This window comes from Rhinolophus ferrumequinum, chromosome 16 (assembly GCF_004115265.2).
Source record: "Rhinolophus ferrumequinum isolate MPI-CBG mRhiFer1 chromosome 16, mRhiFer1_v1.p, whole genome shotgun sequence".
Taxonomy (NCBI): domain Eukaryota; kingdom Metazoa; phylum Chordata; class Mammalia; order Chiroptera; family Rhinolophidae; genus Rhinolophus; species Rhinolophus ferrumequinum.
Window position 1 is genome coordinate 51,238,119 of NC_046299.1, and position 1,153,433 is coordinate 52,391,551.

Genomic DNA, 1,153,433 nt, shown 5'->3' on the forward strand with positions numbered 1-1,153,433 from the left:
GTGCGGTGTGGGCTAGAAGAGCTAGTAGAAGGTAGGAGAAAACATCCCCATTTTCTTGCAGGACACGTTGCATTTTTATTTTATGGCCCTCATCGCATTTTGTAATGAGTGATATGTTTACTAGTATGAGAAGCAGTAGAGAGCTAGAGCACGGTTGTCTGAAGAGTGAACCCTGGGGTCAGACTGCCTGGCTTGGATTTCTGGGCAATTCACTGACCTGCTGTGTGACCTTGGGCAAGTCACTTAATCTTTCTGTGCTTCAGTTACATTATGAAAACTGGTAAGAATAACAGTGTCTACCTCACAGGTTTGTAAGTTCTAAATAGGGTATGTCACATAAAGCACTTAGAATAGTACCTGGCACCTAATTAAAACCATGTCAGCTCTTATTATTTGTTTAATATTTGCCTTCACTCCAAATTATAGGCTCCAGTAGGGCAGGGTCTCTTCCTCCTTTGTTCACCATTGTATGTATACTCAGCTCCAGACCCTCAGTCAATATTTGTGGAATGGACTCTTTGGGACCCTGGCAAAAGTGATTACCATCCCTTCCTCTGTCCCCAGTATAAGAAGATGGTAGGACCCAGGCACGTAACTGTCTTGGTGGAGGAGAAACAGGCTGGGCAGTTTCCTGACCTGCCCAGCCTCTGTACCCCAAGTCAGGGACCAGCCCAAACTGGGCAGGGCAGAGCTCAGCCAACTGCGGCAGCTCAGTCTTGATTACAGCAGGTTTCGCACTGGGAGTCAGGCCTCTTTTGTCAGCAGGCAGACTCGCCTGGAGAAGGCAGCTGAGAGGCTAAGAGGCTCCCCAGCCTCCCAGGCTGCCTCTCTGAGGGGGTAGGTGGAGCCAAGCTCCCTGGGAGGGCTCCCCTCCTTGGGTTACCCAACAGCCCTGGAGTTGGTCTGAGAACCAGACTGCCCAGGGGGGGGCGATTAAGGGACTAGGAGAGGAAAAGCATTAACAGATTGCCTGGGAGAAGGGCAGACAGGGCCAAGAAGGAAAGGGTTGAGGTGACAGAACACCAGACCCCACCCCTCCCCAGGGCAACAGGAAGTAAGGTGCAGGGGAGTAAGGCCACTTCCTATCTCGAAGCACCCGTAAGAGTCTGGTTCCAAGTCCCTGCATGAGGCCGGGCAGTGAAGTTGTATACATGGGGATGACAGTAAGTCTTGAGTTTCTATCATCCACCTTAAAGGCAGAGTGATAGCTAACCTGCACTTCAGAAATAGGGGTTACATATTAGTTAATCGTCAATGTGCCATTCCCAAGCCCTCAAGGCAACATGGTTCCTGACCTTCAAATGCTGAAACTTCATATTCATAAAGTAGACTGGGAAGATGGAGAGAGGTCAGAACAAGCATAAGCACAGATTCGGGCTCCCATGGAGTCCCCTAGGGTATCCCGGGGGGGAAAACATAAAAACAGGACTATATCCTTGACCTTTCTTAGTATGTGCCTCTGTGAGAGGGGATCTCTTCCCAGTGGGGGTGAGGACTCTATGCTGGGTATTCTAGGGTAACCACATAAAGCACTTTGCATTGAGTTTCTGGGCGAAAGGAAGAGTGATGAGAAAAATATGGGGGTGAAGCCTCAGGGATTACTCACGGTAGTATTTAAGTGGAGCTAGCCTCCTTTCAACAAATATTTATCAGCTGCCTACTATGTGCTTGGTCTTGCCTCTTTGTGAAACATCCAAATAAAGTAGAAAATTAGAATTTACACAATTAGAAGGAAACTCAAATCATTCTCTCCTTTTTCCTTTCTATGACTACCTCACTTCTCCTTCCCTCCCTCACTACCACTCTCAACAGCTCAGACTCTAAGGTGGCCACAGTGGCAATTGGGGGTCTACAGTCACCTTTGTGTGCACGCATAAACACACGCCCTCCTTGATCCCCATTATTGCAGCACCCATACAACCTCCAGCTACCCCATAGCAATTAGAGGGAAGATACATTTAAATAATAACAAGTTCACTAGCTCCCTGCACATCAGTATCTATGGCAACCTCAGGAGGTCCGGGAGTTGCGCTGTTCCGGTTGCAGCCGGTCCCCTGGGCAGCGCCAGCACTCGGGCCTTGCCCACAGCTCGGAAACAGGGAGTTACACAGGAAATAGATGCCCTGATAATCACCAGAGGGCTCCACTGGGTGGGACCCTCTGTCACTTTGCTGAGCTTTCTCTTTGAAGGCTCTGAAAATTACACCCTGGGACTGCCCCTTGAATGAGAGACACTTCCCTCCCTAATTTTGGAATGCAATTTTCGAGTATAAAGGTACTTATTCTTCAGACCTGGGGGAAATGGAGCAGTTGAAAGTGAGGTATTTAAATGAAAAGAGGATGTTGGAAACAATAGTTATCTGCTTGTTAGGGGATGTCGTAAAATAAACGTGAAGAGAATTCAGTCTGGTGCCCTTGAAGGGTTTTCAATCCATAGTCCACAGAACCCTATGAGTTACATGGTCGTGTGTCAGCGTGTGCTCAACACATATATTGGGTTTTCCACATGAGATTTTGTTGAAGAAAAGAGTATGGCAAAAAAATAGAATGTCCCTGAGAGAAGTTTGAAACCCACTGGACCAGTGGCTTCTGAGGTCTCCTCTGACTCTGAGAGTTTATGTCTAGTTTTGGAGGATTATGGGGGATGAGGTCATGACCTCTCTCCACGGACTCTGAGAAAATTATTTGTGCTGAAGCCTTTGAAACTAGTCAGAAGATGTCAAAATGGGGATAGGAAAAAGAGGGAAAGGCAAATGAAAACATTTAAATAAGCAATTCCCAAACTAGGAGGGGGTGAGGGGGGCCCTCTCTCACCTGGAAGACACATCAGATAACAACCATGCACAGAAAAGTCAGCATGCTGCATCGCCAGCGAGAACTACTCCTAACTGAGCCATTGTCCTTCGTGGGAGTGTTTTCCCATTCCTCCTGTGTCTAAGAGCTGAACAAAGTGTTAAGAACTACAGATTAAGTCATTGACTACAGTATTTCTTGAAAGAGAAGCTGAGATATTAAAGTGAGGGACTGAGCTCCTGAAAGGTTGGGCACAGTGGATGAGATTTTGGGGTGAGGGCTGAAGCATTTGGTGTGAGAAACTGAGATGTTTGAATAGATGAGTCTGTTTGAAAAGATTAGTCCCTCATGGAACTTACACTCTCAGAATTTCAGGTGATTTGTAGGAGTACATAATGTGAGGAGCTGAGATATTTGGAGTGAGGGGCTAGAGGCTGGCAAGGAGAAACTCCCTTCCGGTTTCCGGCTACAAGGCTGGTTCCAAAGGGCAGTCTGATTCCCGCCTTCCCACCCCTAAGTCTAGGTCAGGGCTCCCTCTGCCTCTGGACCTCTCCACCATGTCTGTATAGACAGTGCACTCCTTAACCAAAGGGGATACCTGATCTTTCTTCTTGTTTCCTCAACATCTAGCACAAAGCCTGGCATATAGTAGGTGCTCAAAAAATATTTGTGGAATGAAGAACTGGAGACAAGAGGCCAAGATATTTGGGATGAAGAGGGAGCACTGGTGGAGAGGTGACAGAGCTGTCATCAGAGGAGAAAGGGAGGTAATGAGATGAGGGGCTGGCTGCCCTCAAGAGCAGGAATGGCAGGACAGGAAGAGCAGTGTGTGGGGCCCCCTGGTGGGCAGACCTGATGCATACAGGGTGTTGCCAGGAGCAAAGGGAAAGCAAGAAATGCGAATGACAAAGAGAGGTGTGGTGAAGATAAAGCCAAGATTGTAGCTACACGCAAGACCAGGCACTAAGCACTCTACATAGCTATTCGGTTTAACCCTCACCACCATCCTGTGAGTGTAGGAACTTCAGCCCCATTTTACAGAAGAGGAAACAAGTTTAGAAAGGTGAAGTAGCTTGCCTAAGGGCAAATAGCTAATATGTGCTAGAGCAGGGATGATGGGATTGAAGGGAAGTGAATTGAAAGGGATGGGGGTGGGGGGAGTAAATGGCTTGGGGGTTCAATTCAGATGTGCTCCTACCACCAATGGGATCTAGATTGAAATCTGAAACCCAATGTGGATTTATCCCAATCTAGCCTTGTCCTGAGGCCAGGCACTCACTGAGAGAGGACACTCATTCATTCATTCATTTCATTTTATTGAGCGCCCCTTGTTCCAGCCACTTGGGAAACAGAAGGGAACAATCCAACAAAATTCCTGCCCTCATGGGACTTACATTTTTGTTGGCAGACGATGGACCTAGAAAGAGCAAGTTCTACTGAGAAAATAAAATAAAGCAATGGGATAGAGAGCAAGGGACGGGATAGAAAATTCCTTTAACTGAAATTCTCAGACAGGGCTGCTCTCAGAAAGTAACTTTTAAGGGAGACCTCAATGATGATAAGGAGGTAGTCATTTGAAGATCTGGGACAAAAGCATTCCGGGTGGAAGGAGCAGAAGCAAAGGCCAGAGATGAAAATAGTCACAGTATATTTAAGGGGCAGAAAGAAGGCTGGTGTGGCAGGAGCAGAATGGGTAAGGGGGAAGCAGTAGGAGAGTAGGACCTAGCAGCCCTAGCAAACCCCATTGTCCTGGTGCTCCCCCTAGTGCTCCTTCCAATCTCTGTAGGTCACAGGGAGTCCACAAGGGCAGATTGCCTCCATGCTCACAAAAGCATGAGACCTGAAACCCCAGCTCAATGCCAGAAGATACCTTTATCAAAGGCAGACATAAATCTGGGCCTGGTGCTGGAAATGATGCTGTTCCTTGGCTACCACAAAGTGGGGTGAAAGATAGGTGCAGGATGACCTCTCAGCTCTCCAGGGGCTCTGGGGGTGGTGTGCTGAGGGGTTCTGCAGAAACAGCCAATGTCCCCTCAGTCCCTTTAGACAACTATCTCCCTGCTCTGGGTAAGGTTCAGTCTTAACTCCCATAGGGAAGAAAAAGATGGGCCAGAAATTGGCTCTGTCTTAAAGGACCTTTACTCACTAGGGGCAAGAAGATAAGCATGACAGTAAAACAATGACACAAGACAGGAGATTAGTACCATAGACAACCTCTGGATCTCTGTACGAATAGCTGCCTGAATCACATTTCCCTCTCCTCTGCTTGGCCTGCGGTTCTGTGCTCCGGTGTCACTTTCTCATAGTAGCTCTCCCTGGCCTCTTGACCAGGTCAAATCCTTGTAATGATCGCCCTGAAAGTTCCATCTCTCACTTCTTCAAAGCCCTTGTCCCAAGTAATTACATATGTGTTTGTGTGACTATAGGTCAGGTCTGTGTCTCTTTATGCTCTTCTTGGTATTCTCAGTGTCTAAAGTGCTTGAAGTGTAGTAGGTACTGTAGGGGTTCAGAGCGGGTCACCCCAAGACGTGCCTCTGTGGTATGCAGATTATTTTGAGCAGAAAGGCAACTGAGACCCTGAGGGCTTAAGAGAAACTTCTGCTCCCACCCCTTAACTACCTAGAAGAATTTCCATTAGGGGCCATAATAAGAGATTAGCAGAGATAACCTGTTTTGACCTACCTGTAGGGTAGGGCAAACTGTTAATTACTGAACATCTGGACATCTGTCTCCTGCAATGACCCTTTGAAGCCCCAAGGCACCTTTCCTCATTCTTACCTCAGAATGCCATATGTACCTCATTTTAACTTTCTGTCCCCGAACATCTCTGCCTCACTTTTGTGGAGTTCCCATATGTACGTATATAATTAAATTTGGTCATTTTCTCTTATAAATGTCTTTTTAAAATTTAATTATTAGATCAGCAGAAAGAACCTTGAGGATAGAGGAAAGCTTCTCCCTCTCCCACAGTGTTCAAAAAATGTATGGAAGGTAAAAGCAAAGTACTCTGGGCATTTTAAAAGGAGAGCAATCAGATAAGTTGAAACAATCAGAAAAGACTTAATGGAGGAGATGGAAGGAAGGAAAGGACGTTGGCCGATAAAGGTGAAGATAAAGGAGGCATTGCTGACAGAGAAGAAAGTGTGAATCAGGCCTTGAAATACTGAGGACTTGGTAGGTATTTGGGAAACTGGGTGGTCAGGGGAACTGGAGGGGAGAGTATTGGGAAGGGAGACAGAAGACACAAAGCTGGGGACCAGCCAGGTGTAAATATTGTCTCGCTGTGGGTGGGCTTATAGGCCAGGCAGAAACCAATATCCAACTTTCTGGTTTCCAGAGCAGGTCCCGAGGCTCTTAGATCCCCAGACCTGGACTAAAGATGATTATCTATCAGATATACCCACTTGAATGTCCTGTTGTCCCCCAAATTCAACAGGATCCAAATCCAAATTAATCAAATTGACAGGCAATGTAACATGGTAGTTAAGAACACTGAAGCCAAATCCTCGCTTTTCCTTTTACTAACTGTGGGAAACTGCATGTTTTATAACTTCTCTGTGCCTCAGCTTTCTCATCTGAAAAAAAAGGATATTAATAGTACTCACCCCACAGGATATTATGAAGAGTAAATTATTAGTACATAAGAAGAGTAAAACAGTGCCTTGCATAGTAAGGGCGCAAGAAATATTAACTATTATAATTATTCCCCTTGCCACCCTTGACTAGTTTTCTCCTCCAGTTCCTTTGGCTCTGACAGTGACGTGACTATCCTGCCAATGTCTTAGGTTCAGAATCTTGGAGTCAACATTGACTCATCCCTTATCTCACTTAGGGGCAGAGCTTGGTTTGATTTCTGCCACTTACTAGTTGTGTGACCTGGGGCAAGTTACTCAAACTCCCTGAGCTTCATGTTCCTCAGCAATAAAATAAAGATGTCATAACTTTCATATAGGGCTGTAAATAATAATATAAATAATTATATGGTAATATTTGTAGGTGAATGGCTCAATGTCTGATGCTAAATAAATGTGAGTTGTTATTATTATCATCTGTGTCTCATCAGGCACCAACACCAGGATATTTTCCTCTCTTAATGTCTTTGTATTCATTCCATCTTTTCCATTTTCCTCCCACCATCCTAGACTAGGCCTACCTCATCTTCCAGATTTACTACAGTAGCCCTCCTAACTTTGCCAACTCCAATTTTTTTTTTTCTTAAGGAGGGTGCAGCTCACAGTGGCCCATGCGGGGATCGAACCAGCAACCTTGGTGTTATTAGCATCACATTCTAAGCAACTGAGCTAACTGGTCACCTCACCAACTCCATTTTATATCTTCCTTCCTCCCTTCCTTCCTTCTTTCCTTCCTTCCTTTCCTCCTCTCCTTCCTCTTCTCCTCCTCTCTCTCTCTCTCTCTCTCATCTCCTTTCCTCCCTCCCTCTCTCCCTCTCTTCCTCTCCTCCTCTCTCTCTCTCTCTCTTTCTCTCTTCTTTCTTTCAATATTATTTGAACACCTACTTTTTATAGAGCACTGTCTCAGTGCTGGGGGTAGAGCCGTGGACGAAATAGGTGTTGTCTGTGCCCTCAGGAAGCCTACCTTCTGGTGAGAGGGACAGACTACAAACAAACATATATTTAATATGTGAGGTGATAATGTCTTATGAAGAAATTAAAACAGGAAAAGGATGGAGTTGCTATGTAATATAGGGTGGTCAGGGAAGGCCCTTCTGCTAAGGTGAACAATATAGGCGAGATCTACAGGAAATAATGTCACTTTCAGTAGGTCACATCTTTGCTGAAATGCTGTTTCCTTCAGAATTAAGTATAAATACTCAGGTCTAACTTTCTAGCTCCTCCACAGTTCAGTTAATCGTGAGATTTTGTACCCCTCCCAGAATGCCCCTGTTTCTGCAGATGTGCTCAGCATGCTTAAGAATGCACACTGTTAGATTAATAGTACTTACCTCTAATAGTGGTGTTAGTGTGAACTTTTTTCTCTTCCTCAAATGTTTTTTTAATAATGAACATAGATGGCTTGAATAACATCAACAATAATGGCATATGTTCTCCCCATCATCTTGTTTTAATCTTCATATAACCCTGCAAGGTAAATTTTGTTAGCCCCGTTTTACAGATGAAAAAACTGAGACACCGAGGTTGCACCAATCCGCTGAACTCAGTTCTTGAAATGTTTGGCACCCGCTGATGGGCTTGTTTGATTTTTAAAAATGTTTAGTTTTGCATTCTTAATTAGATCATAGCAGAGCCCTTGTCTTATTCTTAATCTCCCTTTTGCCTTTCCTCATAGATTTCATCAGAGTACTTTGTACTGTACATAATGGTGCTTTTTAATGGATCGGTCTGTTGTATGGCTAGTCACTTGTTCTGATATGGCCTATTATCTTGCTGGTTGTGCCATCTTGTATGCACTTGACCCTGGGCCCACGATGGAGATCCTGGAGATCCTGGGGGGCAGAGTTGAGGAAGCAGGATCTCCACCCCAAAAGGGCAGTGATTCTGCTTGTCCACTAGAGGCCGCAGTAGGTCTGGTTTTAGAGAGTCATCAGCGGACCCCACCCCAGGCGTCATTTCCAACACCAAGTTTGTCCTAGAACCCAAGGCTCCAGAGACAGCCTATCAGCATCCCTGACTTCAGTTTCTTCCAATCGATCAGATTCCCGGACCTGGAATGAGTTAGCTCCAGAATAAAAGTTACTGAGGGCAGCTCAATAGCAGGAGTGTACTGGCAGGTTCCAGCTGCCCCTCAATTTGCCAAATCAACAAACGTGTATGGAGCAGCCTATTGAGTGCCTGCTGTGTACCATGTAGCGTGTTAGACTCTGAGACTAATTCGGTGAACAAGACAGACGCTGGTCCTGCCTAACTCATCTCTTATGACCTAAGGAAGTAGGCGGACAATTAAACCCAAAATTATTGTATCATGTGATAAGTGGCTGACATGATTTCTTTCCAGGGTTAGTTCTCTTTGGGTCTCATTTCACTGGGGGATTATGTCATGCAATATCTGCCTGATTTAGAGAAATGAAATAAAGGAGAGGGGCAGAGAAGAGAACTTTGCCACATTTGGAGAATTGTTGCGGAGGTGCCTGCTCTCTTGAGGTAGAAGGATTCCCAAAGGCTCCAGGAAAATCTGAGGGCAGATCTGGGGTTGGGGTGGGTACTGGCAGCAAGGAAGTCCCATCACCACACCACAGCTTTTCTGCTTTCCTGTCTCCAGTCTGGGAGCTTGTCTGGGGAAGGAAAGCAGATTCCCCAGGTTTGGGGCTGTGACCTAGACTGCTGGCTTTTTCACTGTTTCTCTTTGCCTTCTCCTTTTCATTGCTCTTTTTTTTTTTCTCAGATTATCAATCAATCTATTTATCAAATGTTATGTTCACAGTATCCTTTTTTATCCAGAAGCATGAGGTTACAACAGTGTTGTTAGGGAGACAAGATAACAAGAGTGAGGAGTAGAGACAGATAAACACCCATGCAATGCAACCCTTTGATGAGTGCACATGGGGTTGCTACAGACAGTCACTGCTGGGGTGGATCCCTCAGAGCTGAGGTGATCTGGGAAGGCTTCCATTCTGGAGGAGGTAACCAGGGCTGTCCAGGAGGAGGCTTCCATCTGCCCCGTGGTGGGGTTTCTCTGGAAAAGTTACCTTCTGAGAAGAGAGAGGAGGGTAAAACATCCTCCATGCCCCAGCTGTTCATTCCACTGTGCCTGGACTGGGCGCGCTGAGGCCCACGTGCTCAACATTCCAGAGAAGCGGCTTCTGAGTCAGAGCCCCAGAAACAGCTGAGGCAGCTTCAGCCTGGAGTCTTGGCTCTCTTTTCCCCTTTTCTGTCCAAAAGCAACTCCCTCCCCAGCTATTTGGATGTGACCAGAAATCCAAGCAGGGCTCTGGGGTGAGAGCCTGGCTCAGCCAGTCTCTAAAATATATTTGGTCCCTGCATCCCCCTCCTGGGCTGCAGCCTTCAGGTAAAGGCATGTGCCCAATGGCATCTGTGCCAGGAAGCCCCAGGGGGGTGAGGGAAACTCACCTGTGCCTATGAGTCACAGCTCCCAAAGCAACCATTACTGAGCTGCCTCCAGGAAGGGGGTCTTTACTAGGACTTGGCTCAACTTAAGACAGTAGCATTCCCCGGGGCAATCTGCCAGCACTTCCTCACTGCCTGGGCGTGGGGCCCAGGACGTGCCAAGGCAATGCCAGAGAGCTGACTCAGGGGGCAGCATGAGGGGAACAGAAGAACCCTTCATACCCACCAACTAAGAGAGGGGATGAGGCTAGCTTGAGGTCCACGATGGCTGTCCCATAGTGCCAGACCACCAACAGGATCTGGGGGTGGGGCCATTTCTTAGCCACTCATCCATGTAGCCCCATATTTCCTGGAGCCACCAGCAGAAGGCCAAGACACTCCCCTGTCTCCTCGAGGTCCCTTCTTCTAACAAAGACTTCTAGATGTGCAAGTCTAGGTTCCCAAACCCCTGTCTGCAATGGATTGAGGCCCTGCCATTGTCACTGTCTTAAGATTGTGATCTTGGGCAAGTCACTTACTTTGGTGTATCTTAAATTCCTTATATTAAAGTTGGGATGAAGAATACCCGCCTTCCTCATAGGACTGCAGTAAAAATCAAATGAGCTCATGTCTATAAAGGTATCGTATATACTATACAACACATTTATTATAAGGTATTACCATCATGCTTATTCCTGAGAGAGGAATTATAGCCGCTGGCCCCTGAATCTCAAAGTCCTCTTCTTTCTCTCTTGTCTGACAAGTTGTTCTGAAGCCAGTGCTGAAATCCTACCTCAGTCCTGAGTCTCAGAAGCATTGACAGCAGTCCCTTCTGCTTGGCCCTATGGTGCCAACTCAGAGAAGTAATTCCCAACACCCCAGCTCTGTTAAACCGGTTCTTTCCCTTCTAATCAGACTCCTCCAGTCCAGTTTGCCTGCAGTGATGACAAAGGAACCTAAAATAGCACAGGCTCTGCAAACACTGCTGGAGAAAGCTTAGGGCATAAGGTACTGCCTGTCACCTGTGGGCCTGTCTGGACATCTCAGCCAGGTGCAGCCCTTCATCCTCCAGGGCCTGGCGTGTCTTCCTCTCTGCAGCACCAGGATGACAATGCCTCCCGTCAGCACTTTGGGTGGCTGGATTGGATGACTACCTAGAAAGTTGGCTTGGTTAGAAGTGCAGGAGGGGACTCATGGCTCCCCCTACCAGGTCCTCACACCCACACCCTTGGGACCTTCCCTTGCACCAAGAGGCCAGACCAGCCGGGCTAAGGTCATGCAGAACAGCAGCTGGCTCGTGGCCACAGGAAGGGTTGCAGACTGGGAATCAGGAGAGCCTGATTCTGAGGACCCTGCAGCCAGCAGGCCCTGGCTTGTCACTGCAGAACCAGTCTGGTGTGGGTGGCTGCTGGGCTTGCCTGGTTCTGAGACTTCCCATGGGGTTTTCATGTGACTTACCCTGGTGGGGAATGGTGGCTGCCAGAGATTCAAAGAAGGAAGCTTGCAGTAGCGAGCCATAGCCATGTGTAGAAGCTGCCGTTCTAGCAGCAGCCTTCATCGTTGCTCAGCTGCTCTCTAATTTCCTGTATTGTAAGCAGTCATTTCCATGTGGCACAAGTCTTTACCCTTAGAACTTTCTCATCCAACTCTTGCTTAAACACTTGTCTTTAGCAAATATGAACCTTTCCTGGGTAATTTCCTGGGTAAATGAAGACAAATTTACGTCAGGAATCCCAAACGAATGGCCTGTTGGCCAAATCCAGTCTTTAAACCTGTCTCCGTTGACATGCACCATTTTAACTGGGGAGTTCTAACATAAAAGAAATCTAGATGTCAAATATTTCTTAACATTTGTTTGTCCTTAGGTTGGCTTGTCCCGGAAGCAGACCTTGAGACAGACTTCAGTTGCAAGTAGTTTATTTGGTAGGCGATCCTAGGAAACTCCAGTTAGGGAGTGGGGAAGTGGACAGGGAAGGGAAGGGAAGGGAGGAGGCCCATGAGGGTAAGTTATGAAGAAAGTTACCTGGAGCTTAATTCTCCTGGAGGTATTGGGGAAACAGTGTAGAACACTTGTCTCAAAGTTATCTCACGTGAGAGGCAAAGGCATTTGCATATTGATCCACCAAACCCATCAGTCATTGGCTGGGAGCTGCCACAATGTGGGAAAGGACGGGTAATGGCAGTATTAATTCCTGGGGAACATCGAGCCTGCTGTACAGTAGGGAAGAGTTGGTGTCAAAGGCCAGAGGAATCTGGAACTGAGAGCATCTGCTGCAATATGGCAGATCTAGCAAAACTGGTCCTCAGTTCTCACTTGGCAACAATTAGTGGGAGCTAAATAACAGTTGCCCCTTTAAACGAGATAAGAGCTATCCACTGCTGTAGTCCCTACTCCTCCCTATTGTCCTGCACTTAGCCTGCTTTACTGTTTACACTACCTGTTTAGCTTCTGGGGTGTTTGCGTTGGTGACCCTCGGTTTATGTCTATGTGTAGGCTACTCCACTACAGCTGTGATCTCACTGTCTCTGTTTCCAATAACTTCTTTCTTTTTTTTTTTTTAAGGATTTTTTTCTTTTTAATTTTTTTATTGGGGAACTGTGTGTTTCTCCAGGGTCCATCAGTTCCAAGTCGTTGTCCTTCAATCTAGTTGTGGAGGGTGCAGCTCACTGGCCCCTGTGGGAATCAAACCGGCAACCCTATTGTTCAGAGCTTGCGCTCTAACCAATTGAGCCATCCGACTGCCCCCAATAAACTTGTTTCTTGTTTTCCTTTGCATCCCACAGGGCAGCTAACCCAGCGATTCCAAAAGATGTTGACTGCTTCCTTGTGTTTCTGGCCCTGTACTCTGAATTATTTAATTCCCTGAGTCAGACCACCTTACCTCCATGTTGTTATATACAAGGCGTCAGAACATGTGGAAGAGGTCCTGACTTGGGGAGGCCCTTTTTTATCTCTTCAACATCTCCAACCTGACTGGCTTTCAGTTCCTGAGATGCACTGAGTTCCTTTCTGCTTTAGATCGATTCCCCTGCCTCGAAAGTTCTTTTCCCCTTTATGACAGGCTCCCTCATGTTCACCCTTTGGGACCCAGCTTAAATGTCACCTCCTCAGTGAAGCCTTCCATATCACTCACTCCTCCACTATATATTCTCACAGTACACTCTATGCTTTCTTAAAGCATTTACAAACATATTGGTGTATTTTGTATTTACACTGGACTCCCATCATTAATACAGTTAACTGGCGCAAACCCAACTAAACTCAGCTAACAGAGCAAGAAACAAAGATATTCCTTATTTAGAGTTACATTCCACCATTAAAGCCAGATCTTGACATCTACTGTCACGCGCAAAGTACAAAGAGAAACAGATGTGATTTCTTGGCTTTTGTGCTTCTAAATGCCAAGGTCCAGGTGACTTCAGGGATTTTCAAGAATAATTTTGTAATCTTTGCCTAATTAACTGATTTTAGAATCTACTATCAACCCCACAAATAGATCCAAATGCAGAAGACGGGAATTGACTGTGGTATCTGTCTCTCCTTCTGGATTGAAGCTCCATGAGGACAGACATCATTGCTGGATCCTCCGCATCTAGCAAAGTGCTGGGCACATGGTAAATACTCAATAAACCTTTGTTAAATGGATGATGATAGATGATGGGTGATGGATGGATGATGGAGGAGGGATGGGCTGTGAAAACCAGCACTGTGCAGGATGCACCTGGAAATAGGCTGGTACTTAACGTGATTTAGCTGCCTACAGGCTGGGGGAAAAGGATGAAGGAAACGAGGGGGCTGACCTCCTGCAATTGGACTGTCTCCCTAAAGCCCTAACTTCTATCAGGTCTCTCAGGGATTTGTTATGTCTCACATTCTACTTTCCCTCAAGCGAGATCTCTTGGATTAGAGCCTGATGCCAGGCAGTGAGGCCGCCTCTGAGTCACTGCACAGCACAGCTGTATCCCTCAGGGCTCAGACAATGCACACTGTCTTCCTCCTGGATTCCTAGCCCAAACCAAAACTCCACCTGAGCCCCTACCTTGACCCTGTTCATGACTCCCTCCCTATCCGAGCCCCAAATTTTGCTTTGACCCCAATGCCAACCCAGGTCTTGATCACAGTTGTTTTTACAGCCCTGTTCCAATCCCAACCTTAATTCCCATCTTGACCCTAACCTTGGCCCAGATACATCCGTGTTTCTGATCCTGAGTACATTATACATCTGTACTTTCGTTATCATTATTTATAAAGTTTTTATGCATACTGTTTAATTTGACAATTCTACGTAATCATCCCTGTTTACAAATAAGAAAACTGACACTCAGTGTGAAAAATGCCAAGGTCGCACTAGTAAATTGGGAGAGCCCAGATTAGATTCAGGTCTTCGTGCTCTAAGCCAGGGCTACAGGAGCCTGGGTTACCGAAGCCCCAGATCTAGGTCTCCATTGCCCTTGTGGCAAAGTATCCTAGATAATCAAAAGATCTCCGGGTACTAAAATAGTGGTAATAATAACAACAACCACCTTCATTTACCAGGCAATTTCTTTGTGATCGGCAAAAACGCTAAGAAGCATTTCATACATTATCTCATCTAATCCCCCCACAAGACTGCAGAGCTCTGTAGCCCCACTTTACACATGAGGAAACGGTGGCTTAAGGAGGTGTAAGTAACTTGCCCAAGGTCAACACAGCTTGTAAGAGGCAAGCCAGAATTTGAACCCAAGTCTCTCTGACTTTAATGTGTTTCACTTCAGCCTTTACAAAGAAATGTGGTGACAGGAAGCAGCCAGGAGCCTGGTCTCGCAACCATGTTCACACCATACCTTTTGAGCCATACTTACAAATTCCAGGGTATTATGTTTGATTACCAAAACTGGGTCAAAACTGAGTCAAACCTTGGTAGGGACTGACTCACCGTGGTGTCTCTCGGCTCTCAAAGGAGACAGGAAGCCTCAGAGGTCAAGAGCCAGCTGGCCACTGCGAAGGGGATGACAATCCCAGAAGCGTCCACCACAAGCTCTGTGGTAGTGAAACATGGAAATCCACGTGCCTGCCACAGAACAGACTCTAAGAACAGACCCAGACTTAAGCCTCATTTTTTATTTTATTTTTTTAATAATTTTATTTTTTATATATTTTATTGGGGAATATTAGGGAACAGTGTGTTTCTCCAGGGCCCATCAGCTCCAAGTCGTGTCCTTCAGTCTAGTTGTGTAGGGCGCAGCTCAGCTCCAGTCCAGTCGCCGTTTTCAATCTTTAGTTGCAGGGGACACAGCCCACCATCCCATGAGGGAATTGAATTAGCAACCTTGTTGTTAAGAGCTCGCGCTCTAACCAACCAACTGAGCCATCCGGCCGCCCCTCCGGAAGCTCAGTGGCAGCTTGTTGTCTTAAAATCTAGTTGTGGAGGGCGCAGCTCCACTGGCCCATGTGGGAACTGAACTGGCAACCCTGCTGTTCAGAGCTCGTGCTCTAACCAACTAAACCATCCGGCCGCCCCTTAAGACTCATTTTTAACATCAGACCTGACTATCCTCATTTTTTCCTCCATACTTAGCCCTACCCTCTAATAGGGCTCCATTTTGCTCTCAACTTCTCTGTGTTTCATCTCTGACTTTCACAATTTAAAGTCCTTCCTGGACAGGTTTCTTTGCCTCTATCCCAGTTCCCATCCCCATCTCAGCTCATGATTCCGAATATCTTTGCTGTCACCTTCTCACGTCTTGTGTTTCTGAGTCTCATTCTCAGTGAGATCCCTGTAACATGGGATTTCTTTCCCCACTTTTGAAAATAATTTTCTGGTAAAATATACATAACATTTATCATTTTAACCATTTAAAAATTTTTTTAATTCATTTTCATTGTGGTGAGATATGCAAAACATGAAATCTACTTTTTAATACATTTTAAGTGTACAGTTCAGTGGCATTAAGTACAATCACATTGTTATACAACCATCACCACTCTTCATTTCCAGAACTTTTTCATCATGCCAAACAGAAACTCTGTACCCATTAAACAATAAGTCCCCATCCTCAACTCCTAGTAACCTCTATTCTACTTTCTGTCTATATAAATTTGCCTATTTTAGGGACCTCATATAAGTGGAATCATATAGTATGTGGCCTTTTGTGCCTGGTTTATTTCACTAAACATAATGTTTTCAAGATCCATATTTGTTGAAGTATGTATTCGAATATCATTCCTTTTTTAAGGCTAAATAATATTCCATTGTATGCATATGCCATATTTTGTTTTATCTATTCAACTGTTGATGGACAGTGGGTAGTTTTACCTTTTGGCTCTTGCGAATAATGCTGATATGAACATGGGTGTACAAGTATCTGTTTGAGTCCCTGCTTTCAATTGTTTGGGATATATATCAAGGAGTAGAATTGCTTTATCATATGGTAATTCTATGTTTAACTTTTTGACGAACTGTCAAACTGTCTTCTGCAATGGCTGCACCATTTTACCTTCCTACCAGCAATGCACAAAGATTCCAATTTCTCCACATCCTCACCAACACTTTTTGTTTTCCACATTTTTGATAGCAGCCATCCCAATGGGTGTGAAGTGGTATGTGAGATCCCTTTTGAAAACAGAGCTCCACAAGTCCAAGCTTTCCAGCGTCTACTCCCCCCTTCTGGGCACCCCATGAGCCTCCCCGGCTCTGAGGAGCGACATTTCCCTGGGGCAGAGAAACCACTTTTTCTGGTGAGCAGCCAACTTGCTTCTTTCTCCTGTACCCACTGGTCTTTCTTCCAGGCTCTGAAGAGCTGCTGCCCATCTCTCTGTCTTTTGCTTATGGAGAATTGGACTACAAAATAATACAGACTCTGGGAAGAATATAAATTCAATTTCTTTAAGTCCACAGTCTTCTGAGTTCTTTTTTCCATGTAGTCTTCCCTACCAGAAACAATTGTGCGGACTCCATGGGGACCCACTTTATGGCTTTGACCTGCCACTGACCTCAGAACTAGAACAGCATCCAGAGCCTTGGGCAAAATTGTTTCTTGGTCTTATCAAGACCCAGGGGAACACCTTATATTCTAGCTACAACCCCCAAGCTATTTGAATCAAGCCTCCCTCTAGCCCATCCCTTTGCTGAGGCTCACATTCGGTGGTTTAGTTCTTTAAGACAGATCCTGGGTGTGGTGATTCACCTCCTGCATGAGTCCCATGACTCTTTTGGGGGAACTTGGAAACCTGGAATTTTGGTCAGGATTCCTTGTTCATATTCCCAGAACCCAGGCTCTCTGGGGCAACATTTGTTTATCTTGTTTAATACGTACGTCCTCTTCGTGGACTTCTGATGTCAAAAGCAGGGCGAGTCAAACCTGGCCCATTGGTCCTCATATATCCTCATATATATGAAGATATATTTGCTTCAGCCCAGGCCTCACTCCTTTGCGGAAAGTTGCCCGATATAAATTTTTTTTTCTTTAGCCACTCTGTCTTCTGCAAAAGCAGGTGGAAATAAGTCCCCCTGCATTCCGCAAAAAAGAAAACGGGCCGACGGAGGGAAGTGACTCACCCAGGGTCACAGATGGAGTCAGCAAACAAACTGGGAATGGAGCTCTAGTCTCTGACTCTGAAACACAGCCCTCACCACAGGCAGTCACCTCTTCTTCAAGAAAAAGCTCTCAGCTCACTTTCAGCTCCCACAGGTGCCAGTGGGATTGGGCAGTGGGGTTTTCTACCCTCAGCCTTCCCACCCTAATCCATGGACTATTGGCCTTCAGATATGGATTTTATGGTACAGCCTTTAATGGAACTTTCTAAGGCTTTTTCTAAAGCAAAACATATGACCCTGAAATTCTGGGAAAACAAAAGCTCCTAAAGAATAGGAACAAAGACAACTATAGAAGTCCTCATCTCTTCCCCCCATTGTCATTTCCCCTCTGGTGTCCTCTCATTTTAATTCTCACACCCACTAATGCACCCAGCCCTGGGAGTTTATCATTCCCCCATTTCCTCCAGCCCAAACCCAAGGTATCATACTTTACTCACCCTTCTTCTTCTTCTTGTGATGATGTGAGATGATACAATTGCCCACATGATGAGATGAAGTGAAGTGAATGACAGGCATTGTGATGTAGGGTTAGGGGGCTACTGACCTGACAATAAGGGTTATTTGAATACAAGCACTGTGATACCTTGACAATCAATCTGATAACCAAGACAACTACTAAGTGATTGATGGGTGGGTAGCATACATAGCATGGAGACTGTGGACAAAGTCTCCCAACCCAGGTGGGATGGAGTGGGATTGCATGAGATTTCATCACTCCACTCAGAATGGCACACAATTTAAATCTTATGAATTGTTTATTTCAGGAATTTTCTATTTACTATGTTTGGACCATGATTGACCCCATGTAACTGAAACTGCAGAAAGCAAAATTGTGGATAAGGGGCGACTACTGTACTTTGGATACCTCTGCATCTAAAGATATATGTGGAATCATATAGTATTTGCCTTTTTGTGACTGGCTTATTTCACGTAGCATAACGTCCACAAGGTTCACACATATTGTAGCATGTGGCAAGATTTCCTTTCTTTTTATGACTGAATAATATTCCATTGTATGTACAGACTATATTTTACTTACCCATTCATCTGTCAATGGACATGGGTAGCTTCCATCTCTTGGCTATTGTGAATAGTGCTGCTATAACACAAATGTGCAAGTATCTCTTCAAGACCCTGCTTTCTTTTGGATATATACTTAGAAGTAGGATTGCTGAATCATTTGATAGTTCTATGTTTAATTTTTTTTTTTTTTTTTAGGAATTGACATACTGTTTTCCATAGTGGTTTGCACCATTTTACATTCTCACCAACAGTGCCCAAGGATTCTAATTTCTCCACATCCTTGCCAGCACTTGTTATTTTCTGTTTTTTAAATTTTTTTAATTTTTATAGTAGCCATCTTGCTTAATGGCTTTTCAATTGTTTCATGTATATTCTTTTTGTCTTCCTTATCAGATTTTAAACTTCTTCAAGACAGGGATCATGTCTGTTCTTCCATCTGCTCTCAGGGCCTAGCACAGTGCTAGGCATACCTTAGGTACCTGAAAGTAATTTTTAGTTGATTGAATAAAATTAACAGTTTGAGTTGAGCACGATTCTTTTATTTTTAGAACTTGGGGTAGAATTTTCTTTACAAATAAAAGAGGCTGACTGCCATGATGCAGACTGAATAAATCTTAGGACATTATGCAATGGTGCAGAGGGTCTGCATGGGGAGAATGTCACTGTTGCTTTCTTCTTGACTAAAAATGCCCATGTTGTGGTCATCCCACAAGCTGCTAGATCCATTATTGTTGGAGGTAGTTCCCACCTTCTCTGCAAAGGGACAATGCCCTGGGAACCCACTTCTATTCAGGTGAAAGTGGAAGATCCTAGGGAAAAAAAATTACAAGCTTGAGAAGGATTTCTTGAAGCTTGGAAGGGGGCCAGCACAGGAACTCTGAGGCAATATCGCAGATAGAAAGGTACTAGTAAGTACAGGTATTCTCAATTCTTCTTTGTTCTCACCTCTACTCAGTTTCTCCCAATTTTCCTGAGGTCTTGGGGAGCCAATTTCTCATTCACTGCCATAAATTTGAGGATTATCTGATTCTCCAAGCTCTTTTAGTTTCTCCATTGAAAAGTCCCTCCATTAGCCATCCATTTGGCATTTTAAAAATGCAGCTATCACTAGGACCTAAAAAAGAACATGTACAGAAGTTAATTGCTGAAGCAATTAACTTTTGGAAAACATATTCTTTAGAAAAGTCGCCTCGGCGTGGCTGGGTTGGCACAAGGCTCTCAGGTGTACATCCCCTCCTTGATTCATTCCTATCTGGGAAACTCTGCCCAAAAGTTGATCTTCCAGCTCTGGAACTTTCCCATCTCTATGTTCTCCTCTGGCCTCCATCCCAAAGACGGGGTTGGAGTAGAAAACCCAATAAATAGAAAGTTTATAATTTCATTGGGAATTCCCAGGTGAAAAAATAAACCAATACTCCCTAGCTATGCAATGGCTGACATTTTCCCCAAACTTTTTTGGTAGTAAAAATCCTCTGGGATGCATCTTAGGAATAAGATTCCTAGGACCCATCCTGGACCTAATGAATGAGAACTTCCAAGGAAGTAACCTGAAATAGTGTATTTTTTAAACCTTCAAACCAGGTGATTCTTACTTGTCATCAGACAAGTTTGGAAAAAAAAAGCGTTCATGAATATTTATTATTACAGATTCTGGGACCTACTCAACAGTGTAATATTTTTCCCTCAGGGAGTAGTAAAGAGACAACACTATCAAAGTGATTATCAACACAGGGTTTGGAGTCAGAAACCTGAGTTTGACCTGCCAGGTATTGGCTTTGCTGTGTGGCTTTAACCTCTCAGAGCCTCAGTGTCCTTATTCATAAAGTGGGAATGATATTGCATCTCCCTCATTGAGGAGTAAATGAGACAATTCATACAGAACTGTTACCCAATGCCTGCTAAATATAATGCATGCTCAATAAGTAGATGCTATTGTTATTTTCCCACAGGAGAACGCTATGGTATCCTAATTATATAAATATAGGTGAATAAAAAGGAAGACTGGCCATTGATGATTGCAGGGATCCACACAGATATATAAGCATAACCAGAAGACCCAATAATCCCTTTTCTGACTTTGTGTCATTAGACACAAAGTCTGCCTTGAGCTGGGTAGGCAGGAACCAACATAGACATGACTTGGACAGCTGGGGTTACCCTGGGATGGCACCATGGGTTAGAAGTAGGATGATTCCCAGGCATAAAAATAGGCTCCCCCACCTTCCTGACTGAATGGGATACTGCCTCAGAGATGGTTCTTCAAACCCTGAAACCAACTACCGTGTTTCCCCGAAAATAAGACCTAGCCAGACCATCAGCTCTAATGCATCTTTTGGAGCAAAAATTAATATAAGACCTGGTCTTATTTTAATATAATACCGGGTATAATATAATATAACATAATGTAACATAACATAACATAATATAATATAGTATAATACCGGGTCTTATATAATATAATGTAATGTACTATAATATAATATAGGGTCTTATATTAATTTTTGCTCCAAAAGACACATTAGAGCTGATGGTCCAGCTAGGTCTTATTTTCGGGGAAACACAGTAGGTCTGGTTGGAGTCCCAACTCTACCGTTTATCTGTAGTGTGATCTTGGGTAAAATTCTATGAGCATCAGTTTTCTCATCCATGAAATGGTGATATTAATAGTATCTTCCTTAAAGGTTGTTGGTAGGATTGAAAAAGAAAAGGAATGTGAAGCAAATAAAACTTGGCTATTGTTATCTACCTTTAACAAGGAATAGATTATAATATTCTCTTGGGAAGAACAGATTTCCGCTTCTTTAGTTCCTGTCACACTCCCCACCACCACTTTTCTCAAAGTGAACAGGAACCTCCTGGTTAGATTACTGCATACGGCTCCTTCCCCTCACTCTGCACACTGACCTATCTCAGGGGCTCCCTGCTGTGCCCCTGCTCCCTGTTGCCACAGACTTCCAACCATTTCATCCTACAGTACTTGGTACCTTCGAAAAAGAGACTGACCTCTCCCAGGACTTATATTTAGCAGGCATTGGGTAACAGTTCTGTATGAATTATCTCATTTAATCCTCAATGAGGGAGATGCAATATCATTCCCACTTTATGAATAAGGAAACTGAGACTCTGAGAGCTACCTCATCACGCTGCCTTCAATCAGTGCTTGGAGCAAAGAAGTACTTTCTGCAGGTGGGTAGGAAGTAGGAAGACAAAGAGACTGAGGGTGAGATTGAGGGTGGTCAGGAAGGGAGAAGCAAAGATTCAGAATAGGAGTAGAGAGGGTGGAAATGTGTCATGAAGTTCTGCAAAATCGGTGAATTCTGAATCTCATCATTTTCAGTGAATGAACTCAGATGATTCACTTCCCTTTATTAGCCCTCTATTTTCCTCTCTGTGTAATAGAAAGGGAAGTGCTTGCACTTATTTTAAAGACCGAGAAGCACACAGAGTTTAGCTGGGGAAAGCCATGAACACATGAAATTATACATCATATGGGCTATGGATGTTATGTTGGTTTTCTTCTGAACAAATTTTTGAGAATACTGGCTCCTGGCTGAATGTATTTCCTTAAACGTCCTTGATTTCTTGGCAGTTTTCAGGAAACCCACCAGTTTCTGGTTTCCCATTCTAGCCTTTTGTTCCTGGGTATCTATCCCCTTTAGCTTCCAGTGACATCCAACATAATAGCCTGGGATCTAAGCAGAATTTCAAGAGCCTGGGCCTAGCTTTGGTTCCTGGTGGGACTCAGAATCCAGACGGTCTGGAACATCATGACCAACACTCCTTTCAGGTAGTGAGTTCTTGATTTATTAAGTAACTGGGTTTACGCTAAGGATAAGGAAAAATTTGGCCAAGCCTCAAAATATTCATTCAGAGGTCTGAGCTGACTGGCCTGGGTGGGGCTAGGAATTGGGTCAGAGATGGTGAGGCAGGAAAGGGTGAGAAAGGGTGGGTCAGGGGGCATAGGCTAAAGCTGTAGGGACCAACTCGGCCCCTCCGTTCATGATGTTATTGATGACAGAGTATAACTTCACGGTGCAGCCCCTGGGCTCTTTGCTTCCCATGAGTAAGGAAGCAGGTATGTGGCTTCCCCCACCCCACTCTTTCCACTGGCCACTGGGGGCCTAGCAGCTCCCCTATCATGTTACAGGCGGAAGACGGGGCTTTCAGTGCCTTCTGTGACAACAGCATCTTCCCCCTCAGCACTAAACACGTAGAGAAGGAGTCCTCAGACCTAAGGAAGCTCTGTGACCAGCATTCAGCGCCTCTTTCCCAGAACCGCAGAGGAGTCTGCCTTTCCCTTGTGCAGGAAGAAAGAGAAGAGTTTCTGGCCGCAGACACGGGAGAGGAGAGGGAGGGAGTAGGAATCCGGTCTGTGGGGTTGAGCTGCACATGCAGCTGGCGAGTTGCTGGGAACAGTTTACTAAGGACACAGCATCTCCACTTAACTTGAATCCTGGAATGGTACTCCAGAGAATGCACTGGTTTTCTGGGCCAGTATAGCCGTAATCAGGAAGGCAAGGCGTACACTGAGAGTAGGAATTATAGTTTATAAAGTTCATCCTTCCATCTCCAGCATCTAGAACTGTGCCTGGCACATCGTAGGCCCATGATAAGTATTGAATGAGTGAAAGAATAACGGAATGAAGGAACGCTTTCACCACACAAGCATGATCTCATTCGATCTGCAAAGTGAGGCACAGGTGGAGTAGGCTTTGCCTCATTTTGCAGATGGGGAACTGAGCTCAAGAGAATAAGTGTCTTGTCTGAGATCATTCAATTTGGACGTGACAGATCCAGAGCTATATACTGCACTCTCTCTATGGTACCACGCTGAACAGTCTTGGTACAGCAACTCAGCAACAAATCCGGTGACTGGACATTAACTTCCCTTTGGGTCATGCTGGCCAGAAAACAGCCCTTCAGGAGTCCAGTTTCCTGGACACAGTCTCGGCCAAATTCAGACCTCCTGGTCCTCCTTGCACACCTGGCATCTGCCTGTTCTTTAATGAGCAGCTCCAGGAAAGGGTGTCCCTCTCTTAGTCTCTGTTGCCACATCTGACGCAGGAGATCTGGATCCCTGAGGCACAGAGGCACGGGGCTGGTGGCTTTAGTCTGGGAGTCCAAACAGAATGAAATCACATATATTCAGTTCCTTATTCTCTCACTCTTGGTAGAAACTTCAGATAGCCTAAACCATCAAGTTAGTTCCTGGAACTCAGGCAAACAACTAACTCATGTAACAGCGAGGGCTTTCCAGGAGCTCAGAGCTCATAGCCTGAGGAGTGATTCTGGAAGGAGCTCTCCAAGGCCAGCGGGAGGTCTCCTCTGAATTTCAACATCTTATATCATCTGGAGCTTCTCTTCGCAGAATTCTGTGTTGTACCCCTCTCTTATGGAGGCGCTGAGGTATAGAGCACAGGAACGAGGATCAGAAAACCTGGGTCCTCGTGCTGGCTTTCCCACTCATCAACTATGTATCTTCTCTCCACCTCATTTTCCTCATCTGCAAAATGGGAAGAATGATCCCTAACATCATAAGGCAGTTATGAGTTTAAAGAGGAATGATTTGTGTCAAAGTGCTTTTCAGCACAAGACAGAAACGATGCCAGTACCATTTTTTATGGCAAGGAGAGGAAAAAAAAAAGATAGAGGACGGAAACTTCCAGCGTGCCCCAAAGCTCTCTGTTCCCACTTGTTCACTGATTCATTCATAATAAAGCACCTATGTGAGCAAGGGATGCACAAGTGCTGAGGGAGAGACAAAGATATTTAAGATGTAGTCTCTGCCCTCAAAGAATTGAAAGATGAGCAGAGACTGTGCACCAAAGGATGGACGGAGATTTCAGAGTGTGGGAAAGATCATAGTGGGGAGGAAGTTCTGTGACCGGTTGGAGGCTCTAGGATTGTTCAACCAGGTGACGAGGCCACAGGAGGAAGGAGGGGGGGAGGGGTGTCACACTCCATAACGGTCTCTTGGAGCCTCTTTGTTGGGGAGGAAATGAGGTCATCCTTCTCTCAAAAATCTGCATGACAGACTCCAAGTAATCTGGAGTCATGAGAGCTGCTGGGGAGCTCTGTGAATCATGGCAGACTGCTGGGAATTTCCTGATAACTAACCTAGGAGTTTCGGGGTAAGTCCTTAGGCTGCAACACCTCTGTTTACATTTTGGTCACGTTTATTTACAGTTAATGAGTTCTAAATCCAAACAAAACATGCCCAAGGCTGGTACTGAGACTTACAGAACCTCTGACTTAGTCAATCTGCTTGGTGGATGGCAGCTCAGCCAGGCACAAACTGTCTCTGGAGGATAATGGGTCATCTGCCTCCCCAAAGCTGGATGGTTAACTTGCACTTTCCCCAGGCAGAGGCTGGCATCCTCAGTCCTCTGACTGGAGCAGAGCAAAGAGGCTTTCCTCTTTCCTACCCTCCTGGCTCTCTCCTTGCCCTCCTCCTGCCCCTCCCAAGTGGATGCAGACCCAAAGTCCAGGTTTGCCAGGCTTCAAGATGCTATAGGCTTAGGTAGGGAGAGGGATCAAGCCTTGGGCCCCTAGTGAGTTGTAGGGACTCAGCCCCCACCCCTCCCATCAAGGGGGAGAATCCTGCTGGGTGGAATCTATGCCTGAGGGATATGTTCCAGTGCATATGCCCGAGTACAACTGTGTGCACTCACCCTGAGGCGGGAAGAGCAGGTTGAGTCATTTACACTTACACCGGGGTCTGTGTTTCTGGAGGCCAATCTTATTTGATAAGCAATTATTTTATCTTATTAGAAACAAGGCCCTGTGATGAAGTAGCACACTAAATACACGTACATTGGAAAATCTGTAATTATCTTTTTGGAATGGATGATGCAAAGATGTGTTTTTAAAATTTTAAACAGTGTGAAATAAATCTTCTCATTCTTGTCCTCCAGTTCCCCAGTTCCTCTCCTCAGAGGTCATAAAAAACGGACTACATTAATAAGGCTTTACTAGTCATTGTCTTTATTAACTAACTATACTCTAACCAATCCCCCCCGCAGATAAACATGTTGTTCACTAAAGGAACTTCCTGAAAGACCCATCAACACTTCAATAAAAAGCATCAACCGTGTGTGCCCTAAGACTGTGTTTGCACAGTCCTACAATATTGTGTCATGACCCTTATTCAATCCTTACCAAACCCTCACTTTCAAAGACCACCCTTAAACCAAACTCCAAATTCTCGATAAAATCCAACCTTGCCTTCCCTCCTGCCCCATATACTACTAAACTCCCCTAAGGTGGTAAGCAATCATCTCAGCTTTGTCTTATCCACTTGTTGGGTTGATAATTTTTAGGGAGCGGGCATTCGACAGAAGCAGCCCCCTCCCCGTTAGCAGGTTTTTTTTTGGTCTGTTTTCAGCGAGCGTGTGTCACGCGGATTTTCCCATTGAGAAAAAGACTTCACAGCTGTATGAGCTGCGGACCATGTCCCTGCACCCAGGTTTCTCATTCATTCTCCCAGGCAGTTGTGGGAGGAGGGTTGAAAGGATGGAGAAGAGCTGATTTAGGGGATCTGGGGGAGGCATCAGAGCTGGACCAGGGAGAGAGTGCCGGGCGCCTCTCCACTCCGCACTTGGGTGGGTGAGTGGGTGGGCTGCATTGGAGCCCAGGCCCGGTGAATGGGAGGAGTGGCGGGGAATCTAGTTGTCTCCCTTAATCTCTCAGTTCGTTCCCTCCGCTGGGGACCGTGCAGCTCCTCGTCCTCAGTCTAGCTGAGGAACCACGCAGGGTCGGGGTCGCAGCCGGCTCCAGGGAAGGGGAGGGCAAGGGAGTGGACTGGGCGATCCCGGGGCGGGGCCAGGGCGTGGGCGGTTCTTAATAAACAGCCCGCGAGCCGGGCTAGCAGCACAGTGCAGAGACTGGAGCCCCAGAACCTCGCCGAGAGTCAGCGTTGTCAACCTGTCCCCGGTGTCCCGGCCACGCGCCCCTCCCGCCGCAGCCGCCGGTGAGTGCAGGCCGCCCTAAGAGCGCTGGGCGGAGGAGCGGCGGCTCGCGCTCTCGCAGACTTCCCTTCCCCCTACCCGGCTGCTCCAGCAGTGCAGCGGCTGCGCGCCGAGTCGCCTCTCCGCGTGTCCTTGCGTCCCCGTGGGGGTGCCGGTCCAGGCTGTCCCGGGACCCCTGAACCCCCAGAGAGGAGAGACGACCGCGGGCTCGCCCTTCAGGTGACCTGGTAGCTCCTGCCCTGAACTGCAGTAACCCACCCGGCCCGCCTTCTTGCTCCTCTGCTTCTTCCCCTGACTTCTCTTTCCCTTGCAGAACCGCTGTCTAGAGCCCCAGCCTCTCCACCATGACACTCCTACTGGTGTGCCTGTTCCTTTGTGCCCAGGTCGTGAGCAACTCTGAAGTGAGTGGCTTCTCTGCTTTGACTTATGGAGGCTGGAGGGGGCTTGCAGGACCCCTGAACAGCGCCTGGGAAAGGAGGGGGCAGCATAAGAAGCTGGGGTTCCCTGGATTCCATCAACAGCAGGGCCAGACCCCTCTGGGGGAATAGGACAGGTGTGGCAGTGGGGGCCTTGAGAACCAAGGGAGTTAACACTTGGCAGCAAGGGAGGAAGAAGCTGCTGGGACTGCCCCAGCCTGCTGGCATCTGATACGTGAGGCTTGCTTGAGTCAATCCATTTCTCCTTGCTGGAAATCTATGATCTTCCATTGAGGGCTAGTTAGATGTGAACAGGATGGGGAAGAGAGAGAGAGCTGGAGGAAAGATGAGTTTGGGGATTGGGGCCAGTTTATCCTCACCCTGGAGTCCCAGGAGCAAGGTACCCTTGGTAAACTTTCCCTCTACCTCCATCTTTTCCAGGGCAGCCAGGACCTTCAACGAGTATCTGGTACATGTGAGTATCCACCCCTTGCACAATATCTGGCTGCACAAATATCTTGGAAAAGCCTCAGGAGACAGCCCATCCCTGTCCCTGATGCAGGGCTGGCTCTACCCTTGCCTCCTCCCACTCTCCTTGCTTACCCGCCCCCCCTCCTTTGTGTTTTTCAGTGAACTGTGGCTGTCTGAATGGAGGAACATGTGTGTCCTACAAGTACTTCTCTAACATTCAGCGATGCAACTGCCCAAAGAAATTCCAAGGGGAGCATTGTGAGATAGGTATGGAGATCCTGCCTTTAACTGGGAGGGGGTTGCACCAGAGATTTGGGGGCGAGGAGAGATGAGTGGGATGCCAGAGCAGGCAGGAGTTAAGAGCTGAAGGTGGAGTGGGGGACCTTTTCATCCCCATGTGATATACATAGTCAAGCCTAAACACACATTGTCTCGAGAAGCTGTGGCTGCACAAATGTGAGGTGGGATGGAAGGAGACCCTTTCTAGTGTTTTCTGCAAGACCTGAAATTATGTGAGGTTTGGTAGGATCTCTGAAATGCCTGTCTGAACTTCCTCCTCTTTCTGACATTCTCTCATCCTCATACCCTTCCGTAGATACATCGAATACCTGCTATCAGGGGAATGGTCAATCTTACCGAGGGAAGGCCAACACCGACTATAAGTCCCGGCCCTGCCTGGCCTGGAACTCTGCCAATGTCCTTCTGAAACCGTACCATGCCCAAAGACCTGATGCCCTTCAGCTGGGCCTGGGGAAACACAATTACTGCAGGTGAGGTGGGGGCAGCAAGGACCTTCCCCATGACTTCACAGAAGCCCTTATTACCATTCCCTTCTACTTCCAGAGTGCTGGCCATAGCATGAGAAAAGCAAGGCCTCTGGTTGGGTCTTCCTTGGAGGGGAGGATGCAGGAAGGATGCAGGGGAGAATGTCATTCTGTGTTGAAAAAACACCCCCACCCCTCCCCTCTGTTGCCAGGAACCCAAACAACCACAGAATGCCCTGGTGCTATGTGCAGGTTGGCCTAAAGCAGTTCGCCCAAGAGTGCATGTTGCCCGACTGCTCTTATGGTGAGTATCACAGACCTGGTTATGATGGTGAGGTGGGAGGGGACAAACTCATGTCCCCTTATTCCATCACAGGAGCGGTGAGGAGGGAGGCCAGTCTGGCCTCCAAAAACTGGGAGGTCGGAGGATGAGGAGAGGGACACTTTATCCTACCTGCCTCCCTAAGACATTCCTTTCTTTCTCCTCCAGGGAGAAGTCCCTTTTCCCCTGAAAAAGCAGAGTTTCAGTGTGGCCAGAAGGCTTTGAGGCCCCGCTTTAAGATTGTCGGGGGAGAAACCACCTCCATTGAGAACCAGCCTTGGTTTGCAGCCATCTATAGGAGGCACCGTGGAGGCTCTGTCACCTATGTGTGCGGTGGCAGCCTCATCAGTCCTTGCTGGGTGCTCAGTGCCACACACTGCTTCATGTACGTCCCTCTGTCTCTTCTTCCTCACCTTCCCGCCCTACTGCATATTCCCTTTCTCCGTCCCAGCAAAGGATTCCACTTCAATTCTCCCCTCTTAGCCCCTCTCCGTGTGGCCCATGACCTTGGAGACAAGTCATGCTCTGAGGTCACTGCGGTGGGGAGGGGGAAGTGACAGGATCTCATGAGATCAGACTGTCTGACAGGTCTCCCCTCCCACAGTAATTACCAAAAGAAGGAGGACTACATTGTCTACCTGGGTCGGTCAAATCTTAACTCCGCTACACCTGGGGAGATGAGGTTTAGGGTGGAAAAGCTCATCTTGCACGAGGACTACAGTGCTGACACACTTGCTCACCACAACGATATTGGTAAGTGGAAAACCTTCACCTTCCGTCATGATGATGGCTGGGGAAAGGGGCTCAAGACGAGAAGTGGGAGGTTGAGGTTGTATTGGAACTTGAAAAGACTATTTTACAAAGGGAGAGGTGGGGAAGGGTTCAGAATAACATATATGAGGAGCCTGTGCTCCTCTGTAGAGTCCCTGAATTTCCAACAGGTCGCTTCCTCCGGTGGCAGTGGCCCTATGGACAGATGGCTTGGGCTGGGATCCCCCTTCCTTTGTTGGAGGCAGACTTTGTCCCCAGACATAGAACTTGGAGAGAGCATTGGGCTGGATTTCAGCCTAGCTACCTCAGCCAGGGCTTTTGCAGAAAAAACCAATACAGCTGTCTACAGTAGCCCTGGTGATCCAAGCCTTGTCATCAGCTGGAACAAAGCCCTGTGGCATGGGACAAGGGAGGCTTGTTTCAGATGACGTCCTACCAGTAGGCCTCCCAAGATGACCTCTGACCATAATTGACCTAGGGATAGACAGATGCACCCCCTGCTTTTTGACGGGAGAGATGGTGACCACTTGACTGGGTGGTGATCTTTACCCTCTGACACCTTCCTTCTCCCCCAGCCTTGCTGAAGATCAGTTCCAGCTCCGGCCAGTGTGCGCTGCCATCCCGGTCCATACAGACCATCTGCCTGCCCCCAGTGTATGGCGATGCTGTTTTTGGCACAAGCTGTGAGATCACTGGCTTTGGAAAACAGAATACCAGTAAGCGACCTTTGGGGCTGGTTGAGAGAGTCGTGGGGGAGTGTTGTAACCTGGAAGTGAGCTCAGCTTGATCAAGGGAGGACCATGGAGACAGAGATGGGAGCACGGTGGAGGCAGCAGATGGGTCCAGGAAGGGAGCGGGGAGCATTGTTTAGGGAATGATGGGTCATAAAGGTAAATAGATGGAGGGAAGGCAGTGAGGGGCTATCGGTGGGGCAAAAACTCAGATTTGGGTGGAAGAAGAAAAGGGGCTTTCCCTCATAGGGATACTTTTTGATCCCCTCCCTGGCAGAGAGTCCCAGGGAGAAGGCGGGACAGACACATCTTAATGTAAATTCCTCCATGTTTCTTCCATTTAGCTGACTATCTCTATCCAGAGGAGCTGAAAATGACATCTGTGAAGCTGGTTTCCTACACGGACTGTCAGCAGCCCCACTACTACGGCTCTGAGGTCACCACCAAAATGCTGTGTGCTGCCGACCCACAGTGGAAGTCAGATTCCTGCCAGGTGAGAGTTCCAAGCACCTCTCTCCATTACACCCAAATCTCCCCAGGGCTCCTGGGTATGTTTCTGCCAGCTTTGGCGAACCTTTCTCCAGCCAAAGCCCCCAAGAAGCCAGAATCAGGAGCTCATGTTTCAGAAGGTTTAAACCAATCTTTATGTCTTTATCAAATATTTCTTATGAGCCTGTGTCTGGCTAGGCAGTTCAGACTAGGGGAGGGAAAGGGACTGGGAAGAAACAATAGAAAATAATACAACTCAGTGCTCAGTGTGCGGTGTGAATTATACATGATCAGATGTTTAGGAGAGGGAGGTGAGTGACAACTGGATGGTCATGGAGGGGAGGCTTTAAAGAGAATGTGACTCAGTAGGGATTCGAGAAGGCGGAAGGAAGAAAGGATTGTGTTTCAGCAGAAAGATAACAAACATGAGAATGAGCACAACATATTTCAGTATGGGAGGAGAAGCAGGGTCTGAGAATGTGGGTGGAAGAGTGGCAGATAATAGGGCTTTGAGAGCCAGCGAGAGGATTTGAAACTTGATGTGGTAGAAAATGGGAGTCTCTAAGGACTGACTCTGGGAAACTCTCCCTTCTCTCTTGGGCATGATTGGTTGGTAGGACCAGATGGCCTCCTCTTAACTTCTCGCAAGGCTCACCTTTTGTATTTTTGGCTTAACAGGGAGACTCAGGGGGGCCCCTGATCTGTTCCATCCAAAGCCGCCTGATTCTTACTGGGATTGTGAGCTGGGGCAGGGGATGTGCCATGAAGGACAAGCCAGGAGTCTACACAAGGGTCTCACGCTTCCTGCCCTGGATCCGCGCTCAAACCAGGGAAGAGAATAATGACCTGATCCTCTGAGGACCCACAGGGAGCCACCGGAGGAGAAGGACACTGCCTACTCCCACGCTGACCGTTACTTTCACAGTAGGGCCATACGCACAAGCTTTATAAGGAAGAGACAGAAAGATAGGCTCTGCAGAGATGCCTTGGCTTGTGTTGCCCACTGGGACGAGCGTTAATAGCTTTCCCCTCAGATACAGGGCTGGGTGCTGGGCGCCCAGATCCCCTCTGACCAGGATGGAGGGGTGGTCCTGACCCAGAATGGTATGGACCAGTGGTTTGTCTTTTTCTGAACTAAAGCCTCCTGGAGATAAAAATGGAATCTCCTGTACATGTGTGGAAGGAGAACCAGCTCCCCCAACAGTGGGCATTCATGAGGCCTATTGTTGGGAAATGAATAATTTCCCAATTAGGAAGTGTGACAGAACTGAGGTCTCTTAAGGGAGCTTGGCCAATGTGGGAACAGTGGTTTGGGGAGTAGGGACACTAATAACTTGAGGGAAGGGCTCTGACATTTCCATGAATGTATCAGGAAATATTATATATGCATGTTTATGTTTGCACACTTGTGCACGGGCTGTGAGTAGACAGTTTGGGTAAGACCTGGTGTTTCTGTGTCTGACTGTGAGTCTAGGTATTTCCCTAAACTGTGGACTGTGATGCCACATAGAACGGTCTGTCGGGAGAGGTCTCTTTTTGCGGACGTGGTCCATGACGACCATTAAAATTTTCAGTTTCACTTTCACACAGATGTCCCTTTCTTAGCCAGTTATCCCTTCTAATTTTCCAGCTGAGTCCATCCAATCCTCACTGGATGGGGTGAGGACCACTCCTGTACACTGAATATTTAATAATTATATTCTGCTATTTTTATTTATATCTATTTTTGTAATTGTGAATAAAGATGATTAATAAAATATGATTTTTTTTCTGAAGACTTTGTTTCTTCCCTGATGCGCGTATGGGAGGGAGTGGGAAGCAAACAAAGTAGAAAATGAGGCGTATACCCCAGAGTTTCTTGTGGGGCTGCATCTCTGGACTTAATGGGGTTTTGGGAAGTAGAAGCTAGGAGAGTTCATAGCACATAGGTACAAAAAAGTGCCACAAGCCAGCGCAGGCTGAGTGTCACCTCCCAATTCCTCAGCCTGATGCTTTTGTGCAGTGCACTTGTGCAACCGTGTATGGTGATCCTCTTTAGGATTCGTTTCAAAAGATTTTCTTCACTCTGCCCCCAACAATCCTTGGACTGACATCAACCAAGGAGGACAGCTACATGAGTGAAAATGCTGACCCCAAACCCAGCCCAGCTTGAGTATGGCATTCAGTGGACAGAATACATAATTTCCCATTATCTGTGTGTGGGGCCAGTGCTGAGTTGTCTTATATGCTAATAGATCCCGTGACCAGCCAGTGCTATCCCTAATACGAGAAGGCTCAGAATCTAAGCCTGGGTGATAGACTGATGGAGGTGACCATATATTTAGAACCAAGCACCAGTTTGAAGAAGTAGGGTGTGGAAGGCCACCTGGGAGATATATGTAGTTAGATGCCAAAATATTGGAGTTTCTAAACTATGTTAATGGATTTTGGCAGTGTTTCTCAACCAAGTCACCTGAGAACCTTTTAAAAATATGTAAATGCCTATGCTCCACCCATAGAGCTTGTGATTCAGGTCAGGACTGGTGCCAGGGCTCATGGTTTTAAAAAAGCTCCTCAGATGTTTCTGTTAAGCACCCCTGATTGAATATCTTTTGGGGACAATTGGCAAGATTATGTGAGGGGCCCAGTAAATTCAAGATGTGGCAGTATGTGTTATCTGCATGAACAGTGAGTTTTCTGAGTGTTGGTTGGGGGTGCAAGGTCTCCTGGGCTTCCTGTTCAGAGGCTCCTTAGACCATGGGCCCCTGGAGGGCAACAACCCAGAGTATCCAGCTTTCAATCCTCATAATATAGCATGTTTGCTCATTCAGTATGATACAGTGGTTTCAGAGCATGGATTATAGAGTCAGGTGGCCTGGACTAGAATCCTGGCTCTAACTCTAGCTGTGTGACTTGGAAAAGACTCTTAACCTCTCTGCCTCAGCTTCCTCATCTGTCAAAAAGAGATGATATCTACCTCCCAGGATTGTTTTAAGGATTCCTGAGTTTGTAACTCTCCTAGCATAATCCTGCCCCTAGTAAAGGCACAAAAACAGCGGCTATTATTATAAAACCACGTAAACTCTTGTAGAATTGAACGGGAAACCCCTTCCATCTCCCACCTCAGAGTTGCATTGGTATGTTTTGTGGGAGCTGAAACTTGCTAGGAAAGAAAAGGCATGATGTGGAGCTGAGGGGCCCAGCCCAGACTGACTTGCTGCTCAGCCTCTGCATTCCCCGCCAGGGGCCAAGAAAGATCTTGTTCCAACATGAGCAACTCCAGCATCAGGACTCACAGACACTGAAAACAGGAAGTATGAGCTCCACTGGCAGGATTGAGCAATGACACTGCGAACTCTTCAGACTGTTTCCCAGTCACCACCCGACCCCCAAGCAGCTGCTGCTTCTTCCCTGAACTGTAGACCTCGCTCGGCACTGGCAGAGATCTGTCTCTTCTCCGGAAATCAGTTTCATGCTTCCTGACACTACCCTGGCCCTCACTTTAGGGCTTTCCTTGTGCTCACCATGCGATGGACCCTGGGCTGAGTTCCTCCCATATCATTTGGTTCAATCCTCACAGCTGTCCTATGAGAAAGGTGCTATCACTAGCTCCATTTTACAGTAGAGAAAACAGAGACACAGAGAGATTGAATGACTTGCCCAAGGCAACGGTAAGTGGCAGAGCCAGGCTTCAGACCCAGGCAGCTGGCTCCTGAGGGCACACGCCTAGTACTATGACAGATGACCTCTCAGCAGGGCCAAGGAGAGCAGCCCTCCTTTCAAGCTTCCAAATTCAGGGATGCTGGGTGTCTAGGGTAAGTGTATCAGAATTTCAACCTTGGTCTGGATTATAGTTCTTTCCCCTGAGAAGATTCCCAGGCCAAGTAAGGAGACTAAACTCAGCCACTAGTTTCAAAGGAAAGCCACCCTTCTGAAGCTAACCTCAGCCTTTTTTTGCTGAAACCTGGTTTCACTGAAGTGGTTTCCGTTTTCACCAGAACTCCTCCTTCTGAAATATTCTGTGGCTCATTCTGTTATCAGAACTCAACTTGATTCCCACTTATGCTCTGCCTTTCTTAAACCAACCCCCTACGAAAACCACATCCCTGCATATAACCCCCCACACGCACCCCCAATATGTCCACCTTCCTCCCTGGCAGAAAACATTTTGAGCCTTCCTTTTGAATCAGACACAGAGAGAGGAGTGGCTGGGTTTGCTGGTTTGTTATTTTAATAACAGTACTATTGAGATATAATTCACATACCATAAAAATCACCCACTTAGCGTATACACTCAATGATTTTTAGTATATTCACAGAGTTGTACAACACCACAGTCAATTTTAGAACACTTTTATCACCTTAAACAAACAAACAAAAACCCTTACCCATTAGCAGTCACTCCCTTTTTCTTCCTAATTCCCTCAGTCCCTAATCTTTCTTTCTCTATGGATTTGCCTATTCTGGACAGTTCATATACATAAAATCATATAAGATGTGGTCTTTTGTGATTGACTTCTTTCACTTGCCATATCTTCCAGTTTCATCCATATTGTAGCATATCAATACTGTTGCTGAGTTTTTTGGGTTTTTTTCTTTAATATTTTGTTTTTTCCCCCCCTTTCTTCTGCCTTCCCCCCGCCCCACTCTGGTTCCAGCCGTTGTTTCTCAGTCTAGTTGTGAAGGACACAGCTCCCTGGCCCATGCTGGTATTATGAGCCTTGCGGGGGGGGGGGGGGGGGGGGCCGCCCTCCCCGGGGGCACTCGGTTGCCAGTCATCGATTGGCCGCTCACAGCAGCTCTTGCCGGACAGCAGCCCACCTCAAGGGAGAGCTGTTGTTCACAATCTTAGCTGTAGAGGGCGCAGAGCTCACTGGCCCATGTGGGAATCGAACTGGTGGGCTTAGGAGTTAGGAGCACTGCGCTCCAACCACCTGAGCCACCGTGCCGGCCCTGTTGCTGAGTTTTAAGCAGCAAATTGGGAGAAAAGATAGCCTAGGCCTCTTTCTGACCTTATAGTCCCATTGAGGTCATTCAACAACCTCTAAAAATATATTTTTTTAAGTACCTGTACACCAGGCACTGTTTTAGATGCTGGGGATACAAGAATGAATGAGACGTAGTCTTAATCTTCAAGGCTCTCACAACTTAGTGAAGGAGACCGAACCACCACCATAATTCAATGTGATAAATGCTATAACAAAAGTATGTACAAAGTGCTTGGAACAATGATAAGGAAGCAATCCATCCGCCTTGGGAAGTCATAGAAGGTTTTAGAGAGATGATATTTTACCTGGGCCTTCAAAGATGCAAAGAAATTTGCCAAACGGGGAGACGAAAGGGAAGATCGTAGGCATGAAAAGGCACGGCGTTCACAAGAAATGATGAATACATTGCTGTGGTAGAGAAAAGAGTTTGGGGAGCAATTAGCAGGCAGAGAGTAGAGGGGGAAGTTGATGGTGGGATGCAGCTGGTGAAGACCCTTAGGCAGTACTGATACTCATAGCAGGCACCAGTACTGCTCAATCACTAGCTGTGTTGAGATCCCCTCCACGTGACCTCTGCCACTCAGCTTCTCTCCACTTCTTTAGGATCCAGCAAACATAGGGTTAACCGTAGGGCCCATACGAGGGGCCTCTAAGACCCCTCCCTCCTCCAGCTGCCATCAAAGTGTTGGCACTCTGAAGTCCTGCTAGTTAAATATTTAGAATATCACCTCTTGCCCTCAGGTACGATTTTTCTAAACCTAGGAAGTTCATTAAAGTCAAAGAGTCATACAGTGTTTTGTTTTTTTCCCCTGAACTAAAAATTTCCACCCAATTGTTAAAGCAACTATAAAAGTAAGATGTTTCTATAATATTCCACAGCCATTGTTAACATTTTTGGCTTCCTGGGTGTCCTTTGAGATTTGGCTCTTCTATTTGGCTCTGAATATTGAGTACCTCAAGGTCTCATCCTACACCTTAAGGAAAGAGTGAAAAATAAAATGGAGTCACTATAGTCAAGCTGCTAAATTACTAAAATCAAGTAGTCTGAGGCATGAGGAAATAATTTTACTCTCGCTTCAACTAGCCAGGGAGCTTAAACTTTTGAACTCTCTAGTTATGCCTGGAGACACCATGTCTATATCTATATCTATATTGATATCTATATCTATTTCCTTTAGATAACCTTCTGATTACTTTTTGAAGAACTTAGGAAACAATGTTTATGTGTCCAGACTGCCTGACATTCATTATTCAGATCACTGGACATCTGGAAGATTATCATCTGGGACCCAACCAGAGGCTAATAATGTAGGACTGATTCTTCTCAAGAATGAACTTTTTACTAAAAGAACTCAGCTTTTCTTTCTTCTTCGGAACACGCTGGGTATAGCCTAGTTGTGTTTTCAGTTTGCAAACCCTAAGACCCTGGAATAAGTGTTTATCATTTATTTCTAGCCAAAGCCTCCTGACCCTTTTATGCTCTGTAGACAACCTTCTCCTCTTTCCATCCTAAATTTTTTCTTACATAGTCTCATTCACACCCAGGCTTAAATTATCACCAATAAATAGTTGACTGACAAATGCTTATTTCCAGCCAGACTTCTCCTCTGAACTCCAGATTCTTATTTCCCACTGTCTAGTTCATATCCCCTTTTGGTTGTCACACATAGGGCACCTCAACCTCAGTCTGCCCCAAACTGGCCCTGTCTCAGGCCCCAACCTGATAGACTTCTTCCACCACTCTCTTTCTCAGGTGATGGCACCCCCTCCAAAAACCTAGGAGTCATCCTGATACTTCTCTCATCCCCCATCCCATCCATCACCAAATCCTGACAATTTACCTAATTGTCAATTTACCTAAGTTCTTGAAGTCATCCTTTTCTCTCCATTTTCACTACCACCATTAGTTAAGCCCTAGTCACCATCAACTTTTTTTTTCTTCTTAATTTAAGGAGGGCACAGCTCACAGTAGCCCATGTGGGGATCACACTGGCCACCTTGGTGTTATTAGCACCATGCTCTCACCAACTGAGCTAATGGGCCACCCCAACCACCATCAGCTTTTGCCTGGACTACCATAATAGCTTCCCAACAGGCCTTCCCCATTGGCTCTATCTCTCCCTTCACTCTCCCCCACCGCACTCACCGGGAAATGAGAGATCTTTTGAAAATGCCAGTGTGCTTAATGATTCCCTTCACTTCTGGCTAGTTAGCTTGGGCAGGGTCTGTCTGGCCCCCACTTCCTCTCTAACTCCACTTGGCACCAAGCTCTTCCATCTTGCCTGGCTTAGACCTTCTCTTACTCGGCAGTCTCTCTCTCATCACAGGACCCTGTTCCATGATGTTCCTCCTACCTGGGACTTTCTCTCTGACTTTCTTTAACTAGTTAAGTTCTTTCTCTTGCTTCAGAAATCATTTCTTCAAGGAAGTCTTTCCTGGGCTGCCTAGGACTACATAAGATCCCGCTATTTTGTCGACAGTCTTATTACATTCTGAGACTACTCCCTCTCTGATGTGCTTGTAACTGTTGCAACTTTACCTTTGCTGCATCATTACTTGATGAATGTTTGCTTTCCCCCACCAAACTGTAACCTCAATGAGGGACAGTGTATTTTGATCACTACTGTATCCCCAGCACCTAGCATGATGTCTAGAATATGGCACACATTTAAAAATATCTATTGAATGAATGCATTCTGATGTATTTCTTTCCATTTTTTTTCTGTATCTGCTCCTTTTTTACATAGTTGTATTCACACTCTTACATAATTTTGTATTTTGTCCTTTGACTATTTTTTTTTAATTGGGGAATATTGGGGAACACTGTGTTTCTCCAGGACTCATCAGCTCCAAGTTGTTGTCCTTCATCTAGTTGTGGAGAACGCAGCTCAGCTTTAAGTCCAGTCACCGTTTTCAATCTCAGTTGCACAGGGCACAGCCAACCATCTCATGCTGGAATTGAACAGGCAATCTCGTTTTTAAGAGCTCATGCTCTAACCAACTGAGCCATCCGGCCACTCCTCCAGCAGCTCAGCAGCAGCTCATTGTCTTCAATCTAGTTGTGGAGGGTGCAGCTCACTGGCCCATGTGGGAATCGAACTGGCAACACTGTTGTTCAGAGCTTGTGCTCTAACCAACTGAGCCATCCAGCTGCCCTCCTTTGACTATTTTGTCACAAGCCTTTTCCTATGGTATTACAAATCTCTCCAAGCCTTGTGTGTACAATATAGTTAATAATAACACTCATCCAACCTACCTTTCTGGATTGAGGCATCATAGACAAAGTATGTGAAATTTCTTCGTAAACTATACGCACATATGAGACAGTACTCTTTTTTGTGTGTGTATTATTTTTTGTGTATTATTTTCATTTAAAAGGAAATGTTGGGTGAAGTTTGTCCCTGATGCCCTCTCTGCCCTTGCCTTTATACCTCTTTCCCTTGGGCAGTTTTTCAGTGCCCTTGTTCTGTCTGATCACCTAGTTAAGGTCTAAAATAACTCATTAACTTTAATATGCTACCAGCCCAAAGAGATTTGCATTTTTTCAAAAGGACTTCTAAAAGAAAGGCACTCAGGCCAACTTGATGAAGTTTGGGGACTGGGAGAGCACTCAGGATATTCAACGATCATTGATTCATCCTTCGCTCATTCATGTAACAAACACTCATTGAGAGTTGGTCATGGGCCTGGCACTGTGCTGTGTACTGGGTGTGGAGTTGAAAGCCCCACTCTCAGCTTCAGTGGGCTAAAGGTCAAGTGGGGGACTAGACAAGCAAATGAATACATTGAGAGCATCACTCTGAGGAAGACCTGCAAGATGGGCACGGAGGGCTAAGGGCAGAGTCTCGAAGGGCCAATGTGGAAGGGAGAAACGACACCCTGAGCAGAAGAAACAGCACAGGCAAAGTTAAAGAAGGAGGAAGCATGGGGCACTCAAGAAATTGCAAGCTGTTCAAGTGGATGGGGTATAGGGCCAGCTTCGGAGAGGTGACTTGGCTAGCAGGATGGGCAAGAGCCGGAACCTAAGGGCCCAGAGGACCCAGCCTACGACAGGAAGGACTTTAGACTTTATTGTGATGAGTCATTAAAAAGTTTGCAGCATGTGGCAGCAGTGTGAAAGATTGATTAAAAGAAGATTCTTGGGCCTAGATGAGACTATGGGCAGGGAAAACCCGTTCAGAGACTACCACAATGAGCCAGGTAGGAGCTGAAGAGCGTCTGAACTAGGACAGTGGCAGTGCAGCAGAAGGGGAGGGTACAGAGATGGGAGACTTTGTGGAGACGGGATAGACTTGGTGCCTGGCTGGGGGTGGGAGGAGAAGAAGGAAGTATCATTTAGTTTAGCCTCCTGGTTTCAGACAGGTAAGAGACTGCATAATCGTACAGTAGAGGTTCCATCATAAGTGATTTTCCTAAAGCCATAACTAATAGTTGACTAAGTTACTACTGGTGGAATTTTGGAGACCTGTAGCTACAGGCAACGCAGACCTGCTGATGTACTCAGTGACTATGTCCACTCAATCGTAACTTCCCCTTCACCATATTCATAAAGTACTGAGGTCATCCAAACCTTCAGGGGTTCATGCTTGTTCCCTAAACACTCCAGTTTACCCGGTCCTGTGACTATGGCTCTGACTCCAGGAACTTCTCCAAAACCTCCCAGTCCTGTTACATACTGGGAGTGAATTAGTAGATTGGTCTGTGGTATGTATAAGGGGGTCAGCAGACACGAGGGCCAACTGTTTGCCTTCTGTCTTCTCAGAACTGAGAAGTGACTTCTGGTGTTTGAGCAGACCATATGCTCTTAGCACATAATCAAGTTCTGCATGCAAATGAAGTGGGTTTTGTAAGAACTCTGGCTGGTGGCGGATTCCAACCCAATCCCTCCAACCTCCTTTTCTGTGGTCTTCGATTTGCCCTTAATTTCTCACTCCCTTTTATTATAAAGGAAAGGGAGTGACTTTGCTCTCTCACCGGGCTCTTCTCTTCCTTACTGTGGGGACAGAGTCCCAGAGAGCAGTTGCCGGGCTCTCAACCTCAGGTAGAAAGGTGCTGGCTCGGGTAGTGGATGGCCATCTGCTGTAACCAGTTAGCCATTAGCCACTAATGTAACTGCCATGGCTAAGCTAGCAAGCGCAGATTGCAGCCAGCAAGTGGGGTGGGTTGGTCGGCAGAGAAACGGACTGGGGATTGTGCATGTGTGGAGCCTGCTTCCTGTGTCTCCAACCCGGACGCCAGCGAGACTATAGTGGTGTGAACCCCCCCATCCATGGCTCCACTGGTGTTTTTTTGGCCTCCCCATATCCTGCGTTCTTATGCGGGGAGCAGGACCAGAGTCCCCGCATGACACTACTCTCTAGAGCATGTGTATAGTATAAGCTAGTGTCAATGCCATTGGTAAGCAGGACTCAATAGCTCCAGATTGGCTTTTCCTATAACTAGCTTGGTGACAAGGATCCACCTCAACCTCCGGGTTTCTCCTACTCCTCACTATACCTGCACACCCTTCATCATCACAGGCTGAGAGGTTCTGCCAGGGAAGCTCTAAGCTCTTGAGTTCCAGTGGGGCTGGATGTATATGTGGAGTTAACAGCTATTGATCAGATAACTTGTATCCTCCACTGGAATTTGGCCACCATCCCTGGTCTTGGAGAGCTATTAGAATTCTGTCAGGATGCCCCAGTTGTGGTCTTATCAGAAGCCCTTCTCTGACAGCCCCCTCAAGTAAAGATTCCCTCAGGCACTTACCTCAGCCTTTTCTGGACTCTTTCATGGCTGGGGGAACGGGGAGGAAGGATAAACAGAGACACAGGGTGGGGTTAACACTTTGTTTAGAACATCAATCGAAAGTGGTGGTCCTCCAAGTACAGTCCTCAAATCAGCAACACAAGCATCGCCTTGTTAGAAGTGCAGGTGCTCAGACCCCTCCCTAGACCTACTGAAACTGTAGAGGTGGGGCCCAGCAACCTGTGTTTCAATAAGCCTCCCAGGGATTCTCTTAAATACTCAAGTTTGAGAACCACTGGTCTGAGGCGTTGATTTTCAGACTCCAGTTTGCATCTGAACCACCAAGGGAGCTTGTTAGCGATAACCTGGTTAAACAAAATTGGATTGGTACTTGGGTGACTGTATTTTTAGCAAGTTCCCTATGTGATTCTGATATTCATCCAAGATTAAGAATCATTGATCTAAGGAGTTCATCTTATCAATTAGCTGACTACCCTGGGGAGGGAGCAGACAGAGGGCTATGGAAATGTCTCTCAAAGTTCCAAATTCCACCTGCATCTGAACCTGTGGGGAGCTTGTCAGAAAAGCAGGATCTGAGTATCATATATATTGAACCAGATTCTCTGGGCCTGAGGCCCTGTCCTCGACATTCAGAGTTGTCCAGGCGATTCTTACATATATGAAAGTTTGATAACCCTCGAGAAATAGATTGGCAGGTGTTCTCAATGATGGACGCACCTGGGGAGCTTTAACAGTAACCTCATACCTGAATGAGCCCTACCTCCTAGGAATCTGATTTAATTGGTCTGGGCTGGGGCTTCAATGTTTTTTACAAGTTATTCCCCCATCTCCACCCAAGTGATTTTGATGTGTAGTTAGGGTTAAGAACCATAAGGTTAAAGGATGGTACAGATCTGGGAAGGGTGAGGAAACAGGAGAAAGTGAAGGAGTGCCAAGGAAATAATTGGTGGAAGCCTGTGTGGAAAGCTAGTTAGAAATGTCAAGTTGCAAGTCCAGAGGAGATAGAAAGATGGAAGGGGCCGCATGGGAGAGTGAGCAGGTTAGCATGAGTGGTGTGGAGCTTGGTGTAGGAAGAGGGTTAGTGTATTAGTTTCCTATTGCTGCTGTAACAAATTACCACAAATTCAGTGACTTATATTAACACAAATGTATTATTTTATAATTCTGGAAGTCAAAAATTGATCAGTAGGGCTGTGTTCCTTCTAGAGGCTCTAGAGGAGCAGCCACTTCCTTGCCTTTTCCAGTTTCTAGATGCTACCCACAGTCTCTGGCTCATGACCCTCTAACCGGACATGAACTTCCTTCCTTTAACGTGCATTCTGCTTTAATCGAAGCTCACTGTGGTTAGCCTGCTAGAACTATAACTTACTTGCATTCTTTCCCCAGATCCTCCTACCTGTATATACACTGTATGTTCATTCCTTTTAATCATTAAACCCATAGGACACTAGGTTCTGATCAACACCAAACTCACTCAAGAAAAAAGCTTTAGGTCTACCAACCATGTCCAAGGGACAATAACCAAACCTCAAGCTAGAACAAGGTTTTAGTCAAGCAAAGATAACACCTTGGCCTCAGCTATGTTTCAGCTCCAGACTCATGAAAGCAGAACAGCCCTACCAACTGTATGCCCTGGAAACAGGACAGAAGAACACCATGACTGACACCAGGACCTGAAGCCATGACCAATTGTTCCCTGCCTTAGCCTCCATGGGAGTGTATGACTAACTCCCATAGAAACCACGATTAATGATTTTTCCCTTATACAACCCAGCTGCTAGAGGCCATTGGGGAGCCAGGTTTTTGAGAGCACTGGCTCCCCTGTTTCTCTGGCTTGGCGCAAACTCCTAAATAAACCTTTACTTTCTTTGCTGCAAATTCCTGTTCATATCTTTTTTTTTGGCTTGGATATACACAGGCACTGGACCCTTTGAGTCTACAGTAACAGCTCTACATCACTCCAACCCTTTCCTTTGTAATTACATCTCCTTCTCTTATTCTGACTCTTCTATTTCCCTTTTTATTATTATTATTATTTTAAGATTTGATTGGGGAAGGGGAACAGGACTTTATTGGGGAACAGTGTGTACTTCCAGGACTTTTTTCCAAGTCAAGTTGTTGTCCTTTACAATCTTAGTTGTGGCGGGCGTAGCTCAGCTCCAAGTCCAGTTGCCGTTGCTAGTTTCTAGTTGCAGGGGGTGTAGCCCACCATCCCTTGCGGGAGTCGAACTGGCAACCTTGTGGTTGAGAGGATGCGCTCCAACCAACTGAGCCATCTGGGAGCTCAGCGGCAGCTCAGCTCAAGGTGCCGTGTTCAATCTTAGTTGCAGGGAACAGAGCCCACCATCCCTTACAGGACTCGAGGAGTTGAACTGGCAACTTTGTGGTTGAGAGCCCACTGGCCCATGTGGGAATCAAACCTGCAGCCTTCGGAGTTAGGAGCATGGAGCTCTAACCTCCTGAGCCACCGGGCCAGCCCTATTTCCCTTTTATAAGGATCCCTTTATACCTTGTGATTACATTGACTCCACCAAGATAATACAGGTTAATTTCCCTATCTCAAGATCTTAACTTAATCACATCTGCAGAGACCCTTTTGCCATGCAAGTTAGTATATTCACAGATTCCAGGAGTTAGGATGCGGATATTCTTAGGCATCACTACTGAACCTACCACAGTCTTTCCTCTGGCCCCCAAAGACTCACTTTTATCCCATATGCAAAACACACCCTATTCCAATGTCTCCCCAAATCTCAAGCTATTAGAGTATCTAAAAGTCTAAACTCTCATGTAAATTTCATCAGCTCAAAAGCTCCAAATCTCATCATCTAAATAATTAAATAAATTATGGGTAAGGCACTGGACATAATCCATCCTGAGGCCTATTTTTCTCTCCATCTGTGAATCTGTGAAACTTGAGAAACAAGTTATCTGCTCCCAGGGACAGGCATAGGATAATAGATATAGACATTCTCATTCCAAAAGGGAGAAAATGGAAGGAAAGAAGTCACTGGTCCCAAGACATTTCGAAATACAGCTGGGAAAATTCCTTTGGGTTTCAAGGCCTGGAATAACCCTCCATGGCTCGAGGTTCTATCCTTTGGGCTTGCCTCTCCTCTCTCAAAGTCATTCTTCCTTTTTCTTGAAGGGTAACTCATGTTTACAGTTGAGTAATTTTATCATCCCTTTTCCTTCCTATAGAATGTTGGGGGTCTGACAGCCTTCTTTCATTGTGTTTTCTTTGTCCCTTCCAATCTAAGCTGGCAGTGTTTCTGCTGGTATAAAATTCTTAAGAATTTATACGTGGGTCTCCCATGTATGTCACAGGCATTCACTCCATTAGACAAGAGGCTCCTCCACAGATTTTTCCTTGTTGGTCCCATCTCTGTTTCTGGATTCTGCTGCAATAGTTGTGGGGATCCATGAGTTACATGCCTAATTTCTTCTAAGAGCCCTCTGTGTGAATGAATACTCTGATCTTTTGATCCTTCCAAAGCATAACCAAAAGGTTGTCCAGCCACACATTTGGCTTCTCTCCAGAGTATTCTTCCTGATAGTGAATCTCTTGATTCAACATCTCCTCCAATCTGTAGAGGCTGAGAATTTCCCAAATCACCAAGTCCCAATTCCTTTGTTTATAGTTCATCCTTCAACTTATCTCTTTCCTCTCACATTTTACTATAATGAACAAAAATAAACCAGCCTGCACCATCAACACTTTGCTCAGAAATGTCCTAAGATAAATATCCAAGTTCATTCCTCACAAGTTCTGCTTTTCATGTATCTGTAGGATATAATTCAGTTGTTTTCTGCTATTGTATAACAAATACCCCCTCCCCCAGTTTCTAATGAAGTCTTTCTCACTTCCTCCTAATCTCTCGCCAGCAGCATCTTTACTGTCCATATTTTTACTAACATTCTGTTTATGATGATTTCGATAATTTCTAAGACAATATAGGTTTTCTCTACTGTATTTCTCACCTCCTTGTCATTGCTCACCAGCAGAGTTTTTAACATCCATAGTTCTAACAGTCTGTTCAAGGCAATCTAGGCTTTACTTAGAATTTTAATCACATTTCTTAAAATTCTTTCATCTAATGCCTACAGCCCAATTCCAAAACCACCTTTTTAAAAAATTTTTATTAATTTTAAGAGAGTTTTTCCAAAAACCACTTGGTTTTTAAGGTATTTGTTACATTAGCACCCTACACCTGGTACCAAAATCTGTATTAATTTCCTATCATTGTTGTAACAAAGGACCATAAACTTAGTGGCTTAAAATACCACAAATGTGTTAGCTTATAGCTCTAGAGGTCAAAAGTGCAAAAGGAGTCAGTGGGACTGGAGGCTTTAGGCAGAATCTGTTTCCTTGCCTTTTCCAGTTTCTAAAGGCTGCCCACATTCCTTGGCTCATGGTCCCATATCACTCTGACCTCTGCTTCCATCATGACATCCCCTCCTCTCGCTCTGGACCGTCTGTTTCCCTCATATGAGGACACTCATGATTACATCGGGTCCAACTGGATAATCCAGAATAATCTCCCCATCTCAAGATCCTTAACTTGGAGGCCATTACTCAGCCTACTACAGTTAGCACAGCTTAATGGGAGTGGAAATGGTTGCTACAGGAATAGTGAAAGTCAGACAGAAGTGAAGATCCCCAGTCTAGAGTCCAGCCTCTCCCAGGGTTGGGTTGGTCACCTCTGGCTGGCTCTAGGAAGCCTCTGGCATGGCTGAGATGTTTGGTCAGCCTTGAGGCTGCCTTGGGATTAGCACACGTATTGGTGTTCCTGGGCTTTCCCGGCCCTGGGCTTTCTCCTCAACTCAGAGAGAGGAGAAGGGAAATACCATTTGTGGAGAGCCCACTAAGTGTCTGGGACTGTGGCGACTTTTACCCATGCCCCTCAGGAGGGTAGTGACTTTGCCCAGTGAGGTATTAGGAGATGCAGGCTGGGATGGCTGGTTCCCCATGAGTGGAGGGGGATGAGAGGGGAGAAAGGGAAAGGTGTTAGACAAGTAAAGGAGCCCTGTACTCTTGATTCTTTACCCCTAGACTTGCCCTTCCTGGGACTCCAAAGTCCCTCACAGAGCAGCAGGGGTTCTTAGCACCTAGGGTCGGACTTGTGGTGGTCTCTGCAATGTCCAATGGCTAACCTCCTCCTGGGCAGGCAGATGTGTCATGTCCAGCAGCACCTCTCCCTCCCTGGCACCTGGTTCATGACTCAGACTCACTCCCAGGTAGAGCCTAAAGCCCAACCTATGGGAAATGACTAAGCACTGAAGCTCACTTCCTTATATTGGGGAGGGAGGAGGAAGCTGGGCCTGACCTTCCCTCTCCCTTAGATTTCTCAAGGTAGTGAGGGAGAGAGTGAGGATTTGCAGGTGATAGCTCTCCAGGGGATGTCCCCTAGAATGTCCCCACAGCTTCTGCTGTTATGCTACGTGCATGCGTGTGTGTGTGTGTGCGCACGCGTCTGTGTGCATGTAGACAGTTTAGGAGGTCTGGGGGTGGTGGGCATGCTGGGATCTACCAGACTGCCCCCTTGCTGTCACCTCTGTCCTCTGCCACCTTTTATTATGCTGCCTTTGAGGAGAGTCAAAACGTTGCTATGGTACTATATGGTACTATAGTTGACTCCCAGAAGGGAAACTGGTGGCTGAAGGATGGGAAAAGGAGCCTTATTCTTCTCCATATACCCGTTAATAACTTTTAAATTTTGTTCCATTTGCAATACTACTTATTCAAATGGAAAGAACACATAGTTACATGGGAAGGAAGAAAAAAAGAGAGTCCTTTTCCATATGAGTTCCAAAGCAGTTCATAAAGTTATTTATGGACTGGACAAACTACAGAGTCCCTGCTGGATGTCAGGCACCACGCTAGGTTCCGGACAGTCGGCATGTAGCAACACAATGTCCCTTGGCTCACAGAGATCCCAGTTGGGACAGTGATTCAGCCAGAAAGCCGGGCAATGATCACATAGTGTCAGAAGCATGATGACAGGGGAGGACAGAGACCAGGGAGCTAAAAAGGAGGCTCCTTTGTTCAGATGCAGAAAGGTGAAGCTTCCTGGATTTAGTGCTGTCCAAGCTGACATCTGAAGGGTGCATAGGAGTTAGGTGGGGGAGGGGAAGAGAGTTCCAGGCACAAGGAACAACACAACATGTGCAAAGACCAACGGGGCCATAAAAAACTTGGCTGTTTTCCTGGAATTGCAAGCAGTCGATAGGTCTGGAGTGTTGAGTTTGGAGGGGGTGTTGGAGAAATGAAGTTGGAGAGGTAGAGTTGAATCATGATGTGTCTTAGAAGTGAGTTTAAGGTCAGTTAGTGGTCACTGTGAAGGACGGTGTGGAGCCCTGGGGGATGGGGATTAATAATAACCCACAGGTATCAGAATGCTCTTTTGTGCCATGGGCTGTAATCTTTTTACATGAGTTAACCTCAGTAACCCTCTTATCAAGGCTATGAGATATTTACTATCATTATTCTCTATTTTATGAGTGAGGAAACTTAGGCTCAGAGAGGTTAAATTCAGCAGGAAATATTACAGGGTCACGTAGGAAGTAGTATAGACAGATGTCTAGGAACAAAGCTCACCTGGGGCAGAGCGGGGGTCTCACCCAGGCACTTGCTCAGTCTACCATGCTGCTTCGCCGTTTAAACAGAGCAGTGGTTCTCAACAGAGACTGGTGATTTTGCCCTTCAGGAGACATTCAGCAGTGTCTGGAGACATTTTGGGTTGTCACAACTGGAGAGATGGTACTGGCATCTAATAGGTAACTAACATCCCACAATGCACAGCACAGCTACATAGAGCAAAGAATTATCTGGCCCCAAATGTCAATAGTGCCAGGGTTGAGAAATCCTGAGGCAGAGAATAAGCTATAGAGGGCAATCATAGGGAGGAAGCCAGAGGGTGAGTGTGAGACTTTTGGAAGGGACATTTTGAAAAAGGCCTGGACATACTGTACTTACAGCAGCAAGACACAGGCTGGACTCAGCACATGATTTTCCCATTGGTACTCTTGCCCCCAAGCACCGGCCTTAAGAGCTCAGAGAAAACAGTTCATGAATTATCCTATACCGAGAGCTAACACTGAAGAGCTTCCTGTCACCTAACAGGCCCAGGACTGTTAAGAGGTACTAGCCAAGATGGCCACCTCCTCATAAGCGTATTCTGACAGGACAGGGCTCCCAGCTCTGGTCCTGCTGACACATGGTACCTGAGCCAAACATTTTTTAGGTCAATGCATAATTTCAATGAACGATAACATCCAGCAACCGAGAGACCGGAGACACGAGGAGTATGTTGGAAACTCATAAGGCCTGAAACTGCTATTCTCAGAAGTGCCTCGTATCCCTTCTGCCTGGGTCAAGAGAAACCATCCGGTGGGTTAGCTGCCCGCTCACTCACTTAACACATCAGCCAGGAACTTATCTTTCTACCTATAAACTCCAGAATGGGGGCAGATCTTTATAGGAAGCATATCAAACCTCATAGGATAAGGCAAAAGTTTGCCTTAGTTTCCAGGATTTTTTTGTGTTGTGCACTTGGACTCTCCACATATGTGTCTGTCCTAATTGGGTTTTCCAGTAGGCCTGGTGCCTATCCCGGGCCCACATGAACTGTCAAAGTCTTGCTTCAGTCTTCCCTATTCTAGCTTTTCTAGCTTTTCACTTTGCCCACAGTTGTAGCCCTGAGAATAAGGAAAAACTGTCCCCAGGGCCTAGGATGCAAGAGCTCTCAGGGAGAGCCACGCTTTTCCTACATCTAAGAGCCCACTGTTAGTTAAATTATTGAAACCTCCCGTGTTACCCAAAGTGTCCACATAGAAATTCTGTGAGATGTTAATAGATATTCAGTGGAACAAAGGGTTTTATAGCCAAATAAACTTGGGGAGTGCTCTGTGAGGTTAGTTTCTTGTATACAACAAGATTTCTCAGTGCCCTTGAAATGCTATGGACAGGATAAATTTCCATTAAGGGGATTTATGCAGTTCACAATCTGGTACCCAAAATCCTTGGGGCCAGATGTGTTTGGAATTCAGAAATTTCCAGATTTTAATAAGGTAATTTGTTGAATGTGCTATTTATTTTCTAGCTGCCCCAGCAGAGTGGGACAAGCCCTGTAATCACATATTTCTGCAGCAAAGCATATGGATATTCACACTAAGTAGGTTAAATAAAGAATCTGAAAAACTACACACCTATTTAGGTCAGGCTTTGCCCTGAGTGATGAGAAACTTAGTTTTCAGGACTTTTTGGACTTCAGCATTGTAGATAAAGGATTGTGGACCTATGAGGTATCCCCCAAACATATCTACCACAGAATTCCCCTTTTCCAGGAGCACCCAACAGGACTAACATTCCATAATCTCTTTAGGACACCCTGAGCTATTAGTCTATCATGCAGCCTTCCCAGGAGTTGGAACTCACTGCCTTGACAGCCATTTGCATTAGCCTTATCATCTCCTATGACCTGTAGGTGAGGTGGGGATTTTGACAGCTGAACAAAGAGGAAGAGATTGAGAGCGCTAAGCGCTGACCAGAAACAGCAGATCTGGTTGGGGAATCATGATGCTCAGCCTTCAGGCCCCACGTGATTAAAAGGGACATGAAGAAGGGCAGCATTGTGAAAATACGGGTTTTCGTTGTTTTCTTCTGAGCACTCTTCCACATGTTTACATTTCCTTAAAAAATTTCCAGTTTGTTCTCCCTTATTATTGTTTTCTACAGTAAGGAGTTGTTGTTCTGAGTGTCGCTGAGGAGGGGGGCAGGCCCAAGGCTGATGCTCACCTTGAGGAGGAGAAGCCCTGGGAAGACGGCTTCCTGTTGTTCTGGCCTTGATGAGCCAGCCCAGAGCTGAGGTGGGGTGGGTAGGGTGAGGTGCACGCTAAGGCCAGTGACCCCTGGGTCAGGAGGAGGATGTTGAGTTTCTGGAGGATTTCCAGAAAGACTTCCTGCTCTGAGAAAAATAACACAAACACAGGAAAAGGCTCCGGGGCCTGGGGGTGCGGGGGGTGCGGGTAATGGATTAGAGTGGAGACTTTGGGGATGAAGCTTGTACAGAGTACAGCCAGGAGCAGAGAAGCCTCCCTTTTACTATCCCGCTGTATTCCTCAAGCCTGCTGAGAGCACTTCTCCACTGAGGGTGACAGTTTGGGAGCCCCCTCTAGAAGAGGGGAACCAGTGACTTTTGAACCCCCCCTCTTCTTCTTCTCCACCCTGCACTTAGTGTCATATTTCACTGAGGTCTGGTCCATGGAGCGGCGCATAGAGAATGGGCAGGGGACTAGGAGGGTCATTTGGCTAAGGCCTTGCATTTATGAAGGGCCTTAAATACAGACCTTAAATGTGTAAGGTTATGTATCATCATAGAGCTACACAGCTTTACTTACTGGAATCAGCAGAAGACACACATCCCAAACTTATCCCATTACCAGCCCACACCAACTGTACTGGGCTGTAAATTATTATTATTTGTATGCAGCTTGTGAATTGCACCATTATGTGGCATTGTATGTGTGTGTGTAGGTAGTGTACGCAGGAAGGGTCACAAACTTTAATTTGCTAAGTATAAACATTTGAAATAGACCACAATTTTAGTAACTTTGTTTTGACATTAAATTACACACACACACACACACACACACACACACACACACACACACACACACACACACCGTGTTTCCCCAAAAATAAGACCTAGCCAGACAATCGGCGCTAATGCATCTTTTGGTCTTATGTTAGATAAGACCGGGTCTTGTATTATAGTAAAATAAGACCAGGTCTTATATTAATTTTTGCTCCAAAAGATGCATTAGAGCTGACTGTCTGGCTATGTCTTATTTTCGGGGAAACATGATGTATATATTTATATATAAATGGCTTTAAAAATGAAGTAATAAACATATTTTAAATACTAAAGCGAACGTACCCTGGCCCTATCTTCACCTCTGAGAAGGATAAGGGGAGCTCCAAGCAGGAGCTCAGAGAGCATGTGTTAGCTGGGTGCTTGAACACAGAGCATCTGAAGGACAGGTTATTATGCTTGCTCCTGGGCTATGGGAGCCCTTTTTTCAGGACTCCTGCCTACTCTGGTTTCATCTCTATCACTCTAGCGGCCTCTGCTGGGCCAGGTGTGAAAGGCAACTAAGGATAGGGTAGAACCCAGAACTCTGGCTGGGAAAGGTAAGGCTGGATGGGATGGTCTGGAGGGCAGTGTGAAGACCTGGGTGTCCGAAGGGACTCAACGAAGACAAGCTCTGACTGCTCCTGGTTGTTTATGCCACGCTCTGGGTTTAAGAAATTGTTCTGATAATGGTAATGAGGAAGGATAGTAAGTCCAGGTCTAAGGGCAAGATGGCTGAGACCAGGGAGAAAAATACTCTATTGCTGGTTGAGGGATTAATGATCCAGTTTCTTCTCTTCTGCTTCCTGTCTCCATATGGTGACCATAAAGGGCCTGGCCTCTCTGAGAAGGGCAGACATCCTCCTCCATGCAGCTGGTTGGGTCATGAACTCTCTGAATCAGAAAGCGGGAACAGGAAGCTTTGCTGTGATCTCCTGGCCACAGCTGAGTTCTCTGATCCAGAACTTTGGATCTAAAGAACCTTGTTCTGAGGGCATGAAGTAGCCTTACCCAGACAGTTAATTAAAAAAATAAAAGTGATTCTTCTTGCCCAATGTGGCATTTATCTCTGTGAGGCAGATGGTAACCATTCAGGCCCCCAAACCCTTCTATGAATATACTGGTGACCAAGTGGGTCCCAGTGAGTATTTGGGATAAAAATAACCCACGGGAGCCCACAGCTTAGTGCAGCTGCCATGGTTAGTGACAGGGGCTGGTATCAGGTTATTGGGAGAATAGTACTTCTAGATCTGGTGAAGGCTTACTTCAAACAGACCGAGGTTTTAGTTGTCATGAGTAAAGCAGTTTATGCCACCATAGCTTGCTTCCCCGCCTTCACCTTGTTTCTCATCCAATGTTGCACGTGGAAAATTTAAACTGTAGATAAAGCAGCTTAGCGTCATACGGACTAAGCACACTTATGTGTGAAGTTTGGGGCCCTTAAGTTGCTAGTGGTAGCAGCCTCCCCAAGTTCTGTCATCCTTCTTTTGTTTTGTATGTTACCCAGGGCCTATCAAGAACTGTGGCAGAGCTAACAATTGAGGTTCATGAGGCAGACTGAGGGCTTGCTGACAGCTTGCCCTCCTCCACTGATGTGCCGGGGTCAGCCTGGCTAGTTGATTGACAGGCTCTTGTTATGGTTGTGGATTTCACAGGACAGAGATGATGGCTAAATAACAGGAGGGTGATTGGTTTTATCAATGGACAGTAGAAAGGAAAAACAGACTTTCAATCATTGAAAAAGCCCATTTCTGGAGCAGTCTGTGTCTAGGAATCAGTTTTGCTCAGACTTAGACAGAAACTGGATTTGTGTGAAAAATGGGTTTTGGCCTTGCAATCAGAAGAGTAGTGAAACGTCAAAGGTAGCCAAAGGACATAGTTTAATACTTTTACTGTAAAATAAAACATAGAAAAAGAAAACCATGCAAACAAAGTGTATAGCTTAATTGATTATTTTAAGGCAAAACCACCCAGGTTAAGAAATAAATCTTTGCCAACCTCCAGAAGCTCCTCTGGGTGCCTGCTCTAATCACAACCCCTGTTCTCCTCCCATAAGCAGCCACTATCCTGCATTTTATAGTAATCAACATGGGTAATTTGGAGGACAGGCTAGACAGATAATCCCAACCTGACTCCTTTTCAAATGGGCTCACAAAAGGAGGGATACTTTCATTGTTCCTGGATCAGGGAGGGCGACTAAAGCCTGAGAGATTTAGCGTAGGATGAGAGGCTGGATCTCATCAAGTGAATTGCCTTGATTCCCTGAGAGTAAGCTCAGGCTGAGGAATATAAGGCCCCGCCAAGACAGAGCAGGAGGAGATATGTGTTAGCAAAGGATTGCTATCTGGAATGTACAGGAAACTCCTGCAGATCAACAGGAAAAAAACCAGAAATCCAATGGAAAAGTGAACAATGGAGAGATTAGGAAATCAGAATGGCTGACAAGTGTGTGAAGAGAAGCTTAACTTCAGAAGTGAGCTGAGCAATGCAAATTCAAACATGGTATTACTCTGTGTCCATAGCTTGGCGAAAGTTAGACAAGTCAGATATTACCTACCACGTGTTAGCATTATGTGGGGAAAAGAGAACCATTGTTGGTGGGAGTAATAACTTGTAGAACCATTCTGGAAGCCGTCTGACTCTGGTTCATGACTTTGATATGCTATTCCCAGAGCGCCAATGATCTCACTCACACAGGTCCCTAACGGAAGATAAATAAGCATATTTGTCAGAGGATTGTAGGTGGAGGCGACCTATGTGTTCATCACTGGAGAAATGGAGAAGTGAAATGTGTGGATGCACGCTTTGCAGTACTGTGCAGCAGTCAGACGCAATGAACCAGATGTCCTGAGCCACACAACTATCTTAATAACATGCGTCACATAAAAAGAAATACAATAAGATCTATGGTATAATACCATTTGTGTAGGCTAAAGTCACGTCTATCCCCAAAAGAGCCCTGTTTCTCTGTCAGGAGGGCCTACATACCCAACGACACACATTAAACGCACTATAGTGAGTGCCTCTTATGGTGCGGGGAGAAGGATAAATGAGGAGGGGAATGAGTAAAAGAGGACACCTACTTGCCATGATGAAATGATGTACCATGAACTGAAGACATTTGTCCAACTTACCCTCCTAGAGGGAACCATGAGCAGGATTTGTTTGAGCAAAGTACTTCATATCTATGGGGTCTTCAAAGGCAGTCTGTGGAGAATCACATAAGGATAACAAACATTTAGCCTGAAAGCAAGGAGAAAGAAACACGAATGAAGGCACTCTGATCCCGTGTTAGTGCTATCTGTGGTAGGGAGAGAAAAGGAGAAACCTAAGAAACAAGTGAAATTTGTGAAAACTTATTTGTCTGAATGCAGTGTGGTATCCTGGGACAGAAAAAGGACGTAAGTGGGAAAACTGGTAAAGTCTAAATAATGTCTGTATTTAGGTTAATAGCACTGTTCTCATGTTAATTTCTTAGTTTTGACAAATGGACAGTTTTTAAGTGTATGTAATTTGTTAATATGAGGGCAAGTTGGGTAAATGTTGTATAGGAACTCTGTACTAACTTTGCAACTGTTCTGTAAAACTTAAATTATTCCGAAATAAAAAGTTGAAAAAAGAAAGTAAAAGTCAGCGCCAGCCCAAAGACATTGAAAAAGAAATGAAAATAAGTCAATCATGCATATATAATATGTTAATATAAGACGTGTACATACGTGTGTGTTTATATATGTATGAATTTTAAAGTTGGAAGAATTTATGCTGTTATGTGTGATTGATTCACTTCTTTATGTTTTTTTGTATTGTCTGAATATTTTACAATGAAAATGTGTACGTTTTATAATTTTGAGAAGAAAACTCATTGGGCCCTGCCTGAAAGAACAGGGTGCTAGTCTCAGAAGATACCTTGATGCCTTGCAATTCCAATCCCCACTGACCCTAGGCTCATCCTCTCCCAGGGCCAGGTTTGAGGCAATTTCCTGGAGAGAAGCAACTTTCTTCTCCCTCTGCGAGGTCCACTGTCAACAAAAATGCGTGGGCCTGTAGGTGTTCAGGGGAAAGCTTGGCTGCTATTACTGGTGTTCAGAGATCTCAGAACATGTTTGCACGTCTGTCTGTTACTAGGTATGCGTGCATCTGTACAGTATGGAGCGTATCTAACCACTGACAGCATTTTTCCTTGCTTTTTAATTTTCACTATTTCTTAATTATAAAAGTAAATAGCATATGAGTACTGTAACAAATTCGGAAAATACGAATGTGTGAACAAGTAGAAATCCCCATATATGGCTCATTTTTAAAAAATAGACTTTAAAGTTTTAAGTTCACAGCAAAATTGAGTGGGAGGTACAGAGAATTCCCAAACACCCCCTCCCCCCATGCACACACAGCCTACCCGGCTATCAGCAGCCCACGACAGAGTTGTACATTTGTTACAATTGATGAAACTACACTGACATGTCATTATCACCCAAAGTCCATGGTTTACATTAAAGTTCACTCTTGGTGTTATATATTCTATGGGTTTTGACAAACGTATAATAACATATAGCCATCATTTTTGTATCATACAGAGTAGTTTCACTGCCCTAAAAATCCTTTGTGCTTTGCCTATTCATCCCTCCTTTGCCATTTTTCATATCAGTAAATGTATATATTTGTCATTCTTTTGAAGGGTTACATAGTAGTCCATTGAATGATGTACCATATGTGGGCGTGTTCTAAACCTCTGCTACAACAAATGGTGTGTCCGTGAATCCACTTCAACTTACATCTTATTGCAGTTGTGTTATTTCTGTAGGATAGATTCTTTCAGTAGGATGGCTAAGCCACACAGTACTACATTTACCATTTTGATAGAGATTTCCTTTAAAGCATTCATTCTTTCAACAAATATTTATTGGATATTAATTTGTATCAGACATTCAGCTATGAACAAAAAGAATTCAGCTATGAACAAATCAGACACAGGTCCTATTGGAGGACATTATTACTAAACAAATACACAATATATTATTGTAACTGTGGTAATTTCTCTGAAGGAAAAGAACAGGGTTGTCGGAGAATGTAGACTGAGGAACCTAATTTCTACTGGGCATTCAGAGACAGCCTCCATGAAGCAGAGAGTTAAAAGAGGAATAGGAATAGACTAGGTAGATTGGGGGCCTGGAAGAGAAGGAGCCTTCCAGCCAAAGGGAAGGTATGTGTGGAGGCCCAGAGGTAGACAGTTGCTGCGTTGGAAGAAAAGCAGCGCCACTGTCAGGGGAAAATCGGGCAGTCAGGCTAAAGAGGAAGGCTGGGCCAGGCTGCACTTGCCTCTCTGGGCTGCCTGATTGACCGTCTCCCCAACAGAGCAAGAAGGGTTCTGTTTCCTGCACCTCTGAGACCAGCAATACGTAGAGGTGTTTTCTTCTCCTCGTTCTATTACTGTGTGAACATTTCTTGATTGTGGCCATTCCTTGATTTTCAATGAAAGCCCTTTTGAGAAATGTGTAATAGTTCACGTTGAGATTGTCGGATTCAAAATGCACATCAAATTTACGTCACAGTGTTAACCAAACTCCCAAAATCCCAGTGCATCCCAGCATATTTCTTCTATTTTAGGACTTAAAGTATGAGAGAAATTTCCTGTTTCTGCAAAATCAATTTATTAATCTAAAGCAAACTGCTTGCTCCATTCAGCTTACATTCCCGAAGCTCCCTTTGAGGGTCCTGGGTCCTGCCTTGAAATCCAAGGCCTGGGTGGGAGGGAGAGTGCTGGGAAGCTGGCCTTTTAGTTCACGCTTTTCTGTTCCATCTTCAATGCTGTGGGTCCTGTCAGATACAGGCTTCCCAGTCTGTGGGTCTCCTCTGGGCTCCCATTGTATCCTGGGATAAACCTGTCATTGTAAGCCCCACACTTTATTTAATTTTTCCTATTGGCGCTGAATAAGTATTTATTGAATGTATAGAGAATGAGGGTTAGGAAAACATCTAAATCGCAGTACATGATTCAATGGAATACTATACAAACATCCAGAAGAATGAGGTAGACATGTATTTACTGACATAGAAAGATGTCCATGAGCTATTAAGTGAAAAAAGCAAGTTATAGAACACATCTAGTATAGTTTCATTTTTCTTTTTAAAATTTGTATACACACATATATGCATACCTACGTGGAAGATTTCTGCCTTTTTATTTTTACATTTCTGTACTGTCTGAATGTGTTACAGTGTACAATGTGTTACTTTTGTGATAAAAATGAGTGAAGGAGTGAATGAACAAAGAATGAATGGATTTTGTAGGGTTCTCATAGAGGTGAATGGAGAAGAAAATTTAGTCCTTAAGTTTCTTTTCTTGATCTATTTACCAAGTCTGAGGTGACAGATTTCCTGGCACCCAGGTGTTCCAGGGAACCACTTTTCATCTTTGTTGCCAGCATATAAGTGGTACTTAGGCCACTTGTTGCCACCCAAGACGGAGCCATGGATGTAGGAGGATCCTATATACTTGAGAGATTCAAGATGCTGCATGGGCTTTGGAATCAGAAAGCTGATTCTCACACTCGCTCTAATGGCTAAAGTGAAAAGACTGACAATTCCATGTGCTGACAAGAATGTGGAACAACTAAACTGTTTGGCAGTATTTTATAAAGTTAAACATATTCCTGCCTAAGAAGAATGTTCATGGCAGTGTTATTCAAAATGGCCTAAAACTGGAAACAACCTAAATATTATCAACAAGAGGACAGATAAATAACTTGGGTGGTATCTTCATAAAATGGAAAACTACTCATCAATTGAAAGGAAAAAAACCTCCTGATATAACCATGTGGGCAAACCCTAGACACATTGTTTTGAGCAGAAGAAGCCAGATAAGGGTATGATTCCATTCACATGAAGCTCAAACATACACACATAAAACAAATTTGTGAAGACAGAGTCAGAATATTGGTTACCTTGGGAGTCAGGGGCACTGGGTATTTGCTGGAAAGGGGCACGAAGGAAGTTTTGAGAGTGATGAAAATATTCTAATTATGATCTGGGTGGTGGTCACATGGGTGTATACATATTAAGTGTATGTAAGTGATAGCTCAATAAAGTACTGAGAGAGAGAGAGTGAGAGAAGTAAGTCTTGATTCTGGTTCCCAGTCCCCAGTTCTAACACTGTGACTCCCCATTCCCTTAAACCCCCACCCCCAGGCAAGTTACATAACATTTCTGATCCCTTTGCCTCAATTATAGAAGGGGGATAATAATAGTACCCCTCTCATAGGGTGGTTTTTAAATTAAATTTTCATTTTATTACAGCAAGAACACTTAACATGAGATGTCTCCCCTGAACAGATTTTTCAGTATGACAGACAATATTGTTAGCTATAGGTATGATGCTATATAACAGATTTCTAGAACTTATTCATTTTGCATCGCTGAAACTTTAATCCTGTTGATTGGCAACTCCCCACTTCCCCTTCCAGCCCATGGCAATCACTATTCAGCTCTCTGCTTCTGTGAGTCTGATTATTTTGGATACCTGCTATAAGCAGAATCATACAGTATTTGTCCTCTGTGACTGGCTTATTTCACTTAGCATAATGTCCTCAGGGCTCAACCATGTTGCAAAGTTTGAGGATTTCCTTTCTTTTTAAGGCTGCATAATATTCCATTGGATGTACATACAAAAATTTTCTTTATCCATTCACCTTCAGGGGACATTTAGGTTATTTCGATGTTTTAACTATTGTGAACATTGCTGCAATGAACATAAGTGTAGGAGCACTGATAATGTTTCAAGATCCTGATTTTAATTCTTTTGGGAAAATACCCAGAAGTGAGGTGGCCGGATCATATGGTAGTTATATTTTTAATTATTTTTTGAGAAACTGCCACACTGTTTTCCACAGTGGTTGCACCATTTTGCATTTCCACCAACAGGGCACAAGCGTTCCATTCTCTCTACATTGTTTCCAACACTTGTCTTTTGCATAAGGTGGTTCTAAGAATCAGATGAAATAGAGCACAAAAATCTCTTAGTGCAAGAGCCTGAAAAATACTAAGAATTCAGTAAAAGTTATTCTCACGGTTGGTCCCTCACCCATCACCCACTCCACCAGGAACAGGCCCCTCAAGCCTCGCCCCAAAAGAACAGTTCCATCTCTGGGATATGTCAGATCTTCAGGCTGAGCTCCCAAACCCCACATCACTAAACGTTGTCACATTCTCAGACTCCATGAGACTCCAGTGACTAGAAAGAAGTTTCATAGAATTCTGAACAGGAAGCAGCAGTGGCAGCTGATAATCTGTGACCTGAATATAGCTATCCATTATCTCACTGTGGTTTCTCGTTTCCCTGACAGAGGAAACGCCCACGACTTTCTTGAAGTTATTCTAAACACTCAGTTCCTTGTTTAGCCCTGACAGGATAATGTTACTCCTGTGCTTTGGGCTGTAGCCTCCCTGCCAGTCTGGGGCACCCAGATCAGTAGCCAACACGTGGGGTAAATGTCCTTTCCACTTGGGGTTGGCAGTGCAGGGCAGAGGGGCCAGTGACAGGAGCATATTACGAAAGAGGCCAACAGTATCTAAAAAAAAAAAAAAAAACAAAAAACGAGAAACCTTAACTACAACATCCACTTTTTGTTCCTCTTCAAGAAACTAGCCAGGCAGAACTACCGTGCTGCGACAGCGTGTCACCAGTTTCTTCTCATCATCTCTAGTTTCTATTACACTCCATCTCTAGTTGCTCCTTTTTTGATTCTGTTCTTCTCAGGGAAACAAATCTGTCTTCCTAACAGGTCCATCCTCCATGTAAGGAGCAGAGCCTAAGCCCAAGTCTCAACTGTGAGCAGAAAAACCCATTTGACTCTAGTTCTTGTAAAACTCAGAGTCCAGGAAGTCTCAGCCACATTGCAAGGTAGGCACCGTTTGTGTTGAGCTTCTCTGCCCAGCCACTCCCTGCCCAGCCTGCTCTCTACCAAAGCCTTTTACACCATATTACTTATCACAGCATGTGGGGAATCATTCCTTATGAAAAATTAAGAATTTTATGTGTTACCTCTCTCAGGAGTACTTACATTTTAAAAGAGAATTCTTGAGACAGTAATGTTTAAAATCAAAGGACTACATCTCTAGCTGATATCTGGGGAGCTATGTTTGATGGGAAGAGCAGGCCTTAGGACTCTCTCTGGCCCCCTGGTGGCCATCACTTCTCAGTCAGTTCTCAGGATGAGGATGACACAATGACTGGAGTTGTAAAAGACTTTTTTTTTTCTTTTTCCTGAAGCGGAACAGAAAGGTGGAACTCCTGCAATTTGGTCAGAACAAAATGGGGAAGCTACAAAAGTAGGTGTCTGTAAAGCCCAGGAAAATGTGCCTGAAACTGTCTCTCACAGGCTCAGAGCTTGTGTTCAGAAGTAGAGGGCACCCAGGATGGAGGAGTAAAGGGGCACTCGGATTCTGAGACATGGTGAAAGCAGTACCAAATTAGCAGGGATGAAACCAGACTTCTGAAGGCTTAACTTTGCCACCAGCTAGTGGAGCCCTGAGCAGTCTTTAATCTCTCCGGGGCTCATTCTCTTCAACTGAAATATTCCAGGCAGGAAGAATGCACATTGAAATGTTAACAGCGGTCCCCGCTGGGTGTGGGATTACAGGTGAATTTGCTTTTCTTCTTAACGCTTGTATCAGTCAGGGTTTAATCAGAGAAGCAGAACTAGTAGGGATGACAGAGGGAGAGGTTTATTAGAGGGATTTGGTGTTAATGCAATTGTGGGAGCTGGTTAAACAGCTTGTATGTGACTGTTGCTTATGCTTCTGGTGCTTATGCTTCTGACCTGAAGTCTGGAGGGCAAGTAGTCAGGAAGGAGAAATAGACGTGAAGTATGGAAGAGCAAGGACAAACTGGACCCTGCAAGAATGATGTGGTGCCCATGAGGGTGAATTGAGGCCTGTATCAGTCTTTTGTTTCCTCCAACTTCTGTGATGTGGGTGACCTGCAAAAGGAGCTGAGTCCTTTGTCATGTAGCTAAACACATATTTGGCCCAGGAGTTGAAAGCTATAGGATGAGTTTTGAAGGTTGGAACTGAAGGAACCGTGGGCCCAATTGCTGTCCCATGGAAACAATGTGAGCCAGTAGATCTGAGACGACGTGTATGAGCTGTAACTGCACCTGACTGTACTGACCGTCTGAGCATAAACATGGATGTTTTGCTTCTGCCCTACAAATCTTGTGCAAATTTTCTTGTGGCCAACCCTTGCCCAGAAGCAGACAAGGAAAGGAATTCTGAAAAGCATAGTTCTAGTTTAGCTAAATGGACATGGTATAAATCTATCATGATTTCTTTCTGTATTTGCCAAACCTTCTTCAATTAACTTATATTACTTTAATAACCAGGAAAAAAACTTGAAAAAGTCCCTAGAATATCCAAATGGCTAGTAAATATATGAAAAGTTATTCAATTCACTAATCACCAGGAAAATGCAAATGAAAAGCACAATAGGATATTTCTACACATCCACCAGAATGGCTAGATAAAAAAGACAACACTAAGTGGAGCAACCGGAATGCCCATACATTGCTAGTGGGAATGTCAATTGGTACAACCACTTTGGAAAACTGTTTGGCAATATCTACCAAAGTTGAACCTATCCGTACCCTGTGAGAGGTGATTACATTTCTAGAAATACATATGTTCACCAAAAGACGTGTACAAGAATATTCATAGGGACACTATTTGTAATAGCTGAAAACCAGAGACAATTCAAATTCCACCAACAATAGAATGAATAAGTAAATCATGTTGAATTTACACAATGAAGTACTATACAGTGATGGGAATAAATCATCTATAAGTACATACAACAATAAGGATAAATATCACAAATTTAACATTAAGAGGAAGACGCCAGAAATAAAAGAATGCATATTTATGATTCCATTTACATCAACTTCAAAAACAGGAAAAATTAATCTATGCTTTAAATCTACGAATAGGGTCACCCTTGAGGATTAGTGACTGGGAGGGATCAAGAGGGGGTTTTTGGGGAGCTAGTGATGTTCTGCTTCTTCATTTAGGTGTTGGTTACATGGGATGTTTGCCTTTTGAAAGTTTATAGCGTTGTATATTTATGATTTGTGCACTTTTCTGTATATGTTATACTTCCACAAAACATTAAAAGAAAAAATTAGTAATCCCTGGTGTAAGGATCTAATGACAACCACTCTTATTATATCGTAAATTGAGGGGATCACATGAAATAATGTGAATTACAGTGCTTGGGGGAAAAAAAACGACTAGGAATATACAGACATAGGAAAAAAGAGAGAGAATAGAATATTTAACTTAGGTTGGCATTTTTTTTTTAAGTTGTGGTAAAATATGTATAACATAAAATTTACCACTTTATAATATATCTTTTAAATTTTTGTTTAGAGAATCTGTGTGTTTGTATGTGTGGCAGGGCAGGTGCTGGTCAGTGGGAGGTAGGAAGGAAAGACAGGTTTCCTGAGTCCCTATTAGCTGCTGTCATGGTCTACTTTGATGTGACAAGCGTTTGCTCTGCTGGTTCAGCTGAGGTCTGACAACTAAGCAGGGAAATGTCACTGCCGCCAAAGTTAGTCCCTTCATTGGCTGTGGGTGATTCTCCAGACCCCTGAGGTCTGGATGGACCAGATGACAGGAGCTCCTATGAGTTCCAGAAGTGCCGTTGAATCTGGACCCTGCTCTGTTTCCCCCACTCCCACAACACATACATCCAACCTCACCTGTGACTATCTCTGCCGCCCGGGCTTCATTGCTCATCAGCAGCCATGAGAAAGACCAGGATTACAAAGTCAGCAAGGGCTTTAAAATGGCAGTCCTAAGGCAGCAGTAGTAGCATTAATTTTGCTCCCCAAAGTGATGCCTGTATTTCTAGGCTCACTGGGGACAGTCGGTTCCTTATTTGGCTCCAACACCAACACCAGCACCAGCCGGAGAGGGAAGGAACCCACAGCTCTCAAATACCTACACTGGAGCAGAGGCCAAAGATCACAGAAGAATCTATCTCTGATGATAGAACTGGAGAGAATTAATTGAGTGCCTACTGTGTGCTTGGCATAACACACTCACCAAGACACCCAAGCTTTTTGGAGACAGGAGCAGAGAGCTCGGGACTGAGTCAAGTGAAGCTAGAGCTTTTCAAGGGGAAGAGAAATCTGAATAAATGACATTGGGTGACTCATTCTCCCTTTTCCTAGAAGCCTAACCAACCTCAGATTTTATTCTATTAAAATCATTAAACACCACACACATGTATATAAAGAGAAGTCTGGAAGGACAACAGCAGGGGGGTAATCTTTGAGTGGTGGATTGGCGTTGATATTTTCTCTCTTCCTTAAACTTTTTAAGGCAGCATATGTCATACTTAAGCACACGGCCTTTGGAGAACAAATATTTAGGTTCAAATCTCACCTTTGCCCCATTCTAACTATGTGAGTTTGGACAAGTTACTTCACCTGTCTGAACTTTAATCTTCATATTTGTAATCTTTAATCTTCATCTGCGGATGAAAATAAACCTACTCCATAAGGATATTATGAAGTTTGAATAAAATGATGCACATTAAGTGCTTTAATATAGTTTCTTATGCAAAGAAAATGCTCCATAAATGGGAGCTGTTATTGTTACATTTCTATATATTTTTCAAAGAACACATGCGCGCGCGCACACACACACACACACACACACACTTAATAAAAACAAAGATTTTTTTCTAAAAAAGAAGAAGAAGGACAGCCCTGAAGGAGATGAGTTTGTAAGTGGGCACATGGAGCATTTGGGGGTGTGGGCAGAAGCTCAGCCATGGAGTGGCAGCGGTGAAGGGGGACTGGGAACCTTTTCTTATTTGGCCTCCAACTGAGGAGCCATCACTTTCTGCTCTGGGATACTGCTCCCTGCACCTTCAGCTCAGACACCAGACCAATTACCCCAATTAGTTCTATCCTGGTAACATCTTTAATTCTCAGAGTATCCTGGGGCACACTGGCCGCCAGAGGGTTTTTCACCATGATCTGGGTCCAGGGTGACCTCACCAGCTCAGCACAAGGCTGGAATCATTTCACCTCCTGTTCTGACATGCTGTGTCTGTGAGCACTGCTCTAAAAGCCTTGACGATGCTTCTCTTTAGTCCCTGGTGCCGGCGATGCATTTCACTTTTAATAAAACATTCACTGCTGTAACATCATCAAGGTAACTCTAGAAAAGGGACAGAGTCCTTAGGGGTTGTGGCCTGCCTCCTGTTTCCTGGGGTTGTTCCTTTTCCTTTAAGTGGATGCTGGCTCTGGCTCTGGCACTTCAAGCCTGGCGCTCAGCATACTCCGTGGGTTTTGCCTTTTGTCACACTGAGCTTGCCTCCTGCAACCGCGGCTGGGACACACATTCTCCCATATTTGGGAGTAAGCCCGAGACTCAGCCGCATGTGGGTTTCTGTTTAAAATTCCAAAGCCAGCAGGGCGTATATTATTATCCATTTCCTCAAATCCAACATGCTGTAAAGCATGAGTCAGAGTCGGATAAGCTTCTTCCCCAGGGAAGTTGTGTCAGTTGGTTAGTGGATGTAATTAAACAAGGATAATATTCACTCGCATTAGCTGCAGATTAATGCAGAGGAAAACAAAATCTCCATCTTGAGTTTAAAATATTCCTGCCAAGATAAGACAACTTCTCCCAAGTCTCCCTGATCACAGAAAGCAATCCAACCTTAATGTAATTTGAGGGGCACAGGAGACCCCTCTATCAACACTCTCCTTCCACATGAATGAATCATGCAGATATTAGGACCTTGGAGGGGGAGCATGCAAATTCTGATTATTTATAATGTGTGTGAGAGGGGTTACATGTTTGCAAATGTCAATGAGGGTTCTTTTATCTGATTTAGCCATCATCACTCAGGGCTGGGGGTTGAGGGGAGAACAGACTCTGGAAGAATGAAACAAGGGACAGATAAGATTTGATAAACACTGGGGAGGATAGCGGGCTCATTGGGCTTTGAATACCAGTGGGTCCTGTGGAAGGTCACTCCAGGAAGCAAAACAGGCCTGAGCTCCAGAAGGACTGAGGGCATGAGGGTACCAGGAGGGAAGTTAGGAAATGAGGGGTGGGTATAGAGAGCATCAGAAACCCATGGTTTCTACTGCACACTTTAGCTTAGACAAGGCCTTTCCACAATCAGGGAAATCATAAATTAGAAAGTCAGTTCTGGAAAGACCTTTTAGTCCATCCTCTCCTCAGAGAAAAGCAAACTGCGGTCCGCCCAGAGAAGTTAAGTAAACAGCCCAGTTCACCCAGCAACTTAGTGGCAGAATTGAGGCTTGACTGAAGTCTTCTCTTTTCATCTTTCTCGCAAGCCGCTGCCAGGGAAATTTCCAGGAATGACAGGAACTAAGACTCACACTGATCCCACTGGCCCATCCTGCAAATATCTGCGTGGGCCTGCCTTTTCAAATATGACCTCTGCTCAGGGTGTGAGAAGCAGTGTTAACCCATACCTGAGAAAGTGTATTCTTCTGCCAGTATCTATGCTATTGAAGCTGGGAAAGTATATCCCTGCCAGCTTCAGTAGCATAGATACTTTCAAATACCCATTTTCTTAACTCCAATAAAAAGTGATTCCAAGCTCATTGCTAACTAGAACGGCTTCTGCAGTTAAAGAAAAAAGCGTTTGTGAATGTTCTTTGAACTCTCTGATGAAGCACCCTCCTTTCCCCCACCTTCCACTTGAGCCAAGTATCTGAAACATACTTAATTTTTTTTTTTGGCATTTCTGTCTTTTTGTGTTTTCAAGTGCCCCTTCAGATGTAGGCCAAAGCATTTTGTTTTTCTTAAATGTGAGATTGTATTCTTTCTGCCCAAAGAGGATGGAAAAGACTTTTCCAAATAAGGAAGTTTTGCTGGCTCGCGTGTGGCCCAGGCAGCAGCAGTTGCTGGAATCCTAACTTAGTCAAACACAGTAGCTCCAGTCAGCTGGGAAGTCTTTACAGACTCATTAGCACTTCTGCACAGCTGAGCCACTGGGGGTCGCGGGTGCTGCCAGCAAGTGGTTGTGGCAAGCAGGGACATACAAAAAATTTGTAGAGAAGGCAAAGTTTGGTTTTGGCACACCCCTACTCTCCACATTCCCTCCCTGCCAGCTCCCCTCTACCTCCCCCCACCCCAACTCCACAGTCTGCTCTCTCTCCAGAGTAGAATGAGGATGCTCTTATTTTTTTTGGACTCAGAGTTGAGTTAAAATCCCAGCTCTCCACATACCTGTAGGAACTTCAGTAAGTTACTTAACTTTTTGAGCCTTTTTCCTTTCTTTTAAAGTTAAAATAATAGTGTCTATCTCATGGAGTTGTTATGCGGACTGGATGATCTAATAAATGAAATGTTTATGGTATTCATTCCCCTTTTTAGGCTGTAAAATTACTCCTTTTCCATCCCTTTTTTAGGACCTCCTCTATTATCAGAACACCTTAGTTTAAGCCAACTGTGCTTCACCAGAAAGAAAGTGTGATTGTTAAAGTAATTTGCACTAAGGTGTGAATGACTAATAAAAATTGATTAGCTCATATGAACTTTGGACTTCTGCAACCAGGGAGGTGGTAAGCGAGAAGAATTTCCTTATGATAATGGGACATACTTTCTTCTGCAACTGCCCCTTAATTTATACCACTATGCCTTGCTCCACCTGCCCCTCAAGACCACTCAGCCTCTTAGGGTAAGAAGAGGCAAGTGTTCTATAACAGTCTATAGAATTCTGGAAACTTGATAAATAATATAATTTCTTTCTCTCTAGACAGAAGAATGCTAATCACCTTATTTTAAAAACTGTTGGTCAAACATATGGTGATGCAAGGAGAACTGACTCTGGGTGGAGAATACACAGTGTGATCTATAGATGATGTATTACAGAATTGTACACCTGAAATCTATGTAACTTTACTAACGATTGTCACCCCAATAAACTTTAATAAAAAAAAAAAACTGTTGGAAACACAAACTCTTCTGATGGCTAAGTTCAGATCATAATATAATGAGAATCTTGACAGAAATTTCTTACCTTTACAACAACGGCCTGTTTCCAAGACCATACCCAAATAGAACAACAATTAACCCTATACCAGGCAGATCATAAGATAAGCCAGATGTAAAATGTTGCAGTCACTTTGGAAAACAGTCTGGCAATTTCTAAAAAGGTTAAATATAGAGTTGCCATGTGACCCAGCAATCCCGCTCTTAGGTATATACCCAAGAGAAATGCAAACATATGTTCACACAAAAACTTGCACATGAATGTTCATAGCAGCGTTATTCACAATAACCAACAGGTGGAAACAACACAAATGTCTACCAACTGATGAATGGATAAACAAAATGGGGTACAATGGGACATTATTCAGCCATAAGAGGGAATGAAGTACTGATACAGACTACAACACGGATAAACCTTGACAACATTATGCTAAATGAAAGAAGTCTGACACAAAAGGCCACATATTACATGATGACATTTATATGAAATTTCTAGAATATGCAAATTGGTCGAGACAGAAACTAGATCAGTGATTGCCTAGGGCTGGGGAGAAAAGGAGAATATTGTTAATGGGTATGGAGTTTCTATTTGGGGTGATAAAAATGTTCTAAAATTGATAGTGGTGATGATGGTTGCACAGCTCTGTGAATATACTAAAACCATTGAACTGTATACTTTAAACAGATGAATTGCAGGGTATATGAATTATAGCTCAATAAAGCTGTTACATGCAGACACATAAAGATAGCCTTGAGCACAGTACTTGTTACCTTTTAGGTACTTACAAGGTCTCCTGAGGTCTGGAAAATGGCCCTGGTATACTGTTTGGAGATACTAGTGAGTGGCCACTTGTTGAATCCAAGCATGGGTGAGAGATGCCACGGTGAGGACCTCACAAACTCCTCATTCTGTACCCCTGTTCTGACCAGAAACATGAATAAAACAGTAGAAAACAAGCCAAAGGATGGCTTCTAGAGTAAATTTTAATAATTACTTTTAGTATTGCTGTTATTTTCTCTTAAAAATCTAATTTCTCTTTAAGCCTTATAAATAGAACAAGAATTATTGGAGGGATATCATTATTTAAGATTGGAGTCACTAGAGAAATCATATATAATTACTAATTTTATAGGCAACGAATTTAAATGGAATACTCAAATCAGCTATAGGGAGATGAGACAGGACCTTTGGCAAGATGCTAGGTTATTAAAAGAGTTTCTTTGTACTAAAACAAAATGCCTTAAGGGTCAAAAAGAAATTTAGTTAGAAAAGCTTTGCTTCAAAGACCCAAATGATCAATGGAATAATAAAAGCAACCCTGTGTAGACTAGGAAATTTAATATTATTAGTATTTGTTTCAGGATCAATTTTGGTATAAATGGCACCACGGCTTCATGAATAGTTTTGCCCAGGAAATTCTCCCTCCCTACACTTATTATTATTTCTGAATCATTAGAGAATAAATTGTAGACATGATGCCCCATTACCCTTTAATATTTTAGTTTATATTTCTTGAGTGCAATGACATAGTACAACAATCAAAACTAGGAAATTAACATTGATCCAATAATATCATCTAATTTACGGACCTAATTCAGAGATCACTTGTCTCAATAATGTCCCTTACAGGTCCAGGATTCAATCCAGGATTATGTGTTATGTTTAGTTGTCACGTTTCTCTAGTCTTCTTCAACCTGGAACAGTTTCTCAGTTATCTTTCATGACCTTGATAGTTTTGAAAAGCCCAAGCCAGTTGCTTTGAGAACGTTCCTCAATTATGAGGTTTTGTCAGATGTATCTTTATAATTTATACATTTTGGCAGGTAAATCACAGTAGTGATTCTCCAGGCATCATATGGGGAGGCATATGATGTCATTTTGTTTCATTAACTTTTATCACTTACTGTGTTTCCCCGAAAATAAGACTGGGTCTTATATGAATTTTTGCTCCAAAAGACGCATCAGGGCTTATGTTCAGGGGATGTCATCCTGAAAAATCATGCTAGGGCTTATTTTCCAGTTAGGTCTTATTTTCGGGGAAACACGGTAGTTAAGAAGGTGTCTGCCAGGTTCTCCATTGTAAAATAATTAATAATTATTTTGTGGCAAGAATCTTTGAGAGCATGTGACTATCTTGTCTCTCATCAAATTATCACCAGTTTTAGCATACATTAATGTATTTAACCCAAATACATTATTACTTTGATGATTACCAAATGGGGTTTTCTAGTCCTATTATTCCTTCTAGATTTATTAAGTAAGAGAGTTTTCTTTTCTCCCAAGTAAATAAATAAATAAATAAGTAAATAATCAGTGTGGACTCGGGATTTCTCTATTACTCACAGGGTTACAATCTGTTATTATCATTTTTTATTTTTATACTCAAATTGTCCCAGACTTGGCCAGTGGGCATGCCTTCAAGCTGGTGACTGTGTCTTTTAGACATTTCCTCATCATTCTCTGAGAACTTCTTTATTCTCTACTGTCATAAAATGTTACAAACACATCTTGCATTTTCCCTGCTCCTGCTCTGGAGTCAGCCATTTCTTCCAGGAGCCCTTGTTCTTTTTAGTGGATAATGGTATCTAAAAATATACCATTATATATACTCATTGCTATAGGAATACGTTGCTTCTATACACACACACACACACAACTATACTGGGGGTGCCAAAAAAATGTATACAATCGGACACTTTTAGTCGATGTTGCTCAAGCAGTAGTTCATCGTAATCACAAGTGTCTGGATTCTTATGGTAACCACTCTGAGCACCTGTTGTAATTGCAGAAGTCAATCGTGACTTGTATTCTTTTGTTATCAGTATATATTGAGTATTATAATTTTAATGCAGTTTTCCTTTTTTAAAATGTGTATACATTTTTTTGGCACCCTCTGTATATGTCTGTTGGTCTATCTATCTAATCAGATCATCATACTGATATTTCCAATTCCTGTGTAACACTCAGGGTGTATTCTATATTTCTCAGTTTCCATGGTTCTAACTCCTTTCTCTGCAGTCAGAAATCTGTATTTATTTATTTGTGTAACCCTGGACATACCTATCTCCACCCCCTATTGTGTACCAGTGGAAAGCTCAGCTTCAATGAAGGGGAAAAGGAAGAGAAAATCTAGCTTTTGTTTTTTCAGTGCGTCAGAAAGTTAAGCAATATATAGCAAACATTTATGTATATTTAACTATTTTGACCAAGCAAGCAGACTATTCACTTTCTTAAGTAACAAAAAGGACAGGCAAATTTGCTTAAAGACCCACGTACTATTATTTATACTATTATTAATAAAGATTTCAGCAAACTAAATTGTCAGCGGCATCTCTGAAAGCAGTGGAAAGACTTGAGAAGCTGGGTTTAATTTCTGTCTCTAAGACTTAGTGAAGCAACCTTGGGTACATTTCCTAATTTCTCTGAAATGCAGCTTCTTCTGTAAAATGGAGATGAATGAAAACATTATTATTATTATTATTATTATTATTATTATAACTATTTTAGGACTAAATGAGACAATGTATGTGCAATGGATTCTTGATAGAAACTAGATTTTGAGATTTTTAAAGTGGAATAAAAACTGCTACTTAAACGTTACAAGCAGTTTCTTCCTGCTATGAAGTGAAGATTTTGATACACACTGAGAAATCAACTGCTCTCTGTTCTGGGAAAGCCACCACTTTGTTTTTAAATTTTGCAAATATCTACAAAGTATCCACCCATTGTCATTAGCAGAAAAATTGAATACAGTAAATGAACTCAAATATATAGTGGTTTTAGATCAAGAAATTATGTGTTTGATTATGTATATTGGGTATAACTTTTACAGACCTTGAAGGGAAACCTGTTCTTTATGAATTTAGGCTGCCCTATGCCTATAAATTATTACCTATTTTTTGGAGAGTTGTGAACATTTTTTCCAGTTGTTTTTTTATGAGGGAGCATGAACTTCACTTAATGTTGGAATACAGACTACACACTGTGACAGCTCTGGGCTATTGCGGCTCTTCACACAGTACTTTTTAAGATGGAATAACCCAGATTGTATTCATACTGGATGTGTTAGTCCAGGTCCTCTGAAAAGAATCAAAATAGTATTAAATGTACAAGAAATTTATTAGGGAAATTTCCTGTGAGAGAACGTGGAGAGGGAACCAAGGAAGCTGGGACAGTCATTTTCCATACTGTGAATGGAAAATTAAAGAAAATCAGGAGAGAAGGAGGAGAATGAAGCTGGTACCCGCCCGAGTGAACAAGAGGCCCCAGGAGAAGATACAGAGACAGAAGATATCTGCCACTGTACTTGACCACTCCTTAATCCCTTTTGTTCTGTCTCTTAAGAGGCTGGGCTGTGGGTCCTACCCTTGAATTCTGTGAGTTTTCTTCTATCTAGGCAACACAAGGCTTTTTTGTTTAAGTTCATTTGATTCCTGATTAAGACTGCCACATGTGGGAGAGAGAAACTAAGTGGATAGCAACACCCCCTTTCCTGACACTGGACTGGGGGTAACCATGGAGAGAATCAGTGGGGAACAGAGGTGTCCCCTGCAGTGGTGATCTCAGCAGGGTCCCTGAGAGAGACTACAAAGTGAGGAGGCCAGAGCAGCAGACTCTTACAGACCTATTCCTGACCCCTCAATAGACGCCCCTCTCCCACTGGGTCACACTGAAGAGATGACTTGTGGTAATCAGAGGAATGAGGATTGAGTGAGTGTTTGTTTCAGTAGTAATAGATACACGGTTGAAATTTGTAGTCCTAGGCTGGTGAAGCCCACATATTTGGGTTGCCTAGTAGGTAAAACGATTGCTTCACAACAGGCCTACAGTTAATACTAATTATTTCTCACCTACTTTCCAAGATTCTCTGCCATGCTATGCTCCAAGGTCACTTTATGAATTCATTCTAATTTCTGGAGCAAGCACTTTTGAGCACATAAAGAGTAATGCAAGTCCCCTTTGCTTAGGAGAATAAATTGCGTTTTAGGAATTTTGCTGCTGTGTGGCTTACATTCTTTCATTGACTTGCATTAAAAACTACCAGATCAGGGGACTCTAAAATGTGCTAATTCTAAGCATCTTTAGGAAATGTAGCACAATAAAAATAAAACCTCTCTGTAAAAAGCAAAATTTGTGTAGGTCACGCACTGAAGAGAAAACAAGCACTCTCTTAGAAAATATAGTAATATAATCACCCGTGATATCCCAAAGTACAATGCAGCGCTGTTCTTAGAGTGTGCCCCCAAATGTGTACTAAATATGTACCTGATGCTGGAGGGAGTGTGTTGGGGGTGGTGAAAAAGGGAAACAATACCTCTCTTCTTTAGGTGTTTTTAATACTTTGATCTTCTTCCTCAGCTGGTGCAAATCATTTAGTATAGTCTTTCTTCCCTTTTCTCAGGCTAAAGACGTAGACGAGATTGGGGAATAACAATGTGCATTAATCAGAGCTCTTCTGACTGCAAATGGGAGAATCCTAACTTATTTGTTCCTATATTTTGGTGGTTCCACAGCAGACTCTGGTTTTAAGCATAACTGGATTCAGGGACTCAAACAACAGGTCAAGTCTTTTCTTCTTTCTTTCCCTAGCTTTGTGCCCTGCTTCTTTCAGTGGTTTGGCCTCATTTTTTCCTACTCCAGATAGGCCTCTGGGGAAATTGGCTCCAACAACTCCAATTTCACATCTTTCAAGTTTAGTAACTCCAATAGAGAATTGCTCTCTCTCGATACCCATGTATCAATTTCAGGGAAGGATTTTGATTGGTTCTGCCAGTGTCATGTGTTCACTCTTGAATAGCTGACTGTAATTAAAGAGATGGGATGGGATACTGTGGTTGGTCAATCCTGGGTCATATTTGTTTCACTTTGGTAATGGTGAGAGGAAGTGGTTAGAGAGAAGACATACCAATAATTAAGAGTCCTACCAGGTCATACTAAGTTGGAGAATTCTCTAAAGCAAATGGGTATGTATGTTAACAGAAGGATAGAAGAAACATATTGAGTGTTAAATGTCAGCTCTCAGAGGGTAAGAAGCACAGCTCAATCTCAATTTTTTTTACCTTTGGTTTTCTCTGTATCTCAATATCTTGGGCTAATGAGTACAATTTGCTTAAGCTGATGAGATATTTTTTTTCATTAGTCTCAAAGCACATGATAACATCCTCTTCATTTTTTTTTCTTCCTAAAGCATTTGAACTTACTGCTCTCTTTCCAGACCTCTTTGCTCAATAATATCTATATATTGTTATCTTTGGACTGGAAACGTCAATGGCACCTAAAGTTAAGATCCAAAGTCTGAAAGAAATGAATTTGGTTTAATTTTAAAGCCCTAATCAAGTTTCTTTAACTTTTCTAAGTAGAAGACGGCTTTAACCAAAGTCTACATAAAAGAGGAGAGAACAAAGGCAATGATTTAGGATTCTTATTGACTTTATCCTTCTTTTGTTTTTTTTTTTTAATAAATTTTTAATGGGGAATGTTGGGGAACAGTGTTTTTCTCTAGGGCCCATCAGCTACATGTAGTTGTCCTTCAGTCTAGTTGTGGAGGGCGCAGCTCAGCTCCAAGTCCAGTCACTGTTTTCAATCTTTAGTTGCAGGGGATGCAGTCCACCATCCCATGTGGGGATTGAACCGGCAACCTTGCTGTTGAGAACTCGCGCTCTAACCGACTGAGCCACCTTGCTGCCCCCGACTTTATCCTTCTTGACCTGGAGAACAGAAAAGAGATAGTAAGGAGGAAGGAAAAAGGTCGACAATTCATTTGCTCTCCCTTTGGCTCACTTGATGAAGGAAAGGAGTGTTCCGTGGGTGGGCCAAGAGTTCTGAACACTTTTGGACTGATAGGCAGATAATGGATAATACTCAGGTAGAAGTGTCTGCTGAAGTGTCTGCTCCATTTTGAGGTGACTTGTTTGGATCTGTTATGCACTCAGTAAAGAGTAGCCACGAAGAACAGAATCAATCTTGTACTTTTATAGGTCCCAGATTCACATAAAGTTGTGGGGGACAGGGGTCCTATACCTTCAAATTGTTTGTGGGACCCTATCTTTATGCTTTGGGCCCCTGCCTTAATAAATGGTCCCTACATAATATGACAGATAATTACCCTTTGAGTTTCATCTCAACTCCAAACATATGCTTAACACCTTTAGTCAATATTCTGTGGCAATACTATTAGTTGGTTAACTCAACCACTATTCTTAACCACCCTTTCTTTTTTCTCCCTCGCATTGAAGAGGCTGGAAAGCAAGATACTTACTGTACAGCTTCCCAGTATAGCTAAAAGACTTAAGAAGTCTTCTGAGAAGTTTCTAGGAAAGCTTTTCCTTTACTACATGAATAGAAACCCTTTAAAAAAAAAAGGCCTCCTTGAGGCAACAAGCTTTTGAATGAAAAGTCCAAATATTCAAGTATGGCAGAGTGAAGATTGAAAAGAGTTGGAATTCTTGAAGACTGATCAGCTGAATTAAAGTCACCCAGTATTAATTTCCAATCGTTTTGTTATGTGAGGATAATAAACTCCTATTTGTTTAGACTTCCCCACATATTTACAGCACAGTAACCCTTTGGTATCTACGAGATTTTGGTTCCAGGACCCCTATGGATACCAAAATCCTCAGATCTTATATAAAACGTCACAGTATTTGCATATAAGCTACACAATCCTCCAGATTCAAATCATCTCTAGATAACTTATAATACATAATACAATGTAAATGCCATATAAATAGTTGTTTAAGAAACAATGACAAGAAAACAAAATCTGTACATGTTCAGTACAGATGCAACCATCATAACCCTAATTACATAGTACATAGTACATGTCAGCAACAATGTAACATTTTTTCCAAATATTTTCAATCCATGATTGGTTGAATCAGCAGATGTGGAAATTGTGAATATGGAGGGCCAAGTGTACTCTTCATACCTTTGTATAGTCATCATTTTCCTTCTGTCTGAAAGACTTCCTTTAACATTCTGTGTATGCACATCTACTAAGTGAAAAAGGTTTTCAGCTTTCTATGTCTGAAAAAGTCTTCATTTTGCCTTCATTTATGAAAAGTATTTTCACTGGGCATAGAATTCCAAGTTGACAATTTTTTTCTTTCTTTCTTTCAGTAAAGATATCACTCTACTAACTTCTGACTTTCATTGTTTCCAATAAGTCTGATATTATTCTTATATTTGTTCCTCTATATATAAAGTTTCATTTTTCTTTGGCTGCTTTTAAGATTTTCCCTAGGTTACTGGTTTTAAGCAATTTGATTATTATGTATTTTGGTGTAGTTTTCATTATATTACTTGTACTTGGGGTTCGTTGAGTTCTTTGAGCTGTAGTTTTATAGTTTTTATCAACTTTAGAAAAATTTTGGCTTTCATTTTTGTGCTCCTTTCTCCCTCTCATTCTCTTATTTCCTTCAGGAACTCAAAATACCCATATATCAGGTGACTGAAGTTCTGTTTATTTTGTTTTTAGCCTTATTTCTCTTTATGTGTCATTTTGGATAGTTTCAGTTGCTGTGTCTTTAGGTTCACTTCAAGTTTCTCTTCAGTGTCTTGTCTAATCTGCTGTTAATTCCATCCAATGTTTTTTTCTTTCATCTCAGACATTACATTTTTTTTATTTCTATATATTCTATTTGGTCTCCTCATCTTCCCCATCTTCCATGTCTCTGATTAACATGATTATGTTTTTCTCTACTTTCTTAAGCTTGTAGAATATAGGTATAATAACTGCTTTAACAGCCTTACTTACTAATTCTATTATTTATATAATTTCTTGGTGGGTTTCAATGAATTGATTTTTTTTTTTAGAATTTTATAATATGCATTAGACATTTATGTAAAAAGTGTTCCATTTTTCAAAGATGTTTTCCCTATTTCCCTATCTTTTCATTCTTCCTCAGACCAAAAAGCAGTAATTACTATTGTCGTAGATAAGCTGCTCCATTGTGTTGGGAAGTAATTATAATTTTATGCTTTAAGTCATTATCATCTCCAAAAACTCCCTTTCATTTCACTGCACTGTTTCATAGTAAAATTGAGTACTCTGCTCAAACTCAAAGTGCCTGAATAAAAGCCAGAGGCCCAAGTATGCTTAGGTACTGATTTAATAACAGTATCTACTGGCACAAACCTTCTATTTATTCATATTATTAAAACTGCAATAATAGAAATGAAAGCTACTTTAATGAAAAAGGAACTCAGGAACGAGATCATTAAATACAATTAAACACATTTTAATTATAAATTGCATGTATTTCCTGATTAGTATCAAGTAAATATCTACATTATCTATCCCAAATTCTGGTCTAAGAGAAAAAGATCAGAGACAGTTACAAAGAAGGTGCTTCAGATTATGAGGACCCTTTGAAAACAAAGAGCTCCTTGGGGACAATCCCTTTAGTCATTCTTTTTATCAGAGATTTCTCTTGGTCCTTTTGTTGGTAATTCATTTATGGCTGCACCCTCATAGTTTACTTTACTTTTGCTTTTATCATTGGATTCTCGTATAGCTTTTCTAAACCACATACAACAAACAAAGGGGGAAATCAGAAGGTACATGTATGGCTCCAGGAACTCTTTATAGACTCAGAGCAGAACTGAAATGACGATACAAGGAATGCACACTATTTACCCAGGCTTGAGCTCCTGAACCGCGATGACCAACCCAAGTGGTAAATTAATTTTTTAAAGTTACATGCTGTATTTTCCTACTTCTTTGCATGCTTGGCAAGTTTTGAATTAAATGCCAGACATTGTAAATTTTATCTTGTTAGTTGCTGGGTGTTCTTGTTTTAAAAACTTGTTTTTTCTTGTATTATAAGATTTTTCCATTTTGGCTTTTGGGAATGTGAGCTCAACGAATTATTCCACCTGCTCCTTTCAGATGGTTCTTTCTCCAGTGTTGGGTAGTTTTCTCACATGTATAGCCTGAAGAGTAGCCAGTTGAAGACTCAAAGGTAATATTATACCATCTCCAGAGCTCTCTTTTGGTGCAGCTGTCTCCTTTTTGGTACTCTTTCCTATGAATTATAGCCTCTTTGACTTCCCTGTACTTACAGCAAAATCTTCTCAACTCAGGGAGACTGAATTATTTGTGTTCCTCCTCCCTGGCAGTGAGCCAGGACATTACTGACTATTTCCCAAAGTTTGAAAATGATTGTGTCATATATTTTTTTGTCCTTTTTTTTTTCTCTCTCTCAGTTTTTAGACAAGAGGGTAAATCTAGTCCCTATTACTCTGTCTTGGTCAAAATTAGAAGTTAACTTTCTATTTGTTTCTGCCAGTCTTAGGATTTTTGTTATTTGCAGCTAAAAGCATTCTTAATAGATTCATGCCTCTTTGCAATCATTTAAATGGCTAAATTATATTCTGACTAAACCATGATCTTTACTGTTTATGAAAAAAAAGTTTAAATGGTGATATACTAGAGCAATTATCATTTAAAAAGAGATGACTATTATCATCACTATATGTGATATATTGAAGGTTGTAGCTAATATTGTGAGATAAGAAAATGAAATATATGGAAATAAGTATTAGAAATAAAGTGGCAAAGTAAATCTGATGTTTCAGATGATATGAATGCATAACAAGAAAATCCAAGAGACTACCAAAAATAAAGTTTGTTTATCATTAAGAGAATTTATTTTATGATAAATTTAAAAATAGTTTTTCTTTAAATTACAAATCACTTCCTGGAAAGAGTAATTAAAAAAAAAAAAACCACTCCAGTTATCAACAAACTATGAATACCTAGAAAGAAATTTAACAAGATAGGGATATCTCTCTGTGAAAAAACTAATATATTTTATTGAAAGAACCCAAACAAAACCTTTATAATTCTGGGCAGGGCCTAGAAATTTGTATTTTGACAAAGCTCTCTTAGTTGATTCTGAGGTGTAGCCAAATTTTACATCTACTGACCTAGCTGTCTGGAAGACTACATGCCCCTAAATATTTTGGCTGTTGTGCTTCTACAATACCTGAAATTCTCATGTTACACTTAAATATTGAAGATTACAATTGATATGCAAATATTATCAGTGTGTATCAGTTGCCAATGACAGAAACCTAACTTAAGCAAACTGGCTAACACAACTGAGAAGAAGGAGCACAGAGTTTTCAGTCATTGCTTGCTCCAATAATTCAAATGATGTCATCAGGGACTGGTGAGGTCTTCTCATCTCTTACTCATTGGAGAGTAATTGGAATACTCTCTCCAATTAATGGGTAAGAAAGCTGTTTTCAGGCTATGAATCACACTCATGAACTGGGTGAGGGGGAAGAGAGACAGAGAGAATGAATTAGAATTTTCTAATAGGTTAGCATAAGAGCTCCCAAGAATCTCTGGCCAATCATGGGTCACACTTTTATGACTGAGTGGGAAAAAGGGTGTGGTCAGCCTCCTCTAAACCATCTTTAATAGGTTCTCTTTAGGAAAGAAGGGTTTTATCATCAAATAAAGATGGATATGACGTGGGGAAGTCAAAATAGGAGATGATTGCTACCATATGGTATGATAGAGGCAAGGAACTCATTGGACCAGTGCTTCTCAAAGTGTAGTCTTTGAGACACTTTCAGGAGGTCCACATCATTTTTCATGAAAACATGTTATTTGTGTTAACACACAATGGGTTTTTTATTATTTTAAAATAAAGAAATAAATATGTAAAAGTTTTATTAATTTCTTTAAAGCAGTTAATATTGACAAATACATATAATCACATAAACAAAAGATCATTGGGGTCCTCAACAATTTTTAGGAGTATAGAGGTTCTGAGACCAAAAAGTTGACAACTGCTGGCACATGCAAAAATTAGCTATTTGACAATTTTGCTATGTAGTAGCTTCATGCACTAGGGTTAATCTGGGATCTGCAAAAACATTACTGAAAGAAGTTCTCCATACATAAAAATCTAGAAGGACTTAAAGTTCCATTTCTTGGATTAAAAAAAACCATGGGAATGAGGGAGATACGAAGAACTCATCTTCTGCACAGCTAAGAAAACGGAATATCCTCTGATTATTCCTTTACCATTATAAGTACTTAAAATGTACAAATTAAAGATTGTTTGGAAATGTTTAAAAGATAAGGTTTAGTTTACAGTCATTTTCAAAAGAACAGCAGAACAAGTTAATAAGTAAAATATCAGGGTAGGCAGTAGCATGGGAAAATTAAAAGCAGCAAGACACATTACATTAAATAAATGGCTTCCAAGAAAAATGAATATATGTGTCCAACCAAAATACATGTATGAGTGTTCATAGAAGTTTCATTTATACAGCCAAATTTTTGAAAAAAATAAAATGTCTACCAACAGTAGAAAGGATAAATTTTGGTATATTCATGAAATAAATGCTATACAGCAATAACAAAGAACAGACTACTGCTAGATGAAAGCATATGGATGAATCTCACAGATATAATGATGAGTTGAAAAAGCCAAGCACAATGTGTACATATTGTATGATTCCATTTATTTCAAGAACAGGTAAAACTAATCTATGATGATGATAGAAATCAGATTGGTGGATACTTCTGGGGGAGGGGTGTATTAGATTCTACTCTGTGTTACAAATTACCTGAAATCATAATTACATAAAACAAAAAACATCTATTATCTCACATAAATTTCTCAGATCAGGGAGTCTGTAACAGCTTACCTGATGGTTGTGTTTCGAGGTCTCTCGTGAGGTTGCAGTCAAGATGTCAACCAGGCTGAAGTCATCTGAGTGTTATGCTTTAATAACATTTGTCCAAAAAAGCAATGGCTTCCCTACATGTTGCTACTATACTGGAAACTCTGTCTGCCTTTTCACTACTTCTGCATACATGGCATAGTCTGGCACATAGTAGATGTTCTATGTCAATTTAGTTGTTTTTGATTGCAAGTAAAATAAAACCCAAATCAGAGTGGTTTAAACCACAAGAAGCTTTAATTTGCTCAGTGTGCTGGTTGATTTTGTGTCAACTGGACTGGGCCATTGGGTGCCCAGATATTTGCTCTAACAATATTTTAGGTGTTTCTGTGACGGTGTTTTTTGGATGAGGTTAACATTGAAATTAGTAGCCTGAGTAAAGCAGATTGCCCTCCTTAATGTCAGTGGGTCTCATCCAATCAACTGAAGTCCTGAGTAGAACAAAAAAGGTGACCCTCTCCTGAGTAAGAGAATTCTTTCCTGCGTCTGCCTTCCAAATGGGACATGGGCTTTCCCTGGGTCTTGAGCCTGCCAGCCTTTAATAGGAATTACATCATTGGCTCTCCTGCTTCTCTGGCTTTCAGACTTGGACTAGAACTATTGCTCTGGTACAGGCCCAATATGAGTCTCCAGATGGCCAGTTCATCCTGCAGATTTTGGGACTTGTCCTCTTCCATAATGGCACGAGACAATTCCTTATAATAACTATCTTTGGCTTTTATTGATTCTGTTTCTCAGGAGAAACCTAATACACTCAGCAACTGAAAAACCCTGAGGTCTGTCTGGCTTCAAGTGAGGGTTGAGTCCAAAATAAAAATTTTACTGAAAATATTTCTCTCTCTCTCTCTCATCTTGGTGTTGCCTCCAAATTCAAGCTCCTTATGGTATTCCTCAGAGATCCAGACATTCCCATTATGAAAGCAAAATGGCTGCAGATGCTTCCCGTTTTCACGTCATACCTTGAGGGGAAAATAAAGCATGTGTTTGGTAGCTCCAATGGGAAGGGGGGTTGTCACTCTTTCTCATATGGGACCAAATTGGATCAATTGCTCATTCCTGAACCAATCACTATGAGCATGTGGATAGAGTATATTGATTGGCTTATACCTATCAAGGACTACCCTTGGAGCTGTATTCTAGTGCATCAGAAAAGGGCAAGTACCTACATCAGGAAAGCGAAAGGTTTCCTAGATCTCAGCTTGGTTGCACTGGGCAGAATTTATCACTTGGCTATCCTAGCTGCAGGACAGCCTGGGTAATTTAGTACATTTTGCTGGGATCTGATGGGAGGAAGGGGAAATAAATTTTGGGTGGACAACTAGCAGGGTCTTTTATACTAACAATGAAGAATAGGGTTACTATACTTGGTTCAGACACAGCGTGGTGCATCCCCTTAGGTTTTGGGAGGGGCCCACCTTACCTGAGGATGTTTGCCTCCTCTGGCAGATTATATTTTCCAAATGTTCTCCTTAAATGTGACATTGATACTTTTCCATCAAGGAGTGGGGTCTACGTTCCCCTCCTGGAATCTGAGCAGGCCTGTATATGACTCAGGTGGGAAGTGCTACTGTGACTTGCAAGACTAAATTAGGAAAGGTGATACAGCTTCCAGCTCTTGATTTCTTGGGAGATGTGCCTTTGGAGTCCTGAGCCTTATATAAGAAGTCTTGGACCGGCCTGGTGCCTCATGTGGTTGGAGCGCCATGCTCCTAACTCCGAAGGCTGCCGGTTCAACTCCCACATGGGCCAGTGTGCTCTCAACCACAAGGTTGCCGGTTCAACTCTTCGAGTCCTGCAAGGGATGGTGGGCTCCGCCCCCTGCAACTAAGATTGAACACAGCACCTTGAGCTGAGCTGCCTCCCAGGTGGCTCAGTTGGTTGGAATGTGTCCTCTCAACCACAAGGTTGCCAGTTCGATTCCTCGAGTCCCGCAAGGGATGGTGGGCAGCACCCCCTGCAACTAAGATTGAACACGGCACCTTGAGCTGAGCTGCCGCTGAGCTCCCAGATGGCTCAGTTGGTTGGAGTGTGTCCTCTCAACCACAAGGTTGCTGGTTCGACTCCCGGAAGGGATGGTGGGCTGCGCCCCCTGCAACTAGCAACAGCAACTGGAGCTGAGCTGCGCCCTCCACAACCAAGATTGAAAGGACAACAACTTGATTTGGAAAAAAGTCCTGGAAGTACACAGTGTTCCCCAATAAAGTCCTGTTCCCCTTCCCTAGTAAAATTAAAATACATACATACATATATATAAAAGAAGTCTCGCTACCCTCAAGCCTGCATGCTTGAGATACCATGGTAGAAATAGAAAGAGATGCGTGAAGGGTTCCATGATTTAAGGCCCCAGTGCTTCCAATCTTCCCAGTCCAGGTATTAGACATGTGATTGAAGAAGCTTTCGAGATGACCTCAGTTGTAACTACCATCTGACTGTGACCTCATGAGATACTCTGAGCTAGAACCTCCCTGCCAAGCCACTTCCAAATTCCTGAGCCACAGAAAACATGAGAGAGAATAAAGCATTATTGTTTTGGAGTAATTTATCTGCAGAAATAGATAACTAATACACCTCTACAAAATATTAGATTCTATAATCTAAGAACAAAGGAGAGAATGTCTATTGGGTTGACATCCACTGGTGTTTGCCCCTCTCATAAGTAATAAATGTGTTGAAACAGTTCAATGTCTATAAAAATAAAATTCAAGCTATTTTTCACAGCATTATTTACACTAATGAAAAGTTAGAGACAACCTCGATGTCTAATAATGGCGAGATACTGAAATAAATTATGGTTCTTGTAGTTTTCAAATATAATATGGCTATAAACTGACTATATAAAAATCAAGTTTTAAAGACTATTCAATGTCATGGGCCTATGTCCTTGATATAATAATGTTAAGGTTGAACCAGAGGCACTGTCAGCACCAGGGCAACCAGCCCGGCCCTGTGAGGCTCTTTCAGTGGCTGAGCCTTATGGACAGCTGGCAGGTGGAACAGGCCTAGAGGTGCCCTGGACATTTTGCTAAGCTGCCCCAGGCCCAATACTGGTGACAGCCAGTCTTGGTTCACAGCGTGGCCACCCCCACATGTCTCCAGGTCCAGCACAAACAGCAACCAACCACATATAGCTTTGTAGCTCTTACCAGGCAACCAGTCATGGGCAATGGCTGAAATTGGCCTGCACGGGAGCCCCTCCCAACAGGCACCAGAAACAACACACCTGGAGACTGGCTTTGGACCAAAACAGAGCACCCCAAATTAGTCCCACAAACGGCCCATCTAAAAGGTGGTCTCCATAGGCACAAGAGCCCACTGAGGTGAATCCCCCTCTGAGGGGACAGCCACCCACACTGCAGCTCATATGCTGGGGGTGTAGCCAATCCTCACAGGCAGTCAGCCTGAGAGTCAGTCCCACTCACTGATGTTCCAAAAGCAATCAAAGCTCAACTACAACAGGAGGGCACATACAAGGGACACTCCTGAAGCACATAGTGCATGTGATTGGGACCACTGGACCACACAGGACAACTACTACAAAAGGCCACCCAGTGAAGACTGAGAGACATAGGAGGTCTACCTAAAATACGGAAATGAACACAGAGAGATGGACAAAATGAGGAAACAAAGAAACATGTCCCAAATAAAAGAACAGGAGAAAATTCCAGACAAAGAACTAAATGAAATGGAGGCAACCAAACTACCAGAGACAGAGTTCAAACGCTGGTTATAAGAATGCTTAAGAAACTTAGAGAACTTCAACAAAGAGATAGCAAGCATAATGAAGGACATAGAAACCACAAAAAAGAATCAGTCAGAAATAAAGAATACAATAACTGAAATGAAGAATACACTGGAAGGAATCAACAGCCGATTAGATGAAGCAGAAGATCAAATAAGCAATTTAGAAACAAGGTAGCAGGAAACACCCAATTGGAACAACAAAAAGAAAAAAGAACTGAAAACAAAACAGAGAAGATAGTTTAAAGGAACCTCTGAAACAACATCAAGCATAATAGCATTTGTATCATAGGAGTACTAGAAGGAGAAGAGAGCGAGCAAGGGATCGAGAGCCTATTTGAAGAAATAATGACTGAAAACGTCCCTAAACTGGCAAAGGAAATAGACATATAAGGCCAGGAAGTGTACAGTCTCAAACAAGATGAACTCAAAGAGGCTTACACCAAAACACACCATAATTAAAATGGCAAAGGTTAAAGAAAAAGAAAGAATCCTAAAAGCAGCAAGGGAAAGCAGTTAGTTACCTGCCAGGGAGCTCCCATAAGTCTCTGAACTAATTTTTAAACAGAAACTGTACAGGCCTGAAGGGAGTGACATGAAATATTCAAAGTGATTAAAAGCAAGGACCTACAACCAAGATTACTCTACCCAGCAAGGCTATCATTTAAAATTGAAGGAGAGATAAAGAGCTTCCCAGACAAGAAAAATCTAAAGGAATTCATTACCACCAAGCTAGTATTACAAGAAATGTTAAAGGATTTCCTTAAGAAGAAGAAGGGGGAAACAACACACAAAAAAGTTAAAAAATATGAATAATAAAATGGACATAACTATGTACCTATCAATAATCACTTTAAATGTAAATGGATTAAATGCTCCAATCAAAAGACATAGTATAGCTGAATGGATAAGAAAACAAGACCCATACATATGCTGTCTAAAAGAGACTCACCTCATATTGAAAGACACACATAGACTGAAAGTAAAGTGGTGGAAAAAGATATTTCATACAAATGGAAATGAAAAAAAGCTGGGGTACCTCTATTCATATCAGACAAAATAGACTTAAAAATGAAGACTATAATAACAGACAAAGAAGGACATTGCATAATGAGGAAGGGATTAACCCAACAAGAGGACACAACCCTAGTAAACATCTATGCACCCAACATAGGAGCACCTACATATATAAAGCAAATATTGACCAACATAAAGGAAGATACTGACAGTAATACAGTCATAGTAGGGGACTTTAACACCCCATTGACACCAGTGAACAGGTCTTCCAGACAGAAAATCAACAAGGGAAGAGTGGCCTTACATGACATACTAGGCCAGATAGATTTAATTGACATTTTTAGAGCATCCCACCCCAAAGAAGCAGAGTATATGTATTTTTCCAAGTGTACATGAACATTTTCCAAGGTAGACCACACGTTAGGTCACAAAACAAGTCTCAAATTCAAGAAGATTGAAATCATATCAAGCATCCTCTCTGACCATAATGGCATGAAACTAAAAATCAATTTAAAAAACCCAAAAAACTGAAAACACACACAAACACATGGAGGTTAAATGACATTCTACTAGACAATGAATGGGTTAAAGCAGGGTATTGGCATAAAAACAGACATGTAGATCAATGGAACAGAATAGAAAACCCAGAAATAAACCCACGCCTATGTAGTCATTTAATCTATGACAAAGGAGCTAAGAATATATAGTGGGGTCAAGACAGTCTATTCAATAAATGATGTTGGGAAAACTGGACAGATACATGCAAAAAAAAAAAAAAGAAAAGAAAAAGAAAAAGAAACTGGACCACCTTCTTATGCTATGTACATGAATAAACTCAAAATGGAGTAAAGATGTAAATGTAAGACCCAAAACCATAAAATTCCTAGAAGAAAACACAGACAGTAAACTCTCAGACATTACCTTGAGTAATATTTTTTTCTGATATATCTCTCAGGCAAGAAAAACAAAAAAAAATAAACAAATGGGACTACATAAAACTAAAAAGTTTTTGCACAGCAAAGGAAACTATCAACAAAACGAAAAGATATCCTACTGAATGGGAGATGATATTTGCCAATAATATAATACATTTAATAAGGGGTTAATATCTAAAATTTATAAAGAACTCATACAACTCAACACCAAAAAATCAAATAATCCAATTAAAAAATGGTCAGAGGCCCTGAATAGACATTTCTCCAAAGAGGACATACAGATGGCCAATAGACATATGAAGATGCTCAACATCACTAATCATCAGAGAAATTCAAGTTAAAACCACAGTGAGACATCACCTCATACCTGTCAGAATGGCTGTCAGCAATAAATCAAAAAACAAGTGTTGTCAAGGATGTGGAGAAAAGGGAACCCTCGTGCACCGTTGGTGGGACTGCAAATTGGTGCATCCATTATGGAAAACAGTTTTCATGTTCCTCAAAAAATTAAAAATAGAACTACCTTATGACCCAGCAATTCCACTTCTGGGTATTTATCTGAAGAAATTCAAAACACTAATTCAGAAACGTATATACATCTCTACGTTCACTTTAACCCTATTTACAATAGCCAAGCTATGGAAGCAACTGAAATGCCCATCAATAGATGATTGGATAAAGAAGAAGTGGTACATATATGCAATGGAACATTAATCAGCCATAAGAAAAATGAAATTTTACCATTTGCCATAACATTGATGGCCGAGAGGGTATTACGCTAAGTCCAATAAGTCAGACTGAGAAAGACAAATACCATATGATCTCACTTATATGTGGACTCTAAAAAACAAAACAAACAAACAGATACAGAGAACAAATTGATGGTTACCAGATGGGAGGGGGGTTGAGGCACTGGGTAAAAATGGTGAAGGGATTAAGAAGTACAAATTTGTAGTTACAAAATAGTCATGGGATGTAAAGTACAGTATAGAGAGTGTAGTCAATAATATTGTGATAACTATGTATGGTGTTCGGTGGGTGCTAGACTTATGGAAGGGGGTTAATTCATAAATTATATAAATGTCTAACTACTATGCTGTACATCTGAAACTAATACAAAATAACACTGAATGTCAATTATAATTGAAAAATTAAAAAAAACACAGTAAAATAATGTTAAGGTGAAAATGGCAGGAATAAAAATTGAACATTATACTTTAAAGGGGTGAATTTTATGTTATGTAAATTATCTTGGTAAAAAAGTTGTGTAAGAAAAAAATTGCATGCACACATAAAAATATATATGAACAAGAAAAAAGACTTCAAAAGAATATATTTAAATGTTATTAGTAGTTATCTCTGGGAGATGGAATCTTACATAATTTTAATAGCCTTCTTTGTAACTTTCTTACACAATGTAGAAGGTTGAAGTGCAATAAAAAAAGTGAGAAAATTAGAAAAAGTGTAAAGCTGAAAATGCTTTAAATCTCCATTGAATTTTTAAAAATTGTTCAAAAAGGAGAAGAACAGGATCATATGGTAGTCCATTTTTGTTTTTTCATGGAACTCCATACTATTTTCCATACTGGTTGTACTAATTTATATTTCCAACAGTGTATAAGGATTCACTTGTCTCCACATCCTTGCCAACACTTGTTATTTTTTCACTTGTTGGTAATAGTCAACCTAACAGATGTGAAGTGGTATCTCAACATGGTTTTGATTTGCATTTCCCTGATGATTAGTGATACTGAATGCCATTTTATGTACCTTATGTCCATTTGGATGCTTTCTTTGGAAAATGTGATCCCGCTTCTGGATACATATCCAAAGGAAATAATCTCTAGATCTTGAAGAGATATCTGCACTACCGTGTTCACTGAAACATTATTCAGAGTAGCTAAGATATGGAAACAACCTAAGTGTCTGCTGAAGGATAAAGGAAAGGAAATATGGGTATATGTACACAGTGGCATATCATTCAGCCTTAAAAAAGAAGGAAATTCTGCCATTTGTGACAACATGGGTAAACTTGGAGGACATTATGCTAAGTGAAATAAGCCAGATACACAAAGATAAATACTGCATGATCTCTCCTATATGTGTAATCTAAAACAGTCAAACTCATAGAAACAGAGACTAGAAGGGTGGTTACCAGGGGATGGAGTCAGGGTGTGGTGAGAGAAAGGGGAAGGTGTTGGTCAAAGTGTACAAAATGTACAAACTTTCAGTTATAAGATGCATAAGTTCTAGAGACCCAACATACAGAATGGTGACTATGGTTAATATATATTATTATATATTGTATACTTGAAATATTCTAAGAGGGTAGATCTTAAGTATTGTCATCACACACACACACATATACACACAAAATGGCAACTACCTTGTTTCCCCGAAAATAAGACCTAGCTGGATCATCAGTTGTAATGCGTCTTTTGGAGCAAAAATTAATGTAAAACCTGGTCTTATTTTACTATAATATACAATTATGTTATATTATATTATGTTTTAAAGACCTTGTCTTATTTTACTATAAGACCGGGTCTTTATAATATAATATAATAATATAATATAATACCGCGTCTTATATTAATTTTTGCTCCAAAAGACTCATAAGAGTTGATGGTTCTGATAGGTCTTATTTTCGGGGAAATACAGTATATGAGGTGATGGATATGTTAATTAGGTTGGTTGTGGCAATCATTTCACAATGTATATGTTTTTCAAAACATCACGTTGTATGCCATATATAAATACACACACATATATAATTTTTATTTGGTAATTATACCTCAATAAAGCTGGAGTGGAGAAAGAAAAGAGAAGAGCCACATTGTTTTTAAAGTGACAGGGGAAGTGGTTGTGGTTTTGGGTGGGGGTGGAGAGTAGAGTGTGATATTCTTGCAGCATCTGGGGAAGGGAAGGAAGAACTACTGATTGAGCCACTGTGTGGTTCAGATGTGGGGATAGGGTGGGGAAGGGGCTGGTGAGTGGTCTCCATACAGAGAACGTACATCTGTGGTGAGTCGATGGAAAGCAGTGTGTGCGTGTGAGTTGTGGATTGACCGATGTGCACTTGAAGTGTACTGGAGTGTATGCATAAGATGTAAGTCCCTAGACACATAACCAATATATAGGAATCCAAAAAGTAATCAAGAAGAGAGCACAGACACGTGGAATAAAACTGAGCATCCCAACTAAATATAGAAGACTCAGGTTTTATATCCAGCTCTATCCTTGACTAAAATGTCCACAAATTATACTTATAAGATGGTTTTCTACTATGTCTCAATTTCCCCGGTCTTTGTAATAAAAAACAGCTGTACTTCTTGTTTTCCATCTACCTCAGAGAATTACTATGGACTGAAAAGAATCGAAAGTTTCCTATGTCACAGGGCACTGTGTAACATAATTGCCATTATCAAAATCTCTCCCCCCTTTATTTCTGACTGAGAAATGCTAAATTGTTACATATCTTACAATGTTCCCTATCATTCCTGGCCTTCAAAGTAATTACATGGCAAAGAGTAATGTTGAGCTAGCCACAACCATGAGCAAATGTTACATAGTCTTTAACCTCTGTAGGGTATAATCTTGTGGAAATTTACCTTCTCATCCTCATCTTTGAGTTGTATGAACATTCACTTCAGTCTGACTACTTAATCACTGTTCTGGAACATGCTTCCACCTCCAGGCCTTGCTCATTCTGGAATGTCTGCCCTCTTGCCTGCCTAACCAAACATTATTCTTCCTTTGAGGGCAGATTTAGTTCCACTGTCCCACAAACTCTTTCTTATCCTCAGGTCCATGCGATCTCCTTTTTTTTGGAATGTGACCCCTTGGGCTTCACTATATTTGTGACTTAGTTCCATGATGATTCTTAGTCTAGTGCAGGCTGTGAATTGACCTCTATCTCTCTGGTAACATTTTCTGAATGCTTATTATGTGCTAAGTCCTTTGAAGTCAATGAGATTGAAATAATTATCTTCCTTTTAGAGATGAGAAAACTGAAGCTTTGCAACTTGCCAAGTGTCAAATTGGATCCCTGTGGCTAAATGCCCAGCTATTAATCTGGGGTTCTATAACTATGGAGGAAGAGCAGAACAGGTATTGAGGGACATCTAACAACCTCTGTCATAGCAGACAGGAGAGAAATGTAAAATGGTCACTTAATAGAAGAACAATTGCAATAAGTGCTATGAAAGAGAAAGGATTTGTACGAACAGCTCAAGCCAGCGCCTTATAGTGAGAACTCATAGGGAAAGGACTAGAAGAAGTGGGCCTAGAAAGCAGGTGTTCTAGTATTCTATTGATATGCTTCTATTGCTTAAATTACCTCAAACACCCATTTATTATTTCACAGGTATGTAGGTCAGAAGTTCTGCACGGCGTAGCTGGGTTCTCTGCTCAGTATCATAAGGCTGAAATCAAGGTGTCAAATGGATGTAGTTCTCATCTGGAGGCTCTGGGGAAAAATGTTTCCAAAGCCATTCCTCCTGTTGGCAGAATTCAGTTTCTTGTAGTTGTGGGAAAGGGGTCCATGTTTCCCTGCAATCTGCCAGCCAGGGGCCACTCTCAGCTCCTAGATGCTGCCTGCATTCCTTGGCATGTGGCATCTTTAATCCAGCAGTAGCTTGCCAAATCCTTCTCAAATGCTTCTAATTTTTAATTTCCACTTCTGTGACCAGCTGCAGAAAACTGTCTTGCTTTAAAGGGTCTAATGTGATTAGGTCAGGCCTGCCAGGATAATCTCCCTACCTTAAATTCAGCTGTGTGAAATAATGTCGTCTGCGTACAGAAGTAAAATCCATTACATTCATAGTCCAGGGTATTATACCAGGGGTGGGAAATCTCCAGGGACATCTCAGAGTTTTACTTTCCATGGTAGGTAAGACTTAGACAAGCAGAGAGAGCTTTCTAGGGGGAAGGAATGTAGCATAGCTCCAAAGTGAAACTCCATGAGGGATTTTTGGAGATTGTGAATATGTCTGTTTGTGACTGCTCCAATAGTAATAATAATAATAATAATAATAATAATAATAATAATAATAATAATAAAACAGCTCCTGTCATGCAGGGTGTCATGCGGGGTCTCTGGTCCCGCTCCCTACACAAGAATGCAGGATAGGGTGAGGCCAAAAAGGAACACCCACGGAGCCATAGGTAGGGGAGCCATACCACTATATTCTCGCTGGCGGCTGGGCTGGAGACACAGGAAGTAGGAGCCACACTATCCACAACCTGCTGTCCACTTCTCTCTGCCAACCAACCTCACTTGCTAACTGCAATCCGCTCTTGCAGGCTCAGCCACCATCTCCTTGCTAGCCCCCATTTGCTGCTAGCGTAGCCACGGCAGTTATATTAGTGGCCAATGGCTCACTGGTGACAGCTGACGGCCAACTAGCCACAGCTGATGGCCATCCAATCACAGTTGATGGCCATTTACTACCTGAGCCAGCACCTTTCCACGTGAGGCCGAGAGCTTGGAAACTGCACTCCTAGTTCTGTCCTCAGCTGCCGTTTACTGAGGGTCTCCTGGGTACTTTACACAAATTCATTTACCAATCCTTACATCAACTCCATGAGGGTCATATTATTCCACTTTTACAAAGAAAGAAATTCAGGCAGAAAGAAGGAAAGCCACTTGCCAGAGTTTTATTCCAATCCAGTTGTAAAGCTGGGATTATGGTTTGAGCTCTGCATGACTCGGAGCTCGTCCTCTTTGCACTGTTTCTCTCACCTGTCCCTGGGTCTGGGTGGAGAAGCAGAAGGTAGTGAGGTTGGTCTGAGCCCAGAGTGTGGTGGGCATTGACGGTAACATGTGTTAACAAGTGTCACAGAAGATTTTAGAGGGAGTATGTGAACGTGTGGGGGGGACAGAAGTGGATATGGCTTCTGTAACACATGGCGTGAATGGGTGATGTGGTCCAGTAAATCTTCACTGAACATCATTGATAGGTTCTTGAAAACTACAACTGTATGTGAAAGGACCTGTAATGAAACCAATTTCACCACAGGCTAATTGATATTGAGTTAAGTTCCTATGGCATATTTCTGGTCACAAAAACATCACCGACTTCTAAATAAAGACCCAAAGCACCTCTAATATTAAATATTGAAATAAATGTGAACTCTACATACATTTAAGAAAGATTCATAAAAACAAGGAAGATCATGATTTTCCAACCTGCTTATTCCAGTTCAGGTTTGCAGGTTACCAGAATGTATACCGGCAGCTCAGGTGCAAGGCAGGAACTCACCCTGGACAGGACACAGTCACCTAACTTGCACATTTTTGGGATGTGGGAGGAAACCGGAAGGCCCACAGAAAACCCACACAGACTTGGGGAGAACATGTTAACTCCACACAGACAGTCGTCCTGACCAGGAATCGATTTTTTTCCTCATCAACATTGTAACGAAACGACATTGAATGAAACGACGTTATTCAAGGACCTGCTGCATTTTAGGAAGTTAATATGGCCAGTCAGGAGGAGCCTGAATTAAAAACTTGGAGGCAGGGATAATGTTACGGTTAATGATCAATCCTCTGAATCTTTTTGCCAATTTGTAGGAAATACATCGGAAAGAAGAACATGTTAAACTTGCACGTAAGTATGTGATTAGCAAAGTGGAGGCAGAGTGAGGATTACAGAAAAAAAAATCATATATAGTTCCATCACCCAAGTAGTACTATATTAGTACCCCCTTAGCTTTGCAGGATACGTTCCAAGACTGCCAGTGGATGCCTGAATTGACACAAAGTACTGAACGCTATACTATGTTTTTTCCTATACATACATACCTAAGATAACGTTTACTTTATAAATTAGGCACAGTAAGAGATTAACAACAATAACTAATAATGAAACAGAACAATTATAACAATATACTGTAATAAAAGTTATGTGAATGTGGTCTCTCACACAATATCATATTGTACTGTACTCACCTTTCTTCTTGTGATGATGTAAGATGATAAAATGTCTACATGATGAGATGAAGTGAGGTGAATGAAACATTGTTAAGTAAAATAAGGGTTACTTGAATTCAAGCACTGTGATACTGTGACAATGATTTGATAACCTCCATGGCTACTAAGTGACTAAAGGGCGGGTAAAGTATGGTTATGCTGGGCAAAGGACTAATTCACGTCCAGGGCAGGACAGAACAAAACATCGAAACATCACAAGCCCAATTTATTAATAAAATTTATGAATTTTTTATTTCTGCAATTGAATATTTTGGACCTGCGGTTAACTGCAGGTAACAAACTGTGGAAAGCAAAACCATGGATAAGCCGGGGGACCACAGTATTACTAATGTGAAATAATGAGCAGAGAACACAGCTTTGGGAGTTGTGGTAGGACTAGCCAAAAATTTTATTGGTTTTGATGATAGTCTCCAAAAGGAATGGGAGTTCCTAGGGAGCTGTTTAGTAATTAAGAGTCAGTCATGGTCAGACCTGGGTTACCATCTACGTAACTAGGGCCAGGCTCATGGGTGTGCAATCAATGTAGTTATATAGGCCCTATACTCGGAAGAGCTTCACATTTGAGGTCTAATGCTCTGCAGTCACTGTCTTGATTTTTAATAATTTTAACTTTGAGTTTGTATTTTAGAACAGAAATCCGATGGGACAATGGAGCATACACTGAGGGTTTGAAGCCTCAGCTTTTGCATGGTCCCGCCTCCAGCCAGCTCCCTTGGATGGGTTTTCACTTGCTTGCTCCCTCAACCTCTAGCCTCCTGACTTCTCCCCTGTCCAGTGACCATGCATGCTTTCTGCTCTGCCTTGGGCAGGGTTCCATGTGTACTACCCATGGTGTCTAGGAGTGAGGCATGGAGGTGGCCATTATCAACCGAAGCTACCAATGCCACAGCGTTTTTTTATTTTAATTTTTTTTTATGGTTGATTCGATGGTGGTAAGCCTCTTGCCATTCCTTGATCCAGTACTTGAGAGTCTCAGGGTGAAGGTTGAAATGCTGTGGGTTGGGGAGGCAGGCCTGTAGGAAGGGGAGATGCTTGGCGTTGCTTCCTTGTCCCTAGTGAGGAAAAGCATGGCAATCCAGCAACAGGTAGGAGGGGGCTCCTTGCAGCCAGTGGTTGCATGGGACCCTAAGTTCCTGTGGGGGGGGGGTCTGTATTTACCATGAAGGTATCCCCCTTCCCAGAGAGTGCCACACTAAACAGCAAAACAAACAAACAATCACCAAAACCAAAATCAAAACAAAAAACTCCCACAAAAACCATGACAGGTTGAGGAGAGAACACCAAAGAAAGGAACAAGCATTACATTTTAGTATCTTTAACAGCATGTTTTCCTGCTTTTTAAACAACGGGATCCACCGTTTCATCTTGTACTAGGCCACACAAATTGAGTAGCTGTTCCTATGTATAATTTTAAAGGGGTTTTACAGTGCCTAGAAGTTAGAAAGTACTACCAAGTAAATGTTATCTTCAAATGGAGTTATAGAAATCCATGTCTATAGGGACACGGAAGCAGTAAACAAAAAAGTGACAGTATTATGGAAAGGAAAAGTATAGGATTTGGCAACATGCACAGCGGAAACAGGGGATATACACTACTAGATAAAAATAGCTTCAGAAACTACACAGGACAATACACACACAGTTTACTCTCTAGCAACATGTGGGCCCTTGAGAGATATTTTCATTTGAATTAAGCATCTTCTGCTTGGAGGTATTATTGAAAGTGTTTCATCTTGGAATGGGGAAGCTTGGGCAAAAGAGAATTTGAGGTGAAGAAGACAGTAAGATGATGTCTTACACAAAGTGAGCCGTGAGAGGAATAGGTAATTTGGTCTTATCTATAAAAATGTAAAATATATATACTTTTGCATTTTCATTTCATTTCTAGGTATCCGTCCTAGATAAATACCCAGGTGCACAACACATAGGCAAGTACAATGATGTCCATGCAGAATTTTTTTTTAATAGTGAAAAATATAAGCCAACTTAAATGTCCATTACTGGGAAATTGTTTGATTTCATGCAATGGAATACCATGCAGCCATTGAAAAGAATGAGGTAGAAAGATAACCAGGGGATTTTAATTAAGGGGAAAAAAATGAAGCTCCAGGAAAATGTTTATCCCACTTACTTAGAAAATATATGTGTACAAGAAAATGAATAGACAAAGGTCTACAACCAAACGGTTAACAGTGAGTATCTCTGACGAGGGAGTGGGTGGAGTGTGTTTGTGAATGAATGGGACGCTCATATTTCTCTGCGCACTTCTGTTGTTTGAATGTTTTACTAAAAACGTTTCCATGTATCACTGTGAGGAAATGGGAAGAGTATTTTGATGACGTCGTGTGAAGGGAAAATTTGGGGAGGGTACAGGGAGATCTACGGCTGGGTCTCGCCAGATTCCAAGCGTCGCAGGAGGTGAGACCCCGCCCAGCTGAGGTGATTCTGCAGAGGGGAGGAGCTCTGCAGAGCCGAGGAAGAAGGTGGCCTCGGGGGGCGGGGCCACCGACTCCAGCCGCACGCTCCGTTCCCACCATGCCCTTATAAGGAGCGCCCGGCGTTCGGTCTCGGGAATCCGGTCGCAATCCCGGCGGCGCAGCCCCAATCCCAGGCCCCTCCCTTGGGAATGGAGGCGGGGCTGGGCGGGGTCTTGGCGGCGCGAGGGCGGGGGGCGGAGCATCTCTAAGCAGGATCAATAGGAGTGGCGGCCCGGGTCTGAGCCTCGCTGCCATTGGGTGCGGTGACGCGAGGGGGCGGGGCGCCCCGCAAGGCTGGTTACGCCGAGGGAAGCCCAGGCTCCGTAGTCGCCGCTCGGAGTTCGTCTGTTAGTGGGTTTTCGACCCCGCCGTTCCCGGTTCTCTGTAACCCGCGGTTCGCCGCCCCGCTCGCCGCCGCGATGCCGGTGTTTCATACGCGTACGATCGAGAGCATCCTGGAGCCGGTGGCGCAGCAGATCTCGCACCTGGTGATTATGCACGAGGAAGGCGAGGTGGACGGCAAAGCCATCCCTGACCTCACCGCGCCTGTGGCCGCCGTGCAGGCGGCCGTCAGCAACCTCGTCCGGGTGAGCTCCCTGGGCCTGGGGTGGGGAGCGGGACCAGGGGCGGGAGACGTACCCGTGGTCCTGGTCCGCCTCGCGGCTCACCTTTGCCCGCTAGCTGCATGTGGCTTTGCGCGTGGGTTCTGGAGCCAGACGGCCAGGGTTCAAATCCAGGTTCCCCTGCGCTGTGACCTTGAGCATGCCCCCAGCCTCACTGGGCCTCAGTTTCCTCATCTGTAAAACGGGGTCAATCATAATAATGCCTGCCTTGTGGGTTTGTTGTGAAGATTTCGCGAGGTGGTATTTATAAAGTGCCCGGGCACAGCGTGTGACCCATAGTAAGTGCTTAATAAATGATAGTTGTTTGGATGTCTGATAGCTTCTTTCCCTCAGCAGGCTGTCGCCTCTCACGTTGACAGCTCCTTACTCTCAGCTCCTTTTTAGGCCTCCCCAGTCTGGCCTCTGGGCTGACGGGCTCCCGTAGGGATTCCCTGCTTTTCCTTGCAGGGATTCTTATTTGAGCCACGTTGTTCTCCTTTCTAATACTCTGCCCCTCACTCTGAGACCTGCTTCACCCACCACCCCTCCTCAGCGCCCCCCGCGTCCTGCCCTTTTGTCCACTTGTCTCTGTCTCCTCCTCCCTTCCTGGGCACTCTACTTCTGCTCACACCTCTGGCACTCTCACACACTGGATAATTTCTTTATGTAGTAATTTATGATCGAATCCCTTTTCCCCTTTCGCTTAACCCTGCTACCTTTCATTTTTTCCCCCTCCTGTGGAGATTCCCACCTGACTTGACCTGCTGTCAAACGGCTTCCTCCCATTGGGGCCTTTCCAGACTTCTGGGGGTGGGGGTGGGGTGGGGGGGACGACACGTCGGTGTTCTCGGCCCCTCCTCCTGGCAGGAAGCAAGATGGAGCTGCAGGGAGAGGCCTGTGGAATTTAGGACCTGCGGCCCCGGCCGGAGAGAAGGGGGGGCGGGGGCGGGGGAAGAATCTCCTCCCCAATCCACAACTTTCCTGGGTGGCTGAGTAGCTCCGCAGACCCCTGTAGCCCACAGCTGTGACTAATAACTGAGGTGATTCTTGTAGGAGACTGAGCCCAATTTTGAAATGGAAAAAGAGATGCTGTGACCAGTCTCCTAACACTCCTGTGGCTAATACCACACTTTTCTTTCCCACCCTGGGTTGGTGACTCAGACTTGCTGCTGCTTGTGAGGAAAAACTTTGGGAGAAGTTCATACCGCTCCCTCCCTGAGCTGTGTAAATAGTGTGTGTCAGGGTAGTTGGGAGGCAACTGTGGGTCTGGGTGGGGCTTGGGTTAATTTATCTGATTAGAGGCACTTGAAGGCACCGAGGCACTGCAGCAGCTGAAAGTCTTCTTCAGTCTTCAGGGCCCGCTCCACTGGGTCAGGCAGTGCAAGAGACTGGGAACTAGGAAGATGGGGGAGACGCTATTGACCACATTTCTGATCTGCCTTCTGTTTAGACTTAGATTTAGTAAGAATCTCTTCAGTAAGAATACTGTGTTCATTCAGAACGCCTGGCTCTACATTGTTATTGTTCTTTTTATAACTAATTTTCGTCTAAGACTCCAGAGTACATTCTTATGTAGTGTTGTCTAACATGGCTGCATTCCAGGCCTCCATTTTTCAACAAATAAGAAACAATGTAAAGAGACAAGGTAATAGTGTCCCTCCAAGGAGTACTTCAGGAAATGAAATCTCAAAACCATATGTTGCACTTGGACCAGAGCTAGTGTAGTCTGGGGATTGCTATCTGGTTAGGCTATTTAGAGAAAAGTTATTTATGAGCTTCAGTGCATGAATTAATAAGAATTGAATGTCTGCTGTATAGGGACCATTGTAATCAGTGGTTCTAAGGTTGGGATGTGCATCAGAATCACCAGTGGGGCGTTTTAGAAATAAAGCTGTCCAGCTCTCACCCCAGACTTACTGAGGACCTTTCCAGGGGATTCGGTAAAGACCTTTGTATTAATATTTTTAAGAAGCTCCATGGGTCGTTGTAATACACACCCTTAGTTAGGAAATACAAAAGAAATTAAGGACAATCGTAAACTGAAACAAATTACATATAGTTACATACTTTCTAATACATACAAAAGAAGGGACTTGAGGGGCAGCGGGTTAGCTCAGTTGGTTAGAGCACAATGCTCTTAGCAACAAGGTTGCCAATTTATTCCCCAAATTGGCCAGTGAACTGCGTCCTTCACAACTAGATGGAAACAATTACCATGTTTCCCGAAAAATAAGACCTAGCCGGACAATCAGCTCTAATGCGTCTTTTGGAGCAAAAATTAATAGAAGACCCGGTCTTATATTATAGAAGACCCGGTCTTATGTTATAGAAGACCCGGTCTTATGTTATAGAAGACCGCGTCTTATATTATAGTAAAATAAGACTGGGTCTTCTATTAATTTTTGCTCCAAAAGACGCATTAGAGCTGATTGTCCGGCTAGGTCTTATTTTCGGGGGAAAAGGGTACTTGACTTGGAGCTGATGGGTCCTGGAAAAACACACTTAACATGAAAAAAAGTTAAAAAAAAAAAAAGAAGGGACTTGAGATTGGTAGTTGATATGAATTAGAACGTGGGGAGAATTGTGATAAATAGTCCATCGTGAACAAAGGTACTTGTGAATAAGTCACTTCCAGGTTACAAGTAGATTGTCTTGATTAGCTCAGGAAGCAAATTGGAGAGAACTTGGAGATGAGTCAGTGCATGATATATGGGCAGTTTAACAAAAGGAGACCTTATCCAATAAGATGACCAAAGAGTGGGAGGGAGAGGGTGAGGATAGTATGTGAGAGAAACTGTATAGATTGTGTCCTGGGGAGGCCAGAGGACCTCCCCATTGCTGGGAGTTCTCAGCGTCAGTTGGCCTTATCTGTATGCTGCTGAGTGTTGTGATGAATCATGTACATGTGTCAAATTCCCAACTAGATTGTTTCTGGAGAAAGGGCCTTGTTTGATATTTCTTTATGTGCTCCTCTGTTCCTACCCTTAACATTGGCACACAGGATGGCTCCATAAATATTGTTGAAGGAAAGAAGGAACTGTGGGAAGGGAGATAAATTAGGAGACTTTTTAAATTGGTTGGTCAGGAAGAAAATGAGGGCCTGGACTTTGGGTATGGCGGGAAAAATAGAGAAGGAATTAAAACTGTATTAAAAATACAGTAGCAGAACTTGATAATAGAACTCTAGAAGAATATTAGTAGAACTTGATAATAGAACTCTCAGGGAAAAAACACATGGTGTTACTATAAAATAATAGAACTGATTTTTTAACAAATATCCTGGAACTTATATAATTCAGGTTTCTTTTTCAGTTACCTTGGGAGGTTGTATTGTTATTCCAGTGCTTCTGTTTGGGAATTTCTTACAGATTATTTATGTACATACGTATGTCAAATCAGTCTTGTTTTATTTTGGTTAAGAAAATGTTATCCGAGGTGGGCATTCCTTAGCCTTACTACTTCATGGACCATTCTTGTGTCTAAATGACTTTTGGATAGTTCCAAAATTAAAAATTAGGTGAAGATGAAATTCTCAATTGTTAAATGATCATTATCTACTTATCAAATAGGTATTTATGGAGACCCCCATCTAATGTCAGAGCAATAAGTTGATACTGGACACACTAAGTATAATACTGGTTTGAAAGTTCAAAGTAGCCCTGAGGAAGTGAAATACCATGGAAGTTCAGAAGAAGGTGAGATTACTTTTCATGAGAGTGTGAGGAAGTCTTTATGGAGAACGTAACATTTGAACTGATCTTAAAATCAGTTGTGATTTGAACAGTTAAAGATGTGGTAAGAAAGGTGTTACAAGTGGGAAGAAATACCCTAACAAAGGCACAGAATTATTGAGACTCTGAGGACCAAGTTTTGATTTAGGGTGTCATTAAGTTTAACTACTTTTTTGGGGGGCAAGGTTCATTTGGATTTGTAATTTCATTTATATCTGTTAAACAAAAGTAGTCTGCTCACTTTATTTACACATATCTTATCACAGCGGAGTCATCAGTTTTACTCCACACTTAGGTCGGGGGGAATATGGGAATATTTGTTTATGTGTCCTTTTTTCAACTCAGGTTCCTGAACAAGATCATTTTTTAAAAACAGCTTTGTTGAGATGTAATTCATGTAACATATAATTCACCCATTTAAAGTGTATACTTTAGTGTTTTTTAGTATATTGACAGAGTGGTACGATATCACTACAATCTAATTTTAGGACATTTGGTCCCTTAAAAAGGAATCTCATACCTTCTATTAGCAGTCACTCATTCTCTCCCATCCCCACCACCCGTGCCCTGGACAACCACCAGTCTACTTTCTGTCTCTGTGGATTTGCTTATTCTGGGTATTTCAAATAAATGGAATCAGAAAATATGTGGCCTTTGAGTCTGACTCCTTTCTCTTAGCATAATGTTTTCAAGGTTCATCTGTGCTGTAGCATGTATCAGATTTTTATTCCTTTTTGGTTCTGAATAATATTCCATTGCACAGACTAAGGCCATTTTAAACACAGAGAATGATTTTATTGCAATAATAAAACAAGGAGTGATGGTGGGGATGGGGGGTGAGGAGAAAGAAGAGTGGGAAAGAAGAAACAGGAGGGGTGCGAGAAATTCCAAGGATGGGATTCAGTAAGCAGTGTGAAAAAGTCAGAAGTCTTAGATTGCCTGTGTTATAGCATGATACAGACATTTTTCTTTTTTTCCATTGAAGTGGCCCATAGAAATCTCTGTCTTTGTGACCATACAGTGGTGCCAGTTTTATTAATGGGGCTTCAGACACTTGCCTTCCCCATTGCATCTGAGGGCATGTGTTGTAACTACTTCTTGGGTTCATGAAATATTTATTTTGGTAGTTTTCATGGCCTTGACTGTTAAGAGCCTCACCCATATATCATACCCTGTTGGGATCAGCTCTGGGACAAATAGCAGCATTGTCTTTCCTTTACACTGATAGAAAAGAATGTTCTGCTCTTAAAAAGAAATCAGTAATTAATTTTGTCATTCACAAATGATCAGTATTAACATCTGAAAGTACTTTTGCTTTCATTTCTTTTGGTTGATGTTAGATTTATTTCAGTTAAAATAAATAACAATGTTTGGGTGATAAAAACTGAGTGATTTTTTTTTTTGGCCTCTAGCTTTTTTTTTTTTTTAATTTATTGGGGTGACAATTGTTAGTAAAATTACATAGATTTCAGGTGTACAATTCTGTATCACATCATCTATAAATTACATTGTGTGTTCACCACCCAAGACTGGGTGATTTTTTCCTTAATACTTTTTTGTATGTTCCAGTTTTTAAAATGAACATATAATTCCTATATTAAGGGGGAAAATCAATACAATACATAAATAATAACATTTGTATAATCCTTTATAGTTTATAAAATACCCTGTTATTTCATAGCAATCCTTTTAGGTAGGTATTGCTATGGTCCTAGTTTTACAGGTGAAGATACTGTCGAACTTAAGTACCCTGCCCACAGTGGCACAGCTAGTTAGTGATGGAAGTTGAACTCAAACTCTGTTTCTCTTACTGTGGATCTTCTGCATTTTTCACTCCACCGTTGTACATCTACTTAGAGCAAAATTGTTAAATATCAGGGGAATTGTTCCATCCAGATCAGAAGCAACAAGAATGCTGTTAGTCATAGAGTTTCCATTTATCCCAGGCCTGACAAGATTATCTGTTGAAAGCCTGGCTTTCACATGGTCTGCGTGAAGTAGCCTGTATGAAAGGGATGATGTAAAGGTAGGGTTCTGTTTCAGTGACACTCAATTTCACAGCATTTCTTTCATTTTATTTTTTTTAAGAGTAGCTCCAGATCAGCACAAAAGTATTTATGCCAGCAAAACAGATAAAGACTTTTTATAGTATATATGGCTGCTTCGCTTGAAGTCAATTAGAAATAAATAGTATTTAAAATAGGTTTGTAGGAGTTTTGTAGTTAAACAGTATTTAAAGTAGGTTTGTGGATTCTTGGGGGAATCATGAAGTTTCATTTGAAAAACTTGGAGATCAAAAGAGATAAGAATGGGACACATGTACAGATGGGAGCTTTGCTCCAGTGACATGTGACATCTACTCATGTGATGGAGAGAAGAGTTTTGGAGTTTTTATGTTTCGACAACTCTGTTGATAATTTTAATGGAGCCCCAATTTAAATATTTATATATCTACACAGTGGAACATTGGTCTTTTCTAAAGCTGTTTTATAAATAGCAGTGGGATAATAATACCGAGTGACAAAATAAAAGAGCAGAAGTCCTATGATATCAACCACAATATCTTAAGTTGGCTCCTTCTGTACAGTCCAGGAGTAAGGGCAGCATTAAGGCAGATACTTTTATGGGGATGAGACCTATTTGGATTTTAATATTTCTTGTGTATTTGTTTAAAAAGTAGTCATTTTACATACTTATTTAATTGCTGGTCATTTATCTATGTCTAAAATGCTTATGTTTTATATGTGTCACACCTGAGAGGGTCATTATTTTAAAAGCTTTCTGACAACTTCCTGGTTTTTTACTGCACGCTGAGGAAGGGGGTAGGGTGGGAATATCTTCGTTATTCACCGTATACACTCCAGCATAGCAGGTATATATTCTCTTGTGACATTCATCATACTTGGTCAGTGTGTCTTTTCCACTAGATTGTAGGTTCCTCAGTGGCAGGGACCATGTCTGTTGTGTGTACCCCTTGATTTTTAGTGTCACGCTGATCATAGGTGTGCAATGTAACTTTTCCTTTTAGTAAATGCAGAATTGCGTAGCATCCATTTTTTTAGGTATAAAATCTTGTAGTAGGAATTTTTGTGCAAGGAATATTTTTTATCCCCAGCCTTCAAACATCTGGTATAGCTGAATTTGAACAGTCTCATCAAATTTATAATGGGCTTTGTCTGAAACAAGTAGAATATATACTAAGAGGGAGGAATGAATGGCTAACTGCCCATTGTTTGAGATAACAAAAGTGTTCAGGCTATTTTGGGTTGTGGTTCTCTGTTTCAGTGTCATTTCAACTATGCAGGCCACTTGCTAAATTCATAACTTGAGGATATGTTGCCTCCTATCCGAAAGTGGCATTGTGATTTTGCATTCTTTTAAAATTGGAAGCATCTTTTTAAAATGTAACCATTTAGACCAGGTGCAGATACATTTATTTGGAGCCCTGCTGCCCATACTCTGAATCATGAATTCCCCATTAAAAGAGAGACGAAGATATCATACAGTCGATCTGCTTCTTTTTTGCTTTCTGGTTGATCTGGGCCCAGTTTCCCATTATGTCATGGTCATGATGGTGGGGTATATATTTTAATAAAGCTGCATTACAACAGTATCAAAAAAAGTAGCAGTCCTTAATGAGCAAACGTCAGAGATTAGCTGGTATCACATACAGCCACATTTCTCTCTAGAATAATGCTCTGTGCTCACGACTCTTGCTGAAGAAGGGTCATTCTATCAGTTCATGTTGCTTTCAGGAAGGTCTGCCCTTAAACCTTCCCTATATGTAGATAGGACTAGAAGAAGAAAACATAAATTTCAGACTTTTTTAAAGCCTCCAGTGCTATGTCGTATATATACTTCAGAGTGAGCTTTAAGGAGTAAAATTCAAATCTGCAATAAGACTCTGAAACACCCAGAGAAGAAGTTGATATGTTGGTGAAAGGGCTTCCCATTGGAGGCTTTCATCTGTCTTTTTTTCCCCCTGTGCACGAGACCTGTAGAATTCTTTCAGTATGTGTTTGGGTATATTGGGCCACATAGTTAAGTTCAGATAACATAACTTTTGAATCTAGGGGCCTGCTTCTCTGTTTTATCAGCTAGTTTAGTACTTGTTCCCATTGGGGATGGTTACAGACTGGAAGTCTGTCTTACCTGTTTCTCCTTAACAATTTACAAGAAAGGTTTATTATGGAAGGAAGCTGTGATGAATATACTCGTGTATAAGTAGGGAACTTTTGTTCATTTGTATTTATATCGTCATAGCTAAAATGTTTTATCCTTCATAATAATCCAGTCTTTTCTTGAACAGTATATTATTATAATAGTAATCAGTTTTTGTCATGCTAAGCCTTCATAGTCTTTTCAAAAAGAACAAAGTTTTGTTAAAAAGTACTGCATTTTTAATGTTATAATTTAGAAAGTCTTCAGTTACAATCTCAGTGTTTCTCATTTTCTCAGTCTTTTTCAGTCTGTTTGAAGTTGATTTGTCTTTTACTCTCTTTGTCTTTTTTCTGTACTCCAAACCAGCTTGTGTTTCCTTGGATATAAAAACAAACTTAACTTTATACATATACGCCAGCTCTTTTTCACCATTAAAAAAACACCCCAAAGCCTTTAGTTCACTTTCCTGCTCAAGAATTGCAAAGGCAAGTGAGGAAACCCAGTCTGTTACAATATCCCAAGACTTTCCCTGTCGTGTGCTGTTTAGGGAACCATGCTCTGCTCAGCCAACTGCCGTTTGTAAGTGTGGAATGAAATCACTTCAAAATAACGGGCAAGGTCCTGAAAGAACTTCTAATCTCGAGATACTTATTAAAGATATAGGGGCTTAAGTTGATTAAATCTATTTAACTGTGTGCATTATGTGCAGACAAAGGGATAGAGTATGATAGAATAATGGATAAAAGGAGACTTATATAATTAGACATAGAAGTTGAGGATTCATTGCCTTCTTTCCAATCCCTTGGTAAAAGCTTTGTAGATTTTATGTTTTTTGTATGCCGGGTCATCAGTTTTGGGATGATTGATCTGACTGTGGGTTTTTCTTTCCCCTCCCTCCCTACTCCCCTAGGGTGTCTCCCTTGAAGACTTGGTTTCTGGAGGGCAAGGACTGGGTTATAGTCTTACTGATATTCCTGGTGCTGTGTTTATCCCAGTCCCTTGCTCATGGTATTCCTTCCATAGGGGCATTGTGTTTTGGTACTTAACTTTACCAGCTGGTCATTCTAGGCTATTTCGTGAGGAGGGTAGCTCACTAACCTTGTTGCCATTGGAAGGCATGATGGTTCTCTTTTCTTGCCCTCAAATGTTACTATATACAAATGCCTAAGTAATCACAAAGAGAAACAAAGCTTCATAAATGGTATTATTGTGTTGGTTACATATTGGGAATTTTAGATTTCAGAAAATTCTGTCACTGTCGGAAGTCAGGTCATTGGATTGGTGTGACTGTGGGATGTGTGTGTAGAGAGGATGATGGGTAATGAATCTTAGAACTGAAAATGTTTTATAAATGTTGTTAAGTTGCAGAAAATAGAGTCTTTGGCCCTTAGAGAATTTCCCACTGATAAGATTTCCAGTCGAATGAGCTTTAAGGGGACTGTGGCTGAATTTCATCGCAGCTGGCCACAATCCAAGTCCAAGTCTTTCCTGCTTTGAAATAAGCTTAACTTACTCCCACAAGTAAGCTTTCGGTGAAGAAAGAAAAATGGTACATTTGTTCTTAGAGTTGAGAATTGAGGGACCTGTATTATCTAGCTTCTCTATATTTCCAGCCTTCTCTCCATCCCCTCCCCCATCTCTGGAGAACTGGCTCATCTTTTATCTGTAAGGTGGACAACATGTTTTTATTTACACGGTTAAAGTAGATAAGGATATATGAATGGGCCGGTAAGTCTTATATAGAAAAATATCTAGACAAGTAACACTTAAATCTTTATCCTACATCTCTTCTCTCCAAATAGCAAAATTAGTTATTAGATTCTAGCTGTGCATCTTGCTAGGTGTTCTGAATTATAGTAGGATATAGAAGAAATGGTCTCTGGCCTCAAGTTGTTAAAATACAAATGAAGTTTACAATCTTAGACAACGATTTATCTACATCCTCTCCACCAGTGAAATTATAGCAGTATTTAAATTACTCATTTAAAAGGTTGGGTGCTCGTACTGTGCATACAGTTTTTGTTCCTTGAAGTCCTGGAGAAAATGTGAGTGGGTCAGCAGCAGGGTGAGCAGGTGGTGGGCCCCATAGTTAGAAAAGACCTTTGAACATTGGCCTCAGCTGCCTTTTTCTTGTGGCACTCCAGGCACAGCGGGTTTCCATTTCCTCCCAATGCAGTTCTTGTGGGCCTTCACACACGCGTATGCTGTTCCCTCTGCCTGAACTCGTCTCCTGTGCTTCTTTACTTGGGTCATTTCTACGAATCCTCAACTTGCATATTAAATGTCAATTTTCTAGAGACACCTTCCTTAACTCTTTTTTTTTTTTTTAAAGATTTTATTGGGGAAGGGGGACAGGACTTTATTGGGGGAACAGTGTGTACTTCCAGGACTTTTTTGCAAGTCAAGTTGTTGTCCTTTCAGTCTTAGTTGTGGAGGGCGCAGCTCAGCTCCAGGTCCAGTTGCCGTTGCTAGTTGCAGGGGGTGCAGCCCACCATCCCTTGTGGGAGTCGAGGAATTGAACCGGCAGCCTTGTGGTTGAGAGCCCACTGGCCCATATGGGAATCGAACCGGCAGCCTTCGGAGTTAGGAGCACGGAGCTCCAACCGCCTGAGCCACTGGGCCGGCCACCTTCCTTAACTCTTACCTCCAAAACTAGGAGAGGTCCTTCTATCATTTCATTTCTATATTCCTTACTGTTAGTAGTTATTTGTGTGATTATTACTTGTTAAACATCTTTCTTCTCACTAGAGCCTCAGGGACAAATATTGACCCTGCCGTCTTTGCTCCTGAATTTTCAGCACCCATGATAGTGCTTGGCACACAGTAGGGTCTTGAGGAATATTTGTTGAATGAACAAATGGGAAGACCATTTGCTGCTTTCCTACTGAAAACTGATTTATGCTTCTTTGGAAAAATATATATCATGCTGTGGGTGAATCTTGGTGAAATTTAACTGCCAATTAAGAAAGTGACTGTAAATCATTGGTTAGCCCAGGACTTGGCTGTAGTAGGACCATCCAATTCGTGTTTCCTGAATGAATAAATTCTAGGCATAGAGTCCTGGGGTGCAGAAGGGGATAATCCTGCCCAATATAGCGTTATGCAGAGTGTGTAAGCATAAATCAAAATATAACATGGATTTGGAATTCTCTGTTAGTTTGGATGCTTTACAAATCAACAGAATTGTCAACTTTGGCAAAATGTATCCAGGATGAGTTATCAAATACCAAAGTCGGACTTTAGATATAGATTCAAGGTAACTGGGTCTACAAACATGCCAAGACTCTTGGGAGGCAGTAGCGTGATGGTTAAAAATAAAGGCTTCAGAGCTAAACTCCTTTGAGTTCAAATCCCACCATTATTTAACACCTGCGAGGCTTTAACATTGAGGAAATGATTTAATCTCTATTTCTCATGGTCCTCCTCTGTAAAACAAAGCTAATCATAGTAACTGACTCATGGTGTATTATTGTGAGGATTAATGAGTTCATAAAAATGCTTAGAACTATGCCTGACACATAGTTAAGAGCTCAGCAAGTGTTAGACATATTAACATATTTTTCCATGATTTTTAAGTCATGTTTTAAATGTCTAATGAAAAGGCAGTGTTGACTTTTTAAAAAATGTCTAAGCATAACTTCTAACTTTTATTCAACAAGGCAAAGTGCCAGCGAAAGCTTTCAGTAAAATTCCATATGTTGTGGAATACACAGTTTTACCAACTGTGGGGAAAATACCACTCACAGTTTAGGTGCCTGAGCCTTTGATTGCCAGTTTCCCATGATTAAAATGAAACATCTAAAAAGTTTTTTTAAATTAAAGTTTATTGGGGTGACAATTGTTAGTAAAGTTACATAGGTTTTAGGTGTACAATTCTGTAATACATCATCTATATATCACATTGTGTGTTCATCATCTATATATCACTGTGCGTGTTCAGTTTTCCTTCCATCACCATATATTTGATTCCTTTTACCCTCATCTACCACCCCCCTACCCTTTACCCTCTGGTAACCACTAAACTATTGTCTGTGTCTATGAGTTTTTGTTTCTTCATTTGTCTTGTTCTTTTCTTGTTTTCAGTTTTATATACCACATATCAGTGAAATCATATGGTTTTTGACTTTCGGTCTGACTTATTTCATTTAGCATAATAATCTCAAGATCCATCCATGTTTCGCAAATGGCACTATTTTATCTTTTCTTAATGGCAGAATAGGATTCCATTGTGTATATATACCACATCTTCTTTATCCATTCATCTATTGAAGGACACTTTGGTTGTTTCCATGTCTTGGCCACCGTAAATAAAACTGCAATGAACATCGGAGCACATATATCTTTACGGATACATGTTTTCGGATATTTTGGGTTGATACCCAGGAGAGGGATTGCTGGGTCATATGGTCTAAATTTTAGATAACTCCTTTATTTGGAGCAATAGTGAGGGAAAAAGTGTATTTTTTTCCAATTTAGAAGCAAGAATTGGGGCTTAGGATTTGGGATTTTATCCCAAGCATTCATTGTCCTGTTTTCTAAAAAAGAAGAAAAACCCTAAGGGTGTCATCAGGCTACTAACTAAAATAATATGATGGAATCAGCCTTTCCGGTAGAGTTGAGAAACATGCATTTGTGAAATAGAATTCATGTTATTCTGGAACAGCCAAATTATTTTAACAAATATTTAATGACTACCCTGTTTTCCTGAAAATAAGACCTAGCCAGACAGCTCTAATGCATCTTTTGAAGCAAAAATTAATGTGACCTGGTATTATATTATACTATATTATATTATATTAGACCCTGTCTTATATTAAAATAAGACCGGGTCTTATATTAATTTTTGCTCTAAAAGATGCATTAGAGCTGATTGTCCAGCTAGGTCTTATTTTTGGGGAAACACGGTACATCCTATACAGGATACTGGATAAGCTTAGTATTTCGTGCCTGAAAGGAGGGTTAGAGTCTTTCACATGTGCTATCAACATAGGAGTAATAGAGTTGAACATGATAGTCAGGTAACTATAACTACTAGTTTGGAAGGTATACCTATTATTTCTAGTCTTTCAGTGGTTTTCTGGAAATTTTTAACATGCTTATTTAACTTCAAACACTTAATTAGCATCTTTCTTATCCTGAGTAATACAAAGATTGTAAAATACTTGTCATGCCATTGTCCTGTTACATACCGTTGTCTAACAGTTTGCTTTGGTCTTGATTCTTTTTGTACCCCATCAATTAGATACTATAGTTGTTCTTATACAGTTTTTTCCCATTTACCTATGTTTACCAATTTGTTTTGAGATGTAAGAGAAATCATGACCAGACCTTCCTTCTTGGTAATTTCCTTTCTTCCTGAAGTCCATCCTTCACTGGTATCCATAGTGGGGTCTTTGGGTGGTACACACTCTAATTTTTTTTTTTTTTTGGTCTGAAAATATCTTTATATTGACTTATTTTTTGAAAGATGATTTCATTGGGTATATAAACCTAGGCTGATAGTAATTTTTTCCCAGCACTTTGAAAATATTGTTCCAGTCTTTCTGCATTCAGGTCAGCCATCGGTCTAATTGTTATTTTGCTATAGATTATGACTTTTCTCTCTGGGGCTTTTAAGACCTTATTTATCTGTCTTGGAATTTTTTCGGGTTCTCTGATTTTGAAGGTTGATTTCTTGTATCAGTCCTAGAAAATTCTTAGCCATTACCTCTTTGCATTTTTGCCTCTTTCCTTATTTTATTCTCTGCGTTTTGAACTCTTACTTAGAAAAATGTTGGACTTTCATGTCTTTTCAGTTTATATTTTCCATTTGGTAATTTCTTCTGCTCTTCCAGTTTGCTTAAGTATTTTAGTTACACAGATGAGCTCTTTGACACGCTGGGCAGAAGACCTTCCGTGTTTCCCTGAAAATAAGACCCAGTTTTATATTAATTTTTGCTCTAAAAGATGCATCAGGACTCATGTTCAGGGGATGCCACCCTGAAAAATCATGCTAGGGCTTATTTTCCGGTTAGGTCTTATTTTTGGGGAAACATGATGGCATTCTTATCAAATCTAAAAGGTGTCAGCAATGATTTTATTGAAGTTTTAGATTAAACAAGTCATATTCATACCTTTGTGATCTCGTGGAAGAAAGAAACATTGAATATGGTGGCCAGTAGCATGGATCTCCCTTTAGAAATCTTGGAAGAAAACAGATAGGAATGATCAAGTTGGAGCAGGAGCTCGAAGGAAGGTCTGTAAGGGAAGGACTATACTGGTCCTTGAACTCAGGTATGCCTATATTTTTTAATCATTCCAATATGTATTCTAAGCTGGCATGGACAGATAACTATGCTGTTAAGATTTTATGCAAAAAACAGTAGGGGGATATGTTCAGAAGGATCCCATTTTATATTATCCTATATGTGGAAGAGCATATACTAAAATGTGGTGGATTGAGTGGCGGGATTTCAGGTTAAAATTTTTTGTTTTGCTTGCCATAATTCACGTTTTTTTCCCTAACAATGTACCCCTTTTGAAGTAAAAAAGATAAGTCCATTATTTCCCCATATCCTTTTGTTGTTATTGTTTGCACTATTCTCAGTATGTGGAATTACCCTTCCTCTCTTGCTAAAATGGGCCCAGTGTTGATGTCACTTTCTCTGGGAAGCTCTTTCCAGGCTACTCAGTTGAAATGAATCTCTCTCTGCAGTGTTTCCAGAAGGCTTGACTATGTTTCTTATCATGAATTAAAGCTCCTTATGTGCATGTCTTTTTTCACCCCTTCTTCCTCTGACAACCCCCTACTTCGACTTGAGTTCTGGAAGGCACGTAGTGCACCCATAGACTGGGGTTACTTGCATTTGCTAGATACTCAAAGCTGAATTGGTTGTATTTGCAGCATTGCAGGTTTTTGTTCTTTTTCTCTTCTAGAGCAACAAAAGATAGATATAAATTCTGAGTCACAGCCAGCAGAGTTATTTTAAAATTCCGAGGGCTATGATGTATGTATGTACACCAGATGAATACTCTTCCCTAATTTGAGAAGGCTGCTGAAAATTCTCTGGTGCAAAAGAAGCCATAAATAAAGAAACATCATCCCTGAAACTGCCATATCTATTGCATGTCTAAAACCAAAACATGAATGCTACGTGTTACCTGCTGTATACCAGGAAACTCTTATCTTTGAACTGGGAGCTCAACGTGCGCCATTGGTCCCAAAGCTTCCATCAAAAGGCAGATTCCTCAATTAGTCTACTTGCAGTCAGATACGGCCCTGATGGCACTGAGGAGTGTGAATGCAAAATCACCTTTTGTCCCTTCTTGTCTGGAAATTGACTTTTTTAAATTTATGCTTGCCAGATAAATAAACCTTTTTCTCTCTTTTTTTCCCCAAGTAGTATTCCATTGCTCTTTTCTTCCATATCTTTTTTCTTTTTCCTCAAAGCTAGCAGTCTAGCTAGATTAGGCTTGAATTATTATCCTTCATTGATGGTTAATGATTTATCTCTCACTCCCATCCATTACTGCCAAGCAAATCTTCTCAGTACAGCTCTGATCTCAGCATGTTTTTGCTCAGAAACCTGTACCTCCTCCCAGTGACTTCTAAATTAATCTAAATACTTTAGCTCTTTTTTAAAGATTTGAATATATTTGACATATAACATTGTAACATTTAAGGTATACAACATGTTACTTTGATACATTTATATATTGTAATATGATTGCCATTGTTACAATATTTATCATACATAATTATAGTACAGTATTATTGTCTAACTTATTCTAACTCTTGAGGGCTATCACACTTTATCCCTTTTCTGTTCTCATTTCTCTATTGAGTGGCGAAGTCAGCAAACTACAGCCTGTGGGCCAGATTTTGCACTGCCCAGGAGCTAAGAATAGTGTTTACATTTGTAAATGTTTGAAAAAAAAAATCAAAAGTAGGGCAACCAGATGGCCCAGTTGGTTAGAGCACGTGCTCTTAACCACAAGGTTGCCGGTTCAATTCCTACATGGGATGGTGGGCTGCGCCCCCTGCAACTAAAGATTGAAAAACGGTGACTGGACTTGGAGCTGAGCTGCGCCCTCCACAACTAGATCGAAGGACAAAGATTGAAGCTGATGGGTCCTGGAAAAAGCACACTGTTACCCAATTAAAAAAAAAAAAATCAAAAGTAGAAGATTTTGTGGCCCATGGAATTATATAAAATTAAAGTGACAATATCCATACATATAGCTTTATTGGAACACAGCCATGCCCATTCATTTACATATTTTCTATGACTACTTCCACATGACAAGAGTGTTGAAAAGTTGTGACAGAGACCATCTGGCTCATGAAGCCCAAAATATTTACTATTTGGCTCTTTATAGAAAAAGTTCCCCACCCTCGACCTAGAGTCATAAATTTATAAAGTTCTAAATAGATCTCAGAGATATTCAGATCCAACTCTCTCATTTGAAAAATGAGAAAATGTATTCTCAGACATAATGAGCAATATGTTTAAGGCAGGTACCTTTGGCAGTGGAAAAGCCAAAAATGTGACTCCACTGCAGGTCCTACCTCACTGTAGGACCCCTCCCGCGAAGCCTATACTAGCCTAGTGAGACTGCTTGGCGTTTCATGAACAAACTCCAGTCCATCTCACCTTTGCATCTACGCACGTACTGCATTTCCTTCTATCTAAGGTGCCTTCTTCCCACTAGAAATTTTATCCATGCTTTAAGGCTCAGTTCAAATACCGTGTTTTCCCCAAAAATAAGACCTACTGGGACAATCAGCCCTAATGCGTCTTTTGGAACAAAAATTAATATAAGACCCAGTCTTATTTTACTATAATATTATATTATATTATATTAATTTTTGCTCCAAAAGACGCATTAGGGCTGATTGTCCCGCTAGGTCTTATTTTTGGGGAAACAGTACTGAGGACTGCCCTTGTCTCAGCAACTGATTGGGCTCTCTGTCCAGCAGTCCCCAGGAGATGCTAAGTCCTACCTCCCTGTTGGCACTCATCAGAGTCATTTATGTCGTTCTGAGGCTAATTCAGGCCACACACTCCCTAACTGCATCCTGGTGTCACCTGAAGAAGTGTCACCTGCATATTGCCTTACAGAATTCTCAGGACATAATTCAAAGAATGAGTTTGTCTAAAGATGTTAGGATACAGGAGATGCCTTCAAGGTCTCTAGTTTACTTCCTTTTTAGTAAAAAAGAAAAAATGTGCCATTGAATAATATTTTGGTGGACCAGCTATACAGAAGAATTCACAAGGAATTTACCTACACCATATCCACCTAGCAATCGATGAAGTATGTACACCCTGGGGAGAGAACTTGGATTTGTCCTAAGGAGGATTACCTAATAGTGTGAAGATTATTTAAGTCGCTAGTATATTAATTGAAGCCTCTGGTATATTTATTAATGGCTACGTTGCGTGGTATATTTATTAATTGCTACGCTTGCGTGCTAAGGTAGGAATTCACACTTTAAAATCAAATTCAACAATGAAAACTTTCGACATCTTCTCTCAGTCTGCAGGGATTCTCTGCTGATATTATGTCTTCCATATAAACTCTCAGTTTGAGGTGATTTTCATTTATGAACCAACTGTAGACTTGTGTTCTGCAATGAACCATGAGTGAACTTGATATTTAGTAAGAGGACTGAAGATAAAAGGATTGTAGTTAGTTTAGTGTTTAGGTACCTTGCCAGCATTATCGCTAATATTGTCCTTAAAACAGCAACAAAACTAAATAGGTGAATAGAGCCCCATTATAGCTTAATTCCCTCAATTCCAACTAATTCTGTTTCTTCCTTTTGCCCAACTGGGCATAAGTAATCTAAGATGGTGGAACCAGAATTTACTACTGGGTTTAGTTGTCTGTGGCAGCTGTTCAACATCAAGGCTGTAGAGTTGATATTTTGTATTAGTAAACAAGTGAAACAAAAGGAAATAAACTTACATTTCTGTAAAAGTCTTTCTCCTGATTAGACCAAGGTGCATCTAATCTATTAAAGTTATGTGAAGAGCAGTGATAAAAGACAATCTGCAAAAGGCACAAACACAGCCAGTATTGATGGGGATGGTTGATAGCTCCTTTTTCTGTCTGTACATCTTGGCCAGTTTGATCTGGATGTGCTATAGCTGTTCTCTTATTTCACTTTTCAGCAAGTTTAAAATTGAGTCTGAACCATACGGAGATTAGCATGACCCCTGCGCAAGGATGACACGCAAATTCGTGAAGTGTTCCATATTTTTAATAATGCAAGTAAAAAGTTTTAAAACCTGGGAAAAAACAAAAAACAAACAGAGTCTGTAGTCAGCCCATATGTATTCACACTAAATTACGTTTGTAGTAGTAGTTGAGAAGGAAATGTAAAAGCATTAAGAAGAAAAGCCTAAAAGTAAAACTTTCAGGGTTTATTCAGTAGAGGTGCCATAAAACAGTTTTTTTCTAAGAGCATTTTAATTCGTAGCCTTTAACCATTTGACACATTTGTATTACAAAATTTCCAGTTCTGGCTGCTTGTAAGAAATGTGTTTGTAGCTTGAGCTAAAAAAATTAAGAGTGATTTTGCTGTGGCCCTAATTTAATGGGTCAGAGTGTCTATTACAGCCTGGAGCTACATCCGGTTACTATACTGAATAACCTCCCGTGGGTAAGCGGCCAGCTCCTAATTAGGAACAACACTAAAGACTGTTGCCATTGGGTTACTGTGTCAGGTTTTGACCACACCTGTTAAAACAAAAAAAAAGGCTACATTGTTGGTCAGTTCTGGTTTAATTTTAAAGGCTAGTTGCCAGTTGCAGCTAGGTTGATTCAGTTGATCATCCCTAAGCAAGTTACAATTAAGGAAATGAAGCAGTTGAAGCGCTAGCCAGCATAAACCTTCTCGTCTGTGGAAACCTTCCAGCTTCTGGGAAGAAAAACTAGAACAAACTAGACATCAGTTGGTTAGACTGCATCCTGATGGTTTATATCCGCCCATTGTGAGCTTGAAGTTTTTCTTGTCCTTATTGCTATTTAATAGTTCCATTGAATCATAGCATCATGCAACATTTCAGAACGACACTTTAGACATCATTGAGTCTCTCTCCCTCATTTTAAAACAAATACAGTCAAGTGGTTTAGGATTAGAGTATGGATGTGCTGATGTCAGCACCACTATCGCAGTGATTTTAGGCAAATCAATTAACCTTGGTGCTGCTACTCTTCACCTGTAAAATGAGATGAATGTACCTACTACCTCCTAGGTACCGTGGTAGGTAATGGGACCTACCTCCTAGGGTTGGTATAAGGATTTAATGAAGTAATAAAAAGCTCCTGACTTATAGCATGTGCTCAGTAAAAAACAAAACGAAACAACATTTTTATAGGGGAAAATGGAAGTCACAAATGACTGCAGTGTACTGCAATGAAAGAGGGAAAGAAAAAGGGACTATTATCTTCCAGGCTGTTCTGGTTATTTACATATGTATTACATCCTTTAGACCTGGGAGAGATTTTACTTTTCCCATTTTACTGATAAGGAATCTGAGGCTCAAAGACGTTAAGTTACTGGCCCAAGGACACAGAGCTAGTAATAGCAGAGTGAGATGAGAGTCATTCCAAAGTCCCAGTTCTTTTCCCACTACTCCATGTTACCCAGGAAAGGGTCTAGGTCCCAGTTTTCCTAAGATAAAAACAGGCTGCTTTTCAAAAATTCATTTACAAATTGGGTTGGAGTTATTTTTCCATAGGGACAATGTTACAAATGGTGGTTACATACTCAGGCTTAGCTATAAAAGCTACAACGTAATTGAAATTCTGCACATTTGTGAACTAAAACTTAGAAAAAGTGTGTTTGCAGTTCTAGCTGTTACAGCAGAAAAACCGAAAAAATAAGTATATTTTAAATTCTGTGGAGTGATAGTACTCTGAGAAAAGCAGATTTGTTTAGAAGATGGTGAGAAAGAAGATGGAGACTGTTTTGATGCTGGTGGAACCTCTGGGATACTTTAATGGACTAAACATTTATACCTCGCACAGAAACATCCTATATTTGATGACGCTTTGATGGTGTACAAAGCACATTCACATGCATTATTTCCTTATAACCATAGATGAGATAGATAGGACGGGTCGTAAAATTGATCTGCTTTCCTTTTGCAATATTTAGCTTTCTTTTTTTTTTTCATGTTTTTATCCATGATATTTTTTAAATGGCCTGTGGGAGCGCAGCTATTCACCTTAATAGAGCCAAAGAGGATTTGTGCATAGGTGTATTGAAGAGAGAATTAAAATAAAAGAATGAAGGTCTTCCTGAGTTAATTGTGCAGAAATAGAAGGAATTAGGATGGAATAGGTAGAGTTTGTGTGCAGATATGAAAATGGTAGAGTTAAATGTTAACCTATTTTTATTAACTATTTCTTGACCATATTACTTTTTTCAGATGACACTTGTTTTCTGAGTACTTATTTTGTGTGAGTCACTGTGTGTCATGGTGATGAGGGAAAAAACAGTTCAGATCCTACCACTAAGGAGTTTGTTCTCTATCTGAAGCATCTACTAAAGACTACACTCAAATCATTCAGTGATCTTTTCCTCTCCCCCAGAATTTAGGAATATGCAATAGTTATTTAATTATGAAACTAGTGGAACTAATACTGAATTTCCATTTAAGTAATCGTTTTAATAACTAAAAAAATTGGAAAACTAAAGGAGATTGAGTGACAAACAGTCCTTTTATTTTCCCATACTTATTACTTGAGTTCCAGACACTAAAGGAAGAGCTAAAGATGAGAACGGAGGATCTATATATTCTTTGTGCATCATTTACTTGTATGTGTTTGAAACCAGTACAGAAATCACTTTAAGGAGGGTTTGATAGATTCTACGTGAATGTGGGAATATTTGTCACCTAACAATATATATTGCTTGCAATTTAGGAAGTGTACCTAAAACAGAGGAAATGAAGCCATGACTTGGCCTTAAACTCTAGTCCTGCAACTTTCTTAGAGGAATAACCTCTTTGGTCTTCATTTCCAAAGTGAAGGATTTGGTTTAGATTGCCAAATTCTTTTCCACTCTGTGAAGTGGACGGAGCCATAGCTTGTGTTCCATTGAGAGAGTTGGGGAGAAAGTGGGTGATGGAGATAAGTTCCCCAAGTTGACGACCTGCTTTATTGTTAAACTGGTGGCCATTCAGAGGAGGAGGGTAAGTGGTTGTGAAATCTACAGAAGAATCCTGAGTTGAGGGAGACAATGAAGCATTTGCAAGTTGGAGGCCTGCCCACAGAGTTCACAAATAGGGACCTGTCAGCATGGCTGCTCTGCTAACACTTATCTAGCCTTAATTGAGCTATTGAATTTCATATTGGGTTAGAAATAAACAGGCAGCGTAACTAGTTCTAAGGAAAGTATGTGGCATGAAATGAGCTCACTTGAACCTACCTGGTTCATTTGCTATTTCCCCCATTTGATTGTGTTCTCCTTGATGTACATTTAAATTAACTTTTTGACAGTTGGTCAAAATTTGAACCTTTTCGGAAAAACTGGTGGTTTTCCCATTATTTAATAGATTATATAACAAGAATATGGTTGATACATTTTAGAAATTTAGTGTATATTTTTCTGATTGTGAAGGCAACGCATACTTAGCTTTTTAAAAATCTGGATAGTACAGAAAAGGATTAAGAAGAAAATACAAATCATCTGAAACTCTACTTTCCATGTTGTATTTTCCTTCAGTCATTTTTTTGCAATATGTTTACGGGAGAGTGGGATGTGAAATTATTAGTGAACTAGCTGAGGCATAAGTGAAATTTCACATGAACTCATGATATTGGGGAGCTTGCCTAATGCCCTGTGCTCATTAAGACTGAATCTTTTTGTTAAATCAGGTGGCACAAACTCAAGATACCTGCAGGGCCAAATAGGTAACGAGTGAGTCAGGCCCGTTATAGGACACTGGGGAGCGGTGGGTAGGTGGGCACAGTGTGGTAAATGGAAAAATGCAGGCCCTGATCGAAGAAAACTCCTACTATCTCCAGCTTGTTGCCATGTGAAAACAGGGCCTCGTGTTACCACATTTCTCTGATAGTCAGTACAATCTGGAAATATTGATTTCTTTTTATGGTGACATTTTCCATTTAAAAAAATACTGTGTAGGTCAAACAAAACAGGTCTGGGGGCACTTGATCCATACGCTGCCGTTTTGTCACTCCTGACAGAAATGCTTCTAAATCTTTCTCATGGTTCTCACAAGAAGAACACTTTTGGAGAAGAAAATATTTAGAGGAGTTGGGTAAGGAATTTCCAAGAGAGGCTTCAGCAGCTTTTCACTCTGTATAAACACTGAGAAGGTTGCGTGGGATAGGAATGATCCCTGAGTACCCGCGGGGATCAGGCGGTCACACACACGAATGAAATGGTATAGATAGTGAGATTATAGGGAGCGATGCAGAGAGTATATTCCCTGTGTGGGACATGGGGGTTCCAGCAAATCGGTTCCTTACTGGAATACAGATCTAACATGGCCAAATCTTTTGATATTTCAAGAGATGTCAGAAATTTGGATCTTTGTGAAATTTCTTGATTATGAAAAAAAAAAAAGGGAGGGACCAAACAGAAACCACCCTTGGCCCAAATTCTTCACAAAGGCCAAGTTTGCGATTTGTGGTCTGGATCACGGTTTCCCTAAGTGTGTTCTCCAAGTCCCAGTTCCATCATGTGTTGCTAAAAAGTGAGGAATTCTTGGTCAACTGTATTTAGAAAATGGTGGGTTAAACAAAATCAAACAGATTTCCTGACTGCAGGTTATCTTAGATCCTTAAATATACTAACGGCCTTATAAATTCCTAAGAAGAAATAGTCCCTAGACCCCGCTCTCAGAGTTGTAGCTCTGTCTCCACTCATTTTCCTCATTGTCCCTCTTGTCTCTGAGAAGAGATGGCCTTCCTCCTGGTATAGGGTAATCTGTCTCCCTGCTCTCTGGAGACCTTCTATCCCTGCCTCTCCAGGGACCTTGCTTCCTAATCAATATCTTATTTCCTGCCACCTTTCCTGCAGGCTATCAACATGCATGCTCTTCCCCGATTTAAAAAATAAATAGTGACCCTTATATTATACCATACACATACCAAAAATGAACTCCAAATAGATCATGGGCCTACGTGTAAGAGTTAAAACTATTAAATTCTTAGACTACCACGGAGGAGTTAAATCTTCATGATGTTGGTTAGGCCGAACTTTCTTAGACACTACAGCCCTGTGCCCCAGAATGGCATTTTGGTCAGTGATGGACCACACGTGTGACAGTGGTCCCGTGAGATTAGAATGGAGCTGAATTTCCATCCCAATCAGTGAGCCACTGACCTGTTACAGCACAGAGGAGCTGGTCCCCTCAGTGGTACATACGAGGGTGCTATGGCCCTCCCTGATCTAGCGTGATGGTCTTCGGAGTATATTTCTGTAAAGTCTTTGTTGAAGACCTCAGATCCTGCACAAGGGCACAGGTCCAGAGGAGCTAGCTTACAAGTATTAAGTGCCACTGTCACTTTAGTAAAAGCTTTCTGTGGTGGTGTGGAGCCAGCCTGTCCCTGTACTTTGGAACTATTTCCAGGTGGTAATGATGTAAAGCACAGATAAGTTTTATTTCTTCCATCACTTCAACGCCAGAGAGCCCTTTGTGCCAGTTAGGGTCAATGGAACCAAAAACACCTTTCCAAAGTAAAAATATTGAGTTCTCAGTTCTACACCCTCTGCATTTTAAACACTTTTAAAAGGAAAATAAATACCACACAGTTACTTAATCTAACCACTGCTCCAACATGCAACAGCCAAAAACCACACTGCCATGACTATCCCCTATATGCCTTTATCTCCCCATGTTGATGTCTTATTTCTGCTGATCCTCAGGCCCCCTTTCACTCCCTCCTGACAGTCACTGGTATGCTGAGCGACACCGTAACCAGGTGGTTTCTCCTCCATATTTCCAATCAATCCAGCCCCCATCCCTGTTCATAGAGCAGCATGGACAACTTTGATGTTCTGTTTCTGACCCTGGGGGAAGGAAGCAGGGGGAGGGCTGTGAGGCAGTGTTTATAACGTCGACAGCCGTGTATAGTCATGTCCGGGGCCCTCAGTCACTCACCCTCACTCGCTGACTCACTCAGGCACCCAGTACACCTTCCAGTCCTACAGGCTCCCTGGTAAGTGCTGTAGGCAGGTCGGCCATTCTTTGTCTTTTAGACTGTATTTTTACGATACATTTTCCATGTTTAGATATGTTTAGATATACAGATACCACTGTGTTACAGTTGCCTGGAGTGTTCCGTACAGTGACGTACTGTACAGGCTTGCAGCCTAGGAGGGTAGTGGGCTGTAGCACCTAGGTTTGCATAAGCGCACTCTGTGATGTTTGCACAGTGATGACCTCGCCTAATGACACCTTTCTCAGAATCTATCCCTCGTTAGTGATGCATGACTGTATCAAAAGCACAAGCAATAAAAGAAAAAGATAAAGTAGACTTCATCAAAATTATAAAAGGACACCATCAAGAGAGTGAAAAGAAAACTCACAGACTAGGAGAAAGTATTTGCAAAAGACACATAAGCTAATTAAAATATGAGTCAAGGGAGCGAATAGGCATTTCTCCAAAGAAGAGATACACGTGGTCCGTAAGCACATGAAAAGATGCTCCATGTCATGAGCCATCAGTGATACGCAAATCAAAATTGCTGAGAGACATGGATGCACTAGAATGGCTATAATTTAAGAAAATAAACAAACTAAAAACAGATAAGAACACGTGATGTTGAGGATGTAGAGAAATTGGAAACCTCATACACTGCTGGTGGAAATGTTCAATGGTTCAGCCTCTTTGGAAAACAGCCCGGAAGTTCCTCAAGCCATTAAACAGATTTACTATATGATCCAGTGATTCTGCCCCTAGATACATACCCAAGAGAAATGAAAACATACATCCACACAAAAACATGTACACCAATGTTCATAGCAGCATTATTCGTAATAGCCAAAAAGTAGAAACAATCCAAATGCCCATCAACTGATGAATGATAAAAACCAGACAATGGAATGTTATTTGGCAATAAAAAGAAACGAAGTACTGATACATGATACAACACGAAAGAAGCCAGCCACTAAAGGTCACATGTTGTCTGATTCCATTTATATGAAATATTCGGAATAGGCAAATCTGTAGAGACAGAAAGTAGATTAGTGGCCGCCTGAGGCTGCATGTGGGTGGGGAAGTGCTGGGGATAAATGAGGAGGGTGACTGCTAATGGGTTTCTTTTTGGGGTGATGAACATGTTCGTAAATTGTGATGGTTGCCCAACTTTGAATGTGCCAGAAACCATTAACCTCTCTCTGACAGTTGACGTTATTGACTGTTTCCCTTTCTTGAAACTCAATTTCTTTGGCTTTCAAGACACTGTTCTGCCATTCCCCCTGCCTGCTCCTCTCTCAGACATTTCCTTCTCAGCTCTTTTCACCAGCTTATTCTTCTACCAGCTGGTTATCCATTGGTGATGTTGGGTGTTGGTTTTAGTCATTGTTTGAGGCTTTTAAAAGCACCTGATCGCTTGTTACTTTCCAATCTATTTCTTTAGCCCAGGCAAGTAAATGGAGGAACCACCTATTCAGTTGCTTATTGAACATTGACTTGTCTCCATCTACATATGCCATAAGTACTAATTAGTTTCCCTCTCAGATCTGGCTTTCCTACTATATTACCTGTACTTCCAGGACACTTGACTTAGGAGCCTGGGCGTCATCCTAGATTTCTCCCTCACCCTCCACATGAAGTGAGTATCACGAAGATGCACGCATCTCTTACATCCATCCTCATTTCCATGCATACTGCTGCTTCAGTTCATCTTTCATGTATCTTTCACTAAGACTCTAAGCTCCAAGAGATCAGGGGCCATGTGTTTTCCTCATCACTGTCTGTAATACCCAGCACATGGTATGATATATAGGTATTTGTTGACTGAATAAGTGAACTAACAAACTTTTTCTTCTTAGTTTTCTTCCCTCTGGTACATTGTTGCTGCTGAATTTTTCTGGTTGAAATGCAAACCTAGTAATGTCTTTTGCTTAGACATTAAATAATTTCCCATTGCTTTGAGAATAAAGTCTAAGACCATTGCGTCCAAGGCCCTCCGTGATGTGGCCTCTTTCTGCTTCTCCAGCTTTCTATCCTCTCCACCCAATACCCTGTGTTCCCGCCATGTGGAGATGTGTTCCCTGAATTGGCCATGCGTTCACATATGCTGCCTCGCTCCTCACTCCTTTCCCCCGTGAATCCTATTCTGGAGAACTCTTACCAGCTTTCCTAGAGTATCTTCTCCTGTGAAGCCTCCCTACTCGCTGATGCAGAGCTGGAACTTGCATGTAACTGTATTGCGTGCTACACTGAGTAACAATGATTTCTTTATGCATTTTCTTGTCATGAAGGGCAAGGACTGACTCTTCCTTGCTTTTGTATACCCGTCACCCACGGTGTGGTACCTAGTGCCTACCGCATAGGAAGCAGTAAGCGCTTGATGAAGTGAATGAGTGATTGGAAATCAGAGTAGGTTAAGAGTCCTTGTTTTTCTGGATATATGGCTTTGAAACATGTGACTGGCGTATCATCTCTGCATGAAACAACGGGTAGTGAGGGGGTGGATGGGTCCCAAGTCCATCACTATTGCAGGAAACCCATTAAAAGTGTTGCTGATGGCGGGTCACATACATTATTATCATTGCATGTCCCAGGCATGGTACTGGGCACAGCTGCATATCTGAATGGCTGTTCAGTATAATGGGTCGATGAGCCTAATATTAGGCCATAAGGAACATTGACGTGAGCCAAGTTAAGTACAGGCAGATGGATGCACAGTCCCGTGTTTGGCCGCAATCAATCGGTCAGTCAGTTGGCCCTGCAGCGTGGCTCACTGTAACTTTAACTGTAAGTTAGTCTTATGCTTTCATTATTTGTAGCTTCTTGTCCAAACACAGTGAGAACTTCTGTTGATTACCATCTCCTTGCTCCCTTTTGATACAATGCGGTATCGTTACCACTTACACTGTACAAATCGGTACACAAGCCCTCCCTGCTGTGTTTTGTATTCCTGTTTTCTTATACTTGGTCGGCTAAGGGAGACATCTGCATGAACATATTTTTTAGTCTGGAGAGTGACTTGAACCAGCCACGCTTTCTTTTGCTGGAAAGAAACAAAATCTCTTTCTACATTACTGAACCAAATCGAGGAGATTGTGATAAAAGGAAAAGTAATAACAACAGCGGAAGACAAAAGGCTTCTCACATAGAATTTTGAACTAAAGTCACAAATTGAACAAAAGATATTTAAATTAACTACTGAACAAAGTAAGAGCTCTTCAAAAGAAACAGGGCTTCCTGCCAAGCCCCTAGAAATGCCCCCAGGCCTTACTCTTTCATTGCCATTATTTCAGTTTATATGTCTGAGGATGCTTTTATTTCTTATCTCATTCTCTTCTCACCACCTAGTGGACACATAGCTGGCATTGGCTCCCTGTTTATTGAATTGAATGGACTTGGGCTCAAACGTTAGAGGCAATTCTCTGAATAAGAAAATAAAAAGAGAAATAATTTTTAGTTGTGAATAGAACCAACAAATCTGAGTTCCAGCAATGAAATAAACTTTGGGAAAAATAAAACGTATTTACTATGAAAACCTGCTCAGAACTTAGACTGTAACTAAGACCTGTCTCTCTCTCTCTCTCTCTCTCTCTCTCTCTCTGTGTTTTAACCCTTTCACATAACATAGGCTTGCTTCCCCCCCACCCCAAAGGGAATAAGATTAAATTAAAAAAAAAAAAATCAGACATCTACTTTAGTTTACTCTCACAACTGTAAAACACAAAATATATAAGAATTAAGATCTTTTAAAATGTGCATTTATTAATCATTTTATACCTGTCTTGTTCCCCAAAAGAATGTAAGGTAGGAAATGAGGACTTAAGGTAGAAACGATAAATTTAAAGGTGAATTTCCTTTATCAGAGAGCTAAAATGGAGTTTTGCCAACAGGTGAGGAGACACCTAAAGAGATCACATAGTGTAGAAGAAATCCTTGTAAGTGCATGATTTCTTTAAGGTCACATGGTTATTTATTAACTGAGCTGGACCTAGAAACCAAGTCACCAAATTTCCATGCATGCGCTCTTAACATGTATGTAGCAAAAAAGCATTTGGCTTCATCAGCCAGGTGTTTTGATGACCAGGTGCTGAATGGGTTCGAGAAGCATTTGCCCAGATTCTTACTGACCTGCTTTTTTGCAAAACTGTAGCCTACTTTAGGGATCATATGCTTCCTCCTACAAAGATTGACCTCTAGGAGTGTTTCTCCACAAGCCAGGAAGATTCCTGCTAGTTAACAAAGAGCATTTTGTGAATTAATTCCTTTCTTAATCGTTCTATTCTTGTATATTTGGAAAAGATGGGTGCTAGAGAAACCGTCTGTTCTGGTGGTGTGGGGAGAGAGGAGGAAAGTGCATTTCCTGTGATCTCCTGGTTGATGGCTTGAAAACGTGAAGCTTTGTCTTTGGCTTCCTAGACAGGCTTTGCCAGTTGTTCACAAAGAGTAGATGCTTTTCTGGTCCTGCATATCTTTAGAAACTGGCTTCTTTGGAATTTCTTGACTTGTTACTTCGGTGATAGAACACCGAATTGGAAAGATCTAGAACAAAGGGTGACAACCTTTGAATAAATGGGCAAGTCAAGTTATATATTTCTCTGCCTTCACACGTGGCACAGCCCTTCCTAAGCTGACTTAAGCTTTCTTTCTAGCCTCCTTCCCTTTGCTGAAGCCACACCCGGCTGTCTTTCTTGTCAAGTCAATCATGTGGTCAAACATCTGAGCCTTTGTCTGTGCTCTTCTTTCTGCTTGGGCTGTCTGATCCCCCTCTTTTCCACACCTGGCAACTTCTGACTTTCCAGGCCCAACTCCTGTCTTTTATGAAGACACCACGTGGCAAAGGCACAAATGAAGGTTAATCTAGCAGCTGTGTGAAGAGTGGATTAGAAGAAGGAGGAGTCCAGAGGCAGGAAGACCAGTTTTAGGAGACTTAAATAAAAGTCCCCTAGACCTGAGCTGTCCAATAGGGTAGCTACTGGCCACATGTGGCAATTTAAATTAAACTTATTTAAGAGAAGCCAAGCTGAAAGGGCTACACGCTGTATGGTTTTAACTAGATGACATTCTGGAAAGGCAAAACTATGGAGACAGTAAAAAGATCAGTGGTTGCCAGGGGTTTGGGGACCGGGAGGGATAAATAGGCAGAGCACAAGATATTTAGGGCGGTTCTCTGTGTGATACCATAATGATGGGTATATGTCATTGCATGTTTGTCACACCCACAGAGTGTACAACACCAAGAGGGAACCGTAATGTAAACTATGGACTTGGGTGATGATGACGTGCCAGTAGTTCATCATGTAGTACGTCATGATTGATATAGTCCATCAGTTGTAACAAATGTACCACTTGGCTGGGAGATACTGATAATGCAGGAGGTTATTGCTGTGGGGGCAGGAAGTGTATGGGAAATCTCTGTACCTTCCCGTCAATTTTACTAACCTAAAACGGCTGTAAGTAAATGAAGTTATCATTTCAAAATTTAAAATTAATAAATCAATTAAAATTAAAGTAATGGTTCAGTTCCTTATTGCATGAGCCACACTTCAAGTGCTCTGCAGCCACAGAAGGTGAACGGTTTAAATAGAACAGTTCTGTCATAACGAAGTTCTGTTGACAACGTTGCCAAACATCAACTTCCCAAGGGCAAGTGGCATTCATACGACATAGTCGTGTTTTATATGTTTGGCCAAATTAGGCCAAATTTTTGGCCTAAAACCTGGACACCATTCATTGTACCTAGTTCTCAACTGAGTATAGTGAAGGTCGGAGCATCTGTGGATACTGTCCCTGCAAGATTAAGACATCCGAGTTAGTGCCCATCACTTAAATATTTACAAATAGCTTTTAAACAAATAGCCCTTGAGTGTGTTTTTATTCTCTATGTCTCTTTCCCCACTTACCCTTAGAAAAGAGACAAACTAATACAATCAAGTTCATTCTTTAGTAATTCCCTGTACTGGGGTCAGAATATTTGCTATTTGCAAAATTGCTTGAATGGTTTTGCCTGCTGTACTCAGGATTGTTTTATCTTTTCATGATATATTGGTCTCCTAGCATTGCTTCCTGTGACGACATTTCACTGAGTTGACCTACAAGTCATGTTTGATTTTTGTTTCCCTCAGTCCACTCCCCACCCTGCACCCCACCCAGTCTGAGAGCAAGTCCCATTCTTCCTCCAAAAGAACTAATTCTCATTTCCACTTTCGTGTCTTATTTTAAGTCACTGCCATCTTTCCTCAGGACGACTGCAGTAACCTCCTAACTGGCCCTGCTTCCCCTTGCCCACTAAGATCACTTCTCTATAACAGACAACATGACCTTTTAAAAGGAAAATCGGATCTTGTCAATCTCTATTTAGCACTCCTGCTTCCTATTGTACCGAGAAAAGATCCCAAAACACCTTGACCTGGCCTGAAAGGCTCTTTGTGTCCTGGCCTTTGCTTTTTTGTCCAACTTCGTCATCACACATTCCGCTTCACTAAGCTTCAGCCTCTCTGGCCTCCTTATGGTTCCCTCGTGTATATGTATGTGCGTGTGCGTAAAATAAAAGGACTCTCCATGTGTCTAAATGTGAATATCCTTCTAGGCCCTTTATACTTAGTGTGAACTAGTGACTGTGGCTGAACATCATCTTTTACTTCATGAAATCATGGCCCACAGCTTTTTGAATGGTTGATTTTAGTTGGAAAATACAGTGAACAATACATCTGGAAATATTCTGTCATGGTTTGATCTGAGCAACTCTACAGAACCAGCTGCTGATTTAAAAGGCTTTTATTGTGATACAGACAGTCGATTGTCTACAAAAGCACTGGCTATGACACAGTGGGGTGTGTGTGTGTTGCTCTTTCTCAGCTATTAATTTGAGAGAAAAAACTTGTACTCATTAACTTATGCATGACTTGTATTCCCTGAGAATAGTTTATTGTGTTATTTTCTTTAGCTGCTTTCTTGTGCATTTAGGGATTTTTCTTGCTTGTTTTTCTTCTTTAAACCCAATCAAAAGTTAAATGGTTAAATAGTAGGATTGAGATACTGTCCATTCTGAGTTTAGAAAATTTCACAGATTTCTGCATTAAAATGTGGTTTATATTTATGATTTAACACTCCTAGGCCGCTTTATATTGATAAAATTGGTGAATTTCATCATTCACTCTATTAACAATTACTTCTTCTAGAATACTTTATAATATGTGATATAGTGAAAGAAACATTGACATCCAAGCCCTACATAGGAATAATTTTGAAGAACGTGAGTGTGTGTACCATTTATGGTATAATAAATACATGTGCACATACACACAATCTAGTTAGTGTGACTTTTAATATTTCAATATATTTAAAAGTTTTTGGCCATTACTATTTAGAAGGTTTATATAAAATAACAGGTAATTACTAAAATTATTAAGTAGGAAATAGTTGTACCTAAATAACCCAGGTAACATTTTATTAGTTTTTAAATTACAAAAATTCTGTGTTCGTATTCCAGAAAATTAGCAAACAGGAAATATAGACACAAATTAACTCAAAATTTCCTAAGAATTAATACAACCACTGCTAATATATTGTTTTATATTCTTTCACTGTTTTGGCTTATACATACGATTTTTTTGATTTGTTTTAATCATAGTTTATTTATTATTTTTGATTCTTCCTTTTAAATGAAATATAATGTCATAAATTTTCTCATAGTGCTGAGACTTTATAATCATTGTTTTAATGGCCCCATAGTACTAAATCTAAAGATACATTTTAATTTACTTAACTGTTCCTCATTGTTGGGTAAGTTATTTAAAAAATGTTTTAGCTTTCATAACAAACATGATAGTGAATACTTTTGTGAACATTATTATTACCACATTTGGTATTATTGCTCATAGGGTATATTCTCATAAGTGGAATATCTAGGAAGATAGGACATTTTTTAATGTCTCTTAACACACTAACAAATAATTCTCTGGAGAGACTATCACAGTTCATATTGCCACTAGCATGGTGTAAAACTGTCTATTCCATTGCAGCATTTAGTATTATATATTTTTATTTTTAATTTGCTCTGTAAGTATGGAAAAAATTGTGTTAATTACTAGTGAAGTTGTGTATTTTCATATGTTTTGTTTAGAATTTCAGAGTCATAATTGCTTCACATAATTTCCCTAGTTCAATAACATAAATTTTTTTCTGTATAGACATTTTAGCCCACCCAACTTGATTCATATATTTCATGTACTCTTTTAGAGACGTAGCCATTTGTCAGTTAAGCATACACACTTCAGACATATATGTACTCAATGATGAATTTTTCTTTTTTTCCACCGTGTTCAACGCTGTTTTCAATTTAGTTGCTCTGGAGAAGAGTTAATACGTTATGTTTGTACTCTATATTGTTATCCAAGTATATTGTGGAAGCATAATAAATATGTGGAAGCATATATGAGAGCAATCTTGATAATTTCAAAATATCCAGAAATTTTCTTTGAATCTGGAAACTTCAATGATAGATTTACTATAAAGTATATATTTTAAATATGTTTAAATAATAGTTTCAAGTATCTGGGAATTTATATTTGAATTGTGAATCTTTTCCCTCTGTAGGTCGGAAAAGAGACTGTTCAAACCACTGAGGATCAAATTTTGAAGAGAGATATGCCGCCAGCATTTATTAAGTGAGTAATTAAAACATTCTTATGTTGCTAAGCAAAATAATCCTCTTCTTAGAAAGAAATGTAACTGATTCCAGGAGCAAATTTTTTTTTTTCAAATATAAGGCTGTGTTTACAATTGAAATTAAAATTTTTCATCTTTCAACACATAGGTTTTCTACTGTTGATTTTGATTTTATTCATTGGTGTTAGGCATTTTTAATGTAATTATTTTGAATAAAACCATGACTTCTGAGTTTTGTTTTTCAGAATGGAAAGGATTCAGAAACATTCTGACCTTAGCATGCATGAATCTAAATTACACACTAAACACCTCTGCTGGGAAATAAGGGAACAATAAACTTTAAAAAAAAATTATTGTAATGTATTTCAGTAGCATTTTAAATGTAAGTTACAATTACAAATCAATTTTACTAATTTTCCTATAAATAATTTTCAGACATTTTGTCTAATCCTGCATAAAAGCAGCGATACTAATTTTTGAATAGTTAAAACTTCTCAGGTTCTTGATTATATTGCCTTTGATTAATGGCTTTGATCTATATGGCAGTCAAATCCTAAGTAAAGGCAAAGGCTGATACATAACACAATTAAAAAAAAAAAGTAGAACCTCTACAAGTCAGTAAGAATGAGATAAGTATTCAGTTACAAAAAAAGGGGCAAAAGATTTGAATAGGCACTTCAGAAGAGGAAATCCAAATAGCCAATAAACCCATGAAAAGATACTCTATCTCATCAGTCATCAGAGAAATTCAAAATTATTCTATTATAATAGGATATCTGAAAATATCAGTTGTTGCTGAGGATGGGGAGCAGTTTGAACCCTCATCCACTGCTGTTGGGAGTGTAAATTGGTGTAGCCACTTTGGGAAAGAGTTTGGCATTGATAAAGTAGAAGATAGGCAGTTCCACCCCAGGTTTGTTCCCTAAAGAAACTTTTGCCTGTGCACACTAGGATCCATATACAAAAACACTGATGTCACCATGGTTCATGATAGCCCCGCTGGACTATCTACAGTAGCATGGATAAAAACAGTCATGGTGGTGTAGTCATAAATTGGAATATTAATCAATAATCAAGGAATGAGAATTTTTCACTTTACAATGGTTCGTTTTCTGTTCAATGAATTTCACCTCGATTAGAAAAAAGAATGAATGAATCTCAAAAATAATTGAGGAATGACTGAGAGGTAGTTAGGTTCCATTTATTTCAGGTTCAGAAACATTGTAGAAATAAACTATGTCATTTGGGATGTCTACTTGGTACAATGATAAAGATGAGTATGGAGTTAGTGATCATGGCAGTCAGGGTAGTGGTACCTTTGGGAAGAAGGAAGGGGGTTATACACAGGAGAGGTGCATAGGAGCTTCTAAAGTGGTAGTAACGTTCTGTTTCTTGACTTGCAGGCTTGAGTTACATGGGTGGTGGTTTTATACTTATTCATTACTTCATACATATGTGTTGTGCAACTTTATGTATGTTATATGTCACCATTTTAAATAAAGCGAGAAGTGTTCCTTTATTTTTATTCTCCTTATGTTCTATTATTTTCATTGAACAGATGCAAAATTTCACCAGTATTGGTGTCTTGTTATTTTTAACTTACTTGAGTGGGTGTTTCTATAGAACTATGTTTCTGTTAATTCTACCAAATGGTCATGTGTCAGGAAGTACGGTACCAGAAGCATCTGTTTTTTTGTCGAGCCTGTTTTGTGGGAATATCTTTTTTGACTGGCTTTCATTGAACTTGGTGACCTCCAAGGTGTCTTCCGGCTCTAACCAATATGAGCCTACTTCCTTTACGTGCCATTCCATTGGCATGGTAAAACTAAGAGGAATCCTATGCTGTCAGTAAACATATTTAAATTAAAGTTGCATTTCCCTTACATTAAAAACATAGCCCAGCTTGCACTTGTTTGCTTCTCACCCCTTGGAGGTACAGAGTATGGTACGATAGTGTACAGGGGGTTTTAACATCAGGTGGGTACTTGCACTAGAGGACACTCTTGGAAGTTCTTTCAACCTTGACGTCCAAGTCTATGAATGTCATTTGATTGGTAAATGAATTTCAGTAAACTCATTTCTGCTCGTTCCCAGAGATATGCCCTTGAAATATGCTACGTGTTCTCATAGGCTTCCTCGGGGACTTAGGAAAATTAAGGAGTGTGCCCTTGCTGTGATAACATCTTTTAAAAAGCAGGTAACTTTAAAAGAAACTTCATTGATCACCCTTGGTGGTAAGTAGGACACCAACCCCTTACTCTGGTAATTGGTAATTTAAAGAAAAGAATTAAGCATTTATCCTGCCTTTCCATAGGTTTATCAAAAAATTAAAAATAGAACTACCGTATGATCCAGCAATTACACTTTTGGGTATTTATCCAAAAGAAACAAAATTAACTGTTTCAAAAGGTGTCTGTACCTCCGTGTTCATTGCAGCATTATTTACAATAGCCAAGATGTGGACGCAACCTAAGTAGTCCATCAATGAATGAATGGATAAAGAAAATGTTATTTATATATATACACACACATACATACATACATATATATATATATATATATATGTATATACATACATATATATATATATATATAATGGAATATTATTCGGCCAAAAAATTCAGGAAATCCTGTCATTTGTAACAACATGGATGGACCTTGAGGGCATTATGTTAAGGGAAATAAGTCAGAGAAATACAAATATGATATGACCTCACTTATATGTGGAATCTAAGAGAACCCCCCCAAACTCATAGATACAGAGAACAGATTGGTAGTTGACAGAGGTGTGGGGTGGGAGATGGGTGAAGTGGGTGAAGGTAATTAAAAGGTACAGACTTCCAGTTATAAGATAAATAAGTCCCAGGGATGTAATGTACAGCATGGTGACTATATTTAACAATATTGTATTCTATATTTGAAAGTTGCTAAGGGAACAGATCTTAAAAGTTCTCATTACATAATAGGAAAAAAATCTGTAACTACCCTGCCTTTCCCACACAGACTTTATTTCACTGTTGTAGCCTAATAGTGCTAGTTGTTGAGGGGAATTCTAACCACTAAATGTGGAATAAATGACAGAACTAGAAACTCATCATTGTGCAACTTTCAACAAAACCTTCGATTTTGGTAAGGGTCATCAGTGGATGAAGCCTTTCAGAGGTTTTAACCTTTCTCGTACCATAGGGAAACCCTGGTCTCCTTGGAGAGTCAGGGAACACTAGTGTGATGATAACTGAAAAGTTTACTGAGCAATGTTTAAAAAGTACATACCTTAAAATGCTGTACTCTGAAATGTTACCTGAAAATAGCCTAGAGCACAAAAGCAACATGGCTGTGGTTGTCAAACAAATTTTGGGTCATAAAAATATTCTGCAATTTAAAACACAACGGCTATTAATGCTTTTCTTTAGAATGCAAAATGAAGTAGAAAATAACTTTAATAGAAGCCTTGACTGGGAAGGGGAGGGGACAGAGAGGGGAAACAGATGGAAACAATTAATGACATCCTTGGAACTGTTGAGTAGGACATTCTTTTGGGCTGTTTGGTTGATGTTTGGCAGTTTCCAGGGCATGACAGACTGAAGCTTCCTCTGTCATCCACCTTAACAAAGATTTCTGAATAGTGTATACTTTGGCAACACTAAAGAATAAATTAAAAGAAGCTTTAAACTTTTATTCTTAGATCAATCTCTATGCCTAGAATGTTAGAATGTCAGGGCTAGAGAAAACAGAAGACATGCGGTCCGTAGATAGATTTATACCCAAGCAATCTGATAGATATTTAGATGTCTTTTAGGGAAGGAAATGACATTTTCAGAATTTTTGACGTTTTCAGGATTTGGGAGTCTGAAAAATCAAATAGTCTATTTCTGTGGCTGGCAGTTAAGGGTGTGTTGGCATGTTGAAGAATGGTTTAATATCAGTTAAAGATTATATAGCTGAGTTGTCACTGTTGATGAGGGACTTCCAATGCTCAGGCAATTCCTTATTGTAAAAGGGAGAGCCATTTTAACATAGAGCAAAATTTGCATTGTCACAGGAAGCCTTTTGGTTGAGGGAGCAAAAGTTATCTGTTCTCTGACTGCACTGGCAGATAGAGTTTACAATTTACTAATTTTACCCAAGATTGCATTAATAGCCACACTTGCGCAAGAGGTGTAGGGTTGCATGATTGCGATAGAAACTGTCTCAATCTTCATAGACTTGGAAAGTGCTGTATATTAAAATGTTGGTTAGACTTGTCCTATGAGAAGTCATATGTTCCTGTAGAGACAGTCAGCATGGAGTAGAGCTACTGTACCCCATGTTTGCATGATGCCTCATCATCATCATCAATCCTCGTCAGGCAGCAGTAGTATTTGTGTGCAACTGATTGATTAATGGGCTAGACACACTAACTGGTTAATGACATATTTATTGATTGCTTTCTATGTGTTTAACATGCAAAGTGCTACATGGAATAGGAGTTCTTACCAGTGTATTATGAATGATCACTGGTAGATGTATACTACAAGTGATTTAGTAATAGCAATAAGTGCTAAAGTTTGTAAATGCTTTACTTCTCTAAAAAATAAATTGCGTGTATTCAAGGTCACATGTATGATAACATCCCTGTCTTTCCCAATCTCTAGGTATTGTTTTTTCCTTTTAACTTTTTCTGAAGTGTAATATATTCACTGGCTTTTTATTACGCTTTCTTAAGTGGGAGAGAAATTTGTGGAATGACAGCTGTTGTGGCTGGAAATTGTGCATAGTCCCATGTACACCTGTAGGTTATGTCATATATGTGAGTTTTATTCTTCTATGTATTGTGGAGGACCAAAGGTGGAAAACTCCTGCTATAGAGAGATTTTTAAAAAAAGGTTCGATGTAAAGAGCTATAAATACAGACTAATTTATAATAGGAATTCAGAGAAAGAGTGCAATCGTTATAGGTAGGAAGAGACTTCATATAGGAAGTGGGACTTGGGAGGATAGATGTAGGGGAAAAGGACACTGCTTGGGTGGGGAAAGGTGTGGGGAGAAAACAGAATACTCCAGGTGGAATGAACTGCATGAGCCAGTCATGGGCCCGTGAGGAGAGGTGGGAGCTAGGATTAGATAGGTAGTTTGGGCCAGGTGATAAAGGCTCTTGAAACCAGGCAGAGGAATTTGGAATTGGGCAGCGCAGACGCTTTGCAGTTAGTTCTTGAGCAGTCAAATGACAAGGTGTAAGTGGTTTTTCAGGAAGATGCATCACCAAGTACAGGATGAGATAAGTGCTAGTGAAAGAGAGTAAGCTGTATGTCAAACCGACCGACTTCATCTTCTGTCAGTGTGGATTTGTGTCCACTTGATTCCTTACAGGTAAACAATGTTTATGGCATACTGTTTTATTTGCCTTGGGAAAATTGAATTGGAATTTCATTCTTATTCCTGCAATGTTCCTACATTGGAATTTCATTCTTATTCCTGCAATGGAGCAGAAATGGATAAGGAAGGAGTCCTTGGACCTTACCCAAAGGTGTTCATTATCGGAACATATCAAAAGGTGTCACTTGTGAGGTAGTCCTGTAGTATGAATTCAAAAAGGGCATAATACCCGTTTTTATCTGTTGGCTGACAAAGGACAGTTTCATCTAGAACTGTAAGTTTTGCCACTTTGTCTCAGTGCTGCTGTGAACAGCCTGCTTGAAATCATCGGAAGTTGGATTGATTCACCACTTGGACTATTTTTGAAATATTGTAGTCTAGTCCTAGCTAATAAAAGAATGTCCCTAAAATACTGTGTGAAAGGGTGTGTGTACTATTAGCAATCTACATAATTGCTATTAATCATATTTCCTAGGAAATTGCCTTATTTTAACCCTTAAACTTTGTTAGTTAAGCAGTTAGAGTATGTATTGTATGATATTTACCTTGATTAATAGTCACATACAAAAAAGAAATTTGAAAATGATTCAAACATGCTTACATTTAATTTAGATCTACTTGACCTAAAGTAGTAGTATCATATTTTTAGATCACCAGCCCTTATATTTAGCCTTTTCTTTGCTTATGATCTTGAATACTCAAAATAATTTGTGATGAAATTTATATTTTTAGACACCCTTCTCCATGCAAGTGCCCAGAATATCTTCTTTTAAAAAAAATTCTTTGATCGTACCACTCAATACACTTTGCTTATCTGGGGCTAATGTGTGATTCTAATGTTTTGTTTTTTCAGTTTGTAACCTCAGTTTTTTGTGATCCTTTCCATTGCTATTTTAAGAGGCAATTTTTGTTTTTCAACATAGATAACCAAATTTCAGTGTGATAATCGTTCAGATCTGCCAGCTGACTTGCTGCATTTGTGACCTAGAGTAAAGCACTCTAAATAGTTCACGGGTGAACTTGCCATATAAACATACTTGGGTACGACTGGTTTTCAGACTTTCTCAAACAAAAATGATTTGTTAAGTTTTGAGTCTTCTCAATAATGAACTCTTGAGTTATTCTATTTACTTGCAGAAGAATTCTAAACAGCTTGGCAGGAATTTAATCCTTGTTTTACTTTCAATACCCTTCATGATTAAGAAATAAACAAATAAAACTTTCAACGTGTAATACTGGTTTCCACTGTGTACAGAGTAATCAGTTACACGATTGAAAGGAACTCAAGGGGCCAAGGGAACTCACATTTATTGAGTACATATTTGGGCCAGGTACTTATATATTTTCATTTTTTGCATGTAACTCCGAGAACACCAGCTTCAAAGTATTAATATATTACATTTTACAGATAAGAAAACTGAGGTTTGACAAACTGTAATTCGCTTATAGTCTCTCAGCTAGTAAGTGGCAGGACGTGTTTCCTATTGGTAGTGTCCTGGCTTCCAAGTCCTTGTTCTTTCCATAGTCTGACCTTCCAAGAAGCCATGTGGTCCACCAGTCCTCTCTCTCCAGGCAGTACTAACTTTATACCACTCTTAGAGGATAACATTTTATACCGTGTTTTCCCGAAAATAAGACCGACGTTTATACCATATTTCCCCGAAAATAGGACCGGCTCTTATACCGTATTTCCCCGATAATAAAACCGGGTCTTATATTAAATTTTTGCTCCAAAAAATGCATTAGGGCATATTTTGGGGGGATGTCTTATTTTTTCATGTACAACAATCTACATTCATTCAAAAACAGTCATGTCATATTCTTGTGGAACATCATCATAGCATATTGTCCATCTGGCTGACGATCTTAATTGGGGCTTATTTTTGGGGTAGGTCTTATTTTCAAGGAAAAACAGTACTTTTTCTAAGTATTACCAAAGAAGGAATATTACAGATATACTTTGTGATGTACTGCAGTGTCTTGCAACTCTTAAACTGTAAAGAAGTTAAAGTTGTAACATTTTAAAGTTAAAAGGGATTATAGAGATTATTTAATCCAACTGCTTTATTTTATAGATGAATTGATGTCATTGGCTGCCCCAACCCTACCTTGTAGAAAGGAAGAAACACTAAAAGTAATTAGACCACAGCATTTCTTTAATCACTACCTTGACTCTTCCTATATAGGTCCAGTCCCAAATTAAGAAGTTCTTAAGGTTTAAATTTGTTTCTCGCATCTATTTAAAATCTTTCTTGTTCTTTCCTTGGTAGAAGCAACAAAACAAAACAAAACAAAAAACTTAGAAAAGTAGCTCCATTTCTGGAATACCTTTTATGAGCGGGGTATTTTACGTTGTGTTATTTTATCCGCCTCATCTTGGATATGAGGAAACTAAGACTCAGAGATGCTCAGTAACTTGTGGAATGTTACCCAGTACATAAATGGCAGAGGTAGGGTTCAAACCCTGAACTGTGTGACTCCCGGGTTGGTGCTCATTCCACTGGCTAAGACTCTTTCTCACCCTTCATGGTAAGAAGCTCTTGTAATGTAATAGTTATTAGGAGGCTTAAATGAGTGAGATAGTGTATGTGAAAGTACCTGAAAAAAAAACCAGAGAGACATTTTGTGCTTCTTTCATTATTAGCTTCTTTCCTTGGGTATGCAATCTTCTTTCCATAAACAAACACTATCTTCAGATTAACTCAGTTACTTTTTAAGCTTTTTTCACAGAAAATTTCCCCCTAGTTTATTGTCTCCTGTAGTAAGACTTTTTTTTTTTTTTTTTTAAACCGTGATTGCTTGTTTTTATTTACTGCTCTTTCGGTGCCCGTTGAGATGATCATACAGTTTTTCTCCTTTACTCTGTAAGGTGATCTGTGGTCTACTACATGAATGTAGATTTTCTGATCTTTGCATTTCTAGGATAAACCCTACTTGGATGTGATTTAAAAAAGAAAATACAGTGCTAAATTCAGTTTGCTGATGTTTTAAAGGATTTTGCTTTTTTGTTCATGTGGGATCTTGATCTGTGATTTTCTTTTGTTCTGTTCTTACCTAGTTTTTGTAGCAAGGTTATTTTGGCCTCATTAGATCTTTTTCTAGTCTTTGAAACAGTTTACATAAGATGAAGAATATCTGTTCTTGAAAATTTGGCAAAATTTGTATCTAAAGCTCTTTGGGTCTGGTGTCTCTTGGAGGAAGAAACTTGATTACTCATTCCATTTCCTTTTATTAGTGAATAAAGATTTTAAATAAGTTTTGAGTCAACTTTGATAGTCTGATACTTTTCTAGGAAGCTGACCATTTCGTATAGCCGTGTTTGTTCGGTATTATTTATTTCTGCCTGTTTTCTTATCACTCTTTTAGAAATTTATGTTTTATTATTTTTTTCCCCCTTGACCTTTCTCACAATAGCAATGCCAGGAGCAAAACATATTGACTGGTATTGGGATACCACAGAATGAATCTACTTCATTAAATTCTTCCCTCATGTTTATTATTTACTTTCTTAAGTTTATTACTTTAATTCCTTATTTTCAATATTTCAGTCTTTAAAAAGAATTAAATTTAATTGAATTCAGTCTTTCTTGTTTTTAAATAATATATTTTATGCTCTTAATTTTGCTCGAAGTCCTACCACAAGTTTGGAAACAGCTATAGGTAGTTTAATTGTTGTTCAGCCTTAAATATTTTGTAGTTTTGTTTGTGAATTCCTTTTAACCATATGCACTATTTAGGAGTACGTTTTAAAGATTTCAGAGTTCTTTTTATTATTTTTTATTGTTCTGTTTCTGATTTAATTGCATTGTGCTCAAAAGGCATGGTTGGTATAATATCAATTTTTAGAAATTCTTTTGTGATATAGTAAGTGGTCAGTTTTGGTAAGTGTACTCTGTGTGCTTGAATAGAAAGTATATTCCCCTTTGCTTTTGGATATAGGGTTTTTTTTAAAAATATCAATTAGGTCAACATATATATATATATATATATATATATATATATGTTACTGGTAATATATATATTACTGGTTAAACTTTTTGTGCCTTCCTATTTTGTCTGTCTGAACTATCCATTTATGATTGAAGTACGTTGAAATCTCCTGTAATAATTGTAGATTTGTCAATTTTTCTTATTATTGTCAATTTTAGACATATTTCAAAGCAATATTATTGAGTGGTTACAAGTTTATGATTCTCCTGGGTTCTAAATTCTGTTAATTATTTTGCCGTTTATTACTCTTTTTTTGAGTGACTGTTGATTGATGTTAGCCTATTTGTATCTCCAGATTTTTTTGATCATATCCTAGTTTTTGGCAGTTTTCTTCATAAGTAAAAATGTTCTCTTATGTGTCTATTCCACTTCATTTTGTGTTTAGGTATTCACACCTCTAACTCATTCATTACATTCTGCTGTAGAACACTGATTGTCAACTTTTTTCAGCGTAAGGACCTTCAAATAATAATAGTGAACTTTTATTGTTAGGAATGTCTAAAAACAAAAGACATAATGAATTTGTGATGTTTTAAAATAAATTTTTATTTTATTAAGCACAACACCATCAACATACATTTGAAAACTACTAGCATCTGTAAGATATACTTGCTTATACATTCATCAGTTTCTGCTGTAACCCTAGCATGAGATGGAGAAGGAGTATAGAGACTGATGGACATGTAGGTACCAGAGTTCTTGATTGAACCTCGCAGACTCAGAATCTCCTCTCCCTTCACAGATGCCAGATTTGAACGGAATGAAAGAAGTGGGGAGAACGACTAGAACCGGTCATTCAGGCTTTAAAGCATTCAAAGGTTGTGACTCATACTCTACCTTTCAAATAAGCTGCCTCCCAAGACTTGAGCAGCGTATAGCTTGGGCAGCAGTGACACGTTTAACTTTCTCATTCCCAACATGCTTACTGTCTCTTGGCTCTGGCAGAATCCTGTTTTGTTTGAAAATGAAGTCAAAACTGGCTGCATGCCCTCCTAATCTCGTCTGAAATAAAAGAATTTTAGTGAGCCTGTGTTGTTGTTTTTTTGAGTATTTTAGGCTTTGTTATCTCAGTGTACGTGTCTTAACAAAAAGAATTTGCCGTTGACCTTAAAGGGTTTTGAATGTTTTCAGTATGATTTCTCGTGGCTTTTAATTTCAGTTTTGGGTGTGCACCTGCGGTGTGTCTTACATGATCACCGAGTTAGGACAAGGGAAGGGATTATTTGTGGACGAGGCCTGTAGGATCTTTAAACCTAGGAGCCTGGGGTCGGAACAGCACGTTTTTGTGTTATCACAGTGTACACACAGAGGTGGTGCTCTGCACTTGCTACTTGAACTAGATTAAAGTGGCTCGTGGTACTCTGTGTTCCTGATGCCCTCCTAACACTGTGACTGCTTGCGGCCTTCACTCAGGTTTCTGGATGACTAATGGCTGAGGATCCTTGACCTTTCTCACAATGGCGGCGCCAAGAACAGAGCATAGGGACTGGCACTGGGATGCCACAGAAGAAATCTTTTTTGGCTGTTGTAGAGGAAAATTTGTGCCCAATGGCAAGTATATATTAAACACACACACACACACACACACACACGATACTTTATTTTCATACGTCTCCCTATTCTTTTGAAATCCTCACGTATATTATTTTTGTTACCATTTTAATCACATGTATCAACATGAAACGACTTGAGGATGAAATGAACTGGTGACAGAGGCGGTACTTCCTATTTGAGGGAAACCAGGAAGACTGGGCTATCAGTTGTGGATACCTGAAATTTCACTGGAGCTCATTCCTCAGGTTAACAATTTCAATACTTAAGTTCTTAGTGAAGGGAGAATTTTTGAGTCAGAAACAGTCATTGTCACTTATCAGACCTTTGGCTGAGGATAGACTCTAAATATGGGAAAGGAGAGAGAGTCTGAGGGCCTGTCCCTTCCCTTTACCCCCTGGCCTCTCACTCAGGCCTGGACTTGAATAGTGTCTTCAAATATAACACATATTTAGTCATAGAGAAAAAGAGGGAGTCTTAAAAGAAGATGCTTATCATGCAAATAAAATGATTAAATGTAGCTTCTTTTCAGCCAGAACTGCCATCTTCCATGAATTCGCCAAAATGACTGTCACCAAAGGAAAGAGGAGAGACACCTGTTATATGTTCTGTAGGCCTTTTAGAAAACATGGACTCGTTCCTTTGGCCACATACCTGCGAATCTACAAGAAAGGTGATATTGTAGACGTCAAGGGAATGGGCACTGTTCCAAAAGGAATGCCCCACCAGTGTTCCCATGGCGAAACTGGAAGAGTCTACAGTGTCACCCAGCATGCGGTTGGCATTGTTGTAAACAAAGAAGTGCAAGATTCTTGCCAAGCGAATACTGTACATACTGAGCATATAAGCACTATTAAGAGTCGAGATAGCTTCCTGAAACGCATGAAGGAAAATGATCAGGAAAAGAAGGGAGCCAAAGAGAAAGTCACCTGGGTCAGTCGAAGCGCCAGCCAGCCCCACCCAGAGAAGCACACTTTGTGAGAACCAATGGAAAGGAGCCTGAGCTGCTGGAACCCCTTCCCTATGAATTCATGGCATGATAAGTGGGAAAGAAATAAAAGACCTCTGTACTATTAAAAAAAAAATAAATGTAAACACTTTAAGTATACCACTGTATTTATGACCGTGTTTTTGCACTTCTTCATTTTTAAATATGATGGGCTTCTCAAACGTGGAAGTAATCTGGGCCTTTCTTGATCTCTGGGAGACCGTGCCCAGATGGGAAGGGAAAGAAAGTCTCGACAAGAGTTGTGAAGGGAGCAGAAACAGTCCTGCCAATCGATTTTGCCTGCCAAGTAATTATGCCAGGGCCAGCCTAGTTGGAAATGGAGGTGGTGGGTTCGGTGGCCACAGGTGGGAAAGCCTCATCTTCCAGCTGACTGTGTTCTCTTTCTTCTTTCTACCTGTTTCCTTCCCATATCTCCTAAGTGTCTTCTGTACTTTATGTGATTAGATATACTTGTGGTCTGACCAGCCAACTCTCTTGAAAGGACAGGTCCTGTGACGTAAACACCTGCTACTTTGGGTGTGCTCCAGGGTAATCTGAATTCCATGAAATCAGATTTTCAGGTGTTCTATTCCATAGCACTTCAGTCTTTAGCAAACAGAATGCATCTGTGTGTGTGTGTGTGTGTGTTTGTGTGTGTGTGAGTGATAGTATTTATACCCTAAATGGTATACTGTCTAAGGTCAGGTTTTACTAAAACAGTGAATTTGATAAAGGTTAGTTGCCCGCAGCCCCCAACATGTTTTTGGGGGTGGGGTGAAAGTTTAACTTGAATGTTTCAGAGAGCTTTTCAGTTTTAAATTATGGAACAGTATATGTCCAAATAGGCCCATGAGACTGTGTCCTGTATATTATTTTGTCCAGTGCTCTCTGTCCTTCCCTCAGCTGAATCAGTGAGCTGGGATATGATGCTTGATTGTTACCGAAGCAGACTGGAATTGTTTGGCTTCAGAGTGATACCTGTGCATTGTGATGGTAGACTGCCCTCCCTAATCAAACCAGGACTATTACTAATGCGAGTTATTTTTCACAGGAAGGACTGTGTGTGGGGTGGGGTGGGGACATAGAGAATGTTGTTCCATTGGAAAAACAACTCAAAAAGATGTTACCAAGAGAATCATCTTTTTAAGTAGTGCTGAGTGTCTGAGCGCGGGAGCAATGGTGTCCTCACCTTCTCCATCACAACTTTCCTAATCGCAGCTAAAAATGATACTTCCACTTCTATATCTGCTCAGCATGTGCTGGACATACTTCTAAATACTAATTCATATTTGTTTACGTATATGTCTCCTCCTACCAAGGTGGTAATCTCTTAAAGCTAGGGACTTAGCAAGGTCTTTCTATTTCTAGGACTCATAGCATGTAGTAGGTGCTCAGTTTGTTAGATGAACAAATATATGAAAGGATTAAACTAAAGGAATTTTAGATTTAGTAACTCACTTCTGGATGCAGTCTAGAAGAGCATTTAAGAATGACTTGTGGCAATCTATAATCTCTAGATCTGTTTTCCCCTTATTTTTCTTAAATAAAAATTTTAGCATACGCTTAAATTTCTTGTTAGTGATAATTGAAGTCACATGGACCTGAACTTGGAAACTTTACATTTCTTAAATTGTATCAAGTTATATATCATGTGATAATTCTAAGTAGAATGGGTTAGTGGATTATGATGAATGAACATATTTGGGGCCCCATGAGGCTGTCATTGGTTCATTGAGATAAACTATAAGGATTTTCTATTAATTTAGGTTGAAGACTCAAAAGTAGAGAGAAGTCTTAAATTCTGTTAGTTGACTGATTTAAAGTATCTAAGTCAATATTATTAGTATATAGTCAAGATACGCAATTACTTAGGATATGGGTTTTATCCCTGCTGTCATTCTCTAAAATGTTTTTTTTTTAAATTTTGGATTTATATTAAAAAGTAGATTACTTTAAGAAGCTGTACAGCTTGAATGTTTAAATAAAGTCTCATTTTCCATAGACAAGACAGGCTCCTTTTTGTTTCCAACTACTGGCTAGTCATGGTGGGATTTGTTTGGCTTTTATGAATACCATTAAATTTTAATGTAAAGATCAGATATCTTATTTTAGAAAAAAAGAAATGGTGCAGTGTCTGTTTTGCCCTTATCATTTTACCACACAAGGGAACCACTAGTGGAGAATCAAATTGATTCTGCAAAACTTTTCCATTTCATCTTTTTTTTTTTTTTTTTTTTTTGGTTTCCTTTCTCCATGATGACTATTCCTAGCTTTCATGTATTTTTTGTTTTTTCCAAATTTGAAATGCTGATTCCATAACTGGATCCTTGCAAATTGGTGTTGTGCAACGGTTACATTCGATGATGCTTATATTTGCTCTAACTTCATCAAGGTTCATGTTACTTGGAAATAAAATCAAGTTTGTGACTTTTTAAAGTCAGTGATTTCTGCAGGCCAGATGATTTCCTGATTAACTGTACTTGTTGAAAATTCATGCATTCATTCATTGATTTATTCAAATATTGATTGAACATTTATTATGTGTCAGACATTCTAGTCTGTGACTACATTAATGAATAAGATAGACAAGGTCCTTGGCCCTGCTGAACTTGCATTCTTGTGTGAGAGAGAGAAAACTAAACTGAGAGGGAGTGATATGTCTCATGAGAGCACATTGGGGAGGTACTCATAGATTTGGGATGGTTTCCTCAAAGTAGAGGCATTTAAAAGTGGAGTCTAGAGCGGCTGGTTGGCACAGTGGTTAGAGTACAGTGCTCATAACACCAGGGTTGCTGGTTCGATTCCCACATGGGCCAGTGAGCTGTGCCTTCCACAACTAGATTGAAAACAACGACTGGACTTAGAGCTGAGATGCGTCCCCCACAACTAGATTGAAAAGAACGACTTGACATGGAGTTGATGGGTCCTGGGAAAACACACTGTTCCCCAATATTCCCCAATAAAAGTTATACATAAATAAATAAATAAAAATAAAAGTGGAGTCTAAGAGGACAAGTAGGGATTAGTTAAGCAAAAGAGGGGGGAGAGAGTGTTTGAGTTAGAAGCAAGAGGTAAGTGCTTTTATACTAGTGGTCGTTAATGAGTGGTTGGCTGTTCCTAAATGGCTTTTGAAATACTTCTCTTGAATATTTTGAAGTTTTCATTTAAACATTTTAAATCATAAATTGAGTTGTATTTTCTGCCATATTGTATGTTATATATATGTCTTAAATGTTTCCATGTAAATTTAGCTCGCTTAATTTATGGAAAACATCTGCCATAATCATTGACAAAGCCAGTTCTCATTGACTAACTAGGTTGCCAAATCAAATTTACTTTTTTTAACTTCATTTTTAAAAAAGTTCTGACTTAGGCATGGTCAGTTAGCTCAGATGGTTAGAGCATGGTGCTAATAGTACCAAGGTTGCCGGTTCGATTCCCGCATGGGTCCCTGTGAGCTGCGCCCACCTTGAAAAAAATAAATAAATAAAGATTGGTTCATTAAAGAAAAAGTTCTTGCTTCAGTCAGTCAGTTATCTTTTAAAGATATTTAAATAATAAAGAAAAAAATATTTTTATATTTGCCCACATACTTACCATTTTGTGCTCTTTATTGTTTTCTGTAAATCCAGATTTCCACCTGGTATACTTTTTCTTCTTCCTGAAGGACTTCCTTTAACATTTCTTACAGTTCAGATCTGCTGGTGACTAATTCTTTCAGCTTTTATAGATTTGAAGACGTCTTTATTTCACCTTAAACTTTGAAATGTGTTTTCTTTGGGTATAAATTTTTAGGTGGATTGATTTTTTTTTTCTTTCATTTCTTTGCTCCACTGTCTCCTGGCTTGCATTGTTTCCAGCGAAAAGTCTGTTGTTATTATTTTTGTTTCTCTGTGATTACTTAATTGCTGCAGGGTGTTTTTCTGAGGTGATGAAAACGTATAGACACAAGAGAGAGTTGGTGGTTGCTCAACATTGTGAATACACTAAATGCCACTGAATTACACCCTTTAAAATGACTAATTGTATGTTAAGTGAATTTTATCTAAATTAAAAATATACATTGGGATCTAATTTTGGTCTGTCATAGTGGTGAAGATACATAAGTTTGATTATACACTGAATTGTTGAGACTGAGGAAACAGATACTCTCATCCTCTGCGGTGGGAATGTAAACTAATAACTTCTGTGGATGGCAATATGGTGTTTGTCAAAATTATAAATCTCCATACCTTTGAGTCAGCAATTCCATTTAAAAATGATATATGTTCAAGATGATTCATTGCAGGAGGCCAATAAATTATGGACTAGTTAATGTAGCTGTATAAAAGAATGAGGACTCTCCTCATGTATTTTTATCAGAACATCTCCAAGTTAAATTAAGTGGAAAAAAAAAGAACAGAATACAGAGAGTATGTGTAGGATGATACTGTTTGTGTAAAAAAAGGCAGAAACCTATGTTTTTGTTTTTTTATTCATAAAGTATCAGTTTTTTGAAGAAAATAGGAAACTCATAACATTGGTAGCAAGTAGACGGAATTTGAATGCCGAGGAGATAGTAGAAGGAAGGAGATTTTTCACTGTGGTCTTTTTTAGTTTTATATATGTGTATGTTTGTGTTGTATCTATGGATATACATATTATGTAATTTAAAATTAAATGAAGTTTTCATGTAAAAATTAAAAAGGAACAGAAAACAACCAGTTGTCTCAAGAGTGATCAAAAGCCACATCAATGAGGTCTTGCTGTTCACTGACATTTATACATACTGCCTCATGGCCCTCTTGTTTGTGACTTAGCTCAGTAAAGTATGCATCTTGAAAGTTAGAATTGTGTTTTTTGCATCTTTATGTGCATACCTATGATGTCCATAGCCTGATGCTTTTTATGCAGTTGACATTCATATGTTGTTTTAATTCTATTTGTTAACAGTGCAGCACTATTTGATATTCGCAGAGTTTTACATTATTTCATTTGATCCTCAGAACAACCCTGTGATGTGGGCTTTTATATGCACATGACATTTTTTATGTTTTCAAATAAGAATGTATAATTTTGGCTAAATATTTTAACTTTAAAAGATTTGTTCCATATCTTTTTAAGTTATAAATAATAACATAATAGGTTTATTGAATATGAGATTAGAGGAGATGATCTATGAGGTCCTTTTCAACTCTGTGAATGGATGAATGAATACATTTTAGTAGTACAAGAGAGTCAAAAAGAATACTTGGTTTATGCATTTTGGGTTCCTCTTTTAAATGGACTCCTCCCTTCCCCTAAAAAACACCTTTGGCTGGATCAGGTTGTCTGTGTTATTAAACTGTATTAATATTAAACTATTAATAACTGGTTCAGTTATTAATGCCAGTGACATTTTAATTAACAACAGTTTTATAAGGCTGTTTTCAAAGAGTCCAATAAATTTGTTAAACAAATCCGTTTAGCTAGATGAATGAGGAATTTATGCATTACCTCATACTTTCTCTTTGTTTCCTCCTATTCCTTTGCTTCATTTGACTATTAAATTTCACTTAACACAGTCCTTTGGCATTTTATTTTCAGATGCTCAATCTGAAACTGTTGTCAAAGATTTCTGTTCTTGGTGAAGTGTGTATAGGGTAAGGAGTAAGGAAACAAAGGAGTTACAGAGATGTTGCAATCTAAAGTAAGAGGTCCAAACCATTTTCTCATCCTTTTTTGTTACCAGGAAGTAATGAAAACAAGGGCTTAGTGCAATGAATGAATGAATGAATGTGCTGCCCTCAATCGTCAATAGAAGCTAAAGCCTTAGGTTCTATTATAAATTGGTCTTGGCTGTTTTCCATGTGGGAAACAAATGTGAATTTACGTCCATTTACATTCTTTGCATTTTACATGTGATCTTCTGCTTGGTTCTCCCAGGGAGTTAACTCCATGTTCCTCCCCACAGGGTTGAGAATGCTTGCACCAAACTTGTCCAGGCTGCACAGATGCTTCAGTCAGACCCTTACTCAGTGCCTGCTCGAGATTATCTCATCGATGGCTCGAGGGGCATCCTGTCCGGTACATCAGACCTGCTTCTCACCTTCGATGAGGCTGAGGTAAGCGGGCTGAGGCCCATGCAGACCTCTGCGGGACAAAAGCCGAGTCTTAAAGATAATAATGGAGGGTTGATGATTGTTTAGAATGAGAAAATGTTGAATACAAGGTAATACATCTGAATTACCTTGTTTTCTACTTATTGTTCACTCAGTTGACTGAATACTCCGAAATATATTTCCAGGTTCGTAAAATTATTAGAGTCTGCAAAGGAATTTTGGAATACCTTACAGTGGCAGAGGTGGTAGAAACTATGGAAGATTTGGTCACGTACACAAAGAATCTTGGACCAGGTTAGTTATATCCAATTTTTATAATAAAATTTTATGGATTGTCCATGTTTGATCTAACTCCCCTCTACTTTTTGCAGAAGATAGGTAATGATGCACTGCACATTTAGGTGTCGCTCCTCTATGGATCGAGCTAAAGCTGTGCTTCTATGGAGATGTCATTGTCTCTGAAAGTTGAATCTGCTTTCTACAAATCCTGGCACTGTCTAATGAATTAAATTCAGTATTGCAAATGTGGGAGAATGGAGGAAATACTTTTCTGTGACTAATGCTTGAGGCCACCCTGAATCCTGACCTTTCCATTCCACATTATACAGCATTCCTTCACTGTCTGCCAGCTGGCTTGTAGCTCTCTGTGACTTCTTTGCTTGCTAATTAGCCAGCCTACTATTAAAGATTCATGCCCTAGCCCAAGGCCGCATAATTTAATCAGACCTAGAAGGAGAGAAGAACTACTGTGGTTAAGTCTCATTTTTGAAATGATTGTTTAGTCACCTGAGAATTGAATATTCAAAGTACATGAACAGATACCAGCTTTTCATGTTATAGACATAGAATATAAACTTGTAGGTCCTTAAAACATGAATGAGACCAATGACAAGATACATCACATATTTAACTTGTCAGTATTAAAGATCACATAGCCCCTTATAGAATTCTTTTGTCTTATGTGAATTGATTTTTTAATTAACAGTATTTTCATGAGGTTTGGTGCAGTCATTCTATAAACTCATGGCTATTAAAAATTTCTCTGAGCCATCACTGAAGATCACTGGAAAATGGCTTTAGAGCGGTACTCTTTAAACTTTTTCATAACACTGGAAAAAAAAGCTATTTCTTCAAATGAAATCTTATGCAGAATCCCAACATATAAAAGACAAAACTGGAGTTACTGTAGATGAAGCAGGGGCCACCCTGTCATTTCCACCCCACCTTTTCCATCCCCCTTTGGTACCCCTTAACAATCTGTGAACTACTTATGAAATCCTAAGATTAGTTTGAAAAACCAAAGTTTCAGAGACTCACACAGCACCTTTGAATAATCCCCAAAGTAAACAAAAAGTGCAAGAAGGCTGATGCCAAAACACCAGATGCTTTCAAAGACTGTCATCACTAAAATTATTTTTACATTTCTATTTGTTTCTAAATATAAAAGTAGTACATGCTTATTTTGGACAAATTGGAAAGTACAGAAAAACATAAAGCTGAAAACAAAACACATTATTGTAATTCTTAAGATTTTTTTCGGCTACTAGATTCTCAGTACCAGGCTCACATGAGATTCTTACATACGAGGTCTGACAATTAGTTCATGAACATGTTGCAATGATGTTGCTAACCTTTTTTGATATTAGAGGGATTATTTGTTATGAATTTGTTCCAACTGGACAAACAGTTAACCAAGTTTACTATTTGCAAGTGCTGAAAGGCAGCGGGAAAAAGTTAAGACGACCTGAACTTTTCACCAACAATTCATGGCTCTTGCATCACAGCAATGCGCCAGCTCACACGTCACTGTCTGTGAGGGAGTTTTTAGCCAGTAAACAAATAACTGTATTGGAACACCCTTCTTACTCACCTGATCTGGCCCCCAATGACATTTTTCTTTACCCAAAGATAAAGGAAATATTGAAAGGAAGACATTTTGATGACATTCAGGACATCAAGCATAATACGATGACAGCTCTGATGGCCATTCCAGAAAAAGAGTTCCAAAAATTGCTTGGAAGGGTGGACTAGGTTCTGGCATCAGTGCATAGCTTCCCAAGGGGAGTACTTTGAAGGTGACGTAGTGATATTCAGCAATGAGGTATGCGGCACGTTTTCTAGGATGAGTTTGTGAATTGAATTTTCAGACCTCGTACATACACGTAGGCGCAGTGGCCCGCTACACCGCGTGAAACCTGAACGCATGGTAGCCAGGCAAAATATATCTCCCCCAATTGTGAATTTATTTTTTACAAATATATATTTATTCATTTCAACATTTGTAACGCTTTGTGAATGTATTTATGTCAAACATGAATATTATATCACATTTAGAATTTATATTTAATAAATTACTTTTAGTGAAAAGAATAAAGTCCTGAAAAATTCTCTTTCATAAATGCTCAAGTTCAGTGATAGTGTCTATTGTTTAAATAAGTGGGTACTCAGTTGGGACTTGCCTAGTAACTCATGATGGATTTCGGCTCAGAAAACCAGACTCTGGATTGCACTACTTACCCTGCACACTTAATTCCTTCCGCCTCAGGAATGACTAAGATGGCAAAGATGATTGACGAGAGGCAGCAGGAACTGACTCACCAGGAGCACCGAGTGATGTTGGTGAACTCAATGAACACTGTGAAAGAGTTGCTGCCAGTTCTCATCTCAGGTATTTTCTGCCTCTACTTTATCGTACAGAAAAAAAAATGTTAATGTGTTCTAAACTCTGGTGTTCACGTTCTTTTGCTGCCTAGTTGCATATCCTTTAGCCTGGGTAGAAATGAGACCTAACAGATTGGGTGTTACCTATGGCTGCAATTGGTTGGCTAAGAACCAGTGTTTATCTTCACTGATGCTCTGCTTCTCCTGCTCTTTGTTGGAAACTGCCCGTCCTGTTGACTAGTTCTGTTCTCCAGAAGCTCTAATTAGCCCCTTTTCGGGGAGGTGGAATCTCCCCTAGAAACTGTAGTCTTGGACGTATGGATTTTGACACCTATATTTGTAGTATAAAAAACCATTTAGGAGCTGGAATGGACATTACAGTGTACTGTGTGATAAAGAAGTGAACCCAGAGCCCTTTTCAGTGTTGTGATAATACAGATTTTTCAAAAAAGATATTTAAGTGTTCTTTACATTGTGGAGCTGGTGGTCTGTGCCAGCTGGGACCACCTTCCTATTGGGCAGAGACCAGAAATGCAAACATGGTGGCTGTTCTCTCAACTAGCTGCACTTATGATCTAGGATGTACCAGACACCTCCTGGTTTACCTAAGTTGTCTTAGTCAGGTTGTGAGTTAGTTGAACTCTCAGGGGGCAGCTTTATTTTCAGAATCTTGTGGGACATGTCACTGTGATCCCCAGCTACTGCCCTTCAGCTCTGGCATTTCACTTAGTAGCTAAAAAGGAGCTGTGAGTGTAAGAGTTCAGAAAGCCCTTACATGAACTAGAAAACAAAAATATGTAGATAAATCTTACAATCTCTGTGGGAAATATGTTTTTGAGTCCAACTGTTTGATGTGGCAGAAAGGATGTTGGGAAGAGGATTTCTTTCTAAAGTGGGTCACTCACAGTGTTGATTAATCTTTGTTTTTACAATTTTAATTATTTTATAGGAACATATTCTCTTTCTCCAATGCTTCATATTATTATTATTATTATTATTATTATTATTATTATTATTATTATTATTTTCTTCTTCACTTTTGGGGGTTAGAAAGTCCCTGCCAACTGTTGAGAGAAATCCTGGAAGATACACTCAACACTTTGGGATCTTCTATTAGGATTGGGGACAGCAGGATTCTCCAATTAGTTATACTGACTGTTTTCATCTTGTCCCATTGGGTTTGTGTTTGATGGGGCCAGTGTTAGGGCTGGGATGCTGACTGATTTAGGAGGATATTTTGGATATTTTGTGACTGTAGGTCATCAGTGTATGCATGTTAAGTTAGTTCCTTGATCGTGTTGTGGTGTTGTTTTGTAAGCTCGGTTTTCTTTACAATGAAGGTTGCTGAGATTGGAACTTTATCGGCAGACTTGCAGTGTCTGCAGGTGGAACATCTTGTGTGAATGTTATACAGCAAAATTCAATTCCAAGCTTAGTTTCTGATCTTTTGTTTATTTTATAGCTATGAAGATTTTTGTAACAACCAAAAACTCAAAAAACCAAGGAATAGAAGAAGCTTTGAAAAATCGCAATTTTACTGTAGAAAAGATGAGTGCTGAAATTAATGAGATCATTCGTGTATTACAACTCACTTCTTGGGATGAAGATGCCTGGGCCAGCAAGGTAAGCGTTATTAGAGGAGGAATAAGCAAAATCTCCAAATCTCTCCTTGGGGTTTTGATTGTCTCACATTTTATCTTGTAACTATATAGCATAAGACTACTCAGATATTATGAAAGTAATTTCTTCTTTGCTTTTGTTTCATGGGTTACTTGCTGCTTTTGCACATTTCCTTTGTTCCAAGGTAGAACAATAAATAGGTATGTCTGGTGAATGTTGGTTGAAGGCTGAGACGTAGAGCTTTTCCTTCAGGTTGGAGTCTCATTAATAGGTCGAAGGAGGAACTCCTTCGGGTGTGGTGTATGCCTCCCTGAGTGAGAGCTCTGCCTTTTCTGTGGGTGGTTGTTGCTAGGTGACTAAGTCAGAGACATAATATAGCTGTGACTGAATTTTATGGAAAACGTCTCCTTCACCAACCTTTGACCCACAGAAATCGACAGAAGAAACTTTTGGCATTTCTAGGTGTGTGCTGTCATCATTCCATTTTTCGTAAGGAAAGCTTCATTAAAATGTTAGTTTTCTCATGTGTCAGTTAGTTTGATGGGCCCTTTCACTCTTTAGAACTTAGTCGAGAATTTCTTCTCGGACTCTAGAAGGGTTGGTGGATTCCTTCTAGAGTCCAGCAGCAGTGGTTTTGTGTTGCTGCTGCTGCCGCTCTGATTTGCTTCTCCCTGTCTAGTGACCGTTTGGGGGGAACAGAGACACTTGGGCTTACATTACACTTTCCTACTAGGAGCCCAAGATGCAGGCAGTGGGGAAACACATTGTCTCCAGCATCCAGCTTCCCCTCTTGTGACCCAGAGGTTGTCTTCAGGGCCACCCAGCAGGCTGGTGGCAGACTCAAGAGGGGATTTTGTAGTATGACTTCCATGGGTTGCCCAGTAAGGCTGTTTTCCTCCAGGTCCCCTATAAGGTAAGGTCAGAACTGGGTCTCCCATCACCAAGCCCTCTCCTGTTGTCCAGAAAGGGAATCTAAATATGCAGAAGAAATGAGTCAGCTTATCTTAATTATGGATTTGTTTACAGAGGCATGAAGTTCTTGAACAAGTTCTAAGACTATATTTTAAATTTGTATGGTAAAATCATTTTAAGTCTTTGATATTATACTTCATTTTGCTTTTGCATATTTGACAACTTTCACTTCCCTGTTATGACTTCTTTATGCATCTGTTTTTTTGTTGTTCTCTTGTTTGTTTTATTCTTTTTTCTCACGTTTAGAAGGTAAGCTTTCTCCTGCCCTCTAGTTTTTTGTTTTGTTTTTTCCCCCACTTAAAAAGAGAAAAGCATGTCTGTGAGGTTTTCCTGTGCTGTGTGCCATGCCTTATTCCGTGTGCCGGTGTGTGACACTGTGCTCGAATATGCGTCAGAATGTGATTTAATATGGGACTCAGGGCTGTGCTGAGCAGGCTGTTTGACTCGGGCTCACCTTAAGCTATTTCTTTGGGGAAAGCAAAAGGAAAGACATTATCTATGGGCTATCAGGCTTTCCATATTTAGTGGGTGCTTTCATCTCTTTGAGTAGACTCCTGAGAACTGAGGACTGAAGCCAGTCATTCTCACTGGCTTCATTTGAGGGGCAGGTGTCCCCAGGTAGCTGGGTGACCCCGAAGTTACCAGTGGACCTTGCTGTTAGGAAAGGAAACTTCCAGCTGCTACCATCTCTGTATTTGCTTCTCCTACCAGTCTCCGTTGCAGGCTCTGGAATTTTGCTTTTAGAGATGTGTCGTTGAGGTTTTAAGCCATAATGAAAATGGGTACGCTAGAGAATGTAGATGGGACATCTGTCCTTGGCAATACTCCTTGCCTTCAAAATCAAAAGGGAAAAAATAAGGTATATCTCCAGTTTTTCCTAACTTCAGTCCATAGCTCACTCTGCACGTTCTGCTGTCTGAGCTGTGAATCAGCCATAGTTCTCCATGATCTCATGTTCCCCTAACCTCATCTCTTTCCTTATTCTCTCTCCTTTGCTTCCTGCAGATGAGAACTAGTAAAAAAGAGGAGCGGGCATTGCCGCCTTACTGCTTCTCTGTTTTCAGAGGGGAAAAGTTGTCTATCATTTAGTAAATAAGTGTTACTGAACTTTCTTTTGTACAAGTGTCATTGAGAACTACTACTTTTTTTGGAAAAATGTGGTCAGTTGAGTTTTTCAGAACAAGGCTTTTTGCACTTGGGGGTTTGAACAAGGGAAATGAAATGAATCTGGCTCCCACTGTGAACAGTCTTGTAGCTGGCTCAGTTTGATGCTGTTCTGGAAGGAATCAGACTGTTAGGAGACCGCAAAACGATCAGGATAAAAGAAATAAAATTAGTTCAGCCCAAAGAAGCTCAAGTGCATAATGACATCAGAATGAGCAAGATATTTTTGTTTTCATTTCATTTTGCTTTTGTTTTACATTTACCTGGTTCAAAACTCGAGAGGCTGTAAGAAGATATACACGGCAAATCTCACTCTCAACCCCACCCACCCCACTTCTTACCCCCTAAGAGTAATCATTTTTATTAGTTGTAAGAATATTTAGGAAAAATAAATTTTTACCTTGAAAATGCAAATTGGTAACTAGGGTTTTGGTTATTTTTCAGTTCAGTAGCATTAAGCATCTTTCATTGCTGAACTGGAAGCAGTGATTTAATCAGACCATCCATCTGTCTATGACCCCTGAATTCCCATTCTGTTGAATAAATATGGTATTTTTTACCTCCTCTTGCCCCTACCAATAAAAAATTAACTTTGTCTTACCGTACTTGTTTCATGCTTCCCCACTGGTGCAGTTTTCTCCTGGAAAGTGATGGTTCTTCTAGAAAAGTGGGGGAAGAAAGTAAGTGGAAAAAATTCTTGGTAAAAGTACGTCTTGCTGATTAAGATTTTAAAGGGACAATGCAATAGCTGATTGTTTTACCTCTATACCTACATTCAAATTGCAGATTTACAAACTTAAAAGTACTTCTACTCTAAACACTTCGTTTTGTTTTGAAAGTCAAGATTTCCCCTTCCTTAAACCAACAGTCATCGTATAAGTGATCAAAACATTATCTTAGCATTTTTCCTGGGGAATACAGTGCGAAACTACCAAGTTTGTGAATTAAACACAATTCTCGTTCTACCCCTTGTTCATTTAGCAATCTGTTGATTTTTTTTGTATTTATATTACTTGTATTTTGATGCATGCTGAGAAGTAAGAGGAAGTGAGAAAAAAGGTTAAAAGCCTTTGATGGCTAAAAAATTTTGTTTCCACATAGATGCTCCTATAACTGTGCTTTGAGTCATTAGATGCTGTTATTCAGAATTAGTTCCTGTGGTGAGTCTCCTCCCTCTGGGGGCCGAGGTTGGTGATGGTTAAATGCAGTGACTGCCTCATCCATGTCTTACTCAGATTACTCTGCTTTGCCAAAGAAGGAAATATTGGTTAGAACGTGCAGTCCTGTAATACTTGCCTTCCTACAGACCATTGGGATTTAAACGTTGACTTTTATTTCATTTTTGAAAAATGAACTTGTACGTGAGCTTTTTATGAGTCTTCTAGTGTTTTATTTTAGCAGCTAATAAAACGAAAGAGCTATCTCTTGGAGTTTGAGAGAAATAGTTAATTCAGGTATTTATGGTGTTCTATCCCCACCCCCCACCCCCCCAAACAGGAGCAAAGCCCAAAAATTTAAAGGAGTTGATGATTCCCTTCTGGTCCAAGTGATCTTCTAGTTGGTACGTCTGACTGTACACGTTTAGGTGGCACAGAATTTTAGAGCTGGGAAAGTATTCTTGGAGCTGAGGGACTGAAACCCAGGAGCGTAACTGGCTTGAATTCTAGGAGCTGGATGACTTTCCGTCATTGCTTAAATGTAGTTTGTGAGATTTTGTTCTACTGCCCAGTCTGTTCTTCTCAGAAACATCTTTGTTTGGAACATTGATTTGGGGGGTGGCGATGTGGTCAGGGATGGAAACGAGTAGGAAGGATAGGGAAGGGACTTGTTAGGGGCAAAGGGAGAATAGGCTGGACAGTGGAAGAGGGGATTCTTAGTCCCATATTTACAATTTTTAAGAGCCTGGGACTGTAAGACCTGTTTTCTCACCACAGTTCCTCTTGACTGTATATGAGGAACTCAGTGATTTTTAGTATTATTCTGAGTTCCTTAGGTCTACCTTTATATTAAAATTCAGGAGTGTTTCAGTTCCTGGGAACGCATATAGAAAGGAGTTCTTTTAGATTGTCCTTCCACCTTTTGATATGGGGCGTAGAGTACCAAGGAACAGTGATTTTTTTCATTTAAAACATGAATTCAGAAGAGTTCTACCGTAAAAGGGACTGTAGTGGGAGGGGGACCAGATCCCTGCCAGCTGTCTCCAAAGTTGCATGACTAGATCATGTCTTTTTTTACACCCACTCTTTATAAAAAATAACCAAAAAACCCAGAGAAGAGATTGGTGGAGACTTTCCTCTTTCCCAAATTTGCGATTTTACAGAAGCATGTACTCACATGAAGGTGCAATTTTTTCTCTTCTGTTTCATACCTAGATTATACTCTGCGTACTTAGATTTACATGACAAGGTTTAACTAAAAGCTTTGTGGTACATAGTATGGTTTTGACACAAGGATTCTGATTATTTGCACCCTTTATAAAATATATCTCAAAAGTGACTTTCAATCCTAGTTGTTCAGTGAATTTGTTTTATATCACATTCAGTGTTTATACTTAGTTGCTTATGACAGAATTCTGTCAATCCCATAAGAAATACTGCCCTTCAAAGGAAATATATATGAGGAGACCAGAATATTTGTTCCCATTGACCTTTTTGTTTTTACTAGATATGACATTAAATGTGTTTCAGTGATTATTTAAAACTTTATCTATTCCAGAAAAAGTTAAGGTGGCCCTTTTAGTGACTATTTGAAATCTCCAAAATTGTTTAAAATTCATATTATTAAAAAATTTGGTAACGAATTGAAATTTCCAGTTTAAAAACACAGCTTTGGTCTAAGTTTGCCATTGGTTCTTCTTAGGGGAAAATGAACATCTCTTAATTTTGACTTGTTGATATCATATCTCCCATTTAGGAGTAAATTAGTCACTTCTTGAGAATTAGATTCTTTCGTTGAAGTGTCAGTGGCCACTCGTGCTTTATTAGGGAGGGAAAAAGAAGCAATGTTTTTTGAGGACACTGAATAGAACAAAGCCAGTTTTTCCATTGTATTTGAAAAAATTGGGGGGCAATGGATAATAAAAGCAGTCATTTTAGTTAGTGAGGGTTATGAATTTGATTCTAGAACTTATTTTTTGGGCAGTATTAACCAAAGCCAAAATCAACAAGGCAAAGATTTGCTGACTGTTATAGAAGGTTAGTTGATTCTTTGCAACTCTCTTTGGGGAAAGAAAAAGTCTTGCGTTTCGTCTAATATAAAATGAGGTTTGATGTCAACAAACATGCGATCAAATTGGGTTTCTAGGAAAAAGCCTCTCCCAGTCTCTTAATTTGTAAAATTAAATTACATTTAAGTTTGAGTTTCAGTGATGTAATAATAGGAGAAAAAAAATGCCTAAAACAGAACCTAACATGTAGGAAATGTACAAAGTTAGTTTCCTAACTAGTTGCCTTTAATGCTACAGTAGGCATTGAAAGTTTTTCTGATCTTTGTTTCCCCTTGAATTTTGATTTTTAAAATGTAATAAATAGTATTTTTCACTGAAATATAAGAGTGTTAGAGAAATGGCTATTAATAGATTTTAAATTCAGTATTTTTACATGGGTATAATGTCTTTTCTTCAAAGAGTGCACATATTTCCTAGGTGAGAGCTTGTGTTAGACCCTAAAGCCTGTCCAACTCGCAGAGGTTAGGAGTTGCCTGAACTCTCTTTGAAAAGATACTGATTTGGGCCTTGCTCATTTGGAATTAAGTTAAAGTGACTTTTGTGTTACTTTTGAAGGCAGGGCTGGCTGTACAGATTAATGTAGAACAAGATAGAGGAGGAGCAGATATTTAAACCATTTCAGAATCAAAGCATGTAAAAAATGTCACTTGTCTAGTTATACTAATTACAAATGAATTTTTGAAATAGATCCTCTTACCACTCTGCCTTTTATTGATAGATAGCTACCATAATTCCATATAACTTGATAATAAAAATATTTTACTTCCTTTTTTTTCAGTAATTTAGTTCACTCTCTTTAGTTGCTCTGGCTGAGAATTTGCTCTTTAGACTCTTAGATAGCCAAAGCTTCAACAGGAAAATAATCTGTATCTGTTTAGATGGAGAAGGAAGGAATCCAGAGCTGAGTCCTGTAATTTGAATAGGTATTTCGGAAAAGCTGGGATCAGGCTGCCTAACTCTTGAGTGCTCCCAGCGCTTATTTCTCCTAGTGCTTTGCTGGGACATGTTCAAATCAGAAGGGGGAAGGGGAGGGTGTTCCTGCTGCCCCCGTGTGGAACACTGTTGGTACAACACCTGTAAGAACCGAAGTTTTGCGGACTGCAAATTGAAAAAAATTAGGGATTTAGGGCATTGCCTAGAATTTCAGGTTAACTCAGTGCTTTCGTGGATGGACTCTGTAAGAGGCATTTCCCTAGAGCAAAAGGGAGGTAGACTGTCTTTTAAGGTGTTAGATACAGACTTGAGAGATGGCCAGTGTGTCAATTGTGAGGATGGGTACATGGGTATTAGTTACATTGTTCTCTGCGTTTTTTCTATATTTCCAAAACTTTATTAAAATATATGTATTTTTTAAAGTGATTAGTCTGTTGTTTCAGCTTCTCATGCTATATATCCTGGGAGATTTTTATGCTACTTTTATGTTAGTCATTATGAGTCCTGATATTAAAGAGTAAATTGAGACCCACTTATTTTATCCTGCCTCTTCTTATAGATTAGGGATGGTAAGGGAAATAAGGATGAGGAGTGGCAGGGAAGGCAAAAAAAAATACTTCTTTCTTGTATTACAGTTAGTGGTTTATTTATGGAATTAGAACTAAATTGCTAGATTCACATTTTCATTTTTTCCAACCAGTAATTCCAAGGTTTTCAGATTAATATAGTGAATCATCATCGTGTGTGTGTGTGTGTGTGTGTGTGTGTGTGTGTATTTCAAAATAAGATGTAAAAGAACCATGATTTGTGGCACCACATGCTAATGAGGCTTCCTTGAAGCTGGGAGGGCTTTGGCAGGGCTGCAGTAGATGAATGTTGACTAGTGGAAAGGCTGATAATGAGGCATGTGACAACAGGGCTTTTTCCTGCTGAAGACATTAAACATCTTTTGGCTTGAGCGATTTTACCAGTTTTCATGGGTTAGCATTAGGGAGATTAGGAAACAGAATAGAATTAACTGAAGATTTGCATGCAAGATGCTGCATTTTGATAGAAATGAGCGTCTGGTGTGATGAGAATATTTTTAAGGCTTTGTAGGACTACCATAGCTATTGTATGTAAGTGCTGTCACTTCTTCTCTGTCTTACTTTGTATCATGGTATCGCAATTTTTGCAAAGAAAATAATTGTGGAATTTCTCTTCAAAAGGACACTGAAGCCATGAAGAGAGCACTGGCCTCCATAGACTCCAAACTGAACCAGGCCAAAGGTTGGCTCCGTGATCCCAGTGCGCCCCCAGGTAACCCCCTGGTTCTACTTTTCTGATAAACACAACATAAACCTAAAACCAAGCAAACAGAAGAAGGAAATCTTCCTAGAATCTCATAATCCTGCGATAACTACTGCAACATTTAGAGCCATAGACCCTTTCATTGGTTTTGACTAATGGAAGTGTTACTGGGCCTTCAAAGAATGAAGGCCATAGACTAATCACCTCTTATCGTGGAGGAATAAACCAAGCTGAACTGGGTATTCTTTGCCAAATTACTGGTTCACCTCTGCCCTGAATCAGAAAGGTAATTATTTTGAATAAAAACTCTACTCTTTTCATTCCCATTAGGCATATTTCCATTTATGTCAACAAAATACTTGATCAGATTAAATGATGATGACAAGAAGAATTGGAAAACAAAGTTAGCTTATATAGAGATAAGACCCAAATAGGTTAGTGAGCTAGACTTTATGGATTTTCTAATCGAATGGTTATTCAGTTTTAGATTAACACTTGAATGAATGTGAAAAGCCTAACAGAGGTTAGAGGTGCTAAGTACTATTCAATTGTTAGAACCTATTTTCATCATCCATATTCTTTTTTTTTTTTTTTTAAATTTATTGGGGTGACAATTGTTAGTAAAATTACATAGATTTCAGGTGTGCGATTCTGTATCACATTATCTATAAATTACATTGTGTGTTCACCACCCAGAGTCAGTTCTCCTTCCATCACCGTATATTTGATCCCCCTTACCCTCATCTCCCACCCCCCAACCCCCTTAGCCTCTGGTAACCACTAAATTACGTTCCCCAGATTAATTTTCAAACCCCGTGGCCATCCTGTGCATCATCCATATTCTTAACCACAGCTGCTTATTGTCTCCAGGTGGCTGTAGTTCCAAGTAGCTTTCCCTTTTTTAGCAATATTTGTGGTTGAAACCTCACCCTAAGGTTGTCAGGGCTCTGCTTGGCTGTTAGCTATCTGATGTATTGCTTTCTATTCACTAGTCTTGTTTGAAATCATCAGTTCCTTCGTGAATGAAATGACTTGTAAAGCATCCTCTCTAAATAATTCACAGGTTAACAATGTCGATCGATATTGAATATCTTTTCATTTTAGGGGATGCTGGTGAGCAGGCCATCAGGCAGATCTTAGATGAAGCTGGAAAAGTTGGTGAACTCTGTGCAGGCAAAGAACGCAGGGAGATCCTTGGAACCTGCAAAGTGCTAGGACAGATGACCGATCAAGTGGCTGATCACCGAGCCAGGTAATATCCTCTGCTCTTGCCAGAGCAGTAGCGGGTGGCACATAGGCCCTTTCCCCTGACAGAGGGATTCAGAAAGCAAGTCTACTGATTTTGCAGTGTTCTCCTTGGCTACTAGGTAACATAGATATTATACTCTATTAATTCTTTTGAGCTTGAAGTGAACTTGCTTTTTGCTGAACTTTTAAAATGTGCAGATGCCTTGTAATAAAATTGAAATTGAACTAGAAATCTGATATCTAATCTTGGTCTCTAGCCGTGAGCTCATGAAAAATAAGGGGCAGTGGTCAAGTCTGGCATGGGTAGATATCTCTTATGAGGGACTGGTAGAAAGAAAAATAAAGAGTGAAAACATGGGAATTATTTTCCATGTCATTTGCAAAATCAGGTTAAATAGGTTATTCTTAAAGTTGGTCATTTCTAGGCTCTTTTGAGTTCTATTTCATCATTCTTCATTTGGTTTCATATTTCTTTTACCTTTCTTTTATGTGCCTCAAGCTTTGGCTTTTAGAACTTTTTCCCCTTTAAACTAGACACATATAGTTTGCTATTAAGAAAACTCAGTATAATATAGGTTTCTTTGGAACTCATCCATAGAGTTAATGAAGTTCTAAAAGAGCTGAATTTTTATGAAATTTTATACTGTGGACATTGAGAAAAATTGAAGTATGATGAGACATGAGTGTAGAGGAAGTTTAATTTTGCTTCAAGAATGTCATGAAACATCTTGAGATAATTGGAATATACAGGATCTCCATTCAAACGGGCCTCAGAAACACTCCTTGCATGCTGCCCACCATGCATGACACCTGGTCTCAAAGGGATTCACATAACAGACTGAAGAGTACAGCTCTTAAAGGGGTACTTCTTAACCTTTTCAGAACGAAGATCATTTTTACAATCTGATGAAAGCCATTAATCTCTACCTAAAAAGATGCATCTGAACAATATTGCATATAATTTCCAGAGGTTTGTGGATTCACAGTAGCCCTGGAAGGTCCAGGGGCTTCCCGTTACGAGTCTCTACCTCGAAGTGGGGAAGGAACAGCATAAATAAAAGTTATCTCATTGAACTCAGTAAGCCTTTTTCTCCTGCTGTGAAGCAGTCTCCTTTGTCGTGAGCATGACAAGAACTTTACAGAAAGCACAAAAAGAAGTTCTGTTCCCATTCGGAGAAATGCCAGTGCAGTCTGACAAGATTCTTGGCTCTTCTAATTTCTCACCGCTGGCTCCTTTGTCTGTAGCCTTTTCACAGTGTGGTAGACAGTTTTCCCTTGGAATTCTCAAATACACACTTGTATGTGTTTAGAAAAAGATGCATTTGAGCACGAGAAGGAGGGAGTTTCTGTATGGGATCGTCCATTAATCTGTAAAGAGAAAAGGCTGGAACAGCACCGAGCATCTGTGGGCCTGCTTCCCGCTGGAATCTGCAGTATCCCTTCACAGTGAATGATTCGAAAGCTGTTATTCCTTCTTGAATATGCCCAGCTGGTTTAACATTTTAGTGGCAGAAACTCGGTAACAATTTCCTCATTGATGCTCTCTGATTCAGTCACCTACTAGGGTTTCTAGGTTGGAAGTATATATCCCCCCACCCCCGGGACTCAATAAACTTTTTATTTTTAATGAGAAAAACTATATAGCCCCAACATATTTTTACTTTCTCAAAGTTGGACTCTCATACCAAAAAGCTTTCTCATCATAAATTACTAGATTTGAAGGGGAAAAACAAATTAAATCATAAAACTATGTTTCCCCAAATCCTCCATCCCTCTGCCATGTGAAAAGGGGGGGAAGCCTCAAGTACAAGTAAAAGGTAGAAATACCTTTTATAAACCTGGAAATAAATACTGAGTTCCTTACCTAAGTATTGGTATAGATGAAACACAGAGATAAATTTAAAAAGAGGCTAGAAAAACAAATGACAGATCCATATTATAAGTAACATAACCAAAGTCGTTTTGGAGTTTATCCTAAAATCGGGAACTCTGATGAGGATGACCAGCCAGGCCATTCTACCAAATGATAAAGTTGCCACCCCTCCCTCTGGTTGAGTTTGCAAAATCTGAGCTGGTAAAACGATGGAAAATTTTACTTTGTTATGACTTGCAAAGTGTCCACAAAGGAAAAACAAGCTCATATTATTTTTTTGTAGTAGTAGCGTTACCATTTCTGAGAGAGGAATATAGTGAAATTAGTTCTTTAGGAACTTGATGAGAAACGATGGTTTCTTGTCACCATGTGCTTTTTTTTTTCTTTTTTCTCAGTACTACCATGTTTCCCCGAAAATAAGACCTAGCCGAAGCATCAGCTCTAATGCGTCTTTTGGGGCAAAAATTAATATAAGACCCGGTCTTATATTATATTATGTTATATAAGACCCAGTCTTGTTAGATAAAACCCGGTCTTATATTACAGTAAAATAAGACCGGGTCTTATATTAATTTTTGCTCCAAAAGACGCATTACAGCTGGTGGTCTGGCTAGGTCTTATTTTCAGGAAACACGGTAACTGGTTTTGATATTTATAGATTGCATAGGAGTGGAAGGTAGACATTTAAGGTTATCATTAGGTTCATTTTAATAGTAATAATTCAATAATAATAATAGTAATCTGTATCACAGTATATACTGTGTTTCCCCGAAAATAAGACCTATCCTGAAAATAAGCCCCTGTTAAGATCGTCAGCCAGGCAGACGCATTTAGTATGTTGTGACAATGTCCCAGAAGAAGATGACATGACTATATTTGAATAAATGTGGATTGTTGTGAATGAAAAAATAAGACATCCCCTGAAAATATGCCCTAATGCATCTTTTGGAGCAAAAATTAATATAAGACCTGGTCTTATTTTTGGGGAAACATGTTATGTGTATTGCTTTATTGGCAGAGTATTTTCAAATATATCTTTTGCTTGAGGCCACTGTGTTTGATAAGTGAGGCAAGTATTGTTCGTTGCCTACCCACCCCCCATTTTATAAGTTAGAAAACTGAAGCCCTAGGAGGTAAAACCTGATAAACAAGGTTCCACAGGTACTATGAGCCAGGTTTTGAACCCAGATCTGGTTGGTCCCCGTGTGCTGTACTTTCATTTCAGCAACACAGCGCATACTGCCTCCTGAAACATTTTTAATGTATACTTGTCCGTAAATAAGACAATCTAATGGACTGTTTATTTCTAAAGCACCCGTTGCTATGGTAACACAACCCGCCATAGCAATAAGATCACAAGCACATTTTCCCCTGAAGTTTAGATTTGATTAGGTAATCACTACCAAGAGGAGAATCATTCTTATCAAAATATGTAGGCCTGGTCTTTAAAACGGTTATGCAGCTCCACGAAGCTGATGTGTATTTTCAAAAGCAAAGGAGAAAGCAGATGGTTTGGGGGTTTTATTTTGTTCTCTCTGTGTTTTCTTGTGCTCTCTCAGACTTACTGGAGAAAAGGAAAAAGACAAGCATGTTAAGAAAAATGACATATACTGTGCTTTTAGTATGATTTTGCTATTAAGCATTTGAGAGAGTGCAGTGACAGCATCTATCTGTTTTGAGTAGAGGACAAGGAGCCTCACCGGTAGCCATGCAGAAAGCCCAGCAGGTGTCTCAGGGCCTGGATGTGCTCACAGCCAAAGTGGAAAATGCAGCCCGCAAGTTGGAAGCCATGACAAACTCAAAGCAGAGTATTGCGAAGAAGATCGATGCTGCTCAGGTAGTACTGATGATTTTCAAGAGGGGTGGGACATAAAAGAGAAAGAAACGTTCCATAAATAGCCTGTATCCATCTATCTATCTCTGTCCATCTCTCTCCCCCGCCCTTCCTCTCTCTCCCTCCCCTCCTCTCATTTACTGTGGGTGGATAATGGGTGTTTCTAAGTGATGACTAATTCCCAGCAGTTACTAATGTTAACACTTCCACTGCCATCTATGATAGATAGTATTTATTTATATTTTGAAATAAGCATCTTAATTTTGAATACTTCGATTAGTTAAAAGTAAGCACTCAATACCAAGAGTATCCTAGTTCCTGATACAGATTACAGTATATTGAAACTGTTTTTCATCTCAGAATTCACAACTACATTTGGTCATAGCAGTGTTAAAGGGTTACAGTTTTCGAATAACTACTGTAAAATGATTTCATCTTACAAAGAAACACAAATGTTTGAGAAACTGAAGAATTCATAAGGTGTGATTAATTTAAAGATGAGATAAGGCTTGTGAAGCTTATTTTATTTCTACTGGGAAAGAAAAAGATTTTTTTTTAAAAGATAAGGGATTGATTTGATTTTACCTGAGCTAAGAACGTATGTAAAACTGTAATGTGTGCCTTGTGATTACTTTTGAACTATTTCTGATGGCATTGTTAACTTTGATATAATGTGATTCATGAGTAGATGACAGTGTGCTTCTTTTCCATTTCTGTGTGCAGAACTGGCTTGCAGATCCACATGGTGGACCAGAAGGAGAAGAACAGATTCGAGGGGCTTTGGCGGAAGCTCGGAAAATAGCAGAATTATGTGATGATCCTAAAGAGAGAGATGACATTCTACGTTCTCTTGGAGAAATATCTGCTCTGACTTCTAAATTAGGAGATTTACGAAGACAGTATGTATTTAATCACTTAAATTGCCCTTTAATCTTGTCTCTTTTGTCCGCTAAGCACATAGATAGTTGAATTCTGTAGGTTAAATGCATGTGCGATGCTCTTCCACTGTATTCTCATTGATTCTGTGTGACGTGGCTAAGTAAGATATTACTCTATTTTATCATTGACATAATTGGAGTTGAGTGATTCATTGCCTATCACATAGTTTTAAATTAATTTAGGATGGTAAGAACTGCTTTTTTTTAATTATTTTTTTTTTATTGGGGAAAGGGGAACAGGACTTTATTGGGGAACAGTGTGTACTTCTAGGTCTTTTTTTTTTTCCCCATGTCAAGTTGTTGTCCTTTCAATCTTAGTTGTGGAGGATGCTGTTCAGCTTCAAGTTGTTGTCCTTTCAGTCTTAGTTGTGGAGGGTGCAGCTCAGCTCCAGGTCTAGTTGCCGTTTCTAGTTGCAGGGGCGCAGCCCACCATCCCTTGTGGGATTCGAGGAATCGAACTGGCAACTTTGTGGTTGAGAGCCTGCGCTCCAACCAACTGAGCCACCTGGGAGGCAGCTCAGCACAAGGTGCCGTGTTCAATCTTAGTTGCAGGGGGCGGAGCCCACCATCCCTTGAGGGACTGGAAGTGTTGAACCCACAACCTTGTGGCTGAGAGCCCACTGGCCCATGTGGGAATTGAACCGGCAGCCTTCGGAGTTAGGAGCATGGAGCTTCAACCACCTGAGCCACCGGGCTGGCCCCAAGAACTGCTTTTTTAAGATCTGTAGTTTTCATTTCTAAGCTAGGACTTGTCTTGCTATATTGTGTTTATGATATATCTGTTTCCCAGGTGTATGAGGAAAGTAATATTTGTACATAGCCATGCAAAGTTTCCTGGGGTGAAGGGAGGACGGGGAGAGGTATATGAAGATACTTTCTTCCTTCCCCAGAAATATTATTTCGTGAGTAGCAGCTATAAGAGATCCTTAAATACAACGTCCTCAACCACAGCTTCTCTTAAAGGCTTTCCTGGCACCTACTTTGATTAAATAAAAAGAAGTGTTGCTCTTTTTCTTTTGATAGATATTTTTCTCTCTTAAAAAAACCAAAACAAATACAGAATTGTACACCTGAAATCTATGTAATTTCACTAACAATTGTCACCCCAATAAATGTAAAAAAAATAAATAAAAAAAAAACACACACAAACCCCCCCCCCCAAAACTGGCAGCATATGTTAAAAGGACATTAAGAAAGGGTACAGTGTCAAAAGTAAAAGCTGCTTCTTTCCTACCTTAGTCCTCCAGCTGCTTCTCTAGGGATACTAGCCACAGTTAAGTATCTTGTGAGATTCTGCTTTTCATTTAAGTTGTGTGTTTCGTTTCCTGTGCTTCCATGGGACAGCGCCTAACCTTTTTCCAGTGAACATACTTTAGAGTTCTTTCAAGTCTTATACCGAGTAAGAGGGCAGTATTGGCTAGGAAAGCAAACTCTTGCATCTAAAATCATGAAGTAGGAAATGAGTGGGGCATACTTTAGGCAGGAGGTTGTGGTGACAGAACTACTGAAGAAACAGCTAAAATTTGATTGTATTAGGTTGGTGCAAAGGTCATTGTGGTTTTTGCATTTTTTTCTTTTAAGCTTTTAAACTGCAGTTACTTTTGCACCAAGCTAATACATCAAACTTGGTCATTTGGGGGGTCTCTGAGGCCCAAATTTTGCCTTATTTAGGTTGGGAAGATGTATAATTTAACATTTGTAAAATAAAACGTCAGTATAGTTAGGTTTGTGTTCATTAATATTAACCCATTATTATGGTCTGTTTAACATTCGTTAGATTTTAAAATTCTCAAAACAGAGATTCTATATTCTTAGCATCCTAACACAGGTCCATATACATAGCAGACACTCATTAGTGTTTGTTAATGATGAAGAGAATTATTGGTAAAGGTGATAGTAGCAGAACTCCATGTGTGGTCAGTCATATCATTACTTATTACTATATCACATATATATGTACACATACATATATAAACATACACATACTCACATACAGCCATTTCCCGCTTAATGGTGGGGATATATGTTGAGAAATGCATTGTCAGGCGATTTGGTAGAGCCTATTTATTGCTCCTAAGCTACAAGCCTATATAGCATGTTACTGTGCAAAATAACATGAGATTAAATCAAGCCCAAGAGGAAATGATGCCATCAAGAGATGCAGTAAACAGGAGATGTATGAAGCTGCTGCTGGTGTAACAAAACATACTGTTTTGCAACAAATTATTTTATATATATATATATATATATATATATATATATATATATATATTTATTTATTTATTTATTTTTTAAATAACTACAACTAGTTCTACTCTAACTATTTCAACCACTACTGCACAAGAAATATGGCTACTTGGGCCCACCTAGTTGCTGAGGAAACTAGCGTGTTCAGAGGTGGCAGGCTGAGGGGTCAGCTGACCTCGGTCAGCTAACCTAGTGTGATTGAGCTCAGTTTACCAGATGGTTGAGATTGATTGAGCTAGGCTGCTCCAAACTAATTTTTAATGTCAGGTGGGAAAGCTAACCAAATTTAAATTACTCATTTCTTATTTAAGGGCCAAATGAATAAACTACTCTTCTTTCAAACCAAGTTAATAATAATCATTAGCAATTTGACATCCATTAGCATTTGTATCAGCATCTCCATGTAAATAGTGTCTGTGTGTTGTTTTCTCCGCAGGGGGAAAGGAGATTCCCCAGAGGCCCGAGCATTGGCCAAACAGGTGGCCACGGCCCTGCAGAATCTGCAGACCAAAACCAATAGGGCTGTAGCCAACAGCAGACCCGCCAAAGCCGCTGTCCACCTCGAAGGCAAGATTGAGCAAGCGCAGCGCTGGATAGATAACCCCACACTGGACGACCGAGGAGTCGGTAAGGGCGGGCAGCGGTGAACTTGACCCTCATTGAACTGGGCTCAGTGAAAACAAGCGAGTTTTTGGTAGGGATCCTGTATCATCTGTAATTAGGCGAAGAAGGGGTTCTTCAACCATTGGTGAGTAAGTCATTCTACATTTCCACAGGTAGCCACTGAGATTTCTGTGATTTAATCAAGAGATATTAATGAATAAATGATTTTAATGTGGGCAAATAGAAAGGTCCTCAGGTTGGAATTGAAACTTTGAACTAATTATTTCCAGTCTATGTATACTTCCATTCTATTGTATTTCAGTTATTACAGTCCTTAGAAAGTACCCAGTTAAATACAATTTTTGAAAAGAAGTAAAAGGCTTTTAACTACCAAGGTTATTTTCAGTGGCGAGGCCGTCTGCACCACGCAGTCTCTAATCGCATTGATAACCTAAGATTTTCACTTTTGGGAGATTTTCGGAATGAATCTATAGGAATGTAGGTCATATTATGATAGCAAGCCTGCTGAAGCTGAAAGAACTAATTACTTCATTTGCTGTATTCATTGGATAAAAAAATACATTTTTAAATTGCTTATTCCCAGTGTTGAGGAATCAGGCAGACATATTATTTACTGGTGGAGGAATACATTGGTAATACCAAATTTTCTGAATGGTAATTTGGTGTTACGTGTCAAGAACTTTAAAAAGGTTCATACCCATTGACTCAGCGATTTGACTTCTAGGAATTTAGTCTAAGAAATAATTAGAGATGTTTCCAAGGAGTGACATTCAAGAGTATATATAAACAGAGTAAATGCTAAATAATAAGTAAATGGCCAAATAATTATGGTTAATATTATAAAATATTACATAGACTTTACATCATGATTTTTGAAGACTATGTGGGAAAATGCTCATCTTAAATAAAAAGAAGTAAGGAAAAAGTTTATAGTATGATCCCAATTATGTGAAAGAGAAATGTATATGTGTATAGGAACATGCAATGCATTAAAAAAGACTGGAAGGAAATGTTCAGATATATCAATCTCTGAGTGATGGGATTATGGGTGGTTTACTATTATTTAAATTTTTCTGTATTTCCCCAATTTTTCTGTTTTTAGGGGAAACAAAATGCCACTAAATATTATTATTAACAAACAAACAAACAACAGATGGCACTGCAGTTGGCTTCTTCTTCAGGTCTCCGTGACTTTTAGTGTTTTCCTCTTGGTCCAGGTCAGGCTGCCATCCGGGGGCTTGTGGCCGAAGGGCATCGTCTGGCTAATGTCATGATGGGACCTTATCGCCAAGATCTTCTTGCAAAGTGTGACCGAGTGGACCAGCTGACAGCCCAGCTGGCTGACCTGGCTGCCAGAGGGGAAGGGGAAAGTCCTCAGGCGAGAGCCCTGGCATCTCAGCTCCAAGACTCCTTAAAGGTAGAACTCCGGAGCATATGTTGTTACATTTCACACATTTACTATTATTGAAAAACTAGGGAGTGTTTTTAAAAATATATAATTTTTTAGTTTTGGGAAAGGGAAAAGAGTGTGACCAAGAACCTAAGGAAATTCTGAGCCTATTAGGGGAAAAGCCTCACCAGTGTGTGACAGCAACTCAACTGTGTTTCCCAGTTCACTGAGTGAAGAGCTCTTACGTGATATTTGCCCTATCCAGTAATTTTCGTAAAATGGACTTCTGTTCTAAACTTAAGTCAGTTTATTTAAAAGAAAACTTTATAATAATCCTGAAATCAGGAGATTGATGAGCTACTTATATTTTCTCTAATATTCTTTAAAAGAAATACACAATAATCAAAACAAAAACATTTCTTTATGTAACACCTAAAACCATCTCAGGTTTCACCAGCCAGGACATGCCACCCACCGTGAGAAACAGGGAAGGTGACTGAGACTTCTTTGGGTAAATACAGAAAACTAGACTGGACTGAGTGTGATAACTATGAGAAAGAGTTTTTGAAGACTTCTAAGAAGTCTATTCCTTAGACCCATGGTAAGAAATGGATACGTACATTGGTTATCACATTTTTCTAGAATCTCAATGGAAAAAAAATTGTATTAAAAAATAATTCCCATTCTTGATTTCTCTCCTCTTAATATAAGAAAATGCTTAGAAGTTTGGCACTGCCTCCAGCAAACAGTCCTTACAATTGTTAGTGTGGTCCCTTCTGGCACTGGGAATGGTGAGGAACTCTGTCTCCCTCAGGGCCTTCTTGGGGCTCAACCCCATGATTCTGTCTCAGTATCATTTTGTAGAGGTCACCAAGGAAGTAATTGATTGGGTGGAACAGTCTGTAAGGAAATGTGGGTCATGTTTGACCTCTTCTACGAGACACTAATCCCATAGAAGGCAGGATTCCTCTCTTACACCTGTTCCATGCCAGCTCGGTGCTTTGTACATACTTGATACTCCACAGATATTTATTGAATGAAAGACTGGCTGAGTGGATGAATGTGTCAGTGAAGTGAGGGCAGTGGCAGAGGTGCTTTTTCGATAGTTTTGGAAATTTTCATTTGTAAACAATGTTTTTAAGGATCTGAAAGCCCAGATGCAGGAGGCCATGACTCAGGAGGTGTCAGATGTTTTCAGCGACACCACAACGCCCATCAAGCTGTTGGCAGTGGCGGCCACCGCCCCTCCTGATGCGCCCAACAGGGAAGAGGTGGGTGTCTGAAGCCTTCTGTTTCTTCTGTTGGTCAACCACACACACATACATCCCATTTATTGATTGGTTATTTGTTTGTAAAGGTAAAGTATGATTACAGTGTACATCAAGGGCAGTGGTTGGGCTGCTGTGGATGAAGGGTGGAAAGATGGAAGAGGGAAGGCCCTGCGATCGCTTCTTTTAGTCACCAAGGGTGTCAGTTAAGAAGGTCTTTAGCTGCAAATGGTAGAAGACTTGACCATCAGACATGAAAACAGATGGGTTTTATTTTCATCACACAGAAAGAAACCTGGAGATAGGTGGCTTGGCGTTGGTTCAGCAGCTTGACACCATGAAAGCTGGCATCTCTGTGATTTTCTTGGTCTTTTCCTCATGGTGTGAGATGGCTGCTGCAGCCCTAGCCATCGTGTTCAAGACAGTAAGAAATGAGGGATGGGAGCCGCTGCAGTCGTAACTATCCCTTTATTAGGGCACTTTCTTCTCCACACAGGAGTCAGAGCGAGCCTTTTAAATCATTTGGTGTTATTCTTCTACTCAGACCCTTCTGATGACTCTTCCCCGACCCAGAGTGAAGCCAGAGTCCTTAGAAAGAATAGTAAAGCCAGTGATTTGCTTGTAGACTAGTTCACCAGGAAAAAGGTCCCCCAGACAAAAAGCCCAGATGTGGAACGTTTGTTGATTTCCATGATGTAAATATTCCCATCGTGGCTGTTTGAATATGAAGTCACTGAAAGCAGAGCTGGGAAGACAGGGGCACTGTTGGCTCCACTGAGCTAGTGTGAGTGGTCCAGGTGGCTGCAGCATCACTGCATCTGTCCCCATCCGCTCTGACCTTGCGTGGACGCACTCTCCCACTTTCCTCTGCCTACTTGGACCAACTTGCATTGTATTCCCAGTATTGCTTGTTTATGTTTGCACGTTCTAACCTTTGTGCTTGTTCTCTCTGGTCTTCCCATTGACGCCTATATGTATTATTCACTCGCTTTTTTTAGCTTTCTTCTGAAATGTCACTTTTCGGTTTATCATCTCTGGTAGCAACCCCACTTCCAGGGATTTCCTAATCTCCATATCCTGCTCTTCTCCTTAGCACTGATCAACATTTGACATGTTTACCTCATTTTTGGTTTGTCTCGTATTAATGTGAAATTTCCATGTTTGTCTCCCTCACATTAGCATGAAATTTCCATTTTGTTTTGTAATCAGTTTATTCCCAGTTCTTAAACCAATGTCTGGTACATTGTTGGTACTGAATGAATGGCTTTCCCAGAAATCCTCCAAGAGACTTTTGCTTGGGTCTCATTGGCTAGAACTTTGTCACATGGCCACCCCAGATGCAAAGGAACGTAGGAAAACAATTATTTGGTTTTCCAGCCTCACTAGTACTGGCAGCAAAGAAAAGCAATTGGGTCAGGCACCCAGGACCACGTAGAACTGGTGAGTGGAGGTTGTGTTATTTGGTGATGACCCTCATTTTGTTTCTCTAGCTTCGGTTACTGGGCAGTTCAGCTCGTGGCCCCCTTAGGCTGAGATGATTTGCTTTTTTTTATTCCAGACCTCTGTGAGTTTCAGACTAGTAGCTTCAGCTGTCTGCTGGTCCTCTTCACCTAGACGTTTCATAGGTACCTCAGCACATGTTATCCTTCTGTTGTTCTCTCTCTCTTTGAAATTTGTGAGTCACCATTGACTATTTCCTTCCCTTCATCTTCCTATACCAATAAATTAAGTCAAGTTAATTTGATTTCACAAATATTTCCTGAATTCTTTCCATTTCCCATTCATGTTGCCACAGCTCTAGTTCTGAACCTCATCCTCTGCTGCCTGTATGACAGCTCATCTGTGGTTGGTCGTCTTTGAATGGCACTGGGCAACCAATAAAATAAAAATATAGATCTGATCCTGGTATTTTCTTGCTTAAACCCTTCCTTGGGCCTTCCCTTTCACATAGGAGAAAGACAGAGCTCTGTGATCTGGCTTCTAATACTCTCTCTGTACCTGTTTCCTACAAATCCATCTCTCCATGCGTGGCCCAGTAATGCCTAATTGCTTATAGTTTTCTGCATATTCTGTCCTTCCTTTCAGGATTTTGTTCTTTCTGTCTCTCTTTCATTTAATTCCTTTGTCCCATTATCCTTTACTTCCTGGATCGGTAAAATGCCTTTCCTTTTGCTCCCATAATATCAGTTATTAGCTTTATTATTGCACTTAGCACACTCTTATAAATGTCTGTTTATGGGCCTTTTTTTTTTTTTTTTTTTTTTTTACCCCAGTAGGATGTGAGCTCCTTGAGATGCAGAACTTTTGTCTTACTCATCTTTGTATCTTGAGCACTTACTCCAGGGTCTGGTACATAGTAGGTGCTCAGTGAATTTTGATTGACTGACAAGAACAGCAATCTAAGCCATCAGTTTAATCAGAGGGAACAGCAGACATGGGCGGGGGTCGAGATGATCAACCAAGGTAGGCAAAAGCCCTGTAGGTCCTGATTATGGGAGACCAGCCAAGTAAAGGAACAAGAACTGAAGCTAGGTGAAGGGGACTAGGAGACCAGAGATTTATGCAGAGATTCTGAGCATTAAATGGCAAGAACTCAGGGAGCTGAATCCAAACAAGAGGCCAGAATGGGGAAGAGATTTGAGTGCGTAAACACAGAACCTTGACCATGAGATTAGAGCCTGCTGTTGAACCAAGAGACCTTTATGGATTATCTGCCAGGACCACAGTTGGTCTGCAGGTATGGGCAGGTAGGGACAGGCAAAGAAGAGATGGATTCTGCCAGGCAATTTCTGACATGCTCTGTGTGTAGTATAAACCTGAGCCCGCACTGTTGGGAGCACCTTGCTTTTCCAAGCATCAATTCCAATAATGTTATCCCAACAAATGGCAGAAGAGCTTTTGTCTTTTTTGTCTAAGTTAAATCCTCCCCTTCGTGGTATGCAACCTTGTATAATATCCATGTCAAAAGAAAAGTTAACTTTTTAAAAATGTGGGAGCTGAATGAACTATTCTGTAGATGGTTTTGCATGTGGGATAATACAAGTCAGCCATCCTTACGGCTGTGTCAGGCCTGAGTGTGAGTGCGCCATCTATCGCTTCTGTCCCGTGGAGGTCGGGGCAGAGTTTTTACAACGTTCATGGTAATGGGTTGCATGAGCACGAGGGGCTGGAGCTCTGTGGATATTTTTGGCTTTTAATGTACTCAGCCCCTTACACCAGAGCCTGGAGTGGGTGTGTCTGTCCTCTTCAAACTAGAGAACAAGCCTTTTGGGAATGGGGCTTATTTAAGTCTCCACAGTCTCTGAACTCCTTATTCCAGACGACACAGCACTGTGTGTCCTGTGTGCTGTTGGTAAGCACTGGTTGAACTGAAATCAAAGGGTGTGTGTGCGTGTGCATGCACACACAGTCACACACGTGATGCTACGGCCACACCTCTGAGGAGATACAGCAGGGCCAAGACGAGGCGTTGGTTGTCTTATTAACCAGGATTCGATCTCATCTGTGAAGTTTTTGAGCAGTGGCTGCCTCTGCTTAGAGAGTTTTTCATAGGCTGCCTGACCCATTCTAAATTTTCTTACTGTCTTTGTTTTTTCCTCAAGGTATTTGATGAGAGGGCGGCTAATTTTGAGAACCATTCGGGAAGGCTGGGTGCCACAGCAGAGAAAGCGGCTGCTGTTGGAACTGCTAATAAACCAACGGTGGAAGGCATCCAGGCATCAGTGAAGACAGCCCGAGAACTCACTCCCCAGGTGGAGTTTTGCTCACTTTTCATCATTTCAATACTCACCACCTAGTGTTCAGTCAAGAAGGTTAATTACAGAACAGGTTCTATACATTTTTGAATATGTCCTGTAAAATGTCATGAAAAAAGCCACACATACCCATAGTGTCAAAATCGTTTTTGTATTGTCTGAATTTTTTACAATGATTAATAGTTTAGTTTTGAAGGTAGAAAAAAACCAGTAAGGCCAACCCCACCCTCCACTCCCCCACACACACACACTGGATAATCTTGAGAGCTTGCTTTGTTTTGATTTTAGAGCTTATGCCTTTTCCCACATACTTTTGAGGGAATTTTTAAAAAATTCATTTGTGTCCACAACTTGTTTTCTTTTTTCTGCTTAATTCTATAATCAACGTATAGCTAGTGTGCTGTGAACACTATACTGACAGAGTGGGGACAAAAGAAAAAAATTGGACAGGATTTAAAGTTCTAATAGGCATTCTTAAAAATATCAGCTCAATATTATTGAGTGCGAAGTTTGTATATTTTTTCTTCTAATTGAATTATAGAGACTTCATTATTTTTTCATTCGTTTACTCAGCAGATATTTACTGAGTGCCTGTGACATAGTGGGAACTGCGGTGCTTTTACAAATCGTTATACAGGCGCTGGTGGACCTGCAGGGAGAGACAGGGAAATAAGCATGTCTTTTAAGTGTTTAACTTTTGCCCGCATGGCATGTTGATAAGTTTGACTCTCTTGAAAAGTCACACTTGTCCAACTTTTAAAAAAAACTTCCATAAAATAGGAACTTCTAACTTTCTTTAAAAACTTTCTAAACATGGAATATAAAACATAGGATTTCTGTATAACACTAAGATTTCTAAAAAAGAGAAACAGGAAACTAGACTTAAATTAGACAAAGAAGGACCAATACCATATGATTTTACTTCCATGTGGAATCTAAAGAACAAAATAAATGAACAAATACAACAGAAACAGACTCATAAATACAGAGAACACACTGATGGTTGCCAGAGGGAGGAGGGTTGTGGGGCTGGGTGAGAAAGGGGAAGGGATTAAGAAGAAGCACAAATTGGTAGTTAGAAAATAGTCACGGGGATGTAAAGCAAAGCATAGGGAATATAGTCAGTAATATTGTAATAACTAGGTATGGTGTCAGGTGGGTACTGGACTAATGGGGGGATAACTTTGTAAATTTTATAAATGTCTAATCACTATGCCATATACCTGAAACTAGTATAAAATAATATTGAATGTCAACTGTAATTGAAAAAAAAAAAAAAAGACACCATCTATGGACTTTGGAGACAGATTTGGACTTGAATTTTCCCCATCTGTAAAACGGAGATAATTCCTTCCTATGGATTGTTTCGAGGATTAAGAGGATGAGTGTACAGCCTGTAACTCAGCAAATACTCAGTAAATATCAGTCTCTCTTCCCCCAGGTGGGAAGTCTTGAGCGCAAGTCACTTAACTTTTCTGAGTCTTGGTTTTTGCAGCTGTAAAATGGATAAATTACCTGTCCTGTCTCTATCACAGGGTTGCTGTGAGGATTCAGTAAGATAATAGTTGTGAAAGCACTTTTAGTAATTTTTAGTATCTTGAAAACATGGTGCTTTTTAAGATGGAAGATTTGACACCAAGGGCCCGAATACATGTCAGTTTTGTGCATACTCTGAAGTGTCAAGTGAACACCCATTTACTTGGTCACTTTTGTACCTTCTTAGTATCAGGCTGTCACCGGAAAACCTTTGACCAGGGCTCATCATGGGGAGCTGTTTATGAGACCAAGCCTAAATTGTTCAGTCTGAAAAGAGCCTTGCCGATTTTTGGCTTTCTAGTGCCATCTGTAGGTAGAGAGGAGAGAGTTTCCCTAAAGGTTTGTATTTGGGAGGGTGCTCAGGTGTTTAAAGGTTGTCGTGTCATTGCCAGGTCATCTCGGCTGCTCGCATCTTACTAAGGAATCCCGGAAACCAAGCTGCTTATGAACATTTTGAGACCATGAAGAACCAGTGGATCGATAATGTTGAAAAAATGACAGGTAGAGTTGGGTGCAGAATTCTTATCTAATCCGTGAGGAGTGAGTTCTGAGAAACTTGAGCAGGACCGGTTCTGTTACTCCGCTGTAATTGGATAAAGGGACGTCATGTGCTTGACAGTGTACTTGGCCCTGATGAAGGCTGCTGAGCAGCAGCGGCTTCTCATTCAACCCTTGCAACTTTGTCTGAAGAGAGACTCTTTGAGTCTCTTTTATTTTAATGCCGCCCTCCCGGTGTGATGTTTATTGTTACAGCTCCTATCTTCTCTTTGAATAGTGTCTTTGCTCAGTCTGAGCCAGAGTTTGGTTTCAGAGGCTGGGAGGCGGTGTTTGTGGATACAGTAAGTGTCCCTGTCATTTTCAGTGGGTTCACATTTCAAGGAACCACAATAGCTACCATTTAATACAACTTGTCTCAGAGTTTCCTCCAACTTATCAACTACGTAGTTTTTTAAAAAAGGAGAAAACGAACCACCTACAAACCCGTGTCTGTGCAGTCGAAGTGGCCCCTTGAATCTTCTTCATTCTCTGTGGAGGGAGGGAGAGGAGAAGAGGGAAGAAACGAGGAATGTAGGCTCCTCGGCTGCCCTGCAGAACCTGCTGTGACAGGGGTCCATAGCAGCCAGACATGAAAGTGGAGCTCCTGAGGGGCCTGGAGAGAGGTAACCGAAACAAGAAACAGGCTGTTAGGGTTACTGGAATCCTCCGCGTGGCTCGTCTTGGGTACTACAAGCTGCCAACAGGCAGCAGGTGGCTGGGGAGTGAGATGGGACAGGAGAAAATGTTATTAACAGATAACGTGGTGAAGGTTTCAGACGCAATCCTAGTTTCCTCCTGATGTCGTTGCATTTCTGGATGTCTGGTAGGCAGAAGGCGGCGTGCGACCACGGTTGGTATAAATGCTGTGAGAGTCTGTGGCCTCCTGGGCTGCAGCTTCACTTTTTTAAACTGTGGTATTCACCTGGACGCTTTTGATCACAAAAGAAGGACTTTGAGCTGTAGGAGAGAATTCTGGGTACTATACTTTCACATAAGAAACTTGGACAACAGCGTTCTGGAGTCTCCGTTCTTCTAAAGGAGGAGCTAAGTTCCATTTCTGTTCTCGTGACAGGGCTGGTGGACGAAGCCATTGACACCAAATCTCTGTTGGATGCTTCCGAAGAAGCAATTAAAAAAGACCTGGACAAGTGTAAAGTAGCCATGGCTAATATTCAGCCTCAGATGCTTGTCGCTGGGGCAACCAGCATCGCTCGCCGGGCCAACCGGATCCTGCTGGTGGCTAAGAGGGAGGTGGAGAACTCTGAGGACCCCAAGTTCCGTGAGGCTGTGAAAGCTGCCTCTGATGAACTGAGCAAAACCATCTCTCCGATGGTGATGGACGCAAAGGCTGTGGCTGGAAACATTTCTGACCCTGGTAAGCAATGTGTGGTGTGGCTCGCTCCACTAAGAAGTCAGGAAGCTGACAGGGTGGTGAGGGAATGTGCACCCCACAAGCGCTGCATACAGTCTGGGAGCCAAAACGATAGATAGGTAGCTTGCGAATGCTAGATGAATCTTCTTCTGTCCCAAATAGTATGGGACAAAATATGCTCTGCAGTATTGGCAGATTTGTTGTAAGTTTCTCTGGACCCACCTCTCCATACTTTTTAATGTTATCTGACTAACGGAGCTCCTGGCCCTGTTGAGTCGTTCATTTGGACATTTCTCAACGGATGCATGATAACCAGTCTACCAACTGTTTAGCTTATGTAACTGGCATTACTTCTCTTCTGCTTTTCTTAAAATGCTTTTTCTCTGTAAAACAGTCTCTGTTTCTGTCAAACCTGGAGGGCTAACGTTGACTGATATGTCTCCTGGTTTTACACCCAAAGATCTGGGTTTTCCTTAGCCGAGTTTTTTTGTTGTGAGCATCCATCGTTTTTAGCCTGGTCTGTGAGTCGAATCCTTTCTGTGTGAGAGAGTCGGAGGGAGGAACCACCCTGTCCATCCCGAGCCCGGGCGGACTCTTTCCAGTATCCTCATCCCGCCATCACTAGGGACATGCTCAGTGTCCTAATTGGAGTTTCTAATAGTTTTGAGTAGATTCCTGAATTCCAGATAACTGGAATTCAGGAGGTAGGAGTGGCAGCTCAACCTACGGGTTAATACGCTGAAGGCCAAGTAGAGCAAAGGAGTAGCGAGAAAGGTGAGAAGTTCTCCAGGGAACGGAGGCCCAATCTGACACTGCCATCTCCCCTGCTCCGAGCTGGGCAGGCTTATCTCCTGACTGCTTTATCATAAGACAAGTGATGAGCACCAGCTGAGCCCGAAGTGTTCGTGGCCAGGAGTGTCCTAAGGGCTCGCTAGTCGCACAGACAGGAAGGTTCCCTGCGCGCTGCAGGGAACACTGGTGTGTGACGCGTGTGACGCTTCCGACTCTTTGCCGGCCCCAGGGTACTGGCCTTGCTCTCACCTCCCTTCCCCTTCAGTCCCTGCCTGTGATGCTTTACTGGCAGCTTCACATCCAGCTTTTGTTAACGGAAACCTGTTCTTTGGCTGGACAGACAGTGCTCCAGGGCGCTGACCTGGCCAGCTGAAAGTGAGGCCGTCTTGTGTTTAGGCTTGCAAAAGAGCTTCCTGGACTCGGGATATCGGATCCTGGGAGCTGTGGCCAAGGTCAGAGAAGCCTTCCAACCTCAGGAGCCTGACTTCCCGCCGCCTCCGCCAGACCTTGAACAGCTCCGCGTAAGTAAACTCAGAGACATGGGGAGAATCGAGCCCCAGGGTGCAGAGCTGTAGCAAGAGAAAGTGACCAGAGCTGTGTCCTGGAGCCTCAGCCACCAAGCGCCTATGTTTAGCTTTTCCTTAAAGCTTAGTCAGAGCCACCACTTGGTTTTCATGCTTAAATCTGGTGGGGTCCTAAGCCAGTGCTTCTGCATGGAGTGTGCTGGGTAGGTGGGGCCCTGGGGTGTTGGCCTGCTGTGATCAGGAGTGACGGGAGCAAAGGAGCTGGCTTGGGGACGTGTGGATGTGATGGCTGAGGGGTCAGTGAGGAGTGGGGATGTGACCTGCACAGCTGGTGGTGAGATTATCTGTGTTCCCAGTGGATAACGGCAAAACAGAGGTGGTTCGAATCTTACGTAGGTTCTTCTTTCCTTTACTTGACTTTTTGTTTTTTTTCCCCCCAACTATAATTTAAAATTTTTTGATGCCTCCCCGCCCCAACACACACATGAATTTATTCTTCGATAGGTGAATGGTTTAGGAGGAGGCTAGCTGGATACTATCTTGCTGACACAAATCCTGGAATCAGAAACAGTGATTATTTTTAGACATTTGTTTTAACAGTATTGGAGATAGCAGGACCTCGGGAATAGTTTCTCAAGGCAATACTTTGATTTACTCTCCTTGATTTAGTTTCCCATATTTAATGCCAGTAAAAGATACCAGTTTCTAAGTTGGTTGAGGAGGAAATTGGTTCATTGGGCCCATTGCTAAGGAGCAGTGCCTGCCTCGCCTCCAATGCTTCTTTTGATGCTTTCCAGCTGGGCTGTTAGTGGGTAAGGTTAGGGCCAGAGAGACGGCTATTCTGGGATGGCTCTTATGTGATCACTAGAGTCATGATACTTACTATCCAGATCTTGGAGGTCATTTGGCAAAGCTACCCACTCATTGTCAGAGAGGTTACGGCCTGTGCAGCTGCCCCTCGTCAGTCGGGCCCAGAACTTAGATTGTCTTTAAGAATCCTTGGTCTGGAGGCGCTGTGTGTGCCTCCCTGGGATACGGCCAGAACAGTAGCTTTTTGTGGAGAAAATAGGAAGAAAATATGTTTCTGTTGAGATTGAAGCAGGTGGCCCCTAGGCTCAGTGTAGGTGGTCTTCTGTGGAGTGAATGTGGGTGGCTTTTCTGGGGATGCTTTTTAGAGGAAAGGGAAGAATTCTAGGGGGCGGGAGTTCTTGGGCTTTACTTACAACCTGGCCCTTAATCCTGTCTCAGCTGACAGATGAGCTTGCTCCTCCCAAACCACCTCTGCCTGAGGGTGAGGTCCCTCCGCCCAGGCCCCCACCGCCGGAGGAGAAGGATGAAGAGTTCCCTGAGCAGAAGGCCGGGGAGGTGATTAACCAGCCAATGATGATGGCTGCCAGGCAGCTCCATGATGAAGCTCGCAAATGGTCCAGCAAGGTACGTAATGAAGCTTTTTTTGCTGAGAAAGGAGGAAGAACCATGCACAACACCCAAGAAGAAGCGTCTGTCTGGAGAGTCACCCCCTTTCTCTGGTTTGGTTTCTTTTGCTGCCAATGGCATGATGCTCTTCTTAGGTGTGGTTTTAACGAGATGTTCCTGGTGCTTGATGGCTTCTCCTAGCAGCGCAAGTGCGAGCGGAGATCCCTGTGGTTTGAGAAGAGGGTTCTGTCCATCAGTGTGTCAGGTGCCAGACGCTGGACATTTGGGGTCTTTTAGAAATTGCTTTTCTTTCTTGGGATTTCTGAATGGTTTTAGATGCTGTCTTGCTAATTATCAGCTCCCCAAATATGAAACTGTCTTCTGTGAGCTCTGCTACAGCGAGATGAAATGTTTACATTTTCCTTCTACTTTTTCATAGAAGCAGGTAGATTGTGTCTTAGAAGCCATGTGCCCTTTCCTTTTCTCAGAATCATCTTGCCCCTCAACTCAAGACAGCGCCAGGCTAACTCCAGCTCAACAAACCTGAAAGTGTCCATATTAATGTGGGTGGTGAGAATTTGGTTGCTGCAACAGTCATGCCCCATGAATAACTTTTGCCTATTTCCCCCTCAATGATGAAAAGTGAGTGGTAACTTTTCTAGATAAGAGCTAAAACTTACTGCTCACCTTGCCGTGAAATGTAGTCCTAATTCAGTTCTCAACTCTTTCTTATATGACCCTAGATCTTCATTCCCACCATCTGTTTGCCTTTCTTCTGTTCACACCCTCAGATCTCAAGCTCTGGTATTGAAGGCAGTTCCCCAGGGTCTTCCCGCACATGCAGCTGATCTTGGGATTTTTCAGGTTGGGAAATTGACATTGGCTTTGTGATGCTATTTTTCTGAACTGTTAGCGCTGAGCCCAGGTTCTGAGAAGGAGTGGTGGTCTTGCTGGGGTTGGGTCTGACCTGTGGAATGATTTATAATCGTCTCTCTCAGCTGGGGCGTGCACACCCCTGGGACCAGAGTACCAGTGCACGTGGGGAGTGCGGTGGGGACGACAGTGAAAGCTGGTTTTACTCAAAGATTTTAAAGGGCATTTACATTTTATTAAATTAAGCCCAGGTACATCGTACAGCAGCACATAAAATACGCTTGGATTGTAAAGATGAAGATAAAACTTAGGGGATAGACAGGTTTGGCGAGCATAGGTACAGCCCTTTGCCACCTGTGGCCGGAAGTCCATAGGTGGATGGTGGCGGGAGGCTTGTAACCCCAGGGGATTGTGACCTTGAGCTTGGTGAAGACAGGGGCGGGGTGTGTGTTAGGGGTGAGGGGGGCCTGTGTGTGTGTGTGTGTGTGTGTCTGTCTTTGTACACTTTGGGACTCTGAACCCCAGCAGCAGTGAGCTGGCCTCTCCTCTAAGGCATGGGGGTGAATCCTGGTGGAGACAGTTTAGGGGAAAGGACTGAGATGGTACCCGAACTCCATGTTTGCCCTGAATCCTCCAACTTTGTCATCGCCCTTTGGAGACTGGTTTCCTGTGCAGGAGAAGACTTTTAGGAGGGACAGCAACCTGAAATAAAATTCCACACAAACTCCGACTTCCTCTTGGTTAGAGATGTTTGACAGAATCAATCCGTGTTCACCATTCTTCATATAAAAGTGGTTCCGCTTCACGGAGGCAATTCCTTTTATTTTCTCCCCCACTCCCAACCCCCTACACCCCCAGCCTATTTTCAGCTCCTGATTCCCCAGCCTTTCAGAGTCCCCATCCCTGGTAAATTCATCCTGTCCCCCTCATGGGTCCTGTTCCATTATGGGCACCAATTCTGGGCTCCTCTGAGCTCAGCCTGGGTCAATTGCCAAGTCCATGTATTATCTTATCTGTGGAATATGTAAATTGATTGTGGGTTGAGTGAGAACCCTATTTTGCAACAGGAAGATTTAGGCTGTACCCAGGAAACAGTTTTCTGAGTCAGTACTAGCAATGGATGCACTATGAGACCGTGCAAGCATGGTCTCTGAAGCCCTTGAGGGAATAACGAGCTGGTCGGAAGCGTGAGTTTTCCCGAAGATGAGACGCTGGAAGAGGTGTCTTTGGGAGGTTCCTTCCAGCTGGGGTGGTTGTAGGGGACTCGATCAGTCCTCTTCACTCACCATTGTTTGCTTTCTTGCCACTTTCCGGGGGGTGACATCGATTGCCTCTGATGTATCATTTTAAAATCCGGGACTTGTCACTCCTGAAGGAAGTAATAATATGTCCAGCAGCCGCAGAGCTGACCCATGTCACTTCTGGTGTGCGGGAGAGGTGGGAGAGTGTCCGAATGTGCCATCAGGGTGTTCTCTTCGTTCTGTTCACAGCAGGTTGTGTGGTTGCGTTTGGGTTTTCTCTTTGGATTCCTTTTAAAGGTAACGAGCTACTATTGTTTGGTTGTCTGGCTCCTCTAAAACATTCTGATGTGAGAATTACTCTTGGCAAGGTTAATTTTGGTAATAAGTGTATAAAAAAGGAATGTCACCTGCTTTCTTAGCGTAACTATTTCTCTGGAAACCCTTTGCCACGGGACTGAGTCTCTCTCCTTCATCCACTGTGGACAGGGGGTCGTGGGCCGGTGCTGGAGGCTGAGAATCCCCCTTCTGTGGAGCTTGGTTCATCGGCTCCTGGAGGGCACGCCACCTTCCTTCCCCTCCTGGGCAGGCTTTGGTTACTAAACCAGCTGAAGCTCAGTTCCCCGCGTCCTACTGCTCGTACTAACGCTTTCCCCGTTTCTCATCCTTCCTGCCGTCGTCAAAGCCGGGTCCCGCAGCTGCTGAGGTGGGTATAGGTGTTGTAGCTGAGGCAGAGGCGGCTGATGCTGTTGGGTTCCCTGTCCCCCCGGACATGGAAGACGATTACGACCCTGAGCTGCTGTTAATGCCATCCAGTCAGCCGGTCAACCAGCCCATTCTGGCCGCGGCTCAGTCATTGCATCGGGAAGCTACCAAGTGGTCTAGTAAGGTACTGACTGGCACCCCCAGTTGGGGCTGCTCCATATGCATCCGGCCACGTGCAGCCTTGACACATTGCATCACTCATGATCTGTGTGGGTCCTGTGAGTCTGGGCAGGGCGGGCGTCTGTCTGTCTGCACCTTGTTAGGACTGGCTTCACAAGTTTGAAAGGTCTGCTAATGCCCAATTAATGGGATTGCATTTGTGTTGGAGGGGTAGAGAGAGACGGGGTCACTTTTTGAAAGGATTCCCGTGCTTACTGACCTTGTGGCCACTCTTGGAACCTCACAGCCCGTGGGAAGCCACGGATGGGTCTCTCAGTGACTTGCAGGTCAGGAACCATTGTAAACCGTTAGAAGGTCGCCTGGCCTGACCATTGAGCTTTGCATATCTCCCCCCCGCCCCCTTGCTGACCTGTCACTGACGCACGGATGGCTCCGCAGAGGTGATCAGGGTGAGAAGCAGGGTCTCCGGGGAGGGCTGCTTGCTGTCCTGCACTTGGCTGTGTGGCAGATACTGGCCTGAATGGGAACCCACAGGGAATGGGGCTCCATGGTTGTCCAGGTTTGCGTGCAAAGGGTGGGAGAGCGCTCAAGGCTGCAGGACAGGCAGCAGTAGCACCTCGGCCTTGGAGACTGAACCAAAGCTAGTGTGCGGGTGAGGGGTGGGGGGATCACTTGCTCCCCTTTGAAGGTGGCATGTTGCAAGAAGAAAGGGTTTGGAGAGTAATGGGTAATAACTAACCCTGGCACCACACTGTCCTAACCGAGGTCGTGAAGTCGTAGAATGACCCCAGGTCTGCACTGGAAGAGGCGGACCCAGACGGCCTTGTCTGACACAACCCATTCTCATGACCTCTTCCCATCCCTCTCCTCGGCCTGAGATGGTACACGCCTTCTAGCATCAGTGATCAGCCACTTCCTGGTGCCTGGGGTCGTCTCTCACAGGGCGCCCGGCAGTGGCGTGGTTTGTGTGCCTCACTGCATCGTGTAGACATTGAAAAGCATGAGGGGAAAAATGAGTATGGCCTGGCCTTTTGGGTAGGTTTGAACTACCCAGATGCAGTGATTTTGGTTGTTTTCAGCCAAAAGATAAGCCTTTTGAGGGCATATAATAAATGACTTGTATATTTCTCTGTTATGACCCATGAGGCGTTTAATGAACCAAAATGCCAAATCTCAGATAAACTGTTACTAGTTGGAGCGGGGCTTCCATTTACAGCTCGACTCATGACTGGTGTTTTCCTAATGCCTCCTGCAGCATCCTCTTAGCTGAAAGTTCCTTTAATTGAAGCCACTTATCTAAGGGGACTGGAGGATTGATTCTTGGCCTTTGTAAATGTGAAAAATGAAAATAATATGTTCCTTTAGGCTGATAAACAAAGGCAGTAGAAGGAGGGCAGGAGTCGTCGAGCTCAGAAAATATAATTTTTAAATCAAGCCCATTAATGGTTACTTGGGTTTTAAATTCTAGTTCAGTAGCGACGGTCCTTGGCTGCTGTTTGTGACAAGGGTGAGGATGATGAGGATGATTTCAGCATCTGGAAGGCGCCTCTGTATTTTTCCCCTCAGGCCAGCTCTACTGCTTTCCCCTCTAGAAAGGAAAATGCCTGTTTAACCAACTCTTGGGCCTGTCCCCATTTGATGGACATGATTAACCTGGATATGCTAAGTGCCTGTTTAGTGCTCTGCCTGGGGCGCACACGTAGCCCTTTCAGACTAATATCCAGTTGTTCCTTTTCAGTCAGGTGATCTCTCTCTCTCTCTCTCTCTCTCTGTCTCTCTCTTTCTCTCTCTCTGGGACGAGTGCCCTGGTTCTCTCTTCTTTTGTCTGATTCTCATGTGCTATCCATATCACTCAGGAACGGCCTTCATCCTCTCTCTTCTCATCCTTCCAGAGGGCTGCTAGAGCAGCAGGCTCCCTTCTCTTCTTTGTGCTTCCACTTCTTTCCCTGACTTGACCGGAGCGTGGGCTGAGCTCACACTGTATACTTGTTTCTCTCTAGGGCAATGACATCATTGCAGCAGCCAAGCGCATGGCTCTGCTGATGGCTGAGATGTCTCGGCTGGTAAGAGGAGGCAGTGGTACCAAGCGGGCATTGATTCAATGTGCCAAGGACATCGCCAAGGCCTCAGATGAGGTGACTCGGTTGGCCAAGGAGGTTGCCAAGCAGTGCACAGATAAGCGGATTAGAACCAACCTCTTACAGGTACTCAGGAGTGTGTGTGTTTCTGTGTGTGCGCGTGTGCACGCGCACCAGAGTGGGTGAGATGTGGGAGGGAGAAAAGCAGGAGAGAGAAAAATGGGTGAGCAAGGCATAGGGGGCACTTCAAAATGGACAGAAATAGCAGGGAAATAAATACACGTGTATTTGGAAAAGATTCATGAAAGTTTATTTCCTAATCAAATGAAAGAATTTTAATGCTTCCGTTTCTGAACAAAGGAACTATACAGATCCTTCGGAGAAAACAGGTGGGATCCCGCTACTAATTTACTGAGTGCCTTCTGCACACCAGCCCCTGGGAGTACAGAGGCAGATGAGTTTTGCCCTCAAGGAGCTTGCGGGTAAGAAAAATACAGAAACATACTAAATGAAATTTTCTTTTCAGGTGTGTGAGCGAATCCCAACCATAAGCACCCAGCTCAAAATCCTGTCCACCGTGAAGGCCACCATGCTGGGCCGGACCAACATCAGCGACGAGGAGTCGGAGCAGGTGCGTGCCTCCTGCTACTGGTGTTCTGCTGGCAGCTTCTCTGCCACTTTGTAGCAGTCTCGTTCAGCTTTGGGGACTTTTACCTGTGGATCGAGGATTCAGTATGTGAGATGGAGTCTTCCGCTCTCAGAAGGTTGTCTGTGTTGGAGAGATGCGTCAGAAATTTGGAAGGGAAAGTATAACACATGTGCCACTTTTGTCACTTTATACAGATGGGAGATTGAGACCTAGGGAGGTTAAGCGTCTGAATCAGTAGCAGTTAGGACTCCGCAGTTCTTTTGCTCCCTGGAATAGGTTTGGCTCTCTCGAGGCCTCCACTGCCTGTTCATTCTTGCCCCACTGTGTCATTTTAGCGGGAGAGAATTTCTGCTTCATTGTTTCCTGGGTGGTAAGTACCTCAGGGAGGACGACTGGTGTAGGCTTTTCAGGGACCTGTTCTGAGGCTGAAATGACAGCTCAGAGGAGTTGCTTGCTTCTCTTTTGGTTTCTTTGACAGAGATTGAAATGAGGAAGGTGGGAGGGTTCCCTGGAGCAATGCTTCTTACATGTACCTTTGCAACCGTTTCTTGGGAGTTTGCCCTCCTTCCTTGCCTCCTGGAAATGTGGCCAAGGTCTCTCAGAAAGCCCTCATTGGAGAACCTGTTCCTCTCCCTATCTCTCCTCTAGTAGGCCCTGCTATGAGCCAGATTCCCAATTTCTTCTTGTGGTCGGTGGCACATCTTACGTTGAGCCTCCCAGACAAGGCTCGTCATACATGGGCTGTGTATGTGGCACTGAATTAGGCACTGTATAGGGGAGTTAAAAAAAAAAGATAGTCTCTCTCCTTGGGGGAACTCACAAATAGTTTGGGAGACCGTCTCTGATCTTTAGGCCAGAAGACCGAGATGGGGCACTTTTGAGGGGACGGGAGGCTACTCGTCTTTGTGCCAGTACTGCTGCTTTCACTGCCATGTTTTAATCCAACAGCTCTCATCCTAACCCTCTCTTCTCCTAAACCACGGGAACTAGATTTTCATCCCTAACTTCCATATGTTCTAGGCAGGGTTTGGGCCCTGAGCTGTTTCCTGTCATGTGATCTCTTCTGCCCCAAGAAAAGGAAGTAGAAAGAAACAGGGAAGGAAGGATAAGGCTCAATTTCAGACCTTATCATTTAGTTAATTAATCAACAGAAATGTATCTTGGGAATATCTAGTATCTTCTGTTAAATATTCCGATTAAAAAAAAACTGGAAACTGAGAACACGGTAGAATGGAAGAAACACAGGACTGCAAGTCAGAAGTTTGGAGTCCTCATTCTGACTGTGGTGAGAGTTTGGTTGGCAATTCTCGGAACCTCTCTGGGCCTCAGCCTCTTTGTTGACCAAGTGCAAATGTCAGCTGTTAAAGAATTTTAGCACATGGTTAGGTGTCAGAGCCCATGAACCCTCTGAAACTGCACGCAAAAATTTTGTGCACGTGAGCATTTTTCTGAGGAGAATCCATAGCCTTTATTAAATCCTCACAGGTCTATGGCTCAAAAATAGTTAAAAAAAAAATTACTGGGCCAATGGATTGATGAGTTCCCTGACTTTCTGTGGTGGAACACCAGCGTGATCCTAGTCCTATAAGTCTGTGTATTTAGAAGTTTTACTTATTTAGATTTTCATAGATTTGTAAGGTGGTTGGTTTGTTGAATTCTTTTTTTTTTTCATTTATTAATTAAATATTTATAAAATACCTCTTATGTGCCATGCACTGTCCTAACACAGAGGTACAACTGTGAACAAAACTGTCAAAAATTTTTGCTCTCATGGAACTTATATTTTAGATAAAATCAGGTAAGACAAACAACCTAGGTAAAAAATACAGTACATCAGTGAGTGATGTGGGTTCTACGGAGAAAAATGAAGAGAGAATTGGAGGACTAGGAATGCTGTGAGTTGGGAAAGTGGTTTAAAAGTGGTTTAAAAGCAGGGAAAGCCTCACCGAGGTGACAAGTGAATGAAGATCTGAAGGAGGTGAGGGGTGAGCCATGGGGACCTGGAGGGAAGGGTATTTCAGGGAGAGGGAACAGCAAAAGCCAGAGGAGGAGCTTGTTGGAAAACCAGGAAAGCGTGTACCCTGGAGGCCATCTGAGGGTACAGTACACAATCAGTGAGGGGCCAGTTTGGGTTCTTTTGGGTGATCTGGCTAAACCACCAGTGATGCGACAAGTATGGGGAATGCCAGGTGGCGGTAGGGAAACTCCAGTCCATACCTGGCTCCAGCCAGTTTTGGAGGCAGGGCTGCTGCGTCAGGAACTGTGAGTAATGGAGAGCTCCTCTTTCCTTGCAGGCTACGGAGATGCTGGTTCACAATGCCCAGAACCTTATGCAGTCTGTGAAGGAGACTGTTCGAGAAGCAGAAGCAGCTTCAATCAAAATTCGAACAGATGCTGGATTCACACTGCGCTGGGTTAGAAAGACTCCCTGGTACCAGTAGGCACCTGACTGAACCCGGCTGCCACAGAAACCCCTACTGAACAGAATGAACATGAGTTTCAGGAGCCGCCCAGAATTGCTGGGGGCATTGAAAGCCACATCCTGGCCTGACCTAACAAAGGAATGGGGCCTCTTCACGTTAGAAAACATTTATACTCTTGTCATGGACACTTGGAAATGTGTCTGTATTCTCAGTTATACCTGTGCACACTCTCCCAGTAGGCAGACTGGGTTTCTAGCCCCTGGACTTCACACAAGCTCAGAATCTACGAGTGAACACTAGCCAGACACTTCGCTCTGCCCTTGCTCCCTCTCTGCTTCCTTTCCCCTTCCCCCCATTCTCCCCACCAGGCTCCCACAATCCAGGGCTCAAGCAAGTCAGTGAAGAAGATCACTGTGCCTCCAAAACATGCCTTCCGTGTTGCTGCTGAGCCTGTCTGCCCGTTCTGGCTGTGCTACCTGGGTCCCTCCCAGAAGTGAGCTTCGCTGCTGTAGGGGAAGCTGGCCTTCGGGGAGCCCCAGTATCGGGGGCCTGGATTCACTCCCTGCCCTCCCCAATTTAATCCTTCTAGTTTCCCCACAGTATAAAACCACATTTCACTCCGTCAGGAGGAAATTACAGAATCACCGCATTCTGTCTTTACCATGCCCGAGCCAGGCCTGTGCCAGGGAAACTTCCTGTCCCATATCCTGCCTCAACCCACCCAGGTAGCCACCCCACCAATACACTGTGTGTCCTGGTGCTCTCTGCCGCGGGAGGGGTGGAGTAGCTAGGGGGCGGCCCTGTCCATCACCCCAGCAGGGCCATTCCCAGGCGCTCCATGCTTTGTCACTGCCTGCAGAGGTCTGTGCTGAGGCCTTATCAACTCATTCTTAGCTCTTACTGTTCTTTCTGAGCTGAAATGCTGCATTTAATTTTTAACCAAATCATGTCTCCTATCCTGGCTTTTGTATTCTCCCCCACACCTTTCCTAAACAAGATTTTTAAAGATACCTGTTTGTTTATCTGTGATTTGAAAGATCCTTTTTATCCTTTTGAAATTCAGTCCTAAGTATCGGTGCTTGACCCCCAGTAGTGTTGAATGGAAAGGCAGTCCTATCTGAAGGACACTGGTACTTGTGGGAGAGTGGTACTCGTGGACTGTCCTGGCGCCGTTGGAGATGAATCAATGGGAAATAGTCCTCAGTAATTCCTACCTCCCTCAACCAACTGCATCGAAGCCCCTTGCATCCTCTGCCCCCTCCCAAGTACTATTATTGTTCGAGAGTACTGGGTATAATATTTAATTATCACCGTAAGTTTCCTGGTAGCAAAGTGAGAAAAGCGATTTTCCTTTTTTGCCCTTACCACTGCTGTCTAAGCATTCCCCAGCACACGAAACCGTGTTTCTTCCCAAAGCCAGAACTGGATGAGTAAAGGAGTAAGAACCCTTGCCTGAATGTCCTTCCTTCCCACCTCTAACATGTGTTAGCTCCCAGCACTGAATGTGTAAAACTTGTCTTAAGTTGGTACTGTACACTCAGGCTTCCTCTACTTCTTTTTAACTGATGAAGATTATTTTCAAGGCCCTCAGCATATTTGTATAGTTGCTTACCTGATATAAATGCAATATTAATGCCTTTAAAGTATGAGTCTATGCCAAAGATCACCTTTTGTTTTAGTAAAGAATACTTAGAGGAAATAAGGAAAATCATGTTTGCTCTCCAAGTTCTTCCAGTGTTTTGAGACACTGGTTACACTTTATGCCGATGTGCTTTTCTCTAATATCAGTGCTCAAGACACAGTGAAGCAAATTAAAAAAAAAAAAAAAAAATCCCTCAATGAAGAGTAGAGACATCACCACTAAAAACGACATTTATAAGCTAGGATTTGTTATATGCAAATATTTTCTGCCTCTTCTTTTGTTCTGTTTAAAACAATAAAGTGCATTTGTATAAATAATGCTTTAAATGATGAGCATGTTATTTTAGTAAGAAATTTTAGATTAGATTTCTCCTTTGTTTTGAAGAATTCTCAGTGAAACCAATCCTCAAAATCTGGAAACTAAAGATTTTTATTTAATCCAGAAATTGTACTGGAAGTAGGAGAAACCAGCAGTAGTGTATTGACTTACCAAAGATCTGTGTAATAAGGGACAGCTTTGGGGATTCTATACTAGAAAGAGCAAATGTGACAGCAGGAGGAAACCAACCAGATGGTATAGCTCATCCTCTGGATGAAGTAGTCTGTCATCACCTTAGAAGATTCTAGCTGTTCACGGACTCCATCACTATCCCCTAAGACGCTGAAGCTGTGACGTGTGCAGGAAACCACAGGTCTGCTGTTTCTATTTCTAAAGCCCAATAGAAGACACTGGAGTTTTTCAGGGATCCACCAGGGCGAGGAGGCAGAGCTGGCTTTGCGGGACATATTCCTCTTGCTTGAGGAAGCTCTGATTAAAAAAGGTTCGTGGAGTAGAGCTGGGACATCACTGTTTTTACCTGACTGTCTAGGTCTGAAAAAGAGTATCATGAAAAGGCGATAGTGTTGCTTTAACAGAAAAGTTGCTGAGTTGGGAGGCAGAGTCCAGCCTGTTAAACGGAAATGTCCAAGGCCACTGCATTAGCTCAGTAACATCTGAAAACAGTACTCACGGTCTCACTGTGGCAGCTCACCGTATGTCACTGGTGCTGCCTTCCTGCTGTATTACAGTGTAGTCGTTTTCTCAAATCAGATGACTCAAAGGACAAGAGGACCAGCATCTTTCAAGGATTCTTCTGTAGCAACACTTAAAGAAGGAACCCATCACATAAATCCTTTTGCACAAAATGATGGTGACTGTCTTAGGCAGAAAATGAGCACCTAGTTCACTTGCTCTTGAGATACACTCCTTTAAGAATTTAGAAGACAGAGCTATTCTGGGATTAGCTAGAATCCTGTGCTTGGAAACTATCCCAATACTACTAAATGTTAATGGATCTTTGTTACTAGGTGGTGGTGGTAGGGAACGGAAGTTGTGCTCAGTCTGGACAGAACGGTGATGCTCAGAACGCAGACATTTAATGTAGAGGCTGAGAGAGGAGCCCTGGGAGGTGCTTTGCAGCAACCTTCACCTCTAGGAGAATGCGGAGCAACGTCTGATCACGTTCGCCTGGTCTGACAGGTGCCCATCTGAGAATGCTCAATCAACAGTCAAGCTGAGAAACCAACTTGTTGCTTTCATCATTTTATTGACAGTATAATAGCCAGAACTAGAGAAAGGATTTACTGGGTTCAGTCAAATTAATAAATAGAATAATTTAATTGTAACAGGAAATTGTCTACTTGGAGGTTTTAGCAGAAATTGCTAGAGGCAAGGGACTCTTGGCAAACAATCTGCTTGTACGCAGGATGGCACAGAAAGAAAACTGGGTAGTCCAGGGAGTGATGGCTGAGTAGGGATTCTGCAGACAGAAAAGCAAATGTACTGATTGACTGCTCTTTTGAGGTATGAACTTTGAAGAGTTAAGACATTAAAAACGAAAAGCAACTGAACTGGGTAACCAGCCTGAAACAGGGAATCAATATTTGGCGACACCTTGATTTTAGCTGCCAAGCTGACATTGATTACCCCAGAAATTTCAAAGTTTCAGTAAGTGACCTTTCCTGTTAGATGAAAGGCAGGCTGGGTGCCCCAGGCAGACGAAGGTCAGAATGCTGCTGTGTGGTGGGCTCCGGTCCCAGCACCACCCACCAGCCCCACAGCAGAGTGCGCTGAGTGTCAAGGCTATCTTTAGCACGATAAAGAATGAAAAGAATGGACTCAGAAGAACTTAATAGCGTAAGTAAGAACAAGAGGAACCATGAAGAACAAGCACTTAGATCTTAACTTTGAGCTTTTCTCCATTCTTCATGTCTCACAAGGCAAAATAACTGGACTTCTACGCCAGTACAGTTGAGTGAAATGTTACAACTATAAACTGACTTGCTGACCACGATGAGCAGTCGTTTCTCAATGTTACTGAGGATTGTGTTTCTGCCTCAATATAATGTACCTCCACGTACTGTCGGCATAGCAGAGACATGTAAGTACTCCAGTGACAATTACCACAATAGTTTCAGGGAGGAATCTACTGAGTAGCGCCGTGGGAAGCACAGTGTGGAAAGGGAGTTTCCCCAAAGACAAGGGACAGGCAAACTCCAGCTCTTACAAACAGGAACAGAGATGAGGACAGGCAGGCGTTTTCCTCCCGTCGCTGAATGAACTGGGGCATGAGGCCTTCAGGCTGCCTACAGTTTAACTGGCGTTTGTTTGATAGGCTTTAGAAAACATGAAGATGGCAAAGGTTCACTTAAGTTTCTCTCAGTCGTTTAATTTGCTTAAAATCTCAAATGCTTGTACTTGCTGTAACTTCCAAAAAGCAGTAGTGTTCCCTTTTATTACCTTAAAGCATTTGCCCCTTTGATACAAATGATTTTTACTGTGCTAACAGCTGAACCAATGGCACAAAACTGAGATGGTACTTACTGCAGCAAGGTCCCTGTAAATCAAAATTGGAGCTTTACATAAAAATCTTATTTATAAAAAATACAATACCAAGTACAGTGAGAATGGGGCACGGAGCAGTGCTCCTGGCCAGGGCCATGTGGAAGTGGCTTTTGCTACAGTGCTTGCTTAATGGCACAAGTGAAAAGCTGAGTAAGGCAAACACTTGAAGAGGCAGTTTTTTGTAAACTTCTCGGGGTGGGGAAAATTTCCTCTGTTGGGACAGACACGGATTTGGGATGGCTAAGATCAGGTGGATATTTGGCTGCACCTGACACATCACATTACAGATTAAGACAGCTCCTGCTGGCTTGTTTCTGGAGAGGGTTATCACTGTGGCCTTCTGCCTTTACTGTTAACATGTGCAGCCCCCAGCTGGTGTCCTCCTAGGGAGGGAATCACCTCCCAAATCTTCCTAAGTGAAAAGATACAAAATAAGCTAAGTCATTCAAAAGTTACCTGAGCTTAATGCTCCTTAAGAACCCTACACTGATTACTAAGCAACTTTGTTAGCGGTGTGCAGCTCGACACATAGGCTTTAACTAGAATATGTATTCCCACCCACTTGGTACCTAATAGTAATAAACTGTAATGACACTTGGAAAACAAACAGGTCTTGAGGAATGCTGGCCTCTTCTCATGTCCTCACTTGGAACTTTCCAGCTTTTGTGACATATTTGACTCCTTTAAATGGCTTATATTTCTCCCCATACATGTCCAAGCGGTTTACTTTTAAGCCTGTGTCAAAAAGAATGGGTAAGGAAAGAAATAAATTATTTTCCTGGTCACACCAACCAATATAGGATTTGTTTAGCAATGAGAATGACACAGTAAATCTGACATTAACCATTGTTCCTTCCACCATTTGGAAGCAATGTCCCTTCTACCATTCACAAATCATAGCACTGGGGGTATGATTTTAGTTCAGATTCCCACGTGGGCAAGGAATTTAAGGATGATTCTACTCTCTGTGAGTATGAATGATGTCTTCTTTGGTGCTTGAATGAGGGTGGGGGTGAAGTGAACCTGCGTGAAATAGGGTGCCCTCCAAAATCACTGCACCCAAGAGTCTGGCCCCATACACAGCATGAAAGGCAAACGGAGCTGTTGCTCTTTCTGGAGAGGGAATATGACTCACTCTCCTAAGCAACCTCAGCAGGTTATAGTCAAACTCAGCAAAATTCAGTTACTCTGAAACACAAGTCAAATTTACACTTACCTGAAATCGCAAGCTGCTGGATCTTGAACTGTATGTTGAGACTTGGATTCTCTTCTGGCTTGGGTGCTCCAGACTGTAAATTTACCAGTCCTTTAAGACTTGGGAGCTTTTGTGGAGTAATTTTGCCCACATCCCATGTTAGTACCTTAAAAAGACATGAAAACCAAAAACAACCTGAACCATTTAATAAAGACAAATGTTCAAAGACACTGTTCAAAGACACCATAAATTTTTGTACAAAATGGAGCACAGTGTCTTGGAAGCAAAAGACCTCAGACATTTTTTTTTTCAAGATTTTTATTTAAATATAGCTAACAATATTATTTTAGTTTCAGGTGTACGTAATAGTTATTCAAAAGTACTCACCTGGCACTATACTTAGTTATTACATTACTGATTATATTCCCTATGCTAAGTCCAACCATAAGTCCAACAACCATCTGACAACGTACCATGCTATCACAATATTATTGGCTATATTTCCTATGCTGTATAATACACCCCCAAGACTTAACTTGTTTTATATCTGAAGTTTGAACCTCTAATTCCCCTTTATCTCTCCCCCCTTTGTAATTTTTCAATTACGGTTGACATTCAATATTACTTCATATTAATTTCAGGTGTACAGCATAGTTGTCAGACATTTATATAATTTAAGAAGTGATCTCCCTGACTAGTACCCACCTGGCACTATACATAGTTGTTACCATATTATTTGTTATATTCCTTATGCTTTACATCCCCATGACTATTTTATAACTACCAATTTGTATTTCTTAATCCCTTCACCTTTTTCACCCTGCATCCAAACCCCCACCCATCTATCATCCCAATAAACCTAGTACCCATCTGACACCACTATTATAATATTATTGACTATATTCCTTGTGCTATACATTACATCCTCATGACTATTGTGTAACAACCAGTTTGTATTTCTTAATCCTTTTCTCTTTTTCACCTAACCCCAACCCCCTCCCACTTGGCAACCATCAAAATGTTCTCTGTATCTATGCGTTTGTTTCTGTTTCATTTATTTTGTTCTTTAGATTCCACTTGTACATGAAATCATATGACATTTGTCTGTCTCTGTTTGACTTGCTACACTCAGCACAATACCCTCTAGGTCCATCCATGTTGTTGTAGATGGCAAGTTCATTCTTTTTTATGGCTGAGTAACATTCCATTGTATATATGTACCACCTCTTCATTATCCATTCATCCATTCAGCGCACCCAGTCTGCCTCCATATCTTGGCCATTGTAAATAATGCTGCAATGAACATATGGATGAGCATGTCCCCTCAAAGTACCATTTTGCGTTTCTTCAAATAAATACCCAGAAGTGGGATTACTAGGTCTTTGTCTTGTTACAGCCTTTAAAGTCTAATTTGCCTGGTATAAGTATTGCTACCCCAGCCTTTTTGTTTGTTTTCAGTTTCATGAAATATCTTTTTCCATCCCTCTGTGTGTCTTTTGATCTGAAATGAGTCTCTTATAGGTAGCATATGTAAAGGTCTTGTTTTCTTATCCATTCAGCCCCCCATCATTTGATTGGAGCATTTAACCCATTTACACTGACAGTAATTGTTGATAGGTATGTAGTTATTGCCTTTTTATTATTCATATATATATATATATATATATATATATATATATATATTTTTCCGTCTTAAAGAAGTCCCTCTAACATTCCTTGTAATACTGGTTTGGTGGTGAGGAACTTCTTTAGCTTTTTCTTGTCTGGGAAGCTCTTCATCTGTCCTTCAATTCTAAATGACAGCTTTGCTGGGTAATCTTGATTGTAGGTCCTTGCATTGCATCACTTTGAACATTTCCTGCCAATCCCTTCTTTCCTGCAAAGTTTCTGTTGAGAAATCAGCTGACAGTCTTATGGGGGCTCCCTTGTAGGTAACTAACTGCTTTTTTCTTGCTGCTTTTAAGATTCTCTCTGTCTTGAATCTTTGGCATTCTAATTATGATGTGTTTTGGTGTGGGCCTCTTTGGGTTCATCTTGTTTGGGACTCTGCATTTCCTAGGCTTGTATATCTATTTCCTTTGCCAGGTTAGGAAAGTTTCCCATCATTATTTCCTTAAATAGGTTTTCAATTCCTTGCTTTCTCTCTTCTCCTTCTGGTATCCCTATAATGTGAATGTTGGTACGCTTAATGTTGTCTCAGAGGCCCCTTAAACTATCCTTTTTTTGGATTTTCTTTTTGCTGTTCTGTTCTGATTGGATGTTTTCTGCTACCTTATCTTCTAAATCGCTGATTCGATCTTCTGCTTCATCTAATCTACTGTTGATTCCCTGTAATGTATTCTTCATTTCCACTATTGTATTCTTTATTTCTGACTAGTTCTTTTTGTGTTTTCTATTTCCATTTTTATGCTTCCTATCTCTTTGTTGAAGTTCTCCCTGAAACAACTGAGCATCTTTATAACCGGTGTTTTGAACTCTGCATCTGGTAGATTTGCTTGTCTCCATTTTGTTTAGTTCTTTTTCTAGAGCTTTGTTATTTTATTTGGGACATGTTTGTCTCCCCATTTTGGCTGCCTCCCTCTGTTTGTTTCTATGTATTAGGTAGGGCAGCTAGGTCTCCCAGTAGAGTGGCCTTATGTAGTAGGTGTGCTCAAGCACAGTACTCCTGGTCACCTGAGCCACACACTCCAGGTGGTCCCTTGTGTGAGTTGTGCGTGCCCTCTTGTTGTAGTTGAGCCTTGGTTGCTGTTTGCATATAAACGGGAGGGATTCACCCTTGGTGTCATTGGTTGTGAGGACTTGCTGTGATACAGTGGAGGAGTTGTGGTGCAAGGTGCATCAGCAGAGTAGGATCTGCATCAGCAGGGCTCTGGTACTTAGCCAATCTGCTCCCTGGGTGTGTCGTCCTTGGAGGTGGCTGGGTGATGTTCCTACTTGTTTTGAAGCTGGCTACTGGTGTGCCACCTGGGAGGGGACCTGCTACGGGTCAAGTTCAGCTGCAGCCCATGTCCCATCTGGGGCCGCCAGGTAGGAGCCACAAAACAATCTGTAGATGGCCGCTGCCCATGCCTTCATTGAAAGCGCCTGGAGAGGCCAAGCCATTAACCAAGGTCGGCTGCCACTAGTGTTGGGCTTAGGGCTGCTCAGCCAGAGGTATGGGACACACTCAAGCCAGATACTGCTTGTCTGTGTTCTGCAAACCTTTCAGAGACCCTAGAAAAGTCTGTGGTATGAGCTAAGGCAGGTGGCTTGTATGAAAAAGCCACTGGAAGCAGTTTGGGTGTGCCTAAAAGTTGAGTGGGGTGGGTCTCAAATCACCAGGGCGTGGCAAAAGAACAGCGTTAGCCAGCTTGATGGAGACTCAGACATGGCGGCCACCAGCATCTACACACTGGGAAAGGGGAGGGCTCAACAAAGAAATAATGGCTTCTGCCAGCTCCTCTGTCTGGGAGAAAGCTGTCCCTCCAGCCCTCGTCCTACAGCCATACAAGTCAGTTCCCCACATATGTGCCTGTTGTCTATCCACCTGCTGCCCCAGCATCGGAGCTCAGAAGCAGTGATTGCAACGGTAAGTCCGTGCATAGTCCCTTTAAGAGGGGTGGCTGGAGTTCACTCAGCCACAATCTCCGCTGGTTTTCAAAGCCAGAAATTAGGGGACTTCTCTCCCCGGCACTGGAGCCCTGGGCTGGAAAGGGGCTGGGACTCCTCGCTCCTCCAGTGGGGGGGTCTCTGCAGCTGAGATATCCCTCCTGATTTTTAATGGTCATAGGCAGGTGTGGGACCAGTCCATTCCATGTCTCTGCCTCTCCCACCAATCCTGAAGTGGTTTTTTCCTGTGTGTCCGTAGTTGTAGGGCTTCAGTTCAGTTAGACTTCAGGTGACTCTCAATGATTGTTGTTCTATAGTTTAGTTGTAATTTTAATGTGGTCGTGAGAGAAGGCAAGCATAGCATTTACCTACTTTGCCATCCGGACTGGGTCATTGAGACCTGGGATCTTCACTGAGTTTACCACTAATTAGTTCTATGACTGAATGGAGAGTAAGTAGAGAACCAACATTTGTTGAACATCTACTTTTGGATATAGCACTATTTGTACATTATTTCATAGTAACCTATGATTTATATTTTGTCTTTTTACAAATGAGGAAATTAAGGCTGAGGTCAAATGATTTGCTTAAGGTCAGTTAGTGAGAAGGTTGGGCTTTCAACCTAAGGCTATCTGATTTCAAATGTTCTTTCCACTATACCGACTTTATTATTTCTGTCTGGGCCTCAGTTTATTTTTCTATAAAATGATAAGACTGACTTAAATTGGTATTTTTAAACTTTTAGCTATGGAACACGTCGTTCAAATGAAATCTTTAGTGTGGAAGCTTACTAAGAGGAGAAAGTAAAGCTGTTATGGTTGAAGCTGGAGTGAAGGGCTATGGATCTGGAACTCCCCTTCACTTCTCAATCTTGTGTGGTCTCTGGAGAGGTTCTTTGAATACTCAGGACTGGATTAGATGATCTTTAACATTCTATGATTTTATTTAAAAACATATTTTTTCATTTATCAGGCAGCTCTATGACTCTGCTATTGAAAAGAATATTTTTTACCCAAGCAGGAAGCTGAGAGAAAATAAATTTTTAGAGTTTCTCTGAAAACCCTCTGCTTGAGGCACATTGACGTAGGGTGAGAAAGTAGCTTTCCAGCCAACATCCCCTGTGGAAAAGTATGAAACAATGCTTTTAAATTGAAAAGGAAGAGAAAGGTCTTAATGACCAATTTCTATAGAAAATTTAACAATATCTTTTTATACCCACAAAATACTTTTCTCTTTTTAAAAAGCTTTCACATCTTCCTCACTAGAAAATGAGTGTGTCTCTGGATTATCAACGGTGAGTAAAGGCACCTTATGGAGGACAGGATGAGTCTCTTTGCAGTGGTTCTACTCGGCAGCAGATACAGGATTCCCTTCACAGCCAGTGGCAGAAGCACAGCACAGTATGCTCTCTAGGTTTCATCAGGAACTTTAGTTTTAACCAAGACACTAAACCTTCCCTCTACCTACTCCCCAAGCAAATCACAAAACAAAGACTGCAGAAACACTCGCTCACTCTTGATATGAGGTAGCTGTACCTTGGTAACTGGATCAAATGTATAGCTGCCTTGTGTTGGTGTCAGGTTCATATTCAGCACAACTTTTGGCATGTGAACTGTCACTGTGATTCCTTCAATAGTTTTTCCCATATTCTGCTTTGGTCCAATTGTTATATCAAATCTGCCACAGGAACTGTTCTCCTTAAAGCTGATGCTATGTTTCACATACACTGGTATTGCCACTAGACTAAAAAGATAAAGAAAGACACAAAAGCACAGACACACACAATTAATGTTATGAGATAGCTCAGGAGGCGGCCTAAAAACCTCAGTGCAGAGTATCTTACTCTGCCTCTTATCCCACTATAGGGCCCAATACCTTCAGAACTGCAGATTCTGTATCGGGGGCAGGCTGTAGGGAGGTGGTGAGCATAGCTCAGTGTTCAGGTACCACTGTGTTAGGAATGACAATTTCTGAGCAATAACTATACAAATAAAGATAGAGATCTGAAGCTCAATTATAGGATCAACAATTGGGGCAAATAGCAGTAGTTTAAAGAAATGAATTAAGATCCCATAGAAAGAATTTAAAATTACAAAAACTAAATAAAGCAGTTCCTATGTAGTAAGAGCCAAGAAACAATTCCTCTGCTTTTGAGTCCTGTCCTGATGTTACCCAAATAACTTCTGATATTTTCAAGGGACAAACCAGCTATAACCCACAACATTGAATCATGCATTTAAAACACAGTGCAGAGAAGAGTGACTTGAAGCCACTCTACAAGTCACTCTTCAGTTGGGGGATGTCTGGGGAATTACCGGTAGGTCTGTCTCCTTCTGTCAGCCATGAAGTCTACAGACTATAGTAAAATTATAGCACGGATCACGGTTTTGCCCAAGTTATACATAGTCCCAAATGCTTGTTCTCAGGTACATATTTGACTAGTCTCATTTACTACTACTCTGTACTCTGAGAGTCAAGGTACACTGATTATTTTAGACATATTTTCACCAGTCCTTGGCTATCCTGGTGAACCATGGCTAAAGAGAACAATGATGAATTCAAGTATCTAACTGTCAGAACGAAATAGGGAAGTCAGTTCTACCCAGCACATTGGTATATGATGGCAGTATCTGGTTGATGCATCAACATACTTTTGTGAGCTGACACGATATGATATGAGTCGGAAATTCCCATCTGGAGGAATAAATGACAAAACTCTTTCAGATTCCCAACGCTTGAACCGGATGCAGGGGTGGAAGCTGACATCATCTAGAAGCCTTGGGTTCTGCCAGGAAAACAGAACACAGCCAGATTCATAGAGTATAATGAATATGGCAACTCTACTCAGATATTATGAGAAATTAATATGCTCCTTAAAGGTCATGTAAGAGTTTGTTACCATGAACCCATCAATACAACCTTATGGTTTCATAATATGAAATTTTATATGCCTTATTTTATTTGAATTTCAGTAACTCTATGAGGTAGAAAATACAAGTAGTATCATTCCCATTTCATAGATGAAAAAAACACAGGTTCAAAGAACTCAAGGTCAGAACAAGCTGGTGACAGAGATACCACTAGAGCTCAGTTCTCTTGATTGTGTCATACCAAGTCTAAAATGATGCAAAAAATCAATGCCATTTCGTATCAGCAAAGCAAATAATAATTCAGTAAAAATAACACAGCAGATTTGCAGAAACCAGCCAGCCATTTAAGCTCCTTCTAGCACATCCAGGCAAAGACCTTTCCTCAGCCTTTCCATGAAGGCTACGCTCATCATGTAAGCTGTTCTCGTGGGAAGTTGTGCTAAGGATATTTCTGAGATAGTCTTCTGCATTCTAAGATACCAACATGTCTCAGTATATTTATCACTTCACTTAGTACTTCACATGGATTAGGCATGAAAGCAGCTACAGAACAGGAGAACAAAACCTACCATGAAAGAAAGGGAAAGGTCAGGCATTCCAGATAGTTTAATGCAAGCATCAATGACCCCCTGAATTTCTGCAAAGACTGTAGATCCTGAAGAAAGAAGAAACAGGGTGATAACATCACTAGAATCTGCGTCTTTACTAGAGCTATCATTATCTCTGAAGTAATGGAGATACCTCCTGGGTGTCAGACATACTGAAGCTTTGCACATCTATTAACAGGTCAGTGGACAGAGATCCATTACACCACTTCAGACAGCTTTTTAAGTGCCATGGCCTGTACCTAACTCTGGTTGGAATATAATAATTCTGAGGAAAATCAAACCTGTCTGTATCTTTATAGTCAAACTTGTACTAGTGCTGGATATAAAGTTAGAATATTTTTAACAGAATTTAAAAATGAGGCAAGTTTCTCATGAAATAGATTAAGCTATCTGTTAACTTTTAAGAAACAGGAGCCATTATTCTGTAATATAGCTATTATTCTGTACAACGGAATTTTACACTGAGAAGGGCACTCACTATAGAAAAGATATTAGCTATATTTCACAGTAACTCATTTTCACACACCAACTAGCTGTGTTACCTTGAGCAGATTACTTAGCCCTTCTGAACTTCAGTTCCTTCTGTATAAAATGTGAGGGTTGGACTAGATGTTTTAAAAAAAATTTTATGATTCTAACAGAGTTGTTTTGTCTGGGGTCTTTACTAGAAGTACTGCACAAAAGTAGCAGCAAGGTATGGTATACAATAGATATATAGTAAATGTTAGAATGAATGAATGGCAAGAGGGAGATGTGAACAGGGTAATGAGTAGCTTAATGTAAGACAGCATACGATCTGATTTACAAAGGTTTGGCAGATCTCAACTAGTGGTTATGAAAATTATATGTAGTCTCTGGGCAAAATAAACAGATTTTTAAACAATTAGAAAACCAAAGCTTTTCCACTGAAACCATACTGCCAAGGGATTTCAATTTTCTATTCAGCTTATGTCAGCTGAACTGTTTTTCCCAAATAATACTGCATATACACAATTACCTGATTTATCTATAATTGCATCTATTTCTTCAACGACATCGAAATAGGCTTCATTATTTGTGTACTTTACCCCTGCTCGGCGCCATGGGATGTTGGACAGCTGCCCAGTGGGGAGTGTGTCCCCAACATTACTACTGCCTAAAAACCAGAAAAGGAGAAAGCGAAGCTAATGCATAAAATAATCATCAGAAAAGGCATTAAGAGGAAAAAAAAAAAGAAAAAAAGAATGCTTTAGTTGCTTCTTTAATATTTGGGTTTTTCCTCACTGAAGTTGTGGAAGGTTTCCAGAATTGTTGGAGACATATCCATACCAACATGATCAAATTTCCAGAAGACAGAAATAGGCCATGTGGTCTTCTATCTGCCAATCCAGGTTAAATTCATTTACTTATCTTTTGCTTCCTGTGTGTTAACAGTAACCTAACCTAATTCCAGTGGCTCAACAACAGAATCTCATCCTGCTGCCACTGATGAAAAAAGAAGCTGGTTGTTTCAAACCCTTCTGCTGATAAAATGTCTCCACTGAGAATACAGAGTGATAACTAGGTCCTTTGGTATTCAGCTTAGATTCAACATGAGATGCTGCCAAGCAGGCCTCAGTGGAGTAACTGCAATGAAGAACATACTTTGGCCTTTTTCCATTTTAAGGTCAGCACACCCATCTGGCTGCAATATGGCTAATGTTCAATAGCGGGCTAATTTCCTGGTAAGCTGACATAGGTCTGAAAATAAATCTGATTGTCCCAAACATATATCCTTGAGGAGTAACATATTTAATATTTTTGGTTAATGTAGATTTCCAATTCAAAAGTGGTACATTCTTAACAACACTTTCCAGTGTGACTATATCATCTGTAAAGTATGAAATTGCTTTTAAAAACTTTACACTATTATTTATATATTTTAATTTTTTTTCCAGTCTCTTCCATCCAGAATGTAAGTTTTAGGAGCACAGATGAGATGATCTTTCTTTGAATTTTCCTGTCACTCAGCCTTGTACAGAGAATGAGTAAGAGCTATGGAATGACCAGGCCTCTCTTACCCCATTTTTTAGGTCAATGCACTTGGAGAGGCATTTACAATGGTGGACAGTATAGCTGGAATGGCACATAACGTTTCATAGAAATTTTTCTCTAGAAGTCTTTAATATTTTCAAAAGAATATTGTTATCTGATGTACTAGCTCAGTAGAGCTAGAAATTGGAAGCTTATAACACAAGTACAAGGCACACAAAGTATAAGATCTCACAAATGGACTACTTTCCTATATACTTTTGTTTTAATACATCTCTTGCATGTATAAAACAAAGACTTGGAGGAGACAGTACATACTCTGTGGTACAGACTTACATTTTCTATACTCTAGTAATTGTAGGGTAGCAGCATAATGCCAGTTTTATAACAGTATTTTTTTATTTTTATTTTTTCCAACTTTATTGAGTTATAATTGACACTTAACATTGTGTTAAGTTTAAGATATATAACATAGTGATTTATGTTTATATTGCAAAATGATTACCACATAAGTTAACACCCATCATGATATAGGCTTCTTTAGGATTAAATGGGATAATTTATTCAGTCTTACTCTTTAGTGTTAAACAATAGTAATAAGTTATCGTCTTGTAGAAAAACCTATAATAAAAAAATAATAACCAAAAGTTCTTTATCATTTACAGTCTAGCCTCTTTCCATGAAAAGAAATATACTATCTATTTTAATATTATCACCAACTTTAATTCTGGCCACACTGGACTACCTTAATAATCTGTCAGAACATAAGCAACAACGAGTTGTTTATAAAGTTTTAATTGCTCAGATCCTAATAAAGTATGTTTTCACCTTACCTGTAATAGAGTTGACGACAGAACGTAGAATTGTTGGTGGTTTAATCAGTTCTTTCAAAATGTTGGATTCAGTAGCCAGTGGAAATCCATTGTCTAACATTTCTTCCAAGAGCTCATATACTATGACCACATTATCCTTAATTGCAGCCTCCGAACACTCACCAAAGTAGTCCTGACAAAATGTATATAATATTGCACAATGGAAGGCATGAAGAAAGGCTTGCTAAATACTTTTTGTTTTGAAGAATAAAGTTATAGTAACATAATTCATTGTTTAAGATGAATACAGAGGAAATACAGAGGAAAAAAACACCCTCGATAGTTCTATATACCATTCCTCAATATTTTCTTAATATTTTTAGATTGAATTCCTATTACATATTATGCTAGAAAGTACAATGAAACAATAAATAAGAATATGAACTATAAGCTTCCTTTGCTGTGATTTGGTACTCCAAAACACACAGCTAAGTTTTAAATTATTTGGTATATTCTGCAAAACAAGATAAAATAAAAAATGTAAACATTAGAAGATTTGATAACCAATAAAATCTGGGGACCATTCATAGAATTGTATGTGGAGGGCACTGTTGCTTACTGAGGACATAATTTGTAATGCATATAAAAAATAAGGCTTTCGTGACCATGAGATTGTTCTGTTCTCCTAAAACAGTGAATGCAGCAGCCATGTGTGCTACTATACACCCTACAAAAAAGGTTTTATGAATTTATGCTTAGTAGAAGAGACAGACAACACGTCAATAGTTGGGTAATTAACAAATATAATAATGTGTCCCACCTCCAACTAACTTGGGTAATTTAAGTTCAAAAGATTTGATGAATAACCAACCTGAAAAGTGTCAGCAACTCGATGTAGGAACTCAATTACAAAGAGAGGTGGCACTTCAGTCTGTATGACAGACACAAAGAAGAGCTTATCCCGATAGATACTGATGAGGTAGTGGTGAGGTGTTGAAATGACAGGTGGTACATTTTCAACGTCAGCAGCTTTCTCTTGAGCTTCAAAGAAATAATCACAGACAGATTGGCTCACAACACTCTTCCAGTGTTTCTCTAGAAATATGTCACCGGAGCAGTTTATGAGAAATAGACTGTGGATCATTTTCTGGGGGGGGGGGGGGGGGGAGAAAAGGTTTAAATTTAGTATACATCAAAAAGTATCCTTGTATTATCCTGACACCAAAATCAGACAAGGCAATACAAGAAACTGCATACTGTTATCACTTAAGAATATAGAGGCAAAAAATCCTGAACAAAATACTAGCAACTGAATCCAGCAACATATAAAAAGATTATACACCCTGACCAAGTGGGATTTATTCCAAGAATGCAAGGTTGATACAACATATGAAAATCAATCAACACAATACACAATACTCATAAAAGACGAAAAAACATAATAATTTCTAAAGGTACAGAAAATTATTTGGCAAAATCCAACATCCTTTTGTGATAAAAACCCTTAAACTAGGAATAGAAAGAAACTTCTTCAAACTGATAAAAAGCATCTATGAAAATTCCATAGCTAACATCATGTTTAATGATTAAAGACCAAAAGCTTTCCCCTTAATATCAAGAACAAACAATGATGTCCACTCTTCCAACTTCTATTCCACTAGAGGTTCTAGCCAGGGCAATTAGGCAAGAAAATGAAACAAAAGGCTTCTAATTTGGAATGGAAGAAATAAACACCCCCACACACACACACAATTAGAGCTAATAAATGAGTTTAACAAGGTTGCAGAATACAACATTAATATGAAAAATCAATTGTATTGCTACACATTATCATAATACCTTAGACACACAAATTCACTCCCAGGTGGATCAAACAGAAACGTGTACCAAAAAAAATGTATAAAAATAAACAGTGTATTATTAAATGAAAAATTATACAGCAATGAAAATGAATAAGCTATTGCTACATGAGATAAATATGGATGAATCTTACAAATTCAATACTGAACAAACAGACAAAAAGATACATACACACTGTATGATTTTATTTATATGAAGTTCTAGAACAGGTAAAACTGTTTGAAAATTCAAATGGTTAATTTTATGGAGGAAAGTGGAGGCAGTAACTGAGATGGGTATAGGGGTGGTCTTCTAAGGTGCTGGTAATGTTTTATTTCTTGATCTAGATGATGGTTACAAGTTGTGTTCATTTTGTGATAAATCATGGGACTTTATGTTATGACTTGTATACTTTTCTACGGGTTAGTTATGTTTAAATAAAAAGTTCATTGTCCTTGCAATGGGGGGGGGTCAGTGGGAAAATGTCTAATTACCTTAATCGTTTTTTTCTTTTATGTGGATAGTATTTGGTTTTTAGTACAGTGGTTCATTCATTCAAAATTATAGGCTACATGTTTGATACATGTATGATACACGTAGCCTAAGGAGAAAGAATTTTAAATCTAAATACAGTATCTATGCACGAAGATAAATTTCAAAGAAAGGAAGACTTTCTAGAATGGATTCATTCAATTCTGTTCACACGGAAAACAATGACATCAACCTGACCAGTTCGTTTTAGAGAATGTTAGTTATTTTATGAAAGCAGCTGACATTTAAAGACTATCTGGTGATGATTTCTCTTTCCCATTTGGCATATGTTCAATAGTTTTCAAGTAAATTAATACTAATTACTAAGATGTGTTTTAGTAATTACTGTATTAATAAGGTTATAAATGCTGTTACTAGTTTAGGGTTTCTATTTATTGGAAACAATAAAATGTTTCTTTGTTCAAAGCCATCTCTGTTTAGCCAAGCAATCAACTTGAGTTGGTAGCAATAAACCTTGATTCCTTAGGCTTTGGACCTACTGAATTTTTCCAGAATATCTGAAACCTGCTAAATTTTTCTACTTTATCTAGTTAGATGAGTTCAGTAGGTTTGCTTTGTGTTGCTAGTTAGATGAGTTCAGTAGGTTTGCTTTGTGTTAGCCTTATATTTCTATTAGTGCCAATGGAATACATAGACATGCTACACAGAACCTATTAACTTTAACTGACTATAACCTCTGCTGATACTTTTTTTCCCCATGAAACAGAATCTCCAGCAATAAGATCTGCAAGTAAATTTGTATTATGACACTTTTCCTTGAAATAACATCTTCATCTGAAATATAGTGTGGTTTAAAGCAGAATACTGTAATAAACTTAGTGAGACCCAGACTGGAGCACTTCAGGTGAGCCAGCTATTGATATGTCATCCTTTATAAAAATTAATTTTCAGTTCAATTCAAAGTGTTTTTTTCGTTAAGGATAAATGAATTAATAATATCTAAAATGTGTTAAGTACTTACTGTGGACCAGATACTATGCTAGGCACTTTAGCTACATTATCTCACTTAATCTTCAGAAGTCAATGCTATACTTCTCTATCTCCATTTTACAGATATGACAATCAAGTATCAGAAATGTTAAGTCTATGACCTAAGATCATAGCATAAGTATCAGAGCTAGGATTCAAACCCAGAACCAGTTGAATGCTGAGCTCCTGTTTTTACCTGCCTCTTAGAGACTGATGATTAGGAACATAATGCAACACTGTCTGATAGGATTGCAGGCAATGATGGGCATGTCCTGTATCTATGCTGTCCAGTATCGTAGCCACATGTGGCTATTGGACATTTAAAATATGGCTAATACTACCGATGTACTGAAGTTTTATTTTTAATTAATTTAAATTTAAAGTACTACATGTAGCTAGTGGTTATACCACATTGGACGGGGCAGCCAATGTGCTGTTTTGAGCTTATAATTAAGAGGAAGAGTTGAAGGATATGCCTACTGTTTAATTAGGAGCCAAAATGTGTTCTAATAAATTGTTTGGAATATAAATTATATTTAAAAGAGCTGACACAGGTTACCTTCCTCAACCATTCATCCTGGAGAAAGTATAGTTCACATGGACCTGTGGTATTCCATTGCCACAATATACCCTAAAAGACCTGCTTGTTCTAAAAGCAAGTGACTTTGTTGTTTGTTTATTTTTAGGAACCAGATTCCTACTCATCCTCTTAAGCTGGTGAAAAATTCTTTCCAGGAAAAGTTTCCACCAAAGTTGTTTTCACTGGCAGTAATTCAGGTCTTGGAAGAATACAGTAAGTTAAACTGGCCATCTGGATTTATTATTGTTATCCTTAGTGCTGAGATGAAAGTTAACACTTGTGGCTTTCAACAGTTCTGAGCTTTAAAACCCATCTTAACCTTCTATTATAGGAAAAGAGAGCTTATTTCTTCTATCCATATTATGACCAAGGGCCTAATGCATATAACAATTAAATAAATATCACATGCAGCCTGTTTGTTTAACTACTTAACCTTTTAGCAGCTGTAGTTCTTTTATTATTTTAATAAACTTCCTGGGAAAGCTACACACTCACCACCACCACAACTATCCTTTGAGTCAGAAAGCAGAATTCTCCCAATTTATTTTAAAGCCACTTGAGAAACTGTGCTCAGAGGCTGTTCCACCCGACTTCTGACTGCAGCTTAAATATGTCATAAATTCCCTTTACCAAATGTTGAACACACTCATTCTGATGATTCATAATCAGTGCAATTACAATAGTCAAAATATCCTTGGAAGATAGTGTCTAAAAAAGAAAATGTGTTTCTTCTATATATATAACAGAATAAAGGCATGGAAGGTGAGATAGGCATATCCAAGGCCAGAGAATAAGACCAGAAAATAATGTAGCTTCCCTGATTCTCAGCCAATATTTTCACCATTTATTCATTCAACAAGTAGTTTTGAATATGTTTTATATATTAAGCAATGGGGATACAAAGGTGAACAAATTAGAGTCCCTGAACTCACGTTTAGAGTTCAACGAAGAAGGCAAACAACTTAATACAGTAAAATGTAATTCCTATTATGATAGGGGAGATACAGTGTGCTATAGAAATTCACAGGCTTTGATGTGAGAGAAAACACAAGACAAATCCAGTACAAATTCATCAATTTTAGGAGGCGGAGGGAAGTTGTGAGATGAGACTGGAGAAGAAGATAAGCAGAGATTAGTTCACTTTATTCTCTGGGCAATGTAAAATCATTTTCTATGGTTTTATGGAGGAGATTCATGCAATCCAATTTACAGTTTTAAGATTGTACTGCGGGAACTGCATAATGGGGCAACTGAGTATCGTGAGACCAGTTGAGAGATGTGTTATGGTGGTGGCCTGAACTAGAGTGTTGACAGTAAGGATGGAGGAAAATGAAAAGAGAAACATTCAGGTTTGAGCAAAGATTAGGGAGGGGGCGGGGTGGAGATGAGAGGGGAAAATGAGGCATTTAGCCCTAATCCTGTATAATCTGATCCAAATCTGGATATATTTGACTCAAATGGATATATTCAAAAGACTTTTGTATATATAGGTCTGGTGCTTTAGAGAGAAGCCAAGTTTGAGATCGATTTGTGAGTAATCATGATTTTTTACTAATGGGAATTGTAACTATAAGGAGAATAAAATTACAGAGAGAGAATGTGCATAGTAGAAGAGAAACTGTGGAAGGAACTCCAACATTTGAGTAGCAGTTGGGTCAAGCAAGTAGGCCTAAAAAAGAAGACTAAGATATGGCTGAAGAGGGAATAAAAAAAAGGGGGTGGGGAGGATAATGTTTTTTAGTGACTAGAGTGTGTTAGTGTGTTTCCAAAAGAATGGAGTATTAAACATTTTAAATGGCACAAAGAATTCAAGCTACAAGAACTGAAAATGACTGTTGATTTAATAGTGTTTCTCAACTTTCTTTTCATTATTACCTGCTTTTTCAGATTTCCCTTCAATCATACCCCTCCCATAAAAATTTTAGTACTACAGTATATCTGTATATCTCTTTATGTACTGTAAACATATCTTTGCTTTATACATAAAAAGAGTATGATTTTTTCGTTTGTTTCACAAGAGGCAATTTTTGTCCCCACTGAGATATATGATTTAACACAGGACACTGGTGATCTTTATAAAAGTAGTTTCAGTGGTCGTTTAGCTGGAAACTAGATATGCTACAGTGCGCTGATAAATAAATAGCATGAAGTGGGAAGAAAATAGATAAGGCGAGTAGTTGATACATTCAAGAGCTCTAGCTGTGAAGGGGATGAAAAGACAAGAAAATAAATAGGAGTGGTTCATAAAATTAAGGAAGATGATTTTTACATGCTGAATGAAAGGTGTGAGTAGAGGGGAAAGACTGATGATGTAGGAGAATAACTGAAAAAAAGAAGACCCGGAGACAGTAGGAGAGAATGGTATTGGGAGACTAGGTGAAAGGATTTGACCAAACGGCAAGATTTGTATATTTGGTTGCAGGAAGATGATGGCTTTTATTTTCTGTGTGTAATAAGAGAGGTCATTTGTAGAGGGAGAGAGACTACAAATACCATTTGCTACCCATGAATAGAGATATTATTGAGCTTCTTAAATATTCTTAAAAATATCTAATCAGCAGGGAACTCCAATAATATATTATGTTGACTATTTAGAAACATTGTAAAAATCCTAAGATTCAGTAAGAAAAGCTAACCTTATTTCAAAAAGAGCTTTCCTACTAAAGATATGTCAGGTAATTCTTCATTTACCTCATTCCTCCACTTTTCCTATGTTTTCAATGGAAAGTGTCCTCCTTTGTTTCCAGAGCTAATTCTTCCATTTGTAATTTTGATCCCATTTCCTTTCGTCTTTTCCAAGGTCTTTATCTCCTCTTTTTGAATCTTTAATCTTAGACATGGGTTACTTGCTTTCTGCACCAAAACTTAATGTATTTTGTATTCTTTAAAAACAAACAAACCTCAAACCTTTTAGGGATCTTGTCATGCTCAATAATCTTTTGCTTCATACTCCAAATGAGTTCACTTGCAGTCTCTCCTCTCAGTAACTGACTCTATTCAAGTCGCTCTCTCAAATGGCTAACTTCCTAATCAACAAATCCAACAACCTACTCTCAGACTTCAATTTACTCCTTTGACCCTTGTACATTTCATGGTAACGTTCCTCCAAACAAACCAAGTACTTCTTATCCTCTTATATGAAACTTCACCTGTTTGGGTTCTCACCTTGTAAGTTTCTTTCCGGATTACTTCCCACACTTTTTTTCTTTTAATCTTTCTACCATTTCCATCTAAATCACTGTTTCAACCTCGATATATCCCTAAGTTCCACAAAATTCCTTCTCCTCATCCGACGGCTCCTAATTCTATAGTGGCACCACCTACTTAAAGTATAGGCTTCAGGTTCAATCCAAATCTACCAAATCCAACCAGCCACATCGCTCATCACTTTTCCATATTCACTCTCTCCTGAAGAAGTGCAATCCCCTCCTCACTGTATTCCCCACCCCAGACAAGAGGTCCGCTCGGCTCGGTCAGAGGTTTTGTTCTCCAAAGCAGAAGCCTGGGGCTGACGTCCGAATCGTTGGCACTCCAGCTCACTATGGGTGACAAGACCTTTTTCTCGCGCCGGAGAACCCCAATGAGCCTGAATCTCTGGTTTGGGGCCTGAAAACACTGAGCTGCAGGTGCACCGCTCCCTTCCGGCCCTGCTGGCAAGAAAGCCCGGAAGGCCGGGAGCGAGGCGCGGTCCCGGCCCACAGCACCGGAGACGCTCCGGTCCGCAGTCCAAGCTGGAGTCCGGAACCCCAGCTATTCAGCTTACTCCCCAGGTTCCGAACTGTCCCCTGACCTCAGACTCCCCGCCCCTCACACTCACCCCGACACCTGGGCCTGTCAGTGATTCGGCGCCGGGTCCTCTCCGGACCGAGGCTGAGGCAGCTGAGAAGACCGTGAGGACCCCGCAGTTGGAGTGCCCAGTAGATTGCCTGACTAACAGCTTCAAAGAAACCAACTAGGTCTACCGATTTGGAAATATTAAATAAGCGGGAAGACATTGAATGAGAAGAAACATGTCTCTTGCGGTTTAGGATATAAATCTTTTAGATCACCCAGAATCTAGAAGAATGGGGGGCAATCTCACACCATCTGGATTCAGGCGCTCATCCGCAGCCTAACTCAGTCTGGGGTCCCCCTATAGTTGGGTGGGCGGGGCCATGAAGGGTTTGTATATTAGCTAATGGGTGGAGCCGAGAGGTAGAACCAATGACTGTGGGTGGGAGAGGCATAGACTGGGAGGAGTCGGGAGGGCGGGGTTAGTAAAAAGAAGGCGGTGATACGAGAGGGGGCGGGGCCAGAGAGTCGAAGGGGCGCACGCCGGTGCCTAAGTGGGTTGGGAGCGTAAAGATGGCCGCGGCTGAGCAGGAGCCGAAACCCAAAAAGCTGAAGGTGGAAGCTCCGCGAGCGCTGAGGTGAGCGCTACCCTAGGAAGGGTAGAGGGTGACGGCACCTGCCGCGACCCGGGCCCACGTGTAGTTGTGCGGCCCTGGCGCTGGGTGGCGTCCTCGCTGCCGGCATGGGGCCAAAGTGCAGAAACCGCTGCTCCGGGAGCTGCCCGCAGGGCTGCGATCTCTTGTCAGGTGCCCGCCCAGTTTGGCTGAGTCGCCTCGTGCTCCGGAGCGGCTCCCGCCGCCGGTGACCAATCAGAGCGCCGGTCGGGGTTGCGGAGCCGGATGAGAGCTAAATGCAGGCGCCACGTGGGAGCCCTCTCAGGCTGGGCTGGTGAGAGACCCGGGAGAACCGGGCAGGACCAGCGCACGGTCAAACGCGGCCATCTCCTCTTCCCTGTGGGGTGACGAGGAGGAGACCCAGCGACTGCTCTGCCCTGGGGCAAAGACATAATTCTTGGGGATTTTTTCGTAAATGTCGCGGAAGGACGACTTGACCTTCCTTTTCATAGAGACTGATTGCTGGCACCTGTGAAGATCATCTGCCAGGGACTCAGTCCCCGCCTCTGAGGCTTTGTGGGGGCGGCCTTTGGCTGAATGGTTAGGAAAGGCTGATTTTTCTTTTTTTCTTTGTACTTTTTGGCAGCAATGGGGAGAGTTCTGCGTCCGACACCTGCCTCACATGTGATTGATGTCGCAACTTTCACTTATCAAAAGCTGTTTGTTAAATATACCTTCCTAATAAGTATAAAGTGCAGTGTGCACAGTCCTTGCTTTTGCAATAATCGTTGGAAAGCAATGATTTTTCTAATTAAAAAGGGACATATCGAATTGATTTAAAACTATTGGGACACGCCTGATTATACAAGAGAAATCTCATTTCTTCCAGCATCACCCCTCTTTACCTCCGAAAGAATGAATCATTCATAATTGAAAAGAAAGGGTCTCTTAGGGGTTTGGTGGTGTGTTCATGCTGTTTTGAATGGATGGTGACCAAATCCCTGCCAGTGCCTTTAATGTATTTCTACTACCGTCAAAGGGTTAATGTGCCTACCTCATACGAAGAAAATAAACTTTATTTTGTAACAACTCAGGATGTTCTATTTTTATTTTAAGTTTACAAACTATAGAGTAAAAGGGGCTTTTGAATTAGACCTATCTGGGTTCGAGTGCTTTCCCTATTGACCCATTATTAGAGTGTTTCCTTAAAAGTCACCTCTTTTCACAAAGTTTCCTCTAGTAAATTGGCAGACAGATGCAACTTTTCCCTACTATCCTACTAAACAAACTGCCCTTAGATTTTCCTATGTTAATCCATTTTCAAAGTGCTTTCCTATTTTACAGATGAAGAAATTGAAGCTCAAATGAAATATTTAGTTAACTGTTTGAACCCAGAGCATTTGGGTGCAAGTTCATTGTTGTTGGACTCTACTGTGTCTACTTTTATATAACCACCAAAGGTATACTTTCTGCCTATGCATCCTTACAACGAATGATAAATAATGTTTAATACTTAAGTATGTATTTGCTAGACACTATATCAGCACTGAACCTATTTTAAGTCATTCAATTCCACAACAACCTTACAATGTGGGTACTGTAATTATCTCTATTTTACCAAGGAGGAAACAGGCATAGAGAGATTAAGTAATTTATCAAGGTCACTTATCTAGTAGGGTTGGGATTTTAATCCAGGTAGTTTGATTCCAAGTCTGTACTCTTAATTACCATGCTATACTTAATTAACTTCAAGCAATTTATTCCAAAATACTAGTGAATTGTTAACTCAGTTTTTGTTTGTTTCTCCACTACTTTTGCTTCTGGGTGTTTTTTGTTGTTGTTGTTGTTAGTGTACGTAACTTTTTATGTTGTTGCAATATGTGGGCATATGATACAAAATAATTCTTAAATATATATAATATATTTTGTATATCATTAATGTATTTAACACTTGTAAAAGTCTTTAGGCCACTGAAACTCATTTTATACACTATCTACTTAATGCCACCTGTAGATTTAAAGTTAAAAGATTTAGACACTTGAGGGCTGGGACAAATCTCTTAATTTTGTGTGAAGATGTTTCAGGATTGGCTGTTTCTACTTTCATTATATTAGTTTGGCTTTAAGGGTTGAGTGGGATTATACACTGAGTGGTCAGACTGCATGCGTTATTTATGATGACTTGCTTGACAATTCAGAGGCTAGCTATCAGTTTTGGTTAACTTTTAGGGAGAATGACTTACAAAGTCTAAGCCTAAGTTAATGTGTAGATCAGTCAGTGAGGGAACACATAAGTTTATGAGATATTTGTAGATGCCAGGGAAAGGATTTAGACTTTTGTGACAATTTCAGAATTCTGGAGTAGCAGTGCTCAACCACGGGAAATTTTGGAAGTGTCTGGAGACATTTTTGTTGGGGACTGCTACTGGTTCTCAACCAGAGGACATTTTGCAAATGTCTGGAGTCATTTTTTTGGAGCGTGCTATTGGCACCCCGTGGGTAGAGTTCAAGGATGCTGCTAAACAACCTGCAATGCACAGGAAGCCCCCTACAACAAAGACTTATTCAGCCAAAATTGACAATAATAGTGTTGAGATTGAAAAAACTCTGCTCTAGGGGGAGCATCTGACAAGTCTAGCCTCCCTTTCTCAAATGGGCATAGTTTTTCTAACCTGGATTGCTTTTCAGGGTAGCAGTTACTAAAGTTGCAATAAATAAGCAGACGCTAACATGTTTTCACATTGAGTTGGGGATCAGACGGGAACATTAATTGAGACATTATACTTGGTGCTGTATGTATGCTATATCATTTAATCTTCCCAGCAACTTGTGAGGTAGGCGTAACGATCCCTGTGTTACAGGTGAGGTATTTAGGGCTGAAAAAAGTCTAGAAGAATTTTTGGGAACTGCTTTCTAGGTGAAGGTGCTCCACGATGCTTACCTATATTTAGGACGTCTTAGTTTTCTCTCCTTTGGAAATGTCATCCAAGTTTATTTCTTTAGCGGTCACCTCTGAGAGGATGCAGTTCCTTCCAAAGCTTGTTGAGCATATGCCAAGTCTGTTCTTTCAATCAGTCTTTCAAGGGCCTGCTCTTTTTAGCATGGTGCTAAAAATTAGGTACCTACATATAGAGAGGTAAGACCCAGGTAACACTCTCCTGGTGGAAATGAGTGGGGTTTGGGAAAATGATACCTGAGCATTCTGAAAGATGACAAGGAGTTAACCAGGTGTGAAGTAGGGTGTCTGGCTTTATAGGAAAGTTTGTTTGGAGGTAGAGATGGGAGAGAGCTGCCCAATGGAGAACTACATATGGTTTGGTCTGACTGAAGCAGAAGGTGTATGGGGTCCAGGCTTTGTACTGGACACTCTTCACATGTGTGATCTTTCTATCTCTATATCCTTTAGCTTTCAGACCCTAATCTTACTGTCTGCTAAATATCTCCTTCTGAGTGTCTTGCTGACACTTCAAAGTCATATATATCAAACTAAATCCATCTGTTGACCTAAATCTGCACCTTCTTCCCTGCTTCCTGTATGTGTAAATGGTACCACTAACTTATCTCTCTAAAGTTTGGAACCTAGTTACTTGATTCCTTTTCCATCCACATAGAGTTATCAAGTTGGTCTTTTTTTCTTCAATAATATCTCATAAATGCCTTTCCTTTTCATTTCCTGCTGCCACATCTCCAGTTTAGACTTTATCTTGCTTAGACTTTTTATTGACCTCTTAACTAGTCTCTCTACCTGCAGTCTCAAGTTCTGCCTAATCTTCAGGCCTAGCTCTACTTAGTCATCATAGCAAATATTTGTAAGCTCTTAAGTTGATGTTAGGAAGCGTTCAGCCCTAAGGGCCCACAACATAACTCTTTCTGACATTAGCAATTAAAGATTATTCTGGGTCATGATTTTTAATAATGTTAAAAAGGAAACAAATGACAGTTCTCCAATCAATGAATATTGAGCTTTTCTCAAATTATTGCTTCCTAACCATTCACTTTCATGGCCTCATTTTATTCTTTCACTTTGTCTCCTACCTCATTCAAGACCTCGTGTTTTAAAATTGCATTGTAAACTTAGGAAGAAAAATCTGTAAGTATCTTAGGTGACCAAGCAATACCTTTGATCCCTTCTTCTAAAACACATTTTTTTCCTCTTTCAGAAAAATTTCTGGAAGATTAAACTGAGCACTCTGTTCCTGGAGGGGTCTGTTGTGAGGATTACATGAGAAAATATATGCAGATTGCAAAAGAGGAAGGATGAGCATGTGTTCTTAGTGTGTTGCACAGTGCCTGGTCCTTAGGAGCTGTTCAATTAATGTTTATTAAATGAATCATCAGCACAGCGTTGAGTGGGACTGATAATCTTCACTTTTTAGAACTTGCATTTTTTATAATGCAGCCTACAATTGAGTTTGGCTCTTTTTGGATGATATTGCATGCTGTTCACTTATATTCATAAATTTAATTCTTTAAGATTAAGGCTTTGGGCTATGAAGGAAAATGGAAAACAAAAGTTTCCTGAGGTACTTTGTATGAATGCCTTCATAAGATCCTTTCCTGCCGTGTTTCCCCAAAATAAGACCTAGCTGGACAATGTGTCTTTTGGAGCAAAAATTAATATAAGACTCGGTATGATATGATATGATATGATATTATTATATTATATTATACCTCGTCTTATGTAAGACCAGGTATTATATTAAAATAAGACCCAGTCTTATATTAATTTTTGCTCCAAAAGACGCGTTAGAGCTGATTGTTCGGCTAGGTCTTATTTTTGGGGAAACACGGTAGTGAGACTCTGGATTTAGGAGCTGGTGGAAATAACTGTGCAGGGGAACAGAGTTAGATACCCTGGATGAAACTGGGAGCTGGATTGGGGCTAGATGAAAAGAAGGCTGAAATCCTCTGCTTCCAGTTGTTGCTTTAAAAACTGTGAACCTGATGTGACACAGAAGTGGCTGAACTGCCAGATAGCTCAGAGTTGGGAACTGTAATTTCTCCACTATCATGTAGTACAAGAGCACCAAGCTTGTAGGTAATGGGCTCTGGAAGAGGGGTGGCCTACCTCAAAACCACTGGAAAAAGGAAGTCTGAGCCTGCAAATATATGAGGAAGACAGGTACTTAGAAAATAAACACCAGAAGGTACATTCACTCAAAATCTAATGGAATTATTACAGCAATTTCAAAATGACTTGAAGCATTTTAAAGATCTTAAAAAAGATAAAAGAAATAATTGCCATTAAAAAAACAACATGTTCTGTGCCCTGGCTCTCTGCCTTCTCCCCTGTTGAAATGAATGCACGTCAGCCTTCCATTTATGCTTTTTAAACATCCCTTTTTCAAGGACTTTGATTCAACAACAAACATTTTCTTTCACCATCAATTTTCCCCTCCATATCGATTCATTCTTACCAACACATGCCCTATTATCTCCCATCTTACAAAAAAAAAACACAAAAAAGCAAAACACCCTCCCTTTATTCCATATCCCTCTGTAGTCATTACCCCATTTCTCTGCAACCCTTTAAAACAAAATTTCTTTGACTCTACTTCCTCACTTTTCATTCCCTCTCAGTCTACCTTATTTGTCTTCTGTCTCCACTCCACTAAACATCTGTCAAGGTCACAAATGAACTTCATGCTACCCAATTCAGTGGTCTCTATTCTAATCTTAGCTGATCTCTCTGCAGTATTTGTTTCAGGTGACTTCTCCTTCATTTGTTTAAATGGCTCTATTAAAATATAATTTACATACCATGCTATTCACATATTTCAATTGTATAACTCAGTGTTTTTAGTATATTCACAGGATTATGCAACCATCACCACAATCTAATGTTAGAACATTTTTGTGTGTTCCCCCAAAGAAACCCTGTACCCATTAGCAGTCACTCCTCATTTCCCTCTTCTTTCCTCTTCCAGCTATAGGCAACCTTTAATCTACTTTCTGTTTCTATAGATTTTGCCTATTGTGGACATTTCATATAAATGGAATCATATATATATATATAAAATATATCAAAAATAGATAAGAAGTAAATGGCTATGTAAAAGTAAAAATGGGAGTTATTGAAATTAAATACAAAAATAGGTCGGTTAAACGTTAGGCCAAACATATTTGAAGGGAAAATTAGCAAATTGAAAGATAGTAATGAGTAATTTACCCAGATGTAGCACAGAGAAATAAAGAGAAATTAAGAAATGTGAATATAAATTGAGGGGCACCAACTTGCATCTAACTATGAGTTCCAAAAAGAGGAAATAGTGTGAATAGTAGCAGGGCCATGTGGGAAGAGATGATGGCTGAGAATTTTTCAGAACTTAGGAAAGCCCAAAGTCCTCAGGATAAAAGGATATTCCAGGTACATAGTAAGATAAAAACAAAAAATCCACACTAAAGCTATTTTAGCTTTTAGAGATTTTGATCCTAATTATTAATGTGTATAGGAAGAATCTGGAAATGTAGACACCAAAAAGTTAGTAGCAGTTATCTCTACGTGGAGGGATTATGGGTTGTGTTTTCTTTATTTTTTTGCATTTCTCAACTTTTCTGCACTAAACATAGATGTTAGGACTCTTGATTTTTAAGCTGGAGAAACTTTATATGCACTGAATACATAATTTGACTGAGTGCTGAGTGGCTAAATATCACCATTGCAGAGTGTATCTCTGGGATACTAAGTATATCTGGGACTTTGTAAAACAAATATTATTATTATAGGTTGTAATTTTTTCATCTATAATTCTGAAATCCCAAAAGCTTTGAAAAGTGGAAGTTTTTTTAAACAGATGAATTTACTTGTTAGCCAAACTTGAACTGACATGAGGCTCTCTGTAGTATTTATTTGTCTGACACAAATGTATATCTTTTGCTATAGAAATATTAGTCTGTTTGTTAATGGCATGCTGCATGAAAGCCTCCCGGGCAGTTTATAAAATACACAGTTCATACAGTGTGTTAACTTTCCTAAAATCCATAACTTCTGAGTCCCATAAAATTCTGGCCCCCAAACATGTCTTGTCCTAAGGATTCAACAAAAGGACTGTGGACCTTTATGAAAAATGTAGTCAGTTTTTAAAAGTTTGCTGTTGTACAGGAGCAATAATTTTTCATCGGAAGTCAGTTGCTAGATTTTTCCTATAGTCCCCGTTCTATACTTCTGTGATACTAACTAGATACTAATTTCAAGACCTCTTTTGGCTAGCTAGCTCTACCATAATACTATTACTGGTTATGTCATTAAGTGATTAGGCTTTTCTTCCTCTCTAATAGTAACTGACTAAGGTAAAATCTTCTTTTCAACTTTTGTACATGAAGATTTGGAAGGCTTATTTCACTGAAGGGGTCTTACAAACTGAGGTTTCACATGTGCTTGAAGAATATGCTTTGTGAATATTTTCCAAGGCAGATTTCAGGTTGTTGCCCTCACTTATTTGTTTTATTTCTGATGTTTTGGTTTGTATCTTTTTGTACTTGTGGAGTCATACAATTTTTTTTTTTTAAGACTTTATTGGGGAAGGGGAACAGGACTTTATTGGGGAACAGTGTGTACTTCCAGGACTTATTTTTTCCAAGTCAAGTTGTTGTCCTATCAATCTTAGTTGTGGAGGGTGCTGTTCAGCTTCAAGTTGTTGTCCTTTCAGTCTTAGTTGTGGAGGGCGCAGCTCAGCTCCAGGTCCAGTTGCCGTTTCTAGTTGCAGGTGGCGCTGCCCACCATCCCTTGCACGAGTCCAAACCGGCAACCTTGTGGTTGAGAGGACGAGCTCCAACCAACTGAGCCATCCGGGAGCTCAGCGGCAGCTCAGCTCAAGGTGCCGTGTTCAATTTTTTAGTTGCAGGTTCAATTTTTTAGTTGCACCATCCCTTGCGGGACTTGAGGAATTGAACTGGCAACCTTGTGGTTGAGAGCCCACTGGCCCATGTGGGAATCGAACCGACAGCCTTCGGAGTTAGGAGCATGGAGCTCTATCCGCCTGAGCCACCGGGCCGGCCCCTCATACAACTTTTTAAAAAAATGTGTTCAACTAGAAAGCAATGTAATTATCCTACAGCATGAAAACATCTAAGTTTCCATGTGTATTTTGGCTTCCATTGTATGTATGCTGATTTCAGCATATTCTCTGGAATAGAATAAGAAAATACACGTATGGCAATTATCATGTAAGAAATTCTTACCTTCTCAAGGCATGTCCATTTGGTTAATATACTAATGGGGGTCTCACTATTTTGTTGGCAGGCCACATTTAGTTACTAGTAAGCCCTGTTATTTTGCTATGTTACTTGCAAATATAGGATAATAGATATGACGGTATCCTGTGTGATCATTGATCACTCACAAATTTGGGGATTATCAGAAATGATACTGAAGTAGTTACTTGGTTATGTGCCTTCTAGAGGCTGAGGCTGGACTTTAGTGCATCACTAGAAGAACCATTTGTAAGTCTCTAAGAGACTTAATTACTAACATAAGTGTGAAATCCAGCCAAATATGACTCATTACAGTAGTGCCTCTCTTGCCTCTGTTGTCCTCTGGCATTGGATTTATTTCTCACATAGGCCATGTCAATGTAACGAGAAAGATGGCATTTCTCAACCCCATGCTAAAATTGCATGAGCTCAGTAGAAGAGACTTTCTATGTCCATGTATCAGTTTTGAGAATACTCTGGTCCTACATACCCACCATTGAACCAATTACTATATCAGAGGTGGGGAGTTTGGCCAGCCTTAGATACATTCTCACTCCTCATTCCGTGGTGTGTGTACGTGTGTACGTGTGTGTATGCGCATGTGCATGCCAGTGTGGGTATGAGTGTGGGTAGCTGCGCGAGCCAGTGGCATTTATATAATTGGGGAAGTGGATGGATACTGATGAGGACACTTTAATTTCCAATTCCACCAGGACCTTGTAGAGTGAGAGAGGTGGTGTCATTCCCTCAGCAAGAGAAAAAGTCCCTTATAGCATATATAGAAAATGTTTATGAAAACAACAGTTTCCCCACTCATTCCACAAGGTCCAGCCAAAGCCTGTCTTCTCTGTAAAACTTTCCTAATTGCCCAATCTGGAAATGGCTTCTTCTCTGTACTTCATACTTTGCATTATTGCTACGTATAATATGTGCATGTTTTATCTTGTCTTCTGCTGCTACTTGAAGCCAGGAAACTAGTTGAGTAACTCTTGAATAACTCTTGGTGCCTCATAAATAATTACTTTATTGCAACATAACAGGCTCTAAATTTTTGTTAAATGAATGAATTCTTAACTCTTCACAGGTATTTTAAGGTTATGTTTGTACTACTTACTGATGCAAAATGGTTTCATGTATTCGACATAAATTCTTATCTATTGATAAGTCGATAAGAGAGAACCCTTACGTGAAAACACTTCAGGGTCTTGGATATTTCATTTTTCTTGTTATATGGAGTGAGCTTGTGAGTGAAATAAATCCGATACTGGCGGACAGTAGAGGTAAGAGATTCCCCCCTAGATTGCATTTCTGTACATGTGGCTATAGTGAGCTTTGACTATAATAATCATTTCTTGCATTTGTGTTACTGAACAGTAAGAGTTCATCCACCTGGTGCTAGCAGAGCCAAACACGGAATAAAGCAGTGTGGAGAAAAATTGGCTATTTTATTATGAATTTCGCCACCCAGGAGAACAGGAAGCTAACGATCAAAAACCAAACTCCCCCATGACCTGTAGATTGCAGGTTATATAGGGCAAAATCACAAGACACGGTGGGTTAGGGGAGTTGGGGTGGCGCTCGGCACTGATTGGTCAGAAGTGAGGTAAGGGTAATAAATGATTTCTTCAGGTCTTGAGGACAGTCCTGAGGTCTGTGTCAGTGTCCCACTGTCTGGTTTCATGGGAAAGGAGCCAGGAAGTTGTTCCATCTTAGGGGTCAGGAGCTGAAACATTTAACTTAGGTCAAGATGTTATCTTTAGCCTGCCAGGGGTTCGGACCTTGTGACCATTAGTCAGGTCCCGGCTACTGTCTTCTGCTTTCTGCTGCCTTAATCCAAGAGAAAGGCTAGCTAGGTCTCTGAGGGGGGTGTGTGGGTAGAGCTAGGATTTAAAGCTAAATTTAATCAGAGTCATAAGGACCCTCGGTTTCATGTCCATGGGGAGAATTCCCTCAGTGGAAAATAGGGGACTATACGTCTGCTATATGATCAGTAATATTTTATTAATGCCCTATGGTCAGTGTTTTCTTTTTCTTTCTTTTTTCTTTTTTAATATAATACAATTGCTTACTTGGTGGGAGAATAAATTTTTCGAAAGAGTGAATTTACAACGATCTCTGTGACCTATCAGAATGACGAATCTTTTTCCTGTGGGTTAGGAAGTTCTTAATGAGTGAGGCTCTTTGCAATGTAATTAGAACTCCAAAAGCATTGAAGGTCAGTAATACTGTTCTTAATTTTGTAGTGTACTGTGTAACACAATGTACTACGTAACTAATGGATACTACCACAAAATGTTCTTTTAAAGAAAGTTGTCTCTATTGACTCATCTAGGAGGTGTCACTTGAAAACAAAATAGAGCAAAAGAATAAAATTCAGATAGCTTAGGTTTTCTCCAATTCGTTTTAAGCTTGATATAGCAAAATAAACTGTGTTTTCCTCTTTGAGCCCTAGAGCTGAAGTCTGAAAAACCATGTAAGTTTTTGACTAAACAAATTGAAGTACAAGAAAATTATCTGCTTTAAAAATAAACAGTTCAAATATTTTGTCTTTGAAGCTAACCACATTAGAGATTTGAAATTTTCTTGTTTTACAGGCATGACGGAGAAAGTCTTAGATTCCTCCTAAAATATAGTTTTTCAGAAATTATATTTTCCTAAACAGAGCTGAGACCTTAGTTATCATTTTTAGTTCTTAGTTTTAAGATTAAAGCTGTTAAGCTGTAGAAATGATGCAGAGTATACCCTTGGTTGTGTCTATGTTCTTACACGCTCAAGAAAAACTGATTATATTACATTTTAGCATGTGATAGCATGTTGTTGGACATTAATGTATGCTGACAAAATTCCACTTTGTCTTGTTTTACTTAGCACTTGCTTATCCAACTGGATAGAATTGGATTGTTCAGATTTGAAATATTACAATAAAACATAGTAACATTACATTCAGTAAGTAGTATTTAATGTTTAATATTAAAAATAGTATTTTAGTAAAAAAATAACTCAAAAGATTTGTCTTATTTTGGAGGAGGGTTATAGTTTCTTCTCTACATGGTATGTATCCATCCCTTTGAATATCGTGAGGATGTTCTATAGAGAAATTTATAAATTTCTAGACTTAATACTCACAGATCCTTAGAATTGGGAGGGGTCTTAAGGTATCTTAGTCTAGCCTCCTACATTAGACAGGAATCCCTTCTTTAGCACTCTTATTCCACTATTTCCTCTCCTAGATTCAGGACAAATAAGGGAACAGGAGTGTATTTTTCCAATGATGGAAACACACGCGCGCACACACACACAGACACACACATATATCAGAGAGAGACCTTTGATGTCAGTTCTATGTTAAGCTTGAATAAACTACATTCCGGAGAAGACTTGTCAGTATCCTGTAGGTAGTCAGATTCACAGCTCTTTAAATATTTCTTGTTGGCCAAGATGTAGCTTCTTTATACCCATGAAATGGGTGAAAGAAGTCTCTCGTAGCCTCTACCTTTGAGAACATACTTTGGTATTTCCAAAGACTGTTTGTGAATGCTGTTGGGAGTGGGGTTAGAAGCAGAGGTGGGAGGAGATGGTCAACAGTACAAATTTCCAGGTAGAGTGGGACCCCCTAGAGCTGAGGTTTCTTGCAAATCAGGTAGTTAGGATGTGAAAACAAGGCAAATCTCAGTATCAGCCAGATGTGGCTTTTAAATGGTAGTGCAAAATTTCAAATTTCATGTTATTTTTGAAAACTCTTTGAACATGTTTTAGATTCTAGATGAGGTACTTAAAATCAGTCTAAGATTTACGTTGTACAGTTGAGAGAATTGAAGCCCAGAGAGGTTAAGTGATATCAGCCAGGTAACACAGCTAGTTACTTAAAGCTATTAAATATCTATCTGAGGTGAGATTTGATCCCAAGTTGTATTACTTCCCATTGTACTGTGCTCTGGAACAAGAAATGAAGTATCAGTTTTCTTAGAAGATTTTTTTTTTTTTAAAGATAAGAATAGTATTTAAAGAATGTCAGGCACTTTCACTTAACCTTTTCTTATTTATCCTCACAAGAAGGCCTCAGGGTAACTGTCTTTACCTGAGGAAAATAGACCCAGAGAGGTTGATCCCTAAATAGTGAGCTCTCATTTCATGCTCAGGACCTCTGACTCACATTTCTTGCTGTTTGTATTACATTATGAAGGTACAAATGGAGAACTTGTCAAAGTGAATTCTGTATGTGCTAGATAAGCACACTATTTAAAGGAACACTGTGGCAATGTATTTATTAGCCTTGTCTAGATTTTTGTCTGTCAAGTTCTCTTATTCACACATACGTATTTTTCCTTCCCAAGAATAAATATTCCCTTGTGGGATATACTTACTTGTATGCTTTGCAAATGGATTAACTCATTGAACTTGAACTTTGAGCAGATTGTGTTTTCTAAATTAAAAGCCTTGGGCAAATTCATTTTGCTTATGATTAAGTTAAAACATGCCAGTGAAGAGAACAGTTTCTAATAAGTTTTAATTTACTTTGGAGATTTTGCACTTTTCCCAGGCATCAATGATTTGACTCTTCTGACTTTAGCATTATTATTATGAGATACCCATTATTGTTTAGTTTAATGTACCCAAGATTACACAGTAACAGGATTCAAACCTGAATCTGTTTTAAGATTTTTAGTAATTAGCTGCAAAGCTCAGGTATTATATAAACAACAGGAACAGGAATCAACAGTGATTTGTGTGATTAAAACAATTAAGCAGGCCCCTTTTGCTTCAAACAGTATTCCTATATTATACATGAAACAATTTGTAATAATCTACTAAGAAGCTGTGAATCTATTAACACCATTTGTAATTTGAAATCCTACAAAAATCTACCAGATTTGAGATGGCAGAAATAAGAAACTTTTTCATTAAAAATGACTTACCGTCACAATTAGCCTTGGACCTCATACAAATAATTTTAAAAAAGCAACCTTTTAAAGAAATGATGCAATCAGTGTTCAGTTAGCCTGCTTTTAAGAATAGGACTATAACATGTCATTAAATTCAACTGATATAGGTATCCCCTGCTTTTAAAAAAAATCACTTGACACCATTTTGCTTTTACGAAAAATCTGCATTAGTACTTGTTTTTTGCTTTTCACTTTTTTGCAAAAGGGCGAAAAGCAAAACTAGCATTGTTTGTTTTGTAGTGACACATTATAGAGACAGCACACACCCTGAACAGTGAGAGTGGCCCCACCAAGCTCCTTCCCGGAAACCACACTCAGCATCTCAGCGTCAAGCCATCATAGCTTTGAACTGTGTGAGCTTCTGTGCTTTATCTCCATTTATTCTATACATCCATTAGCAAGTTGTATCCTAAGGTAATTGCTTCTTCCCTTTATGCCATTTCAGCTGATGAAAGGATTCATAGGAACAGCCTACTTTTGGATAGTGGGGAAATCTGTATTTAAAAACCTCAATTTCATAATACTTGATAACCAAAAGGGAAGTAGTGTGAGGGAAATACATATTTGGGAATAGGAACGGGGAGGTAAAAGGAAGTGGTAAAAAAGGAAAAGGCTTAATTCCTCTTAGCTATTTCTCATTTCTACATAACCTCCAATATCAGACATCTCAGCTTTTCAGCTTTTTACCCAGCACTGAGGTGTGTAGGTGAGGGTTTGTGAGAAGCTTCTTGTTATGACTTGTAATACCCAAGAGCTGCTAGCATGGTGCAGGGAGCTTTGGATTAGGAATCAGGACATCCGAGTCCCTTTAAAGTTTCTGTCAAACTTGAAGTGAGTAGTAGAGACTAAAATACTTTTCAAACGGCATCATGGATCAATCTGGGTGTAATACAACTGGTATTTTATAAAAAGAAAATAGAATAGAAAATAATCAGTGCATTGAATATGGTGAGGGTTAAGTATTGCTTTGTGAAACATTGTTTCTGTTATTTAAATGTATAAAATACTAGGTTACGATGCAAAATGTATTTTTCACAGTGATTTTGGTTTTCTATCCCAAAATTTAGTAGCTTCAAATAACCCTTTTATTAGAGTTCACGATTTTCTGGATCAGGAGTTCAGACGTGGATCGGCCAGTTGATTCTTCCGCTCGCTCCATGGGTATTGACTAGGATCACTGGGAGGTATTTAGCTGACAACGGGTCTGGAGGGTTCAAGTTGTCTTTACTCACTTGCCCGGTTCTTTGGAGAGGATGGCTGGGAAGCTTGGCTCAACTGGGCTTCTTTCCTTCTCCATGTAATTTGAAGGCCTCCCCATGTGGTTTCTGGTAGTTGGACTTCTTACATGGCAGCTCAAGGTGCCAAGAGACCAAGGCAGGAGTTGGCCAACCTCTTAGAGGCTAGCCTGGAATCTGGCATAGCATCATTTCCACTATACCTTATTGGTCAAAGGAGTCATCATTGCCTAGCTTAGATCGAAGGGGAGGAGACATAGACGCTTGTCTCCAACAAATTGTAACTGTTTTTCAGATGCTACAGTTATGGTAAAATAATTTTGAAAAACATGGCTGAATTATATATAGAAGCTTTTAATTTTGTTATTGCCCTTTGAAAGATGATTACTACTTTAATAATCTCCCCCCTCCTTTGGAAGATGTGTCTATTTTTGGTTTCAGAGCTCAGAGTTTAAATATGTGTATTATTTTTCCATGAAATACTGAGTGTTTTAGGTTTTTGAAGAAATAATTTAAAGTTTAAAAATTTCCATGGAGTCTTAAGTTTCCTACCTAACACTAAAAAGTCTATTTGGCATGCAAAAGTAGCTGCCTTCTAACAATGCCTGAAGACTACATTCAGATTTAAGTACTCCCTCCTTTCACAAACAGGCAATCTGAGGCTATTATGTTCGAAGTGAAACCCGAAAGAGTGAGAATTATGCTTCCATCCCCGCATCCCACCCTTTAGTAAAGAAAACAAAAATATTTAAAGTTTTTATTATAAACTTAAAAGTTCTCATCATAAGAAAAAAAATTTTGCAACTACGGCTGTTAAGTTGACATTTTGCAATATATATAAACATTGAGTCATTACGTTGTATACCTGAAACTACCATAATGTTATATGTAATTTACCTCAATTAAAAAAAAAAGAATTCATCCACTCTAATAAAATGCAGGTTTTGTAGTGTACTGTACCTTAAGCCAACATGCTTTTCAGAAGAGAGTTATTCCCTGTGATAGAACCACAGGGATTTAAAGAAATGCCCATTTCAGACTATCTTCCCACAGTTGGAATATTAACATCAATTTCTTAAGATATAAGCAAAAAGGATTTATCTTGTCACACACTGTGGCTATTTAGAATCCCAAATCTTGAAGCAGTGTCTCCTCTCAGTTTAACCTCTGGCTTTCTGGGAATGTGTTGGGCTGGTTGTTTGACCTATGTCTGCTGGCAAATGTTCTCTTTTTCAGGTAAACCACATTTTTCTTCAATGCTCTTCTACCTTGGAAGACATGAAGATAGTCAAGATGTGAACAAATAATAAGAGCTTAGAATGAAGTTCTGTGGGTTTAAATGCCAGTATTTTAAGATAAAGATTAAAACCCAAAAGTAAAATGGGAATTGGAGAACTTAAGTGTAGTTTAAACTTATAAAATAGGCATTGTGAGGATATATATCTCAATTCCTAGCAAAGGGATGTTAAGTTATAGATGCTTAGTTATAAAAATTGCCAAAATAGCAATTTTAGGAATATTACATATACATGCATACATACATACCTACATATGTACGTACAATGTACATACAGTATCAACCCTGATATTGGTAGTCCCATCACACTATACTTCTCAATGAGTGTCTTTTATAACCATTGAGGAAATCAGAAATTCATTCTTAATGTCTTCATGCCTGATTCTCTCAGATATGTAGTGAATCATTAGGAAATCTTCATTGCAACACACCCCAAAAGCTAATGATCCTTTCTTTTTCACTAGAGACCACACAATCCCATCAAGTAACAACAGGGTGAAGTAATCTCCATTGAAAGCACTCCAAGGAGTGCTATTTGTATGTGTGTGTGTGTGTTTGTGTGTGTGTACCTATATATTTATATCTACAGTTTTAATTCCACTTGACTTAGAATGTCTGCTGTGCTACATAAGGAAAGACACTTCAAAGATTACATTTTTTCATGTACAGTAGTTTTGGTGGGCTCTTTGTACTTCTTTCCCTCCCATGTTTCCCAATAACACCACGACTATTATCACTGCCACCTCCACCACCATCACTACCATATAAGCCTCCACGTCTTTCAATTTTAAATACCTAGTCATTGCAGAACAGTCTATCCTATTTCCATGGCAAGGGGCTTTGCTGTAAATATGTCACTGTATTTCTCCTTGCACCCTAAAATCCAATTTTAGGTCAGTCTTTAGGCAGATGAGTCAGTGCCAATCTGGGTCTGGTCCTATAGGTTATGGTCCTATAGGTTATGGCCTCTGCCCATGACGTAGAGTGAAGATAGGACCTTCAAATCTAGGTCAGTCCTCATCAGTGGAGACCGGGGGACTCTTGGCTCCTATTGTTACCCTCTTAGAGGAAAACAAAAGCATTGAATAAGGGACAAAATTTTAGAAACCAGTTCCATCATTTATTTACCAACCAAGTAGAAATGATTAATTCTTAGGACATTTTTTCAGCTAAAACTGTATATTCAATTTAAGACCGTATTTATTTTTACTCCTACCCTGTTTCCTTGAAGATAAGATCTAGCCTTGAAGATAAGATTAGAGCAATCAGCTCTAATGCATCTTTTGGAGCAAAATTTAATATAAGACCCAGTATTATATTATATTACATTATATTATATTATATTATATTATATTATATTATATTATATTATATTATATTTTAAGACCTGGTCTTATAGGAAAATAAGACTGGGCCTTATATTGATTTTTGCTCCAAAAGACGTATTAGAGCTGATTTGTCCAGCTAGGTCTTATTTCTGGGAAGCACGGTCTATAGAAAATGGTATGCACTGGGAGTTACAATATACCCAAGGACTAAATAAGTGCTTTTTTTTTTTTTTACGGTGGAACTTTTTGTGAACATTTGTGGTTTCAACTTCTGAGTCTTGAAAGATTTTGATAAGAAATAATTTGTAATTTTACTGAAGCCTAAATTTGATTCACATAAGCTGAATGGGTAGGATGGGCGATTTACTTAGCTGAATAGTAAGTACATTTAGCTACTTGCTACTCATTGTGTGCCCCTAAATTCTTGTACAGAGATAAAAAAAATTTTATTTATCAAAAACGTCACTCTTGTGATTTTGACAGAAATGAAGTTGTGGTTAAAATTTTAAAAATGAAGAATCATCTGAAATGATTCTTGGTGACAATTAGGAGTCTTGGCTAAATTAAAGACAAAAATTGGCTGCTCAGACTTAATCTCTGAATGAGTGTATACTAAAATAAAAGAAGCAATTTCTGAAAGTATTTCATAGGGTGCTCCAGCTAATCAAAAAGCCGTCACTGGATCACTACATCTTATGCACCCATAAGATGGATGTGGTGGTCTGAGATTTGGCTATTTATAAAGGTCTCACTCAGATAGAGATAAGACTCTCTTGGACTTACTCTAGTGACACCATGTATGGTGGTTATTAGCCCCAGTTCTGGAGTGAGAATATCAGACTTTGGATTTCTGTTCTGCAACGTGTGAACATTGGGCAAGTTCTTTAACCTCTTTGAGCTTTAATTTCTTCTGTAAAATGGCGATAATAAACTATCTCCTGGTAGGTGGTTGTAAATTCAAATAGAATAGTACTTGAAAGAGATATAGCATGTCTGGCACATATTTGCACTCAGTACGTTTTACCTAGTCTACTTATATATTACCTGCCAGCAGCTGACTGCCAAGGTAGAATAGTTACCCTCTTAGGGTGTTGTTCAAATGAAACTAACTGCGTATACATTCTGGACATTTATTTTTAGTCTGTCAATAGGAAACAGTAGGCACTATACAGTAAGAAAGACTGCAAAGAAAAATTTGTTTCACAAGTGTCTGTCTCCATCCCTGACCTCTCCCCAGAACTCCAGACTTTTGTGCTTCTTTCTTGCTTTCTCCATTCATCACAGTAAATGTCAGCACCATTTACCCCAAATAGTCCAAAATGGAGGAGTTAGTCTTCATTCCTTCTTTTCCTTACGTCCTCATATCTAGTCCATTAGCAGGTCCTGTCATTCTGTCTCTAAAATGTCTACCTATTTCTCTCTGTCCTGTTTGTCATCTGAATTATTATAAAAGACTGCTAATTGGGTCTTTCTGCATTCCATGCACTACATTATAACCAGGGTGGTCCTTGAGCATAAAATTAGATGTCGTCATTCCTCATTCCTTTGTTTAATGCTTAATTACAATGGCTTCTTGTCATGCTTATAACTAAATCAAAATTTCTTAGGCTCCTAAAAGCTAGGAAAATCTGCTTTCTTGCTCTGACCACACCTTTCTTCTCTCCCTCGCCTTTTTTCATACTGGCCTTCCAGTTATCGCTTGAGTGCTGTCAGGAATACTCTTCCCACACCTGGCTCTATTTGTCATTCACTTCTGTCCTCTGGAGGCCTTCCCTGACTGCCCCACCAAACAGGACTTTCTCTGCTTTGATCTGCTGATTTTAATTCTCTGCACAGCACTTATGATCATTTGATGTTCTCGTTTGTTTATTTGATTATTCGTTTACATCCCATCACCAGACTATATAATAAGTTCTGTACGGGCAATTCATGTTCTTGATTATTGCTGAATCTGTAGTGTTTTGAGTAGTAGATGCTCACTAAATATTTGTGGAGTTAATGAGTGAATGATTCCTAAAAGCTTGTTTGTGAAGTACCACAGACCAGATCTATGGTGAAGTGAAAATAAGAAATATCTTTGATATAGATAATATAATTCATAAGATTACCAACAATACCTTGGGAAGGGGTAGTCTTTATCCTGTGATGCCCTTCATACCTTTTTATATTAAAATGCCCTTTCTTCTATGAAATGATAGTGATATTCAGTTGTATAATTTAAAAATATGTTCTTGGCAGCATAAATAATTGGGAAGCACTGTTGTCCTGCACTTTTAGATTGAAGGTTTTCTTTGAGTTTCAGAGATTTGTAGTTCACTGAAAATAAAGAAGCACTGTGTAGGTGTTCCTGGGAGGGAGTTTTGCTAAGCATTCTTACTAAATAAAGTTCAGTCAATCAAATGTTATTATATTCTTCAAATTCTCCTGGGAAATAAATTGTCAGGTTCCATTTAAAGATTATATGCTCTTTGAATATGTAATGTTAAAGTGAAATGTGACATAAAAATCCACAGATCATAATTAAACGAAGTAAAAATAGCAGACCTCTTATGCCTTCTGGGGAAAAGTTAATATATTTAGTAGCGTTTCTTTGAATAACTTTGTTCATAATGAAAGCTAATTAAAATTGCATGCATTTTGTTGCATTAAAACAGATCAACTCTTAAAAAAACCCCAATTTGTGTTAAAAACAACAAGTGAATTTTTTTTTTCTTTCATTGTCCAGTAAGAACTGAAAGGGACTCAAGATGTCACTTGTAACAAAGTCCCTGTGTTTCAGATAAGGAAACTGATGGTCAAAGGGAATAATGTTTTTTAGTAGTTTCAGAATCAGAATTTCCATCTCCTTATTCCCAGGCACTTGAAATTTATGCTATGACACACTACTTATTTTAGGGAGACAAGTCTTAAGAAATTTCTCTTTTTGGAATATGATATAGATTGCTTTAGAATATTATTTCGGTCAGCATTTTAATTAATATGAAATGAGGAGATATATTTTTAAGTAAGATGCAAGGAAGACATTCCACATTAGATGTTGTGACAGCTGGCCTCTTAAAGGCTATGCAAAGCTATAAAAGTGGTATTTATACTTTTAACTTTTGTCAAGTTAAGATTTAAAATTAACCAAGAAATTCATAAAGACATTATATTTTTGTTATTCCTGTCTTAAAGAATCTTTACACATGAAAAGTTGAGAAACTTATAAAATAAACCCAGTTCCTCTAAAAATAAGAATAGTTTTGATGGTTGTGATTTAAAAAAATACAAATTTTAATAAAGAGCAGGGATAATTTTTGTATTTTTAAACCATTTCAGAAAGATAAAGTTGAATAGTAATTACGAAAATTTTATGCTAATAAAACCAATATATAGTAGAAAATTTATAAGCTAGATCAATATAAGTAAGTAAAAATTACACATAATCTCACTTCCCAGAGAAAGCAAGAATAATAATATTTTGGTGTGTTTTTTTACCAATCTTTTTTTCTGTGCAATTATGGCATGAATTTTTTTTAACAAAGTCAAGATCATACTCTATATTCCTTTTGTTTGCTTTGCAATTTTCATTTAACATCATGAGCATTTTTGTACATTCTTACAAGTCTGGAAACATTTTATAATAGCTACATAACATTCTTATGTAATTTATTTAACCATTGCCCTATTTTTGGTTATTTAGGATATAACAGATTTTTGCTATTATTAATGCTGAAATGAGTATACAAAATCTTTGTTCATATTTTTCTATTTTATTTACAATAGTTGCCTAAGAAATGGAATTGTTGACACATATTGCTGTAAAGCTTTCTAAAAATGTGCTAATTTAAACTCCCACTAACAATGGGTGAAAGTACTTGTTTTGAAGATGGACCAAGATGGCAGAACAGAAAAAAATAATAATAAAAGGAAGTGTTCTTTTAACTCCCTCAAAGGAAGGAAGGTAGGAAGGAAGGAAAGAAGGAAGGAGAAAGAGAGAGAGAGAGAGAGAGAGATTGAGAGAGAGAGAAAGAAAGAGAAAGAGAGCGAGCTTATTTTATTGTACCCTTAACCACAAACTGGTTGTGTTTGAAGAAGACTTTGCTATGATTTTGGGGCTTGAAGCATTTTTTGAAAAGATTAATAGGGTGAGTGCACATATTTGTTAAGCTATCCAGAAGCACTTAATGTTTTGGGGTTAGCTATCTGTTTTCATAGCGGCAGACTAAATCACATGATTAGATAATGTAGATAGAATATTTACTTATCTATCTTCACCATCTATCTTCTCAAGAGCCAACTATTCTGCCTCACTTATCGTGGTTCGACTATTTAAATTGTAAGGTTAATGAAGGTTAAAATTTCATTTGGCTGCTTTTCCCTAAAGTACAAAGAATAGAGTTGGAATAAATTGCTTAAAAATTGATCAAATTAGTTTAAATAGTAGTTACACAGTAGCTAGTGTGTGTGTGTGTGTGTGTGTGTGTGTGTGTGTGTGTGTGTTGGGAAAGACTGGGTGGAAGAGAGGGTAGGGAAAGGTTAGAAAAAGAGCATGACTGAAGAAACAAGGGCACTGTGAATACACAAGAACCTCCTTTACCTGGAAAAACAGGTCTCTACTTTTGTCTCTCTGTGATTGACTTTGAAAGAATAATCACACATGAGCCCCCTTTGCTGAAATAACATTTTTGTGTCTGTACCTGCTGAAATGAACTTGTATCGATATACATTTAAAAATAATAAACTTTTTGCAAGTTTTGTTGACTGATTATGTAAAAAACACTTAAAAGTTTTAAGTTAGATGCAAAGTGTCATTTACCAAAAATAACTTTTTGAAAAATATTTGAATGTGATAAGGCTTTTCTTTGATTGAATATTGCAGGTCCTTGTCTTCCCTTAATGAGATAGAATTTAGTATATTTGTTAAAAAAAAAAGTTTCAAGTCTAGCTGTTTTGATACCAAAATTAGTTTTAAAACTTTCTTGTAAAAAATCAAAAGTGAGTGTTACTAAAGTATGTTAGACGTGAGCAAAGTGCATTTTATTTTCACAGGGCCAAGTTCATGATAACTTTCTTACCATGCTTTCCAGAGATGTAATTTTAACTAGTGTGATTACATCTCTAGTTAATCACACTAGATTAACTAGAAAGCCATGTGCCAAAGACTCTATTAGACACTTTATTAGAATCAAGTTTTAATCAATGCTGTAAAAAGCATGTAATGGGTAAACTGAGAGACGATCCAAGATAATACAGCTAATAGGAACTGAAGCAGTTCCAAACCACGTGTCTTGCTTCCTTTGCAATCTTGCTGCTTAGCGTGACCCACAGACCAGATGCAATTGGTGAGATCCAGGTACATAAAGAATTGCAATCTTGGCTACAAAGACCACTGAGTCAAACCCTTATTTTAACAAGATCCCTCAAATCATGTGTATGCATATTAAAGTTTGAGAAACACCGTACTACATCCCATGTTAAAAGTTACAATGAGGCTTTGAAATCCTTTCTAACGATTATTCCTGGTTTGACTTTTAGTTCTGTGGGTTATTAACATTTTCCGTAAGAGGAGGAGGGAAACTGTTTAATTAGTCAGTGTCTCCACCATTTCAAATTGCTATATTTTGCTTCTTTGATTTAGATCCTGTTTAAATCCAGGGGAACAATACATAGACTGATTCTGCTCGTGAGCACTTGATCAAAGTCTCAATCAGCTAAGTATAGCTCTGTTTTTAACAGCCATTTGTCATGGACTGAACACATCATCAGATTTATAGTCCATGGTTTCATTCTGGAGAGACATTTCCCAAATTAAGAGAACAGTGCTAAAAAAAAAAAAAAGCAAAAAAAAAAAGCATTTTTAAAGGAAACTTGAACTTTTTTGAAATATTTGATGTTTTATATGGTTAGCAAGGAACCATAGATATGTATAAACTGGTGTCCCTGCTAATTTCATTTTGTGGACATAATTGTTTGGTCACAGGGGCAATGATAGGTCAAAAAAAAGCAAGGCTAACTTAGTAGAAGAGCACTTTCCATTAGAAACATAATGAAAGATGCATATAATTTTAAATTTTCTGGTAGCCACATTAAAAAAAATAAAAAGAAACGGTTTAAACTAATCTTAATATATTTTAACCCAATATAGCAAAATTTTATATCAATATGTAATCAATATAAAATTATTGAGACATTTTATCTATTTTTTGTAATAAGTCTTGAAAAATCGGGTATTTCATATTTACATTGTCTCAATTTAGATGCAAAAGTTTCAACAGTTAAAAGGGGAAATGCAGCCCAATGAAAACGAAATTGTGTTTAATGGAAAAATATTTTATATTGCTTTGGTTTTAAAATGTAAACTAATTAAAATTAAATTAAAAATTCATTTCTTTTGGTCACATTAGTCACATTCAATATCATGTGATGTTGAGTTGTGTTTCTAATGCAACTGATTTCAGACCTTGGAATTGATCACCATCCTATACGGTCAGTAAATGAATGCCACTGGCAGTTGGAAGTCTGTTAACATAAATATTATCGGAGAATAAAGAGGGAATAAAGAAAAGCTATTTAAGTCATAACGCATTTACTGATCTCTGCCCCCTTCTTCCCCATCCTTCCTGCAGTAGGAATGAACTTACCTGACTTTTATTAGTGGTTCAGAATCAGTTTAACCCTTTAACCTCTCTATATTGTAAGGAGTTAGGTTAGGGTCCTTCCAACTTTTTCCCCCTATGGCATTAGATGCTTGCTTCAGAGCACTGCACACTTCAGAAAAGTGAGGTAATCTAACAAGCGTGGCAAGTAGGATAGTGGGCTTGTTTGGCCAAGAGGTTTTATTTAAACTTTATATGTGTACCTGGATCACCTGGGCACGTTCGTTAAAAATACCAAAGTCTGGGCCTCACGCTTCTAGATTCTGATTCACAAAGTTGACAATGAGTCCCTGACACTTCCATATTAAATAAGCTGTTTTAAGTGTTTCTGAAGTCCAAGAGAGTTTGAGAATCACCGAACTCAGCAATTGACTCTTAAAGCTGTGAGTTCGAAATTAACATATGGTGCTGCTGTTGCCACGTGTTTGAATTTCCCCCGGCTGAGATTTCCCAGACAGTTGCTGCTTTTCTTCTGTAGGTGGGTTCTGCAGGCTCTTGAGCCCCATCCCCGAAGAGTGCCCTGAGAGCGTCTCTGTTCCATGTCCGGCTCAAGCGACCAGAGTTCGCCGAGGTAGACCGGGGCCATGTGACTGATAGATCGCTTGCCAGTCGGGGCGGCCATTTTTGAGGCGGGCATCCGACCTCATGTCCAGTAAATAGTGAGTGGGGGGAACACTGTTAGTAGGACTCAAGATGGCCACCGCGCCCGCTAGCCAGCCCGCTAGCCCGCGCGCCAGCGAGCGGGCACAAGACGCGCGGGCGGCTCTCCTTGGCCGGCGGTGCCTGGGGCTCATCTCCGGCCGCGGGTCCGGGGCGGAGCACCCGCCCCCTGCGGGAGCGGCCAATAAGCGCGTGGGGCCGGCAAGGGCGGGGGCCGCCCGCACTCGGGGTGTATGAGGACGCGTTCCCAGTGGCTGAGTCCCTGAGCAAAGGAGCAGTTGCTGTGGTACCTGCTGCTGCTTCTGTTGCCGGTGCGGACGCAGAGCATCGGACGCGAGCGCTGTTGGCGTGGGGCAGGAAGGTGAAGCCATGACGTCCGTCAGGTAATGAGAAAGGGCGAGAGCCAAAACTGCTTGCTTGCTAGGCGATAGCTTCCTGACTGCCTAAGAACTGTCTCCCCTTCTTGGGTGGTCCGGAGCCTCCCAGTGCCACCGGTCCTCCTCATGTTGGAGGTGCTGCCTGCACTTTTCATTTGGTCATTTCTGCTTTCCCCAGAAGTTTTTGGGTCTGTGGCATATGGTGGAGTCTTGTAAGTAGCCGCACTGCCGAGGTGACCCTCGCCCAGATTCCAGAGGTTGAAGCTTGCTTGTGTGTGTACTGAATTTCTCATGCAAAATGTAGCTACCTTTAATCCCCCAGGGGTGACCCAGGGCCTGAGGAAGTGTGACGTGCTCCGCGTGTCACTATGCCTGCATGTCATGCTTTCTGACAGAACTTCATTGGTAAGCCATGAGCAGACCTGCAAAGTTGGCTTTTCTCTGATGCAGGTAGATTGCCCCCAAATTATGGAATTGTATGTCCTTAAAATATTTGCTTATGACTGGAATTAGTACGCTGATTCCCAAAGGCAACATCTGTTTACCTACTTTTATCTGCGAGTCACAAGTGAAACGTCAGATGGTAATGAAATATAATGAAAGCAATAAACAGTCGATTTCCCCCCAATTGCTCTTCCAGAGTTTTGAAGATTCTTCTTTGTTAACGACGACAGATAATGGGCCTGTCCAATTTTTGCGTGTATCATTGACTGAATGTTTAACTTGTGCTAATGCAACTACTTACAAAAAAGAGATAAACTGCCATATTTACCCAGCGTTCTGACCTCTTTTAAAGTAGACTTTAGCCTTCACTGTCCCAGAGGAAGGGAGGCCCCAGCACAAACGGGAAGAGAATAAAATGGTTATTTATTTATTTTTTTGTATGAGCTCCCAGCAGCCTAAGTCCTGGGGATTTAACAGTTTCTCAGTGGTTATTTTGACTACACAATATTTAAGAGATGATTTAAGAAGCTAACCCTCAGGTAAGATAAGGTAAGGTAAGCAACTGTGCTGAACTTGAATACAGATTCTTTTTCTTAAATTGCATGATTCTATCCTAATATAGACAAAGAGTACTTACCTCATTATGCAGAAGGAGAAATTCAGGTGCTGATACGTGGAGACCCATATGGAAAGGTTTTACAGTAAATTACATTGGGATGTGTAAGTCTAGCTTTTAATGCTAACAGTAGTTTAGGATGAATTAGGAGTTAGTTAATTTCCCCTCTTCCCACTCCATTCTCATCATTGGAACCTGCTGCTAATTAAGTGTCAATTAACTTACTATGTTAAGAATCAGTTCTGAGTGGACTGAGTTTTAATTGACCCTTGTCTTCCTGGCTATTCTTCATTGGGGAAACACCCAAATCTAAAGCTTTGGCTACTTGGCAAATAATAATAAGATGCATCTTTTAGTGTAGGGTTTGAATGGTTGTTTTGTTCACAAGACTGATTTAAAGGTTGACACCAGCCTTATTTGACTTATTATGGAAGGGTACATAACTGCTAATAAAATTACATTTATGCTGTTTCTTCAGATGTTAGTCTGCATTTTACAGTCTTAAACTATAGTGACATGACTTGAAAAAAAGATTTTTAAATGTTACCCAAATCAGCTTCCACATTTACACCTAAGGAAACAGACCAAGAAAAGTTGAGTGAGTGCCTTGTGCAAAATCAGTTAGTGGCAGAGGTAGGAACTGAATACAAATTTCACCATCTAGTGCTTTGCATGATGCCTTTATAGAAACAATATGCTACTTAAATTTCTTGAAAAAGCTACTTCTATGGACAAAAATTCTAAAGTATTGTGAGAGGCAACTGTAGTAATAACTGTTTTGCTTTCCTCTAGTCCTCCAAGAAACTTGATAATTGAGGTACAGGAGTAGGCAGGGAGACTACTGAAGAGAAGCAACTATGTATGTGGTGACAGTTTTGAGTGAGTTGATAATCACCAGCCAGTTCCCAGTGAGGACTGCATTTAATGCAATTATAGCATACCTTCATTTTCACAACTGTGTTAGGCATATTCCCATTTTGTGCTGGGTTTAATAGTAGCCCAAAAGATAGGTATTATTGACCTGGTTTTACTGGTGAGGAGAGTGATCTAGGTCACAAGTTACCAAAATCTAACTTCATGTCCAATGTTGTGTTTCACACCATACTTAAAACCGTTGTTGCTAAATATAGTAATATGTGACCCTTTGCAATGACTGTGACAGAATATAGGATTGGAAACCAATGAGGACCAGTGGTGAACATATCTGCATTCTACTTGAGGATCTTTTCCTGAGTTACTGATCTTTCTTTTCTCTTTTTCTTCTCTGGGTGTTTTTTTAGTGAAATACTCAATGATGGTGATACGAATATGTATCCCACAGTGTTTTTGTGTAGGCATGAAAGTACTTGTACATTTTAAAGCATTTTATAAGTGCATTATTCTCTTCTTGTTAAAAGCAACATAGCCCTGTAGAGAATGGTGTCATCTGAAAAGAAATGTTTAAATCTTAAATTTTTAAACAGGAAGCAAACTTACCTATCTGATTCCTTCATTTTAAAGCTGAAGAAACGGAAGCCAAGAGATAGTGATTTGTTCAAGTTTAGACAAATAGTTGCATTACTTGAACTAGAACCCAGATCTGTGAACACCTGGTTCAATGCCCTTTCTAGTGTGGCATTCAACTATTAGGAATTCCTAAATAATGATTTAAATCAAGATTTTTTTTTTTTAATGAATTTGGCTGGAGATACTATCTTTGAACTTTTATTATTTGTATCCTTCATCATTACCAATGAAGACTCTAAATTTACAGCCTCTGAAACCGATTATCCTTGAATAACAACTTTTATCCTTGGTTGTGTTATCAGATTCTAACTGGTTTTCATTTGGGAAATGATAGAACATATTTGTTTAATTGATGCTTTTGTCATTTTTTTTTTTTTTAAAGATTTTATTGGGGAAGGGGAACAGGACTTTTGGGGAACAGTGTATACTTCCAGGACTTTTTTCCAAGTCAAGTTGTTGTCCTTTCAATCTTAGTTGTGGAGGGTGCCCTTCAGCTTCAAGTTGTTGAACTTTCAGTCTTAGTTGTGGAGGGCGCAGCTCAGCTCCAGGTCCAGTTGCCTTGCTAGTTGCAAGGGGCACAGCCCACCATCCCTTGCGGGAGTCAAGGAATCGAACCGGCAACCTTGTGGTTGAGAGCCCAATGGCCCATGTGGGAATCGAACCGGCAGCCTTTGGAGTTAGGATCATGGAGCTCTAACCGCCTGAGCCACTGGGTGGGACCCGCTTTTGCCATTTTTAATTGGCCCAGCAGAAAAGTTGATACTTGAGTTAAATTCAGGAGACACTGGATAACTTAGAGTGAGAGAACTAGAAGAGAATCTTAGCGAGGCTTTTACTTTACTGGACCTTGAGACCCAAAGTGAAATGCTGTGTCCTGGTTAGGCAGTGGTAGAGCTGGAGATAGATTTTTCTGACTCCTATTTTAAGTACTTTTTACTGAGCAACACTATTTCAAAATGCCCTTATGAATATTGCCTGTTTTCCTAACATCAGTGCTTAGTTTGGTTTTGGGTATTGCTTACAGCTTGAGTTTGTGCCAGGGAAGACTGAAAAAATGAGGTAGGGAGACAGGAGTGTTTGCTATAGAATTAAGGAGCCCTATCTTTTGGCCTGCCCAGACAGGTCAGATTTGGCCAAAGACTATTCTGGGACTGGACATGACTGTGCCCTTCATGTTGATTCTGGAACCACTTCTATGGGTTGGCCAACATTGGAAATTTTATGTGGGCTGTAGGTGGGGTCTTGAGGTATTTTTCTCCTAACACTCAAGACTTTTGAGATGTGTCCAACATGATCTGCCAAGCCACTCAAATGGAAAACATTCATGTGGAGACTAAAATCTGGCTAAGATTGAAACTGCCTTACTTTGTTGAGTTGGTTTCTTTAAGAGCCTTTAAACAGAATTTGCAAACTCATTTCAGGACTTGTGTCTTTTGTAAGAATTGTAAATTTCAGATTACTGGACAAACATTTTTATGCTATGGGACTTGTTAATGAGGCAAGGGAACTTTGAAATGAAATGAAATTGTTTCGTTTATGAAATATTTTGAAGAACTAAAACAGGAATCCTTCTCTTACAGAACTGTACAATGTTGTCAGCTGTTAATATTCATATTTATAAATAGGTCATCTTTGTTTGAAAAGCATACAAGGTTTTCTAACTTCAAATCTTTCCAGCCACAGTATTGCTACATTAACCAGAACTGTCACAGATAAAAATGGAACCAAAATGATTATCTAGACTGAATGTTAACCCTTTCCTGTAACATTGATTAATAATCATGTCTCTACCTCTTCATACCTACTTGATTTTAAATTGTTGTTAAAAAATACTGTAATAGACCAGAAGTATGGATTCTTATTTTCAAATAGCAAAGCTAGCTTATAGATAGGATGACCATATGTACCAGTTTACATTTCTTTTGACTGTAAGTTCAAGTTGTTTACTTATATTTTGATATTTTTTGTTGTTGCTGATTTGTGGTTCTTTTTGTATTCTGGATACAAGTTATTTGTCAGATTTTACACACACACACACACACACACACACACACACACATAGCGCAAATATTTTTCTCCCTATCTGAGCTATGCCTTTTCATTTTCTTAACAATTTTTTGGGAGCAAAACTTTCAAATTTTGATTAAGTCGAATTCATTGGTTTGATTTATTTTATTTTATGGTTATTACCTTTTGTGTTCTTAGAAAATTTTCCTTACCCTATCCCAGAGTTGTAAAACTATAAGAGTTTTCTTCTAGAAGGTTTGTAGTTTTAGTTTTCACATTTAGGTCTGTGATCCATTTTAAACTAGTTTTTTGCTGTGTTGTAAGGGTTTCTCAATCAATTGATTAGATAAGTGTAGGTCTTTTCCTGGACTCTATTGACCGATTTGTATGTTGTTATGTCAGTACCACACTATCTTAATTATTATAGCTTTGTAAAATTGGTATTGTTTCTTTAAATTTTTGATAGAATTCAGCATTGAAGCCATCTGAGCCTAGAATGCTTTTGGGTAAAGAGATGGAAGGTTTCAAAATACAAATTTAATTTCTTTAACTGATATATGACTATTCAAATTTTTCATTTTTCCCTTTGTCAGTTTTGGGATGTTGCATTTTTAGAGAAATTTATCCTAAATGGTCAAGATGTTATAAAATTGCTCATAATATTCCCTTAATATATTGCCTGTAGGAACTGTTTTATGTCCCGCTTTTCATTCCTGATATTAGTGTTTTCTGTTTTTAAAAACCTTTTTGGATCAGTCCTGCTAGTGGTTTATCAATTGTATTAATCTTTTAAAAAACCCGTATTTTGGTATTGTTGAACTTTTATTTTGGTAATATGTTTTCTAATTTATTTTGGTTCTCATCTTTTTGTTTCCTTGTTCTACTCTTTTGGATTTGATTTGCTTTTTCTGGTTTTTTGATTTAGAAGTTTAGATAATTGATTTTAAACCTTTTTTTTCTAATATATGTATTTTATATATAAAATGTTCCCCTCTAAGTATTTCTTTAGCTACGTCATGCAAATTTTGATATGCATGTTCAGTGCAAATTATTTTCTAATTTCTATTGTGATTTCTTTGATCCATAGGTCATTTAGAAGTTTATTGTTTAATTTCTAAATATCTGGGACTTTTTCAGTTACTTAGATTTCCAGTTTAATTCCATGATGTTTGGAGAATATATTATTTATACATTGTAAACACATCTGTATTATATATATCTATATATCTATATCTATCTAGAGAGAATATGTTCATGATTTCATTCCTTTTATATCTACTGAGGTTTGTTTAATGGCCTAGCTTATGGTCTATTTTGGTGAATGTTACATGTGTTTTTGAAGTCTTTAATTTCGCTCAATAATATTTTGAAGTTTTCAGTGTAGATGTTTTTGCATATCTTTCATTAAATAAATGAATATTACAATTGTTGGGTGTAGTGTTCTATAAATACCAGTTAGGTATTTAATTTGTTTTATTAATTTATTATTAGTTATTGTTATTTAATTGAGATTAATTCACATACCATAAAATTTACCATTTTAAACTTACAGGTCAGTGATATTTAGTTTATTCACAGAGTTGTGCAACCATCACCACTATTTAATTCCAGAACACTTTCATCACCCCAAAACAAAATCTCATATCTGTTAGCAGTCACTCCATTTCCCCCGCCCATCCATGGCAACCACTAATCTATTATACTTTATCTCTCTGAATTTGCCATATTCTGGACATTACATAAGTGCAGTAATAAAATATTTGGGCTTTTGCGTCTGGCTTCTTTCACTGAGTATAGTTTTCAAAAGTTCATCTATGTCGTTGCATGCATGCATCAATATGTCTATGGCATAATATGGAATAATATTCTTTTGTGTGTATACACCACATTTTGTTTATCCATTCATCAGTTGATGGATATTTTTATTTCTACTTTTGTCTATTATGAATAATGCTGCCATAAACATTCATGTTTAAGTTTTTGTTTTGTCACATGTTTTCATTTTTCCTGGATATATACTTAGGAGTGGATTAGCTGGGGGAAATGGTAATTTTATGTTTCCTTTTTTTTTTGAAGAACTGCCAAACTTTTTTCCCAAGCTGACTGTATCATTTTACATTTCTAGTAGTAATGTATGAGGATTGTAGTTTCTCCACATTTTTGCCGGTGTTTGTTATTGACTCCCAATCTTTGCTGAGAGGCTCTGTGTGCTTGTTGAAGCATATCTTCAACATTCAGTTAGGCTTACAACTCTGCCATAGCCTTCATTTCCTGCTTGTGTAGTGCCTCACGCCCAGAAATGATTGTATAGGAATTCTTCCGGTCCTCAGCATGCCCATAGCCCTGGGCCCATGTACCCGGCATTCTAGACAATCAGGAATATGTAGAACTTTCTAAAACCCCTTATGGACTTCTCATGCCCCTACTTTTCCTTTTAAACTTTTTGGTTAGCTTGTTGTTTGCCCCATCTGCTTCAGACAGCTGATTGTTTTTGACAAATACTCCTGGGGAAAAGTCTGTCAGCACTGGGCAAGCTCTGACTCAGGTCAAATTAAGAGAAGCCTTCCCTTTTTTTTTCACAAAGATGTCACCAAAAGCGAAGAAGGAAGCCCCTGCGCCTCCCAAAGCCGAAGCCAAAGCAAAGGCTTTGAAGGCAAAGAAAGCAGTCCTGAACGGTGTTCACAGCCACAAAAAAAAGAAGATCCGGATGTCACCCGCCTTCCGAAGGCTCGAGACACTGCGGCCCCGAAGGCAGCCCAAATATCCTTGGAAGAAGCGCCCCCAGGAGAAACAAGCTTGACCACTAGGCCATCACCTAATTCCCCCTAACTAGCGAGTCAACCATGAAGAAGATAGAAGCCAACAATACACTTGTGTTCGTTGTGGATGTCAAGGCCACCAAGCACCAGATCAAACAGGCTGTGAAGAAGCTCTGTGACATTGACGTGGCCAAGGTCAACACCCCGATCAGGCCTGATGGAGACAGAAGGCATGTGTTTGATTGGCTCCTGACTATGATGCTTTGGATCTTGCCAACAAAATCGGGATCATCTAAACTGAGTCCAGCTGGCTAATTCTAAATACAAAATTTTTTCACTGTTAAAAAAAAAAAATTAAGAGAAGCTTTGGGAGTGGACTTTTTTGGGAACTGTCAGTAAGCTCAAATAATAGCAGTTCTCTAAAAATGGGGCTTTGAAAGAGCTCTAATCCTGTTCTGACCCTTCCAGTGGCTGCTAGGCTCCTGGTTTCCACTGTGTTTGTGGGCTATTGCTTTTTAAGGCTGCCATTGAGCTTGGGAGATGGGGATGGGATAGGGCAAGTTAAAATGCCACAAAGCTTGCTGTCTTTACTGAGATTCAGCCATAAAAAAAAAAAAAGCACTTTGGATTGTTACAAGCAGATTGTTTAATATTTAAAGTTCTGCAAAATTGATTTTCATAGTTTTTGCTAGTGTTTTTGTTTTTATGGAAGAGAGGAATTTTTGGAGGCCTCGATCACACAATTCCTGGTGATGTCATCCTAATTGTTTTTTAAACATTTTTTTGCTATCCTTACTTTTTCTTTCGTTTGAAATACTTTAAGACTCACAAAGTTGCAAAATAGTATAGAGAGTTCATGTGCGCTCTTCATCCACCTTCCCCCAGTGATAAATCTTATATAACTACAGTATATTAACAAAGTCAGGAAATTGATGTTGATATAGTACTTTTAAGTTGACTACAGATGTTATTATAATTTCTTCAGTTTTTGCATGCACTGGTTTTTTATTGGCGTGGTAGTGTATCGTTATATGAAATTTTATCATGTCCAGATTTGTGTAGCCTTTAACGTACTGTGTTTCCCCGAAAATAAGACCTAGCTGGACCATCAGCTCTAACGCATCTTTTGGAGCAAAAATTAATATAAGAACTCGTCTTATATTATAGTAAAATAAGATGGGGTCTTATATTAATTTTTGCTCCAAAAGACGCGTTAGAGCTAGCTGATGGTCCAGGCAGGTGTTATTTTCGGGGAAACATGATAATAAGGTTACTAAACATCTCACCACAAAGAAACTACTTTGTGTTATCCGTTTAAGGTCACACCCATCCCCTAACAACCTCTGGCAACTACTGATATGTTTTTCATCAGTGTAATTTTGTCACTTTGAGTGTGTTATATAAATGGAATCATATAGTATGTAACACAAAGATATGGCTTGTCTTTTATTTTCTCTTAGGATAAAGTCCTTGAGATCCATCCAAGTTGTTGTATCATAGTTCATTCCTTTTTTTTTCCCAAAGATTTTATTGGGAAAGGGGAACAGGACTTTATTGGGAAACAGTGTGTACTTCCAGGACTTTTTTCCAAGTCAAGTTGTTGTCCTTTCAGTCTTAGTTGTGGAGGGCGCAGCTCAGCTCCAGGACCAGTTGCTGTTGCTAGTTGCAGGGGGCGCAGCCCAACCGGCCACCTTGTGGTTGAGAGAACGCGCTCCAACCAACTGAGCCGTCTGGGAGCTCAGCAGTAGCTCAGCTCAAGGTGCCCTGTTCAATCTTAGTTGCAGGGGGCGGAGCCCACCATCCCTTGCGGGACTTGAGTTGAACTGGCCAACCTCGTGGTTGAGAGCCCACTGGCCCATGTGGGAATTGAACCGCCAGCCTTTGGAGTTAGGAGTATGGAGCTCCAACCGCCTGAGCCCCTGGGCGGGCCCAGTTCATTCCTTTTTATCACTGAGTATCAGTCAATTGTATAAGTATACCATAATTTGTTTACCTGTTCACCTGTTGAAAGATATTTTGATTGTTTCTAATTTTTTTACAATTACAAATAAAGCTGTTAATGAACATTTGTGTACAAGTTTCTGTGTAAACCTAAGTTTTCATTTCTCTAGGATAAGTGTCCAGTAGTGCGATTTCTACTTATTTTTGCATCTGTCTGTTTTAACAATTACTGAAGGGGGTGTTAAAATCAAGATTTTGCATTTGTCTATTTTATTTTCTCAGTTCCTCCCCTCCCCCATGTGTTTTGAAGCTATTTCTTTTCTTCAACTGACCTATTTATTTTTATGAAATCCTTTTATATCTGGCGATAACCTTTGTTTTAAAATCTACCTTGTCTGATATTACTATAGCCACTGCAGTTTTCTTATGATTAGTGTTTGCAGGGTATACCTTTTTATCCAACCTTTTATCTTCGAACTTTCTGTATCCTTATATTTAAAGTGTATCTCTAGTGAATAGCATTTAATTTTTTAAAATCCAGTGTGACAATCTTTATCTTTTAATTGGAGTGTTTAATCTATTTGCATTTAATGTAATTACTAATATGGTTGGGTTAAAGGATACCATCTTTTTGTTTTCCATTTATCCTCTATGTTGTTTTCGTCTTTCCTTCCTTTTTTCCCCTAAATTGAGTATATTTTAGTTTTTCATTTTATATCCTCTATTGGATTTTTTAGCTATACGTAATTGTATTATCATTTAGTGATTGCTCTAGGAAGTACAATATTCACTTTTAACTTATTACAACCTATTTGAATTAGTTTTCGATCATTTTACCTTTGATATTAAGTACCTTTAAAATCCAACTGTACTCTAGACCGAGCCCTGATCTATGCGAGCCTGAGAGAAGCAGCAGTTTGTTGATAGAAAGGTCAAAATCTAGACTCACTTAAATCCCATGTAATTATCATATGTTAGCCATTGAAAATACAAATGTAATTGTGATTAAAAAAAATCTTTACCCTTTCTTTCTAACTGATTGAGATCAGTTAATTGAGATAAAGTACAAAGCAGCCCCTAAACTCAATTAAAAAGTTCATGAAAGAAATTATAGCACCTAGGGGGAAGGAAGGTGGGTGGGCAGCAGTGTCTTAATACACAACTCAAGGAGCTGTCTTTCACATTGTGAACAGCACTCTCTGGAGTTGTGCAGGGGACAGCTTATGCAACTTTCCCCTGGAACCCTTGAGTAGTAGTTGGGCAGAGAATATTTCCTAAGAGACGTGGCATGTGAGAAATTTTAAAAAGATGAATGGAAGTTGCCAGGCAAAAGAAATAGGGGAAGAACTTTACATTTACAGTCAGAGTCTTTTTCAGGGACCAGCAAGGTATTAATGATTAGAAATATTAGAAAATAGATTGTATTACAATGATGAGAGAGAAAGTTACAGAGGAACTGTATTTCAGTGATTTTATAATATGCACATTTCTTCCCATTTTAACATCTCTGAAATTAGCATGTATCTTACAACTGATTGTGCCTTGCAATCACCATGAGAATTTGGAATGTATCTTAAGATTGATGGCATCTTAAATTTGATGAAATAAGGTAGGTTTGAGCTAGATTTAATGTGCTTTTATTAAAAAAGCTAAGGCCTTTGGATTTTATCCTATACATAATTGGACACTAGGCTGACTTTAGGTAGAAAAATATTATAGTCAGATATGTGTTAATAAGATAATTCTGATATACAGGATTTATTGTTGGTAAAATTAGTAGTAATGTAGGAATTTAGGCAAGAGCTGTAGAGGCAGTGACGGTGGAGAGGTTGTGGGATTTCCTGGTACAAGAACTGTTTGGTAAAACTACTAAGAAGACTCAGTTACTAGTAAGGTGATGTTTGTTGATGGAGAAAGAGTCACATATGAAGCTGAGGTTTCTGGATTTAAAGAGAGGATGATTAGTATAACTGTTAAGAACACTCATTATTAGTATTTATTCTGGCACGATAGAGTAACTGAACATTTCTACTGGCCAGAGGACTAATCAACATTCATGTTTTAACAGCCGAGAAAATTTTTTTTCTCAGGAACTTTTATGTTAATCTCTATGTTAGCGCACAAACTTTGTTAGCTATCAAAATATAATACAGTGTAGGTTTATGTTGGCTAGAGGCCTGAATTATGAGACACTTAAAAATGATGGATGAAAAAAAGGCCATTTAGAATCTTTCATGTTAGTATCCGTTCCAGGAAAAAGATACTGCTAACATTTGCAGCAAAAATAGTAATTCCAGTATGGGTCAGTCATAGTAGACCCCATGTTGTTCACATCTAGGAAAACAAGGTCAAAATAAATGCTTAAATAGTGTCTTCATCATTTAAGAAGGGTAATACAAGTCTTAGTGTTTACTGTTCTGGATACTAGTTTATATATGTTTGTATTTAAGAAACTAGCCATTTTAAAGAATTCGTTCTTTTTACCAGAGTTCATTTGCCATATTTAGAATGAAGTCACATAGTAGTTTCTCAGTTATGTCCAACGATGGAGAGGAAAACATGACATAAGTACTAGTTTGAAATCATTTGCTTTTATAAATAATTTTATAGTTTTTACTTAACTGATTGTAGGAAGACACCTTTTCTGTGTTATTTTGAATTCCATTGTCCCCACCTTTTTCACAGCCACCGTTGCTGCAACAGGTTCCACTTAGGCTTTGGACAGTTGCAAATTGACACCATCTCTCATCAGAGGCCTTGCTGCATACTGCTTGCCACGGGGGACAGTAGTCAATGGGTTATGGGAGTCTCAGGTCTTCTTGCCGATGCAGTGAAGAATCAAATGTCAGCAAGCTGATTAATAAACAAGCAGGGTGTATTAGTGATATGTTCTCAGGGAAGAGACCAGGTCTGACCGAGGTGGGGGAGGGGGGAGAGGGAGAGGGACAGGAGGAGAGAGAAAGGGGGAGGGAGAGGAAGAGAGAGAAAAGGGGAGGGAGCGAGGGCAAGAGTGCTGGAGGGCCAGAGAAAGCTCGAGGGCTAGATAGAGAGAGAGAGAGAGAGACAGAGCCCTTGTCCTAGGACTTATATTTTGCTGGGTGGTGTGAGGGAGTTAACACATGTTGATTTGGCAGGAAAAGTGGTGACCTAAGATGGCTGGAGGTCTGTTAACTCAGATCCTTATTTTGCTTCAGACCACTTCTTGTCATCTGTTGTTGTAAAAACATACACGGTTGGAGGCAGTTAATCAAAAGCTGGTTATGAGCTTTTTCTATAGGCACTGTGGACCCCCTTCCACCCCTCATCCTCCTCCATTTTCTAACTTCTACGTAACAAATGTATAAATTCTTCTACTTTTGTTCTTTAGACAGGGAGCTCTGAATCTCATTTCATAAGGTTTTCTGAAAAGTTTGAGCCATAGTCACCTAATAATATATTTGTTATTATAAACCATAATATCACAGCAAGGTATGGGGGTGGGGGGTGGTGGACATGAGCTTCCACGTCTCTGTGGGCTTGCCATCCTTCCTTCCAACACCTCGATATGTTCACCAACCCGGAAGTTCTATACCATCTTCATTTATTATTATTGTTTTAGGTGTATGTTTAAATTTTGATTTGAATCTTCTACATTTACTGAGTTATTCTTGGGGAAGTAGTCTAGGTGTACAACTCAAGAATTAGAAATAATTTTCTAAGTTAAGACACAAAAGAGCCTATATAGGTGAATAAGTAGGAATTTAAGTGTTTGAAACTCTAATATAACCAGTTATTGGAAGTATACAAAGAAAATGTCAAATGTTGGTTGAACATATTTTCCAGGCTCCACATGTCTATGTCAGTAAAACTAAAATTCATATAACCTTCCCCATGAAGGAAAAGAAACCACTGGCAGTGGTCCTGTTGATATTACTGATAGTTTCCAAATGGTGAGGATAGTAATTGGTTTGGAGGCAACTGGAAGAGATCTAGCAAACTAGAGACCAATGGGAAATTACACACAGGCAAATTTTATTGAATAAACCAGAACAATACCTCCCATCGAAGCTGACTGAACCATGGCCACTGGTTCACTTCTTGCTGTCCGTTGGACTACAGTTTAAGGCATCTCTTGTGGTGGAGTCCTGTCTTTCCCTTGGTTTTGAGACATATTGTAATAAGTTATGAAAAACAGACTTCCTTAAAGTCTGTTAAATGTAATTGAAAATTACACCATTTATGATACCCAATGTGAAGGCCCCACCGCAGTCATTCAGTTTGTCAAGGGTAGAGCTCTTTGCCCGGATTCTCCAGGACCTGCTCCACGGTCCCTAGTAACTTTTAGTAGTTGGGTATCGTACTTATTAGAGTGAGTTCATTCTTGTGTTTATTGAGTATAGAACTTTGTTTTAATGGATCTTAAAAAATCAAAATGAAATTGATTGACTTCACTTAGTAGCTGTTGAATATTATGAAAAACACATGATCTTTTTTGTTATATTTTATGTCATCCAATTTAAGATATTATCTTTTCTTTTTTTAAAAATTAAATTTATTGGGGTGACATTGGTTAGTAAAATTATATAGGTTTCAAGTGTATAATTCTATAATACATCATCTATATATCACATTGTGTGCTCACCAGGCAGTCGGTTCTCCTTCCATCACCATATATTTGACCCTCTTTACCCTCTTCTACCATCCCCCTCCCCCCTTACCCTCTGGTAACCACTAAGCTGTTGTTTGTGTCTATGAGTTTTTGTTTCTTTGTTTGTCTTATTCCTTTGTTGCTTTCAGTTTTATATCCCACATATACTCATTATCTTTTCTAAATGGCTCTGTGCTACCTCTGAAATTTTGTTCTACATGTAATAGGCAAATCAAAGGTTTAATAAACTAGTATGTTGGGTTTATTTTCAAGATGAAGTAAAGATGTTTATATTTGTGTGCATTTTACACATCAATTTACTTTAAGAAGTATTTCTAACTTGTGCTTATATATACATATATATATATTTTATTTTTTTTTTTTTTTTTTAGAGAAAACATTCTCTTTGGAATGGGAAATCCTCTTCTTGACATCACTGCTGTAGTGGATAAAGAGTTCCTTGATAAGTAAGTATTAAACTCTTCGTATGTACTACGTGAAACATATCTAAAGAGAAACTGATGAGAACTTTAGAAATGAACTTACTGTCTAATACCTTCAGTTGGAGGAAAATTTAGGAAATTTAAACCTGTTACTTGCAAGTACACTGTCATTATTTATTGAGTAACTGACCACATTTTCCCCTGAGAAAACTTAGTTACATTTGTTCATTCCTATTGCTATTTTCACTTAAAATTTAGTTTTTATTCTTTGCAAGGAAGAAGTATATATGATTTACCCAATGAGTTAATTTCCAAATTTCAGATTCCAAAATTCTCTGGATTTTTAAATTACTGTTAGTGAACTACATCTATAATGGTACCATAACATAAATGAGAGAACAAATAGGCTTAGAGAAGACAAGAAGAATATACAGGACACAATTCAGAGGATATCTACTATTGAATATCTACTATTGAATATCTACTATTTCCCTCTTAATAGTAACTTTCGATGTTAACTTAGCTGAGAAATCACTGTGTTTATTTCCCTGGCTGTTTGAGACCATTTGGTACACAGAAAAAATTAAGTAGTAGAAGAGGATTAATACTAAGAAAGCAAGAACCCTTTCTCTTTGCATACCCTAATTTCTGTGCCCAAGGGCAACCACTTTTTAAAATAATTATTAAGGTAAAATATAAAATCCGTAATTTTAACCATTTGAAAATGTACACTTTAGTGACTGCCAGTAGATTTGCAGAGTTGTATATGACCATAGCCACTATTTAACTTCAGGACATTTTATCACCGCAGAAAGAAACCCGTACTCATTAAGCAAGCACTCATTTTGCTATTCCTTCCTGTCCCCCACCTCCCAGTCTCCCGGGAACTATAACATCAGTCTGCTTTTGTTTCTATGGATTCACCTATTCTGGACATTTTATTTCATATAAATGGTAACATATAATATGTGGCCTTTTATGTCTGGTTTTTTTGCACTGAGCATGATGTTTATCCAGCTTGTAACATGTATCAGTACATTATTCCTTTTAATGGTCATATACCATTCCATTGTATGGATATATTACATTTTGTTTATACATTCATTGGTTGATGGACACTTGGGTGGTTGCCATTGTTGGCTGTTATGAACAATACTGCTATGAATATTTATATACAAATTTTTGTGGCCATATATTTTCATTTTTCTTGGATATGTACATTGGATTGGAATTGCTGGATCATACGTTAATTCTGTGTTAACTTTTTGAGGAACCACCTCTTTTCTGTACTGTATCTGCATCATTTTACATTCCTACCAGCAGCAAATGAAGGTTCCATTTTCTTGTCAAAACTTGTTCTTTTCCCTTTTTTAAATTAAAGCCATTCTAGGGGTGTAAATTGATATCTCATTGTGGTTTTGATTTAGATTTTTCTAATGATTTATGATGTTGAACATCTTTTCATGTGCTTATTGGTCATTTGTATATCCTTAAAAAAGTGTCTATTAAAGTTATTTGCTCATTTTTTAATTGGGTTGTTTGTTTTTTTGTTGTTGAGTTGTAAAATTTCTTTATGTATTCTGGATACTACACCCTTATGTATATGATTTGTAAATATTTTTCTCTCATTCTGTGGATTATTTTTACTTTCTTGATAGTGTTCTTTGATGCACAAAAGTTTTTAATTTTGATAAAGTCCACCTTATTTTTCCCTTTTGTTTGTGTTCTTGCTGTCCTATCTGAGAATCCATTGCTAAATCCATGCTTACAAATATTTATGCCTATGTTTTCCTCTAAAAATTTTACAGTTTTAGCTCTTATATTTAGGTCTTTGATCCATTTTGAGTTACTTTTTGTATCAGATGTGTGTTAAAGGTTCAACTTCATTCTTCTGCATGTGGAAGTCTAGTTGTCCCAGCACCATTTGCTGAAGAGACTATTTTTTTAACCCATTGAGTGGTCTTGGCACTTGACAAAATTTGATTGACCATAGGTGTGTGGGTTAACTTCTGAATTCTCATTTCTATTCTATTGATCTATATGTCTGTTCTTATAGCAGGGCCATACTGTTTTGATTACTGTAGTTTTGTTGTAAGTTTTAAATTCAGGATGTGTGAGCTTTCCAACTTTGTTGTCTGTCAAGATTTTTTTGGCTAGTTGGAGCCCCTTGCAATCCCATATGAAAAGCAAAGATGTATAACCAAGATTACTCTACCCAGCAAAGCTATTATTTAGAATTGAAAGACAGATAAAGAGCTTCCCAGACAAGAAAAAGCTAAAGGAGTTCATCACCACCAAACCACAAAGAATGTTAGAGGGACTTCTTGAAGATGAAAAAAATAGATGAAAATTATGAATAACAAAATGGCAATAACTAAATATCTAAATATCTATCAGCAGTTAGTTTCAATATAAAGGGATTAAATGCTCCAATCAAAAGATATAAGGTGTTTGAATGGATAAGAAAACAAAATCCTTACATATGCTGCCTACAAGAGACTCACTTCAGATTGAAAGACACACACAGACTGAAGGTAAACAAGTGGAAAAAAGATATTTCATGAAAGTGGAAATGAAAAGGAAAAAAAGCTGGGGTAGCAATACTTATACTAGACAAAATACATTTTAAAACAAAGGCTATAACAAGAGACAAAGAAGGACCCAGTAATCCCACTTCTGGGTATTAATCTGAAGAAACCCAAAACTTCAAAGGGACATGTGCATCCGTATTTTCATTGCAGAATTATTTACAGTAGCCAAGATTTGGAGGAAACCTAGGTGTTCATTAATGGATGAATGGATAAAGAGGAGGTGGTACATATTTACAATGGAATATTACTCAGCCATAAAAACAGAATGAAATCTTGCCATCTGCAACAACATAGATTGACCCAGAGGGTGTTGTACTGAGTGGAGTTAGTCAGACAGAGAAAGACATATGCCATATGATTACACTTATATATGGAATCTAAAGAACAAAATAAATGAACAAACCAAACAAACGATCTCATAGATACAGAGAATATTTTGATGGTTGACAGATGGGAGGGAGGTTTTTGGGATGGGTGAAAAAGGGGAAAGGATTAAGAAGTAGTTACAAAATAGTCACGGGGATGTAAAATATAGCGTAAGGAATATAGTCAATAATATTGTAATATGTATGGTGTCAGATGGGTACTAGATTTATCGGGTGATCACTTTGTAGATTATGTAGATGTTTAATTATTATGTTCTACACCTGAACCTAATATAATATTGTGTGCCAACTGTAATTGAAAAATGAAAAAAAAATTATTAAAAAATTCCATATATAGGTGACACCGTAACAAAAACCAGAATAAATGGTGCCTTCTTATTCTTAAGAAATAAATTTGTAAACTAAATAAGTATGCATAACAAAAATGCATTTAATATCCCTAACTTACTGAACATCATAGCTTCGCCTCGCCTGCTTTAAACATGCTCAGAACACTTAACATTACTTTCATCTCAAGAGTAATTTCCTTCCTCTTCCTCTTCTCACCAGAAGCAAGAGACACACATGGGTGTTTTGCAGGTATGACGGGATGCAAAAACACAAAGCACAACATCTAAAAAATGCTGGCAACCCAGTATACTCTATCGGTTGTTTACTCTTGTGTTTGCATAGCTGACTGGAAGTTGCGGCTCACAGCCGCTGCCTAGCATCACAAGAGAGGGTCATACCACATATTGCCAGCCCCAGAAAAGATCAAAATTCAAAATTTGTAGAGAATGTGTACTGCTTTCAAACCATCATAAAGTTGAAAAATCATAAGTTGAACCAATGTAAGTTGGGGACTGTCTGGATATATCACTTATTGCAGTTTATTATTAAATAGTGTACTAGCAATGTAGAGTAGGTTTAACATTCAGAATATCATTAGAATAATTCACTGTATTGACAAACTAAACGATTAAAAAAAAGTCATGTAATCATCTCAGTAGACACTGAAAAGCCATTGGCCAAAATCCAATATCTATTCCCAATAAAATACAGCAATCTAGGAATAGAAGGGAACTTCCTTAACTTCATAAAAGTTAGGTTAGAGAAAAGCCTAATAATTTTTAATGGCAAAAGACTGAATGCTTTCCCCCAAGATCAGAAATCATTCAAGGATGTTGACTGTCACCACTTCAAAATGTATACTTTGGTACGGGAAAGTGTAGTCAGTGCAATCAGGCAAGAAGAAATAAAAGATATTGCAAAGGAAGAAAGAAACTTCTACTTCCAAAAGACGTGATAATTGGTATAGAATAACTAATGCAATCTACAAAAAAGGTATTACCTGATATTAAGAATTACTATAAGCTAAAGTAATCAAAACAGTGATATTAGCATAAAGATATTTTTGGTATAGAATAGAAAGTCCATGAGTTTTTGTTTGTTTATTTGTCTTGTTTGTTTCTTGTTTTCAGTTTTATAACTCACATATGAGTGAAAACTTATGGTTTGGAGCTTGGAATGTCTCTCATGTCCCTGTTATGGGCAAGTGGGGTGAAGTAGAGAGATGACATGGTTGGGTTCACATTTAGAATGATATCAATCACGTGTCTGCAGTAGGTCAATGGATGTGAGGAGATAGGTTAGAGGAGGCTGTAGTGATAGAGCTGTTGAGAGATGGTGACCTGATCATTGTAGCTAGGATAGGAATAGACCCACACATAAATGGACTGATTTTTGACAAAGGTACAAGGCATTTTGCTGGAGAAAGGATGGTCTTTTCAGTAAATGGTGCTGGACAATTGAATGGATATCCACTTGTAAAAAAAACACCGAATTTGGATCTATATTTTACACTGTATACAAAATTAATTGAAAGAACTAAATGTTAAGCCCAAAACTATAAAACTTCTAGATTATAATAGAAAATTTCATGACTGTGGTTTAAGCCAAGATTTCTTATATGGTAACATCAGAAGCATGTGTAGGAAAAATGATTAATTGAACTTCACCAAAGTGAAACATTTCTGCTGTTGGAAAGACCGTTACAAGAATTTAAGGACAAGCTATAGGCTGGGAGAAAACCTTAGCAAACTATATGTCTGATAAAGGACTAGTAGTCATAATATATAAAGAACTCTCAAAATTCAATCAGAAAAGAAACAATCCAATAAAAAAGTGGGCAAAAGATTTGAACATTCACCAAAGATACATGGATGGGGGTGGCTGGTTAACTCAGTTGGTTAGAGTGCGGTGCTCTTAACAACAAGGTTGCCGGTTTGATTCCCTCATGGGCCACTGTGAACTGCGCCCTCCACAACCAGATTGAAACAACTACTTGACTTGGAGCAAAAAAATGAAAAAAGATACGTGGATGCCAAATACACAAAAAGGTACTCAACCTCTTTAGTCATTAGGGAAATATAAATTAAAGCCATAATGAAATAATATTACACATTTGTTAGAATGGCTAAAATTTTAAAACTGAGTGTACCATATGTCAGCCAGGAGATGGAGGAACTGGAGCTTTCTGCTCATGGTAATGTAAAATGCTGCACTGAGTTTGACAGTTTCTTAAAATGTTAAACATACATTTACCATTTGATCCAACCATTCCATTCTTAGGTATTTACCCAAGAGATGTGAAAGCATATATCCATACGAAGACTTGTTTAGGAATGTTCATGGTAACTTTGTTTTTGATAGTTAAAACCTGGAAGTTACCTAAAGTCTATCAAGAGGTGAATCATTAAACAGATTATTATCCATACTGTTGAATACTAGTCAAATAAAAGATGAACGGGGTATTGATTGGATGAAACTCAAAATAATTGTGTTCATTGAAAGAAGCCCGACAAAAAAGAATACATTACTGCATTATTCCATTTATATGAGATTATAGAAAATTCATTTTAATCTACAGTGACATAAAACAGAGCATTGGTAAGGGTGTGGTAGGATGTGGGAAGGAGAGATTGCAAAGGGACAGGAGGGTGCTTTTAGGTGTGTGTTCCTTATCTTGATTGTGTCATGAGCATATACATGTATCAAAAGCTACTGAATTGTATACTGTAAATATATATAGTGTATCATATGTCAGTTATGTCAGTTTTACCTCAAGAAAGCTATGAACAAAAAGTAAAATCAATTGAACATGAATTCATGGGTTTGCAGTTTACTTGGTGTGAGATATTTTGTCCAAGAAGTCAAGTAATTGATTGTTACTATTTAAAGAAAAATCAAATACCATTTAAAATTTCAAAGAGAAAGTACAAAATTTGAAATTTTATGATGGTAACCAGTGTTATAACTGTATAGTGCTAGACTAGGTGGGGGAGTCACTTTGTAAATTATATAAATGTCTAACCACTATGCTGTACAACTAAAACTAATATAATATTGGATGTCAACTCTAGTTGAAAAATTGAAATTTTAGGTGTTCAGTGTTTCAAGTTAATGAGGGACTTGATGCTTTCTTCTTTTGCTTTTAGGTATATTTTTCATGTGCTATGTTTGTCAAGCTTTTCAGAGTTGTTTTTTAAAGAACAAGAACCATCATATGCTAGAGCTAGAGATCTTCGCAAAATGGACTGGTAGAGCACAAAGAGTTGAATCTAAAGAAGGGTCTTGGAGAATCCATTTGAAAGACTTTCAAGAGGAGAGAGGAAAATAAGAGTGTAATAATTTTTAACAATTATTATCTAATTATATAATAATAGCATTTATTTAACATGTATTAGGTGTGTTTTTATATGGGATCAGTTTAATCCTCATGACTTTGTAAGGTAGGTTTCCTCCTAAAGAATAATTTAGAGCTTAAGAAATTTGTTCATGACCAAAAAACACATCAATTATACTGCAGAGATTTGAAGTACAGGTTTGTTTTCATTGTAAAAGCTGTGTTCTTTATTTTCTGCAACCATACTATGGAAATACTAATATGAAAGCAAAAAACTCAATCATATATTCAGATTTTTTTGTGTGTAGATATGTAAAGGGTTATAAACTTAATGAAATTTTATTTTCCTTCAATTATAGGTTGAGTGTAGGTGAGAAAATATGTGTAATTTTCTCCAAAAATTGTTACTATTTAGTTTTAATGAGTGTGTTAGATTAGATTAACAAATCCTTTGTGAGAGATTGAAAGCCTCAACAATTCTTGTCTTGGCTAAATTTTCAAAACAATGCACTTCTTGTATTGCCGGGTTGATTTGTTGCCTACAATTGACCTATTTCCAGAATAGAGCAAGCATTGCCGTGATTGAGAAATACCAATTAGATAATTATTTGATATTCAAAATTAAATTTCTTCTAGAATATGCTGTTGTTTATTAGAAGATTGTAAAGCTAGTTTTTCCCTGGGATAAGAAAATTTAGGCTCTTTATCTAATTGAAAGAAAAGCAGAATTAAGTTAGTCAGTTTTAATATGTCTAATTTGCCAAACTATAACAACTGAAAATAAATAGAAACACTTGCAGCAGGAAGTAGGCTATTGAAAATAATCTTTTCTGGCATATTGAAGAGACACAGTTGATGCAAGGGCAGGAAGAAACATGGAACATATAAATACTCGTACTTCCGGATGAGTATTGTCTAATTGTGGAGAGTAAAGGAAGAGATAGGTGTTAATAAGGATGGAAAAGGGAGGGAAGGAATGTGTAAGACAAGTTTGCCTTGATTTTTCTTCATATCAGGTAAATACCATGGAAATGAGATGAATGAGAGGATTAATGAAATAGTAATTGGGGAATAACCATCATTAGACATGAAAATACTCAGTTTTAAGAAGAGAAGCTAAAGTAGTTGAGGAAATAGGTCTTTCTCACAGATCTAAATATTAATAATGTAAATATACAAACCTTAGGTAAGTCTTGATTAATGTAAGCATGCGTGAAAGATATTTTTAATGTTCACGCCAAAAATGCTCAAGGTAATAACAGTTGGTCATAAATTTCAGTGCTGATTATTCAATGCTAGAAATTTACAACTTAATTATTTGTGTAAAGATGAATTACTTCTATAAATGAGTGTATATTAGGTTTGAAGGTGAAACAGTATTTAGAGTGTCTAGTAAGACTCCTTATGTAAAGTTAAAAGCTGTAATTGTTTTAAAATTAATTGTGAGATGCTCTGATACTTTTGTGGTTAATTCTGTATAAAGCTATTTTGCAATGTTTTTTCCTGCAAGTTTTAATATTATGCTTTGTGTGTTTAGGTCTTTAATTGAGCTGAATTGATTTTTGTATATCATGGAAAATTGTTTTTCCTTATTGGGAATCAGCTATTACATCACTATATTATGAATAATCCAACCTTTACTCAGTCATATGCAATGTCAATTTTTATTTATCTATAGCTCCGTTTCTAGGTTCTTTGTTTCTTTTTGCTGGTCTATTTATCTGTCCTTGAACTAATGCAACCCTACATTTATTTTAATACTAAGGCTTTATAATATTTTTTGAAGTCTAATAGAACAAATCCCTGCACTTTTTTATTATTCAAAAATTTTCTTACTTATTTTTGGCTCTTTTGTACATAAATTTTAGAATGAGCTTGTCAAATTCTACAAATTTTTTTCTTGAATTTTGTTTAGAATTACATTACATTTATAGATTAATTTAGAAAAATGAGTTCTGTACCATGTAAGTATTTTTTTATCTTACATGTATTTCTCCATTTATTTTAGGTATTCTTTCATAATTTTCTTTTTTTTTAAACATTTTTTTTAGTTTCGGGTGCACAAAACAATGTAATAGTTAGACATTTATCATTTATATCCCTCACACAGTGACAAACCCCCTCCCCCTATCCACTACCCCTCTAACATCGCACATACGCATTACATTTCCACTGTCTCTATTCCTAATGCTGTACTCCGCTTCTTGTAACTATGTATATATATATATATATATATGTATACACACACACACACACACACACACACACAATTGTAGTTGACATTCATTATTGTTCAACTTTAGCTCCAGGTGTACAGTGCAGTGATCAGGCATCTGCATCATCCCTGAGGTGGTCTCCTTAATGAGACAAATGGCCATCGGATACCCTACAATGTCTTTATATTATTGATTACATTCCCCAAATTGACTTTCGTATCCCTGTGGCAATCCCCCTTATCCCCACTCCTCCTTCCCATCTAGCAACCCTCAGTTTTTCCTCTATGTCTCTGAGACTGTTTCTGATTAGTTCATGTTTTATAATTTTCAATAACACATAAGCTCTAAATACATTAAATACAGGGTTACAAAATAGGTGTTTTAAAACTTAAACATCTTATGTAGTAATTATTGCTGAATTTGTTAGCTTCAAACATTACAAAAATAAATGTTTTTTTTTTGGAAAAAATTCAAACCATGTAGAAGTGATTACAGTAAAAAACAAAACAAAATCGGAGATAAGTTTTTATCTCTACAGCTGTGCTTTACCCTAGAACTTTCTGTGATGATAGAAATGTGTATCTGTGCTGTAACCAGTAGTCACATTTAGCTTTGAACATTTGAAGTGTGATTAGTGCAACTGATGAATGGAATTTTAAAACTTTATTTAATTTTAATTAATTTGAACTTAAATAGTCATGTGATTAGTGGTTAAAATATAAGGCAGGGCAGCTTAGGTCTAATTGCAAAATTTTATAGTTTTCTTCATAGGTGTGTACATTGTTTGTTAGGCTTATACTAGGAATTTTAAAAATAAAATTGTTGCTGTTGTGAGTAGAATATTTTTTCAACAGTATTTTCTAGATTATTGCTGGTATTTGGAAATGTTACTGAATTTTGAATATATATATATTTTAACCTTAACTACCATGTGAACTGCATTTAAAGAAACATGGTCTTTGGTTATTCTGATTTTCTCTTTTAGCATACTAGAGTCTCACAATTTGAAATAAACTGGTATTTGATTCTGAATCTTTATATTATTTCACAGATTAAGTAATTAATCTTGATAATACCTAAATTATGGGCTTCCTCACATAAATTATGGCTACTAAAGGACCACACACTCATTTATGAAATCTTCACTTTGCACCAGATATAATTAGATGGTATTCCTTGGAGATCCTCTGATGTTCAGACTTGACTTTGAATATCGAGGAAAGTGGTATTCCTAATACCTAAACATGGATTCATTTTTAACAGTTCATTTACGCTCAATACAAATTTTTTTGAATGCCTGCTTTGTGGTGAGCATTTTCCCAAGTACTGGGAATACAATGTTAAGTAAGTTTCTTGCCTTTAAGCATCTAGTAGCCTAATTGAGGAGACAGATGTAGAAAGAAATCACTTCATCACTGTGGTATTATTGTAGAGTAAAGGTTATTAAGAGTGTGCTCTGGAGCCACTTGCAGTGTGACCTTGGTTATGTTTCTTCATCTATGGAAGCTCAGTTTCCTTGTGAATAAATTAGGAATATTATAATAAGAATATTAAAATAGGAATATTACAATGTGAGGATTGAATGAGTTAAGTTTCGTATTTGCCATTCGGCTACTAAGGAGCTTGGAATGTCCCTCATGTCCCTGCAACGGGCAAGAGGGGTTAAGTAGGGAGATGACATGGTTGGGTTCACATTTGGAATGGTATCAATCACTGTGTCTGCAGTAGGTCAGTGGATGTGAGGAGACAGATTAGAGGAGGCTGTAGTGATCAAGCTGTTTAGAGATGGTGACCTGATCATTGTAGCTAGGATAGAGTGGGGGAGAAAGTTCAGTAATGTTTTAGTGTTACAAAGGTAAGACTCAACTTGATTTAATGAAGAGGACAAAGGAGCCAGGGATGATATTCCAACTTTTGGTTTTGGTGACTGAGTACTTGTAGATGGTGATATTTAGATGGTGGAAGACATGTTGGAGGGGATAGAGAAACTGAGTTCAATTTTGTTTATGCATGAGATGAATATGTGATATCTAGGTGGATATATGAAGGAGAGAGCTTGATTTATGTTTCTGGTGGGTAGAGGATTCATGGCTGGAGAGATGTACAATAAATAAACATTATATTTAATTGTCATTTTACACATTGTCATTCAATAAATGTTAGCTGCTTTCATCATCATCATCACCATCATCGTTGTAGATGTGTATTTAAAGCAACCAATACATGAGCCTTTCTAGAGAAAGGGTATAAAGTAAAAGAAGAAGTGGGCTGGAAGATAGAACATTAATGGAGGGATAGATGAAGAATTATGGAAGGAGGTGGAGAAGAAAGTGAGCTTTTAGCAGGAGAACCAGGACGGGGTCTCACGAAGTCCAGTGTTTGTATGACAGAGTGGTTAATAATATCAAATGTAACAAATGTCTCGCAACATAAGGCCGAAAAGAGTCCAGTGGATTTGACAATAGGATGTCAGTGGTGACCTCAGCCAGGTAAATCACAGTGCAGTGATAGGGACAGAAGCCAGATTAAAATGTATTTAGAAATAAATGGGAAGTGTCATATAAAGTGGGCCAGTTTTCTTGATGTAGCCCAAGAGCCAAGCAGTGACGTATGACAAGTACCAAATTTTTAAAAATTCCTTTACTGAAAATATGTGGCCAGTCATTTTTGAGTAATTATCAATTTTTTAAAAATAAAAGACATAAGGAAAGAAAAATTTAAGACTACCAAGAGTATAATTCTACGAGTTTAAGTTTAAATCTGGTTTAATTCTGATTCCTTCAGCTTTCTCTAATTGAGTTGTAATCCTCATCTAGTTTACTAATGAGAATTTAAAATATTATTTCCATAATCCTTGTACTTTTGCTATGATTTTCATTCTAACCCTGTGGTTTATTCTTAATCTGTTTCTTTAGAAAAGCCTCTTAAATTTCAGCTTTAGTAAGAAACATTGTTATGATGAACACTTTTGGCCTCTCTTTTCTTCCTGTCTAGTATGTTTTAATCAACCTTCATTTTTTAATTGCAAGAGCCAATTAAACGTGTTGTTTAAAATCTTACCATATCCACACTGTCTACCTGATTGAGTCTGCCAATTTTATAAAAGTTTGCAGGACAGTATTAGCATTGTTTGGACTATGTGGTAATGTTTGGAGGTTTCTAGGAATTTTACTTGTTTAATTCTCAGAAGGCAATTTTAGTTGCAAGTATTTATGGAATAATTTATTCTCACCCTGCTATGTAGCAAGTCTTAGCTTGGCATTAATACCCGTACAACAGTGAGTAGGGCATTTTACTTATGACAGGGCTTTTTCTGGACTTCACAGTTACTGTAAGGTCCTTTATAAGCCTAAAATTCCATGTTATGCTAAACTTCAGGGAAAGAACATATTTGGTAAATAATGTTTGTTTCAATCTCTTATAAGTGTCCCAAACTTTGTTTTATTACTCTTAGTTTACACTACTGCTGTTCTTGCATATCTTAATAGTTATCTATAATGTATTTTTTTAAAAAAATTTTGTAAGTTTATTTGAACCAAACTGACCTCATATGCTGGTGAGCAAGATCTCAAATGCTCCCTCTATAATGTATTAATATAGTTTACTTATTTGTTCTGATATTAAATTATAAACCTAAATTGCAGTAGCGTTTTCCCATTGCCCATGGTGGGAATGCCATTATTGGATTTTGTTCTATTTTACTTAAAGCGTGTCTTCCTGAAACAGCTCAGATGGGATGGAGGAAAGTACTCCCTTTTCTCCTCTCCTACTTCTCCTCCTCTCCTCTACTTCCTCTTTTCCTCTTCCTCTCCCTCCCTTTCCACTCCCCTTCTTCCTACTTAACTTCTCACTTGTTACTGTCAATATTTATTCCATATAGTATTTGACTTAAATTTATTTAAAATTTTTATACAAGAAAAGTTTCGAACTAATCTTTGGAGGCTTACATGTTAATTGGTTGAAAAATTTAGGTGAAAACTATATCCAGATGAATAGTATAACCACATTCTAAAGTGTTACATGTGTTTGTTTTTACTATATATTTTTCTAACTTCAAAAATGATATACTTACTTATGTTTTGAAAAAGCACAAAGAAGAAAAAATATCATCTGTAATGCTATATAATATTTTTACATACATGTTTCCAATTCTTTTTGGGAGTATATTGTGATTCGAACTAATCTTTGGAGGCTTACATGTTAATTGGTTGAAAAATTTAGGTGAAAACTATATCCAGATGAATATTATAACCACATTCTAAAGTGTTACATGTGTTTGTTTTTACTATATATTTTTCTAACTTCAAAAATGATGTACTTACTTATGTTTTGAAAAAGCACAAAGAAGAAAAAATATCATCTGTAATGCTATATAATATTTTTACATACATGTTTCCAATTCTTTTTGGGAGTATATTGTGATTTTTTAAAAACTTATTATTGAACCATTTCCCCATGGTTGTACTATAATTTATTGATACAGTCTGCTACTTTCTGGATGGTGTGATTGTTTACAGTTTTACTTTTCCATAAATAATGCTCTTAATTGGCATCCTTGTACACAACTCTCTGGTTTCCTTAGTGGACATTTGTAGTCATGCAATTGTTTCCAAACATGCAAAACACTTTAAACTGCTCCCCCCACCCCCCATATTGAATTATTCGTTTTATAGGGGTGGGAGCATTCCAAGAAAGGGGGTAGGGATGAGTATTTATTACGTGTTAAATAATGTGCTGGGCACTTTTCATGTATTACCCTATTTGATCCACATAGCAACCCTGTGATATAGGTAGTTTTGTCCTCCTTAGAGTAATTAAATGTCCTGCCCACTTCCAAAAGCTAATTATTGGCAGAATCAGGACAATAACCTAGGTCTTAGACTTTCGACCTAATGTTCTTTAACTCACTCAAGAGGTTCTCTCTGCAGGGGGCAAGCTGCAGGATCAAGAGGCCCCTTTCTCATGGTCCTTTGTCCTGCTTCCTCATATGCTGACTGGAGTATAGATGTGTTTTCCCTCTGGTAAAGTCAGGCAGAGAAAAGGTTGAGAACTACCACTTTTTAACTTACATAAAAATATTTTGCTCGATCATTAATATTAATGAGTTTTTATTGTAATGTTAAATAAAACTGACAAGTCACTCTTTTAGTGGACTCTAAATAACCTAGTGGTTTGACACCTACCATCCATTTCTAAAAATACACGTGCAAGCTCTTTTTTTAACATTGAAAAATTTTATATTCCTTGTTCTGTTAAATTTATATTTCTGTTATACTTTTCTCAACCCGATTTTATCCTTATGTAATTGATTTATATATAGGAATTATATTTTACATGTAATAATATATTATGAAAGTATATTTTGTACATTAAAACCTCTCATGCTTATTGATCACTCTATCATATCTCTTCAATAAAAATATGTATGTAAACGGAATTTTTTAAAAGTCTCCCAGTCATTAAATTATAATTAGCATGTGGTTAGTAAACCAACATAAATGTATTAAAATGTTAAATAATTATGAAACAGAAGAAAATAAGTTATTCGAAATGCAACTTTTGATGACATGGATGAAGCTAATCTTAAATTTTTTTTTTTCAGTTCAACATTTAGACAATGTTCAGCATCATTTTATTTCCGTGTTTTGTTTTAGAGGTGTAAGTGTTGAAAAAAATTTCGCATAATTAATTGGATGGTAATGGACAGGCTTTTGTTTCAGCTGAGTCACTCAGTTATTTGAACTCTATCATCAAATGATCTATCATAAGAAATTACTTTTATTTATCTATTAGCTGATAATTTGATTAGATTCTTCTTCAGTTTTTGTGGAAGTAAAGAATTAGAAACCACCTCACTTGCCAGGTACTAGAGTCTTTAGAGACATGCAATTCTGGGAAGTATACCAAAAAGGGCTTTATATATTAAGGCTTCTTAAACAACTAGTAATTACATTTATTAGTATTTTACTTCTAGGTATATGTTTACCTTAACATTTCAGGAGGTGCTGGGAAAAGTTAAATACTATTTATTTCAATATGCCTCTGTCAAAAGGGTTTTTTTTTTTAGGTAAGGATAGGTTTATTGATCCAGAAGGTGCCAACCAAGAAGATGGGAGACCTAGTGGTTCCTCAAATCCATCTTAACAAAGTAGAGTTCAGGCTTCTTTTACATCAAGGGAAGGGGAAATGGGAGGGGATGTTTTAGTAAAATTGAAGCTGCGAGCAGAATTCCTCTAATGATTATTATGTCTAGAGGAAATACTAAGCAGAAGCTATTAACTTGAAGGCCATGGGAATAAAGCAGGCTTGAACGAGATGGAGTCAGAGAGGCTGAGCATTTCAGCTGCCACCAACAGTTCTCAATGTGAAATCTATGGGCTGATTCCAAACAAATGAGGAATTGTAGACTAAACCGTCAGCAGTTCCCAAGGTGGAATTCAGGGACAGAGCTAAGGGCTGGGGTTTACACCTGGGGATTGCAGTCTGACAGACTAGGGGCTTGGCTCTTGGAGGTAGACCATCTGCCAGCTTAGATGGCTCCTCTTCAGTTGGCTACAAGCAGAATCATCTCCTAGCTCAAGGTGACCTGCCTGTAAAGGAAAGCCAATGAGATCAGAGCTCAAATGCAAAGAGAGAGTGGAACTCAAACAGAGAGGGACTTACTAATGGCCCGTCAAACAGCAAGAAAGACAGTGAACTCAAAATGGGGTTTGTGGGTGCCACACCTGTGTTCCTTATTGTCCCTGTATGGCATCAGGAATTCACTTTGGTCCCAGGGTTGCCACCACATCTATTAAAAAACAAAATTCAACCAAGTAAATTTGGAGATCTAATTGGCTTTATTAAGCTGTTCATGAGTTGGGTAGCATTCTGTCTAGCAATTAGAAGGGCTCTTTGAAAAGGGTATTTTTTTGATAAAATGTTTTTATCAAGTGCCTTAAATATGTTTTAGTCAAAGCCATTCATTTAGTTTAAGACCATCTGCCTTGGAACCTTATTGGCAAAATTGTTCTTCATTGTCAAACGAATCAGATTTATTTTCATGATAGAAAAAGTTTGGCCTCATTTTTCAATTCAAATTAATGATTTGATTTGTGTTTCTGTGACAACCATCTTCTGATAGTTGATCCTCGGTAGATAAATGGAAGGGCAAGGAGCCTTGTTTTAGGTTTGTTTCCTGGGAGAAGTAAGTTGACACTATCTTTCTTGTTTCTTATTGGACATTCTCCTAGCTTTGCTTCACAAGACTCTACCTGAAAAGTAATTCGTTCTTTGATGGTGATCATGGGAAGAGATAAACTTTTTAAGTGAGAATTTTATAGTCAACTTCTGCCCCATTCCATAACGTATCTGCAAATAGAACATCCTATCACAATTCCCCATTTATAATTTCTGGCTTTGTTCTTTATAGAAATAACATATAAAACAGGAAGACCTGGAGTCAGTTTGTGGTATTAAAGAAGGTTTTGTGGACAAAATATAAATCATTCCTTGATTAGTACTTCAGAGGTTTTTTTTTCCTCCAGAGGATTTTATACTCCAGGCAGTGCAGTACAGTTCCATTCAGGTTGGGTGATTGCTGTTCTTTTTATAGTGTGGGTAATGGCAGTTCTGAAAGGGGAGGCAAGAAAGGAGAATCCACATGGCTTCTTCACTTGGACCTCTGATCCATTGCAAGGTAGGTTAGTGTTACGAGCGACTGCTAGGCTCACAGTCTGTGCTGCAGTCTTTTCTTGCAAGTCAGGGGGACTAATCCCCGAGAGACTCTCAGAGCCCCAGGATCTACCTGGCACTGACTGAGGCCTTTGCGGTAGCCATGGCATGAGTGAAGAACAGAGGAGGCAAAATCTTAAATGCCTTTCAGTATGCTCTTTACTCAAACATCAATCATCAACACACCAAACAGTGAAGCATCAATCATGAATACACCAAACAGTAAAGCACACAGAGTAATACAATTAAATAGAATAATGAACCCGTTCCAAAGTCATTCAGAGTCCTGGTAGAACGAGGAAGGTTGGCTGGTCTGGAAGGTTCAGTTGGAGCAGAGCAGAGCAGAGGTTTCTCAGAGCAGAGTGGCAGTGTGGTCACTTCTCAGTTGAGACTGGCTCTCTGAGCTGCAAAAGTCCTCAGTTCTTAAGCATTTCTGAGTGCCTTCCTGACGTCGTCACCTCATTGGGGCAGTTAGCCGGTGACCCTGACGTCCTCAGCAGCAGACCTGCGGGGTGTAGCTGGTTACACCCAATTACTAGGGCAACCAGGCAGCTTCCTGGGCATTGTCCGCTATGTTCTTTGCATGTCCAAGATGGAGTTACTCTTGCTCATTCAATATGGAGTCACTCTTGCTCACACAAAACTCATTCTAACAGCTTCCAGGGGCGCTCTACACAGTTAATTTTAGGAAAGTGTTGAATACAGGTATAAATTGAAGATCTGGTAATTGCTGTCTTTTTCTTTTCTTTCTTTCTTTTTTGAATCTGTTTCAGCAGTGTACTCCTCAAAAAGTGTTCACCTTCAGCAGTAATTTGAAAGATCCCTGTTCTAAATTTATAGACAGGGAAACTGAGATTTAAATAGGCGAAATAATTGTGCGTGGTCATAAGCTGGTAAATGGGTGAGTCAAGAATTTAAAAACTCATTTTTTCTCCTACGTCACACTACCTAGTACATAGTTTGGTATGCAGTAGATGTTTACTATGTGTTTAATGAATGAACAACTGCATATTTTTTATGAACTGTTAAATACTTTGGGTATTTTGAATACTTGTGGGTAGTTTTTTGAATTTTGACCTGCTGGATGAGCGTGACATTACAGATGATTCAATACAGAAAAATATTGACGATACCTTGTGTTATTAAAGCATGGTCAAGTTGATCTCCCTTCAATTCTTGGGGTGCTGTGTGTAGAAGTGACTAATAGAACAGCCTTTTTTATATTTTATCAATTAAGACAGAGACCTGTAACAGTGTGATAGTGTTTGATAGATGTCAACTATTTATACTACCTGTAGTCAGGTGTCCCTGAGGCAAACGTACTTGTATGTTTATATGACGTATATATTTTTGTTTTGTGTTATAGGTATTCTCTTAAAGCAAATGACCAAATCTTGGCTGAAGGCAAACACAAGGAACTGTAAGTACATGAAATCCGAGGTTGTACATAGTTTATTCTGTCTGTGGGGTAGATGTATATAAACAATCTGATTTTTAAAATTATATGAAGTGTAAAGATATAATTAACACTAAGACCTTAATTTTAAGCATTTCTGAGTGCCTTCCTGACGTCGTCACCTCATTGGGGCAGTTAGCCGGTGACCCTGACGGCTATAAATGACGGTGACAAATATCCTAGGATTAGGATATTTGTATTACATAAGGTTAACACAGGAAATAATTGTTCCTATATGCACATTGAAATATTTAGTATTGTATTCCATCATCTAGACTAAGGGTATATTGGGAAATATGTCAATTCATTTTCCCCAGATAAAATATTAAATTTTGTCTTTGTTAATTTCTGGTTCTTACTTAATTGACTTCCTCACCCTCATGCTTAAGATGGAGAAATATATTAATAATTTTCTTTTGTTGCCTTATGAAAAAGTAAGTGCCTGGTTATTGTTTAGCATAAGGTAAAACACTTTTTAAAAAGTTTGAAATGTGAATAAAATTGTTTTCCTTTTTAAAGTTTTAATGTTCTTAGGGTTCTATTTTCCAGATAAAAATAACTATATATATATATATATGATTCTGGGATATCTTCATTGCTATTTTTCTACCCTACAGTCGTTAAGATTAGTTCCTTCTGTGAAGTTTTTAGTTAAAAATTACTGGTTTGGGAGTTCTTTAAATTCATGTTAACTTAACCTTTTCAGTATCAAAGAGGAAAGTTAAAATTTTTTTTATATATTTCTATTTTCTAGCTAGTCTACTTTTTCCCCCATTGTACTGTAACAAAGTTATGATAACCTTAATTATTATGCAAACACCTCATGTCAAATAATACTGTAGAATTAAGAATTTGAGGAATTGTAGTTGAGGCTAACTACACCTTCAGATTGAATCACACTTGGTAATACTGTAGTCCCACCTTATCCATGGGGGAATAAGTGGATGCCTGAAACCACGGATAGTACCAAATTCTACATATACTATATTTTTTTCCTATACATACATACCTATGATAAAGTTTAATTTATAAATTAGACACAAGAGATTAACAATAACTAATAATAAAATAGAACAATGTGATAATATACTATAATAAATTATTTGAATGTGGTCTCTCGCCTCTCTCTGTCTCTCTCTCAATATCCTACTGCAGTGTATATACTCACACGTCTACTTGTGATGATGTGAGATGATACAGTGTCTGTGTGATGAGATAAAGTGAGGTGAATAACGTAGGCATTAGAACATAGCGATCGGCTGTTATAAGGATTACTTGAACAATCACTGTGGTACCGCAACAGCCGATCTGGTAACCCAGACGGCTACTAAGTGACCAATGAGCAGGTAGCTATACAGCGTGGATATATTGGGCAAAGGATGATTCATGTTCTGAGTGGGACAGAGCTGGACGGTGCAAGATTTCATCATGCTACTCAGAATGGTGTGCAATTTAAAACTTGTAAATTGTTTATTTCTGGAAGTTTCTATGTCTATAATCAGAAAAAAGACCTGAATGAAATTCACTTAACGTGTTAATTTACTGAATTTCATTAAGTTCTTTCAGTTGAATATACCACCATAAGAGTAGAATGTTAATTTAAAAAATTCAGTGCTAGTCCTTGATGAAAGCTAACTTCATGAAAGCTGCTCGTAAATAATCTCATTTGCGTCTTTTACCAAGATATCTTTGTGCTCAAGACTAAGCTTTTTAAAATATAGTAAGAGCTGTAGATATAAAGCAAAATTTAATTACACAATAATTCCATGCTTTATTCTCATAAAACATTATTGCTTCTTAATTCTAATCTGTTAAAGACAGTCTTGATTCACCATGATATTGTAAAAATGCATTGGCATCGTTAAATAAGCCCGCTTTTTGAAAATGTACCTTAATTCTATGTATACCAATAATAGTACAATGATTATCTTGGTAATACTTTATGTGGTAAATACTAACTATATTTTCATTAAAAATATTCTTAGTTCCTAAAATGTGGTGATTCAGGTTTCATATACACTTAGTCATTCTTGCTTCACAAACATATTTGTTATTTCTCTGTCTGGGCAAGACTGGCATGAAACAGAACAGGAAACATTGGTCAGCAATGACAGGGACATTTGTCTCTTTAAGCAGAATGGTTTCTCTCAGGTTCCTTTTTCCTAATATTTACGTCCTGATGATTCTGGAGGATGAGTTAAAGTAGGCAAAGCCAAGGAATTAAATTTGTGATGGGATTAATCCAAAACTATGGAATTTATACTTCTCTCTGTACATGGTCCAGGAATGAACTATTTTCATTAGTTTTCTGTAGATTTTTCTCAGTCTGTCAGGGTTTTAGTTTTATAAATGGAGTGATTTAAAATAAATTAGAAAAACACCACTGTTTTATTCAATAAATATTTTTTTCACCCACTTATCAGTCACTGAGTTGGGCACTATTTAAAGAAAAGCTGTTGACTTCATTTGTAATTGGAGACTTACTCTCCCATTTAATATTACTTCACATTTAAAAAACAGTTGCATAATTGGGGATTTTGTGATTTTGGTTTTTCTTATTGGACATATCTACAGTTATAGAAGATAGAACTATTTTGTTTTCATATATAGCTTCATTTTGTGAATATCTAAATTGTATATTACTTTGAATAGGATATTGAGATCAGATCATAGATATTCAGATAAGAAAAGTTAAAAGTTGGCTGGAGTTAAAGACAAACTCCAAAGGCAATATAAATAAATATAGAAGTATCCATGCCACTTAATACAGACAGAAGTAACTTGGTATCTGTATTTTTTTTTTCAGTTTGCTGTACTCTATGTACAGCATGGGGAAAGCTTCTTTAAAAAGAGGTTCACATTTATTTACTTGGCTTTTCAAGATAGCTGCCAAGATAAAGGGTGAATTTTTATAAGCAGTGTGTGCTGTTCTAGATATGAGATATATTTTTCCTTCTGATTTTGAATTAATTCTCTTTGATGACTTTTTTATGTCAAAAATTAATTATTTTGTCAGAATTAGCCCCTTAAATTATAAAATTTTGTCTTGTAATAATTACATTGTATTTATGTTTTTTGTCAATTTAGTATTATGATGAAATAGGAGGAAATGAATTAAGCAAGGGGTATGAAGCAAGACTATTGGAAAGGACACTGTTAGACCTTGCTCTTTGGTTCAGGGAAAAAAAAATGTAATTTCTTAGAAAACAGTGCCCGATTTCTAAACTAGCGGGGGAAATTTATAAGTTTTTAACTGGTATATTTAAGAATATGTTAAGAGCAATTAGAGACAATCAGTAACATCTGATATGCTCTCATGTCCATTATTATTAATGTTCTTAGCAGTTGTTTGAAAACATCAAATTGTTTTGTAAGAATCATGTAAGAATTATTTCCTGTAAAGCTATTAAATTTTGTTCATGCAAAATATATTTACTTAATGCAAAAGAGAAAAAAAATCTGGCAAGCAAAAAATTTAAAAAATTGAAATAAAGAACATCTAGGCCCAACAACAGGGTTAAATGGTTAATATTTTTCAATATTCGTAGATAAGATACAGTATTTTAAATATTGTGAACATTTTTATGGTCTTTTAAGGGCCACTTTCTTTCATATCTTTTAAATTATAGAACTTTGATTCTAGAAATGAATATTAAAACTCATATCTGTATTTTACAATGACTTGAGTGAGATTCACAGTGATAAAATGACTTGCTACAGGTTACACTGTTGTTTAATGACAGTGTATTCGAATCTCCTGATTCCCATTTAAGTGCTTTTCTGTTACAATGAGCATCTCCTTAAGGATGCAGAGATTTTTTTTTTTTTAAATAGACGAATTAATATCCATCGCAAGACTCAGTAACTGATTGTAATGAACTCAATAGCTATATCAAGACTCAACGGCTGATTAATTTCACAGTATTGTATTATGGTTTTGGAAACCACCTCCGAGCTATAGCCACTAGTGAATGATTTGAGAATCATATGCTATGTGTGCCTGATTTCCAAATGCAGGACACTTCCCATTCTTCCAAGGAGGGAGTATGATAAAGATTTCTGGCCCAGTTGATTCTAAAAGCTTTTAGAGATGTCTATGAAATAAGTTAGTTTTATACTTATAATTTAGTTTAGTTATGTCATACATTTCACAACCACATATCATGTGGAATAATTTTTAAATACTTTTTTCTTTTTTTACCCTCATTTCTTGAACGTTCAGAATCTTTATCATTGACATCTTTTTCACCACTAGAATCCTTTTCTCTAGAAAATAATCTTTGATCTGAGTTGTTTGGTTATATGTATGATACTTTCATTGGACATTTCATCCACTAAAAAGCTTTTTACACGGGAAAAGTTTTTTTTATTGATTTTTATATATAGTTTGATCTTTGTAAGGTAACCATTAACTGTATTGCTTTTTTTTTTTTTTTTTTAAAGATTTTATTGGGGAAGGGGAACAGAAATTTATTGGGGAACAGTGCGTACTTCCAGGACTTTTTTCCAAGTCAAGTTGTTGTCCTTTCAATCTTAGTTGTGGAGGGCGCAGCTCAGCTCCAGGTCCAGTTGCCATGGCTAGTTGCAGGGGGCGCTGCCCACCATCCCTTGTGGGACTCGAGGAATTGAACTGGCAACCTTGTGGTTAAGAGCCCACTGGCCCATGTGGGAATCGAACCGGCAGCCTTCGGAGTTAGGAGCATGGAGCACTAACTGCCTGAGCCACCGGGCCGGCCCAATTGCTTTTTAAATTGATCTTTAAGAAGCTCTTTATAATAATCTTCACCATTTTTGCTTATGAGGCTGTGACTCCAGGAATAAGTACTAAATGTTAGATTTCTTTGCTCCTTTTTTTTTAACTGATACCATTAGATGACTTCTGTGAGAGTCCCAAACTAGCATTGATTGACTTCATTTCAGGCTTTTATACATACTCGTATTCCATAAATGGTTCTCAAGTAATCTGTGACCAGAGTTCACCCTTTTTGGTGAACTTTTGACTGACCTCTCACTTTAAAATTCTGGGATTTCATAGTTTTTTCTTATCTGTTATACTTGGATTATGAAACTTCTGAAAGGTTTGCGTAAATATTTTGTTGTTTAAAAGAATATTATTACCCTGTCATAAAGGAGAAGAACTCCTTACAGGAGATAATTTTAGAATTACACTTGGTCTTATGTATGTGTATGGTAGATGAATGAAAAAATGTATATCATTAGTGGAATGGTAAATCTTAAAACTCTTAAAGGATTTAATCCTAAATTGCCATTTTCAGTTTTTGAAGAAATGTGTGGTGCCATGGACTTAGCATTAGAAGAAACTTAGTTTAGGTGTGAGTTTTGCTACAGACTATATAACTTTGGTGTGTCAGGATTCAGTTCCACTATGAAAATTAAGAAATAAGGAATTTATTGTAGGAATTAAACTTTATTCAATTTGGGAAATACCAGGGAAGTAAAGGTCCAAAAAGGAGCAGAGAATAGTCACTAACCACTTCTGGTGTAGGTGAATGAGTTGGAGCTTTTAAGCAGCAGCGAGGCATGTCTGACTGCTTGAGTGAACTGTAAAGGGGGTTGGTGGGTTGTTGGCTCTTTATAGCTTCCACCTGAGGGTTTTCAGTGAACCCTCTGGTGATAGGCTTGGGCCTGGTTGGGAAAGTGAGCTAGAGGTGGAATGGGAATAAGTAAGTACAAACTTGAATTCTGCCCATACCTTTCTGTCCATCTTGCACTGCCTCTAACTGATAACTACCTTTGGACTGACATGGCAGCTTCTTCACTTGCACCTCCCAAATTGTATACAAATTTCTCTTGTGGTTAATCCTAACCTGAAACCATATAGGGAAGGGAATTCTGGAAAATGTAGTTCTAGTTGATACTGTATCGACTGTATCACTTGGATTAATCACTTAATCTTCTGAATTTAATGTCCTTATTTATAAAATGGTGATAATTTCATTTTTTCTTATTGGGTTTAATAAGGATTAGATGAAATTACATATATGAAAAAGTTCTGAACTATGAAGAACCATGTAAAGGTTAGTTGTGACATAGGTTTTTGTACGATGATGTTTATAAAAACCCTCTTGAACTGGCTTCTGGAGGACATGTCTGTCAAATATGACTGTGGGTTTAGATTAGTGCTTTGCTATTTTATTAATATTATTAATAAAAGTTAAGCAAATGATTAATTTGCTACCTCTTTTTTAGTCTATTCAGTAATTTCTATGGGTATAGTTTCTGAGTTTCTAGCATAAAATTCTTTAGAAAAAGAGAAGAGTAATGGTCTTTGCTTTCCACCTCTTGGATTGTTTTCGGAAGGGAAGGGTAAGGTGTGTCCTGAAACTTTATCCAGAGGTTTTCAGTCCAAGTGTAGTTCATTGCTCCTTTGCTATAAACAATGTACTTGACAGTATTTCACTATATAATATCTATGGGGTGAATAGTCCATGGGGTCAGCATGGAGGAAGAGAGCAGGAACTGTTGGAATGTTGAATTCTTTTTCTTCTTGGTCTAAAACAAACAGGAATATTTTGAGAATGAAGCTTTGACAAATATCTACCTGAAAAATAATGTAAGGGTATGGCAACACTGTCTGTACCCTATGGATTGAGTCAGAGTTTTGGGGGATAATATGGATATGGGAGTTTTGGGGAAATTTTTAGTATCTATTAGCTAATGTAATCCGTGAAAATACTTTCTCTACTGAATATAATTATTGATTTCTTTTGGAGCGTATTGAACTATTAAATAACATTATGTATTGAAGAACAAGAAAAGAGAGCATTATTTTAATTGCTTTTATGCTCTAATTTCATTTTCGTAGCAACCTTTAGAGGTAGATATAATTATTTCCGTTTTACAGGAACCTGAGGGATGGAGAGACTCTATAACTTGTCTTATAGTGGAAAAGGATAGACCGTGATTTGATTTCAGATCAATTTTATTGCTTTCTACTTTGCCTAAGTTCAGTGACTTAGGAAAAATGATATTTTTTACTTTTTTTGGAGGAATGATATTTAAAACAAATACAACTACTTCACAGAGTATTTAAAGATATTTATGATGGATGTTACATTTTATAAATTTTAATATAAATTACTAGAAATATGCCATAGTTTGTTGGTAATACTGTGTTTTGAGGTGTTGGCTGATAGCTCCGGTGAAATCTTAGAGAATAATCTGACCTCATGTTGATGAATAGAAATCCAGTATTTCCAGCAGACTAGGTCTTTTCTTGACATTCTAATTTATTCTTTGTGGTGCTAGCTCCCTCTGTAGAACTTGATTAAGATTGCAACTTGACTTTTTAAATTATTTAGCAAAGTGATTGAAACATTATCTAGAATAGATTTGAAAAATTTCTTGTAAAATTTTACTTTATATCTCGATCACTTCCAAGTGTTTTTCTTGTGAAAATGCTACCTTTAAAAAAAATCTCACTTTATATATATACTAAATTTTAATATCATATACAAAATGAAACCACCTTCCTCAAACATTCCTACTACTTTAATGCTTTGTTTGGGAAGGCCAGGGAGACTTGTGATTTCTATGTGTATAAGTCTGTGTTGGGTAAGACCAGAGAAGGTAGAAAAAAGCCTGAAAGAAAATTTGAAAACAAAAATGTTTTGGAGTTAATTGGATTCTATATATCATATTTGAAATTATCCTTTTATCCCCTCCAGAGTTTTTTAAAATGGTGAATTAGATAGGAAAATTCATTAAAGGATTTTTTTTCTGAAAAGAGACAAAAGATTTCTGCATGGTAGAAAGAGCAAAATAAATATTTTAGCAAGATCCCAAAATGGAACAGAGCAATACAGAAAACATACTTCACCTATAAACAATTTGCATAAATGTATGCTCTTGCAAAGAAAATCCTTTGTTACCAAATCCCTTTATGGGAGTGTGGGTACTTTTTTTTAACTACTACCTTTTTTCCTTTCTCCGCTATTTTCTATAAATATTAAATTGTGTAATTAGCTCTTCAAAGATGTTTTCTCTACTAGAATGAGGACAAGGGAATTTGATGGCTTCCAAGATGGAATTTAGAGAAATGGGCAAAGTGATGTGTCAACCATAATGCCATGGATTATGTACAACATGATTACGAGGATAGGCAAGGACGACGTGTATGTGCTCTTTCAATTTATCCAAATTTAACTATACTTTCTTCTAAGGAGGATTAAGGACTTCGTTAGGATCATGCATGGATAGGCTTTTAAACGATTTTGTAGGATAATTATTTTTAAAGTCTTTGTTAATGTCAGACATTTATTATTCTGTTAAGGTATGATATAGTTTACACAAGTCTGGCATGCATTATGGTGGCATAAAGAAATTCAAGGATGATTCTTACTATACTTTTTATATTTGTTGACCTAGATTGAATTTGGTATCAGAGAATTATTTGAAAGACTACTAGCATAGAAAAGAATAGAATTGTATGAATATAACTAATCCTTCATTATCTTTAAAGCAAATATTATGCCCTTAAAATAATAATATTGTGTTCCTATATAAGTAAAATGTTTATATTGATACGTAAATATTTTGCTAGGGGTTCTTACAGTTTTTATCTTTTAATCAGTTACTTTCTCACAATCTTTAAGGATACTAACCCATCTTTCGTTAGTCTCTGGAGGAAATCTGGAGTGGACTCCCTTTACATTATTATTGGCTACTTAAAAGTCCGTGTCATTTTAAATTTGGATTAACCTAATATGTCACATGTATAGTAGTGAGTCCCAGTGTTAATGCTTCCTATATCATTTATTTAAATTTTTATGCTAACTTAAAAAAAATTAGCCTTAATAATATCTGTGAAATCATGAGTTTTATACATTTATTTAAATATGAAACTATTCAAATCAAGATGTTTGCTACTTAAAATTGTCTCCAGTACAGGTGGACATCATATGCTTTCTGATGTGATGCACTGAGGACAGAACATCACGTGTAGTACTCCTATTTTAAAAAAAAAAGCATGAATCTGATTGTGAGGGAAACATCAAACCCAAATCTGATTGTGAGGGAAACGTCAGACAAATTCAGCTGGCCTGTACTCTTTAAATGAGTCACTGTTGTGAAATACAAAGACTGAGAAACTTTTCCACATTAAGAGAAACCAAAGAAAGGGAACAACTGAATGTAATGCACGGTCCTAGGTTGTATCCTTGGAGGGAAGGTGGGTATTATAAAGGATATAAGGGACAGCTGGCAAAAGTGAATGTGGACTATAGATTAGGTAACAGCGTTATAGCAATGTTACATATTGTGAATTCCTAAATGTATCATGGTTATGAAGACAGTGGTCGTGCTTTTAGGAAATAACACACTCAGGTATTTGGGAGTAAAGGGTGTTGATGACTGCAGTGTACTTAAGTGGTTCAGCAATACCTATCAGTAATAATAAATACTGGGGGGTGCCAAAAAGTGTATATACATTTTAAGAGATGTTAACACTTGAGTCAACGTTGCTCAAGCAGTAGTTCGCTGTAATCAGAAGTGTCTGGACCACGTTGAGCACCTCTTGTAATCACAGAAGTCAAACGTGACTTGTATTCATCTTTTGTTATCGGTATATATTAATGCAGGTTTTTTCCTTTCTTAAAATATGCATACTTTTTTTGGCACCCTCTGTGTGTGTGTGTATATTGTGTGTATATATACATATGCATATACATAAAATGAGAGAGAGAAATCAAATTGTGTTGTAATGTTAATATTAAGTAAATGTAGGTGAAGAGTATATAGGGGGTTATTAGTACAATTCTTGCAATTTTCTTGTAAGTTTGAAATAATTTCAAAATAAGAACTTAAAAAAAATTGTCTAAAGTATCACCAGTGGTGCACATACTGTTATTTGGGAATCACTTGACCCTATGAGTCAGCAGTGGCTCTGGTAGGTATTCTTTTACATACGTATACATACATACATATACATATATATATATATATGTATGTATATGTATGTATGTATGTAAGAAATTTTTAAAAGAAAACCATGGAACTTCCTTTACCTTTCTCGCTACCTCCTATTCATCTTTTAAGACTGAACTCAGGTACTCTTTCTGGTAGCTTTCTCCATTGCACACCTTTCCTGTACTCTGGGATTAGTTTGGTGCAAATCATCAGGCAGACTAGAATTAGAATCCTGGTTTTGATACTTACTAGTTGTGTGACTGGGTAAGTAGAGACTCAAAGAAAAGTCTCCTTGTCCTTTTTAAGAGGAAGAAGAGCTTTCCCAGAATTACCACAATAGATTTCTCCTTAATTTATCAATGACTTCCATTGTATCACACGCCCATTCCTAAACCAGTGACTGGCAAAGAAAATAGAATTATGATTTGGCTTATTCTAATCAAGAATCATTCCATGTGTTAAAACACAAGACGATGTAATAACTGAAAAAAATTTGGATTTCCATTGGAAAAGGGAAATGGCTGTTAGTTTGGGAACTAACTGTAATACAGTGTTTAAGTAAAATGGCCTGTCACATTTCCTTGGAACACAGCAACCAGGGCCATACCTGCAAACTATCTCAGTGAGAGATTTCCTGAAACTTTTTCTGTTATAATCTTTATTCCTTATTACTGTGCATACTGAAGGGAATTAAAAATTTAAACCATTCCCTGACAGTAACAAAAATATAAAAATGTAGGAAATTGAGTGAATAGTTTTGAAAGCATGGATGATTTTTGTTATCTTCAGATTTGAAAGGGATGTACACACTTATGTGGCCTCATGGGGAATATTGCTTCCTTTTGTCTTGACATAATTTCAGCCTCTTCTTTGATTTCATTCTCAGCAACCAGCAGGACACCTTTAAAAATAAACAAACAGCATTATTTACTGCCTCTAAAACCAGGGAAGGTAGAAAAATACATTCAGAAGAAGTCTATATAGTGTGAACTGCTGCTTTGTTTAGTGCTTTATATTTGAGAAGAGACGCTGCATATTTTGAGGGGATCACAGGAGGGAAGCTTGTTACACTTCTGCTGCCTCCTGCAAACATCATTATTATACAGTCATGTGCCACATAACGACAGCAACGTCTCTGTCTGTCGTGGTCCTATAAGATTATAATGGAACAGAAAAATTCCTGTGGCCTAGTGACCCCGCAGCTGTCTTGACATCGTGGTGCAACGCTTACTCTCATGTTTGTGATGATGCTGGTATAAACCAACCACTTTGCCAGTTGTATAAAAATGTAGCACGTACAATGATGTATATAGCACATACTACTTAATGATAATAAACAACTGTGTTACTGATTTATGTATTTACTACACTGTACTTTTTATCATAACTTTAGAGTATATTCTTTCTACTTAATTAAAAAAAGTTTGTAAAACAGTATGGTGTGTCATACATCTTGTGTTTACTGCATCTCTTGATTGCATGATTTTTCTCCTGTGCTTGGTTTAATCTCGTTATTTTCTTCATCGTGGCCCCTAAGTGGTCAGACTCCACTGCTAATGTTGCCAGTAAGAGGCCACATTGAGTGACTGACCTGGAAACAAAATTAAGAGTGATTAAGGACTACGAAGGTGGAAAATCAGTGATGGTTATTGCTCGCCAGTCAGGCGTGTCCCATTCCACCATGACCGTGATCTTGAAGAACAAGAACAAAGTGACGGAAGCTGTTAAAGATCTGTTTCATTGACAGCAACGAGACTAACAAAAATTCGAGAAGGGTCTGTATCAGACAAGGAGAAACTTCTACTGACGTGGATTGAAGACCAGACACAGAAGCGTGTCCCTCTCAGCACCATGACGATCCTGGCCAAAGCAAAAAGTTTGTGATGTTGAAAGAAAAGGCTGGACCTAACTACGATGTTGAATTTACTGCTAACTCTGAGTGGTTTAAATGATTCAAGAGTTTCTATTCATTACATAATGTGAAGATGAGTGGTGAGTCTGCAAGTGGTGATGTGAAGGCAGCTGAAGAATTTTTGGAAACTCTAGATAAGCTGATTGTGGAGGAAGATTACTTGCCAGAGCAAATATTCAGTATGGATGAAACCTCCATATTCTGGAAACGGATGCTTGAAAGGACTTTTCATCCATAATTAGGCCAGGTCAGTGCCAGGTTTCAAGGCTTTTAAGGGCAGGATAATAGTCTTGCTTGGGGGTAGTGTTTCAGGTTGCAAAACCCTCTGTGATCTGGCACAGTGAGAACCCAGGGCCGTCAAGCATGTCAGTAAGCACACACCACCAGTGTCCTACAGGAGCCAGCTCCGCTCCCAAAATGCCCTCTGCAATTGCTGTGCCAGTGACATGGAGAAGTACTGGTTGGTTAATAAGACACCTTTCACGATTTGTTTATTGTTGGTAATGTTCCCGTACACCCTCTTTTTCTTGGTGATCTTTACCCCAATATCAAAGTGTTTCTTTCTGCAAATACCACCTCTTTGATCCAACAAATGGATCAAGGAGTTATAGCCTCTTTGAAGGCCCACAACCTGGTGAGGACCTTTGCCCAGGCTGTTGCTGCAACTGAGGAAGACACTGAGCAGACACTGATGCGATTCTGGAAGGATCACAACATCTGTGACGCTTGGGGTGACGTCACCAGGAGGGTATGAGTGGCATCGGGACGAAGACACCCAAGAGGTTCGTCTGTGATGTCAAAAGATTTGCCAAGGATGAGGAGGTTGCAAAAATCCACAAGGCTGTGGGTGGGATGGCGAACAGCTTAAACCGGGGCGTGGATGAAGGTGACATGGAGGAGTCCCAGAGGGGTTCCTGAGGAAATGACTGATGAGGGGTCAGAACTGGAACAGGAACGCACAGCTGAAGAAGAGGCCAGAGAAAAGGAAACTGCAGGGGAAGAAGAAGCCCCAGGAAAATTCACAGCGAAGCGTTTGGCAGAAACTTTTGCAGACCTCAAGAAGCTCCTTAAAAGGTTTGAAACATGATCCCGATGCTGGAAAGTTTTCGTTAAATGTTTGTGGTGCATTATCTGCTTAGGAGCAAATCTGTGATGAAAAAAAGAAACAAGTCAAGTAAAATACCATGGACGTATTTCTGAACTGAATGACACCTCCTTAGGAAGAGCCTCAGACACGTCCTTTAGGAGGTCTTCCAGAAGAAGGTGTTGTGATCATACATGACAGTTCCATGTGTGTCATTGTCCCTGAAGACCTTCATTGGGACAAGATGTGGAGGTGAACGACAGTGGGATCACTGCTCCCGGCCCTGTGTCGGCCGAGGCTAGTGTGTGTGTCTGTGTCTTAGTTTTTCACATAAAAGCTTAAAAAGTGAAAAAATAAAAAAAATTAACTGTAGAACAAAGCTTGTAGAATAAGGATATAAACAAAATATTTTTCTATAGCTATACAATGTATTTTTAAGCTACTATTATAAAAGAATTGAAAAGCTTGAAAAAATGAAAAAATTTTTAAAATAAAAAAGTTACAGTAAGCTAAAGTTAATTTATTATTGAAAAAAGAAAAGTATTTAAAAAATAAATTTAGCGTAGCCTAAGTGGACAGTATTGACAAAGGGTACAGCCATGGACAGTCGTGTCTCGGCCCTCAAGGTCACTCACTCACTCACTGACTCACCCAGAGCGCCTTCCGTGCAGCAGGCTCCATTCATGGTGACCTATGCAGATGTATCATTTTTCCTATCAAAAGATAGATACCTTATTTTTACTGTGCTGTTTCTATGTTGAGATATGTTTAGATATACTAATACTTACCACTGTGTTACAGTTGCCTACAGTATTCAGTGCAGTAACATGCTGTACAGGTCTGTAGCCTGGGAGCAATAGGCTACAGTATAGCCTAGGTGTGTAGTAGGCCATAGCATCTAGGTTTGTGTTAAATGCACAGTATGATGTTTGCACAGTGATGAAATCAGCAACACGTTCCTCAGAACGTATCTCCATCGTTAAGTGATGCATGACTATAGTTTTTTTTTGGGGGGTAGATGGTTATAGTTGTAGTAGGTTGAAGTATTTTATTCCAGACTATTATAAATTATTACTCTGTTACTTGTTGTTTGAAATTATTGTACTCAGTCACTCAATAAAGGTAGCATTAGCTCCTCTCCATAAAAGGAAGAATATTATCTCCTAAGAAGGAAGTATAGATTAGCTATGGATGAAAGCGATGACTATGGATCCAATTCACCTTGAAGAAAGAATAAAAGTAGAATTGAGTAATTTCTGGAAAAAGCAAGATGAAATGTTGTATCCTAGTACTTACTGTATTTAAGATTATTTAATATTAGTAGGTGATTGTATAATTAAAATATTCTAATTTATGTATCTTTCAATCCGTTTGTAATAACCAAACCACAAACGTTCAATTTGCTTTGCATATGGAGAACTCTGCCTTAATTTTCATAATATTTGTATATACTATTTATGCTTTTCATTTCTCTGTAAAAATTACAAATTACTTTGTTAATATGTGAGACCTGGAAAATAATAGTGTTGATGCAACAATGCCTTAAAGATTACAGTAGTATCTAGTTTTACAATATTCCTGAGATGTAGGTAATTTTTAGGCTCTCTTAAGATTTCCATATTATTTTTAACTGTTATTGTTATCATTTGCATCTTTCTTATTTGTTTCCGTTGTTCATACTAATTATGCTCTCAGGCATTAGCATAGTATTAATATAAATTTATTATTTTTTTCTATCGGATACCTCATTGAATATTTGAAAATGATGAAACATTTTTTCGGGGTAGACATTGTCATTTGTATTCCCAGGACTTAGTAGGCCCTTATGTTTTGGTGACTGACTTGAGAATAACTTAATGTGTAATAATATTTCACTGTCTTCCATTAGTTTGTATAATTGAGGGAATTTTCTGTTGTTCTTACCCTAGAATTGTGATCTATAAAGTGTATTCTAAAATTATGTATCTGTTTTCATAATTGTTTTACCTTGGCCTGCATAAAGCAAGTATTTCTTTAAAAAGTGTAATAATTTAGCCTTGTAAACCCATTATTTTTTGAGAAAATGAATATTGTATGATATGAAGCACTTTTTTTATTGCTATTTTCAGGTTTCAGTATCTGGAAGCCCCTAGGTGAAAGTTGAGGTCTATTACCTATCTTCTTTATTCTGTCTGAAATGATTTATTGATATTGTAAAGCAAAACTTAACCATTAAGACTGTAGATTCTGTAGGATTCTGGGAATCATTGCACTGACTTTGTAACTGGTGGTGTTGACAGCATTATCACTGTTATTAATCATTATCCTTTGAATGTCCACATTTGTAAGGCAGAGTAAGAAAAGCCATTACACATGTTTAATTCCAGGAATGACTTAGCATACAGTTTAATGTTAATATGTGGGAATTTTAGTTAAAACCCTTTTTTAAGACAGGGTGTTGTGGTTCTAAGGCCTCCTGCTCCTGGACATTTTATGTGCAAAATTATTGGTGATAAAAGTTGTGTTTTATCAGTTTCAAGTGAATGATTCCATTTCCCATCTATAAAGTTATTTGTAAGGTATTATTTAATGCTTAATTTATGCCTTTCTTCTCTCATCGCAGTAATGAAAATGTCCCTCAGGTTCCTGAATATTTTCAGCTGTAGAAAACATGTAGTACCATTCCTTTAATTTTACTAATGAATAAGCCGAGGCATAGAAATCATAATTGGCAAGGAAAAGACTGTAATCCAGGTCTTTTTAGTCCATTGTTCTTTCCATTTTACCAAATTGTGTTAATTTTCCCAAAACATGCATTATGGAAGCATATTGAATTTTGAATTGATCTGCTTCTTTTTAAAGAAGCAGATGTGTTCTTTAATTTCCGACTGTGGCTTTTTAGTTTGAATAGAGTTTGCAAAAGCTAATGTGTAATAGAATTACCTCTTGATTAAGTATTCTATCCTTTATTTTCATAACCTCTTTGAAGTGGTAGTAATATTTCCTCTTATGAAGAATAGGAAGTAGAAACTTAACATACTTGTACAAGGTTGTATTGTATAGTTGAATTGAGAGTACTCTTAAATCAGTTGTTGCTCTTTGGCTTTTTTTTGGTCACCATTAGCTTTTGTATTGTTAATATAAGATAATGCATGTGAATTATCTAACTAGTTTCCATGTATGTAGACACTCATATATGCACATTATTTATATTTGGCCTATTGTAATTTTTCTAAACTGAAAAATCTGATCTCATTTCTTCCAGGTTTAAAATCTGTTAATGACCCCTCTTTGTCTATAGGATGAAGCCCAAAGAAATTCCTTTGCGTTTTACTCCCTGGTTTTGGCATCTATTTGCAGTTCATTGAATAATGCCCCTCTTGTCCTTGTATCTGTACACACTGCTCCCTCTAAAAACCCCCTCCTTGTAGGCCGCCTCTCACCATTCCAAACCCTTTTCAAGATTTAGATCTCTATTTATCTGGAAAACTTTGACCTGTTAAAAAACAAAATTCAACTGCATGCATTTTAAAGATGGTACTGGCTTTATTCAACAATTCATGAATTGGGCAGCATCCATTCTAGCAGATAGGAAGGAGCTCTGAGGAGCTGCACAGAATGAAAGACTTACGGGCAGAAGGGAGTGAGACCAAGGGGTTAACACTAGGCAACAGTCGTGTTGGTTATCGCAAAGTTGTTTCACCTTCAGTGATGACAAGGGCCTTTTAGGCACATTAACTAACTAGTGGTGATCAGACAATTCTTGATTGACTGTTTTAAGATTCCACTTCTGAGAGAGCTGAAACTGTCATTAAGTTAAGTCTCAGTTTGGTGACATGGAGCTTAGCATATGCGTCTCCATTTTGGGCCTGTTGTCTTCTTAATACCTTCTAAATCTGGCTTAGCCCAGATTTTATGTTAGAGGAGTTACTAGATTGTTTTGTAATTCCATGCTTTCTTTTTGTCTCCTCTGGATTATGAGCTATACAAAGGCAAGGCTATCTTTGTATCATCAGGAGTTGGCACTATGCTAAGCATATTCTAGAAGCTTAATACATTTTAAATGAATAAATATTATACTTAGATGTCTCCAATTCTATTCTTCTTTTTTATAATTCTTGCTGAGAATGTTATAGTAACACCTCATATGATCACCCTGCCTCTAATCTCACCCCTTCTATCCATACTTCACATTCTTCTTTTAATGTGTGTTGTAGCTTTGTTTCTGTCCTACTGATTGCCTATCTTTCTAAAACACCAATTTGTCCCATCACTCGACCATGTTATTAAAACACTTTAATAGTTCTTCATCCATTGCCTACAGGATTGAAGGGGTTCAGAACAGGCCTCCCCAAGCAAAATGTGCTACTTTGGCATGTGGATTATTTTGAGCTGAAGGTAATCAAGACCCTGGGCTCAAGAGAAATTTTTACCTCTCCCTTAAAGAATTTAAATTGAGGACGTTTCCCATAGTAAGAATTATTACCAGAAACTAAAATCTGCCCTTCTTATCATCCTGCAAATTATCCCCCTCTACTCTGAAGCCTCAGGTCCCTCACCTCATCCTTATGCCATATACACCTCATTTTACCTGTCTGTCTTTGAAACTCGCATATGTTCCCATACATACATATATAATTAAACTTGGTTATTTTCTCTTGTCAATCTGTCTTATGTAGATTGAATTATTAAACTAGCCAAAAGAACCTAGAAGGGTAGAGAAAAATGACTTCCACCCCCACAGAATGAATTTCAAGTTGTTCAGCCAGACTTGGAAGAAACTGATGGTCTGAATCTGGCTTTCCTTTTTAACACCGCCCCCTGCCATCAACCTTCTCCCTTAAGCCCCACCCAGTAAGACCAATTTCTTGTTTTTGTACCTGTGTCTTTGCACCTTGCTGACCTATCCCTCCCCAATCTTATCTGCCTGATAACTTCAAAACTTAGTTACTTCCAGAAAGTTTCCTCTTCACCTCTAATAACTTTGCTTCTCTTGTTGTACAATAATTTCTGTGTTGTCTTCATCTTAGGCTGAGCTCCTTGAGGCCTATGATGATTTCTTATCCAGTTCTGCTTGTGTGTAGTTTGTAAGTCTGTTTATTAAGTGCTATTGAATCAAATTAAATGTGAGTTGTGGAATCAGTATTGTTTAAATTGGAAGTTAAATTTCAAGAAAGTGATTTTTTCGGAATTTTAGGAATACTGTGTTAGCTTTTAAAGCATACTCCAAAATGATAGTATTTTAATGTTTATTTATAGAAGTCTTTTTAGACAATTTAAAATGATTTTGGTTTCTTTGTATTGAATGTTCTAGGAAGATATAAAAAAGACTTTGATCCATAATTTAATCCTTTTAAAAATAGAGTTAGTTATCAGAACATTTGTAGAGCATAACTTTATTTCCATGCTGATTTCATCCTTCCACATTATTTGTTGTCACATAAGGGGGAGAAAGGAGTGAAGTGGGAGGGGTAGAGGGAGAGGTCAGGAAGGGGGAAGGAAGAGGGTGAGGAGAGTGTGTATGTGAGATGAGGTTTATTTTGCCATTCAGTGTGCAGACTTTTATTTAATCTCTCTGCTTTTTAATATGGATGTATAGCCCGTGTCTCCAGAGATTTCTGTCTTTTGATGATTCTGCAAATAAACTGATTTGCTTCTTATTTCTTCCTTTCCTTCTGCTTCCTCAGGCTCTGGTTTTAGATTTTCTTGGTGTTCTGGTTCAGCCATCAGTATGTCTGTTATTTTAAAGACTTCAACATCATATGGACATTTTTCACCAAAACTACTGTTCTTGTGAGTTTATTGTTACTTCAGTGCATGGGCAGAGATGAACTTTGCTTTTAAGTCTTTTGTGTTGAAGCAGAAGTTAATAATGGTCAGCATATTTTGCATATAAAAGTTGTATAAATTGAGATGTTCAATTCCTTTACATTACAAGAAGAAATGCTGCATCTGAAAGGTGCTCAGACAGTGGGGAAAAACAACAGCTACATTGTAAGCTCCAGAGAGAATGGGTTTATATCTTTGTATGTTTGTGTTTGCTTTCCATTGTAAACATAGTGTAACATAGTGTGGTTAACCAACAGTTATTGGAAAATTATATTATGTAATTATTATCATTGTAGATAAAAGAGCGTGTAAGAAATATGCTACCTTTTTGGTTGGCTTTAGTATTTTGATCCTGTTGTCCTTCTCCATTTCACCTTTAAGAACCTGTTATAAAATTTATCAAAATAAATAACCTCACCTTATTTCTGATTTTATCCTCAGTTTGTTTATATTCCTTTTTATCATTGTTACATGTCTGTTTAGCTCATAAAATTATGGCCTAAGTTATGTTTTGATTATTATCAGCACACTGTTAGTACTCAGGAAGCTTTTATTAATAAACCTTGATTAGCCTTACTATTTTCAGTTGATTATTTTTAAAAAACTCAGCTCTAAAATAAACATAAATAACAGGCAACACTATCATTTGTGAAGATTATGTTTACATCTCATTCTTCACTGAATAGTATAGACGTATTATAACAAGATGTGTTATTTTTGTATTAAAAATTGACACTTTTTAAAGCTTAGACCTCAAGGTTAAGTTCTGAGGAGATTTTATCCTTAATGGCATTACAACAATGGTTAACTCCTCAGTAATTAAAAAAACAAAATAATGCTGCAACTTTGGTTCAGTTTTCAAATATACGTTTGCTTGCTAATCAAGCTATTTTTCATTATTCATTCATAGTGCTTTATAATAATTCCCTATTGTTATGCAGTGTTTTCAAAGAAGCTAAAATGGTAAATGTAGAATATTATTTTAAAACTAAGGTGATACCCACCAGATGGTGCTATTTCACCTGTTTTGTCTGTGAAAATAAAGAGGATAAATGAATAATAGAACTTTAGAAAAGTATATAGAGAGCTAATATCTTTTGGCCATAATATTTTGGGGGTAGAGGAGCTCAGTGGAAAGACGTATTCAAATGTAAACTTATATTCAGTACTGTATATTTACCTTAATAAAAGTAAGTCTATGACTAGAGTTAACGTGACGGAGAAATCTTCTATTTAGTCTAAAATTATTAAATAGATATTCTTTTTTAGGTTGACAGTGCAGATCCTATTAACTTTCTGAACTCCATGTGCATGAAAAATGTAATTATTTATAAAAGGAGATGTGTCTTTACATTGTCAAATAAAGAATACTAAGATTACTGAGTGATAGAATTATTTACAAATTAAGGGAAACATTTAGATAATTTTATGTGTTCTTAAATATTTCCCAAATAAGGAGTGAGAATTAGGTTTGAATTCATTATTTTTACAAAGGAAAAAGATAACTATTCTAAATTAATTTGTATATTAGGAAGAAAACAACTGTGTGGTACACTATTCATTTAGCTGCTCCAGTTGAATGATTGACCATCCATTATATTAACATGGCTAGCTAATGAAATGTAAGTACTTATTAGTGAGGTATGAAAGCTTCAGTCAGTGTTTCTAAGATTTTAATGTACTTACTTTTTCTGATCTAATTATCATTCCATTCGTAGTTGTATCTGACCATGAGATTGATGCATAAAGATGTCTAGGTACTGTTAAAGTTATTTACCAAAGTCACTGTTGATTCTGTCAACAGTGATTTTATTGCTATGTTTGAAATTAAAAATTAAACTTGCTTTCATTTCTTACATTTGAATTTTTCCTCTGCCAAGGTACATTTATCACTTTGGATTCAGTGAATGAAACATCTGTATAAGCTTGTATGTAGAGAGAATAGATTTTTCTTGTGTTCCTAGACGTTTTGAATGAATATTTTAATCATAATATATTGACATCATCCTCATGATACCCTTAAGATTATGAACCACCATACTGCTTTATCTTGTTTCATAGCATTTGTCTTTTTTTTTTACTTTGTATTATAGTTGTGTATACATCAGATTTCTCCTGCAAGAGTGTAAAGTTCTTCCTGCTTAGTTTCCTTCATTTCACTTAGCATAGTACTTTACATATAGTAGACAATCTGTATATATGTTACATACAATAGTACTTTTGTCGTGCTAAGTATTACTAGTAGTGTTACAATAAAAGAAAAATTATTTAGATAGCTTTTCCTCCCTGTGTGAATTTCCATAGTAACAAAGAGTATGCTGTATTATTTTTATCTCCTTTACTGAGATGGCTTTTTATAGTTGGTTTAAAAGGACCATCTCACTGAAATCTCTTAGAATCATAATAATGATGCATTCTATCCTGGTGAAGATAACTGTATTTTCAGTTTTTAAAGAAGTAAAAAATCTTGTTATCAGTCTGGTTTCAAGGAGGTCTTGAGAATTAGAGATGGCCTAGTTCGGCAGTTCTCAGTGTGGTTCAGGGCCTTTTTGGTGGGGGGTAGGTTCATAAGACTTTTTCAAGGGGTCTGGGAGGGTAGAACTACTTTCAAAATGGTACTAAGACATGATTTACCCTTTTTATTCTCATGCTTTCATGAATGTAAGTAGTTTCCAGAGGTTATATGACATGTGCTATTGTTTGACTGTAAGCATATGAAAGTCTACCTGTCTTCTATAATATTAAACCAGACATTAAAGAGATTTGTAAAAATTATAAAACAATGTATTCTTGTCATTAATTTTTTTTAGTTTGGAAATCAGTTATTTTTTCACAAAACGTTTTTTTATGTTGACATTTAATGGTCCCATTATTTAAAAAATAAATTAAAACACATTTAAAAATATATATATGTTTTAATTTCTAATATGGTAGGTAACCAGGGATAGACATAAAAGCTCTTTGAAGTACTAAATACTTTTTTTAAAATGTAAAGAGGTCCTGAGATCAAAGTATTTGAGTATTTCTGATCCTAATTTTGTACTTTCCTTTCACAGGTGAGGGTACTCTGAGGCTTAGCTGATACTTGTATCACTGACTTCTGACTGCTTTGATTTATTTTGCTAGTATTTCACTTTTTAGATATTCTCTAACCTAATACCAACTCTGAGATCCTTAAATTGTGTTTTAGTTTGATATTTTAACTATATTAAGTATATGAGTAAACAGAATATTGACCTGATTTCAGCTACAAGAAAATGGTGAGGTTTTTTTAAAACACATAACATGTCTAGTATAACCTTGCTATAAAGTATGAACTTCCTGGCAGGAAAAGGAAGTTAATACATGAATAGTGTAGCCTTAGTGTCAAAAATATAAAGTTGAGGGCAAAAGGGTAGCCTCTTGTATTTTAGAGACTTTTTTACTATCTTTACTCTTTTCCCCCTCGTCAACAATAAAACATTGGTTACAAGCTTCCCTGGACATTTATGGCAGTTCGCTCATAGAAGAACAAGGTATTCTATTCTTAGGTTTCAAAAATTAACAGGATAATATTTCATATTCCTCTTTTGGTGGATATGCATTATTTCTCCTGTTGAAACTCACGGTTGGCAAGGGTGGATTCTAAAACATCCCCTTGTTTATTTTAATTATTGAAGGAATTTAAAATCATGTCATAAAGACAGATTGAAAACCTGGATAGTTTTAACTTAAAGAAAGAGAATCGGGATATATATGATAGCCCTCTTCATTTGAAAGGCTTCCTTTATACAGAAATGAAATTAGATTTGTTGACTTATTTGTGAAACATCAAGGATAGAAGAACCAATATGTAGATGACACAGACTGAATAATTTTAGCTCAATAAAGGAAAACTTTCTGGTGGTAAAGAAATACAGAAATAGAATCAGCTTATTTTGGAGGTATATGAGTTCCATTTCTCAGGAGGTGTTAAAGTATAGATCAGATTACTTGGTAGGAACGTTGGCAAAATGAATCAAGGAAGTCTGGTTAATTGGGTTGGGTGACCTTTAAGATTCTTTCTATTAATATGTGTTTGGGTACAATTTTTGAAAATAATTTGTTTTCATGATATGAGTTTATTTTTCAGAGGCAATTGGCTTAGTAGATGTATTTCACTTTTATATCAACTAGTCAATAAACCTGAAGACTTTATGGATCTGTGGATCTGCCATGAGCAGTATAATCGATTTCCCTAGAAGGAGTGTGTTTTGTTTGCTCCTTTTCTTGCAAGCCATTTGAAGAGATGATGGATTGGTAGCAGAACTTGGGAAGAAAAAGGGATGATAAACATTAGAAAGGAAGATAAGAGCCATTTTGGAGATGTACATTGAATAGATGATATTTTGGGGTGTATTTTATTTTCTTAATTTGCTTATGATCACAAATATTTTTTGCCTCTTGTTACCACTCTTTTCTTGTCTGCTTCTTTTCCATGTATTTCAACAAGGTAACTATAACCAATATTCGTGTGAAATTCTCCTCAATTGTTGGTGGTTTTTAACTAGTAGGGTCCTTTGTAATATAATCATTAAAATAATGAATGCATTAAAGTATACCATATTGTATTACTTATTAATTTAACCGAGTATTTGCAGGGAGGAGGAGGGAAGGATCTAGCCTAATATTTTAAACTCTTTTTATTTTCTTGGTGTACTAGAGGGAAATACATGTTCTTACTATTACTAAAAGTATATGGATTATAGGGAATATTTGGCTTTATTTTCATTTTCTAGTGGGTGTTTGTATTTCTGTGTTTCTGCATGTATCTTTATATATCATTTATATTATTAATACTTTCAAAAGAATTTGAGATAATGTCTTATTGTACACACACGCAAACACGTGCGTGCACACTCACACACAGAGTTTTATTTGTTCATCAGACATTTATTGAAGGCCTGGCATAGGAGTTAAATTAAATTACTGAAGGGTTCAGGTAGGGAATGAATGAGTGAAATGAGCCCAGTTGAAACAACAGGTATTGATTGATACATACATTATAACTTCTGTTCAAAATAAGATATCTGGCACTGTAGAATCTTGTCCTCAGATATACAGTGTAAATAAGATTGCTCTGTGATATTTAAATAATTAAGAAATTTGACAAGAGAACTGAATGAAAGGGCTTCCTGGTTAACCTATCGTTAGACAAATTAACTAGTCGTCCCGTTCTTCAAGTATGCTGAAGTTTTATTAATGAATTATTCATTTAACTAATATTTAGTTATTAATCTTCTCTCGGTAAAGCCATACTTTAGATATTGGATATAGAGTGTCAGATGGTAATTTTCATTCATTCATAGAGTTTACAGTGTAATGGCAAGACAGATTTGAGCATTAAATTGCTTATTCAACAAGTATTTCTAGTAAAACATAAAAAAGCTTAGAACTTGAAGTCTAATGACTCGAGGTCTTATTCTGCCACTATTTATTTATTCAGTTAATGTTTATTATTAAATGTTTATGATATATACCAGAAATGGAGAGATTCATAAAATGTAATCCTGCCCTGAAGAAATTCACTCTCTCTACGATTATGGACAGACAGACAGGAAGCAATGGCTAGCTAGCATACAGTGGGACATAATTGCTATAACAGCATTATGTATAAAATCCTACAAGAGCAGTAAATTCCTGTCGCTGTGAGGGGTGTAAGAAGCTACCTCAAGGAGCTGGTATTTGAGGTGGGCCTTGAAGGATGAGAGAAATTAGTTGAGAACAGAGAAATCAGCATGAATGAAAGAGGTTTATCCTTATGCCCCCAAACAGAGAGCTCTGCATGAACACACACAGAAGCATGAATGAGCAAGGTGCATTTGGAGAATGATGAGAGATGACATAGTTTGGTTAACACATGAGGTAAGTCTTAGAAGAGTGTCAAGAGATGAAGCTGCATGTGTAGGTTGGAGCCAAATTGTGAGTGATTTTATACAACTAGGCTAAAGTTGTTGTATTTTCATATGAGAGATATTTGGGACCTGTGGAAGGAGTTTAAGCAGGCAACCATGCTTAGTCTGCATTTTACAAAAAATAACTGGTAGAATACAAGATGAAGTGGAGAGAAGTTGAGACTGGAGGCAGATATGTTGGTTTGAAAACGCTTCATAATAGATACGAATGAGATAATGATCTCGTATAGGTAGCGGTAGTGACTTTAGAACACAGGTGATGGATTCAGAATATAATTCAGGGGGTGAATTGATGGGATTTAGTGACTGGTGCATGAGGAGAGAGGCCACCCAAAATGCAGGAAGATTTTTGAAGCTTTGTCTCTGGAACCTGTATAGATAAACAGTGATGCTATTAACTTTGAAAGGAAAAGTAACATAATTTGGGGAAAGTAATGAGTTTGGGTTTGTGATGTTGAATTTGGAGTAGTAAACCTAAAGGAATGTTAGCTGTATTTAAGTTGTAAGTGGAAGAAATACCTATTGAAGAGAAAGGAGAAGAATTAGAAGAGATAGTTGTTAGGTATGTCATTAAATCTCTTAAATTCTGAGCTGGTTATTTGTAAAATATGGGAGGTGGAATCAGTCTTTCTGGTTTGGAAATAAGAAATGTTTTAGTTATCACAAATTCTAAATTGGTGCAAAAATCATAATAATTGTGTATATTACAACTAATAATATTAGGTAACATTGAGTGAATTAAAAATGTAATTCAAATGTAATTGAGTGCTTCTTATGAAGCTTAGCTAAAATGCTAAGTATTTTGCGTTTGTCATCCTATTTAATTCTCATAGCAACATGAGTTAAATTACTACGATCTGAATTTTCAGAAGAGAGAGTATCTTGACCAAGATTTTACAGCAAATAAGTGGTAGGATAGGCATTGAAACCCAGGGCATTCTGACTTTAAAATCCAGGTTCGTAATTACTGTGCTTTTTGCCTGTCTTATAGAGCATGAGAGCTATAATGGCTCGAAAGACATCATCTAGCCCTGACCTGTAATCAACTATAATCAAATATTGTATGTCATAGCTAAGTTAATTTAATTAATACCAAGATTAGCTATCCAATTCACTTAATAAAAAGTTTACCCAGTAGCCATTCATTACTTCTGTTATCCTTGTGGCAGATCCTTCTTTTGTGCGTATGTATGGGTGGGGGGCAGGGCTTATCCCTCTATCATGTGGCTTGAGTAAATCCTGATCAGCCTAGGCCAGTCATGGTTGTCCCATTTTTCGTGCTAGTAATTAGTGAAGATGTGGGTATGTGACTTATGTCTGGGAAATTTGATGAGGGGCTTCTAGGGAAGGGATTTTCTTTTTTTCTATTTCTGGATGTTATCCATCTTGATGGGTATTTGGAATTGTGGGATCTGTTTTGTAACCATATGAGGGCTAGTTGAACTAAAATAAAACACTGTATGGCAGAGTAAAAAGATGGAGAGAACGTGGATCCTTAGGATTTTGTCATCCTGCTAGATTACCCAATCCTAAAGCTACTTTGCCTCAGGACTAAGTCTTATGTGAAATTAGAGGAAATTTCTTAGGCTCTGTTGTGTGGAAATGAAAATGTATTTGGCCATTTTAAATGGAAATTTATTTGGCCATTTTAAAGTGGATTTTTCTTTATATTTACCACTGAAAGACACCTAACTGAGATCTAAAGTGTTCACCGTTGGTCTGAAGTACAATAGAAAGCCATTGTAAGGCTTGCATTACTGTCAGGTTACAATTACAACAGGAATAGTAGGAAGAAAATTTTCGTGTCAGTGTGCCTAGTGTAATTGGAGTAGAAGTTAGAAATTATCATATTCTAGAAATTAGATGTTAATCTTAAAGTAGCAAAGTGTCATTGAGGAAATAAGTATGATTATTTTGACAGTTTCTTCAAATTAGGGTAGGAAATAGAGATGGATTTACTTTGTAGTCAGTTCACTTAAGGTTCAGAGTCCCTATTACACAGACCTTTCCAAGACGCTGGGAGAATCCCACGCAATGTATTTACATAGTTATAATCTTTTTGTAAAATTTGCAAAAGCTAGATATTTTAACCAGTTAAAACTTGTGCCTTTTCTCTCTGACTTTCTATCATAACTTCATGTTGGGTGGCATTAGAGTGGCGGAGGCATTTTTGGGATCTGGTTAAAGGAAAGTTTAGGAGAGGATACATTTAGATGGAGTATATGGTTTGCAGTTGTTTCTCTGTGTAGTTATTGTTAGTCATCCTGGCATAGTATGACTTCCGAGAATAATTTTACTATCCACTATGTCAGTTACTTTTTAATACATAAATACAGCTTATATATTAAAGAAACATGATAGAGGTTTTCCTAAATTTGACTATATTGCTAAGAATGTACATGATCTTGTCAGTAATAAGTTGTAAAACTGATACAACCTTTTTAAACTATTAATAATAAAAATTGATCAAACACACTAACAGAAAGACTAATTATCTTTTTCTTCTCTTCATATTACAAAACTGTTATATGAAGAGGCAATCAAAAATATGCAGGCATGCAGCCAGAAATATAGGAGCATAAGAGCATTATGGAGATTGGTCAAGCAGTTGATAAAAATATACCATTCTTTCTGGAATTTGTGATGTTTGTGGCATTTGTCAGCTTTTGAAAGTTTGTAATTTGTTATTTATTTTTACATTCTAAATAAATATTTACTTCATACCTAATTTTGTAGTCTTTTCCTTACAGAGAGTTCCACAAATTTAAAAGATTCTGGCCCACAAAACTTGGATCCATTCCTCATAGGAAACAGAGCTAAGATCAGTTTCGTACAAGTCCTGAAATAGGTGAGTCAAGTGACAGTTAAGCAGGTACCACGTTTCAGTATTATGGTAGAAGAAGACAGAAATAAAATGTTTGAAATGAACAGAGGGAATTGGAGGGTTTTATAGCTACAGGGTTCGAGTGATAGTATCTTAACACTTTATCAAATTATTTCTGGTACATGGTTGTGGCAGTGTTGATATTGTCTTCATTCATGTTCTGAGGAATTGGAAAGATTTGATGGGGGGAGAGGGGAGAAGGGCTGTACTGTGTGTCAGCTAATGAAGAACAGCCAGAATCAGCCTCTGTTTTATTATAGAGACATTTGTCTGGTTTTTGTCCTGGGTTCCTTATACAGAGCAACTAAAACTCTTAGACTTTCCCAAGTGACAGAAGTGTCTTTGTTATTCATGATCTGCTTGGATCACAGGTGCTAATGAGATGCTTATGGTGGGCCTCTAGATAGCTTCAGAGGGGGGCTGGTCACCCAGGAAGATTAAACCATGTGATTAGAAGGTTGGGATTGGGAGCCAGTGTGACTTCGGAAGGGGCTTGGAGATTGAGTTCAATCAAGTGGCCAATGATTTAATGAACCATTGTAATGAAATCCCAATAAAAACTCTGGACACCGAAGCTCAGTGGAGCTTCCTTGTTCGTAAACAAAATACGTGTCAGGAATGTGTCTTGTTCTGATTCCACAAGCAGTGGGCATGGAAGCTCTGTGTTCAGGACACGTTCAGACCTCACCTTAGTTGTCTCTTCATTTGGCTGTTCAAGAACTGTATACTTTATAATAAAACTGCAAGCGTAAGTATAGTACTTTCCTGAGTTATGCGAGTCATTCTAGTGAATGACTGAACCTGAGGGAGTAATGGAAACCCCCAAATTTATAGGCAGTCAAAAGTGTGGGTAACATCTGATGGGAGGGAGTCATGCTACGAACTGTCCTGTAACTTGTGGGGTCTGTGCTAAGTTGTTAGTGCCAGCATTGAATTGTAGTACACCAGTTTGGAAGAGTATAATACCTCCAGAAAGACAAATTCTAAAATTAAAGACAAATTTTAAAATTGCCAAAATATTGAACACAACTTAGGAGTTGGTAGTTTGTTGCGCCAAAACAAAAAACATGAACAGACAGCTCATATATAAGAAGATAGATGTTCAACTTCATTCCTAAGAGGTGGAACACTTTATTTTTTGTCCTTTTATGTGTTTCATTATCAGCAAAGGCTAAACATCCATTTACCTGTTGTATCAATTAGTATTGAGTTTGTACACACTAGAAAGTCCAAAATCACAGTAACAAGCAAGACAGAGCTTTGTTTTTCTTTCATGGGAAAGAAGTCTGGAGCTAGCAGTCCAGGTTGGTGTAACAGCTTTACAGTCATCAGGAACCCCAGCTCTATTTCTCTGTGCCGGCTTCCATTTTCAGGGTCATTTTATGGTGCTTGTTACTTCAAGACATGTTAGGTCTTATACTAAAACCTGTCCTTAGAGTAGTCTATAAAACAGACCCAGTCCCTCAGCTCATGGAGTTTATAATGAGTGAAGAAGCAGCTTGTAAAACTGAAGGTGTAGTAAGCATCAGATACTGGCTTCTTTTGGGGAAGGGTGGAGGCAAACACCTTTTCTGAGAAAAAGGTGATTTCTGAAGGGGGTAGGTTAGGAGCAAAAATAACAATTATGATGGTATAATCAGAGAATTGTGAATGAATTTAATGTAAACAAACAGTAGTAAGGTAATCATATAGTATGCTAAAGCTAATAATTAAGGGATCTATATAAGAGAGAGAGCTAGAGGGCTCTATATTAGAGGAGGGAATGACTGACTTTGGGTAGGATCAGTGATTCAAGATCAACAGGACAGCCTTTCAAATAACTTGAAAACCCCTCGCTGTGTCCTCCCTGAGCCTCCATGTCAGTCAGGTTTTAGTTTTCTGGTTAGCCTCAGGTGCTCTGTTTGCAGTTTCTTGGGTGTACACTGACTTCAGTGCTCATATAGTTTGAGCTGCCTGGAAGTTGCTGCGCTCCCCTGAAAGCTAATTTCTGTTTGTCCTTGAAAATTCAGGATTTCTTAAAAGGTTGCCTGAGAGCCTCCCCCATCTTCTTCCCTCTGTCATGCTAACCTTTCTTGTACTTTTACAATATGTTAGTAATTTTTGCATTGTATTGAAGTAATTTTCAGTTTGCCGCTTCCTATAAATTGTATATTACTTGAAGATGGAAATTATTTTAATTATTTCTACCGAAAAATAATAAAACATTTACATGAAAAAGAATTTTTAAATGTAGTGTGCTCACCTGTACATGCTTTCTCATTAAGTCTGTGTCCCTAAGTATATAAAGAATTACTATAATCTTTAAATATTGAAAGTGTAATTTTCCTAAAAAATCTGGGCTTTTGGGTCACTTCTATTCCACTTAACTATAAGTTATTTAATTTTATAACATCTACTTTAAATGCATCTATTTTAAATGTATTGAACACGTACATGAAAGTTTTGTGCATTTGAAAAATACTAGTATAAACAAACTCTTAACAGCTTTATCTCTGGAGAGTATAACCGTAGTATACTCTCACTCTGTTTCTTATTTTTGAATTTATAATTGGAAAATTATAAAATTCATCTTTTTTTGGTTCCAAATAGAAGTTTATTACGTTTCTTGTGAAAGATCAAAATGATTCAGAAATATATAGAAAGCAAAAGTTTCCCACAGTTCCTTACCAATAAGATAATCAGTGCCAATGATTTTGTATATATTTTTTCCAATGTCTTCCTTAGAAAGTATTTGATATATCACAAGAATATGTATTAAGGGGGGACGAGAGTGGTAGATGATGGTAAAAGGGATCAAATATATGGTGGTGGAAGGAGAACTGACTCTGGGTGGTGAACACACAATGTGATATATAGATGATGGATTACAGAATTCTACACTTGAAACCCATGTAATTTTACTAACCATTGTCACCCCAACAAACTTTAATTAAAAAAAAATATGTATACTGTTGTAAAGCATAATAATGAAAGTCTCATGAACCTATCACTCAATTTAAGAAATACAATGTTTTCAATAGCTTTGAGACTCCCTGTGGTCTCCTGCTGGATTTGATTCTCCCAAATCCCCCACAGAAGTAACCATTCTCCTGGCTATACATTTTTTTTCAAATAACGTTTTTTAATTCTTTATCTCTATATATAGTTTTACAATAAATATTTACAAATATTTATACCATTACGAATGTAAACAATATGCTCTTCAGTTTTGCTTGCTTTTAAGCTGTATAAAGTTAATACATTTTTGTATGTTTCTATGATATATCCTTGTTGATACAGATTGCTATAATTCATTGATTTTTCGTTGTTGAGTAACCGGTATTCCATTGCATGAACATACATCACTATTTTTCTATTCACCTATTGATGTACATTTATGTCATTTCCAATTGTTTTGCGATTATGGCCAGTACTGCTATGAACATTCTTATAGATAGGCAAGAGTTTATGTAGGGTAGTGTTTATCAACACATCGTCAACACCAACTCACAGCAATAAATACATTTTACATTGCAGTGCACGCACACACACGCATCCCTGCAATCGAAACTAACATTTTATGGAATAGTACTTAGTCTTAGTCTTAATAAAATAAAATAAAAATATAGCAAAGTTAATGACAGATATTTAAAAATCTCTAAATGAGCAATCCAAAAATGAATATTTAGAATTTTTTTGTTTTGGAAAGACATAGTTTTGGAAATTTTTATGATGTGTATTCTTACCTTTTCATAAATTCATTTCAATTCACTGCATGCAAGAACAATGCAATAAACTTATTTGGTACACTGTTGAGCCTGTTGCTTTCCTGTTTTTAATTAAATCAAAGTTGAAATCCTTGTTCATGCTAGTAGGTTGTTGTCAATGATAATATGCTCTTTCTATTTAGCAGTAGAAATTTCTTTCTGGTCCTAATCCAAAATAATTTATTCTGTTGGGCATCAAATGTAATGTAATCATTGATTGAAAGTTTAAAAAATGGATCTTTTCTCTAAATGTTTTTCTTTAATGTTTCAAATTTCATAAATTAATCATGAAATGTTTTACATAGATAAGAAGTTACAGTATATCTCATTTAGTTCCAAACTGTTCTCTTTAGTGAGTTTGGGAGCATATAGTAAGTAGGGTGTTTACTTTTAAGTTTTATTTACTATAACGTTAATGTCTTTTGGTATCCTTGGGTATTTCTAACATACTAAAATATGCCATTATTTGTTCCCTATGGTTTCACATTTATTTCTTTAAGAGTGTTGAAAATAATCAAGTAGATGTACCTATTTTGTCCCCCAGTTTTTCAACAATATTTGCCAGATGAGAGTTTTATTCACTTGAATAAAAAAGGATATCCTATTCCTACATTTCATACCATCCCCTCTGCTTTCTCAGCGAGCAATAAATGCACTTCAATATTGTGTTCTTTGTGGGTATGGTATGGTTAGTTCCAATCTCTGAACAAAATATTTTAGAAAGTCTGCTGTTCACTGAGCTTCCTTTCATTACATTAACAGCTTTTATTACATTTTACCCATGGGAGTTGGTGGAATTTCTGTGCTAAAGCTTTATTATATAAAGCAGCGATTCCAACCAACTCTTTGTTTCAGCAGCCTCCTAAGTTTTAAGACTACTTCTGTTCTTTTCCAGTCATATTTGCTGCTCCATCACTTGTAATTCACATAAATTTTTTAAGTTTAACTTACATTGCTCGGCAGTGCACTTGGTAATTCTGTAAATATATTTAAACCAATTGTACAAGAGGTTAAAATTTCTACAACACAAAAATCTTAACATTAAATGGTCTTCTCACAGGTATCTGACATATATTGAAAGAATTCCTATCAAGTTGGGTCATGAAATTTATGCCAGGCTAAAACTGAGAAATAAACACTTTCTTGATATCTTGATTTTATGTACAGATTTTATGTAATAGCATATCATTGGTAAAAGATATAGCTTTTAATTTATCAGCACTTTTATTATTTAAAAAAATATACTCTCAAAAAAATACATTCTCTGTATCTACAATGCTAAAAGTAAAAACATGTTCAGTGGCTATGTGAGTCATTTTCTTTTGCCATGAGTTAGGCAATTAAATAACAAGAATTACGAAGAATTCAGCTAATTTGTCTTTTTTCTTTTTCTGAAAGCATTTCAGGAATGTAGAGCATGCTGTCTTCCAAGTGTCTTTCTACTTTTGAAGATTTTAATCTTTCATTTACAAAATATCACTACAAATAATACTTGGTTTATAATTTTTATTACTTTTTTGCACATTATTTTCAATATTTACCTTTACAGCTCCAACAACTGATTTTGAATATGCCTTTTAATTTTTTTCTTCCTTTTTTTTCTTAAAATACACCTATCTGTTTTAATGTCAATTTGCTTTTGTTTAATTGAAATGTTTAATGTTAAATTGCTGTGAACTTGAAAAATATTATTTTACAATATATTTCAAAAAGATTTTTAAAAGTAAAACATAGTTAATACTTTTATGCCCAATGGATAATAATTGTTCCAAATTTTTTGTAACTACAGTGAATTTATGTTATTAGGTTGGTGCAAAAGTAATTGCGGTTTAAAAGGTTAAAAATAATTGCAAAACCGCAATTACTTTTGTACCAACCTAATATAAAAGTACACTGTGTAGTATTAGCCCTCCTATTATGCTGAAGATACAAGTGGACTACCATAAAATTAGATGAGACATCAGTGAGCAAAATATTAACCTATTTTTGTCTGATACATGTAATAATGACAACATCTCCACTATTAATGCCATCCTTAGAACCTCTCAAGCTCTTGGAATGCGGTACATCTTAGCTGAATAAATAAAAGTCTGGGGGAATGAATGAAGGAAGAATTAACTGAATGTCATATAACTTCAATTTGATCAGAATTGCCAGCAACAAACAGACTCTAGCATTTAGATGAGGGGTGTCAAAACTGCGGCCCGCAGGCCAACTGCGGTCCGCAATCCATTGTTAATTGGCCTGCAGCAAATTCCAAAAATATATTTAGTTTGTTTAAGTAAACCAGGTGAGGCAATACATACTTCACCTTGAGTGAGTGGCCCGGCTGTTTGTGTATTTTACTGCATATGGCCCTTGGTGAAAAACATTGAAAAAAGTTTGGACACCCCTGATTTAGATCCTAAAAGGAACTCATTGAGCAGACTTACTGTTGAAATTATATCGTCATGAACTGCCGAGACAGTTAGTCTTCATTTATCAAAACGTACTTCTTTTAACACCATTCATTTGGCATTATGGAATGTAATTTATTTTTCCAGACATTTATTTGTTTATTAGCCACTCAATGTCCGGTGCTAGGGATTCAGAGGTAAATATGACAGCGCCTGCTTTTGAGGAGCTCATATCCTAGTGGGCGGCTAATGAACAGCACAGTGGCGACGAGGAATCAGTGTTTGGAGAGTACAAAATTCTTTGGGTGTTGTGATCCGAGTCAGGAAAAGCTTCACAGGGGAAATGGGCTTAAACTGACATTGAAGAGTAAGATTTCATGAAGTGGAGGGGGCAGAGAAAGCATTCTCACATTGTCACACGGACGGCATGTGAAAAGTCAGGGTAGCCTGAGTGCAGCATAGTTACTAGTTTTGTCCTTCGGAGCATTTTGTAAGTCATGTTGAGTATTCTGAGATGACAGAAAAAGCAGGCCAGGGATCATTTCATGGAGGGTGATGCTACAATTAGAGGATTTTGAGCACGATGTGTTCATATTTGCAGTTTTGAAAGGGTGCTTGATATTATCCTGGTTATACTTTTGGCAGATTTGTCAAGAACTGATTGTTTTGATATGATAGTGAATTAATACAAAAAGAAATTTAAAATGATAGTTGTCTTCAAAGACCTTCATGAACATTATCTAACCTATCTTTATAACCTACTTAGGGAAGTAGATGTCTGTGAGGAAAAAACAATTTTTGAAATTTTAAAGATTTAAACTTTTTCAAGGTTTAACTTTCTCAGATAATTGGCCTAATGAGTTGTGAGCAGAAGTGAGATGTGTTTTCCTGGGCTGGAGCGTTTAATTACCAATGCAAGACTGTCCAGAGCTCTCCTTTTGTCTGCCCTGATGACAGGCAGAATTTGCGATGGCTCTTGCTCCATCATCTTTGGTACTGAAATGTAAAGACATGGAGAAGAGCCTTTAGATGACCCGTGAACATCTAGTGGAAGCAAGGAAAAGACTTTATTGTTTTACGCCCCTGAGATTTTGCAGTTTTACCTGAACCTTACCTGACCTGTCTTCATTGATGCAACCTGCAAATTGAAACAGTTTTAGCTCAGAAATAAAATTATTTTAGAAGGAATCATTGTAGATAGAAAAAATTTTACCTATCTGTTTTAGAGATATTGAAACCACACTAACTCATGTACTAAGTAATGTAAATGTTTTCATACTATATGTACATTATGAGATGAGTTATTGCAAGTATCTATAAGAAAGTCACTTTGAAAGAGATTTAAATTACCTTATATTTAATTTGTTAACATAAATACAGCAAGCATTTTATAAATTCGTTACAAAATTGGGTAAGAATTGTAGACAACTGCAATTTTATATGTCACTGAATTTAATCTTATATTCCATATTATTTTACTTTAAGTATTTACATAATAAGGAACCTAAGTAGCTCATTTGTATTTTGATATTCAAAGTTCCAAAATAATCCATATGTACATTGTAAAATAGAGTATGGTGACATTAATACTTATTTGAAAATGTGAGTTACTAAAGCAATCCATAATTTGATATCCATTAATCATGTTGGATAATTATTACCCAATATCATTAGAATAATTATCTATATTGATATAGGTACCTTAATCTTTCTATAAGACATTCTTATGGTGTTTTATCATCATAACTTAATTATGAGTAACAATTATGCTGCAAATATATAAACCAATACATGTTTAAGATTGTTATCTTTACTGATAGTAAATTAAATTTCCACACTAAATGATTCCTGTTTATTTAGACAAAAAATTTAATCTATAGAAAATAATGCAGTGTAACTTGTACTGTAAGTAAACTATTAGCAATGAGTATCATAGTGAGAGCTGGTAGTATATGAATTATTCACTGCAAACTTATTATCTATATGTCATTAGCATGTAAGATAATGAACCTAATTACCATGGCTTTAAACTCGGGGGAGTTAGCAATTTATGTGTGGAACTTTCTGGGTCGTAGTTACCACCCACAAGGGTATTGAGAGAACTAAAGACATTACTTCTGTGTTTTTTTGCTGAGATACTTTCTCCTGACATGTTTCTTTGTTGGTAAATTAGTTTTTGTTTATTTTTAGGGTAAGACTTAGGGGATTTTTGTCTTGCTTGAATACCCTTTAAAGGAATTATGAGAAATATTTAGTATTTTAATGAGTTCTTTTTAGTGTAATTTAGTGTTGTAGGTAGAAGAAATATTGTTATGTGTTTTTTCATTTACTCACATAAGTTTGCATCAGCTATTATAGTAGATTACCATAAATAGTGTAATTACTTGAAAAATCTAGGCTAAAAGGTTAATAATCAATTTTCTCTTCTTAAAAGGATCTGTACTAAAATGATTTACTCTCAGAGTACTTGATATTACCATATAGCCCTTTCTAATCCATAATATTGTATCTCTAATCTTTTTTTTTCCCTCCCTTCCGCCTTCCCCCTTCCTCCCCCACTCCGGTTCAAGCTGTTGTTTCTCAGTGTGGTTGTGTAGGACACAGCTCCCTGGCCCATGCTGGTATTATGAGCCTTCCGTTCTCTGTGGCTGAGGGGGTTGGTAGCTGGTCATCGGGTGTTAGGAGCAACCACCTGAGCCACCGGGCGGACCCGTGTATCTCTAATCTTAATATAAAGTTTTGATGAACTTCTTCTATTTTCTTTCTTATATTATAGTGTAAATTATCCGTAATAAGCTGTTCTAATTAAAGTTGGTAAACTACAACTATTTCAATTATATACTAATCAATTTTACACTAATTTAATTCTACTTAGCAGAGTACAGTACATTCGTCATTAATTCGCTTCAGATTTAATACAACAGATTTAGAAATAATCAAAATTTGAAGCATTTTGTCTGGGAAAAAAATGAAAGATCATAATGTCAAGTAATTCACGTATCAAACCTGATAAACTAAGAGGTTCATCTCTTTAAAAATGGAGGTATACAGCTACTATTAATATGTTCATTGTTGAGTGCTGTGGACTGTAATGCTGATTTTATAATATCTTTAGCTATTAATAATATGTCTTATATTCCTTTAAATTTTTACTTTTTTAATGTTAAACACCAAATTATCTTCGATAGCATGGTTGTTTAACATATATCATAAGGATATACCGTAATTCATTGCTTTTCAACCTTTTCCTTGTCATGGCTCACACAACGTATTTATTAGTAGTTTGTTTTGAACATGTAAGCACATGCTTAAGTGCATTTTTTCCAAGATTATGTTGAAGAAAAAGATGATTACATGTAATTAACTTGAAAATCTATAGCAAAGTGATCTTTTGTTATGGTTTTATTCTTGTTAAGTGTGCCTCAAAATTCTTAGGAATGAGTTATAAACTCAATGTTACAATTTTTTCCGATTAACTGATCATTGAATTACATTTCATTACTCATTTTTAATCTACATGTTTATATTATTGGGAATACTCTTTTGCCCTGCCCAGCTTTCTTCCCAATAAATTAGTATTTTTTTGTTCACCAATCTTGTATTTCTTTATAGGAATGTTCTAGATGGGGTTTTTCTAGGTTGTGAAGACTATGTTAAATGCATTTCACCCTTTTGAGAAAGTTATTTTTCGTAACAAGTTTCAGGGAACCCCATGGGCCTTTGATCCATTATATCTCAGGGCCACTTTTAAAAAACTCAAAGGCACATGGTTAGAAATCAAATAGAACAGATGGTCTTATAATGAAAAACAAGAGAAATCCTGCCCCACATTTCCCTTTGCCACTCCCCAAAGGTAGCCACTTTTAACTAGTTCTGTTTTGAATGCTTACTGTGGTTATCTCTACGTATAGTAGGATTATATATTTTTTCTTGATATTTCTGCTCTTCTATGTTGTTCTATTAGATAAACCTCATCTCACACCACCTTGACCTTTGTTTTACCCTTCCTAGTTTTGATAACTGTTTCAGTTCCTAAATTGATTATTTTATATCTCCACATAATAAATGGAAACATGTTTTATGTTTTATTAACTGTGTTCCCTGCCCTCTATCACTCAGCTTCTTTTAATTATAACATCATCAAAGTTGTTAATACTAAAAATTATTTTGTATTAAAGTAATTATTGCATATGGGTAAAAGCCAATTATTGCCAAAAGATTTACAATAAAATACAGCAATCTCCTGCCTTCCCCTCAGTTCTCTAGAAGCAACCACTTCTGATACTATTAGCTTCTTCATTCTGATACTACCCTATTTGTAAATAATGTGCTTATTCAGCTTTTCTTAACTAAACAATTTTAGATGTTCTATATTGATCTTTTCATGGCAGTTTGGGATTCATACACATACTCCTTGAGTTTTGAAAAATTATGTAATAATTTTGGTTAAATCTATAAACAATCTATCCTCAATATTTACATTATAATGACCATGTAAGCATTGAATAACAATGCATTATATTACATCAATTTACTTACATCCCCCTACCCCCGTCTTGTATTATTTATTGCCTTGCTTATTCATTTGCTTAATTCCCTGTGGGCTAAATTGCTTATTTCCCCCTCCGTTTGAACAGATCCCTCAGGTACTGTTCATTAATTTTTTTTTCAAGTGCTTAAATATAGGTCCAAAGCTCAATTAATACTTTAAGACTTATCTCCCTCAACCCTCTATTCTGCTTCTATCAGGTATATATTTTTTTAAACTCTCCACAGCTCTGATCCCATGGCTTCTCTTTGTTGCTCTTTTGTTGGATAATAGGCTTTTGATTATTTTCCCTCTTATTAGTTTATTCCTTCGGTTTATTGAAACACACCCTCCACACATTCCTGAAAAAAGAATGGGTGGAAAGTAAAACTTTTCAGTACTTGCAAGTCTAAAGTATCTTTATTCTACCTTCACATTATTGTGTTTCCCCGAAAATAAGACCTAGCCGGACAGTCAGCTTTAATGCCTCTTTTGGAGCAAAAATTAATATAAGACCCGGTATTATATTATATTACATTATATTATATTATTATATTGTATTGTATTATATCTGGTCTTATAGTAAAATAAGACCTGGTATTAATTATATTAATTGTATTAATTATATTATATTATTCCTGGTCTTATAAGACCGGGTCTTATATTAATTTTTGCTCCAAAAGACTCATTAGAACTGATTATCTGGCTATGTCTTATTTTCGGGGAAACATAGTAGGTTGGTATTTCAACTAGGAAGGTAATTGTAAGTTGAAAATAATTGTTCCTCAAAAATTTGAATTGTTTGCTCCATTAGTAGCCCGTGTTGCCCATGAAAAGACTGATGTTGAGCTGTTTTCTGAGCTTTTATATGTGACCTATTTTTCTTTTCTCTTTGGAAACTCTTAGAAAAAATCTTCTCTTTCCTCCTGGTATTCTGAATTATCTTTATGCGGTTTTTCTTAGTTTGGCTCCTATTTTCATTGTGCTGAGTATGTTATTGTCACTTACAATCTGGAGACTTTGGTGTTTGGAGTTTGGTTCATGAGGTTTAAGGAAAGAAGCCATCTCCATAACCTAAAAGGGCAAGATGAAGCAGCAGGCTCTGATGTAGAAGCGGCACCAAGTTATCCAGAAGATCTGCCTATGGTAATTAATGAAGGTGGCCACACTAAACAACAGATTTTTACTGTACTCGAACAGCCTTATATTAGAAGAAGATGCTGTCTAGAAAGAACTTTCATAGCTAGAGAGGAGAAGTCAGTGCCTGGCTTCAGAGCTTCAAAAGACAGGCTGAATTTCTTGTTAGGGGCTAACGCAGTTGATTTTTAAGTTGAAGCCAATGCTCATTTACCATCTGAAAATCCTAGGGCTCTTAAGAATTATGCTAAGTCTGCTCTGCCTGTGCTCTGTAAATGGAAAAACAAAGCCTGGATGACAGCACATCTGTTTACAACATAGTTTACTGAATATTTTAAGCCCACTCTTGAGACCTACTATTCAGAAAAAAAGATTCCTTTCAGAATATCACCGCTCATTCACCCAAGAGCTCTGTCACCCAAGAGCTCTGACAGAGATGTACATTTGAGATTAATGTTATTTTCATGCCTGCTAACACAACACCCATTCCGAAACCCATGGATCAAGGAGTAAGTTTGATTTTCAAGTCTTATTATTTGAGAAATACATTTTGTAAAGCTATAACTGCCATAGACAGTGATTTACCTAAGGATTGAAAACTTTCTGGAAAAGATTCACTATTCTAGATGCCATTAAGAACATTTGTGATTCACGGGAAGAGGTCAAAATATCAACATTAAGAGCAGTTTGGAAGAACTTGATCCGAACCCCCATGGACTTTGACTGGTTCAAGATTTCAGTGGTGGAAGTGACTGCAGATGTGGTGGATATAGTAAGAGAACTAGAATTAGAAGTGGATCCTGATGGTGTGACTGAATTGCTGCAACCACCTAATAAAACTTGAATGGATGAGCTGTTGCTTCATATGGGTGAGCAAAGAAAGTGGTTTCATGAGATGGAATCTACTGGTGAAAATGCTGTGAAGGTTGTTGAAAGGACAACAAAGGATTTAAAATATTACATAAACTTAGTTGAGAAAGCAGTGGCAGGGTTTGAGAGGACTGATTTTTAAAGTTCTACTGTGGGTAGAATCTTATCAAAAAACATCACATGCTACAGAGAAATCACTATCAAACAGCATCATTTGCTACATAGAAATCGTTTATGAAAGGAGTCAGTTATTGTGACAAACTTCATTGTTGTATTAGTTTAAGAAATTGCCACCGCCACCCCACCTTTCAGCAACCACCACGCTGATCATTCTGCAGCCATCAACTGAGCAAGACCCTCCACCAGCAAAAAGATTATGACTTTCTGAAGGCTCAGGTGATAGCATATTTTTGCAAAAAAGTATTTTTAAGTTAAGGTATGTACATTTTTTTAGACATAATGTTATTGTATACTTAATAGACTACAGGATAGTGTAAACATAACTATTGTATGCAGTGGGAAATCCAAAAATTCGTGTTGCTCACTTTATTGTGGTGGTCTGGAATCGAACCGCAGTATCTCTGAGGCACGCCATTTGTAATCACATATTTTTGCTAAGGCTCCTTTTGTGCTCATTGGCATGAGAGAATCAGTTCAGGGTTAATGGGTCAAAGAAAAGTTCCCTGTTCCTTTAGGCTGAGAGTGGCTCCTGGCTTTGTCATGTTTCAGACAGAGGGGGTATTCCCATGTGTCAGGGGACATGAGCCAAATGGAGTATTGAGGGAAGAAGACCTTGCCAGAAGACACAAGATTTTAACCTTAAAATCTGGATTTGGTTTTCACCCTGTTGAGCAGTGATTTATCAAAGAGCTGGAGGGTTGGGTGCATAAAGCAAGGGCTGGGAGAAGCTTTGAGTTTCTTTCTGGTGTGAAGCTCCAACATTGAGTTTGAATTGTTTTTTTAAGCATGGTTAGTTACAGTTTTTCATATTTTTTTCTCTTAACCAAGTCATGAAGCATAAGAAACAATCATGGAACACATTTGATACTAATGATAAATAGGTAGTTATATTCACTGATTATTCATTTATTCATTCAGTTGTATTGTCTTTGGGGATACATTAGTGACACTGTACTTGCTCCCATGGAACTTACAGTCCTAGGGATTGGTAGGAGTCTAATTGATAAAAACACATATTTTATGCTTTGCAACAAGAGAAGGATTGACTGATTCAAGAAAACTTTTGAATCAGAGACAGGCTCTCTTTAAATGGAATGTGATGTTTTCTTGTTTCTATTTTTATAAACACGTATATTTGCTTTTGATTTGAAAAAGTAGGATAGAGCAGAATGTCTTGGCAGAAAAACCTAATATGCCATTCTTATGAGTTCTTCAATTGTTGCAAAACATAAACATTTAATAAGGGGTTCAGCAAAGTAGATTAAATGTTATTTAAAACATATGTTATAGTTGACCTCATGGCTAAATGGCCTGGTTCAGGAATCCATGAATTATTCCAAGGGTAATTCTTATATAGCAAAGCCTTTTGTTTTGTTTTCTTCTTCTTGCTGAAATACTTGATTTGCACAAATACTGCACAGGGGATTTGAATAAGAAGTCAAAAAGTCATAAGAAAAAGAGAAACCTCGCCTCTTTACTGCTTTTACTAGGAAGTAGAATTCATTTTTAGTGACAGGCTGTGCTTTGTCATTAAAATACAATTGGGTGTTTTTGGCCTTCACAAATTTGATTTCATTCTGTTTAGTGATGGCTACTAATTAGTAAGCTGGACAAGATGGGGAGAAATTAAAGAATGAAAGGAACTCTCAAACTTTTAAGTGGTTGTGTTCTAGTTTGTAGCATTGATTTTATTTTTAGATTTTTTAAAATAAAATGTTTAAGGATTATAGAATAATTTAACAATACTGAAACAAACACGTGTAATATCTTAATACTGTGCTGTATTTATTGAAGGTTTGAGTGTGGTGGGAGGAGGGAATAAAACATTATAGATACAGTCAAGCCTTTGTACACCTCTCAGCAATCCCATTCTCCCTCTTATCCCAAAGATCACTGGTACTTTTAGCTGTTTCTGGTGTTTTTAGCTATAATACCTTTCATAGTGCTCAGTGTGTGTGTGTGTGTGTGTGTGTGTGTGTGTGTGTGTATCCATAAAAAATATAAGGGGTTGATTTGCAGGTTCTAAAACATTATGTGAATGCTATTTTATTGTGTCCGTCCTTCACGTTGCTTTTTTTGTGCTGTGTTATATTCTTTTAGATTTAACATATACATACACATATATATATATATGAATTTATTTTCTCCTGTATAGTACTGTATTAATATGTCTCAATTTTGTCTCTTGTTGAGGCCTTAGAAACACTACTGCATTTAAGGTTGTTGTATTTACCTGTATGTGCTTATGTGCAAGATTCTCTAGGGCTGTACTTAGTTCACTGTAGGAGCCACTGGCCACATGTGGGTATTTAAAGTTAAATGAATCAAAATGGAATGAAATTCATTTCCTTGGTTGCACTAGTAGCCACATGTAAGTAGTGGCTAATGTTTTGAGTATTGTAGATGCAGAATATTTTCATTATTCTAGAAAACTCTATAGGACACTGCTGCATGGGAATTTTACCTGTGTGTGAAATTGTTGATCATACACATCTCGCACTTTTCCAGATACTGCTTAATTGTTTTTGTCAGCAGTATTAGAGAGTTCCCTTTCTCAACTGTCTTGCTAAGAATTGGTATCAATAGAACTTTTAATTTCTATTTTGATAGGTGTGCAACACATCTCATTGTGCTTTTAATTTGCACTTTAAAAATGTCTGGTGAGGTTGAATCTATTTTCCTATACAAGTATGTTTCTTTGCCTAAAGCATCCTGTTTTGTGATTGTGTCTTAGTGTCCTTTGCTCGTTTTGTTTTTCAGTTGGAATATTTAAAATGACTAATTTATAGCAGTTCTTCATATTTTATGGATACTAATTCTTTGATTGCATTTGTTGCATATATCTGTGCCCTTTGTGTGACTTATCTTTAATTTTGTGGTGTCTTTTTGTTTCATACAAATTTTAAAATTTGATGTAATGAATTCATCAATCTTTTTCTTTTATGCCTTATACTTGTCTAAGAAATTTCTTCCTACTCCATGGTCAAAGCGTTTCCTATATATGCTGTATAGAGTTTGATCTTTCATCCAATTGACTATAATTTTTGTGTATGGTGTGATGCAGAGTGTGAGACTGAATTTCTTTGCATATGGTTAACCAGTTATCCTGGCATAAATTTTTGAACAGTTCACTGTCATGTACTGAGTTTTCTGTGTATGTGTGAGTCTATTTCTGGGCTCTAATTCTGTTCCATTGGTCTATTTATCCTTACACCAGTATTTCATTTGAATTTTCTTAAAATAAAAAGAACAATGGTGGTTAGGTCTAAGTCCTTCCCCAAAATTGATTTAACTGATAAGCTAGAGGATTTAATTCATAATGCAGAATATTAGAGAATAATGTTAAGATAAGCAGCAGAAGTGAACAAGAACATTTTTTTTCTGTGACGGTATTTGGGAAAATCTTGGCTTAATTTTCATAGAATGAAAAAAAAAGGATGGTAATTTTTTGAAAGTCAGAACTTCTCGACACTTTTAAGAGGTGGGTTAAGACTCAATTTTTTTAAAAACTTGAATTTTCACTTTAATGCCATTTGTTTTCTTCGGAGATACAGCTGAATCACTTACCACCAATTTTATAAATTGGTGGTTTGGCCATAGTATGAAAAGAAGAATTAAGAAAAGGCAGCATGAGCCTTACGAATAGCAATTAAGCCAGTGGGTTTTGGAGTTGCACTGCCTGTCCAGTCATCTGTGATCTTGAGAATGTGAATGGGACGCTCACAGTACTTGACAGGGTGATGCATTAAGCACCAAGTACCTGGCAGAGATCAAGGGCATACTAAATAGGGATTCCTGAAGAGACTGGACAGTTGTTGAGAGAGGGATGGGGGGTGGTTTAGGACAATGCGTATATTCATATGAATAAGAAAGAAATGGCTTTTAGAAGAATAATTAAGGAGAGCAGCAAAAGGAAGTGGAAGACCCTGAGTCTGATAGTGACCAGTATAAGACACTAGGTGGTGCTATTAGCCTAGACTGCTTATTTTATGTCTCAGGAGGCTGAATAGCCAGCCTCAGGGTAGAAGGACAGAAAGGGCTTAGTCAGGAATTGCTTGTGTATTGAAGGTATGAATTGTTTTATTGAGTATATTTCAAAATAATATGATAGTTCTTGGTATTTTCTCTTCCTGTGATCATTTTGAAAAATTTACCTGTTTTAAAGCAGTTTGTCCACCAAACAAACTATATTTTAAAAGTTAACAATGTGTTTCTAATTTAAAATGAAAGATTATGTATAAAAACGTATTTCTGTTTAGAATCAATATTAAAACAAGATAATGAAGTTTTCATATTGAAACAAAACGATGCAGTCAGAAGGAACTTGTTTTAATAAGCTACAGTGGCCCTATCCCAGGTCAGTGTACAGCTCCGTTCAACTTCTTGAAATACTGAAAATTGTTCCTTGATTCATGTTAATTTTTTTTTTTAGATTCCAGATTAAGAATAATTAAACACCTGATTTGACTTCTGGAGGTGATTTATCCCATTAAAGTTTTATTTATGGGTGCATTGAACAAGTGACAGAAACCCCCAAGTCAAACTGGAAATTTATTGGGTTGCATAATTGAAAAGATTATGGTCGATTTCAAGTGAAGCTTGATCCAGTGGCTATTTGGATACTCTTCAACTGTTAGCTCAGTTTCTCTTGGTATTGGCTCCTTTTGCAAATAGGCTCTCATCTCCTGGAGGTAGGATATTTGTTAGCTGCTATAGGCTTATATCCTTCTCACTTTTTTGCATCTGTTCTAGTGGCTCCAAGAAAAGTTGTATTATTAGATCATATTAGATCTGTTTGGCTTGGCTTGGGCTACATACATACCCCTGTAACTGGAGATAGAATTAATACTGCTGGAAACTTATGGATTAAGAGTGTTGGAGGAATGGTTTCCCAGAGCAAATTTGGACTCTCGTTATGGGAATAAAGAATGGTTGTAAAATAGCAGTCATTCTTTTTTTTTAGAAAGTTATCTTAAAACTGCTTTTAATCCTTTGATTTTATTTCGCTGGAATTTGTTTTTATTTTAATTCCATCTCTGCTACTTATTAGTTGTGTGACTTCTCAGAATCCATTTCCTCATTGGCAAAAGTGAGGCTGTGATACCTATTGATATAGTATTATGATGATGAAATAAGATATATGAAATACCTAACCTAATGCCTGGCCTATATTATATATTCCAGAAATATTAGTTTACCTCTAAGCATCATTATTATCCAGACACTTTTGGATTTTATCAACACTTGCTGTATGTCTTAGATTAGTCTGTAATCTCTGAATATTACAAATGTAGTAGCTTTATAATGATATATTTTTAAATTATTTTAATTTATTGATTACCACTTTTAGTGCTAGGACAGTTGACAGATACTGTCCTATTCATGACTTACCTGGATTTTTATACTTGTACTGAATATGTGCATTTAGCTTATGCAAGTCTGTGTAATTAATCTATGTTGGGAAATATAAATTATCTTTAAAGACAGCAATAAATATAGTGAAATTATGATAAATGGTTTATTGTTTGGGGACATAATATGTAAACTGCTTCATGTGTTTGAAGAATAGAAGGAAGTTGGCAGCAAGAGAGAAAGATGAATGATTAAATATGGTTTAAACTTGTTTTTTAATTAAAATGTTTCATTGCTGTGTATAATATTCAGAAATGTATTTTAAATGTAACGTTAATTTTTCAATTACCATTCATCTTTATTAGAAAATATTGCTTATATTTATCATAATTTTTTCACCAACTATAAGGCTTTTATAATCCATTTATGATAAATTGTGTATAATCTCAAGAAAAGAACCTCCATAATCGTTTTCAAACTATTTGAACATTAGATATCTGGTAACCCACATTTCCAATAACTAACAATACACATGAAAATCTTGATAGTGATGGAATAGAACTAATTATTTTCTTTATAAAATAACATAGTGTTACATCATTATTTGACTTAAGGCGTATTTAAATTGCTAGCTGCAAGCAGTATTATATTGTTATCTTTTATTCAGAATTGATAAATATCAATGTGAAATATAAAATAATTCTTTTTACCATTTTCATTACATAAACATTTGTAAACAAATATAAATACACATCAGACCAAAGGATGCTGTAAACTGATCATTTTATTGTTGGTTATTGTGTTCATTATTCTGTACTGTGTTTGCTTTGTTTGTGTTTTAACTGCAATCTGTGTATTTATTGCAATTTATTTTAAAGAATATTGTGTTATGTAGGTATAAAAGCAGTAAGAATAATAAATGCTAGTAAGAAGAAAGGTGTCAGTCTGTTGGTAATTAAAATAGAGCAATTTAAAAAAAATATTGGAAATGGTGAAAAATTGTTATGCAGCAATAGGAATTATTTTGAAGACAAAGCCAGTGATTAATCAAATGAAAAGTAGTGTGCATATGCCTCAGAGAACTATTGCTTAGTGGGTTATATATCTATTGATATTTACCATATCAGAAATTAAAGTGGAGACATTTGAAAAAATTAATACATTTAAAGATAATTGTAATAAACCCATTATATGTTGCCATAAGTAACATATTATTGTGAAAAATAACTATATTTTCCAAAACAAAAAATACTGTAAAAAGAGGGGCATTGTTTTACCTTTTTGCAAATCTCTTTAATGTCTGACTTAATAGAAGGCAGGTGGAGTCTCATCTGCTTCTGCATTCAATCTGTTGCAATATATTGTTTTGATTGAAGTACAAATGAAATATGGCCTCACACAGATGCGTAGATTATAGCAGGTATATGTAGTAAGAGTATACTAGAAGTACCAAGAACAAACGTAGTTAATCTCTGAAAACACATATATTAATACCTTAGATCTATTACCTTAAAAAAGTCTCAAAACAAAACAAAAATATACAAGCATCCATTCGATTAGCCACCAGAGCAATGCCATCACATATTATATTGCCTCTGGAAAACTTTGCTGTACAGTTGTGCAACACCAACAATGTAAATGGCACATAGTTTTAACCTGTGGATTCCCTGAAGAATTTTTAGGGACTCCTGTGATGCATGGACCAGTTTGAGAACTGCTAGCCTATACAACTGAAAGTAATCAGTAAGAGAAAAAATTGGTAGAAAAAAATTTTGAATTTACAGGAGAGTCTGAGCATCAGTATCAGATATCTATTCACCTTATGTTAAAGACCAAGAGTTTGAGAATTTAAAGTCTAAAGCAATGTGTAGTAGGCGTGTTGATCAAACTTGTCATAGCCAGAAATAGTTCCGTAGGAGTCAGGCCTTTTAAATCTATATGATACCCAAGTAAATGACAGGATGGATACCGTAGCTGCTCAAGTTTCTTACAACTCGTGCAGAGATCATTAAGAAGAGAAAATTATCTCTCATTGCCAATTTTTCATGTAGACAAAGCTAGAATATTTTGGAGAAAGACCGATGGATACATGTACCAGCAAGTTAGGAATAGTTAACAATGTAATTTTCTATTTGACAGGATTGTATATAGGGACTGGTCACATTAGATTAAGGGACAAATGGAATTTAACCTGCTTATAATAAATAGGAGATGTTGTATTGAGAATTTTTTTTAGCATAACACATATTCACCCCAAAATCAAGTTGTGGAGGTTTTTGATACCTTCAAATTAGCAGTTGTTCAGGTGAGGCATGGAGTCAGGACAGCTCTTGATTAGTATCTTGCGGTAATTTTCATTATTAATCTTGGAAATTTTAGCTCTAATGCTGTTGATAAAGCACTTTAGCCATATGTTTTCATACTTAGAGATGAAAAGTATTTCTGTTTTTTACTTTTCTTCATGTATATTTAAGGCAGTTTTGTTTTAAATATGTCATTTGTTTTTCTTTCCAATAGTGTTTATCAAAATTATAATTATTTGGTATGACAAAGACACTTGGAATTGTCATATTAGCCTAAACTTCTCTTTGATAAGCCCAGCAAACAGATACCTGTTTTTCTGAGTAGAAAGCAACTACACTGCACATCCATTGATACTAAATTATTTGCTGAGATTTAACATGTAGGGAAGCCTTAATTATTCAGAATATACTTATGTTATGATGTATAGGTAATTTGTTTACTGTCTTTAATGGGACTCAGTCAAAATATATGTAGATATTTGCATAAAGGAGAAGTGTTACTAATATCTTTTCATTATTGAATGTTACATATAAAATTAATTTTCCTTGGGTGAGAGAAATTGTTTCAGTCCTCATTTCTGTTCTTTTCTCTTCAATTTCAATGAAATTGTAGATTTAACCTTTTTATGATACAGGAGGAGTGGAACAAATGATGGGAAGCAGCATGAGTTACTGGCCAAGTGTTTGCTTATCAGCATTTACACAATTCTCTGTCAGTAAACAACAGATTAAGTCGGAGGAAGGATGCTTGATCCTGGTACCACACTGTGAGTGTCACTCTGACCTCGTGTAAGAGCACTGTTGCTCACCATGCTTCAGTGACACACTGATCTTTGTTTTGTTTCTTGAGCAAGTGCTCATTCCTACCTCCGGGTCTTGGCATATGTTGTTTTCTCTTTCTGGAATGCTCTTCTTTAGGGTTCTTTTGGACTTCTTTCAGTTTTCAGTTCACGTGACACTTCTCATAGCACTTTCTGATATCTGAAGTGACTTTGTTTCCCTGTTTATTATCTGTCTCCTGTAACTAGAATGTAAGCGCTTTGATGGCAGGAGCTTTGCCCTGTTGACTTCTATATCCAGCTCCTAGGAAGTGACTGGCACACAGTAGGACTTTAAATATTTTATGAAAGGTTATATTTAAGTAGTGTATTATTGGAAACATTAAAAATATGCTTATTTTCTAATTCTGATTATACTAAAAAAGATAGTATTAAAAATGCTTCATTTTATAGCCCTCAAGTAGTGATATTTTATCGCTCCTTGTGGTGGTGGATAAATTATAAGCTATTCTGTGTCTCATTCCAGTAGGATTTCGTGGAAAAGTCTGCTACTTACAGAGGTTTGCTCTTAGGTCATTTTGCCAATTATTCCTATGTAAGTGCTTATTTCACGCAGCCTTTGCCAGCGATTTACAAATAAACAGGTCAGTAGTGCTTCCTGTTGCTCTGAGGGGGCCTCTTTCTGCCCGTGTCTAACTTCAGTCTGCCCACGGGCTATGGTGTACCTCTTGTGAGGTCTTCACACTGCAGATCCTCTCTGTACAAATGCTTGGGCTTTTACCTTCAGCAAGCACACTAGAAGCAGAAAAGAGGAGAAGTAGAAAGTACAAGAGAGAAGAGAATTTTTAGAATGGATGAAACAGGCCTCTCAGTGAAAGTATGGTAGTCCTAGAGTTAGGCAGCTCCTACTCCTTCAAGGGAGAATTGCAGCCCTGCTCTGGGGAGGGAGGTGATCAGAAAGCTTCCAGTCGTTCGTCAGCTGCTTCAAGGTTGGCCTCTGCTACACAGAATCTTCTTTCCTCAGGTCCCACCCTTCCCAGGGCAGATCTTATCCTGCAGCGGACCAAAGTGGATGTATAAAGGCCCAGCCGTTTTGTTCATACCTGAGACAAAGTCTGAGTTCCCTTCCAGATTGCCTGAGGCTTGGTGAGGCCAGTATCAGAATTTGACTTTCCACTTTGCAGTCCTGCTTTCCCCCGCTACCTGTCACGGGGTTGATTCCGACTGAACATCTTGTACCCCACAATGTCTCAGTGATAGTGATGTCAATCTGTATTCAAGTCAAAGCTCTATTGATAGGGAAGCATTCCCTCTCCAACAACAGAGCAATTAAATACCTTGGTAAAGGCCACTGGAGCTGGTACGCACATGCCGCTTTGATGGCTCTTGGAAGCTTGGAACAAGAGATGGCCCATATTAATTGAAGTAGAGATGTCAGAGCTGCCCAGCAGATAGTGGAGCAAGGGATCAGAAGGGCTCAGAGAAGCAAGCATGCTGGAATGGCTCTACTGTGTAAGACCCTGTGTATCAGTAGTGCAGTAAGGAAATGAGATAGTCAGGGGAGCGCCAGCATCATGGAGAATCCTCGAGAGGGGCTGCTTACAGTAGATGGGGGCTGAGGGTGGAAGATGCATTTATAAAACTGGACTCTGCTAGCAGGGGGATACGGGAATAGTAAAGGCTAGGGAACAGCACTAACTGTCAAGCAAGGGGGGTATATTAGTTTTCTGTTGCTGCCGTACAAATAGCCACAAATTGGGCAGCTTAAACAACACCCATTTATTATCTCTTATTGTTCTGCGGGTCAGAAGTTGGTACCGTGTGTCTCACTCAGCTGGTTCCCTGCTTTAGGTTTCAGAAAACTGAAATCAAAACGTTGGCAGCACTGCATTCCTCTCTGGGGGTTCTAAGGATGAGTGCTTCCATGCTCGTTCAAGTTGTTGGCTGAATTCAGCTAGTTGGAGTTGTGGGATTGAGGTCCCTGTTTGCTTGCTTGCTGTTTTGTTGGTCATGGGTCTTTTATCTGTTTTCTCTCTGCTATAGCTGTTGTAGTTATATATGTGTGTGTTTTTAAATAGATCTCTGTTTACCTTTGCTTTCTATTTCATTGATTTTTTTGCTCTTATTTCCTTCCTTTTACTTTCTTTGTGTTTATTTGTTTTGTTTTGTTTTAAGTATCTTAATAGTAACTCTTGACTCACTCATTTACAGCTTATTTTTCTTTTATAATATTTGTAATTAATGCTGCATTTTTCTTAAAACACCTTTTGTGTTCTATAATATGGCTTTCGAGATAGTGTTTTAATTGCCATTCATTTCTAAGTATTTTAAATTTCCCTTTAGATTTTTTTTTTGACCCATTGTTTGAGAATTGTTTTAAAATTTGAAATACGGACTTTAAAAGAGTTATCTGTTTATTTTTTAAATTTAATTGTACATTGTGGTTAGAGGACAAGGTCCATGACATATCTGCTCTTAGAAATTTTTGAAATTTGTCTTATGTACTGGTACATAACTATTTTTGTAATGTTTTATGTGTACTTGATAAGAATATACATTCTCTAATTGTTGGGTGAAAAATTCCATATATTCTATGTGTTATATGATCCATTCATGGTCTGGCTTATTAATTATTATTTCTTGCATGTAATTTTTTTGTGTACTTATATGCTTGACTGGCCAATAATGAAAAGAGGCGTGTAGAAGTCTATTGTGATGCTAGATTTGTCAATTTTTTTCATATTTATTTATTTTTGCTTAATATATTTTGAGACTATTTTGTTAAGTACACAAACTTTTAGAATTACTATGTCTTCCTGGTGTACTGAACTTAAAAAAATAATTATGTAGTTACTTTTTCTGTCCTAATTGATATTTTAACATTTATGTGACAATAATTGCCATTAAACTTCTTTCTTTTCGTTATTTGACAACGTATAGGTAACCCCCGTATAACACGGCACTTCTATAACACAGTTTCGCTCTAACACGGTTCGAGAATTAGAGAAATCCCTGAACAACATGGAGAGTAATAAGAACTTTTAAGAGCAAAAGATATCTTATTTTTCATTTGAGTGTGGATGTCGTATCAGATTTGACTGCAGAATTTTAAAATTTATTAGAATTTTACATCCCTTTTGTTCGTGGAATATTAAGTTCAGAGGATGAAGATACCTTGTCAAAAAGAAAATGCCCTCGGTTAATGGTGCTTAGTAGTGATGATGAAGAAAGCATTATTTAATACATATTAATATGTTAACTTTTGGTGAAAATTGCTTTAATAAAGATATTTCTCTTAATTAGAAAAATATAATAGTATGTTTTTTTAATTTTTGGAACTAACCCCTTTTTGTACGAGTTCTTTGTTTTGTATAACACGGATTCGCATAACACAGCATTTTTTAGGGACCTAACAACCATGTTTTTTTAGGAACCTAACAACCGTGTTATACGGGGGTTACCTGTATCCTTTTCCTCCTTTTACTTTAAAACATTAGGTGTCTTTATACTTTTTAAAAAAATGCTGAATAATTTATTTCAAAAAGGAACTATATTTTTAATCTCTGCCGTGTTTGTCAACACTTCACTATAATAATAAACTTAACCATTTATTTAAAAAAGATGGATGTGACCACTTTCACATAGGTGTCTTTATACTTTTGATTTTTTTTTATAAAATCCATTAGTTGGATTTTTTCCGTTTATCTAATCTTAAAATCTCTTTTAGCATAATTATGATTTAAATATTTTGTTTGTCCCATTTTTCTCTTTTGGTCTCCTTTCTTAACTTAAAAAAAAAAATTGAGTGCCTTTTACCCATAGCCTCACCAACAGTTGTTAAACTTGTGATTTTTTTTTTTTGACAGCTTGATCACTAAATAATGGTGTTTCAGCCTACCTCTAATTTGCATTTTTTTTTTTTTAATGAGTGAAGTTAAGGATGTCTTTCAAAAAACATTTCCTTTTCTCTTTCTGTGAAATGTCTGTTCCCATCTTAATCTTCTGCACCATACATCCTTTTTGGAGGAATAGATGGTATTTTTAGTGATTTCTGGGAGCTTTATACATGTTAGGAACATATGCTCTTTGTGATATGAGTTGCAAACATTTTTACAAGATTATAACTTGGATTGTTTTTGCTAATTTCATTTTTATTTTTATATAATGGAAGTTATTATTTCTTTTAAGACTTCAAAATTCAGTTTATTTACTCTTAAATATTCGATCCTTTTATAATTTATCCTCATACACAGTATAGGATGTAGATCCTACTTTATTTTTTATAGCTGGTTATTCACTTGTTCCATACTACTTATTGACTATCCCATCTCCTCCTTATTATTGAGAGATACCACTTTAACCACAGGTTACTGCCGTATCTAAATTTCCGTTCATTCTGATTTGCATTTGGACTTTCATGTTGCATTGGTATGGCTTTTTATTCACGTGCCAATTTAATTATCGAAGCATTATAATAGTTTTATTCTTAATTGGGCTATTCTTCCTCAGATCTTTAGTTTCTTGGGGCGTCCCAGTTTGTCTTTATTTGTTTATTTTTCAACATTTTATCATGTTATCTCGTCTGCACCACTAATCCCACAGAAACACCTGAAATGTGTTGTTCTTATATGGCTATTATATTGAAATAGAAATTAACCTAAGGTAAATTGACATCTTAATACTGAGTCTCCTAAGAGCACGGTTTGTCCTTTCATTGCTTCAAGTCTTCTGTTAATGCCTTTAGAAGTATTTTACATTTATTTTCTTATAGTTATTATGTTTTTGAAGTTTATCTTTTTTATTGATTTTGTGAGTCAAGAGCTTTTTAAACGAGTTTTGGTTTATATAAATGACAATTATTGACTTTATATATTATTTTTTTTACCCATTTACCTAACCACTTTCTCTTATTTTTTTGTAAGTTTTCTGTTATATATTGTTTTGAAAAAATTTTAGCTATGCAATAATTACAGCTTCAAGTAGTCATAATTTACTACTTGATTCAGAATACTTACACCTCTAATTTCCTTCACTTTGTTTAATAATGTTGGCTAGTACTCATATGCTAATACCATGTTAACTAGTAGTGGTGATAGTGGACTTTCTTGTCTTATTTCTAACTTGGCAAATTAGTGGTATAGTTACGTATTTCATCGTACTTCTCTCAAGTTCAAAAAGTATATTTTTACAGGCTCTTGTTAGTGAATTTCCCCCACTGAGCCCTCTTGTACACTTTGTACTTTTCTTCCTATTGCATGGCAGCTGCTTTTTTTATAGAGCTTAAACAGTCTCCATTTATAGTTCCATAACATCATCGATTACTCCATCTTTTCCTTATTTATTTGCAATACTTACTGATTATGTTTGTCTCCTAATTTTACTGAAAATAAAGTCCTCTATTCATTATCCTTAATTTTTGCATGATTTCCAATAGGAGGAAGAAAGTGTTCCATGAACATTAAAAGTTCTAGTATGAAGTTTCATACTGAGAGTTGGGAGCATTCTGAATTAAACCACGCCTTCATTTTTCTTGTTCTCTGTATAGAATTGAAATATTTAGAGTTGCTTAGATTTGAACGATCTTACTCCTCCCTCGGGGTACTGGCTATCATAAAACCAGCTTACTTAAAGCAGACAGTTTTGGCACACAGCTATGCTAAGTCTCAGTAGTGTGTTTTATTTTTGGTTTTTGTCAAAATTGTCCTTGTATTTTCAAGGCAATGCTCCATTATCTTTTAGCTTTCTGTGTTGCTGTGGTGAAATCTGGTGCATTCTGATTCTTTTTTTTTTTTAAATTTATTGGGGTGACAATTGTTAGTAAAATTACATAGATTTCAGGTGTACAATTCTGTATCACATCATCTATAAATTACATTGTGTGTTCACCACCCAGAGTCAGTTCTCCTTCCATCACCATATATTTGATCCCTCTTACCCTTATCTCCCACCCCCCAACCCCCTTACCCTCTGGTAACCACTACATTCTGATTCTTGATCTTTTGTTTGACACATTTGTTTTTTTCCTACAAAAACCTTTAAGCTCTTTGTCCTACTAATGTCTTTGTATGGGTCTCTTTCACCCGTTATGCTGGACACATTGGTGGGGGATTCTTTTGATAAGGATCATCCCCTTCAGTTCTGAGAACTTTTCTTGAATCATGTATTTGTTCCTTCTTATTTTCTTTGTTCTCTCTGTCTCTCTGTCTCTCTCTCTCTCTCTTTTTGGAACTCCAGTTATTTGGATATTGGGCATCTTGGATTGGTCCTCTAAATTGTCTTTTCTAATTTTATTCTACTTTTTGAAAAATTTTGATTTTTGCTGCCATAGTTTGAATTTTAAAGGTTTTTAAAATTTATTCTGATACTCTTTTTAGTAGCATCCATTCTTGTCTCATGGATGCAGTATCTACTCTCATCTCTCTGAGGATAAAAATAAAATATGTTCCCCACCCAAGCTATTTCTTAATGCATGTCATCCTTTCCTCCAAATTGTCATTTAAAATTTTTGTTTATTTTGGCCTCTCTTTTTCACAATAGAGATTTTCTTTAAAATGTCTGGCGATATTTGCCTCTGCTTATTTTATTTTTTTATTAGTTTCAGGTGTGCAAAACAATGTAACAGTTAGACATTTATACCCATCACAAAGTGATAACCCCTGCTTATTTTTAAAAGTGGGAAATTGAAAGACAAAAACTGTGCATGGGTAGGAGTTGTCAGGTATTTGTGTCACTGTTAAATGATCTGGCTGGGCTGTTTTGTAGCAGAATTCCAAGTTGATATCATTAGATTGTTTCTTAGACTAGATCGATCATTGTAAGGTTCCTTTTGCAACTTCATGGCTTCTGGCTCCAAGAAGGAGAAGAAACTTAGAGGTCTCAAAGTTTAGTGCGTCAACTTTCAGTTAATCTTTATGTTTTCAATACATTTTTCCAGCTCTCTTTTTATCCTGTCTAGAAAATAGACCTCAGTCTTCTGCATGGATGCGAAAGAGGGGTATTTGCCTTGATGTGCAGAGTATAGGACGGGATCTGGATGTCCATCTGCTTCTTCGACAAACTTTTATGCCCTACCTTTCCTCCCATTCCTAGAGATTCCTAATGCCAGCCAGTGTGGTGCCTTAGGAGGGCAAGGCAGTGTAAATTGAATTGCTTCCCAACTTTCTTCTGTCTTTCTCCACTGCTGTTTAGGATTCAACTTTCTTGGGTCTGTTGAGTTAATCATTACTCTTCACTCTGCTTTCCAGTATCCAAATTTTTGTCACCATTCTTTCCTTTTCTGATATTTTTGTCTTTGACAGTACTTTTAGTGGGGATGCAGGAGGAATCAGAAGTTCATGCATGTATGCAGTTCCCTTTGACTGAAAATCCGACACATATTTTGAATTAATTGTTTTTATCTTTCTTAATTTAGATGGAAAATTATTACATTATATAATTAACTTTTCTAGTGAGGTATTCAATTGATCAGAATTAAGATATTTGCCACATTGATATATATATAATATTCATTTGAAGCATATAAAGATATTAATGACTATTTTATATTATTATGTGCAATGTATGAAAATAGTGATCTAATGCTCCAATTGATTTAATACTTTAGTTTTGTTTTTTTTTCTAATTAAAGTTTATTGGGGTGACAATTGTTAGCAAAGTTACATAGATATGGACAGATAATTTTCAACCAAGAAGCCAAAAACACAATGGAGAAAAGATAGCCTCTTCAATAAATGGTACTGGGAGAATTGGAAAGCCACATGCAAAAGAATGATACTTTAGCTTTTATCACTCAGCAGATGCCCATGTCCTTTATGGGAAGCTGAGTTCTTCTTTACTTTCAGGGCCTGAATCTGAATTAATCTAAGCCAATCAGGGTTATTCATTCCCTTTGCCAATGATTGATTTAGTAATGAGTGACCAATAACACTGAGAAGTTTGGGCAGTCTCTCTTCTAATTTTTGGACATAGATAAAGTGAGACTTGCAACTATTGCAGTTATTTTGAACTGTTAAGGGACAAAAGCTATTACAGTAAGGATGGCACAGGGAAAACCTGGAAAGAACCGAGGCCTTTGATGATGTGGTTGAATCGTGGATTAACGAACTCATCCTGGTGCTGTTCTAACTCTGGAGGTTTGGTTATATGATATCACAATTCCTATGATTGTCATAAAAAAAAAAATCAGTCACCATAACCATTACTTGTAACTGGCTAAAAAAAAATCCTAAGTAAATAAACATTCTAAGGCTCAAATGACATAAATATTAAAGCTCAAAGCTACAGGTTTCTGAGAGGTTAGTGATTATTGTTTTTCACTAAAATCAGCTGAATTGGACATTTATATCATGATTTTTCATTAATGTTGTCTTGGCTAATAACTTGTGTGGATCTGACATTTTACTTGTTTAGTAAAACTGGTAATTTTAACCTTTTGTTTTAATATGATACAGGTTGACCTGACATTTTAATAAATCTGGCTCCTAGGACTGATTAAAGATACATCTTATTTGTTGAAATACGTACATTTTCTTCATGAGATTAGTTTTCTTTTTTATCTGTCATTTGTCTTGCCAAAGCTTTTGAAACATATGTTTTTGATATGTCATTACATTTTTAATTAATATTTTAGATGCAAAAGGTGACAGTTTAAAAGATTGTTTTGTTAGTGGCTTATCCTTAAAAGCAAGTGGCATTTGGTTTTATTTTACAATAGAATTTAATCTTACATGTTTTTTGTTAAAGTAATGTTAACCAAAAAATCTCTTATTGAACTATTTGTGGTGAGCTTTTTAAGGATGTTTAAGATTTCACATGCAGTTTAACTGATCACAGATGAAGTTGTAAATTAATACCTCATGAGCGTATTTGACTGCAGGGCATTGTTTGTGAATCAAAACTGCTTTGTTCCTGTAAACTGTGAAAGAGGTTTAAGCATATGGATTAAAATTGCATGGTGATACCAGGGTACTTAGGAAAAGACATTGTAGTTGGATCATTTAAAATGTACTAAAATATTATGAATAGCCATCAATTGTAATAATTCCCTTAAACTTTTAAGAGTTGTAAGATTTAGTTTTATTCCTTTGTTGGATTTAACCACCTTAATAAGGAATTGTTTTGTTTCTTTTAAAGCTGTACATAGTAATAAGAATAACCATGGATACAGTATGGTTATGAGAACAGCTAAAGTTTCCCAGAGAACATGCAGAAGTGTTCACAGTTGTATCAAATATGTACATGAGCTTTTTCCCTTGTTTTCATTTGTCATTCTCTTACCAGAACCTAGTATAAATAATTGTTCATTGATATCTTCTAGTCTAAGATTGTTAAATGTAGGTTGTTTAGTGTAAAATCAGATTTTTTTTTTTTTTTTACTGTTATTTTTGTTTTACAATATATGAAAGTCACTTGATGTAGAATGCACTCTTCTGGCCATGATAAGCTGTATCTATTGAAACAAAAGACCAGAAAATAGTCAAGGAAGTCTTGCTCTGGAAGGCAGCAGTAAGAGGAAGCAAAAGCAAGCTTTAATTCACTTCTTTAGTCAATAAGGCAAACACTAAATCATGCTAAGGAAAGGTGGTCGAGAAGTGTTTGGAGTGTCACCCTTTTAAACTCCTTCAGATTCTTTGAAAACTTTGGTACCTGTTTTACAAATATTCTATTTTCAACTATCTTCTTAGTTCTCATGGGGATGGCATTTCCAGCACTAGTTATCACACTTCCTTCAACTCCTCTGTTAGAACTACCTTTATCTCTATTTTTCTTGAGCAACCCTCTTTTCATATTTTGAACTTAGTTCCAGCCCGTAACTGCTTTAAAAAAAATCTGTATCACTTTCCTATTTAGCTCCTTCCCATTTTCATATTACTCTCTTTATCTAGCCTGAGTGACATGGTCAGTTATTTCAACTACGTTTTGTCATTACCTTCAAGTCTCTCTCCCTTTTGACCCTGCCAGTTTCTAAACCTGGGTCAGTTTAATTGTGTACCTTGCTTCTTGACTTTTTATCACAATTAACTTATTTTGTCATACTAGATGTTTTCGGCCATCTTTGTTCCTACTCCTTAAACCTCCACAAGCATATTATTCTCCAGCTCTTATTACCATTTGAAATGGCTCTCAAATCTCACCCCTCTTTGCTACTTTCGTGTTTCTTCCCTGAATCATCACCTCTCGCACTAAATACTGTAGCCCTCTCCTCTCTGGCTCCATTTCTCCCGTGGTTCTTTCTTTCCACCTTTTTCTATCCCAACAACATGTGAGGGGTTGGATCCCCATCCAACCACCCTCTCCCTCTCTGAGGAGAAGCTCACTTCAGTAGTAATCGTTGATTGAAGCGCCAAATCTTCTGGATCTCTGTGTACTCTGTATTTGGTTTTGAAGACACCCTAAAAGTGGTTCGCTTCCTTCTTTCTGCGGTCCTAAAGGGTCTCTTGCAGGACTTCCTCAATTCTATCTTCTGTAGTGCTCTCCGAGTCATCTTTCTGAAAAGTGGATTTACTTACTTTACAAATGTATGGTGACTTATTTTTTTGCCGAATACTGGATTAGCTGCTGGAGTAAGGAAGAGGAATTCTAAGGTGTTTGCCTCAAAACATTAATGACAAGGTACATCTGTCATTCACTGGAACTTGTGTGAAGTGCTTCTCACTTCCTGCACTTAGCCTTCTAGGAGTCCTCAGGTAGGGACTTTTAGTCACTGTACAGATGAGCAAACTGAGTCTCAGAGAATTCTGAGTAGTCACATGGGTAGTACTTTAATGTGATAAGCGTTATGAAAAATACTTGAAAAGTCACCTCTGAGAGCACAGAGGAGAGATATCTAGTTTAGGATTGGAAGATTAACAGTTAAGGGGAGCTTCACAGAGAAGTTTATGCCTTAAACTGAGTCTTTCAGTCCACTATGAAGGTAGACAAAGACAGTGATAGACAGGGAGCTATGTGTGTGGCCTGGTTATGCTTGTAACAGTCTGTGCAACAGACATGTAGAGACGTGAAAAAGCTTTTCTATGGGAACACCTCAAAATGACTGAAGGATAGTGCTTGAGTTGGGGCATTGAGAGGGATTTTAGTAGATAGAAAGGCATTAAACCAGGTTGTAGTGCGCGCGCGCGCGCGCACACACACACACACACACACACACACACACACTCCACCCTGCTAAGGAGTTTCGATTTATTTTAGTAGGTGATGGGAATGATTTTAAAGAGGAGAGTTAATTGATTAGACGGTATGGAGAATGGATTAGATGGAAGCCTTTCTGCAAAAGACCTATTAGGCTGTGGGAACAGCCCAGGTAAGAAATGAGGCCCTTGAAATGTGGCAATGACATTGAAGGGGGAAGAGGTGGAACTGAAGGCTCTTGGAAGGTGGAATCAGCAGTCTTAGTGGTGTGAAAAGTGAGTGAGAGAAACGGTTTCTCAGGTTATACTCAGCGTGGGAGAGCGTTGTGTCAACCTGAGGTAAAGCATATGAATAATAATGCATATTATTATTACAGGACATCCTTCAGGTCTTCATAGGCTCTGAATAAATATTTGTGCAAGCTGCTTCCTAAATTGTCTCCCAGGTTTTTACTGAAGTGTGTTCTTTAGACACCCTGGCCAAATATGGGCATTGAGACCTTTTTACTTATCAAGCCTTAACTGAATGCCCAAGGGCTGTGTACATCTAGGTCCTGGGAGGGGGTACAGTGGGAGTTCTAGGACTTACCCCGTTAGTTGAACCTTTTGGTTTAAACAGCTACTGAACTTCCAGTTTTCACATTCGTCAGCACTGAAAACTAACTTTTATTAGAGATCACATAAGTCAGTATTGTGGCTAAAAAAAAAAAAGTGACCATAATATATAGAAGTGATCTTTTAAAACCTCACTGTAGACTCATTTGCCTGAAAGTCTCATTGTTTTTGATCAAACTGATAAATTATTAAAATATTGCAGTGAAGTTGAGTGTATTAGAGGGATCCTTTTGCATACGTTTGGAGTGAAACCTTTGGTAACTATTTAATATAGTGGAAAATAGGATCTAAAATGGGTCACATTGTTACTTTTCATTCTTCATATCCATGGAAGTCATTTTGCCTTAAGTTATTTAAGAGATTATTTATATGAAAAGTAAGTAATGTTTTATAGGCCTGTTTTGCAGCTGATTGAAGGAGGGAGGGTACTTTGAAATATTCCGGTAGGTAGGAAAGGAAAATACCAGAGTGAAGCAGCTCACGCTTGATTGTTGAATTAAACCATGATGTTGTAGTATAAAGCCTGGATTAAGCCAGTAAAGTTATTGCAACTCAAACATTGCACACACACACAAACTGTATAAACTAACATACATGCACTGAAGTCTCATGACTACTTCCATGAACTACATATCATTTTTGTTATGACACTGTGCTTTACACATTGCAGGTGTTTAATAAACATTTGTTGAATTGAACTAAATAAACATTTCACCTCTCAAAACTATATGAAGATTAAGACTAAGCAAACATGTCCTTTGAACCGTGATGAAGGTTAAAGGTACTTAAAATGTACCCTTATTTAAAAAGTATTATGTTTCTTACCAATTGTTGACAATTTTGAAAATACATTAAAATGAAAAAAAATCAAGATCATCAGTAATTCCACCACAAATGGAATATTCCTGTTACCATTTTGTGTTCCCTTCTAACAGATATTTCTGTTAAAAATGGTACTACATTTTTGAAAAGAGATGAGTACTTCAGGAAAGTTGCTATCAGTTTCTTAAATGGGTGCCTTTAAAAAAAGTTGGCTCTGAAGTGATCTCCTATAGTGAATCTTATTTTGATGATTTTAAAAAGCCACCACTCCCCCCAAAATAAAGAAAATTCTCCTTTGTGGAAAAAGGAGAGACTCTAGATGGAATATATGATGTCATAATACACCTGAAAATCGGCTCATTTCTGTAGTTATATGGACAATGAGTAGTATACTCATTCTTAAAATATTTTTACACTCTTAGGATTCTTGGCTATATGTGACAAGAAATGTAACTAGGACTAGCTTAGGCTAAAAAAGGAATTTAGTAACTCAAGCCACTAAACTTCACTCACACAAAAGTATGGGTACAGTTGGGCCTTAGGGATGATTAAATCTAAAGACTCAAAAGCTGTCAGATTTTTCTTTATTCAGTTCTTTCCTTTGTCTGTCTTTGAGAGTTAGCTTCATTTATCAGACTGATTCTTGATACTTCTTCCTCTCTTTCTTTCCTTTGACTTCCTGTGCCTGTAATCGTCTTATGCTACCTTTTCTCGCTTGTTTGAAAAACTATCAGTACTGTTGATTCACTAGTAATTTCAGATGTTGTTTTTATTTTTATGCAAGATGAATATCCAGAAAAGATAGTTTGGTTTAATATTTTTATAAGATTTACTATGTATTTCACTATTCTTCCTCAAAAGAATAATCTCAAATGAAATAACCGTGACTGGATTCTCATTTGCTTACTGGCTAAAAAAAACTATCATTTTACACCAGAGACCAGGAGATAAATTTTAGTGTTTGTGACCAATATTCATGTTCTAAGGTGTTAAGTGCTTTTATGAAAGCCGTAAGTGTTTTACCTAAAGAATGAGAAAAAAATTAATTTTTTTTTGTGACTTACAAAGTTTTCTCCATTTTTGATAAATGCTTTTTTCTTTTTAAACTTTACATTTTTCCAGGGTTTACTTCTTGCTGATCAGTGAATGTGCTAAATGTGTTTTGTTAAGGTCACCCTTTAAGATTGCTCTTATAGATTAAAGAGAGGCACTGAGTTTTCTAATGTTGTAGAAGTTATATTTAGCTGTTGGTATTTCAAGTTGGAACACTTCATTCTACTGTGTCTTTAGTTAATGAGTCATCTGGAGAAAATGGGCTGCTTCTTGCTTTTAGGGAAGAGCCTGTAGCAAATAATAATAAGTTAAACACTGTGGGAGATTTTCTGCCAAGAAACAAACTTAAAATGGAAAATGTTTTGTAGTACATTTTATTATGCATACGTGAAATATATGCTAAAGGATATAGAAGCATTTTGTTCATTATTATCTTCAACTGATAAAAACCAAAAAAATAATAATCCCGATGTCACATACAGCAAAAAGAAAGCATTTTCTATTAAAGCATTCTGTAGATTATGAGTTACAGACAAGTGGGAAGCCAGCATAAACTTTATGAAATTCTTTTATATGCAGGATATACAACAGTGATCAAATCTTGATAATTGTCAGTAACAGGAAAGTATTGTGATTATTGAACTTGGGTTTTATTTTAAAGTATTTTTATATTACATCTCCTAACTTATTCTCCAATACTTTTTAATGTGGTAAAATACACATAATATAAAATTTACCATTGTAACCATTTTAAAAAAATTGAAGACCTAATTGGTTTTATTTTATGAATTGCATAGCATGCCATCTGGTAACTACTAGAAGAGTGCTCCCCCATCTTAATATTTTTAACTGCACAGTTCAAGTGGTATTAAATACACCCATAATGTTGTGCAGCCATTACCACCATCCACCTTATAACTCTTTTCATCTTGTAAAACTGAATCTCTATACCCATTAAACGATAACTTCTCTTTCCCCCATTCCTCCAACCCCTGGCAATTACCATTCCACTTTTTGTCTCTGATTTTGAGTACTCTAAGTACCTCATAGAAATGAAATTACACAGTTGTGTTTTTTTGACTGGCTTATTTCACTTAGCATAATATCCTTATGGTTCATCCATGTCGTAGCATATGTCAAAATTTCCTTTCTTTTTAAGGCTGACTAATATTCCATTGTGTATATGTATGTATATATGTGTGTGTATATGTGTATGTATATATGTATATACACATACAAGTATACACATTTTGCTTATCTATTCATCCGTTGATGGATACTTGAGTTGCTTCCACATTTTGGCTATTGTCAATAATGCTGCTATGAACATGGATATATGAATATCTCTTTGAGACCCTGCTTTCGGTTTTTTAGGGTATATACGGAGAAGTGGAATTGCTAGATCATATGATAATTTTATTTTTAATTTTTGGAGGAACCACTGTACTGTTTTCCACAGTGGCTGTACCATTTTACATTCCCACCAACAATGCACAAGGGTTCCATTTTTTCCATATCATTGCCAATACTTTTGTTGTTGTTGTTGTTACTTGTGTTATATCCCGTGCCATGTAAGTATTTTCAGGCTTTTTGATGGTAGCCACCCCTAATGGGTATGGATGTGAGATAGTATCTCGTAATTTTGATTCGCATTTTCCTAAAGATTAGTGATGTTGAACATCTTTTCTTATGCTTATGGGCCATTTATGTATGTTCTTTGGAGAACTATTTATTCACATCCTTTGCCCATTTTTGAATCAGGATGTTTATTTTTATTGTTGAGTTTTAGGAGTTCTCTCTATATACTGGGTATTAATGCCTAATCAGATACATGATTTTTATGTATGTATTTTCTCCCATTCTGTGGTTTGCCTATTTAGTATGTTGATACTGTCTTTTGATGCATAAAGGTTTTTAATTTTCATGAACTCCAATTTGTCTATTTTGTTGTTGTTACCTGTGTTTTTGGTGTCATGTACAAGAAATCGTTGTCAAATCCAATGTTGCCTTATGGTTTCTTCTAAGAGTTTCATAGTTTTGGCTCTTAAATTTAGGTCATTGTTCATTTTGAGTTAATTTTTGTGTATAGTGTTTGATAAGGATCCGACTTCATTCCTTTGCGTGTAGCTGTCTAGTTTTCCCAGCACCACATGTCAAAAGACTGTCCTTTCCCCTTTGAATGGTCTTGCACCGTTGTCAAAACTCTTTTGACCATACATGTGAGGGTTTATTTCTGGCTTCTCTGTACTATTTCATTGGTCTGTATCTTTGTCTTTATGCCAGTATACACTGTTTTGGCCACTGTAGCTTTGTAGTAAGATTTGAAATCAGGAGTGTGAATCTTCAGTTTTGTTCTTTTTTTTTTAAGATTGTTTTCAAGATTGTATTTGGGATTCCGTATGAATTTTAGGATGTGTTTTTCTATTTCTGCAAAAAAAGTCATTGGGATTTTGATAATGTGCGGAATTTTTATAGTTTTCTTTGTTGCCTCATATTTACTTTGTATGACAGCTTTACAGTATTAGAAATTCTTTGATCCACAGTGAAGGATCTGCAGACCTCATATAAGAACAGTTTTTAAATGGGGACTATGAGAAGCCACACAACCGAAACAACTCTGTTCCATTCCGCTCAGATTTACTGAAAGCTCTCATGGGTTAACCTGTATAATTTTGAGGGGAGAAAATCTTTACCGACTGTTTAGTTTCCATTGAGCTTGGACATTCATTCATGTCATCACTACTGTAAATAATAATAACAATAACATTTACTGAACCGCTACCCAATAACTCTTCCCTTTAACTTCTAAGAACTTGTACAGTGTAATATCCTCATCAGTGAAATTGAGACCCATGTATTATTGTCTTCCATCTCTACATGCACTCCTAACCAGTAAGGTATGAAAATGGCAGTGGGAATTATTTGTAGTAGGAAAAATGGAATTCTGATTTTTCTAGCATCCCCCTTTATCACCCTGAAAATCTTAACCGTTCTTCTAACTTGGACCGACATCTATAAATGACAAAATGAAACAATACATGACCACCCTATGTAAGGAGGTGGATGTGGATGGCCATACAAGGTTCTCTTGATGGTTTCTGTTAAAAGCTTGTTCAAACTAATCACTACGTGCTTTGAAACTCCTGAGTTATTCTTCCAAATGGTCTGCCAATAGTTTGGTTGTTTATTGAGCAAGATACCCTGAAAGATTAAACGTTTGTTTCAGATGCTTAAGTTCTTTATATAGGACTTCTTTATATATGCCTGTTTAAGTTCTTTATATATTCTAACTCGTTAAATCCTCTTAAGAATTCTACAGTATAAGTACTATTAATTTACTCCTTTTACAATTAGGAAAGTATAGCACAAAGAAATAACATCACCCCAAGTAATACTGATGGTAAGTGGTTGGGTCCAGGATGCCTAACCTAGGAGCTAATGCTTGCGGAAGAGTGTGGGGAACTAGTTGGTCGCTGTAGCAGGGAGTGTGGATGGAGGAGAGGGTGGGTAGGGTAGGAGAAAGAGCATGGAGGATGTATTGGGATGTTCCCTGTTTCACATGCAGTGTAGAAAATTTCCCAGGGAATGACTGCAGTGTCCATTAGAGAAGGCAGGGTTTGCATTCGGGGTGAAGGACCTGTAGTTCGAGTCCAGAAGCATCCTGACCTTGCACCAATGAACATGAAGAGGAAGCCACCTGGGGTTAGTTTCAGAGTGATGGTTACATTCCCAGGAGCCTCATACCTGTAATTCTCAGTCAGTTTTGTTGTTACCTTCATGTCCTTATTTCAAAAAAAGAAGAAATTCTTTGAGAGTGGATAGCTGGCAAAGGATGTGGGACAGACCAGTTCTAATTTTGGCTGCCTTTGTATTACATATGTCACAGTGATTACATACTTCAGTTTTCTCATCCACACAACATTTTGTTCTTCCTGATTTTTCTTGTAGAAATGAAAGGCGGCACGGAATGAAGAAAAGTATATCATACTGAAAAATGGGAAATTTTAAGGTCTTAGAATTCAAATTTTTGGTGCAAGATGTCCGTTTTGAAGGAAACTTACCAGGTCTTCCTTGGGCACAGAAGACCAAGAACTGTGGAACTATTTTCTTATTCTCAAATGTATTTATTTACTGTGGATCTGTCTGTCTAATCTAGAACTGTTGTGAGTTTAGTTTTACCGTGATTGTCCGAAAATAAAACCTAGCCGGACCATCAGCTCTAATGCTTTTTTTAGAGCAAAAATTAATATAATGCAGCCGTTACGGAAGGCAGTGTAGAGGTTCCTCAAAAAAGTTACGAATAGAATTACCATATGACCCAGCAATCCCTCTCCTGGGTATCTACCCAAAAAATCTGAAAACATTTATACATAAAGACACGTGTGCTCCAATGTTCATTGCAGCTTTGTTTACGGTGGCCAAGACATGGAAACAACCACAATGTCCTTCGACAGATGAATGGATAAAGAAGTTGTGGTATATATACACAATGGAATACTATTCGGCGGTAAGAAAAGATGATATAGGAACATTTGTGACAACATGGATGGATCTTGAGAATATAATGCTAAGCGAAATAAGTCAGACAGAAAAAGCAGAGAACCATATGATTTCACTGATATGTAGTAAATAAACCAAAAACAACAAAAGAACGAGAAACAAATGAGAAACAAAAACTCATAGACACAGACAATAGTTTAGTGGTTACCAGAGGGTAAGGGGGTAGGGGGTGGGAGATGAGGGTAAGGGGGGATCAAATATATGGTGATGGTAGGAGAACTGACTCTGGGTGGTGAACATACAATGAGATTTATAGATGATGTAATACAGAATTGTACACCTGAAATCTATGTAATTTTACTAACAATTGTCACCCCAATAAATTAAAAAAAAATTAATATAAGACCTGGTATTATATGTTATATTATATTATATTATATTATATTATATTATATTATATTATATTATATTATATTATATTATATTATATGATAGACTCGGTTTTATAGTAAAATAAGACTGGTCTTATATTAATTTTTGCTCCCAAAGACGCATTAGAGCTGATGGTCTGGCTAGGTCTTATTTTCGGGGAAACACGGTATCTGCTATACCAAGAATCCCAGTCCTTTCTTCATTTTCTTCATTTACAAAGGCCATAGGGAATATACTGGAGGGGAATTTGGGCCTTCTGGTTTTGCCTTTAAAGCCTGCCTTTTGGTTGTCCCTGCACATGATAGTCAGGATATAAGCCAGTTTCTGCCACGGGAAGGAAGCACCTATTGTGCAGTCTCGAGGAATCGTTTCTTTGCAGTGAAGTGGTGTGTCCTATGTATGGCCTAGCTCTCTGTGTCTTTAATCGTAGCTATTTTGAAATGTTGGAGAATCAGTCATGTTTGAGAGATTGATTAATTGATTTGTCCTTTCAGCATTTATTTAATGAATGTACTTGTATTTTTGATATCCTAAACTCAATTATTTCCAAAACTGAGCTCCTAATCTTTCCCCCCAAAACTTGTTCCACCTGTAACCTGTTCTGTTTTACTTGATGGCAACTTTATCCTTCTGGTTGTTCAGGCTAAAAACCTTAGAGTTACTCTTGATTCTTCGCTTTTTCTCCTAGCACATATCCAGTCTTTCACATGTACTACTGATCCACCTTGAAATGTATCCTGAATCCAGTAACTTCTGACCGACACCCCTACAGTCACCTTCCCCCCTGCTTTGTGGCACCATCATCATCCTTTGCCTGAATTAGTACAATAGCCTCTTAACTAGTCTCTCTCCTTCCACCTTTGCTGCTTATAGTCGTAGCACAGCAGGCAGGTTGCCTTTTTTTTTGGTATCCAAAATGTGTTTATTGGGATGGTTCCTCACTCATGCTGATTGAGGGTACTTTTCATGCTGCTTCCTTCTGAAGGAGCATCCTTGTAAGCTTTGCTTTTCCTCCAGTGGAGCAGTCAACATGCAAAACTACCATTTGTGCATGGCTAGCGACAGTGGTGATTTTATAGCCTCCGGGACCTTCCACATCCATGAAGTAGGGGTTGGGCTCTGCACCAGGGAGTCTTGTCTTTCCTCTTCTCTTCTGGAGAGAGATGAAGGAGATCCTTAGCCAGAGGCATGTTCTCCTGAGGAGGTCATCACCTCTGGAAAGCCAGGTTGACTTTTTAAAAACAAGTCAGATTACAACACTGATAAAAATAAGTAAGGTATAGAAATGGTAAAGAAATGAAATATTTGCAGGTGAAATTATTGCATTTTTGTAAAACTCAAAACGTATCAAGAGAAAAATAATTAGAAACAAAAACATTTACTTGGTGGATGATTATAGAATTAATACGCACAAATATAGTTTTACACTTTTCTGTGTGTAGAGAGCCACAGATGATAAATCATCAGTAATATAAACTAAACAGAATACAGCCACACATCAAGAGACTAGTACAAGTGGGGTTTATTTCAAAATGAAGTATAGTTTAGAATTAGGGAATCTATTAATATGATTTACCATGTTCCCCACAACTGCTTCCCAGAGAGTTTCTACTGTTTGCTTAGCAACTCCAGACCAGCTAAACAAATGAATTCTGCTGTGTAGTGGCTGGATCACACCTTCTCAAATGAGGTCTGATCCTTTACAAATTTTTCTTTCCTGGGGTACTCTTCAGTCAGCCCTAGAGTACCATATGGAACTTCCTTATATTTTACAGATACTCTTTTATCATAGTTAATAATTCTTCTATGTTAAGCTTCTCCTGTTTATGATTATTTTCGTAGATGCTAGAAATGCATTTGCAAAATCCAACATTCATTCTTTGATTAACTTTTAATGGATTGAAGTATAACAAACATAGGAAAGTATACAAATCATAAGCATACAGCTGAAAGAATTACCTCAAAGTAAACACAGTACATGTTTAACCACCATCCAGTTCTAGAAACAGAACTTGGCCAGCAGCCCAGAAGTACCTGCCCCCAGCACCCCCTTCCTGAAAGGTATCCACTATCTTACTTATACCACCAGAGATTTGCTTTGCAGTTTTTGAACTTGAAATAAATGGAATCATGTAGTGTGTGTTTTTTGTCTCTGGCTTCTCTGGCTCATCCTTGTTTGTGTGACTTATACATCATTGCATGTAGTAGTGCTTTGTTCATTTTCTTTCCCTGTGTCCTGTTCCACTGTATAAATCTATTTCAATTTATTTTTACATTCTGCTGTTGATGGATATTTGGGTTTTTTCTCATTTGGCTCTATTCTAGTAATGAATATTCTTATTTGTGTCTTTTGGTGTTCATGTGCACACAGTTCTGTTGGAGTTTTCTGTAGGGTGTTAATGCTGGGTCACTGGGTATGCTTGTCTTAAATTTTACTAGATATTGCTAAAAAGATTCCCAAAGTTTTGTATTCCCATTAGCAGCAGGACTGAGAGTGCCAGTTATTCCACTGATATTTTCAGTCGTTGAAATTTTTTGTTTAGCCATACGGGCGGGTGAATAACGGTATGTCATTATACTTTTACACTTTTAAATGTATTTTCTTGACCTTGACCGCTAATGAAGGTAAGCATTTTCTTATGTGTTTATTGAACATTTGGATATACTTCTTTTTGAATTGCATGTTTAAGTTCTTTTCCCCAGTTTTCTATTGGATGTTTAACAATTTTTGATCACTTCATAGAATTCTGTGTGTATTCAGGTTATATAACCCATTTTGATTGGAAAGTGCCTTCTCTGACCCCAAGACTTGCTTTTTCACTCTCTTAATGATATCTCTTCAGAGTAGATGTTCTTTATTTTAACGTGGATACTCTTTTTAGTGTTTGTGCCTTTTTTAACTCTTTGGATGATTTTGACTATGATTGGTGTTATTTTTTCCTTAAATGTTTGATAAAATTCACTGATAATGCTATCTAGACCTGGAGGTTTCTTTGTGGGAATATATCATTAAAAAATAATTAAAGGATTTTAAAGATTTTTTTCTACTTATATCATCTTTGGTAAGATTTGTATTTATAAGTATGTGAACTGCCTGGCATAGTACATTGAATGTTGTGCTATCAAATTTTGTCTAAATGTTAAAATGTTTTGGCATACGCTTGTTTATAATATTTTTCTGTGATCTTTTATTATGTATATGATCTATGGAGGTATTCCCTTTTACATTTCTGCTAATGGTTATTTATTCCTTCTTTGTAAAGGTTCATCAATTTTATTAGCCTTTTCAAAGCACCAAGTTTGGCTTTGTTGTTTCCCTGTAGAACATGCTTATTTTCTATTTCTACATATTCAGCTCTTCTCTTTGTTATTTTCTTCCTTCTACTTTCTTTGAGTTTAATTTACAGCTTTGTTTTCACTTGTAATGGATGCTTTACCATATAAAAATATGTTTTTTATACATGGCAAAAAGGTTTGCATAAAGTCAGAGACAATTTACAAATTGATAAAAATAATTGCTAATTACATCCCAGTCCAACTCCTCCTTTCTTATATGTAAAGACCTTCTAGAAATCAGTAAGAAAAGAGCGATGATTACATATTAATAAGGAGTAAGATGATGGATAGAAGAGTTAATATTAATGGCACTTAAACATATGAAAGGATGTTCATCCTCTCTCATAAGAGGAATTCAAAATAAGCATGTTATGATAATTCCTATATTACATATTATATTATATTATATTATATTATATTATATTATATTATATTATTATATTGACAAGGATATAGAGAATAGGCACTTTCATAACATGGTGGGATATAAATTGCCACAACCTCTTTGAATGAACAATTTGAATCATTTATCAAAATTTAAATGCCCTTTGATCTATGAACTGTATGTATGGGTAAGAATATTTGTTCCCATATTACCTATAAAAGCAAAAAAATTAAACAAAACCTAAATATTCTCGAGATTAGGTTGTAGTTATACAATGGAAAACTAAGAAGCCACTAAAAAGAGGTAGACTATAGGTGTTGATTGTTACAGAATAAACTTTAGGAAAGATTGGTTGCTAAAATATATATTTTATTGAAGGAGTTTGTGGTTGAAGTATTTGTGTTTTGCATGCGCATAGTGGATTTCTGAAGTCCCTTACTATGTATCTTGCCACAGGTAAATGCTTAGTGTTTGTTTCATCATGTTTATGGAATTGAATTGACTACTAGTGTTTAACAGAGGCTATTCATTATTTCTTTTGGTTATATTGTATTTTCTTACTTATATTGTAAACTGATAGAAAATAGACGGTATAGACCATGTTATATACCTATTATATGCTCTACGCTGCCTGGCATAGTACATTGAATGTTGTGCAATCAAATTTTATAAATGCAAAATAGAAATTAGTTGACACTCATTTATTTTACAGTTTCAGAACCTGTCCACATATTATCTTTGATGATCATTTTCATAGCCCTCTGTGGTAGATAGGTACAACAATCATAATTTTATTTACATGTACAGAAGACTGAACTGAGCCCAAGTGAATAAGTATCTCCTTTAAAGCAGGGGTTGGCAGACCATAGCCTGTGGCCCACATCTGTCCCACCACCTGTTTTTGTATAGTACATGAGCTAAGAATGGTTTTTATATTTTTTAATGATGGGGGGGAAGGAATATTATTCTATGACATGAAAATGATACTAAATTCAAATTTTAGTGTTCATAATTAAAGTTATCAGAAGACGCTATTGTCTATTTATCTATATATTGTCTATGGCTGGTTTCCCACCACTGTGGCAGAGTTGAGTAGTTGCAGCAGAGATTTGATGGGGCATGCTCATTGCTCATTCACATTGTTGTTTGGCATGCTATACAACTCAGTGATGAAGTTGTAATTCAGTAGTGTTTCAAGTGTCATATGTACTGCTGTGCTATAACACTTCATATTTTATTACTAGTGCATACTGATCATGCCAAAACAAAAACAGGAGAAAAAGGGGACTTTGACTCTCACAGTTTTAAGGGAGAGTGGACTGTGGATTATTTTATTAAGTTAGATTTTAAAACATTGGGTTTATTATGCTCTATTTAAAGAATATAATATTCATTGCCATTACCAGGCTAAGCACTTACAGTATTCAAACTCACAGGAGAGCAACTCTTATAAAAATTAGAAAATTTAAAGTATAATATCTTGTCCCAGCAGAAAATGAGGCTGCACCCACAGTAAGGTTTGGAGTGACTCATTTGTTAGCCAAGCAAAGAGAGCCATTTACCCGTGGTGAGTTAATTGAACTATGTTTTATTGTAGTAGCCAAAGAAATGTGTTCAGAGAAAATAAATGTAAGTCTATTAGCCTTTAAAAATTGAGGATATTGGTAGCAACATCAGTAGTCAATTAAAGAAGAAGATAATGATTTTGAGTGATTTTCTTTGGCTCTTGATGAGTCAACAGATGTTTACCGACATTGCTGAGTGTTTATTTATTCAAAGAGGTAGTGCCAAGTTTCAAATGACTGAAGAATTAGTCTCCATGAAAAGTCTGTGTAGAACAACTGCAGGCAAGATTATTTTCAAAGAAGTTAAGGCAACACTATTTCAATGTATGTAGTCTGAAGTGGAATCTGTTAAGATGTGTTAGAACTGATGGTGGGAAAAATATGTGTGGAACAGAAAAAGAGTTAATTGGACACATATACAACGTTTGTGAAAATGTAAGTTTTTTTTAAACCTATGGTTATTCATTGTATTATTACAATTAAAAATTGTAGAAAATATTTGAATCTGTCATTTATTTTATTATTGAACTGGTAATAAACAGTGAACTTCATGTGATTTCATGAAGAGATAGTTCTGTAAGTTTTTGTCAGAAATTTGAGCTATTTGGCTTGCCCTACCAACCCATTGGTTTGATTACTGAAATTTTTTGAGCTTGTGGTCAAGATTCAAATTTTTGTAGATAAGAAGAAGCTCTTTTAAGTAATTTTATGGAACATTGAATGGCATTAAAAGTTACCTTTTGTTTCAGTCTTTATATTGTTTCTTAATGATATAATTGATAGTATCTTAATTCCAAGGAAAAACAGCACTTATATGTGAAACTTATACTATGGTAGTTATTTGACAGCGACTAAATGTAGTTTAAATCACAAGTAATATCAAACTACTTCGTGTACGTTTCATTCTATCAGAAGTTAAAGCAAGAGGTGTTATTTCCATTCCCACATATATTTGTAGCAGATATATTTTCCAGGCTGAAACTACAGTTCCACCAGTTTTCTTCAGACCTTGATGAAAGTGCAAAGGAAACTTTAAAAATCCTCTAACAATGTATTTGAGGAGCCTCCATCTAACCTTGAGTTGGAAGTGATTAGTCTATATATAATGTAGTGACATACTAAAAGGCAAATATCAAGAGACCACTGTAATAGAATTCTATAAATGCTTTCTAAGTGATGAATATGCTCATTTAAAATCATGTGCTTGTGAATTGATATCAATATTTGGCAGTACGTGTGAAAAGACTTTTTCAAAGTTGAAATATATAAAATCTCATTATAGATCCATGATAACATACGAACACTTGCAATCATTTTTGATTCTAGGGAATAGTAACTTTGAACACTAGTTAAATGAAATGTTATTACCCTGCCCCAAAGAATTACATTTTTATTATAATAATAGACCTGAATTACAAACAAACAAAAATCACTCAATTATATTTTTAATTTCATCAGCAAAATTTTTTTGGAAATTTATCTTCTCTCATTTGGCAACCACCTAAATAATGTCCTTGAGTTTTTCTTTTTACCCTCAAAACCTAAAATATTTACTACCTGGCCTTTTCAGAGAAAGCTTTCTGACCCTTCCCCCTTGCCTCCTGAAAGAATAATGGCATGTCTAATTAGAAACCAGTTATACATTGGTTTGATTGTCTTTTATTCTCATTTAGCATTCTTGCATTTAGAGAATACTAAAAATTCCAAAATTTGGAAAAGTTCATTGTCTATATAATGTAATTTAAATCTTTGAAGTGATTGGAAGAGATTGACCTGTAAATTATATGTCAGTAGAGTATGTCTTGTAGGACATCCTATGACAAACACTCTTTTCCTGCTGGATAACTTTGGAATTTAGGGTTTTGCCTTTTTTACCTTTTTTTGTTTCCTTTTGCTTCCAAATTGACTGGTGATGGTTTGTTTGCTCAAAGGTTTTTACGAATGAAATTCAATATGTACTGAAAAGAATTTATATTCTACATTGTACTGAGTCCAGTATTGGTGGCTATTTTAAAAGACAATGTGAATACTTTCTTCAAATTAATAAACTTTATGGGCAGTTTTATTTTAAATTCTGTGTTAAATAGGAGTTTTAGGATCTCATGTGTCGTGCCTTGGTACATTATTGTATATTTTGGCAAATAATCTTTTTTTATGAAACAAACCTTTGCATTAATATTAACTTGATGCAAAATAAAGATACATCTTCAGTTTTTTAAACATAAATTAAGTCATTTATTCCTTACAATAGCTTTCTGAGAGTTTATTATTTCCTGAGAATTTATAGTGGGGAAACATCTTTCATAAAAGAATATTTGTAATCTGAACCCATCACCCAATATTCATTAGTTAGCAGTTGTAAAGGATTATTGACAGTTACCATCTGGTTGCTAATACCTCTAAAATCATTTTATTCTCATGATTATTTTGGAATTAAGTCCTATATATTTTATAATTGAGCCCTAGTGTTTATTTTTAAAGTTTCCTTTTATGGAGCATTTTTGTCTCTTGGCACTTTCCTCCTGAATTATAGTTTCTTTTTTCTCTCTCTTTTTTCAGTCTGTTTATATTCAATAGGATTAAAAACACACTTCCACTTTTAGAGCAGATTTATCATCTACCCTTCAGGCTGTTCTTTAACATGGAACTCTTAAGAATGAATATCTGAAGATATTCCCCAGATGTTTTAAACTTCAGCGAACTTGTGGTTTTCTTTATTGTAATCTCGGTTGGTACTATTCGGAAGATGAAAGAGAACATCTCCTCAGTATCTAAATACTTTTCATATTGGTTTTAATGTATTTTGCTGCAAAGACATACCTAAGATAAAACTTCTATACTGATACATTTTCAAAATCCTTGCTTTTAAAAGAAAATCAAAATGAAAATTGCATTTTCAGTCATGTAAAAAATAATTTTGCGTGCTTCGAATCAACATTCTTATGTGGTTAGTATTTGTTTTTATAGCTGTAACATTTGGTTAATTGTTTAAAGGGTTACGCAGTAGATTTTATTCTTCATAACTTAGTGAACTAGGGATTGAGAATGTTCTGCATCAAGTGTTTTCCAAAACGTTGGGAAGTTTGAATATGAAAATTTTTAAATGTCAACCATTTAGTTGTTTTAGAGGAAAGTTGAACTGAATATTCTTGCAAAATCAACAACTAAGTTTTTCCTTGACGATTATAAAAATAGTTGGTAACATTTATTGAGTGCTTATTATGTTCAAAGCACTGGTATAATCCTCAACAGACAGGTCATGTTTTGTATTGATTGGAAGATAAGGAGTTAAGTGAAAGTAAAATAGTGCACTACACACACACACACACACACACACACACAACGTTTTTCTCATCTTGAGCCTGTTATACGGGAAGCAAGTAAGAACACCTTATCTGATCTCAATTGTTTTTAACAATTTGATTCTGATTTTTCTCACCAGGTAACAGCATATCTAAGTGTTAACCTAAAATTTATATCTTGTAGTTAAATTTGTCTCTAATAACAATGTTCTATATTCTTTTGTTTTAAGTGCTTTTGCCATAATTTTCTACCAGGTGTCCAGTATATATCTGGTACATGGGCAAGACCCAAATCAATGTCAAATTCTTTTAAAAAATATTTGAGAGAAAAACTTAATTTTGTTAAAATGTATACAGATTGGTAGTCTGTACTTTCTTAAAAATTCAGCAGCAGCAGCAAGACTCTCATTTAATCTTTCCATGTTTATTCATTCATTCATTCATTCATTCATTCATTCATTATTGTGTGTGTGTGTACGTGTACACCCGTATCTGTCATGCACTGTGCTTAAATATTGTGAAATGCAAAAACATTTATGGTCTTTAATACCACGTTTTACAAATGAGGAAACCTAATCCCAGAGAATTTAAGGTATTTACCCCATGTCAGATGAAACAATTAGATGAACATGGAATTACAGCCAGGTCTGTCTGACACCGGAGCCTTTGCTTTTAACCGTTAAGGAATGCTGTCTACCCTGATTACTTGCCATGTGAAATCATATTTTGGTCATACTAATACCAAATTTGTCTTATATGTCCTTAGTAAGGAATTTTGGATATTCCTTCCTTCCTTTCTGAAATCTCACTTTCTGCTAGTTCTTTTTTTTTGGCATGTGGATCTTTGTATCCCTGCCTCTCTGCTGGTACCTTTTACTCTTACATATTGATATTCTACCTACTTCCACTCTGTGGGTTCTTCTCATATGTCTAGGCGTAGATTTCTTTGGGGTTTATCCTATTTGGTGTGTCTGAGCCTACTGGAGGAGTGTGTCTTTAGTCAAATTTGGGAAGTTTCAAGCAATTAGTTCTTCAAAATTTTTTTCTGCACTGCTTTTTTTCCCTCCTCTTCTGGTAATCTGATGACATAAATGGTAGGGCTTTTAATATTATTTCATAGGTGTCTGAGTCTTTGTTCATTTTTTAAAAATAATTTTTCCCTCTGTTGTTCAGACTGGAACATTTTCATTGATTTCTCTTCAAGCACATTGAGTCTTAATTCTATCTTCATTTTGCTGTTGAGCCTATCTAGTGAGTTTCAAATTTTCAGTTATTGAATTTGTATTTGGTTTCTTTGTATCTTTTATTTTTTTTGCTGCGTCGTTTATTGTTTTTCCAGATGTTTCAAGAGTTCTAGTATTTTATGATTTCCCAGAGTTCTCCTTTTTGGTCCTCTAGCCAGAGAACTGGGACTTTATTTTCCCAGTTCTGCCACACATTTCAATGACTGAGCCCATGTCTGGCCAAGTAGTAGGAACATACAGAGAGAATAATCTAAATTTAAACTTAGTCAATGAATTCTTAAACTCATGTATCAAATTATTTAGTTCTAGATGTTTATTTTATTCTTTTTGTTATCATTTAACTCTGTTGAAATTCTCCATTCTTGCATCTAGTTTATGCATCTTTTCCTTTGCTTCCTTAAAAATATTAATCATATAATAGTTATTTTGAGGTTCATTTCTTTATTTCCATTGTCAGAATCATTTCTGAAACTTTCTTCTTTTTTGTTTTTTGTCAACTTATTTTGTCCATTTGCATAACTATCAGTTGTTAATTGTTTGCCAGTCATTATTTATTTAAGAATGTAGATCTTCAGATTTTATCTTCTGCCTGAGTGTTCACCCTTTTCTTTACAAGGCTGATATGGAGTAAGGTCTTATCACTTTAATAAAATCAAGGATTAAGCCAAATCAAAGTTGATTTTTCCATTTTGATAGATTCAGTCTACCCTATTTGTCTGTTTCTAGAACTTGACCTTTTAGGACTTTTAATTGAGACCATCAAGTCTTTGTCTCATCCGCTCTGAAACAGTCGATAGAACAAGGGCACCAGAATTGCTCTAAGAGGTTTCCAGCTTAATTCTTTATCTTTCTGCCCGACCCACCTTCAAATTTCGGCAAATACCTCAAGTGGGAAAGTGATCTTTTGTCAGTTTAGTCCCTCAGTTTCCGATTTTATCACTTTAGTACTATGTAATAGCTGAAATCCCTACTGTTCTTTTTCTTTTTTTTTTTTTCACCTCCTTGGCCTCCACCCCTGTATCAGTGTTCTGCTAAGCCCCAAATCTGAATTTTCAGCTTCTAGATGTAGTCAGTATAGATATATGTTCTCTCTTGATTCCCAAGGGAAAATTGTCTGTATATCTTCAGTTTTACTCTCCACTCTTCCTAGGGCTTTCATTTCTTGCTTACTTTGTTTTTAGTTTCTTTTCTCCCAGTCTGCCTTTGTTTTGTAAGCACTGCCAGACGGGCAGAACTTGCTGCTTTTTAGGTGATTTTGGTTAGCCTTCTTATCTTACCATTCAGTTTCAGAATTTAGCAAATGTGTTACAGGGCAAACCAGCTGTGTGTTAGAGGTCCTTGATATGTCCAGTTTTATCTCTCAAACCCCATGCTGCTGTCTACAGATTTGGACAAGTCAGACAAGCAGCTGCCGATTCTGGCCTGCTCTCTGAACAATTCTCACCTCCGTGGAAATTCATTCATTTGGTCCTTGTTGCTTCCATAGCTTTTTGGAACCTTTAATGATTTGTAATTTGTACGATGTTTTCTAGTTGTATTCAGTGGGAATGCTGGTCGTGTCCTGCTATATGCTACTCAGAATCAGAAATTCCATGTTACGCTTTGATAAGAGATTTTCAATGTTTGAGTGTTTCTGATAACTGATATTTTTTTAAAGTTTGGTAGAGGAAAAAATGACTAATTATTGCATGAATACTTTTTATCCATATCTGTTACATATGTTTCTAGAATTTTTCTATGATCAGAGAAGCTAAGGCCCCATTACAAACCATGGATTCTGTGACAGAAACAATAGCTGGAACCAAACCAATATAGGAGAAAAAAGGTGTGATTTATGTTGTAGGACTGATTGTGGATATATGGACGATACTTTAGGTTTACCAGGAAACTACACAGCTCATTTTCAGAACCACTGTCCTTCAGTATTTCTCTTTTCCTTGTATATGGCTTTTTCTTATATGGTTTAAAAGTAAATGTGAAACCATTTTACTATTTAATGACAAGTGTGAATTGGTTTAGTGAAATTTTGTTGTGTGTTTTTGTACTGTGTAGAAACCTAATGTACATATCATGCATCTGAATTTAGGAATAATTCATTTTATTTTAATCATGTATACTTACATGCAAAGTGCTTTTCAACAGTATTTTTGATTACCTCATGTGCAAAACTTCATTCATTTTCAGAGTTATAAATGGGAATAATTAAACTTTAAGCATTTTAGAATTGAATGAGGACTTATCTAAGTAGCACATGCTTAAAACTGCTTTCTTATCAAAGAAAATAAAGTTAGAGGTTGGAGAAATACCTTTAAATTACAATCCTTATGAACTAATAGCTTAACCTTAGTTTTGAATGACTGTTACTTTTTCCATCCTTTTAAAATATGCTTAAATATAAACACATGTGGGAAATGTTCTTTTGGCTTTTATCAAACTGACATTTAAGTGAATTTTTTCAACCTCACTAAACATTTGTGGTAAAAGATTTCAAAGCTTTGAATCTTACAATTTGCCTATAGATTCCCCCCCGTGTTATTCTATTAACATTTGGTCTTAATAAGTATAACCTGTTTAGAATTAACTGATGTTTTTTCATTTATTATTTGTTTAGATGAGAAGTTCAGGAAAGAACTTCATCAAAAACACTACTTGGCAGTTATGAATGCGTTCTTAAGGAAGTTAATTTTTTTGAGTTTTACCGTAAAGATTTTACTTCTGTCTTATCCCTCATATGTCTTCCTTTATGAAATGTTCAAAATTGTTGATGTTTGTTTCTGTGCTGTTATGATGTTAGCACAATGAGATGTTTTTTATCTTATGATGTTTGCTAAACTCTCATTTTTCCCCCAAGATGGGGATAAAAAAGGCTTTAGTTACTGTGCAAATGGAAGCAAATGTACTAATTTAAAACTATAAATTGTAAAGGGTAGTTTTGTGTACATTTTCCTGTTCATAATTCTTCTTATATCTTATTTATAAAGACTTTTTAATATAAGGATTACTGGTGCTAAGATATAGAATATAATCATGAAATCTTTCTCATTTCAAGTAGTATTTGTTCCTTATCAGGTACTAGAAAAAAATGCACATTAAATGTAAAGAGCCATTTTTGTTCTTTAATTTCTTCTCTCCTCTTTACCTTTATCATTTGCTTCTTCTTATCTTTCTCACTTTTCAGAATGCATCTTCTGGATGCATCTGAAAAATAATTAAGCAACAACTGTCTTTTATTAAAAAGTAATTCATTTAGTTGTAGGCCATAAGGTATTCTAAATATTCTTATATTTATTTTATATGATTTTAATGTTTTCTTAATTATTGGCTGGATTTCCCAGTCCTGAGTCTGCCACTTACTAATTGTGAGAAATCCATCAAAAGTCACTTACACTGGGCTTGGAGGATAATCAATCTGAATTTCCTCATCCTTCTTAAAACAAGGGACACAAGTAGAATCACATATAACCGGCACCTTCAGAATTGCTAGGAGACAGAACATACTAAGAATTCAAATTTTTTACAAGTAGAGGAAGAAACATCATATTCTAATAGAGCTCTTGTTGCTACTGTTATGTCTGTACCTTTGGAGAGTAGAGGTGGGTGGGGAAGCTTAAGAGACTGAAAAAGAAGGGAGAAGTGGAGAATGTAGTTCAGCAACAGACACAATCACCCCTGAAAAGTAAAAGTCCTGAAAAATGAAAGTCCCACACAGGTCCCAGACTTGGGATTTGGACATACAGCAGGATCAGGCAAACCCTCTTCCCGGTGTATCATCCGCAGTCCATTCCAGTTAGATTCCTGTTTTTTGCCCCGTGAGGGGCTTGTCCAGTGGGGGCACTGAGCCCTGCCCTGGACTTAAGAGCAAGGGCCTCACTGTGGAAGAAGAGAGATCCATAATAGAAAGGGAGATGACAAGAAATGAGAGGAGACAATGGCTTTGGATTGTGCTGCATTAGAATTGGACATAGCCATACAAACCCATAAAATTAAATGATTTCATAGATACAGACTTCATCTTCTGAGGGAATTTTCACTGTGATATTACAAATAATAAAAGTGTTTTATATATACAACTACTCCAATATTATTTGGAATCACTAGATATTTATGTATATATAGAGAAAAGGAAAAAAACGTGTAAAAAATGGTGAATCTTGGCAAAAGGTGTACAGGTATTCTCTGTATTACTCTTGCAGTCTTTGTTGTTTGAAACTATTTCAAAATTGAAAATTTAAATAAAATGAGTCACTAAAACTCTAAATTTGTTTCTCTACTTAGAAAATTGAAATAATTGTATTGATCTTAATTTTATTATAGGATTGTTTTGAGTTTCACATGTGCTTTGTGTATGTCTCTGTGTGTCCATGTGTATGTCTTTCTGTGTAGGTAGGTAGATACGTACATATGTATATACATCCATGAAGAGAGAGAGGTAGTCTTTTGGAATTTCCTTGAGTGGCTCCCTAGATTTTTTGTGTGTGTATGCGTGTGGGTGGGTGTGTATTTAATAAGGTATTTATTGAGATATATTGGGGTATAATTTGCATAGAGTAAAATACATCCTTTTATGTATAAAATTTTATGAGTTTGGACAAGTGTGTACAACTTGTAAGTATCACCAAAATAGAACATTTCCATTGCCCACCAAACTCAACTTCTTTACCGTCAGTTTCTCCTTTCTACCTTCAGCTCCTGGCTACCATTACTCTGATTTCTGCCCCTATAGCTTTGCCGTACCCAGAATGTCAAATAAATGGGATCATATTGTACGTAGCCCTTTTTAGGTCTGGTTTCTTTCACATAGTATAATACTTCTGAGAGTCATCCATGTTCTTTTTTTATTGCTTAATACTACCACAATTTGTTTATCCGTTCACTAATTGATGGACAATTTGCGTTGTTTGAAGTGTTTGGTGATTATAAATAAGGCTGTTATAAATGGCCCTGTACCTGAGTTATCTGGTGAGTGAATGTTTAATATTTTAAAGAAATTGACAAGTTACTTCCTTAAGAGATTTTACCATTTTCCATTTCCATCACTAATGTATGAGAGTTTCAGTTGGTCCACACTCTCGTTCCACTAGTATTGTCAGTTTGTTAAAGCCATTCTAATAGATGTATCTCCTTATGGTTTTAATTTGGATTTCCCTAATGAGTAATGATGTTAAAATGTATGCTTATTTGCCATACATTTTACTAAATGAAGGTAGGAATTCAAAATGCTCTAGATTTTAAAACTTTCTTTAAATCTTACAAATTGAACTACACCATAGTTGATCCTCAGATTATGGGAATAAGACTTACTTTTTCATTCAGTTCCTGATGTGTAGATCTCAGTCATTGGAATTAGAGTTCTGTGATTGTTCTGTGATTGTTTTTCTAAGGTATAGTGAATATACATTGTTATATTATCATCTTCCAGCAAATATTTTTCTTACTTTTCACACTCCTGATTTTCTTTACTTTTATGTGCTGGGTAGTCTTAATTCTTGAGTGCTAAATTTTCAAAGCAGAACAGGCTTACCACATTGGGCATATTGTGTTCAACTCTGCTTTTTTCTGCTATTATTAATCTACCTCTTAAAACTCATTGAAAATTTATTTACTGTTTGTTTCTCATTCTAACTTGATGAAGTGGAAACTAGTTGAAAATCATATGAAACAAGCAGTTCACTTCAATGGCAAGCAGCAAATTCTACTACTCTCTCTTTAGTATAGATCATAATCCCCTTCTATTAAAATTTCCTTCCTGTAACCAATCTGCCCATGTTGTATTGAGTATAATTATTATTGCCTTTGAAAAGGTGATTTCTTTGTAATATACCATCCTGTATTTATTTCCATTAATACTTGTACCTTGATTTCGATGCCAAAAAGACTTTTATTTTAAGGGATGGATTATGTTAGCTTGCCTGTGTTTACTTTGGTCATTTAGTCACTGCCAGGCTGTTCCACAATTAGAAGCTATCTGCTGCTGCTAGTAGCATACTTACAACTATCAGTACTATTTTTATTTTTACTGGAAGTCAGTGTTGTCTTTTAGTAGACTTTAAATTTCTGTATTTGATCATCTCATTTCATACCTTTTCACGTGCACAGTACCCCTCTGAGGTGGTACTGTGTCTCAAGACATTTAATACTAAACCAGGATCAACGGACTCGTGTTTACTCCCAGCTTTGCCTACCACATGAGTGTCTGAAATCCTCTCCACTTCCCTGCGTTTCACTTTTCTTCCCCAAAGGAAAGCAGTTATATAGATATCCATCATATTAATTGTCAGGAATTCTCAATTGTTTATAAAGTATTTAAGAATATGTGATGTCAGAGTGGAAGGCATTATTTAGAATTTAAATTCTCCTATACACTATCAAGACAAGTATTGATGCTTCTTTACAAGTATATGGTATATTGCTTTTTGGTTTGCTTTTTTATAAGGTTAGTCATCAAGAAATTCTGAATTACATTCCAGTGACATTAATTTTTATTTAAAAGTTTTCCTTAATAAAAATGCTTTCATCATAAAATGAATATAAGCACATGATCAAATTGTAGAAAATATAAAAAGGAAAAGACTTATATCAAAAATACAGTTGGCATGTTAATATATTTCCTTTGGTCATTTTTTAAAAATTTCTAAAGAAAACTAATGAACATGTCAAATACATTTTTATGTTCCGATAATGTCTTTGAACAGCAAATATAAGGACATTCCATATTATATTTTGTTCTTCATAAACTATGATTACTCATGTCTTATATTTTGTGTTCTTACAACTTCATCTTAATTTGCTACCTCTATTTCTAATGTCATTTTCACACAGTTGTTTAATGTATTTATTCACTCTATATTATAGATGTCTTTATAAGCAGTGATAATTTTTTCCTAGAATAATACAGCGTATAAATAATTATTATACGAGCTTTATTATATTCCTTCCAAGATAATTACCATAATTTACTTAATCATTCCCCTAATTTTTAGAAATATATGTTGTTTTTATTTTATTATATATTATGGTAGGATGAACAGCTCTTGCATATAGCATTATGTATGATTTGGATTACTTCTCTAAGGTAGAGTCTTAGAAATGGAATTTTATGATAATAGGGTATAAACATTTTTGTGATTCTTAATATGTATTGCTAAATTACTTTCCAAAAGTGTTCTGTCACTAACATTGTATGGTTATGTCAGCTTTTTCACATCTTTGCTAATGCTGAATATTATAATTTACACTCTTGACTAATTTAATGTGCATAAATCTCTGTTTATATGTATTTGATTACTGGTGAACGAAGCTGATTGTTTTTCAACATTTATCATTTTTCTTCTGTTCATTTATCTAAGTCACAGTTTTTCTCTTTTATATGAGAATATTAAAATATTTTAAAATAATTGAATTAAAATCATTTAAAATTAAAATACATTAAATATTTGAAATATATTTTAAATAAATATAATAGCCATTTTCCTATTTGTTAAACATTTCTTTATATTTTAAACATTTTATGTTTGATTTTGTTTTTATGTAGACAAGCTTTAAATATTTTAATATTATCAAATATGTTGATCTTATTCTTTGCTTGCTTCTGTCAACTGGAAACTCTCATCCAGAAGTTTGATAAGCACTGAATCCAGTTTTTCTCTAGCATTTTATTTAAGTAACATACCCTCTGGAATTTTTTCACATCATAAAAGCTGTACACTTTATTAATTTAGGCTTCACAGTAGATTGATAGTAGGAAAATGGATTAGCTACTGTTCTTGCAATTCTGTCAGATTTTTGATTGAGGTGTTTCATATGCCCACTCCATTCAGATGACAAAAAAGCTGAACCAAAAGGAGAAAGTAAGAATGGATCTATAAAGTTCAAAATTGCCACACTTCACTCCCTATAGAAAATAATCTCATAATGGAAATATTTAGAAGTTTTCCATAAAATGTAAACATATCATCAACTCTTTTATTCCTAAAGAACTTAGAAAATATTTAAGACTTTTACATAACTATTTCCCTATAAATTTATAATCATAGTTTTGATTATAGTTTATTAATAATGTTTTAGCCTAACTTTTTGTTTCTTTCATTAAAGATACCCAGTCCTTCATCTTTTCCTGGCGTATTCCACAGGGTGCATTGATAATTTTGACACAGACAAGGTAGACCATTCATAGACAAACAGGACATTTTTGTCTTAGCTAGAAAGTGTACAGAGAAAACCAAGGTATGATTTACGTGCCCAATCCATGCAAACGTTTAAAAGGAAGAAATGTTGTCTCACTGCAGTCAGTTCCCTGAACAGAAATGTTTCTTGGTTTGTTAGTCAGCTACTTAAGATTTCCCTTTGCTCTGTATGATTTTTCTTCTCTTTTGTAGTCCCTTTCCTGACACCATCCAACTGGTCATCCAAACTAGAACTCTCAGAATTGTCATCCCTCTGCCATGTGTTCCAATTCTAGTTATTTATCACATGCTGTCTTCAACATCAGAAATGATTCCTTAGCTTGATCACTTCTCTCTAGCCCTCTCTAGCTCAGCATCTGATTTTCTTTGGTTTGAATTATTCTAAAGGCAGGCAGTCTGCCTTTTTACTCTACCATGCCCTCAAAACTGTGTTGTCATTATTTAAAAAAAAAAATCTGCCTTTCATGCCTGTAGTAAATAGATTCTAATAATTACTAGTTGCCTACTGAATGATATCTAAATTTATTAGCCTGGCAGAGAGAATAATATACCTTTTTCTTTGTCTGTTTTTACTACTTTGGTTTTGACCTGTATTTTACTCTGTATTTAACTTGTTTCTCTGAATTCCATTTTGTTTTGTTTTGTTTTACCCTCAGCTCTGAATATTTTTTCTCCCTTATCTGTCAAATTCCAGTTCTAAATGTTAAACTTTCCCTGCCTCTTTCATTCAGAATCACTTTTCTGCTCTGTGCTTTTTATTTGGCTTTGTTCTATATGTAGATCTTTTTAAATAATTATATGGAAAATTGCTGTGTTCTTCCATTATAAAATAAAGTAGACTTAAAAATGTTTTTATTACAAAACGGTTTATGTGCTCATTACACAATCAAAACAAATGTATACTAGATCTATAATTGCTTCTACTCTGAGCTAACCGCTGTTAACACCGTGGTTGGACTCTTCCAAGGCCTTTTCAGTACACATGAATATTGGGTAATTTTGTTTGCAATATACATATGTATATTGTAATTTTGTTGGATTATATTATGCATATATTTTGATAACTCAATATTTCTAAATTAAAATACATGGAAAATATCCATTAGTAGATATAGGTCTATAACATTTAAAAAATTTAACTCTTTAGTAGAAGCAATATAAACACACAGTAAAAATAAATCGGAATGAAAAATTAAATACTTCTCTCAAAGACTTCCAGTTTTGGGAAATGGATCTTCCCTGCTATTTATCAGTATTCATCAGGATTTATTAGACCAAAACTTGGAATAAGACTTAGTTTACCCATTACCACCCACTACTATTTTTTTCTCTATGTGTGTTATACAGCAGATCCTACTCTCTGCACTAAGGCAGGAAAAGGGGAGAAAAAATTATTCACAGATGATAATTATGTATATATGGCAAAATGGATAAATCATTAGAATTAATTAGAGATGTTAGCACTTGACTAGATAAAACATTATAGTTATATTTCTAAATACCAGCAACAAATAAAAATTACATTTAAACAAATATTACTTACAATAATATTAAAACAGGAATTATGAAATAGTGACTCTAATAAAAGATTTGCAGGCTTTATGGCAAAATTATGAAACTTAATTGAGAGATATTAAAGAACTAAATAAATATACTGTGATTATGAATTGGACCATTTATGAACACTGGAAAGATAATCACTATATGTGTGTGTATATATATATGTGTGTGTGTATGTGTGCACACATACACACATATAAATATATATATAAATATGTATATTTATATAAATATACATTTATATATAAATATGTATATTTATATAAATATAAATATGTATATTTATATAAATATATATATAAATATGTATATATATATATATTTATTTAATGCAGTCCTAGTCAAAATCCTGACACGTGTTTTTTTTTTTAGAAATTGACATCTAGTTTGTACATTTTTATGGAGGTGCAAAAGGACCCAAAAATAGTCAAAGCACTCATGAAGAAGCACAAGGTGAAGGCACTTGTCCTTTCATTAAGACTTATAAAACAATAGTAATTAAGACAAAATGGATTTGTGCAGGGGTGGACATACAGATAGAGATACAGAGACAGAATAAAGAGCCAGTAATGGTTAAGCACATATATGTCATTTCCTGTCTGCCTGTCTGTCTGTCTGTCTGTCTATGCTTGGTGGTGGTTGTTACACAGGTGTTCACTTTATAACTACAGTCATGTACTGCATAATGACGTTTTGGTCCATGGTGACTACATATACGATGGTGGTCCCATTAGATTATAATGGAGCTGAATTTCCTGTAAGAAATGGAAGGATAGGCCTTCCAGACGCCGCCGCCCGGACTTACCCGCGCTCAGCCATGGTCAACCCCACCGTGTTCTTCGACATCGCTGTCGACGGCGACGGCGAGCCCTTGGGCCGCGTCTCCTTTGAGCTGTTTGCAGACAAAGTCCCAAAGACAGCAGAAAACTTTCGTGCCCTGAGCACTGGGGAGAGAGGATTTGGTTATAAAGGTTCCTGCTTTCACAGAATTATTCCAGGATTTATGTGCCAAGGTGGTGACTTCACACGCCATAACGGCACAGGTGGCAAGTCCATTTATGGGGAGAAGTTTGATGATGAGAATTTCATCCTGAAGCACACAGGTCCTGGCATCCTGTCCATGGCAAATGCGGGACCCAACACAAACGGTTCCCAGTTTTTCATCTGCACTGCCAAGACTGAGTGGTTGGATGGCAAGCATGTGGTCTTTGGCAAGGTGAAAGATGGCATGAAGATTGTGGAAGCCATGGAGCGTTTTGGGTCCAGGAATGGCAAGACGAGCAAGAAGATCACCATTGCTGACTGTGGACAACTCTGATGCATTTGACTGGTTTTCTCTTAACCAGACCATTCCTTCTGTAGTCAGGAGAGCACCCCTGCCCCATCTGCTCGGAACACCCCATAATCTTTGTGCTCTTGCTGCAGTTCTTTGGGTTTCGTATTTTCCTTGCCCCCCTCCAAGTCTAGCTGGGTTGCAGAGTTAAGTTTATGATTATGAAATAAAAGCTAAACAACAACAACAACAACAACAAAAAAGAAATGGAAGGATATATGATTCAGGAAGATTTTTTGTTTTTCGCTGACAGGAGCAGTATCTGTGGAGCTTGGCAAGATATTTTGTTTGGGACCTCAATTTTGAATGCAGGTTCCATCCCAGTCAGGGAGCCACTGACCTGTTTCAGCACAGAGGAGCTGGGCCCCTCGGTGGTACATATTCAGAGGGTGCTATGGCCCTCCCTGATCTAGCTTGATGGTCTTTCAGAGTCCATTGCTGTGAATTCTTTGTCGAACATCCCAGATCCTGTACAAGGACACAGGTTCACAGGAGCTAGCTTAACAAGTACTAAATGTCTCTGCCACTTTAGGTAAAACCTTTCTGTGGTAGTGTGTACCTGTACTTTGGAAATATTTCCAGGTTGTAATGATGTAAAGCATAGATAAGTTTTATTTTTTTCTATCATTTCCATGTCAGAGAGAACCCTTTGTGCCAGATAGTGTCAGTGGAACCAAAAACAAATTTCCAAAGTCAGAACATTGAGTCCATAGTTTTACACCAGCTCCATGTTAAATACCCTTTGCTTTTTATGAATACCACAAAGTTCTTTAACCTGACCACTGCTCCAACATGAAATTGCCTAACAACGCATTTCTCAGAAAATATCCCCATCTTTAAGTGACACATGACTGAATTTTTTTTTTAATATGTGATTTTATTCTCCTTGCTTTTACCTCTCTCTCTCTCTCTCTCTCTCTCTCTCTCTCTCTCTCTCTCTCTCTCTCTCTCTCTCTCTCTCTCTTTATTGGGGAATATTAGGGAATCGAGTGTTTTTCCAGGACCCATCAGCTCCAAGTCAAGTTGTTTTCAATGTAGTTGTGGAGAGCGCAGTTCACTGGCCCATGTGGGAATTGAACCAGCAACCCTGGTGTTATGAGCACTGCGCTCTAACCAACTGAGCCAACCGGCCACCCTGAATTTTTAAAACTAACATTTGTTTTAGATACCCTTAAGAAATTTATAATGAAACAAAACTGAACTAAAAAAAAAAAAAAGAAAAAACTTCATAAATCTGCAAATACTAACAGTTAATTTTTTAGTTTATCATTATAAATCTAAATAATGGGGTTATGCCCCATTCTTGAATGAACAAATTTACACTTCTATTTATGCTTGTCTGGAAGATAAAGAATATAGTGCAGTCATACTATTTTACCTTTTCTTCCCCTTCCTCATTGTCTTATTTACTTATTTTATATATTTTAATTTTTCTACTGATTGACTTTAAGCAATATTCTTAAAATCTCTTTTTGAAAAGTTGATTACTTACTGACTGTTTTCAATTACAGGAGAGAGAATTAGAATGCTTTTCCTTTCATCTCGCAGTCTCCCACCTTCAAAATGTCAATGTTAGATATATAACGGTTTTACATTGTTTCATAACTATAATTAAATTAAATGTTATCTGTCTCACATCTGCATAGATTCTAAAATAAAAATGAAACATAATTACCAAAGAACTAGGTAAATATTATTCTCTGTAGAACCAAGTAGTGTGATTGGGTGGATTTATAGAAAATACAATCCTTTGTTATTAAAAGTTTTGCTACTTAGGGTAGAATTTTACATGTAATAAGGATCCTCTTTAAATTTCTTTCTGGATTCTTTTACTTTTCCAAAGTCATAAACGGTTCTAACTTTTTCATTTTTTAAAAACCCATGCCATCTTTCTTATATTTCCTTTTGATTGGTACACCTCCTCCCTAGTAATATATTTTTTCATTTGGGAAAAGGATGAGGAATATTTTTCCTTATCTTTGAGTTAATAATCTGAGTGGATATTGAATTCTATTAAAAATTTTTTTTTTCTTCTAGCATAGAATACAATATACTATTGCCTTTTAGCATCCTATATTCTTTATTAAGTCTGGTATTATTCTGATTCTTATTCCTTTTTAGGTGATCTGTTATTTTTCACTTAGAAGCTTTTAAGGTTTTCTCTTAATATGAGAGTTCTGAAATTTAACAAGTATGTCCAAGTATGGATCCTAGACCCCACTCCTTGGTAGACTTGCTTCATGTTTGGAGAAATCTGAAGATTATATATTATTTTCTTTTTTCAAAACTTTTCCCTACTATTTCTTTCTTACCCATCATTATCTCTATTCTTCTGTCATCCTTTTAAAGTGAATCTTGGGCCACCTGATCCATTCTCCGTGCCTTTTAATTTGTCTTTCATACTTTTTTCTATTACATTTTCTGTCCAATTTCTGAGTATTTTTCTTAACTTCAACTTTGTTCTTTTCATCTTATTTTTTATCTGTGCTCATTTTTTTCGGCTCATGTCATACATTTACCTATTGATTTTTTAAAAAAATTACCAGTGGTAAAGTTAATTTATAGAAACTATTATTCTCTAGTTGTGTCTTTTTCATATAGTAATTAGGCAGATTTCCCTGTATTGTTTCTGAGAAAAAATTGGGCACATAGTGGAAAATATAGTGTGGCAGTTCCTCAAAAAGTTAAACATAGAGTAACATTTGACTCAGCAGCTCCATTCCTAGGTATGTAGTGACGAGAAATGAAAATATTATGTCCACACAAAACCTCGTATGTGACTGTCCATAACAGCATTATTCACAATAGCCATAAGATGAAAGCAACTCAGGTGTTCATCAATGGATGGATGGATAAAGAAAATGTGGTATATCCATATAATAGAATGTTATTCAGCCATAAAAAGGAATAAAGTACTGATATATGCTATTACACCTATGGATCTTGATAACATTCTAAGTGAAAGAATCCAGTTAATGAAACTACCGTGTTTCCCCGAAAATAAGACCTAGCCGGACCATCAGCTCTAATGCGTCTTTTGGAGCAAAAATTAACATAAGACCCAGTATATTATATTATATTATATTTATTATATTATATTATACCCAGCCTTATTTTAGTATTAATTTTTGCTCCAAAAGATGCATTAGAGCTGATAGTCCGGCTAGGTCTTATTTTTGGGGAAACACAGTATACATGTATTATATGATTCCATTTGTATGAGATGTCTAGGCAAAATTACAGAGATGGAAAGTGGGTTAGTGATTGCTTGGGGTGGAGGAGAATGATGGCGAGATTTGATTTTGATAGCTAAAGGGTATGGGATTTTTTTTTAATGAAAATACTCTAGAATTGATTGTGGTGATGGTTACACAACTATGCATGCATTTCATCGATTGGATGGTAGACTTTAACCGGGTGAATTGTATGGTAGGTGAATTATATCTCAATAAAGCTATTACCAAAAAGGTAAGAAGAAAGTAAAAGAAAAAAATTGTCCGGTAGGCTAGCAATCTACACAACTGCCAGAATAGGGAGGACTTGGCCAGGACAGATTCAAGCATTGGAACAGATTTTACTCTTGTGGTGTGGTGGGAGTGGTTAGGCAGCTACACTGTTGTTCCAAATATCAAAGGGTGACAAAAAATGTATACACATTTTAAGAAAATAAAAAACTATTAAAATTATAATAATCTATACTAATAACAAAAGATGAATACAAGTCATGTGTATACATTTTTTTGGCACCCCCGGTAGTGTTGAAAGAAATCAGTTACTATTATGAGTCCTATCATTGCAGTGTCAATTCTGTTGTATCTGCTTTCTGTTAAACTAAAATTTGTTGTTTCTCAAATTTGTGGTCTGCATGTGACATCTTTCCTTGCTTTTCAGTGTTGTTAAATACTTTTATTTTTACATACACATATAAAACATGGTTTTTGATATCTAGTGGGACTTGGAAGAGGAAGTAGACATATGCTTCATCATCCATCTTGAAATGTGAGGGCCTATAATTTTTATACATCTTGAAATGATTCTAAAGATAACATTAGTAAGCAAAATTTTGGTTTCTACAGAAAACTCTTAGTTGACTGGAATGAGGAAAAACATACAGATTTCTGTGTTTGTAACGGACAAGTAATTCTGAGACTGTAGTTCTCATTTTAACTCACTAGCGTACTATATATGACCTTTGTTTGGCAATCTATTCAAGGACATTATGCCTTACTTTTCCCATTCGTTAAACGAAAGCATTATTAGGTCTCCTTCCATTCTATTAGGTTGGTGCAAAAGTCATTGCGGCTTAAAAGGTTAAAAAGAATCACACAAACCACAATTACTTTTGCACCAAGCGAATAAAATCGATCATGTTTACTCTGTTTACTTGGTTTTCGTTACTGAACTCTCCCAGCACCATCCAATAGAACATTCTTTTTGTAATAGTGGGAATGTTCTGTATTTGTGTGTGTTCAGTATGATAGGCAGTAGCCACACGTGGCTGTGGAACACTTGGAATGTAGCTAGTGGGACAGATAAACTGAATTTTAAATTTAGGTCACTTTAATTAGCTTAAATTTGAATGTCTATACCCATGTGAAACTAATAGGTACCTTACTGACCAATAGGAGTCTAGACTATTATCACTGAAAAAGAACATTAGCTTTGCTAGATGCTCTGGAGAAAAAGGACTACATGACCAAGTAAGCTTAGGAAATGTGCGTACTCCATCTCCATCTTGAATTTTCATCAGCATATTAAAGGCCTTGAGATATTCTGAAGCAAAGAAACCTGTTTAATTATTACTCAGATTTTCTAAAACTTATGGGATCTCAGAACCTTCTGAGCCTTTGGGATTAGATTCCATAGATAGCACTTATAGAGTATTTACTATATGCCTAAAGTTACTGTTTTAAACATTTTGTCCAAATCAACTTTTAAAGGCTCACTACCAGTTTGTGAGTTGAGTACTATTAGCCCCTTTTTACCAATGAGGAAAGTGAAACACAGAGGATTCACTGATGTGGCCCAGGTCACACAGGAAGTAGTACAACGATCATTCCAATCTGTAGTCAGATTGCTATTGAGCAGTATGCGATACACCTTCCAAAATAGACATTTCATTTTACATTTTTTTACACTTTCTAGAATTTAAAAAAAATATAGTTGATTTATGTGATTTTTAGTATCTATAGCAAATTTAGGCTCATCTAGTTTTTTCCAAAATATTATAGCTATTTGATTCTTAGTCGGAAGGGAGAAATTGATGATGAAATAGAGAAGGCTATAACTTCAGGAAAGAGATCCTTAAGAAAGTGAGGAAGGATGGTGTTGCCATAACAACCACAAACGCTGATGGGTTGCAACAACACATTTTTTTCTTGTGGTTCTGGAGGGCAGAAGTCTGAAATCAAGGTGTTGGTGTGGTGGGCTCCTTCCGAAGAGCCTAGGGTAGAATCTGGTTTTGCCTCTTCTAGTTTTTCGTGGGTGTTGGCCTTCCCTGGCTTCTTTGGCTCGTGGCCGCATCACTCTAATCTCTGCCTCCATCTTCACATGCCCTTTTCCTCTGTGTCTTCTCTTCTGTCTTCAAGACAGACTTGTTGTTGGATTTAGGGCCCACCCATGGTGATGCAGGAGGGAGAGTCTTATCTCAAGATCTTAATTATATCTGCAAAGATCCTTTTTCTAAATAAGGTTATACTCACAGGTTCTGGGGGGACATATCTTTTTGGAGGCCACCATAGAACCCACTACATATGTGATTCAAAACCTTTGGAGGAATTGGCTTTTGAAAGTGAAAGGACCTCAAATGAGCCTAGCAATTGATTGAGTACTCTGTTTACTTTCACCCTGCCTTTCTCCTCCAATCTCTAACATCACTCTTAGCTGATACCTAGTTAATAAAGTAATTAGAAGAGAACGTCCCCTGAACTACCAAAACCACCCACCTCTCTGCATCTGAGTCCTATGTTCTCGGCTTTCTCTACTGTGATTCTTACATCAGTAATATTAGTGGTATACAAATATTGCTGTCAGAGCTCTGGGCAGGTATGCTAATTGTGTTCATTGGCATCTCAGGGTTTTACCGATCCAATCGCAAGGCAACTGGGAGTATGGGACTGGCTATAACTCAATTTTCCTTACTCCTAATCTAACCATTTCTGCATTTATCTCTTTTTTGTATTTGGAAACCTGTGCAATGTTTCACTTGAATAACAGAATCTACTATACTTGAAAATATTTTCCAAGACTGAAATCTTCCTTGAATATTCTGCTTACATCCCAGTCTCTCTTCTTTGACCAATCTCTTGTAGCACTTACTGTCTACCCTGCATACATTTTGTTATTTGAGGAATTGGTATTTTTCTAATGGGTAATCATTGTTTTGTCCCTCCAAAGCTTATAAATCCTTTGAAATTAAAGTACATGCCTATGCCCCTTAGATATCTCCCATAGCATCTAACATGTTAGATATATGTAGTAGTAAATAACATCTAATTTGAGACTTACTCGAATCTGTCCGTAGTCCTTTGGCTGGGGGTGTGTAGGAGGGGTGTACATGGATCATCTTCTACGAAAAGTTGCATGTATGTGAGTATATGTATTTTCCTGGAGGAAAGTTCTGTATCTTTTATCAGATGCTCAAATAATGAGTTATCAAAGCTTAGTTCATCTCTCTCTGTGCCTTTATTTGTCAGATACAGAAATTATGTCACCAAGCAACTTGCCCAGGATCGTGCAACCCAGTGTAGTTTCTCTATTCTTTAAATTTTAAGCCATCAGTCTTTGTGATCTAAAACTTTTAAAATTTATTAAACATACATATGTAGGGATTCTAGAGATCAACACTTAATATAGGAAAATATTCATTGCTTATAATAATTATTTATGAATTTTTATTTCTACCTTTTGTTTAGTTTACTGATTAATTATGGAAAGCCTATATATTTTAAATTCTTATAATTGTACATTTATGGAAAGATTTAAGTATGGAAATTTAGCTAAGTTGTTTTTAATATAATATTTTAATTCATCAACATAATTATGTAATTCCAAACTGCCACTGATTTAATGACTTTTTTTTTTCAGGTATTAGGTAATAAAAGTTAACATTTATTGAGGGTTTATTATATATGCCAGGCAGTATTCTTTTTTTTTTTTTGATTTAATGACCTAATCAGAAAAATTTTTGCATTGTGACACCGACAAATGCTAACTTATTTTTTCTACTGTGATTTCCTTATAGGTTTGATGAACTTGTAAAAAAATTCAAAGTCGAATATTATGCTGGTGGTTCTACCCAGAATTCAATTAAAGTGGCCCAGGTTAGTTAATTATTTTTAAAATTGTAAAGAAATGGATTCAAAATGATTCTAGATTTTTGGTCGTTGTGCATAACTGTTCCAATCTATATTTTGTTGCTATAGAAGAGTTTTGGTGGTTTTGAATTAGGATTTTAGCCGTCAGTGCCCATCTAATCAACAAAAATTATTTTATTTTAATTGGTATTTCTTTGGTTATTGGTAAGCTTGAACATCTCTTAATGTGTTTATTGTTCATTTAAATTTCTTCTTTCTTATTTGTCAAATCCTATGACTATTTTTTAATTTTTCATGTTATTGGTCTGTAGAAATTTCTCACATCTTATGGGTAGTTTTCCTTTTTATTCTATAAATTGAGAGAATTTATTATTTGTTATTTGTACTTTAACTCTGCTCATAGTGGCTTTTACTGTGCCAAAGTTTTTAGTTTTTTAAATATACTTAAACCTTATGGCTTCTGCAGGTCATACAGTGTTTAGAAAGGACATTCCTATAATAAGATACTGCAAGTTTCCTTGTGTTATATGTAGATACATATGCCGGGGGTGCAAAAAAAATGTATACACGTGACTTGTATTCATTCTTTTGTTATCGGTATATATTATTACAATTTTAATACAGTTCTTTTCCTTTCTTTAAATGTGTATATATTTTTTGATACCCTCTGTATATCTGTATACATTACATAAAGGTATATTTGTATTTATATATCAGTATGTCTATCTGGGTATATCTTTCACATACATACATATATACAAATTTACGTCTATAAATTTGTATATATGTATGTATTTATAAATTTGTATATCTATCCCATATATATATCTTCTAGTGGATAATTGGATAAACTCATTTGACGTAGACTCTTTAAGTCACCAGCCTAACCTAATCTCAAATGAGAGGCTCAGTATTCTGTTTAAACTTCCAATTATGAGGGACATGAAAAAGCTTTACATACTCTGGTTCTTACCTCTGTGATTTGAAAATTAACTCAAAACCCCACTCAGTGGAGTCATAGGTCCACTCTGATGGATTTGGGTCATTTTGGGTTTTCATTGATTAATGCTTCCCCTTTGAATTTTATTAACTATAAGAACTGGAGAAGTGGAAAACTGACAAATAATGGTTAAACAGTTTTTGTTTTTTGAACTAACTTTTAATCGGTTTAGACACCCAGTGTAATTTTCTTCCATACTGACAAAGCTCACTTTTAATCATAGTATGAACATATTTTACGTTGCGAAAATTAATCTTTAAGGTAGTCATTTACGTGCAGTGGCCTGAGGAGGTTGTTGTGTTTGTCAGTTGATTTGTATTGTTTTGTAGAACATCCTGCTGGTCACTTTGTGAGTTCATGTTATTAGAAAAAGGACACTTTACTTTTTGTCCTTAGATAATGTATTTTTTCACTCAGGCTGCCATTAACAAAATACTCTTGACTGGTGGTTTAAACAAGAGAATTTTGTTTTCTCACAATTCTGGAGGTTAGAAGTCCAAGATCAAGGTCCATCAGGATTGATTTTTGGAGAGCTCCTCTTCCTGGCTTTTAGAGAGCTGCCTTCTCACTGTACCCTCACACGACCTTTCTTCTGTACCCACCTGAAGAGAGACATCTTGCTCTTTTGTTTCTTCCTCTTATGAGGATACCAGTCCTACTGGATGAGGGTCCCACTCTTAGGACCTCATTTAACTTAATTATTTCCTTAAAGGCCCTATCTCCAAATATAGTCACTGGTTTAGGGCTTTTACATACGCATTTTCAGGACGGGGACACAATTTTGTCCATAACAGATACTGTTTTTAAAGCCTCAGTCTACCAAAGCACATTCTACAACCTCTTCAGTCGTTTCTCCTTCTGTTAGGTTGGTGCAAAAGGAATTGCGGCTTTTGCAGGTTTTTTTTTTTACTTTTTGAACTGCAGTTCATTTTGCACCAACCTAATAGATCTGGGAGACTATTAGCTGTCCACTAATAAAGTCTCTCCTTTCTTGAGCATCTTCCTTAATTTCTACTTTCCCAAAATGTATTACTTACATAATAAATATCAAGACCTCTGTTGGATTTCTGCCTCATAATTAGTCTCTTTAATAAAACAATCATTGCCTGTTATTATTTTGTAATTTTTACAGTACTTCATGTGCATCGTAACAATGTATTCCAGTAATGGTTTATTTGTTCCTATTTTTAGCAAGGAAGTAAATGGAATTTAAAGTTTTAGGTGGCTCATCCGATAGTTTTATTTTATTGTTAGTGGTATATTTGTGGTTGAAATCCTATTGTGATTGTCAGACTAGCAATCTTTCTTTCCGCCCATATGCAGAGCAATTCAGTTCAGTTCAGCCAACATGTATTGGTATATATGAAGCGCTGTGTTATATGATAGACATATTGATAAATAAGAAATGTTCCTTGTTTACAAAATTCTTGCCTACATTTTGAAACTTACCATTTCTCTTCTCTTTAACCACCATTCTAACTTTTTCTCTTCTTCCTCGCTTTCTTCCTTGTCCATTATTAAATACCTGCTGTGTGCCAGGTAGTCTGTCAGCTGTTGGTGAAGAGAAAGCTGATAATCAATTGATTTGGTCCATACTCTTGAAGCTTTTGTTACAGTGAAAATGTGTTTGGGGATGGAGATGGTGAGTGGAGAGAGAAAATCATAAACTATTAACTACAGTATAATGTTGTAGGAGCCATTCTCTCTACCCCTAAAAGACAAACAAATCTATAAGAACCAGGATAAAAACATATCAGTACTCACATACATGATTTCTCCAATTTCTGGAAACTTAAAGGCAAAACTCTGTACATTTTCCCAAGTACACCTCCAACGTGATGTTCAATTTCTAGTTGAATCACAGTAACTCCAGTCTTCTCAGTAGGATTTTTGTCTCATGTCCTAGATTTTAGGTTTTAAATTTGAACTAGGAAAACTGAAAGAGATACCCTGAATAGCAATTTTCTTCTACCCAACTTGAACCCCACCACCCGCCCCCAGCATAAGCCATCAGTCTATTTCCTAAGATTTTTTTTTTCAGACTGTTTATGGAGCCGTTCAGAGACTGTCACAAAAAAGCAAGGGTAATGCTAGATTTGTTCTAGATTTTTTGCTTTAGAAAGAGAGGTATTCTGCTTTTTTTTCCTTCCTATTTTGTACATTAGCTTTAATGTGAGATTTAATTCTTTTAAAAGTTATACTGCCCATGTTACACCCATTAGGATAGTACTATCGCATAAACATAAAATAACAAGTGTTGGCAAGAAAGTAGAGAAATTGGAATCCTGTACACTATTGGTATGAACGTAAAACTGTGTAGCCACTATACTATGGAAAATATTGTGGTGCTTTCTCAAAAAATTACGAACAGAATTACCACCTGGTCCAGCAATTCCACTTTTGAGTATGCTATCGACGGAATGTTTGTGTGACCCCAAATTCATATGTTGAAGTCCTAACCCCCAGTGTGATGGTACTTGGAGATGGGGCCTTTGGGAGGTTATTATGGTTGGGTGAGATCATGAGGGATTCCCTCAGGAGGGATTAGTGCCCTTATGAGAAGAGACACAGGAAGCTTGCTCACTCACACCCCTTTCCCCACCGTTTGAGGACACAGTGAGAAGGTGCCATCTACAAGTCAGAAAGAGAGTCCTCACTAGGGTCTGAATCACTTGCACCTTGGTCTTGGCTTTCTTAGCCTCCAGAACTGTGAGATGTAAGTTTCTGTTATTTAAGCCATTCAGTTTATGGTTTTTTGTTACGGCAGCATGAGCAGACTAAGACAGATTACATACTCTATAAAGAACTGAAAGCAGGGTCTTGAAGAAATATTTGTACACTTACTTTCATAGCAGCACTATTCACAATAGCCAAAAGGTGGAAGCAATGCAAGTGTCCTTCAGTGGATGAATGAATAAACAAAATGACTGCTACATGCTATGGAAAAATAGGCGGAAATATTGAAAGGGAGCATTATTTGCAAAAGTCATCACCTCTGTGAAATACGAACTGAAAGTCCTCTGGAGAGTAAAGGTCAACACTTTACAATGCAGAGCTCATTCTGTCAGATCTTACCAACAGTTGTACTTTGATAGATAAATGATGTGACAAATCATGTCAACACGAAAATGTTCTCATTACTCATTGATACTTTGATTTGTTAAATCTTGTTCTTGAAGATTTTAAGGAAACCACAGCAACATAAAACAAAATATTGTTGATACCATGTCCAAATACAATTCTAGACTTTTCTCACCTGCATATTTGACAGAGTAAAATTTTAAATTTTGGCAAATTTCATTCAGTATACACCTCTTATTAATGAAAATAAAATGATCCTATCTGCTGAATATCCTGTGTACTTTATATACAACAATACTGTGGAAAGGAGGTATGATTTTCCTACCTGTGACATTCATACTTTCCTAGTGAATATTTTGGTCACTTCAGTGTTCTCAAAATGTATAGACTTACTTACTGTGCTTTTTTATTGTAAAGATACGGAAGGAGATAGCCTCCTTGAACATGTGCCTCAAAGATGGCTATAATTCTTGCTGGATTTAGATAAGATATCCTATAGTAAAATATTTCTAAACTGGGAGGCAAGAAGAATGTCTTTGTCTAATTTGGTAATACCCTGAAGATGAAAACGGAGAAAAAGATTACAGTAAAACAGAAATTTATATACCATTTCTTCTGCAGTGTTTGTTGATATTTGAACAGGCCGTAAAGAGGATAGAAAGAAACTCATACAACAAACAACTCATTTTTGTGTAATATGACTGCTTTATAACTTAAATGGGGGGGAGGTTGCCATAAAAGGGCAGGTAAGTTAAGTAAGGCTTTCTCACTTTTCTTACTAAAACCGTAACTTATTTGCAATCCAATTTTGACAGCACAAATTGAAATTACCCATGTGCTTTGGAGTGTTTGAAATGATGTTCATTTTAGGCATGAATAGCATATATAATGAACCTATAAATGGAAAGGACCTGATTGATAAACAGTTGGAATACCAAAACAAGCATTTAGATTCAAGGTAGGTAGATGTTTTGTAGAGCTAGAAATGGATTCTTATACTATATCTATATACCAGCTGTTGCTAGTAAGTAAAATCCTGTGTATTGTATTCCATGTTCAAATTGTTTGGTTGAGAGGACATTTTGTTGGATGTCGTCACACTGGACTGACATCAAGAATGTGGCCTTGATAAGAGCAGAGCTGTAAGTCAAAGTGAAGTTTACATTGAACTATATTCAGTTTTACCACATATATAAGAAGGATGTCCTAATGGTTCCAGTCAGTTCAGAAAAGTATTACTGAACTGTAATGTAAAAATATTCTATTATTTCATGGGACAAAAAGAAAAATGTTATTTTTCCCTAAACATTGGTAATATCTATTTAATCCAACTGTACTTACTCTTCTTTAAAAAACCTTACACGTATATATGTTAAGACTATACAAAAAAAGAAAAAAAAAAGAATATACAGTGTAATGTGTAAAATTTAAATATCCAATAAAGAGGTAAGAAAAATTAAAATAAGTTGCTGTATGTATTTTAATGAAAGAAACATTATAATTGTTATATTTTCTCACAGATACTATTAATATTTGTTGAATTAGTTCTACTTTTAATTGCCATTAACTATTCCTATAGTTTTGTTTAAATAATAGCACTTATGTAACAGAAAAGTAAATAATACAGAATAATATTTGGCTTGGGCTGCCATAGCAATACCAGAGACTGCTGGTATTGATTAATTTTCTCAGAGAAATTAATTTTCTCACAGTTTTGGAGGCCAGAAATCCAAGATCAATGTGTCAGCAGCTTTGGTTTCTTCTGAGTCTTCTTCCTCTTGCTACCTTTTCACATAGTTGTCCTTCCATGCTTACCCCTGGTGTTTCTCTGTGTGGTCTTATCTATTTTTATAAGAATACCAGTCTGATTGGATTAGAGCCGCCCAAAGGATATCATTTTAAATTAATCATTTCATTTCTTTAAAGGCCCTCTCAATACAGTTGGACTCTGAAATTCTGGGGACTAGGGCTTCAACATATGACTTTTGAGAGGGCACAATTCAGTCCGTGACAAGTACTTGTTTGTATATATTTTTTGGTAGTGTATGTTCCATTTTGATTCCCTGAGAGAATACCGTTTTGTTATAATGTTGATGAGATGCTATAGAAAGTTAACTCTTGTTTATATCAATTATCCTATGGTAAATTGATTTTGTTATATGTCGTTTTGTTTAAAGTTGCAGAACCTATTGACGACATTAAGTGAGGATTTACTGTATGTGATTTAGTTATTTTTTTAGTGGTTACTTTGGGGATTGTCATTACCATTCTAAATTTATAATAACCTTGTTTGAATAGTACCAACTTAGTTTCAATAGAATACAAATTTTCTGTTCTTTTACAACTCCATCCTCCCCTTTATATTATTATTGTTACTGATTACATCTCTTACATTGTGCCCATTAACACAGACTTATAATTATTGTTTAATTCATAAAGTTTTGCCAGATATAGATCATGGCTGATAGTTCTTTTCTTCTAACACTTTAAATATGTCATCTCACTGCCTTCTGGCCTCTATGGTTTCTGCTGAGAAATTGTATATTTTCTTATTGAGGACCCCTTATTAAGGACAAGTCACTTCTCTCTTTCTGCTTTTCAGATTTTTTTCTTTGTCTTTCAATAATTTAGTTAAGTGTTGGTGTGCGTCTCCTGAGTTTATCCTCCTTGGAGTTCATTGAGCTTTTTGGATCATGTATTTCATGAAATTTGGAATGTTATTGGCCATTATATCTTCAAATATTTTTTGTGCTCTTTTTTCTCTTCTCCTTCTGGGTTTCCTATAATACATATATTTGTATGATTGACGGCGTTTTTTTCTTTTTTATGTTTCTGTGGGGAGAGTTTGGAGCTGCCTACTTCCATCAATTTGTTCCGTAATTATATATATATATATATATATATATATATATATATATATATATATATATATATTCCCCTCCTGCCCCCGTATGAGTATTATTTTGGTGGCTTTCTAAACAGTTGGTCACTCTACATTAAGGCCACTGGCCAATTGATTTCTGTGCCTATACCGGAGCCATTGGTTTTCTTAATTGTGGCCTACCTATTTATATTACCTCTTTGGAATCCTTATTTTATGCTACTGTTCTCTCAATGATTAGATTCTCACAATAGCCTATGAGGCAGACAGGGTGATCTGGTTTCTATTTAATGATGAGGATTCTGATTAAATAAGAGAAACAAAAATGCCCTGGTGGATAAGGAAACAAGGCAGAATTAGAAACCAACTGTTCTGATGGGAAACTTCTGATTGATCTCCTTACTGGAGATTTTCCTGTCTTCCTCAGAGGACTTCAGTTTTGACTTGTCTATATGTTAGAAAGTTTGAGTAGTGTTTCACATACCCTCTCTACTTATAGTGTGCTTCACTTTGGGAAGAATTGAAGGTTGTCAGGGAGAATAAAGTATTTATCATTTAGAATACAGTTCTGAGTAAACCAACACTTTCTTGCATGTCCTTAGGGACAACAGTTTTCCTTGATGTTTAGATAGGTTTTTTCTCTTTGGAGAGTTGTGATTTTTTTGTTACATATTGAATTTTTCAGAAGCCGATGACTAGCTATTAATACATGTGGTATTCCGCTATTGTTTTAAGTTGTATAAGTTCACTTGTTTGTATGCTTTCTGCAAATTGATTTACTGATTTTTCTAATATTCTGTATTTGTTAAAATTTTGTCATTTCTGTGTATGTTCTGGGCATCAGATCAATATTTTAAGTGCCTCCCTAATTTTCGTTAACTGGTATATAAGCAAATCATCATTGAAATAAATCATTTCTTCATGTCATCCCCCAAAAGGTTGAGGCTATATGGAGTTTTAGGACTTTTCTATTCAGTAGTACAGAGTAACGATTTTCCTATTACCTTAATAAGTGCCATCTTTCTAAATAAAGTACATTTTTCTCTTATTTAAAGCAAAGGTCTGTGGGATAAAATAATTCCTCTTTCTTTGGTGTACTCCAAATCATTTCATGGAAACCACTAAATTTCTATATGTTGCCAAATAGTCGTCTCTCTCCATTTTTCTTTAGTTAGTAGAGATGATACTGTGCTCCTAATTACAGATTTTCTTTTTAATCCTATACATACTAAAATCATCAGTAATGGATTTGTTTTTTTTCTCGACATAAGCATTTAACATTTAGCTTGGTCTCTTCTTGGATTCTTAGATCCTTATTTCTATCTTCTAAGTGCTAACCTTGTTCTCTGATAATTGACTTTTTAATCTTCCAATTTCTCATATTTATTCTAGTTAGATAAGCTTCCATGTTTGTATTTAACTTCTAGTGAGATTTTAACCAAGTTTTTGTTTGGTTTTTAATTAAATTTTGAGAGAACTGTTTAAGTACCAGTATGTTTATGTTTTTATACAGGATTGTATGGGGGTGAAAGGTGGAGGAAGTGCTTATTTAATTTTTTTTTTTGATGCTCATGTCCTGTAATGAACCACTTTTCAGAATTGTGTTTTAAACCTTTCCCAAACTCTATATCCGTTGAGGTCCTAAAAGATGTTTTAAAATCTTATAAAGAATTGTGTTTGAATCAATAAAAACATGTTGAAAATATTGTAAAAGTGATATTTCAAGAATCATGTAGGATTTCCAATTGAATCATGGTATTTAGAAACTAAAATTATTGAAAATCAAGAGCCTCACTTTCTTTTCTCTGTAGACCTTTTTTTTTCTTAAAGCTAATCTATTGGTTTTTCTGTATGAATGCATATTTCTGATTATCTCTTTTGTGACCTATTTCACCTGAAAAAGCTAGTTATTAAAAAGCCTTTTTACTAGACATACCTCTGGGAATCTGGGAACAGCCCAAACTGCTTAGATCTAAAAAGAAGCTATGACATTGGAATGATCAAAGAGAGTTCTCTGTTCTAATGCCTTGTGCCTGAAGCAATTGTAGAAATGTCAATAACACAACTGTATTTATAAATATCAGAGCAGGATGTGGCAGATGGTGATACAACACAGGGTCTTGTGAAACCTTTATGTCATTAGAAAGGAGGTTCCTGTTAGTACCAATTTTAAGATTAATGAATAATTTTAAGTGACTTGGCTCTTGCAAAATAAAGTTGACTATTCAAATTGTGATTTCTACTTGCAGTTGAAAAAACTTTAAATATAAATTAGTACCTCCCTTCTTTGGTAATCTTTTTCTGTGTTGAATTAGATTGTAAGAGACATTAGTAGTTAAAATAAGGTGAAAAAAAAGCAGTGTTTTGTTTTCCTAAATGATATTTTTAATGTGTTTTTGACATTCTTCTAAGTTATGTCAGATTCTTTAATGTAAAGTAAGCTTCTATATTTTATCTTTTCCTTCCTTCCTTCTTTCCTTTTCTTCTTTCTTCATTTTTTTCTTTCAGTTTTTTTTTTGTCTTTAAAACCTTGTTTTATACCTTACATTAAAAGATTCTTTTGCCACTATTAGTAAAACTTGCTTTTGGTTTTGTCTCAGTAGTGACAGTTACGTTGTGAGGTTATCTACTAGAAGTCTACACATACATATTGTAATTATCCACTTTATAAAAGAAAGGCGTACTTTTCCCCTTATATACCTTAATGTGTTCCATTATCCTAGGATATGCCATTAAACCTGGATACAATTTGAGATTGTGTCTCTCCTGCTTAAGAGCAAAGCAAAGAGAGCTTCAGTGAGAGTACTGCATGTGACAGGACGTGATTTCAACCAGGGGATAAAACTCTTGCCTTGGTTCCATTCTTTTTCATTCTGTTTTGGAATTAAAATTCAGAAACTTAAGAAAAAATCTCTTGTGGGTAATGTATTCATTTATTGAAGTGAAAAATAAAGTCAGACCTTTTCTGGGGGAAAAAAGTCTCATTTGTTTAGTTTGGACTATGAGGATGTTCTTTGTCAATTGAAATATAGTACTGTCAGCTGCCATATTTTATACAGAAAAGCTTTTGTAGAGGATTTGTTTTCTTTAGTACTTTTTGTAGTAAGATACATGCGATAACAGAGTAAAAAAAAACAAGTAGTCTAAATTTTAGCAAAGCATAGTGATTAGGGGCAAAGGGGATAGGTGTGGAGCTAAGCAAAGCAGTGCAAATATAAGCTTGGGCAAGGCACCTAACCTCTTCAAGTTTCAGTTTTCTCTTCTGTAAAATGGGAATATTCACAGTATTTTTGCAGGCTAATCTTCTTAAAAGGGTAAAATCATGATTCTCATAAATATAAAATGAACACATCAACAATTTTATTTAATTCATAATTAATGCGTGAACAGGTAAGCATTACAGCTGATTTAAAGGAGAATTCAAAGACAGGAGACGTATGGTTCGTGAAAATAATCTAGAAATATTATATCATTATGTTGTATTTTGATCTAGAAGAGTAACATCTCTCTACACTGTGAAGTATTTTTTAAAAATTACCCAACAGAGTTTCATAATTTTTTAAAAGTCCTCACAATCTCACGTATATTCTAAGTATGTGTGTGTGTGCTGTCATTTATTTCTGTTGTTATTTCTATAACTTATTTTTTTAATTTTTAAAAAGATTTTTATTCAAATAAACTAACATACAATATTATTTTAGTTTCATGTGTAAAAAAACATTTACATACCTAAAGAAGTGATCACCATGATAAGTCCAGCAGCCATCTGACACCGTACCAGGCTATCACAATATTGTTGACTATATTCCCTATGCTACATTACATCCCCAAGACTTACTTGTTTTATATCTGGAAATTTAAACCTCTTATTCCCCTTCACCTCCCCTCCCACCTTTAAAAAATTTTTCAAATACAATGGACATTCAATATTATTTTGTATTTCAGGTGTACACATCGTGGTTAGACGTTTATATAATTTAAGAAATGATCCCCCTGACTAGTCTAGTACCTTCCTGGCACTAGACCACTAGACATAGTTATTATCATATTATTGACTATACGAACAAAAGCAGGAACTACCAATTCTTAACCATCTCCTTTACACCCCTAAGGGATGAATTTTAATTTTATAGCAGCAATGGGTACAAGTAATATATGGGGTTTGGCACATGTACAAAGTTTCTGATTTGACAGGGCTTATACTTTTGGAGAGGTTGTGTCGTAGGTGAGAAGAAAACTCTGCTGTTGGACACTTCTACAGGTAATTAAAACTGGCATCTAAGAAGTTGTGGCAGATTCACATTTTACCCTCAGATTTACTGTATCTGTAGGAGTCCTTAACATTTTTTTAAATGATTTTAATTGTTAAACTTGTAACACATGTTATGAAATCGAAAAATAGAGAAAGGAAAAAAAATGACAATAATCTCTTGTTTTTTTCCAGTTCTGTGTGAGTCAGTGTGTGTGTTTACATAGTTTTACAGTTTATATTTGTTTTGGGAAGAAAACATTTTGCTTTGTTTTTTAAAGTAAATGCAGTTTGTGTCATGTAGTTTTACAGAGCCACCAAAACATAATCTTAGGGAAAATAATGTAAAAATAGTATTCCAAATAGAGGAAAATGGGCTAAGGAGAGTACATTTCTTGACTGTGGTGCTCAGTTCTGGGAACCATGTATTTGGAATATATGACAAACGTCTTACTTGCTGCATATGCCCTTGGACACTTAGCCTTCCTGTGCTTCAGTTTGCTCATCTGTACTGCAAAATGTACATTGTACATTTCAGGATGTGAGGGTAAAGTATAAAATAAAGATTTGAATAGTATATGCTAGTAGTTGCAAAGTGCTGGCACATAAAAATATGATGATGTTTTTAGATTTCAGTATCATCACTGTTAAAGATTATGTGATTTTGAAGTACAGCATAGGGAATAGAATCAATGGAATTATAATATAGATATATTGATGTCAGGGGGCAATAGATTGGAGGAGGAGGGTTATCACTTTGTGAGAGGTGCAATGTCTAACTAATACATTGTTTTGCATACCTGAAACTAATAAAAAAAAGATTATGTGATTTAATTTCTCGGTATTTTCACAAAATATTTATATGAAGTAGGTGATGTGCATTGATCAGTAGCACTGGAAAATTCCAGATTGAAAATAGTCCTGTATTTGTATTCCCAGATACTTCTGAAGTTATTTTTAGTTATATGTTTAATAAATTGCTGCTCAACCTACTGTGACTATTCTGCAGTATTATATTATGGGTTGGATTTTAGATGTTGTAAACTGGCAAAATAACTCTCCAGAAAATCCACCAAAAGAGTGGTTTATTCTAGAAAAGAAAAAAGAAACAAAAACCACCACTGTAGTGCCGGAATGTACACCTCCAACCTGGGGCTCCAACCGGCTGCCCACGTGAAGAATAATAATACTGGTTCCAAGATGGCTATTCTATTTATTAGCATCCCTCTTCCGGAAGTCACCACAAAGTTTAACAAGAAGTCAGGACGAGAGAGTTAAAAAGAGGCCCAGCTCTACCCATAGTCCTCCTCGCTCTATGGTTAAGCGTTTTAAGATGCCAGTTGACTTTTTTCAGTGTCAACATATGTTCATCTTGGATTGAAATGTATAGTCATTTCATAAAAATTAAACCTTCCTATACTTTCTATCATCCATTTGATTAATGACGAAAGTTTGTCTACCACAGAATTAAGTGAATCTTTCAATTTAACATTGTAAAAATATCCTTTAAAATTTTTTTCCAAAATGTAATATGTACATTTTGGTTATTTAAAAGTATTCCACAAGTTCTTTGACATTCCTTCATTAAAAGTGGAGCCTAATTTCCCTGCTTTTGAATATGGGCCACACTTAGTGACTTGCTTCTAACAAAAAGAATGTGTGTCAGTGATGGTGTGCTATTTTTGAGGTTAGATCATTGTTTCCACATCATTTTCTTTTGGAATATCCATAGTGGGAAAGTCGACCTCTGTGTCATGAGAACACTCAGTCAGCCTATGGAGAGTCCTGCATGGGGAGGAACTAAACCATTCTGCCACCAATCAGCATCAATGTGGTAGCCATGTGAAGGAGCCAGCCCCAATCAAATCTTCAGGTGATTGGTGCCCAGGCCAACTTATTCACTGCAACCTAATGAGATATCCTGATCCAAAACTGCTCTGCTAAGCCACTCTCAAGTGCCCGATTCATAAAATCTCTATAAGATTATGTTTCTTGTTTTAAGCCACTATGTGTAGCAGCAACAGATAGCTAATATGCACAAAGTCCAAAATTTTTAATGTACAAAGAGTGTATAATGAAAAGTAGGATTATTTCCTGTGTCTATACTCCACTTGCCCAGTTTATTTCATTAGATGTGATCCTTTTAATGAATTTCTCGTGCATACTTCCAGAAATACTCTATTCCTTTACAATTATGTGCATATTTACTAATGTATCTTTTATGTCTATGTTATACTATATACAGTTTTATATCTTGGATTTCTTTTTGTTAATATTATATTTTGGAGATTGTTCCATATCATTGCAAAATAGATTTCGCCAATTATTTTTAATGGCTATAATGGTCCATTCTATGACAGTATTGTAATTTATTTACCTAGTCTCCTATTTTTGGACATTTAGATGGCTTACAAAGATGCTTCAGTGAGTACCTTAATAGACATGTCATTTTCCATCTGTGTAAGTATGTCTTTATAATTTATTACTAGAAATGGAATTGCTGGCTCAAAGAGTATAGGCGTGGGAAATTTTTATAGAAGTTGCCAAATGTGTTCACATAAACATTTTACCAATTTTTATTTCCACCAGCTAAATGAATGTGTTTGCTTTAATACATTCTCATAAGTGTTCTTTATCAATATGATATGTAAAAAATAACATCCCATTGAAAGTTTACCTTTATATTCCTCTGGTTGAAATAGAATTACTGGAATGGAGTGAACTATTTTCCAGGATAAATAAGTTGCCAAAATTAATTCTAAAAGGAGATAGAATATCTGAATGGACTAATGCTCATAGAAGAAACAGAGCCGATTATCAAAGAGCTTTGTCTCCACAAGAATAATAGTCCTAGGTGACTACACCAGGAAAATATGCCAAATGTCTGAGTAGCAGATAATTCTAAGATAATTCTAAACCATTTGGCGGCATAGGAAAATAAAATCTTCAGATTCTTTTTTTCCAAGGTGGTCTCACATTGATACCATATCCCGACAAGGATAGCAGAAAGACAAAGAAATAAGCAAACATAAAACATAAAGGAAAAATATAGATCAATATTATTTATGACTTTTGAAAAAATCCCAGATAAAGTATTTGGAAATGGAATCTAACACCACATTAGTAATAGTCAGTCATCCAGTTGGGAAGTAGGGTTAATTCTGGGAATCCCAGGGTGATTCAATATTACAAAATCGATTATTTTGGTCACATATCGATAAAACAAAAAAGAAATAGGATCTTCTCTGGAGATGCTAAAACACCATCCATTCCTGCTAATAGATGCTTTCTTACAGTGACTCTCAACTCCAATGTCAGCATCATATTTTATTAATAATAGAGGGAAATAACACTACGTTTGTTGATTCTATTGTGGAAAATCCCAACTGTTAGAAACGAAGAATCCATAAATTAACTGAATTTAAAATTAAAATATTGAGATACTTAAGTGAATAGACTATATATACAAACCATAAACCTGATTTACAATATCAAATAAAAAGATAAAGTACTTGTTGGACAGACATTGTTTTTATTCCTGTTTTCTACAATCTTGGCCTTTCATCCCCCCATTTATATTTTCTGTTTCTATTTAAATTTCCTTTTTCTCTCCTCTTGTTTTTATTTCTCTTTGTTTTCACCCTCTAGCCTCCCTTTCCCATGTAATTTTATATATTGTTTTGAGCTATAAGAATAATATGAGAAATATTACAGATTACAATGTTACAGTGAATCCAGAAAATACAGCTAATATTGCACATTAGTATTGTAGCTTAAACTGAAAAATATCAAAATAAGCTACCCTTTGGCTAAAGTTTGCTTTGGCCCAGAATAGTTTAATTATGTTTCCCAGGAGAATAACAAAATAATCGGGTAATTCTATATAATATTAACCTATATTTTTATTTCTTTAATTTCAAATCATTTACTACCATTAGCTGGATTATATTTCTTGAGTTTTACTTTAATAGTAATTTTGCTAATGTAAAGATCACTATATAATGTGATTAGTAATGTCATACTCTATCAAGCTGATGCTCTGTTAAAAATTGTTTATGGTAATAGTAGAAGAGGGGTGTGTGTAGTTGTGAAAGACCCCCCCCAACATGATTGTATATCTTTTTATTTAAATACAATGTATACTCATATTGTTTCTATTGCTAGAATTTTTTTTAATGGCATAGCACAAAGAACTGTATTATGATGGTGAGACTATGAAAAGGTAAATTTATGGTTAGCTTCCAGATCTGTTCTAGAGTTTATTGCCATCTGGTCTCTTTGGAGACTATTATAATTATTCATGGGAATGTTTTCAACACACAAAAAAGCATGGTTTGTGTATTGGCAGAAAGTAAAAAATACCAGTGGTTTAAACCATATGTAGTTTTCTTAGAGTTAGGCAAGGGAAATGAACTGAAGAACTAATTGAGAATTAACAGTAGTGATGTGGTTGGTCTCAATTTTGTCAGAATCTGTTCATAATGAACAAAATATTGTGCAAGAAAAACTGAAGGTAATAGAAGTACAACTCCATTTGGCATAGTATTTTATTTCCATTTTAATAAATGAAGTGTAAGATACTCTTAGATAAATCTTGGTGTAAATCTCAGAAACAATGTGGAATATATGTCAAATTTTGAGGGCTTTTAGAAACAAAAACATATTCTTTTCTTTAAGATTTTTATTAAAATATAGCTAACATATTACATTAGTTTCATGTGTACCCAGTAGTTATTCAACATTTATATACCCAAAGAAGTGATCACTATGATAAGTCCAGAGTTGAACCTGGACGAATGCTTTTGTTAAAGGTATTTGTCTTGAATTTAATGCAAACATTTAAAATAATTTTACGTGTGTCATGGACTTATTTATGTCACTCTTAAGAAGCATAAGTTGTTTACTGTATTTCTTCAGCTTACATAGATTTAATAGCAAAACCATAAAAACAAATATCTTTTTACTTTTCCGTTCTAAGAGTTGGAGAGAGATCTATTAAAAAATGAGATGACAAATTTAAAAATTGAAATCATCTATTTTTATTCAGCTATTTTAAAAGAAGAATGCCTGGTGGGCTGGGAGTGTACAGGAAATTTAAATTTGTGATTGAGAATAAGAAATGCATTTGTGGTTTAAAAAGAAATACCAGCATGTCACATTAAAGTTATGGTTTATACAGTATAGTAAAGTTAGCAGGAAAATGTATTACATCAGGGTATATGTTGCACTTTAGAGGACTAGTGTGGGGATGCGAATGAAGAGAATAATTCCATAGAAGGCATGAGCATTAATAATACAGTCAGAGAGGAAGAATTTTGCTGTCTCCCATGTAATATAAAACAGATGTTGCATTCTATTAAAAACCTTCTTAACTAAAATGAATGTTTACATCACTGGTCAATAAGGAGAAACATGAACAATGGCAATTTAATGATTTTGAAAATTTATTTTGTTTGTCAGTTAATATTGCTAGGGAGGGTGAAGGGAAGCTTGCCAATTGGGTATCTTAATTTAGAAAGTGGAAAGGCGACAGCAAACTATTAATTTTTTATTTATGTTTTTCATATTTGATCTATTTTCTTTTTCAAAAATTGTAAAAACCAAGAGATTTAGAAACTGTGAGTCCTGATTTAATAAGTTTGAATAGGAGGTTTAATTATATCGAACAGTGTAATTAATTAACCTTAAATAAATGCTGGAAACATCATTAAGTAGTTGGCAACTGAAAGTAGACATATCCAAAGGGCCACTGGGGATGTGAACACAAGGGCCTAAGTATCTTTTTTTTTTTTCTTTTTAAGATTTACCTTTGTTCCATTAAAAATTTAGGTATAATTTACATACAATGAAATTGATCTTTTAAATGTACAGTTCTGTAATGACTGTCATGCAGTCATGGAACCAATACCAGAAAAAAGCTATAGAATCTTCCCATCACCCCAAAACTTCCCCATGTGTCTTCAGAGTCAGTTTTTCCCCCATCCTTGCTCCTAGCAATCATTGCTCTGTTTTTGTTGGCAGACAGTCCTCCTCGGTGGGTGTGCCAAGACTATAAGGCTCCTGGCTGCTCTTTTTCCTGGGACATTTCTGAGTGTTATTTATACAGCTGGTGGACCTAAGATATGAGGTAACTGCCTCTCCCAAGACAAAGAGCAGACTTGGTTACTGTTTGCTATAAAATTGGTGGATTCCCCAAGCTTGATGTTCCTCACCTGCCGTTGGAAACTCACTGCATGCATAATATCCATCCAAACCATATCGTCTCACCTCCGTAAGACTTAGGAGAAGGAATTGGTACAAATGTTTCTGTTATTGTGCCTTGCCCTGAGCAATAAAGTCTTTGACCCAGGTGTCTTATGGCTTCTGTCCTTATCCATGAATTAGCAGCAGACTTTTTTGTTAGCTTTTAAACAGGGTAAAATCAAATCCCATATGTCATAGTTTTATGTCCCTATAGTTTTACCTTTTCCAGTGTTTCATATTGAGGAATCTAGCTCCTGGCCAGAAACCTATCTGTGATTTTTTTTTTTTTTCAGGTTCAATTATAGGTATTGACAAAGGTTATACCTGGCGGGCTTTGTGTGGGAAAGCTGCCTTCCCTACACCAGGCTTGGTGCAAAGCTAGTGCGTTTCAGTCTCTTAAGGGAGCTGAAGTCAAGGACTCAGCCCCGCTGGCCAGCCACGCTCTTACATACGTCTGTATTCCTAGTCCAGGCACCTTTATCTGGAGGCCTTTTTATCTGGGGCTTTCATTGAGGCCTCCTCAGATGCTTCTGTCAAGACATAATGATTGAGGAACTGAGGGGGGATTTTGAAAACACCTTTCTCTACTATGACTTAGTACTCAGTACTTTTCCACTCCTAGTTCTTCCCCCTCTGCCTTGCCCGGGGCCCAAGATCAGAAAACTGCAGGAGCCTTTTGTTGGGGGCTCCCTTGACAGTGAAACAACCCCTACATCTTTGCTGATCCACCTGATCTTTGAATAGTATGTTGGTCCTTGGGAGAAAATGGAACTGTGGGAAGCTGGGACTTTTTCTGGTCTAGCCTCTTTCTTATAACATCACAGTAAGTGATGAAAGACTTGATTCTTACTTTCATTCTGTCTTGTCATAATTGGCTCCTCTGAAACCTGGCAGATGGGTTCTCTCCAGCTCACCTTCATTCCTGATGCACAGAAATGAAATTGTACAGTGTATAGCTGCTTTTGAATCTGGCTTTTTTCAGTTGTCATAAGTGCATCTGAGATTCATCCATTTTGTTGTGTATCAGTAGTTTGTTTATTTCATGGCTGAGTAGTAGTCCATCATATTGATGTCCTGCGGTGTGTATATCCGTCTCCAGAAGAGGAGTATTTGGGGTGTTTCCAGTTTGGGGAATTGTGAATAAAGCTGCTGTGAATATTTGTGTAGAAGTTTTTGTATTAAAATACGTTTTTATTTCACTAGAAGAGGGATTGGTGGGTCACATGATATGTGTTTAACTTCATAAGAAACTGCCAAACTGTTTGCCAAAGCGGTTGTACCATTTTACATTCCCACCAGCAATATGTGAGAGTTTTAGTGGTTCCACATTCTTGCCCACACTTGGTATTGTCAGGTTTTGTTATTTATTCATTATCGTAGAGGTAGAGTTATATCTCATTGTTTTAATTTGCACTTTCCTAATGATGTTGAGTGTGTTTTTTTGCTATCTGTACACCTTCTTTGGAGACATGCATGTTCAGATCTTTGCCGCTTTAAAAGGCTGAGTTGTTTACTTTCATTATTATTGAGTTTTGAGAGTTCTTTACACAGTCTGGATACAGTTATTTTATCAGATATGTGATTTGCAAATGTTTTCTCCCAATCTGTTCTTTTTTTCATTTTCTTAACAGCATCTTTCAATGAGCAGAAATTCTTACCAGTTTATGTTTGTTTTTTATCAATTACATTTTTATCTGATACTTAAGAACTCTTTGCCTAATCCAGGGTCAGAAAGATTTTATCCTATATTTTCTTCTACAAATTTTATTGTTTTGCTTTTTATATTTTGAGTGAATTTTTGTATATGCAGGATGAAATATGAAATATCCCCTCCCACTTTGGCATTAGCTATCCAATATTCCACCCAGTACCTTTTCCTGAAGTCTTTTTAAAGATTTTTTTTTATTTTTTTAATTTATTTTTATTGGGGAAGGGGAACAGGACTTTATTGGGGAACAGTGTGTACTTCCAGGCCTTTTTTTCCAAGTCAAGTTGTTGTCCTTTCAATCTTAGTTGTGGAGGGTGCTGTTCAGCTTCAAGTTGTTGTCCTTTCAGTCTTAGTTGTGGAGGGCGCAGCTCAGCTCCAGGTCCAGTTGCCGTTTTTCTAGTTGCAGGGGGCACAGCCCACCATCCCTTGCAGGAGTCGAACTGGCAACCTTGTGGTTGAGAGGACGCTCTCCAAACCAACTGAGCCATCCGGGAGCTCATCGGCAGCTCAGTTCAAGGTGCCGTGTTCAATCTTAGTTGCAGGGGTCGCTGCCCACCATCCCTTGCGGGGCTCGAGGAATTGAACTGACAACCTTGTGGTTGAGAGCGCACTGGCCCTTGTGGACTGGCCCTTGTGGGAATCGAACCGGCAGCCTTCGGAGTTAGGAGCATGGAGTTCTAACCACCTGAGCCACCGGGCCAACCCCCTGAAGTCTTTTTAAATTGCTTTAATAGCCTTTGTAGTTTTCTCAAAAATCAATTATATTTCTGTACTCTTATCTGTTTCATTGATCCATATGTTTATTGTTTCTCCAGTATTATAATGTCCCGATTATTGCAACTTTATAATAACTATTGATATGTTTGTTTTTTGTGGTCTTTGTCATCATGTTAAATTGAATCTGAAAGTGAAATTATTACATTTTACAGGTTGAAAATCTTTTACATTTATAGTCATAGCTATAAATTTTCATTATTGTTGAATTTTGATGTAATGTACATGTTAGAAATTACATTTTCGATATGTAGAGGAAAGTGCTGTTAATGTACAGTAGAAGAGTTTTGAAATAGTAACTGATATATAGAAAAAGTAAATAAATGGCAAGAGGAAAGCTTATACATCTTATTAATTGTCAGTACATTTTTCTTTTATATATTTTTATTTTAATGAGACTTATTTTCTTATGGTGGATGGTTTAAAATATGTAGGTTTTCCCAGCAGAACCCAGCACAAGGATTTTAGAACAAATAGTCTATTTAGGAGATGAAGGTAACACTGGCCAAAGTGCAGGAGGTGATTCAGGAAATACAATTCAGCTAATAAAAGTTATTAAGTTAGTACCATGATAAATTGCTGGAGCTTTATCTTGTGGGGAATCTTTGAGAAAAATTAGTGTTAACATTGGTTTCAGAATTAACTCACCAGAAGTGTGAATTTATTTTCTGTTTTTGGTTATGGAGTGCCATCCAGAGGACTCTGTACTTGCCTAGTGCTCAGGTTGGCATAGCAGGTTTCTCCAGTTCAGGGAAAAAGTCCTCGGGCACAGAGAGGAAGATTCTAGCTGTTGAAAATAATCTGGAGCAAGGGGAGAAATGGGTAGGTCCACAGGCTATGGCAGGGCCACTGACAGCCTCTGATGTCCTATGACTTTTAAATGTCTTTCTTGGGTTATCATAATAAATAGCTTTAATCAAGTCATCCCTATAATGATATTTTCAAAATAAGTTAGATTACATATTCTGTACTTATGTTTATCTCCATGTTTTGTTCACACAGCTTCACTAACTTTTTGTATATTATCCCTGTTATCATACTATTTAATTACCTAGACGAACTTACTAACTGTACACTTGGAGATATTATTGGCTATTCCTTCTTCAGATCATGTATTTTAAAATATTAATGATAGGAGAGGATGTATAAGCTGGCATGTAAGCATATAAAACATTTTCAGTATCTTTAGACATCAGAGAAGTGCAAATTAAAGTCACAAGAAACCATAGCTTATATATTCAAATAGCTAAAATTAAAAATGCTGACAATACCAAGTGCTGGTGAGAATACAGAATGACTGGATCTCTCATGCGTTGCTGGTGGGAATGTAAGATGACAGAGCCACACTGGAGAAGAGTTGAGCATTTTTTATAAATTTAAATATACATTTTCATATGACTGAGCATTCACATTCCTGTTTATTATAGTGGAATGAATATTTATGTTCCTGCAAAAACCTTACATACATACTTATAGCAGCAGTGTTTATGATTGCCCCAAACTGGAAACAATCCAAATAACCTTCACTAGGTGAGTTGATAAACAAATTGTGATAAATTTATATCATGGAATACTACTCAGGTTTAAAAAGGAATAAGGTATTGATACAGACAACAATTTGCATGGATATCAAGGGACTCGTAATGAATGAAAGAAGCCAATCTCTAAAGGTTACAAATTGTGTGAATCCGATTATGTAATGTTCTTGAAATTAAAAAAAAAAAAAATGTAGTTTTGGAAAAGAGAACAGTGGTTGCCAGGTTTAGGGATGAGAGGATAACGGGGATAGTGCAGCTTACAAAGGAGCTGTACCAGGGGCTTCTTGGTGGTGATGTAACAGTTAACATATCTTGATTGTGGTAGTGGTTGCACACATCTGTACAGCTGATAAGATTTCATAGAAGGCATACACACACGCAAACAAGAAAGAATGTGGATAAAAACTAATGAAATCTGAATAGGGTCTGTAGTTGAGTATTGTACCAAAGTCAAGTTCCTGGGCTTGAAAATAGACTCTGGTTATGTAATGTATTATGGTTAGGGGAAGCTGGGAAAAGGAACAAGGGAACCTTCTGTACTATTTTTGCAACTTCTTATGAATCTAAAATTAGTAATTGGTCATTTAGTAAGTCCTATTTGTTCACATCCTTTGTATATTTGTATCTAAGCTAATTCTTAATGACAGAATAATCACTATATATATATACATATATATGGACTTAAAAGCCTATGAAACTAATTGCATGAAAATAAACTTTATGAACTATGTTTTCTATGTCTATTACTTTTTTAACCTCTTCACAGAATTCCAGGATTACAAATATAAATAAAATAGTTTTCTTTTCAAAATGATCCACTTTATAGATTAAATTAGAGGAGACTCATAATTTCTTCAGAACTTATCCTATAAATTGAAACTTTTGGTGGCCACCCGTTTCATACAATCTCTTCTGCCTATAATGTTCATTTCCTTCATTTGACCAACATGTACCCATTTCATATGTCTCAGCTTAAAAATCACTTTCTTGTGGCTGTCTTACCTCTGACTCCCCTTTTTCCCAGATCTGTGTTTGGTGCTACTCCTATCTGCGGTATATACCAGGCTGGACCATTTTTGCAGATACACAAAGAGACCATGTAATGGGCACGTTAATAATCCAACTGAAATGGTGGCATTTGGTATAAAACTTCAGAATACATCCTAAATCTTAAATGTACAAATAAATTATTCAAAACATGAGACCACCCAATCTATTCTAGTGATATTTAACAGAGATATATTTGTAACTGGTAGAAGAAGAATCACTCCCTAGGTACAAGATCAATTGCTGTTCATTTTATTCACCTGAAGATAAATCACTTTCACAGATTTTGCAGACTTCTCCTTTTCCTGAAAAAATGATTTATTAAAGTGGAGGTTTCTTTACTATATCAATGCTAGCTTACTCTTTTCCTTTATAATACGTCTTCTATATTGAAGGAAGCCAGAGGCCAAGAGTAGTCTTGTCTGTTCTGCTCTTTATTTCATTGTTATTTTGAAACCGGTTGATGAAATTCCCTTCCATTTTGAAGGATCGTTCTTCTCATATGTGAGAGAATTTAAACTCTTTGAGCTGATATTAGTGGATTCTATTACAATAAATTGTCTTTAGTTTGATTAAAAAAATACATGTTGATTTATATTCATTTAGTGTAATTTTAGGATTCTCTCTATGACCAGTAAAATAGTGTTTTATGGTGAGTATTGGGTAAAGAAAAGGTATAGAATACTGATTAAAAATCTAAGGAAATATTTTCAATGTTTCATCATCCCTCTGCATTTTGTATTGTTTATATTATATGAGAGAATTTCAGTAGTTTCCTTAAATTCCCATGTACTTTTTGACAGTTTGAGTAAGTATGACAGTTTGCATTTCTGCACCTAGAGACTTTTGATTTTTAAAATATTTTCTAAACCAGGTGTCAGATAATGTATTCTGCTACCTAGTTTGGGAACTCTGACTGTTACTACTCAAAACTGTAAGCAAATAGATCTTTATGAAAATAAGGGCATATGTACCATTGGCTTTGATAAAGAGAATAGAAGTCTGGACTGTTCTGTAAAATCTAGGATATAGTTTCAATGTATATATATTATCTAGGTACACAGACTGACAGGTTCAGGGATCTGAGTAGAGTCAAGAAATAAACAAATAGAAGTGGAAATTCAATAAAAACATATATAAAATGACATCCAGGAGAGGAAAACTGAGGAATAATTGCTATTTGTGGGAGAATTGTTTTCCATGTGCTTCCTTACTGTTTTAATCCTATTTTAAAATAATATGCTCTGTATTACCAATTCTAAATAAATAATTTTGAAAGACTAAAATGGCTGGCAACTTTATACAGGAGCAATTTATTTCATCAATATTTAATTATTGCTCCTTTGCAAAATATGATTATACCAGGCATAGTATGACATGTAGAACATTGGACACATTCTCTTTCAAATACTTTAAAAAAACACCATGAACTTCTTCCCTAAGAAATACTTCTTAATGATTAAGATTAACTCCATTCATTAGACATCTACCATTATCCTTTATGTCAGAGTAAGAGAAATTTTATGACTAGACTGATTGATGAGCACTTGTCCTCATTGGCTGGTGCTATATATATAGCCTTGTGACATCCAAAGCTATCGTTTTTTACTTCTAGTTATTTTTCATCTCCTTGATTGTATACTAACACAAGTATGTTCAAAGTGATGTCCTGGATTTCAAAGTGCTATCCTGGATTTGTTTCTTTCACATTAAAATTTTATTTTTATTTATGCTGTTGCCAAGATTTCTTGTATATGCTATAGTATCTCATATATACCATATTGAAAGGATTTTTGCAATCATTACCCTTTCTTCTTCTTCTCTCTTTTTGTTGTTTGTTCATGTGTTTTCTTTTGTTGTCTATTTTTGGCTTCTTCAAAGATTTATATGTTTGGACTTCCTTAATCCAAAACCCACCATGTGTTGGCTCTCATGCTAATTCCCCATATCATGTAGTAGCTTACATACTGCAAATCATGATTGTTGGAGTTTCGTATAATTGTTTATTTGACTGTCGTTGTATTGAAAATTGTTTTGACAATTGTTCATTTATGAACTTCCTTAGTACTGAAATATGCAATACAAGCCCAGCGTGCTCAGGTTTGTGCTGTTGTGGTTAATTGTTGCTGTATGTGTATTTTCAATATTTTAAAGAGTTAGAGAACGACCAAACATACACTTAGCACAAATGTCACCACTCCTTGGTATCTTTAAACTACTCTTTAACTGTCTTCTCATGCTACTTAAAAAAATAGCTTTATTAAGATATAATTCACACACCATATAGTTTACTATTTAAAGGATACAATTCCATGGTGTTTAGTATATTTATAGATATGTGTAACCATGATGAGTGTCATTTTTAGTACATTTTTATCACCTCAAAAAGAAACCCTGTATTGTTTAATTACCACGCCCCCCTCTAGTCCTTCCTCATGCCTATTTGGATTTCTTGTAATTCTTTATGAGTTTTAAATCAGCTTGTCAATTTCTACAAAGAATACACCTTGGATTCTGATAGAGATCAATATAGGTAGTATTGACTATGTTAATAAAGTTAAGTCTAATGACCCGTAAACATGGGATATTTTTCCAGTTATTTAGATCTTTAAATTCTTTCAACTGTGTTTTGTAGATTTCAGAATATAAATTTTGCACGTTAAAAAATGTATTCCACTGCAGTGTACACCTGAAGCTGAATAACACTGAATGTCAACTATAATTTAATACACACACACACACACACACACACAGTCACAGGATGTGTGGAGTACAGCATAGGGAATAGAGTCAGTGGAATTGAAGAGCTGTATACGATGTCAGAGGGGTGGTAGATTGGGGGAGGGGGGTTTATCACTTTGTGAGGGATGTAAATGTCTAACTATTATATTGTTTTGTACACCTGAAACTAATAAAAAAATTAGTTTCCTTCCTTCCTTCCTTCCTTCCTTCCTTCCTTCCTTCCTTCCTCCCTCCCTCCCTCCCTCCCTCCCTCCCTCCCTCCCTCCCTCCCTCCCTCCCTCCCTCCCTCCCTTCCTTCCTTCCTTCTTTCCTCCTTCTTTGATAGTTCAACTAACACCTCTACTATAATGTTGAAGAGAAGTGTGAGAGCATTCTTGTCTTGTCTTGTTCTTCATCTGAGGGCAAAAGCATCCAGTCATTCACCATGATCTTTACTGTGGGGTTTTCTTAGGTGCCTTTTATCAGATGGAGGAAGTTTCCTTCTATTCCTAAATTTGTGCTCTTAATTTGAAACTCGCTGGATGCTTTTTCTGCACGTGTTGTGATGATTGTGTGATTTTTGTTTTTTGCTCAATTGATATGATGTATTACATTAATTAATTTTGAGATATTAAGCCATCCTAGTATCCCTGGAATAAATCTCACTTGGTCATGTTATATAATTCTTTTCATATGTTGAGGAATTCATTTTGCTAGTGTTTTATTGAGGATTTTTACATCAGATTCATAAGAAATATTGGTCTTTAGTTATCTTTTCTTGTGATTTCTATGTCTGGTTTTGGTATCATGATAATATTGACTTCATAAAATGAGTTGGGATGTGTTTCTTTTTCTATTTTTTGGAAGAGTTTGTGGAAAATAGGTACTAATTCTTCTTTAAATGTTTGTTGGACTTCAGTGGTGAAAGCACCTGGGCCTTTGCTTTTCTTTATGGGTAGTGGTTTTTTTTTCTTTTCACATTCAGTCTCTTCCCTGTTGTATAGGTGTATTCAGTTTGCCTATTTATTCTTGTGTCAGTTTCCATAGTTTGTGTCATTGTGGGAATTTGTCCATTTCATCTAAGTTACCTAATTTGTTTTTACATCTATTCTGTTTAATATTAGAATAACCCCTTCAGCTCTCTTGTGGTTATTTACATGATATATCTTTTTCCACTTTCTTACTTTCAAATTATTTGTAACTTTTATTCTAAAATGTGTCTCCTCTAGACAAGAATAAATGTCTTTTATCTGTAATTATCAGAACTTTTCATGTGAAAATGTGAAATTTATCCTATTGTCTTATTTTCATGGGATCAGTAAACTTAGTATAATAGTCCATAAAATATCTTATACTCTTTATATGAAACCCAATTATTTTTACTAAGGCCTTTGAGAAAAACATTTGAATAAGCTTAAGCTTTGTTGCATTTAAAAATTTCTGTTATTTAGTGAGTTCAAAGTTTATCTTTATTTTCCTTATTTTCGTGCTATGGTACATATGAAAACAAGTAAAAATAGTGATTTGTAGTTCTATGAATAGTGGATTTTAATCTTATTGAATAATGGGCATAATAGTTACATTTTATAAGATTATCTTCTGGTGTGGAGAAATAAGTATTAAACATAACCATAATGTTTTAGTAAAGTTTATATGCCACTTAGGTTTTCCTCTGATAGATTAAAATTTGATATTTATAATCTGTTGCCATTTATTAGGTTGGTGCAAAAATAATTGCGGTTTTTGCCTTTTTTTTTTTAACCTTTTAAATAGCAATTACTTTTGTACCAACCTAATAGAAATTGCATACCACTAGTGATATTGATAGGTGCTTTACAATTATAATAATGTATAGCTATAACATGGGAGGGCCTTTCCCAATGTAATTAATTAGCTTGTATTTAATTCAACCTTGTCTAAATTTTCACTGATTTCCAGTTTCTAATCAATCTGAATTTTCCCCCCTTTCTTCTGCCTCCCCCTCCCCATTCTTGTTCAAACCATTGTTTTTCAGTCTAGTTGTGTAGGACACAGCTTCCTAGCTCATGCTGGTATTATGAACTCACCCCCCCTCCACTAAGGCAGTCGGTGCCTAGTCATTGGTTGGCCACTGATACCAGCTCACAGCATCTCTCGCTGGCTGCCAGCCACTCACGCTGGCCACTGGCTGCTCCTGGCAGCACACAGCCACCTGCCACAACTCCCGGACCTCCGGCTGCTCACGGCAGCCCAGCTCCAGGGAGAGCCGTTATTTACAATCTTAGCTGTAGAGGGTGCAGCTCACTGGCCCATGTGGAATCCAACCAGCGACTCGACGTTAGGAGCCTGGCACTTCAACCACCTGAGCCACCAGGCTGGCCCAAATCAATCTGAATTTTGACTTATGTTTCTTCTATTCTGCTTTTTATCAAAAAAAAAAAAAAAAAAAAAGCCCTCCTAAAAGTGGAAAGAAAACACTAAATCATTTAAATGCAAAGTTAAAAGTGTTTCATAATGTAAAAAAAAATTTTTTGTTTTTTGAAATGTTCAGTTTGATTTTGTATATAAGTTCCTTAGGGATTTATTTTATTTTTCAATTAGAGTTGACATACAATATTATATTAGTTACAGGTGAACAACATAGTAATTAGACATTTATATAACTTAAGCGGTTAATCTGATACCATACATAGTTATTACAATATTATTGACTATATTCCTTCTGCTATACCTTGCATCTCCATGACTATTTTGTAACTACTAATTTGTACTTCTTAATCCCTTCCCCCTTTTCACTCACTCCCCAACCCCCCTCCTAAAAATGTTGTCTGTATCAATGAGTTTGCTTCTGTTTTGTTTATTTTGTTCTTTAGATTCCACATATAAGTGAAATCATATGGCATTTGTCTTTCTCTATCTGACTGATTTACTCAGCATACATACCCTCTAGTTCTGTCCATGTTGTTGCAGATGGCAAAGTTTCATTCTTTTATATGGCTGAGTACTATTCCATAGTATATATGTATTGCCTCTTTATCCATTTATCCATTGATGGACACCAGGTTGCCTCCATATCTTGGCTATTGTAACAATACTGAAATGAACATATGGAAGAGCATGTCCTTTCAAAGTAATGTTTTTGGGTTTCTTTGGATAAATACCCAGAAGTGGGATTACCAGGTCCTTTTTTGTCTCTTACTATAGCCTTTGTTTTAAAGTCTATTTTTTCTGGTGTAAGTGTTGCTACCCCAGATTTTTTGTTTGTTTGTTCCATTTTTATGAAATATCTTTTTCCATTCCTGTACTTTTCAGTCTGTGTGTGTCTTTCGATCTGAAGTGGGTCTCTTGTAGGCAGCATGCGTAAGGGTCTTGTTTTCTTACCCATTCAGCAACCCTGCATTTTGATTGCAGCATTTATCCATTTACATTTAAATTAACTGTTGATAGATATGTAGTCATTGCCATTTTATTATTCATATTTTTAATCTTTATTATTATTATTATTATTATTATTATTGTTAAAGAAGTCCTTTTAACACTGCTTGTTGTTGAACTCCTTTAGCTTTTTCTTATCTAGGAAGCTCTTTATCTGTCCTTCATTTCTAAATGATAGCTTTACTGTGTAGAGTAATCTTGGTTGTAGGTCCTTGCTTTTCATCATTTTGAATATTTCATGCTAGTCCCTTCTGGCTGCAGAGTTTCTGTTGAGAAATCAGCTGACAGTCTTATGTGAGCTCCTTTGTAGTTAACTAACTGCTTTTCTCTTGGGGCTTTTAAGATTCTCTCTTTGTCTTTAACCTTTAATAGGATTGCCTGGGACTCTAGCTGCCCTCTGTCTCACTCAGCCACAATCTCTGCTGGTTTCACAGCCAGAAGTTGTGGGGACTTCTCTTCCTGGCTCTGGAACCTTGGGCTGGGGCCTTGGTGTGGGGCTGGAACCCCTCGCTCCTCAGGTGGAACTCTGCAGCCAAGATATCCCTCATGCTTTTTTCTTGCCATACACAGCTGTGGGCCCAGCCCATTTCACTTCTATGCCCCTCCCACCAGTCTTGAGATGCCTTCTTCTGTATGTCCTGGGTTGTTGGACTTCTGTTCAGCTAGATTTCAGGTAATTCTCTATGACCATTGTTCTGTAGTTTAGTTGTAATTTGGTCTGATCTTGAGAGGAGACAACATTTACCTACTCTGCCATCTTCACTGGAAATCCTCAGAGTTCCTTAGAGATTTAAAAAATGCTCTATTGATTTACCAAAAAAAAAAAAAAAAAAGCATAGAACAGAAGTAAAGCTTGTAAAATGCTCTAAATCCTTCTAACATTAAAAAAAGTTTTTAGAAAAGCAGCACTTAAAAAAAAAACAATATTTGAAAATATGTATTCAACAAATTGGTGTATGAAGTGTAACATAAGCAACTAAACCTGTGGCTTTGGTTAGTTTCTCTACTGATTACTACTGTTGACCAAAAGTTTCATGTGGGATTAGGAAAAAGTGTATTCATCACTTTCTTGAGCATCTGGAATAAGATCCTGCCAGAGGCAAGATAGTAATTTTTATCTTCTTCTCAGTACAGCAGATTCTGTGCTGCCCTGAAATGAATCACTTACAACCTTATTGACTCTCAGAGAAATATTCCAGTATCTATGTGAATTTTCTTTTGCTGGAAAAATTGCGTTTTTGTGATGCCTACACAATTCCTTCATAGATAGTAAAAAGTTGTTTTTACTATCTATGCCTTTTGAATACCTGTGTTTGACTTGTTTGAGTATATCCCTGGGAGTTTAATTGCTGGGTCATATGGTAAATCTGTATGTAACTTTACAAGGAACCCCCAAACTGGTTTCCATAGTGGCTGCACTAATTTATGTTTTCCCTACCCATGTTCGAGGGTTCCAATTTGTGCTCGTTCTTGCCAATACTTGTTTTTGTTTGTTTGTTGTGATATGGCCTACCGGGTGTGTATAAACTAGTACTTCATTGTGCTTTTGATGTCTTTTTCTATTAGTTAATAATATTGAACATCTTTTTAAGTGTTTATCGGCCATTTGTACATTTTCTTTGGAGAAATGTCTATTCAGTTTATTTAACCATTTTTTAAATTTGGTTGTTAGTCTTTCTATTTTTAGCCTAGAAATATCTTTTAAATGACACAGATCCAGGATTTTGCTAGATTTAATGATTATCAAAGCAGAGCCACATTTTGACCTTTGAATTCTCTGTTATTATAATCTTCACTGTTTATAATTACTTGAATATTATCAGCCTCTCTGGATTCTCTAAAAAGCAGTGAATTATTTTTTGATCTTTATACTAAAATATCCAGTTCCTTTTGAAATTTTTAACATAGAACATTTCCACTTTGCAGTTCTTTATACTCTAATATACAATTATTAAAAGGGTGTAAATTCCTTTGTCAATTAACTAGCTGTCATTAGTTATTGCTGAAGTAATTGCTGGTATTTGTTTACTTTTTTTCTCTTAAAATATATTGCTTGCTTCCATGTTAGTACTTCACAAACATTTTCGAGGTTAATTGTCAGTTGTAAATCAGATTTAAGAGTGTTTTTGACAGGCAGGGTTTTACCTTGAGACTAAAGGGATACTGGATTACAATCAACATTTTAGATATTTCATATGTAGAGAACCAAATAAAATGGTAAAGCTGATTGACATAAATATCAATGTGCTATGAAACCTTACACTTTATGTGTTCATATACTAAAATTGGGGCATTTTAAGAAGCAAGAAGAGCTCTCTAAATTAATTTATGTATTGCTTTTATGATGTTCTGTAGGGTTTTTTGGGTTTTTTTAAAATAATTTCACAAGAAAGCCAAGAAAAATTCGCTCTAGACAGCATGAAAACTACAAAGGCATTTTATCCTCTATAACACTGTATCCTATTTAGCTGGTAAACCCCAATCTTTGTGCACTATGCACTCAGAAAATGTAACCTGATGGTATGTACAGCGATGACTATTTTGTAAATATGAAGAGTTAATCAGTAGTTGACATCTAAAATGATTATCCAGGGATGCTTTTAAAATTCTTTGCCTACAAACCTCTAAATGTGGCATTTAAAAACTATGGTCCATGGGTTATCAGTTGGAATGGAGATCTGTTTATAGACCTATAGGAGGTCCATAATTGTCATTTCATCCACTGAAATGACAACTTTTTTACTGCATGATTTTTTTCAGAGAATACAAAATTTCTGTTATATTCTCAGAATCCAAGACTCAAAAAATAGTCAAGAACAACTGATTTAAAATATTGATAAAAGTCATGATGGATCCCACTATATATATAATTGATTCTTGTTATTTATGGAATCTGTATTTGCAACTTCACCTACTCAGGAAAAATTTATTTGTAAATCTAAAATCAGTACCCAGAGCACTTTTGGAATCATTCACAGACATATGCAGAGCAGCAAAAAAATTTGAGTTGCATGATGTGCCCATTACCATCTGAGGTCAAGCCAGGCAGCCCTCTGCTTCATGTTCCAGCACGCATTACTATAAACAAGTATCCTTTTTGTGGTGTATTTAGTGCCATGTTTTCTTGCATTTTGGTGTTTTTGTTGTCTAAAATGGCCCTCAAGCATAGTGTTGAAATGCTGTCTAGTGTGCGTAGGTGCTAGAAGGCTGTATTGTTCCAAACAGAGAAAATCAGTGTTAGACACACTCTTTCCAGGCGTGTGTTCTAGTGCTATTGGCCGTGAGTTCAGTGTTGATGAACCGAATATAAATGTGTATGTATTTTTAAATGTAGTTTTACCTTTATATATGCGGCCTAACAATTAAGTTTGCAAACTTGTTGCAACAATGTTGCTAACCTTTTTTGATACCAGAGGGATTATTCATTATGAATTTGAATTTGTACCAACTGGACAAACAGTTAACTAAGTTTACTATTTGAAAGTGCTGAAAAGGCCGAGTGAAAAAGTTAGACGAAAATGACCTGAAGTTTTCGCCAACAATTCGTGGCTCTTGCATCATGACAAGGCACCAGCTCACATGGCACTGTCTGTGAGGGAGTTTTTAGCCAGTAAACAAATAACTGTATTGGAACACCCTCCCTACTCACCTGATCTGGCTCCCAATGACTTCCTTCTTTACCCAAAGATAAAGGAAGTATTGAAAGGAAGACATTTTGATGACATTCAGGACATCAAGGGTAATATGATGACAGCTCTGACGGCCATTCCAGAAAAAGAGTTCCAAAGTTGCTTTGAAGGGTGGACTAGGCGCTGGCGTCAGTGCATAGCTTCCCAAGGGGAGTACTTCAAAGGTGACCATAATGAGGGATGTAGCACTTTTTCTAGGATGAGTTTGTGAACTGAATTGTTCAACCTTGTATGTATATGTAGGAGTAAAATGTGTCTGTAAAGAGAACCACATGTAAAACAAAGTTATGTATTGATACTGATTGATTGACAAAAATGTAACAAAAAGTTCAAAAAAACCTAACCCTGTATTTCGCCTAGGAGCAGTGGTTCAGTATTCATGAAGTCAATCTTCATGCCAAGAATGTACAACATAAGTACCCGGAATAATAAGAATCAACTCTGATTGGGTAGAGCCAGAGAGGCCAATCCAAGTTGACCTTTTGAAATCTTTTTTTTTTTAACTTAATATTTCTTGATTCATTTCTGAACATTTACTGATATTAAAATGGCTATGCATCATTCATCTTTTAATCTCACGTTAGAGAAAACCATGATAAATGCTATTGATTTAAGGAAGCTATGTATTTACAGTTTCTAGCTCTGCCAGAATTCACTCGTCTACTTCAAATTTCTGTCTGAAATGTTATTATTGTTCATCAGACAGTGTATTAGAATATAACATCCTATTTTGCTATGGGATATTGGTAGCCATTTAGGTGGAGTTTAGCCATTTTATCTAAAGGCCTACTAATTCATAATAGATGAAGAGTTAGAAGCAGGTCTTTTTCTTATAAATCTGAACTGTATATTTGCATACTTGACTACATTCATTGAATCAGATTATATTTTTCATTATTCAAAATTAAAAGAATTTGGGGCTCTTTCTAAAATGATGGGGTAACAAGTACTGGATTTACCCTCCCAGGTGAAAGCCATATGATCATGTCTGTAGATGCAAAAAAGGCATTTGATAAAACCCAGTGTCCATTCCTCATAAATCACTCTAAACTGGCAATAGAGGGGAACCTCCTCAACCTGATAAATAGCATCTATGAAGAACTAATGGTAACATTATATCTATTGTTGAAAGACTGAATGCTTTCCCTCTGAAATCAGGAACAAGACAATGATGTCTGCTTTCACCACTTCTATTCAACATTGTACTGGAAGTTCTAGCCAGAGCCATTAGTCAATAGTCAATAAAAAGAAGGCATTTAGATTAGAAAAGCAGAAGTAAATCTGTCATTCATCTGTGACATGATTATCTATGTACATTATCCTATAGAAATCTACAAAAAAGTGGTAGAACTAATTGAGTTTAGCACATTTACAGGAGACAAAGTCAATATTTTAAAAAGCAAGTATATTTTTCTTCACTAGCAACAAACATTTGAAATTGAAATTTAATAAAAGAAATGTTTGCCATAACATCAATAATATAAAATACTTAGGGACAGATCTGACCGAAGATACACACGATCTGTATACTGAAAACTATAAAACATTAGTGAATGAAATTAAGTGGACAGATTTCTTAGATATGACACCAATAGAATGATCTGTAAAAGAGAAAATTGATTAATTGCGTATCGGGAATATACATATGTCAAAACTTACACAATATTACACTTTAATTTGTACAGATAATTTTGTGTCATTTAAACCTCTGTAAAGCTATTTAAACCAACCAACCAACCAACAACAAAACCTAAAGGAATTCGTGTCCATATAGCACTAAATGCATTGCCTAAGCTCAACTCAGTTTTTAATCACAAGGAAATCAGTCTCCAAAAATGACTGAGCATCTACTGAGCAAACATTGTGAGTGGAGTGGAGTGTTACTATCAGCATTATTTCTTTGGAAGCCAGCACTAGCTTAACCTTGACTAATTTGTTTTCTTGTTAAATACGTTTGCCTATCATACTTTTGGGGTTATCACTCTCAAATTGGAGTGGGCAACATCTTTTGAGCCTTTTTGACCGTTTCCTATAATTTTTTCTGATATGTAATTGGTCCAATAAATTATGATTAGAGGTGCGTTTGGGATATGTGTATTTAGGGTAGACGATATTTAAGAAGTATTTATTATGAAGAACCTTTGATTAATAGTTTTAAAAGGTCATATAGACTAATTTTGAGCTGGTTTCAAAATAGTCCTTTGCAATTATTGTTGTGGTGCATTAAACTATAAGTTTCCGGATAGCTTTACTGATTAGTATGTTTTTAATCATGATGTTTCCTTTTCAAGCAACACATTTTGATGAAAAATAACTTCACAATGAAATGTGTGTATTAGCAATTACAACTTCTGGGTTTGGAAAAGAAAAATTAAAATCAGCCACTTTTACATTTGGAAAAATCATAATCTAAAATTTGCTTCTCTCCCCAACCCCCAAAGAAAAAGTCAGTTCCCTTCAACTTTTTGAAATGGTTTCGATTAGATTTCCTAACATACATATTTTGAAAGGATATGTATTTATTTTGACTTATGTTCAAGACAAACTGGAAGGTTTAGCCATAATGCTGACATATTCATTTGTAATCAATGTGTGAAAGAGATTAGTTTTTGCAAGAGAGAATCATACATCTTTAGTATCTGACTCATGTTATCTCCAGATTTTTCAAAGATGTAATAAATCTGACCTCCAGTATTTTCCAAATGAAACATTTGTAGATATAACATTTTTCTGCTTTATGTAAAGGGTTTACTTTACAAATTTGTTTGAATACCTATACTCTCTTGTTGCATATAATTTCTGGAGACTAATTGTATCTTTTAATGAGGTATATGCCTTAGCTATCAGGAAATTTCCACTGTGTACCAACTACTTAGAAATGGGTAATAAATTATCCTGGAACCGAAATATTCTATTTTTTTGGTCTACTTTACAAAGTAGCAGTTTCTCTGAATAATAGTCTCTTAATTTGTAACATTTAATACCAGTTGATTCCTGGGAGTCCATATAATAATGTCTGTAGTTGTTAAGTGTTAACCAGATGAAGAATTATAATTCTTGAAAAAATAGTTGCCTGTGTTTTATGCTAAAGTTTTAGTTAGGGTCCCTGTGATCATTTGTAATTTTTATTTAAATCTTTATATAATAAATGGGACATTCATGACTATCAGTATTTTTTATTTTAATAAAAATTCCATTTATATTTTCATATCGGTTATACTTTGTCATTGTTTTTTTATGCTCTCCTCAGAACAATGACTTTATATTAAATCCCAGCATGTTTTGTACATATGCTCAGATCCTTCTATACTGAGTCAGCAGGCATTTATTGAATGCTGAATATTTCTTTATAGCATTAGTTTAGAATTTGTTTTTGTTTCTTGAATCTTAAAATACTTTTTATATCACTCACCTTCACCTTACTTTCTTGAAGAAATAAGACTTTTTTATGAATAACACTACTTTCAGTTCAAGTTAATAATATTAGATATTATTTGAAAAACTAAGATTGAAATATGTTGTGAAATAGCGATCCTGCTCTAATATATCTTTTCAAGACAATGTTTTTTTTTAAAAATTTTTTTTATTGAATTTATAGGGGTGATATTGGTTAGTAAAATTATATAGGTTTCAAGTGTACAATTCTGTAATACATCATCAATGTATCACATTGTGTGTTCACCACCCAGAGTCAGTTCTTCCATCACCATGTATTTGATCCCTTTTACTCTCTTCTGCCACCCCTACCCCTTGCCATCTGGTAACCACTAAACTGTTGTCTGTGTCTATGATTTTTTGTGTGCTTGCTTGTTTGTCTTGTTCTTTTGTTGTTTTCAGTTTTATATCCCATATATGGGTGAAGTCATATGGTTCTCGACTTTTTCTGTCTGACTTATTTCACTTAGCATAATAATCTCAAGATCCATCCATGTTGTCACAAGTGGCAGTATTTCATCTTTTCTTATTACCAAGTAACATTCCATTGTATATATGTACTACATCTTCTTTATCCAATCATCTATCGAAAGACACTTTGGTTGTTTTCATGTCTTGGCCACTGTTAATAATGCTGCAGTGAACATAGGGGTACATGTATCTTTACGGATAAATGTTTTCAGATTTGTGGGGTAGATCCCCAGAAGAGGGATTGCTGGTCATATGGTAATTCTATTCTTAATTTTTTGAGGAACCTCCATGCTGTTTTCCATAGTGGTTGTATCAGTTTACATTCCCACCAGCAGTGGATGAGGCTTCCTTTTTCTCTACAACCTCTCCAACACTTCTTATTCCTTGTCTTGTTGATAATAGCCATTCTCACAGGTGTGAGGTGGTATCTCGTTATGGTTTTGATTTGCGTTTCCCTAATAGCTAGTGAAGTTCAGCATTTTTTCATTTGTCTATTGGTTGGTTGTATGTCTTCTTGGGAGAAGTGTTTGTTCAGGTCCTCTGCCCATTTTTAAGTTGGATTGTATGATTTTTTTGTTGTTGAGTTGGATGAGGTCTTTATATATTTTGGATATTAGCCCCTCATGGAAGTGCTGTTTGCAAATGTCTTCTCCCATTTGGTTGGTTGCCTTTTTGTTTTATTGTGGTTTCTTTTGCTATGCAAAAGCTTTTTGGTTTGATATAGTCCCATTCATTTATTTTTGCTTTTACTTCCCTTGCCTTTGAGGTTCAATTCATTAAAAAACTCTCTGAACCCAAGGTCCCTAAGTTTAGTACCTATGCTTTCTTCTATGCAATTTATTGTTTCAGATCTTATGTTTATGTCTTTGATCCATTTTAGCATTTCACTTTTTTGACAATCATTTTTTCAAATTGTCTATTTTCTAGGGTCCAAAGAAGCCTGGTAAAATGCACATTTCAATGAAAACTAAAGCAATAAAATGAAAGCACAGTACAGTACACCTCTTTTCATCTTCGTTATAATTTTTCCTATATTTTCATAATACAAAAATGGTTAAGTGAATTTTATTGTGGCTTGCCAAGTATTCCTCAACCAGAAATTAAGGAATAATTTAACTAGTAGTTATCTGACTTCATTGTTGTAGCTTGGCCATCACCCTGGTTTCAGATTTTGTTGAACTTGGTATTTTTTAAACCATGCATACTCTGTAATGTCTACATGCTGTGCATTAACACCCCTTGTAGTTCTATATATGGAATCTGAAAATGTAACATTTTATTCTTATCTTTTGCAATCTTTTCCCTGACTTTTCTCCTATTATTTCAGTTCTTTTATCATAAAATTCTCCTAGCCTTTGTACTTGTAAGCTTCATTACCACCAAAACTGCCATTTCGCTACACATAGTGCATTTGACTACACTTACATTTTTCTCTCAATTTTGTGTCCTTTCATTTCGTAGTGCCTAGCCACCGATTCTAGATCAGTCTAACTAATCATCCACCACAATATCTTGTATATTGAGGCTATTTGATGAAAATCATAATAATATTTTATGTATTCCTCTTATTTCAAATTTCTGGTCTCCATACCTGACTTAGTTCTTCCTGTAACATTTCTGTAAATGGTAGGTTTTCTTTCAAGAAATTCTTTTAAAGATTAATGTAAATCTTTTACAATTTTAAATAATACTTTATTATCCATCCACTAGGAGGTTATCCATTTCCAAAGTAGCAATACATCCTGGAAAATGGAAGAATATAATTGATAAGTGAAAACACTGTGTTTTACTCAACTTGCAAATGGAAATGTGTCCTTTTATTTGTCACCTGAGATGAATATCAACAAACTGTGTTAAAAATTTTTTGCAGTAAAAATACTACCTTATGAAACAGAGAAGATGTTTATGATATTAGGGACAAACACTTCAAAATATAAAAGCAATTTTATGATTTTGATCATTTTATTATATAACATGTTAATATAAAGCTGTGTGGAAGAAATGTGGGAATTCTCTGTATTATTTTGCATCTTTGTTGTAAGTAGAAAATTATTTCAAAATAAAAAGTTAATAAATGTAAAATTATTATAGTTTTTAAAAATAAACTTCTTATTTGGAATAATTTTATATTTACATAAAAGTTTCAAAGAGAGTACAGAGAATTCTTTTGTAATCCTCACCCCATTTCCCCTGGTGTTAGTTTATTAATTAAAAAATCATTTTCAGAGTACATTTAGTAGCTGAATACATTTAGTAAGGTCATCACTCTAACTCTATTTAGATACAGGTTTTACCATTAATTAGCAATTTTAATACTTTTTCCTTTTGCTTTTATTATAGAAATGATTTGACTATAGAGATTAAATAAATGGGGTTATATGAGTATGTTCTCCTTGGGAAATCATGTCACAGTGTAATTATCATATTAGTATACTGGTTTACATAAAACATGTTAAACACATATAAATTTTTTAGAGCATATATATTTTTAATTATCCCAAGTTTAGTTAAATTTTATACATACTCACTGAGTCCATCTATGTGCAAGGCATTTTTCTAGGCATTATAAGGGACTCATATATGTTTGCATCTACAATACTTTCAGTTTCTATTCCAATTCTCATTTTCCTTTGTGTTTGTTTGAATTTTTCTCAATTTGTACCATTTTACCCTAAGTGACCTCATACACTTCTCTATAATTACAATGGAAATCATTAGGTATCAACTTCTTCACCTTCTCTCCCATTGTCCAAACTTGATTATATAATTTTGCCTTTTTAACTCTATTCCATTTTCTTTTTTTCTCTAAATTCTCAAACTGTTGTCCTTTTCCCTGTTCTCTGCCCTGCCAGATGTCTAGACAGAGTTGTTTACATTCATTACCAGTCCTCCACCTCCAACTCATTCTTTATTCACTAACTGCAATGTGGAATCTCAACCATATCTCTCTTTGGAAACATTTGTTTCCAAAAGTCACTAATAATATAATTACCAGACCCAATGGCCATTTAAAAGATGGGATCCTAATTGACCTAGTTAAGGTTGTTTCATTTGTGGATTACTCCATCAATTTTGAAACTTTGTTTCTTCCATTAGCTTGCAGTACAGCTAGCACTTTTTTTTGGTTCTTGTTAACTCTTGAGTCACCCTTTCTCTGTACCTTTTACTGGCTTACCTTTCTCTGTCAATTTCTTATTGTTTCTAATCTAATAAATCAGAAAGATTAAAGTACATAAAATGCAAGAAAAGTAGGTGAGAGTCATCACAAACAAAGATGAAATGGATATTTGCAAGATACAGCAGACAAAGAGCTAATCTTCCTAATATGTAAACAGATTTTTTGGTTCTTGACATCATTAAGAAGAAAAACCCAACTGAAAAAGTAGACACAGGATCTGATGGATAATGATTTACCTATGACCCAGCAATTCTAGGCAGATAGCCCAAGAGAAATGAAAACATATGTTTACCCCAAAACTTGTGCATTAATGTTTATAGCAGTATTAGTCATAACAGCCAAAAAGTGGAAATAACCCAAATGTCCATCAACTGATGAATGGATAAATAAAATGTGGAGTATTCATATGATAGAATATTGGCAATAAAAAGAAATGAGGTACTGATTCATGCCACAGTATGGATGAACCTTGAAAACATTATGCTAAGTGAAAGAATCCTCATATTTTATGATTCCATCTCTGTGAAATTTTTTCCGCATATTTATAGCTGCAGAAAATACGTTAGTGGTTGCTTAGGGTTTGTGGCAATAGGGGTTTTAGGGTGTGATGACTAAGTAAGTGATGAGGGGTTCTTTTTGGAGTGTTGAAAATGTTCTAAAATTGATGTGGTGATGCTTGCACAATGCTGTGAATATATTAAATACCATTGAATTGTACAGTTTAAATGAAAAGTGTATGGTATGTGAATTGTATTTCAACAAAGCTGTTACGTTAAAAAAAATATGCATTGATCTGTTCACTCTGAGTGGATCACTCTGAATCTGATCCATACATCAATTTTACTATAATACTTTGGTCACTTGCAAAGTTTTTGTTCATTAAATTATGCAGATCTTGCAAAAATGTCTCATTTGTCTATTTCACGACCAGTCTCAAAAATACAGTCCTTTATGTATTGAGAATCTCACCGTGGTGGATATGATTTTTACACAATTATAATTTTCAGTTGAAAGCTCAAATTTTATTATTAGCAATAAATCCTGACAGTTATTTTTTAAGTGACAGACTTACTTTTTTTTCATTTTTAAGAAAATGTCTGCCAAATATGCAAGTCTGAATAACTATCATTTGTCTGTCAGTCATTATTTCAAATAAAAATAGTTTTCCATTAAACAGCCGTTTATACAGAAACTCAACTGCACAAGTGCTTTTCCTCAGGAAACCATTGTATTTCATTCATACTTCCCATTTCCTTACACCGAGTATTAAAAAGATGTGTATTTAAGTGTTAATATTTGTTCAAAATGAATGATTTTTGCTGCTTCAAAAAATTGTTAAATTGGTATCTTTTTAATTTGAGCACAGGGTTGTGAAGAATTCAATGACTACTAGGACAGCTTGGTTGCATTGCCTTTATTTGTTTTTAGGTACCAGCAGTTTTACCCACCTTTGAACTTGCACTATGAACACAAATGTCAACAGTGGAAAATGCAAATAACATCTTATTATTGTGAAAATGGAGTTGATTTTGTGGATCCCCTGAGAAGTTCTCAGGGTCTACAGACCCACTTCAACAATAGATGGATGCTTTTTTTTTCTATTTTCTACCTCTTTCTGGAACTACAAACTGGTATTTCGAAAGTTCCAGTAGGTATCTCTACAAAAATATCCTCATAATTCTGTATGTTCAAACAAAACTCACCATTTTCTGGCTTTTTACATTGTACTTGCTCCTATCTTCTTAAATTTTCTTTATTAATGACATAACTGCCCATCAGTCATCCGTTACAGACATGATAGTCAGACTCAACCTACTTTCTCCCTCACCCAGTGAGTTCCAAGTCTTGTCCTTTTTACCTCCATATTTTTTTTTCTTATAACTGTTTTCTCTTTTCCTTAGAATTCCTAAGGTTGAGAGCCTTATCTTTTTTCTATAACCCTACATGGCCAGGTAATTGGTCTTCCTATGCCCCGTCCCGGTCCTCTTCTTTTTGAAGAAGTCGTTTTCAGGAACTGTGAAATGTCTTGGATTTTACCCCACTTGCAAGCTAACGAATTAGTCCTTTGCAGTTTCATAGATGTTGACAGAAGACAAGAGCCTCCTGGTTCAGAGACAAAGGAATTTTTTACTCAAGGCCAGGAGGCTGCATGAGTCATGAGTTTCATATTCCCATTGGTTCTGCTTTCATTGCCACTCACTCAGGAGCAACTGGAGGTTGATGCAGGTGGAAGCTGTGCTCACAGAGTTTGCCTCACGATTGAGGAGTCCTGACCTTAGAAAACCCCAGTCTTTAAAGGTGCTTGTTGGAAACCTGCCTAACCTTTATTTACCCTGAGATAAAGCCAATATTGTTAACTTCTAAGGTTGTTTGCTATATAAACATCTTTAAAATAGAGAGAACAAAATCTGATAGACCCACAGAGACATGAAATACCCATGGTCTATTGTCTCCCAAAAGTTTTTGGTTAGTTTTCTGAACATTGTTGCTAAAATTACCTTTTTAAAGTACATTTTTATCAAGCAACTCTCTGATCCCAGCCTGATTTTTCAGTGTTACTGACTACTGGTCCTTCATAAAACATGCTATTTTATTTTTGTTTTTCTTGTTCTCAGCAAGGTAAAATCTTCAACCCTCAAGAACGAGTTTGTTTGTCATTTTTTCTTTGACTTTTTCATAACTCCCCAAACTTCTTGATACTCTCAGAATATTTTGTATATACCGCTATTATAATGCTCATTGAATTTGAATTTGTTTCAATGCTGCCTCCTGCACTAGACTGTGAACTCCGCAAGGTCATTTTCAAGATTGTATTCCCTCACAGAGTACTTTAGCTATGAGCTTAATAGAAATTTGTTGGATTAAAAAGTGTATAATTCCATGGTGGGTGCCCAGTAACATTTTTATTTTGATGATGTTATGATTGAGCTACTAATAAGATTCTCCTTGAACTCTCCACGTGTAAACCTTTCTTCCTAAAAGAACTCTATACATTTTAATTATCTGATGCTACTATGTAATTATGTTACTGTGCAAAAAATACATACGTTTATTGTCCATTGCTGTTTATTTCATTGTAAAAATAGATACAGGTGGACTAAAATGTGGGCCCATCAGATATGGATATGCCTGGGAAATTGTCCTTTGATTCATCTGGCCTCACAACTAGCACTCAGAACTATGATATAGTTGTTACAACTTAGTTACACTTAGTGGATAGACAGGCTTAAAGCTAAAGTCTCTTATTAGGGTCACTCAGGAGGGGCCAGAATGGCCTAAGCACCTCAGCAGTACCGTGAGAATGGCAAAGGGTGCTTCTTGAAAGACCTTATGGCATCCTCACTGCAAACAGGAGCTAGCATCAACAGTAGCATCCGTGATACACATTTGAAAGCCAGTGAAGATTCCTCTTGGATTTGCAAGTTGATTTTCTTATTACGTACAGCCCTTTCGGTGTCTTACATGCGTGTTTTCTTTACCTATGTTAAAGGAGTGTAGGTATCATTGCCTGTACTTATGGGCATCACGCTATCAAGCACCACCACCCTGTGATAACCTTGCAGATCTTTTCCTTACTGATTTTTCAGAGTGTCTCGTCTATTAAGGAGACTGATTTCCCCCCACCCCCTGCTACATACACTTCTTTTTCCTGTATAGTGATCTTAAGTTTATATCTAGTCACAGCTATCAGTACTTTCCTTTATATTATTTGGAATTCATGCCATAGTTAGGAAATCTGTCTCTGATTGAAAGTTATTAAAATAAGTAACTGAATTTTCTACCTTCTGGTTTTATGTTTTATATTTTTGGTTACAGTGTGAGGTGAGGGAATACCTCTTCCCCATAGTTATATACTTAGCCCACTCAGTTGAGTAATTCCCTCTTTTCCATCTCAATGAAATGTCATCTGTATCCTTACTGTATTACCATTGGTACTTGGGTCTATATTTGAACTCTGTTTTTTCCCTTGGTTTCTTTATGTGTCAGTCAGTACCACATTATTTTAATTACAGTTGCCAAATAATACATTTTAATACCTGGTAATAAGTCCTCTACTTGCCCCATTGTTATTACTCATCTTTTTCCGAGTGTATTTTCCTGTTATCCTCTCAGGTGGATTTAAGGATTATATTGATGTTTTCAAAATATCACATTGGAATTTATAGGTTCATTGGTGAGAAGTAACATTTTTATTATATGTGTTTTGGGGTAAATGTTTTTCTTCTTTATGTCCTACATCAACATTTTCATTTTAGCTCCCCATATTGTATGTGTGTGTGTGTGTGTGTGTGTGTGTATTTTTTTTAAACTTTTTATTATAGAAAATTTCAAACCGACACAGAAATAGAATAGTATAATGAACCCCATATACCGATTATCTAGCTTCAGTAATTTAACATTTTGCCATATTTGTTTTATCTCTTTCTCCTATGAAGCAAATCCCACATATCTTGTCACTTCATTTATAAATCTTTCAAATTTACTTTTCAGGAATGGCACTGTAAAAAAACACCACCACCATACTATTACCTTAAAATATTAATTTTTAATGTCATTTAATATCCAATTCGTATTCACATTTTCATAATTGTTTCAAAAATATCCATTTGTGATAGGTTTATTTGACTCAGGATCTAAACAAGAATTCAAACATTGCATTTATACTTTGTATCTTTGACTTAGTAATTACCCTGATTCCCCTCTTTTAAAGTGTCATTGACTTTTTTTAAAAAAGAGAAACTGGGTTATTTGTACTGTAGATTATCTCATTTTCTGGATTTTGTCTGTTGCTTCATATTTAATATTTGCTCATAGAGCTGGAGGTTTGGTTAGATGGAAGTTTTGTTTCTTTAGGCAAGAATCTTTTAATAAGTGTTACTCTATCATTTCTCTGATATCTTGTCTGTATCCCTATAACCCATCATATCTGGTTGTTCCAATTTTAGTTATGCTAAGATTGATCAGTGGCTTCAAGTGTGGTTTCTTTTTGCTGCTATTGTATGTAGAATTATTCCTTTTAAAAATATTTTTTCCAGTTTTATTGAGATATAATTGACATACACCACTGTATGAGTTTCAGCTGTACAGTATAAAGATTTGACTTAACATATATTGTGAAACGGTTATCACAGTAAGTTTAGTTAATATTCATCACCTCATATAGTTACAATAAAATGAAATGAAAAAGAGAAAAATATTTTTTTCTTTGTGGTGAGAACTCTTAGAATCTACTCTCTTAATTTCATATGTATCACACAGCAGTGGTAACTATAGTCATATTGTACATTAAATCTCATTATTTTTCTAGTAAGTTGTTATTATTGTATGAGAAAGTTTGTAAAGCACATGTTTTAGTAACTGAACATCTTATAAACTCTCTTTACTATTTATAATAATTTTTTTAATGTATTTCCTTCAGTGACCATTGCAGAAGAGTGGTTCACATTTGGACTTTGTTGGTACAATGTCTAGATTTAAGTTCTGGGGAACTTATTCACCCTTTCTGTGCCTCAGTTTCTTCATCTGTGAAAGGAGATTAAATGAGTTATTTCCCATAATAATCAGAAGTAAAGTATGTTTGTTCTTAAAATTCTTATTTCTTTTGCAGACCATGATATTATGTTTTCACCTTGTCAATATTTTTCATGCTTTATTTAATTTTAGAAAAATTACACTGACCACAACATTGTTAAATAATGACAGTGATAACATGCCATTTAAAACATGCCAAGCTTCAATAATATTAATAACCAATATCTATTGAAGCATCATTTTATTCTTATGCTAATTTTGTTTTACTTTTGTTTTATAAAAAATAAGTATGTTTTAGGAATATGATGGATATCATCAAAATAAATTTTTGATATCGGTTGATCTCTGGGGATCTACTGATATGTTAATAAGATACAATTCATGAAATACTGCTGGTTATCTACCATGTGACAAGTGCTGGGCTTGCATTGATGAGCAAAACAGATTAAAATTCCTTCCTTCACGAAGTACATATTTTAGTGGGAGGGAGAAATATAACGAATGTAGTATGGTAGCAAATTAGAAGATGTTAAAGAATAGGGATACAAAGTAGAAGAGCGTGATTGTGGTATTGGGAACGTTGGAACAAAAGGAGCATTTTACAATATTAAATAAGGTGTGTGGAACAATTTTGTTGAGAAGGTAAAATATGAGGAAAGACTTCCAAGATGAAGGAAGAGTCGTCTGTGTCTAGTATAGTAGAGATGTCAGCAGTTGCAAAGGGAACACGTGCTTGGCATGTTTCAAAATTTTTCAAGGAGTTAAGTATGGTTGGAGCAGTATAAGAAGGGCCACAGGAGATGAGTTTAGAGAGACAGCGGGAGGTAAATGAAGAGTGGCTGATCCTATACGGCCTCATACACTAATATAATGATTTTTGCTTCTTACTGAGTGATAGGGAGAGCATTGAAGGGTTTTAAGTAAAGGAATGACAAGCACTGACTTATGTTTTAAAAGGAAAATGTCAAGGATGGAAGCAAGGAGTTTAGGAAACTACTGCAACAATCCAGGGAAGAGATTACGGTAACTGGGATGGGTGATCATAATGGAATTAATGGAAAGTGGTTGGAAAAAAGGGTTTGAAATCTGGACATAATTTCAGATGGAGCTGTTGGGGAAGAAAAATTTTCTTTCACCCTTCTAGTTTCTTTGGCTGGTTTAATAATTAAATCAATATTAGATACATTAACAGAAGAAAAACACATTTTTAATTTTGTACATACAGGAGCCCCATAAAAACATGAGACCCAAGGCCAAGTGGGCAGTTGAGGCTTATCTGCCATCCTGAGCTAAGGAATGGGATAGGGACCTGGGGATTCAAAAGCGAGGTGGATAATTCACAGGACAGTAAGAAGAGCAGATGTTTGGTAATTAGATGTTAGCCCTGCCGTACAGATAGGTCATTCAGATAAAAATTATCTCTCGTAATAGCTCTCTTTCTGAGCCAGGCTCCCTATCTAAATTTTTTTTTTTAAGTAGTTAAGGGAGAGGTAAAAGTTTTTCTTGAGTTGGCTGGATCTTGATTGTCTTCATCTCAAAATAATCCACATGACAAAGTGGCACATTTTAGGGTGGCATATTTTGTTCCCCTTTAGAGCTAATAAGCTTTTCCAAAGGACTAGATGTAGGATGTCAATAACACCCTTCTAATTTCTCTTCTCATTGCTTCTTCTTTTATAAACAGTACAAAAATAGTTCTATCTACAGTAGCAAAGGTGGTTCTTATTTAAATTTGGTAATTTCACTTTCTTGTTTAAAACCCTTCAGTGGTGTCCTATTGTACCCTGAATAAAATTTATTCTCTTTACTGTAGCCAACATGATATGCACGATCTGGAACCTGCATATTTTCCCAAACTTTCTTAGCTACTCTTCATCTCCCTGACTGATCTCTAGCCACACTTTTCAAATTTTCAATTTTTTTTTTACTATGCCAGCCTCTCTCCTGAGAAGCTTTGCACTTGCTGTTCTTTGTTTGGAAAATCCCTAACCCAAGCTCCTTCTTTGCCTGTTGAGGTCATTTGCATATTTTGTGCCTCAAGTTAAATATTCTTAGACAGGCCTATTTAAAGTAGATTCTTCCCCCCCCACCACTAAATAGTCTTTCTCAACTGTTTGTTTTTTCTTTCATAGCATTTCTCACAATTATTTTATTTCTCTGTTTAATATTTTTGTTTTGTTTACATTTTGTTTTGTTTGATTTGGAATCTCCAAGAGATGGAGACCATGAGTGTTCCAGTGCAGGCATGGCACCTGGCCCATAGAACTACTCAAAAAATACCTTTCAATTGGATTGACTGACTAAATTAGTGAACAGTTGAACAAATAAAATATTTAAACTATCTGCTAGAGTAACAGAGCTGGATATTGCATCTTACTTAGATTTCAGTTTGATCTTATTATTTTGATATTCTTCTTCCTTAATCAGCCATGGCATATTGCTTATTGTAAGATCGTCATCAGTGATTTTTTTTATCACTAGAAGAATATTTCCTCATTGAAATTCACTCAGCGATTAACATCTAGGTAAATTCTATTTTCAGACGAGAACTATAGTTGTACAGTAATACTGTCATGGAGATGTGTCAAAGGAAATGTGAAACAGTGGTTGTAAAGATGTCTCCTATCCCCAATCTTGTTTTTCCCTTGAAGCTAGTATGCTAAAGGAAGAAAGGTGAAAAAAAGAAATCTATGGTGTGAGTTCAGGTTTACTACAGTAATTGTTTAAGAACAGGGCCCTGTTACCATGGCAACAAATGCGTGGATTTCAAGTGGAAAATTTTTATCATATGGGACTGATAAAATCCTAGCATCCCTATGTTCTTGGTGTAGAATTGCTCTTTGTCAAGTTAAAGAAATTTTGAAAACCCTTGTTAAAATTAATTTTTAAATGTTCCTATGATATTTTTTCAAGTCACTTATTATAACTTAAAAATATACCAAAAGAATATACGTTGATGTGTTATGTAGAAAGTTAAGCATTTGATTTTATATTAAAAATTGCTTTCTTATTCTGTACTAGATTGTTGCTTAAATGGTAAATAAAATAGTAAATAGTTTAACGTATTGGGAGTTTTTGACAATAGAATACGACCTCCCACTTTATAGATTCCTTTGCCTTAAATGCTTTATAACTCCAGTAGAGGAAAGCTGTTAAGCTTTAAGTGCTCTGTCATATTTGCAGGCTTTTATAGCAGAGGAGAACAGCAGTGAGCAATGATGATGGAAAACGATGGCAGGTAGACTTAAAACACCATAAAGCACAGACGATTGTGTGTAATGCCTTGAATTGAATCCTTTTTGAATGAAATGATCAACCATATGTGCCACCCTTATGGACCCTGTAAGAAGAAGAGAAGAAATGTGCCCTAATGCTAACTGTGCATGAAATTGCAGTGTTAGGAGATATTGACCAGATGTTTCATTCTCATCAAATAGCTTGTTATGTGACTGAGTGAAAATATCTTTGCTGCTTTGATCACATACACCTTGAAAGAAGGGGTAATTTAATAGAGGCTGTCATAGTTCATCATTGTCAATAAACTTTGGCTTGACCTTTGCCTTATATTTTTGATGTTGCTTCTGATAGGTGTTGATGGGCAGATGTTTACTGCCTTAAGGGATTTTGCTTTTTATAACGTGTATGCTAGAAATAGTAAAGGAGAAAGGTTTTTCTCAATTTTTTTCTTGTTCTTTGGTTCTTAGTTCGCATACTTCTCTGTAGATTTTGTAGAATTTCTGGGCGAATGCATCTGAGAGACAGTCTTACTTCTAAAGACCCGTTGTGGTTTTTCTCTACAGGTTTTTTACTTTCTTCACCTCTCTGGCCCAGTTTTAACTGGCCACAATAAACGTGTATGATAATTATTTTCTTATTTTATATCTCGCATATTCTTCTATTTTTTTTCATAGTTTGAAGTGATGGATCCTCAAAAAAGTCATGATAATTTCCTGAGTTTTACAGTTGAGGACAATGATAACTAGAAAGATTACTTTACTTATACAAGGTCATACAGTTACTGTTTTCCAAGCCAGCTATGGCTGAGGTCTGATGATAGTCCTTCCAGTATGATTTCTCATTGCTTCCCTTTCTTTCCTCAGATCTAGAGTAATGATTGAGTGTATACCTGCTAAAATAATTCAGACTTGAGCTCTGCCACTGGCCTACTTTCTTCACCTGTCAAATTGGAATAGTATCTGTCTCATGCTTGGTGGTTCAGATTAACTGAGATAACGTAGAAGCTAAAGGACTACCATAATGCCCAAAATATAGTACTTAACTAATTTAGCTCTTCATTATATTGTTGTTTCTAACGCATCTTCAGCTGATTATAGTGGTTTTGTTGTTGTTGTTTGCTGAACCTTCGGTTTGTATTTGGATTTAGCACAATGTTTCTTAAGTTGTCAGGAGAAGTGTTTGGAGTATAATGGGAAAATGATAAACTAAAGCAGCCATTGCTATCACCTCCTTTAACTTGTAGTTGCTTGAGAGTAGTAGGGAAGGAGAAAGTTTTCCTTGACCCTCTTGGTGTCCCTGGTTGGGTCTGAAAATTAAACTGACAAAGCAAACAAATTTACTTATTATATCTTTTAGGTGACAGGGTGCCTTCATAAGGAAATGAAGACGCAAAGAAACAGTTTGACCTGAGTATTTTTATGCTAGGTTTGTTGAAGAGTGGGAAATCTTGTAGAAATATGGTAAGTCAGAGTATGAGGCAAGTGTAGTAAACTGAATGAACTTTTGTTAGGATTCTTCTTGATATCCTTTTGTCTTTGGAATAAGGATGTTCTTTTTCTCCAGGCATAGGGGGGCACTTTTCACATGAGAGTTTTATGAGCTGTTTTAGGGGAGAACAGAAGGGAAGGTCAGTGTCCCTTTCTGCTTCTGCCATTTCCTCACATTTTTTCAGCCACTGTGCCGTAATTTGGAATAGTGTGTCCTGATCCCCATCAGTGTGTTCCCATATATATTTACATCATTTCATTACGTAAAGGAATTTATTTCAGATAATGTGGAAATGCTATATATTGAATTCTGTTCTAAAGACATTTTCTAGAAGGTTTTTTCTTTTTAAACATCTGCTTTCTCCTTAAGAGATCTGTTTTTATTCCAACCTAAAAGTACGACTTCATAGTGCTTAGCAAGAAACTAAAATTGTCGAAGTAGGCATGATTTTTTTCAAATCTTGGGAGAATATAGAGGTATAATATATACTATCCATCTGATAGAAACCTTGTTGTTTAAAGGCTTCTGGTGAAAGTCAGATTGAATAAAACCCTGAGGCCTATTATAACAGCATATTCAGGTGCTATGCTATCTATCACCTAGTTTTAGAGACCTTTGGAAATAAATCTAGGCTACTTATTTTTGAAAAAAATTGAGTAACAATTTCAGATAAGTTATTTTTTAAAAAACATAACTTACACAGTATTTTCAATTTGGATAAATACCTTTGTATTAAGTGGTTTTCTTGGTTAATTTGGTGCAATCTTACAACCTGTTCCTCTTCTTAAAAAGAAAAGGCTTCCTCCCTGGCAGGCTATAGCTGGGTTTTCCCTACACCTTTCCTTGACCCTTCTCTTTTGGTGTGGGTGGCCTAGTCCCTTTTAGGAATCTGATGAAATATGTGAATCCTCTCCTCTGAAAAATACATCAGTTTCTTTATAATTTCAGGGAGTTCATGCATTTCCCCATTCCTCTCACACATACCCTGTCCTGATAGGGTCCCATGGATCTCAGGCAGTCTATAAATCTCCTTAGAAAATAAACTTCAAACTCCTTAGTATTCTAAATATTTAACAATTTGCCTTAGAAATAATAATAAAATAGTGTTGATGACCTTATACTAATTACAGTAGTAGTAATTATAATATTAATAATAGTTAAAATGTGCCAACCTTATGTCAAGTCCTATACTAAACTTCTAACTTGGATTAATAGTTATATTATTAATGATATCTCCAAGTGGAATATATTCAGTATGCATTTATTGTGTTTTAGAAGCTACTGCATCTTTAGAATACAGATTTAAGGAAGAGATTATAGCATTTTGATTCTAAGACCTTATTCGTCTTCATTCATTGCATTTATAAGGTACCAAAATCCTTTTTGGAATTCTGAATTTACTTTTAGTTCTGTAATTCCAGTAGTTTCTTTTTTGTTCCTGAGCCTCTTTGTCATTCTTCTTCCTCTGAAAATTAACTATCCCATGCAAGACCCACCGTGTCCCTTAATTTCTACAAATTTTAGCATGGACACAGTTTTGTCTATTTCCTTTCGGAAATTTTCTTTGGCCACTCCCCAAAGTCTAACATAGGTGCTACTCCCATGTATTGCAGTAGTCTCTCGATAGATAGATAGATAGATAGATAGATAGATAGATAGATACAGATATAGATATGTATAAGAGATTGGACAATTAAGTTCACAAACTCATCCTGGAAAAAGTACGATTAACACCCTAAATATATTAACAGTCTAGTTTGAATCGATACAAACTAACTTGAACAGCATACAAAACCTCTGCTCCTCTATAGCTCCTTCCTCCCTCAAGTTGTTGTTATAACTTACATCTTTACACGTGTGCTTATTAACACACGAAGTCTGATGATTAAGACTGCAGACTCATCCTAGAAAAAGTGCTACAGACCTCACTGTTGAATATCACTACGTCACCTTCAGGGCACTCCCCTTAGGAAGCTATGCACCAAGGCCAGCGTCTAGTCCACCCTTCAAAGCAATTTTGGAACTCTTTTTCTGGAATGGCCATCAGAGCTGTCATCGTATTACTCTTGATGTCCTGAATGACATCAAAATGTCTTCCTTTCAATATTTCCTTTATCTCCGGGTAAAGAAAGAAGTCATTGGGGGTCAGATCAGGTGTGTAAGAAGGGTGTTCCAATACAGTTATTTGTTTACAGGCTAAAAACTCCCTCACAGACAGTGTCGTTATGAGCTGGTGCATTGTTGTGATGCAAGAGCCATGAATTGCTGGTGAAAAGTTCAGTTCATCTAACTTTTTCATGCAGCCTTTTCAGCACTTCCAAATAGCAAACTTGGTTAACTGTTTGTCCAGTTGGCACAAATTTATAATGCATAACCCCTCTGGTATCAAAAAAGGTTAGCAACATGGAACTTACTTGTTAGACCTAGATATAGATATAGATATATCTTATAATTAATAGTAATATATTTTTGTCTGTAATTTTTATATAACCCTGAACTGTAAGCTTTATGAAGAAAGGATTATGGCTTTTCTGTTTCTTAATTTAATTGACAAATATTTATTAAATACATAGAATATGGCAGGCACTCTTTTGAAGTAGATATATACCCCATAGCTCTTTCAAAGAAGCCAGGAAAAGTGTGTTGAACAGGAAATTACAAGTAAATGGAAATTAACAACTAATCTTATGTGAGATTGATACAGTGTGCTGGTTCAATTATAAAGTTGTGTATATTTGAACTTTGGTTGAGAGAAATGAGTAACTATTAAAGGACATTTTAGAAAGATCACTCTAAGTGCAGTGGATTTGAGGGAAACAACTGAAGGCAGGGAGATGAGGTAAGCTTCTGCAAATGGCTGTGGAGGGTAGCATGGGGGAAGAATGAGGCGTGATTGCTAAATGACAGTTTTCTTTTGGAGTGATGAAATGTTCTGGAGTTAGACAGTGGTTATGGTTGGCACAACCTAGTGAATATATGGGAAACAACTGATTTGTCACTTTAAACTTGTAAATTTTATGGTATATGAATATATTTCAACAATAAAAATTTTAAAGAAGCTTTTGCAGTAGTCTAATTGAGAAAAGATGGTGGAATGTACTAAAGTGGTAATAATGGAGCTAGAGAGAAGAAGAAATGTGTATATCTAGTAGGCAAAATAGGCATTTAGATACTTGCGTTAGTTATCTGAAGAGAGGTTTAGATTAAAAAATAGAGGTGAGGAGTTTCAGTGTATAGATGGTAATTGAAACCATGGGTATACATTAGATCAGATTGAGAGAAATGGTATAGGTAAGAACAGGTAATCCGTGTATTCAGGCCTGCGGAACACTAGGGGATCAGGAGAAAAAAAGAAGCGTACAAAAGAGAAATGCTGTTGGACTTACTACAATAACGTCCAACAAATGGTAGGTGATCAAAAAATACTGTGGAATGAGTTGAATGAAGTTAGACTAAAAATTATTTGATCGTATCTCAGTGCCCTGTTAGTATCATCATCATCAGTACTTTTTAATAGGTGCTGCGTTAGACACTTTACTTACATAATCTTACAATAATTCTGCAAGAAATATAATCTCTGATAGAGGATGTAATTTACCATCACAGGACTAGATGAACCATATATATATATATATATATATGTATATATATATATATATATATTTATATTTCTGAGTCTAAAGTTTATCTTTTTTTTCCAACTAGGCCAAAGTGTCCCAAAATCTCTTCTGAGAAATAGATGTTAACAGGTACTGTATTTTGCCGTGTATAATGCGCTCCTGTGTATAATGTGGACCCACAATTTTAGCCCAAACTTTCAGGGAAAAAATGTTTCATTTTAATTTTTTAATTCATATTTTTATTTGTTTACATTTAGGTACTTGTTTTTTGTATTATAAAGGAATTTCAGCATTTGTTTTTTAACACAGAGATTTTGTGTGCCGGTAACAAATTTACGATATTTACGCATCATAGAAGGCCAAGAACTCTTGTCGTTATAAGTTGGTGTAAGTTCCACAAAACTGATTATCATATTCCAGGGTGTTATTTTGCTTACGGATTTCGTTATTGATTTCTAGAGTTACATTTTTAACTCATAAGCATAAATGAAAGAATTAAAAACTTACATATATACAGAATTAGTACTACCCATGTGTAATGCACATCCTTATTTTCCCCCCACAAATTTGGACAAAAAAGTATGCGTTATACATGGCAAAATACAGTATTTAACAACAAAAATAACAAGAAACTGTTGAAATAATACTAGGATTATTGGGAATCAGTTTCTATTAATAAGATGCTTGCCAGTAGGGGAAATGAAACGGTTTTGGCAGAAAAGCAGCATTACATACTAGTTTTTGAGGGAGAATGGATTCTTAATAATATTTATGAAAATTTTGTGTTTTACCCTGTGTCACTTGTTAGCATAGCAATCCTCTGAAAGAATCAATCCTTTAAACTATGTAATATATGCTATTTTCCTAACCAACTACTTCAGTTTTGATTTCCTCATCTCCCTTTGCAATCTGCTTGCGGCTGTTATTGGCCAGTTTTGACATTTAATTTCTTTTAGTTGTGCTTTACAGTTTTCCTGAAATGCCTCATTGGGTTTTCTGGTATAAAATTTCTTATGTTTGGCTTATCTCACAACTATTTTAGTATCTAGGTATCCTTCTTCATCATTCTATTTGGAATTGAATTATATAACATTACATTAGAAGTGACTAGCTTTTGAGCATTGTTGTCAGTTATATTGTTCTAAATATTACATATAGGTAACAAAGAGGAAATTCGTCTGGAAGGTGAAGTTAATGGTAATAGAAATCATTCCATACATTGTTAAAGACTCATGAACTGAAGCTTTCATGTCATTTATTCAGCCTCTATTTAAATTCAATTATCATTTTTCTCCTCCTAGTCCCTTAATAGGCATACCTCTTATCTCACTCTTTTGCTCAAAACCCCTCATTTGCACCCTTTTGCCTACAGAATGCTGCCTAAACTTCTTAAAATGGCATGTAATGATCTGGCCTAGATCTACTTTCCACATTAGTCTCTTTCCTCCCACATAGTGCTTTGTCATTACACTCCTAATAGTCCTTTACTTCTGTTTTTCATTGCTTTTGTTAACACTATTCTCCTTTATTTCCCAAACTGTGTGCTAAGACCCCTTGGGTCCCACATTGAGTCTGCAGGTTATTTTAAATTTTCTAGGGAAACAGTGACATTTATTACATATAGCATGACCCACTAGCTCCATATATTTCTGTTTTCACATTAGATTTCTACATTCTTTTTGGTGGTATCATATGCTTTGGAAAACTGGATTTGGGGTGGTTTCTGTGATTTAAAAAAAAAAAAAGTACTGCACAAAAATCAGTGTGATACAGGAAATGAGGATGGTGTGTTATTCTAAGGTTTGAGAATTTTGTAGTGCACAATACATGCTAAGTTGTTAGGGAATAAATATTTATTAAGTTTTTTAGGACTAACTACTTGATAAATATAATTTTTTTTTTTTTTTTTTTTTTTTTTTTTTTTTTTTTTTACCTTTGGAATACCATGATAAAATTCCCAAGACAGGAAAGGAGCCATGTGCTCAGTGCCTCTACTTTCTTTCAAATTCACAGCCATTTTTGAAAATTACACCATCCTTCAAAGACTAGTTGATAATGTCACCCATCTCTGAAAGCCTTTTCTGATCCCTTACCTGCAATTAATGTCCCTCCTGGGTGTTCCCTGGTGGCATTCTGCCTTTATTACTGATTTTTAAAATAAAATTCAACTGTATTCATGTATTTATTTAAAGTTAACATTTATAGCTGTGGCTTTCTTGTTCTCCAGTTAGGTGTATTACTTACAGTATAGTGAGAGCCCTTTTCATTCTCTGTATAAAAGTGACCCAACTCTAATAATAGGTATTATTTGCTGAACTAAATTGCATGTCTTGTTAGTCTATTTCTAATTCTTAAAACGTGCTTACAAGATCATAGGTTATATTATCAACATTATATTTGAAAAAATTAGGGGTTAGCAATGTTGGTTTCCATAACACTGACATACCTCCTAACCTTTGGCTATTCTAGTTCCTTTTCCTTTTACTGTGGATTGTAGAATCAGTTTTTTGGTATCTTCAGAAATCCTGTTGAGATTTTGATTGGGGTTGCAGTGAATCTATGAATCAATTTGGGGAGAATTGCTGTCTTAAGAATATTGAGTTTCCTAATCCATGCATATACTATAGCCCTCTATTTTTATAGTTTTTTTCCTCAGCAAACTTCTGTAGTGTTCTAAGTATAGCTCTTGCACATGTTTTCTTAAATTTGTCCCGATGTTTCATTTTTTCATGCTATTGTAAATAACATTGTTTTCTTAATTTTAATTTTCAACTGTTCCTTGATAGTATATAGAATTACATTAGATTTATGTATATTGATCTTGAATTCTGAGACCTTGATAAACTCACAATTTAATCCTAGAGCATTTATATAAATTCCTTATGATCTCACATATTCCTTAAACATGCAAAGATTGGTACCTGCCAAAGCCTAGAGAATTACTCTATATGGATTTCAGCTCATTCCTCTCTGATGTTGTTTTTTGCAATATCTACTCTCCTGGCTCTCCTTGAACGCTTACCTCTGTTTCATCATTTCAGTGAGAATGCCAGGGTCAGTTTGGCTTCTTCCTCCTTGCATCAAAGCTTGGAAATTGCCTCCTGGCAGAGAGCCTGCATTATGTCAGGGCTCACCTTGTGTTCTTTTCTATCGGATCACAGTCTTGCCCTGCCTGATGTCCAGTGTCTGAAAATTCTGTAGTTGCTTCCTTTTGGTTTTGTTTCCCAGGTATTCACAGCATAGTGATAATTCTGGACCCTCTTCTCCCTTAGAGCTAGAGTAGAAGTTAAAGATAGGTGTTTAAGGATACATGTAAAACAAAAAGAGGCTGGGCAATTTGCTTTAGCTAAGAGAAGTAGCATAAGAAGAAGTTTTAAACAAGGTTAAGTCTTATTCCTGGAGAATCTGAAAATGTTGTGGTTGTGACTTTGTAGGGTCACTGTCATTTTCGTCTTTTTATCCTGTAGTTGACATGCATTAAGTGTTTATTGATTGGATGTCAGAATAGTAGGAAATAGATTGGTTACGTGTTGGTAACACATTGTGTTTGAGATGTACTAAAATTTTAACAAAACTCTTAGCAAATTGTTGTAGAAGCTTTCAAAAAATTGACATTTTTCATCTGTTTCAACTTCCTTGTAACATCTTTCCTTACTCAGTTAGGTTATGAAGTGCTTTGAAGCAGTGGACATGGCTTCCATTTCTTTTGTGTGTCTACTTTTGTGTGTCTACTTTGTATGTCTACTAAGCTCATTTTAGATGTACTAACTTTTGAGTGAAAATCACTGATCAATAGTAAAGTTCTCACATTTTGGCAGTGTCCTATTTGCTGACATCAGAAATAGCCAGAATGTTAGTCATTTTCCTGCGATGAAATATTCAGTAGTGGAATTACATATGAAACCTGCTGAATATTTCTATTATTTATTCATTTTTGTGTTGTAGGTTTAAGTAATATTCGTATAATGGAAACATTTTAATTAATTTAAATCCTGATTATGGAAATGTTATAAGTCAGATATAAGCCTGTAGTGAGTTGATAGAGCCCCCTTTTCAGACTATAGTTTGAACATGTAAATTTTTATTTTAATTAGGCTGAATTACATTATAATGACTTCACTTTCACCGAATGAAGTTTCCTATTATTTTGATGGCATATTGTTATTTGAGTAATCATAGTAAGATTTGCGATTGACTTTGTTTTTGTATTTTACTACATAAAGCAGACATGGTTGATCATTAATCCATGCTCCTCTGACATGGTATATAGCTATTACAATTCTATTGACTATATTCCCTATGCTGTACTCCACATCCCGTGGGGAAGAGGGGGCGGAATATATATGTTTTTTTGGCACTCTCTGTACACACACACACGGTGCCAAAAAATAGTATACACATTTTAAGAAAGGAAAAAAAACTATTAAAATTGTAATACTCGATATATACCGATAACAGAAGATGAATACAAGTTTCATTTGAGTTCTGCAATTACAAGAGGTGCTCAAAGTGGTTACCATCAGGGTCCAGACACTTTTGATTACAGTGAACTACTGCTTGAGCAGCATTGACCAAAGTGTCCACTTGTATACATTTTTTGGCACCCCCGAGATATGGGTGTATGTGTGTGTGTGTGTGTGTGTGTGTGTGTGTATTTAATTATAGTTGACATTCAGTGTTATTCAGCTTCCGCTTCAGGTGTACAGCGCAGTGGTCAGGCATCTACACCATCCATGAAGTGGTCTCCCTAATAAGACAGGTACCCATCTGATACCCTACAAAATCTTTACAACATTATTGATTATATTCCCCAAACTGTATTTCATATCCCCGTGGCAATATTGGACTACCAATTTGTACTTTCTAATCCCTTTACCTTCTCCCCCATCCCTGCCCCCTCCCATCTAGCAACCATCACTTTTTTTTTCTTTATATCTCTGAGTCTGTTTCCGTTTTGTTTGTTCATTTATTCTGTTCCTTAGATTCCACATATAACCATTTGCAACGACATGAATGGACCTAGAGAATATTATGCTAAATGAAATGAGTCAGATGGAGAAAGAAAAATTCCCTGAACCATTTTGAATTATTTATCCCTTGTTTGAGAAATTTAGAATTGATACAATATTATTTTCTGATATAAAATAAGTAGTATTCCAATTTCAGCAATTATTTTAATAGTGTCTTTTATAGCTATTTGATTTAATTCTCAATCCAGGACCCAGTAAGGATTATACCTGGCATATATGTGTCATAATTCTTTAATTTACTTTGATCTGTAACAGTCCTTCTTCCTACCTTTGTTTGAGAGTGTTTGGCGGGGAGAGGGGTGGCGAGGTGTGGGGTCTTACTAGGCATTTCCTTGTTTTAAAAGTCCAAGCCAGTTGCTTATAAAATAATGTGCCATACATAGTCTGATTGTGTCCTCATGATTAGATTCAGGTTAAACATTTTTGGCATGAACACTACATAAGTGATCCTGTGTATTTCTCATTGCACCACAGTAGAAGGCATAATAATGTTAGTTTCTTGCCTTATTGAAGATGCTAAGTTAAATCATTTGGTTAATACAGTATCTCTCAGAATTCTTGCTTGGAACCTTCTTCCCTTGCCCCATTCCATATTTATATTGCCCTTCGACAGTGCAAGCCTACTTTCTGACAATCTCAACTTACATTCATTTGCTGTATGCTACAGTACGTGCAAAATAGTTTTACCAAGAGCATTACCAACAATAAACCTACTATTAAAATTCAAGATTTTTTTGGTTTTTGTTTTTGCTTATATTAGTATGTTGAAAAGTTATTTGTATTTCTTCTGTGATTATAATTTGATATTTTCTTTGCTTTTGTTGTATTCAGTTTTCTCATTTGTTTTTTTATCATTGAAGTCTTCTATGAATGGACATTTAGGTTGTTTCCAATATTTTGTTTTTATAAATAATGTCTCAGAATATCTATACATACATTGTTGTATATTTATAGACATGAATCTTCAGAATAAATCCCTAGAAGTAGGATTGGTAGATCATCATATAGTTATTCTATCTTACAGTTTTCTCTTTTACCTTTTGTTTCTCTCATCATCCTTTTAACTCTCAAATATACATGCATTTTTTTATATACACCAAATATTTGAGAATGTGATAAGATTTTGATGTTTTTTCACTTTGTATATTGAGTATTTTTCTAACTGTAAGTGTTAAAAACAAAATAGGTGATGGCTTTAGAATAGCTAATTAAAAACCTTAGGAATTTGAGCTAATTATGAAGGCATGCTTTTCACTTTTCGTATCAGTGAAAAGTATGCATTTTAAAAGAAATCCACTGTTATTAATTTATAACAAAGAAATTAAAGTTTATGAGACTAATGAAAAGATGAAATAATAGAATTAGAATTTTTAACACTTTATTTTGGAATTTTTAAAACAACTTATTAGACATGAACAGAGTTTAGCTTAATTTATATGTGACAAGTATGACAATAGTGGCAATGACAGCATATATATCTGTATCTATCTGTCTATATAATTTACTATGTGCTGGGTACTAGGCTCAGTTATGCATATACATTAAATTAAATTATTTAATATAATCCTCAACAACCTTTTAGGGTATATTTATAATCATTTTTTCATTTACAGATGAGGAAAATGAAGCATAGAAATCTGAAGTGACATATTCTTACTCATACAGCCAATAATTGCCAGAGGCAAGATTTGAACCCAGACAGATAGATAGTCTTCAGGATAGATTCTGGGCTTTTAATGACATTGCTATAGTATTTCTATTGGGGCTCAACTATTATTTTTCTGTACCAAACCAGCATTGACCTAAGATCTACATGACTTTCGATTCTGAGTTCTTAACCACTGTGCTCTATTTCTCTCCCCCAAAATAGTATAGTAAGATTTTATGTGGTTGTTACATCAAATTTGTTATCATAAGAAGTAGTACAGGATTGGAATTCCATTCCTAACAGTCATAGCTTCTAACAAAGTATCCCTTTTATATCACCGTGTATGGCAGAATACTGAACTATGTGTACCATTTTTCCGACCTACTAAAATTATTTATGTTCCTCTTTTTCAGTGGATGATTCAGCAGCCACACAAAGCAGCAACATTTTTTGGATGCATCGGGACAGATAAATTTGGAGAGATCCTGAAGAAAAAGGCTGCGGAAGCCCATGTGGATGCTCATTACTACGAGCAGAATGAGCAGCCAACAGGAACTTGTGCTGCGTGCATCACCGGTGGCAACAGGTCGGTGAGACCCCAGGGGGGGCCTGTATTAATTGGCTGTTCAAACGCTGGCAAAATCTGAATTTGGAATTTAAACCTCACGTTTATAATTGCTTTTAACGTTTAATAAACTCTTCTTTCTCATACCATTTCAACTTTCTATAATTATCTTTGTTGACTGAACATGCTGTTGTCTTCATGAGACATAATGGAACGAAATTTTTGAGATTATCTAGTCTAGTCTCAACTTTTTATAATTATGATCAGAAAAGGAAAACATTTTATTCAATGTCTTGTAGCTACTTTCTTCCAAACTGAGATTAGAAAGAAATATTCTTTTTACTATATCCTGAGATTGGAGTATTCAAATATACACATACATCTACATATATATTTTTTAACATATATAAAATACTACATTATGTCTAGTCTCATATACATTTGGTCATCTAAAGCATTTCTGGCACGACAAATAGTCATTCATCCACATTAACAATGTAGTCATGGGTAAATACACCACTCAAGAAACAACCCATTACACTTCTATACAATTTTACTTACTAGAATTTCTTCTTTATATGAACTTTGAATGTATCACTCAGGATCTTACATACGTTAGTTGTATTTGTGCCTTTTGCAGCTACATGGAGGTTTTCCTTCAGTACATTCGGACTTTGCAAGCAGCATTATTGCCATATTGCTCATCAGCATAGGCTTTTTTCTCCTTTGCGTGGGAAAAACAAAACAAATTGTCTAGCTATTATATTGTTATAATTAACAAAGATGGTTTGTTTTTAAATAATGATTCACTAGAAATTTTATATTCCTTATAGCTAGAAATATTTAGTCTGTCCTCCTCCAATTTCCTGTCTTCATTCCTTTTTCTCCTTTTTTGTTTGCCTCATTTTCTTCATTTATTTCCTCCCTTCTCTCGCTTCCCCTTTCCTAACCCAGCTTTTATTTTTGCTTACTCTTTGACATTCAGCAAATGTATGTTAAGGATCTGACATTATTCGGGTCAGTAATCATTAAATAACTAAAATATAACTTTTAAAAATAATTAGAGTGCCAAAACCTTTCAAACCTTTCTTAACTTTACTTTTTGTTTATAGGAGATTGTTATGATTTTAAGGTTTCAGTAAATAAAACCATTCATTGTTCAAACATATTTGAAATTAGACCGTTCCCCTTTTCAGTTTTTCTAAAACCAACATTAATATTCAGGTGTAAAGTTTTCCCATTAGAGAGAAATGAGTCAAGTTTTGCCTCTGACATCGCTGAGGCTAGAGTAAAATTGATAAATTATTTTTGTATGCTAAATTGCTATTTTAAAGAGCAATTATGATAATATTAGGTCTCTCAGATGTCAACAGCTTGATTTATTATGGATATGACTATCAGTATGTTCAAATGATACTGGAAATTAGAAACTGGGGAAAGCCCTCCCTATCTAAGTCGTTATCCAAATTGTGGAACCTAACAGATTTGGATAAATTGTTTCAGATAGGGCTGGTAATTCTTATTACCACTATCCAAAACTCAGGAATCAAAGAGTTTAGATAATGCAGTAATCTTCTTAATCCAGATTCTCATTTGCCAAACTCTGAACCAATACATTTGGATAGTAAGAATGCTCGTATTTTTCTTTTGGAGACACTTGATAGTTTCCTATCAAAGAGTAGTTTTATTATCAAGATAGAGTTTAGTAGCTGGTACCGGAAGTGTTTGTTTTCATTTAGTAACCATTTTTGTCAAAATTTTGCTGAAGTCATGATTACTAAAATATTTTTTATAAATTAGGACTAATTATTCTTAACTTTGTAATATAGTTATTTGCATATGCATATACTGATGCATATTACTCCTATTTTCATTCATTATAGTTGAACGTAAACAGATATATTTTCAGTAGTCAGTTGACTTGTGGATGAGTAGAAATATGTTTTGGAAAAAAATCAATTTATTCTTTGCTTAACAGGAACCATCATAATCTCAAGTGATGAGATGATGTATTTGGTTGTTGTTGTTTTTTTAAACCATAACTGTTACCATTGATCACAAAAATGAAATATTGTCAAATTATTTTCTAATTTCTGAGTCAGAGTGAGAAGGAAAATCATTCTTATTAATTTGTGTATAATGTGAATAATTTATTAAGTTTAATTGTTGGTCAATAATAAAAAGGTCTGTGTAGTGGCACTTGTAGCAAGATTTTAAATGCAGTGTCCTGCATAGATTTTTCAGCTGCAAAACTAGATCAGGGCAGGGCAATTTTTCAACTGTAGAAACTAATTTAAATTTATTCCAGTCCTTAAAATGTAGTACTTCGCAATTAATTTTACATAGTAAATATGGTCTATATTTATATGTGTGTTTTGTATAATTAATCTTTTACATGATTTTAAAGGCAAGTAATAATAAATGTATAGTATGTTGATACTTAAAAACTGAGGTTTTTATTTGCATGGTTGTGGTTTTTTTTTTGCATAATGGCATTGTAGCGTTATATCTTAACTGCATTTTGAACTATTACAATGTAGAAAGTAGCAGAGAGTAATCCAAGATGGCAGAGTAGATAAATGCTGTGCTTGCCTCATTCCATGAGCACATCAAAATTACAACTCAATTATAGAACAATCAACCTGGAGAACCATCTGAAATCTGGATGAACAGAAGTTTTGTAACTAAGGGTCTAAAAAAGGTTGAGATTGGCAGGAGGGGCAGAAACACGAAATGAGCTGGCCCCAAACCTCCATGTGGCAGTTGGAAATCAGGAGGGATATCTCTGGCACAGAGGTTCCCCACAGAGGAGCGAGGGACCCCAGCACCACAACAGGATCCCCAGTCCAGAGCACTGGTGCCGGGAAGAGGAGCCCCCTAAAACATCTGGTGTGAAAAACAGTGGGGATTAAGACTCTCCGGGTAGGACAGAAGACTGCAGGAAACCCGAACATCCTCATAAAGGGCCCGCACACAGACTTTCTCACTCGCAAGCACTCACCCTGGGCTCCAGCAGAGGGACAGTGACTTGGGGGATGCTGGCACGTACAAGTGGCAGACTGAGTTGTGGCTTCATGACTAGGATTGGAGGGACAGTTGCCTTTTTCCCTGTGTGGGGTCTTTCACCCGTGCAGCCAGCAGGCCAGTGCCATCTCTCCTGTTTTGACCCTACCCCACGCCCATGGCCAAATCTAAATTTCATTTGGTCTGGTGAGCTTGGCTCACTCCATCCTGGTGACTCACTGAGACCCTGCCACACCTAACTCCATACCACAGGAGGCTTTGTCAGTGGCTGATAAATCTTAAGGGAGCCAGCAGCTGACAGCAGGCCTCAGAGTTCTAACTTTTTGCAGAGCTACCCCAGACCTGGTACTAGTGGCAGACATCCTTGGTTTGCAGTGTAATCTCCCCCATTCACCTCCAGGTCCAGCATAGACAGTAACCAAATATGGATCACTTTGTGGCTCCTACCAGGTACTCCCGGGCTGGTCACAGGCAGTGGCTGACCTGGGCTAGCACCGGAGCCCCTCCCAAGAGGTCCCAGAACCAACATACTTCAGACCACAGTAGAGTACCACCCAGTTAGCTTCACAAGTGACACACCCAAAGGGTGGTCTCAACAGGCACCAGAGCCCACTGGAGTGAATCCTGTTAGTTGGGATAAGCCACCTGCACAGCAGACTGTAAGCTGTGGATGTGGCCAGACCCCACAGCCAGTCACCCTGAGGGTCAATACAACCCATTGACATGCCAACATTAATCAAGGCTCAACTACAAAAGGAGGGCACACACAACCCACACAAGGAACTCTCCTGGAGCACCCAGCACAGGTGACCAGGGATATTGTGCCACTGGGCCCCATCGGGCACCTACTACATAAGACTACCTAGCAAGACTGGGCAACATAACAAATCTACCTAAGACATAGAAACAAACATAGAGAGGCTGCCAAAATGAAGAAACAAAGAAATACTTCCCAAATGAATGAACAGAATTCCAGAAAAAAAAAACCAAAATGAAATGGTGGCAAACAAAGTATCAGAGACAGAGTTCAAAACACTGGTTATAAGGATGCTCAAGGAACTTAGTGAAAACTTCAACAGAGAGATAGCAAGTATAAAAAAGGACATAGAAACCATAAACGAACCAGTCAGAAGTGAAGTATACAATAACTGAAATGAAGAATGCAATCTGAACATTAGATGAAGCAGAGGACCAAATCAGTGATTTGGAAGACAAGATAGCAGAAAACACCCAATCGGAACAGCAAAAGGAAAAAAAATAAGGATAGTTTAAGAGACTCTGGGACAACATCAAATACAACAACATTCACATCATAGGGGTACCAGAAGGAGAAGAGACAAAGCAAAGGGTTGAGAACCTATTTGAAGAAATAATGACTGCAAACTTTCCTAACCTCATGAAGGAAACAGATATAGAGCCCAAGAGGCAGAGTCCCAAACATGGTGAACCCAAATAGGCCCATACCAAGACACATTATAATTAAAATGGCAAAGATTAAAAACAAAGAAATAATCCTAAAAGCAGCAAGAGAAAGGCAATTAGTTTCTTATAAGGGAGCTCCCATAAGATTATCAGCTGATTTCTCAACAGAAACTTCACAGGCCAGAAGGGATTGGCAGGAAATATTCAATGTGATAAAAAACAGGGACCTACAACCAAGGGTACGCTACCCAGCAAGGTTATCATTTAAAATAGAACAATAACTCCCCATTTCCCCCTACCCCCAGCCCCTGAGCAACCACCATTATATTTTGTCTATTTTTTTCTTTTTTATTATGTCGCTTTGAATTACCTATTCTAGGTACCTCATATAAATTGAATCATACAGTAGTTGTCTTTTTGTGCTTGGCTTATTTCACTTATAATCTCCTCAGTGTTCATCTTTGTTGTAGCATTCATCAGAATTTCCTTCCTTTGTACAACATGTGGATGTACTTAATGACTAAGTTGTACACTTAAAAATGGTTAAGATGGAAAACTTCATGCTATGTGTATTTTACCACAATTGAAAAAGTCAATGAAGTTTTTAAAAAAGGAAAAAAATAGAAGGAGAGATAAAGAGCTTCCCAGACAAGAAACAGCTAAAGGAGTTCATCACCACCAAACCAGTATTACAAGGAATGTTAGAGGGACTTCCTTAAAATGAAAAATAAAAATAAAAATAAAAATTATGAATAATAAAATGGCAATAGCTACATATCTATCAACAGTTATTTTCACTGTAAATGGATTAAATGCTCCAATCAAAAGACATAGGGATGAATGGATAAGAAAATAAAACCCTTACATATGTTGCCTATAGGAGACTCACTTCAGATTAAAAGACACAGACGGAAAATAAAGGGATGGAAAAGGTTATTTCATGAAAATGGAAATTAAAAAAAAAAGTTGGGGTAGCAATACTCATACTAGACAAAATAGACTTTAAAACAAAGGGTACAACAAAAGACAAAGAAGAATCCAGTAATCCCACTTCTGGGTATTTATCCGAAGAAATCCAAAACACTACTTAAAGGGGACCTGTGCATCCATCTGTTCATTGCAGCATTGTTTACAAGGGCCAAGATGTGGAGGCAGCCTGGGTGTCCGTTGATGGATGAATAGATAAAGAGGAGGTGGTACATATGTACAGTGGAATATTGCTTGGCTAGGGAAGGGAATGGGTCTTGCCATCTGCGGTAGCATAAATGGACCTAGAGGATATTGTCAGAGGAATATGTCAGACAGAGAAAAGACAGATGAAATGTGGAATCTAAAGAACAAAATGAATGAACAAACAAAACAGAAATACACTCACAGATACAGAGAACATTTTGATGGTTGGCAGGTGGGAGATAATTTGGGGGTGTCGGTAAAAAAGGGGAAGGGATTATGAAGTACAAATTGGTTGTTACAAGTAGTTATGGGAATGTAGGGAATAGCATAAGGAATATATTCAGTAATATTGTAATAATTATGTATGCTGTCAAATGGGTACTAGATGTATCGGGGTGATAGTTGGGAGAGGGTTGGAGGGCAGGGTGTAAAAGGTGAAGGGATTAATAAGTACAAATTGGTAGTTACAAAATAGTCATGGGGATGTAAAGTACAGCATAGGGAATATAGTCGATAATAGGGTAATAACTATGTATAGTGCCAGGTGAATATTAGTCTAGTCAGGGGGATCATTTCTTAAATTATATAAATGTCTAACCATATGCTGTACACCTGAAATTAATATAAAATAATATTGAATGTGAACTGTAATTGAAAAATTAAAGGGGGAGGGGAAAGTGAAGGGGAATACGCGGTCCAAATTTCCAGGTATAAAACAAATAAGTCATGGGGATGTAACATATAGTATAGGGAATGCAGTCAGTAATATTGTGATAGCATAGTACAGTGTCACATGGTTGCTGAACTTAACATAGTGATCACTTCTTAAGTATATAAATGTTGAAAAACTATGGTATGCACTGAAACTGGTATAGTGTTTTATGTTAGCTATATTTTTAATACAAATCTTAAAATAAAAGTAAATTTTAAAATCAATGCAGTTACCACGAAGAGCAGTAAAATATTGGAAATATGAGAAACATCATATTTGTGTATCTATTTTAATGCATATATATATTTACAATAAATCATCTCGTAATTTTTTTAAAATGTAGAAAGTAGATAATCTTATCATTTAACTATCAAAAGGAAACTTAAAAACCCATTTCTGAAAATACCAGGTGGGATTTAGAGCAAGGATTAACATCTCTGCTTATCTCAAAGGCAACATAGAAGTCTCAAAAAAATCTCGAAACAAAATTAATTTTATTTACATTTATTACAATCAGTACACATTAGTTTGAAGAATTAAAATGTGAAATAAAATTTGCAAAAAATATTAACTGTAGAAATACATGACAAGTTTACAAAAAAAAAGAACAAACTATATATGAAAAAAAAAACCTACTTGCTTTCTGTTGTTGTTTTTAGGTCCCTTGTAGCTAATCTTGCTGCTGCTAACTGTTATAAAAAAGAAAAACATCTTGATATGGAGAAAAACTGGATGTTGGTGGAAAAAGCAAGAGTTTATTATATAGCAGTAAGTATTTACCTAATTCAAATTTCTGGTATATAGTTTACACTATAAATTATAGTTGTTAGCTAATATAATTTTTTTTAATAATTGTCTTTTATCCTGCAAATTATTAACCCATCTCAAAGTATACATTATGTTCATTATTACAAATAGAGAACAGGAATTAATGATCATTCTGTGGTAACATAATTTGTATTATTTACCTTCAAGTCTGCCTCTTTTTGGATGCATTAGACATAGGTGTTTGTTAACCCCATATTGAATTCTGTATTAAATCAGTTTCTTAAGATCTTTTGATTTTGCAAATTTACATTTTATATTTTTAGACTACTTGTAAACGATGAATGCATTGTATGGGTATGAATGCATTTTTTTAGCATATGCTCAAACGGATATTAGTGGTATAAATATTCACTGCAAACAGTTTGAGCTTATTTGCCTAAAAAATCCTAATTGCTATTTATTCCATAGTAATTACCATGACACATTTTAATTTAATATTTCAGAAACATTGATCGTGACAAATCTCTTAAATCTGGGAATAAGGACAGCATGTAATTTGAATTATTAAGTCTTCTGGCATAAGAATAATTGGTTAAAAATTTATTTCTAAAATAAGATTGTACTGAAAATCCTCCTGAATTCACCGCCCCATGAATACCCTGTTTTTATTTAATATGAGTTAAATGTGGCTGATCACAAATAAGTAGATGCCTATGAAAAATTAAAAGCACCTCAAATGCATATAATATATGGTTTTGATATATAACAGCTGCTGCCGTTCACTACCTGAGCTGTGAAACAGCTGGTAAGACGGGTAAAAAATTGATTATCTAGTAGGAACATGTTTATTGAAAATATAATTATTTCTTTCAGTCTAGTGTTAATGTCTCCTACAGCATGTTTATGTGCACTGCTGTAGGCTTTACAAGGTTGTTATTGATCCCTCTGTATAGCGGACCCTACCCCTTTTTGTAACTGTCAAATAAATGCTTACACAGAGAGGATTATATAGAGGAAAGACATATTACCTCTTCTGCCATTATGTGAGAAAAACATTTCAAAAATGAAAATTTTTTTCTAGTGATTTTCTTTCATTTTAATTCTCAAAATGGTCTTTTTTTTTGCAGGGGGAGGGTAATGTCTTGGTAGCATGTTATTGTAGTGTGGCTCTTTAGAGGGATTTATATACTATTTCAAACCATCTTAACATTGAAAGTCTGCATTGTTAAAGCATGTGGTTTAATTTTTGGCATTATTTATGTTACATTTTATATTGGCGAAATATGACAATATATTATTATGGAAAAGTCTTTTTAACTGATAATTAGAATTCTCTCTATTTCAGTGTATAGTAAGTGAACCCGGAATTATGAACTAAGTTGGAAACAACTCATAGTTTTAACAGTTATGCACATGTGACCCTTTAGCCAAGTTTGGGTGAATGGAATTTTTATGTAATATTAACTGTTCATACAAGTGCCATTTGTATAAAGTGTGGAGTGATTCGTTTTGGTCAAATTAATAAAGAAAATTGAATTATTTTTGAAGCTTGTGTAGTATAATCAGTCAGAAACAAATATAAACATGGATTCCAGTTGATATATTTGATGATAGCGGTTAGCGCTTAGCTTTTATTTCAGCTATTATATAAAAAGAATGCTCTTTTACATTGCCAAGTAATTCTATAGTTTGCTTAGAGTTTGGCAGTTTTAAAATAGTTCTGAAAATAGACTCATATTGGATACTAGGATTCTGTTATTCTTGGTGGATGTTCAGTAGATATTTATTTTGCTAACAACTAAGAGCATACTTTTTATTCATTGAAATCTGTGAAGTCTCTTCTGAAATGTAATGTTATTTCCACAAAGACATTCTGCAGGTTTTTTAAATCTTTAATCCCTTTGAGCACAGAGTATCCAGTCTAGTCTTTTCTTAGAATATGCTCAAATGGATATTTTATATTGATTAAGTAGGTATTCTATACTTAGTTCATCAAATCAGCTGGACTCCTCCACACTTTCAGGTTCTATAGGTCAGCAGTCTTCTCATATCATCATCATAAACTACTGAGGTTTAACAAGTTGAAATTCTAAGTGCTCTTCCATTACAAAAAATTCTTGATCTAAGGAAGCAGCTCAGTATATCTATTCAACAAGTATCCAAAATTAAGACATCTGTCTGCATTATGTAAAATAAACCAAATCTACATACTCAGTAATTCTCCCCATTATTCCATAAATTAGTAAGGGTCATGAGCATTAAGAAAATTCAAAACCTTGATCATTTTTTTTTGTCATATAATGCAATGAACCTACAATGCATAGGTCACATAAAAAACTTTCCAGACTAAAAAGTAAATAAAATGGAATATGCATATACCAATATTATTCTCTTTTGATTTAAATAAAGTGTTGTGATTTTTTTTTTTTTTTTTTTTTTTACTTTAAAGCAGGTGTCCCATTTATGGCATGTAAACTCAGTTTTTCCCATGTATAAACCAAATTCTTTGTCACTAGGTGATTAGGGATTACTGGTTGTGATAGCTAATTACACTTTTAAAAATATAAATCTCAGGTGCTCTTCACCTTAGCGTCATATTTACATATATCTTCTTCTCTTACAGGAAATATTTCTTACAATAGCACCTAAGACTTATATTTAGAAAAGGTTGATACACAAGGTTAGGATATTAGAGACAGTAATTTTTCTAAACTGTATATTTTCTTTCCTAGACAATATTAATGTGCCATAAAAAATGAGAAAATCAGCACTCAATATTTCAACCTGCCTCTTGATTTTTTGTAGTTATAGTTTTATGTTATTTTTTACATTTCAGTGTTTAAACATTTGCATTCTGTTCTATAATTCTTACAGTTTTAATTCTACATTTAAATGCTTACCAAATACTTTACCCCATTTTCCTCATTCCTTTATTGTGCATTTTGATTATTTCTTAATTGACCGCGTTTTTGTCATCAAACGTTTTTTCCCCTAAGAACTCAGAGCTCCCGTCTTCTTGAGTTTTTATTTACTTTTCATTGCTTTTATATGTATAAAGACAACATGTTTGATGTTATATTTTGTGCAAAAAAGTAGTACTCTGTAGATACTGTTTTATTGTCTTCTAAGCACTTTTTGTAAGAAATCTAAGCCCAGGTTGATTTTCATTTTTGTTCTTTATTATTTCCGTTTTTCTATTTACCTTGGAATTCATGTGTTCTTCTACTCCTCTTCCTTCATCCTCACCATCCTCCCAACTGCCTTTTCTTTGTTTCTTAAGGTGGAAGAATAATTCATTGATTTGAGACTTTTCATTTCTAGTACAGACATTTAGTGCTGTAAATGTCTCTCGAAGCGTTGATTTGGCTGGCTCCCACAAATTTTGGTATTTCATGTTTTCATTTTCATACAGCTTATAATACTTTCTATTTTCTTTTTTTCTTTCTTCTTTGACTCATGGGTTATTTAGAAGTGTATTCTTTATTTTCTATATCTTTATTTTCTAAATCTCTGGGAGATTTCCTAGAGATCTTCCTTCTACCATTATGATTTTGTATATTCCTCTTTGCAATGCTATCAGACTTTTCTTCATGTATTTTGAAACGCTGTTATTAAGTGCATAAAGGTGTAGAATTGATTATTTGGCCCATTTATCATTTATTTATCCTTGGTAATATATTGTCCCCAAATTTGCTCTATTATGCTGGTAACAATATAGCCAATCCAACTTTCTTTTGACTATTATGGTATTTTGATATTATGGTATATCTTTTTCTGCCTTTTACTTAAAACCTATTTGTGTGTTTATTTTTAACACCCCATTTGTGTATTTATTTTATTATAACCTATTTGTGTGTTTATTTACATGCATGTCTTGTAGGCAACATATTTGTTGAATATTAGTTTTTGTCCAACATGACAATGTCTACCTTTTCATTGGGATGTTTATACCATTCCTATTTAATGTGATTTTTTATATGGTTAGATTTGAGCTCATCATCTTGGTACATTACCTCTGGATGTAACATGGCAGACACACCAAATCCTGGCTGCTGTTAAGGTCTCCTATTTATTACTGGTTTTGATCAGTTTGATTGTATTGTGCCTTAGTGTGTTCTTTTTCATGTTTCTTATGCTTAGGGATTGTTTAACTTAGAGTTGTGAGCTTATAGTTTTTTTATTATGTTTGGAATATTTTTCAGCCATTATTTCTTTAAATATGTTTTCTGTCCCAACCCTCCTTTTGGGTCTCAAATTACCAATATATTATGTCACTTGAAGTTGTCTCATAGCTCAGTGATACCACCCTTTTCATCTTATGAATTCTTTTCTCTCTGTGTGTTTCAGTTTGGATAGTCTTTTGCTATGCCTTGTAGTTCACTAATATTTTTTTCTGTGATATCTGAACTGTCATTAATCCCATCTAGCATATTTTTTATTTTATTTTCAATTTTCATATCTGGAGGATTGATTTATATCTTTTATATTTTTCTGTCTCTATTTAACTTTGGACCTGTAAAATACAGTTAAAGAACTGTTTTAATGTCCTTTTCTGTTAATTTTAACATCTGTGTCAATTCTGGGGTAGTTTTGAGTAATTATCCTCCTCACTAAGAGCTGTATTTTCCTTCCTCTTTGCATGTCAGACACTGCAAATTTTACCTTTTTGTAAAATGGTAGGATGTGCAGGATGTTTTTGTATTACTGTAAATCTAATTAAGGTTTATTCTGGGATCCAGTCTTGTTACTTGGAATGAGTTTGGTGCTTTTCAGTCTGGTTCGTGTGATTTATTAGTGCTCATTCAACAGCAGTGGTTCTTAATCAGGGGCGAGTTTGCTGCTTAGGGACATTTTGGAAAAGTCTGGAGACATTTTTTTATTGCGATGACTAAGGGTTGCTACTAGTAGGTTTAGGACAGGAATATTGCTGAGCATCCTACAATGTATGGGACAGTACCCCACAGCATGGGACAGTACCCCACAGCATAGGACAGTACCCCACAGCAAAGAAGTATTCATTTCAAAATGTCAATAGAGCCAAGGTTAAGAAACCCTGGTCTAAAGCTAAAAATTCCCTACTACTGAGGCAAGACTTTGCTGTACTCTATGAAATACCCCATTAATGATGAGTTTTTCTGCTCTAGCTGTGGGAACAGGCACTATTTTCAGAGGTATGTGTGCCTCAGGTTCTGTTCTCTCTAATCCTTTTCCCTCTGATACATTCAGATGGTTGGTTCCCAGGCTCTGATCTGGTAATGCTCAAGGGGAATCCTCTGCAGATTTTCAGGGTCCCCTGTAAAGCTTTCTCCGCTCTGGTATTCTAGCCTCTGAACTCTTATGGCTCTGGTCTTTCTAGATTCAGCTCTATCTCCTCAACTCACTGGATTTCACTCCATTTGCTGCTTATTATGCTGTAGCCTGGGAACTCTCAAGACAGTAAGCTGATTCAACTTTATGGCTCACCTGGATTGTTACCCATCTCTCAAAGACCACTATTTTTCATTCTTGATGTCCACTGTCTTGAAAACATTGTGTCATTTATCATGTCTGTTTTTGTTTGTGTTGTTTCAGGCTGAAGGATAAACCCCATTTCTGTTTCTTCACTGTCTTCTGCCTTGCAATGTTTTTTGAGAAGTCTGTTGTCATTCTTATCATTGTTCCTCCTTACCTAATATGTCTTTTTTTCCTCTGTTAGCTTTTAAGATTTTCTCTTATTGGTTTTAAGTAATTTTATTATGATGTACCTTGGTGGAGTTTTTTTTCGTGTTTCTTGTGATTGGAGTTTGTTCAGTTTGGAAAATTTTCTGTAAATTAATTTTCTCTGCTCAATCCTATCCACCTTTGAGGACTCCATTCGAAATTGGGGCTGATGGTCCAGCTAGGTCTCATTTTCCGGGAAACACGGTAATAAGCCACTTGAAACTGTCTCATGCTCAGTGATGCTCTTTTCAATTATTTCTTTTTCTCTCTGTCCTTTTTTTAAAAAAAGAATTGCTATTGCTATGTCTTGACTTTTACTAATCATTTTCATTGCAATATCTGATCTGCCATTAATCTCATCCAGTGTATTTTTTTTAAATCTCAGACATAGTTTTGATCCTTGTCCTTTTTTCACCCCTGCCATGTCTACTCTACATACTCATGTTGCCATTTACCATATTTAACTTACAAAATATAGTTATAACAGCTACTGTTAATGACCTTGTCTGCCATGTCTATCACACGTGTTTTTTTCTGGTTCTTACCTTAGCTTTGGGTTGTTTCCTAATGCGTATGCACAATACTCATGGGAAGCCCCTGCAGATCTCCAGAGTTCTCCTTTTGTACCTCTTTTCTTCAGGCATCTCTCTCCTGTTCAGTATTCTGCCCTGGCATGTGCCAGGCACTGTGACCTTCCTGAATAGAGACTACTGGATGCTGTTTAGCTTCTCTCTGCCCACACTACAGCCTGGAAACTCTCTCCAGGGAGTAATTTTGACTAATTGTAGGGATCACCTTATTCTGTCCCTTTTTGGTTATTGTTCACTGTCTGAATATTGTTTCATAGGTTGTTTTTTTTTCTTTCCATTTTTATAGTTGTTTAAGGTAGATGTGTAAATCCATTCTTCGTTCACTCCATCTTGGTTGAAAGTGAAAATCCCCAGGTTGACTTTGTTTTCCCCTTTTTAAGATGTCTCTCTTTTTCTACAAGATTGCCTCACTAACTTTTCCTTTGAATTTGAACCTGTTGGTAACTTAACCATGGTTTATCTTTGTGTCCATTGTTCCATACTGACTTTTCCTGGAACAAGGTATATTTATTTTAAATTGCAGATTTAGTTCTCAATTAATCTAGTTAATTCTTTCTTTCCCTGTCCCCAAATTTTATTCTTCCTTCCTTGTTATAGGGAATAATCAAGTAACAGCAGAAAGCAGAAATCCCAAGTTGTGTTGAGAAATTAGTCTTAAATTAGTCTTGAGGGAGACTCAATCTCAAAAGTTCCCCAAAGTGTTATTCTATCTAGATTCTGTAAAATTCTCTAGCTCCCATTTTATCATTTAAAAATAGTTTTAAAAGCTTTCAGCTAATATGTAACTGTTCATCTATGTATAATTAATTACTAGTGTTGCAGTAATTTAAAAAAATATTTTCAGTCATCCCTTTACAGTGTTTTGGCTTACATTGTGAGTATGGTAGGATTTTGCATAGAAATCTATGCATTATTTCTAATAACTTTTTTTTTTTAATGAGAAAAAGTTGCCAAGTTTCAAATATGCTGTAAAGTACAAATCAGCTTGCAAGTTTAGGCTTATTATAGGGAGAATATTTAACTTTGGAGATTAAGCAGTTATTTAAGATAGGTTTAACAAAAAACTTTCAGTGCCTTGTGACTTACTTTGCATAAATAAAATTAGCTGCATGTGTGCCTTTTTTTAGAGTAAAAATAATTATATATGAAAGAATAGTGAATCATAGTTTGTCAATAATTGTCTGAGAATATGGGTCTTGGAGTTTGAATTTTCCTTTGGCATCTGTGCCTATTTCCATCTTTCTGTGATTTTTCCAGTTCCCATGGCGTATTACAGATCTTTTTTTTTTAACCTATTTTATAATTCCATCTTGACTGCTTTTATTTATTTTCAGCCTGGAATCTTACCATTTTGGGGAATATAATTTTTGTGAGGGTAGGGTTTTCAACTGTTACTAATGTTTGCTTCTAGGATAAACAGAGGTAGTAGAGGAAATATAGTTTGGAGAAGTGTACATTCTTGGCGAAAAGGAATAGAGTTCATACTTGGGAAGAAATAGGAATATTTGTATATAAAGGACAAATAATGGTCAGTAACAACTATTTGGGTTTTACATCTCTCACTTTGTTTGGCCTAGTTGGTGGGGTTTCTACTAAAATTCTTAATGACGCCATGTGTAATAATTTATCTTAATAGAATTGCTATTTAGACTCAGTTGCAGTTAAATATCTTTATCAGTAATCTGAAAGCAATAACATATGTCCTTAAAATGAGATGTTATAAGTCGTAAGAAATCTGGTCTAAGAAATCATATATTTGAAATTTTACATATAAATGTTTTCTAAAATGTTGAATAACAAATTAGAATAAATGGATCATGAAATATATGATTGCTCTTTTTTTAGAATTTGGTTACATTTTGATAATATTTACTAAAGATATGCTTACATAAAACTTGATTGGAAATCATGAAAGATTGTTCTGATTATGCTCAAAATTTAGTATGTGTCACTGGTATTGTCATGAAAAGATTTTTTAAAAGTTCTAGTGAAAGTGAGTGAATCTGTCTTATAATGGTAACCTAATAGAAATTGGAGTAATATAAAAAGACATGAAAGATAACAATTACGTAATATGCATAGTTGAGATTTGCCACCCCCCAACCTCCCTCAAGTCTCTACAGTTGAAGAAGTTTTAATAACATGCAGTTACTTAAAACTCATTGCCTTTAACCTTGTTAGACCATAGAAAAAGCTTTTATGTCTTCCTTTGAAAGCTGTATTATAATGAATATAATGAATATACTTTATCAGAGAAAGTAAACTAATAGATATTTTTTAATGTAAGCTATTTTATGAATGACAGTTGATTTAGTAATATCACAGTTCTTTGTAAAACGTTTAGATAAAATTGAAAGCAATTTTTGGAATTCTAATTGGAATTTATCAATTTATCTATAATAGTCTTCTGAGATTATTAATTAAGGAGGTAGGATGGTTGAACTACCTCTGACTTTTCATTTTGTCAGTGTTTAAATACAGTTTTTGAACTCATGGATTGGAACTCCCACTATAGTTTTGTTCCTATATTTTTTGTTCAAGATTTTGACCATTTTGTTCTGGACTGCTTCATTGATTTCATTAGGGATTACCTATGAATTGTTCAGCCTTTATTTGAAAACGTCCTTACAGGTGACCTTAACTATTACATTTATAAATTCCAAAAATAAAATGAGAAGAAATGTGTGGGGTTTTTTTGTGGGTATTTTTCCTTCTATCTGGAACATTTCATGTTTCTGTTTAATTCCTGACAGTATATACAACTCTTTGTCATGTAGGGGTTTAGAATTTTGTGTGCCAATTTGACATCCCTTCAAGTAGTATAAAAGGCCAAAACTATGGTAAAGATAGTTTTAATATAAAGATAGATACATATAATACAGAAAGATACAAGAAAAAGACTGCTAATTATGTTTCTTATTAAATATTAGCATTAGAGTTCAATTTTTAACTTTAAAACATTTTCCATATGTTATTGATGTTCAGTAAGTTACACAAATAATTATTGTTCTTAGTTCTGCCTTAATAGGGACAATCTTCGATTCTTGTTAGAAAATTTTTCAAATGAGTGTGATTATGGAAGTCCTACTTGTATTCATTTCCAGTTTCTCTAGAATTGTTTTTTTTCTGTCAGGTTAAATTCTAAGAGTATCATTTGTTAGTGATACTAATACTTTGTGATTTTTATAGATAAATATTTTATCCAAGTTGGGTAATTTACTTCTCTATTCCTGTAATTTTTCTTAGGTGTCATTTTTGGCAGCTATTAAAAGTAAAACTCTCTCCTAAGATGGAGGGAATCTATGGAATATTAAAGTCAGGCTATTTTTATTTAAACAGAATAATCATTTTACTTATATATAGTAGGAGTAAGATAGTATTGGTTAAAGAAGCTTTGAGCTCTAAAGATTTTTGTGTTTTAGACTTGTGGCATTATAATGAAGCCTTGAAATTTTATGTGAACTTGGAAACCACACTATGTGCTAATTGCCTTAGAATGGTAAGAAAATAAACATATGTATAGCACTTAGTTGTTAAGACAGGAGGCCCTTATACAGAGCCCCAAATGAATTAACAAACCATCTACTGAAATGTTTCCACTTCCATTTACTTTATTTATATATTTCAGACCAATCAGCAATTGCTTGGGAAAATGAGGTGTTTACTAAATCTCTTTAATAAACATGATTAAGAGAAGTAAAATTTATAAACATTATGATGGCAGTGTACATCTTTATGTGCTAGTTGTCATATCTTTGAAATTGTATATAAACTGGACATAAACAGTATAGTATCTGTAGAACTGTATCTGTTTCCAACATATTTACTGTGCACATAATAGAATCTCTATAACCTAATATGGTTTAACCCATATGTTCTGCTGTTGCTATCCTTCTAGATAAATAAAATTGGATTTAATTTTTTTATAGCAGCTTTATTGAGAAATTTATATACCATAAAGGTCACCTGTTTAAAGTGTATATATAATTCAATGATTGTTAGTATATTTACAGAGTTCTGCACCGGTAGCCATAATCTAATTTTGGAACATTCACATCCCCACAAAAAGAAACTTTGTACCCATTAGCAGTTATTCTCTGTGGCCCCTGAATTCAATCTTATACCCACACTTCTCAATGATACCCAGGTATTATGGCTACAAATAGTATAATTGTTCCTAATTAGACAAATAATGAATTTATGTCTTTGTTCTTTGACATGTATAGTGCAAATTATAATATAATAAATCTATTTTGATTTCTTGCTATTACCTATTTCTCTTTTACAGGTGCTTTAAGAGGGTCTTTTAGGTTTTTGTTCTCATTTATTTGTTGTAGATATAATGTTACCATGTTTTGGGGTCAGTTCTTTAAAATGTCAATTTTTTTCTGATATGGGAGGCTGACATGTAGTAGATGAAGTTTTAAACAAATTAGATTTGGTAAAGTAGATGAAAAAATTAGAAAACAGTTTTCTTTCTTTCCAATATTTACTTAAGAAGGCAAGTTCATGTATAAATCCATATTTGCTCTTACCCAATTTCAGGCGAATACAGGTTTCTCAGCTATATAATAGGGCTCGTTTGACTCTAATCTCTTGTGTCTATCATGTGTTTTGTCTGCCCCTTTGCAAAAGCTTCTGGCAGGCTGTAGGGAACACTTTAGACTCAAAGGACATCCTCGCATTAGTGTTTTCACTAACGTTCTGATATAATTAGGAACATTATCAAATGCTAAATAGTTGAAGATATTCAAAATGTAGATTGCTGCTTTTCGAAATTACATTCCTCTTGTCCTCTGCAGATTTCTGGAACAAGTTTATCTTTAAATTGTGATAACCCCTTGTACACTTTTCTATGTAACTCCCATCTTCCTCTATAATAGCCTCGTCCCAAACATCTCATTTTTATCCAACCTCCCAAACCTGTTCAGCTCTGCTGTCCTGAATAGTCATTTTGTGTATTCGTTTTCTAAGTATTTCTTTCTTCATTGTATAAAGAAGTTAAGACCACCTTGTATTGTTATGTTATTGTTAAGTGTAAGAGATGTTACAGAAAAAGTCACAATCAAATAAAATATAAAATGTAGAATAACCCACCACAAATTTTTAGTTCATGTTTTTCAGAAAGACACATATAAAAGAACAAAAAAGCACCATACATTGCATTATTCATCCTTGAGAAATAATTACTTTTGTAGATACGTAGCTTCTTGTAAGGTTAACATTTATTTAATTTGACAGCTAAAGTAAACTAAATTGCGTCTTAAAATATTATTTTACCTATGAATGTCAGCTAGCATTGCTCAGGTAGATTGATATGCTTAGTGTAGAAGTTTTTAGTGTTTTCTGAGTTTTGAACCCTCCCAGAAAAATTTATTCACTTATAAAATTTTCATGTAATTTTTCAATGTTGATAGATTTCAAAAGACTTTTTGCTAATTCATAGAGTCCAGGTCAAGAACCTGTCATAGTAAATAGTGAATTAAATTGACATATAATTCCAGTTATAGTTTCATATTAGAAAATGTCCATTCTGGATTTCTAAAACTTTTCTGATTGTGAATGTGTATTTGCTTTCTTATATCAACCAAGAATTGTTTGTTATAAAAATATACTGAAGGGGGAAATCAGACTCAATGGTGAAATGATGTGGTTTAGTGCCAGCACTAAGCAGAATTCTATAAAATCATTTAAATATTTTTAACTCGTTTGCTCTCTTCTAAAAATATCTATATATTTTAACTACCTGGATAAAACCAAAGACCTTTTTCTGCTACTGCTCCTTTATAAACATTCCCTAATGCCATTTATATTTCAACCTGTCAAGGTGGTCATTGTGATGTTTCAGGTAGACTGTGGCATTTTCACTTCCTCACATGAGCTGAATTGGGGCTACTCTTTGTGGGAAGTTTTTTTATACAGTACATAGACATTGGTAAGAATCGTAATGTCCACTGACTTATTAGTTTCACAGATGTTTCCATAATACTTAGTGTACTCTTGGGTCTGTTAAATTATATCCTGACAGCAGTCCTGAAACATGTCAGTCTTATAAAGCCATATTTTTGAGAACTAAAGCAAGGTATCAGCGAACCATATCTGGCATGCCATGTTAATTTCCATAACTATCATTACTGGAAGTGGTAGTATTTTTAAAGCATGGAGAATCTCACTAAATCCATCAAGTAAAAAATGGCAAAATATCTACCTTTTCACTAGGTTTCCAATTATGAAGTCTGATATTTTTTCAATCCCAAGTGAATTATTTTAGAAATAATGATAAGCATCTTTTTTCTCTTACCATGGATGATAAAATAGTTATTTTAAGTGGTGAATATACTAAACCACAATATTTGAATTATTCTGTTTTCATCGTGTCTAGTGTTCATGTTGTGAATGAAAATCTCATTCTGCCATCTCATACAATATTTACATATTCACATGATTTTTGCCTTAAGTAGAAAAGAAACAGCTGACAGATACATAGGTTAATTTGCTTTTTAAAATTGTAGCTAACTGTTCTGTGGTTCTTTTGTGTGTTTGGGGCTATTTTATAGAGAAAGAATTTGTCAGGCAACATTTGAGTGACATTGGCCTTTTGTACCCTTTCCTAAATAAACTTAAACAGAAACCTGTCAACTCAAGAATAAAATATTTCTATGTAAATTCTCACCTGCAAATTATTGATAATGCAAGGAGCACCTTTTAAATCCTTATATCTTCTTCACCCTCAACACAGCTTTTAGATTGTAGATAAACTTCCCAGCTCAGTAATTAACTGAGCTCAGTCATTGCACCCATATCATGTGATTTTTTTTTTTTCCAGTGGAATACATTATTAGAGCACTTACACAGCCAGTATAGCTGCAGCAGCCCAGGCGGCAACAGCAGTGCCATTTTTCACAAAGAAAATGTTGAACAGGAGCCAAATGTTTGGTGGCAGTCTGTTGCTAGGAAATCAAGGTCCTGAGGCGATTAATGACAAAGCAAGCAATAACAAGAAGGCAGAATTACAGATTTAAAAGAGAAAAAAGTGGTTGGTGTTATAATTACCCAAAGAAATCCGCACTCATTAAATTGGCTGTTTTTATGATTGACTTTAATTGGAGGTTAGCTCAGATATTTAGCTCCTTTCCCACCCCTTTAAACACACACAGGCACATAATCTGTAGAACTGCAGACTTGTTTTTCTAAGCATTGAGAGGAGCTTGCCCTGTAATTTGATCCCCACTGACAGATGCATTTTCTATGCTGCCATTTTGAATTAACCTATTGTAGAACAATTTTCTTCAGTCCTGTTGAATAAAACATCCAGTCTGATTACCTCCGATGGATTTGATAGAGTAAAAGAATGTACTTCTCATTGAAGTAGATTGTTTGCATGGACTCTACTGATTTTGAACTCTGCCAATAAGCACAATCATTTGTAATAAATTTTCAAAGAAATTTGTGGGGAGAAGGTAATTAAAGTCACCTTTTATAGTTTAATGTTTGGGCACCTGCATCAAAACTGTATTATTCTTACAAAACTTATTTTTTCCAATGCGATGTTCATATGCATTTAAAAAATTTTTTCTGAATCTTCATTTAGACTGTTGATATTTTTAGGAAAAGAATCTTATATTTATGTGCTTTAAAATGACCATTCTTTCTCCCCACCAAAGTATTTTAATTACAGGACTCAATATGACTCATAGCACCCTATTGTAAAAATGTTTTTAATATATAAAATATTTAACTGAAATGATTTTAAGATCTGCCTTTTAAATCAATCTTTGGTGTATTTTTTAAGGAAAAAAATTAATGATTTTATGTAAATTTGATAGAGCATAATACCAGCAAAGCGTTAATCAGTCTTTCACAGGCAATACCAGAGAAAGCATCAGTTTATTTACCTTTCAGAAGCCTTAAGAATAAAGTTACATGATGCCACTGCTCTCCAGATTTCTAATCAAACCCCAGAACAAAAGAGCTAAGCACATTCTATCTGACAATACACACACTGCTAATCAGATGCCAATGCCAAGCTGTCTGCTTTGTTAAATACTTCGCTTCCTAGAGGCAGGAAGACAGCTGCTAGAAGTATGATGAAATTTGGTAGTTCAATCTATTTTTACTACCCTTGGGCTACTAAAATACTGTTAATTTAGACCACCCCAATTGGTACACTTCAGGGAGTTTTTTTAAAGAGTTTGTAATTAAAATGATAAAACATCATTATTACATTGAAGACCTTCTGTAAGTTTTACATTTGGCAGATACCTACTGAGATAACCCCAGCATGTAATTTACAATGAGGTAATGGTTATAATTGCATTTTAGGAAAAAAAGAGGAACTATAGGAAACAAGTGCTTCCTTTAGAAGAGTTTTGAGATCTGCTTCTATTTCATTTAAATCTACTTTTATCCCCCAATTACTTACCTATTATTGACTGTAGCAGCCATAAACATTCAGATACTATCCAAGTATTTTTAAAATTATTATCATCGCAGACACTACCACCAGGGGGAGAAAGCTAAACTTAAAGTCCTTAACTGATGATAATACTTCCCGCAAGTAGATTGTTCTGCTCAGACCTGTGTAGTTAACCACCTTCCCATATGACGCTGCCTTTGAGGATGTGATTCTCTCATTGTACGTGAAATCTGTACAGACGTCACATACTATTTAAATGTAAATACAATGAAAATGTCCAAACCTTATGTTGTGTGTTTTAGAGAGTGCAAATAAGCCATATGAAGATTTTTATTATTTTCTTATCTGTCAGTTTGAGGAGCTCATAGCATATCAATGAAGAGTAAATAATCACATAATTGATATAGCAAATTGAATAGCTTGTAAAGATCATTTTCTAGTTTATTGTCACAACAATGTAGTTTTCGTTTTTTAATACTTCTCTAGTAAACCATTAAAAATTCAATCCTAAGCATTTGAGCAAAGCTTACAGGTTCCTTCCTTGGAGAATATTTTATAAATGCAGGAAATAAGTGCTTGGGACTAGAATTCAACTCTCAACCATTAACAACATCAAGGGTGATCTGATAGTCTTACATGTTTTAGAATAACACCATGGGAAAGCTAATTAAAGAACTTGGGTATCTTCTTTTCCAGTGTAGACCTCTAAAGTGACAAATTATGACCCCTCACTGCTAATAACTTTTAAGCAGTGACTCTCCTTAGAGTTATAGGTTTTATTCTGTGAAGATGATTTTTAATATTTGCATTCTGATTTTTTAATCATTTCAGATATTAAAATTGCAAATGATAGGGAAGGAAAATGGTTGATTACAAAGAGGACACATAGGTCAATTTTTAGGGCAGTAGAACTGTATGGTACTATATAGTGGTGGATACGTTATTCTATGCATTTGTTAAGGCCCATAAAACTACATCACATAGAATTAACCTTAATGTATGCAACGATTTTTTAGGTACTGAGGATCCGTGGATGTAATGCAACTATGACAAGGGAATCTACCTGTATTACAAATGTATGACCTTACCTCATTGAAGGGATGGGGGAAAAAGAAGCTGGCCTAAGTAACTTTGGAAAATTGTGTTTTGACTGGAAAATGTACAGCTAAAGACAAAGAAACACAACAGAAACACTGTATTCTAGTTGGTAAATTTGTTTCTTATAGGGGTATTGGGTTAATAATTCTAAACCTGCTTTGCATATACTCGTATATTGGAGTTAAATAAATATCTAAATAGATGATGAGTAGTGAGATTCAGGTTTCTCACTGTCAGAGGGATTTACAAGATAAGCAAGGAGGAGAGCTGGAATAAACCCTATGGTACTGGATTAGAGTTGGAGATGATTGTATGAACTCTTGTTTAGCTTAATATGTATAAATGGGTAGATGCAGAAATCACTACAGATATATCTGTATACATGGATTAGTATACATACAAACATTTCCTATCTCTGTCCACTGAGAAGGCTTAGAAGCAGTGATACCCCAGTGGCAACACACGCCTAGCACCCAGGTGTGGGTTTGTAAATACCATTCTGCAATATAAAGATCCAGGGTTCCTTGGAGAAATTCTGATTCTATGGCTGGGGCTAAAAAAATACGACATGAGTATGGAGTATCTGGTGTTCTTTCCCCAAACCTGTAGCCTCCATCTAATGATGAGGAAAATGTCAGACAAGTCCAAAATGATGGACATTCTACAAAATGCTTAAAGAATACTCCTTAGAATGGTGAAGGCCATGAAAACAAGGAAAGACTATGAACTTGTCACTGACAAAAAGAGACTAAATACAAAGTGGTTTCCTGGATTGGATCCAGAACAAAACAAAAAAGGACATTGGTATAAAAACTGGTGAATTCTGATTCGCCTGGACTTTAGTTTATAGTAATGCACCAAAGGTTGGTTTCTTAGTTTGGACAGATGTACCATAGTAATATAAGGCGTTAACATGAGGGCAAACTGGATGAGGGGGTATATGGGACCTCTCCTTATTACATTTGGAGTTTTTCTATAATTCTGAAAATATTCCCAAATAATAACTATTTAAATGTAAAGGGCCTATGTAGCCACCACCCATCTTAAGAAACAGGACATTACCACTATCTTTGAATCCCTAGGTGCCCTTCATGATCCCATGTCTCTCTCCACCCCAAAGATAACCATTATCTTAAATGTTATGGTTATTATTCCAGGCTTGTCTTTATAGCTTAACCACACGTATCCCTAATCATTCTACCACATCTCTTCACCTCCTACATAGTTACCCCTATCTTTGTCTTTTTTGCTACATTCTGGATAATTTCTTCTGATGTTTCTGATTGTGTTTTCAGCACTGTCTAATCTTGTTTTATCTATCCATTGAATTTTAACATCCGTTATTTTTCATTTTTTCTCTCAAAACTTTTTGTTTCATTGTTTTCATAAACTCTTACTCCTTTCCCTATTTACAGTCCTTTCTTTTATTTCTTGAAATATATTAAACTTGTTTTCCATTTTGTGCCTCATCAAGTGTTTACAATTTTTGCAGTTCTGATTTTGTTGTCTGTTGTTTCTGCTTGCTCTTACTCAAGCTGCCTTATTTTGTGTGAGTGAGCTCATCTTTATTTGTGGGAACACTTGAGGCTGAGATGAAGATAAGTGTCCAGAGAGAGGCTTTGCATTTGAATTTGCCAAAAGCCTGAGAACACCGTCAACCTGGGAACACAGTGAAATAAACTTTAGGCTTCAAGTTTTGTGACCTACCTACATCGGTAGCATGAGTCCCAGATTCATAAACTTTCACGAGAGTAGACTTATAGTTAAATTTTCAAGGGAGATATTTTTTAGCTCTACCCAGCATCAAGTTTGAAACAGACAAAATTTCCTTGCTGATTCTTTCTCTGGGACAGGCATAATTCTATTCCGCTCTTACACTAAGCTTGCAGGTCTTCAGAGTCCCAGCTTTATGTTGAGATCTCCAATTAGACTCCCTATCTTCAGTATACCTAGGATTTCTTTCCTAAACCTTGGGCTGGTAAATACTTTAAAACTGGCTCTCCAGAGGAAAAAAAAACCAAACCCTGATTTGTAATCTTTTCCAATTTCATATTATGGCTGATTTCAATCTACCAACACGAAGTCACTGAACATGAATTTGGGAAAAGATATGTATAGTTAGCTTGCACAAGCCAGCTCCAACATACCACTGCCTGTTCTGTACTTGGCTATAAAAACCAGCTCAATTCATGAGGTTTAGCATATCTCCAGAGTGAAAGACATTTGGGTGTTTGCTTACCTCCCTTTCTTTTCATTTTTACTTTGTTTTAGCCATCTGAGTGTTCTGTATCAACCCAACGATGTATCTCAAAACAAAAAAGATTCTTTTGTTTTATTTTTATTTTTCCTCATTTATTGTTTTCGGCAAGAGGGCTGGCTATGTTATGGTACCTCTGTCATCTACCTACTGCCAGAAGTACAACTCCTTATTGTTTACAAATATAGCTTATTATTTTATTTTTATTGTAAATATAATATGTGATGATTGCATTAAACTTGAGAAACATAAGAGTACAGAGAAGAGTAGTAAAATGCTCATAATCCCATCACATGTTTATTTTTTGTGCATACTTGTGAGTATCTCTTTTGAGTTTTTATATGATTTGCATCATACTGTATCAACTATTTCATAATATGATTTTTGTTTCTTAATATTTATTGTTTGCTCATATTATTAAATATGCCTCTGAAGTACTCTCCACACACACAATTATACATGAGAGTAAAGATAAAAATCTGCACAGGTAGGAGTTAGTTTATCCAGGAATCCTAGTTTTGTGTCGTATAAAAATAATATTTTTAAGATTATTTTTTACAGCATTATTAATAATTGCAAAATACTAGAAACTGTATAAATAACCAATCATATAGTTTGAACCCACAGATATAGAATGACTTCTAGGAGATAGTACACAAAAAGGAAAGCACAAAAAAAGCATATATAGTGCTACCTTTTATATAAGAAAAAGGTGAAATAAAACATGAAGATACGCAGGAAGGAAATCAGAAAACAATAAAATCAGTAATCTACATGTGGTAGAAAAGAACGTGTGATGGATGAGATATGGGAAGGCATGACACTTCTTAGAGTATATTTTTTTGGTATGATTTTGAATATTGATAGGTTAAATAAGAGTGATAAAACTGTAATCAAACTGAAACAAGTGAACTTAATTGTCAAAAGTCAAATACATACTGCAACCACACTGAAGATAAAAAAGAAAGAAGTGAGGGGGACGAAGGGAGGACTAATTCAAGAAATTTATGAACGCCATATTGGGCTGTATATCCTCAGTTTGGGGCAGAGTAGGAGAGGAAGAAAGTATTACAAACAAATCCTGAACTCTTTTTAGTAGGTTTGTTTATTTTAGTGGTATGGGAAAACTAATTCTGAAACTATTTTTAGCAAATGAGTAAGTGAGTTTATATTATTAGGAACCAATGTTCTCACTGTGGAAAAAAGGACATACAAATACAGAATAGGAGATAACAGGAAAGAGTACTGTGGGGATGGATTGGATTAGAGGTTCCTGTTGTAAATATATACATTTATGTATAAAAGTGTGTGTGTGTTTGTATATGCATGTATGTATTTGTGAATATACATGCATATATTTTTTAGTTGTATATCCAAATGGGAAAAGGAACAGAGTCACTCAAGTAGTAATGACACAGCTCGCACCATTTCTCACCCTATTAGTTTACTAGGGCTGCCATAACAAATTACCACCAACGTAAAATAGCAGAAATTCATCCCCTCGCAGTTCAGGAATCCAGATGTTCAAAATGAAAGTGTTGGTAGATTTGCTTAATTCTTGAAGGGGCAGAAGGAAGTTCTGTTCCATGCATCTCTCCTAAGTTTTGTTGCCTACAGTCCTTGGTCTTTCTTGGCTTGTGGTAGCATAACTCTAGTCTCTGCCTCCATTGTCACCTAGCATTCTCCCTGTGTGTCTGTGTCCAAATTTCTTTCTTATAAGAACACCAAATCACTGGATTAGGGCGCACCATAATCCAGTCTGATCGCATCTTGTATACATCTTCAAAATAAGCCTACATTCACAGGGAGCAGGGCTTAGGCCTTAAACATCTGTTTTTGTGGGGGACAGTTCAACCCACAACACCCACTAAAAGGAACCAGGACTCATTGAAATGGCTGGCTCCAGGTCTAGGGCCAAGTAGATACGAAATGAACATCTTGTAAGGTCACAAATGAAGTGCTCAAAACAATGGTGGGTGATTTATCATAACTACATGGGAGCTAGATTGAAGGGTTTTCCAGTGTCCAATCGGGGGCAATTTGAGCATTGAAATAATTAAATACAGCGATGAACTATAGAGCATTGGGAGGAAAAAGAGCTTTATGAGATTATACCAGTAATGAGAGTGAAGGAAGGAGGGAGGGAGCGAAGGAAGGAGAGAGGGAGGGAGGGAAAGGACAGTATCTCACTTACAGTAAAATGCTGAAGGTTGATTGGCAAATATGGAGAATGTGCTAGAGTTGGAAAAGAAATCAAGACCAAAAAAACTATTATTTTGCACCTACCAGGCTAAAGATTAGATCAGGCAAAAATCATCAATGGATGTAATATCTAAGAGGACATTTTGATACGAGTATTTGCATGATCTTAGAGTGTCTCCCCATAGAATGTTTATTAGTTGTAGAGGAGAAAACAGCAATAACACCGTGTTTCCCCAAAAATAAGACCTAGCCGGACCATCAGCTCTAATGTGTCTTTTAGAGCAAAAATTAATATAACACTTGGTCTTATTTTACTATAAGACAGGGTCTTATCTAACATAAGACTAGGTCTTATATTAATTTATGCTCCAAAAGACGCATTAGAGCTGATGGTCTGGCTAGGTCTTATTTTCAGGGAAACACAGTACAGTGGAGAAGTCAGGTAACACCTGACCTGGTGATCAAAATTATCATTATTAATGAAAATCGAGGGGTCGTTGTGTGCTTTCAGATGAGGAGCCCTGAGAAGGGCACATTACCTGTGCAGTGTTCTGGCTCATAATACATAATCTCAACCTAATCACAGGGAAGTCTTAGAAAATTATGCACATACATAGAGCAAGACAGAGTGCTAGGAAACACAATAATGCAAACGGGATAAAAATGTTAACAGTAAAGTCTAGGTAAATAGTATATATATGATATATATATGGCTGTTCCTTGTACTGTTTTTATTTTTGGAAATTTTGTAGATTTGAAATTATTTCCAACTGAAAATTTAGATAAATTGTCCTTTAGTGGCAGAGGAAAAATTGAGAAAAACTTTGTAAAGTGGACCCCTAAGTGAATATTATTCAGTATATTCAATTAGGAAATCCATTTTTGTGTTAATTGCAGAATGTTTTATTACATTGACTTTATGCCTCTTACAGCATTAAATTATGTTACCTGGAATCACCTTGAGATTTAACACATGATAGTGCTTTAATATGTGGTTAAATATATAGTTAATATACATTATACTTGTATGAAGAAACAGAGCTGCGGAGGTAATAATTAACTTGCTCCAGGTCTCACAGGTGTTAACTGGCCAGTCCAGGATTTGAATCCATCAGGTTACTTCTGTGTCCAAGCCATTTTTAAAAAATTAAACTTTTAGTTTGAGATAAATGAAGATTCACATGCAGTTGTTAAGAAATAATACAGAGAGATCTCATGTACTAGTTTTCCCCAAAGGTAACTTCTTATAAAACAATAGTAATAGTACAGTATCACAACCATTATGCTATGATGGAATTCACATACCAAGCATATCCATCATAAGAATCCCTTGTTGTCTTAGTACGGGAGCTATAACAATACTGTACACTGGGTGGCTAAACAATCGAAATTTATCTCTCACAGTTCTGAAGGCAGAGCAAGGTGACAGCACATTGTTGAGTTCTGATGAGGGTCCTCTTCCTGGCTTGCAGATGGCTACCTTCTTTCTGTAGCATTACATGGTGGTGAGAAGTGAGCATCTTTCTTGTCTCTGCTTTAAGGGCACTAATCCTACTCATGAGGGTCCCACCCTCATGACCTAATTAACTTCAGAGATCTCACCTCCCAAAATATCACATTGCGAATTAGGGTTTCAACATACGAATTGGGGGATGGAGGTAGAACAAACATTTAATCCATAGCACCCTTTATAGCCACACCTGTTTCCTTCTGCCCCAACCCCCTCGTAACCACTAATCTGTCCTTCATTTATATAATTTTGTCATTTCAAGAATGTTGTAGAAATGTAATCATACAGTATGTCACCTTTTAAGATTGGCTTTTTTCACCAAGCATAATCCTCTGGAGTTATTCAGGTTGTTGCATGTATCAATAGTCCATTCCTTTTTACTGATAAATAGTATTCCACGGTATGGTTGTGCTACAATTTGCTTAATTATTCATGCATTGGAGTACAGGCAGTTTGTTTCTAGTTTGAGACTGTTACAAATAAGCTGCTGTGAACATTTGTTTATATTTGTTTTCATTTTTCTGAGTTGCTTCTAAGCTTTATCTGTCCCATTTTACCATCCCTCAATAAAGAGAATAGGCAATGACTTGCTGATAAGGCGACTTTGAGAATAGGCCTGAAGGAAGTAAGGGGAAAAGCAATGTAGCTTTGCGGGGAGAGCACATTTCTAGCAGAGGGAACAAATGCAGAGGCCTTGAGGTTGCAATATGCCTGGAATATTTGTGACACAGCAAAGAGGACAATGAGTCACACAGCAAGGAGAACAGAAGATGAGCTCTGAAAGGTAGCTGTGAGTTGTAGCTATAAAACATGTAAGGTTTTCATTTTTTTCCCAAAGTGAGACAGGCAGCCATTGAAGAGTTTGAGTAAAAGAGTGGCGTGCTCTGCATCATGTTTTAAAATCACTGCAGCTGCTGTGTAGAAAATAGGCAGTACTCGGGCAAGGGCTAACAATTAGGAGGCTGTACAGTAGTCCATGCAATGCATGATGGTGGCTTACACTAGTGGTGGAAGTATTAAAGATGGGTCAGATCTGGATTTATTTTGAAGTAGATCACACAAAAGTTTTTGATGGATTGATTGTTGGACATGAGAGAAGGAGAGGAGGCAATCGGACGATTCAGTTGACCAAGTTCAAAATGATATATGAAAACCAATAGGCCCCCTATTCATTTATAGTAGAAAATGTAATTATCACATAAATCCAGATGTTTTTATCTGCTTGATCTGCATATTCTCTATAAACAAATTTGCATTGGAAGCTAAATATTTTCTCTGTGGTGACATGGAGTCAGAAAAAGTGGACTTGAATAAATTAATCTTTAATCGTATCTGAATATGATAACATTTATCTCATCAATAGAGACCTAAAAAATTCAAGTCCGTTGACCACGGCTTCCCGAGCTCTTCTTTAATAGCTAGTATTGATATTTGCCTTTGTCTCTCTTTCATAACCTATCAACACTAACACCACTCCTAACCTCAACATAATCTTTCTCTAGAGTTGGTAACATAGGCAAACTGGCCATATTGTATATCTTTGTTGTTTTATAGTTGAATGAAAAGCAGTATTAATATTCCTTATTTCCATGTTATTGAGGGATGTCTCACACTGCGTCCTTGTACTGGCAGTAGTGTTAATGACTGTAGACAAATTTTTTCATTTGGATAAATTTAGCAGTTCTTGAGTATTATTGAAACTTTGCTTAGTGATACATCATATATCCAGAATTGTTAAGGACAGCAGTGAACCTTAAAAAACAAAATATAAAGTGGAACCTTCTTTAAAATACAGATGTAGAAATGTTTCAAATTCGTAGTCTTTCTTCATCAATTCCGTAAATATAATTCAGTTTTTCTTCATGTCTCAAGGTCATCATCTACAATATCCATTATTTTTTGGACTGTTTTATGGGTCTACTCTATGTCACATTTATTTGCTTTTATTTTAAGTGGCTTGAAACTGCCATGTATTTGAGTACCTATAGATACTTTGTAATAATTTTATCACTTCTGGAGCTGATAATATGTCATCCTCAAACAACCTCTTTTTTATTTATTATTTCTAATATTTTAGAGTGTGAAAAAAATAATTAGATAGGTAGCATTTTTATAAAAGAGTAAATAAGCTGAGTACTAAATATTTAGGCATTTGACTACTCTGGGACCATTTCTGCTTCCTGATTCTCTTTAGTACTCAGCATTCCTGATGGTTCCTTACATTAAGTATTAGGTTTTACTCTACAAGGTGACTCAGCAATAGCTCCGTGTATCTTTTAGTTGAAAGGTCTTTCATTCAATGCAAGCAAACATTGCCCATTAATTAGCAACCTGACATAGAATTATTCTCTTGATGAGAAAATTAGCAAAGTGGATCATCCATGAGAGTTTATACTGCAAACAGTGCATCAGAAATGTCATAATCTCATTTCATTAAGAAATTTACATACACACCAGATTTTAGAGTACTTATTCATGATGAAAGTCTACTTCCACACTGTTTGTGTTTGAAAACATTCAATAGCCAGCCCTGAATTGAAGAAATTAATTGAATGCTTAAAGAATTACAAGTGTTCCTTTCCTTAGCTCTAATGCTAACCGGAGTGCTTTTCTAAACTGCTGAGAATGGACTGAAGATTCTGCCGAGGGCTGTAGATACTTATCTGCCTAATTGAGCCATCATTTGTTGACATGAGGAAAACCACGTGACCTGCTTTAATGCATTTCTCAGTAACAGCAGGAGGTTAGAATGTAGTTCATCCAAGAGTAAAAACCAGCAGCAATATTATTAGACATGTGAAAATAACATTGGTTATGGAATGGTTTTGTAAAAGAAGAATAGTGATATTAAGGCATATAATTGTACAAACAGTATAGAGAATGATTTTTTTATTTGTAAAATTATTTTGAATCCAAATGTCTTAATCATTTAAGTTAGTCATTCATTCAATAACTATTAATATTTACCGATGTTTACAATTGCTATATGTTAAGGGAATTGTTGACTCGTCAAAACGGATTAGCATACATCAATGGTAAAATTTGAAATGGATGCTATATCATGGAATGCGAAGGTGGGGAAGTATTATTGAATGTTTTTGAGTAGGTACGGAAGTAATATGATCAAAACTGTGCTGGCCACATTAACCGAACCTGGGATGAGAGAGATTCGTAACAGGGACATTAATCAGGGAAGTGTTACTTTAGTCTAGGTCAAGGCAAGAGAGCGTAAGAACGTTAACCAAGGTACCAGTAAAAAATCAGGAGAGGATACATGAGTCTTTGGAAAGGAACGTGTGTGGCAGACTGAAACAAGTGAGAGGTTACCCTCTCAGATGTCTTGAGAGAATCATGGCTCCATTTCCAGTGGAAGAAATGGTTGTCTAGATACATAATGAGTTCGTTTTAGGACATGTTGAAATAGACATGCCAATGAGAATACATAGGTAATCTAAAATGAAGTTCTGGTTCTTGGGAAGTGAGTCAGAGCTAAAGGTGCAGATTTGGGAGTATGCCATATGATAGATTTGGTAAAACTTCTGGAGTGGTGAGATTACCATGGAGAAGAATATATGAAGAAGAATTCTAAAAGCAACAGCTTGTAGAATGCTTCCTAAATGGAGGAAGAAATTAAAACCAAGAGAGGAGATAGAGAAGGATTGTTCCAAAAGATAAGAGTTCATCATTGAGTGAACCATTAGACTTTGATATATTACTTATGCAGTAAAAAAAAAAAAAAAGAAAGAAAGAAAGACGTTTGCTAGAGCAAAATTTTGTCTGAGAGACATTTGATCCCACTCTGCAATTTAACTCATATTAAATACAGAAATCTAGAGTAAGTATTTAGAAACTTTTTAGCACATTGACATTGTCCCCAATATCCAGAGGACGATTCCTCATTGAACAGGGAATGGACAACTTCAAATGTTGGGAAACACCTGCGGTGAGTTTCTTGTGGTACAATTTGTAAACAAGTCAGGCGCAGTAGTGCCATATATGGGTCCATGTTGAACTGGGTTAAAAACTGAATTTGTCCTTCACCACAGAGAGTTTGAGAAGCTCTACATCAGAGAGATGGTGATAGCAGGCAAATTACGTAGACTTAAAGAGTGTTTGATGAGATGGAAATTTTGCTTAAAAACATAAGAGTATATTGACTGAAGAAGATATGATAGAACAGAAGAGTCCGATGATGCAGTATGGAAGAAGAATGAATGGAGTGAGATCAAGGGCATATAGATAAAGGCTTTATCCTTGGGGGGGAAACACTTAATATTTTGTGTGTTGCTTTTACTACATAGCATTTAATTTGGTCCTCAAAGGAATCCAGTGAGTTAGGTGTAGTATAATTGGTATAATTCACCTCCCTTTACATGTAAGGAAAATGAGACAAATTTTAAGCATCTTATTCATGATGGTATGGTTAGAGAACAGAAATATGCTGATGCCTCGTTCTATACTATGGTTACTATCATGTCTGAAAATAAGGACAGAAAAAATATCTGAAGAAATGCTGGATGAAAATTTCCCAAATTTGTTGAAAAGCATTAATTTACATATCCTAGAAACTCACAGAATATCAAGTAATATAAATGCAAAGACATACAATAGTCAAAATGTTGAAAGACAGTGATAAAGAGGAAATTGTAAAAGCAGCAAGGAAAAAAGTCATCACATAATAGAGAGCACAATAAGATTTTTTTGCTGATTTCTCTCATCAAAATCAATGGAGACCAGAAGCCAGTGGGATGACATATTTAAAGTGCTGAAAGAAAAAAATTATCAATAAGTAATCTTCTGTCCAGAAACATAAAAATTGAAGGTGGACTACTCCCCTAGATAAGCAAATCCAAGAAAATTTGTTGCTAGCAGATCTGCCTTACGTGAACTAATCAAGTTATTCAAGCTGAAAGCGACAACAGACAGTAATTCAAATTTACACACAATAAAACAAAGAACACCAATAAAAGTTATTATTTAAGTAATTATAAAAGACAGTATAATTGCATATTTCTTCTTCTATTAACTCATTTAAAATCAAATACACACAACGATATGTACATAATTGTATTGTTAGCCCTATGATATATCAGAATGTAACATATATGACAATAACAGCACAAAGAAGATGGATAGCAACAAAGCCATATTGAAATAAGAAAATGACACCAGATGGTAACAGAAATTCACAGGAAGAAATGAAGAGAACCAAAATGTTAAATAAGAAGGTTAATATAACAAATTCTATAAATACATACTTTGCTCTCCATTCTTCTCTAAAAGATGTAAAATTATATAACATAATACATTTAAAAATGTGTTGCTGGATTTGTAACATACATATAGACCTAATATGTATAATAATAATTATTATTATACACCAGAGGGAGGAGGCAATAGAGCTATATAGGAATAACATTTATATATCTTATTGGAGTTAAATTTTTATGAATCTGAAGTAGATTATGGTAAATTAAGATGTATATTGTAAGCCTTAGGACAACCAATGAGAAAAATAGTGAAAAATTGTAGTTTAAAATTGTTAAGGGATCCTACAAATATGTTCAACTGATTTTGACAAAGTTACAAAACCAATTCAATGGAGAAAGGTTAGCCTTTTCCAAATGTTGCTTCAGGCATTGGACATCCATAGGGAAAAAACAAATGAACTTACCTCAGACCTTAATACAAATCAAAATGGATCACAAATTTAAATGTAAAATATAAACTATAAAATTTGTAGGAAAAGAAAAACAGAAGAAAATTTTCTGGATCTAGTGCTAAACAAATTTCTATTCTAGCCATAGAAATTAAACGAGAAAAAGAAAAATCACATAGATTAGAAAAGAAGTAAAAGTTCCAGCTAATTAAAAGTCTATCTGCTATAGACTGGGTCCCTCCGAAATTCATATGTTCAAACCTAACCCCCAATTATGATATTTGGAGGTGGACATTTGGTAAGTGATTAGGTCGTAAGAGCAGAGCCCTTAAGAGTGGAATTAGTGCCCTTAAAAAGGAGGCCACACACAGAGAGATCCCTTGTCCCTTCCACCACATAAGGACACAGAGAAGGATGGCCATCTATGAAACTGGAAGTGGTCCCTCACCAAATACTTGATCTTGGTCTCCCAGTCTCCAGAACTGTGAGAACTAAATTGTGTTGTTTACAAACCACCTAGTCTATGGTCTCTTTGTTACAGCAGCCTGAATGGACTAAAACCCTATATTTGCAGATAACAAAATTTTGCACATAGAAAATCTTAAAGCATCCACTAAGACAATAAAGAGGGAAGAGAAATGATAAATATAAACACAGAAAGTAATGGAACAGAAAATGAGACAGAGACTTAACTCTAAAACCTGGCTTTTTAAATAAGATTAATCAAATAGACAAAGTGCTGGTAAGATTCATCAAGTGAAAAAAAAAAAGAAAAGGCACACATTAGCAATATTAGAAATGACAAGGATGTTTAATCAATAAACAATTCTCAGAAGAAAGTTGGGCAAATACATTTAAAAGTTTGATATATTCCGAATTTTCTCCTTTATTCCTGCATTATTGTCTAGTTGATCTTAGCCGTACCCATGGCTATAAATACCATCAATAGGGGGATGATTTCCAAATGTATCTTTTAGTGCACACCTATTTTCTGATCTTCAAATGTAATGGTCAACTGGTTACTTGGTTGTGTGCAAACAGAAGCCTTGATGTACTCTGTTGATCCTGTTCCCCCCTCAAATCTAACACATCTCTGTATGTGGCATCTCTGTAGGGTTTGGCTCAGGGCTCTCTGGCCAAACCCTGGGAGTCATCCTTGATTATTCCTTTTCCTTCAGGAAGCCTCTAGCTTTAAAGTGTATCTGGAATCCATTTATTCTCCTTTTATCAGCAATTATTCTATTTTAAGACAGTATTATTTTACTCCTGACCTACTGCAATAACTGGCCTCCTTACTTTTACCTTTCAATTCTTTCCAAGCCATTCTCCACAGAATAATTGGAGTGATCTTTTTAAAATGCAAGCCAGCATAAGACATTTGGGTGTTGAAATCCCTTGCATAGCTGCCATTGCTCCTAGAATAAAGTCCCAAACTTCATGCAATGATATGTAATATTCTACTTGTCTTATAGCTTTCTCTTACCAGTCATATCACCTTATTGCACCCCCTCCCTCCTGGATCATATTTGAAACATCCAAATTCTTTTCCTTCTCAAGCCCTTCACTCTTATTCCTTCTTCCTGGAATGCTCTTGACCCATTCAACTCAAATATCATCCTCTCAGCAAGGCTTTTTCTGGTCACATATCTAAAATTGCTTCTCCTGCTCTCCCTTGAACTACTGTCTTTGTATACCTCTAGCCCACTCCCTACCTGTCGTATAACCATATAACCATGCTTGTTGCCTTTCGTTAGTAAGTAATCTCACATGGGAATTATCTATTCCCTCCTAGAATGTTAGCTAAATGAGACGGTAAAGAAAGTCCTTGCCTGTCTTAACCACATTACCTCCAGCAGCTAACATAGTGCCTAGTATTTCATGTATGTTCAGTATGCATCTGTAGGATCCTATGTTTCTTTTTGTACACTGCATAGTGCACAGCACATTATAAGTAGCCAGAAATATATAAATTGATAGATGTTGTATTTCTCTTGATTTTTTTTTTGTGGTTTTCCTAGTGTGACCATGTCCTCCTTTCTCCTTTCTCTTTTAGATTGTGTAATCATTTGTTTTATTGTATTTGTCTTTAATGTCATGTGGACATGTTCAAATGCATACCTATATGCAGTATTCTTTATTCCCTAATTATGTGTTTTCTGTATAAAAATTGTCATCTTCATATCATGATCACCTTTTTAAAAACTTTTTTATGTATTCCACAAAATGTCTCCTGTTTTTTCTTTTGTTGTTGTCCTTAAGGTGTCAACTGGATTTGCTGCCTTTGGTATGTGTTCTGACCCAAAATTTAATTCTAGAGCTTGGGGTCAGCATTTTTTTCCAAATGTGTTAGACTGTAATCCTTTATAAAATGTTATATGTAAAATATTGAACAATTTTGTATGTACTAAAAGCTGAGAAAGTTATTACTTTAGCTTTCACCAAGATGACTTTTAAAAAGTTTATCAAAAAGGATTATAGAAAGAACAGATTTATAGCAACTGTCTGATATATGACTAAAATCCCCATGTTCAACTAAAACAGACTTGCCCTAGGCTTTCTAGAGCATAATGCCCTTAGCAAGTAGCTTTCAACAGCTTTTTCAGGAAGCAATATTTTCCTTCAGTAAAAGGGTCACTGTACTGTTTTTCTTTTTCCTTCTCCTGTCTTATCTTTTGAGTTCAGGAAGTACTTTAAATTTACAGGCAGCTTTGAAGGCATGAAGCAAGTTCAGCCCCAGAAGTATTTCCTGTTATGGCATTAATCTAATTCCATGAAAGTAGAGCTGATTTTTCATCTGTAAAGTAGATAAAGTGCCTAGAGCAGCCGACCATTATTCTGGGTTATCATGATAAAGAGGCTTAGTTTTGACACGAAAGAGTTTATCAGCCTAACCAGTGGAAGATTTCATTCTTTTTGTTGAAAGATATATTAATGGATTATAATCTGTCTTGGCTTCCAAAAGAAAAGTTCGCCTTCATATTGAAAATGTTTACTTAAATCAGCAAATATGATTTTCATGTTTATAAAATGTATAATATACAATAAATCAAGTAAACATACTAGGGGCATTACATAAAGTTAAATCTCTAAAGTTAAAGTTAAACCATTTTATGTTCGTTAATGTTCAAATTAATGTCCTAAGTTGAAATGATCACTAATTTGCTTTACAAATCAACATGATTTAATTTTAATAGACAGATATGCATAATTTCCTGTAAGCATATATGTTTGGTATTAGTAGCCCATGTTATTAGGTCATATAAAACTCTTCTATCCACTTATAGTATAGAAATAGTTTTCTCATAACTTATTCCTTTTAATAGTCAAATATCAAAGCTATTTGATTATTTATGTATTTTGTGGAATTTTTTTTGAATATAATAATATATGCAAATAATATGTAATTCAAAAGGTAAAAGTCATCTTTTTCCCATCTCTGTCACCTAGTTCCCCACCAAGCTAAGACACTGAGATTAGTACTAGTGGCTTAATACAGGTTAAATAATTTTTTTGTTTAAAAATTGATTCCACATTGAACATATTTATAACTTTCCTTGAATAATAATATCTTACTTAAATACATTCATACTACATGCTAGTACATTACATATTTAGTCCCCTCAATAGCTCTTTGAGTTAAATTCTGTTATCCACTTGAAAAATGCAGAAACTGAAGCTCAGAGAGGTTAAATAATTTGCTCCAGGTCACCTAACTTCTAAGTGGTAGATTTAGTACTGGAACTCAGGCCCTCATTATAGGTTCATAGTAACCACTCATTCCCCAATTCTGCCTCTTAAATTCGAGAGAAACAAGGTACCATTGATCACTTATTTCACAATTAATGAGAAAATTAATTAAGCTTTACCATATCCTAATGAGATGATATCTAGTTTTATGTTCAGTTTGTTTAAATAATTGACTATCTATTCATGTTCATAAACCAAAATAAAGACATTGCTTTATTGTAGATATGAGTATTTTAAAACTAAGATCATCTGAACATGAAAAATCTCTGGCCTAATCAAAGGCATACTAAGTACTAAATATGAGATTAGGAAAGTTGGAGTTTTGTAATGTTCTTACTAATTCAAGCATAATTATGTATGATCATCATTTTTTTCAATAGGGGATTGAATACTATCAGTCCATTCTATCTTAGAGGGGGATTTGTGAAGGTAATATGAGATCAGGTATTAAATTTATTAATTTAAACATCATTCCTTGAGTCTGACGAATGTCTGTATCTTATTAATTCATGGGACAGGTACAGACATGAAGAAAACATGGGCACTGCCTTTATTGAACTACCAATCTTCTAGGAAGGATAAGATCTATTGCAATATAAATTAGAGTGATAGGTGCTTACTTGGTGTATGTGAGGGTCTCTTCAGCTAAACTGTCAATGTTAACAAGTTAACTGTAATTTCATCACAGTTAATCTCATAGCTTTACAAACTCAAGACCTTACATCCTTTTTCTGAGAATGCATACATACACAAATACACAAAGCAGAGGTGTTAATAAGCATATGAAAAGGTGCTCAACATCATGAGCCATCAGAGAAATGTAAGTCAAAACCAGAATGAAATGCAACTTCACACTGTAGGACTACAGTGGTACCTCGGTTTTCGAACGTCTCCATTGAAGAACTATTTTGGTTTACGAGCACCGTAAATTTTATGGATCTATGTATATCATTAGATAGTAAAATTCATGCTAAATTTGCAGTTTTAGGGGTTGATATTAAAGGTCTGGAACAGATTAATCCATTTTGCATTACTTTCTATGGGGAAACTGTGCCTCGGTTTTCGAACGTTTCAGAACTCGAACAGTCTTCCAGAATGGATTATGTTAAAAAACCGAGGTACCACCCACTGTATAATCAAAAAGACAGATATCAAGTATTGACAAGATTGTGGTGAAAATGGAACCCCTCGTGCACTGGTGATGGGAATGTTGCCAGTTACTCAAAAGACTAAACACAGAGTTACCGTATGACCCAGCAGTTCCACTTCTGGTTGTATAGTCAGGAGAAATAAAAGCCTATCTCTACACAAAAACTTGTACACAAATGTTCATAAGAAAATTATTCAGAATAGCGAAAATGTGTAGAAACAACTCAAATGTCCATCAGCTGATGAATGGATAAATCAAATGTATTACACCCATATAATGGAATATTGTTCAGCAATAAAGAGGGTGGAGTCTTGACATCTGCGACAACATGGATAAACCTAGAAAATATTATGCTGAGTGAAAGAAGCCATTTACAAAGGGCCACATATTGTATAAGGCCGTTTATGTGAAAAGTCCAGAATAGTTAATCCATAGAGATATAAGTTAGATTGGTGGTTGTCTAGCGCTGGAAATCCCGGGAGTGGGTGGGGAGTAACTTACGGGTACAGGATTTCTTTTGGGGGTTAGGAAAGTGTTCTGAAATGGATGATGGTGATAATTGCACCTGTCTGAATATACTAAAAACCACTGAATTGTGCACTTTAAATGTGCGTATTGTATGGTGTGTGAATTAGATCTCAATAAAGCTGTTATTTAAAAAAAATAAACAATTTCTTAAGTTTGTAATATTTTTATTAATCTTCTAATTTGTCTTCACTTGCAAGTACTACATCTCTTCTTTTTTCTTTTCTATCAATAGGGTATGTTGTTACTATTATTATATATTTTACTGTTGTGCAGTGACCTTGCCTATATCTCTATGCTTTATTTATGTAAATAGAAACAAGCTTTGCTTAAAATAAATAAATAAATAAATAAATAAATAAATAAATAAATAAACAAACAAAAAACAGATGGTGTTACAGAACTTTTAGACTACTTAGACTACTTGGCATATCTAAGAACAAAGCATCCAATAAATTAATGCTTAGAAGTGTATTTATTTGTAGTATTAAAACACAGGTTTAGAGAGGGACACTTTGAAGGTATGTATATAATGTAAAAGTATCATTATCGCTGTTTTATTTTATCAAACACCATGGTTTTGCTCTGTATTCATTCCCTCTGTAGTTTCTATTGGTTAAATACATTATAGTATTTAGAATGAATCTCAAATGCTGATAATCCGGTGAGAAAGGATTGATATCAGAATGTTATAGGTCACCTATCGCTTGCCTCTCCATTTCAGGTGTATGCCACTTACCTATCTATTAATACGATTATTTATTTGGCACTTTTTCAGTCCTTTGCCATACCATCGTCCAGTGTGAACAAATGAGCAATATGACCAAAGATTATGTGTAATTTAGTTACTTGGAGCTTAAGACAAATTTCCCCACAGACATTAACCCCATAAACAAATGCTGGTTAATTTCCCACACTATTCCATAAATGCTTAACACTTAGTGTAGCTAAATTGAAGCATTAATTAGGTAGGAAGCAGCAGATGTTTAGTTAAAGAGGAAGAAGTCTCTTTCCTGAGGCTAAATCCTGGCCCAAGATTTTCACTTTTAACGGGGCATGTTTGTCTGTTTTGTGATAAATACGGACTTGGGAGTTAGTAGACATGGTTATCTTCTGTTTGATCCTGATCATATAACTGATATGAACCTTTAAAGAGTAAACATTTTTAGGTTGTTCTCCAGCCTTCCCTATTAATAAAGAAATGATTCTCACTTTCTGGAGTATTTTGAAGTGTTTATTAAAATAAGTAGACATGGAAACTAGCGAGGGATGGGAAGAGTGTACTCTAAGTCAGCTTCGCCCTCTGGCCATAGCTCTCCTATGACTGTAGTATAAACATATGATTTATAATATGGAAAAAGGAAGGTTTGGTCTTTTAAAGAAGCCATTCCTTTTAAATTCAGAATTAAGGGGTTTAGATCCTTTTTCTTCTGTATCCAGCAATGAGTTCAAGGTCATCAATATCTAGATCCATTACTTTTCATAAAAAATATGATTTTTTTTCCTGTAATGGTTCATTTGTCTGACTGGTTTATTTCCCACCAGAAATCACAAAATCCATTTCTTGTGACAGTATAATAATTTTCACAACATCTGATTATAGTGGCACATAAATAAGGTTAAAGATATAGGTTAGAAAAGAAGTGTAAGAAGACATTGAGAATACACATCCTGGTGGAATTTATTTTTTAATCTGACAGTCACCAGTTTGGAAAAACAATGGGTTGTAAATAGTTTATTCAGTATTTTCCTAAAGAATTAATTCATTACATACACATTTACTTTTTATACACTTGCTCAGGAATTTTTCCAAAAATTCTTTTTCTCTTTATTCCGACATGAAATTTACAGATCTTATGCACAGCCTCTGTTGAAAAGAACTTTTGTTAAAATCAGCTGCCCATAGCTTGACAAATCTTGAGTACTTAGTGATTAACATGTTAATAACAAGTGTGAATGTCATTAATATATCTAGAATTAATTTCATTATTAACACCTATGTTTCTTATTATTCATTCCTCAAATGAAGAGTTTTCCAGTTTATAATAAAGTGGCAATTATTATATAATTTTTATTTAATAAAATAAAGAATAAAGTGCTAACAGTATTAGTAATTCTTATATTTGCTTATAAATGCTTCTTTCTATACCATTCTTTAATATATTTATCTAATAGAATACCATACTTTTTAAGTGACTTTGAGTGAAAAAAAGTGGTTGAAATGTGAAAGAAGCTACTTGGAATGTCTGTAATATCACGTGTCTTCGTATGTTTACACCTGCTTGAAGGAAAGAGTAAATTATTTCCTGAGAACCCCACAGTTATATAGCTAGCTCTGCTCTGATCTGCTCTGAGGCATTTAACCTCTCTTAACCTTGGTTTCCTTATTTAGAGGAAGTGGCTGTTGAGCCTTACCTAAATCATAAAGTGAGTGCAAGTAATTGTTTACTGAGAATTCTAAGAAAGGGTAATGGAAAATGTCAAGTATAAATGAAAGAGTTATAACTGCTCTCCTCTCTCAAAGAAATTGCAATTCACTTATTGAACTATCATTTTTTAAACTTCTACCTTTTTTTAAAAAAAAGAGCCATTTAAACATAAACACAATAATGAATATATAGTGTTTTGATTTGTTACTTCAATAGCAATTTTGAATTAATTGAAGCATACAGCTTAAACATTTTTATTACATTTAAATGGTATGTTAACCCAAACCCAGTGAATAATTTGGCAAAAGATTCTGCCCAGTGAATGCTAAAACGGATTGTATGTATTTTAAAGGGCTTAAACTTTTTCTTTTATACTGATTCAATACTGATAATTTATCTCCTACCTCATTCTAATTACTTGCACTTGGTGGAAAGTGGGGGGTCTACACTAATTGTGTAACCCTTGTATCATTTATTTACTTTTTCAGAAATCCTTCCAACCTACCCCCCTCCCTAATAGGCTGATGTTCATTTTGAATTTCCAAGAGAGAGATATGAAGCTTTTAAACTCTTATTTGCCGCTCAAGCCTTTTTTTCAAAGAGAGCTTATTAACCTCTGCTGTGGAACAGATTGTGCAATACTAAGTTAGGTTGCATGTGGAAGAAAGATGGGAAACGATGGTAGAAAAGTAAAAAAGTCAGAGGGACCTTATATTCCATGGTTAGGAGTATAAACTCTATAATATAAGCAGTTGGAAACCATAAAATCTTTTTAAGGACTGTGATATAAGAGTATAATTTGGAAGAATAGTAGTGAGAGGGTGGATAATTGTCCTTTTGCATTTAACCCTTTGTGCTAGTAGTTCCCAGGTACACTACGTGAATGAGATCCAGAAAGCCAAGACCTTCAAATATTCTTCAGTGTCTTATTGCTTTTCGAGCTGGGAAATCTGTGTAAATTTGTTTCATCAACTATATTTGCTCAGATTTTAATATTACAATGAATTTAAGCAAACTTTTGCATAGGTTTTGTAAGCCAAAGTATATGTGATTATCTTAAAGCAGGGGTGTCAAAACTGCGGCCCGCGGGCCAACTGCGGTCCGCAATCCATTGTTAATTGGCCTGCAGCAAAATCCAAAAATATATTTAGTTAAATAAACCAGGTAAGGCAATACTACTTCACCTCTAGTGAGTGGCCCGGCTGTTTGTGTATTTTACCTCATATGTCCCTTGGTAAAAACCAATGAAAAAAGTTTTGACACCCCTGTCTTAAAGCATGCCCTGGTCCTCAACTCATTGATTTTCATTGAGGAAGCTTTCAGTTTTTGTTTTTGTGCTTTAATGCTTTACTGAAATCATTTCAAAACTTCTACCCTTCCAGTAATAATTGCTATCAAAAATCTTGCATTGTGTTTATGCTGATTGTTAAATTAGCAGCTATACTATGTGCTGTATTTACTTAAACATCCCTCCAGAAAAAGGTAGATTGTCTACAAACTACTCCAGATACCAGGGTGCTGAATTAAGGTGAATCTTAAGCTTTGGCAGATGTCCTACTATCTGTGTCAGTTTCCTACCTTTGTTCCCTCATCTGTAAAATGGAAATTATGATATTACCTCACAGGGTTGTATAAAGTCAGTAAAAAAATAAACAGAAGGGCTTATTGTAATGGTGTAACACATTGTAAGTCCTTAATAATGGATTCATTATACTGTTAGGGAATCGTTTTCTTCTAAGAATCTATACTGTGGAAGAAAAAGTTGGAGCTTTAGAGTTAGACTGGCTTATGTTCGAAATCTTATTCTATCACCTATTAGCTATGTGACCTTGGACAACTCTATGCCTCAGCTTTCCCATCTGGAAATAGGAATAATAATGTTTATTTCATTAGATTATGAGGGGTAAATGGACAGCATATGTATAGTGTCTGACATATGATAAATATGTATTGCATCACCTCCTCTATACACTTTCTAGGCCTCTTGCTTTGCCTCAGAATGTCAAGCAGCTTTGACATAAAACCATGTCCTCAATCCCTAATGAGTGCTCTATTGACAAAGATAACAAAGTACCAGTATATGTTGACAGACTGTTTAGAACTCCTCTTCAATTTTGCTCTGTAACTGGACCACTTTAATTGAAAGCTGAAGTTTAGGCCAAAAATTGTTATTAGGTTGGTGCAAAAGTAACTGCGATTTTTGCCATTATTTTTAGACTTTTAAATCTCAATTACTTTTGCCCCAATCTAATAAAATCCCTACTCACGTGTATACTAGTTATCACATTCACTTCAATTCAAACTTGTGTATACATCTTACTTGATATACTCATATACAGTAATATGTACTAGCTTATGCAATGAATAAAATGCCTGAATAAAATGCCCGCTATTCCAATTAAAAAGCAGAGGCACACATTCTTTGAAAATGTATTGTATAATGATTATATAATTGGAATAATGAGATTGTATCAGTCTAGGTTCAATCAGAGATGCAGAACCAATAGTGAGATAGATAGATAGATAGATAGATAGATAGATAGATAGATAGATAGATAGATAGATAGACAGACAGACAGACACAGGGGGGCAGCGTGGGGGGAGAGAGAGATATTAGTTGATTGATTGAGAGAAAGAGATGGCGATTTCACAGAATAGGCCTCCATCATTGTGGAAGCTGGCTGAGCAGCAGTACAAAAACCGTAGGGCAAGTGACCAGGAGGAGGCATCACCAGCAGGCTCAAACTCCACAGGCATGGGCCAACCTGTCTTCCACAGATAGAATGAATTCTGTCAGGGAAACCTTGGCTATGGTTTTAAGGCCTTCTTACTAATTCAGTTTGGCCCTTCCAGATTATCCAGGATACTCCTTTACTAGAATATCAACGGATTAGGAATTTTAACTACATCTGAAAATACCTCCACAGCAACACCTAGATTAGTGTTTGATTGAATCACTGGAGTCTGTAGCCTAGCCAAGTTGTCACATCAAAAACACCATCACCGAGAGTAAATTTTTGTGAAAGAAATAGCAAGTTAAGGTATTTGATCTTTATTTTTATTCATGTTATGTCATGTTGGGTTTTTTTTAACTTTTAATTTTTTAAGAATCTATTATGTGCCTAGTATTTTGCAAAGAGTTAAGGAAACAGAAGGTATTTGAAGGGTTTTTCAAATCTTAACAGCTTAGAGTTCAAGTACTTTGCCTGAAATCGTTGTAAGGATTGACAGAAGAGGTAGAACTTGAATTATAAATATGATTTAGATTGACAGAAATGGAGTGATCTGCTCCAGTGAGTGATTAAGTGTAGATTGAGACATTATATGTATGGCGACTAAGAGGAAAGAAAGATGGTAGTATGAAGAGTACAACTAGACAGCTTTCTAAAAGCTGAAATTGTGTTATTTATCCTTGTATCCCCATGGCCTGGCTCAGTACCTGGAAAAAAGTGTTCAACAATCGTTTGTTATTTCAGTGGATTAAGTAATAAAAACATAATTTAAAATCTAGCTGTGTTATAGTGTGATCCATCATATGCATCCATATCTGATTGGACTTCGAGTCAAAGCACCATATCTAAATTAGTATTAAGAATCAATATAGTCCCAGTTCCTAAATTGGAGAAAGTCATTTTCTACCACATTTTCCCCCACAAGAAAGTAAACCTTTTGAGGGAAAGAATTATAATGTAATTTTGGATCTCTTCTAAGTGCTTTATTGCTTTGCACTTAAAAGATACTTAATAAATATTGCTTGCTGAATTAATTTAAAACATCATACAGAACAAATCCAAACTTAGTTTTGTAACAGATGTCCTTTGAGACTAGGAGAAACCAAAATATTTGAAATACATCATACAATTGAATAAGGAATAGTAAACTGATTTTTTTCAGTATTTTTGCTTTTATGTATTTAAAGTTTATGTTTAGTTATTTTGTCTGAAAGCATTATAAAATTTCTCTGGTTTGGTATCTTTTAGTGAACAAGACATCTTTATAGGTTTTCTGTGGAACAAGGCAAAGCAACTGAATATAAAGGAAAGCTGCTATAGTTTTATCCCGCTGAGTACAAATATTTGTTTGGGGGATTAAAGGTTTATTAAATAAATGGTTTAAAAAATAATTAACTATCTTTCTTACCTTCCTATCTCATTTGTAGGTCAGTGGTCTGTCAATACATAGAAATTGCTTTATTTCCCAGTGTGTTTCCTCTTCTAAGTGTGAGAAAAATAGCAAAGGAACAACAACTGGACATCCTTTCTTTTTTGTGTGCTTTTAAAATTTGTAGGAATTATGGCTCTGCTGCTTATTTTTTTCATAGTTAAATTAATTTTCCCTGGGATTTGTGAAAAAAGTAAAATAATAGTTCTAATTTGTGATTTTCTTTTCAATTTATCCTGATTTCATAATACCTGGTCATCCAATGACATGCAGAGATTTCCTTGTGGGGAGCAGGAGGGAGCAAAGAATATCTTACTCTGATGGCTTTTCAGTGATTTTTATTACTAGAAAAATAAACATTGCTTTATTGTTTATTTTAGCCAGCAAAGTTGTCTCCAAACTAGGTAACAAAATGCAAAGCAGTGTATTTACTTTTCCACTTTTTCCCAGAGAGACAATAAAAGCAGTGTTCCAGTGGAACAATTTGCTAACTGCATTCTTTCTTGGGGAGTACTGGTAGCTTCTACCACATGATTCTAGATATAGTGAAACATGCTAATGATGAAAGATGAGTATAATTCCTATTCCTTGACTACAAGTTTAGAAATGAAACCTCGTTTTCTGAGGTGACATCCAGATTTTTGGTTCATTTTCATCAGATGACCTAATTCACTTTTTCCAGCAATTAAGAAAAAAGGTGGAGAGGTGGGAGGGCTAATATGTTAGCAAAGTTGCTACAGTGACTGTTGCATTCCATCTGTCAAAGCTTCACTGGGATTAAGAATTTGGCACAGGTGGATGTAGTTCATTATTATTATTTTTTTTACAATGAAGTAAATGATAGAACAAAACTGCCCTAAAATGAAGGAGTAAAATGCCATAAAGAATAAAAGGGGGAAAAAAAAGATATTTTAAAGTAATAGTAATTTAACTCCTAAGGTAAAGATAATAATTATGTTAATGACTATTCACTTATTTTTTCCTCTATTTGGTATTTTCGGAAAAGGGATTTGTAAGAATGTGATCAGAACCAATATATTGATTAAACATTTAAATGCCTGTTTTGTTTGTTCATGGTGGGCCAGCTATGATTAATTGCTCGGAGTGTAGACAGGATGTGTTACATAGAAATTAAGTTACATATAATCGTGCATGAGTAAAAGAAAGATATATCTTACATTGAACAAATAATCACTATTTTAGTAAATTTGCAACTAAGAAAATAGACTTGGTTGACAAGAAAACATGAAATATATTTTAGAAAAATGTATTTAAAATTTTCAGATCAACCTATAATTTTATGTGCTTTTGGATTATGTCACTAGCTAGAATGTGAAAATAGGCATTCATTCTACCTACCGACAGCTTCTAAAGTACTGATTATATGGTGTAAGGCTTTGTGGTATTGCCTTCTTCAGAGCCAGTAATGATTTGTTTCTCACAGAATTTTTGAAGTCATTTCGTAATTGATCAACACAAATTTGGTGGAAAGAAATGAGGTTAAGCATGCAAGCTTTATTTTTATTTCAACATTATAAATCCATAAATTTATAAATAATACAAAAACACAAACCTTTGGATACATATCAGGAAATTTGTAAATGAGAGCTTCATATTGTTACAGAATAGTAATAATAAGAATTTTATTCAGATATTTTCGAGAACAATCTTTCATGGCAAATTGATTCTTGGTGAACATTGTCATGTTGATTCTAGTTTATCTCATGACTGGCCAAAAGTTTTAAATATATACATTTGATTTTAACTACCATATACACTTATTGATTATAATTAGAATAGCTCTTAAATGAAAAAATTTATTTTGAACAATAGACAAATTTCTGGTTTGCTTTTTGCCATAGACTATTAAAAAGTTTAACCAATTTTTAAGGTTAATATGACCTCTAAAGTTTTAAATAATGATAGTGGTAATTTCCTAATATGAAAGGAAATGTCTAGGTTTTACTATAATAAAAATAAAAAAAAACTTATATACACTTCATACTTTAAAGATGTGTACAGAGGTACTAATTTTTTAATTGTCTTCATTTTGCAATTAGTTTAATTTCCGATTATTTGCACAAACCATGGCAACATACAGGCAAGTGATTAGTCTCATGGTTATAGAGATATTTTTAACTAAAATTCAAGTAAATCTTGTAAATCTTTCTGAAAATCACACAAATGAGATGATTTCTTAAAAGGTCAAGAAGTTATTAAATTTTAAAAGTATAAACACCTGGTACCATCCAGATGTTTTATTGATTTTTTTTTTAATCATAAGTCTAACTAGTGGATAGCTAATTTGCTCAGCATTTAAGATGCGTTTGGGTAGGACTAAGAACATGCATCCCATCTTCTTGACTATGGCTCTAATTACCTCAGCTTGGACTGATCAATATTTGATCTTTTTCCCACTGTGCAAACATGTTACTTTGACTCTGTCTCTTTCTCTTCCTTTCGGATAATTTGCAGCCATGTGAGAATGGTTCATTTTGTTTGTTCTCTCTGGCTAGAGGCCAGGGGTCTCTTATTAGTATAATGCAGTTCATTGATGTGAATTTGTTGATCTCCTGGGTAGTTTTTCACAAATTTAAGGCAATTAAAAGCTTTTACATGGCATTTCACTTGAAGTTATTAGTGGTCTTTCAGTGATTTTGCTTTTAAAAATTACTTCATCATTTTATGGTTATTTCCTTTCCTTCTCATTCTCTCCTGTCCCCAACCTATAAAATTCCAGAAAAAAGGATTGAAACAACCATTTCATTGATTGATTTCATAAAAAGTAACAACTTATAAACTTGTAATTCAATAACTTAATAATATTTTAATTAACACAATGTTTAAAGGACTAATGAAATTTTGGGGTTTGTTTTATAAGACCTGTTTGTTTTAAGCTTATGGATGGATATTCATCATAGAAGCCATAATGAATTTGGAGAACAATGACAAGAATTGAATCTAAAATTTATTCACTATTGCTATAAAACTTAAAAAGCATATGTATTTTTTAAGCTTTTGTTTTTTTAGTGAGGCAGAACTCTTTCTAAATTGGAGCTTTATTCATATCTTAAAATTTTCTTATAGCTAACAGATGCCCATATTTTTGGTTTCTTAACGTTTGCAGTGAATGGACCTTTCTTTAGCACATGAGAAGTAAGAATGTCAAATAAAGACCACCTAAGTCTTTAGAAGTGCTACAGACTTGATTAGATTAAAAATCTTTTGGCTTCATTTATACGTATTGGGAATCACTGGTACCATTTCTCTTATTCTTTCCCCATTTTAAAAATTGTTTATTGGAGTTGTGTTCCTGGTGTTTGTCAATGGCATAGTTTCAATTACAGTACTTGATTCAATTTGTTTCATTAGTGTACTTGATTATCGTGAAGAAACCATAGGTGGAGTTCATTTGAGGTAACTTGGGAATTATTGCAGGTGTATACAATGTCATATTCATTTATAGAAACATTCTTGATATTTTATACTTATTTTAAAATATGTGTAAAAAATAATAAGTATTTATTAGGAACTTAATTTCATGTTATATTAAGGCTAGGATGTATTGTATTGGTTAAGAGGGAATGCCTTGGAGTTAAACTATCAGGATATAATTCCAATTTTCACTATTTACGATCTGTGTGATGTTGGGCAAGTTAACATCTAACCTCACGTTCTTCATCTGCAAAATGGGGATGACTATAGTACTTATCTTATAAAGATAAAATGAGATAATGTGTATAAGTTTTTAAAACAGTGTTGGCCCATAAGAAACACTCATCAAATGTTTACTATGAAGATATTTTTATTATCTGCCATACTCTATGTTAAATGTTATACATGTTTAGTCAAGAGAATGTCAAAGAGAGAAGTTGAATCCCAATTAAAAAAAATATATATACATAAAAGAAATGACATGTTTGACAAGTAGTTTATTTGGTATAATACAGTTCTTTATAGTTCATTGGAACAGAACTATGTGCAAAGCAGCCTCACAATTTCAAAACGTTAGTTGATGCTTGCTTGCATTTATGATTGAGTTGTATTGAGTAAATAGCATCTTCCTGTTCCTTGGCTATTCAGGAACACCTTAGAGAGCTGACACATTCTCACTTATACAGAAAGTAAAGTGATTTGTTCATTGAAATGATATGATCAGAAGCTCCCTGTTTGATTTTTGGATTTACTGGTGACTTATTCGTGTAACATAGGAAATATTTAACTTTCTTTCTGAAAAATTTTGCCTCATCTAAATTAAATTAATATTTCTGAATGATTTTTATTATTGTGCATTGAAATGGCCTGGCTCTAAAATGTGTAAAACTATTCTCCACCTCTTCCTCTAAGCAAATCTGTAAGGGGACATTTAATTTAAAAATCTTTTTGACTTCCAAAAAAGGCCTTTTTTTGTCTGCACTCTACCTGACTCTCGTACCTGTCTTCATACAGTGTTCTTTGAGCTTCAGCCACCCTGGACTTCTTTCCGGTTTTCTTCTTCACTGCGGGAACAACTCTCTCATATTCCCACCTTCCTTTACCTAATTAACTCTATAGTTCCACCAGATTTTGTCCCGATCATCACTTCCTGACTTGGTCAGTTCCATTTAATAAACTCTCTATCCTAAGTCCATGTGGCATTCACGGTTTCAACAACAAATACGAAGTAAGTACATACTATCTACTAGATACCAGGCATACCGCAAGAACAAAAATCCTTGCTTCCAGGAACCTTTCATTCTAGAGAGGCAGGGAGAGGGGGTGGAGCATAATAAACAATTATATAGTATATATATTCAGGTGGTAGTAAGTACTTTATGGAAGTCAGGTGGTAGTAAGTACTTTATGGAAGAATAAACCATGGAAATCGATTTGAGCTTGACTGGCAGCGATTGGGGGTGCTCTCTTTCAGACAGGGTATTTATTCTTAGAAGATCTCTTTAAAGAAAAGACTTTTGACAGAGACAGAAATTAATTCAGGGGCAAATCATGTATATATCTGAAATACCAGTCTTCCAGGCAGATGAAACAGCATGCTTAATGTTTTTGAGGAACAGGAAACCTTTGTGATGAAAAGGGAAGGAATGTTTTGTGACCCTAAAAACAGTGGTTAGCATATAATGTATGATCAGTAAATATTTGTTGAATGATAGACTGATATTTGTAATATTGGCCCAGATCATTGCTTTATTTTCTTGGCAAAACAAACTGTTCACTTATTAATTATTCTCTTGATCATTCTATGCCACTGCCTTTCAAACTAGCTTTAAAAATATCAGGGGTGTGTCACATCTTGGATGTAAAATTGGGAGTAAGTAATTTTTAAAGTTTTTGTATGAAAACATTTTAATGCAGTATTCCCATAGTTCTTTAAAATAGATGACCATGACATTTTAACTTAAGATTCATCCCTCAGATCATGTTCCCACGACCACCACACCCCTGCTGTTTTCTATCAATCAGGAGTAGATTCTCTGAGACCTAGTCCAAAGAAAAGTTGTGTTATCATTCAGGATGGCTTTAGCGGAAATGTTATTATTGCCCCATATTTCTAGTAAGGGGGTGCAGACCAGTTAGCTATATACATCTGTCCTACCAGCGCCCACTTGTCTCAGCCCCCAAAAGAAACAAAAGTAAATAAATTTTTTCTCCATACTACTTTTTGAAGTACTTATCTACTTTACCATTAGGACCCGCTGGCATACCACCTAGTGGTTCTTCCCTAACCGTAGAGTTCTTTTGATTGGTCAAGTTTTAACGCTCTAAAGAACAAGAAATAATTCAACAAAACTGATTAAAAGATTTCTTTTCTCTTTAAATATGCATACGAGTATATATATCCTTCCTTAACATACGGTGAAAAGCAATTTTTCCCCAAGTATATTCCATGAGAGAAGAGGTTCATTTCCAGATTATCTGGAAAATGTAAAGATAGTGTAGGGACAGAGTCCCAGAGAGCAGTTTCCAGGCTCTTGGCCTCACGTGGAAAGGTGCTGGGTAGCAGATGACCATCAGCTGTGACTAGTTGGCCATCAGCTGTAACCAGTTAGCTATTAGCCACTGGTATAACTGCCATGGCTATGCTAGGGGGTTGGTTGGTTGGTTGGTTGACAGAGAAGCGGGCTGGGGATTGCAGGTAGCAGGGTTGGTTTGTTGGCAGAGAAGCGGACGGCAGATTGCGGATCGTGTGGCTACTGCTTCCTGTGTCTCCAACGCAGCCGCCAGCGAGACTATAGTGGTATGATTCACCTATATGCGGCTCCATTGGTGTTCTTTTTTGGCCTCACCATATCCTGCGTTCTTGTGTGGGGAACAGGGACCAGAGACCCTGCATTACAAATAGGCAATAATTGAACAGATTTCTTTAGTGTGGGAGAAAATCATTTTTTCACAGAATGTCTTTTTTGCATGTAAAGGGACACTGGGGTTCAGCAGAACACAGTTGGGAAAATACTAGTACAAAAAATCTGCTCTTTCTAGGCAAGAATCAAATATTTTCACTATTAAAATAAGGCAGTTATTTTTTCTATTTGCTTAATTGCATACCAACCTTTATTGGTTCTTTCTTAACTCCCAATGATTTATAAAGGAAAAAAATATCTAAATATGTTCTCACACCTGCCCATGATCCCTTCTTGTTTTTGGCTTCCTCCTAAGAGTATTTTTCCCCATAATTATACTCACTCTTTAAGAAACAGAAGACAGTCTTATTTTTTATTTTCAAATTTCATGTTAGAGATTGGGTTTGGAAGCTTGTTTCTGTGTCTGGCTACCTGTTTCTCTACCCCAAGGAGCAAATACTGTGAAAGAACATCTGCTATTGAATAATGTTCTTTGAATATTATTCTCCCTGATAAAGCAGTTTTTAATGGAAAAACAAAAACGTCCTTGTTGTAATACTTCTGTGCACCAAAAGTTCTTTTGACACAAGCTCCATGATACTAATACACGGAACACACTAACTCATTTTGGTTGTTCTGGGTGGGGAGGGTGGAGCTTATTTCGTTTGTTGTGCTTATGAGTCTGCTATTCTGCAGTTGTGAAATTTCACACATTGGCATAACCAATTTCTGGGTTTGATTTTTATTTCTTACCTCAGACATGTATAGTATTATTGCTTAAAAATAAAGTTGCATGAATGTAAAAGGATTGTAGTTTTTTCAGATGTTCATTAACTCCTTTAGACTTTTTATAATGTAAATAATGGAGAGATTCCTATTCATGGAGTTTTTTCCTAAAATTTGTTATGATTTTATATTCAGTGTAATTGGTTGTACATCACTGACAGTGCCAGATTCTCCTCGTTGTCTCATCCTCACCATGTACAATTTAGATACTCGGCTGCAAACAACTGTAGTATAAGCAAAATCATCCCTAACAAAACTTGTAATCTGCAAGGGTTTTGCTTGTGTCTTTTCCTTTGTGAACTTGTCCCTTCAGAGTTACATGATGTGATGTGGATGTTGGACTGGTGTTCCTTTTAGTCCATGAATTACAGAAAGCTTAAGAAAATATTTAAAGCACAACTGTACTGATTAGTCCTGGTCGTCTCCATTTTACTGAGAATGCCTTTGTCAGAAATTATGTCATCACAATGGTCTGTTAGCCAGGAAGTTCTGTCTAGCAGATGAATGAATTAGGAGTAGTGAGTTTCTAATAAAAGACACTATTGTAATATTGAAAAACTGCTGATGGGGTTGCCAATTTTCTGTCTTGAAATTTACAGAGCATGTTCTGTGATTAAAGTAAGGAATACTTAGAGTAAGTCCTTAGAGTAAACCAACTATAAACTTGAGAAACCAGAAATAGAAAATGATATTTCCTTTTAACAATGCCATTTAAGTTCCCAACTTCTTTTGGTTCAGCTGCCAGACACTTGTTCCTTTGTCTCAAAAACTGTTAGCAAAAAACAATAAATATACTTACTGCTTTACTCGGCTAACATCTGATTTCATCTGCACATTGATTCCATTTTAAAACTTTTCTCACCTTCCTACTCTGAATGGCTTATATAGCCCTCTATTGTTATTGTTGTCAGAACAGAAACTTTGATTTTTTTATCTTGGAAAGGAAAAAAGTCCCGACAATACAATGTGCACTTCATTTAATTGTTTTCTTCCTATTTAAAACATGGAATATTTTAGATATATTGCTGATCCTTCCCTATCTCAATACTAATCTTTTTGGTAATTCCCATTGCAGTAGCATAACGTCTTGCAAACACGTATTCCCTTTATGACTGATGTAAAGCGTTACATATTCAGTATAATGAATGATGATTTGTCTAGGCTAAATATAACTCTCCTGCTGTTTCATCTACTTTCTTAGCTAGATTTACTTTAACAGTTACAGATTTCATCACTTTTTACAATTAATGGTAAATTCAGTATACATTATTTTTTGTAGTAAATACAGAAATCTCTGCTCTGCAAATCTTAGCTTTCTGACTAACAATAAAATGTTTTATCTGGACTAGCATTTTATTGTACAATAATTACAGCATTTTCATGTGCTACGTCATAGCCTGTTAACTAAAAATAAATGGGTACGTAAAATGGAAAATGAAATTATCCTGTTGCTTGAAATATCTTAACTCAGGTTTTATTACAGGTTGCATATGGTATCTGTTAGAACTTTGAACCTGTCTTTGGTTGTTGAATTATTATGTGGATTAACTGTTGCATTTGAAAGTTCTTGACTTTAAAAGCATATGTCTGTTTTGAATCTTATAAAAATGCCTTACAGATTTTGAGAACAGTCTAATCTCTTTGTAGTTGTGTCTTTTTTTGTTTGTTTATTGTGTTTTTATGCCAGAACTCCCAAATTCTAAGCACCAGCAAGTTTAGAACATTGCTTAGGATAGTTTTATGATATCATTAATATATTGTTTAAATTATAAAAAGTCTATCTAAATTATTGACCTATTGTCGGGAACATGAATAAAAATTAACAGTTTGGAAAATTTAGGAAAACTAATACAGTATATTTTTTAAAAAATCTCTTTTATCATGATACTCCCCGGAAAAATAAAACCTTTTTTAAGAGTACATATGAAGAGCTTTTCTAAAATTCTGTAGATCTACAGAGGAGAAAAAGTATAGAAAAAAATTTTTAAGTATAGAAATACCACGTTTTCTCCTAAAACTAACTACTGAAGTTTCTAAAAGTAATTCAATAAATGGTGTGTATTTCATATGTAATTTCAAAAATCCACATAATTTTTGTTTTGGCCATTGGGTGGGGTCATACAGTTTAGTCATAGTGGAGTTATCCATTTCATAATGAAAGAACAAGATAGTTCCTTGCCTTTCACAAATGTAGCTTTCATAGTTTGACTCTTACTTAGGTAATGAATGAGTCTAGTCAACTATCTAGAATCCAATGTGACATATTTTATGGTTCTCTGCAGCTCATGAAATAGCAGTTGCCCTTCTGAAATGATAAGAACTTAGATTCTTTTGAAAAATTACCTTTAAATGAGAAGACTATCGTAATGATAAAAATCTGATTCATTTTAAGTTTAGAGATACACATGAAAGAAAGATGACTCCCACATAAAATTTAGGATAAAAACAGAAGTTTTGATCAGCATATCCATAATTCATGGATTTAAGGATTTGTGATAGTCTCAAAGCTGTCTTCTGAAATTCCAAGATAGTGATGACTCAAAATTCACCAAACAAACGTGGAAAATTACAATTAAAGAACTTCATTCATTTCTATCTAATGCTATTGTTTTATCATTTTATATTTCTTAAACAAAGAACCTCTATATACTGTTTACCCCGATTGCCAGTCTTTTGTAGATTTTCAATTGTATCACTATATTTTTCCTTTTTCTATGGTTATTAGAAGCCTAAAAGCAAATTTCTGTTGCGCAGCTTATGGTGTGCATTTAAAGTTTATTCTGCTTTCTTCTTTATCACTAACTTTAAGTCCTGGTTTTGCTTTCTTACATCCTTCTAAACCACCTTAATCCTCAAGGGATTAGGTAAAATGTAAATAAAATACTAATAAAACTCAAGGAAATGTTCTAAAAATAGATAGTTATTTGAGAACATATAGATACTAAATGTATTGTAAGAGAAAAATCATCAGCAAAACTTCCTAAAGGGGTGTTTACTGAACTAGAAAGGGCTGTTACTTTTATGATTAATCTGAATTAGTGTATTCTTGTAGAAACTCAGATTCCTGTATACATGGTTACTTGTGTGCTTCCAAAATTATACATTTGTACTAATAAACAGTGACTACCAAGGAAAATTTCGGGAATGTATGTAAGCTATTTTTTTATACATCACATTCAACTTTTCCTGTGTCCTTTATGTTCTAGTTTCTGGAAATTTTCATCTTCATAATAAGTGTATGTGAGTGTGCTCTTCGTCTATTAAAATAAGAATCTATTAAAAAATTAATGGAATGATAGTATTTTAGAGTTTTACTGAATATTTGTTTCCATCACACCTGGAAAGACTATTTCATGAACTTCTAATCATTTTTACCCAAGAGATATGAAGCAGAAATTCAAAAGTTAACTTACCTTTAGAAAGGTAGTTAAATTTAAATGTTTTGCATGCTTAAGTCATTCCTATTAAAGGGTTACTATGTGCCTAGCACTTTTCTAGGTGCTGAAAACATAGCAGTGACCAAAATAAATAAAAGATTGCTGCCCCCAAGAGCTTTTATTCTGGTGGGTGAAGACTTTAATTAAAATATATTGTATATTAGAGGATGATAAGAGCTACGGAGAAAAATAAGCAGAAAAGGAGGATCAGGAGTGCTGGGGTCTGGAGAGAGAGGTTACACTTTTAAAAAGGGCCATTAGGGAACATCTCACCCAAGAAAGTAAGCTTGAAATAAAAATTTGAAGAAGTTAAAGGAGCCAGTCATGCACATAGTAGGCAGAAAAACAATCTAAACCCAGGGGATGGACGGCAAGTACAAAGGCTCTGTGGCGGGACATTGGCATATGAAACAAACCAGGAGGCTAACGTGGTGGCGTGGAGGGAGCAATGGGAAAAGTAGTAGGAGATACAATTATAGGAAGAGTTGGGGGCATATTGAATACGACTTTACGGCCATTGTAAAGACGATTTTTTTACTCTGAGTAAAATAAAAAGTCTTTTAGAGGGTTTGTGTAGAGGGAAATATAACATGACATATTTTAGTAGGGTTATTCTGGCTGTTACTTGAACAAGGAACTGAATGGGACAAAGATAGAAACAGGAAGCTCAAATTAGAGACCACTGCAGCAGTTCAGGTTAGAGATATGGTGGCTTGGCCTTGATTGCTGGCAGTGGAAGTGGTGTGAAGCTCTCAGGTTTTGAATATAGTTTGCAGGTAGATATAACAGAATTTGCTGTTGGATTGGAAGTGAGATATGAGAGAAAGAAATCAGTCAAGGATGAAATTTGCATTAACTGAGATGGGGGAAATGGGGAGAATTTGGTCTAGTTTTATATAATTTATGAAAAGTTTTAGTCTCATAGCCCAGTATCCTATGGCTGATATAGTTTCTTGTCCATGGTTAGTGAGTGATAGTTACGATTCACTAATACTTTGTTTCAGACTTGATTTAAACTTCAACTTTGGTAAACTTCTATGTTTATAATGAATGAATTGGTTTCTTTTTAAATTCATTGATTTCATTATTTATATTTTATAATGGATGATGGAACACATTAATGGAAACACAACTTGAAGTTCTTTACTTACTAACATTTTAAAAAAAGCATATACTCGTATAATGTTTTTTTGTCTCACTAACATATTTGTACACCCTCCCCCTACTTGGCAAACTTATTTGAAAGTATAGTGTTACATGTTATGTCATGGGTATACTGGAACACATGTGTTCAATACAGTTCATAAATGGAAGCAGCTGGTTTCCTGTGCAGTTAAGAAAAGGTATGCACACAGCTGAGATCTTCGAACTTCAGAATTCATTGGATTCAGTTTCTATCTTGTATAATCATGCTGTGATTTCATTTAGTACAAATGTGTAACAACCTACCTTAATGGCTTAAAATTTTAGTTTGTTTCAACAGTTGAACTGCAAAACCTGGTTAATGTTCTCCCCCCTGCCCTGTCTCAACTCACCCATCCTACCTTTTAAAAAGAACATTACACCTATAGTCTTAGTTTTATATTCGATTCTGAAAAGGCCTTGGCAAGGGGGAAAAAGTTATCATCTCAAAGGGAAAAGCTGAATTCATACACAGGAACTGCAGGATTACTTGGGCGTTTTACTAGTCCCTTGTAACACTGGCAAGTCCCATAAATACCTAATGGAAAAACAGCAGAAAATGAGATCTGCAGCAGCCTTTTGAGATCAAATTTATGTTGCTGAACAGTTTTTGAGGTTGAGTGTAAAGGTCAAAAGAAAGTAGATAGATTAAAGTTGCTGATTTTTGCAAACTTAAGGCCACGTTTAAAGGTTTCTCTTTCTATAGCAAGAAAATTTCAAGATAAATGGCTTGGCTTCATTAGCTGAAATGTCATGTCTTCATTTAATATCTGTTACCTGAGACATTTAGTGATTCAGTAGTATTTATATGCAATAAATAAAATCTTCAATTTTACAATTCTAGATAAAGAAATTAATTTATGAAATTGCGGATCTTCCCAAGAAGAGTACGATGATGATAAATGAGTATATATGGTTGAATTACTGTGTATGTATATATTTTAAAATAATTAATTTTAGATAATTTTGGAAAATATAGAAAACAAAGATAGAAATCAATGTTTTCCCTTTTGTAAGTATAGGTTATTGATCCAGCAATGTAATTACCCACCTCTTTTTTTCCCCAATTATTTTATCTACTACACTATTTCAGTGAAGGTAAAGGACCTCATAAAAAGGACAGTGGCATCTTATTAAAATAAAATTCATGGATGCTTTTACAGGTCCCTTTAATTTCTGAAAAACCCTCTAACACTGTATCACTATTGTTAAGTCCGTATCAAGGAAACTGAGTGACGAGGGTACTTAAGACTTGATGCAATGAAAAGCATTGACCTCCTTTAGATAGATACCTCTATCTTGAGTTGATAGTACATTAAAGCCACAAGTGTTAACCTTAAGTTATGGGTTATTTATATCTCCAAGACTTCCCTTGTGTCTGATTTCACAGTCCACATTGCCAGTCATTAATACTTAGAATCCAAAAGAATGAGATAAATCTTTTTTACTTACTACATTCAGCGCTGCATTACAATAAAACATTTTCATGGAAATCATCCCAATAATTTCATAGTAGAATAATAATATATTAAAGCTTTTCTTTTTTTATGGTAGTTGAGAATTAATAGTAAAACTATTCATTTTTTTTTATCTCTAGAAAGTGGGATTATGGGCAACTTTTCACTTTCTATTTTATGTTTTCCTCTATTTGATTTTTTTCATGACAGATTTCTTTCATAAGGACAATATCAATTTTCATTATTCATTTTTGTTTAAAACTGTGTGAAACATTAACTGATCTTGCAGTGCCCTAGAATCACAATTTATATCAAAAGTTATGTTTGATAGTTGAGTTTGCAATCTCAATTCATTTATATTAAGTAAGGTAACTAGCATCTTGATGGAACTAGATAGAGGTCACGTATCTCATTAGTCACTGGCAGTCAGTTCTCAAACCCAGGTACCCTATTTTTTGTCCTTTATACTACATTTCCTCATTAGTTCTCACTGCACTCTTTAGGCAGTGTACTCCTCTTAACTTTTTGTATTTTATTACACTGTTAATGTACAACTTCTCTTCTCTAGTGCCCTTTCCCATTCAGTACCATTTCTATTCAAGGGTCCCAAGGGGTTACGGATTCTGTTGGGGAAGAGGGAGAAAGTGCTATTGTAGTGAGTGGTATTCAGATGACCTTAGGAAAATAGGTAGATGTACAGTTGTGACTCTTAAAGACAGCCTCCCTCCCCTTTGCCTCATGACAAAGGATATGCCTTAACTGACTTATTGCCATTTTTATTTTTAAGGCTACTCTTTAGGGACATCTTTGGATGGTTTTTGATGTCGTTGATATGAGGAACTCAAAATTGAACCAAACGGTCTTTTACTTTTACTATTTTAATAAACTTATGTTCTCCAAATCTTTGTAAGTTAACGTCTAGTGATCCTTTCAAATATGACATGTTGTGATGTCATTTTTTAAATGATAATTGTTGATGGAATGATTATTAATATTTTAGCTAGCTGCAGAGGCCATCAATAAAATGTATCACATATAGTCTATGTTCATTAATAGTTTTTATGAAGGAGTCAGAATTGTTTACTAGATAGAGCATTAGAGTGCAAATTGGGTTTCAAATATGAAGCATAGTGTAGCCACTAATTATATACTATGCAAGTTTAATAAAAATGCTGGGCCTACACTTCTCATAACATTGGAAGATGGATAGGATTATCTTTAAAGTCTTTCTCAGCTCTAAAAATCTCTAACTTGTGAACATTTTATTATGGAAAATTTGAAATCATACACAAAAAATAAATTAGCATAATGAACTCCTATGTACCCTTTACCCAACTTTGTCTGTTATCAACATTAACAGTACGTTATCTTAGTATATTCTAATACTTAGTCCATATTAAAGTTTCCCTTTGTTCATTAGTAATGATTTATAGTTTATGCTTGTTTGGTTGTTCTTCAAATCATAATCCAAATAGAGTGTGTTCATATGTGTGTGTGATCAAAAACACATAACATAAAATTTACCTTCTATCTACTTTTTTGTGGACTGTACAGTAGGGGTAACTGTGTACATTGTTATGGAACAGATCTCTAGAACTTTTTTGTCTTGCAAAACTGAAACTCTGTATCCATTAAACAGCAAATTCTCTTTCCCCCTTTCCCCAGCCCCTGGCAACCACCATTCTCCTTGTTCCTAAGGGCTTGACAGTTTTGATACTTCATATAAGTGGAATCATGCAGTATTAGTCATTTGTGATTGACATATATATTGTCCTGTGTAATGTTCCATATTCTGGATTTGGCTGTGCTTCCTTGTGGTATTTTTCTTCTATCACCTGTATTTCCTAGTAAGATCTAGAAATGCACTGTTCAGTATAGTTGTCACTAGTTACATATGACTATTTACATATAAATTTTTAAAATTAAATTAAATTTTCAATTCCTCCGTTACATTTCAAGTGCTCAGCAACCACATGGCCAATGGCTACCCATGTCAGATTTCCATCTCTGCAGAAGGTGGAATGATGTAAGAAACTGATCCGACCATGTCTTTTTCCATATTCTTTTGTTTTTTCATATTCTTGCTATCTGAACACCATTTTTAGGTGTTGTCCGACTTTCTAATTTCACTGTATTCTAATGAGTGTTCTAATTGGTGATACATAATTGTGGATTTTTTTCTTTAATAGTTTCATTTTGAAACAATTTTAGATGTACAGAAGAATTGAAAGATAGTACAGAGTAGTCCCGTGATAGTACAGAGAGGCTTCACCCACCTTCTTCTAATGTTAGCATCTTCCATAACTATGGCACCTTTATCAAAATTACATTAACACTGGTACAATACTATTAACTAAATTACATACCTTATTTCCCCAGGTTTTCAACTTCTGTGCTTTTTCTGTGCCAGGATCCAAGTGAGGATAACAATTGGCATTTAGTCTCCAAACAATTGGTTTCTTAGTCTCTTCCAATACAGGACAGTCGCTCTGTCTTTTCTTGTCTTGCTTTTTATGACTTGGATACTTGTGAAGAGTAGTGGTCAGGTCGTTTGTGTAGTATCCTTCAATTTGCATTTGTCTGTTGTTTTCTTGTGATTCAACTGAGGTTATCGATTTAGGGGGAAATACCACTGAGGTAATGTTGCCTGAGGTGTGGTGGTTTTAACACATGCCCACAAATTCTTTGATACTTCTTCCTACATTTCTTTGATAATTCTTCCTCTAGAAGGTGATGCTTAATTCCCCTTCCCCTGAGTGTGAGCTGGACTCATTTTTAATGAATACTATATGGGAAGCAAAAAAATAACTTTACAGTGCAGAAATCTGACAGACACCCCCATAAGCAGGTGATCAAGTTAAGCATCAAGAGTAACGAGGCAGGTTGATATGCTGTATGCCTGGATGTGATACGCCTAGAGGACAACATATTTGTTGCTGTCTCTCCCTCGCTGTGAGTGTAATCATGACTTCATAATGGGGTCCCTGACTAATTCAGCACCAGACTTCATTGGCTCATTTTTCTTATGTGTAGCTTTTTTCTCTGATAGTGAGAAAACTGGTTCTCATTAGTTGACAGATATTTACTTACTTGCTTAATCCTGATATACCTGTAAAGTAGTTTCAAAGTTGCTGAAATCTCCTCTGATAAACAAATTTACCCGTTAAAGTACAGTGTTTATATACAGTTCTTTTGGTCTTCGGCCTTACAGTATCCAAAGTACTGTTTGTCAGTTATGGAAGTTAGCTCCTTTCTTCCCTCCCCGCTTCAGTAAGATTTTATCATACACAGGTAATACAGTTAGACTAATTTGTCACAGTTGGCATTTCATCCTAGGTTTTCCGAGCATCCGAATTGATATTTAAATTTTTTCATTCCTTAAAAGTAATCATCATGGTGTACAGTTCTCTAGGTTTTGACAAATACAAAGAGTCATGAATGCAACAGTACAGAACCATACAACATAATTCCATCACCCTAAAAATTCAAAGGTATGGCTCCTTTATAGATAACCCCTGCCCCAATTCACAACCTCTGGGAAATATTAATCTGTTCTTTATCTCTATAGTTTTGTATTTTCTGGAATGTAACTTAACTGGAATCATACAATGTGTGGCATATTAGAGCTGGCTTCTTTCACTTAACAAAATGTGTTTTATGATTCATTCAAGTTATGTGAATCAATAATGTGTTTATTATCTAAAATATATAGGTAAAGCACATATTTTGGGACTGGGTTCTGTCATTTCATATTATGTTTTCTGTTTTATAATTTTTTGTGTATGTTTATCTTTCACTAGGGCCTCCCCTTTCCCCTTTGGTTTGTGTGTATGTTTCTTCTAATCATTTGTAAGGCTTGTATTTTTATACGAATGATTACGTTTAGATCTTTAACTTCATATAAAATAATTAAGACTTTTTAGATATTAATTATTGATTCTTATGAGGAATTTCTCACTCCATTTTTGTACAAAGTATTTCTTTCCCTTTGTATTTTTTAAGTAAACTTAGACTGTAAATATATAATTTACCAGCTTTTCAGAACCTCCTCGATCCCTCTCTATAAAAGATGAGGAAATCTTACTCTCAGAGACTCTCACTTTCCTCTATTAATTATTTTATTTTATATATATCTTTATTGCCAGGGGTTATAACATTAACATTCTGTTCTATAACCATAATTATTCTCACCCACCCACAATTTTTGGTCTTATTCTTAACAGTTAAAAAGAATCAACATTTATTGTCAAAACTTTCGTTACAGTTAGTCAATTCATCTGGTTTGCTACAGTTTATTCTCAGTGATTTCTATAGAAAGTCACATAGAAACTATGTTCCTGAGTTCTTTTATGTTCATTTCACTTATACTTACATGGTGTTTAGTCAGATATAAAATTCTTAGCTAGACTTTCTTTCCCGGAGGAGATGATAGGCATTGCTTCATTGTCTTACCGCTTTAGATGATACTTTGCACAGTTCGAGCATTCACATCTGTTTCTTCCCTCTTCATTGGTAACTGTTCCCTGTCTAGCTTCATTGTTCTACCACCTGGCATATACATATATTCCTTGGTTTATTTGTTCTCTGTCTCCATCTAGTAAAATGAATCATCAATAATAAAGGACTTTGGTTTGATTTTTTTTTCAGTGCTTAATAACAAGAGCCTAGGTTGGTGCTCACTATTCAGTATATATCTAATAAACATTTGTTGAATTAATGAGACCAGACTGATTTTGTCCCATACTCCATCCTTATAAGTACCCTGAACTTTTTTCTGGTTCACTAAAGGGTTGTTTTGAAATTTTGAATTTCTGTACCTTTGCTAGGGCGTGTTTTGTTCTTAACTATCATATGTCAGTGTTGTGCTCCCCCCACCCCCACCCCATACAGATTTAGATTTTATTTCCAGAAAGTTTTCTCAAATATATATTTTTATCAGAAAATATCAGGAGTGCAGCTTCTGTTTCCTTGTTCCCATTGGCCTGGTTTATCTTTCTGTGTCCCTTTCAGTCACTTTGAATCCATCCTTTTCATTGAGTGTTTACCAAACAGCAGAAAGTTTCACTTTGCTTCCTGAGGCAATTTGAAAATTATTTTCTCTCAATAGGCTGCTGATGTGTTTGACCTCAACTCTGTCATGTTATTGTATGTTATAATCACTGGATGCATTATGTATACTGTTTCTCTCTGAATGTGGTATATTCCCTTTGCTATTTAAATGTTTTTCTTTTGGTGTTTTGAAAGATTTACATTTCCTTTTTAGTATTAGCTTTTCATTTATACCTTTCAAAGTGGACTTAGTCCTCTTTTTTCTTACTTCACATTTTACTATCTAGTCTACCAGTTTTTAATGGTATCCTTTGATTCCTACTTATTACCTATACAATTGTCAGTGCTGTTACTCTTTTTTGTTTCTCCCTTCTCAGTTTTTAAATTCCAGTATTTTGGCTTTGTCAGAGTATATAATGTTTATAAAGTAATTTTCCTTCCATTCTTTTGATTTATATTTATTGTTCTATAATTAAAAATAGTGAATTCTCATCAACAATACTTTGTTTGTGGTTTCCTCAATTATCTCTGGCTTGGATAAAACTCATCTTCTGATAGATTCCTCAGGAAAGGCCACATATGTATGGTATTCCCTGTGTCCTCTTTTTTCTTTCTACAACTTGGATCCTTGAAGGACAGCTTGGCTGGATATAAAATCTTTGACTTTATTTCCTGAAAATTTTGCTTTATTTTGGACTTGCTTTGTATATTACTCTTTACACATCTCTAGTGCCAGCCTAATTTTCCTACCCTTATAAGTAATTTTGTCTTTTTGCCAGGAGGCCCTGAGAATATTTTCTTTGTCCTTAAAGCCTAATAATTTTAAAAGGATACGTCTCACATTTTATTGTTTGTGGCCTGTTTCCCCAAGTACACAGTGAGTCTTTTAAATATGTAGATTTAAATTTATTTTTTGAAGTTTTTCTTATATCTTAAATATTATTTTTACTCAATTGTTTTATATTTCTTCTTCACTGGATTTAATTGTGCATATGTTGGATCTTCTTTGCCTCTCTTCCATTTCATCCACTTTATTTCTGACCCTTCTTATTTTATTCTCTTTGTTGTTTGCTTTCATTTCTTCCGTGTCCCATATTATATTTTCATTTGAATATATTCTCTATTAGATACCTTCTAATTTATTTCTGGAGTGATTTTATTTTTTTTCTTGCACTTCTTCCCTGAATTCTCTGCTCTGTAAATGCTGAAGACATGGTCGTATATTGTTTTATTTGTATTCCTTGTTGTTACTGTGGCTTTTTGGGAGGATGTGAATAGAAATTTTGTTTAAGGTGAATGCTGCTATCTCAAATACATTTTAAACTTTTTTTGTGTTCTATTTTATTACTCTAACATAGGGATATCATTATGTTACTTAGATTTATGGGGTTTTTCTTTTATAACTTTTTTGTAAATTCTGGACTTGTTTATTTTAAAGATTTTGTTTTTTAAAGCAGTTTTAGGTTCACAGCAAAATTGAGAGGAATCTTGAGAGATTCTCATATACCCACCTGACCCCACCGCCCATACATGCATAGCTTTCCCCATTATCAACATCCCCCACCAGAGTGGTTCATTTATTATAATTGATAAACTGAGAAATCATAATCACCTGAAGTCCAAAGTTTACATTAATATTCACTGTTGGTGTTGTACAGTCTATGGATTTTGAAAAATGTTTAATGATATGTCTCCATCATTATAGTATCATACAGAGTATTTTCACTACCCCAAAAGTCCTGTGTTTTTCTATCATTTTCTTACTAATTTATTTTATTGCTGTTATTAATCCCCAAATCACTGTACTTACTTTACCCAATCCTGACCTCTATTTTTTTTTCTGACCTCTATTTTATTTTCTATAGTATTACCAATACCTTTTCCGTTTCTGTGGTAGTTTTCTATTTTACATTTCTCCTTTGAACCCAGACAGTTTATATTTCACTTTCTGTTAATATTCTTAATCATATCTTTTCCATGCTTCTGTACCTCTGATTAATAGGGATCTTTGCTTTACAAAATTTGTCTATGTAATTTGGTTATCATTCATATATGTTCCATGGCTATATATTTCTGTTAAATGTCTTTTACATGTCATTTATTTTGACAGTTTATTTTTTCTTTTCTTTATGTACAGATTCTAAGCTGATTCCCTTCTGATTTCTCCTGTTTGAATAAGGTGTGTTTTCCTAACCCAGTTATTTTACAGGAAGTTCAAATAAGGAAGGGTTTAGTGATGTGTTTTATACTAGCAGGAATTTTCCTTATGAGACATATGCACCATTTTATTTAATGATCTGAACTCAGTAGAATACAAATAGGAAGTAAATTGTGTTTTCTTACCACTGTCTTCAAGCACTTTATATCCCATTTCCTTTTTGTTAAGCATTGGTGACATGCAGAGAAATTTTGCCATAGTTTTTAAAGCTATTAAGGGAATACATTTATTTTTGGTTATTAAAATTTTAAGTCTCATAAAAAATATAAGTCTTATACCATGTTCATAAATTGAAATTTTTAGTATCATTAAAGATGTCAGTTCTCACTACAGTAAGCCATAGAGTTAACGCCATTCTAATGAAAATGCAAATCCGATTTTTGGGAACTATACCATAAGTTTCCATAGCACAGCAAAAAGCCAAGAATAATCAAGATACCCCTCGGGAAGCACAGAAAGGAGAGGTGGAACATTTCCTACCATATATGCAAACATTTTATGATTTTCTAATTTAGATAATGTTCCGTTGGCACAGTGGCAGACCATTGGCAGAAAATAGAGAGGAGAGAGATAGACCTCTCATACATAGTAACTTGATTTATAAAAGAGCTGTATTGTAGCCACTATGGAAGGCAGGGTGGAGGTTCCTCAAAAAATTAAGAATAGAATTACCATATGACCAGCAATCCCTCTCCTGGGTATCTACCCCAAAAATCTGAAAACATTTATCCATAAAGATACACGTACTCCGATGTTCATTGCAGCATTATTTATGATGACCAAGACATGGAAACAGCCAAAGTGTCCTTCAATAGATGATTGGATAAAGAAGATGTGGTATATACACACAATGGAATACTACTCTGCCTTAAGAAAAGATGAAATAGTGCCATTTGCAACAACATGGATGGATCTTAGATTATCATGCTAAGTTAAATAAGTCAGACAGAAAAAGTCGAGAACCAGATGACTTCACTGATATGTGGGATATAAAACTGAAAGTAATAAACAAATAAAAAAAACTCATTGACAGACAATAGTTCAGTGGTTACCAGAGGGTAAGCATGGAGAGGGGTGGTAGAAGAGAGTAAAAGGGGGTCAAATATATACTGATGGAAGGAGAACTGGCTCTGGGTGGTGAGCACACAATGTGATACATAGATGATGTGTAATAGAAGTGTACACGTGAAACCTATGTAATTTTACTAACCATGACAAATTTAATTAAAAAAAGAAAGAAAGCGCTGCATTGCAGCTAAGTGAGAAAATGGTTGATTATTCAATAAGTGGTACTGGGGATAATTATTTTTTTATAAAGAAAAAGTAAAATTGAATTCATGTTTCACATCATAAAAACAATTTCAAGTGAATTGTAGATCTAAATATTTAAGTTAAAATAACAGAGCTTCTAGAAGGTGACATTGAAAAATATCTGTATGGCTTTAGGGATAAGAAACGATTTTTGAGCAGGACACAAAAAACGTAAAGGAAAAGACTTTTAAAGTTTAACAATTCCAAATGCTATCCAAGATTAGCATTAGTAACTCTTACATACTTTGGAAAACACTATTGCATTGTTTGTTAAAGTTGAAGGTACGAATTCCCTAAAACCCAGGAAATTTTGGTACTTTTGGATACTAATTGTATCTGATATCTAGAACTTAATCTTATGAACCATGCACAAGGCCTCTGTACAGAAAATTATAAACATATTGAGAGAACTTTAAGAAATCTTACATAAACAAAAACACATTTTTAAGATGTTTATGGGTTAGAAGGCTCAATGTTGTACAGATTTGATCTTGTCAGTTCTCAAACTGATCTGTAGATTCAGTGCAATTTTAGTAAAAATCCTAACAAGTACCTCTGTGTGTATGTGTGTAAATTGACAAACTGATTCTTCAGCGTTTTTGGAAATTCAAAAGATCGGTAGTATTCAAGACTCTCTTAAAGAGGAACAAGATGGAAGAAGTTAATTTCCTGGATGGAAAGTTACAGTAATAAAGATATTGTGATACTGGTAAGATGATAAAAAATGGAAGAAATAGGAGAATCTAGAAACACACCAACAGATACAGTCTTCCATTTTGATTAGTGTTTGAAACTAATGATACATGTTTTAAACATGTGCTGTTTTCAATAAATGTTTAAAACTTTATCGCACATGTGTATATTATTTTAATCAAAATCTATTTCCTTGACAGACAGAACGATACGGATTATTGCCTTTGAGGGCAGATCTGAGTTTAGGTCCCACTTCAGTCAGGTACTTACTAGCTGTTTGTCTGAAGGCAGTCTGCTCCAAAAGACCTGATTGTCAGGCTAGGTCTTATTTTCGGGTGCTTAATTTCTTTATCTGGTGCTTAATTTCTTTATCTGTAACATAAAATAATAAAATTTTCCTCCCAGGATTTTGGTGACATTTAGAAATAACAAATGTAAACCTGCCACCACATGCTATGTCTTTGATAATGGGTACTTGTTACTGTGTTTCTCAGGGAAAATAAACATTTTTTAAAATTCTTTATTACAATTCATATTTCACAAATCTGGACATACTTTTTTTTTAATATTTAAGCTTATCAACTTGCTTCTTTTGTCATAGTTGCCATTGGATCTTTTGTTATTATGTGGAACTCTTTATTTAGAGTGGCTTCCTAACCAGAATTAGTTTTCGTGGTTTTAGAAGAGCCTAATTGTTGTCTTGTATTCGTCAAGTAGTTTTGTAAACACTGATTATTATAACATTGTGAAAAACTAAAAGTTCTTAAAATCACTAACATTCTTTAAAATAATGTAGTTAAATGTAAAAAAGCATTGTGTAAATATTTTATAGTAAATCCTTTGATAGTAACTACATTAAGTGACTAGAACCTAATTTTGTACATGCTAAAGATAATACTTGCTATTAAGAATTTTGTTCTTATGTGGATTAGTGCCTCAATTTAGAAATGAATGTTAGCTAGAAAAAAAAAAAAAACCACAGCACTTACTAAATTGTCTAATGTGGAAAGGTTTTAAGTAATTAAGATGATTTTAGTGCTGAAATCTTTAGCATTTATTTTTATTAATTATTCCATTTTGGATTTTTTTCCCCTAAGCACTCTAAAATTAGAAAACGATGGTAGATTCGGTCAGTTTAATTTTTTGGCTATTAATTTTTTTAACCTATCTGATTTTTAAAGCTAATTGAGTAATAGTTTCCTGAAAATCCTGAAATTGTATGACCTGTGGGAAATTCCCACAATCTTTTTCACTTTGTTTCTAAATACCATATTAAATATAGCCTAAATTAGTCACATATTTTTTAATCAAAATATAATATTGTGTTTAGCTTTCTCTCAGATCTTTTGGTAAAGACCTCATAGTATTATACAATGTCCCAAGCTAAAATGTATCAGGCCTTCAATAATGAAAATAAAGGAAATGCCAGAGAAAGAAGAAATAGTAATATAGTTAAAACGAGCAGGTTGAAACCCTTACAGAAAATTATCTTTTATGTTCAGCATATTATTTGGCTTATCTAAAAATGGTATATCTGGAGCCAGCCACGACTTTTAGTCATTAAATGTAGTAATTTAAAAAGTGGCCATAATCCACCCTAATCAAATGATTCAATGTAACATCTTACCTAACAATTATTTAATGAGTCTCTAATGACATGCAGTAAGAAGTACAAAACAGCGTTTACATTCTTGCCAAAAATCCTACAGTATCAGACCAATCTTGACTGTGGAACATTTATAAGAAAATGGCCTGGAATCTTCAAAAATGCCACTGTCTGTTAAAGAACAAAGTGGAGAGGGTGGGAGGAAAGACTTGACAAGTAAGTGTAATACTTAATCTGTGACAGAAACTGCATCTAAAAGTTGTAAATGGAAGAAAGGAACTTGCTACAAAGAACATTTTGAGACAGTTGAGAAAATTTGATATGGATTATATATTAGATGATACTGTTTCACTGTTATATTTTATAAACACAAAATATAGGAAAATGTCTTTGGTCTTAGGAGATACACACTGAAGGATTTAGGGGTCATGATGTTTGGAACTTGTTTTCCAATGGTTCAGGAATAAAAGACATGTAGAATGTGTTGCAATTAGTATTACCGTGTTTCCCCGAAAATAAGACCTACCCGGACAAAGAGGTCTTTTGGAGCAAAAATTAATGTAAGACCCGGTCTTATTTTACTTATAAGTCTTTAATATAATATAATATAACATAATATAATATAACATAATATAATATAATATAATACTGGGTATAATATAATATAATACCGGGTATAATATAATATAATACTGGTTCTTATATTAATTTTTGCTCCAAAAGACACATTCGAGCTGATTGTCTGGGTAGGTCTTTTTTTCAGGGAAATCTAAGGTAAATGCTCTAGGAGTGTTCATTGCACTGTTCTCTCAACTTTTTCTGTAAAGTTATTTTTCAAAATGAATAGTTCAGGAATAACTTACAGGGGAAAAAACACATTTTTAAATATAATAATAAAGTAATATACTACCTACACATTTTATAACTTTTATGAGTTATCCTTTTCAGAAATCTTGTTTATTGAGTTTGGCAGTTTTTTCCCTCATGGTAACTTTTTAAAAAATAGTTTTCCAACCTTCAGATGCTGGAAATGGAGGAATCTAAAAAATGTTTTTCATTTCATTTCTAAATGCTAATGAGAAATGGCCTTTTCACACATTAAAGAAATTTAATTGATTTAACTGGGATTCAGTGTTTAACTTTGTTGAACAGATATGTAGTGAACATTTAGGGACTGTTGTAAAATGGCTAATCTTATACGCTAAGATTGTCCAGATTTATAACCTGATTACACCACTTACCAACTGTGTGATCTTGGATGAGTCATTTGACTCCTTGCCTCAGCCTCCTCAAATATCAAATGGGATAGGGTTTTGGTAATGATTAAATGAGTTAATATATTTGGAGCACTTAGGAAAGAGCCTGGTATATATAATGTTCTCAAAAGTAGCTCTGCAGCAACTGCTGCTACTGTTGTTGTTGGTCTTGCTCTGTTGGTGGTGGTGGTAGTTGCGGTATTACTACCTGGATCTTTAGTAAGAAAGGGTAAGACGATAAGACCGGCTGCCACTGAGGACTTCACAATGTAGTGGTTTGACTCACAGACAAGGTAATCACATATTTTATGTTAAAAGAAAGTTCATATAGAACATTGTGCTTATAGGCTTAGTCATCTTTTCAATAGGATATTGAATTTTACAATATGGAAGGTGGATTTCAGCTCAAGAGACACATAAGAATATACTTAGCAGAGAGTTTATGTGATAAGTGTCAAAATAATACTACTCAGAGAAATTCAGCAAATTTGGATCAGTAAAAGAAGGTCATGAATTTTGGGTAGAGATTAGAGAAGTGAGGAAAAGGAGACTTATTCCCAGCTGGGACAATGACTTGAGGAAGGGTACAGCTACCACCTGTTGTATATCCTTCCATTGGACGAGAGAGAGGGAGAGCGAGAGAGAGCGAGAGCAAGAGCGAGAGAGAGAGAGAGAGAGAGAGAGAGAGAGAGAGAGAGAGAGAGAGAGAGGACACATATGAACAAAATCTTTGGAATGTTTAGATTTGAATTAAATTCTGATTTTAAGAATTCATTTTCCCTCTGCATCCTGTTTTTGATAGCATTCTGTTTCCTAAAGCATACTTTGAAGCAGGGATATATATCTAGTCCTAAAAATGCTGCTATTATTGTACAGACTCAGCAGGATGAGATAATTTTCTGATTGTTCTCCAATTAGATTACAATATGATGGCTCAACCTAAGTTCTGTACATAACTACTAAATGCTAACTCACAGAATTAAACAAATTTCTGTTTTATCCAGTTAAAATGGAATACACAGATTTTTTTTTGAATACTTAAGACACATTATTATATCTAATTTACTGAAACCACCAAATGTCATGGAGAAAAGAATTCTGTGTAAGTAGGAATAATATACTGGGGTTTGAAGTGATTTTTGAAGAGATTCGTTAAAATCATGTAAAATGATTTGACCTTTTATAAGTTTGTTGAATCACAAATAACCCAAATCACTTTTAATCTTAATATAATAATATTTAAGCTCATATTTTTTAAAGTGTTGTAGCATTTAACCAATATTTCTGAAAGTGGATTATTCCTTATTTTCAAATCCATGGCATCTGAATTTGGAAAATATTTCAATAAAGAAGAAAATAAGCATTTAAAAAAATGTTTTAGAAAAGATTTTCAAAATTATAAAAATGTTTGAAGAATTAAAAACATTTTACACATTCATCACAGTATTGATTTTATTGATGTGTTTCTGTACAGATACATACTAACTTGAATTGTTTCAACATATGATATATATTATGTAATTAATGATAGTGTAGAACTACGTTAACCCACAACATATTACCAGGAATTTACCAACAGCCACAAATTTAATTATACAGAAGAAAATTGCAGTTGAAAATGTAGTGTTTTATCTCTTTACATTCTCTCTTTATATCTAGATGGTACCAGAGATATTATATCCCTGTGCAGTATATTGTCTCTAGAATATATTGCCACAATTAAAATAAAGCTTCAGAGCCTAATTTAACCTTAAAAAGTTATAGTTATTTCCATAGTGTAAATGAGAGGGGGGGAAATATCTTTGATCCAGTATCTTAGCCTAGATGTCCTAATTGAAATGATCCAAAAGTCCAAAGATTTCAATACCATTCATCTCTGCCTGTTATTGTTGTTGTTGTTGTTTAATCCTTGGACAAGTCAGTTAGTTAATCTGCTAAACAAGATGATCCCAAGATCTTCTAGCTTGAAACTTCAGCTCACAGTTTGCTTTCTGGAATGGAAATAGTCTTGTACCCACTGTGGTATCAGGTGTTAGATCAGATTTGCACCCATAGATCCATGATTATTTTAATTTTTACTTGTTATTTGTAAGAATTGTATACTTTTCTATGGAATGGAATGTTTTCTTTTTATTTCAAAAATATGATACATTGAGTCACCCTAAATTATGACCCTATAGAACTCTAATAAAGATTTTGATAATATAAAAGAATTGATCAGTTAAATATTAAATATTGTATCAGCTTAAAATGGACACAGAAAAGAAAAACCTCTCGTTACTACTTAAGCTATTTATAAGAGTTTTGATAGTTCTAATTTGAGATAAAAATCATAGTGCCTTTTTTCACAATGCCTAGTAGAAAGAAGATAATGAATGTTGAGTGAATAAAACTTCTTTATTTGGTGCATCTCATTTCCTTAAATGTTTATTTTATTACAAACGTTTTCAAGCATACACAAAATTGCAAAAATATTTTAATGATTTCCCCTGCTACCTTACTGAGATTCAACAATTACTTAGATTTTCCCACCATACCTTAAACACATTTTTCCACTGAAAGATTTGCTTTGAAATACATGACCTCTTGCCTTTTACCTTACATATGTTGTGTTTTAAAGAAAAGAATAGTAATTTTTGACTTGCTTAATTTTTTTCTTTTCTTGAAGTATTTGCTTCTGAGGCTCCTTATTTTCTGCTCCAAACTTTTACCAGGGAGTTTCCTTCACTGTCATCCTGAAGTTCCCTTCATCTCTAATCTGTGTTGAATCCTCAGTTTCTAGAATTCTGTGAGTTCGTCCTTAGTTTTAAATTCTTGTTTTGAAGGCACAAATTCTGCATTAACTTTCTGAGAAAGAACAGATGGAGAATAACATTTAGAGACCTAAATATTTTCAAAATATCACCATAATTTACTCTCACTCTAGATTAATAATTTGTCTGTATGAGGAATTCTAGGAAGAATATTTTGTTTAGAATCTTGAAATGATTGCTCTAGCATATTCTGACTCCAACGATTGTTTCTGAGATGTCTGAGTCCATTTTTTTCTAATCCATTTATATGATCTGAATTTTCCCTAAAAACATTTATAATCTTTCTCTCTGGTTTTCTAAAAATTTCCTGATACGTAAAACCAGTACATCTCCTTTAATTTGTTGTGTTAACTTATTGGTTCCTATAAATCTAGATATTAAGAAAGTTCTGGTGAATTTTTAAATGTAATAATTTCTTTTATAATTTTCTTCCTATAATTTTTCTGTTCTTTGTTTTTGAAACTTCTGTTAGTCAGAAATTTGACTTCATGGATTGAACCTCTACAATTCTTTTCTCTTGATTTTTTCCCCTCCATTTTCTGTGTTCATTGGAATTCCTTTTTGATACGACTTTTTCACTTTCTGTTAGACTCCTCTTAAATATCTGTTAATGCTGGTTGTCCATTTATATTTAGGAGTGACACATTTAAATACCTGATTAGACTTGCATAAGATCTTCTTAGAATATTTGAATAAAAGACAGCTTTTTCATGAGAGAGATAATTTGTATGAGTTCTCCAAGGCTGTTTAATTTCTCCTGAGAAGATTGGATCCCCCAGTTTTCTGCTTGGGTGAATTTAAGCCTGAGTGTTAGTCAGGAAAAAGGTATGAAGAGCTGACTATTTGGTAGATAGATTTCACATAACCACTTCAGCCTATTTTTCCATCTAGCACTTCATCCTGAACGCTATCCTCCTTTATGCTTCCTGAGTCTGGAGCCTTTCCAGTTCTTTTGTAGCCTACCTTCTCTTCATTATCCTGCAGAGGCAAGGGAAGGATATTTGTCTGGCTATGTAAGATGTAAACAGGAATTTGAAAATTCAACATTTTATCATCTCCCTAATTTTCAGCCCCACTAGATATCTGGTTCTGCCATTTTCTGAACTTGCCAGGTTCTTTCAATGAGTCAGCTTGTTTCTCATTGGAATCTCCTGTAGGCATTTATACTTTAGCTTTCTTTACTTTGCTGATCACTTCACATTCTTTCTGCCTTCAGGTATTGTAATGCATGATTGTCAGTATCTTCTAGTTTTATTTACAAAGGAGTTTTGTTTTAGTTTCTCATTCTCTACATTGTTTTCAGGTAATATTTGGAAAGAACATGTGCAGAAATGTCTATACTCTCTGGAATGAGAAATGTTATCTTAAAACAAACTCTGTATCTTTCAATTATCTCTCATTGAAATCTAACAGTACTTAGAAATGCCTATATAATAAATTGTTTTCCTTAATCTCTGACTTTTAAATAATCCAATCTACTTACATATAAGAATCAACAGTATTTTATGGTCTGAGATAGGTAATATTCTATTTGATGAAAGCAAATGCCTGATATTACTTTTAAGCAGCATTTCTAGATTAAAATAATAGCATACTATTAACATTTGGTCAAAATAAAAATTCATCTCATTACCATATGACATTTATTTGCCAGATACAGTGATGTTCATTGTTCACTGAGCATGTAGTACACATGAGAAGAGAAATGATTTTTTGAATGTTATTACTCAGTTCATTCATCTAGTTCACATATGAAAAACACAATTTTGTTTTAAATTAAAGATAAATGTTTTCCTGTGTTTATTAAGGAAGGTTTTTATTTATGTCTTAGCAATTACCTTTATACTTAAACCTTTTCTGATGTTCTTTTCCAAGTCCTTTGTTATTTTATTTAACCTTTTATTATCCGCTTTCTCTGTTTTGGTTGGTATCCTTTACTCTCATCTATTGCCCATAAAACAGCCCGTGAGCACATCTTTCTCCCTCTCCCTCTCCTTCTCCCTCTCCCTCTCCCTCTCCCTCTCCCTCTCCCTCTCCCTCCTCTTCTCCCTCTCCTTCTCTCTCTCCCTCTCCTTTTCCTTTTCCTTCTCTCTCTCCCTTTCTCTTAGTCCCTATATTAGTTACATTGTTTCCACCTTGTCCTAACTAATAGAATTTGTATATTCTTTTTTTATTCTTATCCCTATTTTTTATTTTGTACATGTACATTATAAATGTACATGTATATATTTTTAAATGTTCACCATCATTTGAAAATTCCTCTAATGGATTCTTCAAAAAGACTCATGGATACAGAATTCCCTAAATTCTATGTGTTGAAAACTGTTTTTCTATAGTCTTAATATTTAAAGGACAGCTTGGCTAGATATAAAAATCCTAGGTTGACTCTCTCCTTCACTGAGTTTTTAAAAATCCGATGCTCCATTGTTGCCTGGGTTTTGAAAAATCTGATACCAGTCTAATTATTTTGCCTTTATAAGTTATTTGATTGTTGTTTCTGGAGGTCTGGAGGATTTTTATCTTTATTCTTGAAATCTGTTAGTTTTACTCTGATATATCTCCAACTTATTCATTGTGGGTTGATTTTCCCAGGAAACTAGCAGGCCCTTTCAATGTCTAGATTCAGTTCTTATTTTTTTAAAGTTTTCTGGAATTATAGTTTTAAATATTATATTATTTCTGTTTCCTTTTATTATTTTTTTAGAAACTCAGAAAATGTGAATATTATTCCTACTTTCCCTATCTTCTATTTCCGTTATTTTTCTCCGATTCTTTCTATTTCCTTATTATTTTATTTTCATTCTCTTTTTAGTTTTCTGACTTTTTTTAGTGTCTCATATTACATTTTCATTTGAGTTTATTCTTCCTTGGGCACCCTGTAATTTATTTTCTTCTCAGATGATTTTATCTTTGTCTTCCTTTGACTTTCCTGAGTTCAGTCAATTCTCTTTTTGTTGTTTTGTTTATTTCTAGTTTTAGTTTTGAATTTCAGATTCATGATGGGTTTTCATATGTTCAAATGCTTGTTTCAGTATATTCTATTTGTGATGCTGTCTTGTTTCTTGTTCAGGGTGTGTGGGGGGAAGGGGAAGAAGAGAGAGATTACGGTGCTTTAAATGATTCATAGTATAACAGTGCCCTATTCCATCAGTATATTAAAGTGCAGATGTTTTAGTAGATTTATTTTGGGGGAGTGGGGATATGAGTTGCTTTCAGTTGATTTTTAGGAGGAAGGGGTTAGGGGTTGTGAATTCTCGAACTTTGTGCTCTCTTTCAAAACCCTAAATTTTTCCCATTTTGATTCTTTTCCTTTTCCTGAATCAGTTGCGAAAAGGACTTCTTTTTTAACCTTTTTCCTCCCTCGGCAAGTATGTATTTCAGAGTGCCCCTTCAAATTTGTGTACTTTAAAGTTCCTCCTCTCACCTACCTGTTTACCTGTTTAATATTTTCATATTTAGGATGGATATCATCTTTCTGACAGTGGTTTTAGATTGACCTTAAGCCCAAACACCAAGTTCCTTTTCTTTACCCAACAGTTTTTCTCAAACAACTTGTACTTTCCACAAGGCCTCATAGTAGAGTGGGGGTGGGGCATGACTATAAGAGATGATGCAATGGAATTCCGTGATTTTTCTCTTTTACCTGTAGCTATTTTGAAGGTGGGGCATTCTTTTTGTCTTTAAATTATGCTGAGGACAGGGTATTTTTGTAGGTTTATTTTTCAATCCTTGTTCTCTGTTTTGGAGGGAGACAAGACTTCGGTTGCAACCATTGCTTCAGCTATCTGGTACTTTTCAAATTAATTTGTTTTAACTTTATACACCATCTCTTCTTCCACCCCTCTCTCCACTCTAAGTAGACTTTTTCATTCAAAAAATATTTAAAATGCTTTTATCATTTTATGCCAGCCATTGTTCTAGGGATGCAATAATGAACAAAACAGATGTTCTTGTCCTCATAAGTAGTACATTCCAGTAGTGGAGAGAAAGAATAAAATAAATGCGTGAATGTATAATACAATATTACGTAGTGATGAATGCTATCTTTAAAAATAAATATATAGTGCCAGATAAAAATGACACGGTAAAGGATGTTTGGAAGACCTCTTTGAGGAAGTGTTATTCGAGCAAATTATGTTAAAGAACAGTGATGTACATCTCCTTATGTTAGTGTTTACCTTATGTAAATCATGAAGGTCTTACCACTAATCAAATTTCCATGATGAATAAATTGATTAATTCTAAAACTTCTATAATAAATTTTGTGACATTGGATTATGAAACATGTACCAAATGAGAAGACTCTTACAAAAAGTACAACCTCAAATTATATACTCTTCAACTGTTTTCTCACCCTGCTTTCGGGAATTGATCTTAATGGGGGATTATTTGAGGAACACATAGTCTATCCTTTTCTCTACAAACTGCACATTTTATGGTTGGACCACCAGAAATCTATTTACTTGGTCTTTACCCCTGCCTGCATTGCTTTTACTGAGTTGCTGTCAGTGCCTTAGTCTTCCATTGAAGAATACTACAATATCTAAACAATATACTGAACTTGCTATTGAGAAGTTATTGAGGACAGCATAGTCTTCTGTATTAATTGGTATTCAATATTTTAAGCACCATAAGAGAAGCATATTTTAGAACCAAATGTTTCTCTTATGAAAGTGGTATTTTTCATGTCTTCAAGAATGAAAAAGCCAGGTAACTGGATGTCTTACTTTTTTGCTTTGGCTGTCCAGAAACTTAGAACCAAATTTAGAGCTAATTCAAGACCCCAGAAATATATGTCTTTTTCCCAAAAAACTTAACCTATTCTGATTTATATTCTCTGATCATTTTTTAAAGTTGTCTCATTAATGGGGAACATTGCAGGGGTGTGTGTGAACGAGCAGACATACGAGTCAGTGGACTGGAATTCTAGTGGCTCCTCAGATCATTAGGTGTATGACCTAGAGCAAATAGAGCAACCTCTCTGGGCTTTAATTTCCTCATCTGCAAAACTGGTTAATAGATCAAATATTTTTAGCTACAGAACCGTTATCATGGGAAATAGCTTGGAAATTTAATATATAAACCAAATAACAGTAGAATGGCTGTGTTCAGGCTGATGCCATCATTGCAGGAAAACTAATTCTAATTTTTGATTTACATAATACTAGAACTACCTCTTGGAACAAAGAAACACAACTTTTTTTTCCCTCCACCTCAGCCAAATTTTATATTTTGTAGTGCCCTCCCCCTTTTTCCCATCATCATAAAGACTTTGAGTTTCTCTATGTTGGATAAAAGTCTTAAGGATAATGAATAGATATGCAATTATTCTAGATGAGTGGTTTTCATACTTTAATGTGCATCAAAATCACCTGAAGGGCTTGTGAAAACTGTCGTACCCACAGTTTCTGATTCTGTAGGTCTGTGGTAAGACCAAAAATTTTCATTTTTAGCAACTTCCTGATCATCCCTTAGCTGCTGATTCAGGAATTATACTTTGAGGACTACTGTCCTAATAGCATTGTTAAAAATGCATTTTAGTCACTTTTCTTATTTTAAAAATTACATTGAATAGTATAATTTAAAAATAGCCAGAAGACAATTAATGTCTAAGTAACATATGATATCTGAAAAATAATATTCAATTATCATAACAAATCTTTCTGGTTTCATATTTAGTATCAAGAGGTATCTCTACCTTTTTGACTTTGCTACTTGTGGGGGCACATAGATGCTAATTTCGTAGCAATCGTGGTTGGCTTCAGCAGTAAAGAAATTATTCAAGTTTACAAGCAATCCTTTCCTTTCTACATACTGGCAGCACCTAAGAAGAAAAGGTTACGGTCAATATAAGTGCTTTTACTGACAGTTTAGCTCTTTTCCTATATCACAGAAAATGGTTTCAAATTTGGCTTTTATTAAAATCTGAAACATTGACTACTTAGAATGATAAAACAGTAGCTTTCAGCTTAGTCATTTTCCATTTGTAAAGTGATACTTTCATAAAAATAAACAATGCAGACTTCAAAGAGCCATAGCAATTACTCAGAAAAATAGTTGCATTTTTGCCATTCTTGAACTCAGATTTAAAACAACTGTGTCCGGTAGTAATGAGGAGAAATCATTTTTTTGCATTCCATTAGGTAACTACTTAAGATCACTTTAAGATAAATATGGCCAAAAAAGAACAACCATCTCAGTGTAGGTTCTTAAAGATCACTTGTGTTCTGTATTCTCTGTCAGAGATTGACCCAGGTATTTCACAAACTTTTTCATGTTAGATAGAATCTTATATTTTTAAACTTTTCACTCATTAATTATTAGTTCTATGCATCAGAAGTTATAATTAGTTGCATTTCTGGCTCACTCACATTTGTCAGTTTCTGAATAAAAGGGACTCCCTCCTCAGAATATCCCTTCAAATCTTTTTTAAATTGCACTTTTGATATGTGCATGTTTTCTGTTATTTATGGCTTTTAAAAATATTATGCAAAAAAATTTGTTGTGGAAACAAGCCAGATGTTCATAACCAGAAAGATGGATAAAAACATTGTGATATATCCATGCAATGGAATATTATTTGGCCATAAAAAGGAATACGTACGTCATATACTACATACTACAATGTGAATGCACTTCAAAAATGGTATGCTAAGTGAAAGAAGCCACGCATAAAAGATCATGTAATACATGATTCCAATTATGTGAAATATCCAGAATAGGTATATCTGTAGAAACAGAAAACAGATTGGTGGTTGCCAGGGGCTAGGGAATAACTTTTTAATGGGTATGCGGGTTCTTTTTGGGGGATGATGAAAATGTTTTGAAACTAGATAGAGGTGATGGTTTCACAGCATTTTGAATGTACTGAATGACATTTAATTGTTCACTTTAAAATGGTTAATTCTATGTTATATGAATTTCACCCCAATATTTTTAAAAATCCGTTAATTTGAAATCTAATAAAAAATCTAGACTTTTTGAGATGAATGGGCCTCTCAAGATCATCCACCCAATCTGCTGTCTGTTTTTTATATGGGAAGAAACTGAAGCTCATTGAGATTACATATATCATTGAAATGTTTCAAAGTAGCTTATCTAAAACCTAGATCAGAATTTGAATATCTGAATTTCTAGTTCAGTTATTTTTTTTAACTACACATGCTGCTCTATTATCTTGCTATTTTTGATATTTTACGGAGACATACTATTCCAGTTATTACTTTTACATAAAAATAAAGACAAAGAAACATAGCTCTGTGCCCCTATTTTTAAAACAGTGGGAATAGCGAGTGTTTATTTCAGTGATTTGCCAAAACGCAAAAAAGCGTTTGACTTAGAAGAGTGTTGTTCTCTGCAATACCTTGGCAATCAAAGAAGCCACCCTATGTTTTAATTTTAGTCCACAATTGCCTGGTTTGTAAACCCCAAGCTCCTACCATGATTGTGATTTGTTTTTAAAAATTAAAAACTTATCTTAAAAATAGTTAGCTTTATTAGCACATTTGACCACTTGATAGTTTTTTTGTTTCTTCCAGTAGACAAGAACGCCGAAGGTAGAAAAGTTATATAAATGATCCTGTCCTGCTTGTGGAAGCTAGAGGATCTGTTTCAACAGTTATCTTCAGAGGCATCTAGGGAGAAGCACTGAGTGGGATTGAAGGGTGGAGATGGACAGCAGTAGCAACCAGAACAACAAGATAGTCCCGTGTGGAAATATACTCAACTATAAGGGACTTGTATCGATTTAGTGCTCGTCGCAGAAAATAGATGTTCTCATTTTAAGAGAGGACGTTAAGAAATATAATTATATATTTTCCTTCTTTTTAACCCACTTTATCTTTCGATTTCTTCATGCTCTTTATTGTTAAGAGGAAGCTGACTCTTATTACCACCCTGTTAATATTCTCTCCAACACTGTTTTTGCCTGAGTGGTTGTTTTCATTTCCACTTAGCAAGGTGTATCTCCTTCTTCTCCTTGAATCCAGAGGCCAGCAAAGTATTTCCCTGGGCAGATTTGGCTCACTGCCTATTCTTGTGAATAAAGTTTTATTGGAACACAAGCATGCTCATTTTATGTACTGTCTATAGCTGTTTTAAGTGTTACAACTGCAAAGTTGAATAGTTGCAATAGAGATCATGTGGCCCACAAACCCAAAATATTTGCTATAGAGCCTTTAACAGTTGCCACAAGTGGAAGGTAAAGAACAGATTCTAGAGTAAATAAATATCACCAGCAAAGGAAAAGATATAGGTAGGTATAAGATCTGTACATACTTCCACTATCTACAAGCCCCATGTGGTCAGAATAAGAGTTTGATGGAGTTGAACCATCACAGCTAATATAGGAAAGATAGATTATTGCTAGATTTAGAGGATTTTTAATGCCATGTCAGGAACTTGAGATGTATTGTTTAGGTAATTAGACATTTGTTTTTGAGCAAAGGAGCTGTGCCAAAACAGGAAACTGTAGTAATAGTGTTTACAAAGTAATGGGGGTTGTATTAATGGGAAATTAATACTAATTCTGTGTTAATAGGAAAGACGGCAGGCATAGTTGCGAGTTACTATAAAGTTAAAATTGATAGGACATTAAACATTAGATTTGGGGACAAAGAGATGATTCTCAAACTTCACTGAGCAGAAAAATAAAAAATTACTTTCACATATTTGGGAGATGAAGAGCTCATTTTTATGGAAGTTTTAAGTTAATGGAGAGGGAATTATAACACTACTTAGGATAGAAAGCAAAACTTAATTATTAGGTATCAGCATTGCTAAAGTTGTTAGGGCATCCCAGCCACAGGCAGTTTTTCATTGGCCATATTTACCTCCAGGGCACCTGACTGCCATCATCTAGTTGGGATCCATCTCTTTATAAAATCCTCTCCCCTTTGCTCTCCAAAGTTCCACTATTATACTCAACTTTACTTCTGCCGTCTCTTGCAGAGTAAATTACTTCCATTTTCTACATACAGGGTACTTTGTAGCCAGGTATGGCTTTAGCTCTTTCAAATAAAAATGTTTATCAAGGTATTTTCTTCAACAAGCGCCACAGTTCCCCAACTGTGCACTGAGACACCCCTGGGTACTGCAGCAAACTTAGAAGAATGCTATAGGATATTTTATCTCAGGGTAGTATGCACAGTTTCGACATTAGATTGCAATACATTCCTTTGGGATGATGTCCTATCTTTGGGAGTGGTTGCTGTGATTTAAAAAAAAAAAAAAAAACGGCAATGCAGAACAGGGAAGGAGGGTTGTACTATTCAATTTGAATCCAATATCCCATTAGTAAATACTGTGGTTATTTTTGAATGAAGTGAAAAAAAATTTTTTTTCCAATTTATATGTATTATTTTTTAAACTGGGTGTTAAGTTGTTAAGATTATAGTATTTATTGAGTTGTTTGGTCCTGACAAAACAAAAAACAACTGTTGGGTCTTTCTTAGAAAACCGTAAAAAAATTACTTATACAGTAAGGGTGGGTGTTCTGAACTGAGAAAGTTTCAGATCCTCTGAACTAGAGTTGTCCAACTCTAAAATGAATATATTCTTCATTTAGCATGTGAAAATGTAGCAGTACTATTTTCTTTTTTAAATAACATTTTAGTTACATGGGAATATATCTAGAGTCTCAATAAGAATTTAATGAATCAGATATTTTTAAATTATCAGTACACTGTGCTTTGTGCTGTAGTGAACATAAAAATAAAAAGTACTCTTGCCCTTAAGGTTACAGTCAAGTTAGGGAAGTAAGACAAATGCAAGTTGCTTATATTATTAAGTAAAATAAAATAAGTATTCTTGATTATTTATTTCATAATATTGCTTATTATGAAGGTTCAAAGAGGAATGAGTACATTTCTTGCTGGGAATGCATTAAGTATTTGTGGGATGAAAGTTCGATTTTGAATGGGCTTTGATGGAGGGTTAAAATTCCAAGTAGAGGTAGTGGATATTTCAGATATGTGGAATTCAGAAGATTTATTTGGGGAGAAGCAAATCATTCTGGATGATTGAAGCAAGGACATATGCTATGGAGTAATAGAGGCTACAGCTGGTTTACTATGTAAGCTGGAATGTATTGTGAAGAGCTTTGAATGCTGGGGTGTGAGGCATTTGGATTTAATTTACTAGGAAAAGAAGAGTGATTAGGGTGATTAATCTGTCAGCAGGATATAGGATGATTAAATCAAGGAGAGAGAGGAGGCAGGGAGAGCTTTTGGAAAGGGAATGATTGATTTTGTTTTATGTATTTGTATTTCAAAGGAAATACCAAACTGTATATTGAAGCTAAGAAACATACTTTGGTTCAGCATTTTATAACAGAACTCACCATTCATGGAAAAACAAAACTTTCTGATGATCTTGATATTACTACAGAAATAATGTTAGTAAAATGTAAATATGTATGGAGTGCATATTACATGCCAGACATTGTACTGAGCACTTATTTAACGTTCACAACAACCTTGATAGATATTGCTATTCCCATTTTTCAGATGAGAAGAGTGAGGCCTAGCGAAATTAAGTAGCCCAAAATCACATAGTTAACAAATAGATTGGCAAAACTGTTAAAAATAAGTATACTTGTTTGTTTAAACTCTCTGGTACTGAGAATTGAGTGACTCCTTAGACCTTTTCAAATTAGTATCATTTGTCTTAGGGACAAATTTGTCTTTATTATTTTGTTTTTCATATTATTCCTGATCTCTATGTTATTTTGTTTTAGATGTGTGTACATGTTTACATTATACACAATTGTATATATAAAAGTATGAACTCTATATGTTGTCCAATCTGATGTATATATTTCTACTTTATTGCTTCTTTTAATCTCTATCTAATAGTATGCATTCACCACATTTTCCTTATCGTTTCTCTTAGAAATAGACTTAAAGGATGCCTCACACTCCATTTCACTTTCAGCAAAGCTATGATAAAGATCCTCCTATGTGTTCCCCTAAAACCCATCTTCTTTCCACTATGTCTTGCTGCCTCCTATTACATGCTTTTTGAGGGGGTTAGTTTGGATGGATGAAAAGCTGACTTCTACATTCATGGTACAGTTAAGATTGCCAGTATTTCCATGATTAAAAAGATTAAATATACATGGAATAGGTGATTTCATGAATACTCCCAAAAGCGTCTACATAGGCAGGAAGGTCTAAGTGAATTATTCTATTCCAACGATGCATTTCATTCCATCAGTGGTGACATAAGCTTTAAAACATTCACTAGTGTATTCGTTCTGGCTTTCTTCTTTTAGTGATTCTATTGCTGTCATTGATATGAAGTAGTACATATCATAACATTGTAATTGTAAATGATGTATACATTACCTTAATGGCTGTCAAAGTCAGTATTTTCCATAGAAACAAATAGGATCTATGCTTTGTCTTAATTCATGTTTGATTCTCCCACTCCTACGAGGCAATACATTTTACACTCTCTGGGAGATTCTCAAAACATGTAGGATCCATTAAGAGGAAGAAAATATGCTATTTAGTTGTTATTTTGGGCTCCTAATTTATTCATTCTCTCAACTACCTTCTCTGACTTGGGTTACTATGGCACCTTCGTTATGGCTTGGAAAGCAGACTAATGATGTTTTTTAGAACAGAGCATTAATGGTTCATCTGGAGACACAGCATCTAGTACTCTGAGACCTCTCTCATCAGTGCTAGTCTAGCTTTGGTTATACAACTATTTTTTGACCACAGATCCCTCTTTATTTTCTCTTTTGCTCCTATGAAGAGCGATGTATATTTACCAAACTCACTAATCTCATATTTAGTTTGTTCCTTTTTCAGCCATCTATCTACTTGAAAAACGTTAACTTAACTCCCAGCTGTTTATCTGCTCTTACTCTTGCTTATTGCATTGAACTTCTCACTATTTATAAACATCTCTTGTTTGTGTAGAGATTTAGTTAAGTGAACAAAATATGTTTTTCTTTTTTTTTCCTTTTTTAAAATATTTTTTTATTGGGGAACAGTGTGTTTCTCCAGGGCCCATCAGCTCCAAGTCGTCCTTCAATCTAGTTTTAGAGAGCTCAGCTCAGCTCCAACTCCAATTGCTGTTTTCAATCTTTAGTTGCAGGGGGCGCAGCCCACCATCCCTTGCGGGAATTGAACCGGCAACCTTGTTGAGAGCTCGCACTCTAACCAACTGAGCCATCTGGCCGCCCCTCCGGAAGTTCAGCGGCAGCTCATTGTCTTCAATTTAGTTGTGGAGGGCGCTGCTCACCGGCCCATGTGGGAATCGAACCGGCAACTCTGTTGTTCAGAGCTCGCGCTCTAACCAACTGAGCCATCTGGCCACCCCAATATGTTTTTCTTTTAAGCAGTTTTTATCAGAAGAGTAATTGAACCACATTACCAAAATTTTAAAAATAAAAAATATTTAAATTATCCATACTTTTTAAACTCAAACTTAACCATTTTTACTTTTGGTGTATTCTTTTGGTTTTTTTTCCCTATTGGTTTAATGCAGCTTATAACCATATTATGTACATGCTATTTGTATGTCTCATGTTTCATTTAACATTTATGTAGCATAAATATTTTCTGCTTTGCCACTTAATTTTCATAGTCAACACTTTTAATGTCTTCAAAGTGTTCTCTAGAACAACACTATCCAATGGAAATATAGTACGAGCCACATATACAATTTAAAATTTTCTAGTAGCCTATAAAAAGTAAAAAGAAACTGGTAAAATTAATTATATATATATAATTTTTCAATTACAGTTGACATTCACTACGACATTAGTTTCAAGTATACAGCATAGTGGTTAGACATCTATGTAACTTATGAAATATTCCCCCTGATAATGTCTTGCACGCAACTGACAGCATATATAGTTGTTAAATATTATTGACTATACCCTAAACTGTATTTACATTTCCATGACTATTTTGTACCTACAAATTTATACTACTTAATCCCTTCATCTTTTTCACCCAGCTCCCTAACCCCTCCCTCCAACCCCTCTGGCAACCGTCAGTTTGTTCTCCGTACCTATGAGTCTGTTTCTTTTTGTTTGTTCGTTTATTTTCTTTTTTAGATTCCACATACAAGTGAAATCATATGGTATTTGTCTTTTTCTGTCTGACTATTTTACTTAGCATAATACCCTCTAAGTCCATCCATGTTGTTGTGTCAAATGGTAAGATTTCGTTCTTTTTTATGGCTGAGTAATATTCCATTGTGTATGTACCACTTCTTTATCGATTCATCTTTTGATTGGAGCATTTAGTCCACTTACATTTACAATTATTGACAGGTATGTAGGTATTGCCATTTATTGTTTTCTGATTGTTTTTGTAGTTCTCTGTTCCTTTCTTATTCTCTTACTCTTTTCTGTATGTTGATGACTTTTTGTAGTGTTGTATTTAGGTTCCTTTCTCTTCATTTGGTGTATCTTTCTTGTAGATACTTGGTTTGTTATTACCATGTGCTTCATATATACCAACCTGTGTTTATAGCAGTCTATTTTAAGTTGATGGTCGCTTAAGTTAGAACAATTCTAAAACATTACCATTTTTACTCACCCTCTCCAGCTTATGTTTGTCATTATTTACTTCTTTTATGTGTGTTTGTGTTTATCCCTAATTTACTGTTGTAATTACACATGATCTTCCTAATTTTGCCTTTTAACCTTTATAGTAGCTTTAATGTTAGTTGATTCACTGCTTTTATTATGTGTTTGCCTTTGTCAGTGAGAATTTTTTTCTTTGTGATATTTTTATTCATATTTTTTATTCTTCTGAGAAGTCCCTTTAACATTTTTTCTGATTTGGTGATGATGAACTCCTTCAGCTTTTTCTTGTCTGGGTAGCTCTTTATCTCTCCTTCGATTCTAAACAATGACCTTATTGGGTAGAGAGAGTAATCTTGGTTGTAGGTCCTTGCTTTTCATCACTTTGAGTGTTGCATGTCAATCCCTTCTGGTCTGCAAAGTTTTTGTAGAGAAATCAGCTGACAGTCTTATGGAATCTCTCTTGCTGCTTTTAAGATTCTCTTTGTCTTTAACCTTTGACATTTTAATTATGATGTGTCTTGGTGTGGGCTTCTTTGGGTTCATCGTGTTTGCGACTCTCTGTATTTCCTGGGCTTGTGTGTTTATTTCCTTCACCAGGTTAGGGAAGTTTTCCATCATTATTTCTTCAAATAGGTTTTCAATCCCTTGCTCTCTCTTTTCCTTCTGGTATCCCTATGATTTGAGTGTTGTTGTGCTTGATGTTTTACCAGAGGTCTCTTAAACTATTCTTTTGTTTTTCTTTTTGCTGTTCTGATTGGGTGTTTTCCACTACCTTGTATTCTGAATCACTGATTCAATACTCTGCTTCATCTAATCTGCTGTGGATTGCTTCTCCTGTATTCTTGAATTCAACTCCTGTATTCTTCATTTGTGACTGGTTCTTTTTTTGTTTGTTTTCTCACTCCTTTTTTATGTTTCCTATCTGTTTGTTGAAGTTCACTCTGAGATCATCTATTTTTCCCCTAAGTTCTTTGAGCATCCTTATAACCAGTGTCTTAAACTGTGCATCTGGTAGATTGCTTGTCTCCATTTTGTTTGGTTCTGTTTCTGGAGTTTTGTCCTGTTCTTTCATTTGGAACATGTTTTTTAAATCTCCTCATTTTGGAGGCCTCCCTGTGTTTGTTTTTATATATTAGGTAGATCTGCTATGTCTCCCAGTGTTGGCAGAGTGGCCTTATGTAGTAGGTGTCCTGTGGGGCCCATTGGCAGAGTCTAGTCTCACTTTTCACCTGAGCTGAGTGCTCCAGGTGGCGTTTGTGAACCTTTGAGAGATTTTAGAAAAGTCCTCAGCACAGGCTGAGGCTGTCCACTTGTGAGGAACAGCCAGTGGAAGAGGTTCCGGCAGTGCACAAGTTGGATGGGGCGGGGTCTCAGAGAATCACGAGTGTGGGATGAGAGCAGTATTATCCAGGTTAATGAAAACTCAGATTTGTTGCTCACCTGTGTGTGCAGGCTGTGTGAGGGGAGACTTCATCAAAGGAACAATGGTGCCTCTCAGAGAAAGCTGCCCATCCAGCCCTCACCCCGAGGTCAGACAATTCGGTTCTTTCTCATATGTCCCTGGAGCTTTTCAAGCTGCTATCTCTTAGCTGGAGCTTGGCGTGAGTGTTTGTGATAGAGTGAGACTGCGTGTGGGCTCTTTAAGGGGACTCCTGCAGCTCCAGCAGCCTTCCACTTCACCCAGATGAGTCCCCGCTGATTTTCACAGCCAGCTGTTGTGGAGACTCCTCTTTCCAGCACTGGTGCTCCAGACTGGGGAGCCTGGTGTGTGGCTAAGACTCCTCGTTCCTCAGGGAGGATCTCTGTAGCTGAGATATTCCTCCTGATTCTTAACTGCCACACGTGGGTGTGGGACCAGCCCATTTGGTATCTCCACCCCTCCTACCAGTCTCAAGATGGCTTCTTTATATCCTTAGTTATAAGTATTCTGTTAAGCTAGTCTTCAGATGGTTCTCAAGGGTGGTTTTTCTGTAATTTAGTTGTAATTTTGATGTCGTCATGGGAAAAAGTGAGCACAGCATTTATCTTCCCTGACATCTTCACCAGAAGTCTCAACAATATATTTAATGTATTTAAAATATTTATCATTTATACATGTAATCCTATAAAATTATTATATTTTTAACATTTTTATAATACAAAGTCTTTGAAATGGTGTCTATTTTGCCTTTATAACACAGTTCAGTCACTAAATTGACAATGGTCAAAATGACGTGTCGTTCCACAGGGAAAAAAATTGGTTTAGAGAAAAATATTTTGCACTGCTTCCATTTTTAAATTAAATTCAATTCTATAGTCACTCTAGCCACATTGTATGTTCTTCATTGGCTACATATGACTTGTTACATTTAAAGTAGAATTAAATAAAATTTGAAATACAGGTCTTCAGTTGCACTGGCCATATTTTAAATGATCAATAGCCAGGTTTAGAGCAGATATATATGCTAATTATTACTTGACTGTTTATTCCTCTATCATTGAATATTTACATTGTCCCCAAGTTTTCAATAACATAAATAGTATACTGATAACATTCATGAATGTATATTTTCCCATATTTTGGGTTTTTCTGAAGGTAAACTCTCAGAAGTAGAATTATTGGGTCAAAGAATATGAATTTGTTTATGGTTCCTCGTGTATATTTTCAAATTATTTTTTGAAAAAGTGTCAATTGTACTCCCACCAGCAGTATTAATATATTAATTTCACCAAACTTCATCATTGAGTACAACTGTGTTGTTTCTTGAATTGCTATAGAGGAATGTTTGCCTATATATTTATTTGTGTGTTTCCCTTTTTTAATGGAATGCTTTTTCATGTTCTTGGCTCATTTTTCTATTGGTATCCTAATATTTGTTTATTTTAAATCTATTTTTAAAGTTCTTGTAGACTAAAGATATTAACCCTTTGTTATATTTATTGTAGACATTCTCTGGATTTTGTTTGCTTTCCTTGCCCTCATGGGATTGGAAGACAACCAACTGAAGGTTTTTTTCTACAGCAAGTCTTTAGATAATCTTCCCTCTCTAGGCTTGAAAGTCATTCCCACTCCAGAAGTTTGATATTTACTTCTGTTTTATTACAGATTGTCTATGTTTTTAAAAAAGAAAAAAAAAACTCTTTAATCAAACTGGAATTTATGTGGTTCTGTATTCTTGAGAAAAGAAACCAAATTACAAGTTCTTAACCTTCAGTCAAATCCAGTGCTTACCCATTATTTATAGATGAGCCTCAAGGGATTGCTGTCCCACTCCGACTGCCAATGCATGTAAAATTTTATGCATGTGTGTATGTAGACAGACCAAATAGGTTAAAATCCACTGATCTGAATGTTTCAAGATAATATGACTATTTCTACCCTGTTATCTTCTGATCAGAATATTTTCCTATATGAAAAGATGTCTGTCTTTTTTTTCTATATCACTATGAATTCACAATTGATCATTATAAGGCATGGTCACTCTATGTAGCTTTATTTATTTTTGAATCAATATTCTTATACTTCCACGATTATAAATACCTAAAATTTCCATAGGTGTGTACACACACATGCAGACACACACTTGTGCACACATGCATGCACCTATTATTACTCAGATCATTTTTTTTTTTACCAAAAACCATTTATTTCCAAACTAATTTATTATTTCTCAAAGGCCAAAACTTTGTGAGCCCTGGCCTCATAATTGTTAATGGAAATAATAAAAAAAAGTTTGTGCTCTGAGGTAAGGACAATTAAAAAGAACCCCAAATGATCACCTTGAATTAAGGTAAACACTGGTAAAGAGCAAAAGAGCAATTCCATTCCTATTCTTTCAGTATATTAAACAGCTTAATTTCTTGCGTTCACCTGTGTTTAAACTCCCCTGAGAAATCCTTAGAGTGGTTGAATGACAAATCTATGAATTTCAGATTTAGCATGAAGTCTGGCTCTGTTTAAATGATTCTTTGGGTTCTGCCATAGTCTTTGGCCCTCCCTCCTATTCTTGCCTTTTTGTTTTGTTTTCCATTTTAAGAGATAAAATTGTCTCGATTCTCTCGCAGTTTGATTGTTATTCAACCTCTAAGTGTTAGAATTCACTTTGCTTAGTTGCTTGTAGGGACAAAGAGTAGCAGGATTAATATGTAGACTGAAATCCCTAATTTTTTTTCTTTTTTTTTTTTTTTAAATATTACTCCATTATCTTTTTTTTTTTTTTTTTTTTTTTTAAGATTTTATTGGGGAAGGGGAACAGGACTTTATTGGGCAATAGTGTGTACTTCCAGGACTTTTTTCCAAGTCTAGTTGTTGTCCTTTCAATCTTAGTTGTGGAGGGTGCCATTCAGCTTCAAGTTGTCCTTTCAGTCTTAGTTGTGGAGGGCGCAGCTCAGCTCCAGGCCCAGATCCAGTTGCCGTTGCTAGTTGCAGGGAGTCGAAGAGTCAAAACCAACAACCTGTGGTTGAGAGCCCACTGGCCCATGTGGGAATCGAACCAGCAGTCTTCGGAGTTAGGAGCACGGAGCTCCAACCGCCTGAGCCACTGGGCCGGCCCTGAAATCCCTAATTTTAAAAATCACAAGATTTTTTTGATTATGTAGAGTATTTTTTTTAAACCATAGACATATAAACTATTGGCCTGTTTTTATATTGCAAACCTGACACTTGAAAAAAAAATTTTTTATAATGGTACTGTTTTTATTTTTAGTGATACTACAGTCTGGAACATGTGGCCTAGCAAAGGATATAAATCTAGGAAGAAAAATTATGGTTGGCATCAATTTTAAGTCTTTGCACTCTAACAGAGCACAAATCCTAAATTGTTTAAATACTAAATATTTACTTAAAGAAAAACAAGAGACCATTCAAAAATGGAATTAATTTAAATTGTGAATTTGCCTCATTTAAAAGCTTATTGTTTTTTTGTATATTCTTTATGAAATGTACAAAATGGAAGTTATACTATCCACATCACAATACTCTTGTGTTGCATTTTAAAGTAAAACACACATACAACATGCACACATTTGGAATGGGGCCAGATTTGGACTCCAGGGGCATACTGTTCTGCACCGTAAATTACAATCAGATGTATTTTAGCACAGATCAAATTTTCAGTCTGAAGTTGGTGAGAAGCCTAATTATTTGACCAGGTTACTATTTATGTAGACCATTCTATGGCTGTCTGTGGTTAATCCACAGCTGGCAGAATGCTAGCTCTGGGAGGTTTTTATTTCATGCTGGAACAGTTCGGGAAGAAATGGGGGTGGAGGGGTGCTTTAAACTCGCCTCATTAAATGAAAGACTAAAAAGCAAATACATACTATTACTATGGAGACAAGATGCTATATAAACCGTTCATTTTAATTCTCCAAGTGACGGAAATAGCAAAGGAAGCAGCTTGGGTGCTCATAGTTTGCAAGTGACATGGTAGTTGGTTAAGATGAAAACATTTAAAAAATAATGTTACCTAAGACAAAGACTTGTTACCTTTTAGAACAATTGAATATTGGTAAAAATTAATGAATTGGAATTTTTAAGAGATGATAAAATATTATTGTGATAGGGAAAAAAATTTATTAGAATTTTATTAACTATATTTTAATATAATAAGAGACCAGTGTAGTGTAAAATTCTTTGTTAATATTTCAGAACTTATAAGGGCAATAAACCTTCAAAGATGAATCCCAGTACACGTGACTCCTGCCACAAAATTGATTTTTTAGTGTTCTTTTAATATGCAATTTGAAAATTGAAAGTAATAGAAAACTATCTTTTTTTTTTCTGTTTAAACTTTCTAAAGTTTGCATGATGGAATTGTTTAGTCCCTTAGTCGAATGTGAATATTTCAATAGCTTTTTTGTAACTTTTAAAAGAAGTTTCCTTTCCATTTTTAAGGTTACTCTTTCCTTTATAAACTAGCTCTTCTCCCCTTCTGGATCCCATTGCCCTCATTTCCTCTGGTTCCTTGCTCTAATTATCCACTTTTTCTTGCTTCTTCATTCTTCTGTTTCTCCACTGGACCCTATTCGTTGTAGAGCAAAAGTGCTCAAACTTTCTTTTGTTGTTTTTTTTAAAAACAACTCTCCCGCTCCCTTTCCCCCGCTAAAAATATCTTTCTGCTCTTTTCTTCTCTATTGTCTACTCAAGCTAGGAGCATTATCTCTGGACTCTTGAATCCAACCAGTTTCTATCACATATAAGCTGTATGGCCTGTGGTACATTTCTTAACTTTCCTATCTTCTTTATTCATAAAATGAGGATAATAATAGTATCCACCTCATAGATTTCATATAAGGAAAAAAATAATAACTGAGCTAATATACATAACGTAAAGCTTTTAGTATAGTACCTGGAACTCAAGAATTACTCAGTAAATTTCGGATGATTTTATTATTCACCGATAAAGCTCCCAAAATAATTTAGAATCCTTGCCTTTACTTTCTCACCATTCTTTCTTTAGTAATTATTTCTTTTTTACCTTCACACCATAAGGACTTTCTTCTAATCACCAAACCCTGTGGCTTTTGCTCAGTCCTTTCTTTCTCTACCCCTGAATAGCACTGGGTACCCTTAAGTATCTTCTTGAAATTTCCCGTTGGATTTCTCTTTCATCCCTTCTACTTCTCATTTGTTTTCCTCTTGTTCTCTCCTTTACTTGTTTTCCTTTCCTCTATCCCCTAAGTTTTGTTCTTCTTTGTTCTATCCTTTGCCCTCTTGTTTTTCTACATTCTTTTCCCTGGTAATTACAACCCCTCTTTTACTATTATCTTCGTCCTTGACCTTTCTTCTGAGTCCAACTTTCTGATATATATTAGGGGGTCCTTTAACACCTAAAATATAGAATTAGATTGGTGCAAAAGTGATTGAGGTTTAAAAGGTTAAGAATAATTGCAAAAACCACAATTACTTTTGCACCAACCTAATATAACCACAACTAAGCAGTCTCTATTTCCATCTAAGCCAGGTCTTATTCTGGACTTTTCTGTTTCTATTAGTGGTAGAACCAGATTGAAAAATCTCATTCATCTTCTGACTCTTTTCTCCTTTGTCTCCCACATCTTAAACAATTGCTAAGTCCAAAATGTAATACTCCCAGTATGATTTCCTGTTACAGAGCCAAATGCATGCTTTTATCGACTGTAGCTGTCCAGATAAACGTTCGTTTACTTTTTCTTGCTAACTTGTTATTCCTTTCTTTCAAGGAAAACTTCATTATCCATCATCCATTTCCACCCCACCTAATAGACTCCCAACCTGCCACTCAAGGCCCCGGTGTGTTAACTCAGCTGGCCTGTCCGACTTTCTTGTCTATTGCCCTTTATGTGTCGCTTCACTCACTTGTGCACCATTTAAACCAATTTCCTGATGAGCATCCATGTCTTTGCTTGTGCTTTCTTTCATCTAGGAAGCACAAATAATTTTAAAAGACTTACTAATGTTTAAGATATAGATAAATAGCATTTTAAAATGTAGTTTTTCCGGATATGAAATTTTAATTAAAATATTTTTTATTTCATTGCCGAATTATTTTCTCCTTATTTGAAAATTCTAATTCAGATTCTTCCTTAAAAATTCAGTTAGATATTCCATAAGGTAACAAACTATGATTTTGGTTTTTAAATCATTTTATTTTTTAATAAATACCATATCATTTACAAGAATACAAAGTGTTTCTAAGAAGCGAGAAGTATCCAATCTGCCTTCATTACTATTTCTCTCATATAGATGCAATTACTGTCTTGAATGAGACCTTTCAAATATTTTTTCTTATGTAGATTTCCAGAATTCTTTCAATATTGAGTATACAAATCTAATATGAAATAAATGATGTGTTATATGTAATGTGAAATAAATAATGTGTTACACTTTGACATAATGGCACATATCAAACATATAGTACTCATATGATAAACTTTTCTCCTAATCAAATGCTGCTATTTTCTGCCTTACATTTTATAACTATATTTTAAAGTTTGTATTATATGAATACATATTGTATTATATATACTGTATGGATTTCTTTTATTCTCAGGTACTCAGGGGAGATTGCATTTCTAATTTTCCCTCCCTTTTTTCTTTATCCAGGGCTTTTTTCTTACAGTTTCACCAGAGTCAGTGTTAAAAGTGGCTCACCATGCTTCTGAGAAGAACAGAATTTTCACTTTAAATCTGTCTGCACCATTTATTAGTCAGTTCTACAAGGAACCATTGATGAAAGTTATGCCTTATGTTGACATACTTTTTGGAAATGAGACGGTGAGTTGCTCTGTTTTTTTCTTTTAAGTACCTTGATTTTTTTTTTTGGTGTCTGGTTTGTGAATAAGTTTAGAAATATATAAATGAAAAACAAAATATTTGCATAAATATGTTTGAGTAGTATACAACAAAACTGCCTCAGTTTGGGTCACTCTAATTCAGTATTTTCAGTATTTTCTTCAGTATATGCTAATTTCTTACATAGTAAAAACTTGTTTTTTTAAAGGGTTAGGATATTGAGGTTTATAATTTACCTATAGTAAAATTCACTTTTTACCATACATTTCTATGAGCTTTTGCAAATGCGTAACACCTGACATATAACCACGACCACAATCAAGATGAAAACTACTCTCATCCCCTTTTTCAGTCAACTCTTCCCTTCACCCTAAGCCCTTGACATCAACTGATTTATTTTCTGACCAGTAAAATAATGTTTTCCTCTGAAATTTTCATGGACTAAGGTAAGAGACATCTAGTCTAAAATAAATGTTTTATGAAATTAAGTAGTATTTAAAAATGTGAGTCTAATTTAATAAATTATGAATGAATGTTGGTATATTGTAATTTATATTAAATTTATTAATAGTAACATTTTTGCTATTTGTATATTTGACAGTAATGAATGGAATTTTATTTGAATTTTTGCAGCTTTTTCTTTTTATCAAGAATAAACTTTCATTCTACATGAGTGGAAAATACTTTTTTTTTGCTGATTTAGTATTTATAGCTTCTGTTGAGTCTGTAGACTTTAAAAAATCATGAAATGAAAAAATAAGAGAGAGAGAGAGAACTTTGGCGTACCTTCAATGTGACCTGGGCAGTATTACTTAAATTTCATGAATCTCGGGTCTTTATGTGTAAAGAGAAGGTGTTCTATCAATTATCCCAGAAGTCTATTCTGATTCTAATTCTGTGGTTCTTACATAGTTTGATCATATTCACATGATCATTTTTTGTATCTGAATTAGGTAACTGTGTTGTCTGCCTAGAATAACATAATATTTGACCTGGAAATAATTTATGAGATCAGCTTGGGTGATTTGTAGTAATAATATGGTGTGAATATCTTCAAAGTCACTAACTAGTTGAAGGAAATGCTATATTTTTTATGATTCGTAAACTGTCCTACTGGCAAGAAATAGTGATAAAACCCTAGGACTCCTAGGTATTTGCTGGAAGTCTTATTTGACTAAAATCTACATTTTAGATTTTCCTTATTGCCAGTTTTGTTTTCTAAAGGGTAAAGGAAATAACTAGAAAACGTACCCTACTCTATCCCTTTAAATTACATGAAAGAATTGATCTTCAGTATGGAGTCTGAGAATCCTTGTTAAAAATTGATACTGGAACTCAGAGTTCTTCATAGAAATGGCAATACTTAAATATATGCTCTAGCCTTCAAAAAGACAAACTGTAAAACTTTTTAAAAAGATAAATATGGTTCCAAAGAATGAAACTTTGGATGTAAAGAGAACGTGAGAGGATTGAATACCATCAAAAATTCAATTCTGACTTAATAATCTCAAATGACCCTAATTAGGAAGAAAAATGGGGAGGAGCCTTAGAAAACATTGCAGAGCTCACAGAAATTGCTTTAGTAAGAGCTCACATTTGTAAAACACATGTAACAAAGATGAGAAGCATTTACAGAACCAGGGAACAATGCTAAAAGTTTGGCAGAGACATAGAAGAACAAAAGAATAGAGGCCCCAAAATGATTAGGTTTGCAGAAAATGCTGATGATATCAAAATGGTCTTCACTTAAAACAAAAGACTCCAAATGCCCAAGCAACAACAGAAAAAGTAGTTGGACTTCATCAAAATTAAAACTTTTGTGCATCAGAGGACACTATCAAGAAAGTGAAAAAGATAACAAATAGAATGGGAGAAAATATAATATCCAGAATATATATCTCAACAAGAAAACAATCAACCCAATTCAAAAATGGTCAAAGAACTTAAGGAAACATTTCTCCAGAGAAGATATACAAATGGCCAGTAAGCACATGAAAAGATGGTCACCCATCACTAATCATTAGAGAAATACATATGAAAACCAAAATGAGTACCACTTGGCACCCATTAGGATGGCTGTTATCAAAAAAAAACAAATGTTGGCAAGGATGTGGAGAAATTAGAACCCTTGTGCATTGATGGTGGAAATTGAAATGCTACAGCTGCTCTGGAAAACAATTTGGTGGTTCCTCAAAAAGTTTAACATAGAATTATTACCACATGATTCAGCAAGTCCACTTCTACGTACATACCCGAAAAACCGGAAAGCAGGGATTCATATACTTGTACACCAATGTTAATTATTAGCAGGATTATTCACAATTGCCAAAAGTTGGAAACAAACCAAATATTGATCCTCCACAGATGAATAAATAAACAAAATTTGGTATATATGAGTGACCTTTCAACAACCCAGGTTTGAACTGCGCAGGTCCAGTTATATGCAGATTTTTTTCAATAAATATGTACAGTACTATAAATGTATTTTGTCTTTTTTATGATTTTCTTAATAACTTTTATTCTCCAGCTTCCTTTATTTAAGAATGCAACATATAATACCTATAACATACAAAATATGTGTTAATCGACTGTTTATGTTATTGGAAAAGCTTCTGGTCAACAGTAGGCTATTAGTAGTTAAGTTTTGGGGGAATCAAAACTTACATATGGGTTTTCAACTGCGTGGGGGGTTGGTGCCCCTAACCCCCATGTTGTTCAAGAATCAGTTGTACATACAACAGAATGTGTTATTCAGCCTTAAAAAGGAATGAAATTATGACACATGATGCACCATGAATGAACCTTGAAAACATTATGTTAAGTGAAATAAGCCATACACAGACAACTACTGGATTTTGCTATAAGGAGTCCACTTATATGAGGAACCTAGAATAGTCAAATTCATAGAGACAAACAATAGAATAGTGGTTACCCGGCACTGCGGGAAAGAGCGAATTGGGAGTTATTACTAATGGGTACAAAGTTTCTTTCTATTTGGGGTGACAAAAAAGTTCTGGAAATGGATAATGGTGATGGTAGCACAATGTTGTGAATGTACTCAATGTCACTGAATTGAACACTTAAAATGGTTCAAATGGCAACATTTTATCTTATATATATTACCACATTTTTAAAAAAGATTGATTCTACAAACCAGTAAAGTTTCGCTAGAGTTTAGTATAGATTATTAAAGAAATCAGTTTTCCCTACTTAGCATAGGAAGTGTTAAATTATAAGGTACAAGTCATGTCATGTTTTACTTTTTTGGTGATTACTATTCATTTGAATTCATTTCAACAAATATATAGTACCTATTATGGCAGACTAATAAACACGGGATGTACCATATATTTGAGGCAATCTGTCATAATATACAGAATAATAAATATTGGATACAGGGCTATTAGATATATTTGGTATTTTGTTGGACCAGTTTCAAAAAACCTGCTGATAAATAGATTTCTAGTGATATGGCTCAGTGTTTACCCTGAGCTTTGCTCAAGTAAACGATCATTGATTCAGATAAAACTGTATTTATACATAATACAAATGCAGAGACTGTAAATAATGCAATGAATAAGTTGAATCTCAAAATGAGACTTAAAAATGTTAACAGACTGGAAATATCAGTTGAACTATGAAATTTAATAAGAATAAATAAAAATGTTACCATATTTGATTATAAGAAGCAAGGGTGGTATTGTGAGTTTTATCTCTTTAATCTCATCTCATTGTTCTCCTTGAATAGTCTAGTAATAATAAACTGTCTTCAGTTCTCCAGGGGGGAAAAAAGGACAGTTTATTTAAAAAATACAATGAAGTATTAATATAAAATATATTTCTTATGGAATACATATAGGGTTGTATTTCTATATGTGTTCGACACACACGACCTCCCCTCCATCCCCGCCAAAAAACCCAATCAAATCTTCTGTGCTTTGTATAAATTTTCAGAATATCACCACTTAGTTTAAACCAAACATAGTTGGCTCTTATTTTCTTCCTGATTTTTAGAGGGTCCTTTTTTTTTAGAGGGTCATACACTGTTAATGATGCTTTAAACCTTTTTTGATAATCTTAATATTAAGAAAAAATGCTTTGTCCACCAACACTGTTTCTTTACAGTACTCCCTGTGAGATAAGAAATAAATGAAGTAAGCCTTATGGTTACCCTAGCTTACGCCTGGAGAGATTTTCCAGGCCACAGCACATAGAGGGGAACCTTCTTGGCAGTCTCTTTTGAATTGAGGACCTAGAGCTGGAAGTTCGGGAAATGTAACAGCTAGACAGCCAAAGTTTGCAAGTCAGAGTACCAGAGAGGAAAGAGCTGCATAGAGAGAGAACATAGGAGATTTGCAGAGAATCCCACTCAAGTCTTTAGCTGAGAACTGATCAGAACATATTTTGAGGAAACTAATGAAGGCTGGGGAAAGAAAGAAAGAACCACTTGAAAAGATTAGAGGGAATAATCCTCAGAGTACACGTAGGGCCTGGAACCATTCTTGTTCCACTAGCCAGAGTGAATAACCTCATAATTCATGGGGCTTCAGATAGAATACTCAAAATGCTCAAGGGGTAAAATTAGTTTGCAGTAGAAGCTACTGTAGTCCCCCCAACAATATTATTCTAATATAATTGGCTTCTTCTATGTAATGGGCAAATTCCTTGAAAGACATAAAGTACTAAAGCATACTCAAGAAGAACTAAAAATAGGTTTATTCAGGTTGTCTATTGAATTGAATTTTTAGTTAAAACGCTTCTCACAAAGAAAACTCAAGGGCCACATTACTTCAATGTTGAATTCTACTACACATTTAAGGAAGAAAAAATACCTGTTCTATACAATCTATCCCAGAAAATTGAAGAGGAAGAAACACTATCAAAATCAAACAAAGAATTAAAAGAAAAATCTACAGACCAATATTCCTCATAAACATAGATGCAAAAATTCTTCAGATAGTTTTAGCAAATCAAACCCAATCATACCTAAAAAGGATAATTCATCATGACAGGAATGCAGGGTTGGTTTAGCATTTAAAAACCAATCAGTGTGAGTCACCTTAGTATATTTAAAAAAGAAAAAATTATTACCTTAATAGACATAGGAAAAAAAAAAACACTTGACAAAATCCAACATCCATACAAGATAAAAACCCTTGAAATATTAGGACTAGAAGGGAACTTCTTCAACCCAATAAAAGATACCACCCAAAAATGTATAGCTAACATCATACCTGATGAAAGAATGAATACTTTCCTCTAAGATCAGGAACAAAGCAAGGATGTTTTTTCATTTCTGTTCAACATTGTACAGTGCTAATGAGGCATGAAAAACATCCAGATTAGAAAGGAAGACGTAAAACTGTCTCAAACACAGTGATAGTTTTTCTAGAAAATCCTATGAAATCTGCAAAAAGCTATTAGAATTAAAAGTGAGTTTAGCAAGGTTTTAAGATACAAGAGAAACATATAAACTAATTCTATTTCTATATATTAGCAGCAAACACTCAGAAATTGAAATTTTAAAATAAAAATATGACATACTTTGGGATAAATCTGACAAAAGATGTGCAAAACCTGTACACTGAACACTCTAAAACATTGTTGAGAAAAATTACAAAAGAACTAAATAAATGGAGAGAGTATGTTCATGGATTAAGACTCCATTGTTAAGTGTCAGTTCTCCTCAGATTGGTCTGTGGATTCAACATAATTTAATTAAAACCCCAGTAAGCTTATTAAAAGCAAACTTCATACAACTGCACAGCTATTCAAGTGTCCAAAATTAAAGAGTGAGACCATACCAAATATTGACAGGATGTGGAGCTACTAGAACTTGTCATATGTATTATAGCTGGTGAGAATGTAAAATAGTTTTCCTGTTTCTTACAAAGTTACATATACACCTACCACGTAACCTAGCTATCCCACTCCTAGATGTTTACCCAGGAGAATGAAAGCATTTATCCATATAAAGACATACACAAATGCTCATAGCAGTTTTATGTGTAATACCCAAAGTCTGGAAATAACCCAAATGTCCATCTGCTAGTGACTGGATAAACAAATTGTTACATATCCATAGAATAGGATACTACTCAACTATAAAAGAAATGAACTATTTATGTATGCACCAACATGGATGAATCTCAGAATATTTATGCTGAGTGAAAGATGAGATGCCAGATCAAAGTATATTCTGTATGATTCTATTTAAATGAAATTCTAGAAAATTCACACTAATCTATAGTGACAAAAAGCAGATCCACGGTTGCCTGGGGATGGAGTGTGCTGTGAGCCAATGATCACAGACAGACAAGAGGAAGTAATGGATGTGCTCCTTATCTTCATTGTGGATTCAACATAATTTAATGGTTTCAGGACTTCATCTATGTATCACAACTTACCTAATTATATACATTTAATTTGTGCCGTATGTGTTAGTATGTGTAAGTTATACCACATAAAGCTATTTGAAATGATTCCATTTATATAAAAAGTTTAAAATTAGGAAAAATAATCGAGTTGTCCAAATAAAAAGTTCCAAAGAATCAATGTTAAAATGAAGAAGTGCTACTTTTTAAGTTTAAAGGGTGTCCACCAAAACCATCATTTAATCTACACAGCAGTTCTGTGGCAGTTTTCTAATGGATGTTTCAACTTGACTCATAGAAAGTACTCAGTTTTTGTTAGGTGGTGTTGGTGGTGTTGGTTGTGTTATTAGGAGTGTTGATCTTATTCCTCTCTTAAGTTTTTCACTAAACTAACTTGGTTGCATAGCGTGGAGTCCCCCATTCCCATGATAAAAGACAATGAGTGGGGCCAAATAAATGAGGGATAGCTCGTGGCTGTTCTCTGGTATGCCACCTTACTTCTCTTTTTACAAAATTGCTTGTTTACCGAGAGTCAATTTATTTGTCCCTAAGCATTTTTTATGCAATTTGTCTTCATTGTCTAATTAATTATTATATAATCTGATAAAATGTGAATGTAAATAGAATGAGAATTAGTTTAGCGAATTGAGTACAAAACTCAATAACAAAGTTGCTCTTGAATTAAATGTGGACATGAAAAGTATGAAAAATTAAAGGAAGCAAAAAGCTGTAACTGTCTACACTCAGGAGTGCTTCCTGGATGCAAGTTTTTACTCTGCTTTAAAGAAACTGAAACTGGAATTCATAAAAAAAACTGAATTATGGATCTGATTCTATAAGAAAGACACAAACTAAAAGTCTTGACCCCACTTTAAATATTAGCAAATGATCTTTGTATGTTAATGAATGTTTAGACTTATCCCATAATTTAATTAAATTGCTGATTTATTACCCATTTATTGTTCCTTCAGTTTCCTCATATATAAAGTGAGGGATTTGTGTAGAAATTCTAGATGATCTCTCAAATTTTTACTTATAGCTTAAAAATATTTTTTGAAAATCAAAGATTCATTTTCTCAACATTCTTATATTCAGTAACACTAACCCATTTTATTATAAATCAGCAAAATCCTTGCTCTGCAACCTAGTAATGTAATGTCTAACATATTAAGTTTCGGTAGTTATTCTTTTTCATCATGAGTGTTACAGACTCAACTGTAGTGTCTTTCGAGCTGGATTTTTCCCATCTCTCACCCCAACTACCTCTTTTCTCTGATTTGCCCAGGGAAAAGGATATTCTTCTCTGAATAGTATCTGGAAATACTGGGTTGGACACATCCTGAAACAAACATAGAAATGTCCACAGGAATACCATTGCTGCATTAATGGGATAAAAACAAATCATTAAATGTTGTAACTTACTTTTCTTTCATTGTGGTAAAAAATACATGGCATGAAATTTACCATTTTTAAGTGTACAATTCAATGGCATTAACTGTAGTCACAATGTTATGCAATCCTTACCATTATTCGTTTCCAGAACCTCTTCCTCATCCCAAACAAGCACTGCACATATTCAACACTAACTCCCATTCCTCCCTCCACCAACTGGGTCCCTGATTAACTGCTTTCTATTGTCTGTCTCTATGAATTTGCGTATTCCAGGTACCTCATGTAAGTCGGATGATGGCAATAGTTGTGTGTTTGTGTCTGGCTTATTTCACTTAACGTGTTTTCAAGGTTCATCCATGTTGTAGCGTGTACGGGAGATTCACCTTTGTTTATCCACTCGTCTGTTGATAGATATTCAGTTTGTTTTCACTTTTTGGCTTTTGTTGATCATGTTGTTATGAACAGTGGTGTACAAGTATCTGGTTGAGTCCCTATTTTTAGGACTTTGGGATATACACCTAGAAATGGAATTGTTGGATCATATAATAATTCTGTTTAACTTTTGAGGAACACTAAATATTTTCCACAGCAGCTGCACCATTTTTCATTGTTACCAGCATTAAACAAGGGTTCCAATTTCTCTGCATCCTTAATAACACTTGTTATTTTCCTTTTTTTTTTGACAATAGCCATCCTAATGGGAGTGAAGTACCATCTCATTGTGATTTTGATTTTTGTGGTTTACTTTTAACTGAAATGTAGAAATGCATAGAGCCAAATTTATATGTCGCCTCAATTAAAATTCTTGGTAACCTGTTACATTGCATTTTGTACTTTTAAACTGTACACCTGAATTTATTGGTTGGCTTGTTAAGGTAGTTTTGAAACTACTGTAGTATATAAATTATTTAAATTGTTACATTGTATTTTTAATTTGTTTCTGACATCTTCAAAGTTTAAAACATTTCCAGTTAGGGACAACCATTTGTTATCTAGACTCAAAGGTAATCAGCTTAACAAAGGACATTCTACATTCAGGTAATTATATCCATTGAGGCCCTCTAATGCAAGCTGCTTTGTAGTCATTATCTAACAATACATGACTAAAGAACTTGATTATTCTTGGTTTTCATTTTTATTAAATTAAGAAGTTTTTTTGAATAGCCATCGTCTTGCAAATGGTTTTTGCAAATGGCTCTTAAGAGTAATACCTTTCAAGGCTCCGTAATCACTAGATAATCACCCTGCCAGGATTAAGTACACTCAACTTTGCCTCAGGATGCTTAACTTTCAAATAAGGTCAATTACCTCATGATAATAACTGCTTTGTCAAGAGCTATCACTTAATTCTACAGTGAAACGTCACATCACCAATACAATGCACTTTAAAATAATTTAAATAATAAAATGCCCCTTGAAAATTGGGCAGAAGGATTCAGTTTAATTAATTTTTACAAATTAAGAATGATACGTTTGGGATAAACCCCCTCATAGACCTCGTATTTTGAATCTTACAGGTGATTTCTATTTATAAAGATTATATGTTGCATTGTATCATCAGTTGTTTTGCTGACAGTATTCCCACATTGTACATCTTCTTTCAGGAAATCGATTTTAAACCTATTGATCCTACAGAGGATTCAGTATATTAAAAATCCCTAGTACAGGAAAATTGAAATTAACTGTTTCCTTCCTGAATGATGATTTAACTTTTAAAAACACTTATTTTATCAATGAATGAATTACAAAACAGTGAACAAAATTCTGCAGTTTGTTGTTGTGGTTGTTTTTGTTGTTGTTGAGTAACTCTTCAATCATTAGGAGAGTGACATACAGCCAAAAACAGGATGCTACCTGACCCAACGGGACATTTTGAGAAAAAAAAACAAAAAATTGGCTTTAGGTATTTGAATGCATGTTTTCTAAACCTGAATAATGACTATATCTCCTTAGAAATAAATGTTACGGATACCAGGACCGGAAAGAACCCAAGCGGCACTCAGAGAGTTAGGAGAGTCAGCTTTATTACGCGGGCGGGCTCAGCAGGATCTTTCCCAAAAAGTGAGCCCTTAGCAAGGTTTTGAGCAGGTTTTTATGGGTTGGGGACTTCCTTGAGTTGGGGAAGGGGTAGGTGTCCTCTGGTGATTGGCTTGGGGTGTGACTTCGAGGGAGCTATGAGGAAGTGGGCTGGGGCTTAGGCTGGGGACTTCTCTTCCCTCTCCAGCCATTTTAGGTCAGTTTCTCCATCATAAACGCTAATCATCTTTTTTACCAAATCAGGTGGAATAGGTTAGCTTTTTCTTCTTTTACATATTTTTCTGGGAAAGGAGAGACTTTATTGACCATTTTACTCTTTCCATTAGTCATTGATTCTTTTTTAAATGACAGTATAAAAATTAATAATTTGAAAACAGCAATAGTGCCTCTAATTGTAAATAACTTGATAAATTCTGTCTTATCTGAAGTATTGTGTCAGTTTCTATATATAAGTAAAATGGAAGTCATTTGCTATTTCAATATGAAAATTTGTATAAATCTTTAAATTATGTGTGCCCAATATGGATAAGTGCTACAGACATATGTATCTTCATTCCGATATTCTCTCTTTGGTTAGGAGTTTTTCTGTTCTTTGTAAAGGTATTATTTTTTATTTTTTGGAAACTCTTTCTCAAGTTTGTGCATATTATATCCTAAGAAAATTCCTTTTTGAATTTTTACATCTTTTTGTCAATCTAATTCCTTCAAATACATGATTTCCAAACATTTTCACAGAGCCAGAATCTGTTACCAGATCCATATTTTGACAGTAGAAGACATAGTCTCTCCTTTCCTTGTATCAAGGTAATCCCAACAATGAATGTGGGGAATTGGGCTCTATCTAGAGTAGTAATTCCACCCTATTAAGTGTATAAAAGTGCCATGTTTCTTTCAAGAAAAGATGGAAGTCACCTTCCTGAAACTGTCGATATAGATGTTTCCATTTTCTGTTTCTTTGCTATAAGCAGTAAAAGGAGCCGAGCCAATTATACAGACACAATCTAAGATTGTTATAAGATCAGTCAAGGAAGGTGGAAGAGATGGTTTCAGAGAAGATACATAACCCCTTCAAAGAAATAAAAATAAAATGTTATGGTGCTCTTATAAAATTCTGACATATTTATATTTTCTGCTGAGAATAATGAAATTTCAATTAAGACAGGGCTAAGGCATTATAAGATTGTTGCTTAGCTGAATTTAACTGCCTCCTTAGGATCTTTCTGATATAATTTACTCATCTGAAAGCAAATGAGATTCACTGTAGCACAAGGGAGACTTCTAATGTCAGTGGCATGTTGTAAAGATGTGCTGTGGGAAGGATTCTGAAAGAGCCAAAGGCTATTTAACTATGTGCTTTGCATCTCTCTGCCTTCCTTTCTACTTAACTCTCTCCTCTTCTCTTCTGAGCCTCACCAAAATACCCTTCCTTTCTTACTCCCTTCATCTCCCTCCCCTTGCCCAACTACATTGCCTTCTCTAAACATGAAAGGTTTTTAAATCATTCCCAAACTACCCTCCGTGATTGGTGAAAAGCCCTGTAATTTGTAATGGTTTGAATTGCTATGGAGATAATCCTATTTTATGCAGTAATGCCTTTTTGTGTTACTCAGTATTTCAATTCATCTTTTTTATTTATTTGATTTTGTCAGTTTCCGTACTACAAATTTGTGACTATTTTAGTATAATTTGTCTCGTATGCCATGATATAAAAGTAATGAGTTAATATTTAAAGTTCTTATTTAATTCATTTAAATTTTTTCTTATTATTGAATTTATGTAATGAAATTGATTTATCCTTGTAAATAAAAACTAAATTAGTATCACACTAGCACTGAACTATATTTAGAAACTCTGGTTTTTAACTCAGCTCAAGTATTTTCTGTGCCTTTCTTTTTTGACATTAGGAGGATAATTGGCAAAACTTAAATAGGTTTTGTAGATTAGTTAATAGTTTTTTATCAATAGTAATTTCCCAGCTTTGATGATTCTATGCTAGTTATATAAAATGTTTACATTTGGAAAACTCCTAAAGTCCTTTTTCTGATCCAGATCCAATCAGGATCCTACACTGTATTTAGTTACCATGTTTCCTTGGCCTCTTTAATCTGGAACAATTCCTTAGTTTTTCTTTGTCTTTTATGACTAGACACTTTTTTTTTCCATTTAATTTATTGGGGTGATATTGGTTAATAAACTTATGTAAGTTTCAAGTGTACAATTCTATATTACATCATCTATATAATGTAATATGGGTGTGTTCACCACCCAAAATCAAACCTCCTTCTGTCGCCATACACTTGAACTCTTTTACCCTTTTCTAACCCCCACGCCCCTTTCCCTCTGGTAACCACCATACTGTTGTCTGTGTCTATGAGTTCTTGTTTGTTTATTTGTCTTGTTCATTTGTTGCTTTCAGTTTTATATCCCACATATGAGTGAAGTCACATGGTTCTCAACTTTTTCTGTCTGACTTATTTCACTTAGCATAATAATCTCAAGATCCATCCATGTTGTCGCATATGGCACTATTTCATCTTTTTATGGCCAAGTAGTATTCCATTGTATGTATGTACCACATCTTTATCCAATCATCTATTGAAGGACACTTTGGTTGTTTCTATGTCTTGGCCGCTGTGAACAATGATGCAGTAAACATAGGGGTACATATATCTTTACAGATAAATGTTTTCAAAGTTTTGGGATGAATACCTACTAGAGGGATTGCTGGGTCATATGGTAATTCTATTCTTAATATTTTGAGTAACCTCCATACTGTTTTCCATAGTGGCTGTACCAATTTACATTTCCACCAGTAGTGTATGAGGGTTCCTTTTTCTCCACAACCTCTCTTACACTTGTTATTACTTGTCTTGTTGATAACAGCCATTCTAAAAGGTGTAAGGCAGTATGTCATTGTGGTTTTGATTTGCATTTCCCTAATGGCTGGTGAAGCTGAGCATCTTTTCATATATCTGTTGGCCATTTGTATGTCTTCTTGGGAGAAGCGTCTGTTCAGGTTATGACTTTTGAAGAGTACTAGCCAGTTACTTTGTAGAATGTCCTTCAAATTAGGGTTGAGTGATATTGCCTCATAATTAATGCTTTGTTGGCCAAGAATACCTCATAAATGCTGTTGTGTCTTTTTTCATATATCAAGATTTCGATTTGTCACTGGTGATATTAACTTTGATCACTAGGTTGAAATGTTCACCCAGTTTTATGCACTTTAAAGTTACTGTTTTCCCCTTTGTAATTTAATTAACAAGTATCTTGTGGGTAAATACAAGAGACAATGTAAATATTTTGTTCATTACATTTTCACCCACTACTTTTAGCATTTATTAATGATTCTTGCCTCCAATAATTATTGTGGTATTTGCCAAATGGTGATTTTTCTATTTCCATCATTTCTTCTTATTTGATTAATTAATTGGAATTCTATGTGAGGAAGAGCTACTCCTGGCTCATATTCTTTTATTTCTTTTAGCACAAATTAGCAGCAAAATGTATGTTTTCTTACATCCCCTTCTTTTTAACATAAAATATAGCACACGTTTGGTTCTTTTTGCACTTGGCTTTTTTCTTCTTCTTAAGTATATCTTGGAAGTCATTCCATAAAAGCTCATAGATATCTTCCTCATTTTTTTATAGCTGCATTCTACCCGTTGTCTGCATGTACCATAGTTCATTCAAACACTCTCTTGGATATGGGCATTGAAGTTGTGTCCAGTATTTTGCAGTTGAAAACAATCCTTCAGTGAATAACCTTGTGAATTCATATTTTTGTGTTGTTAGGGTTATTTCTTCAGGGTAAACTCCTAAAAGTGGGACTGTTGAGTCAAATATAAATGCGTATGTAGTTTTATCAGATATTTCCAAATTCCTCTCCAAAAGAGTTATAACTGTTTTCATTCCCAAAAGCAAGGCATGTGTATGCCTGTTTCTAATGAGGTTATTTTATTTTATTTATTTATTTTTTCTTTAAATTAAAGTTTATTAGGGTGACAATTGTTAGTAAAGTTACATAGATTTCAGATGTTAATGAGGTTATTTTAATGTTTGGTTATCAACACTTTATAAGGCATTGCCATCAAATCGAATTCAATAGAATGATATAATTCTAGTCTTATTTCAAAAACATAGTTTCTGCCAGTATTAAGCTGAATTAAGACTATAACGTGGTTCAGCCCCTACCAGCCAATTTATTTTAGCACAATAAAAATAATCCAAGAAATAAAAAGTGATCATTCGTTAAAAGTATGGACTTTAAAGACTCATCTCATTTTTGCTTGATTGTTTAAAAACATTAGATGAATAGGAATGGCTCCCCATTATGTACTCTTTAGTTTGATTTTCTGGCCCAATATTTTTATCTTTATCTCCTACTTCCTTCCTACAAGCACCTCTTTCTCCTACACTACAGAGCAGTGCATGTTTTCCAGAATGCACTGTGTTCGTTTTTGTATCCAGGTCTTCATATGCCAATCCTTCTGTCTTTATCCTCAACCCTCTCCAATTCTGTCTGGCAAATTTCTACTTACCCATTAAAACTCAGTTCAAATATTAACCTCCCTCACATATTCTTCCCTTCTCCTCCTCTCCCCTCCACCTGCATTTACTTAGTCATTTTTAAGGTGTGATTCTGTGATATTTTGTATGTAATTATAACATTTACATTATTTAGTAATTACTTGTTAATGTGTTTTGTCTTACACTAGAATGTATTCCTTCACAGCAGACTTTTGTTTTTCATTATAGTCCTACTGCGTAATAAATAGTATGTATTTATTAAACATTTAATGAATCAATGAATGAATTTTTTCCTTTGCTGAGAAAGTTTAGATCTTTGCAAATTATAGAGAATAATAGTCTTTATAAATATGGTTGTCCATACTTAATCACTTTTGATCTTAGAAAGATTTAAAATTTTATCTTAAATCTGAACCTATCAAACTAAACTTTATAAATACTTTAGATTATATTTGACACATTTAAAATATTTTTAGGTAATAAAATATTAACCCTTGTTTTGACAGTTTTATGTATCCTGTGACAGTTTTATATATCTGGTTTTATGTGACATAATAAAGCAAAATTAAAACTAACTTGTAGTTAAATAAAATTTGAATGTTTTCTTCAGTGCTGACTCATACTTTCCTTTTCCCTTCATGAAATAGAAAGTTGTACATTGCATGGGCTGTTAGATTGACTCTTGAATTTGAATGGCAACCCTGAAATTTATAACTTTTGGGATAGTGTGAAGAAATCCTCTGTAGATATATATGAAGCAAATCTGAATACTCAGTCCTACCATTTTTATAATTTAAAAATGCACACATTTTTTTCTGCCTTCTAGGTACTAGCATAGGTGACAACATATACAGTATATGTTTGTGTACTTTGCTTTTCCTTCCTTGATTATTACTTTTTTCCTTAGACTTGTTTCCATAGCAACTGGGTGGACTGCAATCAGTTCTGACAGGTAACTACCTAGAGTTTAGCATCAGACTTCACAGGTTGAAGGGCTCAGTTCTCCACTGCACTGCCCCTACTTCAGACTCCACCCAAACTTTGGGGGCCCCCATGCTACCTACACTTCTAACCAACTTGGCTACAAGTTCAGGGATTCCCACAGTCCTTTCAGAGTAGATAATCTTGATAATTCACCTGAATGACTCATAAAACTCAAAGAAGCACTATACTTACAGTTACAGTTTTATTATGAAGGATATAACTCAGGAACAGTCAAATGAAGAAATGCATAGGGGCAGGTCTAGAAGGATCCTGGATGCAGAGCTTTCATGCTCTCTCCCCTTAGAGTCAAGGCATATCACCCTCCTCTCACATCAGTGTGTTTACCCACCAAGAAAATCCGCTAAGCTTTGGTGTCCAGAGTTTTTATTGTGGTTTTATTATATAGGCGTAGTTGATTAAATCATTGGCCACATGATTAAACTCAGTGTCCGGCGCCCTACCTTTGGAGATTGGGCTGACCCCAAAGTTCCAACCACAATCCTGAAACAATCGAGAGGCCCACAATGAGTCACCTCATTTACATTAGAAACACACTCCTATCACTCAGGAAATACCAAAGTTTCTTTTTTTTTAAGTATATTTGGTATACACTATATGAGTTTTCGGTGTATAACATAGTGATTCAATGTTCTGTGCCAGAAACCCAGGGTGAGGACCAGATCCGTTCTTTATTATACCACATGAAGGGTGTTACAAATAGATTATTATTTATACAAGCTTTATAATTGGGTTGCAGAATCATGTAATCTAATCAATAAAAATGAGACAGAGTACAATACACAAAATTTAAAATGACAGAAGGAAATAATAATTGAAACAGAAATTTATAAGGCAGATTATTTCAAGACCACAACCTGGTTGCTAGGGATGTTTATTGCTGCAAGATTGTTCATTGTTTGTAGTCCTGTTCAATGGACAGAGCTAGGAAATGTGTGTGCAATATGTGCACACTCATGCGCATAAATGTATAGGTGTATATAACGTATCTATATACACACGTTCATTGACACACATAAACATCTGTATGTATATTTAATTTTTTAACCCAACCTTTCCCATAATATAGATTTTTTCTTCCCTTTCTTTCACACTAAAAATGCTGGTTCTTGAGGATGCAGTGTATGACAGAATTTGAAATGCATATACTTGTTCAGCAGTCTCACACTAATCTTAATACTACCACTACCATTATGATTACTGAAAATAGTTTTTATTTTTTACTTATGATCTCTATATTCTCCCATTTTAAAAAGTTTCATTACATTTTTATAGAGTACATAGTCATTATGTAATTCTCTCCCTGTCTGCTCTCATTTATTCTTAGTTCTATAAGTCACTTTATATTTAATTACTGCCAGCAATCTCATGTTGGTGTTTCTTTAGTTGTTTTGATTTCCTGAAGCTTATGGTAGAGTTGTTTCCTCAGGAAAGCCTCATGAGAACAATACTCCTTGAGTTCTCTCATGTTGTTAACTGTTTGTAACTCAGTTTTGCTACGTATAAAATCCTTGCCTCATGTTTTCTTTCCTTTTGTGTTTTAAACATGTTGCTTCATTTTCTTTGCTGTCAAAGTCTGATGATAATCTAATTTTCTCATAAGTCACTTTTTGCACAAAGATTTATTTAAAATAATTTAGTACAGCTTTTCTTGGTGTTCATTCTAGGTCAAAATTCTCAGAAACATAGTATGCGTGCTTTTTCAACGCATAGTGTTAATTTTTTTTGGGGGGGGGAACTTTCTTAAAATACAGTTTTTGGTTATTTGTTCTATTTTCTTGTTTTGGTTTTCTTTTTTCAGGCACTTTTTTATCCACATGCTGGATCTTCTTTGCCTGGCTTAAATATTTGTTTCTTTTACTCAAAACCTTTTATGTCTTCATATATTTTTATTTTTTAATTTTATCCTTTTACTTTCTGTTTCTCTTAAAACAAAAATTATTGCATTTAATTCTGTGTTCCTTCTAGTTTACTCTTCATTTTAAAAATACTTTTTGTTAATTTTTTAATTCGTTTTAAGTTCTGTTACTTTATTTGTGATATTTTTCTCATTCTAACATGTTTTATTTCATGTTTCATGTCATTTTCTTAATGTCTTTTATCTTTTTTGAAATAGTAGATTACAATTTGTATCTGTTTTGTGAGCAGTCTTTCTGGCATGCTTTCATTGTGTATAGAGGTTCAATTGTGTTCAGTCATTATGCAATGACTATGTACCACCACCTATGTAAGTGGAACCACATACCACCACCTATGTAAGTCTTGGGTAAAAATAAAAAACTTGAATCTAACTACCTTGAGAAATATAAGAAATAGAGGAGCATTTTAAATAACATCACAGAGGTGCATTCAGCAAAATCTAGACTGAGAGACATTCTACAGGACAAATAAGTCAGTTTTTTAAACCAAATTTTTTAAAAGAGAGAGGGGAGGAATCTGTAGATTAAGAAAGACCTAAGATACGTCATCCAGTGATAAAACATTGACTTTATTTGTGTCCCGAACCCAATTTGAAACAAATTGTTTAAAAAAATAAACAAACTTATAAGGCAGTGGTAGAGATATGAATGGTGATTTGATTATTTGTTGCTATTAAGGAAGTACTGTTAAATTTTTTTAGGTGGATACTGGTGTTCTGGTTATTTTTTTTTTAATAATTCTTTTCTTTTAGACATTAAAAAAATATCTAAAAACAAGAATAGACAGGATGATCAGAGAACACCTCACTGAAAAAGTGGTGTTTAAGCAGAGATCTGGAGAATAGATATCTGAGGGAGGAGCTTTCCAGACAGACAGCAAGTGAACTTGAGTGAGACTATTGTGGCTAGAAAAGGAGAGTAGTAGGAAAAGAGGTCAGAGCTATATGGGGTGTCAGATCATTCAGAGTGTTGGAGACCATTTTATGGACTTTGGCTTTGACCTTAAATTAGATAGGATGGAATTGGGTGTGGTTTTAAACAAGGGAGTGAAATGATGTGATTTACCTTTCAAAGGAATTACTCTGAGTACTGCATATATTCATTACAAAAAGTACCTTTTCAGTGATTAGTATGTGCTAAATACAAAACACAAAAATACCTGCCTTTGTGAAACTGATGCTTTAGTAAGAAAGAATACACTATAAAGGAGGCAAAGACAGAGCATAGATTCGTTATTAGGTAAGGAAAAGATGCCACATCTAAGCAAAAGGTGATAGTGGTGAGAAGTTTTAATTCTGAATATTTTTTGAACATAGAACCAACAGGATTTGCTAGTAGACTGAAAGTGAGATTGAAAGAAAGAAGAGTCAAGGATGACCACATCTTCTTGTGAAAATAGCACATACGATAACTATTATGTATGACTGGGATTTTTACATTACTTTCAGTTGTCACCTTTTCAGAGTTAGGAGAATATCATAAAGTAGGGCATCTTGGGTTTGCTCACCTACATTGGTCTGATTTCAACGATGCATAATAGATTTCCAAATTGTTATCATTTCCTTTCAGGCTCTTCCTCAACAGTTGATAGTATAGACACATATTGATGCTTTGTGTCTATGCCAGATGTACTCTTCACTATGATATGGTTATTAGAGTGCTGGCTAGCCTGGGGTCACAGGACCTCTGCTCTCTTAGTCAATTGAGCTGTGTGGCTGTGTGGCAATGACAAGTCCATTTAACTTCTCTAGCCCTTAATTTTCTCATCTGAAAAATGGTACTAAACATACTCTGTTTTTGTAAGTATTAAGGAAAACTTGAATATGATTTCAGAAACACAAAGGCTATCTAAAAACAGGGTAGTGATATGATTACTCCAATTTCTATGTACTTCTCTCTGTTGTCATACAAATCAAGTAGAAGCTATATGATCTTGAGTACAGACATGAATATTAAAGAATAAATGCCCTTCACAATTTTGGTAATACCCAAATTGGGTGCTTTGGTAAAGGAATCAATATAAAAAGAATTATCGGATGCTAGCTTTTTAAAAGAATAGAGTTGAAAGTTTATCTTAGCTTTCCTTTTCGTTTAAGACACTCTCTTGGAGAGTTAATGTCCTGCAATTTGACAGTTTTTTAGAGCATTTTGCATCAAGCACTGCACTCGGTACTAGGTATTCTAAGAGTGCTAAGAATATTAACCTGCTATTATATTATACAGTCAGCTATTTGTCACAGTCTCTCTCCTCTCCACTTTTTCCAGAATAGGAATCTAATGTGTTTGCACATACAGAGTTTAGGTCCAGACTAGAGGTTCCAACTAATGTAAATAGTTTTAAGGGCCTCAATTTGGTGGTAACTCGATACTAATTTAACAAGCCCAGAGACTTTGGTTTCCACTAAAAGCATTTCATCAGCCCTCTTCCTCTCTGGTTTCAATACATAGTGTAGAGATGGAAAGCCAGGGGACTTCAACTCCCTATTGTCACATTTTGCTACCTGAGAAACAAAAGGCTTAAATCTGTCATCTTTTTCTATATTCAAGAGCTAGTTGGCTCCTCTTTTTAATTCCTTATCCTTTGGAAGGGTGCTTGAATGTTCATTCAGAAATACGACTGCTCGTGTTGTATGAAAGGAGAGAAGGTTAGCACTCCCCTTGACAAGGATGGAAGAGGCCCTCGGGCCTAACAACACGCATAGGGTTAAGGCATTGCTACCTACTTGGTGGCATCCAACCACTGTTTTTGAACAATAATGAATGTCAACTACAAGTTGACATTCATTATTGTTCAAAAACAGTGGTTAGATGTTTTATATATATGTGTATATATATATATATATATATATATATATATATATATACATGTACATGTATATACACATGTATATATGTGTATATATATAGTTACAAGAAGCAGAGTACAGCATTAGGAATAGAGGCAGTGGAAATGTAATGGCTGTGTGCAATGTCAGAGGGGTAGTGGATGGGGGGAGGGGGGTTGACACATTGTGAGGGATATAAATGATAAATGTCTAACTATTACATTGTTTTGTGCACCCGAAACTAAGAAGAAAGAAAAAAAGAAATACGACTGCTCATAGGTTTGTGTTAGGTATTTTCAAGGAAAAATAGATGTAGTGGTGTTCCCATTACTGTTGTTTTATTGTTAAACTACTGTTCCTTTTGAACTATAATGAATAATCCATTTTGAGAGACAATGTATGTTTTTAGTATTTGACCTGAATAAAACTAAATATTAAACATGGAGACATTAGTTAATAGAGTGGGTATTAATAGTAATTTATTCAAATTAAGATACACTCTTAATTTAATAAATAGAATTATTTTATTACAGCATCGAGCTACCTGGATTGATAATTTGTAGAAAATTCATTTTTTTACAACATGAGTGACATGCACATTTTCTTTCTCTCAGCATGGTATTAATTCAGAAATGACCTCTTCAGTTCCTACCTCTTCCAGGAGGGAAATTCTGAATTCAGAATTCGGTTTACTCCTTCATAATGAAACTTCACATTTGTTATGCTAAAGTCGAAGTTTATGTGTCTTGTTATGTGCAACCCAGAAATGCACTGGGTTCCATATAGATTAGCAGAACTTTTGCTTATTGTTGAGAACATTTAGACAGCTACCAAATGGGTGAAAATGATATAAACCTACCAAGCAATGTTATCAAAACTAAATGGTGCTTAGTGCTATTTTTCAAATAACAGATGGAAGAAGTGGAAGACTTGAGACTGGGTTACCTTTATTTTTTTTATTTTTTTTTTTAAAGATTTTATTGGGGAAGGGGAACAGGACTTTATTGGGGAACAGTGTGTACTTCCAGGACTTTTTTCCAAGTCAAGTTGTTGTCCTTTCAGTCTTAGTTGTGGAGGGCGCAGCTCAGCTCCAGGTCCAGTTGCCGTTTTTCTAGTTGCAGGGGGCGCAGCCCACCATCCCTTGCGGGAGTCGAACCGGCAACCTTGTGGTTGAGAGGACGCGCTCCAACCAACTGATCCATCTGGGAGGCAGCTCAGCTCAAGGTGCCGTGTTCAATCTTAGTTGCAGGGGGTGGAGCCCACCATCCCTTGCGGGACTGGAGGAATTGAACTGGCAACCTTGTGGTTGAGAGCCCACTGGCCCATTTGGGAATCGAACTGGCAGCCTTCGGAATTAGGAGCACGGAGCTCTAACCGCCTGAGCCGCCGGGCCGGCCCTGGGTTGCCTTTAAAAATGTGATTTTAATGCGTTATTTACTGTGACAAGGGCTTGGTAAGAGGTAGGCCTTTTCTAGAAATAGTCTCATCTCTATTTCTTTAGATACTCTGACTTAGACTTATATTAACTGAGCTCAGGATTTTCATTTCTTTTTCTTTTTTATTCTAACAATTGGAAAAATACCCCCAAGATGTCACTGATTTAGTTATCAGATTTTCTTATCTTTGTGTGTAATAGGTAATGGGAGTACAGGGAATATTCCTGGAAAGGTTGCTCATACCTAAATCAATTTCAAGTTAGAGCCTTTAAAAATTACCTGTATTATAAGACAATAGAATGTCTCGGATAATAGGGTAGAAAAGTGGAAGGGTAGATGGACAAATTGATTTGATACCTTTTGGTACCTCGAATGCTTAGGAAAGTAATTGAAAATGTAGTCAGTCTTCTAATTTATAGTGATCATTTAGTAAAATTTTAAAAATAATTTCTTATCCTGGAGGTTTATAAGATATCAATATGGGATATCAAAATAGATAAATTTGATAAATTCATGAGTTGTGGATTATATACTTCATCAAAGTACCTTTAAGTGATTTTTTAAAAATTTTCTAGCTATAATAATAATTCACGTTCATTGTAGATAATGAAAGAGAAAGAAACATGCAAAGAAAAAATTAAAATCAACATTCATCATAGCATCCACCATCAACTACTCCAAAAAAAATTTTATGCATTTTCTTGCAGTGTTTTTTCCATATTTTTTAACTTTTTATTTTGAAATGATTACCAACATAGACAAGAATTGTAAGAACAGTACAATTAAATTTCCAATACATGCATTGAGCATTCTCTGTCTCTCTGTCTCTCTCTCTCTCTCTCCAAACATATGCATAACCACAGTACACACTCAAAATTTTCTAGTTCTCCCAAGAATGTCCTTTCTAGCAATTTTGTTTTTCAAGTCCAAGATCCAATCCAGGATCATACGGTGCCTGTACTTGTGATAGCTCTTTGGTTTCCTTTATTCTGGAACACTTCCTTGATCTCTCTCTCTCTCTTAGGACAATGACATTTTTAAAGAGTATAGCTAACTGTTATGTGTATGCAGTTTTAACAAATTGAAATTATTTCTATTACAATTTTGTATCCTTTTTTCCCACTTAATATTTTATTTTCAGAATTTTCTCATCTTTCAGCACTAACTGATCTTTCAGTTATCATTTTGAATAGCTGTATAATATCATTTATTTTCACTAGTCTTCTATTGTTTTTACTGTTTTTAGTTTATTCAGTGTTGCAAATAGAGTTGGGAAGAACATCTTTGGAAATTAATCTTCATTTTAATTTTAATTTCTGAATCCATTTATCAAGTATTTGTTAAGTGCTTACAACATGGAGCAACAAAACAGAAATCTACTGAAGACAATAATTACATGTTAATCTCCATGATTCTGAATATAATTAGAATGGAAATTTTAAAAAGGGGGAAATTACCAGATAATGAGGTTGCCAAATTTAGCAAATAGAAATACAAGATATCCGTTTAAATTTGAATTTCAGATGGGACACACAATGTTTGGGACATACTTAAACACTAAAAAGTTATTCGTTGCATATCTGAAATTCAGATTTAACTGAACGTCTTGTATTATATCTGATGATCCTACCAGTGGATTGAGTGTTCAACTTCATGGTAGAGGTGATGGAAAGGAGTAAAGAAGATGTTGTACCCAGAAGGAATGGCTTGAGAATGCCACTGAAGCAAGAATGAGTTTAGTTTGTGGAAAGTGTGCTCCACAAGGGTAAAGACTTTGTGTCTTATTTGTTACTATATGCCCAAGCCCTTGTACCTGTGTACTGTACACATTCAATAAATATTTTCTGAAGGAATAAATGAATTTGTGCTATGAATAAAACCAGTCCTTTTGGAACAAAGGTTACCTGTTAAAACTAAGTAGATAAAGATCAAATTTCCATGAAACTGGAAAACCTGGCAGAAGACTTTGGACTTCCTGCCTTCCTCTACTCATTTATTTCATAATGATTTATTTAGTGTCTGTTATATATCAGATGTTGGGGACACCTCAGTGAGTAAGAACAGACATGGTACCTACCCTCATGGATTTTACTGTCTAGTGAGATTGACAGACATTATTTAATTAAGGCACTCAATTTGTTATTACAAACAGGTGAATATTATGAGAGTATTTTCTGAAATCATATAAAATGAGGGTATAATCTTAAAAACCTGCGTTGAGGATGGATCATGCTGTGTCTTCAGGGATAGATCCAGTTTTTTCTATGAAATCTTCATTTATTCACTCATTTTTCCCCGTGTTTATAGAACACTCATTGGACTATCACACTTGCTTCTTATACACATTGGGGTTTTTAAAATCTTTTTATATGGTCAATTTAGTTTATATAGTAGATTGTATATCTTTAAGAAAGGAGAAGTTGGGATACACAAAAAGGTGTTTAGATTCACTTTTATCCCCTGTAGTCTCATGGATTTAATAGGTATAAATTATTCATATGTTGACTCATTGAAATTATAATGGAGATTTTGATAGCTGTAGATATGCCATGCACATTTAAGACATTATTTCTGGATTCTTTGAGCATCTTGAAGAAGTTTATGATGTGTAATTGTCATTCTTAGCTTACAGACTTTGAGTGGCAATTTTAGGTCAGGGATAGATGTCCAGTGATTTGCAGTCAGGGAGTTTTGATAACCATTGTCACATGTGAACATCAATCAAAACAGTCGCTTTTGAATCTGCCTTCAATATATGGAGGGTGCCAAAAAATGTATACACATTTTAAAAAAAGAAAAAACCATTAATATATACCGATAACAAAAGATGAATACAAGTCACATTTGACTTCTGCAATTACAAGAGGTGCTCAAAGTGGTTACCATCAGCGTCCAGACACTTCTGATTATGGCGAACTACTGCCTGAGCAACATTGACCAAAGTGTTAATATCTCTTAAAATGTGTATACATATTTTTGGCACCTCTGGTATATTGAAAATCTGACTGCTTCTTACCACCTCTGCTGCCTTCCTTCTAGTCCATAATGCCGTTACCACTGACCCCTGTTGTTGCGATAACCCCACGATTGCTCTCTCCCCGGGATAGCTTGGAGCCCAGAGACTAGACTTGATTCATTGCCCCCAGTAATCAAATTTTGTACTTCAACTGTTGATATGAAAATTATAACACTTCAGATCTTCAAAATAAAAATGAATACAAGGTTTTAGAGGGCCATTCAGATTTCTTTATTGGTTTGGTGTTTGGTCCCAGACAAAGCCAAGAAATTGCAAGTGTGAGTGATGATCATATCTGCAGGATTTGGAACTTGGAAGGAATACAGACAGTTCATTTTGTTCTTCATTCCCCTGGAATGAGTGTCTGCTAGCATCTTGAAGAAATTTTTAAGCTGATGTTTACAGAGAAGAATGGAACGATACAATTTTTTGATCTTTTGGCCCAACATGCTATTTTATTTCTTGAATCAGAACAGATGCCATTAATGTCAGCACACTGGTGCCAAGAAAACACCTTCAAAGTTGGAGCTGTTGCAGAGAATGTTTGGTTAATTTGGGATATTACCGTATTTTGACGTGTATAATGTGCTCCCATGTGTAATGCACACCCACATTTTTGGCCCAGACTTTTAGGGGGGGAAAATCTTTTGTGAAATTTTTTAATTCAAATTTTTATTTGTTTACATTTAGATACTTGTTTTTTGTATTGTAAAGGAATTTTAGTATTTTTAACATATTATGGTACAAGAAATGTTATGTAACAAATAATTACAAAACACAAGAACAGATACAAGATACAAAAAATTTTATGTACCGGTGACAAATTTACGATATTTACACATCATAGAAGGCCAAGAACTCTTTGTTATTGCAAGTTCATCGTAACTTCAACAAAATCGATTATCGTATTTCAGGGTATTATTTTGCATATGGATGTTGTTACTAATTTCTAGAATTACACTTTTACTCATAAGCATAAATAGAAGAATTAAAAACATTTATATAGATACGGAATTAGTACTACCCATGTATAATGCACATCTTTATTTTTCCCTCACAAATTTGGGCAAAAAATTGCTACAAAAGACTGTCCTCGGTCCAGTTACCCTCAAGGTAAGAGACCTGTCCAAGTGGATCGAGGCTGCTTATTCAGGTGGCCCACAATTAATGAAAATTTGTTTGCTACCACTGGTTATCCTGGCAAAATCGCATGCCAGTTTCATCATTTAGGACACCTTCGGCCCACCCTCATATGTTCTGTAGCTGTTGGATCTGTCCATTCCTGGCATGGAACTCTCCCACTGTGTGCAGTTGGAGGAGACCACAAGCTGTTGTTTTAGGTGACTGAAATGTAAAATAAATTTTCTGGATACCATAGATCCATAAACTTCATATTTTTAGTACATATTTTAGAGAATTCCTTATTCTTATATCAAATATACTGTAAGCTCTAGAAATGTCCCAGTTGTAGTTTGTGTTAAATAAAATGTTGATAATTTGGGGAAAAAAAGAATTAAGAGAAGTCCAGCAGGGAAGACTAGTGGAAGGAAATATAGTTATGCATAATTTTTTCCTACACTGTAACAAATAAATTATGCATAACCATTTTTTAAATGAAAAATAAATCCTGCCTCTGTTTTTAGGAAAAGTGAGAAAACAGTTTTATTTAATGCTATTTTACATAAGTTTATATATGCCATACAAATTGTGAAAAGATTATCTAAACAAGTTGACTGAAGATCCTTTATGAAAAAGGGTGAATCTTTGCCTTATTGCATATGCTTTTATATTGAGTAAAACAAAGGTGATTCTCCATTGTAGCCTCTTGTGCTCTGTTCTCTTACTCTTTCTTGTAGTAAAATGGGAACTGTGAGTTCAGACCATGAAAGGGTAATGATACATCGAGGTACTCTCTGTTTCTTTTCTCTTGCCCCTTTGTTTTTTTATTATGAGTATTTAATATATTCAAAGTATATATGAAACATATATGTTACAAAGCAGATGCCTATTCTGACTTTTGTATTTTCATTTCCTTGTATGTATGTATATATGTATGTATATCTCTATGTGTGTGTGTATACTTCTTGTATATGTACATGTGTCCATATATCTTTACATAACATACTATTGTGCTTCTCTTTTTGCTTTGTGGAAATGGTGTAATATGATATATGGTCTCCAGAGTTTTACCTTTTTCATTCAATACTAGCTTTCTAAGATGTAGCCATGTTGCTGTATGTAGCTAAAGTTTATTGATATGCATTGTTATATATATACTGTTGTTTTTTTATTTTTGGTCCCTTTTCCTTGGTCCTCCTCCTCATCCTTTGACCCCACCTGTAGTCGTAGTTAAGTCAGCTACATCAGCAGTGGCTTCTTGACATGTATGGAACGCTTCTAACAAAGAGTTGAAATTATGACTTGGAAATATAGATGCCATCAAAATCCCTTCTATTTCTACAAGGATAGTAAGCTGTATGATTTGCATTTTTATAGTAGAGTATGAATTATATAGTTATAATGACAGATGCAGTATAGAAAGTTTTAACACACTAAAATGAAACACATCTTGGAGACATTCTTGGTATCTGAAGATCAGCATGCTCCATATGGTGCCACTGAACCAATGAGTTTGAAGAAAATGTTCCTATTGCTGAAACAGCACAAAGTATGAATTACTCTTTTGTACACAAATTGATTCTTTCCAGCTTAATTTCTATATGAATAGTTGTATGTATGAAGTATATTGATTATAAATATCTGCCTTATGTCACACGTAATTTTCCTCTAAGTTCCAATAAAAGGATACTATATTTTCTAAATTAGAAAGTTATTACAGTAAAGAAAAACTTTCCAGGTCAAAGTTAATAACAAGTTAACAAGATATGGTAAAACTTAGAACACTGACATTCACTGTAAAAAATAACCATAATTCTGATTTTTTTTTCAGTAATCCATTTTGATATTAATATTTGTTGTAGTGAAGCAGTATTTTGTTTCCCACAGAATATGGTTTATTATAAAAGAAGCCCAAAGTATTTATTATATAAAAACATAATTTTTTGTGCATGTAGATGTAGCTTAAATTATACGTAACCATAGTGTTATAGTCATTGTGGTAAGTCATTTTATTAATGTGACCACAGGCTTAACGTAATATGAAATTTGGTATAGATTTTTAACTTTTAAAAATTATTTTAGGGGCTGACCCTTTCTCTATATATTTTTATAATAACTCATTCAACTCATTACCTTTTTTTTCTAAGTCATTGGTGTCAGATCCCACTAGTGGTCTCGTAAGTCAGAATCATGGATCAAAGGGGATTGTGCGGGGAGAGACTTGTCAAAGAAACTTGTTAGGATTTCTCTTCCTAAGTGGCATCGTACAAAGAGTTTAAAATTAAGTGTACAATCAGGACAATCAGAGACTGATCTAAAAGTAATTCAGGATAATCAAATCTTGGGAGTATTTTATTTCTCGGTTGCTCTTGTCAGATAGCACCTAGGAAATTGAGATAACTCTGGTGCCAAATCAAAGATTCCTCTCCCTGTAATCAACCTAAAAATCTGGCTGAGTTGGTCTCAACAATAGACTCAAACCCCTAGAGAAGATAGGCAGAGCATTTTTCCTCTTGACCAAAGCAGAGACTCCCTTCAGCCTTATAGCACATAGGACATTGCATGTACTTTTTCAGAAGCCCGGGTCTCTAATAATAATAATAGTTCTCTATGAAGCAGCTGAAACCCTGATTATGAAAGACACTATTCATTTGTTTCTTGAATGGGGAAGACATTATGAGGAGTGAAGGCTTATTAACATCGTTCAAAAAAAAAAAATAGAAGAGGTAGAATTTTATTCTAGTAAGTCATGCAACAAGGAAATTTAAGTTATTGCAGCTCCAGGGCAGCAATTACTTACATATTGACAACTTATACATGTTTTACATGTATACTCTCCTTTACTGTTTGCTCTCCTGTTCACTACTGAAATGTAGTTACCATAGCAATGAATACATCACATGGTTCCTGTGCTAGTTCTAAAATAGAGAACAGCAATATGCCATATGAACCATGCTCATTTTCTACATAAGGACTGCATATAACAACTTGAGGCTATTCCATACCCTTCTCAGTGCAGATACTGTAGCTCATCATTGATTTAGAAGCTTTCAAAGTAAAAAGCAATTGGCAGGAGTATATCTCAAGTCTTCCACCTCTCTTGTACTATATGGTATGTATTCTTTGCCACTGAGCTGAAATAACAGCTTCACTAGCTTTGACCAGCAGGGACTCTGCGATTGTATATTTAACCAAATATCTTCTATTGGCATATCAGTACAACTCAAGAGATTTGGCGGGAGAGGCATATATAGCATTCATGGAAACATTTTGTCACTCTCATTGACCAATCCTTAACCAATTTTAGCTTTTCTCCTACTGTCTGCTTTTATGTATCAACTTAAAAGAATATAGGAGTCTGCTTTAGAATTTGAGTAGAGAAGGATGCCAGGCACAGCTGGAGGCATGTTATTGGCTCCCTTTTAGAACCACTATTGCTCTGTAAGATTTAAGCCTAGGTTACACAGCAGTGTATCTATAGAAAAGGACTTCAGCTTTCTATGATTGGTGCTGTCAGGTCCCTGCTTCTACCTCCTTGCGTTCTTTAGAGTATGGAGTAGGCTATGAGACCTCAAGACATAAAATAGCACAGCCCTGTTACTGTGGCTCTTATCAGATATTTATTTGAAACAGTCCAAGTGCTATGACATTAGAGAATGGTGCTACTCTGTATCCACTTCTAACATGTAAAATAGGCAATAAATTTCAGTTTGAGCTGCCAGCTTCACTACACCTATTGTCACTGCAGCTGCAAATTAAAATATTTAAATATTCTTTATTGAAACCACTAGGAAAAGTTTATGCTATAGCTAGTGGAAGAACCCATTGCTTTACTTCCTCATTACCTTCTTCTCTTGATTCAAGTTTGTAAGAGGTGAATCTGATAGGTCTTCACACACAAGTTAGTAAATTTAAGAAGCTAAATAGGCACATATATTTGACTGGCTACTGCTGATGGGGATATATGTTGATTTATAATATTTGTGTTTGCCTTTTCATCCTCTTTATAATTTAAAAACCATGTAATATAGTATTACACAAACTGTGTATTATCAGATACCTCTATATCCAAATAATTTATAACAAAGTAGAGCAAATTACCAGAGATGTCATTGCTGTCTTGTACTTGAACTTTATTTCTTTTTTCTTGGTCATTGTTTAAAACTTGGACATTACAAAAATAGATAATGCAGGAAGAAATCTTTTTTATAATCCCACCACATCTCATAGTGAGATAATCTCTATTATTAGTTATGGGTATGTTCTTTAGATTATTTTTTCTTGTAAAATATTCATTTTACTAAGATCGCACTATAAATCTGTTTTGCAGCTTTTTACATAACAAAATACTTAGACCTCTTTTCCTGTTAGTACAGACTCATCTTCCTGACTTTTAATAATCATTGTGTTACGGTATGAGTACACCATAGTTTGTTCTCCTATTGAAGGCTATTGGATTGTTTTCTCTTCTTTGTTACAATAAATAGTGCTATAGTGAATGTATGTCTATGTACTAATGTGTAAATTTTTCTGTAGGCTCAATCTCTAGAAGAAGAGCTGCTGATTCTTAAGAAATAAATGTTTTAAGCCTTGATATATCTTGCCAGTTGCCCTCCCAAGCTTTTCTACCAAATGATAGTCCCAATTTAAATGTGTTTTTAGGCTTTGCTAAAATGATAAATTTAAAATGACATCTCATTGTTTTAATTTGCATTTCTAGCTTTATTGTTGAAGTTCCACATCTTTTCATGTGTTTACAAGCCATTTGTATTTTCATCTTCTATTATTCTCCTTAATTTTTTGCCCATTTTTCTTTTAGATGGTTCATTTTTGTTCCTACTAGCTTTTTTCTTGTGTTTTTTTGTTTTCTTTTTGTGCTAGGGAAATAAATCGCTGGCTGACTTTTAAATGTTTCTCTCAGTTTGTCTTTTAACTTTGTTTTTGGTACTTTTTATATATGGAAGTTTTTAATTTATGTATAGTAAAATTTGTCAGTCTTGTACTTTGTAGCTTCTGACCTTTATTTATTAACATCAAACTGTACATTTCATATGGCCTAATGTACTCATTCATTCACTTATTTACAGTCTAATTATTTGAGCCCTATAGTATAACAAGTGTCTGCTAGATGATGGGTCCACAGCATGTACATTCTTATGATGTAATCATGTCTGCAACAATGATATTTTCACCTAGAAACAGACCAAGTTCTCTAGAATGGTTAGCAGCTACTTCTGAATGTTACTGTAAAGCAAAGTAATGTATAACATTACCAACTTCTCTAGAATGATTAGCAGCTATTTCTGAATATTGCCATAAAGTAAAAGTAACATGTAAGGTGTGAAACAAAAGTAAGAGCTACATGTAACAAGCAAATAGTTTGTCTTTTCTGAAATTTAGTCAGTCTTTTATGTGTCTTTATATTTACTATTGGTTTTGTGGCTGACATCTTTCCAAATTATGGTATTACTATGAAAAGCATGGCTAGTGGCATTTCACACAGAGCAGACAAAAATTCCTTTAGGTAAAAGCCAAACCACAATTTTCCTCATTCTGTATACTGTTCTTCAAATTATCAAATAAACAAATACTTACTGGATGCCTGTTTTATTGCTAAGCTCTTACAAGAAAAAGAGATAAGTGGAGGAATATATATTTTTTAAGGTACAAATTATGAGTCTGTATTCAAAGAGCTCTTGATCTAGTTTTGAATGCATTGCATAAGTACATGAAAAGTTAAATAATAAAATCAATGATAATTACCCAATGATGTATAAATACCCTCTCTCAAAACCCAAATAAAACAGAACAAAAAAGCGTCAGTCTGTTCTGTAGCAGTATTGCCTGGTAAGGAAATGTTACTGGTAGGGAAGCTTTTGTTGCGTCATTTCTAGAATGTTAAGTGAACAAATCATTTTTTAAAAACTGAATGTGGCCAGTGTACAAGTAGACAGAATAAATGGTTACCTGAGAGTTTGTGAATTTAAGTCTGACAGAATATACTTATTTTCTTGCTTATCCCACTATTTGTTACTTCTTTTTTTTTTTTTTTTTAAATTGGTGAACAGTACTTCCAGGACTTTTTTCCAAGTCAAGTTATCCTTTCAATCTTAGTTGTGGAGGGTGCAGCTCAGTTCCAGGTCCAGTTGTCGTTGCTAGTTGCAGGGGGCGCAACCCACCATCCCTTGGGGGAGTCGAACAGGCAACCTTGTGGTTGAGAGCCCACACTACAACCAACTGAGCCATCCAGGAGCTCAGCGGCAGCTCAGCTCCAGGTGCTGTGTTCAATCTTAGTTGCAGGGGGCGCTGCCCACCATCCCTTGCGGGAGTCGAGGAATCGAATTGGCAACCTTGTGGTTAAGAGCCCACTGGCCCATGTGGGAATCCAACTGGCAGCTTTCGGAGTTAGGAGCATGGAGCTCTAACCGCCTGAGCCACGGGGCTGGCCCCTATTTGCTACTTCTTAAAGGAGAAGTAACTTCTGGAAATTTTAGCACACTAAATGTTGTCGAACATCGATACTACAGTGTGAATAAGTTTAATAACCTTTCCTCACCTCAGTTTTGGATAGGGAAAGAACAAGAACGAGAGGCCGAGGAGTCTGAGGTAAGTGGAGATGATGAACAGTATGAATCAGGATCGGGTATCATAGGTAACCTTTGTACACCTCAAAGTTTCATCTGAATATAGACTTCATCTGCCCAATATACATGTGTCTATTCCTGACATTCATTCATTCCGCTGAAATTAGTGGGAATGGTTAAAATATGTAAGACGTTCACTGTTTCTAACTTATGTAACGTCATTACATGAGTAGAATTAAACCAAGAGAAGCCATATAAACCAGTAGACCAGAGAAGCTATATAAACCAGAGAAGCCAGTAAAACCATATAGACATAGATATGGGATTTGTTACAAGGAATCAGCTTGTGCCGTTCTGGAGTCTGGCTAAGCAAGTCCAAAGTGCAGTCAGGATGAGCCCATGACGAGCAGGCTAACACTATGAGTCTATGCTGCTTGGAGTGGAAAGCTCAGGGAAAGCCTAAACCCTGTGAAAGGGCTCACCTAATTAAGTCAGGCCCACCTGGGGTAATCTCCCTTTAGATTAACTTAAAGTCAGTTGATTAGGGAATCTAATTACATCTGCAAAATTCCATCACAGCAACAACTAGATTAGCACTTGATTGAATAACTGGGGAAGATAGTTCAGCCACATGATCACAAGGGTAAACAACTGATACTCTCTCTGCAGTGTATTCATTGTGTAAGATGCCTTTGCCCACCTGTAGGCAGATGTAAGTGTTCTGAGCACACATTTAATGTAGTCTAGGCTAAGCTATGATGTTTGGTAGCTGTGGGGACAGAGCCCCAGAAAGCAGTTTCCAGGCTCTCGGCCTCATGTGGAAAGGTGCTGGCTCAGGTAGTAGATAGCCATCAGCTGTGGATGGTTGGCCATCAGCTGTAACCATTGAGCCATTGGCCACTAATATAACTGCCGCGGCTACGGAAGGAAGTCGAGGAGAGAGGAGGAGACTGAAGGTGAGTGGAAGAGAGTCGGTCGGTTGGCAGCAAAGTGGACAGCAGGTCGCACGTCGTGTAAACCCAGCCTCCAGTGAGACCATAGTAGTATGACCCCCCTATCTATGGCTCTGTGGGTGTTCCTTTTTGGCCTCACCATATCCTGTGTTCTTATGTGGGGAGCGGGAGCAGAGACCCTGCAGGCCGCCCCGCATGACAGTAGCCTATGTGTATTAAATGCATTTTCAACTTAGAGTATTTTCCATTTACAATGGGTTTATCTGGACAAGGTATCACTAGCAAACCTTTCCTGACTAGTCCAGTTGACACAGCCAAAAAAAAAGCCATTATAATAATTTTAAAATAATTTAAGTACTAATTCTTTAATTCACAAAAAAATATTTCCCCTATAAGTGGTAACCCCACAAATCATCTTCAGTTAATGTAATCATACTTAGCCCCAGTCATATTCAGAAAAGAAGCATCGTCACTGGTCATACAATAGGGTTTAGAACTTGGAGGGTCTCCTTAAGAGGCCATTTGAGTCTAACCCTTCACTTTACAGGTCCAAATTCTGAAGCCCAGAAAGGCTGTGAAATTTATTTGTGGTTTGTTTTTAATACAAACAAAGGCAATCTCTCATTTAGGAATTATTTTTGTTGAATTAGTCTTTCACCTGAGGCCTTATAAGATTTATCTAAGAAAGTAGGCAGAACACTGACAGTACTCCATTTTTAGTTCAATTAAACTAGTTGCCACTTTATATTGCTATTATGTCCCTAAATACAAAACAATACTAGGGATGTAAAACTGAAAATCTGGCTATTTAATGAACTTTGAGGAGTTAGTTTTATGAGAATGAGTTTTGTCCTCTTTGGGGGGTTCAAAACATGTTTTAAGAGGTCTCATAAGGATTAGTGACACAGTTTTACTATTTTTCCATTGCCTGGCCTCCCAACTTTACCTTGTAATTTTTCATAATGGATCCCTAGTGTTCACCCTCTGATATGGTCTAGAGTTAAGTGTAAGTGAAATTTGGTTGTGAGGTATTTAATGTTTAATTATTTATATCTGGTGCTCTTGAGCATTGGGATAACCTCCTCACCAGTAAAAATCTGTAAAAACCATTTATTAATTCAAAAAATATTGATTGTCTCCTATGTGCCAAGCACTTGTCTTGATACAATGGTGAGAGAGATAGTCTAGTAGGAAAGTGAGACAGGAATACCAGCATTAATTGTTAGAAGTATCATTATGGGGGAAATATAAGGACATTATGTTTTTTTCTTTATGGCCCACTGCCTGACACGTAGTAGATGCTTAATAAATGCTTTTTGAATAAATAAGGCTGATATGGCATTTTGAAAGAAATATGGACTTTAAAAATGTGTACATGTCTGTCGGACACTTGGTACACAACTAGAGTAACTGAGGCAGATAGAAAAGCAACGAAAAGTTCTAATTTGATGGTGGATTCGGGGACTTGAATATTGGAATGGGAGAAAAAATATGCTTTCACTACTTAGTAGTTTGTTTCTTTTTTTTTTTAAGATAATCTTATTTTCCTTGTTTTTGACATTTAACCTCTATTTGACATTAGTGGATCTGTTTGTATTCTTTGGAATTACAGTGACCAAGTGAATATGACATGTCTATAAAAGAATAGAGAAAATGAGGTCCTTATTATGTTGCTGCATCACTAATCCAGGCTTTCAGCTAAATGCCAGAATATAAATTAGATCCCTTATCAAATGTGGCACATAAAACTTTAGAATCCTTTTTAGTGTAGTGCATGTGCTTTCAATAAATGCCTGCTTTGGCAAGAAATTACATCAGAGTTCTTTGTGTCAAGTACACTTGCATTATATTTTATGCTCTATAACTTTAAACTGTCTTTGTGAACCAGGTCAAGGGCAAAATTTAATTTGGTTTCTGGATTTGGTTTTACATTTAAGAAATACCTTTTTTTTTTTTTGGTTATGTTGTATTTGTTTTGCTTTTTCACTTAGAACAAAATTCAGAATCTATACATTGTATCTTTACTAACTGTTCTTTAGCCACACTGGATTTTTTTTTCTGTCTTCTTTGGACTCTTTGCACGTGCTCTTTCCTCTGTGTTGACTTCGTTTTGCTCTTTTATTTAGTATTATTCACCCAGCTAACTGTTACTCATTCATAAGTCTCAACTTAAATTCATTATGTCAGAGATTCCTTCTTCGTTCACATCACCACATCTTCCCTTAATAGTCTTTTCTTTATTAGTTCCTGACACACACTTGGGTCCTTACTAAGTGAAAGGATTGATTAATACATTGAGCACTTGCTATGTTCTAGTCACTATACCATGTCTACAAGGAACTTAAGTCTGAGTTTCAGAGGGCCATGTTGTTTTATAAATGCTATTCTTAGTTTCACTTTAGGGGACAAAATTAGCAATTTTGAATGAAATAAGTATAAAAGCTAGAAGAATGTATATTTATATACATACATGTATACATATGTCTGTGTGTGGCAAGTTTGAAAGTGAATATTTTACTGTGGTTGCTGTCAAGAAACCTTGAAAGCTACTACTTTAGTGGATACTGTTATATAATAATGTCCTAACAAGTGTATCTAGAAAACAACCTGTTTTACTTAGCAACTTCCCCAAGCATATCTCTGCTGTCTGCATCTTTGACTTCTAACAGTTCTTTGCTTAGAGTCAAAAGCCAGAATCTCAGAAATGTCTTAGAAAGACCATTTAAATTAAATGAACCCATCAAGACTTGGAGGAAAGCCACTTGTAAAAAAGAAAACACTATACAGACGGCCTGTGACTTACGGTGGTTTGACTTACGTGTTTTTGACTTTATGATGGTACGAAAGCCGTATGTATTCAGCAGAAGCCATACATTGAATTTTGAATTTGGGTCTTTTCCTGGGCTGGAGATACGCCGTGTGATCCTCTCTCGTGATGCTGGGCAGCAGCAGCAAGTGCAGCTCCCACCAGCCGTGTAATCAGGAAGGAAAACAGCTGATAACTCTACTCGTTGTATGAGACTATCTTGACCAACTGCAGGCTAGTGTACCAGCCTTCTGAGCATGTTTGAGGTGGGCTGGGCTACGCTATGATGTTTGGTAGGTTCGGTGAATTAAAATTAAGTGCATTTTCAATTTAATGATATCTTCTATTTACAATGGGTTTATCTGGACGTAACCCATTGTAAGCTGAGGAGCATTTGTATTACATATTATGTTTAATTTTCAAAATGTGAAAACCTTCAAAGCCCAGGAAAACTAATGGTATTTCATCGGTTCTTTTTGATGGCTCGTGTGCTCCAATCTTGTGATTTTTCTTAGCATTCTGTAATGCATTTTACTTTTATGCTTTTATTCTGTTTTTCTTCCCAGGATGCGTTCAAGGTCCAACACAGAAATCCTTTTCCTCTTTCCTAACCCTATTCCATTTTTAAAAACTCTCTGAATTTTCTCACCATTTTGGTATGTATTTCTCAACTTGCGTATTCTATATTCTATCATGCATTTGGTCATATGTACATTACTCTGCATTGGAAGGAGGCTTTTTCGTATGTGTTTGTTGTGTTCTTACTCCTTAATCATGTATGCCCCCCCCCATAAAAGTCACTTTACTCTCATTTTCTTTAAATTAAATGAAATACAATTTTAAATCCTTTCCCCCCAAAATTAAATATGTTGTTATTAGGTTACTTTCCTTCACCTCCCCAGGGTTCTTACACACAAAAAAATTACTCCAGAAATATTACTGTGTCCTTAACATGTGCTTGTTGAGTTGATAAAACAGTGTTAGCATAACTATTCCCTCACCACTGACTGAGAGATTTAAAGATTTTAACAAGTCAAGATTGCTGCTTTGAATTGCTACAATACTGGCAATTTGTAAACAAATGGTCCTATCAACAATAAAGCATAAACCTTGGTTTAGGAAGGGGGACAATGTAATAAGACCCTACTTACAATTCTATTTTTCAGATTATTGAATATGATTAAGACGGAATAAAAATTTTAGAAGACAGTTAATAAAATCCAAATTGGAAGGGGAATAAAGGCCAAATTGATATTTTCAGTCATGTGGTGCATATTTCCATATGTTCTGAAAATCCTTAGAGCTTGGCACAAAGTTCTACTGAAATAATTTCTGCCTCTTAAATGACAGGTGCCTCATCTTTTATTATAGTATTAATTCAGAATCCCGTCATGTAAGACAGTGCATGATACAAACGATAAATTTATAAGCATTTGCCTCCCAACTTCAGCCACAGGATCATTCCTGTAGTATATTCACTTTCGGCCTACTTCTGTTAACATATCCTTCCTCTTTTTCACCTTCTAGCCCCCTTATGTCTTTATTTTCTCCTTTTCATTTTAACCACAATCACTTCTCTATCAGATGGTTCTTGTTTCTGCTGCTGAATACATTTAAATGCCATTTATAAAATCATAAATTCTTATTGAATTTATGTTTAAACCTAATGGGATTCAGCAGTAGTTTGAAACTGCAACATAATTATTAAATGTGGGTTTTAATACCAGTGATGATTCACATTTTCCAACCTCTGTATTTTACAATTTGTTTTTCTTGGCAAGGGTTTATTTTAAGTATCCATGAATAAGGCGAAAGGTTTCTTGAATTTTGGCTTATAGAAAGAAGGAATGAATCTTCCTGTCTTCTAAAAAGTTACTTTACCCTTGACAGAAAGACATAAGCAGTAGAAAATGAGATATTTAAACTTACTTACTGATTTAGGCCAGTCATTTCTTAATAGAGTCTGCGTTTTTTTCTTAAGGGGCTCTCCCTAATTGTAGGCTGTCTCTGGTTGTTAGGGACCTTCCAAAAAATCATTTTTATGGTCACTGAATTTTAGAGTACAAGGACTTGAGAAAGTGCTATAAGCCTCTCATGAGGAATCTAAGAAGAGTTTGTGTCTTGCCGAAAGTCACAGTAGAGGCAAAGTAAAAACTGGAACGCAAGTTCTTGAACTTGATTCCAAGTCCAAGACTCTTTCTTTTTATTCCATGATTTTATGGAGCATGGAAAGCACTGATTGTTTGCCTAAAGTTCATTATATTGTTTTGATCTTAGAACTTGTCGTTTCTGTAATACTTCATTCTTTGAATTAAAATATTTTGTATTTATCACCTGATTCGGATCTGTCATCTAAGAAGCTTCACCTGTCATCCCTTTCACATCCAATCTGTATCCTGCTAAATTAATAATATTTATTTATAAACAGTAAATTAATAAATAGATAAATTAATCTTTCTGAAGTGTAGTCCTAATTATGTCACTTACATACCTGCTCAGAAACCTTAATGTCGCTCACCCCCTCCATCTAAATATATTTCCACATATTTAAATGAATTAAATCCAATCACCTAACTTGTTACAGACTAAATCTATCTTTCAAATCTTAGTGATTTTTCACTTCTCTGCTTTTCCAGCCAGACTGAACCAATCATTCTCAGGACATTTCTCTCATTTTCCAAACCTCTGGGTCTGTGTGTACCTTCACCTAAAATTTTACCTGTCTTCCTAGATTTATATTAAATTCCACTTCCTCCATAAAGCCTTTTCTCTTCCCTTTTACTTTCAATTGGAAAATACTATACTGACTTTAATTTGTGTTTTCATTTTAATTCTTCCTTCCTTATTTTTGATTAATAAGATGAGTCTAGCACCATATCATATAACTGTGGAAATAAATGGTATCTAATATGTTCATTGGTTGTTAAAATTCTTGAAGCCGATGGAAGACAATTATTGCTACTTCCTTTATTCCTACAACAGATTATCAAAAATCTCCCTAGGTCATCACAACCAAGAAAATTCCTGAAACTACCATGCCTGTGCAGCATCCGATAGCATCTGACTGACATTCTCACAGTGGTTACATGGAGACTGGAATTATTCATCAACTATTTAATGCCTGCTCCAAATCTCTCACCGTTACCAAATCTCACAATTTAGGCAGTACCTACAGAGTATAAAATGTGTATGTTTTGCTTTGGGGAGACTAATGAGAGTGCATATTTTTCTTATGCAGTTACACGGCAAATTATGCCATTTTCTGTGGAAGCTATGTTTGCAGATGCTGTGCGCACTCAATAATTTAGGATGCACCTGAAAAACTTTAGACAGACTTGGACTGTCGGTATTCTCTAATATATGCAGTTTATATAGTTTTATTTTCCTCCAGAATGTACTGTTGCTTTCTTGAGACTCTTGACTTCTCTTGCCATCCTTTCAAAATAAGAAAAAGAGTCCCACCACCTACTGATTAGCAGGGGACAATGTGAAGTTAGCAGAGCATAAAGAGTAGTTACCGATAACTGAACATCTCCGTAATAACAAAACCACTGTTAAGTGTTAGTTGTCCAGGTGAAGGTTACCATGGTAACATTATGGGGAGTTCTTTTGTTTGAAATGGAGGTGGGTGGAAGACAGTGTCCTCGCCTGCAGCAACCCACTCCTGAATCCAGGCTCCTTGCCTTCCTCCCTCTGTGCTAACAATGCTGCCTAAGTACTGGCCTCGTATGGAAACCATCTTTAATCTGCTCTGGCTAATCAAGAATTGGCTTTCCTCTCTTGTGAGGTGTAGTGCATATTATAAATAGTTAGAGATGTAACTCAGATCGTTCCTTGCACAACAAGGTTTTTAGGATTGTTACCATTGCTCCCAGCTTCTGTTTCCATGAGGTCCGCTGGGTGCGTCAGATCTTGTCCTTGGAACACTTACCACAGAAGATCAACTTATTGTATAGAATCTCTTCTTTTGAAATAAGAAAATTTAGCAGTGGGTCTTGAGCTACACATGTGTGGTGTATGAACCGCCACTGAAAAAAAGAATATAAATTACATTGGATATAGATTAGCATTTATTTGCTAGAGGGGGGAAAAGGTGTCATTTTAAAGTTGTGCAAGTACTAGAGTGGGTTATTGCTGGTTATAGCTCATTTAGACTTACGTTTCTATCACACGTGCTATAAATTTTCTAATTATCATGCACATCTGCAAAATAAAATAGTAGTGTGTCATAAAATGGCTCTTAGTTGATAACTTACCAAGTCCTTAAACTGAGACAGGATTTACTGTTTACCCGTTCTTTAATCTCTATATAGTGTATTGTTTTATGGTTTTTGTTTACTTTTGTTGGTTTGTTTTTGTACTCTTGCTACTTCTGTCATAAATCTTTTGGCACTTACCCTTGTTATTGTGCTGTATTGTACTGTTTGATATCCAGTATCTGCCACTGATGTCTGGACTATATATATCTTTGAAAATATAATTTCAAAATTTAGAGTAAAATATTCTTCCAAGAAAACTATTTCCCTGATTATTTGTGTGATACTTGGAAATGAGACAAATGCCAAAATCCTTCATGGTAACTTTCCAGAGCAGCACAACTGCAGATATGGCACAAGATATGAATTGCATAAATACTCTCACAGAACACATCAGACCAGCAGTTTACTAAGTTTTTAGCCAAATGTTAGATCTCATTCTTGAAAACCTCAATACACATAAGTAGAAATAAGATTCTACTTTTAAATAAGAGTCTACTTGTAAATAAGATTCTTTAAATTAATCAGTATAATGCATTGAAATACACACTTATTTAATTCATACTATGTGTGAGGCACAGTTCTAGATATGATGCAAAACTTAATTCTCAAGAAGCTCTCAAACTTGGGGAGAAAAGAGACCATGTAAATAAATTATAATGCATTGTCAGGCATAGCGTACTAGAGGTATATACAGAACACTAAGTCATTCACCTCTGATCCCAGTAATAAAGTATGAACCACAAGAAATCAAGTCATTGTTAATCTAATGTAGAGGTATATTTCTTCTTTGCTTAGTGTAGGTGAGTGCTTTGTCCTTAGCATTTGGTAGATCAACAAGGAGTTATTGTCACTTCTGTGCAGAGCAATATGTTATTAGGTTGCTGCAAAAGTAATTGTGGTTTTTGCAATTATTTTTGACCTTTTAAACCACAATTACTTTTGTACCGACCTAATACATGCTTTGAGGGTACAACGTGAAAAAGTGTTTCTGCACTAAGAATTTATAATCTAGTTGTAGGGATAAGCTGTCTATACAAATATTAATAACTGTTTTTTCAGTTGGCACATCATTGCCATAAGAGAAACCTTTACAAATTGAGCAAAACTCTTTCTGCAGTGTAGAAAGCTCCTTCTGGAGGTAGGGAAAGAAGAGACCATGCAATTCAAGAAGGCTTACGTTAAGCAGAAGATGGCTGAACTGACCCTGGAGGGATTGGTAGGATTTTGACAAGGGTGGTTGAAGGATATTCTAATTCACTTAGTGCCTACATGTGCAAGGCAGTATGAAGGCAAAAAAGCCTGGGGCATGTTCAGAGAATAGCAAGTATTCTAGTTTGAATGGCATCTGGTACATGTATAAGAAAATAGTAAAAGATCAGGCTGGAAAAGAAAAGTAGGGGCCCATTATGGAGGACCTTTGAAAGTCAGGTTATGGAATTGGGACTTTCATCAGGAAGCAGTAGGTAGGTAGCTTTTTGAGCAAAGGCTAATCAGTTGACCTTTAGGAAGATGAATCTAATGGTCATTCAAACGGAGTGTGACTGGTACCAAAGACTGGGTCAGAGACAATGGCAGTAATCCAGGCAACCAGTAACGCAGGCCTGACCTAGGTCCTTGTTGGTAAAAATGGAAACAGGCTATTGATGTTATATGCCTTACTGATGCTTATAAAATGTACTTGGCAGAACTTGAACACTGTCCAGTGCAAAAGAGAAAGTGTCAAAAGTGTCTGGAATGATGGAAGGAGAACTGACTCTGGGTGGTGAACACACAACATGTTATATAGATGATGTGTTACAGAATTGTGCACTTGAAACCTTCGTAACTTTACTAACAATTGTCACCCCCAATAAACTTTAAAAAAAAAAGAAGTGTCTGGAAGTGAGGCAGGATGTCTGATGATGACATCAAATGAAAGGAATAAAAGAAATTACCTCCAAAAAAAGTAAAGCGAGAAAAGATTGGAAAGTTGATAACTGAATTTCTAGAGAAACTATAATTAGGGAATATAAAAAATAAGAAAAGCAACAGAAAGGTGATAAAGGGAAAGAATATACACAACAAGAAAAATAGGGAGGAGAGTTTCTAGGAGAGGGTGGGAAAATTTGAACTCTAAAACATCAATAAAGTCCCATTTCTCACCTATTAAATTATCCACTGGAATTGGAAGATCCAAACTATAGAGCTTGATGTGCAGGAGTAAGTGGGAAAACTGACCAAAAACCTAAAGGACAGAAAATATTTACCTGGGAAATGAAGAGTAATTGGCGATGCAAAGAAATTTGGAGGGGGGTTGAAATTAAACCTCTGAAAGAAGAGAAGGAAATGAGTACTCATTTTTATATCTTAAAATAATTATTCCTAAATTTTACACTATGCAAAAATCCTACCCTCAAGAAAAGAGATCCTATTCAAAAAGGTCAAGAAGAAAGGCCAAGATTGGTAACCAATGAAAAAACAGTTTCTGAAATGGATGTAGGTAGAAGGCTTTACTTGTAATACTAGGCACAATGAGTCAGAATTGTTAACAAAATCCCATCTGTTAGCCCAATCACTTTATAATGTTCAGTACAATAAAAATACCAGTATTTTGTTACTACTTCTGTGCTATATTACCTTCAATTCCCATTGTGTTCTTGATACCCAAATTCATCCTTTTTCATGGAGAATACAAAACACCTAAAGCAATCACTAGGATTGGATAATGTGTTCTCTCAGATTCTAACAAGACGTTTGAGAGGTAGAAAGATAGGCATTTCCTGATTCTAGTTTATAGAGTAAGACGATTGGCTCCCATTTCTTTATCTAATGCAGTATGAGCTTTTCTGAAATATTCAGTATCTTTTCAAACATCTCTCATACAACAAGGCTACGTGAATCATTCTTTCAATTTAGCATTTCTTTAGTACCTGCTACATGCTCTGTTGGGTGTTTTCTATAATTTTTCTGTGTTTTTTTTTTAAATACCGTGACTTGTACATTTGCCTGATTACTTTTTCATGAACATTAAATTTTTTTCCTTTGATTTCTTTGTAGTTTCATTGTTGTTTTGTTTTTTTGTTTTGTTTTGTTTTAATAGACCTTTGTTGTTTACTGTGACTTCGATAACTATCCTTGCTACTTCCCACTGAAAATTTTAAGTTTGTTTATATTGGACTTGTTTCTAGGCAGCATTCAATACACTCTGTACATAATTATTGTGAGTCAGCTGGCAAGAAGGAAGAAAACAATACTGGTTATTGATGATGTTTGGATGGGATGTGTTATATACATATCCATAGGCTAAAATTCTGACCTGGGGGAAATGACCTGTTCTTTCACTAGAGGTAGAAGAACAGATGCTTCTGTTTTTACTATATTTTTTATATTAATAAATCACAATGTAAGCCTATAAGTTCCTTTTTTAATTTAATCCAGTAATATTTTGGACTGTGAATCTTACTGGGATTTCCAAGTCTGTTCACTCTTCTCCTTCAAAAGACCCAGAGACCCAAGAAATAGGGGAGCTTTTGTGATAGGTTATGCAGTTAGAGTCAAAACATCTAGAAACTGGTGCTTTCTTTTTAGCATCCATATTACTCTACCATATCGCACACCGTACCCTTGCCACTTTGCTCATAGTAAAGTTTTAAAAAAGACTGTACACTGTGTTTGTCCATTTCTGTGGTTTTTTTATTAGTTTCAGGAGTACAAAACAACATAATGATTAGATATTTACACCCCTCACAAAGTAATAACCCCACCACGTCTACTACCCATCTCACATCATATATAGCTGTTACTATACCATTGACTGTATTCCCCATACTGTAGTTTACATCCCGATGACTATTTTGTAACTACCAATTTGTACTTTCTAATCCCTTCACCTTTTTCACTCATCCTCCCAACCCCCCTCCCATTTAGCAACCATCAGTTTGTTCTCTGTATCTACGAGTCTTTCTGTTTTGTTTATTCATTTATTCTGTTCTTTAGATTCCACATATGAGTGAAATCATGTGATATTTGTCTTTCTCAGTCTTACTTCTTTCACTTAGCATAATTCTCTTTGGCTCCGTCCATGTTGTTGCAAATGGTAAGATTTCATTCTTTTTTATGGCAGAGTAATACTCCATTATATAAATATACCACAATTTATTTATCCAATCGCCTATTGATGGGCATTTCGGTTGTTTCCATCTCTTGGCTATTGTGCATAGCCCTGCAGAAAACATAGAGGTACATAAATTTTTCGGAATTAGTGTTTTGGATTTCTTTGGATAAATACTCGTAGTGGAATTGCTAGTTCATAAGGTAAATCTATTTTAATTTTTTAAGGAACCTGCATACCGTTTTCCGTGGTGGCTACACCAATTTACAATCCCACCAACAGTGCACAAGGGTTCCCTTTCCTCCACATCCTCATCAACACTTTGTTGATTTATTGAAGATGGCCATTCTGACAGGAGTGAGTTGGTATCTCATTTGGTTTTTATTTGCATTCCTCTGATTATTAGTGACGTTGAGCGTCTTTTCATATGTCTGTTGGCCATCTGTAAGTCCTCTTTGAAGAAATGTCTATTCAGGTCCTCTGCCCATTTTTTAATTGGATTGTTTGCATTTTTGGGGTTAAATTATATGAGTTTTTAAATAAATTTTGGATATTTAGTTTGATGTAGTCCCATTTGTTTATTTTTTCTTTTGTTTCCTTTGCCAGAGGGGATATATCAGTAAAAATATTACTAAGGGTAATGTCTGAGAATTTACTTTCTATATTTTCTTCTAGAAGTTTTATGGTTTCGGGTCATACATTTAAGTCTTTAACGCATTTTGAGTATATGGCATAAGATAGTAGTACAGTTTCATTTTTTTCATGTATCTGTCCAGTTTTCCCAGCAGCATTTATTAAATAGATTATCTTTACCCAGGTGTAAATTCTTGCTTCCTTTGTCAAAGATTAAATGACCATATAGGCATGGGTTTATTTCTGGACTCTCTATTCTGTTCCATTGATGTATGTGTCTGTTTTTATGCCAATATGATGCTGTTTTGATTACTATGGCCTGTAGTATAATTTTATATCAGGTAGCATAGTACCTTTAGATTTGTTCTTCTTTTTCAGGATTGCCATGGCTATTTGAGGTCTTTCGTGGTTCCATATAAATTTTAGGATTTTTTGTTCTAGTTCTATGAAAAATGCCATTGATGTTTTGATAGAGATTGCATTGAATCTACATATTGCTTTTCATTTATTTGTATCTTCTTTAATTTCTCTCATCAATGTGCTATAATTTTCTGAGTACAGGTCTTTTACCCCTTGGTAAAATTTATTCCTAAATATTTTTGATGCAGTTGTAAATACAATCATGTTTACAGTTTCTCCTTCTGATGGTACATTATTGGTGTGTAAAAATGCAACTGATTTCTGAGTATTAATTTTGTAACCTGCTACTTTATTGAGTTCATTTATCAGTTCTAATCATTTGCTAATGGAATCTTTTGGATTCTCTATATATATCATCCACAAATGATAACAGTTTTACTTCTTCCTGTCCCATTTGGATGCCTTTTATTTCTTTTTCTTGTCTGATTGCTGTGGCTAGGACTTCCAGTACTATTTTGCATAAAAGTGGTAAAAATGGGTATCTTGGTCTTGTTCCTGATATTAAGGAGGATGCTTTTCACTTTTCCCCACTGAGTGTGCTATTAGCTGTGGGTTTGTCATATATGGCCTTTATTATGTTGAGATATGTTTCCTCTATTCCCACTTTGCTGAGAATCTTTATCATATGGGTGCTGGATTTTGTCAAATGCTTTTTCTGCATCTATTGATATGACCATATGATTTTTATGTTTCATTTGTTTATGTGGTGTATCTCATTAATTGATTTGCGGATATTGAACCAAGCTTGCATACCAGGAATGAATCCCACTTGATCATGGTGTATGATCTTTTCTTTTCCCCCTTCTTCCTCCTCCTCCCCTTTGCCCCCTCCGCCACGGTTCAAGCCGTTGTTTCTCTAGTTGTGTAGGACACAGCTCCCTGGCCCATGCTGGTATTGCAGGTATTATGAGCCTTGCACTCCACCCAGCTGAGGCAGTTGGTTGGCAGCTCACGGCAGCTCTCACCGCCTGCTGGCTGCTCACGATGGCTGCTGGCCACTCAATGCTGGCCACGCTGCTCCTGGCCCATGCCCACCTCCGGCTGCTCATAGCAGCCCAGCGTCAGGGAGAGCCGTTGTTCACAAACTTAGCTGTAGAGGGTGCAGCTCACTGGCCCATGTGGGAATCGAACCAGCGACCTCGGCATTAGGAGTACGGTGCTCCAACCACCTGAGCCACTCGGCTGGCCCTGTATGATCTTTTTAATGTATTGCTGAATTCGGTTTGCTAATATTTTGTTGAGGATTTTTGCATCTATGTTCATTAGGGATATTAGCCTATAGTTTTCTCTTTTTTGTAATGTCTGTCTGGTTTTGGAATCAGGGTGATGGTGGCCTTGTAGAATGAGGTTTGGAACCTTCCCTCCACTTGAATTTTTTGGAATATTTGAGAAGAATAGGTGTTAATTCTTTTTTGAATGTTTGGCAAAACTTACCTGTGAAGCCATCTGGTCCAGGACTTTTTTTGTTAGGAGCATGTCGATTACTGACTCGATTTTGTTAGTAGTGACTGGTCTGTTCAGGTTTTCTGTTTCTTCTTGATTCAGCTTTGGAAAATTATATGCTCCTAGGAATTTATCCATTTCTTCCAGATTGTCTAATTTGTTGGTGTATCATTGCTCATAATACTTTCTTAAATTGTTTTGTATTTCTGTGGTGTCATTTGTCACTTTTCTTCTGTCATTTCTGATTTTATTTGTTTGTTTCCTCTCTCTTTTTCTCCTGATGAGTCTAGTTAAAGGTTTGTTGATTTTGTTTATCTTTCAAAAAAAAAAAAACTAACTCTTGGTTTCATTGATCTTTTGTGTGTTTAACCTTTTTTTTTCCTGCTCTGATCTTTATTATTTCCTTCCTTGTACTCACTTTGGGCTTTGTTTGCTTTTCTTTTTTCCGCTCCATTAGCTGTAAAGTTAGACTATTTATTTGAGATTTTTCTTGTTTCTTGAAGTAGGCCTGCGTTGCTATGAAGTTTCCTCTTCGGACTGCTTTTGCTGTTTCCCATAGATTTGGGGTTGTAATGTTTTCCTTTTTCTTTGTGTCAAGGTATCTTTTGGTTGGTTCCTTGATCTCATTGTTGACCCATTCATTATTTAGTAGTATGTTATTCAGCCTCCATGTGTTTGTGTGTTTTTCAGTTTTTTTCTTGTAATTGATTTCTAGTTTCATGCCATTATGGAAGAGAAGACACTTAATGTGATTTCAATCTTCTTAAATTTTTTGAGACTTATTTTGTGGCCTAACACATTGTCTATCTTGGAAAATGTTCCATGTGCACTTGAAAAAAATGTGTATTCTGCTGTTTTGGGGTGAAATGCTCTAAATATATCAATTAAATCTGTCTACTCTGGTGTGTCATTTAAGTCCACTCTTTCTTTGTTGATTTTCTGTCTGGAGGATCTGTCCATTGGTGTCAGTGGGGTGTTAAAGTACCCTATGACTGTGTTGCTGTTGATCTCTGTCTTTATGTCAGTCAATATTTGTTATATATTTAGGTGCTCCTATGTTGGGTATATAACTGTTTACTAGGGTTATGTCCTCTTGTTGGATTGATCCCTTTGTTATTATGTAATGTCCTTCTTTGTCTCTTATTATAGTCTTGTTTTAAAGTCTATTTTGTCCAATATAAGTATTGCTACCCCAGATTTTTTCTCATTTCCATATGCATGAAATATCTTTTTCCATCCCTTTACTTTCAACCTATGTCTTTCGACCTGAGGTAGGTCCGTTGTAGACAGCATATGCATGGGTCTTGTTTTCTGATCCATTCAGCTACCCTATGTCTTTTGATTGAAGCATTTCATCCATTTACATTTAAAGTGATTATTGATAGGTACATAGTTATTGCCATTTTATTATTCATATTTTTTATCTTCATTTGTTTGTTTTCTTCTTTTTTCTGCTTCAAGAAGTCCTTTTAACATAGATTGTAATACTGACTTCATGGTAATGAATTCCTTTAACATTTTTTTGTCTGGGAAGCCCTTTATTTCTCCTTCAATTTTAAATGATAGCCTTGCTGGGTAGAGTAGTCTTGGTTGTAGGCCCTTGTTTTTCATCACTTTTAATATTCCATGCTGGCCTGCAAAGTTTCTGTTGAGAAATCAGCTGATAGGCTTATGGTAGCTCCCTTGTAATTATAGTCTTTCTCTTGCTATTTTTAGGATTCTCTCTTTGTCTTTAACCTTTGCCATTACAATTATAATGTGTCTTGGTGTGGGCCTATTTGGGGTCATCTTCGGGACTCTGTGCTTCCTGGGGTTATATGTCTATTTCCTTTACCAGGTTAGGAAAGTTTTGTCACTATTTCTTCAAATAGGTTATCAATCCCTTGCTCCCTTTCATTTCCTTCTGGTACTTCTATGATGTGAATGTTGTTAGGCTTGGTATCCCAAAGTTCCCCGTAAACTATCTTCTTTTTTTATTTTTATTATTCTTTTTTCCTTTTATTGTTCCAATTGGGTGTTTTCTGTTACCTTGCCTTCTAAATCACTGATTCAGTCCTCTGCTTCATCTAATCTGTTGTTGATTCCTTTTCATGTATTCTTCATTTCAGTTATTGTAGTCTTTATTTTGTAGTCTATATTGTAGAGTGGACTGGAGGGTGGGATTTATAGTGTCAGTGATTAGTACACTCTGACAACTTGGGAAGCACTGTGCATGGAATATGGAAAATATAAAGGACATTGGCGCACATTTGAACTGAAGGAAAGGAATGATTAGAAAGGCACTTAATAAGAATGCTGATTTCTCCTCATCTGAGGTCTTCCATTCCTCTTTTTGTCTTATATTTAGCACTGGTCAGTAATGCTAGTCTCATTGTCCCACCTAACCATGTATCTAAACTTATAAGATTTACTTATTTATTTTGTCTTTTACTATATTTTTAACATAACTGATTTGGTTTTTAGAATTTTTTGAGGGTTGTTTTGCCAGTGAATTAAAAAAATAAGACCCTTCAAAGGATACACATTTTTACTTACCTTAAGGCAAGCAGGCTGGACCCTGCTCTCCATACGGCCTTCAGTTCTTTTTTCCATAATACATCATCTATATATTGCATTGTGTTTTCACCACATAGAGTCAGTTCTCCTTTCACCATGTATTTGATCCCCTTTTCCCTATTTTACCACTCCTCTCTCCTCTTATCCTCTGGTAATTCAGTTCTTCATTGGTGACTCAATACAGAAGAAATAAGTCTGTTTTGAAACTTACAAATAATCCTACTAATAGCACAATGCGAGAGTTGGTATTATTCTATTACTTTTAAACTTTCTCTGTAAAAGTCCAGGTAGTATGATCTCTGTTGAACTATTCAACTCTGCTGTGATAGCATGAAAGCAACATAGACAATATGTAAATTAATAAATGAATGTGTATTGCTGTGTTTCAATAGAACTTTATTTATAAAACCAGGTAGGAGCATTTGAGATCTTGCTTCCTGACAATTGTCATCATTTTTGCTCAAACTCATAAAAATTCTCTTTGGAAAAAAAAAGTGGTGAGCTGAATTTGTCCTGCAGGCTGCTGATCCCAGGCATAATGTCTTGATCATTTGTAGTAGATCCCTCTGTTTGTTCAAAGAAAGGACCAGAAAAAAAAGGAAAGTGTTTTTTTTTTGTTTGTTTGTTTTTTTTAGCTAGTGCTTTCTAGTTGGTAAGATAAAACATGAGAAAAATGACAAAAATGTACGATATATAAAGTAAGAGAGGGTTTAGAACTGAGTAGGGTTATTCTTCAGAGGGTTTCAAATATAGATTGCTGGCAAAGTAGCATGTTTATGATTTATTGCAGCAGCTATAAATAAAGGAACCATATCCTTTGTACAATAAGATGTAAAAAGCAATGTATGAGATGCTTAAGATAAATTGTCAGTATGTCTTGTCTTTACCCTGATAGATAAGCTTTTTTTAAACCAATAAATAGAGATTTGTTGAATGTGCCAGGATAGTTTAGGATCTATACTTTAAGATGGATCCACACTGAACTTCTGCTGAAAGTAATGAAGTAAGAGTGGCCAGATTTATCTTTCTTCCTTAAACAGTGTAAAACCAGACAAAATATATAAAACAAAAGTTTCCAGTCACTAGACAACAGGCAGCACAGGACGCTGATCCCTGAGAGAAAGGAAACAGATGAGGGAATCCTTACAATTATCATAGCATCCTGCTTAAACAGAGTGGCCAGTCTTCAATGCAGGAAGGAGGATCCCAAACCCATTGGTCCAACTGAATTGAAACAGAATTAAGAATTTAAAAGGGCCAAGGTGGTTAGAATTTGCAAGATAAAGTACCAGAGAAGAGAGAACTACAGAGAAACAGAGCACACACACTAGATATCTGCAGAGGGTCCCCTGGAGTCTTCAGCTGAATGCTGATCAGCACATGTATGTGAGAAAACTATTCAAGGCCAAAGCCTTGGCAGGCTATTTCCCAAACTCACACAAAGCTGATAATAGTTTATGTGCCCAATAGCCAGAATGGAGAAACCTCTAATAAATAGGACATTTTATTTAGCACTCAAGATTTTACATCAGTAGGGTTCCAAATTAGCTCTAGAGTAAAGGCTACTCTTGTGTCACCCAACAAAACTTAAAAATAACCTGGAAAGGATCAAAATGTTTTCAGGTAATCTAACTGAATTTTAGAATAAACCTCAAAAGTGTAGAGAGAAACACAAAAAAGATCCAGGATGCAAAAACAGAAAATTGTGTATATCTGGCATCCAGTCAAAAATTATCAGGCATGCAAAGAAGCTGAAAAATATAACCCATAATAATGAAAAACATCAACCAATAGAAATGGATTCAAAAATGGCACTGATGTTAGAATCAGTTGACGAGGATTAGCATTTCTAAATATGTTCTATATTTCAAGAAGGTGTAGGAAAGCATAAGCCTGTTAAGGAGAGATATGGAAACTATTTGTAAAATCTAACATCTAAAGATGAAAAATGTGCTGAATGAGATTAGACACTGAAAAAGAAAAAAATAGTAAATTAGTGATCTTGAAGACATACTGGAAGCTATTCAAAATAAGCACTGAGAGAAAAAACCAGTAAACAGTGTGACCATTTCAATTATGTATATTTAGAGTTTGAGGGAGGGGGGAGGGAAAACAGAAAAATATTTAAAGTAATAAAGGTTAAAAATGTTCCAAATTTGATAAAAATCTATGAACCCACAAATCCAAGATGCTCAACAAATCACAAGCAGAAGAAACAAGGAAAAAACTATACCAAAGAACATCATCAAATTACATAAAATCAATGATAAGGAAAAAAGTCTTAAAAGCAGCCAGTTTTTTTTAAAACCACATTATATACAGAGGTACAAAGATGAGAATGACAGCAGTTCTATCATCTGAAAAAACTGCAACGTAGGCCTTGGAGCACTGAAAGAGAAAACTGCCAACCTAGGATTCTATACCCAGCAAAAATATCTTTCAAAACTTAAAATGAAATAAAGACTTTTTCAGACATATAAAAGCTAAAAGAGTTCATCAGTAACTGACCAGCACAGACCATTCAGAAAGCCTCAGATCTAAATGCTAGCTCTAACAATGACCTGTTATATGGTCTTGGACATACTTTAATCTCTCTGAACCTTCAGATTTTCATTTGTGAAAAACTGAAAACAATACCTATTTTATGGGATATTTATGATCAATAAAATCAAGTGAGATAAAGAAAATCGACATTTGTTGAGTGCCTCCTTTGTGCCAAGCACTTGTGATTTCATTAAAAATGAAAATAAAATACTCAATAAAAGGCCTACTACCCTGAGAAATTTCTTATACTATCATCTTTTTTCAGTAACTGAAAAACTTGGGTTCTAGAAGTTAGCCCAAATAACTAATCAGTCAAATTTTAATGAAGTACTTTTCCTAACTTTTTTTTCCTTTAGTTACCACTATTAAATATGCTTAAAGGTAAGAATGAACAACTCTCCTTCCTAGAATAGACATGTCAGCTAATAAATCACTGTGTGAAAGGATTAAATACATTCTAAACTAAATCTAATTTTTTTGGCTTGTGTTTTGGCTGCCTAATGTTTTTTTCAGTCGTGTTTATTGAGGTATAATTTATGTACTGTCTATCTAATTTTTATTATAAACCTATTGGATAGGGGCCATGAGTGTCTTTATAGCTTATACATTGCCCCACTGATTTTTTTGGCACTCAATAAATGTTAAATAATATTTCTATTCAGTATTCTGCAGACAGGAAGCATATGGTAATAAATGTCACAGCACAGATTGAAAATCTCCAAAAAGTTGTATGTTATATTCCTTGGAAAAGCCAGTACAGATATTTTCGTGAATGAAACTTACTTTAAAAGGGGTTCCCAGGCTCATATTTGAGTTAATGATTTTCTCTGGTCTTCATTTACATTGTTTACAAATTAAAAACTTTTCCTCATCAGAAATAGTATGATATTAAAAATAGTATAACACTAATGCAGTCTCATGAGAAAGTATATAAATGATTTTGTAGAGAGCATAAAGAAAAGGTAATTGCTAGTCTGAAAGACAGCATAAAGAAATATTTAGAGGCTTAAGCTACATCTTTTATGATAAACTGTGAAAAGAAATAAACAGCAGGTAGTTCTTTATCATTAAATATCAGCATGACTTACAAGTATATCACTGCTACAGCTGTTGCAGGCCTTATAATGGTATTAGACATTGACTCAATAATATTTTTCTCACCCAGAGATTCTAGCACTACTTAAATATCTTACTTTCTGATCTCAGGTAACCATTGCTTCAGAATAACAAAAGACATAGTAAATTAAAACTAAACTTGAAGCCAAAAAAAGTGAATTTTGTGCAAAAGATAATATATCCCAGATAACATATCTGTGTTGAAAAAATGATTAACCATAATCAATTATACAAAACATTTAGATAGTATGCATCTAAATTATCTTTCAATATCTTGCTCACCTGGTGATTGATCTGTTGACCATGCTTGCTTTGATTTTGTGAGAATGTTTTTTAAGGATTAACATAATCTGAATGAGAAAGTATCTGAATTTGGCCATGTTACTTAACCTCTCTAACACTTAGGTTCCTCACGTATAAAATGTGAATAGGGAATCCAGGCACAGCTTAGCTTGGTGTCTCTGACTCAGTCTATCATAAGGCTGTAATCAAGATGTCAGCCAGGCTGTAGTCATATCCCTGCTGAGAGAGGATCCACTTCCAAACTCACTCACATGACTATTGGCAAGTGTCAGATTGTTATGGTTGTTAGTTATGGGCCTCTTCAAAGGGCTAGAGGAGTACTTACAACGTGGCAGTTTATTTCCCCTAGAGTGAGAGCTGAAAGACAGCATGTGAGCAAGAGGACGGTTGAATAAAACATTCTAACCACTTTTGTCATATATTTGTTAGAAGCAAGTCACTAGGTCTAGCCCACACTCAGGGGGAGGGAATTGGATAAGGATTTAAATACTAGCAGTGAGGGATCATTGGGAGCCAATCTGGAGGCTGCCTACTATACATATGATCCATACATAAGACAAATCATTGAATATACTCTGGGTGCTCTGGAATTCATTTGCTTAAACTGTCCCGAGATCTTACCTAGAACTTGAATTCAATAGGCAAAATGATTTTATAGTTTCACATCCAATATTTCATTTATTCCTAGCAACAATCCAGTGAAATAGGTATTGTCGGCCTCAGTTTCATTGACATAAACTGTTATATTGAGTGACTTGCTCAAGATTACATAACAGAGTAGCTGTAAAATTGTGACCTTTAGTTAGGTCTTCTCATTCTAAGCCTTGTAGTCTTCCCACTTGCCTGTAACTGCCTTCCGAATGGCACTATCTTGCATTTAAAGCCTTTCAAAGAGAGCATTATGTGTCTCATTGCATACAAGTACATGAGTTTTACTTTATAGAGATTTTTATACATAGATTTATAGACAGACAGACAAATAACATTCTGTCTTAGACTCTCATCTACAACACGCCATTTAAGATTTACAGTATTGTTTCAAATATTATTGAGTCAAAGTCTAATGCCATTATAAGGGCTGCAATAGCTGTAGCAGTGATATATCTGTAAAATAACAGTATCTGTTACCCGAAATTAACTCTACTTAGGGGGTTAAAAGCTATTGGGTACAGAGATGAACAAACAGAGTAAAACAGAATCGTTTTGGTGGCTCCATTCTCCCTTGGCGTTTCCCAGAGCTCTGGACTTGTATGACGTGAGTGAGGACCACGGGGATTCCCAGTGAATTTTCTGCTTCCTCTTTGCATTGGAGAAAAAGTACTTTGTTTTGGATGAATGGGTTGCTTTCTGTGGTAGTCACAAGTTACCTTTCTTTGGTCCTAAGTTGGACCTTCTCCCTTTTTGTTTTAGTCCATGAAGATTTAGCGTATGCTCAGAAACCCTCATGTCTGAGATTAAAGAGTAGAGTGGTATAACATACAGAAGTGGGAGGGCAAGAGTTATGAGCTATGGTAGTGGCGGTACTTAGTTGTACTCTTCGGATTACCCTGGAAATAAGATAGGTGATTTTTTTTTTTAAAGGCATTTGCTAACTTCTCAAAATAACATGATATGGTTAGCAGGAACATAGAAAACTACCTTTCTTGACAGAAGCAAAATAGCTCCTACAACTAATAAGTAAATGTGGCAATCCAGGATGCAAAGCAATATACAGATCATTTGTATTTCTATATAACTAATAACAAATAATTAGAATTGAAATAAGAATATGGATGTTACAGTTTTAGTTTAATATTGATTACAGATAATTCTACTTTATAAATTAAAACTGGGGTGTTATCAGACGAAATGCAGAGAAAATAGTTTCCTCCTCAGTTGAATGCAGTCTTTACCCCTTATCTGTGGGAGATATGTTCCAAGACCCCCAGTTGATGCCTGAAACCATGGATAATATCAGGCGTATATACTACGTAATATATACTGCCGTGTTTCCCCGAAAATAAGACCAGGTCTTATATTAATTTTTGCTCCAAAAGATACATTAGGGCTTATGTTCAGGGGATGTCATCCTGAAAAATCATGCTAGGGCTTATTTTCCTGTTAGGTCTTATTTTCAGGGAAACATGGTATGTTTTTTTCCTATACATACATACCTCTGACAAATTTAATTTGTAAATTAGGCTCAGTAAGAAATTAACAACAATAACTAATTATAAAATAGAACGATTATAATAATATTACTGTAATAACAGTTATGTGATTGTGGCATTATTAAGTGAAATAAGGGTTACTTAAATGCAAGTGCTGCGATGCTGTGGCAGTTGATCTGATACCCAAGATGACTACCAGGTAATTAATGGGCAGGTAGTGTATACACTGTCAATAAGCTGGACAAACGGACGATTCACATTTGGGTGGGACGGAGCAAGATTTTATCACACTACTCTCAGAACGGTGCTCAATGTAACACTTATGAATTGTTTAATTCTGGAATTTTCCATTTAATATTTTTGGACCACCACTGATCATACATAACTGAAACCACAGAGAGCTAAACTGTGGATAAGGGGGGAACTACTATAAAGGAAATAGTTGTCTTCCATACATATATACAAACAAGCACTTGAGTTTCTCCTTTCCTTCCTGTATATCTGAGGACGTGCTTCTTAAGAGTGGCTTGCTTTAAATAGTTCTTAATGAAAGTATTCCATAGTTTTCATTAACCATAAATTTTAGCTTTTTTTAAAAAAAAACCTCCACACAAAAAACTATACTATCTTGTTTCGCTAGCACACTTTTAGCCTGGTTGGCAAAGCAGTAAGCCTACTGCAAATCTGAAATAGCGTGGTGTAGATGAGAGTCTAAGACTTTAATTATAAGTCATTTTATTCACAACACTCAATTCCAGGAAGGAAAAAATGACTTTGTTGTTGTAAAAGACATATTATGTGAGTATCATTCATTGTAAACCAAAAATGATCCTGTATTACAGCATAGGCGACAATGGGAAGTGATTCTGAGAAGGTGACCTGCCTGAGAAGCTGGATAATAGTGAAAGTTATCAAAATGGAAAGAAGTGTTAATGTGAAATCCAGCCTTCTCAGAAATACTCTTTCCTGGCCTGTTTGATTTTGCTTTTGTTGCTTGTCATGCATGAATGAAAGTGCTACACTCTCAAGGGAGCAGGAAAGCCTCTGTGTCGGTTGTTTATTTCCTTAATCCCTCCTTCTTTGTGATTTTTGATGTCAGATCTAAAATGGAAAGCCTGTAAATATAATGATTATCACATGGATAATCACCTGCATTAGGAACCGCCCTGCTTCTCTATTCTAACCTAGCTGTTCTCCACATGTCACATCCACTCTGAGGCTGGATTTTAACCTGACTGCTTCATTAGATTTGTGAAACTCAGTACGTGGCGCCCTGGGGCAGCACAGATGGAGACTTGCTTGTTTTTTTTTCTCACTTTTGCTGCAAAGGCACACTAAAAAGTCCATTTCAATTTAGTGTGATCAGTTAGTTCACTTGGAATTACCCCTGATATTTGGAATGTGCCTTCCTCTTCCGCCTACCACCTATTCCCGTTTTCTTCCCTCCTTTCTGACTTAATGCCTTTCCTTTCTGTCCCTCCATGCATTGAATCTGAGGCCTAAAATTCTGCTTAAAATTCTTACTGGGTCAACCTGTTCCCTTGTGTTGTTTTATTTGTTTTGCTGAGAGGGAAAAATAAATGTTTTTCCGTCAATGTATCTACAGACACCTTCAGATCAGAGGTGAGCGGTGGGAAAGTCTGCGGTGATGTGAGCCATCTGCCTTCTCTAATGGAGTGACTGGGGGCACCAGTCCAAGATCAAAGGAAGGTGGGAGGAAGTCGGGAGATAAGATCTCTTTAAGCCATGGAACAAGTGCTTAGCTTTTCATTGATAGGGCACAGCTCTGCACACTGTGGGAGGGGGCGCTAAGCTAGAAAATGGAGTTGCCTTTTCTTCAGCCTTTTCTTCCTCAGTCAGAAATATGTTGGCACTTGGAATAGTTTACAGATGGAGAAGTATCCTAGGGCCTGGTTTCCTTAAGAATAGTGACCTGACATTTATATGCATGTCTTGTAATTAGTCACTTCTGCTATACCACACCAGATCACACTTAATTGCCTCTTCAATTTGTATGAGCAAAACTGGACATCAAAAAAAGCAGTATAACTACTGTATGTGAATTTTGAGTTTTTGTGTCTTCATGCAGTTTTAATCATACATATTCTTCATATGAACTTGTCTTATAGGCCTCTGGGGTTCTTTCATGCCTCTGGAAGTTCTATATAAATAAGTAGTTCTAGCAGAGCTTTTCAGTTATCTTTTTCATAAAAGAATTGGCTTGGTTAATTCTTGGATTGGACAGCTTGGAAAAATACTACACTGATAGCTTTTAAACCTTATCCTTTTCCTTGACATCTAGGTCAGCAAATATTATTGACTATGTGGTGTACCAAATTCTATTGTAAGTAAATTGTCAAAGAGGCTAACCTTTCTTGCATCTGTGCTTCTCTAGTGAACAGCCTGAGGAGTTGTACTTTCAGCTTATCACTTTCTGTTAACTTCAGTGTTCAGCCATAGTCATCTATTTCAACCTTTTTAAACCCTCAAAATGGTTCTTGAAATCTATATGTTATTAGTATATTGGACCATAAATACATACATACTTTCTTTCCCAGTGTTTTCTTTCACATAGATCGGACCCAAATTTGTGCTGGAGACATTGACTGTACTTTCTGCCTTACATGGTTTGGTGCGGCAGTCGTTTTAGTTGAGTTGGATCTGCTCACTACTCGGGCTCAAATCCCATCCTTCTATTAATATCTCTTGGCAAAGATAATTTTGGAGGAATGTAAGTTAAGATGTAGAGGCTCTTGACAGTTGTCTGCAGTTTTTTTCATTTGCAAGAGAGAAGTGGAGTTGAAAAGTAATATTGCCTCCATTTTCTGTATCAGTCCTGAAATTAAAATATGTGCACAAAGCAAAGAGTAAAGAAAGGGAAAGGATTTGGTTGCACGGATGTGTTTTAGTCATTTGATAGCCTGTTATAAGGGCATTAGGGTATATAATAATGGTCATCATATTGTACCGTTAAGATATTTAATACGTAGAAAAACATTGTATATTAAAATGTTTAACTATATTTTTTTATGTTCAACTTTTATTACCCTGTCATCTTATATCAAAGACAAATAGGGGTTTGTTTGGACTGTTTGTTATAATAATTTTTAAACAGACAAAGTAGAAATACTGAATACATCTACATTTAATAGTTAACATTTTGCCATTTTTGCTTAATCACTTTTTTAAAAAGAATTCTAAAGTATATTACATATATCATGCCATTTTATCCCTAAATATTTCATGATTAACCCTAAAAATTGAGGACTTTTTAAACAAATCGATAATTTTTAATATTATCTAATTCCCATTTCATATTCAAATTTCTCCAGTTGTCTCCAAAATGTTGGGGTTTTTTTATAGCTGGTTTGTTCAAAACAGGATCCAGTTAAGGTGTGTACATTGCCTTTGGTCATTTTTCCCCTCCCCACTTTATCATGACATTGACTTATCGAAGAGACCAAGCTACCTATCTTGTAGAATATCCTACCTTATGGGTTTGTCCATTTGTTTTCTCAGTGTATTATTGAACTTGTTTTCCTATCCTCTATGTTTCCTGTAGACTGCAAATTCTTGAATTAAAGTTTTGATTAATTCATTTTTTAAATTTTGGGTCAGAAAACTTTATAGGAGATGCTGTGTCCTTTAGACTGCATCATAAAAGAAGGCACAGAATATTTGGTGATCCCACTATTAATGATAATCAATGGCAGGATCGATTGCTGGGTGAAGGTGATGACAGCTTGATCCTTCCATTATAAAGTTATACTTGGCTCCCTGTGACCAGCATGTAATCTGTGATATTTTGATTCTGTGGAATACCCAGTTCCCCATCATCTTTTCACCTGATGAATTTAACATCCATTGATGATCCTTGCCTGAATAAATTTCATTAGAGATTACAAAATGGTGATTTTTCTGAATCTAGACATTTACTAGCAGACATTCTTCTCTATAGAAGAGCTTTCTGAAAGATTGTTTTAATTAAAAACATAACACCAGCATGTTCCCTAGTTTTCAAATGATTGTCTTTCTTTGTTGGGGTCAAAACACCTGAACTCACTGTGACAGCTACAGTAAAAACATGCACTACATCTTCTTTATTCCAACTTGTGAAGTGTGATGACATTATGCTGCCCTTTTTTTTTTTTTTTTTTTTATGCCAAGGGGGAAAAAATCCTTTCTGGTGTAAGCATAAAAATTGAACTATGTGGGTATATTGAGATAATTGTGTAAAAAGAAGACTGTTGGAATGAGTTTCAAAATGGATTATTTCTTCATTACCTAGCACTTTATAATTAACTGTTCTTTTTTTTTTTATTTCAGGAAGCTGCCACTTTTGCTAGAGAGCAAGGCTTTGAGGTGAGTTAACCCACAATTGCACACTAAACAGATCCTAAAGGTTTTTTCTAGCTGATAATGAAGTTCTTTTGGACAGTGATTGATGTGCTATTATACTCTCAGAGCCTCGCAGCAGTTGCCATGGAAACTTGGCAGTCGTCATGGTTTCTTTGTTCTGCTAGCACAGTGTTATGACGCACTCTGCTAGGTCTGCACCCAACATCGCCTACAGATGTTATTTATTGAATTTTGAAAAGCCTCTTGGGAAGCCAAGAGGTTGGGCACGGTTTCAAGCTGCCTCTGCAGATATGGGGCCTGTCAGTTTGTTCAGTTAAAAAGCTACCTCATTAGCTGCATTACATTTCATAAGGATTCACTGCTAAAGCAGTGGTGGAGCAAGACTAAATAGTGAAATACAATGTCGTTTAAATAATTTCAACCTTACCACATGTAGATTATCATTATGCAAATTAATTTCCAAAAGGTTGTACTTAACAATTGTTAGGAACTGATTAATTTAAATCCTGCTCATATAAACTTCCTGTTTGAATCTTTTTTTTCTTTGTCGGTGAAGGGAGACAGTATTAAAACATAAATTTTCTGAAACTAAATATCGATAATTGGCTTTAATTTCCAGGTCCTGATTCTATTTTTCTGATAAAAGTGTTATTCTGTCAAAAATCAAAACTCCATGTGGTTTTTGTTGGCAAAATTGAGATAACGCATAAGACCCTGGTTTTATCTATAGAATATCATCTTCCAATTGATTGTTAGAAAACACTGAACCCAAATTAATTGACAGAATTAGCTGAGTTTATGGTTTTTATGATTATCATATTTATTGAGCCAGAACTATGTAGAATGCTGTGTTCTATACCTCAGCTTGATGTGTTGCACATAGTAATTTTTAAAAATGTAATCTCACTAGGCTGAATATAGAAACTTTTTATTTCCCTTCTCAGTATTGTCTACCATCTAGAGAAGCTATGAGCATTGATTGGATATATTAGCAAGCTCACTTTGAACTCTTTAGAGAAAGGTGTATGAATTGTGATGGAACTAATTAAATATACTAAAGGCAGATTCACTATCGAACAACAAAGTAATATACGTGCATGTTATCTCTGTCATGGGACTTGACAACCATGGAGCTTCTTCTTCTTGGAGAAAGACAGTGAACATGTGGTATTCTATTCTCAAGATCCTATGACAAAAACATATCAGGGTAGGAAGCCTTGCCTCGTAATACTTAATTTTTGGAAACTATGATAATTTCTTGGGAATTTTCTTCTTTTTTACTGCATATATTCTCATGAATATAGGGTTGAGTCACATGTAGAAGGAATAAAGATTTCCAAGTATTTCTTTATCTAATTTAAGTTTTGCTTTGTAATTTCCTAAACTGGCAATTGAGATACAGGACTAAATGTAATCAGGGTAATATTCAATTTAAAAGACAGTGTTTTGATCATGAAAATATAAGTAAATTTTTTCAGTCATGTTTTAAAGTTTCGCTGATGTTAAATTTTAATATTGATATTCTCTGTTGTTACATCAAAATTCTCCACAGATAAAAGCTTATAGAACATAAATTTGTATACTATTTTATGTGCTGACATTAAAAAATGTAATTTGGATCTAGAAAGTAACCAATTTTGTAGATGCTTAGAAACATAACATATTCATAAGTGATCATGATTCTGTAGTACTAGATAATAATTTTTTTAAATAGTTTATTAAGACTGACTAATTAATACTTTTATTTCCCCTTGAGCTACATGCTTTGAGTGTGCCTGGTTTAAATTCAGTCTTAGTAACAAACTACTTTTTCTATTTTCTACTAACCAGCACCATATTAACCTTTCCATTAATTTTTCCTTATTGATTCTAGAATTTCTTTTTACCATAAATCTGCCATAATTGATGATAGCATATAAACTAAGTAGTGATGGTTATAATAGTATACCTTATTACCTCCTGACATAGCAAAACTCTTCTGTTGGTGATGTTGACAGTGATCTGTTGGATTGCATAAAGCGCACAGCGTCTTGATGTGTCCCTTCCTGGGGTCCCTAAGTATTATAAGCCTGGCAGAATATATAAGAGCCATGAGTAGAATAGCCTCAAGTAAATATTGTTAATAAAATATAATCCAAGCATGGACTGACATCTACAGAAATTCAGTGATTTTTTAACTGCCACTGTTCTTTTGTTTGTTTTAGTTCATTAGACAGTTCTATGAAAACATAGGTTTGAAACTTAGTATTCTAAAGAATCAAACAAAGGGATGGCCAGTTAGCTCAGTTGGTTAGGGCTTGGTGCCACTAACACCAAGGTTGCTGGTTCGATCCCCGCATGGGCTACTGTGAGGTGTGTGCCCTCCTTTAAAAAAAAAAAAAGAATCAAACAAAAATAAATCCCTTTATCTTAACCGTTCAAGGTCTGTGGAAGGGTGTCAATGCTCTCAAGTCTAGTATGATGAACTAGACAAAATCTGCATTTTGTCACTCCCAACTTAAATTTTACCTCTATATTTGGAGCATGGATGAAAGGAAGGAATTGAAAAGATTTAAAAGAAAGGAAAGGTGAGCATTTTTTTCTTCCCACCAGCTCCGCTGTCCTACCCTCATTTTCTGTTTTAAATCCCAATCAGTTTCCAAAGCCACTGAGTATTGCCACTAGTGATCTGTCTGCTAATAGACCAATCCAGATGCCTCTAAAAATAACCAGTGTTTATTCATCAGGAAGTACCCTCTGTGGCATTGTTTATGATATCCTCGTTAGCTTCTCTGCAAATTTTAGATAATCTTTCTTTTAAAAAAAAGCTTTAATCTTTAAAATGAATTGGGCAATTTTCAGTAAGAAGAGGCAGCTTAGGAGGGCACTGGAAAATGAGATAAAAACTGAAGCTGGGCAGAGCACAAAGCAGAAGAGAGGATTTTTTTATATATATAGGTGATAGAAAATTGCATAGTGCCTGATTTAAATGACAGACCTGCTAAGAATTTAAAATGACAATTCTTGGGATAAAAAAGTTTCATGAGGCCTTTTATTATTCTGAAAAATCAGTTCAGACTGCAATGTGTTTTTAAATCGACCTTATCTTGAACTGAACTGATTAAAGGTTTGTATTTTTAGTAACTAAATAAAAATAAGGTACTTAAAAAAGCATGTTTCATTATGAAGCCTTTTAAAAGCTATATTAAAAATTGATTTAAATTAAAGTGAAGAAAATACTTCCAAAACCTAAATACAAATATTTTTTGTATTTTCATTCTCTGTGCAATAGAGTATATGCCAAGTGATGAAGACAATTCATCATTTGATCTCGACTGGATCATTTATTCCTTTTCACTCCGAGCAACACATTTTAATTTCCTTGTTTTATATGTCTAAGATATAATACTTCTGACTATAGAACAAACTTCTTTGCCATTTTCCACCCAGAGGATCGCAAACTTGTCATCTTTCTCTGACCAATAATGACTCTATCATCTTATAACACTAAGAGAAAGAAGTATTGAATTATGCTATCCAATATGGCACCCACTGGCCACATGTGGCTATTTAAATTAAAATTAAGTACAATTTGAAATTCAGTTCCTCAGTCTCACAAGTGCAATATAGCTGCTGAAGGTAGGAACTACCATCGTGGACAGTGCAGATAGAAACGTCTGCACCATCACGGAGAGGTTGATCAGCCCTGGATAGAAAGTCCACAGAGTGTATTCAGGACCTGTCGATTCCCAAAGAATTCTTCCAGATTTTTCTGAGATTCTTTACGTTCCTCACAAACATAAAGAATGCAGTGACTATCAGCCCGACTTTCCGTCACTAAGGTACTAAGTGAGGTCCTACTGGCTAAGAGAGCACCGTGCTGCTTAGAGGACAGTTTTAAAACAGATTAAGGGACACAGGCGAGATAGTCTTCTAATTCTCTTCAGTTAATCATTTATTCATTCAAAAGAGTATTTACTGTGTATTAGCTATGACCTCAGGCTTTGATAGACCCTGAAAACTAAATAGAAATGAGCAGAGAGTGTATTAGGAAAGAGAACGTGGGAGGGGTTCCTATTTTGGATATGATGGTCATGTAATAAGTCTATGAGGAAGTAAAACTTGAAAAATACAATTGTCTAGCCATGACAGAAAAAAAGCAAAACCAGCAAACAGGGAAACAAATTTCAAGCAAAGGGAACAAGAGTACAAAGGCCTCCAAACATGGAGGCACATAATGTACAATGTGCCTCCAGAACTGACAGAAAGCCAGTGTGACTGGAACAGAGTGAGTGAGCAGGAAGGGAGTATGAGGTAAGACTGGAGAGTGACACATCACATGCACGTCATAATTATGATGGGAGTTTCTTTTTGGAAAACAAAACAGTATAGCATGGTTCATTGGGGCACCACAGTTGGTATTCTTTAGGGGTAGGTGGACTGGATAGCATTGTTTCACATTTGCATCACCGACTTGTTAAAAATGGAGAGAGAATATCCTTTCATTTGGAAGACAATGCTGAATTTAAGATGTGTGATCACCAGTGACAATAAAAGCATAATTTGACATTTATGAAATGCTTCATAGTTTTTCAACATTTCAATACATTTAATATTCACACAAACCTTTGAGGGTAGGTAGGGCAAGTATTGCCATGTCAGTTCAACAGATTAAAAAAAGTAGGCTACGTGACTTGTGCAAAGTCACACAGCTAGTACATAATGAAGCCGGAACCAGAGTTCAACTCTCAAAGTTCACTCCTCTTTACTATATAAACTACACATCTTTCTCTTTCACATTCTAATGTGTTAGCAGAGGAGATTAGATTTCCAAATGACCTTGGAAAATGAGAAGTATCTTGAAATTGAAAAAAAACTGAAATTCACTAGGGTGAAACACAAGCCAGAATAATTAAGAAAAAAATAGCAAACTTAAATACAAGATCGGCAATGACTTGTGAATGTGGCAGAAAAATGATTTAGGATGAACATGCTATAGTTTTATGATAACAATAGAAAGCACACTGCTCAAGTTCATGGAAGCAGTATAAGCTGTGGGTAGCCTGGAATCGTGGGGAGGAGTATAATCCCTGGAGTGGGTGCTGGACCTGGCTTCACCAACTAGTATATTTATGACCTTAGGAAGTTACTTAACCTCTCCATGACTCAGTTTCTTCATCTGTATCATGAAGATGTAGTTACAGTACCTACTGCCTAGAGTAGCTAAGATTTAATGAATACTTTAGAGCTGTAGACATGGCTTATAGCTACATTGTATGAGCTTTCTTCTACTTCTCCTCCCCGCTTTCCTTTTACTCCTCCCTAATTGGAGACCACAATTGAATTCTCAGTGCTGAAAACTCTTGAGGCCCTTTCTGGAGATTTGCGGGCAACCTCAGGATGTGATAGTTTGGGACAGTCATTAAAATGATTGTCATTAGAAGAAAGATATTAATATTTATTAAGTACTTAGGATGTGCTAAGCATTGCATTAACCTCTTTCAGTTACCTTATCCTCCTTCATCCCCACAACAATTACTATTAACTTTTTATTTTGAAACATTTTAGACTTAGAAAATTCGCAAAAATAGTAGAGTTCCCAGACATCTTTCTCTTAACTTCCCTTAATCTTAACCTTTTACATAACCAAGGTATAGTGATCAAACCCAGGAAATTCATGTTGGTACAATACCAATAACTGAACTTCGGTCTTTATTCTGATTTCACCAGTTTTTCTTCTAATTTCCTTTTTCTCTTCCAGAATCCAATCCATTGCATTTGTTTGTCATGTCTCCTTACTCTCTTCCTATCTGCTACAGTTTCTCACTTTCCTTGTTCATGGTCTTGAAACTTTTGAAGAGTGCTTGTCAGTCATTTTGTTGAATGTCCCTCAATTTGGGTTTGCCTGATATTTTCTCATAATTAAGTTGAGTTTATGCATTTTCGCCAGAAATACCACAGAAGTGATGTGCCCTTCTCAATGCATCGTATCAGGGACATACAGGATGTCCCCATGTCTTCTTGTTGCTGATGTTCACCTTGATCACTGGGTTAAGGAGGTGTTTGCAGTTTATCCTCTTTCAAGTTACTAATTTCCCAGTGTAGTTAATAAATATCTTAGGGGTGATATTGTAGGGCTATGCAAATACCGTATTTCTCCCACTAAATTTTAACATCACTAAATTTGATCACGTAGGTCAAGTGACACCTGTTAACTTTCTTAATTATTATTCCTTTTGTAATGACTAAGTATCTTAGGGGGAGATACTTGTACTTTGGGACTATGCAAATACCCTGATTATCTTCAAGTTTTTGCCCACTAATTTTAGCATACTTCTCTCCCAACACCTTTTACCATAAATCTTTTCTTAGTATTATAGATGAGGAAATGGAGCCTCAGAGAGTTTTATTTACCTGCTCAAGGTACACAAATCCAAGTGTGTCATCCTCTAACTCCCTTGTAATTTCATCATTCTGTTAAGATACGTTAGCCCAGGTATAAGGGAGAAGAAATCTGACAGGGGGCAGGGGTGACTGCCAAGCTAGAAATATGTACGTAGCTTCGGGAAGACAAAATTGAGGTTTTAAGAAAAGTTTTTATAGTAGATGGGGATCAACTACTGAAGGCAAAAAAATGCCTCCCGAAGGCACATGAGAAATTTGGATTTGGTGCTCACTGCCAGTTATCCCGGAGGGAAAGAAAGGTTTTGTATGAATTGTGGACGTGGATACAAATAGAATAAAGTGCAACCATCTGCAAAGATTTATGTTGTATATTTGGGAAGTTTATTTCAATCTTGAATTGCCAGTTTTATAAGATTTAATTTGAGACATAAGAAAGTTTTCCTTGATTAGGTGACCAAAGCTCCATAAAAAAATATATCTTCCCACAGAGTTGGTAGAAGATAATAGTGGAATCTCATTCTTAATTTATTCCTTATACCACCTTGAAGAAAGATCTCTATTTAAAAAGCATCCAGTACATGCATAAGATGTTGCTCCCAAGATGATAAAGTGAATCTATTCCTGGAGTTTGCCTCTTATCTTTATTAAATATGAACTGTACTCAATCATAAGCAAAAATCCTACAGTAGTAAAAATATATGTGTGGTAAGGAGGTTGGGAGAATATATGTGAGGCATTTTAATTAAATGTATACATTTATTTGAGAGAATGAAGACGTTATTATATGGGAATTTTTTGGTCCTTTGATCTGTGACTAGTCGTTTCTGTTTTTTCTTTTTTCTTTTTTTTAAACTAAATTTAGTGGGGTGACAATTTCTTTTTTTTGTTTTAACTAGTCATTTCTAAGAGTGTTTCTCCAAAACTAAGGGCATTGTATCTGAGTGTGGGCTTAGTTCTGTTTTAAAATGAACAACCAAAAGTGAAATAGTCAGCATGTTTGAAAGGTCAGCAGCAATGGCCTACCACAAGTGGCTATTCTTTTCAGAAGCAACAGTCCTCTGGAATTATCGTGTTAGGTGTAGTAGAAGCTCAGCTTCATACATCTTCTGTAATTTCTTAAGTATTTAGGAAACAAGCAACGTGAGTATTTCACTAACGGTTGTCATACCAATTAACTTCCTGATGCCACTCAGATCCATTTCCCCTCTGGCATTTCCCTCTCCATAACTTTTTGAGACTTTGCACAGTAGTAGAAGCACTAACCAACAAACACAAACTGTGGGCAGTTTTAGAGGCCCACTGAAATCAGACATGAATTTTCAAGTTATCCAAAATCATTGAAAACATGATTCTAAAAATCCTACCAATAGCTTAGGAGTTAGACTTCAAGTCAAGAACATTTATGATATAAAACTTCATGGCCTGTGTGATATGAATGACAACATCAGGGTTTCTAGAATTAATTTATACTTTTTTTTTAACTTTATCATTTAAAAAAGTCTGTAGGAAACAGTTAATATCTCTCATTTTAGTTCTTTGAAAAATTTGGCATGATAACAACTGTATTATTTCTGGAGTCAGCATAATTATGCTCTGTAAACCTCTAAAATAATTCAGTATTTTGCTTTTTACAAATCTTTTATTGCAAATTTGAGAACTAACTGGATGTTTGCTGATATTAAGAAATTATTGTTTATTTTTTAAAATGTAATAGTTATGTGGTTGTGTTTAAGTTGTCTTTCAGGGGTACATACTAAAACATTTACAGATGACATTATATAGTATCTGGGAATTGTTTCAAAATAATGTGAAAGGTGGGTGGATGAGGGTGTAGATGAAATAAGATACATCATAAATTTAGAATGGTTACAGTTTGATGGTGGGCTCCTTGAAGGTTATTGTACTATTCTATTTACTTTCGTATGTGGTTAAAATTTTTAAATAATAACTCTTATTTTGAACATAAGAAGCTAAATCTTTAATCTACTAATAATTGCTTTATTATATAGTTTTGAGTTTTATTTGTTGTTTTCCTTTCTTTCTTTCTATTAATAGACTGATGACATTAAAGAGATAGCCAAAAGGACACAAGCTCTGCCAAAGGTGAACTCAAAGAGGCAGCGAGTCGTGATTTTCACCCAAGGGAGTGAAGACACTATAATGGCTACAGGTATATGTGAAAACTGTGTGATTAACTATTTATAGCAAAATTCTGAATTCTTTCTATTGTAATTTGCTTAAAACAGTGTCCTTTTTTTCTTCTTTTTACCACCTTCATTCATTTTGCTCACACACACACACAAAACTGTCACTGGCAACTACCAATCTGTTCTCTGTATCTATGAGTTTCGGATTTTTTTAGATTCCACAGGCAAGTGAGATCATACATTATTTGTCCTTCTCTGTCTGACTTATTTCACTTAGCATAATGCCCTCAAGTTTCATCCCTATTGTTGCAAATGGCAAGATTTCCTTCTTTTTTATGGCTGAATGGTATTTCATTTGTGTGTGTGTGCGCACGCATGTGTGTGTGTATCACATTTTCTTTATCTATTCATCCATCAAATGGACCGCTTAGTTTGGCTATTGTAAATAATGCTGCAGTGAACATGAGGGTGCAGGCATTTTGAGTTAGTGTTGTCATTTCCTTCAAATAAATACCCAGACTTGGAATTGCTGGATCATATGGTAGTTCCATTTTTAATTTGTTGAGGAAACTGCATACTGTTTTCCATATTTGGTGCACCAATATATATTTCCACCAACAGTGCACAAGGGTTCTATGTCCTTGCCAATACTTATTTCTTGTCTTTTTGATGATAGCCACTGAACAGCTGTGAGGTGATATGTCATTGTGGCTTTGATTTGCATTTCCCTAATGATTAGTGATGTTGAGCACCTTTGCATGGATTTATTGGCCATTTGCATGTCTTCTTTGGGGAAATGTCCATTCAGCTCTGTCCATTTTTTAATTGGATTTTTTGTTGTTATTGAGTTGTATGAGTTCTTTATATATCTTGGATAGTAGCCCCTCCTCAGACATATGATTTGCAAATATTTTCTCGCATTCCATACATTGACTTTTCATTTTGTTGGTGGTTTCCTTTGCTGTACAGAAGTTTTTTCTAGTTTAATGTACTCCCACTTGTTTATTTTTGCTTTTGTGGCCTTTGCTTGTGGTGTCAAATAAAAAAAAAAAAAAAACACAAATCGTTGCCAAACCAATGTCAGGGAACTTCCCCCCCCACCCCCCGCCATTTGTTCTTTTAAGAGTTTTATGGTTTCAAGTCTTACTTTTAAGGCTTTAATCCATTTTGAGGTGATTTTTGTTGTAAGATAGTGGCCCAGTTTCATTCTCTTTATATGGCTGTCCAGTTTTTCCCACCACCACTTATTGAAGAGACTATTCTTTCATCATTGTGTATATTCATGGCTCCTTTTTCATAAATCAATTGACCATATGTGTGTGGGTTTATTTCTGGGCCTTCTGTGTTGTTCCATTGATCTCTGTTTTTATGCGAGTACTGTGCTGTTTTGATTACCATATCTAGTGATATAGTTTGAAATGTATATTAGATGCCTCCAAACTTGTTCTTCTTTTTCAAGATTGTTTTGGCTTTTCAGGGTCTTTTGTGATTCCACGTAAAGTTTAGGATTGTTTGTCCTATTTCTATGAAAATGTACCTTTTATAGTTTTTTATTTTAATAAATATATCTACCTTCTATCACAATAGAAAAGATTTCATTTTCTAGAAGATGATTTACGAAAATTCAGTTGAGTAAATCCACTTTCTTTTAATATATTTGATATTTTGGAAATATTATCAGTCTAGAAATGTCTGTCCTGGAAAAGAAAATACATTTTATTTACCAAATACCTGTGTCGAATAAAATTAGTTTATCTAACCATGAACAAATAAAATCTAGAACTTCCTCAGTTTTAAATCTTAAGAAGGAGAACCTTGGCTTCTGTTTTTACTCAGCCATCTCTTTTATAGCACTCATAGAATAGGAATTTCATCTAGTCAACAAACATTTTATAGATTAAAATGATTATTAATATTGTCAATATGATGCTACCTACCATTAAAGCCAAAACACAATAAGATTAAAACCAATCACAGAATTAATGATTATAAACAGTAGCAATTATTACATTTGTATTTATTCAATACTCTGCTGAACACTGAAATTTAAGATATGAGTCTTAAAGATCTAACTCGGAAATAAAATTAATATATATCAATATATGAATACAAGGAAGTATAATTATACTTCTTAATTATTGATGCAGATTGTATGGGTTGTATTGAATCAGAGAAGAAAATCAATAAAGTTTGAAGGAAGATGTTAGAGTGGATATGAAGTAAATTTTTGTTGAATTAAATATATGAGGTTGAAAAGGGTCAAAGCAATAATCGTCAAATTTTGGGGAGTAGTGACCCTAGAATTAATCCATTCCAACTGTCTTATTTTAGAATTGTCTAAAGCAAGATTCAGAAATTTACTTCAAAAATATTTGTTTCAAAATAATTCAGTTAGTGGTGAATAGTGAAGTGGGGTTATAGATGAAATGAAATTGTGGAAATTGGGTCATAGGTATCTGGGGGGTGGTCATTATGTTATTACCTCCACTCATATATATGTTTAAATTTTTTCATAACTAAAGTATAAAGAACAGAAAGAAAGAGAAGTAAAAATTAAATTTTCAAATAAGCTTCAGCGATAGTAAGTGGTTTTCCCAAGATACATTGATATCTTTGCTCAGCCTTGAATTCTAGAAAGGAGGGCAATCTAGTCAGAGGATCATGTGAGCAAAGGCACCAGGTACTATATAATGTTTTATTGTTGTGACAGGAAAAGCCATGTTGTTAATTTGTACAAGAGAGAAAAGAAATAAGTCATGAAAAGATATCCCTGCGTTGATAGCTATCTGAATTGCTGTCTTCCTATAGTATGTGGCCTATGCCTGTATTAGCAATGAACACCATTTAGAAAAGTGAAAAACATGCAGACTCCTTATCTTATAGGGCTGTCGTACTGCCTTCAGATTCATAAAATGCTATTTGGTTGCTCTTTACGGAGACATTTATTTTAAGGCTTTATTCCAGATACGTATATTGTACAAGAGTCTTCCTCATTGTGAATTTGCACAAATTTCCCCAAATTGAAACCTTTAAAATTAGCCTCCCCTTCCTGTAACTGAGTTTCCTTGTCAACTCATTTTGTTCTTCATTAAATCTATTAAACCATTCTTCGGAATGCTAACCAGCAGGAATTTATTTGAGGAAAGACACTGACTAATCTTTGCTGTTTCTACTATACGAAAATGAACTTAAATTAGAGGATGCACTATATCTGCAATGCATGATAAATACAAGATGGATAGAGAATCTGTTCAGTGGTGTCAGCTACAAAAGCAAACATGATAAATGTTAATGCAGTTTTGAGCCTTGGGATAAGCTATTCAGTGCACAAGCATAGCTGAATCTCTTTGCTATGTTGTTATTCATGGCAGCCAAATAAATGTCAATAATAAAAGAGAATTAAAGATTTTCATTTCCCAGAGGCAATCCTCTAATACGGCTTGATCTTTCATTTCATTTGTAATTCGTTCTCATGTCAGGATGCAATCATTCGCCAGGCTCTGGGTGTCATGTTAAGTCATTTAATAATGATTAAGAACATAAAAATGCTTGGCCTGTGGGGCAATCCACAGAAGAGATGCCAATTTGTTATTGTTTTTCCTCCTTTCCTCTTGAATATGGATCAGCTTTTTCCCACCTCCTAGCATTAAAATACTGATGGAAGATGGGGAGGGAAAGTGTCCCTTAATTTACCAAAAGTGACATTCCAGAATGACACAAAGCAGTGCTAACACACTTATTAAAACACTAATTAGAAATCATTGTTCCTTAAAACTCACACTGTAGAGTATTTTTAAATGATCACTGCTAAGTTTGTGGCCTTTAGCAATAATATAACAAAATCAGTTTCCTTGGTTTTAATTCTAGAGCCCTTTCTCCTTTTGAGATATGGCATCTATAAACCACTTTGTCTTGTTTTATGAATGTAATTCTTTGAATTCCTCTCCTCTAAGTTGTCTGTGAATCTAAAGTCTTTCCCAGTTACCCTGTTTTTTTGGCCACCTTTATTTCAGTTGGGTGTGTATCCTCTGTATCCATCCAGCCCAGTGGTTTTGTCACATTATCAAACATGTCATTGTTTTCGTTGCTTGTAGGCTAATTGGATTCCAAGCTTTCGGGGCACATGGGGTTTGGGGGGAGCTCTGGAAAGTAATAAGAGTCAGAATCTGGGAATGAAGGACAGGATAGAAAAGATAATTCTGTCCATTTTGATCCTTTTAATAAATGTTGAATGAACTTGTTAGGTATGATGTGAGTCAGGTCAAGGAAATCATTTCTGTGTCTATAAACCTTAGAAAAGCTAAGACTAAAGGTTTTCATTACCTATTGGACAGCAGGTACTAATGAGGTCTTCATATATTAACACCTTATTATATTAGGGATTGTACTGAAAATATTTTATATATATGTACATATTCATATGCACATATACATAACACATACATACATATATACACATATGTCTATAGAAAGTTTATATTTCTCCAAGTTTCTGTATTAAATATATCACTAAATATTGGGAAAACAATAACACTTTTATTCTAAATTGAAAATAATACATTCCACGCAGTGGCTCTTATGAGGCAATAAGTCCACTGAAGAACAAATTGTAGACTTTTCTGAATACTTTCAGATTTCTTTCTGGGTTGTTTGAGTTGTAATTTCGCTGAAAGGGAGAAAATAGATGAGGTCAGAGGTTTTCAACTGGAAGACTGGTGCTATTCTATCAGAATCACCCCGTGGGCTTTTGGTAAATACAGCCGTGCCTTCATTAGAATTCCTTCCCCTCAATCTGATACATCTCTGTATGCAAGTTACACATCCTGGACAAGATGTATGAGAATGAGGGTGGAGGAGGCTAGGGGAAGAGAAGTGTAGGGTTGTGTATTTGTGAGCAAGAGCTCCCTTCTGCTGCCTGTCCTTCATCTCTCACTTTGAAAACCATTGAATTAGGTGATCTGATAATGTTGCCTCCAGTTCTATGGTCCTGTGGTATGATGGAAACAGAACAGTAATAGATGCTTTTAGCAGCTATGCATCTATTACTTCCATAAGTCAGGGCTTGATGAATGCTTCTCTTTCCCGATCAGTCAGAGAATCAAGGACCCATCCACTATGACAAGAAATCTACATATTACCTTAAATAGTCTCCCCACCTTTGAGGAGCTTATAATTGAAGATAGTCACATCCTAGTGCCTTTGTCATTTCGTTATAAGTAAATGGGGTTATTGAAGTTACTTGTCTTCCTGTTCCTAAGTCCTTAAAGAAACTTATCACCCCATTTGCTAGTTAAGTTTTCATGTTCTTTGAAAACAGCGCTGTCCATTACTCTATAAGATAAGGTCACTGTGATTTGCGATTCTGGTAGGCATAAAGCACAGAAAGTGCAATAGGAAATGTAAACTCTAAAGGAAAGCAATCTCAGCAGCTGGAAGAATAATGTCAGCACATCATCACAAGTCCTACTGCTACAAAATATTATTATAAATCATTTTGAAAATGTTTTCTCTACTACAGCCAAACCAACTTTAAATGATGATCTTGTTGGCATAGGTTGGTGATGGTGTGGATAGAACAAATTAAATAGCATTCTTTCAGAATGTATGTGTCTGGCATTCATAGAGAAAAGACTTCTCTACCAGGGGAGATTTTAAAGATTATATGTTTCTTAACTATGAATGTAAACAACTAGTTATTAACTCATGTTCCATTTTTAGATTTTTGTAACTGCAAATGTCAGTGTTCTTTAATTAGCCAAGTGGTCGAAAATAATTTAGAATAAATTTAATAAAATAATTTAAATAAATAATTAAAATAAAATAAAAATAATTTAAAATAAATGTGGAACAGTCACATTCCTAACAAAATAATATCTATGGGGCATGGTTTGTATGGTTTAGTGACCTCATGTCTGTCAAGAAATGAGACGTCTTTCAACTCCTACCTTTCTATCAAAGCTAGAAAATGGAAGACAGCCTACCCTAGGCAAAGTTAGCCGTATTATAGCATTTATTTCTGAAAAGACCTTTAAGTCAGATTTATTGAGGGATAGATTACGTGTCATAAAATGCACACATATTTTGCTTAAAAACAATGAACAACCACCATAATCAAAATATAGAATATCTTGCATAATTTTTTTTGAAGAATATCTTGCATAGTTTTTTTGTGTTTTTTTTTTATGCCTTCAAAATTGGTACTTTTCTTGAAGTGAACACACTTGTGTCACTACCACCAGATCAAGAAATGGAACACTTCCAGCACTTTCGAAGCCACCTCTTGAACTCCCCTCCTAATCATGATCTCCACCAAGAGTCACCATTATTTTGGCTACTGCTAACAATTAGTTTTGTCTCTTTTTGAAGTAGAATCACCCAATATATAGACTTTTTATCTTGCTCTATCCCCATCCTTTTTGAACGCTACCTTACTTTTTGACAACTCTAAGCGCTTGTATGTTCCCGGTCTCAGTCCTGGAATCAACCACTTCCTCAAGTAACCCACTTTCCTTTTATTGGCAAATGTTATTTAGAAACCCAGATCTGGGTACTAGGAATGCTCATTGCTCTTGAGTCTCGTTACTTCTAGACCCTCTTAGCAAATAGATTGACAATATATGTACAGTATGTATAATAGCCCTTACATACACAGCCATCTACATTTATTTCTGTATCTATGTGTTTATATTCCTGTTTAAAGTTCAAAGTGATACCTTTGATTCCAATCCAACAACACTGTTCATTCTAGCTTTCACCCTTTCCTTATCTATAACTTCTTCCTCTGACATTGAAAGGTCTGGCTCTCATTATCTAAAATACATTTACTTATTTATTCCATCCTAAAGTATTTTTTGAATTGCTTACCCATCCTCTTGTGGGAAACATAGTTTTTTTACTAGAGTACAGTGTTTGCTTATAGTTCTTTTGTCTCTAGGCCTACAATGTCTAGTCAAATACTGTTATCCAAAATAACTTTAGGTTAGTTCTTTTATTTCATGCAGTTTCATACAGCTGTATTCATTTATAACACAATTAGATTTATTTGTTAGAGCTTGTATTCCATTTTCATTGTCTTTCATATCTGGGTTGTTTTTTATAATAAGTAAAATTCACTCTTTATGGTGTCAAGTTCTGTGTGTTTTGACAAATGATTGGATCATGTAACCACCACCATCGTTGTGATACAGAAGAGTTCCATTTTTTGGTTCCAGTTTTCCAAAGTGATGGTATTTCTACTCCCACCAGCAGCATATAGAATGGCTTTTATTGTTCCACATCTTCGCCAGCATTGGCTGGTAAATTTTAGCCATTATAGTGGGTATGTACTAGAATCTCATTGTGGTTTTAATTGGAATTTTTCTGTTGTAATGAGGTGGGGCACCTTTTCATCTGCTTATTAGCATTTGCATGTCTTCTTTTGTGAAGTTCCTGTTGAAGTCTTTTGCCCCTATTATATTGTCTTATTGATTTAAAATTCTTTTTACAGTCTACATACAAGTCTTTTGTTAGATAAAGGTATTGCAAATATACTCTCCCACTCTATGGCTTGCCTTGTACTCTCTTTGTGGTATCTTTTGATAAATGAAAGCTCTTAATATAGTCCAATTTATAATATTTTCCCCATATGGGTAGTGCTTTTCATGTTCTTTTAAAGAAAATCTTTGCATTTCCCAAGCTCATGAAGTTATTTTCCTACTGTTCTCTTTTTCTAAAATTTTTATTTTTTACTATTTTCATCTAGATCCATATAGAATTAGAATTAATTTTTATGTATGGTGTGGAGTAGAGGGCATGATCAGTTTTTTCCCCATATGAATAATCAGTTGACCCATATTATCATTTATTAAAAGGAACATCCTTTACCTAACTGCACTAAATTAACACCTTTGTCACATTTCAGATGACCTTGTATCAGTGAGTCTTTTCCTAAACTCTTCTATTCCAGTCTTCTCTATGTTCTTGTACCAGTTTACACTCTCTTAATTACTTAGTTTATAATCAGTCTTTTTACCTGGTATGGTCTTCCAACTTTGTTCTTCAAGATTGTCCTGGCTTATCTTGGCCCTTTGCATTTTTACATAAATTCTAGAATGAGCTTGTTGTCATGCCCCCCCCCCCAATTTTTTTAGTCTTTACTAGAATTTTTATTCAGGTTATAGTGAATCTGCAAATCAATTTAGAGAGAATTGTCATTTTTACAATATTAGGTTTTCCAATCCATAGAGTATTTCTCTATGAATTTAAGTGGTCTTTAATTTTTCTCAAAATGTTTGTTGTTTTCAGTGTAATGGTCGTGTGTGTGTGCGTGTGTGTGTCTGTCTGTCTGTCTGACTGTCTGACTGTCTGTCTGTCTGTCTTTGGAAAGATTGCTATTACTTGGTTTTTGATGCTATCCATTTTTAAATGGCATTCTTTTAGATTTCAGTTTCTATTTGTTTTTTATTGGCATGTAGATTTTTTATAATGACTTTGTTTTCACTAATTAATTGTAGTAACGTATCTGTTGATTCTTTGAATTTTCTATGTATATAATTGTATCATCTGTGTATAGTAACAGTTTCATTTCTTCTTTCCCAGTCCTTTGTTTTTCCTTTCCTTTCTTACTGCACTAGCTGCCGCAGTAAAGCGAACAGGAGCACAGTTGAAATGGTTTTAGTGAGCATCTTTGTCTCATTCCCAATCTCAGGTGAAAAAACCTTCATCAAAAAGTATAATGTTTACTATAGTCTATTTGTAGACACTCTTTATCAGATTAAGGGTGTTCCCTTCCATTCATAGTGTGCTAATATTTTTGTTGCTGTTGTTAAGATTTTTTTTTTGATCATGAAAGAATATTGAATTCTATGAAGTAACTTTTCTGCATCTATTAAGATTACTATATGATTTTCTTCCCCTTTTTCTTTTAATGTTTGAATTACAGCTTGATTTTGCAATGGTAAACCACCTTTGCATTCTTAGTATAATCCCAATATAGTCATGATAGTCTGTTAATGTATCATTGCATTTGATTGAATTATATTTTGTTTTAAATTTTTATATGTTGTTTATGAGAGAGTTTGTCTGTAATTTTCCTTTCTTGTAACATCCTTATGAGTTTTGGTAGGAACATTATGATGACCTTATAAAGTGAAAAAGAAAGTGCCTTTTTCTGTTCTGGAAGAGTTTTATAAAATGTTATCTATGTAAATATTTGAAAGAACTCATGCATCAGAATAGTTGGGCCTAGAGAATGCTTTGTTGAATGATTTTTTTCATTATAGTTTCAGTTTCTTCAATTGAATAGGAATGTTCAGTTTTTTCTATTTCTTCTTATGCCAGTTTTGAGAAGTTGTATTTTTCTAAGAATGTGTCTAATTTGCCTAAATATTCAAATTTATTAGCCTAAAGTTATTGATAATATTCTCTCATCTTCCTAATTACTGTAAGATCTATAGTGATGTTTCGTTTTAAATTCCTAATCTTGGAATTAAATTTGTATTCTTTCTCTTTACCTCGATCACTCTTTCTAGAGGTTTATTTTAGTTTGGGTTTTCCAAGAAGTAGATGCCAAGATGAGGTTAGACATTCAAGAGATTTATTGAAGGAAACACCTGTGAAGGAAAATAAAGTGGGAGCCAGAGGAGACAGGGAGATCTGTTAAATTGTAGTACGGGTCTGATCACTGGGTTGAAGAGGAAAGGAGAGAAGGTTGGGCAGAAAGAGGCTTAGATTGCATTATAGTTAAATTTTGACAAGGCCAGTGAGGAGTCCTCAAGCCAATCTTGCCCATCAAGTAAAGTTGCTCACAGGAGCCCACGTCTCTCAGAAATAGGTCTCCATAGCATGCCTGCTGTGCTCATGGGAAGCATGGCCTCAGCAGGGACAGTGGTTTCAGAGCACAGCTGGGACCATCAGTCAGTTGTGCTCCAAATGGCAGATCTAAGAGACACGTTTTCATGGCCACCACAAGGTTTATCAATATTAATAGTCTTGTAAAGAACCAACTCTGCTGTTCTCTATTGTATGTTTGTATTTTTTTTTCTTCCATTTCTGGTATTTACTGTTTTCTAGCTTCTGTGTTCCATATGTTTAATTTGCAAATTTTGATATCTTAAAATTTTTTCTATTCAAAATACTTTCTAATTCCTATTGTGATTTCATTTTTAATCCATAAATTATTTAGAAAGTGTTGCTTAATTTCCAAATATCTGGAGATTTTCTTATTGTGTATGTTTTTATTTCTGATTTTTTATTTTATTTCATTGTGATTAGATATGCTGAGTGATTTTAATTCTTCAATGTTTGTTGAAATTTTGTCTTCTTGCACACCATATGGTCAACTTTATACATGTTATTTATGCATTTGAAAAGAACGTATATGTTGACATTCTTAAATATGGTCTTTATGTGTACTTAAGTTTGTTGTCCATCATTTATACTTTTGATTAGTTTTTGTCTGCTTGTTTTATTGGTCGAGAGATGTTCATTAAAGTATCCTGCTATGATTGGGCTATGATTGGGATTTGTATTTGTATTTGTCCTTTTGGTTTTGTCAAATTTAGCTTTATGTATTTTAACGCTATCTTAGTACATGTGTGTAAGTTTAGAATTCTTATATCTTCCTGATGGATTGAATCTCTTATCATTTTGAGATAGCCTTCTTTATCTCTAATAACGCTTCTTGGCTCAGGATCTATTCTATCTATACCAGCTTTCTATTAGTGTTTACATGGTATATCTTTTTCCATCTCTATACTTTCAACTTCCTATATTCTTAAAGATTTTTTTTTGTAATCAGCTTATAGTTTTTGTTGTTTTTAAATTCATTCTGACAATTCTTATCTTTTAATTAGAGTCCATTTGTATTTAATAAAAATTTATCATATAATTGGATTTATATCTTACTCTTTTTATTCTGTACGTCTCACATGTTTATCTTCTTTTTTATCTTTTTTTCCTGTTTCTTTTGGATTGATGGAGTATATTTTATCCTCATTTCCTTCTCTTATTAGCTTGCAATTGTATATCTTTTTAATGTTTGTCCTAAAGGTTACAAAATATGTCTTTGACATTAAGTCAAATATAAACTATAACTTTTGCCAATTCTCATACAATTGTAAGATCTTAAAACATTTTCATTCCATTTAAGCCTTCCCACCTTTTGTATTATTATTTTGTATTCTTATTGTCACCTTAATTCTACATATATTTTAATGCCTTGTGACAACAAAGTGCTATTATTATTTTGTGCAGTTGAATTTACTCTTTCCATTGTTTTTCTTTTTTTCTTTTTTGCATTTCCATGTTTTCATCTGAATAATTATGAATTATTTTGTAATTTTTCTTCTGCCTAAACAACTTCTTTAGTGTTTCACTCCATGTAAGAATGCTCTTATTTTTTGTTCATTGAAATTATTTTCATTTTGCCTTTCAATGAATATAGAGCTCTACACTGACTGCTATATTCTGAAAGGTGACCTTTCATTATCTTTTGGGTTCTCTTCTTTTTATTGAGAAGTTAGCTGTTCGTCTTATTCTTGCTCCTTTGAATATAATATTTCCATTTTCTCTGGCTGATGTTTAGAATGTTCTTTGTCTTTAACTCTGTACTTGGTACTGTTTTCCTTGTATTTATCCTGCTGGGGGTTTTAGAGCTTCTTAAATCTACGGTTGATGATTCTCATATGTTTTAAAATTTTTTCAGCCATTATCTCTTTACATGCTGCATCCCTCTCTTTCCAATTGAGACTAATTACATATATTTTAGGCCTTTTTATTGTGTCCCATATGTCTTCTATACTCTTGTATTTTTCACCCTTTTTTCCCCCTCACACTTCAACTTATATGTTTTGCACTGACCTGACAGTTAGCTCACTAATCCTTTCTTTTCTGCCTTGTCCAGTCTTCATTTCAACACATCTATGAGTTCTTTATTTCAGCAATGACATATTTCATTTTCTAAATTGATTTTTTATTGCAGTTCTATAGTGCAATCCTCTACTTTGTCATTTATTGTTTTAACATGTTAATCACAGTAATAATAAATTGCATGTCCAAAAACTATAATATCTCAGTTTTATGTGTGTTTGTCTCCTTTTCTTTTGAACTTATTTCTTGGTTTACTTGATAGTTTTCCATTAAATGTTAAACATTGTTCGTAATAAATTTATAGTGTTTCTGTTGGTGATATTGTCTTCTTGTGGAACACAGCTAGATAGATCAAAGATAGATCAAGGACTGAGCCAACTCAAGCTTGGGTTGCAGTTTTATAAGGCTCCACCTTTTTCTAATTTGTCCCCAATCCTATGCTATAGCTCTCCTGACATTGCAGCTGAAATGTTAGGGTATTTACTAGGCTCCCCACTCCATGGTGGATTCTGTTTGGTGCTATACAGCTGCCAGAAATACTACTCTGCTCTTTAGAGGCCTTCTGCTTAGTGTGTTGGCCTCTTATCCTGCTAACCTTACGAATTTGGCAAATACTTCAAAGGCGAAAACCCCTGAGTGTCAGGCGTACTCCACTGTGTTCCCCTTCTCTTCATGATCATGACACCTCAGTTCTGACTGCCTTGGCAACCCCAAATTCCAATTTTTGCCAAAAGCTCTGTTGGTTTCTCTGCCTCTTAGGAAGAGTTCATTGTCTAGATCTTCAACCTTTCACGAAGCACTAAGACTTTGCAAATGCCCTGAGGAGAAAACATTTAGAAAGTCAGCCTAGCTCTTTAAGGTTCTTTTCTCTCAAGGATCTCGTCCTATCAGGTCTTGGTTACACTGGCAGCTCTCTCATACCTTCATTTATTCTTTCAATGTTTTTTATTTGTGCAGCTTTTCTAGTTTATGGGTTAGGACTTAGTTTGTTACAAGCTATGGCATTAGAGCCTAAATTTAAAGTTCCTAGTCAATATTTTTTTATTATAAAATAGAAAAATATGTGGCCCAATAAAGTTAAGTGGGCTCATCTCTTTAATATATAAGATTGTTAGCTAATTTAGCAATACTATTCTCCGTAACCCACTTTGAAAATTGCTGGATTAGGTAATTTCTCCAATATCCCAAAATTAGAGACTAAAACAGCTAGATTAGAAGAACCCAGCTTCTTGAATCCCATTGTAGTCTAATCTGTTCTATACCATGTTGCCTCATTTACTTACAATAGTGTTTCTCAACCAGGAGCAATTTTTCCCCTCATTTTTGGTTGTCACAAGTGGGTGGATGGTGGAGGGTGGGGGAGTTCCATTTGCTTCTAGTGGATAGAGACCAGAGATGCCACTACACGTAATGCACAGGGCATCCACCCACAACAAAGAATTATCTGGCTCAAATTATCAGTAGCGCCAAGGGGAAAACTCTGGCTTATAGTGTACCTCAGAATGTATATTTAAACGATCACTATCCACTTTCTCGTTACACTTAACCATAAGATCAATACTGATAGACTTTAGTAGGGTAAATCTTGTAGGTATACATCCAGAGGCCCTTTGACCCAAGAAAGCATCCATATATGCTCTAGTCCATACTTGGTTAACTATGTTTCTCAGAGCTTCTGCCAAATAATCTTCAATTCTAAGACTTCTCCTTAGTTAGATTATTTCGAGTGGGAAAACATTCTGATGTGGAGGTGTGTATACATATCTTATAAATGCATTTTGTGTATGTGAATGGATATCTAGATGATACATTTACGTACATACATATGTATATACTATGTTTCCCCGAAAATAAGCCCCCGTTAAGATCGTCCGCCAGACAGACTCATTTAGTACGTTATGACGATGTTCCAGAAGAAGATGACATGACTGTATTTGAATGAATGTAGATTGTTGTATATGAAAAAATAAGACATCCCCTGAAAATACACCCTAATGCGTCTTTTGGGGCAAAAATTAATATACGACCCGGTCTTATTTTCAGGGAAACACGATAATATATATATATTTATACATGCACACACACACACATTAGCTTAAATAGTTCTTAGAGAACATATCCATCTTCTTTCAAAACTCCAGTTAACCAATTTCTATAACTGAAAGCTCTTGAAAATAGAATACAAATGGATATTTATGTAAGAGATGTATTCCCCAAACGTTTTTCAAAATACTTGTATGTAGTGAGTGATTCTTCTGAAATTCAGTGAGACTCCAAAATCCATTTTTTAGAGCATTGCAACTTGGTGGCACATTTTTACTTTGGCTGAAACACTGCATGCAAGTTTTCAGCTCAGAGAAAAATCTTTGGAGGTGTAGCAGAAAAGTTGGATTCAGATAATTGACTAGCAAAATTTTCCTCAGTTAAAAAGAACAAAGTGGCTGCCCATTGAATATTAAAATCTGTACTTAAATGAAGACTTATCTGCCTTGCTTTATTCCTTTTAAGCTTTAGCCAAGATGGTTTATCCTAATTAAACTTCTTTAGAAGCTCACATCATTTTTGATTCATTGATTTTTAAAGTAGTCCAATAGAAGCCAGCATTACTAAGGATTTCCCCCCCCCCTTTGTTTAATTTTGGCCCATAAAGTTTATTTAGATTTTCTCTGCTTCTATGAAGCTATTTTAAGTTCTTATGTTTAGAACTTTTCTGGTTTAATAAACAATCTAAAGTCTTAAGAAAATGTCCTAACTTTTTGTCAAATTAAGAATTTTGTACTTAGCCATCTATTCATTTAGCATAATAAACTTTGCCTGCACTCAATCATTTCCTTTAGTTCTAGAACTCTGCCCCTTACCCACCTATGACAAAGGAGACATTTTTTTTAATGTTTTGTGAAGATTCAGTAGATTTACATGGTTTAGAATTCAAAAGATGTGGTAATTAAGGCAGTTCAGCTATCCAGTACTTGTGAGGAAGTAAGCAGTTTTTTATTATTGGGATGACCATAAAACTTACCATCAAAATCCAGATACTTTTGAGAGTAAAAGGGGGTGCCATTAATTATACTAGGGCTCTCCTGGGCAAACCAGTCCATATGGTCATGCTAATCATTATAGATATTTAAACAAAGGTATTTGGTAAAATGAATTCTTGCATTGGTTGAGGTTTTGGACTGTGTTACTTCTAACATTTCTTCCAATTCAAAGATTCTTGATTGTGTTCTAAGACTATGTCAGGTAATATTGAATTTTAAGAAGTCTAAGAATCTCTACTCTCAAGCAGGAGAAGTTGGAGAGCAAGACTCTGATAGATAGTGAAGTAACAGTACAAATAAGTTTAAATCCATATGGTTTTATTGAGTGCCTACTACTATGTATCAAGAATTGTGATCAAGATAGATAAGACGAAAACTCCTTTACTTGAAATGTAGGAGAAACATAATCCACAGTACAGTATCAGAAGTGGTACACGACTTTAATGAGCTAATTATCATGGAAGAGCAGAAGAAATAAGAAGTTGGGGAAAGTTTTGTGAAAACAAAGGAAGTGATGTTTCAACTAGACTTGAAGAAGACTACAATTTTGGCAAGTTGAGATTACAAAAGAATGTAAATTAATGGAATAAGATCAAAACGCAAAGCGGCCTTAGAGGGTATGACCTATCACAAAGAATGTCAAATATCAGGGAGAGAGGCGGGGTTAGCATGAAATGGTAACTTGTGATAGGCCTTTGAATGCTATGCCGGGCAGTGCCTGACTAAGTGCTTAAAGTACATACAGAGAAGGAAGAGATCATTTGGGCTGCAAAACATTCTGTGAATGGTTTATCATAATTCCATAAAAGAAGGGAACTACACTTCTATCTGTTTATAAGGCCTTGTTTCAGAGGGAACAACAAATACTAAATATGGAGATCTTTTTTTTTAATTAAATGTGAAAGAACTAAAGCTGCAATAATCCCGCTAAAAAATATTAGTGATGAACGATCCCGTGAGGTGAGAGTGAGATGAATTTGATAGGGTTAGAAAAATTGTAGAGAAAAAGAGCTGTATATAAAACATAAAAGCTCCAGGGAAAATGCCTTAGAAAATTAATAAAGATTGGCTTGGCTTAAAAATGATAAACAAAGACTAATACAAAAGGCTAATGAATTCAGTCATGGGGAAAGTTTATACTAAAGTGCTTTCTAAAAGAGCTACTGGACTGACTCTTATGGTGCTAAGCATTTTTTCCCCTTAGATTAAGGGAAAAGATTAGTAACCCATTAATAAAATTTACAATTGATACTAAATTAGGAGATACTATATAGCTATTAATAAAATGTTAGAAATTCTGATGATATTGGACGTTAGAAATGGAAGTTCAAAATAGTGTTTAAAATAATCTATATTCACCCAATTTTTAAATCCACATAGAAGCAGCAGGCAACGTTAGAGAAATGTCTCTATTTCTGGGAATTATTCCTGGTTTAGGGATTAATTGAATGGTAGAGTCACCTAAGATTTAGAGCAGAGGCATATGTCTTCACTGAAGCTTCTACATTTATACAGTGTATAATGTGAGTATATTCTATGATTCAAAGTGGATTTTTTATGAAATTTTTCAGGTACATCTTTGTGATTGAATTTTCAATAGAACACTGTTCCTTCTGTGACCCACATTTTAGTAAAGGAAGTGTTTTAAAATTGTCTTATTCCCTCTAGATGTTGTTTAAATACCTGGAGGTTATCTAGGTTTGAAGGAAGGAAGGATGAGGAACAATGGGTGGAGGCCTGGACAAAATTGGTCTAGTTCCCTGGAACAATTAATTATATGGATCCCTAGCAAGGTTTATATTTCTGTCTAAACTGCTGTTTAATCTGAATATGCCCATGAGTCCTAGAAAGTAAACCATAGCCTTGACTTTGTGTGTCTTGCAGTAGGATTTACCATTTTATTTCTACCATAAATTAGAGATTGTAGCATGATTACTGTGAAAGATCAACAGTGCTATTTGTTAGGATCAAATAAACAGTAGTTTTGCAGTCAGCTATTCTGGGATCTGTTAAAGCATTTAGACCTTAAGCCCTCATAGCAAATCCATATAGATTTAATCTTTTTATAGCCTTGGCTCTAGCTACTTTGAGAATTTGACACAAAGGGTAATCAAAACAGCTTTCTTTTGAAATGGCCTCAGGTTTATCAATTTCTATTTTTACAATACTCTATAAAGGATTTCTATACAGATTTCTCTTATGGGGTATTTTATAAATATATATAACAGTTTTGGAAAAAAAGAAATTCGTATATATACAATTTTTTTAACCGTAACTGAACATTTGGCTGCCATAAACTTTTAGAAACCTGCTTGTTGTTATGTCAGCATACGAAGTAGATCATAATGGAGGTCATTAGGTTTCTTTGACACATGATAGCAAGAACCCAACCCAGCATGCCACTTGTAAGCTTATCTACAAAGCATAGAGGCATTTGTCACCATTGACAGTACTGACATTTAATCTGGGATCTGTTTGCAACTCGGCTTTCCATGTGTTAGTATGTATTTGGTGGTCTTGATTCGGCTTCAAAGCATAGCTAGATATTTTTTCCTTTGAATTATTCGGAATTTTACCTAACAGGAGAATAGAAATATTAAATAGATATTTTGGGGATGATAATTTTTCTCCAGATGAGTTATGCCAACCAAAAAGGTACTGGGTGTTGACCTCTTATGCTGTTTCTATAGTTCCCAAGCCAAAGCTGTGATAAATTAGATTATAGTAAATTAGATTAATGGTCTAGGAAGGCAGCATAGTGATTTGGTTAAATAGGTAAGTCAGGCAAAGCAGAGCCAGCGGGGACTGGAAAAAACTTAATCCAGGTGAGGCAGATGATGAGATAAGATGTTCTGGATACAGAGGTTGGTAGCAACAATTTAGATATACACCAATAGGGATTTGAATTAGAATGGTGGAAAGCTGATGAAAAAGAAGGTTATAAGAATTATCCCATATATAGGGATTCAGGACCTACTATGTTCCAGGCACTGGGTAAGGTACTGTATACATGGTGGTCTCTATATTCAAGGAATTCACAATATGTGAAATATAAGTGTAAAGAAATAATCACAATTCATTGTAATGAGATCTATAATAGGTGAATGTTTAAGGTGTTAAAGACCTAAGAAGAGGGAGTGACTAACTGTATGGAGAAGTCTAAGAAGTGTTTTATATAAGGTTTAACATTAGATGGTTATTTGAAGTTTTCAAGGCAAAGAAGACAGAGAAGAACATTCTAGACAGAAGAAATAGCATGTGCAAAGGCATAGGCAAGAAAAGTAGAGCATCGTGCATTGGGGGACAATAGATGAGTGTGTCAACATGTGTAAGCTAAGCGTATGTACAGGAAGCTAGAAAGATACAAAAGAATCACAATGCTAAAGGTAAAAGACATCATGAAAGAAGTTTTAATGAAATAGGATTTAGTGATGATAGGAGAAGACAAAAATGACTCTAAGATTTTGAATTTAAGTGACTAGAAGAATGATAATACAAAGAAATGGAAACTCCGTATTAAGAATTATATAGCCTATAGATACTTTTCATCTAAGTAGACATAAAATACCTAGGAGGTCTTTTTATTTATTTGTGAAGAATAACATTAAATGTGTTATATCAATGAAATTCTGAATATCAAATGCTCATTAAAAGATTTTTAAAGCCAACCAGCAACCTAAAATTGATTGTTGGTCATTGGCATAGTTTCTTTCAAAATTACAAACTGTAAAAGAAAAAAAAAATCACCTGAATGAGTGTTTTTCTTAACTCAGAAGGAAAGAAAAAAAATTTTAATATATATAGGATAACTGAAGAAGAAACAGAATAGCTGTGAATGTTCCAAATATTTGGTTCTAAATAATCAAATTAATTCCTCTTCCATTTGTTTTAAAATACTGTTGTTTCAAGAACTGCCAATTATCAGCTAATGCTGGAAGTCTATAATTATGTGTTAATATATGACAAGGCTGGCAGTCTCCACAGAAGACTGGCACTTAGCAGAATGTTTGAAGCTGCTGTTGATCCAGTGAATCTGCAGCTCAGAAATTTCCTTAGCAAATAACTTCTATTGTTCAAATTACATATCCATTTATGGAAACAAAACCTACTGGGTATAGGGAGTGTTACCTGAATGATCACAGAATAAATGGTTAGAAATCCGAATCAGACTTCAATACTGTGGGTCCAAAAGGGGGGTTGCCTGGGCACGAGGAAGCAGGAAGAGGTGGCAGTTTACTAAGAAGCACAAGGAGATTTTTAGCAGTGACGGATATCTTCATTATCTTGATTGTGGTGACGGCTTCATGAGTGTATATGTATTCAAACCTCTCAAATTGTACTCTTTAAATACATGCAGTTTATTGTATGTCAGTCATGTTTCAGTAGAGCTATAAATAAAAGAAAAGAATTTAATCTTAGAATGATCAGGTATAATCGTTTGAGTCCTGTGCCATTACCCTATTTTAAAAAGTTAGCCATTTTTAAAAATAAATACACAATTTGAAGCAATCTAGGCTATCTGAGTTGTGATGAATTGAGTGTAGTGATTTTTTAACTAGAGTCTTAAAGTAATACACTTTATTAAGATACAGATTTGTGTATGTGTGTTTGTGAATCCGTGCTGATTCTGGGTAATTATTTTTCTCAAGAGTTGGTACCTGTGGACTGGATGTTAACCTAGCTTTAAAGCAGCTTTTAGAATATCAATACCACATTAGTTTGAACATTTTTTCCTTGTGAGAGATGCAGCAAGATCAGTGTCTCAGCTGCCCAAGGTCACAGTAAATGCTTATAATAAAAAAATTTTTTTTAACCTTTGTACACTTTTGCTTTTATTAATGAGCTTTTCTTTTAGAAACAGACTATTAATGTTTTTCTGACAATGTTATCCTGGCTGTGATTGAGACCAATATAAACTCCATTTATTAAAGATTAATTCTATAGGTGGAACCCAGATATGTTAGAAGACACAGGGACTTTCATTGAAAATTTCATATTGGGGTATGTGATACAAGAGAATCTTTTAAAAGAATTGCTATTTGATGCTTCAGGTGTGGCCAATCTGATGCCCTTATAATACTGTTAGAGTATAAATAGGTGAAAGTATTCATACCCTCTTATATAATACTTTCACTTCTTAGAATTTAAATAATTAATCAAAAATATGGGAGCAACTATATGTGAAGATATTCATCTCATGTTTATGTGAAATAATAAAAATTGAAAGCAATCTTAATATAATTGGTAAAGTATGTTATTTACTTGCTGCTACCATTGAAAATAATGCAGCGATTTGAGACATCTTTATGGGTTATATTAGATGAAAAATAAACCAACACAGTGGGTTTATTCATTTTGTGAAACTTCGTTACTTAAAATTTGAGAACTTTTCTGTAACTGAAAAAAATCAGAATACAAAATTACTTGCCATTACAATCAAAATAGCGAAAATGATTAAGTTAGCGATAAGATGATAAATACTGTGTTTTCCATATCTTTTCATATTTTTACGAAATTATCACTTTTTAAAAGAACATACTCCTTTTAATTAATTGTACAAATTTAGCTACCCTAAAGTAGCATAGACTGCTGGTGGCTGAAGCTCTGGGGTTTCATTAGTACAGTGATGACTTAATTAACAAATCCTCTATGAACAAAACCTCTTTCCCCAAGACTGGCGTTGGTGCAGCAGGCATGAGGGAAGGATCAATTTTCCCTGAGCTAGATTGGTGGCAGCAGGGACTAATGAGGCAGCGCTTTGAAAGTGGCTCTCTCTCAGATCTGACTCCTAAGGGGCTGGCTGGAGATGATGCGGAGGGCACTGGTGCACTCCTGGGACCTACGCAGCCTGGTTACCCAGGTGTTGAGAAAACAATTTCTGTGCCAAGACCATATGTGGCTTTTAAGAGACTCGGCAGGACTCTTGCTTTAGGCAGAGTATTCCTAGTGTGGAATGAGTAGGCTAGAAAATAGCAAAGAGGGAATCCCATGTGTTAAGAAGTTTCCACTTGTCTTCTGTGTGCTCAGTGTGCTGCTTTTTCCATTTTCTGGGCTTCATTTTATTCAACCATAAAATGAAAGGACTGACTGGAAAATCTCTAATGTATCTTTCAATTCTAATGGACTATATATCTGGATCAGGAGTCAGCAAATGTTTAGTAAAGGGCTAAATAGTAAATATTTTCAGCTTTGCGGGACATGCATTCTCAGTTGCAACTGCTCAACTCTTCCTCTGTTGTGTGAAAGCAGTCATATGTACCAGTACAGAAACAAATGGGTGTGGCTGTGTTCCAATAAAACTTTATTTACAAAAACAGGCTGCTCGCTGGATTTGGCCCACAGGCCATAGTTGGACAAACCCTGGTCTAGATATTAATATAATGGAAATACCATTAAAAGAATTCTGTGGGAAATAGGATATAAACCTTATTTCAGAGGGATCATTCTCTCAGACGTTTTACTTTTACAGATTACTTAAATATAAAATGGTATTTTAATGTCAGGCTTTAGCACCATGGGGAAAAGGATAAAAATAGTTGTCACCTAACTGTTCTAGTAAATTCTCTGTGCCTTTCAATTAAGGAGGAAAGTGGTGTCTACAACACTTGTGACTGGATTCTTTTTTAAGTCTTCAAAACTCTTTGAACCTAGTAGGAGAGATGGTCAATGGCCCATTAATTTGTTTCTGATAAAATAGGCTAAATCATGTCTTTCATGGTAGAGTGTAAGCTGCAGACCGTGTGTGTGTGTGTGTGTGTGTGTGTGTGAGTGTGAGTGTGTGTGTGTGTGTGTGTGTTTTCCAGAAAGGAGCAACTGCCATAGTAGGCAGGCTTCAGATTTCCCCGTCTTGGGTTGGGCTTATAACTTGGTCTTAGTTTATCAGGATTCTAACGTGGAAATCAGTTTATCTTCACTTTGGAGACCTTTGTTAGTTCTCCCGTGTCAGGCCTCAGCTAGTCTACTTTATCTAGTGTATTTGTAGCAAACTTTACTTCTGTTTGCTATATCAACAAAGCAATCATAGGTTGGGATAATTAATTCAGGCCTATTATTACATAAAGGGATCCAGCACAGCGGTCCTTTATCTGCCTAGAGAAGTCTAAAATATTCTTGTTGGCCAGCTTGTTTTCATCTAAGCATTGTTTGGTATCTACTTTCTAAGCTGCAGAGTATTAACACTTTCCTGGCCTATCCCATTAAATACAGCTGTGAACATAATAGAACTGACATATTCTTGTACTTACAGCTTGTCCAGAGCGAGCAGGTCAACCATCCCAGTATGGTGACAACTAGAGCCCTTACTTTAATACGGCAGTTTTCAAAGTGTGGACCCATTGGAGGTCTCCAAGAATCTTTCAAGGTGTCAGTTCTGTGAAGTCAGAACTATTTCACAATAATTCTAAGACGTTATTGGCCTTTTCAACTCTCTATTTCAGCAGGGTTTTTCAGCAACTGTATAGTGTGTGATGTAGCAACAGAATGAACACGGAAGCAGATAATGAAAACTCAGCTGTCTTTTATTACACCAGACATTAAAGAGATCACCAAAAATGTAAATGCCACTCTTCACTAATAGTTTTGTTTGGAATATTTCATTATTTTTCATAAAAATATGTTAAAATGTAATAGGTTTATTAATAAATATTTTTAAGTTCTGTTTTAATTTCTCATACAATAAATATTAATAAATATAACTAACATAAACAAAAGCTATTTAAGGTCCTCAACTTTAAGAGTATTACAGTAGTCCTAGAAACAAAAAGTTTGAGAACCCCTACTCTAATGTACTATCCTACGTTGCAATGCTCTGATCTCATGGTTCCATCCTCCCCATATTCCCAGATATAAAATATCCACTGAAATTTCCCCAATCAGACATGACAAATGTTAACAATTTAGTGATTATCTTCCAGATATCTTTCTACTGAGTGCTTGCATGTCTACATTACATAATTATACATACAAAGGATCATACTACACTTTTCCAAACTTTTTCTCATAAGACACCTCAGTTTTAATTTTTCTCCCTTATGAAATCCTAAGGTCTTAAAAAGGGCATAGGGATCATCTTATCTCATTTCCCAACTCAATTCAAGAATCCTTTCTAAAACACTCGCTACTTAGCAGATTTATTCATTTCAATTTTATAAACCCTAAATTGTTGGAAATTTTTTTTCTTCTTTTAAACAGAAATTTTCTTTCTTATAACTTCTGTCCATGGGTCCTAGTTCCACTTTCAGGAACAATATAGACTACATCTTATCCATCTTTACTGTGCTTCATTATGGATATTTTTTTCTGATTTACCTTCCAGTTCACGAATTCTTTTCTAAACTGTGTCTAAGTTTCTGTTAAATTCATCCATTGAATTCTTATTTTCAATTTCCATTTAAACCTATTGAGTTCTTAATTTCAGTTTCTATTTTCTATAGTTACAGTCCTTGCTGAAATTCAGTTTTGATTTTATTTGTTTTTCAGTCTCAATCAGTAAGCATAGTTATTTCAAAGTTTCTTTTTTATTATTAGTTTCAGGTGTACAAAACAATGTAATAGTTAGACATTTACACCCCTCACAAAGTGATAACTTCCCTCCCCCAATCTACTACCCCTCTGACATCGTATAAGCTGTTACAATTCCATTGACTGTATTCCCTATGCTGTACTCCACATTCTATGGAATATGTGTGTGTGTGTGTGTGTGTATATATATCTATATATATACATACATACACATACACACACACACACACACACACATATATATATACACACATTTATTTATTTATTTATAGTTGACATTCAATATTATTCAGCTTCAGGTGTACAGCGCAGTGGTCAGGCATCTACACAGTGTATAAAGTGTTCCCCCTATTAAGACAAATGCCCATCTGACCCCCTACAAAAATCTTTACAACATTATTGATTGTATTCCCCAAACTGTCTTTTCAGTTTCTTTTGATGAGAGGTCAATATCTGGAGCTGCTTTGGGCTACTTTTTGTTTTATAATATCTGTTGGTTTTCATTTCTTGCTTCCTTATGTTACTTTTTTTTTTTATTATTGTGAGCAATACATAGCATTTGGAAATTTCCTTGTAGAAGTCATTTGAGGCCTAGGGTGATTCGTGTTTGCTTTGGGGAGACACAGGAACACTGGCACACTCGACTCATCTTGAGCTAAGGTTTAGGAATTTAAATGATTGGAAGCTGAGCTATATAGTCTATTGCGTAGGCCTGCCTACTTCCTGTTCACCCGTAAGGCTAGGTGTAGCCTTTTGGGTTCCCAACCTAAGATGAGGAGGTTTTTACCAGGGCCTCTGTCTTGACAGGCACTGGATTCCAAATTTTGTCCTCCTGGTAGTATCAACCACCAGAGTCACCTGTCTGGGCTCCATCATCTTATATGCTACCCTGGCAATTTCTTGAATCTTTTGTTAGGCCTTCGGTGCCTTCAAGCACATTTTTTAAAGATACGTTTTGTCCAGATGTTCTTATTGTTCTTGATGAGATATTTGGTCTAATTTACCTAGTCTGCCATTATCAAAAGCCCCTAGAACCTACTTAAATTCAATGAATATTTCTCTATCCTTCTGGGTTGCTTAGAGAGCTGTTAGGGAGCGGAGATTATCGTGACTAGAGTATCCTGATGGGCACATTTCATCATGTGTACCACACTCATCCAGATGCTTTTTAAGAGCACTTCTTGAATGTTTAATATTATATTTTGGTTCAGACAAATTGAAGGCATTCTCAAATTTAAATAAGCAGTTATTCCATAGCCTTCATCTCATAGTTTTGAATTCTGTTGGAATTAAAACTCGCAGTGCTGCCCTTTTTTTTTACATTTATTAACCAGGTTAGGCTACACCTACCAAATAACCCTCCATCTTAATGACTTTCAATAATAAATGTTTATTTTTCTCTTATGTTCCTGTTCTTCACTGGATTAGCTGAGGCACTACTCCATGTTTTCTATATTCTAGAACCAACACTGAAGGGCAGCCCAGTCAGGAGTGTGCTAGTTGTATTAGACAGGAAAAGCCATGATGACATAACTACACGGTAGTTCTTACAACTCTTGCATCATCACTTGCCTTCACATTTCATTAGCTGAAGTCAAGTCACATAGCCAAGCCTGACTAATCCGATAGGTAGGACAGTCCTTATTAACTGGTTATGGTTTTTCTACAGTGAGGAGCCCAGTAAGGAGGGGTAGTGAATACATTGTAAAAGTAGCCCTATTTTCCTTAACAGGTTTATATTCTAGCCTTGAAATAAAACTAATGCTTAGAAGGTAAGGTCTCGTTGTAATTTAGGATGTAAACCAACTAAAAACAAAAAGTCAGAACTTTGTCTAAACCTTGAATTAAGCTTAAGAATTTGGTTTGTTCTAAAAACCACTCTTGTTGCCCTTCTTTAAAACATTAATTCTGTATGCACAGTTTCTTTGATCTGGTGTTCCTCTAAATTCCTTTATCCCATCTTTTATGCAACTAGTCATATGGGAATTTGCTCTTTGAGGAGTTAAATCTTTAATATTGACCTTCTAGGTATTACAGGCAGCCTGAATTGTGTTTCCCATTTTGTATTACACCTCCATTAGCATTGAATTTTCCATATTAGCTTCTAAGTTTTATTTTATTAACTTTAAATTACATTCTTCTTATTTATTTGCAATTCTTTTTCTCTCTCCTCCTAATTGTTTACTTGTCCACCCACTAAAGATATGTTTACTATCTCTTATCCTTTCATTCATTAGATATGCCCATAAAGTCTAAACTCAGAGATTCCCAGTTCTCCCTTATATGTATGGTATTTTTTTAGTTACTATCCTATTACTGTTCAAAATGTTTTTGGAAATGCATTAGGATTGTCTCCAGTTTGAGGTTTCTAGTGTGTCATTTTATTTTCATGCATCAGAGCTATTCCTACTATTCTTGTATGCAATCTCTTATATGACGATTTTTTTTTCATGAGTAAAGTAAAATACTGAGCAACATTGAAGGTTTTGTTATTTCTTAATCTAAAACATAATAGTTATGTATGTAATAATGAGATGGAAGTACAGGTTTTGTGAAATGAAGAAAGGTGTTTCTCCAAATATAATTCCTGTGTCAAAAAGCTGCAAATGCTACCTCTGTTTTGTGACCCCTGAATGACGTCTGCTCTCTTTGTACTAAATCTAATAGTAGTAATTGATCCCAGCGAAGATGACAAAATTCTCTATTGTTAGCTTTAGAAATGCATTGATGAGTATCTTGTTTGATGGGATAAAGCTTCAATAAGTGATGCCCCCACCTGAGTGGTTAATTTCAAAATATTGTTTGTCTAACACATTGTCAGTGACAACCAAACAAGAACTTTTAGAAGCAGTTGGCTGTCCAATAATGGCAAATTTCAAGGCTATGCAAATCATGCCAGTTCAGCCCAGCTCTTTTCTCTATTATCATATCAATTGAGTCAGTTCATAGTAGACAAAGCAAGGTTATGGGAACCACCTCGAGCATCATGCACCATTTAACATCAATGCAGCATACATGAACATCTGCAGCTTCAGTCTTATTAACAGAGGAGAGAATGGAAAGCAATAAACAGCTTTCTTCATCATTTATTTGCAAAATAGTATTTCCTAGTGTTTGCATTGTTTATCAACAGGAACTTCATCAATAATTGTATAATTATGGTTGCCTAGATTACAGTGCCCTCATGCATTTGTCATTTATTACAGAGAGGTCTGAATTTAATCTGAATTTGAACACATGATTCAAGACTAATAATATTAAGTCCCTTGAAATGTGAGTTGCGTAATACAGATATTTTGTACAGTAGGAGAATGGCAGTTTATGATTCCCCAGTCGCTTTGGGGATTAAGTTAACACAGGGAGAAACTGAAAGGCAGTGAAAAATGAGGGGAAGCCACTAGTTAGGTTCAAACATAGACCCATTGAATGTGAGAGTAGGTTACGTTCTTTAATCACCAGTAATTAGATGTTTGCTTTAGGCCAAAATTGGGCTGAATTAAAACAGGATTATTCTGTTGAGGTCTTCCCCTCAGTTTCTATATTTAAAGGGAGAAGAAAATGGCAGAAAGCTACAAGTATAGTGAGAAAAAAGCGATGGTGGCCAAAGTTAGAAATTCCAAATGCAGTAGAGGGGCTTCACAGCCGTATCTGTTCATCCTTTACCTCTGTCGCCTGTGAAGCCTGGTGATTCCTGGACTCCCAACCATGTCAGCATTTACAGTAAGCAGCCAAGTGCATTCTTCAGGTCCTGTGGCAGCAGAGAATATGTTCTGGCACACAGTGCAAAATAACCAAGAAAAATGAAGGCAAATAATATAGACTCAGTACCAGATATTGGTGTGGTCAGTTGGAGTTGTCTCACAGTAGAGCAGGAATAGGCAAATGTGAAAAAGCAGTGGATGCATTTAAAGAAAGTAAAGGGCTGGCCTGAAAAGTTCGTTTCTTTTAAACATGAAAATGTCATATTTTAACTTAAATCCATTTTATATTTAAGGAAAATGTGAGACCTGCATGAAATTGCATTTGAAATATTTTTATTGGTGGTTCAAGTTCCTCGCCCACACCAAAAATTAGAAGTATTAAATTGAGTGAACTCCATTTGAACTGGGCTCTTTCTTCCTAATTGATCAACAGCCATTTCCTTAAAAAAAAAAAAAAAAAAAAAAACAGAGTTAGAATATTTCGTGACCCTGATTAGTCTGTATTTATACCTTTAATAATTCTCCATGCATTTTCTAGCAGCAAATTGTTCTTCCCTTGTCAGATTGTTTTTTAAGATCACATAAGGGAATTAAAAAAAAAAAAAAACAACTGCTATACTATAGTATTCACAGAGTAGAGGAAGATACAGAGTTTTTTCTCCCCTTTTTTGGTTCTTGGGTATAATGAACATAGCAGAAGCTTTCTTAACGTGATAGTTAACATATCATTTCCTCCATCTGAGGGATGCTAAGAACTGGTTTGTTAGAGGTAATAGTTTGACCTATAATTACACATTATGCTAAAAGACTCTTTTTTAAAACGTAATTACAGCCTATAAACTTGAAAAAGTTCTACCGTGTTTCCCTGAAAACAAGATCCAGCCGGACAAGCAGCTCTAATGTGTCTTTTGGAGCAAAAATTAATATAAGACCCAGTCTTATTTTACTATCATATAAAACCCGGTCTTATATATTTATATAAGGGGTCTTATATTAAATTTTGCTCCAAAAGACGCATTAGAGCTGATTGTCCGGCTGGGTCTTGTTTTCAGGGAAACACGGTAGCTCTGTGCAGAATGAGGGTAGAGATTCTATATACATACATCTCACCTGAATATCTCAGGAAGCTCATTGTTCTAGGTTGGGGCCTTGCAATAAATGTGCAGCATCAATTCTAATACATGTACACTTTTCTTTTAAAGAACTTGTATGCAAACATGATTCAGGAACCTCTTCTAGAAGCTATTTATCAAAACTGCTATGATAATAACTTTGTCCTAATGAGTCCCAGTCTCTGTTTAGGGAGTAATCGATAAACTACAAATTAATGTTCCATAATTCACATTACAATGCACATGTAATTATTTTGAGATGAAGCAAACCCTATGCATTTAATTTACAGCTGTAATTAAGTAAACTCATTTGATACTAATTAGGTGAGCCTTAAAGGATCATAGGTTTGTGTATTTAATTATCAAAGTACAATCAGCAACCAATTTCTGAAAAGCTTTCCTATCTTGAGCTCAACACTGATCTTTGGCCACACTACAATTTTTTCTTCTTGGATCTTCAATAAATTAAAGTGCATTGTGAATTGTGGAGAATCTACTTGGTGAGTTAGCTTTTTGGGTAATTATATTTGTAATGCTCCATCTAAAAATAATGGGCTTAAGAATACAAAAGTTCTATATCTGACAAAACTGTCCATCAGAAATAAAGGAGAAATTAAGACATTTCCAGTTAAACAAAAGCTAAAGGAGTTCATTGCAAATAGACCTGCCCTACAAGAAATGCTAAAGGGAATCCTTCAGGCTGAAATGAAAGGGCACTAGACAGTAACTCAAAGCCACATGAAGAAATAAAGAGCATCCATAAAGATAAGTATGTAGGTAAATGTAATAGCCAGTATTCATGTGTTTTCAGTTTGTAACTCCTCTTTTATTTCATACATGATTTAAAAGACAGATACACTAAATAATAACTACAAATATACAAGGTCGGACAAGTAAGTTCACGAATGTGTTGCAATGATGTTGCTAACCATTTTTGATAGCAGAGGGATTATTCATTATGAATTTGTACCAACTGGACAAACAGTTAACCAATTTTACTACTTGGAAGTGCTGAAAGACTGTGTGAAAAAGTTAGATGACCTGAACTTTTCATCAACAATTCATGGCTCTTGCATCATGAATATGTACCAGCTCACACGGCACTGTCTGTGAGGGAGTTTTTAGCCAGTAAACAAATAACTGTATTGGAACACCCTCCCTACTCACCTGATCTGGCCCCCAATGACTTCTTTGTTTACCCAAAGATAAAGGAAATATTGAAAGGAAGACAATTTGATGACATTCAGGACATCAAGTGTAATATGACAACAGCTCTGACGGCCATTCCAGGAAAAGAGTTCCAAAATTGCTTTGAAGGGTGGACTAGGCGCTGGCCTTGGTGCATAGCTTCCTAAGGGGAGTACTTCGAAGGTGACCATAGTGATATTCAGCAATGAGGTCTGGAGCACTTTTTCTAGGATGAGTCCGCAGTCTTAATCATCAGACTTCGTGTGTTAATGAGCACACGTGTAAAGATGTAAGTTATAACAACAACTTGAGGGAGGAAGGAGCTATAGAGGAGTAGAGGTTTTGTATGCTGTTCAAGTTAGCTGGTATCGATTCAAACGCGACTGTTAATATATTTAGGGTGTTAATTGGAATTCCCAGGGTAACCACTAAGAAAATATCTAAAGAACACAGGTTTCTCTATTTTGTTAAAATAACATAAAAATTAGTTTATCAGAAAATATACTTAGTTGCTAGCTTAGGAGTCTTTTAAATTCTACTGTCAGTGAATCACCAGGTATTTATTAAGTACCTAATATAATGGGCTTTTTGCTAGGTTTCAATAATTATCCCTAATTTTTCCCACTAAACGTGTAAATGTATAATCAAGAAAGAAGAGTTATCTGATGTCTAGAGTGACTTCCTAGTTTGGGAATATGCTAGATAGTGTTCACATTTTCCTATTTCCCAGCCACATCTATGCTGTAAAGAATGTGAAAGCTTGTGCTCATGACTTTCCCTGAAGATATAAAAGACATTTCTGTCTCCATGCCTTTAAATCCAACACACCTGAATGTAAGGGGTGCCAGGCACCCATGTGGTCCAGTATATGCTCCCTTCACTCTCAAAGCATTTAGGGTATTGCCATCACTCTCAGAAAACGGGAACCTTGCGCTCACAGGCTCACATTCTAGGCTTTAGGATGAGCTAACCAGAACAGGGAGTTTTTTCCCCTTTCCTTTTCAGCAGCCTTATGGTAAAATAAAAAGTAATTGCTGATACTTGTGTAGTACAGCTCATACAGAACATTTACTTGTATTATCTAAAATGAGGAATTAAAATAGGTTTTAATGGGAATATTAGCACAATTTGTCAGTACGTTAACAATAGATTTTTTTTTTGCATTAGTTTGTCTTTTCAAAGAATTAACAAGCATGGCACACAAATTTCTTCTTTCTAGATGTAACCGACGTCAAGACTTCACATACCACTAATTAACAACAGCAGCCTTGACTGACTGTGTGTTGTCTGGGTCATCCGAGGAACTATAAATAGTGTCGTGGTCTATGAATAGATCAAGTCCAGTGGCTGCCATTTGCACAGACTAGAGTATGAGTCGTATCCTCTGAAGCTATACAATGTGATGATCTTACATTGAATTATCTCCCGTCTTCTTTCAGTCTCACAAATAAAGATACTGATTCTTGTATTGGTTGATAGAAGAACTATCAGTAGTTCAACATAACTAGCAAAGTGGAAAAGACTTGGCACCTTAATGACTTCTGTTCTTTCTGAGGATGAGAATGAGTTGGTGGCTTAAGACGTTTAAAACGTTACACTGGGGAGGGAAATGAAAGTTCCAGTTAGGAATTATTAATAGGACCAGTTCTGAGAGGACTTAGCACAGTAGTTGGCACTGTATTGATGGCAAAGCCTGGCCTGCTTTGAGACAAGTCTTTGTCATTTTTGTGATAAGCATGAGTATGATCTTTAAATTATTCCTGCAACATTTAGAAAGTTTGATGCTGCAACTTCTATACATAAAGAATGAGGAGGAAGAGGAGAGATACAACCGGGCTTTAAAAGCAATGTAAAATATGGTACTTGAGAGGTTTTTTCAGACAGGTAATTAACCATACGTTTACACATTTTAATCTACGTTTAAGTGCAAAAGAGATTGGCAAATGACTCAATAAAGAAAAGTGTTCTGTTTAAATTGGATAAAATGGTTATTTACTGGTGTTTACTGCTGTCCCAAGTAGTCAAGTGATCTGTGAATCCAATTTAGTTTATTGGACAATAAATAGTACTTACAACTTTTATAAGTACAAGTTTTATAAGTATAAGTTTGTCAGGGCACCCCCTGAAATTGACTCCATACTTTGGGGAACTTCAATTCTATTGTACAGTATGGAATGTTTTAAAAAATCTTTTTCTTTCAGTATAAACCTATGACATTACTTTGAGGCATTATTGTGCCAGCAAACCACTAAACATCAGGGATATTTCAGCAATGCTTGAAATTTCTTGCTCTAAGATTTCGTCTAATCCATGAAGAGGAAAAAAAGGAGCCAGTGGTCCCCTCATATCTAATGCAGTTTTTGCTTTGTGAACTTCATAAATGCTTGCCATTGCCACCATCAACAATTCAAACAGAAATCTTAGGGAAAGGAAGGATTAAAAGTTGTGACATCAATAGTGTCTTCTCTAATAACCGAGAACACCTTTGTATATGTATATCCATTTTGAAAATCTTTACTGTTGGATTCAGAAGGTATACCGTGTTTCCCCAAAAATAAGAGCTAGTCGGACAATCAGCTTTAATGCATCTTTTGGAGCAAAAATTAATATAAGACCCAGTCTTATTTTACTATAAGACCAGGTTTAATATAATATAATATAATTATAATATAATATAATATATAATATAATAATTAATCTTATATTAATTTTTGCTCCAAAAGATGCATTAAAGCTCATTGTCTGGCTAGGTCTTATTTTCACGGAAACACAGTACATGATTTTAAGAAAGGATATACTTAGAACACCAATAATGTTTTGTATCCTACTACTGCTGTGATTAGGACTAACCCTCAAAAAAGTCAAGAAAGTTATTGATGTTTGGTCTTTATTTTCTATAACCATGATGCATAAATCCAAATTGTATGAATTCCTTTCATACAAGCATTTGTAGTATTAGATTAAATCCTAATAACTCTAAAAAGCAGGATCATTGACAACTAGACTTTTTAGATTACTTGGTTTACTAAACTAAGCTAGAGAAGTATATTATAGTTAGGCACCACTTACTCAAGATCAGTCAGAAAATATATAGTAAGGTATACTCTACTAGATGAAACAGAGAACAGTCTTAAGGAACTTAAAATCCAGTAGGCATAATCATTCATTCAGTAATAAATGTTTATTGAGCACCTACTATGTAGTAGGTAGAGAACTGAGAGCTGGGAATAAAATTAAGTCATCATTTCTACCCAAAAAGAGCTCATTCTTTAATAGAGAGGATGCTTATAAATAAACCATAAATATGATAAGTATTCCCTTAGAGGTATATGACAGTTGTAAGTGATGGCATAAAAGAGGAAGTAATCAGTTATGCTTCTAAGCAGAACCCTGAGAGGTCAGGGTCTACAGCCAAGAAGACAAGCCTTGTCTGGAATTTGGAACTAATAGTGAAATTTGAGCAGTAAAGTTGGTATGTACACAAGAACTTAAAAAGCATGACACATTTGAAAAATTATGAGTATGAGAAAAGAACAGTCACAGGTCAGGGAATGGCAAAAGATAAGGTTTGAGCAGTAGGCTGGATTCATGTCCTGGAGTTAAGACTTCAGTAGAGAACCATCAAAGGGTTTTTAACAGGATAATAACATGATCAGACTTGTATTCCTGCTCTTCTGCCATAAGTAAAGATGAAATAGTGCCATTTGCAACAACATGGATGGATCTTGAGATTAATATTGTATAAGCAAAATAATTCTGACAGAAAAAGTCAAGAACCATATGATTTCATTGATATGTGGTATATAAAACTGAAAACAACAAAGGAACAAGACAAACAAACAAAGAAACAAAATCTCATAGACACAGACAATAGTTTAGTGGTTACCAGAGGGTAAAGGGGGTGGGGGGTGGTAAATGAGGGTAAAAGGAATCAAATATATGGTGATGGAAGGAGAACTGACTCTGGGTAGTGACCACACAATGTGATATATAGATGATGTATAACAGAATTGTACCCTGAAACCTATGTGACTTTATGAACCATTGTCAGCCCAATAAATTTTAATTAAAAGGAAAAAAAAGAAAAATAGAAAGATGTGTAAGACCTCTACATAAAAACTATAAAATATTACTGAGAAATAAAAAGAAACAAATTTTTTAAAAAGATTTGTATTCATGAAAATGTCTCTGTTCATTCAACAACTATTTACTGAGCACCTGTAATGTGCCAGACATAGTCCTGGGTGTTAGAAATCATCAGACAAATTGTCTTTCCTGTAGCCCCTCTTGCCTAAGCAGCCAAGTTGTGTGTCATGAGCCCTAGCTCCTTTCCTGTCACAGCCGATTGGATCAGGGATAGGAACCTCAGCAAGGGTAGACTATCTATAGATGGCAGTGACTTAGGAGCTAAGACAGCAGAGAAAACCACTTCTTACAGAGATGAAAATGGAGCAAATGCATAGGTAGAAACAGAAAACAGGTTGAAATGAACTGCTCTATATAAGATTAAAACGATGTATTTCATATAGTGAACCTATTAAAGATGTCAGAAATCCCTGATAGAAAATATGTAAATATATTATATATATAAATATATAAAATATGTAAATATATTATATATATATAAATATATAAAATATGTAAATATATACCAAACAAAGGGGAAGTAAGGTTTGAGAGCAGTAAAGCTATCAATCGTTGTTTTCTTGGTCACTTTTCTATGGAAAATTATTTTTATATTCAAAGCAAACACTTGTTCTCTTTATCTGTATACACTCAGCGCTGAAGACTTTAACTGGCATTTACTTGAAACATTTTTAGAAAATTAGAAAACATGAACAAACTAAGAGGCTTTACTGCAAATACTGATAGTAGACCTCAAGGTCAAAACCAGGCCTTCAGGAGCTGCTCTTGTAAGTGAAACATGAATCTCCTATATTCAAATGTCTCCTTTTAAGATTAATAATATTCTTGTCCATTTAGTCATTAAATGCTTACTATATGCCAATTTTTGCTGTAAGTGCTTTGCATGTATTAACTGATTTAGTATTCACAAAAACCCTATGAGATAATTGCTATTATTGCTCCTGTTTTAAACATGAGAAAATTGAGGCTTAGAGAGTTTAACTTGGTTATGAGCAAGTAAATGGGTATGTACTAATAAACGGGAATATGAACCGAAGCAGTCTATATTCTTAACCACAATGTTACACTGCCTCTGTTCTCTATGGAATATTTATCTACTTAATTGAGTCAAATTTAGTTAACAGTACAGGCCTTGGAAGGGAATTTACATGTCAGTGAACTGCTATATACTGCTTAATCAAAACCAGTTTTTTTCCACGATCACCTTTTTTTCAGAAAACATGGTGGCAACATTACTGGAATGGCAACTTTGGAATTACGTTTTACTTCTTCTCCCATTGTTTTTGTCCCAAAGTCCTACTTTGCCTCAGGACCCAAGGCAGTTGGCAACCTCTGTGAGCCTTCATGTCTTCAATGTATAAAACCAGGTCAATAATACCTGGGATTGCAGTGAGAATATAGGAGATAAAGTTTATAAGCACTTGGTGCTGTTCCTGGCGCACAGTAAGCATTTGAATGTCACTTTTTTACTCAGAGACAACATTTGCATCCCATTGCCTGATGTATCAAATGCAAACTTGTGTCTGGCTTTCAAACCCTCCTTAGATATGGCTGAGCCTCCACCTAACTTATATTATTACTTGCCTTACCTGGCATATAAACTTTCTTCTTTCTCTCTGTCTCCTGGGATATATATACACCTTTCTTTTCCTGTCCTCTTCACTAGTCACTTCACTAGCTTAAGTTCAGTCTTCTCCATGAAGTCATTTCCAGTTCATTAAACTCACATTGTTCCTTTCCTTCTTTGAACTCCTGTTACAGTTATAAGTATTACATTGGTTTGACACTTCACAAATTCTTTCACATACGCTAGACTTCTCTTTCCATCTAGATTCTAAGTTCCTTGAGAAGACAAATCATGTCTTACTCTTTCTCCTGTATCTCCCACAGAGGATCTAACAGAGTATGAAGAGCTCATGGCAAGTGTTCAACAAATTCTTGTTGCCTGATAGAGGAACATAAAGCTCTTAAGAACTCCTTACAAAATTGTATAGGGCTTTATGTTTCACAGGGTGCTTTCGTAACGTTGTTAATACTTAATCCATGTAATAGTTACAGAAAATAGCTATAGCAAGTGTTATCCTCATTTTCTAAGTAATCAAACAATTTAAGTTACAGTATGACTTACGCAAGGTCTCCTGGTAAATAGCATCACTGACTACTCCCAACCCCCACCAAAGATTTCCAGAACAATCTTTTTAAATCAAAGATGGGATGATGTCACTGCCCTGTGTAAAACCTTCCAATTTACTTAGAATGAAATTCTACCCACCCCTCACCCCATACACACACACACACACACACACAATTGATCTCCCCACCTCACCCAGCGTGTCGCTAGCCTAGGGCCTGCACTTGAATATTTGACCCCTGGACCCTCACGAAGCTGTCCTTCTTGCTGTTGAAGTCTCAGTTCAAACATCCCCTCCTCAGTGAGGAAGTCACTCCCATCTAAATTAACTCTCTTCCCCAGGAAATAGCTATGGCAAGTGTTGTCCTGATTTTCTAAGTAATAACACTGAGTTTAAGTGACCCTGGGGCTTACGCAAGGTCTCTTGGTAAATAGTATCATTGACTCTACTCCCAACCCCCACCATTCAGTCCATTCTCTGTAAGACTTCCAGAATAATCTTCATGTCATCCTCGTTTATTTTCTTTGTGGCATTTATAATCTCAAATTATCTTCCTCATTTTTTTGTTAGTTGTACATTGTCTCTCCTCACTAGACTGTAGGTCCTCTGAGAGCTGGGTTTGATTGTCCTATTCACATCTGTACTCCAGTTCTAATAGAGAGCCTGACACACGATAAGCTCTTAATAAGTATTTGTTGAATAAAGTAGCTGAGCCAAAACCAGACAAAAATCATGAGTCTTTTGAGTCCTAATCCAGTGTACTTCCTACCATTCCATTTATCCTGCCTTTCATGAGTGCACTTATGCCTTTGGAACTACAATAAGAATTGATGTTCAGAATAATGACATTAACTGTGCTGTAGGATTCTCTATTATCAAAGAAAAATTCATTCAGTTCAATAAACTAAACTAATTAAAGCAGGGATGTCATGGTATATTATTATATTATATTAATACATTTAGAAAGATTTCCAACTGAAAAGACTTTCTGCTTTTTCTTTAGTTAACCAAAAAATTAAATTAACCCAGAGCTCTTCATTCCCCAAAAGTCCTTGTTAATTAGGATTGTTCTATAAATCTCTATTATTAGCAGAATTTGTCATTTGTTTCGTTACCCTGTTTATGAAGCCAGTCTGAGCAGGGCGTCTTTGCTCATATCCTAGTATGTGTATCCTAGTGAAAAGAAAAGCATTTCCTAGATTCTCTTATTTTCCCCTCTTCTTTGACACTGGCGTGTTTCATGCTGTTTGTATAACAACTTCGTTTCCTTGTGTCAGTTCCCTATATAATGCAGGACTTATACATTGACTTGGCTATTAAGTAAATAGATTTAGGGTCTATTTAAAATAAAAGCATTAGTACTTTGCAACATTGCTTATGATAACAAGACTGAAAACAAGCTAAAAGTCCATCAATACAGGACTACTTAAATAAATTGTAGTATATGTATACAGTGAACTACCATGCAGCAATAAAGAAAGAGAAAAAGGGACATTCTCTGTTTACCAACATAGTAAGATCTCCAAGTAAAAAAACATGGTCCAGTGCAGCTTGCATACTATGATACATTTTTTGTTTTTGGTTTTTGTTTTTCTTTAAAAAAAAAAAAAAAAAAGGACAAAAGTAAGGATGTATTTTGCTTTTATTTACACAGAGAAATTCTGGAAGGTTATACAGGAACGCAATAACAGTGATAACCAGATTGGAAAATAGTAGGACTAGAAACTGAATGAATGGGAGATAAAGGGTGAGAAGAAGTTTTTGTATAACATGCCTTTTCTTTTTTTTTTTGCACTGTATGTATATTTTATCTATTCAAAAGGTTAAATTGAATTTAAACAAGCACAACTAAAAGCAATATTTGATTCTGAAAAAAAATATTTGATTCTGGACTTGATCTGTATGGGATGAACAAAATTGCTGTAGAAGACATTAGGCCAATTAGCAAAATTGGAATATGGAGTATAGATTAGATAAGATAACAATATTGTTTTCTAATATATAAACTATGCCATGGTTACCTGAAAGAATATCTTTGTTCTTAGGAAATACACACTGAATTATTAAGGAGCCAAGGACGTAATATATGCAACTTATACTCAAATGGCTTGAAAACATAAATAATAATATGTATATGTATATGGGAGGAATGATAAATAAATTGTGGGGAATTGTTAAAAACTGGTATATCTGGATAAACGCTATATGGAAGTTCTCTATATTTTTCTTCAGACTTTTCTGTTAATTTAAAATGATCTCCAAAGAAAAAGGTTAATATAAAACAAACAAAAACATTAGTGCACTGCAAATTACCTCAGTGTAAGGAATGGCCAAGGTACAGGAGTCTCTTTAAAGAACCTTAAGAGTTCTGGGTTTTATCTGGTCATGCTTTTTCTTTCTGGTGAAGTGTCTGCCATCACGTTTCTGTCTTTTCCGTGCCTGGTGATGCTTAGTCAGAGGCTGGCAGCGGTGGTGATTACAGTCTACCTTGAAAAACAGCTGCCTATCTGCCTCTCACCTGCTATATATCTTCTTCCGTTACATCTTCTCTACAGTTGGGCGGTGACATCAATAAAACAGTGACAACACATGATATTTTAAAATAACCTTCAACAAAGTTTTCTAAGGATATTAGTTACCATGAGGTAGTGTGTCCACAGTGCTAAAATATATAGTGAATTTAGTAGCCATAAGGCTACAGAAACATTTAATTTAGTTGTTTGGCATTGAGTGACTGAATTTATTATTTTTCAGTTAGACATGTGTCATTTTTATGAAGTAACCATCTCTACTATAGTTTACTTAGCATTATAGCTGTGTAATGATGTTTGATTCTAGGCAGACTGGCCTCCGAAGTGATTAGGTAGTAAATTTTATGTCATAATAACGTGAAGAGGAAATTATTTGTTTGTATAAACTGTCCAGAGAATGTTTGAATTTTACTGTAAGTAAGCTAAATTCCATTGTTCTGGATGAAGATACCCTGAGGGGCTTATGTATCCAATAAATAATACCAAACAAATCTGATATCAACTGAATTGTTAGTGTTTGTTTCCTGTCCATTTGGGGAAGTTCATGATTTTGTGGTGTCATAGAAATCTGGAAAATAGCAATAATAATCATTCCCAATCCTTTTCCTTCTCACTTTACAAAACATTTGGGAAGAAATGAGAAACAATGACTCTGTCTCATCTTAATCTCTTAAGTAGAATTACTTCATCAGAACTAACAGTGTCATTTTTCTACAACTGAGGCAGAAAACTCTGTTTGTTACTTGTTCCCACAACTCCTCCAGACCCACTTCACACCTAAGCAAACTAGGTCCCACTGCGACTCATTTGAGTGTCTTGGGCCTCATTGGCTAAGTAATGCCCATGCCTGTAAGTGTGTCTTAAGATTTAGTGAGGTATTCATACGTTCGTACAGTAAATTATCTAGAAGGCTAGGGAATAGTAATGCTCGTGAATACTGTTTAGTTAGTTGTATAGGTTTTGTTTTTGTTTTTTAATAGCTCTGTAAACCAGTTTGGGTCATCACATTTCAAAAAAATCAGAGTGTACCAAAAATATAATTGAACTTAAATATAATTGTACATTATTGAATCCTTTTTTCAATGATTTAGAACACATTTCAGGAACTTGTAAATGTTCAGGGTCATTATATTGAAAGGAGTTCTTATACTATAGCTGTAGATACGAAAGATAATACAGGCTGGACTATGTCTATGCTGACTTATGACAGCTCTTTTACAGTCTTGATATTTTTATATGTTTATGTGTATTAATAAGTACAAAAGGTGGAAAATAATTCTACTTTACGTTTTAGGAAACTGAACTTCATAAGATACATAAGGATAAAGCATCTCAAGGATCCATATATCCAGGGGGGGGGAAATGGAGTAAAACTGCATTCATTTAGAATTTTCAGTAATTAAGACCAACAAGTCATGATTCTTAAGAACAAAGTTCAAAATAATCTCTCCCATTCTGAATTAGGTCCTATTTATAAATAAAGATTTATTCAGCCAAAAATCAATAACTTTTTTAGACAAAGAACTCAAATAATTATCTCTAATTGTGGCTTATTTACCATTCATATATAATCATTTTCAAATCTGTAATCTAGTAATTGATTCTTATATTCTTACATTACCTAGAATGTTTTATAGACATGTTATTACATAAGGTGACCCTATTATAAATGGTAATGATGTCATTAACTTAGCTAGTTTTACTTATTTAGTGCCTGTTTCTTCTTAGTTTATAGTTGTTAATTCCCTTTATAGTAGACTTGTACTTGGAAGTAAAACCAGATTTCTTTATAAATATTTATGGTACAGATCTTTTCCTAAATCAGACTGTAGCCCTTTCCTAATTATTTCCAATAAAGTCTACTTACATCTTTTTATTTGTTTGTTTTTGGCCTGTGTAGCAATGGGTACTACATCCTCCCTAGAAAATTTAATCCTAGATATCTATGTCTTAACTTCCAATTAATCGAAATCTTGTTAACTGCCATGTAGGTTCTGGTGTTACAAAGTGTGGAAAGTTAGTTATTTTAAAGAGTTTAAGTAGATGCTTCTGGTATGGAGTCTTAGCATCTGCGGTCATGTGGTCAAAAGGGATCATTAAGTGAATGAGTCTACTTCTTGAATTCCAGGAGGATCTTTTTTTTCATTATCATTTCTATGCTTGTCTCTTGTTGCAAGTATTCATTAGTAGCAGGTAGCAGAAGGCCCACAGAACATGCTTTTTGAGATTCCTAGGTTCTCTATTAAGACCTTATGGTTCTCAAGTACTCTTTTACCCTTCCTCTTGATCTTAGGTGAGATTGAAGTTTACAAGTCTTTGACCACATCTGTCCCCAGGAGGGATGCAAATTTGTGCTTTCAGAAGTTCCAGCCCCCCAATAAAAAGCACTATCCAATCTTTTGCAGATGTCCCATAGGCCAGATTTCATCACAAATAACTCCATTCCACTGTCATGTGCCAAGTCTAAAGTGCTGGATTAGGTTACTCTGTAGTCAAAACAACCAAGGCCTGGTCCAGACTGCTGTAAGACAAGAGGCCATCGCACTGTCCGTTTTGTTCTGCCTAGGCATTCCGCGGTGGCTTTCCCTTTTGCTACTTAACAGTTAAAGGAAGTAGTGACTCCTTAGTAAAAAGTAAACAGATTAGGTTATTTGTAATAAGCCAACTAAACTCAGTAATCCTTCACATTGGCATGAAGTACCGTAACAGAACAGTAGTTATATTTTTATTGTGCCCTTGTGATTTTTGGTAGAGAAACACCCAAGAGAAATCATTATTTATATACTTTTAATGTACAGCTCTTTTGCTGTATCCAAGATGTCACTGCAGTCAGGCTTGAAACTTTATATTAGACATCCATGATCCAGTCCTTACAACCATTTCCTTTGGCTCATAGTTTCTGTATAAGTATTTGTACCGTTCAAAAAGGTACAAATAGTCGTTTCCCCCACACATGTGAACTGCCTACGTCTTACTCTTAACAAAACACATACAGCATCTGTGTGTTGAAAATGAGCAAACAAGCATTGCCTACACATTACTTAGCACCTTGGTTCCCAAGTGCTCATGTACAGATATATGGAGTTCATGTTCTGTCTCGCTCTTTGAATGATGAATGATGTAGGAGCTTCGGCTTTACGGAGTGAATTTGGGTATTGAGTATTACAAAGAGAAGTCAGTCTGCCTTTCTTTGGCTCTAATTGCAGAGAGTGAAGTCACCGCTTTTGCTGTCTTGGATCAGGACCAGAAGGAAATTGTTGATACCAACGGAGCTGGAGATGCATTTGTTGGAGGTACAGACTCATTTATTTTATACTTACTTATAATTTAAACATTTCCTTTAACCCTTGTCTCTACTACCTCGACAAGATTTATGAATTTAATAACTTTTAATTTCTTCTTTTAAATAATTAACTCCTAATGTTCTTTCCATATTCTATCATTTTGAGTACTAAGAGGGTATTTTACTACAGGAAAAATCTGTGGGTTTGGCTTAAAGATAATTTGCTATTATGCTCTACCCCAGTCATTTTCACAAGATTAATTGTCTTTCAGAATATTGCATAAACAAGCTACATCAAATACAGTATATAGCATATTCATAACCCTTCAGGCTTAAATGTTAACACGTTCTTTAAAACAAGTTGTGGTGAATATTAAACAGTATGCTAATAACTAAGGATGACGTCTTTGGATTATATCATTTGGTTAAAACATCTGTTTCTAACACAGTAGTTGGATGTTTACTGTATTAGGAAGGGTTAAGTTTTTGTCTGGTTCATGCTCTATAAGAACTGGCACAATTTATAAGGACTAAATCATTTTTGGAATGAGCACTCAAAAACAAAACCAGGACAATTAGGAGCTTCTTGGCTTGATGACTTAAATTAATCTAAAACCTGGTTCAAAGGTTCTTTTCATATGTCTAAACTCCCAGTTAAGTGTCGTTAAGTTGGGTTATGATCTCTGGAAAGCTTTAGATTCATGAATGATAACCGAGAAGAGTCCCTCCTGATCCCTGTTTATTTCCCATAACATCAAGGATGACAAATTAAAAAAGGCCAATGGAGCTAGCTATTGCCCTCCTTTCCTTGGAAAATGATTTGAATCATGGGATTATGTGATGGTTCTAACTTAGTATTGTTTAAAATATTTGTTTGTTTGTTTATTTTGATGATCATTTTCGCCAACATAAATTTTTCATATTTCTTTCTTTGAAACTATTCCTGCTTAGTCTTAAATTAGCTGTTAACCATTAGACTGGGGGCATGCTCCATGCCCTATTCTTTGGTAAGAGTACACACCACAGATTACATTCTACTTGACGGTCATGCTTGCATCTTTTATTTCTTTGCTCTGAAAGCTTTCAGCATTGATTATTTTGCAGCTCTTTTTTCCTATTCCATACTGCTTCAGAACTGTAAATCCATGTAGGCTAAAAATATCTTATTCAGAATTGGGCCAAATCCTGTAATATGTTAAGGAAACACTAGTGATTTCCTGGTTAGAAATTGGTTAAACCAGGAATCTTAGTATAGAAACTCTTCAACTTGTTTCCTCTGTGTGCCTTTTTAAGGAAAATAAAACAGTAAATATTCTATTTCTTTGATATTTAGTATGGTACTTGGTGAGTGTATCTTAGATATCAGCCACTACCTCTGGCCCTCAGGCCCTGAGCTACCTGGCCCTGCAACACCAGATTCCCTTACAGACGCCTAACTATCTGTATTGCTTCTAGTACTAGGTAAGAACATACAGACTTTTTTGAGGGAGATGGAAGAGGAAGTCATTCTTAGGATACTGAAGTAGAAACAGCTAGCTACCCATTTGTATTGTAGTTAAGGTGATAAATGAACTACCTCATCAAAGAATTTGGGTTCTTTGTTACAGGATTTTCAGCCTCTTTTGTTTTCTCACTCTACTTACATAGCCTCATTATATGTTTATTGTTGGAGTACAGTGAGGTCAGTAGAAAGGAAGAGTATGGAACAGGGATCCATAGATTTTTCGTAAAGGGCCAGATAGTGAATATTTTAGGCTTTGCAAGCCATATATTTATATGGGTTCTAGTACATATTCTTCTCGTTTTGCTTGCTTGCTTGCTTGTTTTTTGTTTTGTTTTTGGTTTTTTACAATACTCTGAAAATGTAAAAACCTTTCTTAGCTCTCCAGACGTACAAAAAACGCCACCGGCTAGATTTGGCCCTCAGTCTATAGTTTGCCAACCCATTGTGTAATACATGGCAGCTTCCTCGCTTTCTTCACTTCCATCATACCCTAGATCCAAACACTGGATTTCACTACACACTGTCAAAATCAGTATAAATAAAGTGGAAGGCAGGTTGAAACTACGCAAGACTTTCCTGGTAATAACCTCCGTTCGGTAGCCATTTTTCTCACTTTAGCCCTGCTCTGATCAGTTCCCACCATAATGAGATCTTGAAAGACTGAGTCATGCAATGAGATGAATACTCTGATGTCACCTTAGCAGTGGAATACTCACGTTAGCATGTTCAGCACATTCTGCCTGTGTAAGTCAAGCTACATAGTAAGAGCAATAGGTGACATTTGTCTAGCACCCATTAGCCAATCGATATCTTAGGTACTTTACATATATTCGCTCCTTTAATGTTCATAAAAGCTCCTTGACATAGGTTATCTTTAACTGCATTTTACTGATGAGAAAACTGAGACATAGAGGGGTTAGGTAGCTTACCCAGAGTCTCATAAGCCAGAAAGTAGCTTCAAACCAGTCAGTCTGGTTCCAGAGTCAGTGTTCTACTTCACTGCACTATACTGCTTCTCTGCACTTTCAGGGAAATCTCATCATTAGGACTGAGAAGCACAGACCATCCTTACTAACAAAAGCTAGTTTTGCCAAAGAGAATCTTCCTATTATCTGAATAAATGACTTCATTTATTGAACAGGAGCTTTTGTTATCTTATAGGAGTCTCAGGACGCTAAGGTAAGACTATTGCAGAAAAGAAAGAGAAAGTGAAAGGGAAGAGAATCGAAGAACTGTAGTCCCCAGTGAGTTTGAACCCGGAGCTTTTTGCTAAGCAGTAGAATTGATTGCACTACAGAGATACAGAAAGCCAGGTCATAAACTTGCTTGGTCAGCATGGAATCCAGATACAGAGTTATATGAATCAACTGTTTAACAGCACCAGGCTGATGCATCCATCTTACAACAGAGGTGGTCTTGTTAGTTGGAAATACTCAAAAAGCCGTTGGTTAAAACCCCCTACTCCCATCTCCACAGCAAGGAAGGCCTTTCTCCTAGGATTTGAAATACTCCAGCTGGTGAAGCATACTCCTCTACCTTGAAAATGAATGGAGAGACAATGGCAACTTTTACATTTACTATGTAGTTTCTTTTTCTTTGCTTTATTGCCTGATTAACATATCTCTTTGTTGATTGACACATTCTATCTTTAGATAGTTAATATATTCCTCCTATGACTTTCAAGTTTTGTTAGCTTATGAGTATTTCTGTCTTTTGTGACTTTGCATAACTGTATTTCAGTCCCAATTTCAAGTTCTTGGATAAAGCATCACTTCAGCTACCATATGCTAATTACAGATCTCAGTACCAGAGTGCCATGTGTTCTTATTAGCCACATAGATATATATGGCTGCATCATAGATTTTCACATATAATTTTAAAATGAGTATCTCAAATGTACATAAATTTGTAGTTCCATCTCAAGGGTTTAGTGACAGTGACAAATCCCTTCAGCCTCTACAAGCATACCTCCTTGTTCTATTTGGAGATCTTAAGCACTTGGTAACATTTGCTCTTTATTTGTCACTAGCCAGCCCTCATGGTACTACCCTTTTCACATTCTTCCTCAAAAGCCCAAGTGCTACGATTGTACCCTTGGAAATGGAGACAATTCTGTAATCTCTAAATGTGATTTCCTAATTTCCCAGGTCAGGAGAAAATTTCTTCCTGTTGTCCTGCTGTGCTTTGTCACAGCAGGTCTGCCTTTTCATTTGGAACCCTCTTTGTCACTGCCATAGTAACAAATGGAAACATTGAGAACATTTTGTGACAGGCACTGTCATTGTTCCCAGTGAAATCTCTTCCCAGTAAATGAAACTGAGGGGGAAAAAATCATAACAAATAACATGAAAGGAGACCTAATCAATATGTTCCCAGTAAGCTGTCAATACCAGCCTGTGTTAATCTAAGATGATTGAGTTGTATGTTTTATGGCAGCCGTAGGAATATGGACTAGACCTACAAATCATCTTTAGACTAAAAGTGAGTACACCTTTGACAGATTATACCCAGGCACATAGATAAAACTCTCAGATAAAAGACTAGAGACCTTAACCAAGGACCAATATTCTTAGGATTTAAAAAGCTTCATTAAATGTGGTTAATAGCATACATAGCTGAGAATGGTTAGATAGTAAAGTAACTGCTGCCTCTAATACTTTTTATTTTCAAATTTCTCATAACTTTAGCAGGGAAACTGTATTACTGTAAAAGATACTACCTACAATATGCAAATGATTCTTAAAGCCACTTAGCAATCACAGTGTAAATAATTATTCTATTTCCCATCTAATAAAAGGAACATTAGTTTTATTTTCTAATTTGTGTTCAGAAAATAACTTTGGTTAAAAAAGAAAAAGAAAAAAAAAGATTTAAGTTTCCAGACCAGGGATTTTGCTTCCTTTTCATGTAGCACCTCTCTCTACTTCTGATCGCCATGGAGATTCTCTAAATTATCTTCATATTTTCTATTCTCACCTTGTTTGTTGGTTCCCAGACATTTGTAGCTTGCTGTCCCATTCTTACTTGCTGCTTCATTGTGCTGTGCAAAGAAGTGGTGCAGAATTCTTGTGATATTTTTTTCTGTACCACCTCCTTCCTTTGCTATCCCAACACAGAAGACTAGAAAATAACATGGTGAGTGTTAAATATATCATTTCTCACACTTCTTCACTCCAACACCAAAACCTTCATATGACCCACCATATGCAGAGGCTTTCCTTACTGGTGACCAAGATGAGCTACACACTCCTACCCCACCCCACAGCAACAAGATTTTGTCTTTTAACTCTAATAGGACATCTTCATGTTCTGTTTCCTAAGTGGCAGTTTTCCTGAAAACCATCAAATGACTTGGTCATTAGGAATATGAAATTCACCACAGATAGCAGCTCAAGTTCATGCAGGGAGGAAGAGAATAGAGATTCACACCTTACACACTCAAAGGATGCTTGATGACATGCTCTTCTAGTGTTACACATCCAGAGATTTAGATAAGCCAACGTTGGACCAGAACCACAATTCAGGAACCTTGCCTAAGAGTATTTAAGACTATGCTGGTTAAAAGAGGAAAAGATGATACTCAAGCCATGACAATAAAGAGAAATAACTTTGACTCACATGGAATACAGGATTTTAGAGTGAAGTCTGAAATTTCTCATAAACATTACTGTTCCCTCAAAGATCTAGTAACCTGGATGGCCTACTTCTAGAAGCAATTATAAATAGATAATGGAGTTCAAAGAACTTTATCTTCTGGAGATTTGGATAAGACAGAGACAATCTGAACCATGTAGGTTATCAAACCTCGAAGCTCAAATATGAACCTTAAGTTCCTATGTTTGAAGATAATTGAGAAATGTTTATGCCAGGAAAATAATGTTGATATTTATATGACTTTATTGAGTTGCAGAGGGCCAAAAGAAATGTCATAAGCAAAGTTTCTTAAGTTAATTTTCTTAGAATTTCAGCATGACATATATGTGTATCGGTTTCTTGGCCAGGAATATTTGTGAGTCAAATGGAACTAACTGGAATCCAATACTGTTCCCAGCTGCTATTACTAAATGGATTTGGTCAATTTTTACCTATCTGTCTGATTCATACAACACATATCTGTTAGCTTTTGCTGCATAACAGACCATCCCCAAATTTTAGTGACCTGAAACAAAACCTGTTCAGCTCCACAAATCTGTGGATTGGCCTCTGGGCCTAGGCTCAGCTGGACAGTTCCTCTGGCCGCAGAGTTTCGAGAGATTAAGTAATTTTCCCAAGGTCACAGTGAAAACCAGGATTCAAACACAAAAGTTTGACCCCAGAGCTCTTACCCCTAATCGTTGTGTTATACTGTGTTCCATTAGTATGTGTATATCATCTTACCTTCCCTTCCAAGTGAGGAGAAATAGCCAAAGTGGTTTTCTAAACACTAGTCTTTAGACCCGTGTCAGTCTATGACCTAATAGAGATTTCATCAGTCAATTAATAGCAAAATGAAAAAATTTAGGAGCAGTATAGCAAGTTTTCATACAGTTAAATGTATTGAATTTTAAATTTTGTCTCAGTGATGTTTGAATTTGTTACAGGGAGCCTTTGTTGGCTTTGTAATTAATGTAATCAAAAAATGAAATCACATATTGGTAATGCTGATGCATACATAGCCTGACCCACCCTGGGACCTAGCAGAATTCTTAGCAGTGGTAAATAACTCATTAGAAACAACTTTCCAAACTATATGAAACTTTGTATGAAATGTAACCTCTGATGTTGTAAGGCTGTTTACTATCAACTGAGGTCTGAATAAAACAAACAAAAATTAGCAACATGATTACTAAATTCACAACTATTCTCACTTCAGATATATAAGTTCCCAAACGTGGGGTGTGAAGACAGGCTCTTTATTTTTCATTTAATTATCCAGTTATCATTGACATTTTATAGTTAAGATTTGTATGTTTTATTTCTAGCCCATGAAATAGATGGCAAATTAAAACCAGTTTCCGTGGTCAAATGCTCTTAAAATTTTAGAAACACTGCTGTAAGGAATTGTCAGTTGATCAAACACAGGTTTTTGAATAGAGTTAAATAGTAACAAAATTAGTTACCTTGCTAATCAATTAGGTCATAAATAAGCTCACATAAGTAAGCTTTTCGATATTCCAGCATCTGTCTATCTTTTCCTTATTCCAGCATCTATGACTTTGTCCTGATGAGTCTTTTTTTTTTAACTAGTATATTGCTTAAAATGTTAGTACCAAAAGGGAGTATTTTTAAACATCACATTTTCAGGTTTTTGTACTGTTTTTAGTAGTGACACTATTTTCAAATGAGATCTTATGTGAATCAGAATGAAATGAGATTAAACAAATCCCCATTTGGCTCTATCCACATTTTATTTGGTGGCTCATAAAGCAACTCCCTGGAATGAATTGATGTTAGGTGTGAAAACCATGTTCTGTTCAAAAGTCCCCATTTGATGGATGAGGAAAGTGAGGCCCAAAGAAAGGGAGCTATTGGTAAATATGCAATACTAGAAGTCAGATCACCTGACTCATTAATTCATGATCCAGTAATTACATATGTTCATAACCCAAATGAAAGTTGTCAGTTAAGCAATCTGTTATATAGGCCTCTTGGAAATATACAGGTCAAGAGTCAATATCCCAAATGGATAGAAGCCTTTGATGTAGTTTTTCTTGGCATGTGGGTATCCAAGATGTTTGACTTAAACAATAAACAGAAGCATATGCTAAAATTTTATTTTGGGAACCACATCAAGAGATCACACGTTAGGTTTCAAATTCAAATTCTAACCTGATCTTGTTCATTTTTGTTCCGTGCGGAGGAATGATCTTTAAAGCAGTATTTTGAAAGGATCTAGAGTGGAAGGGCACCATATCTATATGAGTAAAATAAAACATACTGCTTAGTGGTACTCTTCAGGAGCTTCTCTCCTGAATTGGGGGCATTTAAAAGTTTCTTTTCTTTTATTTGCTTTTTTTTTTTTTTTTTTTTTTTTTTTTTCCTTTTTTAAAGTTAAAATGCAATGGCCCACACCATGTTAATAGAATTTGACAGGTTTCCATTTTTAACCACCAGAAAGAGGAAATAAGTTATCCTCATAGGTATAGCACTGACCACTTGCCTATATATTACATAGTATGACTCAATTGCTGACTTTGTGTGAGAGGGTGCGTTGTGCAGAGCTATTGTGGAAGAACCTTTGCTCCGAATTGACTTCCTGTCCATGTCAGTCACGGCACCATCTGACACCACTTAGGCTTTGGTTTTCATTATGCAAATGCCTGCTAGGTCAGACCTTACCCTGGCAGGCATGGCAGCTTTTTAAGTTATTTCCAAATTTAATGTTTGTTGATTTCCTTTTTCCAGAAAAATCTCTGTTGTTTAACATACAGGTCACAAGTTGTTATTTGAGTTCATGACAGGTTGGTAGTCAATGTGAAGTCAAAGCAAAACAAAACAAAAATTTACTAACTAGACTACATAGAAAATGAAAAAAAAGAAAAAGTTTACATCTGAGAACTTTTCAGCAGGGGGAAACCATTACTTTGTCACATCTGGGTAGTCTAAGCTAGCCAAATTGAAGTGGGAATTTCCTGCCAGATGTTAGTTCTTTGAGCGACCTGTGAACATCTAAAAGAGAGTATATGTGTTCTTATTGGATAGAGCTATAGCCACTGTTGGGGCTTGCTCCTAATAGGTAGCAGGCATTTTTATGTACTACCACCAGTCAGGATAGTACCACAGCCCATCTAAAAGCTAACACTGTTTGCTCTGGTAAAATGCATAAATATGGAAGGTCCAACATCAGGTCTCACCGATATTATAGCAAGAGTGACCCTGCATTGAAATGACCTCTCAAATGTAGATGACAGCAATTTTGTTTCATCAATGGAAGGTGAGACTGAACCACCACAGTTATTCCAGATAACTTGAATAATCATTTTATAAAGTCAGTGAAGACCGAGGTAGGTCTCTAACTTATGAAGGAAACTAAAGAATCTGAAATGGCAGGGAATATACCAAGTATTTACATCAGCTTCCTATTCCAGATACGCATGGGAATTAGGAAGCAAAAATTTCATTCAGAAGAGCTGTGCACACCAAGTAGAAATGCTGTATCCAGTTGAGACAAGAAACATTTTTAAGAGAAGAAAAAAAGACTTTTCACATGATCTCACTGTTTTTGTCATCCTCTGTAAGGGAAAATATTGACATTTACCAGACTGTTTGCTTCAGCTTTCTGATCTCCTGCAGTTTATTTTTATAACAGCCTTATCGATGGGCCTCTTACCCAGCTCTCTAGGTTTAACTGAGTTGAGTCAATTTGTTACCACAGCTTCAAGTAGCTGTTACAGAACAAGCAAGTCATCCTAATAAAGCTGTAAACGTGTTTACTCAAACAGAGTATTGATTTTACTTGGAGAGGGAGAAGCCGGTGGTTAGCACAGTGTCAGGGTGGATGAATTTCACTGCAGTTTTTCATTGTCATCTGTCATGGCTGTGAAGTACTAAGTAAAGCCATCAGAGGATAATTAGAAGTACCAGAAATTTAGCCCCTAAAATCTGTTAACCTCTTGGGAGTTTTGTAGCTTAATTAGCTTTTGTTAAAAATTTCCTGTAGTAATAATAGTCAAGCATTTTTAATGGTCCTTTCAGGTAGAGCAAGATTTCAAGGTTGTCATTTGTTAAATACTGTATGGATTTAATGGCTAAAGGTTTTTCAGACTTTCTCTCACTCTAGTAATTAGGCTAACACTAGAACACAATGTAAAGAGACAGTGGTCTTGTGCTTATACCATCAGAACTACATGCCTTTTCTGAAAAATCAATTTTTAAGGAAATTGTAAAGCAATTATAAAATATTTAAAACACATGTCTTTGTAGAAAAAATACCTGGTTCGCATCTTTATTAGACTTACATATTTTTTGTACCACAACATGACCTAGACACCTAAAGGTATCAATGCCATCCTTGTGTCTAAATACCTTCGTTTACTAAAGAAGAATCTAAAATACTCTAACCTGCTGTAAGTTAGCCATCATCTTAAAGATAAAAGTTGATGTACATCTGTGCAAAAGACGAGGGTCAGACTAAGGGTTGCTTATCTTCTACAGAAACTGAATTAGCTATTGAACTTGACAAAAGGTATTCATATAAACACTATCTGCCCTCTTGCAAATGGGTAGAAAAACGTCATAGTTGGAAAAAAAAATCACTCACCTAGGATGATGAACACAAAGCTGAAAATGTATTAAACATAAGTTTGACCATCATATTTAAAATTAGTCTTCTCCTCATATCAACAATTATTTCTTTACTCAGTGCCTTACAGTAAACTTCATGTGCCTTCTTTCACTACTGCCCCTGCCTGCTTCAATGACTATTAAAAATGATGATATCTGAGGGATAACCAATTCTAAAGCCTAGAAGTAACAGACTCTGTAAAAAAGGACAGTGAAAGATGGGGGGTCCGGAAGGGGTGGTTCTTTGCCTTTGAAATGCCATGTAAGCCAAATCCTACCCTGAGTTAAATCCTTAAGCCATGCAGTAGCAGGTTGTAAAACTTTGTGACATAATGGGGCACCACCAGACCTCTTTCTTTTAATTTTTCAGAAGGTGGAGGAGGAAATTGGTTTTTCACAGTTGTATTTGGATCTTTATGCTGTATTAAAGTATTCAAAGAGAGTCAAAGGTAAAAGAAAGGATATGGATTTATGATTATAATAGATCATCCTGTTTTTTATATGTGCATTTCAAAATCCCCACAATACAGTAATTCATTTTGATCTATTCCATTTTCTTAAGAATGACAACTACGTGAGGGAGCTCGTAGGCACGGAAGGCAAAGTAACACATAGTGAGGCAGCCATACTTTGGCTTGAAAGCACTGTTTCATCTGACTCCTTTGGTCAAAAGGAACAGAAACCCATTTCATCTAGCTTAGGATAAGAAAAAAAATTTTTTTTTTGGTAAGGAAGCACACAAGCAGTAAGGGAAACATTATAACATAGTGGTTAAGACAGTGGATCAAAACAGGAGGGTTTGCATCCTGGAAATGTCTTTTAACTAGTTGTGGGACGATGGACAAGTTACTTAATTAACATCTCTAAGCTTCAGTTTCCTTATCAGTAAAAACGAGGATAATGAGTATGTACCTCATTTGGGTTATTACGAAAGATAAATGAAATATGTTTGTAAAGCACAGTGCCTGACACCCACATACCGTGTTTCCCCGAAAATAAGACCTAACCGGAAAATAAGCCTTAGCATGATTTTTCAGGATGCTCATAATATAAAATACACCCTACCATATTTTCCCGAAAATAAGACCGGGTCTTATATTAATTTTTGCTCCAAAAGACGCATTAGGGATTATTTTATATTACAAGCATCCTGAAAAATCATGCTACGGCTTATTTTCCAGTTAGGTCTTATTTTCTGGGAAACACAGTAAGGATTCATTACGTGTTACCTATTGTAAAAGGAATCTCAAACAGGAGCCACAACTGGACAAGTTTTCACTGAGAGTGGAGCCGGATGGTGATTCTAGATTGAAATTATTCTAGAGACCCCCCAACAGCGGATATTCGTGGATCTTCACCCCAGTGCTTATACATTACTATTTCTCAGCTACATTGCATGTCGGCTTCTTCCTACTTCACAGTCAGCTTCCTGGTCTTTCTTTGCTTTCATTATGGCTCCTGAAAGAGAACACTGGTAAGATCCGTTCATAAGTAGGACACTGGGAGAACCATAAGTTGTTTGCCCTTGGGCAACATGCCCTCACCTTGGTCCAATTAGTAGTAAGGGTTGATTTACAGGGACAAAAAGGATTAGCTGACCCCCTCAGCAATGCTGGAGGGGAGGTGATTTTTCTCAAAAGGGTTATAGATGGGTGGTTTCTAGGAACTTGCATGTCTGCTTGTGTTGTCTGCATCCTTTGCCTCACACTTACGGTTCTAAAAATGTTCCCTACCACATGATCCATCTATATCACACAATGCGTGGAACATCAAGCACCCTATATCTCAAGCTAGAAACCTAAGAGTCATTCTTGATGCCTTCCTTTCCCTCTGTCTCGGTTTTAAGGACGTATTTCATATCTTATCTCAAATCCATCTACTTTTCTGCCATAACTGTAGCTCAGTCCTGTTTTCTACTTTCTGTAGTAGCTTCCTAACTGATCTCCATACTTAAACTCTTTCTTGCATCCATTCCATGTTCTACACAGTAGCCAAAATAATCATTTTAGGAAGAAATTGAACTACTTCATTCCCCTGCTTACAACCCTTCAGTGGCTTATAGTTGCACTATAAGCAAATCTGAAAATCTAAACTCCTGTTATGGTCTAAATGACCTATATGATCTTCTGTCCCTGCAAATGTATTTCATGCCTCTCCCACCTTTGCTTGCGTGCTTTGGCGATACTGGTCTTCTTTCAGGCCTTAGCTACTTTGCACATGGAGTTCCCTTTGCCCAGAATGCTCTTCCCCTGTTCCTTACATCGCTATATCTTTCTCAGCCTCAGCCTCAACTTAGAAGTCACCTCTTCTCCAATCATCCTAAATAACATGGGTCCCTTCACTAGTATTCTCTACTGCTGTACACAGTCCTTTTTCTTAATAGCACTTGATACTCTAGAATTGCCTTATTTACTTATTATCTTAGTTATCTTAATTACTAATTTATCACTTGCTTTTTTTTTTATCTTCCCCATTAAAAATATAAGCTTTAAGAGATCAGGGAATGTAGGTGTCTTATTCACCAATGTATCCCCAGAAACCAACACAGTGACAGGCATAGAGTAGATACTGAGTCAATATTACTTGTATGAAAGAATAAATAAATAAATCACATTCCCAGCTGCAAACTTGCCCCTACCATCAAATAAAAACCGTACTAGTCAGTATATCTAAGAAATTGGTTCTTGAAGGATTTTGTCAGAAAGGGTGAAGTGAGTCAGGAAAGAGCAGAGCAGGCCACCTTGATTTAAGGTTAACCCATGCTAGCTTATATATGTGGCTAATCCAGTGACATGACTGATCACAGATACCTCTCCTTACTGTTATTTAAAACAGGTAAATATGAGGAGAACGTAAGTGTTAGGAAAGGAGGCAGCATCTAATATCCATTGTGCTAAGTACGTGGAGTACACATATGAAAACTAATTCTCCAGATCATAATTCTGAACATCAGTTCCTGCTATAATAGGCAGTGGTAGACAGGGCAGGGGCTCCAATTGAGATTTCACAGAATATATTGAGATTAACCAGTAGATCTCTAAATGTAGTTTGCCGGAATGGCCAGTGGCAAGTCAAGAGCATCAAATAACAGCACCCATGGCCTGTCCAATCTAGAAGCTTTACTGCTATTCCTCCGCGACAGGTGAAACTGGGGTAGAAAGTAGATCCTCTACAGAGAAGGCCGTTCTCATCTCTGGTGACGAGCACTTGGTGGGAACTCATGCTGGGACACACCCCAGGTTTCATTTTCCATGTAGCTTCCTAAGCTTCAAGGCACAATTCTTAACTTTTTAGCATTCATCAGCACCCACATCAGATCACTAAATCTGTTTATTCTCCTCCCTAAACTTATTGTCTGTCACCTAGGACAGTGGTTCTCCAATGAGGATGCATCCAAATCACCTGGAGGACTTGTTAAAAGACAAGTTGTGGGCCCATCCTCAGAGTTTCTGATGTGTTAGCTCTGGGGGAGGGCGTGGGTGGTGCCAAAGCTGCTGGTCCAGGGACCATTCTTTGAGACACAGTCCTAGAATATGGCAGTCGTCTCCTCTCACCTCTCTGCCAATAACCTCTTTCTTGGTAAGTTCATGCTCCACACTTCTGCCAGGATTATTTTTAAAGTACTTCTGTGCCTTTCTCTCTCTTATAACCGTAAAATCCTTAAAGACAAACACTATGTTTTATCTCTAGAATCCTTTGATGTCTAGCACAGTACCTACTGACAGGAGGCAGTCAATAGCTGTTGATTGAATAAATCAGAGTACTTTGATAACATCTAGGTTTTTACTTTCTTTTCATTTGCTTCTTATAATAAATATCCAGTATGAGTGGTAGTGACATGAGTCTGATAAATTGAGAATTCAGATTAGTCAGAGTTTTAACTGATATCTTATTCTTTTTCCTAAAGCAGCTACAGGTAATAAGAAATACAGCCTTAAAAATAACGTCTTTAAGTTGACTTTCTCGTGTGCCACGTGGCAGCGTGTATCTGATAACTATTGGTATAAAAGGTAGAGTAGGCCAGTCTAAGAGAGCACATAAATGATCACTAAAGAGTCACTACCTAAGAAAGATGGAAAATAAACAAAGGATTGGAAAATCAAATTGACCCAGAAATGACAGAGCAGATTTTTTACAGGAGGAATATAGAATTCAGAACTGGTAGTGGCTGCAAAATATTATATCAGGTTTGCTTTAATTACGTGGTAATGCCTCTGAGAACAAAGGTAATTACATGATAACTCATGTTACTATCCCACATTATCTCTTAATAACTATGTAATTAACTTGTCACTACTATACAGCGTGTAGTTTGATATTACTCAAGTATAAAGAACATTGATAACTTAAATGAATGAGCTGGGGTGGGGCGAGGGATAGAAACAGTAGGGAAATCACAGTATTAGAACAATCAGGATGCAAATGATTCATTAGATCATCGACCCAGTCCTCTAGGATCTGAGCCAAAGCCGTGGAGAATACCAACAGAGTCTGAAGTGAATCATTTAAAGAAGAGAAATATCCCAATGGAAAAAGAGTTAAAAGTTGTCATCAGTTTACAAAAAGAAGAAATACAAATGGCCAGTAGGCATAGGAACAAAAACAGTTTTCAACCTCCCTAATAAACAAATACCTGTAAATTAGAACAGGATTTTACCTTTCACTTTTCAGATTATCAAACAGAGTAAGATTTGTTTGCAAAGAAGTTTGGCAATATGGACATAAAGCCTTAAAAATGATTAATTACCTTTAAGAAAATTTACCCTACGGAAATTTAAAATATGCACAATGAAGAATGTTATAAAGATATTCGTCATAGTGTTATAGTAGTAAAAAAATTAGAAAGAACCTAAATATCCAATAATAGGATTATGTAAATTATGCTGCATCCACATTTAAAAAGCATGGTCTCTAAGAATATTTAAAGATGTGGGAAAATGCTCCTTCATATACTTTTCATTGCAGAAATAATATCTGTAAGTAGTAGAAAATACAACAGTACAAAAAGGATGTGTATATATATTAGAAGTGTGTGTGTATCTGTGTGTGTGTATAGAAAATGAAAAGTAAACATTTCTCCTACCTCAATCCTCTAATTCCCCTCCCTGAGGAGCTTTGGTTACTAGTTTCTATTGAATCATCCAGAAATATTCTGTGTCTGTAGTTTATGTGTGTGTGTGTGTGTATCCCAGTTTTTCACACACATATCCCAGTTTTTCATAAAATGAGAGTATACTGTGCTAACTGTACTGTACCCTTGATTTTTCATTTACTCATATCTTGGAGATTATTTTACAGTATCACATTAAGATCTACCTCATTCTGGTTAACTGCTTTATATCATTCCATTACATGGATTTACTTGGGTCCCTTCTTCAAATTGTTGGACTCTTTTTTTTCTACCATAAATTATATAACTTTTATAAGGAGAAATGTGGTAGACATTACCTTAACCAAGTGATCAAATGTAGCATCACCAAGGATGAGACAAACCAACACTGTGTATCCCCTGGTTGGATACCCTAAGGACACAGCATCACTTCTGTGATACTTCCACCAAAATTGTTAAACCTGAATCTAATCATGAGGAAACATTAGACAAAGCGAAATTGAGAAACATTATGCAAAATAACTTGTAAGACTCTTTAAAATTGCCAAAGTTTTGAAATGCAGCTGCGGCAGGGGGACTTTTCTAGATTAAAGGAGACAAAGAGAACATGACAACTAAATGGAACCTGGAATAAATTCTGGAGCAGAAAAAAAAATCTATAAGGGCCATTACTGGGATAATCGGGAATATTTTAATATGGACTATAAGATAATAGTATAGTATTAATATTAAATTCGTCCTTTTTATTACAAACAATGCTGCAATGAATGTCCTTGGACATATGCTTTTGTGCACATATATGTACATATGTGGCTTAGAGGCCACTTCCAGTTCTTACAGGTGGAATTGTTGGGCTGAAAGCTGTGTGCACTTATAATTTTGATAGATACTATCAAAGTGCCATTCAAGTGGAGTTCTAATTTACACTCCAGTATACAAGAATGTTCACGTCTCTTTGATAATACAGTATATGAAATGTGTGTGTGTGTGTGTGTGTGTAGTGTGTGTAGTGTGTGTGTGTGTGTGTATATATATATATTTTAAAGATTTTATTGGGGAAGGGGAACAGGACTTTATGGGGACAGTGTGTACTTCCAGGACTTTTTTTTTTCCAAGTCAAGTTGTTGTCCTTTCAATCCTAGTTGTGGAGGGCGCAGCTCAGCTCCAGGTCCAGTTGCTGTTGCTAGTTGCAGGGGGCACAGACCACCATCCCTTGCGGGAGTCGAACCGGCACAAGTCAAACCTTGTGGTTGAGAGCCCACACTCCAACCAACTGAGCCATCCGGGAGGCAGCTCAGCTCAAGGTGCCGTGTTCAATCTTAGTTGCTGCCCACCATCCCGTGCGGGACTCAAGGAACTGAACTGGCAACCTTGTGGTTGAGAGCCCACTGGCCCATGTGGGAATCGAACCGGCAGCCTTCAGAGTTAGGAGCATGGAGCTCCAACTGCCTAAGCCACTGGGACGGCCAGTCATTATCTTTGCTAATCTCTTAAGTAAAAAATGGTATCACATTGTTTAGATAACATATTAAGTGAAAAAAGCAGGCTACAACACCTGTAGTATGATACTGAGATATACGAGTATATATGTATATTATATATACACTATTTATTACACAGAAGCACACATATACATATATGTATACATGTGCTATGCATATATTTTCATATGTATATGAAAAGCCTGGAAGAATATACAGAGAAATGTTAAGTGTAGTTATTTTCTAATTTTTTAACAATTTGAAGTGACATTTTATGAACATAGAATAATATATTAATATAATAATAATAAAAATGAGCAGTCCTCTACTTATAACCCAGGTTGAGAAATACAACATTTATAAATACCTTTGAAGCCTCTATACCCCACCCCAATTAAGTCCTCCTGCACTAGAAGTCACTATTTCCTGATTACTGTTTTCTTACTTTTCTTTTAAATTTACCACATATTTATGTCTTCCTAAACAATGTGAGAACTCACCTGTGTTCACATAGATAGCAATAATTCATTCAGTTTCATGGTTGTAATATGCTAGAATGAATCCAGTTTGTGTTGATGGATACTGGAGTTGTTTGTAGCTCTTCACTGTTATTACCAATGTGGCTACAAACAACCGTGTGTCCTAGGGGTGCAGGAGTTTTTCTCGGATGTACACCTAGCTGTGGACAATGCTTAGTCAACTTTATTAGGTAATGCCAAATCGTTTACCTAATTCACTGTACCAGTTTAAAACTCCTGTCACCCTGTATAAAGATTACAAGGCATCCTCATCATCAAGTGGCATTGACAGACTTTTAAAGTTTAGTCAATCCTGTGGATTTATAGTAGAATCTCTTTTTGGTTTTAATTTGCATTTTTCCTCATTACAAATGTGGTTGAGCATCTTATGTTTTCCTTTTGAAATGCCTGTTCAAGATGTTTGCCTAGTTTTCTATTGGGTTTTTTTTTCCTTAGTTTATGAAGTATACATATTCTAGAGACTTATTCTTTATAAGTATCAGCGTAATTACAATGAAATTGGTCACATTTCTTGGAAGATTTCTCAAGGACATAAAGATCTTCACTACTTTTTTTACTCTTAATATGCAGAAAACAAACTTGATTTGTTTTTCCCTTCTCTTAAAAAGGTATATTTTGAGGAACAGAAGTTTTCATTTTAGCATCATTGAATTTTTTAATCTTTTATTTTACAGTTTGTGCTTTTTCTGTCTTATTTAAGAAATCCTCCTTACCTCTACCACATTAATATATTCCTTATTTTCTTCTAAAAGTCTTACAGTTTTGCCATTCACATTTAATTCCTTGATACAGCTGAAATTTTATTTTTAATATGAAAATTTTATTTTTAATATGGAAAAATAATTTTACTTTTCCAACTCATAACTAGTTCCCTAAACACTATTTTCTAATAAACCATCCTTTCCCTATGGATTTACAATTCTATATCTATTGTAGCTCCGTTTTCCACATTTGCATATATATGTTTTGGTACTATTCTTTTCCTTTGCACTTTTTATGTTTATCTCTGCCAATACCTCACTGTACTTAATATTATTGTTTTATAATGTGTTGAATCTGGTAAGGCAAATCTTTCCTACTTTGTTTTTCTTCAATAGGAGTGTTTTGACTATTCTTTTTTCGCTTTGCTTTTTCATACAGATTTTAGAATCAACTTGTCAGGTTCCTTGTTGAGACTTTTATTGAATTTCCTTAATCGTCTTATCGAAGAACCTGGTATATCTCTCTATTTAGGTCCTTTAGAATGGTTTTCAATAAGGTTTTATAATTCTCTTCATCAGAAACTGGCATACTTTGTGTTGCTTCTGTATCTTTTCCAATTTTTTTTATGTTGCTGTTCTATGTGTATATAGATACATATATGAATAATTTTGTATATTTCTCTTGTATCCAGCAATCTTACCAAACTCTCTTAAGTCCAACAATTCATAAAGTCTTTGGAGTTTTCTATATACAGTCCTCTTAACTGAAAATAATAACTTTTTTTTTCTTTCCTTACATTCTTAATTTTTTTAAATCATATTGCTCTTGTTGGGATGTCTGTGCTATATTAATTCTTTGTAATGGAACTATGTGTGTGTGTTCTTTACTTGTTAATTCTACTGTTTTATTTTTAACACTTTTTATACAGTTATTGGGTATTTCTTTTACAATCAGGGAAAAAAAAGAAACCTTTTCCTTGCTTTCTTAAACATAAACTAAATGGCCTTTTAGTGAAGACCTAAGAGGTCACTGTAGGTATAAGGTGCATGGTGGCCATGAAAACTGCTATTGCTTCAACTCTCCTATGTGACGTGTAACTGTTTCATAGTGTTCGTTTTCTCTGACCTTTAAATTATATGGCTGAAAAATCCATTTTCAACCCATATGCATTTGTATATATTGCCAAGTAAACAAAGTTCCATACTACCTACTAAATGTGTAATAATTTAAATTCAGTATAAAATGAGATTTCTTAAAGCAAATTATTTATATATGTGTGTATATATTCCAAAAAATGCTTTAAAATATTTTATGCTACATATACATATTGTGGTATGCTACATATTAAAGTTCTTTTGGGACTATGTAAGAACTAAAGACTTAGTCACTAAACAAAAACTTATGGCAGTATCACTGGGGAAACAGTTTGAGAATAACAAGATGCTAACTCTTGTAAAGAATGAATTATTAAAACTTCATTCTTCCATGGCGCTCTACCTGAAACTAATATAAAATAATATTGAATATCAACTATAATTTAAACATATATATATACAAATATATGTATGTATGTATATGTATATATATGTGTGTGTGTGTATATACACACACACACAGACACACACACACACATAGTCATGCGATGTAAAGTCCAGCAGAAGAAATATAGTCAGTGGTACCGTAGCAGCTACATGCGGTGTCATAGGGGTTGTAGACTGGGGGGGGGGGGGGTATCATTTTGTGAGGGGTGTAAATGTCTAATTATGTTGCTTTGTACACCTGAAACTAATAATAAAAAAATTTTTTTAAATAAGCAAATAAGGTTGAAAAAGAAGAAACCTTTTTCTGCCATAGAGAGTAATTTGGAACCTATTTTAAGAAAGAGAATGACCAATGCAGGTAGAGAAGACTTGAGTTTATTTATATGATTCATATCTCCTTTCTTGAAAGGACATTTACAAACTTGATTTAGAAGAACTAAATCAATAGAAGAACTTCTGAATGGAAAAAAAAAAGAAAAAGAAGTAAATAAAACTTTATTCTTTCAAGTTTATAGAGTCAGTGTGGCACAGCTTTCTTATTTGATGACAACCAGAAAAGCTGTCATCCTTTTTGCTGTGAATGTTCAATGAACAGTAATGGAGTTTACTGGTTGTTTAGTTCCAGCCACCATGAAAACCATTCATGAGGAACTATATATATGAAAAAGAAAAAATTTACTTATAGACAGTTCATACCCTTTTAAAATATCCCTAGCTCTTAAGTGTCTCCATTAAGCTTTCCATGTCTACTGACAATATTTCTCAAGTCTCTGTAAATGACACACTAAGAAAATTCTAACTGTTATATCTCTTCTACAGTACTATTAGATTGGTGCAAAAGTAATTGCGATTTAAAAGGTTAAAAAATTGCAAAAACCGCAATTACTTTTGCACCAACCTAATATATGGAATGGACAACTTAAATTAGGAAATCACATTGCCTTTTGCCCACACCAGCCATCCTACCTCTATGTGCTTTGAGGAAACTAGCTTAGCACCTCCTCTCTGCACAGTTTAAATATGGTTCAGTCCTCATCTCAGACACTGGATTTAGTTATACTAAAATCAATCACTCTCATTAACACCAGTAAAAGAAAAATACAGATAAAATTAACAAGAAGACAATAAGCAGTACCAGTTGCTAATGGACTGAGGTTTATTCTGAGAGCTCTGGATCTTTAATGGTTCCAAGACTCAGAGCCAGCCAACACAAGCCCTAGGAACCAATTCAGTGTCGGTGAGAAGCCTTCCCCCACCCTATGCCTCAACAGCGAGAGATCGAAGGTCCGTGACATGGCCTAAAGTTGGGAAACGTCTGCGAGGCCCTGGGATAAGCCTACCTATAAAAGGTTCAGAGAGGAGTTAGAGGTCACAGGAAGAAGGAACCCAAGTAGGAAGGCAACAACGGCCTCAGCACATGAGCTCTTGATGTGGAAACCTGTGTTGGTATTTCTTGTTCTCCAGTGTTATCCCTTCTGTTCTGTTCTCGTGGCTGTGTTGAAAGGCCTTTCATTTTCAAGATGATATACTTACAAGGACAATAAGCTAATGGCACCCGCAAAAAGGGCTCCTAAGGGACTTTTTCATATTGAGCACAGATGCCAACTCAGTTAAGATTTTACTTCTTGAATTATTGGTAGGCCCAAAGTCTTTACTAAAAGAGAACAAACTTGTAATATATGTATCTGCAAGCCATAAATGACTTGCTATAGTGTTTGCCAACCACGCTTTATAATTCACCACATTCAGTGCATGAAATATGAATAAGCACTCTGTTTACTTGCTGACACCGTATTTGTATATAGTAATAGCATATTGTTATTGTTGGTATTTCTTTCTTACCTAAAAAATACTTCTTTGAAATAGTATCCCAAAAATGTAAAGAACTTTTAAAAGTGGGGAGGAGGGGATATCAAAATTCCTATAAAAAATAAGCAAAAGATAAGAATAAACAATTCACAGGAAGAGATTTGTTCTTTAAATATATGAAAAAATATTCAGCCTTATAATAAGAGAAATGGAAATTAAAATTACACTGAGATATCATTTCTAACCCATCAGATTGGCAAAAATACAAAAGCTTGACAGTACACTCTGTTGGTGAGGGTCTAGGAAACAGGTACTCTTAAACAATACTAGTGGAAATACAAAATGGTTCAACTCCTATTAACTGGAATTTGGAAATACCTAACAAAACTATTTATGTATTTACCTTTCAACCAGAAACGCTCTTGCTAGAAACATATCCTGAAGAAACACATCTCAGCAACACAAAAATACATATGCAAAAGGATATTTATTGCAGCATTATTTGTAATTGCAAAGCACTGGAAACTGTGAACATCCACACATAGGAGATAGAGTGAATCAACTACGGTGTGTCCATACAATAAGGTAATATGCAGGGGCCAGCCCGGTGGCTCAGGCGGTTAGAGCTCCGTGCTCCTAACGCCAAAGGCTGCCGGTTCGATTCCCACATGGGCCAGTGGGCTCTCAACCACAAAGTTGCCGGTTCAACTCCTCGACTCCCACAAGGGATGGTGGGCTCTGCCCCCTACAACTAACAACGGCAACTGGACCTGGAGCTGAGCTGCGCCCTCCACAACTAAGATTGAAAGGACAACAACTTGACTTGGAAAAAGCCCTGGAAATACACACTCTTCCCCTCCCCCAATAAAATCTTTAAAAAAAAAAAAAAAAAAACATAGTATGCAGCTGTGAAAAAGAATGAGGAAGATCTCTGTGAACTGATCTGCAATGATTTCCAGGAGACATTTTTAAGTGAAAAAGGAAAAAGGCAATGCACGAAACAGTGTGTGTGTGTGTGTGTGTGTGTGTGCGCGCGCGCGCGCTACCTCCTTCTGTTAAAAAAGAAGAGGAAATAAGAAAATTCACATATATCTGCTTACCTTTACAAAAAGAAGCACAGGAAAACTAACCAGGAAATAGTGAAACTGGGTACCTGTGAGGGATGGGGGAGGGGTAGAGGATAAAAGGAAGTGACACTTCTCTGAGTATACCATTTTTAGTTTTCACTTTTGGAAACATGTTACTATTCTACATTTAAAAAAAATTAATTAACAAGAACAGAAGGGGGAGGACTGAAAATGAAAGACCAGAACTCATGAACCCAACATTATTTTTCAATCTTAAGTAAAATGAGTCACACTGAAGTGGGGCGAAAAAGCAAACTAATCTAAATAACATACCATATTTTTCCCAATAATAAGACCTAGCCAGTCCATCAGCTCTAATGCGTCTTTTGGAGCAAAAATTAATATAAGACCTGGTCTTATTTTATTATAACATAAGACCAGGTCTATAATATATGATATGATATGATATGATATGATATGATATGATATGATATATAAAATATATCATATGATATTATATATAATACCGGGTCTTATATTAACTTTTGCTCCAAAAGACACATTAGAGCTGATGGTCCGGCTAGGTCTTATTTTCGGGGAAACATGGTACCAAACACCGTATTTGAGTACGTGGAAGAACAGCAAACCAAATGTGAACTCTCTTAGGAGATTTGGTTTTTTGTAGAGTTAGGAGTGAAGCAATTTTGAAGCTGTTTTAGATATATTCCAAAACTGAGCAAATAAATAAATGTGTCAATGTTGTTGGGAGCTATGATTCTCACTGTAGAAGGAACATAGTAATGATGGAATGCGGAAAGGTAAGAAAAGTCCTGGAGAGATGGATTGGAGTTGGAAATATTGATATCAATCCAGTTTCTAAAATAGGTCTGTGTATACATATGTACACATGTCCACATTTACGTATGTAAGTGTGTCTGGTACCTGTGAGTATGATGCATTCGTACTTCCCAGCTCTATTGGCTGTCAGGGCTCAGAAGCAAAGAATAAACCTAACACCAACATCTTGGTCTCTAATATCATCCCACCCTAAACAGGTTCCTTGGAGAAATGGCCGGTTCCAGGGCTGGGGTAGGGTGGGTATAAGATAAGCTGGAACTTTGTGCCAGAGAGTTAAGAAGAGCTCAGAAACGAGGCGGGGGCAGGTCCTAGGACACCAGAGCCAGCCTAAAGGGGTGACAAAAACTGGGAAAAACTGGGACCTTTTGAGCACCAAATTAAGGACTGGAATGAATTGTAACCCTTTGATTTAGAAAAAGAATCTGTGCCTCCTTATGGATAATAAATAGATTTAAAATAATAAATGGGAGAGGGGTAAGCTCGTGCACAGAGTGCCAAGAGCTGACTGGTAAACGCCCAAGGAGTGCTGGGGTTGGAAAACCCCCACAGCAGAAGCAGCTTCAGTTAGGAATCATGAATGGATACGAAATCTAGGGAAGTGGGTGGGGACTTGGGATGAAGAACGGAGTATTTGCATGGTCTTAAAGTGTCTGTCAGCAGACTGCTTGTTATGTGCAAAGGAAAAAATAATAACTATGCATATAATGGGGAAATGGGACGGCACCTTGATCAGGTGATCAAACGTAACACCACCAATGAACGCGAGCTGGGCGTGACATGCCTCTAAATGTGATACCCTGAGAAGGACACAATGTAATTTTTCCAGTATTCTGGAATCTGTATCTCCTTACTGATAATGGAATACATAATCTGAATTTAACCATGAGGAAATATCAAAGAAAGGGAGCAGGGGATGACTGTATTCTTCAAACATGTCCCTGTCACAGAAGTCAAAGAAAGACTGAGGAGATATTCAAGATGAAAGAAGACGAAAAATATGACAAATCCTAAACTGGATTCTATCCTGGAAGGAAGAAATGCTGTAAAGGACATTATTGGGTCATTGACAAAACTGGAATATGGACAGTAGATAGATAACAGTATTATAACAGTGTTACTGAAGTTGATGACTGGATATGTAAGAGAATAGCCTTATTGGCAGGAAAGACACCCTGATGTAAGTAAAGGTAAAGAGACATGATAAATGGAACTTGCTCTCAATAGGTCAAGGAGAACAAAATTGTATAGAGAGTATATGTGCATGAAAGGAGCAAAATGCTAATAGTAAGTGAATCCAGGTAAAAGATATATGGATTTTTTTTTTTGCATTATTTGTATTCTTGCAACTTTTTTCTGAATTTGAAGTTATTTCCAAATAAAGTTTTTTTACATACACTTTAGACCAGCTAATAATTTTAAAATGTAAGCTTAAAAATTATATTGGGAAACATTACACTAAGTGAAATAAGGCAGACACAAAAGGACAAATATTGTATGATCCTACTCACATGACGTACCTAGAATAGGCAAATTCATGGAGACAGAAAGTAGAATAGCTGTTCCCAAAGGCCACAGCTTTTGGGGAAAGGCCACAGTAGAGGGGAATGGAGAGTCATTATTTAATGAGTTTACAGTTTCTGTTGGAGTGATGAAAAAGTTCTGGAAATTGATAGAGGTGGTCTTTACACAACATTGCAAAATACACTTACTGCCGTGAATTGCACACTTAAAATGGTTTAAATGGTCGACTTTAGATTTGCACATTTACACAATAAAAAATTGTCTGGGGGACATTTATTTCTATTATAAAAGGTTCCCTATGATTCTTTAAATATAAGCTCCCTTTGTTTATTTAAATCATTTTACACAACTTTTAAGATTCACATCAGCTACTTTATGAAGATGCCATTTAAAACTGATTATATAACATCTGTAGTTCGTCTCAGTTGGTTCTTAAAAATAGATTATTGAAAAACTGATACTCACCTAGGGCAAAGGTCTTAGCTTTTTTCTGCATCCAGGTTTTCCACTTGTCAAAGCAAATGTCTCTTCAGAGTACTTCACTTCAGTCACCAGCTAGCTCTTCTCTAAGAAAGAGAATGCTGGTACTTAGCTTCACAGAAATATTTCATAAACGTGAACTTTTCTTTTTCTCACAAAGATCATACCAGGAGAAATGAGGAAAACAGATGTTGCTTATAAGGTTTCTCTAATAGACGTGTTTCCATTGTAAGCTGATCTGACTCAGAATTTGGCATCCGCTCCATTCACTGTGTGGGCTAAGCATTTTAGTCTCACAGTTTGGCTGAAAGTTAATATTGACCTTTGACTGTTACCTGAAAACACAATGATAAAATACTCTTACTAAACCTCTTGAGGGAGTGATTTCACATTCTAGGCAAATGTCTTCAAAATACATCACTCCATTTACCAAATTAATTTTATTCTTTGTTTGGGAATACTTATTTATTTTATCAAATACAGAGCATTCCCCAGATCTGACCAGGGAAAGGCTGTGTGGTCAGAATAGTAGAAGAAAAAGAACATAAATCTCTTATAATGTTCTCTACAGGTCATTATACCACAGCTTCTCAATTAACCTTCACCCTCCCCCGCCAGGCTGCCCAGGACCTAGGGAGGAAGGCCTAGAAGTCTGGCTACAGGACAGCTTCTCATTATCATCCGTTCTTCTGAGTATTCAAGCACTGCTGCAGCAGCTCTGCTTTCCCCTAGAGAGGAAGTAGCCCCAGATTCTACCTAATAAGATGTATCTTATTTGGTAGAATGTAACTACAACACTTTTTTATATATATAGTTTTATTGCAGTATAATTGACATGCAAAAAACAGCACATGTTTAAAGTGTACAGTTTTACAAATGTTGACATACATACACCATGAAGCCAACACTGTGGACGTGGTCATGACTCCCACGTTCTCCTGTAATCCTGCCTTCCTGCCCCTTCCCATCCCTGTCGGGATTGTTTCCAGTTTGGGGTTATTACAAAAAAGATGCTGTGAACTTGCATTTACGATTCTTTGTGTGGATATATACTTTCATTTACCTTGGGTAAAATATTTAGAAATAGAATAACGGGGTCATACGGTAGGTGTATCTTTAACTCTTTAAGGCACTGACAAATGGTTTTCCAAAGTGTTCTTATCATTTTCTATTCCAATAACCAGTATATGAGCGTTCCAGTGGATCCACATGCTTGCCAACACTTGGTATGGACAGTCTTTAATTTTAGCCATTCTAGTGGGAGGGTAGTGGAATCTAATTATGGTTTTAATTTGCATTTCTCTAATGAATATGATGTTGAACATCTTTTCATGTGCTTTTTTGGCATCTATTTATCTTCTTTGCTAAAGTGTTTGTTTAACAATTTCGCCCGATTTTTATTGGGTTATTTCTTGTTATTGAGGTGTAAAAGTGTTTAATTTGGCAAAGTCCAAATTATTTTTTCTCTTTTATAAGAGTTTGTACTTTTTATGTCTTATGAGATCTTTAGCAAATTCAAAAGCACAAAGATTTTTTTCCTATGTTTTTTTCCTCGGAGTTTTATAGCTGTAGCTCTTACACTTAGATCTATGATCCATTTCAAGTTAATTTTTGTGGATGATGTAAAGGTTGGAGTTTTTTTTTTCTTCACACATGGCCATCCAGCTGTTCTAAAACCATTTGCTTAAAAGATTATCCTTTCTCCATTGAATGGCTTTGATACCTTTGTCAAAAATCAATTGACCATACAGAAGTAGATTTATCTCTGGCCTCCTGGTTCCATTGCACTGATCTATTTGTCTATCTTTGTGCTGATACCATAGTGTCTGCATTATTTTAGTTCTATAACAAGTTTTTAAATCAAGTAGTCTTCTGTTTCAAAGTTGTGTTTCGACTAATCTAAGTCCTTTACATTTCTGCATAAATTTTAGAATCAACTTAGTTTCTATAAGAAAAGCCTGCTGGAATTTTGATTGGTATTTTTGAATTAATCGAAAAATTTCTGCAGAGCTGATAACTATACAGAACCTCCTGATCTGTGAACACTTTGTATCTCTCTATTTCTTTAGGTTTCTTTTATTTCTCTCAGCATTGTTTTGTCAGGTTCAGTGTGCAAATCTTACATAACTTTTGTCAGATTTTTCCCTAGGTATTTCACATATTTGATGGTATGGTAAATAGTATTTTTTTAATATCAATTTCTAATTGTTCATTGCTAGTGTATGCATATGCTAGCTAATACACACACACACACACACACACACACACACACATCACTAGTATGGAAATTCTATTGGGTTTTTGTATAATGATTTTGTATCCTACAACTTTACCAAACGCACTTTGTTCTAGTAACTTTTTTCTAGATCCGTAAGATTTTCTACGTAGAACAACAGGGTTTCTCTAATCTTGGCACTATTGACATTATAGGATATTTAGCAGCATCCCCTGCCCCAGCTGTAACAACCAAAAATGTCTCCAGACATCGCCAAATGTCCTCTAAAGGGCAACACTGCCCATTGTTAAGGACCATAGACATAGACAATCTTGTCATCTGCAAATAAAGACAGTTTTACTTCTTTTTCCATCTTGATGCCTTTTATTTATTTTGTTTGCCATGTTGCGCTGGCTTGCGTCTCAAGTACTGTGTTGAAGAGCAAACATTCTTGCCTTGTTCTTAATCCTAAAGGGAAAACATTCCATCATTCGCCATTAAGAGTGATAGTAACTGGAAGTTTTACCTAAGTGCCCTTTATCAGGTTGAGGAAGTTTTGTGCTATTCCTACTTTGCTAAAAGTTTATATTAGGAGTAGATGTTACATTTTGTCAAATGCTTTTTTGGGGGCATCTATTAAGATGATCTTATGGTGTTCTTCATTAAAATGGTAAATTACATTGATTTTTGAATATTAAACCAAACTTGGATTCCGAGGATAAACACTACCTTATCAGGATTTATTATCTTTTTAAATATACTGTTGGGTTTGATTTGCTGATATATTCTTCAGAATATTTGCGTCTTTTCTGATTTTTGTTATCAGAGTAATGCTGGCTTTAAAGAATGAGTTGGGAAGTTTGCCCTCCTTTTCAGTTCTCTAACGTGTTTGCATAGCATTGATATTATTTTTTTCCTTAAATGTTTGGTAGAATTCACCAGTGACACCATCTGGACCTGGAATTTTCTTTATGGGAAACTTCTTAACAACCAAATCAATACAGAGGGTGCCAAAAAATGTGTACACATATTAAGAAAGGAAAAAAAAATTATTAAAATTTTAATACTCAATATATACCGATAACAAAACATGTATACATTTTTTTTTTCACCCCGGTATTTAATAGACACAAGGCTATTCAGGTGATCTATTTCTTCCTGAGTGAGCTTTGATAGTTTGTGTCTTTCCAGAAATGTGTCCAACTCATCTAACTTGTCAAATCTGTTAGTATAAAGTTGTTAGTAATATTTTATTATTATCCTTTTGGTGTGTAGTTTCAAAGTGATATTTCTCTCTTATTTCGAATATTGGTAATTTATGTCCTCTTTCCTTTTTCCCTGACCAGTCTGCCTAGATGTTTAAATTTGTCCCAAATGGATTCCCAGTTCCATCTTCTCCGCTCAGTGAGACCGTCAGGCTCTGCCTGGCTTGTTCCTCTTTGCGTTGCGGCCTGGTAACTCTAGGTAGTAAGCTGCCATCTACCTCATTTGTTTCCCTTCTTTCATGGATCTTTTGTGGCTAATGTACGATATTTGCAAACTTTGTTTATATACTTTTGTCTTTATTTTAGTTGTTTCTGGAGAAAGACAAACCTGGTTCCTTCTATTTCATCTTGTTCAGAAGCAGAAGTCCTCAGTACTGTTTTCTACCTTATTGTATTTATTTTAATGTCAAGCTGGTCCATGGTGCTTAACTACAGAAATGATTTCATTGTTTCTTCTGGGAGTTAAGGGGAGGTATAAGGGCCTCATACCTTTTCAACTGTCAACTTTGTCCTTGGACAGACATCCAGTTGATAGAATTTTGACCAAAACAATATGCTAGCAATACAGAAGGAATCCAGAGAAATGGGGAGAGGGATGTCTAATATCGTCTCAGCTGTAAAGACTCAAGAAAATATTATTTGGCCAGTATTTCTTACTCATCATCTTTTCATCTCAAAGCTAAAGGAAAGCGTGCTTGTTTAGGCTTAGAAAGACTGGATTGACTTGATAGTGAGTTGCCATATGCCACCTTGAGCTCTGTAAGAGAAATATTAGGGGAAGTTCATTACGTTTGGGGGAAGACCTCTCTCACCCTTGAGGTTTAACACTAATCGGACTGAAGAAAGGGATAGATGTATAGACCATTTTTTGGCCTGACCCATTACGATGGTTCTGATGCTGTTACACAATACTTATGTTCTTCCCTTTTGTCCGTGTTTCAGGTTTTCTGTCTCAGCTGGTTTCTGACAAGCCCCTGACTGAATGCATTCGTGCTGGCCACTATGCAGCAAGCGTCATAATTAAGCGGACCGGCTGTACCTTTCCTGAGAAGCCAGACTTCCACTGATGGAAAAACCAGGAAATCCAAGGCCAGGAGTTCAGACACTGCCCTGATTGCTTCCTGAGAATTCCCATATTAATAAAGGAGAAAATTATCTGCCATCTTTTCCTACTATAATAATGTGCATTCTTAATTTAGAGGGTATACTAATGCTCAGTAGAATCTTTATTCTCTCAACAAACTAAAAAATGATTTCCATAATTCCATAGATAGTGCCACTTAAATGTCAATTAAGCAGGAATATAACATTTCAATAGAAACGTTTATTTCATTTTCAATTACTTTGTAAATTCATGTGTAATTAGCAAATTGATCGGGTTTTTTTTTTTTTACATTTCTGCTTTTAATGCAGGTGCAATTTAATATAATGGTTTTTTTAAAGGAATTAATCCTAGTACATCAATCTTTAGCTTTTTATACAAGTATATTTAAATTTAGAAATGTGTGTATGTATGTATATATATGTGTATTTACCTATACACATTCATACATATATGTACGAATATATACATGATAAACAAGGTACAGAAATATTTATCTTGCCAAGTTATGCCAAATAATCTCTTCAGTGCATACTCAAGTATACAATGAACTTTGGATAATTAAATAATTTGCCAAGTTATGTTATATTACAATGTTCAAATCATAATCTTATATTTACTTATGGTACTCTGTAATTTGATACAAATAAAAACTGGTCATGTGGGAATTTTTTTTTTCTGTCTTTGCCCTGCGCTCTACAAACTAAGGTAAAAAGATCATTATTTAGTACTGGGCTCTGAAATGATGTCTAATTTGTTAATGGAGATAGAAAGAACAACAACATAATACACTGAAATATAACAATATTGGAAACCAATAAGTCACTATTTTAAGGAAGACAAAATGGTATAATGGAACTTATAGAGTCAGACTTACCATGTTTCCCCGAAAATAAGACCTCGCTGGATAATCAGCTCTAACGCGTCTTTTCGACGCTAATATAAGACCCGATATTATAGTAATATATTATATTTATTATATTATACTGTGTTTTATATGATAGTAAAATAAGACTGGGTCTTATATGAATTTTTGCTCCAAAAGATGCATTAGAGCTGATTGTCTGGCTAGGTCTTATTTTTGGGGAAACACGGTAATTATAAGACCTTGGGCAAATTACTCAGCCTCTTTGAGCTACAATTTCCTTTCTATAAAATGGGATAATAACTCCTATGTACAAGGTCATTGAGATGATTTGTACTAAGATTTGTACTAAGAGAATACTAAGTATAAAATGCTTGGTACAATGCCTTCTAATGAATCCTTAATAAATACCTGCTATTTTTATCATAATGATGACTGTTGTTGAAGAAGAAAAAGATAGTATTTATAAAACTGAATTCAAATCACAGAAAAGCGTTTTCAAGTTTTTGTTTTATGTTAGGTAAACTTGTTTTATGTTTGTCTTTAATATAGAGATATAATTCATATACCATAAAATTTTCCATTATAAATCAGTGGTTTTAGTATGTTGACAAAATTGTGCAACCACCACTATTACCTAAATCAAGAACATTTTCATCACCCCAAAAAGAAGAAACCCTGTACATCCCAATTCACCCCACTCCCATCCCCTGGCAACTAATCTATTTTTGGTTGCTATAAATTTGCCAATTCTGGACTTTCATAATAACGGAGTCATATAATGTGTATTCTTCGGTCTGGCTTCTTTCACTTAGCGTGTTTTCCACGTTCATCCATTTTGTAGCATTTATCGTACTTCATTTCTTTTATTTGCCAAATAATATTCCATTATATAGATATACCATATCTTGCTTATCCATTCTTCAGTTTATGGCAATTTGGGTTAACGCTTTCGGGCTATTATGAATAATACTGCTATGAACACTCATGCACAGGTGTCTTCAATTTGGGGGGATGTATAGCTAGGAATGGAATTGCTGGGTCACATGGTAACCTTAATTGTAATGTTTTGAAAAACTGCAAACTTTTTTCCATTCTCACCAGCAAGGTTTGAGAGTTCCAGTTTCTTCACATCTTTGCCAGTACTTGCTGTTACTATCTGTTTGATTATAGCCGCTGTGGTGGGTATGAAGTGATATGTCATTGTGGTTTTGAGTTGCACCTCTCTAATGATTTGAGCATTTTTCATATGCTTTTTGGTCATTTATATATATATTGGGGGGGAGAAGAAATGTCTATTCAGATCCTTTGCCCATTTTTTAACTGAGTGATCTGTCCTTTTATTGAGTTGTAAGCATTCTTTATATATTCTAGATATGTCTCTTATCAGATATGTCATTTACTTCCATTCTGTGGGTCCTGGTTTTACTTTCTTGATCATGTCTTTTGAAGCACAAATGTTTTTAATTTGTATGAAGTCCAATTTATCTATTTTTTTCTTTTGTCACTTGTGCTTTTGGTTTCGTATGTAAGAAATCATTGCCTTATCCAAGGTCATGAAGAATTATACCTATATTCTCTTCTAAGAGTTTTATAGTTTTCGCTCTTACATTTAAGTCTTTGATCCATTTTGAGTGTATTTTTGTATACATATGAGGAAGGAGGTCGAAATTCTCTTGGCACTTGAATATTCAGTTGTCCCAGAAGTTTATTGAAAAGATTATTTTCTCCATTACTGAATTGTTTTGGCACCCTTGTCAAAAATCACTTGACCATAAATGTAAGGTTTTATTTCTGGACTCTCAGTTCTATTCCATTGGTCTATATGTCTATCCTTATGTCAATCCAGACCGTCATGATTACTGGAGCTTTGAGTAACTTTAAAAATCAGGAAGTGTGAGTCCTCCAACTTTGTCTCTCATTAGTTTGAGTGCTAGGGTATCTTTATCACATTAAAACTACTACAGAATGCCTTCCTCTTAGATAAGTAGGAGGGACACTGATGAACCTTTTCCTACTTTTTTTTTTTGGCTGAGAAAATCTCTTACCCAAAGACTGTTGATCAAGTACCACTCACAAGCTAAGCTTTTCTGATAGTCACTATTTATAAGAGGTCCCAAATATTGCTGTTTGGTAGTACCTACATGCACACAGATCCATAACTTTCTTGTAATAAGAAATAAGTCATTGGGATGTTTGTATTTTGTCCTTGAGCTTATGGCATACTTTTTAGTTCTCTGTTTTGGTAAAAGACAAAGGAAAAATAATGGCTAGCCTACCAGACTGGGTCTCGGGAAAACTGCCTCGGACTCATTGTTAGGCATTCCTCTCTGTGACCTAAGTTTTACCATCTTGTAATGAGGAGTAGTTAACCTAGTCCCACTTTATGTCTTCTTGGTTTAACAGATATTTGAGGGAGGATATAGAGTACGGGGAAAGAATAATGAAGTTGCAATGGGTTCTGGCCCAAGGTAAGCATCAAATAGCTGTGTGGCCCTCTTATTCTGTGTAATTCACAAGATGTAGATACTTTAGTTGTGACATCCCTGAAGTAATATTATGGACCCGTGGTTTCAGCCAGGTTGCTTCCTATGTGGAGGAAAGGGTGGTTCTTACTTGAGGAGTGAACCTGAAGGACTGAGGCCATTCATTTGTGTGTCACAGGTGAGCGAATGAGGTAGGTACAGGAGAGATACCTCGGGGGCAAGCCTAGGTGATTTGGAGAGTTAGGACATTGAGGTCACTTTAGTCTCAGCAAGTGATCAAGGTTGGCAGAAAACTGCTTCTGTGAGGTGAGAAAGAAGGTGATCCAAAACATTTGGAGACAGGCTGGGTGCCCGAATATTAATATAGCAGAGTAGGAGAGAAAGAAAAAAGCAAGAGTGGCTATTGGGTTCTCTTCTAGTTTTTACATCTATTCTCATGATCTGTACCTTTAAGTACTGCTTTATTTCTCCAAAAGAATCAGAAAAGAGTAAGACTTTCTTTTTAGATCAGGGTGAGGGAAGTACATTCTTTATGTTAAATAAAGTCCAAGCAACCTTAGCTAAAAGCTATTACTGTGTTTCCCCGAAAATAAGACCTAGCCGGACCATCAGCTCTAATGTGTCTTTTGGATCAAAAATTAATCTAAGACCTAGTCTTATTTTACTTATAGTAAAATAAGACCATAAGTAAAATAAGACCTGGTATAATATAATATAATATAATATAATATAATATAATATAATATAATATATAATATAATACCAGGTCTTAGATTAATTTTTGCTCCAAAATATGCATTAGAGCTTGTTGTCCCGCTATTTTTTATTTTGGGGGAAACACGGCATTATTACCCAATTTTGGGAAGCAAGTATTGTAATTTTTTACTCTTTCAAAACAGCGAAGTGTAACATAAAGATTGTTTTAGACGTATACAAGCCTACTGAATAAGCATGTGTTTGGTTGGCAGTCTAAAAATACTACCAGTGTTGAAATAGAAACACACGTACTTTACATTTGTCACTCCATCACCCTCAGAAAAAGTGTTCATTTAATAATATTTCCATGGGATGAAATAGGTTTAAAATGTAACCAAGTTCTATGATTCAGTAGTAATTCCATGTTTAAGGCTTTGGCTTTGTGTCCCTTTGGACAAGTTCTTGAACTGCCCTAAGCTTTGGTTTTCTCACCTGTAAAATGAGGAAAATAGATCCACCCCCAGGGAGGGAGTGTTAAGAGAATGTGTGAGTAAAAACAGTTTATAAATAAATTTAAATATGAAAAAGTTCAGTATTTTACCAAGGCACCCAAGCAATCTAATGGGGAAAGGAAAGGTTTTTTCATAAACAGTGCTGTAACAACTTGATATCTAATGGGGGGAAAAGAACCTTTACCTCACACAATACATAAAAATTAGAGCTGGATCATGGCCATCACATAAAAAGCTAAAACTATTAAGTTTCTAGAAGAAAACATAGACGAGTGTTTTCACAGCTTGGGGGCAGGCAAAAGTTTCTTGGAGGGAACTTTGACAGCACTAACCATAAAAGAAAAAAATATTGATGAATCGAACTCCAAAAAATGTTAAGCTTTTTGTTCATCAAGACATCGTTAACAATATGAATAAACAAGTCACAGTCCAGGATAAAATATTCACAACACATATATCTGACAAAGAACTTATTTCCAGAATGTACAGTAAATTCTCACGTAACGTCATTGATAAATTCTTGAGAACTGCCACATTATTTAATTTTACCATAGGCTAATTGATATAAATAACAGTTAAGTTCCTGAGGCATATTTCTGTATATCAATTAACCTATGGTAAAACTGGTTAACAGCAGTTTCCAAGAACCTATCAACGACGTTAAGTGAGGACTTACTGTATTAAAAACTCCTACAACTCAAACAGATGACCTTACTAAAGAAAATATATGAGTGGCCAAATAAGCACACGATAAAGTATTTGACATCATTAGTCATGAGAGAAATGAACATTAAAACCTCAGTGAGATACTGCACTAGAATGACTAAAATTTAAATGACAACACCAAATGTTGGAGAGGATGTGAAGTAACATAGTAGAAATATAAAATGGTACAGCAACTTTGGAAAAAAGCCTGGAAGTTTCTTATAAAATTAAACACATCTATTCTTTGATCCAGCCATTCCACTCCTAGTATTTACCCAAGAGAAATGAAAGCATATGTCCACAAAAAGACTTGTATTAGACTATTTATAGCAGTGCTATTCATTGTTGCCAAAAACTGGAAATAGGGTAGTTGTCCAACAGCAGGAATAAAGATAAAAAACCATGGTATACTCAAACAATGGAATAATACTCAGCAAAAAAGAAATTAGCTACAATTGATGAAATAACATGAATCAATCTCAAAAATATTTTACTGAGTGAAAGAAGCCAGATATGAAAGAGTGTAGACTGTAAGATTCCATATTTGTGAAGTTCTACAACAGGCAAAACCAACCTATAGTGTATAGTAAAAAAAAATCAGAACAAGAGTTGGCTTTGTGGGAGAGGGGAGAGGTGGCAATTGGCTGGGACTTTCTAAGCTGACAGTGATGTTGCATGTCATAATAGAAGTTACACAGATGTACAAATATGTCAGAATTCAGGGAATACTCTACACACACACAAAGAACCCTAAGCCAATATTGAACTCTAGCTAATGATATGCATACTGAAAGAGATGAAGTGTATGGATGTCTTCTAACTTACAGCGACGCAACGCGCATCAAAAAAGATGAATGCAAAGGTGAGTAGATAACTGATAAGGTAAATATAACAAAATGTTAATTGTTGAATCAAGGCAGTAAATAAATAGATGGATGTTTGCTATATACTGCTCTATAATACTTTTCAGCGTTTCCATATGGTTGAAATTTTTCCAAATGTTAGGAAAAATATAAAGTACTTAATTAGGAAAACCTATTAAACATAATAGAATCTCCTGAAGAAATAAAACAGCAAATAACATAAAAATCATATACATTATTGACTTCAAAATGTCATTTTGTTCATGAATTCCATAAAAAAATGAGCCAATCTTGTGCTGTTACAAGGTTTCTTGGGACTACCGCAATCTCTGAGCTCCTGTTCTGAGTACGCCGCCCCTCTCCTCATCTGCTAATCTGCCTGCATTTGGAATATTCATAAAGCACCTTTGCAAACACCATCCACACCTCTCCCAACCCAGACCCCTGAATTCTGCAGTCTGCTTCTGCCTCCGCTGAAACATCCCACTGATCACCAGCGAATTCCTAATTGTCAGATCCAATGGCCAGTTTTCATTTCTTACCCACCTTGTCTTTTCTCAGCATCTTACTTGGAGGACCATACTTTCTTGAAACTTCTTATTCCCTCGACTTTTATGCAACCACTTTTTCCTCATTATCTTTCCTCCTTTACAGCCTCTCTGCTTTAGGAACACCTCTTCTGTCCTCTTCAGTGGTGAGGCGCCAGTCCCACAAGCCTTTTGCACTCTGTAAGCTCCTCCTAGATGACCAATTTACTGCCCAGGTGAATGAACAGGTGAATTCATCTATCACCTGTTTACTCTCAAATCTGTTTCTAATCCTGTCGCCCTCCTGGACTTTAGGCTTGAAACCTACAAGTCAGCACCTTGGGATATTCTGCAGACACATTAATTGTCAGAACTCACCTCACCTTCTCTTGAACACCCAGGTCCAGTCTATTCGTCCTACTTTTTCTATCTCCATTAGTAGAAATAATTCTTCCTGACTTTTTCTCTTCCTCACCTGTATATCTAATTGATCACCAAGTTCTGTCGGTTCTCCTCTCTTAAATCTCATCCTTGCCTCTCTATCCACTCAGGTATAGTTTAGACTTTCATCATGTCTAACTAATTTCCCCAACTCTGTTTCTCCTTCATTAGTCAGTACCCCTCCCCATGGGGGGGTGCCTTGCTGAAGTAGAAACACAATCACATGCCCTGGTCTGTTTAAATTCCTCGAGCGTACACCTCTTCCTCCTGCCATCCCTCCTTATATCTAAGCTCATGCCTCTATCTAGACTATTGTTTTCCTTCTATAATTACTCTGGTTTAAAGATTCAGTTCAAAAGTTAGTTTCCTCAAAAAGTTTTCTCTAAACCTCCCAGGCAATTAGTTTCTGCTCCATCTTTTTTCCTTTCAAAGTACATTGCATATTTCCTTATTGTCGTTTACAGAATCATAATGTATCACATAATTATTTACTGGTGTATATGTCTTCTTCTAAGACAGGACTGTCAACCGCCACATAGTAGAATGCTAAATAAATGTTTGTTCAGTGAAGGCCTTTCACATTTCTCCAGATCTCTGCAGTGAGTTAGAGACAGGGATGACCGGTCACCATGAATTTTAACTGCCAGAACTGCCAGCTATAATTGTTTGTATTATCTGGTTATACTTCTGCTTACATTGTCCGCACTGGAACTCTTCCTTCTCCATTCTAAGAAGTCTGTCCCCTAAGTGAGCAAGAGAAAAGGGTACCCAGGTTGCCACAGCTGGACCACCTTCTTTCCCCTCCCTAATCACGTAACCAACATTCACATAAATGAAATGTGATCATGTGGTGTGGTGGAAGCTTTTATCCTTTGTGACTTTGATCCTTGTTCAACTCAGAAAAAGCTATAGTGTAAGGGGACCTAGAATTTGAAAACTGGGCTCTAGTTTAATTCCTGCACTAACTACCATAGCTGGTAAGGGGGAAAAGGATTCCACCACTCTGAGCTTCAGTTTCTCCTCTTTAAAATGGTGCACGATATTTGTAAAGACCTAGCACAATATATAAATATGCATCAGTTATTCACTTATTCAACAAATATTCGCTGACTGCTTACTAAATTTCAAGTAATGTGCTAGATACAAATATATAGCACTCAATAAAAATGGGAGTTTATTTTCTTCCAGCTGTGTTTTGGACTTTCAATGTTTGAAATATTCTGTATAGGGCTGTTTCCTCCCCATCTTGTTCTCCCTTGGCCAAATTAATTTTTCTCTGAATTTCTCTTTTAAGGTCTCTCTGCTAAGTAGCATAGAATGGTGGTTAACAGCCTGGGTTTTAAAGCCCATTCAGGGTTTGGATCCTGACTGTCACTTTTCAGCTGTGAGACGTTGGGTAAGTTGCTTAAACGCTTGATGTTTTGCTTTCTGTGTCTTTAAGCACAAAACTACTTACCCCATTAGGTTGTTGTAAAGAATAAAAGTGTTAATACACGTAAGTCTTAAAATATTACCTGGCATGAAGTAAAGTGCTTAGGAGGCGGTATTTTTCATTGCACCTACAGTTTGTAGGGTACTTTCCTTGCCATGAAAACCAAAATTGACCCAGGTACTTGAAAGTGATTAAATTAGAGACCTAATTTTCATTTATATTCCTTTAAATAACTTTGCTTAGAAATTTTCTGATAGACCTGCACTGCCAATATGGTAGCTATTAGCCCCATGTGGCTACCAAGCACTTGAAATGTTGCTAATTTAAAGAGTAGTGTTGTAAATATAAAATTAACCAGATTTTAAAGACGTATAGGAGAGACATCAGTGAAAATAACAGAGTAAGGAACACCAAAAGTACACCCCTTCTAAAGGAACAACTGAAATATGAAAACTTTTTCAGAACTCTGGACAGTAATCAAAAGCTTGAAGCAATATCGAAAGCATTTTTTTTTCAAGAGAAACAGCTGCATCTTGATAAGAACAGTGATATTTGTGACATTTAACTTGACCTATTCTCATCCCAAACTCCAAGAAATGCAAGAAACAAGAAAAACATGGTCTATACATGGAGGGAAAAGGCAATCATATAAAAACTGTCCATGAGGAAGCCAAGACATTGGACTTACTAGACAAAGACTTTAAATCAGCCATTTAAGTATGTTCAAACAGCTAAAAGAAGACCTGGCTAAAGAACTAAGGCAAAACATTATGTCTCACCAAATAGAAAATATCAATAAGGAGAATGGAAATATAAAAAGAAGCCAAATAGATACACTGGAGTTAAAAATTACAATAACTGGAGTGGCCTTTTAGCTCAGTTGGTTAGAGGTTGGTGGTAATAACACAAAGGTTGGCGGTTTGATCCCCGCATGGGCCACTGTAGGCTGCACCCTCCTTAAAAAAAAAAAAAAAAACCACGGAGCGAAAAATTACAATAACTGAAGTGAAAAAAATCACAGCAGATTTGAATGGACTGAAGAATCTGAGACCTTGAAAGTCAGTCAGTTGAGAGTATCTAATCTGAAGAATAGAAAAAATAAAAACAAAGACAAATGAACAGAGCATGAAAGGCCCATGGGATACCACCAAGCAAACCATCATACACATAGTAGAAATCCCAGAAGGAGAGAAGAGAAAGAAGCAGAAAGAATATGCAAAGAAATAGTGGCTGAAAACTCACCAAATTTGATGACAAACATTAATCTACAGATCCAAGAATAGCAACAACTCACAAGTAAGATAAACTCAGAGATTCACATTGAAACATGTTAAATCAAACTTTCAAAAGACAAAGAATCCTGAAAGCAGCAAAAGAGAAGCAACTCATTACATAGAAGGACTCCTCAATAAGATTAACAACTAATTTCTGATCAGAAATCAAGGAAGCCACTTTAGGTGTATAAATGTTGAATAACTATGGTGTACACCTGAAATTAATATAATATTGTATGTTAGCTATATTTTAATTAAAATATTTTTTAAAAAAGAAAGAAAATTGAGAAAGCCAGTGAGTCAAAAGAATAAGAAAATAAGCCACAGAATGGGAAAAAATATTTTTAAAAAAAATCTGAAAAGGACGTTTTATAAAAAGAACTCTCAAAAGTCAACAATAAGAAGACAATTTGATTTTTTTAAATGGGCCAAAGACCTAATCAGACACCTCACCAAAGAAGTTATACAATTGGAAAAATAATTACATGGAGAGATGTTCAATTTATATGTCATTAGGAAATCGCAAATTAAAACAATAGCTTCACCCCGATTACAGTGGCCAAAAATCCAGAACATTTACAACGTGAAATGCTGGTGAGGATGTGGAGCAACAGGAACTCTCATTCATGACTGGTGGGAATGCAAAATGGTACAGACACTTTAGAAGACAGTTTGGCAATTTCTTAGAAAACTAAACATACTATTATTGTATGATCCAACAATCACAGTCCTTCTAGTTACCCAAAGGAGATGAAAACCTATATCCATACAAAAAAATATATACATGGATATTTATAGCAGCTTTATTCATAATTGCCAAAACTTGGAAGTAACCAAGATTTCCTTCAGTAGGTAAATGGGTAAATAAACTGTGATACATCCAGACAACGCAGTAGTATTCAGCACTAAAAAGAAACAAGCTATCAAGCCATGAAAAGACCTGGAGGAACATAAAATGCATATTATTAGCTGAAAGAAGCCAATCTGAAAAGACAACATAATATATGATTCCAGCTATATAACATTCTGGAAAAGGCAAAATTATGAAGATAGTAAAAAGTTCAAGTGGTTACCAGAGGTTGTGGGGAGTTTGGGGAGGGAGGAATAGGCAGAGTACAGAGGATTTGGGGAGCAATGAAACTATCCTGTATAATACTGTAATAATGGATTCATGTCATTATATAGTTGTCCAAACCCATAGAATGTACAACACCAAGAGTGAATCACCATGTTAACTACAGACTCTGAGTGATGATGTGTCAATATAAGTTCATCAATTGTAACAAATGTGCCACCCTAATGTGAAGAAATGTCCATAGCAGCAGAGGCTATGCATGGAGGGGAGGCAGGGGATATATGGTACTTTCCATTCTATTTTGCTGTATACCTAAAACTTCTCTGAAAAATAAAGTCTGTTAAAAATTAAAAAGCTGTGGGATGACATATTCAAAGTGCTGACAGAAAGAAGAAGAAAAAGACACTATTAACGAATGAATAATCCAGCAAAAATATCCTTCAAAACAGAAGGCAACACTCAACACCAGAAAAATAAACAATCCAATTAAAAAATGGGCAGAGGATCTGAATAGATATTTCTCCAAAGAGAACATACGCATGGCCAATAGACATATGAAAAATGCTCAACATTACTAATCATCAGAGAAATGCAAATAAAAACCACAATGAAATATCACCTCACTCCTGTCAGAATGGGCATCATCAATAAGTCAACAAACAACAAGTATTGGCAAGGATGTGGAGAAAAGGGAACCCTCATATACTGTTGATGGGATTGCAAATTGGTGTAGCCACTATGGAAAATGGCTTGGAGTTTCCTCAAAAAATTAAAAATAGAACTACCATATGACCCAGCAATTCCACTTCTGGGTATTTATCTGAAGAAATCCAAAACACTAATTGGAAATGATATATGCACCCCTATGTTCATTGCAGCGCTATTTACAACAGCCAAGCTATGGAAGCAACCCAAGTGCCCATCAATAGACAATTAGGTAAAGAAATTGTGTTACAGATATACAATGGAATATTATACAGCCATAAAAAAATAATGAAATTTTATCATTTGCGGCAATATGGATGGACCTAGAAGGCATTATGCAAAGTGAAATAAGTCAGATTGAGAAAGACAAATACCACATGATCTCACTTATATGGGGAATCTGGAGAACAAAATAAACGAACAAACAAAACAGAAACAGACTCATAGACACAGAGAACAAACTGATGGTTGCCAGAAGGGAGGGGTGTTTGGAAGCTGGGTGAAAGAGGTAAAGGGACTAAGAAATACATATTGGTAGTTACAAAATAGCCATGAGGGTGTAAAGTACAGCATAGAAAATACGGTCAGTAATGTGGCAACACCTATGTATAGTGGCAGGGGTGTACCAGACTAATTGGGGGGATCACTGCATAAATTATATAAATGTCTAATCTGAAACATCTGAAACTAATATAAAGTAATATTGAATGTCAACTATAACTGAAAAAAAAATTTTTTTTAATTAAAAAATAAAACAATGCGAAATTGAGATATTCCCAGACCAACAAAAGTTGAGGGTGTTCATTGCTGTCTAACCTGTCCTGAAAGATATGTTTAATGGTGTCCTTCAGGCTGAAATAAAAAGATACTAGACAGTACCTTGAATCCACACACAGACATAAAGAACACTGGTAAGAGGAACTACATGAGTAAAATATAAAAGACATGGGTAAATATAAAAATATATAATGTATTTTTATTGTAACTCTTCTTTTATCCTGATTTAAAAGATAACTGCCTAAAGCAATAATTATAAATATAGGTTGATGGGCATATATATAAAGATATAATTTGTGACAATAACATAAAGAGGGGAGGACAAAGCTATTATAGAAGCAAAGATTTTGCATCCTGTTAAAATTAAGTTGGTAATAATCTGAATCATACAGAAAGTATAATAGATTAGTGATTGCTAGAGAATGGGGGATGACTGCTAATGGTTAGGGAGTTTCTTCTTGGGGGATGAAAATATTCTAGAATTAGTGGTAGTGGGGGCACAACCTGAATATATTAAAGAATCACTGACTTGTAAACTTTCAAAGGTAAATTTTATGATATGCGAATTATATCTCAATAAGAAGTTGCTTTGAAACAAAATAATTACATGAAAGAAATTGAATTTGTAATTAAAAAACATTCCCACAAAGAAAACTTCAAGTCTATATGGCTTCTTCACTCATGAGTTCTACCAAACATTTAAAGAAGAAAGAATGCCATTCTGCATATATTCTTCCAAAAAAAAAATCAAAGACAACAGAATTCTTCTCAACTAATTCTATGAAGCGCCAAAAGCAGGTAAAGATGTTAGAAAATAATAAACCAACATCCTTCATGAACAGTGATTAAAAATTTCACAAAAAAAGTAACAAATTGAATCCAACAACATACTAAAAAGTTAATACAGCATGATGAAGTCGGGTTTATCCCAGGAATACAGGGTTGATTTAACATTCAAGATCAATCAATGTCATTCACTACGTATATTAACAAACTAAAAAAAGAGAACCATATGGTCATCTTAATAGACACAGAGAAAGCATTTGACAAAATCCAATATCCATTCCTGATAAAAACTCTCAATAAATTTGGAATAGAAAGGAACTTTCTCAACATGAAAAAGGGGAATCTACAAAACCCTACAGCTAGCATCATCCTTAAGGGAGGAAAACTGAATAGTTTCTGCCTAAGATCGGGAACAAGACGAGGATGTCTGCTCTTCCCATTCCTTGTCAACATTGTACGGGAGGTTCTGGCCACTGCTGTCAGGCGAACAAAAGGAGAGAAAGCAGCCAGATTGGAGAAGTAAAATTGGCTCTACTTGCAGACAACACAATTGTCTATGTAGGAATCCAGTGGGATCTAGGAAAAAAGCAGCCACAGACTTGTGTCACTTAACAATGGGAATACATTCTGAGAAATGCGTCATTAGGCAATTTCTTTGTTATGCAAACACCACAGACAGAGAGTGCACTTACACAAACTAGATGCTACAGCCAGGGTGGATGCTACAGCCCAATACACACCCGGGCTGCACGGCGTAGCCCGCTACACACCAAGGCTATTGTAGACTATTTCTCCAAAGCTGCAAACACGTCTAGCGTGTTACTGTACTGAATACTGTGGGCAATTGTAACATGAGGATATCTGTATATCTAAACATGGAAAATGTACAGTAAAAATACAGTCCAAAATGATCTACCTGTACAGGGCACTTACCATGAATGAAGCTGGCAGAACAGGAAGTTGCTCTGGGTGAGTCAGTAAGTGAGTGGTGAGTGAATGGGAAAGTCTAGACTTTATAAACACTGTACTCTTAGGCTACACTAAATTTATTTTTTTAAATATTTTTCTTCAATAAGAAATTAACTTTAGCTTACTGTAACTTTTTTACTTTAAAAAAATTTTTAATTTTTAAAACGTTTTGACTCCTGTAATAACAGCTGAAAACACAAACACGTGGTACAGCATTATAAAAGTATTTTTTTTATTTATATCCTTATTCTATAAGCTTTTCCCTATTTTTCAATTTTTTTACCTTTAAGTTTTTATGTGAAAAACTAAGACACACACACACACTAGCCTCAGCCAACACAGGGGCAGGAGCAGTGATCCCACTGTCGTCCACCTCCACATCTTGTCCCACTGAAGGTCTTCAGGGACAATGACACGCATGGAGCTGTCATGTATGACCACAACGCCTTCCTCTGGAAGACCTCCTGAAGGAGGTGCCTGAGCCTCTTCCTAAGGAGGTGTCACTCTGTCCATCGTGACTTACTTGATTTCTTTTTTTTTTTTAACATAGATTTGCCTGTAAACAGATAATGCGCCATGAACATTCCACTCTATAGTGAAAACATTTCAGTATTTGGGTCCATATTTCAAACCTTTTAAGGAGCTTCTTTAGGTCTGCAAAAGCTTCTGCCAAACCCTTCGCTGTGAATTTTCCTGGGGCTTCTTCTTCCCCTTCAGTTTCCTTTTCTCTGGCCTCTTCTTCAGCTGTGCATTCCTGTTCCAGTTCTGACCCCTCATTAGTCATTTCCTCAGGAACCTCTCTGGGACTCCCCCATGTCACCTTCATCCATGCCCCGGTTTAAGCTATTCGCCATCCCACCCACAGCCTTGTAGATTTTTGCAACCTCCTCATCCTTGGCAAATCTTTTGACGTCATAGACGAACCTCTTGGGTGTCTTCGTCCCGATGCCACTCATACCCTCCTGGTGACGTCACCCCAAGCGTCACAGATGTTGTGATCCTTCCAGAATCGCATCAGTGTCTGCTCAGTGTCTTCCTCAGTTGCAGCAACAGCCTGGGCAAAGGTCCTCACCAGGTTGTGGGCCTTCAAAGCAGCTATAACTCCTTGATCCATTTGTTAGATCAAAGAGGTGGTATTTGGAGAAAGAAACACTTTGATATTGGGGTAAAGATCACCAAGAAAAGGAGGGTGTACGGGAACTTTATCAACAATAAACAAATCGTGAAAGCTGTCTTATTAACCAACCAGTACTTCTCCATGTCACTGGCACAGCAATTGCAGAGGGCATTTTGGGAGCGGAGCTGGCTCCTGTAAGACACTGGCGGTGTGTACTTACTGACATGCTTGACGGCCCTGGGTTCTCACTGTGCCAGATCACAGAGGGTTTTGCAACCTGAAACACTGCCCCCAAGCAAGACTATTATCCTGCCCTTAAAAGCTTTGAAACCTGGCCCTGACTTGGCCTCATTATGGATGAAAAGTCCTTTCAAGCATCCGTTTCCAGAATAGGGAGGTTTCATCCATACTGAATATTTGCTCTGGCAAGTAATCTTCCTCCACAATCAGCTTATCTAGAGTTTCCAAAAATTCTTCAGCTGTCTTCACATCACCACTTGCAGACTCACCACTCATCTTCACATTATGTAATGAATAGCAACTCTTGAATCGTTTAAACCACTCAGAGCTAGCAGTAAATTCAACATCGTAGTCAGGTCCAGCCTTTTCTTTCAATATCACAAACTTTTTGCTTTGGCCAGGATTGTCATGGCACTGAGAGGGATACGCTTCTGTGTCTGGTCTTCAATCCAGGTCAGTAGAAGTTTCTCCCTGTCTGTTACAGACCCTTCTCGTTTTGTTAGTCTCGTTGCCATCATGAAACAGATCTTTAACAGCTTCCGTCACTTTGTTCTTGTTCTTCAAGATCACGGTCATGGTGGAATGGGACACGCCTGACTGGTGAGCAATAACCATCACTGATTTTCCACCTTCATACTCCTTAATCACTCTTAATTTTGTTTCCAGGTCAGTCATTCAATGTGGCCTCTTACTGGCAACATTAGCAGTGGATTCTGACCACTTAGATGAAGAAAACACAGAACTAAGTCAACCACAAGAGAAAATGATGCAAAAAACGAGGTAAATACGAGATGTATGAGGCTGCTGCCTGTGTAACACGGCACACTGTTTTACAGCAAACTTTTTTATAAGTAGAAAGAGTACAATCTAAAATAATGATAAAAAGTATAATAAATACATAAACCAGTAACAGTCTTTTATTATCATTATCGAGTGTTATGTACTGTACATAATTGTATGTGCTATATTTTTATACAACTGGCAATGCAGTAGGTTTGTTTACACCAGCATCTCTACAGACAAGTGTAATAACTATGGTGTGAGATGGGCACTAGATTTAGTAGGGTGATAGATGGGAGGGGGTTTGGGCCACGGTGAAAAAGGTGAAGGGATTAAGAAGTAGAAATTGGTAGATACAAACTATTCATGGGGGTGTAAAGTAAAGCGTAAGCTATATAGTCAATAATATGGTAATAACTATGTATAGTGCCAGGTGAGTACTAGTCAGAGGGATCACTTCCTAAGTTATATAAATGTCTAACCGTATGCTGCACAGCTGAAATAAATATAAAATAATATTGAATATCAACTGTAATTGAAAAATTAAAAAGGGGGGAGATGAAGGGGAATAAAAAAATAAAGGCAGAGTGACCGGACGGCTCAGTTGGTTAGAGCAGGAGCTCTTAACAACAAGGTTGCTGGTTCGATTTCTGCATGGGATGGTGGGCTGTGCCCCCTGCATCTAAAGATTGGAAAACGGCTGCTGGACTTGAAACTGAGCTGCGCCCTCCACAACTAGATTGAAAGACAACGACTTGGAGCTGATGGGCCCTGGAGAAACACACTGTTCCCCAATATTCATCAATAAAAAAATTAAAATAAAAGCAAAAAAGGAAGTTCAAAATACAAGTACAAAATATTTTTAAACTATTAAATTAGAATTTTAAAAATACTTGAAATGCGAATAAGAAATGCTGATAGAGGAACAGTTTCTCAAATTTTTCTAGTGAAATTACAAGGTGTTTCAATCTTTTTAGAAAGCTTATTGTCAACATGTACCAAATATTAAAAACATTGATATCCTTTAACCCAGTGATTCTACCTTTTCTACATGCTTTTAAAGGTCCAAAATATGAAGAAAAAAAAAGATGCATTCAAGATGAATATCATCAACATATTATTTATAACATGTAGATTTTTTTTTTAAATCCCCAACCCAAACAAAGCCAGTTTGGGTACCAATAGCAGATGGATATTTAAGCAAATATTGCATAATTAATAAAATAAATGTTATGAAAACTACTTAGTAGCATGAGAAAGGTTTGACAAATTAAGTGGAAAAACAAAAGATATCAAATTATCTGCATACTACAATTAAAACTTAAAACCAGTTACTTAAATAGGGGAATGACTAAGGAGACACACTAATTGTTAATAGTGAGTGAGACTATTGGAGTGGCAGGATTCTGGATAAATTTTTTTCCTCTCTTTCCCAAATTTCTGTCATATGTTGTATGACCCTTATAAATAAAATAAGAAAATGCAAATTAAAACCACGAAGAGGTACCGCTTCCCACCTATTAGAAACAATGGCATTTTTAAACTGACCATATATCAGTGATCGATGAAGATGTGATAAGCATAACGGTCCCACAACGATGGCTGTGACTTAATCCCTGAAACCTATGAGCCTATTATGCAACATGGCAAAAGGGACATTGCAGACGTAATTAAGGTTACAGACCTTAAAATAAGGAGCTTATTTTGGATGATCCAGGTGGGCCCAGTCTAACCACATGAGCCTATAAAAGCATAGAACTTTCTCCAGTAGGAGGCAGAAGATATGAGGTAGAAGTCAGACACATTCGAAGCATGAGAAGGACTCAGTGCAGCATTGCTGGCTTTGAAGATGCAGAAGCGATGTGAGAAGGAATACAGGAAACCTCAGGGAGCTGAGAGGGGCTCAGACAGACAGCCAGAAAGGAAACAGGACTTGGCCCTACAACCACAAGGATCTGAATTTGACCAACAACTGGAAAGAGCTTGTTAGCGGATCTTCTCTAGAGTCTCCAGTAAGTAACAAAGCCCTCCTGACACCTCGATTTCAGCATTTTGAGATCTCATGGAGAGCACCTTGCCAAGCCCACCAGACTTCTGACTGCAGAACTGTGAGATAATAAATGAGTGTTGTTTTAAGTTTCCAAGTTTGTGGCAATTTGTTACATGGCAATAGAAAACAAATACAAGAGATTTTGGAAATAGTTTTAAGAGCCCCATGTACTTAACAGGCTCTGAGGGAAGGTAAGGGGGAAGGTACTTAAATTTAAAAATTGGAAGATGAATTCAGGAATATAAATACCAACATTATGAGTGATTATATTATTTCACAGAACTAGGGCTTTGGGCTCACAGGTTGGGCTTGACATTGGACTCTGCAGTAGGCATGGAACTGGCCTGATAGGTTTAGTGAGAGTTGTACAAATTCAGAGAGATGCAGAAGATGAAGACAAGAATTAGGAAATACTGGGCTCCTTTGCATCTGATATCGGGAGTTTCCCTGAGAAAGAAACGGCAGTGGTGCTGCTTTCTGCCCCCATCTGCTGTCACTGGAGTTTTCTACGCACCTCATACAAACTGGTCACCTCTGCCTTTCAGCACCAGTCCCATCTTATACTGGCCAAGAGCACTGAAAAACTCTAGGACGAGGGCATACTTGGAAAAAGTCTTCCCTAGAAAAAAAAGCCAGTCCTTTCAAGAAGTGAACATACGAGGCCACTGTTCCCTTGTGAGGGACAAGACCAAAAAAAGAAATGCATTTTTTGTCATCGGGCTTGTATAAATCTCCATTCTGTCCCATTTCTACAAATTCTTTCAAAAGGTGTGAGATTCAAGAAACCTGAGGTCTTTTCTAAGTTCTAGTCTTCTAGTTTGAAGTTTATGATATAACATGATTGTCAAGGAATAAGAATAAAATACTTAACTGCCAGTGCTTTATAAACTATAGAAACAATGGCAAGGTTTCCAATTTATTTTACAAAGCAAACATAAATACACACACACACACTCACACACACACACACACACACACACACACACACACCCCACAGGCCAGACCAGACTAGTCTCACTTAAACTGTTTATATGCAGTTTATAAGTATACATCATAAATCAAAAACTACCAAATCTAATCCATCAGTACAGTATATTAAAATAATACCATACCATTACCAAGCAGGGCTTGGCCCAGAAATACAAGTATGTTCACTATTTTAGAAAGTATTAATACCATACACAGACTGTGTCTGTTTTGTACATTCGCATAGTCCTCATGTCCAGCACGGTATCTGGACATAGTAGACAATAAATGTTTGCTGAACGACTAAATGAATATTCACTGTCAATAATCCATTTGAAAACAAAATGAAAAGAAAAAGATCCCAGTAGAGTGGCACTGATAGCAATTTTATTTAAACATATAAAAATGTGTGTGTGTGTGTGTGTGTGTGTGTGTGTGTGTGTGTGTGTGTGTATACATATCATCCAGGAATAAACTTAGCAAAATGTATGAAGAGCTACATGAAGGAAAGCAAAATTTTACCAACATACCTAAAAGAATGTACATACATGTGCAACAACGTGACTACAATTAACAATACTGTCTTATGTACCTCAAATTTGTGAATAAGGTAGATCTTGTGTTCTCACAAAAAGAAAAGAAAAAGGTAAATATGTGAAGTGATGAATATGTTACTTACCTTGATTGTGGTAATTATTTCACGATGTATAGTACAGCAAATGAACAGGTTGTACATCTTAAATATGTGCAATTTTTAATTGTTGATTCTATCTCAATAATGCTGAAAAAATAAAAAAGAATTTCTAAAATGTTACTGAAAACAAAAAGTAAAACAGATTGTAATTTTTTAAAAAAAGAAAAATACATCAGCGATATGGCACATCCCTGGAAGAGAAAATGCAATATTACAAAGATGTCAGTTCTTCTCAAACTAATTTATGAATAAATGTAATACAGTTCCTATTAAAATTCAAAAGAGATTTTAGCAGAGATGAGTCAATGACTTTTTAGAAGAAAAACTATGAGGAGATGTTTGTATAATTAAGTATTAAGACCTATTATAAAGCCAGAGAAATTAAAATAGTGAGGTTTAGCATAGAATAGACAGACAGATCAGTAAAATAAAATTTAAAACGTTGAAACAGACCCAAATACGTACAAGTATTTGGTATATGATGAAAGTAGCATTTAAAATCAGAGGGGGATGAGGGAGGCAAAATGGATGAAGGTGGTCAAAATGTACAAACGTCCATTTATTTGTTTATTATAAAATAAATAAGTCATGGGGATGTAATATACAGCATGGCAACTAGCATTAATAATACTGTGTTACATATTGAAAGTTGCCAAGAGTATAAGTCTTAAAAGTTCTCAACATAGGAAAAAAATTTTTGTAACTGGTCAGTGGATGTTAACTAGACTTAACTTGTAGTGATCATTTCACAATATATACAAATATCTAATCATTATGTTGTACACCTGAAACTAATATAATGTTATATGTCAATTATATCTCAATAAAAAATCAAAGGGGAAAATATTATTCAGGCAACTAGTGCTGGAATACTTGGTTTCTGTTTGGGAAAATTAAGCTAGTGTTCCCACTGCATGCCAATCTCAATGTAAAGTTCCAAACAGATGAGTTATTTTAAAAAATTTCTTAAACAAAATTACTAGAAAATATAGAAAGTGTTTACATAATCTTGAGTCATAAAGGTTTTTCAAAGCATAATACCTCCAGCAAAAATTGTAAAAAATGCATAGATTTGCCTACATAAAACTTTAAAACTTACATTTGACTTTAAAAAATGAAAAGACAGAGCACAAGCAATGATGAAATGTTGGCAGTATGAAAGACAGACAAAGGCTTAATATCCTTAATTTAAAAAATTCTTTTGCAAAACAGAAGGAAAAAGACACCTACCATTAGAAAAAAAATGAATAAAAGGCAATTCACAAATGAAAAAAAGAAATGTTTACCCTCATTAATAGACACAGAAATCTAAGTCAAAATAAGAAGTTACCCTTTTATACCTCTCAGGTTGGTATTGATTTAAATAATGAAAGAACTGAGAAAAAAGGAGTTCATATATTGTAGAAGGCATTTAAAAGCCTTAAAAATATGACCTAGAAAAGCTATGTCCAGAATTTTTTTTGAAGAAAAGATCAAGTGACATATATAAAGATTTATGTCCAAGAATGTTCATCACAGAAATCCTTAAAATATTTTTAATGGAAATAATTGAAATTTTCTGCAATAGAAGGCTGCTTTGATAAGTTAGGGTCCACATCTGTGGTGGAATACCACAAAGCCCTTAAAAATTCACGTTGAAGAGTGTGTTCTGACTTGGTAAATTTATCAGAATGTTCAAGCCACTGGGCTCTGGAGTCAGACCTGGTTCTAAATTCGTCTCGTCCCAGCTTTGGTTCATAGGGCCATCTGTTTAACCTCTCTAAGCCTCAGTTTCCATACCTGCCTTTTAAAGTTGTTATGGGGATTGATCAATCATTTTATATGAAGTGCTTATAAACACAGTGCCTGGCATTCAATGAATTTTCACTCCTCTTTTTTGTAGTATGATTGGATTCTAAATTTTGAAGTCGGTGATGCTAGCATACAAAAGCCGTTTAATAAACATCTTTGAATAAATACAATGTGAAGAATATGATGGGGGATTTGACTGAGGAAGTTGAGTTTAGGTCAAAAAGAAGATATGACTATAAAGTAATGAGATCTTGGTTTTTACACGACTTAATTAAGAAACTCAGAAGGAAATGCCAAAGAGAGTTTTGCAAGTATTTTGAATAACGCAACATACTGAAATAAATGTACATAGGCTCGAAAGGTGAATTCTTTGCAAGACAAGACTTACTTAGATATAAATGTTCTGTTAAAATGTATGTTGTTTTTTATGCTGCAACTTGATAGCCACTGTCCATGTGGTCCACCTCAAAATACCCTCAGCACCCCATTCATTCAACAGTCCTTTCTGAGCACCTCGCGTGTATTGAGCACTGCAGAGGCTCAAGGTCTGTGCTCTCGAGAGTGTTTTATTGTGGTTAAGGGTGCGGTCTCACCTCCCCATGGACACTTTGGTAGGTTCCCAAGGTTCTGGGGGGCCTGGCACTCACTCACCCAGGGAAACCAGGCTTAGGTCCTGGGGAATAAAGCTCCTCCTGCCACATAACCAACCGTGTCACCCTGGGCAACTGCGTTGTGACTGGGCCTCAGCCTCCTCATCTATAAAATGAGAGTGAGTGTGTGTGTGTGTGTGTGTGTGTGTGTATACACACATATACAGCGGGTGCCAAAAAAATGTATACACATTTTAAGAAAGGAAAAAAAATACTAAAATTACATTGATGGGAACCACTTTGAGTACCTCTTGTAATTGCAGAAGTCAAACATGACTTGTATTCATCTTTTGTTATCGGTATATATTGAGTATTACAATTTTAATAGATTTTTCCTTTTTTAAAATTTGTATACATTTTTTGGCACCCTCTGTATATGTATATATCTCAAATATATATATCAAATATTTGCTATCTACATATCAAATATTCTATCTTTCAAATATGTATGTATATATGTGTATTTATATATATACGTATATATATATATATATATGTGTGGGGGGGCGGGTATTGGGTCACTTCCAATTTCTTTCTGCCTTATATATATATATATATATATATAAGGCAGAAAGAAATTGGAAGTGACCCAATACCCGCCCCCCCCACACACACACACACACAACTGAAAGATGTTTCACAATTGCCAAGGCCACTTGCAGCTCTGAAACATCTGTTTTTTCAGTGGAAAAAGATCTAGCAAGGAAGCCAATGCCCAGGTGGCCACCAGCCTTATGGGATCTCAGGCAGATTACTTTTCCTCTTCAGGCCCTTCTCTAAGAAGTCAGCTTCTGGGCCTAGACAGTCCATGAAGCCCCTCCATTGCTAAAATCCTGTTCTGTGATCATTCACTTCTATTCACTCATTACCGAACACACTGTTCCAGGCACTCGCTAGGCCCAGAGGAATGACTATCATAGAGTCCACTGCCTAAGGACACGGCACTGTCTTACTGAGTGAGCCAGGGTAGGCGGCGCAAAGATGGAAATGGCTGTGTGTTATAACATGCTTGACGGTCTTAAGAAAAAGCCATAATCTCTGCCTGTCTCCTCTCTGGCCTCAGCCATTTTTGCAGTCCAGTAAATGGGCTATACTAGGAGTCACAAAACACATACTTTCACATTTCTATCTCCCATCCCGAAGGACAAGGCTTTCAAGGGGAGAGTCTCTGTGTGTTCTCTGTGGCTAGTGTCAGCTTATAGCAAGCTCTGGTGACAAAGACAAATGCTACATATGCTGCATGTGCTGTCAGGTTGGTGCAAACGTAATTGCGGTTTTTGCAATAATTTTTAACCTTTTAAACCGCAATTACGTTTGCACCAACCTAATGCATGTTACAAAGAACAAATGCGTAATATGACATGTAGCTAAGTAACGAGTTAATTATCTTAGTCAAGTCTCAATGTTGTTTTTCGTCCCCTCACTCCCCCACCCTGTGAGTTGTTTACTTTTAGCAGTTAGATTTTTTTAAATCAATGCCATACAAAACAATTATATTCATAGCAATGCAAAAATGTTTCCTCATTTGAGACCCACAGCCATATCCATTTGACCACTTTCCATCAGAAAATACTGTCTGAATTGTCAGCTCAAAAGCTCCCCCTGCCCAAAGGCCGAATGCCAACACCAGAAAACCCTCTGAGCCAATCGAGTTTATTTCTGATGCCAAACACAGCTCTGAGCTACAGGGTTAGACAGCAGTGGACTGCTCGTGAATAATTGCTTCAACAGGATCAGCCCTTTAAGGGCCAAAGGGGAAAACATGATCTTCCATGTGACTCAAATGCCATGGCTGTGTAGAGAGGAGACATGTTACAGGTTTACCTTCAGCTGCACAGTCGGAAGTGGACTCTTCCCTTGCTCGAGTGTGAAAGCCCATCTATGAACAGCGTTCGCAGCTCCGTGGTGCCAGACAATTGGGCCATTGAAACACAGGACTGGTGAGTGCTCCCCACTTCCAGGGATTATTCTGCACACTCAGTAGAAGTAGGGCGCTTTGTCCCGCTTCCCTTTATGTGAGTAGATGTCCCCTTCTGAGAGTCCCGCTCTTGCTCTCAGTCTCTTGCTGTTACTGTTTAACATTGCCAGCCCCAGAAAGGCGAAAGGGAGAGGAGCCCACCACAGAGCCGCCCATCCCAGTCCCGGGAGCACAGCAGCGGTCTCTCTCTAGGAATTGCCTTCGGTGGCAAACCCGGGACTCAGAGTGAACTCAGGATGGTTTGGGGTATAGTTTTCCTAGGAAGCTGTAAAGCCATCCAGAAGCCATTGTAAACCACACAGTCCAAAAGTGTTCATTGAGACCTAACAAATACCAGCAGGTTCCAAGTCCTGGGGAAGCTCTGTTTACGATCAAATCCCTGCTCTCGCAGGCGCACATCGATGAGGTAAGAAAGATAATAATTACATCACCTGTCAGGTGGTGTTCAGGGCAAGGAAGAAAAATCAGGACAACAATGGGAAAGGTGCAATTCTACTTGGACTGCTCAAGGACGTTTCCTCTGACGAGGCAATATTCGAATGGAGAAAGAGATGGCATCATGCCCGTATCTGAGGCAAGAGACTTCCAAGCAGAAGAGACAGCAAGGGCAGAGGCCCTGGATGGGGGTGTGCTTGGCCGGTTTGGGGTGGCACTTCGAGGAACTGATGACCGGAATGTCTCCTGGGGAGCCTCTTACAGGAGACACTGAGTTCGGTGACGAATAAGGGGCTTCTTACTAATATTACTAGTGATGATCTTTCCATGTGAACGGTGGCTGATCCTGCCCATCATTGGCGCTCATAGCTTCTCGTCCCTCCATCCAGTCTCCTCAACCTGTGTTTTCTTAAAGGGCCAAAGCTGTCCTCCCTCAGCCTCTATCCTGTGCAGTTAATTCGTACCCTTCCTGGGGGGCTGTGCGGTATACCTCTAACCCCTGTTACAAGGAAGCCGAACATGTGCTGTCTACGGTGTTAATATAGCCTGAAGTCACAGCTTGTTTGACACTCACATCATTCTGTTGATTCATATTGAGCTTTTCATCAACTAAACCTTGTGGGGGTTATGGGTTCTTTGTTTATTACTGTTAAGCCCTATCCCTGTGTCCTCACTCGTACAGTTGATTTAATGACCAGTTACAAGACTTTATATTTATCTCTATTAAACTTTCACTAGATGCACATCTGTTGACTAGATCTTTCTGGATCTTGATGTCATCCATTTTCTTGCTATTTCTCCCACTTTCGCTTTACCTGTGATTATTTGGGAAAGCATTTGTCAACAGGGTCTCAAAATCTAATACCTAGAGAGACCAACGAGGTAATCTAAATGGATCAGCCGGGCTGGATGTGACTGTCCATCGAGTGAGTGATATGGGCTCTGGGAACAAGGGAGCAAAAGCCCCTCGGCATGAGGGCAGCTGCTACTATAACTGCAGCTGAATGTTGCTCTGCAAGAATACAAACACACTGTTGCCAGATCTCCAGCTTCTATAAGAGAATCTAGAATTCTGGATTTTTTTTTTTAACCACCTGATTTTTAAAACATTGACTTCATGATTTTTTTTTAATAGCATGTGGGACAAAATGTTTGACAAAAATGTCAGAGCCTGTGGCATACAATAGAACCACCCTACAAGGCATTCTGAATTCATTCTTCAGGGCCTTCTGGATGTGGTGCTTCAGCCACTTACTAAACCACTTCCTGGGGTTGACATCCAGCCTCCGAGTCACCACCTCGCCCAGATAACCTATGTACTGCACCATAGGGGAAATACCTCATCTCAGAAGGGGATATACACAGTGAAAGGGGGCAAAACGTAAGCTCTGGAGTCAGATAGTGCTAGGCTCTGATCTTACCCCTGCCACTTCCTGGCTGTGTGACCTTGAGTAAATCCCTTCACTTCTCTGTGCTTTAGTGTTTTCATCCATAAAATGGGAATAATAATAGTATCTACTTCATAGAGTTGATATAAATATTTTAGAAAATAATATATAGAGAATGCTTGTCTCAGCGTCTAGCACATAGGAATTACTCAATAACTTTTACCACTACTCATTACTTTTATAGTTATTATTGTGAATCACGTAATTATTATCTCTAACATCTATCTACTGAAGATGGTGACGAAAATGAGAACAGCTCAGTGAGCACAGAAGAGATGACCTTGGAAACACATCCAACCTTCTTCCTTCACTGATGCCTTCCTCAGCCTGGCAACCTCAGCACATCGCAAAAGCTTCTGTTAGAGAAAAGACCTCCAATGGTGAGAGTGGAAATCCCAGTTTTGCCTTTATGACACAACCAGATTATGCCACTTTTCTCCTTAAAATCTTTCAAGGAGGGCTCCTGTTTCTTACAGAATGGAGTTCAAACTCCTTTGCCTGTCATTCGAGGTCCTCTTCCACGAGTACTCGGCTCACATCCTCAGCTCTTCTCCCAGGAGGCCCTTCCCAGGAATTCCCACCGTAGGAATTCCATACCTAGGACTTGCCATTCCCTTGGCCCATCCTGGGCCCTCCCTCCATATCCATCCTGTGAGCTCTTCTCCCAGGTGAGGTGCCCTCACCTTGCTCTTCACTGATTAAACCCCGTTCATCCTTCAAACCCTTGTGAAATTCAAGGCCACTATGAGAAGTTCTTTCTTTGAAATTCTGTAGCATTTTCTGTTTCTAATACTTATTTAGTGTGTAGCATATTCTGTTTTCTATTGTTGCTTGTCTGGTAAGCTATACAATAGGGACTGGGTCTTGGTCTTTTTTTGTGACTCTCCCCTCAACACACATACACACACACACACACACACACACACACACCACATAGCACAAGGCTGAGAACACTGAGAATGCTCAACAAAGAAACATTTCTGGCCTGACTGAATGGCCTGAAGGACTGTTCCTTTCAAACAATTATGGCCCAATAAATTATACCAGCATTGCCTGCTGGAGGGAAAGGCCACACCAAGGCTCCCACAGATGGGGAAACGGCTCTGTCTGCCAAAACCCAGATGCAGGGCCGCCGTGGCCCTCTCTGGCTGTCTACCTGAATCTTGGTTTAACAACCTGGCCTGCAGTTTTACAGCCTGAGTCACCAGGATCAGCACAACAGCGTGAGTTCTTTGTCCACATGCTGGTGCCAGGTGTTAAGGGACTAACTGGCTGTGGTGGCTCACCCAGCTTGAGGAGACCTGCGGGTGGGGAGTGGGTGACTGCGCCCCAAGCTGTGAGGCCAGGGGGCTTGTCTGCAAAAGGAGCCTTCGTCTGGACCCTAAACAGGAAAAAAGAAATGAGGGAAGTTCATAGCGTGAGGATTCAGGGCTGGATGTTGGGGGGGTGTGCACTGGGTTAGAGGTTAGAAGGATCTGGAAGGTCATGACTGAACTGGACAAAGATGAGAAAGAGGGCCTAAACTCAGTCCAATTTTACTGTAAGAGTTGTGTGGTCCTAAGAAGGTGAAAGAATGCAGAAATACATCAAATTTAAATCTTTAGAATTGAGGTTTTAGATCATAAGAGACAAAGAAACGCAGTATCTAAACAAGTGATAGAAAGGTGGGAGACTTCAGTGAATGGAGGTTAGGGGGCTCTCGGCTTTGGAAGCATTCCCTTTTGGGGCTATGAAGTCATTGCTATAGCAACTATAAATAGGGTTCATGGCCGTGGTGTGCTGTTAATATTTAACAACCTGTTCAAAAAAAGCCCTAACTTGTAGCATTTGCAGATTTCAGTGGTGTAAACACACCCATCATGGCCAATTTCAAACTACTAATGTGAGGCCCAGAAGGTTGGATTAGGAAGAGATGGCACAGCTGGTACGAGTGGCCCTGGCACACACTGAATCCCCGAATCCTGTCAAAGTCACCATGGAGAAGCCCATCAGCAGCCCACTTGTCTGGTAGTTTTGCAACCTTAAGTAAGTCAATGAGGCAACCTTAAAAATTATATGAGAAGATAACTCCCAAAGTTGTGTCAGATAACTTAAGAATTCCCTTAGTGAGTAAGTATCTTTCAAATGTGGTATGGTCTAGAATTAAGTATGGAAATGTTCAAAAGAAGAAAACTCGTAGCACTAATGTTTTTGAGTTAAGATGCTTGTACACATTCCGTTTTTTATGTACTTAACAATGCTTCTCGGGATTTGGCCTGTCAGTGTGACAGCTCCTGCCGCGTGCCGTAACTTTCTCTTGTGCGGTCCAGTGCTTCCTCTCTCTTCTCTTCCTTCCCTTCCCTTCCCCATCAGTCCCAAAGCCATCAGGTGAGGCAGAGCAAAGGAGCGTCAGTCAGTCCTTGTTTACTGTGGATACCATATTTGCAAATTCACCTCCTCGCTAAAGTGTATTTGTAACCCTAAAATCAATACTCACGACGCGTTTGCTGTCATTCATGGACACGCACAGAGCAGCAAGTTTGAGGTGCTCCTAGGGCACTTTCCCAGCTGAGGCCGCCGAACGAGGGGTGCTCTGCCTTCTTATTTCAGCCCCATCCTGTAACCAAGTGTTCTTTTCTTGGCCTATGTAGAGCCATGATTTTCACATGTTTGTCCTTTTTCTTCCCGATTTTGCTGTTTAAAATAGCCCCCGAGTGTAGTCCTGAAGCGCTGTCTGCGGTTCCTAAGTACAAGAAGGCCTTGATATGCCTTAGAGAGAAAATGCACGTGTTACAGGAACTGCATTCAGGCCTGAGTTACAGTGCCATAGGCTGTGAGTTCAATGTTAATGAACCAACAATATCTATTAAATAAGGTGCTTTAAACAGAAATACACATAAAACGAGGTATACATTGATCGGTTGACAAAAATGTGACCAGAGGCTCTGGGGATCCTAGTCCTATATTTCCCTTAGGAGCAATGGTTCAGGATTCACTAAATAAGTGTTTGCAGCAACTTTATAGAACACAACTACCTTGAATGAGAATTGATTATATCTTCAGAAAGAGTGAAGAGCTGAAATGGCCCAGGGCAGAGTGTCAGCTCCCAAGCAGGATGAGGTGGGATCCATGCAGGGTGGACTGTCAGAGTCCAAGCAGGGAAAAATGGGCAGCAGCCCAGGTGAGAGAGTAACTATCGCAGGAGAGAGAGTACATAGGCATCGATCAAATAAATAAACATATTAAGGATAACGGAAGCCAAGTTTCTCTCCATTTATGTCCGGGAAAGGACTCAGTGGCAATGAGCACACCTAATCCCCAGGTCTTGGCTTCTGAATACAATTTTCCATGGCTCTTTGACGAAATAGATGATTTCAGCACAAGGACAGGGAAGATGCAATATAAACCTGAAACATCTCTTTTTCTCTTCATAGACTTCCTTTTTTAGAGCAGTTCTAGGTACAGCAAAATTGACAGAAAGGTACAGAGATTTTCCATATACTCCCTGCCACCGTGATCCCCATCCCCCACCAGAGTGGGAGATTTGTTACAACTGATGAACTTATATTGACACATCAAAGTCCGTAGGTTGCCTTAGGGCTCAATCTTGATATTGTATATTCTACTGTAAACCTGAAACATCTTATTGTGCCAGACAGCCCAGGAGTGTTCAAAAAAATGTGGGGGCATATCAAAAGGAACAAGCCAGCTTAATTAGAGAGACTATGAAAATCAAAATAAAGGATGATAGTAATGGATTACAACCCATTGGATACAATAGGAAACACACAGACATAAGTAAGTAAATGAATATACTGAAAGTTTTATTACAACTTTTCCAAAAACGGCATACTCACATAGCTTCAAAATACTGATTAGTTACAAAGAGACTAAAAAGTTAAGTTTACAGTGAAGACTGGAAGACATCACCTTAATCAATTGATCAATATGAATGTGACCACTAATGAGAAAAACTAAAATCACACACCAGGTGACAGAGTGTAGCAGGAAGAGCATAATATAACTTCCATGATGTTTTTGCCCAAGATGCATAGCCCAAACCTAATCATGAGAATCGGACGTACCCAAACTGGAGAGTATTCTGCAAAATAATTGGTCTGCAACCTTCAAAACATATCAAAGACATGAAAGTCAAAGAAAGACTGGGGAACTGTTCCAGACTAAAGCAGAGTAAAGAGACATGACAAGTAAATAAACACATGACTCTGAACTTGATCCTTTTGCTGTAGAGGCCATCATTGGGACTACAGACAAAACTTGAACGGGGTCTGAAAAGTTGATGGTAGTAACACATCAGTGTTAACCTCCTGCTTTGAATAGGTGTGTTGTGGTTATATAGGAGAATGCCCTTACATGTAGGAAAACACACACACAAATATTCGGAGGTGATGGGAAATCAGATTGGCAACTTACTTGCAAATGGTTTGGAAAAAAGCTCTTTGTACTGTACTTTCAACTTTTCTATAAATTTGTGTTTGTATCAAAAATATATAATTGAATAATTGATTTAGCTTTATGATTTTTAAGTAGAAATCTTACCAAGTTTATATATTGTGGTGAAACATTTCAGAGAAATTAAGTTTACCTTATCTATACGTCTAATGTATTAGATTTGTAAAAATTACTTAGGTACTTGGGAGGGTTTGTCAGTAAGACAACTGAAGTACTTTTTAAAGGAAATATAATATATTACATTTATAAACGCCACTTTAAATGGTTCAAGGTATTTAACTGAAACTGTAAATGGAACCAAATTACTATTTTAAAAGTCCTTAAAAATAATTGCTGAAATTTTATAGACTTAGAAGAGGGCATTCAACTGAACTTAAAAATCTATGAATATTAACTTTTTACAAGCAGAGTAAATACAAATTGTTTTTCTGAGTAATATAGATTCAACAATGAACTAGCATTGCTTTAGCACTAAATTTTATGCCTATTGCTGCTAGGATAAAGAAATGTAAACCAATCTCTAACCTGCTAAGGAGATCATAACAAATCAGTGACATGAGATCAACACACAGGAGACAATAACAGATAAAACAATGTGGCAAGTGTCAGAAACTGAGATGATATGGCATATCCTTGTGTATAGCCCTAGAAGGCAGAACTCCAATCAAGAGGAAAATAAATGTAGGCACTTATAATATTCAACTTTAATGCTCAGGATAAGATAGTCTACACGGCAAGAACAAGCAAAGCTTGAACTCTCAGAAGCTTAACACACAAAAGTTTGTATCTTGTTTGTGCAAAGTTAAATGCAGGCCAGGGTAGCTATTTGCCATGTCGTGACTTCGGGATCCAGTGTACCTTTCTCGTGTTGCTGCAACAGGGAGAACTCATACTTGCTCTTAAATGCCTCAGCCTGGAAGTTACATTCACAGCCAGTTGGCTAGTGACAGAAATGAAGTCCCACCTAATGTCAAAGGTGCTAAGAAATGTGGTCCTCCTGTGTGCCCAGAGAGGAGAAGAGAACCAAATCTATTTCTCTACCACAAGACCATGTTTTAAAAGGGTAGACTAATTGGAACACAGGCTTTGGAGTCCGATGGAACCGGTTTAAACCTAGATCCACACGGTTAAAGTAATAGTGTGTGTGACTTTCAGCAAATAACTTCTCTGTGCTTCTCTGTAAAGTAGGCTAATAATAACTACCTCAGATGGTTGCTGTGAGAATAAAAAGGAGAGGACATATCTTACCACAACATGACTCAAAAAATAGTGGTGATTGTTGTTGTTATCATTATTATTACCAAGCCATCCACTAATTGAACTTATTATTTAAAAAATACAGTCGGTGACCACAGGATGGCCACGGGGTTTGAAAATTAATCTGGGGAACGTAATTTGGTGGTTACCAGAGCGTAAGGGGGTTGGGGGGTGGGGGATGAGGGTGAGGGGGATCAAATGTACGGTGATGGAAGGGGAGCTGACTCTGGGTGGTGAACACACAGTGTGATTTATGGATGATGTGATTCAGAATTGCACAACTGAAATCTATGTAATTCTACTAACAATTGTCACCCCAATAAATTAAAAAAAAAAAAAAGATTGAATGAAAAAAAAAAAAAATAGCACATTTTTCTTACATGGAGGTATCTAAAGAGAGATGGGGCAGCAATTTATGCAGCATCATCCTGTGAGAAAGATTTAAACTTCAGAGAGTGGGTCAGGCTAGACCTGTAAGGACATTTATGGAGAGTCTGTTCTATCCTAAGTGCACTAGAAGATGAAGGAAATAGGTGTGGAATAGAGGAAATGATCCTTGAAAGATGGGAAGAGTTGGCCATGGCACCTGCCTCCAGAGTGACTCTTGGTCAGGTGGACACAAGGAAAACATGGAGTCAGAAGACTTAGCTGAAGACGCTCTTTTCTGCCTTTTTCAAACATAACATTAGCTTCTTCATTAAGAGTTTGTGCTGCCATTTCAAATGGTGCTGGGATTACTGGATAGCTACATGCAAAATAATGAGGACCACTTCCTCACATGCACCATATGCAAAACTTAACTCAAAATGGATCAAAGATCTAAATGTAAGGACCAAAACTAAAAACTCTTTGATGAAAACATAGGTGTTAATTTTCATGACCTTGGATTAGGCAATAGTTTCTTAGACACAACACCAAAGACACAAGCAACCAAAGGAAAACTGACAAGTCGGTCTTCTTCAAAATTAAAAACTTTTGTGCTTCAAAGGACTCTATCAAAAAATTGAAAAGACCATCCATGGAATGGGAGGAAATGTATCAAAGTTATATATCTGATAAGGGTATGCAGAACATATAAGGAACTCTTACAACTAAATAACAAAAATGAAAATTCAATTTAAAAATGGGCAAAATATCAGAATAGACACTTCTCCAAAGAAGACTTATAAATGGTGAATAAGCACATGAAAAGATGCTCAATGCCATTAGTCATCAGGGAAATGCAAATGAAAACCACAATGAGATACCACTTCACACCCACTAAGATGAACATAATCAAGAAGATGGACAATAAAAAGTGTTGATGAGAATGCAGAGAAATTGGAATCTTCATACCTGCGAGTGCCTATATAAAATTGTGCCACCATTTTGGAAAGCAGTTTGGCAGTTCCTCAAAGAATTAAACATCGTGTTACCATATACAGTGGTACCTCAGTTTTCAAACGTAATCCGTTCTGGAAGACTGTTCGAGTCCGGAAACGTTGGAAAACAGCCGACAGCTAGGCTTCAGGATCTTGAACTCAGAGGAAGCCGTGTGACATGTCCAACTTCCGAGGCCTGTTCGAAAACTGAAGCATTTACTTCCGGGTTTACAGCGTTTGTAAACCGAAATGTTCATCAACGGAGACATTCGAAAACCGAGGTATTACTGTATAACCCAACAATTACACTCATAGGTATATACCCAAGAGAAATGAAAGCATATGTCCACACAAAAACTTGTACACAAATGTCCATAGCCACATTATACATAACAGCCAAAAAGTGGAAACAACCCAAATGTTCATCAACTGGTGAATGGATAAACAAATTATGGTATACCCATACAATGAAATATTATTTCGCCATATAAAGAATAAAATATCGGGGTGGCCGGATGGCTCGGTTGAAGCGCGAGCTCTTAACAACAAGATTGCCAGCTCAATTCCCTCATGGGATGGTGGGCTGTGCCCCCTGCAACTAGGATTGAGGATGGCGACTGGACTTGGAGCTGAGCTGCGCCCTCCACAACTAGATTGAAGAACAATGACTTGGGGCTCATGGGCCCTGGAGAAGCACACTGTTCCTCAATAATCCCCAATTTTAAAAAATTAAGAAAAAAATACAATATTGATAAAAGCTACTACATGGATGAACCTTTAAAAAGTATGCTAAATGAAAGAAGCAAGTCACAAAAGGTCACATATTATATGATTCCTTTTACACGCAATGTCTAGAACAGGCAAATCTATAGAAACAGAAAGTAAATTAGTGGGTGCTCAGGCTAGAAGTTTGGGGGGAAATGAGGAGTGACTGCTAATAGCCATGGGTTTCTTTTTGAGTTGATGAAAATGTTCTAAAATTGATTACATCCGCACACCTCTGGATATACTACACATCATTGAGTTATACACTTTAAAAGGGTGAATTGTATAGTGTGTGAGTTATATCTCAATAACTGTTTTATTTTTTAAATATTGCAAAACATATACCTGATAGAGGAATTATATCCAAAATATAAAAAGAGCTCTTAAAATTCAATAGTAAGAAAACAAACAACCCAATTTAAAAATGGGCAAAAGATCCGAACAGATCCTCACCAAAGAAGTTAGGCAGATGGCAAATAAGCACACGAAGAGATGTCCAACATGAAATGTCATTAGGGAATTGCAAATTGAACAACTACATACCTATTAAAATGACCAAAATCCAAAGAATGGACAATACTAAATGCTAGCAAGAATGTGAAGCAAAAAGAATTCTGATTCATTGCTGGTGAGAATGCAAAACGGTATAACCACTTCGGAATACAGGTAGGCAGTTTCTTACAAAGCTAAATGTCTCACTGAACAGTCCACGTGGCACTCTGAACTATTTATCCAAAAGACTTGAAAACTTATGTCCACACCGAAACCTATACATGAATGTTTATAGTATCTTTATTCATAATTGCTAAAAATTAGAAGTCACCAAGATGTCCTTCAAAAAGTGAGTGGATAAAAAATTGTGGTAATCCATACAATGGAATATTGTTTAATGATAAAAAGAAATGATCTATCAAGCCACAAAACTACATGAAGAAACCTTAAATGCATAGTGCTTAGTAAAAGAAGTCAGTTGGAGAACGCTACATACTGTATGATTCCAACTATATGACATTCTGAAAGCAGCAATCCTAGAGAGAGTAAAAAGATCAGTGTTTGCCAGGAGTTCTGGGGGCGAAGGAAGGGATAAATAGGTGGTGTACAAGATTTTTAAGGCAGTGAAACGATTCTGTATGATACTCTAATGGTGAGTTCATGACATTAGTCATTTGTCAAAACCCATAAAAATACAGAGGGTGCCAAAAAAAGTATACACATTTTAAGAAAGGAAAAATCTGCATTAAAATTGTAATACTTGATATATACCTATAACAAAAGATGAATACAAGTCATCTGTATACATTTTTTTGGCACGCCCAGTATACAACACAGAGTGAACACTAATGTAAATTATGGACTTTAGTTAATAATAATGTATCAATACTGATTTATCCATTTTAGCAAATATACCACATTAATGAAAGATGTTAACAATAGGGTAAACTGTGTGTGTTGGGAGGATGTATATGGGAACTCTCCCTACTATCTACTCTATGTAGTGCAAACCTAAAACTGCTCTAAAAAATAGACTATTGATTAAAAAAAACAAAGGAAAAGAATATGGCAAACAGAGGCAGATAAAAATACACAAGACTGTAATACAAATTAGGCAAAAAAAAAATTATGAACAAATAGTACTCTTTAAAGAAAAATAATTTAAAAACATTTTTTGAGCATCTGTGTGGTTGCCAACTACAATGTTTCCTCTGTTGCAAAGGACAGACGATGTCATGGCACTGAGTCTCCCCATTGCTGCTCAGTGCCACAGGCACCAGACGCTCTCCTGACAGCCATGGAGAGCCAGGGAGAACCCTGCTCTGAAATTTTAATTAGGGCAGAAAAACATGCCCTCTCCTACCATCCCAAATTTAATAGTCACTGAAAATTATTCTGTATCCCCATGATTTGTGTTCTTTGTGGGTATGTGTCCATTTAGAATATGAGCATTTAGAGAAGCGGCCATTGTGGGCACACACAGGAACCAACTCCATTTCCTTGCTCTGCCAAGGAGGGATGCTGTTCCTGATTGGCAGGAATAAACCAGAACATGCTTGGCCGCTTAGGTCCAAACTGAGAAAATAGTAAGGACTACACACACCACTCAGGACGGTGGGGCCGTGGTTCTCCGCCCTGCTCTGCTCAGACTCTCTCAGGGAGCCTGTCAAAATCACAGAAGCCTGGTGTTGGGGCAGAGCCAGGAGAGCAGTTTCCAGGCTCTCAACCTCACGTGGAAAGATGCTGGTTCGGGCAGTAGATGGCCATCAGCTGTGACTAGTTGTCCGTCAGCTGTAACCAGTTAGCTATTAGCCACTAATATAACTGCTGTGACTAGGCTAGGGGGTTGTTGGTTGGTTGGCAGAGAAGCGGACCGGGGTTGTGCATCGTGTGGATCCTGCTTCCTGTGTCTCCAACCCAGTCGCCAGCGAGAATATAGTGGTATGAACCCCACTTCCATGGCTCCGTGGGTGTTCCTTTTTGGCCTCCCCATATCCTGCGTTCTTGTGCAGGGAGCGGGACCAGAGTCCCCCCATGACACCTGGCCCCACCCTTTTCATTCATTCAACAAATATTTCTTAAGCATCTTTTGTGTGTTTGTGCCAGGCACTCTCCTATTTACTTGGAACACAAGACTGACCAAAAAAGACAAAATTCCCTGTTTTTGTGGAGCTCATGTTCTAGTGGAGAGAGAAAGAAACAATAAAGACAATACATGAGTAAATGGTATGGATGGTACAAGGAGTGCTATGGAGGAGAGCTGTACGGCATGGGAGACAGAGAGCATTCAAGAAGGTGAGCGGAGCTGGTTGCAATTTTAAATTTAAAGGGCGATGTAGGCCTCACCTTTGAGCAGAAACCTGGTGATGGGGGAGTTAGACACCCACCTTCAAGCAGAGGGAGCAGCATTTGAGGCTGAGGGAATGAGGCTTGTCTAGCATAGGATCTATAAGGACTGGCCTTGGCTGGAACCCAGGTGTTTATCCTCTGCCAATTATGGATGGTCCCACCTGGTTTCCCTATCCTGGGGTTTCCGAGGTGGATGTGTGATTTCTAGGGGCTCTTCTAACTTGAAACTTTGATGGCAGGTTGGAACAGGGACACCAGTGGAAACACCATTTCTGAATTGTCAAACTGAGTGGCAATGGACACAAAGGAGCTCCAGAGAGCCACCGTGTGCTGTGCTGGGTCAGAGTCAGAACTGAGCAGCGGATGGAGTGTGTGATGTGATGACAGAAGCAGCTGGGGTTTACGGCAAACTCGACAGTAAGTGTGGTCCCAGCCTAACTCATTTATCCATTAAGTGTGAAACAGCATCTGATTTCACACAGGTTAAGTCTGTGTAAAATAAGCAATATCAATGTGCATATACATTCAAACATTGTTTAAAGAGAAACCAATTGCTTTGGGGAATTTCATCTACAAAGTTTGTGCACATAGCTATGTCAGCTATTTACTTATAAGAACCAAATGCATGCTTCAAATACAAAAGGTGCTAAATATGACTTCACTGCACACTAGTAGGGTGCTAGTCAGGATAAGATACTGTGCAAACAACCCAAAACTTAGTGGTTTATAACTGTTAACAAAAGTTTATTTCTCACTTGAGCCACGTGTCTATCCTGAGCGCTAGGCCCACTGCTCCATGTCTGCTCATTCTAGGGCCCAGGTAAGGGAGGCTGCCTTCATCGCAAACATGGCCAGTCACTATGGCAAAGAGAAAGGGTCGTACACTCACAATTCAATGCTTCAGCTCAAGCAAAGTAGTTTCACTCAGGACTCATGAGCTACAACAAGTTACAGGGCCCCACCCAACCACAAGGGGCCAAGAAATACAATTCTCCCATGTCCGGGGAAGGCAGAGTGCTGGAAGTATTTGACCACCCTACATTATCAGAGCTGACTGGTATTTAGAGAACTCCACAAGCAAACCCAGCCAATCAGAGCTCGGCCCACAGCACCCCCTTGGGGTGTTTGTGCCACCTCTGAGAAGGAAGCTACTACCGTGTTTCCCCGAAAATGAGACCAGGTCTTATATTAATTTTTGCTCCATTAGGGCGTATTTTCAGGGAATGTCTTATTTTTTCATGTACAACGATCGACATTTATTCAAATGCAGTCATGTCATCTTCTTCTAGAACATTGTCATCACATACTGGATGTATCCGTCTGGCTGAGATCTTAACTGGGGCTTATTTTCGGGGTAGGACTTATTTTCAGGGAAACACGGTAGATAAGGCTACTTCTTGATGTAGCAAGATAGAAACTATTATAATAACTATGAATAGAGACAAATAATGAAATACTGTGGTCGTACTTGTCACAAAAGAACATCACTAAGCAGGAGACAACAGGACACGAGTAAACTTTCTATCACGTTATGTAAAAAGACAAAAGCAAGCGACAGCCTGACTCCTACCAGCTCCATCACCGGAATATGTCAGGAGCAGGAACTCACAAGAGAAGTACCCCATTCTGTTCTGACTGTGCCAGATTTTGAGGAAACAGAAGAATGTCTAGAAGACTGGATCCAGCAGGCAGGTAGCAGTGTACCTCAGGCAAAGAGACAGGACTTAGAGACACACACTAAGAAGTCATCTGCTCTGAGGCGAGAGCAGAACCAGGGAGAATGAGGAAAAGGTCAAGGACAAAACTTTGCCAATGCTGTTGGATGCTGAAAAAGAGACCAGGATGTCACAGGACAAGGAGGGTGATCATTTTGAAAGCTGAGAGAGAAAGACCATCTCCAGGAGGGAGGTTTGGAGGGGAAAGGAGTCATGTGGAGTCGGTCCCAGGGGTTGAAGTGCATACGTCCAGGCAGAGGGAATACACGAGCAAAAGCAGGGGTCTCAGCTTAGACATCACAGCCCTGGAAAGCCTCCTCTGGTTTCCCTAAACTTCAGCAGCAGCCCCCACCACCACACCTGCAGCATGCCCTTTCCTCTTCCCCGGTGCTCCCCTTAGAGAGGGGGCTTCTTGGCACCTTCGTTCACTGTGACCTGCCCTGGGCCTAGTCCAGTGCCTGACATTTGGAAGGCACGTGATCAATGTTTGTTCAATAAATGAAGAGTTGAATGAATAGAAAGAGAAGGTATATCCTAGTGAAGACTGAAGTGAAGGGTTCAGATGGGGAAAATACAGATAACAAGGAAGCAAAGATAGATGCGGTTTGGTTTAATTCAAGAAGTAATGTATTCAGCCATTCTGGGGTGGGTGGGGGTGGATACAGGATGTCAAATGACAAAGGTCCTGTTTCTAAGCTGCACACAGCCCAGTGGGTAGAGACCACAGGCCACACATAACACTAATATTACAGAATGAGGGGAGCTCTAGAAGAAATGCACAAGTGTTACAGATATTTAAAGCAGGGAGAAATGAAATGAAAAGCAATGAGATGGTATTTGATATGGGCAGTTGAAAACAAGCATGGACTTTCCAGGTAGTAGATGAAGCAAAATGATGCAAGGCACAGTCCGGGAAACCACAGCCTCCCCAACACACATTGGATGTAGGCATCCAGTGCTGGGAGAAGCCAGAATCTCTGGTGTGTTAACAAGCAGAGAGAGAATTCGTTTTCATGGGGATTATTCTATGTGAACTTGAAAATGTGAGCGCATGGTAATGACTCAGACCAAAAGCAGAGTCTCTGCTCTCCCTTGTGTGGTTACTGAGCTGCTGTCACCAAGGAACAGAAATGCTCAAAAGGACAAATGCAAACAGAAGGTGTCAAGAGGTGTCTTCCTTCCCCTTCACACCCACTTAAGAAGACCTACGTGATGGAAGCAGAGAACCGACTTACCACTGACTTCATTGGAGCCCTAAAAGAGACACTTCTGGCTGATATTCTTTCAGATCATCCAAATGGAATTTTTAGACTTTATATTTCAAAATCAGTGACTGATTTATTTGCCACTGTCGCGTGTCAGTTTGAGATACTGGCAAAGTAACCAGCCACTAAGATTGGCCAGAGGACCTGTCCCTCTCACAAGGGCCCCTAAAGTTCTTCTAACAAATTCTGAAGGAGGCGAGGACCAAAGATGCTGACATTTGTGGCTACATTACACCATAACTGAACTGTGGCGACCACAGCTAGGAAGCAGGAGCAGAGCCTGGGCAGGACATCTAGGGACCTCACCTGCAGGTGGAGGAGACGTACTGCAGGCAGGTTTCGGCTCTCCCCTAGCAGGGCACAGCTCTCTATCACCTGGCAATTCTGCCCCTCAGCATCTGAGAAGGAGAAAGGCCTTCCAGTTTTCAGCAGTACTTATCCATGTGAAGAAAGGCAAACCTTTCAGTTTCTTCTTGTAAAACAGCCTTCTATAGCTGTGGGAAGTGGCAGGATCAAAAAGCGTCTGTACCCTCTCCAAAAACAGATGAAAATCCCGCCTCGATCTAAATAAAGTGACTTAACAAGTTTTCACTTAATTTAGAGAGAGGATTTGCATCCAACTCAACAGTCCACCTGCCAAAAAAGGCGCTTTATGGAACTAAAGCAGACTTATGAAACCTCTCAGCAAACTTGTTTGTAATGGAAATCACAAATCAGCAACTATGATATAATTATAAAGGATATTTTATAAGAAAAAATTAGCATGGTTAGAGATACTTTATGTACCATAACACAAAACACGAATCCTGGGGCTAATTGAAAACAACAACATGCTATATAATAATGACATGTGTTGTTGTTTTTTTTCTGGTGGGTCTATGTATCCACCTAAGCTCTTACCCTGATCTTTCCAGATAATTGGATTAACAAATCATAAATATCTAATTTCTTGTGCTCAGAGGCAGGTAATGGTGGCCTCACCCAGAGGTGGGCACCAAAGGGATGCAATGAAATAAGAATGATCAAGGGCCCAGCCCCAAGGGCGCCAGAGTTCGCACCTGGTCACCAACGCCTGATGGCTCTGCTGGACCATCCGGAGTAGACCCCAAATAAGTTCAAATTGAGTGAAACCAAATAAGTCGTTTTTTGTAGGTTACGGCATCTCAGCCCTTAGTAAGAGAAAGGACAGGGAACATCAGAAATTCCCATGTGCCATGTAAATGACTCGTGTATTAAACGGGAAAAGTACTAAATGAGAAGGAATGTTTCCCAAAGTATGGTACCCAAGATTACTTTAGGGGATACCCACAGGAACCTTTTTATAATCTGGAACATTAATATGTATATGTCGATGAATAAAGACAAGTGATACTGGCTTTTCTACTTGATATAATTTCCCTTTCGACCACGCTTCAGTAAAGCAGCAAGATCATGTAAATAAAACTTTTAATGAATAATAGCACAGTTGGCCCTCAGCTAATGATAAAATGATCCTGATACCCCATTGTGAAGTCTGGGAAACACTGAGCGGAGGCAGGTGTCCTGGGCCTGCCAGGCACTTCTTTCTGTCCCAGAGTGGGACATTCATTCATTCAGTCATTTGACTTTTAGCGAATGTTTATGGGGTCTCTGTCGTGTACCTGACATTGTCCAAAGCCCTGGCATCTGACGGTGAACAAGATAAGGTTCTGGCCCTTGAGGAGCTACACATTAGAAGGGGATACAGACAATTAAAGAGACAGGGACCATAGGACATGATGAGTAAATCTTAAAAGTTCTCATCACAAGAAAAACAATTCTGTAACTATGTATGATAATGGATGTTAACTAGACTTATTGTGGTGATCATTTTGCTATATATGCAAATATCATATCAGGTTGTACACCTGAAACTAATAGGCTCAATTTAAAAAAAAAAGAAGAATTTCAACTTGAAAGAAAAGAAACAAGAAAAAGAAGAGCAAACTAATGTGTAAGCAAGCAGAAGGAAATAAATAATAAAAATTAGAGCAGAAATAAATGAAATAGAGTATAGAAAAACAATAGAGAAAATGAACAACCCAAAAGTTAGTTCTTTGAAAAAAAAATCGACAAAATTGTCATTTAGGTAGACTAACCTAGAAAAACAAAATGATGCTCAAATTATTAAAATCAGGAATAAAAGATATTGTTACTAATTGTATGTAAAAAAAAAGAATAGTCTGTGAACAATTGTATGCCAACAAATCAGACAACCTGGATGAAATCAACAAATTCCTAGGAAGAATAAACTACTGAAACTGATGTAAGAAGAAATAGAAAATCTGAATAGACCTATAACAAATAAAGAGACTGAATCAGTCATCAAAAACATCCCAACAAAGAGAAGCCCAGGACCAGATGGTTTCACTGGTTAATTCTACTAAATGTTTAAAGAATTAACACCAAGACTTCACAAAGTCTTTCAAGAAATAGAAGAGGACAGATTACTTCCCAACTCATTCTGAGACCAAATTTATTCTCATACCAAAACCGGACATAAAGAAAACTACAGGCCAATATCTCTTAAGAATACAGATGCAGGGAGCAGCTAGTTAGCTCAGTTGGTTAGAGCACGGTGCTCTTAAGAACAAGGTTGCCGGTTCGATCCCCCATGGGCCACTGTGAGCTGCGCCCTCCACAACTAGATTGAAACAACTACTTGACTTGGAGCTAATGGGTCCTGGAAAAACACACTTAAATAAATAAAAGTGTTGTTTATTTAAAAGTGATTTAAAAAATAAAGAACACAGATGCAAAAATCCACAGCAAAATACTAGCTAATCAAATTTAGCAACATATCAGAAGGATTATACTCCATGACCAAGGAGGATTTACCCTAGGAATCCAAGGTTGGTTTAACATACAAAACTCAGTCAATGTAACTCACCATATTTATGGAATAAAGGACAAAAACAAATGATGATCTCAATAGATGCAGAAAAAGCATTTGACGATATCCACCATCCTTTCATGACACAAATATTCACCAAACTAAGAACTTCCTCAACCTGATAAAGGGCATCTATGAAAAACTCACAGCTAACATCATACTTAATAGTGAAAGATTGAAAGCTTATCATCTTATATCAGGAACAAGACAAACATGTCTGTTCTTGCCACTTACATTCAACATTGTACTGGAGGTTTTAGCCAGGGCAGTTGGGCAAGATAAGAAATCATAAGCATCCAGTTTGCAAAGGGAGAAATAAAACTACCTCTTTCATAGATGGCGTGACCTTGTATGTTGAAAATCCTATGGAATTCACCAAAAAACAATTAGAACTAATAAGTTCAGAAAGCTTTCAAGATACAAGGTCAATATACTAAAATCAATTGTATATCTCTATACTGGCATTGACCAATACGAAAATGAACTCCAGAAAACAATTAAACTTACAATTTTATTCAAAAAGAATAAAATACTTAGGAAGGAATTTTAAAAAGTGCAACCACGATATGTTAAAACTTACAAAATATTGTTGACTTAATAATAAAAAGATAAATAACCTAATTAAAAGTGAGCAAAGGCTCTAAGCAAGGGTGTCCAAACTGCAGCCCGCGGGCCAACTGTGGCCCACAATCCATTGTTAATTGGCCCGCAGCAAATTCCAAAAATATATTTAGTTTACTTAAATAAACCAGGTGAGGCAATACGTACTTCACCTCGAGTGAGTGGCCCGGCTGTTTGTGTATTTTACCGCATATGGCCCTTGGTAAAAAACGTTGAAAAAAGTTTGGACACAATAGACATTTCTCCAAAGAAGGTATACAAAAGGCCAATAATCACATGAAAACATGATTAGCCGTCATGGAAATGTGAATCAAAACCACAGTGAGGTACTACTTTACACACCCACTAGCATGGCTATCATCAAAAAGACAGATAATAACAAATGTTGGCGAGAATGTGGAGAAATTAGGACTCTTGTACATTGCTGATGGGCGTGTAAGTGCATAGTCACTTTAGAAAACAGTTACCATATGACACAGCCACTCCTAGGCAGTTATCAAGAGAAATGAGAACATACGTTCACATTAAAAATCTTGCACATGAACTTTATAACAGCCTTCTTCATCATAGCCAAAAGCCAGTTCATGTATTTAGTGTAAAAAAATAGTGTGCTTTATGTGAGTGTTTCATTAGCCTGAGTCTGTAAGCCTCCAAAATGCAAACAAATACCATGTCTGATTTTGCTCATTATTGTATGTCCTCCATGACACAGAGAGCTTGGCACAGGCGAGGAGGTCAATAAATTGTTGTTGAATGAACGAATAACATGCAAAGAATGAAATACCCAAATAATATTGCTAGCACTTTCTCTCCCTTAAAAAACAAAACCCTATTCGGAAAGTTGGTTGGTGGAATAGGAATGAGGGAAGTTAGTTATGTAAATCATATATTCTATTGAAAAATTTTAAATTGACATAACATATGCCGGAGGTGCCAAAAAAATGTGTACAAGTGGACACTTCGGTCAACGTTGCTCAAGCAGTAGTTCGCTGTAATCAGAAGTGTCTGGATGCTGATGGGAACCACTTTGAGCACCTCTTATAATTGCAGAAGTCAAATGTGACTTATATTCATTTTTTGTTATCGGTATATATTGAGTATTACAATTTTAATAGTTTTTCTTTCTTAAAATGTGTATACATTTTTTGGCACCCTTTGTATACGGGATTCTCTTTGACAGAGTGTAAACTAAAGTTGGAACAAGACAAAGGTTAGGCTCGTCCCTTCTAAAGTCATGGAACATATGTACATATAAATGTAAAGTTCATAAGGGTGTAGCTCCATGAATTGTCACAGAGTGAACATAACCTTAGGTCCACCCCCCCCCATTAAGAAATCCAACATTCCTGTTCCCAAGAAGCCCCCTACCAGGACCCCTCCCAATGATTAACTTCTTCCTCCTCTCCAAACTAAACAATTTCATAGCTTCTAACACACAGATTTGTTTTGCTGGTTTTTAACTGTATATAAATGAAATCATACCATAAGTATTTTTTCGGTGCCTGGCTTTTGGGTTTCAGTATTTCTCTGTGATGTTGTATGTAGCAGTAATTAATATTTTCGTTGCCATATAGTTCTCCAATATGAATACACTGCAGTTTATGTATCTGTTCTTCTCTTGATAGACATTTTGCTTGTTTCCCGTTTAGTGCTATTATGAATAATGTGGCTATGCATATTCTTGTACATGTCTTTTGAGGTCTCGCATATGCATTTCTATTAGTTATATCCCTGCAAGTGGAATTGCTGCCTGATAGGACACCATCTATTCAGCTTTACGAGTGCTGACAGAGTTTTCCAGTACATGTAAGAGTGTCCGTCATTCCACATCCTCCCCAGAACTTAGTGGCCTTTAGCAGCTCAGTATTTAGTAGCTGATGTCTCCCTTTCAGAATAGGATGGTCTTAGATAAAGGAACTGCAACGATTTCCTGGTGGGACAAGCTCCTCTCCAGCACTGGTCTGTGGCCGACCTCGTCTCAAGATTTTGTCATATTTGTTGTAGATCAACTTTTTAAAAACAAAACATTAAAAATCAATTGCAATCCATCCCTCTCACCTCAAAACCAGAGATAATTACTATCCTAAATTTGTATACTTTTATTTGTATCCCTTAAATTTGTATGCTTTTACTATATACGTATGTATACATGAACAATATATAATATTGTTTTACATGTCTTGGAACTTTATATAAGCAATATCATAACATAAATATCCTTCTACATTGTGATTTTATTGATTAACATGATTTTGAGATTTAACCATGTTTGTTCATTCTTGGTGTTTGGGATACATCAGTAAACAAAGCTGACAAAATCTCTGCCCTCATGAGACTTATACTCTAGCAGGGGAAGACAGAAAATGTGGGTTATATCATATGTTTGAAAGGAGATCATGCTACAAAGAAAGGAAAAGCAGAGCAGGGCGTGTGGGCTCAGGATCATCATGGAAGAGAGGAATTTGTGGTCATGAATTATATGTGAATTGAGTGGTGGGGAGGCCCTTGCATTGCAGGTAAAATTTGAGCCAAGACTTGATGGAGGTGAAGGAAGCAGCCATGGAGAGCAGTGTCAGAAAAATAATAGGTGGGATGGGGGATGCCTAATCACAGGGGAACTTGTAGGCCATCGTGAGGATTTTGTTTTCACCGGAATGAAATGGGGAGCCATTGAAGAGTTTGGAGTAGAGGAGAGATGTAATCCGACTTACATTTTTAATTTTTTTTTTTAATATTTTATTGGGGAATATTTGGGAACAGTGTGTTTCTCCAGGATCCATCAGCTCCAAGTCATTGCCCTTCAATCTAGTTGTGGAGGGCGCAGCTCCGCTCCAAGTCCAGTTGCCGCTTTCAATCTTTAGTTGCAGGGGGCGCAGCCCACCATCCCATGCAGGAATTGAACCAGCAACCTTGTTGTTAAGAGCTCCTGCTCTAACCAGCTGAGCCATCCGGCTGCCCCCAGTTACATTTTAAAGTGTTGATACATATAACTCTAATTCATTCATTTTAACTTTTGCATGGTGTTCTACTGTAGGATCGTACATTTATTTATTCACTCTCCTATTAGTGGACATTTAAATTGTTTCCATTTTTATTATACGCGATGCTGCAATGGACATTTTTGTATTTGTCCCTTGGAGCACATGTGGGAGAATTTTTCTAGGAAGGGAATTACTAGGTTGTGAGGTATTTGCCTCTTAAATATTATTAGCTATTGCCAAATTGCTCTGCAAAGAGCATGTCTTACTTTACACTGGCACCAGTGTGTATAGAAGTTTCATTTGCTGCACAGCCTCGCCAGCCCTTGAAATACCTCTTTGTGGTTTTAATTCGCATTTTCCCACCCCTGGTAAGGTTGAACACCTTTTCACGTGTTTATTTGTGGTTTGGGCTTTTCTTCTAATTGCTTATTCATGTCCTTTGATCATTATCCTATGGAGATATTTCTTTTTTTAAAATCAATTTTTAGAAGTTCTTTCTGCTATACTTGAAATACTGATCTTTTGTTGATTATATGCAATCTGTTGTTGATTGTATGTAATGCAAATATCTTCTCCCCTTCCGTGGCTTGTCTTCACTTTTTTTTTCCCTCATTTTTTGTTGTACAGAAGTTTTTAATTTTTATACAGTTGAGTATTTGAATCCTTTTCTTTTGCGGCTTGTGCTTTTGAGGCTTGTTTAAGAAATGTCCTTCCACGTCAAACTCATAACGTTTTCTTCTATTCATTCTTCCTTTATTTTGCTAATAGAATCAAATCTGGTTAGTGTTAAGAGGGAAGGGTAAGGCTGATCTGTTCCTTTAGAGGTGCCATATCTTGCTTGTATTCTTTAATATTCTTGAATCATTTAATGCTGATTTTGTGGTTTAACTCTCTGTGAGCAGTTGTATTCCCTTTATTTCCAGGTTCCAGAGAAAGCTTTACTAAAACGTCCAAATCCTAGGCAGATTTTTATTTAATGGGCCTGGAGTGGAGGCCCAGTTATTTGCATTTTGATATGCAACCCAGGTGATTTTGATGCAAGAGGTCTCCTTTTCAACTACGGTGTTTCCCCAAAAATAAGACCTAACTGGAAAATAAGCCCTAGCATGATTTTTCAGGAGGACATCCCCTGAACATAAGCCCTAATGCGTCTTTTGGAGCAAAACTTAATATAAGACCCGGTGAAATAAGTCATGCACAAAAAGACAAATACTGTATGATTCCGCTTATATGAGGTACCTAGCATAATCAAATGTATAGAGACAGAAAATAGAACGGTAGTTGCCAGAGACTTGGGGAGGGGTGGAATAGAAAGTTATTATTTAATAGATAGAGTTTCAGTATAAATGTAATTAATGGGGCAAAACTGTACACTTAAAAATGGTTAGGATGGTAAATTTTGTTGTATGCATTTTGCCACAATAACAATAATAATATTTTTAAAGAAGAAAACTATTTATGTGATAGTAGAAGAATGAACTACAGGCTCCAGGAGACCAGTGACCTATTTTATTCATTTTGTGTGTACTCAAACAATGCCTGGGCCCGTTGTAGGTACTTAGAGATATTGGATGAATAAATGAACATTAAGGAAAAAAAAAATCCTCCTGCTAATTCCTATAGCCAAATAGGGAGCCCTACAAGAAATGAAAAATGGTATTCGGAGGTATAGAGAGGAGAAAAAGGAATCAAGGTAGAGGCAGATGTTCAAGCCCCACCTGAGATAGGCAAGAGCCGGCTAAAAGGCAGCAGAGGCCAGGAGGTTTCTGTGAGGGGCAAGCAGATGGAATGGGGCCCCACTCAGGAATCCAATCTCTGTCTGAGTGTGTTAAAGGTCACACCAGCCTCCCAGGTCCTCTAAAGAAGAGCTGAGATGTTACCTGGGACTGCTGTCTCATCTCCCCAGTGCCCAACTGTTGCCATGACTTTTTCACGTGACCTCTATCCTACCTCTAACTGACCCTTGCTTTCTACCCCATGGCGACTGGCCTGTAGTAGAGTGATTTCTAATTGGCCTCTTCACCACTAAACAAATCCAAAAGGCACTGGAGCAAGGGAAGACTTTATTCAGCTAACAGTTTGCAAATGGGGAGACGCAGCCTCTGGCAGAAACTGAAAGTGTGCTCCAAAAAGACAAAGACAAGGTCATCTTTTATAGAGAATTTTCCCACCCACAGTTTCCATTTTGGTCTGTTTCATGTAAATGAGGTACCCAAATGATACAGTTCTGATTGGTCTAAATTGTGCAGTTCTGATTGCTCGATATAGATGCAAATCAGGATATAATTTGCATAGTTCTGATTGGACAGGGCAGGTCTCAATCCACTGGTGGAGTGATGACACCAGGGCTTCCCTACAGTGGTTGATCGGACTGCATAAACGAGCAGGGCAGAGTGCGGACACGGAGAGTTCAGTCTGAGGTTCTCCCTGGTATACGGAGTACATGAAAAGCCCTTGTCAGCAAATGGCCACTAGGCTGTTATTATTATAAAACTTGGGCTCTCGGTGGACCATGCGGAGTCCATCTCAGCAGATAAATTCCTTCTTGGTGTTCACATCAAATGAATCTTTCTTCTCGGGGTCCACACCTCTAATCCTACTCTCTTCCAAATTATGCAGAGTAATCTTTCTAAAATTCAGTTTTCATACCTTTAAAAAGTCAATAATGAGTTCCATTCTCTACCTACTGCATATAATAAAATCTAAATTGAGATGCTTAGAAAACTCTGTAGAACGCTATCGTTTTGCAAGTGACATACATGCTGTGCTTGCTCTTCTCCTATCTGTCCTAGCTTTTTTGTTTGGTTTTTGTTTTTTACTTTTTATCATGGAATAATATACACAAAAGTAGGGAATACTTACTTTTGGAAGGAACACGTATGCTACCCCCTCCAATAGCTTCAGCTGTTGTCAACATATAGTCAGTCTTGTTGCATCTGGACCCCCACCAACTCCCTGACTCCACACATACCATTTTTTTGACTTGAGCTGTTTTAATCTTTGGGTTTTTTTCTGACTTTCAAAGAATATTTCTCATAAAAATTTCAAATATCACAAATGTACAGAACAAAGAATGTGAAAGCCTCCCATAATCCCACATTACTTGTTCATAGTTTAGTGTAGGTGTTTTCAGATTTTTTGTTGTGCATACATTAACATAAACTAATATTTTCAAGATATCAATAACCATGTTTAATCTGTTTTGCAAATTGCTATTTCCATTTAACAATATATATCTTGGACATGTTCTATATGAGACCATGCCGATCTACCTGTTCCTTGTAAGAGTGGGGTTATATTATGCTGTATGCTGTCCCATAATCTATTTAATGAGCCCCTGTTGGTGGACAGATGACTGATCTGTTTCCATCTTTTCATTGTTACAAAAAGGTTACAGTGAACATGCGTTTACATGTTTCTTTCTGTATTTGTGCAAGTATTTCTAGAGGAAAGAGTCCCAGAAATAGAATTGCTTGGTCCGCAGGTAAAAGCATCTTAAGTTTAAACAGATGCTGTAAAATGTAGGAAGTACTACTTTTGCCACTTTCCTGGGTATAGTTAATCTATTTAATCTTTTCCAATCTGAAAAACTTAAACCTGATAAACTTAAACTGATATTTCATTATACTTAAACTTGTTTAATTTTCTGTGAGTTTGAGCCTCTTTCCATCAATTAACCAAACATCAGAACTCCATGGAGGGAGTAGAGAAAGCTGTATTACTGGCAGAGGAACAATAGGGAGAGTCTCAGCCTGGAGAAGTGAGCTGACTCTAGATGGCACATGCATTGAGCATCAAGCTGACATGGCTGGACCACACTAAAAGCTAGAAGGTTCAAACCAAGAAGTGACGACATAAAATGCTTCGGTGTTCAGACTTGGTGTCTTCTAGTAGAGCCTGAACGTCTGCCTCTGCCTACATTTCTGGGAGGAGCCTGTTCCCAGAGAAGCCCAGCTTCAGACTTCACCCTCACCCAGCCTTCCACCTTTAAATGCACCAGTGCTTAAGTAGGGTTTCAGTCAAAGATGGTGGACTTTGGGCTCATCAGAAGACTGAAACACTTAAATCATTAGTAGAAGAAATTTTTGTAAATCTGTCACATCCAAATTCCTATACTTCTCAATATGTACATTGATTAATAACAACAAAAAGTATTTCTTACATAGACCCTGAATTCAGAAAACTCAGTGTGTGAGTTTCACTGAGTCATTCCCTGAATCAACCAATGTTTCCGGAAGGCTTCCTGAGTGTTGCCAGGTATTGTTGCTAGACACAGGGATACAAAGGAGAACAAGAGAGACTTAATCTGGAGAGGGGTGGGGGAAGACTTTTTTCAATTTCAAAATAAACCGTCAATATCCAAATGTTATAAACAGATACAAAAAAAAAAAAAAAAACCCAAAACGCAAAAAAAAAACAACAACAACAAAAAAACAGGTTTGATAAAAAGAGAGTGACCCAGCAAGGGAGACACCTGATCTGTGTTGAAAAGAATAAAAACTAAATGTAACAGAGTGAAATGCTCTGTTACATTCTGACTCCATCTTGTTCAAGCCTACCTTGTTCCCATAGCCTTCAAGCTAATAGCTTCTGCTTAGTCTTGCATATAGACGTGCTAATCAGTAGAGAAATTCTGCTTGGGGCTTGAGGAGATAGGGATGTATGTATTGTTTATGAAAGATTTGTGAGAACCTCATGACCAGACTCACATCAACCAGCACAATTTTCCTCACACCCCTGCTGGCACCCAGACAGCTGTTGTGGTCAAGCACCTCTTGCCCCTCCCATTTGACATTACAAAAGCCTGAACTCTGTACTTTCTTAAGATGGATTTGAGGAACCTCTAGGTCTCCTATCTTTTCCATTGGCACCTTCTTGATGAATAAACCTTTCCTTCCTCCAAACGCTGACATTTTGAGTTTTGGCCATTCGAAGCATCAGGCATATGGACTTTGGACAGGTAGCATAAATGCAAAACCATTTATTTTACCATGTTTGAAGATTACCAAAGTAGATAGTACAAAAATGTGGAAAATAATGTAGTAGAAAGTAAGCTGCAAACGAACATGAGCTATAATGAAAAAATCTTTTTCAAGACATGACTCATCTGATACTTTAGTTATAATACACGAGCATCATGGGAAATTAAAAGTATTGTTTATCAAAAATGCGTAATCTGAATCTAATCATGAGGAAACATCAGACAAACACAAACTAAAGGAAATTCTACAAAACAGCTGGTCTGTAATCTTTAAAAACATCAAGGTCATAAAGACTACATTGAGGAACTCTTTCAGATTAAAGGAAATTAGGACAAAACAACTAAATGCCACCATGATTAGATCCTGGTCTGGGAAAGAAAAAGCTATAAAGGGCTTTATTAGGACACTTAATAAGATTTGAATATGAGCTGCAGATTAAATAGCAGTAATTTAACAATGTTAAATTTTCTGAATTTGATCATGGTACTATGATTATTTAAGGGGATGTCCTTAATGTTAGCAGCAAAGATGGAAATATTTGGGGGTAAAAGTCTACAATTTGCTCTCAAATAATTCATTAAAAAGATAATAGTACATACTGTGATAAAGCAAATGTAGCAAAAATAAGAAACAATTGGTGAATCTAGGTGAAGAATATATGGGAGTTCACCAAATTGTTTTTGCAACTTTTTGGTACATTTGATGTTTCAAGATAAAAAGTTAAAAATTAAAAAGCCTTGGGGCGGCCGGTTAGCTCAGTTCCTTAGAGCGGGGTGCTCTTAACAAAGTTGCCGGTTCAATCCCCACATGGGCCACTGTGAGCTGCACCCTCCACAACTATGTAGATTGAAACAACTCCTTGAGTTGGAGCTGATGGGTCCTGGAAAAACACAAATAAATAAAAGTTTTTTAAAAAAAGCCTTTAAGATATGTAAAAATATAAAGATATCTCAGATATGTCTGGTATGGTTGGAGTCCATGTTTAGAGTGGCTCCATCATGCTTTCTGGGAGGAGGGGGCTAACCATGCCAGTAGAGCACTATTAATGCCTGAATATAGTTCTCCCGTGACAAGGCCTTCCCTTGCTCATGGCATGTGGCTCTTAGAAAAGCAACTGCAGTGACTGAACTCCAAAATGAAATCAGCATTGGAGACAAGGTATAACTTTGTATCTCTGCCCAATTTTGCCCCTGAACAGCAAGTAATATATGAGACCCTGGCAACAATGGCTAGCCTGGCCCATCTCTGCTAAAGGCTGGAAGTTGTTCTGTACTCTCTTTCTTTTCCTTTTTTTTTTTTTTTTTAATTGGGGAATATTGGGGAACAGTCTGTTTTATTCCAGAATCCATCAGCTCCAAGACAAGTCCTTGTTCTTCAATCTAGTTGTGGAGGGCGCAGCTCAGCTCCAAGTCCAGTCACCGTTTTCAATCTTATTTGCAGGGGATGCAGCCCACCATCCCATGAGGGAATCAAACCGCCAACCCTGTTGTTAAGAGCTCAGACTCTAACCAACTGAGCCATCCAGCCGCCCTCTTTTCCTTTTTTAAATTTAGATTTTCTGTTGGAAAGGAACTTTCCTTTTCCTTCTAGGCCCCTGAGAAGAAAAGATGAGGATCTTCTGAAGCTGCCCAGTCCCTGTGGATGGGGGTGGGGAGCCAGAGCACAGTGAGGGGCTAGGAGACTGTCAGATGTGGGCCTGAGTGGACTGAGGCTCCGTAGGGAGTCTGGGATTGGACTTGTGGACGCTCACATGCCCTTGAATGTTGATACTGCTGACCTCTGAGGCTGGGGTAATACCTTGAAAATTCACTACATTTTTATCACAAGTTGAACGTGACTGTCTCATGGCAGACATTGATAGCGCACGAAATTTTTCTTTCCTTGTTTACTATGCAAATTTACCTAGTTGGCCACAGGTTCTTGGTGCTCACTTACAAAGTACAACTACGGTCACTGAACTATTGGGTGCCTACTGGGGGTTCAAGTGGTGAACTAGATCGTCATGGTCCCTGCCATCAAGGAGCTCAGAGAGAGCAGGAAGATTCAGTAGGTTAGGACAATACAGGGTATTTCAGCACAGAAAGAGAAATTGTCTAGAACCTAGACAATGCTCATATGTTTGTTGTTTCTTTTTTAAGCTAAATGTATTTTTTCTCTTCATCCTCACAACAGCCCTATGATATAGGGAGGAGCACCCCCCGTTCCGCCTCATAGTTGAGAAAAGGGGCTGAAAGGTGGCGAAGTAACTTGTCCTTGGGCAAAAAAACGACCCAAAAGTTAAAAAATAAGTGATAAACTCAAGGGAAAAAAAAATTTGCATCTGTCAGCCAAGGGCTAAATAAATGCAAACAAACAAAAAAATCTACCACACAATAGAAATGGAGGCCAAAGGGACTTGAGCAGAAATTCAATGAAAAGGAAACACAAATGGCTCTTAAACATATGAAAAGGTGCTCAAACCTCATTCACCATAAGAGAAATGCAAGTTGAAATTTCAATGGGTTACCACTTTCACCTTGGCCAAGAACAAAGGTTGATAACACTGTCATGAAGAGCTGGGGAAACTGGCTTTCCAAGATATCTCTGCAGGGAGTGTGCCTGAAATCACCTCCCTGTGGGGCAAGTTAGACTTAGCTGTAGGTATTTAAAATGCACATCCTTTGACCCAACATCCCAATGCCAGTCACTTATCCTGCAGACACACTTAAAAAACTTGGAAAATGTCATCCTGTGAAGTATAAAAATGCAAGGTACAGAACAGTGTGTATCATACGCTGTCAATCGAGTTTATATTTAAAAACCATGTGGCAGTACCATAATTTTCTTTCTCCCAAATGCTGGGTACATTGTTTCCATGTTTTTATGATTATAAGTAACCCTGGGTAGACATCTTTTGTGCATGAATCTTTGTCCACATCTTGTATTATATCCCTGTGACAGTCCAGATTACTAGGTCAGTGAGCGTTTACAGTAGCAACCACTGCAGCAACTGTCACCATTTGTGAAGCAACCTGTATTTTTTTTTCTTCATCCTCACAACAGCCCTGTGAGGTAGGGGGGAGCACCCCCATTCTCCTCATAGTCGAGGAAAGGTGCTTAAAGGTGGAGAAGTGGCTTGTCCTTGGCAAGCATGTAGAATGGTGGGGATCAGAACTCACATCTGCTTGGCTCCCAAGACGCTGCTTTGAAGCTCACTCATCTACATTGGGGCATTTTTAAGGCTCTTGATAAACATTGTCGAATTACTTTTGTAGACAAAAAAAGGGGTTCTATGGAGAGTAACCTAAGGGTGATCTGATCAGAAATTCCTAACTGAGTGGGTCATGGTGGGTAGTCTCGCCCCAGGCCTACAACTGTTTAGTAAAAGATTTATTTTTGCCTTAAGCAAGCCCTGTCCATTGTTTCAGTGCATCTAGTTAACACACCTTTGAAATGCCTCCTTTCAGATTTCTCCTAAAGCGAGAGCTTAATTATCCTGTATTCCAACCCCTGCTTTGCTTTCTCCTACTTTCATGTAATCTTCCTTAGTTCCCACCTTAATCGGGAATGCATAAAAGAAACTGCAAAACTGTTAATTCTCCAGAGCGTTTGAGATCTTGTTCCCCAGCATATGTCATCAGTTTGGCTCAAATAAACTCTTATAAAAATTATCTACAGGTTTGGATGTTTCTTACCTCGACATTTTCCAGAAACCTCCTATCAGTTTACACTCCCCTCCCCCGCCAAAAGTGCCAAACTTGCCCAGTGTGGGAGAATTCCATATTTTCATTTTCCTAATTTGGAAGGGAAAAAAATAGCATCTCACAGGTCTTCCATAACTAGGGAATCTGAACATTTTTCATATGTTTATTAGCTGTTTGTACTTTTCCTCTTTGTTAAGTGTTCATGTTGGACTGTATATTTTTATATATATATAAAACTTTAATACGTAACATCATTTCTTATCTAGTCTCAGTAAAGCTACTGGTTCAAGTGGACAAAAGCAGCAGCCGAAGTTACCAGGTGGGTTTTACCTGCTGTCATGTCCTTGGCTTTACACTGGAGAGGTCCTGGAGGCCTGGGACCTCCATGAGAGAAATCAGTCGAATTCATATTGAGAAATAGTGGCAGCAAGGAATTGAGTGTGATGCGTCAACAAAATCAACACTAGAGTATATCATCTATGTATTATTTTCTGCTAGAGCAATAAATGTCATCACTGGAATGGCCCTTTCCTTCTGCTGGATTGTTGTCAGATTGCGGGTTGGGACACCAGGAGGCAGGCGCTTTTTCAATGCAGGGCAAAACTCCTCCAGGAGAGAGCCTGACAGTTTCCAGGACCTTCTGCCTGATTCCCCACCCGGGGCTTTTTTCTGGGCAGGCCTCTAGTGTCATGCCCCGCCAAGGGGACAAAGATTGGGTGCGGGCTCCCAGACGCCACACCAGGCCCAAGTGGAATGGAGCAGGAACGGGCCAACAGGCAGGGGAGATGGTGGCCCCGAGGCACAGGGTTCCGGGAGGCAGGGCAAGGGCGAGCAAGAAGGAGGCTGCTGGCAAAGCCTGCTGAGTTTTGGGCTCCTAACAGTGGCCCTTCAGCAAGGTGAATTCTTTCAGAAAGGGTCTCATGCACACACTGCCAAGACATCCACGACCTATTCTTGAATTCTCACAAAAGTTAAAAGCAAAAGAACAGCCCGGCTAATTTAGCAACTTGCGAGATGCAGCTGGTGGTCCTTTGCGCGCAGAACCTGCCTGGCCTTCCGGGCCCCTGCCCCTGCCTCACGGAGGTCTCCCCGGATTTATTTTGTATCCTGCAGCTCCAGGCCTGATTGTGACAGCTGAGTGACTTAGCTGGCACCGTGAGATGTGGAATGACAAAGTTCAGAGCATCTCCCGCCCGGTGGCGGTGGCGGCGGGGGATGGTGAGGGCTAGCAGGGGGAGGGAGCACCCGGCAGGGACTTGCACCTACGAGCCCCAAATCCAGCAGTTGCCTGGGGGAGCAATCGTGTCCTCCCTCCATTCGACTCTATAAAATACTCTGTAGCAAGTAAGTGAGAGGTTTTGCAAGCCAAAAAGTGGTTATTCCAGTGTCCTCACAGCCTGGAAGTGGTTGGGCCTCAGTCGTCTCCAAGGCCCAGCCTGGGACAGTTATTTTCTCTGTCGCTGCCAGCAGCATGTTCTCTTTCTCATTTCCATCAAGTGCTAGGGCTCCTTCCTTCTGCCTCAGAGGCCACTTGGCCTTCCCTGGCCTCCCTGCCCTTTTGACTTCTGGTCCTCAGTGGTGCCAGCCTCCTCCCTGGCCAAGGGCTTCAGGCGTTGGTGCCAGGGTGAGGTCATGGGCGCCTTGGGGTTGCTTCTGGTCCACAGACACTATCAGGGTAGTGTGGGGATGGCAGGTTGCTTGGGCTCCTGAACAGCCCCACGGGGCCACCCTCGTGGAGCAGGGGTTTCAGGCCTGGGCTTTGTGTTCAGATCTCATTGAGGGGCAGACAGGATGTAAAGGTGAAGAGCTTGGGTGGAAATTCTGACCTGTGATCAAGTGCTCAACACCTCAGGGCTACAGTTTCCTTGTCTGTAAAATGAGGGATAATAGCAAGCAGTATTTAAAGGATTTTTGTGAGGATCAAATGAGCCAATTCAGGGAAATCACTTAGCATTGTAAGTACTACATAAGTGGTAGCTATTATTAATAATATTGTTACACCAAGCACTCTAAAGCCATGTTCAGCAAACATGCTCCCTCAGTCCACTTCAACATCCTGAGTTCCCACACTATTTATCCTTAGAGGTTTTGAGTGGAGCCACAGAATCATACAACAACACGCACAAAATGATTCCTCCTATTCCTTTAATTGACAGGAATAAAATGCCCTTTTCCTAGCCACCTTGCAAATCAGCTCCTAGGTCATTTGCCATTTCTTAGAGCTCCAAGAAGAGGCTGAGAAGGTGCAAAGAGGGCACTGAATGGACTGGGATGGAATTTCTTTCTCTTAAGAAGCCGCCAGATTCCCAAGAAACATCCATTGTTTCCAAAAAAACTAAAATTACAGTGGTGGTAATTATTTGGAAGCCAATAAAGTCATGTGGAAGTATTAGGACGATTCTGACTTGCTTTCCTCCCCTTTCAGGGCAAAACACAGTAGAGTCTAGCCTGAGAATAACACTTGTGCTAGGCTTTCATAGCTTTTATTCAAATGGAGTAACTGATCCACTTTTTAATTCTGTCTCATTAGTAGTTTTACTAAAGTACCATAGGGAAGGTCCAACATAGCATGCTATATCTGTTTTATCCATCACAACCATGACCAATGGGCAGTCAGCTGGGGAGTTTGAAGAAAAGGATAAGTAGTGGGAAGTGCTTTTACCTCAGTGACATAGTTGAGATTTAAGAAGGTATTTGTAAGTATTGCATTTAGGAAATAAGTTAGTTTAGGTTATGCAACACTACTACCTGCTGTAGTAAACAAACTTCAACGTCTTTTTGGCTTACCACAACAAAAGTTATTTCTCCTATTACATGGCAAAGCTAGTGGCAAGTGGAAGGTGTTTGCTCCATTCAGTCACTCAGGGATCCAGTCTAACAGCGGCCCTGCCAACTTGTAGTTCCTCATCTGGAACACATGGCTTCTGAGATGCTTCAGAACGGAAAGAGGAATGGAAAATGACCACCCTGGCTCTCAACTTCCTTGAGCCCGAAGTGATATATATTACTTCTGCTCATTGTCCATTGGCTGAAACTAGCCATATGGTTCTATTGAAAGGAAGGTGGTGAAATGTAGGGTAGCACAGGGAATATTTGGTGAACACAGGAAGATTAGAATCTTCCTGCCACAGATTGCAATTCTATGAACTCCAAATAAACTGAATTTGGAATTGTTGTCTCAGGTCATCGGTTATAATTCAGGAAACAAAACCTAGGAGCCATTATAGACTGTTTACTAAAGGTTATGACGTGACGTGTGGCATTGTAATTGAAAGAAAACAGAAGACCTCAGTCCCAGTTAGTAGATATGCCAAGTCACATCAGCCACTGAAATGAAGCACATGGAGCAGATTAATAGGTTGCAAACTCCAGAAGGGGGCAGCTAAAACAGTTGTAGGAGGAGAGAGGAGCTCCTCAAAGTATGGTACTCTTAATCTCAGAAAGAGAGAAATTGACATAGGAATGGTTCCAAGTCTATGTATATACATACATACATAGTAGGAAAAAAATAACAAATGTAGTATACTCGTGTAATAAATAAAAGACACCCATTGGTCAAAATGGTAAAATGTTAAATTTTTTAAATATACTCCCCAACAAATATACATAGCTTAGAAAAAGTGGTGTTAGATTATGTAACAGGAAGTACTATTTTACAGTGGTTAGGAAATGTATTTATCCAGCTTTCATTATATTTAATGAACTCCTGTGATGTATAAGATACTATATAAGAAATCTGTAAGCTTATGAGGTTTACAGTCTAATTTATGAATTTTAAAAGATAGGCTTTGGATAAGCAGGTAGATAACAGATCCTGAACCTTTTATTTTATTCAACATCATTTATTATTACTATGTGCAAGGCAATTTGGGGAATATAAAGAAGAACCAAACCCAATCCCAGCCCTGAAGGAGTTTCTGGCCAAGGTTAAGCTCGACCATGTTCTCCCACAAGCTGTCATTGGTTAATACTAGGTTAATACCTTTTATCAGGAAAGGTATCAAGCTGGTAAAATGGTTCACCAGGCTGGTCCCCTTGGCCTTCTTTGGGATGTTTCAGACTTGCTAATTTGAATGATGGGATGTTGATTGCATTGAGCATCATACAGCTGGAAAGGCTGATTCAGGCCCGCTGTCTGCAATTCTGTTGAAAAATTGGAAGATTTCCAGAAACGGAATGGTTGTGATAACTGCAAATCCTCTAAAGAGGCTCAACATTCCAGTAAGTTCTAGTAAGTTACTTTTTACTATCCTAGTTTCCTTAACTGAAAATTTTATCCCAACTTTCAGTCACAATAGAAATATTGACTGAGGTAAAAAATTAGAAGCATATGTGCCAAAATATTATCTTTTGTGTCAGGACCTAGAACTAATTTTTCTCCTTTCCCCCCTCTTTTTCTTTATTATCCATAGTTTCAATGACAAATATAAATAAATATATGTATATATATATATATATATATATATATATATATATATATATAAATTTTTTATAATTAATGCAGTACAAAAAATAAAGTTATTCCGAAGTTTCAGTATTTTATCAATTCTTTAGGTACTTTACATACAAGAATAATGACTTTTTGGGAATCACAGGAAGAAATTTGTAGTTTACTGGTTAGATACGGGCTTGGAACTTGGCTATGACTTTAGAGATGATATAAAATAACTTTGTAGATTTATTTAATCTATGCATTAATTTAACAAATATTTATTGAGCATCTACTATGTACCAGACACTGTGTTAGGCTCTGAGGACACAGCTGCCCACTTGGGGCTTACTGTCTCATAGAAAACCCAAGCTCTAAGACACCGCCACTCTGATTTGCCCAAGAAAACACATTAGTTGGTGGCAGAGATGGACAAAAATCTGGTGTCCTACTTTTATTTATTTTTATTGTTTTAAGGTTGTTTATGGTTTATTGAAAATATTAGAGCACAGCAGAAAGATTCAAACCGTGCCATGTGGTGTTTGGAAATTCATCCCCACTACAGGCTGAATGACCTGCAGGTCCGACAGACTGCCAAAGTCCAAGAGCTTCAGCATTTCCTTAGGGTCAAGATCAACTCCAATGATCTCCTGATCTAGGGCTGAGACCTCATAATTCTCTCTCCTCTTCCTGCAGCTTGATGGAGATACCTCTGACGGGGCTGCTCTGAAGCCACTTCATCAGCTGTGTGACGTAGCCTGCTATCCTGGAGCTTTTCGCTGGGAATAATGGCGAGCTCTTCACACATGCGCTTGTTGGTGTGTTAGTCGTTGCCCGGGCCATGTGCTCTCCATGATGACTCGGGCTGCCTTCTTCATAGTCTTGGTGCAAACGCGGCCCGTCTTGGCAGGTCCCTGGTGAAAGAGCATGGTGTTCAACTTTTAATGGCAAAGGAATATGGGCTTTTGTCCATATTCCTTTGCCACTGGCCTTCTGAGCTGTATATTTTCTTTCTGTATTGAAGATAGAATAAAAGAAAACCATGTTCGATTAGTTGGGTTGGGCACATTGGTGAAAACCCTTAGTGGTTAGACTGAACATGATCTACACTTCCTTACCCCTGGGAAAGTATAAAGTAGCTCAGTGTTTCCTAAATGTATTCTGGTCAGGTAGCCAGACTTAGAGGAAGTTTCACTGTCTGCATTAAAATAAAAAAATAAAAAAATAAAATAAAAAAAAGAGGAAGAAAGAAAATGTACATGCTGATGTAAATGTGCCCATTTTCCTTTCATGGGAGCGGCTGTCCTTTATTTAGAGACTATGTTCTTGTTATTTTGTGGGGGGTTAAAACGTTCTTCTTGAAATAATACATGGTGGGGTACAGTTAAGAATGTTTTTATCAAAATTAAATATTGATAACTCTGTCAGTCCCCGCTCTCCCTCTCCCCAAATTTGAAAATCCAAATGACTGGGAATCACTAAATAATGGGGTAGTTCAAGTTTTCTTTGGGATAGCCTGGTGCTAAAAACTGACTCTTAATAAAGACTCTTTTAGGATGATTAGTGAAAGGACTTTGAGTCTCAAAACAAAAACCGAAAGATCTCTGACCTCTCAGCCACATTTAGCTAATTTTACGATCTTTTACCAACTTCCTTTTTTCTTTAGAATTTCTTACTTGATGCTGAAGCATCCTCCTCATTTATATGAATCAATGGTTTCTCTACTCTGCACAGGGTGCTTTAAAAAAACCCAAAACACCGATAATGGGCTCCACCCCCAGAGATTCTTATTTAAGTGGCCTCAGGTGGGACTTAAGTGCTAGGCTGGCTCAAAAGTTCCTGAGGTGGTTGGAATGTGCGCGATGGGAACCACAGGTATGGATGGTGTTTCTTTATTAAATAGCTTCTATGTGTCAGGCACTAGGGCAGTTACACAAATGAACAAGCTGGTCTATGCAATAGAAAAACTAATTAGGAAAACAGGCAAAATGTGACAACACAGTGTGGTCAGTGCTTTTATTTATTCCGTAATTCAACAAATATTAACAGAACACTTAACAAGTGCCAGGGCTGGAGTAAAGGTACGCTCAGAGTCCAGTGGGCTACTTGCAAAGACCAGGAAAACTTCCCAGAAGAGGCAGCAACCAGGCAAGGATTTAGAGGAATCCCTCTTCAAGGTCTTCACCAGGTAAGGTAGGGAGGGCGAGGATGGCTGCATGTGCTGGGCTGGGAGAAGCTGGAGATGAGATACTGGTTGGGTGTAGAGCTGTTCGTAGCCTTAGAAGTGGACTAAGGAGTTCAGGCTTGATCCAGAATGCATTTAAGACATTAAAGGGTTTTCAGCAGGAATGCAAAGTGGGGTGTGGGTGCAGGATACCTGAATTTAAGGTAATACAGGCTGTTCAGACACAGAGCTATCTCTTGGATTTGCTAGCCTATTTAAAACGAATGGTTTGACTGATCACCCTCCGCCCTCTCTGCCCTTGACTGATGTAACCAGACACTGTGACCTTCTGGGGACAGTTTCCTGTCAATGAAGAGAGAGGATTCCATGTGGCATTTGCAAGGGGGGTGTAGACCAAGGTTTTTTAAGTGACTGATTGAATGTAATAGAATTCATCATGGGTGAGGCCTGGACAAACCAATTCAGGGTCTTCTGCTTACTGCCTCCCTACCCAATTTCCTTCAGAAGGACTTTTTAGCGTGTCTGTGGATGTGATACCTCTTCTCGGGTTGTTTGTCTGACTTGCTTCAGAATGAGTGAAAAAATTCAAAAGATCACACCCTTCAGGTTCCCTTCAGCTCCTGAAGCTCCTCTACATTCCTTTGTATTCTTACTCAGGACTAAGGACAAATAGGTCAGATCATGGACTCAATCATCCTAGTACTACGTAGGGACTATAGAACTTTCTGGCCAAAACACTCCTTTCCATTCGGGGAAGAAGAGGATTTGGCTAAGGCCAATGCTTCTCAAATTCAGTGCCAAGAGGCTTCAAGTCAAGTCATGGGCTAAAAATGTAGATTTTGGGAGCCCCACTCCAGACCTACTGAATCAGAACCTCTGGGGTTAGGCCAAGGAAACTGTTTTAAGCACTTATTCCCCAATCATTCTGATGCCAGCGATCTGCGAGCCACACTTGAGCAGTTTAACTGTAGTTAACACTAGTTCTGGCCAGCTGTGGCCACTGCAGATGTTTTGGGAGAAGGGAGGAGGATTGGTCGGATAAGCCCCTGAATTTATAATTCTCCAGCACAGTCAGCTTGCAAATTGTGCACGATGCTTGGTTTTCAATTCAAGTTACTTCTAGGTTAACTTAATTGAGCTGTTTGGCTCAGCAGAGGACTTGAGATACCACAGATAAGAGAGAGGTTTAGGAGTAAGCATTAAGTATCTCTGGCTGTGTCTTGTTATCCTTTCTAGTCCCACTTATCTGGAGAGCCAGGATTTCTCCAAGGACAAGCAACGTTAGAGGGGTGTATCAATGAGAAAGCAACACATTCCCTTTCCTTGTCATGCCCGTTAGAGAACTTTGTTTATTAAGAACCTCAAAACAAAAACCAAACAAAAACAAAAAAACACACATGTCAAGATACTGGATAAAGATATTTCTCTTTTCTGTGTTTGCCAGGTCCTGAGGTTACAGGGACACAAATTTAGGCAAACAAGACCCATTTCTCTGTAAGGTGCTCTTCTTGATGCACGGGAAATCTGTGTGGCTAACTCATTAGTGATAACGAGTGTTAGATGCTCATAAATCTCCCACAATTCATTGGCTGAAGACATCTTAAATGTGGACTTTTTGGCTTTTATTGTCTGGTTGCTTCTTTAGCATACTTTAGTTTGAGTGTACAGATTTGGGCTTTTGAAACTTGTTTTTAATTAAGACATGGTTTACTTTTATTGCTTGAGATAAAATGTAGTCTGGGGGACTCAAACCTAAGTTACAAAATGAAGTGCATCTGGGCAGACCATAGGGGAAAAAAACACATAAAGGCTAAAGTGTCTGCCAGGATTCTTCAATTTATTTAGTAACTTCTTGGAAAATAAAAATTCCAGCACCTGCAGTATTAAAAAAAGCACACCTTATAAATGTCCTTCACTTTGAAATATCTAAATGAACTAGACTGAATTATGAACTAATGGCTTGTAAAAATTCACCTTGAGCCAGCTACTGAAGATACTAAGTAAAAGAGGTAAAGAGAGACTCTGAAGAAACCCAACCTGCTGTTTGTTTGTTTTATCAGTAATGTAACTCAAAAGTAGCCAAGCCGATGGCGGACGGCGGATCTTTCTTTCCCTGTGTTTTGTTTCCCTGAGCTGAGCCTGTGAATGCCAAGATTTAATCTAAAGAGGTTTGTGTTTTAAAAACTAACAACTAAGTAATAAAACACCTATAAAAGGGGTTTATAATGGAACCGGTGACAGTTTTGAGTGTAGAATTACAACTCTTCTGCTCTCCCTCTCCCTTTTTCTATCCTTTCATCCAACTCTGTGCCCTTTGTCTTCTTAGCTCCTTTCTCACCTTGCTGCCAAGAAACACATAAGTGGGGGCTGCTCACACCCCAAAGGAGCAGACCATCTTTAAAAATTGAAATGTGCACTGTGTTCTGCATTTGCCACAGGGCTGTGTTGCTAGTTTTGTTTGTCTGAGGTCAGTTGCTCTAACAAAGTACCTACCTAGTTTGTACAGGGGTTTCTAATGGGGAGTTGAAGATGCGTCTGTTGCAGTGTCACTGGCATGAGGACGCTGGAGTCAACCAGGACCTGTAGCCTTGGGCCTCCTCTCCCTGGCACCTTGCATCCCCCTGCTAGTGCCCAAGATAGCACTGACTCCAGGGACAGACTTCAGTCAACAGGTGGTTTTCCAGCCAGGCCACCATGCCTGAAACTTGGTTCTTTTACAAAGCCATAGTTCTCCCCCTCTCAAAGAAATGGCGCCTGGGAGGGGAAACTTCTTATTCAAACTCTGTAGGAGCCATTTCTCTAGCCTACTTTTCCTATTTTCTGAAGTCTTCTCTACCAGCATCCCATCCATCTCCGGGAAGAACTCTTCAGGCTGGAGGGCGCTAGGAGGCATGTGGGCAGCGTCAGAGTGGCCTCGCCTGGGCGGCCAGAGGAGCCCCCAGCCTCCCTCATGTGGGCCTCAGGAACTCGGGGGGCCCAGGGGAAGCCTGGAAAACCGAACTTCGCCACCAGCCTTCCTTCGAGCGCTGGCTAGAGGAGAGGAAGGGCCCCCCAGCGGTCTTCCCCTGACTCCCCCTGCCCCTTAACACCTCTGCCATTCGGCTGCACCGCCCAAGAAAGCACCCAGAACGCAGCTCAGGGCTCTCCAGCTCCTCGTAGGCCGGGGTAGAGCATCTTGAGGGGCAGCTTCCCCCTTCAGCCCGCGTCTGACATCCCCACTCCCACCTAAGGATGCCGCCGCGGTGCCCTGTCCGCAGTCGCTGAATGTCACTGCTCCCTCTTCCTCCTGATCAGGGTAGACACAGCTCCCGAGGCATTCCCCCACCCCAAAACTGCCGCGATTGCCCAAGGGTGCAAGGCCTGGGCGGAGGACGAAGTTTGGGGCCCACAGCGGCGGGAGGGGGGCGAGTTTGCGAGGACCGCACCTCTCAGTCCCAGTCCTGGCGGGCACACTCCCCGCCTTAAACGGCCCAGGCGTCCCCATCCTCCCGCGGACACCGGCATCCCCGCCCTCCCCCAAGGGCGGCGAGCGGAGCCCCCCAGGGCGGAGGCAGGTACCCCCGGGGCGGGGACTGGGGCGGGCGGGGTCCAGGCTGCGCCCCCGGCCGGGCCGGGCGGGCTAGCTGGCGGCGCGGGGGGAGCGGGGCTGGGCGGCGCTGCCTCGGGCTCTGTGCGCTGCAGCCCGGAGCCGAGGAGGAGGAGGAGGCGGAGGAGGAGAAGGAGGCGGCGGCGGTGGGTCCCGGGCGGGGGGAGCGCGGCGCTGCGGACCCGGGCGGCTGGCAAAGGACGAGGCGGAGGCTGAGGAAGGCAGCGGGGAGACCCAGGCTGCAGCAACAAAGGGCAGCAAGCGATTGGCCGGGCTGCAGGCGAGGTTAGCCGGGGACCAGGGTGGCTGGAGGCAGCGGCGAACGGTGCACGTGCTTGCAGACACGGGCGAGTGTTGAGCCGGGGGGTGCACGCCCGGCGGGTAGGGGCTTGCTCCCCCTCGGCATGGGATGGCAAGGAGGCTGCAGCGACATCGTTCTGACTGCACCCAGCCTGGGGCTTGCAGGGTAGGGGGTGTGTGGGGGGTAAGGATGCGAGCCAGGGGGCGGGCGAGTAGTCGCCCGGGACGGGACCGGAGAGGGTGGAGGAGGGGGCGGGATGGAACGCTCCGGGCGGCGCGCCCGTCCGCCCGCTACGGCGCCGGAGCTGGCGACTGAGAACCTCGAATTTTAACTTCGCGTGCCCGCCCGCGCGCGCCCGCCCGCACCCACCCCTAAATCCTGCGGCCGCCGCCAGCGATCAGCTCTCACACAAACTTTAGCTGCGGGCTAGGGGGTTTGGGGTTGAGTGGGGGAGGGGAGAGGGAAAAGGCCCTCTGATTGGCGTGGTCGGCAGCCAATAAGGCCAAGCGTCTCTGCAGCGAGTAGACCCAATCCATTTATAGAGGTAGAGGGGGCGGGTAGGTGGAAGTAGAGGTGGCGCGGTGTCTGGGAGAGAGAAAAAAGGCTGGACCAATAAGTGCCCAGAAGAGGCGGGCCCAGCGGTCTGTTGATTGGTACTGGCAATGGACCCACCCCTGGGGTGGTGCCGGAGGGGGGGATGCTGGGTCGAGGGGTGTGTCTATGCGGAGGCGAGATGACCGGCAGGAACCTGCCCCAATGGGCTGCAGAGTGGTTAGTGTGTGGGTGACGGACAGACCCGCAGGCCAACGGGTGGCCCTAAGTGTCTGCGGTCTTGTCCAATGGAGCAACGCCGGGGCGGGGCCGCGGCTCGGGTTTAATGAGACTCCATTGGGCTGTAATCAGTGTCATGTCGGATTCATGTCAACGACAACAACAGGGGGACACAAAATGGCGGCGGCTTAGCTCCTACCCCTGGCGGCGGCGGCAGCGGTGGCGGAGGCGACGGCACCTCCTCCAGGCGGCAGCCGCAGCTTCTTTCTCAGGCAGCGGCAGCGCCCCCGGCAGGCGCGGTGGCGGTGGCGCGCGGCCAGGTCTGTCACCCACTCCGCGCGTTCCCAGGGGGAGGAGACTGAGCGGTAGGGGGCGGAAGAGGGGGGGGGATCGGGGGCTGTTATGCCCCTCCCACAGGCCTCTGCGCGAGGGTCACCGCGGGGCCGCTTGGGGTCAGGTTGCCCCTGAGCGTGACGGTAGGGGGCGGGGGAAAGGGGAGGAGGGACAGGCTCCGCCCCTCAGCGGGGCCTCCAGGGCAATGGGCGGGGCTCGAGGTTGGAAGGGGCGGGGCGATATCAGGGTAGGGGTGGGACTCCGGTGGTCGGAAGGCGGGGGTTTGGAGGGATTTTCTGAGTGGGAGTGACCTGGTTGGAACGGTTGGGGGCCAGCTAGTTTCTGGGAAGTACTGCTGAGGGGGTGGGTGGAAGGGGAAACTGGAGGTGTGCAAGCAGGTGCAGAAGGGAGAGTACGGAGAGGTGCTGTATTGGAGATGTGGAAGGGGAATGAAGGGTATGTGAAGGCAGGTGAAATGATGCGGAAGGGTGAGATTGCAGGTATCTGGGGTGGAGGAGGAATGCGTTTGGGTATGGTGGATGAGGAGGAGAGTTGAGAAGGCAGTGCAGAGTAGGTGTTGGATTAGGGGAAGTATGGGGCGAATGTGAGGAGCAGGTGCATTTGCTGTGGTGGGAAGGGAGTTTTGGAATGAATCGGTATGTTGGAATAGAAAGGTTTGCCAGCTCTGGGGTATATGAAACATTGAAATAACATGGAAGGATGGGATGGATTTGCTTGGGAGAGTCTCTGAAGGATGATAAGACAGCAGAGCAGACGTAAATGGGGAGGGGGGCTACTTAGAACGTGTAAAATATAAACTGGCGGAGAATCTCATGGAGCCAGAGGATTCAGGAGGGTGGGAAGAGGCAGCAGGTGTGAAGAAAGATGGGCGGAGCTGGGCAGTAGGTCTGGGTGAATATGACTCGGTGGACTGCACCCGGAGTGAGGCTGGCGCTAAGAAAGGTGTTAGTTTGGGAGACAGGGTTGTTTGATAGGCTGGATTTCTTGGGTGAAACTTGAGCTGGAATCTTGAAGGTGGGGCAGGAGAGGGGGAGCAGGGTGTCTGCCTCAGGAAGACTTTGGTGTGGGCAGAGTGCAGAGCGGTGGGAGACTAGGGGCAAAAAAGCAGAGGATTAAATTACAAATGCCCCATGAGGGAGCTTAAGCCCTGCAATTAGGAAAGGGTATTGGGATATGATAAAGAGACCAATGAGCCAAGTATGTGTGGGCTGGAGGTGCCAGGAAATTCAAGGTAAAGCGTATATGAAGACTCTTCCATATGGACAGGATGTAGAAGTATCAAATGGGAATTAGTTATGTTGGGGTAGAGTTCTAGGGTGCTGAAAGGTGTGTGTTTCTTTTTTCTTTTTTTTCTTTTTTTAATGATTGAGTAAAGCACGTTCTTGCTGTCTTGTGTACCCTATATTTTCTGGGATAGCCCTGAAATAATACACTCCACTCTTTTGCTATTCATAAATTCTTCACACATGTATCAAGATGGATTGGGACAGTCTTTTTTTTAAATGTGTTTAGGAAGGAAAGATTAACGTTGCATGTTTCAGTAAAGGGTAAGATTGTTACCTGAGAACTTCTATTTAGGGTTGAAGGTTGGGGAGGTAAAAGAGATGGTTAAAAAGAAAAGAAAAGATAGAGACAGGGAAAGGTTTGAAAATTAAAAGAGGAACTCAGGGGAATGACTGGCTGGTGGTGATGACACGGTCAGTAGAAGTTTTGTCTACCAGCCATCCCCAGGCCTCTGAGGAGGTGCCTGTTGTGACATTGCCACTATACCATGTTTCTCTCATGCACTGCTTGTGAAGATAAGGTGGAAACTGTCAGATGTAAAGCATAATGTGAATGAAAGGTAAAACAGGGTGTGTGTTGGAAGGTAATTGAAGAAGTCTGATAAATACTTCTAATGTACTTAAGAAACTTGCATGGACTTTCACATCCAGTCAAAAGAAGGCTGAACTAACTGATCCGACTTTGTTAAATGCGAGGATGCCTAACAGGTGACTTTTCAGTCTCTTAGATCTACAAAATACCTTCAGTTTTCCTGTATACAGATGCCCGTATTTGTATCAAGTCAGAGAAAGGGAAACTGTCTTATGAAAGTAGGGATGTGTGAGCTCTTTTTGTGATCAGCCTTTGATTGCAGACTGGTAAATGGTACATGGATGGGAGAAGTGTGATGTGAAGAGATATTTCTTCCCCAAAATGCTTTAATTTGCATTTCTGAAGCACCTTTAAGCACCTTTTATAGAACTCCCACCGTCTTCCACAATTTTGGTATTATCCATTCCACTGTTGTTAGATGTTTGAGTTGTTTCCGGTTTGGAGAAATTGTGAACAAAGCTGCTCTGAGTGTTCCCGTGCTTGTCATCTGGTGCACATGTGTACAGGTTTCTCGAAGGTGTACACCCAGGAATGGAATTGCTGGTTCATAGGCAGGATGGCATTTATCTTGGTTTATGCCTGCTGTCCCAGTGTAATTATTAATAAAACACCTTTAATTCTCAAAAGTATCTGGATTTGGATGATGAATTGTATGGTCTCCCTAGTCACGGGGTGATGCTTGTCACCAACTCTACTAGCTAACAGTCAACTGTTTTCCAAAGTGTTGTACCAGGTTCCACTCCCACCAGTAATATATGAGAGTTCCCATTGCCTGTCCTCTCCAACTGTCTTGGTTAGCCTTTCAAATTAGCCGATCTGGTCAACTTTGCATTTACCTGATTAGGAATCAGACTGAACAGAACAGATTTTCATATATTTGTTGGCTATTTGGATTTCTTCATTTGTAAAGTGCCTGTTCAAGCCTGCCCCCTATTTTGTTTTTTAAATTGGGCCTTGTGTCTTTTATTGCTATTTAGGAGTTATTTGCTCTGAAATCAAATTCTTTGTCATGTGTGTATGTTGCAAATAACTGCCTTCTTCCATTCTGTGGTTTGCCATGTCACTCTCTTTATGGTGTCTTTTAAATGAACAGAAGTTCTTAATTTTAATGGAGTCAAATTTATTGGTCTTTTCTTTACGGTTAGTGCTTTTTGTGTCTTGTTTTAAGACTCTTTTCCTACCCACAGGTCAAGTAGATATTCTCCTGTGCTGTATTATCTTTTAAAAGCTTTATTGACCTTAAAAGATGTATGATTGTGAGTAAAATACACTCTTCATGACCTCATTCTCACCATTCCAAATCTATTTTTGTTTTTTGTTCACTTTCTGCTGTTCTCTGTCTTGAATTTTTACTTCTCCGCAACTGTAACTAAGAGCCAGGTGCCGACTTCTGTCTCTGAGGAGAAAATGGCCATATAGACAGAAGTTCAGCCAGATTAGATTTTACAGGTCTCCAGCTGACTGTATTGCCCTTTTTCCTTTTATGAGCTAGCATTTTATAGTGTTCCTGTTATGTGTCTGCCACCATCCTTGGTTCTTTCATATTTGTTATCTCAATTATTCCTCTTTACAGTTCTGTAAAACGGGGATGTATTCTCATTTTTACAGATGAGAAAACTGAGACATTGATTAAATAACACATCCAATATCCCACAGTTTAGGTAGCTATCATAGTGCATACTTGATTCCTGAACTCTAGATATATCCTATCATAGCACACCTCCTTCTCGCATAAGATTTCAGAACCATGTTTGATAATATCTAAAACCAATGAGAATTACTTTATTTTAATATAACATGTCCTAATTAAAGCACACACAGAGATAATTATTGTGAAACTGGATAAAATTATTGATCTCTCTGTGTATAAAAAATTAAATTTTAAGTAGGTAAAGTAGTAAGACAGTGGACTTTAAGTGGTCCTTGGATGGGCTGTGGGGGTTCTGAAAGCCCTTGAAATTGGATGCAAATGTCTGTACGTACACGTGTTCATTTTTAAAAATAGATCTGTAATTTTCTTGAGATTCTCAAAGGGGAACCCTAATTTATTTTCAGGCTATACTGGATATCCTGTTTGAAGACATCTGTGATAAAGTTAAATGATCTGTGTTTTCAAGATAATCTTTTACAAGTTAAGATGTCAGATTTTTTTCTTAATACGTTGTTTCAGTCTTTGTCATTAAACCTGGCTGAAGCTAACTTGTAATTATGAAGAAATCTAGGATTGAATAGAAATATTCTAAGGTCAAAAAAAAAAAGACACTCTAAATTTAGTTTATTATTTCTTAAGCGAAAGTGCTTAGTTATAATATCATCATTACTAATCAGTGTATCCTGGCTCCAAAGGCTTGATGACTTCAAATGACTTTCATCTTGTCTCTAAAATCCTCTGTTTTACAAGGGATCAAATTTCCTGTGAGGTTCCTAACGGTGTGATTAAAGTTTAGAGACTGAAACTATTGAGCACTTAAATGCAGGGATTGAGTGTGTAAACTAATTTCATGGGCTTCGCCAGGAGATTTGGGACATGTCTCTACTATAATTTATGATGATGATATTGGAAACTAATCTTTGCTAGGGATTATGGAAGCCATAATAGTTTATTGATGGTTCCATTATTGTTTGTTGAAGCAGATTACACAATTATAGTTAAATGACATAACAAGGATATTGTCAACTAGGAGAGCATGACATGAAAAATTAAACTTCCAATTAATATAATATGTATTAGTTGAAATGATTAATTTTCACGGTGATTTAGCCTCTTAGAAATCCTTGGAAACATTATTAGCTTATGAATTGAAGACTGTCTATGTTAATTAGTAGTGAGAAAGAACTTCGTATTATTCTAAAAAGAATTCAGCTAACATTTATTGAGTGCCTGCTCTGGGCTTGCTGCTGAGTTAGACTCATAAATATAAGTTAAACCAGATTGATGTTTGGAGAGATGAAATACTGGTTGCTTTTGTTTGTTACTTCAGTCATCCTACCCGCCACCCTTTACTGGATGGTTACTATTGCTAGAGTGATTCAAGCATTCCACAAATCTGTGTGTGCATGCGCGTGCACGCCACTGTGCCTTATTGTGTCACCAGTCCTGCAGTGGCGTCCTGTTACTTCCAGGTATCATGTTTTCATGCCTCAGCCTCGCTTTTGTCACAGCCAACTTTATTTTTTGTTCTTCTTCAGTACATACCCTCTCTAGGCATACACATGGACTAGGTGTCCCTTTTTGGTGGCAGCTCCTTCTTCGCTTCTGTGCCTTCTCGATCCCTTCATTCATTCACTGATGCGTTCATTTAGCAAACAGGCATCAAACCCCTCTTAGGTTCAAGTTGTGGTCCTGGAAATCCTGGGACATACCAAGGTGAATCAGCTATGAATCATGTTAAGAAATTTTACAGTCTATTAAGAAGAGATTAGGTCAGTACAACAAATAGCATAATACAAAGTGGGAAGTGAATGCCAAAATAGTAGGAAAGCTGAAAGCTTCCTGTAAGACAGAGTGGTAGGCTTCTAAGAAGCTGTTGTCCATATGGGGTCATGAAGGCTTTGAATTTGGGGCAGAGACTGGGCGGTGATTCAAGTTGTGCCGCCTTTCAAGGGCTCATCCCTCCAAGGGCAGTTCTGCCCATCCTCACCCAGCAAGGGGAAGTCATGGTTGTTTCCAGACCTTTTTCCTTTCTTTGAAGTGAAATCTCATGGAGAAGCCCACTGTGTACAGAACAGTTGAAGTGGAGGTGCTTTGTTTGGTACGAGAGGTTAATGGTGGTCCTAGCGTTTGACTCACAAGAGGCACCGGTAGGTAAAGCCCAAGGCACTTTCTCGCAAGAGATCCAGGGAGCCTAGTTTGAAAGCCAGGGGAGAGACAGGAAAGGGTTAGATTTTAGCCTCTGAATTAAAGTTCTTCATGACTTAGTGGTCTGAGGTCTTGACCAAGTCAGGGCTAGTTTTCCTTTTGCAAAATGGGCAACAATGCTATCTTTATCTTACAGGGTTGTTTTAAGGTTTCCTGATAATCCATGCAAAGTGCCTGGCTCACAGTAGTTGTCAGAAAATGGTTGGTGTTATTATGGGTCAATTTAGTGCTTTGTTTCTTAAAAAAGAATTGACCGAGGCAAAATTCATAAAACATAAAACTTACCATTTTAAAGTGAACAATTCAGTGACATTTAGCACATTCACAGTGTTGTGTGACCACCACTTTTACCTAGTTCCAAAACCGGTTCATCAATCCAAAATACCTCCCCCCACCCCCGCACACACACACAGGGCCCTACCGATCCGTGTTCTGTTTATGGATTTATCTATTCTGGGTGTGTCATATATATAGAATTATACACGTGACCTTTTGTGTCTGGCTTCTTTCACAACATGTTTTTGTGGTTCACCCACAGGGTAGCATGTATCAGTACTTTCTTCCTTTTCATGACTGAAGAGTATTCCGGCGTATGGATACATACCACATTTTGTTCATCTGTTGCTGGGCATTTGGGCTCTTTCCACTTTCTGTCTGTTGTGAATAATGCTGTCATGAATATGTGTACATGTACTTATGTGAGTCCCTGTGTTCAGTTCATTGGGGTATATACCTAGAAGTGGAATTGCGGGGTCATAGGGTAGTTTTATGTTTAAGTTTTGAGGAGCTACCAAATAGTGTCTAATTGCATCTTATCCACATAGCACCCCCCATAGGGCTTCACACCCAGACAACATCTTGCTAAGCATTTGTTGGTTGTTCTTTGATTAGTATTTATAACCTCACCTCCCAACTCACATGTTTTGGGCCTCCAGCATTGATTTTAGGGGAAATAGATGCATCCAGGACTTGCTAGTTATGCAGTATCACCATGTGGATGATGTTTGATGTTGTCAGACAGCAGTTATTTGTTAGCCGAGGATGCTATTTTGGACAACTGTGCCAGTCGTCTGTGCTGGGTGGTTATAGAGGAAAAGAAGTTAATGTCCCTTTCCTTAAGCAGTGTACGTTCAGTTTCAGAAGATACTGTTAGGATTTGTGGATCCTCACCCAGTTACATAATAGGCTGTGAAAATATCCAGGAGCATATAAAAGTGAGAGGGCTAAAAATAACTGTTAGCAAGTAAAACTGGAGATGACAAAAGAGTAAACTCTATTATTAATCTTTATTTTTTCTACCACTGTTTTTGGCTCATCCATAATCTCATGACTCGAGTGTTATGACATTGATTTTGAAACAACACACAGCTTTAGTAAAAGCTTGGAGGAGGCTTCACATACTATTTATGATCCAGGATATATTTTGACTTTTCTTATGCTGACATGAATATTTCTGAATAGTGTTGATATTTATGTACTAGTAATGAAGCCAAAAGCTCAGTGTCGGACTAAGCATTTCTCTAGATCTGTTTAGAATGGTTTGAAATGAATGGTGTAAATAGTGTTTTATTATAAGCCTGTATGATACAACCATATAATTTACTGATATTATTTTGTAGTTAAAAATAAAATTATTCAAAACCTCAGAAAATAGAATAATTTAATTTGATGTAGCAGGAGTCCCCAGAATTAATTTGGAATGATTCACTCCCTTTTTGGTAGCCTTTTAGTCCAACTTTCAAGTTTTTATAGAAAAAAATGAAAAGAGAATAATGATTTTTAGGATTGCATTGATAGAATGTCCTATCTTTGTTTTTTTTTTTTTTTTTTTTTTTTATTTTTTTTTATTTTATTGGGGAAGGGGAACAGGACTCTATTGCAGAACAGTGTGTACTTTCAGGACTTTTTTCCACGTCAAATTGTTGTCCTTTCAATCTTAGTTGTGGAGGGTACCGTTCAGCTTCAAGTTGTTGTCCTTTCAGTCTTAGTTGTGGAGGGCGCAGCTCAGCTCCAGGTCCAATTGCTGTTTTCTAGTTGCAGGGGGCACTGCCCACCATCCCTTGCGGGACTCGAGGAATTGAACTGACAACCTTGTGGTTGAGAGCCCACTGGCCCATGTGGGAATCGAACCGGCAGCCTTCGGAGTTAGGAGCACGGAGCTCCAACAGCCTGAGCCACCGGGCCGGCCCCTAGAATGTCCTATCTTTGTAGGAGACAAATCCTAGTGCTCTGAAAAAGAGAAGTTGTGTGGATAATTCCAAATTGGGGGGGAAAAAGGCATTTCTGTTTGGCTTTTGAATGAATTACATATTTTTTTTCCCTGTAGATTTGTCTTTCTAGTTAGATAACTGCTTAGACTAAAATTAAATTGGTTTTCAATCTATTCTCTTAGCGTATCCCAATTTACAGTGGGGCCAGTGGGATCTCAGAAACAAACCAGCGTAAGATTAAAAAATTTGCAGTGGATAATATACAAAATGGATAATATATATGAGTTTAGTTGAGAATTGGCTACTGATAAGAGACTTCTGATTTTGCTTCTCTCCTAGCTGTGTGTGTGTTAAAAAACACTGATTCTGCTTATAGCAAAGAGCTGCTGAGTTACATCTGCTTCTGCCTAATTAACTCCGTTGGTTGGTGTCAGATGAGAGCTAATTTTGAGATTAAATTGAGGAGTGGGGTGTAGTGTCAGGCTGAGGAGGGGGAGAAGGAGCTAAGGTTGCTTGGTGGTTTTGTATAAGATAACTTGCAGTTATTCACAGGGTTGTTTAAAATTTATTTTTTTTTGTCTCAGAAGTAAAAATGATGAGTATTGTCCTAAAACATGACTTGTTTCAACCCATACTTACGGTTGTGGAAACTGGTACCTCCTTCTCTTAGGTGCAGGTATTGGCCATATCTTAATGGTCCAGTCAGTACCTAGATGCCAGGTGACCTTTGGGACAAATACTGAATGTTGCCTGGGAAAGTTAATACTGACTTTTAAGCAATGTTTGATTCTTCACATCCCTTCCCCGCCCCCCCTCCCCCATAAAATGTTATACCTACCTGGCTATTTGAGTAATAGTGGGATTTTTTTTTTTTTCATGATGAGATTCTTTCTTAGGCTCTGTCACATCACAAACCTGTATTTTAACACTTGGAGAACAAGTCTGACCTTAAAGAAGTGCACATTTTACCTCTTTAGTCAGTTGCTCTGGGGCTTCATTTCTTGTCCCGGTTCGCCTGTTCTTAAATATTCTTTACGGGTATGAGAAAATTAATGTCTCGGTGGATGTAGTGTACTCATCACTCATTGCAACTCTGTGTAGTGAGTAGTTGTGGAGCCATGGGTGGTGCTGAGTTGAGAGGACGTCCTCATGCCCACATTGACAGTTACTTTTTTTTCTTTTGGCAGATTTGCCTGAAGATCTGGACAATCTTCTTTTTGTCATGGACTGTTAAAACATTTGGCGTTCCAATTCTGGTATTTTTCCTTATTTTATTATTTTTAAGATATAAAATGTCAGTCTTCCTGAAATGTGTCGGTAATAGATATGAATGATTCTTTTGATTGTGGGTAAGGATTGTGGTAACTGCTTGTCATGAAGGTATATTTGGAGTATTTATTAGTTATGAAATGTGTTTTGTTTTAATGTATGTTCATTTGCTTGTGTAACCGAGATGTCTGTAAGCACCTTTGCAATATAGGATACTTTTCTGTGACTTCTTTTCCTGCTTCTTACAGTTGTATTTTGTGCAATCAAATTAAATTAGTTGATTCATCCTGAATAAATGATGAAAGATGAAATAATTACTTGGACACAGTGAAATGCCTTCTAATGAAATTTTAGCCCAAAACCATTTTACTTTGGAAAGACCAGCTTCCTGTTCTAAGCTTTCTAACACAGAATGATTCCTGTACTCTATCGTGAAAGTGGTTGCACTCTGAAAGCCAATGATTTTATTCCTAAACACACCGTGTTCCAACTCTAACATTTTTGTCAATGATTTATATAATGACACAGAGGGAAGTGCTTATTAGATTTGCAGATGACAGATGACAGAATCAAACTTCAAAACAATCTTTAATAGGTTGGAAGATAGACTCAAGCCAACGAAATGAACTTGAACTGTAATAAAATTTAAATCCCAGCATTTAAATTTGCACAAGGAAGGGAATGGAAAGACTCGACTTGACAGCCTTTTTGAAAGAAGATCTGGGGTTTTTAGTTGGACGGCATGCTTAGTATGAGCCAGTTGTTAACGAAAGTTCACGTAACCTTGGATTGCATTTATAATTGGATAATACGGGGGCGGCCAGTTAGCTCAGTTGGTTAGAGAGCAGTGCTCTTAACAATAAGGTTTGCCGGTTCGATCCCCACATGGGCCACTGAGCTGTGCCCTCCACAACTAGATTGAGGCAGCTACTTGACTTGGAGCAGATGAGTCCTGGAAAAACACACTTAAATAAATAAAAGTAAAAAAAAAAAAGAAAAAATTGGACAGTGCCTGAGCTGCCAGACTTTAAGATGGGCATTAGCCACTAGTGAGCAACCCAAAAAAGGAGGTGCTTGGAAACCATGCAATATATGGAGTGTTAAGGAACTGAGAAATGAGTGGTCTAAAGTGGGCTGGAGGTAGAATGGGGTTTGACTGGAGTGGTTTTCAAAAGATACTTGTTTTCAAATATTCGAAAGCTGGTCATATTAAAGAATAAGAATTTCTTGGGGTGGCGGGTTAGCTCAGTTGGTTAGAGCATCGTGCTAATAACACCAAGGTTGCTGGTTCGATCCCTGCATGGGCCACTGTGAGCTGCGCCCTCCTTAAAAAAAAAAAAGATTTCTTGAGATTGTTCCATAGGAACTAGGACTAGTGGGTAGAAGACAGATTTTGGCCTCAGCGAGCAAGAAATACAAGTAGAGCTGTATAACAGTGGCGTGAGCTGCCTCAAAAAGCGACACACTCTCGCTTGCTGGGTGTATTTTGAGATTTTATGGCTCATCTGTAGGGATATTGAAGAAGGGATTGTTTACTGGAATAACTAGAGGTTGGATTGACTGACCTCTAAGGTCCCTTCAGCCCCAAGTTTCTGAATCTGAGGGGAAAAAAATGGGGTGAACCTATAGTTTACTGATGAGAAGGAGGATAGTCCTTTCTAAACTGCTTCTTTCAAACTGACTGAACAAGTATAGTTCAATGGTTCAGTGTTTTTTAGCGACAGAATCTTTGTGAGCAAATGTCATATGCTCCAGGGTATCTGGCTGAAGTTTTGAGGAAAACATTATTTTCCTTTTTAAAGGTACATTAAATCTAAATAGCCAGAGATAACTTTAATTTTGTATTTTATGAGACATTTTGCAGAGTGTGTATGTAGACGTCACATTTGATGGAAGTGATGACTGTATATTGAATATTAGATACTGTGTGCACTTAATTCTCTCACCAATCCTGAGGGATATGTTCTTATTGCCCTACTCCCAGGCCAGGGCCCTTTCTACCGGTGCTCTTTGCAGGCGTACTCAATACCAGATTAGAGATCCAGGGTGTTTTTATGTGCACGAGGAGGCTCTCAGAGCAATACCACTGTCCACCTGGAATCAGATTTGTATGAATCTTCCTTGTATTAAGCTAACTAGGTACTAAGATACCTAGAATGCTACATTATTTAAAAGGTAAAGGGTTACGTTACTATGTTAGTTTCAGTTTTCCAACCTGTTGGTTAGAGAGTGTCATAGACCCTTTTCAAAGGGATGGGAGAATGTGATTCTATAGAGTGGCTAGATGGGAAATTTTCTTATGTGTGAGACTTGAGAAATATAGTATCCAGCTGAAGTAGAAGAATCAGGATTATTGCTCTTTTTTAAGTTTTAAGATTTCTTAAGTTTAATGTACTTCCATCAAATTTTTTGTATCATCGACTAATTCTTTGATGTTGATTTTATGTTTATGATGGACGTATATCTTAAACCACCTTCATGTAATTGTATTAATTTCAATAAAGGTTAACCATTAAATATATAACTTAGATGTGATCTCTTAAATGCCCCATAAGTGATTTTATATAAATAACAAGTGGAAAAATCCTAAAACAAAAAATTCTTTCTCAGACTGAGACCCAATTTCTGATTGGAAAATATAGTGGCTTTGTTACATAATACTTTGCTGTCATTACTTCTGGGGTCATTTTGCATCAGAAAAAAAATAATATTAAAAGAGTCCTTTTTGTTTATTTTTAAAAGTTCTCTTAAGAGCCTTTCTCCTTATTTTTATCCTTTAAGGTCTTGATTTCCTTGTTCAAGATGTTCTTCACCTGAATGCAGTCTTTCCTGTTGGTGAAATAAGACAACTATCAACACTGCCTGTTTGTTCTCTCTTTAATCTCTTAAGGATGGATGTTTGTAAGATGTTGCTTAGTATGGTCTGGAATACTCTGCCCATTTATTGAATTGTAAGTGACTTTTAAATGTGCAAGTTCTGTTAAATACAAGGAGAACCTCTATGGGTAACTTTTGTATTGAAGAAGTCATTTGTCAACCATGGTAAAACTTGCAAACCCACTTTATACAGAGTGGATTCTTGAAGCTATACAGAAAATAAAAAAGCAAAAGCAAAGGCCCTCCGAAGAGAGAATCTGCCATGCAGTCAGCACTTCCCATGGGTTGGATAAGAAGACCGTCTCTGAACAGCTGGAACTCAGTGTTCAGGATGGCTCCGTTCTCAAAGTCACCAACAAAGGCCTTGCCTCCTATAAGGACCCAGACAACCCTGGGCGCTTCTCATCAGTTAAACCAGGCACTTTTCCTAAGTCAACCAAGGGGTCTAGAGGAACATGCAGTGATCTCCGCAATGTGGATTGGAATAAACTTTTAAGGAGAGCAATTGAAGGACTTGAGGAGCCAAATGGCTCCTCCCTGAAGAACATCGAGAAGTATCTCAGAAATCAAAGTGATCTCACAAGCACCACCAACAACCCAGCCTTTCAGCAGCGGCTGCGCCTGGGGGCCAAACGTGCGGTGAACAATGGGAGGTTACTGAAAGACGGGCCGCAGTACAGGGTCAACTATGGAAGCTCAGATGGCAGTGGGGCTCCCAAATACCCCAGCGCGTTCCCATCCTCGCTCCCACCTGTCAGCCTTCTACCCCATGAAAAAGACCAGGTAAGTGAAGAGAGAATGCCAGTGCATTCTAAATACTGCCCATTTGACTTGTACAGTTGAAGTTAAATGCTGTATGGCCAAAAGTTCTGAGTGAAGTTGGATAACATCGAGTGTTTTGCCTTAGAGCAGGCTTTCGTGTTTTAAAATGTACATATTGACTTTAAGTGTTCTATAGTGTTTTACAGTGTATTGAGGGCTTCCTCATCGGTCAACTAAAAATTTAACGTGACAATTATGCGATTTGTTTTTTAAACTCTAGTTGTTAACCTGTGAGTGATTGAAGGGACCTGGATAGATAACTTGAATCCCCCTTCCTCAAGGCAGGGGCATATATACGTAGTTTTGAAAATCTAAGAAAGCCCACTGTATGTTTTTCTCTCTTTTTATCATTTATTATTTATCTTTATTTTTCAGCTTTATTGAGTTATAATTGATATTTTTTCTCTTTATTATTTTCAGAGAAGAATGTATAGATTAATTATTTTAATACTGGAATTGTTTTAATATGTGACCTAAATCCTGACTGTTTCAATTTGAAGTCATTTATTATTGTTTCCTTCTCAGTGGGTGAAAGTGAATGTTTATTTTGTCTATTTTCTTACACTCTGGTTTCTCTGGGCCTTGTTATTGCTGTAGTGTTTATACATATATAGAAGATACCGCCCAAAGTTAATGCTACAATTGTAAGTCTTTGGTTGAGTAGGATTTCCCTTTGTTTTGTTTCAAAGCTATTGAAATTACTGCCCAAATGACAACCAAAGTAGAGTAACAGCAATTTGTTTGTAATAATCCAAGCCCTTCAGCTTCGGGGCTTGTTGTCTGTCCTGTGGGCCAGTGGATACATTGATACGAGTTAACTTTACATCTTGTAAACCATTACCCATTGTTGATAGAAAGAGTAGTTGCACTGTTAACTGCATTTTTAGAAGTGATGGAAACACACTGTTAGGAACAGTTGCGCTCCTTCCTGATGGTGTGTTTTCCCTCTTTGGATGCTGCCAACCTAAGATAGACCCTGCTTCTCTCTCAGTGCTTTAAGCTGATAGGGACCCAGCTCTATGAGCTCATATAGAACCCTAGCATTTAAATCTTAACTGTATTTTTATTTTATTAGTTTTTCTGGACATTGATTTTGTCCTTTGGTGGTATTTGCATTTGTGTAACCAACCACAATTCTTTGTGAGAGAATGTGGGCATAGAGAAAGAAATAAATCTATGAAATTTTCTTTCTATTAATAATAACATTTGTTTTAAAAAAATATGCAGCACGTGATTCAAATCCTAATTCTTGTGTCTGACACAGCCACACTAAGCACTTCTGTTTCTCATTAAATATTTTATAAAAGCTTATACAGTGAGGAGATTCCTTAAGGGAATAGAGTCATTTCTTGATGGATTTGGATATCTTTGTTTTTAAAATATATACATTACCCTAAGGTCTATTAAGGTTTGATAATGATCAGGTTCGTGGACTAATTTAGACAGCTTTAGGCAGTTTAATAGTATGTTTCAATTATTTTGTGGTCCAGGGGATATTTTTCCTTGGGGTAGAGGAGTCACCACAAATTTTCCACAGTCCCTTTCCTAGCCTTCTTTCACCTTGCCCACCATTTCTTGCTAACCTTATCATATTTTTTTTTCATACAGCATCTGTACAGAAGTATTTTTAGTCTAAAGGAAAATTCATGTCTGAAAGTGTCTAGGATTGCGAACAGAATAATTTATTGCTTAGCATGCAGTTGTTCGTGCTCTTTTTGTGATGCTGATCTTTAAATTGCCCAGTTAGCATCATCATCTAAGGAAAGCTTGATGAAATTTTTACTTGATCAAATTTGGAGAACAGTTTTATTGAGTAATCATAATCCAATTCTTAAAAAAGAACAAATAAAAATAAATGAAAATCAGGTCAAGTCAGTTTGGCTACAGCATATTATATTGTTTTGTATTGTATATTACAATAGCATTTTCCCTTGAAAAATGTAGTAAAAACTACATCATAATATATTGCCCTTAGAGATTGCAAGTGGTAAGTAGTTTAAAACCATGTAAACTTGCTAAGCAAATGTAATAGAGATTCTTATACAGGGTCCACGGATAAGCTTGGAGAAGGTAGGCCGCAAATCCCCTGGAATGGAACTGTGTGTATCCACATGTTTTTCTGGGGTCAGGGCCTATGGTTTTTTTTTAATATCAAATTCTCAAAAGGATCCAAAATGTTAAATAGCCAGTGTGAACATTTTGTTTGTACTGTAGAAAATATTTTGAGTTTCTTACTCTAAAACCATAAAATGTTAATGATTATTCTTGCTTCAGCTGCTGAACTTAGATCTGCATGCAGGTTGGTTGTACTGTTGTTTCTTGTATATGGACTTTTTCTAATATATTTGAAAGACAGATTATCATGGCTCTTGTGCTAGAAGAAGTCCATGGAGTTTGCACTGTGGGAGGACATTTATGATATAAATAGCAACTGTTTGTACAGAGATAATCTCAATTACAGTTTAGTCAACTGATGTCTTTCAGAGAAGCTGTTATTCTAGTTACTTTTGCTGAGCAGTTTCATTTAATTGTAAAAAGGAAAAAAAATAGTAAAAATAATAACTAACATTTTTTAAGGGTTAAGTCCTGGCACTATTCCAAGTGCTTTACATTCATTATCTCCTTATCACAGTAACTGTGAGGGCCATAGATTATTATCCTGATTTTACAGATGCAAAACGGAGGCTCAAACGCTAAGTAATTTGTCCAAGGTCACGTATAGAGCTGGCGAGTGGTAAAGCCAAGATTGTAAGGGGACCGTCTGACTCCACACCTCTTAACTGCCCGGCGGTCTGCTGGTCCGCAGTGGTGGCTTTTCATCAACAGTAAAAGTATCTCTTCCAGTTCTGCAAATGCTTAGAAGAAGCAGTTTTCCCTCAACAAATAGATTTCTGGCATTTTAAATGTGGTAGCTGCGATGAGCCTACTCCAGTTTTTAAAGCACATACTATTTATAATACTAGCAATATGGGAAGGCAGTGGGGGAAATAGTAAATCTGTGTCTAATTAGATTTAACATCATCATCATTCCTCTGCACGACTGCGAGGAGCAATACAATGCAAGTTAAAATAGAAGGGCTCCTTTCCTTTCTGAAATGTAATTGCACATCTTCTGATAGTCTAGAATTCAAATTGGATATTACCACACTGGCTTCTTAGCATAACTTCTTTGTATTTATTTAAGAAAGCTCTCTTTGGTGAGGTGATACGGAAATGAATTAAACCACTGAAGATAAAACTTTATCTCTGACTTGGTGAGGGAACTCCGAAAGGATAGTATTAGTATTTCTCATTAAGTGGTAAAGCTCAATTAGGTCAGATTGTGAGGACTTTGGAAAGTCAAATATTCTAAGAGAGACTTCCGTCGTTCCGTCGTCATCACAGACTTTGTAGCATTGGGATTCCATTTGAACATTCGGGCTTTAGCATTTTTATAAAATCCCTTTAGTTCAATTTTAAACAGTTTCCTTGGTATTTCACTTTATTGGGAATATCTTTCTAAAATTTATTAAGTGACAAGTCTTGGTATGTTTCTAGTACAGTACATAATTTATGAGAACTCTCATTCTAGGCTACTGTAGTTGGAAAGGGAGACACTTCTATTATCAAGTAGGGCTTTTGATTTTTTTCTTTTAAGAAATGAAATAACTATTAGAATCTTACAAAAACATTCAAACGTAAGTACAAAAACAATGTTGCTGCCAGTAAGAAAAAAATCAAGATGAGTTTAAAAAGGAGCACAGATGATCAGAAATGGGGCTGAGAGACAAAAGTGGTGGTCTTGGCTTGTTCACTTGTTTTTTCTACTTTCCCCCCACCTCTTTTAGGGAGATATTTTATTAGGATTTTTGGCAGTGTTATATGAATTGTTTCCATAAATAGAAGGTTAATGTACATCGTACATCAGTTTCTTTTGTTGTATACGTGTCATAAATTAAAGAACTTTATTTTTAGATTTTACTTTCTCCAGTTTTCTCCACTGTGTCCCCTAATCTCAAGGCCCATCATCCCTGCCTACAGACACCCACCCCCGACCTTCTCCCTGGGACTTTTCCAATCGCCTTTGTTTTGTGAAGGACCATCCACTCCCCGATATTGTTCTTTGATGGGGCACGTTTCCAGAAGTCTCTCAGCCCGAGGGGAATCGTTCACAGTCTCAGACAACTCTGCATCTTTTTGGCAGGAATGTGTGTATTTTTTATCTGCTAATTATGGAGAGTCCAAATGTCCTCCTCTGTGTTGTCCTTAGTTTTTCTTTGAATTGGTGTCCTTTGTATTGCAGATGTCACATTTCTCAAAGAATGCTTAGCTAAGTATATTCAACTGAAAGTTGGATAAAGCCCTAAATGTTGCAAAATAATGCTCTTCCATATAACCTGAATTTTGGAATTAGTATGGATAAAAGTCAGTTTTAGAATGACAAAAGTCAGATGGCACCCTCTGATAATGTGAAAGAATAGGTAAATCAGAGACTTTCTGTTCCAGGGTCAGGGATGGAAAAAGATTGTAGTTCATGTTGTTACTTAAGCTTCAGAAGTTCTTCAAAATAGAATATCTTAGGACTACTTTTGTGAGCAGATAGTACAGGTACTAGTTATTGAGAGAGCCCTTGGATTGTCTGAAAACTAGTTAGTTGAGTCGGGAGAAAATAAAATGAAGAATGAATGAGTCTTTCTCTCCCGCATTCTGAGACATGCATGACAGCTTGTTCCACTTTGAGCTTTTATCAAGATGGAACTTGTCTAGACTTTTAATGAAATAGGCTTCAGGTAAAGTAGAAACATTATGTCAAAGGATTTTTGACTCTTCAAATGAGTGTTAAACATTCTTTTTAACCCTTTGGAGCTTAGATATATTTGATACTGTAGCTGTCTTTTCTACAACCCGTGATCCTGATATGAATGATACATAAACATAGATCATCCTATTTTCTGATGTCCTGATGGTATTTTCTTCCAAGTATTAAGGGTGCTAAGGGTATGTGGTTTCTTGACTGATTTTAGGTCTTTTCAGCAGCTATCATGAATTTACTGTTATATTCCATATACCTGTTTGGATTGTAACAGCTACATTTGTTATACTTTCAGTGCTAAGAAAATCTGTATTATATAGCTTTGAAGTTATTTAACAGTTAAATGCTATGTATTGATACATTCTGATTGTAACTTGGACGGCAAAGATTTTTATTCATCCTTTGCCTTCAAACTTTATTTAATAAATAGTACATTTTGATGTTCCTTAGAATGAAAGTTTGTGTTCTTTTTATGTATTTTATCTTTGTACGTGATAATATACAAAGGAAAGACGAGAAAATGTGGTTGGTTTATCATTGCAACAGCACACTTTGATTGCAAAATTCATGACTTTTTGTTTTGTTTATAAACTTAATTTTCTTGGCCTGTACATTAAACTACAGTAGATTTGATGAAACTGTTCTGGTTACACCAGCATTTAAAATGTGGAATCTGCATCTCCTCAGGTACTTTGATCTCTCCAATCTATTAAAGTTTCTAAGTATAAACATCAATTAGCTCACTAAATTAAAGTTTGGCAAACGAGTCAGCCATGTAATTTGTGACATTTTAAGTTCGCAGGGCCATGAGGAAAGTAGGTTTTTATTTGTGTGTGGGTGCTGTTATCTTACTGTCTTCAGGTGACGGGTGGTTTATACATGTCAGATAAGGAGGTATGGCAATTTGGCACATTCTGAAGTGCTAATCACTGTTATGCTTCTCTGTGGGACTGGACTACCCAGAGAAGTCTCCAGGAGTTGCAAACTGTATCCTATTGTTTTTCCTTTTGTAAGTGAGCCTTTTAATTAGCAAAATATTAGTGCAGAATATAACTTTTTTGGTTTTGTTTTATGAAAGGTAATATTTGAAAAGTCTGCAAAATGAGCTAAATAGACATGGTTCTAGGGTGAATGAAATTAGATTTGAAGTATGAGGCTGGGTTCTACAAAGATATAAAATAAATACTAATCAGTGGTCTAAGCAAAATCCAGGAAGGATTTGTGTTAATTTGACAAGTGGGTTTAGAATTCTTTAGCCATTATTTTTTAGAAACCAGCTTTGTTCGTACATCCTTTCTCTAATTTGCTTCACTTTTGATCTTTGATAAAACCAGCTGCAATTTTGTTTCATTAACAAACTTAACTGGTTAACAGATGTTTGTTTTGGCTTGATTGTGTCCTTTCTATTAGAAACAGCATAAGCATACATAGAAAGCATGCCGGGCCTTTTCCTGTCTGTACTTACACAGGCAGTTCAGAAGAACAACTTAATTTTATTTACAAGTTCGATTTTTGTTCCTCTGCACTCTTATTGTAGGTATAGTGTAGGTATATATACAAACACTTTAGCTCTTGTTCCCTCTATCAGGGAGGTCTTTTGTTCTTAATCCTCCATCTGTTAGTCTAGTACACCCCCCCCCCTTTTTTTTAGCATTGCAAAATCTCAGCATGGAGGGAAAAAGGTACTGCAGAAGAGGTAATTGAGATATCAGTGCCACTTCCACAGTTCAAGGGAGGGAATGGGACTAGCCTGGTGAATTTCGATAATTTCTTCCATCTTCTTTGATGTCAGTAAGCTGCCATATGGAAAGCAGTGAGGCCTCCAGGAAGGAGGTGAGCCCTGGTCTGGGCTGCCTGATACTCAGAGATGTGGGCTGGGAGCCAGAGGCAGCCCTTGAATATTTCTGCACTAGTTTCTGGTGCAGCTGATCCTGCTGCTTGTCCATGGGTTACCGCCCTGCTTGTGACCCTCTCAGATCATAAATGGGAATGATGAAGTTCAAGAAACAGAGGAAAGAGTAGATGGGGTAAGAGAAATAATAGAAAGAGAAACAAAGAATGCCTCAGTAAAAATTCCGCATTAAGGACATGAAATGATGATTCCTATTTGGTATTTGATCCACTTGTTCCCTGAACTAGTATTTTAATATCATGTAGAAGCTTCTACCTTATAGCCAAACAAACCCAACCCTAACTATTGAGCTCTGAGATGTAAGTGAAGCAGCAGAAAACAGGATCTGCTAGTGGAAGAGTGTGGGCTGTTTGAAGAACGTAAGCTATTTCATGTAGTTAGACTGCTGGAGGAGACTGGCAAAGGTAGGCAAATGGAGGAAGCCAGGAAGATAGTTCCCTCTTAACTTTGTAATTTACAAGATTGTAATATTTCAGTAAAGTTGAAAGAGTAGTACAGTAAGTATACAATAATTTCTTTCACCTAGATTCACCAGTTGTTAACATTTTGCCACATTTGTTCTTTTTCTCTCGCTCTTGTGTGTATGTGTTTATATGTGTACGTATTTACACATATACACGTATATTCATATTTGGCTGAACTATTTCAAAATACATAGCAGACATGATACTAAGATACGATATTAAGTTGTAATGATACTTAATTATATGTCAAGGAACATTATCCTATATAACCACAAAACTGTTATTTCATATAAGAAAGTCAACTGTGAAACAAGAGTGTTATCTAATAGGCAGTCCATATTTCTCCAAATGGCCCCAAAATGTCATTTATAACTTGTTTTTGATCCAGGATCCAGTTAAGACTCAAGCATTGCATTGGTCGTCAAATCTCCTTTAATAGAGAACAGTTTCCCCCTTTTTTTTGTTTCTCCTGCCAGTCACATTTTTGAAATGTCTAGGCCAGTTGTCTTGTGGGATGTCCCCCAATTAGTATTTGTCTGATTGTGTCCTCATGATTAGATTCAGGGTACACCCTTTTGGCAAGAATACTGCATGGGCGATGTTTTGTATTTCCTCTTTTGTCATGTCAGGAGATACAGCCTTTTCAGATTATCTTGTTACTGGTGGCGCTTATTTGATCAGTTGGTTAAGGTGGTGTCTGCTAGATCTCTTTTACTAAAGGCACTTTTTCCCTTTTGTAGTTAATAAGTAACCTGTACAGTGATACTTTGTAACCATGTGAATAACCTTTCATCCAGTGTGTGTCAGTTTTCTATTACTGCTGTAACAAATTACCATAAACTAGTGACTTAAAACAGTGCAAATTTATTGTCTTACAGTTCTGTAAGTCCAAAGTCCAACATGGGTCTCATGGGTTAAAACCAGTGTCAGCAGGGTTGAGAATCTGATTCCTCACTATTTGCATCTTTCATAGGCTGCCTGCATTCCTTGGCTCATGGCCCCTTCTTTCCATCTTCAAAGCCAGCAGCATCACATCTCTCTGACCATTTTTCCATAGTTACATTTCTCTCTGACCATGCCCTGGACCGCTTTTAAACGTTTCATGTGATTAGGTGGGGCCCCTTAGATCATCTCATCTCAAAGTTGTTAATCACATTTGTAAGGTCATTTTGCCATGTAAGGTGACAGATTCACAAGATCTTGCGTTAGGAAGTGGACATTGTGTGTATGTGTGTGTGTGGAGTGGGGGCAGCTTGACAATTTTCTATCTACCGCACAATGGTTTCAGTATCCTCAACCTAAATCATTTTTTGCACTGGAGGTTACAAAATCTCTGAAGGTTTTGGGCCTATGGTGTAATATAGTCTAAGTTGCTTAGAAGGGAATGAATCACAGCTTAGGGAGTAATCTCACTGAAGGCTGGGAGTCCAGAGGCGTGAGTTCTAGTTCTCATGGTGCACACAGAATCATTTCCATGGGGAGCAAGGACTGCCTTCTGCTTCCATTGAGTGTTTCCTTACTCATCAGTCGAACAACTGAAGACTAGATTTGGCAATAATAGCTTGAGAGTTTTTAACAATGGAGTGTGGATATCCAAAATGTTTTCTGAGAAGTACACTGAAAGTTGTAGAGAAGGGTTTTTCATTTAATGCCCACAGAGGGCATGACAATGTATAAGACAAGTTAGTAATTAGACTTAAGAAACATTTGAGGAATTTTATGTCTATTATTAAATTTGAATTTTCAATTAGATAACTCTAGATAGGCTGAAAAATAAACTGACTTATTTAAAAGGAACAATATCATGCTAACATGTTATACATTAACTACATCTTACTAACATTGACGAAAAGGAAAAAATACCATGCAGGTGGATGTATGTTATATTATTTCAGGTCTTGGTAAAAACTCAGAAAAAATAAATATCAAATCAGGATCTTCAAAGGCAGTTAACCTCAAGAATTCTCCATTTCCTTTCATTTCACAGTATTTTAGTAGAATCTTTTGCAGTAGCTGCAGTTAGTTGGAATGTTTTGGAAATACTGACTGTTCCAATTGTTAAAGAATAACTGTATAGTTATCAGCCTATAAATGTGCTTTCTAGAGCTGATAAAAAAAGATGATCTTTTCATCTGATGAGCTCTGACCCTCTGTAAACCTTCCAACTTATCTCATTTTCCGCCAGCTACTGAAATATAACAAGATGCCAACAATTACATCCTCTCAAAGCATTTATACCAACTTATAAAATCACCTCTTTATTGGAAAATGGTGTAATATCTTGATTTCCATTTAGCTTGGCATGTTGGTTAGCAGTAAATCTTGCTCGGGTATGAACACAAGCCTGCAGGCAGTTTGCAGAACATTGATCAGGTGCAAATTGTATGTATTTTTCTAGCTTCTAAAGATTTGAGAGCAAAATGAAATAAATAGGTATCATCGAGACCACCACTTTTCAGGTCGTTTTTTTAAATCTGACATAGTAGAACATCACCATGTATCTTACAGGAAGTGCCTTGATGCTCCTGAAATCCATGATTTGTTGTGTTTGTGACCATTTAAGTTCCCTGTTTTGTCTGTGACAGACAACAAAAGCAGAAGAACAAGGTCAACGCTTGTGCCTTGTCAATGTGCATGATAAACAGTTGGTATTAGATTTGAAGGCTCTATATAAAACAGGCGAGCAGAGATAGCAGTATCATCTTATGTGGTGCTTCTTATATACCAGGTGATGTTCTAAGTATTTAGCATGTATAAAATAATTTTACATGAATGCTGAGAGATATTAGGTGGGTACAAAGGTAATTGCAGTTTTTGGAATTATTTTGAACCTTTTAAAACGCAAGTACTTTTGCACCACCCTAATAGTACTGTTATTAATGGAATTTTACAGATGAAGGAGCAGGCCAGAGAAGGTACCTTGCCCAGCAGTACACAGGAAGTGTTGGAGCTGGTGTTTTCAGCCCTGGCACACAGGTTGGAGTACAGCCACTTCACCTGAACCTTCTAGGTGTCTCGTCTATTTGGATGAAATCAAACACATAGCAACTGAATTCTTGTAACATAGAAAGCACTGTCTGGGCACTATAGAAGTTACAAAATGATTCTTCCTCAAATGACCAGTGGAGTGATCTTCATTTTTAGAGTGATTGAAATTTTCTTTTTGGAATGAATAATAACAGCTAGCATTCATATAGTTTCCTGTGAGTCAGGCACTGCTTACAGTGTGTACGTAAGGTAACTTGCTTGCGACATAGTACTTCTTTTCATTCTTAGTTTGCAAAGGAGGGAACTGAGGCACAAGAGGTTAACGGACATGCCCAAAGTCACACAGCTGTTGTGTAATAGAGCCAGGATTCAAACCCAGGCGCTTGGCTCCAGAGTCTGTACTCTGAACCATTACACTACACGGCCTTTTATTTCCCTGATAAAGAAAAACTTCTTTTAAAGAAAAGGTACTGAAAAGAGTTACATATAGGTTCTTACAAACCTAGACCTCTAAGTGCCTTTTTAGTGTGTAAATAGGAGTGGAGTCACTGAAAAAAATGTGTTCAGATTCATTTAAGGTGGCTTTTCCCAAACGGTGTTCTGAGATAGAAGGAAGTACAGTACCCTTTAAGGGTTTAATGGCGCTAATAATATTCTGAGATTTAAAGTCCCTGAGAAGTTCTGAAATTTAACTTGCTTAGCCCACAGTTTGACACGGTGGTTTAATGACCGGCCCTCTCCTTTCTTTCTCACAACAGCCGTTCTCTTGTCTAGGAATCTTTGCACTTGTTTAAACAGTTTGGATAGTGCTGATGCAAGGTTATACTGCTGATCCCTTTCCTCATTTCTCCCAAATACACATCCCAAAGGAAAGCACTGATTAATTGAACTTGGAGTTTATGCTTCAGAATAGAAACCAAAAGTCATCACATTCACTCCTGTCTCTGTGATGAATTAATTTAGTAAAAACTGTTGTGTGATAATTCATCAACTGTAGAATAACAGATTAGAGTTGCAGGCGATCTTTGAGATCACCAAATTCATGGATTTTAAGCTGAGGTCCAAGGACTTCTTTCAGGGGCTGTGTGAATCCCTGAAATTGTATGTAAAGTATTGGGATTATACCGGGGGTGCCAAAAAAAAATGCATACACATTTTAAGAGATGTTAACACTTGGGTCAGCGTTGCTCAAGCAGTAGTTTGCTGTAATCAGAAGTGTCTGGACGCTGATGGGAACCACTTTGAGCACCTCTTGTCATTGCAGACGTCAAACGTGACTTGTACTCATCTTTGGTTATCAGTATATATTAATACAGTTTTTTCCTTTCTTCAAATGTGAATACATTTTTGGGATACCCTCTGTATATTTCCTGAGTATCTTTCTGGAGCCTCTCGCCTCTCCCCGCCTTCAACAGCCCATTTGACTCAGGCCAGTAGTTCCCAGACTTTGCTGCGCATTTGAGTCATCTGAAGAGCTTTTAACAATTCCAATTCCCAGATCGCCCATTAAATGAGAATGTTGGGGGCGGGAGCCAGGTATTAGAAGTTTTTGAAGATCTCCCGGTAATGCCACTGTGCAGCAGAAGTTTGGGAATCGCTCCCTGCGGCTACCTTTCTTCTTTTATAGATGAGAAAACAGGTCTGCTTATGTGGTCCAGGAAACAGTCTAGATGTGTTAATTGGGCAAGGCCCCGGCTATTGCTACAAGAGATCTTAGAGATCACTGTAAAGGAGCCTCGTGTGGAAGTGGCTTTGGAGCCAGAGTGCTGAGGTTCAGATCCTGCCTTTTCCACTGGTTGGTACAGCCCGAGTCTTGGTTTCCTCAGCTGACACATGGAGGTAATAATAGCACGGACCACATAGGGAGAGTTGGCTACAACCCCCACATGGCCCCGAGATAGCCTGGGAGTGAACGCAAGGTACTGAGCTTTTCCCGGGCCCTGATAACACGGGCCCCTGAGCAGAGCCCAGGGCTGTGGGAGGGGCAGCAGCCTCCACACCCCCTGCCCGCCCAGCCTGCTCTTGAAGGAAAAGTGTACACTGATGTCCTCATCACCTTCTAATGAAGACCTCCTCTCCTACTGGAGACTGGCTCTAGGCGAGTCCATGAATGGCTAAAACCCCCGCCCCCATTTCTTGTTATTTAAATAATCAGAAAAAGTCTGTTTTCAGAGTAACACATGCTCATTGCACAGACTCTGAAAAATACGGAAAGGTTCAGGGGTGATACTCTACAACTGCAAATTTCACTCCAAAGATAACTGCTGTTACACGTTTGTATTTTCTTGCAGTCTTTCCCCTGCTGTGTGTATATATTTGTTATATTTAATAAAAAGAGGAGTTAGCTGTATAATTTTGTATCTTGCTTTTTACATTTAGAATCTGTTGTGAGCCTTTCCCTATATTCTTGATTATTCTTTGAAGTGTGACTTTACTGGCTGGTAGTATTTTTTTATGTCTTTGTTGTTCAACATTTAGGATAAATTGTATTTAGGATAAAAAGCTCCTAACTTTTTTGCTATTACAAATAATACTGCTACTGAATTTATACTGCAGTGTAATTACCGCAGTAGTAAATTGAATACTGTGTATGAATGAGAAATGATTTCTCCTCGGATGGGTTATTAGAGAAGGTATGTTGGAGCATAAACATGAATTCTTTTTTCTAAGACTTTTTGGAACGCGTTGTCAAAAGAGTTTCAAAAGGGAGTACCAGTTTATACTCTAGGGCCCCGGAGAATGAGTGCCTTGGACATCTACCTGCTTCCTAAGCCTGACTTTTTCTCTTGCTAATGTGGTAGAGGGAGGAGAGGATGATCCCTGTTACTTTACTCTGCATGTCTTTGATTAGCAACAACTTGAACTTTTTAATGTTTAATGGCTGTTGCTCAAGGACTATAGTGTTGTGGTTATCGCCCCCACCCTTCATTCCTATGCCCTGGAGGCAACCATCTGTGGCTAGTCATTTCTTCTGGAAGTTAGGGTTCTGTATTTTTAAACTACAGTTCTTACAGTGCTGTTTCTTGAAGTTCAATTTTAGACATTTTTCATTGACTTCTTGCCAAGGAAAATAAGGATAAAGGTCGCTTATTCACATACACTTTTCCCGTTCCCATTTCCCATCTCATCTCAATGTAATTATGTCGTCATTTGTGCTTAGGTCAGTATTTGCCGTTAGAGTTTATATATTTATGAGTATGCAAATATTATTCATTTGAGCCATGAAGTGTGTACTATTACCAATTTTTGTGATCTTTCTTGGTTGTTTTTAGAAAGTTCTACACCCACCCTGAGTTCAGAAATGCATTTTCTAATATTTCCTTGTAGTTTTTTTTGTTTGTTGTTAGTGGTGTTATACTTAAATCTGTAAAATTATCTGCATTTTTATTTTGGTAAATGGTGAAAGATATTTTTAAAAAATAGCTGGTTGTTCCAGGATCGTATATTAAAATTCTTGCTTTCCCCACTAATTTATGATGCCTTAAAAAAAACAAAACACAGAATAACTTTATATATATCAGAAATCTAGATCTCTTAATACTCAGCTTCACTTTTGCCTTTGAAATTTTAATTTAATTAACTTTCCAACTTTCACTTAACCTCATTTGATCTGTGGAGCTGTCTCCGGTTTTGCTTTGGAATGTAGGGGAGGTAGGAGGAAGCAAGAGGCAAGTGGCCTCCATGGTACTGTATTCTGAGTTCTAAGGCTTTCTGGAATGCATAGATCACTTGAAATCATTAAACTCTGTGGTTCTCTAGACGGTCTTGCCTAGCTCTATATGTCAGTCTGGGTTTCACCCACTCCTTGTGATCATTTTGTGAACTGAGGGTTCAGGAAAGGCTTTATTTTAGCTGATTAACTTGGGCTTTAATGACGTAAAAGTACATTTGTCAGAGATCCTTGCTTTGTTAAGTCTGACACAGTTGGAGGAGAGTTGGCTTCCTGTTGGGCATGCCTTGAGCTGTTGCCCATCAGACTTTGGCCCCTACCTTGCCATCTGACCTCTCCAGTATTGCCTGAAGGTTTACACTGGGCCGTGAGTTTCCTAGATTTACTTCTGTTGCTGATCTCTAATTTAATTCCATTGTGGTCAGAGAACAAAGTTTATATGATTTCAGTCCTTATACATTTATTGAGGCTTGCCTAATGGCCTACCATGTGATCTGTTGTGAAAGATGTTCCATGTGCACTTGAGAAGAATGTGTTCTGGTGTTGGATGGAGACATTTAGAGATGTCTGGTAGGTCTAGTTGGTTTGTAGTGCCGTTCAAGACTTCCATTTCCTTGCTTATCTTCTCCTTGGCTAGTCTGTTATTGAAAGTGTACTGTTGAAGCCTGCAACGGATATTGTCGAACTATGTGTTTCTTAATTTCAATATTACCACTTTTTCTCAATGTACTTTGAGGCTCTGTTTTTAGGTGCATCTATATTTATAATTGTTATGTTTTCTTGATGCTTTCATTCTTATATAATGTCCTTTTTTTGTTTCCAGTAACAATTCTATGTTAAAGTCTTTTTCTGATGTTAATATAGCCACTTCACCTTTCTTTGGTTTACTGTTTGCATGGTATATCATTTTCCATTGTTTTACTTTCATCCTATTTATGTCTTTGAATCTAAAGTGTACCTCTTGTAGACAGCATAAACAGTACTGCTATGAATACTCGTGTAAAAGTATTTGTTTGAATATGTATTTTCAGTTCTTTGGGATATATACCAAGCCAGGAATTGTTCGGTCATATAATAACTATGTTTAACTTTTTGAGGGACTCTCTAACTGCTTTCAACAGTGGCTGCTCCATTTTACATTCCTGCCAGCAATGTATGAGGGTTCCAGTTTCTCCACATTCTCACCAACATTTGTTATTTTTCTCTCCCCACCCCCAGCCCTTTTCCTTGATAGAGTTATGCTCCCTTATTTTCTTTATCAGAATCTTCTTGGCTAATTATGCTTGCTTGTTTTTCCTCATAGTTGTTAGAATCTGCCAATTAGTACTCAGAAGATCTTGTTATTTTATTGGAGTTTTCAATGCATAGAATGGCATTCCTATAATTGTCAGTTTATTAGTGAATAGCAGGTATATCCACTTTTTTCATCTGTTCTTTTACTTAAAATTTTTATTGTGGAAAATTTTAAGCATCTGTAAAAATCAAGAGCAAGGCTCACCTTTACCAGCTATGGCAATAATTGCCTCACTACCACTCTCAGTTCAGTTAATATCCTTGCCCTTCCCCCACCCCCTGCCACTACTGAATTATTTTGAAGCAATCCCAGACATCATATCATTTTATCTGTAAACATTTCTGTAATATTACCATTATCATCCATGTAAAGTCTTTTGTATGTGAGTATAGGTAAGTATAAAGGATGGATAATGTGTACTGACGGATTTTAACAAATGTACTGAAGGATTTTAACTTTTCGTTAAATTAATTCTTAGGTGTGATCTTTTTGGGCTGCTGTTATAAATGAAATCTTCCATTACACTTTCTACTTGGCTCTTTTTTTTAATACTGGAAAGATACTGATTTTTATATATTAATTTTGTGCCCAGCCACCTTACCGAATTCTCTTCTTGGTTATAATAATTCTTAGTTTATCATCTTGGGTTTTCTAGGTATGTAATGCTGTGATCTGCAAATAATAATCGTTTAAATTTTACTTTTTCCTTTACATATTGTAAATCTTACTCTTGTCTGAGTTTTATCAGCTCCAGTACCTTCTTAATGGTAAAGAATACTGGTGATAATGGATATGTGTTGGGGGAATTCCTCAATATCTCTCCGTTAAACATGATGCTGGCTTGTGTATTTCTTATGCTAAAGAAGCTTCATCAGGTATGGATTTTTAATTTTCATTCAGTGTCTTTTCAGCATTTATGTAGATATGACTTTTCTCCTTTGATCTTTAGTATGATTAATTATAATAACTGATTTCTTAATATTTTTAACCGTTTTTGCTTTCTGAGTATGAACTCCAAGTTTCATGGTGTAGTATTTGTTTAATGAGTGACATTCCCTTAAATAGCAAAATTTTCCGGCATATTTAAAAACTTCAGTCTTAATAAATCCACCCACAATGTTTTAGAAACATGTCTACTCAGTAAAGAAGAATTCTTATCAGTATGCTTATTTCCTGTTCCCCATCCTTTTGTTATGCTTGGACTAGGGGATGAGATTGTGTGTGTGTGTGTGTAGATGGGGCAGTGAGGAGGTGGGCAGGGAAAGAGAGCACTACCTTGTGCAAGAGACATAAAACACTATAAGGGTTTTAGAAGCTAAAATGTAATACATTATAATGCATGGTATACCAAATTTTCATTGTAATGAAATACAATAGAATTTTTTACTGAAGTGGTTTAACTAAATGTTTTTTTTACCATTAAATTAAAACCAAGTATGCCTAATGGATGATAGTACTTGAAACTGTCATCTAATGGATGGTAGTACTGGTAGCAACATAGTACGATTGAAAAAACATGGGCATTTTAAATTGTATTTCTTGACTTTTAAGAAATTATGAAAGTAATGCATACCTAATGTCAAAAATGTAAACATATAAAGTAAAAAGTAAAAGTTGTTCCTCATTGGCCCTTCATGTTCTAACCCCTAAAACGGCTTTCCAAAGACAGTTACAGTTAGTGATTTGTATGTATTCCTCCAAGCCCCTTTAAAGCACTCGTAAGTAAATATCATACACATATTTGAATGTAGTGTATTTTAACTACAAAAAACATTTATACTTTTGGTATTTTTTTTTTCTTTTGAAATGTATTATTTTTTCAGATATATAAGAAATGGATGAGTACATTCTTTTTGAAAAAGTTCTAATAGAAAACAAAGGCTCATAAAAACTCCCTGAGTCTCAGTCATCTCATCTGTAAAATAGGAGGAATAAAATATTCTTTATAGGGCTTGCAATTAGGATTTAATGAGATAATGCATTTAAGTACCAAACACAGCGCCTGTTCAATAAAAGAGATGAGTTAGTATATAACCATGTGGTCTGACAGTGATCTTTTGACTGTCTTCTTTCAAGGCCCTGTAAAAAAAAAAAGGTCCAGTTTCTCCACTGCTTTGTGTGCTATAAGTGTGTGTTTAATAGCAAGGGTTTTTTCTTTTTCTTTATTAATCATTTAGATTACTTCCCCCTACTCCCCTTAAGCCCTTGGTTAGCTTAGTGTTTTTCAAACCAAAGTTTGCCTCCATCACCATTTTTGCTAGTTTCATATAATGTCTGTATTACTTATTTTCTTGATAGTTTCCTTCCCACTGTCCTGCTACAGAGGCGTAACAGCCAAACGCCATGTATGATCCTCGATTGGATTCTGTACCAGAAATTGGTGGGAGAGGGGGAGTAATTAGGCACATTTGAATTTGGAGCACATATTCGGGGAAATTAAACCATTAATGTTAAATGTCCTTCATATGATGATGGCATTTTGGTTATCTAAGATTATGTCCTCATAAGTTAGCCTTTGCCTTCTAAAGTATTTAATGGTGAAGTGTCACGCTGCTGCAGTTTACTTTCAAATGGTTCAGCAACAACCGTAACCAAAAGTGTGTGTGTATGTGTATGAATACATATGTGTGAGTATAGCTAGATACAGGTGTAGATAAGGATAGGAGACGAAATGTTAACAATTGGTGAATCTAGGTGAGGGGATACAAACATTCATTGTACCACTTCAGCTATTCTACAGGCTTGAAATGTTTTCAAAATATAAATCTGGAAAAATAAATGTAATTAGAATGCTCATTAAAAATTAAATTGCCTCATGTTCTTTAATAGATCTACCGGAAGGAAACTGTATCATTACCATAAGTGGAGAACAAGTATTCCTTGTCATAAATGGAAGACAACTGTAAAGTTAATATTTAAAAAGTTTTATTAAAATGTGGGGGGATACTGTTACCTGCCAAGGTTCTGAGCCTGAGGCCTGCTCTTTTCAAAGGAAGATTAGCAAACATTAGACAGGTGTTAAAGGCATATTAGCACCAAACTGAGACTTTCTCCTTGACTTAATGAGAGGCTATGAGAGAAAATTGAAAAGGGAACAGCCTTTTCACTCTCTTATTCAGATCACCTCAAATCATCTCAAGTCTCACCTCAAAGCTTCTTGAATCCCACACTTAGGGAAACACCTCATTCATTGATTTAAGTGTAATATGTTAGAAAGAAAATAAACTTACATACTGAATTCTTACATACTGAATGGGTTTATAGTGCCCATTGTGTATTTTTTTTTAAACCTGTATGTTGAATTATCATCATCATTATTATTATTTGGTAGTTTTGATCACTATAGATGCATGTTTAGCTGAATGGTATCCTGGCTTAAGGCAGATGTCAGACTTTGCAGTCTAAATTGTTAGTGGTTTCTTGCTCAGAAGTTGCTTTGTGGTTGGGTTTTTGCTGAGGTTTTTTTTGTTTTTTCCCCCCCTCTTTTCTGTTTCTTTTCTTTCCTGCTACATTGTTCCTGCTGTTATTTGGAAGTCACAAGGTCGCTTTGCCTCTTGAACAATGAAAGGATCCAGATCGTGTCTGTCTCACATTTTGTTATCCCAGAACAAGACTCAATTGAATAAAACATATTACCCATCTGGCCTGGAAGTCTCAGTGGTACTCAAAATAACTTACTAACAAGTTGTTGGATCATGATATCTTGAAATTTTCTGAAAGTTCAGCTTCTTTTTAGCTGTTGCTAAGAGAGAAATGTCATTGACATGAGGGACACGAGGACCTGTCTGCACACTGCCAGTTGTTTTACAGGCATTTGGCTCTGCCGCCTTGCAGATGGTTAAACTCTGGGTGGTGGGTAAATGTGTGCTGATTATCTTATTGAATTAAGGTAACCTTTTGTCGTTCATTGAATTCTGCAGACCAGTTGGTCAGTGAGCAGCTGCTCCGTGTGGCTTGGTTTGGGTTTTGAAGTACACAAAGACTCTCTTAAAGGGTGGTCAGTCTAATCCAGGTATTCAACAAAGCAGTAGTTGAAAGCTTTCTTCCTCTTTGACACTGTTTTCTGTTCTGATGGAAGTGAATGAACAAAAACGTTTTTACTTTTTGCTCAATTAACTAAATGATTTAAAGCAGTGGTTTATTGAGTGTTGGGATGAATGCTGGAAAAAAAATTTTTTTTAACCTATTGTTTTAGGTTGAAGAAAATATCCTATCATAATATTTGATGTTAGAAAACGTCTAATTTTATGGCAGAGTCTGTGTTTGAAGATGCATGATAGGTAATGGAGTTGTTGTTTTCTTAATTTATTTTTACAAATATTCCGGAAACTAAAACGTGCCTTAATGATACCATCTCTTGACAAATTCCAGCTGTATAATTTTTGTTTGTAGGGCTATTTTGTTTTGAATCTGCCATATTATTATATGGGTTCTAACTTAATTTCTGGAAACTGTTTCAGGAGGCTGCATTTTTAATAAAAGGGTTCTTAATTGTTTTTAGTAAATTGCCAAAGTTGTGTGGCTCATTTCTCCCTTAGGAGAATTTCTCTTGGACTGATCTTTCTGCGTACATTGTAGGTGGCCTCAGAGAAAATGACTAGCCACTAGTTGCTGCGCTTATTGTCAGAGAGAAATCATTTAACAGTGATTGATGAGGAGCCATCTGATTTCTCTAGTTTCGTCATCTGTTGAGCCCAGGACACTTTTGACTCAAAGCCTACTTTTTTCATCCGGATTTATGTGCTAGTAATTATCATAATGTCTGCCTACATTTATTAAGCACATATTCTGTGCTTGCTACTGGATTGGGCCCTTCACGTATGCACTTTCATTTTATCCTACCAATTTTATGAAGCAAGTCTTATTAGCTTCCTCTCAGAGATGATAAAACAGCCTCCCAGGGCGGGTAAGTAACTCGTCCAATATCACACAGCTAATTAGTGCCTGGGCCTTATTGGAGTTTCGGGCTCTCAGCCTCCAAGACTCATGCACCCTTTCTGCCGAGATGCTATTTTAATGAAGATTAGCCGCTTTGCTAAGCCACATTTTTTTGGGGTGAAGTTTAAGAGTAAGTAAGCTAAAAGTTCTCCTAAATTTAGGGCTTTAGACTCTATGTCTGTGCTTGTCTTAATTATTGTAAAAATAATGTAACAACGGTAGAGAAAAATTTTGAAGTGTGAGCACTGCCTATCATCTTATCGTCCTAACAAGTGTTGTTTTTCTCTTCTAGATATGTCTATGTGCATGTCCCTTTATATAACGATAATCTATATAGGCATACAGATTAAAGCATATAAATGAAACATATAGATAAAGCATATCTGCAGCTGTGCGTTCTGCTTTTTAAAAAACATGCTATTATTTCATAAATAGTTTCCATTTTAAATGTCATTCTTTAAAAGGCTTTTCCTAATCTCTTTGAAACTCCCAATCTAAATGAAGTCCCTTTAGTAATTCTAACAAAGTACCCTATACTTTTTCTTATTAGTATACTCATTGCCGTCTATAATTACATATTTATTTGTCTGGTTATTTTATTAACTTCAGTTGTCCCCTCTAGATGGAAAAGCTCCACAAAGACACAGACCATATCCCTTTGCTCACCTCTGTTGAATTGGTACAAGTAGTTATGTTATTTATTAGCTAAAATTAAGTTTCCGTTTGTTAACTCCATCACAAAAACACACAATCTGTCCAGAAACAGTTGGACAGATTTTCACCAAACTTGGAGGGTTTTTGGACAATCATGTTTTCTGATCCTGTGTCGGAGGTAATATACAGAGATTTTAAACATGCGACTGAAGTTGGAAGTCCTACAGGCAGGTTATTGGAATTGCAGACCTTGGTTTGCCCTGTAGAGGTGCGTTGGTTGGGCTGCTTCATATCTCCGTCTAGGACGAGTGGCAACAAGAATCTATTGAATGATGACCAGTGAACCTCCCAACCAGATGTCAGCTAACTTCAAATAGACCCGTTTGATTGTTTCATTTTCATTTTGCTTGTTAAACATAAATTATCTATTGAAAGAGATCATTTAACTTGCTATTCGTCTTCTGTGGAACACTTTTTTTTGTGAACCAATGAAGCAAATTAAACCATACAAATGTTTGTAGTATAAAAGACATGATCTGTCGATGTCTGAGGCTAGATATTGGTTAAAAGAGAGACTGTGTGTTATATGTAACCCTGTGGGGATATATAGTGATTATTAGGAAGGTCTAACATAAATCAGGTACTTCAGGTGTCTAAGAAAGCCAACGGCCTGGTATTAGAAAAATCGTACAGAGGTAATCTGTAGACATCTGCAGATGGAAAAAAGTAGAGTCAAATAAAAACAGCATTTGTTTTCGATCTCGGACATTTTGAAAACCACTTTTGCACTTAGGGCTAGAAGGTTTGCCTTTGAGTCCTTGGAGAGCAAATGGACACGAGTTGATCTCCCCAGTGCCTCCTCTTTAATTCTGTGGTCTTTGTCCCGTGAACACTCTGCTCCTGGAGCCTTGTTTCTCCTGTAGGCTCGCCCCTCTCCTCAGCTCCCTCCCACGAGGGCTTCTTCCTCAGTCCTCCCGCCTCCTTTCATTATCCCATGTCACCTTCCTCTGCGTAGCAGAACGTTTGCCAAGTAGCCACACGCTTTTGGAGCCTGTGATGGACGTTAGATGTGCCTCTGTCCTCGATGTGTCTCTACATGGCTGTGTGTCAAGTCGAGGCCAGAACCGGCAGCGCCAGAAGAAAACTACCACTAATGTTAGTTAGCAGAGGATCCACTCCTAGCAGGCTTTTTGCCTCTTCTTTGACAGTCTCCTAGCCTCTGGTAGTTTCTCCTCCTTTGTACCGCTGTGGCAATAGGCTCTTTATTGTCTGCCTTGCTCACTGGTACTGTCTCTAGCTCTGCAGTTGTGTGGGCCTTGACATTCCAGACTGGTTGTCAGTTTCTTAGAGATAGAGATGATGTCTTAAACTTACTTATATCATCCACACTGCCTGCCACAGGGACATATTTAATTCGGTTTTAAACATTATAGAATCTCAGAGTTAAAAGAGACCCATGGGTCGTGAAGCTGAGCCCGTGCTGGAATTGCTTCTGGAGAATCCTCCCGAGTAGTTGTGCAGCCTCTCCTCCCACCGCTGCAAGGATGGGAGCCCATGTGCCCAGAAACAGCTTTTGTCTTTAGGCTCTGTTAGCATCTCTTGCATATTTTGTGCTGCTCTCTGCTCTTGGTCTAAGTAGGGCTGAACAGGAGTGAGAAGGAAACTGCTGAGTACCTAGTATGCCAGATGCGACCCCGGGCATTTCACTCAGATTGTTCATAAAGAATAATTTACTGTGGCTCGGTTGTGTGCCATAATTGACTTCCTCCTCACTTCTATTCAGGAGCCTGTTTTCCGTTCAGTTTGAAAAGGCCGGCCACCTACTCTCTTTCTTACAGCACCCTCCCCTTTTAGATGGGCTAACACATAGGCATTATCCTTACAAAACATATAAGGAAATCAGAGAGAGAGATAGGGCCATACAGATGGGAGTCAGACGCTATTTTCTGACTCCAGAGCCAGTCCTCTCTTTGTAACTCTGGACTTCCCCTCTTGAGCTGAGGATGTGTGTCTTTCTGCACTCTTAACCACCTTGTTCTTACTCGCCTTCACAGTGCTTACTTTAGGGCGAGGATTGATATTGAAGGGACCTGGCTGTGACCTCATGCTGTACTGTCTGCCCCGTGGGAGACAATGGGCTCACCGACTTGCTCGTCTCAGTGTGCAGCCCTCCACTGTGACATGACCACTTCTGGTTGTTAGCAGTTGTTTATTTATTAATTCTTTCATTTATTCATTCAAACATGTTCAGTGAGTGCTTACTTACTCTGAGCCAGGCACTGTTCTCAGAGACACCCCTCCTTTCATGGAATTTATGTTCTAGTGGGTGAAATAAGCAAGTAAACCAATAAGGTAATAACAGACTGTGTTAAGTGACAGGAAGGAAATTAAGAGTGAAGTGAGAGAGAGAAAAACCAAGGAGTTCACCACAGATATTGTGCTCAGGAAAGTTCCCCAGGGGAGATGAAAGGATTAGCGGGGTCAGTTGTGGGAGAGCTGAAGGGCTCAGTGAGGAGAGGGTCCAGTACTTGTGTTTGAGGAAGAAAAGGGCACTCATGCGGCTGCAGCAGAGAGTGTAAAGTTGGGGAACAACAGAATCTGATTTGTGTTTTTAAAATCACCGAGAGACATGACAACTAAATGAAATGTGTGATCCTGGATTAGGGGAAAAAAATAGTTGCTATAAAGGACAGTGTTGAGATAGGTGGCAGAGTTTGCATATGGACTGAATACTAAATAATAGGATTGTAGCAGTGTTAAATGTCCAGAATTTGATGACCCATTGTGGTTATGAAAAGAATGTCCTTTTTCTTCAGAGGGTGAAGGGTCATAATCTTTGTAGCTTCTCAAAAGGTTCAGAAAAAAGAGAGGACTAGAAGGTGGCAAATTGTTGAGGGCATATGGGTGTTCATTGTCATATTCTTGCAACTTTTCTGTAGACTTGACATGTTTTCAAAATAAAACTTGAAAGGTCATTGCAGCTCCTGTATGAGGGAAGAGTTAAGGGAGCGAGAGGAGTCAGGCAGGTCTGGGAGGTGCTGGGGTGATGGAGGCATGGAGTGGGCGTAACAGTGGGCTGTAACAGTGGAGAGAAGACAGATCTGAAGTGTGCTTTGGAGGTGGAACTAATGGAACTTCCTGATGGGTTGGATGTGGTGGCCAAAGGGGGACGGGAGGGAGGGAGACGTTACCCCCTTGCACCTTGCAGCACATTGATGGTTACAGACCGAATTCCAGTAGAATCTTCTTCCCAAGGTGCTCTCACCCCCAATCTGCTCTTACTCATGCCATCTGCTCTGAATAGTTAGCACAGGGATTTATTTCACAGGTGAGGTGAGGCTCAGAGAGGCAAAGAGACTCATTAGAAGTTGTCAAGTTTAGGCAGCAATTTTCCTTTGTTTATCCAGAAAACCAAAACTATAGGCCCAAGGTCAGTGTTCTTCAAACTGAATTGTCTCCCACTAGTTGGTTGTGAAACCAATGTAGTACTTGGCTACCAGCATTAAAGGGAAAAAAACAACACCAAACAAGAACTATAAAAAACAACATAGCATGTCTCATGTAAAAAGGGTATGTGATGTTTTAGTGACATAGGTCTATTCGAGGTCATGATATAAAATGTATTATTTACTTCGAGTTACCATTAAAAGTTGGAAAGCCGTGCACAGGATTAGTGTAAATAGAGTTCTTGCAGTCCCCCTGGGAATAAGAAAGCAAAAACATAAACTCCCTTGGGTGGCTACTGTTGGCTGTCCTGTGTTGTTTATTTCTCTAATGATTGATGGGCTATAAGTCAGTGTTTTCTCAGTTGACTTCATAGTCATCCTCAGCGTCCAGTCTTGAAGTCAACAAACACTGAGTGCCCGCTGTGTGCCAGGCGTGTTCTCGGCAGTGGTAGTAAACAACAGACATGACCCTCAAGGAGCCTAATTACATGTAAACATGTTACCGGTGAAACAGTACGATTCCTTCCGTTTATTAAGTGATAGGTGCTCTAAAGGTTTCGTAGGGCTGGTCTGTGAGGGCCTCTCGGAGAAGGTGACATTAGAGTTCAGACCTGAGTGACACTGAAGATGCAGCTTTGCTTCTGGGAAGAGTGTTCCACACAGAGGCAGCCGCCCACCCGGAGCTGGAAACAAGCCCAGGGAGTGAAAGGGACAGAACTGTAATAGAGGAAGAGGAGGTCAGATTTAGGATAGTTTTTGGAGATGAAGCTAAAAGCACTTAACTAACAATGAAACAGAGGTGGAGGGAAGGGACACAGGGATGAACCCGGGTGAATGATGGAGTCTGTCACTGTAGGGAAGGCTGGAGGCTGATGGAGAAATGTGCTTCGGGAGAAAAAGAAATCAGTAGCCATGAACTCGAGAGGCCTGTTGGACTTCCAGATGGAGATCGTGGGTGGTCAGTTGGATAGTCAAGGTCTCTTGTGAGAGGCCTGATCTGAGAGCCATCACTATGTAGCTGGTATTTCAAAAGGAGAGACAGGATGAGCTTACCTGGGGCAGCATTTGGATCAGACAAGTGGAGCCCCAGGGCAGTTAAGAGAAAGAAAGAGCCTCAGTGAGAAAGAAAGATCCTCAGTGAGAAAGAAAGAAAGCATCAGTGAGAAAGGACGAAATCCTTGTGGAGCCATGAGATGTTTTGCGGAGGGGTAGGCAGGGCCCAGTATCAGTTTATGTAGAGTTGAGTCTGTTTTTGAGTCCTGGACCTACTAGCAGTAAATGAAGTTACTTATCTCGAGAAGTTACTTATCTGTGTGAGATAGATGTGTTTTTACATTTTTTAAATGTTTTATTTGATAAATTGGGGATAATAGTACTCATTTCACAGAGCTGTTTGGTAAATTAAATGAGCTAATCCACACAGAATGCTTCCTACAGTCCCTGGCACATAAGAACTCAGTAACTGTTCATTGTTTGTGGCAGTGGTGCTTATTATAAGAAATCAATTCAGACTTAAGGTCTAGATTCCAGATTAGAAGGAAACAATAGTAGTAGTGGCTGCTCATCTGTGTGTGTTATGTGATAATCAATTTTGTTCAGTTAGTTATCTGAATAGCATATTAAAACAATGAAGGACTTTGTTACTAGATTACCATTAAATGGTGATATCAAGTGACCCTAAAATCAAAGTAGTGGAAAATTGCCTTCCTTTTTCTCATTTAATTTGCTGTTTCTTCATCACACATCATCTTTCCTTCCTTTGAAGGTCAGGGGGAGATACTAATTTTTACTATACTGCTACATCTTCGCACAAATTATCCTCTGAAGGAGCTCTTAGATTTGACAAATGAAATCTCTTTTCTTTCCCAGGAGGAACTTCTTAAACCAATAAAATTCAAAATTCTGATTCCCATTGCTTTCTATTAATAGTATGCACCATTTTATTCATCTCAAATAAACATAGAACTTCAAGCACCCTACAAAGCAAATAGATTCCTTTTTAATTAGTGACTCTATGTACAGAATTTTATCATCATGAAACTTATAAACCAAGGAGGGAACAAATATTTACACTTGTAACTTCTTGTCAACATTGCCCACTATTTGAAGAGCTCTGAAAATGTTTATGTATGTCACGTTTTTTTAAGACGGCAGTAGAAACATAGGCTTCAGTTTCTTAGGAGAATGCCTGTTCTGTTACGTATGGAATGTGGGAGATACATATGTGTTCTTTCTTGCCATTACTTTTTTCACAGAAAGACTTGTTTTATTAAAAGCTAGTCTTCACTTTTTTGGTGTGCTTTTTTGTGGTACTATTTCTTAGGCATCTCCAAGTACAAAGGCAAAATTTTATTTTGAGGAGTTACTGCCTTGGTAGTTATCATACAGAATTATTTCTCAATTTAAGTAGACCTTTTATTCCAAGGCGAAATTTAGCCAACCACAAGGGTTTCTGGGAGCAGAATAGTGTAGAGCTAAGGTTTCATGTGTCAGTGTGGACAGTCTCATGCTGTACACGGGAAGATTTTTAATGATGCTTGAATATGTGATGGTTTAAAGATCTTAGTTGAAATAAAAAGCTTGTTAAAACTCATTGAAATAATTTAGAAAAGGCAGTATGATTTTGCCACGATTTGGGAGATACACAATTTTTATTCAAGGCTTTACTGCAGTTTTGATGCTGCAGAAAGTCCGTCTGCCTAATTCCAGCTATTATAGATGGTGGTTGTACTAATGCCTGCATCCAAAAATGATTTTAAGTCACTTAGATTATTAAAACATATTTAATATAATAATCTTTTTTTCAAAACATCAAAAATAATTAAGATGAAAGTACAGATAAACCTTATGTCTAGAATGAATAATTTATTTCTAAACATTATGGAAGCCAAGGAGAAAGAAGAAAGTTTGGTTTATAAGAGTCTCATTATCAGATACGGAAGCATACAAGTTTGAAAAGAGAGAATGTTTTTCTTGCTTTTTCTGAATTTAAAGGTTATTTATTTTGGATTCTAATCCTGTAGAATCAACAATGAGTAATAAAATTGACAGTCTTTCTTCCCACTCTTTTCTCTCCTCTTCTCCAAAAGGAAAATAACCCGTTGTAAAAATAATGCCTGCTGGTTGTACAAAAAGAAAAATTTAAAACAAGTCAGAAATACTTCTATCAAAATGAAGTTTTTCTGAATGATACTAACGCTAAACCTCTGTCCAAGTATGTCCAAGAGACATTTCTCAATTCCACAGAAAGAAATGGCATTAAACCACAATTTAGTGGAGACATTTTTGTAAAGAGCTCTGATGATACTGAATTTATAGCAAACACTTTTTGGGCAGCTCAGATTTGCTGGGGTTAGGATAAAGAAACGAGTGACACTCTTTCCCTTGTGAAACTCAAGGATTAATGGGGTTCACTCTTTCAGGCAGTAACTCAGTGGGTATTCCACACTCATTCATTTCTGAATACCTATTACGGGTGTATAGTACGTAGTGGTCAACGGTGGAGACTCGGGTGGGTGCATCAACAACTAACTGTACATAGCGGGTGCTAACGCTGAACGCTAGTAACTGGCCTTGGGACGAATGTTACCTTGAGCTGAAGCTCAAAGAAGGAGAAATTTGTTTTGCTGGGGAAGGCTTTGCAGAGGGAGGGATTTTTAGGTTGCGATTTAGGGTCGTTGTGCAACAGATGGCCTCAAAGTGGGGAAGGCATTCTAGGAAGAGGGAATAGTGAGCCAGAGTTTCAGAGCTATGATCCAGATTGCATGTTTGGGCAGTGGTTGGGTAGCAGCTGGCTGGATTTCTAATCGAAGATGTGTGGGATGAGAGAGAAGGGAGTCTAAGGGACAATGGTTACAGAGCAAGGACAGGCTCTGGGAATACTGACATTCATGGACTAAAGTCAGAAAGTGGGCCTGTTCTTCACATTGTTGGGTATTCTGAGCAATTTTACTTCTCATTTTGTTCCCTGTATGTAGTAATTGTACTGATAAATATCTTAACAGACAGTTTATTTTTATCCACAGGATACCTTATTATCTCATACATATAAATCTTTTAAGTCTTTAAGAGTAAAGCCTCTTTATAATAAAATCAGGCTTGTTTAAACCTTTTAAAAATTTTATTTAAAGAAATCACGATGAACTTGTATGTGTTCCTGTGAAGAGCCTTGATTTGTCTTCTCCTCCTTTAGGTGACGGGTGCATCTTTCAGGGTGCCCTCGACCCTGCCCACCGCCCTGGGGCAGAGGCAGGCGGAGTTTTGGGGCTGGTGCTACGTTTGAGTACTGGTTCCTCTACCTTCTAACTATGTGACTTCGGACTTCATTTCTGAGCCTTAGTTTTCTCGTCTGTGAAGTGGAAACATTAGCATCTGTTAAAGCTTTAAAAGAAAAAAACATTTATTGATTCAAAGCGGAGTTTCTCCAAGGAAGCTACGTGCCGTTTTGAAGAAGTTACTTTGCTGTCGTAGACTCGGCATTCAGACCTGCTGCCCAGTTTGCAAAACACACGACTAACCTTTCAGCTTTAAAACATGGCCTCGTTGTACACCTAGCAACACCCCTGTCTCATATCTGACCCAAGCCTTACACCGTCCTTGAGCTTTTTTTTGGGTAAAATATGCATACCTGCTATAAAAAAGTACTTTAAAACATGAGAAGGATTTACTCGTTTGAAGTTATTTCCCATGACCACATTCCGGCCTAGAGTGACCTGCTAGCTCTTTCTCAAGACATTTCACAAATAATATAAGTTAGGGACATGTTCAATTCAAGTAATAGCTTCAGTGGAGATTGAACAGGTTGGGGTTCCCTGCCACCATCGCGGTAGACACCCCAAGGCTGCTACAGCCAACCGCTCATGGTGCCGCAGTGCAGTCAGGGCTCAGGGTCTCTGCATCTTTTTGCTTCACCGTCCTGAGCACAGAGGCCTTCATCATGCTCTTCTCATTCTCACAGAATTGCTTCTTCCTGTCTAGGCAGCACTTCTTTGTTCCAGCAGAGAGACGTGGGCGAGGGCCAAGGGTAACAGCAAAAGCCTTCTCCTGGTGAGGCCTTTTTTTTCCTTCAGGAAATGAGGCAGCCCCGTTCCCTCCAGGGGCTTCTGCTTATATTTCATTGCCTTGAGCTGAGTCACGTGGCCATCACTAGCTGCGACGAGTGTGAGAGGTCACTAGTGTGAGAGGTCACGGATTTAGCTTTCCAGTCCCTGTGGTTTAGAAGGCAAAGGAGAAGGTGGTGGGAATAGGTTTGCATTAGTCAGTCTACATAGTATCTGCCCTTGTCAGGGCATCATGATCTTGGTACAATTACTAGCATCAGCGTCTTCTCTAGGTGACCACCTGTCCTGGTTTGCCTGAGATGGAGAGATTTCCCAGGATGCAGGGCTTTCGGTACTGTAACCGGGACAGTGTTGGGAAAACCAGGATGGTTGTCACCCTGAACCTGCCATGTTCTTTTTGGTCTGAAAGTATGGAAGTGAGTGGGATGGAGCCACCTTGAATGGGCTTATAAAGAAAGAAAGGTGGCTTAGTAATTTAATTTTAATAGTAATTTAATAATTGAATAGTAATTTATAAGTGATGCAAAATAATCATTAAACCGTTAAACAATAATTGAATGATTTACAATGAGAAACAAGTAATGTTGGATCAGTGGCCTGTCCTAGAAGCAGAACTGCCCTGAGCTGCGTAGTGCATGGGAGGTTTTGACAAGGGGTCTTCAGGCTGCAGCGTTACCCAAGGTTAGGGGGCTCTGTTCACAGCCGCCTGTAGTGCTAATGCTGCTCTGAAAACTTTCCAGTGGGACTGAGCTCTGTTCCCAGTCCCTTTGCCAGCGAAGCCTCTCCTCTAGACAGTGCCATTTTTGTTTCTCCCCCCTTTTGAGCTTCAGTTACTGACAAGTCTCCCCTTCTAATGGACGGTCTTTGGATATGTTACTGTCTTCAGGCAAAATTTTTTTAAATTGAGGTGTAATTTACATATAAAATTCATCCTTTTCTAAAGTGTACAATTCAGTGGTTTTTATTTTAGTATATTCACACAGTCATGCAACCTTCACCACAACCTAATTCCAGAACATTTTCATTACCCCAAAATGTAATCCTATACCCGTTAGCACTCTGCCTATTTCCTGATTCCCTCAGTGGTCTAGCAACCACCAGTCCACTCTCTGTTTCTATGGATTTGTCTATTCTGGATATTTCATCTAAATGCTATCATACAGTATATGGCCTTTTTTTGTGCCTGGCTTCTTTCACTTAGGATAATCTTTTCAAGTTCCTTCAAGTTATAGCATTATCAGTACTTCATTTTTTATTTTTTAATTTTTATTGGGGAATATTGGGAAACAGGGTGCTTCTCCAGGGCCCATCAGCTCCAAGTCATTGTCCTTCAATCTAGTTGTGGTGGGCGCAGCTCAGCTCGAAGTCCAGTTGCCTTTTTCAATCTTTAGTTGCAGGGGGCTCAGCCCACCATCCCATGCAGGAATTGAACCAGCAACCTTGTGGTTAAGAGCTCATGCTCTAACCAGCGGAGCCGTCCGGCTGCCCCTCTGGCAGCTCCACGGCAGCTTGTTGTCTTCAGTCTAGTGGTGTAGGGCACAGCTCACCGGCCCATGTGGGAATCGAACTGGCAACTCTGTTGTTCAGAGCTCACACTCTAATAGCCATCTGGCCACCCCCTCAATACTTCATCTTTTTTAAATTGCCAAATAATGTTCCAGTTTATAGATCTACCATATTTTGTTACCCATTCATGGGTGGATGGATCCATTCATAAGCTGGTGGACATTAAGTTTGTTTCTTCTTTCTGGCTGTTTTGATAATGCTGCTATGAGCATGTATGTACAAGTTTTTTGGTAGATGCATGTTTTCAAATCTCTTGGCATTTACCTATATTCTCTGAGAATATACCTGGTGGTAGAATTGCTGGGTAATCTTAGACTTTTTAAGGAGACTATGTATCTCCGATATCACCTATTTTATACTTTGACTCTCACTAGACAGCATTAGTTTCCCCAAATTTGGGATGGTTATGCCTCAGAGTAGCCCTCCCTTGAGCTCTCCACTTAAGCCAGAGGGTTATTGTGAGGCTTCACTGAGCTGAACCAGTAAAAAGTGAGGTGCTGGCCGATGGCGCACACCTCCCATGGCATTTCCACTGCCTCAGCTGTCTGCCTTTGCCTCTGGGCAGCTTCAGACACCACAGCCTTCTTTCCTTCTGCTAAAACACACGAATCTGATATCATTCACTGAGACTTGATTACTTGACTGATTACACTGAACACAATTGTATGTTATCCCAGGCAGAACTTAAATGTTAATCCCTCTGTTGCCGGCTTACACCAGGCAGCACACAGGTGGGGTGGACTTTTAGACACCAGACGCCCTCCTGCCACACCAGGCCTCCTGCTGCGAGGATGACCTGGGGAGCGGACTCAATGTCCATAGACCCTTGGTGGTGACGTGGGATGAGAGAGTAGGGTCAGAGGGAACCTTCTACCCCCTGCCCCCCTACTTTGCCCGAGGCTGAGACCTGGGCTGGATGTCTGCTGGGGCCGCAGGAGTCAGGCTCCTTTGCTCATCTTCACTTCCAGCCTGGACCTCTGCCCCTCGGTCAGGATTTCCTCTTCTGTCTCCCCTTCCCTGTTTGAACAGAGATTTCTCTTATTTCTCCTCTACTGTTAAATTAATCTGGCTCGCTGCCTCATTTCCTTAACCTCATCCTAAAACTGTCTGATGCATATTTTATATTTTCTTTACATGTTTGACTTGTAGTTAATATTTAATGATAATTTCATTCTGCAGCCAGCCTCTTATCGGATGATATCCTGGAACTTTCCCTGTGCCTCTCAATACTAGCTTCTGACAATTAAATTTTGTAAAAAAATAAAATAAGTGTGATATTTGGACGTATTCTCTTATTAGCAAAGATATTACTGAATATGAAATTAATGCTGGGCATCTATATAAAAGTTGTTGTTCCACTTTGTGACTAGTCATGTAATTTAGAAAGAAACCTTTCTTTGTTAAAGATTTTTTCTACATGGGCCACATGTTTCCAGACCTATTTCATAGTAATTTGTGGTTTTTTTAGGTATGTCAATAGAGTTGCTGTAGCCAGCATGCCTGGATTCTGTTAGATAAACATTTTGTAAGATTGCTTACTTTTAAAAATTATTTTTGTTTAAAAAGTTAATTTCTTCCTAAGTTCCAGTAAAGAAGTTTTTAGTAAGTCTGATAAATTCTAGTTAAAACATTTTAGTTTTCAACCTTTTAATTCTCTTTTCTGAGGGTTGACATGTTTAATGTTTTTTGGTCCACACACTTTCTTCTGAATTTTAAGAATTCTGTACCAGAACTTGTACATGCTTATAATATACACTTGATGATCAGATGGATTTTCTTTATGAAAAACAGCTAAATAAAAATTTCAATGATAGTGTGCATATGGTAATGGATTCCTCATCATTGAAATGCTGTTGGGAGAGTGACTCATGCACTGTTCTCTTTGGAGTTCCTGAGAGTTTATAAAAAGATTACAAACTGTTGGCAATGGAACTGAAATATTGGATGTATAAAATGAAAGGAAAAGTTTTCTCATTTGTTCCTCTCTCACCTTGATGAAATTTTTACCACTTAAAATGTTCCAGTAAAGTCAAGGTCAGCACGTGAGCCCAATATGGTTCTACCTGCTGTGGTTTAAGGATTTCCTGTCCTGCCACAGAACATGTATGTTCCAAAGGAGAAAGTACCATGATGATTCCATGATGATGAATAGCTCTTCGAGGACATGGAGTCGGGTGGAAAAGGACGGTCACTGTGTTAGGGTTGTGAGGTGAGGTGGAGGGGAAAAGGGTCCCGGCACCGAGCTCCCAATTCTTGGCTGCCCCTCACGTCTCCAGCCGCCCTTCTGGCAGTATTTGGGGATGTGTTTTCTGTGACCTTTCTTTTTATTGATAGGATGTCTTAGGCCTTAGGATCCAGCAGAAAAACAGCCTAAACAAAGTCGACTTGTCTGTGACCTGCTTGAATGTAGACCTGCTTTAGGTAGAGTACATCTCAGTACCTCTGCTGAATGACTGTGGGTCATTAAAGCTCGATTTATTAGACGGTGTGGTGGGCAACCCCATGAGAAAAGCACATCATAAACACCCAAAATGTGTAAAATTCAGACTCTAATGCACAACTTTATACCTTGACACTCTTGGGTAAGTTGTTATCTGTGTCTTTTATCTCCAGGCTTCTTTGTCTTTCTGTCCATCATTATGCACCTGGGTTTTTGATTGATTTTTTCATTGTGCACTTATTATCCCTCTCATTGCTTTGCTGTGGGGGGAAAACTTTTCTATTGCAGTGCTGTAACTTTGTGCCTGGGACTTCCAGCCTGAAGTCTCAATGTCCCTAGACGTCTGGAATGAAAATAGAGGATCCCTTTTCTCTGACTCCTTATGTGTGTATTTTATCTGTTAAGGAATGTTGGCATTTAGTGGGGAGGGATGGGGGGGTGCCCCACATAGAGGCTTCCTTTGTTCTAACATACACACTTAACATATTCATTGTAGCTTTTCTCCTAGCTTCAAATTCTGAACTCTTAGACGACTTAGAAATCCCTGCGTTGAAAATTTGCTAGATGTTTGCACAGTCTACTTAAGGGTTATATAAAAATTAGTTCCCTACATGACAATTAACCGGAAATTTTATTTGTCCAGAGAGAGGATTCATGCGGCTCAAAGTATGCACTGCCATCTGCATAGCATATTAATTTTGGCCATCACAGATAGATGAGAACTATGCTGCATTTAAATTTTTCATTGTGATGAGACCAATCTATTATAAAAGCTCTACTCATCTGCAAGAGTGTTTCCTTTTGTTGTTTTAATTAAAGGAGCAGTGTATTTTTAAATTTAATTATGACACTTTGATGATCTGATACTTATTGGCGGTAGGCGAAGAATTTTGGGGGTTTTCAAGATTCAGAACGCATCTCGAGCAGAGCTGACCAAAAGAATGATGGAAATGTTTCATATCTATATTGTCCAATATGGCAGCCACATGTGGCTGTTGAGTACTTAAATGTGAGACCGAGGAATTAAATTTTAAATTTTCTTTAAAATTAAAATTTAGTCCCATGTGGTTAGTGGTTACTATACTGGATAGCACCGTCCTCGAGCATGTAGAAAATCTCCATTTAGTATAATGGCATCCTGGGCTGTCAAGGTTCCTTGTTTTTGGTTGGGAAGTTGAGGCTGGTTAAAGGTGAAGTAGATAATGGATAGTATTGTTATTAGTCATAGGGAGAGACTTCTTTAACAAAGATGTAAGTTTGGCAGACTGAAATATATTAGAAATGAACTTCTTTGAGAAGGCAAGCATTCATTTCAAAAATAATTCCATTATAATTAATTGAACAAATATTTAGAAAATATTTCCTGTGTATAAAGAACTAAATGTGGAGACCAGAGGTAAATGGAACGTAGGTCGCCCCTCAAGGAGCTTTCTGTTATACTTGAGTCTTCCTTGGGAGGCTTCGATAGGCCAAGGGGCGAACTCCATCCAATGGGGGTACCGGGGTACCTTCTAGAGCACAGAATGCCGAGTATGGTATTATCCTTAGGCTGTTAATATCAAGATTTGGCTTCAGTGCTTTGCGGGATGGCTGGGGCTGTTACAGCACGAGGAGGAACTGTTTACATCCGGGAACATAAAGTTGCATATCAACGCTGACATGCAAGATTAATTTTGGGTGAGAGAGGGTAGAGGTGGGATTGGCATTTCCCCAGGTGTGCGCTGCAAGAAGTTCTGCTGAGTTCCAGATGTGTTTGAGCAGGCTCCTCAGGTCTTCACCACTGCTGGGACATGGACTTTCCCGAGACTTGGGAAAACTGGAGGCAGAGACCCTGGACATGGACCCTTCCCCACGCACATTCCCCCTCACCTAAGTGAGGGGGAATTCTTGACAATGCTGGATTTGGCTCAACAACCAGGAATGTCTAATGTATATAAATAATCCTCTTTAACAGAGATTGTTAGGTAAGCCAGGTTTTAAGAAGTCACAGCAAGAATTTGCTTTTTTTTTTTTTTTTCAAACTGGCAAGACTCCACCTGAGTTCACTTGACTGTGCTCTTGGTTGGAAACCCGGAGGCAAAGGAAAAGCCACAGAAAAAGAGGTTGCCTTTGCTTCTACTCGTACAACCACCTTCCTTGCCCACTAAGTTCTGTGTTTTTTGCTAAGTAAATCAGCAACCAACAACAAAGGAGTATATGTTGCTCCCAATCTCTGACCCCTTTCCACCCCTCGCCTGCCCACCGAGCCACTAGCAGAGCTCACTTCGCGCCGCGTGGTCAGGGAACTCGGAACCTAACTGTCCTGGGCCCTCTTTCTGGCAGTTGGGTGAGTCATGAGGGCCTGAGGGGTGAAGCTTAGACAGGCAGGGAGCCCTAGGTGATATAATAAGAGAGAGAGACAGTGTCCACGGGGGAGCTGGACACAGAGGAATTCATGATCTGATCTCATGGTACAGGTGTGGGGGGAGGACAGCCAGCCTGGGGACAGGGGACTGTGTCACATGGACTGTGTCTTGGCAGCAGGGCCTGTCAGGATCTAGTCACCAGAGTTACCCAGTGCTCGGGGGTTTGTTTTTGCCAGGTCAGGGATGCAGTTCCCCAGGCAGTCTGTTCCATCTGAGACTGAGGGAGGCGGGAGGTGGGTTGGTCATCTTCATGCAAGGTGTCCAGACACTCCTGGCTCAGGAGCCCGGCCATGGACAGTCGGATGCTTGCTTCTCTGTGTGCCTGGTCCTTGGTCTTTGGCCTTGGGCCACGATGTCAGGCTGACCAGGTTGGCACTTGCAGCCTGGAATGGGTTAAGGTTTGCCTCAGACAGTAAGGAAGGGAATTGGCTGGTCTTTGCTGAAATAGTGCCCATCGGCTGGCAGAGCACTGACTGGCACCTGCTCTTTTCAGAGGTGGGCTGTGTGGAAATTCTCCAGTGTGTGATATGTGGGAGTATATCCCATGTTCCTCCAAGCGCTGCCAGGCCAGGACCCCGTGGAGTTTGCAAAGAATGAGTCACCTATTAAAAGAAAATATTACCGATACGTGAGTGATCGTGGGTACAGATGGGAAATGATGAGTAAACTTGACTTTTTAAAGATTTGAAATGTCTGTATCACCAAAGATAAAACCGCAAATATAATTAAAAGACAAACAGGAGACTAGGAGAAAATAGGCCATGTGTAATAGACAAAGGATAAATATAGAGAACATAAGGAACCTTCTGCAAAACAATCAGATATGATTTTCTCCCATTAGATTGGCAGAAATTAAAAAGATTAATAATACTCCGTTTTGGCAATAGTGAGGAAAAATGGGTATACCTTACATACAGTGAGTGTATAAATTGTTCACACCCCTTTGGAGAGTAGTTTGGCAATATCTATGAGAATAAAGTCACATACCTTTAAGTAATTTTGTGACTGGCAAAATACACATGGGCACACGCTTGTTCCATTATTGTTAGTAATGGGGAAATAGTGGAATAACTGAATGCACAGTGGTACGACCAGCATCTGGAATATTGTGCAGGACCTAGAAAGAGCGTGGTAGATCTCTATGCAGCTGATGTGGGAAACTCTCCCAGATACCTTTCTAGTGAGAAAAAAAATTGCAAAATTGCCACATTTGTGTAAAAAAAAAAAAGAAACTCCTCAAAATAGATATATTTCTTTTTACATGTATTGCATTTTATAGATTCTGTATGTATTGTGCATATTAAATCGATAATAAATTAATTTCTCCTCTAGATACATTGTATTTCATGGATTCTAAAGCAGGTTTTTCACATTTTAACATTTTTGAAGTCAGTGTATTTAGCAATTCGTGGCATAGTTCAATAAACTTTTTGATAAAGCATGATGCATGTTGTAAATGATAAGATCTTAGGTTTCATGAATGATGATATGTAAATGCATTGATAAAGGACTCTAAGAAAAGAATGGGATGGGATTGAGGAGGTAAAAGTAGAGACTTGACTTCATCTGTATCATCTTATTATTTGAATTTTAACAATGAAATTGTATTCATTTCTGTGTAATGAAAAATTATATATATGTGTCTGGAGACAGTTGTCTGGACACCTGTGTCATCTGAGCCATTTCTCTACCTCTGCCAATATACTTGATATTCAGCTTTGTCTGAGAACTTTAAGTCCTGGATGCCTGCGAGATTCTTCATGAAGAGATTGCTTTATGAAGAAGTTACGTAGCCGTGAAAATTCAGTGGGAGAGAATTGACTGCTGAGGACCAAGGAAAGGAAGGAAGAGCAGGACTCTAGAGCCCAGGGCCAGTGGCTCCATTGTAACGTTCACTGTTTGTGCAAAAAGGTTGAAGGTCTCAGCCTGCAAAGTGGCACCAGGTCAGCCTGGGGTAATTAGTTCAGGGTTACCCCTCCACCAACTGCGGGTTTCCTGGGGCAAGCCCGGTTGGTTGTGTCCCTCCTACCACAAGGGAATTTTATGGGTGAGGCCGAAAACAGGTCCCGCCAAGGAGCATTACCAAATGCTATTAAAGGGAAAATGCATTGTCTGGTTAGAGAACTAAGCACTAGTGGGGAAGAGCCAAAGGAGTAAACGGCCTTTTAAATCCGAGGGGGCATAACAAGGCAGGTAGCAGGTGATCTACTCCAGATTGGAGACTGGGTCTGCTGTGCTCTGGAGGCCTGACCAGGACCCAGTATGGGTAGTTCTCCATCAGTAAGAGTGCACTGTGAGGGTCAACCCAGAGAGGGACGCTATAAACTTGAGATGACTATTACACAGATACAAAGTGCAGCTTATTGTAAGAGGACAGCTAGGTCTGTGGGAGCCAGAGGAAGGAGACAGCAGTCCCTGGGAAAGCCAGGAAGACTTCTTGGCCAAGATGTCATTCGGGGTGGTAGAATTTGGACTTGTGATTTTAAAGGAGGGATGCGGAAGGAAAGGAAGGAGGGCTCGCCACTGTGAACAGAGGCACAAAGAAAATATGAGGAACTGCGAGCAGTACAGGCACGTGAAAGGGTACGTAGAACAGGTATGAAAAGAGAAGCACTAGGAAGTACAATTTTAAAAGTTGGGTTATGGCCTGACCACAAAGAGCTGAGAATATCAAGGTTAGGAGTTTGACCTTGATTCAGTAAGGCTCATGTTTTACATTTAATCGTATAGTGACCAAGCATTTTTGTACCATCATTAGTTGTGTTTTGTTTTTGTTTTTGTTTTTTAATTTTGGTCACTTTAAGTTTATTTTCTAAGGGTTTTATGATATATATTCAAATCTTGTGTTAAAAGTATGTAGAGCACAGGATTGGGGTTTTTTTTTTTTGTGGTCATATAAATATTTGCGTTTCAAAATTATATTTGTGCTACAAGCTTAGTTTTTTTACTATCTGCCTGCCAGCATTGGCAAATAACCACTTCTCTTTCAAAAGAGATCATAGCAGCTCCTAGTATTTATCCCTGTTCAATGAAGGTAAAGAACTGAGCCCTGTATTAAGAGATGAAATCGAACACCAAAGATTTACTGAGTAAGATTAGTGGGAGATGAAAATGGGTGAACATTGTTTGGGGAAAGCTGTGATCCTTGTTACGTTCGTTACAGTAGATTTGGAACAGCTTCTCTTGTCCTGGCAGTTCCTTCCAGCCTTTCTTTTAAACCCGGCCACCTCTCTATTGCCAGCTCAGCCTCATGTTAGCTGCTGCTGCTGTTTGACTGCTGCCTTTGGCAGGAAGCCTCCACTCAACTTTCTGGATTCTGGTTTTGGCTCCCTAGGTGCCTTCCTGAGCTGAGCTGACCTTAGGAATTTGAAATGTGGAAGGTCATTTTGGGATAGGGAAATGTGGTGGCAATTCTTGCCTATTCGGTGCTGATGTAGCTCATTAGATCTTCTTGTTTTTCCCTAAATGGTACAAGGAGTTGCACTGAAATGGTTATTTATCTGTGTCTGGTGCTTTAAAAAATAATTTCACTAATAGATCACAACATGTATTATTTATTATTTTAATAAATGGATTTTTTTTAACAAGGAACAATTTACAAATTTAAACATTACAATTAACATGATTTGACATAAAAAATTAAATAATCTCCTGGTATCTTTGCCATCAGCCTCGCTTTAATGATTTTAGCCCTTCTGGGAGCTTTCATTTTTTTGGTTGACTCTGACTGATGATGGCAGATTGTGGTGGTGATATGCTTTTATAAATTATTTTTTAATAGGGATGATACTGGCATGGAATGTGGACTGGCAGAAATAACATAGTTCATCTTTGCCAGTGTTGTTTTGACTTACATTCTGGGTTCTTTAAGGAAGATAATAGGGAATGTTTGTAATGGACATTCGCTGTCCACTGTAGGTTGCCCACTGCTGGGCTGAGGTGGAGTCTACCTTCTGCTCAGAAGCTGGTGCAGGTCAAAGAGGCATTTCCTGCTCTTGCTTCCGAGGAGGTGCAGGGGTGGGCTGACGACTTAGCCCGGCCTGCTGAGTGCCTTCACCCTGGAATTTGAATCTGGAGAGACTGTTAAACAGGGACAATTAGTAGTGGCAGTAGAGTTACTAAAATTACCAAGATTTCCTTCCTGGATAGTGCTAGTTGCACACACACACCACTGTTAATACAGACGAGCTTAGTCTTTACTTTTGTACATTTCGCACCGATCCCTCTAACGACCTTTTGCCTCTTGTGTGCCTCATCAGAACTTTAAGCTTTGCATGACAGACACTTCAAGCTACCGTGTTTCCCCGAAATTAAGACCTAGCCGGACAATCAGCTCTAATGCGTCTTTTGGAGCAAAAATTAATGTAAGACCAGTCTTATGTTACAAAGTCCTTGCTATTTTTCTATCCTATTACCATGCAAATATATACAACAGGTTAAATGGGAATTTTCCTGTCGTCTAAAATTTTGACCAAGGTCCCAAAGCTGTAGCCAACAGCTAGTAAGTACCCACACAGTCTGAAGAGAGATTCTATCTAGAAGCATCCATTGCAGGGCTTGTCAAGAGGTGACCAAATGGGTCTAGCAGCTGTTACACCTTCTACCCTGTAACTAAGCCGTGTCAGGAAAACTAGAAATGGATTCCATGCAAGGAACTCCTAGAGTAGAGAGTGTTCTTCCCTTGGGGAAGTGGGAGAAAGAAAGTCAGTCGAGAAAGCCTCCAAGAGAATAACACAGAGATTGGGGTTGATTGCAAGAGAGGAGAATGACATCTTTTTGAACAGCAGTCACCAGCCAGGTGCTGCAGTGGGATTAGAATGGAATCCCGAGAAAGAGTTTTGGAGAGTGTGTGGTGTGTCTGTCCTGGAGTTTGGAGATGTCTGTTAACACAGAGACTGGTGTCTTTCTCTCACCTGAGAACAGGTGTGGTGTGGAGAGGGGGCAGCAAATGTTTGACATTTCCCGCCGGCCAGCAGGTCTGTTTGGAGGGCAGCCGCTGTGAGTCATCTTGAAAGACCTTCCCTGCCTACACAGACTGGCAGTGAGGAGTAGGACTGCCCCCGAAGAGGCTGTGGGTGAACAACGGGCAGGAGCTGAGGGGGGCTGTGAGAGATGAGCCAGAGGGCCCAGAGGTCCCCACTACAGACACCCAGCATCTGGATGCCTGCGGTTGGCAGATGTTTTACAGGCCAGAGAACCACAGACCAGTGGATAGATTTGTCTGTGCCCTTTTCCTCACAGTTGCCTGTTTTCACTCTCTAGCCCCACAACAAACGTTTCCTCACTGCTGGTCTCAGGGCGTCACTTGCACGTTGGATGACATTAGTTTTGGTTTGGACTTTCTAATACCTGAAAGTTTGGCTTTGTTTATTTGAAATAATGATTTCTTTTTTCAGCTCGAGCTACATATCAGTAGTTCAAGTTACTGAGCCTTGAGAAATCCTTCTGTGATGGCACAGTCCAGTCTCAGCACCAGCAGACCAGAGCTGGATTTTATAGTCAAGTGCAGTTTCACTTATTTTTGTACCCTGGAGATTTCAAGCATACAATGTGCCAGCAATTACAGTGTCATCTCAGAAAGCTGAAGTTTCACTGTAAGCTGAACACTGTAAATGTGCTAACTTAGTACATAGCTAATAACATGTGTCTGCAGTGGCATCAGGGACCCCTTATGATTTAGCCTGACACTTTGCAACCTTTAATTGTAATTTTGTTTTTTGTTGTTGGTGGTTTATTTGTTTATTTTATTGTGGTGAAAAATGAAATTTACCACCTTCACCATTTTGGAAGTGTAAAGTACATAGCACAATCCATTTTCAAGTGTAAAGTACAGTAATATTAACTGTGTACCTTGTTTTCCCATCTCCATTTCCCCATCCCCCAAACTCTTGGCAGCCACCACTGTACTTTCTGTTTCTAAGCGTTTGATTACTTTAGGTAACTCATAAGTGGAATCATGCCATATTTGTCTTTTTGTGGCTGGCTTATTTCACTTACCCAATGTCCACAAGATTTATCCATATGGTACCATATGACAGGATTCCTTCTTTTTTCAAGGCTAAATAAAATTCCATTGTATGCATTTACCACATTTTCTTTACTCATTCATCCATCAGTGGACACGTCTTGGCTATTGTGAATAATACTGCAATGAACATGGGTGTGCAGATATCTCTTTGAGATCTGCTTTCAGTTCTTTTAGATAATATCCCCAGAAGTAGAATTGCTGGATCATATAGTAATTCTATTTTTAATTTTTGGAGGAACCTCCATCCTGTTTTCCATAATGGCTGCACCATTTTACATTCCCACCAATAGTGTACAAGGTTTCGGATTTCTCCACATCCCTACCAACATTTGTTCTGTTCTGTTCTTTGGGTAGGGGCCATCCTGCTGGGTGATTTCTCATTGTGGTTTTGATTTGCATTTATCTTAGGATTAGTGATGTTGAGCATCTTTTCACATGCTTGTTGCCCATTTGTATATCTTTGAAGAAATGTCTATTCAAGTCCGTTGCCCATTTTTTAATTGGATTTTTTGTTGTTGAGTTATAGTAATTCTTTATATATTCTGGTTATTTATTAACCCCTTATCAGATATATGGTTTGAAAATATTTTCTCCCCTTCATAGGTAGTCTTTTCACTCTGTCATTTAATCATATTTTTTTGCCATTAAAACATGAATTATAGTTATTAAGTACTTTGGAATACTGGAAGGTTTAGGAAATAATATAACAGATTTGATCAGGTTTACAGTATCTTCCCAATAGGCCCTGGTGTGTAAGACATAAAACTTGAATTAATTCCATAATTTGAAATGTTCGTCTTTCTTAATCTTGCCCATCAGCCTTTCCAGCTTTATGTACCCCGTCAGCATTCCTTCTTGCCCTCCCCCCACTTCTGCTCTGCACAAAGATTCTCTAAAACTGTTTGGTTTCATCCTTTTGTACCCTTTCACACACATGTTTGTTTTTGCATGGAATATGGAATCCCTTACTTTCCTTCTTGCTTTACCTTGTTTTTCTGGCTCATTCCCCTTCTTCTCCTTTAAGACTCAGTTCAGATGTGAAGATTTTCCAGTCAACCAGTCAGCTAGCAGCTTCCTTCTCCTGTAGCTTCTTTCCTCCAGACCAGGTTAGAGCACTTGGTCTTGATGGTACTGTGAGGATTTTTATAACCCTCCTTCCCTCCCACCCCCCAGCACTAAGCTCCGGGAGCACCCAGCTGGGCCTTATCTTTTTATTCCTTTATTCCTGTGGACTTACCACAACATCAGGCCCAGAGCATTTGTCTACTTTAAATAATTACATGTAGAAAGAAAGAGCAAATGCCTTTTTAGAAATAACAGAACTTTTTACCATTTGTGCTTCTAAATATCCTTCTCTTTAATTCTATTTGGTAAGATTTTTGCAGCTAATTGTATATTTTATGAACTTACATTGAGTTGCCTTTGTCTTCTGTTATAAAAGCAATAATTAGAGGAAATGATCCTTTTGAGAGGTTGCTTAATGAATTCTGCTTCTTTTAAATGTGCTGCTTTAAATCTTATTTCAAGTAAACTGTACTAATGCCCACATTATTTCACTGTAGATCGGTATTGAACCAAAGTATTATGATGATTAATTTCCTCCTGTTAATTCCTTATAGTCTTTTCCTTGGTGGTGGTGGTGGGGCTCAACAATCAAAAAAGAATTTATTGACTTTACATTTAGTATAGTTGATGCTACTTAATTATATTGTTTAAGTGTGAATTTGTATGTAATGTAAGGCTGTGCAGTATTGGAATTCTATTTTCTGTTAAACAAATTGCTTTGCATTTTATTAACTACTGGTGGTTAAATTTAATGGTTTAAGGTTTCAAAAGCCTTTTTCCATAAGTATTCAAATGCTTTTATTATAATCCTGCACCCTAACCTTCTGGTTCTACTGCATCCTTCTCCACCCTTGAAACAAGCCCAGGCACAGATACACACCCTGGCAGGCACCCCAACGAGCCTTTCCTTCCTCCTCCCCTACTCCTCACCCCAACATGACATGGAATGTCTGTCCTGGATGGAACCTGACGTGTACCTGGAGCAGTGCACCTACAGTGGTGGCCCGCGGCTGGTAGCCACTGTATTTGTAGCTCCTTCCGCACTGTGGTGGCCCACAGCCTTGCCTCTGATCCCTTAGTTCCTTCCATTAGGCTAATTAGTTACCTTTACTTACATTAAGCCTCGCGGGCAGGGAAAATCTAGTAAGTCATGAAGACCTGCAGACTTTCTTGTTTCTCTTAGCTCGTAATAAGGCACATTACCTGCATCCCGCAGAATGTGAAGGATGAGGCTTAGCATCTATATTGTGTCGTAGCAGTGATCTTCATCCAAAGATGGACTTGATTTTTAAGTTATTTTAGATTGCATCATGATTTAAATTACAAGTCAGGAAGTTTTAGCTTTTCTGTAAAAAAATCCTATTAAAAATTTACATGTATTCATCCTGGTTTAATTCAGTAGTAAGTGAACACTATGAACCTATAAGCAGGGGTCTGTGTTGCTGTGTTGACACTGAAAATTGAAAATTGGGGGGGCTATTTTGGGGATCTGTTTTGTTTCTTACAACTTGAAAACTCCATAGGAAATGCACTGTAATTCAGTTGCAGATATTTTTGCCATATTAAATTAGGATTTTAACCATACCAAACATAGCAGACAGACAGACACTTTTAAATTATTTTGCTCGACAAAACACAATAGCCCCTTATGTATATTTGCTGGAGTTTCTCTTTGTCAATAATAAATCTATTCGTTTGTTGGGTAAAAAAAGAACAACTCTTAAGTGCTTATTATAGAATGTTTATCTTCTCAAACAAATGTGAAATGCATTTTAAAGAAAGGCAAAGCCACCTAGAATTTGGATCCTCATGAGTCAGGTTGTGTAGCTTCCTTGTTCTTCAGGCACCGGAGGCGGGGTTGTGACGGAGTACGTGGGCTGTGGACTGACCTTTTGTACCCGCTCTGTGACTGTGCCAGTTAGGATTAACCCCTTTGAGCTTTGTTTTCACATTTATAAAATTGGAAGAAGATTAAGATCATATTTGTACAAAGTACATGATATTAACGAATTTATTTTCTCTAGACAGCAACTTGTGTGTTTGTGTATTGCTTTCAGATGATGCTTTGTATTGGACTTCATCTCAGTGGGTCTGCACTACCCACGCATATGGTGGGTAAAGCAGGCATTACTCTCGTGTAGCTAAGAAAACAGGTTCAAGAGAACTTTTGTCCCTTGTCTCTTTTATCATCACATGGCCAGTCAGTGACAGAGCAAGAGTTCCAGCTTGGGTCTCCTGGCTCCGTGTCCCATGGCTTTCCCACTGAAATGCTGTTTAACGCTATACTATGGCAGAAAAGAGAAGCAGAAAACAGTTCTCTTCTTATAGTCACCTTCATTTTCCAGTATAATTATGTCTTTGGGGAAAAAAATGAACCTTAGATTTTTTTTTTTCATCTCTGAAATCATTCTTTTACAGTCAGTTAATCCAAAGAAAGACAATGTTTTCACGGATTTATGGAAGCAACTGGTATTTCTATGAAAAATTTTGATAATATATCACCATTCTAAATGGATCCTAACTAACTCCATAATCCAACAAAAAGTTCTTGAGTAATTTTTCCTTAGTCTGAAGCGTATACATTTGATTGTGAAGGTTTTATTGCTAGGATCTATGCACGGTAACCACTCTTCTTTGGGAATGAAATTGACCTCTAGTCCTTAGTAAGTGAATGATCATCTCTTCTGTTGAAAATAAAGCTGAGTGTAGGGGGTAGGGCAATACTGCAATGAAACAAGTGACACGTCCGTACCAGCTGCGTTCTTTGTGCTGAAATACTGCATGGCTGGAATTTATCATCCTTACTCTAGGGTGCGAGTATATTGAACTAATTTAAAATGTCTTCGATTTAAGCAACCTTTATATTCTTTTTAACATATAGCAACAAGAGATTTAAAACTTTCAATCAGTTACACATATGAAACAGTAAGAAAGCAGTAGAAGGTAAAATCTCTAGGTAATGTTTGTAGATGTTGAAATTTTGTAGAACTTCAGAAAAGAGAGATCAGCAGGATCCTTAGAGGACGTTGTGAATTTAGCTGCACCTTCTGTTATCTTACTGCTAATATCTAACCACAGATAAATCTGACATTATTGTTAATGTTATCTAGAGAGATATACTATTCAAAAGAGGTGGAGTAGGCTCAGTTGGCTCCACTTGCTGGGCTGTTTCTCTGCATCCTGAGCCTCTGCTCCCTGTGTATGAGCTCATTTGCCATGTTGTCTCTCTTCTTGGGAATGGGAAAATGGCTGCCCATACATCCTGCCAGGCGAGCAGGCTATTTCTACAAGCGTATTGAGAGAGCAGTGTTGAGAGAGAAATGGAGGAATGTGCCCACCCCTTAGACCAGCCACTGTCACCAGAGGCCTGGGGATATGGTTTGGACGATGTGCCCATGTGCCTAGGGGGAAAGGGCACTGTTACTGAATGTTCTCCAGGACCAGGAGTGGAAGTGAGGGTCCCCAGAAGCAAGGGGGTGATATACCAGAGGAAAAGGAGACATGTGCATAGCAGCCGCAAATAATAGCTACCACAGTCTACGATATAGATAATACCTGCAAAACAGTTTTTAAATTGTTCAGTGGGTTCAGGTATGAGGGTGTTAAACATGGAGAAATACTCTAATTCTAGATTCCTTTTGCAGGTGTCATTCTCTATTATAGGAGTTTTTAAAATACCAAATCTGCAGCTACTCTTTGACGCAATGTACCATGAAAGTATACGCTAAGTGTCCTAAGGGTGTGTGCTTTGAAATATTTATATGTACCTTTTATGTTTATGCTTTTGTAAGGAAAAAGTGTAATCACTGTGGCCATCTATTGGGATGTGACAACCCTCCATTTTATAAAATAATTACTGTTGAATCAAAATCTTTGCTTAACGTGTGCTATCAAGTTACCTATCAAAGCTAACTGAATGAATGATTAAAAGGTTCAGATCAAAAGCAACTGGCTCAACTTCATGGAGGTTTTCACCCTTTAATTTAAAATGTGTCTATGTCTAACTGATTATCTCTCACATTTTATAAAGAAATATTGACGTCCTGTAAAATATGCAGTGACCTCACTTCTGGCTGTGTGGGCAGGTTTCACTGCATGCCTCTGAAGCATTGATATTCCTGTAACCTTTGAGGCAAGATGTGTGTCTAGTGTATTAATGAGCTAGTTGAAGTGATGTACAGTAATTTCATCCTTGGGTAAAAACAGATGTGAAAGATTCTGTTTTAATATTTAATCAGCCTCCAAGCCTCTGTTGGCTTGTTTAAGTTGACCTGACAGTATTATACCTGGAAACACTTTGAATTAAACTCTGAGTGCTTGACCTTGTTCAAACAGCTGTAATTTAATAAGGCTGCTGTCTTGGTGAAGATAGCGTGGCTAATAGGCAAATCCTTTTCTGGCTGGGATTGTTCTGTTTGTGAGTGCTGGGGGTGGGGAGATCCCCAGATTCCCACCAGCTTTTGGGAGGAACTAGATTTGAAGAAGTCAAAAAAGCCCCCAAAATCTAAATTAAGAAATCATCTTTTCCGGAGACCTTTAAAAATGTATTTTGTTTTACTGTTTAGGTTTATGAAAGTCATGTCTTCAAATGCCATTTTATTTGGGCTCATTTTGGTTGAAAGGAATGAAAAACCATTTATTAAAAAGGGGCTGGAAATTCTCAGAGGAGCCCTAGGAGAACTGGATGCTAGCCCTGGCTCTCGGTCCAACAGTCCGTCCATTCCTACGTCTGCGTCCATTCCTACGTCTGCCAGTCTGCCTGCCCACCCGCCCATCCACTCATTCACCCCCCCACCCCCCCATCCCCCACCCCTCTCCTTTTATCCCCTCTGGTCTCTCTGTCTTTGCTTCCTCCGCCCTCTGTTCTCATCTGTGTCGTCCTCACTCTCCATTCCATACCTCCTCTCCCCCACGGCTTCTCTGTCCTCACCGTTCTGGTCTCTCATGCCATCAGCTTGTTGTGGCCCTTATTTCACCTCTCTTGTTCCTGCTGTTAACCGTTTTGTTACCTTAGTGCCATGTCGGTACTGCCTGTGTTTACCAGAGAAGGGACTGTGCATAGGGCAGGTTTTGGCTCTAAGGAAAGGTTGGTTGTACCAAATGCCATGACTTGCCCAATATAAATGTGTGTGTGTGTGTGTGTGTGTGTGTGTGTTTCCTGGTTATAAAAGAGCTACGTGCTTATTGGAAAAAAAATGAGAAAATTTAAAAATTAATAAAAATGCAATTAAAATCTGTAATCCCACTATTCACATAGCTAACCACTTGGGTGTATTTCATCTTACATATTTTCTTGTTCTCACATACAAATTACATACACATTCAACCTCCCAAATTCAGAAGCATATTGGTAAATTTTAAAGGTCTCCGTATCTACTTTTCACCAGTGACATTTATAGGAATACTCTGTCTCTGAGACTTGTATTAAAAGCTGTGCAGTTTCCTGTGAATATTTTATTAATTCTTGGCCTTCTGACTAGTATTAAGTGTGGCATCATTACTCATCTTATATTATCTCTCTTTGACTTGCATTATTTATCAGTCCCTTTGAGAGGAGGTGACGTGTGTATATTTCCATCTTCCCCAGTGCTGAACATCATGCCTCAGACTAAGTAGGTGTCCAGTAAATATTTGGTCTGTTCTTTTTGCTTAATTTTTATGAAACTTAATTTCTGTGTGCTCAGAATACATTGATAAGGTTACAGCTCAGAAGAAATAAACACTAACAGTATGTAGTTCTAAGGACATGGCAAAGAAATAGCGCCCTATCCTAACTGCTTTACAACTAATGGGAACTTTATGGTGTACGAGGTGTCTCGTGTAGGAAGCTGGCTGGTTCTGCTCTTTCAGGAAACCCTCCAAGGGTAGCATTCATTATCTTGTTGGATTTGCCGTGGTCCTGTGGGATAGGCAGCATTCTGAGAATGACCCCCGCTGCTCTTTGCTCTTTGTTGAATCCCTTCCCTTGGAGTGTGGGTGGGCCATGTAATGTGTTGAGACAGCACTCACTCCCATGCTATGACCCTGTATGGCAAAAGGGAGAATATTCCAGGTGGGCTAATCTAATCACAAGAGCCCACTAAAACAATGAGTAGACTTCAATTCAGTGAATTATTGCTGGCTTTGAAGATGGTGGTGACCATGAGCCAAGGAATGTGGGTAGCTTCTAGAGCCGAATGTGACTCCCAGCTGACAACCAGCAAAGAAATGGGGAACTCAGTTCTCCAGACACTAGGAACTGAATTCTACCAACAATCTAAATAAATGAGGTTGGAAATATATTTTTCTCAAGAACCTCCAGATAAGAGCCCAGCCTGGCCAACACTTTGATTTTGGCTCTGAGACCTTAAACAGAGAAGCCAGTCACAGCTGCCTGAAATTCTGACCTACAGAACTGTGAGCTAATAAATGAAAGTTTTTTTTAAAGCCATGTTTGTGGCAATAGAAGACGAATACAGTCCAGGGTCTGGCTGATTCTTAGCTTCATCAGATTTTATCCTGATTTTCTCTGGATATCAAGGGCAGAGCTCTCGAAGGGACAGACTTACCTTAGCCTAGCTAAAGAAACTGATGTGTGAAGTCAAGGGGCCAGTGTGTTTGTGTGTTGTGTTTGTGTTTATTTGCCCAAGAAGTAAGTGTCCCAGGGACTGAGATAATCAGTTTGAATGGCCAGTATACTATCTCCCTGAAGGCAGACCTGTGTAGAAAGCCCAGCTTCTATTAGCGAGCTTGGCCTCTTAATCAATTATTAGATGCTTACAGGTTTTCTGTCTTACAACAGGAATGCCTTCCGTGTCGTGGACCGTGTTTAGATGGGCTCTGCCAGCTGATCGGGAGCCTCGCTGTATTGGTTTTCAATTGCTGTGTTTACAAATCACCACAATTAAGCAGCTTAAAACAACATACATTTATTATCTTGCAGTCTCTGTAGGTCAGCCGTCCAGTCTGGGACTGCTGGATTAGCTGGGTCTTCAGGGTCTCACCAGGCTGACATCAAGATGTCAGCTGGGGCTGTGATCTCTTCTGAGGGTTGGGGGTCCTCTTCCAAGCTCACCGGCTGTGGGCAGAGTTCAGTTTGTTGTGGTTGTAGGACTGAGGCCCTCTGCTCTTAGAGGCCAGTCTGCCCCATGGCCCTCTCCACAAATAGCTTTTTGCGTCTTCAGGTCAGTTTGAGAACCTCTCATACATTTCCCATCTTTCCAATCTCTGATCCTTTGAAAACCATCTACCATGTTTCCCTGAAAATAAGACCTAGCCGGACAATCAGCTCTAATGTGTCTTTTGGAGCAAAAATTAGTATAAGACCCGATATTGTATTGTATTATATTATATTATATTATACCCAGTCTTATATTATGTTATATAAGACCCGGTCTTATTTTACTATAAGATTTTTGTATCTTTTTTGTATTTTTTTTGTATATTAAGATTACTATATTCATTTTTGCTCCAAAAGACGCATTAGAGCTGATTGTCTGGCTAGGTCTTGTTTTTGGGGAAACATGGTATCTGATTAAGTCAGGCCCACCTGGATCTCCCTTTTGATGGGCTCAAAATCAATGGAATTGGGACCTTAATGACATCAATAAAGCCCCCCCCCCCCCCCCGCCACCTTTGGCATATAACATGACCTAATCACGGGAGTGAAATTCATCACGTTCCAGGTCCTGCCCACATTCTAGGGAGGGAATTAGACAGGGTGTATCTGTTGGTATTAGAATTCTGCCTACCACACTCGCCTTACCCTCTGTGTCAATGGCTGGCTGACCACCTTGCTGTCTGACACCTTCTTTCTTTAGCTGTGTTAATACATCCAGTGTTTTGGAAGGCCAGGCTTGGAAGCTCTTTTTGCATCTTTAAAGTCACTACATAGTTCTCCTCATATTTAGGATTTGTTCATTTTAAAGTTTATATTTTTGAAGGCAATTTTATTTCTCTTATCTTCCCCCCATTAGCAGTTGGGGGAAGGGACGAGTGGGACTGTCTTCCCTGTAGTTTCCAAGGTCCTAACAGCAGTGGCCTCTGTTTGTAGTTTTATGGCCTAGAGATTTTAGATTATTAGAAAATTTCTACCCTCACTGAACTTTTGGGGATTGTAACTTAACATTCTGCTTAATAAATGGAGAAAGTGAGGAGAGGAAATGAGTTGTTTGCACAGTTAAATTATTAACCATTGAAGAAATGCACTTGCTTCTTACTTATATCCTGCATTCTCTCAATATGATGACTTCCAGTAAAAGGCATAATCTAAAATTAAAGCAATTAAGAAAAAATTTGTGTTATGGGGATGTTGACAGTACATAAACATAGCTGTCCTTGCCCATTAAAATGAATGCTAAGGAGTCCAGAAGGTTTTCATGCGGTAGATTCTTACCCATCTGTTGTGAGATCATTGCCTCAGGCCACAGTGGCCAGGGAGGTGGCAGAGTTAACCTGCCTCGCTCTCTAGGGAAACTGTCAAGAAATGGGCAATGAATTAATAAGTAAAAAGTGTTCTCTGAGCTACAGGCAGTCAGTTGTTGATTGACTGTTGGCAAAGGTAGGAGGTAGGCTAATGGAAGATGACATTCAAACTCAGCTGTTGATTCTCAGCTGAGCTGAACTGGGATAAAGCCCCATCCTCTCATTTACCCCAGTCTCCTGCGCCTCTTTTCCTGTCTGTAAAATGAAGGTTGAAAGAGAGTCCCCGTAAAACACTTCATATGATACTGAACACTGGTGCTAATGGCGGACCAAGGGAGGTGGCTCTGATGGGAGCCCTCAGTCTTAGCAGGGAGGAGTGGGAATTGTTTACAGTTGTCAGTGCAAAGTGATAATAAAAAGCAGGCTGACTTTCAGTCAGTTTATTACGGTTCTTAAATTCTCTGCAAGGTACCCCCTTACTGCCTGCACCCTCAGTGGACCACTCCTTCCACCTGTCCCATGGAATGCCACTGCATTGCATGTAAGCTGAGGTGTATGTTTTCATCAGAGAAGAAATGCTAGGTGAACGTGGTCTAATAACATTTGTGATAGAAACACATAGAAAAATTGGCGTAATAAAAATAGCAAGACATTTTTAGTATGGTTTGTCAGTCATTAAGGGTACAATCTAGCAAAACCTGACCTGGAAAATAGAAAAACGAAGCAACAACTGATTAATCAAAAGATCATTTTGCTTTTTTTCTATGTCTGGGTCCTAAACATTATGATATTTCAAACATGTACAGGAATGTATAAAATATCCCCTTCACTTCAGTGTTCCATTTTGTCTATGATTACGCTTGTAAGGATACATTCCTTTCACATCTACCATGTTTCCCTGAAAATAAGATCGCGTCTTATATTAATTTTTGCTCCAAAAGACGTATTAGGGCTTACGTTCAGGGTATGTCATCCTGGAAAATCATGCTAGGGCTTATTTTCCGGTGAGGTCTTATTTTCGGAGAAACACGGTTCCTGTCTTCTCCACTCTTAACTACAGACAGAACCAAACCCACCAGAATTTGCTTAGACTAAGTGGGCAAGAACTTGAGAATATTTCAGAAGGGATCTTAGAGACCATTGAATACAGAAATCTCTTGAGGAGGAGTTACCCTCTTTGGTTTGCACACCTCCAGGTCCTATGTTGGTGGCCCTGTTTATCAGCGGCATCCTTCATAATGAGCCTAAAACTTCTCTTGTACTGCTCTCCAGTGCAGGTACACTGAATAAGGCAGTCTTTTCCAGTGCAAAACACTGTAATAGTTACTCATTTGAACCTTATAAAACTGCTCGTCTTCTACTGTTTTTGACCTATAAAAAAATGGCACTATTATATGGGCCAACCTAATATAGTCCTCCTGATTCTCTGCTTTTCTAGTTTACATATTCCTCTAGTTTAAGTAACCTCTTATCACTTAAATCCTTAATATGAAGTTGTTAGTTCCTTTTGCATATATATATATATATGTTTGTTACTTTATGTTTATCTTTAAACATAAAATAGGCCCCATGGATTTGGCCTGCAGCTCAGATTCTGCCTTGGTTCCTCTTCCCCAAATCAACTGTGAGTTCTTCTCCAGCTTCTCTCCTTTTGGACTCTGAACCAAGGTTTCTTAATCATGATGTCGACAAATATGTGTATATACCCGGGGTGCCCCAAAAATGCATGCACATGACTTGTATTCATCTTCTATTATCGGTATATATTGAGTATTACAATTTTAATACAGATTTTTCCTTTCTTACATTTTTGAGCACCTTCTGTATATATGATGAGGTTGGGGGTAAAAGTAAATAATGGGGACGTGAGCAATCTGAAAAGTCCTAGTAAAAGATAGTCATCTCGGCCTTATTGAAACGAGGCCAGGCCTATTGCCTAAAATCAGCTCGATTGTGCAGAATTGTTCCCTGTCCAGCTCTTTATTGGCTGGATACCAGGCTGAATTACTCAGATTTGGGTTAGCCTTACCCCGGGACTGGGTCTCCACACCTCGCCTGGATGACCTCCCCACTTAGTGCCTGAGCTCGCAGCTCACCTCCTCTCACCTGCTGCCGCGGGCTTCTTTCCCTTAGCTTTCTTGGGTTCTGTGTAGATACTGGTTTTCTGGATGAGAAGGGGGTTCTATGGCCAGAAGTGCGTTGGACCAGCCTGGGTTCTATAGCGGACCCACATTTCTTTCCCCAAGTTCTTTGTGCCTATTTCATGGAGTGCTCAGTGCTCTTTACCTGTTACTATTTGTTTCATAGGCAATTTTGTGGAGCAGTTATAGTATTCAGAGGATGAGCAGAAAGGCCAGCTTCCAATCCCCACCCCAAACCACTTAGATCTCAGACTACTTTAAGGGAGGAAGTATTCAGGGCTTTCGTATTCAACTGTCTCTTCTTTCCCCTAATGTTCTCACTGTTTTGCTCTTTATTGGGGTCCTGTAGCTATTGAGTAGGATGGGGCAAAGGAAAGACTTCCCATTGTTGTTGCTCTATTAGTCCGTCTACTTTGGTTTTACTGTAGTTTTTCGATCAATTAGGGAATTCACCTATTTTTAAACTACTTTTTCTCTCTCCATAATTATAGCATGAAAAAGGGTTTGTTACCTGCCTTTTTTGTCTGTGGCATTTTCTGCGACTAAATGTCCAAGAACCTTATCAAAAGGAGAAATGAGCTTTTTCTGGTTTGGTGCTTAGTGACTCCATCTTGGTTTCTAAAGATAATTAGTTCACTTGTGGGTACTCAGAAATAAATCTGTCTAATTTTTTTCCCTAAAGTGTTTGTTGAGGGCAAGTGCAGTGTTTTCTTGTCTGAATTTTCTTCCTTTCCTTTTTTTTGTGGAGGGGTGGGGGTGGCATTTGCTCATATTCAGACTTCTGAGCCAGTCTCCCTTCCTTTTCAAACTTAGTGGTCTGCAGCCTTCCTGGTAAGTCCTATTAGGTTTAAGAGGAAGCTTGTCTGGGCCTGGAAACTTGAACTTGTATAAAACAGCTATCACCACTTATCTTTTATGGATGGAAGCAAGCAGTCAACACACACACACACACACACACACACACACACACACACACACAAGCTGTGTCCTCTCATACTTTTTCTCCCCCACTTATCTTTTATGGATGGAAGCAAGCAGTCAACACACACACACACACACACACACACGGAAGCTGTGTCCTCTCATACTTTTTCTCCCCGATCTTGGACTTGAGTTGTTTATATTGTCTAGCCTACCCCTTACCATTTTCAAGATCCTTTCCTTTGACTCTTGATAGAGGCTCTTGTGTATTTTTCTTCATTCTTGAAAGAATCTCTTTTAAAAATATATTTTGAGACTGGGTACTTTATTTTATAAAACATCTTTACTCTAAGATCTTCAAAGTAACTTTATTTTTCTTTAATTTCTATGGTTAGACTAGCAGAGTATGATATGTATGGGGACATTTGATAAACATTGTTTGCATTCTTCTGGGATTCATGCTCTTTAAGTGACAGAATATATGTGTATGTATGTGAGCATATATTTAAAATTGGTCGAACATAATTTTTAACTGTTTTCACTTTAGACTTTATTCCACCTACTGTTCCATGCCGTTTTTAAAGAACCATGTCATTGGATTCTCATGATACCTTCTTTTCATCATGATTTTTATTATTATTTTGTAATATTTGAGATTCTTACATCCATTTCAAATGATCTTTCTTAAAAAATATTTGATACATTTTCTAGAATGACTGTGTATTATGTCCATAATCTGGGGGAAAACACAATGTTTGGGATCACTTTTTAAGAAGCAGATTCTATTTTCCAAAATTATATTCTCTTTATGTTAAAAAGGATTTCTAGACCAGTTTCATTCTGAGCATATCTTTAGTAGCTATTGAGTTCGGCCTACATATATTCTAATTTCTAGGCTGTTTGGGCATATTACTTAACTGTCTTGCATACATGTGTGTGATAAGTAAAGGTTGAAGTGGGCAGGGTTGGAGGAGGTATTCCAACTTTCCATAGATTTTCTATTAAATAGTCATTCAGATATATAGCTTCTGTATTGTAAATCTATTTATGCAAAAGTTCAGCCATGAGTCTTACCTCTCTGCCTGTATTGTGGAAAGGTTATTTCTTATGTGAGCATTTCGCTTTCTGCTTTTTCTCTTCAACAGCACTTGTAACAGCTGTGAATGCAGTTTATAATATGGGCAGCCATATCCAATTTGTAGGCAAGTACAAAGGAAGCTATGATATACTGTCCCATATTTATACACATAGTGGGACACTTTCCTTCATTTGTTATCCTGTGGTAGTGCCTAATTACAGGCAGGCTCATTAATGACCCATGTGATTTCATGCTCTACCTGACGTCCGTGTCTCTGTGATAGAGCAGAGTGATCTTGTCACATTGTGCCACCTGGCAGGACTCTAGCATGGCTCCCCCACGTGGGCCCCGGGGAAGCCAGCAGCTGGAGCAGCCCTCTGCTTTGGACAGCAGTGTCCTCATCGCAATTGATTGGATTGTTCAGTCAAGTGTGAAAAAAAATGGGTCTGACCGTAGGTGGTAGTTACATGATAATCCGGGAGATAAATAAGTGTCATGTGAAGTATTACTTGAATTTGGGTTGTGACGAGAGGGAAAGGGGTAGGCGAGTAGTTTGAGGGAGAGCGTTGGTGTAATTGACTATTCAGTGTAGTTATTTTGTATGTTAGGGAACTCTGCAGATATCTTTTGTTAGGGAAATCTGAAGTTAAACACCCCCCCTGGTAAACTTTGAAATCGATTTTTAAACACTCTCATAAATGTTAATTGCGTCTAGAATCCACAAGGGTTGAATTAGACTTGGATCTTGCTAAAGAAGCACATTACCTGATGTTAGTCAAGCAACAACTTGTATTTTAGAAATTTGCCCTTTGGAGAGAGAGTGCACAAAGGTGAAAGAGAACTTGTACACAAGGCCCACGAGTAGATCTGCTTCCAGAGACATGAAGCAACCTGACCTGCGGGCATCACTTTGGGCTTCCCCAGCGGAGAGCTGCACCCATGCCGGTGTCTCCTGTTGATCCAGTTCTCTTGGGCAAGGACAGTAGACCTGTCCTCAAGCCCAGTGACCTAAGAGCTTTAAGTGTTATGTAGCAAGTCTGTCGCATTTACTTCCCATAGTGTAGCCTTGTGCTTCTTCCTCAAAGTATAATTAGTTAATCCAGAAATTAAAAGTCCTCTGACAGAAAACAGATGCTGTTCTCACACATGTACACAAAAGAGAGAAATAAAATTCAATCAGATTTATTATTTAAATGAATTCTTTTTAAATTGAAGAATTGTTGTGTGGGTAGCTTTCGACATAATTTTCTTGGTATTAGATGCTTAGAACTAATTTGGATTTAGTTAATTCCACATTTATCACATTTAATTCTTATTTACTGGTAAGGTTAAAGTAATTTATTTCTTCTGGAAAATTTTAGGTTCTTATGAGTAAGGGACTTCAGCCAAAATTGACAACTTTTTCAAGCAGCTGGCTCAAGAAATTAGGAATTTCTTTAATAATGAACCATCTTTTTAAATTCAACAATTTGAAAGGCTGCATAGTTAGGTTATGATTCCAGTGTACTCAGTGCAAATTGCTTTTTTTTTTTTCCTGTTGACACATTTTTTCAAAGTTAGCTTTATACAGTTTCCTTAAAAGCAAGAAAACATCTTTAAAAATACAGCTTTTCATTAGAACATGTTCTTTGACAAAAGTAGTGATAATCATAATGGTAAACTATTATATGTGGTCTAAGGGAATCCCTTGTTTAAAGCATCCATGTAAGTCTCTACGTGTTTTTGAGAATCCTGCTACAGGCGGAAAAATGCATATTCTACCCCTCCCACTGTACATTCTAACATTTCGAGTTTTCCTCACTTCCTTGAATGCCATGCTCCATATACTTTCAGATCTTCCTTCACATAAGGTGACTCCCCAGCCCAGGACCCCACTTCACACCTGAGCTCCCTTTGTCTAGCTCTCCCTCATCCTTTAGACCTGAGAGTAAATGGAACTGGAATCAGGGAGGCTTTTCCTGTCTGGGTTCTGAGCTTCCGTTGCCTCCTCTGTTTTTCACTAATCGAACATTATCACATTTGTTACTATTGTCTCATTGTAAACCCCTGTAGGGCAGGGACTGTATCTTTCTGTATCCCCAACATTACCACTGTGCCTGACTCACTGCAATACTAAGTTGTAGTGAGGATCTAGAATGAAAGAGTGTTTCCTTCATCGTCAGTCTTTCAGAGAATTTTCTAGTTACCTTTGTCTTAAACTGAAGCCATTGCAAAATGTTACCTGTGCTGATGGATTAATTCAAATCCACCTCTCCAAAATTGCTGCCCATTGCCACTGTTATTGGTGTTCGAAAGATGATTTAAAATCCACTTATATTGCTTATAATGGTGATACTTAAAATCTGTAATTTTTTATACAGACGTTGCCATTGTAGTGATCCTGTGAGACATCGTAATGCCCTAATGAGAACTTGTTTTGTAGATCACTTTTGCACTTTCACTTATATCTATAGTTCTAAATATTTTATTGAATTAGTGCTTTCTTTGATAATTCATATTTTTTTCTAAGTTAAACTGACCTCTCACTTTTGTATTTTTACAATCTCAACAATGTTATCAGGGACATAATTTTATATTCTACTCTGTAACATGTCACAGTGCTTTATATAGAGCTTGGCTTCATGTGCAGTGATGTGTCAGAGTGAAATATCTGCTCTGTATACTGTATTTCATATATTATGATTTACATATTCTTGTGTATATCACCGAGTTTCATATTATCCAGAGAGTGCTTATAGTGGTGGCTCAGAGTCATGTATCCTTATTGACTGCACTGGCCACAGACATATTTGCAGGTATGTTAAATTTGCTTTGTACCTCGCACATAATTTATTTGCTTGGCTTTCTTTTTATTAGGTTGGTGCAAAAGTAATTACGGTTTTTGCAAGTATTTTTAACCTTAAAAACTGCAGTTACTTTTGCACCAACCTAATAATTATACTTGATACATGTGTACATGAATACATTCCTGGTAAAATTCAGATTGTATGGATGTGGCAAGGATTCCTTTGACGGCTCCATCATTATTTATATTGTGTATCTGAGAACTTTATATTAAACTGAACATTTCTTTGTGATATTTCTACAGTTTGAGAAAATAATTCAATCCAAGTACTTTAAAAAATATTTGGAAAATAATACAGAAAAATTACAAAAATGGTAGCATTTATATATACCTTTTACCCAGCTTCCCCTAACATTAACCACTTACATAACCATACTACAGTAATTAGAAATTCCTTGGTACAGTACTGTTGACTAACCTGCAGTCCTTACTTGAATTTCACCAGTTTTTCACCTACTGTATTTTTTCTGTCCCGGGATCCAATCTAGGATCCCATGTTGCCTTTAGTTGTTGTTTCTTCTTTGTCTCCTCCAATCTATTAATACTTCCTCATTCTTCTTTTATCACCTTAGCAAACAGGTGTGGATATGTTAACTACAGGTAACTACTATGTTCTGGTCACTAAGATTGGTGCTTGGGGGTAGGGAGATGGAAGAGTGGAAGACACGGCCCTCACTTTCTAGCTCTAAGGAGGTAGATAGCATATGTACAAGAAACGCCCACACAATGTAGTAGTTTCTGTGTAAGTCCTTTGCACTATTTAAATAGAGAGGAGGGAGTTATTTACTCACTGGCTGACAGTATTGAGCCAGCCTTTTCAGAAGAAATGACATTTGATGTAGGTCTTAAAGAATGAGAGAACTTATTTTTCTTGGTAGAACTGGAGTGGAAGAGGAGCACAGTGGACAAGCAACAGTATTTGGCATGAATGGATGAAAGACCGGGGTGACTTTGTAGAGCAGCCAGTCATTTAATAGGAGTGGAGCATAGTGGGAGATGAAACTAGAAATGTAGTTAGGAACCACCCTTTTTTATTGCTTTTTAATAAATGCATCCTCGTACTTAGAGGAAGTTTGGGCTATCCCCATCCCCCAACTTTAAGTTTACCATACTTCTGAGCATATAATTTGTAATGAGTATTTCTAATTTTAGAATGTACGTTAAGATTTTATTGTATTTTTAGATAAACAAAGGGAACAAATAATTATGTTCAACTGTTATAATAACATCTAATCATTTTTTAAGATCTATTAAGAAGAATGAATTCATTTTATAATACCTTTTGAACACCTGTTATGTGACAGACAGTGTTTAGGTGAGGGACGTAGCAGCAAAGAAAACAGAAAAATTCCTGCTCTTGTTCTAATACATTCTAGCAGATCTAGTTGTAATGTATTTCAGCTAATATGGCAATTCAGTTCAGCAAGCATTGTATGTAGGTGCTCAGGGGATACAAAAATGAATGACTGGGTCTTGAAGGAGAGAAAGAATTTCATCGAGTACAGGTTTTTTGTCACAGGTAATTTTATCTTTCATATTCGTGCTTGAAGATTATTTTTGCTAGGTATAGAATTCTGGGTTGTTATTTTCTTTGAACACATTGAAGATATTTTGTTATCTTCTGACTTCATTTGTCAGTAAGGCGGCTGCCTCTGGCTGCTTTTTAAATTGTTTTCTTTGGTTTTTATCTTTGAAGTGTTGCTATGATATATCTAAATATGGATATACTTTTATTTATTCTTCCAGGGATCTGAGTATTGGTATCTTACTAGTTTAGGAAAATCCTGAGCCCTTATTTCTTCACCTATTGCTTCAGCTTTATCCTTTTTCTTCTTTCTTTTGGGGTTTTCAATTAAACAGATGTTAGAATTTCTCACTATATGCCCTATGCCCCTCATCTCTCTTCTGTATTGTTCATCTTTTTCTCTCTCTGAGCTGTACTCAGAATAATTTCTTTTTAACTTCAGTTTACTAATTATCTCTTCAACTATATTTAGTCTGCCATTAAAGTCATTCCTAATTTCAGTTAAGCTTGAGTTAACTGAATTGAGTTCCTAATTTCAGTTAAGCTTGGTTAACTGAATTTTTTATTTGGGTTTTTTTCAAATCTGTCACATTTTCTAGTTGACCATTTCCTGACAGATCTTTAAGCTTGGTTTTTACCTCTTTAAATAAAGTAAACATAATTTTTAAAAATCTTTGTCTGTATTTTCAATATCTGAAATGTCTGTAGGTCTGATTCTGTTGTTTATTATTCCTGCTAGTTCTGACTCATGGTGTCTAATCTCTTTATGCGACTGATTACATGTTGGATATTGTTTTTGAAAAAATATTTATAGAAATAATTTGAGGTCTAGAATTTTCATGTGCTCATGTTGTCTGCCCAGTTGAGCAGTTTAAGGGCTCTTCAAACCAGGTTCATGGTTCAGGTGTTGAGTTGGGCTGCAAATCCATGTGTAAGTGGTGACTTCCTCCCTTACGTGAGGCCCAGCTTACAGCAGGTGTTGGCCTACTACAGACTTCAATTTATTAGGCCCCAGAGGCCACCAAAATCTCATCCCAGCTTCTCTTCCAGGACTGGTGAATAACCTCAGGACAGATGTGGTTCTGAGTGTTGGACTTATCTCTCTGGCCTCCTCTCCTCTCCAGTCTCAGACAGATAATTCAACCCTGTCTCATTAGCTCTTTGGTGCTTATATGAAGATACGTTTATATTGTCCAGCTTTTCATATTGTCTTAGCAGGAGGATTGCTATGATTTACCTATTCTGCCATCACTAGAAGAGTGCCTCCAGCCTGTACTGCCTAAACTAGACAGTTCAGTATTTTAGTTGGATTGCTTTTTTTTTTTTTTTAACATTTGTTAATCTTAGGTTTTCAACTGGATCATAAGCTTTGTGGATAGGACTTTGTCTGATATTTCTTATTCATCTCACGTAGCATTTCATGTAACGGTAATGGATAGTTGGTTCTCTCCAAGTATCTTTTGGCCTATTGCTTGGTTAAAAGGGGCAATTTTCCAACCTCTTGTGATTTCTCCTCTTTGTTCATAAGGCTGCTTTTGTCCCCCAAAGAGAGATTTGTTATAATTTAAAAGTAGCCATGGTCATTTTTCTCTTCTCTGTTGCTGTTCCACTACAATGTGGGGTAACCCCAGTTACACTGACCACTAAAACCCCGGCATCAAATGGTACCCAGGGAGCTGTTCTTAATATTAATGTATGTGTATTCTAAAAAGAAATAATATTTGAATGTTTTAGAAATCCGAAATTTTGGTAATGAAGATATTCATATAATGATATATTTTGAGCTTTATTTGCTCTGTATTTATTTTTGTTTCTTTTATTGTGCTTTAAGATTATATGGTTTTCTAATATAAATGGATTGCTGTAATCTAAGTATTTTTTTTAGACTATACTTTTTCTAAAGCTTTTAAAAAAAGAATTCCCAAGTACAAACTGCCACTTGCTCTGTTTTGTGCATCTATCAAGTATATTCTAACCACTGAATAAAAAGGGTCCCACTTAGGAAGTTGTAGATGTGCTTTTCTTCTTTTATCTTTAGTTAATGCCCTGAATACCTGGTGTATTAAAAACAGACTTGCCGATTATATTCTTATTCCTCTTCCGAATTCATTTTTGCTTTTTTTGGGGGGGAGGTCCCCAAAACCAGGACTACAAGACCCTTATAATTCCTACTCACCATTGGTTCTTCTGTATTTTTGGCAATTCCCTAGTGGCTGCTTGAACTATTGGTTGTCAGACTGACCTGATTTGTTTCACTTGTAAACAAAATGGCTTAAGCCACTGCTGATTTTTGTGGCAGCTCAGTTGCTTGGAGCAAGGTGCTAATGAGACACGGGTCATAGGCCCAGGCTCTGAGTGGGTTGGTAAGCTTTGCTCTGGCCCATGGCCACAGACCCTGACTCTCCCTTGCCAGCTGTCACGCACATGTATGCCATGGCTCATTATGGGGACGGAGCAGGGGGTGTAGATAAGACAAGGCAAATCTATCATCTCTGCCAGAAAAGACAATTCCTACTGATAGGTCAGTAACCTTTGCGTTGGAAGAACAGCACATTAGTATTAGCTTCCGTAGACATGTCCATCTGAGTCTTTTTCTTAAAATAACTCTTGTGATAGTATGGGTTGTCTGCAGCCAGTTTAGAATGCGGGTCACTTTTTTCAGACATGTTTTAAGATAAGGATGGCTTTTTAGTTTATAAAAGATGATTGTTCTTCATCAGCGATTCTTAATATCATTCTCTAAAATAGAAAAGTAAGCTTTGGAAGTCAAATTTGATAAAGCACTAGAAATAGATTGCAAAATTGTTATTGTAAAGAAATCTACCAAGTTGAAGAAAATGTCTCCCAGGCCCCTTTACCCCAACCAACCCCCTCCTAAAAGAAAGGAAGAAAGAAAAGAAGGGAGGGAGGGAAGGAAGAAAGAAGGAAAGAAGATAGATAGATAGATAGAATGGTGCTCAAAAAAAGAACTTTTCTATAAAAGTATACAAGTTTGATCTTTACCAGAGCATTTTAGTAGATAATATCTTGCAAAAGGATCCAAAGATAATTGAACAGATTTTTTTCCTTTAGGAGCTTAGTTTTGGTGTTCTAAATTAATCTGATCAGGAATTTAGACATTTCTTCGTCATATATTTTGAGTCCATTGATGATCTGATTCTGTTGTGACTTGAATTCTTAACTTATGTGGTATAAAGCAGAGAGAGAGAGAGAGAGAGAGAGAGAGAGAGAGAGAGAGAGAGAGAGAGAGAGAGAGAGAGAGAGACTTCCTAAAAGTATTGCAGGCTGCATGGTAAACTTTTTGGCTTAAATCAGTGAATTCTAGAGTATGATATTGTACCACTGGTGAAGGACCATGGACAAACACTTCATTTCTGTAGTCATATGTTTATTTTAATACATATTAGGGAGAGACAAAAAACTGCTTCAAACCTTTCATTCCATGGATATTATTGCTTAAGATGAGTTTCTTTTTTCATTTTTTAAAAAAGAATAAAAGTTAGCCAAATTAAAAACATTACTCAAATAATAGCACAGATGAAGCAGAATTGCTGAGGATGGTCTGGGAATGACTGAGGGTTGGGAAACACTGGATCGTACACTATGACAGGAGAACATGCACACCCTCAGAAGCAGGCAGCAGTTATTGGAAAGATTCAAGTCCCTAATGTTTAGCTAGAAGTTAAGGAAGTTGGTTTCTTAAGTTCCTGTTTGTTTATGGGTGTGGGCTCAGGTAGGATAACAAGAGTTATATGTCAAAAGATCTTTCAGAAATAAACCCAAGACAATTTTATTGCTGAGTCATGGGCAAATAATTCTGTTATTAGAATTAAATACGGACAAGGAGAGGGAAAAGGACAAGGGAGATATCTGACATTCATTCGTTTACTTCTTCATTAATGAACCGGTATTTCCTGAGCACCTGCTGTATGTCAGGCCCTGTTGTAGGCACTGGGGACGCAGCTAGGAATAGAACAGACAAGGCCTGCGCTCCCACGAAATTAATGTACCTTTTAATGGGAAGAGACAGATGATGAACACGTAAATATATAGCGTGTCAGCTGGTGATAAATGCTACGGAGATAAATAAAGCAAGTTAGGGAGTGGCACGGTTGGGGAAGCAAGACTGCTGTTTTAAATAGTTCGATTAGGAAAGGCCTCCATGAGAAAGTGACAGTTGATTCTGACAGAAGAGAAGGAGCATGCCTTGCACGGGGAAGCGGCCTTCTGGACGGAGAGAATAGTGAGTACAAAGACCCTGATGGCTGAGAGTGTGCTCTGAGATGTTTTGAGAAACAGAAAGGGGGCCGGCGTGGCTGTAACGGCGTGAGAGGGGAGAGGAGTCAGTGGTCAGACAGAGAGGGGAAGGAAGGACCCCCAACTGGTGCCAGGCCTCAGGAGCGAATGCAAGGCCCCGGGCTTTGCTGGGAGTACATGAGAAGTTGGCAAGGTTTTGAGAAGATGAGGGATATGAACTGTCTAATTTCTGTTTTAGCAAGATGTTCTGGCTGCCCTGTTGAAAATAAACTGTAGGGCGGCACCACGAGGCCAGCAAGGAGTGTATTGCTCTACATCACACAAGAGCTATGATGGCCTCCACTAGAGGTGATGGTGGAATGAGTGGTGACAAGTACACAGATTCTGAATATATTTTAAAGTCGAGCCAACAGAATTCATAAATAGACTTTGATGTACAGTGTTAGAAGAACAGACGACTTCAAGGTTATTGGTCTGAGCAACTGGAGGAATGAAATTATCATGTACAGAGACAAACAGTGACAGTGGTAGGAGAGCAAAGGGGACGATGGCACATGGTAGAAGGTGAACTGTACCTTTAAATTTTTAAAACTTATTTTTATTTTAAATAGCCCCATGCCCTGCTCCAGTGCACACAAAAGACTTGTACTTGCTTTTATTCTGAATTTGTTACTGTGGATTTCCTGGAATACTTTTTAAAACTATAAATAAAGTAGTCATAATATAGCCCATTTTGCTCAGATTTTTTTTTTTTTTTTTTTTTTTTTTTTTTGTTAAACTTCCTTCAAAAGCTATTGGCTTCCAAAGAGCAATGTATGCTGCCAGTTTGGTGACTAACTGGGTTAGAGGTTAATAACAAGACATTCTTATAAACATCAATGGGAGTGGTATATCCAAATGAAAGCTTGCATTAGGCAAAGATTCAAAGAATGGGAATGACTAAAAAAACGTGTTCCAAGCCAAGAGAATATTAAGAGTTTTAACTCTGAAAGGAAGGGACATTATCCTTGGAAATAACTGTCCTAGTTGGATGTTCCCTACTTAATTCTCATGGTTGGTTTTTTTTTTTTTAAATGAAAAGGTAGTCATTACCATAAACATAACACTTCTTAACCATGAAATTGACCTTTTAAAATGAGAAATTCAATGACTTTGCTTCCTACTACGTTAATTGGGCATGCCTCCTTTTGCCAAAAAAATAGAAAGTTGGATTTTGTGCCTTCCAGCCAAGGGAACCACTCTTCTATCTCTCCGTAGGCAAGTTAAATGCATCCTGCTGCTCTGTGATGAAATCTGATGATGGAATCTATAAGTTTGCTCTATTGGAAACTTTTTATCAGCTTTGTTTTAATTGAGCCTTTGGGCATAAACCATTTCTTAACATCTGAAAGTTAAAGGTCTAATACTGGAATTTGTGGGGTGCTAGAGGAGATCTTTTAGCCTCTGCATCCAAACCAAAATGTAAGATCTCTTTTATATTGTAGGGGCAGTCATTCTACACTTCCCTTCTCCCTCAGCCTTCCCACTTCCACCCCCCCCACCCCCCCCACCCCCCCCACCCCCCCGTCAGCCACAAAAATTTCAATAAAGAGGATTTCCTAAACAAGTGTAGGGTTAGTCTCATTCCAGTCTTTCTTTATAGTAACATTTCTTTTTTTATAATCCTTACAAAGGCACTGGTAATCACAGTGGTTGGCTGAGAATAAAGCATTTTGTGAAACCTATCCCTGGAAATTGAGTCACTTTTATTGCTTAAATTTTCCTTCACAGAATAACACAGGATCTATAGGATGAATATTTGTCATAAAAGCAAATTAGTAAAGGGGCGGAAATTATCTATCCAGTGTAATAATGTAGGAGGGTATCGGAACTGGAGTATTTGTTCCTTTATCTGTGTTTTCAAAGCTCTTTAACAATAACTCTTATAACACTCATTACGTAGTATGATCATTAATTTTTAGGTGTTACTCCTAGAGTGGGAATTCTTTTATAACACAGTGCCTGATACAGTGTGTTCATTCATTCATTGAAAGGATGTACTGAGTGTTCATTATGTAGCGGACACGGGTCCTGCACAGAGCAGTAAGCAGAACAGATGCAGTTCTTACCACATGGAGCTTGTAGCCCAAGGCAGGGGAGCCCGGAAACAAATAATCACACAGATAACCGTGCAATTACAATGGAGATAGGTGCAGGGCACAGTGAGTAACTGGAGATCTAATACATATATTAACATGTATCTTGTGAACACTCAATAACTAATTATTGATTTTGATTTTAAAATTGAATAGACAGGGGGTTTTAGACTAATGAAAATGGAATTAAAAAACACACACCATTGTATCTATATTGCCTATGAGAGAAAATGTAGACTATTTTTTAAAATTTTACATTAAAAGAAAATAACTGACCCATGTCCTTTCTTGGGTCCATGCCTCTGCACATATTGCACTTTTTCTAGTTTTCTTCACTAGCAGCCTAAATGCCACCTTGTTCCTTCCATGTCACGTCACAACTCCTTTAAGACAAAGGACCATGTTATATTTCCTTGTGAAATTCTAGAACTCAGTCCACCCCTTGACGTGGAAGCATCGGACGGAGGTTTGTTTCACGAGTGAATGTGTGTGTTTGCGTGTCTTCCTCAGCGCACCCTGGAGACCTCTGCTGTGGCTCTGCCGGGGCCTGGACCAGTCAGCTCCCTGTCCATTTCTTCATTTGGGGATGTTTCTTCTTCCTCTTCTCATAACAGGGTTGTAAGAATCAAATGTAATAATAAAGAGTTAAGCATATTCCCAAAATGTAAGGCAGTGCAATCGTCACAATCAACATTCATCATCACCACTCTGCTGTTGTTCCTTAGAATACGCATCCCAGAAATACAACGACGACCTCTTACGGAGCATGTTCTTAGGTTTGACCTAGCTGTTGAGGTAAGCAGCAATTCCCTACCAGTTTTTGTGTGTTGGCCCAGCGTAGGTGCTTGACAAGGCCCCTTTCAGGCTTCTATACATCACTTCCACCCCAACAGTACAGCGTGCTAATGAATTAGCTAGCAGTCATAGCCGACTCCCGGCCAGGGACGGCCTAGAGGCCTAAAGCAGATCCCTGCGGAGCGAGACCTCACTGTTTCTGTGAGTATGAAGAGAATCTCTCAGGAGAACCTGAGTGATTCAGGACATGGGAACTGGAGAGCCAGGGCCTCAGCAGGAGGCACCTCTCCTTGGCTGATTAGAGCCTGTTGTAAGAAACCCTATTTTTTGCTCTGACGGACTTGTTGGGGAAATTGAAAACCTCCTTTTTAAAAAACAGAATTTAAAATTCTTTCTGGTTCTGAATCTCAGCAAATAATGATGGGCTGGAGTATTCTCTGGTGGGATTGGAGGAAACGGGAAGCCTCAGGGAGCTCTGGGTTCTCTCAGTAGCCCATCTCCCCAGCCTCCCACCCCTCACCCTTCCTCAGGCGTCTTTCTCATGCTGGCTTGAAGTGGACACTGTTTTTCCTACTCGGTTGCTGTTATTGATATCCTTTGCCATTTACAAGCACCCAGCACCACTGCAGTGCTGTCAGGAGGTTGTTAGGCAGCTTCCACAGTGACCTTTGCCCTTGGTCCCTGTGCTGTCCAGCGTAAGTATGCAGACCGCGTGGTTGTATGCTGCTTCCCGCGGCTGGGAGGTAGATAGATAGAGGAGATCCGCTTAGCTGCCCTAACCTGAGAGGACTCCACAAGCGTATGCAGGTGAACCTGGATGACGGGGCAGACATCGGAACTCAACAACAAAGAGTGCTCTTGGAAAAAGACATGTTCTACCTGGCATTTTATTATTTGGAAATTTCCTTCAACTGGAAGTCCTCTATTTCATCAAGAGTGAGAGTGTACAATGCAAAATCCAAGGAAAAGTAAATTGTGTTTTGTATAGCTGTAATATCAACTTTTTTACTCTGCTCACAATTCGTGAAATTGTTGATCCTACTCTGTGAACCAGCACATTTGAATAAAGCAAGTATTTGTTGTTTGTCCCAGTTTACTTTCTCTTTCCCTGGTTAAATGATCACTTACTTGATAGATACGTAATTTTTTTGAAAGTCTGTGCTATCCTGGTGTTGTATTAGTCCCTGAAAAAGATATAAAGTGTAAGACCTTCTCTCAAGAAACTAGCGATGTGATTGAATGGCTAAGATTATGCATGTGAAACAGAATGCTAGATATTTTGAGTCGTAATCAAGTGTAATAATGTATGATTTCAATTTTAAGTGCCTATGAGTGCGGGAAGGGAGATGAAAAATACATATTATTTAGTAAAATCCACTATTACAGAAGAAATGTATATTTGTAATAGTTTCTCTTCTGTCAAGAACCACTTGAATCACTATTTCATCCCTGGTGGAGAGCCTGATTTTTATTCTGTACCTTAAAATTCTTAGCTCATTTAGGTCATTTGACATATGAACTTACCTTTTTGGAGAAACGACAAATTTTAAAGGTTTCACAACCCTTCTCTTGAAAAATTAAGACATCGAGTCAACAAGTATTTATTGAGCACTGACCTTGGGCCAGTGCAATACATTTTTTAGCTTTTAGACAACAGTAAAGTAACCCTGGAATAATGCCTCTTAACATGACTTTGATAAGTACAAGATGGTGAGCTGAGCTTGTAGCCAAGAACCTTTGTTTTTCCTTGCTGAATGTTTTTCTCTTTTGTTGTGTGGTGGAACTTAGAAATGTTCAGACTGTTTCTGCCCAAGCTGCATTCTCATCACTGTCAGGATTTGTTTAGTGACTTCTAATTAATTAGATAAAAATTTGCAAAGCTTTTGGGGTTCTATAATGGGAAATGTTACATAATATGAGGTGGTGGTGGTTTGGGCCTCATCTCTTATATCTGATTTGTCTTTCACAATTTTATGCCTACTTCTACCAAGCAGAGATTCATTCTTTCCCCTTAATGGAATTTGAAAGTAATCATTTATCTTGAATGAAATTGGTTTCTTCTACCTATTGCTGGGGAATTTATTTTTCTAACCAGAATGTCTGATCTATTTTATGTGCCTGCCAAAAAAATCCCAAAATACTGGCCGCCTGAGTTCTGGCTAATGTTTCCAGGCGCTCTGTTTTGAAAACATTCCGTTTCTACCCTGTGTTACAGATGCTCTTGCATACAGTGAAATCCTGTGATAAATATTTTTCAGTGAACATAAAGTATTTGAAAAATAAACGAATGGCAGTGTTATCATTAGTCATACGTTGACTGAGCGCCACCAGAGTGTTCATCATCATGTACGGGACACAGTCCAAGACACAATTCCTAGTTAGTGGTTTTTGTAGTCTAATTATCTGTGAAATGGTCGTGTCAAAAAAAAAATCCAAGGAACCATCAGTTGGGCATATTGTATGCAATTATGATTAATAACCTGCTCTAGGTAATTAATGGGAAAATATATGTGGCTTCTCCTGGGCTGCTAGTTTCAGGTATTTCAGCAGTACGTGTATATTCAAAATAATTCACGGTAAATAAAATAATTCTTACTAATGCATCCTCGGTTTAGTTCTTACCTATATTTTAACTCATTCAAGAAAAAAGTGACCACAAGTAGGTTTCATCTAGCATTCATTATGGTAATATTGTTTAGGTCTTAAAATTGGTCAATAAGAAATGACATGACTTAGAAAATGATTGCTTTTCACAGACTGATAATCCTTGTAGTGTTGATCCTTTCTTGATTATTTTAAGATGCTTTGAAAATATTCTATTTAGACTTTTGTGTTCAATATAAAGTATTTTGCATTAGATAAAATGAAAATATGTTAAGGTTGGGTCCACGCAATTCAAATACCTATCCCAGTTCGGTGGTCAGATTGCAGTTTTGTGGGCAACAATTTAACAAAGTTTGTGTTTAATTTACCTATTATTTTGACTCACATGGACTTTGCTGAAGTGAGACGTAGTGAGTATAGAGATAAAAATTGATGGATTTGAATAGGATTTTCCCCACTTGTATGTAGGTGCAGTTTTTTGATAATTTTCTTTCAAGAAAGATCATATGGTCTACTTGATTTCATTATAGTAGGAGCTTTTAAAAATTTTATGTCATAAGAATTGGTTAGTTAATTTAAAAAGTTGGTTAAAAGTGACGAATAAAAATGATCTATGTACATTTTATTAATATTTTAACTTATAAGATACATGTCATGTATATATACTTGCCAGTGGTTTGATAGAAGCTCCAGGCTTTTCTTGGAGCATGGGTTGGCACTTCCCATCTTTTTTCTCAACAATTTTCAGTCTCAGTTTCTTTAAAGGCACTTGTAAAACAATCTGAATGCAGAATTCTTTTAGGTTGTCATTTCCTCCAAATCTTGTACGTTCCTCTCCCCCCCAATATTAGTCGTCTGTCTCAAAACATTCAACTAAGTGTCCATAGAGAGTACAAGTCTTTCTGTACACATATTTTGTTGGATGTTGGATAACAGTACAGTAATTAAGGTACTTGATTATAGTAACAGGCATAACTGACATAAACAGATTTGAGAACAAACACAATTAAGCGCAGAACTCAACAGGTGGAAGCAGAAGTGCATGGGTATCCTAGATAATAGCTTATTAGCTATTAGTGATGAACATTTTGTGTGAAAATAAAGAGCTTGGGACTGGTGGTCAGTTAGGAGAGCTTTGTTGTTGTTTTTTAATGTGAAGTTCTTGCCAAGTCAGCTGTCCATATAAAGGACCTCCTTTCTTTCCCTGTTCCTGCGTACATCTTTGCCTAAGTTCATGTATTTCAATCGTTACAGCAGCCATCCCTCCCCTTTCCACCCATGTCTACCGCCCTTAACCTCTGCTGTTTGTTTCTAACTGAAATCTCTCCCACTGTTCATTTTGAAATTTGCATCAAAATTTACCTCCTTAAGGGAGCCATGTGGATTAACTCTACCCATCTTTTATATTTCTGTTGGTAATTTATGCTCTATCTGTACAGGATAATGAAATAAAACCATTCAGGAAGGAAGGGCTCAAATATTTCTTTATATGAACTCATAAAATAAAATAGAACAATTCTTGTTTTTTTTCCAGTTTTATTGAGATAGAATTGACATATGACAATTCTGGAGATGCTTAATTTTCAAAACTGTTCACCATAGCTTTCTTTTAAAAGGGGTAGAGGAATTGGCCTTTTAGAATGTGACTTGCCAACTTTTCACAGAATATACTGTTGAAGAAGGCAAGAGACAAGTGCTTATGGGATTATGCTGTTTGAAAGCATGTTGAATTGTATGTGTACGCTCTCTCCCCGTGTAATGTGTAAACTCTTCAAGGCATAGTTCATGTGCTTGCATTCTTTGAACCTTCTGTGGCATAGCAGGTAGTGAGTCTGTGTTCTTGTACTGTTGGAAGTAGGTAGCAGGTGCTCAAAAATGTCGATTGGTCAGAATATCTCCATCAAATACAATAATAACTCATAATGACTGGTATCTTTTGAGCAGTTATCATATGCTATACACTGTCTTAAGCACTTTAGGTATGTGATCTCATGTAATTTGCCTAACAATTGTTATTCCCATTTTACAGATGTAGCAACAAAAGGAGGAGTCAAAACACTTGGCTAAGGTGACATAACTGGAAACTGGTAGAGCTAGGAATCAAACCCAGGGAGTCTGATTCCAGATTTAGTCCCTTAATTCCTTTACTACAGTGTGGGTCAGCAACCTTTCTGAAACTTTCTGTAACAAGTTCTGAAAACTCAGATGAAATGTGAATTTTCTCATAACCAAATTAAATGGAAAACCAAAAAGTGATCCTTAGATGCAGTAGATATATACTAAATAGGAAGCCTGGGGAAGGCCTCCTTAGAGAATGAGAGAATAGGAGACCAAGCGTGATATTGTCTTTTACCCAATGAGAAGAATATCTACTTAGGCTATGAACCCTTTCATTTTATGCATATGGCACCTGAATGAGGATGGCATATTTATCAGGCTCTCACATCTCATTGCTGGGCAACATCAGGAAACTCTTTTTTTTAGGGTAGCTGTCCATCTGTTCTCCAGGAGCTCCTGGGTCTCTGCCACTGCCACTTGGCTGCTGGCTTCAAGAGAGCCGAAATCAATGAGTTGCTCACACCGGGGAGAACAGACAGGCTCTTCTCCTTAAAGTGTCTGTAATTATATGACCATAATTAGAAATAAAACCTTCTTTATATAATTTGCAGCTCACAAGGAAAGACTTTCTGCTTACACACCATTTTCCCTCTATTGTTTCACATGCTGATTGGGAAACCGGTTACTTGGCCTAACAATAAGACCATTGAATTCAGTGGAGAGGTCCAAAGTTCCACCCCCACAAATTTTGCTGTGTGGCCTTGGGTCACCCCCTCTCTTTTCTCAGTGTTTGGGTTGCTTAGTGTTATATGATGTGGCTAATACAGCAGTATAGGAAGTGTTACATGCGACAACCTTAATTCCTGCTATGAGTTCCTTGGAAAAAAGAAATAACCTAGAAATAAGTAACTCAAATGAGTAGAGACATGAGTTGTGGTGCTTGCGGTTAGGGTTTGAGTTTGTTGTCATTATCGTGACCGATAATTTTGTTTGGGTGGTTCTACAGTGTTCAAAGAGATGTAGGTCACTGCTGATTTTTGCCCGATGGTTGGTTGGAGTTTGAGTAGGTGTTGATTAATTCATGAGCCCCAACTGCAAGGGTGATGTTCAGTATTGATTAGATGAATGCCCCTGGTTGTATGCTGTTAAAAAGGACTCAGTTGTGAAATACTCCTAAAGCTAAATCAATAAGCTACTAAAGTTGTTTTCCTCCCATAAATGTTTGTATTTTATCCCTTTAACTAAATGAAAAGGACTGTTAGGAATTTCTGTGATCTGGACTGTTAAGAAAACGAGCTGTATCTTTGGAACAGTATTCTCTTTTGTTAACCATTCTAGGTGAGTATAAATTATTCATATGTACATCTTAGCTGAGGATAACTCTGCTTTAATGGCAGAGGCAACATAACAGTTTTCTTTGGAAAATGATCATCTTTATTCTGGTGATAGGGGTAGAGAACTTTGCTTAGCGCATGCCCAAATACTAACAGTGTAAGAGTTTAAAAATGTCTACAGTTTCGGTTGTGATCATGGCCAGTAATTGTTAAGCAATTAGCTGTACTGGCAGAGTCATTGGGAAGATTTCTGCTTTGGCAGTTTTTCTGAAGACTTGCTTGAATTTAGAGCAATTTCTGGCTGGCCTTTTTTCCCTTCAGCATACAGACTTGTCCAGAATAACATTAGACTTGATGAAATCATCATGAAATCCACTCAACTCAGTAACTTCTGGACCTGTTGTTTTCTTCTCCCTGCTTTCTCTTCCAGGTTCCTAGAATGGGCTGTTACCCCCTGCTGTGTGGACTTCCTGACCATGCCAGCCCCTTCCTTAAATCTGTAGGGTGGTTTCTCATTTCCTTTTGCATCCACTCTAGCTGTTCACCCCATACATCAAAGCCAGTCACCAGCAGGCTCTGGATTATCTCATTTCCCTCATCTGCTGCTTCGGTCCCCAGCCTTCTCTCTCCCCATTCATTTTCAGTTCCTCTAGGTAGCACCTTCCCCGTGAACTCTGAACGTTAGTCTTTTGAGCCACCTCCCAAGCACTAGAGTTTACTTAGACTCTTTTCTTAACAAACTGTCCTTTTTTTCCTTCTGAATAACTCCTGAAATCCTATCTTCTGTAAAAGTCATTCTGAGTGAAGTAGAGAATTGCTGATGGTCTCCTGTTCACGTACTCGGACAATATTAGACCTCCCATGGCTTCTTCCTCTCATATCCACCCTCATTACCAAGTCACCTTTACATCCCACTTTCACATGACCCTTGTCCTTGACTGATGTGTAATAACGGTATATTCCCCTCCCGTTCTGGTTACTGTTCCTAATTTAGAGACTCACAGAGGTAAAGAAAGAAGGTTCTGAGGTCAGCCACCTGACTCGGAATCTGAGCTCTGCCTCTTGCAGCCATGCTCCTTTGGGCCCATTCTTTAACCTTTCTGTGTCACAGTTCCCTCCTTAATGAGACTGGGACACTAATAACAAGTACCTGAGATGGTTGAAATAATTTAAGCACTTCATACAGTAGGCGGCACACAGTAAGCATGCAATACATATTAGCTATTATTATTTATTAACTAGAGGGAGAGAATGAAGAACACACCCGCATATTATTTACACACACACACGTGCACACACATCTACATACACATACATAGTTACATAGTTTGGAAAAATATTCAGAATTGTGATACCATTTCTTTCTTAGAAAGTGAAAAAGATGCATATTTTTAAATGCAAAACCCACGGAGTAAACTTGAACAAAATCCTGGCTGGGGAGACAAGGTATAGGTAGGGAAGCACGATACCCAGCTGTTTCTGCACACCTGCCAGAGGTCGGGCATTCGTGGTCTGGGCCTTGTTTAAAAGCACCAGAGCCCCGCATGTATGTACGGGCACTTTAAATGAAAGACAAATTAATTTTTTTAAAAAGTATACTGTGAGGGAGAACACGAGAACACCCTTTTCCAAAATGACGGCAGAAGGGGACTGCTCAGATAGGTCTGTCATGAGTTTATGCATACCCCCTTAAAGTCTGATGGATCTTCAGTACAGCTTTTATTTAGCACAAGGATAATTAACTGCTTTCGTTTTCCTAGTTTTGTTTCTTATAAATATTCTGTTAAGGAATTTTATGAACATGCTGAAGGTAATCTTGGGCCGATGGGTGTATTTTCTAAATAGAATACTCACCAGGCTTACGTTGATTACTTATATTTGAAAATGTTGGCTGTAGATATTGGCGGATTGCTTTCAAATTAATCACTTATTTTTGATTTCCCAGGGATGTATCAGTGAAACATTTATTTAGAAAATAGAAATAATTTTAGATAGGGAAATGGAATCTTTTAAAAATAATGATAAATGATTTAATATACCAGCGTGTGTGTGGGGTGGGGGGTATTGGAGGACCTAGAACTGCACTGAGCATATGACTTTATTAAATGGTTTTTTAGTGCCATTAATCATATCTTAGAGCTTGCTGCTTATAGATGTAAAAAATGACTTGGAGTTTCCCCTTTTCATTTGTTTATGTAATTTTACAGTTTATACCATTTTAGGTTGTTTTCATTAATGCCGGTTTCGTAAAATACAATTATTAGAATTATAAGGGAGGGTGGCATGAAAGAGGTGACCAGAGTTATACTGTTTTGTGTTTGTAACTTTCATTTCTTTTCAAGTGTAGATTTATTCCTAGTGATGCAAATTGCTATTTTCTTTGGCAGGCATTAGAAGCAAGTCTATGCGAAATTATGTAATGTCTGAAAAGTTATATTCATGATTAATTGGCCTACCCTGGAATGGTATTTGTATGTGTGGAATAAGGCGATCATGCTTTTTATTTGGCAGTGAGTTAAAGTGCCCCTGCTCAGATCGGGTTACTCGACAGGACTGAGAACTGTATATTTAGCTTGATCTCTAAAAAGCATAAAACGTAGCCTCGAAGCCAGATATGCCGGGATTAATATTGTAACCAAAGTTATTCTTCGGGTAACTTCAAAAGCAAGATACTCCAGTCTAACACACACCTTAGTTAACAAATAAAGCCAAGAGATATATAACAACATTATCATCATCTCTGTGGCCTCTGAACGCACAGCAGGTCTTGATTATCCAAGGGGAGAGTGTAGTGTCTAATAGTTTTCAATTCTTCCTGACCTTGACCCGAATTGATCAGTGACAATGGTCTTTCTATTTATTTATCTAAGCTGGACTTTACAGGAGCTATAAAATAAGCCCTTTAAACAATGGCCCCTCCTGTGTATACCTGAGAAATGATGACATCCATTACAAACAGTACAATGCTGATGAACTTGATAACGGGAGAGAGGGTACTGCAGAGCCTGGAGCCCAATGTCTTGGGAAAGTTAACTTCAGTTTTCTCTTCTGTAATGTGAAGATAATAGTACCCACCTCCTGGCACGTGAATGACTAATTAAGTGCTTACCTGAATATCTGTTCATAATAAGTGCTCTTCAAATGTTTGCTGCTGCTGCTCCTGACCTGCTCTCTTGCTATTATCATGGCTCCTCCTGCAGGGCTTGCTCCTGGGCTTTGCTCTTCCGTGAATCATCATATTGAAATGATGAAACACATCCCAAAGTTGAATATGGGTAATTTTAGGGTGACTTGAAAAATATATCTGTATTCTTACTACTTAAAGGTGTGGGCCAGAGATCAGCAAGCAGCATCAGTACCACCTGGGAGCTTGTTAGAAATGCAGAGTCCCAGGGCCGCATCCCAGAACTATTGAATTAGAGTCTGCATTTTAACATCTCCAGATTTTTTTTTTTGGTATAGTAAAATTTGAGAAGCACTAATTAATCTACAGCATTTTCTAACCACCTCCCCCCACGTCACATCCATCTCAAAATCATCTGAATAATTTCGAGGTGACCGCCAGCAGTGGACTATCAGCAGTATCACGTGATCCAGGTGCTCAAAACAGACATAATGGCAGCTCATTGGAAAGAAGGGAAAATGGAAAGAGAGAGGAAGAAGAAAGGGCGGAAGAAAAATCATGCCTGACAATACTGATACTATAACTCTGTAGATGGGTCTGTGCTCACAGATTTCAGATTCTTCCCTGTTGTGACGCTGAATATGGAAAGGAGTACTGAAATTTTATGGGCTGGTAAAAAATTTCTGTGACCTTGTAAGTTCCAGTGATCTGTTAAACTTACTTTGGAGCGTTTCCCTTTAACTCAAAAGTTATTATGCACCTCTTATTTTCTGAAACACACACACACAGTGCAATCCTCTTATAATCATGCTTTACTTAACTTTTTGGTGTAAAGATGAGGTTCTTAATGTGTGATCCTAAAGATCCTTGGATAGGAGAACAGAGTTAATTATTTACTGTTCTCTCTGTCCTATGGCTAGTGTTTTTACCTTTGTAGGGTTTGTTTCCTCCCATGAAAATGTTGTGTGGATGTATAAGAACATTAGTCTTTGATTAACCATGAATTATGGATGGTTGTGGTGGCACAGCTTTGTTTGTATTATCACATACTAGGAGATAGGGAAAATTACTTCTTTTGACTTAAAACAAGACCTTTGAGTCCATTCTTTAAAAGTTGATTGGAAAACAAACAAGTTAAAATATGATATTCCACTATTAAATTGGTAGGAAATAATTTGATAAAATATGTTAGAAATATACAGTGGCACAACCTCATGCAGTTCAAAGTGCCCATGTTCTGTGACCCAGCAATGTCACATCTAGGAATTTATCCTATGGGTATGTTTGCACAGGCAATTGCACATTTGTATATTTTTGTAGAAGCAGAAGAGTGGTAATAACCTCAATTTCTATTAGAATGAAACTGATTTAGTATACCTCAACTTTTTAAAAAGGGTGTTATATGTTTATATGTGCCAGGTCTGTCAATAAAAGTGTCTCAGTGCACCTTTGGGAAGGGGATTTGAGTGTCCAGGGGTTAGTCATAGGACGGAGACACTTTCCATTCATTTAATCTTTGTATTATTTGAAGTTTTCAAAAAAAACATGCATATACTATTATTTTCAACAACCGTTCCGTTGAAGAGATTTAAGCCATGTCTTTAACACTCATGTTTTTTTTTCTCACTTTTAAAGTATGTTCATGTCTATAAACTAATTTAATTCTCTGGGGCCCTCAAACCCATGGTTACTAAGAGCAGAAAATGAATTCTCAGTAGCCTCACTGCTCTGTATTTACTCTCCTACACTTTGGACTCTCCTGAGCATAAACTGTTTGAGTTCCTAATTATTCAGAGCTGTGATTCTGAATGTGAGGTACCATCAGAATCTTCCTGGAGCTTTAAAAAAATTAATATGCCTAAGCCAATCCCAGACCTATTGAATCAAAATCTGTGGGTGTGGCTTAGGCATGTGCATGTTTAAAAAGCTACTTAGGCAATTCTGATGTTCACACCTGGTGAAGAACCACTGTCTAGAGAGCAGTTCTTGGTAGGGTTCCACTTCTACTAAAATACCAGCTGTTACCCCCTTCCTACCCCCCAGACTCCCGGGAGTGTGGTAGGTATTGGCACCAGAGTAGAGTGAGTGGACCCTCGACATCCAAGGAAAAGGGAGAGTCACTCTCAATAGCCACATGGCTGTTGTATTAGAAAAACAACGATAATGATAGTGATGATGATGATGACGAATCAGGTTTCTGCTTTAGGATCAACATTTTCTGCAAATAAAGAACATCGAAAGTAAATAGGGGACATCAAAAGCCAATTCTTTGAAAACATCAATAAAATTCAGAAATCTCTAGCTAGACTGATCTAAAGAGGGGGGAAAACACAAATTACCAATACCAGGAGTGGGAGAAGGGATTTCACTGAAGACATAAAAAGAATAATAAGGAAATATTATGAGCAATTTTATGCCAATAAATTGGGCAATTTAGATGAAATGGGAAAATTACTTGAATGCCCAAATTACCACAACTGACACACACACACACTAGATAATCTGAATAGCTCTATAGCTATTAAAGAAATTGAATTCATAATTTAAAACTGAGCTACACAGAAAACTCCAGGCTCAGATAGCAGATTTTAATGGTGAGATCTATCAAACATTTAACATATAAATGTTAGATGAATTATTTCAGAAAGCAGGAGGAAACATATCCCAATTCATTTTATGAGACCAGCATTCCTTTGATACCAAAAGTAACCAGATCTTTAAAAATATTAGCAAATCAAACTTAGAAACATATAAAAAGGATACTATATTGTGAGGTTCATCCCAAAATACAAAGTTGGGTTAATATTCTAAAACGAAGACAACCTATGATCATCTCAAAAGACAGGAAAAGCAATTGACAAAACTAAAAATCCACTCATGATAAAAACTCTTAGCAAACTCAGAATAGATGGAACTTTGTCAGCCTGAAAAAAGGCATCTGAAGAAAGAAAAACCTTAGCTAACATCATTAATAATAGTTAAAAACCAAATTCTTTCTAAATTCACAAATAAGACAAGTATGCCCCTTTTCATTATTTCATTTCAGTACTGTGCTGGAGTTCCCAGCCAATGAAATAAAGCAGGAATAAGAAATGAAAGACGTATAGATTAGGAGGAAGAACTAAAACTCTAGTTTCAGACCACATGATTATCTATATGAAAAATCTTTAGGATTCTCTTTAAGAGTGCTAGTAAAACGAGTGAATTTAGCAAGGATACTAGGTTAATATATAAAACCCAATTGTACGTCTATATAGTAGCAATGAACATGCAGAAATTGAAATACCACTTATAATAGCATCAAACAATATGAAAATATGTAGGGATAAGTTTAGCAAAATGTGGACAAAATGTGTACCCTGAAAACCATAAAGCATTGTTGAAAGAAATTAAAGAAGGCCTAAATAAGTGGAGAAATGTCCATGTTCATGGATTGGAAGACTCAGTGTTACAAAGTCAGTACACCCTAAACTGAGCTATGTAGTCAACACAATCCTAATAAAGATCCCAGTTTGGGGGTGAGCACTCTGTAGTATACACAGATGTTGAATTATAATGCCGCACACCTAAATTTATACAATCAAAAAACAAAACCCAGCAGGGGTTTTTCTACAAATTGACAAGCTGATTAAAAAATTTCTATGGCCGTGCAAAAGACTCAGAATAGCTAAAACTATTTTGCAAAAGAAGACCAAAGTTGAAAGACTAATTCAATGGAAAGAAGAAAATCTTCTCAACAAATGTCCTGGAATAATTGGATATACGTATGGGAAAAAGTGAATCTTAACCCATACCTCATTCTATACACAAAAATTAACTAAAAAGAGATCATAGACTTAATTTAAAAACTAAAACCATGGAACTAGAAGAAAATGTAGGATAAAACCTTTACAACTTTGGAATAGGCAAATATTTCTTAGGCTGGACAAAAAGTAGGAAAAAGTGGTAAATGGGACCGCATAAAAATTAAAAACTGATGTTTTTCAAAATAAATTGTTAGGAAAATGAAGAGACAAGCCACAGACTGAGAGAAAATATTCAGAATACCTATTTCTTATGTGTATTATATATGTATATATATTTTACACCTCAATAACAACCCCGTTTTAAAAAATGGGTGTTATAGGTTGTGTTCCTCAAGAAGCAGGCACTGAGATAAATTTTGCATGTAGAATATTCATAATATTAAAGGGTACCCTTAGTATTATCAACTCTTGTTGGAGTAAGGGCAACAAAATAACATTGGACAAAGGGAGGAGTCGAGCAGCTTAATAACAGCTTTGGCTGACTTCATACATAGCTCTGGAACTAGATTGATGCTTCAGAGTTGGGACAAGATGACTAGTAGGCCTTCATATTTCTGCATCATTCAGTGATGAGGACCTGTATGTACCACTTGGATGTGGGCCACACTACGTAGGGGCATGTCCTTGGGGTGACATGACTTTGTGCAACTGAAGCAATCCCTGAAAGGATTGACAACTGAAAACTGACTGCCAGTAGCATTCTCAGTAGCTGGGGCAACAGGTTTCTCACTGAAAGAGGGTCTGGCAATATATTACAGTAGATCGTAATGATGGGCAGAAGAGTCTTACAGAAGCTCTACAGAAGAAGGTACATAAATGACCATTAAGCGCATGAAAACATACACAAAATCATTAGCTATCAAAGACATGCAAATTAAAACCACAATAAGACACTCCTACACACTCTCTAGAATGATTAAAAATGAAAAAGATTGGCAATACCAAGTACAGCTGGGAGTGTAAAATGTCACAGTCTTTGGGAAAACACTAATAATTTCTTACAAAGTTAAACATACACTTACCATATGACCCAGCAATTCCACTCCTACATATTTACCAAAGAGAAATGAAAACATGTATGTAAAAAGGCTCTTACACGAATGTTCATATTAGTTTTTTTCATACAGCACAAAACTGTAAAGAGTACAAATATCCCTTAACAGGTGAATGGATAAATTGATTTGGATATATTGATATAATGAGATACCATGGGGCATTAAAAAGAGTAAACTAGTCACTGAACAACGTGGATGAATCTCAATGCTGAGCATAAGGAAGTCACAAAAGAGTAGTACATCCTGTATGATTTCATACATGAAATTCTAGAACAGACAAAATAATCTCTAGTGATGGAGTGCAGAAGGGCTAGAGGGAACTTTTGAGGTGACAAAAGTGTTATATTTCTCAATTGTTGTGATAACTGTAGGATACTCTAGGGTATATGTATTTGTCCAAATTTTAAGAGGGTACATTTTATTACATATAAATTCCACCTCAGTTAAGTTGATTTTTTTTCTTTAAAAGTAAAATTTAAGAAGAAAAACAAATGGGGTTTATATTCATGAGGGATATTGGTTGCTTTTTTAACTTTCTTTTTTGTAATGTTTTCATCTGATTTTGGCATCAGAATTATGCTGGCCTCCTGAAATTAGTTGAGAAATATTTCCTCTTTGTTTTTTAAAATAGGTCATATAAGATTGGTATTGTATTCTTCATAAATTTAAATTCACCAGCAGAGCTGTCTGGGCCTGGAACTCTTTGTAGGGAGGTTTTAAGTTAAGAATCATTTTCTTTGTTGGATTTAAGTTATTCAGGTTTTGTATTGCCTCTCGTGTTAATTTTGTTAATTTGGTTTATCAGTGAAGTTGTTCTTTTGATCTAAGATGCCTAATTTATTGGTATGAAGTTGTTCATAATATTTCCCATCATTTTAATGTTTTCAAGATCTGTAGCGATAGCCCCTTCATAGTTGCAGATACTGGTAATTAGCATTTTTCTTTTTCTTGATGAATCTAGTTAGAGGTTTCTCATAAAGTGAAGCATCTGTGTACCTTATGACCCAGCAGTTCCACTCTGAGGTAAATTACTCAAGAGAGATGAAAACATATATCCACAAAAATACTTATACAAGAATGTTCATAAAAATTTTACTCATTTTAGTCCTAAAATGAAAACAAATGCTGATCAATTGGCGAGAGAATCAACAAATGTTTGTATATATTACAATCAAATACTATTCAGTAATAATAAGAAACGAATTACTGTCATATGCAACAGTATGAATGAATATGATAATACCATGAGTGAAAGAAGCCCTGCACAAAAGAATTCAGTGTCCTTTTCCACTTACGAAATTTTAAAACAGACCAAACCAAACTGTGGTGGTAGAAATCAGGAGAGTGTTGCTTGGGAAGAAAAGTTGGAAGGGATTGACTGGGAAGGGGCAGGAGAGAACATTCTGGTTATGAGATGTTGTGGGTCTCGATAGAGCTGTGCGTTTCAGGAGTGTAGGCATTGATTCAAAACCCTTTGAATCAATGTACACCCTTTGAAGGTGTACATTTCATTAGATGTCAAGTATAGCTTAACTTAGTCGTACAACAGTGTGAAGTGCCACTGAACTTTACACTTAAAATGATTAAAATGGGACATTTTATGTTTTGTGTATTTTACAATTTAAAAAATGTATCGTGTAGATGTGAAGGTTCTAAATGGGCATTTAAAGTGTTTATTTTCCCCCAATCGTGTGCTATTCTATTATTGTTTACTTACCATTTATACTAAAGTAAGAATGTAATTTAGAAAATGATGAGAAAATACCAAGTATGAGAAATAACATTACGTTTATATACTCAACAAATATTTATCAAACATTTACTGTGTGTATAGTTCTTCATTATGTGCGGTAAAGATAAACCAAACAAGTATCTCTTTCAAAGACCTCACAGGGTCCTAAGCTTTGACCTAAAATATGCAAAAAAAATTGATTTCACAAAAATGGCTTTCTTTCACCTTCTGTATACCCTTTAGTAGGCTTCTGTAGACCCTTAAAGCTCTAGGAAATTGAGCTTAAAAATCCTTGCCCTGGGGTGAAAGCCCATGACATCTGGTGTTTCCCTTCCAGGCCTTGCTGTAGCTTGCATTAGCAGGGGAGGGGCTTATGATTTTTGCAGTTCCCACACAGCCTGCAGTGATGCTGGAGCACCAGAGAGCAGAGTGTCCCCGATAATGTTCATTTAAGTGCTGGGATGGTGCCTGGCCTAAAGCATTCATAGATCTAGAATCTCCACCACAAAGCGGTTTAGGGCAGAGTCCAAAACCCAAGGTCAGAGCTCTTGACATGCAGGTGGTAATTATCCAAGCAATCCTCTTTTCCTCCTGCTTATGACTATTGTAATTGAAAGGGTCAGAGGTCGTCTGAAAGTGAGGAAAACCAAAGCAGAAATGTCAGGGGCATGGAAATTCTGTACAGCAGATGGTTTATGTGTCCACAGGGCAATTGAGAATTAAGTGTGGTAATGGAATTACACTACTTTTATTGGTTCTGTGAGGAGAAGCACTTGGAGTACCAATTATATTCTACTTGGCATATTTGGGTGCTGAGTAAATATTAGTAACTTATTGACAAGAGCATAGCATCTCAACTGCCTTGTAAATCTGTGAATGCAGAATATTGTCGGGGGTGGTAGTGGTGATGATTATATTATTGAGAAAGTGACTAACGTGACATTTCTAGCTTGTTAATATCCACCCACCTATGTCTCACCTCTTCATTCTGCTTCCCTGTTGGGATCTATTACAATCAATTCAGTTGCCTCAGTCTCCTCTGAGTAGTTAATGCAGGTTTCTCCTGGTGGAATTGGTAATGAGAATGTCTGCGTTCACATCATGCCTAGGTGGGGTTGTCGGCACCACATCTAGATTAAAATAGATGCCTTGGGGCAACTGAGGAAGCCAGCTGTATGATTCCAACCGTATGGCGTTCTGGAAAAGGCAAAACTATGGATACAGTAAAAAAAAAAAGATCAGTGGTTGCCAGGGGTTAGAGGGGAGGGAGAGATGAATAGGTGGAGTACGGGGACTTTTTCAGGGCAGTGAAAATACTCTATGATGAAGATACCATAACGGTAGATACATGTCATCGTGCATTTGTCCATATCCACAGAATGCACAGTGCCAAGAGAGAACTCTAATGTAAACTGTGGACTTTGGGTGATGATGACGTGTCAGTGTAGGGTCACCAATTCTAACAAATGTACGCATGGTGGGGATGTAGGTAATAGTGGAGGCCATACATGTGGTGGGGGCAGGGAGTCCATGGGAAATCTGTACCTGTCTGTCAGTTTTGCTGTGAACCTAAAACGACTCTAAAAAAATAAAGTGAACAAAAAAGAAAAGAAATTACAGATTTGTGACACTTGAATATGAATTGATTTTAAAATTCCATTTTTCAAAACCTAGAGTAAGGTTTATATTATTTGCTAATATTGTGACATACTTGCCAAAGAGAATAGTTTGTAAATCCTAAGCAGACTTCCTTGTAACCCATGTGTTGAATTTCCAGCTGTGTTGAATCAGACTTTGATCCCTCTTAAGAAGATAAATGCAATATCTGCAGTTTCTAATTGTAGGGGTGGAGGAGAGATTTTCAAACGAAGTCTTAAAAGCCAAGTCCCTGTCCAGATAAGAAATTAAAGACCCTGGGGAGATAGTTGTTTCATTGTCTGCCCCCATCCCCAAACCAAATGAGATGCTATTGTTAAGTGCAGTGTGTAGGATTAGGTTTGTTTCGTTCCAATGGAGTCACTTTCCTTAATCAGCACTCTTCCAAATGGCACACCTGCCTGATGAGAACAAGTCCTAGACTACAGAATACCGTGTGAGCGTTTCAATTAGCTCCACACAATTGACAACGTTTGTGGCTGATGTTCTTAGGAAATCTCCCTTCTCTCCTCTTCGTATTCCTTTGTGGCTAAGCTTGTATTATTTTATACTTCTGAATCAGCCTTTGATTGTGGGAATTTTCCAGTATGTGGTCACTGATACCGATTTTGTTTCTAAGGGGTTCTTTAAATGAAAACAGAAGTGATGTATTTATGGATATGTGTAGGGATGCTTTTAAATATTTTTATTTTATTAGATTTAATTTACTCGTTGTCACTCTTAAAATACAGAGAACCCTCTTCCCTGTGACAAGGGGGTGAAATACAGCAGTCACATTCAGGATCTCCATACATTAGCAATAATAAATCCTTTTGCCCAGAGTAATAGAGAAACTCAATCCAGAGCCAGTGGGAATGATGTAGTGCTCCCTCCCAGAACCAATTACCCACAGAGAGGTATAATGAGTAGGGGAGGTGATACAATAAAAATCTATATGGCGAGAGTAACATTATGGTAAAATTGTTGCCTGTGGAAAAGTCTTATAATAAGTACATCTCCAATTAGCTTCTGGAAAAATTATTTAGGCGTCTCTTTAGGTCAAAATGCGTGACCGAATTGCAAGAATAGCCTTCGAATAAAACAAAAGGGTACGTGAGTGTAGAGAAAATGGCGATGGACGTGTGCTGAAGGGTCCGAGTAGCCCCGGGTGCTGCTATGAGGGCGCCCTGGCCGCCACACCTTCCTGTGGAGGAGTGACCGTACTGACCACAGTGACAGCGCATGCCGAGGGGAGCAAGATAACACTCTCAAAAACTAAGGCAATTTCGATCATCACAGGAAGTCTTCACTTTTAGAGATAGTGTATTTCCAAAGGCCACATCGTAAGCAGATTGCTGTAAAGGAAAATCCTGAGTGTGTCTGATCTGTGTCCTGATTAGGAGTGGGCTTGATCTATTCAGACAGACATCAGTTTTGAATAAGTGGGGTAAGTGGCAATACATGAAGTCTAGTCCTTTATTAGATAAGTGTCAAGTAGAGTGCTGAAGTGGCCAGAAAAAAAGTGTGTTACCCTAAAAACAACACGAACAGTTTTCAGTTCCTGTTGCCCCAGTGCTGTCAGTTGTGCAGCTTGTGGAAAAGAATTCATTGCTACTAATAAAGCACCCAAGTTCATTAAATATTTTTTAAAAAACAGATTGAGCAGATTCATGCTCTTGTTCGAGTGTTGTTATTCTCACTGCAGAGTATTTATCTTCCTTGACTTCTTTTATGTCTCATATTTTAATTTGTCTTCTTTCTTGAGAGGGAAAGAGGGGGTTGGGGGTGCGTCACAATTAGGTACTGGCAGCTGGGCGCGACCCCAAATCTGTCTTGCATACAACCTGTAGTAACTCTTTCTGAGTGAGCCTTAATAGTTAATCCTTGTGGTAGTAGTGGTGAGATAATTTTCCTCCTAGCTGATTTTAAATTTTTCATTCTATCCTGTCAGATTATATCCAGGGAGGTACAATTATGCGCAAATGTGTCATTCATATAAATGGCCTGAGTAGAACAAAAGCCTTCAGATGAGACAGTGATGGAACCTACCTTGCCACCGGTGGTTGCTTCGCATGTCATCTTGTAGTCATTAAGAATATACATTAAAGTAAAGAAAGTACATAGTCACCATTTTGGGACCTGTTGAACTGGAGGAACCAGTTCCTAACCCGAAAGCAGTTTGCTCATTCATTTATTCAGCAAATGTACTTGGAGGCTGCAGCTACAGCAGTGAACAAAGTCTCTGTCCTCCTGATGGAGCTTTTATAGTTGAGTTAAGTGAAATAAAATAGACAAATGATACATAATATGTCAGATAGTGATGACTGCCGTGCAGAAAAGTAAAGCCGGGCCTGGAGGATTCCGAGTGGTGCTGGTGGAGTGCAACTTCAGAGACAATGGGCAGAAATGGCCTCTCTGATGAGCTGTGTCTGAACCAAGCTCCAACCCAAATGAGGGACCGAGCATGGGACAGTGAAAGAGCAGGGGGCTTGGTGTCAGCAGGCTGGGGGCCTTCTGTCTCAGTAGCTCCGTGACCCTGTGGAGGCCGTTAACACATCTGTAAAATGGAGACAGGCAGAGCCACCAGGCCAGCCCCACAGGGTGTGTGTTTGGCACAAGTGAGACACTTGAGAAAAGCATTTTGGTAAACGGCAAAGCCTTCAACTTCCAATTTCAGTACCGAATAAGGCGTTCAAATGAAAGAGCTACATACAGAAGAGTCTTAAAACAGCCCTTTTATACACCTTCCTTTGGAGTTAATGAATTGAGTTGTCTGAGCTGAAGTGTAGAGAACACTCTCCAAAGATGAACTCTTTGCTACTTGGGTGTTAAGGGTTTATATTCCTCTTTGTTCACTTGGTGGTATGATTCATTTACGATTTTATATTTGTTTCTGCTTTTCTTCTTTTGACATCTTTTTCTTTTACATCGAACTTTCCTCTTATTAAATCAGTTTCAGGCCTCTCGGCTCTCACTGAGGCATTTTCTGCCCGGTTCTATGTTCCCTGATTAATTCATTAAAAAAAAAAGAAGCCCTGTAATAACTAATGTTTATCACGGGGGGCCCCCAGAATCCAAATCTTTTTAGAGTCATCCTGAACTCCAGAACAATTCATTTGTGCTGATGTTTACTAAGGACTTGAAGTTGTTTGTTTGCTGTTTTTGTTTTTACAGCCAAAGTGCATGTTGCACTAATCATAACAGTGTTTGAGGAGAACTTTGTCGTTTACAAAGCACTTCACACGCTCACTTGCATTTGAACTTTGGCCGCCCCGGAGCCAGACAACACGGCCGCATTGTACCCTTTTACAAATGAGGAAACCTGACGCCCAGGGTACACAATGTAAATCTAGGTCTTTCCATGATACAGGGGAATAGCTGGGTAAAAAATGCTGAATTATTTTTACCACTTAAAATGACTGAAGTGGTTTCTTTTATAAATATATTGAAGAAAGTCGTAGATGACTCCGTAGGGGGCTGTGGAAAGAGAGGGCTCTGTGCCTGGTCATTGTGAGTGGGGACCATGGAGACAAAAACCCCCTTGTTCGGGTCATTGTCAGAAAGAGAAGGTGAGCCCGGACACCTCTGGTTCTGATCTGCACGAGCTTTTATTTATTTTTGTCCAGTGACTTAAACTAATACGACTAACACACATGTTTTCTCAGGGCAGAAACAAAAGTAATCATAAGCCAATATAAAATTCAACTTCTTTAAAAGGCATTGTCTTGGATTTAAAGACTGTTTTCTCAAAAAAGGCTTATTTTATTTTGAGATCGAGGGTCCTGAAGACTCTTAAACTGTCCTTTTAAGTATAATAGAAGCAATAAAAAAATTACAGCGGAGCTGGGAAGGGCCTGAGAGATTATCCAGCTGTGGAACCATTAAAATATTTGATCTGGGAAGGACCCTTGAAAGGTCCCAGATCCCCAGCTTGTGTGCGGCTCCCTTGTCTTCTCCAGCATCCTCGCCATCCTGATGAGGCCAATTCAGCCTCTCCATGGTGTCTTCTGATTACTGCGTCTTCTCGCTACCTCAAGAATAATCCAGTCCACGAAGACTATACGATTCCACATACCATGTTTTCCCAAAAATAACTACCGGAAAATAAGCTGTAGCATGACTTTTCAGGATGCTCATAATATAAAGTAAGCCCGGATGCGTCTTTTGGAGCAAACATTAATATAACAGGGACCGGCCTGGTGGCTCAGGCAGTTAGAGCTCTGTGCTCCTAACTCCGAAGGCTGCCGGTTCCAATCCCACATGGCCAGTGGGCTCTCAACCCCAAGGTTGCCAGTTCGATTCCTCGACTCCCACAAGGGATGGTGGGCAGTGCCCCCTGCAACTATCAACGGCAACTGGACCTGGAGCTGAGCTGCGCCCTCCACAACTAAGACTGAAAGGACTACAACTTGAAGCTGAACAGCACCCTTCACAACTAAGATTGAAAGGACAACAACTTGACTTGGAAAAAAGTCCTGGAAGTACACACCTGTTCCCCAATAAAGTCCTGTTCCCCTTCCCCAATTAAAAAAAAAAAGTCTTTAAAAAAAATTAATATAAGATCCGGTCTTATTTTCGGGGAAACATGATACATGAGGTACCTAGAGGCGTCAAATACAGACAAAAAGTAGAAGGGTGGTTGCCTGGGGCTGGGGGTAGGTGGACATGGGGAGATAGTGTTTAATGGGGACAGTGTCAGTTTGGGAAGATAAAAAAGTACTAGAGAGGATGGTGATGACAGTTGTACAATAATGTGAATATACTTAATACCACTGAACTGTTTACTTAAAAATAGTACAGATGTAAATTTTATGTTGTGTGTATTTGGCCACAATTTAAAAAATAAAATAAAGGTAGCAAGAAGAAAGCAATCCATTCTATTGCTGTACAGCTCTGTTGGGAAGTTTACAATAACCCTTACTAGTTCAAGTTTTGTACTCTGGAGCCATGGAGAACAAGTCTGACCCCTTCCCCTGAATGAAGACACCCAGCTGTCCCCTCCCAAAAGTCCCTTCAAGGCTAACTAGCCCCAGTTGCTTTAATAGATAATATAATTTTGTTTTGTTTTACATTTTATTTGTATCATGATCGAGATGAGGATCGTACATTTTGATGGGCTGATAAGCCTTGCTCACTCTGTCTCCCTTTAAATTTATTTGTTGATGAAACTGGGTCATTTGTCCCTGAGAGTTTTGGTACTTGCATCCCTCTGCTATGCAGATTGACACCTTCCTCTGTCCTCTATTTCCTGTAAGTCGGTAATTGGATTGAGATATTTTATTTTGTAAATGCCTGTAATCCAACTACATAATAATTCATTCTATATCTTTTTTTGAGAGTGGAGGAGGTGCTATTTTCTTTTCCCCTCAACTTTTTGTTTAGAAAATTGTAAACATGCAGAAAATGGAAAGAATAATATTAATATAAGAAAGATACCCAAGTACCCTTTGCATAGTAGATTCACCAATCATTAATGTTTTGCCAAGTTTGCTATCTCTCTTCTTCTCTGCACGCACACACACACACTACACACACACACACACACACACACAAATACACCTCCCCCCACCCCCTGCATCATTTGAGCTTAAGTTATAGACATCATGGCACTTTACTCCAAAATATTTTAGCATATAACTCCTAAGATCAAGGACATTGTCCTCTATAATCACAATTATGTTGACTCAAGAAATGTATGTCCTATCTACTTTATATATCATCTACTATTTAGTTCATATTTCCATAATTATCCAAAAATGTCCTTTATAGCTGTGGGTTTTTGTGTTTGTTTTTTTTAAATGTAGAATCCAAGCAAGGATCACAAATTGTATTTAGTTTTCATACCTCTTTAGTTGCTTGAATTGGTTCTGCCCTTCTTTGGGTCTTACATGACATTGACATTTTTTGAAGAGTCCAGGCCACCAGTTGTTTTACAGAATGTCCCTAAATTTGGATTTGCTTGGTTGTTTCTTTGTGATTAGAGTCAGGGTAAATGTTTCCAGCAAGAATACTGCATAGGCAGTGGTGAGTCCTTCCCCGTAATGCTCGGGAGGCACAGGATGTCACTTTGTCCCATCATTGGTGATAGGTTTGAGCCCTGGGTTAAGGAGACGCCTACCAGATTTCTCCATTGTAAAGGTACCGTTTCTCCATTGTAATAATAATGTATAGCATATTAGTGGTTGCTTTTAAAATAGTTTTAAAAACATATCCATTGGTAATGAGAAATTGGATGGAAGAGATTATGAATACATTAATAGAGTTATTGCTGCTGATGGAAAGATGATTTTTAAATATTTTGTTTTCCTGAGAAAGGAGAGGAGGGAAGGTAGGTAGTACAGGTGAGAGATGGGCTTTAGAGAAGACAGACTTATGTTTAAATATCAGCTCCACAGTTGATCCTCTGCAACTTTAGGATGGTTACCTAACTTCTCAGATCCTCAATTTGCTTTCTAAAATGGGCATAATATACATTCATGGCAGGATTGTTAAGATGATTAAATGAGATGGTGTATCACTGGCCTCTAACTGAGCAACTACCCCAAGACCATTCCATAGGAGATGAGAAGAGGTGCTTCCTAAGCAGTCTGCAGAGTTTAAATCTATCCATGGTGTTAATTCTTGAGATTAGCTTGAAATATTCAGGCATGTTGATAAGAAAATGTGATCAACAGGTTAGGTGACTTTGTGACATTTCAAAGAAGGGAATTAAGAATTGGGAGATATTTTCCGTTCTCTTGAATATGATTTGTTTGTAGTGGACTTGCATAGAATCGAGTTGCCATTTATTTAGACCTCTTTCTGAGTGCAGTCCATTTTAATCTATTACCAGGGATTAGTTTTGAAACAGTTTATATGTAGTCTGATTGAGAATAGTGAATCATAATAATTCTGTGACCCATTTACATGTATTACTGTAAAAGTTTCATTTCATACAAGTGACAATTTTTTAAAGTTAATTAGACTCGGCTATACTGAGGTTAGCAAAAAGTGCTTTGAATTATCAATAATTCAGCAGGGCCGACATTTCTGTATAATGCGGTGGTTTTATAGAGTATTGTGAGATAGTTATCCTTAAAATAAATGGTTGTGAGCATTCATCAGCGTGGTGGGGTTCACTTGAATGTAGTGTGAAGTGATAGCATCTAGGCTTTCTATTATTGGGCAGAGTGTGGGACATCAGTCTTTCTGGCCATGAACTACTAGCAACCTTTGTCCTTTGTGTTACCTTTAGTTAAAAACAAAAAATGAGCATGAATGCTGGCTGATGGCCACGTCTTTCTTATAGCTAAAAATTCATCTGGGAAAGAAAAATGGGATTGTTGATTTGGATTTGTTTCATTGAATGAATGATATGTGACATTTTGTAAATTATTTATCACTGAGAGGATGGCAGCAATGGCTCGAGCATTGTTATATCAAATGAAAGCAGGAATCCCATTAGTACAAGAACTGAGTTTTTGCTAGAATCTGTCAGGGGAATGTTGTCATTTTAAAACCAGATTGTTCTTTTAATTGCTATTTAAAGGAACAAAAGTGTTCCCAAGGTACTGCGCTTGAGCAGTTGCAAGTAATAACTGTGGATCCGTAATTATGCAGTGCTGATGATCTGGCATTTAAAAAATGGTGGCTGGATTCAGTGACCAATTTGTTGTATGTAGCTTGTCTTTCTTGTTTTTTCTAGTACAAAGTATTTTATACTATTTTTATAACTTAGGCCTCAAAAATATATTTGCATAGCTACCTCGGAAAGTAAAACCTGTGCATATTCAAAGAACAAATTAAACTGAAAAGAAGGGCAAGATAATGAGCACTTATATTGTAAAATGAAATTAACAGTCATACTGGACAATTTTACAAATTCTTGGTCGTAAGATGAGTTCTGTTTTTTGATGACATGTCACAGTGAACCAGGACATTTGTTGGAGTCATAACCATTTGAAATGTTATTTTTGAGATGAGTTGTTTTTTTTTTTTAAGCTAGCATATGTTTCATTCGTTTATTCAGGTAGCAAATATATTTTGAGTGCCTGTTGTGCATCAGGCAATGTATTAGGCATTTGAGAGAGTTAGCTGAAAAAATGTTTTTTTCCTATGCTGATGTACATGGAGAAAAGCCTAGCAAAATCTTGTTTTTAATTGATATGAAAAAATTTGTGATCATACTAAATTTTCTTGCCCTGAATTTTTGATTCCTGAAATTAAAATATAAATACATTAATTATAATTGCATTCAGGTGACTAGCAGGCCATATGTGTGAAAGCAGTAAAATTTTAGTTTTCCTACAGTTTTGGTTGTTCAAAATAAAGGTGACCAGATCTGTAGGCTCAGTCAACTATTCATATGGATGGGAATCCTAGCATTGCTGGTAGTCATAAATAACAATGGAGACACAAAATATATGCAGATTTATACATTGTTCAAAGCAGTTTCCTTAGTGAGAGTTAAAGGGTGCTAGGAGGTTAGGCAAATGTTTTGTTACTTCTTTTATGAAAGTGGGAATGTCAGGGATTGAAAGTTTATCTCCTTTGTGTGGCCTGGTGTAGTTTACTTTGGTAGATCTTGGTGCCAGACAGGCCTTGACTCTTCTCAAGTGATCCTACAGTATTTTAAAGCTTTTACTTAGTTCTAACTCTGTTATTATGTCACCTAATATTTTATGTCAGAAATTTAATACATGAATAATAGTAACCTGTACTGAAACATTTGATAAAGTTTAGCTAAACAAGCTGACCCAACTAGATGATATTCATAATCTAGAACACTGAATATGTAGCTGAATCAATTTATTATAGGCATACAGATTATGTGCACAATTCAGATTTCAAATGTATCCGTAATGTTCATTTATGGAAGGCTGTAGAATAGGTAAAGGTCTTCGATTATATTGGTTTAATAGAAATTACTTCTGAATCTTATATATTACACTTAAAAACATTATTCAGGTAATCCTTTTAATATCAAATAATTTAAGAGATTTTTTTTATTAGCAGAAAATGTTGATTTTGAATACCTTATTCAGCAGCTTTTCTTCGTTAAAGAACTATGTAAGAAACTTTTGACTTTAATGTTTTGTTTTTAATTTTGACATGGGAAACTAAGCATCTGTTTTCCTTTTAATTGTCATAGCCCCGTGCCGATCCCATTCCAATATGTAGCTTCTGTTTGGGGACTAAAGAATCAAATCGTGAGAAGAAGCCAGAAGAACTCCTCTCCTGTGCAGACTGTGGCAGCAGTGGTAAGTTGGTATTTTTTTCTGTGTGTGTACAGTGACTCCCTGTCATAGCTACATGCTCTTATCTCTCTATCGAAACTGTATTTGTTATTTAAAGCAATTAGTTAGTAATAGCATAGATTTGAACTTTTACAAAATTTAGTACAAGTAGAAGGGGGGAAAAACGTGTGAGTATATTACCACTGACATAAACATAGTATATGGGTGTATATAATACAGTATATTAATATTTATAATTAAGCTTTAATTTCATACGAGCATTGGTAATTCTGTGTGGAGTGTTCTACGTTGCAGGCATATTCTCTGTAGAGAATTCTAAGTTTTTAAGAAAGCTGAGTACAACTAGAATCACTTGTTTTCTAGAATCTGAAGTATTGAGAGATATTTGAATTAGAATATATAGTGTTTCAGGTCATGACACCTACTGGTATAATATAATACTATAGCCCAGCTTGGTGTGACTCCAAATGAAAGGGATGGTATTCTGGAAACTACAATGATAGAATCAAGAAATCATCGGTCATGAAAGCAATTCAAATTGCCTAGAATAAGAGGAAAAGAGTGGTCTGTGTAGAAGGTGATGTTGAAATCAAGGAACACTGGACCCTTAGCAAATTGCAGTATGCCCAAATGTTTTCATGGTAGCTGTCACTTCTGCCTTTTTCTCAACATAAGAGTTTCAAGACCACACCTCCAGTTTTATAGTGGAAATTAAAAGTCAAATTGTCCTTACATTAAAAGAATTTGTCTTACTAGCCAGTCTTCCTTCTTGTTAAGCAGGTGAACGTTGCCTAGCTGAGATCTCTCTCTTTCTCCCTCTTTCCCCCTCACCTCCCTTTTTCCTTCCCTCCTTTTATTACTCTCTCCCTCCCTCCCCTCCTCTCTATCAAGATCTATCTATAGGTACATATTTACATATATATGATTATATGTATGTATGTATGTATATACATATATACAAATTTACATACACACACATATACAGAGGGTGCCACAAAAGTGTATACACATTTTAAGAAAGGAAAAAACGATTAAAATTGTAATACTCAGTATATACCGATTAAAAAAAGATGAATACAAGTCACTTTTGACTTCTGCAATTAAAAGAGATGTTCAAAGTGGTTCCCATCAGCGTGATTTTAATACCGTGTTTTCCTTTCTTAAAATGTGTATACATTTTTTTTGGCACCCACTGTATATCAACAGATTGAGTGGCATTTATTGGACTTTAAAAAATTAATCTTTTTATGTTAATCTTTAAATTTTCTTCCTCCTAGCCTACTGAAACTCCCTCCCCCAAATTGTTATTTTAAAATTCATAACCAAGTAGTATTTCTGTACGTATAGTATCTTTAAAAACAACACCCGCAAAATACCACAACGTACTCTCATTGACGAAGTCACAGTAGGATAGTGGTTAAGAGCAAACCTGAGAGCTAGCCATAGCCCAGCTCCTCTACCTGGAGTTAATTACTTAACCATTCTCAGCTTCACTTGCCCTATTAGAGAATTAGGTAATGGTGGCACCCACCTCTTGGGTTTTGTGGGGGTTAAATGAGAGGACACAAGTGGATGGCAGAGCATTGGGTCGTCTGCAGCTCTGGTAAGGGTACTATTTAAATGCCAGCCATTGTTAGTATTTGGCAGCTTTGATATTGTTGTCCTTAATTGCTTCAAGTGATTTAAAATCTTATCACCACTTTTGACAGTTGCTTGATGGTAGGACAGAGGAAGTGTTTCACGTGACGGTGTTGGATAGTGATTCTTCTTCCTCTTACGAAGGTTGAACTTGATGGGTTCTATGTGGTTCCACAGCTTTCAGGACCTGACTAGGAGGGGAGAGCCTTGGAAACAAGACATTTCAAACTCTGCCTGAGAAATGCATTCTGACAGTCTTTTTGATGGGCTTACAGATTCATTAAAATTCTTTTACCTGCCTGTGGTATCATGGATAGTGACAAAAGGGCATGGAAACATTATCTGTATGTTCAGTTTAATAAATTTCAACCCGACAATCTCCCGGTCTTATCCTGGTGAGGTAGTGCCTCACTCATCAGTTCTGACTCTATAGTTATCTTTTGGGTTTTCTCACGAGGCTCGTTCTGAATGAATTATTCTTTTGTTTAACTGCCTGATCAATTCAGTGGTGTTCACTTGTCTAGGGTCTGCCCTTTGTGATTTTTAAGGTGGTACTTTAAAGACACCTTTCACTGTTTTATTTCATGAGTATGTATTTGTCTGGACGCCTAGACAGATTAAAGACGCACTTAAGTGTGGAAAGAAAAGTTCCCTTCATATATTTCCTTACCTCTGGTGATACACTTACTTGAGTTGATAAGGAATTTGAGATCGTTATCTTCTAGATCGTAACTTCAGGGCCTCCTTCACAGGGTATAAAGGCGTAATTCTAAACAGGTAGATCTTAGATTTTCTGATGTAATCAATCTCCCTTCGTCTCTCCCAGATTGAAGACCTGCCAAAGGAGAGGTTTGATCTCCTTTATACTTTGAGGTCACCGAAATTTTTCCCCCTAAAGCTTCTTACTTTTCCAGGGTATGTAGGTGTAATATTATGCTTTCTGTTTTCAAAAACACTCTCTTTTTCTCTTCTAACAAGTGGATTGAGGATACTGTCTAGAAGGCTTGTATCACTAGAGTCATTTTGTAAGCCAGTCTTTCCCCCCTCCCTCCAGGTAGAAAGAGCCAGAAGCTTTGGAGTCAAGGTGTGGGTCACAGCAGAAATTCAAGCCCTGGGGTCATCATGTCCCTTTGTTTAGGGTAGAAGATGGCTCAGAGTGCTTCTCTGGACTCTGCAATGGGATCCGGCTGTAGTGTTGAGGTTCACTTAATCTCTCCAGTGTACTGTGCCGGTCTGGATTTAGCTCCGTTAGTCAAAAAACCCATTGTTCCTAATTCGGGGAGATGCATTGTAGACATTTACTTCATCTGGTAGATCAGATGAGTGCACTTTGTTATTTGCTAGTCTTCTTTGCCTTTTCTTTTTGGTAGTCTTTAAATAGAAGGATCAAAATAAGATATGGTTCTTCTTTGAGAGCGTAGCGGGGAATCGTGTGTAGTTATAATGCTCTGTTGTGACCCCTGGGTAATTCTAGGGGGAAAAGAATGAAATAAGCTGGCATGACTCAATAGTGCCTTGTAGGAATGGCGGGAGCCCCACTGTGGGAATTCCAGAGTGGTTCAGACCCACCCCTAGTTGGCTTTATGGAAAATGTCGTCGTCTCACATTAAGAAGTATCCATTGGTCCTAGGATTGAACCGAGACTATTGGTAATGAATGATCCAAGGAATCCCTAATGTGAGATATTTATGAGAAAAAAATACCAATAGCAGTATAAAACCACAAAAAGGAAGTATAGATGGCAGCCCATAAGGAGGATCATTCTTAAATGTGTTTCCCATATGTGCCTGTTGGTTTTTAGTCGCCTCTATCTGAAGTCCCATTTGTATGATGTCACATTTAGACTCTGCTTAGATTTCATAGCCATGAGTAATAAATGTTTCCTTCTGCTTACATCATAAGGTAAAGCCAATTAGAAATTTTTCTTTTTGTAAGATGGCTCAGTGCTGCAAATGGGCAGTATTTCTTTCCTCTAACAGTTTTTTTCTGCTGAAAGTTCTTTTGAAAAAATGATTCATGTTTGCAGGTGGTAAAAATGTGAGGTGAGGTGCATGGTGCAAGGAGCCCCAAATGTGGTGTTCCAGTTCTCTCCTGCTTGCCAGCTGGGTAACTACAGTTTTCCATATCTGTAAAGTACAGACAGTGACTACTGCACCCACCATCCACGGGCTGTTGTGAGGATCCAGTGAAAAAATGCTGTGAAGATTATCAATAACTGTAGAACATTTCACAGCCGTGAACGATTCTTCTAACCACTGATATGAATGTGGGAATCATCATAGAGTCTTCAGGTCTATGGAAATATTGGGACTAGGAAGTGATTTTACTTGACTTTCATGGATCAGCCTACTTTGAAATTAACACTGTTGCATTCTCTTTGCCTCATTAAGACCAAATTATCTTTAATTAGCTTCACATAAGTATTAGATATTATACTAAATGAAATTTTGTGTCTGCTGCTCAGATTGCTGGGTGGTTAAATCTTACTTACAGATGAGTTGTATGCATGTGTGTTTTCAAATTAGCAAATCTAAGATAAGTGTACAGTTCAAAATTACAGCATCATTCTAAGTGGAAGCTCATTGAAACTAGAGACAGAGAAAGGCTGCTGTGCTGTAGCTGGGAGAGTAAGACAAACCACCTTTGTACAGTAAAGGGGTAAGAGCCGTAGGGTCGAATATCAGTTCACCCTCAGAAGACCTGAAGTCTCTTCTGGGTTTGTCTTTATTTGTGTGTTAACCCTGAAAAATAACTTGTCTGCCTTCTGCTCCCACAGTGAGCTGGTTGGTGCTTTATAGGCACATAAAAAAGATCACTAGTTTGTTCCTGTCAGTGGGAGAAAAAACCCCAGGGATTGGTTGGTTAGTCATCCAGTTTCACACTGACTAGGCACAGATTGAATAGTTAGGTTGGGAAGGAGACCCTTGACTAGAAAGAAACCTGAAGACGGAGTGTAAGGGGCAATAGCGAGGGAAGCGGAGGAAGCGTTGGTGAGCCCTGCCACTCACAGCACAAGGCAAGGTTGAGCATCCCAGGGGAGAAACGGGAAGCAGAAACCTTGTCTTTGGCCTGTTATTTCACCAAAATTGTGCTTGTCAGGATTAACAGTGACCTCCATATAGCAAAATCTAAAGGTCACTTTTCAGTCCTTGTCAAAATCTAATGGATACCTTTCAGAACACCCCAAATACTTTTCTCAGCTATGTTGAGAATTGTTTTCCTTGAAATGTTCTTTTCCTTCTGTTTCCTTGATATCATATTCTCTGTGTTTTATCTCTACCACTTCCTTCCACAACTTTTGTTAGTTCCATGGCCTCTCTCCATTCCCTAAATGTTTCTTCAGATTTCTGTCCGTGGCCCTCTGTTTTTATTTTGCTTCATAGCTTCCCTTCAGCTACAAATCCTTACGTAGATATAAATGCTTCCAGAACTTCTCCACTCGGACACCTATAGATTCCACAGAGTTAATATCCAAAACAGCTTATCAATCTTGCACTGCTCCCTCCACCCCAAAACAACAATAAAAGCAGAAATTCTCAGCAAACAAACAACATCTTGCTTCTCCCGAGATTTCCCATTTCAGTAAATGGCACACCACCGGCTGGCTACTCATTCAGTCCCACAGCTGGAAATTTGGAGACAGCCATCTCTGTTCTATTCTCTCACTCCAAGGAATCACCCAAAATCCACCGATTCTGCATCCTAATATATATCCTATATCCTCCATCAAACCCACTCAGATCTACTATTATAATAACCTAAGTATAATCTTGACCCTTTTTCTCCTCATCCATTTTTTAATACTGCAGCCTAAGTTCCTTTTTAACATTGAAAATCTAATCTTAGAATTTTTTTGTATGATTACCAATTACCCTTAGGAAAAAATTCAAATTCTTTAATAATAGCCTGAAGACCTCCTCTGGATTGGGCTAACTGTATTCCGTGTCACTATCTCCTTCATATTATGTACATGGTTATATTGAACCTCTTTCCTCTCCTTGAGGAAAAAGGAGAGGAAATGTTCTCCTCTCTTCCTGCACATACTAGCTTTTTCTGCCATGTCCTCCCCTGGTCCCATCTAATCCCACTCATTCTCTGGGTCTCTTCTTTAGGAAGAGAGACCTCCTGCTAGGTTCTTCCATATTTCGGAGCCATCCCATTGTCATCTGTTAATCCTAATTCTTGTTTAACGTCTGTCTTTCCTGCTAGACTGACTATAGATCCAAAATGTCTGTCCTTTTTCTCACTGTGTCTCAAATGGACAGATGGTTGGTCAGATAGCCAGTCCCAGGGACCCAATGTCTGAGTTTTTATTAGTTTCCATTGCTGCTATAGCAAATTACTACAAAGTTGTTGATAGAATTCAGTTCCTTGTGTTTGTAGGATTTCTTGCTGGCTGTCATGTGGACAGCATTCCCTGCTTCCAGAGTCCTCCCATCATATTTCTTGATTTGTGTCCCCAGCCCCCTTCTTGCATCTTCTAAGTTAGCAAAGTTTGGTGGAGTCCTCCTACTTTGAACCTCTGCTCCTTCTTTGTCTCATTAACCCAGCTGGAAAAGATTCTCTGCTTTTAGGTATTCGTGATTAGATTGGGCCTACCCAGATAATCCAGAATAACCTCCCTGTCTCAAAACCCTTAGTCACGTCTGCAGAGTCCCTTTTGCCATGTCACGTAATGTATTTACAAGTTACAGGGATTATGGCATAGACATCTTTGGGGGGCATTATTCTGTCTACTACCGAGCCCATGGTTTTTTTCTCCCAGAGTACTTCCACCAAAAACTATTTCGACAGGTTTGTGGTCTCATTGGTACTTGTTTAATTTTAAACAGTATTTCTTTGGTTTTGCTAGATAAAACTATTATAAGCTACTGGTGCTTAATATGTGGTTGTAATAAGAATGAATGAGTGAGTTAATATATGTTACGGTCTCAAATCTGGTAAATTGCAAACCACAAAAGTAAACCAAACTCCGAAAGGCAAACCACCATGAATTGTGTCAGCAGAAAGAACCCAAATTTTAGAGGAAATTGTTGAAAGGAATGGCTAAATGGGAGGTAAGGAATTACATTATCAATCGCGTTATTGTCCTTTATCTAATTACTATAGATTGTGTAGTAGTCTATCAAGACTCAGGTACAGTCTTTTGTGTTATTTTAAAGTTGGCCACGAGAAAATGAAATGGAACTGTTTCTTTGTCCCTCAAACTCCTTTACAGAATCATAGAAATTTAGAGCTGGAAGGGACCTATGGCCAATTCTCTTGAGCGAAATAAAGGCAAGATTGCTGCCTAAAAGGAAAGACAGGCTGAAGATTTTAGAATTTGATGGGGCAGCTTAAATGGTAGTAGTTGAGATGTAATATTGCTCAAAGTTAGGGAAAGCATAAAAAGAAAGAATATTCCTTGCTTTTGATGGAAAGTGGCTGAAATCCATTAATTTTCAAAATTTATAAAAGTATTTTTCGTAGGATATCTGTAAGAATACTAAGCTATAAAATGATATGAATTACCTTAGTTACTGAATATGAAGCTACAAAGTAAAAAAGCAGATTTTAATGTAGAGAAAAATTTAGTGCATGAAATTGAGGTCATATGTGCTAGTGATGTATGACTTACAGGAAGTAATAAAAAAGGGGGAAAAAGAGAAGTAAATGGTATACTTTTAAGCTGATGGGACCCATTTTAAGGATGGAATTTAAATTGCTGTACTTTAAAACTTGAGTTTTTACCCCCTCCACTATATGGGGGGGGGAATCTCTGATCAAAGTAGACCTCTCCCCTCCCCCTTCAGAGTATACTTCTTTAAGCCCACAAGCAAGCTGTCTTTGTTTGCTGTTCCTGAGCAGAAAGAGGTGATTGATACCATTTTTATATATTTAAACTTTCCCCCCACATTTATTTGAATGAGAGAAACCCTTGTAAAAGAATGGTGTCATAGGTTAAATGCTTCTGCCTGGGTGTCTCTCCTGCCTGAGGTCGCACTCCTATGACAACATTTTATTTGCTCAGCATCTTAAGTACAGATGTTTAGGGGTTTTTTATTATTATTATTTTTTAAACTCAAGAATAGTGTGCTTTTATTAACGGTATTGATGATTGATTTTGAATGTTTTTACTTCAAAAAGCCAAATCTCCTGGTGGGTGGAATTTTATGAAGCACCTGTTAAGCTTTAGGGAGGGAGGACCTTTTTGGCAGCAACCCAAAATACATATTTAAACAATGAGCCTGCCAAAGTCAGGAAATTATAAAACAGTTTTGAAATTGCAGAATCTGCTTTTTTTATTACCCCTCAGGTTTCTTTTGCAGCTTGGTTATAAGTTCTTTCACATGGGATTTACTAATGTTCTTGCTATTTTAAGACCAGATTTAGAAAAATAAAATCAAGTTTGGCGATCTCAAGTTTATGTGATAAAAGACCATCAGATTTTGAACTGTACTGCCTCCCAAAGATTCTAAGCCCACACTCCCCAAACCATTTGGAGGAAACTATTATTCAGTGTAGCCTGTCTGGCTTTCTTGAATGGCGTTGCCCCTAGGGGTCTCTAGTTTTCCTGTGTGAAGTGAGAGCTGTTAGATGAAAAGTGTGCCCAAAACAGTGTGGAAAAGCTGAACACTCATAAAAATGGGGGAAACCTACTGAGGGTATGCTTCTTGGCATATTCCATTTGACCTGGATCTTTCAACATCTCAAATTCACCATTTCTGCTCTTACTTCTAGAATTTAAATTCAGGGACTGGGGGCAAGATGGCAACAGTATCTTCTTTATATATCCCAGCAATGGGATAGTCTTCATATACTATTGGATATATATTTGCATTTGTAGTTGTGTTATGTTAAGCAGCCCCAGTTTTTAATTTAGCTAACTGTTGTTTTTAAGTTTTATGATTTCATCACAGGCAGCAGGAATTGTTTGAACTTCAGCACTCCCCTCACAGTCCGGCATACCAGAAAACATTGGGTAAATGGTGGTTGATGATGCTGGTGAGGGCAGGAAATTTAACAGAAGGCACAGAAAGGAGAACATGATCTGAGCATCTGTTATCTTAAAGTTCTCCAACACTTGTGATTGGAATTGGTATACATTTTCCAGATTTTTCTTAGGGAAAACATTATAAGTCACTCTGTTACACACAGAAAAAAGGGGGGGCAGAAAGGAAAGTGTAATTTGAATTCTCTGATCTTTTTGTATTTTCAAGTTCTTAAGATTCTTTGGCTGACGTCATCACTATCTATTAAATATTAGGGAGTGGGAGTTTAAAATAGCTAAGGTACATTTCCCATAAAGCAATCTGTTTTCTATTCTTATAGGACACCCATCCTGCTTGAAATTTTGTCCTGAATTAACAACAAATGTAAAGGCCTTAAGGTGGCAGTGCATCGAATGCAAAACATGCAGTGCATGCAGGATCCAAGGCAAAAACGCAGTAAGTATGGCTCCATCCAGCTCCAGGTGAATTGTTAGTTTTCAATGTTAAGATTTTTCTGTTTTGTAGACTGGCTACGTTCTTTTTAAAATTTTAAATACACAAGTGTCACATTTCAATAGGGATTGTGGTGCTGCTTCAGTATATTTTTTACTCTTAATCAGATAACATAAGAATGTGTGGCCTTTTACAGTTGATTTCAGTCTCAATTAGTCTCTAATGTTATTACAGGATAATATGCTTTTTTGTGACTCCTGTGATAGAGGATTCCACATGGAGTGCTGTGACCCCCCACTTTCCAGAATGCCAAAAGGTGAACTTTTAAACTATATTTAAAGTGTATCTTATTCTGTACTCTTTAGCCTTGTCCTGATGTTGGACAGCTCAGAGGTATACAGGTTCCTTCAGCAGTTGTTCATCTCTCTCATCTTCCTTATACTTATGGGTTTGGCACAGGTTATGAACAGAGGAGTGTAAAAACATTTAGTTTGAGAGTATTATGTATAACGTATAGTAAAGACTCTAATTCAGATACTGGGATAAAAAGACCATTCCTTTCAGAAACTACTTCCTTATTAGAATAAGTTTAGGTTAGGTAGGTCAGGTGTTTAGAACTCTCTATTCCGAGGTAAGAAATTACTTATGTTTGAGGATGGTGATATTGATGACTCCCAATCCTGTGACAGGAGCCATCACCGTTTTCTTGGACATTAGTTGAACATGAGCATCGGAACTATGTTATATGGATATATCCATATGGGATAAGGGTTTTCATCTCTACTTATGGTGTAAGGAAGCCTAGCTCAGTCTTCTTCTCATTTTATAATATATTAGACAGTAAAAATAACTTTGCCTTTTTACTGCAAAATTTATACATTTTCATTGTGGAAGATTCAGAAAACACAGATTGACGAAAAGAAATAAAAAGAACACTCGATTAGAAATTCCTTCTCTCCCCCCACACACCCTTTAAAAAACAAATGGAACATTCTATACATGTTTTTGTAACCTTAGGTTTCTTTTCCCCCTCTTAACAATTGATTCTAGCTCTCCCACATCATTTAAAGTTCTCCTAAACATAGATTTTAACGAGTGTGTTGAACTCCATGATGCAGAGAACAAGGGTTACAAACCTGATGATTGTGGGCCACAGATATGCTTTGCTGCTTTATATATACATATAATTTTTAAAAGACTTCTCTGAATGCATTACAAAGAGGTGGTACAATATTTTTTAAATTTTGAATCTGAGTTCTTTAGGTAGAGTGTGTGTGTTCCAGTTTGACCCAATCTCACTACTCCCTGTTGTGTTACATTCCAGCTTGCTTCGGCCACATATATTATTATACCTGGGTGGTTCCTGAACATATTTGATTTTGCAACCCTATGTATTTTAAAAAAAAAACCCATAACTATTTAACCAATCCTCTCTGGTGGGCATTACAAATGTTTCCATTTTTTTTCTTCCACAATTATTGCTTTAAGATAAATTCCTAGGGGAGGAATTGCTGGATCAAAGGCTATGTACATGAAAGATTGTATCAGTTTTCCGATGGACCACCAGTATATGAGAATACCTGTTTCCCTGTATTATGATCAACACTCACCATTACTTTATTCCATTGAGTCTAAGACACTTTTTTTTAACCATTTCAACGTCTTTGAAATCAGATGCATCTTGCAGTCAAATGTGTCTTATATTCAATGACATACAGTGTTATTATTTTAATCATAACCGATTTGATAATAGAAAAGAGATGTCTAATATTTTTCTTTAAGTAGTGAGATTGAGTGTTTTTGTGTTTGACTATTGGCTGTTCGCATATCATCTTTGTAAAGTGCTTGTCTTATCCATTGATCATTTTTTCATTGGGGTTTTCACCTTTTTTTTTTTTCTTTCTGATTTGCAGAAGCTGTTATATTTTTTATGCAGTCAAACCCATGACTCTTTTTCTTTATGGCTTCAGCCTCAAGTGTCAGTCATGCTTAGATTATATAAATAGCTACATATTTTTCCTGGTACTTGTAACATTTAATTTTGTCATATTATAATATTCACCAGCCTAGAATTTATTTTTGTAAAGGATAGGAAATAATTCTTTTCCTACCAGATAGGTGACTGTTTGTTCCATCCCCACTTATGGCATCATTTCATCCTTTCACCACTGAAATCAAAGAAGACCTTTTGGATATGCTGAACTCTTCTATAGGCTTCAGTTGTTCTCATCTCCCAGTTCTTATCTGTTGACCTATTCTCATTATGCCCAGTGTAGTGTTTTAATTACTGTAACTCCAAAGTACTTAAAAATTTTAAGTTTTAATTTAAAAATTATATTTTCTATTGAGAGGTTTTTTTAATGTGGAAAATTTCCAGAAAGATATGATGAAACAAATATTTTATTCCAAAGGTTCCAAAACCTGATTAACTTGAAAATGTCTTCCTTTGGTTTTTCATGTGTGTTTATGTGGTGGAGGGAGGCTTGGTTACATGTTGGTAAAAGCTGAATGGAAAGGTTCTGAGACAGGGGCAGCCCTCTTCTCTCTCCACCTTGATGGGGGATAACGACCTTCAGTGATGTGATGGCTTCCCAAAGAGAATGACAGGAGGGAATGATCCACCTTTGGGAGTGAAGTTCTGCACTCAGGCATCCTTGGGCAGCTTATTACAGCTATAGTTCATATTTAATATCTTTCCTAACATGAAACATTAAAACATTTTTCTCATATATATATTAATTCAGGGATGTGGATTTGCCAAGTCTGCAGACCAAAGAAAAAGGGAAGAAAACTACTTCATGAGAAAGCTGCACAAATAAAACGACGATATGCAAAACCCATTGGACGACCGAAAAATAAATTAAAGCAACGATTGTTGTAGGTTGAGATCTTATCAAAAGAAATCTTTTATGTTGTGTTTTAAAGTATAGGTGATTGTATCCCCCTTAGATTCCACTTTTTACCATCATTTTTACAAACTCAAGGGATAAGAAATAGTTCTCCTTTTTCATAAGCTGTGGAAAATTTTTGAAAATAACATTTTTAATTGCAGTTGGCATTTTGGGGTCTTCTGTTGGCAGTATCTGTGATGCTAAGTGACGTTTTTCAAGCAGCAGGATGGGAGCAGAATTTAAGAACTGGAAACAGTCATTCAGCCTCCTTTTTCACTGGCTGAGCATTAGAAGAGCTTAATTATATAAATATTTATATGGGAATTTTAAAACGAAAGGGATTTGTCCACATCTGTAGTGAATCTTTTTTGTCACTCCGGATAACTATATTTTAGAAAAATACTTCTCTTTTCTGGTGCTAATTTAGTATTACAACTTTTTAAAAAGATCCCTTTTATGAAATAGGAGCTTCTGAGAAACCAGCCAATGACTGTCTTCATGTTTGCCTCCACAGAGTTAGACAGGAGCCTTTGGTATGTGCATATGTGTGCAGACATACATACAGTACATAGAAAATAGCATTTGCTGTGGCCACACAGCTACTATGATAACCCTATTTCTACTGGCCTTTGCTATGTAGTTCTTATTACAGCCCAGTAGAACATTTAGCAGGAGTTACTTGGATAAGTAGAGAAACAGTAAGAGGTGGAATGCGTGTATTTTTTTTTAAAAATCTATACAGAGTACAGATTTGACTATCAGCATTACGTAAGGTGTTTACAAATGAAAGCAGTAGACTTGCATATCTGAAGCAGTTCTATCAGTAAGACTATTGCCCCCCCTTAACCCCCCCATTAGTGAAAGGGTCATTGTGATGTAGAATGAATAGGTGCTCTACACACACCCTGAACAAACACCAGCTCTCTTACTTGCTTTCTCTTTTTCCCCTAATTTTATCAGAAGCAATTCACTGTGTTACCTGCTCTCACAATAGCAGTGTCCTCCTGCACCTTTATTCTCAAAGGAGAGGTAGAAAACACGTGATCCTTTCTAGAGTTTTCTGTGAAACTTGATGAAAACCCTTTAACTGGTAGACATTTTTAAATGAAATTTTCGTTAATTTCTGGAGGCAAACATGAAACATATTTATGAATAAAATCTTTCAGATTAGCATCATTTGAAGTAGAAATTATATGTTTTTGCATTCATCCCATGGAAGCATTGTTCTCGAATGGGACTGTATCCTCAGGGCCCAATTAAAAAAAAAACCAAATTAGGATATAAACTTTCTAAACAAAGGACACAGCTGAAAATTGCGTCTGGCACCAGTCCTAACTTTTTGTTTGTCCAAAATTGTCCTTTGAGCTTAGGAATTTTTAAGACAGTCTAGGGAGTTTTCCTTTGTACATGCTTTATAAGCATATTATCCTTTCTGGGCAATCGATTCCAGATACAGTCCAAATGCCGCATTCTAATGCGAAACATTTTAGCCTGGATGAGTTGTTTATTGGTAACCCTCACTGTGACACTAGACATCTCCAGCTAACGTTAACCTGATTTGGTTGAATCGGTGGCGTCAGGAGAAGCTGGTGGTTGAGCCCCCTCAAAGGAGCCTAGCAGCTCACCCAGTCGATCTGTACCAGCCTTCCCTTCTGCCGACTGCTGAAATTGTTCATTAAATCTTTATGTACAAGATGACAACTAAAACGTGCTCTTCTGTTTGTAATGACCTAAGACTTTTTTGTAATCTGGTATCATTTTTAGGCTTCCTTTTCTTCATTAGCCTTCAGCTAAATTAGTAATTTTTTAAAGTGCATTCTTGGGCCCCAGCACAGCCATAATTCACATGCAAATGTGTCTGTTGTATAAAATTCTGCTGCAAAATGGGTAGCTTTCCAACCCCTGGCCTGAGTGACCGAGGGCAGCTGCTGTGCCTGGAAACAGCTGTGTTAGTGGAGTGAACTCCAGTCTCTGTTGACCACGCAGCTGTATGAGCAGAACCAGTATCCAATGAACTGGAATAGCAGTCAGAACCAGTGTATAAAGATTCTGACGCCAAGTGTCTGATAATGACCATGGTAAATGTGCTGCTTCTTCACCAGACTTTTCATGTCATGTCTGACCTGCTGTAGCTTTTCTTTAATCATTTCAGTTTTTTGCTATTGTTGTCCTTTTTTCCAGCGATACTTTATGCTGTAATTAATTGTTTCCTTTACTTAGAGAGTATTATTGGTTATCTTACCATCCTAAGCATAAACTGCTAAGAGGAAGAGTGTATCTTTTAATATTTTCTTTAAAAAAAAACACCTAACTTCCAGACATACCTTAGCTATATTTATATAAATTTTCCAATTGAGTTAAAATTGCTTCTAATTAGAGATTAGATAGATAAGCTTATTCTTTTGCTTCTAGATAATATGACTTATTTCCTTTAATACTTTTAAAAAGACATTTCAGGAAATCATAATTACTTGCGACAACACAAGGGGTAACATTTTTATTTCATTCTAATGAAAGCATTGGGCATTCTTTCAATCTCTTCAAAAATTTTCTTACACTGATTGCATTTGGGTCCACATGGATTCTTTCAGTACCTGTTGGATGGGCCCTGGGAGAATCATGACATGGCAAATGTAGTTGCTGCTGTTTTAACCGAAAAACATCTAAGTTGAGGCACACACACACAGAAACAGTTCTTAGGGTTGCAATTCAGTTTCTTAAGTTTAAGCACATTGAATGCATCTAGTTGCTATAAATTTGTTTTAGATACCTTTATAATTCTATTATTCAATGCTGATACTATTCTCTAAATTTTTGCCTAGGTCTGTAACCAGTGATGAAGGATCCATGAATGCATTCACAGGAAGGGGGTCACCTGGTAGGGGTCAAAAGACTAAAGTCTGTACCACACCTTCATCTGGTCATGCTGCATCTGGGAAGGACTCAAGCAGCAGATTGGCTGTTACAGACCCCACTCGGCCTGGTGCCACCACCAAAATCACCACCACCTCCACCTACATTTCTGCCTCTACACTTAAAGTTAACAAGAAAACCAAAGGGCTCATTGATGGCCTTACTAAGTTTTTTACACCATCACCTGATGGTCGCAGATCACGAGGTGAAATAATAGACTTTTCAAAGCACTATCGTCCAAGGAAAAAGGTCTCTCAGAAACAGTCATGCACTTCTCATGTGTTGGCTACAGGTACCACACAAAAGCTAAAACCTCCACTTTCTTCACTTCCACCCCCAACCCCCATCTCTGGTCAGAGCCCCAGTTCACAAAAGTCCAGCACTTCCACTTCTTCTACCTCTCCCCAGAGTTCTTCCAGCCAGTCCAGTGTGCCCTCCTTTAGCAGTCTTACTAATAACAGCCAGCTGAAGGCACTCTTTGATGGACTTTCTCATATCTATACTACTCAGGGACAGTCTCGGAAAAAGGGACACCCAAGTTATGCACCGCCCAAACGTATGCGTCGTAAAACTGAATTATCTTCCACAGCGAAATCTAAAGCTCATTTCTTTGGAAAAAGAGATATTAGAAGTAGGTTTATTTCTCACTCCTCCTCCTCTAGTTGGGGGATGGCTAGAGGACGTATTTTTAAAGCAATTGCTCACTTCAAGCGAACAACTTTCCTTAAAAAGCACAGGATGCTAGGCAGATTAAAATATAAAGTGACCCCTCAGATGGGGACCCCCTCACCAGGGAAGGGGAGCTTGACAGACGGAAGGATTAAACCTGATCAGGATGATGGTAAGCAAAAGGTCAAAGCTCCAACCAAACCTGCGTCCCGTCCCTTTCTCCCCAACCCCCCCAGAAATAAATAAATCAGTTCCTATTTGTCACATAGGTCTTAGCTATTTCTCTTGTTCTCACTTCACTTTCATACAGAAACAGTGAAACTTTGACCTTTTTCTAATGCTGACTAAACCTCCAAAACGTTATTTTTCCAACTAATACTCTCCCAGCTTTTATTATTTATTTCCATTCGTAGTGACACTAGGACCCCCAGATGCCTTCATAGTGTTGCTTATGGCTTTGTAGTCCCGCATGAGTAGCCACTGTCACGCTTCTGCCACGTCCTTCCCCATGCCGCCTCTTCAGCCACAGCGCTGTCTGGTCATGCGCCGTCAGTGCTTCCAGCAGGGGGGATTTCAGCTCCTGGTTTCCCTCTGCTCCATTGCTTTCTCATGACAAAATCCATCCTGCTTCCTTCTCAACAAAGCCTGATCTGTGATTCTGTGAGGTGTGCTTTTGGGTGTGAGTGTGTCTGTATGTGTGGTCATCTTAGGGAGAAAACTGATTTCATAATTTCATTTAACAAATTGGCCCGTTACATTTTGCTGTCCTTTATAAAACAAAAACAACAACAAAAAAAAACAAACCCAAAACTGTCCAACTGTGTCATTTGGACAAAGTGGTAGATTTTATTATCTCAAAAGTGATAATGGGAAGTCTATAATTAGACATTGATATAACTTCTAATGTTGGTTGAAAAATATGATTTTGCTTTGTATTGCTCTTTCCCTCCATTATTTATTGAAGCTATAAGAAGATGACAGTGATAATTCAAATAAAAATTTGGGTACAGCAGGGAAAAGGTACTGCTGGATTTTTGAGCAGTGCTTTGATGTAAAAGCTTATTAAGCTTTTGGGGAAAAAAAAGAAATCCCTATATGCCCACCATGCTAATTTGGTACCGTTTTGGTAATATACGGTGGTTACCCATGGTTCAAGTCGGTGAATACACTTTCTGCTGGTTTTAAATGACAGATACTGAAATCAAAATAAGCATCAAACAAGAAAGTACAGATATAAATGTGGTTGGAAACAAGGACACCGTTACTGAAGAGGATTTGGATGTTTTTAAGCAGGCCCAGGAACTGTCTTGGGAGGTAAGCCAGGATACCGCATTATGGTAGCAAGGATACTGTGTGCTTTTTAAAAAATGTGTGATCGTTATGAAATTACTGCTTTGACTTTATAGAGAATCCCCCTCAAAATCCTTTGTGGTTCTTTAACTGTTACCGTGATCATTTTTGTTGACTGTACATTGAAAAGCAATGACTGTCGCATTGTCTCCACTCTTAGAAGTTGGTAGGACTCGGCTAGTCTCACAGAATAGACCAGAGTAGCAGCAGTGGAGGCAAATTTTGAAAAATGCTTTGTAGGTATGACGGAACAGGATTCTGATGATTTCTGCTCACATTTAGAAAATAGCAATTTTAAGTCACTAACAAAAGGAAGAACGTTGCTTTTAAATTTACCGATGCTTCTTCCAACACAGATGGTCAGCCATATGAAAAATGTCTCCTAATTTTAACTCTTTGGCACTGATGAAGGCAATATTGTATTGTATGATCAATTGTAGTCACTTTTATTTTTATTGTCCAGTAATTTTCTTTAAATGATTCCACCTAAAATATTACCTCTACTCAGCTTATTGTCACCAAAACACTGAAAGGTAAGGCTGTTGGACTTCTCAAAGACAAATTTATTATGGACTATGGATTTTTTTTTTTTTTTAATGTCAGATCACATTCAGTTTCTCGGCACAATATTCATGGATAGACCCCTACTCTACCTCACTTCCTTGTTTAGGGGGAGGGGGCTATCCATAGGCTAGTAAGCTTTATTTTTAGTACCAGTAACTTGGGCTAAATTCTTCTGATGGTTTCTACTTTAGTGGCTATGGGATATTTCCATTCCTCATTCTGCCCCAGCAGAATGCTTTGTATTGTTTTTCCTTTAGCTAAGATCCAACTTTCCCCCAATCTTTGAGATTTGAAGTCCTTAAATATTACCATTGTTTTCAGCTGACTTCTGGCATTCATAGATAGACATGACAAACAGCAGGCCATTATCTGAAAGATACTGTTAAGTCTAAAGTCCTTTCTTTCCAGCACGCTAACACTGGCTTTTTCATTCAGGAGCATTTCTTGTCTGTGTCAGGCACTGTGCTAGACCCTGGGAATGCCACAGAATCAGGCAGGCCGAGTTCTTAACCTTGTGTAGCTTACTGCACAGGAGTAAGGGGCCCGAGAAGAAGGAGGTGATAATTCAGCTGCAGGACTTCACAATTGGTTATCTAATTACAATTGTGATAAATATTACTTCATGGAGGAACAGGTGACTGTAAGAGTGTATAACAGCCTCATCTTATAATTGCCTCAGTTTTAATACATTGCAACAGATCATTGAATTCAGTTCAATAGACATTTGTATGTATTTACATCATACTCATTTCCTATCTTGGTGATACTGTTTCTTAGGCTATTAGTTTGTTTACATTATGAATCGTATACAACGTTGATCCTTATTTTACAAGGTCAATAATGTTTTTTCAACAACACGAAAATTCACAATTTAGATTAGTGTTCTGGTCTTGAGAAGTTTTCGTATCCACTGGTGAAAGAACCAAAATGTAAGTGAAGAAATCCTCATCTAATACTTTTATTTCTTTTCTTTTTCTCTGACAGAAAATAGAGTGTGAAAGTGGAGTGGAAGACTGTGGCCGGTACCCTTCAGTCATAGAATTTGGGAAATACGAGATCCAAACCTGGTACTCCTCACCTTACCCACAGGAATATGCAAGGTAATGGGATAAGCCCGGCAGGTATATAACTTTAATGTCATATGTGTAAGGAAGGGAAGTTCTTTCTCCATTCTAAAGCCAGGAATTAGATGATTTTTTAGGACATAGATTTTGATAGTGGATTCTGAGTGCTTCCAAAACTGTAACTTTTGCCAGTACCTTTTTATAGTATTCACTATTCTATATAAGTGCCTGATACTCCTTAGTTACATAGGCGTTGTGAAGTTTGCCTTTTAGCTTCTAGACCATGCTTTCTCCCTTGGTTAATTGGGTGAACATTGTTTGTGTATGAAACAAAATCAGGAAAAAAAATTAGCCAATGTAAAATATTTGGAAGTTTCTTCTCAGGTGGCCTTTTACATTTTCCTGATAGTTCAGGAAACTAATTAGTCAGTCTTATCTCTGATTTCTGGCATTTTATTTTCAAGTTTTTTACTGAAATGTAGCAAAAGAAGGAAAAATGGGAGATTGCAGGTGAGAGTGGGTAGCCTTAAGAGGACATTTCCTAGGTCTTTACTTTGAAGCCATTTGTGACTAACTTGTTAAAAATGAAGAGAAAATAATAGTACTAGAGTTTTCATTTGTCTTAAGATTGGCTGTGAGATTGTCTTGAATGAATATATTTTAAAATGGTTATCATGTGAACAGATTTCTTCCTTCAGGTACATCAGGGTACACTTTATTAGTATCTTCTCAAATTCTTTAGCCTGCCAAGTTTCTGGTAATCACACACTTGCTTTTTGTCTAGAATAAATATTGTCCTTTTCTGTACCATGTGGCTGTCTGGTCAGTCATCTAACTGGAGAGAATGGGGAGGGTGTTCTAGGAGTTAAGTGGCAAACTGACAGGAGTCTTGGTTCCCTCTTCCCAGCTTGTGTCACTGGCTCTGTGTTCTAGAACCATTTTTTAAAAACACCTATGAGCTTTAATTTGCATGGGTCATCATAAGTCATGTGTTCTGAGAGCTGTGAATAAAAGTCAGAGTCCAAGAGTTGAAGCTACTATTATCTGAGTCTGTTTCTAACTCTCTCCAAAATCTTTCTCGCCATTCTTATACCCCAAAGACCTTGAAAGTGCTTCTAGAAATTTTCTTCTAAATACTAGCAACATTCATTGAAGCATCATGGGTACAAGTGAAAAAATGTTACAATTTTTAAGGTGGAGAAAAAGTCAGCAGGAGAGAGAAAGCTGTTTGTCTAATGTTACTCAGTGGAATTGGTCTTTTGACTTTTCTACACTTACTGCTTTCGACCTTATATTAACTATGATAATAGCTTTAGAGTTACCTCATCCATATGTACAAATGGAAGCAACTAAATTCTAGGACTCCTCTGTCTTATAAGTATGCAGATCACTTTAAAAATAATGAATTCACTTCTTTCTTAGTATAAGATTATTACAGTTACACCACTGACCATATATACTATTGAAGCTATGACATTAAATTTGAAATTTGAAAAATATGCATGGTTACCTGACAGGATGCTATCCTTATTGTTGATTTTTAGGGTAGTGATTCCAAGTCTGAAAACCTTTCTTTCTGTAGGACATTTCTAAGGAAACAAATGATTTGTTCACGAAGTAAAGGCAGCAATTATTATTATGTTGAAAAAAAATGTAAGATTTGTATATTTTCTTTGCTACTTGCTTTTCTTTTTCTTTTTTTGAAACTACTTCTTTCGAATGCTATTGTACAGCTATCTATGACTTAGAAAATATTGAACAATATTTAATATTTTCCGCCTAACCAGTATCATCAATCTGAAAGATTCTTTGATTTCAAATTTTTAACAGATTACCAAAGCTTTACCTGTGTGAATTCTGTCTTAAATATATGAAAAGTAAAAATATTTTGTTAAGACACTCAAAGAAATGTGGATGGTTTCATCCTCCAGCAAATGAAATTTACCGAAGGAAAGACCTTTCAGTATTTGAGGTAAGCATGTGTAAATAAAAAACTCAGCTTTTGAAACCTCGTACTTCTAATTGTTGACTATATACTGAATTGTTTCAAGAAGGTATAAAGTATATTCAGTTTTGGCATTGAAATTCAGACTTCTCTTTAAAATATCTCCATGTTTTGGAATGTTTAACCATATTAAGCAACCATTTAGATTGATAATGAATTCCTATTGCATCATATTAACATTTTTGTCTTCCCCCAAATCCCTGTCTGCACCAAATATATTCACCAGTGAATTTATGATCTCCTCAGCTCTTTGTAAATTCTACTTTCTTTGGCAGGAGAAATTAGCTTTGTTCAGCAGCTCCAGCCAATGTCTGGCAGGTGCTCACTCTTCCAGGGAATTGAGCAGCTGTACATATCTCCTCAGTACACAACCACCTGTGTTTCCATCCATTTCTTGGCAGAGTTGATAATCCTTTTGGTGAGACCCCAGCAGATGTTAGGACTCCCCTGCTCCCCCCATCTGGGTGGACGGCCACCCCTGGAGAACTCTGCTGTTCACAGGATCCCGTGGCCATGTGTTTGCCATTGTGGGTTCTTGAAGACATTTTGTGTTTTCAGGGTTGATTTAGTAGCCGAAGGTCTTTGCCTCTATATCGTTTCATTGTTTAATCATGTTCTACTGTCAGAGTCAGGGATCCAGTTTAGCTGAGTCAGTTGTACCTTGAGGAGACCATGCCTTTCTTTCATGTTATTGCCTATTCACAGGGCTTCTAATTCTCTCCTTTATTCTCCTCACCACATGAGTACTTCCGTTCCCATCTTGGTTCATTATTTTGCATTCCTGGACGCCCAGAACAAGCTTTCCTTGTTCAGTAGACATGTTATTTTCTTTCTCTGAAACACAGGTTTATTTTAGGATTCTCTTTTTCTGAATTGTTGAGACTGAAATTTATTATTCTGCCCCACATTTCTCTTTAGTTCTGGTCTACATGTCTTGCTTTATACACACACACACACACACACACATACGTATGTGTGTGTGTGTGTGTGTATATATTTAATTAATTGTTAAAATTTTAAAGTCCCTCTTCCTGGTTATATCAGGCTCTTTTGGCAAGCTTAAAGGAAGAAGGTTATTGTTACTGAGAAGATTGGATAATATGTTAATTCTTACTAAAGGGTAGGCACAGGATTCTCAACCTGGGCACTGTTCACATATCAAGCGGGATAATTCTTTGTTACAAGGGGCTGTCCTGTGCATTGCAGGATGTTTAGAGCATCCCTGGCCTCTACCCACGTAAATACCAGTAACACCACCAACCCCTCCAGTTGTAACAACCAAAAATGTCTCCATATTTAACCCATGTCCTTTGGGAGATGAGGGGACTCACACATAGTAAGGGCAGTGGGCTAGAGGGGAAGCCCAGTGCAGGTTGCTTGGCCTTCCTGTGGTAGTCTTGGGGTGCTACCCAGCTCGCCCAACCAGTTGAGACAACAGAGCTGTTCTCAGTTGAGGCTTAACTAATGTCACATGTTCAGCTTTCCTATTGGCTCCTTCCTTGATGCCTTGGATCCTTTCTTGTAACCAAAATAAAATGAAATCACTGTTTCATTGTTTCCCAAAGGACATACGTAATACATTGTTGGCTTTAAGTAATTGTTAAATAAATCAGCATGAATTTGCCTATGGGGTTGGAGTGGAGCTCTCATAAATCCAGGAGAGTCTTCGCAAGGGTAAGAGAGTCAGTGTTGTTAGGCTTGGTAAGAACGGTCTGCTATTTCAGGTCAGGTGCTTTCGGACCATACAGAGATGAGAGGAGGGGGTGAAATCAGAAGCAGATTTGTAAAATTTATTCATAAAAATGATTCAAGGAATTGGTTTGGATAAGTGCCAAGGTCCCTATTCTAGAATCTGAGTTCATACTTAACAGTACAGCATGTAGGAAACTTTTCTTAGCAGTTTCCTAAGTGTCTTATAACATAAATGAAGAAGAATCACAGGTTACTACTTTCGTATTTTCTCTTTATCTGTTGCTTTTGAAAGCATGCCACATTAGACTTTTCACAACCGGTAAGAATTTCTCTTTGGCGTTGTCATCTCTATTTTTCTGGTTTACTGATACATCTTCGTCGTTTCCTTTTTGTAATGTACTACCATTTCCCAAAGGATCGTACTCCCAACTACATAAAAACTTCCTTTAATTAAAGAGAGAATTGTATCCTCTGTGCCCGTTGCCCTTACTTGATTATGTTGCTATGTGTGGGACCTAGGTTTCATCCAAGGGAAATAGTTATATGAAGTCTAAAAATAATTTGTGCAATATGAGAACCTGTATGGTCCACAGGAGACTCAAGAACAGTCAAGTTCATTGTTAAAGAGCTCTGGTTAGCAAATATCCATTTCCCCTAAGAAAAGTGCTGGGGAAATTCTTCTTGAATCTGCTGTGATTTCTGTTTTCAACAAGTAACTACATTTGATCAAAGAAATTGGCATCTGTACTTAGCCTCCTGTCTATAACCATCAGTATCACAGCTTGATTCTTTTATTTTGAAGAGAAGTAGACTGTAATCACGGTACTTATTGTAGGTTGAAGTTCATCTCACTTTCTCTGTAAGTATTCCCAACATAGAAATTTTATCTTTTCCAATTATATTTAAAATGATGTTTGGGATAAAACCAAAATGGAAGCCTCTTTTGCTAATCCTCACTTCTGAGGAATCAGAATAATGCAGTTCATTTATTTTTTTTTATGTGAACCCCTTTTGAAAACAACATAAAGTTTAACTTACTTGAAAGAGTATTTTGATCTGTTTACATGCCTTTCATTCAGGTTTGCTTGGTTCAAACAGAGAGGATATACCTGATCATTTTTCACTCATAATAAATTGCAAATAAAAATTACTTCTTTGTTAATGATCTGGTCTTTATTCAGGTAGCTTAAAGAGAAATTTAAGCTCTCTTAAATTTACGCTAATTTAAGAGAACAGGTAGAATTCTGATTTGCCAAGTGACAGCTATTTTCTTGTTAACGTTATACTTAATTAATGGAATGCTTTACTGTCTCAGTTTAGAATTTGGAAATAAAAGTATATGCTTTCCAAATACCATATAAAAGAAACAATTTCATATTGAGTGGTATTTTTATGTTAAATAATGTTGTCTGTTTCTTCTTTGCTAGGTTGATGGGAATATGAGCAAAATTTATTGCCAAAACCTTTGCTTGTTAGCCAAGCTCTTCCTGGACCACAAAACGTTGTATTATGATGTCGAGCCATTCCTTTTTTATGTCCTTACAAAAAATGATGAAAAGGGCTGTCATCTGGTTGGATACTTCTCTAAGGTAAAACAAGAGCCAGTATGACCTCCATTTTCTTTTTCAGAATGTTTTTGATAGAGCCCAATTCTTTGAACAGGGCTTTTTTATGACTATAATTTGAATAAGTGACACATGTTTCTGAAAAGCTCAGGCTCTTGTTCAGAGCTCATTAAAAAACAAAAACAAACACCATCCCTAGGAAGTGTGTACAGGACCTCAGCGCACTGTTTGCTGCTTTGATTGTCAGCATCCCTGTAATGTTATAATTGCTGCCTTGCAGACCACCTAGCATCTTTGATTTTCTAAATGTTAAGCTTATTTCCTCTTTCCCCTTAAGTGGTGTCAACATGAAGTTTTCAGTATAATGTAGCATTTAAGAGATAATTCTCATTTCTCCTCATTGCATTCCCTCTGTGGTTATCAGTATCTCAGAGAATTGGAATGTTGGCATTTGGACAGTCAAGCTGGTATAATGACTGGTTTTACTCTTTCATCTCTTATTTGTTGCTATTGTTTTAAGATCTAGAGCAGCCTCACCTTTAGAAGGCCTAAGTACCTCCAGCTGTTAACATAGGGAAGCCCTTGCTGTATTGAGTGGCTACATACAGTTGGTCTTTTTCCCTGGTTCAGAGTGATTCACATTCTACCCAAAGGCTTCTGAGAAACATTAACACATATACAATAAAGGAAAACTGAGTTTGGATATATTTACTGGGTAGTGACCTTAACTTTTCTTAGGCACTTAGGATATAGATTAATGTGCCAGGAAGTAATTGTGACTTTCAGCCAGATCCAAAGCCTGTATTTTATTTCTTTTATGATACATTTTTTCACCATAGGTGAAAAGTGAATTTTCATGAATATACCCTTACATAATATAAATGGAATGCTTTATAGAAATGTCATTTTCATGGAAGATCAAAATATAGAACTTATACGAAGGTCTTTTACAAACTGCCGTTTTTCTAAATTTAAGAATCAACCCAAAGACCATAAACAAAAATTTTAGCAAGTGACAGCACTCATGGGAAACTGTCTCAGTGCTTTAATCCACATGTTTGGTAAAGCTTTAACATGAAAAAGAAGAAAATTAATTTGCACATTGCAGATTCAGCGTCAACACAAAACAATAAATAGGAAATCTATATAATTTATAAAACATCTTACGTTTTCTATCAGTGTGTAAAGATCTTTTTCTCCAAAGAGTTAAAAAGAATAGTGGTCATGATTGTCCTTCCTGTTAGAAAATCGTGTTTCTCTAAATATGTGTGAGCGTCAGCGGAGATGCTTGCTAGCTAGCGCCTGCTGTTCCTGGCCTGCCTGTCATCGAGTTGGCCTCTGAACCCACAGATGACAGTGACTTGGCTTTGAGTGTCTGAACCTCTTCCTGACAGGGTGCCCACCTTTTACTCAGAATAAGCTAAGCTTTCCCCTTTTGTTACAGTTTCTTTCATAGGATGGCAGCAACTACTGTCATTTCTTACTGTACTCGGAACACTAATATTCTGTGGCCGTGTGGTGAAACAAAAATTAATCTAAAAAATAACCACAGAAAAAGACTAGCTGCAAATTAAACCATATTCTAATGTGTCAGTTGGAATGTGAAAGACTGTGGCCCTTTGGAGTTTACACTTAAACCAAATTCTAGAGGTTATAGCCAGAGAATGGCCAAGGTGACCTAGAAATATTCAGTGTAGCTTAGCACATGCATGTGGCTCTCCAAGCGCATAACAGATGACTCTAGACAGGAAAGAAAGAAGGAGCAGTTATTTTATCCAAATTAGAATTTAGTTTTAGTTGTAGTTACCTGTTAGGAGGGAGTGGAAAAGGAGATCACTGTTGTGTTGGATTTCAAAAACATCTCCTAGGAATAAATAGGTAGGAATAGATGGGGATAAAGAAAAGAATGACATCAAGGATGAATCCATTTAGCCCAGGGTACATCACTTTTTAGGTAGAGTGACCCATTTGTCTAACTTTGTAAAATAGGCTAATCATCGGAACCTTGCCATTCATTGATACGCACATTCAGTAATGGGCAATCCTGCGTCTTAGGAAAACTGACACACGTTATTTTGTCTTCCCCATTTCTTAGAGACTCCACAGACAGCTATGCACGTGCAAAAGTTGGAAGCACATCTTTTTCACAAAGAAATCTTTAATTCTGCCCTGGAAGGTTTTTTCCACAACTATTTCCTGTGATCTTTCAAACAGGTTCATTAAAAATCTGGGTGTTCTGAAGTAATTCTTTGATGTGGTCAGTACCATTTGTGGTCAGTCTTATTTGTGGTTTATGTTTGGCCAGAGCACTCACAACCTCAAAAGCCTTTTCCAGATCTTCTCTGTGTAGGTTTTGGCGGATTCTGTGTACTCTGAATAAAATATTGCCGCTCTGATGCCACATCCCATGAAAATTGCAAATTCTTCCTTAACTGTAAGCACTGTTTCCCACCGTATTCTTCCCGTTCTTCCTCTCGGTTTCAGGCTCTTGGTAATATTTTGGCCTCACTTTTGTTTGAAGGCTTTGGGGTGTCTCGTTGCTGTTGTCTCTTTTGTTTCGTATTCCTGGTTTGAAATGCAGATTAATTATTTCTTTTTACTTTGACTTTTTGTTCATAGGAGAAATGTATTGGTGCCAATCTACCCACACACACATACTATTTTAGTTTCACTGGGGCGTTTGCTCAAAGGCAGAAGACAGATTGCTGTTGCGGAGTTGTAAGTTATTTAGCAAGGCAGCCGGCTAAGTCCTAACTTACCCCACTGGGTGACTCTGGATGGTTTTTTTTTTTTTTTGACTATCTCCCAAGTTTGAGCAAGGAAAGCATTTCTTCCATACTGTCTGTGTTCTGTTTCATTTGGCTCATAGTGCCTTGGACCCTTTATTCATATTTTATGGTACGGGCTTTCAAGAATAAAGATGTAATGGTGAGGCGTGCCTGGAGTTGATGGCTTGGTGTTAGCTAATGATGTGATTGATTCACAGTAGGATTATTCCGCTTGAACCTCACCTAACACTTTGGCTCACCTTAGTGGACTGTTATACAAGGACAGTGGCAGGTGTAGAGAATTACCCACTTCAGCAGAGCTCTGACATACTGGATCTGTTTCTCCTTCCCTCAGGAAAAGCTTTGCCAGCAGAAGTATAATGTCTCCTGCATAATGATCATGCCCCAGCACCAAAGGCAAGGATTTGGACGGTTTCTCATTGATTTCAGTAAGTGAAATGCTTTATTTACTTTCACGATCCAGCAAGCTGATGGCCTTCGAAGGAAAGAGGAACACATAAAACTTTATTTAACCTACCTTGTTGTTTTTATCAATAGATAACGCATTTTCAATTTATATTTACATAGGTTAGAAAATCTTTCTCAAGTGAAAAATTTACTGCTGCTCACTTATTGTACTCTAGGAAATTGAGACTAGATCTTTCGGCAGTGTCACTAGCTTACAAAGCCATTACCCTGAATGAACCGGCAGAATTGCATTCCATTCCATGGTCTTCATGCTCATTAGCGCCGAAAGAGGCAATTATTCGCGATTAAAGCTGAAGAAAGTGTTATTTAAAAGGATTTTCAGCTTTCTAAAATTTTGCCTATAATCTCATACAGTAAAGAGTGGGAAAGGAATATTTCTCTTTAGAAAAATAATTCTTTAGATAGCTTATCCTTTGAGCCTCTCTAGTAGAAATAGCTGTCTTGTTTTGTTAATATACCTTTTCTATTATGGAAGTTATTACAATGTTTGTATATAGAGGTTACCCAAGAAATAGTTTTTATACACATTTGTATCTTCTGAGTCTCCTCAATTGAAATTGCAATAATATATAAAAGTATGCACAGGATAATGTAAGAAAAATGGTAGTGTTTTTCTCCTTGTTTATATTATATTGAATGTGATAAGGCTACACTTGGAGAATTGATTCAAAATATCTAGATAACATGAAGTCCAGGTATTCCATGATAGTAGTCGTTTCTGACCATGTAAAAATCTGTCACTAGGAATTGTGTGTGTCATAACTGGATTGTAGTTTGTCTGATTTTAAACTGAAAGAAGGAAAATTTAGGAAATTGCATAATCTTCATAAGGTACATCAAATGCAAAAGCCACAATGTAAATGTGCTCAAGGAAAACCATGAAGAATCATGTGGAGTCTCAATCTGTATTATTAGATATTGAAATCTTCAAGTCTGGGTGGAATATAACTGTACAGTAGTTTTGGATTGATTTGTGTGATTTATTGACATTGAAGGATATTCTTTTTTGAAGTATTTTTATTGGTTATTTTTGTATTTTCAGATAACGTTTCTAGTTATTCATTCGTTACCCTAGTCTTATCTATTCTTTTCTGTTCTTGTTATCCCATGGGAGGGCCATCTTACCAAGAGTTCACCATTTTTATTTTAGAGTCCTAGTTGTGATCAGTTCTAAGGGTAAATGCAGTCTTGTTCTGGAGTTTTTTGTGGCCACCATTCATAAGTTGTTCATAAATATTAGAATTTCTGGTATGCATGGCAGCCATTCAAGACTTAAATTTTTGATAGTATCTGTATGCCTACAGAATAGGGTCAACTCCTTAGTTCAATGTTCACGGTCTTTCAACATCTAGTTCCAGCCTATGTTACAGACTTTTCCATCTGCTAATCTCTGTTTCCTCAAATATTCTGAAAATGTTACCATGCTTCTATTCTTTGTCTATGCAGTCCTCCCCTGGAATGACCACTTCTTCCTTCCCCAGCCTCCGTCTTTTCAAGATCCTACCCATTGTGAAGAGCCAGCTCAACAGCCTTTTTTTTGACCCCAACTCCTAGAGTTTCATCTCAGCGTTCCCTTCTTGGCTCCATATCTCTGTAGTATGGCACTTAGACGTAATTCACCCTGTTGTGCTAATTACTGATGTGTCATTCTTCCAATTTACTGTGAACTCCTTGAATACCCTGTTCTTTGTATTCAGCAGGGCAATACATTCAGTAACATGCATCAGATATATGTATGTTGATTTGAATTGAATCTCTAAAGTGATACAGTCACTGCCTACAATAATTTTCTGCCTAAAATTAAAAAGACATTGGTACTTACCAGGTGAAAATGCAAGTCTCCAAGTACAGTAGCATCGTATTTGTGTGGCGTGATCTGGTGTGAGGCCTTGTACGTACGTGAGGGAACAACCCAGGAACAATGACATGCCCTTGACGTGCTAAATCTTTATGTCAACTATTTTTATGAAACCTGTACCAGAGTGTGTCCTGTATTTTTAAATGTGAACTGTGGAACACTAGAGAACTTTTCTGGAGGGCTCAGAAGGCCATACATTAGTGTTTGTCCAGGCAACGCGGGGCTGAGGGGGTCTCTAGATTTTCTCTTTCCTGTACCATTGCATCGCCCTTACACTGCAGTGGGTTAAGGAGTGGGGTGAATGATTTCAATAAAGTTGAAAAGGAATTAGTGTTATTCCTTCAGAGAAGAGGAGACCAGGGGAAGAATTTTATAACATACAAAGAAAACTGGAAGTGGTATAAAGCCAGGAGAAATTCAATTTAAAACCAGAAAAATATTTTGGCTACAAAGGTTTTAAAGAAGATCGAGTAGGCTGCTGAAAAAATTAGTAGCATCTCCTCTTTTGGAGTTACTTAAGGTAATAGTAAATAGCTTTCTAGAATAATTTAGATCCAGTCTTTTGCTGAAGGACGAGTTAAACCCCCACGATCTCTCATAATCCTTGGCAACCTCATAATTCAAAACTCAGGGCGAAACAGATAACCAGGATTAAAGGTTTTCTAAAATGTGCTATTTTTTTTAAGGGACCTGTTAATGGGTATATTTATTTTATTTACATTTTGTACATGAGCCTGTGGGTCTTTTGGTCAGGGAATGTATTTTCAGTAATTCAATAAAAGTTGTAATGCAGGAAAATCTTTATTTTGTCTGTAACAACTGCTAGTCGAGGAAGCTGAAACTGCTTGCCTGCTCACACATTGGATCAGAGACGGAGTGAGGTGTAATGGGCTGTGTGTGTATAAAGCATTGTGAACCCAAGGCTTTGAACACTATTCTCCAGGTCAGTCAAGAGAGGTTGAATGGTCACCCACCAGAGCAAACGCTGCCCTGGGAATAAGTTGTCTCTCTCTTCCTAGGACAGTTTGTCTGGGGTTTGTCAGAGCAGGGCTTCCCAGGAGGTCATCTGCAGAGCTTGGCCGGAGTCACTAAAGGGCACCAACTCCCAGCCTGCTTGTAGAACACTTCATCAGTTTTGTGACTTTTTGACCAAAACTACAGTGGGTAGAGGAATGCATTGACTGTCACGGGCTGAAGCTGATGTCACATCTTTCTCCTGGAGTCTGAGATTCCTTATCTTCCTCAATCAGAAAATGTTAGAGTCTTCCCCATCTCTCTCTCTCTCTTTCTCTCTCTCTCTCTTGCTCGCTCTCGCTCTCGTTCTCTCTCTCGTTCTCGCTCTCCAGGGTACTGCTGAGTACTTCCTCCCAGGGTACTGCTGAATACTGGGGCCTCAGAGTGTCCCTGCCAGGCCACGGCCTGTCCCTGCTCCCAGAGCCGCCCAGCAATGCTTTATCCAGCTCACTATTTTTTCCTTTAATTTTGAAATAATTTCAGAGTTAGAGAAAAGTTAGAATATACCAAGAATTCCCATATAGTCCCCACCCAGATTTCCCAGATGTTAACATTTTATCACATCAGCTTTCTGCTTTATTATTCCCCCTCTCTCTCTCTCTCTCTCTCTCTCTCTCTCTCTCTCCCTCCCCCCCTCCCTCCCTCCTTCCCCCCTCTATCATTTAAGGGGAAAACAAAACAACAACAAAAATACGTATGTGTATATTTCTTTTTCTGAATCATGTAAGTATAAATTGCAGACCTGTTGTACCTTTAACCCTAAATATTTCAGTGTTTTTCTAAAAACAAAGATGCTCTCATATACAACCACAAATTATCAAAATCAAGAAATTAATGTTGATTGATCACAATTACCTAATATTGTTCAAATTTCAAACTTGCCAGTTTTCACGAATGCCGTTTCTAGGAAAAAAAATATTCCCCAGTTCCAGGAGTGCATGGTAAATTTAGTTATTAATTATTAAATCTCTTGAGTCATCTGGAATAGCAAGTCAGTCATTGGGGGGTTGTTACTTTGACCTTGTTACCTTGACTTATTTTGTACAGTGTCCCTCAATTTGATCTGTGTGATGTTTCCTCATGATTAGATTCAAGTTATACATTTTAGGGCAAGAAAACCACAAAAGTGATGCTTGTTAAGATCGCATGACAATTTATTTGTTCCATTACTGGCTTAAGGTGGTACCTGCTAGATTTCCTCATTGTAAAATAACCTTTTTCTGTCTGTAATCAGTAAATATCTGGAAAGAAAACTTTGGGATTATCTAAATATCCTTTTTCTCATCCAGTTTTCACCTATCCCTTTTGGCTTTCATTTATGATTCTTGTTTAAAATAGTTATCACTATGGTAGTTTTCACAAATATTTATCACAAATGGTGATTTTTCTAATCCGACTGTTTGTTCTACTTCTTAGTTGACATTTACTGTAAGGAAGAGCTTTCTTTATTAATTTTTTAATTCAATAATTACTTCATTTATATAATTATAGACTCAATGGATTTTTATTTTATTCTGTGGATTATAACATATTGTTGCCATTATTTATTTTAATGTTCAAATTGTCCCAGACTTATTCAGTGGGAACTGCTTCAAGCTGGCTCCTGTGTCCTTCTGACATGTCCCGACCTTTGAACATGTCCTTTCTTTCCGATGCATGATGTTCCAGATTCTTCTTGTCCTTTCTCTGTTCTGGGCCTGGAATCACCAATTTCTGCTAAGGGCCTTGGTTCTTACTATAGAAAACAATATAGAAACCAAGACCTGGGTACTTAGATGTGCTTATTGCAACTGAGGTATCAGCTGCTTCTGGGCCATCTTAGGGGACAAAACCAGGAAAGAATGAATATGTGTGTGTGTGTGTGTGTGTGTACATGTACACACCCCTCTGTCATGAGTTCATACTGTAGCCTTACATTCCAGGTCAGCACCACCACATGGTTTCATTCTATCCTTCCATGTTTCCGTATTTGTAACTCTCTGCCCTGACAGTGAGAACCTGACTTCTGTTATCCACAGTGTATTTACTTATGTGTTCAACCCTACAATACACAGTAAGTCATTTCAGGATTGCTAACTCATACCACTGTGGAAAACAAACTTTCTAACTAAAGGTTAATGTTTGTGTACAGATGGTCCGTGACTTAATGATGGTTCAACTTACAAATTGTTGACTTGATGGTGGTGTGAAAGGGATAATGCATTTGGTGGAAACCGTGGTTTGAATTTTGCTCGTTTCCCGGGCTAGCAATCAGTGTGCTGTGGGATCCTCTCTCATGAGGAGGAGCAGAGCCGCAGCTCCCGGTCAGCCACGTGATCACGAGGCTAAACAACCCGTACTTCACAGTGTGCTGTGCGGTCAGCACTTTTTTGGATATTGTGTTCTGAGCATATGTCAGGTAGGCTAGACTAAGCTCTGATGTTCAGCAGGTTAAGTGTATTAAATGTATTTTTGATTTGCAATATTTTCAATTGATGATGGATTTATTGGGATATAACCCTATGGTAAGTGCAGGAGCACCTGTATGGGTTTTTATGATTTTATCCTGAGTGCGTTTAGTCAAAGTACTGTGTTTAAAGGTCACAGGGGTTAGTTCTTTTGAATATAACCACCCTTCAGTGTAGCTGTAGTATTCATTTGAAATACAGTTAGGCTTATTTGTTTCTGTTTGTTATCCACTTTAGTTTTTTTCTCTATCCTCATTGCCTTTTTTCCTAAGAATATGAAATGTTAACATGATTTTGAAAATTGAAGCTCTATTGAAGGGTATACTCCGAGAAGTGTCATCCCTTCCCCTTCCCCTCCAACTACTCTCATTCCCCAATCTCATTAGTTTCTAGTCTGTTCTTCCTCTGTATCTTTTTGTACAAATGAGAATATAGATATGTATTTTCTAATTTCTCTTCCTATACAGAAGGGTAGCATACTATAGTCTTTTACATTTCATTTTTTTCCCCTTAACAATATATCCTGGAAATCACTCCAAACTACTTTATAGAGATCTTATTCTCTTCTACAGCTGCAGAGTCCTCCATTGTATGATTTTCATAGTTTATTCGTCTGTTCTCACAGGTATGAACATATAGGTTGTTTCCCATATTTTATACTTTTAACAGTTCCGTAGTGAGTAGTCTTGGGCACATTTTGACTGGTATATACTTACGTAGCAGTTATAATCTCTCACATATACTTTCAGTTGTTTAGGACTCTGCTGGACCGGGCAGTGGGTGAACAGTTAATGAACTGTCTTTTAATTAAGCCTGCAGAGCCAGAAGCCTGCCTGGGGAGCAGGATGCAAAACCCGTTCTCCTCAGCTGACCTAGGAGAAACCCAGGGAAAGGCAGCTGTAAGTTAGGGAACACATTGTGCCAGGTAGTGGCAAAGGAGGTTGGCACCATCACTTACTTGAGTGTTTGTGTAAATGCATTTATCCGATTCTAAACTAGATAATGGATGAAAATGAGAAAAGTCACTTTATTCATTTCTTTCCCTCTTCATTCAAACTTTGTTGATCTGAGGACCCTAGTCTGCACTCCGCTAAACACGCATGACAAAAGGAAGATATAGCTGTTGCTGTGTGATCAAGCTCACTGACAAGTCAGTAGTTGCTGGGCAAGATGTTTGTATAGTACACACTGAGAGCTCCCAGGAAGTGGAAGTGAAGACATTCCAGGGTGAGGGAATCAGTATATTCAAAAGCATGACCACGTTATGGGCCAGTGAGCTGCGCTCTCCACAACTAGATTGAAGACAACAAGCTGCTGGAGTGGCAGCTGGTTAGCTCAGTTGGTTAGAATGTGAGCTCTCAACAACAAGGTTGCTGGTTCAATTCCCGCATGGGATGGTGGGCTGCGCCCCCTGCAACTAAGATTGAAAATGGTGACTGGACTTAGAGCTGAGCTGCGCCCTCCACGACTAGATTGAAGAACAACGACTTGGAGCTGATTGGCCCTGGAAAAACAAACTGTTCCCTAATACTCCCCAATAAAAAAAACAACACATGACCATATAAAGAAACACGTTAGATATTTGGGGTAACTACAAAAGAAACTCCAGGTAGATCAAATGCTTAGCTGATCAAAAACAAACACACACACACACACACACACGCACACTGATCAAAAACAATTAACAGAAAACAACGCACACACACAAACACACACACACACAATTTAAAAAGTAGAAGAAAAGATATATAATTATTTATCTGATCTTTGGATGATCAAGGACATCTTAAGCATTAAAGCAATGAAAGAAATCACAAAAGAATATACAGATGGATTTGACACAAAATAATATACAGATATAAAAATGAAAGACTTCTGTATAATAAAAAGTATTAATATTTAAAAGCAGACATAATGGGAAAGGTGTTTGCAACCAATATGCCAGGTAAAGATTTGACATCTGTAGTATTTGAACAAATAGAAAAGGAAAGGTTTGGTGGTGTTAAAACATAAACCCTAAGAGAAGAATGAGCAGAGGGCATGAACACAGAAAAGGCAGAAAAGAAAATTATTGATGGCAGCAACAGTGCTGACATTTCCCGAGTGCCTGACATGTGCCAGTCACTTTGCTAAGATCCTGACTCCGCTTTTAACCTCATTCACTCTGGGAGAGGAAACTGGAGCCCAGTTACATAAATGATAAACAGCATAGCTGCAACTCGAGTCCAAGCACTTTGACTCTTAGCCACAACACTCCAAAGTCAGTCAAGCACAAATGGCTAATTAAAATGTGAAAAATAAAATTGTTGGTGATTTGAAAATGCAAATTCAAATAACAAGATTACAATTTTTTGCCTACCAAATTAGCAAAAACTTTAATAAAATTTACCCAAGTCTAAGTTGTCATAGATGGACACTTATATTTACACTGGAGAAAGTATAAATTGTTAGACATTTTCTAGAATTTTGGCAGTATGTGTCAAAAACACTTAACATTCATCCGTGTAAGGAATTTATTCTAAGGAAATCAACGTACTTCAATCAATACACATTAATTTCATACTTAATATAACAACTTTGTTTTGTATTCTTTTTTTGTAAATAGTGGACTTCCCTTCTCCTTTATCCCCTCCCACAACTATAGCAATACAAACTCATAGGAGAAAGTTAGAAAAATATAGACCCAATATACCAAGAGAAATTGCAATCTCCCACAGTCCTGTCACTCAAAGAGTTAATGTTTTGTCCTTCAGTGTCATTATTTACATAGAAAAAGAACTGAGATAGCCTCAGTATTCAAAGGTAAGAGAGAACCACTCCTCGGAGAAGATTATGGTATCTCCGTATAATGGACTACTATTAGCCATTAAGAATTATGTTCTGAAGAATGTGTAATAAAATAGGAAAATGCTTATGATAAATAAGTGGCTTTCAAAATTGTACACATAATATGCTCTCAATGATGGAAAAAGCATATGCAAAGAAAGGAAGGAAATTCATTTCCAAATTATCTCTAGAATTAGAATTACAGGCAATTTTTATTTTCTTCTTATTCATACTTTTTGCCGTAACCAAAAAGAAAGTTAAGAAGCAACAGCTGATGAAGGCCTGACCTAGGATGGTGGCAGTGACAGTGCACCGAGATAAGCTCTGCAGCGGGGAGAATTAACTCTGCCTGGTTCCGTGTTTGCGTAGTAGATACCTGTGGAATGAATGAATAAACTGAGCTCGGAAAGGTGGTGATTGCAGCTTTGGCCATTTTGCCTTCCCTGTGGTTTTGGACACTTCCAGGGAGCTTTCCATGGAGTTCAGAGCTCAGCAGTGGGAGTCGCGGGCATGCAGTGGTGCTTCAAACCAACATGAATGAGGACAACTGACAGGGAGTGTAGGGAAACAGAGCTGAGGATGGAGTGCTTGGAATTCCAGCATTTTAAGGGTATGACAGAGGATACGGAAGTCATCAGGGACATTGGGAAGGGTCCAAAAGTAGGAAGAGAATCAGGAGAGAATTGTGTCAGAGAAGCCAAGAGGTTAGCATTTCAACAATAGTCGTAATCCTAAAAGCACTTGTTGTGTGTCAGTCACTGACACCTAATTACACACATTAAGTCGCTTACTCCTCACAGATACCCCAGGAGGTGGGTTACTGTTACCGTCTCCTTTGGGGGGCACAGAGACAGTAAGAAACTTGTCTAAGATCACCCCGCCTCCCCGGCCCCCAGCCATGTTCAGTGCCTCAGAGAGGAAGGTTAAGATGATGTAAGAGGTATACTGTGGAAGAACTATGGTTTAAGTGGAATTTAAAGAACTGGATTCAGAAAGCTCCACCATCAAGGTCTGGTTATTTTCTGTTTTTAAGGTAGAGACTGGAGCATTGGTGGAAAGAAGAGAGGTGAGCACTGATGGAGAAAGATTGAGGAGAAAACAAAAAGTGGTATCCACGTGGGTTGGTTATTACGAATTCAGAAAAGGCATTTGATGAAATTCAGCATTCTTTCCTAATGTAAAATAATCAGGCATAGTAACTAAATTTATAAGATTTCTAAATCTTACGTTAACTTTCTTCTTTGTTTCAGCTTTGGCTTAATCTTGGGGGAGTAATAAAGGGTTGATGACAGTTGGTTCCAAAGTCTACAAACTTGTATCTAGTTTTTTGAGACTAGTATACAAATGACAAGTTTATCGATTATATAAACATATTAGGTAACTGTACATTCAGGCATTTTTTTAAATTAGTCCCTATTATTTGTAAACTAATCACAAAAGTTTGTAAGCGGCATTAATTCTTTGTTTTTTGATTTTTTAAAAAAATTTCAGTTACAGTTGACATTCAGTTAATTTCAAACGTACAGTGTGTTGCTTCAGTATTTATGACTTATAGAGTGATTCCCCCAATAAGTCTTGCACGCATCTGGCACTATACATGGTTATTACAGTATTAGTGACTATATTCCCGATGCTGTACTTCACATCCTCGTGACTATTATCTAACCGCCAATTTGTGCTTAATCCCACTACCTTTTTCACCCAGCCCTCCAAACCCCCTCCCATCTGGCAACTATCAGTTTGTTCTCTGTACCTATGAGTCTGTTTCTGTTTTGTTAGTGTACTTTGTTTTTGTTTTTTTGAAAATTCTCTCTAGTAGTTTTTTTTTTTTTTGGGGGGGGGAAGGGGAACAGAGCTTTATTGGGGAACAGTGTGTATGTACTTCCAGGACTTTTTTCCAAGTCAAGTTGTTTGTCCTTTCAATCTTAGTTGTTCAATCTTAGTTGTGGAGGGCGGAGCTCAGCGACAGGCCCAGTTGCCATTGCTAGTTGCAGGGGGCACAGCCCACCATCCCTTGTGGGAGTTGAACCGGCAACCTTGAGGTTGAGAGGACGCGCTCCAACCAACTGAGCCATCCAGGAGCTCAGCGGCAGCTCAGCTCCAGGTCCAGTTGCCGTGGCTAGTTGCAGGGGGCATAGTGCACCATCCCTTGCGAGAGTTGAACCGGCAACCTTATGGTTGAGAGGACGCGCTTCAACCAACTGAGCCATCCGGGAGCTCAGCGGCCGCTCAGCTCAAGATGCCGTGTTCAATCTTAGTTACAGGGGGCAGAGGCCACCATCCCTTGCGGGAGTTGAGGAATCGAACTGGCAGCCTTGTTGTAGGGAGCCCACTGGCCCATGTGGGAATCGAACTGGTAGCCTCTAGCATTAGGAGCATGGAGCTCCAACCGCCTGAGCCACTGGGCTGGCCCTAGTCCTTATTTCTTTAAATAGGTTTTCAGTCCCTTGCTCTCTCCTCCTTCTGGTATCCCAATGATGCAAATGTTGTTATGCTTGATGTCGTTCCAGAGGTTCCTTAAACTATCCTTTTTTTTTTTTTTTTTTTTAATTATTTTTTCTTTTTGCTGTTCGGATTGGGTGTTTTCTGGTACCTGGTCTTCCGGATCTCTGATTTGATCTTCTGCTTCTTAATCTGATGTTGATTACATCCAATGTATTCTTTATTTCAGTTATTGTATTCATTTCTGACTGGTTCTTTGTAAAGCAGCTTTAGTTCTTGGTTTTCTTTTTTCAGTACTAAAATATTGTGCAGTGTCTCAGGGTTGTCTTTCATGGAACAGAACTGTAACTACTGGAAGTAGGAATGATTGAATGAATTAGGCACTCATTTCAGGAGATTCCCTTTGCAGACATTTTCTGTGATCCTACATGTTGGGATGGGTTTCACCTTGGCTTTCATGAGGTCTGTATATTTAAAAACTGATTCTGTTATTAGTGTGTGCTGCTAGAAGATGGGTGCAGATGAGCCAGTTTTGTGCCTGCAAGTTGTGAACTTGGTCATGTCATAAGTGTGGTTAGCAGTGTCCTTCCATTTATTTTCTTTCCTTAAAAATGACACATACTCACACCCGGATTTAAGAAAAGTAAGAAATACAGTAAATTTAAGGAAAGATGCTTCTGGATACAATTTCGTATCCTAGTTCCTTTCTCACTGAGAGTTAACTGGTGTAACTTTCCACGCCTTCATTCTTTTCTTCTTCTGGTTCTAAAGATGAATTTAATGTCTTTCCTTTAGCCTCTTTATAGCTATGACTGATTTCTTGAGGAAGCACCACTTAGGAAGAGAAAGCATCTTCTCTCTGGTTTCCTGCTCCTCCTTCTCTGTCCTTTTAGGTCCATCAAGCAGAATTAGAAAGGAAGCCACATACTTCATCTCTCCCTAGAAGCGTATCATGTTGAGAGGCTAATCGTGTCCACTCTTTCAAAGAGAAAACTTCTTCCCGCAGCTACTGGCTAAAATGATCATATCTATGATACCTAATACAGGAATATACTTCACAGTGGGTCAGGTTGCCACCTAGCAACTTCCAGTTTTTTTGTTTGTTTGTTTGTTTTAAGGATGGTGCAGCTTACAGTGGCCCATGCAGGGATCGAACTGGCAACCTTGATGCTATTAGCACGACGCTCTAACCAACTGAGCTAACCGGCTGCCCCAGCAACTTCCAGTTGTAACAGCTTCCTTTCAATAGACTACTTGAAAAGAGCTTCCACTTACAGACTTTTCAAAACACAATTTAAGTAAAACTTGCGAATATTTTTAAGCAGAGATTTAGAGTGGTTTTATCCTACCTGCAAATTGTTGTTGTTGTTTTTTAAATAAATTTCTGATACTGACTGGCCTATCTGCTGTAGAAAGTAGGAGTTTTAATTTAAGAATTGGATTGGTTGGGTTCCGGTAAGCCGTGTTTTTCCTGACTATTGGAAAACACTAAGCAACCAAGACCGTGAGGAATCGTAGCTCCTCTCAGAGGGCAAGTTGAGTACATTATCAGAGTAAGCAGATTCTCCCCAGGAGCTGGGTCCCAGGTGAGACCCCCTCACTTCTCTAGCAGGGTCTCTGGGCATGTCTGCCCTGCGGTGCCTGACTTCAGGCTGCACTTCCCGGCGAGTGCCTCGCGTGGGTACAGGTGGGCAGAGAACCCCAGGCTGGCCAGAACCCTGGTGCCTGTCACCCTGAGCAGCCCCGCCCTCTTACTCCCTCAGGACACGTGAATTCTGTCTTATCTGTCATGGAGCGCTCACGTGGCACATACACTCTCTCTTGGGGGGGCTGTAGGATCAACATTTCCCCCACTTATGAGCCCCACAAGCCAGGCCTCAAAGGTGCGTTTTGAGGGCTTGTGACAGTGTCTCTTAGGGACACACTGTATGACTGAAACACTGACTCCCTGTGAGGAGTTAAGCAAATTGAAGGAGCTATAAATTTAACATGTGATATTTACTTACTTACGCAATTTTTATTTAATAGTTTTCTCTTGTTTTCAGTTGGCACTAACCATAAAAATTGCTCTAGGCTGAGCAAGTACAAAGTCATTTAGAAAGTTGCGTATGTCTTTTATATGTTTATTGTCCTTCTGCTTCACCAAGAGTGAGCTTCATTGGGTAGAGACTTTGTTCTCTGTTTCAGTCTCAGTTCCCTGCCTGGAAGTGCCTGGCACTTAGTAGGTTCTTATTATTTATTGAACAAATGTTAAATGAATTACCATGGAAAGAGCTTTCCTAATGTACTTTCTCTTCTCACATGTGTTTCTTAGAAAACAAGAATTTTGTGTTAGAACATAATCAGTCAGGTGATGCCAGGTGTACCTGCCTTCTTTTAAGGTCTGGCATTTTTGTTCAAGTGCAGCCTCTATCTTAGGATCATTTAAGTTGCATCAGAAAGATTGTCATTATCTACTACAAACCTTGGGCAGAGAAAGGAGAGCTGTGACAGAATTCACATTTACACATAGTTGGTTGAAGAGACACTACTCTTTTCCTTCCTTTTACCAGGTAATTCATTTCTTCATGCATTTATTTTGGAAGGAAAATTCTAACTTTAGTCTTAAGAAACTGCCAAGAAAGCTCTGTTCTTTGCATAGCTTTCCCAGCAGCTCTTCTCCCTGGGTGAGCTCAGTCAAGGCAGTCATTAAAGAATAATCAGTTACGCTTTTGAAATAGTGCTCGAGTCCTTCAAAGCCTTTTCTAAGATAGGAACTGCCACCCCCAGCTCCTCCGTGACACTTGTTGGACGATAAGACCAGCAGCTGTATCCTCAGACTTTTGCTGCATTTTGGAAGACATGTTTTGACCTGTGTAATCAAGTATAATTATGACATATATTTTAATAGAATTCTAGTTTATAATAAGGAAAATGGTTTTTTTTTCTTATAATATTAATAAGAAATAGTAATGCTGATATTATATGTTGTACTAAAACCTTTTGTCGTAACTGTTTTATTACATTGAGCTGAAGTATATATTTTAATATGATAGAGATAACATCAAGGTTGAAAATGGAGCTCTCAGTGATTTATTCAGAGATTGACTGTTACTGAGTGCATTGAAATGAATTGCATGAGGCAGTGCAGCTAACGATTTATTTATGTATCTTTTTTTAACTAAGCTTGTCATAAATAAGTGCAAATAAATAACGCTTATAGAATAGTTTGTATTCATTGCTTCAATGAAAACACTGTAAATATGAAACATACGGTCTGTAGCTACTGTTTTGCCTTACATAGCTCAGAATTTTTTCCAGTTTTGGCATGCAGGTGGATTTTGTTTTTTCACAAACCTTTGTCTGTTTGGATTTCTAACATTGACCAGCATTCATAGTGAGTCATTTTGAAACCCTTTACTGGGCAGATTCCATTCTGTTAATTAGTATGAGAAAACCTGATGGAACCTTAGCGATGCTTGTTCTCTCTTGAAGTCCAAGCCATGAGCACAGTGCCAGCACAGAGTGGGCGGGCCCAAAAAAGGGTTGTTGAGGTAAAATAAGTAAACGAGTGCCCGCATCTGGTCAGTCCTCTTCTCTGCATCACTGACACCCACCAGATTCATCCCAACTAGCTTATGGCACAATTGGTGCTAGATCTCAGATCTCCTCTCAGCCTTTGTTTTTTTCACTCATTGATTTCTTCATCCCTTCCTTCAGCAAACATGCTTTACATAGACTGTGCCAGGGTCAGCCTAGGGGATGAGACCATAAGGATAAATGATCCAGCCCTTGCCCACGGAATAGTGGGTGGTCAGCCACACACAGGTTGCATCCCAGCCAGGCAAGGCACCTGTGATGGGTGCACACGGGCTCGCCAGTACACAGGAGAAAATGCTTCCAACTCTCCTTTCCATTTTTCCAGTTAGATATATGCAAAGGAAGCGTTTCTCTGTTATCAAAACAAGATCAAGAGAGATTTTATTCTGATTGGTTGAAATTAGTGCTATACCTGGTTTTGGTTTCAAGGGAATTATTCCCTTTACACATATTTTCCAGCTTATTATAGAGACATTATGTTTAAAGTAGAATATGCTAAGATAAAAATTTCCTCTCGTGATGATATTTCTGAACAATACATTTATAATTTCAGCTAGTTGTAAGGTAGTTTTTTTTTTCCATTAATTTGTTTGGGTAAAGCAAAAGATTTTCTTTCATTTGTTTACAATTCTGCTAGGAAGATACTAGTTAGATATTTTTTTCTCCCCCATAAGTTTGTGGTCAACATGTTTTTACTCTAATATTAGTGTTACATTTTCATGTTCACCAATATAAAAACCTGTTTTATAATTATTTATATTGAATCCTGTTATGGGTTAACATCATAGAGGAGCCCATTTTTTTCACCAAAATTGTTTTTTAAGTTAATGTTAATAGAATGCTTAAAATAGTTGAGTGGATTAAAAGTAATTCAGTTATGCATGTAACCATCTGTCCGTATTGAAAAAAATGTGCAGTGTGATTATACAGTAGAAGATTTTGAATAAAAGTTGCTGAAATCTTGAGAAAATGTAATACAGGTAGACCTTACTTTATATGATATGTTTGCATATATCCTTTTTTGGGGGAAATTGAATCATCATTTAAAATGAAGTAGAGAATGTTGTTCTGTAAAAAGAAGTGATGTTTTCCGTACTAGACAACAAAGAGTCAAAAATTATTAAGGACTCGGGATTCAACTTAAAGAGGCTCTTACTAGACAATAAACATAATAATAAGATAACAGTTGCAGTTGATTGAAACTCATCAAATGTTTAAACTTGTATGCTCAGAATGATAATTAAAAACAAATTTAGAGATTGACAGGAACCAGTTCATTATTTTAAAAACTGGTAAATAAAGCACTGAACCTACCTTTCCTGAATGGGCTGTACCACTAGATAATCAAATAACAAATGAGGGGAAGCATCTTTTTATAAATATATTCCAGCTAACAAATGAAATGAAAATGATAGAATTAAAAGTCACCGTTTTTCAATTCCGCCAATAAATTAATGGATCTAGACATTGAACATCAACAGCAGCAAACATTGCAAAAAGGGGGACAACCAAAACTTAGTGCTTCTAATGAAGGAACATACCACCACCTGTAGTCTTGCCAAAGAATGAAACCCAAGTTTGTTCAAGTCTTTGGATCCAGCTGCCGTTTTGCAGGAACACAGACAGAAAAGAGTAGCAAACTATTGCATTGCAAGTATGCAATCAGCAAAATTTAGACTGCGGAAACGCTACAGGTCCAGTGGCCCCCATTTGTCCACAGATGAATTATGAGGAAAAGTAAGGGGTGGAGGGGGGAAAACCCATAGGTTAAAAGAAACTTAAATGATATACTCATATACTATGGTGCCTGGGGATATTTTGGTGATAAAAGTCAGGATAGTAGTTACTTATGAGAGAGAAAGGAAGGGAGATTAGGATGGGACAAATGGAAGGTTTTTGGGGTAGCTGGTAAACTTTTATGTCTTGATCAGGATGGGTGATGGTTATAAGGTAGTTGCTTTACAATAATCCATTAAGCTGTGTGTTTGTTTAGTTTTCTGTATTTGTGGGTTTTTTTGTTTTTTGGTGGTTTGTTTTTTTTTTTTTTTTTTAAGAAAATGATTGTCTTAGAATGGGAAGTCATACCCTATGGTATCTGACTCAGCTTTGATTTTTATAACTCTTAAAACTGGAAAATTTTGTGACTTATTGTTGGCATTATATTAGTGGTTTTTTTAAAAGAGAGCTACATACAGTGTTTCACCTTTACTGCTTTAAAATCAAAATGTCGGTGCATAGGTATTTGGTACATTGGCATCAGCTCCATGTCAGACTTTGCAGAACCGATTGTATGTGAAGAAGTATACTGAAATTTATAGAATCCTGTACTCCTAGGTGTTGAGTCTAGCCTATTAGAGAATAGCATCCCTGTAAATTATGCTTCCATTCCTAAACCTAGAGAAACATTGAAGGGTTGTATATTAATCGTGATAGAATCGTGATAAAACAGGATTCGGACAAGGAATGGTCATGCAGAATAGGGGTGGACTGAAGAGAAAATATGGAACAGAGAGGCCAAAGAGATAAAGAAGAGACCCTGCAATATTGGAACTTTTCTTGTTCATTTTCTGTTTCTTCCTTTTTTCCCTCCCTCCCTTCCTTTTCTTCCTTCTTTCTTTTAAAAAATCCAAAATGAGGGAAAGCAATACTAGCAGACACTGTAAGGGTATGAAATTGCCCTTCCTTTCTCTTAGAATCCTGGGTGTTTGGCAGTTCTAATAACTTGCAGCAGACTTTTAGGCACTAGAAAAAGTGCTTACAGAAGAAAAAAGATATTAAAAGTTAAATTTTAAGACGGAAAGAAAAAGGCTAGAATATCTTAGAATGTGTTGAAACGAGGTTCTGCTGATTATTTATTGCAAAACAGGTTTCCTTCTTAAAAAGATGATTCTCTGTTCGTAAATTAGAAGTCCTGCCCTGTGGTTTGCCCAGAGTTGGAGCTTTTCTCCATGAATATAAGGAAGTTTAATGAGATTTTATTTTTTTCCTACCAAAGCAGAAGATGCATCTGAACACTCTGACAGCCCTCTACCCCTGCAGCTTTTCAGTCGCATCCTGTTAAAAACTTGCAGGCCAAAATGAATGTTTTTAGAGAGGAAATAAAATGAATGACGCTTGTGAACTTGTTTTCAATGTTGTTTATTTTACCAAATAATTTAGATAAATCTTTCCTGAAGAAGAAGAGAACTCATCAGTTTCCATTAATCGTCTGGAGCTTCTCAGAGGATCACTTTGAAATAGCTCCCTGCCAACTTTTCATAAATTAAGCATAAACTTTCTTTGACCTCATCACACATAATTAAATAGCTGTTGAAGGGTTAAAACCAACTAAAAAGCAATTCTGTATCTCCCTCCTCATTCTCCTGCAAAATTATACAGGAAGTTCCTTTTGGTTCTCAAGCGGGGTAATTACAAGAGACAGTTACATAATTTACAGTTTCACTCTGTCCATAATCACACACTTCCACCTAGTTGTATAGACCCCCAGAAGTATCTGCGTTGTACTTTGATTTGTAAATGATGATTGCAGTGTGATTGACTGCATGTGGCATATTGAATTGATTCTTAAAAAATGAACTTTAGCTGTTACCGTGTCAATTTGAGTTCCTGTTATTTACGTAGTTTGTGGTTCTTGTGTTCAGCAGTTACGTACTAGTTAACAAATTAAACTCCCAGAGCTTCTTTTCCTTATTAAATTTGGAAAATGGAGCATCTGCGTACAGCCTAACTAGAAAAGTGCCTAGAACTATTGAACACACTACTAAGACATTCCAGTGCTTTGAAAGTTGAATGGAGATTCTTTGATGAACAGTGACCACACAGTGTAAAGGCTCACGGGGATAATTAATATATTGTGGCAAGAGCTGTGTTAATATTAATGTGTTGTTACTGAACTCTTAACTCTAAGTATTGCCAGGGAGCCTATCTAAACAGCAGGCTTCGAGAAAGGAACCACCTACTAACTGAAGGGGTAGTAATCGGTATCTTTAATACTGCTAATGTTGATATTTCAGGTTTTTGTTTTTCCAATGGCTAACATCTTAACTGTAGCCAGTTTGGACTTTAACATTCCTATAGGATTAAAGGCTAGATACATGATATGAATTCCACTGGCAAATCAGCTAGTCACTTAATTGAACACCTCATTTCACCCCGCCTGCACCCCCAGCATGTGCTACATGTCTGTCCATACATCAGTTACTGGGCTCATCAGTAGCCCTGTGGGGATACAAGCGTTTATTTCCAGAGGCTTTTTACCTCCAATCCTGCTTGAAAGCTTATGGGAGATAAATAAAAAATAAGTGAAAAGAGAAGTTTGCGATTTCTGTACACCAGCGGAATAGGACTGTTTGTCTAGATGACCTGAGGATAACTAGAGATAGGTTCTGTACCTTATGTTTTCAGTATTAGTTGATCAATCAGATTGGGTGAAGAGGCTGTGCTTTGATTTTAGAAAGTTATCTCAAAGACTGACAAGTTCCCTTTAGAAATGTACCTTGCAAACAAAGAAAAATTTTAGAGCTTTGTGTTCCCACTGTTTTCTTCAGTCCTGCTGCGTAAAAGCTCATCACCCAGAATGGGAATTACAACATACTTTGTCCTGTTTTTGAAAATTATAGTGCACACACACACACACACACACGCGCGCGCGCGCACACAATATTTTAGGGGGGTTGTGGGAGACCTAATTGAAAGGCGAGTTGCTCTTCTAACCATCCTGCCTCCCATAGCTTGATTCTGAAATAGTGGCAGTGTCCATGCTGATGGAAACACTCCCACTCAGCCTGCTGGCCAGGATTGGGCCAGATGACTAGATATTAGAATGAACTATCTCAGCTGCCCCCACAGAACCTCAGACCTATTAAAGTGGGCAAAAGGAACTCCAGTTTTTGCTTTTAGTAGTTTATTTAAGGAAAAGGTCAATTGTAATGTTTTAGCAATAGGAGAAGGGTCTTACAGGTGAAGTAAGAACACAGTTAATTGCTTGGAGCACATGGTTTACTTGAAGTGTGTGTGTGTTTAATGCATTGTTTAAAATTTTATAACTTTCCAATGGTAAATTCTTATTACCAGGATTTTGTAACTTAAATGTGAAATTTTATCCAGGTTTCAACTTGGAAGAATTAAAGTAGTTTCTGAAATAGTTTTTTCAGATTGAATCTCCATTATGGACTTTCGCCTATTTATAAAAGAGAGGAAGTCATTGTCAAATACCAAGTTACTTCATCTTTAAAAAATTGTTTTTAGTAAATTTGTTTTTCCTAAAGTTTTCCAGAATTTAAAAGTTGTTTGAATTATGCAAAATCAAAACAGGTCAAAGAGGAGGGCTTTATTCTGACTTATATTTCTAATTTCTGTCACTTCAAAGGCTGTGGTAGTGGGACTTTACATTAACTAACTGGAAGTGCCTCTGAGTGACAATCAGACCTTTACTTAGATTTGTAACAGGCAGTGGACTTCATGAAGAATCTGGTTATTTCCCAAATATATTTAAGGAAAGATATTTTTAAAAATTCTTGCCTTCCCCAAATGATTTTAGTTTGAGAATAAGTGCTGTCGACAAAGTATAACATCTCTTGTTCCATGATCATTTTGTCCCTGTCAGAGGTAGCTCATTTTTCTAACAAGAAAATTGAGAAACCAAATCTATTTCACACCTGGTCATCTTCTAGAAAAATTATATTCTTCTAATACTCCAGACCAGGACCTCACTAGTATGGTGACATGCCACACATAAACAAATATTCCTCAGTTAAATGTTTAAATAAATGAAACTTCTGTGAAGTTTAATACAGAGCTGTCTTCACCGAGTGACCATCTCTTCCCTAGCCTCAATTCTTAGATATCTCCATTTCCCTCGAGAATTTGTTGTCTTCTCCTGGATCTCTCATTAGGTACCACTGCTACCACCATAGCCCTTTGGCGTGGCAGAAATGGAGAAGTGGGATTGGTGTTGTACCCCCATTTAACATTCTGGTCAAGGTAGAGTCCCTAAGACCCTTTGTTTAATATAACCCGTAATATGTCTGAGCCTAGACCGGCCTGAAATAGGTAAGAGTTGAGATTATGTGGGATACCCATGGTTTTTTAAAAGCCCCTAAGTAACTCTAATGTGCAGCCAGGATTGAGAACCATTGGGCTAGACTAGAGGATAGAAAAAGGAGAACTAAAGAGGCCTTCTCATGGAATTACAGCATCTGTTATAAAAATACCACTGACTCGTTGTTGGCCTATGGCTGCCTCACAGGGGTCTGTCTCTGGCCCTGGTCACTGTCACACCGGGAGGAGCTCATTCCCAGGTGTCGTAGAGGGAGGAGGGTCCCCATTCCCGCCCCCTGAGACCCTATGTGTGAATTCATTTTTGTGAGTTCATATGAGCACCTACCTTTTCGCTGGATGACTGACACACAGAAAAACCAGCCCCTTCAAGGGAGTCCACACCCCCTCAGAACCATGGAACTCATCTGGTAAATTCTGGCTCGGTCTGTGGGTTTGTGCACACACATGCATCCTGCCAGCAGGGCAGCCGTCCCCCTACCGTGCACCTTCCATTCCAGGGAGTGGAAAGAACTTCATTCCTCTCCCCAGTAGACTTGGGGGTTGATGAGGATTCAGTAAGAAAGATCAGTGGCCCCTCTGCATAATTGAGGAAGAGCTCAGCACTGGAGCAGTCTGCTGAGGAGCTCGTGGGGTCTTGGAGAAGGAAGATATTTAAAAAGACTGGTATGTGACCCAGGGCAGCCAGCCTTCCTTCCCCAAAGAAACCTAAGTCCAGGGTGTCACTGGCTCAGGCCATTTTCCCAGGGACACACTTGGTCTTCTAGAATATATGTGTCTTTGTTTCATCTGTCCTGGGACTGTTTCTGGGTTCTGCTGATGCCCTTAAACAGTCATTGTTGTGGTTTGACTGGCTTGCTGTTTCCTGAGGGTAATCCTTGAAGTGAAAGATTTAAGGGCCAAAGGGAATTTGGGGGGCACAGAACTGCTTGCTGGGAACTTTCAGTCGCCAGTTTCCTGGGATCATTCCTGAAGCACAATATATAGATTTATTTGTCATGGCTTCTTCCTTTAATTATATTTGGGTGGTTAGCTGGGGGCGGGGAGGGTCAGGGATGGGGAGAACGTTTGTCTGAGGCAGTGGAGTGAATGGAGTAGTTTTCAGGCGCCTCAGGCAAAAATAGGAAAAGAAATTTAGCTCTTCTCAGTCAGACCCTACAGTCTGTCTCCTTCCTTCTGTCCAAATTTTATTTCTTCCCCTATGTAAGATACCTAGTCACCCACGTGATCACCTTGAGATTTCATCCACTCAACATGCTAACTAATACCGTGTTTCCCTGAAGATAAGACCGGATCTTATATTCATTTTTGCTCTAAAAGATGCATTAGGGCGTATGTTCAGGGGATGTCATCCTGAAAAATCATGCTAGGGCTTATTTTCCGGTTAGGTCTTATTTGGGGGAAACACAGTAATAATAGGTAACACTACATAGGGTTTCTGTAATATGCCAAGCACTGTCTGTGCTTTGTATTGATTCGTTTAATTCTTATAACTACCCTAAGCAACAGTTATGATAATTCTCCATGTTGTATGAATGGATCTGAATCACAGAGGTTAAATAACTTGCCCAAAGTCACACAGCTGGTACATGGTGGACCCTGGATTCCATTACAAGCAGTCTGGCTCTAGAACCCTTGTACTTAACAAGTTGTAATGCCTCTCAGGATCTGTCATACTGTATTCAGTAAATGCCGTATTGTGTTAAAGTACCTGTGGCCTTGTTTCCCAACTTTAAAAAGTTCTTCTCATCTTTTATTTAATGCAGATGGTCTCAAAGTTTGGTCCACGGACCTCTGAGGATCGCTAAGCTCCTTTCAGGGAATCTGCAAGGTCACAACTGTTTTCAAAGTAATACTAAGATATTCTTGGTCCTTTTCACTCTCATTCTCTCATGAGTGTGCAATGGAATTTTCAGGAAATTTCATGACCTGTGATATCACAACAGACTGAATACCAAAGCAGATGAGAGAATCTAGCTGTTTTCTTTTAAGCCAGATATTGAAGAGATTGCAAAAATGTGAAACAGTGCTATCCTTCCTGCTATTCTTTTTGTATTGTAGAAATTGTAATTTTTTCATAAAAATTATGTTGACACATATTGGGTCATTGGGTTTTTAATGAATTAATAAGTATTTGTCAAATTTATAAAATTAATAGATATAGCCCTTATCAACAGTAACTCTTAAGTAAAGTGTTTTACATGTAAAGAGGATGTGAGACCAAAACTTTTGAGAACCACTGATTTAATGTATAAACCCTTGTTATTCAAGCAAGGTCCATGGTATAGAGACTTGGTAGGTCCCACCCCAGACCTACCAAATCAGAATCCAGATGTAACAAGAGGTGAAGGTCGAGAAGTACAGCCGTGGAACCAATGCACAAAGCCACTCAGCAACTCAGTGACCTGTAGCTAAATGTCATTCTGGTGGGCTTTGGAGATTCCTGTCCCGGTTCTGTGCCACCAGGGACCTGAGTGAAGTCTCCTCACCTGTCTGCAGGTCTTTAGTCCCACTGTCGGTGCAGTGGCTCTCCCACTGCACAGGTGGTTTCCACATCCTCCTCAGAACCAGCAGCTCCACTGCAGAGTCTGGAGCAGCGGTCCTCCAACTTGTACACACCAGACACCTGGAGGGCTTGTAAACGCTAAGTACTGGGTCCTGCCCCCAAAGTTTCTGAGTCACAGGGCTGAGAATTTTGCAGTTCTTCCAAGTTCCCAGGAGATACTGATACTGCTGGTCTGCTCCCCCTCTCCAAAAACCACTGGTCTATAGGAAGTGGACCAAGAAGTCAAGCAGTATTTATTTAAGTTGTTCGATAATTACTTCAAGCCCATGGAATTATGGGAGCGATGTGTTAAATTTCCTCAGTTTTAAAACCAATCTCTTAAAATAAAAAATATCTCAAAAATTCAGCATTTTCCATTTTTGCTAGGAGGCATCTATATGTTTTAGTAAATAGCAAGCAGCAAGATTTCAGGCAGGTCACAGGTCATTTAGAACATTCCCGATCTCTTACAACAATGGGGAAGGCTAAGGTTCAGCCACCTTCTTTAACTAATTGCAAAATCACCACAAAATTTCAGCGAGGAGACATAAATAGCCTGTCAAGTTTATTTATCACTATTTAAACTGACATCATCCCATCCATCCACTTGGTCACAGAGCTGCTTAACCCCAGAAACCAGTAACAGATGAGCTTAGACCAGTGAATTTCCGTCCCTAATCACGAGATACATGGTTAGAGCCATGGGATTTCCTCTGCTCAAGAGCGGTCGTAAATCCCTGGCTTGCAAACCCAGTGCCGTCTACTGATACAAACCTTTCGGCAGGGTTTGCTGAGCTGAACAGGTGTATTATGAAAGGTGAGTGATCCTTGAAGATTATCTTCCCCCTAAAAGCAGCTAGTTACCCAAAACTCACATAATCCAGACAGGTGGGAGTTGGCAGTAGCTTGCCAAAGTTTATACTTTTGTATTTGCGGAAGTTCGTATAGTCTGGGTCCAGGTAGTAGAAGATGAAGGTGTGCACAGGTGAGGGATGGCTGCCTTTGAGGGGGGTACATTTTTATCCATGTCCACACCCTTGCTTAAGAACATCATTCCACTTCTGGACCCGTCCACAATCTTGAAATATTACTAGCTTAAAAGGGAGGAATGTTTCATATTTAAAAAGGGTTGCAGTTAATATGCTGGGAGTTTAATTAATTTGGGAATTGAGGTTTGTAAAAACAAATTTTGACCTTGTCTAGATAGTTCCTTCCTTATCCTAATGGATCTGTCTACAGGAACGCAACTCTACCACTTTTTTTCTCCCTAGAGGAAGGAGTTAGCCATTTCAAACACAAGGGATCAGGGCTAGTTAAGATGACAGTTGGTTCTCTTACTACAAGTAGGTTAGCCTTTAAGCAAACACCTTGGTAATCTTTTGAATTAAGTGTTTGGTCCATACACTGAAACTCATTCCCCTGGATGAGTAGTTCCAGTGAAGCAAAAGAAGAAGCCAGCTTTCACTAGTATCAGGACAGTTGACGTGGGTGAGGAGTTTCCAGGCCAGTTAGCTTTCAATTGCAAGACTCCAGATTTGCAGAGTGCTGTTCACCAGCACCTCTGGATCACAGACAATTTAAAGGGAATAATTTCACAATTTAAAAAGGTAATACACGAGCGATTAATATATATATACTGCAGCTACTAGGATTTATCCTTCAAACATCACGTTGTTTTCAGTCTGAACAGCCAAGTTTCCCCAGGGGTAGTTCAGGTTTTCTGATTGACAGTATCCTGAGTTAAGGAAAGGTGTTAGAGCACCATGGGAATCTATTCACCAGGGATGTATTGTACTTGTTTCAGATGCTTCAGGATAATACATCAGCTTCCAAGATAAGTGCTTTTTATTTCTCTGCATCTTAGATTATTTGGAATTTTTTTGGTAAGTTAAATTTAACAGCTATAACTTAAACTGCCACATCTCTGTAACTATTCAGTAAGTAAACATTCTTACCAAAAATTATCCTGTCAATGGGCTATACAGTAATTATTATTTGAGGAGCCTAGAAAAAGCAGAAGGAAACATGAGATGGCAAGAAATTCATTCTTTAAAACATTCTGTGTTATGAAGGTCAGAGCAGTGAGGTGCCGTGCCACCTGCTACAGCTTTTTTGGGGGAAAGTACCTGCTGCAGGAAAAATTTAAATTACGTATTACATGAACCTTGTGCACAAATGAAGTAGAGTAGACATGACACAACTTGTTCTTCTCAGCTATATATGTTACCATTCTACAAGTGATTTCATTTAATGGATCTGAAATTTATCCTCGGTCATTTATTTTTTTTAACTTTATTTTAGTGTATTTTTCCAGGAGCCATCAGCTCCAAGTCAAGTAGTTGTTTCAATCTAGTTGTGGAAGGTACAGCTCACAGTGGCCCCTGAGGGGAGCGAACCAGCAACCTTGTTGTTAAGAGCACTGCTCTCTAACCAACTGAGCCAACCATCCTTGGTCATTTTGATTGTTGAAGTTTATCCCATTTAAACCAAAAATTTCTCCTTCTGGAGGAGGCTTTGTAGACTTACAAATGGCTCCTTTCATTGGTATAAGCTCCTTGAGGGTCAGAGAGAAGGAGAATCTAGCTGCAGGCAACGCAGTGACACCTTCAGAGGGTGGCCTTGTATGGTCTGTCATGTTGGTACATGTCATCCCTGAAAACCTGCTTGATGTTTTCTGGTTGGAGTTTGGGTTTGCAGTTTTTTATCCAGCACCCAGGAAAGTATGGCTTCCTGGCAGGTGTTGACAGCTTTCTGCCTTGTAGCCTTCCCTAGCTCCGTGCGGAGGTGTTTGGTGGGCTCGGGGTATTCACGCTGCCTCCCTGCCCCCTCAGGCCCCAGGACTCTTCTGTGGCATGTGTCAGTCAGGCACGACTGTGTCCAAGGGAGCGTCCCCGGAGACGACCACTTAACATGGGGGGAATAGCAGGTGCTGAAAGGTTTATGCCTAAGTGCTCTCTGCAGATCCCAAGTTGCTTCATAGTTCCAGCGGCCTAAACAATGTTGGCTCAGGCCGTGCGTGATAAGGTGTATCTACTACCTGAAGGTGTAAAAACATGAACAGCTGGGTAAAATATGTTTTGGGAGGATTCTGGCTGCTTGCTCTCAGCCCAGAGTAGGAATTGTGGGAAGAAAACACCAAACAAAGAAATACCTGTGCTTCCTGGATAAGGTTGCTCATCGTAGTGGGGGACATAAGGTAGGGAGGGCACATATCACCTTGTGACCATTTGGGTTGTACAGAAATCTTTCTGCTAGGCTGAGGGGGGTGCTTTCTGTCCCCAGCTGTAGGGCTCAGATGAGAACGAGTGAAGGGCTAGGGAATTTCACAGTCACTGCAGGGTACTTCTAATTGTGGGATCTCATGGACAAAAGGGGGAAAGCTCTATATCCAGGGTATGGTTTTCTTTCCCCCAGGAGTATAGAGCTGGGACCTCGAGCTAACTGCGTACATTTCTCAGCATGTTCCAAGCACTTAGAAGGCAAGTGATGGATGCACCAGTTATGTGTGTTCTAGACTTGGGCATCCTTTGTACGCTGGTGACAGAGTTTTGCTTCATAGTGACATGGTACAGGCTGGATTCGGCACAGTGGCCGCCACGTTAGCATTCCTGACACACTGCTCTTGAAAGCCTCTGCGTGCAGCTGAATGATGTGTGGGCAACGGTTTGACTATACAATTTTGTGGTGCTTTTGCATTCAGTCAAATTCTTTGCACTTAAACGTGAGTTAAAGAGACAAATAAGTCAAAAAAAGAAAACTTCAGCAAAACCTAAAGTTAAATATATGCCTATTCTTTATAATGGCATTCAGATTAAAACCATCAAAATGCTGTTTTACTCCAGGGTCAGGTTAGATTTCTTGTTCTGTATTTCTGCATTATTTACAGTGATTTTGAGAGGCAAGAAAATGCATCAGAAGCATTTCTCCTAACAAAAAAAATCTAAAGCTGAGAAAATTCTTGAGAATGCAGCCATTTTGGAAATGTAGATAAAGAAGAAAAATGCTGAAAAGGTTTGGGCGGTTTACAGAGCAGCATGATTTTGTAATTGCTGCCACCTACTGTATATGGTTGATGTTTGTTTAAATTTAGGAAGTTCATGAAGGTGAGGCTGTTGAAATAGATAATTAGAGCAAGGTAGACGCCATTAGTTTATAGCATTTCTTCTCTGCTGCATAAGTGGCTCTTAATTACCAAGACAGCCACCAGCTTTCATTCATTACCTTCAAGTGGATTTAAAGTTTTTCTCATTTTAAAGTTCCTTTGCAAAGAGCCTTCACAGTCATGCTGTAAAATGCACGTTCAAAAGCTTACCGTGCTCAGGGATTTTCTGAATATACATGAAACAGTGTGCTTTAAGGAGATTGTTTTAATTTGTAGGAACAATGTTCTGGGGTTGGTTTATAAATTAATTTCCATGAAAAAGGTGAAAATAGAGCTAGTGGAGCTGATGTAAGTTGCCGCAGTGGACTTAAAAGACATTCTTTCATTAGTCCTAAAACAAAGCTTCAGATCAGCCTGCTAGTTAAATGTAACAAGCAATATAGAATCTGAGTCGACAGAGGCCCTTCTCTTTTATTGAGACCCAGCTGTCAAAGGGTCATTAGGTCCTTCCTGCGGAAAACAACTTGCCCATTAATGTTTGGGGTGGTCGCTCGACAGGATTTCTAAGTGCCTGACATTTCTCGAAAGAATGTAAAGCTGGTGGGGAGACTTGGATGTTGAGACTTACCAGTAGTGTCTTCAACCTTGGTTTTGTTAAATATGCCACGATGTATGTTTGGAATGAGACCACTGGCTACGGGAATTGACTTCAGTGCCACTGTGAAAGAGTCGGAAGCATAAACTTCATGGCGATCAAATCACTATACCTGGGAAGAGACAGCACACATAAAATGTGTGCCCTTCTCTGATGTCATGTTTTTGCCTTGTTGCTACTTAACAATATTATGAGTGGCCCCCACCTCCATGTCTGAAAACAGCACAGTGAGGGTGACCCTGGTTTTTTTTGCCCCAGGCTATTTGCTTTCTAGAAGAGAAGGCCAAGCAGGGTCTCCTGAAAAGCCACTCTCGGACCTGGGCCGTCTCTCCTACCTGGCCTATTGGAAGAGCGTCATCTTGGAGTATCTCTACCACCACCACGAGAGACACATCAGCATCAAGGCGATCAGCAGAGCTACGGGCATGTGCCCACACGACATCGCCACCACTCTGCAGCACCTTCACATGATTGACAAGAGGGATGGCAGGTGAGCACCGGTGCCCCGGGCAACTCTGGCTGCCTCAGCATCTTAAACCAGAAAGGATCCCTGGAGTCAGGCAGATTCATTCCAGTAGAGATAAGAGGTTTCCCCAATGGTATTATTAAAAAAACGGGAAATGGCACTTTTTTGCTGTACCTCTTCACTGATGAGCTTTCTGATTTTTCCTAACCCAGGTAATATTCGTGCTAGCATATGTCATTATGTGAAGGTGAAATGAAATTTCAGCTTTTGATTGCGCTTTGTTCTGCCTCATCACATTACAGATTTGTTATCATTAGAAGGGAAAAGTTGATATTGAGCCACATGGAAAAGCTGAAAACCTGTTCCCGGTCCAACGAACTTGATCCGGAGAGTCTGAGGTGGACCCCAATTTTAATTTCTAACGCGGCAGTTTCTGAAGAAGAGCGAGAAGCTGAGAAAGAGGTAATGGTTGGCTCCGTCAGCCTAAGTTGTGTAACTTCAATCTCGCAGCATTCTTGAGCTAAGGAAGTCATTAACATCATGGTCAGAAGCTTGGTTATTATAGAGAGAGCTTGTGAAATGATACGGCACTAATTTATCTAACTGAGGTTGCATGCTAAGACATGATAATTTTATTGAATTGAGTATGAAAAATGAAACATTTATCATTGATCACAAAGCAGCATTTTTCACTACTGACAGCATGTAATCAGATCAAATTTGGTGCTGAGCTCCAAGGCTGCAGTGTCAATCGATTCTTTGTGTTTATGAACTTGCTTAAAGTGCTCCATGCCAGTGAGCATGTAATGTAGTGATAAAGGACTCAAATCAATTCGCTGCATCATTAATACTGCTAAATATCCCATGAAACCCAATCTTCTTTGATTTGTTATCCTAACTGATGTCAAAGAGTCCTGAGATGATGCAGCTGGAATGTTGTTTGGCTGGCTGGCTGTCCTGATCAGAAATGACTTAGAGATCCTTTGCCTTTGATCCTGAGAGGCTCTGGCTACGTAACTGCCCTCTCACTGGCCCACCATTTTTACCCTCCCTCCCCCACTTAGGCGGAGCGGCTCATGGAACAAGCTAGCTGCTGGGAAAAGGAGGAGCAAGAAATCCTGTCATCTAGAGCTAACAGTAGGCAATCACCTGCAAAAGTACAATCGAAAAATAAATATTTGCATTCTCCGGAGAGCCGGCCAGTGGCAGGGGAGAGAGGGCAACTGATGGAGCTGTCGAAAGAGAGCAGTGAAGAGGAAGAAGAGGAGGACGAAGAGGAGGACGAAGAGGAAGAAGAGGAGGAAGAGGAGGAGGAAGAGGAGGAAGAAGAGGAGGAGGAAGAAGAGGAAGAAGAAAATATTCATAGCTCTCCTCCAAGATTAACTAAACCACAGTCAGTTGCCATAAAGAGAAAGGTATGTGTCTGTTTGGGTTTTCAGTCTGTGAGTCAGTTTCAATCAAATCTTATTTGTCATTGCAAACATTCTATTAGTATTTGTTTCACTCTCTATTCTTTAGATGTAGTTTATTTGTATCCAGTCCCACAGATCATATATCATCATCGTTTATCTTACAGTCATGATTGTGTTTACTTTTTGAGGTTTGTTAGTGCTATGACAGGAAACCAGGGATAGGCTGGCTTTCTAGTCTAGTAGTTACTGCCACCTGCTGGTTTGTGGGACTGGAGTAAGTCAGGCTATGGGAACCGACGAGGGCCCTGGAGAGAGAGAGCACTCTTAAGCCACCTTTCAAGGAATTGTGATGAAAGCACCAAGGCCTAGAGAGTCTAGGAGACGTGTCCAAGGTAACATAGCTCATTAGAAAGGAGCCAGACCGGATGAATGCTCAGACTCCAAGCCCAGTGCTCCTGATTCTCTTTCTTTTTCTTGTTCTTGGCATAGAATTGTTAGAAAGTGTTTTAGGACCTACATTTGGATGCTGATATTTTGCATTTGTGGCCCAAGTACACATTACTGAAATTTCTCGTATCTTAGTAGCCTGGTGGTTTCTCTTCATACACCCTGTGCAGAAGGTAAAAGATGGATTTTGGCTTTTAGGTAATTGCTCAGCCCAGATCTGATATCTTTGTCTTCAGTCTCTATTTGTGACATGAAGAGGGGCAATATAGTATTAGTGTAGCCACGACTGATAGACATAACACAATACAAGTTAAGACTCTGCCATAAGGCCATCCTATGTGACATCTGTCAAAGAACCTGCTGTTCTGATTCCCGGCTTGGTACGCTTTCTTCAAAGCATGGAGTCTTCCAGTGGGAGGGCAGCTGTGGGGAGGTGGGAGAAAGTACCTCAGGGTTATGAATAATGTTTGGTTTCTTACAAGGAAATTGTATTTGTGTGTTATGTATATAACAAAAAGAAACTTGTTTTAAAAACATCAAAAACCAGAATTATCCAATACATGATATGAACTGCCATCATATAAATGAACTCACCCTAAAGAAAACTAGCTCTTAATATTGGCTATACTCATGTTTGGGAAAATTCTAGTGGATTAGGGAGGGCAAACCAGTTGGGGGATTAATAACCATAAATCTTAAATTACAGGCTATGATTATCAGGCTTATATATGCTCTTTAGTGAACATTCATTGAGTTAAAAATGTAAGACACAATAATTCTCGGATACAGTGTACCTAGAGTTTGAGTTTTAGCCACACAGTTTGAACCCTCCTTTGCAATGTATTTTCAATAATTTTGGGGGCCTATTATTTTATGGGCTTACATTTTAGCAGCAAATCTTCCTGTTATTCCTATTTTTAATTTTGTATCATTAAATATTTTTTGTTTGGGAAAACATTTTATAATTGAAATTATGGGGCGTCACTTGTGCCAACCTTTAGTGCAGTTAGGTAAAAAGTTTATATCTTATAGAAAAAATAAGACAGATCTCACATCTTTTATTTTTTTAGATGCTTTTTATATTAAAATATCTTATAAAATTGTCAGTTGCTGACATCCCTGGAGCCACCAATAAGTGACTGTTAATATTTTAAACAGTAGAGTAATCCTTTCTTCAAGTACCCTTTCCTCTTCTCTTATTATTCCTGAAGTCTTATGAAATGGGAACAAGCAGGCTAGTCTTGTATACCATCATTCCTCCTAGAGTGCTTTGCGTGGAGCAGGTGATCCTTGAACAGTTATCAAGTATTAAATGAGTGACCCAGTGGCTAGTTAATTATTGCAACATTTATAGTCATCCAGGATGACTTAAAAGCTGTGATGTACAGGATATTGAAGCCAGCAAGTATTATTGGAAAATATACCCTAGAAAAGCAAACTTAGCTTTTAAAATCTACAGTTAAGCTGCTAGGATGTTCCCTCTCAAAGCATCTGCTTGAGTAAACAACTGTTTTATTTGGAAGACACTTGCCTGGGTAGTTGGAGCCCGAGAAGGATGTTAAACATCAATGGGAGGTTAAATACCAAGGCAGTCCAGAAGTCTTTACGTGTAAGAGTCTCAGACACATGTTCAGTACGTGTTTGCTGCATATCGACTCAACCATTTAATTTCTCATGAGCTTTTATGTATTACATTTGGAATTAATTTCAGAGGCCTTTTGTACTAAAGAAGAAAAGGGGTCGTAAACGCAGGAGGATCAACAGCAGTGTAACCACTGAGACCATTTCTGAGACGACAGAAGTACTGAATGAGCCCTTTGACAATTCAGATGAAGAGAGGCCAATGCCACAGCTGGAGCCTACCTGTGAGATTGAAGTGGAGGAAGATGGTGGGAAGCCAGTCCTGAGAAAAGCATTCCAACATCAGCCTGGGAAGAAAAGACAAACAGAGGAAGAGGAAGGAAAAGACAATCATTGCTTTCAGAATGCTGACCCTTGTAGAAGTAAGTGGAGGAATTATAAAAGTCTTACCTTTGTGAATATCAGTACATTACTGCCAAAAAACAGGCAACCGGAGTCACGCCCATTGGTGAGGATGTGTGGACCCACCCAAAATAAGTGCTCATCTGTCCTTTCTCATTCATAAAAGGTTCTGTCCCTTCTTCCTGAAATTGGATTTTATGGTAAACAACTTCTAAGGCCAGAACATTCCTTTAGGTGGGTTCATCTTACTTTCCAGAAATTGGCTTATCCTCAAAAACTTTGAAATCTGTCAATAAGAAATACGCTACATTTCCTTAATTCTAATGTGTATCTTTCCCACCCACGTTTGCAATTTCTGAAATCAGGGTAGATATTATGATCAATGTGAGCATTGAATTCAATAGTTTTTTCCCTGAAAAATCTTAGTAAATCTATGGTGCATCTTATAATATAATCAGTGGTGTGCCAAGAACCATCACTATTAGCTTTGTTAATACAGGGTAATGTAGAAATCAGGAAATTGTCCTTCCTTTTAAATTACTGTTTTACAGTTGCTGCATGGAAGGGACGCCTACCCCATCTAAAAATATACTAAAACACCAGCGAATTGTCTCTGATGCCCTGTTTAAAAGCAACCACCCCTTGCCTGTTGGTCTGGAAACTTGTGTTCCCAGCTGAGTCATGAGGATCTGTGGGACAGTTTCTCCACTTCACTGTGAAATGACTCTATTCAAAACTTCCTGTGTTCCCATTTAGGGAACAGGCCATCTCATTTCCCTGGGCACCACAGGTTATCACTCTTCACTTTGTGAAAAGCCAAGATTTTAAGAACATGAGCAAGCGTCTTCTTGACTTGCTTAATTAACAGGAAAACTATTGCTGCATACGATATTTTGCTGAGGGAATGACATCTTAAACCTGGGCATAGAGGAACCAAGCCTTATTCTTTAGTTTCTTTAAACAAACAAACATATAGACATAAACAACAAACTGCAGCCAGAAATCTGTTTTTATGGAAATTGAGCCGGATTTCCACTTGTTAGCTGTCTTCTCAGGAGCCTATACATGAATCATCACTGCCTTCATTCTCTACTTTCTGCCATTTGTCTTTAAAAATTCTAAGTGGCCATATTACTCCTGATTCCTTTCAGGATCTTCTTTCTTTAAAAATAATTATGAGAAAGCTCATTTTCTGATTTAGAGAGGTTTCCTACAAAAGCTGGTAGGTCCAGTAACATGTGGGAATAAGAATGTCGAATCCAGAGGCTTGGCATGGGTTCACCTGTTGGTATGAATAGAAACGAACATCTTGAGATGTCTGCTAACTGGGTATTGTACTTTGCACTTCTGAAGGAATCCGTCTACGTCGCATATGTGCTCTTTTCAGCTAACCAATTTGTAGTACTTGCAGGTAAGTTTATGTGTAATCTTACTACATAAATGAGCTAAAAGCTCTCCCTGCTTTGCACTGATTGGATTAGAAATCGCTCCACTCTGGCAAAGGGATCTGTGTTCCACATTGATGATTAGATCTTATTTTTGTTCTCTAAAATAAGTTTTCCAAATTTTGTTCTCCCAATAAGACTGTTTCTCTTTGTAAAGCTTTTCCTTTAAATTGACCCCTCCAGGAGACCAGTATTATCTTTAATTTTCTAAAGATCTTAAGAAGATTTGGGTATTTTCTATCTATATTTATTCATGTGTTTATTTGCTTACTTATATATATAGAAATATATTTACATATTTGTGTATATTCATATGTGCATACATGTACAGTAAAAAGAAGATTAGTTGAACTAAAATGAACTTGACAGTTATGGTGTGTTTCTTATTTACTTTAATATTCAAACCATACATTGGAGCAGCAAATTGATCCAAAATACAGTCTGGACAGAATTAGTGATAAAAATAATACCTGTGTCTTAAATGTTCAATAATTTCATGGTAAATACATCATAGTTTGTGTCATGATGATCCTGTAGTAGATTATAGATGCATTTGTGTTTTGGGTATTTAGTTATTCATTTGTTTCAGAGGTACACAGTTTATTTTTATGCCAGAGAGAACATTCAAATCAAAGTAAATAATATCATCTGAGATCATTTAAATCCAGTAATTGTCCATAAACCAAAGTTCACTTTCCCAAGATGGATATGTGAGTTTAGACCTCTATTCATTTCTCTAGTACAGTGGTGATTTGTCTGTGAGCTAGCATTAATCCCTTCCCCCTGTATCTCCTCATTTGTAAATGTTCAAATGGATATTTTTACATTGTGGAATTCCGGGCTTTTGCATCAGAGAATGTCTTGTTCATTAAACTTAAATAAGTTTATTAAGTTGCCAGGTGCTTCCTATAAAGAGCACAGCTTTCTATCAGACGTGCGTGCGTGCGTGCGTGCGTGCGTGCGTGCGTGTGTGTCTGTATAACATGTATTATTTTCCTAGGCCTAGGCTATTTACTCAGTTTATACCACAATATTATTCTACATTAGTCTTGATTATGTCTTTACCATCAACTCTTAAAATGTTAAATTGAAAGCAGTGCTTGCTACTTAATTTAGAGGAATGAATTCAAGTTGTTCATGGTAATGCTTTCTAAAACCTTTTCTTCCTCCCCTTTCTCTCTGTCTCCTTGCTAAGACAATATGGATGATAATGCAAATAACTTGAAAGAAGGCAGTAGAGACAATCCTGAACCTCTAAAGTGCAAACAAGTGTGGCCAAAAGGATCAAAGCGTGCTCTATCTAAGTGGAGGCCGAACAAAGAAAGGAAGACCGGATTTAAACTGAACTTGTACACCCCACCAGAAACCCCCATGGAACCTGATGACCAGGTGACAGTGGAAGAACAGAAGGAGACTCTAGAAGACAGAAGAAGCCCCACTCCCACCAGGATTGAGGAGGAGGTCAAGGAAGCTCTGGAACCCCTGCTGCCTCGAGATGAAAACAAGAAGGAGGAAACGTGTGCACCTGTAAGTCCAAATAAATCACCAGGTGAAAAACTGGAAGACGATCCAATCAAACCTGAGGAAGAAGAGGAGGAAGAGGAAGAAGAAGAGGAAGAGGAGGAGGAGGAAGAAGGAAATGTAGAAAAAGATCCAGGTGGTGCCAAAAGTCAGGAAAAAGAGGAACCGGAAGTCTGCACGGACAAAGACGCCCCCGTGCGCTTGGGTGATCATGACGAGGAGGAAGAAGAGGATGAAGAGCCGTCTCATAATGAAGGTCATGATGCAGATGATGAAGACGAGAGTCACTTGGAGTCTATGGAGGCAGAGAAGGAAGAACGCCCCAGGGAAGCCTTCAAAGAAGCACTGGAAAACCAGGAGGCTTTTTTAGACCTTAGTGTCCAGCCTGGTCATTCGAAACCAGAGGTCTTAATGGACTGTGGCGTTGACCTTGCAGCTTCGTGTAACAGTGAACCTAAGGGGCTTGCTGGAGACACTGAAACAGCACCTGAATCTGATGAGGAAGCCCCTGAAGAACAGGCACAGAAACAGGACAAAAAGAACAGTGAAGAAGTAGATTCTGAGTTCAAAGAGGGAAGTACAGCAACCATGGAAATCGACTCTGAGACCGTCCAGGCAGTTCAGTCTTTGACCCAGGAGAACAGTGAACAGGACGACACCTTTCAAGATTGTGCCGAGACTCAAGAGGCATGTAGAAGCCTACAGAACTACACCCACGCAGACCAAAGTCCACCGATTGCTGCCACTCTGGACGATTGCCAACAGTCAGACCACAGTAGCCCCGTTTCATCCGTCCATTCCCATCCCGGCCAGTCAGTACGCTCTGTCAGCAGTCCTAGTGTCCCTGCCCTAGAAAACGGCTATGCCCAAATCAGCCCAGATCAAAGTGCCATCTCAGTGCCATCTTTGCAGAACATGGAAACCAGTCCAATGATGGATGTCCCGTCAGTTTCAGACCATTCACAACAAGTCGTAGACAGCGGATTTAGTGACCTGGGCAGTATCGAGAGCACAACTGAGAACTACGAAAACCCAAGCAGCTATGATTCTACTATGGGCGGCAGCATCTGTGGAAATGGCTCTTCACAGAACAGCTGCTCCTATAGCAACCTCACCTCTAGCAATCTGACACAGAGCAGCTGTGCCGTCACCCAGCAGATGTCCAACATCAGCGGGAGCTGCAGCATGCTGCAGCAAACCAGCATCAGCTCTCCCCCAACCTGCAGCGTCAAGTCTCCTCAAGGCTGTGTGGTGGAGAGGCCTCCGAGCAGCAGCCAGCAGCTGGCTCAGTGCAGCATGGCTGCTAACTTCACCCCGCCAATGCAGCTGGCTGAGATCCCCGAGACCGGCAACGCCAACATCGGCTTGTATGAACGAATGGGTCAAAGTGATTTTGGGGCTGGGCACTACCCACAGCCGTCAGCCACTTTCAGCCTTGCCAAACTGCAGCAGTTAACTAATACACTTATTGATCATTCATTGCCTTACAGCCATTCCGCTGCTGTAACTTCCTATGCAAACAGTGCCTCTTTGTCCACACCATTAAGCAACACAGGGCTTGTTCAGCTTTCTCAGTCTCCACACTCCGTCCCTGGGGGACCCCAAGCACAAGCTACCATGACCCCACCCCCCAACCTGACTCCTCCTCCGATGAATCTGCCACCGCCTCTTTTGCAACGGAACATGGCTGCATCAAATATTGGCATCTCCCACAGCCAAAGACTGCAAACCCAGATTGCCAGCAAGGGCCACGTCTCCATGAGAACCAAATCGGCATCCCTGTCACCAGCCGCTGCCACCCATCAGTCGCAAATCTATGGCCGCTCTCAGACTGTAGCCATGCAGGGTCCTGCACGGACTTTGACGATGCAAAGAGGCATGAACATGAGCGTGAACCTGATGCCAGCCCCAGCCTACAATGTCAACTCCGTGAACATGAACATGAACACTCTCAATGCCATGAATGGGTACAGCATGTCCCAGCCGATGATGAACAGTGGCTACCACAGCAACCATGGCTACATGAATCAAACGCCCCAATACCCTATGCAGATGCAGATGGGCATGATGGGGACCCAGCCATATGCGCAGCAGCCAATGCAGACCCCACCCCACGGGAACATGATGTACACGGCCCCCGGACACCACAGCTATATGAACACGGGCATGTCCAAACAATCTCTCAATGGGTCCTACATGAGAAGGTAGGCAGCATGGGCTGTCACAAAACCCCCCGGGCATCACTATTGGATTGACCTGCACAAATACCTTCGAAGAGTACGATTTCAAAACCAGCAATTGGTGTGAATGCAAAAACTTTTGTTGGCACCATTTATTTAAAAAAAAAAAAAAAAAAAAAAAAAAGCTGTATGCAGCAGAAAGCCTTATACAAGTTGTTTTTCTTTTTTTTCCTTTTTCTTTTTTGGTAACTTTGTTTCTGTTACTTTTATATGAAATTCTCTGCAAAGGAAGGCCTCTCTTTGGACTATAATTGGAGGCAGCCACTTGTTGTGCCTGCTTCCATTAAACAATGTGGATATCAAGCCCCGCCCCCCCAGATTATCTGTTTTGATAATACTGAACCTAGAGCTTTTTTTTTTCTTCCCTGTCCACTCCATGTAAATGCCTTTAGCATTTCAGTTATTGTATATTTTGTTTAAGGTGACACTTCAGCATGCCGCTAATGTCTTTGTTAGTGACAGTGCATTTTGTAGTACTGTACAAGTGTTGTGCTAACAGTAAGCCATTTCTTAAGTTTTTTGCCTTGATTAGGGTGCCCTAATTTGAGGGTTTAAAAAAAAAACTATATTTTTGTTAATTATAAAACTGTAAAGAGCTATAAAAGCTATTCCCATTTGGTTAGTCAAAAGGGTTTTATTGCTAAATGTTTGGTGTAAAGTTGAGACCCTTTTCCATTTTGGTGACAGATTTCTTTGGGGAAAAAAGGCAGCTTTCTGTTTTATAAATGCAGACTTCTGTTTATTGAATGAAGCATATCTCAGTGTTTATCTGTCAGGTTTTGAAACATTTCATATATGTCCAAATACTTGGCAGGATTTAAAAAAAAATAGTGAATTTGGTGTAAAGTTGCTATTTTATGGAAATGCCTCTAACTTTACATTTTCATTCCATCTGTAGATTTTTCTATCTTTATAAAATATTGGAGTTATTTTTTAAGGAAAAATAGAGAAGTAGCTTGTGAATAGCGCAAACTAAGCTTACAAATCGCATGTAAAAAAGCAAAAAAGTTATTTGTGTCTGTTTATATTGCTTCCTTTTTTGTAGCCTTTGTACCTGTACAGGGTTGACTGTAAGGGCCAAGCAGGAGAGGCGTGATCCTTGTATAAAATAGGAGCCAGCGACACTCTTGTATTTATCTGTTCTCTTTTTAGTCAGTCACTTCAAAAAAAAACAAAAAACAAAAAAACAAAAAAAAGCTGTACATTTTAACATAAAATAAATTATGATGAGCCATTTTTAGCCTCTTGTGTCCTGTCATATTATGATTGATAGAGAATGACCAATTGAACTGTATCATGTGTCACATCTCAGAACACATACACATTTTGGGAAAATAAATTATTTAGTGTAAATTGGAGTTAAGAGATTTTCTGATTTGTTTTGACTTTGGGGGAGGGGGTTGGCAATAAATAAGAGTACTATCTAATAAAACCATCACATATACCAAATACCTATTTAATAAATTAATTTATAATGGATTTTAATGCTTTTCATGAAAGTTTATTTTATGCTAGTGCATACCTTCTGTATGCCAATCATTGTCTTTAAAATAAAGTGAATTTGTTTTTTTCTTTTTGACTTTGATCTTCATTTGCAAAGGGATCCTGCACAAATCTCCAGTTGTCTCATTTGTACAGTCTGTATAAACTCCCCTTAGGGCCTGGTACAGTGGTGGCAACTTTCATTGTTTTAAAATAGATTAATACAAAAAAACACCCAATTTGGAATTGTAAGTTGGAAAAAGGTGTGAAAGTTTTGCTCCGTTGTGAATGAGTGATTGTGTGTTTTCTTCAGCGTCTAAAGTTTAGACCAAAAAAAAAAAAAAAGTCAGGGTTCTCAAACATTATTTTATGGAATTCAGAGAAAGTTCTGTCTGACTGATAAAACACTTGATTTTTCAAGCGACAGGCCGAGAAATGAATGCTTGATTGGCTTGACATCCATGTGAAACTGGCCCAGTAAGCAGGCTCTCAAAATGTCTCTCCCATGAAGCCAGTCACGAATCTTATACCTTTAGGAGGAAGAACGTTGCTTTTCCACCAGTGGTTCAACACACACCAAACAACAGGTATTATAATTATATAGCTCATGGACACAAACCTTAGACTCAGAATAACGCTCCGAAAAGGCAGGATCGTGCCCCAATCACGGGCCCTACAGAGGGAGGCTACCAGCGGGGTTTTGCCTTGTGCTCTAACCCTTATTCTTTTTCTCTCATAGTTACAAAGCATTCTGGGCTTAGTGTCGAGAGTTTATCTTTTGGTCCCTTCAACAAATGCAGTCAATGGAGGAAAATCTGTAGTGGCTGAGGGAGGGCTTCCAAGAAGACACTTCTGCAGTAGCTGCCATCGCAAAGGGGAGTAGAGAACCTTTCAGGTTCTGTGCTGGGAGGAAGGGAAATGGAATTCACCTTCAGAGTGGGAAGTGATGGTATGCTTCTTGTTTGCATCAACTGCTGGGTCAGTCGGGAGCAGCCAAGGCTTTTAGCACCCCAGGGGGTCCACACTCAGGCAAGAGGCTGCCTGGGCCTGGGAGGTTGGCGGGGGGCTGCTAACGATCTGAAAGGGACGCAGAACTTCCCCTAGGCTTCCCCTGGAAACCTTCACATATTTGGTCTTTCCTCTTGTGTTAAGATTCTTTGGGGACTGAGTTCCCTTTGGCAGTGGCTTGTTAATCACACCCTGGTCTATGTGAAGCCTGAGCCCCACCCCCACGTCCTGCCTGCCTCAGCATCCTCCAGGGAGCTGTGGGCAAGCCCCAGTCACTGCCCCAGATCTGCCAGACCAGATCTGAGAACAGGACTGGGCACTCCTTGTGTCTCAGGCTCCTTAGGGACTGCGGCGATGCCAGGTACGGGAGCCCCTCCGCGGGCCCCAAGTCCCAACATTCACTGACAGAACAGAAGGGCTTGGCGTAGGAGAGAAACTGCTGATCTGAAGTGACCTCAGAAAACCCTGCATGCTCCTCCTTACTGACCCCCTCTCATTAGAGAAATCAGACCTAAATGAGACCCCCAAGGATCCTGGAAAACGGGAACTTGGATTCATCTGGGCTGAAATACAGTCATCAGTAGGTGGAGATGAACAGGTCACATCTTTTAAACCCAGTACTGTGTTCTTTCGTTTATGAAAATTTTAGCAAGTGGTGGTCAGTTGCCCACCTTTCCTTTCTAATCGCTCAGGAGTGAAGGCATCTGCCTGCCTTGTCAACATTCTGTTTTAGGAATAACGACTCACAATATTTTTACAGAATTTTAACAGTCTTTCCACGTGATCCACACACCCACCCTGTGCAGGACATGGGGCAGTTGTCTCCAGTTTACAGAAGAGGAGATTGAGACTCAAAGAAGGTAATTGCCCCAATTTAGCTATAATTTGTGAGCTGAAACAAACCCAGTTATCTCCAAATCCCAGCTCTTTTTTTTTCTAGAACACTTGACTCTGAACAGGCCATAACTTATTATCTCTCTGACTTAAAGGCTTAGCTAATAAATGCGTGATGCTTTAACAACTGTTAAGTGCTGTATAAATACAGGTTACTTTGTTGTGACAAGCCATTGTTGGTCTACAGTCAGTACTTGAGAGTACAAGTACTGTTGTATTCTGAAGCAGTACCTTCGTTTCTTTGTACCCAGGCCCATAATTCCACGCTCCTGTTTTTCCTTCTCTCTTCTCTGTCCCCTTTCCTGGATCCCCCTTGGCCACCGAGGCCTTACTCTAAATGTTGATGGAAGCACACAGACCTGGGCTTCCTCTCTTATCTCATTCAGTACTCGCTGACTTAAAATTCCACTTCAGTAGAGAGAACTCCCAGAACTATATCTCCTGTCTGAGCTCTGTAGATTCAGAGTCAAATAACATTGGACACCTTTTGGATGTCTTACAGACATGACATAACTGGTGATCTGCAGCCCCCTCCACCCTTTCTGCCCTAGTCAACCCCTCTTAGTATTAAGGCACCACCAAGAAACCAAATTGGTGTCTTTCATTTCTCCCTCCCCTCTCAGCAGCTTCTGTTGATTCTCCGGGATAATTCCAAACTAATCTTGAGTCCCAGTCCGCCTTAGACCACGTCACCTTCCTCTTTCCTATCAACAGTTGCAACAGCCTCCCTAACTGGTCTCTCTTCCCTTCTTAGCTCCCTACCATCCATTCTTCATACTTCAGCCACAGTAATTTTTTTTCTTTTCTTTCCAGAGTGGTCTCCTTAAGACATAGCTAATACCATTCCCCTGCTTGAAAACCTTCAGTGGTTTTTCTTTGCACGTGGAGTAAAATCGAGTCTCTCTACCCTTCACCTTCCACTCCCCTCACTCCAACCCACTAACTCTCGCTTCACCAGTGGGCAGTTCCTCAAACCACAGACTCATTTTTTTGCCACCTCGGGGCCTTCATCTGTGCTGTTCCTCAGCCTAGAATGTTCCCTCCCCATTTGGAAAGTGCGCTCTTTCAAGTCTCAGCTCACCCCATCTCCTCAAAGAGGGCTTCCCACCACCCTGTGTAAAGGGGGTTTCTCCTGATCCTGTCCCCTGTTGGTCACCTCACTACCTGTTTCCCTCATGGCACTTTGGACACAACAGGCATTTTTTGTTTTCACTTTTGGCCTCCTAATCCAGTTTTTGGCACGTGGTAGGTTCTTGATAAGTCCTTAATGACCGAATGAATATTTTACTTCTGAAGACTTGAAACAGTTTTGCAAAAACTTTTGTTCCTCCTTTCTCCTACCTCTGGCTCCCAGGAGCCATTTCGAAGAGACTAGACGTCCAACTTTAAAGTTCTCTTCTGTTCTCCTCAGCAGGACTCCAAGCCCCACAAAGAGGTGGGAGGGAGCATGTAGGAAGGTGTAGAACAAGAGAACACCAGCAGTGGATCTATAGGTGTTCCATCCTTTCCACATACAGATTCACTTTGACGTAACTATTTCACGAAAATGGAAATACTGATTTCTCTCTGGAACAGATAAGACCTAGAAGGTGAGTTTCAAGGGAATTATTAGGATCTTGTGATGAGAAAGCCTACGTGGGGCCCACTATGACCCTGGAGTCCCTTTTGGTATATATCTCTTTTCCAAGAGCTTATGTGTGTCTCCCTCATACCCAAATTGGACCCAATGTCAAAGCGAGTGACCCAGAGCAGATCCAGGAAGCCAGACATGCTGTGGGGCCACAAGTCCTCCCCTCGGGCACAAGAGCAGGGCAGCCCGCCGGAGGTGACAGGGTTACCTTTGGGTGGCTTCGCACAGCTGCTGAGCGCCTGGACCCTATCCTCCCTCCATCAAGAACTTCCTTTTTCATTCTGCTGAAAACCACAACCAAATTGGAGGATTGGACCCCTTTGCACATTTTCCACATCAGTTTTTATCACACTCTCTGCTTTCTCTGGGCAGTTTTGGTTTCTGGGCCTTGACTGTCAGCATCTCTTTGGGTTCTGTCTGGCTTATGGTTCCTAGTTCTAGAAGCCGTCTCTACCTGCATGCTGCCTCCTGCTGTTCTGTCCTCCATAATGAAAACCACAGTCCTAGTGACTGGCTTAACTCTCAGGGGCGGGGGAACCCTACCGCTGAGCTCACCCAGCTGCCTTGTTCTCCCTTTCCAGAGCAAACACATTTGCAAATACTTTCTGGTGTCACTGAAAACAAGAATCAACATGAAAGAGCTTCCCTGAGTTCTGGTCTCCTAAAGAGTGTCGCCTCCCTCTTATTTCAAAATTGTAAAGTCAAACTCTTGTCCAAATTTACCACAATTTATTGAATGTTTCTGGGTGGTGGCAGCTCTGGCTAAGATCCTAAAGAGCCCTGGCTCTCTGCGGAAGGTGGGGGAGCCCAAAGCAGGGCCCTCTGTGTGGGCCCCACTCCCCACCCCTACCAAATACCTGAGCCTGGGGTATTTGAAAAGAGGATGCAAGAAACTGAGGAAATGCAGATGCCCCAGACAGGGGACTCACTAATAAGCTGTCCAAGCTCTCCCCTAACACGGCTCTCCCAGGCATTTTCCTGCGGTTAGAAAATATATTTTAAAATTATTTTTTAAGAATGTGACTTTCAGACAAAGCCGAACGCATAATCACAGCACAATGCCTACACATTTTTAAATCCTTTTCTCCCATCTTATCAAAAAATAATAATAACACAGGCTCCTTTGTGCAGAACTGTGTGTTCATCTGTAACCGATTCTGCTGGGCAGCCAGTCTGCCGCATTTTGAGGTGAAGCCGAGGTCTGGACTAGTCCAGTGGGCAGCCTTGAATGCTCCCTGTTCATCAGCACGCACCCGGGAAGTGGAAGATTATTTGGAAGAAGTCAGGCTGTGGTTTCACTGTCCCTTCTGCAGGTCAGAGCTATTTCAGTCTCCTCTTTCCATTCCCAAGTGTGTCTGCCTCTCCTCGTGGGGCTCTACAGCTTCTTCTCACTGGCCTCTTCACCATCGTCACCGTGCTGGGCCTGTCTCCTCTGCTGGACCAGCTGCATGTCTAGTTCCCGGAGCTGCTTCAGAAAGCCCCGGTTGGGCAGGACACAGCGGTTCTTGGCCACTTGTTGAATGGCGTCCACCAGGGTCATGTTCCTGTGGATCATCAGGTAGGCCAGGACCAGGGTTGCCGACCGACTACGGCCCATGGCGCAGTGTACCAGGATCTTATCTGAAATGCAGTGAGGAGAAGAGGCACCAAACTACTAGTCACCACTGGTTCTTCACCACCATGCACTCTCAGGGGGAGAACACAGCCAGTTCCCCTTAAGAATATCCTTGATGAAGCAGTAAAAATTAATTTATCAAATTTCAGCCCTTGGTCACACTTCTTAATAGTCTGTGATGAAATGGGATACACACATAAAGCACTTGGGTGCAGACCCGAGTATGATGGTTATCTCAAGGAAAAGCACATGGGAGATTGAGTTGCAAGCTGAATTAGCCACTGTTTCATGAAAACACCATTTTTACCGAAAAGAATGAATGACAGAAAAACCATGGTAATTCAAACTTGGGTATTTGGCAGACTTTTTCTCAAAAGGGAGCAAATTAAGCCTGTTGCCTTAAGACAACCGACGGTATTTATTGCCTGTGATAAAATGCAAGCTTTCGAGCAAAAATCAGAATTTTGGAAAACTTGTATCTGTCACCGTGAAGTTAACAGTTTCCCAATACTTTTAAGATTTTTCTGTTAAGATCGGTGGTGATATTAAAAATGCGGGGTTTTTTTTAATAATGTACAAATGAAAAGTGGCAACATTTGGAGTAAACATAACTCCAAATAACTTAGTAAATCAACATAACTTAGTAAATCAATATTCTCCAAATTACTTATGTGGGATACTACAAAATCATGCAGGGTAAAAAAAAAAAAATCTATTCTAAGTGCAAGGCAGACCAGTGGATTTTCATGTCAAAGAGTATGACGTTTATCGATACGGCTTCAGATTCTACATCACAACTAACCTTTAAGAAGCTATCATTGGTCAAGTTTTGGTGTAGTATCAAGAAGAATATACACAATTATCTAAAAAAGCTATTAAAGTATCCCTCCCTTCTCCAACTACGTATCTGAGTGAGGCTGGATTTTCTTCATACACATTAACCAAAACGCTGTATCACAACAGATTGAATACAGAAGCTGATGAGACTCCAACTGTATTCTAATAAACCTAACATTGAAGAGATTTGCTAAAATATAAGTGAATGCTGCTCTGCTCCCTAACTTTATTTTGGAAAATACAATTTTTCATAAAAATATGTTATAGTAATGTGTAATACTTTATTTCATCTTTTTTCAATGAATGCATATTGTAAAAATTTTCAGTTTTTGTACTAGGGTAAATATTGATAGATATAACCTACATAAACAACTCTTTGAGGTCTTCAATAGTTTTGAAGAGTGTAACAGGGTTCTGAGACCAAAAAGTTGGAGAACCAGAGATCTAAGTCTGTACAAGAAAAACAAAAGCTCTCTTTGGCCACTCCCATGGCAACAGCTGGCCTAGTGAGAATCCCTGATGTGAAGCAGTGTCCTCATCCTTTGGGCTTCCATTTGGTGGCGCTCTAGAGCTCCCATAGTGAGCCTCAACGTGCTTCATCTCATTCCATCTTTCCTACAACCTTCAAGGTTTCATCATCATCATCCCTGTGCTACAGAGAAGGAAACATGCTCACTGAAGTGAAATGACTTGCCACAGAGGTCACCCAGAAAGCTGGCGCCGGCACTAGAACTAGTTCAAAGCAGCATATTATTGAGGCCCTCCTGTCTGCTGGCCGCTGGCCCCTGTGCTCTGGGGACAGAGAAAGTAATGAGATTAGGTTCTCTGGCTGTCCCCACCACTGCCATCCCAAAGGCCACCCTCTCCTGGTTATGGGATCACTCTGCTGGTTTTAGGCTGGCTTGGGGCAGTGTGAGCTGTATGACCCCCACTGCTGTCCCTATTCTTGATTCTCAAGCCTGAAGCCTGGAAAGATGACCGAGAAAACACTCATGGACATCCCCCAGTTTCTGGAGCATCAGCAGGATATGAGAACAGCTTAGAAAGAACACTTCTGAATGGACGTTGCTCTCTCCTTCCTCAGGGGACCATGCCCAGGACAGCGGTAATGGTCAGCAGCCACGGCAGTGTCAGAAATCCAGTCGGCCCTGAACACCAGGCACCAGGATTCTCTCTCCCACCCACCCTGGCTGGAGAGGCCAGCACCCCCCCACCCAACAGGAAGGACTTCTGATGGCCTCTCCACGCACAGTGCTGGCACACAGAGGTACTCTATAAAGAGCTATTAATTTCATCACAATGCATTTTCATGAATCTCCGCAAGCTAACCAGATGGCCATCCAGTCCCAGCCTGCATGCTGCTAAGCTATGAGAGTAGCCACACGGCCTTTCCCTTGTGCACTTTGGCCCGAAAGCAGGGCCGGCTTCTTTACTGCTGAGTGAGGTTTGGGGGACGCCTGTGCCGCATGGCTGTGCTCCTGGAGTGGAATGTCTACCGCTGGCATTCTAATCCCCACAGACTCCTCCAGAGGCTGCCTGGCCCCTCGCCAGCTCTGCTGATAACTAAAGCGTTTCTTCCTCTCCTGGCAAAAAGGGTAATTCTTTCTGTCATGACTAAATGCCTGGAAGAGACGAAAGCTGTAGTTCATTAAGTCTTTTGGGAGCCTGAAGTCTGTTAAGTGGGAGGAGGGGGAAGGGAGAGAGAGGGGGGGAAGGGAGAGGGACGGGATGGGAGGGGAAAAGGTTGAAATGAGAGGGGGTGCTCAGCTTCAGCAGGAGCTCCTGGAGCTAAATGTGGTTTCTGTGACTGTGGCATTAATGCCATCAGCCATCTGAGCTCGGTACATCTCCCTGGAGTCCAGGGCCTGTTCCCAGACTCTCAGGACACTGCTTCCTCTTTGCTCTGTGGCTCTGCTAGGCACCCTTTCAGGCCCAGCCTCGGGTGCCGAGAGACTGCTCTCAGGAGAGTTCAGAAAAGAAGGCAAGGAAGGCAGCATTTGGCCTCTTCCCAACATGGCCCGCAACAGAGAGCCAGGAGGCTGGCTCAGACACCGCCAGGGTCAGGGCTGAGCGAAGGCTGCATTATCAGTATTGACATTTTCTAGATCAGTTGCTTTTCATGTTTTTGTGTGACCCCCAAAAACACTACGTAAAATTCTCAGCTAACACGCACATAGCCTCACGTGGCCCCCGTGTCTCCCAACTATGTTTTTATGTATTTTATCGTAGTCAATCCTCTCAACGACTGATGAGGTAGATAAAATTATGTTCCCCATTTTACAGAAGAGGTAGCTGAAATGCAGAGATGTGACTTGTCCAAGTCGCACAGCTAGAAAGTGGCAGAACTGTAACTCAAGCCCAGGCCACCTGACACCAGAGTGAAGCTCTTAAATGGTATGTGGTCTCACTAGTGTGTGTGTATCAGACAGAAGTTTCACCAAATAAGAAGTACTTTTATTACATGAAACGCATGCTGATAATATTTTCTATTCTTTTCTACTCTATTCAATTTTTTTTTTTAAAGAAATGCTGGTTGCACCCACTAAATTGTTTTTGTGACTCCCTATAGGTTACAAGCTATGTTTGGAAAATGGTGATTTCAATGAAATATTTCCCCTTAGGCCTTTCCCAAAAGGTGAGTTTCCATAATCTTTGAAGAAAACCCAAATCCAGAATCTCTACTATTTCCCAATTGCATGTTTTCACTTCTGACCAGAAGGTAGGCCTCTGTCACTCAAATCACACATACAGGCCAAGTCCCCCAACTCCACCCCCCTCACCTGTACCCCCGCCCCACACCAGGTGTGCACTCTCTAAGCAACCTCCTTCCTTGTTTACCGGAGCTGCCCTCTGCCCATCTCTCACTACCTTGAACTTGCCTTCCTCAGCAGCTCGCAAAGGCAGAGATAATACTTCTCCCAAAGCCATTCTGGACATGTGGAAGTCCTCAGAAAAAGGGTGCGAGGTGTGTTTTGAACTGCCAGGAGGCAGGCCTGTGTGTGCTGCAGTGGAGCAGAAGACCCTTAAAACACCCTGAAAGTCTGATCTGGTGAATTGATCTGGTCAATTTTACACAGTGTTTTCAGGGGCCACAAAAAAGTTTAAGAAGCTTAGAAACACCAGAGAATCAACCACCTGCTCAAGAGCAGACTTCATTTATTTATTCATACCTACCTTATCCATAATAGATTTTAAGATGGCTTCAAAAGCAGGCTGCGGATTGTTCGTTTAAGAAAAAGAAAGAAAGAATAAAAGGAGAGTAGTGATCCTAAAATCTGATCTTTAGCGCCTCCTGGTATCTGCCCTGGGATTTCTTAAAAGATTTCATTAAATTAAAACCACACTAATTCGGCTTGGAGGATGCTGTGCCAGGAGCAGTGAAGGCCGTCCACATGGGGTTCCTATGGTAGTATTTTGTCAATACTTCTTTTTCTGATGAAGAATGACAAGTTCAGTTCTTTCAGATCCTATAACCCAGCTGGAGTGCCTCACCTTCCATGCCATGTGGTGACCCCCTACACAGCAAAGACACCAGATGCTCAAAACAAGGGCAAAGGATCCTTCCACGAGGCCTGAGTGACAGAAGGAATTTCCTTCCACTGGTCTCTGATGAGCTCCATGACACTGGGCACGTCACTTGGCTTCTCTGGGCCTCTGTTTTCCCAGTTTTCAGGGCAGGACACTGGCCTAGATTATCTCTAAGATTTTTTTCAAGAGTGACTGAGGTTGCCTGGGGGTTCTTTCAGAAGGGTCAAGTCATTGTCGAGTAGGAGTAGTCGTGGACCCATGGGGATGGTTACAGGCCAGGAGTACAGTTCCACAGCTCCACAAGCAATGCTTTTCAAAAGGAGTGAACAAGACAGTTTGTGAGGGGCAGCAGTGGGAACCAGTGTACACTTGACCGAAACTAGCCAAGGAAGAAGAGGAAAGACGAGAGAAGACAGACGCCTTGCCTTTTGGCCAGACTGTCCATCAACACCTCTTACATCAAGAGTATAATAAGAAACATATGAGTGGGCCTGGCTCTAATATGCTCTAGTCGAGTCCCTGGGTTTTCCAGTGCATGACTGGACACAATCAGGCCACCCACTGCACGTGGCAGGCAGGCTGAGCACATGCCGTCTCCGTTGTTTGGAGTCTGTGATAATGCTGTTGCCGAACTAACCTGCACTTTATTTTGTTGCCTTGAGCACTCAGGGCACAGGTTACAAACCGATAGCCACTGGGTTTCTTTTGTTTGGCCTTTGCAGCATTTTAAAAAATTTTCAATTTGTTGCCAACACTTAAAACTTGAGTGATTTTACATTAAAATCCAGATTGAAAAGTCAGCTCTATCACATTTGCATGGAGTCTCACAAGACATACATTGGCTAGGACTAAGTAGGAGCTGACCCCTTTGGAGGGGATATGGGGCTCTCCGTTAGCCTCAAGCACCCCCTACCTGCACCCCACTCCCTTAATGCAGCCAGCTCCATCTGTCCAGGGTCTTTGCCTGGTCCTGAAGGGCTGGCGTCTGAGCCCCCAACTTGAGGAAATCTTTAGATGTGCAAGTGCAAAGGGCACTGAAACAGGACCGCCTCCCACCTGGCCTAATCCCCCACCCCCTGCACGTTCTCTGACATGCATATGTACTTTCCCTCTTGACCCTGTCTCTTCTAGGTGCTTTCAGCTGGTCTACCAGTCCCAATCCACACCAACCTGACCTCTCCACATCCATGCTCCATGATCTGCCCAGGCCTAAACAGGACTTGAGAGCCCCATTCTGTCCTGATTTGGCAATGGGGGCAGACTCTAAAATCACTTGCCAGGAACCAAAAACAAGCTGTCATGTGAGTATATCATACTAGTTCAAAGTTGGAATGTCTCTTTTTCTTTGGGGATTGGAAACTTTATTATGATGATGTGCATGTGTTGGTGTGGTTATGTGTTTCACGGAGCACGACCTCTCTTTATCAAACACATCTGAGAGCCTGCTGTGCACCAGGTTCTATGCTAAGTGCTTTGTGTCGGTTACTGCTGAGCCTCATTAGAACCTTTCAAGGTAAATATTTTTATCACCAGATGGAGAAACCAAGGCTCAGAGAAATCACATTGTTAGTCAGTTGGGCGGCATGAATTTGAATCCAGCCCTGTCTTCTCCAAAGCCTGCCAGACCCCTTCCATTAAACGGAAGGTCGAAGATAGCGTAATGGCAAGTGAAACTGAAGGATTGCGTGGTTGTACTGTACAGCTTTTTGTTTTTTCGCGTCAAATATGTTTTCAGTTAACTTCAAATACTCTGAGGCGAATTTCACCTCGCGGTGATGAGTCAGAGTCCAGTTGCTTTTTGATCCTGCTTGGAAACCCAGAATGTGCAGAACACAAAAGATGGCCCATAAAAAGACTCATAAAAGAACAACTTTGAAATGAGGCATCCCCGAATACAAGCACTTCAGCTCCCTGGGTTTCTTTTTCATTGTGACATTGTTTTGTGAACCACAATAATGACAAATTGTTGGTGCTGTAGGGCTGGCTCTGAGGCCAAGCCCACCTTGGCACAGCCATCAAAGTCTGGGGCAGTTAACAGTCATGGCCTAGCCTCTCCCCCCCTGCCCCCGACAGGCTGCGAGTTCCTAAAGCAGGCCAGTGGGTCAGTCAGTGAGCCTTGTAATCCCAACCTGTTGTGGTAAGAAAGGCTTTCAGTACAGTAGTTCCCCTTTATCCATGGAGGTTATATCCCAAGACCCCCTGTGCATGCCTGAAACCGCAGATAGCACCAAACCTAATCAACTTCTTCAACTCTGCTGGAAATGTGGCAGCATCTGCTTCATCGGCAGACTCAGCCTCTCCAGTAATTTATGTATTTTTCGGTCCAACCTATTCCTGAATCTGTATAACCATCCCTTACTTGCAGTAAATGGCTTGGTGCCACTCACTTCAGGGGATCCCTTGCTGAAGCCTGTGTACAGGCTCAATGCTTTCTGGTGCAACATGTTGCCATCAATCAGAACACGTTTTCTGTTCATGTCTTCTACCCACAAATTTAACGCTTTTACCATCTTAACTAAGCACTTACAATGCTCTATGGTGGTAACTTTTGCAGCTTAAGATGCAATAGAAAAATTAGCAGAAATTTCTTCTTCCTTTCCTTAATTTCACAGATAGATTTCTTTACAGTAAGATCTTAGTAACCTCAGCATAAGATTTTTCTTATTAAGTCAAGAACTTTCACCTTTTCACTTAAAGGAAGCACTTTACGGCTTTTCTTTGGCATAGCTGAATTGTCAGCATCACTACTCTTGCACTTTGGGGCCATTAAGTAAAATAAGGGTTACTTGAACTCAAGCACTGTGATACTGCGACAGCCGATCTGATAACCCAGCCGGCTACTAAGTGACTAATGGGCAGGGAGTGTCTACAGTGTGAATACACTGGACAAAGGGATGATTCACGTCCCTGACGGGATGGATTGGGACACTTCGAGATTTCATCGCTGCTCAGAATGGTGTGCAATTTAAAACTTATGAATTGTTTATTTCTGGAATTTTCCATTTAATATTTTCAGACCACGGTTGACTGCAAGTAACTGAAACCAAGGAAAGCGAAACTGCAAATAAGGGGGGAGTGCTGTAACTGGATACCCTGAATTATGTGATGGCCCCATAAAGGGGTGTGACACGTGGAGCTGCAGTCAGGGCACAGATTAGGGCATCCAAGTCCCTCTGGCCTCTGTGGAATGCCACTGAAATACACCCTGCAGCAATAACAGCATATTGTCTTACCTGATGCATACCTAAACTGTGCCCTTCTCTCCAAAATAGCCTTGTAGCCTTTCCCTGGATTGGGGCAGCTAAAACTACGTTTTGAGCGCAAGGACTAGCACTGATTTAAAAGATGGATAATTAACCCTCGGAAACTTGGACATCATGAGTGGGTGCAAAGCTCAGTCTCAAATATAGTTTTTCACTTATGGAGACTAGGTTGTCAGTTTTCCACAGGAGGTCTCACTAGATTGAGTATATCGGGGGTGAAAAAAGAGGGTCAGGGAAGCTGTGGGCATGGTTGGTTGGCGGGAGAATTTGAAGTTTCTCCACAGATTCCTACTCCAGTTAGCTGCTTGAGGGTTTTCTGGCATGAAAACTCTTGGTTTATCAGTCGGGTTTGGGCCCAGGCACAATTAGTGTCTCTGCCACATCCCACCTTTGAGGGCTCGCACATCGTCCCTTGGAAGGATGGCTGATGTGCCTTAGGGAAGAGAGCTTCAAGCCCAAAGCCTCTCCTCTGAACCCTCCCAATACCCATTCAATCAAAGCCAGAGCTCCACCCGCAGCACACTCAGGGGGCTCACAGCAGCACACCCAGGAGGGGCTTAGACATTTCCAGCCCATCCACATGCAACCCAGGAAGGGCCAGCTTTCAGAGGGGAGCAGACAGAGAGAGCACAGGTGTGTGAGGGGTGGGAACCTCGGCTGGGGGTGGGGCTCCGATTGGGGGCGGGGCCACAGGTGGGCCTCAGGTCTTACTGTGATCGAAGCTGAGTGCCCTGTCGATGAAAGAGGCCGCTGAGTAGAAGAAGACGCTGAGATCGAAGGTGGGCAGGTCATCAGCCTCCACTCCATGGTACTCGATGGCCATGTCGCGGTAGTAGTCGGGCCCGGTGTCCACATTCCTGGGGCCGTGGGCCGCATTCAGCACGTGTGTGAAGCCCTCCTTCTGCAGCCTGTAGCGGTCCAGCGCTGTCGCCCTGGGTGTAAGGGAGAGAAGCTGGTCTACTGTGCTGCGCTTTAGCCTAGGGCATGCCAAGCCAAGGAAGCAGCACAACATAAGGGATGGAAGCTGGAGATAATGAAGCCTTTCAGGAAATGTTTATTATTTCCTGTAAACAATCATTTATCCCCAAATAATGATTTAAATTCTGTTGTGTGCCAGGCACCCTTCTGGGTGCTGATGACGCAGTGATGAACAGATTGGTCGTCCCTCAGGAAGCTTAGATTCTAATGGGGCTACCAAGTAAACCACAAATGAATCAGCAAGATAATTTCAGATAGCAGTAAGAGCTGTGCAAAAACAACCTGCCCTAGGTAAGGTGGTCAGGGAAGGTCTCTGCAGGGAGGGAGGTGGCACTTCAGCTAAGAATGAAAGATGCGAAGGAGCTAGGCGGGGAAGAGCTGGAGGAAGTGTTTCATCCAGGCAGAGGGAACAGAAAGTCCTGTGAACAGAAGGGAAACGAATGAGGGCGGTAGTGGTACAAGAAGAATTTAGAGAGGTAGGTAGGGGCTGTGCCATGTGGACCCTGTAGGCCAGAGGAGGCAGAGTTTGAATTTTATTCTAAGTTTGATGAAATGCCACATGCCACAGCGGACTTTAAGGAAGGGGTGAGCATTGTTGACTTTTTAAAGAATCAGTATGGCTGATCGTGGAGATGGATTGGAGAGAGGCGAAAAATAGAAGCGGGGAGCTGTGTTGGAGTCTGTCATAATTGTATAGCCAAGAAAGGAAGGTGTCTTGGACTAGGGTGGAGTCACAGCAGACGTGCTGATGGGTTGGGATGGGGGCAGGGAGGAGGGGACTGGTTTGGCCAGAGCATAGCATGTGAGAGGAGAGGAGAGAAAGTTTTGCAGAGGGAGTGTGGGATTTTATGATGGAAGTGCTTGGGTATCAGGATCTGTATTTGGGGGTCATTGAGAGCTTTTGATAGTGTTTGCGGAGGGGTGATCCCATCTGGACTTTAAGATGGCATGTCTCAACAGTACAAAGACCAGTTCTACAGCTCAGGGAAGAGGTGGACAGGGTCTGGAGCCATAAGAGTAAGAGGCCAAAAGTGGCACTGTGCTCTGGCTGAGGGCTCATTTCAAGGCCCTGGTAAAAGGATGTGGCCAGAAGTGGCCATATTGGATGCCAGCCTGGATCAGCACCCTTGGCCGGGAGGAGCCCTGCAGCAGAAACATGCTGTGGCCCCTCGGTGAGCCCCCTCCCCCCCTCAATCACTGGTTTCCTGTAGCCTTTTGTTTTCCATGAGAGGAACTACGGTGGAGTCTGGTGTTTGGGAAAGAGAATGCTGAACACGGGCATTGAGCTTTTAGAAACATTTGCTGACAGCCCATTGGGACTGAGGCGTAGGGAGGTGGGGAGTCCCACCAAGCCCCGCAGCTGGCCTTTGGTGCTACCATCCTGACTATGGAACACATTCTGCTTTCAATTTTTCCTCGGGAAGGTCTGCTTTTCATTTTTCTTCTTGTCCCAAAGTATGTATACAACAAACATTATGCTTTGGGGATATAGATCTGTGCTTAATTAAAGCCTCCACTAATGCAGTCCATGTTGCTGAGTAGCAATCAACCTCACTTTGAGGTTGAGCTCAGTGGAAAAATTAAAATTAACTGTCCTTGACAGGAAGTTCCTACCCACCATAAAGACTGTTCTCTCTGGGTTCAGCAGTTGGGTTTCAACATAATCAAATAGCAGTTTGAATAAATAACAGTTTGCACTTTGCTGCTTTGGGGGTCAAGGATCGGGATAGAGATGCAGTGAGATTCATTGCCTGATGCCTCCACGTCACCCCACAGAGCTGGTTTTGCCTGCGGCCCGACGGACAGGAAAGGGCTCATGGGGAGGATTAGGGCTGGTGGGTATCGGAGGTCCACTGCAGGTTTGCAGAGCTCTGCGGCTACCTGGGCAGGGCAGAGGGGGTGGCGCCCTCACACACCACTCTGTGCCCTAGCTTGGTTTACGCAGTCCAGTTGAGGGCTCAGAAGAGCAGCCGTGGCAGAAGGGGATCTGCAAATCAACAGAGCGACTCAGTGCTCTTAGTAGACGGGCTGTGATGGAGGCAGATGACCAGGAGCCCAGCTCAGCAATTATTGGGAGTGGAGGGGTGGTGGTGTCAGAGTGCTGTGTGGCCCTGCATTGTTTCGATTTTTTGTTTTAGGGCCACCTGCTCAGATATGTTATGTGCCAAATAGACTAAGTAATGTGCCTTTACTGAAAGAGAAAAGCCCAGAAGAAAAACGGGTTTAGGAATTTACTTCTAGAATCTAGATGATGCAGGAGCCTTAGTTTCTGGTTGTTTAAGAAAAATCCTAGATGTAAGCAACCTGTTGATTTAATATATAGATTACATATAATCTAATTACCAAAAGAACACATGGTCAATGCGGAATGTGGAAAATATATCCCCTCCCACAAAAATATTACCTATATTTCTACCCCCTAGAGATAAAGACTATTGGCTTTTTGGTATAAGATCTTAGAGTTGTTTTTCTATGCATAGATTTGTATATTTTATGCAGAGAGTTGTTTGGGATATAATATTATATACACAGTTTCAAAAACTTTGACATGGTGATATACTGTAAATATCTTCCTGTGTTAACATACAGCCTTCAGTAACAGCATGCTGTTCCATCCCATAGGTAAATCTCAGTTTTACCTCACAAACCCCTATTTTTGGACATTTGTCTTCTCTCTATCTCTGTCTCTATCATCTCTATCTTTATATTTATGTTCTCTCTCTCTCTCTGTCTATCTCTAGCTCTAGCTCTAGCTCTAGCTCTATCTATCTCTGCCCTGGAGAGGGATTGGCAGGTATTATAAGAAACACTATAAATGAACAACTTTGATGTACTTCTTTGGCACATCTCTAATTATGTTTTTAGGAGCAATGTTTTTTAAGCGGAATTGCTGGATCAATGCTGGGTATGAGCATTCTAAACACATTTGATACTCATTACTAAATTATCCTCCAGAAAGCTTGCTCAAATTTACATTCCGATTTTTCATTCTTTGCCGATTTCATAGGCAAAAACAAAAGCAAAACACAAAACAAAACACCACCAACAAAGTGGTGTCTTATTTTCATTATTTTGTTTTAGCAATGAGGTTGGACATTTTCTCACAAATCTGTTGGACTTGTGCAGTGTACTTTTGAAGAACATTGTTATATCCCTGTTTTTGACCCAGTTCTCTTTAGCTCTTCTCCCTCTCTGTGAACCTCGCCTAGCTCTGGATTCGAACACCAGATTGGAGAGCCAAGGAAGTGACTTCCTTCTCGCATGGCCATTTCCTCAGTCAGAGACCTCCCCTTCTTTCCTCCTCCCCCAGCCTCCCTTCAGCCCCTGTGGAGTTCCTCCAGGAAGCTTGCTGCAACTTCCCACCCTTAGGACACTGTGTGAGGCAGTATTCCTGGGCGCACTCCTGACGGTCCACTTTTCCAGACCCCGTGCTGCCCTCCTGATTCTCAGCCTGCATACCTCAGCATCCTCCTGTAAGCCATTTCCCCCGAGCGTATGCTCTCACACAGGGAGGAGGGGGGACATGCATGTGCCTATTTGTGCAAGCCCTCCACCACCTTCCTGGCACTGGGAAACTGGCTGCTCCCACGTTGCCAGGCTTCTGCACTAGAAGAAAGTCCACTAATGACTGATCGGGTGGTTCTTCACACCTTCGTGTCTGTGAGGACCCACTGATTTCTCGCACCTTATTATGGACTCCTGTCCACTTATGGCCTGTATCCTGTAACCTGGCACCTTATTTATTCTGACGCTGTTGTGATCTCACATCGTCTCATGGACGTGACCCTGATGGGGACCTCCTCCTCTGGAGTCTTGACCACACCTACTCCTTGCAGCTGGACTTTCAAACAGCAGGTACATTTCCAGTTTTTCATCTTGGTCGATTCACCTGATGTGAAGTGAAATTCACTGACATTCTAGTTTCTTGGGTGTTCTTGTTATTTGCTGCTGATGAAGCTGTTCGGTTTTTGAGGCCCCTCATAAAACGCAGGGCCAATAGGTGTAGTTTATAAGCTTAATCTGCCACGTGAACTGAAACAACTGAGCCTCTGGGACCGTCAGTTTTCTTTATTTGTTAAATAGAACCAATTACACTGGCAGTGCCTTCCTTAAAAGATTCTTGTAAAGTTGAACGATGCAATAGTCAAGTTTCTTTGAAAGGTTACAAGAAATTCGAGGGAAAGAAGAAATAGAAAAATGTATGCCAAAATGTGATCAGTGGTTATCTATGGGCGATGAGATTTTAGGTAATGGGAATTTTAATTTTCTTCTTTTTGTTTATCTGTGTTTTGTAAATTTTCAGTAACATGCCGTATATTCACTTGCTATGTAAATGTATAGCATGAATTTCATTGACATTATTTTCTTAGTTCTCAGAAGAGACCGCCTTGGCATTTTTAACTCTTGTTAGAAATCTCTTCATCATCTGCCCGCTCCCCCAGACTCCAGTGCTCCAAGGATGGAGCTAAGAGGGGAAAAAGGATATGCGAGATGCCTGGTTTTGAGAAATGATGTTGTATTCATGATTAGACTAGACATTTGGCTAACCGTGAAAGGAAATGGTTGACGTTCTTGAGGGATTCACTGAAGAGCTGTCCCCCAGCATGAGAAGACCCGGACAGATCAGGGCCTCCAGCATCTTTCCTGGGTCACTTTGCCCATGGCTGGTGCCCCTTTGCATCTAAGACACCTTTGGTACTTGCAGGTTCAGAATCCAGGTTTTCTAGTTCTTTCAGGTAGTGTTCAGCGTATGACACTGTTGGCATTGGCTGTATTTTTGCTGCACGCTAAACTAGCTATGGCCCACCCTGGAAGCAGGTCAAGTTTTAGCTCAACTTGATAGCTTAAGGAGAGATCTGAAAAGCAAGCTCAAACTGAGTGGGCCTTGCCACAGGCATGGGAGGAGTCAGGCTTTAGCGGGAAGGGTGGTTGGCTGTTGATGACCCCAAAAGCCAGACCTTGAAGGCAACTGTGGTTTTTCATAAAGACGGGGAGCGGCTTGGGGCCCCCGCCATTCAAGCAGCGAAGCAGCCTAGCAGCACCCTGATGATGGTGAGAAGGAAGAGAGATTCCTCAGTTATCCTGTTCCAGCTGAGCCTGGCTATCAGAGGCTGCCCTACCTGGGAATTTGCACTTTGACAGAAGCCAGGGTAGTCCCCCTCCTGCTGACTATTGGGAGAAAAAATCAGAAAAAAGATTTTGCTAAGCAAATGAAAGATATGAATGAGATGAAAGTGAGAATATTTAAATTACAGAAACTTGGTGCTTTCAAGCATACTCGAGCACTTTTGAAGCACCCATTTAGGGACTGCTGATTGATAAGAGGCCATGAATTATTCTTATCTCATCATTGAGCCAGTTTCTGGCTCTCTCGAGGGCAACACTTGGTTAACCTAATTTGAATCTAATTTGAATGACTTAAAAGTAATAAAACAAGTGTGTGCTTGAATGTAATAAAGCCTAATTTATTTAATAGGACATTTCTTAAAGAATTTTATTTTAGAGCTGGAAGGGACCTTTGAAATCATCCCTTTATTTTACAAATAAAGAAACTGAGTCCCAGAACAGTAAAATGTTTTCCCAAAGGTCACACACAGAGTAACCGCCCACACTGGGGCCTTGAACTCTGGTCCCTGAATCCTGCTTGATGGCTTTTGCACTACTCCATGCTGACCCTGCAGTTTGCTCGTGTGGCACATTCAGACTCCCCCACCCCCACCCAAGTTGTAGGAAAGGGATGGGGAGAGAGTGTGGCTGTGTCTTGAGTGAGACAGACTTCCTCATGAGAACATCCAAAAGGTTGGCCTGGCCCGACCCCCTCCGCCCACCCCGCACACTGAACACCACTGCTTGGTCTCTATGTACCGGCTGCGGGGGTGGAGCCACCTCTACCCTCCCCTGGGCATAAGCAATGAGGACTTGGAGTCACCAGGCACCCCACTTGGTGAATCCCTTTGGGATAAGCTGGCATTGAGAAAATGCTTTAGAAATTCTGAAACCCACAGTCCTGTGGGGCTTTGATGAGGCAATACCTCCTTAGGCCTTAGGTCCCTGGACGGCCAGGATAGTGTCTGTGGAGGGAGTTGGTACATGAGCTGGAGAAGACCCAGTAGGAGGGACCTTCCTTCCGACCTGGCCTTGGGTTCATGATAGCATCTCATGGGAGAAATTTAACCAGGGTTGTTTTCTGTCCCAAGGCTGCCCTTAGCATAGAGGGACCCTTAGTGGCAAAGTATTGTGACCATTCTTTACCTTCCTCTCACACTGGACCTGCCTGATCTGTAATACCTGCCTTACTGTGTGTGCCAGGGACTGCACTAAACGTCACATGTATTAACTCCTTGAATCCACATCCTATAGGTGAAGAAATCCAAGCTCAGAAAGCTCGAGAGACTTGCTCAAGGCCACATGGAAACCAGTATTTGATCCAGACGTTGTGGCTCTGGAGCAGATGCTCAGCCATTCTGTCTCTCTGCTTAAAAGATGCCCTTGAGGAAAGAGGAGAGGGAAGGAGTAAGCTGCTTTGTGGCGCTATGTCTGTTCCCCAGTGGGTTCCAGGCATCACTGGTCTAGGTTCTAGGAGCAAGCAGGTGGCTCTGGCTGCCCCAGGACGTCCATCCTCACTCCTGGATCCTGACCACCCTAAATTCCGGAGCCTTGATACTCGGCTTTCAGAAATCTTAAGTGCTTTTAGGGAAAGGAAATACTCAACCTAAATGCAAATATCAAATTAAAACTGAAACTCATAGACACAGACAATAGTTTAGTGGTTACCAGAGGGTAAAGGTGGGTGGGTGGTGGGAGATGAGGGTAAGGGGGATCAAATATATGGTGATGGAAGGAGAACTGACTCTGGGCGGTGAACACACAATGGGATTTATAGATGATGTAATACAGAATTGTACACCTGAAATCTATGTAATTTCACTAACAATTGTCACCCCAATAAAGTTTAAAAAATAAATTAAAACTTAGGCTTTATGCATGAGAAGCCAGCTCTAAGCTTTTGGGTGTTTTGGGCAACACCTAGAAAGAGACCAAGGAACACAGGCCGCCACGCCTGCTCTCAGCTGGGTTGTCACCTCTGTGTGTAGCTGTGTTGCCAGTGGAATTGATTGCTTTTTCCCTAAGCCTCGGTGAGTCTCGTGAACCTTGTTACGTGGGTGTCTAGGAGGGGCCCTGAACTGAGATGGGACCAAGTACCACGTCATGCAGATTGGAGCCTCCTTGCTGTGCAACACGGGTCAGAACACTGACTGTGGAGCTTGCCTAGACTGCACATGTGTGTGTTCGTTTGGAGCCTTCATTAGGCAGAGCTGGACTGAATTAAAAGAGCAGTGACATTTTCTTGGTGGAAGGAAGCAAGGTGATGGTCAGAGGTCAAGGAGGCAAGTGTATTTTATCGCATCAAACTCTACTGTGTGGCACTGCAGTAAGTAGGACAGGTCTGTCCTGCTCAGACACTCTCAGGGGCTTCCTGAATCAAGGGGCTTCCCCTTCTTTCCACAAACTGACCCTGACCTATCTTCCAGGTTTCTTTCTCACCGAGTAACCGTAATAGTAACATTTTCATCTGTCTATTACTTTATCATTTACAAGATGCTTTCATATTCCATATTTCTTTGACTCTTCTCTAACCCATTTTCAGAGATGAGGACATAGACCCAGAAAGGTAAAAGGACCTACTCAAAGCCACTACACCTGCAGTAGATTGTGGCTGGGGGAGACGGTGTATTACCACGTAGAGTGTTTGCTGCCCCTCCCTAGGGTGGCTTATGCTTTCCTGCCCCACTGATGTAAGGCTTTGGCATGCACTTGCTTTGGCCAATGGAATGTGGGCATCAGCCTGGGTCCTGAGTCCTGGAGTAAAGTGGACATGCAGCACAGTTAGAAGTGGCCCACCACAGACATGTCACGTGAGTGGGACATAAAGCATCGTCGCGGTAGGTCACTAACATGTTGCAGCACTGCTGTCTACGCGGACCCCACAGTGACATCATTTGGCTTAGTCCAAGACCTTCTGAAAATGCCCTTTCTTACTATATTCATCCCCTATAGTTAAGGTAAATCACCCTGTTTCTTCTCATCTCCGTGTCTTTTCTCATCCTGCTCCCTCTGCCTGGAATTCTGTTGAAATCCTACCCATCTTCCAAAGCCCAGAACTCAACTCTTCTGTGATGCTTTCTCAGATCCATGATACCTCACACTTAGTGAGCATTACTTTGTGTCACCTACTACTCCAGCACTTTACTTGTTTTAATTCAGTGAATGGTCACCATATAAGACAAGCCCTATTACTGCTGCCATATAAGGAGAAGAGAAGTAAAATAACTTGTCCAAGTTCACACACCTGATAGTTGGCAGAGCCAAGACTCAAACCCCACACTCCTTCCACCCCACTACCCACTTCTCTTTCTGTTCCCTGTTACATTTCTACACATCTCTTCTCCTCAACTGTAAAATGGCTTCTTTATCTGACTGACTACATTTCTTGATTTGGGTTTGAGTATAAATTCCATCACTCATTGGTGGTATGACCTTAGGCTAGTCACTTAATTTCTCTTCAGATCCCTCACCGCTCCTAGTAAGGTGCCAGTAAATACTGACTGACTGACTGACTGACTGACTAAATGGATGAACTCCCTGCGCCTTGCTTTGCCCATTTGAAAAATGGGAGTAATAAATGGTACCTCCTTCCTAGGGTTGTTTAGAGTTTAATTGACACCTCGTACAGGGCAGAGCACATGGTAAAAATCCAATACAACTTAGCCATTATTGCTATTATAAGCTGTAGGAAAGGTAAATATAGTATATAATATACAGAGAGAAAAAACTTACTTCTCACTATAGGGATTGAGGAAAGCTAACTTCATGGCAGAAATAATTTAAGTGGATTTTGAAGAGTGCATAGGCTCTGGACACGGAGATGAAGTAAAAGGAAAGGCATTTTAGGCAAAGGAAACAGCATAAATTCAGAGACAGTGTAAGTTTTAAAAATCTTAATCCCCCTCCCCCCAGTTATTACTATTTTAAGTGTCAGATATAAGGAAATAACCCTAAATATGAAAAAAATTTTTATGCATAAAGATGTCCACTGTAGATTATTTATAAAAGTGAGAAATACCTAATATATCCAAGAATAGGGAAATGGTTAAATAAATGATCTTATATTCATTTGATATATTATTATATTATATAATATAATTAATGTTATAATAATATTAATACTAATATATTTTATACTAATTAAATGAATGAGAAGTATGTAATAAGGGAAAAGTTTACAAATGATGCTATGTGAAAAAAAGACAAAAATGAATGTTCCTCAAGGTTACAATGATGTCAAAGCAAATTTTAAAACCCAAAATAATACACAGATACCTAGGAGGAAATATGCTAAAATATTGATAGGAGTAGCTTTGGAGTTAGCGGTTTTGGTGATTATTTTGGGAAATTTAAAAGTTTTCCTCCTTAGATGAATCACTATTTTATTATCATGGCTAATCTTTATCTAGTACTTACTATATATTAGGCAGAGCACTGATATTTTACATATATTGTCTCACTTAATCCACTCAACCCTATGAGGAAAGTTCTCTTGTTAACCTATTACAAATAGGGAAACTAAGAGTTATATATTGATACACTGATCATATATTACTTTTATAATAGGAACACCATATACTTATTACATTTATTTAAGATTTTATTATTAAAAGTAAGAGATTCAGGCAATCCACCCCCCTTTTTTTGCTACTTCAAAGTGTTAAAATAAACATTGTTGTACATATTTCCTTAGGTATTGGTACTCTTACTTCTATAAATTATGTTTCTTAAAGTAATATTTGGGGTCAAAATATATGTGTGCATGTTTTATTTCGAACTAATTTTAGACTTACAGAAAAATTGCGAAAATAGTACAGAGATTATTTGGCAATAAAAAAGAATAAAATACTGACACATGCTACAACTTGTATGAACCATGAAAACATTATGCTAAGTCAAAGAAGCCAGTCAAAAAAGACCAAACATTATGATTCCATTTATAGGAAATGTGCAGAATAGGTAAATCTTTAGAGACAGAATGCAGAATGGTGGTTGCCTAAGGCTGGAGGAAGGTGGGGAATAGGGAGAAATCACTAATGCGTTTGGGGTTTCCTTTTGAGGTGATGAAAATGCTTTGATATTAGATAGTGGTGATGGTTGCACAACTCTGTGAATATAATAAAACCACTGAACTGTATACTTTAAGTAGGTGAATTTTAAAGAATGTGAATTATATCCCAATAAAGCTGTTATTTAAAAAAAGGAAAACAGTACAGTGAGTCCCTGTATACTATGGAATATTAAAAGTGCAGAATAGTGTATATATAGTATGATTCATTTTTCTAAAAATTGTTTAAAAGAAACAAAAACCCTTTATATGTGTGTATATGTTTCCTTCTGTTTGCAATAGTACACATATAGTAGTAGAAGTATGCAAGTAAGCGTAATACTGGTTACTCCATGGTAGAATTGAGAAAGAGCAAAGGGAGATTATGCAGTTTGTTTTTATAATCCTCTACTTAGTTTAATTGCATGCAATTTTTGTAACGTTTTCAGTTTTAAAATATTAAGGAAAAAACCAGGGAGGCTGCCTCTGGATTTCCCATGACTAGACAGTTATCTCTAGGTTTCAAGCAGCAAGGTGTGTATGAAATCACACATACAGAAGCCCAGTATCATCTACTCCCTGGAGAGATAGGATAGATTATGAGCTGGAACCCTGAGGGATGGAGAGAAGAGTAAAGATGCAAGTGTCTGGGTTGGGCAGAACTACATCTGAATCCCATCTCTCTGCCACCTACTGAGCTGCAGACCTTGGGCCAGTTAATTAACTGCTCTGTGCCTTGGTTTCCATCTTTAAAATGGGAATAATTAGGTGCCTCTTTCACTGGTTTTTAGTGAAAATAAAATGAGATCATGAAGGCAAGATGTTTAGCATAGTGCCTGGCACATAGCAGTCAAATTGTAGGCATTATTATTAATGTTATTTATCATGGGAGCTTCTGAGCACATAGGTTGATGTGTTCCTGTGCCACCAATCTGAGAACTGACTTTATTCTTGCTGGCATTGTAATCAGCTAAAATAAAGACTATTTTTCCCCGCCTCCCTTGCAGCTAGGGGCAGGGGAAGTCTTAAGTGGGACTTTCCTTAAGTTAGAATCCCTTTTGCTCTTACTTTCTCTCTATCTTCCTGCAGTCTGCATCCTACAGATAATGGCTGGAGCACTATGAGGAATCTCGGCCATGCAGCAACCATGAAGAAGAAAGCCATGCCCTCAGGATTTTCGGGCAGCCCGGGAGCCTGGATCCCTTTGGACCCAGCTTGCCTTCCTCTGGGCTTCTTTCCTGTGAGAGAAAAATCGATGTCTATCTTGCTTAAGCCCCCTTTCTGAGTTTTCTGTAATACGAATATAAACCAAGCCCTAACTAACAGAGTTCCCACAGAACAATTAACCTAAAAACCAAAATCTCATGAGGAGGAGGTGGCGAGGGGTGTGAGCTGGCGGAGGCTGGCTGCCTTCCCCGGGCTAAGCCTGGGCACTTACTCGTCCCCGATGTAGAGCTTGGGCCAGACCTCGTTGACATGAGTGTACTGGGGACTGCCCTTCCAGAAGAGACGCTCCAGCTCGAAGGCTCCTGGGGTCCAGTAGTCCTCCGCCTCCTCCTCCATCGCCTTCGGCAGCAGCCTCTTGGCAGATGGGTAGGCATTCTTGAGGCTTGTCTTGGGCTCTCCAGATGTCATTTCGGAGCCAAGAGATTTTCTTTCCTTTCTGCAGCTGGTCATGAGAGAGGGTCAGGATGGGGGTTAGCAAGGGACAGAGGTAGGGAATGGGTTTTTGGAAAGGAGGTGGGAAGAAGCTGATCTCAAGATTTGTCAGACATTTCCCAGGCCTGCTGTGCTCCTGCTTCCTCTTCCCAGGCCACAGAGATAAACAAGGAAGGCCATGATGGCAGTTAAACAACATGTGTCCCCAACATTCCAGTCTCATCAGAGCAAGAGTGCTGGGGACCCTCTGACCCAAGTGGCGGCGGGTTTGCAGCAGACCCGTGACAAAATTCTTTCAGACAGCCAGGCCCTTGCCTCCTTTCTTTTAGATTTTCCCTCCTCTTTGGTGCCGACTTTTTCCTTTATCTGACTGGAACCTACTGGCTTGCGCCATTTTGAACCCGAATAGGAAGGTCCAGATGGTTCCTGACATTCCCGGCTGCATTACTCATCAGCAGCAGGGAGCCGGCGCCTGCGGGAAGGGCACACCTGTCAATCCAGAGCCTGTCTAGTCTGGGCAGCCACGCACACTCTCGGGGCTTCAGGAGCCTGGGGGTGGAAGGAAACTTGGCTGCGTGAGTGTCCGTCAACTTGTAAGGACATTTGAAGTCAATGTTCGCAGCTCTCACACGAGGAGGCTGGCAGGCGTGCTAACGCACCAGGGGGCAGAAGAGATGTTCCTAGCTGGAGAGCTATGGGCGCAGGTGGCAATGTGTAGTTATAGGGCTTGTCAGGCTTTGCAAGTGGAATGCAGGAGGAGAGTTCCCAAGGTCCCCAAGGAAACAAATTCACGGTGGGACTGGACAGCATTTGTTCCCTGAGCCAAGTGACTGATGCGTCTGCACTCAGACAGCCTGGAGAGGGAAGTTGTACTCTGAGACTGAAGGGACAGAGAAAAGGGTGGAGTGCCTGAGAAAGGGGGAGGTGTGTGACAGGGAGGGGATGCTATTTAACAGATATTTATCTAGCACTTATTTTGTGCCAGGTACTGTTCCAGTGCTTTACAATCTTCTAAACAACCTGAGAGGTAGGTACTGTTATTATCTCCATTTTCAGATGAGGAAAATCGTAAATTGAGAATGTTTGTAACACATGGTTTTAGTCTTCTGGAAAAAGAAAACTGCTGAGAGGGCAGGGGTGGGGGTAGGAGATGCAGTGTGAGGAGGGGCAGGCCAGGGCTAACAAAGGGTTGGTAGCTTCAAAGACCACTAGGATCGTGTCAGAAGGACTCAGAACATAACTCGAAGAGTCTCCCGCTTGTCAAAAATTTGAACATGAAAAATAAAAATAACTGCAGTGTTTGAAACTGAAATGTTTGAAACACATCAAATTTATAAATCATAATGATACGTAAAACAATGATTCACTGTTGGAAGATGCTAGTGAACCGGTTCATTATTTTGAAGACAGATGAGTAAAGGGAAAGAATCTAGCATTAATTGCTCCTTTCTGATACAAACTCTTCTATTCGGTAGACGAGGGAAATTTTCTCTTTTATAAGGTATTCCAGATAATAAAAATGGAAGGAAGTACCATTTTGCAACATCTGATGAGCTAATGGGTGTTGACATTGAACGCTGACTGCTAGTAACCTAAGAAGACCCGATCAGACATTATGGGCCTTCCGATGCAAGAATACACCACCTTCCCGAAAGTAGTCTCGCCAAAGGAAAACCTGAATCTTTGATCAGACTCCTCAGAGTCTGGATCTAACATCCAATTTGCAGGAGATTCAGAGGACAGTTAACTTATACCACAGGGCCTTGTCTTACAGAAATACAAATGAAATAATCACAGATGAAATGATATAACGTCTGAGGTTTGCTTCAAAAATAATGTAGTTGGAAAAATATAATATATTGTGTGGGGGGTGGAAAGAATAGGTGGAGATGTGATGAGACAGGATTGGCCATGGAAGTTGGTGGTTGGAGTTGGATGATGGTTGCAAGGTAGTTACTGTTTCTCTTTGCATGTGTTTGAAATTTTCCATAAAAAGAAAATTTAAAAAGGAAAGGAAAGAGTTGAAACCACTGCTCTGGGACATTTGATTCACCCAAGATCACGGTAGATGAATTAAAGGATCAGTAGCTAGCAGTGTGTGTCTTTGGGGGTTGTGGGAAGCCAGGATCTGTGACTTTCTGGGCAAAATCCTGAGTTGGGCGGGTGAAGGCAGTGGGCAGCAGAGGGGACCCTACTTTGGAGTCTGTCAAAATGCGATCTAAAGACTACCTCCCTCAGAATCATCTGGCACTTGCTAAAACTACAGCTTCCTGGGTAGCACCCTGGACTGGGGGTAGGGGCTTAGGAGTCTATATTTGAACAAGCTTCCGAGTGAGTCTGATGCTCACCGAAGTTTGATAATAATTGCCCACGAATGTGGCTAAAGAGTCAAAGAACTGTTGCCTCAAGAGAAGGGTAGTCAGGGTGCTCAGTACGCTTTCCAGCTTCTCATTGAAGCGGAGGCCAGGGCTTCAGCCCAGATTAAAGGTGCAGGACTGGGAGGAGCGAGGGCGTGGATGATCTGACTCCGGGCTCCTTGAAGATGGCTCCTTAGGGGTGGTTATCTCTGTAGCCTCATTTGACAGAGTCTGATGAGGAGGTGCTCAGAAAGGCTTTGTTAAATGAGGGAATAGCTTGATGGATGCATGAACGGGATGACTGAATGAGTGACTGAGGGGGTGGATGTATAAGGGACTGTGAGGCGTGTCTAGGGACTCAGACAGAGCCACTGCGGCCTGCCTGCTGCCGTTTACAGCTGTTTACAGCCACCAAGGAGAGAGTCGTGTCAAGGGTTGGCGAACAACTCCTGTGGCGGGAACCAGCATAGACACCTCAGTCTCCCTCGAGCGTGGTGATGGCCCTCCTTGCCTTAGGCCCACAGGTGCCTTAATTTTGAGAGGTCTGGAGCTCAGCCCATGCATGGCACCAACTCTTCTTATTTCAAAGTGAGGAGAAGCTGGGCACCATATACCTGAATTTGGATGTGCAGGCCGTTTTGAACCCCGCTTGCCACTCAAGGAGTCTTCAGAAGAGGTGATTTCAGGGAGATACCTGAAGTAAACTGCATTCTGAAAGCCCTGCTTCTCCTTTGATCACTGAAGCTGACCTCATCCTTGCTGAGGCTGTTTCTCCTTTATTATGCTGTGGAAGGAGCCATCCCCATCCCCATCTCCGTGCTGAAAGCCTCGGCTGGATTTCCAGACAGAAGAGGAAGTGGTGCGGTCTACCCAGAACGGCTTGGCATGCAGAGGAGCTCTGGGATCTATTATCCTCCAACGTGCAGATTTGATGGGGGAAGAGAACAAAGCGCAGAGCCGGCCAGAAACCACAGACCTGTAATCTTTCCAAATCCTGAAGGCGGCTTGTGTGCATCCCTCTCTGCAAGGCTCCCAAATCTCTGACTCTCAGAGAGGCCAGGAGCGTCTATTTCCCAGATCACAGCCAAAATGGAAGGGGAAGACAAATCTGTTCTGTTTGGTTTCCATAGATTCGACCCAGAGATTAACTGCCAAGGTCTCAATGACACACACAATATCAATCACAGGCTAAATGTCATAATGAGAGCTGGGCAGGTTGTCAAGAGAGGCCTCCAGGTTCCTGTTACGGCTTCGTATTTAAAGATTTGGTCCCAGGAAGCCAAATGCCAACTTGAAAGCTACTTGGCCTATGTGTAGCATCAGCCTGTCTCTTCCTCAAAGGATAGCAACCTCAGGCTCCTTCCCGGAGGGGCCAGGCCGGTTGTGTAGAGGAGGAAAATAGGTTGGGTGTTAAAGAATAAACAAACAGGAACCTAATTGTTGAATGCCGGCAGGAGCCATCGGGAGTGACGGGGATTGTCCCATGTGAGGATGCAAGCCCAGATTCTCTGATATCCTTGTGAGAAGTCAGAAAGCCAGACTTTCGTGTGAAACTTGCTGGTTTTTAAGTGTAGGCAGCTGTAGCAGATGCTGTCCTTGCCATGTCTCATTCCACGGCTCAGGTCACTGCATATAAATGGATAATGCCTTTATGCGTACAAGGCTTCTTTTCTCAGGCCCGTGTATTTCCCTGCTGGAGGGTATTTTCTTGTATTTGCACTGGCCAGACGTAAAGGAGGGCGTGTTAACTCCTGAAGTCATTGGCAAATGAGGGGCAGGAGCTGGTGGACAAATACCCCAGTTTCTTCCACCCTGAGTGTGATCATTTTGGAGTCTCCTGGAGGCTGGCCGTGTGCTGCAGCCCCGGCTGCCCAAGTGGCAACCTGCTCACTCACACATCCTCTCCTGGCACTCTTCCTTGCCAGTCTCACTTGTCCACTCCGCACAGTGCTTCCTGGAGCACCTCGCAAATAAACAACTTGGACCCAAACCTACGTCCCAAGGTCCGCCTTTGAAGGGACCTAAACTAACATACTGCTATTTTAAAAACATTTAAAGATACTGTGACAACAGAGAATGCAGAGGCCAAGTGGTACTTGACCATGAAGGCCTGGAGGGCCGTTTCCCTCTGTGAAGCAGTGGTCTTTCCTTTGAGCAGCTATTTCCAGGAAAAATCAACACAGGGACCCTGCCTTAATCCTGACTCCATTTCAGAATTTTCGACGGCACAGCTTGCATTTGGTTAAAGGTTTTCCTTACCCAGTGAGAAAAAGCTTTGATCTGAATTCAAAACTATAATTTTGACACCATGATTTGACTCCACATTTAAAAAAATACATAAAAAACATATAGTTTTTTTTTAACTAGGAAAAAAACCATCAAAATCTCAATACTGTGGGCAAGTGTCAGGACTCAGATTTTTTTTTTCTTCTATTTCTATTTTAGGATTCTTTTGATAAATATATTTTATAATGAATAACCATGTCTTTATTTTTTAACTGCGCTAGCCAAACAGAACAGTCTGGGCAGGAAACTGCTTGTGACTTCTGGTTTGCGACTTTAACTCTGTATTAGTTGCCCCTGAAACCTGGCACTTTCCTGGGGCTGCTCTACCTCTCTGTCCCTCTCTCCCTACATTCACTGCCTCCTCGCCCTTCTCTGCTCTCACGGCCCCAGCCATCACTGAGGACTCACAGGTCTATACGTCTCATCCTCCCTGAGCTTCACTTTCCTCTTTGATAAAATGGAGCTGTAACAAGAGAAATAAAGATGTTTTCTAGAACAGACAGCCAGAAACCCAATCTGAACTGTTTTGCTTCCTAAGGTGGAGGCTGGGAGAAACGGAATCAAGAGATGCATCATTCATTTCAGTGGGACAATTAAATGTCTAAGTGGACCCCTCGAGCCTGCCGAGACTGTCCAGAAAGCTATGCCCAGGAATGCGAGCCACTGAACAAGCCTCCTGCTTAGTAAAAACTATCATTTGAGGATCCTTTTGATGAGAAAAAGGTAAGTCCTGAAGCATGACTCAGAAAGTGCTGAAATGAAACAGAGAGCTAACTTGTTCTGTCCACGAAAGCAAGGGGGCTTCTGAGCCTCCTAGAACGTCCCCAGAGAGGGTGTAAGGGTCCCTGCTGCCAGGTGGGAGGGCTTGGGGCCAAAGACAGCCAGGTGAGGAGCACCCAGGGGCCACAGCCACAGGGCTAAGAACAGGGGTTACCGATGCCCAGTTTGCAGTGCCCCACCATATGGCAGGTCTCTGTTGCCCTAAACCTTGGGTGAAACTGTTAGACATGACAGACAGTCGTGTTTGTGGTGCCTTTGAGACATCAAAGGGAAAGAGGCTTGTGCCAATGGAGAGAGGAAACCAGAAGTTTATGAAGCAGCGTGCACAGCATGGTTCTGTTCTTACACAAAAATACATTTCACCAAAATAGTAACACTGACTATGTACTTATTTTAGGATGATGAAATTATATGTGATTTTTTCTTCTTCCTTTTAAGGAACCATCTTTTCTAAAATTTCTGTGGTAAATAGGTGTTATATGTATATGGAGAAAGAAAAAAAACCTGTGAAAGATTGATTTTAGAATTGTTCTGGGCGTAGTAGATGCTTCCCCTAAACGTGTAGGCGGAGGCACAAGAAGGTGGCCGTCAGGACAAGGCCTGACCAGGTGGTCCTTGCAGCTTGCGTGGCACTGAGTACCTCCCAATGAGTGTGAGCGCCCCGAAGGCCAAGGTGTGTCCTTGAGGCCGCTTAGCGGCAGCAGCCAGACGTAGGTCATTCTAGTCCCTCAGTGCTTCCCAGGAAACCAGAGGAGAATCAAACATTGTGGGTCCTGACGCTTATACAAAAGCTTTAAGAGAAAGAAAACTAAATAGGTCCAGGGCCTTGGAAGAGGCCAGTGCAAGCTCTACTCACACATCCCTCTGTGAAGAGCTAGACGTGGGCTGGGTCAGAGAGGTTTCTGCCCTCTAGAAGTCTTTGCTCTAGTAGAGTAGCTTATAATCTAATTTTTAAAAAAATTTCCTCTCCCTTTGAAGGTATTTTGTATCTGTGCATAGGTGGACATTGCATATTTACATTCTTAATGCATTGGGATCGTGGGGGAAAGTTAGTCTGTGTTTAAATGCATGTACAGCACATTTCTTCCATGACACCACCCAAGGTGGACTTGAAATGTGCTTTGTAGAAGGGGGAAACTGAAAATGTTATTGTGGTTGGGTAAAGTGCTCTGTTAGGATAGTCATACCTTCTGCTGGGGTATGGATGTGGAGGCACAGAATTTGGCAGCAGTGTACATATATAAACATACATATTTTTAATTTACTACAAGTCAGGGCTTGTCTTTATGCCTCTTAAATCTACAAAAATGATCCCAACCAGGAAATAAAAGTTGTGGATTTTTTAAAAATTAAAACTTGGATATGAAAACCAGGAATTTTTTGTTGCCTATAATTTAATTCCTAATATATCGGACATAATCCAAGTTTAACAGATTTTTTTTTTTTTCTCATGGATTCTGGCAAGTACATTAACAGGAGGCAATTATGTGAATTAATATAAACTTCTTTTATTAAAAAAACAAAAGCCTTCATTTAAAGAGGTAATTTAATATTCCTTCTACCATGGTGTTGATACCATTAAGTTGTTTGATTAACTCTTCAAATGGTTTCAAAGTGCTTCGGGGTGGTAATTTATGAACTCCTAATTGATTTCCCCAATCTTGGTTTGGCAGAGTTGGGCCTCCCGGAAATCATGAGGAGGCTGGAGGCCCACACTCAGCTTCCTTCTCCGACAAGGGGGCCAGCCGTGATGGATTTCACCTCCGTGGCCCAGGCCCCGGTGGGGGAGAGGAGGTTCTGGCACAGAAGCCAAGAGGCTATGACGTCTGACCAGGCCAGTTGTGGTTCTGACCCCTGAGCAGCTGGGCCTTTGCTTCCTCTGAAGATGTGTGGGAACACTGCAGGCAGTTTCACAGCTCATGAATTCAGGAATAGATGGCCTTTTAGTTCATGTCTTTCAAGAACCATTTCCCGCTGTGCATCACCTCAGAACATGAGGCTTCTTTGTTCAGGGAAAGGTGAAGGAGGGTAGAATGTGGCGGTGTAGCCCTCACCGTGGGCCCTCCACCCCTCCATTTCCAATGCAGGCCACTCTTCCTCCCTCGGCCTGTCTCTTGATGCTGTGCAGAGGAGGCTCTGGGCCTTGGGAAAGCTGGGGGCCAAGCACCCACCTCTTAAAGCTGCCACAAAAGCTCACCAAGAAATCAGGGCCCTGGCAGGACACAGGTTGGTTACTTTTACCGTGTGCCCAGTGATTATCTACTTTCAAAACCTCCTAGACGGGGAATAGCTGCCCCCACTTTACAGATGAAAAAAATGAGGATCAGATAGGTTAGTAACACACCAAGTTAGTAAGTGGTGAGCCTGGGACTCAACCCAGGCAGCCAACCCATGTCAATAATAGGTCACTCTATTCTTGGTCACAAAGTATATGCTCCTGAGGGCAGGCCTGGGCCTTTCAGTTTTATATGCCTCCCTTCGCGGTATGAAATCATGGAGGGAGGCATACGTTCTAGCCTTGGAGTCTCACGTACATGGGCTTCAGCTTCCTCTGTAAATGCGGATAATGGCCACCTCCATGGTTGTTGGATTAAATGAGATAGCCAAGTTCTTGGCACATCGACATGGGGTCAGAGAATATTTCATGAAGGGGACAGGGGGAAGGGTGGGTGGCAAATTTCCAACTGTGTTGGGAGCTAAGTTCTGAGCCAAGAGTAGGCAAGAGGGTGTTGAGCGCTTTGGCCGGAGCTGAAGGTCTCTGTAGGGTAGTAGTGGCAAATGGGATGGGGCGTAAATAAGCCTGACTCAACATTCTCCTGTGGGTGATGGGCTCAATTGCTCCCGTATGAAGTACAAGCAAGGCTTTGGGAAGAGGAGAAAGGCCTTCCACCAGCCCGTTAATATATGCTGGTGGTGCCAGGCTGCCGTAAGACTTGTCCTCCTATGTACTGTGGAAGTGGTGAGCCCAGAACCATTAACGGTCACTGGAAGTGAGAATGCAAACGCCATCTGCTCTAGAGTCAGGCTGAACAGGACAGACGGAGCTATGACCTCTGGCACCAGTACCTGGAGCCAACGTTTCTAGGCCCCTAAAGGGGCTTCCGGGCCCACTGACGTCCCCTGTCATCATTCTCCCACATCCCACTCCCATCCCCATGCCCGATGCTCTTTCCTTGTATGGGACTCGGCTCAGCAGCCCTTCCACTGTTGTTTATAAACGTCGTTTGGCAGGACCAAAATCAGTTTGTCATGAGGAGAACAAGAAGGGTGCACAAGGCAAAGTCAGGGCAACAGAACAAGCTCCGAGCACCTGGGCCCTTCAGGTGCTGGGGCCATAAGTGAGGACGCCTCTCCACACGCTCCTCATGTCCCCTCCCTTCGTACTCAGAGTTTTCCCCTTGGAATATTTTCAGCTTTCCTGAACATGAAGAGCCTCCCGCTCCCAAAAGCTCTTGGGTGCGGGCCCCTGAGGTACCACTGGGGCCGCAGCACGATGGCACCTGGATCTAATGGGGAGCCCGGGTCTGAGAGGCAGGACACCTTCCCACCTTCCCACCGACATGCGCTGCTGTCTTGGTCCAGTGGCTCTGTCCATCCATCGCCCGGTCTCCCCATATTTACCGGGGCTCCATCCCCACCCCATCCTCCCAACCAGAACTGGGAAAAGCTTCAAAAATAGTCCATCCATATGATGCTTAGTGTCACCCACAGGAAGGACTCTCGTGGGTGGGGTTGAAGAACTTATTTGTGATTTGTGTCGCTCTACACAGGACGTGAGTCACTCCAGTGTCTCTATCCCCCGGTCCCATTGAGATTTGTTTCCCTTCCACTGGCTAAATGGACAAATGTAGACCTTGATGGGATGGGATACAGTGCACCCAGTGCCTCAGAAGGGCCTGCTGAGCTTGAACCTGCCCTGTTATCCTTTAGAAACGGTCACTGAACTGGAAGCTCAGATTTGGAGGGAGGGAAGTGGAGAAAATTCCACCACGTCTCTAGAGAAGACGGGCAACAAGAAACCTTTCACATTAAAGGATGTCAGCTGTTCTCTGTCTCTCCAGGAACAGGGTGGAAAGGGGGCTTCTAATCCCTACACCCAGGCCCCCAAAGGACCTTTGGCTGGACCAAGAGGTGCCAGCCTCACCATCCCAGGGCCTTACCTGTGTGTGCTGGGGCCTGGCTGAGTCAGGAGTCAGGAGGTACTGGTCCACAGGGTGTGTGGCGCCTCACACCCGGCACTCAGACTGGCATCTGAGAGCTATTTTTAGGGTCAGATCTGCTGACGCTGACCTTGTGTGCTGCCCAGTCTGAGATGAGACCCATGGCGTCTGCTTGCAAAATGATTTGCCAATGTGACCTGAAACCCTTGACTTTGGGAGTCCTGTACCTAGAGCCCACACACTTGTTCCTGGCCCAGCCACAGAGGCAGGACATGTGGCCGCCGAGGGGGGAGGGCGACAGGCAGGGGGATTTCCCAGCTTTGTTTTCTTAGGATGGACGAGGCCAGGTGTCTGCGGGGCCCTCCCCTGGGCTCTGTCCTGGAACAGTTGGAACAGGAGAGGTTTGTGCGCTGGCGCAGAGCCTGTGGGAGGGTCGGGGGCACCCAGCCTGGAGAACTCTCCATTCCAGTCTTGTCTGGGAGTTGGTGGAGCCATCTATGGGGGGTGGATGGACTGGATGCCACATCATGCGAGACCATCAATGAAATGCCCCCAAGAGAGACCGTGAGCTTGGGTCACATGCAGTGTCACCTCCTGTGAGACCTCTGGCCAGTGTCCAACCCTTCTGGGCTTCAGTGAGGAAAATAATCGTAATGCCATCCTCTTATGTTGTCATGAAGGTTAAATGGCGTACAGTATGACATACAGTAGTGCCTGGCACAGGCTAAACACTTTTTAAGATGCTGATGGTATTAGGATGCCAAAAATATTCCCAGTTCAGTGTCATTCCCAGATCTCTCTTCTTGGCAGTTCCTTCTCTCAACCTCCCGCCTCTTTGGCTCCAGACATTTTTGCTCCAGGAATCCCCCTTCCAATCCACCTACGCCCTACTATTGTGGCCCTTCTTTGTAACGTTGAGTGACATAGTCCTGTCCAGGGTTCTCTAATTTTCTAGTAAAATCTTTCTAGGGCGTCCTACAGTCCTTTATAATGAATGATGTGGTTTTCCACCCGTAGCCATGCTCGTCACCCCCTTTGGGGTGGACTGTAATGTGTGAAGGATTGGGGGAGTGGGGAGAAGGTCACCGATCGCCCTGCATCCTCCACTGAACAAGGTCTTCTTACGTTGAGTCATCATTTTGTCGTCTGCAACTTTGTATTCAGCAAACCAAGGATCTTCCTCACCATTTGCTTGTTTAGCCTCCTGCCAGTTTTTTTTTTTTTTTTTTTTTTTTTTTTTTTTTTTATTTAGAGTGGTTATTTCTACTAGTATTTTTCATTGTGAAACTGATCAAAGACTTAGCTTTTATTGATTTCTTGGTGCAAAGTATATTCACAAGACAGAGACTCAGGATCTGAGTGTACAAGGAATTCACATTCTCAGGGTCCACATGTCCCTGGAGTCAGAGCAGCAGGGTCAAAAAGTCCTTCTGCAATTACTCCAAGAACTAAAGAAGGCAGAGCTGCTGGAACTGACAGAGACTGAAGAAAGGTTTCTGTCTAGCTGGGAGCCCAGCCCAACCCCAGCCCAACTCAAGGGCTAAGGAGGCAAGAGGGGCCCCTGAAGATGTAGGTTCAGCAGGGGGGCAAAAATCAAATATCTAAAGGCATCTGAGACAGATGATTGATAAGAGAGGGAGATAATATTTCATCACACTGTCTAGGAGGATGTTCAATAAATAAAGCCAAGAAAAGAATTCGATGAGTTGCTGGATTATCACCACCATTGGAGTAGACCCTAAAGGTGGTCGACCCCCTCCCCACATCCCATACTTTAATCCATCGCACATTAAAGTTTACCCAAAGAGGATGATGAGGATGGCGAAGGGTGGAAAACCACAGCATTAACTATGAAGGACCGTAGGAAGCCCTGGGAGATTATTAGAAAAGAGTAATGGGGGTGGCAGGAGACATCTGATCTGTCTTCTTGTGGCTGAAGGGCTGACCTGTGACAGAAACAATCGCGTTCTCTGCACAACTCTAAGCGCAGAACTCGAGCTGTGGGCAGATGACCCAAGAGCTGCCTTGTGTAGATATGGCAAACACACCCTTCTGCCGGGATGGTAACCAAAGGCTGTGCTCAGAGGTGTCTCCAACTATTCCAGACTCCAAGGATAGTCCGCCAGGACTCCGCCACAGCGAGCTGCGCTTGTGCAGGTGAAGAACGACCTACAGAAACAGCTGTTCTTCTCTTTGTCGCTTCTTAGGAACTTACCTGTGACAAGCATTTGGCCTCGTTTTCTCCCTACCACTGCCACTCCTCTGACCCATGTGATTTTCATTAGCAAACTCCTTTTCCCCAGAACCTCCCTCTACTTTTTCCGTTTTCAGATATAGGTAGACGCTGCTCTTTGTCCCATCTCCTTTGGATCAGAATCCCACTTAGGCCCAGTGGCAGGACACAATCCCCCTCCAAAGATATGTACCTCCTCCTCCCTGGGATCTGTGAATATATGTTACCAGGCAAAGGGGAATTAAGGTTGCTAATCATCTGACCTTAAAATAGAGAGAGTATCTGGGATCATCCAGGTTGGCCCAATGTAATCACAAAGGTTCTTGGAAAAGAGAGGCAGAAGAGGCGGTTGGAGTGTTGCAGCATGAGAAGGACTCAACTCCCTGTTGCTGGCTCGGAAGATGGAGGAAGGGACCACGAGCCAAAGAACAGACTCTAGAAGCTGCAAAAGGCGAGTAAATGGATTCTGACCTAGAACCTGCAGAAGGAATGCAGTGCTGCCAACATCTTGATTTTAGCCCAGTGAGACGCACGTCAGACTTCTGACCTACAGAACAGTAAGGTAATACGCTGGTTTCAGCCACTAAGTTTAGGGTGATTTGATACAATGGCAACAGGAAACTAATACGTGAGATTTGACTAATACATGACATTTCTGGGTCGAAAAAATTCAGGGGTTTCCAGTCCTCTGTGGAAACCTGAGATTATGTGGACGCTGAGTCCAGCGAGAGCCCAAGGGAGAGGGTGCCCGCCCAGATGGAACCCAGAAAGCTGAGGCCACATCTCTGTGGCAGACATTTGTCGTGTGATGGCTGTAAGTCCTCTGTGCCCCTAGAGGTCTCTTTTCTTTCAATTACAAACAGCAAAGCAAACAGACCGTGGCCCTGTCCTGCAGGAAGCCCAGAGCTCTCCGCGACATCTTGAAGGACTGCTCCCTGAGAGAGGTGTAGGCAGGATGGCTCTCATTTCTCCTGAGTCTGTCCCACTGTAGTCTCCATGCCTCTCTACCCTTCAGGGCACCCTCTGGCCTTTCACTCCTTCAGCCTCAACCCCCAGCTTGACACCACCCTCTTCTGTTCTTCCACCAAAGCATCACCCACCCAACAGCCCTGTGTGTGGCAGAGGGTAGGAGACAACTCCAAAGTCAATGTCTAACCTTCCTGTTCTTAGAAACATTGCTGGCTGAGCCCCATCCCCAGGGATGTCTTCCTCCAGAGACTTCTGTCCCTGTACCTGCCATGTTCACAGAGCTCCTCTCTGTACAATCATCGCAGCTGTCCTTTATCTCCATTCTTCTCCTCTCACACTCTTCTCCAGAGTTGAGACCCTCAAGAGGCCCTGGATTCTTCTTCACTTAGGACTATTCGGAGCAGGTCAGCTCCCTCTTAGTCTCCACCTCCCAAGCAGGCTAAGCCTAGGGGTCTCCCTTTCTCATCAAAAAAGCCACCAAGGAATTTTCATGATTAAGTAACCAAACCAAGAGGGAATTCGTTGACTACCCTCGACAGTATCACCCACAGACCCTGGAAACCGGAACCTTTGCCCTGAGCTACTTTTTTGGAGGTCCCCACACATCACAAACATGCACACAAATGTTGAGATACTACTGTACACCTATTAAAATGGCTAAAAATAAATCAACGAAAACCCAACAATACCAAACCCTGGTAAGAATTTTGGGTCCCGGAACTGTTCTTTATCTTGCTCATGGTGGTGGTTGCACAGTTACATGCAGTTGTCAGTAAACCAAGAAGACTGAATTTTGCCGTATGTAAACTTAAAATGCAAAGGGTACAAGGGGACATTCACTTGGGATCTGGCTTTTAGCACTGGCAGAATGTGACTGGTAACTCTATTCACTTTTGTGACTAACACCATTTAGGCTGCAAAGAATATGTTTCCTGTTCTCCTGGCTCTGTGTCCTCAAACAAAAGGTAACTGAGTCTGAATTCCGTGACGCTTGGTAGGTTGTGTTGCTGGTAACCCTGGAGCACGGGCGGATTTTGAACTCGGGAAGCATTAGGTGAGAGACAAGATGGCTCATTCAGCTTAGCCAGTCGTCTGCTCAGAGAGAGAAAACCTGGTCGTGCTGAGCGTTGGTTGTGTCTCTGTGTTCTGCTTTCAGGGTTCTGGAGGGGACCTGGAATTAGCATCGTAGTCCCAAGAATTGCACAAAGTTGAGGAATATTATTGTATTTAAACAATTCATAATATTCTTTAAAGTGTATATATGTTTGTCTAAATGTAATACCTGTGAAGTGTAATGCCAATTCTTTACACTGACCGCTAGATTTTAACAAAAGTCCCTCAGAAGTAAGTAAGGTTTTCAGGTTCATATATACCATTTTGATTTAAAATGTTGATATTCAATAATTACGTAGTCCTTTTTATTTTTTATAGAAACTGAATGTTTAGAAAAAGTACTCTTGAAAATATACATGGAAATAATTTTAATTTTTATTGTTTTCATTTAATTTACATTTTGATAAAAATAATATTTACATTTGTGCAGTTTGAATTCAATTACATTTTCTTGAGCCTTCAGATCAGTGCTGTCCAATAGAAATATAATGCAAGCCATGTATGCAATTTAAAATTTTTCTAGTAGCCACATTAAAGAGTAAAAAGAAACAAGTGAATTTAATTTTAATAATGTATTTTATTTCATGGACTATACCCAAATGTTATCATTTCAACACATAGTCAATATGAAAAATTATTGAGATATTTGGCATTCTTTTTTCCATACCAAGTCTTTGAAATCTGTATTTATACTACAGTACATCTCAGCTTGGACCAGCCCACATTTCAAGAGCTCGATAGACCCATGGGGCTGCTGGCGCCCATTTGGGACAGCCCAGGTCTAGGTCACTGAGAATGAGACAGGTCAGTGTGGTGATGGGAACTGGGATGGGAGTTTCCATTTGTCCTACTGCCCAGGCCTGACCTACCTCCTTTCCACTGCATGACCATAGACCTTCCCTTGTCCTCAGCCTGGTTGTCCCCAGTTCTTAAATCCTGTTGTGTGGGTACCTTGAAGATTTCTGTGGCTCGCCTCAAAGTTTGCTGGAAGCTGGCCAGGCCACATCTGTTCTGGAGCTGTCACTCTTGACTCTGATGGCCCAGTGATGTGAGGACACTGTGTTTGGAGAGAAGGCCCACGGGCTAAGGATGTTTCTCTGAAATTGATACCTCTGTGTATCTCCCTGGCTGTCAAAACACTGGGAATGCCTGCTGCCAGCCTTCTGCTGGGGGCTCTGGATCCTTTAGCACCCAGGGCATGGGCTGTGGGCAGGTGTCCCCTCAAAGTCCCCCTTTCCCAGGAGACTGAATGCCATTTGAGTCCTGCTCCAGTCTGCCAGTGACCTCAGCAAATGGGTAAATTGTGTTTCTATTATCACCTCTGTCTTCCCACCAGGACTTGTTTATTTTACAGATAGATAGCTATTTCCTCTTCATGGCCTGTTAGTGCATCAAAGTGACATTGATGAGGCTTGACAGGGTGATTAATCGTGTGTGGGAGGCAAGACAGCAGAGGAGTGAAGGGCCTGTGCTTTTCAAATAGAAGGACTCGGGTTCAAACACTACCCCTGTCACTTAGCTCTGAGCTGGTGCAAGTCCCCGAGCTTCTTTGAGCCTATCCTCTCATCTGTATATTGGGAGTAATAACAGGATCTGCCTATAGGGTTTGTGTGAGGATTAAATAAGATAATGCTTATAAAACTCTTGGCTTGGAGTAAGCAACCGATGCGTACTAGTAGTTACTGTTCTCACTCTCCCCCCAACTCTAGTTAACTGTTTTAGCCCCCACTGGATAGATTACGATATCTGAAAACATTTATCCATAAAGATATATGTACTCCCTTTGTTCAGTGCAGCATTATTCACAGTAGCCAAGACATGGGAACAACCGAAGTGTCCTTTAGTAGATGATTAGATAAAGAAGATGTGGTACATACATACAATAGATTATTACTCAGCTATGAAATAGTGCCATTTGCAACAACATAGCTGGATCTTGAGATTATCATGCTAAGTGAAATGTGTTAGACAGAAAATATCGAGAACCACATGACTTCAATCATATTGGGGATATAACACTGAAAGCAACAAATGAACAAGAAAAACAAACAAACAAAAAACTTATAGACATGGACAACAGTTTAGTGGTTACCAGATGGAAAGGGGGGGAGGGAGTGGTAGAACAGGGAAAAGGGGGTCAAATATATGGTGATGGAAGGAGAACTGACTCTATCTAGGTGGTGAGCACACAATGTGATATGTACTGTTTCCTCAAAAATAAGACCTAGCCAGACCATCAGCTCTAATGTGTCTTTCGGAGAAAAAATTAATATAAGACCAGTCTTATTATACTATAATATAAGACTAGGTCTATAATATAATACAATACAATATAATATAATATAATATAATATAATATAATATAATATAATATAATATAATATAATATAATATAATAATACTGGGTCTTATATTAATTTTTGCTCCAAAAGATGCATTAGAGCTGATTGTCCAGCTAGGTCTTATTTTCAGGGAAACACGGTAGAGGGTATATCATAGAAATGTACACTGAAAACCTGTATAATTTTACTAACCAATGTCACCCCAATGAATTTAATGATTTAAAAAAAGATGTCCCTAAAGAGGGTTAAATGAACAGATGAATTGAGTTAGGAAAGAAACTCATGTGATAGTAAGCCACTCACTACTTTGGTGTCTGTGTACGTGGTCTCAGACTGTCCCTGAGATTAGTCTCAGGGAGGGAGGTCAGTGGGCCTAGCCCCGACCCAAAGAGACCCTCATTGCTGCAGGCAGTCTAACTTGGAATGGATTGAAAATTCACTTGGAATGGATTGAAAATTCACTTGGAATGGATTGAAAATTCATTTGGAATGGATTGAAAATTCACTTGGAATGGATTGAAAATTCACTTGCTCTGCCTATCCCTATATAGCACCTATAATGTGCTAGGCACTGTTCTAGAAACTGAGGGAAAAGAAACAAGAGATACTATGTCACTACCCTCATGTTGCTGCTATTCTCGTCACTGGGAAGTACAACAAAGTGTCTTTATTTTTCATTAGCTCTTCTAACCTTCCCCACGAGTCCCACCCCACCCTGCTGGGAATGGAAGACACATTTCCTAAATAATAACATCCCAATCTCCCCAGTTAAAATCTCAAGCTCTCAGAATCTTCTTCTCTTGCCCCGAGATGGATTATGGATGCACATCCCAGTTTATTACAAGAGCGACGGTGGGAAGGAGGTCTTGATGCTGCGGGGCCAGAAACGTGGGATGTTGTAGAAAAGCCTGGATGCTGCTCATGGTGGACATAACGATCTCCTTTCAGAAGCCAAAATAGGTAAAGAGCAAAGGCCTCTCTCTTGCTCCCGCGCTCGCTCCAGTTTGTCCTTGGGACATTTTTTCAGAGAACGGACAGCACCACCTATAGGCCTTACTGCCAGGTACCCCCTTCTCTACCCCCTTCTTCTTCAACCATCCCCTTTCTTTTCCGTTATTACCAAAACGTCGTCTAGGCCTCCTCCTACTGGATTAGGCCTCCCTTTCCCATTCCTCTGGGGCCATAATGGCAAAATGACTTCCGGGTAGGGCTGACTGATTTGCAAATACATTTTTAAGCATGTCCTCTGAAATATTTGGGATATATTTATACTAAAAAATTGTTTCTTAGCTGAAATTCAAATTTCACTGGTGTCCTATATTTTATCTGGCAACCCTACTTCTAAAGAACTTGGTTATGGGGGAGAGGAATGAAAAACACAGCCATTTAGTATTTTCAAAATATTATGACTGATACAAGGCTTAGCCCCTGCTGGCCTCTTGGCTGGATAGACTTAGAGGGGCTTCGAAAAGAAGGAGCCTGTCCCCCCACCACCTCCCTAGTATGGGCTGTTCCCAGTCTCTCAGAGGAGCCCATCATGTGTGTTGTGTTAGGGGCAGGGGAATGGTGAAGGAACTCACCTTGGCTTTCTGCCCTTCCTCCCCCAATCACACCAGGCAGGCCTCCCTGGGATGTGGGTAGCTCCATCCTGCTGGCAAAGCGATTGCTTGCCTAGGACTTTTATGAAGACATTTTTATTGAGCTGTAATTAAAAAGAAAAAAACTCCAAGACGTTCCAGATTTTTCTCATAAGCCTGCTTCTTCGTGTGTGTGTGTGTGTGTGTGTGTGTGAATGCTCATAGACTTTAGCCAGACCACACCAGAGTTTTCGTTGAAAAAATGAAGAGGTTTTTGTGTGTGAGGGAGATGTTTAACTTTTCTCTGTTCGTCCCTAAATTAAGGACCAGAATAAAGATGAGCTGGGAGTCTGGAGAGCCTGTAAAACCTCTTTTCATTAAGCAAATATTCCAGTGTTTGGAGAACCAGGGTTTTATGCAAGAGGGCTGCATTTGTCATTACAGTCTAATATCCTAATGTAAGTTTACAACCATATTTAAGAAACCTATAATAGAATGCAGAGCCTCTTATGTATGTAAAACTGCTTGGCATGTTTATAAATCATATGCATCTATTTAAAAGGATGTGAAAGTAAATCCAGATGATGGCCTTTTAGAAACAGGCTGGTGGTGGGTGCCCTATTGTGCCCCATTGACATTCTGAGAAGCTGCAGGAAAAAAAATTGAGTCTCTCTTGGGGTCTATGTGATCAGTTCTCTCCACCCCCCAGAAAAGATGGAGATCCACAGCTTCTTTCCCAAGTCCCTGGTTGTCTCATCAGGAAGGAAAGAAACTCGAGCTTTTGTTGAGCACCTACTATATGCCAGGCACTAAGCTGCTTCTCTCTCTACATCCTCACAATAAACCAGTGCAGTGCTGTTATCCTTTCTGTTTCTACACTTGAGTAAAGTGAGGGTCAGAGGAATTAACTGTCTGCTCAGGCGCACGCAGCTGGCTAAAGGATGGAGTCTGAATGAAACCCTGAGCCCTGTGTGTCCAACTGCTCTTCTTGGCAGTCCATTCCCACCGCAGGCTTGGTGGTGGTGATAGTGGTGGACGTTGTGATCTCCTTGGCTAGAGGTGTATTGCTACTTCTTAGGGGGGACAAGGCTGGATTGAGAGTGAGATAGGTCAGGCCAGGCACTTCTGTGGGGTGGCCATTTCTGAGATAGGCCTGACCTATTGTCCTGCCAGAGGGTCTCGTTCTTGTCAGGCAATGCCTACTGTGTAATTGAAGTTCACAAAACGAATAGATGAGGTTTTTCAGATGCCAAAAGAGAACAGTCACAATCAAGTGACCTCAGATTCATTGTAAGAACACACTTGGAAACAAGGACTATCCTGGGGAGTGGGAATGTCTCCCAGTGCCACCGTGACTGTAGTTGCCAGGCTAACATGAGGTTTCATCAGGTGCGAGCTGCTCCTCAGGCTGGGGCTCTGGCTCCATGGGCTTGGGTCTCGGTTCTTCTCTGCTTGGCTTCTTAGATTCCTGTCCCTACCAGCTGACACCCTCTGCTTCTCCCCATGGCTCCTGCTTCCTGACTTCTCTCCGGGTACCTCCCCACCCATCCTGCTGCCTCCAACTCTATTTCCCTCTCCCACTCTCCAAGAGAGAGGACCTCACTGGGTCAGCAATCTTGCCCAGAAAAGAGCACCCTTGTAGCAGATCACTCCACAGGCTTCTGGCCACCTGTGGGTCAGGAGATGTAACAGGTAAGATCAGGTTTGGTTGCAAGTAACAGAGACTTGAAAAACAGTGATTTAAATGAGATAGACATTTCTTTCTCTCTCATGTAAAGGAAGTGTGGAGGCAGAGGCAGTCCAGGCCTAGCAAGGAGCCCAGCCAATGCCATTCGTACTCCAGGCAGCGCCTTGGAGGAGGGATCAAAGGACACACCCTTTCCCTTTTAAAGAGACATATCAGAAGTTCCACATAATTACGTATCATCGGCCAGAACTTAGTCACTTGGCCACACTTATCTGCAAGGGAGGTTGGGAGAGGTTCTACTTTAGCTGGGTACAGTGCCACCCAACTAGCAACTGAGGTGGGGGTTTTTTGTTATGTTTTTGTTTTGTTTGTTTGTTTTCACCAAAGTAGAAAGGGAAGATGGATACCGGGAGCAAGTAGAAGCCTGTGCCCAGGTGCCCATCCTGGTGCAACTATCTATGAGCCTCGTGGTAGAGAGGGTATGACATGAGGAATCCTTCAGAAAGGGGCAACTGGATGATGGGCGCTTGCCAGGGTGCCCCAGATGCACATCTCTGTGTGTGAGGTCTGGTCTGATGGAAACGAGGGGGTCTCCTCACCCCACGCCCAAGTTTCCCCTCAGTAGTCCTCCCTGCAAATTCCTCACTCCAGTGAAGCAGTGCCTTCCCAGCACCCCTTTTAAAGCACGCACGTGACGCTGGGGAAATGAAGCTCTCCTCAGTTCTTTATACTTGCAGATGGATTTTCTCATGTCTGCCTCATCAGCAACGCTCCTCCCCAGTCACCACCAAAGTCAGATGGCCCTAGCGGTCAACAGCACTAAGCTGGAGCCCTGGGAGGCTTGAAAGGTAGTATGACAGGGTCCTGGTTCTGGATCCCAGGAGCCCCACTGTAGGCCCAGAGGGTACAGAAGGCCAAGCCAGAATACCTGTACAGGGATGTGGAAAGGAAAGGGTTTTGAGGGAGGGAGGACACAGGGTGGGCTGATGGACGGCTCTGAAGCAGCAGCTGGGGTACAGGAAATCTCAGAGGCAAGGAGATGCCAGCAGCTCCCAAGAAGAGAGGACCAGGCTGACAAAATATCAAATAGCTCAGGAAGCATGGACAAGGAAATTAATGGAGAAACCTGTGGAATGAACTGGAAGGAGCAGAGTGATCTGAGGAAAGGAAAATAATGGTAGCTGGTTTCTTTAGCCTGCGAGGGAGGGAGTACCTGGGCAGGTAGGGGTGGATGGGATATTTCTCTTTGAGTTGTCCTCAAACCAGATGTCCTTACATCTCGTGGTTTTGTGGGTCCTTAATTCGGTCAGGTTCGATGGACTGTTCTTCTATTCCACGTGGCATTGACAGAGGTCACTCGGTGGTATTTCACTGGCAGATGTGCTGGTCTGGAGGATCCAAGAAGGGGTCACTCAGATGTCTTGTGCCTTGGCCGGGAAGCTGGAAGGCTGGACTCAGCTGATACTGTCAACCAGTTTGTCTCCTCCAGGTCTCTCGCATGAGGTTTTGGGGGTAGTCAGACTTTTTTGCATCGTGGCTCCGGGCTCCCAGAAAGAGTGTTCCACGAGACCCAGGCAGAAGTTGCAAGGCATATTATGACCAGCTTCAGAAGTCCCAAAATGCCACATCTGCCAAAAATTCTAATGGCAAGCAAGTCACTAAGGCCAACCCAGAACGAAGGCTCAGGAAATACTTAAGAACACAGGCTTGCTGACTGAGTTTGAAGTATAATTCTACCACTGCTAGCTAAGTAATCTTGAGAAAGTTTACTTATTTTGAGCCTCAGTTTTCACATCTGTAAGGTGGGAATATTAATAATAGTATCTACCTCTTATGACTTACGAGAACAGAATGGTTATTTACGACTCATATCAATGCCTGCTGTGGAAAAGCCTGCTCGTGATCACCAATCTCTGCAGTTTCCTCTTCTTCCTGGGCACCCTGCTAGATTACATTTCCCAGCCTCTTCTCTTCAGTGAGGTGTGGTCACGTGACTGAGTTCTGGCCCATGGAACTAGAAGGGAGGAGTAGCACATAATGCATGCTTGCTCCCCCAGCCATCATCAGCCTGTGTTGTGAGGGAGAAATAAAGTCAGAGCCATTAGCCTACCCTGACTAATGCACTGGTACCTAATAAATTCTCAGTTAAAATCTGCTGTCTGGCCTAACCTCAGTGTAGCTGTGCTCTTATCTGTGTAATGGGGGTGATGGGATTAAATGAAATAATGTATAATTTGACTTACTGGCTTAATTTCTTTTTGACACAGTTATTTCATCTAAACACTGTTAACTAGGTCATCATTACCTTTTGCTTGAAGCAAGATTATCCATAATAAAGGCTCTTGAAGGTTTTAAAAATAATGTGAATTTGTAACATTTTAGGCCTAAAGCCAGTAATAATGGTACCATTTTAATTCAGAATACTTCCTAAAATCGATTTGATGGTAGGTTTCAAAATGTTAAGTAGATAGATTAGGATTCTTCTTATTTTAAAAATTAGTCAATTTATTTTTTTATTTCTAAAATTAGGAAATATTTTTAAAATATATATAGAAAGAAAAAAAAGGAGAAGATAACAAACACCTATCTTCCCACAACTCAATATCGTCAAATCTTAACATTTTGCCATATTTGATTTGTGTTTTTTTCATAAAGAAATAAAGCATTATGGATGAAACTGAAGAAAGAAAAATAAATGATGTTTCTAAAGCACTTAGCATAGTGCCTGGCATATGCAAAACAGTCATTAATTGTTAGCAAGATTTTTTTAAACTTTTATTTTGAAATAATCTTAAAATTACAGAGAGCTATAAAGACAGTAGACAAGTCTTGTATACCCATCACTCAGCTTCCTCTAATATTAACTTCTTACATAACCATGGCATATTTATCAAATAAATTAAAATTGGTGTAACACTATTAACTAAACCACAGACTTTTTTCAGATTTCACTAGTTTTCCTACTTATGTCCTTTTCCTGTTCCAGAATCCAATCCAGGATACCATGTTGTATCTAGGTCAGCTAATTTTTAATTGTTCATTCATCCAACATACTGAGAGCGCTACCAACTTTTAGTCTAAGACTGGGGGTTCTGAGTAGCACATGATGCCAGGAGGCCCTGTACTACTGTGTTTCCCCAAAAATAAGACCCAGCTGGACTATCACCTCTAATGTGTCTTTTGGAGCAAAAATTAATATAAGACCTGGTATTATGTTATGTTATGTTATGTTATGTTATGTTATGTTATGTTATGTTATACTATACTACATTACATTACATTACATTACATTATATTAAAGACCCGGTATTATATTATATATATTATATTATATTATATTATATTATATTATATTATATTATATTATATTATATTATACTTGGTCTTATGTTATAGTAAAATAAGACCGGGTCTTATATTAATTTTTGTTCCAAAAGACGCATTAGAGCTGATGGTCCAGCTAGGTCTCATTTTTGGGGAAACATGGTATGTGCTATGACAATAATCATAGCTCTCATTTTTGAAAGCTGGCCACAGGTTGTACAAAGCACTTTCTATTAGGTTGGCGCAAAAGTAATTGAGGTTTTTGCAATTATTTTTAACCTTTTAAACCTCAATTACTTTTGCACCAACCTAGTATATTCCCCACTTAATCCTTGCAACAACCCTATATGTTGGCTATTACGACTCCCATGTTATAGATGGGGGAACTGAGGTATGGAGAGCTTAACTGAGGTCACACCCCTGGAAGAGGGCAGAGATAGGATTTGAACCCAGGTAATCTGGCCCTAAAGTCATGCTCCTAACAATACCCTACTCCTTCATGAGGTTGCTCTGAGAAGAGGGAGAGTAACCACATCACCACAGACTTCCTGAGGCAAGTGTGGCAGGCAGGAAGGTTTCCTGCCAGAGGTACGTGTCTGGAGCTCAACCTCTGTTTCCTTGGGAGCTCTGGAAAATGTTTGGCTTTCCCCCGAACCTATTCTCAGGGCTTCCCTCCCTCTTCCTCCTGCAGCCCTAGGTTCTGAGCCCAACCCTCAGAGCCCCAAGAAGGCGACATGCTGAAACTCAAGCTCCAGGGTGCGGCTGTGGTAGCCTGTGGGCACCTCACCGAGCCAGCAGAGGCAGGTGGCCCATATTCATAGACCCGGATGTTGATTTAAAGACTGGCTTCTGGAGCCACTATTTTGGGTCCCGCTGACAGTGCACGAGCAAGAAATAGCAGCAAGGGCTGAGTTGTCAGGCAGAGAGGGGATCCAAGAAAACTGAGGGTGGGCAAGTTGGATTACTAACTTTGTCTGCTCTGGAGAACTATAGGCCTCAACAACCTGAGGATGAACTGAGAACAGTTTTCCATCCCTAGATTTGAGAGGGACCCTGCCTGGTTGGGCACAGCAGCAACAGCCGTCTGCCATCTTCCAGCTTTGGAAGAGGCCCAGGGAGCATCTGAGGCAGCCGACAGCCAGCTGGGATTAGGCCACGTGCTGCTGGAAGGAGAGCAGAGGAGCTGACTGGGCAGTACCTGCTCTTTGAGGCCAGTGCCCAGAGATCCAGGAGGCACCATTCCAGCCCCATTTCATCTTCTCAGAGCCTCAGTTTGTTCATCTTTAAAATAGGGATATTAAGCCGTACATCCCAGACAGAGTGGCATGTGTTTGTGCAGTTTATGAACTGCAGAAGGAGTGAATGGGGGCTAAAACATAGCCTGTGTTCAGCTCACTCAGTTGAGTATCTGACTTGGAGCTGTCTGCTTGGGAGGAAGTGACACCTTTTATTTTGACAAAGCTCAGGAGTGTTTCTGCTTGAAAGGCTGGTTTGTTCAGCGGGGGAATCTTTCTTTGATTTGCACAAAGGAAAAGCACTTGCCCTCTGGAAATAGACCAGATGTCAGAGAAGGGCAAGGGACCCTTACACCCCCAGGAGAGGTCAGAGCTGGCCCCAGAGAGCATTGGTGAGGAGTGAGGAGGAGGGTCAAAGGTGGCCAAGGGGTCAAGATGGGCTGGGAAGAGAGTGTTAGGGTAACCACGTGGTGAGGTGCTGTGTGCAGTGGAGCTGGGAGGACAGCAATTACCCCTGGAGGCAGGCCCCATCCTGGGTAAGGCCCCAGCTGGGATCCGCCTTCCCCTGGTGGCCTCTGTGGAGAGGGCTGAGTGGCAGTGGTACCAACCTATGGCTGCTGGTTCACAGAACCACAGAGCTGTACCTGACGTGGGGTCATAGCCAGAGAGTGTGGGAGCCGTGGGGACATTGAGCCCAGGGAAAGCCTGGTCAGAGAGCCAGTTGGAAGAGAATGACAAGGCACCAGGCGATTATAATTCAAAGTGATGGGGATGTCACAAGGGACGGATGGACATTCTGGTAGCTGAGGAGGAGCACTTCTCTCAGGTTGGGGGGTGTAGGAGGGCTTCCTGGAAGAGGCATCTAAACGAAAACCTCAAGGAGACCCCAGCGAAGAGTGGTGAGAGTGGTACATTCAGGTGGTACAACCTGAAGCCTATGCAAGTTACCAGAAGTGAGAGTGTAGTGCATTCTGGAAACAGGAAGTGGATTTACTGTTTCTTCATTACCTGGTATGTATGAGAACAGAATTGAAAGAGATATGGCTGGAGGTCTGAGAAGTTCTCAGATAATGAAGCATCTTTATATTTTGTCAAGGTGTTTGTACTTTGGGGTTGTAAGTGGAGCAGTGACATGACCAGATTTTCATTTTAGTAAGATGTCTGCGTGGAGATTGGAGGGGACAGGCTAGAGGCAGAGAGACTGTTAGTGAGCTGTTGAAAGAATCCTGGTTGCTTGAACTTGAGTGGTCACAACAAAGATGAAGTGAAGTGAGCAGATCCAAGCGGTATTTAGGAGACAGAACTGATAGGCTAATTGGATGAGAGGCAGGAGTCCACGGCGACACCCATCACTGACTTGGGTAGCAGTGGCTGTCAGACTAAGAAGAGGAGTGGGTCTAGGTGTGTGGGGGGTGATGAAAAGTTCAGCTGAGTTTGAAGTTCAAGGGCAGTATTCAAATGGAGGTGGCTAGTGGGATACAAAGGCTTTGAGCTCAGGAGAGAGAATTGGGCCAACCATTGGTGTCTGGGAGTCCTCAGCCTAGAGATGTGAACTGATGTTTGGGAGCAAGAGGATCCCCAGGAGGGCGGGGACACAGGGAGAAAAGAGGCAGAGGACAGAACCCTGAGAAACCTTGATATTTATACAGGTCAGCTGGAGGAGGCAAGGGCCTTCTCGGAGTAGCCCGAGAGGGAGAAGGAATGGCAGCCCATTTAATCCACATAATACCTATACCTCTTACAGGTGCGGAACCTGCCCACTTTTGTATTGTTGTATCAGGGCACAAGTACTCAGAAACTCAGAGCTAAATGTCTTGCTCCATCATATAACCACTCTTTCCCTAGGATTTCTGGGAGGTTTCCTCCACAACCACTTATCCTCCTGTTTGATGCCTCGGTTTTCTAGGTGTCTGTAATTTTAGTCAGTTCCTTTTGAAAGAGTGTAAACGAAAAGATTGAATTCAAGAGATGCTATGTGTGCACAGCATGTTTTGATTGTTAGTTTTTATAGGTGGGCACGGAGAGGATGGTGATACATTGAACCTTCAGACAACCTAGCTCTTGGGTGGTGGTGTGAGGAGGACACGATGAAGAAAAGGTCAGCTAATTCTCAGCACTTGTATCTCACTCCTCCCTCTTGCACCCAAATGCTCCTCATCTGCTGTCCTTCATGGAGCCTTCACAGGGATTCAGACTCCTTCTAGGCTGCCATCATGCTGACAGAGATGGCACGCCTTCTGGAACCTCGGGGCCGTCCCTGGCATCAGCCACCACCCCACAAATGACCAGAAGGTCTCCTGCCTTTATTAGGATGAATTTTTTTTATTATAGAGACAGACTGAACTTTCTTTTGCATAAAGAATCTCTGGATTGGGTCAGGGAATCTACCTGCTAAAGGTCACCAGCCAGCTCTCCCTCCGCTAAGCCCCCACTTGCTATGTACATCTCAAGGTCACTCGAAACAGCAGACGCTGCTGTCCCCAGGGCCAGGCTGGTTGGGTTAGGTCATGCCGGCCAGAAGGTCAGGGTTCCTGGCTGCCCGCCAGGTCAGAACCTCCTGGTCTCCCGTCCTAGTCGGTTGTCCAGAACCTGGAGCTGCCGGAGGAAGCCCGAGTTGGGGCAGATAGCGCGGTGGGCTTGCACCGTCTGGATGGCCTCCTCCAGCGTCATATTCTCGTAGATCATGAGGAAGGCAAGGACCACTGTGGCAGAGCGGCTCACCCCCATGGCACAGTGTACCAGCACGCGGCCTGCGGGGAGACCCAACCTCGCGTCAGTTACCTGGCCTCATACCACCCACCTGTTTGGGAATCAGATATTTCTGGCCACCCTTCAGCCCACCTATCACAGCATCCTGGAATACTGATACTGTCAGATGGGGCAACTGAGGCCCAGAGAGGGAAAGGAACTGGTTCAAGGTCACACAGCAAGTTAGTGGCAGAGCTAAGGTATAGCAGCTGGGATTCCCTTTTCCTGGTTCAAGGTGCTTTCTATGGCATCTTTGCAACTGTGGTGGGTTGGTGGAGGGTGGGGTTGGGGAGCAGTACTCCTGGAGTCCCTGGGTTTGCAGCAGATTACAGGGGTTGTCTACCTCTTTCTCTCCCCCTGCCCAGTTCTGCCCTCTCCTCTGCCCCTGCAGCCCTATGCAGTTCTCCCCACAAGAACCTTTGCTAGGTCCTATACATAGGCCCAACACCTGGTCTCTTACTGAGGGATATGGTTATACTGACAACCACACTGGACCTTAGTTGTGCCTGTGATGGTTGGTTTCCAGGGGGTCCCTGAAGGGGATGTCCACTAAACGGAGGAAGCTATTTGCCCCCTAGGGTGGGACGGGTGTTGGAGAGGTTTGTGGCTCAGGACACTCCACCTCTCAGTGCTACTGGAAAAATGGGTAGTCCCAGATCTCACCCCCAGTCCCTTCCCCAGGGCTCACCTTGGGGAAAATTGAGGGCAGTTCGGATGTAGCGAGCAACAGGCAGAAAGTAGACACTGAGGTCGAAGAAAGGGTTGTCATCAGCTTCAACGCCATAGTACTCCAAGGGCATTCCGCGATAGAACTTGTCACCTGTGTCCACTTGAAACTTGCCCGCAGCAACATTCACGACGTGGGTGATGCCCAGCTGCAGCAGCTTGCTCTTGTCCCGGGCTGCATAGCTGGGGGGAGGGTACGGGGGGGCTGGGATGTGGGCTAGGTCTCCCTGGATCAGCTCTGGTCGGGCTGCAACTTGCGCCCTTCCCTCCTCGGCCATCTCCCTCCAAGGGGAGAGACTGGAACCAGTGGACTGGCCCACGTTAAAGGGACTCCTCAAGTTAGAGTTCAAGACCCCCTATCACTCAGGCCAACTTTTCTGGAGAGCAATTTGGCTATATGTATCGAAAGCTTTAAAAATATACACATACTTTGCCCAACAAGTCTCAGTCTCATTCTAGGAACTTAATTAAAGAAAGAATCCAAACTGTGCCCACAGACATGTAAACTGGATCTAATGATATTTAAGATAGTGAAAAATTGGGGGAAAATTACTAAATATCCTCTAGTAGGAGATTGAGTATGTACAGGTAAGTGAAATATTATGCAACCACTAAAATATGGTAGATGTAAGTAAACAAGGAAAGGTATTCGTGCTCTGTTGAGAAGGTGTGAAAAATGCAGAATACAAAACAGAACGTTGTTTAAATTTTTTTTTAAATATGTAGCATGATTCCATTAAAAAGCCTTTTATATAAAGCAGATTACAAAATGGGATTATCAAGTGAAACTATTTTTGTAAAAAAAAGAAAAGTGAAAAAGCATTTATGTATGTATGTGTTATGCATTTTTAAAAAGTCAACAGGATTTTATTACTGGTTATCTGTAAGGGGATAGCATATTTGCCATATTGTTAAGATACTGATCCTTATTTTCTAAAAATTAAGGAAATTTTCTAAAATCCACATGTATCGGTCCATATGTTATAAGTTTTAAAAAACTTTTAGAGAAAATGTCTCATACTTCTGCTCTATATATATACTCTAGAAAAACTCGTGTGTGTGTTCCCAGGACACCTGTACTAGAATGTTTCTAGGATCACTGTTCATAATAGCCCAAAAGTGAAAACAACTCAAATGTGCATATGAATGGATAAACTATGGTGTATTTATATAATAGAATAGTATACAGCAATGAAAAATGAATGACTGCAGCTACACATAATAACATGGGTGCATCTTACAATTTTGAGCAAATTATGCCAGGCACAAAACACGCAATATGATTCCATTCATGTAACTTTAAAAGACAGACAAAACTAATTGTTAAGTACATAAGTGGTACAACTATAAAGAAAAGCAAGGAGATAATTATTTCAACACTTAGTGGTTATCTACATAAAAAGGGTTATGATAAGAAGGGTTCAGCAGGGGCTTTTGGGCACAAGTAACGTCCTTTTTCTTGACCTGGGCGATGAAACTGTTTCTATAAGCTCTATGCACTAATTGTGTGTTCTACCTCCACAATTAAAAGAATAATATAAATGAAAAGACCCATGTGCAGAGATAGGGGCAGACAAAAAGGGGGTGCCACCTGTGCCCCAAGAGGGCTCCCCTTCTGCTCCCTGCACCTGCCCACGTGGATCATACTCACGCATCTCCCAGGAAGAGGTTGGGCCAGACCTCGTCGATGTGGCTCAGCATGGCAGCATGACGGACCCACAGCAAGCGCTGCAGCGAGGACAGCGTAGGCGGCTGGTAGGGGTGCAGACCAACCGCCCTGTGGATGTTGGGCCTCCGGAGGTCCTGCTCCTGCAGCGAGTCCATCCTGGAACAGAGCGGATAGTGCAGTGGCTGGAGCAAGGCTCCCGAAAGGTGGGTCCAGCTGACCCAGAGGCCCAGGAGAGGGGCAGAGCCCAGGTGCTACTGAGATGGTGCAGAAGAGGCCACAGCTAGTTCGTATGATGTCATTAACCAGCTCAGCTGGGGCTGAGGCCTAGAACCTTTCCTAGAGAACAAGGGAATGGACTGCTTGTCACCACTATGGAGCTGGGAAGCCCTCTCTCCAAAGGCCTCTGAGGTTGGAAACTTTGACCAGGGGATCCTTGGAGTTCCCTGTTTGTGGCGGTAAGTCAGTGCAAATCCCACGCCTTAAGTCTTTGCTCACTTGGGACTTTGTAGGGATGGAGACCTCAGAGGGTTATCGCCCTCACAACCTCAGCAGCTCATCTCAAGCCTCCTCCTCTGCTACTTCGATGGCTGGTCCTCGGACCCCCATCCCCTCCCAGCTTCAGGTGTCGGCAGAGCAGAGCCCATCTCTGGAGTGAGGGGCCTAGGCTATGAATGACGTTTGTTAGCCTTTCCACACTGCATGAGCTAATGGTTCTTAGGGCCCTGGTGCCTGTTGTAGGTCCCTATTTTATAGAGAAGGAAGCTGAAACTCAAAATTTTTTAAAGAGATGCCGAGCATCTCTTTAAAGCCGTATGGCTAGTATGTAGCAAGGCTGAGGTTTCAGTCCAGTTCTGTGATCCTGCCACCCCGTCCCCAAGCTTTGCTGCTACCATCTTTGGGGATTTCAGAGAGTGGTCACTAACCCATCCCTCTCTACAGGGGAGCCTGGTGTGGCCGTTACACATCTGCCTGTAGGCCCTGGGACTGTCCTCCTTACCCCCTCGACTCAGGCCAGCGCTGCCCAGGCCTCAGCCGGCTGGGGTGGGTTGTCTCAGGAGTCAGCTGGCTGACGGAGTCCGGGACCCGACAGAGCTTGGAGGTCAGTGGCTCCAGAATAGGGGTCTGAAGCTGTGCTGGGAACGAGTGCTTATCTTGGCTAACTGGCCCCGGTCCCCTCAACCAGTGACTAGGGAAGGTACAAACTGGGAAAAACATCTTTTCTCTTTGGGTTTGGGAGACAGTGCCAGGACCGGAAAGAGAAACAGGCATCCAAGAGGACACTGGGTTGGCCGGGCTCACCCAGTGGGCAGCCGGTGGGCAGGGGGGAAGTGAAGACCTGGCTTTCCCCTTCATCCTCCACTGTGACCTCTCAGGGCAGGCTGAGTGGCCTGCTACCTACCTAGGGCATGGTCTGGGGCTGGGAGTGGGGGAGTGAGTGCTCGGACAGGACTTAGGAATGGGACCGGGGCAGGTTCCGCCCACACTATGAAGCGGCTAGAATTCCAGGTCCTCCCCTTGGAGCCCATGGAGGTGGGGCCACTATGGAAGGAAGCACAGCCCTTCCAAACCTCCAGGCCCCTCTCTGCTTGGCATCTCTTTGGGATTAAAGGTTCTTGGGCCTGGACCTCTCCCCCGTGGAGATGGCAGGCTACATGAAGTGGTGGGAAGAGAACTTTAGAGGGAGGGAGGAGAGCCTGGCCTCGATCTATTCTGTGGCCTCAAGCAAGTCTTTGCCCCTGTCTCAGCCACATTTCTCTTCTCACTTTGAAGATCCTGGCTTTGCCTGACTGAGTTGTCTCGGGGGGGTCTGACCTGAGAATGAGAGAGGAGTGGCTGGGTGAGCAGTAACTACGGGTTAGACATCAGTGTAGTGTGTTGGGGTGGGATAAGCCCCGAGACTCCATGGTTGTCCAAAAGCTACAATGGTCTGGAGCCGCCATCTGGGGCTTGTGCCCCAGGCAGTGCCAGCTGGGGTTTTGGGAAGCCTGGCAGGCTGGGGCTCAGGCCTCTGAGCTTGGCGTAGGGTAAGGCTGCCCCCCGGTGGCCAGTGGGAGTCTCGCAGTTGAATGAGCTGGACCCTGATTCACCTGGAGGCTCCTGAGGAGAGGAGACAGCAGAGGGGTCAGGGATTGGGGGCTGCTAGGCTACAGCCCCCAGCCCAGCCTCCTAGGGGACCCTGGCCCAGGTCTGGAGAATGGAGCCCTGCCCTTGGAATTAGAGGTATTCCTTGTCACGTCCTATCTAGGGTCTCACTCCTGATGCGCATGGATGTACCCCCCGTCTGCTCCATTCCCCTGGTGGTCCAGCCTCCCTTGCCAGCCTGAGTCAGGCCCAGCCCCTTCAAGCTCCAAGCACACCTAAGAAAGGGGAATTCGTGGCTGCAGCAGCTCCCCTGGTTTCTGCTCCCAGACCTGGACCGCCAAGGGCCCTGCCTGCCATGTCCTCCCACATCCCCTTGGCCACCGGAGGGTGAAGCAGGGACAGGGCTGGCCTGGCTCTTCTCACTCACTCCAGCCCTCATTTCGCCTCCTTCCTGCATCTCCCCGCTAGGCTGAACAGCTGCATCTGGAGGCAGCAATTTTCCTGCTCTTGTGTTGCTGCTATTTGCAAGTTCAGACACTTGTTTTCTGCCTTTGTGTCTCTCCTCTCTCCTTTGCTCTCCTGGCTCCCTCTGTCTCCCACCACCCACAGGAGCTCCTGCTGCCCCACAGCCTCCCAGCACACCCTGCATGCCGGTGGCCGTGGGCCAAGGCACAGGTCTTCCCGGGGAAGAGGGGCCGCTGTTTGCCACCCACCTCCTCAGCTGAGCAGGTGTTCCTCCTGCTCCTCCCTCCTGCCCACTTTCTCTGCCTCCTCCTCTTCCTCCTCCTCCCCAGGCAGGCCAGCTGGGACCAGAGATCTCAGGGCAGGACAAATGAGGAGTTTGGTGAAGGAAGCCTCAGGAAGGGTGACAGGCGGGCTGCCAAAGGTGAGCTGCCCATAGGTCTGTGCTCAGCGTGCAAGCCTTGGAGGAGGGCCGACCTGGGCAGAGTTCTTAGGTCTGGGGCTTGTATCTGTGTGGGCTTCTGTGCGCCCACAGTGGGGCTGCCACGAGAATCCCAGCAGGTAGTAAATGTAAGACACTTCCCACAGGGTCTGCCTTGTGGTAGACGCCCAGTCAACGGTGCGTCTTACTATTATTATTGCTACTATTATTACTGTTATCCTTTCAACTTCAGCCATATCCTGGGTAGAGGGTAACTTCCCCATGAGACAATGAGGCTTGGTCTTTATCTCTGTGTTTCCTGATGTTTCCGTCTAAGCATAATGATGATTATTATATTCACCACTTACTAAGGATGTACTATATACCAGACAGAGCTAAGTGCTTACATTTTCTCATTGAATCCTCACAGTACCCTCCTGAGGCAGGTAATATCATCCCCACTTGACCGATAAGGAAACTGAGGCTCGGAGAGATTAAGCAATATGCCCAAAGTCACACAGCCAATAAGCATGGGAGCCAGGATTCAAGCTCAGTTCCTTCTGACTGTACTGTGCTTTGTTCCTCTATCTCTAACCCAGTTCAGCCTCCAATCTAACCTGATCCCCTCCCCCTCCACCACAACACACACAGGCACAGGTGCCATGGCCCTCATTACCCAGCATGCTCTGCGGCCCCTCTGAAATAGCGGCACTCACCCACCTGTGGGGGTATCTGGCCCAGGATGTGGTCTTCTCCGACAGGCACTTCGTGCTGCTGATTTCCAGCCGCTTGTCTCTGCACATTTGATGCTGTTTCTATTTTTTGATTTGAGTTTAATTATAAAGCATGATGTGCTGCTCCCCTCTTGTGGCCTCCCCCGGCCACTCCCCACTCACCCAATGGTCCATGGCACGGTCAGTGCAAGCCCAGCCAGGCAGCTGGCCCTGCTAGACGTAGAGGCAGCCTGGCAGGAGGTTGCCTGTGGTGTGCGTGTATGCGTGTGTTGATTGTGGGGCAGGGAGAAGGAAGATCGAATCAGCCATTTTAAAAGTTCCCTTGGCCTCCAAGGGTGTTGTGGAGCAAGGGCAGAAATTTAAAGCTGGAAGGAAGAATCTTCTATGGAGGGGGACCGGGAAGAGACCAGCCCAAATCACACACAAACTGGCCTCATTGCCAGCATCAGACCAGGTCCAACGGCCTTTGGTTGGGGGCTGAGGATTACAGGACTGGCCCGGGATTCAGATTCAGAAGACTCAGGCTGAGGGAAGCTTGCCCTCTGCCAAGCTCCTACCTTCCCCCAGAAGGCATTCCTGGCCCACGTCCCACTATCCCTTGAGACCAACGAGATGGTTTCTAAGGTCCCTCCTAAGATTAACGGTGGCCAGGGGCCTTGCATTTGGGCCTATGAAGAACCCTCCCTACTCTCCAGAGACCCTCTTCATCAGTACTCTTCCCCACTCACACTCCCGGATACCAGATGCACACAGAGCCGTATGCACACCCACAGCCACACTCACATGGGTCTCTGAAGTCGGAGCTCCAGGGAGTGGGGTTCAGCCCCTGCTGGGGCTCCCTGAGCTCTGGGGAGAGCTGGTGGAGGCAGCTGCGGCCATGGGCTGTCATGAACACTTAGAATCCCCTCCTGCTATCCTCCTATTCTCCCTCCTGCCCCCCACCCACTCCGAGGGACCTTGGGTCCCTGGCAGAGGAGTCTCAGGGCTCAGCTGAGACGGCAGCCCATTCCCACCTGTGGGGACTGAAGGCAGCGGCTGAGTGCAGGCAGCCGGAGGAAGCGGACGGAGGAGCAGGCTGTAAGGCAGACCCCATGCTGGACTCTGACCATCTTCTGTGTGTCCACTGGGGCCAGAGCCTCCAGCAGCACCAGCAGGGCCAGTGCCAGGGTGGCAAAGTGGCAGAGCCCCATGGCAGGGAGAAAGGACCAGCTCTGGAGGACAGATGAGCTCCATGTTACAGGCAGGTAAACCAAGGCCCAGATTGGCTGGGTCAGGGGTGAGAGCTGCCCCCTAAGTCTGCCGCTTTGAGCCCTTTGGGTAAGGTCAAGTGGGAACAGGTACTGGGAGAGATGAGGAGACAGGTTTGGGGCCCAGGGCTCATGGAGAGAGATGACCTCTCCCCATGGCCCCCTCATCTTTCAGAGGCTGCTGTGTATGGCACAGGCTGCATACTGCACAACCCCTGGTGGTGGGGGGAGGTCCAGTTGCACAGACTATTTGGTGGATGGCACCGTTGGAATTGTGCAATGCTGTAGCCCAACTGACTCCCCCAAAGCCAGTTGCCTGATGGGAAAGACGCTGAGGTTAGAAGTCAAAGTATTTAAGATCCCCAGGCCTAGGAAGTGGGGTGACTGCTCTACCAGCTTCCTGAAACCTGCTTAGAAGAGAGCAGGGTGGGAACGTGCCATTCCCGTCCACCTCTTGGCTCCCCATACCCGCAGAGCTCCCACAATAGTTTTCCACCCAGCTTAGCTCCAGGCCTAATCCCAACCCCAGCTATAACCCTAACTTTCTTCTATTACACTCACCCCCAAACTCTAAACGTAGCCCTCCATCCTGCCCTAGTCCCCATCCCCAAGATGCTCATTCTCGTGACAGCATGGGGGAAGGGGTTGGTATTGCTGAAGCGCTCCCCCTTGCTCGGGATGGCTATGCAGTCAGAGACCAAAACAGCTCTTCTGAGTGGGGGCGGGGGAGGGAAGATTCCGGCCATGCCCTGGGAAGTTCTTGGCAGGAGGAGAAAGCTGCTGCTCTTCCAGCTCCCAGGAGAGCCTAGGCCCGTCACCCATCCCCGCCAGCAGCCCCTGTGAGCCGGTGGGTGGTGTGGCACAGCCAAATTCAAGGCTGAGGAGAGCTGAGGAAAGGAGCAGTAAGGGTAGCAGGAGTTAGGGGCAGGGTCGAAGGAATGGACGGCAGCTCTGGAGGCCTAATGCCCCAGCTGACGGCCCTCAGCAGGGATGTGAATGTGAGAGTGGGTGTGGGGGCCAGACTGAGCTTGGACGTGGGGAGAGAAGAAGGGCAGGGGGCACTCTGCAGCTTCCTCACAGCCCTGGTGCCATGGCAGGAAGAGACACCCCTGCCTCCTCCCAGATGAGCTGGAGGGAAACACAGGGCTGATGGCAAAGCAATGAAAGTAGCGCCTCAGTGACCATTTGTGGGCTGGAAGCCTGAGAAGCAGGGTTGCTGCTGGGGTAGCCTAACTCCTCCTACTGGGTAGCTGGGGACACTGGGGCTTCCAGCGGGAAATGGTTTGGGGAGAGGAGGTATTAGGGATCTGTCCCTTTGTGCTATTGCTCCAAATGCACTGAATACAGAACAAGAAGGCAGGGGTAACTGGGAACAAGAAAGAGTTTGAATAGACTTCAATAAGACCTTTATGTCCCCGAGGAATCCCCAGAACCAGAGAGGCAGGGAGGTTAGGAAGGGTCCTTCTGGGATCAGATCGGGTGGGGGGCCGATAGGGAGTGGGTGCTGGGGCTAAGGCAGAGAACTGATTAGCCTGACAACAGGAGAACTTTATATCAAGCAGGGCTGTGTGAGGAGGTCAAGGCTGGTGGCAGGAACACCTGTCCTCCTTCCCCACGTGGGACTGAGGAGGCCGGGCTGACGTGAGAATGCACTAATAAGCTTGCAGTGCTAGCTACAGCCACACTTTCCCCCTAGAGCCGTAGCTGAGGTCCAGCCCTGCAGGGAAGGTGTGCAGAGGTGTGGGAAGGTCCAGACGTCCCACAGGGCCAGGACGGACTGAGGCTGCCTGCAGGGGGTTCAGGTGAGTCCCCACAGGTTTAGGGTTGAGGAGGCAGGCAGGTCAGCATCAGGACCAGGTAGGAAGGCCTCACCCCTTCCATTGTATGCTTTCCACCTCTTTCTTTCCTGGTCTTTCCACCCTCTCTTGGGTCTGAAGAATCTGGGTGGGCTGAGAGGGTCCTCCCTGAAGGTTACCTAGGCGAGGCTCTATTAAGACCTTGGACTGGGGAGTGGGCCACACCCCTTTCAACTCTCACTTCCAGCCACACACAGCCCTGACAACCACCCTCTGCACTAGTCCCATTCCATGTCCCCTGCCAGCCCTCATTGCCCTCCCCCTCCACGTTCCCTGCCCCCTCAGCTCTCACCTGACCTCTAACTGCACCCAGCCTTGCCCCTCGCCCCCTCACACCTGGCACGGCCCTCACCTGGCCCCTCAGCTCCGGCCTGCACCTCGCAACTTCTGGTCCAGCTGGCAGAGCTGGTGGAGGAAGCCGCGGTTGGGGAAGACCCATCGGTGCTGCCTCACAGCGATCACCGCCTGGCGCAGGGACATCTGCTGGCGCAGCATGAGGTAGGCCAGGACCAGTGTGGCAGAGCGGCTGACACCCACCACACAGTGCACCAGGACCTTGGCTGAGGAAGACATCCTGGTGAAAGACCCTTTCCCACCAGCTGGCCCACCCAGGGGCGGGGGTGGGGACCCAAGTTCCGTTTACTGTTCTGCTTTGGGTGTACTCTGTGACAAACCCTGGGCAAATCACTCAAACTTTATGGGCCTCAGTTTCCTGATACGTCAACTAGGTAGGCCAACACCTATTTTGCCTACCTTTGGGGTGGGGTCCAAAGTCCTTAACATGGGTTAAAAGACCCTCCAGGAGCTGGCTCCTGCTGATCCTGCAGCTTCATCTCAGGCTGTCCTACCCCAACCCTCCGCTCTAGGAACACGGGTAACTTTCAGTTCCTTGAAGCTGTCATGGTCTCTGGCCTCCAGCCTCAGCACATGCTATTCCAACTTCCTGTAAAATTTGTCCCCTATTCTTGGTCTGACTAATGTCACTACTCATCTGTTAGGTTTCAGCTGAGACATGGCTTCCGTGCATAAGCATTCCTAACCACTCAGGGTATTGCCGAAATCACAGAGCAGCTGATCCTTTTTGCATGTGGCCCAGTGAATACTGTTGTAGAGGGAAGTCACTCTATGTCTCTGATCCTCTGAACTGAGCTCCCCGGCCCTGTGCTCCCACAGCTCTTCACATTTGCCCACTCGTGTGAGTAGCCCTCGTAATACTTAACATTTTGACTGTCTTTCCACCAAACATATAATGACACGTTCCACGAGGGTAGGCACCCTGCCTTATCTAAGTGCGAATTCCCAGTATCTAGCTCAGTGCCTGACACAGAGAAGAGAATAAATAGCTGGCGAATGAATGGACGAAGAACAAATGAATGTCAAAGTGCTTTGGCTGTTAAGAAGGGCTATGAGCTGTCATGTTGTCTCTCTCATCGCACGGATGAGAAACAGAAGTCCAGAGAGGGACACTGGCTTGCCCAGGGTCAAGAAGCAAGGGGCACAGCTCTTACCCCGGATGAACACAAAGTGGGGGCTCAGTTTACCCCAGGTCCTTTTTTCTTTTTTTCTTTTTTTTGCTGTACTCTGGCTATTAGAAGTTTGTTTTTGGTTCTTTTTCCCATTTGAAAGTACTTTGGGGCAGAAACCAGACCTCTAGTTACCAAATGGCGATTTCCCAAGGCTGAGTGATGCAGAGAAAGAACAGTTTTGCTGTTTGGGAGACTTGGCTTGCTGCCCCAGGGCTGCTCCTAACTCGTGACATGGCCTTGTATTCTAGGCCTCAGTTTCCCTATCTGTAAAGCAATGTGCTTGGATAAATCACTGGAGCACTGAGCAGAGGATATTTAAAAACTGATTAACTTTTTAAAAAACTAGGGATGGAAGGGCACTGATGCTTGAAGGGAAACTGGACATCCCCCCATGACTGAACAGGATGGGATATGAGAATGAGACCCCAAGTCCTACCCCCAGGTGTGCTGAGGGCACGGTGAATGAAGTCAGCTGCAGAGGAGAAGTAGACACTGATGTCGAAATCGGGGAGGTCGTGGGCTGGTACCCCCAGATAGCTCACACTGCTGCCGTAGAAGTCAGGGCCGCCCTGGCAGTACAGGCCCCCGTGGGCGGCGTTCAGCACGTGGGTGATGCCCAGCTTCCATAGCTCAAAGCGATTATTTGCCGTGGCCCTGGAGAGGGGAGGAAGGCGACTGGATGCTGGCTGAGCCATGGGATCCAGGAAGGAGGCTTTGCCAGGCCCCCTACTTGAGAGGGACAGAGACATTAGGGTTCAAGGGAGTTGGGAAAAACCCAGCAAGCTTGAACTGGGATCCACAGCTCACAGCCCCACCCTCAGAGCTTTCTGGTGGGAGAGTTGGTAGTATAGGGAGTTGTCCTTAGCCACTCTGCTTCCTGAGGTGATCTGCCCCTGCATGGGCCAGTACAGGAAGGAAAGAATGCCTCACCCCTCAGATCCAGCTGCCCCTCCCTTCCTGCCCCATGCCATCGCACACACTTCCGGCCTCTCCTGGCCACTACCTCATACCTGTTCTACTCTGTGAATGTTTAGAGATGACGCCTTTCCTGATTCACCTTTAATCAGGCTTACTCACCCACTCTGTGTCCAGAGGAGGGAGGCTGGGACCCAGAAGGGGAGCTCTCTGTCCACTCCAACTCATACCCCAAATCAGCATTCCCCAGGCCTCGGCCCCCCAGACTCACCAATAATCCTGGATGTGCCAGAAGACTCCAGGAATCTCTGGGAGCTCAATTTCAGACAAAGTCCCCGCTCCCCCCTGGTGGCCACATCTGTCCATTGCACCATCCCCAGCACACAGGGATCCTGGAGCAAGTCCCTGGCCTAGGATGCTCAGAGCAGAACAATTTCTCCTTGTTCCCTGCTCCCCAGTCTCTGGTAAAGTGCCCAAAAACTGTCTCCCCTTGTTCTCATCCCCACACCCCTCGGCCAGCTACCACTCACGCATCTCCTATGTAAAGGTTGGGCCAAACTTCGTCCACCCGGCTGCCAGAAGAAATTTTCCCAGCCCTCAGGAGCTCCTCCAGTTCCAGGACGCTGGAGCAAGGTCTGGCTTCGGCATCTCCCCTCCGCTCTGGAAGTGAGGCCTCAGCCATGGGCCAGCCCACCCACCCTTCTGTCTCTGTACTCGCTCCTCTCTGCCTCTCCGGTGTCATTTCTCCTTCCAGAGATTGGCAGGGACAGGTGGAACCGGAGGAAGTGACTCAGCAAGTCACAGGCGCCTCCAGAGAGAACAGGACATTTTCCTCCTCAAGTCACCCCCCCTAGCCCCAAATTCTGTGACCACATGGAAACAGACATACCTCTGCAAGTCATTTCACCTCTCCATCTCAGTTTCTTCATCTGTAAAGTAAGGATAATTACACCTACCTCAAAAAATTGTGAGGATTAAATGAAACAAAGATTATTCTGTCTCTAACACATGGTAGATGCTTAAGAAATATTTTTAAAAAGCATTGAGAGCCCTGAATAGGCTATTTGCTTCTGAGGACTGAGTTAAAGTAGAGATCCAAGTGGAGAGGAGGTGGTTGGCTCCAAGGACGAATGACAGAAAAAGCCCTGCAGGTCTGGGTAAGAACTGTATGGCTGTTGGATGAGTCTCTGGAGTATAGGGCTGGGGGGAAGTACCCTGATTGTACAGCCAGAGAACTGTGGAGAGGAGGCAGGGAAGACCTCATCTAAAGGGTGCCCACAGGGTTCATGGGTGAAAGTTTGAACAATGTTTCTGTAAAGAAGATGGCTACTTTCTCAAAAAAGAAGGCTGAAATGGGCCATCTATGTCAAAGGGGGAGAAAGGAGATGAATGCTGCCCTACACTTTCTGCAAAGCCAAAGGGCCTAACTGTCATCAGAAACATTTTGGGTTGGGAGGGAGATTCCTCTAATTATAAGGGCTTTTGTCCCTACAATAGAAACTGAGAAAGGTCTGTATCTGTCCTTCTGCGAGAGCTAGTTATCGGCAAAAGAAGTGAGAAATCTTGCCTGCTCTCAGATGACTTCATGAAGGCCCCGATGGGGCTGGGAGGGGTACAAGCTGCAGGGGGAAGCCCCTGGCCTTGAGTCCAGCTTGAGGGTAAAGTCCACTGCAGGATATCCCATGTGAGCAGTCTGCACTCATGTCTACCCCAGAACCTGTCCCTACCCCCATCAGAGTTTTGCACTGCTGGGGGAAACAAGGCCAAGGAAGGGCTGGAGCCCAGGTCACAGGTGGTTTTGGATTTGGTTTATGCCAATGCTAGGCATAGGTTGGGGAGATCCCTCAGGGTGGGGTAGTACAGTGGAGTGAGAAGAGCACAGGTTCTGAAGTTAGGCAGGTTTGAGAAGAAATACGGGCTTTGGCACCTACTAACTGCCCTACCTCAGGCAAGTCTCTTGGCCCTGTAGAGTTGGCAGAGGATTAAGTGAAATATTTATGTGGCATGTGGCATAGGGACTGTCAGAGTGAAGGGACAATAAACGGTAACAATGATCATTGTGAGTTAGCTCTTGGAGAGCAGCTTGCTCCCTTTAAAGGAATTACGATAATTTCCTCTTGTCCTCAAAAACCCCATTCACTAATCCCGTTGGCCCCACCTCATCTTCACTGGCCCCTTATCTTCTCCTTTGCCCTTATCTTCTCGCTTTGGGCCTGACGCATGCGCTCTTTGATTTTCTTGATGTAGTTCTCTCGCTCCCATTTTGAGCCTCACGTCCCTTCCGGCTTTGGCCCCGCCCCCATCCGTAAGGCTCCGCCTCCCGCCTATAGGGCCCCGCCTCCCGAAGCAGTTCCGGTTCGGATTTCGTGCGGCTGCGGGATCCGCGGAGACCCGCGCAGGAGCGATGCCTGCGCGCAGCCGCCACCGCCCCCGCTTCCACTCTGGCTCCCCTCCTCGGGCTCCGCCTCCGCCGCTCGAGGCGCTTCACTCCCGCGAGTCGCGGAGGGTCCCGGACTCCGACGGCGGCTCGGACTCCGACTCGGAGGTGGGTCCGGGGAGCCCCACTCGGACCGCGGAGGTGAGCAGGGGCTGAGGCTGAGGAGAGGGGAGTTACGGGGGCACCTGCAGCCAAGGGAGAGCGGGGTGTCAGGGATGGAGCCGGGGTTTGTGGAGGAGAGGGATCCATCCGGAGGTGCCACGGGAGACGGTTGAGGGAGCCCGGAGAGTCAGCTCCAGAATGGAATCTGAGGGAAATGGAGGTTGTTGAGCCGAGGGCCCGAGGTGGGTGACGGTGGCCAGAGGCTGAGGGGTAAGTAGAGGCTGAGAGGCAAGACAGTGGGAGGCTGAGGTTGATGTGGCCTTAAAAAGGCAAGGGCTTGGAGGTTTTTGAAAGCAGAGTAAGGAGAGAAGATCGAAGGGGCCCCGCGGGAATGTGGGACCGAAGGAAGAGATGCTCTGGGATTTGGCGTGGGAGCGAGGGAGCCGAGGGGCTGGTCCAGGCTCGATGTTACCGCGTGGCGCGAGCGAGGGAACGGGCTTGGGACTGAGGAGACTGCTGACCAAAGTGGGGGTGGTGGTAATTAGGGGAAGAATTTAGGTTTGACTGGAAGAGGGAGGGATCAGTCAGGTGGGAGTCGGCTGGCTCAAAGAGCCAGAAAAAGAGATAATGGAATCAAAAAAGAAAAGGAGCCCTTGGGGATCTAATTTAGGGCTTTGGCATTTTCACAGGTATCTTTCAAAGCACCGAAAATCACTAGGGTAATATACTTGGATTGTGAGGCTTTGTCGTTTGTGGACACTGGATCCTCTTAAAATCTGGGGTGGGAGGGATGGTGTTAAGCACTGATTTGCTCAAAGGACTGGGGGAAGTAGTGAAAAGGAAGTGAGGTTTGGAAAAGATAGTGAAGAAGTGATTCTGAAAATAAAGATAGCATTTGGATTTCTTCTAACAGTATGTTTCTTTTTTTTGCTTTATATTTCTTTTTTAAATTTAAGTGTAAGTACCAGACAAGTTTAGGTCTTTACAGGTATTTAATACATTACCTTTAAATTAAAAAAAAAATTAAACTCGAAGCAAGAATTGGGACTTCTAGGTTTTACAGATACTCAGTATTGACTGGTTCCACATTGACAGCTTGAGTTGACACATGTATTTACCACAGTGTAAAAATATGGTTGATGCAGGTGTCTGGGTTAAAGGGGTCCTTAAAACAATACATGAAATCACTGCAGTCTAGGGGCCTACCAGATCTTCCTCTTACCCATAACTGCAGGATTGGAGTTATCTCTTGAAAATTGGAGGCGTACTTTTGATTTATTTGCAGGACCAATAATAATGCAATTTTGCAGATATTGTATGAATAATATTTTTAATAGAGTGATCTAGAATAAGAATAGACGATGCTTGTAGTTGGCAGCTAACAGAACTGGGTAGGAGGCTTTTTATAGAAGACATAGTATCAAAACCGTAATTGTGCCAGAAAATGATTGTAAAATTTATATTCACTTTAACAGAAATAAATTAATTTCCTTTTGTAATTGTTAAGTTATAACATGGCTTCATGAAACCTTTCACTCTAGCCACATCTTATGTGTTGTTTTACAACTTCTTATCTCATTATAGACTTTGCAAAGTTGTTGGCCATTTCAAAACAAACTTCATCAAGTATTTCTACTCTAAATGGGTATCAACTGTTTAATCTTTATGAGATGATAATTTACTGATTACAACAAGCTTTTAAATGAGTTTACATGTATAGACTACATTTGTCATATCTTCAAATGCTCAGTGGACTAGTAATTATTTCCTCAAAGGGAGATGAATTCTTAGCTTTGTTTTTAGCTTTTGTCAAATGATCAACTCCCTTTAACTTAACACAAATGATCTTTAGTTGAAGATGGTTCCATAGTATTTCTTTTATTTATATTTCAGTTTACCCTCATCGTACTGAGATCTCTAGAGACCTTGTTTTCATACTTAGCTCTAAATAAGTCTTGGCATGTAAAAAAAAAATTGTTGAACTGAACTGAAATATAAGAATTCTCTATTAAGGTTACATCTTAATGTTACTGCAAAATTAAAGAAAAACTGTTAGATGGAGTTGTACAATTAATATACCGGTATTAACATGCCTGATAGTTACTTTTTTTTTTGTCTCCCTTTGATAGTTCTCATAATCACTTTGTGGTAAAGAAAATCAGTTTTATGGTAGAGCAGTTTCTCTAAGGAAAAAATTTTATATTACTTCAGAAGAAGCCATCATGATTGCAATGGCAGAACATGCAATCATCTTTAGATAAATCAGTTTTAATTTCAGTAGCACTCATTCCATTCTGCAGACTCTTACATTGAACAACTACTTGTAAACATTTTTATTTTGTTAATCACTAGAGCCTCAATACTTTTTCAAAACTTTGCTCATAGTTTTGCTGATTTAGAGACATTTTCATGGTTTTTCTGAGAATTGAAATTTGAACATTGTTTTTGAGAAACTGTTGAATCACATGTTTTAATGAATATTATTATTTTTGTCTTATAAGAATGACCATATCAACTAGCTATTCTTTCAAAATTCTTATCGCCAGCCCTGATATAACATTTAGGGCGTACCTACCACAGCCGTTAACTTATGGATGGAAATCTTTCTGTCTTCATTCTTTATGTGGTAGTATATTGTTAGTGAAGGTTAAATTCATTTTTTTAATTTAAAACTTCTGTAGCTTTGTTTCTTTTTGTATATCAAACTGACATATGAGATATGAATAAAAATCCGTATTCTGCTTAATTACCGAAGCTCTTTTCAAAGATTGTAGTATTAGTGGAAGAATACAATATGAGCTAAGTGTAATTCTTTTAATGGATGTAGGTTACAGGGAGGTATTACACTGTTGTGCCGAGATTAAATGCATTGCTTTTTGCATAGAACTTAATTTTTTTTTTTCACTTTTCTCTCATGTGTTTGTTTGTATTTGCTTACAAATAAGGTGTTAGTCATGTACATAATGCTGTGTCTTTGTGATTTAAAATTTTTGCTTGCATGTGGTTTTGGAAACTTGAAATCTAGTTTTGTTTTGCTCTGATTTTTCTCTAAGGTGTAATGTAACACACTGAGGGATATTAATAGTTGGGGAAGAACAGGAAGAGCCACTTAACTAAAGGTAAACATGACAGTGATTCTTACTTTGGGTCTTGAGGTTCTCTTGGCTTTTGTGAAATGACGAAGTTACCTAAAAATAGGAGAGTATGGGCCAGGCACACTTGGAGGACAATTCAGTGTTTACATGCTGCCTGTGGTTAATTTGCCATCAGAATATGTGTTTATGGATTTGTGACAGACCTATGGTGTGAATATTCCTGCACCCCCTCCTCCCATACACACAGCACCGGCATCACTGGATCTGAAGCTGAGTCAAGACCTGGTGGTTCCATACCGAAATGCTGCTACGTCACCACCCCTGGGCCCTCCCAGTAATATAACCACTTCAGTACAGAATGCAACATAATGTGAGTCTATCTTGGCTCTTGCTTATGATGGCAGAAACTAGGAAAACTTGGTTTCATCACAATGTTTCATTATAAAATAGTGTTTTATGATGAGATGTTTTATGTACCTCAAAAGAGCTGTGGAGGCAGTGACCTATATTTGCATTTGTCTTAAGTTTGTATTATGGGTTTTGTTAAGCTTTTGCATTATGGCAAGGGACAAGAGAGGTGATAATGTGTATTATCTTGTCTCTTAAAATTCTTGACAGGTAGAAAATTCTAGTAGGAGGTGAGAACCGTGAAGTATGCTAATTTAGGGTCTTCCTATAAGTTAAATTGTATCACTGAGTTATTGGAAATGCCAGTAAATTAGTTTTAGTTTGGAACTTTAAAACTAAATTAAATTGATGCCAGTTTCATCAATATAATATTGGCATGAAAGTCAAAGGCTGCCAAAACCATACATTAGATTTTTGATCCAAATCCAATATAATTTTTCACAATATTGTAATGGAATTTGAAGTCTTGAGCCAGTTTCTCATTTTCCATTATGTTGATTTGATTTGGGGGTGTAGCATATTTAAAAAATAGTGATTTTTACCAATCAGTATGTCAAACCGTTAGCCTGCCTAAATATTATTTTAGTGATTAGAATAAGGATTATAATTTTGTATGCTTGGCTTCTTTACTGGTGTGCTCTGGCGTGCAGCTAGGTTAAGCCCTTCAAATTGACCACTAGATTTTTATCGTTGTTTAAAAACTTTTGCTATAGCTGAGGATATAAACTGGACAGTGTTGCTAGATTCACATTCACTGAGTTGAGACAGTTCTAGACATGTTATAGCATTAAATGCAACCTGATTGTGAGAGTCTTAGTTTAAAGGCAAGTTGGAGCCAGAAAAGATTTGTGCTCATTGGTATACATGATAACTTCAAAAATAATAATAATAGTATATTGAGTGCATGGCCCCGGCAGCAAAACCTGTCCCAGAAACTGAAGTGCAGAATGATGATGTAACTGAGGAGGATATTTGATTGCTTTAATTGTGCTGCCCCAAATTCTGCTCAGAAGTGGGACATAACAAAACAGTAGAAAATCACTGCTAGAGTTTCAAAAATGGATGGTCGGAATTGGTTCAGGGTCTTTGAAACTGTTTTGTAATTATAGCAGATTTCATAGATGTTTTAGAAACAAAGCCCTGTGCTTACTAAGAAAAAGTAAATAATTTTTCGTAAATACCAGGAGAATAGTTTTTATTTGCTCTCTGAAAATATTTTAATTTAGGATCAAAAATTAAAAACGGAATTTAAAAGGCTTGATAGTCCCAAATATAACAAACTGTAGAGCTAAATGCCCAAAGTAAACCTTGGCCTCCTACATTGGAAGTTTAGGCTTTATTGTGTGCATGTTAAATAAACTTTGTTAGGTAAAATTGAATTTAAGCTTATTTTAGTGTGAGTGCAACTATAAAGTATAATTGCCCTAAGGACAATATATTGCCACTAACTTTATATAATTAAAAAAAATTTTTCTTCCCCTTTTTTTGCCTTGGTATATGAAAATTGTTCTTTAGGTTTTATACATCACTTAGAAATGATAACTTTTTAATTTTTTTACTGTATACGAAATCAGTACTAACTTCCCAAAAGAGCACATTTTGTATTTATGAATCAAATTTCGTCAGTTGTTCTAAATTTGAATGTCTGCTTTTTAAAGTCAATATATGGTTTTTGAAGAGGACAATTGCTTCAGACAGCTATACTGTAATATTTTAGAGCATTTTGTGTACAAACACACACACGGATAAAACTACAAGAAAAATCCAGCATATTCAAATCATTACAATCACCATCTGAACATGGACATTTGTTCTGTTAAACAGAGAGAGTAAAAGTTTCATTTTGTTGATACATCCTCTGTATTCTAAAGATTACCTAATGATAAGTTAGAAGCTATTTTGGTCTTTTGTGTGTTTGTATAATTAAGCCCATAGAATAGTTTGTGTCTTTCCATTTATTGGTGCCTATCACTTTAGGAAATTTCCAGTTTCTTCCAAAATTTTTAAATTATAGCAGTACTTTCAGGTATCAATAATAATCAATTGCCTATGACATAGCTTTTAAAAATGTTGGTGAGTGCAATGCTCCTGTTGAAATATTTTTATTTAATTAAATTTGATTTTAAATAAATCTATGAGAAACTCAGGTTGATGTGTAGAATTCTTCATTGGTTAACTGGAATCACTATTGTATTGCTATTCTGTTTCTCAGTTATGTCTGAAAGTTACTTAACTCTCTAGCCTTAGATTTTTCGGGTGTAAATTAAGGAATTGTTCATAACAAAACAAGGAATTGTTCCACATCTCTTAGATCACTTCCAATCCTAACATTGTAAGAATTCTGTCATCCTAATTTACAAAATATGATTGTTTAATGTCTTTGATTAGTTCTGTAGTCTATTGGTCTCTTCAAGTATAAAAGTTAAGTCATTTTCCCAAGTCACACAGTTTATGGGAGAGGGGAGTGGATCTATAATCAGATCTTCTCTTGGACTTTTTGGTCTTGCTGGTTGCCTCATTATTTCTTATCATTTATTTAGTGTATATATGCCTACATGAGTTAATCATTGAACTTAATTGATTTTTTAAATTTCTGTTCATATTTATTTAAGTGTGATGTGCTTCAAACACTGAAAAATAATAGTTTTCATTTTCTTCAAAGGATCTTTTCCTTCTGATTATTAAGCATTACATGCTCATTGTATAATATTTAGAAATTTTAGGAATATTTAATTTAGAGAGTGAAAGATTCCACTGGAGAAGTAATTATTAATAGTCTGATATTTTATTTAATTAAAAATATGTACCTATGCTATTTTTAGGACATTTTGCTCCTTTTTAAAAACCTTAAAACTTTTTATTTTGAAATAATTAGAGTCACAGGAAGTTGCAAAGAGTGTACGGAAAGATTCCATGCACCTTTTACCCAGTTTCCTGCAATGATTACATAATTATAAGAGCAGGAAATTGACATTTGTTTAAAGTGTGTGTATAACGTCAGTTTATCATGAGTGGATTTGTGTAACCACTGCCCCAATCAAGATATAGAATTAGTCTGTCACTATAAATCTGCTTTGGTCTATCCCTTTATCATTGCCCTCCCACCCCCCCAACACTATTTTTAACCCTTGGCAACCTCTAATCTGTTTTCCATCTCTATAATTTTGTCATTTTGAGGATGTTATATAAATAGAATTGTACCATATGAGACCTTTGGAAGATTGGTGTTTTTCACTCAGCTGATGCCCTTGAGACCCATTGTGTGTGTCCAGTTTATTCGTTTGTATTGTTGAGTAGTATTCCATGGTATGGATGTGTACTACAGTTTGTTTAACTCTTCACATAGTGTGGGATATTTTGTTTTTTACACTGGTCAGCTATTACAGATAATGCTGCTATGAACATTTATGTAGAGGTTTTTGTGTGGACATAAATTTTCATTTCTCTGGGATAAATGCCCAAGAATACAATTGCTAGATTGTATGGTAAGTGTATGTTTCATTTTTTTAACAAACTACCAAACTATTTCCAGCATGGCTGTACAATTTTACTTTCCCACCAATAGTGTATGAGAGATCCAGTTTCTCTGCATCCTTGCTGGCATTTCGTATTGTCATAATTTATTTTAGCTGTTCTAATACGTGTGTAGTGATACCTCATCATAGTTTTAATTTGCATTTCCCTAGCAGCTTTTGATGTTGATCACTTTTTTTCTGTGTTTATCTGCCATTCTTATATCCTCTTTGGTGACATGCCTCTTCATGTTTTTTGCCCATTTTCTAATTGGATTTTTGGTTTTTTACTGTTGAATTTTGGAAGTTCTTCATATATTCTAGATATAAGTTATTTCTCAGGTATGTGGTTTGCAAATATTTTCTCCCAGTCTGTAGCTTGTCTTTGTATTCTCTTCACAGGATCCTTTGTGGAGTAAAAGTTTTTAATTTTGGTGAAGTCTAATTTATCATTTTTTGTTCTGTTTTGTTTGGATTGTGCTTTTAAGTGTCATGTTTAGGAGCTCTTTACCCTGGGTCCTGAAGATTTTCTTCTATGTTATTGTCTAATAAAAGTTTTGTAGTTTTTCACTTTACGTTTAAATCTGTGATCCATTTTGAATCTTTGGGCAAAGTTCCTTTTTTCCCTATGGATATTCAGTTGCTCCAGCACTGTTTTACAACTATCCACCATTGAATTGCTTTTGCACCTTTGTCAAAAATCAGTTGGCCATACTTGTGTAAGACTTATTTCTGGATTCTCTATTCTGTTCAGTCGATCTGTGTGTCTGTTCTACTAGTATCATCTAGTCTTAATTTCTGTAGCTATATAATAAGTCCTGAAATGGTGTAGAGTGATTTCTTCCACTATGTTCTTGTTCAGAATTGATTTAGCTAGTTTCTTTTTCTTTCCATGTAAATTTCAGGATAATCTTGTCTACATCTACAAAAATATATCACTGGTATTTTTCATATGAATTGTGTTAAACATATACCGATTTGAGGAGAATTGACATCTTTATACTATATTGAGTCAGCTAATCCATTAGTGGAATATCTCCGTGTATTTCAGCCTTCTTTGATTTCTTTTATCAGAATTTTCAGTATCATGTTGTTAGATTTATCTAAGTATTTGTCCTTTTTTAGTCATTATAAGTGGTATTACATTTGGAATTTCTTTGTCCATGTGTTCATTGCTAGTATACAGAAATACAGTTGATTTTTGTATGTTGCTCTTGTATCCTACAGCCTTACTGAACTCACTTTATTAGTTCTAGGACGTTTGGGTTTTCTTTTTATAGATTCCTTGGGGTTTTCTTTGTAGACTGTCATGTCACCTGCAAATAGGAATATTTTTATTTCTTCATTTCCAACATGTACACTTTTTATTTCCTGCCTTGCCTTATTGTGCTGGCTAGAATTTCAGTGCTATGTTTGATAGCAATGTAGAGAGTGGACATCCTTGCCTTTCCTGATCCTTGGGGAAAAGCGTTCAATTTTTCACCATTAAATATGCGAGGTGTAGGTTTTTTATAGATGTTCTTTACCAAATTGAGAATTCTCCCTCCATTCCTGGTTTTCTGAAAGTTTTTATCATGAATGGGTGTTCATGATAAAATTTTGTCGTATGCTTTTTCTGCCTGAATTGGTATAATGTCCTTTTTCTTCTTTAGCTGGTTAACACGGTGGATTACCTTGTTTGCTTTTTTAATATTGAACCAGCTTTGCATCCCTGGAATAAACTCCACTTACTCATGGAATAATAGTTCTATATTGCTGAATTCTGTTTGCTAATATTTCATTAAGAATTTTGCATCTATATTTGTAGAGAATATTGGTTGCTCATATTGAGTTTTCCTACAGCCACCACCTCCTTAGTGCCAGGTAGAGGTTCTGGTGGCTACGAGGGGGAGGGGGCCCTCATTATTATTCCTCTGGGGGGCTTGGGGGATTGTGCGTGGTTTTTTACCACTGGGCACTGCTGGGCAGTGGTGTTAGCTCTGATTCTCCACGAGGCCTTCTCTGACAGCATCTGAGCAAGCAGTGGGAAGGGGTGCCTCATCAGTGCCAGCTGGGTCCGGGCTCCCCATATGGTCTCCACTCCCACCGCGTTAATGGATGAGGACGGATTTGTTACTGCTGGGCATGTACGACATTCTGCTCCCCACTTGGTATTCTCTGATACCACCCTGGTGGCAAGGGAGCGGGCGGTATGGCCTACTCACAGCCTGGCAAGGTTAGAAGTCTAGGCTTTCCTCTGGCCGTTGCTAGTGGAGGTGGGGCCATAGTTTTTCCTATGTTTGACTGGAGTGGAGCAGTTATTGTTTAAGTTTTGTCTTGCTTGGCTGCCTCTTTTCTGGTCCTTTGGCTGGAGAAAACCGGCTTTTCTTGGGACTCTGTTTGTCTGAACCCATTGGCATTTCCAGGTTTCTGGCTTCTCCAGTATCTAGTCTGGCATATGTGACAGCAAACGTGTTAGTTCTGGTTGAATATGCTTTCCTATTTAGTGCAGTTGACTCTTCTTATCTGATACACCCTTATTTTGTCTTCATAAACAAATAAGCAAACAAAAACACTCAGACAAATCACCACTGTGTTTTTACTCCTATTTCAAGGTGCCTTCCTCTCTTCAGCTTTCGGTCTTCTTATGTTTGCTTTATACATAATGCACAGGGAGTAATAGGGGGAAATATGTTTACTCTCCCCCACCTCCACCCCCGCCCCCTGAAAGCAGTAGTCCATTTAATGCTATTTTTAAGAAAGGTGCCTGTCAGAATGTTTAAGGAGTGCAAACAGTGGCATCTTTTCATCTGCTGTAGTATTTCCTTCACCCCGTGCCTTTACTTTTTAGAAGCTGTTTCCTTCATTCAGTCTGTCATTACATTTCATTCTAGCTGCCAACCTCACTGTTTTATATTCTTCTGACAATTATGTTTTCTAAAGCACACTCTGACTATGGTATCCTCTTGCTCAGAAATCTCCAGTGGTTCCCCATTGTCTGTTGAATAGCCTTAACTCGACAAAGATTTCCATGATCTGGCCCCAATTTATACTTTCAACTTAATATCCTAATACTCCTTTGTCACCTATGAATACTAATGGTTCTCCGTTGTTTTCTGTCTTCATACCTTTGCTCATGCAATTTTCTCTGCTAATGTGTTTTTATATCTCTGTCTGTATCCACAGTTTCACCCGTCTTTTAAGACTTAGCTCAAATGTCATTTCCAGGTACTCATCTCGGATCTCACCAACTGGAAATAATCTCTTTTCTCCAACTCCCGTAACTTTCCAGTTTTTTAACACATTACAGAAGTAAAAGCTTTATTAGTGTTATTTTGAGGATTGAGTAAACAAATGTATAGAAAGAACTGGCAACTGTAATTTCCTTTACCTTCTTTTTTTATTTTTTATTTTTTATTGGGAAACTGTGTACTTCCAGGACTTTTTTCCAAGTCAAGTTGTCCTTTCAGTCTTAGTTGTGGAGGGCACAGCTCAGCTCCAGGTCCAGTTGCCGTTGCTAGTCGCAGGGGGCGCAGCCCACCATCCCTTACGGGAGTTGAATCGGCAACCTTGTGGTTGAGAGGACGCTCTCCAACCATCTGAGCCATCCGGGAGCTCAGCGGCAGCTCAGCTCAAGGTGCCTGTTCAATCTTAGTTGCAGGGGGCGCTGCCCACCATCCCTTGCAGGACTCGAAGAGTTGAACTGGCAACCTTGTGGTGAGAGCCCACTGGCCCATGTGGGAATCGAACCGGCAGCCTTAGGAGTTAGGAGCATGGAGCTCCAACCACCTGAGCCAGCGGGCCGGCCTTTACCTTCTCTTTAATATTCTCTTTAATATTCCTTTCCAGACTGTAAAATCATTGAGGGTAAGACCTGTTTCAGATTCATCTAAGTAAATATTCTTCACATATTATGTGCACAATGAATGTTTAATAGGTGAATAAATGTAACAAATGAGGGCATCTTAGAACTGTGTCACTGGGGAATGCCTTAGTATCTGACATCTGTATATAGCATTCAGTAAATGTTTAAGACTGAACAGTGCAAACTTGTGATTCAAAAAGCCTTCATTAATAGGCAGTCTCATTGATGTAATTTTTATCTAATGTAATTGAAGACCTTTGATAAATTTCTTTGCTGAATACTAGAAAATATTTAATATTTATGAAATTCATCCCCTTTAGAAGTATAAGAGCCCTCAGCTCATGAGGTGTTGTAGTGTACTGAGTAAGAACATGGACTTTGAAATGAGATTGCCTGGGTTGAAAACTTCTCTGTACTAATTACTAGTACAAGTTCATCTTGGGCAAGTTACTTAACTCATCTATTCAGTTATCTCACCTGTAAAGTGAGGAAGGTAATAGTACCTACTTTATGTGGTTGTTGTAAGGATAATTTGAGCATAGAAGTAAAACACTTAGAACAGTTCCCGGCACTTTGTAACTGCCTTACGTATTAGCTCATCTAATTATTACCTGTTGTTACTTCCTGAAAATGTTCTGAACACAGTTCAGAATTTAAGGAGTCTGTGAGTTAGGGTATATATTCTTTCTTTTTAAGGAACAGCACTCCGCAGCCATCAGGTATCTTATACTTGTGCATTCTGTCCCCTGTATTGCCACAGCAGGAGGTATTCATTGGACAACTGATAATCCTTGTCACCTTGTTATGCTTCTCATACAAAAGTTGAACAAGTCCTTCTGGAGCTTTTTAGCTCAGACTGGATTAACTAGTTCACACCAAGGAACAGTAGGTACTGTTGTCCTCTTCCTTTGAAGGGTATGACAAACTTGTTAGTTCTGGTTGAATATACTTTCCCATTTAGTACAGTTAACTCTTCCTACCTGATGATACACCCTTATTTTATCTTCATGAACAAAACCAAAGTGACTATTTTACATTTCCTAACATCAGTTTTAATCTTAAGTCTGTTTTTATCAATTTAACAGTCCTCAAATTTTTTTCCAAGATTCATCTGGTTCAGACTTTTTTTTTTTTAAATAACAGATAAATCCTGAAATCTACTTTTGTATAAGACTTCAAGAATACATACGGTATGTTTCCATTCATATAAAATAACAAAAGTAGGTAAAACTTAATTATATTGTTTATGGATACGTGCTTAGGTAGTAAAAGTATAAAGAAAAGCAAAGGATTATCTCACAGATGGGTTTGTGGTTGACATGGGGGGAAGAAGACTTGATGGTGTGTGTCCAGGGATACCGCCGCTGACCTGTGGTGGTTACAAGGTGTGAGGGGAGTGAAGAGCTGCAAGCCGGAGCAGGGAAGATTTGGTTTTTATCTAGCTGTTTGTATTGCATTATTGATATGTGGTTTACTTGGTTTTGGCACCTAAATAGTTAGCACAGATTTCCAGAGACACATTGAGGACAATGTATTACTTCTATCTGCAAAAGAGTCTTTTAGCAACAGTTGACACTTTTGTAATAAAAAAGCCCCACTTTCCTCTGTAATCATCCTTTTCTGTGTTGCAAATCACTTAAAAATCATCTGAATTTTGTTTCTAGTGTGCTTTTCTTTTTCTGAAGATACTTGTTTTATCCTCTTGAACTTCTTTAAAGTTAAAATGATTATCTACTCATTGACATCTTCAGATTTGAATTTGTCATCTATATAGTAAAAGGAAGGTCTTAGGGATAATAAAAAATGGATTATTTATACAGCCTTATATATATAGTAGGTAAAGTTTTAAATAACACCATTAATGTTTTAAGAAATACGCCCAGTGTCATTGGAATATTTGCATGAATCCTTACTTTTGGAGATCTGTGTTAATTTTAGCTGTGATCTTAACCCGATGTCATAGTATAGTGGTTATGAATGGAAAAAATTAGTAACCGACTAGGGAGATTCAGAATGTAGGTCAACCTCCAGAAGAACTGTTCTGAACTCAGCTCTTCTTCCTCCTTCCTCCCAAAGATGGGGCACTATTTTAGACTAAAAGAGACTAAAGAGAAGTGATGACTAAATGCAATGGGTGAACCTAAATTGAATCCTGATTGCGGGGGAAAAAAACAGATATAAAATATACTTTTGGGACAATTAGAGTGATATTGTGGCTAATTTTCTTGGGTGTGGTAATTATTATATTGATACAGGAAGTTATTATCGGAAGGTGCATGCTGAAGTTAATTTATGGTGAATATCATAATGTCTACATATTAAATAATTCAGCAATGTGGGTATGTGTGGAAAGCAAATGTTGGGTGGGGAAAGCAGAGGAGGAGGAGGAGATGTGAACAACCTTTTCTAGACAGGTACTCTCTGTGCGTCACAGACGTTACATTAGGTCTCGTAAGAGTCTGGATTAAATTTTGCTTAAGATCCTCTGCTTTTCTTTGCTCTGATTATTTACTCTACAAGTAGCATTCTGATTATTGTATCAGCATCCTAGATACTTCACAACTATAAAGGGGTGTGCCTGAGACAAGGTGCTTGGAGCATTCTTTCTAGACACTTAAGTGTCCAGTATTGGCGTTCTAGTTTATCCCTCGGTACCTTGTGAGTTTGCCTTTTGTCTCTCTTGGTTTGATCAACCCTGGTGTATTGACAAAGTCAAGTTTTGAACCTTTGAACCTGAATTCCAGGTCCTGATTTCTGAAGCACTTACCAAATTAGTGATCAGGGGTTATCTCTTGGCAATTAGACATTGTGAATTTGTTGATATAATACTATCTGAAGCCCTCGAGAGTTTGTAATAAAATTTCGTAATAAGAAATATGCATAAACAAAGGGAAACTTATAATAAAATCTTTTTAAAAGTATACTTCTAAAAATGAAATAACAAGTATAAAGGCAGGGATTTTGTTTTGTTTTGTTTTTAATGATCCTGTTTGGAAGGACATTAGGGAACTGAATTATTAAATTATTTTGGTTGCTACTTCATTCTTGCACATTCATTTAATAATGCTCATTGAGGACCTATTATGTGCTAATCATATAGGCCTTCGTAATCTTCTTAGTAATCCCTACATTCTTCTCTAAAAATAAAACAAAAATAGCCTAACAAAAACCCACTAAGCTCTCTTGCTGCCCTTGGTGCTAGATACTTTTTTTTTAAAGATATATTCTTATTTTCCCTCCCCCCCCATTTCTTTTATTTGTAGTGTGGTATTTATCTTCTTTCTTATACTTGATACTGTTGAGCGGCCTATTTAATAAATGAAATGGCCAGATCAGAGCCTTTGTTTTGTTTAAATTATTAATGGGACGTTTTACTACTGAAGTCTTTTTCCACTAACAATGTGCTTGGTTGAGAAAAAAATAGTTCTACGGCTTATTGAAATAAAACATGTCATTCATTCCAAAGATAAAGCAAGAGCATGTCTATTTATTAGAAGACAGGATAAAAATCATAATATGCTTAATTCATTTTCCAGGAAGTTAATGGAAGCGACATGAAGTTACTTTGCCTCACCTAGAATTGAACCAGAACGTGGATTTATGGGAGAGCTTGAAGCCTTTACTTTGGGTACTTCACTGGCTTTGAAAGATGACAGCTTGAAGGGCCTATGCTGATATATTCAGTCAGGGCTCAGTTACAAGAGACAAACTACTCTAGGCTCTGGGCTGGGCTGCCAGGAATGACTTGTAGAACAAGAGCTGAACTGGTGACAGGAGTACCACCTTTGTCACAGTCAGCAAAGGCATTAGGTAGGGTATTAGAAGGCCAGCATGAAACTCTTTGTTTGAGAACACATCCTCTCAACAATAAAAAACCAATAACCCAATTCAAAACTGGGCAAAGGACTTGAATAGATAGTTCTCCAAACAAGATAGACCAATGTCCGATAAGCCCATGAAAAGATGTACAACATACTAATAATTATGGAAATCAAATCAAAACCACAATGAAATCCACTTCACACCAATTAGGATGACTATTATTAAAACAACAACAAGAACAAATGAAATAACAGGGCAAGGATATGGAAAAATTAGACCACTTGTGCATTGCTGATGGGAATGTAAAATGGTGCAGCTGCTTTGAAAAATGGTATAACGATTTCTGAAAAAATTAAACAGAATTATCACCTGACCCAGCAATTGCACTTATACCCAAAAGTAGTGAAATCAGGACATGAGAGCAGATATTTGTACACCCACGTTTATAGCAGCATTATTCACAATAGCCAAAAGGTGGAAGCAACCCAAATGCCCGTTAATGGATGAATAGATAAACAAAATATTATATACATACGCACACACACACACACACACACACACACACAATGTGTAGTATTATTCAGCCTTAAGAAAGAGAGAAAATTCTGACACATGTTATATGACATGGATGAACCTTGAAGACACTATGCTAAGGGAAATAAGCCACACACAAAAGGACAAATACTGTATGATTGTACTTACATGAGGTATCGAAGAAGAATCCAATTCATAAAGACAAAGTAGAATAGTGGTTGCCAGGGGCTGGAGGGAGGGGGCAATGGGGGATTACTGTTTAATGAACATGGAGTTTCCATTTGAGATGAAGAAAAAGTTCTGGTAATGGATGGTGGTGATGGTTGCAAACAGTGTGAATGTATTTAATGTCACTGAACTGTACACTTAAAAATGGTTAAAATAGTAAACTTTGTTTTGTATAATTGAACACAGAGACACACAAACACACACAAAGAACATACCATCATATCTGTGATACAGGTATTAGGAAGCCAGTACTGCTTCTCCACAACTGCAACTGTTTCTTGACACTTAGAAAGTTAGTGACTTAAAATTGAAGAATTACATGCACACACACACAACCAGCCAGCATTTTCACAGTCGTTCTTGGGGATGGCCGAAACTTCCATAAAATGGCCCAACTTTACTTTCTACTTTCCTCATCTCATGTCAGAAAATCTAGTTGGCTGAACCTTACTCACATTTAGAACCCTACTTTGCAAGTGATCCTGGGGAGTAATTTTTAGCTTTCAACCTCTGTAGTAGCAGAAAACAATTAGAGGGAGATTAGAAAGGATGCTGAGTGCCATTTCATCATGTTTGTCACAGACTCTGAGTCAGTGGTGATTTATAGCAGTCACAGGTGATGTTCCTTTTTAATCAAGTCATCATGTCCAGTAGTGGCCAGTTATCCTGCAGCTGGTCGGTCACAGAGGTAGAGTGGGGCAAACAAATAGTTTCAACAAGGCAGAATAAGGGAACAGTTTGTTTGTAATCATCTCCTTTTGCAATTCTGGGCTGATTGTGCTTAGTTTGTTAAACCTAACATGTGATATTTGCAGTTTTAATGAGGTAGAACACAACTGAGTTATTTATATTACTGTGAAGCGATTCAGGTCACTCTGATGGGATACACGAAAGGTTCATTGATTAATGAATAGCTATACTAATGTTTAGGAATACCAGATTTAAAGTTCTTATGTTTATTATAAGTTTTTTCAATTTATTAAGTATGAAGATAAGAACATCAAGGAAATCAACTGAGCTCTTGCTCTGAGGCTGCTGAAATCTCTAATATGAACTAAATTTGGAAAGGAAAAAAATTCACTAATAAAAGAGTTGATGTGCTAAAAATTGCATATTTTTGAACCGTTTTCAAAAATTTCTAACCATGGTCCACCCAAAAGATAAGATATCTTTTGTTCTACTTTGTACAGAACAATCAGCTGTTTTGTTTATCTGTTATTTATTACTTGGAACTGTTTGACTAATGCCTATTAATAGTAAGATTCTGCATGAGTGCACTGTTCTCTCAGTGCCTTGGTAATACAGTATTGACCTTTGATAATTAAGTAATTTCTTAATTGCTCATATTTCAGAATAAACTTTTACAATTTTTATCTCAAATTGAAATGTTATACCTATCAATTAACATTTTGGACAAGTACCAAGCTTTGCATGCAGTGCTTTTTAATGTGGATCAAACTTTAATGACGTACCTGGGAGTTAGTTGTCTAAATAACACCTCAGATTCTTTGTTAACAGTTTTTCACTTCTAGAAATCTAACCTAAGGCACTTGGCCTCTCCAAGCACCTCCAAGCACAGTGTGGGTGGTGGCCATCAGCACATGGCTTTGTGGCTTATACCAGGTCCCAAATAAAAGAACAGAACAAAGCTCCAGAAAAAGAATAAACGAAATGGAGACAAGCAATCTACCAGATGCGCAGTTCAAAACACTGATTTGTAATAGTAATAAAATTGTGAACAGTTGCCAACAGTGGGGAGATGGACAAATTTTATTATTGTAGAGCCATACAATGGAATGTCCTTTTCAAAGGATAATTTAATAACATTAGACAGGACTCATACAGTAATGTTAAGTTAAAGGAATTATTTATGGTATGATTTCTCTTTACAGAGAATTCTGTGTGTGAGATAATAACAAAATTACAAGCAATAGTTCTCTGGGGGTAATTTAAAAATTATATTTTAAATGTTCTTCAGTGAATATGTATTGCTTCTATGTATTTTCCTCTTTTTATTATAGAAATACATTGAAAGATACAAACAATGCAGAAATTTGCAGACTAAAAACCATAAAAGTCCTTCAGTCCCCTGTATAGACAAGTGAAGCCCAGTCTGTCAATTTGTTTTTTAATGGATTTTGCTTTCGGTGTCGTAAGAAATCTTAACCTAAGGTCAGAAAGATTGTCTCCTATATTTTCTTCTAGAAGTGTTCTATTTTCAGGTTTTACATTAGGTCTGTGATCTATTTTGCATTAATTTTTATGTGTGGTAAAAGGATGGATTGATGCTTTTTATATATGTATATATGGACATCTATTTGTTCCAGTACCGTTTGTTCCAGTACTTTGTCTACTGAATTGCCTTTGCACATTTGTAGAAAATGAGATATCCATACATATGCAGGTCCATTTCTGGATTCTCTGTTCCACTGGCAGATGCAGGTGGCTGCCGTATCTGAGTCTCCATCAACATGGCTAACACTGTTCATTCACCCCACGCTGGAGATTCTGAGACCCCCGCCCCACTCAACTTGTGTGCCCACCCAAGTCACTTCCAGTGGCTTTTCTATGCAAGCAACCTGCTTTGGCTCATATTGCAGAGTTTCCTAAAATCTCTCAAAGGTTCACAAAACCCAAACAAGCAGCATCTGGCTTCGGTGTGTCCCATACCTCTGGCTGAGCAGCCCTAAGATGGCACTAGCGACAGTTGATCTCTGTCCGTGGTTTGGCCTTTCAAGGCACCTCCAAGCACAGTGTGGGCGCTGGCCATCAGCATATGGCTTTGTGGCTTGTGCCAGGTCCCAAATAAAAGAACAGAACAAAGATCCAGAAAAAGAATAAACGAAATGGAGACAAGCAATCTACCAGATGCGCAGTTCAAAACACTGGTTATAAGGATGCTCAGTGATCTCAGGGAGAACTTCAAAAAAGAAATAGGAAACATAAAAATGGAGACAGAAAACAAAAAAAGAACAAGTCAAATAAAGAATACGATAAGTGAATACATTAGAGGGAATCAACAGTAGATTAGATGAAGCAGAGGACTGAATCAACAATTTAGAAGGTAAGGTAGCAGAAAACACCCAAACAGAACAGCAAAAAGAAGAAAGAATCCAAAAAAAGGAGGATAGTTTTTGGGACCTCTGGGACAACAAGCGTACCAAAATTTGCATCACAGGAGTACCAGAAGAAGAAGAGAGAGAGCAAGGAACTGAAAACCTATTAAAAGAAAAGTGACAGAAAACTTCCCTAACCTGGTGAAGGAAATAGACATACAAGCCCAGGAAGTGCAGAGTCCCAAACAGGATGAACCTAAAGAGGCCCACACCAAGACACATCATAATTAAAATGCCAAAGGTTAAAATAAAAAAACAGAATCATAAAAGCAGCAAAAGAAAAGCAGTTAGTTACCTACAAGGGAGCTCTTATAAGACTGTCAGCTGATTTCTCAACAGAAACTTTGCAGGCCAGAAGGGATTGGCAGTAAATATTCAGTGATGAAAAGCAAGGATCTACAGTCAAGATTACCCAGCAAAGCTATCAGTTAGAATCTAAAGACAGATAAAGGGCTTCCAAGACAAGAAAAAGCTCAAGGAGTTCATCATCACCAAACCAGTATTGCAAGAAATGTTAGTGACTTCTTTAAGACAGGGGGCAAAACAAATCAAAAAATGAATAATAAAATGGCAATAACTACATATCTACCAACAATTACTTTCAATGTAAGTGTATTAAATGCTCCAATGAAAAAATAGGATTGCTGAATGGACAAGAAAATGGCCCTTACGTATGCTGCCTACAAGAGACACACTTCAGATCGAAAGACACACACAGACTGAAAGTACTTGTGCAAGGATGGAAAAAGATATTTCATGAAAATTCAAACAACAAAAAAAGCTGGGGTAGCAATACTTAGACCAGACAAAATAGACTTTAAAACAAAGGCTATAACCAGAGATAAAGAAGGACCCAGTAATCCCACTTCTGGGTATTTATCCAAAGAAACCCCAAGGGGACTTGTGCATCCATATGTTCATTGCAGCAACTTGGGTGTCTGTCGATGGATGAATGGATAAAGAGTAGGTGGTACATATAAACAATGGAATATTGCTCAGCCATGGAAGGGAATAGGTTCTTGCCATCGAGGTATTGGAAGGTATTGTGCTGAGTGTAGTGAGTCAGACAGAGAAGGACAAATGTCATGATTTCGCTTATAAGTGAAATCTAAAGAACAAAATAAAACAAATTAATAGATACAGAGAACATTTTGATGGTTGCCACATAGGAGGGGCGGGGATTGGTGGGTGGGTGCAAAAGGGGAAGGGATTAAGAAGTACAAATTGGTTGTTACACAGTAGTCATGGGGATGTGTAGAGTATAGCATAAGGAATATAGTCAATAATATTGTAATAACTATGAATGGTGTCAGATGGGTACTAGATTTATTGGGGTGATACATGGGAGGGCAGTTGGAGGGAGGGTGAAAAAGATGAAGGAATTAAGAAATATAAATTGATAGTTACAAAATAGTCATGGGGAAGTAAAGTAAAGCATAGGGAATATAGTCAGTAATATGGTAACAAGTATATACAGTGCCAGGTGGGTACTAGATTAGTCAGGGGGTCACTTCTTAAAGTATATTTCTAAGCACTATGCTGTACACCTGAAATTAATATAAAATAATATTGAATATCAACTGTCATGAAAAATTAAAAAAGGGGGGAAGGTGAAGGGGAATACAAGGTTCACATTTCCAGGTATAAAACAAGTGTTGGGGATGTATTATACAGCATTAGAAATATAGTCAATAATATTGCGATAGCGTGGTACGGTGTCAGATGGGTGCTGGACTTATCATGGTGATCACTTCTTTAGGTATATACATGTTGAATGACTGTGGTGTACACCTAAAACTAAAAAAAGAAGATTGAGTTTTATATGTTGATCTTATATCCATCAATCTTTCTAAATTATTACTTCTAATGGTTTGGGGTTTTTTTGCGTAGATTCTTTTGAATATTCTACATCAGTGATCATATTATCTGCAAACACAGTTTTACTTCTTCCTTTCTAATCTATATGCCTTTTATTTCTTCTTCCCTTATTCTACTGGCCAGAATGTCCAATGTCTTCTAGAAATGGTGATAACGGGCAGTCTTACCTGATTTTAGTCATCATTAAGTATGATGTTAGCTATAGGTTTTTCAAAGATGCCCTTTTTGGAGTTGATGAAGTTTCTATTTCTAGTTTGCTGAGAATTTTTTATCAGGAATGAATATTGGGTTTTCTTGAGTACTTTTTTGTGTGTTTTGAGATGATCATGTTTCCCAGTTTTAACTTGTTAATATGGTGAATTATTTAAGTGTTAAACCAACTTTGCATTCCTGGGATAGACACCCCTTGGTTTTGATGTATTGTCCTTTTAAAATATTGTTGGATTTCATTTGATTTGTTTAAAATTTTTGCATCTGTGTTCTTGACTAGCAGGCTACAGTTTTATTTTCTTATAATGTCTTTGTCTGGTTTTGGTATCAGGATAATACTGGCTTCATGGATTGACTTCAGAAATATTCCTTCCTTTTTTGAAAGAGTGTTATTTGAATAGTCCATTTCTCCCAAGTTTCATGCTATTATTGACATGTATTTTACTTATGTATTTACTCATATAGCTACCATTTCTAGTGTTCTTCAGTGCTTTGGGTAGATTCACATTTTCACATGGTTGCATTTTCTTTCTTCCTTAAGGATTTCCTTTTAACATTTCTGGTAGTGCAGGTCTGCTGGTGATGAAATTGTTCAGTTTTTGTGTGTCTAAAAGAGTATTTATTTTACCTTTGTTATTAAAAGATAATTCACCAGGCATAGAAAATGCAACCATATGAAATGCAACTATGACTTTTTTTTTTCTTTCAGTACTTTAAAGAGGTTGTTTCACTGTCTTCTAGATTGCATTGTTCCCAGTGAGACATCTGCTATCATTCTTATCTTTGTTTCTGTGTACATAATGTGTCTATTTTCTCTTTTTGCTTTTAAGGTTTTTCTCATTGTCACTGGTTTTGAGCGATTTGATTATGATATGGCTTGGTATAGTTTTCTTTGTGTTTCTTATGTTTGGTGTTGAATAAGCTTTTTGGATATGTGTGTTTATAGTTTTCACCAAATTTGGAAAAATTTTTGGTCATGTTACTTCAGTTTTTTTCTTTCTTGTCCTCTCCCTCATCCTTTGGAGACTACAGTTATACCTCTTAAGCTGTTTGAAGCCGTCCCACCTCTCACTGATGTTCTTTTCATTTTTTTTTTATTACGGCAAAATATACAAAACAAACTTATCATTTTAACCATTTTTAAGTGTGCAATTCAGTGGCATTAAGTACATTCACATTGTTGTGCAACTATCACCGCTATCCAGTTTTAGAACTTTCTCATTATCACAAATGGAAACACCATACCTATTAAACAAGAACTCCCCATTGTTTCTTACCCCAAGTCCCTGGAAATCACCGTTCTACTTCCTGTATCTATGAATTGGACTACTCTGGGTACCTCATCTAACTGAATCATACAACATTTGTCCTTTTGTGTCTGGCGTATTTCACTTAGCTCTTCAAGTTCCGTTTAAAGGCTAAATAATATCTTCATATTTTAAAATTCTCTTCTGTGTTTCATTTTGAAGAGTTTCTATTGTTGTGTCTTTGAGCTCATTATTTTCATCTTCCACAATGTCTAATCAGGTATAGATCCCATCCAGTGTGTTTTTCATTACATATATTGTAATTGAGTCTGTAGAATCTTCAGTTAGATCTTTTTTTATGTGTCCATGCCTCTATTTAACTTTTTGAACATATGTAATATGCTTTTCATAATTGTGTTAATTTCCTTGTCTGCTAATTCTGTTATGTGTGTCAGTTCTGGGTCTATTTCAGTTGGTTGATTTTGTACTCGTTATAGGTGAAATTTCATACTTCTTTGCATGCCTGCTTATCTTTGATTAGATGCCAGACATTATAAACAACCTGTTAGGTGCTGAATACTTTTGTATTCCTACTAATATTCTTGAGCTTTGTTGTGGGATGTAGTTTAAATTACTTACAGACAATTTGGTCCTTTTGGGTCTTGCTTTTAAGATTTGCTGGGCCGAAGGAGAGACATGGTTAGTCTAGTACAGTGTTTCTCAGTATCAGCACTATAGCATTTTGGGTCAGATAATTGTTTGTTGTCAGGGGCTGCCCTGTACATTGTAGAATGTTTAACTGCATCCCTAGCCTCTGTACTCTTTAGATGACTCCCCAGTTATGGCAACCAAAAATGTCTCCAGAAATTGCCAAATATTTGAGGGGGAGCAAATTCGTCCCCCTACCCCCATTGAGAATTACTGCTTGAGGGTTAATGTTGCCCTACTACTATGGCAAGATCTTCCTGTGTACTCTGCTCAATGCCCCGTGAATCATGAGATTTTTTTTTTTTCCGTCTGGCTGTTTGGGGTAGGCACTTTTATTGGCCTTGTGTGACTACTGGGCACTATTCTCTCTAATCTTTCTGGGTGGTTCTTTTTTAGTCTTATTTGGTTTCCTGACATATGTGCACTAATCACCATTGAGCTGCATATCCAAAGGAGACCCTCTGGAGGCAGATCTCTGGAGTTCCATCTTAGTCCGTTTGGGCTACTATAACAAAAATACCACATTTAAACAATACACATGTATTTCTCACAGTTCTCGAGGATAAGAAGTCCAAGATCAAAGTGCCAGCAGATTCGGTGTCTAGTGAAGGCCCACTTCCTGGTTCATAAATGGCCATCTTCTCACTATGTCTTCACAGGGCAGAAGGGGTGAGAGAACTCTCTGGGTTATCTCTTATAAGGGCACTGATTCCATTCATGAGGGTTCTGCCTTCATGACTTAGTCACCTCCTAATACCATCCCACTGGAGGTTAATACCATCCTCTACATACAAATTTCTGGTGGGGACACAAACATTTAGTCCATGACAAGTTTGCTGTCTATGCATCTTTCTGCTCTCCAGGATTCTATCCCATGAACACTAGCCACCTCGATCTCCGCAGACTCTCAGCTCTGTCTCCTCAGCTTAGCAAGTCGGCCAGTCCTCATCCATTTTCCATCCTGTGCCACTGAGGGCCAAGAAACATTCAAAGCAGTAAGCTGGGGCAGTAGGGCTCACCTTATTTCCTGTCTCTCAGGGAGCTTCTTTATTGTCTGATGCCCAGCGTCTTGAAACTCTTTTTTCCCCCCATGTACAAGTATTTTGTCTGTTTTGGGTTGTTTGAGATGGGAGGGTAAATCTGGTCCCTCTTATTACATCTTGGTCAGAAGCAGAAATCCCTTTAACTGATAATTGATTCATACTAATTATTGGTTAAAGCTGAAAGTGTTCTTAAACATTTACTCACCTAATTTCTTCATTTATAGATTTGTATGAAACCTCTATCTGTCATATTCTTCGTTCAAAATCTCCTGTTCACTGTAGTTCCTATGGCATAACATAAATAGTAAATTGGCCCTAACGCCTTCTATCATCTTTTAATATACCTCTGTAGTGCAGGTTTTCCCAGCGTTAACTAATTATGGGCACCTAACCGTGTGTAGGAGCATACAATTACAGGACATGCCCTGACCTGAGGAAGCACAGCAGTGGAATGCGTCATGTTTTTAGGGCATTGCCACAGCAGGCTCACAGACTTGGAGGAGGCTTCCTTGTATGATAACTCATAATTTCTAGCAGCTGAAACACCACCATCAAAGCCTGTTTGTTAGCCTGGTTGAGGGTGTAAAGACCTGGTGATATAAGACCAAAAAAGAGAAGATCATTCTGAGCAGTTCGCAATATCAAACTGTACTGAAGAATAATGCCAGAAGGATGGGTGTGACTTGGAACCCATTGGTGGTAAGCTATTGAAGGAAGGAGAAAAGTAGCAAAATAGAAATAAAGTAACAGAGGATACGTTTTGTATGAGAGGAGCTTCTTGGATGTGCTACATCATAACTACTGCAGAATTTGTAGCATGTGCTTGGGCTATTCAAGGATGAAGTAATTTATTCAGAGTATACCTTGGGGGAAAGATATGTATGTGGTAGATAGGGTGAAACCATTTGGCTATGTATATGAACTAAAACATAGCAAAATCATATTTTAACGGAATTTCATATATATATTTATTTATGTAATCAATAATATATATCAGTGTGTATAAATTGCATGTGTTAGAAAAGTGAATAAATCGTAATTTTTTGGCTTTTGGGATGGTGATGATATGCTGTAGCTAAATAGAAGACCTGAGTAAGTTTCTGTGGCTCCACAGTATATAAGAATTAGCCTTTTAAAACATACAGATTAGTTTTTTTGTTTGTTTGGTTTTTTTTACAGATAAGTTATAGATGGATGTGCTCTTACTTTTCTAAGACTGAAAGCTATTGTATATTTATAACATTAAAAACTGTTTGGAAACAAAATATGATTTAAGGCTTCCAAAAACTAGGATTGCTTTTTAGTAATTAAGAAACAAATATTTTATGAGCGTATTTCTTATTTGCTGAATGTTTTTAATGGTGTAAGTGGTACTCATGTAGTTAAGCATGTGCGTTTTTCAAGTGATTATAAATCTTCACGGCAAGAGTTTGTGGGGACAGGGGAAGAATGCAGAGCAGTAGCAGCTTTTTACTTTCCTCGGTCTAAGGAAGCAGAGAAGGTTTTTCATAGGCAAAATACATACTATAAGGGAATGGTAAACACTAAAATCAGGAATTACTACATCTGGGAGGAGACGCAGGGGATGCTATCAGAGAAGGACATTCGCTGTATTGATGTTTTGCTTTTGAAATCACACTTTTAAAATAAAGTTTAACATATGTAGAGAAAAGTGTAGATCATAAGTACAAGGTGTGACCAAACAATACTGTGAATGTTTAAATAAAAAACTTTATTACAGTAAAAGACCCATCACCATTAACCTTCCTCAAAATACTCCTCACTTCGAACACACTTATCCCATCATTCTTGCCACTTTCTGAAGCAGTTCTGGAAGTCCTCTTTCGTGTTTAATTGCGCTGTCATGGCTGCCTTTATGTCCTGAATCATTTGGACTTTGGGGAAGAGCCAGAAGTCACACGGTGCCAGATCTGGTGAATAAATGGATGAGAACACACCGTAATGTTTTTTATTTGACAGAAATTGCCGTACCGGAAGCAATGTGTGACATGGAGTGTTGTCATGATGGAGGATGATGTATGGCACACTTTAAAACGTACCTTCTCTCAACTGTAGTTCACATCCTACTGACTGTACCGAATAAGTTGAAACTTATTACACACTGTTACTGAGGTTTGATGCGCTGCTTCCCATATTGAAGATCCCTGCCTTTCTGTTGGATGGCCCTCGGCAGCAGCATTCACCATATTTTTTGATCACAATGGAAAGGCTCCGTGTCACACAGCACTTCTGGTACAGCAGTTTCTGTCAGAAACATTATGCTGTGTCCTCATCCACCTTATTCACCAGATCTGGTGCCATGTAACTTTGAGCTCTTCCCCAAAGTCAAAATGACCATGAAAGTTAAATGTTTTGAATCGATTCAATGTATCTTTTACTGTAATAATTTTTTTTATTTAAACATGCACCGTATGTTTTGAGCACACTTCGTGTATAGCTTGATGAATTTTCACAAAATGAACATACCTGTAGAATTAATACCCAGATTAAGAAACAGAATATTGTATCAGAACTGTTTGATTTTTTTTTTCAAGGTGGGTAGTGGGCACATGGGTGTTCGTTATATTCTTTATTTTTAAAAAAATGCTTTAAAGTTTGCCTAATATACATATATATATATATTTTTAAATCATCTTGGAAGGAAAGAAATATGGTCTTTAGAGAGCTGGGAAATGTCAGAAAACCCACAGGCTTTAGTAGTTGAGAAAGTACTAGAGGGCAATAGGTTTTTTCTTTTTTCCACTTTTTTTTGTTGTTTGTTTCATGTGTACGAAACACTGTAATAGTTAGACATTTTTCATGTATACCCCTCATAAAGTGATAACCTCCTTCAGCAATTCCACTCCTAGGTATCTATCCAGGGAAACAGGTTTTTTCTATGTAGACCTTTTTCTCCTGAAAGTTTATAAACCTGGTATTGACCCAAGTTACTGAAAGTTTTAAAATGGAAAAGGAGCATACACAGTGCTGTGTGGGATCAAAGTAGTAAAAATTATTAGTACTTTTTGAAACAGTACATTATTAGCCTTTTATAATTACAATATAAAGTTTGGGTCCTCAAATTTATGGTACATTGAAATGACAGTTTTGTTTTAAATTTTTTATAACTAAAATCTCAATGATAGTTTAAGAAGGAAATTCCTTTTTCAGTTCTATAATGGAATATTCAAAGTATAGAAAGAATTGAGCTATTAAGATATTTATAGATATTTAGATCTAGTTTAAAGGTTTTATATCTGTTATCGAAATTGTTATTTGTATAGTCCATAGAAATATACTTAATCTAAGGGGTTTCCTCAAATTTGTTATCTATCTGCCTTTGTGTTTTTTTTTCTTTTTTGGAGGAGGAGGAGATACTTCATGAACATGAAGATTTCCAAAATTTAATTTGTTTTTTACATGTAACAAATCGTTTTATATATCTCATTTTATGAAAAGTATTAAAATGGGATTTTTCTCCATTGTTCTCAAAAGTAGGCTTTATCTAAGTTACGGCTGCTGTGGTGTGGAAAAGCCATTTATAAAATAACGTTTTATGAAAATGGTCATTTGCCTTTCTGCTATTTGGGTTATATGCATAAAATTATTAGAATGTTAATCTATTGAGAACCTCTCATTAGTGAATAATTTTTGTTTCTTTTACTCTTGTGTAGAAGCCAATAGGGCAGCATCAGCAAAGTGCTGTTTCTGGTGTGTTTGTGTGTGATCTTCAAAGGAGTTGTTAGGACACACTGAAGTTTTTGTTTTGTTTTCCTGTTTTCCCTTAACAGACCCTGGAAGAAGAAATGGCCGGTCCTAGTCAACTCTGCATTCGCCGCTGGACTACCAAGCATGTAGCTGTTTGGCTGAAGGATGAAGGCTTCTTTGAATATGTGGACATTTTATGCAATAAACACCGACTTGATGGAATCACATTGCTAACGCTGACTGAATATGATCTCCGGTCTCCTCCTCTGGAAATCAAAGTCTTAGGGGACATTAAAAGGTTAATGCTCTCGGTCCGAAAACTGCAGAAAATACACATTGATGTTTTAGAAGAGATGGGCTACAACAGTGACAGTCCCATGAGTTCCATGACCCCTTTCATCAGTGCTCTTCAGAGTGCAGAGTGGCTCTGTAATGGGGAGCCTTCACATGACTGTGATGGACCCATCGCTGATTTGAATTCTGATCAGTACCAGTACATGAATGGGAAAAACAAACATTCTATTCGAAGGTTGGACCCAGAGTACTGGAAGACCATACTGAGTTGTGTGTATGTTTTTATAGTCTTTGGGTTTACATCTTTCATTATGGTTATAGTCCACGAGCGAGTGCCTGACATGCAGACGTATCCACCACTCCCGGATATATTCTTAGACAGGTAAGTTATGTTTCTCGTTGCCAAATTTGTAGGAGATTGCTATAACAGCAATGATAAAAATATATTTATGATAATTGTTTATTATTGTTGGTTTGGTTAATATATACTTTCCATTTGCTTTATCTGGTGGTATAGAAAGATATGCTTTGAAATTGGCTCTTTCTCTTAGAGTAAATTAGAGCTTAAGCCTAGGTAAGTGGGAAAGACCATTGCTTAATTTAGTTTTCTATAGCTATATTATAGCTCCCTGAGCACTTCAGATTTTAAAGGGGTTTCCTGGAACGTTGTTTGTAATAAATGGAATTTCATTACTTTTTTTTTTTTAATGATGTCAGGGTTCTACTTTTCCAAAAATATGGGGAGGTCTCCTGTATCACCAAATAACTTGGACTTATCACAAATAGTACAAACTGTTTCATCGATAGCACTCTGTTGTTTTCATGAACTACCCAATGTGTGATAAAGAATATAGTATATGTATATGAAAAATAAGACTAGAACAAACCTCAAAACTGTTTTGACACTGGTGATCTTTAAAAATCTTTTTAAAGTTTGTAGTGCTTTCTCGTTTATTTTTATAAAAGGTTTTACCCTTTTAAAAGTGCCTTACGATCTGTGCTTGTTTAAATGAAATGGATTAAAATGTCCACATTAAGATGGCAGAATGACATACATATCACACTTTGTCCCCTCTCAAACCTTGAGTGAAAGCATAGTAAAGAGGTTTTTAATGTTTGTTTGTTTTAACTTGTAAGCCCACAGGATGGAGCAGATAAGAGAGGAGAAAACAGTTATACATTTTTAGAAGTTTGGAAGCAGATGGCTGAGTGGCAACTAGCAGACCTGAAATAACCTAATTCTGAAACAATAGTCGGGAAAACTGAGAACAAACCCAATCTACGTTTCAGATTTCTCAAAGCTCTGGAAATGAATTGCAAATGAAAGGGTGGTACTAAAATTAGGAGAATTGAATGAAAGCTGTTACATCCCTATATGTCCTTTCCTCTTCTATATAGTTTTCTCGACTGTAAATGAAGCCTCCAAGGAAGTAAGGAAGAAAGCATGTGGGTATCTGGGAAAGAGTATTCTAGCAGAGGAAACAGTAGGGTGCAAAAATCCAGAACGGGTCGTGGGCTTAACATGTTTAAGGAATAGCGAGTGAGAGATGGGGAGAACAGTTGCAGATGAGTTCTGAGAGGAGACAGGAACCCAGATTGTGTAGGGACTGGACGGTTGTAAAGACTTTGGTTTTCATTTTGAGTGAAAAGGGAAGCCATTGGGAAGTATTTAGGAGAAGAGTAGAGTACACTAATTTCCATTTTAAAATGTCCCTCTCACTGTTATATTAAGAATATAATTCTTCCTTGGGGTGGAAGTGGGAAAGCAGAGAAATTATTGTATTCATCTAGACAAAAAGGAGGTCGATTGGATGATAGTAGTGGTAGAGATGGTGTGAAAGAATATATGTATGTGTATATATATATATATATATATATATATATATATATTCTCCACACCATCTCACACCATTTCTACCATATGTGTGTATATATATATATATATATATATATATATATATATATAGAGAGAGAGAGAGAGAGAGAGAGATCGAGAACAGCCAACAAGATTTGCTGATGAATTTGTATGTAAGGTATAAGTGAAAGAGAGATGTCAAGGATTATCCCAAGATTTTTGACCTGAGCATCTGGAAGGATGGCGTTGCCCTTTACAAAAGTGGAAAGACTGTGGAAGGAGCTGACTTGGAGAGAAAATAAGGGTTTGGTTTTAGGCATGTCAAGTTTGAGATATCTTTTACAACAAATCAAATAGCAAGTAAGAAATGGGAAGATGAATTGGAATTCGGAGAACTCTAGGCTGATTTTGCAGTTACCAGCATAGGTAAAGCCATGATATTAGGTAAAGTCTACTAGGGAGTAAGAAGGGAAAAGAAGAAGATTGAAAATTGATCCCAAGAACATTATAATATTTAGAGGTCAGAGAAGTAAGGCAAAGCTAGCAAACAAGACTGTGACTGTCAGGGCAGAGAGAGAGAGTGGTATCCTGGAAGCTAAGTTAAAGAAGCAATTTAAGAAGGTAGGAATAACTAATAACTAGCTGTGTTAAGTGCTGCTGAAGGTCCAAGTAAGTTGAGGATAATTGACAATTGGATTTAGCAACATGTTGGTCATCACTGACCTTGACAAAAGTCAATAAGGGCAAAAGCCTGATTGTAATGGGTTCAAGAGAGAATGTGAGATGTACTGGAATTTACCTAAAGGTATATCTCCACAAATATGAAACAACATATGCACAAAGTTATTTGTGACATTATTTCTAATAATTATAAATATTGGAAATTATCTAAATGCTTATCCATGGAAAACTAGTCGAATATACTATTGTACAACTATACAATACGGTACTGTTTAATCACTGTTTAATCATAAAAAAGAATGAGGAATATTTCTACAAAGTGGTAAGAAATGATTTGCAAGGAAAACTCAGTAGCATGAGCACCATGAGCATCCAGATGATGGTTTTAAATACCAATTCCCACTAAAAAGAACCCCAGACCAAGGCTCCGTAGAGAAATGGCTGATTTTAAGTCTGGGACAAGGAAAGTGAGAAATGAGCCTGAAGCAGATCTTGTGCTATAAAGCAAGGAAGCACACAAAACCAATGGAAACATGTCAAAAACACATAGGAACTGGTTTGAAGGTGCTTCCACTGATCAAATTAGGACAATTTGAACATCAAAAAGAATAGTGATGGCAATGGATTATACTATGTCGAGTAAGAAAAAGAATCTATGAAGCCATAGTAACAAACAAAACAAGCAAAAAGTAGTGCGGTGAGAGGGAAAGTTCTTCAAGAATAATACCAGCAAAGAAATGTGGATGGCTATTCCTGACTATTTTGCAACCTCCAATGTAATAATTGATTCAGGCAAGTGGATGCTAAAATTAGTGGATGCAGAATCTATTAGGGGAAAGGCCATTGGGGAGCAAGATAATCACATGATCTGAAAGTATTATCTCACATACTATACTTAATTACGGGAGAATAAGGTACCTTTACAATGGCATGTGTCATTGTAAATGACACATGTACAATGACCTTTACATGTGTCATTTTAACCAAATAATCAAAGGTATCATCACAATGAGATAAACTGATGTTAGGAGCATTGGATGTGATCTGATCACATCCAATTCACTAATCACTTATGTAATACTCTTGCCTTCCCCAAAATACATCCTAAATCTAATCATAAGGAAATTATGAGACAAATCCAGAGCATGGTACATTCTACAAGACAGCTGATTTAGACTCCAAAAATGTCAGTATCATGGCAGACAAAAGCCAGGCAAGGAGGAATTGTAAGTAAAATTGAAGAGACATAACCAAGAGCAATGCATGAAATTTAATTAGATCCTCTATCAAGGAAAAAAAAATACTGCTATAAAAGACATTTTGGGGACAGTTGGGAAAATTCAAATATGGACTGCATATTAACTGATGTAGTGTAACACTAAAGCAGTGTTACTCTTTTCTGGGTGTAGTAGTGTATCAGGTTATGACGAAGATATCCTTGTTCTTAGATACATGTCAAAGTATTTAGGGGAGGTGTGTTATAATGTCTGCAAGTTACTTTTCGAGGGTTCAGTCTCCTCCAAAAGAATATATGTGTATGTGTATGTAGATATTTATAGAAAGTGAAATGAAAGAAATGTGGAAAATGTTAATTATTGTAAACAATTGATAGCTTTAGGTGAAGAATGTAGTGTTTATTTTTTCAACTTTTCTTTTGGTATGATCAGAATTTTTCAAATTAAAAAAAAAATGAGCAAAGAAATGATAAGGGAGAGAAAGAGAACGGGAAGAGAGAAATTGCAAACAGTCAAGTCTTACAAGTTTTCCTTTAAGGGCAGCGGAGAAGTGAAGCTGCGGGTTGGAGAGAGGAGAAAAGGATATGGAGTTACCAGCGTTTTCTTTTGGCTGGGCTATATTACAGCTGATTTGTTAGATTGATGATAGGAATGACCGGATTTTGAGGGAGGGGGATGATGTTAGAGGAAAGAGAGGGTACAGTTGTTGGAGTCATGTCATGTCCTTGAGTATATGAAAAGGGATGGGTTCTAGTGGGTGGAAAAGGCTCGTCTTACGCACATGGACTGTTCATCCACACAGAGGAAGGTAGAAAAGATGGAAATCGAGGTAGAAGGTTGCTAGATGTAATGGTGGAGCATGAGGAAATGCTTTTCTGATTGTTATGATTTTCTCTTCAAACAGAATTAGAATGGAGAGAAGGTTGGAGCTTTGAGGAGAAAGGATGAAGTGTAAAATAGTCATTGAGGAGAGGGATAGACTTGTGTGATACAGGGGCAGCACTAACGGCCTCTGTGGGCTTGGTAGTCATGTTGGCTCCGTAGTCATGTTGGCACCATGTGTTTTACCAGCCTCAGATACAAGTACGGAATAGATGGGAAATTGGATTCAGGCAGGGCTGAAGTTTTCCTAGGTGGTACGATGAAGGAAAAAAGGACAAGGGAGTGATTATAATGACTGACCATGGACTCGGGTGGATAAGGACGGATGTGAGGATATGAGGTAGGTCAAAGAAAGTGAAAATGTTATAAGAGCAGTGGGTTTTAGGTTTCAGAATTGTTGAAGTTGGAGTACTAGAAGGAATAAGCTGGAAAAACAAGGGGTATTGGTTAGTATAGGATTCTTGACATTGAGATTATGAAGAATAATCTTGATAATGACAAGATCCAGGTTATAACCATGGGTATGGGTGACTGAAGTAGAGTAAAAGACAAGGTCATAGGAGGAGAAGTTAAAAGAAAAGTGACGTGAAAAACACAAATTACAACAGGAGGAGAAGTTTTGGAGAGAGTGACAAGTGAAGCAGAAACTAGAATCTTCAGGAAATGAGAGAATGGATGCGAAGGGTCTGTAGATGATTATAGCAAGGCATAATGGGAGAAAAGAGGGGAAAATGGTCTGGAAGTACAATGAGGATTTTAATTTAAAGTGTACAATTCAGTGGTTTTTAGTATATTTACGAAGTTGTGCAGCCATCACCATTAATTCCAGAACATTTTCATCGCCCCCAAAAGAAACTCCATTATCAGTCACACCCCATTCCCTTCTTTCTTCAGATGCTGGCAAGCACTCATCTATTTTCTGTTTCTATGGATTTGCCTATTCTGGACATTTCATGTAAATAGAATCATACAGTATGTGGCCTTTTTCTATGTTTCTTGCTTGTTTAATTTAGCATAATGCTTTCAAGATTCATCCACATAGTGGTATATATAAGTATTTCATTCCTTTTTATTACAGAGTAATATTCCATTGCATGGATATACTGCAGTTTCTTTATCCATTCATCAGGTGATTAATGTTTGAGTTGTATCTACTTTTTGGCTACTACTACTGCTGCTATAAACATTAGTGTACAAAGTTTTGTGCAGACATATGTTTTCAGTTAACAACAGGGATTTGAAACCAAATTTTACCTAACACTACAATGCCACCTACTGCAAATCTCCACGCTCTTAGTATCTAAACTTTATTCACAAGATAATGGTAGCAGGTGCTGTCAGTGTACTTCCTATATCCCCTCAGATCTGTTTTCTATTTTCTTGCACATTGATACTCCCAACCTCCACAAATATGTCTTTGTTGGGGAGCTGCTCTTGGGCTGCTGGAACCCACTTTGCCTGCTTGAAAAGAGAACCAAACATGCTTGGAAATTGACATTGCTCCGGCAGCAACCCTTAACCAAAGACTGGTGAGGTGGGGTATAAATATTTCATTTCTCTTCACCCTAATTGGGACAGCTTTTAGGCTGGACCTACACTGTCTCCCAAACTCCCCACAGGACTGAGCCAAAGTGCCCCTTGCCTGAGGTCCCATGGGGCTGTGCTTGATGTCCCCCCTTTGCCTCACTTCCTTGCCTTCCTGTCACTTCCCCATTGCCCTGTGGTTTTCCCTTGGGAACACTCCTAATCACTTTCCCACTGATCTTTGTTTCAGAGTTTGCCTCTGAAGCTTATTTGACAAAATTCCAAGAGCTTCGGCACAACATAAACAGAAAAGTAGAAAGAAAGAGGGATGTTTCTAGAGGCAGGCCCCCTTACAACAATGAGAGGGATAGCTGATAACCATAATAGCAAGGGAGGAAGCAGAAAAACTATAGAAAGCAAATGTAAGTAATGGAAAAATCACATCAATCTGGAGGTTCACTGTCTTTCATTTCTCAGTAATCCTTGAGGTCATTACCATGTTCAACGTATTAATCAGTGATGCCTCTGAATTACCAAAGAAAATTAAATTCTATCTTTAAAAAAAAGGCATCGTAAATACGAGATATTGAATACTCATTTGACAGTTTTCTCACAATACTCCGCTAAAAGGACAATAAAAAGGGGCGGGGGGGGTACCCTATAATCCCATGAAGACAAAAATACTGATAATAATGAAAATTTGGAAAGTGGAAAGCTAAGTACCTCTTGTGAGATTGGGAGTGGGGACTGGCAGTGCCTAAGAGGTGAGTTTATTTGTACTGCAGAGCTCCAGAAAAACTCTAACTCTCAGAGAAGCACCAAGCATCTCTCAAGACCAGGTACAGACAGGAGCTAAATATGAGAGAGTTGGTTGGAGTTGAAGAAGTTTTTAGACATGCTCTACTCTGCCGGAAGACAGGTGGTGTGTCCTCCAGAGGAGCTGAATGTGATAGACTCTGGACTCTGGACACTGGGCCCCCATGAGAACAAAGGTGTATGTTTTTTAATATGTTTCCAGGATTAACTGTAAATCTACCGATTGATCACTGAGACTTCCAGCTCCATTACTTAAACAGACTTATTTTCCATCCCCACTCCCCCCCAACCCCAGTCCTCCCAGCAGGAGAACAGATTCCTCTCCTTGGAAAACCTGCACAAGAGAAAAGAACTGTAGATACTGTGGTAGGAGAGATACACGTAGCCCTGGCTCATAAAACAGATGTGCTCAGTCAGCGAAACCCACAACTTGACAGGCTCAGTCCGTGCACACAGAGCCGCAGTGTTGTGGTTTGTTTTGGGTTTTAGTACTTCACTGTCAAATATGAATGGTTAGTCCAGAATCACCAGACATTTGAGGAAAAGAGACCAATACAAACAGAAAAAACAAACTGGGAAAAACAGAAAAGGGAGAGCAATACTTCAAAAAAAAACAACCACCATATTCTCACAGATAAGAGATGTTGCATGCTATAAGACAGTAACAGGGGAAATACAGAGAAAAAAAGCTTTTGGAAAAAAAAAAATGAAAGTAGAAATTTAAAATCCAGCAGGATAATTGAACATAGAGTCGATGAAATTGCCTAGCATGTAGAATAGAGATGAAATGTAGAGGAGAAAAGGTAAGATCAATCCAGTTGGTCTCACAGGGACTAAACCGGACTTCTATAAAGAATACGTAGAAAAAAATGAAGGGGAAAATGTCATCTAAGATATAATACAAGGAAATGTCTCAGAACCAAAGGATGTGACTTTCCAGACTGAAAGGGCCCACTGAGCACCCAGTACAAGAAACGAAAAATTTCAGAACACTGGATACAGACAGAAGATCCTAAAAACTTCTTAGGAGACAAGACAGGTAACATACAAAGACTGGAAATTCAAATAGCATCAAACTTCTTGGCAACAGTGGAAGCTAGAAGACAATGGAACAATGCCTTTAACATTCTAACCTAGAATTCTCTGTCCAGGCAAACTACCAATTAGATACAAGGTTTAAACCCAAGGATATTTTTAAATTGGCAAGTCTCAAAAATTTATTCTCCAGCCCACACCTATAGAATTGCTAAAAAGAAAAAAAAAAAAAAAAAAAAGATAGTAACACGGCCTGATGAGGCTTCAGAGCTACTGATGCCATCACACATTGCTGGTAGAAATGCAAAATGACACAACTGCTGTGAAAACAGTTTGATCATTTCTGAACATTTTAAATGCACATTTAACAAAAGACTAAACACTTTCACTCCTAGGTGTTTACCCAAGAGAAATGAAAACATATGTCCATGCAAAGACCTGTATGTGGCACTTATTCATAATCACTCCAAACTGAAAGTTGCCCAAAATGTCCATCAACCAGTGAATGGATAAAGTAACTGCAGATAAAGAATTATGCATGCAGTAACATGGATCAATCTGAAACATACCCATGCTGAATGAAAATAGTCAGATACAAAAGGTATCTGGACAGACACTATGTGAGTGCATTTATGTGTCCTTCCAGAAAAGGCAAACCTGTAAGGGATGGACATCAGAGATCAGTGGTTGTCCCAGAGCTGGAAGTGAGGGAGGGGATTGACTACAAAGGGGCACAAGGGAACTTTCTGGAGTGATGGAAATGTTCTATGTCTTTATTGTGGTGGTTACATGACTGAATAGGTTTTTCAAAACTCATTGAATTGTATAGCTAAAAAGGGTGAATTTTTCTGCTTGTAAATAAACCTCAAATAAATCTGACATTAAAAACTCTAGCCCCTCTTTCACAGAAAACAGCTGGAGGATATAATATACACCATCAAAACTAAGGAGTAAACTGAGAAAGGGGAGAACGTGAGATTCAGGAAGAAGAGAATCCATTGTAGAAAAGAGGAATTTCCAAGATGAGGGTTCAGTTTTATTCCAACAAATAGCCATGCAGGAGAACTAGAAAATGGCAACCATTCTAGGGTGGACAAGAAGAAGAGCTCTGGGAGAGCTTCCCCTGAAGAAAAAAATTGAAATTGATAGAATAATTTGGAGATGAATTGGTGATAGGCACACAAGAAACAGAGCAAACTAAAAAGAAAAAAAAAGTTCTTTATTAGCTCCAGAGAATTATTAGAAGTTGTACAAGAAGGGGCTTTAATCACTGTTCTCTGACTCAGCTATGAATAATATTTACAAACTAAACAAAATTGTGAAATAATATTGAGAGCATGGGAGAGAGAGAATGTATGTATATGTTTGTGTGTGGTGTGTGACTAAAAAATATGTCAAATAAAACAGAAAAGTGAAAGTGATCACCTCTGGGGAGCAAGAATTAAGTTTAGGTTGGGGGTAGGGCAGAAAACTTATTTTCATCATAAACATTGTAAAACTATTTTAAATACATAAAAATTCATATAAATACATATACATACATATATATTTGTTTTTTATATGTTTATTTTAAAAGTTTGAATTTTTACAAGTCATTTAAAAGAATCTTTTATCTGAACATTTCTGTTATGTGAACTAATCTTTCCCCAGTGATGCCAGATAAATAAGTCAGCAATAGATTAAAAATGCATAAGAGGAGTCCCGCCCTGGACAAGAGTCCTCCCTTTGCCCAGCATATCACGCTGTGTACGCTCCCTGCCCATTAGTCACTTAGTAGCCGTCTCAGTTATCAGATCGGCTGTTGCAGTATCAGCAGTATCACAGGGCTTGTGTGCAAGTGACCCTTATTTAACAATGTCCCATTCACCTCACTTCATCTCATCACGGAGGCATTTTAGCATCTCACATCATCACAAGAAGGGTGAGAACAGTACAATAAGACACCGCACGAGAGAGACCACATTCGCCTAACTTTATTACAGTATATTGTTATAATTGTTCTATTTTATTATTGGTTATTACTGTTAATCTCTTACTGAGCCTAATTTATAAATTAAACTTTATCAGAGGTACGTATATAAGGGAAAACACATAGCATATATAGGGTTTGGTACTGGCTATGATTTCAGGCATCCACTGGGGTTCTTGGAACGTGTACCCCATGGGTAAGGGGAACTATTCTATATTAAAAATAGGAGTTAAGGTCAAGCCCTGCTTGTGTGGATTCTGAAATAAGCACATCATGCAAGAAGTGAGCCTTTTTTCCGCTGTCTTTTGTGGGCAGTCCTAGATCCAGGTCTGCCATGCTATAGGGAGGGAGAAAAGGGCCGTTACTTCTCTGCTGAGAACTCTGACTGGGAATCACAGACAAGAGGATCTGGTTAATAGGGTACCTTATGAAATAGTTGTTTCCCTTAGATTCTCCACATATCATCTCCTAAAAGAGGTAGAAGTTATAGAAAACAATTTTAAAGTCACTGATAGAAGAGTATCTTATTGAAAAGAATGGCGTCACTTATGTACATATACTTCTTGTCAGCCCAATATGTAATTTTTTTCTGTTTTAGTGTTCCTAGAATCCCATGGGCCTTTGCCATGACAGAAGTATGTGGCATGATTCTGTGCTATATTTGGCTCCTGGTTCTTCTTCTTCACAAGCACAGGTACCTCACTTATTCCATTAAAAGACTGAAAGTGTTTTGATTGTGTTAAAGGTCATCAAACTTGTTTCTCCCTTTGCAGTTTCCTTGTTAATTTCCTTCTCTAGTCATTATGACATGGTAGTTATTGACAAAGGACAATGTTGGAGGTTTGGTCAACAAAAGTCAGCCTGAGGTGACAGCTACATATTCAGTAATATTCTGAACATTCAGAATATCTGCAGGGAAAGATCACAGATAGCAGTGATCGGTCATGGGCTAACCTTTGACATTCTAGCCTTATTTTTCTTAAGAAACAAAAACAATGTCCTGTTATGTAGAAGGATAGAAACTACTCCAAGGACAGTCTGTGGTCACATGTTTGGATAGAAGAAACTTCTCTGCTTGGAGGAGGCCCATTGAAAAAGAGATTATTTTGCACAGACCATACATGCCTCGTCAGTGTGGTTTACTTCAGATGGTACAGGAAATTGCTGAATAGGGAACATGCTGCTTTGGCATGTTCACCAAGAAATATAAAGGGAAAATTTTTTTCTCATTTAAAAAAAGAGAAGCATAAAGTGACGCTCTTTTCCTATGTTAATGAGGTAAAATTACTTGATTTAAGTAAAACATAAGGCATACTGAAGAAAAACTTAAAGAACTAGAAAGTTTGTGGATCTGCTCTTCTTCGTCTTTGGATGCTGAAGAGGAACAGGGCCACTTTCTTGATTTTTCGATCCTTTCTTCCCACAGGGAGCTTGAGGGAAACCACAGTGACGAGCTTTGGGTCCTAAGTAGCAATTATTTCAGGGCTTTGAAGGTGAAGAGAAAGGTTGATGTTTGCTATTCCTGTCACACTTTTAGGCCATATTGCACTTCATTCTCTCCTGTTTGCAGCAATATTTTTAACTGGGTTGCTTGAAACCAGACGTAGTTTTAAAAAACTGCTGCTTTCTGGTTTAAGTTTGTCTTACAAAACGCTATGGATTTGAATTTATCCACTCTTCAAAACACGAGTTTATAGGAAACCCTGGTTAGCAAATCATAGCAGTCGCCAGTTAAATGCAAATTTTGATGTTTAAATTAGAGAAAGAAAGTGTCAAAATGTGGTCTTTGTGCCGCTTTCATTAGAATCACCTGGGCTCTTATTAAAATGCAGAATTCCACGCTCCATCCCAGGTGTACACACTAAAGTTTGAAGTATACCTAACTTTGCGTCCAGTGCTTTTTTTGAGGGTTGGGGGGAGCATTTTGAAAATGTGTAAAGCATAGTCCCAGTACTTAAGAATCTTACAGTCTGTTTTGGTTTAAGACATTTTTAAAAATAATACAACAGTGTAAGTGATGTCACAATGCAGTTCAAAATTTGTGTTAGAGATATACTTAATGTAAAACTTAGTATTAAAAAAACTTAGTGTTTTATAGCTTAAGTTGAAGTTAGGAGAGGTTAGAGAACATTCATTAGGTAGCTGCTATCATGAAGGAATTTACAGTGTTATTAGTAAGCAAAAAATTCCCTAGAATCACGCGTTTAACTTTATATCTCTCATTAAGTACATAACTTATGAGCAATATATGAGTAATAGGACTAGCACTAAGTTGAGTCAGACTAGGCACAAGTCTTCTCTTTTACAAGAGTCTACTCTTGCTTTCTCTCAGCCATATTTTCTTATCATGTTCTGTGACGCTCTGAGGTCTGCACTGTCCAGCATGGCAAGTGCTAGCCACATGTGGCTATTTAAATTTCTGTCCTCTTCAAAGAGTCGAGCGGTTTTCCCGCTTGCTTTCCCTTTAAGTAAACATTGGATGGCTGGGGTATTTGGGTTTGTTTTCTTCTGATCATCTCCCCGTTTGGTCGCTCTGTTCACAGGTCAATACTTCTGCGAAGGCTCTGTAGTCTGATGGGTACTGTGTTCTTGCTTCGCTGCTTTACCATGTTTGTGACCTCGCTCTCCGTGCCGGGACAGCACCTGCAATGTACTGGAAAGGTAGCCTGCTGCCTTCTTTATCATTCTTCCCTCTTGTTCCCTGTGGGTTCATGGCACCATGTATGCAGTGGGGCCAAGACTTTGCTTTTAATATTAAAATGTGCTTTTCAGCATTTTCATTATCTTGTAATGAACCTTTAGAAATAATCTGGTAAAAATGTAAAGCCAGAATCTACCTCCCTGTTACTTCTATCTATTGATACTAGTTCTACACTGTGGAGCTATAGGAAAAAAAAAATGCTTTCAATTATCATCGTCCCTTTCCCACCACCATCAGCATTTTCAGTTCCTCATCACAGAACTCTGGTCCCTTCGCTGTCCTAATCAGTCCTTTTTTAAGTGTTGCAGTTCGACCATATTCCATTTAAAGTACAGTGCTCACTCCTCCAAACTTTACTCTTTCTAGGATATACTAAATAATGGCTGATTTTTTTGTTTTTGTTTTATATTTTGTAGCTTGTTTTGTTATACTGTAGGCATATCTTCTCTTCTGGTTAAATTGAGAGAAGAGAGATTATACAGATGGGAACAAAAAAAAGGGTAATTAATTACTTTAAAACTATAAAAAAAACCCCTGAAAATCACTTACACTTTTTTTTTTTTTTTAATTTATTGGGGTGACAATTGTTAGTAAAATTACATAGATTTCAGGTGTGCAATTCTGTATCACATCATCTATAAATTATATTGTGTGTTCACCACCCAGCACTTACACTTTTTATACAAAATTGACTATTGTGACTCGTTGAATTTGGACAGAAGAATTTATTGTCTGACTTTTCTAAGCCTCCATGCTTTAGTTATGTTTTTGCAAATATAAATATGTATATTAACATCTTTGTTATTTTAATGTTTATAAAGTGTAAAACAAAATTATCAGTTCTTTTACAGCAATATAAATAGCTGAAATGCCAACAAGGGAGGATTAAGCAGCCAAACGAGACTAAGAGCTAAAAATACAGCCCTGAGCTGAAGGGTGACAAAATTCCTCCAGGTATTAGGAGATTGACCCATAAGAAAGCGAGAAGGGTTATATGCCATTTAGGATTTAGTGTAAAGGAAATGTTTTATTTTTAAGATAAAAGCTGTTTTGTTTTGTTTTTCAAAAAGGGAAAGTGATTTTTTTTTGTCATTATAGAGTGATATGTTTATTAGAAAAATTCAAATTTTAGGGAAGTATATAAATTAAAAAGTCAAAGCTCCCGTAATGCCCTCTTTTTTCACCCTACCTCATAAATAAAACTATTCACAGTTGTGCGAATATATATAGTCACATAGACTATTTTTAAGCCTGTTTACATATTAAGATAAGTTTATATAGATAGATACTTTTTAAACAAAAGTTACGATTATATTGCATAGTTTTTTTTCAGCTTATGTGTTATTTAATAGTAAGTTGTTTACTTTTCTCTGAAGAAATACATATAGCTATACTACATCTTTTCAATAGCTGCAGAGTGTTCCATTGTATAATTTACCAGTCTCCAAGTGATACTCGTTTAGGTTGTTTCCAAATCTTACTATTTATAAACACTGCTGTTGTAAACATCCTTGTACACTAATTCTTTTTCACTATTTAATCATCTCCTTAATATAAATTCCTGGGAGTGGAATTATGAAATCAAAGAACACACACATTAAAAATTGTGATATGTATTGCTCCAATGTCCACTAGGAAAGACTAGTTTTCACTGCCAGCAATGTATGCATGACAGTTTCCCACCCCTGTGCATGCACTACTTATCAATCTTTTCAGTCACTGCCATTCTGATTAATGAAAGATGATATCTGAGACTTTTATGGTCTTATGTTTTGTATTTAAATCTTTAATTTATTGAATTTATTTCTGTACATGGTGTGAAGTAGCGATAGAACAGTTTCCCCAAGTAGCATGCTAATTGATTAGAAAAGATTTAAAAAAAGAAAAATACAAGCTTATTACCTTGAAAAGAGAATTTCCTATAGCGCAAGTATTTAATTGTGGCTCAGCCACTAAGGAGAAGGACATTTGGTCATAGGGCTGCAACATGTGCTGCAAAACCAAACTAGATACCATCCCTCTACAGCATGGACAGCCCTTTTTCTGTCTCTAATGACTGTTTACCAGTTGGTTATTTATGGACATTTGTATTCAAATCTGCACCAAATGATGTTAATGGCTTTGAATTACTAAATAACCTACTTACTGACCTATATTATTTGCAGCAGTTGTTAAAAATAGAAAGGTAATATATGGTCATGGAAGGAGAACTGACTCTGGGTGGTGAACAGACAGTGCAACATACAGATGATGTATTATAGAAATGTACACTTGGAACCTATGTAATTTTACTAACCAATGTCACCCCAATAAATTTAATAAGTAAAAAATAAATAGAAAGTTAAGGTGATAGTAACTAGCAATCAAATCCCTTACAGTGAACTTCCATAGGGCAACATTCATTGTCATTAATTGCTTGAGATTAAATTCCTAGAAGTCGGAGGTTTGGGGGCAGAACCAAAAACATGCCTGCTTTTGAAATTAAGCAACGGACTCACCTTAAGGAAAGAAACGCTTAAAGCGAATTTCTATACTTTTTCTCATCAAAGCATTTTATTCATTCTGTTGTGTTACGATTTTTATTTTTCTGGAAGAATATTTGGGATATTTAAGACGGGAAAGGATAGGGAAACTTGAGTAATTGAGCAATAATTGCTTTCTTTTGACTGACCTCACCGGTATCCATGGCTGAGACTTTTTCCTAGGTTCTTCACTGCCTGATTTTTTCACTTTCACGAGACTAACATCTCTAACCCTATTCTCATTAGAGGTCATGGAAGAACCAAATCAGGTTTATTTTAGCACCTTCTCTTTCCTTTTCTCTACTAATAAATTCCTCTTCCTCTCCTGCCCTCCACTAAGGCAGAAGGGGAAAGCTGGGTTGTGTATATAATCAGCAGGTGAGCTTTCTAATGAAATTGTGATATCTAACGAGGATATTCTGTTACCAAACAAGGAGGTCTGCCCACTCTACGCCCAGCAGAGCAAAATACTGAACATTGAGTTTTGCAGAGGAGAAATCGGAGCCATTTATTCCATGGCACCAAGCCAAGAAAATGGGAAGCTAATTATTTAAATCCAAACTCCCCGATGACTTTTGAGCAAAGGTTCTTAAACGCAGAGATTGAAGGTTAGAGGTAGGGGCTGAGGGTGAAGCTGATTGGTTAGTTCTTGTGCAAGCTTCAGTGGTTTTCCTTTCCTAATTCAGTTCCTGAGGGCATCTGGTTTCATGCCTTCATCACTGGTCAAGCGTCTAACTGATTGAGGAGCCAAGATTCTGCAAAATATCTCACAATTGTACGTCAGTGATGTCTTTAAAGCAGAAACTGAATATCTGGTGACCTTTGTTACTCTTCAAGCTATCATTGTTTTGTGCTGAACGAGGTGCATTTTTCTATTATCTCAAGTAAAGTGTACTTCTAAACATTTTTTTCTGGAACTTGCTGTATAGGCAGGCCTTCAGTACATGACTAACATGCTTTATACTGTTGGACTATAAGCTACTTGACAAACAAAGCAATGGAAACATTTAGGGCTTTGGAATTGGACTCCCTGCATTCACATCCTAGTTATGTTACTTACTAGCTAGCTGTGTGCCCTCTCTAAGCCAGTTTTCTCATCTGCACAATTGAGTTATTTCATAGGATTGTTGTGGAAATTTAATGTAATAACACATAAACCACTTAGCAGTATGCCTTGCACATAGTAAATGCACATACAATTTTAGCAATTTTTTGTATTGTTACTATGTGTTATAAATGCCGTGTGTGTGTGTGTGTGTGTGTGTGTGTGTGTGTGAGAGAGAGAGAGAGAGAGAGAGAGAGAGAGACCATTGCTCAAACTCTTCCTCAAAATGGATTGCTTTTTTAAATTTATGTGTGGGGGCTGGGGTTCAAGATGGCTATGGTTTAATAAACAAACAATGGTTTATTCTCCCTCATAAGAGAAGTCTGAAAGTAGGTACTCCGGGTCAGATATGGTAACTAGGGAGGCGTGATTCTTCTGCCTTCCTGCTCTCCTATTCTAACACTTGGCTTGCATCCTCAAGGCCATTCTGTGGTTCAAGAAGGCTGCTGGAACGTCATCTATCATGTCTGAGTTGTAGGCTAGAAGAGGAAAAGATAGACAAGACTTCCTGTGAGCCATTGTCTTTCCTTTGTTAAGTACCCTTCCCAGAATTCTTTTACACTTCCACTAAGATCTTACTGTAAAAAACTTAAGTCACATAGCAATACCTACCTGCAAGGGAGGCTGGGAAATGGCAGTGTTTTGGTTGAGTTCATTGCCACTTTAAATAAATTTGAGATTCTGTTACTGGAGAATGGATATCGAATGGTAGCCATTGTCTCTGTCAGCCTATTTCTTATTGGCAAGAACAGCCAAGCAAATTACTACTCTCTTATTGGATTACAAACTAGGAAATATTTTTATGTCGTAGTGATCTTTTCATTGTAAAGAAACTCCTAGTAGAGAAGTTTGAATTCTGTAGATTTCATTTAATTACCAAAATATTTATGAATACAGCCAAACTTGGACCACCCGTTCTTGATATCTGGAATGAATTAGACTCTGGGTCTGGTTGTTTTTGCTTAGATCTTATTTCTAAGCCATTCAGCATTTGAATTTTAGTGGGAGTAGCTGTATGGAAGCTCCTCCCTCCCCCAGCACTCGAAGCACTGATTCACAGCTTTCTTTATAGATCTACGGCAGCGTGTGGGAGAAACTGCACCGGGCCTTTGCCATCTGGAGCGGCTTCGGTATGACCCTGACCGGCGTGCACACTTGTGGGGATTACATGTTCAGTGGCCACACAGTTGTCCTGACGATGCTGAATTTCTTTGTCACGGAATGTAAGTATCTCTTTAGTGCTTCTATGCATATTACATGACTCACTGCAGAGAAAGCTTTGGGTAGGGTATCAAGTTCTATGAAGAGTGGGAGAAACAGACTGACCTAAGAAACATGGGGCTTGAGAAGCATTAGAAGGAATGTGGTTTTAAAATGATCTTTCTGTCCTTTTCCCAGATACACCAAGAAGCTGGAATTTCTTGCACACTTTATCCTGGGTTCTCAACCTCTTTGGAATCTTCTTCATTTTGGCTGCCCATGAACATTATTCCATTGATGTGTTTATTGCCTTTTATATCACAACAAGACTCTTTTTGTACTACCATACACTAGCTAACACCAGAGCATATCAGCAGAGTAGGAGGGCAAGAATTTGGTTTCCCATGTTTTCTTTTTTTGAATGCAATGTTAATGGTACAGTACCTAATGAATATTGTTGGCCGTTTTCAAAACCAGCAATAATGAAAAGACTAATTGGATGAAGACTATCTTTGTTATGAGTTTGTTATTAAACATACAGTGGCTGTTGAAAGTGAATAACTTTGCTTCTCCCCCTTGGTTGTTCCTGGATGCCTTGCTTTTTGGCTCATATGTTAACAAAGTAATGTTCCCTGTTCTGAGCAAGGCTGTGATTATAGAAAGCAAAAAAGAACTACCAAGAGTCCTTATAAATCTGTTTGAACAGAAAGCTTAAGTAGATGTTTTCTGCCCCTTCTCTTTAGACAGAGGTAATGGGATTGATTGAAGCCAGGCTGTTACCCTTACTTGTTGAGTATTTGCTTATTGAACTTAAGCAAATCAACTTAAGCAATTTGCTGCTTGAAAGCGTTTTTTTTTTTTATTTCCAGTAGGACTCCAGTCAAGAAATAATATGTTTCGAATCTCATTATCTTCAAAAGAAAAACCCCTACCAAGCAAACAGTTGTACTTGTTCTTTGAACTAATCTCTGTGTCTTTTTAAAAATGCAACTCTGGAAAGTGATCCGTTTTGCTAACAAATAATTTTTATCTTCTGAACCCATCTTCAAGAAAAGTGTATTGAACATAGCAGGATGCCCGAAATAAGAAGAGAAAGGGGCCGTACCTGAGGTGACAAAGTACAAATACAGTACTGGCATTTTTCACCAAAGATGCAACAGAAGATGCAGTTCCTATTTTGTTCTGAGGGTTCAGGATTCATGAGGGGAACATGGCTGCACCCATAAAAATAAAATTGGCTGAATTTTAGTGATATAGGCACCTGGGATAACTTTGTGCAATAGCTGTTAATTAGATGGCAGCCCAATTTTATCCTTTTGAATGATGTTGTTTCATGAGCAAAACAGTGGAGTGTTTTCCCAGATGTTAGATAAAGTCCTTAAGTAGGGAGATGTGCATGCAAAAAACATTTTTTCTCTTTCTGGAAGAAATTTATAGCAGGTTGCAGGCATAATATAACTTTTTGGTTTTTGAAATTTCTCATTCTTGGTCATCAGAGGTAAGCGGTCACAGACATGTTTGGATCTGAAAAGGTTTTGTTTTTGTTTTTTAAATTTTTAAATACAATTGTGTACATACATTCTTTCTATTTAGACTTAATTTGGCAGTCAGGAAGTGATACAATTTAGTTGCTGTTTACAACACTAGAAATTTAGTACCTTATGTAATTTGATCTGTGTGATAACATTTGTCGCTTTACTTTTAATAATTTTAGTTAGTAGCTATGATAGTAGGATGGTTATGGAATTGCAATTTGAACCCCACCTGATGAGCTTGATGAGCTTAGCCACTTGGAATATTAATTGTGTAGTTTTTACATTCCATTTTAAAACAAGGTGTTAGAAAAGGTGCTGGCATATTGAGGTCTAAAATTAGGCCACTTAGCAGGAATCTGCTCCTTAGATGGGTGAAATATTTTATTTTTGCACTTTGAGTCATATTCCTACCCCTGTATAAGCTATAGAGGAGCCTTGAATGGATGGGGCAGGAGAGGAATATTATGTGAACAAGTTTTAGCCAGTGGTAAGTGACCCCAATTTGAGTCTGCTCTGAACATTATTTTTTATTTCTCACTTGAGAAATGGCACAAAGCAATTCAAGTTTTATTATGCTTTTAAATCTCATACTTCAGAATCTTACAATAGCTGAAATTTTTGATTCTATTTCATGCTAGGGACAGAAATGCCAACATTTCATCTAAGGAAATTGCATCATTATGAAGGGTGAAGGAGGCTTCCTATGCCAGTTAGCGTAGTCTGGCGCTTGAGGTCAAAAGATGTGTTACTGCCATTGTTTTTCCAAATGACAGAACAGGACCGAATTTAGCTAGGGAGGCACTAATTTTCAGGCTTTTGGAAAAATGTTTCAAAAAAAATCTGTGACAAAATTAATTCAAGAATGTTAAGTAGTTAGTGGTCAAACTTCCTAACATCAGTCTTGTTTCCTTCATATGGATTCTATTCTAGAACAAAATAGAAAAAAATAAATTAGGACTAATTTGCAGAGCTATTGACATTGAGAGTGCCTAACAGCAGACTACTATGAAGATTGTAAAATAACTTTTCAACCTTGGGTTTATCATATCTGTTTTGAGGAAAAGGTAAGCTAGACTTATAATTTATTGTTATAACTATTACAAGGCAAATGTTTACATAAATCAATCATCTCTAAGTCTCTTTCTTGGAAATTGAGACACAGTTCTTTTCCGTTTTTTTTTTTTTTTTTTTTTTTTAACATGAAACCTACATTTTAGTTGCTTTTTGTTTTGTCCAGAAATTTCCAGATTTTTTCTTTGTATTTTTTTTCCTTGTTAAAAATCTAAACCATAGTGATGGTAGTATTAACATTTACATTTTGAGAGTGACTGTGGCTAGGTAGAGAAGCTACATGCCTTAGATCTACATAGTTTTTGACCTTGTATTAGGTTCTACAGTTGCAGACTTGTGAGACGCTTACATCATTCAACTCTGAGACCTCAGTATAGAAGGAATGAAGAAGGTTTTTGGTTTAGGGATGCAAACTGGAGATTATGTTGAAAGTCTTTGATGCATTTTCTATGTTCCTGGCGACTGTGACCTTTTTCCTTTCCTTCCTTTCTTCTTTCCTTCTTTTCTTCCTTCCTTCCTTCCAGTCCATGCAGGGCAGTGTTACTAAAGGGTAATTGAAGTTCTTAGGGAGTAGAATGTTTTGAAGAAGGCAAGTTTGATGTTCTCTTGAAACAATTTGGGAGGAACCTTTTTGGCTATGCTGCAGAAATCTCAGCATGCCTGTCCTCTCCATAGTTCTCTGTGGCCAGAATTGCTAGGCAGTTGTAAAATGACAACTTCCATATGTTGGGTCTGTTTATTAGTATCTTTTTAAATCAGGAAGCAAGAGCTTAGCCTTAGAATTAGTCCGTTAATAAGTGTGGACTGTTCACCAGAAGAAAATCCACTGACTGAGAGACCTGCTGGTAATGTAACTGACGCCGCAAGTGGCATTCTTCTCTGGCCTGTGCCTGCCTGATCGTTGTTACTTGCAATTCCCCAAAATCCTATAGTTTGTCAGTGGAGAACAGAGGAGACAAATGCTTTTATAGCTGATATGAAACAGTCTGTTTTAGGGACATCTCTTTGGAAAGTGTTATTTATATATTCAAAGTAATATTCATAACACTAACCTGCTTTGACTGTATTCAGCAAAAGGCAATTTCATCATTAGTTTCATAGTAAACTTTCTAAAGATTCCAATTCGAAAATGCTTGAGAACATTAACTTTATTCTTGTTTTAAACTCTCTGATCTAATAAATTTCTTTGATAGTCTTTTTTGTAGACTTAAGTTATCCCTTACTAAAAGTAATTATACTAAATCATTTGTCAGTTCTTTAAGGTAGTCAGACATATGAGACAAGAAAGCTGTCTTTTAGAATAGTCTAGTACCTTTCTTAAACAGTATTGGTTTCATTTAGATAGTTGCAAAGCCAACAAAGCATGTCAGTTTTAATGCCAACTTTACTTGGCATTTAAGACAGTTTGCATTTGTAAAAAGTTTCACCGGAATTACCCCTGCGTCTCTGTAGAGGAGAATTGTTAGTAACATCAAGAGTCAGGCTGCTTCAAGTGACCAATGCTGAAATTCCAGCAAAAGCCACCAATTTCAAGTAACTAAACTGTGGCCTACTACTTTGCATCAAGTTCAATAAAAATATCTATGAAATCGATAAGCCATAATTCAGCTACCAATAAAGTTGGTTTTTAGCATATGTTCTACCCTAAATTAACCAAAGGACTTTTTATTTTGTGTACTCCATGTTTAAGCATAAAGAAGTGTTGTGCTTGATATGGAGAGAGAAGAAATACTATGTTAATTTCATTGTTATTTCAGGTCTGTTTCAATCTAAACTACTGGGTTGTCTGAACATAACCAAACAATGTTATTAGGTAGTAGGGTCATCTTAAAAATGCTTAATTTTAATAATTTTTTATTCAGAGAATCTAGGGATTGTTAGGATAATTCAAATATTTCTGATATGGCACAGAGGAAGTGGAAACTGGTACATAATGGGGGAAGCAAAATTAGCTCGGATTAAAGTGGACATGTTTTGTTTCAAGAATTCTACCTAAATGTCACCCTATCCACAGAAACTAGTATTACTTGAAGATGTGAAAGTTCCTGTGGTAGCCATACCTTGAAGCACAGTATTGTATATAAGTAAATATCTTGATTCTAAATTAAATCCAGATTTAACTAATATATATTATTTTATATCTTTGTTGTATTAAAATGTTTTAAAACACTAAAAATAAAACATTTGAAAGTTGGATTACAGTCTCTTATTTAACTGTCTTTGCAGCTGGGCTATTTTTTATACAGTGAATTTTTATTTTTCCAAATGATTGGGCCCTGCAACTCTAAATCCTAATGTAGTATCTAGTCCCTGGCATTTTCTAATTCTTAGTTGTCTGTTAGATAAGCCATTTTCCCTTTCCCCTTTCTTTTCTGTAAACTAGGAAAGAAAAGTGATCTTCCTGAGGGTATTAGAATAATTGTAGATTAAGTTGAGAGGGAGGCAAGAAAAACAAATCACTACTTATTCCTGGACGCATTAAAGTTTTTGTTTTTTATTTTAATTGTAGATTATATAGGAAGATGCCATCATCCTGTTAGATCAGCTTTGGAGATAACGATGAACAGGAAAGGGAAGTAGTGGTTAGGGTAGCCCAGAATCACAGAGTAGTGGGAACACTACTAAGCACTGTCACAGGTGTGGGAACAGATGAGCTTAATTTACAACTGAACTTGCCTTCATGATGACTGCTAACTGTATGTAGCCTGTCTGGTGCTGGTCCCAGCACGTCTTTCTCTCCGGAACTCTGGGAAAGAATAGTCCAGAACAGACCTAGAGGCTGCTTGGTGGGATAGAAAATGCACAGGAGTTAGTTAGAATCTGAGGACCTGGGCATGAGTTACATCTCTGCCACTGAATAAATTGGGCTTTTTCTTCCAGCCCCACTTAACCTTATGTGTAAAATGGGTTAAGGGGTGCCTACCTCATAGGTTGTATTAAGGGCCAGATTATGAAAATACTGTAGCCTTGTTGGCCCAGTATCTGGTACATACTGCTGAAATAGTAGTTGAATCTAGGTCAAGAAAATAGGGCTTATGCGCCCAGGGATTTAATAATCTGGCTGGCAAGGTGACTTTAAAAGGTAGCTAACAGCATTCATTGATGGAATAGACCAGTAGTTTTAAAACTGCTTGGCTGGCAGCATTTGAGATCTTATTCCCTGGCATGTGTGGTCAGTTTGACTCAAACGCTTATAAAAGTTCTTTACAGGTTTGAACGTTTCTTATGTTGACATGGGTAAGAATATTTTCCCATTTATTTGTATTTCTTCCTACATGAATTATGGGTCCATGTTATTCATCAATTTTTTTCTGTTAAGAGTTTAATGATTTTCTTAATAATTTGCCTGAGCATTTTATATATTAAGGATATTAACTCTGTCATATTGGGGACAGATAATTTTTCCTGGTTTGTCCATTACTTTTTAATAAATGATTTTTGATGCTTGTAAAATATTTATGACTACACATTTGATCTTTTGTCTTTTTAACCTAGGTAGTTCTTTCCCATCTTATGATCAATCACCAAGTTAAAGTGACTTTTTTTTCCTGGTAGGTGAGATTATAAATGAAATTTCTTTGTGGTTATAATTTCTGTACTTAATGTATAATAGCAAACAAGTAGTCTTTTATAACGAGGGGGGGAAAATCCCCGAAAACTCACCAAATTAGAAAAATAAAATAAAAACGTTGTGCTGTTTACCTAGAGAAGAAAAAAAAACCACAAAACTGTTTGGCTGAACATCTTCAGGGGTAGGGGAAGGGGGCTGGAGCTTGTACCATTTTCTTCCAGAGTTGGTGTTTTGTACATTTGACTTTCCTGGTAGGCTTTCCCTTTGGAAAAAAAGTGTTGAAGATAGGGGAAGGAAATGTTTGGAAAAGACTGAGGCAATAGACAAATTTATTGTCTTCCCTTAATGGTAATGCTAGCTTGAGAGGAAGGGCTCACTGGGGACTGAGGGCCCAAGAAGAATTCTCTAAGCATATGAAACTTGAACTGAGCCCTCCCTGAAGGATAATTCCTAAGGACTAAGCTTAATGAGCTCTAATTATCACGCAAAAAATTTGTATTTGTGTATTTATTAGGGGAACTGATAGACAGGGTATGTGTTTGATTTTGTTATAAATGGAAGCCTTGGGAATGCCTGTCGCCAAGGTCAAAATTGTGGGGACAAGTATAAATAGTTGTATAATATAAAATAAGAATTGGTAAAGGCAGCATGTAAGTCAAAAAGAGAGGTAAGATGGTGGAAAGTATACAAGAAATCACTGGTGATGAAGGGAAGGCTAGAGACCTCAAGATAGTAGGTCAAGGAATCAGGACTGGGCACAGCTTGTAGGAGGCCTTTGCCCCCCAGTCAAGAAAGATCGACATCAAACAAATGAATGGCCAGCTACTAGTGGCTGGTGTAACATGAATCTAGGATGTATAACATACATTGAATCCAGAATTGTCTCTCTTTGGTGGTGCACCTCACCCACCTGTTGGAGTGCGAGGTTGCCAGGGATCACGTGGAGGTGGGAGCTGCTTTGGCAGAAATGTGAGGAGGGCACCGGGTGAGCGAATGCCTCAGAGGAGCTCAGTGACCACCGTCAGCTCTAACTTTGAAGACCAGATCATAGCTCGAATGCCTCTGCTAGAAGAGCAAGATACTTAAGTGCTGTATGTTCTCAGCTTGCAGGGCTCCCTGAGAGCAGAAATACAAAACCACCGTGACCTGTCCATATTCCAGCCTGAAGAGCCCTGGATCCCCCTCTAAAGAGAATACCTGTACCTAATGGCTTTTTTGATGCAGACTAATCAGCAGCCTTCATCAGTAAGACGTCAAAGTCCACGAAATCTGATCCGATTTTTCCACAAAGACTGATTTTGGAGACTTAGCTGGAGAGCATTTTGGCAGTCGTGATGCAATTTGAGGGACTTCAACACGGATGAAATCTCACATGCAGAAATTTGATAAGCCTAACTGCCCAGGCAAGAGTCTGAATTTTCTTCACTATTGATTCCACAGTGATACCTGTGATTCTTACTATCTTAACATATATATATGTGTGTATGTATTTTATGTGTATATATATATATATTAATTTTAAGTAAATAATTTATGAACATGGTAACAAACTATATATACTGAAAACTCTTTTCCTCCCACCCCAGCCTTTTAGTTCTCCTTCCAAGAGGCAACCATTTTAACTAGTTTCTCCAGAGGTATGCTATGCATATACAAACTATTTTAAATTTATTTTTACATATTTTACACGAATTGTAGCATATACATGTATATGCATATTTACACGTGGTTTTGCACCTTACTCATCTCACTTAACATGTCTTCCCCTCCAAGGACACACCGTAGTTGAATAAGTTGGGTTTATTGCTCTTGAAATGAGGGAGAATTATACGCTATGGGGAATTATAGGGCATCGTTGGAGGGTGTTGGAAAGGACTTACTATAATTTGGGTTTGGATTAGGTGGCTTTGGGAAAAAATTTTAAGGAAATGTGGATTTGCTGTGGATTGGATGCTTTCGGGATGCTGGGGAAATTCTGTGGTTGGCTGTTTTAAATCTTAGCAGTAAAGCAGGAGGAATGAATCACGGCCAGTGTTACAATTGGTAAAGAAGCAGCCATCACTCATATTAGCCAGGCTAGAGGGGTATTTGGTTGTTTCTGTGGTTTCAGTAATGCTCATATTTTTATCTGTGTTGAGACACTATTACTATGTAGTCTTTGTTTTTCTCTTGATCTATCACAATCACAGATCTTGTCTGATGTTGATGTTCTTTGAATTTTATGTTCAGTGGGAAAATGGTAAGGCCTATCCATGAGTGCCAGGCCAGCCTCTAGCAGCACCAAGTTCTAGTTGATGGTACAGACCAGCTCCCTGATGTCAAAAGCTGCTTTTCTCTCTCTCCCATGATGTATTAGTGTTCTCTCCACACAAGTACGTAAAGAATGAGATTTTCTTCATTCTTGTGAATGACAGCATGATAGCCCATTGTACAGGTGTTATGACAGTGTGTTACTCATTCCCTGAAAGACGGACATTTAGATTATTTACTGTTCAAACAGTGCTGCAATAAATAACATGCTACTTTGCATGGGTGCAAGCTTATCTGTAGAATAAATTGTTCAAATTGAAGTTGTTGGATCCAATGCTTTGTGCATTTTAAATTTTGTTAGATATTGTCAGATAGACTTCTATAGAAAGTGTGCTAATTTAATCTTCCACTAGCAATGTACGACTTTTCCTATTAATCTACACCATTGCCAAAATAATGTATTACTGAACTTTCTTATTTTTGCCAATCTGATGGGTTTAAAAATGGTATCTTAATTTCCTTTCTACATAAGTAAGCTACAGAAGTATTTTTAAATAGTAATATACGTAATAGGAGAATGGTGGAATGGTGATAACTTTATTGGTATGCAAATCTTTCTGGAGGTTTAACTGAATCGCAGATTACGTCGTATACTTTGTTAAAAGCATATGATTATAAGACGTTGACTGGAAAAAGGAAAATAATTTAGCAGATTGAAGAGTGTTTCTCCCATTTTATTTGCGGCATAATCTTTAACTTGGCTATCTCTTGCCATTGGAGAGTAGTGGTTTTTTTCTCATAATTGTCTTCCCAAGCACCTGAAGGAAGCTAAGTCCTGTCTAGTCTAAAAGAGAGTCTGGAGACTCTAGTTGCTCTCACTGTTTAAAGTTCTATGAAGGGTAAGTGTTAACACCTGTTTGCCCACCAGCAGCTACTGTTGGCTCTACCATCACCTGAGACATTCCAAGAACGCAAATTTGCCTGTCCCATATATAGGGCTCCATTATAGATGTGTAAGACCTGAGGTATGGAAGATGTTCTGAAAAAATATTTAGCAAACATTTATTGAGCGCCTACTGTATGCCAGGCACTATTTAAGCACTGGTGCGTCAGTGTAATGTAAACAAGACAAAGTCCCTGCCTTCAGGAAGCTTACTTTCTAAACAATAAATATACGTATGAGAAAGAAAAAGCATCCCTGACACACATCAACTGTAATTAGTAACTGGCCTAGTTACAGTGGTGTCTGCCTCCTGAACATAAACAGTGTTATAGTCTCAACATCAGATGAAAAGACTGCGTGACCACAAAGGACCATCTTCACCTCTAATCAGGCCTGAACAGATACTGCAACACAAAAATAACCATACACTCCTCTCTCCTAATTAATACATGTAACTAAGAGACTGGATTGCCCCAGCTTACTAAAAACACCTAATCCAGACAGACTAGCACCCTACTTCCTTGTTTTCTTGAACAGTCTATAAGATCACCTAACACAAGCCCAAATCATGTACCAGTCTCTCCTGTCATCCGCGTACTGAGATTCCCCACTCATCTCCCTGGTGTTTACTTTTTCTTGGTGCAGGAAGTTTAATTTAAAAAAAAAAAAAAACTGACTGACTAATGTGTGCTCTTGGTGATTTTGGGTTGGTGGGAATTGACTCTAGGCAGACAAAAGTGCTCGCTCTCCACACACAAGCACACGCGCACACGTATGCACACGCACACACACACACTAGAAAACAAAAGGATAGAGAGTGACAGGGAGCACTTGCTACCTGACAGCACTAAAACGCCTTTTGCAGAGGTGACATTTGGGCAGAGGGAGGAACCACATGGATATTTTTCTAGGGGTTGAGGGAATAGCAAGTGCATTGGCCTCTGGGAAAGACTTGGCATGTTCTACAATTAAGAGGCCAGTTTGCCTTAAGAGTGAGCAAGGGAAAGTGTGACTGGAAGTAAACTTTATTCTAGAAAGCCATTGAGAGATTCGGGTTTTGTTTTGTGTAGGTGAGTGACTCACATCTCCATCCCACGTCTCTATCGTCCCCAGAGTTCACTGCCCTCAGGCTAAAGCAGAGAAGGCCTCATCACCCTCCTACTTCCCTGGGGTGAGTTGCCTGGCCTTGGAGACCGTTATCCCTGAAAGTTTCGTCAGGCTCTTCTGGATTCTTTATTAGGAGCCTGGAAGAGTGAAAGATGCACAAGGAAATGAAAGCTGCAGGAGTATGCACATGATCTCAGAAATGCTGTGGTGGAACAAGGTAGTAGTGGATGTAATAGGAAACCATTTGTTTTAACTTTAATTCTCGTGAACAAAAAAGTCAGGCTGGCTGGCAATCGAGAGTGATGAGTCTTGCTTTTGGTTGAGGTCGGCCTTTGCTGATGGGCACCAGCAGAGGGTGCTACAAACCTCCAGCAGCCTGAGTGCCTGTGTCACAGGCGGACAACGAACTCCAGAAGTTGCTGTTTTGAAAAAGTCTTAAGTGTGTGTATCAGAATCACCTGGCTTGTTAAAACATACCTCTAAACCCTACCTCCTGAGTTTGAGTCCGTGGATGGGAAGGATTTTCATTTCTAACAGGTTCCCAGGTGCTGCTGACCCTCGCAGTCAGGTTGGTTCTCTATGTGGAGGTGTCAGAATGAGCTGAAGAGCCTTTCAGCTTGTCTGAGGCACCTTTCCCGAAGGGCATTTCAGATAGGGGAGCGGGAGAATGCAGGTGTTTTTGCAAAGCTCTCTAGTTCCCTCCTCCCTCTTGCCGGGCGGTTGTGAAAGTACTCTGTATGTTGAAGCGCTGTACAAACAATTACCTACACATCATGCTTAGCTTTTTCATTCCCCTGTTTCATCTTTTCATTTTGATTTCCAATAAGTTCTTTTGTAGATTCCTTAGGATTTTTACATAGTTACAGACAATCTCCTCACCTGTGAATAGGGGGACAGTGTTATGCTTCCCACACTCCATCTTGAGCTCTTGTTTCTCTGGTGGCCAGAAGTAAATCTGCTGACTGTATTCCGTCAAGATATTCAGGAGCAGAGAACGCACCATTCACAAAGCAATTTGACAGTATTCTGAATCCTAAGTGACCACAGAGGACACGTAGGAAGAAAAACATTTGGAATGATGAGGGCGTTGGCCCTAAGATGAGAGAGACCTAGCCTCAATGAATAATTTGTTCTCCTTGGCCAAGCTATCCCAGCCGAGCCCAGCGCCCAGCTGATCCACCAGCCACTGCAGCCACGTGAGTGCGCCCAAGGGAGACCAGGAGACCAACTGTCCCGTCAGTGTGCAGAATCGTGGACAGACATTCTCAGAAGCCACTGAGTTTTGGTATGGTTGTTAGGTGGCAATAGATAACCTATATACCTAACATTTTATTTCTAAAGCCCCTTCCCATTGGTCTCTATATCTTGAAAGGCCTGGCTCTACTTCTTTAAGAGGCCAGAGTGTGTTTTGCCAGCCTTCTCCGCCAATATCCAGTTCCACACTGTCCTGAAGTCTGTTTTCACGAGGCTGGCCTTGACTCTGAGACTGCTGCATGTTAGTCTTGCTGGTGAGTCACTCTCATTGTCTTGGCCTGGAATTAAATGGACCAACCCAGAGGCTTTTATATTTTTTCATTTAAGGAATCACTTCTGCCTGTGGCCAAGATGGAGTGGTAGGAACAGATTTACCCTCCCATTTCAAACTGATCTCCCCTAGTTTGTCACCGTAATCCTAAATGGGATACTCCATATGTGATGTGGGCCCTGTACTAAGGCCAGCCTGCCCCTTCCCCGGGACCTGCACTCTACACATCTATCATTTCATGCTTGTAATTTCATAAAGGAGGTAGAACCTGAGCAGGTACTGTCTGTAGAAGGCTGTGCTCTGGCCTCAGCTGACCTCTCCAGCCTAGTCTTGCTAGCTAAACTCTCTTCCCGCTGCCTCCTCCTCTAATATCCTATCTGTTATTAGGTTGGTGCAAAAGTAATTGTGGTTTAAAAGGTTAAAAATTGCAAACACCACAATTACTTTTGCACCAACCTAAATACAGTTTCCATTCCTGCCATGTTATTTGCAGTTTGCTGTACATGCCATGCTGTATGTTACATGCCTGGCCTCTTTTCTGATGTGCTGTCCTTCCTGTCTTGTCTGCTGCACAAACACGTCCTCCATTTTTAAGAATCCATTTAACTCTGAGCCTCCATAATCCCACTCTTCTTTGTTCATATAGCAATCCTTGCGCCTACAGCACTTGTGTTTGTCTCTTTCTAGACCATGAGATGGTTGATAGTCTCCAGGTCAGTGTCTGACACATTCTAGTTGTTTAATAAACATTTGTAAACAAAAGCGAGAGATGAAGAAATGTATGTCACAAAATCTGAAAGCCTAGGGATGGCCCGGCCCGGCTAGAAGACCAGCCCATGCAACAGCTGACTGTACCTTCTGAGTGATGAGTTCAGTACCTGGATTTCATGCTAACAGAGCCATTGCGGCATTAACTGGGAACTTCACTGATTTTGGAGGATTGACAAGTTAGTTTATTTTATACCACTTATAAACACAGGGTTTGTCCAACTAAAATACTGTGATATAAACAAGAGTAGGCTTGTCAAGTCACTTTTAACACCTGACAAGTAATCCTTTCCATATAAATGAATTGATGGACTGAATTAGAAAATATTCTCATCTGTTCATTAAAACAAATTCCCCTCAAGACCTATCCTGAGGAGCACTTTATTAGCGTAGTTCCACTAGGCTCCTGAGAGTAACAAAACTGAATTTCTTTTATTATGCTTTATGACTCAGTCAAACCAACTCTTGTCAGTTGGACCTAGTTGATCTGAATTTACTATACTTGAAGCCCGTGGCACTGCAGAGAACAGAAGGATTCATTCATAGGGTGTGTCTTTGTAGCTTGTCTCATAAAATTGCTGGAAACTCAGAGAAAGTGGATGCTGCTTTAGAGGAGGAGAAAGGTGTCTCCTGGTAGATTGTGGCCTCTAAATTTGAACCTCATGCCCTTGGTGGCTTTCTTCTTGTAGGGGAGCTGTAGCAGCAGCCCTGACTCTTAACATGCACCCCTCCCAGCCTTCCCCTCCTCCAAGAAAAAAAAAAAAGCCCCCTTCTGTACATGTAGCATTTCCACAGAGCTTTCCTGTGGCATAAGGGCCTTAAATGAAGAAAAACACAGACTGTTCCTGGAGGAGCGTCCTTTTAGAACAAAAGGGTGTTACCTGGGGAGGAAACCTTGCTGCACAGGAACACACTTGCCTCCTGGGAGAGCAGAGGTCATGGGTGCTGCTCTGTGCCCGCCACCCAGGGCCGCAGGCATTCGTTTCAGCCATGACTGTTTCACTCTTTGCTAAAATTGCCTGGAGCTGGAGTTGCGAGGAACAAATGAGGCTTGGGGCAGAGCCAAGTTGTGTGTGAAGTGCTCTCCTCCCATCGGAGAGATGTCAGGCTCCTGGGACAGGTGACGGCCTTTCCTGAGCGTCCCCAGAGGCACAGCCATAGCCAGATATAGAGGCAGATGATCTAGGAATTCCGTAGCTTCCTCCTGCAAAGACCTGCAACGGGTTACTTTCAGGGCCACCACTGCTGTGCTGTGGGGAGTCCGACTCCCCGCACCACGTCAGATTCCATGGGAAAACCCTAAACCTCGGTGGCGTGACACCCTGACCTGAAGGAGGAGGCAGAAAATACTCTGAGCTGGGCAGAGGCCGGGTTCTGGGTGTTCTAATTGTGTCCCTTCATCGACACGTTGTTCCTCACCAGCCTTTGAAATTTCATTCCTTTGCTTTCCTGTCATTTTTTTCCTACTTGTCCTGAGCTTGGGTATGAGGCTTTCACTGCTCAAATAGCCCTTCTAGGATGTGTTTATAGGCGTGTAGTGCCAACCTCTGCACAGGGGCCTGGGGGCACGCCTTGGGCATTCCTGGCCCTCTTCTAGGCAGTTACTTCTGAAATCATGGTTCTTTCATATATTTAAATATTATATATATAGATTTAAACACTTTCTGTTGTATACTATTTATATGTTTTGAATATTTACATTTCCTGGATGACTCTCCTGATTGGCTTGTCTGCCCCTCCTCTCTGAAATAGCCCTTTCCTTCTGCAAATGGCCGTTTTTTCCCACTCAACAGCTATTTGTTGGTCTGCTATGAGTAAGGCCTATATCGCAGGTCCTTTAGGGGAGTTAAAGACGAAGATTACACTGTTCACACTCAAGAGTTCATGATCTGATAGGAGAAAGTAGAAAAAACACAAATGACTGTAAATGACCACAATCATTCTGTTTATTGAGCACCTGCTTTATGCTCAGTGCTTTAAATGTGATATTTCATTTAATCCTTGCAGGCCTTGCAAGATAGTGGTATCATCTGGCAATTTATAGCTTGTTGAGGAACCTCCTTAAGGTTATAATGCCAGTAAGTGACGGAGTGGAGGTTCGAACATGGGCCACTGTCTTCCGTGAGCTTCCCCGCTGTACCAGGAAGCCGCTCAGTGCAGACCATGAAAATCAGACACCATAAAAGTCATGTGAGGCTCCAAGGAGGAGCTGGATCCAGAAAGGCTTTAGAAACAGATTTGCGACTGGTGTGCTAGTTTGCATCCTCTGAGCAGCAGGTGCCAAGATGGAATGAAATGTGCGAGAGAGTTATTGAGGGATATGCCTGTGATGGACAAAGGGGAAAAAGCAGAAGCAGCTTCAGGTTTCTATACAAGAAGGAAACTAGATTGGGTAGGAAGAGTCTCATGTGGCAATGTAGTTCTGAGAAAGTTTCAGCCAGGCTGAAAGGACTTCCTCAAACCGAAGTCACCTGTTAGAGGAGTCCCACGTTTTACACGGGTGGACCTGCGTGGGTACCCCCGTCATGCTCAGTCATCTGCTGGGAGTGGCCTGTGTGGCTTCACTGGATCCAGGGGCAGCAGCTGGAGCAGTGAGTGCTGCACCCTCACAGCAGCCGACCTGAGCCTTGCGTTTGATGGCTACCATGATAGGCTGAGAGGAACTGGCCAAATTTCAGGGTTAGCTATGAGAGTGACATTTGAGATAGCACACTTTCTATGGAACACTAATCTCTCAAATTCCTTCTTGAAAAAATTGGGAACATAATTGCATTCCTTTTTCAGAGACACATCATGTACAATAATTCAAGCTTCTGGGAAGTTCCACTTAAAGAAATGGGTTAACCTTAGTTTAATCCAACAGTTCTCAAATCTATTTGATCACCGCGCTCCTCCTATCTATGTAAATTCTATTAACGCCCTGTGTAATTAGTATTCGACAAAATGCCAGTGCTTGCTTAGACAGTTAGGTGTGGGCCCCATTGTGGAGGACTTGAATATGTATTTGACCTGGCGCACGGGTGACTTTATGGAGGGGTTCTGGAGAGGGGAGCCATACACTCTGAGCTATGCTGTCTGGCAGTGGTGTGTCGTGGAGATGGGAGCAAGAGGGGGGCCCTCAAAGTTAGTCACTGATTACCTACAGCCGTAAGCTGCCCTAGGATTGCCCCCACTCTCAAGATGGAGCATGTGAATCATTTGAAATACAGTTGCTTCACTTCCAACCAAAGGTCTAGGAGAGCTTAAATTGCTGGGAAGGATGGTGGGTCACCCGGTATCAAACACCAACCTCCTACAGCCAGAAATAATGGCCCATTGTCCCTCTGGCTTCCTCATCAGCTTCCCTCCTACTGAGCATCCAGGAGGCTGCCAGCCAAGCCCTTGTGACTTTCCTAGGCCTCAGAACTCTCCCTCACCCTCCTTCCATTGACTCCCACACTAGCCCCAGAGACACAGGGCAGCCACACAGTAGATGCAGACAGCCGTGGGATGGGAGTCATGAGACATTCTCGGCAGTGACCCAGTGACAAGTCTGGAGAAGCTGGCTTCCCTCCCCGTCATTTACCTGCATTGTGGAGGCTCAGGTCCTCACCACAAATTTACCAGAGAAAAATTTTGAAGGCAACTACCTCTGTTAATGGGCCATGACAAGAATGGTCCAAAGCAGTGAACTCTTTGAATGTTCCATAAATACGATGAGTCAGCCTCAATGGGTAAGGCTCTGGCAATGGGGAGGCAATGGGAACGGTGGTTAAGAGCACATGCTCAGACAGAGCTGAGTATAAATTGCGTCTCCACCCCTCAAAGAACTAACGATGCATCCTGGGCCAGTTACTTAATCTTTGTAGGTTCATGTTTTTCTTTTTTAATTCATAACAGGTATAACAGGTATGTAACAGTTATAACAGGTATAACAGGTACCTGTTTCATAGGGTTGTTATAAGAACTAAATCAAGTATGTGAAATGTTTAGAGCAGTGCCTGGTACCAGGAAGTGCTAGATATATTTTGGCCACGATTATTTTGATTGTGCTTATCAATACAAATGTTATCATTATTAGATATTTAGATATTGGATGGGTGGTTGGGGAGAAAGATGAGTAAGAAACGGTTCTCCCAAAAAGTTTGACAGGGAAAGCGGAGTATGTTTTTTAAATATGACATGTAGGTACATGTTATGTAAAAAAAACAATAAATATTGAACTCTAGTTAATGATGTGAATGCTGAAGTATTTAGGGGTGAAGTGTACTGCTATCTGCAGCTGACTTTGGAATGCATTAAAAAAGTAAGATGGGTTGATGAATGGATAAATGGATAAATACGGGATAAAGCAAATATGGCAAAATGGTAATTGTAGAATCTAGGTAGTAGATATGTGAGTGCGCATTATACAATTCTTTCAACTTTCTGTATAGTTTAAATTTTTCATAATAAAATATTGGGAAAATATGTAATAAAAGGGCATAATGGAACAATTGCCATAGAATTCAGAGGAAGTCAAATGAATGTGTAGCTGGTAAGTCACAAAAAACTGTGGTGGGAGTACATTTGAGATGGGTGTGGGGACAGAGTCCCAGAGAACCGTTTCCAGGCTCTCGGCCTCACGTGGCAAGGTGCTGGCTCGGGTAGTAAATGGCCATCAGCTGTGACTACTTGGCCATCAGCTGTTACCAGTGAGCCATTAGCCACTGATATAACTGCCATAGCTAAGCTAGCAAGCGCGGATTGCGGATTGCAGCTAGCAAGTGAGGTTGGTTGGCAGAGAAGCAGACGGTGAGTTGCTGATCCTTCCTGTGTCTCCAACCCAGCCGCCAGGGAGAGTATAGTGGTGTGACTCCCCTATCTATGGCTCCGTGGGTGCTCCTTTTTGGCCTCACCATGTCCTGCGTTCTTATGTGGGGAGCGGGACCACAGACCCCGCATGACACCCTGCATGACAATGGGCTTTAAAAGGACTCCAGAGGATTTAGCTCAAAATGATGGGGATGGGGAAGCATTCTAGGAGGGACGAATGGCAGAAGCAAAGGCAGTGACACTAAGGCACTGCCTGTGGTGTGGGGATAGTCTGTGACCTGACTTAGCCCAGGTGGCAGGTGGGAAACATGACAGACGGAAGGCAGAGTAGCATCATGGCCCATCTTCCTTTTATCAAGGACCTTATCTTATGTGTAAATGGGAGCCACCAACATTTCTTGAGCAGGAGCTTTTCTGGAATTTCCCTGTTACTTTGGGCTAAGCTGTCCCAGAGAGGAAGGTGTGAGCTTTTTCAAGGAACAAAACATTGTTTCACCAGTATTCTAATTGGAACTCTGAGTAAGACCACAGGTTGCTGACTGAATGATAAATAGCTTTATATCAGTCTCTATATCAACCTAGAATCACTGCACTGGAATCTCAGGTGAGAGGAACGGCATGAAGCCTGTACCTCATTTGTATCCTGTTAAGCTGACTCCCTAAACACACATTAATCATCACACCTTATATTAAATACTAAAGCAGCAGGGAGTCCACCCTGCACGTGGTCTAGAGAGCTCTAGAATGCGCCTTCTTTAGTCACTGCTGGGATTTGCTGGACAGTCTAGATCAGTGGTTTTCATGCTTTAGTGTAGCTAAGAATGACAGCCCAAAGTTGCACACACAAAACCAGGAACCTTGTCCTTTATGCATTATTTCAGGAACTGTTCACAGGTACTGGCTTGACTTTTGAGCCCAGTTAATCTTAGGATGCCCCTCACCCCCAGCTATGGGTCCTAAGTCCCCAACATAGTTTTTAAGTCCCTCTACTCATCTCTGCTCTCCTTAGTTTTCATCCTAGTCCTGTCTGCTTCCTTCTTCCTACCCTCCCTGTCCTCCCACTGCTGCTCTCTCTGCCACCCCATCCCACGGTGCCTTCTAGAACCTTGTTCTATTGTAAACAAACTGCCCTAAGTCTTCAGCGTCACCACTGAATACTTTCACTCTCCTTAGCACAAAACTCCCTTTTCCCGTGGATACTGGATCCCAGGGAAGACTGCTCATTCTTCCAAACCCTTCCCCACCCTCGGGCTGCACCTGGGGATGGGAAGCATGGCCACTTTATTTCTCCGCCCTCCTATAAAACCACCTGCTTTGATGTTCATGCTATCAGTCCTCCCATCTGCCATCAGTTGTCATCCTTTATGACCAGCTTCCGGGTTACTCCTGTGTTCCCTGAGGACTTCGGCACCTGACTCACAGTTTTCCTCTCTACCTCTTATCCTCCACATCCTGGTGACTTCAGTATCCCTGGCAACAACCTGTGCCTGTCCCACCCTGGTGCATTAGATGGGGGCGCGTGGGAAGGGGGTGACAGGCAAACAGCTCCAACAACCTGGCCTCACCCATTGTTCTTGGCCACCTCCACTCCAGTGAACTTCACTTCCATTCCACCCTTCCATGGCTCCTCACCACCCAGAATGCTCCATTGCGGAATCTCACATCCCAGCACCCCACATTCTAGCCACAACCACAGCTCTTGGTCCCCTGTCTCACTTTCTCATTTCATCTCAATGTTTGCTTCAATTGATTCCCAGGCCCTAGTCCCAGTATTGCCCTTAGACCTGGGCAAGAGAGGCCCAGGGCAGGCCTCTGCGCCTCATAATTTAGAGGGCTCGACTCTAACTCTTCTCAGATTGTGCTTATTCCTATGGGGTGAGGAGCCTGCAGGGCCTAGGGAACATGCCCACCAAAGCCCATGCCCACCCTCTCCATTTCTGGACCAAACTCTGGATACAGAAGATCTGTGTTCCCTGTTGAAGCGTCCTGAGCCTGCTTCTGGGGCTGCATGGACTTCTTCCCCAGAGCCTTTTCTCCTGAGCATGGATTGAACTGCCAGTGACACATCCCTAAGCCCATGGGTGGTCAAGGAGCCCATGTGAGTGGTGGGGGAGGGTGCTTAGATATGTGGGCTGGCTGTACCCTTCACGCTGTGGGACAGTCTGGGACAGGAAGAGAAGGGATGTGTATCTAGGGCTGGCTCTCCCATGTGACCTCATCTGGTACAGACAGGAATAGGACTGAGTCCTCATAAAGGAACCTTCAAATTTGGTCTGGCTAGATTACAGGACTGCTGTGGACCCCCAAGTAAGTCCTGTTCCCCCCCCACCCCCCTCTGACCAGGGGTGTCTTTAGCAGTTATCCTGCACCGCTAACCCTGTGTGTGCTGGATGTGTGTATGTGTGGGGCAGACAGTTTGTCTCTTTAGTTCATAGGTCTTCAGATCAAGAGGAGTTGTACGGGAGTTGCTGCATTTAAGGAACTACTCCTGACGCGCCACTTGCTGATGCTATAAAGGCTGGAGGTTTTGGGAGGGAGTTAGTGTATTTTCTGTGTAGGAGAAATATAAATAATGTGACCAGAGCATCGCCTGTGGTGATTTACGAGTAAAATATACCCACAAATTCTTTGACACTCCTTTCAAAGGTGGAGCCTAATTCCTCTCCCCTGGAGTGTAGGCTGGTCTTAGTATCTCACTCCTAACAAACAGAATAAGGCAGAAATGACAGTGTGATTTCTGAGGCTGGAACGGGAGACATTGTGACTTCAGTCTCTCTCTCTGATCACCTGGTCTGCGAGAGGCCGGCTGCCATGTCATGAAGACACTCAAGTAGCCCTATGGAGAGGTCCTGTGGGGAGGAACTGAGCCTCTTGCCTAGAGCCACATGAGGAAGCCGTCTTGGGAGCAGATCCTTGAGCACAGCCAACCCTTCAGAAGACTACAGCCCCAGGGAGGCCCTGAGCCAGAACCTCCCAGCTAAGCCATTCCCTAATTTTTGACCCACAGACACGGTGAGATAAGGCATTTGTTGTTTTAAGCTATTGAGTAATAGTAATTGATACTCTGTATTAATAAAGTAATGAATACTTTACCTCAGTTGACTGCTTCTCAGGATGTGACACTGTTGATCACTCCCTCCTCTATCCAGGGCTCTCCCCTTGGCTTCCAGGAAAGTACTCCCTCCCGAGTTTTCTTTTAGCCTCCTGGAGAGTCTGCCAGTTTTCTTCATTAGCTCCTCTGATGCTTGCCCCTGCAACACCAATGCTCCTAAGGCTTCTACTATTTATTTTCCTTCCCCATCTCTCATTGACTTTCATCACACCCATGGTTAATCATAATTAAAACTAAAGTTTTCATGCCAGTGTCTCCCACCCAGACCTTTCTCCGAGGCTTCATAACTGCCTATGGGACAACTCTGTGTAGATGTGGCCCCGGGCTCCTCATTCTTATCTGAAAGTGATTCATCCTCTTCACTCGCACACCTGTCCCTCCTCCTGTAGCCCTTTCCACACCCAGTGGAATCTTTGTCCTCCTAGTTCCTCAAGTTAGAAATGTTGTTCCTAGCCACCCTGGATGCCTCCTCCTCACTAGCTACTTTCAGGACCTTCAGCATTTGACTCCTGTCAACATCTTTAAACTAATCTCTCAACGTTTTCTATACGTTTTCCCAGCTCTACTTAATTATTTGTGGTTTCCAAAGGATTGTTGCCTCTTCAAACCCCAGTATGGCTTTGCACATGACTCTTTCTAGAATTTTGCTTTTCCATCCTTGGCCTAATGGCTTTTTCATTTTGATAAGTCCTACTTTCAAACTTTAGTGCATGTGTTTTCTCAGTCTGACTGTGCCCACAATTTTCTGTGCTTACATTGAGCATTGTACTTGCAACCCCTGAATTCCCATCCTTTGTCGCGGGACAATCCTCGTTGGTGTTTCTACAGGTCGTGGAACAGGTCTGACCTGAAACTATCTTTACAAGGATGTTTGCTACCCAAACATCCTTAGGACCTAGAGGTAGTGTCTCCCTTTAGAAGGCAGAGGGCAGATTTTATTTCCTGAGAAGTATACTATGGTCTCTCTCGGGGCAAAGGATGGACAGATTTGTTAGCAGCTCCTTATAAGACAGGGAGTTTTCTAAACTCAGGATTCCTTAGCTGTGACACAAACACATGTTGTGCACAGCTTCTACCCAGGGTGGTCTCCATCATCCTTGTGGAACACACAGGGCAAGGAGAGCTGATTTGTACACGAAGCTTATGCTGTCTGCTGTACCCCAAGTAATAAAGTCCTTTGTCTCTGACCTTCGAGTTTCATGTCTTCTGCCAGAATCTATGAACCTATGAAACCATGGCACGCTAACTTGCTATCTTGCAAGTAGGGTAAAATCTTGGACACCTCACAGTTCTTAACACCTCTGCACACACTTGACTCTAAGTGCCTTGAGAGCAGGAGCTGCATCTGAATGGGCTCCGCTACCCCTGTGGGTGACACAAAGTGATGCTGCTTTGGTCCAAAGGGCTTTGGATGTAAGTACTCGTATATTTACTGAATCCAACTTTGAAATAAATTACTATGAATCTTCTGGTTATTAGATATAACCAAACCCCATTACATGCCCCATGTACATGTACAAACCCCATGTACATTCCTTGGATGCGTAATGGGTGAAGCCTCAGATCAGTGTTCTGTGGCAAAGTGAAATTCTCTGGGGACTAAAAATGCTACAGATACAGGAGTCCCCACTGTTGATGTAAGAACATCCAAACCTGTATTTTTATTTGTTTATTTAGGTGAAAACTGATAACAATTTCAGGGAAGCAAGATCTCAAATGGTCTAGAGAATAACAGTTTTGCATTTCTTTTATGCATTTGAAATTAAGGATGGAATTTAAAGAAGATTACATGAAGGTGAGAGGAAGCAAGGTGGGGATTGAATTACAGGACAGTTTACAAGATGTGCTCTCTTGAGGTTGGTTACTTCTCTTGAGGGTTATTACTTCTGGCATTTCAAAGGTGTGTTAACCTAGATGCACAAGAACAATGGACAGGACTTGTTTAAGGCAAAGATAATTCTTTTACCAGGGAAGTTATATGCCTGGAATGTGATTACCTACCAGGACCTGCCCTGTTAGGAATTTATGATCAGATCCCTCTGTGAGGTTACTTTCATTTATAACCCCTTTTTGTCCACACCCCTTATCCACAGGAGATATATTCCAATACCCCCACTCGATGCCTGAAATTGCAGGTAGTACTGAACCCTAAATATTCTGTTTTTTTCCTATACATACACATACTTTACAGCTTCTCTTTGGCGTATCCAAGTTGCCAGCATCACGACTCTCGTGCTTTGGGGCCATTATTAAGTAATATAAGGGTTACTTGAATACAAGCACTGCTATACGGTGACAGTGGATCTGATAACCAAGATGGCTAGAAGGACAAAGGGCTGATTCACATCCAGGGTGGGAGGGAATGAGACAGGGAGCAAGATTTCATCACGCTACTCAGATCAGCACACAGTTTAAAACTTATGTTTATTTCTGGGATTCTCCATTTAATATTTTTGGACCGCGGTTGAGCACAGATAACTGAAACCAAAAAAACCAAAACCATGGATGGGGGGAACTACTGTAGTTCACAATGTGAATACGCCCTACTGTAGGTACTGGAGGTGACTGAGCAAAGACTCGGTTTTCCTGGGAGGTGGTGTGTCATGCTGCCATTTGGGATGGGATGTCAGTTTCTGCCACGAGCCTCACAATTGCATCAAACGTAGCCAGAGCAGACCGGCTCCCAGTGGAACTAGGCTGATTTCAGACCAACCTGTTTGAGATTGAATGATGGAATTAATTTTCTGGTGCCTGAACTCTTAGGCGCAAAGGCTCTCTCTATTCTTCTTATAACCCTTTACATGCACAGCCAACCCCTACCATGACCAGGCAAGATTGCTGTCTGGGTTTGCTCATGGAAGGTAAATCCACCATGGCAGCTATAATCTGGGCTTGGATTGTGGAAGTCTATCTTGCTACTATACTTTTCCTGGTTTAGGAGGAGGGTGGAACCTTGGCTTTTAGAATCAGAGGAAATCAGGGGGAAAAAAGCTTTCCTAGTCTATGGCTGAATGGCTATTAAAGACCACTTCATCTCATTTAAACGTCATTTTATAGACGAGAAAACAAACGGGGTAGAAGGGATAAATTGCTGAGATTGGCGATTGATTCTGGAGCCTCAATTGACCCCATTTCTCTCTCTCTAGACGGCTCCTTTTTTCTTGTTCTCTTGGCTCCCTCACTGTCCTGCACACCCAGGGAGCTTGAGGACAGCGTTCTCCTGCCTGGTCAGCATGATTCCTAAGTTTTCTAGCAGGCTTGCCTCACCCACATGGCTACGGTTCGGTGCCTGTGTAAAGCAGCCCCACCCCTAAGCCGGGAGGAGGCGGCAGAAGAGGAAGCCTCAGGCGAGAGCAAGGAAAAGGGGCGGGGCACCCCGAGACGTGCTCCAGTCTGTCCCCCGCGGGGCAGAGAACCCGACAGCCGCCCTGCACGGCAATTACACCGCCGTAGGAAGCGGAGGGGGGTGGGAGGCGGCGAATGGCTGGCCGTGGTGCCCCTGTGCTCACTCCTTTATCCGACTCTAAAGAGACTGTTTCAGAAGCACACGCTGCACGTGCTCAGGGAAACCGGGCACAAAGCTCAGCTGACTCCTTTCAGACGCCCTACACCACGGATGGTGTGCAGGGCTTGGGAACAGCCAGGAAAGGGAACTGGGGAGCTGTACGTGACCTCCGGCGTGTGCCGCCGCGCCCCACGCGGGCACGCGCCTCGCGCTCCGCCCCGCCCGTGACGAGCGCGCGTGGAGCCTCCGCCCCATCCCCCGCCCTCGCGGTCCCCTCCGTGTACCATCCGCCGTTCCCCGCCCCATCGCCGCGGGGGCTGCCCTCGTAGCTGCCTGACCAGAGGGCCGGCAGCTTCTGCCTTTCTGGCTCCAGCCGACGGACCGAGGCGGCCCACCCTGGGGACAGGGGTTTCCTCGGCCCCCGTGGCCGTTCCGGAGCAGGTTGGAGTGGGCAGCCGGCGGCCCTGCGGGGACAGGCGCGGTGGACAGCCCCGGGGACAGCGGCGGGGTCCTGGCGGGGGGAGGGCAGGGTTGCGGCGGGCGGAACGGTGTCTCCTTCACTTCGCCCTCCAGCCCCGGCAGCTGCAGCCCGACCCACCGCGAGCCGAGCGGCCTTAGCTGCGAGCGGAACGGCGGCGGCGGCCCCTCTCAGGAGACCACTAGGTACCGCCGCGCCCGTCTCGCTCCGACCTGGGGACCTAGGCCTCGGCCGTCCAGCAGGAGGCCTGAGCCCGACTCGGGGTCGGCCCTGGCTCCCTAAGATGGCCGCGCTGCCCCGCGGCCCCTCGCCCATCTCTTGTCTGAGACATTCTTATGGCCCCTTGACCCGCTTCTTACTCTCGCTGACCGCACTTCTTGTCCCTTCCGCAGATCACCCATTTCCGCGGCCTCGCCATGGCGACTTACGGACAGAGCTGCGCGCGGCGTAAGTCTGGAGCAGGCATCTCTGCGGGATGGGGCGGTGTTGTCCGGGGAGTCGGAGCCGGTCCCCCAGAAAACCGCAACTTGTTTCCCCCCCATGTCTCCGAGGACTTGGAAATTGGTCCTTTTCGGTAGACACTCCACCGTCTTGACCGCCTGGCTCTGCGGAGGAGGAGCTGGGCTGCTGGATATCGGATGAAGGGACTAGGCCGGGAAAGTTGGTCTGTGGCCGCATTCACCTTTAGCTTTTGGACGTGTGTGAGGAACTCAGAAGCAAAAAGTTGCTGATTGTTGGATTCGGTCTTTGGAGGGGTTGGATCAGACTCTTTTTTGAGGAAGTAGTAAACCCCCATGTACTAGCGCAAGGTCATTACACGTGCTCCTAAGGGCGTGGACTCACTTTGTAGAATGAATGAGCTTGTGTGTGAGGAGCTTAGATTGCTTGCCTTTAAACCGCACGGTATTGACTAAGGACTTGAGTATCATGTTAATATGTTTAAAGTGCCATTTGATATTTAGTTGATGTAGGCACTTGAGTGAAACATACATGGCCGTGTTATTTCTATGTTCCAATATTTAAATTCCCGAAGTATTATATACAGTTCTCTTCCCACTCCAGAATGTAGGTTTTGACCTCAGTGAGGATATTAAAGTATATATTGGGGGAGAAGGGCTTGCCTTAGGTTTTGATTTTTATCTCATTTGGTTAAATCTCGTTCCAGTGATTTTGGCAGATGCATCTAGATAGATGTGTATGTGTTTGATTTTTTTTTTTGGTACTAGTCCAATCCTAACAGGTGAGGCTATAGGCACTGAGTAAATTTAGGAATAGAAGTCTGTTTTTCAATTTTGGAAGGAATTTCCCCAGTTTGTCTAGCCACTTATTGTGGTTACGCATTTTAGAAACAAGACTGTCTGTGGTATGTCTTCCATGGATTGTTAGAGTACAGTTTTATTGTTGCTTCTGGTGGTATCAAAACACATCTCCAACAAGTTGGACTGCTAGAATTTAAAGAGAGCAGCAGGTCATAATCCAGTTCTTGGACAGCAAGTGGGAGAACAGGAAACATTAACATTGGAATGTTTCTTTCTACCAGCAATGTGTATTCCTCCATCATATGCTGACCTTGGCAAAGCTGCCAGAGATATTTTCAACAAAGGATTCGGTAAGAACTTCTCTTTTTAAACTTTAGATCAGAAGTGAAAATATGTATTTGGATTGCTTAAGGAAATTAAGTTAATAATTTCTTCAAATTGTAAATATCTTGTTGCATTAATTCTTTTATTGGATACATTTTAGATAAAATGTCTATTAAAATAGTTCTGTAACAGTCCACATCCCCCTCCACTTCAATTTCCTCCAGTTTTTTCAAACTATAGTTCAAGGATTTTACCTTTAAGAAAAAGCAGCTGTGCTTTCATTTCCTTCAGTTGTAGTTTAGACCTTGATTAATTAGAACTATTCCTATGATTATGTATGTATGTTTTACTTTTGTGGTGGTGCCTCTTAACGGATTATGGGCTTGTCAAGTGAACTTGGGTTTTCTTCTTGAATATTTTGGTCCACCCCCTTCCACTTCAGATTATTTCTCCAGTTACTTAGATTATTAATCCAAAGGGGAGATAGGAACCTTTGGGATAAATGTTCTAAATGTCTATTATAATAAACTATTGGCTATTCTGAGATTTAAGCTGAATTAGTTCTCCAATCTGATGTTTAGGTTTTAAAGTTGTTTGAAAGCTTTTTTTGGGGGGGGCCGTGCCAAATAATACACCAAAACACTAGGCAAACTGCATAGAGATGTTCTCTCCATTACATGTCAGTTTACATAGGATAATTAAAAATTTTTCATTTAACTATTGTGTATCAACCTTTTTATCTTCCCCCTCCAAAAAAGGGGAAACCTTGGGTTTTTCTGTGTTTTTTTTTTTAACGTATAGTCTACTACTGATATGCATTTTTGTACAAAAGAATCATTTTGTTATCATTTACTCTCCACTTTAAGGTTTTGGGTTGGTGAAACTGGATGTGAAAACAAAGTCATGCAGTGGTGTGGTGAGTATTAGCTATCTAATAAGTTCTGATGAGCCTTTATGTAATTTTCTACCCATAAAATAGTCATAACTGAAAGATGTCTACCCAATTTGTCTTAAGAGGCAGAAGTTAATTTTATTTTAAGGGATTTGCGTGTAACTTGATTTATTTTGGCTTTGGTTGTTTTTTCATGTTGTCTTTTGCCATATTACTTACTGTGTATGCACAAGTAACTCAGGAAGGACACTGGTCATGTGAGACTGTTTATTCAGTAAGATTACAGGCTTGAAGGCAGGGAACCTGTTACACTTTTTCATAACCCTTTCTTTTAACGCCTATTAAAAGCATTAAGAGTTCTGGGCATAAAAATATTCAGTAACTCTTAATTTGAGTGTACTAATCGTTTATATAATGGTTATATTCTAGTAGCCCTTCTTGGGGAAGATTTCCCCATGTATTTTGTGAATTTACAGAATCCTGATTTGAGTGTTTTTAAAGAGGTTAATATTTTGGTATTTGATGTCTTGATTCCTCCTCACAAACTCCTCCCTTGCAGGGAGTAAAGTAAAATTTAGTTTTGTATAATTTCTTCCTCTAAAATGTTTGTTTTGAGATTGTTACGGTGATGGGTATAGTGTGTGCATATTGAATATTATTAGTTATTTTGATAAATTCTTGCTGTAGTTGATTCCCTTAGTGCACGTATCTGGTATTAAAATTAATTGTGTTATAGTTTTTAACGCCTAGACTTGGATTTCTTGGGTTTTACGTTTGTCCTGAGTGTCATTTGGTTTATTTGATCTGAAAAGGACGCCTGATTGTTCAGGTGGTTGAGTGACTTATTTGCTTAATGTAACAGGTTTCAGAGTAGTGACTTCATGTTTATTTTTTGTATTTCTGCTTATAACCTACTGAGGCACCTTATAAACACTTGCTGTGTATTTTTGAAACACAAAAGGCCTTTTAAAAAAAAAAGTAAAAGACTCAGTCCTGTGTTTTAAAAACTTATTTGATGGTTGGAGAGAGAAAATAAATTTTAAACTGGGGAAAATTAGAGAAATATATCAAATACTAGGTTGTTTGATAAATCAAAATCATTGTTGGAAATGAAGGGCTTATTGTGGACAGGGTTAAGGAAAGTTTTATGAAATTAGGTTTAAGATGATGGATGTATAGGAAGTGGGTTAGATGCAGTATATTTTCGTTTCCATTTAATGTATGTAGTTCAACAAGCATGGTACTGATGATGTAATATGTACCTGGCCCCAAATAAGTCTCATTAATGGCTGGCTGTATTCTCATCTGAACTGCAGAGATGTCCAGTCCACCCCAGAACATGGAAGCCTAAAGGTCTGCTAATGGAGTGAAGGGTGTAAGCTCTGCCAGTGGTGTTATCTGGCCCAGTTTTGGTCCCACAGTGTGACCATCTTGGTTTTGTGTCTTGAGGATTCTTTGGCTGGCTGTCAATCTGTGGGTCTATTGATGGCAGTGGGTGGGGCCTCAAGAATCATTAGTCAGTGTCACTCAGGAGTTAAAATAGCGACTCAGACACATTCCCTATTGAAACTACCTGCTAGAAGAACATGTTCCGTATGTATTGTTTTAATAATGCCTGCCTTTTGTGTAGAGCGCATGAATATGTGCAAAGCTTTCACAGTGTCAGTCCAGTTTAATCCTCTAGAGATAGGTTTTGTTATTATAATCAAAGAAACTGAGTCCCAGAAAAGTTAAATGTCTTCCTTTGTATTACTCATTCAGTAAACTACAGAAATGGACGCCAGGACTCATAATTTTTTTTGTAGTGTTCTTTCTTAACATAATTCAGGGTTCTTTTTTAGTATGGACTTTGAGTGTCAAGCTTTGACTTGAAATTCCTGTTAATGAAAGCATTAACAATTTCAAGCAATTGTGGATAAGACCTAAGGATTTGATTCTATTTCACTGCAGAGCAGTAGTTACACAAATGTTCTATTTTCTAAGTGAAGGGTGGTTGGCCTTTTATCCTATTGCACAGTTTTTGATGTTTCCTCACTATGCAGGTATTATTCATTTCAGATTGAATAGTTCAGATTGGCCATCTTCGTTAGACTTGGCTTTCCAGTGGCCAAAGGGTATAGCCATTATTAGCAGACAAATTGTGAGTCAGAACCTTCAGAGGGCTTTTTAATATTTTATCTTGGAAGATTTCAGTTGCCTGCCTGAATATATACTGAACTCTGAAAGATTATTAGATTTCTGGATTATCTGTAGCAGATTTTAAATTTCAGATTTGCTCTCCTCCGTGTTATGTTTTCCTTTTCAAGTGGTGTGCAGTTAAGGATTGGCAAGTTATTTATATTTGCTACAAATATAAGATTATATAATGCACTTCAAATTGATCCCTGTATGAGATTGTTTTTTCCCATCAATATCATTATTGTGCATAGTTTATATTATGGATGATATAAACCAGTTGTAGAATAAGTCCATAATTCCCTCCCCCTACTTTTTTTTCTTCATTTTTTTTTTTTTTAAGGCAGGCACAGCTCTCAGTGGCCCATGCGAGGGTCAAACCAGCAACCTCAGTGTTAGTATTAGCACCACACTATAACCAACTGAGCTAACCGGCCACCCCGTTTTTTTTTTCTTTTTTTAATGAAAATGTGAAAGATGGTTGGAAAGGCATGAAACCTGGTGAATACTCTTATCTCAGAGAAACAGAATATTGGGATCACCTACTGTTTTTCCCTGAAAATAAGACCTAGCTGGACCATCAGCTCTAATGCGTCTTTTGGAGCAAAAATTAATATAAGACCCTGTATTGTATTGTATTGTATTGTATTATATTATGTTATATTATATTATACCTGGTCTTATATAAGACCCAGTCTTATATTAAAATGAGACCGGGTTTTATATTAATTTTTGCTCCAAAAGATGCATTAGAGGTGATGGTCCGGCTAGGTCTTATGTTCAGGGAAACACAGTAAGAATTTAGAAAAACAGTTATTCATAGCATGAATTCCTATAGTGGGGTACTTTCAGAAAACATTTCATAATAAATAAGTATCTGTTATTATAAACTCTGATTTTAATGATGGGATCTGTGATTATTCATAGTGACTCATTTACTGTTTTTTTCAGTATTAGATAGATTGAATGCAATGTCAAAACATTCATTCCTTTTTTTTCCCCATTGATTTTGAATCCCAAATAAAATCACCTTAGAAGTTTCCTTGAAAGGTGTACAGTTTGTTTTTCACTTGAGAATTAGATACAGATTAACTTGTGATTGGTTGGACATGTCAGCTGTAAGTAAGGTGGCAGTTAGTAACTTAACAGGCTAATTTGTCACTTTTGTATATTATACACTGTAGCAAAGGATAGGAATATTTGGCAAGCTATAAAAAAGGATTAGTGAAGTTACTAAGTGTTTCAAGGCGTTTTCTTTCTGTTTGTGTAAGTTAGGCAGTGGATTCTTTATTGCCTACGAGAAAGTTCATGAAGTTATTTATTGTCTTATTAGGAATTCTCAACATCTGGTTCATCAAATACAGACACTGGTAAAGTTACTGGGACCTTGGAGACCAAATATAAATGGTGTGAGTATGGTCTGACTTTCACAGAGAAATGGAATACTGATAACACTCTGGGAACAGAAATCGCAATTGAAGACCAGGTAACATTTTGCAAATGTGCTTTAGTATTATTTACTTTTGTATTTCAAAAAATAAATAAAGCTGAAAACAGATTTTTTTTTTCTTTCAAAATAGATTTGTCAAGGTTTGAAACTGACATTTGATACTACCTTTTCACCAAACACAGGGTAAGCATGGTCATTTTTATCTGCTTTAAATGGAAAAGCAGTCCTCTTCTGTATATTTAGGAAAGATGCATATTTACTGTTGGATAGCTTACCCAGCTGCCTTGTGGCGAATTTCTCTTTCTGCCTTTTGAGTGTGAACTCTGTGGTCGCTATCACTGGCTTGCCTCTTATCATTGTGTGCACTAAGTTGGGTAATGAACATGTTTTGAATATGCTTTTGTGCTCAATGGCCAGTTCTGCAACGCAGCCTTCCTGTGTTGGTGGCGTCCAGTTACCCCACGTGCCCTTGTCTTCTAGTTCGTGAGCTATATATTTTTACCTCTTATGATTGATTACCCTGTTACTTCTTTTGCTCCAGTTATACTACAGTTCATTTAAGTCTGCTTTGTGCCCTCTGCATGTAAATCTTTCCCACTGGCATCAATTTTAAGTCAGTTTCTTCTTTTTCCAGAAAGAAAAGTGGTAAAATCAAGTCTTCTTACAAGAGGGAGTGTATAAACCTTGGTTGTGATGTTGACTTTGATTTTGCTGGACCTGCAATCCATGGTTCAGCTGTCTTTGGTTATGAGGGCTGGCTTGCTGGGTACCAGATGACCTTTGACAGTGCCAAATCAAAGCTGACCAGGAATAACTTTGCAGTGGGCTACAGGACTGGAGACTTCCAGCTACACACTAATGTGTAAGTATTTCTGTGGTGGGGTGTTATGATGTAGGACTTCAGATGACATTGATGTCTCTTGTCATTTCTTATTAATCTGGGTTGAACCTGAAGGATTTCTCTTAACCTAAAAAGATCATCTTCGGGCGTTTCTAGGGTAGCCCTCAAAAGTGTATCGTTAAAAAGTTAGTCTGACTTTTGGTGCTGAGAGTAAATGTTCATTTCATACAAGGCTTCATGTGCTTTGTATTTTCAGAAGAGGCTAAGACAGTGCCAGACTCTACCAGTGCATTCATTTGACTTAATTGTGATGTGTGAAGTGCTGATTTGATCGGATTGCCTAAAATGTATGGTGTTTTTACCTAACCCAACTTAGATATATATGTTGAAAAGACTTGAAAAGAATTTTTTTCCTTTATGCAAAAAATAATGCATTGGTAAATAATTTAAGTACAAAGAAGAAAAACAATTTCCCATAATCCCACCACCTAGGTATATAATCTTTATTAATTGTTAAAGTTCTGGTGTTTTACCTTTTTATATGTGTATGTACATAAAATACATAGAAATATCTGGAAAGGCTGTTTTATAAGCCTTTTTTCCCGTACCTAGTACATTGTGATCATTTTCCTATAGCGTTATGTATTCTGCAGCATGAGCTAGTGGCTGTGTGCTATTTCCACTGGATGGATAGACCATGATTTATTTGACCAGTCCTTCTTTGTGGACATAGGTTGGGAAAAGACCTCTTAAAACGAAAGTTTTCAGTGGAACACTAGAGATGCATGTGAGCAATTGCTTTTATTTAAATATAATGCTACAATATCAGCCTAGTGCCTTAAACATATTACAGTCTTCTAGATTTACTAATTTAAAATATCTTACAGCAATGATGGAACAGAATTTGGAGGATCAATTTATCAGAAAGTATGTGAAGATCTTGACACTTCAGTAAACCTTGCCTGGACATCAGGTACCAACTGCACTCGTTTCGGCATTGCAGCAAAATATCAGTTGGATCCCACTGCTTCCATTTCTGTGAGTACTACTCTGGGCTTAGAATAGATGAATGGGGTTTGGGCTTGTGGGAATTAATCTTCAGGTATGTTCAATTGTGTTGAGAATTTGAACTGTGGTTCATATTATCCCCAATTCACACACAGATTGGGATTAGAACTTTGAATACTGTTTTTGCTGTGGAGACAGTATTAGAAGTTTCATATCCAAGCCACAGGAGTTTTTTTTAACCTCAAAAGTTTATAGATACTAACCCTGAGCTCAAGCTTGTCTAAGCCCAGGGAAGCTGGTGTTTTGGGTCCTGGGCAGTTCTCATTCCTGTTGGGGAGTAAGTACTTCAGTTGTTACTTTGATTTGTTATGGTTTATAAAATATCTTCGGATTTGATCTCAGTGCTCAGTGGTATGCATGCCATTTTGCAGGTGAAGAAACCAAAGCTTGGAGAGGACGGACTTAACACCACTGCTAGGGAGAGGGTAGGGGGAGTAGAGCCGGGACTAGCCTGCATATCTTTTGATTTCCCTCCCATCTAGGGTGACCAGCTAGCTCATCCTGCTTTGCCTGGGCCTGTCCCAGCTTTAGCGCTGAAGTCCTGCGTCCCCAGGACGTGCCTCCCATCCTGGACTACTAGCTGGGTCAGATGGCCACCCTAGGCCAATCCATAGGCTCGCTCTGCTGTTTCTTCCTTCAGTCACAGTGGATTAGGGTACGAGGAGGTGCAGTGTCTCAGGGTGTAGAGGGACTGGCTCCAATTTCCGGCAGATAAGCAGCTGTTGCTTGTGTCAGTTGTTTACAGGTCAGTGACTGTCTGTATTGTATGTACTGGGAATGACAGAAGGTAAATCTTTTGGGAGAATTATTTGTTGCATAAAGGGACATTCATTCTGAGGACAGTGGTTTGATAATTTAGGCAGCTAAGTTTTGGCCCGTTCTTGTTTCATTTTAACACAGTTGTAATCAGGATGAGCAGCACCTGGAATGCTTCTCCCACTGGCAGGGCAGTTAGTTACTCATCGGTTTTCCCTTCTGTGTCTAACCACGTGCAGCAGTAAAACCTCCGAGTCCCATGCACACGGCTCTCTGGTGGCTGCTTGCTCCTCCTTGTGTGTTTGTGGCCATCTCGGGTGCAGTGCCCGCAGAAGAGGCTACTCTCACCGTCTAAAGTGGGTGGGAGCTTAGGACCTGCATGTCTATGAGCGACTCCTGGGGACTCCTTGGAAATGTACCCAGCACTTCCCGCCTGAGGAGTGCTGCTGTTGCCCTGATCGGATCACCCCGAGCAGTGCTTCCTGCCCCATCACAGCTTCATGGTCGACTCCTAGTCTAAAATGGTGGGAACTTGCGTCCAGTTTTCTTAGGATCTTAATTTGTTGGGCACACGATGGTCACTGGTGGGGCATTTCTTCCTGAGACAGTGAACTCACATGGTCACTGGTGGTTCATGAGGTGGCTGTAGCGCCAAGTGACTAGAAGTGTTTACATGACTTTTGCCTGTACAGCTACATCATTTCTCTTTCTGGATTGGGCTGGGTGGTTTTGTTTTTCTTAAAGGATATTTTTTTTTATTATTATTTTATTGGGGAATATTGGGGAACAGTGTGTTTCTCCAGGGCCCATCAGCTCCAAGTCGTTGTCCTTCAATCTAGTTGTGGAGGGCGCAGCTCAGCTTCAAGTCCAGTCACCATTTTCCATCTTTAGTTGCAGGGGGCACAGCCCACCATCCCACGTGGTAATTGAACCGGCAACCTTGTTGAGAGCTCGCGCTCTAACCAACTGAGCCATCCGGCCGCCCCTGGGTCAGGCTGTTTTGATGTTACACATTATAAGAGGGTGTAGACGTCAAGTCATTTCCAAATCTATTTATGATGCCAGAGGCTGTTTGTTTCCTTTTTACCGTAGCACTCAGAATGCTGCAGAGCAAAGAGCAGCCTAGGCCCTGGAGACTGGAACAGGGTGCTCCCATTTACGGCCGTAGGCCTGTGGGATGGCTTAATGTGTCAGTACTAGGAGAGAATGGAGCTACTCCTCCCGTGTCTTGTTCTTCGGGGCTTCGTTCAGCCCGTGAAGGTCTGTGACTAAATCCTAAAGTAATAGAATTGTACAAGGAGGGCAGGCACCTGGATTGGTAACAATGCCCCATTGGAACGTCTTCTCAAGAATAGTCAGTTGCGTACAGCCAAGGCCCAGGGGCATTCATGAGAGGTGTGAGAAAGGGAGGTAAAGGGTTTTCAGTCGACCTTGTTCTTGGAGAAAGTGCTTGCCACTTGGAGATTTTCAACCTTGATGATTTTGATTCTTTAGGAAGACCCTTGAAAGTAGTAATGTGCATGTCAAAGGCATGGATTTAAACTTCACCTCCCACACTTTAGGCTGGTGTGTGTGTCACATAGCTAGTGAGCCTGGTGGACTTCCATCAGTCACATTTTGACGTGGTTTTGTTGTGTTAGCTTAGACTCAAAAAGGACGATTTCTTTATGAGAGTCTGTAGGCTCTTGAGTGATATGGACATTTTTGGGATCTTGTGATACATCCCAGTACACACATCAAGGGTATCGTGTCCTACTGATAATTTGACTTTAATGGATAAGAATTAAGGAGTACCTGGTTTTTATTTGGCTGAATAAACATTACATTTCATTGTAATGTGAGTAAAAGGCTGAACACTTCATAATTGCATGATAGGGAAATGTAGGGGCTTTGTCTCCTTTGAAAAATTTTTCTTATAGTTGTTTATGCATTTTATTTTAGGCAAAAGTCAACAACTCTAGTTTAATTGGAGTGGGCTACACTCAGACTCTGAGGCCTGGTAAGTATTCTCGATAAAGTAGAATTTTTCTGATAACTGTTTTAAAAATTAATTTTCATTTCTTGGCTTATTTTGCAAACCTTTCAAGCATACAGAATTGACAGAAGAGTACAATGAACTTGTTCACTTTTTGCCACAATTTTGTATTCCTTTTCTGACCCCCGCCCCGCCCTTGTCCCCGCTTTTTCTGATGAGCTGTTTGGAAGGTGCAGTTATAATATTATGACACTTCTCTGAATGCTTAAGCATGTGTCCTCCTCAGAGTAAAAACATTTCTCCTGTTCTGCATAACCATAATACCATTATCACACCTAAGGAAATGACAGTGACACAGTGTTGTTATTTAATATCCATTCTCTATTCACTTTCCTCACTTGTACCTGAAATGTCTCCTAGTAATTGTTATTTCTTCCATCAAAGTTCACTCATTGCTTTGGTTGTTGGTTGTTTGGTCTCTCTAATCTTACTTACTTTACATGGTATTTTGAGCCTTGCTGTGTTTCCTAAAGCAGTATTTCTCAAGCTTCAGTGTGTGCATGAATCACCTGGGGATCTTGTTAAAATGTAGATTCTGATCCCCTAGGTTTGGGATGAGGGGTTCTCTCTCTCTAACAAGCTCTTTGATGATGCCAGTATCCCTGGTTCTTGAACCATTTGGATAGCAATGTTCTAAAGCACTTGGAACTTTATCCTCCTCCAAATAGAGATTTTCCCCCAGACTTTTGTATTTTGACTATTTTTAAACCTAAAGAATATTACCATGAACACCCATATGCTCTTCCCACACTCACCAATTACTAACATTTACCACCTTTGTTTTATCTCTCCATGTCTATATACATAATCTTTTTTTCTCATGCCCTTATGAGTTATTTAAATGTATGTTTTCCAGAGATGTAGACACATCAGCCCTAGCGTGCATATGCCAAGAGTAAGACATGGTTCTTTGTAACTACAATACCATTGTCACAACTAAGAAAATCAACATTAATTTATTTTAATAATACCTAATATGTACTATAGTCTGTTGATTTCTCCACTTGTCCCCAAAATGTTTCTTATTGTTTTTCCTTTCCGGGATTTAGTTATGATTGTTTTAGTCTTTTTCAGTCTGGATAGTATATTGAACATTATTGTGTTTTCGAGAGCACTTTGAGCTTTATTATTACCGTTTTCGGGCTCTGACTTGGGATGGTGCCAACTGAATTCTCTGGTATCTCAGATACTCCCAGGTACCCTTTGGTGTCTGGAACTAATAGGTCATTTGGCTGGCTTAGGAAAAGTGACAGGCAGAGGCAGACTCGGGGCGATTATTAAAGAAGACTGCAGACTCTCCTGAGATTTTTCACAAACATCATGGTTGTCTGTTTTTGTTTACAGGTGTGAAGCTTACACTGTCTGCTCTGGTAGATGGGAAGAGCATTAATGCTGGAGGCCACAAACTTGGGCTTGCCTTGGAGTTGGAGGCTTAATCCAGCTGAAAGAAACCTCTGGGAATGGGTATCAGAAGATTAAGATTTGGCCTTAATATATTTCCAGTGTGACCAGCAAGCTTTTATCCCCCAAGAAGGTGATCAAAACAAAGGATGATCTAAACAAGAGCTGTATTTTAAATATTTAGACAGTTACTTGTTAGCTGGTTTCTAGTTGAATTGGTTATCTAACTAGTTACCAATGCTGCAGTCGTGCAGTAACCTATACATTATTTAAATGTATTTAACTATTAAATGCGCTCCCCACCAATAATGAAATAGACCTTTATGAAAACTGTGCAGTTGTGTGCATGTTTGTTTTTATGTTCCTTTTAACATTGAATATAGCCATTGAATGGAATGGATCAGTGGATTTAAAATGAGGTTAAAAAACTTTTTGTTAAATTCTACCATTAGAATCACTTTGGTATCCTAAAACATTACAAATTACGAATAAAATAAGTATACATAATTAACGATGCCAAGTATATTTGCGGAGTTAAAAATTTGCTAGCTAGGGTCACGTCTCCCCGGTACCTAGTTAATGCTTAATTTTTCCAGTGAGCATTTTGCCCTGTATCAAAATCTATGCCACAAAGTCCTCTGTGTCTCTAGAGTAACTCCATGAGCTTTTTAGACCATAACAAGAGGATACATGCCTTTACATCTTCACTTTGTAAATTTGTGCAGAATTATACTGGAATATTGTTAACCCCAGGAAAGGTTGGACAGTAAGTGATGACAATGAAGGGATGGTGCTGAAAAGTTATATATACAAACCGTACTCCTGCAAGCTATTGCTACAGAAAATGAACTAGGCCCTAGTTATGTGGGACGGGACTAGGTGTAGGGAACTGGAGTAAGATGTAGACACTACCATGTTTCCCCCAAAATAAGACGGGGTCTTATATAAATTTTTGCTCCAAAAGACGCATTAGGGCTTATGTTCAGGGGATATCATCCTGAAAAATCCTGCTAGGGCTTATTTTCCGGTTAGGTCTGATTTTCGGGGAAATGTGGTATCAGTAACCAGAGGGACTGTGAGAGGGGAGTACACAGTCCGAGTGAGCAGTCCTTTCTCCCAGGCGCACACCGACTGCAAAGCTTGGGCCTAAGTTTGAGACCACAGGCAACGCCTTCAGGCTGTGTGGACTTTGGACTTCATATGGACTTGGGCTGAATGATAGAAATTAATAAGTGATTCTGGTTGGAAAAATAGGACAAAGCATGTTTTTTGATGGGAAGAGAGAGTTTGAAGGATAGAATCAAAGGTTAGGGAAGGGGATATTTATCCAACAAATGCATGACAGTAGACCTGAAGTACAGTTTGAAGCCTGAGGAGGCAGATAAGAAAATGTAGTGCTTTGAGATTTGTTACACAAAGTTATACATGCCGAAAGTTGCCAGGTCAAGAAGAGTGTGATGAGGAATTAGAAGTGTAAGCAAGCTCTGTATACAGATGTACTGGGGGGCACAGAGGCCCCTCTTGTCTCACTGTTTGTCCTACAGGACTGGCTGGAATGGCCCATGTGAATTACACATGATTAATGCAGAAAGTTGGAATTTGAACCAATTTGTTTGAGTCAGGACCTACTGTTAGGTAAGAAAAACAAAAGATGTGAAAGCTACCTTTTGTGCTTTCAGGATACGTTAAGAGACGTGTGAAGTAGACCAGCAGCTTCTCAAACCGCTGGTGGTGCTCAGGCAGGGAGGAAGCCTGGGTACTGGCCCCGGTGACACCTGCAGCCCCTGGATGGCCTGCTGCTCTTTAGCTAACCAGTGGCCCTCCCTCATGCTGTGGCTGGAGTTCACCTGGTCCAGTACTCGGGACAGGTGTGACCATACGTTGTGAGGTGTGGTGCAAGAAAGTTAGCAGTGGACCTGTTCACCCATGTGTATCCTAATATGCTTTTATGAGTGGGAGGCGGGGTAGGTTTATAGCCAGGGGCCTGAGTGTTGTCTAAAATGCAAGGTATATCCCAGGAGCGTAGGAGTATGAAAGTTGCCACCTGTGGCTCCTGTGGCCTTGCTTCTAGCAGCCTCCCGGACTTCCAGTACCAGGCCTAACCAGGTGGTGGCAACACCTCGGTGTATTCTAGGCTGATGCTGTTTCTGCCTGAGGTGGTGTTAGTGGAAAGAAAACAGTACCTGAACCTGACCTTCCTGTGGCGTGGAGATCTTCCTTCAGTATTGGGGAAGTTTAAATGAGAAAAATGAAGCACCGGCTCCCTCTCTACCCCCACACATGGGTGGTGCTGCTGGAAAGCCTAACTTCTTCTTCGTCTTACTCTGGGGACTTGATGAAAATTGCCGTACTGATGGTCTCCTCCCGATAGGACTGTCTGCTTCACACCTCTGGCCAGTGAGCCCACCCAGTCCCTCACCTTTCTCCAGGACTTTAGGGGGAGGATGGAATATATATGTAAGTCAACTGTGAGATCCTCAGGTCTAAGTGAAGTGGCCTGGTTTGCAGAGGTGAGGCCAAGCTGACAGTTTGGTGAAAACGTGGGCACAGCTGGTGTAACCTACTCCCCTGCTAGGCCTGTTGTCAGATCTCAGACGTGGACTCCCAGTCCCCGCTGCACTGAACTTCGTGCACTCGTCCTTCCTAGGAAGAGAGGTAGGAGGGAGACCAAGGGGCCTCCACCCAGGATCCAGCCCTCAGCCTGTGGAGTGGGGCCTCTGACCAGCCGCACGGGCCAGGTCAATTTAAAACTAGATCTGCCTCCAGTCAGCCAGAGGCTCCTGTGGTCTGGCCACAGCCCTGGTGCCAGGCTGCCCTCAGGACTGCCAGGGAAGGGATGAACTTGGACCTTAACGCTCCCTTTTGCTCAAGAAACTGCTTGTGCTGGGCCTTCCCTCCCTCTCTACCCCACTTCAGTGCCACGTATGGACGCTCAGAAGATTGTGTGCCAGACCCCACTTTATTGACATGTAAAACTCAGGGTCAATGGCTGGGGTTCCCAGGTCCCCCCTCGAGGCCATCGCTAGAGGCCAGGCTTAGATCTTAAAGGCTAAGGTGAGGCCGTCGCCCAAAGGCAGGAGGCTGATGTGGACCCTGGCATCCCGCAGGATGCGCTCATTCAGATTTCGCACACACTGGGCATCTGGGTCCCGCGGCTGAGGCTGCAACACCTCTCCTCCCCAGAGAACCTGCGGAGGGGCGGGGCATCATGGTGCTTCGGAGGGAGGAGCCTGAGCAGGAGCGGGGCGCGGGGCTGGAGCTGGGGAAAGCCTGGGGACTCGCCTGGAATACCTTGAGGGAGGGCCTTACGTGAGTCCCGGGTGGTGGTCTGGGGGCGGGTCATAGGGAGGAGCCAAAGGGAAAGCCCTGCCCGAGAGGATCCTTCCCCTAGTCTCTCCCTTACACTGAGGACTGCGAGGACGCCTCCCGGTCGCAGCAGCTGCAGGCACCGCTCGTAGTAGGCGGTGCAGTTCTCCTTGTCGGCGTCCACCACGGCCACATCGAAGGTGCCGGCCTCGCCCGCGGCCAGGAGCTCGTCTTGCGGGGGAGGGAGGGGCAGATGTGGCTGAGTTCGCAGGCCACGATGGCTGGAAGCCCCTGCTCAGACACCTACCACTCAGGGACCCTGGTCTCGAGAGCGCCAGCCCTGTCACCCTGACTGGCCGCATACCGTGAGGCTGGGCGCGAGAGGCTGTCATTGCCCCAAGCCCATCTGGAGGACCTGGTCACTACCTCGCACCCCATGGCCCCATTTGGGAAATGGTGCCGAGCCCCTTTCCACTCCGGTGCTCACCCAGGGTCTCCAGGGCGGGCTTCAACCGAAGATCGATCTTGTGGTCCTCCTCAGCCTGCGAAAGGGGCGGGGGTCAGAGCCAGCACGTCCCTCCTCCCGGAGCCGGGAGTGGAGTGCTCTGGGTGCCTGACGAAGGACACTCACCTGCCTCCACAGGGGCCGCCCTAGCTCCGGGGGCCCCGGGTTCACCTCGCAGGTCACCACACGACCGGCTGGCGGCAGCGCCAGGGACAATGCTAGGGCCGAGTAGCCTGTGAAAGTTCCTGGCGACAGGGACACGGACAGCCTCAGGACACAGTGGAGAGATGGCCGGTGACTTCGGCCCCCAGTGATTGCGGCCGCGCGCCCTACCTAAGTCCAGCGCCTTCTTGGCCTTAATGAGCCGCGCCAGGTTGGCCAGAAGCTGGGCCTGCTCACAGGTCATCATGGAATACCCCTGCGGCTGCTCCAGAGTCAGCTGTGTGGGGGGGGAGAGGGTCGCACCAGCCCTGCCAATCACCCAGCCACGCCCAGGTTCGGGATCTCCCTCGTGGGCGTAGCTAGGGGAACGCCCCTCCCAGGGAACGCCCACCACCCCGGGGCTAGGAAGACAGAAGCGCGGAAGCCTAGAGTGAGTCACCACCCTGCCCAAGGTCAACGCAGCCACTAGGGTCCGCAGGGCCGGAGGTGGGCGCCTGTCCCCGCCCCCGACCCCGCTGACCAGCCGCAGGCTCCGCAGCGCTGGATGCTCGCGCAGGGAGCGGCTCAGCAGATACTGCCACAAGGGGCTGTCCTCAGCGGGCAGTAGGCGCTTCTCTCGCCGAGATCGCCATGGAGGGCACCGTCTCCCTGCCGGGGAGAGGATACTGGGTCAGGGCCTGAGACTCCAGGGTGCCAGGGGTGAGGTTCAGCCGCCGCCAGCCTCGAGGATTCACGGGCTCTACTCCCGCGCCTGTCCCGCCCGCGGAGGCTCTGTCAAGGGTGCCGCAGACTCGGCCCTACTCACCCAGGAAGAGACCGGTAGCGAAGGCGGCGCCCAGAGCGGCCGAGCCCAGGGCCAGCGCGGCGGGCACAGAGAGCCGGGGTATGGGCTGGATCATGGCACGTGCAGGAGGCGGCGGCGGCTGCAAGGTCACTTGCGCTGCGGCTACCCGGACCGCACTCGGACCCTTGCTCTCCCTGTTGCGCTTTGTCCGGGTATTGCCCGCGGAGCTGCGGCCTCGATCGCCATCTGGCGGCCCCACGGCCTTACTGCAAAGCCCTGCCCAAGCGAGCCGGGCGCCATCTGGTGGCCGCGCTTGGAACTTAGCCTGGCCGGGAGCAAGACCTGCATAGGGTCTGGCTGCCTGGGTCAGGGAGTAAATCTTTGATATGCTTCTTCCTCCTCTCTACCATTTGGCTGAGACCTCCCCTGGGGCGTGTGTGCGAGGGTGCGTGGGCCGTCGGTGTAATAGGGTAGTAAAGAGTACAAAATGATAGAAATTAAAGGATCCCCTGAGAAGAACTGAGAATCAGACCAGGCCTTTGGGGGAGGTGACCAAGGTTGCAGGTTGAAAGAGTGAAGGACGTGGTTTTGGGAAACACAACCAAAGGTGGGCTAGGAAGCTCTGGGGCAGGTCAGGTTGATAGGGCGCTGAGACAATGAATCCTGGGTACCAAATACACATGGGTGTGAGATCTTGGGCCCATCAAGTCTCTCTGAGCTTCAGTTTCCTTTGTGTAAAGCGGGGACCAGAGTCTTATTGTAAATGACACCAGATCCCACAGCATGGCACGCAGTATGTCCTCAATAAATGGCAGCTGCTGTTATAGGTTCGAATGAAGACATCTTGGGGAGGAAAGCGATTAGAGGACAGGTGAGGCCCCCTTGCAGGTGTCCTGCAGGAACATTATCCAGTGAGCACTTATTGGACACCCACTGTGTGTCAAACTGAGGAGGTGGAAGAAGCTGTCTTGGCTTGTATTCTTAGTGAAGCTGGATTCAGGGACCACGGACACAGCACTGGTGAGGAACCCCAGCTTCACAATTTCCTGTTCTGTAAAATGGGGTTATTAATGGTCTGACGGGATGAAATGAGAAAATCCAGGTGAAGGACTCATACAGGGCCCAGCACTTAGTGGGCCACATTTAAAAGGAGTCAAAGTCCTAAAGGGCAGAAGGTCCCCCGGCTGCTGCTCTGCAGCTGTCCCCTGGGGACAGCCCAGTTAGTAACCACACTGTCCAAAGAAGAGCTCCACTGAGGGCTTCCCCGGCGGGGCTCAGCGCCAGCAAGGCCTAAAAACAGGCTTGTTGGTGGTGTGGGGGGGCGGTCAGTGAGAGAGCGACCGGCTTGACTGAGGCTGTAGAGCACGTTGAGTTGGAGAGAAACTTGGAGCACCTGACTGACCCAAGCTGCGGGAACCCTGGGCCTTGGGAGGTGACGCCCGAGGAGGCCCACTTCTGGGGCGGGGCTCCGGGAGCCAGGGGCGGGGCCTCCAATCAGGCCAATCAGCCGGCGCCCCGCGGGAGGTGCGAGGGAGGAGCCTGCTCTGTCACCGCCTCTGGGGCTGGGCCTGGGTGCTGGGTGGGCCCACGTCGGGCTGCCCCGCTCCTCCCACTTCCCTGTCGCCAGGCTAACGGCCGCCTCGGAGGAGACGCTCCTTCCCTCTTACCTTTACATCCTCTGTGTCCTGCTTGGCCCTGTAACTGTTTCTCTGACCTAACTACGACTCTCATTCTTCAGGGTAAGGACTGAGGCTGCTGGTCTCTCCTCCCCCAGAGCTGAGCACACAGCAAGTGCTAAATAAATGCTCTCTGAATAGTGTGCTGGCGGTGCTTCAGGCTCCTTGCTGTCTGAGCAGCCAGTCTAGACAGTAAAACTAGTAACAGGGGGGGCCGCTTATTGACCGTCCCTGTGAGCCTGTGATATTCCCATTTTCCAGGGGAGGAAACCAAAGCTGAGAGAGACCACCTCTCCGTGCTTACTCCCCAGACCCTGCTCTTGCTTTCTTAAACCCTCTGACCCCCTGGCCAGAGTGGGAACACGCGGATGAGCTTCTCTACAGCTCGGGTCCCCAGCCAGAACCAGAGTCCCCTGCTGGGGCGCCTCCACCAGGCCAGCCGGCACGTGGACCTTGGGCTCAGCCCGGGCTGCAGACCCCACTGTCTCCCCTGCCTGAGAGTCCAGGCTTGGGCAGACCCCCGGCTCACACCAGAACCTCTCTCCACCAGCCTGGCTTCAGGCCGAAGCCCACGGAGGTAGGGGGGCAGGCGGGGAGGGGAGGCATGTCACCATACATCCCCGTCAGATTAAAAAACTAATTTGAAAAGATTAATGTATTCCATTCTTGTCAGGCTGGCTCTGATCCCGCTGGGCCTGCGGCCGCTCTGCCTCCTGATTATTGAATTTTTATGGCCTGGTAACTAATTGCAGATTCCCTGTTTTGTTCTATTTCTTTTTCTCTGACATTTTAATTTCAACAAAAAGCAGTGGTCTCCATGCAGGTTCTCTCTGGAGATCCTAATGGTCTATAAAACAGAATGACTTATAGACGTGGCACCCACTTCAGTTGGCGAGCGATTGTTTGAAACCTTGCTGATCACGCAGAATTTAATTTTTCCGCCTCCCTCCCCCATTTGCTCCTCATTTCTTGTCTCTTGCATTGATTGCAACACCAGCATCTCAGCGCACAATGAAGGGAGCAAAGTGTTGCCTCCGAATCTGTTACAGCGTCTTTTCCTAGAAGTCCAGGGGGCTGAAGACAAAGTAGGTTTTGAGTCTTTTCCTCAGAGGTGGCCCTGGAGGTGGTGGGGGGAGCTGGACCTCCGCAAAGGTGCCACGTGGATGTGGACAGCTGCCCCAGAGGGGGAGGAGGGCCATTTCTACCTCTCAGTTGCCCTTTTGGCCAAATGCAGCTGCCCTACTAGGCACCAAGGAGTCTGCTGGCTCATGAGGGCAGCAGAAATGGGTGCCTGTACATTCCCCTAGGTTCACACCAGGAAGTCCGGGGTTTGACCCCTGACCAATTCTTAGCCAAACCAGGTCACTGGGGGGATCAGCTGTTTGCAAAAACGGGCCTGAAAGAGGCACCTGAGATTTTATCCCAATGCCCCCAACTTCTCCTTCGCCCAGCCTTACTAACATCACACAGGCTGGGCCCCCACCCCTTGGCCCCCAGTACTAGGTGGGGCGGGGGCCGAAGCGTAAGCTCACAGAGTCAAGTTGGGTCTAAGGGATTGGAACTCGACGTCTTCAGGGGCCCGGCAGGTAGGTGAGGGGAGGGTAATAGGAGCAGTGGGGGCTGTGGCGCCTCCAAGCTCATGCCTCATCGTAAGGCATGGCGGCCACTTGGCTCCACCCTATAGTGCCCTGTGGGAAGATGGGTGCAGTGTGGCCAGACTTAGGATTTTCCAAGAAAGGTTGGAAACGTGGCTTTCAATGTAAAACCTCACAATTTACAAAATTTGGGTTAGACTTTTTTTTAAATAAGTTTTATTGGGGAATATTGGGTATTGGGGAATATTGCGCCTCTCCAGGGCCCATCAGCTCCAAGTCGTTCTTCAATCTAGTTATGGAGGGCGCAGCTCAGCTCCAAGTCCAGTCGCCCTGTTTCAATCTTTAGTCGTAGGGGCTTCAGCCAGCAACCTTGTTGTTAAGAGCTCGTGCTTTAACCAACTGAGCCAGCCGGCCACTCCTCCAGCAGCTCAGCAGTGGCTCCTCTTCAAGTAGTTGTGGAGGGCGCAGCTCACTGGCCCACGTGGGAATTGAACCGGCAACCCTGTTGTTCAGAGCTTGCGCTCCAACCAACTGAGCCATCTGGCTGCCCCTCGACTTTTTTTTTAAGCACCATGTCAGCTGAACTGTATAATACATCTCTGATCTGGCCCATGGGACAACTGTTTCCTGTGATTCAGAGCATGGATCAGAGAAGCTGGGAGATGGAAGTGGAGTCCAGCAGAGCCAGAAGGGTCTCAGTGGCTGGTTGACAGCCCCCCCCGACCCCTACCCCAGGAATCTTCTTCCTACCTTTGGGCCCTTCAGTCCCCCCACACTGAGTGGGCTCTTCCCAAGCAGGAGTGGGCTGCCAGAGGCGCCTTTGGGTCTGCCTCCAGGACCTGCCTTTTTTAGGTGTCCTCTCTCCACAGAGAAACTGTATGTAGCCTGGAGTCTGACCACATCTGGGTAAGGTCTGTCGGACTCCCCAGAGAGGACGGCAGCTTTGCACCTAAGACTTCAGGAGGCAATGCCCTGACTCCAGGGTTCCAGGGGCCTGTTTTAAGATGAGTGAATGGATGCAAACAGACGTGAGACAGGCTTCTGGGGCTCCTGAGATAAGCTGAGGAGGACAGCGGTCCACAGCCTATTCCTGTCTCCTCAGTGCTGAGCTGCTGTAGAGCTGGCGCCGGCAATGCCCCAGCCCCTCGTGCCTCAGTTTTCTCATCTAGATAGGCCGAATGGCAGGTGCCAGCACACTCATAGGCTCCGGCGTCAGATGGACGTGGCTTCAAACATGGGTCCCACCACTCACTGTGTGGCTGTGAGCTCAGAGTTCCTCAGCTAGAAAATGGGGATGCTACTTCTGTGTTAGTGTTCTATTGCTACGTAATAAACTAGCACACACTTAGTGGCTTAAAACAACACCCATTTATTATCTCAGGGTTCTGTAGCTCAGAAGTCGGGCTACGAGTGGCCAGATTCTCTGCTCAGGGGCTCACCAGGCTAAAGTCAAGGTCTTGCTGGGGCCGCAGTTCCGCCCCGGGGCTCTGCGCTCTGGCTATTGGCAGGTTCAGTTCCTTCTCACAAAGCTCCTCATTTTCAAGGCCAGCAAAGGCACCTTGAATCTTTCTGGGTCTTCAAATCACTCTGCCTTCCTCTTCTGCTTTTAAGGGTTCATGTGACTACATTGGCCCCACCCAGACAATCCAGGATAATGTCCCTATTTTAATGTGAGCTGGTGAGTAACCTTAGTTATACCTACAAGGTCCTCCTTGCCAACCATGGGGATAACATTAGTGGTGGAGATCATGAGAGGATGGCAAAAGTCTGCCTGGCACAACGTCCAACCTCTGAGAATGGCTGTATGGATTAAAATACCCCTGCCTGGTTCCTGTCCCCGCTTCTTGAGCAACACAGGATTAGATATTTAAATACATAGGATTCCCTACTGCCGCATGAACAGAAGTGGGACTGTTCCTCACAGCAATCCTCTCTGGTAGCGAGAATTGTCTCCATTTTCCACATGTGCAAAGCGAGGTGCCCAGGTGTCAGGTGATGCATAATTGGCAGAGCCAGGATGTGACTTGTCTCTCTCAGCTTCCATAAAGATTTGTCATCTCAGCACTGGGCCCAAGTCCAGAGCTCCGAGGTCCATTGGAAATTCATTTAGTTCTTTGGGGAGGCACCCACTATGTGCCAGAACTTTACCTGTGTTCCAATTTCTTTCGCTCAATTCAGGGGTTTTGGGAGTCCCCAGTGAATGACTTAGGTGTGTGTTTCATGGTGTCACCTGTTTCTTTCCTCCTTTCTTGTTGGGGTGTCCAGGGGTGCTTCTGCAGGACACCTCGGCTGACCCTTAGGAGCCTTTACATGGTCAAGACTTCATGGGGCCCTTTGGAGAAGTGGCAGAGAAAGTCTCCCTGCAGCTTTGAACTCTTCACATTGAGACACTGGCCTACACTTTGAGTCCCTCCTGCCCCAAAAGAAGACAAACACACGTACTTCCCAGAAGGCATTGCTCCCACCTATCGGATGCCTGGCGCGAGACTCCAACGCAAATGTGGACGATGTGAGTTAGTGATTATGTGAAGGAGAGCGATGCTCTGGCAAGCAAGTGTGACAGAGGTGGCGGTGCCTGTTTCTGCTGGGATGGTTGTGGTGGAGCCTCTACCCAGAGGTGGGCTGTGGTGGCTGTGTTCTAACTAAACACTCCTATGATGGGATTGGGAGGGGCTTCTAGCTGTGACGTTCCTGATTGGCTGGTCCTCCCAGAGGCCGCTCTTTACAACAGAGTGGAATTTGCTCTTTGCTACAGAATGGATTCTATTACTTGTAACAAAGTAGAATCTGCTGTTTGCCACAGAGCAGCTTCTATGGTTTGCAATTAAGAGTCCTGCTTGGAACTGCTTTGTGGGACTGATTTTCCCTGCTCCAGCGGACACTGTTACCCTTTACTTCTGAGCCCTTCCTCCTTTTGTCTTGCCAACAGGAGCCTGATCCTGTTCAACTAACAGCGTACCCAACTCTGGGGGATGAACTGTGACCAGTCTCAGGCTGTCACAACCAACCTAGTGCTTTTTTCAAGATATCTGCTCTCACCTTCTCCTGCAGTTCATTTCTGGCCAGAGACAAAGGGGTGCTTCTCAGGACGTTTCCCTCCTTGATGATAAGAAACCTCCTTTTCTTGTTTAGCTTCATCTTACCTTGAATGGGGTTGTGTAAAGATGAAATGCTTGGAATCATAGCAGCCATATTCTGGCCATGAAGCAACAAGTTTAAGGATTGAAAACAACCAAACGGTGAGGATGGCGAGAGGAAAGATGGAGTGTTGGTCTTTGAAGACATTATCTAGCCATTAAACCACCCCTAGCAACTGTCTACCTCCAGACTACTTGTTATGTGAGAGAATGGAGCCTTTTATGTTTAAGCAAATGATTAGCTACATCTTACTTGAAGCTCAAAGCATTCCTAACTGATACAGGCCCCCAACCAGGGTGGCCTGTGCCCATCGGGGTGGCTTAAAGTTGGTACTGAGATAAACCTGTCTGTTTTTTCTTCAGCCTAGAGTGACAGATTTCATACTGAACTTGAAATCATGCCCTCTAAAGGTGAGGATTCGTTTTTCTCAGGAGTGAGCTTTCTCATAGGAGATGCCCCATCTCAGACTAATGGCAGGCCTAGTTCCTCCCCGTCCCTCCCCACAGCCTGATGAGTCCAAATGCCAGCACTGGGCACCCATCGTCGCCCTCCTGCATGCCTGTGGCCACCTACATTTCTCACTCATGCTTCAGTGGGTCAGCCGGGGCACTTCTGCTTCAGGTGGTGGATTTAGGTGTTTCTACCTGTGGATGCTCTTGCCCAGGGGACAGCACAGGTGCAAGAGGCCCACCACACAAGTGCTTTTATTTTTTAATTAAATTAAATTTATTTTAAATTGGGGAACAGTGTGTTTCTTCAGGGCCCGTCAGCTCTGAGTCGTTGTCCTTCAATCTAGTTGTGGAGGGCGCAGCTCAGCTCCAAGTCCAGTCGCCATTGCAGGGGGTGCAGCCTACCATCCCAATGCGGGAATTGAACCGGCAACCTTGTTGTTGAGAGCTCGCACTCTAACCAACTGAGCCATCCAGCCGCCCCACAAGTGCTTTTAAAGCCTCTGCCTCAGTCAGGTCTGCAGATGTTCCAGTGGCCATAGTGTTACTTCGCCAAGCCCCAAGTACAGGCTAAGGATGCATGCTGTACCCCCTACATGGGGTGGGCCCCTGAGGTCACGGGGCAAAGGGTGTGGACGTATAGCCCTATTATTGGTGGTGGGGTGAAGAGTCAGGAGCAGCAGTCCAATCTATACACTGGTCCCAAGGGCCCCAGGGTGTCCCCACAGCTGTGGGTGCAGAGGTCCCCCATTGAGCAGGCCCTTGGCAGGGGCACGTGGGCCGGGGTAGCTGGAGCTGAAGATTCCCCAATTCATTTAGCCTTAGAGGAAGAACCTAAAGCTCTGGGAGTCAGAGTGTTTACCTGAGGTTGCAAACCAATGCCTGCCTCCACCCACCCTCACTGCCATCCTGAACCCAGGCAGGGGAAGGAGCTGAGGGGTCAAGCTCACCATACCTGGGTCCAGCCCAGAGCATCTGCCTCCCTGCCAACACGAACTCCCAGCCCTTTCTTTCATTCTCACCACCCCCGTGCTCAGCATATGCCCGTTTCCCCCAGAGTTGCCAGGAAATGTAGCCTGGGACTCAGGGTTCACACTGCATTGCATAGGAGACCTCTCAGCACTTGTTTATATCTGGCACCCTGAAGGTGGCCTGGGGATGTATTCTGTTTGCTTTGATCAGTGTTTAGTTTGCTAGAATGGAGCCAGCACTGACCAATCAGAGAATTTCACAAACAATTCAGAGTTGATTTCAATTTCTTTGGAAAAAGCAGACGATTTGACAACCCTGGACCCATTTTACTGCCTGGCAGGTTGGCTGGCATTGCGTGGTACCTGTCCCCACCCCCATGGGGCATGTGCCTTTGCTCCAGTCCCCACCTTACTCTCCCCTCTGCCTCAAACCCAACAAACTTCAGTCGTATTCCATATTGGTCTTTGTGCTGCTGGCACATGATCTAATCCACTTCCCAGAGGCCCAGCGAGGAGCGATACCCACCCAGGGTACATACCCAGTCAGGGGCTTTTATTTCTCTTTCTCTCTTCCTGATAAGAACTTTATCTGGATCCTAGTGAGCAGCCCCTCTTCTGGGCTCCAGAGCACGTGCCCAGTCTCTGCCTCCAACCCCCACTGGTGCCTCTTCTCTGAGGCAGAGCTGTCCATGTCATGGCTGGAATTCAGAATACCCCTGGTTATTGCTGCCCTGAGAGCACAGTCGGGGTACCCAGTCCCTGAGCTACATGGGGAATCCCCCTAAATGTATAAAAATGAGATACTAACTGCTGATACTTATAAGGCACTTGCGGTGTGCCAGCGACTTCTTGCAACTTCATGTTAACTCATTCAGTCCTCACATTTATCCCCACGTTGCTGATGAGGAAGCTGAAGCACAGAGAGATTAAGCAACTTGCCTGAAGTGGCACAGTCTGTAAGTGGTAGAGTTGGGATTTGAACTCAAATCCTCCGGTTTCAGGACTTAAAACAGTTCTTAAGTACTAAAGTGTCCTAGAAGAAATGCCTATTGAGGTGGCTGCTTTTCCTTTGCGTCTCATTTCACCCTCAGACTTGCCCAACAGAAAAAAATCCAAGAGAACAATGGCTTAACCAGGAGAGCAGTTGATTTCTATTTTATAGGTACAGCCTGGAGGTGGTAAGGAAGCTCCAGAGTCAACAGGCCTCTACTCTGATGTGCTGCCATCTTCTTTGGGTGGCTTCTCTTCTTCATTGAGCAAGATGACTGCTTGAGCTCCAGCCATTACACCTTTACCCCGTAATGGAGTAATGGAAGGGTAAAGGAAGGGACAATATAGGACTCATCCCCTTCCTTTAAGGGCACTTCCTCAGAGTTTGACAGGATGCTTCTACTTGCATCCCTTTGACCAGCCCTTAGTCTAATGGCCATACGTCAGCCTAGAAATCGTGTTTATTCTAGAGCAGGGGTGTCCAAACTTTTTTCAACATTTTTCACCAAGAGCCATATGCGGTAAAATACACAAACAGCCGGCCACTCACTCGAGGTGAAGCACGTATTGCCTCACCTGGTTTACTTAAACAAACTAAATATATTTTTCGAATTTGCTGCGGGCCAATAAAAAATGGATCGTGGGACACAGTTTGGACACCCCTGTTCTGGAGGATTGTGTGCTCAACTAAAAATAAGTTATATCATTAAATGGGAAACATTTAGCTTCATAGCTGCATTTTACAGATAAAGACACAGGGTCAGAGAGAGGAATGACCTGATAGAGGTCCCACAGCCAGGAAGAGGTAGAGCCAGGATCTTTTGTCTCTGGGTTCGTTGGAGCAGGTGGGGCTTCAAAGACACACTCTGACAATTTCCTGGCGGATGAGGGTGTCAGTGCATATGTGCACACCCCCTCCCGGGTCTCAGGCACACCCAGGGCCCAGGTCCTGCCAGCCAGAACCCCCTGTGCCTTCAAGCCCTGGCAAGCCTCTCTGGGCCCAGAGCCGTCATCCCGGCAGCAGCCATGTCCCAGGCCCGACTCCATCCATCCCACTCATGCCGGCATTGACTGTGCTTAGGCACATTCCTGAGGCGGCCTCAAGAGTGCTGAATAATTCAGGCCTGCGTACCGGGATAATGAATTTACTGACAACTCAGCGTGGTCTCCGTACTTACATTTCAAGAAATACTGAGTCCCCAGGCCCGCTTAGCAGGCTGGGGATGTACGCAGACCGAGAAACTGTTGCTTCTGCCTGCCTCGTGCGGTTCAGGCCTGATTGAGTGGAGACCCCACTCTGGTCTCACTGGTTCTTCAGCTGCTTGGGCGAGTGGGGAGTCTGTGGCCAGGGTGTCTGCCTGGTGGGAACTTTGGGGTGAGGTGGAAGTGGACCACGGAAGCTTTGAAATGCAGAGCTGGAAGGGAACCCAACAATCCCTGGGTCCTGCATGCCCATTTTCTGAACAGAGAAACTGAGGTGGCAGAAAGGACAGGCCTATGCACCTAGACACTGTGTTCTGTGGCGGGGAATACTGGGGTGACTTTGGGACTCTGGCAGAGAGAGCTGCTTGTTTCCCTCTAACCTGCTGCTTCCCCACCGCCCAGCTGCTGGAGGCTAGCTGCCAATGGCTCACAGCTGCCCTTTCACTGGAGCTGCATCCTGAGGCAAACAAGAGCGCCTCCACCCAGAACGCCACGCGTCACCCCGCACAACCTGGGCAGGCCGCGGTCAGTGACTGACTGATGTGGCAGCACATGAGGTGCCCTCAAGACTCAAGGTAGGACTAACTCTGTGATGCTGTTTGTGTTCCGGAACCCTATGTGGGACCAGGCTGCGGCTCGACCCCCGCTGAGACCACATTCTGGTGTAACTTTTACCCCTTCCCTCTTCTTCTCCTTCTCACTCCCCTTCTCCTGAGTCTCCCTCAGTCCGTCATCTGAATAAGAATCCCCAGTGCAAGCTCTGCTTCTAGAGAACCCACCTAAGACACCTGCATTTCCTGGTCTGAGCTCTCCTTTCTGAGGACTCCCCCCAGAGTGCTAAGAAGGGCTCAGAGCCAGGAATCCTTGGCCCTGGCTCTGTTGTGTGACTGTGAGGAAATCACTTCTCTTCCCTGGGCCTCAGTGTCTCCAATATGTGACTGGCTAAGGGAAGGCTCTCTCAGGTCCCTTCCAGCCCTGAAGGTCTCTGATAAGACCTCAGGTACCAGTAAGCCTTCTGCCCCGACCTAGCCCCACACGTGCATCCCACCGATGAGGCATCACTTTTTCTCGGAAGGCTTTCTCAAAATGCAAAAGCAGCTGAGGTGAGAATGAGTTTCACTTTAGGTAATCGTGCTGCAGGGCAGAATCTCTCCAGTTGGGATCCTGGAATCACTTATAATAGAACCCATCACCTGAACGGTGTTTGTTATTAACATATCCCTTCTTTTTTTGAATGTGGTACTTGATGTCTGGAGCCGCAGCAGCTATCTTTCAACTATGAGGAAACAGCATAAGATGTAAACAACAAGTTCAGGATGGTGAAATAGAAATATAGAAAGAAACTTGTTTTCAATGGCATTTATGAATCATTGCACAAAACCTGAAAACTACTACTGCTAGAATCTTAGTGTGTGAAATAATTGTCTTTATTGCTCAAGCAAGTCTTGGCTGACTTGCTTTGGACTGTTATTTGCAGCCAAACAAACCAACAGTCCTTATCTCGTTGAATCATAATAACAGCCCTTTAAAGTAGTGATTATTGGCTCAGAGAGTGACACAGCTAAGGTCACACAGCTGGCAGTGGCAGTGCATTTTTGGGCCAGAGCTTTCAGGTTGGAAGGAATTTTGATTATTGATCATTTAGATCCTGTCTCCTCTGTGCCGTGTCTCCACTGGGAATAATCCCCTTCCTTAGCCATTCTGGTCTTTGGTCATTCTCTCCCACATCTATCCCACCCTAGGTCTCAGCTCAGAGACCAGGGCAAGGTGCCTTGTAGGATGGAAGGGAGGAGGCAGCTACTGTTCATTCCTTCATGGAGTTTCCCTAATGAGTGGCCAGATCCTCGTACCAAAGACTGAGGGGAAGGCCTAACCCATTTTTGGAGATAATTCTGGCATCTAAACAGCCCTAGACCTGTGTGTGTGGGGGGGTGGGGGGGTAAGGGGGGCTGCAGCTTACAGCGAAAGAGAGAGAAAAAGCTCAGAGATACGAAAACAGACAGCTAGACAGAGGGAGAGAAGGAGAGGAAGAGAGAGGCAGAGCTAGAATAGGAGGCGGGTGAGAGGAAGGCAGAAGAGAAGGATCTCAGGTTTTAGAGAGAAATGTTGAGATAAACTGACAGTGAATGTCAGCTCAGACACAAACTGGTACGTTCCCCCTCCCCCAGCTTCAGCTTCCTCAGCGTGGGATCCACTAGGGCACCTCCCTTGCCAGGACAGATGGCTCTGTGCTGAACTGTAGCAGATGCCCAGCAAACAGGCTCCCCTTTCCCGCCCCCCCCACCCCCTTCTCCCCTCCCCACACCAGTCTGATGGTCTTGGTTGCTGCTCTGAGGGTGGAGGTAGGACTAGAGGATAGGCTGATATGGCCTCAGGCAAAAACCTTCGTTCAGCCTCCCCTGGAGATCAGAGACCTCCAGGAGGAAAGGGAGCAATGTGTGACTATGTGTGTGCGCCCCCTGGTGTTCCGGATTAGGTAGACACTTCCAGGTGATCGGACAGCAGGATATTTCTTTCCCTTGACAGAAAAGTGGCCTCCACAGACGAACAGCATAACTAGAAATGCATCTGTCTCCTTATCAACAAAGTGGGGTGCGGTGCGGGTGGGGAGATTTTTAAAGACTCACCAGAAGGCAGAGAGTTAGGGAGCCACATCTGGGATCAGCTGGTGAGGAGTAACTGCTACAGACCCTGGGACTGGGTCCCCCAACCTCGGGGGGGTTATTGAATGTGTGGGAGCCCTATCTGAGGGGCCTCCTGTCTGCCCCAGATTAGTGGGGAAGGCAGGGACATGAACAGCTTCAGATTAAGGGCAGAAAGAAGGGTCTCAGTCAGGCACCCAGGGCAGCTGAGCTTCCCCTCCACCCCTTTGGCTTGGGTGGTCTCTGGGTGGAGTCTGGACCTCCAGGGCCTGGCACAGAACCTCAGCTGAGTGGATGTCATGACAATGGAAGGGGGTGGAGTCCAGCCTCAGCTGGGAGGGAGGCTCAGGGCCAGGGCAGCTGGGGAGCGTCTCCTCTCCCTGTCACATGCCCTGCTCACCTGGCTAACTCTTCATGCCTAGGTGTTCAGGCAGGCAGACTGTCTCCAGGGAGCCTTCCCCCACCTACCAGGCCAGACGTTCCCCCTGACCATGAGGGTGGGTGGTTTTAAAACATGCCCACGAATTCTTAAACACTTCTCTCATCAGGAAATAGAGTCTGTGTCCCCTTACCTTGAACCTGGGTGGGCCTCGGGGAACAGAATGGAGCGTAAGTGATGTTCTGTGACTTCCGAGGCTGGTTAGAAAAGGCCAAATAATTTCTCCCAGACGCTCTCTTGGGAACTTGCTCTGGAACTGTCAGCTGCCCCGTAAGAAGTCTATCTCCCTGAAGGCCGCCATGTGCAGCGACCACATGGAGTGAGAAGGATGCCCAAGGGGCCCTAACTCCTCCATTCCCAGCTGTTTGAGTCTTCCCAGCCCAGATGTCAGACATGTGTGTGAGGACGCCTTGGAGATGAACCCAGCCCCAGCCACCAAATGTCTGCAATGTATGACAGCCCAGAGTGAGAACTGGTGGAGTCCAGGCAACCTCCAGATTCATGAGCAGAATAAATGATCGTGTATGAGATCCTAGGGCTGCCTAGATAACAAATGACCACAGACTGGGTACAACAGAAATCTATTCTCTCACAGGTCTGGAGGCTACAGTCCCAAATCAAGGTGTTGGCAGGGTTGGTTCCTCCCGAGGGCGCTGAGAGAGACTCTGTCCCAGGCCTCTCTCCCAGCTTCTGGTGGTTGCAGCAGTGCTTGGTGTTCCTTGGCTTGCAGATGCATCACTCCAATCTCTTCCTCCGTCTTTGCACTGTGTTCTCCCGGAGTCTCTGTGTCCAAATTTCCCTCTTCTTATGAACTTATCTGAACTAATCACATCTGCAATGACCCTATTTCTCAAATAAGATCAGGTTCTGAAATACTGAGGATTAGGACTTCCACATATCTTTTTGGGGTGGGGCAGAATTCAACCCATCACATATAGTTATCATTTTAAGCCACTGTTTTGGAGTGATTTGTTATGCAGCAATAGTTACTCAGAACAGTAGAATTAAGGGATGGCTAGAGAAACAACTAGACATCAGTGGAAATGTAAGGAGATGGAAAAATTTACCAGAACATCCCTCCAGGAGGCTAGTGTATATGATTGGAATAATTGATTTTCTAAGCAGCTTGCATTTGGGGTAGGGACTAGATCCTCCCCCCAAAAGATGTATGTTGCAGTTGACAGATGTGTTTGAATAACAGCTTCTTTAATGCCTTCCAATGCAGGAAAAGAGCTTGGGTTTTGCTTTGTAGGGTATTTCTCCCTCTTAAATGTTGAATATTTACTTAAAGAGAATCAACTTGATTATTGAGTGTTTCTGGTCTCTATGTATAAACAGCATGGACTTGTTTACCTTCCCGCTTGGAGCACGCTGATTAACTGTGGGGTGTCTAGCTTTTCCATAGACCACAAGCACCGATGAGGGCAGAGACAGGCTCTGTTTTGTTCTCCCCTAAATCACCAGCACAGTTCTTGGCACAGAGTAGGTAGCTTACTAGTTATTTTCCGAAAGCACGGATGTTGGAAAAGGAATAAAGGGATTTGAAATCTGCATGATGACAAAAGATTTACAAATAAATCAGCTACAAAGTATCTAATGATGCTAGAAAAAAATATTTTGAAATTCTCTTCGATTAATGGAAGAGGCTGTAAGAAAATAAGGGAATTAACAAGAGGTCAGGAACAAACTGGAAACAGCAGTCCAGGGAAGTAAATGATTTCTGAAACTACTGAACACCCAGAGGATATCTACCTCATTAAGTAGCCTTCAACTTCCACCACCTGATCTTCTGTGACACAAGAAAGAAACAAGGGATTATAAAAATAACCAGGTAGATTTGAAAAAGAACCAGACATAAATTCTAGACATTTAAATATATCACATATGAAATTAAAAACTCAGTGGAACAGTTAAATAGAATAGACAAAGCTGGAGAGGGAATTAGTAAACTGGAAGATAGATTTGAAAGAATTACATATAATCCAGCACAGAAAGAAAAATGGAAAATATGAAAAAGAGGTATGGAGGATGGAATGAAAAGCTCTAATGTATGTCTAATCAGATTTTTTGGAAAGTAATTATAAGAATAATGGGAGAGAGGCAAGGTTCAAAGAGATAGGTGGCTGAGAATTTTCTGTGGTTATTAGAAAACATGAATCCTCAAGTTCCAGAATTCCAGTGAATCCCAAACAAAATAAATAAAAAGTCCATACATAGATACATCATATCCAAACTGAAGAATCCCAAAGAGAAGGAGATCTTAAAGGTATCAGAAAGAAAAATTTTTGTTTTTCACAACTTCTGTAATTAGATGAAATTAGACTAATGGCTTATTAGTTACAATAATATCAATAGTAACAATGAAAGACAGAAGAATAATAACTATAAAGGACTTTAACAAAGACACCAACTAAGGACTGTATACCCCAGTCCCCAACAAGACTGAAATAATTTCTTGAAAGATAAATGTCCATCAACTTATGAATGGATAAACAATTGTGGTATATCCACACAATAGAGTATTATTTGCCATAAAAGGGGATAAAGTTCTGATCCATGCAACAATGTGGAAGAGTGTTGAAAATATTACGCTAAACAAAAGAAGCCAGACACAAAGGCCGCAAATTGTATGATTTCATTTACAAGAAATGTCCAGAATAGGCAAATCCATAGAGAGGGAAGGTAGATTTATGGCTGCCAGAGGCTGGAGTGAGGGACGGTATGTGGAGTGATAGCTAAAGGACGTGGGGTTTCTTTTTTGGGTGATGAAGTGTCCTGGAATTAGTGGTGATGTTTGTAAAACCTTAAAAATATACTAAAACCACTGAATTATACACTTTCAAAGGGTGAATTTTATGGTGTGTGAATTATATTTCAATAAAAATGTGAAAAACAAGAACGGTGGAAATAAAGCATTTTTATTTATACAAAAACAGCGAATTTATAAACAACCGACCCCTCATTAAAGGAATTTCTGAAGGATTTAACTTGAGGAAAATGATCTGAGGAGGAAAATCTGAGAAATGATGAATTTCTCAAGAAATAACAAGAAATTTCTCAAGAATAAACAAGAAATGATGAATTGAGAGAATAATAAAAATATGGGTAAATCTAACCAAACGCACTGACTGTCCAAAACAATGTCTATTCCATGGGGTTAAACAAGAGATGGAGCTAAAGGCTGGCCTTAACTAAATGGAATCAAAGCTTTCAAAGTACTTTGTATTGTTCAGGAGAAGGGTAAGGTATTGATTAATTTTAGACTGTTAAGTTAGGTAATCATTTCAAAATGCTGAGTCACCAATAAAAGAATAAGAAATAGAGTGCATACTAGTAGATGGAGGAAAACATGCAATGAGTAAAAAAACCTCAATCAATTCAAAATAATGCAACAAAGAAGATGAAAAGAAATTCTTAGGAAGCAGGACAAATTAAAATAAAACACGAAATAAGAAATAAAGCCAAACATATTTTTAATCTCTATAAACATACAGAGACTGAACTCCCAGTTAAAAAATGCATAGACTATCAGATTGGACTAAAGAGAATAGCCAACCACAATGAGATGTCAGCTCACTCCTGTCAGAACCATCATCAATAAATCAACAAACAACAAGTTTTGGCAAGGATGTGGAGAAAAGGGAACTCTCGTGCACTGTTGGTGGGATTGCAAATTCATGCAGCCACTATGGAAAATGGTTTGGAGGTTCCTTGAAACATGAAAAATAGAACTTCCATACGACCCAGCAATCCCACTTTTGGGTATTTATCTGAAGAAATCTAAAACACGAATTCAAAGATATATGCACCCCGATGTTCACTGCAGCACTATTACAATGGCCAAGATATGGAAGCAACCCAAGTGCCCATCAGATGATTGGATAAAGATGTGGTATATATATATATATAATGGAGTATTACTCGGCCACAAAAAAGAATGAAATCTTACCATTTGCGACAACATAGATGGTATTATGTTAAGTGAGAAAAGTCAGACTGAGAAAGACCAACACCACATGATGTCACTTATATGTAGAATCTGAAGAACAAAATAAATGAACTGTCCAGTTAAAAACAAAACAGAAATAGACTCATAGACATAGAGAACAAACTGATGGTTGTCAGAGGGGAGGGAGGTTGGGGAGCTGGGTGAAAAAGGTGGAGGGATTAAGAAGTAGAAATTGATAGTCACAAAATAGTCTTGGGGATGTAAAGTACAGCATAGAGAACATAGTCAATAATGTTGCAACAGCTATGTATAGTGCCAGGTGGATATTAGGCTAATCAGGGATATCACTGCATAAATTATAAATGTCTAACAATATGCTGTACACCTGAAAATAATATAAAATAATGCTGAATGTCAACTGTAACAGAAAAAAAAATAATAAAAAGAATAGCCAAATGCTGCTTACATGAGACACATCTAAGACATGAAAACAAAACACAAATTGTAAGTAAAACAGTGAAAAGATACCAGAAAAATACTAACAAAAAGAAAATGGGCATAGTTATATTAATAGCAAACAAAGACTGTAAGGAAAAAAGGAATTAGAGATATTGAAGGTCAATATATAAAATTTAAATTCACCAGGAGAAAATAGTTCTAAATTCATGGATACCTAATAATATAAATCCCTTATCAGATACTTGATTTGCAGATACTTTTTCCCATTCTGTGGATTGTCTTTTCACTTTATTGGTGGTGTCCTTAGAAGTGCAAAAGTTTTCAATTTTGATGAATGATTTTTTCTTTTTATTGGTCATGCTTTTTGGGTCACATCTAAGAATACTTTGCCAAATCCAAGATTATGAAGATTTACCCCTATATTTTCTTCTGAGAGTTTTGTAGTTTGAGCTCTTACATTTAGGTCTTTAATCCATTTTGAGTTAATTTTTGTATACCGTGTGAGGTAAGGGTTCCACTTCATTCTTTTGTATGTAGCTATCTAGTTGTCGTGGTATCATTTGTTGAAAAGCCTATTTTTTTCTCCATTGAATGGTCTTAACACCCTTATCGAAAGTCAGTTGACCATAGATATGTGAGTATTTCTGTTCTGTCAACTCTAGTCCATTGATCTCTATATTTATTTTTTGTGCTAGTAGCACACTATCTTGATTACTGTTGCTTTGTAGCAATTTTTAAAATCAGAAAGTGTGAGTTCTCCTACTCTCTTCTTTTTCAAGATTGTTTTGGGTATTCCTGGTCCCTTGTAATTCCATATGAATTTTAGAATCAGCTTGTCAGCTTCTACAAAGTCAGCTGGGATTCTGATAGGGATTGCATTGAATCTGTTGAAGTCTTACATCACTTTCTGGGGTGAGCACAGCTCCAAATCAGCTGGTCCACCAGAGTAGAACCAAAGGACCTCTGCCCAAGTTGGTCTGGTGTGGCCTCATCTGTGTGTCCTCAAGAGGCCACATGAACGTGGGTGTCCCTGGGACTGAATGTGTGTGGTTAGAGTGTAGATGGTTGAAATAGGTACCCAAGTCTTTGAGACCCTTCCAAGATTGTCACCATGACTGTAGTAATGGATGATCTTAGGTTGGGTCCCCCAAGAAGCAGACCTTGAGAGATGAGGATTTGAGTGAAAGTAGTTATGTGGGAGGCGCTGGAAGGAGAGTGGGGAAGTGGGCCAGGGAGGGGAAGTCAGGAGAGTGTGCCTAAATGAGCAGGTTATTGCTGTGGGCATTTGGTGCTCGATACTATTGGGGACCTCTGGGAGAGAGGGCCTCAGCACTACTGACATTTTGGGCTAGCTAGTTATGGGTTGTGGGAAGGGCTGTCCTGTGCATTACAGGTGGTTACCAGCATCCTGGCCTTTACCCACTAGATGCCAGTAGCAACCATCCAACCAAAATGTCTCTGGACATTATCAAATGTCCCCCGGGGGGGAAGTTTGTACCTGGTTGAGAACCATTGGTGTAGAACATGTCTCAAACTTGTCCCATCTAAGAGGATACACCAGTTCCCGTTACACACCACCTCCCATTCATCATTGTTTTAGGGCTGCTCTTGGGGACATCTAGTTCCGGGCACCTCTGGCCTGTCCCGAGGGTCCACAGCACATGATCCCAGGGCAGTAAAAACTCTTTGGCAGCACTGCAGGTGCCCACAGTAAGAAGCCACCAGCATGTGTGGAAATAATGAGGGCTGGGGGCATGTGGGCACCCACAGTGCAGCTATGTGGATCCTGCCATGTGTGGCTTTGGGAACCCAGATTGCCACCACCCCCCCCCCCCCCCCCCCCCCCCCCCCGCTCCCTGGTCTGCAGCTTGGCCTGGAAGTCTGTGTTCCTGGAGGTTTGCAGGTTCCAGTGCGTGCGCAGTGTTGAAACTCACCCACCCTGGAGCAGGGCTTTGGCTCCTCAGCCCACTCCCCTGGTCCCCTCTCTGTCACAGGCCTGGCCCAGTTCCTGAAGGTTAAGGAAAGATGGCCTGCGAAGAATTTTAGACTGAACAGCCCCTACGTGATCTTGTTTTCCCAGGTAGAAGGCACTGGGGGGAAAGGTGTGCTCACAGAATCCTCCTCCTCTCCCCATCTCAGCCCCACAGCGCGAGTCTCAGCTTATTGCAGGGGCTACTGAACATGAAGGGTCTGCAGCTTCTAAGGTTGTTCTCCTTTTTCAGTTTGCTGTGTGGCTGTGAGCAAGACACACCTCTTTTCTGGGCCGCCGTTTCCCTTCTGTAAAAAACGGGTAAGGTGGGGTGGACCAGGTGACCTTGAAATGTCCTTTCATCTTGAGTGACTGCTGAGAGCCCAGGGAGGCAGTGAGGAGTCACCAGGCAGCCCCAGCCTGGGGGCAGCCGGAAAATGTGACTTCGTGACAGCTCGGCCCCCAGTGGTGCTGCTGGCCTCTGATCTCCGAACATTTCCACTGTGTGCCTGACACTCCAGGCCTGTCACAGCCCAGTGCGGCCCCTCGCTCACTCAGGAACATCTGCTACAGCATTTACCACGTTAATAGATTAGCTTTGAGAATCGGGCAGGTGTTTTCCACCCAAGCCAGAAAACATCAAAATCAGATTGCTCTCCAAGCCTTTCCGCACAGGCAATCGAGTTAGAATGACTCATACGGTCTAACAGATAATAAAACACACATAACATTTGCTTTAAGGTACAGGCGGGGGTATTTTGTCCCGCGCTTAGGAGAAACAAAAACTCACTCTATTTGGGAATAGGGTAATTGAATACAGATGGGAGGAGGTAAATGAAAGAATTTAGCAAATATCTCAGTGGAATAGCTAATGGGAATGAGACAGAATAGGAAATTAAAAATTATTCGAAGCAGATGGACCATTCTTTGAGTTTTTAAAAATTTATTAGGGCCGCGAAAAAATGTGTCTGTTTATTTTCTACGGCCATGAAATTAATGACTTGGTGAGTTTTGCTTGTGCAATTTTATGACTGCCATGTCATCTGTCATAATTTGGGGGCTGTTTGATATGGATTTATGAATGTCCCCACCCCCCTGCCCCTCCCTGATTTATTGGTGTGGGTCATATGTGAATTAGGCTGTCCCCTATCGAAGGAGGAACGCCAATGGCAGCATAACCCTGCAGGCCCTGGGCGGGGACCCTGGGGGATTGTTGGCCCAGAGGGGAGTGGACAAGCTGTGGAGGGTCAGTCTGGGGCTGTGGGAAAGGCCAGGCCTGACCTGGCGGAACTTCCTCTGTGAGGATGACCCCAGCCAGTGCAGGCTGAGGAGGAGGTGTTAGGGAAGGTTATTGCAACCTGCTGGAAGCCGGAAGCCAGCTCAGCCTGCTTTTGCTTGGCTGGGGGTGGGGTGGGGGCTGTTGCTGCAGCCTCAACCCAGCCTAAGGGCCACCTGGCTCCTTGTCCCTGCAGCCCCCATAGCCGGGCTCACCTGTCCCCAGATCTGAAGCTCAGGGAAGGAGAAGAAAATTCACATTGATTGCTCCTCTGTTGGTGCCTGGCCAGGGACTGGGGGGTGGGTCGGGGGGTGGGGTGGGGGGTGGGGCTTAAGTGTAATATATTCTCTAGAGCAGGGGTGTCCAAACTTTTTTCAACGTTTTTCACCAAGGGCCATATGCGGTAAAATACACAAACAGCCGGGCCACTCACTCAAGGTGAAGTACATATTGCCTCACCTGGTTTATTTAAGTAAACTAAATATATTTTTGGAATTTGCTGCGGGCCAATTGAAAATGGATTGCAGACCACAGTTGGCCTGCGGGCCACAGTTTGGACACCCCTGCTCTAGATGGTGGTTAAAATGGGGCTTTACAACCAACACACTTGAGTTTTGCTCTGATTCTTCCTAGCTGTGTGGCTTTGGGCAGGTCACTACCCTCTCTGAACCTCAGTTTCTTCCTCTGTAAAGAAAGACTAAACATACCTAATATTAGGGAAGTTTTGAGGATCAAAGGAGATAATGTAACCTCCTTAATACAGAGCAAAGTGCTAATAAATGGTAACATTATTATTCTTAATAATCATCCTGTCATCACCTTGAAGTAGTTATTATTATTTCCACCTGACAGATGGGGACACTGAGGCTCAGAGAGGTTAAGTGGGTTGCCTGAGGTCACACAGTTAAAGAGATGGAGCTGGGCTTCCTGCACAGATTTGCTCCTTCCTCCAGAACTCTGGGGACTAGCTTGTTCTGGAATGGGAAACCCCAGGTCTCTGGAAGCACAGTTCAGGCTAGATTCCTGACCCTGTTCTCTGGTTTCTCTGGCTGGGCCTAGTCTAATTCTCTACCTGGCCTAAGGTTCCACCACAAACTCAATCCTGGTGACCAGTCCCTTCTGGTGCTTGGGCCCCCTACAGGCAGAGAGCCTCTTATGAATGCCCTTGCTGGGACTAGCTGGGCACCCATCTAAGTGTGGATGGAAGGGTCTGTCCAGCCTCAGGACCAGGCCCATCTCAATCCCCTGCCAACGCTGACCCAGCTCCCAGAGGACACTGCAGTCAGGGCTTGCAATGAATGGGGCTCCATGTCCCTTCTGGCTGGGGAGTCGTCTGATGGCAAATTCCTGCCATGGCCTGTGGCATTTGATCTCAGAATAGGCTGTGGGTCGCTTTGAATCCCATCTTTCCTCTTCTTTTTAGTCCTACCTGTTCCCAGGAGTCCAGCTCCCTCGTGCCTCTCTCTGCACTTCCAAATTAGTAACAATAATTCTGATTCACTGAGCACCTGTGATACGCCAGGCACTGTGCAAGGTGATTCTTTCATGCAGTCAGCCATTGATTTTTCTATGGGTTCAATATTTGTTGAATGCCTTCTGTGTGCCTGGCACTATCCCAGTACTGGGGAGATGGCAGGGAACAAAACATACGTGGTCCCTGCCCTCACTGAACTCACATTCCAGCGGATAGGATAGGCAGTCAATAAGCATATCACTCCCTCATGTGCTAGGTAGTACTAAAGGCTTTGAAAAAATTAAAGCATGGTAAAGGACAGAGAGGAATGGAGGTGGTGGTGGTGGTGTCTATTTTAGATAGGCTGGTCCAGCAAGACCTCTCTGACAAGGTAACGTTTTGAACTGAGACCTGAAGGAAGTGACCATACATATGGATATCCAGGGAAAGAGTTTCTAGATATAGGGAACAGCAAGTGCAAAAGCTCTCAGGTGGGAGGATGCTTGGAGAGTCCGTGAAGCAGCAAGAAGCAGAATAAATGAGGAGGAAAGTGATTTTAAAGTACCTGATCTCATTTAATCCTTACCACAGCTCCCCAAGGTGGGCGTTATTAACCACAGTTTTACTAATGAGGACACTGAGGCTCAGAGAGATTAGGTCATTTGGTCAAGGTCACACAGCAGAGAAAGGTTCTGATCCTGGGTCTATGTGAATTCTTACTCTACCACACTATTTCTCTGGATAGTAACAATTGGGTGACACAGCAGAGCGTGACCAAGGCGGCCAAAGGTAGGGTGAGGGCTGGAGAGGTCTGGAATATGTGGCTTTGTATGCAGGCAGGACTCGCTCCTGTGGCCAGGGGGCCTGTGGTGGCCCCAGCTGTAAGGATTCTTTAAGGTTGGAGTGCTGAGCTCTGACAGGGCAAGATGGATGAGAGCTCTGGGCTTAGTACTGGCCGAGTTTCCTGAACGGTTTTCATCCAGATGGTCTCTGGGAGGATAAGGTTTAAGAAGATTGATTCCCTGGGAAGGGAGGACGGGAAGGAGGAAGGGCTCCTAGCGGGCCTGCCCCCAGTGGAAACGTCTCTTGTCTTCAAATAAAGGAAACTACTGCTTTGAAAGGTGTGACTGCCTGAGCTTGGCGACCTGCGTGATTTGCAGGCCTCAGGAGCTGGTGGGAAGATAGGAAGGGGTGGTGATGACCCCCGAGATTTCCTGCCTGGGAGGAGGGCAGATGGGAGTGGCCCCATCCCCCTGGGCAGGGGTGCTTGCAGCCCTTACATTGTTAGGGGCCCACTCGTGTCCTGTCTCCTCAGCCCCACGTGGATCTCTCTCTCTTCTGCTTCCGCTTTCACCTCTGAATGACTTAAGAATTCCTGTTGATCTTGTATATGCTCACAGCTTCATGCCTCCAGGCCTCTTCCTGGGCCTGGACGGCTGCGTCATTCATTATTCTGTGGCAGGGTGGCCAGTGAGCTGGCACTTACTGTGTGTGTGTAAAGTAAATGATACATGGAACTGGTATCATTGTGGGAAAGCTGCTATAAAAGTTGCAGAGGCCTTCTGGAAGAGAAAGGATCAAGACTCCCACTCGTTTTCTGTAAGATTTAAAAGTATTAATTTTTAGAGTGTGTATGTGATAAAGACCCAGTGGCAGTGTTCTAAAATTGGCTGTAGTAACGCTTGTACATATCTGTGACTATACCAAAAACCATTGAATTGTACATTTTAAATGGGTAAATTATGTGATATGTGAATTATATAAAAACACAGTAGTTATTCAAACAACAACAAAAAGACTCAGTAGCAGGGATAGCTATTGAGGTTTCTGAAATAAAATCACTACGGACAGGCATGGGACAGGCATGGGACAAGTGGGTTGGTTGGTGGAAGGGGAGGTGCTCTGGGTAGGGCGGGGAAGGCTGTGGAAACCAAAATCTGCATTAGTCCAGTCGTCTTGGTTTGTGCCCTGGGACTTTGGGTGTGATGAGTTATTATTTTTAATATTTTCAGAAAATTTCAAACAGATAAAGATACCAAAGGATTCTTTAAGAAAATGCCAAACACAAAGTTTCAAATACACAAACAGAAAGAGAATATTATAGCCCCTGTGTACCCATCACCCAACTTCAACAATGATCAACTCATGGCCATATTGTTTTCATCCCCATCCCCATTCACTTTTACCCTTTCTAGATTATGTTGAAGCAAATCCACATCTCATCATTTCATCTGAAAAATACCGTTACACCTAAAAGAATTAATAGTAATTTCTTAAGATCATGAAATATCCAGTCACTATCCAAATTTCCAAATGTTTCATTAATGTCATATTTTAAAAAAATTTAGTTTATCTGAGTCAGAATATAAATAAGGCCGACACATTGTGATTAGTTGATGTATCTCTAAGTCCTTTTCAATTCATAAGTTCCTCCTCTATTGTTTTCTTGAAGTTGATTTTTTTGAAGAAACTGGATTGTTCAGAAGCGTTTCTCACATCCTTAATTTTCAAATTGTATGCTTAGCAAGCTCCTCTGGATTCTAAATTTCCTATAAGTTGGATTTAGAGATTTGATCAGATTCAGATTTTTTGTTTCTGTTTTTGGCAAGGCTACCTCAGTGATGGTGGTGTCACATAATGTCTGGTTGTCTCTCTCTGTGATATCAGAGACCATCGATACTCAATGTCTAGATTCATAAATTCATAAGAAGCTGCCAAAATTATCATTCATTCTTCATTTGTTAGCAAAGAGAAACTTCTCCTCATCTACTGTTTGGTTACCCAGTCGTACAGTTCATATAGGAAAGGCAGGATAAGGCTGGATTTAGCTTTTTGTTTACCAGTCATCAAAAGAACAAGTTAGTTTCCTATCCTCCTGGGTTTGTTGTTTTGTTTGCTTTCAGTATCAGTATAAACTCATAGATTGCAACACATTTGATACATTTCAATCCAGTGCAGTGAGCTTTATTAGTGATGTCCAACTTGTCCCCTCTTTGTCCAGTGGGAACATGTCAGTTGGCTCCCGAGTCCTTTTGACACTACCTAGTGGTCTTTAGGAAGTCCTTGCTAGTTGGTATGACATGGCTCATCTTTTACTTTTCCTGTCTCAGAACTGGGATCAGCCATTTCCTGTGGGTGAGTAAATCTAGGTCCATTTGTGGGGAGGGAGATCCTCTCACATCATCTGTGCCACTTTGGCCCAGGCACTGTGAGACTCAAAGAGTTCAACCCTGCCCCATTGCTGTAGACAGAGTAACTGGAACGGTCTCAGCATAAACAGCACTTCCTCAAGAAAATCCTCCCTGCTCCCTCAGACCACAGCAGCAGCTTTCGTTACCTTTCCTGTTTCACTCATTTTTTTCAACAGTCAACATTCTTAGTTGCAAGGAACAGAAACTGCCTCTGGTAACGTAAATGAAAAAGGGGTTGATTTAAAAAAAAAAAAATATTTACTAGGATATTGGTTTGGCTGCATTGACAGATAAAGATAAGAGGGTTTGTTTCTCTCCTGTAAAAATATGAGATGATAGGCAGTCGGGGCCTGTAGGGTGACTGCTTCTCAGAGCTGTCCAAGGACCCAGGTTCCTTCTGCTTGTCGCTCCACAGCCTTCAGGACAGTGCTGTTCAATACAACTGTTGGTGATGATGGAAATGTTCTCAATGTAGGCTGTTCCGTACAGTAGCCAGGAGCCACACGTGTCTGTTAAGCACTTAAAATGTGGCTAGAATGACTGACGAACTGAGTTTTTAATTTTATGTAATTTTAATTCATTTAAGTAGGCACATGTGGCTAATAGCTCCAGTGCTGGACAGCATATCTGATTTATGAGCCTGGATGAAAGAGACTCCACCAATCCACCGTGTAGATTTCAGAAAGGGGGGCACAAAGGGAAGGGTGAGCAGCTTCCGTCTGAGAATGCACATCACTTCCTGTCACGTGCTATTGGTTGGAACTTAGAAGGCCACGCCTAGCTTCAAGGGAGTCTGGGAAATGAAGTCTCTAGTTGGCGAGCCGTGTGTCCGTGTGATACTCAGCAGTTGCTGCTACTTAAAAGGAAGAAGGGGGAGGATAGAATGATGGAGAATTAGAGACAAGGACACTGGACTGCTCTAGACTGCTCCTAGGAGTCAGGAGGTGAGGAAGGCAGCGAATCCGGCTTTGAGGCCTTCAAGGCAGACATAAACCTCAAAATTCTCACTGTGATGCTGATCCTGTATCTTGCACACCAGTGAGTGCTCTGGGATACAACTAAGGGGTTAATATTGCCACTCTGCATCTTAAAGCAGACTCCCTGGGTTCCACAGCTATCTGTAGTCATTTCAGTATTTAATCCTTAAAAAAAAATCTAGGAGGAAGGAACTGTCTCCTTCCCATCGCAGCCTCCGTCTTCACACCACCTTCTCTGTGTGTCTGTGTTTCTTTTCTTGTCTCTCTCAAAACTCCCCCTGCCCCTCTCTTATAAGGACACTTTTCATTGGATTTAGGACCCACCGGATAATACGAGATAAGCTCCTCCTTTCAAGAACCTTTACTTACATCTTTTGCCATATAAGGTAATACAGTTTCTGGGATTAGGGCACAGAATGTCCTTTTGGGGTCACCATTCATCGCACTGCAGTTTAATTCGCATACGTACCTGGTAAGTGGGCCGCTGGGTTTCACAATTCTAGGGACACCGTGTTTAATGTTGTGGTCCCCCTGGTATGGCAGAGCTGGGACTTGAATCCAGGCCAGCCTGATTCCAAAGCCCACTGTTTCCATCTAGAATGTAGCCTCTGAAGTTTCGAGAGTTAGAGCAGGTCACGACCGGAGAGCCATGGTTAGCCTATATCAACACTGAAGGCTGGATTGAAGTTCACACCCCCCATAAACCACTCCACTTCATGATCCCTGTTTTTCTTGTTGGTCTCTCTCTCCCCCACCCCCTTTACTAGGTCCTCCCACACCCTGGTGTGCCTCTATAAGAGAAGAATTCCTCACATCTGTAAAGTGCTTTATTCTTTATGAAGCAATTTCACACAATATGAAATTGAGGACTTTTTTTTTTTTTTAGAATTGGCTCCACTTACTGTTCTTGATTTAAAAAGCAGAAGAATTGAGTTCCGTTGTTATTTTTCAAGGAAAAACAGTCCCCAGATTAAGTTGATTTTTGTATATGACCCTTGCTTGATTTCTTTTTGGGGTCAGTGGCCTTTGATAGAAAAAATAACCACGCTCTTGCAGCCTGAGGAAATGGAAAGACAACAGGAGACTTGAGCCCAAGGCAGGAAGAAGCCAGCCCAGGGCAGAGTGCTACAGAGAAACGAAGCTGCCCAAAGTCTTGCAGGCCTCCACCGGGAAGCTGGGCCAGGCTCTTAAGCCCTGGGTGCCAGGCTGGGAGAGCACCCTCTAGACTAGCAGCGGACTGGTGATGGCTGCCCTTCCCTGAATCCTGGCACAAGGGCCCTCAAGAACACTAATGCTCATTCATTGCCAAGTTGCTCATATTTTCCCACTCAGAACCTAGATAGACACACACTTGTGTATATGCACGTGCACACACACAGGTACACTTATGAATAATTGATAGTACTTATTAGGCACTAACTGTGTACCAGTACCATTTGACTAAGTGCTTTTTATTCATGAATTTATTTCAGTCTTTAGCACCATCTGTGAGATAGGTAATATCATTTATCTCATTTAACAGATGTAGAAACTGAGGCACAGAGAGGCTAAGTAACTTGCCCAAGTTGGATTTGAATCCAGTCCATCTGGGTCCAGAGTCCACTGCTTCACGCAGGCCCCCATCTATTCTGGTGTGACACACACACACACACACACACACACACACACACACTGACATGCAGTGTACACACAGACCCATTCGTGTACATGTGGACAAACACACCTGCATACGCATATACACCATTCTACTCCCAATGCTGCCAGACCCATTTGTGTGCAAATGCACTCGGACACACACACACTCACCCGCTGACCCCCCATGGACACTCCTGCTGCCCTTCCTACCTCCCTTCCCTTCCCAGGGACAGGTTTTCTTCTGAAGCCAATGACTGAGACCAGGCCTGGCCGGGTGTCAGGGTCAGGATGGGGGCAGGGTAGCCACTGACAGGGTGATGGAAAGCAGGAAAGTCACAAATAAGCAAATAGCCCCTCTTGGACACAGCCTCGCCGAGCATTTCCTGAATGTCCAAGGACATGTTTATTTTTTGATGACTGTCCAGAGCCGACCCTAAGTCTTTCCCTTCCCGAGTGGCCGTCTCGATGGAGCCATGGTGCTGTGAGTCTGGCTCACTCAGGGCTGATGTTTACAAATGTCTCTCTTCTCTAACTGAGGCTGGGAGGCCCTCGAGGGGTGAACCCTGTCTACTGGGCTCATATCAGCTTAAAATCCCCCATTCCTGGGTGCCCTGCTGCCGGCTTTCTGACCTTGTACCCTCCAGCCCACTCCAGCCTCCCTGCCTTTATTTGAGCAGTCCTCTGCCTGGGATGCCCAATCCCTGTACTCTAGGTAAATCCTACTCTCCTTCCTGGACCTCGCTCAATGACACCTCCTCCAGGAAGCTGTCTAGGATTATTTCACAGTGTAAGGAATCTCTTCCTTCTCCTGACACTTTAAAAAAAAGTTCAAAATATTTTAATTGTGGCAAAATACAAATAACATAAAATTTACCATCTTAACTATTTTAAAGTGTATAGTTCAGTAGAGTTAAGTAATTCACATTTTTGTGCAACCACCACCACAGTTCATCCACAGAACTCTTCATCTTGCATAACTGAAACTGTACCCATTAAACAATAACTCCCTATCCACCCACCCCCAGCTCCTGGCAAACACCCTTCTACTTTCTGTCCCTATGAATTTGACTACTTTAGATATCTCATATAAATGTTTGTCTTTTGTGACTGGTTAATTTCACTTAGCGTAGTGTCCTCAATGTCCATCCTTGTTGTAGCATGTATCAGAATTTTCCTCCTTTTAAAGGCTTAATAATAGTCCATTGCATGTATATACACCACATTTTGTTTATCCATTCATCCACCCTTGGACACTAGGGTTGCTTCTTCTACCTTTTGGCTGTTGGCTAGTGAATAATACTGCTGCTATGAACATGGGTGTACTAATATCTCTTTGCCACTTGTTCTTTTAATACAGCACTTGTCCATTCATTTGTTGATGGACATTGGGGTTGTTTCCAGTTTTGGGCTATTACAAATAAAGCTGCTACAAACATCCATCTACAAGTCTTCATATGGACCTACGCTTTCGTTTCTCTTGGGCAAGTATCTGGGAGTGGCATGGATGGCATGTCAGGTGTGCGTGTGACTTTCTAAAGAGACTGTCAGGTTGTTGTCCAAACTGATTGTACCATTTTACATCCCTAGCAGCAGTGTACAGAGTTCTAGTTCCTCCGTTTCCTCACTAATACTTGGTATGATTAGTCTTTTCAATTTGAACTATTGTTTCTAAGATGTATATAGTGGTATCTCATTGTGGTTTGAATTCGCATTTCCCTATTGTATTATTTGCCATTTGTATATCTTTGGGAAAGTGTTCATATCTTTCGCTAATTATTTTTTATTGGATTGTTTGTTTCTTATATTGACTTTTGAGTTCTTTATGTATTCCTGATACAAGTCCTCTCTTAGAAATGTGATTTGCACATATTTCTCCCAATGCATGATACATTTTTTCTTTCTTATAACAGTATTTTTTGAAAAGTAGAAAATTTTAATTTTGATGAAGTCCAATTTATCATTTTCCTTTATCCATCATGCTTTTGATGTTATATCTAAGAAATTTTTGTCTAATTCAACGTCACAAAGATTTCTAGAAATTTTATAGCTTTAGGTTTTACGTGTAAAGTCTATGATCTATTTTGACCTAATGTTTTTGTATATGGTATGAGGTATGAATTAAACTTCATTTTTTGCATATACATATCCAATTGTTTCAGCATCATTTGTTGAGAACGCTATGAAAAGACTATACTTTCTCCACTGAATTACAAAGGCAATTGTATCCTTGGGATAAACCCTACGTGGTCAAATTAATTGTCCATAGATGTGTGTGTTTCTTTCTGTTGCATTGATCTATTTCTCTCTCTTGTGCTAATACCACATTATCTAGTTAACAGTAGCTTTATGATAGGTCTTAAAATCAGGTAGTTCAAGACCTCCAACTTTGTTAATTTATCAAAGTTGTTTTTATTCTAAGTCTTGCATTACCAATTGTAGAATCAGCTTCTCAATTTCTGCAAAAAAGCGTGCTAGGATTTTGATTAGGACTGCTTTATGCTGTGCACCAATTTGAGAAGTGAAGTACTAAACATCTCCTGACCTTTGAATATGGTATATCTCTCCATTTATTTAGATCTTCTTTATTTTCTGTTGGTAATTGTTTATAGTTTTCAATGTACTTGTCTTACACATCTTTAGTCGGATTTATCCCTAAATAGTTCATATTTTTGATGATATTGCAAAGAATTTATTTTTTTAAGCTTTATTGAGATATAATTGATAAAATTGTAAGATATTTAAAACATACACTGAGGTGATTTGGTATACATAAACATTGTGAAAGGAGTCTCCCCATATAGTTAATTAACCCATCCATCAACTCACATATACATCTTCTTGGGTGTGTGAGAATATTTAAGTTCTACTCTCAGCAAATTTCAATTATACAATACAGTGTTATCAACTATAGTCACCATGTTATACATTAGATCCTCAGACCTTTTTCATCTTATAGCTGAAAGTCTGTACCCTTTTACCAACCTCTCCCTATATCCCCCACCCTCCCAGCCCCTCGCAACCATTTTTCTACTCTGTTTCTGAGTTTGACTTTTTTTAGATTCACATATAAGTGGTGTCATGAAATATTTGTCTTTCTCTGTCTGACTTATTTCACTTAGCAAAAGGCCCTCAAGTTCCATCCAGGTTGTTGTAAACAGCAGGATCTCCTTTCTCACGGCTGAATAATATCCCATTGTATGTGTGTGTGTATCTATATCTATATCTACATATCTATATCTATATATCGATATCTATATCTATCTTCTTTACCCATTCATCTGTTGATAGATGCTTTGGTTGTTTCCATATCTTAGCTATTGTGAATAATGCTGCAGTGAACATGTGAGTGCAGATAACTCTTCGTTATTTTGTTTTCATTTCCATTGGGTATATACCCAGAAGTGGGATTGCTGGATCATATGGCAGTCCTATTTTTACAGTTTTGAGGAACCTCCATACTATTTTTCATAGTGGCTGCACCAATTTAATTCCCAACAGTTCACAAGTGTTCCCTTTTCTCCACATCTTTGCCACATCTCCTGTCTTTTCGGCCATAGTCATTCTAATTTCCATTAGAATGGAATTTGAATTTTCGTTAAATTTCCAATTGTTCATTACTAATATGTAGAAATATAATTGATTTTAGAAATTGATCTTGTATCCTGCAATCTTGCTAAACTCACTTATTAGTTTTAGTGGGTTTTTGTAGATGCCAGTGGGTTTTCTACATAGATGATCATGTCATATGCAAATAAAGGCATTTGCTTCTTCTTTTCCTATCTGGATGCCGTCTTAAAAATCTTTTCTTGCCTTATTGGGTTGTCTAGAATCTCTAGTACAACATTGAAAAAGAGTGACAAGAGCAGACATCATTATTGTATTCCTGATCTTACAGGAAAAGCATTCGGTCTCTTACTGTTAAATATGCTACTAGGTGTGAACTCTCTACAGAGCCCTTCATCACCAGATCAAGGAGATTTCCTTCTATTTCCAGTTTCTTGAGAATTTTCATTATGAATGGGTGTTGGATTTTGTCAAATTCTTTTTCTGCATCTATTGAGATAATTAACTGCCTTTTATCCCCTTCATTCTATTAATATGGCATATAACATTAATTGATTTTTGGATGTTAAATCAATCTTGCATCCTTCGGATAAACCCTACCTGATCATAATGTATTATTCTTTTTATATATTGTTGGATTCCATTTTCTAAAATTTTGTTAATTTTTGCATCAAGTTTCACGAGGGATATTGGTCAGTAGTTTTCTTTTTTAGTAATGTGTTTGTCTAGTTTTAGTGGAGTGATGCTAGCCTCATAGAATGAGTTCAGAAGTATTCCCTTCTTTTCAATTTTTCTGGAAGAGCGTGTAGAATTGTAGATGTTATTTCTTACTTAAATGTTTGCTAAAATTTGCTAGTGAAATCATCTGGGGCTGGGAAGGTTTATAACTACAAATTCAATTTCTGTAATAGTTACAGGAATATTCAAGATATTTATTTCTTCTTGAGTGAGCGTTAGCAGTTTGATGAAAAATTTTAGCCATTATTTCTTCTTTCCTTTGGGGATTCTAGTCGTGTGTGTGTGTGTGTGTGTGTGTGTGTGTGTATTATATAGTAATATATAATATGTATATTATATATTATATGTTAGGCTGCTTGAGTTGTTCTACAGTTCACTGATGATATGTTCAATTTTATTTCTCTAGAAGTAGATATGGTTTTTTGTTTTATGTCTTTCGTGTCTCTACTGACCATGTATGCTCTTTCCTCTAGCTTTTGAATATATGATACAATTATAATAACCACTGGTCAGTGCTTTGCTGAGTAGTTGAGGGGCTGCACATCTCTGCAGTCGTCTCTCTGTGCAACTTTCTCTTCTCCAGACTCTACCCTGCAAATGCCAGATGCCTTGGTTTCCTCAGAGACCATCTTAGCTCCAACTCCTTATCTTCTTAACTAAGCTCTGCCTGGGATTCCTCCTCCCGTTGCTGCATCCTGGAAGCTCTCAAAGCAGTAGGTTGGAAAAAGTGTATGGTTCACATCATTGATTTCTCATCTCTGTTGCTTGGTGTTCAGTGTCTCAAAAATGGTCTCATATACTTGGTACTATATTTTAGTTGTTTCAGGTGCGAGGGTAAATCCAGTCCCTGTTACTGTGTCTTGGCTGGAAGTGGAAAGCACTCAGTGTTATTTTGCTTTCAGCAATAGTGCCATTAAATTAGGAAGCTAGCAGTTCTGAAGGAGGCTGGGGTGGGTCATGGGATTGGCTGGGAGAAGAAGGGTCATTTTATATGAAAGGGTGTGCTTCTCTGTGCCAATAGCTGTGTATCTGTTATCCCTAATGGCTCATCTGTCTGCACACACCTGTGTGCATGTCTGAATGCATTCTACTGGGTGGCGTGTGGGAAGCTGTCTGTGGCTGCCCCCGGAACAGGGTCGTTAGTTCTGTCTGCTCAGGTGAAACTCCAGGCTGCTCATCCTGCCAAATCTCTGGATGTTCCATGCCAGAGTCCAGCAGGCCTGGGCTGACCTGTGAACAGGCTATAGATGAGCCAAGCAGACATTTGCCTTTTGTACTTCGGGTTGGGAAGACGAGGTAGGAGCAGAGTGGCTTTTCTCTTTTGAGTCCACTGAGGCTGATCTAGGGGCCTGCCTCTCCTTTCCCTTCCACAGAAATCCCACAGGCTTCAGGCTGACCTTTCTGTGGTTCCCGGCTTGAGTGCTGACCTCTCTGGTCATCAGAGGGATCTGATTGTTGCCCTCAGCCCAGCCCAGGTCTTGGAGGAGCATGACTTAGTGTTCTGCATGATGGATTTTTCCATGGGCCTCCAGGAGAGCCAGTGCCAGCACACTTCCAGGAGACCTAGCCTTTACCAGAACGTTCTCCTTTCCCTTTCTTGTTCCTGTCACCTACGCCAGGGGATGGACATTGATTGACATTATCCAGGCCAACTCTATAGCGTCCACTTCATTCTGAGGCCTTTCGCCTAAAGGTGGACAATGGCACATAAAGCTGTCTATAATAGGTAGAAAATTTACCGTGATAGTTAGACTAAAAGGAAGGTATATATGTATATATTTTGTTTGTTTGTTTGTTTGTTTTGTTTTGTTTAATCAAATTAAATTTGGTTCAGGGCCCCACTTATCAAGATGGATAATCAGCCCAAGAATTCTAGAACTAATGCAGTCTAAAAAGGGGGGCGTGGTTTAATCCAATGAAGTATATTAAGTATATATATCCCTAATAATCTATCAGTTCAGCTACCTGGGAAATCTATAGTCCAGGGAAACTTTCTCACAGGTTCATAAGGGGACACGTCCACGTGCACTGTGGTGTTGTATGTGAGGGTGTGGAGTTGGAGACAATCTGACTGATATCCTGCCTGAGGCTGCATGAGAACCAGGTGCAGGGAAGGCCTTGTGCTACGGTGCCTCTCCTTCCCTCATGGCCTTTGTTTGAACTCCTTCTATGGTGGGCAACTCAGTGACGTGTTATATTGCTGGGAAGCTCAAATTGTGCCAGAATTACATCTCCTTGCAGACAACCATAGTGAACTTGGGATCTTGGGGGTGGCGGTGTGGATTTGGGAGAAACATTGTGTATTCATTCATTCATTCATTCATTCATTCATTCATAAGACAGTTATTGCGCAACAGCCACTGTTAGGTTTTGGAGATGCAGGGTTCTCTGCTTAAAATCGAGTGGGAGTGAGGGTAAGGGGGATCAAATATATGGTGATGGAAGGAGAACTGACTCTGGGTGGTGAACACATAATGTAATTTATAGATGATGTGATACAGAATTGTACACCTGAAATCTATGTAATTTTACTAACAATTGGCACCCCAATAAATTAAAAAAAATCGAGTGGGAGGAACAAATATTAAACAAATAAACAGGTCATCAAATTGATGATTCTGGCAATAAAGAAAAATAACAGCATTTGTATGATATAATTATGGTTCATGGTGGAGAGACAAAGGAAGATGCTTCTGAAAAAGGAACACTGAAATGTGACCTCAGAGCTGAGCAGAACTAGGCAGGAAGGAGTGGGGAAGAGTGTTCCAGGTGGGTAACTCAGGTACAAAGGTCATGAGATGGGCGAGAGCTTGGCCCCTTCAAGGAAGGTCTCCGCCTGGCTGGAACAAGGCGCGTGAGCTGGAGTGAGCAGCGAAGAGCCTGGGGACAGAGGCAGGGCTGGGAACATGCAGAGCCAACTGCCTGATAAGGTGACCACATAATTTATCATCCAGACTAGGACACATTTGGGACTGAAAGGGGTGCTACTAATAATAATGTCAGAATCACAGGTCAGGCTAATTGTAGGTCAAGGTAAAGAGTTTGAGTCTTTTTTTGTCCCCCTTCGTCTTTTTTTTCCCCCTTCTTCCGCCTCCCGACTCCTACTCCCACTCCGGGGTTCAAGCTGTTGTTTTTCAGTCTAGTTGTGTAGGATACAGCTCCCTGGCCCTTGCTGATGTTATGAGCCTTGCGCTCTCCCCGGCTGAGGCAGTCGGTCAGCCACTCACGATGGCTGCTGGCCACTCGTGCTGGCCACCAGCCACTCATGGCAGCCTGCCAACCTCCAGCTGCTCACGGCAGCCCAGCTCCAAGGAGAGCCATTGTCCACAATCTTAGCTGTAGAGGATGCAGCCCACTGGCCCATGCGGGAATCGAACCAGTGACTTTGGCATTAGGAGCACGGCGCTCCAACCACCTGAGCCACTGAGTTTGAGTTTGAGTTTGAGTCTCAAAGTTGTGAGAAGCCACTGGGGTCTCGAGGGAAGGGAGATGTGAACTGATTTGCACCTCAAGGCACTCAGAAACCTTCCACCATTCTTCCCATCCTCATGGAGGAGCCTCTTGAGAAAGTTTTGGGAAATAGTAGAAATCTACTATCTCTACTAGAGAGAGGCATCCAGGAGCCCAGAAATGGCCAGTGGAGTCCTGCAGGCTGGGCGGTGAGCTGGTTTCTGTTGTGCAGCAACCAGCCCAGTGGCCCTGTTTGACGATGTCACCTGTCTTCCATCTGCTTCCTGACAGATGCCCTTCCCAGCAAGTGAATCTGCCCCCAGTTGAACAGGAAGGAGACAGTGATGAGAGCTGTCCCATGGTGCCTCAGTCTGGTATGGGGGGATGCCCCCTACTGCCCCAGCTGCAGGTGGGGGTAAGAAGGGAACAACCCTTTTATAATGGCCTAGATCAATTTGACTGTCAAAGAGTTTACAAAGCAAGAATGTGAAATGTGAAATGTCTGACTAAGGCGACCAGGCTCCTATTTGGGTGCCCCTGGTCTTCAGCTTGCTGATCTCCCCTTGCTGTGGGCGTTAGCCCATCATTTCACTTACTCAGTATATTGTCTGCTCCCAGCAGACGCCGCAGCTGGCTCTGGGGCTCACATGTAGGGGAAGGATCTTGGTGTCACCCCTCCCCACGCACACATAGATCCACAGACCCAGGTCCAGAGGACCAAACACAAATTGCCACCGCTCGGGAGATTGGGGTGGACAAAACCCAGAGAAGATGGTAGCTTAGGAGGGAACCAAATTTCTCAAACTCCCCAAAGCTGTCTGTGCACATATCTAGCCAATCAGACTTTCTCCAACTGGGACATAGTTCTGTTTCATGAGAATAAAGGTAGCGAGGGTAAGATCTGGGTGTGGCAGGCACCGTCCATTACGTGCCCATCAGCCATCCCCTCTTCCTGTTAACAATGTGATTTGTGCAAGTAGCACCTGGAGAGTGGCTGATTTGGCAGGAGCTGGGACCCTGGGCTCTCCCCCAAGCCCACGAGATAAATCATGATTGGTTTAAATGTGTTATGGCAACTCATTCCCTTGGTCAATGATTGGTCTAGATGGGGGAGAAGGTGGGGAAAGTGAGATCCAGTTCTGGCCAATGAGATACAAAGGGAAGTCTGCTGGGGAGTTCTCCTCTCCCCAAATAGAAAGATAAAGGCTGGGCCGGAGAATTCCTTTTCTCCCTTCTCTCTAACCCCTTTTCCCTCCCTGAATGGACAACGTGATGCTTGGTGGTGTAATAGCCGCTTTGTAACTAGAAAGTAAGAAACGAGAATGCACGGATAATGGTGTGGAAAGATAGAAAGAGTCTGGGTTCTTGAAGACATCGTTGAGTTGCACCAGTTCTGGACGACCTGCCTCTGGCCCTCTTGTTATGTGTGACAAATAACCTGTACTCCTTTAAGCTGCTGTAGCCAGATATTCTGTGACCTGCAGCCAAAGTCTGGCCTTGACTCCCACCCTCATGAAATAGCTGAGGCTACCAGTTTGGGGAACCCCTGCCCCCATTCTTAAAGGAGGAATTAAAATGGTACAAGAAGTGAGAGGCTCCCAAGATCATGAACTCCAACTTTGCCTCTTCCACTTTGCTGGGTCTTGGCTTCCTGGGTCTGCACACTGGAGGCGTTAGATAGCACGGGGCTCACAGAGTTGTTGGGAAGGTAATGAGGTCATGAGATAATACTTGGGTTACTGAGAAATAAGCAGATAAATCCAGGAAATCAGTGGATGCAAAGTAACTGTTTAGAAAAGTCAGCCACTTCTCTCCCGGGGAGTTACTTGGAACCACCCTGCCAAACCTGGCTGTCAAGGCACACACATCCATTGTGCACATCGCCCTTATTGCCAGGAAAAAATTTTGCATTATGGAACCTTGAGTTTTAAATTAAGTGTCAAATATAATTTGGCAACACTAAGAATTAATTATGTGATTGCCCTTAGAAAAGCCAGGGAGCTCAGTTTTGATTGTGAAATTGGTGTCTGCCCACAAGGGAGGGGCCTCCCTCCCTCACCCAGGGAAGGGAAGCGAATGGAAGGGGACAGGGATGGTGCTTTGCGTGGTCAGTGCATTTCTCACCAGGGACCCTCACAAGCAGGGCTCCCTGTGGAGTCACCAAAGGGTGGGGCTGAGGGATGGAGAAGAAAATATTTCCCGGAGGCATCCCGCCTGTCACTGTTGCCTCTCCCGGGCTAGCTCCGCCCTCCGTGGCTTGTGCACTCCATCTGTCAGCTGCAGACACACATGTGGCTGCTGTCAGTCCTTCCCCTTTAAGGGAAGGGAAGCATTTCCTGAAAGAGTGGTGGGGGAAGAGGGAGACAGGCAGCCAGAAGGGAGGCCACATTTGTCTCGATGACAAACCAAGGACAAAAGCTCAGTCTGGAGCATTCCAGGAGGGGCCTGCCTTCTGAGGATGGAGAAAGCCATCCTCCCCTGGCCTGGGGGGAAAGGGGGTGGTGCATGTTTCGAAGGAGGTGACAGTGTGCAGGCAATGAACAGCTGGGCAGGGGCATGCAGGACCCACCCAAGTCAACAGCTCCCACCCCACCCTGGGCCTCCCCTCTCCCAGGGGTCTGGGTTTAATTTTCTGGTCAGTGAGAAAAGGAGGAGGAAGAGGACGAGGAGGAGGAGAAGAAAGGAGTGAGCTGAAGTTCTAATGCAGTCGGCTGGGATCTGTCACTCAGCACACAGCCTGCTGACGACTCAGGGCAGCCCCAGCTGTAAGCAGCCCATGATTTATGGACACAGAGTGAACTCCTGCGGCAGAAACCAGCCTTGAGATCAGAGCGGCAATAGGGCCCTTTTTTTGGCAGGAGACAGGGCCTGCATTTTTCTCATTCATGCCAAACTGCTTTGCACGGCAATTAGCTCTGTCCTCATTTAGTCTCCAGTCCCAAAGGGTAATGAAAGTCATATATCATCTTCAAGACTGCTAATTATTGAGCTCGCTTACAGGTAGGCTCTGTAACTGTGAGAAGGGCCTGTCGGCCCAATATTTATTACTCTCCCAATAAGTAAGCAAAGGGGGGTTGGAGAGAGAGGGGGAAGAAGGAAGGGAAGGGGGGGAAACAACTTTCTGGAGAGACCGCCCAACCCCAGCCCTGGGATCTCTGACATACCTTCTGCAAATGCGCTCATCAGAGGGAAAACATCTTTATTCCGTGGAACCACTTTTCATTCCCTAACAAACCAGTCTGGGAGACTAGTGAGGAGAGGCTTGTGGAGGGGGCAAGCTGGGGTCTGCTCTGGAGGGCGGGGAAAGGGGCTGAGGGGGTCAATGGGGAGGAGAGCTCAGGAAGATTGCAGAATAGAAATGGAAGACAGAACCCCCAGCCCCGACCCAGGCCCAGAAGGCCCGCACCGCCCTCATTCTGGGTGGACTGGGGGGTAATGATCAAGACGCGGGTAGAGCTGGGATTAGCTGAGTCTGCGCTTCAGGGCGTGGGGTGTGTGTAAGGCTAAAGCTGACAAGGTTTTCGTCTGAGCCCTTTGCTCTATTCAGTTGTCCTGCCACCAAGTGAACCTATTGTCTGGATTATAATACACACCAGCAGATTTCCATGAGTGTGGTTAAATAAAGGAGAGGTAGGTTTTGGTTTCCATTCATACAAACTTGAAAATACAATGACTTTTTAGAAAAACTAGGCATAAACATTAGCCAGGGTTACACATGGTTATTTTAAAATGAAGGATACAATTAAAAGACGAGCTAAAGCAATACAAATATTTAAGTGCTGTTAGATGCCATACACAACCAGTAGTCAGTGAGTACCTACTCAATAAATGTGTTAGGTACTGTGCGAGGTGTGGGGTTAGAGCAGAGGTCAAGATGGACAAGCCCTTGCCCCATGGAGCTTCTAGTCCAGCAATCAGTCACTACTATTGATCCTGTGTTGTTTTCCTCCCTGACTTACACAGTGGTAGCAGCTGACCACCCTGACTTGGTTATAGACAGCTAACATCTGTTTAGTGTTTATCATGTGCCTGGCACTGCGCTGTGAGCTTTTTGTGTGTATTTCTCATTGAATCCTCACAGCCCCTCTGAGGTTGGCCCCAGTGCCATCCCCACTTCATAGGGAGCTTAAGTTACGTGTCCAAGGTCGCACAGCTACCCTGTTTTCCAGAAAATAAGACTAGGTCTTATACCGTATTTCCCTGAAAATCAGACCAGGTCTTATATTAATTTTTGCTCCAAAAGATACATTAGGGAGTATTTTCAGGGGATGTCTTATTTTTTTCATGTACAACAATCTACATGTATTTAAATACAGTCATGTCATCTTCTGGAACATCATTATGACGTTCTAAATGCGTCCGTTTGGCTGACAATCTTAACTGGGGTTTATTGTCGGGGTAGGTCTTATTTTTGGGGAAACATGGTAGTTAGGGTTGGATCCAGGCTATCTGGCTCCAGAATCCATTCTCTAAACCATGACCCCATATTTTCCTCAGTTTATTCTGAACCATTTAAATTTCTAGTTAACGACATTGGCGAATTGGTCTGTTTTGACATCAAAAGCCATCATGGACAGATTTATCTCTTCCGCCATCAGTCACCTTCCCACTCTGAGCCTTCATGGATGGTGGACTCCTGGGTTTCAAACTAAATTAGAGGAAGACTATTAGGATGACTTCAAAGTAGGATCAGCTTTTCTGGAATCCTTCCTCGACCGTGGAAGGAACAGAGGTGTGCTGGAGCAGCCCCAACTCCATCCAGGGACATCATGTTGGCAGCTTACAATTGACCATGGTAGGAATACTTACACTATGGAAAATGGCGAACGCTATAAGCCAGGTTTTTTGTTGGTTTGTTTGTTTCCTGAAGAGCTGCGTATTAAACATTTACCAGCACACCACTGGGGTGGGCCCAAGGAAAAGGGTAAACGTTATGCTGTAGCTCATGGTAAGCTCATGGCAATTTTTCTCCATCCGAGGGAAGTGCAGAGAGCACTGGAGAAGGAGTCTAGAGCCCTGAGTTCTGGACCTGGCTTTGCTGCTGAGGGATACGGACTTGAGCTTGCTGTCTTCATTTGCATCAGGTGGCTACTTAGGGGCTACCATAGCCACAATTAGGTAAAAATTACTTTCACAAAGAGTCTAGAGCCCCAAAATGAAGCTTAATTGAATGTAATTAAGTTTTTGCTCACAAACACAAGGCAGGTCCGCTGTAGGTGTATATAATGGACTGGGGCTCTGAGTATGTGTGTAAGACACACGTGGCTCTATGAACCGCACAGGGCTTAGAGGACATTCCTCTGCTTGCTCTTTCATTCTTTATCATTTGGAGAGCCAGACAAAACAGGGCCTCTGTGACCTTAGACACATGGATTAGCTTCTCTGTGCCTTGGTTTCCTCCTCTGTGAAATGTGAGTAATCAGTAGGGCGTTGTGAGGATTGGGTGGGAGAACGCACATTGAATGCCGGGCACAGACCTGTTACCTAGGAAGTGCCCAATAGCCCCTCAGTGTTGCTGCCATTTCTTCCCTGCGTTGTCTCTTTCTCTGGGCGGAAAGGTGCTCCACACCCATCTCCCAGCTGCCAGGGCCCCTGTACAGGGGCAGGGCTGAGACAGAAGGGATGGCCTCATCTCCTCCTCTGCTGGAGCCTCCCAACCCCCAGCAGATGTGCAGACTGCTTTGGGTTTCTCAAGCTCCCATCGCTGGGAGGGAGCTGTGATCCTGGAGTGTCATGTTACCAGGTGTGGAGGCCCCAGCTATGGGGGTGTGACCCTGGACTCTGTCAGTGGGTCAGCTGGAAGGACACCATACAGGCTGTGGGACTTTCCAGTCTACTCACCCTGCCCCAGTTTGCCCTCTGCCCACGTGGTTCCAAAATGCCCTTCCTCACAGCTGGCTTCTGGTCCTTGTACAAGGGGGGCCTGGCCTTCTCTTTGTGCATCTAGTGGTGACCATCTGGAAGGTGGCTGCCACCTGCCTGCTCCCTCCCAGGCTCCTGCTTCCTGGTCCTAGCTCTGGGAGGTTCTGCTTCTCTACTACCATGCCTCTCCTTGCTCAGATGACTCCTCCCACTCACCAGCCTCTGAACATGTGCACAGGATGTTCTCTTTTTCCATCTTTCACCTCTGCCCCCTGATCCTGAAGGACTGATGGAGCTACCAGCTTGGATGCACGCTCTGCCCTCTCATCCTCTCTCCTGACCTCTGTCTGACCTCTCCAGCCCACCCTGCACCCCATCTTCCACTCCTCCTTGTCCTGGGCTTGTTTCTGTTTACTTTCTCAGTTGCCTATTGTCCTACCCCTGCTTACCAGGGTCTGGCCTTGTGACCACTTTCTGGACCTTTGACTTAAGGCTTACTAAGAGTAGGTTGGACACATCAAACTTTGAGCTGGGCAGCGATGAGTGGAACCAGGGCCTCTAAGAAAGTCGGGACTCAAGGCTCCCTGGGTTCTGCTGCTGTCTGTGGTGACAGTATCCTCTCTGCCCAGCTTCTCCTCTGTAGGGACATGGCTGCCAAAACTGTGGCCTCCACATCAAAGCCCACTGAGGACAAAGGATATCTCTCCCTGGTCTAATTTAAATATCCTGGGAAGGACTTAGTTGTCCAAGGTTGGGATAGATGCTCAACCCTGGATGCATCACTGTGCTGAGCAGATGGGCTCCTAGGAGAGTCCAGGCACAGGCCACCCCTGCCCACTCCTGTGCACGTTGGACAAGGTGTTATCCATACTGACCTGGCAGGGGCGGTACCATGATCACGACAGGGTGTTATCCAGAAGGGAGGTGATACACCAACCTAGGAAGCATGACTCCACTGCAGGTGGAGATGGTCACCCCAGCATTCCATCACTAGCAACACGTGCAAGCAAAGCCGTATGGGGCACTGGGATCAGGCACAGATGATGCTGCCCCACTGGGGATTTGTCTCAAGAGAGACATGAGTGTCCACATGGCTCTGAAATGCCCTCCAAACATGTTTGGAGCTATAGAATATGTTTGGAGCTAGAGAATATTCTTTTTATTTTTTCCATGAACCAGGAGTGATTATTGCACAGATTTGGCCAAGGTTCCCTTGGGTGGCTCCAGCTGAGGGTAGGCTAAGACTTCTGGCCCAGGACTTGGGTGGGTGAGATGAGGAGAAAGTGGAGGGAGACTGTCTACACTTGGGTCTCAGAGCTGTGAGATGCTGTTGGGAGCTGGGCTGCAGGCGAGTCCTGTGCCACTGGGTCCCATGTTCAGGGCCTTTACCATGCCATCTTCTGTCACCACGGAGAACCTCTTGAACAGTCCATTCCCAAACAGTGGCAGTAACAAATCTGTCTCTTTCCCAAAGGTCGCGGTGGGGTCAGCCAGGAGCTAAACCCTTGCCTTCTGTGTTGTGGGCTGTCCCTGCCTCGCCAGTCACAGACGTTGCGGACACTCAGACATGCCACCCCACTGGACTTCTTTGGCCTGTAGAGCCCCAGCCTGCTCCACAAACCTTGGCAGGTGGGATAGCCTGGGAGGAAGGAGTGCCTCGAGGCCTATGATCATGTAGAACACTTGTCTGGAAGAAACTGGGGTCAGGAGAGAGAGGAGAATTCACTCAAGGTTTGGATTCATGGCTGGAGGACTAAATGGGAGTCATTGAAAAGAAAGTATTTTCCCCTAAACTTGTGGTCCCAGAACTCTGAAAAGAGGGCCTGTGGGGTGGGTCTTCCCTGTGGACACAACTCCCACACTCTTAATACTTCTTGCTACCTGGTGGGGTAGAGTGGATTTATGAGGCCAGGAGGGGTGGGAACAAGGGCTGTTTATATGAGGGGCAAGGCCTGGGTTTCAAATTGGGATTGCACCTGTCTGGAGAGAGAGCCACAGTAGGGTGAGGCCTGCTGCACAGTAGAGTAATAACTGAGTCACCAATATGAGGTGTGATCAAACAATACGGTGAATGTTTAAATATAAAAAAATTCATTACAGTAAAAGACGCATTGCCATTAATCCCCCTCAAAATACTCCCCATCACTTCGAACACACTTATCCCATCGTTCGTGCCACTTTCTGAAGCAGTTCTGGAAGTCCTCTTTCGTGAGTGTCTTTACTTGCACTGTTGTGTCTGCCTCGATGTCCTGAATCATTTTGACTTTGGGGTAGAGCAAGAAGTTGCATGGTGCCAGATCCGGTGAATAAGGTGGATGAGGACACACCGTAATGTTTTTGTTTGACAGAAATTGCTGTACCAGAGGCGATGTGTGACATGGAGCGTTGTCATGATGGAGGATGATTACGTCACACTTTAAAATACACTTTCTCTCAGCCATAGCTCACACCCTACTGACTGCACTGAACAAGTTGAAACTTGTCAAACACTGTTACTAAGGTTTGATGCACCGCTTTCCATGTTGAAGATCCCTGCCTTTTTGTTGGATGGCACTCGGCAGCAGCATTCACCGCATTTTGTGATCACAATGGAAAGGCTCCATGTGGCACATTGTTTCTCGTATATGGCAATTTCTGTCAAATAAAAACATTACGGTGTGTCCTCATCCACCTTATTCACTGGATCTGGCACCGTGTGACTTCTGGCTCTTCCCCAAAGTGAAAATGGCCATGAGAGGAAAACAGTTTGAATCGATTCAAGACACTGAGGCAGCCACGACAGAGGAACTAAAGACACTCACGAAAAAGGATTCACAGAACTGCTTCAGAAAGTGGCATGAACGATGGGATAAGTGTGTTTGAGACTGGGGGGAATATTTTGAGGGGAATTAATGGTAACGTGTCTTTTACTGTAATAAATTTTTAAATTTAAATGTTCACCATAGTTTTTGATCACACCTTGTAGGTCTCAGCCCTAGACTTCTCTCATGCCCACAGTCCTCTTGCCCCTACTGTTCAAGTTGCATAATAAACCATTCCAAACCATTTTATTATGTCACAGATTCTGAAGGTCAGGACTTTGAATAGGGCACAGTGAGGCTGGTTTGTCTCTGATGTGAGCTGGGCCGACTCAAAGGCTGGGAGATGACCTGGAAAAGTCTCCATTCACATGTTTGGTGGTTGGTGCTGGCTGTCAGTTGGAACTTAGCTGGGCTGTGGGTCAGACACCTCCATGGGCCTCTCCATGTGAAGTCTCTGCTTGGGCAACTTTGGGCTTGCTCACGGCACGCGGCTGGATGCTAGGGATAGGCATCCCCAGAGAGTCTGCGGAAGCTGCATGGCCTTTTCTAACCTAGCCTTAGAAGTCATGCAGTGTCACTTCTGCCACATTCTATTCATGGAAACAGTCACAAACCAGTTTAACTTAAATGGGAAAAGAATGAGCTGCTGCTTCTTCATGGGGAGAGGCAAAGTTACACTGTAAGAAGTGTGTCTGGGATGGAAGATGTTGTTGCGGCCATCATTGAACATGCAGTTGACCTTTGAACGAGGCAGGGGTTTGGGGTGCTGACCCTCTGCACAATCAAAGCTCCATGTATAACTTTTGACTGCCCCAAAACTTCACTAATAGTCTGCTGTTGAGCAGAAGCCTCATCAATACCATAAATAGTTGATTAACACATACTTCGTATATTATATGCGTAGGTATTCTATACTGTATTCTTACAAGCCAGAGAAAAGAAACTCTTGCTAAGAAAATCATAAGAAAGAGAAAATATGTGGACAGTACTGTATGTGTTTATTGTAAAAAGTTTGCATATGAGTGGACCTGCACAGATCAAACCCGTTGTTCAAGTGTCAACTCTACCCTTGAACCAGCCACACATTTGAAAAATCTACCTGCCACACCCATAAATTTAGAAAGATAAGGAGATCCAGTGGCAAATAGAGAGCCTCACACCCACTTCACAGAGAGAACAACTGAGGCTGCAAAAGTCATTGAATTGAAAAAGGATCCTAAAAGCCCAATATCTACTCAATTTTGGGATTCTTTCTATAGGGTCCCATGGAACTAATAATCTAGTCTCTGCTTGCAAACCTAGTGATGTGGAGAACATTACAGAGGGGCCCATTCCAGTTGCTGCACAGTTGGAATTGTCAGAAAGTTCATAGACTGTGATGAAAGCTCTTTCCCTGGAAGGTCTTCTCACTGGCTCTGGTTCTACCCCTGGTGAATGAGGACTGGACAGGTTAGAAGGAAACTACATTCTTGGGTACTCACTCTGTGTCGGACCTGTGCCTGGGGCTTTTACAGCTGTTTTACAGAGAACAAGCAAGTGCCAACCTTTCAGAATCTCCATCCTGAGATCTTTCCCTATTCCTCAACAACCAGGTTTCCCTATTCTCATCACCTTTGTTACACCTATGTTACAATTTCTCAGAATTCTTAAGATATAATTTGAATGTGATGTTCTAGCCTAATGTGGCAATGTGGCTCTCTCTTTTTTAAGCAGCCACATCATGGTTGGCTCATCTTAGGCTTGCAGTCAACTAAATACCCCTATCATTTTTCACTTTTACTGTTGCTGTATCTGGTCTCTCCCATGACATCTTTGTCCAGTGACCTTCTCACCAGACCAGAATTCGAATGAGGATGACTACCCAGAGGTCCATTGTGGGCCCCTAAGGACTTCTGAAATCAAAAGGGTGTCTGAAGAGTGGCACCTGTGGCCATGTCCACAGTGCACCAGGGGTCAGCTTGAGTTCTGGATTCCTGCTGGGCAGGCAGTGGGGACAGACCAACTGGGCTCATTCAGAGGCTGAGAGAACCGCCCGTCACCAAGTGCCTGTCCCCTACTTGCTTGGGTGTGGGGACAAACCACAGGAATAGGGAAGTGCCATTCCTGACAGGCTCAAAAGTGCAAGTCACTTGGGCCTGGCCTGGGAACAGCTTGGGAACAGCCTGGGACAGCCTGACGGCCTGACATGAGGGGTGAGAGCACCAGGAGGACCGTTGGGAGGAGGGAATCAGAAAAGGCCCACTGCAGCCCTCGTTGTTATGGGTCTCAGTGGATTCTTATTCATGTCCAGATCTGTAAAAAAAGAGTAGAAGCGTTTATTCATTTTAGGTGAATCCTCCTAAATTGACATGTCCCCTGAGCACCAGTATGAGGACTCTCTGGGTTTATGCAAGTGACATAAACAAAACTAAAACTAGTTTAAGCAAGAAAGGGAATGTACTAGCTTATCTGCTGTAAAGGCCAAAGGTATAGTGGACTTCAGGCTTGGCTAGATCCAGGAACCTGAAGCCATCAGACTTGTCATCAGTGGGCTCCACTGTTCTGGTTGGCCTCATTTGTTCCTATAGCAATTTGGTTTCTTCCAGGCAGTGACAGCCATGGCGATGGAAATTTGGGGGTCCTAGCCTTACAATTTTCAATTGAAAAGGAATGAAGAGTCTCTCTTTCAGAATCAATCTATAAAATCCCAGGGAAGGACTCTGATGGGGCTGACATGGGTCACATGCCTGTCCCTGGGCCAGTCTTCAGAAGCAGAAAGATGGGATAGAATGATTAACCAGATCTGGGTAATATGTCCTTTCCAGTGGCCAGCTGCCTCACAAACATCCAAGGGCAGCAAGCAGTACGACCAGGCCTCAGGGGACAGGAATGGACAAGTCAGTAATTGAGGCTGTGCTGTTTTCTGGGTCTACCTGGTATTTTGTATCTGCTTCTTTTTACCCATCTCCTCCTCATTTTCCTGCTTCCCTTGGAAGATCAGCTTTTCTTTTTTCTCCTCAACATGTACATGGCTCAGAATGGCTGCTCCAGTCCCAAACATTACATGACTTTCAGAAGCCAACACTACCCGTGGCTGCGTTCAAGGAAGAGAGAATCTGATTGGTTGTAGGGATAGTTATTCACCAATGGACCAATCAGCTGTGGTAAAGGGCAGGGTTATGTAGTGCAAACATGGCCTCTGAGGTCTTCCCCTTGAGCAGGCCTGGTAGGAGCAGTTCTTTAGAGAAGGCAGCTGTGGGTAGGGCAGGCGTTTCAGAACAAGATGTCCTGGTAGTCCCAGGTGACCCAGAGAAGAGCAGAGCATGGCACCATCCCTGCCCTGAAGTAGCTTCAAGTCTAGCTGGGTAGGCGAGATGCTCATCTGAGCCAGCAGTCACAGAATCTCAGGGAAGGACAAGATCATTGTGAGCCGGACAAGCAGGACAAGCTTCCTAGAGGGGGTGGGATGGAGCTGGCCTTTCCAGGTGTGCAGAAAGGAAAGGACAAGATACTTTAGAGCAGGGGTGTCCAAACTTTTTTCAACGTTTTTCACCAAGGGCCACATGTGGTAAAATACACAAACAGCCGGGCCACTCACTCGAGGTGAAGGACGTATTGCCTCACCTGGTTATTTAAGTAAACTAAATATACTTTTGGAATTTGCTGCGGGCTAATTAACAATGGATCATGGGCCACAGGTTGGACACCCCTGCTCTAGAGTGTGGAGCAGATATTGCCTCAAAAGATGCTTCCTTCTTACACCTGAGCAGCTTGCCTGAACCAATATGCAAATTCATTTAAAGTAGGGACTTCTCCCATGCTGTGAATAAAGAAATAGAGGTTCAGGAAAATTCTGGACCTGTTCAAGTTCTCATGGTATGACCCTGGCTTCTCACCATGGGCCTAAAGGCTCTTCCCATGAGCCCTTGCTGGCCAGTCAGGAGTGGGCCTAGCAGAGATAATCTGTGTGTAGGGGGTGGGGGAAAGCCCCACCTTCACAAGGCTGGTGTAGAGGCTCCGCCCAGGAAAATGTGGCCAAACTAAGTTATCTTGGGAGCCCTGGAGGATCCAGAGAATGGCTAAGAGGTCACAGGCATCTCTTCGGGGACCAGGGTGAAGGTCCAGCCAATACCCTTTGTCTGGGCAGATTCCATTTCCTGTTGGAGGAAAAGGAAGAGATCTTTGTGTTTCTCCGATGTTTTTTCCCTTTCAGACAGATCAGAAATCAGATCCCGTCAGATAAGCCCGGTTGCAAAAAAAGAGGCAGAGGCCGACACAAAGAGACAGGTCCCTTGCCAAAGTCACACAGGAAAACACCCAGAGAAACCCCCCGCCCCCCCTGCAGAGGAAGGAGAAGCGGTTCAAGTAGGCCTCGCTTTCCCTCAGGGCCTCACTTTAACTTTTAATAATATTTCAAAATGAGGTTTTACATACAGTAATTGTACTATTTTTGCATCTGGTTAAAAGTGACAAAATTTTAAATAGAAACTGAGGCTTCACACTTCTCACTCTGATGTGGCATCTTCATTGTTTCTGGAAGAGGCGACCTACCGAAATGGAGGTGGCCTAAACCTCAATTGACCTCTGAGCCACACAGAAAGGAGTCACAGGAGAGCAGAGGATTGAGGGGAGGAGAGGGAGGGAGGGAGGGAGGGAGGGGAGGTAGGGAAAGGAGAGAAGAAGGGAGAGAGTGGAGAGGAGGGGTGGCAGAGTCAGGAGAAAAAGAGGAAAACCCAGAGAGGAAGAGAGGGCGCCCCAGTGAGAGGGAGTGAGGGGAGAGGCAAGCAGAGGGAGAGGGCAAGGTGACCGCCGGTATCAGTGAGGGGCCAATTGTCAAGGTTCTATCTGCGCAATGATTGATGGGAGCCTGGGTTTTTCTGTCAGCCTGTCACAGCGCAGGAATGTTTAATGTTCTCATTATTGGTTACGCTGTTGTGTATATTTCTCTGTCAGCACCGCGGACCCAGCTGAACTGGCAGAGCACTTCAAAGGCCTGCGGGTCATTCATCATCCCCATGACGCTCCGGCAAATGCTCAGCTTCAGCTCCGCGCCAGGGATTTGTTATGACTTGCGAGCCGGCTGACAGACAGGGCTGTGGCGGCTGCGGGAGGGGGACGCGGGAGCAAGGCACGCAGCCCTTTTTGTCACTGGGCAAAAGACAGTGTCCAGCGCCCTGACTCGGCAGCTCCAAGGGCCAGGCGGTGTGGACCAGCCAGGGGTGACCCTAGGGGGCCGGGAGGACTCCAAAGAGAGACAGGGGCGTGCCCCAGCTGGGGTTCCAGGGCCCCCCAAACTCTTCCCGCGTGCCCCACCAGCACCCGTTCCCTCCAGTCCCACCCTCCTCCTCTTGGCTGGCTGTGGTGGCTCCGAAAGTTGTGCTGAAAACCTAGAGGTTGGGGAAAAAAGAGAAACTTGCAACCGTCCAGGGCCCGGGGAGGGGCGGGCCGAGCGGAGCGGAGAGCAGGAGAATATCGGAGCTTTGTTTCCTTTCCCAGGCCGTGACATGATTAATCGTTTTCTTCTGATCTAATTTTGGAACATGAAAAACAGCACATTTGTCTTGAAGAAAAATGATGTGCCGAACTGCGCAGATGGAAATTTCGAGCAATGAGAAAGATTAAAGTGAAACCCCACTCCTTAGACCTAATCATGAGTTGTAGATTATTCTGTCGGCCCAGCCAGATGGTAGCTCTGATTCCACAGCCCCTTCTTATATTAATGAATACTAGACTGTTATATTTGACTTAGGTAAGTGAAATGTCTATCAGAGCTAATGGACTGCCAGCCAGCATAACACATGTTGTACCGCTAAGGGTCCTTGCTGCATTTTTCATGTTTTATACTAATGTAGAACATTTTGTTTCCTACTGTTTTTCATCATTGTCACTGTTTGCTAAATATTTTCACATGGAAGGGGGGGAGGGAGACAAAGTCAGGAGGAAAAAGAACCCCCCTCCAAACTTGTGTCCAAAGCTAATTTCCTCCCGTTGGGCTTGGCTATAACTCTACAAGTAAAACAGTCACCCCGAGCAATGCGTACAGGAACTCAATAGTAACGTGATTAAGTTCCTAGTCAACAAGACTACACTCGACTGTATGTTAACAAACCTAATTATAGCCCCGTGGTGATAAATTGGGCCAGAGCCCTTGCTGCACATCTCTGAGGTCGTATCTAGAAGAGCAGCTTGACCTTCTTTCTTGTCCCAGGGGAGAGAATTGTCCTGGAGAGGGGTCCCAGGCCCAGCTTGGTGTAGGGGCTGTTCCTCCCAGTTGTCTAGACCCTGGGGAGGGTGGGCAGGTGCCAGGAAACATTTCACAGCAGAAGGTCAGATGTACGAGCCACTGGGCAGTAGGCTTTCCTGGATGAGCAGGGAAGGGCAGTGGTTTTGGAGTCATTGGCCCCATTCATGCGGTGAGAGTGTCAGGATGCCCAAGGGGAGTATTCTGTTCCCACCTCATTGGTTCCATTCAGGCCTCAGAACCTGGTGGTTCATCTTCTCTGGGCCCAGTAAAGGGCGACTCAGACCCTTGTCCTTCTTCCAGATGTCTTGTCCGTGAGCTGGTGAGGCCCCAAAGGCTTACTGCTCAAGAGGAAATCCTGAGTTACTTGTTTGTGAAGAGCCCAAGCCTGGGTGGGGATGGTGTAGTGGAGAAAATGAGTCATGGAGATGGAATCTGAAAGCTGTTTGGGGCCAGATAAGATGGATGCAGTTAGACGGACATCTTCATGGAGTGGTGTCTTGAGAAAAAAATGGAAAGAAATACATAGAGAGACACCCAGACATGAAACACTTGGAGAGAGATAGAAGGAAGACAAGAAGACCAGGTCTGACAATTATGTTCATGAACTTGTTGCAATGACATTGCTAACCTTTTTTGATATCAGAGGGATTATTCATTATGAGTTTGTACCAACTGGACAAGCAGGTAACCAAGTTTACTATTTGGAAGTGCTGAAAAGGCTGCGTGAAAAAGACGTTCGGAACTTTCGCCAACAATTTATGGCTCTTGCATCACAACAATGCACCAGCTCATACGGCACTGTTTGTGAGGGAGTTTTTAGCCAGTAAACAAATAACTTTATTGGAACACCCTCCCTACTCACCTGATCTGGCCCCCAGTGACTTCCTTCGTTACCCAAAGATAAAGGAAATATTGAAAGGAAGACATTTTGATGACATTCAGGACATCAAGGGTAATAAGATGACAGCTCTGATGGCCATTCCAGAAAAAGAGTTCCAAAATTGCTTTGAAGGGTGGACTAGCTGCTGGCGTCAGTGCATAGCTTCCCAAGGGTAGTACTTTGAAGGTGACCATAGTGATATTCAGCAATGAGGTATGTAGCACTTTTTCTAGGATGAGTTCATGAACTTAATTGTCAGACCTCGTACAGAGAAAGACACAGAGGTAAGGAAATGAGGATATCAACAGAGCAGATGTCCCATGAACTCAGAGAAACTCTTCTCGCTCCAGCCAAAATGAGCTCCCTGAACAGCAAATTTGACCCCTGCTTAAAATTCTCTTTTGGCTGTGATCCTCTAGGCGTCAGTTCAATGTGTTGGTTGGGAATAGAGGACCCTTTTCCATCTACCTTTAGCCTACCTTTCTTGCCTCATCTCTTACCTGTTCTCAACCGTGAACCTTGCACTCCTGCTACATGAGCTTTCTCAGCGTCCCCCCGATGTCAGACTCTTTCAAAACAATGTGCTTTTGCCTGTGTTTATCTGTGTATCCCACTCCCCTGCATTTTTCCTGTGGCAAACTCCTGTTCATCCTTCAACACCCACCTCTCATGTGTCCTCCTCTGCCACACTTTTCTGACATTCCCCAAGAGCCATTTTGGGCCCCCACAGCATTTTATCCATATTCCTGGGAAAATGTTCGCCAGGGTGCACTGAAAAATATATGTTTGCGTATCTCTCCCTCTACACCTCACTTTCTCTACAGCTATTCCTCTGTTCATTTATTTGCTCGCTCATTCAAGAAATATGTATTTAGAACCTACTATATGCCATGCACTGGGGATTCAATAATGCACAAAATCCCCTGCCCCTATGGAGCTGACATTTTGGTAGCTATATGTGTGGGTGTGTTAGTGAGGCTTCTCTGTAGTAAGAAACAGAAACCCACTTAGGCTAGCTCTAGTAATGGTGGTTATTGTAAGAAAGTGGCAATAAAGGGGCAAAAAGCTCATGGGGACCTAAGAACAACTGTAGAGCTGGACATCTCAGCTTCTGTAACTCATAACTGGCTCATTTATGGCTCCGCTCAGCCCCTAATGCCATATAAAAAAGACAACAACAAAACTTTAATTGTGGTATAACATACACACAGAAAAGCACACCTGTCATAAACATACAGCTTGATGAATTTTCACAAACTGTTACCCACAGTGAGATTAAGAAATGGAACGTTCAGTACTTCAGTACCCCCATTTGCCCTCCTTATTGTTTTATTTTTAAAGTAATTTCCCATCCCAACTTCTCCCCCAATATTTACTATGATACATTGATTTCTGTTTTCGGTAGGTTTGTTTTTTTGAACAGCTTTATCGAGGTAAAATTTACATACCATAAAATCACCCCATTGTAAGTGAACAATCCAATGATTTTTAATAAAGTTATAGAGTTGTGCAACCATGACCACAATTGAGTTTTAGAACATTTCCATCATCCCCCAAAATTCTCTTGGGCCCATTTTCAGTCAGTATTTCGTTCTAGCTGCAGCCTTAGGCAACTGGGACATTTAGGACCGTGATCCACTTGAAAAAAATATAACAACTTTTTGAGACACAACTCACATGCCATCAAGTCCATCCTTTAAAAAGGTGCGATTCAGTGGCTTTAACATATTAGCAAAGTTGTATAAATATCACCATTGTCTAATTCCAGAACATTTCATCATATGAGAAAGAAACCCCAGACCCATTAAGATTCAGTCCCCATACCTCCCTCCATCAGTCCCCGGAAATCACTAACGTACCTTCTATTTCTATGGATTTGCCTATTCTAGATATTCCATGTAAATGAAGTCATACAGTATGACTTTTTTGTCTGGCTTCTTTCACTCAGTATAATGTTTTTAAGATCCATCTATGTTGAGGCATGTATGAGAATTTCATTCCTTTTTTTGGCCAAATAATATTCCATTATACAGATTTACAACATTTTGTTTATCCACTGATATTCATTTGGGTTGTTTCCACTTTTTGGCAATTATGACTAATGCTGCTACGAACATTTGTACGAGTTTTTGTATATACATATGTTTATATTTCTCTTAGATATCTATCTAGCAAGTAAGTAGGATTGCTAGGTCATATGCTAACTCTATGTTTAACATTTTGGCTATGATCCATATGAAGTTAATTTTTGTGTATGGTGTGAGTTAAGAGTCTAAGTTCATTTTTTTTGCATATGGATATTCAGTTGTCCCAGAATAACTTTTTAAAAAATCATGAATTAGCACTGGATTTTGTAAAATTCTTTTCCTGCATCTATTCGGTGAGATTATTGAAATTTCCAGTTATTATTGTCGAATTGTGTATTTCTTTTTGAAGTGATCTTGTGAGTTTTGTCCTTTACTCTTTTAATATGGTGTACTATATTAATTAATTTTCAAATATTAAACCAACCTTATCTTCCTGGGATAAATCTACTTAGTCATGGTGTATAATCCTTTTTATATGTTGCTGAACATTTTGTTAAGGATTCTTGCATCTGTGTTCATGAGGGATATTGGTTTTCTTTTTTCATGATATCTTTGTCTGGCTTTGGCTTCTGAGTAAATCTGGCCTCCTAGAATGAGTTGGGAAGTATTCCCTCTTCCACTATTTCCTGATTTTGTGAAGGATAGGAATTAATATTATTTCTTTAAATATTTAATACTTGATTTACCAGTAAATCCATTTGGGCCTAGGCTTTTCTTTGTGGGAAGATTTTTAGTTACTCTTTCAGTTTTATTTTTCATTGTAAGTCTACTCAGATTTTCAATTCTTCTTGAGTTAGTTTGGTAATTTGTATATCTCTAGGAATTTTCCCATTTAATCTTAATTGTTTAACTTGATAGCATAAAATTGTTCATGTATTCTCTTATAGTCCTTTTAATTTTTATAGTGTTGGCAATGATGTATCTTCCTTATTCTTGGTTTTGATAATTTGTATTTTCTCTCTCACTTTCTAGGTAGTCTGGCTGAGGGTTTGCTAATTTAGTTGACATTTTCAAAGAACCAACTTTTGGCTCCATAATTTTTCTCTAATTTCTCTTTTGTTGATTTCTGCTCTAAACATGTTGTTTAATTTGAAAATTTTTGGCATTTTCCATATTTCTTTCATCATGGATCTCTAATTTAGTCTTGCTGTAGTCAGGGAATATACTTTGTATGATTTCAGTCTTTTTAAAGTTGTAGAGACCTGTTTTGTGGCTCAGCATATGATTTATCCTGGAGAATGTTCTATGTGCTCTTGAAAATAATGTTTATTCTGCAGTCTTTGGGTGGAGTGTTATAGAAATGTTAGTTAGGTTAAGCTGGTTGATAGTGTTATTCATGTCTTATACCGAGTTTCCCTGAAAATAACACCTATCTGGACAATCAGCTCTTATGTGTCTTTTGGAGCAAAAATTAATATAAGACCCAGTCTTATTTTACTATAATATAAGACCAGGTATAATATAATATAATATAATATAATATAATATAATATAATATAATATAATATAATATAATATAATATAATATAATACCTGGTCTTATATTAATTTTTGCTCCAAAAGATGAATTAGAGCTGATTGTCTGGCTAGGTCTTATTTTCAGGGAAACACAGTATGTCCTTTCTGACTTCCTGTCTGGTTGTTCTATCAATTATTGAGAATGGGTTGTTGAAACTTCCAATTATTGTTGAATTGTCATTTTTCTCTTTTCAGTACCATAGGTTTTTGCTGTATTTTTGGGCTCTCTTGTTAGGTACACATCCATTTATAATTGCTACTTCCTGATATATTAACAATTTTATCATTATAAAAATTTTCCTCTTTATCTCTAGTAACATTTTTTTTATCTTAAAGTCTATTTTGCCTGATATTAATATGGCCTCTCCAGCTCTCTTATGCTTAGCCTTTGCATGAGATATCTTTTCCCATCTTTTTACTTTCAGCCTATTTATGTCTTTGAATCTATGGTGTGTCTTTTGTTGATAACATATGGTTGAGGGTGGCTTCTTTATTCAGTTTGACAATCTCTGCCTTTTGAATGGGGTTTGTAGACCATTCCTTTTTTTTCATTTTTTCCATTTTATTTATCCAACTTTCATTCAGCAGACTGCTTAATATGTATCTGGAAATCTACTAGGCAATGGGGATATAGCTTTTACAGGCATTTTGTGGATTTAATGGATTAATTAATTTGAAACACACACAACAATGCCTGGCATGTAGTTAGTGCCATACACGTCTCTGATACTATTATTATTGTCCTTATTACCTCATAACTGAGGTCCAAAGAGATGAAATTATTTGCCCAACATGATATATTTCATCAGGCATACCTGATTTGTATTTGGCTCAGAGTTCTTACTCATAACACAAAGCATTGTATTATGCTTCTTCTATCTTCTTATGAGATGAGCAAGGTAAGTACAATTATACCCGTTTGACAGATTGAAGAAACTCTGGCTCTGAAGAGTCAAGGACTAGCCAGATTCTATTCACTTTTAATGTAATTATTGATATGGTTGGATTTACACTTGACATTTTTCTGTTTGTTTTCTATTTGTTTCATTCCCCCCACACCCGTTCTTCCTTTACTGCCTTATTGTGTGTTAAATAATTACATTTTTTAAAAATAAATATTTAAATTTCTCCCTTGTTTTCTTACTGTATTACTTCAAGTCATTTTCTCAGTGGTTGCTATAGGGATTGCAATATGCATTTTAAGTTATTACAATCTATTTCAGAACAATACTACCTTAATTCTGGTAAAATACAGAAACTGCATTTCAGTGCATCTCTCCTTGTGCTATTTTTGTCATATATATTTCACTATATATGTTGTAAACGCAACAGTGCAGTATTATAATTATTTCTTATTACAATCTTGTGTTTTTTAAAGAAGTTAATGGAAGAGATGAGAAAAAATATACCTAGGAAGTCTTTTATATTTACTCACATATTTGTAATTTATGATATTCTTCATCTCGTTTTGTGGATTTGAGTTATCAGTTGGGGTCACTTTCTTTTAGCCTTAAGGACTTCACTTAATATTTTTTTGTAAGTCAGGTATGACAGGGACAAATATTCTAACTCTGTTTATTTGGGAATTTAAAAAAAAATTTATTGGGGAATATTGGGGGACAGTGTGTTTCTCCAGGGCTCATCAGCTCCAAGTCATTGTCCTTCAATCTAGTTGTAGAGGATGCAGCTCAGCTCCAAGTCCAGTTGCCGTTTTTCAATCTTTAGTTGCAGGGGATGCAGCCCATCATCCCATGCGGACATTGAACCGGCAACCTTGTTGAGATCTAGAGGTCTAACCAACTGAGCCATCCGGCCACCGCTCCAGCAGCTCAGTGGCAGCTCATTGTCTTCAATCTAGTTGTGGAGGGTGCTACTCACTGGCCCATGTGGGAATTGAACCAGCAACCCTGTTGTTTAGAGCTTGCACTCTAACCAAGTGAGTCATCCGGCCGCCCCTATCTGGGAATATTTTTATTTCACCCTCATATTTGAAGGGTTATTTTAGCTGGATATGGAATTCTTGGTTGAATGTTTTTCTTTTCTTTTAGTACTTTAAGTAGGTTATTCAATTGCTCCCTGACCTTCATTGTTTATAATGAGAAATGAGCTGAATTGTTGTTCTCCTGTGCATGATGAGTTGTTTTTTTTCTCTTGCTGCTTTTGAGATTTTCTTTTGGTCTTAGGCTTTCAACAGTTTGTCTATGTGGATCTAGGTGTGGATCTCTTTGTATTGATCCTACTTAGAATGTACTGAGCTTCTTGGATTTGTAGATTTATATTTTTCATCAAATCTGGCAAGGTTTTGGCCATTATATCTTATAATATTTTTTCTGTCCCTTTCTCTTTATACTCTCCTTTCAGGATACCCATTACAGATATGTTGTTACCCTTAGTATCGCCTCACATCTCTGCACATGTGCACAGGCTCTTTTGGCCAGGGATGTGTGGCATCTTTGGCTGTCTTGGCTCTCTGCTGGACATGCACATAGCCTGGGGTCAACCCAGGATATGTAGGAAGCCCTCTTGGCTGTCATACCTACTGAAACTTCTTGATAAATCCCTGGTTAGTCCACCACTTATTTGCTTTTCTGAAACAGGCCTGAAACCTCAGATTAATTGAGATACTGGTCCTCTCTGCTTGCCACTAAGATGCTCACTTCAACTGACAATGTTCCAAATCAAATATGCCCCCTCCAGCATCAGTAGTGAAGCTGCTGATTGTCGTGACATTTACAGAGCTGAGGTATGGGGAATGGGGTGGGAGCAGCCATAGACTCAGGCTGTTCTTTGAGCCCACTGGCCCAAAGTTGGGTAGTTTTGATGAATAAATGTTTCTCAGTTGTTGTATGTCTTTGGTAGAATCCCAAAGTGCTGAAATATTTTTGTTTGTTGGTTTGGTGTGGGTTTTGTTTGTTTATTTTTAGTATTTTTTTCCACCTTGATAGTTGCTTTTTTGTGGGGAAATTTTTTGTGGATCTTGTGACTCCATTATGCCAGAAGTGAGAATTTTTTTGGTATGTTTTTTGAGCCTTTGCTTCTGTTATTTCCTGAACATCTCTGTCCTCTATATTTGGTGTTCAAATTTCCAATAGAAAGAATCTGATTGGTCCAAACAGGTTTAGGGAGTGTCCCTGCTCCAAGCCATTTTCTTGAAGGAGGTGTGAAGGGCAGAGGAGAAATTCAGGCAAAAGAAACTGAACTGTGTGAGGCCAGGGCCAAGTATGTGACACCAATCTGTTCTTTGTGATTTCAGCCCCAGTGTAAGTGACCACAGAGATAGTTAGAAAGTGGTTCTGGGCAACCTCAGTGATATGAATGAGGGTTGTGTAAGAGTATGGGGTAGTGAACAGCAAGACTGTTGGGTCCACATTACACCACATAAGGCCAAAATAAGGTAGGCAAAATGGGCTTGACCAGACTAAAGTGCTCTTGCTTCACTCTTGTCCCGCCTCAGCCCTGCCCCTGACTCTTCCTTTCTTCACTCCTGCCTCTTTTTTTTTTTCTTTTTTTTAAAGATTTTTTATTGGGGAAGGGGAACAGGACTTTGTTGGGGATCAGTGTGTACTTCCAGACCTTTTTTTTTTTTTTCCAAGTCACGTTGTTGTCCTTTCAATCTTAGTTGTGGAGGGTGCCATTCAGCTTCAAGTTGTTGTCCTTTTAGTCTTAGTTGTGAAGGGCGCAGCAAAGCTCCAGGTCCTTTGCTGTTTTCTAGTTGCAGGGGGCACAGCCCACCATCGCTTGTGGGCGTCGAACCGGCAACCTTGTGGTTGAGAGCCCAAGCTCCAACCAATTAATTGAGCCATCCTGGTGGCAGCTCAGCTCAAGATGCCGTGTTCAATCTTAGTTGCAGGGGGAGGAGCCCACCATTCCTTGCGGGACTTGAGGATTTGAACCGGCAATCTTGTTGTTGAGAGCCCACTGGCCCATGTGGGAATCGAACCGGCCGCCTTTGGAGTTAGGAGCATGGAGCTCTAACTGCCTGAGTCACCGGGCCGGCCCTTCACTCCTGCCTCTTGAGTAGACACTCTAGTGTTAAGTATGGGTCCTCAGATTCTTTTGTGCAAGCAGCCATTCATTCATTTAATCACATATACATTCAAGCAGTATTTGATCACCTACCTTGTGTCCAGTGGTGTGCTAGTTACTGGGAATGTTACGGTGAGCAAGGCATACCTAGTCCTTACTATCACAGAGATTATAGTTTAGTAAAAGCCAAGGACCCTCTCACCACAGATAATTAAAATGGCTGAAATCAACATAGTTGGATTGCCAGTTTTGGTCTCTAGGAAGAAAGTATTTTGTATACCAAATGAATGGAACAGTATAAACAAGATTGCAAAGACTATGTTTAAACTACTATTAATAGTTAGTATATAACCTTTTGGGGTTGGCTTTTTTCATTTAGCATAAATCTCTGGAGATTATGTTGTGTATATCAATAGCATGTTTCTTTTATCACTGCATAGTATTCCATGATATGGATGTATCGTTCAACTATTCACCAGTTGAAGGAAATCTGGGTTGTTTCCCCCTTGTTTGGCTATTATGAATAAAGTGCTATAAACATTCATGAAAAGGTTTTTGTGTGAACTTAAATTTTCATTTCTCAGTAGTACCAAACTGTTTTCCAATCTGCAAGCCTTTTATTTCCTTTTCTTACCTTATTGCACTGGCTAGAACTTCCAGTACTATGTTGAACAAGAGTGAAAGCAGACATTTTTGCCTTGTCAATTTATGGGGGGAAAGGGTTAGATCTTTTATCATTAACTATAATGTTAGTTGTAGATTTTTTGTAGGTGTCCTTTTTCAAGTTGAGGATGTTCTCCTGTATTCCAATTTTTCTGCGAGTTTTTCTTTTTGTCGTGAATGAATGTAGAATTTTGTTACAGCTTTTTCTGTATCAATTGATTTGATCATGTGAAATACACCACAACATATAGAGTGACACTTCATAGTGATGAAAGGCTCAACCAACCAAGAGGTTTGAATAATTCTAAATGTATATGTATATAATAACATAGTCTCGAAATATATAAAGCAAACATTGACAGATATAAAAGGAGAAATAAACCCTTTCCAATAATAATGAGTTATATAAAAATATTTCCCTTAGTAATTGATAGAACATATCAATAATGATGTAGATTTTTAATGAAGAATACATATTTTATTGAGTCCTCTAAGTATCACATTTGACAAACATAGAGATGATTAAGAGAGTCCAGTTTTTTAAATTAAACTCTTTATTTTTAGTTAATACAGGATGATCCTGTATACCCTTTAACACTATTTCTCTGAGTTGTAACATCTTGCAAAACTATACAACAGTATTATAACCAGGATATTTACATTGATACAGTCAAGACACAGAACATTTTCAACACTTATGTTATCCTTTTATAACCACACCCACTTTCCTCATGCTCCTGTCCCTTCCTTAGCCCCTGGTAACCACTAATCTGTTCTCTATTTCTGTAATTTTCTCATTTCAAAAATATTATATAATTGAAATCATATAGTATGATGATCACGTGATTTTTTTCTTTAACCTATTAATATGGTAGATTACATTGATTTTTAAAATATTGAACCAGCTTTGTATCCCTGCAATAAACTAACTCTATTTGGTCACGGTATATAATTCTTTTAATATATTGATGAACTCGATTTGCTAATTTTTTAATGGATTTTTACATCTATATTCATGAGGAATATTGTTCTATACTTTCTTATTTGTGGGAATTTAGTCTAGTTTGGGTAACAGAGTAATCATAGCTTCACAGAAATGAACTTCTCTTTCCTAGAAAAAATTGTATAGAATTAGTGTTAATTATTTAAACATTTTGTAGAATTCTCTAGCAAAACCATCTAGGCCTGGAGATTTCTTATTTGGAAGTTTTTAAAATTATGAATTCAGTATCCTTAAGTTATAGGACTATTCAAATATCTATTTCATATTGGATCAATTGTGGTAGTTAATGTTGGAATTGGTCCATTTCATCTAAGTCACTCTGTTTTCTTTTGATTAATATTTTCATGATATGTCATTTTTTAGTGTTTTACTTTCAATTTGGCTATACTATTATATTTGAAAGGAAATTTTGGAGACAGTGTACAGTTGGGTCATGTATTTTAATCCATGTTGTCAATCTCTGTCTTTTAATTATTGTATTGATATGACTTATATTTAGTATAATTACTGGTATGCTAGGGCTTAAGCCTACCATTTCATTTTTTGTTTTCTGTTTTTTCTTTCTGTTTTTCATTTATTATTTCTCCTTTATGCCTTCCTGTGGATTACTTTTTTAAAATTCCATTTTGATTTATCTATAGTGTTTTTGAGTGTATCTTTTTGATACTCTTGAGTGTATAGCTTTTTAAGGCTGCTGTAGGTATTACATTATAGATGCATAACTTGTCACAGTCTATTTTTGTCAGTTTACCAGTTTAAGTAAAGAATAGAGACCTTATCATCTTTTATGTTCCTTTACTCTCCCATTTATAATTGTTTTAAATGTTTCCTTTATATACATTTAGAACCACTAGGATATTATTATAATTTTTAGAGAATTTATTTAATTATTTAATATAATATGATTTTTTTTTTTTGCCTCTTAATTGGAATATCTTGCTCACTTACATTGAATGTAACTACAAATATATTTGGGTTTACACCTACCATTTTATTTGTTTTCTTTTTATCCCATATGATATACTTTTTTTTCTCATTTCTTGTCATCTTTTAGCTTAAACAAGTATTTTTATTATTCTGTTTTCTCCTTCTATCTTGTTAGTTATAAATCCTTTTACTATTATTTTTAGTAGTTATCTTAGCTCATTCAATATATATCTTTGATTTTTTTTAAAGTCTAATATGAAATAGTACTTTTACCACTTCTCTTACCATGCAAGGACTTTAGAATACTTTTTAACTCCATTTACCACCTCTAATTTTTATTATTTTATTTGCATGTTTTAATTCCATATATATTTTAAACAACACATGATATTATAATATTTGTAGAAACAATATTCATTTTTCGTTTGCCACAGTTTGTATTTCATTTTGGGTTTTCTCTATATCCTGGTTGATGAAAAATTTTACGTTTGGTAAACCTCATTCTTTGTTGTGTACCATTCCATGGGTTTTGTCAAATGCAGAAAGTCACTATGTCCACCACCAAAATCTTGACACAGAACAGTGTGTCACCCCACAAATTCCCTTGTATGTCCCTTTATCGTTAACTCTTTTCTCAACTCCAACCCCTGGAAATCTGTGTAGCCTTCTGGGTCTGATGTTTTTCACATGCCAAAATGCATTTAGGATTTATGCATGCTGTTGTACAAATCAATAGTTTGTTCCATTTGGTTGCTGAGTACTATTCAGTTGTATGGTTGTACTGTCTCCTTTGTCTACCCATTTGGTAGCTGAAGACATCTGGGTTATGTCCAGTTTGGGGTGATAATGAACAAAGTTCTTATAAACACTCATTTATAATAAGGATAAGTTTTCATTTTTCTTAGGTAAACACCTAGGAGTAGGACTGCTGGGTCATATGGCATATGTATGTTTAATTTTTTCAGAAACTGATAAGTTGTTTTCCAAAGTGGGTCAACCATTTTGCATCTCTACCAGCAATATTTGAGGCTTCCAATTACTCCACATCCTCATCAGCACTTGGTATTGTTGGTCAGGCTTTTTAATTTTAGCCCTTCTAATAAGTATGTAGTAGAATCTCATGGTAGTTTTAATTTGCTTGTCCATAATGACTAATTATGCTGAACATCTTTTCATGTGCTTGTTAGCCATTCATATATCTTCTTTGGTGAAATGTGTGTTCAGAACTTTGGGCATTTAAAAAATCGGATTGCTTGTTTTCTTTATTGTTGAATTTTGAGAGTTATTTATATATTCTGTATATGTCTTTGTCAGAAATATTATTTGCAAATATTTTCTTCCAGTCCATGGTTTGCTTTTTAATTCTCTTAACAGTGTCTTTTGTAAAGCAAGAGTTTCTAATTTTAACAAAGTTCAAATTATTATAACAATAAATAATAATTATTATTTTTGTGAATCATGCTTTTGTGGACTGTGCTTTTAATATCTTGAAACTCTTTGCCTAATGTAGGGCCATGCTGATTTTCTTCTGTATTTCTAGTGGAAGTTTTATAATTCACCTTATACATTTATTTAGGTTTATGATCCATTTTGTGTTAATTTTTAAAAACGTTTTGTTTTATTGAGCTGTAATTCACATACCATAAAATTCACTCTTTTAAAATATAGAATTCGGTGATTTTTAGTACATTCACAAGGTTGTGCAGCCATCACCGTTGTCTAATTTCGAGCATTTAATCATCTGAAAAAGAAACCCCAGACCCATTAGCAGTCACTGACTGTTTCCCCTTCCCTAACCTTAGGCGACCACGAATTTACTTTCTGTCCCTGTAGATTCTTTTACTCAGCATGATGTTTTCAGGGTTCATCATGTTGTAGCATGTATAGGCACTTCGTTCCTTCTTATGGCTGAACAATATTCCATTGTATGGTTATATACATTTTATTTTTTCCTTCATCATTTGATAGACTTTTGGGTTTTTTCATTTTTGCCAATTATGAATATTTGTGTACAAGTTTTTGCATGAACACATACTTTTTAGTTATCTTTAGTATATACCTAGTAGTATTTTTTGTGTAAGTGTGAGCTGTGGGTTGAGGATCTTATTTTTTTTTCACGTGGACATCTAATTTTTCTAGCACCATTTATTGAAGTCGCCATCCTTTCTCCATTGAATTGCCCTTGATCTTTGTTAAAAATCAGTTCAGTCTATTTTTAGATTCTATTTTGTTCCTTTAATCTATGCGTCTATCTTTTTGCTAATACCAACTATCTTGACAACTGTAGCTTTATAGTAAGTCTTGAAATGACATAGATTAAGTTTTCCAACATTGTTCTTCTTTTTTAATTGTTTTGGTTATTTTAGATCCTTTGCCTTTCTCATATATATTTTAGAATCAGCTTTTCAGTAGTTATTTTAAAAAGTATACGGAGCTTTTCATGGGAGTTGCATTGAATCTACAGATCTTTCAGGGGGAGGTTGTGATTTTTTCAATCTGATTCCTCCAATTCATAAACATGGATTATCTTTCCATTGATTTATGTCTTCTTTCATTTTTTTAATCAGTGTTTTGTATTTTTCAGCACACAGATTCTGCACATATTTGTTAAATTTATAACTGAGTCTTTTATTTTGGGACTGCTATTGTAAATGCCTGCATTTAAAATTTTGAATGCAATATTCATTGCTGGTATGTAGCAATACAATAAGTTTTTTTTTTGTATGTTATATATCTTCATATGTTTTTTTTTGAAATACAATAAGTTTTTGTATATTGACCTTGTATCCTATGACCTTGCTAAACTCACTTATTAGTTCTAGAAGCTTTTCTTGTAAGATTCTTTTAAATTTTCTATATAGACAGTATATTCATTTTAGTTCTACATACATTTTGACCCTTTCTATTGCTCTTCAACCCGTTCTGAATATCTTTGATTTCATCTAGGATCATTTTCCTTCTGCCTGGAGGACTTCCTTTAGTTTTTATTTGTTTTTGCTTTTTTGATATAGATCTGTTGGTTAAATATTTTAATTTTTGTTTGTCTAAAACTGTCTTTCTTTCCACATTTTTGTAAGATATGTCATTCTAAGTTGGCAATTATTTTCTTTCAAAATTTTGAAGGTATCCTTCATTGTTCGGGCCTCCATTATTTCTATAGAGAAGTCAGTCATTACTACTTTGAAGGTAATATTCCTTTTTTTCTCTGTTTTGACTTAGAATGACAAAGTCTTTCAGCAGTTTTACTTTTATGTGCCAAAGGTGTGGATGTGGTTTCCTTTGTATTTATCCAGCCTGGGCTTCTTAGCATTTCTTGAGTATGTGGCTTGGTGTTTTTTGTTTCTTTTGGAAAATTCTTAGTCAATCATCTCTTCAAATATTGGTTTTGCTCTATTTCTTTCTCCTCTCCTTCTGGGACTCCAGTTACACATATTTTATGCCTTTTCACTGTGTTCCATATCCTTAACTTCTTTTCCAAATTTTCCATTTTTTTTCTCCCTTTGCTTCAGTCTGTGTTTTCTAGTGACCTATCAGTAGTTTTCTAGTCATCGCTTCAATGGTGTCTACTTCTCTGTTAAACCCATCTATCCGGTTCTTAATTTTAATTATTGTATTTTTCAGTTTTAAAATATCTACTTCATATTTTTGGTAGATTCTAGTTCTCCATGAAATTCTCCACTTGTTAAATGTATTGATGACAGTTATTTTAAAATTGTATCTGATAACTCTCATATGTGAATCACCTGCCAGTCTGTTTTTGTTATTTTGTCTTTCTGATTTTTGGACACTTGATCTTGTTTCCTGGTAACTTTTTCTGATAACTTTTGATTGAATGATGGCAATTGTGGATAAAAAAAATTATAGTGGAAATTTGAGCTTGAATGTTATCTTTCTCCAGAGAGGGTTTGCTTTTGTCTCAAGTTAGGGTCCAGTCATCTTAATCTAATCTTAGATTGAGATGCTTTAAATCTGTGCTTCAGCTTTTGTGACAGCTCATCTATTTACATATCCTAGAAGTAAGATTCATCCTTACTTTTAGGCTATAACTTATCAGATGTCCCAACTGAAAGCTGGGAATGTTTGCTAAGTTTCCTATGCTTATGACAGCCAAGAATTCTTTTTCTTTTTTCTTTTTTTTAAATCCTCAGTCTCAGGAGACTAAGACTATCTACTCAGTTTCTGGGCCCCTCAGATTTTTGCTTACAAATCAGCAGATGCCTGCAGGAGAAGAAAGTGGCCAGACGTCAGGTTCACATGAAAGCGCTTCTTCTCTTGGTGATCTTGGCCTCTCAAGTCTTCAGTGTTCTGGTAACATTGTGTTAACACTTGCTTTCTTGGTTGTTTTGATGAAGAAGTTGGTCTCATACAAGCTAAACCACCACATCCAGAAACAAAATGAATAGATTCAAATCTCAAGTCCATCCTTTACTTGCTTTGTGATCATGAATAAGGTATTAACTTTTTAAGCTTCACTTTTCCATTCTCTAAAATGGTGATAATGACAGTATCTACCTTATAGGGTTATTATGATGATTTAACAAATATATATATATAATGTACTTTAAAAATATACATACATTAAAAGTATATTATATATACTTTAAAAATATATAACGTAATCTATAATATAATATAAATATAATTATAAGTATAATATAATACAATATAATGAATATAATATAATATAATATAATATAATTTAAATCTTAGAAAAGTTTCTGGAGGCTAAGAAATGCTGTATTGCTATTCGCTATGATTATTTTTACTTGACTTGGTCTTCTTTCCAATTAGTATTGTTTTCCATTGTAGTATGTCATCGCACATCCTCAATAGGCTCCACTGGTTAGTAGATGAAGTCCAAACTCTACATCTGTAGTTCTCGGTCTCGGTAGAATATTAGAATAACCTATGATAATTTTAAAATTCTTGAAGCACAAATTGAACCAGGCTAATTACATGAGAATTTTTGAGGTAGAATACAGATATCAATCAATATTTTTAAAAAGAAGCCCAGGTGATTCCAGTGTTCAGCCAAGATTGAAAACCGCTGCTTTACTTCCTAGCTTTCAAGGTCCCTTCTAATCTAGCCCCCACCAACCTTGCTATCCATCGTTTCCCTACTTCTCTGTGTGGGCAATCTGTGATAGCAAGCCAATGTACTCAAGGCCCAGACTTCCACTGTATCATCTCCTATAAAAGGCACAAGGCTCGGAGGGTGATAGTTTCTCTTTTCTTCCTCCCTCCGTGTGGTCGGGGTGAGGACCTAGGCACGTGCCTCTCGTCTTGTGCCCTCCCTTGCGGTATTCATTCCTTTACTTAACTTTGATCTGTTTCATGGCAAATTTTGCCTTTTTTTGTTTTGTCCTTCCTACTCTTCTTTCTCAGACCCTCCTTTCATCTTTCTCTGTCCAAGACTAGGGCAAACCGTACTCTTGCCTAAATGCACACTCTTTGTCTGTTTCCCTGGCCTTGTCAACAGGTAGCTCGGCACAGTAGCAAGATTCCAATGATAGGGCTCCAGAAACCTTGCCTGCCCTCAGGAACCAAGATTGACCGACATCATGCTCATCTCTACCTCCACTCCTTTGCTTGTGCTACCTTCTACCCAGAATATTTCTCCCCCTTCCCCTTTCTCTGCCAATTTTCAATCTATCCAGCCTCCACACTTTACTTAGTCCATGAAGCCTACTCAGCATTTCCTGCGCACACTGTTCTTCCACCTCTCTCATACTCCTCCTGCTCACTGTGTCTGTTCCATACAATCTTACCTCCAAGTTATATACTGGCCTCCAACAGAGGACCTGGGAACACAGTAGGAATTCAATACTTAATATTTGCTTGTTAGACTCACATGTAATTGGCAGAAAGAAGCCTCAGCTCAAAATTCCCAAAGTGATTCTTCCTTCTTCCAAAATAATAATAGTAAGAACATGGGTTGATAGGGGTAAGGTAGGGAATTGCATTCATATTTCTATTGCTACATAACAAATGACCACAACCATAGCAGCTTAAAACAATACACATTTATTATCTCACAGCTCTGTAAGTCAATAAGTCCAGGTGGCTTGACTGGTTTCTCTGCTTGGGACCTCACAAGATCAAAATGAAGATGTTGGCCAGGCCGAGATGTTATTGGAGCTTCCAGGGAAGAATCCACTTTCAAGCTCACTCAGTTCCTGGTGGCTGTAGGACTGAGGTTCCCTTCTTGCTTGTGTTGACTGGAGGTCACTCTCAGCTTCTAGAGGCCACTTTCAGGTCCTTCCATATGGCCCCTCCATCTCAGCGACAGATAAACCTCCCTTAGGTTGAATTCCCCTCACACTCTGATGAATCTCTCTGACTTCTTGTCCTGCTACCAGCTGAAGAACACTCAGTGCTTTCAAAAGGCTCACCTGATGGGTTAAGCCTACCAAGATCATCTCTGTATCTTTTTTTTTAAATTAAAGTTGATCGATGTGACAATGGTTAGTAAAGTTACAAAGGTTTCAGGAGTACAATTCTGTAATACATCATCTATATATCACATTGTGTGTTCACCACCCAGAGTCAGTTCTCCTTCTATCACCATATATTTGATCCTCTTTAGCCCCATCCACCATCCCCCTCCCCCCTTACCCTCTGGTAACCACTAAACTATTGTCTGTGTCTATGAGTTTTTGTTTGTTTCTTTGTTTGTCTTGTTCCTTTGTTGCTTTCAGTTTTATATCCCACATATCAGTGAACTCATGTGGTTCTCGACTTTTTCTGTCTGACTTATTTCGCTTAAAATAATAATCTCAAGATCCATCCATCTTGTCGAAAATGGTACTATTTTATCTTTTCTTATGGAAGAATAGTATTCCATTGTGTATATATACCACAACTTCTTTATCCAATCATCTATCGAAGGGCACTTTGGTAGTTTCCATGTCTTGGCCACCATAAATAAAGCTGCAATGAACATCGGAGCACATATATCTTTACGGATAAATGTTTCCAGATTTTTTGGGTAGATACCCAGGTGAGGGATTGCTGGTCATATGGTAATTCTATTCTTAATTTTTTGAGGAACCTCCACACTGCCTTCCATAGTGGCTGCACCAATTTGCATTCCCACCAACAGTGTATGAGGGTTCCTTTTTCTCCACAGCCTCTCCAACACTTGTTATTATTTGTCTTGTTGATGATAGCCATTCTGACTGGGGTGAGGTGATATCTCATTGTGGTTTTGATTTGCATTTCTCTGAAGATTACTGATGTTGAGCATCTTTTCATGTGTCTATTGGCCATCTATCTGTATGTTCTCTTTGGAGAAATGTCTGTTCAGGTCCTCTGCCCATTTTTTAATTGGATTGTTTGTTTTTTTGTTGTTGAATTGTATGAGTTCCTTATATATTTGAGATGTTAGCCTCTTATCAGAGGCGTTGTTTGCAAAAATCTCCCATTTAGTTGATTACCTCTTTATTTTGTGGTTTCTTCTGCTGTGCAGAAGCTTTTTATATCAAAGCTTTTTATAGTTTCATATAGTCCCATTCATTTATTTTAGATTTTACTTCCCTTGACTTTGAGGTCAAATTCATAAAATGCTCTTTGAACCCAAGGTCCATAAGTTTAGTACCTATGTTTTCCTCTATGCAGTTTATTGTTTCAGGTCTTATGTTTAGGTCTTTGATTAATTTTGAGTTAATTTTGGTACACAGTGACAGACAGCAGTTTAGATTCATTCTTTTGCATGTGGCTTTCCAATTCTCCCAGCACCATTTATTGAAGAGGCTGTCTTTTCTCCATTGCAGATCATTTCTGTGTCTTAAGGTCAACTGATTTGGGTCTTTAATTACATCTGCAAAATCCCTTCACAGCAGTACCCACGTTAATGTTTGTTTGCCAGGGGATAGGAATCTTGGAGAGCTCCCTTTAGAGTTCTGCTTGCCACAGGAGTGATGAGCAGAAAGCCAGACAACCAGTAAGAAAGGGACCACTTCTTAGATCCAATGGACCAATGATTTGCAGAGTGAAAAAAAAATTACCTGTAGGGATCAGCTAATCCATCCCTCTTTTTTTTTTTTTTTTTCTTGACAGGGTCACTAAGACCCAGAGAGGTGAAGTGAATTCATAATTCGTCTTCCACAAATACACCCTGGGTCACTGTAGTAAATGCTTAAGGAGAATATAAAGACCCAGCGTCTGCTCTTAGGATTTTATTATGTGCCTGATCAAGGCCCAGGGAATCTAGTTTTCTTTCAGAAAATAGCCTACTTCATCTGTGGAGACTCTAGAACTGTATGCTAGAAAGGGCCCTCACAGATCACATGCTCCAGTGTTTCTCAAATGTAGAACAAAACATTTTAAATTGTAACTATAATGTATTTATTTTAATGTTTTCTTCTACTTAGGGCAAATGACACTATTTCCCCTGCATTACAGTGATGTAGAGTTTTCTTCCTTCCTCCCTCTTTCCCTCTCTCTGTCTTCCTCTCTTCACCTTGCCCTTATGGATCACCTATTGTGTGGAGATAATAGAATATGATACTTAAGGGCTTTGGGCTCTGGGAATAGAGAACCTGGATTCAGATCTTGGCTTCTCCCACTTAGTAGCTCCCTTAAACTCTATTAGTCTTACCTTCTCATTGGTTAAGTAAAGATAAATATAGCAAATAAGTGAGATAGTGTGTGTAAAGTACTTAACAGAGGTCCTGTCACATTGTAAGGATTCAGTAGATGTTAGCTATTATTAAAATTGGCTCTACTCTGGTCCATAGGGAAGGGGGTTTCTGCTAAGGGGAACCAGGCCTGGTTTTCCTTGACCTCTCTGAGGAGTGGGGAGCAATTTTGTAGGAGGACTTCTCCTGTTCCCCTCTTTTGACTAACTTTGGAGGGCCTAGAGAGGTACCTGAGATGTGATACTTTCTAGGGGAAGAGAGGAAAGGGATATAGAGAATAAAGGAGAATAACACAGGGTGGCATCACAGGAATGTACCTGGTGGAATTATCCAGTTTTTTGAGAAACAACAAACATGGATTGAGCACCAGCTGTGTGTTCTGCTTTGTGGTTCTCTTTTGGGGGAACTTCAGTGGCCCCAATTTTGTCTTTACACTGGGGCTTCTCCAAATCACTCTCACTTCCCCCTCTGAATTTGCCTCCCTCTCTTCATTCAAAGAGTTGTTGAAATATCTCCTCTCTCTAAGAAAGCTGTGGGTTTTTTGGTCTGTTTGGAGAAGGATGCTTCTCACATGTACTAAAAAATTATTTAAGGTGGCCCTGTCAGAGGAGGGACTGGGAGCTAAAGACAGAGACTTTGGATGGCCAAAGGCACAAGGTGACTTCGCAGTAGGTGAGAGAGGAGAAGATTACTTTGCATGTGTCTGACACATAACAGGTACATAGAGATAGAAAAGGTGAATATTACTTTCAGAAAGTCTCTTAAACTGTTGAAGAGAATGTCTTTCTAGAATGCCTTGCCATTGTAATGGAATAGAAAGTACGAAGTCTGACAATTCGGTTCACAAACTTGTTGCAACGATATTGCTAACCTTTTTTGATATCAAAGAGATTATTTATTATGAATTTGTACCAACCAGACAAACAGTTAACCAAGTTTACTATTTGGAATTGCTGAAAAGCCTGCCTGAAAAAGTTGGATGACCTGAACTTTTCGCCAACAATTCATTGCTCTTGCATCACAGCAATGCACCAGCTCACATGGCACTGTCTGTGAGGGAGTTTTTAGCCAGTAAACAAATAACTGAATTGGAATACCCTCCCTACTCACTGATCTGGCCCCCAATGATTTCTTTCTTTACCAGAAGATAGAGGAAATATTGAAAGGAAGACATTTTGATGACATTCAAGGCATCAAGGGTAATATGACAACAGCTCTGATGGCCATTCCAGAAAAAGAGTTCCAAAATTGCTCTGAAGGGTGGACTAGGCTCTGGCATTGGTGCATAGCTTCTCAAGGGGAGGACTTCGAAGGTGACTGTAGTGATATTCAGCAATGAGAATGCAGCACTTTTTCTAGGATGAGTTTGCGAACGTAACTATCGTACCTTGTATGATACAAAAATTGGTGGTTTGGTGGCTAGAAAGCATGTAGTTGATATGATCTTAATTTTGAAAAAATAGCACATGTGCCCATAAGAAAAGTTTTTAAGAAACCATCAACAAAACAAAGAGGCAACCAACCAAATAGGAGAAGACTGTTGCAAATAACACCTCAAATAAGGGGCTAATATAAAAAAAAATATAAAGAAAACATACAACTCAACAACAAAAAATCAAACAATCCAGTTAAAAAAATGGACAGAGGACCTGAACAGCTATTTCTTTCAAGAAGACATACCGTGTTTTCCCAAAAATAAGACTTAGTCATCAGACCACCAGTTCTAATGCAAAAATTAATACAAGACCCGGTATTATATTATATTATACCCAGTATTATATTATATTATACCCAGAATTATATATTATATTATATTATATTATATTAGACCCAATCTTATATTAAAATAAGACTGGGTCATATTAATTTTTGCTCCAAAAGACACATTAAAGTTGATGGTCTGGGGCCGGTCCGGTGGCTCAGGCGGTTAGAGCTCCGTGCTCCTAACTCTGAAGGCTGCTGGTTCGATTCCCACATGGTCCAGAAGGCTCTCAACCACAGGGTTGCCAGTTCGATTCCTCGAGTCCCGCAAGGGATGTTGGGCTGCGCCCCCTGCAACTAAGACTGAAAGGACAACAACTTGAAGCTGAAATGGCACCCTCCACAAATAGGATTGAAAGGACAACTTGACTTGGGAAAAAAAAAAGTCCTGGAAATATACACTGTTCCCCAATAAAGTCCTGTTCCCCTTCCCCAATAAAATCTTTAAAAAAAAAACAAAAAAACCCCAGATTGCTATGTCCATTGGTGCTGGCCCTAAGCCACTCACAGCCAACGCATTTGGCTTTAATCTCATTTAAAAATAAATAAATAAATAAATAAATAAATAAAGTTGATGGTCTCGCTATGTCTTATTTTCGGGAAAACATGATACAAATGGCCACAGATACATGAAAAGATGCTCGACTTCACTAGCTATTAGGGAAAAGCAAATCAAAACCACAATGAGATACCACCTCACACCTGTTAGAATGGCTACTATCAATAAGACGAGTAATAACAAGTGCTGGAGAGGCTGTGGAGAAAAAGGAACCCTCACTGCTGGTGGGAATGTAAACTGGTACAGTCACTATGGAAAACAGTGTGGAGGTTCCTCAAAAAAATTAAGACTAGAATTACTATATGACCCAGCAGTTCCTCTTCTGGATATCTACCAAAAAAAAATCTGAAAATGTTTATCCATAAAGATATATGTACCCCTGTGTTCACTGCAGCAATATTTACAGTAGCTAAGATATGGAAGCAACCCAAGTGCTCATCAGTAGACGATTGGATAAAGAAGATATACATAAATGCATACAATGGAATATTACTCGGCCATAAGAAAAGATAAATACTGACATTTGCGACAATGTGGATGGATCTTGAGATTATCATGCTAAGTGAAATAAGTCAGACAGAAAAAGTCGAGAACTATATGACTTCACTCATGTGAGCTGTGAAACTGAAAGCAACAAACGAACAAGACAATCAAGCAAAAACTCATAGACACAGAAAACAGTTTTGTGGTTACCAGAGGGTAAAGGGGGTGGTGGTAGAAGCGGGTAAAGGGCGTCAAATATATGGTGATGGAAGGAGAACTGACTTTGGGTGGTGAACACACAATGCAATATATAGATGATGTATTACAGAGATGTACACTTCAAACCTATATAATTTTATTGACCAATGTCACCTTAATAAATTTAATGAAAAATTATCTGAAAAAATTAATAAGATATTTTTTAAAAAAGAACAGTTTGTAAAGATATAGTCAAAAATGTTAATAGTGTTTGAGTAATGTTGGATAATGAGTAATTTTTATGTCTTTTTTTTACTTTAATATATTCAATCCTGTGTGATAGAACAGACTGTCTTTATTACTGTCTTTCTCTTCACTCAATATTTAAAAAAAAGACTTTAATTACTGATGTAAAGTAAAACAATTACTTGTTGGTTGGCTGAAAATTGCTAGAAATTAATAAATAGTTTGGAAATTATTTAGTAAATTCTAATTACTTAGCAAAAGTAATTAAAATATTTATAAGGGAACACCCATAAAACACCACCAAGCAAATACATTACTCAATAAATGGTTTAATTAGTGTTTCATTACTAGAAATTAATCTCAGTAACCAAACATTACTACAAATTACGTGTAGGATGGACAGCTTATTTTACTGCTATTAATGATTTCAATTATGAAGTTTGTGCAAGTCTAATTCCTTTCCGTTTCTCCCGCCCTCCTCCCGCACCCCCCCAGGCGCGTTCCCACACACTGGGCCCGAGTTAGGATGTCTGGGGCTGGTCTGACACCTTCCACATTGTTGGAAATCCCAGATTAACAATTTCCCTTGGCTTATTTCTCAGTTGTCTTGCTGAAAAACTGGCCCTGGGCGCCCTTTAATCAGCTGGAATCAGACTCTAGGGGCTGGTGGGTTTCTTACCACAGATATACTCCCCTCTGGAGTCTCCTCGATCACTTGGCAAGGCTTGATTCCTTCCCCAGGCTTGTGCCAAAGCCTTTCTGGCACTGGCTTGCAGGACTGGTTCAGCTCTCAGGCAGGGTGGGTGGGGGCCGGACTACAGCTAAGTCATAAAAGGGCATCTGCATGCAGATTAGAATCACGAGTCCTTCTTTCCAGACAGATTCAGTCCCATGCCAGGGTGGATTTCTGCCTCGACCTGTGTTCCTTGCTCAGGTGCCCCTAGGAGCAGACTCTGAAACTGGACATGTGCTCGCAGGAGTCTCACTGGGGAGTGCTCCCAGGAACAACCCCTGTAAGGGAGTGAAGGGAGCAGGATTGAGCAGAGGGAGAAGGCGAACAACAACCCCACAGGAAGCTCTGAAGCTGGGGTGATGCTTCAAAAATGTCCTGGATGGAGGCAAGGAGAGAGAGGCCTTTGTCATTTCACACGACCAGACATCAGATCAGGCATCGCTTTGAGGAATGACGTGCCTCTGTGGCTGAGGATAATCCCTGGAGAGGATTCAGCTTCCAGCCAACACTCCCAGCAGCTGGAGGAATGAGCATCTCGGCTCTGAAGGAGGAATGTGGACCGTGCACACCAGCACCCACTACAGTGCCCTTGTGTCATGTACAACCTAAGCAACCGCACATGAAGGCCCTCTGGGGTGGCCTGAGGGTATGAGTTGAATGGGCATGAGTTGTCCTGTTGTTCCGCTGGGGCTGAGAGGGGTCTTGCTTCTTGAGTCAGGGTGGACACACACTTAGGTACCAGCTGGGACTTCTGCCTAGACCATAAGCCTCATGAAGGCAGGTCCATGTCTCCTGGTATCCACAGAACTTAGCACAGTTTCGTGGTTCAGTTAATATTTGCTGGTTGAATCTATGATAAAGACAGTCACCCAAATGCATTAATATACACTGTGATACACTTGATGAAGGGAAATACAGAGTATCTGATCTAGGTGGGGTCAGGGAAAACTTCGCCGGAGAAATGACGCTTGAGTTGACACCCAAGGAATGGGTAAGAGTGAGCCAGGTGAAGTGGGGTGGGTGGGGTGCTTCCTAGCCCTCCCGTGGACAGGCGTTCACCTTTGCTATCTCCTGAGCATGTCTCCTGGGTGGAAACAGAGGACTAAGAAGCCATACTCACTGAATTTTTCCTGCTATCTGTTGTGTAAATGTATCCTTTGCCTTTATCACAGCCTTATCTTGCATAAGATTCATGTGTCAGTGAGCTTTCCCACCAAATCTCAGCCTGGGCCACAGCGGGATGAGTTTGCTTGCACCTGGCGGGAGCTTTCTGAAGTGTGAGATACAGGCAAGGTGTCACAGCTGGAGGTGGAGATGGTGATCATCCCAGATTGCCCATGGGATGTCATGCGCGTGGATGCCACTTGTTGAGGAACTGAGGCTGGAAACAGCCGGGCTGCACCACATCTAAACCCCTTTTTCCTACTTGACTTTATCTCTGTCCTACCCACACCTTCCTCCCCATCCAGGCTTGCCTCCAGATTCCTCACTGCCCCAGGACTGTGCTCTGCTCATTTTCCCTCCCCTCCTGGGCATGTGCCCTCCCTTCTCTCCAGGACCACTACTGCATTCACAGAACCCACCCAAAGCCCATTTATGGAGCCCTGTCCAGCGACTTCAGCTTATACTGGACTCCCTTCTTTCTGGGCTTCTACAGCCCTCAGCTGAAATTCTTTAGGGCAGAGACTGTTTTAGAAACCCTGGTCCTGGTACGATGCCTGGTCAAGAGCAAGGGGGTTGGGAAAAGGCTGGAAAAGAAGTCAAGCCCTGAAAGAAGACCCACTATGCCCACCCATCCCCACAATGCCTTGGTTGGTGCTGGGCAAAGTGAGCAGAGGTCTAGATGACATCTGCTGGCCTTTCAGACAGGTACACTGTGAGGGGTGCCACAGGCTGGCTTCTGCTGCTGGTCGCAGGACAGGGAGGGAGGAAGACGGAAAGTTCACATTTATCACATCTGGGACTTTGCCTGATTTGTCCCTAGTCAGTCTACAGCTAATTAGCTGCCTTCCGCCAGCTCAGCAGAATACCATTAATCACTGCCGGAGAAAGCCGATGTCAGCTGGGCCTTCCACCAGGAGAAATCTTGGCTCCTTGGGTGGGCCCTTCTTGCCTGGTACTAGGGATGCAGGGGATTCTCTGGGGGGTGGAGGGCGGTTCCTGGGATTGTTGAGAAGGGGCCCTGGTGTCCTGTGCCACCTGGGAAGATTGTAGGAGGAAGGGTGTGGCATCTTCCTCTTTGCTTCAACATTCTAATTTTGTTCGTGGTGATAATGTCTTAGCCCCAGGCAAGAGTCTCATTTTCCCAGACTCCCTCTCAGCTAGGGAAGGCATGTGACACAGTTCAGGCCAAGGCGGCATAAGCAGAAACTGTCTGGGGGCTCTTAGAAAGGCTCTTCCTTTCCTGATATAAGGCATTGGATGGTGCTGGTGCTGCTCATCTTGCCCTTTTCCCTTTCTTCCTTGAAAGCAGACTTGAAGGCTGGAGCTGCAGCAGCCATCAGCCTCTATGAGGGAAAGACCAAGAAAATCGTAGCAACGCCAGCCACAAGCTGGTGAACCAATGCTAGGAACTATGTTACTTCCATATTTCTGTCAGCTGAAAATACTGTCTACTCAGTTAGTCCACTGTTGATTGGTATTCTGTTACCTGTAGCTGAGTACATTTCTAACTAATAGAGAGGTGAACTCTGGATGGTGCCAGCCTGACTGCAGAGATGCCCATGGTACCCAGAGTGATCCAGACATCCCTGGGCCTCATCAGCCATGGGCATGAATGAGGTGATAGTACCCACCCAAATGCCACTAGCTCTGCCCTTCAATTCCTTCATCCTTTAAAGTCTCATTCTCCAACCCTTTTTAGCCCCTAGGTCGTTAGGAAAGTACCTGAGTGTGACATTGATATATCGGTTATGTTAAACTGTGTAATGGAGTGCCTAGTAAGGCAAAATTAGGTTTTTATAGGCAAATAAGTAATGCTTCTTCTCTTATGCAACTAGGAGATAAGTAGGCAAAGACATTGCTTTGGAAAAAGGATGCCACAGGGAATGTTGTGATTCTAAAAAGGTTTCAGCATGCAGAGCTGGTAACAGGTGGGGATATTAACATATGGGCCAGAATGGCTGCTGGGAGGACTAGAGGCAAGACCCTGACTGACCATTCCCATTTGGGGTTTAAGATTACGAGAGCTTCTCTGATGAACTGAGTTGGGCCCCTCTGAGATCCTTTGTCAGGAAAAGACCCAGGGGGTAAATTCACCACGAGAGAGTCCAAATAGACGAACCAAGCTAATACCAGGCTTAGATGCTTGTTAGGGAGGCTGATGCCCACCTAATAGGTGGCAGGGCAGAGACCCTTCTGACCCAGATGCTCCGGTAGAGATCGTGCTGTGGGAACAAAGGTTACACATAAAAGTGTGGAATAAGAGTTGCAGCTGAAGCCCAAGTGCGGCACCGGCTGTGCTGTGTGTGTCCTGGGCTTGGACCAGCAAGGGCAGCAGCGCTGAGCTGTGGCTATGAGAGTGTCAAACTGCGCAGAACCAGTGTTCAACAGTGCCCCCTTGTGGCAGCAGACTGATATGACTGCTCAGTCCTGTCTCCATTTGGCTTTATCCAGACAGAACAGACCCTGATGTACTATGCGGCTCCAGTTCTTGGACAGTTTGGGGAAGGGGAGGGGAGGAAGACTCCGCACATTAGAGAGGTAGTATAGCACAGTGGTTAGGAGGAGGGACGCTGGGGTCAGACTGCTCAGGTGACTATTTCTGCTCTACTATACTGGTTTGCCTTGTGTACATCTCTGGCTTTCTGGACGGCAGATCTGTGCAGTCTCATTTAAATAAGCCCCATGCTTGGTTTAATGCTTAGTGTCTTGAAAGTTTTAATAATTTTTGAACAAAGACCCGCATTTCATTTTGGACTGGGCTGTGCAAATTCTGAGGCCAGGCTTGCTTGGGCAAATTACTTTCCTTGCTTCAGTTCCCCATCTGCAAGATGGGTAAAAAAAAAAATATTACCTGCCTCAGAGAGTTGTGAGCATTAGATGAGTTATACAGCAGGCCCTTGAATAATGTAATTTTTGTTCAATGTCATTTAATTAAAACGTTGACAAGATGCTGTGGAACTTAACTCTTGTTTATGTCAATTAACCTATGGTAAAATTGGTTTCATTATAATTTTGTTTTGCCACAGTTCCAAGAACCTATTGATGACGTTAGGTAAGGACTTGCTGTATCCGTAAAGTACTTAGAACAGGATCTGGCATGTGGTAAGCTCCAGGAGGGAAGTGTTAGCCATTGTTGTCATTCCTATTAATTTAGGCAGGTGAGGACTCTAGCAATTAATCTGCAAAACACAGAGATGTGACCACGTTTGTGTCTCCAGCTAGTGAAGCAGATCAGATCAAGCTCCTGGGGAAACAAAGCAAGGAGAGGAAAGTGTGACCCCTGGACTTAGTCTTCACACAGGAGGAGATGCCTCATTAAGCCCACATCCATCTGGGCCCACAGGGCTGACAAGAGAGGAGAATGCGGAGGCCTGAGAAGTCCGGAGGCAAGGCCAACCTCCTACCCCAGAGGCTGGCAGCAGAAGTCGGGCATGGCTGGGAGGGACAGGCTGGGACACCTCTTGGAAGAAGCATGCCTCCTCTCCAAGGGGGCAGGGCCACTGATTCAGGATCACTGACCCTACCCTTGAATGTGACACACTGTCAGGCACGGATGGCCCAGCCCGGGCCTTCCCTCCAGCCTGGGCCCATCCTGTATTTACATACCCAGATCAGGAGATAGAATGTGGTGGAGGAGGCTTTATCATGATGATTATTCTAACTAAATTTATCTATTGACACGTAACACATACACAAAAAGAGGGGAAATTCGTAGTGCGCAGCTCAGCGAATCCTCACAAAGTGAACACACTGTTCAAGATAAAGGGCGTCCCAGAAGTCTGGAAGCTCCCAGCCGTGCACTTCTCCTAGTCACTCCCTCCTTCCCTAATTAACCACTGCCCCACATATTACTTTTTAAACCTATTAGATTTCACTGTTCCAAATTTTTTATTTTGAAAGATTTCAAATCTACAGAATAAATAGCAAAAAATAGACCAGGAAGAATAGGCACACTCATATACTCACCTAGATACACCAGTTGTTAACATTTTGCCTCATATTCTCTCTGTCTTATCTCTCTTTCTTCTCCCCCACCTGTACACACACAATTTTCTGAACCATTTGAAAGTTATTTGCAGGCATCATAACACTTTCTCCCTAAATATTTCGGCACATATCTCCTAAACACGAGGGCATTTATATAGTGCGATTATCACACTCAAGAAATTGAACATTGCTACCATATTATTATATTATGCAATTGATATTCATATCTCCCCAGTTACCCCAATAATGTTCTTTATAGATATATGTTTCTTTAAGTCTGTAATCCAAACCTGGAACACACTTTGTGTTTACTTGTATGTCTCTTTAGTCTTCTTTAATCTAAAACAGTTCCTTTTTGTTGTTTTTTTTTTTCTTTTGTCTTTCATGACATTGATATTTTTGAAGAGTACGTGCAAGTTTTCTTGAATGTCTCTGAGTTCAGAGTCGTCTCATTGTTTCCTCATGGTTGAACTTAGTTTAAACATTCTTAGCAAGAATGCTGCAAGTTTTATTATTAATCGTATATTCTTTATAATTAATTTGTTATTAATAATAGTGGCAGCAATTTATTGAGTGCCCCTCCTGTGATGTGGGTATGATTGTGTCCAATTTACAGATGGGGTAACTGAGGCAGAGAGTGGCTAAGTACTTCTCCCAAGGTCACATAGTCACAAAGAGCAATTGCCAGGATTAGGTCTGACTCCATTGCGCATGCTCATAGCCAGTACAACTCACTGTCAGTGAGGACGGGTCCCCCTGGAAGGAGACCTGAGGCTGTGGCCTGGAGTGCAGGGACTGTGTTATGTTCTTGTTGAATTCCAGGTTTAGTCAGGGTCAATTCCAAAGCAAGGGTCCATAATTCTTTATTGAATAAGTGAATGAATGATTGTTCTATGCACAAAGGTTAGTCCGGAGTCCATGGACCACTGCCAGCTCACAGAACCTGCGTCTCTGTTGGTGGGACCTGAGAATTTATGTGGTAGTTAGGTTTTCCTGATGATCCCGATATAGACAAAATTCAGTGAAAAAAGCAAGTTCCAGAACAGTGTGTACTGCACTAATCTGTATGTCTCTTTCTCTGTGTTTTAAGGTTACCTGGTTTTATGTAGATTTACAGTTTCAGGAAGGAGTCTAGAACGGTTAAAAATAGTTACCTCTGAGGTTTGGGGCTGGAGGCCTGGAAAGCGGGGAGGACTTTACCTGCTACCTGATGCATTATTGGAAATGATACAGGTGATCAATTAATACATCCTTTTTGTAAAAAATTAAACCCTACAGATAAGTGGAGCAATTACATAATTTATCACCCAAACTGAACACTTTTGAGAGTGAAAGGCAGCGCCTTTATTAGCGACAACGGCAATAGAGAAAACAGAGGCCATCTGGGCAGACCCAGGCAGGCGGTCACCCTGCCAAAGCCAAAGTCCCTTTCATCACCTCCCATCCCTGTTAGAGCCCTCCCAGTCGGAGGTAACCACTGTTATCAGTTTGATGGGTATTCCACAGACTTTTAAAGTACAATACGTAGCTACTGAAAGCACGTTGGGAGGTATCACATAAGTAATACCTCACTAAATGTGATGACACGAAAGCTGCTTTTGTTCACTCGATAATGCACGTGTTGGAGATTTAGCCATGTCAAGCCCACATGGGTCTACTTTATGCCTTTTAACTGCTGTTGAACATTCTGTATGTGAATAGACCACATCTTCTTTTTCCATTCTTGTGGATGGACATTCGGGTAGTTTCCAGTTCTTCGGAATCACTAACCATGCTTTGATCACGATGATGGAGATAAGGTCTCAACAGTGGAACAACCTCACATCCATCCAAAGTCAGTCTAAAGTTAAAATATTATCAGGAGATGGAATTTTTGAGGAATAACTCAATTTGGCAGCAAGGCATTGTCACCAGGCCTGAGGATTCTCCACTTCCCCATCCCAGGAAGGTAGAGGTGGGCGTGACAAGTGGGGCTCTCCCCACCTTCTCCATCAGAAGGCTCTTGCAATGCCCTTGGCCTCTTGAGATCTTTCTTGCAGTTGAGATTTCTTGCAGCTTATCTTCCCAGACCTGACTCCTTCAGTCTCACTGTTCTTCTTCTCCTCTTGCCTCTACTGTTCACAAGGGTATTTCACTTACCTGAGGTGACATCTGGCTGTGGAGGAAAGAGCCTGTTCTTTAGAGCCAGGCAGGCTATGCAATTCCCAGTTCCAGCACTGCCTGACTGTGACCTTCAGTGAATTGCTTCCCTCTCTGGGTCTCCAGTTCTTCATTTGTAGAAGGGGGAATATCATTCACCTCCAGGCTTGTGAGCACGTATGTGGGCTAACAGAACAGGTAGGACATGTTCCCCGTCACCACAAAGTGGGTGCTTGGAAAGTGTTCATTGTAGTCCTCTCTTCCTTGTCTCACTGTTGTTTTGTGTGGATTGGTGTCATGCAAAATTGAAAAGCCTGTGGGTGCTCCTGAGAACAGAAATTGTGTCATCTTCCCCTTTGGCACCATCCCCACTCGTCTCAAGTTCTGGCATAGGTTGTGTACACTTTGGGCTCCAGGAGGGAAGGATGCTGGGAGGTTGTCCTTATCCAGGGTTCTAGGGGGCTACCCAGAGAAAAAGGGGGAGACAAGGCCATGCACTTGAACAGATTTTTCAGTTTGATAGGAGCACGGATTCCTAATTCTGGGGGTCTGCTCTGTGATGGAAGAGCCCTGGTCTTTGCCTCCAGGGGAACTCCTAGTCTGAAGGGAGGGATGTGGTCAGTACCCCCTGAAGCACTTAGCCTGATGAAGGAGACATGATATCAATTTGCAGGGAAGTTTCCAGACTGCTGGAGGAGACGTACATCTGGGGAGCCTTCCTGACTTTCATTGAAGACTTTCTCTTTGCATGAACCTCTCTCACAGCACCCCTCCCTGATGTATATATGTGTGTTGGTGCTGCTCTCTCTATTGGATGTGAGTGTCAAGAGGGAAGAACTGATATCTCACCTTGGGGATTTCTAGTCCCAGCTTGTTGTTGGGCATCCTGAGGGATGCTTGCTGTTGGCCACATTCTCAGGGGCTGCCAAGAGTCAGGCTTCTCAAGCTATACAAAGGCACAGACAAAGCAATTTAGAGGAGAGTGAGTCATCAGAGACAGCTGAGAGGACGCCATGGTGCAGGCTGGCCAGGGCCTGGGACCAGCCCTCACGCCTTCTGCCCCCTCCCCCCAAGCCGCTGCAGCTCTGTCTGTGGCATCTCAGAGGAGCACCCCCTCAGCCTCTCTCCCCATGGGAGCTACGCGCTGAAGTGGGAACCTCTGTCTCTGTAGGAGAGGAGAAGACACGTCAGACCTGGAGCTGATGGGCAAGTCAAAACTGCTGGTTAAATGGCTTTAAAGTGGTGGCCGTTTATAAGTTAATGAAAGAGAAAATAGGCACATTATACATACAGATTTGTCCTTAATGAGGGGAAAAGGCATTGTTTACTGATGTTCAGTTTTAATTATCCACGCACAAGGCTAGCTTCTTTCCAGCAGTGCCTCATGCCCCCATTTTCTTATCTTCCACTGCGGTCCTTCAACCCCTTCAGTGCCCAGCTGGGCACCGACTCATCTCTCAGCGTGTCAGGTTCCAGTGCTGAGAAGCCAGCACTGGCTGAGAAGCCAATTCCTGACCAAGTCTGCAGGGACTTTTGACCCCGAGTCAGGCCCGGCAGCTGCTGTGTCCTCTGCTCGCCTCAGCTGGATGGCCAGATGGAGGACAACACTTCCAGGCCCTGACGACACCCACCTCTGGAGGGAGGCAGAGCTGAGGGATGGCTGCTTTTCTGGGGAGGGGGCCACAAAGTAGCAAGAAGGACCAACTGAGGAGGCAGATAAAGGGTGCGGGCTGCAAGCCAGGGACTCCCCAGGAGACAAGGGCTTGGGAGCATCATCCACCAATCCCATCCTTTAAAGTTGCTCTGAAACTGTCAGGAAGGAAGGGGGCTTTGTTGGGAAAGGTGAACATTGGGGTACGTCCTGAATGGGCACCTCACTGAAGCCACTGTTGAGGTTACACCTGTGCATTTCTCACTTCAGCAGAAGAACACATGAGGTCACTCTGGGATAAACAGATAGATCCTCCCCACCCCATAAGCTTCCCTCTCATCTCCAGGTCCCAGCCATTACCCCAGCCTGCTGGACACTGCTTGTCTTTGGTGGAGAAGTAGACTAGCAATAGCAATGAGAGTGGAATATGCATGACTATTGCCAAGTGAGGTCACAAAGCCTGCTCAGCTTGGGAAGCTGGTGAGGAAAGAAGAAGGAGTCATATACCTGAAGTGGGTAGAGGAGATGGATTCAGTGGCAAACAGTAATCTTGCAGGAGCACGTTTGAGCTGTCTTTAGGAGCTTAGGCTGGGAGGGAATTTGGCTCGCCCTTGAACTTTCAGGAGCAGTTCAGAAGCAGTTTTAACTTGCTAATGCCCAGAGTGCCTTCGCGGCTCCGCCCTGGGAAGTCCAGGGAAATGTGCCCGGGAGCTACTCACAGGTTGTTGCACTAGTGGTGGCAAAAACGCCACGTCTGTGACCCCTAGACATGTGTACATGGAGTGACCCCACCGCACAATTTTGAGGGTTTTATAGAAGGGGGGACGTCGTGGTGGATTAACAAGGCAGGTAAACAACTTTATACCAATAAATTTGAAAATTGAGACAAAAATGGCCAGTCTTAGAAAAACACAAGTTACCCAAAACTGACAAAAGAATAGAGAGCCTAGACAATCCTATAACTATTAAAGATTTGAATCCTTAATTAAAGATCTCCTCACAGGGAAAATGCTTCACCTTGAGCCCTCCCTCTAGCAGCGATTGGGCATTTGCTGCTATTAATAAAGAGGAGACTTCGAGCTGCATTCACCTCCTTATACCTATTTTCTGCACATTAAAACCCTGAGACAAGGAGACTTATGTTTTCATCCTCCTTCCCACCCTTGACCCAGAAGGGATGTCCTGCACCAGCATTTTCATAAACACCTGCTATTTGCAGGTTGGAATGGGTAACCAAGAGACTTTTAGGAGAATATTTATTAAGGGTCTATGTGCCAAACAAGTCATCTATATTGATCTTACTTAATCTGCACAAGCCTCCTGCAAGGAAGACGTTATTATCCTCCTCTGAGACTCAGAGAAGGGGACTGACTTGTCCAAGTCACAGAGTTAGTGAGAAGGGAGGAAGAAAGGATGGAACCCAGGGCTGTGACTCCAAAGCCCGTTCCTTTCCTGCTGTACCACACAGCTGTCCAGAACGAGTCCGCTCCTTCCGCAGGCAAAGGAGGAGCATGGCTGAATCCTCTCCCCACTCTGGCCCCCATCTCTGGCTTGCTTTTTTTTTCTTTTCTTTTTTTAAATACTTTTATTAGCATTTATTTGATGCTGAATTTACTCCTGGGCCATAAGTTTTTGTCTCTTCAAAAACTTCTGGGAAACTTTCACAAGTTTCTTCTGGGAGATCTTTTTCCCCTATGCAGCCTCCTCTCCTGGTTTAGGAACAACCTGCTTTCTCAGGGAGGATTGTCTCAGTGTGGCAGGGGGAGCTCATGTGTGGGTTCATCCGCCCGTGGGCTCTGTGAGCTCCGCGCTGCATCTTGGAGCTTTGCTCCCGTGGATGTGCTCAGTGACCAGAGTCTCCATCTAAACCCTCAAGGTCAGCATTCCTCTCTGCAGTTTTAAGCATGTGCAGAAAACATTCTACACTCCTTTTGGGCCACCGACCCTGCGTCCCGCCCCACTGTTAGGCCTGGGCACACCTCCCAACTCCACCATGGTAACGACAGAATGGCACACATTGAAAGGGACGTTCTTCAGATACTTGGTGGCTTTTTGGATATGCGTACCTTGATGGCCTGGGCAGTTTCACAAGTGTTCTTAAAGTGAACGTGAAGATTTGAACCTCTTGATTTACATGATTTTGTGGGGTTCTCTGGGTCAAGCGAATAGCAAACCATTTTCAGAGGTCACCTCCGACTGCTTAAAGGAAGAGCCCATCTCTGGCTTTCAACATCAAGGTCAGAGTCCCAGGTCCCTCCCACTCTGATTACAATGCTCAGGAGTTTCTTCAGTTGGTCAGTGACCCCCTTATCTCACAGCCCCCAAAACCGAACTGAGCACTGAAAGGCATGGTTGGCTATTCTGGTCATCTATTGCTAAGTTAAAAATTATCCCAAGCTTAGTGGTGTGAAACAACCGTATATTACGCTTACGGACTCTGAAGGTCAGGAATTCAGATACCATCCAGCAGGGATGCCGTGTTTCTGCTCCATTGTGTCTGGGCTTCCTCTGGGAGATTTGAAGGCTTAAGATGACTCAACCACCAGAATCATCTGAAGGCTCCTTCTGGTGGCTGGTGGCTGGTGCTGGATTTGGCTGGGACCTTAGCTGGGACTCTAGGCCAGAATATCTACGTGTGGCCTCTCCATAGAGCTTTGGCTTCCTCACAGTGTGATGGCTAGATTCCTGTGCAAGAGAGCCAGGTTGAAAGCCGTACTGTCTTTTACCACTTAAGCTTTATGGGTTGTGCAGACTCATGTCTGTGACATTTTACTTGCTGAGGTAGCCACAAAGTCCTGCCCAGCTCCAAAGCGAGCAGAAATAGTCCCCACTTCTTGATTGGAGAGTGTCAATGTTCTAGAAGAGCAGGTGGGATTGAAAATGTTCCTGTGGCCATTTTAGGAGAAAACACAGTGTGCCTCACGGGCCCAGCTCAGAGGAAGTTCTCCACGCAGGAGGACAGGAGAGGTGTCCGTGCCCAGGGTCATTCGTTCAGTCAACACATAGTGAACAAAACGTGTACCACGTGCCAGGCACCACCTTCCAGACTGGGCCCCAGCTGCTCAGCCTTTCAGCCCTGCCCCCACACAGGTCCTCCCCCTGAGGCCCTGGGAGATTTGATCAAGATGAGGGAACTTTGGGCTTAATTCTCTTCAGTCTTCTGGGAAATATTGCTCTAAGTCACTGTGGCTGCAGCCCAGAGAATAATTTCTCCTACCGGGGGCTGCTGTTGAATTGAAGTTTTATATTCTCATTTCTGGAGAAAGCAGGCAAATGGAATAGTTTCTATTTACTGAAGAAGAAAGAAAAGTTTTTTACTTATATGTAGCTCTTATTTTTGTTGCAACCATGGGAGAAAAACAGGGTTCCTCAATAGGAAAGAGTTTCTTGCCCTTTGGTGAGACTCAGAAGTATGTCGGAGAATTCATTTGTGAATTGGGTTATTGTGGTGTAGAGGAAGAAGCTGGGAGAGTTCCTTTTCTTTAGCACATGAGTGTGGCTAATATAACTGGTTCACTAGATATCACCGTGGAAAATGTCATGAACTGGTCTCGATACGTTGATAGTATAATAATCATAGTAATAACGAATGCGTATCATACTCGAGGCTGAGCATCTTATACACGGTCCCATTTAATCCTCTCAACAATGCGGTGAGGAAGGTATTAACATTATTTTCACAGATGAGGAAACTACTTACTAAGGCTCAGAGAGGTTAAGTAATTTGCTCAAGTGTACACAGATAGGAAGTGGTGGAACTGGGATTTGAATCCAGACCCATGGACTCCAGAGGTCGTTCTCATAACATTGGGCCATGCTGTGCAAATAATAGGCTTGGTAGTTAAAGAGGGCACAAGTTCTGGGTGTTGGGTCCCTCTTGGTTGGGTACCAAAGACTTACTCTGCTACTTCAGTCTCCTCATCTGTAAATGGGGAAAACCCCTACCTGAGCAAGTTATATAAAACCTAGTACTCCAGACCCAGTGGGCACTCGATGCATTGTTGCAGGGGGTTCCCTACCCTTTCTCCTTTCTCCCTAATTTGACTTGAGCTGTCCTGTGGAGGGGGCGACCCTGCCCAGAAGTAGGGGGATGGCCAACATGACTGCCTTATTCATGGCTGCTCCAAAATCCCTGGTTCCCTAAGCTCCTGCTGGATTTTAGGATTCCAGTCCCTCTCCATGGTGATTTTTGTTGGGAGAACTTTAAATGATTTTATAAAAACTGCAAATGTACAAGGTAATTGAGTCTTCTGTTTTATTACCCTGAGCTGCCTGGACCTTGCCTGGCCTCCTCCTCACTCATTGAGCCGCCGGAATAAAGTTGGAAGTGTTTGCGCTGGTAATATATAGGACTTAATTAACCTGGCCTTTTATAGCATTTCCAATGGAGGGTTGGAACGAACTTCGAGGCATCTTGAGAAAAAGGGAAGGGGGGCCTGGGGTGGGAGTGTGTATGTATGTACAACACTCGCTGTTTTTTTTTTTTTTTTTTTTTTTGCTCCTGTTCTTTTCTCTAGTACTTTAATCAGCATTTAATGACCCAGTTGAAAATCTATTATTTAGACCCGAGCACTGGTAGGCTGGAGGGAAGCCTGCCTTTTTCCTTCCCTGACAAGCGCCACTGCAGGCCATGGAGTGGTCAGTGAGTCCAGCCACACCAATCACATTCCCAGAAACTTCCAGCAGAGGCTGGCTAAACTTGCTCGTCTCAGGTAGCACACAATGAATGGACATGAACAAATCGACTATGTTGGCTCATACCATTCCCTACTCAAATGTAAACCGACCTAAGAAGTCTCCAATGGAGTCATGTCCCCATTCTTGGGACCTGAGGCTGAGTTAATCCTGCCATCCCTTCCCCCTTCTACTCCCCGACAGTCCCACTCCTTTCTCCTCCCAGCAGGAAGCCAGGCCTGAAGTGGACACCCTTCTAAACCAGCCCAGGAAAAAGTGACTCAATTCAGGTCCACCCTGGGCACGGGGGACAGGTTTATAACTGCCAGGGGACCTTCATGTCTTGCAACGGTTATTTTAGGGAGATTTCCAAGTGAGGGCAGTCAGGGTAAGTGCCTCTCACCAGCTGCCTGCTCAAACCATCGCTCCACATACCATGGCTCATAAATGCTACCCCGACGCCACTGCCGACTGGTTACATCATCCCCAAACCTCATGCAACAATTCGATTTGGAAATAAAAAGGCAGGTGTTAATTGCCTCACTCCCTCTGCCCCTTTGTGGTGCCTCTGACCCTCGATAGCTTTTAACCTCACAGTTAATAAAAGTTTGGGCCCTGGCCCCAGCACAGCTCCTCATTCATTCTCTCATAACGTCAGCAAATTCTTACCGAGTGACTGTAGTGCACAAGTCATTGGCCAGTCCCTTAGGGGAGAGGGTTAGGTGGCCAAAGATGAGCAAGAAGCATTTCGTGCCTGAGGAAAGCTTCCAGAAGATGCTCACAAATTATGCAGATTTGGGCAGTAGGTGCTATGGGCCCCCAGAGAAGATCTGGGTGCAGCCAGGGTTAGAGTGGTCTCCGACTCTTGATTGACCACTCTTAAGTTTGCCTGCCCTGCTTCCATTCCTCCTCCAAGAGAGTACCCAGATTCTCCTTTGGGGAACGCACATCTCTTTCACTACGTCTGTGTGGTTTCAAATGGGGTTGAGTATCTGGGGTCCATAGGGATCAGCCCATGACTAGAACTAGCTAATCAGAGCTGGTCAGCCCCTTGGCCACAGTGATTAGGTCAGTAATGGGTGTGGGACTGGAGCTGGGCTAATGGAAGCTATTGCTGCAACTACTGGAAAGGAGAAGCTCCTTTTTTCCACTGGGGTTGACCAGAAGTAGGTCTGGAGCTGCTAGCCGCCATCTTGCCCTCACTTGTGAGATGCTTCCTGGGCCTCAGAGTGAAGCCATCATTTCATTCCCTCCTGCAGGAGAAACTCTGGCTTCAGGCCATGCTGTCTATGGCACCACAATGAGCACCTCTTGGTTTTTATGTGTGTTTATTATCTCAGGTCCAAATGACTCTCTGTCTACCTTCAACTAGTCTGTGCCCAGGAAGAATTTCAAGGAAAGCAGAACTGAGAGATGGAAAGAAAAAGGTTGTCAAGGATGTAGGTTAACTGGATCCAGCCCTGCTTAAGGCTTGACGACCCCTGGACTTTTACTTAAGTGAGCCGGTTGAACGGCTCAGGTTTTTCTTATTTACACTTGTATAAATCCGTTTCCTTAGAATTTATGTTGCTAATTCAGCCCCTGAGTCCCAAGCTTTCTAGGTACAGGGACCCATTGGAAGCCACCCTTCCCCTCCCCCGACTCAACTGTAGGCCAAAGAGACATGGTCTCCTTTCCACTTTCTTGTTTGTGATAGAGGCAGGGCGATTCGACCCTTGCCAGGGTCAGGCTCTGGCAAGAGAGGTGCCTAGAGCACATGATTTTAGGGGCATTGATTTTTAAGGTCTGCATTTGCAGGACTCTGAGAGTGAGTGACTCCTTAAATTTGATACCTGGGGCTCCTCTCGCCTCATCCTAGACCTGGCCCTGTTCAGGTTGCTGAGCATTTCCAGATCCAGCCTGAAGAATTCAGTTAATTGCTCTTGTCTTTCCTCCCCTAGAGGTGGGCTTGGCTCATTCTCTGGGCCTTGGAGGACAGTGTCCCATAAAGGCCTGTTCTGGACTTGCCCTGGTCAAACCAGAGCAGAACCCAGGGCATCTCATTTCAGTCCAAGTATTCTTCGAAAAGACAGTCAACCTACAGCATCCATGTTTGAGAAGAGGCTCAGGCACAGAGAAATCAATGGAGACTCTTCAAATTAAAGTGGGCTCAGAATCATTGGGGACACAGATTTATGGTTATCATTATATATGTGCCTCCATGATTCGACTTACCTTAGAATGAGACAATATTATCCCTGGGCACAGACTGGTTGAAGGTAAGACAGAGAGTCAAGCACTCAGCTGGGGAGACTCTTCCTGGGATAATACACACATGAAAGCCGAGAGCTGCTCACTGCGGTTCAGGAGATAGCAGCGGCTGGAAGCCAGCGGCTCCCCTTTAACCACAGCAACTGGTTGTGTGTCCTTCAACACAACTCTGTACACCTCTGACCTCTGTTACCCCGATTTGGAGGGGCAGATTGTATAGGATGAGCTCTGGAGGCAGAGAGACCTGCTTACAATCCCAGCTCTCACTCACTTGGGCGAGACCCACTCTGAGACTTGTGTCCTCATTATTATTCCTCAGTGGGAGTCATAAAGGTGCTTTCCTCTAAGGGTCGTTTTAAGATTCAATGAGATAATGAAGGGTTTAGCACGGGCCTGATATAATTTCTCAATTAATTATTATTGGTGTTAATGTTATTCTATAAAACAAGAAGGCATATTAGAAGATCAAAAGCACTGCCACGCATTGAAATGCCAATTCTAGATCTAGTCCCAGTCCTCTGAAAACAGTTCTTGTTTTCAGGGCATTTAAAAGCCAGTGTGAATTAAGCACCTACTAAGAGCTTTCTGAGGCAAGAACCAAGCCCTGCCTTTTCAATTTTAAGGGGTCTTCAACACCTCCAGCCTACAGCAACGTCTTCATCAGGATTCCTCTCAGACGGAGGTTTTCGTTCCCCTTCCCTTTTTCCCAATGGATGCCTTTCTTTTTCTTTAGAAATCTTATAAGGAAACTTGTATGCCTCAGATATACCACTCAGGTGATCCTTAACCCATATACCTCTTGACACTGATAATTTCTTTTCAGATGTGTGTCCTTTTCCCTATTTAGATCATCAGTACCTTGAAGGCAGGGATAAGTCTCGACCTTTTTGCTGTCCCCGTAAATCTAGGTATAGGACAGGTCCTTAGACATCAGTATCAGGTCCATGAACTCCTGCCCAGCCGGGTACTGTGTGCCTGGGCCTGAGGAGAGTAAGAGAGGGCACTAGGGAGGTTTGGGGGTGTGAAGAGTCCCTCTGACTGCAGAAGAGATCCCACATTCTTTTTGGACAGTTGGAATAATCAAAAGTTCTTTCCGAAGCAGTAGCAGTCAGAAAGAGCTGGGGGACTCAGTCACCCGCAGCCTTTCCACAGGCTGCAGCCGCCTGGGTAGCCAGCCTGGCCTCCCCACCAGCCCCAGGGCTGCAGCTGAACAATGCTGGCCTCTTAATAAAAACAGCACCAGTGCCAAGTCCTAACTCCACTGGAGAAATAGCCCGCGCCCCTTAATCCCATTAACATTTCACACCTTAATGTGGCCATATTTTTGGAAAGCCAATATGAGCTGAGTAGCTTATTGGTATGCAGCTCTGCGTGGGGGTGGGGGCTCCAGGGAGGAGAGGCACTCTACAAAGGGGATGTAATTAAGCCTCAGAATGTTCAATATATGCCCTAAAAGGAAGGCATTCGGGGGCATGAGCACAAGAGCGATGGGCTTGTCCAGAAGGTCGTGTGCACTAAGGCTTGACCACTGAGAAGTCCCAGCACGGCTCCCACCCTTGCTCACCCCAAGTTCCCACACCAGCAGGGCCACCCACTCACCCTTTGGGTCCCTAACTTCACATTTCCCAAGCAGACCCTATCGGCAGCTCTTCTCAGATAAAATACATCATCATTTGCTCCATTAGAAAATAAATGTATGGCTATATTATGGGATTTGCATTCCATTACCTTGGTTTGCATGCCATAAAACATTTATTACACCCTTGGGCTAAAGTCTTAATAATGACTGGGTGCGAGGCACTAATGTGGTGCTGGTCTTACTCGGGAACCAGAGATTAATGCCTTTTGATGTCACCCAGCTAATAGTTGTACTCACCAATTTGTCCCATCAGGAGATATTAGAGTCAGGCCCTGCGTGAGGGTTGGGGGGGCTGGGAGCTACTGTTCAGCTTCTGCTGGGAGTCTGGGTACCCGCCTCCCACCCCTACCTGGTCTTGTTCAAAATGGCCAGAGGGAAATCTCAGTGTCGTCCTCTTCTATCCCCCATTCCACTTCCAGCCCCACCCCCACCGGTAGCCTTGGGCCAGCCCCCACCGCTGGGTGTGATGAAGGTATGACGGGGGTTTAAATGTCTGCTTTCTTGCCAGACTGCAGCAGCAGGGGTGGCAGCAGTAGCAATAACAGTGGAGAGAGTGCACTAGCACACGTACACGCACACGCACACACACACGCACGCACGCACGCACACACACCCCGTCCGTCCGTCTCTGACCGGGAATTTGCCAGACCTGCCCCATTCAGCCTCCCATGGCAGCCCAGCAGCCCTGCAGAGGAGGCTCAAGCCCACCTTCACCCCGCAGCCCGGCCCCCCACGGCCCCTGGCCAGGGAGACAGGCCCAGCACTGGAGGTGAATAGGCCCTTTGTCTCCTCAGCTGGTGCTGGAGCAGAACTGGGCCCAGCCTGAGGCGATGACCTGGTTTGTAGGCTGTTGTGATTCTCTGGGGGCTCCTGAGGTGTCCTGCTTGAGAGACGAAGCCATTGGGCTAGAGATAGTCCCCTCACTAATTTTGCTCAAGGTCGTAGCCAGGAGGTGGTCAATTATTTTCTGCTCAACAGCCAAGGTCTCTCCTGACTCTGTCACTGTCTAGTTACTGCACAGATTTTAAAAAAAGATACATAAGTCCAAGCGCCAGCCATTGTTGCTGAATCAGATTCTCCAGACTGGGGCCTGGGCATCTATACTCTAAGAATCTGATTCTCAAGTGATGTTGATATGTACTCAGTCTCAGGCTGGGCCTTGTGAGGGCACCGGAGAAAGTTAAGCTTCGGATCTTTATTCTGGCAGCTTTTGCACCCACAAGGGAAGGCTGGACAAAGGTCAAAGGTCACCCGTTGCAGAGCAGCACAGTGGTGAGGAGTGAGGGAGGCTGCAAGAGAGCCCAGGAGGCTGTGAAGACAAAATCTTCCTCTGTCACCCCACAGACAGCCCACCACTCCCCGTCTCCCTCAGGGTCCCAGACCATGACACCCATCAGTGTGTACTCCATAGGGAGCTCCTGTTGCTTATTTCAGGTCACCAGTACACCCTCCATCCTGCGCCCCTTCTCTGGTCTAGAGTCACCAGAAGCAGCCCTGCTCAGGGCCATACCCTTTGCACAGCAGAAAACTATGAGGTCACAAGAGAGGTGGGAGTCCCTAGAATAAGGAGGGACCTGAAGAGGACGCTTGGTGGACAGGAGGAGAGACTGGGCAGAGTTCTCTAAAGTCCCTTCCCGGACGACCCCACTGGCCTCATCCGCTCTCCCTTCCTGGCCCCTGCGGAGATGGCAGTGGAGACAAAGGTAAAAGGGGGAAGCCCTGTACAGGACGGGCTAAGTGCAGAACATAACAGTTAGCGTGGCATAGAGCAGGATAACGTACTGAACAAGGTTATCTTCCTTTGGATAATAATATAGGATATTATTATTCTTATCCTATAATAACGTAACCTACTCTAATAACATAATGCGTGGTGAGCTGTATTGCTAAACCTTATCTAGATTAGGAGGGAGGCGCAGAAGATGTTTAGTGAGATTGGTGCCTTAAAAATGAGGCCAAGTGGTAGTAACGTGGATTTAATTTAGCCAGGGACAAATTCGTGAAATTCCTTCTTATTGGAACCTCCTGGTAAGGTGGGCCACCCGGAACCACGTGCTCCTGCAGGTATAACAGCAAAGGCCTATGGGTTCCGAGGCCAGTGTTCTCTCCACAGCTCGTGACCACTCTCCTCCCTCACCCTGGTGGGAGGTGGTGGCACCAACCACCTCCTAGACAGAGGGGACTCAGGGCTTCTTCTGATTTCCTCTCACTCCTGGGAAACCAAGTTGTCATCCTTCCCTGTTGTAGGATGGCATCAGCCTTTGCTCTTTGCCCCAATTGTATGTGCCCTACCTCACTGGAGCAATCCATTGAAGCCACCGCTGTTTCAAGTCCCCATTCAGGAAGCCACATGGCTCCCAGCAGCCCACTGCTTAAATCCATGCCCCTCCTAGGCTAGCCCTCCCCTCAACCCAACCCTGAGCCCCAGTGCAGGGCCCCAAGAGTAGTAAGTCCTGGTCCTTGCTCTGGGGAGAGTCTAATTTTCAGAAAAACACTCTACAAAGGTGTTAAAGGTCTACAAGAGTTACAGATAAAGCGCCATAAAAGCACATTGCTTCTGAGCGTGCACCTCTGGAAAGGCTGGTGAATAAGGTGGTGCCTAAGGGCAGAGATGGGGGAGGTGGTGGGATGCACGATAAGGTTTGGCCAAGAAGGGAAATGATGGGAGCAAACATTTGGAGGTGGGAATGCTGGGAGAATGGGAGGGGATGGGAGGAACGATTACCGTGAAAGATTGGGGTCAGAGAAAGAAGCACTGTTGGTGTGGGTCTGAATTCTGGGTGCAGTGACAAAAGGAAAAAGAACTTTGTGCTCCAGTGCTGGGAGTGTTCCCTGGCTGAGGCCAGAATCAGGGAGCCCAGGAATAAGGCCATAAGGGCTGGCCTGGGGCAGGAGTGGGAAGGAAGAGGTGAATGGAGGAAGCAATAAAGAGGTGTCAGGAAGAGGCTGAGGACTGCTTGCTGGTGGGAGACGCTGGAGCCACAATTAGCTCGAAGGCAGTGGTTCTCAGTGGGGTTGTGCTGCCCAGGGGTTAGTTTGGATGTTTGTGGGGGTATTTTATTGTTACAATGTTGGCATGTAGTGTGTGTGTGTGTGTGTGTGTGTGTGTGTGTGTGTGTGTGTGTGTGAGTGTGTAGGACCTGGGAGTGTTCTCTGCATACTGCAGTGTGTAGGACAGTCCCACGCCATGAAGAATTCTCGCCTGTTCCATGCAACTTTTGAAAATCCCAAGCAAGCGGCTGTGTTCTCCACAACTCTAGGGGGCACCATTCACTTACATGATGAAGTAAATGGCTACACAGTACCCAACCTGCACAGCCATGGGAGAGGTCCTAGGCTCCGCAGTGTGCCTGGTGGAAAAATCTGTTTTACAATGAGCCAAGTCTAAACCAAGATATAAGCACAGTATTTTTGCATGGTTTAATATACACTGAATTTTCTAGGAATGCAACTCCCGTGATGATCGAGGGGGAAATTGTCCTCTGTTCTGTACAAAACCTTACCAAGAATTGTTCACCATTTCAGAAACTGCCATTCACGCGGGCACATCTCTCACGAGCCTTAAGTCACCAGCGCACACGCCATGGCAGGAGATACTGACAGCTGTCCCATCATGTGGTTTTCTGTTTAGCTGTAAGTATTCAATTCTTTATTATTGCTGAGCATTAACATATTGAAATATGTATTCTTTTATTATAACTTACGTTCTTTTGATTTCTCCTTTATATTACAGTTGAGTCAATATATTGATTTAAAAAAATATGTGGATAGGTTGGTTATGTTATCTCTGGATTCCACCATGGGATAGTAAATGGGGTGTGACAAACCTGATAATAAAAGGAGGCTGTGAGTCTGGTGAGCTGAGAGCCACAGTCCAGAGAATTCCAGCCTCAACAACTTCTCTGGGAAGCCTGGTCTGGCTGCTTTAATCCCACCCAAAGCCTGTTTTTCTTCCTTCTTAAATGAAGCCCTTTGTTGTCACTTGTGTCCCAATAAATACATAGGCTCCCCAAAGGCAGACTTGAAGTGGTCACCTTTTATGGCCTTGGGGAAACCGGTGCTGACCTGTCTCACAGATCTGAAATACACAAGTCCAATGATGAAGGAACCCCTGTGGGGAAGTACAAGAGAAGGACATTCACAGCAAAGTAATGCAAACCCCAGAAAACCCCATCATGCAGCTTGAAAGAGCTGAGCAAAATGGAGAAACCGCAGACTCTAGAACAGAAATTTCATAACAGTCTCGTGAAAGTAAAGACTGATTAGGGGAAAAAAAAATCGCAGAAAATCACTGAAAAAACAAATAAGCCACCCAAATTCTGGGCTGTTGAAAAACAATTTGTTGGAAGTCCAAAGACAAGACGTGTTGGGGGGGGTTAGATTAGGAAGATTGGCCAAGCGCAGAGACAAGGTTTATTCAAGGTCACGGATGATAGCGCCATAAAGGGTGCCTAAGGGGAACTTGGCTCCTCTGGACGTAGTGATACCTGCAGGACGACCATACATTCCCAGTGAGGATTCTTATGTCCTAACTCAAAGCAGACAGTGGGCCCGGGCCCTGGAAAGAAGGAGGCAATGCTGGGGTCTCCAGTTATTTCTAGGGGTCCCCCAAATGAATGCAGTAATCCATTTCCATTTCTTAAAGAGAGAAAAAAGAGTTAGGTCTGATACATGCTGCATTTTTGGAAAGAGTGATTTTTAGTATATGTGTATTTCAGTTTAGGGGAAGCAGGAAGCAAAACTCAGTGGGATGTAGTGGGTGTCAGAATTCCTAAGGTCATTGACTTCATCGGGGGGTTCTGGATTCAGACTGCCAAGTTTGTATCAGCTCCTCTACTGAGTAGCTGGGCGACCTTAGGCAAGTTACTTAACCTCTCTGTGCATCAGTTTCCCTGCCTCTAAAATGGAGATAATAATACTATTTCATTGGGTTGTGAAAATTAAAGCAGTTAATACAGTATATGAAGTGCTTAGAACAGCATATGGCATATGGCAAGTGCTCCATAAATATTTGTTGTAACTGCTGTTATTACTTCTGAGAAAAGGGCCAATTCCTATTAGCTTCCACTCCCTCCTTACTGATAACCAACGAAGGATGGCTTTGGGAACAGAAGAGAGGAATGTGTGTGTGTGTGGGGGGGGTAGGGACGTGGTGGCGGCATATATGCTCTCCTCCCCTTCCCAGAGAAGCCAGGGCATGGAGGTTAAGTCCCCTGATCCTGGTTCTAAATCCACTGTTTAGAGTAGTAAGTGCATTAGAAGTGGAGATTATAGTCCCTTGGCCCCAAAGAACCAGGCAGCGGACAAGGAATGACCGTGTCTATGCAATCAGTGCACCCCGAAACCATTTTGATTAGAAAACATGGTGCTCAGGAGGGGATACTCTCTCTAGTTTTCTCTTGCGCATTTACCTTACCATTGCTTGATAGCAATCCTAGTGAGAACAATTCCAAATCTAAACCTGGATGCAGGGGAAAGGATGCCAAGATCAAAATCAGAGATGTTTGCTGGGGACACAGCATATGCAAGTGTAATCACTGACTGGAAGGAGGGAAATCCAGTCAGTTCACAATAGCTTCATCCAAGATAGCCTGGTTCCTAGAGGAGGCAGGGTGGGGGAGCCTGCCACTGAGAGGCAGGCAACCTGACTTCTCAGCTCTCCTCTGCAAGGCTTGTGGCTCACCCTACTTGCCCTCTCTGCCTGTTTCTCCCCATGTCAATGCCTTACGGGGATATCCAAGGGGGGATTGTAGGATGTTAGGACTGGATGGGGTCCTACAGGGTATAGCAGACACTGGCAGTGCCCACCTCATCCCCTTGCCCTACCACGTCAGGGATCTAAGCCTCACTTTCAGCTGCTAGCACCTGCAGTGTTCTGCCCGAGAATTTTCTCCAACCACTGGTGCACCTTTACACAGCAGCTCAGAAGCAGTCCTCCACCAATAACCAACAGGTTCATTGTGTAAATACCCTTTGTCCCGTGGATAGGATAGCTCTGAGACGTGCATTCTAGGCTGTCTCCCAGAGTTCCCCAATGGCAGTGAACTCCAGGTTCTAATTTATTTAATAACATACCCCTTATCAGTTTCCTTCCCTTCTCTGATTCACATCCCCACTCCCGAGGTCACCTTCCAAATAAACTACCTGCCCAAATCCTATCTCAGGATCTGCTTCTGCCACACTAAGGCAGAGGTTATCTGGCTGTACCACTTTGTGTTACTGAAGCGAGATAATTGCTGGAACATGCTTGCCCATAGGTATGACGGGTAATAAGTGTCCACCTAGCAGGGCTTATACACAGCCCAGAAAGAATCAGAACATTTGCATCATTAGGAAGAAGTACCTTCCACCCCCAACCCAGGAAATCTTGTTGTAGGTAGAAGTCCGAGATGAGACCACCCTCTGGCTTTTCTCTCACCAGCCGTCTGTTCCTAATAACCCCACCCACGCACCGGAGACTCTCTGACTTGATATTGCAGGACGCTGTCACTTGAAATTAATTGCAACTAATTAAAAATGATCCGGTTAGGACAATTGCACAATGGCGCTCTGGAGACCGCTTCATTCCCAGAGGTTTGGTGGCGTTTGCGGCTGCTGCAGCCCCAGTCGGCCGGACGGGGCCATACATCATCGTGTCATTTTACATTGTTATTTCTCTGAAAGCAGCAATTTAAAAGAGTCTCAGATGAACCTTGAGCAACTTCGCACTAAAAAGAAAAATGTTACTGTCCAAGATCTGTAAAATATAACATATAGGCTCAAAGAAGCCACTTGACATGAAAAGCGGCCTTAAGTTTGTGCCGCGATTTGCATATAATATATAATGTTGTAGCAAAAGGACCCACAAAGCAGGCAGAGGCTGTAGAACATCGATCCTCAGCCCCTTTGTTCAAACTGGGTCACCTACTGTTCCTGGTTATTATTTTATCATAGCCATTCCTCATGTAAGGTGACAGGACAGCATCTAACCCACTGAGTTCTAGGGATTGCCACCTCCTGCCCCTTATTTAGGGGAAGACCCAGGATCCCTCCTGACTCTGACACTGAAAGCATTGCAAGTCCCAAGTTGGCCTTCGCAGTTTCCAAACTGATCCCAGGAGTGGCAGTCCTATTGGACGAGGCACTTCTCAGGCTTAGAAAAGACCCCGTAAATCTAGAGCAGCCTAGCAGTCTCTCCACCTCATTTCAAAGGAGCCCAGGCAGTTTGCATGAATTTTGCCCCATGTCCTTGAGCTACAAATCTCTCCAGTCAGGACACCTGCTGCCTCACCTTGCTTCTGTGGTCTCCACGGCACCCTCTGACCCTCTCCATATCAACAGAGCAGGGGGGAAAGCATGCATTAGAACAGAAAGGGGTAATGTTAGAAAAGCATCTTCCAAAATTATTTTTCTAATGCTCTGGCTCATTCTGCAATTAAAAAGACAAAGGAGGTGACTTTCAAGGGTACCAACAAAAATGAGGAACCTCGGCGAAACAGAAAGAGAAGTCCAAAAGTAAAAAATCAAGATCTTTACAATGAAAAATCGAGGAGAAATATAAAAGACTATACAGATAAGATCACAGGAAAAAAATAGCAAGCAGATATGCACCCAGAGTTTTCTGTAATTATTCAAATTTGGTTCTGGGCTTCCCGGACGCCAAAGGAAAAAAGGAAAATAAGCAACGTGGTTAATTACAAATGTCACAGGTCCCTAGAGGAAAAGCAGACCAGCTCCTTAGAAGAAACAAGACTTTTGTGTGGACCTCACGTGGATTACGCAGTGGTTGGCATCTTCATGGTTAGAGCAGACGCGAGGCTTGTGAATGCCCCTGCATTGGAAATTGTGAAGGCACCTCTCTGGGAGATCCAGGAGATGCGTATCAAATACGCAGTTGACCAATGGATGGCTCCATTCAGGAATGAGACCTAGATACTAGAGGAATGCAGGAACTAACCCCAACTTCATCTCCAAAGTCTTCTCTCTGCAAAGCATTTCTTTCAGCTCTGCTTTTATTAGAGACTGGGCCGTGGACAGTTTGAGGCTCTTGTTTCTGACAAAGACCTAGAGTTCATGTGTTGCATGTGGCTGAGGATTGGATCGAGAGATATAAATGACAGCACATCAGTACCATGGAATACTGTGCCGTCATCAGCAGGAGCAAAGGAGATGATACATACTATTAGGAAAAGTTGTGTGACACAGTATTAGGTGCCAAAAACAAGTTGCAGAACAGTAGGTATTGTATGACTCTGCTTGGATTAAAAATGAAATAACAAAACAACATAGGGGTGTAGAAGATTTCCGGAAGGATACATAAGAAATTGGTGACAGTGTTGAACCTTGCGGGAGAGCGAATTTTACAGTTTACCTAAGCCCTCCTTACTATAATTATGTAATAGATTTAAAAAATATTTTTTAAAAGAGTTAACCAAGAAAACAATGCAATTTTGTTAAGAAGAATGAAGCAGAATCAGCATTATTGAAAAAGTAAGCTATGAAGGCAAAATCTGGATAAAGATCAAACGTCTAAAAGTGGTTATCTTGGGAAGGTAAGATTACAGTAGACTCACTTGCTAACTTAATCATTTTTGTAACATTTTTATGATAAGTCGGTATTACTTTCATAATAATTTTAAAAACAACATTTTAAGTCAACCTAGGGACTGTTAGGTTGATTGCCTTTTATGAAAATTAAGAAGCCTAATCAAGACTTATCCAAATGAATGGCCACCCTCCCTCCGTAGGCAGCAGGCCAGAAGAGAATGTGCAAGCAAGATTCTTCTTAAGGAAACAGTGGCTCTCTATTCTGGCACACGAATGAATGAATGATCTTGACATTAATATCCTGGCCTCACAGAGCACTGATACTCACCAGGGAAGGTGCTTGTAGCACCATCCGGAGGCCAGTATGCTCTTGAAAAGAGCATATTTAAAAATTGCTATTGTTTCATGGTAGCATAATATGTTTGGATGACTAATTAATTTTTAACAACTCTGGCTATTTCCTTCTCTTTGTCTCCCCCTAACCCGCTACCCCTTCACGCCAGCTTGTTCTATGCTGCGTGCCTCAGGGAAGAGATGGGATAGCAGAGAAACAAAGGCTCATCCTGGCTTTTACTTTCACAGGTTTAGGGAAAAGGAGCCAGTGAAAGAAAATAAATAAATAAATAATGTTCAGAGAGTATATCTCGCTCCCAAGACTAGAAAATGGGGAAGCGGGAGGATCGGAGTGGGGGTGCTGAGAGGCTGGGGACCGGCCCTGATGGAGCAGGGGCCTCCATGGAACCCAGAACTTCCACTTTCAGAAGCTGAATCAGCTCACTATATTTTTGGTAAATGAATGAATGAACATGTTTATGTGCTTTTTAAGCAGGTAAGACTGAACAGAGCAAATCTACTAGGGACACCAATGG

At 38.8% G+C, this 1,153,433-nt stretch overlaps 11 protein-coding genes, 2 long non-coding RNA genes, 2 other non-coding genes and 5 pseudogenes across 42 annotated transcripts; 14 read left to right on the top strand and 6 right to left on the bottom strand.

Annotated features, from left to right (window-relative positions):
- The first annotated feature begins 26,247 nt into the window (after positions 1 to 26,247).
- PLAU (plasminogen activator, urokinase) lies at positions 26,248 to 32,045 on the top strand. Its single transcript, XM_033129758.1, has 11 exons — positions 26,248 to 26,384; positions 26,696 to 26,783; positions 27,240 to 27,273; positions 27,429 to 27,536; positions 27,865 to 28,039; positions 28,246 to 28,337; positions 28,524 to 28,740; positions 28,960 to 29,108; positions 29,702 to 29,842; positions 30,202 to 30,350; positions 31,025 to 32,045. Exons 2-11 carry the CDS (start codon positions 26,727 to 26,729, stop codon positions 31,202 to 31,204), a joined length of 1,302 nt encoding a protein of 433 aa, XP_032985649.1. The 5' UTR covers positions 26,248 to 26,384; positions 26,696 to 26,726; the 3' UTR covers positions 31,205 to 32,045.
- A 62,845-nt stretch (positions 32,046 to 94,890) lies between these two features.
- VCL (vinculin) lies at positions 94,891 to 189,090 on the top strand. 2 transcript variants are annotated; one of them, XM_033131241.1, is made up of 22 exons: positions 94,891 to 95,185; positions 127,849 to 127,919; positions 145,737 to 145,887; positions 146,070 to 146,178; positions 148,430 to 148,552; positions 150,008 to 150,168; positions 157,669 to 157,759; positions 158,855 to 159,002; positions 162,555 to 162,708; positions 163,429 to 163,604; positions 166,327 to 166,517; positions 167,732 to 167,931; positions 169,047 to 169,175; positions 172,775 to 172,924; positions 174,856 to 174,964; positions 176,073 to 176,375; positions 177,561 to 177,685; positions 178,937 to 179,122; positions 181,901 to 182,104; positions 184,101 to 184,304; positions 184,705 to 184,809; positions 187,122 to 189,090. In XM_033131241.1, the coding sequence occupies exons 1-22, from the start codon at positions 95,018 to 95,020 to the stop codon at positions 187,266 to 187,268; spliced, it is 3,405 nt and encodes a 1,134-aa protein (XP_032987132.1). In that variant the 5' UTR covers positions 94,891 to 95,017; the 3' UTR covers positions 187,269 to 189,090. The 2 variants fall into 2 exon arrangements, with proteins under 2 accessions (XP_032987132.1, XP_032987131.1); XM_033131240.1 differs by lacking the exon at positions 181,901 to 182,104 and having other exon boundaries at positions 95,018 to 95,185.
- LOC117036504 (uncharacterized) lies at positions 113,241 to 113,339 on the top strand (annotated as a pseudogene).
- LOC117036371 (uncharacterized) lies at positions 138,842 to 139,862 on the top strand. The gene is made up of 2 exons (XR_004425359.1): positions 138,842 to 139,064; positions 139,349 to 139,862. It is a non-coding gene; the product is annotated as an uncharacterized LOC117036371 (long non-coding RNA).
- A 2,488-nt stretch (positions 189,091 to 191,578) lies between the features above and the next one.
- AP3M1 (adaptor related protein complex 3 subunit mu 1) lies at positions 191,579 to 210,875 on the bottom strand. Of its 2 annotated transcripts, none has more exons than XM_033131243.1 (9): positions 210,616 to 210,875; positions 203,730 to 204,005; positions 202,880 to 203,051; positions 201,034 to 201,171; positions 199,998 to 200,083; positions 199,210 to 199,343; positions 198,094 to 198,301; positions 192,992 to 193,136; positions 191,579 to 192,510 (listed from the first exon to the last, which is right to left on the bottom strand). In XM_033131243.1, exons 2-9 carry the CDS (start codon positions 204,000 to 204,002, stop codon positions 192,410 to 192,412), a joined length of 1,257 nt encoding a protein of 418 aa, XP_032987134.1. In that variant the 5' UTR covers positions 204,003 to 204,005; positions 210,616 to 210,875; the 3' UTR covers positions 191,579 to 192,409. The 2 variants fall into 2 exon arrangements, with proteins under 2 accessions (XP_032987134.1, XP_032987135.1); XM_033131244.1 differs by lacking the exon at positions 210,616 to 210,875 and adding an exon at positions 209,490 to 209,680.
- Positions 210,876 to 211,088: 213 nt separating this feature from the next.
- ADK (adenosine kinase) lies at positions 211,089 to 660,894 on the top strand. 3 transcript variants are annotated; one of them, XM_033130725.1, is made up of 11 exons: positions 211,089 to 211,207; positions 250,147 to 250,221; positions 268,134 to 268,187; positions 363,762 to 363,840; positions 424,232 to 424,404; positions 431,374 to 431,482; positions 520,687 to 520,857; positions 580,709 to 580,744; positions 589,181 to 589,295; positions 630,694 to 630,780; positions 660,067 to 660,894. In XM_033130725.1, exons 1-11 carry the CDS (start codon positions 211,143 to 211,145, stop codon positions 660,189 to 660,191), a joined length of 1,089 nt encoding a protein of 362 aa, XP_032986616.1. In that variant the 5' UTR covers positions 211,089 to 211,142; the 3' UTR covers positions 660,192 to 660,894. The 3 variants fall into 3 exon arrangements, with proteins under 3 accessions (XP_032986616.1, XP_032986617.1, XP_032986618.1); XM_033130726.1 differs by lacking the exon at positions 211,089 to 211,207 and adding an exon at positions 235,433 to 235,860; XM_033130727.1 differs by lacking the exon at positions 211,089 to 211,207 and adding an exon at positions 236,708 to 236,837.
- On the top strand, positions 236,766 to 244,307 carry LOC117036097 (60S ribosomal protein L23a-like; annotated as a pseudogene).
- On the top strand, positions 356,003 to 356,696 carry LOC117036096 (peptidyl-prolyl cis-trans isomerase A-like). The gene has a single exon (XM_033130728.1). It carries the CDS (start codon positions 356,003 to 356,005, stop codon positions 356,501 to 356,503), a length of 501 nt encoding a protein of 166 aa, XP_032986619.1. The 3' UTR covers positions 356,504 to 356,696.
- Positions 540,753 to 540,878, top strand: LOC117036519 (U6atac minor spliceosomal RNA). Its single transcript, XR_004425410.1, has one exon. It is a non-coding gene; the product is annotated as a U6atac minor spliceosomal RNA (small nuclear RNA).
- On the top strand, positions 545,488 to 546,761 carry LOC117036282 (nucleoporin Nup37-like; annotated as a pseudogene).
- TRNAS-ACU (transfer RNA serine (anticodon ACU)) lies at positions 583,013 to 583,086 on the top strand. Its single transcript has one exon. It is a non-coding gene; the product is annotated as a tRNA-Ser (tRNA).
- A 59,378-nt stretch (positions 660,895 to 720,272) lies between the features above and the next one.
- LOC117036176 (40S ribosomal protein S17-like) lies at positions 720,273 to 720,973 on the bottom strand (annotated as a pseudogene).
- Positions 720,974 to 725,380: 4,407 nt separating this feature from the next.
- Positions 725,381 to 898,907, top strand: KAT6B (lysine acetyltransferase 6B). 11 transcript variants are annotated; one of them, XM_033130117.1, is made up of 18 exons: positions 725,381 to 725,490; positions 736,080 to 736,148; positions 738,943 to 739,821; positions 833,161 to 833,269; positions 842,216 to 842,331; positions 842,563 to 842,644; positions 845,073 to 845,205; positions 848,042 to 848,973; positions 849,994 to 850,115; positions 851,700 to 851,815; positions 853,610 to 853,751; positions 856,904 to 857,065; positions 860,165 to 860,258; positions 888,082 to 888,313; positions 888,592 to 888,751; positions 889,354 to 889,704; positions 891,860 to 892,151; positions 894,772 to 897,305. In XM_033130117.1, exons 3-18 carry the CDS (start codon positions 739,201 to 739,203, stop codon positions 897,303 to 897,305), a joined length of 6,198 nt encoding a protein of 2,065 aa, XP_032986008.1. In that variant the 5' UTR covers positions 725,381 to 725,490; positions 736,080 to 736,148; positions 738,943 to 739,200. The 11 variants fall into 11 exon arrangements, with proteins under 11 accessions (XP_032986008.1, XP_032986015.1, XP_032986007.1 ...); XM_033130124.1 differs by lacking the exon at positions 725,381 to 725,490 and adding an exon at positions 725,609 to 725,807 and having other exon boundaries at positions 848,042 to 848,097; positions 894,772 to 898,577; XM_033130116.1 differs by lacking the exon at positions 725,381 to 725,490 and adding an exon at positions 725,609 to 725,807 and having other exon boundaries at positions 894,772 to 898,499.
- A 4,091-nt stretch (positions 898,908 to 902,998) lies between these two features.
- Positions 902,999 to 934,063, bottom strand: DUSP29 (dual specificity phosphatase 29). Its single transcript, XM_033131259.1, has 4 exons — positions 933,968 to 934,063; positions 924,164 to 924,394; positions 912,306 to 912,526; positions 902,999 to 903,971 (listed from the first exon to the last, which is right to left on the bottom strand). The coding sequence occupies exons 2-4, from the start codon at positions 924,358 to 924,360 to the stop codon at positions 903,727 to 903,729; spliced, it is 663 nt and encodes a 220-aa protein (XP_032987150.1). The 5' UTR covers positions 924,361 to 924,394; positions 933,968 to 934,063; the 3' UTR covers positions 902,999 to 903,726.
- A 16,685-nt stretch (positions 934,064 to 950,748) lies between these two features.
- DUSP13 (dual specificity phosphatase 13) lies at positions 950,749 to 963,562 on the bottom strand. Of its 8 annotated transcripts, XM_033131253.1 has the most exons (8): positions 963,364 to 963,552; positions 962,355 to 962,572; positions 960,745 to 960,952; positions 958,303 to 958,500; positions 957,276 to 957,370; positions 953,573 to 953,746; positions 951,884 to 952,104; positions 950,749 to 951,197 (listed from the first exon to the last, which is right to left on the bottom strand). In XM_033131253.1, exons 3-8 carry the CDS (start codon positions 960,829 to 960,831, stop codon positions 950,995 to 950,997), a joined length of 978 nt encoding a protein of 325 aa, XP_032987144.1. In that variant the 5' UTR covers positions 960,832 to 960,952; positions 962,355 to 962,572; positions 963,364 to 963,552; the 3' UTR covers positions 950,749 to 950,994. The 8 variants fall into 8 exon arrangements, 7 of the variants coding, with proteins under 7 accessions (XP_032987144.1, XP_032987142.1, XP_032987143.1 ...); XM_033131251.1 differs by lacking the exon at positions 962,355 to 962,572 and having other exon boundaries at positions 963,364 to 963,562; XM_033131252.1 differs by lacking the exons at positions 958,303 to 958,500; positions 962,355 to 962,572 and having other exon boundaries at positions 963,364 to 963,562.
- Positions 963,563 to 965,177: 1,615 nt separating this feature from the next.
- SAMD8 (sterile alpha motif domain containing 8) lies at positions 965,178 to 1,018,141 on the top strand. Of its 6 annotated transcripts, XM_033130580.1 has the most exons (7): positions 965,291 to 965,411; positions 968,715 to 968,837; positions 992,809 to 993,401; positions 1,003,615 to 1,003,710; positions 1,005,560 to 1,005,677; positions 1,010,417 to 1,010,567; positions 1,010,743 to 1,011,047. In XM_033130580.1, the coding sequence occupies exons 2-7, from the start codon at positions 968,826 to 968,828 to the stop codon at positions 1,011,045 to 1,011,047; spliced, it is 1,275 nt and encodes a 424-aa protein (XP_032986471.1). In that variant the 5' UTR covers positions 965,291 to 965,411; positions 968,715 to 968,825. The 6 variants fall into 6 exon arrangements, with proteins under 6 accessions (XP_032986473.1, XP_032986469.1, XP_032986470.1 ...); XM_033130582.1 differs by lacking the exons at positions 968,715 to 968,837; positions 1,010,743 to 1,011,047 and adding an exon at positions 1,017,825 to 1,018,141 and having other exon boundaries at positions 965,178 to 965,411; XM_033130578.1 differs by lacking the exon at positions 968,715 to 968,837 and having other exon boundaries at positions 965,178 to 965,378.
- Positions 1,018,142 to 1,035,054: 16,913 nt separating this feature from the next.
- Positions 1,035,055 to 1,047,911, top strand: VDAC2 (voltage dependent anion channel 2). Its single transcript, XM_033130646.1, has 11 exons — positions 1,035,055 to 1,035,166; positions 1,035,299 to 1,035,388; positions 1,035,596 to 1,035,650; positions 1,036,744 to 1,036,812; positions 1,037,653 to 1,037,702; positions 1,041,187 to 1,041,339; positions 1,041,434 to 1,041,486; positions 1,041,938 to 1,042,165; positions 1,043,032 to 1,043,182; positions 1,045,910 to 1,045,967; positions 1,047,348 to 1,047,911. The coding sequence occupies exons 3-11, from the start codon at positions 1,035,620 to 1,035,622 to the stop codon at positions 1,047,437 to 1,047,439; spliced, it is 885 nt and encodes a 294-aa protein (XP_032986537.1). The 5' UTR covers positions 1,035,055 to 1,035,166; positions 1,035,299 to 1,035,388; positions 1,035,596 to 1,035,619; the 3' UTR covers positions 1,047,440 to 1,047,911.
- Positions 1,047,912 to 1,050,344: 2,433 nt separating this feature from the next.
- On the bottom strand, positions 1,050,345 to 1,052,798 carry COMTD1 (catechol-O-methyltransferase domain containing 1). 2 transcript variants are annotated; one of them, XM_033130647.1, is made up of 7 exons: positions 1,052,183 to 1,052,798; positions 1,051,898 to 1,052,025; positions 1,051,549 to 1,051,654; positions 1,051,342 to 1,051,460; positions 1,051,198 to 1,051,252; positions 1,050,808 to 1,051,001; positions 1,050,345 to 1,050,592 (listed from the first exon to the last, which is right to left on the bottom strand). In XM_033130647.1, the coding sequence occupies exons 1-7, from the start codon at positions 1,052,274 to 1,052,276 to the stop codon at positions 1,050,440 to 1,050,442; spliced, it is 849 nt and encodes a 282-aa protein (XP_032986538.1). In that variant the 5' UTR covers positions 1,052,277 to 1,052,798; the 3' UTR covers positions 1,050,345 to 1,050,439. The 2 variants fall into 2 exon arrangements, with proteins under 2 accessions (XP_032986538.1, XP_032986539.1); XM_033130648.1 differs by having other exon boundaries at positions 1,050,346 to 1,050,592; positions 1,050,808 to 1,050,941; positions 1,052,183 to 1,052,778.
- LOC117036064 (uncharacterized) lies at positions 1,051,911 to 1,059,170 on the top strand. Its single transcript, XR_004425315.1, has 3 exons — positions 1,051,911 to 1,052,046; positions 1,057,698 to 1,057,941; positions 1,058,362 to 1,059,170. It is a non-coding gene; the product is annotated as an uncharacterized LOC117036064 (long non-coding RNA).
- Positions 1,059,171 to 1,137,086: 77,916 nt separating this feature from the next.
- On the bottom strand, positions 1,137,087 to 1,137,652 carry LOC117036433 (60S ribosomal protein L17-like; annotated as a pseudogene).
- Between the last annotated feature and the right edge of the window lie 15,781 nt (positions 1,137,653 to 1,153,433).

Bases quoted from the DNA above. Each gene is read 5' to 3' on its own strand.
- PLAU (XM_033129758.1), top strand. From the start codon at position 26,727: ATGACACTCCTACTGGTGTGCCTGTTCCTTTGTGCCCAGGTCGTGAGC. The intron at 28,741-28,959 runs GTACGTCCCTCT...CCCCTCCCACAG, and splicing joins AGTGCCACACACTGCTTCAT to TAATTACCAAAAGAAGGAGG. The intron at 30,351-31,024 runs GTGAGAGTTCCA...TTGGCTTAACAG, and splicing joins GGAAGTCAGATTCCTGCCAG to GGAGACTCAGGGGGGCCCCT.
- VCL (XM_033131241.1), top strand. From the start codon at position 95,018: ATGCCGGTGTTTCATACGCGTACGATCGAGAGCATCCTGGAGCCGGTG. The intron at 169,176-172,774 runs GTGGGTGTCTGA...TTTTTCCTCAAG, and splicing joins ATGCGCCCAACAGGGAAGAG to GTATTTGATGAGAGGGCGGC. The intron at 172,925-174,855 runs GTGGAGTTTTGC...TGTCATTGCCAG, and splicing joins CCCGAGAACTCACTCCCCAG to GTCATCTCGGCTGCTCGCAT.
- AP3M1 (XM_033131243.1), bottom strand. From the start codon at position 204,002: ATGATCCACAGTCTATTTCTCATAAACTGCTCCGGTGACATATTTCTA. The intron at 201,172-202,879 runs GTAAGGTGAAAA...TCTGGTTTTTAG, and splicing joins TGTCGTCAACTCTATTACAG to GCAGTAGTAATGTTGGGGAC. The intron at 192,511-192,991 runs GTAAGTGTAAAT...TTTTTGACACAG, and splicing joins CCAGCAGCTTGCGATTTCAG to GCTTAAAAGTAAACCGCTTG.
- ADK (XM_033130725.1), top strand. From the start codon at position 211,143: ATGGCCGCGGCTGAGCAGGAGCCGAAACCCAAAAAGCTGAAGGTGGAA. The intron at 268,188-363,761 runs GTAAGTACATGA...ATTTCCTTATAG, and splicing joins GAAGGCAAACACAAGGAACT to GTTTGATGAACTTGTAAAAA. The intron at 520,858-580,708 runs GTGAGTTGCTCT...TTTTTATTTCAG, and splicing joins TACTTTTTGGAAATGAGACG to GAAGCTGCCACTTTTGCTAG.
- LOC117036096 (XM_033130728.1), top strand. From the start codon at position 356,003: ATGGTCAACCCCACCGTGTTCTTCGACATCGCTGTCGACGGCGACGGC.
- KAT6B (XM_033130117.1), top strand. From the start codon at position 739,201: ATGGTAAAACTTGCAAACCCACTTTATACAGAGTGGATTCTTGAAGCT. The intron at 739,822-833,160 runs GTAAGTGAAGAG...TAATTGTCATAG, and splicing joins TACCCCATGAAAAAGACCAG to CCCCGTGCCGATCCCATTCC. The intron at 842,645-845,072 runs GTGAACTTTTAA...ATATTAATTCAG, and splicing joins ACTTTCCAGAATGCCAAAAG to GGATGTGGATTTGCCAAGTC.
- DUSP29 (XM_033131259.1), bottom strand. From the start codon at position 924,360: ATGACATCTGGAGAGCCCAAGACAAGCCTCAAGAATGCCTACCCATCT. The intron at 912,527-924,163 runs GTAAGTGCCCAG...CCTTACACCCAG, and splicing joins AAGCTCTACATCGGGGACGA to GGCGACAGCGCTGGACCGCT. The intron at 903,972-912,305 runs GTAAGACCTGAG...ACTGCATTTCAG, and splicing joins GGCACTCAGCTTCGATCACA to ATAAGATCCTGGTACACTGC.
- DUSP13 (XM_033131251.1), bottom strand. From the start codon at position 963,515: ATGGCTGAGGCCTCACTTCCAGAGCGGAGGGGAGATGCCGAAGCCAGA. The intron at 958,501-960,744 runs GTGAGGGCCGTG...TCTGTCCTCCAG, and splicing joins GGCCGGAGCTGAGGGGCCAG to AGCTGGTCCTTTCTCCCTGC. The intron at 953,747-957,275 runs GTGGGTGAGTGC...GCTCTGTTCCAG, and splicing joins TGGGCCAGATACCCCCACAG to GATGGACTCGCTGCAGGAGC.
- SAMD8 (XM_033130577.1), top strand. From the start codon at position 965,238: ATGCCTGCGCGCAGCCGCCACCGCCCCCGCTTCCACTCTGGCTCCCCT. The intron at 993,402-1,003,614 runs GTAAGTTATGTT...TTTCTGTTTTAG, and splicing joins CCGGATATATTCTTAGACAG to TGTTCCTAGAATCCCATGGG. The intron at 1,005,678-1,010,416 runs GTAGCCTGCTGC...CTTTCTTTATAG, and splicing joins ACCTGCAATGTACTGGAAAG to ATCTACGGCAGCGTGTGGGA.
- VDAC2 (XM_033130646.1), top strand. From the start codon at position 1,035,620: ATGGCGACTTACGGACAGAGCTGCGCGCGGC. The intron at 1,035,651-1,036,743 runs GTAAGTCTGGAG...TCTTTCTACCAG, and splicing joins CGGACAGAGCTGCGCGCGGC to CAATGTGTATTCCTCCATCA. The intron at 1,036,813-1,037,652 runs GTAAGAACTTCT...CTCCACTTTAAG, and splicing joins TATTTTCAACAAAGGATTCG to GTTTTGGGTTGGTGAAACTG.
- COMTD1 (XM_033130647.1), bottom strand. From the start codon at position 1,052,276: ATGATCCAGCCCATACCCCGGCTCTCTGTGCCCGCCGCGCTGGCCCTG. The intron at 1,051,461-1,051,548 runs GTAGGGCGCGCG...CCCTGTCGCCAG, and splicing joins CAAGAAGGCGCTGGACTTAG to GAACTTTCACAGGCTACTCG. The intron at 1,051,002-1,051,197 runs GTGAGCACCGGA...GTGTCTGAGCAG, and splicing joins GCCCGCCCTGGAGACCCTGG to GGGCTTCCAGCCATCGTGGC.